General features: G+C 37.7%; 145 protein-coding genes, 6 long non-coding RNA genes, 6 other non-coding genes and 2 pseudogenes across 266 annotated transcripts; 70 read left to right on the top strand and 89 right to left on the bottom strand.

Moving 5' to 3' along the window:
* The first annotated feature begins 2,329 nt into the window (after positions 1 to 2,329).
* On the top strand, positions 2,330 to 2,800 carry LOC140775095 (uncharacterized). Its single transcript, XM_073118354.1, has one exon. It carries the CDS (start codon positions 2,330 to 2,332, stop codon positions 2,798 to 2,800), a length of 471 nt encoding a protein of 156 aa, XP_072974455.1.
* Positions 2,801 to 7,073: 4,273 nt separating this feature from the next.
* LOC140773090 (protein kinase domain-containing protein ppk38-like) lies at positions 7,074 to 11,663 on the bottom strand. Of its 3 annotated transcripts, none has more exons than XM_073115456.1 (8): positions 11,397 to 11,663; positions 10,370 to 10,936; positions 9,775 to 9,940; positions 9,641 to 9,691; positions 9,149 to 9,331; positions 8,907 to 9,018; positions 7,903 to 8,675; positions 7,074 to 7,761 (listed from the first exon to the last, which is right to left on the bottom strand). In XM_073115456.1, exons 2-8 carry the CDS (start codon positions 10,831 to 10,833, stop codon positions 7,405 to 7,407), a joined length of 2,106 nt encoding a protein of 701 aa, XP_072971557.1. In that variant the 5' UTR covers positions 10,834 to 10,936; positions 11,397 to 11,663; the 3' UTR covers positions 7,074 to 7,404. The 3 variants fall into 3 exon arrangements, with proteins under 3 accessions (XP_072971557.1, XP_072971556.1, XP_072971555.1); XM_073115455.1 differs by having other exon boundaries at positions 7,074 to 7,764; positions 10,370 to 10,929; positions 11,397 to 11,660; XM_073115454.1 differs by having other exon boundaries at positions 7,074 to 7,764; positions 11,397 to 11,659.
* Positions 11,664 to 11,948: 285 nt separating this feature from the next.
* LOC140773092 (transcription termination factor MTEF18, mitochondrial) lies at positions 11,949 to 16,772 on the bottom strand. 3 transcript variants are annotated; one of them, XR_012106410.1, is made up of 3 exons: positions 15,725 to 16,771; positions 13,198 to 15,612; positions 11,949 to 12,358 (listed from the first exon to the last, which is right to left on the bottom strand). XR_012106410.1 is itself a non-coding variant. In XM_073115457.1 (2 exons), exon 1 carries the CDS (start codon positions 15,608 to 15,610, stop codon positions 13,589 to 13,591), a length of 2,022 nt encoding a protein of 673 aa, XP_072971558.1. In that variant the 5' UTR covers positions 15,611 to 16,772; the 3' UTR covers positions 11,949 to 12,358; positions 13,565 to 13,588. The 3 variants fall into 3 exon arrangements, 1 of the variants encoding a protein (XP_072971558.1); XR_012106409.1 differs by having other exon boundaries at positions 13,198 to 16,771; XM_073115457.1 differs by having other exon boundaries at positions 13,565 to 16,772.
* Positions 16,773 to 17,126: 354 nt separating this feature from the next.
* LOC140774263 (cycloartenol synthase-like) lies at positions 17,127 to 28,817 on the bottom strand. Of its 3 annotated transcripts, none has more exons than XM_073117185.1 (19): positions 28,684 to 28,817; positions 28,196 to 28,413; positions 26,719 to 26,904; positions 26,262 to 26,351; positions 25,919 to 26,113; positions 25,737 to 25,821; positions 24,858 to 25,024; positions 23,719 to 23,907; positions 23,434 to 23,547; positions 23,118 to 23,240; positions 22,915 to 23,037; positions 22,751 to 22,849; positions 21,825 to 21,881; positions 20,166 to 20,212; positions 19,928 to 20,071; positions 19,573 to 19,750; positions 18,498 to 18,578; positions 18,078 to 18,161; positions 17,127 to 17,556 (listed from the first exon to the last, which is right to left on the bottom strand). In XM_073117185.1, the coding sequence occupies exons 2-19, from the start codon at positions 28,391 to 28,393 to the stop codon at positions 17,440 to 17,442; spliced, it is 2,277 nt and encodes a 758-aa protein (XP_072973286.1). In that variant the 5' UTR covers positions 28,394 to 28,413; positions 28,684 to 28,817; the 3' UTR covers positions 17,127 to 17,439. The 3 variants fall into 3 exon arrangements, with proteins under 3 accessions (XP_072973286.1, XP_072973285.1, XP_072973287.1); XM_073117184.1 differs by having other exon boundaries at positions 28,532 to 28,805; XM_073117186.1 differs by having other exon boundaries at positions 28,712 to 28,803.
* Positions 28,818 to 34,161: 5,344 nt separating this feature from the next.
* LOC140773856 (uncharacterized) lies at positions 34,162 to 36,042 on the top strand. The gene is made up of 2 exons (XM_073116626.1): positions 34,162 to 34,442; positions 35,308 to 36,042. Exon 2 carries the CDS (start codon positions 35,352 to 35,354, stop codon positions 35,757 to 35,759), a length of 408 nt encoding a protein of 135 aa, XP_072972727.1. The 5' UTR covers positions 34,162 to 34,442; positions 35,308 to 35,351; the 3' UTR covers positions 35,760 to 36,042.
* Positions 36,043 to 38,609: 2,567 nt separating this feature from the next.
* Positions 38,610 to 42,002, top strand: LOC140774830 (squamosa promoter-binding-like protein 17). The gene is made up of 3 exons (XM_073117974.1): positions 38,610 to 39,047; positions 40,972 to 41,108; positions 41,174 to 42,002. Exons 1-3 carry the CDS (start codon positions 38,713 to 38,715, stop codon positions 41,779 to 41,781), a joined length of 1,080 nt encoding a protein of 359 aa, XP_072974075.1. The 5' UTR covers positions 38,610 to 38,712; the 3' UTR covers positions 41,782 to 42,002.
* Positions 42,003 to 42,183: 181 nt separating this feature from the next.
* On the bottom strand, positions 42,184 to 44,192 carry LOC140774831 (uncharacterized). Its single transcript, XM_073117975.1, has 4 exons — positions 44,044 to 44,192; positions 43,423 to 43,974; positions 43,157 to 43,222; positions 42,184 to 42,739 (listed from the first exon to the last, which is right to left on the bottom strand). Exons 1-4 carry the CDS (start codon positions 44,143 to 44,145, stop codon positions 42,680 to 42,682), a joined length of 780 nt encoding a protein of 259 aa, XP_072974076.1. The 5' UTR covers positions 44,146 to 44,192; the 3' UTR covers positions 42,184 to 42,679.
* A 2,546-nt stretch (positions 44,193 to 46,738) lies between these two features.
* On the top strand, positions 46,739 to 50,549 carry LOC140774540 (beta-glucosidase 12-like). Its single transcript, XM_073117572.1, has 13 exons — positions 46,739 to 46,946; positions 47,080 to 47,149; positions 47,662 to 47,720; positions 47,849 to 47,924; positions 48,027 to 48,104; positions 48,202 to 48,289; positions 48,474 to 48,723; positions 49,170 to 49,285; positions 49,383 to 49,600; positions 49,684 to 49,715; positions 49,815 to 49,917; positions 50,009 to 50,117; positions 50,193 to 50,549. The coding sequence occupies exons 1-13, from the start codon at positions 46,752 to 46,754 to the stop codon at positions 50,359 to 50,361; spliced, it is 1,563 nt and encodes a 520-aa protein (XP_072973673.1). The 5' UTR covers positions 46,739 to 46,751; the 3' UTR covers positions 50,362 to 50,549.
* A 1,548-nt stretch (positions 50,550 to 52,097) lies between these two features.
* Positions 52,098 to 55,540, top strand: LOC140774183 (beta-glucosidase 12-like). The gene is made up of 13 exons (XM_073117070.1): positions 52,098 to 52,331; positions 52,426 to 52,495; positions 52,955 to 53,013; positions 53,102 to 53,177; positions 53,506 to 53,583; positions 53,668 to 53,755; positions 53,857 to 54,115; positions 54,288 to 54,403; positions 54,499 to 54,716; positions 54,805 to 54,836; positions 54,921 to 55,023; positions 55,103 to 55,211; positions 55,283 to 55,540. Exons 1-13 carry the CDS (start codon positions 52,191 to 52,193, stop codon positions 55,449 to 55,451), a joined length of 1,518 nt encoding a protein of 505 aa, XP_072973171.1. The 5' UTR covers positions 52,098 to 52,190; the 3' UTR covers positions 55,452 to 55,540.
* Positions 55,541 to 56,550: 1,010 nt separating this feature from the next.
* LOC140773790 (outer envelope pore protein 16-3, chloroplastic/mitochondrial-like) lies at positions 56,551 to 59,145 on the top strand. Of its 4 annotated transcripts, none has more exons than XM_073116533.1 (3): positions 56,551 to 56,615; positions 56,885 to 57,216; positions 58,757 to 59,145. In XM_073116533.1, the coding sequence occupies exons 2-3, from the start codon at positions 56,886 to 56,888 to the stop codon at positions 58,903 to 58,905; spliced, it is 480 nt and encodes a 159-aa protein (XP_072972634.1). In that variant the 5' UTR covers positions 56,551 to 56,615; position 56,885; the 3' UTR covers positions 58,906 to 59,145. The 4 variants fall into 4 exon arrangements, with proteins under 4 accessions (XP_072972634.1, XP_072972636.1, XP_072972635.1 ...); XM_073116535.1 differs by having other exon boundaries at positions 56,565 to 56,588; XM_073116534.1 differs by having other exon boundaries at positions 56,586 to 56,690.
* A 1,129-nt stretch (positions 59,146 to 60,274) lies between these two features.
* On the top strand, positions 60,275 to 64,792 carry LOC140773598 (ETHYLENE INSENSITIVE 3-like 3 protein). 4 transcript variants are annotated; one of them, XR_012106494.1, is made up of 4 exons: positions 60,275 to 60,461; positions 60,848 to 62,766; positions 62,870 to 62,956; positions 64,529 to 64,792. XR_012106494.1 is itself a non-coding variant. In XM_073116232.1 (3 exons), the coding sequence occupies exon 2, from the start codon at positions 60,943 to 60,945 to the stop codon at positions 62,764 to 62,766; it is 1,824 nt and encodes a 607-aa protein (XP_072972333.1). In that variant the 5' UTR covers positions 60,275 to 60,461; positions 60,848 to 60,942; the 3' UTR covers positions 62,870 to 63,506. The 4 variants fall into 4 exon arrangements, 1 of the variants encoding a protein (XP_072972333.1); XR_012106496.1 differs by lacking the exon at positions 64,529 to 64,792 and adding an exon at positions 64,327 to 64,522; XR_012106495.1 differs by lacking the exon at positions 64,529 to 64,792 and adding an exon at positions 63,513 to 64,320.
* A 1,311-nt stretch (positions 64,793 to 66,103) lies between these two features.
* On the top strand, positions 66,104 to 66,645 carry LOC140774890 (uncharacterized). Its single transcript, XR_012106658.1, has 3 exons — positions 66,104 to 66,230; positions 66,346 to 66,386; positions 66,456 to 66,645. It is a non-coding gene; the product is annotated as an uncharacterized lncRNA (long non-coding RNA).
* A 372-nt stretch (positions 66,646 to 67,017) lies between these two features.
* On the top strand, positions 67,018 to 87,460 carry LOC140774029 (uncharacterized). Of its 4 annotated transcripts, none has more exons than XM_073116853.1 (19): positions 67,018 to 67,156; positions 67,265 to 67,361; positions 67,478 to 67,528; positions 67,636 to 67,664; positions 68,239 to 68,272; positions 73,879 to 73,969; positions 75,185 to 75,276; positions 76,720 to 76,794; positions 77,054 to 77,148; positions 78,860 to 78,989; positions 80,118 to 80,207; positions 81,324 to 81,383; positions 83,850 to 83,941; positions 84,432 to 84,497; positions 84,611 to 84,674; positions 85,940 to 86,028; positions 86,243 to 86,369; positions 86,594 to 86,740; positions 86,816 to 87,460. In XM_073116853.1, the coding sequence occupies exons 1-18, from the start codon at positions 67,101 to 67,103 to the stop codon at positions 86,657 to 86,659; spliced, it is 1,404 nt and encodes a 467-aa protein (XP_072972954.1). In that variant the 5' UTR covers positions 67,018 to 67,100; the 3' UTR covers positions 86,660 to 86,740; positions 86,816 to 87,460. The 4 variants fall into 4 exon arrangements, with proteins under 4 accessions (XP_072972954.1, XP_072972955.1, XP_072972956.1 ...); XM_073116854.1 differs by having other exon boundaries at positions 86,810 to 87,460; XM_073116855.1 differs by lacking the exon at positions 76,720 to 76,794.
* Positions 87,461 to 87,598: 138 nt separating this feature from the next.
* On the bottom strand, positions 87,599 to 89,884 carry LOC140774030 (uncharacterized). The gene is made up of 4 exons (XM_073116857.1): positions 89,231 to 89,884; positions 88,556 to 88,839; positions 88,205 to 88,432; positions 87,599 to 88,097 (listed from the first exon to the last, which is right to left on the bottom strand). Exons 1-4 carry the CDS (start codon positions 89,622 to 89,624, stop codon positions 87,669 to 87,671), a joined length of 1,335 nt encoding a protein of 444 aa, XP_072972958.1. The 5' UTR covers positions 89,625 to 89,884; the 3' UTR covers positions 87,599 to 87,668.
* Positions 89,885 to 92,278: 2,394 nt separating this feature from the next.
* On the top strand, positions 92,279 to 96,381 carry LOC140772857 (protein cornichon homolog 2-like). Its single transcript, XM_073115078.1, has 5 exons — positions 92,279 to 92,449; positions 93,424 to 93,605; positions 93,757 to 93,879; positions 95,231 to 95,323; positions 96,126 to 96,381. The coding sequence occupies exons 1-4, from the start codon at positions 92,375 to 92,377 to the stop codon at positions 95,298 to 95,300; spliced, it is 450 nt and encodes a 149-aa protein (XP_072971179.1). The 5' UTR covers positions 92,279 to 92,374; the 3' UTR covers positions 95,301 to 95,323; positions 96,126 to 96,381.
* Positions 96,382 to 97,465: 1,084 nt separating this feature from the next.
* On the top strand, positions 97,466 to 98,791 carry LOC140773924 (uncharacterized). Its single transcript, XM_073116712.1, has one exon. The coding sequence runs from the start codon at positions 97,502 to 97,504 to the stop codon at positions 98,624 to 98,626; it is 1,125 nt and encodes a 374-aa protein (XP_072972813.1). The 5' UTR covers positions 97,466 to 97,501; the 3' UTR covers positions 98,627 to 98,791.
* Positions 98,792 to 99,334: 543 nt separating this feature from the next.
* Positions 99,335 to 101,339, bottom strand: LOC140773697 (large ribosomal subunit protein eL31-like). The gene is made up of 2 exons (XM_073116387.1): positions 101,178 to 101,339; positions 99,335 to 99,772 (listed from the first exon to the last, which is right to left on the bottom strand). The coding sequence occupies exons 1-2, from the start codon at positions 101,255 to 101,257 to the stop codon at positions 99,493 to 99,495; spliced, it is 360 nt and encodes a 119-aa protein (XP_072972488.1). The 5' UTR covers positions 101,258 to 101,339; the 3' UTR covers positions 99,335 to 99,492.
* Positions 101,340 to 102,151: 812 nt separating this feature from the next.
* Positions 102,152 to 107,029, bottom strand: LOC140775091 (protein FAR1-RELATED SEQUENCE 6-like). The gene is made up of 5 exons (XM_073118349.1): positions 107,025 to 107,029; positions 106,219 to 106,331; positions 103,532 to 105,840; positions 103,388 to 103,456; positions 102,152 to 102,714 (listed from the first exon to the last, which is right to left on the bottom strand). The coding sequence occupies exons 1-5, from the start codon at positions 107,027 to 107,029 to the stop codon at positions 102,667 to 102,669; spliced, it is 2,544 nt and encodes an 847-aa protein (XP_072974450.1). The 3' UTR covers positions 102,152 to 102,666.
* On the bottom strand, positions 106,987 to 110,849 carry LOC140773052 (probably inactive leucine-rich repeat receptor-like protein kinase At5g06940). Its single transcript, XM_073115390.1, has 2 exons — positions 108,357 to 110,849; positions 106,987 to 107,533 (listed from the first exon to the last, which is right to left on the bottom strand). The coding sequence occupies exons 1-2, from the start codon at positions 110,653 to 110,655 to the stop codon at positions 107,220 to 107,222; spliced, it is 2,613 nt and encodes an 870-aa protein (XP_072971491.1). The 5' UTR covers positions 110,656 to 110,849; the 3' UTR covers positions 106,987 to 107,219.
* Positions 110,850 to 112,033: 1,184 nt separating this feature from the next.
* LOC140773710 (uncharacterized) lies at positions 112,034 to 119,887 on the bottom strand. 2 transcript variants are annotated; one of them, XM_073116410.1, is made up of 9 exons: positions 119,530 to 119,887; positions 119,029 to 119,129; positions 118,535 to 118,922; positions 116,444 to 117,316; positions 115,536 to 115,590; positions 114,937 to 115,004; positions 114,753 to 114,859; positions 114,570 to 114,657; positions 112,034 to 112,819 (listed from the first exon to the last, which is right to left on the bottom strand). In XM_073116410.1, the coding sequence occupies exons 1-9, from the start codon at positions 119,665 to 119,667 to the stop codon at positions 112,493 to 112,495; spliced, it is 2,145 nt and encodes a 714-aa protein (XP_072972511.1). In that variant the 5' UTR covers positions 119,668 to 119,887; the 3' UTR covers positions 112,034 to 112,492. The 2 variants fall into 2 exon arrangements, with proteins under 2 accessions (XP_072972511.1, XP_072972512.1); XM_073116411.1 differs by having other exon boundaries at positions 116,444 to 117,313.
* A 2,153-nt stretch (positions 119,888 to 122,040) lies between these two features.
* On the top strand, positions 122,041 to 126,843 carry LOC140773619 (ADP,ATP carrier protein 1, mitochondrial-like). The gene is made up of 4 exons (XM_073116271.1): positions 122,041 to 122,197; positions 124,380 to 124,905; positions 125,676 to 126,047; positions 126,288 to 126,843. Exons 2-4 carry the CDS (start codon positions 124,399 to 124,401, stop codon positions 126,582 to 126,584), a joined length of 1,176 nt encoding a protein of 391 aa, XP_072972372.1. The 5' UTR covers positions 122,041 to 122,197; positions 124,380 to 124,398; the 3' UTR covers positions 126,585 to 126,843.
* A 947-nt stretch (positions 126,844 to 127,790) lies between these two features.
* Positions 127,791 to 138,288, bottom strand: LOC140772804 (glycerophosphodiester phosphodiesterase GDPDL4-like). The gene is made up of 9 exons (XM_073114998.1): positions 137,955 to 138,288; positions 136,857 to 137,150; positions 135,966 to 136,078; positions 135,375 to 135,873; positions 131,668 to 131,706; positions 131,271 to 131,555; positions 129,710 to 129,849; positions 128,669 to 129,152; positions 127,791 to 128,332 (listed from the first exon to the last, which is right to left on the bottom strand). Exons 1-9 carry the CDS (start codon positions 138,070 to 138,072, stop codon positions 128,049 to 128,051), a joined length of 2,256 nt encoding a protein of 751 aa, XP_072971099.1. The 5' UTR covers positions 138,073 to 138,288; the 3' UTR covers positions 127,791 to 128,048.
* Positions 138,289 to 146,318: 8,030 nt separating this feature from the next.
* On the top strand, positions 146,319 to 148,449 carry LOC140775148 (fasciclin-like arabinogalactan protein 7). Of its 2 annotated transcripts, none has more exons than XM_073118412.1 (2): positions 146,319 to 146,476; positions 147,453 to 148,449. In XM_073118412.1, the coding sequence occupies exon 2, from the start codon at positions 147,495 to 147,497 to the stop codon at positions 148,278 to 148,280; it is 786 nt and encodes a 261-aa protein (XP_072974513.1). In that variant the 5' UTR covers positions 146,319 to 146,476; positions 147,453 to 147,494; the 3' UTR covers positions 148,281 to 148,449. The 2 variants fall into 2 exon arrangements, with proteins under 2 accessions (XP_072974513.1, XP_072974512.1); XM_073118411.1 differs by having other exon boundaries at positions 146,326 to 146,476; positions 147,450 to 148,449.
* A 2,787-nt stretch (positions 148,450 to 151,236) lies between these two features.
* LOC140773777 (protein FLUORESCENT IN BLUE LIGHT, chloroplastic-like) lies at positions 151,237 to 154,029 on the bottom strand. Of its 2 annotated transcripts, XM_073116510.1 has the most exons (5): positions 153,865 to 154,029; positions 153,399 to 153,601; positions 152,902 to 153,061; positions 152,211 to 152,528; positions 151,237 to 151,612 (listed from the first exon to the last, which is right to left on the bottom strand). In XM_073116510.1, the coding sequence occupies exons 1-5, from the start codon at positions 153,947 to 153,949 to the stop codon at positions 151,410 to 151,412; spliced, it is 969 nt and encodes a 322-aa protein (XP_072972611.1). In that variant the 5' UTR covers positions 153,950 to 154,029; the 3' UTR covers positions 151,237 to 151,409. The 2 variants fall into 2 exon arrangements, with proteins under 2 accessions (XP_072972611.1, XP_072972613.1); XM_073116512.1 differs by lacking the exon at positions 153,865 to 154,029 and having other exon boundaries at positions 153,391 to 153,530.
* Positions 154,030 to 156,861: 2,832 nt separating this feature from the next.
* Positions 156,862 to 161,096, bottom strand: LOC140772830 (mannan endo-1,4-beta-mannosidase 6-like). Its single transcript, XM_073115034.1, has 5 exons — positions 160,650 to 161,096; positions 159,653 to 159,850; positions 158,172 to 158,294; positions 157,844 to 158,055; positions 156,862 to 157,711 (listed from the first exon to the last, which is right to left on the bottom strand). The coding sequence occupies exons 1-5, from the start codon at positions 161,022 to 161,024 to the stop codon at positions 157,303 to 157,305; spliced, it is 1,317 nt and encodes a 438-aa protein (XP_072971135.1). The 5' UTR covers positions 161,025 to 161,096; the 3' UTR covers positions 156,862 to 157,302.
* Positions 161,097 to 161,535: 439 nt separating this feature from the next.
* Positions 161,536 to 168,068, bottom strand: LOC140773217 (uncharacterized). Of its 2 annotated transcripts, none has more exons than XM_073115679.1 (4): positions 167,833 to 168,068; positions 167,191 to 167,315; positions 165,705 to 165,873; positions 161,536 to 165,116 (listed from the first exon to the last, which is right to left on the bottom strand). In XM_073115679.1, the coding sequence occupies exons 2-4, from the start codon at positions 167,302 to 167,304 to the stop codon at positions 161,908 to 161,910; spliced, it is 3,492 nt and encodes a 1,163-aa protein (XP_072971780.1). In that variant the 5' UTR covers positions 167,305 to 167,315; positions 167,833 to 168,068; the 3' UTR covers positions 161,536 to 161,907. The 2 variants fall into 2 exon arrangements, with proteins under 2 accessions (XP_072971780.1, XP_072971781.1); XM_073115680.1 differs by having other exon boundaries at positions 167,191 to 167,308.
* A 1,749-nt stretch (positions 168,069 to 169,817) lies between these two features.
* Positions 169,818 to 177,429, top strand: LOC140774894 (transcription initiation factor IIF subunit alpha). Of its 2 annotated transcripts, none has more exons than XM_073118076.1 (9): positions 169,818 to 170,049; positions 170,834 to 170,992; positions 171,661 to 171,812; positions 172,122 to 172,489; positions 172,863 to 172,978; positions 174,906 to 175,034; positions 175,397 to 175,606; positions 175,727 to 175,939; positions 177,220 to 177,429. In XM_073118076.1, the coding sequence occupies exons 1-9, from the start codon at positions 169,879 to 169,881 to the stop codon at positions 177,307 to 177,309; spliced, it is 1,608 nt and encodes a 535-aa protein (XP_072974177.1). In that variant the 5' UTR covers positions 169,818 to 169,878; the 3' UTR covers positions 177,310 to 177,429. The 2 variants fall into 2 exon arrangements, with proteins under 2 accessions (XP_072974177.1, XP_072974176.1); XM_073118075.1 differs by having other exon boundaries at positions 175,397 to 175,615.
* Positions 177,430 to 178,365: 936 nt separating this feature from the next.
* LOC140774321 (uncharacterized) lies at positions 178,366 to 183,345 on the bottom strand. 2 transcript variants are annotated; one of them, XM_073117275.1, is made up of 11 exons: positions 183,212 to 183,345; positions 181,270 to 181,573; positions 180,973 to 181,185; positions 180,654 to 180,734; positions 180,486 to 180,572; positions 180,275 to 180,370; positions 180,127 to 180,180; positions 179,033 to 180,051; positions 178,903 to 178,951; positions 178,758 to 178,797; positions 178,366 to 178,642 (listed from the first exon to the last, which is right to left on the bottom strand). In XM_073117275.1, the coding sequence occupies exons 2-11, from the start codon at positions 181,507 to 181,509 to the stop codon at positions 178,494 to 178,496; spliced, it is 2,028 nt and encodes a 675-aa protein (XP_072973376.1). In that variant the 5' UTR covers positions 181,510 to 181,573; positions 183,212 to 183,345; the 3' UTR covers positions 178,366 to 178,493. The 2 variants fall into 2 exon arrangements, with proteins under 2 accessions (XP_072973376.1, XP_072973377.1); XM_073117276.1 differs by lacking the exon at positions 183,212 to 183,345 and adding an exon at positions 182,757 to 183,125.
* A 951-nt stretch (positions 183,346 to 184,296) lies between these two features.
* LOC140773105 (heat shock protein 81-3-like) lies at positions 184,297 to 188,163 on the bottom strand. The gene is made up of 3 exons (XM_073115487.1): positions 187,963 to 188,163; positions 187,456 to 187,878; positions 184,297 to 186,062 (listed from the first exon to the last, which is right to left on the bottom strand). The coding sequence occupies exons 1-3, from the start codon at positions 188,086 to 188,088 to the stop codon at positions 184,509 to 184,511; spliced, it is 2,103 nt and encodes a 700-aa protein (XP_072971588.1). The 5' UTR covers positions 188,089 to 188,163; the 3' UTR covers positions 184,297 to 184,508.
* Positions 188,164 to 188,473: 310 nt separating this feature from the next.
* On the top strand, positions 188,474 to 193,218 carry LOC140775186 (heat shock protein 81-3). The gene is made up of 3 exons (XM_073118463.1): positions 188,474 to 188,680; positions 188,766 to 189,188; positions 191,465 to 193,218. Exons 1-3 carry the CDS (start codon positions 188,555 to 188,557, stop codon positions 193,016 to 193,018), a joined length of 2,103 nt encoding a protein of 700 aa, XP_072974564.1. The 5' UTR covers positions 188,474 to 188,554; the 3' UTR covers positions 193,019 to 193,218.
* A 3,416-nt stretch (positions 193,219 to 196,634) lies between these two features.
* Positions 196,635 to 200,283, bottom strand: LOC140774685 (uncharacterized). Its single transcript, XM_073117772.1, has 2 exons — positions 199,893 to 200,283; positions 196,635 to 198,943 (listed from the first exon to the last, which is right to left on the bottom strand). Exon 2 carries the CDS (start codon positions 198,852 to 198,854, stop codon positions 197,130 to 197,132), a length of 1,725 nt encoding a protein of 574 aa, XP_072973873.1. The 5' UTR covers positions 198,855 to 198,943; positions 199,893 to 200,283; the 3' UTR covers positions 196,635 to 197,129.
* A 4,740-nt stretch (positions 200,284 to 205,023) lies between these two features.
* Positions 205,024 to 209,685, top strand: LOC140773108 (probable WRKY transcription factor 2). The gene is made up of 6 exons (XM_073115490.1): positions 205,024 to 205,272; positions 205,839 to 206,320; positions 207,157 to 207,336; positions 207,869 to 208,719; positions 208,793 to 208,951; positions 209,068 to 209,685. The coding sequence occupies exons 2-6, from the start codon at positions 205,883 to 205,885 to the stop codon at positions 209,600 to 209,602; spliced, it is 2,163 nt and encodes a 720-aa protein (XP_072971591.1). The 5' UTR covers positions 205,024 to 205,272; positions 205,839 to 205,882; the 3' UTR covers positions 209,603 to 209,685.
* On the bottom strand, positions 209,407 to 218,169 carry LOC140773107 (chloride channel protein CLC-f-like). Of its 2 annotated transcripts, XR_012106412.1 has the most exons (10): positions 217,668 to 218,169; positions 216,586 to 216,988; positions 215,809 to 216,003; positions 214,706 to 215,160; positions 214,523 to 214,627; positions 212,775 to 213,011; positions 212,415 to 212,636; positions 211,497 to 211,723; positions 210,440 to 210,760; positions 209,407 to 209,546 (listed from the first exon to the last, which is right to left on the bottom strand). XR_012106412.1 is itself a non-coding variant. In XM_073115489.1 (9 exons), exons 1-9 carry the CDS (start codon positions 218,019 to 218,021, stop codon positions 210,685 to 210,687), a joined length of 2,274 nt encoding a protein of 757 aa, XP_072971590.1. In that variant the 5' UTR covers positions 218,022 to 218,169; the 3' UTR covers positions 210,235 to 210,684. The 2 variants fall into 2 exon arrangements, 1 of the variants encoding a protein (XP_072971590.1); XM_073115489.1 differs by lacking the exon at positions 209,407 to 209,546 and having other exon boundaries at positions 210,235 to 210,760.
* Positions 218,170 to 221,574: 3,405 nt separating this feature from the next.
* Positions 221,575 to 228,287, top strand: LOC140773615 (uncharacterized). 6 transcript variants are annotated; one of them, XM_073116264.1, is made up of 5 exons: positions 221,575 to 222,004; positions 222,749 to 223,123; positions 223,517 to 224,750; positions 225,383 to 225,866; positions 225,951 to 228,287. In XM_073116264.1, the coding sequence occupies exons 2-5, from the start codon at positions 222,975 to 222,977 to the stop codon at positions 227,966 to 227,968; spliced, it is 3,885 nt and encodes a 1,294-aa protein (XP_072972365.1). In that variant the 5' UTR covers positions 221,575 to 222,004; positions 222,749 to 222,974; the 3' UTR covers positions 227,969 to 228,287. The 6 variants fall into 6 exon arrangements, with proteins under 6 accessions (XP_072972365.1, XP_072972363.1, XP_072972360.1 ...); XM_073116262.1 differs by having other exon boundaries at positions 221,576 to 221,752; positions 225,383 to 228,287; XM_073116259.1 differs by having other exon boundaries at positions 221,576 to 222,004; positions 225,383 to 228,287.
* Positions 228,288 to 228,428: 141 nt separating this feature from the next.
* On the top strand, positions 228,429 to 232,441 carry LOC140773616 (WPP domain-interacting protein 1-like). Its single transcript, XM_073116265.1, has 2 exons — positions 228,429 to 230,199; positions 231,661 to 232,441. Exons 1-2 carry the CDS (start codon positions 229,167 to 229,169, stop codon positions 232,323 to 232,325), a joined length of 1,698 nt encoding a protein of 565 aa, XP_072972366.1. The 5' UTR covers positions 228,429 to 229,166; the 3' UTR covers positions 232,326 to 232,441.
* A 966-nt stretch (positions 232,442 to 233,407) lies between these two features.
* Positions 233,408 to 235,325, bottom strand: LOC140774660 (zinc finger protein ZAT2-like). 3 transcript variants are annotated; one of them, XM_073117737.1, is made up of 3 exons: positions 235,215 to 235,307; positions 234,988 to 235,033; positions 233,408 to 234,689 (listed from the first exon to the last, which is right to left on the bottom strand). In XM_073117737.1, the coding sequence occupies exon 3, from the start codon at positions 234,555 to 234,557 to the stop codon at positions 233,589 to 233,591; it is 969 nt and encodes a 322-aa protein (XP_072973838.1). In that variant the 5' UTR covers positions 234,558 to 234,689; positions 234,988 to 235,033; positions 235,215 to 235,307; the 3' UTR covers positions 233,408 to 233,588. The 3 variants fall into 3 exon arrangements, with proteins under 3 accessions (XP_072973838.1, XP_072973839.1, XP_072973840.1); XM_073117738.1 differs by having other exon boundaries at positions 234,988 to 235,325; XM_073117739.1 differs by lacking the exons at positions 234,988 to 235,033; positions 235,215 to 235,307 and adding an exon at positions 234,801 to 234,821.
* Positions 235,326 to 236,835: 1,510 nt separating this feature from the next.
* LOC140773966 (uncharacterized) lies at positions 236,836 to 245,813 on the bottom strand. The gene is made up of 10 exons (XM_073116766.1): positions 245,526 to 245,813; positions 244,448 to 245,428; positions 243,923 to 244,007; positions 243,150 to 243,261; positions 242,576 to 242,688; positions 240,470 to 240,567; positions 240,167 to 240,243; positions 238,782 to 238,856; positions 238,219 to 238,281; positions 236,836 to 237,186 (listed from the first exon to the last, which is right to left on the bottom strand). The coding sequence occupies exons 2-10, from the start codon at positions 245,399 to 245,401 to the stop codon at positions 237,051 to 237,053; spliced, it is 1,713 nt and encodes a 570-aa protein (XP_072972867.1). The 5' UTR covers positions 245,402 to 245,428; positions 245,526 to 245,813; the 3' UTR covers positions 236,836 to 237,050.
* A 1,144-nt stretch (positions 245,814 to 246,957) lies between these two features.
* On the top strand, positions 246,958 to 251,842 carry LOC140772919 (disease resistance protein RPP13-like). 2 transcript variants are annotated; one of them, XM_073115180.1, is made up of 3 exons: positions 246,958 to 248,803; positions 248,897 to 250,289; positions 251,381 to 251,842. In XM_073115180.1, exons 1-2 carry the CDS (start codon positions 247,540 to 247,542, stop codon positions 250,264 to 250,266), a joined length of 2,634 nt encoding a protein of 877 aa, XP_072971281.1. In that variant the 5' UTR covers positions 246,958 to 247,539; the 3' UTR covers positions 250,267 to 250,289; positions 251,381 to 251,842. The 2 variants fall into 2 exon arrangements, with proteins under 2 accessions (XP_072971281.1, XP_072971280.1); XM_073115179.1 differs by having other exon boundaries at positions 246,959 to 248,803; positions 248,897 to 250,306; positions 251,381 to 251,841.
* Positions 251,843 to 252,591: 749 nt separating this feature from the next.
* LOC140774075 (probable amino acid permease 7) lies at positions 252,592 to 259,463 on the top strand. 2 transcript variants are annotated; one of them, XM_073116920.1, is made up of 7 exons: positions 252,592 to 252,879; positions 252,967 to 253,203; positions 254,105 to 254,198; positions 257,692 to 257,906; positions 258,389 to 258,522; positions 258,622 to 258,849; positions 258,965 to 259,463. In XM_073116920.1, exons 1-7 carry the CDS (start codon positions 252,786 to 252,788, stop codon positions 259,364 to 259,366), a joined length of 1,404 nt encoding a protein of 467 aa, XP_072973021.1. In that variant the 5' UTR covers positions 252,592 to 252,785; the 3' UTR covers positions 259,367 to 259,463. The 2 variants fall into 2 exon arrangements, with proteins under 2 accessions (XP_072973021.1, XP_072973022.1); XM_073116921.1 differs by lacking the exons at positions 252,592 to 252,879; positions 252,967 to 253,203; positions 254,105 to 254,198 and adding exons at positions 256,848 to 257,005; positions 257,126 to 257,359; positions 257,458 to 257,551.
* A 243-nt stretch (positions 259,464 to 259,706) lies between these two features.
* Positions 259,707 to 262,846, top strand: LOC140774076 (probable amino acid permease 7). Of its 3 annotated transcripts, none has more exons than XM_073116924.1 (7): positions 259,707 to 260,264; positions 260,390 to 260,623; positions 260,716 to 260,809; positions 260,948 to 261,162; positions 261,564 to 261,697; positions 261,796 to 262,136; positions 262,267 to 262,399. In XM_073116924.1, exons 2-6 carry the CDS (start codon positions 260,500 to 260,502, stop codon positions 262,120 to 262,122), a joined length of 894 nt encoding a protein of 297 aa, XP_072973025.1. In that variant the 5' UTR covers positions 259,707 to 260,264; positions 260,390 to 260,499; the 3' UTR covers positions 262,123 to 262,136; positions 262,267 to 262,399. The 3 variants fall into 3 exon arrangements, with proteins under 3 accessions (XP_072973025.1, XP_072973024.1, XP_072973023.1); XM_073116923.1 differs by having other exon boundaries at positions 262,236 to 262,372; XM_073116922.1 differs by lacking the exon at positions 261,796 to 262,136 and having other exon boundaries at positions 262,236 to 262,846.
* Positions 262,847 to 264,358: 1,512 nt separating this feature from the next.
* Positions 264,359 to 266,535, top strand: LOC140775117 (probable amino acid permease 7). The gene is made up of 7 exons (XM_073118379.1): positions 264,359 to 264,484; positions 264,596 to 264,829; positions 264,906 to 264,999; positions 265,081 to 265,295; positions 265,394 to 265,527; positions 265,632 to 265,859; positions 265,939 to 266,535. Exons 1-7 carry the CDS (start codon positions 264,415 to 264,417, stop codon positions 266,338 to 266,340), a joined length of 1,377 nt encoding a protein of 458 aa, XP_072974480.1. The 5' UTR covers positions 264,359 to 264,414; the 3' UTR covers positions 266,341 to 266,535.
* On the bottom strand, positions 266,532 to 266,939 carry LOC140775084 (oleosin-like). Its single transcript, XM_073118334.1, has one exon. It carries the CDS (start codon positions 266,937 to 266,939, stop codon positions 266,532 to 266,534), a length of 408 nt encoding a protein of 135 aa, XP_072974435.1.
* An 8-nt stretch (positions 266,940 to 266,947) lies between these two features.
* On the bottom strand, positions 266,948 to 271,997 carry LOC140775115 (pentatricopeptide repeat-containing protein At3g24000, mitochondrial). Of its 3 annotated transcripts, XM_073118377.1 has the most exons (4): positions 269,230 to 271,997; positions 268,857 to 268,912; positions 267,911 to 268,006; positions 266,948 to 267,104 (listed from the first exon to the last, which is right to left on the bottom strand). In XM_073118377.1, the coding sequence occupies exon 1, from the start codon at positions 271,440 to 271,442 to the stop codon at positions 269,469 to 269,471; it is 1,974 nt and encodes a 657-aa protein (XP_072974478.1). In that variant the 5' UTR covers positions 271,443 to 271,997; the 3' UTR covers positions 266,948 to 267,104; positions 267,911 to 268,006; positions 268,857 to 268,912; positions 269,230 to 269,468. The 3 variants fall into 3 exon arrangements, with proteins under 3 accessions (XP_072974478.1, XP_072974477.1, XP_072974479.1); XM_073118376.1 differs by lacking the exon at positions 268,857 to 268,912; XM_073118378.1 differs by lacking the exon at positions 268,857 to 268,912 and having other exon boundaries at positions 269,290 to 271,997.
* Positions 271,998 to 273,635: 1,638 nt separating this feature from the next.
* LOC140773099 (enhancer of mRNA-decapping protein 4-like) lies at positions 273,636 to 282,048 on the bottom strand. Of its 4 annotated transcripts, none has more exons than XM_073115473.1 (13): positions 281,124 to 282,048; positions 280,444 to 280,493; positions 280,194 to 280,350; positions 279,784 to 280,002; positions 278,568 to 278,696; positions 277,102 to 278,017; positions 276,422 to 276,990; positions 275,743 to 276,102; positions 275,546 to 275,665; positions 275,036 to 275,206; positions 274,738 to 274,899; positions 274,450 to 274,593; positions 273,636 to 274,315 (listed from the first exon to the last, which is right to left on the bottom strand). In XM_073115473.1, exons 1-13 carry the CDS (start codon positions 281,874 to 281,876, stop codon positions 274,007 to 274,009), a joined length of 4,059 nt encoding a protein of 1,352 aa, XP_072971574.1. In that variant the 5' UTR covers positions 281,877 to 282,048; the 3' UTR covers positions 273,636 to 274,006. The 4 variants fall into 4 exon arrangements, with proteins under 4 accessions (XP_072971574.1, XP_072971575.1, XP_072971576.1 ...); XM_073115474.1 differs by having other exon boundaries at positions 276,422 to 277,323; positions 277,435 to 278,017; XM_073115475.1 differs by having other exon boundaries at positions 276,422 to 277,266; positions 277,435 to 278,017.
* Positions 282,049 to 284,786: 2,738 nt separating this feature from the next.
* On the bottom strand, positions 284,787 to 288,390 carry LOC140775018 (ras-related protein RABB1c). The gene is made up of 6 exons (XM_073118237.1): positions 288,232 to 288,390; positions 287,859 to 287,998; positions 286,586 to 286,668; positions 286,243 to 286,447; positions 286,086 to 286,154; positions 284,787 to 285,114 (listed from the first exon to the last, which is right to left on the bottom strand). The coding sequence occupies exons 1-6, from the start codon at positions 288,275 to 288,277 to the stop codon at positions 285,022 to 285,024; spliced, it is 636 nt and encodes a 211-aa protein (XP_072974338.1). The 5' UTR covers positions 288,278 to 288,390; the 3' UTR covers positions 284,787 to 285,021.
* Positions 288,391 to 292,392: 4,002 nt separating this feature from the next.
* LOC140774329 (cytochrome P450 724B1) lies at positions 292,393 to 295,458 on the top strand. Of its 2 annotated transcripts, none has more exons than XM_073117286.1 (9): positions 292,393 to 292,718; positions 292,816 to 293,140; positions 293,325 to 293,432; positions 293,531 to 293,776; positions 293,857 to 293,943; positions 294,015 to 294,093; positions 294,236 to 294,342; positions 294,713 to 294,837; positions 295,046 to 295,458. In XM_073117286.1, the coding sequence occupies exons 1-9, from the start codon at positions 292,498 to 292,500 to the stop codon at positions 295,143 to 295,145; spliced, it is 1,398 nt and encodes a 465-aa protein (XP_072973387.1). In that variant the 5' UTR covers positions 292,393 to 292,497; the 3' UTR covers positions 295,146 to 295,458. The 2 variants fall into 2 exon arrangements, with proteins under 2 accessions (XP_072973387.1, XP_072973386.1); XM_073117285.1 differs by having other exon boundaries at positions 292,394 to 292,718; positions 293,280 to 293,432.
* Positions 295,459 to 296,024: 566 nt separating this feature from the next.
* Positions 296,025 to 300,554, top strand: LOC140775183 (pentatricopeptide repeat-containing protein At3g63370, chloroplastic). 2 transcript variants are annotated; one of them, XM_073118458.1, is made up of 3 exons: positions 296,025 to 299,603; positions 300,054 to 300,263; positions 300,361 to 300,550. In XM_073118458.1, exon 1 carries the CDS (start codon positions 296,139 to 296,141, stop codon positions 299,046 to 299,048), a length of 2,910 nt encoding a protein of 969 aa, XP_072974559.1. In that variant the 5' UTR covers positions 296,025 to 296,138; the 3' UTR covers positions 299,049 to 299,603; positions 300,054 to 300,263; positions 300,361 to 300,550. The 2 variants fall into 2 exon arrangements, with proteins under 2 accessions (XP_072974559.1, XP_072974558.1); XM_073118457.1 differs by having other exon boundaries at positions 296,025 to 300,263; positions 300,361 to 300,554.
* A 1,384-nt stretch (positions 300,555 to 301,938) lies between these two features.
* On the top strand, positions 301,939 to 302,793 carry LOC140774587 (heavy metal-associated isoprenylated plant protein 47-like). The gene is made up of 3 exons (XM_073117639.1): positions 301,939 to 302,061; positions 302,216 to 302,291; positions 302,400 to 302,793. The coding sequence occupies exons 1-3, from the start codon at positions 302,056 to 302,058 to the stop codon at positions 302,681 to 302,683; spliced, it is 366 nt and encodes a 121-aa protein (XP_072973740.1). The 5' UTR covers positions 301,939 to 302,055; the 3' UTR covers positions 302,684 to 302,793.
* Positions 302,794 to 308,077: 5,284 nt separating this feature from the next.
* LOC140774008 (mitochondrial pyruvate carrier 1) lies at positions 308,078 to 311,773 on the bottom strand. 3 transcript variants are annotated; one of them, XM_073116820.1, is made up of 5 exons: positions 311,616 to 311,773; positions 310,766 to 310,881; positions 310,271 to 310,325; positions 310,048 to 310,183; positions 308,078 to 308,377 (listed from the first exon to the last, which is right to left on the bottom strand). In XM_073116820.1, the coding sequence occupies exons 2-5, from the start codon at positions 310,856 to 310,858 to the stop codon at positions 308,341 to 308,343; spliced, it is 321 nt and encodes a 106-aa protein (XP_072972921.1). In that variant the 5' UTR covers positions 310,859 to 310,881; positions 311,616 to 311,773; the 3' UTR covers positions 308,078 to 308,340. The 3 variants fall into 3 exon arrangements, with proteins under 3 accessions (XP_072972921.1, XP_072972922.1, XP_072972923.1); XM_073116821.1 differs by having other exon boundaries at positions 311,621 to 311,762; XM_073116822.1 differs by lacking the exon at positions 308,078 to 308,377 and having other exon boundaries at positions 310,044 to 310,183.
* Positions 311,774 to 312,415: 642 nt separating this feature from the next.
* Positions 312,416 to 318,277, top strand: LOC140774089 (DNA replication licensing factor MCM3). Its single transcript, XM_073116939.1, has 16 exons — positions 312,416 to 312,568; positions 312,681 to 312,793; positions 312,902 to 313,110; positions 313,897 to 314,027; positions 314,118 to 314,356; positions 314,454 to 314,690; positions 314,803 to 314,957; positions 315,032 to 315,240; positions 315,372 to 315,534; positions 315,647 to 315,855; positions 316,218 to 316,277; positions 316,363 to 316,455; positions 316,759 to 316,916; positions 317,027 to 317,092; positions 317,184 to 317,325; positions 317,635 to 318,277. The coding sequence occupies exons 1-16, from the start codon at positions 312,503 to 312,505 to the stop codon at positions 317,689 to 317,691; spliced, it is 2,307 nt and encodes a 768-aa protein (XP_072973040.1). The 5' UTR covers positions 312,416 to 312,502; the 3' UTR covers positions 317,692 to 318,277.
* Positions 318,278 to 318,652: 375 nt separating this feature from the next.
* LOC140774206 (H/ACA ribonucleoprotein complex subunit 2-like protein) lies at positions 318,653 to 320,695 on the top strand (annotated as a pseudogene).
* LOC140774205 (peroxidase 11) lies at positions 320,418 to 322,214 on the bottom strand. Its single transcript, XM_073117103.1, has 4 exons — positions 321,931 to 322,214; positions 321,430 to 321,621; positions 321,190 to 321,355; positions 320,418 to 320,943 (listed from the first exon to the last, which is right to left on the bottom strand). The coding sequence occupies exons 1-4, from the start codon at positions 322,147 to 322,149 to the stop codon at positions 320,534 to 320,536; spliced, it is 987 nt and encodes a 328-aa protein (XP_072973204.1). The 5' UTR covers positions 322,150 to 322,214; the 3' UTR covers positions 320,418 to 320,533.
* A 2,329-nt stretch (positions 322,215 to 324,543) lies between these two features.
* Positions 324,544 to 329,562, top strand: LOC140773962 (agmatine deiminase). Its single transcript, XM_073116759.1, has 10 exons — positions 324,544 to 324,765; positions 324,971 to 325,084; positions 325,319 to 325,414; positions 325,485 to 325,569; positions 325,694 to 325,749; positions 325,829 to 325,907; positions 326,784 to 326,918; positions 327,490 to 327,725; positions 327,993 to 328,145; positions 329,311 to 329,562. Exons 1-10 carry the CDS (start codon positions 324,670 to 324,672, stop codon positions 329,419 to 329,421), a joined length of 1,161 nt encoding a protein of 386 aa, XP_072972860.1. The 5' UTR covers positions 324,544 to 324,669; the 3' UTR covers positions 329,422 to 329,562.
* A 626-nt stretch (positions 329,563 to 330,188) lies between these two features.
* On the bottom strand, positions 330,189 to 351,099 carry LOC140774911 (uncharacterized). Of its 4 annotated transcripts, XR_012106664.1 has the most exons (21): positions 350,901 to 351,057; positions 350,051 to 350,213; positions 349,891 to 349,963; positions 349,682 to 349,804; positions 348,607 to 348,776; positions 345,856 to 346,005; positions 343,737 to 343,865; positions 341,719 to 341,776; positions 341,063 to 341,376; positions 339,732 to 339,863; positions 338,819 to 338,947; positions 338,570 to 338,656; positions 338,228 to 338,353; positions 336,833 to 336,944; positions 336,584 to 336,718; positions 334,757 to 334,891; positions 333,690 to 333,853; positions 333,401 to 333,541; positions 331,035 to 331,364; positions 330,565 to 330,754; positions 330,189 to 330,457 (listed from the first exon to the last, which is right to left on the bottom strand). XR_012106664.1 is itself a non-coding variant. In XM_073118096.1 (20 exons), exons 2-20 carry the CDS (start codon positions 350,105 to 350,107, stop codon positions 330,632 to 330,634), a joined length of 2,688 nt encoding a protein of 895 aa, XP_072974197.1. In that variant the 5' UTR covers positions 350,108 to 350,213; positions 350,901 to 351,057; the 3' UTR covers positions 330,560 to 330,631. The 4 variants fall into 4 exon arrangements, 2 of the variants coding, with proteins under 2 accessions (XP_072974197.1, XP_072974200.1); XM_073118096.1 differs by lacking the exon at positions 330,189 to 330,457 and having other exon boundaries at positions 330,560 to 330,754; XR_012106665.1 differs by lacking the exons at positions 330,189 to 330,457; positions 330,565 to 330,754; positions 333,690 to 333,853 and having other exon boundaries at positions 331,223 to 331,364; positions 350,901 to 351,075.
* A 3,645-nt stretch (positions 351,100 to 354,744) lies between these two features.
* On the top strand, positions 354,745 to 358,177 carry LOC140774079 (transcription factor bHLH77-like). 2 transcript variants are annotated; one of them, XM_073116926.1, is made up of 7 exons: positions 354,745 to 356,000; positions 356,115 to 356,324; positions 356,426 to 356,491; positions 356,569 to 356,637; positions 356,775 to 356,846; positions 357,020 to 357,190; positions 357,608 to 358,177. In XM_073116926.1, exons 1-7 carry the CDS (start codon positions 355,413 to 355,415, stop codon positions 357,713 to 357,715), a joined length of 1,284 nt encoding a protein of 427 aa, XP_072973027.1. In that variant the 5' UTR covers positions 354,745 to 355,412; the 3' UTR covers positions 357,716 to 358,177. The 2 variants fall into 2 exon arrangements, with proteins under 2 accessions (XP_072973027.1, XP_072973028.1); XM_073116927.1 differs by having other exon boundaries at positions 354,747 to 356,000; positions 357,020 to 357,160.
* A 403-nt stretch (positions 358,178 to 358,580) lies between these two features.
* LOC140774822 (putative U-box domain-containing protein 42) lies at positions 358,581 to 363,600 on the bottom strand. 2 transcript variants are annotated; one of them, XM_073117957.1, is made up of 4 exons: positions 363,448 to 363,600; positions 361,636 to 362,781; positions 360,528 to 360,837; positions 358,581 to 360,374 (listed from the first exon to the last, which is right to left on the bottom strand). In XM_073117957.1, the coding sequence occupies exons 1-4, from the start codon at positions 363,451 to 363,453 to the stop codon at positions 358,774 to 358,776; spliced, it is 3,063 nt and encodes a 1,020-aa protein (XP_072974058.1). In that variant the 5' UTR covers positions 363,454 to 363,600; the 3' UTR covers positions 358,581 to 358,773. The 2 variants fall into 2 exon arrangements, with proteins under 2 accessions (XP_072974058.1, XP_072974059.1); XM_073117958.1 differs by having other exon boundaries at positions 363,494 to 363,561.
* A 1,596-nt stretch (positions 363,601 to 365,196) lies between these two features.
* Positions 365,197 to 396,647, bottom strand: LOC140773008 (uncharacterized). Of its 2 annotated transcripts, XM_073115313.1 has the most exons (23): positions 396,490 to 396,647; positions 396,288 to 396,393; positions 394,573 to 395,627; positions 393,131 to 393,782; positions 391,280 to 391,366; positions 390,068 to 390,114; positions 387,356 to 387,465; positions 386,456 to 386,556; positions 385,590 to 385,682; positions 380,062 to 380,145; positions 379,706 to 379,789; positions 379,493 to 379,561; positions 377,619 to 377,678; positions 377,035 to 377,106; positions 375,540 to 375,647; positions 374,862 to 374,938; positions 372,921 to 373,004; positions 372,132 to 372,246; positions 371,914 to 372,003; positions 368,205 to 368,270; positions 368,012 to 368,107; positions 365,577 to 366,125; positions 365,197 to 365,483 (listed from the first exon to the last, which is right to left on the bottom strand). In XM_073115313.1, exons 2-22 carry the CDS (start codon positions 396,372 to 396,374, stop codon positions 366,006 to 366,008), a joined length of 3,357 nt encoding a protein of 1,118 aa, XP_072971414.1. In that variant the 5' UTR covers positions 396,375 to 396,393; positions 396,490 to 396,647; the 3' UTR covers positions 365,197 to 365,483; positions 365,577 to 366,005. The 2 variants fall into 2 exon arrangements, with proteins under 2 accessions (XP_072971414.1, XP_072971415.1); XM_073115314.1 differs by lacking the exons at positions 396,288 to 396,393; positions 396,490 to 396,647 and having other exon boundaries at positions 394,587 to 394,720.
* Positions 396,648 to 400,249: 3,602 nt separating this feature from the next.
* Positions 400,250 to 402,092, top strand: LOC140774573 (uncharacterized). Its single transcript, XM_073117614.1, has 5 exons — positions 400,250 to 400,389; positions 400,461 to 400,516; positions 400,629 to 400,752; positions 401,232 to 401,293; positions 401,438 to 402,092. The coding sequence occupies exons 1-5, from the start codon at positions 400,302 to 400,304 to the stop codon at positions 401,678 to 401,680; spliced, it is 573 nt and encodes a 190-aa protein (XP_072973715.1). The 5' UTR covers positions 400,250 to 400,301; the 3' UTR covers positions 401,681 to 402,092.
* Positions 402,093 to 404,032: 1,940 nt separating this feature from the next.
* LOC140774991 (transcription factor BIM2-like) lies at positions 404,033 to 408,872 on the top strand. The gene is made up of 12 exons (XM_073118199.1): positions 404,033 to 404,349; positions 404,437 to 404,523; positions 404,742 to 405,059; positions 405,732 to 405,783; positions 405,861 to 405,985; positions 406,129 to 406,240; positions 406,530 to 406,599; positions 406,692 to 406,778; positions 406,914 to 407,127; positions 407,232 to 407,376; positions 408,060 to 408,198; positions 408,545 to 408,872. The coding sequence occupies exons 1-12, from the start codon at positions 404,337 to 404,339 to the stop codon at positions 408,641 to 408,643; spliced, it is 1,461 nt and encodes a 486-aa protein (XP_072974300.1). The 5' UTR covers positions 404,033 to 404,336; the 3' UTR covers positions 408,644 to 408,872.
* Positions 408,873 to 409,540: 668 nt separating this feature from the next.
* Positions 409,541 to 416,705, bottom strand: LOC140773965 (uncharacterized). 3 transcript variants are annotated; one of them, XM_073116764.1, is made up of 6 exons: positions 414,892 to 415,043; positions 414,703 to 414,782; positions 413,080 to 413,159; positions 411,833 to 412,599; positions 410,102 to 411,321; positions 409,541 to 409,994 (listed from the first exon to the last, which is right to left on the bottom strand). In XM_073116764.1, exons 3-6 carry the CDS (start codon positions 413,087 to 413,089, stop codon positions 409,886 to 409,888), a joined length of 2,106 nt encoding a protein of 701 aa, XP_072972865.1. In that variant the 5' UTR covers positions 413,090 to 413,159; positions 414,703 to 414,782; positions 414,892 to 415,043; the 3' UTR covers positions 409,541 to 409,885. The 3 variants fall into 3 exon arrangements, with proteins under 3 accessions (XP_072972865.1, XP_072972866.1, XP_072972864.1); XM_073116765.1 differs by lacking the exons at positions 414,703 to 414,782; positions 414,892 to 415,043 and adding an exon at positions 416,661 to 416,705; XM_073116763.1 differs by having other exon boundaries at positions 414,703 to 415,045.
* Positions 416,706 to 418,734: 2,029 nt separating this feature from the next.
* On the bottom strand, positions 418,735 to 419,931 carry LOC140775077 (protein ROOT INITIATION DEFECTIVE 3-like). The gene has a single exon (XM_073118326.1). The coding sequence runs from the start codon at positions 419,929 to 419,931 to the stop codon at positions 418,735 to 418,737; it is 1,197 nt and encodes a 398-aa protein (XP_072974427.1).
* A 199-nt stretch (positions 419,932 to 420,130) lies between these two features.
* On the bottom strand, positions 420,131 to 428,242 carry LOC140773833 (uncharacterized). Of its 2 annotated transcripts, XM_073116598.1 has the most exons (19): positions 428,023 to 428,239; positions 427,866 to 427,946; positions 427,631 to 427,785; positions 427,248 to 427,361; positions 426,889 to 426,954; positions 426,370 to 426,453; positions 426,194 to 426,280; positions 425,728 to 425,819; positions 425,587 to 425,647; positions 425,240 to 425,299; positions 424,077 to 424,137; positions 423,283 to 423,390; positions 423,079 to 423,197; positions 422,448 to 422,519; positions 422,023 to 422,108; positions 421,725 to 421,821; positions 420,902 to 421,039; positions 420,705 to 420,831; positions 420,131 to 420,564 (listed from the first exon to the last, which is right to left on the bottom strand). In XM_073116598.1, exons 1-17 carry the CDS (start codon positions 428,144 to 428,146, stop codon positions 420,905 to 420,907), a joined length of 1,602 nt encoding a protein of 533 aa, XP_072972699.1. In that variant the 5' UTR covers positions 428,147 to 428,239; the 3' UTR covers positions 420,131 to 420,564; positions 420,705 to 420,831; positions 420,902 to 420,904. The 2 variants fall into 2 exon arrangements, with proteins under 2 accessions (XP_072972699.1, XP_072972700.1); XM_073116599.1 differs by lacking the exons at positions 420,131 to 420,564; positions 420,705 to 420,831; positions 420,902 to 421,039 and having other exon boundaries at positions 422,023 to 422,101; positions 428,023 to 428,242.
* A 949-nt stretch (positions 428,243 to 429,191) lies between these two features.
* On the top strand, positions 429,192 to 431,145 carry LOC140773748 (uncharacterized). Its single transcript, XR_012106517.1, has 2 exons — positions 429,192 to 429,441; positions 430,954 to 431,145. It is a non-coding gene; the product is annotated as an uncharacterized lncRNA (long non-coding RNA).
* Positions 431,146 to 432,581: 1,436 nt separating this feature from the next.
* Positions 432,582 to 438,979, bottom strand: LOC140774643 (indole-3-glycerol phosphate synthase, chloroplastic-like). Its single transcript, XM_073117720.1, has 10 exons — positions 438,745 to 438,979; positions 437,348 to 437,590; positions 437,089 to 437,265; positions 436,367 to 436,441; positions 436,201 to 436,245; positions 435,906 to 436,070; positions 435,136 to 435,214; positions 434,214 to 434,296; positions 434,017 to 434,085; positions 432,582 to 432,850 (listed from the first exon to the last, which is right to left on the bottom strand). Exons 1-10 carry the CDS (start codon positions 438,910 to 438,912, stop codon positions 432,767 to 432,769), a joined length of 1,188 nt encoding a protein of 395 aa, XP_072973821.1. The 5' UTR covers positions 438,913 to 438,979; the 3' UTR covers positions 432,582 to 432,766.
* A 538-nt stretch (positions 438,980 to 439,517) lies between these two features.
* On the bottom strand, positions 439,518 to 442,003 carry LOC140773953 (uncharacterized). The gene is made up of 3 exons (XM_073116747.1): positions 441,677 to 442,003; positions 440,426 to 440,614; positions 439,518 to 439,963 (listed from the first exon to the last, which is right to left on the bottom strand). The coding sequence occupies exons 1-3, from the start codon at positions 441,986 to 441,988 to the stop codon at positions 439,886 to 439,888; spliced, it is 579 nt and encodes a 192-aa protein (XP_072972848.1). The 5' UTR covers positions 441,989 to 442,003; the 3' UTR covers positions 439,518 to 439,885.
* A 476-nt stretch (positions 442,004 to 442,479) lies between these two features.
* On the bottom strand, positions 442,480 to 446,736 carry LOC140774588 (serine/threonine-protein kinase D6PK-like). 4 transcript variants are annotated; one of them, XM_073117640.1, is made up of 3 exons: positions 446,423 to 446,736; positions 444,208 to 445,328; positions 442,480 to 443,562 (listed from the first exon to the last, which is right to left on the bottom strand). In XM_073117640.1, exons 2-3 carry the CDS (start codon positions 445,197 to 445,199, stop codon positions 442,683 to 442,685), a joined length of 1,872 nt encoding a protein of 623 aa, XP_072973741.1. In that variant the 5' UTR covers positions 445,200 to 445,328; positions 446,423 to 446,736; the 3' UTR covers positions 442,480 to 442,682. The 4 variants fall into 4 exon arrangements, with proteins under 4 accessions (XP_072973741.1, XP_072973742.1, XP_072973745.1 ...); XM_073117641.1 differs by lacking the exon at positions 446,423 to 446,736 and adding an exon at positions 445,831 to 446,294; XM_073117644.1 differs by lacking the exon at positions 446,423 to 446,736 and adding an exon at positions 445,910 to 446,294.
* A 4,034-nt stretch (positions 446,737 to 450,770) lies between these two features.
* Positions 450,771 to 453,987, bottom strand: LOC140774590 (uncharacterized). Its single transcript, XM_073117649.1, has 6 exons — positions 453,800 to 453,987; positions 453,660 to 453,700; positions 452,942 to 453,105; positions 452,135 to 452,234; positions 451,874 to 452,043; positions 450,771 to 451,612 (listed from the first exon to the last, which is right to left on the bottom strand). Exons 1-6 carry the CDS (start codon positions 453,856 to 453,858, stop codon positions 451,097 to 451,099), a joined length of 1,050 nt encoding a protein of 349 aa, XP_072973750.1. The 5' UTR covers positions 453,859 to 453,987; the 3' UTR covers positions 450,771 to 451,096.
* Positions 453,988 to 454,112: 125 nt separating this feature from the next.
* On the bottom strand, positions 454,113 to 459,328 carry LOC140774589 (nucleotide-sugar uncharacterized transporter 2-like). Of its 4 annotated transcripts, none has more exons than XM_073117646.1 (8): positions 459,147 to 459,328; positions 457,892 to 458,043; positions 457,580 to 457,785; positions 457,351 to 457,444; positions 456,960 to 457,126; positions 456,713 to 456,883; positions 455,649 to 455,944; positions 454,113 to 454,912 (listed from the first exon to the last, which is right to left on the bottom strand). In XM_073117646.1, exons 1-7 carry the CDS (start codon positions 459,223 to 459,225, stop codon positions 455,650 to 455,652), a joined length of 1,164 nt encoding a protein of 387 aa, XP_072973747.1. In that variant the 5' UTR covers positions 459,226 to 459,328; the 3' UTR covers positions 454,113 to 454,912; position 455,649. The 4 variants fall into 4 exon arrangements, with proteins under 4 accessions (XP_072973747.1, XP_072973746.1, XP_072973749.1 ...); XM_073117645.1 differs by having other exon boundaries at positions 454,113 to 454,900; XM_073117648.1 differs by having other exon boundaries at positions 454,113 to 454,841.
* A 688-nt stretch (positions 459,329 to 460,016) lies between these two features.
* On the bottom strand, positions 460,017 to 465,147 carry LOC140774748 (uncharacterized). The gene is made up of 6 exons (XM_073117849.1): positions 464,812 to 465,147; positions 463,304 to 463,831; positions 462,510 to 462,733; positions 462,009 to 462,155; positions 461,211 to 461,435; positions 460,017 to 460,715 (listed from the first exon to the last, which is right to left on the bottom strand). Exons 1-6 carry the CDS (start codon positions 465,070 to 465,072, stop codon positions 460,466 to 460,468), a joined length of 1,635 nt encoding a protein of 544 aa, XP_072973950.1. The 5' UTR covers positions 465,073 to 465,147; the 3' UTR covers positions 460,017 to 460,465.
* Positions 465,148 to 465,928: 781 nt separating this feature from the next.
* On the bottom strand, positions 465,929 to 468,455 carry LOC140773885 (uncharacterized). Its single transcript, XM_073116663.1, has 4 exons — positions 468,297 to 468,455; positions 468,105 to 468,207; positions 466,797 to 467,171; positions 465,929 to 466,368 (listed from the first exon to the last, which is right to left on the bottom strand). The coding sequence occupies exons 1-4, from the start codon at positions 468,398 to 468,400 to the stop codon at positions 466,240 to 466,242; spliced, it is 711 nt and encodes a 236-aa protein (XP_072972764.1). The 5' UTR covers positions 468,401 to 468,455; the 3' UTR covers positions 465,929 to 466,239.
* Positions 468,456 to 470,299: 1,844 nt separating this feature from the next.
* On the top strand, positions 470,300 to 478,163 carry LOC140773356 (calcineurin B-like protein 3). Of its 2 annotated transcripts, none has more exons than XM_073115858.1 (9): positions 470,300 to 470,442; positions 472,075 to 472,223; positions 472,385 to 472,467; positions 472,830 to 472,889; positions 474,345 to 474,453; positions 475,488 to 475,540; positions 476,334 to 476,414; positions 476,571 to 476,683; positions 477,802 to 478,163. In XM_073115858.1, exons 2-9 carry the CDS (start codon positions 472,106 to 472,108, stop codon positions 477,857 to 477,859), a joined length of 675 nt encoding a protein of 224 aa, XP_072971959.1. In that variant the 5' UTR covers positions 470,300 to 470,442; positions 472,075 to 472,105; the 3' UTR covers positions 477,860 to 478,163. The 2 variants fall into 2 exon arrangements, with proteins under 2 accessions (XP_072971959.1, XP_072971960.1); XM_073115859.1 differs by lacking the exon at positions 470,300 to 470,442 and adding an exon at positions 470,477 to 470,611.
* Positions 478,164 to 478,570: 407 nt separating this feature from the next.
* LOC140773355 (protein transport protein sft2-like) lies at positions 478,571 to 481,598 on the top strand. Its single transcript, XM_073115857.1, has 4 exons — positions 478,571 to 478,926; positions 479,732 to 479,999; positions 480,490 to 480,594; positions 481,379 to 481,598. Exons 1-4 carry the CDS (start codon positions 478,712 to 478,714, stop codon positions 481,487 to 481,489), a joined length of 699 nt encoding a protein of 232 aa, XP_072971958.1. The 5' UTR covers positions 478,571 to 478,711; the 3' UTR covers positions 481,490 to 481,598.
* Positions 481,599 to 482,626: 1,028 nt separating this feature from the next.
* LOC140774639 (F-box protein At2g34280-like) lies at positions 482,627 to 483,893 on the bottom strand. The gene has a single exon (XM_073117714.1). It carries the CDS (start codon positions 483,862 to 483,864, stop codon positions 482,725 to 482,727), a length of 1,140 nt encoding a protein of 379 aa, XP_072973815.1. The 5' UTR covers positions 483,865 to 483,893; the 3' UTR covers positions 482,627 to 482,724.
* A 1,483-nt stretch (positions 483,894 to 485,376) lies between these two features.
* On the top strand, positions 485,377 to 490,036 carry LOC140773918 (probable inactive ATP-dependent zinc metalloprotease FTSHI 3, chloroplastic). Its single transcript, XM_073116703.1, has 5 exons — positions 485,377 to 486,610; positions 487,219 to 487,542; positions 487,629 to 487,929; positions 488,956 to 489,171; positions 489,765 to 490,036. Exons 1-4 carry the CDS (start codon positions 485,618 to 485,620, stop codon positions 489,153 to 489,155), a joined length of 1,818 nt encoding a protein of 605 aa, XP_072972804.1. The 5' UTR covers positions 485,377 to 485,617; the 3' UTR covers positions 489,156 to 489,171; positions 489,765 to 490,036.
* Positions 490,037 to 490,177: 141 nt separating this feature from the next.
* On the top strand, positions 490,178 to 492,070 carry LOC140773919 (uncharacterized). Its single transcript, XM_073116705.1, has 2 exons — positions 490,178 to 490,992; positions 491,222 to 492,070. Exons 1-2 carry the CDS (start codon positions 490,670 to 490,672, stop codon positions 492,057 to 492,059), a joined length of 1,161 nt encoding a protein of 386 aa, XP_072972806.1. The 5' UTR covers positions 490,178 to 490,669; the 3' UTR covers positions 492,060 to 492,070.
* A 4,309-nt stretch (positions 492,071 to 496,379) lies between these two features.
* LOC140774192 (uncharacterized) lies at positions 496,380 to 515,770 on the top strand. Of its 2 annotated transcripts, XM_073117081.1 has the most exons (33): positions 496,380 to 496,713; positions 497,824 to 497,885; positions 498,068 to 498,160; positions 498,433 to 498,604; positions 498,766 to 498,881; positions 499,022 to 499,108; positions 499,198 to 499,314; positions 499,398 to 499,461; positions 499,588 to 499,730; positions 500,440 to 500,487; positions 500,573 to 500,641; positions 502,183 to 502,258; positions 503,697 to 503,827; positions 504,647 to 504,706; positions 504,847 to 504,916; positions 504,999 to 505,063; positions 505,146 to 505,207; positions 505,299 to 505,422; positions 505,502 to 505,559; positions 505,662 to 505,774; positions 506,556 to 506,633; positions 506,751 to 506,813; positions 506,989 to 507,084; positions 507,185 to 507,294; positions 508,136 to 508,325; positions 512,061 to 512,175; positions 513,073 to 513,185; positions 513,285 to 513,362; positions 514,565 to 514,636; positions 514,724 to 514,855; positions 514,973 to 515,026; positions 515,115 to 515,195; positions 515,287 to 515,770. In XM_073117081.1, the coding sequence occupies exons 1-33, from the start codon at positions 496,602 to 496,604 to the stop codon at positions 515,335 to 515,337; spliced, it is 3,075 nt and encodes a 1,024-aa protein (XP_072973182.1). In that variant the 5' UTR covers positions 496,380 to 496,601; the 3' UTR covers positions 515,338 to 515,770. The 2 variants fall into 2 exon arrangements, with proteins under 2 accessions (XP_072973182.1, XP_072973183.1); XM_073117082.1 differs by lacking the exons at positions 497,824 to 497,885; positions 498,068 to 498,160.
* Positions 515,771 to 516,236: 466 nt separating this feature from the next.
* LOC140773623 (heat shock factor-binding protein-like) lies at positions 516,237 to 520,452 on the bottom strand. The gene is made up of 6 exons (XM_073116274.1): positions 520,312 to 520,452; positions 519,420 to 519,473; positions 518,711 to 518,734; positions 518,589 to 518,631; positions 516,642 to 516,791; positions 516,237 to 516,487 (listed from the first exon to the last, which is right to left on the bottom strand). The coding sequence occupies exons 1-5, from the start codon at positions 520,339 to 520,341 to the stop codon at positions 516,664 to 516,666; spliced, it is 279 nt and encodes a 92-aa protein (XP_072972375.1). The 5' UTR covers positions 520,342 to 520,452; the 3' UTR covers positions 516,237 to 516,487; positions 516,642 to 516,663.
* Positions 519,418 to 524,206, bottom strand: LOC140773621 (calcium sensing receptor, chloroplastic). The gene is made up of 7 exons (XM_073116273.1): positions 523,857 to 524,206; positions 522,984 to 523,229; positions 522,241 to 522,433; positions 521,436 to 521,577; positions 521,223 to 521,354; positions 520,312 to 521,103; positions 519,418 to 519,473 (listed from the first exon to the last, which is right to left on the bottom strand). Exons 1-6 carry the CDS (start codon positions 524,079 to 524,081, stop codon positions 520,845 to 520,847), a joined length of 1,197 nt encoding a protein of 398 aa, XP_072972374.1. The 5' UTR covers positions 524,082 to 524,206; the 3' UTR covers positions 519,418 to 519,473; positions 520,312 to 520,844.
* Positions 524,207 to 525,648: 1,442 nt separating this feature from the next.
* On the bottom strand, positions 525,649 to 525,774 carry LOC140775237 (small nucleolar RNA SNORD14). Its single transcript, XR_012106724.1, has one exon. It is a non-coding gene; the product is annotated as a small nucleolar RNA SNORD14 (small nucleolar RNA).
* A 120-nt stretch (positions 525,775 to 525,894) lies between these two features.
* On the bottom strand, positions 525,895 to 526,021 carry LOC140775198 (small nucleolar RNA SNORD14). Its single transcript, XR_012106689.1, has one exon. It is a non-coding gene; the product is annotated as a small nucleolar RNA SNORD14 (small nucleolar RNA).
* Positions 526,022 to 526,690: 669 nt separating this feature from the next.
* Positions 526,691 to 528,153, top strand: LOC140775068 (caffeoyl-CoA O-methyltransferase-like). Its single transcript, XM_073118315.1, has 5 exons — positions 526,691 to 526,741; positions 526,819 to 526,898; positions 526,971 to 527,115; positions 527,613 to 527,744; positions 527,824 to 528,153. Exons 1-5 carry the CDS (start codon positions 526,691 to 526,693, stop codon positions 528,118 to 528,120), a joined length of 705 nt encoding a protein of 234 aa, XP_072974416.1. The 3' UTR covers positions 528,121 to 528,153.
* A 645-nt stretch (positions 528,154 to 528,798) lies between these two features.
* Positions 528,799 to 531,685, top strand: LOC140774499 (probable receptor-like protein kinase At2g42960). Of its 2 annotated transcripts, none has more exons than XM_073117518.1 (9): positions 528,799 to 528,903; positions 528,993 to 529,031; positions 529,449 to 529,491; positions 529,584 to 529,709; positions 529,789 to 529,902; positions 530,121 to 530,339; positions 530,415 to 530,530; positions 530,953 to 531,213; positions 531,295 to 531,685. In XM_073117518.1, the coding sequence occupies exons 3-9, from the start codon at positions 529,479 to 529,481 to the stop codon at positions 531,541 to 531,543; spliced, it is 1,098 nt and encodes a 365-aa protein (XP_072973619.1). In that variant the 5' UTR covers positions 528,799 to 528,903; positions 528,993 to 529,031; positions 529,449 to 529,478; the 3' UTR covers positions 531,544 to 531,685. The 2 variants fall into 2 exon arrangements, with proteins under 2 accessions (XP_072973619.1, XP_072973618.1); XM_073117517.1 differs by having other exon boundaries at positions 529,578 to 529,709.
* A 930-nt stretch (positions 531,686 to 532,615) lies between these two features.
* On the top strand, positions 532,616 to 536,569 carry LOC140773920 (uncharacterized). 2 transcript variants are annotated; one of them, XM_073116707.1, is made up of 7 exons: positions 532,616 to 533,016; positions 533,107 to 533,181; positions 533,262 to 533,438; positions 534,334 to 534,504; positions 534,802 to 535,011; positions 535,166 to 535,254; positions 535,756 to 536,569. In XM_073116707.1, exons 1-7 carry the CDS (start codon positions 532,929 to 532,931, stop codon positions 536,392 to 536,394), a joined length of 1,449 nt encoding a protein of 482 aa, XP_072972808.1. In that variant the 5' UTR covers positions 532,616 to 532,928; the 3' UTR covers positions 536,395 to 536,569. The 2 variants fall into 2 exon arrangements, with proteins under 2 accessions (XP_072972808.1, XP_072972807.1); XM_073116706.1 differs by having other exon boundaries at positions 532,617 to 533,016; positions 533,101 to 533,181.
* Positions 536,570 to 537,092: 523 nt separating this feature from the next.
* LOC140774480 (probable RNA-dependent RNA polymerase 2) lies at positions 537,093 to 543,430 on the bottom strand. The gene is made up of 4 exons (XM_073117490.1): positions 542,742 to 543,430; positions 539,938 to 541,826; positions 538,982 to 539,132; positions 537,093 to 538,088 (listed from the first exon to the last, which is right to left on the bottom strand). Exons 1-4 carry the CDS (start codon positions 543,270 to 543,272, stop codon positions 537,294 to 537,296), a joined length of 3,366 nt encoding a protein of 1,121 aa, XP_072973591.1. The 5' UTR covers positions 543,273 to 543,430; the 3' UTR covers positions 537,093 to 537,293.
* A 253-nt stretch (positions 543,431 to 543,683) lies between these two features.
* LOC140774736 (uncharacterized) lies at positions 543,684 to 544,848 on the top strand. The gene is made up of 3 exons (XR_012106637.1): positions 543,684 to 543,839; positions 543,962 to 544,006; positions 544,092 to 544,848. It is a non-coding gene; the product is annotated as an uncharacterized lncRNA (long non-coding RNA).
* A 3,477-nt stretch (positions 544,849 to 548,325) lies between these two features.
* Positions 548,326 to 559,999, top strand: LOC140775009 (CST complex subunit CTC1). Of its 11 annotated transcripts, none has more exons than XM_073118227.1 (18): positions 548,326 to 549,258; positions 549,349 to 549,438; positions 549,541 to 549,659; positions 549,741 to 549,815; positions 549,908 to 549,986; positions 550,117 to 550,179; positions 550,371 to 550,448; positions 550,540 to 550,740; positions 551,625 to 551,729; positions 552,827 to 553,105; positions 553,201 to 553,641; positions 553,775 to 554,386; positions 554,460 to 554,551; positions 555,630 to 555,846; positions 555,986 to 556,172; positions 557,320 to 557,621; positions 558,475 to 559,530; positions 559,626 to 559,999. In XM_073118227.1, exons 1-17 carry the CDS (start codon positions 548,368 to 548,370, stop codon positions 558,643 to 558,645), a joined length of 4,002 nt encoding a protein of 1,333 aa, XP_072974328.1. In that variant the 5' UTR covers positions 548,326 to 548,367; the 3' UTR covers positions 558,646 to 559,530; positions 559,626 to 559,999. The 11 variants fall into 11 exon arrangements, with proteins under 11 accessions (XP_072974328.1, XP_072974325.1, XP_072974324.1 ...); XM_073118224.1 differs by having other exon boundaries at positions 548,326 to 549,438; positions 558,475 to 558,985; positions 559,131 to 559,530; XM_073118223.1 differs by having other exon boundaries at positions 548,326 to 549,438; positions 558,475 to 559,053; positions 559,131 to 559,530.
* A 271-nt stretch (positions 560,000 to 560,270) lies between these two features.
* On the bottom strand, positions 560,271 to 569,638 carry LOC140773575 (uncharacterized). Its single transcript, XM_073116203.1, has 11 exons — positions 569,459 to 569,638; positions 568,865 to 568,926; positions 568,155 to 568,291; positions 566,799 to 566,857; positions 566,062 to 566,085; positions 563,888 to 563,970; positions 563,724 to 563,788; positions 563,448 to 563,497; positions 561,291 to 561,392; positions 560,986 to 561,045; positions 560,271 to 560,545 (listed from the first exon to the last, which is right to left on the bottom strand). Exons 1-11 carry the CDS (start codon positions 569,459 to 569,461, stop codon positions 560,429 to 560,431), a joined length of 762 nt encoding a protein of 253 aa, XP_072972304.1. The 5' UTR covers positions 569,462 to 569,638; the 3' UTR covers positions 560,271 to 560,428.
* A 2,368-nt stretch (positions 569,639 to 572,006) lies between these two features.
* Positions 572,007 to 584,620, top strand: LOC140774086 (GPI ethanolamine phosphate transferase 1). Its single transcript, XM_073116936.1, has 18 exons — positions 572,007 to 572,290; positions 572,380 to 572,571; positions 573,185 to 573,340; positions 574,082 to 574,375; positions 575,255 to 575,472; positions 575,581 to 575,655; positions 575,826 to 575,892; positions 576,621 to 576,940; positions 577,629 to 577,862; positions 577,955 to 578,142; positions 579,212 to 579,347; positions 579,454 to 579,562; positions 581,105 to 581,207; positions 581,300 to 581,489; positions 581,669 to 581,767; positions 581,870 to 581,928; positions 583,094 to 583,199; positions 584,170 to 584,620. The coding sequence occupies exons 1-18, from the start codon at positions 572,050 to 572,052 to the stop codon at positions 584,332 to 584,334; spliced, it is 2,952 nt and encodes a 983-aa protein (XP_072973037.1). The 5' UTR covers positions 572,007 to 572,049; the 3' UTR covers positions 584,335 to 584,620.
* Positions 584,621 to 584,990: 370 nt separating this feature from the next.
* Positions 584,991 to 586,800, bottom strand: LOC140773665 (uncharacterized). 2 transcript variants are annotated; one of them, XM_073116349.1, is made up of 3 exons: positions 586,534 to 586,587; positions 586,115 to 586,311; positions 584,991 to 586,034 (listed from the first exon to the last, which is right to left on the bottom strand). In XM_073116349.1, exons 2-3 carry the CDS (start codon positions 586,225 to 586,227, stop codon positions 585,566 to 585,568), a joined length of 582 nt encoding a protein of 193 aa, XP_072972450.1. In that variant the 5' UTR covers positions 586,228 to 586,311; positions 586,534 to 586,587; the 3' UTR covers positions 584,991 to 585,565. The 2 variants fall into 2 exon arrangements, with proteins under 2 accessions (XP_072972450.1, XP_072972449.1); XM_073116348.1 differs by adding an exon at positions 586,674 to 586,800 and having other exon boundaries at positions 584,994 to 586,311; positions 586,534 to 586,589.
* Positions 586,792 to 591,449, bottom strand: LOC140773664 (putative DNA glycosylase At3g47830). Of its 2 annotated transcripts, XM_073116347.1 has the most exons (5): positions 590,493 to 591,449; positions 590,182 to 590,382; positions 587,935 to 587,991; positions 587,690 to 587,848; positions 586,792 to 586,930 (listed from the first exon to the last, which is right to left on the bottom strand). In XM_073116347.1, the coding sequence occupies exons 1-5, from the start codon at positions 590,781 to 590,783 to the stop codon at positions 586,871 to 586,873; spliced, it is 768 nt and encodes a 255-aa protein (XP_072972448.1). In that variant the 5' UTR covers positions 590,784 to 591,449; the 3' UTR covers positions 586,792 to 586,870. The 2 variants fall into 2 exon arrangements, with proteins under 2 accessions (XP_072972448.1, XP_072972447.1); XM_073116346.1 differs by lacking the exon at positions 586,792 to 586,930 and having other exon boundaries at positions 587,527 to 587,848.
* A 186-nt stretch (positions 591,450 to 591,635) lies between these two features.
* LOC140773663 (U-box domain-containing protein 39-like) lies at positions 591,636 to 593,582 on the top strand. The gene has a single exon (XM_073116345.1). The coding sequence runs from the start codon at positions 591,767 to 591,769 to the stop codon at positions 593,330 to 593,332; it is 1,566 nt and encodes a 521-aa protein (XP_072972446.1). The 5' UTR covers positions 591,636 to 591,766; the 3' UTR covers positions 593,333 to 593,582.
* Positions 593,583 to 594,335: 753 nt separating this feature from the next.
* Positions 594,336 to 600,378, bottom strand: LOC140774070 (uncharacterized). Of its 2 annotated transcripts, none has more exons than XM_073116913.1 (8): positions 600,131 to 600,378; positions 599,901 to 600,025; positions 598,714 to 598,853; positions 597,651 to 597,715; positions 597,033 to 597,565; positions 596,234 to 596,314; positions 595,482 to 595,544; positions 594,336 to 594,606 (listed from the first exon to the last, which is right to left on the bottom strand). In XM_073116913.1, exons 2-8 carry the CDS (start codon positions 599,946 to 599,948, stop codon positions 594,478 to 594,480), a joined length of 1,059 nt encoding a protein of 352 aa, XP_072973014.1. In that variant the 5' UTR covers positions 599,949 to 600,025; positions 600,131 to 600,378; the 3' UTR covers positions 594,336 to 594,477. The 2 variants fall into 2 exon arrangements, with proteins under 2 accessions (XP_072973014.1, XP_072973015.1); XM_073116914.1 differs by having other exon boundaries at positions 594,336 to 594,589; positions 600,131 to 600,372.
* Positions 600,379 to 610,851: 10,473 nt separating this feature from the next.
* LOC140773861 (NAC domain-containing protein 22-like) lies at positions 610,852 to 612,525 on the top strand. The gene is made up of 3 exons (XM_073116634.1): positions 610,852 to 611,338; positions 611,534 to 611,808; positions 611,939 to 612,525. The coding sequence occupies exons 1-3, from the start codon at positions 611,176 to 611,178 to the stop codon at positions 612,047 to 612,049; spliced, it is 549 nt and encodes a 182-aa protein (XP_072972735.1). The 5' UTR covers positions 610,852 to 611,175; the 3' UTR covers positions 612,050 to 612,525.
* A 146-nt stretch (positions 612,526 to 612,671) lies between these two features.
* LOC140773858 (CRM-domain containing factor CFM2, chloroplastic) lies at positions 612,672 to 618,937 on the bottom strand. Of its 3 annotated transcripts, none has more exons than XM_073116630.1 (13): positions 618,122 to 618,933; positions 617,157 to 617,679; positions 616,930 to 617,060; positions 616,286 to 616,576; positions 615,969 to 616,125; positions 615,035 to 615,327; positions 614,902 to 614,961; positions 614,694 to 614,810; positions 614,309 to 614,434; positions 614,106 to 614,219; positions 613,710 to 613,932; positions 613,163 to 613,293; positions 612,672 to 613,078 (listed from the first exon to the last, which is right to left on the bottom strand). In XM_073116630.1, exons 1-13 carry the CDS (start codon positions 618,827 to 618,829, stop codon positions 612,884 to 612,886), a joined length of 3,069 nt encoding a protein of 1,022 aa, XP_072972731.1. In that variant the 5' UTR covers positions 618,830 to 618,933; the 3' UTR covers positions 612,672 to 612,883. The 3 variants fall into 3 exon arrangements, with proteins under 3 accessions (XP_072972731.1, XP_072972730.1, XP_072972732.1); XM_073116629.1 differs by having other exon boundaries at positions 613,710 to 613,944; positions 618,122 to 618,930; XM_073116631.1 differs by lacking the exons at positions 612,672 to 613,078; positions 613,163 to 613,293 and having other exon boundaries at positions 613,721 to 613,889; positions 618,122 to 618,937.
* Positions 618,938 to 619,285: 348 nt separating this feature from the next.
* Positions 619,286 to 620,456, bottom strand: LOC140773860 (uncharacterized). Its single transcript, XM_073116633.1, has one exon. The coding sequence runs from the start codon at positions 620,423 to 620,425 to the stop codon at positions 619,436 to 619,438; it is 990 nt and encodes a 329-aa protein (XP_072972734.1). The 5' UTR covers positions 620,426 to 620,456; the 3' UTR covers positions 619,286 to 619,435.
* Positions 620,457 to 621,939: 1,483 nt separating this feature from the next.
* LOC140773859 (uncharacterized) lies at positions 621,940 to 624,874 on the bottom strand. Its single transcript, XM_073116632.1, has one exon. It carries the CDS (start codon positions 624,777 to 624,779, stop codon positions 622,167 to 622,169), a length of 2,613 nt encoding a protein of 870 aa, XP_072972733.1. The 5' UTR covers positions 624,780 to 624,874; the 3' UTR covers positions 621,940 to 622,166.
* Positions 624,875 to 625,682: 808 nt separating this feature from the next.
* Positions 625,683 to 630,546, bottom strand: LOC140775181 (plant UBX domain-containing protein 4). The gene is made up of 4 exons (XM_073118455.1): positions 630,347 to 630,546; positions 628,658 to 628,946; positions 626,374 to 626,469; positions 625,683 to 626,284 (listed from the first exon to the last, which is right to left on the bottom strand). The coding sequence occupies exons 1-4, from the start codon at positions 630,490 to 630,492 to the stop codon at positions 625,901 to 625,903; spliced, it is 915 nt and encodes a 304-aa protein (XP_072974556.1). The 5' UTR covers positions 630,493 to 630,546; the 3' UTR covers positions 625,683 to 625,900.
* Positions 630,547 to 635,477: 4,931 nt separating this feature from the next.
* On the top strand, positions 635,478 to 638,599 carry LOC140775177 (protein NRT1/ PTR FAMILY 6.4). The gene is made up of 5 exons (XM_073118452.1): positions 635,478 to 635,593; positions 635,726 to 635,846; positions 635,997 to 636,214; positions 636,437 to 636,984; positions 637,637 to 638,599. The coding sequence occupies exons 1-5, from the start codon at positions 635,591 to 635,593 to the stop codon at positions 638,505 to 638,507; spliced, it is 1,761 nt and encodes a 586-aa protein (XP_072974553.1). The 5' UTR covers positions 635,478 to 635,590; the 3' UTR covers positions 638,508 to 638,599.
* A 486-nt stretch (positions 638,600 to 639,085) lies between these two features.
* LOC140775179 (uncharacterized) lies at positions 639,086 to 644,033 on the bottom strand. The gene is made up of 7 exons (XM_073118453.1): positions 643,637 to 644,033; positions 642,901 to 643,041; positions 642,454 to 642,819; positions 641,999 to 642,241; positions 641,304 to 641,396; positions 640,083 to 640,283; positions 639,086 to 639,598 (listed from the first exon to the last, which is right to left on the bottom strand). Exons 1-7 carry the CDS (start codon positions 643,970 to 643,972, stop codon positions 639,386 to 639,388), a joined length of 1,593 nt encoding a protein of 530 aa, XP_072974554.1. The 5' UTR covers positions 643,973 to 644,033; the 3' UTR covers positions 639,086 to 639,385.
* Positions 644,034 to 647,036: 3,003 nt separating this feature from the next.
* Positions 647,037 to 652,856, top strand: LOC140775180 (pyruvate dehydrogenase E1 component subunit alpha-1, mitochondrial-like). The gene is made up of 9 exons (XM_073118454.1): positions 647,037 to 647,666; positions 648,238 to 648,440; positions 648,524 to 648,603; positions 649,386 to 649,463; positions 650,827 to 650,922; positions 651,008 to 651,079; positions 651,226 to 651,279; positions 651,389 to 651,454; positions 652,433 to 652,856. Exons 1-9 carry the CDS (start codon positions 647,176 to 647,178, stop codon positions 652,475 to 652,477), a joined length of 1,185 nt encoding a protein of 394 aa, XP_072974555.1. The 5' UTR covers positions 647,037 to 647,175; the 3' UTR covers positions 652,478 to 652,856.
* Positions 652,857 to 653,450: 594 nt separating this feature from the next.
* Positions 653,451 to 656,867, top strand: LOC140772975 (protein EDS1L-like). The gene is made up of 3 exons (XM_073115256.1): positions 653,451 to 653,910; positions 654,732 to 655,511; positions 655,640 to 656,867. Exons 1-3 carry the CDS (start codon positions 653,575 to 653,577, stop codon positions 656,366 to 656,368), a joined length of 1,845 nt encoding a protein of 614 aa, XP_072971357.1. The 5' UTR covers positions 653,451 to 653,574; the 3' UTR covers positions 656,369 to 656,867.
* Positions 656,868 to 657,087: 220 nt separating this feature from the next.
* LOC140772976 (pyrophosphate--fructose 6-phosphate 1-phosphotransferase subunit beta-like) lies at positions 657,088 to 662,649 on the bottom strand. The gene is made up of 16 exons (XM_073115257.1): positions 662,247 to 662,649; positions 661,962 to 662,126; positions 661,747 to 661,868; positions 661,469 to 661,522; positions 661,226 to 661,332; positions 660,979 to 661,084; positions 660,489 to 660,552; positions 660,155 to 660,243; positions 659,368 to 659,499; positions 659,071 to 659,241; positions 658,860 to 658,975; positions 658,577 to 658,688; positions 658,153 to 658,237; positions 657,631 to 657,675; positions 657,476 to 657,544; positions 657,088 to 657,384 (listed from the first exon to the last, which is right to left on the bottom strand). The coding sequence occupies exons 1-16, from the start codon at positions 662,428 to 662,430 to the stop codon at positions 657,308 to 657,310; spliced, it is 1,698 nt and encodes a 565-aa protein (XP_072971358.1). The 5' UTR covers positions 662,431 to 662,649; the 3' UTR covers positions 657,088 to 657,307.
* A 2,685-nt stretch (positions 662,650 to 665,334) lies between these two features.
* On the bottom strand, positions 665,335 to 673,051 carry LOC140774761 (uncharacterized). 2 transcript variants are annotated; one of them, XM_073117864.1, is made up of 17 exons: positions 672,921 to 673,051; positions 672,785 to 672,834; positions 672,611 to 672,713; positions 672,413 to 672,542; positions 672,123 to 672,309; positions 671,389 to 671,533; positions 671,180 to 671,270; positions 670,415 to 670,473; positions 670,227 to 670,304; positions 669,701 to 669,784; positions 669,209 to 669,378; positions 668,494 to 668,616; positions 667,815 to 667,887; positions 666,784 to 666,869; positions 666,610 to 666,694; positions 665,708 to 665,764; positions 665,335 to 665,610 (listed from the first exon to the last, which is right to left on the bottom strand). In XM_073117864.1, the coding sequence occupies exons 1-17, from the start codon at positions 673,026 to 673,028 to the stop codon at positions 665,599 to 665,601; spliced, it is 1,641 nt and encodes a 546-aa protein (XP_072973965.1). In that variant the 5' UTR covers positions 673,029 to 673,051; the 3' UTR covers positions 665,335 to 665,598. The 2 variants fall into 2 exon arrangements, with proteins under 2 accessions (XP_072973965.1, XP_072973966.1); XM_073117865.1 differs by having other exon boundaries at positions 672,416 to 672,542.
* A 287-nt stretch (positions 673,052 to 673,338) lies between these two features.
* Positions 673,339 to 697,931, top strand: LOC140773366 (probable plastidic glucose transporter 1). Of its 2 annotated transcripts, none has more exons than XM_073115879.1 (14): positions 673,339 to 673,639; positions 673,734 to 673,857; positions 674,000 to 674,200; positions 674,306 to 674,405; positions 679,350 to 679,462; positions 680,427 to 680,520; positions 680,600 to 680,750; positions 689,310 to 689,456; positions 689,537 to 689,610; positions 690,874 to 690,962; positions 691,934 to 692,048; positions 694,300 to 695,201; positions 695,802 to 695,913; positions 697,679 to 697,931. In XM_073115879.1, the coding sequence occupies exons 1-12, from the start codon at positions 673,420 to 673,422 to the stop codon at positions 694,495 to 694,497; spliced, it is 1,626 nt and encodes a 541-aa protein (XP_072971980.1). In that variant the 5' UTR covers positions 673,339 to 673,419; the 3' UTR covers positions 694,498 to 695,201; positions 695,802 to 695,913; positions 697,679 to 697,931. The 2 variants fall into 2 exon arrangements, with proteins under 2 accessions (XP_072971980.1, XP_072971979.1); XM_073115878.1 differs by having other exon boundaries at positions 697,632 to 697,931.
* A 1,465-nt stretch (positions 697,932 to 699,396) lies between these two features.
* On the bottom strand, positions 699,397 to 702,199 carry LOC140774135 (type IV inositol polyphosphate 5-phosphatase 9-like). The gene is made up of 8 exons (XM_073116999.1): positions 701,834 to 702,199; positions 701,571 to 701,740; positions 701,373 to 701,480; positions 700,946 to 701,264; positions 700,619 to 700,803; positions 699,979 to 700,087; positions 699,739 to 699,878; positions 699,397 to 699,645 (listed from the first exon to the last, which is right to left on the bottom strand). The coding sequence occupies exons 1-8, from the start codon at positions 701,858 to 701,860 to the stop codon at positions 699,501 to 699,503; spliced, it is 1,203 nt and encodes a 400-aa protein (XP_072973100.1). The 5' UTR covers positions 701,861 to 702,199; the 3' UTR covers positions 699,397 to 699,500.
* Positions 702,200 to 704,480: 2,281 nt separating this feature from the next.
* On the bottom strand, positions 704,481 to 707,748 carry LOC140774811 (uncharacterized). The gene is made up of 3 exons (XR_012106653.1): positions 707,547 to 707,748; positions 704,952 to 705,067; positions 704,481 to 704,724 (listed from the first exon to the last, which is right to left on the bottom strand). It is a non-coding gene; the product is annotated as an uncharacterized lncRNA (long non-coding RNA).
* A 310-nt stretch (positions 707,749 to 708,058) lies between these two features.
* On the bottom strand, positions 708,059 to 713,591 carry LOC140774806 (uncharacterized). The gene is made up of 3 exons (XM_073117938.1): positions 713,284 to 713,591; positions 712,136 to 712,373; positions 708,059 to 708,563 (listed from the first exon to the last, which is right to left on the bottom strand). The coding sequence occupies exons 1-3, from the start codon at positions 713,569 to 713,571 to the stop codon at positions 708,412 to 708,414; spliced, it is 678 nt and encodes a 225-aa protein (XP_072974039.1). The 5' UTR covers positions 713,572 to 713,591; the 3' UTR covers positions 708,059 to 708,411.
* A 1,097-nt stretch (positions 713,592 to 714,688) lies between these two features.
* Positions 714,689 to 718,967, bottom strand: LOC140774353 (probable transcription factor RL9). 2 transcript variants are annotated; one of them, XM_073117316.1, is made up of 6 exons: positions 718,000 to 718,967; positions 717,831 to 717,907; positions 717,257 to 717,305; positions 716,970 to 717,135; positions 715,236 to 715,308; positions 714,689 to 715,127 (listed from the first exon to the last, which is right to left on the bottom strand). In XM_073117316.1, the coding sequence occupies exons 1-6, from the start codon at positions 718,595 to 718,597 to the stop codon at positions 715,029 to 715,031; spliced, it is 1,062 nt and encodes a 353-aa protein (XP_072973417.1). In that variant the 5' UTR covers positions 718,598 to 718,967; the 3' UTR covers positions 714,689 to 715,028. The 2 variants fall into 2 exon arrangements, with proteins under 2 accessions (XP_072973417.1, XP_072973416.1); XM_073117315.1 differs by having other exon boundaries at positions 714,690 to 715,127; positions 715,236 to 715,311; positions 718,000 to 718,966.
* A 5,912-nt stretch (positions 718,968 to 724,879) lies between these two features.
* LOC140772846 (actin) lies at positions 724,880 to 731,104 on the bottom strand. Of its 3 annotated transcripts, none has more exons than XM_073115064.1 (5): positions 730,954 to 731,104; positions 727,721 to 727,789; positions 726,920 to 727,313; positions 725,565 to 726,178; positions 724,880 to 725,376 (listed from the first exon to the last, which is right to left on the bottom strand). In XM_073115064.1, exons 2-5 carry the CDS (start codon positions 727,778 to 727,780, stop codon positions 725,311 to 725,313), a joined length of 1,134 nt encoding a protein of 377 aa, XP_072971165.1. In that variant the 5' UTR covers positions 727,781 to 727,789; positions 730,954 to 731,104; the 3' UTR covers positions 724,880 to 725,310. The 3 variants fall into 3 exon arrangements, with proteins under 3 accessions (XP_072971165.1, XP_072971163.1, XP_072971164.1); XM_073115062.1 differs by lacking the exon at positions 730,954 to 731,104 and adding an exon at positions 728,420 to 728,624; XM_073115063.1 differs by lacking the exon at positions 730,954 to 731,104 and adding an exon at positions 728,261 to 728,332.
* A 165-nt stretch (positions 731,105 to 731,269) lies between these two features.
* Positions 731,270 to 737,116, bottom strand: LOC140772848 (probable xyloglucan endotransglucosylase/hydrolase protein 28). Of its 2 annotated transcripts, XM_073115068.1 has the most exons (5): positions 736,957 to 737,116; positions 733,074 to 733,176; positions 732,866 to 732,966; positions 732,567 to 732,775; positions 731,270 to 731,955 (listed from the first exon to the last, which is right to left on the bottom strand). In XM_073115068.1, the coding sequence occupies exons 1-5, from the start codon at positions 736,966 to 736,968 to the stop codon at positions 731,457 to 731,459; spliced, it is 924 nt and encodes a 307-aa protein (XP_072971169.1). In that variant the 5' UTR covers positions 736,969 to 737,116; the 3' UTR covers positions 731,270 to 731,456. The 2 variants fall into 2 exon arrangements, with proteins under 2 accessions (XP_072971169.1, XP_072971168.1); XM_073115067.1 differs by lacking the exon at positions 736,957 to 737,116 and having other exon boundaries at positions 733,074 to 733,435.
* Positions 737,117 to 737,121: 5 nt separating this feature from the next.
* Positions 737,122 to 741,210, top strand: LOC140772847 (E3 ubiquitin protein ligase RIE1-like). 2 transcript variants are annotated; one of them, XM_073115066.1, is made up of 5 exons: positions 737,122 to 737,758; positions 739,148 to 739,267; positions 740,016 to 740,148; positions 740,236 to 740,279; positions 740,740 to 741,210. In XM_073115066.1, exons 1-5 carry the CDS (start codon positions 737,304 to 737,306, stop codon positions 740,777 to 740,779), a joined length of 792 nt encoding a protein of 263 aa, XP_072971167.1. In that variant the 5' UTR covers positions 737,122 to 737,303; the 3' UTR covers positions 740,780 to 741,210. The 2 variants fall into 2 exon arrangements, with proteins under 2 accessions (XP_072971167.1, XP_072971166.1); XM_073115065.1 differs by having other exon boundaries at positions 740,236 to 740,394.
* A 958-nt stretch (positions 741,211 to 742,168) lies between these two features.
* LOC140774572 (ankyrin repeat-containing protein At2g01680) lies at positions 742,169 to 745,510 on the bottom strand. The gene is made up of 3 exons (XM_073117613.1): positions 745,180 to 745,510; positions 744,063 to 744,472; positions 742,169 to 743,247 (listed from the first exon to the last, which is right to left on the bottom strand). The coding sequence occupies exons 1-3, from the start codon at positions 745,466 to 745,468 to the stop codon at positions 742,375 to 742,377; spliced, it is 1,572 nt and encodes a 523-aa protein (XP_072973714.1). The 5' UTR covers positions 745,469 to 745,510; the 3' UTR covers positions 742,169 to 742,374.
* Positions 745,511 to 747,050: 1,540 nt separating this feature from the next.
* LOC140772943 (glutamine synthetase nodule isozyme-like) lies at positions 747,051 to 752,250 on the top strand. Of its 2 annotated transcripts, XM_073115207.1 has the most exons (14): positions 747,051 to 747,305; positions 747,697 to 747,736; positions 747,834 to 747,937; positions 748,066 to 748,114; positions 748,574 to 748,680; positions 748,804 to 748,891; positions 749,407 to 749,535; positions 749,607 to 749,681; positions 749,808 to 749,861; positions 749,953 to 749,990; positions 750,104 to 750,263; positions 750,334 to 750,394; positions 750,500 to 750,604; positions 752,110 to 752,250. In XM_073115207.1, exons 1-13 carry the CDS (start codon positions 747,232 to 747,234, stop codon positions 750,589 to 750,591), a joined length of 1,071 nt encoding a protein of 356 aa, XP_072971308.1. In that variant the 5' UTR covers positions 747,051 to 747,231; the 3' UTR covers positions 750,592 to 750,604; positions 752,110 to 752,250. The 2 variants fall into 2 exon arrangements, with proteins under 2 accessions (XP_072971308.1, XP_072971307.1); XM_073115206.1 differs by lacking the exon at positions 752,110 to 752,250 and having other exon boundaries at positions 747,053 to 747,305; positions 750,500 to 750,822.
* Positions 752,175 to 753,050, bottom strand: LOC140775063 (protein FLOURY 1-like). The gene has a single exon (XM_073118306.1). It carries the CDS (start codon positions 753,048 to 753,050, stop codon positions 752,175 to 752,177), a length of 876 nt encoding a protein of 291 aa, XP_072974407.1.
* LOC140772942 (alpha-glucan water dikinase 2) lies at positions 752,824 to 769,980 on the bottom strand. Its single transcript, XM_073115205.1, has 31 exons — positions 769,571 to 769,980; positions 769,354 to 769,463; positions 769,170 to 769,248; positions 768,996 to 769,087; positions 768,768 to 768,906; positions 768,278 to 768,601; positions 768,090 to 768,200; positions 767,904 to 767,996; positions 767,375 to 767,509; positions 766,023 to 766,108; positions 765,662 to 765,796; positions 764,474 to 764,636; positions 764,295 to 764,384; positions 764,040 to 764,225; positions 763,507 to 763,569; positions 763,357 to 763,419; positions 763,144 to 763,203; positions 762,913 to 763,065; positions 762,737 to 762,820; positions 762,271 to 762,447; positions 762,052 to 762,158; positions 761,709 to 761,922; positions 761,502 to 761,605; positions 761,296 to 761,422; positions 759,803 to 759,928; positions 758,327 to 758,437; positions 756,721 to 756,819; positions 756,035 to 756,208; positions 755,866 to 755,958; positions 754,326 to 754,441; positions 752,824 to 754,219 (listed from the first exon to the last, which is right to left on the bottom strand). The coding sequence occupies exons 1-31, from the start codon at positions 769,649 to 769,651 to the stop codon at positions 754,015 to 754,017; spliced, it is 3,900 nt and encodes a 1,299-aa protein (XP_072971306.1). The 5' UTR covers positions 769,652 to 769,980; the 3' UTR covers positions 752,824 to 754,014.
* A 2,459-nt stretch (positions 769,981 to 772,439) lies between these two features.
* On the top strand, positions 772,440 to 774,696 carry LOC140773894 (probable inactive receptor kinase At1g48480). The gene is made up of 2 exons (XM_073116673.1): positions 772,440 to 773,879; positions 773,965 to 774,696. The coding sequence occupies exons 1-2, from the start codon at positions 772,646 to 772,648 to the stop codon at positions 774,567 to 774,569; spliced, it is 1,839 nt and encodes a 612-aa protein (XP_072972774.1). The 5' UTR covers positions 772,440 to 772,645; the 3' UTR covers positions 774,570 to 774,696.
* Positions 774,697 to 775,140: 444 nt separating this feature from the next.
* LOC140775061 (mitochondrial metalloendopeptidase OMA1-like) lies at positions 775,141 to 776,800 on the bottom strand (annotated as a pseudogene).
* Positions 776,801 to 781,225: 4,425 nt separating this feature from the next.
* Positions 781,226 to 783,171, top strand: LOC140775125 (3-ketoacyl-CoA synthase 5-like). The gene is made up of 3 exons (XM_073118387.1): positions 781,226 to 782,275; positions 782,402 to 782,658; positions 782,759 to 783,171. The coding sequence occupies exons 1-3, from the start codon at positions 781,307 to 781,309 to the stop codon at positions 782,952 to 782,954; spliced, it is 1,422 nt and encodes a 473-aa protein (XP_072974488.1). The 5' UTR covers positions 781,226 to 781,306; the 3' UTR covers positions 782,955 to 783,171.
* A 2,594-nt stretch (positions 783,172 to 785,765) lies between these two features.
* LOC140773438 (uncharacterized) lies at positions 785,766 to 789,819 on the bottom strand. Of its 2 annotated transcripts, none has more exons than XM_073115988.1 (5): positions 788,932 to 789,812; positions 787,971 to 788,029; positions 787,706 to 787,834; positions 787,026 to 787,161; positions 785,766 to 786,262 (listed from the first exon to the last, which is right to left on the bottom strand). In XM_073115988.1, the coding sequence occupies exons 1-5, from the start codon at positions 789,628 to 789,630 to the stop codon at positions 785,945 to 785,947; spliced, it is 1,341 nt and encodes a 446-aa protein (XP_072972089.1). In that variant the 5' UTR covers positions 789,631 to 789,812; the 3' UTR covers positions 785,766 to 785,944. The 2 variants fall into 2 exon arrangements, with proteins under 2 accessions (XP_072972089.1, XP_072972090.1); XM_073115989.1 differs by having other exon boundaries at positions 786,161 to 786,298; positions 788,932 to 789,819.
* Positions 789,820 to 792,413: 2,594 nt separating this feature from the next.
* Positions 792,414 to 795,423, bottom strand: LOC140773930 (signal recognition particle 9 kDa protein). The gene is made up of 4 exons (XM_073116722.1): positions 795,222 to 795,423; positions 795,054 to 795,122; positions 792,953 to 793,046; positions 792,414 to 792,836 (listed from the first exon to the last, which is right to left on the bottom strand). Exons 1-4 carry the CDS (start codon positions 795,291 to 795,293, stop codon positions 792,760 to 792,762), a joined length of 312 nt encoding a protein of 103 aa, XP_072972823.1. The 5' UTR covers positions 795,294 to 795,423; the 3' UTR covers positions 792,414 to 792,759.
* A 1,037-nt stretch (positions 795,424 to 796,460) lies between these two features.
* LOC140773371 (uncharacterized) lies at positions 796,461 to 799,521 on the top strand. Its single transcript, XM_073115885.1, has 2 exons — positions 796,461 to 797,051; positions 799,115 to 799,521. The coding sequence occupies exons 1-2, from the start codon at positions 796,593 to 796,595 to the stop codon at positions 799,274 to 799,276; spliced, it is 621 nt and encodes a 206-aa protein (XP_072971986.1). The 5' UTR covers positions 796,461 to 796,592; the 3' UTR covers positions 799,277 to 799,521.
* A 503-nt stretch (positions 799,522 to 800,024) lies between these two features.
* LOC140773370 (APO protein 2, chloroplastic-like) lies at positions 800,025 to 803,495 on the bottom strand. The gene is made up of 4 exons (XM_073115884.1): positions 803,227 to 803,495; positions 802,812 to 802,879; positions 802,033 to 802,353; positions 800,025 to 801,153 (listed from the first exon to the last, which is right to left on the bottom strand). Exons 1-4 carry the CDS (start codon positions 803,434 to 803,436, stop codon positions 800,325 to 800,327), a joined length of 1,428 nt encoding a protein of 475 aa, XP_072971985.1. The 5' UTR covers positions 803,437 to 803,495; the 3' UTR covers positions 800,025 to 800,324.
* Positions 803,496 to 805,855: 2,360 nt separating this feature from the next.
* Positions 805,856 to 807,100, top strand: LOC140774307 (transcription factor MYB20-like). The gene is made up of 3 exons (XM_073117245.1): positions 805,856 to 806,068; positions 806,178 to 806,307; positions 806,400 to 807,100. The coding sequence occupies exons 1-3, from the start codon at positions 805,936 to 805,938 to the stop codon at positions 806,923 to 806,925; spliced, it is 789 nt and encodes a 262-aa protein (XP_072973346.1). The 5' UTR covers positions 805,856 to 805,935; the 3' UTR covers positions 806,926 to 807,100.
* A 1,685-nt stretch (positions 807,101 to 808,785) lies between these two features.
* LOC140774605 (TPR repeat-containing thioredoxin TDX) lies at positions 808,786 to 818,499 on the bottom strand. 2 transcript variants are annotated; one of them, XM_073117669.1, is made up of 11 exons: positions 818,001 to 818,499; positions 817,855 to 817,888; positions 816,950 to 817,123; positions 816,772 to 816,859; positions 816,613 to 816,693; positions 816,446 to 816,510; positions 816,201 to 816,341; positions 816,005 to 816,121; positions 815,881 to 815,931; positions 815,718 to 815,751; positions 808,786 to 809,325 (listed from the first exon to the last, which is right to left on the bottom strand). In XM_073117669.1, the coding sequence occupies exons 1-11, from the start codon at positions 818,108 to 818,110 to the stop codon at positions 808,991 to 808,993; spliced, it is 1,230 nt and encodes a 409-aa protein (XP_072973770.1). In that variant the 5' UTR covers positions 818,111 to 818,499; the 3' UTR covers positions 808,786 to 808,990. The 2 variants fall into 2 exon arrangements, with proteins under 2 accessions (XP_072973770.1, XP_072973771.1); XM_073117670.1 differs by having other exon boundaries at positions 815,718 to 815,748; positions 818,001 to 818,488.
* Positions 818,500 to 819,702: 1,203 nt separating this feature from the next.
* Positions 819,703 to 821,961, bottom strand: LOC140774362 (protein TIFY 6a-like). The gene is made up of 7 exons (XM_073117330.1): positions 821,761 to 821,961; positions 821,353 to 821,531; positions 821,020 to 821,273; positions 820,836 to 820,926; positions 820,396 to 820,732; positions 820,249 to 820,306; positions 819,703 to 820,061 (listed from the first exon to the last, which is right to left on the bottom strand). Exons 1-7 carry the CDS (start codon positions 821,828 to 821,830, stop codon positions 819,911 to 819,913), a joined length of 1,140 nt encoding a protein of 379 aa, XP_072973431.1. The 5' UTR covers positions 821,831 to 821,961; the 3' UTR covers positions 819,703 to 819,910.
* A 3,596-nt stretch (positions 821,962 to 825,557) lies between these two features.
* Positions 825,558 to 829,484, bottom strand: LOC140774576 (plant UBX domain-containing protein 2). Its single transcript, XM_073117616.1, has 3 exons — positions 828,714 to 829,484; positions 826,602 to 826,880; positions 825,558 to 826,139 (listed from the first exon to the last, which is right to left on the bottom strand). Exons 1-3 carry the CDS (start codon positions 829,311 to 829,313, stop codon positions 825,888 to 825,890), a joined length of 1,131 nt encoding a protein of 376 aa, XP_072973717.1. The 5' UTR covers positions 829,314 to 829,484; the 3' UTR covers positions 825,558 to 825,887.
* A 3,134-nt stretch (positions 829,485 to 832,618) lies between these two features.
* On the top strand, positions 832,619 to 835,621 carry LOC140775059 (uncharacterized). Its single transcript, XM_073118302.1, has 7 exons — positions 832,619 to 832,699; positions 832,943 to 833,096; positions 833,200 to 833,366; positions 833,637 to 833,730; positions 834,669 to 834,706; positions 834,817 to 834,952; positions 835,077 to 835,621. Exons 1-7 carry the CDS (start codon positions 832,619 to 832,621, stop codon positions 835,490 to 835,492), a joined length of 1,086 nt encoding a protein of 361 aa, XP_072974403.1. The 3' UTR covers positions 835,493 to 835,621.
* LOC140772920 (non-specific lipid transfer protein GPI-anchored 10-like) lies at positions 835,586 to 836,757 on the bottom strand. Its single transcript, XM_073115181.1, has 3 exons — positions 836,115 to 836,757; positions 835,930 to 836,001; positions 835,586 to 835,834 (listed from the first exon to the last, which is right to left on the bottom strand). Exons 1-3 carry the CDS (start codon positions 836,455 to 836,457, stop codon positions 835,689 to 835,691), a joined length of 561 nt encoding a protein of 186 aa, XP_072971282.1. The 5' UTR covers positions 836,458 to 836,757; the 3' UTR covers positions 835,586 to 835,688.
* Positions 836,758 to 837,539: 782 nt separating this feature from the next.
* Positions 837,540 to 840,922, top strand: LOC140772861 (formin-like protein 9). Of its 2 annotated transcripts, XM_073115083.1 has the most exons (5): positions 837,540 to 838,428; positions 838,510 to 839,393; positions 839,485 to 839,675; positions 839,767 to 840,002; positions 840,087 to 840,922. In XM_073115083.1, the coding sequence occupies exons 1-5, from the start codon at positions 837,889 to 837,891 to the stop codon at positions 840,783 to 840,785; spliced, it is 2,550 nt and encodes an 849-aa protein (XP_072971184.1). In that variant the 5' UTR covers positions 837,540 to 837,888; the 3' UTR covers positions 840,786 to 840,922. The 2 variants fall into 2 exon arrangements, with proteins under 2 accessions (XP_072971184.1, XP_072971183.1); XM_073115082.1 differs by having other exon boundaries at positions 837,542 to 839,393.
* A 543-nt stretch (positions 840,923 to 841,465) lies between these two features.
* LOC140773419 (uncharacterized) lies at positions 841,466 to 849,269 on the top strand. Its single transcript, XR_012106471.1, has 3 exons — positions 841,466 to 841,937; positions 844,126 to 844,399; positions 848,683 to 849,269. It is a non-coding gene; the product is annotated as an uncharacterized lncRNA (long non-coding RNA).
* LOC140773418 (MADS-box transcription factor 23-like) lies at positions 844,398 to 854,648 on the bottom strand. 14 transcript variants are annotated; one of them, XR_012106466.1, is made up of 11 exons: positions 854,514 to 854,648; positions 854,138 to 854,406; positions 853,045 to 853,123; positions 848,055 to 848,116; positions 847,540 to 847,639; positions 847,419 to 847,460; positions 847,295 to 847,336; positions 846,980 to 847,134; positions 846,856 to 846,895; positions 846,656 to 846,765; positions 844,398 to 846,564 (listed from the first exon to the last, which is right to left on the bottom strand). XR_012106466.1 is itself a non-coding variant. In XM_073115958.1 (10 exons), the coding sequence occupies exons 2-9, from the start codon at positions 854,317 to 854,319 to the stop codon at positions 846,877 to 846,879; spliced, it is 681 nt and encodes a 226-aa protein (XP_072972059.1). In that variant the 5' UTR covers positions 854,320 to 854,406; positions 854,514 to 854,648; the 3' UTR covers positions 846,617 to 846,765; positions 846,856 to 846,876. The 14 variants fall into 14 exon arrangements, 8 of the variants coding, with proteins under 8 accessions (XP_072972059.1, XP_072972060.1, XP_072972062.1 ...); XR_012106467.1 differs by having other exon boundaries at positions 844,398 to 845,701; XR_012106468.1 differs by having other exon boundaries at positions 846,656 to 846,761.
* A 4,936-nt stretch (positions 854,649 to 859,584) lies between these two features.
* On the bottom strand, positions 859,585 to 863,091 carry LOC140773629 (organelle RRM domain-containing protein 1, chloroplastic). The gene is made up of 9 exons (XM_073116283.1): positions 862,633 to 863,091; positions 862,437 to 862,534; positions 861,525 to 861,768; positions 861,332 to 861,429; positions 861,185 to 861,250; positions 860,537 to 860,611; positions 860,290 to 860,358; positions 860,081 to 860,187; positions 859,585 to 859,996 (listed from the first exon to the last, which is right to left on the bottom strand). Exons 1-9 carry the CDS (start codon positions 862,968 to 862,970, stop codon positions 859,892 to 859,894), a joined length of 1,200 nt encoding a protein of 399 aa, XP_072972384.1. The 5' UTR covers positions 862,971 to 863,091; the 3' UTR covers positions 859,585 to 859,891.
* Positions 863,092 to 863,514: 423 nt separating this feature from the next.
* LOC140774628 (probable auxin efflux carrier component 1c) lies at positions 863,515 to 867,343 on the bottom strand. Its single transcript, XM_073117703.1, has 7 exons — positions 865,674 to 867,343; positions 865,114 to 865,583; positions 864,786 to 865,029; positions 864,580 to 864,665; positions 864,223 to 864,380; positions 863,976 to 864,052; positions 863,515 to 863,864 (listed from the first exon to the last, which is right to left on the bottom strand). The coding sequence occupies exons 1-7, from the start codon at positions 866,102 to 866,104 to the stop codon at positions 863,798 to 863,800; spliced, it is 1,533 nt and encodes a 510-aa protein (XP_072973804.1). The 5' UTR covers positions 866,105 to 867,343; the 3' UTR covers positions 863,515 to 863,797.
* Positions 867,344 to 867,531: 188 nt separating this feature from the next.
* Positions 867,532 to 871,032, bottom strand: LOC140774629 (GDT1-like protein 5). The gene is made up of 12 exons (XM_073117705.1): positions 870,826 to 871,032; positions 870,651 to 870,719; positions 870,264 to 870,323; positions 870,126 to 870,173; positions 869,643 to 869,731; positions 869,505 to 869,541; positions 869,379 to 869,426; positions 868,398 to 868,466; positions 868,246 to 868,290; positions 868,089 to 868,150; positions 867,926 to 867,998; positions 867,532 to 867,843 (listed from the first exon to the last, which is right to left on the bottom strand). The coding sequence occupies exons 1-12, from the start codon at positions 870,844 to 870,846 to the stop codon at positions 867,769 to 867,771; spliced, it is 696 nt and encodes a 231-aa protein (XP_072973806.1). The 5' UTR covers positions 870,847 to 871,032; the 3' UTR covers positions 867,532 to 867,768.
* Positions 871,033 to 876,021: 4,989 nt separating this feature from the next.
* Positions 876,022 to 878,634, bottom strand: LOC140772865 (transcription factor MYB16-like). The gene is made up of 3 exons (XM_073115086.1): positions 878,360 to 878,634; positions 878,147 to 878,276; positions 876,022 to 877,324 (listed from the first exon to the last, which is right to left on the bottom strand). Exons 1-3 carry the CDS (start codon positions 878,490 to 878,492, stop codon positions 876,388 to 876,390), a joined length of 1,200 nt encoding a protein of 399 aa, XP_072971187.1. The 5' UTR covers positions 878,493 to 878,634; the 3' UTR covers positions 876,022 to 876,387.
* Positions 878,635 to 883,724: 5,090 nt separating this feature from the next.
* LOC140773882 (NAC domain-containing protein 92-like) lies at positions 883,725 to 885,238 on the bottom strand. Its single transcript, XM_073116660.1, has 3 exons — positions 884,979 to 885,238; positions 884,595 to 884,872; positions 883,725 to 884,461 (listed from the first exon to the last, which is right to left on the bottom strand). Exons 1-3 carry the CDS (start codon positions 885,148 to 885,150, stop codon positions 883,925 to 883,927), a joined length of 987 nt encoding a protein of 328 aa, XP_072972761.1. The 5' UTR covers positions 885,151 to 885,238; the 3' UTR covers positions 883,725 to 883,924.
* A 1,395-nt stretch (positions 885,239 to 886,633) lies between these two features.
* LOC140773740 (2-hydroxy-palmitic acid dioxygenase MPO1-like) lies at positions 886,634 to 889,327 on the bottom strand. The gene is made up of 4 exons (XM_073116451.1): positions 888,910 to 889,327; positions 887,127 to 887,189; positions 886,977 to 887,048; positions 886,634 to 886,898 (listed from the first exon to the last, which is right to left on the bottom strand). The coding sequence occupies exons 1-4, from the start codon at positions 889,243 to 889,245 to the stop codon at positions 886,782 to 886,784; spliced, it is 588 nt and encodes a 195-aa protein (XP_072972552.1). The 5' UTR covers positions 889,246 to 889,327; the 3' UTR covers positions 886,634 to 886,781.
* A 1,019-nt stretch (positions 889,328 to 890,346) lies between these two features.
* On the top strand, positions 890,347 to 891,219 carry LOC140772903 (photosynthetic NDH subunit of lumenal location 2, chloroplastic). The gene is made up of 2 exons (XM_073115154.1): positions 890,347 to 890,868; positions 890,964 to 891,219. The coding sequence occupies exons 1-2, from the start codon at positions 890,395 to 890,397 to the stop codon at positions 891,060 to 891,062; spliced, it is 573 nt and encodes a 190-aa protein (XP_072971255.1). The 5' UTR covers positions 890,347 to 890,394; the 3' UTR covers positions 891,063 to 891,219.
* Positions 891,220 to 893,381: 2,162 nt separating this feature from the next.
* LOC140773115 (uncharacterized) lies at positions 893,382 to 897,192 on the bottom strand. Its single transcript, XR_012106414.1, has 2 exons — positions 893,959 to 897,192; positions 893,382 to 893,861 (listed from the first exon to the last, which is right to left on the bottom strand). It is a non-coding gene; the product is annotated as an uncharacterized lncRNA (long non-coding RNA).
* On the bottom strand, positions 895,760 to 895,823 carry LOC140775225 (small nucleolar RNA Z267). The gene has a single exon (XR_012106713.1). It is a non-coding gene; the product is annotated as a small nucleolar RNA Z267 (small nucleolar RNA).
* Positions 896,028 to 896,104, bottom strand: LOC140775236 (small nucleolar RNA snoR122). Its single transcript, XR_012106723.1, has one exon. It is a non-coding gene; the product is annotated as a small nucleolar RNA snoR122 (small nucleolar RNA).
* Positions 896,236 to 896,327, bottom strand: LOC140775226 (small nucleolar RNA R44/J54/Z268 family). The gene has a single exon (XR_012106714.1). It is a non-coding gene; the product is annotated as a small nucleolar RNA R44/J54/Z268 family (small nucleolar RNA).
* Positions 897,193 to 897,195: 3 nt separating the features above from the next.
* LOC140773114 (chlorophyll a-b binding protein 4, chloroplastic-like) lies at positions 897,196 to 898,340 on the top strand. Its single transcript, XM_073115496.1, has 3 exons — positions 897,196 to 897,475; positions 897,563 to 897,978; positions 898,067 to 898,340. Exons 1-3 carry the CDS (start codon positions 897,234 to 897,236, stop codon positions 898,204 to 898,206), a joined length of 798 nt encoding a protein of 265 aa, XP_072971597.1. The 5' UTR covers positions 897,196 to 897,233; the 3' UTR covers positions 898,207 to 898,340.
* Positions 898,341 to 900,393: 2,053 nt separating this feature from the next.
* Positions 900,394 to 903,547, top strand: LOC140773113 (transcription factor MYB117-like). Its single transcript, XM_073115495.1, has 3 exons — positions 900,394 to 901,563; positions 901,654 to 902,109; positions 902,648 to 903,547. Exons 1-3 carry the CDS (start codon positions 901,242 to 901,244, stop codon positions 902,869 to 902,871), a joined length of 1,002 nt encoding a protein of 333 aa, XP_072971596.1. The 5' UTR covers positions 900,394 to 901,241; the 3' UTR covers positions 902,872 to 903,547.
* A 387-nt stretch (positions 903,548 to 903,934) lies between these two features.
* Positions 903,935 to 907,447, bottom strand: LOC140773112 (probable glucomannan 4-beta-mannosyltransferase 11). Its single transcript, XM_073115494.1, has 10 exons — positions 907,293 to 907,447; positions 906,878 to 907,215; positions 906,696 to 906,794; positions 906,095 to 906,347; positions 905,888 to 905,998; positions 905,555 to 905,691; positions 905,243 to 905,356; positions 904,946 to 905,145; positions 904,633 to 904,827; positions 903,935 to 904,531 (listed from the first exon to the last, which is right to left on the bottom strand). The coding sequence occupies exons 1-10, from the start codon at positions 907,306 to 907,308 to the stop codon at positions 904,366 to 904,368; spliced, it is 1,629 nt and encodes a 542-aa protein (XP_072971595.1). The 5' UTR covers positions 907,309 to 907,447; the 3' UTR covers positions 903,935 to 904,365.
* Positions 907,448 to 911,030: 3,583 nt separating this feature from the next.
* On the bottom strand, positions 911,031 to 918,907 carry LOC140775057 (granule-bound starch synthase 2, chloroplastic/amyloplastic-like). The gene is made up of 8 exons (XM_073118298.1): positions 918,616 to 918,907; positions 916,316 to 916,747; positions 916,049 to 916,113; positions 915,794 to 915,871; positions 915,610 to 915,720; positions 915,394 to 915,438; positions 913,710 to 913,883; positions 911,031 to 912,253 (listed from the first exon to the last, which is right to left on the bottom strand). Exons 1-8 carry the CDS (start codon positions 918,905 to 918,907, stop codon positions 911,297 to 911,299), a joined length of 2,154 nt encoding a protein of 717 aa, XP_072974399.1. The 3' UTR covers positions 911,031 to 911,296.
* A 3,293-nt stretch (positions 918,908 to 922,200) lies between these two features.
* LOC140773915 (malate dehydrogenase, chloroplastic-like) lies at positions 922,201 to 924,481 on the top strand. Its single transcript, XM_073116700.1, has 2 exons — positions 922,201 to 922,338; positions 923,047 to 924,481. The coding sequence occupies exon 2, from the start codon at positions 923,084 to 923,086 to the stop codon at positions 924,320 to 924,322; it is 1,239 nt and encodes a 412-aa protein (XP_072972801.1). The 5' UTR covers positions 922,201 to 922,338; positions 923,047 to 923,083; the 3' UTR covers positions 924,323 to 924,481.
* A 231-nt stretch (positions 924,482 to 924,712) lies between these two features.
* LOC140773914 (amino acid transporter AVT1J-like) lies at positions 924,713 to 926,969 on the bottom strand. Of its 5 annotated transcripts, none has more exons than XM_073116695.1 (4): positions 926,803 to 926,969; positions 926,531 to 926,740; positions 925,652 to 926,259; positions 924,713 to 925,556 (listed from the first exon to the last, which is right to left on the bottom strand). In XM_073116695.1, exons 2-4 carry the CDS (start codon positions 926,706 to 926,708, stop codon positions 925,044 to 925,046), a joined length of 1,299 nt encoding a protein of 432 aa, XP_072972796.1. In that variant the 5' UTR covers positions 926,709 to 926,740; positions 926,803 to 926,969; the 3' UTR covers positions 924,713 to 925,043. The 5 variants fall into 5 exon arrangements, with proteins under 5 accessions (XP_072972796.1, XP_072972798.1, XP_072972799.1 ...); XM_073116697.1 differs by having other exon boundaries at positions 926,531 to 926,734; XM_073116698.1 differs by having other exon boundaries at positions 926,817 to 926,969.
* A 963-nt stretch (positions 926,970 to 927,932) lies between these two features.
* Positions 927,933 to 932,187, top strand: LOC140774283 (uncharacterized). Of its 5 annotated transcripts, none has more exons than XR_012106572.1 (7): positions 927,933 to 928,284; positions 929,754 to 929,802; positions 930,387 to 930,476; positions 930,607 to 930,739; positions 931,447 to 931,527; positions 931,606 to 931,696; positions 931,800 to 932,187. XR_012106572.1 is itself a non-coding variant. In XM_073117208.1 (4 exons), the coding sequence occupies exons 1-4, from the start codon at positions 928,033 to 928,035 to the stop codon at positions 930,636 to 930,638; spliced, it is 423 nt and encodes a 140-aa protein (XP_072973309.1). In that variant the 5' UTR covers positions 927,933 to 928,032; the 3' UTR covers positions 930,639 to 931,435. The 5 variants fall into 5 exon arrangements, 1 of the variants encoding a protein (XP_072973309.1); XR_012106573.1 differs by having other exon boundaries at positions 929,754 to 929,843; XR_012106574.1 differs by lacking the exon at positions 929,754 to 929,802.
* Positions 932,188 to 932,349: 162 nt separating this feature from the next.
* LOC140773938 (large ribosomal subunit protein eL34-like) lies at positions 932,350 to 934,318 on the bottom strand. The gene is made up of 4 exons (XM_073116729.1): positions 934,161 to 934,318; positions 933,920 to 933,999; positions 932,751 to 932,860; positions 932,350 to 932,663 (listed from the first exon to the last, which is right to left on the bottom strand). The coding sequence occupies exons 1-4, from the start codon at positions 934,237 to 934,239 to the stop codon at positions 932,570 to 932,572; spliced, it is 363 nt and encodes a 120-aa protein (XP_072972830.1). The 5' UTR covers positions 934,240 to 934,318; the 3' UTR covers positions 932,350 to 932,569.
* Positions 934,319 to 934,813: 495 nt separating this feature from the next.
* Positions 934,814 to 937,144, top strand: LOC140773662 (pentatricopeptide repeat-containing protein At1g74630). The gene has a single exon (XM_073116344.1). It carries the CDS (start codon positions 934,846 to 934,848, stop codon positions 936,775 to 936,777), a length of 1,932 nt encoding a protein of 643 aa, XP_072972445.1. The 5' UTR covers positions 934,814 to 934,845; the 3' UTR covers positions 936,778 to 937,144.
* A 121-nt stretch (positions 937,145 to 937,265) lies between these two features.
* Positions 937,266 to 941,157, top strand: LOC140773661 (ATP-dependent RNA helicase SUV3L, mitochondrial). Its single transcript, XM_073116343.1, has 2 exons — positions 937,266 to 939,582; positions 940,426 to 941,157. The coding sequence occupies exons 1-2, from the start codon at positions 937,409 to 937,411 to the stop codon at positions 940,478 to 940,480; spliced, it is 2,229 nt and encodes a 742-aa protein (XP_072972444.1). The 5' UTR covers positions 937,266 to 937,408; the 3' UTR covers positions 940,481 to 941,157.
* Positions 941,158 to 941,383: 226 nt separating this feature from the next.
* Positions 941,384 to 941,457, top strand: TRNAE-UUC (transfer RNA glutamic acid (anticodon UUC)). Its single transcript has one exon. It is a non-coding gene; the product is annotated as a tRNA-Glu (tRNA).
* A 438-nt stretch (positions 941,458 to 941,895) lies between these two features.
* Positions 941,896 to 950,783, bottom strand: LOC140773041 (uncharacterized). Its single transcript, XM_073115374.1, has 4 exons — positions 947,224 to 950,783; positions 946,476 to 946,744; positions 945,551 to 946,147; positions 941,896 to 944,631 (listed from the first exon to the last, which is right to left on the bottom strand). The coding sequence occupies exons 1-4, from the start codon at positions 950,440 to 950,442 to the stop codon at positions 942,162 to 942,164; spliced, it is 6,555 nt and encodes a 2,184-aa protein (XP_072971475.1). The 5' UTR covers positions 950,443 to 950,783; the 3' UTR covers positions 941,896 to 942,161.
* Positions 950,784 to 952,169: 1,386 nt separating this feature from the next.
* LOC140773659 (V-type proton ATPase subunit D) lies at positions 952,170 to 953,980 on the bottom strand. The gene is made up of 2 exons (XM_073116340.1): positions 953,832 to 953,980; positions 952,170 to 953,274 (listed from the first exon to the last, which is right to left on the bottom strand). The coding sequence occupies exon 2, from the start codon at positions 953,237 to 953,239 to the stop codon at positions 952,445 to 952,447; it is 795 nt and encodes a 264-aa protein (XP_072972441.1). The 5' UTR covers positions 953,240 to 953,274; positions 953,832 to 953,980; the 3' UTR covers positions 952,170 to 952,444.
* Positions 953,981 to 954,112: 132 nt separating this feature from the next.
* On the top strand, positions 954,113 to 960,015 carry LOC140773660 (uncharacterized). The gene is made up of 8 exons (XM_073116341.1): positions 954,113 to 954,283; positions 954,487 to 954,600; positions 954,690 to 954,725; positions 954,799 to 954,936; positions 955,016 to 955,102; positions 956,922 to 956,969; positions 957,055 to 957,131; positions 959,695 to 960,015. The coding sequence occupies exons 2-8, from the start codon at positions 954,526 to 954,528 to the stop codon at positions 959,840 to 959,842; spliced, it is 609 nt and encodes a 202-aa protein (XP_072972442.1). The 5' UTR covers positions 954,113 to 954,283; positions 954,487 to 954,525; the 3' UTR covers positions 959,843 to 960,015.
* Positions 960,016 to 965,134: 5,119 nt separating this feature from the next.
* On the top strand, positions 965,135 to 967,057 carry LOC140773607 (transcription factor TCP15-like). The gene has a single exon (XM_073116252.1). It carries the CDS (start codon positions 965,935 to 965,937, stop codon positions 966,865 to 966,867), a length of 933 nt encoding a protein of 310 aa, XP_072972353.1. The 5' UTR covers positions 965,135 to 965,934; the 3' UTR covers positions 966,868 to 967,057.
* A 981-nt stretch (positions 967,058 to 968,038) lies between these two features.
* On the top strand, positions 968,039 to 972,222 carry LOC140773606 (uncharacterized). Its single transcript, XM_073116251.1, has 10 exons — positions 968,039 to 968,949; positions 969,036 to 969,205; positions 969,300 to 969,364; positions 969,855 to 969,895; positions 969,997 to 970,085; positions 970,166 to 970,279; positions 970,816 to 970,893; positions 971,105 to 971,170; positions 971,503 to 971,583; positions 971,785 to 972,222. Exons 1-10 carry the CDS (start codon positions 968,826 to 968,828, stop codon positions 971,893 to 971,895), a joined length of 939 nt encoding a protein of 312 aa, XP_072972352.1. The 5' UTR covers positions 968,039 to 968,825; the 3' UTR covers positions 971,896 to 972,222.
* A 3,142-nt stretch (positions 972,223 to 975,364) lies between these two features.
* On the top strand, positions 975,365 to 981,597 carry LOC140773019 (ABC transporter B family member 19-like). Of its 2 annotated transcripts, XM_073115330.1 has the most exons (11): positions 975,365 to 975,838; positions 975,951 to 976,005; positions 976,168 to 976,210; positions 976,274 to 976,343; positions 976,426 to 976,626; positions 976,801 to 977,060; positions 977,381 to 977,697; positions 977,778 to 978,001; positions 978,486 to 979,311; positions 979,394 to 979,635; positions 979,886 to 981,597. In XM_073115330.1, exons 1-11 carry the CDS (start codon positions 975,611 to 975,613, stop codon positions 981,092 to 981,094), a joined length of 3,675 nt encoding a protein of 1,224 aa, XP_072971431.1. In that variant the 5' UTR covers positions 975,365 to 975,610; the 3' UTR covers positions 981,095 to 981,597. The 2 variants fall into 2 exon arrangements, with proteins under 2 accessions (XP_072971431.1, XP_072971430.1); XM_073115329.1 differs by having other exon boundaries at positions 976,168 to 976,343.
* Positions 981,598 to 982,067: the final 470 nt, after the last annotated feature.

Genomic DNA, 982,067 nt, shown 5'->3' with positions numbered 1-982,067 from the left:
TTTTAGTCTGTAACACTTGTATATGACTCTAGGTATTGATGGAGCCAAGTGTTTTCACAATATAATATGTTATGGTTTTAAGTTTGACATTATTAAGTTTGATTTGGATTATTATAAGTTTGTGATGCTAGGTCAATCATTTTATGAGCCTAATCCTCCTCTCACTTGAAGTTTGGGGCATTTCTCAATATACCTGTATACACTTTGTAATTAAGAAGATTGTTATGGATGAGTTTGGTATGTTCTTTTATAAAAATGATCAAAGGTGGAATAGGCATAAATCAAGTTGCTTGTGAAATTGTTGCATATCTTTCTAAATTTATTCTTTACTTCATTTTTTTCCTTTTGGATAAATTTCCTAATGTAATTCTATGCATTAGTTAATTTGACATGAAAACTCTCTTTCTATATAGAATCTATAATTTTTGGTGTTTTTTTCACAACTTATTGTACAAGACTTTGTTGTCAAAAATAACGAGTTCCAATCATTTCAAGAGTAAGTGATATTTTAAGTTGTTCTTACATATAATTTATCATCTATCAGTATCCTTTCCAATATATTTATACTATCTTTTCTAGTATTGTTGCATGTACTCTTCTCTATATCAATAAGGATGATGGACAGAATTTGGGTCTCCTTTCTTTGTCTTTCAATTAGTTGGTAATTTCACAGCCTTTTCTAATATATCTCAATGAAATCTTTTAGTTCTTTCAAATGGACATAAACTTACTTTCTTTTCCCTTAACAATGCTTTTCAATGGCTGCTAAAGCAATTGCTACTCGTAATCTTCTAAAGTCTAACTAAATCAAAAGAAATAAAGAAACCTTAGAAACATCTGAATTGGAGGTTTGTTAGATTATTAGAGATACATTAGGCACTTCATCCATGATAATGCATTTTCATTCTGAACAAACTATCTTGTTCTTTGATTAAAAGAATGTACGGTGATTGTTTTTCGGCAATCTTTTATTGCAACATGAAATGCCCTTGCAAATTATCTTCCTCTACTTCTCAATATCAACTGCACTTGTTTCATTCTGAAGGAGATACCTTGTATGGAAATCCTCTATGACTGTTTGAAAGATGAGAACCTCTCTGTTTCTTTTCCTTGATATAAAGGCTTTATATATTGAATCCTCTATGATTACATCCCACATGCTCTATACTTCATCTTCTTGTCATTCTTCCCATTTCCTAGATGCTTAATCCCAATGATGTCAAAAAGGACAGGAAAAAGATTCATATCAGCACAAAGGAGCTTTTTAGTTAGTCCAAATTATGAATGAGTTTTATAATCTAAGGTGTTAGTTTCCACCACATTACAGATTGGATGTTCTACTACTACTACTACTACTATTTCAAATGAATTTTTAGAGGCAGTGTCGGTGAGAGCAGAAGAGAAGAAAGAGATAAAAAAATACTAACAACTCTGGTCTCTGGGCCAACTCTTTGCCTTTCCTTTCTTCTCCCTTGAATTCAGCATAATGAGTGGTATCAGTGTAATATGATTCTTTTATTTTATCTTATGAGGTTTGATTATATAATTCTTTCTTTCCCCTCTTAAATTCCTTTAAGAATATGTTAGCATGTGCTTGTATTTTTGTTTTCTTTTGGGACAATCAATTGCACTTACATTCTGAATTATTGCTCATTTTTATAGGGACCCTCTTGTTCTTTCTTTTTTCTTTTTCTTTTATGTGATTTATATAATGAAATCTAGATTCTCTAAGAGTTATTTTACTTTTGTAGAGAGAGAACAAAAAATAGGAAGAAAAATCTATATACAAATTGGGAAAATAGTTTAATCTAATGAAAAGGTGCCAGGTGCCCTGCCGCAGGAAATTCCTGCGATTTTGTTCAATAGAAAGTCCAATAATGGAGACTATGCGAACTGACTCACGTCGTAAGAAATTTCCTGCAATCCAAACTATGCCAACAACCTTGCATCACGAGGAAATGATTAAGGTGCACATGGAATATTTGCAAAGAAGCCCTCCCTAGAAGCAAGAATTGGCTTCGCTAGAAGTGGATCCCACCCTCCTCTCCCCTCTGAGCTGGGAAGCAACCATAGAGATTCCAGTCCACCATACCAGATCATCTCTTACGAGTGAGAAAGTGATCGATGCCAAGCAAAAGGACACAAAGAAATACAACCAGCCTGTCCAAATCTAGCTGTGAAGCATTACAACCTTCTCAAATCTCAATCCCCCTCCCTCTCTCTCTCTCTCTCTCTCTCTCTCTCTCTCTATCTTACACCTTAATCTCTCCTCTTCTCCTTCTGAACCACAACAACGAAAGAAGAAGAAGAAGAAGAAGAGGTGAATGCCATGGCGAACTTCTTTGAGAGCTTCCAAAAGAGAAGGCTTTTACCCACAATGGCACTCAGCGAAGACCTCCCAATCTCCCAGTCGAACACAAAGGAAGGCACCGGCACCCACCTCATCGGGCTGAGGAAAAGAATCCAGCCCATCTCATCTGCCTCAATGGAGTGGGCTTTCCAAAGGCCAAAGTCCATGCCTTCCTTTGGAGAGTTCACAGGTGGGTCTTTGAGGAAATGGTGGGATTGGAGTTGGAGTTGGGTGCTGTCAAGGAAGCCAGGATTTGCCCAGGACTTGGAGATGAACGAAGAGGAGAGTGCAGTGCTTGGGTCACACAATAGAGGGAGTTTGATGCATTTGTTCTATAAGGTTCGATCGGAAATTAGGAAGCTTGTTGGCTCTAATAAATTGCCAACCACTCACAAGTACAGGCATGATGATGCCTTCACTTATGCTAAAATGTCGACAGTGGGGAGATAGCAGAGGAGTCTTAATTTGGGTGTGTTGTGATTGCATTATTAGAGATGTTGTTGTGTTATGTTGGTATTCTATTTATTCTTTTGGGTTAATTAATCAAGCAAATTTGTCAAAATGTAAATGTTGTACTTAATTTCCACTAGTTCTCATATTGTACTCGTGACAAATTTAATGGACACAAGCTTCCAGTCTCCAGAGGTCTTGTTTAGCTTCTCAGGATATTGTGAGAACAATCAATAGCTTCTTGTAACTTGGCATTTATAATAGTTGTCAAATAAGCCTGGCATTTCACTGGAAGCCTACGGATTTCCAGAGTAGCGAGTTGGTAAAAGAGATTAAATAAAAGAAAAGAAAATTTTGAAATAGGATTAAGTAGTTGATGACTTCAGAATTTGAAACGGATGTGATCGAAAGGCTTGAGGAATGCAGCGAGGATTGGTGTGCATAATATTGTGCTGGAGATCGACGAGCAGGAGATTGTGGAGTACATACAAAATAATGTAAATATCTCAGTGAATTTCACTTAGAGACAAACAAATTTGATTGCTGGCTGGGCAACCAAATTTACCCAAAATAAGGGAAACTGAGTATTAGAAAAGTTGTTCAGAGGAATTCTCCAATCACTCTTGAGATCTCGTGTCTCTTTTTTTTTTTTTCAATCCAATCTGGAGATAAGGATATCTATAGAATTGTAATCGAGTTAGAGCACTAGGGCTTGTAACTTATGTGAGCTGGGCCTTAACTTGGGCCCAATTAGTGTCTAATTTGGGCTTGCGTTTTGGTCGGCAGAAGAAGGTTCCACCTCGTACGGGTCGCAATACTGGGAGGGTTTTTTAGATAAGTGAAACAATAATCTTCTTTTGGAGAAGGATTAAAACTTAAATAATAACTGGAGGGGGAGCTTAATCTAACATGATCGAACTCAAATCATCATCCTGTATATAGTTCGAAGACATACTTTGAATTATAAATCTCTCTATGATCAAGTTTGGAGTCAAAATTAACAAATCGAACAAGATTTATTTCTCCAGTCACATAAAATAACGGAAGCATATATCATGTAAACCAAAACGTACATTCACTTTAACCCCAATTAAATTAAAATAATTTGAAGGAAAAATTAAATTAAATGACACGAGTCATTGCACAGTAAGCCAATCGACCCATGTCAGTCGTTCCTAAGCAACACCTCTCCTCCCCTCCCTCCCCCTCTATAAATACTTTCCTTTCTCCTCCATTCCACTCCATTATTACTCCTCCTCCTCCTCCTCCTCTTAGTCTTGCACTAACACCATGAGTTCCTCTTCCAAATCCGGCCACTTTTTCTCGTCCACCACCTCCTCCAGGACCTTCCCCCTACTCAAGGCCGTCGACATCATCACCAACGTCGCCAAGGCCGCCGAGGCGGCCAACTCGTCCGTCCCCCAGAACGCAAACCAGACGTCCAGCTCCAGCACCATCACCCGATCCACCAACCCCAGCGTATCGTCCGAGTCCCACGCCGTCGACCGACCCCGCGAGCGCATCCGGATCGCGCACCCGGACCTCACCAACTTCCGCTGCAAAATTTGCCGCAGGCAGTTCCCGTCCCCGCAGTCCCTCGGCGGCCATTACAACTCCCACCGCCGGGTGAGGACCGACTGGAAGAAGAAGATCGAGTTCGAGAAGAAGAAGCTGATAAGCCTCTACAGTGGGAGGATCCACAAGACCCCTCCCGTCGTTCCTCGCTTCAAGGAGCCCAGCATCGACTCGTGGGCCCACTTGCTCGAGGTCGAGGAGCCCTACTTCCCGGAGGAGATGCTCCTGCGGGAGATCAGCCAGCCAGTGCCGGTGCATCAAGGCGACGGGTCGTCGACCAACAAAGACGTGCATACGGAGGATGAAGACATGAGCATCTTCGACTTGACTGCAGATGAACAGATGCCGCCCGAGCACGACTGCGATGAGGACATCTTGTCGTGGTTGGACACCGTCATCATCGAACCGGAGCAGAAGAAGGCCGTGGAGACTAAGGATGCTGCCACCCAGTGTTAGGGTTTGTGGGAGCTAGTCGAGCTCCGTTAAGTGTCTACAGTCTATAATATTAATAATAAGAGAGAGAGAGAGAGAGAGAGAGAGAGAGAGAGAGAGAGAGAGAGAGAGAGAGAGAGAGAGAGAGAGTGTGTGTGTATGTGTGTGTTTGTGTTTGGTCTGATTAGGGTTTGGTCCGAGACTAGTGTGTGGCTTCTATGTTTATATGTATATGATGTGTCTATGTCTAGTCTGTCAAGTGTCTATAAGTATGTTTGTAAAAATAGGGCAATGTAGCTTCTGTTGTTAAGTGACTTGTGTTTGTTAATGAAATGTGTTGTTTGGTGCTAATACTACTATCAGCAAATGGAAGGCAATGAATTGATAGTGGGTAGCTTAATTGAATTGCTTGTGCTTCTATACAATGCAGCAAGAAATATCAATTTTACTGCTAAGATTAGAATAGTGATCAGTATTAATCGATGTTTAGCCAGGTAGTTGTCATTGCAGAATCCTTACCAAGGATTCATTTGTTATATATGAAAATAAAGCTACCTAGCTCTATGTTAGAACATAGTAAATGTGCCTGATTGAGAAATTTAGCGCCCAACGGCGACAAAATAGTGGTTTATAGATCGTTGGAGATTCGAATAATGACATTTAATGAGCGAAGCGAATCTTGGTCGGTTGTTATCGCCACTCTGTCGGTAGATTTAACGGCTCGCGAATGCGACAATTGTAAATCTGTTAATGATGATTGATTTTCAGGTTGCTCTGATTTCCTACAATAGCAAATTAGAGCAAGGATAGTGTTTAATTTTATTGCATATTTTAAGTTATCTTTTTAGAACATAAAATGAATTGAATTATTATCCTACTAAACTAATTAAGCAACTTATTTACAATTTTATGTATATGCCTACATGAAAAGTACAAGGTTAATGAAATATAATATCACTCATAGTAACTAGTAAAATAGGAAACAACAAGAAGTAGTAGTACTCCAGGGGAACTAAGTAACAATTAATATATATAATTCAAATTAAATACTACTATAATCTACACAAAAAAGGATGTTTGGAGTTAACCCTAAATCAAATACAACTCTATATATCATGACCAGTGAGAAAATTAAACAAGGAATCCACAATTGACAGGTTATCGCAAAGCATAGGTAGCTTTTTTTTCCCAAGCTATAGAAAGAGGAGCCTTAAAGCTTCAAAATCTATTGTTCATGTAACTGAAGAATACACATAATTTGATTATTTTCTTTCTTTCTGTGCATTTAATTTGAAGTGAAAGATCCTAAACAATTTTGTTTGTTAGCCCCCCTGTGCCTGTGAACACACAAGAATATAAGGTTTTTTATCTCCCCGTGCAAAGCACGTTGTCTCTGCATGCATGCAGTGCCAAAGGAGAGGGGGTTAGCTTTTTATGAGTCGTAACTGAAGGTGGAGAGAGATATCCGATATCCCCCCCATGCACATGCAAGCTGCGTGACAATGAGGGAAAGATCGAGACAGAAGTAGTAGTAAGCTCTCAATAACTGATAAGGGGTTACAGTACACTGATAGCTTTTGGAGTCTTCCTACTGGTCGAGCTCCAGGTGTTGGAAATCGTTCTGCTTCTCTAACTGCTCTTCTGTAATTTTTGTTTCGCAGTTTCTTTTATTATTGTTGTTGGAGAATCCGTTTAAGTAGGTAAAGCCTAGTGGTAATTAATGGTGGGTTTGTTTCGACATGGGAGAAGGTTTATTTCTTCTCGTTAAACGCAAAAGGACATGGAAGAAAGAGAGAAGAAGAGCGTCACGTACGAAGTTTACAAGTTGTTGCATATTAAAGTTTTCAATAGTGCCGTGCTTTTTGATGGGTTTGGATTGGGTAGCCCCACGGCCCACCGGGCTACAAGCGTAGGCTTTCCTATATAAGGCTCCTACAATAGCAAAGAGGGGACTTTTTATTGTTTTGCCTTCTCTCTCTCTCTCTTCATACGCACACTGCATACAGGATAACAATACGTCCAGATTGGGGGTTCATGTTGGGATAGGTTAAGTTTAAATCAACATACACACCATCTATTATTTAGATAAATTAAAATGAGTTTGATTTAAATAGATTATTCAAGCTTTACTTCGTTTATGGATTGCCTGGTTACAGTTAACAGTTACCGTGCCCAGGTGGCTTATAAAATACTTTCTAAGTTTTTCGCAGTTCTATGGAACTGTGAAAAGATGTAATTCCTTCGTTTTTAAGTTACTATCAAACAGTGAAAACAATAAACTAAGGAATATATCCACTAAACAAAATTCACCCTTAAACAAATAAGCACAACTGGTCGAGATAACTCCTCGAACCATCATAAAGTATAAGAATATATAGACAGACTTCTTAAGTAATTGATCACACACTTGCCCCCGTATATCTGTAGAAGAGGGCAGCAACATAGTATTGCGGTGGATTTGCATGCGGCTATATTTACCTCCATAGCGGCAAAAATGCTCATGCGGACTGTGGTGGCGTTCTCCAACCAAAGCGGAAAAAAAATTAATGAAAACAATACGAAGAGAGATAATCTTCAGGTAGGCTTCAATGGAGACATTAAAAGCCAGCCCATCCTGATGGTTGTTCTACTTTCCTTGTCACCCCAGTAGGGAATCTCTGGGAAGAACTCCCTTGAACACTAGTTCTGGATATATGCGCACCAGATGGTGGCGGAGCGAAACTTTCACGACCAGAACCCCATGAATCATTAGAGGGACCTGCATTTGATTGTCTGGTTACATTTTGCTGTCTGTTGATTGCTCCAACCGGCCTAGTATGACCACTCATTGGCGTTGGTGAAGCTTTTGTTTCAGGGAAAGCTTGCCACTGTTTGGTCTCTGAGCTGGGTGACGGCGAGCTCCTTGAAGACATACCCTGCTGGAGTTCCCACATAGTTCCTTCAATCTTCTCCTTCTGCTACAACATCATTCGCATAATACAAGAGTTAGTTTTCAGCAACCAACAGATGGAAATTTATGTGGTGCAAAGTTTCATGCGATTGCTCAAGAGTTTTTATGGGACAGTAACAGAAACTAAGAGCATGTAAGACCATACTTGTGATTTCCCAGCTGATATCTGGCTCTGTGAGCTGCCTTTGCTCATTGGTGATGGTGTTGCGGTTCCACAGGCATGCTTCAGTTCCTGAATTTCCTGCCTCTGTGAGCGGCAAATGGCAGAGAGCTTTTCATATTTGGATGTTATCTCGGCTTTTTCTGAGTTGGTTTTCTTCAGCTGTTCCTTCAGACTCTCCACTTCTGCTTCCAGCTCTTTTCTCCTTGTTTCATTGGCATTTATATTACCACCAGTACTCCCAGAGTGAAGCTTAGTAGTATCAAACTGGGCAACAAATGTATTGAATGTCTCATTCTGAATGTTTGGTATGCTATTAGGCTGTGGTACTTTCTTTTTCTGAGAATCATGATGTGAATCCTGGAAAAATCTTATTTCAAAGTCTTCGGTAGGGCTATTACTGGATCTTAGATTACCCTGCACATTTCTTCTACCTGACTGTCCAGGATGAGAAATCCTCTCTGTTGGAGGGCTAACTCTTGTGTCTACTTTACTCTGAGTCTGCCTTGATGGTAGTGGTTGAATAGGTTCTTCATCAAACAAGGATCGCTTATTTTCTACAGCCTGTGAATTCTGTGCATGCTGTGTGGCCCAAAATGCTCCTATTGGAGCATCACCTGTCCTTGAAGCACTGTGAGAGTATCTAGAGTGCTCCACCTCCTTCTCATAACCTGGTGAGATATTTCTTGCCTGTTCCCTTGATGAAGGTGGAGGAGGAGGGCTCCTTCTGGGCATCAAAGCTGTCCTTCTTGGGCCTCCTGATCAATCATCAATTGTGTCAAAATCACACAAAAAAAATGAAGTTAGCTACACAATCTGATATAAAGAACTGGGAAATAGATCAAGTAATGTACAAGCTGAAATTTGACAAAAGTTGATAGGAACTCTTCAAGACCAGTTTCTGTGTCATAGGAGCTTGTATTGTATTGCTAGAGAAATATTTTACCATTGTGTAAGAAAAGCTTAGTTATTTCTGGATCAATTCTCACCTTCATCATGCAAGTCTGAAGCATGAGGCTGCCTGGTGATACCATTTGGTGTTTTATCTGGTAGATTTTTCTGTAACTCCTGAGGCAGTTGTTCATTAACACGGAACCACACCTGTCAATTGGAAAAATTCCAATTAGTATGATGGAATTGAACTAATTTCAATCAAGGCTACTACATATTCAATAATCTATAACTAACCTAGTTTCATGTAGATGAATGGCCAATCAAGCAAAGCCCTTGCCTGCGTGATGTCTGGTCTGACATTTGGAGAGGCTTCCAGCATGTCTTTGATCAGTCCCGTTATGAAAGAACTGTACTTTGGTAAATCTGGGATCCGATAGTTTCCATTCAGGACCTGAAGCTTTGATTCACCATCAAATGCAGATTTGAAGTAGCAGATTCTGTAAAGAAGGCACCCAAGAGCCTGCCAGATTTAAATACAATGGTCAATTACTTCAGCCAGCACATAATGGATCATTAAAATTAACAATAACTATTCATGCGTGCTAGAATGTGATGGAAACTACTTGACTGTTTAGCAATAAAAAATCAAAAGATGTAATAAATGGTACCATAAAATCACTTGCAAGGATCCTTAAGTATAGAAGGTGCATGCTAAGAGTGCAATATCATAGGCAAGGTCAGAGACTTTCAAGTTCTATAAATTTCACGTTCCATCATATGCAAAGTCAAATATTTCCAAGTCCTATTAATTTAAGGTTTTGTCACCTACCCATATGTCAACTTTTTCACTGATAACTTCCCTTCTGTAAAGATCCCACATCTGGCTCAAGAAAAATAAGCAAAAGTTATGTTGGCATACACTTCAAAATAATCAGAGTTTCATAACTGGTTATTCAGTTAAACCTCAGGGGCTCTATATGCTGGGGTTGTGTGCTTCCTGATATTGTCTTCTTCAATTCCCATCTCTTCTAGGCGGTTGAAGCACTTGTGGTTGGTTGAAGTGCTTCCAAAATCACATAGTTTCCAAGCTCCGTCAGATCCAAGTAGAATATTTTCAGCTTTCAAGTCTCTGAAAATGAGAATGAAGAGTCCATAATATAAGATGCTTAAGAACAAATGAAACTATACATTAGTTAAGATGATTTAGATTTCAAGCACATTAAAATTCTCCATACTCTAGAAAGGATTTCTAATTTTCTATATGAACTTTGTTTAAGGCCATAGGAACTATCAGAAAGAAACAAAGTCAGGAGCAAGGTTGTTTGGGAAAACAAAGGAGCCCCGCTTCTTTGCAATTTACATAAGAATGTGAATGCTATCATTGATGTGTTCTGACTACATCTTACTACTCCGTGCAACAATACCACATCTTGGCTGATCCTAGACAAAATCAAGATAGCCTGTGAAACCAAGAAATAGTTTTCCTCCTGATCTAGTTAATAATGAACATAACTTAGCATGAAGAATATAAGATTATCAACACAGAAGGTTCAAATACCTATGAGCAATGGGCGGCGACTGGTTATGCATGGCAAATACTGCATTGCAAATATCTCTGAAAATAATAAGTATGTCCTTCTCCTCAAAGTACCCAGAGCCTCTGTTCTCCAATGCACTAACCAAAGACTTCTCACAGAACTCCATAACAAGCAGTGCTTCCTTCATACGTCCCATATCCAATATGGTATGAGAGACAAGTGTGACAACATTAGGGTGTGCTTTGAGCAGCTTCATCACTCGGATCTCCTTCATGACAAGATCCAATGACTCTTCATCGCTGCATATCATATGCTTCAGAGCATACTGCTTCGAACTGTGCACTGCATCACGGGCGATATAGACACAGGAAAATCCCCCTTCTGCTATGGCATTGCGAACATTGACTTTCACATCGCCGACATCAATTGTGCGACCTTCCAAACCAGCTGGTTCTTTCCCTGCGAAAGGCTTGAACCTCCACATGATCCAGGTGGATAATGCAATAAAATCCTAATGGTGTCAACCCAGAGAAGAAGCTACAACCTTCCAAATGACACACAGCTCCTCGATGATATCTTCCTAAAATCTTCAAGAAGTGTTCACGAATCAGGAGAGATAAAACATAGACATAAAAACCCTCAAAATAAGTTAACAACTAGAAACTTTTACAGATCTGACCCATCTCAATTACAAAGACACATTTTCATTACCAACATTGGCATCTAACTGTCGTCATTCTAAAGAAAAATTGATCAGCATTAGCTGATAAGGTTTCCGTTAGATTTAGGCATGGGAGTGTAAATTCTGATGAGATCTATGTCACTTAATCTACAAATAGCCAAAATTCTTCTAAAATTCAGACTCAAATCGTACACAATCGTGAGGAGATATCTATCAATTTCTGAAAATTACAAACTAAAATGAAACACAAAATCAACTGATTGATCGTTAGAACAATTCAGATCGGGAGATAAACTCCAATCTGTAGAGGATCACAGAACGGAACGAACGATCCAATCCAATGGGAAGGAATAAGATCTACGAACCTAGAGTTGTTATGGCGACTCAGACGGCGAAGCAGATCTAGGTCGGAGTCATCAGGGCCTTCAAACTTCGTAGAATGGATTAGATTAAGATTCGTGGCTTTAAAGAGAAGGCAATAGATAGATAGAGAGAGAGAGACAACGTGTAGGCAAGTGAAGGGGCGAACATTTATAGTGTAAAGGTCCGGTGAGGGATCGACACGTGGCGGAAGCGGGAGGCGTGATCGGAACCGTCCATCTATCTCTCTTATAAAGGATAAAATTCCTCCGAAATATTTTGGAATATCTTTTCTTTTCTGCTCTTTTTTTCCGTTGGGTTCGCATGGGAAATATATATATATATATATATATATATGCAAGGTGTATTCTAGATAAAGAGATAAGCATATAGTTCCTTTTACAATATTTGGATACCTAGTTGATATATATATATATATATATATATATAAATGAGAACCACAATGAATAAGGTTGCCATGTTCTAAAAAGAAGAAAAAGGAATCAAGTTGACAGGAGGTCACTGTGGGCAGGTATCAGGGTATTTGAATAAGACACTTCTCCAAATACATTTCTGAATTTATTTATTTTCTCATGCAGAATATAATATATCTCATCTCATACAGATACTCCAAAGAAAACTTCAATTGGCAAAAATGGAAGACAAATGAATGCCATTTTGCTGCAAACAATCACTAATATGCTATAATTGGCTCTCCGGGTATGCCTTTTCTTTTAAAAAGAAAAAGGAAAGACTATATTAAAAGTTAATTTTCGCAAATATAAGAGTCCCCTCTGGAATCGAAGACCAAAATCTGCATCGGTAGAGTGCACCTGAGGCTTAAGCTCCTACTCTTACAACCAAGTCAATCTGCAGCACGATTAGCTTGCGGAGTATGCCTTTTTGAGTTGCTTTGCTTGTGGTGTACTAGAATTTAATCAAACAAAAATGCCTTGATATTATGTCCCTGAAATAAGAAAAAGAAAAATATCACATAACTATGGTGGTCTCTGAAGCAGGTACAACAAACTTGCACTTTGGTTTATACATCCATCATCTTCACAGACCAAGTGTTGCAATCCTTCTCTGATAGATGGTGAGATTCAACAAATTATAAAGGTTTAAAGAAAAAGAAAAAGGTGAGAAGAAAAGGGGAAAAAGAAAAGTGTAAAGGAGATCTCACTGAAGTAATAATAATGGATGAATGGAGGCAAATAAATTGTTAGGTAATCACACTGATACCCTGGGAAGGAAATAGTCTTCATTTTGCACTTGATCAATCTCCTCAACATGGTCGAAGAGTCATCGATCATTTATTCATTGCTATCTCAACAAACAGCTCTTACATGAAACACACCATTGATGATCGGCAATTGCTAAATTTTGGTATGCTTGTACTTGTGAATAGAAAGTTGAGAATTTGCATTCCACTAGGCCAAAAATATTGAAGTTTCGCAAGTGGGAAAGAAACTAAAATTTATGTACGCATTTTTCAGTGAAAATGAATATCGTTCAACCAACAAATATGATCATAAAATGTGTAAGCAAGACCACAAACTTAAATTACCTGCCTTTCTCATGAATTTGATATCAAACAGGCATATTTGGAACGGTTGGTAGATCAAGTAATAGCAGAACTATAGGGTTTTGAAGATAGTTTTTACAGTCAGTTTATAAGGCTTATGTCCCTACAAGCAGTCGTCAGTAATGTTTAATATTGGGCACTCCTGAGAATGTCAAGTAATTCCAATTTTACTATACACATAAGAGAAAAAAAGAATAAAAGAAACAAACAAGTCATATAACCTTTTGCTGCCAAAGGTTGCATAGTCCACACAAGAATTTTGGGAACTTGATTTCTCTGCAGTCATTAAGGATGGCCAATAACTCGTAATTATGAGTTAATCACTGTAGATCTTAGAAACATGTGATAAAACAATGATTGGCATCTACTTCATTTCATAGCTGTAACCACTGCAGGGGCAGACCAGGCCATACAAGTTTTAGTAAATTGAGTAGCTTCTCATGAGTCCTTCCTTGATTTGAGATGTCTTCTTAGTTTATATATCACAAGAAATTCAGGCAAAAGACCATATTGACTGTCTCTGGAAATAATTCCACTATTAGTCAGTCCAACATTATGAGCATGTCCAACTTCTTGGATAGATCTTACCTTTACATGGGAAGATCTGTGCCTTTAGCATGAAGTCTCTGATCCCTTTAATTTTGACCATATATTAGGTCCTTCAGGATGGAGATTGACAAAATATTTAACAAATCGTGCATCTGAGCATGCAAGAAGTGTACTCAGGGCTGCAGCGGACCTGACCATCTTCCTGTTTTTTGTATGTATCACTACATTTTGCTCCTTAAGCCAACTATACATGGAGAGCCTAAGCTTTATTTTCTCCATATTATAACAGAGATATGTTGGAAATGTAACAACAGATTCCAGAGAATAATCAGAATTTTCCAAAAGATAGTTGATCTTCTTCTCAATCACATCAGCAGATTGATTGAGTATAGGAGGAACTAGCTTGATCATTTCTGAAACTGTGTGGTAGTCTAGCCCGGCATTCACTAAGCAGTCAAATCTTTCCTGCAGTTGGTCTCCTCTGCCTCGAAACTTGGACTGTGCTTTTGCCATCTCATCAGAGTTCTCAACATAACCTAACCTCAACAAGAAATCAGTCTTTTCCTGAAGAAAAATCCCATCCACCTTAGGTAAATTTACTATGCCAGTCTTCTTTCGTGAAGCCAAATAACTAAACTGACTTGGATCTTCCTTTATGATGTCACATAATATTTCTGCAGATACGTTTAAGTTTCCCAACACCACATCCGGTCTATTACAGGAACAAGATCCCAAAACTTGTGGGTGAGAACAAAGAATCTTTGCAATTTCATCTGTTTCCATCCCTATGTCAGCTAAAAATTGCACGGATTGCCATAAATTCTTCACAAAATTTCCAACTAGAATGCGAGGATACTGCACAAACAACGTTAATATGTTGCTCATCTTAAGGCCCAGTTTCAGTAACATGGCGACAAGTACATAGATCTTCTTTCCAGAATCATCAAAGACAAATCTGGGATGGTCCTTAATCAGACTAGCCAAATTCATCCTATTGCAGCCCATTCCATCAAGAAAATTTAGCATTTCATATATCCGATTCCAATTGTACATACTCTTATCTGAAAAGCAGCCCCTGATCCAGTCCAACTGGACACCTAAGCTTTTCAATTTCTCAAGAACTCGAAGAAATTGTACATTTACATCACCAACTAAAAGTGCTGGACAACATGTGATCAATCTAATAATGGTGGGCTTGGTCAAGCCGAGCTTTTCATAAGATTGAAGCTTAGAGAACAAGACACCATGACTGTATCTGAACATTTGAGTCCCCTCCTTATACATCTTGCCAATCTTACTACGAGGAACTCCATAATTGCACAGCACGTGATAATTCTCAAGCAAAACATCATCATCACTGAGATACATAAGATTTCTTGGAAGAAGAGGATATAGCTCAGACGGTTTCAAGCCCAAGCTCTCAAAGAATGGTTCAAACTCATTAATTGGGTTGTAACGAAAGAACCTGGTGAGGGATCTTCCAATATCGTGCTCATTTTCAACTCTTGCAAGGAGATTCTGAAGAAAGGCGGGAGAGTTCTTGCTCATATGCTCCGCATCGGTGAAATGCATGCTTCTAGTGCCATGAAGGTATTCAAAGAGAGCATTTTGTGCATCTATCCGACCTAATCGAGATACACGAGATGCCGATGGGCCATATGACGATGGTTTTGAATCCATGAGTGCTACACAGGAATCAGTGCATGCAGACCGAGTGCAAGAGAACAAGTGGTAGTCTCGTGGATTCCGCAACTTCTTCACAACCATGAAATTGCTCGCATCCGAATGCAAATTACTACAAGAAGAGCATTCTCCGCTGAGACCATATAACCCGGAGTTATGCATTCTCCGTTTGGCTAATGATCGCACAGCTTTTGAGCGAAAAATTGGGAACTTCTGTATGACTAGAAATGTAGGTGGAAAAATAAAAATACCACAAACAGGTGGATTTCTCGGCAAATCAACAGATGGGTTCCTCTGAAAACCATAAATTCTCATTGAAACAGGAAGAATCTGGTAGCTACTCAATTGGGTGGCCAACATTTCTGAGGAAGAAGCACTTTGGAGGAATCGGCGGCTTATCATGACTAGTCCCAGAGTTCACATAAAAGAGAGAGATTCAAAACTCAACAAAAACCACCACCTACATGCAAATTTCCAACTAAATGACCAATCTAAGAAATGGGTTTGTTTCCTTACCATGGATTTCCCACCTCTCTGCCTTCTCCTGAATCGAACACTGATATACTAGCGATCATTCCATCTCTTTGAGTTGCAAAACCCTAGTCTTTTCCGGAGGTTTTGAGGTGGAAGAGGAGGTAATACGAGGAGCGGTACTATGATACGATAATAAATCATGTCCGTTTGATTTGATCAGACGGCTCACCTTTGTGGGTCCAGTTGGTAAAAATCCTTGATCCTCCTTCCGATTGGTCTCTGACTCTCTGTAATCACTAAAGAAATGGGCTTTTCGCAAATAACTACCTATGCTTTAACTTTATTGTAGAAAACCACCTCCGTTTTGGATTTATTTCCAAATAACCATCTCTGATTATCTGATAGTCTAATTATTAATTGGCTCTGAGGTTGTCTTTTATATATATACATATAATCAAAAATATACTCGTGAAAAAGGAGTCTACTTGCAAGAATTAAAAGGGAGGAGGTTTACACTTTAAGCTCCTATGGACCCATCTGCCCTCTCATGGTGTGATGAACTTCTTCGACTTCCTCGACTTCTCCGGCTCTCATCATCTCAACTTCTCCGGTCCATCTCAGAATCACTCGGACGAGCCGTCCTATCTCTACCTCTCTCATAACAACCTATCTAGTCCGGTCCTCGGAACCAGCTCGAAGAGGACGGCTCCATCTGGCTGGGCCGGACCAAGACGGAGAGGGGCTGCCGGATAACTTGACGGTTTTAGGCCTGAACGACAACCGGGTCTACGGGAGGATCCCGGCGGACGTCACGAAGCTGGTCTTGTTGGAGGGGGTTCAATGTGAGAGCTATAACCAAGCGTGTGGAGAGGGATTCCGGTGGATGAGTACGAATTATTCTATAACCGGTTGCCTCTCCGGGCCGCCGCTCGCTCCTTGCAAGTCCTAGCAATGTTACGCCAAAAAATAAAGAAAAGCCACTCACGAGTCACGAGTCAACTGCGACGAAAACAATCGGTCAGTTGCCGCAATACAAAATGAGAAAAGTGGAGAGGTTTTGACCGCTCTATTCTTCTTCAAATTATGTACTGAATTACTACAAGTAATGCTATGTAAAGTAAATCGTTGCTTTGAAAAGTGATATAATAAATCAATTTTTTTTTTTGAGACAACAATTTATATAATATACATATCTTAAAAGAGAAAATTTTGATAAAAATATGCTATTGTCGTATAAATAAATTTTTACTAAACTAATAGAAATCATTGATTAAGAAAGCGACTTTATAGATCGTTTTCACAGAAAACCGTTTACTTTAAAAATATATATATATATATATATATATATATATCTGCACAACTAATTACATGATAATAATTATAGTAGTTTGATAAATAATTTATAGACTATAGTATGAGAGTCACAAATTTTGAAAGTAAGAGATCGGCAAAAACTCGAAAGTGAAATAAAGTAACAGCGGCTCGTACAACAATAGGTACGATTCCCGTGTATGCTGGGAATTTATCAAGGCTGACTGCTGATAAAAGCCACAAAGATTGGCACTTGCAATATGCCAGAACATGGCCACATCTACCAGACCGTGAGACCTTCCAACTCATGCAAATATGTGAAAGGTGTTCCCTAAACTATTAGATAAATTATACAAAAGTTCTCTTAAATAGGATCAACGTCGCTAATCGAAGGGGCTTGACTGTGGCAAAATGATCAGAGCATTCTATGTCAATGATCATCAGTCTCAATTGCTTTGAAGCAAGACGCGGCAACGAAATTCTCCTAGTGCCCATATAGGAAATATGTTTCGGTATTGGGAATAGCTAATCATGCAGTTTCTGTTGAAGACTCCCATAATTTCCTGCCATGACATGTTCAACATATAAGAAAGCGAGCATTAGTATAAAGGATAGGGTATAACGGCGTACGGTGCTCATATTTTTTTAATCTCATAGCTACAAAGGCATAGCAGAAGTTCCCACTACATTACACGAAATTGAGTTCCTTTTAACAGCTTTAACATAGCACATCTTATCAAGCTTACCTTTCATAATGCTTGCCAGTACACAAATCAAGATCATCATGGATAAGAAAATGGTAGTAGATGGATAAATGTTAAATGAATATATCGACTTCTTTATTGGGGTTTTATTTTCAATTAACAATAGATTTATAGATGATGAGGAGCTTAAGCCAAAGTAATTTAAGGTTCCAATATTGCAGTATATTATTTTTCTTCAGAATTTTATGAATTACCCATTATGGACAAAATCCTAATGATAACTTCCGTGAGCATAAATCGGGCTTTGAGAATTCTAGTATCATGAATTGCAGCAAATCATCATAACTTGAATGCAGATCATGTAAGCAGCAAAAACTTACTTGTTGAGGAAACTCCCCATCTTCCATTTGCAAATTAATCAGCACTTTCGCAGCTCGGTGCAAAGGCTTTGGATCTCTCTCAGCCTGCTCCAGAAACAACAGTACCACTTCCACTGATTAGAAAGAATGAAAGATACCTCTCATGCATCACGAAGCATCTGAAAGATGATGAATGTGTGCTCCCTCTTGACTCTAGACATGGTTATGCGTCTGTGATATTGGGGTGTCATATCTCTCTCTGATATTCTGGGCAATAGTAGGATGAGCGCTATGAATACTAGGCTCCTACAGGTCTATGGGATGGCTTGGCATGTATACATTGACTGGTAATGGTACCACAGCATACAAGGAGGATGATAAAATGGGAATGATTATAGTGTATCAATAGTCAGAAATATCAGGAGTCAATATTGAACAAACCTGCCCAGCATCGATTAGAGCTAACATGGCCCATGCAGTGTTGACAGCATGAGATTTATTTCCCTCAAGATTGGTATACACCTATTTAGAAGAGAAGAAAAAGTATTAAGAACTATGATTTAAAAAAAGTGTAGAAGAGCAACATGCATCTATTGACAAACTTTAGCTATAATAAAATGAACCTCTTAGTTTAACTCCAGTAAAATTGAAAGAGTAATAATCATTTGGATGATGAACAGAAAATCAAAATTGTTTTAATTATTAAATAGTATGTCTGCACATTAAAATAAAATGTCATGGGGGATCATTAAGTTTTTTAATTCAAGAGACATGGACTAGTTTATCCTTGTAAGAAGAACCAGTTCAAAACTAAGACAATTGTATGAACACAAAACTATGTAAAAGAGATGTTCATTGACTAGAAAAATAATCATAGTGCTACTATCATTCGTAAACATTGCCAATAAATGGATATCCAGGCCTCATTTGTGTCCAGCCCTCCATATTAGCAATGCCATCAAAGTGCTTAGTGTAAGATTGGGCAAGAGAAAGAGCAGGCACGATCTTCACAAATTACCAGTCCTAGTAATGTCCTCAGTTTGCATCAAGTGGTTATGTAAAAAGCATTCAGTTTGGCTTAACCATTTATGTGTGAATTGAAGAGATAGAACAGAAAACCTTTAAAAAATTCAAATCTAACTAATTTCACTCAGTTGCATCAATTGGCCACATTGAGAGCATGTGATTGCTATTAATTAATAATAATAGTTACATACCCATGCTTATCTGACATCAAAGTTCAATTATAACAGCATCTAAAGTACAAATATTGTTCTTATACAAGTCTTACAAAAAGTCAATTATTTATCATACAAGTCTAGACGACATATTCGAATCATGTGACCTGGTTACAACCTAAATGCAGGATAGGTGCACCATTAAATGCAGGTAGATTTCCATTGGAAGAGTTTTATTCATTTCAGGGGCATTCAATGGATTACTTCAACAGGAAAAAGTATAACCAACAACACAAGTGACTGATATTATACAACCAGTGAAGGGGTAAGAATTTTGCCTTATCTTGACACGAAAGATAGCTCTCCCCCCAACCACCTGAAGGCAGTTGCTTTGACAACAAAAAATCACATGCTTTCTGGATGCAAGGGCTGTTCTTATAAGTCCTTCCAGCAGCAATTAATGCCTTCACTCCAAACCACATACCATAGGTGAAGCAAACTGCCCAGGAGCCATACCTGTTGGAAACATAGTTTTAGAAGATCAGTTCTGATCCTATGAAACCACAATCACTATGGCGGTACTGTCAATAAAAGTGAGGCATCTATATTCTTGTTCAGAGCAGATAACCATCTATGACCAGTTATGCTGTTGTAGGTTGGAACTTTCACTAGGAAGAGATATTATGGACAAACCATGAACCATTATGCTCTTGAATACTTTCAATGAAGCGAGCTGCTTTTGTGATGCAATTTTCTATTTCTTCTCTGCGGTGTCCAGGATATAACTTTTTGAATGATGTCAATGCTTGAATTGCGGCTGAAGTACATTCAACATATCTGTGGATGAACCTTATAATGTTAAAAATGCTATCTACAAAGAAAACAGCAGAAAACAAAGATGGCCTACAATAACTGAGTGATAGTATCTTACGGGTAATCGATGACAATGTCCCCAAAAGTTTCAGCTGGATTGATAAGCTGAATAACTAACAGAAGCATGTCAGCAGATATTCCAAAATTTTACAAGAAAAAATAATGTAAAGATCACATTTTATCGATGAAGTGTATGTTAATAGCATATGATGTTTGTTTTTCCTTATCCTTGTGTATCTATCTCAAGAAGCACTGATCCAAAGAGAAAGTGAAGGGTGACCTTTGAATACAAGCTCAACAGTGAGTTCAGTAACCCCATTAAAGCAAATTGGCTTTCTCTTACACAAATAAATTTCCCAAGCCATCAACCTACAACTGGATCTTTTATCCAATTTAAACATGAACATGAGACACCCAGCACACCAACCTGGCTCACACAGTTTGTTTATCAACAGTTGGTTCAGATCTTTCAAGTCCAATGAACTGGGTCAGGCTAATATTCATCATTTGGTCCTTGCCTATGGCTAGTGTCTGGACGAGTTTCTACTGCACTTCAACTGGCCCATCCCAGAAATAGAACCTATAAAGTAGGTCCCACTGAACAGATGATTGAAAGCACCAGAATGAATTTGTACAGCCCTTATTATCTATAGTAGCAGAGGAGGTAGCAATATGTAATGGTTTAGGTATGATGGCATGGATTTAGGATCTAGAGTGAAAAGGAGAAAATTATAATTTAGAATCTTAAAATCTTAAGCAAATAAGGACCAGATTTCACATAGCTGCAGAGATTCATGGAAAAGACCATTTATCAAAATGATTCTAAAAGAATTGATTAGATATAACATGTTTCAAAGAAAAAGAAGAAAATGAATAAAACTGTGACAACTTAAATTTTATCTTCCTTTTTACTTCTTCATTCCTTGATTAACAACCTAATTATGAATGCTATGAAAAGGTGAAAGAAATGGTGCAGTTGAAATTCAATAATGAAGCAAGATTACAACAATTTGTTTCTTTTCTTGTATGAGAGGCATGAGATGGGAGTGGCACCTATGTATTCCTAGCTTCAGAGCAAGTCTGCTAATCTATCACTCTCTTCTAATTTCTAAGTTTCTATTATTCTTCTTAACTGTATATCCGAACTTCCAGTACTGATTGTGTTGCCCCAAATGATTGTCGCAAACATTGGTTTTGTTGTGTTTTTCACTAGCATTAATCATGTTGATCTATGTGGATTCTTCAGTTTGTGTGCCAAAGTATATATTTGGACAGGGGAACTTTATGTTCCCTCCATTCTTCAGGCTATTTGATGCATGAGCAATGGTCTCCAAACTATATGATTTTACCCTAGTCAGTTTTAGTTACGTAGATTACGAACAATAGATGGACCATCAAGTTGGCTATCTGACATGTTTTAAATCATTATCTCCATTTTAGAGATCTAACTTTAAGGTGTGTGGTAAATATGACCAAGTATAAATGTAGAAGAAAGCCATTCTAGGATCCACATAAATTATCTTATTTTCTTCATTAAAATATCGTGAGTCTATGGATTCTAGTTTCAATATTAAATTTTCTATACAACCACACACTTTCCAGCTATTAGCATCGATTTGCAGCTAATAGTATATTAGAATAAACTTTCTAATTTGAAGAAGCCCCAAAAGACCCAAGGAACAAGCAGCAAAAAGGAAATCTGAATACATATACACACCTCCATCCAGGCATAAGATCTCGTAAGTTCATATGTTGCGAAGCCACCATCTTTGTTCTACATAGAAATAGTAATAAGATCAAATACAAATGATTTCTCCTGCAATATTAAGCAAACAGATATAGTACATCAAAACTACCTAGAAAGTAGAAACTGAAAATTCAATATTTACTATCTAAAAATCGGAATAGTGGCAGCATGGCAGGCTGGTTCAAGCTAAAATCATAAGTGCGAAGTCTCGCTATATGAGAATGCAGTCAACAGGCTATTCTTTGGACTCCACTGTACCATAATGAGAAAAGGCTTCTCTGGTTAGTCTTTGTGCCTTCACATATTATCACCTAATAACAAGATAATAAGGAACCATTTGATTTTGAGGCTTCTTTAGACCTAAGAAGGAGTGGCCTCATTAAGTACATAATATTGACGTGGATATAGATGGAATGCACAGGGTCCGACTGAGAAAATGCAGGCATTTAAGGTATCCATCAGATAACATTAATCCCATGATATTGCCTGAAAGTTAATCATTTAATAGATGGATTGCTCATCCCATAATAGTATTGCAGGGGCAGTTTCTAAAGGATGTTATATGCTTATCAGTATGCAGGTATACAGGATGCCTATACATAGAACAGTTGGATGTGCACATAGTCCTAGACCTTTCTAAGAGACATAATAACAGGTCAACCAAAAACTTCAACTATCTGATAATACAGATCCCTTTAATGCAAGTGGCATTTGGTCATTTTGGACAATAAATATTAAAGGACAACAATTTGGTCTTCTAGTTAAAAAGGCCAAGAAACTTATAGCAGATTCACTGCTCTTTCGTTTTACTTGTATATTATTAAGAAACATTCATTTTTTTTTCATATTGAAATGCCTTATATAATGCATATAAATCAAATCCATGCAAGTGTTACCATCAGAGATAAAATGACATTGACAGCATCATAGAATCGTCTTCCATCTAATGGTTTACCAACAATTTCTGGAGAAATCTTTGACAACAATAAGGTAGCCTGCACAAACATAATGGTATCAGCCATTAATAACCTTAACCTTAAGTAACTTATATTAAAACAACCTTAAGTCCTTCTGCAGTACAATCTGATATAGGCCATCCATGATCCGCTGTAGAAAAGGGCCATGCACCTTTTGATATGTGACGGTACCAGAAACTGAGATCTCCAGTACAGTTTTCAAGAACCTATTGATTTATGCAATAGAATATTGGTGAAATCGTAACAGATGCAGCAGAAAAAGGCATCCCAGGAATGGAAATGAGACCTGTGTATCCTTTATGAATTCATGGGCCTGCTTAAGAACAGGACCATACTCGTCAAGAAGGTTAGTTGAATGAATTGCTTGAACCATAAAAGCTGTGTCCCACAGTTGGCTCCCATTATATCCCTGCATTTTACTAGATGACATTATATCTATATCCTTGAAAAATGATTGTAAGAAAATGGACATTATTAAATAGTAGGCAATGGTGAATTAGTAATGAAGGACATTTTTATAGTGGAACTCCAATAAAGGCATTCAGTAAGAAAGATCTAACAAAACTAGTAGAAGAAAGAGAGCATTGAATATTATGCAGGACCTGCATTTTCATGCCATCTTCTGCAAGCCATAGGTAATCAAAGATTCTTGGAAGGTGCAATTTAAATGCTTCTGAATTCGGATCTTCAATCCAGCAGGAAAGCATATTAAGTACCTGCAAGCATCAAATATCTTACAAGCTAGCTGGCAGATAAATGATTTAAACTACTTGAGAAGCCAGATATGATCGTGCTGTAGCAGAGACCAATTAATAAATAGAAATAAGAAAGTGTGATCAAGTTGCCCCTAGAAAAAGAAAGAATCATAGACTAGCTTCAGTTCTTACCTTGTTAACTGGACCAATGCAAATATATCTAGTATTCTCATCTTCATAATGAATATGTTGAATGGCAGTATCCAGAGCTCTCTCTCTTAATTTACTGCCTGGCCAGTGCATTAGAACTGGCTCGACAAACTTGTGAAGTGAAGCCCAAAGAATATCTTGTATCAGTGGGTGTGGATAGTACAGATCTTCCTGCACCAACATAACATTAAGGAAAGTTCAATTAATCTACTCTTAGTTTCATCGTCTTAATGAAATCCTAACTAAATTTTCCCTTCTTTTCTCAAAAAAAGAAGAAAAAGTATATTAGTTAATTGATACACCTCTTTTACTGGTTCCCTGCATTGCAATATTTCACAGTTATGCGATTAAGAAAGCTATACTATATGCCATGTGAAAGAACATCTTCAGTTTGCTTACCAGACAAACTAAAAGAAAGTTAAGTCAACCAAGAATATGTTAGAGATCTAAATACGAAATTACCAAGGAGATTAACCATGCTCTATTAAAACCTAACAGAAAATTTACACCATCAATAAGGCAACCTGGCATGTTACTGTCTCCAAGGAGGCAAAAATATTTCAAGAGGATGCCAATAGCTAAAGAAATCCTTCAATTTATGGGGAAGAAGATGGGATTGTGGAAGGGGGGTGGAGTGGTATAGAGGTCACCAAAATATGGATTCTGTTCAGCAAAAGGCTACATTGCTTGTAATTGGTCAGGCACTAACCCTTATTACCATCCAGATTAGCTTTCTAATGTGAATAATATTGGATATTATATGCAAGAAAGCAACAACAAATATTAATATGATCAAATATTGCTTTCAGTTAGTAGAATAGAGATAGGTACTTGCCCTATTTCAATTGTAAGTTAAGTAGATCATGGAACTACTGGATTCATAAACTTTAACAGAAGCTTACACAATGATCAACTAATTCTCTAAAGTACCCAAATAATGCATGGTCAAGTTAATAGAAGTGAAATTTCTCATATAATTAAAGGGATGAAACATGCCTTTTGAAAGAATGATGAATGTTAACAACACCATATAACAGATACAAAGATTGAGAGGAAAATGTATTCAAGATAGTCTGAACCTTCACAAGAAAACAAGAGCAAGAAGCATAAATCCAACAGACCTTTGCACACTCATTCCGAGCCTTGTTCCAATCAATCTGATGATAGGGAAGAGTATATAGCTCCTTTCTTAGTGATAGTACCAATGGTGTAATTTGACCAACAAACCTCTTTCCATATATGTAAGACATTGGCAAATAAACCATCCGGCAGTGACACCACATACGTCCTGTGAGACAAGAAAAAGGAAGAGACTAAATTTACTTGAAGGAAAAAGGTATCAAGCAAGTTATTATTTAAGAATTGCAGTTAGACATGGTCCAAATGTCAGGAGAAGTATAATTTAACAATAATTTAAGTAATCTGTATGTGGTAGTTTACATCTTAATAGGTGAAAAGAACCTGTGTAAGTGTGAAACTTCTTAGTTTAAGAATATGTGTATTATCAAGAAGTAAAAGGAATGAGGCCATTAACATATGTCAGAATTCAGATAGATATGTACTTCAAGGAACTTATTGGTCCTTAGACATTTTTAAATATAATCATAAATATAACACAACTAGGAAAAAGAGCTAGCTTGATAGTTGAGGAAAATACCAAAATGTCAGTCAATGTACTGTATCCTTTTAATGGACTATACCCATCAAGAGACCATCAATCAAGCATATGGAACAACTTCACAATGAAGCAAGTAATAAGTTATCAGAGGCACTGAAGGATCACATCAGGAATCAAAGAGGTTATAACTCTTACTTCTACAAGCAATTACGAGAAAGCTCTACAGCATATACATTTGAACAATAATTAAACAAAAGAGGTTGTCAACAGAAGAACCTTTTCATTATTGCCTTCTCTTTCTAGAAATGGAGGTAAGACATATACTTATTCATTTCTAAAACTGACTATTTGAAAGGACAGAGAGTGTAAGCATTACAACAACCTGGATGAATGGGGAGAGAATATGGGAGTAACCATATTTCTGGGGGCAATGGATTGTTACCAGACCAGTCAAAAACTCCAAGCACCTGAAAGCAATTAAGCACATAGAAATTAGTTTCTACTCTTTGAAGTTAGAACCGCTGACTTCTCAACTTGAATGAATGAAAAGAACTGGCTTCTTACAGAGAGCCACATCTTGCCCCACGATGTTATTGCAGTTGCACTACCATGTTCTAAAATCCAGTTTCGTGCTTTCTCCATTGCCCCATTTCCACCATCCGCTCCCTCACCAAGCAATCTCAGTGTGACATATGTCAAAACTGAACCAAACATGGTGCTTGGACCCTCAATGTGCAATCCCCAACCACCATCTCTGTTCTGTAGTAATGAAACTTCTATTAGGTTTCATTCTTCAGATCTTCTTGAAGTCAGGAAGAAAATGTTGTGTTTGATTCTATATTCTGAAAAGTTGAGTTGGTCCATTCAGATTAATTAGAAGGATTAAATAAGAATTAGATATCCTTGCCTGATGATTGTAAAGATAACGGCGAATCTCTTGCTGGTGTTCTGTCGATAATATGGTGTTTAGTGCTCCCGTAACAGACAAACATATTATCTGCAACCCAGATGAACAACAAATTAAGCGGTAGTTCTCATACTTACGAAATGGTAGCACTAGGAGTCTGGGATGCCTCACATATCATTAAAGTGAGAACTAACGAAATGGTAGCACTAGGAGTCTAGGATGCCTCACATGTCATTAAACGATTCAGCAAGCTAAATGGAACACATGTTACCATGTAATGTACAACTAATTAACCAAAATTCATGAATTTATGGCTTGGGAGTGATGCAAGATGAGTCCCAATTGCATCCTAAAAAATTAGATAGTAATGCCACTTATTCACCAGGCAGCTAGTTTCTATAAATCGACATAATTCAATCCACTAAGTATCAATTCTACTAAGGATGTTAGGAAATACCAAGCCAGGCATAAGAAACATAGGACCTCCATAATCCCCAGGCCAGTGTCCATCATGTGCTTGAAGAGTAGAAGAACGGCTAATGGCTTTTCTTAGTGAAGTCAGTACAACTTCCTCTGTAAGATCTTCATGGTCTTCTAGCTTGATTTTGGGGAGATTCAAATCTAGAGGATTCTCCCTTGCAAACTGCAGCAAAGAGATTTCAGACTAAATAAAAGATACAATTCATTGACATAAAATGAAGATAATTGAAGTACCACAGACATAAACATACAGGAGCAAAGAAATAGGGATGGCATAGAAACATAAAAAGTTAAAAACAAGCTTATATATAATTATATATGTTATGTGCGTTTGTGTGTATATAATATATACCTATACATGTATATATTTATGTGAATACAAACTTCATGTTTAAATTTGGAAAAAGTTTTAACAACCTTTTGATCCATTGATTGTACCTTTAAAGATAGTAAATGACTAATCCTGAAATGCAGCGAGAAACTTTTTTCTTTCTCTAGTCTACCCAGAGGTTACAAACATGTTTGAAACTTATAACAGCCACCTTGAAGTGGTTGTAAGAACAGACTCATTAAATGCAATGTCCTGCCTACAGAACAAGGTCATAAGCTTCCAGAAGCATTGGCACTTCATACTACTGCAAACTAATTCTTGGAAAGCAAGAGACTATTTTCTACAGAATTAGCACATAAACTTGAGATAAGTAAATGCTACAGCATTTATGTCTCATTTTCACAATAATAACAAGTGTCATACGCATCCAATGTGCATGGGCTCCAAAAAGGAAAAGCAGAGATGGTCGAATAAGAAAATCTCTTTCCAGAGAATCGGTTAAAATAACTGCAGTTTTCCACTAATTCTAATGGGTTTTATCCAAGTTCCTAATACTGTATGAGTTGGGTTAAGATTTTGATAGCTTGATGGCTCGAGATACTTACAGTGAGTCTGATACTATGCATAGTTAAATAACAACCTTTCTTTGGATAAAAACGGAAAAGCCCCTATCCTCCTTTATTTAGATAGAAGGCAATATATTATCTCAAAAAGGAAACAAAAGTACAATCAGGTATCTAGGCAGATAACCGGTGTATCCCTATACAAGATTTCAACTAGATTTACAATGTCAATTGAACCTAGAAACACCAATATCTTGTAGTTTATTTCAATAGAAAAAAGAAGTCAATTGACATATAAAATCCATCGGAATAGTTTCTTGCTTGGTTACTCTACATTATGCGAGGCAACCAAATCCGACCAATATGATTAGACAGTGCTCAAAATCATATTCTTCTTCTAAAATTTGTAGTTTCACTGTCCATAATCTACCTGTGAAGGCATTACTAAGTGAATCAGTGATGTAATCGCCATGATCCACTAAAGAAATCATTCTTTTGCTGCTTTACTCTAACAATCACGAAAGATGAAACGACTAAAGAATTTCTGCTTATGTATATACCTGCAGCCGCATGATAAGATCGGCGCTGTGCTTCATCTCGAACCGATGCTCCCGGAATTCCTCGCGGGCCTTCTCGATCTCAGCGATCTCCTCGGCCGTGCCAAGATTCGGATCGAACTCCCACACCTGCCTCCCCACGTGGCCGTTCGTGGTCCTCAGCCACGGGCTGCCGCCCTCCGCGATTTTAAGCCTCCACATTGTCGTATCAAAACAGAGAACTGCAAGAGATAACAATCGCAACGCTCCTCTTTTAAAAATAATAGTAATAATAACAATATCAGCTTCAGGAAAGCAAGATTCGACGAGAAAACTAGGACTTCGATCTCAATCACGCACATGGGTCGATGAATAGGCGATTCCTAAGACGGGAAAACCAATCGGGAAACGAGGCTTCGTGGATTTCGATAACTTCGAGAAATCTCAGGAATCTTTAAGTCGCCATGAAATCGAAGATAGGAAGACGATGAGTATAAGAAGCCAGGGTTTACAATGGTTCGGGGTGTTCAGCGTTGGTACCGGTAACCGAAGCTCTGGGCTTCTTCTTCTTCTTCACTTCCTGAAGCGGCTGTCGAAGTGATGCGAAGGGAGGAATGGTTACAGCGGTATAGAAAGTGAGTCTTAAAATTGAGGGAGTTTTAAGAATACCACCGTATATTTTATATATAAAATAATTTATAAATATTTAAATATTTATGACTTTTTAAGAAGAGAGAATAGAGACCAGAAAAATAGCAGTGATATTATTTTAATAATTTAATCAATCAAAATAACATCAGAATGTTAAATAAAAATTATAGAAAAAAAAAATAAAAGATCGTCAAAAATAAATATGAATCAATAATAAGTAATATATAAAGTATAATTTATAAAATATCTTAAAATTTATATTAAACAATAAATTAATTAAAAAAATTAATTTTCTAACTCAACTTATTTTAGAGATACGGTTAAACTAGACGGTAATATTTAAGTAGTTGAATTGAAAATTGACTTATTTATAATAAAAAAAAAATTCTCCTAAGATTTAATAATTATTTTTGATAATTATCAAGTTTCTATAGAAATCGTGAAACTGAAAAGTAATTTATATTCCAAAGTTGATCTAAATCAGCGGCTTCGTTGAGCTAGATTCGATGCGGCAAAATTTACATTAATTTGTATTTAAGTATTAGAGTGAATTAGATACGTGAAAGACAAAATTGATGGCAGAATTAAAATATTCAACTAACTCCTACGTGGTCCCTAAATATGAGTATTTTGACTACAGTAGTCTTCTCACAAATTTATTTATCAAGTGGCCCACTTCTGAACTTATTACTTAAAAGATTCTATTTTAGACTTATTTAATGGACTTATCATCGACAGCACTTTGCTGCCTGGCCTCATCTGTGCTTTGCTTTTTACAATAATAAGTGTTCTCATTTGGAATCTATAGACTTACAAGAACAATCTCATATTCAGTTCTGTTGAAGAGTCACTTTCCTTAATCTGGAAAAGAACCATTTCGCTTGCTTATGAATATTACAAAATCCTAGCTCCTCCACTGGCTCAAGCAACTCCTATCTGTTTCATCCGTTGGGAACCACCCCCGCCCAAATTCCCTAAGTTCAACATTGACGACTCTTATGCAGATCCTAACGAGCTTTGTAGGGCATGCTTTATCTTGCGTTCCCCATTAGGTTCTCTAATTATGGTCGGCAGTCGTTGCGACCATTACACTCTTTTGCTCGCATTGAAGCCTTCACTTTTAGAGAGATTCTGATCTATATCCGTTCGCTTTATATATTGCATCTCTAAGTTTCGAGAGTAACTCTCAACTCTTGGTCAACATAGTCAATGGGATTCATCCAGCACCTTGGTGTATATAAAGGTGTAAATAAGCCGAGTTTGAGTGAGCTAGCTCCAACTCAGGCTCGACTCGAAATGAATTTTGAGTCTTAGACTTTTGCTCAAGCTCGGCTCAGCTCAACTTGAGCCGAGCATTAGAATTTTACTCAGACTCGACTCAGCTCAACTCAAATAAAGTCAGAGCCGAGCCAAAGCCTAAAATAAGTCTATTATCAAGCCGAGTTGGACCGAGCCAAATCTTTCTCTCTCTCTCTCTCTCTCTCTCTCATCACTCTTCTGCCATCTCTATCACTATTACCACACACCTATCTCTCTCTCCCTCTTCTTCTATAAAACTTCTCATTCTTTGCTCACATGAGAAAATTGCCAAGCAAATTGGATCAAACCCTCTGCTATCAGCGTCGATATTACCCTGCCCCGTGCAGCACCTTGAATGGGTGCTAATAGGATCTATCCCCAAACTTTACTAATCAACAGATAAGATGAGGTTATTCGGGAACAAAACAAGGAAGAGTTTATTTTTTACTTACCTAGCAATAGAGGTTGGTGACCTTTAGGCAACCAGTGAGTTGATCGAGGGAGACCTCGTCGATCTCGAAGTCAAGGGTGTGGAGGGGCGTCTTGGACACGGGGTGGATGTCGTCATCACTATGGGGTGAATGAATGAGAGGGAGTGGGTTGGAAACTTGGGATTAGGGATTGTGAGTTTGGGCTGTTACTAGGGAGACATCGCAAGGTTGGCGGCCTGTGAGAACTTTAAGGATAGGGTGTGGTAAGATAAGACAACTTGGCAAAGAAGGATGAGACGGCACCGCGACAGCTTGAGGAGGATGAGCACGGTGTCAAAGGAAGAGGAGGAGGCGGGGATGGGATTTGGTAATTAGGGTTTTCTCACCCCTTTTATATCAAACCTTTTGAGCCAAGCTTAAGCAAACCAACTCTAGCTCAAGCTCGACTCATCTCTAATTGAGTCGAGCCAAACTCAAGCTTTAGTCGAGCTGAGCCTAAGTCTGAACTGCTCATTTATTTTAACAGCCCTAGGTGTAAATCATCCATCGTTGGCGACTGCATGTTATTACTCTCATTTTATTCATTCCTTTTTGTTTCCCATATCTACCGTGAAGCAAATAAGTCTGCGGACTGGCTTGCTAACTGAGATAGAAATAGTAATAAGAATAATAATATTGAGGTACAATCTATTTTGATAAATAACATTAAAAGGAGGCGTATCCCACCCGGTCAAAAAACAAAACAAAAAAATTTGCTTTAACGTGTCAGCGTAGCTTGCCTTGGTAGATAGAATCTGTCAGATCCCGTCACGTGATGCAGCAAGTACTGTGACAAGAATTAGAACATAAAAAAATTAAAAATATTTGTGACAAGGATCAACTACTTGCTAACAAGAAAAATTAATTTGGGTCACACTGTCGGCACTTGCAAGTCGCAAGAGCCGAGACCCAAAGGGCCAAGAGTGCTTGTTTGTATTCAGTTCTAGGATCCTTTCCAACATGGACTAGGTGAACACCATACACACACTCTTTCCAACCATACTCGCGTAAGCTCGTATTAAATTTTATATATATCTTGTGAGAATAACCCTATCCTTTCTCATCCATCCCTTTCCTGACTCTCTATCTAAATTGATAACGCCATCTGTCACGACGACCGCCACGTGACTACCTCCCGCTCTCCTTCTCTATTGCTTCTGGCCCTTAAATCGGACACCTGCCTAGATTCACCACCACAGAAATATCCAATATCTCACCCGATAAATCGGTCGAATATTATTATATAAAACAACTTATCCGGGCGGATACCAACCTTCCTATCTAAACTCCAAGCCTACCGAGAGAGGGGAAGGAGAGGAATACAAAGTGGCACGGCGCCGAGTCTTAAGTTCATAATAAATCCCTCTGTGGAGCTCCGCTTCGGGCGTGTAAGAAGCCGGCGCCGAAGTGATGGAGAAGCTGGCGAAGTCGGTGCCGAAGTAGTGTTGATTTGCTTATTTTAATTGTTTTTTTTTAACTTCGAGCGTGCCCGTAGAAATATTATTATCCAATTGGACACAATTTATTTATTCGATATAAATATTAATTTCTTTTACTCTAAATTATATGCTACTGATATCTGCTTTAAGTCGTCGTCGAGTTATTCCTCTAAATTAATCGTACTATCGAATCATCAATCAAATTGGATCAATCGAACTGGATCAAATTACTAAATAATTTCTTCATAATATTATTTGAAGTTAAAATGAATTCTATAATCTTCTCAGTCACGATTTTTCTCGATAAATCTGGCCCTGCATTCTCTACGCCATCTCTTCTATACATAGAATTTAAAGAAAAAAAAATTAGCGTTGTATTTTCCGTAATCCGTGAGGCATATTGCATTCAATATTATGCCTCTATGTCATGCTGAAGTGAAGCAGTTTGGGCTGGTCTTACTGCTAGCCCTGGAAGAGGAAGAATTGCATGTACTTGGCCCAGTTTGAGCTCTATACTTGTGTAGTGGAGGAAGAATAGGCTACTGGAGGCATCCTGTGGTCCTAATTCTTTCCAACACTATTTGTCCATGTACAGATAAACTATTCATGAATCATGAGGAAAATATAGTTACAAAGTCTACTACTCAATCAAAATCGTTTAAAGTGACCTTATCAATAACAACAATGGGAAACCAAGAGATTGGCTGTGCTTTATGCAGTGCAATTGAATTGAAACCAGACAGTTGGAGTGCTCACATGATTAAAGGCTCTAATAGCGTATTAAGTGTAATCCGATTCAAATTTTGAATAGTATCATTCGAAAACCAACACCTAATAATGAAAAGTTGTAGGTTATGATTAAACGACCGGATTTGAGGACTAATGGGGCTTCCTTGGGGAAAAATTAGCCAGCTTAGCGTGCTAGCTCCTCTTGCTTTGACATTCGTGCAATAAATATCTACCTAATTCCAAGATATCAATTATCAAACACCTCTATCTTTTAATAATTGTACCAGATTATATCAAATTTTTAATAGAAGGAGTCTATTATAGTTGCCCATTTGATGTGCACGATCCAGCATATCATACAGTCAAATCTACAGTGCCCTCTTTTTTTCTTAGTGTGATCTGATCCGTATAATCTGACATACTAATGAGTTATTAACCATACATTTTAGACAAATTTCAACGAATGCTCTCAATATAGATTGAATGCTCTCAATATAGATCGGATAAAGAGTCAAACTCTTCTTATATATAAAGTTATTAATTATTAAGATTTTAACTAATATACTAAGTCGTCTAGTTTAAACTTTAAATTATATGTATGATTGAATTATTGCTTTAAATTAAATGTCACCGAGACATTACTCTAAGTCATCGTACTGATGAGATGCAACTCCAATTAATTGCATTATCGAGCAAGCCACCCCTAATTATTAAATAATTTTTTTATAATAATTATTTATAATTAGAGTTGATCCTATATTGCACTATTAATCTTATATTTGGTCTAGTCAGCAAGTTTTGAATAAGAAAAGAGCAGCCCAAGTACGCATAAAGGTTATTATACGCCGGGACGCACAAAGAGGCCGCATGACAACAAACGCAACCGAAAATGTATGCGGAAGCAGAAGGTGGCAGCAGCTGGTGGGAGCAGTGACGCACACGTTGCTCCTGACGGGCGGATGGCAAGTCGCCGTCAAGACCCAAGTAACGCATAGAATCCGGTATGCGGGCGGCTGCACCAAAGTCCCCGTTGCACCTTGCTTGCATCCCCGTCCAAATATCCAATCCTTCCAAAGGTCTTTTTAGTCCTCAACCAATAATAAAATTTCTAAACATATTTATTTGGAAAAGATCGGTCGTAGTAGTTTCCCTAAATTTGGCGCACAATGAGGGAGCGCGTCGCGAAGCCAGGGACCTAAATTTAAAATCCGAAATAATAAATGAAGGGAAAAATAGGAGTGAAGTTACGATTTTGCCCTCACCAACCACCGTCACCGATTTACTGCATAGTGGCGCCGCATGTTTCGAATCTCAAACCAAAGGACTGGATCGTGGATTTGTGCTCCTATAGGGGTATTTTGATAAGAATATTTTGGTTTAACAAACTAGAGAAATATCTCTTCTCTATGCAGACTATACTCTTTCCTTTCCCCTCGCTGCCCTGCTCCTCCATTGGAGCTCAGATGCCATTGTAATTGAAATCTAAACCTCTTCCTCCCATTTCTGATCTGTGTGTTGGTTGGTTCATCCAAAAAGTCTTTTTTGGTTCATCAAATCCCCAACCTCCTCCTTACACAACCATGAAAATCTAATCTTTTATGCCTTCTTTTTTTTTCCTAAACACATCAGAATGGGAAGAATGGTGCACCTGAGCCATCGAAAGAGATGATCTTTCCATACATGGTTAGTTTCTGCACTTGTTTCTTTCTAGATTAATGTTCTTCCTATTTTCCTTTTACATTTATGCGAGAAAGATTGTCTTTTTCTTTCGTTTTTGTTGTTGTTGTTGTTGTATTGTTCGTATACAGGATTTTCGTGCTTCTTAAGGTGTTGGTTGTGGAGGTTTCACTATAGATTTAAATGTCACCATGTTCAAAAGTTGAAACTTTTGGGTTTAAACACCAATTTTCTTTCTTTTCTTATGGAAAAGAAATGATTTTGGTTTTTCAAAGGAGATTGCCGTGATTTTATCTATTTACCTATTTGATTTCTAATATAACATGATTCACATACTTTTTGCTGGCCATAGATGAAATCTCCACAGAATGGTTTCGTTAGACCACTTTACTTTTTCTTTGGCAAAGATGCCAAAGAAAAAGTACATCCTTGGTTTTATCTTTCTAATCTCTTGATGTTATCTTTTATATTCTCAATATATTTATAAAATAGTTATGGTAATTTAAATGGAAAATTGGATGCTTGATCTATCTCTGCTTCTTACTTTCTGGATATAGTTTTTTTTTTTTTCAAAATCCCTATTCCAAATGATACATTCTGCATTTATTTATTTATTTTATAAAGTAGAAAGTTCTAATAATATTGGCATATAAGAGGATCTGAGGGGGGAGATAGGACCATTTGATGGTCTTCCTTTTAGTATCAATTAATTATTTCAATCTATTTCTGTAGTGAAAATCTTGACATTTTTCAGGTATATGGGAAGAGATTGATTCTTTCAGTTTCCTCTAGATACACGCGAAAAATGATAAAAGACAGTTTGATATTTATAAGTAAATGATGACTAAATTTGATTTCACTCCTTTTGCAGCTTCTATGATTGTTTGAGTCATTTCCATTGTCGGTTTAAAGTTAATGGGTAGAGGTAGAGGAAAGGGAAAGAAATTGACCATTGTCGCGAGTCATGAAGATCCTGGAAGTGGCGGAGATGAAGTAATGCCTGCATATAAGAGAAGGGGAAGGCCACAAAAGCCTTTGAAGGATGACATTGATGAAGAAGAGAGTGAGAAAATTGAAGGAGAAGATGACGATGTCAAACCGAAGGCCTCAAACAAAGAGATCAAAAGCTCAGTTGTAAACGGGAAGAAGAGGAAGAGGCATTCGCAAGTGAAAGAAGATTCAGATTCTGTCCTGGAAGAAAATTCTTCTGCAATCCGTTCCAGCAATAATGACTCGATTAGGCCTAATGGTTTTCGGCAAAATGGAAGCCGGCGAAAGAGCAAACCTCGGCGAGCTGCTGAAGCAGGAGTTGAGTGCAAGTGAGATTTTTACTAGTCCTTGGTGTTTTATATTTTCCAGATCCTCTTCTTTCGCTCTCTTTCCCTTGTTCATTTCACTTCTATAGTAATCTTATTGTTTTAAGGGTGAATTCTATTAGGAAGCTGGCGATTGAATGCACTGATCTGTGATCATCAACAGAGTTATATCCAGCATTATTGTATTCTTTAGCTTAATTGTAGGCTTGTAGCTTCTCATTGCTCCCTCCCGAGTTGTGAACATGGAATTTTTGTTGCAATAAAGAGTTCATTTGTTTTGCTGGTTGCCATCTACTTTTGAATATTACCCAGAAAACATAGCTCTTGTTTCAGAAACATCTGCATCCATTATTGCTTGGATAACATTTTAGACTACCAACCATCACAGGCCACTCTTGATTTAAAGGATGCATTAGTTTACCATATTTTTGTGTTTGCCATAAGATTTCTTGTGTTTTTGGTGGTGATAGGAAGTTAAGACTCAAAGATGCTTGAGAGGAAGATGCCTCGTGTTGCATAAACTTTTGGAGGCATTGATGCTTCCTTTGAAGCAATTCTTTGTCACAAGCTTTGTGGCAGTGATTCTCTCTCTATTTCGATTCAAGCCTCTTTGGCATGCACATATCACTTTATCCATTCTCTTGCTTTCCACTTTTCTTTTCTCGGTTTAGTTTTGTATGCATGCTCTTTTGTATTAAGAATAAGAAAACCGTTAAGATTTCATCGATCTATATATATATATATATATATATATATACAAGAGTTAAAATATTCTTATTCTTATTTAATGAGTTCTGAAACATATCAAAAGTTATATAAGGGCATTCATGCAAATAAGCAACTTTTGGAGGGCTATACACCGCTCCATCATGCATATCAAAAGTTGAACACCTGCGAATCACGAGGCACATTGTGATGCAGTTGCTCGGTGGGCCTTGTTGGGCTAAAGTAGATAAAGCTCACACTGTGCCTAAATTGCAAACAATGGCCCAGCTCTTAGTGGTGCCCTTTCCAATCAACAGGTAAAGTTGGCAGGAAAAGAGAGGCCTCTTTTTGAAAAAACAAAGAGAGAGAGAGAGAGAGAGAGAGAGAGAGAGAGAGAGAGAGAGAGAGAGAGAGGAAAAAAAAAAGTAGCACCTTTAGCCGGCCACCTTTTATCTCATCCTTCCTTGTTTTGTGGATGCACGGCCATGATGGGCTCATCTATTCGCCCGGCCAACTGTGGACCGTACGTTGGCTTTGGGGAACATTTGAGGCTCTGATGGACACCACACCCCCCCCCATCTCTGTGTAATCCTTGGAATTGTGTACTTATCGGCAAAAAGGATTAGTAGATTGGAGTTGGAATAAATGGAGCCTACCCAAGAAGTAAAATAAAAGACCTTTTGTTTTAAAACTAGATTTAAGTTAACTATGTTTAATTTAAATAATTCTGATTGCTATTAAGTATATATACATATTCAGGGCTTTCCTCATTAAAAAAAGAAAAAAAAAACTTAGCTATTGTGTTCATTTCAGAGATGGAGTACGTTTGTGTGTGTGTGTATATATATATATATATATTGTTTTGGGAGAGTAAAATTGTAGTGTAGTTTTAACTGTTAACCAGATGTGAGACATTAATAAAGAAGTTTCCTTCAAAGTGTACCAACTCAAATAAGTTAGCCACTTCTCATTCCCTCTTGCCATCTTGCTCCATGTACTTGTTGGGCTTATTCTTTTATCCTTTGTTTGTTTGCTTACTGTCTCCAGGCTTATGATTCCAATCTTTGTACTACTCCTAACACCTTGCTTAAAGAAGGAAAGCACCATTAAACCAAGATCTTCCTTTCCAAAAGCTAAGTTTGAGTTGTACCAAAGGTACTATAATAAAAGCTCATTCATCTACAGAGGCCATCATGGAGATTTGGGAGATGGTCAGGGATAGGTTTGGGAATTTCCTCACCATAAAAAAAGGAAAAAGGAAAAAGAAAAAAGAAAAAAAAAGCCAGCCATTGGTTTTTGTTGGATTTGCTCTCAGTCTCCAAGGAGGGTCGGTGGGCATAATTTATTTTAGAAACAAGTCCAAGAATCCAAAACCCCATGAGAGTAGTCTTTTGCAAATCCATTGCTCATTCCAAGAGATTCTCCCCTCCTCAATGGAACTCATTTGAAAAAGGGATTAGAACACAAATCATCTTGTCAAAGCAAAAGAAGGGCACAGACATCTCTGCCTCCAAAAGCGACTTTCCCAATACTACTACCTCCATCCCTTCAAAAGCCACTTTTTAGCCACCCTCACTCATCAAACACCTTTAAAAAAAGTTCACGTCCTAATTACCGTCTTTGATTATGTAAAACATGAACTCATGTATACTTTAAACATCTAAATGTTGGAATTCTTTTTTTATTTTCTTTTGCTGCTAAATTGCTGATATGAACTCGGCAAAGAGAGAGGAAAGCAAATTTCTTTCTTTTCTTTTTTTTATCATCACGAGCCACAATCTAAACCTCTCAAAAAATGAGGCATATAACGCTTCTTAATAAATAAATTAGGGAGTAAAACCCATGTTCTCTTTAATAAATAAATTAGTAAGACTTTGTTCAAGGACAGTTGTGGTGGCTTAAAAAGAAAGAGCAACATGTAAACTGGCATAGATTTTTTTTTTCTTCTTCTCAACAATGTCACTACCCTTTAATGAGTTTTTCTCTGAATATTCTGACAGTTTGAGCAGAGTACTGTGACCCCAAGATGGCATGGCCCAGATGACAGGTGCATGTGTCTTTACATTAAGGGCAGAAAGACCCAGCCAGTTGAGACTCCCAAAAGGCCCTCCCTTTTACTACTCCAAAGTGCCCTCCCCTCCCCTCACCTCCCCCTCCCCCTCCCCCTCCCCTTGTTTTACAGAACCCTCCTTTCCTTTTTGTCCCCCACCCCACCCTTTGCACCAGAAGCCATGGATGGACTGTAGAGATTGGAAATGGAGATGGGTTCAAGCTCTATGGAGGCCCCTGGGGCCTGTGGCTCTAATGACTCCCTTAATGGGCTAAAGTTTGGGAAAAAGATCTACTTTGAGGATGGTGGCAGTGGGGGGAGCTCCTCCTCCTCCAAGGCTCCAACCTCATCTGGGAAGAAGGGGAAGGGGGTTGTGCAAGGTGGGCAGCAGCCACCCAGGTGCCAAGTGGAGGGTTGCAAGGTGGATCTCACAGGGGCCAAGGCTTACTACTGCAGGCATAAGGTGTGTGGGATGCACTCCAAGGCTCCCAAAGTCATTGTGGGAGGATTGGAGCAAAGGTTTTGTCAGCAGTGCAGCAGGTCAGCTTCGGCTTCCACCATTCATCAATTTATTGTCTTCCATTTCTCGGTCCATGCTTTTGTGTTGGGGTTATTAGATTTGTTGCCTTTTCTAGTATGTACCTTTAATTTCTCCCCCCCTTTTTCTATGTATGGTGGATGCTTATGATATACTAACAGTAGTACATTTGGTAGGGCATTTGGCTTGCTATTTGTTAGATTAACGATTTACTGCACAATTAGCCCTAATTACACTTTGGCAGCTCTTCTTTATCTTAGATCTTCTATTTAAATGCTGATTTAGCTTTTTCTTCTATTTTTCTGGAATGCATCGTTCCTATCATTAACTTAACTAATTTTTTTTTAATATGTTGGTAAAGAGTTCTTATCTTTTCGTTATGTGAATGCTAAGGTGCTTTTAGGGCTTGCTACATTTTCTTTACAGTTTCTCAACTCATGTATATTTAAGATCTAATCTCAAGATGATTTTTAAGACATTATTAGGACTTCACTTTGCTCTGAAGCAAAAGAAAAGTAAGATGCCGTTGCCTATAGACTTCGATATTTGAAGTTACTGGTGACATTTATATCTATAAAACTCGTGTTTTTGAATCTCTATGCATCTGATTCCTGTAGTGCTAGTGTCAGGCATATAACGACGATGCTCATGGAATTGTTGTTAATCATGAAATGCTTTTGAAAATTTCTTTCTGAGGAATTATGCTTAATTTGTTCACTTAGAATAACATCAGTATTCTGCTGATTCTTTTGCTACCTTTCTCAACTTAATTAGTATATAATTATGTCAAGTAGAATCCTATTTCTCAAACAGCACTAACAAACTGAATTTATAGAAAAGTAAGTGCCAAGCTATTGTTAATAAGGTTTTTGGCGGGACAATTACTTCTTAATGGAGATGAACTATTTCATCCATTGGCTTAATCCATGATACCCCTTTGTTAAAGTATCTCCCTAGCTAATTTCTAAAGCAATTTTTTTCCATTTTTCTCTATCCTCTAGGCTCTTTGGCTAGAGGACTTTTGGATGGTTGTTGCTCTTAGGTTGCATGTGTGTGAATAGTCTGATGACTGATGTAGGCAACTTTTTTTTCGGTGGGGGGGGCGGATCAAGTCCCTCTTTTTTGATTCTTTAGGGATTTGACACTGAATTTAGAGGGGGTTGAATGCTAGAAATAGGCTGCAAGTTTAGTTCTTGGAGCCTTGTTATCAATTAGTTGTGCTGTGCCTGACCCCAATTGTTGGGAAAAGGTTGACATGATGATATGATGACGATGTAAAAGGAAGTAGCTTCCATTATGTGAAAGGAGAAATCACAGGAAAAGAAGAATGAGGAATTGTTCCTCATGGCCTAAAATTGGAGAGCACAAGTTTCTTAACTTGCATCCTATAAGTACTCTCCCATCATATGAGAGGAGAAAGCACAAAAAAAGGACAATCATGGGATGGCCCTTTTCCAGGGTAAGTTTCTTTTCTATTCCTAAATAGAACTTAGGTACAATACAGTATCTCTCAGAGTTATCCAGGTGAGATAGATTTTCTTCTCATTTTAGAAGACGGTTATTTGCTAATTCATTTAATACCCTACATGCATATGTTTTTACTACTCATCTTGCAAACCTAGAACAGTTATTATAAAGGTGTTTGCCTTGTTCATAATATGTCTTCTGTTATGGTCCTACAAGCACCAATTGTACTGTGAATGACCATTGCTTGTGGGTGTGCACAGTTGTTTTTTTTTGTCGGGGGGGGGGGGGGGGGGGGGGGGGGTCATTTTACTTATAACAGATTGTAATATATGAATTTCATCTTTCTAAATATCAGTTTTGATGGTTGTTCCAATAAATTCCTTCTGTTGTATGTTCCAGATGATGAATTTGATTATCCAATCTCAAAAAACAATATTTCATGTCTGAGTATTTCCACAGGTTTCATCAGTTACCTGAATTTGACCAAGGGAAGCGTAGCTGCCGTAGACGTTTGGCTGGCCATAACCAGAGACGCAGGAAGCCGCCTTCTGGGCCTTTGTCATCGCACTATGGTCGCCTGGCATCAACATTTCATGGTAAAACACATCTCTAATATCTCCGAGATTCATCTCATTTCCTTACATAGTATACTATTTAACAGGCGAGCCGAGCAGATTCAGAAGCTTTCTTATGGATTTCACTTACCCGAGGGCGCCTCCAACTACAGTGAGAGATATTTGGCCAACTGTCAGACCTAGCGATCAGATGACCGGTAGCCAGTGGCAGGAAGGCTTAGACCCTCATCCTGGTGCAGTCTCAGTACATGGAGCCCACCCATACATGCAGGGTTCTGCAGCAGGTGCCCTCTTCTCCGCCTCAGAGCTTCCGCCGGGTGAATGCCTTGCAGGAGTCGCCGACTCCGGCTGTGCTCTCTCTCTTCTGTCAACTCAGCCATGGGATAACAACACTACCAGAACCCGACCTCCGACAATCTCAGCAAGCAGCGGTTTCGAAGGCGCTCCTATGGCTCATCCGGTGATGCCGAGTAATTACGCGACCAGTCCCTGGGGTCTCAGGGGTCATGGAGGCAGGAATAGCTCCCATGAGATGCTGCATGATATGGGAATAGATGAGGTTGCAGGTGCCAGCAATGGTCAGTTTTCCGGTGAGCTCGAGTTAGCTCTGCAGGGAAATGGGCCATCTCACCTGGATCATGGCTCGAGTAGGGCATTCGACCACTCAGGTCATGTGATGCACTGGTCTCTCTAGAACCTCATATTCTAGTCCGCTCTTGAAGACATGGTTCATGCAGCTGCTTCGTTTTCTTCTTCTGCTCTCCATGGTTTTGGACTCACAAGATCATGAATTTGAATCTGCGTGTCGGATCTATTAAACTTATGCTATTACTAGTGTTAGAACGTTGTTTGTGAGTTTTCTAAAATGTTTTCCTATATCTGCTGAGATGAAGAGGTAAATTACAACTTTTAGTTTCACCGTTGTTCTCTGATACACAGCTCGAATAACTTGTGGACCATCTTGGAAATGTGTAAACTGATGCACAACCATCGTGATTTTATGCATTTCACCTAATGTACTGAATTGAAAAGGAATAGCAAGTATTAAACATTTTGCAGTACAATCACAGTGTTGGAAGGCCAAGAAAAGGTAAAATAGAAGTCATAGCATGTTCTTCTCATGTTTCATTCATCTCAGTATAACAACAAAAACTTGAGATGGTACTGAATATAAATGTTAATAAATCACAGGTAATGTGTTTCCTTCCTTTCTTGCATGTGTCGAAAATTTCTGACTACAGGCAATTTAGTCCTCCTTAGTTCATGATTCAGTTTGCCCTGCCCTTCGCAAATGATATAATCATCAACATTATACATGTGCATAGTGCATACCGGTTGGCAATACCATCTGCCTCTCCAATCAACTGATGAGAAAGGTAAATGTAGCAATCTGTTGCATAGAATTGCCTATTATGCAAAGATACCAGAATCTGTCATCTGCTTGAGGATGATCAGGATTCTCAAACATCATTGAAATGGAGGAGTCTATGGAGATAACCGGATTTCTGCAATAAGTTGATGGCAGTTAAAATGCACCGCCAACTCTTGGAAGATGAGACGCTCGGTTGAAGCTCTCGACAAGTTAGCAGCACTCAGTGGTCATCTTCATTTGGCCCAGGGCAATCAACTGCCAAAGCTTCCGCTGATTCATACTGAAAAGAAGAATCAAAAAGCAATAATATGTAAAGTTACATCTATCAATTTAACAACAAATGAGAAGCAACAATATGTAAGTACCTCGGAAGAGGATTTTAATTTCGGTTCAAAGAATTCGACCTATCAATTTAACAACAATTGGGAAACTAATATATGCAAGTAAGTTCAAAAGAGGATTGTAATTTCAGTTCAAGATAGACAGTAATATTTTACAATTTGAGATTGCACAGACCAGTGATGAGGCAAACTCTAAAAATTGCAAGTTAACAACAATTGAGAAGCAATGACATGCAAGTACTTCATACTTGCAATATTAGTATCATATATGGGAATCCATTGCTTAGCTATAAGCTTGGAATATAATGGAGCAAACTGGAGCAGTTGCATAATAAAATGCTGGGCAATTTATTCACCTGACATCCACAGTAGAGGCAGTAGCAATGTTGATCTCTCAGCTTCATCAATATGTCATGCAAATCCTGCAAAATTACTTTCTAAGGTTATCATTGAATCCAGAACTTCCATAGAAGAAAAGGAAAATGTAATGAAAACAGTGATCAATTTATATTCATGATCTGCATTTGATCAAGCAGGCATGGATTCACAATAAACAATTGTAATTGTCGTATAAAACCTGAAGATAAAAACTAAGAAATCTAAGGAGAGCCCAAAGAATTACCTCCTCGGTAATTACTTCTTCCTCATCCTCCTCTCCCTCTTTCTTCTCCTTCTCATCCCCGTCATCCTCCGCCGGCTCAACGACCTCTCTATTCTCCAACTGCGCGAGCGCCGCCTCCGCCTTCTTGTAATCCCCAAAAACCCTTCGGCTCCTCCACTGCGTCCTCCGCCACGACCCGAACTCCGCCATCATCTCCTCCTCCCTCCTCCTCTTCCTCTCCTCCGTATCCCTCTCCTCCCTAACCGCCTTATCCCTCGCCGACTCCGCCCCAATTCCAGCCCTGGATCGCCGGATCTCGAGCCCGACCGGCTCGGACCGGCCGGTCCCGGCCTTCCCTAGAGCAGAACCCGGGTCGTACCCCATCTGGCGTAGAAGCTTGAATCCGACGTTGGAGTCCGGGATTGGCGCCTCGAGTCTGGCGATGGTGCGGTCGTCCTCCTCGCGCTGCATCCGCTCGCGATCAAGACGACGCTGCTCCTGCCAGTTGAAGCCCTTAGGACGCCGCTTCGGCTTCGATGGGTAGGGTAAAGGTTGCTCCTTGGAGATAGATTTCTAAGGGAAGAAGAAATCCAGGGTTAGGTTTAAGGTTTCGGAAGGGGGATTAGGGTTTATGCATCTTACCTTCTTGGAGGAGGAAGAAGAGGAGGAGAGCTCGGAAGGGAGGAAGAGGGAGAGATCACCCATGTAGTCATCGTCTTCTTCGCCTACGTCTCTACCCGCCATTGTTGCGGGAGACGGGCGTCGACTGCAACGGCGATGTTTGCAGTCGAATTTGGAAAATTGAAATTAAAAAGGATTAAATATATTTTACCCCCTACTTATACCTAAAATTATTTTTACTATGCACTTTAAAAATCTCAAACTAATCTTTAAATTTATTTTTACTATGATAATTTTTTTATTAATTTTAATTAAATATTTTGATAATTTATCGTATTATATTAAAATCTGTATATCTTTTCTAACAAACATGATAAAATATATTAAGTATATGAACTAGTTTAGAACTTTTTAATATATACAAACAAAATAAATTTAAGGATAGATATAAAAGATAAAATATATTTAACCCAGTTAAAAAATAAAAACTTATGGGCTTCTATTGGGCTTTATTTGGTGGCCATTTAGAATCTGTGTAAGAGATGTATATTCAGTGGAAACTGGTAAAAAAAAAAATAGTACCGACTTTAGTCCTAGATTGGTTAATTAAAGTACAAAACATGTATATATCCTCTAGCTTTTGGGTGTTCGTATCTAGTTGTATTATGCCCAGCTTAAACACTAACCTGGGTTTGGGTTGGGCTAAACCGCTTTGGGGGGGGGGGGAGGAGAAGGACATGGGGGGGGGGGGGAAGGAGAAGGACATGGTGGTGGCTTGCTGATGGTGATGGTGGGTGAGAGAATTGATGATGATGACCCACATGATAGGTGAGGGAATTCTTTATACCAAGTATCCTTAGTTATTGTTAGCTCAGACTCAACTCGATATTAATTTAGAGCTTATTATAATGGCTCGGGCTTGGCTCAGCTTTGACAGAGCCGAGCCAGACTCGAGCTTCACCGAGCCAAACTCGAGCCGCTCGCTAAACCTGACAGCACTACTCTAGTTTTTATATGAATATATTTTTAAAACTTTTCCTGAATATCCCTCAAATCTATCTAATTATTAAAATTTCATCACCATGACCGAAGAGGGCAAAACACCTTTGTTTTTCTTTTTTTTTCGTTTTTACATATTTTTTTCGGTAAATAGGTATACATATAGATAAAGCACTTTGAAGACGTATAATTACAACATACACCTTTATTTTGATTTTGAAGTTCTATCTTTTATTATCTATTTTTTTTTTAACTAAAGTAAAAGAAATTTACTGTTTCAATCTAAGTTCGTCTCACTGGTTATTAGAGAGCTATGAGTTTTTGTTAAGAAGAAAGTTCTTAAGAAACTTTCACTTTTCAATATCAATGTCATTTTCCTCACTTCCTAAGAATCAACTGCACTCTTAACCAGCAACTTGCAATTTCCATAAAATATGCAAATATGGCCAAGGCTTTTTTTGCATTTAGCTCTACACTTCTTTGCGTAGTAAACTATATTTCGATCAAATATGCAAATTTGGCTAAGGAAGTTTCGAAAAAAAAATTGAGATATGCATAACGAAAATAATTCAAATTAAGGTGGCCTCAATGGTCGCATAATGAATACTTATTTATATATATTGTGATTAAATTTAGCATAAGATAAATTACGAGATAAATTATGCATAAACTCTTATTACACATAGAGATGTGAGATAATTATCAACAGTTTAGTAATTAAATATAAAATCTTATATAAAATTTTTAAAGTAATTATTATATTTTATAACTAAAGATAAAATTATAAATAAATTTAATTTATATCTAGATATATATAAAGTTATCCTTAAAAAAAAAAAAGAAACTTTTTTTAAACCTTGCGGACCAGAGGCTCAAGATTAAGATATGCTTAAAAACGACTGTAGTGGTATAACTTTTGTACACATTTCAATCTTTAATCAAGAGATCCAATTTTTCAACTTTTTTTTCAAGTAAAAGAAAGAAACTTGACAAGTAAAACGAAAGAATCTTTTGACCCTTCTTGTGTGAGAAAAGTAAAAAATGGTTATATACTTTTGACAGTGGATATACAAACTTCCAAAGAGGAAATAGACAAGCTTGACGTTGAGGACAAGGCACAACAATTCAAGCATGGGCCATGTTGAATTTTAACGCAGAGTAGTTAAATGATCAGCATCACTTAAATTTCTACATTAAGATGACAACCAGAATTGAAGTCTTCAGCCTTACATATAATTAAGCAATCTCGGTCCCATTTCTATGGCACTGCAGCATGCCAAAACCCTCGGGTTTTAACATCTCTTGTTCACTTTAGGACGTCTTAGAAATTGGCATCCAAGTAGGGGTTTACTTGTTGAATTAAAGAAGTAGTTACTCCCAAAATAACAAGAGTCGCTAGAAGATCACTCTCAGGTACTATTTACCCTCCACGACTTGTCCTACTCATGACAGCCAAAATGGACAACTACGCACCTTACAAATGGATATATATATATATTTAGTTGAATTAATTCAGTCAGAATCTTCGTTCGGTGCATGCTTCCAGAAGCAAAATTCAAAACGAACGGCAGGATTTACGACATATTTTAAATCACAATGCAGATGACGAAGTCTGAAAGATCCTACTGGCATGATGTTTTAATTTATTTATCACATGGAATGATACAAGTCTTGCATTCACGAGTTTTTCTTTTTTTGTCTCGCATGCAGCAAGAAAGTCCTTTAAATAGATGGGTGTACATGTAGTTAGACAGAGAGCACTCAGAAGCTCTGCAAGTAGAGCCATGTATCCTTTAATGCCTCTCAGAGTCTTCCTCCTCTTTCTCCTTACAGTTTTCGAGGCGAAGAACTGCTCGGCGGCGGTGTTCAACCGGCGGAGTTTCCCGGAGGGTTTCATCTTCGGGACGGCGTCCTCCGCGTATCAGGTATATATATATATATATATATTATCTTGAATACTTCTTGCTCAGGATCAAGTTCATTTTTGAATGCTATGTAGCTTGAGAAGGTTGGAGTTTGAATGTTTGATGAAGGTTATGGTTTGGTTTTTGTTGTTAGTACGAGGGTGGTGCAAAGCAAGGTGGTAAAGGGCCTAGCATTTGGGATACATTCACCCATCAACATCCTGGTAGATCTCTCTCTCTCTCTCTCTCTCTCTCCTCAATTATTAGGGTTACGATTCAGTTTACAAGGTAGGAGAGGATTCAATGAATCACCAAACATGTTTCCAAGTTTCTTTTGTCTTGTTACACATTATTGGATTGGTACTAGGTAACGCTTCTTTTTCTCTAATAGATATAATTGTTTATAGGTTAAATTGGTACTAAGTTGTCATAATTTTTTAAGAAATATTTTAGATCTAATAGTGAACACCATACTTTTAACTTTTTCGTGTCTCTAAAATTTACACATATTTACAGAATATACCTGCCGCTGTATTTATTAATTAAACTATTTTTTTTTTTACTTTTAAATAAAGTTAACTATTTTTTTACTTTTTACTTCGGGTGCCAATAAAAAGAAATTAAAAATATAAGGGTGTCAATAATAAATACGAGAGAAAAAAATTAATATAAAAGGTGCTAAATAAGAAATTTTCTAATTAAATTGATATATTTGACGATGATTATTTATGGACAGATAAGATCGCTGATGGTAGCAACGGTGATGTAGCAATCGACTCGTATCATCGGTACAAGGTGAACCGGTTTTGGTCTCATTAAATTGTGATCATAAAATTAATACTTGCACAGTTAATTAATTAACTATGCGTACGTATTATATCTTCAATTTTCATTGTAATGTCTATTATGCTAATTGATTACAGGAAGATGTAAGCATCATGAAGGAAATTGGTATGGATGCTTATAGGTTCTCCATTTCGTGGCCTCGGATCCTTCCAAGTTAGTAATACTCAAAGGGATATAAGTCAACCTTTGTCTATCTATGTCATTAATCTCGATAGCTACTTAAATAAACTCACAATAAAATACAACAACTTGCAGAGGGAACTTTGAGCGGAGGAGTCAACAAAGAAGGTGTCAATTATTACAACAACCTCATCAACGAGCTCTTATCCAAAGGTACATATATATATATATATACATATAGTGTGTGTGTGTGTGTGTGACAATTAATTGCTCTTCTATCTTCATAATTATCTCGTTAATATAACTGCAGGCATAAAACCATTCGCGACTCTTTTCCACTGGGACTCTCCCCAAGATCTAGAAGACAAATATGAAGGTTTCCTCAGCCAAAATATTGTGTGAGTTATACATTAATAAGCCTCCTCTCAACCACTTATGTTTTCATATAAATGTTTCAACTTAATTCGTGCAATTTCTATGCTATCCAACTTTCCCCTTTTTATTTGATACACGAGAAGAAAAGAAAAGAAAAGAGAAAAAAATTAGTGAAAAATTGGTGAATTATTCCTGTAACAATGGCAGGAAGGACTACGTGGACTACGCCGAGGTTTGCTTCAAGGAATTTGGGGATCGGGTAAAGCACTGGATCACATTCAACGAGCCATGGACCTTTTGCTCCGGCGGCTATACAGCCGGAATGTTTGCTCCGGGGAGGTGTTCATCTTGGGCAGGTTGCAGTGTTGGGGATTCAGGGAGAGAGCCTTACACTGCATGCCACCATATGCTACTAGCCCACGCCGAAGCCGTCCAATTGTATAGAGAAAAATATCAGGTGACTACCCATAGTTACTTGGGGGGGCAATACTTCAAACTTCTACTTATATGTCCAAAAGATTGGTTAAATGACAAAAAGAAGGGGGATATATTAAGACTCCCTAAATTATTTAACTATTTTAAAATAATTAATGTTTCTCATTTATATCCAAATTGTCTCGATCTAACTTCAATTCTTCCTCACCAAATTTATACTAAAATATTTAGTTATACTTTCCCTTTTTCCAATCTTTGTTGATCCTTCCCCTCTCTTCTTTCTTTCTTTCTCCTGAAATCAACTTCGACCGTGATATGGTTTCTATTATGATATGTTAATAGAATATTAGTGTCACATTTTTTAGACGATGTAAATGACATTGGGATTATAGTTCTGGATTCTAGGTGTCATTTAGCCCAAAAGATATATATATATATATAACCAATGTTTGTACGTACTGCATGCAGGCAAATCAGAATGGAATAATTGGGATAACGTTAGTCTCGCACTGGTTTGTTCCCTACTCCTCATCAAATTCCAACGTTAGAGCTGCACAAAGAGCCTTAGACTTCATGTATGGATGGTGAGTGTGATCGCTACTCTCTTCAGAAAAAAAGGAAAAATAAAAAACTAAAAATAAAAAACTCACGATTTCATAAGTTTAATTAAATTTGTTTCAGGTTTATGGACCCTCTAACCCGAGGAGATTACCCTCATAGCATGAGATCATTGGTCGGAAATCGCCTGCCGATGTTTACGAAGGAAGAATCTAAATTGGTTAATGGATCATTTGATTTCCTTGGACTTAATTACTACACTGCAAACTATGCAGATAGCCTTCCTCCATCTAATGGTATAAACATCAGCTATAATACTGATGCTAGAGCTAACCTCACAGGTAATTAACTACAGTTTTTGCATTTAATTAGCTGATCATTATTTCTCCTTTTTATACTAAGTAACCTTCAAATTTTGTGACAGGGGTTCGGAATGGAATCCCTATAGGTCCCCAGGTAATTAAATATGTACACCCGTAGTGCATGCATACGTACCTACTAATGAAAAATCTTATATATGTCTTGATGTATGTATCTTGCATGAATGCATGATAGGCTGCCTCAAACTGGCTCTATATATACCCTCCTGGGATTCGAGAAATCCTTCGCTATACCAAACTGAAGTATAACAATCCAGTGATCTATATCACAGAGAATGGTAACTAATGAAGCTTCTGTTTTAGTTTTACCCAGGCTATATATGTAGTATACTGTCGAAACTAATTAAATGATTAAACTTACACTGTTAGGTGTGGATGAGGCCAACAACAGTAGCTTATCGCTCGAGGAAGCCTTGAAGGACCCAACAAGAAAAGCGTACTACTTCAAGCATCTACTGTACCTGAAGAAGGCTATCAGGTAAGTTTAGTTACAGTTGACTCCAAATCATTTAATTAGCATTTATTTATTTTTTTCATGCTCTCTTTCTTGCAGTGAAGGGGTTGACGTGAGAGGATACTTTGCATGGTCGTTGTTGGATAACTTTGAATGGGCGAACGGCTATACAGTTCGGTTTGGGATTAATTTCGTGGACTACAAGAATGGGTTGAAGAGATACCCGAAGAGCTCTGCTCTCTGGTTCAAGAAGTTCCTCAAGAAATGAACTTAACTCCCTGTGTGAGAATGAGATCATTTACATGTAATAAGATCAAACTTTGGGTCATATGTTGGTGAAACAACGGCAACACTGTTTTAATTTCAAGATGTTTCACAGCCAATTTGGTAGTGTCTTGCTACAAATAATAGGGAGTTATTAATTCATGAATAAGAATCTCTTAGTCTTTGTCTTAATTTTTTTTCATCCTCTTTCTTGCTATGCATTCTCCTTTATATGTGAAAAAAAAAGGGAACAAAGTGGTGTTTAGGCATGCAAAACCAAATATTTTCTCACTTGTATTGGTAGTTACAGTTAGGGTGTAAACGAGTCGAGCCGAAACTAGTCGGCTATAGCTCAGCTCAGTTCGAAATTAATTTCTAGCCCTACTTTGATGTTTAAGCTCGACTCAGCTCAATTAAAGTTGAGCTAAATCGAGCCTAAGGTGAGCCCGAGCTTAATTAAAGAAGGAGGCGACGACGATGAGGATGGCGGCTTGCCGAAAGAGAAGGAGGAGAATGATGGAGAATGAGGCCGAAGGAAGATGAGGTGGAGGAGGAGGATGAGAAGGCCTATAGAAAGAAAGTGGTGGCGACAACTTAGGCGATAAAAGAGAGGTCAAATGAGGAGGTAAAGGAGGAGGAAGTTGCCGATGGAGGAGGCCATCGAAAGAGATTGGAGGAGTCGATCAATAGAGGGGGAGGAGGGGGTGATGCATTGGATCTTGGTGAGGGTGGGGTGATCGGGTGAGAGGCCTATGAAGTAGAGAGAAGAGAGGGATGAGTAGAAATAATAGTTGTCCCTTACGCTCGGGATTTAAATTGAGTATTAAAATAAACACTCGACTCAACTTAAGCCGAGTTAAGCCCCAGTCGAACCTAAGTCTATCGTTTATTTTAAGAAGAGGGCAAATGAGTTCCATGTGGTTCTTCACGACGCAATTTACGGTGAAATAAATCTCAATAGGAGCTTTGTTCTGCTTGGTGGATGTAGCTTGCAAAGGGTTTATATTTAATCGGCAAATTTATATTCTCAAAATTCTTTGAAAATGTTTTTGGAGGGTGAACCTTGGTTGTCATTCATAGAATTAAGGAATTGCTACCGTGATTATCATATAACGGTTCAAATAATTTGGTTAATTATGTCTTTCTATTAAAGTTGTAGATTGAATAGGATCACGAGGATCAATTGATCCGTCACAGCTTAATGGTACCCATCTGATTGCCGGTCTCACTATCATAATTAATTTTCCATCTCGATATAAACCCACTCACTTTTTTTTTAATCTAATAGTAATATCAAAAAAAGAATTGTTGATTATTACGTGATTAATTTTATACCCTATGAGAAGATATTAAATAATTGAAGAAGTTGAAAGTGTCATTCCATATGTTTACTGGGTTTAATATTTGTTCAAAACTACTGCATCGATCCCCACCCAACCGACTAGTACGATTGATAGTGCACTTGGAAAAAGAACTCTCAATGACTAATTTTTAGTCGGTGTAGTATTTCTTTATTTATTTAGTAGTTCGATTAGTTTTGAGTTTATCTAGAAATTATATTTAATTAATCCCGAGTTTAATTAGGAATTGTACTTACTTCTGAGTTTAACTAGGAATTGTGCTTATCGAGAAATTATGTTTGATTCCGATTTTTTGTCGGAATTAAAATTGATCCCTATAAATAGAGTTCAAACCCTTGCGTTATTATTCATCCAATCTTTACTCTCTTTGATAGTTCTACTATACTTCTTCGTCCTAAGGCACGTAGCACTACTCTTGCGTCTTAACTCCTAAGGCATTGAGAAGCTCTGCAAACTAACCGTAGATCCTGCAATGGCTGTAAGAGTTGGTCGTCTCCTCCTCCTCTTCCTCCTTGTTACAGTCTTCGAGGCAGCGAACTGCTCGGCGACGGCGTTCAACCGGCGGAGTTTCCCCGAGGGTTTCATCTTTGGGACGGCGTCCGCAGCGTATCAGGTACATATCTTGATATATATATATATATGTAGCTTGAGAAGGTTGGAGTTTGATGATTGATATAAATAATGGCATTGGTTATTGTTATACACAGTACGAGGGTGGTGCCAAAGAAGGAGGCAGGGGACCAAGCATTTGGGATACCTTCACCCATCAGCGTCCAGGTCTCTCCCTCTCTCTCTTCTCTTCTCTTCAATTAGAATCTGGGATAGTTCTTGTAGTGGCTCTCAGTCGGAGCTCATCAGGGGGGCAAAAAGCTCTTTTAATATGAAAAAATTAACTAGAATTGATAGTCATTCATCGTTTAAATATGCCAAGCATCAAAACTGAACAATATAAAAGAAAAGGTAAAAAGATTTGTGGTGGTTACTTATAATCTTTGTTGAATAACTAGTTTTATATTCCGAATTGAAAACAAGTGAATCAGAATCCATGAATGTAAAGTTGTAGTATAAATTACCGTATACAATTATTCGTAATACGATAGTTCTTGATATCGACTGTTCGTTATGAAGCTACGCATGAAGGTTAATAGGAGATATATAAATTGAGCACATCACAGCATATGATTAATGGAAATATATAACTTTATATTCGTTGCATGGCCGACGTAATATTTGCAGACAAGATCACCGATGGCAGCAATGGCGACGTAGCAGTCGACTCTTATCATCGTTACAAGGTCAATTAGTTCTTGTCCTCCATTGCTGATTAAATTAATGGTTGCTTAATTAACAATTTGGGAGCTTTTTTTTAATCTTTAATTACAGGAAGATGTAAGCATCATGAAGGAAATGGGGATGGATGCTTATAGGCTCTCCATTTCATGGACTCGGATCCTTCCAAGTAAGTAAATACTCATTCTAGACATAATCCAGCGTTGACAAATCTAAGGCTTTTCTTCTGCCTAATTTTTTCTTTATTTTTGTGTAGATATTTATTAAAATTTGATCTATTCAATAGTAAAACGACATAAATACCTTTTATTCTTTCATTATTTTGTAGGGATATACTTGCAAAATAAATAAATAAAAACCATAGAAACAATCCTAACCGACAAGAACCGGAATAGAGAGAGAGAGATTAAGGGGAAAATATTAGATCATTAATATGTCTACTCGTATATTAATCTTTGTTGCTACTTGAATAAGCTCATGAATACAATAACTTGCAGATGGAACTTTGAGTGGAGGAGTCAACAACGAAGGTGTCAATTATTACAACAACCTCATCAATGAGCTCTTATCCAAAGGTATATATAGATATATAGTGGTACTTGTTGGCTAACATTGGTAGCTAGTATGACAATCTAATTCATCAATATTTATATCCACAGGCATACAACCATTCGTGACTATTTTCCACTGGGACTCACCTCAAGCTCTAGAAGATAAATACGGAGGTTTCCTCAGCAAAAATATTGCGTAAGCTAGTCATAAATTACAAGCCTCCTCAACCACTTCGCTACTATAAAAGTTTAAACTATTAGCGAACAATAGTTTTTATATATTTTATATTCTAACAGGAAGGACTATGTTGATTTTGCTGAGGTTTGCTTCAAGGAATTTGGTGATCGGGTAAAGCATTGGATCACATTTAACGAGCCAGCGACATTTTGCTCGAACGGTTATACGACCGGAGCATTTGCGCCGGGGAGGGGTTCACCCTGGGAGGCAGGGAAATACAGTACTGTTGGGGATTCAGGGAGAGAGCCTTACACTGCATGCCATAATATGCTACTAGCCCATGCCAAAGCTGTCCAATTGTATAGAGAAAAGTACCAGGTAACAATTTAATGGTATAGATTTCTAGTCATTAGATTGAGATTTAATAGTTAGACTTAATTAGCTCGCCAAGTTAAGTAAGTTGAACATAATTAGTTTACTCAAATTCTTTTTAAGTATAAATTTACTGGCATCCCTTATTGTATATGACCGGTGTTTGTACTGCATGCAGGCCGAACAGAAGGGAAAAATTGGAATAACCTTAAACTCGCATTGGTCTGTGCCCTACTCCAGATCAAAGTCCGACATATGGGCGGCCAGAAGAAGCTTAGACTTCGCCTATGGATGGTGAGTGATCAGTAGCTTCATCAGAAGAATATATATATATATATATATTCAGGAAACAGATTTTAATTACTCAAAAATTATACATTTTGTTTCAGGTTTATGGACCCTCTAACTCGAGGAGATTACCCACGCAGCATGAGATCATTAGTCGGAGATCGCCTACCGATGTTTACAAAGGAAGAGTCGAAATTGATTAACGGATCGTTTGATTTCATTGGACTTAATTACTACAGTACAATGTATGCAGCTAGCCTTCCTCCATCTAATGGTGTAAACATCAGCTATAATACTGATGCTAGGGTTAATCTCACAGGTAATTTACTACAACTTTTCATATTTACTAATTAACTGATCATTCTTTCCCCCTGTTTATACTAAGTAACTTTCAAATTTTGTCACAGGGGCTCGGAATGGAATCCCTATAGGCCCTCAGGTAATTATATCTTATATATGTCTACTAATGAAATATCTTATATATGTCTTGATGTATATCTATCTTACATAAATCCATGATTAGGCTGCCTCAAGCTGGCTCAATATATACCCTCCTGGGATTCGAAATCTCCTTCTCTATACCAAAAGGAAGTATAACAATCCAGTGATCTATATCACAGAGAATGGTAATTTAATTAATTAAGCTTCTAATTTAGTTTTAGCCAGGCTATATATGTAATTAAATAATTAAACTTACACTGTTAGGTGTGGATGAGGCCAACAATAGTAGCTTATCACTCAAGGAAGCCTTGAAGGACACCACCAGAATAGCATACTACTACAAGCATCTACTGTACCTGAAGAAGGCTATCAGGTATATATAATTACTGTTGACTCCTAATAATTTAATTAGCATTCCTTTTTCTCATGCTCTCTTTCTTGCAGTGAAGGGGTCGATGTGAGAGGATACTTTGCATGGTCGTTGTTGGATAACTTTGAATGGGCGAATGGCTACACAGTTCGGTTTGGGATTAATTTCGTGGACTACGAGAATGGCTTGAAGAGATACCCCAAGAGCTCTGCTCACTGGTTCAAGAAGTTCCTCAGGAAATGAAGTTGAGGATGAGGATCATCCACGCAAACGAGATCAAACATTTAGTTTTATGTTAGATAGAATAGATACAGCCTTCTTCTATTTTAGTTTTTCTTTTTTTATATTAAATTTGTATACTGTTTACTTTTGAAAAGTTATAGTTAATCAAATTATTATTTTGGACATCAAAGTTATTTCAGAGATTTTATTCAGCATACTACTACTTCCTTAATTTTTCCACACCCTCTTTCTCGCCAAGCATTCACCCTGAAAGAAAGGAATAAAGTGGTGTCTAGGCATGCAAAACCGAATAGATGCAGTTTGGGAGAGGGTAATGAGTTCCATGTGGCTCTTCATGGCTCAATTTACGGTGATACAAATCTTAGTAGGAGCTTTGTTCTGCTGGGTGGATGCAGCTTTGAGAGGGTATATTTTTAGTCTACAAATCCATCATCTCGAAATTCTGTGAAAATGCCTTGGGAGGGTGAACCTTGGTTGTCATTCATAGAATCAAGGAATTGCTACAGTGATTGTTGTTTAACGGTTCAAATAATTCGGTGAATTGTGTCTTTTCATTGAAGTTGTAGATTGGATAAAATCATGAGGTCACTCTCTCTTGCTCTGCTTTAGTTTGGCGTAGGATCAATTGATTTAGCGCCGCTGACTTCCCTCACTTGGTAATACCCATTTGCCTACTGGCCTTACTATCATGCTAGGTGGGTGAGGTTCTTTAGGCAGGGAAAGAGTTCAAGACCTATTTACAATAGTAGTCTGTGTTTGTCTTTATTTGTGTTTGCTTTTTTTTTTGGGAATTACTAGCATAATTATTGTGGAGAAAATTGTTCGATGAGATTTAGCTAAATGATTCTACTTAGTTGAGAATTACCACTAATTTAATTGTTATTAAAATAAAAAAACGAAATCGAGATTTACCAGTAATTTTTCTTTCAAATAATTCACTTTTTTTTTCCTGTTTACATGCTATAGCCAATGTGAGACTAATCGGGCCAGGCCTTGAATTTTTACGGCCCCATAAGCCTGCAGGCTGATCCTAATTTTGTAGTCCAATTGGGACTCGAATTACAAGGACATTTCCGTAATTTAGTACCTCAGTGGCTTCAAAATCTCCTTCGAATCGCCTAAAATCATCCCCCGAAGGTATCAAATCCTCCCCCAATTCATTTGGTACGCCATTGTTTGTATTTTGTTTTCATTTTTATTCTGAATCTTGTATCGTCTACAGCCCCAGTTGATCAAAAGGTGCAAATCGTGATCTTCTTTTTTTTTTTTTCTCGAAAACGTTTGGGATTTCGATTTCCCTTCCTTGATCTGTTCGATCTTTCTGCGAATTCTAGGGTTCTAATTTGCTCTGTCCGTAATGCTAGTGGGTGTTTCTTCCATGCTTTCTCCTGATCAGTTGTGTTGATTTGTGTATGGATTTATTGGATGAAAAGAATGGATCAAACGGAGCTTAATCTAATGGAGGACGAGGATTCCCCCGTCACGAAGACGCTTAAGGGGGCGACCGTCGGTTTGGCAGCGGGAACCATCTGGGGCACCGTTGTTGCCACGTGGCACGATGTCCCTCGGGTTGAGAGAAGCGTTGCGCTTCCCGGGTTGGTCAGAACCCTAAAGATGTGCGGCAACTACGGTCTCACGTTTGCCGCCGTCGGTGGGCTCTACATTGGCGTGGAGCAGCTGGTGCAGAAGCAGAGGATGAAGAGGGATTTCGTCAATGGCGCAGTCGGTGCTTTTGTTGCCGGAGCATCTGTTTATGGTTTTAAAGGTGAGGTTTTGATCTCTCTCTCTCTCTCTCTTTAAACCTAAGTCCATTTAAATTGGTGTTTTTCTCATAGCCTAGAAGAATGTAATCCTTCCCTCTGCTTGACTACTATGCTATGTTACTTGTTTTTGGTTCTATAACATGAGTTTATGTAACATTGTACCTACTATCTTTGACCTGTGGTACATATGGTTTGGGAAGGTCAGTTGATATCTAAAATCTTCTTCAGGATCTATGTTCGTAATCAGTCTCTAAGCTTTTAGAAAATTTTGTCTATGCTCGATTTTTTGCCATTGGTTTTGAACTGTGATCGTGTTCTCTGTACAGATTTTGTATCCTGTCTTTTGACGGTTTGATTGAGGAGTCCTAATAAAGCACATATGGAGATACGGATACATTAGAATACAGATATGGAGATATGACAAATTCTTAAAAAATAGGATATAGATACGGCATAGATACATTAGGATATGCATACAGCAAATCCTTAAAAAGTATGACGATATAAAAGATATATGTATGTGCAATTAAATGTCAACCAATACAAAATATGGTAAAACATGTATTAACCAAGTGTCCAGATTAGATAACTTATGTACTAAATAAGTTCATGCACTATGCCACCAAATGACCAAAATGATTAGAGTTGGATATTTGATATGTATTAGTGCCGCATTAGAGCTATATCTCTATCTGATACATATCGGATATGTGTATGACACCTCGTATAAGACATAGTGTTTCATAGGTTAGCCCTAAGCACCTAAGGCAGGGAGTGATGCTCTACATCAATTATGGGATATGAGTTTAATGGTAATTTAATAATATTAATTATATCACAGCAATTGGAGAATAATTAGTAAGTTCAATTGCCTAAGTATTGCCTGTTTATGTACATCGTATAGCTCGGGTAAGCAATGTTTCAGAAAAAAGCTGGGGATAGTGTTGAGATGTGGAGAAAATTTGTACTCTTGTGTATCCTATGTTATTTGTTCTATCGGATTGAGCTGTTGCAGACAAAAGGTCTGAAAAACTTGATTACTCTATCATGTGCTTCATTTCATAACTTAATCATGAAACTATGATATATAATAACAATTAACACTAATGATACCTATTGAGATTTGGTTATATGAGTGTAGAAAGAGAAGTGCAGCTACAAATGGCAGCAAATAAATCTGAGATATTTGATTAGATCAGGATGGTGTAAAGGAAAAAAATTTCTGAAGAAGCACTGACGCATTTAGTTGCCACCATTAATTTATCTCAGATCCTTATCATGGAGCTCAAAAACTGATCTGGAATTCTCTGTGTTCGTCTATCTCTAATCTGGTGCAGATTATTCGATTTCAATTTTGCACTTGGTAGAAAAGAACTCTACATATTCTCTCTCTCTCACCGGCAAACATACACATGATACAGCAATATCTTGTCGATTTTGCAGCTCACTGACTATTTCAAACTCTCTGTTCTTTCCTTATGTTTCATCTTATCATGTGGAGAAAGATCTACACTTTACATCTAACTTGTTACTAATTGACAGGAAGGAGCATTCAGACAGCTATTTCTGCAGGTTCTTGTTTGGCTTTTACTTCTGCTGTGCTCGATATAGGTGGTAGGACCACAAGAGTGGACAATGGTAAGGAGTATTACGCATACACCACCGAAAAGAGGCCATCTATCAATCAATAAATTGTATCAAGACTGCTGCACTTGTAACTCCTTTGAGGACTGGAGGTTTGGCAAATGAGAGCATGCTTGTTGTGATGACTGCTTGTTCCTTGCAAACACAGCTTAACCTATTTTTTTGCAATCTGTTTCCCGTTTTCAGAACCTTATTATTGTGAAAGCTCGAATAAATTGTTTTTCACCTTTTCTCATTGTTATGATGAAGGAGCTTATAATGTCAGTCTGGTTTTCTCCTTTTTCCCATTATAACTGTTAATGAAGAGCATGGTCTCTTTTCCTACTCCTGTTGCAGTGATTGATCAATAAACAGATGAGCAGATGTATGATCCCAATCTCTATACTAGCATTGGCATTTAAACAAAATGGACGTATACATTTTTAAGACTTTGATCTTGTTTTTTTTTTCCTGCTATACCAATAAAAGATTGATGCAAATTATTGGATATGAGTACCAGAAAAGGAGAAGAAGGGTATCTGACTTTATTTATTTTTTGCAGTATGGTATAATGCATATACTCGAAATGATCCATTATAATAAAGTTGGGTAAATACTTGAAAGCTTGAATTCATATACAAGCAATACTACGCAATAGTGATAGATAGACAACAAAACAGAATGTAATTAATGCGTAACTATACACTGAAAACAGAATGTACTCTGTCTAGCTCATTTTTTATTTATCTACAATGACATTTTTTGCTTCCTCAACTCTGGCGAGTATCTCAAAGAAAACGATCATCTTATTGCTAGCTTTTATCTTTTCTTTTTTCTTCTCTAAAATAAGAATAAAATGATATCAGAAGAGTCTAAAGTTGATTGTGTTATAGTCGCGTGATATTTTATTGATGATAAAAATCTAACGAATTGCTAACAATAGAAACATTTTAAAAAGAATTCAGTACCACAAACTTCAAGCTCTCAAGTGCCCAGCAGTAAATAGAGGAAAAAAAGAAACCCCCCCTCAACCCCTCAAAAGTGGCAGCTAATGGGCCACGGCGAGAGAAGGGGGCTTTATGTGGTTAAAAGGGGGTGACAAAAGATGAGAGGATTTACATTAAAAAAGAAGAAGCATTATTTAGGAGGTTTTAAATATATATGCAATTTTGTACATTCCGGGTGATTTATTTAAAAAATACCAAGATTATTATTTAATATTACAAATTTAGCATGTAAGAATTTGGTTGCAATAAAGGCCCAAAAGACGAGGGATGAGAGGCAGAGATTTGTTCTACGGAGCACAAAAAGGTTCATCGCAGTGTCGCGCAGACGATTATAGAAAGAGTTGTAGTGGCTAATTTGGTCCATTGAACATTGCGCAACTTGACCAGGAAAATAAATATAATAATTGATCTCCACTGCCTATAACCGTCTTTTTACTAATCTCGTCGCCTCCCCTCCTCTGGTCCTCTCTCTCTCTCTCTCTCTCTCTCTCTTTCATAATCACCGCTGTAGTCTTGTTTCTCTCCTCCCTCCTCCGACCTCTCCCTACCATTTCCACCTCCCTCAAATAAAGAGAGGAAAATTATGGAAAGAGGAGTTGGATTCGATCTCCAATCTGGTATTGATTCGATTCTCTTCCTCTTTTGTAGTTCCTATTTGGTTGGAGTTTGTGATGCCGTGATGTGCCCAATTGATTTCTATTATTGGTTCTATTGAAATTCGGTTGGGTGTATGTAATCGAGCGTGCAGGAGCGGTGGGTTTTTTTGGAGATGAATTCGCTTTATGTTCCTGTGGTCGATTCTATCTGTGTTTATTGTACTAATTGTGTCGAGACTTTTATGTGTTTGAGAAAAGGAAGGATTTTGAGATCCTTTTGCTCTTGTATTAGATCACTATTGTATAGGACTATTTGCAGGTATACGTATATGTACATACCGAGATTTGATGGACTTCTTATATTGCTATTAATTTAGTTCTGTTCTATATGATGAATCTTTGGGCAGGATTTTGAAGCAAAACTTAGATGATGATGATGATCTCTGAGATGAATTTGCAATTGTATTAAAGGGAAAGACGGTTGCTTGTCGGAACTGATTTTATGGATCAGCTTGCAATAATAGCTAACGAGTTAGGTGATGGTTCTGATTATGAGGTTGATGGTGTCAGGTGCGAGAACCTCATGGAGAATGATGTTAGCGATGAAGAAATTGAACCAGATGATCTGGCAAGGCGAATGTGGAAAGACAGGGTTAAGCTTAGGAGAATCAAGGAGCGACAGAAGTTTGCTTCTCAGCAGGATTCTTCTGGAAAATCTAAGCCCAAGCAGATCTCTGATCAGGCTCGTAGGAAAAAGATGTCAAGAGCGCAAGATGGGATACTCAAGTATATGTTGAAGTTGATGGAAGTGTGTAATGTTCGTGGATTCGTCTACGGAATAATACCTGAGAAAGGGAAGCCTGTGAGTGGTGCTTCAGATAACATAAGAGCTTGGTGGAAGGAAAAGGTAAAGTTTGATAAAAATGGACCTGCAGCTGTAGCAAAGTATGAGGCTGAGAATTTTGCAGTTGAGAATGCTCAGAGTGAAGGAGGCAAGAATCTTCATAGTCTTATGGATCTTCAAGATGCTACATTGGGGTCACTTCTATCATCATTGATGCAACATTGTGACCCTCCGCAACGTAAGTACCCACTAGAGAAGGGTACACCTCCTCCATGGTGGCCTTCTGGAAATGAAAATTGGTGGACGGGGCTGGGTCTACCCAAGGGACAAATCCCTCCTTATAAGAAACCACATGATCTTAAGAAGGTATGGAAGGTTGGGGTTCTGACGGGTGTGATCAAGCACATGTCTCCTAATATCGATAAGATCAAAACACATGTCAGGAAATCCAAATGCTTGCAGGATAAAATGAGTGCAAAGGAGAGCTTAATTTGGTTAGGAGTTCTCAATAGAGAAGAAATGACCATTCATCAGCTTAGCACTGAGAATGGTTTGTCTGATGTAACTCAGCATAGTGGTCATGGGGAAAGAAAGGAGGACACAAATAGTAGTAGTAGTAACGAATACGATGTTGATGGCTTTGAAGTTGTGCGTGACTCTTCATCATCTAAAGATGATGAAAGAAATATGCAGTTGGCTGCACAAATTCATGTGGCAAATACCACTTCAGGAGATGGGGAAAATAATCCGCCAGAAAATGCCAACAAAGATATTCAACGTAAGGATCAGGTAAATGAAAAGCCAAAGAGAAAAAGGCCCCGTGGTGTAAGTTCAACACTTGTTGAACAGAGGAAAGAAGCAGCTCATAATGAAAACTTACAAGAGGATTCACGAAATGCTATCCCTGATATGAATTGCATAGACTTGCCCCTTGTGGCTTATCAGGTTTCCAGCTTCAACCAGTCGGATTATCCAAATCAAGCTTTACAACATCAGGAGGATCTTCCAAACCAGCTACTTCTTCCTGAAATTGAGGTTAATGACTTCACTAATGCCACTCCCCAGAGCATGTACACAGGAAGCCAGCCATCATTGTTCTATGGTGCTGAAAATAATGTGCTGCAGTCTGGAAACAATTTTCACCCAGGCACTGGTTTTGAAATTTTCTCTTCACCAATTGGTTATGGAGCGTCTCATGGGAAACAGCAGCTCTCCTTGTCTGCGTCTGATCAGCAAATAAAATCTGTGGGTGCTGGATTTTCTGTGGATAATAATAATAATATTTATGAGCACCCATTGGCATCCATTGGAAATGGAGAGGTGCAACCATTCATAGATGAACATTTCTACAGTGATCATGATAAGTTTGTTGGCGGTTCTTTTGATGGATTACCTTTAGATTTCATTGGAATCAACAGTCCAATGCCTGACATAGATGAGTTGCTGCATGATGATGATTTAATGGAGTACTTGGGAACTTAAGTGAGTAACAGTGCTTTTCTATCTAGTTGTTTGTTGCTGCTTATCCTCCTTCAATTGCTCTTCTTACTTATTTCCTTTTTGTCTTATTTTGTCTGTTTCACAGGAAAAGCCATGGAGTAACCTTCCAGTTGATTGTTACCTAACATCGAGTCCTTGTTGCCAGATGGTACACTATCTGAACAATTGGATGGTAATCTACTTCCCTCACTGTAACTTTTGTTTAAAAAGCTGCTGTTACTGAGACTCAAAAGTAATCAAAAGGCGTTGCTTCAAGAATTTGATTTCAAATGATCTGTTACATGGGTATGGTCAATGATCATGAAGGTGAAAGTCCACTTAAAAGTTAAAATCTAAACTTATTGTTGGAAAAAAGTATTATTTTACATCAACATTTGGACTTGAATGAATGGTCATTACAGTGCAAGAGAAAGTATGTCATTGGAAATAGGAAAGTTAAGCAATGTCTGAGCCTATGTAAGTTTTATACTTTTATGTAGAAAACTTGGAAATTTCTATATCTGCACTATATAATAAATTTTCATAACAGTATCTAGATTTGTCACAAGAAAGCAGGTAAAGTGGTTCATCGGGTTGTCCAGAGTATTTTCTATCTACGTGTTCCACTTAGGAATTTAGATATAGTGTTATTTGTGATTCGCTGGTATGCAGCTTGAAAGGCTGATTCTTGGTTATAAATAGATAAAGGGATCTGAATTGCAATGGCTAGGGTGTCTTTTTCTTTGCAGGGAAATTTACAAATGAGGAAGGAGAAAGATGCATCAGAATATTATGATGTGATAAGGTTTAGAGCCTGCCATGAAAGAACATGGTTACTAGTGAAGAGTTGATAGCAACTAGATTATTGAGCCAATCAATTTGATTAGTTCCATCAGCACCAATTTTTATCTTCTCATAAAAGTATTCAGAACACCATGATTTTGGCTTTCTTTTACTGGTTAATGAGCTGTAACTCAAGTCCATACGAATGAAGAATGACAATTCCAATTGTTGGCCAACTGCACTTTAGTTTCTGCAAATGTGAGGTCTTCAACTAAACTAAACCTGCAAACTGCATACATACTATTGAAGAGAGTCAATTTCCTTCATGAAAATTATGCACTTTGGTAATTCTGTTCTTTCAAGTTTCGATTCTTATGTGCTTATTAGACCTTAATCAAGGCACATAACTTTTACCAACTATATATTATTATTCGACCTCAAAGAGATGCACGCTCTTGGGTACGAAGGTACATTATCCCTCTTGGTTGATATCTTCATCTAAGATGTTAGAATATCTTTGTTTGTAAACTGTGATCTTTTTTGTTTTATTATAGGCTTAGCCACTTAGCCAACCAATGTAGTTTTGGCCAGGCTGATGTATCTGATACTTTATCCTGGTTCCGTTTCCGCTGAGTTGCCATCTAAGCTTCTTCTTGAACTTTTTCTGATATAATTTCCTGTTGATATTTCCCATTCATCTGGAAATGACAAAAATAATTGTTTTAAAAGCTTTTTATCGCTATCTTTTATTTCTTATGATTGATTGTTTATTTCTTTAAGATGATGGTGATTGTGATGATGATGATGGTGATGATGTCTTCACCTGAAATTCAACCTTCCTCAAAGACTAATATGTCAGATATTAGATTTCAAGAATCCTCATCTTCATCCTAATATCTGAAACAGTTTCGATCTTGTAAATAATTCTCTGTGAATGCCATGACTAATGTATTTTTCTTTTATCTTAACATTGCTTTGGTAGAAACCAAGGTTGCTCATTTTCAAAAGGGGGGGAGCACTAGAGCACTTGGCAGATTTTGTACGAAATCGACTGTTTACTAATCGAGTGCCCTCCTTCATGATCATTTCTCAGAGAGTTCTGTTGATTGAGAAAGAATGTTGAAGAAGCAATAGTAAAAGGTCTATCTGAAATTTTTATTCTTGTTTTAATTCTACTTTCTTTTGTCAACCTGGATGATGAGAAGATTAGGCTAATACAGTGACACTAATGTCCAAATTATTGCAATTATGTGACTAATAGTGGAGAAGTGCTTTTGACCATTAATACTTAACAGAGATGGCTAATCCAACACGGAAGTTTTTCTATTAGAGGTCAATGTATTGCTGTCGTCCTGGCTGACATCACTATTGCTATCTGTAACATATAATAGTATATGTTTTTGGTATTTAAACATATAATAATCTGTTGCAGTCTATATCAGTTTGTGCTTTCTATATGCTCTCTGGATTGCTATTTGCTGTGCTCATTCCTATAATCCTACACCCTATAGAGCTTTTGCGGGAAAAGATATTTTAGTTTAAGTTTCAACTTGCAAAATTCTTCCTTTACATATTTTCATGGTAGGATCACTCAATTTCACTATTTTAGACTAAAGTATTTGGTGGAGGGAGAAAGTTTTTTTTTTTTTTTAATTTATTTTAAATTTAATACCAATTTATCTTTTTCTAAACAAATTAATTATATTAAAAAAATATATATTTCTTAAACTCAACAAATTAAATATTATTTCTCTTTCATCTTTCTCTTATGATCATTTGATTTAAATAAATTTGTCATTATGGGCTTCACAAATCATATAATCCAACTTTTTATTTGATATTTAAAAAATATTCTAAATCACACAAAAAAGAAGATATTGCTACGTGAATAATGTTATAGCAAATAAACTATAACTTATGCTAGTACATTGGTTTATGTAACTTGAATGATTGGGTCATGGTGTCCAGCCCATTTAATCTACGAGCTTTTCTCATTTTAATATATACAGATTGATATCTAAGGCAGCAACTTTTTAACGGTTGTAGAATTATATTTACTCATCTTTTTACCGTTCACATAAGCATACTCTGATCAAGAGTTCAAAACTTGTAAGTGGCACCCACCATGGGAGTCAATTAAAACTTATCGAGGGGTAGTTATGTCAACTTAATATTCCAACTAATCCAATCGAGGGGGCATTACCGCATTAGTGGCTAGGCCATAGACTTAAAAGAGATGGCATCCTTCGTAATATCAACAAAGCTAGCGCCTTCTTTGTTAGACGCCACTGTCGTCGGCGCGACGTAAGCTGTCGCACGCCAACCACCGTCCGGGCCGGAAAGCGCCTCATCTTGCGCCACGTAGCAGGACAGCTGGCTCTCCGTCTCTGCCACTCGCCACCTCTCTCGCACGTGCGACGGCCAACGTCGATAGGCTCGAGCAAAGCTAATAGAAAGCCACTTAATAACTCTTTTTTTTTTCTTTTTTCTTTTTAATCTTTATCAAAAATTTATCGGCACTTTATTCCTACTGCAGAAAAGAAGAAAAAAGAGGAGCATTGCCTTCTTCCTTCTTCCTTCTTCCTTCTTTCCTCTTCTTTAGATGGCCAACACCACCTCTTCCTTGATAGCCATTATGCTCATTTCTATGGCCTTTCTGCCATTCACTTTTACTTCTCGACCTGGTACATATATATATATATGTATACGCATTCCTTTTCTCTCTATCTCTCTCTCTCCCTCTCTACAAGCTTTTAATGCCATTGAAATCTCTCAAACTTTCTTAAACTTCCATGGCAGGTTTGCAACTTGAGATGGTAATGCAAGTTAGGATGCCAAAGGTTAGTGCGAGATATTCTGGAACGTTATAATTTGTTTGTTAACTTATTAAACGAGTCTAACATTACTAGGTTGGAGAAGAGAAGAGCTCACCCAAAATGGAATCATCAATGCCTAAGGCATCAGCAAGGCAAGTACCAACTGGGCCGGATCCTGTTCACCATCATGGATTACCTAAACTTCATGCAACCCATGATCCATAGCCATCCATTTATATTTTTTTTTTGTTAGTTTATGTATTCATACAGAGATGTTTTCATTTTTTTTTTTTTTTAATATTACTTTCTCTCTTCTATTTATTCTTCGTTTGTTAGTGATCAATGAAGTTGCTTTTTCTTCAAATTTTCGTGCTGTTGCTTTTTAATTCTTTCCCAATATTAGGACCAACTTTATGTGAATGGGAGATTAATTGGACAACCATAAGCAAGCTTGTTCCAATAGAACCATTAACTAGCTATTATAATTATATATATATATATATATTGCGGTTTAGGGTGAAATTTAGGGGGCAAATGGTAAATTTAATTATTGAATAACCCAGCCCATGCCGGTCTAATTATTGAATTAACGGATCGGACTACGGACCCGTTCCTCTATAAATATCTCCTCAAGAAACCGACATCCGACCCGCTCCTAAACGCACACTTTTTTGGCGGGAAACCCGACGGCCCTCGCCGTCTCCTTCCTCCCTCCCGGTCTTCTTGATTTCTTGATCCATGGATCGATACCTCGTCCGAGCTCCTCGTCAAGAAAACCCTAGGCCTCCTCTCAGGTACTTCCTCTTCCCATGTTTTTCCCAATTCGTCTCTTAATTGTTCCGTGGCTGATCTGATTCCGATGAGGATTTCTTTTTGTGTTCTTTTGCCTTCGCTTCCCGAAGACCTCGATGGGAACGGATCATCCCCGAGATAGAAGGCAGGATCACCACCAAGTACCGGCGGGAATCATCTCGCCTTCTCGTCGATTCGTACGTGGAGGTAAAAAAATTTCTCCACACCTGCTTAGCTCTCGGATCACGTAGTCAAGTTGCTAGGTTCTTGCAATTGGATCCTGCATTCTTGGATCTGAACTCGTTCTTTCTTATGTTGGAAAGGCTAGCGCTATCGTGCACAGTTGCTCATCGGAGCCCACCTCTCCATCATATGTAAGAGTCATGGGAACTCCTTTTCTCGTAGTATGTTTTTTTTTTCATGATATTGATTTGGATAGACTTGTGAGTTTGCTATTGTGATGGTGTTATGATGTCATCAGATGGCTCGGGCCCGAAGTGGGAGAATAAGGTTTGTTTTCCTCTGCTTCATTGTTCGCTACATTTGTTATTATCTTCTCGGTAATATTGCTGATGCATAACTTTGTTTCGAGTTCAAATTATTTCTTTCGGATATTTTCCTCCCTTGGATTAATTTCCTTTTGATTATGATGCAATCTTATTGTAGTTAGACTCAGTTTATTTAACAAGTCTCAATATCTAAGGATTATTTTGGAAGAATGATGAGACACAGCCTGGAATATCCTCGTCGCTCTCTCATTAGACATGCCATTATTTCTCTCAAAGAACCATGCAAACTCTTCTCAACATTTAAAAGTTATCTTGTGCGTTTTGATTAATTGATCTTGTGGAAGCTTCACACCATGTGGATTTATTGCAACACTGTCATAGTTTCCTCAAACTACAAATTCAAACTAATGCAGTCTATAGTTTTTGTCTGACTTAAGCTCTTATAATTTATTCAAAACTGCAATTTTGAAGTTTGCCAGCTAAGTTTTTGCTTGTTTAAAAGCCTTCCTTGCCTTCATTGTGTGTTCTAATCCCGTAGAAGTGGATGCATTGACATGCTCTTTATGATTTAGCAGGGATGAGATTTCAGATTTGGAGTTTGATTCCAAGGTAAATACTTATGTTGGATCTTAGTCTGTGTTTTTTCTATCTCTAATCATCTAATTTCTAAAGCTTAAAGCAAATCATCTAAAGTGTTTTTACTTTCTAAAAGTATATCTTATGGAAGTTTCAAACCTTGAGTACTGATGTGTGAATAATGCTCACAGCAGTCAACATAAACTTGAATAGTCCATGACTATATTCGAGGATTCAGACTAGCAGATGTATATATAGGGCTTACATGTCTAGTCTAAACTTTGTCATTTATATTTGAGTCAAGATGCAATACATAGGAACTTAAAGTTCACAGCTAACCTACCATGTTCCTGACACAAAGTTTTGAGCTTATCATACTTTAAATGGAAAGTTAGCATCACTCTGAAATGGGATAAATCTTAAATATCACTTATTTCTGAAACCATCTGAAGTGGAAAGAATTCTGTCAATATTGGTAAGGGCTTCTTCAATTATGAAAAGGAGACATACATACACTTACTATTTGCTGCATATGGGGACATTATTTTAGCTTAATACATGAGTAACTGAGAAAAAACCTTCACAAGATATTTGACTCTTGATGAGGCAGTACCTAACGAAATTCGTCAAGTCATAAGTAAATTAGGTCAGATCAGCAAATGTTCCATGCTACCAGTTTACAGATATTAAAATAATCTGATATTGTTGTGATGGAGTTTAACAATATTGGATCTCTGATGTTTTAACAAGTTTCCTATACTTAATGATTTTTCTAAGGTGTTTGATATTAAAAGTGTCACGTGCTTGATCTCCCAAGTTTATTTTATCAGAGGGCTCTCCTTGTTATTGGTGAGTTTAATTAAGGGTTCATGTCCTTAAGTTGTTGGGCATACTCTGACAATTTTTTGACTATTCTCTGTAGTTGATGCTCAGTGAGTATGAGGCATTGAGTTCCACAAATTCTAATTGTGGAGGCTCTCCTTGCTTATTCCGTGGATTTGATGAGCCTTTTAACATTTGAGCTGTCTGACTACTGATCAAAATTTTGTTACTGAAATCTATTCTGACATATATTAATATATGTTACACTTGTTGGAAGTTTAATATATGTTACACTTGTTGGAAGTTTAGTATATGTTACACTTGTTGGAAGTTTAGTATATGTTACACCTGTTGGAAGTTTAATTCCATTTCTCCTGATTCCATTGCTAGAGAGATGCTTCTGCTCTGTTGCTAAGTGGTTGGAACTGTTCATATTCTACAACTGTCCCACTCTGTGTAACATTTAGTTTTAGTCATTTTTTAAGTCCCGACTCTATGAGTCTTCTAATCAGAGGAATTTTTTCTAGTCCCCGTCCTGAAAAGTGACATTTATTGTCAGATTATTCCTGAGATGGATAGAATTAAGTTTTATTGACAGCACCTGCATAGGACTTTGGCCTTTTTGAAACCTTACACTTAGTTATGATGATTATATGGATGTTCTAGAGAGGCATAAGTTCTCTTAAGTTTTAAAATTTCTGACATAAATTTTTGTAGAAGATCATCACTTTCATCTATGAAAACCTTAAATATCAATTATTATGAGAAATAATTATGACAACCGAAAGAAAAACACTAGGAATCATTTTACAGTTCTGAAAGATTTCAAATGATTAACTTCAACTAGTTCTAAATCTAAAATCTGGATCTTAAAATGCCAGAACCTTCACGCTTATAAAGGAATCCTTCTATCTTAAAACTTACAAAAAATATATTATTTTTGACATTTATTGAAAATATTAGAACCATAATTTTAAGCTTAGGATATGTTTCCTATTGAGGATACATCCCATTGCTAGGCAGCACCAAGGATGGCCTTGCCAGTAGTGGCATAGCACTTGGTATGCTAGTGGCACACCCCTGTGTCAAGCTGTGCCCATCCGCCACGGTTGCGTGTCGGTCATTGTGCCGATGCAGAGCCATTTTTTAAATTTTTTTCTATTTTCATCAATTATCATCAAATCAATTTTGATCATTTTCTTAACAAATATGATATAACACGTGGATTTCTTTTTTTTTGTTTTACTTTTTCTTATTTTTATCAATCATCATCAATTTACTACTAGTCAAGCTGGATCTTCAAGATCAATTTTTTAGTCGAGTTAAATCATCTTCATGATCAATTGATCCCTGAGAAGGCTCAAATAAAAATAATAATGATGAGACTAGAGATAATAATGATGATGTTAGTGATGGTAATAATGACGAGACTCAGTTTGGTAGTAGTGATGATGAAGATGAGACATGCATCCCTGCTATACAATTTTTTCAAAGACGTATTATTTTTATAGAGGGGAAAAATTTCACGCATGTCACCTAAGATCAAAACCATGAGATAGACCTAGATAACCACGAGGCAGAAGAAAAGAAAAGGATCATTTCAAGCTCAGTACAATTACAGTCAGATGAAGGAAAAACTTAAATCTGTAGGTAGCAGAAGATTAGGAGAGTTGCACCCATAGGATAATATAAGTTTATCATTATTACTATCATATCAATCACACCCATCAAAGCCACAACACTCTTATTATACTATATGTCCACAATCTGACATGTTGAATGTATGCTTGTGTCGGTGCTAGTCATTCCCGTACATGTTTGCTATCCATATCATAACATATGAAAATTGTAAAATTCCTATTTATATAAAGGTTATGTGAGACATTACAACGAGCAATATTATCAGTTGATGAGTTTGAAGATTATCGACCGTATTTAATGTAACATTTTTGTATTATTTTTATGTCGACAAAGGAAGTCTTTGATTATACTCGTCATTCTACGTTGAACTAGATATTAAGTTATTATGTATTCAATGATTAATATTAGTTTTAATGAATGTATTCAATCATCTTACGTGTTAGATAATATTTATATTTAGCTGTTGTAATATCTTTAATAAAATAGATCATTAACAAACATAATCTAAAGATAAACACTATAATGAAGGTTTTAATACATATATTTAAACTAAAAACTGAAGATTGACATGCCGAAGATTGAAAAATATCTCTAGCTATCATAAAAATTTTAAGAAATTTTATAAATCACACCCGGCATTTTATCTATTTTGTGATTCACACCTTGTCTTTAAGATTTTTGTAACCCAACCCCTACTTTTTTTTTTATAATTCTCATTTATAAGGAAAAGGTAGGCCTACATGAGAGATAGCAGGCCGAGTAATGGTCAGGTAGACGAATGCCCCGACCAGCTGATGATATCTAGTCGAATTTGGAAGAAGTTGAACGTAGGGTTGAAGCTTCACATGAAGCTCACTAGGGTAGAAGCGGGACGAGTGTCGGTGATAGTAGCACGACTGAGAATGTTTGTAATATATATTTTTTGTTGGGACAGTAAAAGACCACGGGATGACTGAAAAATTTTGATACCCAAAAAGTATCGAAGATGATTGAAGTCCATCTCAAACTAACTTTGAAGATGTTGCTGAAGAGACCGAATACCGATCGAGTCAGCTCTAGTGATAATCATATCATCGACATACAAAAGGACTCGACCATAAGCAGAAAACTGCAAAAACATAGATGGCTCTTGAATATGTAGGCTGTGAGAACAGTACGAGATTGGTCAAACTAGGCACGAGGAGCCTGCTTGAGCTCATAGATAGCTCGTCGCAATCGATATATGTGATCCAGGGGAAGAGGGAACCAGGTGAAGGATCCATGAACAAAACGTATTCTTAACGTCTATTTAATGAAGAGGCCACTGGCAACCGGAAGCAACGGGACTCAAAAGAATTTGACGAAGTGTTTGTTCTTGAATGACGGAAGTGGAAAGACAAAGAAAAAAAGTGATATACTCATTTTTTACAGCAAGAATAGTACGGACAGAGCTCATCCGAGTAACAGGAGCAAATGTCTTCTCGTAATCTATCCCGTATTTCTAAGTTAAGTCTCAAACAACTAGACGAACCTTGTACCTAGCAATAGATCCATCAGGTCGATACTTGACCTTCAATATCCATTTACAGCCGATAAGCACGATGTCAGGCAACGAAGGGACAACATCCTAATTATGCATTTGTTGGAGGGCTTGAAGCTCATTTGTCACAGCTTGTTGCCACTTTGAAACTTGGTCAACCTCACGATATGACTTAGGCTAAGGGGTGAAGTGAATGGCTGCAAAAAAGATGTGAAACTGAGAAGAGTATGTAGCAGAAGTTATCATAAAATTATATTAGTTGGAGGGTGACGTTCACGCTCTGGATAATGATGAGCGAGTGCAGAAACCATCACAGTAGAGGATGAGACAGTCAGAAGGATACTACCATTAGAGAGAGGCTCAACTGTAGGAGGGGGACACAGTCTGCTAGCATAGAAGTATGACAGGGTCGTCATGGGAGGGGGTGCTTCTTTGAAAGAGCTGAAACCTCAGTAAAAGTGAGGCACAGATGAAATTGATAGTAAATGAGTGTCTCTGGGTAGAGTATCATACAAGTGGGAGAGCAGATGGTGGGGCTAAGGTAAGGACATTCAAAAGGACGGAAGATAAGATAGTGTAGTGAGATCCAGAAAGGATAAGTTCAAGAGACTCGTAGTATCATAGGTGAAAAAGGGTATCTATTCCAAAAAAGTGACATGGTGTAATATTCTAAGACGATGAGCATAAGTGTCATAATAATGATAGCTTTTATGCTCGGGACTATACCTTAGAAACGTATTTAGTTGCTTGAGAGGACAATTTGTTGCGTTTATCCGGAGGAAGAAGAACAAAACATGTTCAACCAAAGATAAAAAGATTGTCATAAGATGGTGAAGTACTATAGAGACGCTCGTATGGAGTCACATCATCAAAAATTAAAGATGAAGTTCAATTGATTAGATAGAGAGCAATTAGAAGAGCCTCAACCCAATAAGAACGAGAAACAGAAGCCTCAAAGAGAAAAGCACGAGTGGTCTTAAGAAGAAGATGCTTTTGTTCAGCAACACCATTCTGAGCAAAAGTATAGGGACATGGCTGCTGAGGTAGAGTGGCGGCAGAAACATGAATAAAACGAAACTCAGGAGAATCCACCAACCGAGGTGTCGGAATCCACCAATGTTGGAATCCATCAACAAACACTCAATATATGAAAATTCTCAAAATGTTCATTAAACAATAAAAGAGGATTATAAGTTTTTATATAGGTAAAACAAAACAAAAGACAAAAGGACGAGAATAGCCCTATAAGGCTAGTCAAAACTCTCGTTAAGCCAAAGAGCCATAGGTGTAACCCTCTTGTGTCTACGAGAATAAACGTGACAAATAGTGGTGTCCACACCAATGACCATATACATGGAGCTAGGCAAGGTTTGCCTCTAGAAAACAATCTCTAATACCATCTTAACTCACCATCTTCTCTAAATACTTAAGCTATTAGAGAATGATGGTTTTAACCTAAAAATACAAAATGATTAATCGGTTAAGTACACTTAGAAGATTGGTTGTTTTGTTGCATGTACTTTAGTTTTTACCTCTTTTGTGTATGTTTATAGTTTATCTTTTTTTTTGTCTTTCATGAATGGAACTGATCAGTTAGCTTATGGTCCGAAGTTTTAGCTCTAAAAGTTTGATGAATTTAGCAGTTCATATTTTGTAGGGAATCTATCTTGCGGCAGTTACAAAATCAGGCTGCTTAACAGTGTATGACTTTGAGACATTATATTGCAGCACATATGGTTCTGTGTCTGGTAAGTTTCTATATTATGATGGACTCAGCTGGAAATACTGTGAAAGTTATTTTTATTGTGTAATCCTTTAGGGAGGAAATTTTCATGCACATGCCTCTTTTTTGTGTCAAATTCAAAATAATTCGCTTACATATTCAAATGTATTTCAGATTGGCTGCTTTGTTTTCAAATTATTTAAGGCTTTTAAGTTTGTTCCATGAAAGTTTCTTGATCACCAAATTATACAATAAAACTCTAAAAGAGAAAAAGCCTGCAAATAAGATGGCAGAAAGAGAGTGTGTTAGTTTCTCAATGTCATAAGATATGATTTCATGCTTAGATGTGCATGATTTTGTACAGCAATGTCTAAGTGCTACAAATTAAGGAATACTTGTGGAGATATGTCTATATGCATTTGTGTAAATTTTCTAGTCTAATGGTGGTGTACCTTCAAGAGACGTACAAAGATAAGTTGGACATACAACAGTTGCAAATTTTCCTTGATTCAAATGACTCTTTTGATGATATATCATTTCTCTGAGAGCACCTTCATCTATAGGCAGTATTTTTTTGAGAGGAATAAGTGGTTCTTGAATTAATTTCCTACACTGGTTCTTTCTATATTTGAAGTCAATTAAACAATTAGAAAGCAAAGAAACATATTACATAAATATGTTAATAAAACCAAACAACACATAAGAATAGAACAAGCCTTCAAAACATGTTCAGATTAACACCTCAATTAGGCTAGACAATCCATAATGAAGACTGAACAACAGTCCTATTGGACGGATTCAGCCCAGACCATGTACTACAAATCTCATTATGGGCATCCAAATAATAGAATAAGAATATTCTGATCCATAGCATTGTTCATTTTTATGCCAATTGTATCAAATTATTGATGGAATTAAAGCTAGAATGTGTGAAAAGATGTGTAGAAGTGACTAAATTTGCCATATTTAAATATGTCTCAAGACATCTATACTCCAACTCAGTAGGATTCAATTCCTCTGAAGATAAAGAATGCAAAGCAATTTATCTTTCTGGAAAGTGCCTCTATATTTGCACAAATTTTCTCTGCAGCTCTCCAGATATAACTTCTGCAAAATTTGCCTATGACCCTTTCTTTACTGTGTGACTGTGGGCCTGAGACAGTTCTCCTTTATTTCAATCTTGATGCTAACTGATTTGATGATTAATTTACACTGTACTGGTTACTATTGTTCTTGACAGGTTTATTGGATGAGAAAGCAACAAACCTTCTGCATATTCCTAATTGTGTGTCCTTTGATGTTGTTCGATGGAATCCAGCAAATCAAGATGAGGTCAGGATGAGATCGTTCTAATATTCCTGAAGCAAAATAGTTACATATCTGGAGTAATATATGGCAAAAATTTATTTTGTCCTTAAATTAATACCAGTCGGTTACTTTAATGTGCACTGTTGGAAGTAAATAAAAATCAATATGAATGCCTATAAAAGGTTGTGCAGATGAAAGCATCCTTAGAGAGGTGTTCTAACCAGTTTAATGTCTACCATCTTCCAGATTTCTTCTTTAATTCTGTCTAATGAAGCTTTCCTTGTGATATCAGCTAGTAATTGATACTTTATAGTGCTGTCTTCTTTATTTGAGAATGATGCTCTCAGTCATTTTCCATTTCTATTCTTGCCCGGTCTTGTCATAAGCTAGCACTTTGTAGAAGTTAGCATATTGAATAAGACATGCAACGATCTGAATAGGTCGCCGCTGATATGCAAGGAATTGCATTCCTGTGAATAAGAAAGTATATACAGGATTGCATCTTAATCTGTTTATGTAAGGTTTCTCTAAGATCCTTAAGGATTCCTATATATTTTCTCCCCACACCCATATTGCTGGGAAAAGGCTTTTGTAAAGATGAACATTTTCCTTACCAAACTTGCATGTTGTTGTGAAAATGATCATCTGAGTTCTATATTGCTGTTAGCTAAGCTCTCTCAAATTTTTAACATGTGATGCTCAGATACATTCTCTACTGGTAATCTAGTATACTTAGTATACACGATTGTATTTACTATTATTTGGTCTTGACTAACTATTTAAGTTTTCCCCACCTTTAAGAATGTGTTTGAGACAGTTGTATAGATATATGTCAGTAGTACGTTTAGGTAAGAAGGGAGGCCTGTTTTGCAATGGATATCTTCATGTTTTGCCTAGGGCTTCAAGCCTTCAATTCAGTAAATACTATCCTGAGTTCTGAACGGCTATGGATGCAAACATTTTCTCTGGAATGTGCTTGCCTATCCTTTGGTGTCTATAGTATATGTCTATGTGTCTAGTATTACATTTATGTATGTCTGAAGATGCATATGTAACTCTGAACATGTTGCCATGTTGATCGGCATGATAGCATTTGTTGATCTTGCCTGCTGGAGCTGTGCCAGCTGCAATCTGGAAATCGAAGGGGCACTATGTGAGGGGTGTGCTGACAGCTATAAGTGTTGGAAGTTGGAACACCTACACTGAGAACGTACTGTACTAATGGCCTACTAGATGCCCTCATGCAGCTGCCGTTAAATAATTTGATTTGGAGTGCATGCCAATAATTACTGCTTCTTTCCAATTGATCATGTTTTATTATCCCTTCTCTTCGAATTCTACCTATAGGTTTAAAGCTGAACTATGTTTCAATCTATAGTATAATACTACTATAGTGACGAAGTTCAGTTTTGCAAGGGTGCCACATATGATTCTTAGTCAGCAGATAAATCTTTGTTCAATTTGCAGGTTGTCTGCTCGTCTAGGCAAAGCGACTCAATTCATCTGTTTGATATCAGTTATATCTCATCTGAACCTCATGAAGTGAGTTCTGTACTTCTCATCTGATCCTATTTATTACTTCTACCTGCCTAATTCGATCTTCAACTATATTCTTTATTTCCTTAGGTATGATTTTATTTCTTTACATCTTATTCTCCCATGATGCTCATCCTCGGTAAATAGTTACCTTTAGTTGCTTTCCATGATGTTGCCTTGCAAAATAATTTCCTAGTTGTAATGTCATTACGTACCTTTTACCTAGCTGATTGTTATAATTATTTCGGGATTACTGCTAATATAGGTGCTACGGAGACGAAGATTTAAATCTTGGGGGCTCAACCCTGAACCTTACAAAGGTCTATCTGATTTAGTTTTTTCGTCTGAAGACAAGTCGAGGTACGTAGCAAAATTTCATTTTAGCAGCTGTGCTTGAGTCAATTGTAATTGACATATGTTTTCTGCTTGTCTTGAAAGTAAAGAAATTCAATGGCGTGATGTTACTTACAGATTGAGAACTGCCTTCTGCGTTTCTCTGTGCTTGTGGGTAGAATAAAACCACTACATTTCAATGCACACATTCCTAGTTTTTCCTGGCCTTTTATACATTCTACTATTAATGTTAAATTTGTTAAGTTCTGTTAAATGAATTACTTCTATTATTAGACCTTTACACGCTAGACACATTCTACTATTAAGTTTGCATTTGTTAAGTTTGTTAGACACATTCTACTCTTTATAGTACATTTACCAGCCTGCTAGTATGCATAATAGTGTAATACACTGTTACCACTCATTATTTAGATGCCTTCAAATATTGTTTCCTCATTTACGTCTACTAAAAAGTGAGAAGTGAGAACCATGTTGAATGCCAACGCATAACACCCTGTTAATTCCTCAATTTTGTCTAGAAAGTTTTGCAACAGCCTTATCATCAGTGCCACAAAACCAGAGTAAAATATTCCTTTCTCAAAACAAAGAAGCTGAGGTATAAACGTTGTTTCCTAGTCTCTACTGACCCAAAGCTTGAACTAAACCATCTAGCAACAGTGCAACACTCATAGCTCTTTTGATCATACTGTCTTGTTGTTTGCTTGTGTTAGGCAGGTCCTGAACAACTTTGTCTCGAAATTAGCCTATTGATGTGAATTTCATATTAGTTATTTACACTTTACAGGATTGGACATGGAAAGCAAACTTCTCCTTTTTTAGTCAAAGTTGATGATTATTTCTAGCTTCCTGCAATTGCATCGAACTTGTTTTTGGCTCTTTGGCTTTTGTTTTTCTGAATTAAATGCAAGTTAAGATTCAAATTTCAAAAGTTATTGTCTTTTCCGTATCATGCATCTAGAGTGTAGTCGTTTCTATTGAACTCCGAGAGCTGCTCATTGGTTGAGATAGAGCATAAGAGATGAGGTGCACTTTTCTACTTGCTATCTAGGCTCAGACGTTTTATGCCCCTATTATTTATAAGAAAACAGTTGGACGGTTATGATGTTGCTGGAATACTAGAAAGAGAGGAACCATGTCATCTAGAAGGAATCCATCTCTTGTTATATGAAGTGGGCGTGTAGTTTTGAAGTGTAAAGTGAAAGTCTCGTATTTCTCCCTCCATCAGTCACTTGATCACTGTCCTATTGAAGCAGTATTTGCTATCTGGAACTTTTTGCTGGGTCAAGATGATCCATAGATTACCGCATCTTCCTAGGTCGAAGCATTAGCTCATAAAAAATAAAAATAAATCCTCGTGAATGTATTTTTGCATCATGTACTTCTATCTCATAGTTTGTTATGTTTGGTATGGTCACACCTATATTCTTTTGTTAGAGTATAAAATGTAAATGGCACAGTTCAAACAATATAAGCTTTTAGATTATTTAGTAGATTATCATGGTATTAGTTGGTGAGGTCCTGACTTCGAATCTCACCAGACTTACCTTGTTAATTAATAAAAAAAAAAAATCTTTACCGTCTAAGTTAAGCCTACTTTTGTCTAACAATTTAAGCTTTCGGCGAGTTGTCTACTATGAAATGAGCTGTTTTTTTCTTCTCTAATCTTACAACTTTTTGACTTATATTGATGTCTATAGTTTTTCTATCTTTTCCTTAGGTTGCTAGCAGCTGGCTTGGATGGTACAGTCTACATTTGGGATCGACGTCGAAGCAACGTTAACTATCTTGAGCTAACTACTAATGCAAAATGCCAACTGAATAGTATTGAATTGGGCGTGGAAAACCACGTAAGTAAAAGCCCTTTTGCTTTTGATTGTGGCTTAAAGTATTGAGTAGTGATGCACCGCCCATCGGCTCCCTTGTTTAATTAGGATGTAGGGCATACTTTGTGTTTAACTGGTTAAGCAAGGGATCATGCTGGGTTTGCGTTTGCGCAGGGGTTGAGGCCTCCTTGTGTCCAATGCTCACCCACAAAAAAAAAAGCAATAGAGATGGGAAGAAGAATAAGAGGGAGGAAAGGAGATCAAAGTTGGAGGAAAACGGAGAGGAGGCACGATAATGAGAGGAGGAAGGGATAGGTATATTAACTTTCAATGCGAGGAAGAGAAAGGTTAAGAGAAGAGAGAGGAGATAGATGGTGTGGGTATGGGTGTGGGTGTGGGTGTGGGCTAAGGAAAGGGAAGAGATATGGGGAATACAAAACAAAGAAGGCTACATGGTGGGGACAGTATGAAGGAGGAGAAAGAAGGAAGAAGCAAGCAGGCTTGGGCATGTGAGCTTGGATCGGGCTCTAGGCCCATTAACTCAGCCCGGCTGAACCTCTCACAGCTCAGGCTTGGTTGATGCCATTTTGGGTTCAAGCCTAGTATTGACCCAAAAAACTCAGGTTGGGCTCAGTCGGGCCGTTGGCCTACCAGCTTTTTGCGGCACCCCTAGGTATAGAATATAGAGCTCTGCGACTTGTCATGGGGCGTCACAGACTGCTCTGGGGCTCATGCAGCCTGAACTGCATAAAAATTAGATCACTGTACCCACCAGTTGGTGTTGCTTTATGCCAAGTCTTTCTATCCAATTTCTTTATGCCAAGTCTCTCTAACCAATTTCTGGAGGCTTGATGTAAGATCTGTAGTTGGTTGTAACGAATCTGTCGATTGTTTCGGTCTTTCTCATTTTTTAGTTGACCATTAGCAGACCCCCCATATCGTCAAGAAAAGGTTTGAATGATGATGATTACAACTACTAAATTAATAGGTCTTAGTGTATAAGCATTTCTTTCATGCTTACATGGAGCTTAATTAATTCTTTCTCATTTAGATTGTATTTGGGACAAGTAGACAAGGAACCATCTATGCCTGGGTAGAGTACAAGTATTTCTTTCATGCTTACATGGAGCTTAATTAATTTTTCTCGTTTAGATTGTATTTGGCGCAAGTAGACATGGAACCATCTACGCGTGGGATCTTCGCGGAGGAAGAGGATCATTTGCTTTTCAAAGTCATAACGAGGTACTTCAGGAGAGATGTTGAGTTGGTTCTTTTACCTTTTCTCCAATTTTTTTGAAATTCATATTTCATAACCTGGATTTTTAATTTTTTGTTTTTCTTGGTAGCTAAGGTTTCTTTGTGTAACTAATCATCTCAAGTCCTGAACATGCACAAGTGCAAATGGTTCTGCTATAAAGTTAGGTATATTGACAGTTAGGCACTTTACCTTTGTCTAGAATTTATTGCAATTTAGTGAAATCACGTGCTAGTTGAGATGTTTTTGTGGTGACTGTCTCTACTGCACAATCTCCCTCAGATTTAAATATAAATAAATAAAAAGAGTTAAGCCTAGCACCACCCCAACTCCTGCATCAATCAATACTCAATTTTTCTTTCCACCTCTTGGTACTCTTTCTTTTTTTTTTCCTTTTGATATTTTTAAAAAAAAATTGATATACAATTTGGGTTTTTGCTTATATACCATTAAAAATTCTTTATTTTCTTGTGTACCCCTTTAAAATTAATATTTGTATGTATATCTCTCAAAACACACGCACATGTATATCTTTTAAAAGCTTTATTTTTTTACTTGGATACTCTTTGGAGTAAACTAACAATTAAATTTTGAACAATTTAAATGTAAAAAAGTAAAAATATCGTTATTCTAGTTTTCAAGTATTTCTCTTAGTTAAAAATATTTTTATATTTTTTCTATTAAATTATTTAGACTTAGCTTGAAAAGTATTAGGAAGATATACATGCAAATAACATATGTTTAGAGGGGTATATAAGCAAATAAGAGACTTTTCACACACAGCAAAAAACTTACAAATATAAGTTTTTCTATATTTTTGAAGATAAGTTCTTGAAAATCAATCAAGTTTTGAAATACGCAATATGGTCAATAATATTAGATGACAAGCCAACATAAAAAGATAATGGTTCACCATAAGGAAAATCATCTACATGTGAGACCAGTAGTAGACTGAGTCATTGAGCCTCTTTCGCAGCATTGGGGAATTTCGTTATACAATAATATCTTACTAAATGAGTTCAATTATAGTGGGCATTGTTTTGTTCTTTGTATCTGCAAATCATGTTCTTAAATTTTGGCTCTCTGTTTATTTATTTCACTAGGTACCCCTTTTGACATCGTTCAAGATATCTTCGATGTTAGAGAAAATTGGATCCTTGAAGGTACATATGGATAAGATTAACTTGCTACATGACTGGCAATCTTTTCATTTCTTGCTTGGTGTTGCGCTGCTTCTTTGGCAGAGTAATTTTGCAGGCTTTAACATAGTTAATAGTGCCCTTTTCTCTTTGGATTGTGACAACTGACAACAAAATATTTGCATCCCCATGTCAACACGTACACATGCATTCTACCTGCATGTAGAAGTCGATTACTTCATACAGTAATCCTCAATTTAGGAATATATATTCCAAAGTTATTGCTTTCATCATGGATGATATTTCATGAAAGTATAGAGATTATGTCTCTCCATTGATGTTTGCTTCACAAAATGACATGAATCCTAGAATTCTCTCTACAGAAGGAAGTTCAAGGTAGGAGTAACTGTTAATTTGTAGAGACCTAGATACTATTGTATATACACTTGGGTTCTATCATGAAAGAATATCTTTAATTTATATTTTATTCACTCTAAAGGGCCATCTGCTCTGTCAATTTCTTCCCATGAGTTTATGTGGCCTTATTTCAAACATAAATATGATTCTGTTATTCATTTTCTGTAATATTCTAGGCAGATGCTTATTTTTGCTGCTCTTTAGATTGCCCATCCTAGCAGAATATTTGTATATCTATGCACACTTGCGAATTCTGATACACAACTTTGTGCATGGTGTTATCATGACAGAAGGATCCATTATATTGGTAAAATCATGTTGGACAATATTAGCTTACTCGAGTCTAAATGATGCAAGACAACATGCAAATGCCATAAATGTTAAGAATCAGCAAAAATTAACAAAAGAAAAAGGCAAGATACAAATATCATAAATCAATAGAAATTAGCAAATAAACAAAGTTATTATAGGCAAGCTAATCAATAGAATTTCTTTGGATAAAAATGGAAAAGTCTGTTGGTAGGCTTTCACTAACAAGGTGCCTCGCTTAAGAAAATAGTTTAGATCATTGGAAGCATGGGAACTTCCTCTGGTTAGGGTCTTTTATTCAAAGCAAGGATTATGTTGCAATAAAGCAAATAAAAATATCAAACATTATACTAACTAGGAGGCAATGTAACGGTGTTTGGTTTAGAGAAAATGGCTAATCAAGAAAAATCCACCAAAGGGCTAATTAGCAAATATTCAAGATTGTGAACAGATTTTAGGTTATGAGAGAACAATCTACTAATAATTGTTAAGTCAATATGATAATCAATTAGATGAGATCTAGAATGATGTTACTGGTTGTAATCCCCAAAAACTTCTCAATCAATGAAAACTAGTGCTTGCTGATTATCATAATACTTCGCTGCTGCACCAACAGTTCTTCAATCTGACAAACTATTGGAGAACTAGTCTAAAGGAGCTAATCCATAATGTGAAGTATGTGCTGAAATTTGATCTCAAAATTAGATATGAAATTTCTTTTAGAAATTTAGATTTGAAATTTGATGGTCCATATCTAAAGGCATCCTACCATGGCAGTTATAGTAAGGCAGTCTGTGGCGACTGCAACAGACAATATGCCTATCGCAGTGGCCTATATGGAAGACGTGGCCATCAGGATACAATTGATACATGTATAGTAACATTGATTAAAACATGGTACAGCTCATTCTTGTCTAATAGTTAGTCTAATCTTGCATACTTAAGAAGTTAAGATTCTCCAAAGCTCTAAGTCACCATGAATAGTCATAACAATCATTTGTGTGAATTGGTATTGAGTCTGTTGACCCGTGTTTACCAAAGTATATATATTTGTGCATGTGTGCGTGCATGTGGACTACGCGTGGCTCCCACATAGATACAGTTACATATGCTCATTTCAGTACATATGAGCCCTTGAAAACATAAAATAGGGACAATTATTTTTAAGATACTACTAATCTATAATAATCTCCAATATTTGAGAACTTATGCATTATCTTGATGGTTATATTAGCATTTACATAGCTGACCTCAACATTTTTGTTTTTGATAATTTGCACGCGTGCCCCTGTAAGAGAGCTCATACCTTGGTGTATAAATTACAATTTTTTATAAGAGTTGGCTTTGGTGATGATCTTATTTCAAGGAAAATATAGATACCGTCCGGTTTACGCTTACTGTACTAGTTTATATTTAAAGCATAAGCATGATGACATTCCTTCTGGATGTATTGAGTTTTTCCTTTCAAATCTACAATGTCAAGGACGAGGAAGGAAGTACCAAGAGAATAGAGAAATTAATGCCATCTTTGTAGAAGAATCATACCTGCCTTGTTCTTAATTTACCATTAGCTTGTCTGATAGTGCATGAAGTCCATGAACTATTTAGAAAGTTTATTCTATTAATAGTTGAATGTTTTCAATTCTTGACTTGGTTTCTATAAATATTAGAATGTTGAGATGCATATGTTACATACATGATAAATATTATATCTTGCTTTAATTTATGCTCAATGTTAAACTCCATATTCTCGTTACCTTTCAGGCTCAATCAAACATAGTGTCAACGGAAGTTCACTCTATAAATTTTGACCCATGCTGCTCGTATCAGTTAGCCTTCCATCTTGATGATGGCTGGTAGGTTCATGGAGATTTTCAGTCTTTAATTGTTTTAAGCATATTGTTTCTGTGATGTTTCAAGTTATTAGAGTTTCCTTATGTTCCACATTGGCGATTGGAAAATTACCTTGGAATAGCTCCTTTTTCAAATAGACGAGGTCATTTTTAAGTTTCACCTGTATACTTGTTCAAATTTGAGGACATCACTTGTGTCGATAACGCTCGCCTTTTGAGGTCATGGGGGCTAAAGTCTTGGTGACAACCTCTTCAGAAATAAGTGTAATGTTTTGTCCTTTCACCATACTCCGCGTAAGTGGGAGCCTTGCACTGAGATGCCCATTAGTACCAGAAGTCAAACTACTTTATTAATCTTAGTTTGGTCACAAGCTACTTTGGTTTTCCAGTATATGATATAGTTCAGTCCTTGCTTTTTAGGTTCTTTTTTTTCCCATTTTTTCCTTCTTATGTTCGGTTGATTGTTTCTCTGTAGACCTGCACCTTTTTGCAGGTCTGGAGTCCTGAATGTCAACACACTCAGTGTGACACATGTGCATTGTCCGCCTCCTGCTTGGCTGTAAGTATCATTGAAGTATTTTGCTTCACACCAAGTGATGTTCAGAAAGATTTTCTATTAATGTTAGGCTTTCTAGAGGAGCTTAAATTTTCTCAGTTCTGTCTTGTAACTAGGGATGGTACAGAATTGAAGTTATGTCGAACTTTGAGAAGACCAACTTGGCTGCCAACATGTTCAGTAAGCATTCCTATATAGATTACTTGAGGAAACAAGCAAGCATTTATTGAAGATAAATTATCAAACTCATTCTTTTCTATACAGATATGTCGAGATCATGTCAAAATTCCCTACTAATTATGATACTAAGTAAAATTGTTTCAGTTCAAGTCAACATTGATCAAAGCTGATTCCTGAAGCAAATGATATTTTGCTCTTGAGCAGACTAGGCCCAAAAATTGGTCATTTTTAAGTTTTGACTGAAGCTAACTAATACCATCATACTTTATCTTACATGCTTGTTTGCTTATTATTTATTCTTCTTTTATGGGTGACAAATAGGCTTAGTAGATTGTGGGTCAGCCCAAAATTGAAGTCTGACAATTTTCAAGCACCGTGGGTGGAGCTCGCCCTGTTATATCTTAGCAATGTTTCAGAGATCCTGGGATCAAAAAACCCTTGCTGCCCAATAAACCGTGATTTGCTGACCTGTCCCCTCCCCAGAAGGGGGGAAAAAGGTTTGAAGGAGGGGAACGATAGAAGCATCAAGGATTGATGACCTAAAGTTTAATCAGGTATATAGATCTAAGTCCGCTATGGAACTTCAAGACCCAAACCTTTGATCTGACTTGGGAAAAATAGGCAAGGCTGGCATAGTCTAGGTATAGATTCTTTTTTCTTAGGCTGCCTCGAGACAATTTCTCTTCTTAAAACCTATCTGGTGGAAGTTCAGAAAATATTGGATATGTAGCTCTATAGCTCATGCCATGAGCTCTTGAATTCTCAACTTTTAGATTGCTTGTCTTCCGTAAGTTATATGCTCAGAATTTCCTTGCGAACCATTGGATTTGCACCGAGCATACCATATATTCTTACAATTAAGAATTAAGATTGTGGTTGAGCTTGGCTTGTTCACTGGATTCTGACAATTTGCAAATAAAGACGAGCCTTTTACTTGAAACTCAAGCTCAGTTTTCACCATCTTCTGTTCAGAGTTTGATCCTTACTGTATAATCATTGATTAGGGAAATACAGGCCTTCTCTTTTCCTAGGATACAACCTTGCAAAAGTTGCAATTGCAAATGCCAGAAAAGCAATATATTTATGTATGTGAAAGTTACTAGATCTTGCATTTCTTCTAATGTGAAAGTCTACATTGTAAATCGATATATGTGGTTGGTTTGTGGAGAGGAGAAAAGATTATAAAGCAAGTATTGATGAGTCCTCACTATATTGTCAATGTCCTGTTGGTTTTAAACATGTTGATAAAAGATCTTGTTCTCCAGATCTATGCAGTTGGCTCTTCCTCCCGTAAAGGATTATATCTTCTCGATTTTTATCCACATAAAAGCTCGTCATGCCATGTAGATTTCAAGTAAGCTCCATTAGCTCTCTTGCTTGGTTTGTACTCTTTATTTCTGAGGTGCAAAATTTTCTATATCCTCCTATACTTAATTAGTATACCAAATGCCACATAAATGATGATTAGTTGAAATATATACTTTAAAATATTGTTTTTAGTATTACTGCATTATATATATTTCATATGAGGTCCACTTTATGGTAATTTTGTTCATTTTATTTGACAGCGAGGAGCTAAATAGCATGTCGGAGGAAAGTAGAGGAACTGTGCAGAACAGAATTGTTCCTGTGTCTGATTATGTGACAGCTTGTGCTGCTCATCCATTTAATAATACCATTATTGTTGGAACTGAGGTTAGGTTCTTACCGCTGTAAGCTTTTCGTGAAAGGACTACAAGTCTACAATGCTTTTTAAGGTTTTTTACCGTGATGGTTTTAATGAAGATGTATATTCTTCCTTCATTTGATTGTCTCATGTGAAACTGTTTTCTTTTCTGAAAGGGATTTGTTGCAAGTACTCTTGTTCTCGTCCATTGAATTTGTCTTTTGACAATCGTATTAAATATTTTGTTTTTCAGCAATCTTCTTTGCTGTTGCTATCTCAAAAGCATGGGAACTGTGAATACTCAAATAGGAGTCCCTAAAGAGCCTGCTATGTGAAGTGGCAGTTATAGTTAAGACTTCAGACCAAAGGTTGTACTCTTATCAGCAAGGATACACAGCAGGTAACTGATGATCTTCCTTTCCTTCTTTCTACTTGGTTTGTGCCTACGCAGCACTAATTTTTCATTTAGCGGCAGGAATTAAGATGGCAACAACGATGAGCCATTGAAGAAGGCCTGTAATACAGCCCTTGCAACTTGGACATACCAAGCTTGGTAACCGCTAAGATCGTTAGTAACACCGCCCGTCCTCCAGTGTTTCAGAGCATTAGTTATGCATTCACTTGGACATACCAAGCTTGCAACTTTCTGCCATGGGCTTCTTGTTGAGGAGTGGCGTTATTGTTTGTGATCTCGCAAATTTGTTAGTAATAGCTTGATGCCATTCACACTTAGCTCTGACGCTTGTTGAAATCACACATAGGGCTCTTTTGTGATTAAATATATATGATTAAGTTAAATAATACAAGTAGTCTCAACCTAACGTCATGGTGTTATTGGGGCAATAATAAATGGAAGGGTTTTGGAGCATGTTAAAACATAGGGTAAAATAAACATAAAGAGGAGGATGTTATATATAATCTATTTCGTGATTAATTGATGCTAATGGAACAGAAGTATATATGTACTGATCTCTGAATAATGGAATTACTGTTTTATCCCACCCGGTCAAAAGTACCTGACGATATTTAAATCCAAAATAGAATACTCTGACTCATTGCCATTGGGCATAACAATACTGTGTTTTGTTTTAACTTTTTTGTTGAGAAAATTGGCACCAAATGTTCTATTCCATAGTATGCACGTAGGACAAGCCGCATTTACTGATAAAATGTCACTACGCTGATTTAATTCAACAAAAAAGAAAATGTCCCTGTATATGTTGCACAATAAGCAGACACCAACCTAGAAAAACTCGGGTGAGGGGAAAAAAAGAGGGATTACTTACGTATGTACATGGATCCCAGCATCACAGAATAATATAAAAGATTCACACCCAGTTGTTTGGCAAGGAGAAGTCGTGGAATCTGAAGGACGCATCTCCCGCGGTGTCTCTTCCTAACACCGCCGGAGATTCATCATTATGACCAAGTTCTCCGGTTGATGGCGGCGCCACGTTAGAAGGACGCGTCAGTATCCGACCGCCGGGGCCGAGCGGCTTCTCCCACATGAGCACGTGGAGAAGGAAGGGCTGCAGAGCGTGGCGGTGCAAGGAGAGCTTGCGGCTCAGGGAGACGGTGTCGAAGCACCGGATGGCTCCGGAGGATGAAACCAGCCATGGGAGGACTTTCTCGTTCGACACCCTCGAGATTACCAAGAGCTTAGACGCGTCCTTGGCTTCTTTGTAGAGATCTCTGAGCCCGGATCGCGTCGAAGGGACTTCGTCGTCGTCAATTACAGAAGATATGTAGATGAAGCCCTGCGGTCGAACAAAAGCGAGTCCATCGCACATATATATATATAAGAAAAGAAGAAAAGAGTGTTTTAAATATCTATATATATAGCTACTAAGGCGGAAGAAAGGACCTCTTCGGTGCGGCTAATTGCAAAGCCCAGCTTAGTGTCGCCTTCTTGAAGCCTAACCTCCACAGGCATTTCACCAGCAGCAGCGGTGTACCAAAGTCGAACCGCCTTCACCACTCCAATATCCACCCCGTGGTAGTCCTCGAAACCATAGAGGCTGGCATTCGCCAGGTTTGCCAGGTCGGCCAATGATCCGGAGTTAACCGTCGCAGACGCCGTCTCTCCCGATATCTACAGGTATTCATATTCCATGGTGGATGCTCCCAATCGTGAGTATCAAATTTTCTAACTAGTAGTTAGACTTTCCGAAGTTGTTTTTTAGGACCAAAAAAAAAAAAAAAAGTAATCATGCACCTTGGTGAGCAGAGCCTCGGTTTGGATGTTGATGAAGACGATGGGTACATTTGAGGCCTGCGAAGCGTGGAGCCATGCATTTGCACGAGCCAAGGTGTCTTCGAGAGTGTTGTAGCGAGAGGCGGCTTGGTCGAGAGCCTCGGGAAGGATAAGCATGGAGAGGAAGGAACTCGAGTTGGGGATGGGGAGTGACTCCCTCATCTTCTTCTCCCATGGGTATGATACGTAGCCGTCCTGGAGCTGAGCCCTACTAAGTGCGCACACAACTCTCGAATTCCTCGACCCTTCACAATTACAACAATTAATTCCTACTTTTTTTTAGTGGATATAAACTAAAAATAAATCAATTATTGCCACAACTATACGCGGGATTTGTGCGATAACTAATCAGAATCATTTATGAACAGCTGCTTAATTAATTGATTTCAAAACGTTCCATTGGAGTCGGTTTTTTTCAAACATAATATGGTAGCATCTAATGAAGGCTAATCATGGCAATCAACAATGATCAATTGGAACTAAAAAGCTACAAGATATGCATACTGTACTACTTACAAGATGCACCCAACGGAGAATATGATCAGAAATACCATTACTGTAGTCCTAATAAATGTCCAGAAAAATAATAATAAATATGAGGGGGTGAAAAAAAGCTAATGGGGGAGAAGCACGTACCCTGGATTGCGATGCACTCGCTCTCCATCCGATCGACGAACCCGACGGCGTAGTTCGGATCGTGGATGGATCGCAGCACGTACTGCCTCCTCCCCGCGGACTCGTGCGGCACGATGCACGCCTGGAGCTCGGCGTGCTCCTCGTCGCGCCCCCTCCGGACCCTTACCTCGATCGACGTGTCGCCGCGCTTGAAAGCCGCATGGAGGAGCTTCTGGACCCCACTCTTCCCCCCCTTGAACGGCGACCTCACCGGTGGCGACGCTCCGATCTTGATCTCCTCCACCACGTCCCCCGTCTGCAGCATATTCCCCCCTCCCCACTCCTCCGCCTTCGAGCTCCCCGCCACGCACTCGATCGCCACTACCGCCATCGCCTGCGATCGATCCATCGGCATCCCTCTCCCTCTCTACAAGATTCCCGCCATCGAGCGAACGGACGGCGGATGGAACGCCGGAAACCCCTCGAGATCTCCGATTCGCGCTATCGGACGGTCGAAACCCCGGAAGGAGAAGCTAAAACCCCAACCCTAACCCTAATCCTCAGTTAGAGAGACCTCTCTTCTGCTCTGCTGAGAAAAATATCCGATCGAAGGAAGGAAGGAGGAGGAGGAAGAAGACAGGTATGGACTAAGTAAGCCTTCGATGGGATCCACTTCGACGCATCTACGCCGTTAATTCCCACGCAGGCGGTTGAGCGAAGACTTTATTAGAAGCGTGAAATTTCGATTCTCCATTCCTCGCCGTTGGATCTCCTCGACTAAGTCTATAGCACACAGTTGGAGCAAATATATTTCTAAAAATCCGATGGCTATTAGATTTAGTTTTACTATATTACCCCTACTCCAGACGTAAACGTGGAGCCGGCTCATCCGTTCGCATAGAAAATGAAGTAAGCTGGAATACCCTGGCCGTCGGATTCACCTCTTAACGTCACGTAGGATGACGTGTCAGCAACCATTTGCACTTCTTAATATCCGATGTCGCTTTAAGAAACGAGATTGAAAAAAAGGGAGGTAATAAATGAGTGTGAGTAGAAGACGACTTTACTAACTCAACGCTTTTATTCATATCGTGTCCTCTGTCGCACGAACCGGGGCAATGAAGTGGCGACGTGGAGAGTGACGTCTCTCTTGTTCAAGTGATCTTCTTCTAGAAGGCAATGGAGTGATGACGTGGATGGCTCATTTTAGTTAAGAACTTGGAGACAAATGGGGTTGGATCCTCTCTGTCTGGCCGTTGAAGAAGAGCTCAAAAACGACTCCACCAACGGGAACAACGCAACCATTAATAATTGAAGGGTTCCTTTTCATTAATAATTTCTTCTTTTTATTTCAAACCAATACACAAGGAAACATCTCCTTCATATTTTAAATATTTGCGTATTATTATTATAATTAGAGCTGACAAACTTAGCGCGTTTTTTCGTGTACAACTTGTCTATGGCTTGATGCTTTGTTTAAGTCGGCTACCTTATCTAATCAATGAACCCTTCGCAAGCCTTTGTGCCATAATTCCGTATCACCCCCAATAGAGTAGTTCTTTGTTTTATTTTATTAGTTTTTTTACTTATTATTATTATTTGATTATTTAGCTCAAGCAAGCATGCACAAGTTAAAGAGTAAAATCTCAGGTGATTCTATTTTTCTTCTTATATATAGGTCATGAGTTGGTTAAGTAGACTAGGGTGTAAACGAGCCGAGCCTAAGTGAGCTGACTCAAGTACGATTTTAGCTCAACTCGAGCTAAGTCTTAGCTAGGCCAGATCGAGCCTAAGCCCAAACCGAGCTTGAGCCTAAATTGAGTCTATTATCAAACCTCATTTAAGTTAAGCCAGACTAAGCCAAATTGAGCCAAGCCGAACCAAGGAGGAGGAGGAGGAGGAGAAGGTAGGACACTACGGTTGCTTGCCGATGCCGAAGGAGGAGGAGGAGGTGGCACCGTGGCAGCTTGCTGCTGTCGAAGAAGGAAGAGGAGGAGGAGCAGTAGGCGGGGCACCACGGCGGCTTAGCAAAGGAGGACGAGGCGGCACTAACGCACCATGGTGGAGGAGGCAGTGATTTAGGTTTATCTCACTCCTTTTATACCGAGCATACCGAGCATATCGAGCGAATCGGTTTTAAATTATGCTCGACTTAATATTAATTTTAAACCAGTTTTAGCGACTCAAGCTTAGCTCAGCTTTGACTAAGCAGAGCCGAACTCAAGCTTCAGCCGAGCCAAGCTCAAGTTGCTCGTTAAACTTGATATCCCTAGAGTAGACTATAGAGACAAATAAGTTAATTATTGATCGATCTAAAATTTTATAATTTCAAAATTGTATCAAATGTTTAAATCTATTATATATATATATATTTTTTTTTCTCTCTCTTCTTTATTAGAAAAAAAATTAAGTGATATCGATAGCTAAAGAGTTACAAAATTACATCTTACAACTAGGCTAGCTGCTCGAGATGTCAATACAGTAATATCACGAAGACCAGGGCAAGATGATAGTGATCATTGTTCTCTCCAACATATAGAAATTAAATCCATTCTGCCAACACTATCAGCAGTCATTATAAGTTCTTTATTAATGTACACAACTTTGAGCAGAATCTCAAGTTTGATATATAACAGTATTGCAATGTTGCAGCTAAATGTGATATTTACCTTTTAAAAGGTATTTTGGGAAATATTGGATTCTTTTTACGATTTTTTGAACTTATAATGGCTTATATGTAAAATGCTCTCCTTTCTAGAGTTTTTTTTACTAAAATATTACTATAGTAAGAAATATTTTTCAAAATATAATACTATTTAAACTATTTTTTAAACTAGTACCGTAGTGAAATCGCTATCTTAGACAACGATTTTTTAGTTATTTTATTTATGTCTAAGATAATAATTTTTCTAATAGTTTTTTTAGTGTATTAAAAATAACTAAAAATTATTAGTAATAGTTTAGAAAATAGCTTCAACAGTGATCTAGTTTAGTAATTATTTTATATTATAATAATATTTTAGTCAAAAACTCCTCCTTTCTACGCTGCAAAGTTACTGCGGCCTTTTTTTTTTTTTTTCATTTCGGCCGTCGTCTAGGCCTCTTCGGGCTTTTGATTTCTTTGTTGCCTCCTCTTCTGCCGGATCGAAGAAATATTACTGTAACATGGCGTGGGAGCTCATCCTATGGCTCTTCGCCTTCGCCTCGACCATCGCTCTCATCGCTATGACCGCCTATCAGGTATCCACCTCATACCCTAACCCTATCTCCGATTCTGAACTCTGCCCACATCGTTTGCTCATAGATTTCTACAGAGCGGAGCTAAATCTGTTTGCTCTTTGTATGAGTTGCGTTGTTTGTTGGTCATGGGTCTTTATTTAAATTTTTGTCGGTAATTGACGGAAAGTTGCCTCTTTTGGTGTTTGATGCCCATTGTTGTATACCTTTTGGGTTTTTTTTCGGTGGAAAGTTGCGTTTTTTTTTTCTCTCGCAGTAGTTGAGTTCGATAGGAACCCTACGTGCCCAAATAGCAAGATGAGGATTTCATTCAATTTGTTGCCGGATGAGATCATGGTAAGCCAAAATTTTGGTATTATGACGAGGAGTATGAGGTGGATCATTCTTTTCATAGTATTCGCAGTTAAAAGTAATCTAGACACAATACTTAACTCATTGGATTTGGAAGGTGAAGTAGTAAGGTGAAAGAGAGGAATGTTGGGGGAGTTATTTTTGGATTGTCAAGCTATTGAAATAAGTTATTGAACTATCAAGCTATTTTGTCAAGCAAGTTAGGGAGCTCTTCATGCTGTAACTTGTTTTCATGATATAGTTATTTGAACAAAACCTCTTTCTTCCTCTCATAAGGTTATCGTGGATAATGACTAGAAATATCAAAGTATCTTTGTGTATATGCGTGTTGAACGCCCATGTGAGTACATGTGCTTGTATCTACTTTACTACGTCGTATATATATTATTTAGGTCATATTAGATGAGTGAAATTTACGGGTATGACTACTTCATTCCGTCTACCTGATTTACGAGTGTAATGATTATAGCACCATTTTCCAATCTTTTCTTTGGTTCATTTGTTTTAATGTGCTTTTTGTTTGCTGTAGGAGGGTGGGAAGATTTTCTGTTATATACTTTAAAAGTGTGTGCTTGTTGTTTCTCTTGGTTGACCTCTCTAATATTTGTCTGTTAATTGTGGACCAGCTTATTTGTTTGTCTGATTTGGAATCTGACTATATCAACCCGTATGATTCTTCATCTCGTATCAATGCTGTTGTCATTCCAGAATTCCTGGTTCAAGGAGTCTTATGCACTACTTTCCTTCTAACATGGCACTGGTTTCCATTTCTAATTATGGCACCGATCACATATTACCATGTAAAACTGTATGTATCATTTCTTACTTTCCCTATTTCTATGAAGTACATTGCTTGGGTTACATGTGTGTAAATTTCATTGCATTTGGTTACTTGTTCGTGCGAATTTATTTGCTGCCCAAATTGGAGAGACCAGTTTTTAACAACAAGCTCTTTTCAGTTTTATGAACAGCAAACATCTAATAGATGTCACTGAGGTTTTTCGGCTATTAAATGGGGAGAAGAAATACAGGATAATCAAACTTTCATGCTATTTCAGCTTATTTATTATAGTCATTTACAGGTATGCTTCTTAACTTACGTGTGTATCTTCTGTGTTCACCGCTATTGAGATTAATGTGCTTTACAAGATTATATATATCGGCAGTTCATAATTGTTGAGAGATTTAATTTTACTGTTTGTTTAATAAATTGTAGCAGAAAGATGAAAGATAATTGATGTATTTTTGAGTGATTGCCTCCAGCTTGACTTAACTAATTACATAAACTCTGTAGAAATAATTATGATTGACTCTGAAAAGATAAAAAAGAAAAAAGAAAAGTAACCTAATTATACAGCTTGACGTACCCTGTTCCCATCCCAGAAGGTCAATGTAAAGTTCAGTTCTCATGAGCAGAACCTCTAGTAAATCAATCAATAGCTGTGGAGGTAGATTTTTGAGGTTCTTATTTATGGTTCTGCATAAACCAGACAAAGTGTGATTAAAGATGGGTCATGTTGAAAAATGTTCAATACTTCAATCTATCTTAGTGCCATAATCAATAGTATATGACAGGTGAGATAAACTGAATGAGTATGATAAATCTATTGTCTCATGGGGTACTACTGTTAAAAATTGCAAGGAGAAATAATTGGGATCACTTGGTATTCTGTTATTCGTGATTCTCTTATCCTAATCGCCAGTTGATAGGCTCAGGTGGGATGATAATTATGGGTAGCCTTCCTCCTGTTGTACCAGCCTATTAAGACAACAAAAGCTACCTAAACAGCTCCATCCAGGCATCCACATTTAAAGATCAGCAAGAAGCTGCCACAGGTAGCTGAGGCAAAATATCCCTGAACAGCCTCATGCCCAAGCAGTTCATTTCTTAAGTGGGGAATCTGTTTAGCTTGTTATTTGATAAATATACCTGTAAAGAAACTTGGTACACTTTTTGGAGGACAAGAACAGAACAAAAGGGCACACCTATTATATTAATGTTTGTCAAATACAGTTCCAAGTTAGCCAGTACGTTCTCTTAAAGCCTTAAAGGTAAGAGAACAGAGGAACATCTAGCGAAAAGGAGACTAATAGTAGAGTTAAAAGAAGATTTAGCTTGTCTTCAAGGTGGAGGTTCTATGGCTTGATCATTTTCACCATTTTGCTTATATTTATAGCTTTTAGAATTCTCCACATTTTTAGTACTTTCAGTATGTGTTTGAAGATAGGACCTTATATTTGAAGATAACAGATCCACCTATGCTATGTAAATAAGAGTTGAGCCTAAGATTCTTGTTGTATTTAAAAATTTTACGGTCTTTCCTGTCTCTTTTTGTTACTGCTTAGATGCTGAAATTCCCTTGTATCATATTGTACAGAATGTTATAAACCCTGGTGTATGGGGTAATCAAATGATTAATGCATCCTTTTCAGGCTTGTGATGACGGCTGTTGTCCTACTTCTGGATGAAGATTCTGATTTTCTGGAATCTGGGATTCATTAGAGTTTGTCAGCCTACACTGTGAGGTATGCAGCTTTTAAGGATTGTTTTCTCTGTTAATGGGAAAAAATATTTTCAGTTTAGTCGTAAGTGCAGTGCATGGGTTCCTAGTGCTTCAAGTTGGCGGTTTATGCTTGACGTGATTTCTTTATGGATTAAGATGGTTTCAAGTTTGGCTTATATTGCATGATTGAAAAGAATCTCTTATGTAGTGAGAAATATAATCCTCATACAATTTTTCATTCTCAAGCATTCTATTGTGGTTTTTAAGAAGAAATGTTCTTTTGGATTATCGTCTTTGATCCAGTATAGGTTGGATAAGGCATCCTTGACCTGCCTTTCCATCTGGTGGTAGGAGACATGCAGTCAACAAAAATTGAAATTTACAATATAAAACTTTTTGATGTCTTATTTGAACAGATCAGAATATTTGTAAAAAAAAAAAAAAAACTAACACATCCTTGACCTCTTATAATTCTTTTTCTTTGCTATAGCCCTTCTTTTATGATCCTTTAGATGAATTTGCAAATCTATTTGGCACTCGGTTGAATCTTCTAAAACAAAAAATTCCTTAGTTACATGCTTGAGATTCTAAATTTTGTGGATTTGGTCCTGTAAACACCTTAAGAGATTTATGTAATGCTTCAATTAATATAATCTGACAAATAGAGAAAACAAGATAAAGGAAATGTCAACATTGTTTCCAATTCCCACTGAGGTACTACTGCAAGTTGGTTATGCCATTACCATTCTTAATATTTTATCTAACTTGCTCTCCATTAACATCTGAAAAAAAAAATTGGTGAAAGATATGCAATTGTTGTGCAGGATATTTAATACTTCATCCAGGAGAATCCTTGAATTGGTGGGAATGTAGTATCCAACTTGTGGAAGCCACTATGCTGGGAAACCATCTTATTTGTTCTTTTGTGTTTGAAATGACCAGAGTTTCATAACATTCTCGCCCATCTATTAAAACTCTGAAGCTAATTTATTGCTTCTTTGCTTTGATCTGTATGTACTCGTGATGAACATCATCATTAAAAAAAGAAAAGAAAAGGTCCTCTGCTTATTGTCGGTTCCAGATTGGTGATTTGCTTATCGTTAATTAGCCATTAATTCCATCACCAAATTCCTCTTGCTTGGTGTCCATGTTCTCTTCACATGAGCTGTTCTCTATGTGGGATTTGCATGCGAGGGACCACGTGGACTCCTGTCAACGTCTTATCCGTTAAATAAACAGTCTCATCCGGTCAGCAGAGATGGACAGGTGCCTTGCTGTCTCGGTTCTCCCTGTACCCCTCCCTAATCCACGCAGAGGGAAAGGGGATTAGTAACGTAACCTTATTACTTACGTTAATCATAACACCGTAGTCAAAATTCTAGCCTTGTACGACAGCAAATAAGAATGCGAAACTCTACTCGAAGGACCATCTCTATTATAATTGTGAGTTGGAATTAGGGTCATGTCCTCTCACTTGACATTATAGCTACATGTGCACTTGCTTATTTGCCTGATTGGCTTCAATCCTCCAATTATTGAAGAGGTCCAGTGCTTATCCAAAAGACAACCCCACCGAACCTAATGCTCTGCATGCATGGGCCTGGAATGGATCCTCCAATTATTAGTCGCAGCCCTTGCCAACTTCATGCATCAAACCCATGCATGCTCATTGGTCACACAGTGGCGAAGGTATCCCTAATCCCATAAAATTATTTATCTATGATACTAATCTTATATCAAAGTATATTTATTTATTATATTATATGAACAAAATATCCAAATCTGGCCGCAGTATATGCATGATTCTGTCTCCGTCTTTGCGTGGTTATCGATGTGCTTCTCTTGTCTTTTGTCGGAGATAAGAAAAAATTTGGCCGTTTGATTGATATCGGACGGCCTTCGTTAAGCATAATTTATTATGTGAGGTGTTCTATAGTTAAATCTCCCTCGCCGCGAGATCTCTGCAGGGATACCGACAGATAACGACACGATTAAAAGGAAAGCACGTGCGTTCTCCCATCTCCTGTTCCCGCGTTTCCTGATCCATTAACTCTCATAACTACCCTCCACCTATCCTTTAATCCCAGGCTCAAACATCTATTAATCCCACGTAATATTTGTTTCTCGTTAAGGTCAAATCCGACAGAAAGGCGTTATATAACAAGTCACGGGTAGTGTGACCTCAGAGTAGTAACTTACTATGGCCTCTTGCTTACCATTTCTGGCAATTCTCTTCTCCGCTATCGTCTTCTCCGGCGAGTACGCCTCCGCGGCGGTGTCTTGCTCCTCGTCGGACCGCGATGCCCTCCTCGCCTTCCGCGCCGGTCTCTCCGAGCCCTACCTCGGGATCTTCTCCTCGTGGAGAGGTCAAGACTGCTGCCACAACTGGTACGGCGTGAGCTGCGACCCCTCCACTGGCCGCGTTGCCGACCTCACCCTCCGGGGTGAGTCGGAGGATCCGATCCTCGCTGGCTCCGCCGGCCGCTCCGGCCTCATGTCCGGCCACATCTCCCCTTCCCTCTGCCGCCTCGATCGCCTCGCCGCCATCGTGATCGCAGACTGGAAGCAGATCGCTGGCCCGATCCCTCCTTGCATAGCCACGTCGCTCCCCTTCCTTCGAATCCTCGATCTCCCAGGGAACCGCCTCTCCGGCCCGATTCCAAAGGAGGTCGGCCGCCTCTCGCGCCTCACCGTGCTCAACCTCGCCGATAACCTAATCTCCGGTGAGATTCCTAGGTCCCTCCCCTCTCTAACCTCACTAAAGCATCTCGATCTCTCCAACAACCGGATCTCGGGCCGGATCCCGTCCAACTTCGGGAACCTTCGAATGCTCAGCCGCGCCCTCCTCGCCCGGAACCAGATCTCCGGCCCCATCCCGGTCTCGATCGGGTACATGAACCGGCTCGCGGACCTGGACCTCGCCGGGAACCGCATCTCCGGCGGTATCCCGGCTGATCTGGGGTCGATGCCGGTGCTATCCTCGTTGTACCTCGACGGGAACCGGATCTCGGGGCGAATCCCGGCGAAGATCCTGGAGAGCAAGGGGCTGGGGATCCTCAACCTGAGCAAGAACGCGATCGAGGGGGAGATCCCGGACGTGTTCCACGCCAGGTCCTACTTCATGGTGCTCGACCTGGCGTACAATAGGCTCACGGGCCGGGTGCCGCGCACGTTAGCTTCCGCGGCGTACGTGGGACACCTCGATCTGAGCCACAACCACCTCTGCGGGCCCATACCGGAGGGCCCGCCGTTCGACCACCTCGAGGCCGCTTCCTTCGCCAGCAACGACTGCCTCTGCGGGTTCCCGCTCGCCAAGTGCAAGTGATTCCTGGCCGTCCGATCGAGATCGAACGGTTCCTGTAGCTCTCTCTTCTGTGTGAAGTTATTTCCAGGAAGGAAAAAAAAAAAAGTTACTTATATACAAGTCTGTAGCTCTATCCGAAGGGAAGGTGTGGATAATGTTTGAGAAACCACGTTATAAGAGCAATTGCATGGTTTGACTTTGGTAAGAAGTGGGTCAAATGTACTAGGGTCAAGCCTGGTTATGTTGTACCAGTACAATCCTTGTGCAAGAAGACATTGGACATAAATTAATCGGAAATTCAAGAACATATATAGCTTCTAAGCTAATTACTGAGTTTGTTGCTCTCTGTTCCACTACAAAAGGAAGAGCTTCTATCAAATTGGTTAATAATTCCAGCAAGTGACCAGATTTGCTGAATATATGTCTTTATAATTAGCAATAAGAAATTATGAACTCGAATCATTACATGCACAACAGGCCCCCACAATTGATCAACCTCATTTATCTATGACCACAGGCTGCGTTTAGATGTGATTTAGTTTACTTTTGACCAATTTAATGAGCACTACACGAATTTAATATCAAAACACCATATTTTTTTAAATCAGTTTTAGCTATCTTATTTAAGTTTAGAGAATGAGAGTAACTAATCAGGTTTAAAGTTGTGAACTACATCCAAACTCCACCAAACTGCTTACTAAAGATATTCTCTATTACATATACTGGATATAGTTATAAATGAGCGGCATGGAACTGTTGTGATTAAATATTACCAAGATAAACTCATTGAGCATCATCCTCCAAAATTTGGAATGTATCTAAAGTTCACAAAAGCAACTCAATATCAAGTGCATAATAAACTAATGAGATTGACAACCAGCATGAATTTAATCCGCTTCATCAACTAGCTTGGTTCCCAACCCTTTGAATCCCTCTGCTGGAACCTCAGCAACTGTAACCAAAGAGTAGAGCTCTTCCTTCGCATCCTCCTCATCGTTTCTCTTTCGGGCAATCCGCACACGAACCCGCCTTGGCACGCCTCGGACTCCTTTGCTCCAGATATTCTTGTTGAGCTTCACATCTACCCTAACGTCTGTAGTGCCCATGGCCTTCTGGGCAAATTTTCTAATCTCCTTGATGGCCTTGGGAGCCTTCTTCTTGAAAGTGCTGCTCGGACATCAAATAACATCATTAGCAACAAAAAAAAAATTGGAATAAGCTGTGACACTTATTCCGATGCATCACAAGGAATGAAGCTCAGAAAATTAAGTTTCTCCATCAAGAAGAAATAGTGATTTCTTAGCCAGCAATTATTAAAGATCTCTCACAATTGACAAGGAAAATAATTGTCAAAACAATGTGCAGCTACAATGATATGTTGATTGCCAAGATATTAATTTTCTATCTCCTCTTCTTGGGACAGGTTGTTTGGTGCTTTTCTTGGGTGTGCGTGATCCCTGCATTGCGTTTAAGCTCACTAACGTATGCCCAGCCAATACAGGTTAGTACTCATTCAGTAAAGTGTATGCATTACTGAACATGACAATAGTGCTTGCTCTTGGTATAAGGCTTAATAATAATGGAAGGATCAGAAACCAGGTATACTGTTGATAGTATTAGGCTCTGTCAAAGGAACTTCTTGTGAATTGCTAATAAGATAATAATGAATAGATTCGAATGCATATAAGCTAAATATACTCCAGAAGAAATATTAAATCGAAATAGGAAATGAATTGATGACAGACACTATCCCATGTATCCATTTGATACAAAGTAATAGCTTAAAAAAGTTGAAAAAAGAAAAACAACATAAATCTCCTCATATAAGGGCATTGAAATAAACTATACATGCACAAGTTAAATAAAAAGTACAAAGTAACTTTAGTACAAGAAAACAAGTCATCAGTTAAATCAAAAGGGAAACTTTGCAATTTCTTGAAATACTTACTTGAAGAACCAATGAAGCAGGAAACGCCAATCTCATGAAAGAGAGACATAAAACAGCAGCAAACTACATGTAGAATAACTATTTCCTACTTAAAAGGATAAATTACAGCCTTTCCACCACCTTAAATTGCATAAATTAACTAGTCCCACTTCTTTCAGTATCGGATGCCGAGATCACGTAGTTCTCACATCCTAACTATACAACAAACGTCCAATTAAAATTCCACTATCTCTAACTAAGAATTTAAACCAGGATATATCCGAACAGATCACATCTTACATAATCCATATCTCTTCGTTCTTCCATTTTTCTTCTTCTTCTTATCCTCCTTGCACAGAATACAAAATACTTCATTCATTCTAGTTTCTGTTAGAGTCTAGTTCAACCTATTCCACCATCAACAAACCGAGAAGCACTTCCAACAGATAAATGCATATCTATCTTTCAATTAAAGTGAAAGAAACCGCTTCAGAGAAATATGATCAATAGAGTAAATTAACTACGACTGCGATCTACTATTCGTATGCAGATATAAATAATAAACAGCACAAATCGCAACAAACCCAAATGGATCGCATCTATCCTTCTGAGAGAATAAGGAAATCCTAAGATAAGATAGAATACCATCCATGGAGGCGCTTGTGGAGGTTGATGGTGTACTCCCTCGTGACGACCTCCTCCTTCCTCCCTTTGTTCTCCACCATTGCCGCCGCCGCTAAAGCTTCTACTCCTCCAGACCGTCTCTTTCCAAAACCCTAATCAAAGAGGCGCGGCTAAGAAATAAACCCTAGTAGATAAAGAGGAGGTATTATTATTTATATCGATGACGAGTTTACAAAAACGCCCATACATTAGTCTAAATTACTGAAAATAAAAAAGACTGCCACGTGTTCTTTTTTTCTTTCGAAATTACATTTTAACCCATGGTTATGCGTTAATTCGCTATATGAGAATATCCTCAACTAAGCCGAGTATTTTAGTTATTCTAAAAATAAGAGTATTTTAATTATTTTAAAAATATTATATTTTTATTTAATAAAATATTTTTACATATTATATAACTTGATTTTTAAATAGTAAAAATATAGGAGGTAAACCACCGCTTATATTATAAAACAAGTTTTCTAGATTTAAACTACATTATGCCAAAGCAGTAGGCTGAGTCTTGTGGGGAGATAAATGTCACTTGCACGGAGGATGTCCTTTGTAGGAGCTGGAAATAAGTTATTAATTAGAGTATTCCAGCCATAGCTGCACAGCTGATATGGGAAGGGAGATTAACATCCGATATACTTTGACCCAGCAGCTAAAAATCCTTCTGAGTGTGAATGGAGTGGAGTTGGCCATTGCCAACCATCCAGCGAGATTGCTTTCCCAGTCCAAGCGTATAGCGTTTCTAATCTTGAATAGGAATAATTCAGTATTTACTTTCGAATTAGAACAGAGTTCCCTAATCAGAATAGGTAAAAAAGATAATCCTGAAAGTGAAGGGAGATTGATATGAATATTTACTCTTAATGTTATCTCATGGGAAGATTTCAATATAGAGAAAAAAAAATATATCACGAGTAGCATTAGCTCTTATTCACATCAATGAATGACAATAATTGAGATAATTTTTATTTTACTTTACAATTCAGCTACGAGAGTAAATAGCAACTGTTCACAATTTCCAACATTCCATATGAAGCAAGCTTAGTTTTCATCAAACCCATGATGGACTACTGAACCCAAAAATATATGGCAGATTCTATCTACCAAGGTGTCATAACCTATTTCTTAAACTCCTCCTGAAGGTGTTCATTTGCAGACATCTAACTGGATAAAATCCTTGTAAGATTGACGGCATAGAACAATGACTGCAAAGACAATCCCATCCAAAGTTGGTATCTTCTCAGGCATCGCAGATGTGCAGTGAAGCATGAGTTCCCTGAGGGCCTAACGCGACCAACATCTCTTGCTGAGAACAGAGATCCTTGGATCACCAATAAGAAAAGCTCCATTGGTCATGTTAATTTATCCTTCTTACCCACTTGACAATGTCAAGAGACTCCAATGAAGCTGGTTGTTCTGTTGGCCTTCCAGTGATCAGTTCTAGCAAATGCCCCAGAAGCTATATACACATCCATAAGCTCTGTTGGTTTCCTGCTGCAGACATGTTCTGCATTCAAGAGGTTGTGTGTGAAATTTAATGTCATTCAGTCTTTTGTTTGTAATAGTACTTGAAAATGAACAATGCGATATTTATAAAATTGAACAGAAATCTAAAAAGCAGAAATCATTTTCGAGGGTGTAAATTGAAGTTGCCAGATGTCTTGTTTCCAGATATAAATACCTGGAGCTATGTAGAGTAAGAACTCAATTCAGAAGCCATGACGAATTGTAAGATGTCTCTCTGAAAATATGATCAAGCCTAAAACCTTTAATTCTTGGCTCCAAACCAACATCAAGAAGAACGTTATTTGATTTTAAGTCTCCGTGAAGTATACGTGCAAGATAATCCTTATGAAGGTATGCTAAGTCATAAGCAGCTCCTAAAATAACATTAAGGTATTCTTCCACTCTAACAGAAAACTCGGCCTACATTGTACATCTCCTAAGCTCCCCTTCTGCAGATATTCAAAAATAATAATGTGCCTTTTTTACCAAGGCCTTGAATCAGGAGTTGCCTCTGGTATATGAGTTTCCTGCATAAATATCAACCACCCAAAAGAAAAGGAAAAAGAAACACACAGAGAACTTGAATCAACAGAAAGTTAATTAGAAAACCCTCCAGCTAGCAATGTGACGCCAAAATGAGGAAAACAACTAAAATAAAGATGTCTAAAACATACATGAAAATATTGTTGAAAGCCCCATTCTGCACCTGATCGAAAGCCAGCAGACTGTTGGTCGGTCTGAACCTGTGAAATGAATCTTTACTCAAGGTGAAAAATTCCATTAGATGGAATGTATATCAGCAAATAGGTTATGCATACCCTGTCCTGAAAAAATTGATATTGAGGATGGGTCACAATATGCCTTCTGAATGGCACAAGATTTTCACTATCCATATTGCTATTTTCATTCATAGCAAAGCTACCCATCGGACAATTTGCTGCAGCATCAAAAGAAACAGTCTCAGGTTGTGCTCTCTCACAAATGATGTCATCTGCAATAAGTTTTTGTATTGCCTCATTGACTACCTTAACTGCTAGCTTGTACTTTCCATCAGATATCATCCCTATCTCAGCAAGTTTAAGGCAACTGTTACGAAAATTTTCATGATGTTTTAATGAACCATCAGTCACAACCTCATTATAAAAGCCTTCCAATGGATGGATCTGCTTAAAGTCCTTTCTCCACCGTTCAACAATGAATTTAGATGGAACTTCAACCACGTCTTGATAGGTTAGCACTGATAGAACATGCCTACATATGATACCCTTGAATTGGAAACAACAACAAATGCATCGCACCTCCAACTCATTCTCATTGTAAAGAACTTCATAACTCTTCTGTTCTATGGTTCTACCATCTTTTGAACTCACATGTTCTATTACCTGAAAGATAGACACTAGTCCATCAATTTTTACCAACGAAGGAGTACAATATGTTAAAGCCTTCATCTCATCTTGAAACATTTTAAACATGTTGAATGTGTAGACCTTGGATAGCTGTTGTTCCATGTAAATTTGTGTAATCAATTGTGGACTCTTATGGAAAGATTCATGGTCAGCCATAACTTCCTTCTCATGTTTACTCTGCACAATCATCTCATAATTACTAAGAAATTGCTGTAAAGAAGTCTTGTTGTCAACATACTCCTGAAAAAAAGATTCCATGCATTCGCCATGTAAAGTTAGTGACATTCCTGCCCAAAAATAGTCTTTGACAAAAATTGGAGCCCAACAATGTCGATCTTCATACAATGACCTTAACCATTCATTTTCTTCAAGTCCAAACTTTTGGACCATTCCTTGCCAACCTCCTTCAAACTCATTCGCCCTCATTGAATCATAGACTACTTTCTTAAAAGATCTCTTAACCATTTTAAAGCCTGCAAGTTCTTGCAAATTATATCTAAACCTTTTCATTATATGCCATAGACATTGTCGCTTATGAGACTTCGGGAATACCTTAGCTACGGCTTCTTGCATGGCTTTACTTCTGTCAGTTATTATCGCAGCTGGAGGGTGTCCAAGCATACATGTCAGCCAAGTCTTGAATAGCCAGATATATGTCTCAGCAGTATCGTCTGAAAGCAAACCACAACCCAGCAGAACAGATTGACCATGATGATTCACTCCAACAAAAGAGGCAAGCGGCAGATCAAATTGATCTATCAAAAATGTAGTATCAAATAAAATAACATCATTAAAATATTTATAGGCTATTCTTGACTTGCCGTCAGCCCAAAATACATTTTTCAACCGACCCTCTTCATCCAAATCAACCGAGTAGAAAAAGTAGGAGTTCTTTGTTTGCATGTCAACAAGAAACTGACATACTGCTTCACGATCGCCAGACACAAATTTTAACTTGTATTTCTTCTCTCCACTTTCTTTGCTGTGCAACTTCTCATCTGATGCCACTTCAGCATCGTCAGTACCTCCTAGATATTGTTTCCTCTTCCTTGACCGGAACGACTTAGCCCTCCCAGGAGTAAGCAAATGGTTATGTTCAGTAATAAGTTTAGTAATATGGAGAAATCCATCGCTTCTCCGCATCATTCCAATCCTGGCCATGCAATTTGTCTTAAATGTTTCTTTTGTCATATGGTAATCCAACTTATATTTCACATCACCATCCTTGTTACATGAGAGCATGAGATACCTACAAGTACCATCTTTGAGGTAACGAGAGGAGAATATCTTTATCCCAAACCCTGCACAACGAGCATACCGGTCATAATATCTGAAAGCTTCTTCAGGAGTTTGGAACGCCAATCCTAACTTGGGCTCGCCATCATATGCTTCATCTACTACCCGAGCAATCTCTTGGGCTTCCTCCAAAATGGCTTTCTTTCCCTTCTTAGCAACAGGCTTCTGCCTCTTTTCAGCATTTGGATCTTGCGCTTCCACAGTAGCAGTGGGCTCCTGCCCTTCTCTTGTATCGACAAGCTCTTGCCCATCTCCGAATGGGACGGGCTCCTGCCCATCATCAGCAATGAGTTCCTGCACATGTTCGACCACTACTTTTGTTCCTTCTCCGGCAACAAGATCTACCCTTTCTTGAGTGATGGACTCCTGTGCCTTTTCACCATTGGAAGACTCATTGACAGAACCAACTCCTCCGCCTTCTCCAGCTATATTTTCCATTGAACAATCATGCGAACACATAAAGAAAATAGCATACACACACACACACACCTGGACCTGCTATAAGACTAGAATCACAACAACAAAATTACTGAAAGAAACGGATAAAAATTAACTTTTTTTTTCTTTGTGTGCTGCAGTTAAATCACAGAAAATATATCAAGACCCCCAACTTCATGCACCAAAATAGATCGAAATAGAAAACAAAATCGCACTAAAATCTGGACCTAGGACATTCTCTTGACCCTAATTAAAAGCAATAATCGAATTGTGCATCTAATGAGGACTGTCTTGAAACCCTAATACACTGAAGCAACTCGACTGATTAAATCCAAAGTTTTGGCACGAAGAGCAGAGTGTAGCACCTGAGATAGCTACCGGCGCCAGTTGGCCGTTATATCCGCCGTTAAGCGGCAGAGGTGATCGGCGAGGAAAGTGGAGAATACTGAATAGAAGAGCCGAAGACCGAGTGCCGAAACTCGATTGGAAGTAAATTAGTTATTGTAAGTTTTAATTGGCAACATACGGATCCGGATCTAGACCCGAAAATTTAAGACAGTTTTGCGGATTCGGGTTTGAGTGCAATTGGATCGGGTCGACTCCAATTAGAGGTTAATATAATGCGTGCATAACATTTTACTTATAACACTCTTGAATTCTCATCGTAATAGATAAGAATCTACTCGAGGGATAATTACAATAACACTCTTGAATTATTGCTTATCTTTATTTGCACCTTCATATATAAATGTCAAAGGCCATCTTATCCTTGAGTTTTTTCTCATTCTTTCATCAAACATAACAGTAAAATAGTCCTTAATGAGCTAAAAATTGATCGTTCATTATGGCATGTCACTTTTTTTAACCAAAAAAATTCTAATGGATTACAACTGGGAAATGTATTTCAAAAGTTTTTTTTATAATTAAAAGGGTCAATATGCTATGGAAAATAAATAAAGATGTCCATGTGAAAATGGATAATCATCAAGAGGGTCAAAGTATAATTATCCATTTACTTTATGCATGTATTAACATTATATCAGTAGACAGATTAGTAGAATATATGATCTTATGGAAAATGTCAATATAGAGAAACAACAAAAATCAAGAGTCATCAGTAGCTCCTGTTCATATCAATAAGTGAAAATGGTGGAATCAATCTTTATTTTACTTCATCATTCAGCTACACAAACTTCCAACATCCATATGAAGCAAGCTTAGATTTCATCAAAGTGATGAACTAAACCTGAAAACATATTGCAGCACTCCATTGAGGCATCACAACCTATTTCTTGAACTCCTCTTACAAGTTTTCATTTGCAGACACATGTAAATGGATAAATGGATGTGCCGCGAAACACAAGTTCTAAGGGTATAGTGATTGCAACGACCGCACGGCCTCATCCATAGTTGGTCTTTTCTCAGGCATCACGGATGTGCAGCGAAGCGCAAGCTCTAAGGCCGCCAACATCTCTTGTTGAGCTGAATTGCAGATATTTGGATCAAGTAGTTGCACAGCTCCATTTGTCATGTTAATTTTCCTTCTAACCCACTTGACAATGTCAAGAGAGTCCATTGATGCTGGTCGTTCTGCTGGCCTTCCAGTGATCAGTTCTAGTAAAATGACCCCAAAGCTATACACATCCATAAGCTCTGTTGGTTTCTTGGTGCAAACTAGTTCTGCATTCAGGAGAGCAATGCACAAATTTCAGTATCATTCAGTCTTCTGTTTGCAATAATACTTGAGAATGAACAATGTGACATATCTAAAATAGAACACAAGTCTGAAGTATAAAATAAATAAAATCATTTTCTATGGTGTGAATTAATATCTATTGTAATATGTAGTACATTATCATTTGGAAATCCTGTGGCGAAGAAAGTATAAATATTGAGAAAGAAACTATAAAAGCTTCACTTCGCAATAAGCTTAAACTTTCAGACACTAGCCTTCGCTCTTCCTTTTTTCCTTGTAGCATCAGAAACCACCTTGTCATTATATTCCACCCAAAATCCAAGACAATTCTCAGTTGACATCTTATATGTTTGAGCTATAGACTCAGTTGCTACTGATAAATAGAAATAATACTAAATAGAAACTGAAAAGAGAAGTTCCAGACATTATATGTAGTTTCAGTGGTAAGCACTACATCATGACTATTGAGTGTCAGCAAAACTAAAGCACCCTTCTCTGTCTTAGTTTATGTAGCTCCAACCAATGAAAATTGCATGTCCTTGCCCTGAACACAAGATCAGGAAACAAAAGACCTCATATAGTAATAATGTCTAATTACTTTTGAACAAATTTGATCTCCACCCATGACATTGTGTGATCCAAACACAATAAAAAACCAGCAACAAGCAAATCCAAGAAACTTGAAGAAAATGGCATATCCAAATTTACTAGTCTCGGCATGGTATGGAATGGACATTGATTTGAGAATTCTGGAAACAATTACTTGGATCCATAAAAAGGGAATTTATGTTGAAGATACATGTATACCTGGAGCAATGTAGCAGTGGCAACTCAATTCAGAAGCCATGGATGAATTGTAAGATGCCTCTCCAATAATACGATCAATCCCAAAGCCAGTAATTCTTGGCTCAAAACCAGCATCAAGAAGAATATTATTTGATTTTAAGTCTCTGTGAAGTATATGTGGAACATAATCCCTGTGAAGGTAAGCTAAGCCCTTAGCAGTTCCTAGAGCAATTTTTAGGCGGTCACCCCACTCTAATAAAAAACTGGGTTGACATAGAACATCTCCTAAGCTCCCCTTCTGCAGATATTCATAAATAATAAGGACTTCACTCTCTGAATAGCAGAAGCCCAACAATTTAGTAAGGTTCTTGTGTCTGGCCTTGGCCAATATTTTGATCTCAGCCTTCACAGTCCTCAAAGACAATTTACAAGAGTTAACTAGCTTCTTCACGGCAACCAATTCCCCACCACGTAGTTGAACTACATATGCTTTTCCAAAAGGTCCCCTACCAATAGTGTTCATCTCATTTAGAGCAACTAGGATTTGCTCTTCACTGATGTTGAGTGGGTAAAAGAACACTGATTTCCTACCAACCTTGGTGGATTTAGTTTGGAACCGTCGATACACTACAAACAGTCCTGCAGCTAATAGAATGAAGCCAGCAACAAATGACACCACAATTGCTGCTAATACCAATCGGCTTGCCTTTGAGCTTTGTCTGTTTGACGGCATATCACACTGATTTGGTAATCCTGGTCCACATAGGTCAGGATTTCCTTGTAGAAATGAAGCTGGAAGACCAGAAATCAGTGTGGACGGAACACTGCCAGATAGTTGGTTATAGGACACATTGAACAGCGCAAGCTTCATGTATTGAATCTCTTGTGGGATTTCACCACTGAGTTTATTGCTGGAGAGATCAATGTACGTCAGCACCGGCAAATGAGCAATAGAAGATGGGATTTTCCCTGTAAAACTGTTATCTGCCAAGTATAAAGATACCAGCCTCTTACAATTCATGAGATCTGGAATTGAACCCGAGAGGGAATTGTGAGAGAGATTAATGATACTCATGGCAGGTGAGGCACAAAAATTCTGAGGGAGGCTGCCAGAAAAATCATTGAACGATGCAGAGAATCTATATATTGTCTGAATCAGCCCAAGACCTTGAGGAATCCTACCAGTGAAGCTGTTGTTATCAATCTGAACTTGCTCGAGATGAGAAGGCGCTACTGCAAGGTCAGGAAGCTCACCTGAGAACCGATTGTTCTCAGCTCTAATTATCCTTATTTCCGGCAATGACCATAACCCAGAAGGGAATTCTCCATCAAATCCATTGTCCTGAACTTGGAACCGCTGAAGCCTGGAGCAATTCACAATTGTATTGGGCACTGAACCAGTAAAGGAATTGTCATGAAGGCTCAGTTCTGCAAGTGCTTTCCCATGGCACACATCAGTAGGAAATGACCCAGAAAGGTTGTTCTGAGACAAATCTACAGAGACCAAGTTTGGCAGCTCCAAACCAAACCCCAAAGGGAGATCTCCAGTTAAATTGTTCTGCGAGAGATCCAAAACCTCCAGCCCAGGCAAGCCCAGAAGAGATTCAGGAATACCACCATAAAAACCAGAGTTTTGCAAGAAAACCCGCTTCAATTTACCCAGTTTCCCAATCGAACTAGGCAATTCAGATGCCAAAGATGGATTCTGAGACAAGTCAAGGTGGACCAACTGACTCAAAGTAACAAAGACAGCAGGATTCACACTACCTGAGAAGAGATTGCTCCCCAAGTTGAGAACTTGGAGGGTTTCCAAGGAGCCCAAGCTCACAGGGATCAGGCCTTGGATGCGGTTCCCACTTAGATCAAGCACTTGGAGGGAGGAGAGCTGAAAAATCTGGTTAGGGATAGTTCCCCAGAGCTGGTTGGTGCTGAGGTTAAGGGTGACCAACGTGATGCAATCAGAGAGCCGGAGAGGGATGGGCTGGTTGAATTGGTTGTCGGCCAAGTTGAGGCCGGTAAGCTGAGAAAGCTGGCAAATGGAGGAGGAGATGTCACCTGAGAGCTTGAGGCTGTGGAGATCCACAGAAGCAACAGATGGAGAAGGACTACTAGACTCAGAGCAAGCGATCCCGGTCCAATTGCAGAAGTGGGTCTTGATGGGTGACCAACCTGAGAGAGCACCGGTGGGGTCTTCAATGGAGGACTTGAAGGTGAGGAGGATGTCTACTTCCGAGTCAGATGTCGTAGGAGTGGTGAAAAAGAAGAGGAGGAGGAGGAGGAGGAGGAAGAGGAGAGGAGGAGGAGGAGAGGTAGTCGCCATGAGGGAGAAATTGGGAGGAGCTTAGAGTGTAAATCTCCAGTGTGCAAGAAAAGGACGATGGTGTGAGGAGGCTATAAAGATGCTGTCCTTTTGCTGCATCGTGCCTTTTTATCATCGTTTTTTTTAACGCATTGTATGGTGGATGCTTACAGCGTAATTGTAATATGAGCGTTAAAAGTTGGCGCATTTATGGTGGATGCCAAGAATTTGGAGGAAAAGGAAGAGGAAATGAAAACGAACAGCATTCCCATGTAAGCCGACAGGAGGAAGGACAGACGATGACACAGAGCAACAGTGAATCTACCCTTTTTTTTTCTTTTGAGTTAACTATTTATTCTACTATTATAAATAGTATAAATTAAAAGATAATCATATTTTAAAGTCAAATAAGATGTATTTTAGATTTTTAATTTTTAAAAGTGATGAAATATTTTTTAATTTATTAACCACTGTAAAAGTAAAAAATTAATTCGGAATATTGTTGAGGAATTAAATATATGTAAGATGTGAATGATTATGAAGGCAAAAGATAGTGTTTGTTTTTAATAAGTTTTCTTAATTTTTTTTTTGTAGTTGTTTCAACTAATGTTGATGGCGATTGTGGTTGTTTCAACTAATGCGAAGATGGAGACTCATGTTCAACTCAACTGTCCAAATTGTAATCAAATGTCTTGTACCTTAATGACATATAATAAGTTGATGCTTGTTTTATAATAATAATAGAAGATACCCGTCAATAAGCGCTGACATGCCAGAAAAGTCCTTACGCTTTTGAATTGTTTGAAGAAATGCGCAAGAGACAACTAGTCCACCTCCCAGCTTTTGCTTTCTTCTGTTTGAGACTTTTTATTCGAGTTCCCAAGGCATATGGTACATTGGTCAGTTCCGGACTCCCCTTACCGCCCAGTTATTTCAATCAGAAGGTTGCGATGCTTCGCACGAATGACAAAGATTGATCAAATCTCTAATGCAACAAGGCCTAAGACAAAAGGAGGAGGGGGGCAAAAAAGGTTTATTTAGGAATCAGAGGAGGGTTTGGGTTGTCCTTTCTTGCCTTTTTCACGAGGGGGGGAAGACAGGTCAATGGGCATTTTAGAGATTCGTTCTTTTGGTTTACAGCTACCCGTGAGTTACGAGTTGAAGACTCCAGATTCATAAGAGGGACCGCTTTAATTAATCTGACAGTTGAATTGCTAGGAATTTAATCATTGCTTCTTATCTTATTCTGACCAGAAAGAAAGCATTACCCTGTCCTTCTAGAGTTAGCATTTCACAAAGTAACAGCTGAACTATCTAATGATCCAAAAGACAATAATATTTCCATTCCTCTTTAATCACTCAACATAGTTGAATAATATACAAGACGAGCAAGAAATAATAATGGATCAGAACAAAGAAGATTGCAGGGTTCTTTTTTTTTTCTTTCCTTAACAAAATGCATTAAAAATGTGATTTACCAGGATAAACAGCAGGTCAATTAAATCACATCGTCCAAAAAGTGAAATAAGAAAATTTATGCTCTTCTTTGATCAAGATACGACTTCTCACCGCCTCTTAAACTTCTTAGAACCTTATTCACAAGACTGCTCCTGCACAGCTCTTCAATGCCAGAGATAAGTAGTAATATGGTTCATGCAACAGCCGTTTCTCCCAAGTTCCATTCACAAGGTTCAAAATTGGAATGCTGCAGCAACCTCTCCAAAAGAGGGGTATCTACTTTTTTAGGGATATAGCGCAGAAAACAACCTCTGCCAGTCTCAGCTGCACTTCATCAGTTGAAACATTCACTGTAAGAGAAATATTGTTCACTTAAACACTGGTGGTCCAATTTGAGTAACTATACCAGACCAGAACTTGAATCTGCTTTTGGTTCAGTTCGATTATAGGTGAGACTCCTTGCAGTTGGAGATAGAACCTGACTTCCAGAAGTTAATGCAGCATTAGGTGCACATTTTGTCGCTTCAGTTGGCTGAACAGTCGAAACCTCGCGCTTCCATTGTAAACTTCGAGCTCCAGCTTTGATTGGAAGGCGTCCTCGAAAGGCACTAGGAAGAACACGCCTTGGATATGGAATCCTACCGAGCCTAGAAGCAAAGGGAGATACCCGAGCAATTCGGGACCAACCTAGCATTTGAGCAGCCTCATGAGAGCTTCTTCGAACAACCTGCAGCACATCAAGTGTCATGCAACCTCTGCATCATATGTTTGAAGAATTTGAACACACAAAACCTAAAATAGTTTGATATTAGCATTGCATAATATCTCAAGCTGGACAAGTTTTGTTCCACTGCGCTCCCAGTTCAGGTGTTAGATTCTCATAAGAAAACTAAAACCAAGGAAATCTAACTGGTAATTGCAATGAACGACAAGTTGATTGATATAATCAATCCAATCCGCCCTTCAGAATGTATCTTACAATATATGGATTCAGATTTATGTGGCTCGGACATAAATAAGCCTCCAATTTTAATTGGCTCAAGATAATGATACTGGTTCTAGATACTTTGTCCAAATTAAACTCTTTGTATATGCACATATGTACTATAAGTGACAAAATAATAGTTCTAGAGGCCAGATTCCTAAGGTTTGAGGCAAATCTGTAACTACATGAAGTACATATTGCCAGTAAATCCTGCTGGTGGTCTTCAAAACCGATAACAAATTGATGGTCAATCAAAGTTCATAATCGGATTTGGCTCAATTACAACCCCTTTTTTATGTGAAACCTGAGATCATAAGTTATGAGCTTAGGTTGTCACATCTCAATTAATAACATCCTCATCATCATCCAAGAATTTTTATGCCAAGAAGTGAGATCACAAATTAAGTATGCCACATCTCAATTAGTAACCTCATTATCATCAGCCAAGCATTTCCAAACTGTAAGGCCAGCAAAAGTACATCTCATGGTTGAAACTTGAAAGGAATTACAAAGGAGTTAACAAATTTCTGTGATGTCAACTAAATATTAACCCTCTAGAAATTGACACTTGATTTGTGAACAGGGCAAACTAAAGCAAAGAGAGGACTAGGAGTGTGTCACATGACCTGCAAGGCTAGTTAGCTGGTACAAGAATCTGTCTCAGAGCCAGGTATTTGGAGTCATGAAGGTGTGGCAGGGGCACATATTGTGTTTTTTGGCTTGTCCTTCTTGGCAGCTCTTTGTAGTTTTTAGGACCCCGCAACTAACTAGGATACCCCCAAAATTTGCCTAGAAAGTAGATACTAGCAACATCGATAAATGAACAAAGACCCTTTCTTTGAGGGCCAGGAAAAACAATAGAGATTCGTATTTGGGAATCATATGATTAGGTATTATAGTGGTGGGGATACTACTTTTCGTCACATTTATTCTCGTAGGCACAAAAAGGCTGCACCCGTGGCCCTTTGGCTTAACGAGGGTTGTGATTAGTCACCTTCTATAACTATTTTCGTTTTTTGCCTTTTACTTTATTTTGTCTATATAGGCTTATAATCATCTTTTATGGGTTAATGAATATTTTGAGAGCTTTTACATATTGAGTGTTTGTTGGTGAATTCCAACGTCGGTAAATTCTAACACTCCGATTGGTGGATTCCACGGGTTTAATTATTTTTCCCTACTTCTTTTTCTCAACTCTACAATCGAGACGTTGTTCTACATCATATAGACTATTTATGGAAATGACCTAAGAGTTGATAACAACCCAACTATTAAAAGGCTAGCACTTTCAAAACAAACCACCAATATTATCTGATCAAAATGAGGGAAAATGGCTGTTTTCTTTGTCCCTAATAGTGATTCTTTGGTGGTTATGTGCACACCGAACATGTAGTAAAAAATTAATTTATGAACAAAGGAAATTAGATTTCTCAAAACCAATAGAGCATGCTTATGTACTTAGGTATCTTCAGAGAGCTTAAAATCAGCTTACCTTCAAAATTCGAGACATAAATGATGTGCCGTTTAGTGACAATGCCAACTCTGCTGATTCTTTATGTAAGAACTCTACATACGCTGATCTGTATGAAATAAAAAAAAAGAAAAGAATTGCAATTCCAATTTTCTCAACAAACTGCAACTAACTAAAAGATTTTAGGACATGTGTAAAACCTACCCTGTTGGTTGGCCAGTTGCTGCATCAGTCACAATAATTACTTTCAGCACTGCTCCAAACTTATTGAAATGACGAGAAAGAGTATCTTTAGTGGCAGCAAAGTGAACCTATAAATCCAAATCCAAATGTAAGTACCAGCCCTTTATTTTTGAAGCATAGGACCCAAAATGATAGAGACACTTGCATTGCTGACGAAGAGAGTTCGGGAATCAACATCATCCAGAGGGTGGCCAGCAGTATATGAAGCAGCAGCTGCAAGAAATACTTCTTAAAGTCAATACACTCAAAGCGAGAAAAAAAAGCTAAGACCAAAAAGAAAATCTTGAAATATATCACAAAGATTGCAATAGCATAACAACATTATCCAAGACATGAACAAGACCATTTAACAGTTGCAATATTGAAAAGAACCAAAAAGAAATCTGGTAACATGAGCATGAGAAAAGTGAAACCGAAAGTAGAGAAAGCCAATTCATACAAGATCTCACTACCTTACACTAACCAAGATATCTTTTCTGAAATAAAGAAAATTAAAATATTTGCGATGGCATAGTGGCCGTCTAAAAGTAACAAATGTGACAGGTTACACAAACCCAGTATTTCATATTTCCCTCTCAATCATATAGGCTAGACTGCAGCACTGCTAAATTCATAATAATTTAACTAGGAAAATGGAATAAGATGGTCTGATGACAACATTTTTATGAGCTGATGACAATATTTTTTATTACAAGTATTTATGTAGTTGTATTAAATGTCATGTAATTCAGTTCAGGGACATACCAGGCACTGTTGAAGTCTTTTGAGATTCCCTCTCCAGATCTGCATTCCCAAACCCCTGAGGTAATGTTTAAGAAAACATCAGTATCTCTTCATCAATCTGATATGGTATACATGAAAATGATACTACTTGCCAGGAAAACCAAAAAGGTAAATAGATTAGCAAGTAACAGCAAGAAAAGACGAAGCATATTTCTGACTTCAAAAAAGAAAAAGAAAAATAGAAACCTGCTAGAAAATCCTACTTAATACATAGAGAAGATGTCAGTTTGAATAAATCTGCTTTACTGTGTGTCTATTGTCTAACCCAAGAAAAAGGAGTGAGCAGCTCAGTCACTACTAAATAATCCATAGATAGGTCTACATAGTACATGTTATTCTTAAATGCCTAACAGATTCCTAAAGCAATTTACTATCTTGCAAACATATATCATATAAATTCATCCCAAAGTCCAGATATCCAGAATGCTACTTCTGATCAATGAAAGGATAAGCTGAAAAGCTTATGTTCTAAAAGAAAATAACTAGATTTTAGATGTCCTGCATTGCAAACAGGAACAAAGGAAAAGCAGAACAGCTCTTTTTTTCACATTCTCCAGCATTCCTGACAGAGAAAAAGATAAGCCAGGTCTAGCTTTTCCTTTCCAATTATAAAATTTTCCATGGTTTTAATTTTCCCTTTTCAGGCTTTCTCTTGGAAAAAAGAACAAACTTGGTCAACTGTTATTCATGATTCAGCATAGATATAATATGGTGAGATTAATTGTCTCGAAAAGGTGTGCTACTATTAACCTGAGAAATGTTAAACCTATATTTGCAAAAAGAATCATGAGTATCATTTCCATGTCCATTGAAATGGAAATAAAACAGTAAAAAGGTGCTTAACTCCTGAAAGCTAACAACCAACTTACTTTTAAATTATTAGTGATAGATGCGCTGTTCTCATTCTGGTTCCTAACATTTGGCTTCCCTGTATTACTCCCACCATTATTCAATGAAATTTCACTCTCCACCCCACTCGCATCCCTACGTGCTTCATAATTGGGAGGTTTCCATGTATTTACATTGACAGAAATGTTCACAATCTTGCTAGATGTCCTTGGTGCTGAACTAGCAGGTGGGTCCTGGTCTATCAACCTAGGTTTCCTCATCACATCAGACTCCTGTGCAACACTATAGTCTGCCATCAATAAGTTTTTGTCTTTGCATGGAGATAAGGCACTTTGAGAAGCATTAACACCATGATGCCTAACAATATCAACACTATCATATCCATCATTATCAGAGGCCGAATTAGCAGTCATCTCAGTTTCCTTTTCTAACATGGTCATGTCTCCAGCAGTTTCCCTGTCATATTCACTTATTTGATGACTATCTTCATTAATCGTTGCTGTAACTTGGTCAATATCCTCATATTCTTCATTCTGCAGCTCTTGTTCTCTTAAATCTGCTGACTGACTAACAAACTCCATTGCACCCCTACCTTGACTCAACCTATCAAAGACACTTCCTGATGATCTAACTTTGGTTACATCTTCAGCAGCTTCCGCTGCAGCTTTGAGTGCTGCAATAGCACCTGGAGCTCGTACAACAGACCTCACTCTCTGCACTTTCTTATCCTGTACAGAGTCTGTCATTGATGTTGACACCACAGAACGAAGTCGCTTTGATGCTGGTTCACTCGTAGAGCTTAGCTGCTGCACAGTTTTCACAGCATCTCGAACAGCAAATTGAAGAAGACGCCGAGAAGCAACAATGGCTGAATGGGATGTTGACTCTCCCTGCTAAAAGTTGTGACTTGTGAGCATTATGGTAGACAAATATCGAAGAAAACAAGCAACTACATTGTACTAGCAAATATATTATAGACAACAAAAGCATTCTATTGTTCTCCAATACAATATAAAGCCATGATGAGCCTACAACTAGAAATGCAGTAGCTGATAATCATCAGGACCACAATAGTTAAGCTGATACTGCAACTTCTCTAGAACCCATGATGATTGGGCTTTATATTGTATTGGAGAACAAAACCAAGAGAGCAACTGGACAACACAAACACATAAAAACTTGCATATATAAATAGCTTGAGGCCTATGAAATAACATTTTATTTTCTAAAACTCTAAGTGGTCAAAAATAGTAACATGTCAAAGTGATGTGTAAATTGTAAAAGTGTAAAACCATTTGTGCTTAGAGGTCACATAATTGAGTAAGTTTGTCACATAGATGAGTAAGTTACAAATCACCAGAAACATATTACAATGATCTAACAAACTCACAAAGATAAGCAAGTATTATGTGAAGCATGTTATAATCAACTATATACCATACACATGCACATACTTGTACTTAAAAGACATGAGAGTAAATTACGAAATTACATATATATAATTTGAGATAGAATAAATAGGTAGTCAATTTGGACTTGCACAATTAAAAAGATCTTGAATTCCTAACACCTAAATTATCTTAGCAATTCATGAGCACAAAAAATAACGAGAAAGAGAGAGGTGAGAGAGTGTGTGACAATTACTTATAAGGAGGCTAAAATATTGGAATGGGACATCTAAGGTGACTATACAAACTATAGAACATGATCTCAATCATAAAGTGTCTAAAATGAATATATAAATTTACCTAAAATAGATCACTTGAAGTACGTGAAAATTGATTTTTCTTTCAAACAAAACCCTGTTTTATGTGTTATAAGATAAAAACTACTCTAACATGTTTACGTATAACCACATTGTTTCCATCGGATGGCAATAGCTGCAATACACTTCCACATTTACATCTTTTTAGGGAATAAATAGTGTGTATCGCATAACATGTATTTAAGTGGACCACCAATTTATGTAACAAGAAGTGCATAGTGCTAAATTCTTGCTAACCTCCATATATAAATCTACCCATGTAACATCTAGAGACTCGCAAATTCTTGGAGTCTGTACATTAAAATTTAAAAGCGATTATTTAATTTGATAAAAAGAAATGGCAAACCTTTGTTGTTTGTCGTTCATCTTCACGACCCCGCTTTCTGTGAACGTGCAAATTAGGCGAGCGAGACCTCCTAGCAATATTATTAGACTTCTGACCTGTTTTTCCCTCTCCATGCAAAATACCAGTTAAAACACTTCGAAGAGGAAAGGACTCAGTCTCCTCCCGCACCAATCCTTTCCATTCCCTCTTCTGCCGAGTTCTAGAGATTTTACTTGATTCCTTTTCATACTCAGGACCAGTCTGCATACTACCAGTCAAGCGCTCAGGTGATGATTTGTTTCTTACAGACAATTCTTTAGCAGTTTGATTGCTCTTAACCACGTCATTTGGAGTAGGCACTTGCTGCTGCACATAAAGATGCAAATTTGAAGATAGATAATCCCATAACCTGCATCAAAGATAATACTTTTCCGTTAGGTATACATAACTTGAAAGAATTTATCACACAGCAACCCAACATTCAGGACCAGAATACTCCAAAAACATTTAATCACCAGGACACAAACGCGATACTGTCATCCCCCAAGAACACGTTTAGCTCCTTCCTGGCCTCATCTTTGCGCCTTCCGTTCCTAAGCAGCACAACAACATATTCCTGCAGTCATGAAGATAGAAAATAGATTGGTACCCACTCCAAAAGGGAGAAATATAAAGGAATAGCTTTAGTTATTTCTTCATGTTCCACTCTATAACAAATGGAATCCTTCTTTAGAAATCCTAGCCATTCTGAGTATGATTTTGGAAATCACAGTTCAACCACATCAACCTTATTTGCTTCGGTAAGATACTTTTACCTAAGCAACAGAAGTATCCTCCGAGAATTAATAGAAGCGATTATAAAACAACCACTTGTGACCAAACTAAACCCGATAACTGTAACCTATGACAAGTAACACATAGAAATCCAAAAGAACGCAAGACTAAAGCAGCAGTAGCAAGTCCGGTATCAAATATTTCATATACCAAACCAATCATCGGGGAAAATAAACCCCTACCACGAGGGTGTCGTCGGTGTAATCGCCCATGTACTCCTTCAGCTTCTCCTTCACCCTCTCACGAAGCTTCGCCACGCCCTCAGTGGTGAAATTTGCTCTAAAAGTGCGATCATCTCCGGCCCCATCCATCCCATCCATCGCGATCGCGAATAGGAGGAGAAAGAGCCCCTCAAAAACCCTAAATCGATCGGAGAAGCTTCGCCTCTCGCGGTCGAGGAGAAGAGTAGAAGACAACCTAGGGATCCGATCCTTTTCGATTCCCCTCGACGATTTTATCGTTTCCTCGGGAAGGAGGTAATGCGCTTCGAGGCCGGAAGCGGCGAGAGGACGCGTCGGTGCTGCCGATCCAAAAGAGGGACGGGGGATATATTGGAGATAATATTTGGGCTTTATTGGACGAAATTACCCTTACTCTCAATGCCTCGATCACGAGGATTCGTATTGCTATTAGAAGGACCGTTTTGTAAATACGTATCCTCCCTCAGGCTTCAGCAGTCCTTATACTTTGTTTCCCTTTTTTTTTCCCCTTAAATCGTTCATAAGCTTGTAGCCGAGACATAGGCCGAACAAAGCGTTAACCCTCTACCCCTCTCTTCAGTACAAAGATCCTTAGGTGGCATTTGGTTAGTTAATAAATTATAACTCTCTTAAATATATTATATAATTAAATATTTATATATTTTGAGATGTGATAAGGTATACATAACATTTTATTACTTGATAAAGAGTATGATAAAATTCATATGTTCTGAGTAAAGTTTTTTAGCAACAATTACATTTCTTTATAATAGTAATTAAATATCAATTATTACATAAACTTATTTAAGGTATAAAAAAATAAAAAAAATATGAGTAAAATTTTAGATATACCTAATTTATATTCAAATTATGTGCATAAAATTATATTTAAAAAATTTATAACCAATATTTAAGCTTTGTTGATTTTGGGTTAATATTTTCTTATCCATTTTGATATCTAAATTTGTATTTATAATTAGATATTTATTCTGAAAATAAATATGATTTTAGGAATAATATTCGGATCAATATTTATATATCATCTAGTTTAAAATAGTATAACATAGTGCTAGTTGCTAAAAGACCTTTTATACTTTTATCTCCAATATATGTTTACTAATTATCTATAAGTTCTAATACAATCAGCAAATGAATACATATTATCTCATCCACATCTGTGGTTATATTTAATTAATATGTACTTCGAAATATATAAAAAAAGTGAAGAAAAAAACTATTAAAAGAGGGGATAGAATGGTAATACTTATTATGTGTTTTGTTCTAAGGAGGAGTCTTAGTAAAAATATATATATATATGACCAACACACTAAACATATACTAAAGACTAGTTTTTTAATAGGAAAATGACCTCCAGTTTTCTAAGGTGCAAGGGGAAGAGATGGTTAAAAAGGTAAAGAAGATGACCTAGACAGTGACAGTGGAGATCACAGATTAATGGGTAGATTGCTAGCTTCTAAATTAACTGTTGCTTAATTCTGGATCAGTTGTTGCTTATTTTATTCCCTTGGCTCGGATGAGATGATGTCAGTTAATAGTTGGGATCTTTTAGTTGTTTGGTTTTGTTATTACTGTTAGATACGGTTAACTTTGTGATGGGATGTGAGATTACCTCCAGTTTATGTGAGATTTTGATAGTACTGTTATTGTTTCGGTCTTGGACTGGATAAGTCCAGGTAGATACAATATGATGTGCTGCTTTTTATTTATTTTAATAAAAAATGGTAGTATTGCACTTTATTAAAAAAAACATTAATGAATATGATAATTAAATTTACTGTCTATATATAAAAATATATATATAGATATAATTTTACCAGTATCTATTTCTCACTCCAATTTTTACATATTTTTTCTTAAAATATATTTGCCTTTTGTTTCCTTTCTGTCACAATGTTCATATATATATATATATATATATATATATATATTCGACCACTAAATATTTCGAGCTAATGTCACTAACTTTACTAATACCAAAATAATCATAATTATCATATATATATTTGAAATACAGTTAAATTGTAAAAAACCCTCATCATTATAGTGGAAAACCGTGACAATTTTAAAGGGTTTAAGTAAAATTAGTTATTATATATATATATAATTAAAATATAAGCCGGCGAAGAAGATTGGAAGAATTTGACCAACTTTAATAGTGGGTAGGTGAATCCAAGATTATTGCCAGCTATATTAACATGGATGCTTTCTATTGGACGTAGATGCTGTATCCTGTGATGGTGTAACAGATCATCACGGCTCAGAGAGCATGGACATGGCACAACTTCCTAGGATCCATCTTTTAGCCGATTGGTAAATCGAAGCCGTCCAATGTCTGCGATCCTGGATGATGGTCTGGAAGTGCAGTCGCCTCGGTTGTTGCTAGGTGGGTCGATCTCACGGTCCTCATCGACCGATTTGAACTCTCCAACGGTTGATATCGCATCCGCATATTATTCCCTACGCGGGGCTTAGATTGGGTCAACGAGTAGGGCGATTTATGTAGTCTTATAATTCCAAGGAAGCCGCCTCCGTCTCTCTCCCATTCGGTCGCTCCATCTCCACCTCTCCTTCAAAGCGAGAGGCGACGAGAGCGAGCTCTCACGAATCATAGAGAGAGAAATCCCGAAGGGTATGGCCTTGCATCGATTCCTTAGTTCTTCTCCTTCTACTTTGCACTTGTTTATATTTAGATCTACATCCATCGATCTATACTGGAGCATTTTTTTTAATATTTTCTTTTTCGGTTTTATGATTTCTCCTCGTTTTTCGGAGTCCGAGCGGTTCGATGGGCTGAACTTAAGCGATCGATTCGTAGAAAGATCTGACTTTTTTAGTTTCTCCTTTAGGATTCTTCATTTTGTAGTGTCTGAGATCTCTGATTCAGTGAGGTAGAGATGAAGCGTCATTACTAGATTTGCTTTATCGTTGTGTTGTGATCCTTTGTAGATCTCAAGGCAGTGTCGTTAGCTGATTCGGTACAAATGTTGGATCTTATCATGCTTTTAGTTTTAAAGGGGTTTTGTCAACAAAAAAAAAAGAAAAAGGGAGTGGGTTTGTTCGAATTTTTCGTCGCGTATTAAGAATCTTGGCCCTTTTGAGCGACTTCATAGATCTCGTGCATTGTGACACTCTTTCGGGTTCAACTCCTTCTGTTCTTTTTTATAGATTTAACTTCTTAGTAGTAGAATCTCCATACATCTTGCTGATGGCCTATTTTAAAGGTAGTTTGTCTCGTCTGCAGATGACGAACTGCAGTTATTTGGTGTGGGTGATTTGTTGTAATTTGTAAACGAGACCAAATAGATAACAGCATATAATCACTGTTAAATGGGCTATCAGCATTATTGATCATTTGTTTACTAGATAATTTATCTTTCCTATTCGATCACCTCTTTTCTAATTTTCTAGATTCATTTGAGTAGATATCAAAATATAATTATATTTTATTTAAAAGGTTCTTGTTTCACTTTTTTTATTTCCTGTTTCTATACATAAATTTCTGTATTCTCTGCCTATCTGTGAATAAGGAGACGAATTCCTTGGAAGAACCCTTGTCACCTCTGTTTGACTCAAAAGGACCAATCTAAGTATTAAAGTAAAGAATGCTGTGGTTTGCATCTGACTGTCCTGAAATGGTAGTTTCTGAATGTAAAATCTCCACAAATGTGGACTGAAAGTGGAGGGCTTGTTAAATGCATTAGTGATATCCTATTTCGTGGAGGCCAGAGAGTAAGTCAGCACACAGTATTGAAGAGTGTTCAGCTGATTTATCTGGAGTACTTGGTGTCTTTGAATTGACTCTACTATATGGCCCCGTTTGCTTTGAGTTTAAAGGAAAATCTAGAGTAACTATTTTAGATTCTTACTCTTAAAATTGTACCTCTAATGTATAGTAGGGTATTATAATATTTGCTTGTAACATAGAACAGTGATATAATAATTACTTTTGTTGGGACATAAAATTGAGGTAAAAGTATAAATAAGAGTTAATTGACTCAAATACTATTGATCTAATATATAATTTTAAATTGAAGCGGTATCATTTCTCATAGGTACGCAACACATATTTAAATAATAAGAGAGTATATATGTGGGAAAATTGAGGAGGAAATTTTGGTTTGTGGAATGAGGTAGGTAGATAGTATTAAAGAGGAGAGAGGAATAAAATAACTTTTGTCAAATCACGGGTACAACTATAATTGTGCTTATGTGTCAAATAATATGAATAGTGTTTCTAATCGAGAGTAGGGACTATTTGATGTTTGCTACTTCTAATCTAAAGTAGTATTCCCTAATCTAGAATAGGAATAAAGATAATTTTGAATGACAAGGGAGCTGTATGAGTGTACTAGAGAGCTAGCAAATATTATTATTGAACATATTAAGAATCAATATTCATCTGTTTCACTGATGATTTGAATTAGATCTATCTTGGTTTATTTAACTAGTTACTGATAGGATGGGTAAGATATGGATAGATCTCTTCCTGACAGATGATTTAATCATTTAACCTGCCTATCTTTCATAATGTTAGAACAATTGGCAAACGAAACTCTTTTTTCTGACTGATGATTTAACCTGCCTCTTATGATTAGCAACATGTTCTATGCCTCAGAAAAGCAGCAAATCATGCATTGTCTCCTGTATGTCAAGACCTTGGAATTCCATATAATTGCTTATTCTTTACTCGAACCATGACTGCTACATTTCTTCTATCTTCTCTAAAGATTATGTTGTTCTGCAGATAAAAAACTTGAATTTTGAAGATGTTAAGACATTACGCATACCTAATTGTGCTTGGTTGGGTGTAGGTTATTTTACTAGGACAACATGGCCGACCAGGTTAACCATCCAACTGTTATTCAGAAGGTCTCTGGTCAATTCCACCTCAGCTCCAGCTTTTCTCACGGTCTGCGGGGACGCAACAGCGGCCTTTACATGCCCTCTGCATATGACAAAAGATTCATGATAAGAAACCACATGAATGAGGCTCTGCAGAATCCATTGATGACGGTTACCGGCAGTACCATTAATCTTCCTGTCGCGACAACTGTCTCACCAGTTTTCGCCTATGCTCCGGCTGAGAAAGGTTTTGCAAGCTTTGCTATAGATTTTCTTATGGGTGGAGTCTCTGCTGCGGTCTCTAAAACTGCTGCTGCTCCTATTGAACGTGTCAAGCTACTGATTCAGAACCAGGATGAAATGATCAAGACTGGTCGTCTTTCTCAACCATACAAGGGAATCTCAGACTGCTTTGCTCGAACAATCAAAGATGAAGGTTTTGGATCATTATGGAGAGGAAACACAGCCAATGTTATTCGTTATTTTCCAACACAGGTACTATTTACTAAATTTTAGTATTTTCTTTTATCTGTTATTGGTACATGTAGTATTAATCTCCGACTGAGGTTGATGTACACTAATATTGATAGTACTTGTCCTTTTTCCAATGCTGAGTGTGGATAATCTATGTTGTTTTTCTGTGCTTTAAAGGTTTAAAGATATGCCAGTCATGACATATAGATTATAGGCCTTTATCTGCATTCTCTGTTAAAGTTTCTTGTCCCCTCCCAGATTGAGGACATTGGTAGGTATACGGGATAAGCTGTCAACTGTCTTAAGATATTACCTTCATCCGTGCTTCATATGAGCAATGAAACCACAATCTGATTCTTTGGTTAGTTCATATGTTTATATGCTATGCATGTTAGATATATAAGCCACATCGACCTATACTTGAATGAGTTGGAAAATTCTGCTACTATGATCCATGCTTTAGATTCTGTAGCTGATCTTATGATGCTGTCATTCAGTTTCCTATTGTGTAGTTAGGATTAGTTTGTAACTGTTCCCCTTTGACTCTATATTTGAGGACAATTTGGTTGCTTGAAGTAGTAGTTTCCCGATGAAGTTGTCATTGCTCTCTATTGTTCAGCAGTTAAAAGTCTATTCTAGATGTGCTAGTAGTTGTAGCGTGACTGATTGCTATTTGCAGTATAAACTGCCTTAAAAGTAAGAGAGAGCAATCTGTTCAAAGTAAATTTCCCAACTTGTGGAATTTTCATATCTTTGTGATTGGATTTTTGTTGACTTGTGCAATTTTGTAGGCTTTGAACTTTGCATTCAAGGATTACTTTAAGAGGATGTTTAACTTCAAGAAAGACAAAGATGGATATTGGAAATGGTTTGCTGGAAACCTTGCTTCAGGCGGTGCTGCCGGTGCTTCTTCACTATTGTTTGTGTACTCTCTTGACTATGCTAGGACTCGTTTGGCCAATGATGCAAAAGCAGCAAAAAAAGGAGGGGAGAGGCAGTTCAATGGTCTTGTTGATGTATACCGGAAAACTCTGCAATCAGATGGTGTTGCTGGACTTTACCGTGGATTTAACATTTCTTGTGTTGGAATTATAGTCTACCGTGGTCTGTACTTTGGAATGTACGATTCCCTGAAACCAGTTGTCCTTACTGGAAATCTTCAGGTATGCTGTTACTTAACTTATGTAGACAGTCTTTCATATTCTATATAGTTTGAATGATGTGGCTCGGGAAGCATTTATTATTTGGGAAATGTTGGAAACAATGGGTTAGCTTCCTTTATTTCTAATGAGTTGCTCATAGAGCACTACAATAATGAGTTATACATGTTAGCCTATGTGATATAAAATATTTGATGTTAATGCTCAAATATTGTGCTTGTGTTGTCTGCTGGATGTTTGCAGGATAGTTTCTTTGCAAGCTTTGCACTGGGTTGGCTAATCACCAATGGTGCTGGACTTGCATCCTATCCTATTGACACCGTCCGCAGAAGAATGATGATGACCTCGGGAGAAGCCGTCAAGTACAAGAGCTCCTTCGATGCTTTCTCTCAGATTCTGAAGAATGAGGGTGCAAAGTCCCTGTTTAAGGGCGCAGGCGCAAACATTCTCCGTGCAGTGGCTGGTGCCGGTGTGCTTGCTGGTTACGACAAGCTGCAGCTGCTCGTCTTGGGGAAGAAGTTTGGCTCTGGCGGGGCCTAAAATGGGTCTATAATAGATCATCAGATGGCGATGAAAACTAAATCTGAAATTAAGTTATCAAGTGAAACTTTACAGTTTTAATAATTCATGTAGAGGGAGATTCTCCCTACATTCTTTTTTCCTATGGAGCATCGATCTCCAAAACTTTGTTATTGGAGTAACACCTCCTTTGAGTCTTAGAACAACTATTTTGCAACTCATTATGCAGTATTTTCCAATGAAGTAGAGAGTTCAAATCAGCACATTAAATTTGGTGTTATATATCTTGTGTGTTATTGACCAATCATTATATGTCCACAACGTTGTTTTTATATAATAGTCAGATCTTAAAGAAGTATTGAAGTTGTAGCATCCATGGGCATACTTGAACCTGGAGAATAGTAAGTGTCACAGCCAATGTTGTAAGGATAATCGCATCTTAATTTGGTCGTCTTCAAGACTTCAATATGATGCTGCCAATCTCATCTAGTCGTGACTGGAGAATACAATCCTAACGGTGAGTCTTTTTTTATTTCTATGTTTCAGAGATGGTGAGCTAAGCCCAGTTACGTCTAGTTTGTTATGATCCTTACAATTAACCTTTATTAAATATAACTCATTTCAACATCCTTGTGTTAATCCAGTAATTGCCATCTGAAGTTACATGTAATACCAACTGGTTGAACTAAAAAGCGAACGACTTATATATATATATATATATATTTGTCTATGACTTAGCAGCCTGCTTAGCTGACATTCAAATTTTCACATAAATCTTTTTTTTTTATTATGAAAGTCTGTAGACAATTTCCATATTCACTTATATTTGGAAGTCCTGAGATTTTGTTGAGCTTGATCCGGCGTGACAAAACTAATCTAAATTTATATTTAAATTTTGAAATGAACTAGACACATGGAAAAATAATAGAGAAGATACTTTGTACTGTTCAAACACTCTAAAATACCAACATTTGGATTCTTCTTTTAAGACAGCAGACTAAATGTAAGAGATTTTCTTAGGAAAATAAGGTCACAGTGAGGCATATCAAAACTGAGCAAACCAAATGCTCAATCTCAGGCTCTCAGCCCATCATCCATGAAACCAGACCTAAAACAAGAGTTTCGGCTCAATTTTGTTTCACACCAGGCCTTCTGTTATGTTGTTGCAATTTCTGAAATCCTAACAATCAGTGTGATCAGCTTGAGAGTAGAGTTTCCCATCCAATGTAAGTCAAACAGGTTCGTGATACATACTGACCATGAATCCTACGTAGAGTATATGTACTCCCAAATGCATAAAATGTTACATAAAATCCTTATCTTCACTGTAGATTAGAATGAACAAAATGAACATACCATGAAGCAAAAAAAGAAAAAAAAAATGATACAAAAACGGATTACAAGAAATACAAAGCAACCGGATTAGTAGCTCGGCCACCTAACACCCAGAGCACTGGAAGTTGTATTCCAAACATAAGTCCATGCTCACATTAGAAGAGATACACAGAGCATTGCCAGTAGAATGGAGATTGAGGCACGGGATTGTAGTCCACCTGAAGGCTCCGAATTAGGCTCCGAATTGGGCGGTGTTGCTGTCTTCGTCATAACGGAAGGAATAGGCGGCTCTAGCACATCCGAGACATTCAGGACAGGCATTGGAGGTTGGGCCGGTGGCAACGCCTGTTTATTAATGAGCTGTATAAGACCACCAGGTTGAACAGGATCCATGTAGTTTGGTAAGTTGTTTCCCATATTGAAGCAAGAATTTCCTGCACAAATGGTCAATAACTGATGTCAGGGACAAAGAAAATAAAGCGAAACTGTTTATTAATGGGATTATAAAAGGTATAAAAGTACAGTTAATAAGACATTCACATGCACTAATTTGATCAAAGAGTTGAATAACCAGCTTTAATAGCACTTCGATCTTTATGAACCAGATTCAATAGGATGAATTCAAGAGGAAGTTGCCTGTAAACAATTATCCTGTATTTACACTGCTCTTTACCATCTTGACTTTTCCACATGGGATAGTAGAGGTGAATAGTAATAACTAAGAACTGCAACAAGAAAAAGAAAAAGAAAAAGACATAAAGATGACATACTTTTGTATCTACTAGCTGTCGAAGGGAAATCAGTAATGATCCCGTCCACTGCAGCTCCCTGATAATATGTATTGATCTGAACAGTTGCATCTGAGAAAAAGTCCCATGGTTGAGAGGTGAACTCGTTTAATAGAAGATACACATATACTGAGAGGCCAGCAGTCTGCAAGTGCTTAACAAGATTGGTTTGCTTAGTAATATATTCACTGTTTTGAGGATATACAGAATCGGTGGTGATGGCCACAGCATTAGCAAACTTTTTAATATCTAAAATTGAGGAAGTAACGGCATCACTGATGCGTTCTTCAAGCATGTAAACAAGCTTGTACTTGGTCTGCTGCTTAAATTTGACCAAGGCAGAGCTGTCGGTGGACATAATCATAACTTCCAGGGCTGTCTGATTGTCATAACCAGCATCTTTTAAAGTAGCTGCGACAGTATCAATCAGGTCGATTCCTAGTTTCTCTGCCATAAATGAAGCATACTGTGGCATAGTACACAACTTGTCAGTTAATAATCGTACAGCCTTGCAATGGAAGATATATAAGACAATTTATAATCAATAGTGTGTCCTTTATGTATCTGAAATTTTTAATTTTTCATTTACTTGACACAATCCATAAATGATGGCTGATGCCATTGGTATTTATACTGTGTGCACATGTATACATGATGCTAGAATAAACCGAGGTATTTTGGTTGTTCAGCTCACTCATTAAATGCATTTCTTAGTGGATCTCTGTGGAGATGAAAGTTACCTTGATTACAGAGTAACCAGCCGGTGCATTCTCAGAAAGATTATTTCATTAAAATGAGCAAGAATGTCTAATATGTCCACAAAATTGGTCAGTTCCTACTGCAATAATTATCAAGCTAATTGGATGACAAATTTGAAACATCAGAATTCAAGGAAAGGAGTAACTGAAAGTATGTCATCAGAGACCCGGAAAAGCTGCATTTAGATGGTTAGTTCAGATGCATTTGACTTTAATGGACAGTACAAAAATTCATTCAATTAAGATTTCTTGCTGCAAGTCTCACCTCTACGCTGATCAAGACTCCAAGTAAATCTTTGCCTTTTGCCAGTGCCAAAAAGTCAGACAACTTCATAAAATTTCCTTGATTTTTGTATCTCGGGTTTCTTGTCAAACCATATTTCTGCTCCGGGCTTGAGATTGAAGCTGCAAGAGAAACAGAGGATAAATGGACTTTGCACAACGCATGAAGAAAAAACAATCCAGGTAAAAAGGGGGCTGCATTAGTTTATTTTTATCTATGAACTGTACAACAAGATACAATTACAAAAACACCAATCCACAGGCTAAGAAGCACTCCAAAGTGAGAGCCAATACAAGTCTGCAAATTTGAGTTGTCTTCTAGCCAACCACATATTGTTGGGAGAAGGCCTGATAATGAAGAAGATAATGATGATTGCTATTACGAGAACGATTCTTATGATAATAATCCATGATTCTAGGTGGTTTCAAATGGATAAAGTGAGCATCTAAAAGTTTGCTTGTAACCTGGTGCTGTCTCCAAAGGGATTCTGCAAGAAACAAGTTATTGGCTTTATGTTGCTTCAATTAGAATATATATAAAAACTACCGTTTTCTAATAGCTTAAGATTTTAGAGCAGTTTGGTATTAAAGTCAAAAGTCATGGGTTTAAATTCTATCATGCCCATATTTGTCTAAAAATATAAAATTTCACCTATTTAAATTAAATTCACTTCTAGAGTATGTTAAAATGTCTCAGTCCAGAAGTGGGAGAAGTGTTAGAACATAAAATATAAAAATTACCATACTCTAACAACTTAAATTTTTAGAGCAGTTGGTGAGTAAACAACTTCCTATCGATGAATCCTACTCTGGACAAACCCCACAATAGTCAGTTATCCTACTTTCATAGGGTTACAAATGTGCAATACAAAGTTGGTTGTAATAACCTTGAGAATATTCTACTAATCATATTAATTTTGAGTTGTAAGAAAAGTTTCATTCTGAGGTCATATTTTGTGGTTTCCTGCTAGTGCCTTTCGACATCTTTGGGTGTGAAATTTCAATGGAGTTCATATTAGTAACCTCCATAATTTTCAGCACTCCAACAAAGCTCTGTTCAGAGGATTATGTTAACTACTGTAGATTAGGAAGCTATAACAATCCTTCTATCTAATATTTTAATTGCAAATTCCTTCCCAAGTTTCTTATGATTGTAGCTTGTTGCATTTGCTTATTGGTTATTCAAGGACAAAAAGTCTATCTGAACCAAACATGATATCAGGTATGCAAAATTTTATCACTGAATCACAGGTAGTAATGTGCAAAGCACTCTTGAGGAATATAATAAATTAACCTATAGTAGATTATAGTGGAGACCCATCAATTTCTTGGAAATATTATTACTCAAAGATCAACATAAAAGCGAAGATTAAATGAATGTCAATGCAGCTGTAAATTTGAACCTTTTTGTAGTTAAAACTCAAAAGACAATGTATGGAATGATGAAAACTTCATCCCTATATATACTTTCTGAAATCATCCCACAGAATACCATACTTGTATTCAATTTAGAGTAATGTGCATAAGCCCATAAAAAAACTTACGTTTCAAAGTTTTGATCTCGTCCCATGTTAAATTGAAGGTGAAAATTCCACCTGTACTCTGAATCTCTGGGATAATAGAAATTCTAGAACTGAAGGGTGATTTTATAACATTAGTACCACTTATTAGGTCAATGGAACTCATGCATATGAGTACTTGATCCTTAGTTACTTGAATAAGACAGTCAATAACATCGGCACCATCATCAACTGCTTTTTGATAAGCCAGATCAGTACAGTCTGGGTAGTCTCCGCTAGCACCATTATGTGAGAAAATTATAGGCTTTCCTGCAGTCCAATGTCATCCAAGAAAATTAGAGATATGGTCAATCATAATTCATACCAAACATCCAGGCAATAGACAACGACTTTGATAAGGATTTGACAAAAGTGCACATACCATGATCATTGGTGCTTTTGTTTAGATTAGAGAAGCAACCTGCAAATAAGGAGAGATACGTCAATACAATATGTGACAAGATGTGATTTATACCAGATCACAATCTAAGAATGTAAACCGCAACTCCTCAGCAGGCATGAATCTAATGGCATTTACAAGCCCTAGAAAGAAAAAGGATGTATATTTAATGAACAAAAACTAAGAAAGTTTTATATTAAGACATAGCTGCAATTTGTAATATTTAGCTTAAAATGAATTACGATACCTATAATTTTTATTGGATAGATTAAGGTAAAGATAGGACTTTTGCATTTGTAACCCTAAAAGATGTCCATATTAAATAATTAATTGACTCAAAGACTTAAATTGTTAAGTAACAATCTAACGGACTAACAATGTATGGCATACTTTTAACTAATAATGGCCGTGTCAAAGGCATGTGTCATGCCGTGCCACTATCGGCATGGCACGGGATGTGCCGACCGGTACACCCTTTTGTGCCACTAACACGTCTTTAACATATTGTTAATACAAAATTTAGGATATTTAGAGATATTTTTAGATTTTTGACACGCCAATCTTTGATTTTTGATTTGAATATACGTATTAAAACGTACATTAGAGTTTTTTATTTTTATGTTATTTTTGTAAATGACCTATATTATATTAAAGATATAGTAATAATCAAATAGAAATATTATTCAACATATAATATGATTGAATATATACATTAAAACTAATATTAATGATTGAATACTCCATAATATGTTTGAACATATAATATGATTGAACACATAATATTAATTAATAATAATTTAATAATTAAAATTAATATCTAGCTGACGTAAAATGATAGGGAGAATTAAAAACTTCATTTGTCAGCATAAGAATAACACAAGAATGTTGTGGTAAATACTGTCAACAATCTTAAAAACTTATCCACTGATAATATTGTTCGTTATAATGTCTCACATAGTCTTCATATAAATATAAATTTTATAACTTTTTTATAATGCGATATGAATATTGAACATGCAAGGAAATGATCGACATTGGAACAGACACACCATAAACATATGTAAATTATGGATGTGAAGCATAATAACAGTGTTGTGGCTCAAGTAAGTACTCATATTATCCTATGAGCACATCCCATGACACCTAAAGTTGATTAATGATGATTGATAAAAATAGATAAATATTTAAAAAACACATAACATATCATATTTGTTAAGAAAATGACTAAAGTTGGTTAATTAAAATAGGAAGAAGTTATAAAAAAATGAGCTCCACATGACATATCATGTTCATCACATGATAAAAAAATCTAATAGAATATTTTAGGTTTACCACTATAATGGATCCATTTCGGATCAATACAATCCACTTCAAACCTCAAGTGACCCGTGCCATGTGTCGTGCGACTATCGGCACAGCATGTGCCGACTAACACGACCATCGTTACTTTTAACACGCTTTCTCATGTGAGGCCCATACATTGCACATGCACAGATAAAAGAAAATAGAATGTGCGACTCACCGCACCACATAAAAATAGATAATAAAAAAACTAGGAATTAAGTAAGGCTAAATGAGGTTTGTATTCTAAACTTCTAGAAAACTAAGTTCTAGTAGCATGTTAATTCACTAACTACTCTAAAAGCTTAATATATTAGGTAATGGATCAACAACATACATATACCTTTAACAATCTATGTGCATATATACCCTTAAAATCCTTTTAAAAGTATACTTCTAAATTAAATGGCATAATTTCTATAGCATGTAACCATTCTTTTTAAGGGGTATCTGCCCATGTAGGCATTTCTGAGAATGCATATACAACACTATATATAATAGAATACTAAATCAGTCTCTACGCTTTGCATCTTTTTAAGAATGGTGCCTACAGCTTGATCTTTATAATGTGATCTATGTGGTTTGCAACTTCTATAACTTATTGTTACAAACTTACAAACACTCTCGAGGAAGGTGATTATAAATCCGAGGTGCTAATCTGGACAGAACTTAACACAGAATTTTCGAAGGCAATAGAGATCGATCTAACCGTTGGAATGATCTGAGATTTAGATATGTTGTTCATCTGGCAGTTAGGAATCCAACGCAACTAGAATCTTGCCGATCGGGCAAGTAGATCATAAGATATGAAGGAAATAATGATTAAATGTCAGATGATGGCTATGGTGGATGGATTAGTGTCTCAAACAATATGAGGTGAGAAAAATGAGCTTTTAGGTATGACTGGTCGCTAGAGCAAGAAGGGAGAAGCAACGGAGGATTATAGTCGAGATAGAAGCTCGGGTTGGATACCGTGGGGGAGAAAGGAGGAGAGAGAAGTCTAAATGTAAAACAAAGTTCAATCTTCAATAATCTAAAAGTGGATAGTTTTCCACATATTTGGAGGTTAGTCAATCGTCCAAAAATTCTAAACAAATTCTAATACGAAACAACTTAACTGACGGGCGTTCAAACACCTCTCAACCATGTTTGAATGGCCAAAAACAGGGCTCTGGATATGCGAACGCAAATCAGACGTTCGAACATGCCCGCCAGAAGTTATCCTTTTTCTTTAAAACAAAGACAAAAAATGATACAATTCGAAGCGGTTTGGTAATGTCCAATTTGTATCTTAATCAAGAACCGCAACACTTATCCTTTTATTTCATTTTTGGAATAAGATCTCTATGTCTTAATGTTTCACTTGATTACTCCATATAGCTAGAAGTACAAGATACATATCAACTCATTCCTCTGAAAATCAAAGTGCCTATAGAAACAATATAGAAATTGGAATGCATATACTTGAACAGACAAGAACTTAGGTCCCAAGAGGCCAAGACATTGGGATTGATGTCCTGTGCTAAGTGCAATAGTTGATGATAAACAATAGTGCAATTAAAATTATTTCAATATATTGCCCCTTTACTATTGTAAAAGCATGTAGTTAGGAGTAAAACATTGTGTACAGTGTTCTTATCTATAAATGCCTATGCATCACTAGACTCAAAGATCATAGGGCAAGTAAAAAAGTAACTTTCATATCTCCTGTTCCTTTATGATCATAGATGCATTTAATTAGACTAAAATCTTGTGGAGACAATGTCGCTAAAGATTTGATATTCAAACCATTTTGCCAAATATATCTCAACTGGCTTGGTTGAAAGTTGGCAATAGTGAGAAAGCTTTTCATTATTCACACAAGCATTCAACAAAACTCTGGAGTTACAATTAATGCAAGAATGCAACACATGTAGCTCACACTCAACACATGTAGCTAACACATATCATGTAGCACATGATATGACTAATCTGCTCTTAAATCTTAACAAAATATTGGAAGTGGCGGAATTAATGTGATACATGCTAATGAAAGTGGATCTGCCATGTATATCATTCTCCTGTTAAAACAATACTTTGTACTTTTTCTGGAGAAGAATATTCAGCATCGATAGGAAATTTCATGAGACTATTATAATAGTTTCTTTCCATGAACCATGTATAACTGCGAAAGAAACAATTTGCTACTGTCTATGAATGATAATGTTCCGTACTGTGAATGATAATGTTCCGTAATGTGATCCTACTATAGTTGTATTTATTATTCTGGGGGAAATACTAAGATTTATCTTCACAATAGACTTCTATGAAGGTGATCATTCAGCATTATAATGCAAAGATAAACTCACCAACGGCCTCTGATGGAGTTATAGGAAAGTCCGTCACTAAACCATCAACAGAGAAGTGACCATTATCAATGAAAGAAAGACACTCTGCTAATGGATCATAACTGTAATTGTAGCTGAAGAGATTATCATTTGCCAAGTCTGCAGCATAAATTTCCAGCCCTGCTTTATGGGCATCATTGACTATTGACGTGTAAGGTTGTAAGTAATTATCAGACGTCACAGGCCAAATATACGTTTTTGGAACAAGTATTCCAGAAGCAAAGGACTTAATAAATGTAAGGTTCTTCAACAATGAGCCATATGTTTGATTTGTAGAGGGCTCAACAATCGTCTCATCAAGAAAGCGGAAAATTAGCTTCGTCTTGCTGCTAACTCTGGCAGCTATACTGGTGAGGAAACCTACTTCGGGTGACGATATATAGTTCACAATAACACGCTTTGACACAGAAATAATGTAGTTTCTCATGCTCAAATTATGCTGTCTGTAGAAAATATCATGCTGCATAAGAAGAAAACTCACAAAGTTAATAGGACAATAACTGAGCACTGATTGTCATCACATGGTTTCAACAAGGGTTAATGTAACTTTACCTGTACGTTCAACCAAAGAGCAGGTCCCTTCAGTTGATATACATCATCAACAGCAAGTATAACAAAATAGCTGTAATCGAATTTATCGGTGCGAGAATAAATTGATTGTTTTACTGCACAAGTAGTAAAGATAATCAATGTGATATGCCTGTACTATAATTTCATATAGAATCATTTCCAAAATAAATTTATTTAGATTTTCAGAATCTCAGCTTGAAAATCACAAGCAGCAAATTTACAAGAATAGTAAACATAAGTTAGTTCCCATAACTCTATCTTTTAGTTCCACATGATATCTGTACTTGCATTGATCACAGCAAGAGTGAGCTTTGCCAGTTATACATGTCGAGTTTAAAGTGCATGCATTAGACGGGAAAAAGGCAAGCTTCCAAACATTGGAAATAAAAGCTCAATACAACTATTGCTTTGAATTCGTTGATAAATTTAATTGGAAATACAAGATTTGGTCAGCATATGATACTCCCATGCCCAAGTAAACAAAAATAGATGCACTTTTTCTGGTGGAACGAAGATTCCCAAGTATTTCGTAATGTCATGCCAACCCACTTATCTTTTAGTTTGTACATATTTCACTATATGTAGAGTATAATCAGCTGCATAAATTTAAATCTGCAAAACTTTCCGTGGTCAATTACAAAAAAAAATTCAGTGTATGGAACTTTGCCATTTACCAATAGTAACACTATCGATATCTTCAGTATTTCTTTGCTTATAAATTTGTAGCATGACTATGTTCACACACACACACACACACACACACACAAATACCTGGTGTGTGTGTGTGTGTGTTCATACATATATAAAAGTAATTTTCTAATCTAATGTGATTAAAGTGGTAATACGAGTAAAATAACATGAATTGTTACTTACAAGAAACTGGTGATAGCTCAGTAGTATTATAGTCCACAGAAAACCACCCTGTTGTTGGAACGCCATTAACATTGTAATCCTTGCTACCTTGAGGATAAAACTGATTAATATTTGTGCAATTATCTAATCTTAAGTCTGGTAGACAGATCCCAACACCATCCTTTGTCAATCGCACATCGCACCATAAAACTGTATCAGGTGAACTAGCAATAAGCGCAAATTTGTATGAAACGTCACTTGAATCCGGAAATATTCCTGAAAAGCCGCCCTTAGCTATTACTAATGGAGCATTACCTGCATTACAAGAACCATTGTAAGCGTCCAAGAGAGACAGAATAGAAAGAAAACCAAAAGCACCATGATAAAGGAACTCGAAATCAAATGCTTTCATATCTATATGAATATTACAGATGCCAAGGAAACGAGTGCAAAATAAATCTTTATTGTCTAATCTTCGAAGACAAGAAGCCTAAGTAATAGTTTATGAGCAAATAGGCAAAAAGGGAGTTAGAATCTGAGATACAACCAATTCTCCCTAAGCAGCATTCAAATCCGGTCAACCTCCTGAGGTTCTCTACACGAAGAAAAAGGAAACGACCAAGAAATTCACAAAAAAGAAAACAGGAGCTGAAACTATTATCTCTTCTTGTACATTTGTTGAATATCTCGGGTACAGTGGATGCTAAAAAACATCTGGATCCAATCCTTCAGTCCAAAATCTTCATGTTTCTCTCACTCCATCTCAGCTTGCAATTAACCCGCAAAAAACCGCCATCACTTTCCTCAAGCAATTGCTCAAAGAAATCCTTCTAAACTACAGAGGCGCCCAACTAACATCATCCCAATCACCAAAAATCCAGAACAAAATCCTATTGACGTTTCCCATAGACGATATTCTCCAGAACAAACGAATTTATACTTTTGTAGCAAATAGTCACATAAAAATCGCGTCTTTTTCAATTTCCCACCCACCTAGGTTCAGTCCCACCAAAGAAACAAAGCAAACAACCATAAATTCCCAAAATAAATATAAAAAAAAGGAGAGGGAAAAGTAGGCAAAGGACATAGAAAGGGAGGGAGAGAGAGAGAGAGAGAGACCACTCAGGGTTTTCCAAGAAGAGGTGTTGCTGCTCTGGGCGGTGACCAGACTCAGCCGCAGCTGCTGCAGCAGAAGGAATGCAACAAGGAAGGAGGAGAACTCCCAGCTCCTCCACATTGCAGCCGGCCGCAATCCGAAGCCCCAACTATCCACTAGATCACAATACTCCTCAGAACAAGAACACCAGATAGCAAGAGAGAGAAAGAGATGGAAGCAAATCAACTGGCTTCTCTGGCAAAGATGTACCAAGTTGCAAAGAAGTGGATGAGAGAGAAAGAGAGAGAGATGGGGTTATTCCAGGCGAGTGTGTGTTTTTCTACTTATACCTCAGCATTCCAGCCTTGTCGACCGATCTGATTCAATTTTTATTTATCTATTTATCTTACTATAGTTATTCTATTTCCTTATTATTCTGTTTGATTTTATAAAATAAAAAGAGCGTAGACGAAGACTCGGGGAGGGTGCGGGGGCCAGACGAGACGAGCTCTCCATGTCGTGACGGCGTGTTTATTGTCGGCTTAAACGGCGGCTAAAGTCGGCTTCTTGGACTCGGACTTCGGAATCGGATCGTGTCAAACCTACCACCTCTATCCGATATCCCAATAATTAAATATGCACAATTCACGTGATACCTTCGTCCTCCCCCATAGACATAGTAACTGCAGTCTTTCCGGTCGACAAACTCTGACACCTCCTCATCACCACGTCCTCTATTAATCATCACAAGTTAGATTTGGGTGTTCATGAGATGCACAAACTTCTATTAGATCTACCCAGTTTTTTTTTGAACATTTTTAATCATCCGCTTGACACTCACCCTAACAACAATCTTGCTAACGTAGCAAAATGAACGTAATTTCATTTTTAAATTTTAAAATAAATATTTAAGTTAGACTAAAAACTTTAGATTTTAACCACCATCAGCGGAGAAATAAGAAATGGTGTCGTTAAGTTAAATCTTGAATTATGAGCTTAATTACCCTCATAAATAGTAAAATTTATATTTGAGGGTTGAGTTAATTATTTAACTTATGGATTTGAACTCATATAAAAAAATAGATTAAAATATAAAAATTTAATTAGGTTACGTTTAATATTATTGGATTCACATCATAAAGGGTTGTGGGTTGACATGCCTATGATTCATCTATAACTTAAATAATTGATTTATTATTAAAAAAATCTAATTTTAACTTTAAGAGTTAATTCGTACACTTAGAAAACACAATGAGTAAACGGATGTTGACGCACACGCGGCATTCCATCCAGTTGTCCATTTCTTTGGCGTCGCCCAGCGGCGGCTCGACTCAGCGCGGCCGGCATGTTTGACCACGTGGCAGAGCCGAACCGGAGAATGGCTGCCTCTACACGGACACGCGCCGGAGACATATTCGGCCGAAAGAATTCTCCTTTTCTTTTGCGGGCTAACGGCCAGATTGATGCTGGTTCAAGCTGTCCGTCGCCATTCAATACACGAGCAAAGTCGTGTAGCGACAGCACATCGCAACGCCCACCACCAACCCCGCCACTCCCCATCACCCAATTTTCCAAACTTCGTGGTGCAAAATGCAAATGTGCAATTTTGTTTTTGGTGTGTTAAAAATAAATAAAGAAAATAAAAACTATTATTCCCATCACGCAAATGCGTTGCGTAGGTTATGGGATCCTTCTCTAACTGATTGAGGATTTCTTTTATCTTGAAATTTGGCGGGTGCCACATGGCGTGTTGTAAGTGGAAGCCAGCTATGGCGTATTTTTTAATAATAATATCCATTTTGGAACCTCCCAATCTTTGTAAATTACTTTCTAGTCCAATATATTACGTTTTGCTTATTGTTGGTGGACCCAAAACATGTTCATTAAAAAATTATGTTCCTTCGTGTCATGATTAGTTTTCCTAATTGATCATATTCCCGGCCATCACACTAATCACAAACTCAAACAGTTTTAATCAGAATTATTCCTTCATTAATTCCCATGTCAATCATCGCCAATAATTTGGATTCATCATCTTTTTTTATGCCATCTAATTCAGTCAAGAAGGGCGAGGATTTAAATTCTCACATGAATGTGGAAAAATATATTAGATAATAGTGCAAAAGATATTTCTCTAGGATAATAAGTCGTGCAATGTTGTAGTCTATTTCTAGGGAACCCGAGAAAGCAATCTCTACTTGGATCAAATTCACTCAAATTCTAGGGCTTATCTGTGCACAATATCTAATCCGTGCTGTTCCCAATCACCCACTATCATAAGTTTTCCGATGATTTAGGAGTATTTTAATAATAAAGAAAACGTTACTCCTCCCCAACTCCAAGTCCGCCCTTTTGAACAGCCAATCCGTCGTGCCATAGTTGACCAATTCCTTCTTGGTTAGAGCTCATCCACTACTCTCTCTCTCTCTATATATATATATATTTGCAAAAAAGGCCCAAATATTTTACAAATTATAAATTAAATTTATACCACTCTAATAAGATAAAATAAATTAAACCGGCTTCCAGCTGATGCCAGGAGTGCAGAGTCCAATCGCATGGACCACCAGGAAAGTGGTGGGTTCCACCCCGTGGGAGCCTCTTGGTGGCTTCCACGTTTACGAGTCCGTGTGGGGGCTACTATCGCATCATTTGTCTATTTCTCTCTAATAGGTGTTTGAAGTTTGAATCCAAAACCAAAGCCGCGTATAAGTGCCGTGAAGACCATTCACCCTGATAACGATATTATTTTTAACTATTATATTTATATATATATATATATTATTTAAAATTATTTTATCCTTTTATATAATTTTTATACTAATTCTTTATATTTTTGGCTAAACTATAATTATTATAGTCTTTATTCTAATTAAAAATATTTAAAATGCCCCGTTATAATTTGTTGGACAGATTGAAAAATCATAATTTGAGCGAGCTAGGTTTGTTTCACTTTAATTATAAGCACATCAAATGGATTGCTATGCAAAATTATAACTAAAATAATATAATATCATATATAAGTATAAGAGGTAAAGTGATTTCATTCGTAAGTATAATAAACGTATAAATGTAAAATGTATTTATACTTACTAATTTTTTGTATTTAAGAAGTTATGAATTCAAGTCTCTAAAACAGCATCTCATATTTAAGGGTGAAATATGAGCATCTAAACACAGCTTCTTCTGTAATTACAAGGCTTCTACTCTTGTCTAAACATAGTTGGTAGCCAGAATTAGAATTAGGAGAGAGAGAGAGAGAGAGAGAGAGCATATAGATTGAAACATTCTTGTTGGAGTTATGGAAGAAGTTTTGATAAGACAAATTGTGATTGGTGGGAATGTGTGGAAATTTTCCAAGTCATGAAGCTGCATAGAAAAAGATCATGGATTATTCACACATCCATAACCAAATCTCTAAGGAGACCAAATCAAAGTCAATGGCTTGACTTGGGATTAATGATATTAAGCCATGATACAAATCTTGGGTCACTTTACCCAAGTAGAAAAAAGATATACTAGATTTAAACCACCCAAGTCTATTTCGATCACTTGAGAAAGATGGAGTACTTTATTGCATCCAAAGGGAAGAAAAAAAGGGAAAAAAAGAGGAGCACTAATTTAGATAGAGGCAACACTAACTTGACTTCAAGTCAACCACCGAGTGTTATTTGATATATCTTTTTCCATACACATCATAGCAAATTGAGAGCTGTGAGAGCTATAGAAGAACTCCATGAGATCCACAAGTTGAGAGAATCCTAGAGACAAATCTTCCCATGTTTTCTTTGTTTCATTTGGAGAACTTGGTGTAATTCTTTTTGTTCCTTTAGTGAGTAATTCTAGACCAATCCCAGGAGACAAAGACACTCCTTTTTTTTCTTCCTCACAAATCTTAGTTGATTCTTATCCTCTTTTGTTTTGGTTTTTGGGCCATTGCTAGATGTGGCCCAAAGCCTTAGAGATTGTTAGTTCAAATCCAACTCTAATGGGTTCAATTTTTTTGGGCTTTACTTTGGGTTCCCATTCCTTATTCCTGGGAACATTTATTAAACTGTTGAGCTATTCATCCATCAGAACAAGGGTAGAAGATTAACACCATGTCAACCACACCTTCTCTTCTTCCTTTTCTACTTGGTTTGCTTTTGTTTCTTTTTTGGAGCTTTCCATCTCCCTTGACGTTTGCTTGCTTTTGTAGACAAGATTCCTTTTTGGGGTCTTGTTTGTTGTTGATCTTTAGTGGGTGCCTTTATATTCTGTTAGCTTTACAATTGTTCTTCTATGGCCATTGGAGCTCTTTCCAGCTCTAAGAACATTGGAAAGTGAGGCATAGGCCAGTCTTTATGTCAGAGGAGATGAAGATCATGCTTTTTTCTTTGGGTTTAAAAGTCAGTAGACCAAGATGAAGTTAGTAAAAAGTGTGCTAGAAAAAGATTAGCTCCAGTTCATTCTCTCATTCATGTCATCAAACTAACTTCTCCTATTCTCTCTAGGGAAGCAGGATAGATGAGGACTGTGGATTTGAGCTCAGAGGGAGATAGATAAAAGCTTGTCGCCTTCATTTTTGGGTTTGCCTTAAAATTGTCAGTTAATAAAGCTACCAGGTGGTGGACTAATAATATAATTTACTTCATGTATTAATTCACTCTTCTTATCTACATATTAAATAATTAGCTGACTCAAAAGCTTAAATTATAAACCAATTTACAGTATACTTAATAAGAAAGTAAAAATTATTAGAGCTAAAAAACTGAAGATCTTGATTCCTGAACCCTAAAAAGTTATATCCAATGGAGCCCAACTCAAAGGATGTGTGATAAAAATCTCAAATGGCTCTAAAGTACAACAAGTTTGCATGGAAGATCAGTACTAGCTAGTAGTGGAGCAAGTTATAGTAGTGTACTTCAATCATGAAAACTTCTTGATGCATGGCTTCAATACTTTGCTACCTCCCTCATCTTTACAACAATTATAAATTCAGCAACTTGTCAGTTTTATTTCATTGATCTCAAGTTGTCCTTTTTGATTGTTTTCCACTTTGTTTGCCAAGTATAACCCACTTGTGCATGAATTGTTTTTGTAGAACAGAGCAGGTACATTTACATCATCCAGAGGTATCTGCATGCTTGCAGTTGATCCAAAAGTTATTGGCATCTACCTGACTGACATTTATGCCCAACATTCTTACTGTGTTACTTCCAGAATCTGTGATCTAATCTGGTACTTGGTAAACAAACCATCCTTTTGTGATTCTTCCTTTTTCCTTTTAACCATTTTTATATAGATCTCTTTATTTATTTATTTTATAGCGCGCTAATGGTTTAATTATATAAAACCTTTGATGAAAAAAAAATTAAGAACAAAATGATCATTTAATATTTTTCATTAATACTGTTAAAAAGGTGAGTGTCATTGGATTATTAAGAGTGCCAAGTATCATGAAAATTAAATAAGAGGAGTCTATATAAAAATGGACAATATTTGATGGAATCTAGATATAATTTGTTAAAGACATGATATATATTATCGATATCTTACTTACCTAATATAATATTAAAATATCAATAATAACTCTTTAAATTACAGTTCGCTGAGCCATGCATTTTATATCCATCATTTGTTTATATACTGTATTAAGAGTCGCACTTAAGCACGGGCTTATTAAAGACATAATATATATTACAGATTTATTACTTAATAATTTAAACTTTTAGATCGGCCGATTATCTACCATAATTAACCCAAAAAACTAGCCTTAAAGCACTGACTATAAAATAATATCAACCAATATTTCATCTCCCAACTCTGATTGCACTGCCTTCCTAATTGTTAAATCCTTAATCCTAAATTGTCACTTCACTAGTATAGAATCTTGTGCTTATTATTATAATCAAAAGGATTAGATTTTTTGACACAAACTCAAGGAAAATTTACTGGAGTGGGCTATGGCTAACTTGAGAAAGTAGAAGAAAGAAGAAGAAAAGAAGAAGAAAAGAAAAGCATCTAGATCTCTCAAACAAATTTGCCCACAAGAATATCATTTTTATATCTCTCACTCTACCAACAACCCTAAAAGAAACTTTTGCAGACCTCTTCAATTCACTATATTTGATGTAGATGTTTGGCCTGCAAAGCTTCCGAAATGCTCTCTTCCTTCCTTTGGAACAAAAAAACGTCCATCTCTTTTCACATCACTGCTCATGATTTCATGCATAATGTTCAAATGTTTAAATTTTAAAATACAAAAATTAAAAATATATATAGATAATATGCTACATGCATTGCATCAAAATTTGAATTTAAAAAAAACAACAACAAATAGTAGTGGAATCACATACACAAAAGATAATATAAATATATATATATATATAATTTAAAAAAGAAAATTTGGTTAAGTGTTTCAACGTGAACGTGAGAGCAAGAAGTTGATCTTTTACCTTCTTAATTTGGACCATTTCAATTTTCAAACCTAATAATAATATATATGTTTGATTGATTCTCGCATCTCAGCCGACACTCTTCGATGATTTTTTTTTTAATTTTTTTTATTTCAATAATATATCCAATGGGTATTAAATTTACCAACAGGGTCTTTTGCAAACAACCACCTATATTTTTAAAAATAATATTTGTAAATCGTCTCTCTTGGTTTTTTTTTTTTTCCCGTAGATATATTTGCGAGGAATCACCGTCGAATTGCGATGGTTCTTTTAGAAATAAGATGAAAAGGTAGGTGGTTATTTGCAAACAGTTGGGTTAATTTGACTGCACGCGGTTTTGGATCGGCTAAGCTGTTCCGGCGGAACACATATTTGACGAACCGCTCACGCTATTAAAAAGTTGTCGGTTGAGCAATAAATCACGAGATGCGAGAATGGTAACGTGGGATATATCGAGCTAATTTCGCGCGATATCTCGGATGGGTAACCTACTAGCTCGAGCAAGTACAAAACATGGACATTTAATACCCATTAACTAATTAATCTATCTTAATTCAATTGGTAATCATATCTCAATATTAGATATAGGCTAGACAAATTACTAACCCTCTCTCTCCCCCCATCAAGCGTTTAACCAATCACTGAATAATTACTCCGAACCAAATACCACTGAAATTTGCTTCAAGCCGTCGTGCTGCCGAGCTGCTCTGTTAAATCAGCCGCACTATCGGGTCATCAGTCAAGTCGAGCCGTTGAGTCAAACCACTAAATAATATTTTAGTCATGAGGAAGGTACATATCAACTTTACTAGAGCTGGCCGGTACCTTCTCTGTAGTCCGCATATGGACGCTATGAATTAGTAAATAAAATTTATTTTTATTTATTAAAGCAAGTGTGCTTGAATTGTAGTATGAATTCATTTAATTTCCTTTTTTTTTCTCAACTAAAGCTAGGTTTAATAATTAATACCGCTAAGCATGTGACCACGTGGTCGTACTAAAGAATAAGATTTAAATGATTATGATGGGCTGTGATTCCTCTAATTAACCCAAGATTTGACTTCATTAAACTTTTTTTAATCTTCTCATCGTTTTTAAACGCAAGTGTATCTTTTTTACTTTCTTGTTTACGTAGGAGGGAGTGGATTCTCGGCGGCCCAAGTTGTAGGAACTTCCTGCAGCCACAGTACTTGGCTGCACATGATTGGACGCACTGCTGTGTTTGATTCTAATATGAATGTGATCATCAACTTACCTAATTAAGAATGTTATTAGTGTGCATCATATGCACATGGCTCTTCTTTTATAATTTGCCAGACCATGACAGCTTAAGATTTGTTAAGTCTCATTTTAGTCTTTAAAGGTGTTTGATGTTACCTACTATAAATAATTGGTCTTATTGGATACCAATTGGATCCTTTTTACTGGATCCATACAGCTGTTTTAATTATACTTAGGAGCATGGTATCCTACAACTATCTTTAACATGTATCAATCTCATTAACTACACCTAAAGAAATTAATTAACTTTATGCCTTCTTCATCATATAACCAGATGGTAGATAACAAAAAAAAAAATATATATATATATTATCATCAACAGGAGGAATCTTGTACAAGAGGTGTTGAGAAATTGAAGAGAACTCTCTCTGTGACTGTGTCTCTCTCACTCTCTTTCTCTCTGTCTCATGAGTTGATAAGTTTGGTGTTAGAAACTTAGGGTAAAGTGTAAGGTGGAGTTCTTTTATAGAAATGAAAAGGGCCCATTAGTTGCAGGGTCAGTTGTGAAAATTACAACTGACAAAGGGCTGTCTTGAAGTTTCCCAAGAACTGCTTCTCTTCTCTTTTGGGTCCACACTTAGAGAAAAAGGAAGAGGGGGGGAGGGGAAAAAAGAAAAAAGATTAATGCTAAGCTGCATCTGACCCTCCATCATGACATGCACCTCTTGGTTAAGGGTACCTACTACACCTTACCAGCTGCCACCCATATGATCACATAATTTTTCCAATCTAACTAGCCTATATAATAGCCATTCTCACTGCCATGTCCCTTGAGTATTTTGCCTCTCCTGGACTCAAAACTTTTATTAAGTTCCTCTGCTCAGGTCTGTTTTTCAATCTCTCCTCATTGTCTAATTTGTTAAGGCCACAGTGGAGTGAATGGCTGTTGTAGATCTTAGCTTGCTTCTGTTCTGCTGTTCTAAATACTAGTTTGTATAAGTTGAAATGTGGTGTGGGTTTCTATTTACTGAAACTTTGAATCTCCTCTGGCGGTTCTTTTGCTGCCTGGTATGTGATTCAGTAGTCTATCATCTTGCACATTTGCTGCTTGACATTTTTACTGACTAAAAAGTAGTGCACTTGTCTGAAATGCTGGGTTTTGGTCTTGCTTGCTTCGAGCTTTGCTTTGGCAGCTCCCCCCTCCCTCAGTTGGGTCTGTTTCTTGAACATGACTTCTTCTTGAAGCTGAAGGATGTGTTGTGCTTTTGCCTCCTAGTAATTTTACTTTATTTTTTTTCCCATCTGTCTTGGTGGTTGCCCTGTTTTGCTTTTGCTTTAAGCAAAGCTTTTGTTGCATTTTGGTTTTAGTGGCAAGCTTCTCGTCCATCTTGTGATGAGTTTGTTTCTTCTAAATGGAGATCTAGTAGTCTTATGTCATGAAGGCAACAATGCTAGATCCTTGAAAGGGGAATATAGTAATTATTAGATTAGAAGTCGAGATCTAGGTTCATGACCAATCTAATGCTACTATTCACTATTGGGCTCAATGCTCTCAAAGCGATTACTCCTCTTCAACATATATATGTAATATTTGTACAAGATTTAGTTTGAGGCATAGCATTCTTCTAGGACGTCTAATGTGTACATAATCTGCAGGTGTTCTTCTATTTCTGACCACCACATTGTATAATTAGAAAAAATATTTGTAGTTGGTTTATACTATATACATACATCCATGAAAGGTTACTAGATCTACTCTCTTGGTTCTCGCAACATTGATGAAATATAGGTTTTGTGCTATTCTTGATGACCATTGTATAGTTCTTAGTGTATGAGTTGCTTTAACTTAATGCGCAGTAGTTCCTGGAGGAACTTATAACTGTAAGAGAAGGCAGCAGTTGAATGATGGAGCTCAGCACAGCCATTTTTGCTAGTATGCTGCTAGTCGTATTGGTATCATCTCCGGCGGCCGCGCAAAGTCCCCCATCTCCGTTCCTATCACCGACCCCATCCCCGGCCCCTGCCCCCGCCCCACAATTTGTAAACCTCACCGATCTCCTCTCGGTCGCCGGCCCTTTCCACACCTTCCTCAACTACCTCCTGCAAACCAAAGTCATGGAAACCTTCCAAAACCAAGCTAACAACACCGACCAAGGTGTTACCATCTTCGTCCCAAAGGACTCGGCTTTCTCGGCGCTCAAAAGCTCGACCTTCGCCAACCTGACCCAGGACCAACTCAAGTCCCTCCTCCTCTACCATGGCTTGCCCAAGTACTACTCTCTAGCAGAATTCAAGAACTTGAGTATCCTGAACCCTGTGAGCACTTTCGCCGGCGGGCAGTACACTCTGAACCTTACGTATAACATGGGCGTCATCCACATCGCCTCAAGATGGTCTAATCCCAAGATAAGCAGCAGCGTCTACACGACCGCTCCGGCTGCAGTTTACCAAGTCGACAAGGTTCTACTCCCGATCCAACTTTTCAGCACTGATCCTCCCCTTGCTCCGGCGCCCGCTCCAGCTCCGGAAAGCAAAGCAGCAGACATTGCTCCGAGCCCAGGCGAAACTGGGTCGCGACCCAACTCTTCGGAATCAACAGGATCCGGTAGTTCTTCATGCAGCATCAGTGTTGGCTTCATAAACTACTTGGTCCTGGCGGTTTCCGGCGGTCTGATGCTTTTGTCTTAAAGAGAACCTCCTGCTATTCGGATCACGGTGTAACTTATAGCCCATAGCACATCATTCATTACTCTGGTTATAATCTCTTTTGGTTTGGTGATCATTCTTTTGAACAAAATGGATTGAGATATGTAATTTGCTAAATTATCTATGTTTCATAATACTTTCCTTACTATTATTTTTCCGCATTTGATTTATTTGTGATTTGAGGATCAACGATCGATGCTCTCTGTCTTCTTCTGCTACTATGAACGACTACTATTAGACTTTGTTTAACTCTGCCACTTCTGCAAAGGATTAATGAGCTGTTATGAATCTGAAAGTTGACTTGCAGATTATAGATATCTCAAACCAAATGCAGGAACATGCAAATAATAATCTTCAAATATGGATGTCTGACTTCAAGTTCTCTGAATCATGTGATTTGCTTCACATAAAAAAGAAAGAAAAAGAAGAACACTTAAAATGTATGTGAGAAATCGTTGGATCATGTTGACTTCAATGGTGGATTCTTTTATTGCTCTTTGAACTGAGTAAGCTCTGTGAATCATGTGCTTACTAAGCAACTTCTGCCATCGTCTAAGCTCTATCTTGCCTTTGAAGAATCTCTATATATGCTATGGCTTGCTCTCATAATACTAGAAGGTACATTTCTCAGCATATATATTAGAATGTTTGACAAAGATAAAAGAGCATTAAGATGAGCTGTATGGCTTAATTAATGTTCCTTGTGAAAGAGTCTTCTCCGTTATCTTAGTACTCTAATAAGTACTGAAGGAAGAGAAGCTACCATAATCTGAATAAATTATTATCACTTAAATAATTATCGAATGAATTGTTTGCGTATAATATTTAAATCCCGATCCGACACGAACCCAACCCGACACGGCGACACCGACGCCGGTATTACTCCCACATGACCGTTTTACCCCTCGATGAGAGGAAAGGGAGGCGGGTGGGCCCGCGCCTTTGTATACACGTGATGGCCTACCATTGGTGGTCCCCCTTCTAGCTAAGCGCGAGGTCAAACTTTTAATTAGGTTCTCTCTCTCGTCTTGTCTTGTTCCTCCCCGCACGCTTGCAGTTTGGCGATTCCCTCTACCTACAATTGCACGCGTGATGTGGAACTCTCTTTTTCTTTTTTTTTCTTTATTTTCTCCCTAGATATTATTCTACGTAAAAGTTTAGATACTAAGAAGACTTTATACTAATTACCTCATGAACCGGTTAGAGAGAGAGAGAGAGAGAGAGAGAGAGAGAGACGGAGGTATTTAAATTAAACTCTCAGTTGATTTTGAATCAATATATTAGATTTTGTAAGGGATTTATTTATATGGACTGGTTTTTGAAGTAGTCCCTCATAATTTGAACTATATATATGATATATTTGAATCTATATTTTTTATTTTTTAAATAGTTGCCTTTTATATTCAAACGAAAATAAAAGGGCATTTTATAAGATTTTACATACTCAAAAGAATTAATACGCGGTGCAAAAATAAACAAGAGGTTGTATATAAAAATGGGCAATAATTCAGCTGAGTCTCGCCTATAATAACACCACCACTCTCCCCTTCTCTTTATCAGTGCAAGTGCAAGAAGGAGAAGGAGAAGGAGAGGGAGAGGGAGGGACAGCAACCCAACAACAAAGCGAACACCAAGTGGGAAGCAAAAAAGGCCTGCCTTTTGATTTGGGCCCACTACTTTTGCTTAACAGGGCAACAGTTGGGAAATGGAAACAACCTTCCTTCCCCCTTCTCCCTTCTCTCTCCACAGTTTTTATCAGTTTAGGCACCAGATCAATTGGGTACTACTTTCTTGGATATCTCAAAATTCCTCCATCCTTGGATGCAGGCAATCCCCCCTCTCTCTCTTTCTCTCTCTCTCTCTCTCTCTCTCTCTCTCTCTCTAAATACTATAAAAGTTGTTAGTATATCTTCTTCTACTTGCTTCTCTTATTTATATCAAGTGGCAAGAACTCTTCTGTCTTCTTTGTTCCCTTTTCTTGTTCTTCTCCTCTCTCTGGAATTGGTATAGTTTCCTCAATTCACCATGAAGGTTCAGGTTGATGCTACGCCATGCAAAAGGCTTCCCCTTGAAGCACACTATGGCCTCTTCTTCTCTTCTTCCACAAGAAAATAATACTGAGTGCATGGAGTTGGTTGAAGAATTCGTTGATCGATCGATCGATGGCGTACATGGGAAAGCCAGGCATCCTCTCTTTTCTCCTCACAGTTGTACTACTTTTTGTGTTCTTTCTTCTTACTTCTAAGTAACAAAAGTTAACAGAGAAAGATGTACAAGTTTCCTCTTGGAAACTAATGGCAGATGGGTGTGTGTAATAATAATGCTAGGATAATTTCTCCATTGCGAGATTACAAAATATGGTTTTCTGTGGTTCATTGTTGGATGGTTGTTGATGCCTAGTTACTTGGGAAGGAACATTAATAGTACCTCAATGAATGTATTGGTCCGGTGGAATTTCTAAACAATTTATTGGCGTTTTAAGGCTTAATGTTAGCCACTGTTTCAATGTCTGTCTATGTTCTTGAGCTGTTTAGTTTTTTTTTTTTTTGACTTACAGGAGATCAAAATTTAAATCACCTACTCTGTTAGGGTATGTTTGTTGATTTTGAATTGCATTTAGAACAATATCTTAGTAGAGAGTGTTAGATATGGTCTTGTTTAATCTTCTTTGGAAACTATGCGGCTTGCATTCCGCTCAAGGATGTGGTTGGAAAGGTAACATTTTGACTTTCTCTTGGGTCAAAAATTGGGAGATTTATTTACCATGTAAAAGCCTGCCATTTGATTCTCTAATTATTACAAAAGTGCCCTACTGAGACCTTTAAGATGAGTATATATGAGCTCACTACCTCACATGTGCAACATGGCAGTGGAGATTGATAAATAACAATAACAACTTTTTCTCCAAAGAAGAGAGAAAGAAAGAACAATAACAACATAACATCAAACACCTTTTATCTCAATAAAATGTAAAGATTCTAAAGATACATCAGAAATATGTAAACATTTCAAAAAACTCGAGGCCCTGCTTCAAAAGTAATAACAATGTCAACCAACATTCTGCTCAAACATCCAGAATAAATGGAAGAAAGAATTAAAATTTGCATTTGATCACTCAGCTTCCAGCCTTGATATGTACTTGTCATAGACCTTCGCTGCTCGCTCAAGATCGCCAAGCTCAGTATAGCAGTCAGCTATTGCCCCGTAAGCCTCGGTACTACCAGAATCCTCTCCTATTTGCTTGGATAACTCCAAAACCTTAGAGTGATATTTTATGGCCTCTCGGTATTTTCCCTGCCTCTGCAGTGATGCACCTGAAAGGAACACCAGCAAATTAAGAATTTCAGTGCATTTCAAGACCAAAATTTTATCTCAAAAGGTCTCGATATTTCTTTAGTTGTTGATATCAACTCCAGCTTATGGGATTAAGTTAATCTTGTTCTTTGTCTTGTACTTTAAAATAAAGTAATCTCGATGTCAGAAATTTGTTGTCTTTCTCCTTCCACATAGGCTATTCCCATGTCTAGAGGTCTCGCTCTCGAGGGATGAATCTTAGGGGTGCTTGAGCATAAACCACAACCAAGAAGGTAGATTATTCTACACGCCAAATAACCCTAGCTTTTATGCCAAATCTCTCTATCGTCTGAGTTGTTTTGACCACACCATATTTAAAAGGATGATATCATGTCGACAAACAACTGCAAAGATCTACTCAAACAGAATTCTCACCAAACTTATGTGACCATTTTGTTAGCAATGCCTACTAAATGAAAAGATATAGAAACTGTTTTCAGGACAGATAGGAAAGAAAGAAAAGAAAGGAAGTAATTAGACTCTTTTAAAGATAAAACTCAAGATATGTTAAAAATAGTATGGAGATCAGGAAACAAGTCGAATTAAAGAAAACCAGACCTAATCCTCTTGCAGCTTTCTTTGCCTCAAGATGCTCTCCGAGACTCTCTGCAAGATCAAATGCTGCCTTGAACTCCAAAAATGCCTTATCATGATCTTGATTCCTCAGGAAATATTTACCACTTCTCAAGTTTCCCATCAGTTCCTGCTTCTTGGGATCAACAACGACTTCAGTTTCGGCAATTCTGCCAACTGGTGCATAACTCAGGCTCGGAGCATAAGACTCTATCTTTGCTTGTCTTCTTAGGGCTGTATTAATCTGGCGTAGCTGATCATTCAAACGTTTCAATTCCTCTTTTCTCTGTCTTGCAAGTAGTCCTGCACATGCGTATAATTGGTTTGTTACAATAAAAAACAAGAGGAAAATAACAAGGTTCATTTACACTCATTGCGTGGATCAATAATCAGCACAATAGGCTGCACTGACTGCCATGAGAAAATTGTGTTAAGAACCACCAGGAGGGTACCAATAAAATAAGTGCAATATATTGATTACTAAGTGTATAAGCATATAAAAATCACTTTTGTGGGAGGTTTATGCATTCAGATTTCAGAGCACCTCAACATATGTACTTCAGATTCATAATTGTTTGTTACCCAATTAATCTATCAAGTTCAATATAGCAATCATCAGCAAGGGTATCACAATTTTACGACAATAATACATGTACACACGGCGTAATTATCTTACCACCAACAGTAGCCCCTATCATGGCTACAGCAAACAGAAGAGGCATCTTAGTGAAAGAGTCATCAGCCTGACATGTTTCCGCCGAAGCTTCAAGAGGCAGAATGAGCACTGACATACTTGCAATAACAAAACCCTTTAAAATGCCAGATTCCACCATTTTCTGTGAAAGCAAATTTCATAAATGGCAGAACAGGAAATTGATAATCATATAGTGCAAAATACTATTATGAAGAATGACACAAATATCAAGAGTTAATTGTCGACTTTCTATAAGCTATTCATGTCAAGTAAAGAGAGATGAAACTTTTCGTGAAATTACTTTATCAACAATGCCTTTTTGCAACTTTAAAGGTCAATTTTAGCAATCACATAGTCTTAGCCTTTTAGAATTCTCTTAATATCTCTAAACCTCTAAAAACATCTCCTCCTCCTTTTCAATTCAAAACATAGATATTAAGCAAACGAATAGAAAGAAACATGGAGACTCACCACCATACCTGATGATCAGATAGACATTCGATGATGACACTAAATAATCCTGGCAATTTCGCGTTCCTTGACTTATCCACCTGAAAGCCATCTGAGCTGATACCTAAACGATTGAATCGTGCTACACTTAGGCCTCTTCCATGTTGTACCTTAGCATTCGTCTGAAACATCATCATCCTTTTCTTCGGTAATGGTAGAAGCACCATTTCGTCTAGTTTCAAAGAAACTCCAGTATCAGTAATAAAGTGTGAAGTATACAAAACAACTGGACAAGGCAACTTCAAGCCCCAAAGCTAAAGTTTTGATAGCAAAATTGAGCATATTCTGCTATGAATTGCTGACCTTATGGTATCCTCCACAAATTGGTGCCAAAAAAGAAAAAATCTACATGAAGAAAATCTTACAGAAACCCAAAATCTCTGATATCCTAGACCCTAGACTAAAGAGTTCGACGAAGAAATCGAAATGACCGACCTGAGGCGCGAAATTTGCGGTGCAGGTTGTCGGAAGAGGAGATGAATCGCCGACATATATCGCCACATCGGACGGCCGCCGCCATATCTTAGATTCGTTCGCCGGTTTGGCGTCGATTTGGGCGGACTCGGATTTAGGAAAAATCTTTCCTCCGTTATCTCTAGCACGTGCTGCGCACGCCCTTGTCCCGAAGAAGAACCCAATGGTCGATCCAAATTATCGGGTCTCGATCCGAAAAGTTGGTACCCATTATATACATTGCATCTTAAGATGCGGGTTGAGGATCCGATCCGATATCACAAGATGGGAGTTGGATTTGGATCCAAGAAGCATTGGGTTCTAGTTTTATCCCAGTATTCTTTTGGTATATTAATCATTCAGTTATCCTTTTATCTACTAAAAATGTGACATTAATTTCTTTTCTAAACCTGTGTTTTGTTTGTTTTATTTTATATAATTTCTCTCTTAACAACTATAATTTATATAGACATGAAGACCAAAAGGTGAGAGCGAAAATGAAAGAATAAAAGCAAAATAGCCTCCATGGATCGTCTTCATCATCCCCAAAGCTGGGAGAGGGAAGATGAAGTATAAAGCTAGGGCGGCACGGCCGAGGCTTGGGATGACTATGCGAAGCTGAATAGTGAATATACTAAGGTATATAGTTGAAGGACCGGGGTGGTGAATTATATATATATATATATATATATATATATATATATATATATATATATATATATATATATATATATATTGGAGTTTAATTAATGAGCCTCCATATCCAAAAGGAAAAGATATTCAAAGTTGATAAAATCCATGCCCAACAATGACCTATACATCTACACTCAAATCCAAAACATCCAGCAAGCAAACAAGCCCCATCAGCCCCCCCAAAGGTGATCCTCATGTCTCCTCCTCCATGATGAAGGGCAGTGGAAACCCCAAAATAAGCTTTTAGGTTTATAGTCTGGGAGACTGAGACCTGCAGCCATGCACAGTGACCCACATCTCATAGACTTTGGCCATCACCACATGGAAGCCCATGCCATGCTTGACCTAGCAACATGGTTCATGGCAGCCTTTTCCCCCCCACCCTTTTGTTAAATCCACTCCAGTCCACTGTTCCCAGACCACGTACCATCTACCGCCTGCCTCTTGTCTATTTCTAGGGTTTCTCCAGAGGCCCTTTTCCTCTTCCCTTTTTTTTTTAAAACCCCTTGGGGGTTGATCTCTACCATAAAATGATGCAGGGTTAATAAGAGGTGGGTAGGGTTTAGGCATGCAGCTGGGGGGCTCAAAACAGTGCTAGGGTTTTGCTTCCATAACTTTTGCATCCCTTCTTCATCTATATATATATATGCAGGAAGGTTTTAGGTTTGCCTTGTGAAGTTTGAACGACACTAAAGTTTCTTGAGTGGTTAGTGGGTTGAAGCTTCTTGGGTGCTCAAAGTGGTCATGGCTGCAGGCTCTATGAAGGTGGATAGGTGGGTTGCCTCATATTTTTCCACAGCTTTCTTGAACTTGAGATTAAAAGAAAGAAAAAAGAAGAAGAGAGCTTTCCTAAGCTCAAGAAAGCTGTGGGAAAACATGGGTAAACTCAAAATGAGTTATTATATAAGTGTGAGATCTTCTTCATTCCACCAGGTTAACTTTCTATTGCTCTTCTCCTTTCTTTATTTATAAGTGATTTTTAACTTCCTTTTTTTTGGTGTATATATATGCATAGAGCTGCATGTGTATCTGGGTGATGAATGACTAACATAATGACACATACTTATGTTTGAGTTTAAAGGGAAAGATATGAAATATGGAACAGCTGCAGATGAAGCATCTTGATCACTTGTCTGTGTATGAACTTGATCTGAAGAACATAGTCAAGGCTTTTAATGATTGTTGATATTTTTCTCTTCCTATTTTTTGTTTTCTTTGTGAGGAGATTTTGATACTGAGTGAGGACTCTCAAGGACCAAGTATATGCTTGCATGCTCTTCACTCCCAAGATTGGTGACAATAAAATGTCCAACTGTGCATCTTGAGAAGGAAATGATATGATCTAGGAGAATCATTTTTTTAACCACATTTTATTAATATGTCTGATGCCATCCCAAAAAGGTCTTAAGGTATGACTTTTTTAAAGATATGACACTTTTATTTAACTTTTTTACTTCTTATTCCTGAGATTAAGCTAATGTTTGTGCAATTAATTTCCTAATTATATTTACTGTTGGTTAATTTTGATTATGGTACATACTTTTAGAATGATTCATCTTCGTATATATTTTGTCAAGCTATTATTATTTGTGTTGTCATTAGTGACAAAGAAGCTTGATTAGAGAAGTCTTGGAAATAATTATTTCCATAATAAAGAAAGTAAAAAAAGTACTCACAAATTTCTCAAATAGAAGGATAGTTCCTTTTATTTATTTTTTTAAAATGTTGCATATTGAACAAGGCTATGATATGAATCTGACCTGACAAGCGACTGAACTGAATCTATCTATTTATTACTCCACTTCCAGATGACTATCTTCCAAATGTGGTAGAAATAAACATTAAAAAAACAGTTGCCCATGCTGAGGATCTCATGATCATCAATGTTGTCAGAAGGGTATTTACTGACATTAATTGATTCCACCTGGATTTGGTCTCGGTTTGTCCAATTGATTTACGCATACAATTTAACATGAAATATATGTGCCTTTAGTAACAAGTAGCATTAATTTATTTAAATAAATCTCAGAAGGGTTTACAATTAAGTGTAAACCTGCATGTCCACGATAATATAAAGAGTTAAATCTCTTCATCCAGGTGCTCTTTAAACGCCGCCTTAATCTTTGCTACACCTGATGATTTGTTTAATTCAGTCTAGATAGGCAACCATCATTCTTTAACATATATGAACCTGTCTGCATTACCTTAAGTTTCATATACGAATACTATTTACTCGAATTTATCTGATGAAGATATCTTCTTACCTTCTACAAGAATCACAAGTATCTCCAAAGCCATTAAAAATGGCCTTCAAGCAATTTTGTGTGTACAATTAATCGGTCTAATGAACAAAGAACTGATGAAACGATTTCTTGATCATAACAAATCAATTGTCCAATATCAAGAATGTGTAGAATCTCAAAAAGATCTCTGCACAACTGAACCAAATACCATATTTACCAACAGATTAAAAGAAAAAAAGAACAAGAAATCAAATTATACATATTGGTTGAATAAATAAACTTCTTGCTATAAATAGGTCTTCACGTGTAAATCCGCAGATTGCCTGAAAAATCTGTCAAGCTGCACACAGAATGGAAAATTTCTTGTAAGTATTTCAATGGTGGTGTTGCATATATACATCCATCCATCGCTGTTTTCATCTTTGATGGAGTCCTCAATCAAGAGCAAAATTTAGTCTTCTTTTGTGCTCCGTGTCTAACGTCCTCAGAGTAGTTTTGAACATGGCCCCTCTGCTTTAATACTTGTTTTTGCTTCTTTTCTGAATAACTTCTGCAATCGACAGGACTGTTGTATTATCAACTTGTATGTGGGAGGGTGCCGCCGTGCTACCAGCGAGAAGTCATCGTGATATGTTTGCATTCCTTCAACCATCAATTGCCAAATAAGAGCTCCTGCTCCTGCTTGCTCTTTCTTGGCTGACTCATAGACTTTATCATAAACTATCTTCAGCAGAATATCTCTATCATAGGTCTCATTTTTCTTGACAGTGCGATGAAAACCAACCTCAGAGAACAGGACTGGTTTTCTCAGAACATGCTCACTATCATTTACATGAGAATCCACCCAACTTGAAAGATATCTGATCTTTTCTTCCAAGCTTGCACGCGGGATCCTAGAAAGAAAGCAGCAAAGTCAATTTCTTGATAGTCCAAATGTATAGACAACTAATGCTACAATATGCTAAAATATACGCAAAACAGAGGAACAAGTAAGAATTTGAAAAGAACCAACTCAAAACACTGACCAGCTATCTGGATATGCATGTACTGAGGCAAAGTCAATATGCTCAACCGCTGAATTCTGTGTAAAATCTGAGCAGAGTGACGCTGCCCACTCTCCCGGGTTGATATTTAATCTTTCAGTTCTTTGAGGCCCATAAAACCCTTCAAGTCCAACAGTGACAAGGTGATTTTTGTCCCAAGTCTTGATGTAAGAAGCCATTTCAGTTATCCAAGCCTGTTTGAAAAGAGTATATCACCTGATCTCCTTTACAAATTTATTAACTCCAAATGCTAAGGGGTTAAGAAATAGATACTGGGAGCAAGGCAAAAGGATGCAAATTATTCTGTTACCTGAAGATGAGAAGCGGATGAGTTAGACACACATCGAGGTTCATTGATGAGCTCCCAAGCAAAGATAGCAGGTTCATCGAAATATCTGACTCCACTGTAAGAATTTCTTCTAGTTAAAATTGCCTGTAATTACATTATAAGAATAAAAAAAGAAAGATATTAGTTAGATAGATGAGGAATCTACTACACATTTGACACTTTAATGATTTTAGACATTTGAGTCATGTAGGTCAAATGGCATGGACCATCATACAACCTTAAATTTTGATATAGCACAAATTTCACCTTTAAGTTGAAGTCTACTAAGACATATACAAAATAAGAAAGCGAAGAAACAAAAAATATTACAAAACCATGTTGTCTTTCTTTAGATGCTATATGAGGTAAGCAGTTAGAAATAATGAGTCAAACATCAAATTTTGGACCATATTGAAGTTTATAGCCTGAATCACGCATTCTCCCTTCGGCAGGCCAAAGCCCAACATTCATGAATCCGAATGAGTGTATCATTTGCGATTACAAACAACTCTTCCACTAATTGTGCTTTGAACAAACAAGCCAAAAACCCCCCTAAAAGTACGTATACTTCAGATTCAGAATAAACTGATATGGTTTGAGCCCAGCTGATACTTTAAAAACTTTGTAATACCACGGAACAACAATATTAATAGCTTCTACGACAATTCTGGTAAGACTAGTGTTCTTTGGGCACTGCATAAAAGCACCAAAACAGGAAAATAGGTTAGTTGCTACTAAAAGATACCTGATCTTCATTTTGATGTATCAATTTTTTTTATTGATCAAAAACCTGTAGACTATAGGTTAGATAAATCAGTCCTTGATATATAGATTGTACAATTTGGCTAACCTTCCCAATAAATTAGCCACAACAAATCTAAATCATGCGTATATAATATTCGGATGAAAAATTTATCAAATATCAACATCAATGTCTACGAGGGAAATAGAACCCATAACCTCCGCCATGGTATTTTGCTATAAAAATAAAAAATAAAAAAACCACAATAGTGGACCTTTTTACTAATAGTGCAAAGTCGTTGAAAGGCTGAATAGTATATAAAGGCCAACTACTTTTTTTTAACACATACAACCATTCATCTTATAGAAACATAGAGGATATATTTTACTGATGATTCTTCAATTCTGTCTATAAACAACACCGGCTTACATCACAGTCCTGGCAGAACTAATCAATGCTGCCATTAGATATTCAAGAATAATGTAGATTACAATATAGCAAGTATATTGTAATGGAAGCCACACATATATAGATACAGAACAAGAAGATTATAACTTTATTAGTAAATCTTCACAAAGCAACCTGGCAAGACCGAGTCACGCGCACACAAACACACACACACACACACACATGTATTATATTGATTCAGATTGAGTCTAACATATTGAGAATGCCGGAAATGATGCTGCAAGCTAAACGTTCATAATGTTTACCATCATACCTTTATGTAATTTTTATAATAGCCCTTTATGGTTGGATGTGAGAAAAATGAATCTGATGAGGTTGTCACATTCTCACCAGCTGCTTGTGCCCATCTAACATATTGAGCCTTCCCACCAAATGCATTGAGATTGTTTACAAGACAGAGAATCAACCTTATATGATTTCGCCTGGCTTCATAGATTACAAAATCCAATGCCTGATACCAAATGGAGATGACCGAGAAATTAGTTGCATACCAAAAGAGAGATAATATTCTTCTTAAAAAGTTTGCAAAGCTGGCTAAAGTGTTGATGGACATGGCCAAACACAATATTTTCGTATGTCAAGTATCACAAGCTCTCTAGGACAGAACAACTACTAATAGAATCAAGCACATTTTGCATCCAAGTTATGACTAGGTCCAATGTAATTCTTTTGAATATAATCTATGAAGCAGCTGGATTAATGATATGTTTCGCTTTGGTGGCAATAGATATGATGCATTTCATATTTGTCAATTAAAACTAAACTACTTCCCAAAAACTTTTAAAGTAAATTATACCACAATATTACACGACCCATTAGAGTTTTCTCCCAGCTAAGCACTAAATTCGGTTAATATTTTCATTTAGAAGGAAACTACACTCTTTCGATCATAACCAGCAATTTTGACTCAAAGCAATTAGAGATCTCTTCCAGTGAAAACTTAAAGCATTTTAATGTAATGAATAGAAATTGACAGCAGAGGATTTCAGATTAAAATCAACTTTACTTTATAGCAAAACAACACGCGAATCTTAAAATAACGCTAAACTCATCATCGATTTAGTTTAACAAGAAAGAGGAAGACAAATGTTCCCAGTCCAAAGGCCAATTCACAATCAAGTAATCCTGTCCAAGTTCTCAACTTCATACCAATCCACGACACGGAACTCAAAATAAAGCAAAACCCATCACCAATTTCACTCCAAAAACCAAATACGAGAAGAACGAATCAAATGCATCACTGAATTGACCTCGAAGACGTGCTCATCGAAGCGGCCAGGGGAGATCTGGAGAGCATTAGGCCCGCCATCGCTGAACGCCCAAGTGCGGCACACGGTCATGCCCATCTCTCGACCTCGGCGAAGCATCTCAGAGACCCAATCCTTGGATCCGGAGGAGAGAAGCCAATACGAGTTCCAGCCGTTGATATAAACCGGAGACCCGTCGTCGAGGTCGACGAACCGGGTCGAGTTCCGGCCAACGAAGCCCATCCGAGGCTGGAGCCATGGAATTGGGATCCTGATCCCTCCTCCACCATTGGATCCAGAGCTGGAGGAGTACCAGTTCAGATATCCGACAGTGATGAGGAGGAGGAGGCCGAAGAGAGTGTACACTCTTCGCTCCATAACTTGTCTCTCCTCTCCCTCCCCTCCCTCAGAAAATTGAGAGAAAAGAATTGGGTTTTTTTTCTTTTTTCTTTTTTCTTTTGTGTGCATATAAGTCCTTCAAAGTTCTCATATTTATAAATAACAACGATTGTTAATTATTTAACAATTAACAATAAGAAGCCGAATGGAAGTGTCCTTTCGTCCATTTCTGTTATCATAAAAAGGGCATTATATGCGAGAGAGTAGAAGTTTACGTATGTGGGAGTAAAAGCACAGGACAGAGGGACCCAGAAAAGAACTTGAGTTGATTTACGCCACGTCATCGGTAGGTAAGTGGGGTCCAGATGCTGGATGATCCGTTTTACAATTATAGGTGTCGCTACGGCGGAGGACGCCATGGGGTTTGCCTTGGATTGTCGGTGCAGCAGCACGTTGAAAGAAAGGTGAGAAGAAATTTTAGCCACACATTAGGGATTCACACGTAAGAATGTTTGATTCCCGTTTGAGAGTAGAAAAGCTACTAAAAATAAGATACGATATTGGATTCTTTTTTACTCAGAAATTAGCACATTAAAGTGCCGAAGATTTAATCTTCAAGGTTCATACTTTACCAGTCCACAATAACTTACAACTGAGATTTTACAAGATAAAAAATTTGGAAGCGGTTGTAAACCTAAAATTGTCCCAGCAAATCACAATGACATGGACTGTAACATTCCAACCTGCAAACGAAATTGAGGCTTATTCCAAACTGGGACCTGAATTGAAATCAGTACATTTATCCAAATGACCCTCAATCGTGAATCAACTCAACATATATTCACAGTACCAGGTTATCCATGTTGTTTGTTTGTTTGTTGTTCTGGCGTGTTCAAGTGTCGATGACTTCAATCTACAATCACTAATTTAATGACACCAGCTTCTTCTCCAGACGTTTTGCTGCACGAAGAGCTTCCAAAGCCTCTGCTTGCTTGCCTCCCTTCCTCAAGTTCAGTGCTCGAAGCTTCTCGGCTTTAATCTGCTCCTCAAGATTCATTTTCTCAACATGTGGGTTTCCAGACTCGTTGATTTTTTGCTTAGGTTCTGCTTTCCTGGGAGGTTGTGCGTTAAGATCAGAATCTTGCCAACCAATGGATTTGAGGGCAGACATAAGTTGCGGATCAAGCAGATCCTCCACAAGTCCATCATCTACTGCTTCCGATTTGCCAACAGACATATTGGAAGCAGAACCTTGGGTTGTATCAGATTCTTCTAATTGGTCCTCCAGTGCCTTGGCCAATTCAAACTCAGCCTCTGCTTCTGCGATCTTTCCTTCTCTGCGCAGCTTCAGAGCATTACGTTTGTGGGAGAGAGACTCCTGTTGAATTTTAAAACGCTCTCGACCAGAAAGTGGTTTTTGAGGTTTTTGAGATTGGTTGGATTTGCTCTGTTGCATGATATTAGTGCTGCCAGAGGGCGAAGCTGAGGCATCTCTACTACTTACACTGGTCTGTTGACCATCTTCCAGACGCTTTTCTAGGAGCTTCGCCTGCTTCAATTCCTCTCGCGCTTCTGCCAACTTCCCTTCTCTCTTGAGGGCCACAGCTTTCCTTTTATGAGATAGTATTTCATCTTTAAGAGTACTGTTTCCATGTGCTAATTTCTCTTCATCTCCTACAGTAGTCTCTGTTGTAGCTACAATGATTTCCTTTTGCTGCATTATCTGGGAATCTGGAGCTACGCGAAGAAACACATCAATTTCATTGCTACTGCTTTCTCTGATATTAGTCTGAACTCCTGGTTGATTTTCTATGTGCGCAAATTCCTCTGCAGATGACTTTCTTTTTCCAGCACTCGCCGCCGAATAACCAAACAGGTCTGAAGATTGGCTTGATTGAGGTAAGATGGAAAAATGTTCTCGATAGCTTTCTTCAGCTATAAGACCTGGCTTTCCTGAAGTATGAAATCCAACTTGTGATACTTCAGGAACTGACCCAGAGGATACTGTTGGAGCATTTGTTGTGCTAGTTATCATCTTTGAAGCATCCACATCCAGTGGCGATGCCTCCTGTGTTTTGTTCACTATAGGTGGCAGATGAACTGAATCACTGTCTTGGACTCTAATCGCAGATTTCTGATTATCAGAGTTCTTTTGTGGAAGTCCAAAACCATGCAAGTCCTCCATAGGGTTGGCATTAGTCAAAATTTCCATGTCTGCCATTTGTTTCTCCAAGGCCTTTGCCTTTTCCAGTTCTTCCTCAGCTTCCTCAGATTTCCCTTGGCGTCTCAAGGCAAGGGCCTTCCTTTTCAATGCCAGCAATTCCTTCTGAACCTCACCTTTACTCTTTGCTACCTTCCAAGGAACTACAGAAACAGGATTCTCATGAGTAGGTTGCCTGTTAGATTGTTTGGAGGTTTCATCTGTCTTGCTTACAGATGCAACATCATCATCATTCCATCCCAAATTCTTCAAGACTGAAAGCAAAGCTGGATCCTGCATGTCTTGATCTGTTACATCAGCTTCTGATCCTTCCTCACGAAGTTCTAGAGTTCCAAAATCCTCTTCATATTCAGGAGATGACTCCACATTTTTCCTGCCTCCCTTGGCTACAGCCCTTTTAGGTGCATTTTCCAATTCTTCCAATTGTTCCTCAAGAAGTTTGCCTTTCTTTAGTTCTTCCTCTGCCTCATCTAACCTCCCTTCCCTTCTCAAAGTAAGTGCCTTCTTTTTCAAAGCCAGAAGCTCTCTCTGAATCATTAGCTTACTCTTTGGTGGCGATTTAACATATGATTTCTTCATTTCTGCAGCGATTCCTTCATCAGTTCTTTGTCCCACTGAATCTGCAGAAACTTCAAGTGGTGGGTTTTGTGGCTTAAGTTCGGGCCGGAAGATCTTGGCGTCAGATTGCCTGCTTTCCACCTCTCTTTCAAGTAGTTTTGCTTTCTTAAGCAGTGACATTGCCTCAGAAACATTACCTGCCCGCTTTTGGATGAGAGCCTCCTTTTTGAGGGCAAGCACTTGGTTCTGCACTGCTGTTTCATCCAATGGTGGACATGGCATTGCATGTCTCTCAGGTTGCTCATCATCTTCTTCAGTCCAACCAAATGATTTCAAGGCAGCAGCCAACTCTGGGTCATTCATATCATCATCTGTCACCTCAAAATTTCCATCAATGTTGTGATCATCCGGGACAAACAAAATTGGATCAAAATCAACACCTGCTTTATGCCGTTCGTCTAATAGTAAATCGTCTTGTTTATCATTATCCATACTACGAATTAAAGCAGACAGCTCATCATCGGAATCTTCTGCTTCACCCAAAATATCCTGTTCTTCTAGTTGCTTTTCTAAAATTTTAGCTCTCTTCAGCTCTTCCTTTGCTTCAGTAAGCTTTCCTTCTCTCTTCAACAAGAGAGCCTTTTTCTTGTGAGCAATAACCTGGGAGTTATCGATAACACCTGTCTTCCTACCTTGAGATGATTTTTGAGTACTCTCACCAAGAAGATTTGACAGCTCACCCTCTAAGCTCAGTTTTGATGGCTTTAGGTCAGCATCATGAATATCTACATCAGACCATCCCAGTTCTCTAAGTTCAGAGGTAAGGTCAGCCTTTTCTTCTTTAACTTTTTTTACGGGTAACTTCTTTTTATTGCTGGGTTCTTCACACTCATCTATTTTCTGGGCACCAATTGTAGCACTTAAATTAGAAGCCCTCGAGGCCATACGCCGGCTCTTTCTTAATGCAATCTCTAAAGCTCCAGCTTGCCTCTCGAGTTCTTTACCACGCTTAAAAGCTTGAAGTGCTTCCTCAGATTTCCCTTCTGCCTTTAGAATTTTATACCTTCTCTTCTCCTCCACTGCTTGTTCACGCAATTCCTCTGGATTGCTTGAACCAATATCATTTACAGTGCTTTTGTGCATTTCGAGAGAGATGGTCCTAGAAATATCTCCCTCTGTGCCAAGGGTGGTGGAGCCTTCCAAATTTGAACTAGAAGCAGCACTCCCAAAATTGTAAAGATCCAAAACTGCACTGCCTGGTGATTCTTTTCCAGTCAGCGGTTGCTTCCCATCAGCTCCTAGAATCTGATCTAGAATGTCTTCCTCTTGCTTCGAAGCAATTCTTGGATTAACTGTACAGAGTAATATAAAATAACTAAAATAGAAATCTGTTCATTTTACATATGTACGCAATTTTCTTATTTCCAGATGAATAAGAAGTTTTGTTCCAAACTCCAAAAACATAGTAAACTTCTACAAGTCAGTTTCAGTAAGAATGTGTTACAGTTCTATTATCAAACCCTTTTTTCTTATGCTTACTCTGTTGAAAATGCCTGAGGGCAACTGTTAGATGCAACAATTAGAATTCTAATAGAAAATTAACCCACCTAATGAGATCCTGAATACATATGAAAGGAGTCTTAGGTTCTAAGCTAAATGCTTCATTATTCTAGCAAAGAATAATTACACAGATAACTAATTTTGTATATCATAAATTCAACTAAAAAAAATTCTCCAGATATCTTATTGCAGATGATACTGAATCCCCAATCATATTTCATCATGTATGTCCTTTAAGGAATTCTTCATGATTTATAATTAACTGAAACATGTAATTCGCTGAGGACAAATATGAAAAGTATCATAAAGTTTTCTTATATGTTAAAAATCTAAAAGTTAGAATACTTAGACATTATAAGGAAAGAGAGCAAGGAATTAACCTTTTGTAGCTCGACTTTTGTGTCCGTATCTCAATTCAAAGCGTGCTGCTTCCTCAATCTTTTTACAAGGATCACATATTCGAACAGCTGAGTCACCTTGACCACGTAATGTCATCCTCTGCTGGGTGCAAGTGTTGCAAAACAAACCTCCACATCTGCGACAGTGATGCTATAACAAGAAAATAAAATAATTATCATAAATAAAAATTCTTTCCAAATGGAAAATTTATACAGTAATAACATCTCTAATTAAATCCTATGAGTAGAATCTATGAAGATCACAAAGATGGTTGGTTGACATGCAAAATATATAATGATATCCATTATGAGAGATGTAACAGAAGAACAGGCAGGTCCCACAACTTATTCTTTATTGTTGACAATTAAGCTGTAAAATTGTAGAAGAAAATACAGTTCCATGTAAATTTCATCAGACAATATGAAGCCTTCACTGGGTATTTCTGAGAGATTCAAAAGTCAAGGACTTTGGAGGTAAGAGAGAAGCAAACTAATAGGTCAATAATATGGTAAAGACTAATAGATTGAACAGCAAGATCTATAAATGTTATCTTCATTAGCTTCTAAAAATTCAGATGAAAGAAATTCCATCAGTATGATTCATTGTTAAAAACCAGCAATCATATTAGAAAAATATATCTATATAAATAAGCAGGAATCATTCTTGGGTTACCTGAAGACAATGTATGCTACTAATTATCATCATCATTCAGAAAGAAAAAAAAAATCCATTGAAGTGCACCGATAATAGCATATGATAATAATCCATTAGAGTAAGCTTGTAAACCTAATTAGTGAGTCTCAAAATATTGACAACTCATTTAACCCTCTATGTTTCCTTACTCTCTTGTTATCATCCATATGTGACTAAATCCAAAAAAAAAATCTCAGTCCAACTGGTAACATGAAGATTCCTATGTATAAAAAAGAATTATACAATCCATTCTGGTAACTTTGGCATTGATGCTCATAATATACTTTGTTTTGGTCAAATGTTTAGATGATGCATATTGTATATACATTAGGATACCTGAGCTTTGACCTATTGGGGGATAGTTTAGGACTTTGTGTCAACGAAACGAAACGAAATGAAACAGGGCAGATTTTAGAAAGAAAAAAAAAGCAACTTTGGCATTGATGGTCAAATGTACCTACCAATGATAGTAGCTGGATCACACTACTGCATTGTCATTGTTGAACAAGCATAGTCACAAATATAAAGAAAATAGATAGAGACAGAAGATAAATGACTTTTGTTTAGAAGCAGTATCAAGACTTCACATGGTCTCAACATGTTGTGCCTTTTCTGTTATTCACACAGATAAACAGCATAAATATCTATTGGTGAAATCATCACAGAGCTCAGAATCCAATACTTTCTGCTACCGAAACACTATTTTTCAATAATTTTTAAGAGAAGAAAAATAAAGAAACCGGAACATGGCACAAACTGATATGAAGAATATACCTTTCTATTGATAAAGGTGAATTGTGAAGAACAGCCTTGGCAGTGGGATGCATCAACTACCCAATTACCCCCTCGCATTGATGGCTTGGGTGGCAAGCCAATCTTCTCCAACATCGTCCTAGCTTCTAGAATATGAACAGATAAAAAAAGGAATTAAGAACAAGGAGAAACTTTTAACAAACAACACCAAAATTAGTGTTTCCCATATATGATCTAAAGCAAATTTTGCCATGAACGCAGGATTTTATCTTAAAAGGTTTTTATCCTTCTTGATATTCTATGCCATTGAATCCAAGAACACGTTCTCTTCTGCACTCAGCTATTCCACAGTTCATAAGAGGAAATCCCATAAAACTACCCTAATAATCTTACTCCTGCACATCCAATTGAGCAACTTGAAACTTAAATCGCTTTAGTCACTGGTTTCATTACATAAAATTATCCAACAAACTAAATCAACACAATACAATCTTTAGTAAAATTAGCAGCTAAACCTTTGGGCTTACTTATGCCGAGATAAATAAATGCAATTACCATATGTCAAGCCGGTTTAAAACAAATAGAGATCTACCTCTGTAGCTTATTTACTGAAAAAAAATATATAATTGCAAAAGAGATTTTAAAAAAAAATCAAGTACTTGCCTTGCTTTATAGGTCTCTTTAAGGATCTAACTATGATTCCGGAACAAGAAGAGATGCCCGGGTGAGTGAGTAATCGACAGATCAAAAGGAGGGAGATCGAGACGGAGATCGAAGAGACGATCTAAATGATGATCGGCGAGAGGAGGAGCTCGCGATTGAGAGGAGTTGGGTTACAGAAAGGGTCGGAAACCCGCGTGAGGGAAAGAGAACGAGAGATCGAGATGGTTGGAAATTGGAATTTTCAATAATAAGATTAAAAAAAAGAAAAGAAAAGGGGGAGGCTTCGTTCCACGCTATGGGCCGGCCCGTTCCTTGGGCACTCTTAAAGGAATGTAATTTTACATTTTTACCCTTGAAAGAAATGTTATAAGTCAAACGCGTTTTACATTTTTTTGAGTTTTTTTTTATATACTATTTTCTTGTATAAATAATTTATTAAGTACATTAAATACGATGCATCTTACTTAGAGGTCCTTGTATTCTATAATAATTTTATTATTTTATTATGTAGTTCACAATCATTAAGTATTAGTATTTTTTTTTGTTTTATAGTTTTATTAGGTAATCCATAGTTATTAAAATCTTGCGTATTCTATTTTGTAGGTTTATTAAGTAATTTATAATTATTGAACACTAATATTTTAAAAATAGTTGGAAATATTATGTATTTAAATATTAATATTTTATAAAGTTTGAGCCAAATTTAAGTGGGGTCTATATATTATTAATAATGAATTAATAATAAAATTAAAATAGCTCGAAGATTATTTTAATGTCATATATTTATTTATTTAAATCTATGAATACAAGTGAATGAGAATTAGTTTTAAAATAACTATTATGATAATAAAAAATAAAGATAAGTAGGTTTGATATTATATTGTATATTTGAGAAATATTTATACGGTATATAAGCATCAAAATTTTCATAGGCTTTGGTATATTTATTTTGTGAGTAAATGACGTCTAGCCTAACTTGTCTCGGTTCTTATATGTGCAGGTTTACATAATATGATTTTGGCATAGTCAGATTATGTTGGATTAAAGTTCTTCTGATAAAGCAATTAACGATTAGCCTACTACAAATATGTGCATCATTCTATGACCATATGCATTAATTTAATCAACTTTTTTGCATCCCTTCGTTGCGGTTGTTTAATTTTTTAAATAGGTCTTCAATTTGCATTAGTAATTATAGAATTGGTTCATTCCATTCATACATTTTTTACATTTGCATTCGAAAGAAAAATAGTCAAGTATTTTAGTTCGACATAGCACTCAAATAGCAGGTTCTTTCATTTGTAAAACAGTCGTTGTATCATAAAATATCAATGTCCACTCTAGAAACAACATGTGGATGATAAATTAGTTTTAAAAGATAGTGTCTAACACTAAACTCAACTATGCAAAAATTTATAAGTTTATTTAATTTATTTATTTGCTTTAGATTGATATTCATTATTCTTACAATCAGCTTGTTAATGCGAACATGAATTTTCTATTTATTTTACTTAGTTTATAGTTGTACCGTAGATTATAGTTAATTTATGGAATTCTTAGTTATTTATATTTTAATAATTATTTATTACTATTTGTGTCTTTTTCATATTATATAAAATATGTGAGAGAGTTAGTAAATATTTATTATTGTAAACGTCTTCCACAAAGTAAACCTAACAAAATAATAGAATTTACTTGAAAAAAAGTTAGTATTAAATTCATACACTTCTCTCTTTACAATGAATTGAAAATATAGTTGAGGGGAAAAATATATATATAAAATAAAAACTTAAAGTGGGCTGACCCACAAAATCTAAGTTGCATTTTCCAAAAACCACCTCCTAATCCTTCTAATTTTATCTTTAGTTCGGTTCTCATAATTCGGACCGATATCATATAGACCCGGATCCGTTTTCACTTCGGGTTGGCCTCTATCTAAATATCCAATTACCTCGTTCGAGAGCTCCTCGGTTCTCTCTTCTCCCCCCCCCCTCCTCTTTCCTCCGCCTTCATCTTTCGTTGGTTGCTCGACTAGAAGAAGAGGAGATGAGCACGGATCTCGTGCTGAAACCCTCGTGCGAGGGTTGTGGATCGACGTCGGATCTCTACGGGAGCAATTGCAAGCACACAACTCTTTGCCTCTCTTGCGGCAAATCCATGGCTCACAACCGCGCTCGATGCCTTCTCTGCGGCGCTCCCATCACCAATCTCATCAGGGTCAGATCTCTCTCTCTCTCTCGCACTCTCTCTCCCCCAATATCGAATTGTTCTTCTCCAATTCCCAAAGTCCCGACGATTTGTCTCTCTCTTAGGCTAGGGTTTTGGGAAATAAGAGTAGGAGAAATCATCGTTGTCGGATCTCTTATCTCTCTATATCTATCTCTGTCGTCAATGTAGGGTTTTGGAAATCAAATACCAGTGGTCGGGGAAGAAATAAATCAACGATTATTGGATAAAAAGGAGATCAGTAGTTCGTACGTAAAGATTGTTATACTTGCTCTGGTCATTAAAACCCTTGCCTAACCCTTATTTTAGTGAGGCTGTCGATTTTAGTCATTTTTAAATAAAACAATTGTTGGCTCTGTATTTGGTTTGTTCCTTTTCTATTATAGTGACATGAGATAGGAGGAATTTTCCGGAGAAGGGCTTAACAAAATTCTTACCATTGCTTTCTTTTGAGAAAGAAGGTTTTTTTTTTTTTACTTGATAAATGCCCTTTTTAAGGATTGCTGTACTGTTAGTTAGTTCTTTTTGGAGATGGACTTCTTAACCTACGTGGTCTAGCAGTGCTTCTTCTGAAGTTAGGTAAGGGCTTTATGCAAAGTTCGTTTAATCCATTTGTCTCTGTTTCATCTTATTAGTCCCTATGTTTTTGGTCTAATTCTTTTTTATTTAATTGAGCTTGGCCAAGGTTTTGGATATTTCGGCCCTTTCGAACTTTTCTTTAGATTAGCTTGCTATTTGTCTCACATCATTGCGTTAAAATAAGTTTCTTTCTCAGGAGTATAATGTCCGGGCAAGCACTAGTGCAGACAAGGCCTTCTCTATTGCTAGATTTGTCACTGGCTTGCCACCTTTTTCGAAGAAGAAGAGTGCAGAGAATAAATGGTCTCTTCACAAGGAAGGCCTTCAAGGACGACAAGTCACTGATGCTTTGCGGGTATCTGCCTATTATTACCATCATTATGTAAAACTAAAAATTTGATGAATGTCATAAACTCACATGTGAACTGTTGATAGACAAATGCTAGTGAATGCATTCTGGTTAGATTCATAGCTTGTTATTGCAAATTACTATAATAAGCTTATCAAGATGTTCTTCTTTAGACAGTTGAGGGAAAAATGGCAATTGGGAGTCCCATGTAGTTGGATCTTATTCCTACATGGGACTCATAGCGGCAATAATTTTCTTTATCTACTGTAGATATTCGTGAATTGAATAGTCCCTTAAGTTTCTTGTGGTAGTATGTCTATACTATAGTGTCGATACATCGTATAGGCTTAGACAACTTTTAGAGTACTTGTAAGCATAAGCGAATATAAGGCATTTTAGTTAAAGACAGATTATGGCAGTTAGTATTTGGATTCCTATAGGTTGGAAAGCTAAAATAAGCTAGTCTTTGGGGTAGGATTAATTTGGAGGCAATTAAATATGAAAACATACCATTTCTGGTGCAAGTATTAGTCTGAAGATCTTCCTATATCTCTTACAAGCTTGTTCACTCTTGGAAGAATTGTTCTTTTTTCACCATATGCTATATCTCTCTTTTTTCTGCAATTGTTCTTCTGTTGATTAACTAGTATGTGTTCACCAATGAAATCATACAGGAGAAGTACAAAAATAAGCCATGGATTTTGGAAGACGAGACTGGGCAGCATCAGTTTCAAGGCCAGCTTGAGGGATCACAATCATCAACTGCTACATACTATTTGCTAATGTTGCACGGGAAGGAGTTCATTGCTATTCCTGCTGGTTCCTGGTATGTGTTGGTTCTTTTTTAGCTTTGGATGATTCTTGTTCTTCTTTCAATTACTTTCTCTTCTCATTCCTGACTCTGTCTTGTATCTTTATATTATCTTGTGTTAACATATAATGGGAATTATAGATACTTAATTTGTTATTTTGTTCGTTTGAATGAATTTTTCATGAAAAAGGTAGATATAATCTTAAATGAGGCTGTTCCCCACGGTCTAATCGCTAATGCTTCCATTTTCTCAACTATGTGTTGAATACTTTGCAAATATTCTTCATCAGGGGAACATTTCAGGTGAATGCAATTTCTTTGCAGGTACAACTTCAGCAAAATTGCGCAGTACAAGCAATTGACCTTAGAAGAAGCTGAAGAGAAAATGAACAAGAGGAAGCATAATGCAACTGGATATGAAAGATGGATGATGAAGGCAGCAACTAATGGAGCTGCTGCTTTTGGTGAAGTAAAGAAGACTGAAGACATCAGTGTTGGTGGGGCAGAGGGTAATCGTACTAAAAAAGGAAAAAGCAATGAAGATGGAGATCATTCTGATAAGGGTGAGGAGGATGAGGAGGAAGAGGAAGCAAGGAAAAATAGGCTTGGACTCAATAAAAAGCCAATTGATGATGATGAGGAAGGTGGAAAAGGGGGTGATATTGATTTGGATGACGATGACATAGAAAAGGGTCAGTTGTTGTTAACAACATAATGGGATACTTTAGCTACTGTATTCCACGCTTTCTTTTAGTGCACTTTGCGCAAACTTATCAGATATCAGTTTAGAAAATTTTTTTGCATGATTTATCTTGGATATACTTTAGCTAAATGGTCTACGAATCTAAATGAGATATACACATTATACTTAGTAGTACATGCAGTAATTATTTCATAAGAAATAAGAAGTGGAGACATTTATCTTTGCCTTTTTCAAGTATCGAATGTTAAGATGCAAAATTTAGATAATAGGTGTTCCTGCAATCACTTGTTCTGAGTATCTAAATATGTGATGATCCTGTTTCTCAGTCTTCAACATGTTTCTTAGAATTTTCCCATCATTAGGTGATGACTGGGAGCATGAAGAAATCTTCACTGATGACGATGAAGCTGTGGGCAATGATCCAGAGGAACGGGAAGATTTAGCTCCTGAGATTCCTGCTCCGCCGGAAATTAAGCAGGTATGCATAAACATACCTAGAGTGGAAATATTTCGGGTGTTCAATGTGCTTAACATATCTGATACTGATAATCAGAAGAGGTCCAAATTTCTCACTTCATCTGACTATATGTAAGCATATATGCATACAAATATCATAGTGTGCCTAGACTATGTGCATATTTATGCTTATATGTGCTCATTTATAGTTGTTGCTAATTAGTTATGGGACATCTACTGCGAAATTAGATGATCTAGACCCAATTAAACAAATTAACAACATTTTAATTGTCTTAAGTTTCGAAATTAGACATCTATGAAGCACGGATGCGGATACGGGGATATGACAAATTTTTAAAAAACAGGATACGATACATCTAGGATGTGATAATTAAAAAATTATAAATAAAGATCATATTTTAATGACAGCTTATACATGTGTATGTGCAAAAAGAAATTTATATTCTAATGACAATCTATACATAACATTGCATTCAATATTTCAATATATCTATCTACATAATCATTTAAGAGCAAAATGAGAGCAATAGAATTAAAGACAATTAGACAAAGTATATATCAACATTCAATAAATAATGTACCAAAATAAGAATAGTAGATATCATTGCATTCAATATGAGCAACCCATAGCATAGGTCGTAGCAATAAATCTGGAAATTCAGAATTGTAGTACTTAAGTAACCATATCAGAAATTCAGAATTAAATAACCATACTAAATCATGTAATACTTAAGTGATCATATCAGAATTAATTAAACTGTAAATAAGGCAGAGAAGAAAAGAATAAGGGAGAAAAAATTGAGAAAAGAAAAAGAAAAAAAACCGAGGATCGTGACTTAGAACAGAATTTGAAAAGGGGAAAGTGGAAGAAATCAAATGAAGAAAATCCAGAAAAGAAATTGAAGAAAAACTGAGAAGAAATTGAGGGAAAAAAGAGCTAGTTCGTCGAGAGAAGAAATGAAAAGAAAATACCATCGTCGGCTAGTTCGTTGAGAGGGAGGGAGAGAACGGAGAGCGGCAACGTGGTTGAGAGAGAGAGGGAGCAGTGTTGTTGTCGAGAAAGAAAGGGAGTAGCTTCATCAAGATAGAGAGAGGGAGAGGTAGGGCATAGAAGATTTTAGAGAGGGGAGAATGAACAGGGAGCGGGTGGGTAAGTTAATAAGCTTAATGTTAAACCCGCCCGATTATCTAAAAGATATCCAAAATGTATCCCTAATATATCCAGCCTTATTCACCTCGTATACAGAAAAAAATTAATTATTTAAATTTAGGATACTTCGAAAACATATCAGATATGTATCTAAGTTCTGTCCGTATCCATATCCTATACGTATCGGATACAGATACTTACCCCATTTTGGGATATCTATGCTTCCCAATCAGATGTTCTCTATGCCCTCCCAATACGTGATGTCTGACATCAACTTGTAATTCTGAAAATGCATGACAGATGATGTCGCTGTCACATTGTGAAAAGTTACATCAGAAGACTTCTACTTCCAGTTAGGCATATCAATTTAATCACATTGGTCTTGCTGTGCCTATTAAACATCAGTGTTGAACTGGACATTGGTATTGTATATAGATTCAAATATCTGACACATGGATGGGGACTATTATAAGAAAACCTGGAGTCTTTCTAAAGGGACTTGTCACTTGAAACCTATATCTGTATAGGTCATTAGATAAATTTCAATTGCCAGGTTTTTGGGTGGTTTTATTATGTTTAACAACCGGACGTATCAGAAAAGAGATAATTACACAATCTACAATTAATTCTATCTGGAATAAGAGCTCTTTGTCCAATTTACATTTCTTCTATTCATTTGATCGTTCTTGTCTATGCATCTCTCTATGATTTTTTGAAGAATCTGCTTATGCAAATTGCTAATACGTAGTTATGTACTTAAGAGCTGCATTTCTCTCAGGATGAAGAGGATGAAGACGAAGAAGAAGAAGGTGGTCTGAGTAAGTCCGGAAAGGAATTGAAAAAGCTGCTTGGACGAGCTGCTGGACTAAATGAATCGGATGCTGAGGATGACGATGACGAAGATGATGTAATTCCAGTTGAACCTTTTTATAACTTTCATATTCACGTAATTTATTGAAAAGTCAGATTCCAAAATTGTTTGTTGTTTTTTCTTGCAAGTGATACTGACTGTCCATTTTTGGACCTTTTATGTTTGGGACATTCATTCATAATCACTTCGAACTACCTTCATATGGTTTTCTGGAGCATATATAGATTGTTTTCTGGAAACAATCTATACACGTATAGATTGTCTATGTATTCGAACTACCTTTGTAATCGCTAATGTCTGCAAGCATGTATAGAAACGTATGGTTATCTGGAGCCAATAATTTACCATTATCATGGCAAATTTTAATTCAGTCATAATTTTGTGTTCTTTGCTTGTAGGAAGATGAAGTCGGCACATCCCCTGTGCTTGCCCCAAAACAAAAAGAAACACCCAAAGATGAACCCACAGAGAACAGCCCCTCAAAGCCAGCACCTCCATCTGGATCTGCTCGTAGTACTCCATCTGTATCCAAATCATCAAAGGGAAAGAGGAAACCTGGAAATGATGAGGCGAAACCTACCAATGGTGCACCTTCAAAGAAGGTGAAGGTGGATAGCGTAAGCCATCTCTTTTGATATTTCAACTTTGTATTTTTCCTTTACATCAGACTTTCGATTATCTGTGTGGCAAGGCTACCTTTTGAACTATGAAGCTCTTTGTTGGTGTAGGACTCAAGACCATCAGGTGGGAAGGACGAGACTCCTTCCTCCAAATCAACTGTACCCCCAAAAGCATCTGCTTCAACAGCTACTCGAACTGGAACGGCATCTTCTGCAGCTCCTGTTACGGAGGACGAAATCAGGACTGTTCTACTTTCAGTGGCTCCAGTGACAACACAGGACTTAGTTGCCAGATTCAAGGCTAGACTAAAATCCCAGGAGGTAGACTGCTGCATTTCTTTCTATTATTATAGAAATTCATATGAATTGCTATTTTCTAGACTTGATTTCTGCATACCCTCTGATGACAAAAACACAACCTATAAATATATGAAAGAGCCAAAGATAAGCAGTTGGCCATTCTTCCTCTGGGTGGCATCCCTGCCATTCTGTTTGCTTTTGCAAATTAGCTTGTCACCAGTGTCAATCCAAGTTTCTGAGTCTTTCAAAATGAGATAGGTTTAATCACTGAGGATCTAATTAGGAGGTTTGAAGTGGCTAAAATTGAGATCAAAAGAACCTGGATAAAGCAAATAGTTGGGCATATTTGTAACTGGGATCATGTTACAGAAAACTTCATAAGTAAAATAATAGTTGGCATGGGACATGGGTGCTGAGTATCAAGGTGCCAAGGAAATTAATGAGCTATTTGATATAGATCAATTTAATGGCTTTAGTGTGGACATCACTATTCGTCACGTTTATTTTTGTAGGCACAAGAGGGCTGGATTCATGGCCCTATGATTTAACGAGGGTTTTGACTAGTCATATAAGGCTATTTTTGTTTTTTTGTCTTTTATTTTGTTTTGCCTATATAAAGGCTTGTCATCCTCTTTTATTAGGGAATGAATATTTTGAGAGTGTTTGTTAGTGGATTCCAACATTGGTGGATTCCGACAACCCGGTTAGTGAATTCTTTGGGATTGGTGACTTTTTGTACTTGTTCTTCTCAAATCTGTAATCGAGTAATTATCTTGCATTAGGTTTATTAAAAGCAATCAGCAGTTTGGCTTACCTCATAAATAAAGACATTATTACATCAAAATCTACCTAAACCCTTCAAATATCTAACAAAATTTTGGAGGTCATCTTTCGATTGCACTGAGTTTGAATTGCAACCATTAACATGTAGTAGTACCCTGCCAGTGGACTGGTCTTAAGCAATTCATAAACCACCTCTCCTTCCAGTTTGGAAGTCGTTTGCAAAACAATGTTACTTCTTAAAGAGTTCTCCTAAGGTAATTATGATTGTGCTCTACCTGATCTAATAGTGTTGGAAAAGGTTTGGATGATAACAACAATGATGCTGATCATTGATTCAGCAAATTTTGGCATATCCTTCTGATTGGTTACTATTTAATTCCATGCTATACTATCTTAGTAGATCATGGGTTCTTTAAAGATGCTATGCACACAATAGCATAGTCTCTTGCCTTCTACTTAAGTTTGCAATTGAGTATGATAAGTCTGATTCTAATATATATGCACATATGTTCTTGCAGGATAAGTCTGCTTTTGCAGATATTCTGAGGAGGATATCTAAAATCCAGAAGACCAATGGTCATAACTATGTCGTGTTGAGAGAAAAATAAACCGAATGTGTACTTAATGCTAAATTCTTAGCCCTAATAACAAATAGATGAGGGTTAAGTGTTGTGAGTGTTTCTTTTTTGTTCATTAACTCGGGAACTATTAATTAGCTTTCTTTTCCATATATATCTTCTGTAACTTATTGGAATTTTGAAAGATAATGTAAGCTCGCTCAATGCCTTATATGGAATACTTCACATGAACTGTAATTTTATCCCCCAGGTTGCACCACCTGAAGCAGCTGCCCTTTAAGGGGTTCAAGTATTCAGCGATGGTTCTCGTAATCATCATGATTTCAATTCCTTAATGATAACTGCGTTGTTATGTTTAGAAGCCCAATATGCTTCTAAACTCTAAAGCCAGTTTATTTCACTAATATGGTCAATTTTAGGATAGATATATATTTTTTTAAAATAAATTTTTTATTTCAAATAATAAATTTTTTTATATTTACTTGTATTTTAAAATAAGAATGTAATAATTATTTTTATGTGATAGAAAGTGAAAGAAAGATAACATTTTTTATATAAAATTACTATAAATATTTTTTAATTTAATGTAAAATAGGTTAAAATATTAAAAGTAAATTAGTAATTAGATTAGTGAGTGGTAGAAGATATAATTTTTAATAAATAATATTTATATTCTAAAACGAGGTTATTATGATATTTAGGTGTTATTCTAGAATAAATAGTTATAGTTCAGAATACGTGAACTGTAGCTAAAAATAGTATAGAGCATTAAATATTTTTATTTTAGGGAGCAGTAGCTAGAAGAATGGTGAGAACATATCTCCTCTTTCTCAAGCACTCAATATCAGATTGTTGCTCATCCAAACAATTTCGACTTAACGTGAACTATTCCCCTTTCTCTCGTTCCTTCTTTCTTTCTCGTTCCTTCTTTCTTTCCTCTAAAGAAGTGATGGGTGATACACCATGCATTTCAAATAAACAGAATGGCATTTTAAAGAGACTACAAATTTTCGGGGCAAGTTTCAAAGAAAACTTCCACACCTCCGAAACTTCACATGTTACAAAAATTTAAGTGTCACGGCTCTATACACACAACCATCCCTTATTAAATCAATCATATAACAGTATGTACAACTATGTAATCAATAAAAACATCAAGACCATTTTTTCTCACGAAAAGAGAACAGGAGAAAACTTAAAGAACACCTTAAGATTCAAGCTATAGAGAGTTCGAGGGAAGACTTTGCAAGCCAAAGCAATGCTGGATCATTCCTCTTCAATAACATGTATGTTTCTGCTCGCCCAATTTCATCTGATATAACATATTCGCAGAAGCCGACCATTTTGAGAATCTCCATAGCAGCTGGTGTCAAGCAAACAGGTCAGTTTATACACCTCACCAGAAGAAAGTGGTGCACTTCATAGTCTAAATCATAGGAAAGGAGATGAGAGAAAATAATTAGAAGATAAATTCGTACCTTCATGATTTGCCACATTCCTTTGGAACTGAGGGTTGGCCTGAAAAGTATTAAGAAATCAAGTAGAATGTTAGAACCTATAGTACATGATTTATACCAAACAACAACATCAAAGGATAGAGAGAGCTAGAGTAATGGAATACACCTTCCGCAATCTCCTGAATTTTTCCTCATTTGGATGTTCAATCACATTCCTACAGAAAAAAGAAAACATGACAGTCAGAACTTTAGTGTAAGATTGCAATTGTAAATGCAACTCGTAACTGATATTATACCTAATGATCTTAAAAATTGTTTGAAACACTGCTGTTGCCTCTCCAGGTGTTAACTCAGATCGTAGCATCTGAATGGCCTTCTGGAGACGTGTACATATGGCAACAACCGGCTCCTCAATTCTTTGTAGCTCTTGATTATCCACACCATCCAACCGGTCATCAGGATCAGGCTCAGCCTTCAAAACATTACCCTCCTCCCGTCCTTCCACCACATTCCCAGATTCCTGAACAGCTGGGATACATTCATCAAGATCGGGCACACTGCACTTTCTATCATGCATGCCAGGTACTTCCTTTATCACCACCATAGTCATGGAATCATCAGGATCAGGTTCCAATACATTTCGACTGTTCGCTTCTACCTTAATTTCATTAGACTTGCCAACTAGGGAGTCATCAGGATCAGGTTCATCACTGGCAGCCAACATAGCATCAATGGCCCCAGAATCATCAGGGTCAGGTTCATCACTTGCCAACATAGCATCACTGGCCCCAGAATTATCAGGGTCACGTTCTAGAAAATCATCAGGGTTAGGTTCTAAAAAATCATCAGGATCAGGTTCTAGAAAATCATCAGGATCAGGTTCATCATGCTCTTCAGGTATAGCAGATTTATAGGATGGCTTCCTATTTACGGCCACTACATCCAGATTCATGGCATCATTCTCCCTAATCCCTGTATCAGGGTCTGGCGTAGTGTATTCTTTTCCATGAAAAACGTTTAGGTCAATTCCATCAGGTTCAACTGCTGCATGCATATGGGCTTCATCGACATCAGAATAAGCTTTACCCTGTGATCCCTCCAAACTAGTAGATGCGTCTAATGAACGTTGGTAGGCAGCTGCCACTGATGATGCACGGGCACTTGCCAATGGCTCTGATACTCCTCCAAGCTTTTGACCACTAGTGCCACTGCTCTCTTCAAGAAAGAGTTCTTCGTATGTATCAAAGTTCTTCCGACCATTTAGGGTGTGGCTTCTTGATTTTGTCCAGTCTAGAGTAAAAGCTTCTTCATTTAACTGTATTCAACAAAATATGACACCAATAAAAGAAAACTTAAAGTAGAATAAAAGATTTATAGATAAAAAAAATACCTGATTATTTAAAGCAAAAAAGTTCGCATCATGTTCAGAGTACACCATATGTGCCTGAATAGAACAAACATAAGCATAATTAGTTTTAGTCATGAAAATATTATTCTAGACAAATGAAATAAAAAGTAGAATTTCCCAAAATATATACAAGTTCATGTAGCAGGGTTTTCTTGATGCTTTCATATTTCCTAAAGCCTTTAAGATCATCAGTGCGAAGACGGAGTGATATCTCCTCCCCTTGGTTCTGCATCAAATCGAGGTAACAAAACATACCAATTTAATCAAAAGGACGATGCATCAGGAGTTTCTAATCTATTTACTTTAATTGATCTCTTATTTTTTGACTTTTTTTTTTTTACCTTGTTGAAACCTAAAACACACTTAGGACTGATGCCCACATATCCAACAGGTGCCATTTCTGTCATGATACCCACCCGCCACCGGTGCTGAAAGGATGGCCAAACGCATTAAATGTGAGAAATTTATTAGTACAGGCAGATGAGAATAGTTTAGAGGAAAGCAGATACCTTATTCATGATAGCAATAATTCCAGGATCACATGCAAGCATATGCATTCTCTTTAGTGCCTCAGAAGATGGGGGATTCAACTGTCAGAGAAAAAAAAGGAAAAAGCTAAGTACAGATTTCTTTTCACAGGAAATTCCATAAAAACAGTGAAATATATATTTAACTTGCAACATCACAGGTTGCTGAAATATTGGCAACAAGTTACTGGCTAAAACAGAAGAGTAAAAATCCTTTCTGACAAAGTTAACAGCATGGAAGTGATGTTAGCACCACCAACAGCTACAACATTTCAGCAGATTCAAAATCTCAAAATCTAACCTCAATCCCAGGAATATGAAGTGTGCGGAAATCACAAAATATATAGGTTCCATGTGGAAGTCTCAAAGAGGACTGAGGCCTGCTCAACATCCGTTGCTTCAGACGCTTTTCTTCCTCATCAAACCCAGGAATCCTTAGATCTGATTTACTACTGGTCTGTGAAACCTCTTCAATTTCATCAACAAAGACCCCCATCATTCTAATCAGCTTTCCCTGCAACAGCATGACAGCTACGAATTTTGATACCTTGCAATGAGAAACACGTGAGCATATTGTAAAGTATAATGCAAATTTTACCTCCAGAATACCAGCTTCTTGCAAGCTTAAGTTTGAGTGAACATCAGAGAATGGAGTGATCATCTTTGAACTTTTGTTTGTAGATTGTGGAACAAGAAGCCTCATTGTCTCGGGTTTGACATTAGTCATTTCTTGCAGCTTTTGCCCCAACTCTTTGACATTACAACTATTATTGATCTCCACATTCAGTTGTTTGCCCCTCCAAATGGCTAGAACATTGAATATCATTTCTTTGCCCATTTATTAAAATAAATAACTACTGGCAGATGTCCTATATCCTGTAAATCTGATTTAACTCTTTTACCTGCAAGAATCATAGAAGAGAACTAGCCAATTATTCATCTATCATACCAAAAAATTGCTATATGATATGACCATATGCTTTCAATGTTTAATGTATTATGATACCAGAATATAATGTTGCAACCTCTATCAAATTAAAAAATAAGTTCAAAGTTAATAATTCCTAAAATATACTCAACCCAATGAATTAACTGAACAATTAAAAATGTTAAAGCAAATAAGTAGTGGACTAATCTATTAGAGAATCAAATGAACTCAGTATGGTTAAAGCAGATAATTGATCTCCAAGTAAAGAAACATGAAGAAAAGCTACACAATGTTGCAGCTAATACACAAGAATCAAAGGAAGCGAATCAGAGATTGTATCTTGAGGAATATCATCTCAAGAGGGTTCCTTATCAAGGTACAGGTGATTTGCCAAATGCTCATCATTGGCACGTAGCACTGATGCTGGGTTGTAGTAGAAACATTTATGGTAGCTGGATTGCTTAGATAGATCAAAGGATTGGTTAATCCAGACATACTCCCGGATTCTACTACGAACATGATGAAACCAGCGAAAGCAAGTAAACCTATTTCCTACAAAATTTGGTACATATTTCATATGGACTGCTTACTACATATTTATCCAGCATTCCTAATTTATCAAAACTCATCCCAGTGACCAATTTCCTACATAACACACTGCCTGCCTAAAAGCTCTTGATGATTAGGATAGTAACATTAAGGACTTGCAAAGTAGGCCTTTTCTTTTGTTCTTGAAAGGGTACATCATCTACCAAAAAATGTTTCAAATGAGTCCCTCCAACGCGTCAATTCAGAGACTCTGATACAAAGGATCGTTTGCAACTCTTTTTTTGAATGCCAAGTTAATAAGGCTATAAGAAAGGATGGACAAATATCTATAAATCTACTAGCATATGTCAAAAAAAAAAAAAAAAAGAAAAAAAAAATCATTACTACAATATTTTACAAGGAAAAAGCAAGCAATAGAAGGGCTTGCTTGCCATCGCTCAACATGTGGCGAGCCAATGATAAGGAAATCCTTTATTTTGAATGTCTTTTTCTTCCCTTCAGGTAGTTTCTCGTAAGGTATATCACAGACATTTAGAATCATGCGCAGAGTCTTTCTTAATCTAGAGATTCTCATATGCAAGAGTAAGAAGATAGTGCCTATTGCTGACCTCGTTAGTATAAATCCAAATCGGTACTAAAATTCATTGTAATTATGTTCGCCCAATTAGCCACGCCCATGGTATCAACAACCTGCTGAATCAATTCCAGCGCTTCTACTGCCAAAATTTCCAAGATAGCAGCATAATTTCCGAGCGAACAGTAATCCTACAATGACCTCACAGCAGCCCATTTCGAACAGCTCAAAGACTCAAACAATACAAAGATCAAATTCTAAAGTCACACGACCGATCCGCAGCGAACTCAGATCAACAAAGTTGAGGCGGAAGAGAGGAAATAGTTATTTGGCCACATAAAATTGTATAGATTTCGGACAAATCGCAGAGCAATCACTAGAAATTAGGATCAATCTGATATGTGTGACCTATAATTATTCAAAGAAATTGGAAGCTTGGGATAATAGAAAAGGGTTTTGAATGGAAAGAGAGGGGAGTGGTAATCTTACCTCCACGCCAAGTTCCGCTTTGACGAGGAGAACGAAGAGCCGGACGAAGCCCGAATTTATATGGGGCTCGTGAGGTGTGACCACCGCCTCGTGAGAACAAGAGAGCCCAAACCTCGATTTTATTAATATTACGTCACAACGGGATAAAGAAAAAAGGTCGAAGATGTCGCTGACGGCGTGGCGGTAACCTCACTAAGCGTGTCTTGGACGTTAAATGATCCGGGGATACGAGACGATGAGGTGAAGAATATTCGAGAAGTAGCTGGAATTGAGAAAATAAATCTTTTGAGCGGAATCCAGTTTGAAATAAAATAATTTTATTTTGAGGTCGAGCATAAGCGAGTTAATTAATAAATAATTCTAAGTTGAATTTATTTGAGTCTAAATCGGACCTAATCATAATTTAAAATAAAATCTAATCCAAAGATAAAGATATAAAATCTAATTTAATAATATTGTAAGACTTTAGATCTTAATCAAAAAATGTATATTAGAAATATATAGTATATTATTATTTTAAAGTTTGATCGATGCTAGCTTGATTAAGGTGGTTCGACTTGAAATTAATTTGGAGCTTATTCTACGGATCAAACTTGAGTCAACTTATTTTTGAGCTATTAAACGGGCTGACGTGGATCGTATAGTGGGCGAAATTACTCTGATCTTTCTAAATTTTTTCGGATTGAATGAGATCACTTAAGTTGGTACCTGGCTGGAAAGAAGTAGGTTAAATTTTTTTTTTTTGTTAAAAAAAAAGTAGAATACCTGCCTTGGAGAGAGTACTTTGATTGCCCTAATTTGTTCAAAGATAAAAGAAAGACCGAAAAGATGGTCTCAAAATATAGGACAATAATACTGGAAGAAAACCAGGATTGCAGAAAGATAAGGGAACCTTTTCTCCATTCGAAATAACAACAAACAAAGATTGCGGGAACTTCCCATGTACATCTTTGAAGATTTCATTCAAAAATACTATGCTATTCGGTAGGAAATTCCCATGTATAACCGTGCAGAAAAGAAAGTAAACTCTAGGTCAACGACTAGGCTCTGCAGTAACAAACCAAGCCCCCTTCAACCAAATAATATATCAAGCAACGATAACATTAGAAAGCAAATGTCATATACCATTTAGCAAAGCACTCTGTATGCAAAAGGAACAGATATCTAGAACCATAATTAAAGCTACCTAAGACCACATAAACATTAAAACGATAACAATAAAAAGTACCCCGACAAATTTAAACCTTCCTAGAAAATAGCAAGTTTCAAAATTGTTCAAAATATGTGAACAATATCTCTAGTCCACTTCTTCCATCTTGCTCTCTCCTGCGTCAGCATCCTCAAGCGGAGGCATCTCAGTGTCTGCATCAGGCGTCTCATCGTCATCAATGCTGAGACCCAGTTTCAGCATGCGGTGGATCCTGTTGCCAAAGGTGTTGGGTTCCTCCAGGCTGAAGCCAGAGGTGAGGAGGGCGGTTTCAAATAGCAGCATCACTAGGTCCTTCACTGATTTGTCGTTCTTATCCGCATCTGCCCGTTTCCGCAGTTCGTCCATGATTGGGTTCTCAGGGTTGATCTCCATTGTCTTCTTGCTTGACATATAACCAGCCATGCTTGAGTCCCTCAATGCTTGCGCTTTCATGATTCTCTCCATGTTGGCTGTCCATCCATACTCCCCAGTGACCAAACAGCAAGGTGAGTCGACCACACGGTCAGACACCACAACCTTCTCCACCTTGTCTCCCAGCACTTCCTTGATGACCTTGCACAGCCCTTCAAACTTCTCTTTAAGGGCCTCCTGTTTCTTCTTCTCATCTTCACTCTCGTCAAGCTTCAATCCCTCCTTAGTAGCAGACACCAACTTCTTCCCCTCAAACTCCTTCAGCTGACCCACAGAGTACTCATCAATTGCATCTACCATGTAAAGGACCTCATAGCCCTTCTTCTTCAGCTTCTCAAGGAAGGGAGAGTTCTCCACGGCCTTCTTGCTCTCACCAGTGATGTAGTAAATCTCATTCTGGCCCTCCTTCATCCTTGTCACATAGTCCTTGAGGCTGGTCAACTCATCACCACTCTTTGTAGAGTGATATCTCAGCAGCTCTGCCAGCTTAGTCCTGTTCTGAGAATCCTCGTGAATACCAAGCTTGAGGTTCTTTGAGAATGCCTCATAAAACTTGTCGTAATCCTCCTTGTTCTCAGCAATTTCAAAGAATAGCTCAATGCACTTCTTGACAAGGTTTTTGCGGATGACCTTAAGGATCTTATTCTGCTGGAGCGTCTCTCTGGAGATGTTGAGAGGAAGGTCCTCAGAGTCAACGATCCCCTTTATAAAACTCAAGTATTCTGGGATAAGCTCTTCACAGTTATCCATGATGAAGACTCGGCGAACGTAAAGCTTGATGTTGTTGAGTTTCTTCTTTGTATCAAAGAGGTCAAAGGGAGCCCTCTTAGGAACAAAGAGGACTGCCTTGAACTCAAGCTGTCCCTCTACTGAGAAGTGCTTGACAGCTAGGTGTTCCTCCCAATCATTTGTGAGGCTCTTGTAGAAAGCAGCATATTCTTCCTTAGTTATCTCCTCAGGCTTTCTCATCCAGATTGGCTTCTGCTTGTTCATCACAGACCATTCATGTGAGACTTCCTTAATCTTTTTCTTTTTCTTCTCTTTCTCTTCCTTTTCTTCATCAATATCTTCAACCTTCCCTTCCTCAGCTTCTTTCTTGTCCTCCTCATCCTCATCGTCAGAGATCTCCTTCTCAGTGGTCTTCTCAGTCCACAATGAGATGGGGTAGCTGATAAACTCAGAGTGCTTCTTGACCAACTCCTTCAGACGGCGCTCCTCAAGGTATTCCAGCTGCATCAAAACCACCACAACAAATTTTTAACAGCAACTTCAGCAGGAGAACAGCAAGTACTAAATGCATCAGAAAGATAGCAAGCATAATTAAAATTTTACTTTCTTTCCTTTCTTAAGGAGCATTACCTATTATTTACAGTGGATTAACAAAGTATAAGTTGAAATGCCAAAGATATAAGTTCAGGAGTCAACTAAATAATCAAGATTCAAAAAAAGCTGCACAAATGCTAAAAGCTCTGAATTTGGGTTAGGAAGAAGGTGAATGCACCACTGGATACACACCCTTATGGAAACATCTCAAATACAACTTATGGGTACACTGCATGATTCACCCTTAAGGTCACTGAGTTATCATTAAGCATGCATCATATAGTTCCAGGATAGACACAGCTTTCTTAAACTCCAACATTGAGTATAAAGGTGCCATGCTAATCCTCAGGAACTAAAAATTAACCATTAAAATATGTTTAATTAAATCGGCAAGATAAACAAGAGAAGATAAATCATTCCAATTGTAATCAGAAATTGCTTCTATTAATAAAAGAAAAAAAACCGGTTAAAGTGCTTTGCAATAATTAGGAATAAATCCACAGAAGAAAGCCATCAGAAGCACAATAACAAACCTGTCCATAATATGCAATGTACCAAGTCCAAGCGAAGTTTCAAGACTATCATAAGAAGTTTCAAGTTTCGAGTCAAGACTACTACAAAAAGTTTCATGTTAAGGCCATCACTATGAACATGCACTTTGCATTTACTATCTCCATAAGTACACAATATAGGTGCCCTACCTTCTTCTACAGAAAAGAGGATCAACATTGCAATTACAGAGAATGTGTAAGCTCATATATGCAAAATATACAGAGCAGCGAAATATGATAGAAGTTAAAACTTCAAAATAACTTAAAATGAAATTTCCTGGCCTAGCAATAAAACTCCGAATTATGTAATCACTTTACATAGAAAAGGGCAATGATGGAAACCTACAGCTACATCATATGACATGAATCCTAAAACCAGTATGGTAACTATTGACGATATAACCAACAGCATTGTATTCCTAGCAACATTCATTAATAATCTCCAGGAGATTATAATCTACCCATCACAATCCACTAAACAGGACGATGTGAACGAGCATTCAGAAAATCAAACTACCAACTTAAGTTTCCCCAACAGCTAGCAAAACAAGTAAAGATACAACATAGAGACAATAATTTCAGGTACACTTCCAAAGATGCTTTGGGTCATTCATGGAATAATTAATGATTAAAGATGAGCACAAAAGGAAGCAATCAAAGATAAATACATAAGCTACTAAATGAATCTTCCTCAATTCTATTATTCTAATATCAGTGAGAGCATCAGGACACTTTTCCTATTTTGATACCTGATCCTCCTTGAGGAAAAGCGTCATCTTGGTCCCCCTGCCAAGGTTTTCCCCTGAGGTGTCCCTGGTCACAGTGAAAGACCCTCCGGCCTGCGACTCCCACACGTACTGCTCATCATCGTTGTGCTTGGTAGTTACCACGACCCTCTCGGCCACAAGATAGGCAGAGTAAAATCCAACACCAAACTGACCAATCATACTAACATCAGCCCCAGCAGCAAGCGCCTCCATGAACTCCTTAGTCCCAGATCGAGCAATAGTCCCGAGATTGTTTACGAGATCCGATTTGGTCATACCGATACCACTGTCGATAATGGATATGGTGTTCGACGCCTTGTCAGGGACGATGTGGATGAAGAGCTCGGGCTGGGCTTCGAGCTTGCTCTTGTCCGTGAGACCCTCGAAGCGGATCTTGTCCAATGCCTGTTAGAGTTTCGCAGATCAGAGAAAGGAACGAAGAGGAGATGAAAAGCCTAAGGGAGAAGATATCGAAGGAGAGTTACTTACATCCGAGGAGTTGCTGATAAGCTCGCGGAGAAAGATCTCCTTGTTGGAGTAGAAGGTGTTGATGATGAGGCTGAGAAGTTGGTTGATCTCAGCTTGGAACGCGAAGGTCTCCGTCTCGGCCGCCATGGTAGAGATCTCGTGCTCTAGGATGAGAGGAGAGAGAAAGAGAGAGAGAGCAGACGAAAATGGCTAGGGTTACGAAAGAATGAGTAAAGAGGCGGAAGCAGGAGTATATATAGCGGAAAGAAGAGCTTCTAGATGCTTCTTCGGGGCAAGAGAATTATCGGGTCGGGTCTGGGCATTGTAAGCGGACACGGGCGAAAACCCTGCCCGATCGAAAAGTATAAAAAAATCTCACGTGGGCCCCACAAACCTCGGCAACCTCCAATCACCTTCGTGGTCCAGTAATCTGGCTTTCGCAATTGACCAAAATTACCCCAATGGAACAATCTAGAAGACCAGAAGCCTTGTCCCCGTTCTTATATATTCCTCGCTACCGTTCCTCTGAAACATAGACACTTCTTTGATCTCTTCTCGTACTCTCTTCAGCTCTCCTTCTTCCCCAGATCTCTTCCCGCTCGAGATCCCAACCATGGCGGGCGAGACGGAGACCTTCGCGTTCCAAGCCGAGATCAACCAACTCCTCAGTCTAATTATCAACACCTTTTACTCCAACAAGGAGATCTTTCTCCGTGAGATCATCAGCAACTCCTCAGATGTAAGTAACTCCCTTATGATCTCTTCTCCCTTAAACTTCTGCATATCCTTTTCTTTGTTTTTTCTGATCTTCGAAACCCTAACAGGCATTGGACAAGATTCGCTTTGAGAGCCTCACCGACAAGAGCAAGCTCGATGCCCAGCCCGAGCTCTTCATCCACATCGTCCCCGACAAGGCATCGAACACCGTATCCATTATTGACAGCGGTGTTGGTATGACTAAGTCGGATCTCGTGAATAATCTCGGGACCATTGCTCGATCTGGGACTAAGGAGTTCATGGAGGCGCTCGCTGCTGGTGCTGACGTCAGTATGATTGGGCAGTTTGGTGTTGGGTTTTACTCTGCCTATCTTGTGGCTGAGAGGGTCGTGGTAACTACCAAGCACAACGATGATGAGCAGTATGTGTGGGAGTCGCAGGCCGGAGGGTCTTTCACGGTGACCAGGGATACCTCAGGGGAAAATCTTGGCAGGGGGACCAAGATCACGCTTTTCCTCAAGGATGATCAGGTATCAGAAATGAAAACATCAAAATTTTACGCTCATTATATCTGCTGTAGTTTCTTTGAGTTTATTAAGCAGTTACGAGAAGTAGTATACTAGTATATGTCGTTTGTGTAGTCTTTTAAATAGATAGCTTGAATTGTCTCAATTCTCTTACTGTTCGAGTTTCTAATGAACATATGCTAGAAATAGAAGGTAAATATTTACCGGTATATTACTATAGACATTCTGATCTTGATAAAAGCGGACTGCCTTTTTACCTTGAGACCTTGATTCGACTTTAGGCTAATTGTCGTGAAAACAGTTTCTACTGTATTCTGTCTGTAGCTATTTGTTTATAACGCTAACCAGTTCTTTGATATGCATTAGCGGATAATGCTTTGTTTTTAACTAATTCTATTTTTCATTTTCAACCCTAATTTCTCTGGCTGTTTTAATCAAGTTTGTGCTTTGCTTGTAACTAAGTTGCCCAGTTCCATCGAATTATCTCCTTTCATAATGTTCAGAGTAATCCTATACAAGTATACGGTACTTATGATTCTGACCTCTCATATCAAATTATCAATCCAATGCAACATTAGAGTACATTGCACCTGAGTGTAACTGGTCCTATTTCTGAAATTATTTGGAGTTTGTTCATGTGATTAATTTGTTCAACTGCTGGTAAATGAGAACAGATTTTTGTGGTCTGATGTTCTGGTATCTTGATGTATATGGAACGTCTGAAATGCCACATACATATGGATCCCAACTCAATTCTTTTATACTTGAAATGGGGTAATTTGGGGGAACACCGGATTACTCGTTAGAGATCTATGATTGTGTTCCTGAGTTATTTTTTAGCTTAGACAGAATACTAAAGGAAAAAGGATCAGTTGGACCATATCCGTGGTGGACCAATATGCAGTTTTTGCCTTTCCAGTATTGGCTGTACAGAATAATAATATGTTCTGTTTGCTTTGTGGTGCCATAGCTCACCTTTCTAGAGCTGTGCCTTTGTTCTTAGCCACATGTTAATGTCTCAGAAAACGTAAAAATATTTTGTGACTGAAAATAGAGATCACTTTTTGAGGTAGTGACTCATATAATGAGACTGGTTGATTCTTATGATCTCTATTACATCTTTTTAATTTTGCTTGTTTTCAGTGTGATCATATTTTCACAAAGGGCATTTATGGATTAGTAGGCTTGCCTTAGAGATAATGTGATTCTTTCCTGATTCCACCTAGACAGTTTGTAGATGATAATGTCAAATTTGAACTTATTTCCAAGGTGTATAAAAGATCGTTGATAGCTTAAATAATGAAAGTCTCATTCATTTAGTCTGGTGATCATGTTTAGGATAACATTGTATTGCATGTCATTTGATATTAAGTCCTCTCTTCGTATCTTTGTGTTGTGTAATGATAGTTCATTCTTTTATTGAATCTATTGATGATTTTGTTTCTTGGAGTGTACATGTAATTCATTGCTGAAGATGATTCCTCCCTCCCACCCACTAGCCATTCTCCCTCTTACCCACCTCTTGATGGCTGTTACATCATTTGATCAGTTTTTTTCCCCATAACAGCTGTTTGTAATTTTTTTACTAGGTTTCATCAAAATTCTGCTTCTTAGATCTAGTCTGAAACTTCTTGTGAACTTGGTTCATTACTTATTTAAGTTTTTTTCCTTTGTATGTCATAGTTTCTATATTCATTTGTATGAAATTTGTTTTCTTAAAGCCACTGTGGAATCTTATTCTGCTGGAAAGGAGTTTATAGGATCTGGGTGGATTTATTATATTTACTACATAATTTGATGAGTTTGAGTTCAGAATTGCAGATGAACTGGATTATGATGAGAACCTGATAGTATCACATCCATAAACTATGTCCTCAAATAGAAGATCTAACTTACTGAATGCAGTCCTGTTCTAAACCAAATAACAAAAAACTGATGGAATTGAGATACAAAAGTTATTAATACTGTGAAAGTTCAGGACCTGAATATATTAAATCTCATGAAAACTTGGTTCCAATTTTACAGTAAAAATGGTGTAATGAGGATGTTGATTATGTGTGGAATTTTCGTTCAAAGCAGAAAAAATCATTCATTTTCTTTCTTACTTTGTATTTGGAATTTGTGGTACTCTTTGGTTATGTTTTACACCTTTCTTTTATTATTAGAAGAGAAGAGAAGCAAAAATAAGCCCACAATTATTTTTGGAAATTACTTGAAGTATGTTCTCTTGCTGACTATCAAACAATCTTGTTACATTTGTCTGTCTGATATTGTTGCAGTTGGAATACCTTGAGGAGCGTCGTCTGAAGGATTTGGTCAAGAAGCATTCTGAGTTCATCAGCTACCCCATCTCATTGTGGACTGAGAAGACCACTGAGAAGGAGATCTCTGATGATGAGGATGAGGAGGACAAGAAAGAAGCTGAGGAAGGGAAGGTTGAGGATGTTGATGAAGAGAAAGAAGAGAAGGAGAAGAAAAAGAAGAAGATTAAGGAAGTCTCACATGAATGGTCTGTGATGAACAAGCAGAAGCCAATCTGGATGAGGAAGCCCGAAGAAATCACCAAGGAAGAGTATGCTGCCTTCTACAAGAGCCTCACCAATGACTGGGAGGAACACCTAGCTGTCAAGCACTTCTCTGTAGAGGGACAGCTTGAGTTCAAGGCAGTCCTCTTTGTTCCTAAGAGGGCTCCCTTTGACCTCTTTGATACAAGGAAGAAGCTCAACAACATCAAGCTTTATGTGCGCCGTGTTTTCATCATGGATAACTGTGAGGAAGTGATCCCAGAGTACTTGAGCTTTATAAAGGGAATCGTGGACTCTGAGGACCTTCCTCTCAACATCTCCAGAGAGACGCTCCAGCAGAACAAGATCCTTAAGGTCATTCGCAAGAACCTTGTCAAGAAGTGCATTGAGCTATTCTTTGAAATTGCTGAGAACAAGGAGGATTACGACAAGTTTTATGAGGCATTCTCAAAGAACCTCAAGCTTGGTATTCACGAGGATTCTCAGAACAGGACTAAGCTGGCAGAGCTGCTGAGATATCACTCTACAAAGAGTGGTGATGAGTTGACCAGCCTCAAGGACTATGTGACAAGGATGAAGGAGGGCCAGAATGAGATTTACTACATCACTGGTGAGAGCAAGAAGGCCGTGGAGAACTCTCCCTTCCTTGAAAAGCTGAAGAAGAAGGGCTATGAGGTCCTTTACATGGTAGATGCAATTGATGAGTACTCTGTGGGTCAGCTGAAGGAGTTTGAGGGGAAGAAGTTGGTGTCTGCTACTAAGGAGGGATTGAAGCTTGACGAGAGTGAAGATGAGAAGAAGAAACAGGAGGCCCTTAAGGAGAAGTTTGAAGGGCTGTGCAAAGTCATCAAGGAAGTGTTGGGAGACAAGGTGGAGAAGGTTGTGGTGTCAGACCGTGTGGTCGACTCTCCTTGCTGTTTGGTCACTGGGGAGTATGGATGGACAGCCAACATGGAGAGAATCATGAAAGCGCAAGCATTAAGGGACTCAAGCATGGCTGGTTACATGTCAAGCAAGAAGACAATGGAGATCAACCCTGAAAACCCAATCATGGATGAACTGCGGAAACGAGCGGATGCAGACAAGAACGACAAATCAGTGAAGGATCTCGTGATGCTGCTATTTGAAACTGCCCTCCTCACCTCTGGCTTCAGCCTTGAGGACCCCAACACTTTTGGCAGCAGGATCCACCGCATGCTGAAACTGGGCCTCAGCATCGAGGAAGATGAAAACCCTGATGCAGACACCGACATGCCTTCTCTCGAAGAAGCTGATGCCGGGGAGAGCAAGATGGAGGAGGTAGACTAAGATATCTAAGTCTTACTAAGAAGTTGACAGGGTTCTTAATTTAAGTGTTTCCTTTAAACGTTTTACGTAGCCTTCCTTTTACTGTCTGGTTCTATTATCCCTCGTCTATTTTGCAGACATATACATCACTTAGCTAGATTTTCACCATCTTCCTATGTAAGGTTTTCTTCAAAGTTATGCATGACTTGTTCTATTCCACATGAGGATGGTTTTATGCCCAAAGTTCATATTTTCACTCGCGTTCTGCTGAGTATGAGTTGTATCTCCGGTGGGTATTTCCGTTTTCCGTTTTTTTAAAGGACAAATGTACGTGTTAATTAATTGCTAGAGGATCAAAAGGAGCAGAAAATGAATTAAAATTTTTGCATTCGTGTAGACGATTCATCTGATAAAGCCCAGATACAAAATTGAATCAGGTCGGATTTGATACCACCGGATTTTAAGTCTAGGAATAGAGCTACTTCTAGCCTACTACTTTTTTTATTATCAATCAGCAATCCATATCTATTGCTGCACCAGTACACCGCAGAATGCTACTGCCACGTTTCTTTACTCTCCTCTAGCTATGGGTGTCAATTATAAAAATAAATAAAATATAGAGTGTAATTTATAAAATTCCCTTCTTTTATATATTTCCTTTGTTGGGTTGGCTTGGAATGAAAGGGAACGCTTGACGCTTATTTCTTCTTCTTCTTCTACTGGTACTGTTGCAATAGGAGAGCTTTTGAACATTTGTAGTACACAAGCCCACGTGGGTGGTGGCCGCCGTTTGCACCGCTATCGTGGTCATCTCTCTCGGTCGAGCGTTTCCTCCGTTACCTTGGAAAGGCATGTGTTTTTTTTCCCTTCCTAGTGCTGACTGTGTTTTTGATGAAATGCCTGAGTGGGATGAAGTGGCCTTACGACACAAACACTGCCTGTTGATGAAATGCATGAGTGACATGATTATTTTCCCCTTCTGATTAAGAACTGATTTGAACTTGGTCCTGGGAGCTAGCTAGTTCCTTATAACCTGGGATCCTTTCATCATGTTTATAAGGTTTTGTAACGATGGTGGCCATGGCTGAACATGGGAGTATCAGAGTTGTTTCCTGACTAACTGCAAACAGAATAGAGAGGAGTTTGTGAAAAAAAAAAAAATCATTTTTATTTTTATTTCCCCCCAAATAGCTCAAAGCGGTCTGATTGCATATACTTGGAATCATCTACTTAAAGGAGGTCATATGCATCGGTGTCAGATTCACTATCATTAATCAGAACTGCAATTTGATATGAAATTTTCCATTCAGGCTGATAAGTATACCATCATTTCCTCTAGCTTGTCCTTGTAATCTTTGAATGATGAAACTTGTCCTGGTCTATCCGTATTATATGTAGTAACTACGAACATATTTTCACATTTTATGGCATCAAATGGCTAAATTGTTGGTTAACAGACGTTATAGATTAGAAAATGGAATGATCAATTTTGGGTGTGGGAATGATCAATTTTGTCCTTCAGCAACAAATTTCATTAATCTTTTTGCAGTATATGTAGATTAGAAAATGGAAGCATCGGGAGGAAGAGGTAAGGAAAGACAAATTTGAAGCAAGAAAAATGTACAGTGCTCCTACGTTTGGGTTACTAAATTTGTTAGAATGTTAACTTATTGCAAACATTTATTAGATGGTTTCACTAAATAACTACATCATGTGTACTTTTCTCCAACATCAAAGGATGGAAGCATGACACAACACCATATTCATAACGAATTTATCAAGGAGAGTGCCATGGGATTATGGAGAAAGTCTATTGTTATAAACAAGATGGCAGAGTTATAAGAAGTTAAATTACATAAAGCATGAGTCAATGACTTGTTGGGGTGGTCACTTATCTCTCTAGCAGGTTCTGCTGTCATTCAGTTGGTGGACAAACATTTCTGCTATGTTTGTGTACAAAATCTATGATACTTGATATTCAACAAAAGAATTGTTTTGGTGCTGTTTTTTGGGTCAATACCTTGTTGTGAAGTTAGCAGCCAACTATTAGTGATGATTTTTTTTTTCTTTGATCTTTGTAAGTAACACGTGGCTATCATGTTTTACTTCTTTCATGTGTTTAAATGTACAAAGTCTTTTTACCATGGCTTGAATTCTTTTATCCATTAGTATGCCATGATGGGTACTCTGGGATGACTTTCTCATCCCCAGAGTTGTTACTGGTTAATGTTTCTCTCTAGTCTTTTTAAGGATACCACTTCCTTTATGAAACTTATTTGTAATATTAAGATTAATTTCTTCAACAATGTTATTGTTCAAGTCCTCTGCAGCTATAGCACACTTCCTCTTTGTGCTGTAGTCACTCAGGTGAGATCGTGGATCAGTTTCTTCCAGCTTCCTGCATTTCTTTTCTCCATATAATTATATCCTTTTGTTGGACTTGATCAATGAAGATGGGTGACTTGTTCAAAGAAGTGATATTTTTGCTGCACAACTGCGATTGACCCTGCATGGCTGGGCCGACGATGCTAGAAAGCGAAAGAGATCAGATGGTATTCCTCCAATTCTGAAGATATTCAGTCCCAAGAACAAGAAGCAAGAATCGCCAGGTACTGGAGTTGAGGTGCTGATAGAGGGATTACTTGCATCACAAATGGAAAATTCAGAATTAGAAGCTGTACAGCGATGTGGAACGGATCTGGAAGAGGGTCTTTAGTATCATCCCTCACCCTTAGTATTATCAGATCAAGATGTATGTGAGCAGCTAAATGAAAGAGCTTCAGTGAATCAAGTCCCAGAATTTGAGAAAATAAGTGATCAGATGTCCTATGTATACGCGGAGTAGTTGCAGATAAGGCCAATATGGAAGTGTCTTCCTGGGAGCAGTAACAAGCTTATGGCTAAATAGTCCTTGTGCAACCGTGGGTGTAAACTAGTCTTCTCTCCACTCTGCATTGGTGGGAAGTCTCTTGTAATATTATGCCTCATTTCCCCTCTCAAAGAACCTCAAAATTATTGGCCATGACTATGCTTGTATATATATATGTATGTATACATAGAACATTTATTCACAAGGCATCTTTCAGTGTGCTGCATTTTGGCAAACTTATTGTGAATTTACATAAAAAGCATGATTCCTTGTCCAATGCCATGATAAAAGCAATATACTAAAGACATGTCTTGAGATGACTGTTTCCTTTGTATGAAGGAGATAGGATGGGATGGTATGAAATTTTTTTATTAAGATAACTGATTTCAAGGAGTAGCTCCTCAAAGGTTGAAGGTGTCAGAAGGAGAGTATTCGATAAAGACTTACAAGAGAAATAGACAGCAAAGTTGATAGCCATTATACCTATGGAATATGTGGTTCAAGATTTTCAACCATGTTAACTAATGGTATTCCAAATGCATTTTTCTTATAATGAGATCTAAGAGATCACTGAGCAAGAGACACAGTTTGTTTTGTGTACTGAAGCTACTTAGAAGCTTGTATCCGACCTGGCACCAAAAATCATTGTAAAGTATCATGAAGTTTTTAAATTTTAATTCAGTCACATACTAATATCATTGAATCATCAAAGTGTAATAGTGCATATTCACTCTCTAACTCTACCTGCAATAAGCAAAGCAAGAGAAATTGGGAAGCTCTAACAGGGCAAGTCTGGCCCTAAAGTAGCGGCTCTATTTAACACTAACAGCAACTTGAAGTGCTTCAACATAGTAAGTACATCAAAGCATAATTTTGCAAGTACCAGTTTCAGAAACACAAGTGTTGCTTTATAATGTGGTAAGGAAGATAGTCTTCCTGCTCTTTCCTACTACAAGGATTCTGGATTACATAAGATACAGAAAAGAAAGGCCATCCCAAAGGAAGGGATGGAAGTTTATATGTATATGGAGTACGCCCATAATGTCCTGCAAATTCTTCCAGAACACACTGCTAAAATTGAGTTTTAGTTGCTGCTTGCACTACGAGTCTCTAGAAAGTAGAAAGTACTACCCAATCTTGCTTCCAGTGCTGCTGTACATGAACAGAATGTCGAAACATCTCTTTTGTTACAGGAAGCAAGAATCTCATTGACTACATTGATGAATGGTTAGCCGGACAGTAACAAACTGACAATATAAGTATTTAACTACTCCAGCCCTTAAATTTGATCTTAATAACCTTTGTCTTCATGCTTGGTGCGCTTGTTGGCAGTGTTGTCGATTCCAAATTGGCCACCACAGATGTTTGCACACGAGAATCAGCTGGATTGAGCTTCCTGTATGCTTTCCTCCTCTTATATGTTATTGGAAACATAGAGCCTTCTCTTACGTCCTGGGAGACGGCCATATGGACAGATGGCACTTTTAGGGCGTTGCTAGGATCTCTATTCCTGAGGTCTGATTGATCTGGAAATTTAGTGAAAGATGGATATGTGTTCCCACAAAAAGTTGGGATCTTTGAAACTGCTTTAGGAACTGTTGGACAGACCAATGTCATCTGCCTTTGGTCTTGATGAGTCTCATGTGTACGAATGTAGGAGCTTGCAGAACTTTCATATAGTAAACTACCTGGCTTGCAAGGGTTTGGCTGAAGGTTCATTTGATAGGGAAACTCTCCAGTTGTGGTAGCTTCACTGTGATACATCCTCAATTCCTCTCTCGATTTTATTTTTCTATGGATGTTCTGAGAACTTTTAAGTATTCCAGAACCAGCTTTTGGAAATTTCACCCTTTGTTGGACATCTAGATGTGGAGTTGCATACGTATTTATATCTCTGTCTGTCTGAATCACATATGGTGAATTCTCACCAAAATCCTGCTCATCCCACAAAGAAGCAAATTGCGGAATGGAAAATCTAGGTGTGTGTATACTCAATAGATCAGCAGTGGTTTGTTCTGGTGGAGTATGCATCATTCGTGCTCTTTCTACTCCAAGAGAATCACCTTTTGACTTTATCTTCAGTACACCTTTAGGTAGCCGCTTACACAGTTCCCATGACTCATTGGGAAAAGACAGCAGATCGTGATTATTCAATGAGTTCATTTCAACTGGCTTAATTTTAAGAACCCCTTTTGCTTTGTTCTTTGCCTTCGCTGCCCTTGCACCTAAAACACCCATTGAATCATCAGTCTTTACCATGGAATCCAAATATTTTGTTTTCTTCAACAATGGAGCAGTTGCAACTTTTTCGTTGACCTTGTTTGGTATATCTTCCTCTGTGGGAAATGCATTGAGATCAACTAGAATGACAGGCTTCTCAAATCTTCTGTTGTTCCAAATACTACCGTTTCCCTCAGAACTGATGTTTGATTGACAATTATTCCATGGCCTTTTCATGTTGGCAAATTTCCGAACCATGTTCTCGTGATATGATTCTAAAGAATGATAATAGCCCCGTCTTTGTAAGAATAATAAAGCTTCTCTTGATTGAGTGACCTCTGGAGAGTAAAATCCACCCTTCATTCTATGAAAGAATATGCCCAATGGACTTCCAAAATACAAAATATCACCATTAAGCAACTCTTTTACTGTAAGACAGAATGTCTGCCGATCCATATCTGGAAGGTAGGCTGTGAGGAAGAATCTTTCTTCCTCTGTTAAACAGAAATTCCAAGTTTCCAAAGAGAGTATTTCCTTCAAATCTGGCAGTTCATAAAGATCATACGGAACATTGCAAAGCTGACCTCCGAACATGATGTGCTCACAACCCAGCTCTGCAAGTTCACAGTTGTCAGAATCATATCCAAAAGAGTCTCCTCGGAGTAATGTATCATCTTGTGCAAGCTCATCAAATCTATGGATGTGAGTACTTTCTCCAGCCTGGTTATTAGTTCCAGGCCCCCGAGGCCTGATCTTAATAATACCCATCGGCACAAGGGGGCCAATTGGAATCTCAATTTATCATATGAGAACTTGAATCTTTTGGTGTGAAACTTCAGTCCCGACCAAGAAGATAGCTGACAAGTAAGAAATCAGATAGATTAAAAAGTTATAATCTGTAAAAGTTAAAAACAGACAATAGTATGAAAATTAAATTGTAAACATAGAAAAAATCTTCTGAAGGCGCCAATGCAATTCCCAAACTTTACACCTGAGAGTGGCTTCCATGAAATAAAGTTAGACAATAATATGGAAAAATAATTCTGATCAGACAGTTAAACCATGGACTCTTCTCTATTGTTCAACTATGACTAAAAGGGGTGCTCATTTTGTAAATTAACAATTGCAAATAATCAAAGATGAACTAGAATGCTGCATTAACTGCATAACCTACTCAAATTGCAGTCTATCCTACCCTACAAGATGGAAAAATTCTTGTATTGCATCCAACAGCTTCCAGCACTTGAAAATTTCAACTGTTTTCAAGAGCAGAAGGCTTTTCCCTTAATTCAGAATTTGAACTGATTTGTTTCGCAACCTCGATCAAGAGATGCACTAAGAGGCAACACAACATAAGTTGGGAAGACGACTGAAGCACAAAAAAAAAGGAGAGATAAAGAAGCAACAAGGTTGAATCATGAATCAATAACAACGAACAAGAAACCCAAATAGGTCATCATCCAGAAGTCAGGAATCCAAACCCAGAATATCAAACTACTGCACTACCACCACAGAAAGAGGAAAATAAACAAACCCAAATCCCTAAAACCATCATGTCCTCCCCTTTCTGTGCTCCGTATCAGCAGATCAGGCAAATCAACCAAGACCCACTTAGGATTCAAGGCTCCCCATAAGAAAAAACCTAAACTTTAACCGAAATTTCCTCTAAACAACCGTCAAATTAGCAGTATCCTCTCCATTCACAGAGAGAGAGAGAGAGCGAGAGAGAGAGAGAGAGAGAGAGAGAGAGAGAGAGAGAGAGAGAGAGAGAGAAAGAGAGAAGAAGAAGAAGAATAGGGGTTTTACCTTGCAATGGGGAGCAACGGTGGGTTAGAGATTGGAGCTGGAAAGGGAGAAACAAAGGATCGATGGAACTCCCTGTTCTCATTATTTTGCAAGCATACATCTCTCACTTCTTTCTCTCTCCTCCACTCCACTGTACACCAGATGGTTTAATGAGAACAAAAAAGAAACAGAAAAAGAAATTCACATTTAACAGTGCAGATAACAGAACCATCCATCCATCCATCCATCTACTTCTCTCACTCTGTTCTTGTGCTGGTTTTGTTTTTAAACTTTTATCTTAGTAAAATAAAGTTGGTTCATTTCTTATTCCATGAGTTGAACAATCCACCTGTCTACTCCTCCACAGTCTATCCCACTGATCTCTAAACTAGACTCCAATCCAGAGATGGAACAAATTGATAGCTATGCCTGCACAATGCTTCTAACTGCAGATGAGTGGAGTAAACCAAGAGCTTTTACCTCAACCTATATAATAGTGTTAGTGTTCATCTCAGCCTCTTTTGCTTAATGATTATATTCCATAAAATTGAGGGAAGAAAATAAATGTCAACTTTTATGGCAAGCTTCGATAAAAGTACTTCGAAAACTTACTCAAAGGAGAGTATAGAAAAGTAGTAGCTTCTCTATCTGACCTCTATTATACTACTAGAGGCCAAACTTAGCACTTTAAAATTTCACCTAACTACAACAGGATAAATTAATTTTTCTCTTTGTATTAAAAAAACTTGAACAAATTTAGAGCTTTCCAGTTCGTTTAGAGCCACTGGAGCAACTTGGAATAGAATAAATCCTTGAGCCATTGACATTTTAACAATCCTTGGGTTTGCTCTCTGGCTTCAATCGACCTCTCCCAGGAGCAAAGCTATTGCATTAATTACGGTACGTAGCTCCTTTCCAATTGCCAATTGCCAATTACTATGGTTCTTAAAGGACATGAAAATGATCTTTGAGCTGCTCTTTTGGCTCAAATCTAACCCAGATATAGACATCTCAAATGGCTCACTTTCAGATAACCAAGCTTAATAATTGCTCGGATATCTAATCAGATCATACCAGACACTATAAAATTATTACTTCATTATCTAATTTTTAGTATCTATTCTAGCGCGATTTGGTGAGCAGCACATCCGGGCATATCTAACATTTGAGTATGATTATCTAACATAAAGATGGAACAAACTCATTCAAATAGTCTATCAAAACTGGTAGATAAATTGTTATTTTAGGTCAGTGAATAAGATACGTCAAACTTAATCGTTAATAAGTTGAATGCATGGAGGTACATATGAAGTAATTGTGAATCTAAATGCCGACAAGGCCATGTTCTCCCATCTCCCATAGTCATTTCTCAATTTTTGTCAGGCTGGAGTTATGTCTCCCATAATGCATCTAGTAGTATAATTGATATTAATCATATTATGTTGTTCTTCTGCGTCTAAAATTAAGAATGATTTAAGAACTTGGTCAGATGAAATGGAGCTATTGGCTGATAAGTTTCACTGCAGCAGATAGTTAGGTTTGCATTAGCTTCTCCTTTCTTCTTCCTTTGCTCTTAGAGTTTTCTCTTTCCTTCTCTTTTCTCTCACCCTCTCGCCTAGTTGAAGCTTGGGGAAAGAGAGGAGGTGGGATCTCTTCTTCTTCTCCTCCTCCTTCTTCTTTCTTTCTTTCTTTCTTTTCTTTTTTTCTTCTGTGAAGAGAATAGAGTTTTTGTTTCTCCTCTCATCCTCCATCCATGTGAGACATTAGTTTCACATGGTAGCCAAGAAGAAAAAGAAAAATAGATCTTTTGGAAGAATAGTTTGGTGGACTTTTTTTTTCCTCGAGGGAAGACTTGTAGGCAAATATAGTAAATCATAGACTTTAAGTTATATTTGTTGTTGGCCTTGTCTTCTGTTTTTTGTTTTTTTTTTCCTTTTTTTAGAGTGTAGGCACATCAAATAATTCATAAGACAACTTGATATACAAATTGATAGAAGAAATAGGGCAACAGCTCTTTAACATAGGATCGATACTTGACTACAATAGTAAACATCATTACAATGAAAAATAAGACCGCAAACTCAAGAGGGCATAAAGTAACAGAAAGCACAACCTTGAAGAATCACAGGAGGAAAGGTTCAAAGTCTCTTTGTGGCTCTATTGAGATCGGACAATCAAGGATACACAATCTTGCAAATTTTCGAAAGGCTAGAGAAGTGAACATCTTCGACCTACTATAGAAATAGAAGAAGAAAGTAAAACAATGCTGCGACTCGAAAAAGAAAATTGACGACGCGCTGACTCAGAGTGGTAAAGGTAGCAACAATGGGAAACACCCCCCTCATAGCTCGAAGTTAATCCACGTTGGAACACCACACCACCGACAACATCATCGTGGTTGCTAGGTTGGAAATATGCCCTCCTATACCCACATCCCACTTATCAGATCCACTCTATTAGGGCACATGCCAAGAAGAGCAAAGTAGGCGACCAAGAATAGAGGAGGCGAGCAACAATAAAGCAACTCCTATAGCAATCTAGCATCGAAGCGGAGGAGAGAGGTAGTTGCGACAGTGCAACTAAAGCACTAGCACAATTGAGGGAAATGGACACCAATGGAGGAACAGAGGAGAGTGAGGATAAAGAAAGAAGATAGGGCAACAAATGCAACGGATGTGGCAGAGCTAAATATAGATCGACAAAGAGGGAGGAAATAGGCACAAATGTGCTAAAACTAGCAAAAACATGTGGAGGAAGAGAGAGAGAGAGAGAGAGGAAGAAATAGAAACAAGGTCTTAGGGAAGGGAAAGAATACCTCCCCTCCATCTACCCACTTGGCTAGGAGAGGGGAGAGGGACATGTCAGTAGCGATGGCAAGAAAGGCCCTCATGCTGAGGGGAGAAAAGAATTAAAACCCTAGTAGAGTTCTCTATTAGGGTTGGCTCGATGCTTGTCCGATTTGCATCAACTTGTACGCTATTGTGTCTTATTATTGGCTTTGTCATTTTTACCTATTTCCTATGTCTATCTTATTTATATGTAGATTGAGTCCAATCCATTAGTTTCTAATAATAAAGTTATGGTTGGAGAGATTGGATAAGTTGTCAGGTAGTGCCAAATGCAAAAAGAAAAATGTAGTTATTTGCTTCTAATATTGCTCTTTTTCCAATTAGAACAACCACCCACAACTTTAAAATAATCGTTTAAAATGCTAGCTATGAGTACGATGTTCAAACATGGAGGTTTAGACTATACATGAGAAGAAGATGTTCAATATTAGCAAGAATAAAGTGCAATATACAGTGGTTATACCGATAACATTGAATACTACCATGGATGTCAGCGAGGAAATATCTCTATTAAATGGATTGGGATTGTCAATCAGTTTGTATTATTGGATGCACATAATTCTTTTGTTGCATGCACCTGATGATCCTAATTGCAAGTCGTTCTAATCCTTTTAAACCTACGTTTGCGTGATCAGAATCATTGTATAGGTGTAAAAAAAAAAAATTCTGAAGGTATACTTAGACTAACCCTGTATGACTCAACTCACATCGAATCTCCACCCACACAGAGTTAAAGCAAATTGAACAATGACCAAAATGTGGTAAAATTATACCATATCTACTAAGTATGAATAGATATATGAATTGAATATTAAAACATACATATTTTTTTTTATCTAAATGCATAAGAATTTGTGATATTACTGATATCTATAACACAATCAGTAAATATATAAATGGATATTTAGACAGATAGAAAAGGGTTGACTACGTTGACACCATAAATTTTTTTTGGTAATGTTACCTTTCTGTTAGTGTGCCGTGAGAAAAATTAGGTGAGTTAGCTTATGTGACAATCATATTTCTTCAAAATAACTTAGATGCCCTTATTATGTATTTCAATTAAGTTAATAGTGATTTAAATCTAGTTTTATTTAAACCTTTTAATTAAATTAGATTTAATTATGCTTCCCTCCTCCCACTTCCCTCGCCTCATCGGGCGCGAGCCAGCTAGGATATTGAGGGGCTGCACCGAAGCACCGTCCGCCGACCTTGAGGAGGAGCTTCCGCCTATGGCAACCGAGAAAAGGAAGGTGAAGATGGCCATGGGTAGTGAAAGTGAGGGCAGCCAAGGCCAAGGGCGGTGAGGGTGAGGGTGAGGGTGGTCGAGGACGATGGCACGGTGTAGGCGAGGTCATGTGCAATGGAGGAATCGGATTGGACAGTGGTGAGGGCGAGGGTTGAGGTGACGTGTTCGCCTTTAGGCGAGCCAGGCTGGCCGTCTCACCACTTGTGAAGGCCTTCTCAGTGGCGATGTGTGCCAGGGAGGAAGGCTGGGGTTTGGGGAGGAGCAACGACAGTGGGTTTAGGGGAGGATATGGTGATTTGTTAGCTAAATTGATGACATCGTTACCTGATTAAGGGTATAGTTGGTCATTATGTATTTTTCATCGTCACCGTTACTCGTTTTACTTTGTCTCAAAGTTTAATATGACATTGTAACCTAAAAAAATTTAAGGGGTGTCCGTGAAAACCAAGTATAATTTAGGCGGGGTGTCTGCTTAATTAACCCATAGAAAAAAAAAATTCAACCCCCTGCCTTTATGCCTTAATGAACCTTGGTTGAGTGGGGAAGTTATTGGGTAACTTTTGGAGTCCGTATAGCTTCTTCCTTAAATTACGGCATGTCGTAACCAGTTGGCTCATCAAGAGCCATCCAAGTACTAGAAAACCGCGTGACCGTTCCTTATGATTCGGAACCGCAAACGAACGATCGAGAAAACTCCACGTGGCGGCCGACATGACTCGGTTCGATGCCCTTCTCCTTTTCCACCTTCCGACTTCCGTTAATAAAAAAAAGTTTCCAGCTTTCTCCGACCAATACGAAGATAACAAATTAAAAAGAAAAACAGAGATGAGGAGGAGGAAGAGGAGAAGCCGAGAAGGGTTCTTTTGCAATTCTCCCCTCCGTCTTAGACTTATTGCGGAAAGAACCCTTATGTTGAATAATACGTTGTGAATCGATTTGTAAATATGTTACTGTGAGGAGGTATTTTGCGAAAAGGAGGAGAATAAACTAATCGGTAATAAAGTGAAAAGAAGCCATTAAGACACTCCCAGTTCCAACGAATCCTTCCTATTTCTCGCTCTCTTGGTCAAACCGCCCTCCACCCTTTTTTTTTTATCTTCTCTCTTCGTTTTCGTCATACGCGAGAGAGAGAGAGAGAGAGAGAGAGAGAGAGAGAGAGAGAGAGGACGAGCTCAGAGGAAATTATTGCATGGATTTACATTCCCGACAGAAGCAACTGACGGTTGTTGCCTGATTTGGGCTTTGGACTGCGAGCTCTGAGGATGCCAATCATTGATTTCGAAGGCGCTTGTAATGCGACTGGGTTTGGCTTCCTCTCCTGTATTTTGCATTTGTGTTATTTTTCTCGTCTATCACTGATGTTTATTTCTTTTCCCCCTTTTGATTGATTTACTTGAGGGAAATGGTGATTTGGTGACTTGGGTTTCGTTTATTTTGTTGAAATTGGCTTCTTTTCCTTCAAAGTTTGTGCCTTTCGTTGTATTCCTCTTCGATTGAATGGTTATTCATGGAAATGAGTGGGTTCTGATTAAAAAAAAAAAGTTGGAACTTTTTGTCTCTTTTCTTCGTAAATGTGTTTTGTTCTTATAATTTTCTGTATCTATGTCTCTCTTTGTAGAGAGTAGCATTTGCAAGTTATAATGTGCTTTCGACGAGCATCATTTTTTTTCTCCTCTGCAGGAGGTTAAGTTTTCTCTAGGATTTGGATCAAGCTAGCTTAGTTTTTGTTAGGTGCATGTTGATTTCTTTACCTTTTTGAGATTCGGTTTTCCTCTGTGCTACAGTATATGAGAAGATCTATTTGAAAATCTGTGGCATCTTCCTAGTTCTATAAATTGAACTAAAATCTCTTGTTGTTTGTGTTCTTAGTTTGAGCAAGATTTGTTGCTGAGGGGAGAAAAATTGAAGCCATCATGGATGGAAAGGATGATGGTGTTACCATGATGGAGGACTGGATGTTTCCTAATCCAAGCCCAAGAACATTGATGTCAAAATTTCTAAGTGAGGAATATGGTTCAAGATCATTCTCTGACCTCTTAGAAGAGAATGGTTGCGAGGGTCTTACACATGGATCTGAGAAACAAAAAGTGATTGCTGGTTCAGAGGAAGAAGAGGGACTGCCCAAGGATCAAAACTTGTTTAATGGTCACAAATCAAACTCCCATGGGGGTCTCGCTGAGAGAATGGCAGCAAGAGCTGGGTTTAATGTTCCAAAGCTCAACATGTCTAGCATATCATCAAATAATATGGTTACATCATCGTCGGAAGTTAAATCTCCTTATCTGACGATTCCACCTGGTCTCAGTCCAACAACACTTTTGGATTCTCCAGTTTTTCTTTCTAACAGGATGGTATGTTCTCTTAAGTTTGCAGTTTCAATTACTTGCCATAAAACTTGAAATTAAAATTAACCTGTACTGATGAAAATTGTACTTTAGCCTGCTTTTTTTATATTCACATTATGGATCCAATAGTATGAGAGTCTTGGTTTATCAAATTCTTCAGCAAAATGATATATGGCTGTTTCAGTTTTACATTATGAATCATGTAACACAAAGTCAACAGAAAACAGCGTTCCGCTAGGTCGGTCTTGATTATGACCAATTTTACAACTGTTCTACAGGAAAATGACTTATTTTCGTTAATGTTCTTGTCAAATATCTCTGGTTTTTTTATGCAGCTATTTTGCTTTAGAAAGAATATGTCAGATAACATAATAGATTGAAAATGTGTTATCATTTTCCTTTAATGCATTTTAGATGCGAATTATTTCTAGATCTATGTACTAGTCTTGCTATTCATTCATAAAACAGAATTACACATGCCTCTCTTTCTTTTGAATGAAATATTTGACACTGGCCGATATACACCCATGGGACATTGGAAAAGAAACAGCTTGTTTTTTAGCTAGCACCTGCTCCATCTACTAAACTTGTGTGGATGTACACATATCTATCACATACCTACTTGATTCTATTACTGTTTACTTTACTCAGTATACTTATCAACATGGCAATGGCTACTGTTTTTTTCATTTTCATTTAGAAAATAAGTGGTTGTGAGTGTTTTTTGTTGAAGATATTTACAAATTGATTAGAGGTTTTAAGTATATTACTTGAAAGCAAGACAATATGTTTGTTATTTATTCTGCCTTCTTCACCTTTTTATTACATTTGATTTTCTTCAGGCTCAAGCTTCCCCAACTACAGGCACATTTTTGTTTTCACAAAGTGGTTGTGCTAAGTCGATGTCAGAGCCTCTTTGTAATAGAGATGAAGATCATCCACTTGAAGAAGTTTATGAAGGATTTGCCTTCAAGCCTCCTCTACAATCAAATTCTACTTATTTTTCAGGTGCAGAAAAGAAGGTAACTAGCTGGAGAATTATTCTCTGAACAGCTTATGATTTTTCTGAAACATTCCATGGAAATTTATTCCTTGAAATTGAGGCATAATGGAATGAAATCTTACAAATTTAGATTACCAAGTAAATAAGGTGATTAAGTTGTGAGATGTTGTTACACTTAATATGAAATCAAACTTGGTTATTAGAGAAGCTTCAATCAGCAAATTGCAGGTTGGAGTTTGCTTTTTTGAGTTTAACTTTATAGCATTAAGGAGTTTTTTTTCTTACAGGGAAATTGTGGTCTCTTTAGTTTCTTCTCCGTGTTTTCTTTCGCCTACACATTTCCAGATCTTTTCTGGATTTGATTTTTTATAGTCAGTAAAAAAAGATTGCATATTTGAATATTTGGTAATTGGATAAGAATTTGAGTGAATACATCCCAAGCACTATTATTTGAAACTCTCAATGTAAGTTTTGTTATCTCTGTAGATGCATCTACAAGCAAACACTTTTGTGTTACCTATTGTTAGGCTTATAAATCTGTTAAACTCTAGGAACCTTCAACTGTCAACCATCAGCAGTCTTTACCAAGTATGGGGCTGTCTGTTCAATCAGAGAACATTGTTCATACAGGCCAACAATCCTATCAGTTGAACAGCCCAAAACAACAAGGAATCAACCCACAAGTTGGTTTTTCAGATTCTTCTGATAGAAAAGATAGTGCTGATGATACTATGCTTAACCAGAGAATGTCAGACTCCTTTGTGGACAACGATCACTCTTCACCTCCTGTTGACCAACAGGATGGAGAAGCTGACCCTAAAGGAGAAAATTCATCTTTGGCTGTTGGTGCACCAGCTGAGGATGGGTACAATTGGAGAAAGTACGGGCAGAAACAGGTAAAGCATAGTGAATATCCGCGAAGTTACTACAAATGCACTCACCCAAACTGTCAGGTAAAGAAAAAAGTAGAGCGCTCTCATGAGGGCCAAATAACAGAGATAATTTACAAGGGCAGCCACAACCACCTGAAGCCTCCAACAAATCGCCGAGCCGGTGTTCCCTCTTACCACCCAGTCAACAATGAGCAAGTCGATGGCTCAGAGAACCCTGGATCACTGGTCAGTTTTGATGTCAAATCCTTGTGGGTGGCCACCGATCATGGAACTGTTCAAGACTCACATGATGATGCCCTGGAGGCAAGACCAACTGTGTCCATTCCTACAGATTTCTCTGACCCATCCACTTCCATTCAGACCCAAGATGGCACTTGCTTTGAGTCCCCTAATGCTATAGATGCTTCATCCACATTATCAAATGATGAGGATGAGGATGATAGAGCAACTCATGGTAGCGCTTCTCTGGGCTGTGATGGTGAGGGAGATGAGTCCGAGTCAAAAAGAAGGTTAGTCGCTTTAGCTTCTTTTATACTACTTTCTGTAGTTCACAACGTGTTCACCGACTTGAGTTTGATTTAGGAAGCTGGAAGCATGTGCGATAGAAATGAGTGCAGCTTCAAGAGCAGTTCGTGAACCAAGGGTTGTGGTACAGACAACCAGTGAAGTTGACATTCTTGATGATGGTTATCGCTGGCGCAAGTATGGTCAGAAGGTGGTTAAAGGAAATCCCAATCCAAGGTTTGTCTCCAACAATGTACATGCTTTCTTGCATGAGCCTCAGCTTTTGCTGAGAGTTGCTTGCAGCAGATAGCATAACTCTAGTCTGAAAGAATAAAATGGTCTTCTTGATGCAGAAGCTACTATAAGTGCACAAACCCAGGCTGCTCAGTCAGAAAACATGTGGAGAGGGCATCACATGATCTCAAGTCAGTGATCACGACATATGAAGGCAAGCACAACCATGAAGTTCCTGCTGCCAGAAACAGCAGCCACCCAAGTTCCACATCCAGCACAGCAACAATAGCAGCACCGCAATATCAGAGTCACAGCATTCATCGCAGACTGGAGCCAGTGCAAGACAGCTTCATAAGGCTCAACGGTGGTGTCCCTCTCAGTGCATTCACCCTCCCTCCAAGAGATCATCAGTTAGGAGCACCAAGCAGCTTCTCTTTTGGGATGGGTCAACCTTGCCTAATGAACCTACCAATGGCTGGGTTAGTTCTTCCACCTCCAATGCATCATGCATATCTAGGACATTGCCAAGTTACAGAGGCAGGATTAATGATGCCGAAAGGAGAACCAAAAGAGGAGCCAATGTTGGAATCTGGGTTACCTGTGTTGAATGGTAGTTCATCAGTTTATCAGCAGATGAGCAGGCTACCTTTATGACCTCAAATGTATATAAAGACGAGGTAGTATAGATATTTCCTGAATATCTGGATAAAGAAAGTTGATTGTTGTCTTCTTTTATTTACTTTTTTGGTAATTTTACAGTGAATGCGGCATAGGTGTTATCTATTACAGAATATAGGTGGTACATTTGTTTTTGATATGTTTGTAATTGACTTGAGCCCAAATCATTTTGGAGTGATTTCTTGAGGTTAGTTCTTTCTTCTGGGTGTTTACATATCACCACCTAAATTATAGCCTTAAACTGTTCCTTTTGACATACTTGCTAACACTCTTTCATCAAACCAAATGCAAGCACTCTTTCATAAATAAATAAAAATGCATACAGCCTCCATTTGCAGGTTTATCTGCCAAAATATATCAATTCGGATTAGCTTTGCTTCTTCTATTTTTCCTTTCCGCACATTTTTAACACAACTTTAAGGGTGTTCTAGTCAAAAAGAGCAAAAAAAAAAATTGAACAGAAAAGGAACTTATTGAGGATATTCTTTATGATAAGAGGTAATTTATGCAAATATATCTTAAAAGCAACTGGGTCACTTATAGTTCGCTACAATCTATTTTCAGGCTGACGAACAACCGTAATCTAGCTGTGCACCCAAATAAGCTAGTTTATGCCAAACAAGCACGGGAATTCAGTGGTGTTTTGTTCCACAGCTCCCACTGATAAATTCTTTCATTAATTCCTTTTTTAAGCAACAAGATACACAATATCCTGTCAATGTTACACATAGGTTGACCTTTTCGACTGTAAATGTTACAAAAGGAAGTTGAAGTTGATCGATTTTGTGTTGAATGATTGACAAAAGAACTTACCCTGTGCAGGGGCAACCTACATTCTTTAGCTTCTATACTCCTTGCATGATCATTCAAAATTTGCCAGGGATAATAAAGAGCACTACACTGATGCAACAGTTCAACTTATAGATTGACGCAGGCAGAATCCGTTTGCAGAAAACTGCTCTTGTGTTGGAGTGAATCTTATCGGTGTCATTATCTGACTAAAGCAATCGGAGGGCGGGGGCGTTTACTGATTTTGTCACAAATTGTGCCACAAGCTTTCAGTGCCCATTGGTGATTACATGCTCAAAATCTTCTTTTACTTGGTGGATAGCCTTCCAACGTTCCGCTTCCTCTCTGGATAAGGATAACATTAGAAGAAATGTTGATGTGATCGAAAGTATCACAGTAACCAAATTGGTTCCCTTGGATACTACTAGTGGATGATGAAGTATATGATAAAACAAACTAGTGGCAATGCTAGCAGATATCAGAGAGGTACTTTTGAAATCAGAGCAAATTTTGCAGCTCAACATCCAGAAAACAGTTCAGCTGGTTGCTATCACTAGATCATACATGTGATATGGATAATCAAACAATTAGGTGATAAAAATAAACAAATGTGAATTTAAACATACAGTCGAATGAAGACACTAGAAGCATTGTGGTAAAACTAGGAAAGCAACTCAGAAAAGAAATGTGCTTTAAAAATAAAGTTCCAGTAAAAACTGAAGTAGCAACAATGGAGAATAAAGTAATGAGAAGTCATTTAGATGATTAAGTAATTTGCACTTAATTCATTGCAAAAGTGTAGAAGAAAATTTTCAATAGGGTCCAATATATAGATAGGCCAGGTGGCCGAAAAACAAGTATATTCCTAAATGAAAGCTATGGACAATTTCTTTAAACAGAACAATTAGTACCACAGTAAAAATAGTGATTTTTGCAGTAATCATTTCACTAGAATATAGAGTCAAAATAGGAATTCCACTTGATAAGGGGCTAGTTTTGTCAACTTTCTTTGACAATTTAAACATTAAAAAGCAAGTAGTGCAAGCCACCCAAAAATGTGTATATCAATAGCTCTACTAACCTTAGGCAGCGTCCTATTGAATCATAACGCAGAAGGCCAACAAATCTGCGCTTCCGGTCACGGGCCCTACCACGCTTGACCACCGGCAGCTGCTTGATTTCTTTCGCCTGCATAAGCTCTTTTGCAGTGGTCAGATCCGTATCAGGGAAACAGGTTAGCAATCCACGTTCACGCCCCTTGTACAGAAAGCCGCGAGTAATCCATGATGAAATGAGAGAAGTGTTCACCTGCAAAGCCATCCCAAGTGAAAATTTATTTTACATGAAAGTAAAATCCAGTTGGATATGTAAATGTTAAGCATGAAAAAAGACCAAGAAGAGATTTTTGATGATTTACAATTCTGTTATGTGCAAATGCATGCAAAGTGAATGTACTAATGCAGAAAAGGAGTGTGGTTCCATGGGTGAGGGAAGGCGGGGAGGTTGTGTTCAGAGTTTATGTGGGATTAATTTACTTCATGTGGAAGAGTTACATCATGTACAGCCTGCACTGACCAAACTACGAAATATCATTAACCAATGAAATTGTCACTACTGAAATAATTAGAAAGATCATCAGCCAAATGAAACTGTCACATTATACATTGCCTCTGTGCATGATAGAATTATTTTCATCACATGACATATTTCCTGAACTCACTGTCCAGATAAATAGAATTATTTTCATCGCATTCATTTAAGTTTCATTCATATACTTCAGATACCAACAAATCATAGTGTAAACAACAAAGAGAATTAAGTATGCTTCTAAAAGCCGAAAACTCACTATCCAGATAAATAGCAACTGGGAAATCAGTAATCACTTTCCACCTGGAAATGACATTAATAATGATAGGATGTATCCAAATCACCATTAATTACCACTAACAGGAAAAAAGAACTATTTCAGGTTTACAGTAATAAAACCTAACAATCTTACATCCATGAGAGACAAGTCTCCCTTAGGAGAGCAGGAAGTCTCTCCAAATGATTTAAACCCTCCACGACGAATGTCACCTAGTGTAAGAATTCCTTCGAGAAAATCGTCACAATCCACAACAAGAACACAATTCTGCTTCCTATCATGCAATAGTTTTATGGCTTCCTTCAGTGTGACAGTTGTTAGAACTTTCACGTAGTCCTCCGACATGGCTTGAGACACCTGATAAAATAAGTACTCAGATAATAAGCCACCTGATTTTGAAAAGTCAACTACTAATCTATCACGATGAACAAAAGTTACCAAACGATGAAAACAAATGTGAGCTAAAGAAGCAGTACTAGTTCAGAGGTTACCAACCTTTAGTTCATCCAGAAGCAGTTCCTCATTACACGTCCCAAGGTGGTGAATACCAGTTTGCAAAATAGAAAGCTCAAGATCATCTGCTCCATCAGGTCGGTGCCAAACAACTTCATCCTTGATATCAGCAGATGAAACTGAGTGATAACCATGCCTAGGGGATATTATCTCAAACACCTCACTGTCTTTAGGCTGGTTTACGACAGATGGAACCCATATAGCTAAACCAACAGCCCCCTGTTAACATTAGTAAACTACTGTGTTGGAAAGAGAGATTATAATGGCTAAAGAGTAAGTACCACAGCATTTCCGAGCAATGCTTTCGCTTGGTTTCAGAAGCATTCATGGGGATCTGCATTTTAATCATGAATACCATAGATGACTAGTCATGCATGATTAATCTGTAAGTTCCTTCCATTTGCATTTAGCTAGTAAAAAGAAAATCATAAATAGTGTATAATCAAACCCCATTCTAATGAATACCATAGATGACTAGGCATGCCAACTCGTGCTAAGATGTGTCGACCTGTGCCGCCCGACACAGGTGCTTACTGAACCGTGTCAACTGGTACAGGTCACATGAGGTTTAAAATTGATTGTATTAATCTGAAATTGATCCATTAGAATGGTAGACCTAAAAAATTTTATGAGATTTTTTTATTATGTGACAAACATGATTTGTCATGTAGAGCCTATTTTTCTAAACTTTTTTTATTTCCGTCAATCATTATCAAGTAACTTTAGTTACTTTTCTTAATAAATATGATGTCATGTGGAACTCTTTTTTTTTTTACTTTTCTTATTTTTATCAATCATCATTAATTAATTTTAAGTGTCATGAGGTGTACTCACAAGATGGTATGAGTTCGTCATCAATTACCATTATATCAATCATATCTACTAAAGCCATAATACCCTTATTATACTTCATATCCAAAATATTCAATCATATTATAGAGTATTTTAATTATTAATATTAGTTTAATGAATATATTCAATCATATTATGCGTTGAATAAAATTTTTATTTGACTATTGTTGTCTTTAATAAAATAGGTCATTTACAAAACTAATTTAAAGATAAAAAAAACTTAAATGCAGGTTTTAACTTTTAAGACATATGATCAAATTAAAAACCAAAGATTGGCATGCCGAAAATCTAAAAATATCTCAAAATATCCTAAATTTTTTATTAAAAATATGTTAATAAGGTGCTAGGTTGAGATCCGAATCTTCATCCACGCAACCTTGACTCAGTCAAAAAGGTTGAGATCCAGCCTCAAAGTGCACAACAAAAAGGCAAAACGGTTGTAAGCTGTATCAGGCAGGACCATGGGTAGCATCTCAAAGACTGATCGAGAAAACATCTGCTGCCTTTGCTACCTAATTACCCTTATGAAAGCAACTATATAAACTGAAATTCAGAAGACTGCACCAATGATGCTCTTAATGATACGATGAATTCAAGTTTTGATAGTTTTAAATGCCCTTAGAATGGGCATTGTATTTAATCATGTTTAATGCAATTTAATGTTCTTTTACCACTAATAAGAAAAAGTGCAGAATTGTTCAGCTTACATATTGCATTATATTAGCTCGAAGTTAAAATTGTGGACTTCTGCTTTGATCACCGGAGAAACACAGTGACAAAAAATAATAGTTTCAATTCAATGGATAGGATTCTCTCTAGTTATCTTTTTCATATACACAGATACAGGAATTCATATATGTATATTCGTTGATATTTACCATGAGTGGAAGCAAAATCCTGTAATCCTTAGTTAGCTCAAAGAGAAGCAACACTGAGGTCAGTGGAACCGAACAAACTGAAGCTAGGGTAGCAGCCATTCCCACCTGCATAGAGATGTCTGTTACATGTCAATAGGCCCAACAAATGTTCAATTCTTACCTAAATGAAATAGGTAAACTTACTAGTGCATAGGCTTGTGGCTGTGCAACAGAGGCATTGCCAGGAATTGCTGAATTTATCAGTTCTGCAGCCAAACCTCCAAAAACAGCACCTAAAGCAGCACCAATCATCAAACTTGGAGCATAAAGACCACCTACAAGACCAGAACCCTTGCAAAGAGCAGTTGCTACTACTTTTGCCCCAGCAAGCTGAGCTAATAACCAGATTCCAGGTGCTGAAGCACTCTTTCCTGTATGTAGTATTTCTTCAACATTGGTGAAGCCCCAGTACAATATTCCAGGATACTTGAGAGCTATCAAGCCTGCTCCTAGACCACCCAATGCAGGACAGACAACAGAAGGAAGACCAAACCTTTCTTTTATATACTCAAAAGACTTTGTAAACCAAACCACCAATCTACTGAAAGCAACACTTACTGCCCCACAAAGCATGCCTAAGATGAGGTAGAGGGGTAATTCTGCAAGGGAAAATGATTCAAACATATTAGTTACAGCTTTAGCCAAAAGAAGGTGGAGATAAACATTGAAAAAGAAGCAGTTAGATGTTCCAAAGCCTTCTCATATGATGTCTAATCTAAAATTCAACATGATATTCCTATAACGCTTTTCAAAATTTTGTACCATAATATCAACTATAGAAGCTATTATTCATTAAGATATTCTTGCAAACATTTTGAATTAGATAGATCAGAGACAGGTGTGACCAGCCAAGATTGTACTCAACTTTCCATTGCAGTCTGTCCCACAACATTGTCAAGAGATTAATAATACACACCTTTCATGCAGCCATGCAAGTAGTATTACACTAGAGATAGGAGATGCCCAAAGATACAAGATAGAATGAGCAAATTACAGGTAGATATCCTCCAAATGTACTGTTACATATACTACATGATGATCGAGTCATATTAAGAATAACAAATGAATGAGTGATAGGTCAGATTAATTATCTTACTCCCACTAAAAGATTCCACTTAGATTAAGAACATCATTGGGTAGAAAAACTTGTACTGCCTTTGATGGCAATAGCCAACATACATCCCTATCAAAATTACTGATAAGCACGTCTTACAACATCAAGCTGGGTTTAGAACAAGATAAAATACCGGCAGCAGATTTAAGTTCATACGTCGGCACAATAAAAGCTGGCCTCTCTCCAAGTAAAACATTTGATACAGTAGACGATATAACAGATGCTAATATTATCATCGCAGTGGTAAATGGTGGTGAGTTCTCAGCTCGAAGAGGCCTCAACACAGTTTCAATGGCAAAGAAGCACCCAGCAACTGCTGCATTAAAACCTGAAGCACAAAGAAAATCATAGAAAAAATATTAGTCTGTACAAAATCAACCAACATAAAGACAAGAATACAAATCATCGATGGAAATAAATGATAACCAATATTTGGTAAGGACATTCCGAGCAAGAACGTAAAGATTGGGACAATAGATAATCAACAAATATGTATTTTTTATACCCTTTAGAGTTGGTAGTACATAAAATAGACAATCAAGATAAAATTGACACTGCAAAACAAAAGGAGAAGCAAATGCCTTGGTAGATGCACAATCATGCATCTTATCCCAAATCATGCTTTGGTAGATAAAAGAAACTGCAAAATATGGAGAACATGATCTAAATTAAACATTATGATTCAGAATCAGATCCCAAATACAGAAGCCTGTCAAAAGGTAAAGATGACACATCTATGGAGGTACATTAAACTATTACATACACTTCACTACAAGCATCTGGGAAAATGATCATGTATCTTCTCTTCCATTTTCCCTCTAGTTGGAATATGTTCCATGCCTATAAAATGGATTTCAGTAATATATCTTCCAGATGTATAGACAATATGGTGACTGTTTCTAAGCTGTACCTGAAGCAATTCCAGCAGCTGCACCAGCTGCAACAAGGGCAATCCTCCTTTCTCTATTATTTTCCATCATTTCAGAACACCCATTTGCACATGATTTGCCAATATCAACACTTGGCCCCTCAGGGCCTAATGAGCAACCTGTCCCTAAAGTAACTGCAGCCTGGATGGCCTTTATAGTTGGGAAGATGGCTGCCAACAAATCAATACTTGGCCCTTGTGAAGATCTTGACTGCTTAATCTGCTCAAATATCTTAAGTAATCCATGCATCATACCAACAACAACACCTCCTGTTACAGGAATCAACAGTATTCTGTGCCAAGTATCAGCCAGCCTCTGCAGACGAAGCCAAGCAGCACCCTCATTTGGCGTGCCTGCCCATGCCCATTCATGAATAACATGCACCTGATGAATCCATTAATCAGCAGATGCATACAGGACCAGTCTGGAGAACTGGAAGAAGTTTAAAGGTATCTATAATTCAATAAAATGGTAGATTAAGCGTGCACCTTGCTTACACACATGCACATTTACATGAGCAGACGACTTAGAATTTAGAAAGAGTCTGAATTGTAAGAAAGACATTAAGGAACTCCAAAAAAGAAATTCTGAGAGTTTTAAAGAAATGACAATGTAAGAATTAGTAATACTGGAGTAAGTCTTGTAGATGTCATGCAAGCGATGTAAACAGGTTACTGTTTCAAAGAAGGATAATAGAATGTCGAACTAATTAGGTTCTAGTATAATGATTCCACCAGGGTAATCTAAAAATTATCTATTTCATCCAAATATGCAAACCACAGCACCAGTAATCTACTATATTAGAGTACCAACACGACTTCAAAAGAAATTAGAAATTTTTGATCCGTTAATCCAAAGTAAACAAGAATTCGACTCGGCCAAATAATTCCATCCAAATTGAATAACAAAAAATAATGTCCCGCTATCCTTCTTGTCGTTACTCAATTCCTCTCCTTTCCAAAACATGATTGATGTGTTGAAGAAAAAAAAAGATTAAATTATAAATGGAAAGATTTAGTTTTTTCTCCTACAAATGAAACATGATCTGATGAGAAAAACTCACCCCACGATTGAAGGTGGCCACGCAGATACCAGTTGCGAGGCCAAGAAGGCACCCGATGAGCAGCAGCGCCCACTCCGGAGCCGCTCCATCCCCGAGTTCGTCCCTCGACCGATCAGAGGTCGGCGCCCGCCGGGCTCCGCGGTCCAAGTGGCGCCGACTTCGAGCCCGATTCGACAATCTCCGGTCGAGATGCCTTACTATCTCTCCGATCCCGCTCCTCGCCGACGTAGGCGTCGGCGCTGCCACCGTCGTTGTATCCAACGGCTGCCTCTCCAGGTCGGGATCGGGCGAGGAGGAGTTGGACCTGAGAAAAGCCTTCTGGTCGTTCTCAAACTGGCGCTCGTGCCCCAACATTAGAGGCCTCGGGATCGAGAAATATCCTAGAATAATCTTTCTGGCATTGTCTCGAAAAAAAACCCTAGCAGATCATCGCCGATCCCGCCGAGAGGAAGGGAAGGAGGAGCAGGACGGGAGGAGGATGCTCTTTTCTTTCTCTCTTTTTTAAGTAAATCTTTTGCCGGTCTTTCTCGTTGACACGAAAGGCTGTTTGCTGTTTACCGAGCAACAGCTGATCTAGAAGTGCGCAGGTCTGTGGATCCCATGCACGTTCTCGGTTTGATGGTTCCGTTCGTTATATACAAGAGTTTCAATGTGGCGAATAGGTCGATGACACGTAAGCTTCGGTTTTAGGTACTAGTTTAAGAGAGCAGGTGATTAACCAACATATCCAGCTGTCATTTCATGGACTTTTCAGTTCTCTGCTCCCCCCCGCCCCCAATTATATTTTTTTTTTCAAAATAATTAATCGAATTTTTTTTAAAATATTCACTTCAATTCTATGGCTTCATATAAAACATTTTACAAAAATATAATTTTTAATATATTCAGAATATCTATAACTTTACCTCTAATAATTAATTTTAAATAATTTATATATATATATATTTATATATTTGGGTAGGTGGGTGGGGGGGGGGAGGGGGTGCTTTCGATGTGAATGCTAAAGAATGAATTACTAGTTGTTATTAGATGAGGCTCTAAAATAGAGAACTCAAATTTTCGTTTTATATTATTAGTTTGGAATTTATAATAATGTTTTCCTTTCTAGGTCTTGTTAATATATATTATTCTTTTAGTTCAAGCTAGCCGATACTCTTTTTTCTTTTTCTAGGCTACCAAACTGTACTATAAGTTGGTTACTATTAAACAGATCCAAGATGGTTAAATTTGCACTTTAAATGTGAATGCTTACGTGGCATATGGACCATTTTGTGAATAATTGTGGTCCTAATTAAAAAAAAAAATTAAGATCTATAACTTAGTGTCTTTGTGGTCCTTGGAATCCTCCATCTTTATTTAATAGTTGATCAGGGTCTATTGAATTCTGGTGCAACTGTGTAGTAGTTAATGTGATATAATCCCTCCGTGGAACATGTGGATTCAGCACAAGAATTATAACACTAGTAGCATGTCGAAAATATTTATTAGACATTATTAGGGTTTTAAAAATGATGAACGAGACCCTAGTTATTATATAGGTCTCTACAAGATAAGATATATCAAATTCCGCGCTATGGAAGAGCATAGAGATATTTCACCTATATCGACGCAAATAACTCATTGGCATGATATGTATCGATATCGATCTATACCGATCATGCCTACTGACACAATAATTCATAGCTAGCACATTAATAACACATGTCTTACGACTTCGATCACACCTAAAATTAAATATATGCGAGCACGAGCAAGATAGTCAAATACGCGTGATCAACGAGCACCCATCTCATTATCACAGTGTTAGCCAGCACTGAATCCTAATCCCACTACAACAGTACATGGTGTTATTTTGGGTTATAAGTCCAATTTATTACAGTGGGAGTTGGGCTGGCCCAAAAGGATTATCAAAAAGCCTTTCATGGCCCAATTCTTTTTAACAAGTTCAGATCCTATATTCATTAGCATATATAGCACATTTTTGACCTAAGTTAGTAACACATTTTCTTGAATAGTTATGATATACATATACTTATATTAGCAGAGAGAGAGAGAGAGAGAGGAGACATTGAGCTTTCATCCTGATCAATGACTGATTTGTCCTTTATTTTCAAATTCCACAATCCTACAGCACAAGCATTACTCTGATGTCTATGTATAGATTTGTTGGTTAAAAAGGCAAGCAAGTTGCATGTAATCACTGTCTCTATAATTGTCACCCAATTTATGAGCCCCAAAAAGTACAACCTTTAATATATATGCACATATTCTTCGTTCTCTCTAAGTTAGGTAAATCTTTTTGTTTTGTTTTAAAGTTAGGTAAATCAATGCCTCGCTTTTCGACTAGGATTGATTAAAATTATGTGATGTTTTAGTCCCATTAGATATACAAAGATAAGATGCAAAAGACCTACATACATTTATACGATTTAACCTATATTTAGGATTGAGATTCAGTGCAAAATAGCATGTCTTTTATTGTGTTTTAAGTTTATTAAAAGTATAATATATATTGTTAGTATATTAATACATTAAAAGCTTAAATATCTAACATGTTATCAAAACTTGATTTTTTTAAACATCTAGAGTTTAAATATCATTTCCCTTGATGGCTGTATTTTTAAAATGTGTTAAAAGTATGATATGTATTATTGGTCGGTTACCTAACAATTTAAGGCTTTAGAAAGAATTTGGACACGATCACACATCCAACAATGCATTAATATTAACCTAGATGGGGCATCGAATTTGCTAAACCCTAATATGAAACGGGTGTTGAAACTCAATTCATCCACACCAATCCTTTTCACGTTAGCTGGTTCCTACGTGTGGGACTAACCGTAGCTCACACGTCTAACTTCTTCAAAAGGCTCAAATTAAATGGTTGCAAACTATGACGCAATCTCCTAATCCAAAGCTAAATAGTTGGATTATAACATCATATGAAGCATTACTGTACCTAAAAAAAGAAGAAGAACAAGTCTCCAGTCCTCCTTAATTTGTCGCCGTCGGCAATGGCATACCAAGTCTTTGGGTGGGCCATGCATGCATGCATGGCCACAGTTCTCCGTCTCTATCACCCACCTCACCTCACCTCATGAGCAATTTTAATCTAAATCTTGCAAGCAAATGCTATGTGAACCAGGTTGACGGAGTGCATCGATGGATCGCATGTGTTTAATAATTCTAATCTATGTTTGAAAGTTATATCATTAGATCGTCCAGATCTTCTTCTGGAGGAGGATAACTCTCCTTAAATTTAGGATTCGTAGAAAAAGAGCAAGCGTTTCAGATTAAAGAAAAACTATGGAGTTGCATGAGGAGAATGTGAGGATATATAGAGAGTAAAGAAGAAGAAGAAAAATTAATGTGATCGATGGAGTTATACGCCAAGAGATAGATAGATAGAGGTAGGAGTTTCTTGAAGGTCCACTGTAAGATTAATTAATCTTCTTTCACTTTCTTCTAGTCTTCAGAACAAACTAAGCTTCAACTGATATCAAGCTTAGACTAGGAGAATGGTTCACAATCCTTTTATCTTACTATCATTGAAGAAATCTCCTTCTTCTTTTATCTAACATAATTATTAAAGAAAACTAAGTAGTGCAGCTTATAATCTAGGAATTAATTTACTTAATAATATAGACTCAACTTTGAAGACTGGGTTTGCTGAGAATTTAGTCAAAACTAGTGACGTAATAAATGGAACTTGAACCAGTTTTAGACTTGTAGAAGGCCCAGGGGCATTTTGGGCAACTGGGAGCAGAAAGAGTGGCATTTCTGTAGTTAAACTATATAGCAGGGTCCAAAAGCATCCCCCTTAATACCAACAAGAACAAAAAGATAGAGAGAGAGGAGGAAAGAAAGAGAGAGAATATAGAAAAGCCAGAGAGTAGGTTTGTAGGTATGGGATAGGACAGCTCCCAGAAAACCCCTCTCTCACACACACACACACACACACACACAATCTCTCTCTCTCTCTCTCTCTGCCCCTAAAAATCTTCTCTTTCTCTCTCTCTCTCTCTCTTATTGTTTAAAAAAGTTGGAGTCCTGCTTTTGGTGGAGAACCAGATGCTTTAGGATGTGTGAGTGGGTTGTGTTTTCATCTCTCTTATTGTTTTCTCCTGCCAATTACTCACTCTCCTTCTGTGTGTGAGAAGGAATAGAAAGAAAAAAGAGAAAAGAAAAGAAAAAACTCTTCTTTCTTTCTCTCTCTTTCCTCTCTCACATTTGGAGCCCTTGAAGTAACTCTCAAAACCCACCTCCCATGGCCTACCAGCTTATTAATGACTTTGCTTGCAGTTGGGATCCATGAGAGAGGGCAACAAGGCTTGAAGGTGAAGGCTTTGGTTGAGTGACTCTGTGGCCTCTCTCTCTTTCTCTCTCTTCCAATCTATTATTGGGTTGCTCTCTTTGGTTCTATGAGAGGATTCATTGAAAGCCAAACTAGTTTGGTCCTGAACTTGGATTTTTGTTTTGTTTTTTCTTGGATCTTTTTTTTTTTTCCTTTGGTGTGACTGCATCCTGGGTAGGATCTGCCGTGTCCTTTTTAGATCTTTAATTTGAAGGCCCCCTCTCAAGATGGGTTTAATTTCTTTGTGATTGGCCTCTGATTATACGACCCAAGGGAGGGGCTTTTGACGGCATCTCTACTGTGTCTTTGATTTCTCCTTTGCTTAACTGAAGAAGCTTTCATGGGGATTCTACAGCCTCCTTTCTCCTTCTCTCTTCTTTGTGATATAAGAAATTTGCTTCCCATGAGCTGATATTTCATGTAATGGCTCCAAAGCAAGTTCTTCTTTTTTCCTCCTTTCTGGCCTTCAAACATTCAATCTGCTCACTACTTCAATATGAGCTTCAAGATCTCCGAACACCTCCTTTTGGCCACATAAAATGATACTTCTGGAAGTTCCCCCCCTTCCCCTCACCTTTGATCTTTTGAACCTTTTCTTGAAATCATGGTTTGAAGCCCTAAGATCATCCAACCTTGAGTACATAAAATGATGTATTTTGGGTTTTATCTTTTCCTCTTACAAGCTCCTATTATCTTCTGTCTAATAACCATTTCTATCACCTTTCAGGCATCCAATCAGGTGAGGAGGTCAAAAAAGGAGGACCTGTGCTCTTTTGTGGGGGTGCTGGAGTCTTGATGCTTGCTTTGTTACCTTGAGGGTTTGTTTGGGAGCCTAATTAAGTCCTTTGTTATGCTGGAGGCTAAGCATAAGAGCAGGCCCAGGTGCAGAAGAGCTATTGGGCTAGTACTACTGTTGGAAGATCTGGGGAAATTTGAGAGAAGCTCTCCTTCAGATGTTATCCATTGATCACCCACCAGATCCCTCATGTTCTTCCAAGCTTTCAGTACTGAAAACTGATGAGGGGGATTCTGAAGATCTTGCCTTCCAAGAGGCAGATCCACCACACCTTGGTGGCACCCCAACCCCCAATTTCTCTATAAGGTAAACAGTTCTTTTCCAAATAGTTTTGTTCACCACTTGCAAATCTTTTAGGGTAGGGAGCTAAATCTTCAGAGATCTAGCCATTCATCTGGAAAGTGGTCACCTTTTTGGCCACCAACTTGGTGGCATATGTGTTAATCCATGATGACAGATGCCTATAGTATTTGCCTAGTTTGTGCTTCTAAGTTTTGATTCATTCAGTTAAACAGATTGCTGAAAGGTAATTGGCGAAGCAGCATATGATATAGTTCGAGTTGGTTCATAGTAAAACTCCGATGGACATCCATAATAGATCTGTTATGTCATGCGTTGTTTAAAGCTGTCAACACTATATAATTTGTGGCCTTCATTTGCATTGAGCTTGATCGTATAGATGTGTCTGTTTGGTTTCAGAAATTATGTTTCTGCATCGAGGAGCAAAGGCATTGGGACTAGTTGGCCATTTCGTCCACAACTCTTGCAACTTTGCCTGAAGCATGGCGTCAAATATTTATTGCCACCTTTTGAACCTCCTAAGTTGGTGAGAGGACAGTCTCGTCATAAGGACAAACAACTTGGTCAAGTTGTTGCCCGTTCAGAAGCTGGACAATTTTCACCCAATTTGGACCTGCTTGAGCCTAAACATGGTGGCCTATCAGATGATGAGCAAAAAGATTTTAGATGCCAGTCATGTTTGCCACCAGATAGACTGGTCATAGGGTGTTTAGATCATTCTCCATACCCATCAACTGAGGACGGAAAATCAACCGTCAACCAAGGAGACAGTTTTGGTGAACTGATCCATAGCGATGCCAAAACTGCGACTGCTGTGACAAGTGATGATCAAACTGAAGGGGTTTCTGTTCAGATCGATCAACACCTAAGGCCAGTGTCTTTAAATTACAGTGTGTCAGAAGTAAACCCAGAGGTAGAGGTTGCTGAACCTGCTTCATGGCCCCAGAAGCTCAAAGAACAGCATGAACCACTCAAAAAGAATTGCAGATTGGTAGTCAAGTTGGGTTCAATAGCAGATACCAGCCAAGGAGAAGACCTAGTATCTAATTCTAGCACTGTATCAGATCCTATGGCTTCGAAAATTTGTCCTGTTTGTAAAGTATTTTCCTCCACGTCAAACACCACTTTAAATGCTCATATAGACCAGTGTCTTTCTGTGGAGTCCAATAGCAAGCAGGCTGTATCAAACTTCTTGAAACCAAAGGTTAAACCAGCAAAGAAGAGATCAATGGTGGACATTTACATTACAGCACCCCATAGCACCCTTGAGGACCTTGACAGGAGGAATGGCACTAACTGGGCTTTAGAATTGGCTTCGGTTGCAGCAGTCAAGGAGGTTAGGGCAGAGACTCAAAGGCCAAAATTATTGCCACAGGAATCTAGTGATAGTAAATGTGAAGGAGCAGTCTATGTTGATTCGAATGGCATCAAACTTCGAATTTTGTCCAAGTTCAATGATATGCCACCATTTGTGTCGCAAAAGGAACTTAAACCGAAGAATAATGTAAAATGCAATGAAAGTAAGAATATTTTGATCAGCACGAAAAAACACCTCAGACCAAAATACTCGAAGAACAAGAAGCTGAAGGTGCATGAAAAGAAACTTTGGTCATCCAAGCTTTTAAAAGCCAAGGTATGTGGTTCCCTTATTCTTTTTGATACTACATATTTCTTATATGTGATCTTCCCTAGATTTCTGCAAGTTTATCCCTTGTACTCTCAAGCAAATTGAGGCCATATTTTATGGAGCTTAGTGCACTTTTTATCTTAACCTCATGAAAGTTTGTGCTATTTATCAACTTTCGCAAATCATGTTGAAAAGGTGAGTAGGCATTGTAGAAAAGGAAAAATATGTTCCTAACAACCTCAAGTGATACACAGGATTGTTCCCTATTACATTTTATGCACTAATGCACTGTCTTATTCCTGACTACTTTTCATTTTTTTCTTGATCCTATTGACTTTAGTTTTATGCTTGACGTCTATTTCTTGGAAAAAAATTCAGCTTGTTCAATTTTAGAAACATCCATATCTAACTTTCGACTTCTTGGTGTGCAAAGTAACTTACTTGCTTCAGTAGTCTTCCTATTTTAATACAAATTTTGACTTTTAGGGGACTTAGTAATTATCTTAACAGTCTCTTTAGACATATTTTTATCATAACAGTGTTCCTAGGCATATTATGTCAAAAAAGAAGTTTACTAGGTTAGATTGTGTCTTCTGAGCCACAATTTTGTATGCTGATAGCATATTCCACTAATTCAGGCACAACGAGAAGGAGACAAAGACATTCATCAGAAGGAAGAGTCATTAACAGATTTTTCAAATGCTCCAGAACAATCCATAAGCAGTGTATCTGCTACTCTAAAGCAGTGGGTGTGCTCTAAACGCTCAGATCTTCGAAAAAAAATGAACAGTAAAGGCAATCATAGAACCATGAAGAATCTGGTACCTGCAACTAAGCAATTGGGTGATAATATCCAGTTATATTCAGATAACTTTCCTGCTGTGGAAGGCCACAGGGTACAATTTTGTAGGCTATCTGAAGACATAGTGACTTCTCAAAAAGCTAGGAATGTTGATTTCCTGTCCAGCCCAGTTCATTCCATGGATGCCGAAATGGAAATTTCTCCAAACCCACATGTTTCTAACTATAGACAGTCAATGAAAGTTACTTCTGCAGCCAAAGCTCTAACCCAGAAATCATCTAGATCATCAGAGCTTTCAATCTCTTCTACAGAAAGAAAAAGTAAGAAGATTAACATGTGCAAAAAAGACAAGTATGATAATCCTTATAACATGACAATGACACCTGATTGTACTCCTCCTTCAGCTAAATGCCAGAAAAGCTATGCTTTGGAGAAGAAGTTCCAAGCTAGAAGTCCATCCTTCTCACTAGAAGCATTAAATGTTGTACGAAGCAACAAAAGAAGTACATCTAAAACATTCCGCAGGCACAGAATGATGTCAAGGACTGTCAAACAAGGAGAAGAAATTTTATCTACTCTCACTGGGGAAACGCATGGCTCTTTTGAAAATCTGGATGTTGACATCGCATATGCAAACAAAAAGATGAGGACTCGTCATTCTAATATCTTTAAGTGTCATATACGTTCTGGAACAGGGAATATTTCTGACCATGCCATTACTTGTGGAAATGATGTGCGGGAATCTGAACAAAGAGAAGACGGAAGCAAAGCAGACTGGGGACATAGTATGATGACGAATCCACCTCTGGATTCTGAATGCCATGATCCTGAAAATGAGATGCAAATTGAGAACTTGGCTGCTAGAGGTAATCTAACTGACTCTTCTATTGAAATTATCAGTGTAGATCTTGCAACCACTGTACCTGTGAACTTGGAGGCGCATTATCAGACTTGCTCTGTAATTGAACCCCCTGGAGAACCAATAATTCAACAACCTTATGATCAGCAAGTGGTATGTCATGCTCATGTATCCTCCAATGAGGTTGTTGACAAAGATTTCCAATTGTTAACTAACATGGAATTCAGAAGGGAGAAAGAATCTTTTGTAGTTGAGGCCACAGATTGTCAAGTTGGTCTGGCATCAATCCAAGAATTCAGTGCTTGTTTGACTAGTCATCATGGAGGAATGGACTTTAAAAATTCCAGAGATAACTCATCAATAACCTCAAATAGGGAAGCCTCAAATCATGACTCTGGCATTGCATTTGATGGGGATTCATTAGAATCTCCAGCTTCAACTGCCTCAATAAGGCCTTTTCCATCTTTAAATGACTTCACATTCACGGAGTCAGAGTCAGACTTGTTGATAGGAGGTGGTGCTGTTCAAGATAAGTTTGGTTTGCCACTGATATCCACAGAAAGTATAAGAAGATCTGATGAAGGGAATGCAGAGAGCATGAATCAGGAAGTCAAGGCAATTCTTCATGTAGACAACTATGAACAGCTTTCTGATGATAAGCCCTTTTGCTGCTCATGCAGGGAGAGCCTTTCCGATGAGTCTCAAATTTTGAAGCAAAGTGCTACATTAGCTTCTAAAGGAAAGCGGGTTTCCAGGTTACACATCAATCCAAGAACCTCTTCCTCTTTTACTTACCAAATTCTGAGAACAGATACGATGACCACTTCTTGCTTGGAATCACCTACTCAATCCATTTCTAACAAACCTTCATCAGAATCTGCTGTAAGTGCCCCAGCTTGCACCAATGCAGGTTCCCTGAACCCATCACCTAAAACTGAGGTTCCATCACCTTCAAATCCTATACTTCGATTGATGGGTAAGGATTTGCTGGTGATGAACAAAGAAGAGAATGCACAACCTCATACTCCAACTTTAGACTACCTTGGTGGAAAATCTGTCTCTCCTCTTGGTTTTGCACCATCAAACAATGTATGGAAACAGGAGAACTTCCAGTACCATCATCTCAGCGGGTCTGAAGTCATTGACCAGGCTCCATCAATGGCTAATCAACAAATTTCTGCGGCTCAATTTCAGAACGGTTTGATGATGCAACCTGATCAACATTCTCTACCTGAGAAGTCGCACAAAAAGCCAATTCTGCCATGCTGCATGCCTCACATGATGAAGGAGGAAATTCTGAATGATGACTCACCTGGAACAAGTGCTTCACCAACAAATATCTCAGTGTCGAATCCTACACCATCAACACCTTTCTGCTTTCCAATCCAGACAATTTTGTCTAATGATGTCTCAGGTGGAACCAGACCCTTGTTTCCAAATCTTCACCTGAAGCGAGGAAGCAATGCAGACCGCCCGGTTCCTTTTATTTCAAGCCCTTCTATTTTCCAGTCTCCAGCAGGTCACATGAGACCTTTTATATATTACTCGCAGACCTTGCACTGATCATACCTCAAAACAATACTTTTGCCACAGAAGCTTCATTTCAAGTTTCAGTTAGCAGCCATCTTCATAGCCTCTGTGTTTTACTTGAATTTATGCAACTTCCAAACCATGGCTGGCCAATATTCAAGTATGTTTTAGGATGGTCAGTTTATAGTCGCAGGAAGCATCGTCCAGTGAAGCTGGTGGTATCTAACCGTCAGGAGTTTTGAAATAGGTAGGTGTCCTATTTTATTACAGTAAATCTATGCTTGTTTGAATATAAAACCCTCTTTGAAATTCCACTAGTTTCGTTCAAAGAATGCAACTGTAAATTCATGAATCCGAGTATTCCCTTGGCGATGCAGTTGAAGTCTCCTATCGAATAATCCATCCATTGCATCTCCTGTGCCTTTTTTTTTTTTACTACTGGCAGTGTTGTTCCACTAATTTGTTCATGATGGCCAGTTTTGCTGCTGTTGTTCCTCTAGTTTTGAGGACCCAATGATTCTTTCCTCGTGCGAAAGCAGCAGTTACAATTGACTAATAAGAACAATGTTCGTTGCATGGCAAACTGTTGACATGAGAACAGATTCATCAGACCTTTACACTTGCTGGGAAAATTCAACCATGCATAAAGAAACAAAATCTACCAAATCTTATCAAGACAAAAAGCCTCCATGACGAAGTTAATCGACTTGAGTTTGACGCGAATGTCCAACGTTTTTTAGGCAGAGGCTAGATGAATTACGAGGAACTTTCCTGGGAAATAGTCTCATAGGACTAGAATGCTGTTTTGCTTTAAATGGAGGGTGTTATTTGTAAAAATTCCCGGCAGACTCATGGAGCAGATCGCCTGCAGTCCCTGTTCGCAGGAATGCGCTGCATACGATCTGCAGCCAATAAATGAGGGGTCCAAGTCCCTATGTATTCATTCACTCACCGCCTCCGCCTCCGCCTCCAGTCCCCGAATAGGTTATCCATCAAATGACGTATTCGTCCGCTTATTCTAAGCCGTATTCTCTCTCTTCCACCCCCCCTCTATTCTTCCACTTCGTGGATTCCTTGGTTTCTTAATCCCCGGAACCCTAGTTGGACGATCTTTCTCGATCTTGATGAAAATTTTGCAAGCGAATTGTTGTAATTTGCTTACTTATTCTGGGAATTTCCTTTTCCGAGCTCTGCTCCTGTGCTTGGGCTAGTATCTTTTGGGAGTTTTGTTATGGATTCGGAGGATGAGGGCTCTCAATCGAGTTCTCGAGAGGGGAAGGAGCGAGAAAACCTAGAAAAAGTCGGATCTTTGGGTGGAATTGAGGTGGAGGGCGATTGGGATTCGGGTACTAAAGGGCGATCTCAGATCGAAACAGGGGATGGGGATAAGATCCGAGGGGAATCTATAGAGAATGGTGATGAAATTGGAGGGAAGTATTCGGCGATGGGATCGCCTTCGACTGCTTCTGCGGGGTCGAATCCATCACCCAAGAAGGGGTATGGATTGAAGAAATGGAGACGAATAAGACGAGATTTGAATAAGGAGGGATCTAGTGGAATCGATTCTTCTTCAATTCACAAGCGTCGGCTCTCACTTCCGGAGCCTTCGAAAGGTCGCATGGAGATTAAGGAGAAGAGTGATGCGGAAGACGAGAGCCCGGCCGGTTCGGTGGAGTCAGGAATTATGGAAAGGCCTCAGCTTGCGGTTGCCCCAGGGGATTTAGATCCTGACCTTGGATTATTAGTGGCAGCCACTGGATTCAGTGTAGGTGTTGACTCAGATAACAGTGAGGATCGTAATAGCAGGTCATCTACTGCTGCCAGTGGATTAGGGAGGGAGAGAAGCAGAATGAAGAGCTCACAACAGAGGGGTCCTCGCGGAAGAGGAGGGGTAGATGTTGGTAAGAAATCTAGAGGAAGTCAAGCTAAAGCTCAGGTGGAGAGTTTGCATTCTAGTGTCGGTTCCGACTCGAGAACCGACGAAGCAGCTTTAATGCGGCAAGGTAGTGTGATTAGTAATGGAAAGCAAAGTGAAATGTCTGTAAACTATGATGGAGGGCAGACTGATGAAGGTCCAAAAAGTGAGGAGGGCCTCTCAGCTTATTATGAAGAAAATGGTGGCACTGGGAGTCCCTTGAGGGAGGATATAGATGCAGATCCGCAGGAAAAGAATGCTGAAAAGAGTGAGAGCAGTCAATCGGATGTCGACCCTTTTGTTCAATCGATTGTTATGCTTCAGACGGTGCAGGAAGCACTTGAAAGTGGTAAGATATTCTTATTTTGTTTTTGCTTTCTTGTCTTTCGTGTAAATGTCATTTGATGGTATTTTTAGTCTATTCGTTTCTACTGGAAAGTTTCTTGGATGTTTGACAGAGGAAAATGTGTTCATTTTGTTACAATCATGAAGAAGAATTGCAGATAATATTCAGAATAAAATATACTTTTAATCTGATTGTTAGTGATACCTTCCTTTGGCCACTACATTTCAATTTGTCATGATTTCTATTTTATGAAATTTCATGCTTCTTTTTTTCTTTTTTCGTCTTTTGTCCAGCTAATGTTGATCAATATCATGGCAAGAAAGTTACTCTATCATTTCATTATAGATTGATGCTTCAATTTTGAAAGTTTCATGTTTACTGCTTGTTCTGTGGTTTTGGCTTATTGCAATCTATAAACTTTCAAGCTTTTGATTTGCATTATATTAGTGCCTTTTGCTACCATCTAGATCTGTTCAGCTCTTTTTATAAGGCATACTTTTTAATTTTCTTAAATCTCTCATCTGTATGGAGTCTGTATAAGGTAATAGTTGCTTCTATGTATATATATATACAGAGATCTGTGAAACCTTTCAAAGGAAAAAAGATGACTTATCAAAACAGCTGTAGTTAATTTCTCTGTTCCTCAAGTTCCAATTCTTTATCAATAATTTCCCAGATAACTATACTGAAATAAACTTTCCTGAGCCTACTGAGGGGGGAATATTGGTAATCAATCCAAGCTGTCATGTACTTTATCTTTAAAAATTAATTGAATCATTTGAAAGAAAATGATCAGTTGCATTGCTCTTTTATAGCATTCTGGTATGAGAGATAAATTCTTAGGTCATTACTCATAAGCATGGAAGATGGAGAGAAGAGAGGAAGAAAGAAAATTGAACACTACTTTCTTTTAGGTTTTTCTGTCTTAAGAATTTGTGATTGTGGACAGCTAAATAAATGCTCTTTGACAGCAATATAGCAATGCTCGTCTTTTTTTCATTTTCTCTCAAGTTCTTTGGTAATATGTTTTGTGGAACTGTGTATTGTTTTCTGTACATTATTGAATTCTATTTATCTGTATTTTAGTTTCCGTACACTAGATTAATCCATGTAGGTGTTTATGTAGTTTGTACATGAAAATGATCCATGTAACCAAGGATAAAAAAAAAAACTGACCTGGAGTTTTACTAAGAAAACTGCCAGCAGGTTTTGTGACATATAAGACATATTATTACTCGACCCAATTCATTCTTAATATGATTGAGCTCATAATTTGTATGAGTTTATATATGCACTGCTTGCTGTTGTGAAAATTGCAAGCATTGCAGCTTGTGAGAATTAGGCACACCATGTCAACCATAACTAATAGTATTAATGCCTCCATTTATAACTTGCAACTGTTTATGCTCAAAGGAAACTTGTTGATGACAATATGATCTGTTATTTGTGGTATATTCAATTCAGAGATCCAAAAGCTGGTGGAAATTGGAAAAGAACCAATGTTTGATGACTTTGATGGCCATTATGAAGAAACAGTAAGGAGTAACTCATCAAGTTTTGAAGCTCATGTAGTTGAATTGAATCAAGAGAGGAAGCATTTTGAGGAGAAGCTGGAAAAAGCATCAGCTTCTATCAAGGCAAAGGAGTCTATAGTGCTTGAGCTTGAAGGGCTCCTCGACAGAAACCATTTACCAAAGCTGAGAATAGAGAGCACTGAACTTCAAGAGAAGTGCAAAGAGTTGGAGGCAGAGCTTGACTCCCTGATAGAGAAGAAAATGGAAGCGGAGATTGAGTGTCTGATCATGACAAGAACAACTCAGAGCTGCAAGCTCCTGGCTGAAGATCAGATTGCTCTCTTTGAAGAGCAGAAATCTCTAGCCAATAATCATATGCAGATGATGCTTAAGCTACAAGACACTGAAAACAGGGCTATCATGTTAAAAGATCAGGCAGAGAAACTAGAGGCTCAATGCAAAGAAATATCTGGGACCGCAGAGGTCTTGAAGCTGCAGAATAGAGCTTGTAAAGCCTCTCTCTTTTGTTTCATTCAGTTGATAATGTTTTGTATCATCTTAGGGATATTCTTCATGCAGCTCTTGCCCCAATCCAGTGAGATTGTACCCACTTGATTTTGTAGAGGCAGCCATGATGTAGTTTTACATATTTGGAGAATTCTTGTGTAAGATACTGGGGCAGAATGAACTTACTTGTTGCCTTTGAATAATCTTTAGTACTTCTGAATTAATCAAGTGTTTTACTGATCCAACCATTTTCTCTTTTAATCCTGAATGTGGATCCGTGTACAGAAGTGCGGAAAGCTAATCAGTTTGCACTCCTAGTCAATGGAGTATTTCTGACGATCTGATGTTATTCTCTACGTCGGTAGTTTTATCTGATTCTCTATTTTGTGGAAAGGTATTGCTTATCTGCTAAAGAATCATCATTCTTGGTTTAAATCAGTCTTGGGTGACGGTTAAGTTCTTTTTGTTTCGACAAGCAATTGCAGTGCCTTATGACTGATGCACAAGAGAAAAGGTTTGTCCAGATATTTGTCTTTTAACTCAGAGAAAGCCGCATATTAACGCAACTCTACTTGGCTTGGTGCTCCAGATCAATCTTTCACTTGTCAGCCCTTTTGGTTTTGTTCTTGGTTTACAATTATTTGCAATGAGTGAATCAGTTATCTGCTTCCTTGACTTACAGAGGATTTGACTCAAGTTGCATAACCATATGCTAGAAATCTCCGCGTATGTCTGTGTGTGTTAGAGCTATAATAGCTGATTGTCCTCAGAGATTGTAGTTTCATCTTGTTAGGCCAAGTAGCAAGCAAGAGTGGCTGCAGACGTCCTCATGAACTGTGACTCAGCTTGAGTCACAGCAATTCAATTCTGAATGAAGTAGAAAAAGAACTCGCTGCCTTCTGAAGAGTTTTGGTTCCATAACATTATTATGCTTTTGAAAAAAAGAGAGGATATTTTCTGATTCGCAGATAAGTTTCTATAGAGTAATAGAATATGATGAAAGGAAAAGCTTAGTCAGAATCAGGAAAAGGTGTAGGTCAATAAGTGCTACTAATAAAACAAGAAAAGAAATCTAATGAGACTATTGCGTGAGATATTACGATTTGATTCAACAACAAAAAAAAAAAAAAAAAAAAACTGAAGACAATTAGGCACAAGATATTTGAAGAGAACTGAAGCAAAGCGAAGAATTGTAGTCAAATAAGAAGTTCTACCAGCTCCAGGAGAACCCAATAACAACTAGTTTACTACAAAATCTGGAGCTTTCATGTTTAAACCGTCTACAACTGAAATGAAACATTAGACTTCTGCATCCAATTCCAACTGTTTCAGACATAGAACTAGGAATGACAAGGATCACTAAGCTAGATATCATTGGCTTTCAGGCTTTGGTGGCTCATTGAGGTTGAAATCTCGGAACACATTGTCTGGTTTTGTACTGCTTTCAGGTGATGCTGCAGGCGAAGGGGCAGCAAGGTTCTCTGGACCAATCCAATGCTTCCTCATGTGCCCACCGAGCGCCTGCCCTGAAGGGAATGTCAGATTGCAAATCCTGCATCGATGCTCGGCCGCAGGCCCTTTCGAGAAATGATCAACAAATTCATCATCATGACTTGGGCCAGCTTGTTCAGCTTCATCCACCACAATGACTTCCTCTGCAGTGTTTTTGTATTTGTTATGGCTAGCTCTGTGCCCACCTAATGCATGGTGAGTAGAAAAGCTCCTGTTGCATTTCCTGCATTGGTATCTCTTACCGCCCATCTGCGGGCTTTCTTCGCAGACTGATCGAAGGACTCTGATCTTCTTTCTCTTTTCATTCTTATCCAATGACGACTGGTGGCTCGATCTTTCTACATCTTCAGCACTACTCCTGATGTTCTCTGAGTAGCTGACATCCATCACCTCCTCTTCTATGGTGTCTTCCTCGTTGTCTATGGCTCTAGTTCTCCTCCTTCTAGGCAATGTATCAACTTCTTGATCTGCAACTGGTGAGACACAACTACCTCTACATATATCCAGAATAATTGTAGCAGCAATAATCGCTTCACGAGTTGAATTATCTACAGATGACTCTGAACAACTCTTCACAGACACAATCAGCTGGTCTCTCTTTGGAGTCGCCCGCTGACGACGAGGAGCAGGCATTGCTCGTTGTTGCGCCGCAGGATCTGCACAGCGTTGGATCTTCTTCATCAATTCCGGTGGTGGATTCACCCCTCTATAACCTTTGTCAGGATGGCATCTCATGTGGCCATACAATGCCTTAGGCAATAGGAAGGTCTTGCCACACTCCACACAAGTGAAAACCGTCTTACCTTTGCTATTGCTATTAAAAAACATCCTCAGGTAATATGCCTTCGGCTACAAGCTTGATCTTGGATCTATTGATACCTTTAAGATGATCTCAGCTTGGAAATAACTTCGAAACTCTTCTATCACAGTAGCTGGTTTTGCTCAAATCTTGTCAGTTTCCTACAATGCCCAAAAGCCATAATCAAGAAAGAGACAATAAAAACACCTTCAGTTTCATCCAAAGAACGAAAGAAAACTGAAACTATTATTAAAAAGATACCAAGAACTAACGTTTAAGATCAAAGAAAGAGCCTAAAACAGCGAGCATAGGATCTATCAATCAAAACAACACAGAAAACCAAAAAGAAGAAGAGGAGATGGTATGAGGAGCTTAGATTCAATCCGGACAATAAGACCCAGAAGATTTTAGCGATAATCCACCTGACAGATAAGAAAAAAGAAGAAGAAAAAACGTCACCTTTACAAGATTGAATCTAGAACAAGAGCTGCATGATCGAGATAAGCTGGAAAAATGCAAAAAGACCCAGATTAGAGAAGATGGTAATTCGAAGGATGAGAGGAGCAGCTCAAAAGCCAGCAGCTTTAAGGCCTATTTTACTCTCTTTCTCCTACCCAGTGATGAGAAGAGCACTCTCACACAAGAGAGAGAGAGAGAGAGAGAGAGAGAGATGATTTCGGGATTACAAAGCGTTCGAGGTGAAGAGATTATGCGACGAATCTTTTCTTTCCATCTTTCCTCCAACAATAAATCTCCTCGTCGCGCCAATCTCTCTGTTCCTTTCCATGCGTTAACAATTTCGCGTCTGGGGGGTTTTTCTGCTACGCTGGAGAGAAACCGATTCCTCTCAGAGAGCAAATCACTGCCGTCCGATGCCACCAAGAAGATTCCGATAGATTTGAAGCCTTTTTTGAAAAAGGATTGCAATTAGTATTCTCTCTCTCTCTCTCCTCTCTCTCTCTCTCTCTCTCTACAAAGATAATTTACCCATCTTCGTCAACATTAAATATATTTTAACACTCTCCAACGTGACACTTAACGCCTAACAACAGTTAATTTTAACATATAAAAAACATTAAAATGTCCCTTTTACTGTATTATCTTTGGACAGAAAAACTAATAGTATCCGAGTGAAAATTCTAGACCCAACTACAAATACATTAAATACATTTAAATGCTTTTTGCCATTCTTATGTGAACTAATGCAATGTATGAGCTAGATGTGGTGAAGTAGAGAATGCATCTAAAATTGGAAGATGAGTGAAGTAAATAGGTAAGCATGAAAGTATGTATGTATGTGTGTGTGTGTGTCTGTGTACATAAGCATATATGTGTTCATATAAATGTAATGTATTCAATGAATCAATGACTTATTAATTTATTGCTTCATTGATTTTTATATAATAGGAAAGTGAGCTTTGATTCTCCAAGAGAGATGCTCTCTTTGCCCATATTCAAAAGTTTTCTTCTTAGTTTCCTTTTTTATTGCCTCAGAGAAACCAGTAGAGTTATATACTTTTATATATACACTGAATAGGTGTTAGCCTTCTATACTTTGACTCATCTAGCAATGCTTTTGGAATTTGGTTTATTTCAGTCATGCGTTTAAGCTTACAAAAATGGTAGGTTTTCTTTCCAAGAATACTTAAGAGACAGCTGAAGACAGCAGTAGAGCAACATAGAGTCAAGGAAGATCCATGTTTTTAAATAGAAGAAAAATAAGACGATATGTTCTTCCAATGCTCTTCTGTTTAAATTAGTAATGTATCTATAACACTATAACAGTCTAGAAAATCTGTCTATAATTTTCGTAGCAGTTTCTGCTACAAATATAATTTATGAGTTGGTATTCGTTATATCTCATGATCAGTTAGGTGCACCATTAGATAAGCATTGATTACACTCACTAAAATCCTACAATCCCCTAATTTCTTTCCTAGATATGATCAAAATCTGTAAGGCACACGCGATAAACGCTGGAAAAGCCTCTGAAGAAAGTAATCAACATGAACAGTCAGTGTTAGAAAAGAGCAATCAGCAAAGAATTTTACGCAATGGGCAAGAGGCAAGCTTTGACTGAGCAATGCTGCATCAAATGAGTGCTTAAATCAACCTGCACCAGAATTATGCTCAAATTAAATCTTACCGGTCAAAGACCATGACTTGTGAGTGATTCCATTTGCAGCTGTATTTGATACATTATTTCACATGCTTAAGCTTGGAAGAGAAATTAACAGCGGCATCATTAAAATTCTTGCCTTCATTAACCTCCACCAAGGCAACAAAAATCTGTTGAGAAGTACAAAATTTCTCAAAACAAAGTATATGCACTTCTCTATGGTACACAAAACACTGTTTTCTTAAAGTGATATACAGCAGCCAAAAATAGATAATAAACAGAGAGCAGAAGTCATTTTTTCAGCTTCTTTCCTCTATGATTAAGACTTTACAAGTTTACATCAACAAACTACTACGTTTTACATTCACATACATAGGTAAAACATGTCAGAAGCCGCTGACACTTACTTTCTGTATTCAAGCATCTCTGGGCAGTAGCGATTGGAGAGTACTTCTACTTGCTCAATAAACGGCCTCTCCTTGTTCCCACCTATGTGGCGAATCATTTGGTTCCAACGTTTGCGGCAAGTCTCTCCGGACCTGAGAAGAGATAGACCTCTGCTTCAATTAAATCAAACAATCGATGGAAGAAACGGGAGAAATGAATGAGCATGGTGCTCCACAAGAGAGCAAAAGATACAAATTTCACATGATTACACAGCTTTAAATCTAATAATGAATGTGAAATTGTGAATGCTTCTTTTTCTGCTCCACTTAAAACAACAAAGAAAAACAGCACAACAAAATAAGCTCATGGGTATATCTGTAAAACCAGCTTGTAAATTGGTTTAGACATTAGCTTTGAGAGAAATGTTGGTCAACTTTATCTCATATATGATGAACAAAAAAAGAGGGAAAAAAGCACAAGATGTTATCACGTCATCCTTAAAGCACACCTTGTGGAGCTACCATCTTGTTCATAAACTGCAAGAATACCGAATCTGGAAAAACCTCTTACTAGCTCTTTACATCTTACTGCAAGATCTAGAGCTATAGCAATAAAAGCAAATCTAAAATAAATAAACTTAATCATGAGAGATGCCAATAACAAGCACCAAGACAACTTCTTACAACCAAGAAATCCTATAACACGGGAAAGAAAGGAAAAAAAAAAGAGATGATCCTTGACTTGAAAAAACATAGAAACCAGGGATGCTCAATCTGATGCAGCCAATGCCAGGGGAGAAAAAATTTCTGCTGCCATTTGTTCAATCAGCATAATACTCAAAAGGTTAATCTTAACTCAATAGGCACTCTTGAGAATAGGTGTTAAACATATTCACCAGAAACATCCTTTTGGTCCTAAGACCTCTCCTTGGACATCAGAGCAAAGCAAGTTGACATGCAAGCATGCACCTAGAAGGAAGACCATTTCCCTAAACACCTTGCTGACTATATAGAGACTGCCTTAGTAGATTTCAGCTCCAGTTAAATACAAGGCATATTCTTGAGGTTAACCTACTGTACACATTATAGATGTAGCATAAAACTCATTAAATGCTTATTTACATCAAATGCATCAAATTAGTTTTTGAAAACAAAAGCAATTCAATAATATAAAATGACTTTTACCTATGTTCAAGGAGATTGTCCCAGTCAACATCTTCAACACAAGAAGCATCTATATTTTGAAGCCTGTGCCAACATGCAAAATGATGTAAAGAAAGATCAGAGACAATCTTACTTGTAGTGAAAGATAAAGATATTATTTATCCATATAACAGAATTCCTAATATCAAAACGTAGTTGGCTAAGGCATATTTAAATAGTTCTTAACCACCACCTAATTATCTCAACATTCTCATGCATGTACATGCTTCTTCAAGAGAAACAGTTACAATTGCTGTCAAATGTTTAGGTAATATTTATGTGAACGTAGAAATATCCAATATCCTATATGCAGCCGTAGTTACTGGAGCAGCTACATATATACATTTTTATACCTACAAATAACATATTCTGGCTCATAGTTATAGCCAAATTTATAGCATTGCATATATGTATAAGCCTGATCAATTTCTAATCCATCAACAGCATGATTACACATATATTCTCTAAGAATGCTTTGACAATACTGATCTTTACAAAAGACAATAAGAAAGTAAGCATGATACTAAGAAAGGTTGCAGCATTACGCCTCCAACAAGTGGTAGTCGTCTGTATCAGCCCATAAACCTTCATTGACCAATGATGATGACAATCGATCGTACCTGAGGTCAAAAAAAAAAATATTGACAATCAATAAGCAACAAGTGAAGCTCGGTAGCTCTGCCAAGTAGTCACTTGAATCATAAAAGCAATACCACTACGTCTACTACAGGACAAATCATGAAAAAACACTATTAGTAACGCGAGCTAGATACACATCTATAGTCTATACATCATAAATATAATTCCAAGTTTCAGCTGACCCCACCCGATACGGGCTCTCCCTCTCTCCCCCTCTCTTCTCTTCGTCTCTTTTCTCTTCTTTCTCCCCCTCTTTCTTCTCTCTAATTTTTTTCCATTTCTCTCTCAAGCCTTTCCCTTCCTCGTATCTTCCTCTTTCTCTATTTTTCTCTCTTAATCTCCATTACTGTAGCATATTAGTTAGAGAGACAAGAGAGAGTGGAGAGAGAGAGAGAGAGAGAGAGGGAGGAATAGATTGAGAGGGAGTAACAGCGAAAGAGAAAGGAGAAAGAAGAAATGGAAAAAATGAGAGAAAATTGCTTTCTAGCAGTAAAAGAGGAAAAGAGAGAAGGAGAGAGAAGAAATGAAAAAAATAAAATCAAAAAAATAAAATTTGCCATGCATAAGAGAAAGAGAAGGGAGAGAAAAGAAAGAATTTTTTTTTTTGCCTTAGCAATAAGAGAAAGAGAGGGAAGAAAAAAGAAAGAAGGGAAGAAAATGGAGAGCCAACTTGGTATTCATCAAAATTTTAAGTTAATATATTTTTTAGTTTTTAAGCTTTATATGTGAGTAATTATTATTTTCTTACCATTTTCTTAATCTTTTTTATAAATTTTTGCATATTTAAATAATATCTAGAATTTTGTTAATTAAAAAATAGTCCGACTCAATATGGACAGCTGATACGACTAATACGTATTATTTGTTTTATGGCCGATCTCGAGTTCTAACACCTTGATCTTAAATACACACAGAATCACCAAAGTTGGCTAATAAGGGGTTTTAGTACAATTTTTTTAGGGTATAGACCCTATAGGTCATCATAAACCCAAGTTATTCCTTTCAAAGATTTCTTTAACAACAAAAAAAAATTCTCCTCATTTTAGAAATCCTAAATCTTCGTATGTTTGTTAGCCTCACTTCAACAAATGAAGATTTAGAGAGGTACTTCTAATAGATTGGATAATATAACTATGAACATGCCTAATGTAGTACTGAAATTTTAGCAACACTCATATATTTGTGTTGAACTCCACTCCCAAAAGAACAGCCTTATACATTAAATAGAAAAGGAAACTGAATATAAATATAATAGAAGAATAAATAGAAAAATAGTAAATGAAATACCAACCACTTGACGCAGCAAGCTGACTGAGCCCGAGTAGACAATTTCTCACTGATTGCTTCCCAAGCAATATTATCCCTCAACTACCAAAATAAAAGAAAATTCACTACATCAAGGAAGAGGAAATGGGAAGTGTACAAGCACATCATAGAAAACAGATGCTACATACAAAAAGTCGATATAACTAGATCCATCGGTTCCTACTAAGGATATAATAGAAAAGGCAACAAAAGAAGGTGGCACGAAAAGAAAGAGAACCATGCCATGCTTATATTTTAATAAAGGATGCAGCAGGAGAAGAAGACAAACCATGCCATGCTTCGATTTTTTCTCCTCAAAGGCCTTCAACCGCAAATCCATGTTTACCAGATCAAACAAAGCCTGGTACTCCTCCTGAGACCAGGAGCCTGTCTCAATAGCAAACCGGCAAACAATTTCAGAAGAAAAACACATTCAAGGCTGTAGAGTTATACTTAATGACAGATATGGCAATACAGGTTTAAAATCTAACCAATTCTTTTCCTAAGAAGTTAGGACTATATAATAGAAGCCATTCCAAATTTAGAGGTACAATCTGATTACTATGAAACTGTGTAATCTAGGCTCCTCTCAACATCTTGTATTGTACTATATGCAACAGAAATAACAGAGAATAACATTATCATGATCAACTAATTTACCCTAATATCAGAAACATCTCAACTTTTGTGACAACCAGGTCAGTCTGCTATTTTGTTTGTATTTCCCCTAGTAATGTGAAATTACTGTACAACATTAAGAAACTTTTCAATCCACCAACTTTGAGAATTAAGACCAACAAAACAATATTGCCTGTAATAGGAGAGGCTCACCACCTGCTTCCCTAGAACAGTAGCAAGTTGCCCTATAAATGACGTAAAATCTATACATGAACTATAATAAAAGAAGCTCAAAAGGTTACGCAGGCCACCTGAGTGCCTACAACAGCATCTGAATAGCAATCATTATAAAACAACAATAACAACTGAGCACAGTCCAGGTTGTCTGAACTTAAACTGATATGTTTGTCAATACATCTAACAATGCAAGTGATCACTCTACTTTACTGTGCTTTCAGAAACACTTCCAGATTCTCCTGCCATACAATAGGCTCCTCTACAGCCTAGCTGGTCTAATTCAGGCCCATACCAGGATACCATTGCCCATGTAAATAAATCCTTAAATAATTATTGTTACGCCAATTTTGGGATACTTAAGTCTTAAACATTAAACTTCACTAACCAACTTTTACATGTTGGGATCAAAAGGTCCAAGATAACCCTGCCCGGCCCATGGCCACTATACCAGCCAATATACTTACTTTACCGTAAAAAATCATTAATGTAGAGCCAGTATTATTACCAATGCGAAAAAATAAGAATTATTTAGGTCATCTAACTTTTGAATCTACTTGCATGGTCTGAAACTCTAGCGAACAAAAAAAAAAAGTCACCTCTTGAGAAACATATGTTATGTCAAAAGTGAAACATTACTCTTAACCATGAATGGCTGTGCCGACCAGCACGGGGCGTGCCGAAGGAATACCGTGCCATGTGGCACCCCTCATAATAGCTTCGCTGCTCACCATCGACTTCGTCATCGAGCTACCCGTCGATGATCGACAATCGGCAAGCGATAGCGATGGCGATGGTGATGGCGACGGCGATGACAAAGACGACTGTGACATGGCCATCGTTGCTCCTAACTCCTAAGTTACCAACTAAAATCAGCCCCATCAAATGGAGAAGTGACTGGCATACAAATTGATGTGATTAAGGATGTCCAAATGGAACAATTACTTGTCTCATAATAATACACCGAGAAACTACTGAATTCCTACCCACATAGGGTTGCACCAAAGATCAGCTTTAAGACTTCAATTATTTAAATAATATTATCTTGGCATTATAAAATCCAGTAGTTTTCTGTTGATTTCTGACAAAATTTAAATTTGAAAGATCCAAATAGAGCATTTTAATATGGCAAACACAGAAATATACATGTAAGTGGAAAGGTACCTGATGATCAAAAGATACATCCAAGTAATTCATCCCTTCTAGTGCCAAGTACTCTATCTTATAGGGCTTCTTCTAAAGGATGACTATATACATAAAATTATAATCTATATAGAGAACATGGAAAAAAAATTTAGATAACGAGTGTACTTCAATCAAAAATGCTGAAATGGGTGAATTGTATTGCTAGAAAATAATGAAGAAGAAGAAATTATATACATGATAAGTTAATACTTAAGACACTACATAACTAACATAAGTACATTGCAGGATTGCCTGAAGATTAATTGGTGCAGCTACTTCTGAACAAACATTGAATATTTAAGGGCTAATTTATAGGAAAACAAACATAAAATCGACATGATTAAAAACTGCAACATACCTTTTTTCAGATTTGGAGGCTTTATTCTTCGCCAAGTATCTTTCACATGAATCCTATGTTTCCCAAGTTGATCTGCCAGTTTCTTCCAATTTGCACCATGCTGTTTATGGAACCTACATTGCAAAAGTGCAAATTCACAAGTGAAGCTAATAGATAAGTGTCTTCATAAGGTTGGATAAAAATTCAGAAGCACTACGAATGCATATAAGTTTAACACAACCAAAAATTAGGTTAATCTGCATTAGCAGCATTAAAATATACAAAGTTAAAACTTGTATTACCCAACAATATATAAAGAAAATTCTGTGGTGAGGTCATCTATTTGTAGGTTAATGGAGCTTAAGTTAATTCCAACTACAAAATACATATATTAGGTTTGTTAGCTTACAAACTCCATTGAGTCAAACTGTCACAGTTAGCTTTCTTTACCAAATTCCAAAAAGTGAAACAACAGACAACTGCGAATATTAAGCATGCCTCAGACCAAATATAAATCTATATACATGATAAAACATTAGAAGACATGAGAATTGAAAAATTAAACAATGAGTGTCTGATGGAGGATCTTAAGTACTTTCGAATAGCATCATATTCTTCGGGCTCCCATTTGCGCTTTTCACTCCTCTGAAGTAAAACATGTGCTCTATGATAGACAGCCCTGTAAGGTCTTTTAGGTAAGCAAGCCCCTATGAACCAAATTATAGAAATAATTAACAAATTGTCGGAGAACATACAAAAGATCTTTTTCAAAGAAAGGAGCTGACAAACTATATCAATTCCAAAACAAATGGCAAGCTGGATTAATTTGATCCTTCCCAGTCCAATTAAACATAAAGAGCTGCAGTAAGAACAAAACTATTGATCAAAGCAAAAGGTTAGGAATGTGTAGACATCATTGGTGAATGGGAACTCCAACATTGCCATTTGATATTTTAAACAAACTAGATCAGAAATAAGCATGAATCCCCAACAACTGGTCAAAAAATTTGAGAACTCTATCAGTGGGGAGATTCTTACAGCACTTTTTTTTATCTTATTTTGGTGTAAATAAGATGGCATCTGGGCCACCCAACAGTCGGACACCCTTTGGAACTATGCATGTGGAGAGATGTGCTATAAAATTGTGTTACTGGAGAAGCCGCTAAATAATAAGTAATGATGCTTAATTAAATTATCGTTTGTCTGACATAGGAAACTAAAATGGTATGCAATTTCCAGATTAACTACTACATCAAGATTATGAAACTCCAAATCACAAAAAGCAATTGATTTACATACTTTACATTGAAATGCAACAAAAATGTAAATCCCATGAGCAAATTAATATTTAAATGTTTCAATTCTCACCTATTTCCTTCCAACAATTTTTGACTTGGGGATGTTTAACACAATTGAGAATCATCTCTGTACCCTCCTCCCCCAACTGATTTGTCTAAAGAAAATAGAGAAAAGTGTCAGAAAAACATAGTCATGTTATTTAAAAAAAAAAAGGGGATGATACAAGAAGACAACAGCACCAGTCTGATGCACTACACAAAATTATCAATATATAAAGAAGCTTGAAACCACAAAATATTATATTTTAATATCATATGCCATAAGAAGATTTGAAACTTATTTCTCTAATATACATTTAGATCGTCCAAGAAGGCTTATGAGTTATGGCTGTTAGATACAAAAGAAAGAGTCATAAGTAACATTTATCAGTCCTTTCATATTTTTGTATAATCCAGGGTAGACTACAAATCAAAGATAATTAAAATGTATAACATTATCATAATCATAGACAAGAACAAAATCTATTTGGAACCAGAAATATCGACCTCCAATTGCTAATTCCATAATATTATGGACGCATGAAAGATAACGAACCTCAATGTAGTTTTGAATAGCATCCATGATCTTATTGTCTTCCTCTTTGGAGAATCGTTTACCTTGCACTAACTGTGTTCCGCCATCTTCTTCATGTTCGCTATCACTGCCAGGATTAAACACTTCTACTTTACTGGAAAAGCTCACTCTGTTTCCCTTCTTTGACCTAGAGGGCTTCGAACTTTTCTCGTCCTTCTCCATATTAGATGTCTCTTTCTCCTTACCTTTTGAAGCTCCGCTATCTTTTTCTCTTATATTTTTGGCAAATCCTTCTGATGCTAATCTGACAGTATCTAGATCTCCACCCTTCTGTTCTTTCCTTTTCTTCCTCTTCTTACCACTTGACAGTTCGGCAGCTGGTAAAAGCTCAGCACCGTCATCTACATTCTCCTTATCTTCAACAACAGTTGTCTTCTTGGCCTTCTTCCTCGGAATGTTCTTGTCGTTCTCAAACCCGACACTATCATCTGCAATTCTTCTCTTTTTCTCCTTTTTCTCCTTTTTCTTATCATCGAATCCTTCATCTCCTTTCTCCTCCACTTCCCCAGGGTCCTTCTTTACTATATATTCCACCTTTTCCCTCTTCTCCTTGGTTTGCCCCTTGTCTTTCCCGCCACCATTAACCCCTGCACCCGCATCTTCTTTCCCACCACATTCTTCCCTCTTCTTTTTCTTCTTCTCCTTCTTGACATCCTTCTCTACCGCTTGGCCTTCTCCATTAGCATCCTCTCTCCCATACTTTTCCCTTTTCTTTCTCTTCTTTTCCTTCTTGGCATCCTTAACCCTTACGTCAGTATCGCCTCTCCCGGGCTCCTCCTTCTCCTTTCTCTTCTTATCCTTCTTAGTATCCTCCTCTACCGCCAGCTGAACACCCGCCGTTTGCCCTTCTCCATGGACAACACCCTCCTCCTTCTCCTTCTCCTTCTTCTTGCGCTTCTTATCGTCTTTCGCCATAATTTTTATCCAAACTCGTCTCTTACACTACAAATTTATACTCAAATCAGAGCAACACGCATCAGAAATTGGAAAAACAAAGGAAGCCAACAAGAACGATCGATTAAAGGGTTCAACGACTCACGCCAAATCTGACAACCTCTTCGAGGCGGTGGATTGAGAGAGGTAAGAATCGTAGTTTTGCGACACTTGATTCGGGCGGGCCGGGCCGGGCCGGGCCTTGGGGTGGGGAACTCGGAACCTGTTTTCGGTCGGTCTGGTACTGGAAAACCAGGGAGGAGAAGAGGAGGAAGAGCGGCGGAGGCGGAAGAAGAAGAGAGGTGGACGACCAAGACGAGATCGGCGGCAAGGACGACGAAGGAAGTGGCGACGGCGGGATTCTTAGGGTTTTGCTTTTCCAATGGGTCGGGCCCGTGTCACCGCAACGGGCTCCGTGTCTCGGCCTGGGCCCAATCGGCCACGTAGGATATTTCTTTTCTTTTTAACATGTCCTCTCTCTCTCTCTATCTATATATATATATATAAACTTTTTTATTAAAAAAAATGCTATGATTTATTACACTTCAATATCAAGGGTACAAACTAAAGCAGATGGAAGAACATCATTCACTTTATTAGGGTATAAAATATTCTTAGTTTTACCAACCCCGGCTACCTAATTAGCTGCTTGATTACATATGTCAAAATGAGATATTAAGTCTCTGCACTTCAAAGCAAGGTTTTTGATACACCGAGAAGACTCCTCAGGATGGTTGATAGATTCCATCCGGGTGTTCAAATCACTCTCATAGATAATTCTAGCCAACTCCTTATTAGCAACAAAAGCTAAGAAAGACATAGTGAAAGCCATAGGCCTCAACTTCTAACAGAGACCTGACATGGTCTTTTCCAACAAACTCAATCCCAGCATATTACCGAGATTGTAAGCATCATTCACATTAATTTTAAGCACCCCTCTCAAAGGTTCTTTCCAACTTACCAGGACCTCCTATCAAGCCACACACTCTAGGGCTCTCCTCTATTCTCCTCAAACCACACATTTGATTTTAGCTTTCCAATTCATCAAGATCATAGCAGATGTACTACCTTTCAATTTGTTATTCAGTTCCCAAGTGAATATATATATAAAGTCATATTTTACTCCTACTGGTTATGCTTGAATTGAAGTAAATTTAGAATTAATCTCGTACACGAGGTAAAATATAATTTCTATAAGAGACTCTCTAATAGATTGAATAATTCAACTAAACCTTTCAAAAAAAAAAAAAAGTAATAACAGACTTAAAAATTCAACAAATATCTATCAGAGAATTGAAGTCATAGTCTTTATTATAAATCAGTATAATTAGACTATTGAATTACAGCGAGTTTTTGCATGATTTAAAGCGAAACTCTTTATAATAAAAAAGAAAAAAAGAAAGAGTTCTTTAACAGTCTAATTTCACTACTCTCCTCTATAAATACTACTTGGGATTGCTCCATAAATACTACTCTAGAATTCGGGACGTTGAGAAATGCCCTCTTTCTCTTCGACTCACAGATTACCGACCACAAATTTCGGGTTGTGTCGGGAGAGGAGGAGAAGTCGACCACGAAGAGCAAACCATATAATATAATCTCTCTTCAACTCTTTTACCATTTCTTCTTTCAGAAAAATAGAGCGAGTCCTTTATTAAATCCAATAAGAATTAAAACGTATTGGACTTGCCCAACCTTAACTAAAATTATTAAAGGTAAAGAAGGCCCCCCATCCATGGAACCCATGGACCATGGGTATCCATAGAAGCTTTGGGTGTTAGTTCTTAAGTTTTACATGGATACTTGTAAGATTATTTCTAATAGTTTTGAGTTAAAATATTAAATAACTCAATTGTTAAAAAAAGGGACACCATATAAATTCTAAAAGTAATATACTTAAATGCTAAGCGTTGACCAACATGCCTTGAACGATTTGAACAGTGCGTGGGACACCACTATTACCAACATCCCCTCTCCACCCCCCTCTCGACCGTTGACTTCAAGAAAACAACCCAAAGCTATCTTTCTCTTCTTCTTCTTCTTCTTCAACTTCTTGTTCCGCCACCGTCTCCGCTTTGAAACGTCCTCCTGTTCTGAGGAAAAGACACACCTCCTCCACCATGGCCGAGTTGGCCTTAAGCTCCGTCGCGAACAAGATCGGTGGGTTACTCCTTCAAGAGGGCTACTTCATCCACTTGGTCCGCGACCGGGTGGAATGTATGGAGCGCGAGGTCCGCTTCATGCAGAGCTTCATGCGCGACGCCGAGTGCAAGCGGTCCGGAGACGAGCGGGTGAAGCAGTGGGTGAAGGAGATCCGCAACATCGCCTACGACCTCGAGGACGTCGTCGACACCTACATGCTGGCCGTCGTCAGCCGCCGCCAGTGGAGCGGCTTCATCAGCCGTTACGTCCTCACACCAAACTTGTGGATTGCGTCGCACAATGCCGGCATGATGATCAACCGGATCGAGATCAAGATCAGGGAGATCACGGCGAGCAAGGGGAACTTCGCCATCATGAACATAGGCGAGGGCGGCGTCATGAGGCCGAGGCCGTTGCTGCCCTACGTTGGCGATGGCGACGTCATCGGCTTCGATCGCGACATCGACAATATCATCCATCAGCTGCTCGACTCAACGAACGCGCATCGCCGCGTCGTGTCGATCGTCGGGACCGGCGGTATCGGAAAGACGACGTTGGCGCGAAAGGTCTATAACTCGAGCAGGATCGCCAAGCATTTTGACGCTCGGGTGTTGCTTAATGTATCGCAAGATTACAACCATAGCGACTTGTTGAAGAGAATAGCGAGGCAGATCAAGAGGGAGGACTTGGAGAGGTTCGGAGGAGAAGAGTTAGCGATCGAGCTACGTAACTGCTTGAAGGAGAAGAAGTATATGATTGTGTTGGATGATATATGGGGGAGCGAAGTGTGGGAGATGATGCAGGCTGCTCTCCCCGACAACGACAACGGAAGCCGAGTCCTTATCACCACTCGCTTCCTCAACGTCGCGAGAATAGCAGGCGATCGCCCCTACGAGCTACCTCTCCTGGGCGACGAGAAGAGCTTGGAGCTCCTCCTCAAGAAGGCTTCGCCGGATCGGGATTTTGCATCGCGGTGCCCGGAGGAGCTCGTCGAGGTAGCCCGGCAGCTCGCTAAGCGGTGCGGCGGGCTGCCGCTGGCCCTCGTCGTTGTCGGTGGGCTCCTCTCGGTGAGGGAGAAGACGCACGGCGCGTGGCTGAAGCTCTTGGAGACCATGAGCTGGCAGTTGGAGGGGAAGACGTGCATGGATATCTTAGCCTTGAGCTACGAGGACTTGCCTTACAATCTCAAGCCCTGTTTCCTCTACTTAGCTTCCTTCCCTGAAGACTACGACATGTGTGCAGGTTACGTACAATAAGTCACTCAAATTAATCGCAAATTAGCCCCCATTTCCTCGTCTTAATCGTCAAAAAAATTGTGGTGTTAATTAATTACAGGCACGCTAATTAAAATCTGGGTCGCAGAGGGATTCATCCCACATGAAGACGAGACGACAATGGAGGACTCGGCTGAGGCTTTTCTGGAAGAGTTGATCCAGAGATGCCTCATCCAACCCATCAAGAGGCGAGCGGACGGCGGGGTCAAGACGTGCCGCGTCCACGACCTCGTGCGCGACCTCGCGATCTCCCGCGCGAAAGAGGAAGGGTTCTTGCGGGTCTACGACGACCCCGACGATGAGACGCCGATGCCGCTGATCCCGGTCCGCCGAGCCGCCATCCACTGCTGCAAGAGCACCATTAAGATCAGCAAGCTTATCGTGTCGGAGATCGTCCGCTCCCTCCTCTGCTTCGGCGTGGCGGCGCCGAGCCTCAGCGGCACCTCGTTCTGGCTCCTGCGAGTGATCGATCTGAGAGGGGCGTCCGATCTCGAAGTACTACCGGCGGAGATCCAGAGGATGATGCATTTGAGATATCTCGGATTGCGAGGGACCGGATTGAAAGATCTCCCTTCGTTCATCTCCAACCTCCCCTGCCTCGAAACCCTCGACGTGAGGAACACTCACATCTTGGCACTGCCCCCAAAGATCTGGAAGCGTAAGACTCTGAGGCACATCCTCTTCGGCGATCAGTACCTGGTTTGCGCCGGCCCGCCGCCGTGCTCCGATCTCAGAAACCTTCAAACGCTCGCGACGATCCGATCCCGGAGCTTGTGGGACAAAGGGCTGCCCAATCTAGCAAACCTTCGCAAGCTCGGGATCGCAAAGGTCAGTGATTACAACGCAAAGTTAGTGTCGAATTTACTCCTCCAGTTGCGCGAATTAGTCTCGCTGACATTGGAAGGCTACGCCCTTCCCGAGTACATGAACATATCCGACTTGGGGAACAACCTCCGGCTCCAAACGTTGCGGCTGAACGGGAGGCTGTCGGGCCGCCCCCGGCGCCTCGACGTCAGCGATTTCCCTGCGCGCCTCGCGAAGCTGACGCTGCGGTGGTCGCGGCTGGACTACGACCCGATGCCGGTGCTGGGGAGGCTGCAGTGCCTCAGAGTGCTGCATCTCTTGGCGAGGGCTTATGTGGGAAAAGAGTTGGTCTGCTCTGCGGGACGATTCGGGCAGCTGAAGAGCTTGAAGCTGGCCGAGATGGAGGTGGCGAAGTGGGAGGTGGAGGAGGGAGCATTGCCCAGTGTTGTGGAGGTAGTTCTTGATTCTTGTGGGCTGGAAGTTGTTCCAGATCTGCATCACCTGAAGAGCCTGGAGAAGTTGGTGCTGTACTGCATGCCCAACCAGTTCATGAGCAGGATAGAGAAGGATGTGGGAGAGGATTGGGAAAAGGTGCAGCATGTACAACACCTTGACATCTGGAGCTAGCTGATTCCGCAGCAAAATGTTAGGTATCTACAACATTTTGGTATGATTTCTTGTTCTTTGCCCTTTTGATCAGTACTGTTATGCTCTTATCTTACCAAGAATTAGGTCTCTATACACTTAAATATTTCACCTTCACGTCTTTTGCATGCGTACATTGTTACCTTATCAATACAGTAGTTTAATTTATACTCTTTATACTTCGTTGCTTTTGGACTCAGACATTTCAATAGACCTTAAAAGTAGGTTTGCATTAAAGATGTTAGATCATACTAACTCACAGATTACTTAAAAGTTTAAGATGATAAATAACCACAGCTTTTGTTTTTGTTTTTGTTTTTCATTTTTCAAACTAGAATATGAACCGAGAAAGATAATTTATTAGGTACATGGAGAACAGAAAAGGGTTTCTGCCTTCTAATTATAAATGTTTTACCAAATTTTAACAGCTAGTTATCATAAACTAATTTGAGAAGTATTCATGCCCGAAAATTTTTGTGCAAGGGTCTTGAGACGTATACATGAATTATTCAGATTTACCACTAGGTTGCTTGACCCATTAATTGATGGTAGTTAGTACATCCCATCATCAAAATTAAAACTAAGATTAAAAGTATAAAAAAAGAAAAAGGAAGGCAGGTTAAGGGACCCCTTCATGTGACCGTGACACTGAGTAGGACTTGCAAGGCTTTACTTGACTGGCTACCTTTTCAAAGATATCCTTCGGTTGTTTGTGTCTATCTTGCATCAAATCGAGGGGCTCTAGTAATTGAGACAGTACTTCAATGTCTTTATTATTACTGTTACTTGAAAGACATGCTATTTAAATATATTAGGAGTGGGCATTCCTTCATTTGGATAGATGGCTACCAATTCGTCCTATCTCCTGGCTAGTACAGCTCTTTATTTTCAATTTTGAATATTGCTTCATATAAAAAGTAAGGATAAGGCTAAGATTATAATACATGGGAAGATATAAGCAATGTATACTATTTTAATCTTGCCATAAACAAAGGTTGTTAAAAAGGACCCAACCGTTTTCCTTTTAATTTCCTTTTTTTTTCTTTTGATACGTCAGGAATTTTCAAAACATCTAATGGTAGGTTATTTTTTGCAGATGGCTTGGAATCTCAGTTTTAGCTCTTAAAAGTGGCACAGAAAACAAAAGTTACCTCCAGAGATATTGTTGAGTATGACTCTAAGCTGCTGATCAAATTATTTCCACCTCAGATACCAATTACTTATATTTAACTCTCTTATGCGTAATTGTAAATTTCTAATAAAATTTTGGAGGTCATTAAAAATAAATTATTTATTTCTTGCGATGGCAAGGAGCATATCAATGAGGGCTTGTATTTATGGTCATTGGCTTTGCCCCTTTTTGCTAAAAGAAATATATATATATATATAATAATTTCACTTTCAACAAAAGGGTGGTTCTTTTTTCCCAAACACGCCCTTTTGTGATTTGAAATGCCTTAGGATGTATGTATCAGGTGGTGTATTAATTGATGTACGAGAGATTGTTGTATGCTTTAAATAAAGTTCCAAAAGTTGTATGAAGTGCTCTATTATTATTTCCATTCTATGTGTTCTCCTTTGCTCATCTTTCTTTTTTGTTTGTCCTTTTTGCGAGATTATAAATTTGATTTTTGTTATAAATATTGTGAGTGATACTTAATAGACTTTTCCTGGAACCTTTATATGAGTATGATTTAGAATATTAACTATAAAACAGTTCAGTCTTCGTCGAGATTTATGCAGCAGTTCGATAGTTCGTTGGATCAGCTTTCCTTCTTAGTAGCCTTTTAGTTTGCCCCTATACTGGATGAATGATGTATGAAAATATTGCAGGACGTTCCCGTAGGCAAGGCAATGCGTCTAGATTTGGTAAACTTGAATTTGAACAAAGATGGCGTATGGAAAATAACTAGATAGGCTAGATTAGATTACAATAACTAGGTTTCGTGGTCAACATGTAATAGGATGAGTTAGATAGCGTAGATCTTCTGCAGGAATTTCCTGCGGCTGGATTTTATTTTGCAGTCATGTATTGTGTTGGTACTTCTGCTTGTAATGCAATTTTCAGAATAACTGATTAGTTTATTCTTACCTTTAAATATCGCATATGATATACATTAGTTGATCTTATTATCTAATAACCTCTTTTTATCATCGGTCTGCAGTGTTTCCCTGATTGTAAGAAATTCTTGCAACTTGATCAGGGACCCACCTGAATATATGACATCAAACGAATTGCCCTTCTTTTATTAAGCCTAAAACTAGGATTGCTATCAGTTGCAATTAGGTAAGGTAGCTACCACTCAAAGTCCAAAACCATGAGCTAGATTAAAAGTTTTCTCCATCATGAGAGGATTTTCCAGTGAATGAATTTTATACAAGCTCGAGTTTATACCGAGCCTAATTAGCTTATCCAAGCTCCTAGTCAGAGTTGCATCCAAAAGGGAATAAGTATACATCACAACTCACAGCCCCCCGTTCTAAGCCCAGTTCCAGTAGCCATGGTTGAAGGAGGAAGAGGTGATAGGAAGACTCCACTTCTCCCAAAGCTTCCAAGGGATTCAGATGAATCAGAAGAGGAGGTCGTAAGAACGGGTGAGTAATTTTAACTCTACTCTTCTTTATCTTGAAAATATATATGTATGTATTGAGAATTCTTCCATGTTTTGATCTTGGTTTTAGGCACACTTTGGACTGTCATTGCTCATGTGATAACAGCAGTGATAGGATCTGGAGTTCTATCTCTTGCATGGAGTGTGGCTCAGCTTGGCTGGATTGCAGGGCCTTTGGCCTTGGTGATCTTTGCTGCAGTCACTGTGACCCAATCAAGCCTGCTTGCAGATTGCTATAGGTCACCTGATCCTGAGTATGGCCATATCAGGAACCACTCTTACCTGCAAGCTGTGAAACTCTATCTTGGTGATCATTTCTACTCCTTGTATCATTTTATGTTTTCCTTTTTATTAGTCAATTAATCTAAAAGCCTAATTAAATTGTTACATAATAAATCGGCTATATATATATATAACTTTTACCCAATTTCACATGTCCAATAGAACAATCTTTTGCTTAGGAGAAATATGACCATTTTCATTCTAGCATATTAGAGCTTATAAGTTATAACCTCCAATCTGTTAACTAACACTTTTGATAGCATACAAACTGTGCACATCTACTGGAAGGTAGCAGTGATTGTGATTGCATTGCAAATTAGGTCCAAAATATTAATTAAAAAAAAAAAACCTTATGGTGATGTGCTCTGACGTGGCCCAACACTTTTTATGTGCCTGATGTCACCTCATAGAAGATATATCCCACTCGGATGCAGATCCTCTGCATCCCCGACTGCAGGAAGTTGTTAGAGGAGATTAACATTTTGTTTAATCAAAGTCTTAAAAAGGTCCCACCTAATTTGCCCAGGAGGAGATGCATATATATTAACAACTTACTTTAAGTCGTTAACGACCCCATTATCATGTCAAATTGCCATCAAAATAAAGTTACTCGTTTCATAAGAGGAATAATGGACACTACTCATGTTCATGTCCAAATGACTCCAATCAGTGAAGTTTTTGTGACAAGCTTGGCATATGTTAGTTGCTTATGACCTCACCCAACCATATGTAGCACTTTATTAACTGATAGAGAGGTCCAAAGTTGGGCACCACTTGCCCCAGTTTCTAGCATCCGAACAATGGCATCTCATCATTTTCCACCATTTTCCTACTGTGACACAACAAACGCATATGATAAAGTTTGCATGTATGAGTATACACGTATGTACATGTACTAATTATGTTTCTTGCTATATTTGGTGTAGGAGGAAAGAGTGTGTGGTTCTGTGGGTTCTTTCAGAAAACTAGCTTGTATGGATGTGCCATAGCATACACCATCACATCTGCCACCAGCATGAGGTATATATGCCTAATTTATATATCATATTAGAGGATAAAAGAATTAATAAAAACTATGTTTAATTTTTAATTTTTTTTATTTTTACAAACTTAGTCAAACATAAATATAAGTAATAAATCAGCAATGTATATAAGTAATAGTCGTATACCAAATTCATCTATTATACATGAAAAGAGACCCTTAAGATATACCACTCCGCTAAAAAATAAGATATAGAATCCATAGTATAAACTCAGCCCAAGAAATCAATTTGGGCCGCATATTTAGGCCCATTAGCTTTTCCAAACTAATCTCACGTGGCCAATTTGTGCTCGATCCTACTAACTACTAAGAATTTATTTAAATATAAAATAAGAATTTTAAAGATTAGACATAAAGATTAATATATATATATATATATATATATATATATATAACTGTATACAATAATTCTCCTTTAAAAAAAACATAAGCGTAAACTATAAATTTAACAACTTAAATATTTATGTCAAATAATTGATGGGAACTTTAACAATTCCCACGAATAAAATATAAATAAATATTTAAATGAAAGATTAAGATTTTATTATCTATAAGCTACCCGTGACTTAGTAGATCTACTGTTGCATATGCTATGTCTCCTATAAATATTAATGGCTTTATTTTTGGAGCATTGTGTTTGTCCATAGAGAGGCCCACAATGGCCTTGGGCTGGCCCTTTCTTGCCTCGCAGTCTTTATTACTACATACAGCTCAGGCTGTAGGAATTTCTTATAATCTGCTCACGTGTTTTAAGTAATCACGCTACGACACCACAGTAAATGCAATGCATACACGAGATGTAGGAAAATTCTATAACCTGCCTTGTAGATGATTCCGGGCTTGCTGCAATAGATTTTTCAGAAAATAATAAAAAATTATCATTGAAAAACCTATTTAATCAAAGTTATCAGGTGATAGCGGAATTAGATGCTTTAAATATAATCAAAGTTATCGAAGGGGAGGACAGTTGTCTTTAGAGGCTGAGAGGGATATCCCAAAGGTGTGCGTTAATGGTATCTAGTTTTTGTAAAGTTTTGTTTAAGCATACTTACCGGGAGGGTAACATGGCAGTTGATTGACTAGCTAATGTAGGTAGGAAGTCGGCCGTAGGAAACCAGTGGGTTGGGCTAAATAGCTCACCCCCTGAATTAGCTAAAATTTTAGAGTTGGATAGATTGGAGATTGTTCGACCTCGTAATGTAACCATTAGATTAGCTGAGTTGTTCAACTCCTTTAATCAAAAAAGAAAAAAACCTATTTAATCTATAAAACGCCTCCATTAGTTATTTTAATGAATAAATGTAAGAAAAAAAAAACTCAGTGCAATAAGTTTTTAAATATTAATGTATATCTAAAAGGAGCAGGATTTTGAGGTTAAAGTAGGACTATTTAAAAGAAAATAGTGGAATAGTCTTTATCAGTCTATTCCATTAGTCAATGTTAAGTTTTTTTAAAAAAAACTTAGAATGTGTTTATAGGAATTAAAAATAAAATGTTGGGAGTGAAACAGTGGGATTATGTGGAGGTGTATAGATCATGCCCATCAGATATCATTTGTGCTCATTCTAATTCTGTGAATCCTGTGTATCTAATTTTTAAGTACAATTACATATGATTGATGTACTGTATATATATATATCCAACGGTGTGTCCAAACCCACCGGTCCACCCTACTCTGAACGTCAAAATAAATAGACTGTCTACTTGCCACCACCTTTGGGCTGTCCATCTTTTGTCTTCTTGCCTTTTGTTAGAGAATTTGGATAGAGGGTACAACAAACAGATGAGGAAGAAGATACACTGGCTTTTCCTACTAGTCATTAGTCAACAGCTAGTGGAAGGAAGGTAGCTCTTCTTTTGAGGAAGACCAGGGAGTAGAATATTTGTGGGAATTATATGTATACCATCTAATATGAGGTCCTAGATTTAGTCATGCTCTTGTTCAATCTTTAAAACCAATTTAGTATGTAAGAGAAATCCAACTCCACAGTGGGTTGTTGAACAATTCTATACTCTTTGAGGTATTCTGACAAGAAAAGTAATTATAAGAAGGGAAGAAGAAGATGATCTTTTGTATAGAATCTCTTTTTAAAGTTACTACTACTTTCTGCTGCAGCTCTGAGAGGGACAAAAAGAGAATTATTGGTAGGGTGAGAAAAAAAAGAAGACAAGCCTCTTGTTTGAGTGCTGGAGAGGAGCAAGTTGTGGAAGGAGACAGATGTGCCAATGAATGGAATCTGGTCTTTTTCTAGAAGGTTGAAAGACCAGGAGGTCCACAATGGCACAACTAGAGACATTTCTTTCTTTGTCTTGCTCTCTTATTTTTGGATAATACTGCTCATTGGTCTGAGAGCCTACACCTTGATGAACTGATCTGAAGCTGTGATTGGATGATCATTCATCTGAGGGGATATAAGGCCAAATTTTGATTCAGCCAGTGACTGATCTACTAAGATATTGGTAAGGATTATGACATAAAGATAGAATCTTAATGGGCCTATCATTAGTACTATAGATGAATCAAGAAGCCAAGAAGGGACTAAGCCTTGTATGTGGAAACTAACACAAATTGGTATCAGAGCAAAAGATTCGGAATATCAATTATGTATAATAAAAATTACATTTCTTTTCCTACCTCTCACCCTTGTCCTTCCTATATATTGCTCCCTATCCAAAGCATAGTAGCTAAAGCATTGCTCACTGTGAGCTGACTTAATGGCAGTTCATCGCTCTCTTGAGCTAACAGATGGTTCTTTCGACGATGACAAACGCGTTATAAGAACTGGTAATTCCATTATGCACTTCACTACTCCTCCTTTTCCTCACCTTCCGTTCCATTCCTTACAATCTACTATGTTATGCCATCCTAAATTTTGAATCCTTTTGGCATCACCAATACAATCAGGAACTCTGTGGACATGTATAGCCCATATAATCACTGCGGTTATCGGATCTGGCGTGCTCTCTCTGGCATGGAGCACTGCACAATTGGGTTGGATCGCAGGGCCTTTGTCCATGCTTTGCTTTGCTATTGTCACCTATGTCTCTGCCTTCCTTCTCTCAGATTGTTACAGGTCTCCTCATCCAGTCACTGGAACCAGGAACCCCTCTTACATGGATGCTGTTAGAGTGAACCTAGGTAGCATCGCAGCATCTCGCACTATCACTCAGTCCAATTATATCTAGTAGTCAAGTACTAGTTTTTAGCTTCTGTAACATAGTTTCATGGCAATTCAGGCCAAAAGCAGACATGGTTTTGTGGGTTACTTCAATATTTGAGCATGTTTGGGACTGCTATTGCATATACAATCACTACTTCAACTAGTATGAGGTATTCTATCCAACAGTAAATTCAAGCAATCAAAACAAGTGCTAATTGTTATTAAAACAACTACTTTATCTATCTACATCAGTTGTAAGCTGGATAATGCTATTCTCTCTTAATGATTTATATATGTTTGTAATTCGTAGGGCGATTAAGAAATCAGACTGTTATCACAAAGAAGGGCACAAGGCTCCTTGTGCATATGGAGATAGCTTCTATATGCTGATATTTGGAGCTGTTCAGATAGTATTTTCGCAGATACCCGATTTCCATGATATGGCATGGCTTTCTGTTGTGGCAGCAATTATGTCCTTCTCCTATTCTTTTATCGGGTTCGCTCTTGGCATCGCCAAAGTGATTGGTATTTCTCATATTGCTTCCTTTACGATGACCTCTGCTACTTGAGATTTTAATGGGCATCTGATAGCATTTTTGTAAGCTCTTTTGATTAAGTATCAGAACTTTGACTGTTTCTTCAAAGATGGTTCCAGTAATCACTCTCTATATATTATGATCAAACTATATACAACTTAATGATGAATAATTACAGCTTGCTAAGATATAAATATTCTTCCATTTATTCTTATCATTTCAAAATTGTTATGCTGTCATGCCTAGAAGTATTTGTCTACGTAAAGATTTTATGCAGCTTATGTGAATTATAAGGCATATCAAGGAGAAAAGCTAACAAAGAAGAAACACCCTGGAAGATTTTATGCAAAATAAAGACATCTTAGAACCTATTGTCACCCATAAAAGTGGCAGGTCCAAATTGGACCATGTATTTATAAACAGAGCAGTGAACTCTGATACTTTTTCTTAATAATATCTCTAACATTTCAGCCAATGGAAGCATCAAAGGGGACATTGGAGGCATTCCTCTGTCATCTTCAGCGCAGAAAACATGGCGAGTTTCTCAAGCACTTGGAGATATAGCATTTGCCTACCCATACTCCATAATTCTCCTAGAAATACAGGTATGTCAATTTCTAATTCCATAGACTGCATCTGAATAATTTTCTTCTATTTTAAGCTAAGAAGTAAATTTTAACCATAAAAAAAATCTCTGAATGAAGAATACACTGAAGTCACCGCCACCGGAGAACCAAACAATGAAGAAAGCGTCTATGATCTCCATTTTCATCACTACATTCTTTTACCTCTGCTGTGGCTGCTTCGGCTATGCTGCCTTTGGAAATGATACTCCAGGGAATCTCCTCACAGGGTTTGGCTTCTATGAACCATACTGGCTCATCGACTTCGCCAATGCATGCGTTGTTGTTCACCTAGTTGGTGGTTATCAAGTAAATTCTTATATAAAGTTATACTCCATTCTATATATATATATATATGCATATATACAACTTTGTTCATTAGAACTTACTGACAAGAAGAAAAATCTTTTATGATGCTATGTAGGTATATAGCCAGCCAGTGTTCTCATTTGTAGACAGATGGTCCTCAGACAAGTTCCCCAACAATGGATTTGTGAATAACTTCTACACTATCAAGTTGCCATTCCTACCAGCTTACAAACTTAATCTCCTCAGGATATGTTTCAGAACCATCTATGTTGCATCCACTACAGGGCTTGCCATGTTCTTCCCTTACTTCAATGAAGTGTTGGGTTTGCTGGGGGCCTTCAATTTCTGGCCTTTAGCCATCTACTTCCCTGTGGAGATGTACTTTGTGCAGAGAAAGATAGAAACATGGACAAAGAAATGGATCATTCTTCAGACCTTCAGTGTTGGATGCTTGCTTGTCAGCATATTTGCCTTTGTTGGCTCTGTGGAAGGAGTTCTCAGTGAGAAACTAAGCTAGCAGATCAATCTAACATCCAATTCTCCTTTTGTATTTAGTAATCTACCACATGTACTGTTGGCATTCTCAATGTCATCTTGAGTTTTTTTTTCCTCCCTCTAGTAGATTGCTTGTGAATCAATGCCTTATACAAGTAAACAGCATTTGTTGTACATGTTGTCTACTGTATAGACTCACTTAATTGGGTCCATGGATGCTTGAAACCAAGATTTTCAACCGTTAAATTTTCTCTTGGATTTTCTCGTCTTCAGCTCGTTTATATTTCGAGTTTAGATGTTGGCAAAGAATTCGAGCAGAACACGAGTTGTTTGGGAAGAACAAGCTAGATTGACAGGCCTAGTAGTAGCACAAAAATCTCTCACTACTTAGTTGAATCACTCGATGATTTCTATAACATAATTCCATGGTTTTTTTCACAAGCACTTGAAGACATAGCATTTGCCTTGTAATAAGAAGGAAAGAGAATGATCTTTTCTTTAGAATCTCTTTTTGTTGAAGCTCTGAGAGGGACAAAAGGAGAATTAAATGCAGTGTGAAAAAAAAAATGACAGTCTCTTTATCTGGGGATCAAGTTGTGCAAGGAGACACAACTGTAGATGAATAGAATCTGGATCTTTTTCTAGAGAGTTGGAAGACCAGGAGGTACAATGGCACAATTAGAGACATGCCTGTCTTTGTCTGGCCCTCTTAATTCCTTAGCTGCTGAGGTGAAGTCAAGCCAAACTTTTGACTGGGATATAATAAGGCCAAACTTTTAATGTACTCAGTGACTAGTCTACCAAGACATTGGTAGGGATTCTGACATAAAGATAGATTCTTAATAGATCTATCACAGTTTACCAGTCTGTTGAACTAACTGATGGTTCTTTGGACGACAACAAACGTGTTTTAAGATCCGGTAATTCCGTTATGCACTACACTTCTCCTTTTCCTCACCTTCTGTTCCATTCCTTCAATCTACTCATGTTAATATGTTATGCCACCCTAAATTTTGAATCCTTTTGGCATCACCAATACAATCAGGAACTCTGTGGACATGTATAGCACATATAATCACTGCTGTTATCGGATCCGGCGTGCTCTCTCTCGCATGGAGCACAACACAATTGGGTTGGATTGCAGGACCTGTGTCCATGCTTTGCTTTGCTGTTGTCACCTATGTCTCTGCCTTCCTGCTCTCAGATTGTTACAGGTCTCCTCATCCAGTCACTGGAACCAGGAACCACTCTTACATGGATGCTGTTAGAGTAAACCTTGGTAGTATCACAGCATCTCTCACTGTCACTATGTACATATTATACCCAATTACTAGTCTTTAGCTTCTGTAATACAATTTCATGGCAATTCAGGCCAAAAGCAGACATGGTTTTGTGGGTTAGTTCAATATGTCAGCCTGTATGGGACTTCTATTGCATATACAATCACTACTTCAACTAGTATGAGGTACTTGATCTACCACTACTTCAAGCAATCAAAACTAGTGTTAAGTGTTATTAGAATAATTGCTTTATCATTTACATCATCTGTAAGATGGTTAATGCTATGTTCTCTTAATTATTTATATGTATCTGTAATTCATAGGGCGATTAAGAAATCGGACTGTTATCACAAAGAAGGGGACAAGGCTCCATGTGCATATGGAGATAGCTTCTACATGCTGATGTTTGGAGGAGTTCAGATAGTGCTTTCGCAGATACCAGATTTTCACAACATGGCATGGCTTTCTGTCATGGCGGCAATTATGTCATTCTCCTATTCTTTTATCGGATTCTCTCTTGGCATCGCCAAAGTGATTGGTATTGTTCAGATTGCCTCCTTTGTCATGACCTCTGCTAATTGTTCATACATGATTAATAAGTTTAAATTATAGATTTTAACATATTTGTAAACTCTTTCGATACAGTATTGGAACTTTGACTGTTAGGCCAAAGTAAAATTTATAGTAAAAGGATCATGAAAGTATATAACTTCATGATGAATAATACGATGGACTACATATATTTATGTATCTACTACTATAATGAGATTTAAGGAAATATATTTACATATTCATGTTCATAAGCATACAACTTACTGAGTAATTGTCTGTTGACAACTTCATGTGAATTATAAGGCATATCCAGGAGAAAAGTCAACAAAGCAGTGGACTCTGATACTTTCTCTTATTATGAACTTCAATATATCTGTAACATTTCAGCCAATGGAAGCATCAAAGGAGGTATTGGAGGAATTCCTCTGGCATCTTCAGTGAGGAAAACATGGCGAGTTTCTCAAGCACTTGGAGATATAGCATTTGCCTACCCATACTCCATAATTCTCCTCGAAATACAGGTATATCAACTTCTAATTCCACAGACTGCAATCTGAATAATTTTCTTCCATTTCTGCCAATAAGTAAATTTTAACCCCCCGAAAAAACTTGAATAAAGGATACACTGAAGTCACCGCCGCCCGAGAATCAAACAATGAAGAAAGCATCTATGATCTCCATTTTCATCACTACATTCTTTTACCTATGCTGTGGCTGCTTTGGCTATGCTGCCTTTGGAAATGATACTCCAGGAAACCTCCTCACAGGCTTTGGCTTCTATGAACCATTCTGGCTCATTGACTTCGCCAATGCATGCATTGTTCTTCAACTAATTAGTGCTTATCCTTTGGAAATGATACTCCAGGAAACCTCCTCACAGGCTTTGGCTTCTATGAACCATTCTGGCTCATTGACTTCGCCAATGCATGCATTGTTCTTCACCTAATTAGTGCTTATCAAGTAAACTCTTCGAAAAAGCTATCTATCTACCTCTCTCTATACATATACTTTGTTCATTAGAACTTACTGGAAAAAAATTTCTTTTATGATGCTTTGTAGGTATTTAGCCAACAAGTGTTCTCATTTGTAGACAGGTGGTCCTCGGAGAAGTTCCCCAACAATGGATCTGTGAAGACCTTCTACACTATCAAGTTGCCATTCCTACCAGCTTACAGATTTAATCTCCTCCGGATATGTTTCAGAACCATCTATGTTGCATCCACTACAGGGCTTGCCATGTTCTTCCCTTACTTCAATGAGGTGCTGGGTTTGCTTGGGGCCTTCAATTTCTGGCCTTTAGCCATCTACTTCCCTGTGGAGATGTACTTTGTGCAGAGAAAGATAGAAACCTGGACAAAGAAATGGATCATTCTTCAGACCTTCAGTGTTGCATGCTTGCTTGTCAGCATATTTGCCTTTATTGGCTCTGTGGAAGGAGTTGTCAGTGAGAAGCTAAGCTAGAAACTCAATCTTACACCCAATTCTGCATTTGTATTTAGTAATCTACCACTTGTGTTGCTGCCAATTCTGAATGCAAACTAGTAGACTGCTTGTGAATCAACACCTTATACGTGTAACCAGCATTTGTTGTACGTGTTGTCTACTATATAAGCTCAATTGGGTCTATTGATGCTTGGATTCCGCTGACACTAATATATAAATGGTCCAAGATAGAGAAAGAAAGGTTTCTTTTTTCCTCTCTCTTTCCAAGAGCAAAGTTAATATTCACCTTCTTTCAAGACAGAGAGAGAGAGTAGGAATATATATAGAATTGATCAAATAGATCAAGAAAAGAAATATTTGAACTATGATTCATGCCTACTATTCAGACCTCGTAACCGGACTCAAAAAGAAAAAAATCAAATAGGTATTTCCTAAATCAAATGAATTTTATTCCTTCAGATTTATTTTGACCCCGTAACTCTTCTTCAGTCATGCTTGGACAGAATAGCAGAGCAAGTACAAGTATTATTAGTTTAGTATAGTAGCATAACAACTAGTAGCATAGCAAACTTCATCATTAATATGTTTGCTCGTGGTAATTGTAGCCTATCGGGGGAATCTATGGCTGCATCTTTGATGCACTGCTAGTACATCGTCTTTGTAAGATATCTAATGAAACCTTAGCTGGAATTGAGATCTCATTCAATAATAATTAGCCACTCATTAATAAACAAATATATTTCTCATGCTGGAATTTTGTGCAAGCATATGGAAGTTATAGATATTTTAAACATTCTCCATGCACTGCACCAAAACAACTGCCCAATACGAACAAAGTCTAAGCCCGAAACCTGTGTCTCTTTTGTCCCTTTGTTACAAAATATTGATAGGAGTAATAAGAAATTGCTCAAATTGAAGGAAATAAATAACAACATGAAAGCAGGTTATATGTATGGTGATGTTACAAAGTTATTCTCTTTTTTTTCAGAGAAGTGGGCGGAACTCAGTTATAGTAAAGTAGTTTGTTTCTCAAGGATAATAGAGTGCAAAAAGATTATTGCACCATGCTTTCAAGTTTCAATTCCGATTGATTTCAGTTTTTGACCCATAAAAAAATGAATATCCTAAACTGAAATAGAGGTGCTATCAGGATTGTGGTCCAAAACAAATGCCAAAACTAGAGATCTTGATAGTTACTGTCTTAACCAATGAGTGTCGGCTGATACTGTTCTATCCCGGGTGAAACTTTGAACTATGCGCTGACTTGCTTTGCTTGGACTTCAGCTGCTGTGTGATTTTGGAAAACAAACGAGAAGAAACCAAGGCAGGATACACAATGGTCCTTAGTCATTACACACAACTTTTGAAATCTTTCTCCTAGTACATAATGTATGACAATTGATACTAGAGATGACCCAGTCAAGAATAGCAGCTACTAGTTTTTGCTGCAGTTGTGGGAGGAAGAGAGGATAAGGTGGGTGGGAAGGAGACAAATCTTGAACTGCAGAGCAGCAAGTTGTAGTAGAAGACATGGGTTTCTTTAAGAGAGTTTGAAAGTGGACTATATCCAAATAATAGACAACCAGTTGCATGTATCACTCATTTCTCCAATACCACATTGATGATCTGAAACTGTATGCTGTTATAAAGCTTATTAAAGTGGCAGATCTACCCTATAGTAATTTCACTGGAGGAATTAAACAGTTGGTAAAACTACCCATGAATTAGATATTCACTTCTATAAAAACCTCACCTTTTCAATTGATAGTGCAAGATTCTTCTCTGTCCTAAGAATATGGTAGGTCACTTCTCTCTTGAACACAGTAATGGCTCCTGCGACGACGACGGGCGCCTCACAAGAACTGGTAATTCCACTCTTACACTTCAATACTTGTTCCTTCCTCAGTATATTCCTTCAATCGACAACATTGATGACATCCTAATTTTGATGCCTTTTGATGACACAACTCAATCAGGAACTCTGTTTACATGTATCGCGCATATAATCACGACGGTCATCGGATCCGGTGTGCTATCTCTTGCATGGAGTGTAGCACAATTGGGTTGGATTGCAGGCCCTGTGTCCATGATTTGCTTTGCTATTGTCACCTATGTCTCTGCCTTCCTGCTCTCAGATTGTTACAGGTCTCCTGATCCAGTGACTGGAACCAGGAACTACTCTTACATGGATGCTGTTAGAGTCAACCTAGGTAGTAACACAAAAATCTCTCACTACTAATTTGAATCACTCAATGGTTTCTATAGCATAATTCCATGGCAGTTCAGGTAGAAAGAGGACATGGCTTTGTGGGATACTTCAATACCTGAGCATGTACGGGACTGGTGTTGCATACACACTCACCACTGCAACTAGTTTGAGGTAATTTCCAAATCATAAAATTTGCTTCGTTAGTCTTCATATATGGATAACATGACTATGGATTTCTGCACATAAGAACAGGGCAATCATGAAATCAAATTGCTACCACAAACAAGGACACAAAGCTCCATGTTCGTATGGAAATAGTTTCTACATGCTGTTGTTTGGAGCCGTTCAGGTAGTACTTTCTCAAATTCCAGATTTTCACAACATGGCATGGCTTTCCGTTGTGGCGGCGATCATGTCTTTCTCATATTCGTTCATCGGTTTCGCCCTTGGCCTGGCCAAAACGATTGGTACGTACTATTAATCCTCATCTTCATACCAGGTGAGAACTGATGGCATTTGTACTGCTGAATTTCTTAGCTCTTCTGCTATTTGCGTTGTGTTGCAGGTAATGGACATATCAAAGGGAGCATTGCAGGCACTCTGATGGCATCCCCTGGACAGAAAGTTTGGCGAGTTTCGCAGGCGCTTGGAGACATAGCATTTGCCTTCCCATACTCCCTGGTTCTCTTAGAAATAGAGGTGAGGTGATCATATATAGTCAATTAAGAAAGTTCTTCTACAGAATGCTTCTTTATGAACATGAGAGACTAAACTGCAAACATCGAATTATGATCAAATTGAAGGACACCTTGAAGTCGCCGCCGCCGGAGAATAAAACGATGAAGAAGGCCTCTATGATCTCAGTTTCTCTCACCACATTCTTCTACCTCTGCTGTGGCTGCTTTGGCTATGCTGCCTTTGGAAACAATGCACCAGGGAACTTCCTCACAGGGTTTGGCTTCTATGAGCCCTACTGGCTCATCGACTTCGCCAACGCATGCATAGTTCTCCATCTAGTTGGTGGTTATCAGGTAAAAAATTCTACGTCTCACACTCTACTCAGTGTCAGATTCAAATTCTAAATCTTTAATTGTTGATGGCTATGTATAGGTCTTCAGCCAGCCAATTTTCTCATTTGTGGACAGATGGTTTCATGCCAAGTTCCCCAACAGTGGCTTTGTGAACAAATTCTACACTATCAAGTTGCCAATCGTACCAGCTTATAGATTGAATCTCCTCAGGCTATGCTTCAGAACAATCTATGTTGTAACAACTACAGGGCTGGCCATGTACTTCCCTTACTTCAACCAGATCCTGGGACTCATGGGTGCCCTCAACTTCTGGCCCTTGGCAATCTACTTCCCTGTGGAGATGTACTTCGTGCAGAGGAAGATAAAAACTTGGACAAAGAGATGGATTCTTCTTGAGGTGTTCAGTGCTGGGTGCTTGCTTGTGAGTGCATTTGCCTTTGTTGGTTCTGTGGAAGGACTTGTACGTGAGAAGCTACACTAACACCCCGTTTGGGTATATGAATTAGAAAGTAATAAATGAATTTTCTTCTTCTTCTTTTTTTCTTAAACAAAAGTCCATAGGGAGAAAGGTTTATCACACTTGTTAGAGCATTAACTACAGGACTAAAAGAAGAAGAAGAAGAAAAGCCTCTCCTCACACAGTGAGTACTACGACTATCTCAATGTCCACCTCTAATGATCGATCAGTCTATCTCCAGGTGGGAGAACCTCAACCTTCTTCTGCAAGTACCCACCAAAGTCCTCCACTCGCTGCCTCACCCTCTGCCTGGACTCCGTCAACGTGTCCTCCTCCCAGCCCACCACCGGCGGCCCCCTTCCGACTCGAACTTGCTTGTAAGCCCACGTAAGGGCCCAAACCCCTGCCAACGCCATAGCGGCGGCCGCCACAAAGCTGACCACCGAGGCGGCGAGGACCAACGCCGCCGGTGCGAGAATTGGGCTGAAGAGGAGCAAGAGAGGGGAAGCCATGACTAGGAGCGTGATGCATGCCGAGAAAGTGAAGCCCATCATCACCACTAATGGGCCTGCGACGGCGACGCCCACTAAGGTGAAGCCCCCAAGGCTAAGGTAGTCAGCCATGTTTATAATATACCTCTTCTTTTTGAGGGCTTATATAGTAGGGGAGAGGGGAGAGGGGTTGTGCACGCGTGGCATGCGACGTGGCATGCATGCTGACACGTGGCTCTCAGTGGCGTGGAGGGCTTATTTAGATACTCGCAATACGTTCCAACTTCCAAGTTCTATCTGAAATAACAAAAAGAAAAATTAGTTCAGGATTTTTACATAATTGACATTGTAAACTCTAAAAATATCACAATTGTTGCTACATTATTTAATTAAAATTTCTTATATAAACGCTCCACATTTTTATTAATATCCCGTCTGTTTTCACATAACATCTTAAACCATTCAATTAGATTCATATTTACCTTATCTGATTCAAAATAATAATAGTCTCCAATCCCATATAAATCTCTTGTCCCATGATATACTTAAAAATTGAATTCAAATCCTTTTTTTTTTCTGTTTTGAAAGATAGGATTCAAATCTAATATATTCATTCAAAATCCATAGAGTTTAACTTAAATATGTTTATCCTCTCAGCATTTGAAATAATATCCAAAACAACATTTCTTTAGTCACTCTATCTAATAACCAGTTTAGAAGGAAATTGGCACAGAATCTCATTTATATCTTAGGTCAATCGATGGCAAGATTTGTATTCCATACTAAACACCCATATAGAAAGAAAGATATGGAAGAAGAGCTCTATTGTTATATATTAAGGTGAGATGAGTAAAAATTAACTCAGGGTGTTAAATGAGTACTTTTATGTAGAAGATGCGAGCATTAATGGAAAAAAAACTATAAGGTAGGTCCAGACCATAATAAACACATAAAGGAGATGTTCTTTTGGCAAATTTCCCTAAAAAATTTAAAGAGTGATTTAACATGTCATGAATTGTAGTATCCTAAGATTGGTGAGTTATAAAATGATGATGAAATTTAAATTTCAAAGCTGAAAATAGATGTAAGCATGACGGAAATACCTTTTCTTCTTCTCAGAAATAACTATTAGCAAGAACCATCAATAATCCAAATATTGTGCACTGCTCATACAACCTTTTTGTACTTGGAAGTTGGAGCTGCAAAAAAATAAATGCAAGAACCCAAGATAAGAAACAGTTTGAAAATGCATCAGGGAAATAATCTTGAATTTGCAGTATAGGAGTGCCCATTTAATAGGACAATGCCTCTGTCAAATACTATGTTAGTTGAAAGAGAAACTAAATGCAAATGTTATGGAAGTTCAAAGAAAGTGACAGACAAAAAGTTTCTGGAACTTGGTAGTTCATAGAACTCAAATAAACCTCTAAACGAACATTCAAGGTATATTTAGCACCAACAGACTCAATAAGGAGCAAGTTCTCCCTAACGAGAAATAGCAAAGAGATTCTTAAAGCATGGAGATGATGATAACATGTTTACATGTTATATATCCATTTCGTGACATTATATAGTCTGGCAATGCATAAGTTTCTATGCTGCAAAATGATTCTTTTCCATTGCAGCTTTACTATTAGCCATGATCAGTTCCACTCACACATATACTTTGCTGCCTGTCATGTTTCCAGTTTCCACACTAGAATTAGAAAGTGCTGAAATAATTGGCATATCGTAAAATATCAATATCCACAACATAAAGCTACATACAAGATCCATTGAAATTAGATCTTAATCAACTTGATGAAATTGAGCTAATCAAACAATACTTCAAATGATAACAATACTGTTAAGAGGTTGCTGGTCCCTTGCCCTACAAGAGATACTTCAACTATGTTTAAGAATTTTACAAGAAACAGACAAGAGAGAAGCACAACCAAATAAGAAAAGAAAATAATAAGTCCATGTTGTTAGAGGAGATTAATGTAACTGGCAGGAGCCGAACAAACTATATTTAATCATAAGAAGAGATACAAATGCTTGGAAGCTTACTAAACAAACATCGACACCAAAAGAAAGAATTTCCTCAGTCCAAAATGGCATGTACACTGGGAAAAAAAAAAGGAGAATTGTAAAGTTGCAAAGAGTAAAACAAGGAGCAGAACACAAGTATTCACCAAAAGAAAGAATATCCTCAATCCAAAATGGCATGTACACTGGAAAAATAAAAGGAGAAACATAAAGTTGCAAAGAATAAAACAAGAAGATAGATGAGATAAAGAGCAAATAGGGAGCAGAACTCAAGTATTCACCAAGATGGAAGATCTGCCTATCAAGTCTACAAATGCAGACTAAACTAATAAACTCATTAATGAAAAACTCGACAGCCACAAGACTAATCAACAAGGACACAGAAATTACATACCAAATACGAGTCATATATGAGCTCAGCTTCACAAACTGGTCTTGGAGAATTCCAACTTACTTGATATGGACCTTGAAATCTAAAAGTGCATCCTTGAGAGTTTCTAATCATTTTATAATGCTTTCCAAGAACTCTCTCCATCATTTGACAAGCTCTATGAGAAGCATTTCGTATCATTATAACTGTATCTTCATATTCTTGTTTTGCTTATCAAACTATCATATCTTGAATGTCATCAATCACCAGTAATCTCCACATGAACAAGAACCATTGCTGAAATGATGGAACCGATTCGTATCTCTTACAATGATCTCCCTCTGTGTTACTTTAGAAACATATTTAATAGCACAGTGGCAGTCTCCACACATCCTAATATTTTTCATGATACGAATGGTTGCCCCAGGTGGCATGTTCAGCAGCGCAAATGCAAGAGCAATCTTCTCGCTGTGATACTGCAACTTTGCCTCCCTTTCCTGTTCATCTACGTGTAAAAGCACATAACCTGTATCTGGAATATATCCTTCTTCCTTAATCTTCCCATTGATGTTATCCCACATCTTGTATATCTCTTTAATTTGAGGGTGGGACTCATCGTTCGCCACAAACATGTGGACTGAGTTCTCTATCTCCACCCAACTACAAGCAGGCTCTTTCTTCACCTTGCTCTCTTTCATCATCTTTCTTACCTTAGCAGCATCATCCCATCTACCAGCAGAAGCATAGATGTTATATAGCAACACATGTGGACCAGCATCATGTGGGTCAAGTTCAAACACATGCTTAGCAGCAAACTGCCCCAGTTCTGCATTCCTGTGCATTCTACAAGATCCAAGCAAAGCTCCCCAAACAGCAGCAGTTGGTCGAATAGGCATTTTCTTGATAAAGTCGTGGGCTTGATCAAGATGTCCAGCTCGACCAAGAAGATCAACAATTGTCACATAATGATCAACCTCCGGTTCGACCTTGTACTTCTTCATCAACTCAAAGTAATACTTTCCTTCCCTCAGTAACCCTCCATGGCTACAAGCAGTCAGAACACAGAGGAAAGTAATCTGATTTGGCTGAACTCCAAACCTACGCATCTCCTCAAAGAGGCGGACTGCTTCCTTACCAAGACCATGTTGTGCAAAGGCAGTAAGCATAGAATTCCAAGAAACAACATCTTTCTTATCCAAACGGTCAAATACCTTTCTTGCATCATCTATGCTCCCTGCCTTGCCATACATATCTAAGAGAGTGTTTCCGACAAAAGCAGTAAGCTTCTGTCCAGATTTTACCATATGGGCATGCACCCACTTACCTTGCTCCAAAGCTCCAGTACTAGCACAGACACTAAAAACACTTGAATAAGTGAAATGGGTAGCCCCAAAACAGTTCCTTTGCATCTCTGAAAACTTCTTAATAGCATTCTTTCCATCATCCTGTCGTGCATAGCCAGCGATTAAAGCATTCCATGAGATCTCATTCTTAGAATCCAACCAATCAAATACTGTACAAGCTTCATCCATTTTCCCATGTCGTGCATACATATCCAACAAAGCACTTCCAACATAAACATCCAAATCGCAGCCATACTTGATGCATAAGGCATGAATTTGCTCACCAATTCTATCCCAAGAAGAGGCTCCAGAAGCTTTGAAGACACTCGCAAAAGTGAACCCATTTGGCATTAATCCAAGCTCAAGCATCCTAGGAAACAGCTCGAGCGCCTCATTTGGCCGATCATTCTGGGCGTAACCAGTGATTAGAGCGGTCCAAGTGACCATATCTCTGTTAGGCATTTCCTCGAACGTCTTCCGTGCATCCTCCAAGCTCCCACATTTACAGTACAAATTGACAATGGCGTTCTGGAAAAAGATGTCATCTTTGAATCGAGAATTCAACAAGTGTTTATGAATGACGGATCCTTCCTTGAGTTTCTTCAACTGGGTGCATTTCTTTAGGAGACAGGAGTAGATTTGGGAGGTGGGTTCGAGAGCACCGGCGTCTATAAGGTCGAGGACGTGAAGCCCGAGTTGGGTTTTGTCACTCTTACGGAGGAGGTCCTTTTCTTGGATGATGAGAGAGGAGTCGACTTCTTGGTTGTCCTCCGACGGGTCCGAGTCGGCGACGGCTGTGGTAATGGAGGCAGCGAACTGGGCGGAGAGGCGTAGAATAGTAGGCTTAACGCATTGGGTGGAGGAGAGAGGAGAGAGAAGGAGAAGCTTCTTCATGAACTCCGACTAGCGAGAGAGAGAGAGAGAGAGAGAAGGTGTTCGACTTATTTCCCTTTTCTTATTTACGCCACGAACTCTGTTTGCTGCTCCATTAAAATTGCTCTTCTAGTTTCATTTTTTAATCACAGAAACCCACGTCATCTGTCATAATTTTAATAATTAGTCGTTCTAATTGAGATCCTCTCCATTACATACAAACTTAGATTCATAATATTTAAAACATATAGATCAATCTAACAAATACTCGCTCTCCATTATAACTCAATTCTTGTCTACATACTAAATGCTTGCTTTCAGGAGCCTAACCAATGGATAAATTTAAATTACTAGAAAATCCTTCTAAATTAATCATACACATCAAATAACTAATAAAAAATACATGCATTCTTTCTATTTCTAAAAAGAAATTCTCTAGTGGTAATTACAAGCTTCTAGAATATGCCTTGTCACGTACTAAGCTAAAGACCAAAAAGAATTTTTAATTCAGAACGTCGGAAGACAAACACTCCGTTGGTCAACCATCAACTAAATGAAGAGTTGGACGGCTCATGAAATCCTTCTAGAAAAGAAGCCAGGTATTATATGCTCTTTGCTTAACTAACAACTTATTAGAGCATATATATATATATATAAGTTTTGAGAGAGTTCTGGAATGGAATCTGGGGAGACGCAATGGCTAACGTAAGGTGGGTGTGGAGGAGTTCCAGATGAATGGGATTCTATTTATTCTCGCGGCAGAATGCAAACGCCAAAGATTCTAACCTCTTCTTGGAATCTTCCATGACTATTACCTTTGCATGGGACCCATATTATTACGAGGCACAAACACACACACAGAATAACACCCCCATTTGTACGTACTTCCAATGGCTCCGAGTTTGTCTCGTTTTGTTTTTCGTCAACGCAAAGTAGAATACTGACTATTATAGCCGCCGACTAATCTTCCCTTCTAGAAACGAGGATCACCCGGCCTCACAAACAGAGTTTTTGACCACATTTGTTCTGTTTTAAATTCCTTTTTAACAAAATGTATCAGTATTTTTATCTGATCATCAAACGATGATTAATTTAATAGTTTATATATATATATATATTTTTTAGTTTAGTTTTTTAGTAATTAAGATAAAAAAATTATCTGAGAATAAAATTACTAAAATAATCATTTGATAATAAATTTAAGTAATAATTTATTTTAATAAAAATATATATATATATATATAATGGGTTTAGTTCGGTAAATAACTCCCACAAACACCTCGAAAATGAGACATCGGTCCCCATGTCGAGGGGTCACTCTCGCTCTACAGCGTCTTCTCCCTTTATAAATAACGCCTTGGCCCTTCTTCTCTTCACCTCTCGCCTCAATAACCCTAATCCTACTTCCAATTCGAAATGGCAGGAGCACTAACCTTATCCGGAGTCTCTTCCCTCCCGCGAATCGCCGCGCATCGCCGCCTCTGCCCGCCGCCGCGAGCGGTGACGATGGCGTCGTCGGCGACGACGAGGCACAGGAACCCATACGAGGTGCTACGGGTGAGAGAGACGGCAACGGCGGCGGAGATCAGGGCGGCGTACCGGTCGATGGCGAAGCAGGCCCACCCAGACGCCGGCGGATGCGGCGGAGCGCCGGAGGAGTTCATCGAGATCCGGCGGGCGTACGAGACGCTCTCCGACGAGGCGGCGAGGGCGAGGTACGACCTGTCGATCGGGCGGACTCGGTTCGCCTCGTCGCCGAGGCGGAGGTGGGAGACGGACCAATGCTGGTAGGCCGCGTTTAGTGGAGATTCTGATGGGGATCGAGGTCTCTTGCACGTATTCCACTCAGGAGGGCTTTTTTTGTAATTGTAGATTGTTTAGAGTATGTATATATCGTAATTGACCTTCCCACTCCCAGTCCCACTCCCATGCCTTCCTTTTACCTTGAGTCTTTTATTCTAAAGAACCAAAAAGAACGAAAGAAAATTTGACTCCTTTATTGTTCTCAATTACAAGATCCAAAAAATTGACTCCTTTGATGGACCATTACACCTGCTTCCCTGGAAGTGGGCAGGCACTACGGTAGGTAGGGAACTACGTTGGATTAAAGCAAAAGAAACATTCCACAACCTGCTCCTCCAGTAGTAGCTTGTACTCTAGCAGATTCTACACTAGCAGTTGGGCCCCTTGAGTTAGAGATCTGAAGTCTAGACATCACAAACATAACTCTAGATATTTCCTGGTAACATTAAACTTACTACAAGCCACTAGGTAGACCGTGTTACTCGAAAAAACAAATACAAGTATCAACAGACTGACAAAAACTAAGGGACATCTCTTGTGAAGTAATTTCACATCTGAAGCAGTTTCAAGGGCAAGATACAGAATAGAAAGGGATGTTACAGACTCGATGCCAAATTTACACTAGACAGTAACATAAATTCAGAAGCATTAGTTAGTTCCACATCTTCTCTATTTTCTTTTTTCTTTTTTCCTTTTTTTTCTTTGTTCTCTTTACAAGCTTCAAGCAGAAAGATACCCTGTGATTCTGCACATTAAAATGCTGACGGGAACAGAGATGGTGATCATTTACAACTCCTCAGTACCGAGTTTATAACATGCATCAATACCCGAATATTGGCACCTTCAAGTCCTTTGGGTATGGGTTGTGACATCTGGTGAGCCAGTATGTTGTAGACTTGCTCAAATATTGGGTGTACATGTACAGAGATCATCTGATCTGTCGGAGTAATTGATACAGCTACATCTGTCATCCATACAACCTTTCGGGATGTCTCATTGCCAATGTCACAGGCCAGCTGCTGAAGAAGAGAGAGCAGAACTCCTTGACTTAGTGGAAGCGGTACCATGTATAACATCTCATGCAAATCGACCTGAAGAAAAGATAGGCAATGCAAAAGATTGATTATGACAGCCGTATTCAAGTTATGAAACCTTTTCATGCAAAGACAACTTCATGGCAAACAGCATCATAATACATTGGCGACTATGAGAAGACACATAATACCTGAGAACATAACCAAGAGACCATAGAGACGTCACTTCTTTGAAGAGCCATTGTGAATGCTTCCTCATATTTCCGCTCAGATATCAATCTATTTAGCTCCTTTGTTGGGTCCAGTGGTGCTTCAACCTGCTGAACAGACAAGGCCTGCACATGAAGTATTTCATAAGCTAACATACTTTGCATAAGAGCCTCGACCCTGAGATCGTTCAGATTTACACAATTTAACTCGAAAGCACCCAGAACGGATAAAAGAGAGAAATCAACACAATGAAAACTGAAGAGCCTCACCATCTCAGGTAGACCTGCCATCGGGCCATTGTTAGCCTGCATAGCTGTAGGATTTAAAGCTTTGGTGCTTCCTGATGCAACAAGAGCTAAAAGTTTGCGCTGGCCATCAACTAGTTCACTGCTGAGATTGTGGGTGATTGAAGATGCAGAGTTGATAGCTTCCTGTAAAGAAACAAAATGGTTACTGACTATTCATTATAATACTGATTCAGCTAAAATGATAAAGTATTATACCCAATAATTCAATCCTGAAACCAACTGCTAAGTGACAAATACTACTGGAAACATGAGCACTTACTCTTAAAGTAAGTGTTAGTGGAGTATGTGCAGCCTCAAGTTGTTGCAGAGAAGCAGCAGTATGTTCAGACATGCCTTTCTGGAATGCAGCATCAACTTGCTCAAACATAACTCGGCAAGATTGCTCAAATGCAGGAACAACCGATGATTCCAAGCAAGATCGTAATGTATCCTGCATGTGCATGCATTGGTGAAATAAATTCTGGACTACATACCAGACTTGTGCCTCGAACGAAAGACATCTCAAACAGATCAGCAACATTAATTTGTGCGAATTGGCAACATAAAGTAAGCAACCTACCATCAAAAGGCGGAAAAGAAACACATGCATTTCTCACTTTAGCAAATTAAGAGCCTAAAATAAACGGCTTTAACTCTAGGATATTTAAGTCTATCAGGGTAAAGCTAGTGATTTGGTTCCTATATTAAGATACTTAAAGAAGTCAGGAAGCACAGCCATATAGAAGCAGCCAGAAACTACAGCCGTATAGAACAAACTCAACTGGCATACCTGAAGAGCTTGCTTGCCTGAAGTTTGGAATTGTGCTTGGATTTGCCTCATTACTGTAGCCTCAAGTTTTGAATTAACAGACTTATCCAACTGATTCACTGCCTTATCTCCAATTCCCCTCTGAAAAGGATAGGATTAATGAGGCGATATTTGGGTAAATTTAAAGCTAAATTGTGAACGAAGAAGTTTACTGTAACCTGAAATGTGTCCGCTATAGCTGAAGATATGGTCTTATCAATAACTGGTGTGATTGCCCGAGCTACAACTGGCCCAGAAGCTGACAGTTCCTTCTTTAAAGCCCTTTCTAACATCATAGGCAGATCCTTGTTCATAGAGCTAGCAATCATATTAGTTATCTGCTGCATTTGATCCCTCTCATTCCTCTCACGTTTTGCATTCTCCTCTTGAAAGCGGGCCCATAAAGCATCAGCATTAGCCTTGATAGATTTGTCAAGGCTACGTGCTAAGGATGCCTCCATTCTTTTCCCTTCCTTGCCAACTGGAACAGCAACAATCCCACTCATCTGCTTCTGCAAATCCTTTTGCATTGCAACAAGCTGCATAACAGTCCATGTAAATAGGTAATAACTATGAAGAATACAGACAGGTGAAATACACGACTTAACTCATATCAGCAAGAATATGACACCGATGGACTGTCAAGAAGTAGAAAATAGCTGTCATATATCAGAAAAAAATACTAAGCCTCTTATGATCCATTTAATTGTTCAATAGTGTTGAGTCCATTACTTCCAATGGCAACTAGGACATAAATAAGATAGATTATGAGAAAATACAAGAAAAATGAAAAAAATGTTGGCAGGATGCAAATAAATATCTGTGCATAAACAATGTTGACAGTTCATATCTCATCACCTGGTTTAGCATGTCATGCATTGCTGAAATTTGCGGAAGAACTGTATCAGTTGGAGAACTTTCTTTATTTCCAAGTTCAGTCGGAGAATCAGTAAAGTTAAAAGGGGTTAATGAGGGGGATGATGGAACTGACACTTGAGATGTCTTTGTTTTCTGCTGCTTGCCTTTAGTAGATGGGGACTGTGATGTTGTAGAAACAGAAGTTGCTTCAATCTTTGCAATATCTTTTGCGCTGTTTTGAACTTCATCATGAGTTCCAGGAGGCAGTGCACTGTCATCTATAAAGCGTGGCTCTTCCATATTGTCAGAGTCAGCTAGTGGAGGACCTCCCTTGATCATCTCGACATTATATTCTGAAGTTTTGAATAGTTTCTCAGTACTGCCCTCGAGAGCTACTTGAGGCACTTTCGCTGTGTCAAGGTCCATATTTTGATTTAATCTACTCTCAGTAACAGTTTTTACTTCCATCTCTGCACTCTCAGAGTTGTTATTATCAATCATATCTTGAATTGTTACCTCACTTTTCAGGCCTTGAGTAACAAAAGTGCTTTCGGAGGAAGAAATAGCACCTGACAAGATTTCAGATGGAGTTATTAGGTGTGTTGCGTTGCCAGCCATCTTAAACATCAAATGAGATTTTGGGACAAATGAAGTATCAGTTTGACCAGCTTTAGGTTCACCTTTTCCTGAGATTTCCTTTACGGAAGGAGCATCAGGTGCATCTGAAAGCAAAGTTTCACTTCTATCAACTGCACCACCATAAACTGAATGGTTGCCATCATGATTCCTAAGTGATGGCCCTTGCTCAGAACCTTCTGAAGGACTTTCAATGGCAGGCAATCTCCCTGAAAAGTCAAAATTTAAAGCAATAGGTGATGTTGTAACCTGCATAGCATCAGCCTCTGCAAATGAAAGCAGAGGTGCGGATGGTTTAACTTCAAGATCTGATGTAGACAAATCACAACCACTAGTGACCTCTGAAGTAACTGAGGTCAAAGGATATGAGGTTGCACCTGCACTCTCTGCAATGCTACTTGTAGGTGATGGTTTTGGTGAAGCACTTCCAACAGGCAGATCAGAGAGAGCAGGTCTGATAGAAGGGTGAGCAGCTACTTCCGAAAAAGGTACATCAATAACACGAGGAACAGAAGCCTCTCTCCCCAGTTCAGCATTTTCAGTTTGTGTAGGTAAACATTGTGATAAGTCCAGCATATACTGCTGAATGGCCATTGTCTGTACACAGTACAATTTAACCACCTGTTCCCCTTCAGGTGGGCATTCATTTGTTCCTGTCAAACTTAAAATAGGCATTGCAACAATAAAATCTGCTATATAGTCCATACATGTCAAAGCTGGATATGGACCGAAATCAACATGAACTGCATAAATAGCATTTTTTTTTGCATTTGCAAGTATTATCAAGCTTGCACGAGGTAAAACAACAACTTGGTTGAAAAATCCCTCCTCAAACCGAGGTTCTAAAGAACTTCTCAAATCCAAGGTCTGAGTACAGCACCATGATTCAGAATCACTTGGCAATAGCCAGCCTTCCTCACTCTCAGAAGCCCAAAGTTTTATTTCTCGGTTAAGAGGGCCCTACAATATAAATGAGAACAGTCAGAACTCATCCGAAATCAGATCATAGTAAATGCAGAACTATTTCCACAGATTATGAAACTAAATACACTGACAGCCAAAATTTTCTAGGAATGCTATTTGCGATCATCTTGCTGAAATTAAAGCTTGAGATAAATTAGGCTATACAGTACCCAAGCTCAAGCCCTACTTTGCATATTAGAGCATAAACAAGTCAATCTTGAACTTGAAAATTGAAATAGTAAATAAACTCAAACTTATTTTGGTGACACTTGGTCAAATTATTTAAAGCTTGTCTCATGTTTGAGCGATCTTTTAATCTGAATTGGACTTGGCTCCCATTGCAACCTATTTTCATAACAAGGAGATCTCTTTGAAGTTTGAACATTTTCATTATTAACAAACTTGATGTAATATAATGGATCTACAAAAGATAAAGATAGTCAACAAAAAGTAGAAAAAGAATAGGCACAAATATCCAAAGTCTACTAATAGAGTGGCATCTACTATCTACTAACCATATACTCATAAAAGTTATAAGAACTTGTACCGCCGTAATAAGATTAATGTGATCAGGGCGTTGAGGCGATGTCAGGAATGAGACTGAATTAACAGCTTGGCCGTCATGTGGTCTCAATGTAGCAAGCGGAACAGCCCTGCGGTCTTCCCAGATCTTTACCTGTAAAATAAATGGATTTCCACAAAATAGTTATTATTGTTGATGGATGAAATTTATGTATCAAGAACCTAAAGATAGTTTTTATAAAATTACTTCTTTTAAGAATAAAATGTTGTTCCCTCCCAAGACATTAAATATCTCTTGGCTCATAAGTAGGCAAGATAAAATCTCGAATAGATCATAGAGAATATAGAGATCCATATGACACACTTGCTTCATGTTATGACTTATGAGCAACCCCAACCAGCAAACAAACAGAAATGCATGTTCAGGCCCCTGCTTGTACCCATATCAAAAAAGCAGGGAATGGGATAGTGCCAGAAAAAGAAAAGATACAGCCCTTTCAACCGGGACTCAAGTGCTTGCACTTGGAACATCTTGCTAGAAAATGAAGGATAAGAAATAACGCAACAATGAAAGATGGTGGAGCAACCGAAGTGCTGAAAACACAAAGGTCATGTCATCTTTAACAGCAGCAGCAGTTGCATCTTTTTACAGCTTCTCAGCAGTGTATAAGGTATAAACATAAATTGAGTAGATAACAAAGCTTTATGCCACAATTTTCCACAAGAGATGACAAGTTCTCAACTTTCCATTAAGGGAAACTTCACATATTTTATCATGAAAACAAATTTCCTAATCAGCTTCCTCACTAGACAGGGTAATATAATCATCCGAAGTACATAATCAGTACGACGAGAACCAACCTAAGCTCACAAAATCCAAGAAGTGCATGGCAAACAGAAACTGCCACTTAATATCAATTCAACCCTAGTTGAAACTCAGACTTAATCTCATAATTTATCTTAAACTATCAAATAGTATCAGCAGAGAAAATCAAAAGGTTTCAGCTATTATGCTCAATAAATCTTTAACTTGGTATATGGGATATGGTGTACACCTCATAGCTGTTGAGCTTCATTCAATAATGTATACAACAACCTACTGTTGGGTAGGCATGATGTACTTCAATACTTACATGATTCAAATTGAGTACATGGCAGCTAGTTTTAGACAAACATTTTGACAAGTAAATATCCTTCATTAATTCAATCTGCGATTAACTAGTAGGTAAGAAGATACAAACCGTGCCATCTTTTGATGATGAAGCTAGACGAGTCGTCATCCACTGAGATATAGACAACTCTGTCACATCGCCGTCATGCTTACCAATGAGCTGAACTCCATCCAGCAGCTTCTCCATGGGGCATTTAAGAGGTTCCTCTGCAGTAAACTCTTTTCCTCTTCCCACTTTTGTCGTGTCAATCTTTAGCACACGGTTCCCAATTCCAACAAATAAAATCTCCTGTAATATAATTTTCAACATTATGAGATCCAATACGAATAAAAAGTACAGCACAAATTCCAAATGAGTGATAATATCATAAGAAAATGAATTTTCGCACAACAGGGATCACAACAGATAGAGACGATGTGCAATTAAAGAACAGTTTAAAGAAATTCACAATGTGAGTGCCCTATTATATAAGGACGTACTTGTTTGTGAGAATGCCAACAGATTCGTGGATGATATGATTCTCCATCTCCTATTATCTGGATAGCAACTATAACTTTTCCCGTAATTTGAGGCTTATTTTCATCATCAGAACCCTCGTCAATTTTCCATATGAAAACCCTCCCATCTACACTTGCACTGCAAGAAAAATAGGTAAGCTGCCATAATATAGCAAAAAAAAAAAAAAAAGAAGGCACAAACTGCACAACAAAATTTTAAAAGGAAAAGTACCTTGCTAAAAGATGAACATCTTCGGCAAAGAAAGCCATGTCTGTGACCCTCTGGAGAAATTGCAAATCTTGTCAATGAAAATTCCAACAGTAAAAAAACAACTCTTATATAGAACTTGCATATCAAACGATAGTCCATATAAAAAGAAGCATGTGTTAATTTTCAGGGGAGCAAATATGCTCGATATACACAAGCTTCCCAGATGCAAGCACCAACAACTTAACTCATTCTGTAAGGGGATATGAGCAATAAATTCTTCTACCAAATTAATATGATCCATGCAGTGAATCGATGATCAACTGAAGTTCTTCCATATACAAGAACCGGCTCCCGATAATATAGAAACAAAAAGGTACTAACAGATGATCCATGTTGCATCGATCACATGAACATCTTAGTATTTCTAACATCATTATATTAAAATCTAAAGTACCAAATCATTTCATGCACAAGAGAAATCTGATGATTGCATGATTTTAAAGCATTCTAAACATTCAAACACAAGAAAACCTACAACAAGATCATTCATGCAAAATTGGTATTTAGTTTCCATTCCAAGCGTCAATATATATCAGACAAGAACATTTAAATTTAATGAATAAAATACGATCACAAACACTTCAAAATTGAACTCTCCACATATTAACCGCCAAGTGAATAGAATCTATCAGAGATAAGACCTGAGTGTGCCCTCGGAGAAGTGATCTCAATGCTGTGTTGACGTTAAGCACCCGGATGTTCCCGAGCTTGAGCCCGTACACAATGTATGTCCGGTTCACGGCGATCTGACGTCCAAGCACAAGCCCGGGGTCCGACGTATACTTAGTGATCGGTGTCACTTCGAGTTGAGGCGGCTGTGACTCCCCTGGAAGCCTCGAATCCACATCATACACTGTCCTGTCCCCGCCAAGATGCCGGCCCCTTGGCATCTTACTGCTCGGAGCCCTCAAAGGCGGTGATGGCTGCATGCCGGCCAAGATCGCCGGCGGAGCGGACGGGACGGCTTGCAGGGTCGGTGCGGTAGCGGGAGGCGGCGAGGCAAACTCCGGCGCGATGGAGGATGGTGGGGGCATTGAGATCGCGGTTTCGAGTGGGGCGGGGGCGGGGGCGGCGTTGCCGAGCAGCTGCATGAGTCTTGCTCCGGCGTTAGGGTTAGGGTTAAGGTTAGGGTTAGGGTTTGGGTAGGAGACTCCGGGACGGTGAAAGACTTCCGGGGAATACTGGATGAAGGGGCGGTGTTGGAACGGCGGGGTGGCAGCGGGGTAGGAGAACTGGCCGGATGAGGGCGGCGGGGACGGCGACTGGTACGGCGGCTGGAACGGAGGAGGTGCGCTAGGCTTGGGGTTAGGGTTAGGGTTTCCGGAGGGCGGCTTGAAGAGCTTGCTGAGCTCGAAGGGACCCGGGTGGTTAGGGTTTCCCGCGGGGGAGGCCATCGTAGGCGACGGCTCCGGCGCGACCAGACCTAGGGTTTTTGGATGGAAGGGGGTTAACGGCTACCGTTCGCCGGGTCGCTCGCAGAAGGTAGCTGTTACTCTCGATGCGACGAGAGGTGAGCGAGGTGGACGGAGAGGAGGAGTGTAAAACTGTCAAGAGGAGAAGAGAAAATTTCGTTTTTAAATTTTTAAAATGCTACCATTTTCTCCTTCTATTTCTATGTAAAACTATTTCTTTCTTTATTTCTTTTTCACTGATAAATATAATTTAATTTTTAATAATCCTTCTTTATCATGAACGCTAATCCAATAAGGTGGTGTCATAATTGCCGTCTCTCTGTCATTCAAGTACATGAATACTTTTAATAAGAATAGTGTTGAGGTTCGAGATAAATATGGGTCATTGATTTCCACTATATATATATATATATATAATTACTACGTTTTCCTTTGTTCTTAGTGAACAGTGAGGAGATAAAATTTTATTGTGCATTTAATATAGTCTTCTTTTTTTTAAATTTAATTGTGTTATTATATTACTTTGTTGAATAGTAATAATATTTGTTCTCTCATCACATAACTATGGAAGTCCAGTAATGAATCTTTACTAACTAATAGATAGTAAAACTATAAATTATGTAAATTGACTATTACCTACACTAGTACTAATTAAAAACTAAGTAAATTAATAATAAAATTCATACAAAATACAGGTATTGGATAACTGAAATTATATGAAGAAAAACTGCTAAATAAAAAATATATAACTGTGAATACGTAACAAATACAAAAGTCACAAAAATACGAACGTATAATAATTGTGAAACGAGAATATAATTATTCAATATTATATAATAAAATTATAAAATTCATAAAGTACAAGTGTGAAAGTAACATAAATTAACTAATAATTATGAAGTATAATTTAAAAAAATCATAAATAAACTGTCAATTTAAATAGTACGAAAAATCAAAATTTTTAAATATTTTCACACTTAAAATTGGCTAGAGTAACGCATACGAACTACAACAATAATAACGCGGTGGTTACCGTTATTTTTTGTTGTTGTTGTAATAACGAATAAATAATTTATACAGCTGTGACACGATTGGATCCATATTAGTTCTAGGCGTGGCATTGAGTTTATTGGGATGAGTCTATTTATCTAAATAAGTTTGTTAAAAGCAATAAAAGTATTTTTGTCGGGATGCGTTCGACCGGAGATGCGAACATACGTACACGTTCGCAAAAATAAATACCACAAATTACGCATTCGAACATGGTCGTTCGAATACCTACATATATTCGCATCGACAGAAAACAGAAATTTTGCGTTCGAACGCGATGAAAATGTGGGTTTTGTTAGGATTGTTTAACTCAGTTAATAAGTTCTTAGGGTGAGCCTCTATAAATACGTGGAAGAAATTCTAATTTAAATTTATTTTGGATAAGTAAATTGGCTTTGGTTTTTATTTCTCTCTTAATTTGTCTCTAGCCATTGGTACCGCTCAAGTCTTTAGCCGGCCTTTCTCACTTCTAACCCCTCTCTTTTACAACAATTTCTTTATTTTCATACAAAAAACTAAACCTAGCATCTATTTAGTCATTGGTGGGCTATCAAGTTAGGATCTAATTAACATTCGGCTATTGTTTGGTCGATATCTTAAGAGCTAACAATTTAAATCTTGTAATTTTAGATTCGCTGAAAAACTATATAAAAAAAATATATATATATTTAAAATTTAAGAGGATCCTAAGAGGATCCGTTCGATTCGATTGTTCCTGGATCTCTTCAAAACTTACAAGTTTCGTCGAATTCAGAATAGTTGCGAATCCGGTAAGTCCGGTTTGTACCAAACTCATTCTCAATGGATTAAAGCTTAAGTCGGTAAAAAAATATTCTCATATTATAGATTCATATAATGGCTATTTAAATCAGAGTCTTGAGCTCCTTGGTTTATAGTGCTTGATGGTAAGTTCGAAAACTACTTAGTCCCCACTCCCCAAGGAGGAGGAACTCTTGCGTCCAACCTACGGCTACTTTCCACGTGTCACTACCGCCTCGTCCTCCATATACTTTATATTATATGCTTCCGTCCGCATAAAAGTATATATGCTCGCGGCCTCCTCTCCTACATAATTTTATGTACACGCTCACCGTACCCAACGCCGCTTTGCTCCTTCATCTTCGCCTTCTTCGCCTTCGCCTTCTTCTCTCCTCTCCAATCTCGTCTGCTTTGGTAATCGGGATTTGATCGGACGGCGGAGATGTGCTGCCGGAGCAAGGCGTGCTGCCTCTGCATGCTTGTGCTGCTGGTGATTCTTTTTATCGGATTCGTTTTCGGGTTCGGAGTTTTCGCAAGCGGGTTCCACAAGCTAAAGAACACCTTACATTGATGGTGGTGGAGTTTATTGGGTAAGTTAAGATGGATGTGGATTCCACAAGATATGGTCTTCATCTGCAATTACTCTGAATCGCAATGAATTCATTCAAATATTTTTTTTAATACTGTGAATCACAATGCACACCATCTCAATCGTCTCACATTTATGACAAGGAAAACAATAAATAGAAAGGAGCAGAAGCAAAGGAAGCTATTTCACTATCTATAGAATTCAAGTCATCCACATCAGGATAAAAGACTTGCCAATGATAATTGAGAACAGAAAGTGATTATGGAGTGCATAGTGTATGGACACAGTATCAAACACATCAAGTGTTTCTTTAACATGGAATCCTTTCGCACCCAATACAGTCTGTATACAAGAGAACTCGGCTATATTGCACTTGCCTCAGTAATATTTAGCCAAAAGACTAAATTTTGAGCTTTCCACTTGAGTTGAATAGAATATAGATGTACACCTCAGACTCAGAGAGAGATATATGCCACAAAGAATAAGACCAAATAGAAGCATTTAAGCAATAGCATATATGCTTGAGTAGCAATTAAAAGTGGATTGTGTTAGTTGTCAAGAGAGATTATACAATATTTACTGACAAGCAAGCTGCACATTTGATCGGTTCGGAGTTTCACTGATGTTGAATAAGCAACTAATCACCACAAAAGAAGCTATTTTCACAGGACGGGAAAGATTAAGAAATAAGGAATATCAGTCATAGGGTAGCATCAAGGAAAATAAGCTTTAGCTGCAGCAGCCACCAGCTTGAGAAGAGGAGCCATCCCTACCTCCAGAAGGACCAGGGATTCCTCCATATCCAACTTTGATTCCATAAGACTGCAAGAGTCACAATGTAAGATTATCGCTCAAAAGTGGGGAAAATAGTATTTATATGAAGTCATTTGTAACTTTCTTGTAATAATCAAAGCAGTTTTGGATACATGGGGAATGAGGCAAACAACCAACGAAGAATCTTATACAAAATTATCATGACGAAGTGCAAAGGTGGAATCAAGAGACATAAAATGCTCCACTTGGTAATTCTAGATTGACCAATTACAGAAGCAAAATCCAATTAACACACTCATATTTATCTCAAATCCAACGATATCTTTGTCTTTAAATTTCTCTTGTCTGCCAAGAGCTCAGTATCTGAGATTCATGTTATCTTAAAAGGATTACCAGTGCAAGCAATGCCTAGTCCGTCATGAATTCTAAGAAGCGCCTAGTGAAAGCAAGGCATTAGAAAGACAATCTTCCTTCATTTATAATAAAAGAAATAAGAGTGAGATGCACCAAGTGTTTCTTGCATAAGAATTATGGATCAACATGTGCTTTAAGAGCCTATTTTAGGAGTGTACCCGCGCAATCCAACCTGGTAATCATAGAATATGCAGGATCACATCTTTACATGAAATGTTGCTAGGCTGAAAGTTCCTCTTGACTTGTATCGTTCTTGGTAGATGTTTATAAAATGATATCCATCATCTAAGATAACGCATAATCTTTCAATTCATCTCTCCAATTTGATGTAGCTGCTAGAGCCATTAAGCGACCATATAGGCTATCATCAAGTTCATAGGTGCCATAGGGCCCTCCAACCACCTGCCTATAGCTGACAATCTCACACTTTATAACAGAGAATGGTATGTTTTTCCGCAAAAGATAGCATCTGACTATCATGTGAAAAGAAAGAAGCATGGAGAGCACATAGAAAACCAAGTATGGTTAAAAGAAGGATGAGATGAAGTTTGATGTTGCTTATGTCCTTTAAAAACTTTGGCCAAATATGGAGGTTTAAAACTAACCTCATTGGATACATCAAAGACTCCATCCTGGATTTTCTTGTATATTGTTGCTGCAGTGCTAATGAATGCCTGGATGGATAATCAATATCAGAAAGTTACAGTTAAAAAAAAAGAATCTGGACCGTAAATGTAAACAAATGAAGCAAGATGTAGTCACCTCCTCAACATTTTGTGCAGTTTTGGCAGAGGCCTCCATAAAGATAAGGCCATGTTCTTTAGCAAATTGCTCTCCTTCCTCAGTGCTGACAGCTCGCCTGTGAGCCAGATCACATTTGTTCCCAATCAGCATTATTGTCATGTTAGCATTTGCATGTTGCCTTGCATCTTCTAGCCAGCTTGCAAGATGATTAAACGTCTCCCTCCTGACAATTATTTAAAGGAAAAAAAAAGACAAGAAATGAGCACTCCAGATAAAAGGGACTCACAAATGAGGCTTGCTCAAATTTTTCTCTAGATTATCTTTTGATCAAAGAACAATGCACCTGAGATGAAAAAACTACCTGGTGATATCATACACCAAAAGTGCACCAGCAGCTCCTCTATAGTAGGATCTAGTGATAGATCTGAAGGATTCCTGGCCTGCCTGTAGTTAAGGAATCTTTGCATCAAATGCATGAATGGACAAAGTGGTGGCTGATGAGGAAAATCTCATAAGGTAGGTTATGTCAGGTGAAAGATCAACAGAAACTAATTCTTTGTTTTAGACACAAGTAGCTTTTTATTTGAATTTCTGTGATAGCAGTATCTATTTGTAGCACAAATCAGCATTGTGGTACCAAGAGACAGAAAAATGGTTGGATGGATAAGGAAAGGAGAAAGGAGAACGGGTTTAAATAGGTTGCCCCTAAACCCAATTTACCTTAATTTAATGTTTGGTTAGTACACTAGTTTAAAAAAACTCTTATCCTCAATCCAAATGCCATATTAAATTTTTAGTGTCATCATAAAACACCACCAAAACAGCATGACTGCCATATAATTGGATCAACAAATATAATATCAACCAAGTTGCATATATGAGGCGACGCAATCCGAAGTACCAAACATCCCGTAAATGGATCCTTCCCAGAACCCAACCTTATATTTTATACCTCCTCCATCAAGCCACAGGACCTCGTATTGTTTCTCACTGCCATATAAAACAATATACTTCTATTGTTTATTCAATTAAAACTACCAACTGAACATGTGTGATCATTTATTCTCTTGTATTTCTAGCAACACCACTCATAATAATGTTTCCAACAATCTAATCTTAGCTACACTCATTTTCTTATAGTGTTTCTAGGTATTTATATTACAAAGCTTGTTCAATCGGTCAATCCTATAAAGTTTATCTTAAGTTAAGAGATATACAACAATTAGATAAGAACTTTGCTGCAAAAGCAAAGTTCCTAAGACACCCTACCTATTTAGTCATTTTTCAAAATGTGGACCTTTAAGGAACTTATACCATTCCTAAGACAGGCCTTTCAAGGAATTTGCACATCCCAAACACCTACAATGCCTGAGAACATCAGCTTATAATGCTTATTAAATGAAGCGCTACATTATTTACCTAGCCTAGGTCACTACCACTCTAATCTTGTTACAAAGCTCTAGTTGTGAACCACGACTGCCCTACTAACTATACAGGTCGAAATAGAATCTTATAAAACCTAATGACCTTTTGTCTTTTAAGAATCTTACAGTATAAGATGTTGCGAAACGAGCAAACGAAAAATTTAACAAAAGCAACAATCCAAACATGGTGTTATGATCACAGAGACGAACCGTATCCCAAATCTGCAACTTTATGGGCTTGTTGTCAATAGTAATCATCCTAGCTCCAAATTCAACTCCAATTGTCAAGTCGTGCACGGGCTGGAACCTCTTATCCGTAAATTGCAACAGCAGGCATGATTTCCCCACACCTGAGAAAGTAAGGTAATCGTAATACCACCATAATAACGTAGCGCAAGATGCCCTAGGGATCGCATCAAACTTTTATGATCAAATTGCAACGCAGACATATCTCATCTCGAACTAGATCCAAATCCAACAAAACCTGCATATCCTAATCTTTCAAACAAATATCTCATCTAATGCACAAGTAAACAATAACCCTACTTCACCCGCAGATCTGAATCCAACCACCGCCTTGTACCTGTGTCGCCGATGATGATGTACTTGAAGAGGTAAGCGTACGACATCTTCTTCTTCCTCGAGAGAGATCACAACCTCACCGGCCGAAACCCAATCCAAAATCCCCTCCGGAACGAACAAAAAAGAACGAAAATTATCAAATAAATCGAGGTAAATTTTGCCGCTAAAGAGGCGTAGATCTTTATAATTGGGCTTCTCCGCTGACCAAAATCCAGGTCCGAGTTTAAACTCGGAACTCGTCCGAGTTGTTCCAGATCAGCTACTGGCCATCGTGGCCGTTAGATTGGGATCTAAAGGTCGAACATCATCTCTATGATAATCAATACTAGTGGGCTTGGGCCCACTAAAATTTTGAACCCAATTCTAGATCAAATGTAGAGGATTGGGCCCAACTATGTCTATAATTGCAATATGTGGCCCATTAAGTCTATAACATTATAGACAGCCCATACTTCTTGTGATTACTAATTTATGTATGATAGTATATTTGAGTTCCCTATTCTTCCTCCTCCCACTTGTGGCAGTTGCCATCTTTCTTGTGATTGCTTTGACCGAGGGTTCGTCCGAGAAGATGGAGCGAGCTTGAGCATCTCGACCAACTCTAATTTGGGGATCGAAACCTCTAGGTTAAACATGATAATGCTATGAGGATGATAGTTATAATTAAGTATTTTATAAATTATTCCTTAATTATAATAAGATATATATATTTTTATACTGTTTAAATTAATAAAAAATATAGAGAAAAAGTAAGAGTCCGATTATAAAATTTTAAAAACGAGATATGAATCATAAAATTAATAACATATAGAATATAATTTATAAAATTCTTAAAATATTTTAACCCCTACAAAGAATCCTAGCTCCATCCACCACAGTGTGCATTTATAGCTTTATGCCTCCGTGAAGGACAATGACACCCAAATCTCACATAATTTGAAGCACTTAAACTATAGATTAAATGCATGGCTTAACTTCCATTGGATCTTCCATCACATCCAAGAACAACTTTACCCCCTTAATTATGGCCAACTTGCCATTCACAAATCCACAATTATGAGCAAAAGCAAGCACTATAAGATAAAAGACTATCCATTGCTCTTATATATATATAACTTCTCACCACCAGTGGTACAAAACCAAAGGAACAAAAGAACATGTCTCCCACATGCAAACCAAAGATCATGCTAATGGAACCTTGTGATGATTCCCATTTCCACCCCTTTATGAGAATAAGTAGTTAGTTTAGCATTAAGATTATCCCTTTTGGGGGGGGATCTTGAGGTCCATCATCACTCCACTTGAAAGCAAACAACCCTTTTTAAGCTTGTTATATATAAGTATGTATAAGTGAATCTAAAGGCAAAGATCAATTGCTTTAGTGTAACCTTTTTCTTTTCTTTTTTTTAAAAAAACAAATCATAATAATTTTACTCAACAGTCGAAGCGTCATTAAGACGGCTGTGGATAGACAACTTGCTCAGATCATCTTTTTAGTGCAATTCTAAACTAGTCATCACCGTGTTCAATTCGATCCCAAGATATCTTTTAGTGCATCGTAAATTTATGTACTTTTATAATCAGGCTTCTTATAGGGATTACTCTTTCTCCTCCTCCTGATTTGAACTGTATTTTTTCTTTAACTAGATTAGTAACTCATGTTAAAAAAAATAAAAATAAATAGAACAATAAAAACTAGAGGAGTGTCATGATACATCATAGTCATCCATGAATAGTGGTGGTGGTCCTGTGAAGCTATGGGTCATAGCTTTCAGTAACCATGAGCAGTGTTGTAGCATCAAAGGAAAAGGTCAGCGAGACTTGGCCTTGAAGCTTAAATCTACAATGCTAGCTAGGGACAATGTGGTCCATAGGTACAGAATTATATATGTTGCTAATTTACTCAATGTTGAATGATGGATGAGAGGTGATGATGATTCATTTGCTCACCACTTTTCTACTTGGATGACAAATGTATTCAGAAAACACATCCTGCATTAAAAAAATGATTACTAAATGATAGATAGATATTATGTCTTTGAATTTTTTTTAAAAAATATATTTAAGTTCGGTTTAAGCTCTCTTGGGTAACTAACTAACTAACTAACTAACTAACAATATACATTATGACTTTATTATCTTTCAAAAGCAATAACAAAAGTTGAGAGAAGGGGTAAGAGGTAAGCAGTCAAAAAAAAGAGAGAGAATGGAGAAGAGGAGAAGCAAAGTACAAGTGGTGCCATGCGCACACACCCTCATGTCCCTACCAAAACTCAAAAGCAAGCTGCCATTTTCCCATCCCTTTCTCATGGCATCAGCTTTTGCCTTGCCTCTCCCCCAATAGGCTACAGGGCTACCCATAGTACGTATATACTGGGGTTAAACTTGACCAGAAAGAAGAAAAACCAAAAGAAATCCATCCATCCATGGCAGCTGGAGAGAGCTTTTAATGCACCCCTCCTCCTGACATTAGAGTAGCCAAACATGGGTCATCTCTCTCTCTCTCTCTGTTCTCTCTCTTGCTTCTTTCCAATTCACAAACTTACGGTGAATAATGAAGCTTGGAAGAGAGAAAGAGAGAGAGAGAGAGAGAGAGGGAGGGGTGGAGGGAGAAGAAGCGTTTGTTTGTGTGGAGACAAATGGGGAAATGGAGTGAGAGGAAAGACAAAGGAGGGCTGGGCAGTGAGCTGACACCAGCTCGTGTTATCTCGAACCATGCGAGAAGACAGACACAGATAGAGAGCTAGAATGCTATGACAGACAGAGAGAGAGAGAGAGAGAGAGAGAGCGCCATGAATGCAAATAAATCATAAACTAGGGGCCGGATTACAAATAAGCTGAATGATGGGTGTTAGTCCATAAAAGTACCAAACAGTGTGTTATTTGAAAAGATATTCATAATATAATTTCTGACATTATATTGGAGAGAGGGAGAGGGAGAGGGAGAGAGGAAGGTGACAAATTGATGGGTATTGAAGTAATGAAGAATTTGAGGAGCCCAAGAATTTTTGCACAAAAGGACTAGCTTTGACTAGTTTTTGGAGTCAAAAGGACTCTATCCAGACAGATACATGCATCGATCAACAAGACAATGATCTCCTTTGCCTTTTTCTATCCTTTCTTGCCCCACAAATCCAAGCATATTGAGAGCCCATGTCAAATCACATGCCTCGTAGGGGAAACAATGACTCCCTCCATAGATCTCCTGGACCCTTTTGTAAGATATCTTTGAAGTTAGGGACTTAGGGGGGCTGCTACAACTCTACATAAATTTAAGTTACAGTAGAATTCATATTACAAATGAATTTGATTATTAAATAGATTATGTTCCTATTCTATATATATATATATACAGAGAGAGAGAAGAGAGAGAGGAGTAGAAGGAAGAGGAAGGAATAATCCCCCCAACTTTCCACCATTATAGACCCAAAGATAGATACCTTGCCAACTTATTAGCTACGACAGATACCATACTGCCAAACAAATACCTAAAAGGTTGGTCAAGTTCTCTTGTAGAGTAATTTGAAATCTTCACAACTTACTACGACCCAACAACCAGAGCCAACTTAGTAATCCCCCCTAACTTTAATCTAAGTTTGGCAACTTTAATCTAGCTAGGATACGTGATGCAAAGTTATAAACTAATCCAGAATTATGATAAAAAGTGAGAATATCTAAGCATATATATATATATAAATATGTGCCTCTGTGTAATTTTTTGTAGGCCCCCTTCTCAATGAGGCTAAGGTGGACCTCCCTCTGTACTGCAATCGCTGCAACTCGTGCGGCTCCTTAAATTAATGCCCACTAGTACCCCATGTAGAATAATGGAATATAACTTTATAGGGTTGGAATCAAAATAAGAAATATATAATATGACATATCTTTAGAATGATATTTTAAAATGTTTTATGTTGTAAAATATATATATATATATATAAAAAAAAAAGGGGTGACAATTTATATTGTCTGCATGCGTGTAAGAGTGGTTCTTTGGGCTTTGGCTGAGGAGTCTAGATGCTAGGCTAAGTTGGATCATTTCCTAGGCTTCTGATGAAAAGGTAAGCGTTTCACCCTGCAGTAAAAAAGAGCTGCCAAAAAGCCTGCTTGCTTTACTTAATTCACAGGGACTTGCTTGAGTTGGTGATATATAGAGGGAGTGAGTGAGAGACCTCCTTGTTCTACTGCTCTGAAAATAATTAGTCTTTTGGTTTTGGGTTTTAGATTTGAGATGAGAATTGAGGTGGTGGTGGTCCTTGTGTGATCGATGGTGGGATTCATTGGCATTCTCTTTGCAGCTTGTGTGGTGGGATTCATTGGCCTTCTCTTTGGTCTCCTCTTCTTGGACCATTTCCACCCCTTGGTGTTGAATCTTGGGTTGGCTCCAAGGGGGAGCTTTGGGTGGCCTCTTGTGGGAGAAACCTTGGGATTTCTGAGACCACATCCATCAAACACTCTTGGGGGTTTCTTAGGAAGTCATTGCTCTAGGTACTTAAGATTTAAGATCTTCTATTACCTCTTTGTTTTGCAACTACTCTTCATTGCATGCACTTGACATATGTGGGTCGGGGTGCTCACTGCTCAGGTATGGGAGGGTGTTCAAGTCTCATCTTTTTGGGACCCCTACGATAGTGTCATGTGACCAGGAGCTGAACCACTTCATCCTCCAGAATGAGGAGAAGCTCTTCCAGTGCAGCTACCCAAGGCCCATCCATGGCATCCTTGGCAAGTCCTCCATGATAGTGGTAGTGGGGGAGACCCACAAGAGGCTAAGGAACCTAGCACTGACACTGGTCACCACAACCAAATCAAGGCCTGGCTTCCTACATGACATAGAGAGCATTGCACTTCACATCATCAGCTCATGGCAGGACAAAAGGAGGATCTTCTTCTGTGAGGAGGCCAGAAAGGTTAGAGAGACATAATCCCCCAAAACATGGACACTTGTGTGTGATTACTCCCAATGCCCAATAAAAAAGCCAAGCTGCCCTTTTTGAGCTAATGCCTTTTACTGTGTGTCTCTGTGTATGTATGTGTGCTCTCCAACAGTTCACCTTCAGTGTAATAGTAAAGCAAGTCCTTGGCTTGTCACAGGATGAGCCACAGACTGCCAGAATTCTTGAGGATTTTCTCACTTTCATGAAGGGCCTCATCTCTTTCCCTCTCTGCATTCCAGGAAGCCCCTATGCAAGAGCTGTTCAGGTATCCCTCCACTCTCTCCTCTCTCTCTCTCTCTCTCTCTCTCTCTCTCTCTCTCTTTCCTCCCTTCAAGGAAAGAATTTATTCCATTGCCTTTACAGGCTAGAGGCAGGATCTCTTTAACTGTGAAAGCTATAGTTGAAGAAAGAAGAAGGAAGAAAGGAGGGGATTCTTGCAACAAGGATGATTTCCTTGATGTACTTCTATCAACTAATGACCTATCTGAGGAGGAGAAAGTTAGCTTTGTACTGGACTCTTTATTGGGTGGCTATGAGACCACCTCACTCTTAATGTCCATGGCTGTCTATTTTCTTGGGCAATCCCCACTGGCTCTAGAGCAGCTCAAGGTACAATTTTTTTTTTCTTCATCCCCTTTTGCCAAAGTGGTAGATTTAGATTCCCTTTTAATTTATCTCACTGTGGACAGAGGGAGCACCAAAGCATCAGAGACAACAGAAACAAGGATGAGCACTTAACCATAGATGATTATAAGAAAATGGAGTTCACTCAACATGTGAGTACCTGTGGTTAAAGTCTTAAGACATGTAAATTGGAATTAATGATGGGCATGTTGTACCCTCTCAGGTGATTAATGAAGCTTTGAGATGTGGAAATATTGTTAAGTTTGTCCACAGAAAGGCTCTCAAGGATGTCAGATATAAAGGTACTCTTCCTCAACTTGTGAGTTATTATAATCCTCAGTAATTGTGCTCTTCACATGACCATAGGATGTTTGTTAAATTTCCTCTTACAACTATTCAATGGCATTAGAGAGTGGTCTAAAAGCAGAAGGCTTTTGTTGGCAGAATACCTGATTCCATCTGGTTGGAAGGTCCTACCAGTTTTCACTGCAGTGCATCTGGACTCATCTCTTCATGAAAATGCACTGCATTTTCAGCCTCAGAGATGGGAGGTAATTGATTCTTTAATGATTAATTCTTTGGATCCCTTCTCATGATTATAAGATGCCAAAAACCTCTGATAAAATCCTTTCTGGGTCACCAGAGAATACAAAAAGAGACAGGTCTTGAAACTTCATATAAGAAAATTTTGTTGCTTATTCTAATGAAAGCACTATATTCTTGACAGCCTTTCAACATAATAGAAGAGAGGCACATTTAATTTTCTATAATTATGTGTGACATTTTGGGATTTCAGATGCCAATAACACACAAGCTCTTACCTTTCCATGGTCCTAATTATGATACCCTTCTGAAAAAGTTGGCATCTCTGCCTATGCTTTTTAACTCTCATCCAAGTATCTTCCTCTAATTTATGGGTAGGGAACAAACCAAGCAACATGCAAGAAATTCACTCCATTTGGTGGTGGACCAAGGCTCTGCCCAGGATCTGAACTTGCCAAAGTAGAGACTGCTTTCTTTCTCCACCACCTTGTACTCAATTTCAGGTAATCATCTTAGTTATCCAACATGCAGCACAGAGAATATTAAGTCTACAATAGCTTATCTTCTACTTGGTTTCAGATAACTAAAGGAAATCACACAGTAATAACTACAAAATTTTGTAGCTAAAAAGGTTGACACTTATAAACTCTAGAAAAAGAGTTCATGCAAATCACTTACTAAATTGACCTCTGCAACTTTTGTATCTTGTAGGTGGAAAACTGAAGGCAATGACACCCCCATGGCCTATCCATATGTTGAATTCCCAAGCGGGCTACCATTAGAGATTGAACCAATTTCGATGGAACGTTGACCGGATGACAATTTACACCCATGTGTATATTGTCTCTGTATATTATTTCCTTTCAATATGCATCTATGAAGGTCTCTCAGTTCCTTCCATTGCTGAAGATATTAAAACCAGAGTATCCAGATATTGGCTTACTAATTGCACTGAGCTTCTTACAATTTTAACTAAGTTTCGCAAGCCATTAATCATTTTAATGTATTGATAGAGAGAAAGGAAGCAAATGGTTTCATGTTGCCAAAGAGTTTGCAGTGTAAATTGTGTGCAGATATATCAAGTTGATATTGGTTGAATGAAGTCAATATCTATCATCTAAGTATACTACATGTTCCATTGGTTTCATGTTGCCAAGGAGTATTCTCCCACAAAAGGATGAAGAAGGGATTGAATTGAACCTTTGAGCTGTACATGAATCAGAAAGTTAAGCAATGCAAGCAAAAAAAGAGAAATTTTTTTTTTAATGTTATATAAATTGAAAGATAACAAACTAATTTATCACATTCGCCGATTAGTATGTTTTCTTCTTCTTATTTTTTCACGCTGGATCGCCGATAAATAAATATTAAAAGATTTCACTAAATGATAATATATGAAAATATGAAAATGATAAAGATGCCTTTCTCTACAAGCAATATATGTAAGAAAATAACTAAATAGATTAAAAATTTAACTCCAGATTAACTTTTATAAATAGCTATATAGAAAAATAAAAGTTTCCAGGGGTATCCAAAAGCAAGTGGTTTGACTTTTGAGGGTATAGATGTAAATATCAAACTAAGGCAATTTTTATTTTTTATTTAATTTTGAGAAAGGTATACAAGTATACAAGTATACATGCACCCAAAGAAAAAAAAGAAAAAGAAATTCTAAAAGTTAAAAGGGATCGGTATGTAAATACGAGGAAGTGTTTTCGTCATTAGTCCAAAATGTAGGGTGTGATACGCAAAAATAACCTTCTCTTTTTGTGGTTTTGCTGGATGAAAAGATCCAAACTTGGTGATGAGCTTAAGGTTCGGCGATGCCTTCCACGTCCAATCCACTCTCACTAGCAATAGAAGAACTCCACTATTGATGGCCTTATCTCTTACTCCTCCTCCAAGCTCATCCATCTCCATCTCTCCAAAAAGTTCGCGACTTTCTCGTATCTCTCTTCCGTATCCAGACCCACTTCGCACTAACACTTCCCTCAAGGAGATTTGTAGGCAAGGGAGCCTCAGGCACGCTTTCCTTGCACTCACCAACTTAGCCCACAAAAGCCCACCTCTGCAAGAAGACTACGCTTCCATACTAGAGCTTTGTGCTGCACAAAAGGCGATCTTCCAAGGCCGACAGATCCATGCCCACATTATTACATCCGGTTCCCTTGGTGACAATGGATTCCTTGCGACCAAGTTGTTGTTCATGTATGGGAAATGTGCGCATATCGCAGTTGCGCATATTCTGTTCGAGGAAATGCCTCAGAGGACAATTTTTGCATGGAACGCGCTCATTGGTGCTTATGCCTCTAATGGGCAGCCCGCTGAGGCTATTGAATGTTATCAGGGGATGCGGGCATCGGGATTGATGCCAGATGCTTGCACTTTTGCTTCTGTCTTGAAAGCTTGTGGTGTGATTGGAGATGTATATAGTGGGAGTGAGGTTCATGGTTTGGCAGTCAAATTAGGGTTTGGCTCAATTACTTTCGTGGCCAATGCCATGGTCGGTATGTACGCAAAGTGTGGTTGGTGGAATTCTGCAATGTGGTTGTTTGAACGGTTGGATGATGGACGAGATGTTGTTTCATGGAATTCTATAATAACAGGTTGTGTGCAAAATGGGCAATTCTTGAAGGCATTGATTTTGTTTAGAGAAATGCACAAAGATGATATTGCAATGAATTCTTACACTGCTGTTGGTGTTCTTCAAGCTTGTGCGGAACTGGCTCTTGTTAGATTGGGTATGGAGATCCATGCAGCACTCTTGAAATGTAATCATATATTTGAAATTTATGAAAGCAATGCATTGATTGTAATGTATTCAAGATGTGGTCGAATTGATGATGCCATAAAGGTTTTCAGCGAGATGGATGAGAAAGATAATGTATCGTGGAACTCAGTGCTCTCTGGCTATGTCCAGAATGGATTATATAACGAAGCTATTCAATTTTACCATCAAATGCTCAAAGATGGGTTTAAGGTCGATCAAGTTTCTATCATAAGTGTGGCTTCTGCGTTGGGCCATATCGGGAGCTTAATGAATGGTATGGAGGTTCATGCTTTTGCAATAAAGCAAGGGTTCGATTCCGATATGCAGGTTGGAAACACGCTAATGGACATGTATGCTAAGTGTTATCTGGTAGGTTATGCGGAGCGTGTATTTCATAAAATGCCAAGTAAAGATTATATATCTTGGACAACAATAATAGCAGCCCTTGCTCAGAATTCCCGTTATTCAGATGCATTAGAATTGTTCAAGGAAGTACAGAAAGATGGAATGAAGGTGGATGCAATGATGATTGGGAGCATATTACATGTTTGTAGTGGTTTGGCACGCCTTCCTCTCTTAAAGGAAATACATGGTTATACCATCAGGCATGGGTTGCTGGATATTGTACTCGAGAATACAATTATAGATATATATGGGGAATGTGGGCAGGTAGTTCAGTCAATTCACATTTTTGAAAGGATGAACAATAAAGATGTAGTGACTTGGACTAGTATGATCACTTGTTATATTTCCAACGGGCTTCTAAATGAAGCTCTTAGTCTGTTTGTTGACATGCAAGAAGCCAACATTGAACCTGATGCTGTGGCACTGGTGAGCATCCTTAATGCTGTTGCTGGTTTGTCATCTTTGATGAAAGGGAAAGAAATTCATGGTTTTCTTATCCGAAGAAACCTTACTACTGGTGGAGCCATAAGCAGTTCTCTAGTGGATATGTATGCCCGCTGTGGAAATATAGACAATTCCTTGAAAATATTTAACAGAGTTGAATACAAAGATTTGGTTCTTTGGACGACGATGATTAATGCTACTGGGATGCATGGTAGAGGTAAGGAAGCTGTAGATCTGTTTGGAGGAATGCAAGAGATGGGTTTAGCTCCTGATCACATTACCTTTCTGGCCCTGCTCTATGCATGCAGCCATTCTAGGTTAATTCATGAAGGTAAAAGGTACTTGGAAATGATGAGGCACAAGTATGGATTAGAGCCATGGCCTGAACACTATGTTTGTATAGTTGATCTTCTTGGCCGTTCTGGTAGGATTGATGAAGCATATGAGTTCATTAACTCTATGTCCCTGGAACCAACGGCTATTGTTTGGTGTGCCCTGCTTGCAGCATGCCGGAACCACAGAAACCATAAGATTGCTGAAGTTGCGGCACAAAAGCTTCTTGATTTGGAACCTGAAAATCCAGGTAATTATGTTCTTATATCAAACGTTTTTGCTGCAATGAGGAAATGGAAGGATGTCAAGGAGGTCAGGTCCAATATGGAGGAAAGGGGACTAAGAAAAGCCCCAGCTTGCAGCTGGATTGAGGTAGGGAACAAGGTGCACTCATTTATAGCAAGAGATAATTCTCATGAAGATTCTTCGGCAATCCATGCAAAGTTGGCTGAGATAACAGAGAGGCTGGAAAAGGAAGGGGGGTACATTGCGGATACTAGGTTTGTTTTGCATGATGTGAGAGAAGAAGAAAAGATAAATATGTTGCATGGACACAGTGAGAGGTTTGCAATTGCATTTGGGTTGATTAATACACCTGAGGGAGCACCTATCAGGATAACCAAGAACCTTCGAGTATGTGGTGATTGTCATGAGTTCACCAAGCTTGTATCCATGATTTTTAAGCGGGAAGTGGTTGTCAGGGATGCAAATCGGTTTCATCACTTCAAAGAAGGATCTTGTTCTTGTGGAGATTTCTGGTGAACAAAAATAGAACATTTGGTGTCAAAGTGGGAAATTGTTGTCAAGGATGTAAATCATTTTCGTCAAACAAGGATCCCTGCAGAGATTTCTGAAGAACAAAATTGTTGCATTGAGAAATTAGGATATCTCCTTCAGGATCAAACTATGATATGATATGGCCACAAGCTCACATTGAAGGAAAACATAACACGTCATTCCAGAATTGCATATCATTCTGAATATTCAACAGGTTCTGTCGAAATTAACTCTGATGGGCACTGGCGATGCCTGATGGAGTTTGGAGATCTGAATGCTCCTCCAACCAAGCCATCCTGGCAGGAAGTGGAGATGTGTATATACTAGCATACCAACAAAGAGAGAGTTGTTTAAAAGATCCAAGAAAAGTGACTAATTGGAGTATCAACTACGTATGTCTTAATTGAAGTAGGCAAACAGCTATGGTGCTAAGAAGCTATTATGATCACATCAGAAAATTTTGCTTCTTACAATGGAACTTCTAGCTTTCTAGGTGCATTTATGCCTGTGATTAACTGTAGCCAAGATTCAGGTTCTTTTGTAAGTATAATTTATGCTTCTTTTATTAAAGCATACAATAAATTAGTGTTGCAATATTGTTTCCATCAGGAATAGCTAATACGTAGCCAGTTTTCCCATACATATTGAAAATTGTTGCTCAGCATTTAATAGATGAAATCAAATGGATTCAGCATAGTTATCTCATAACTCATAATGTAGAACATAAAGCTATAGTATTTGTATAAAAATGACAGGTCAGACACTTCAGTCATTACTGTTTATATGGCTGCAATTATAGTATATATTAGCATTGTGGCCTCTATATGCCCATACTGATAGCGGTGTAACCATAAAGTTTATCATAATAATAACGTACTCATCATTAATCCCTGAAAATCGACATATGCCTCTTAATGCATAAACCGTTTACTTATATGGATTAGTTGTCAATGGTTACCTTCACTTGGATACTATTTTTCTGAATTCTAGAATGGCAGGGTTGGAAGCAATCATAGCTTGAAGGAAATAACATGCAAATTTTAGACCTCTAATATGCAGGGGCCTGAACTCTTGGAGCTTGCAAGCATGCTGAGCTGGGCTGGGCTTGAAACAAGCTGATAACACGCTGGCTAGAGCTCAGCTCGATTTATATTGAGCCAACTCGAGCTTGACTCAGTTACAGAAAAGAAAGAACATATGGTATATATATATATATATATATATATATATATATATATATATATATCATGTATGTTTATTTATATAAGCTAATTCGAGCTGACCTCAACTGTCACAGGTTAGCAAGCTTATCTGGTAGCTGTACTAAAGAGAGCTCATGCAATTTGAACTTTTCAGAGACGGAGAATTGATTGTATTGTTGTCCACTTAACTGGATTAGACAATATAGTGTTGCATGCACCATGTCTTCTCAAACCTTTTTTTTTTCTTTGCTAGATCTCCATTGTATGTGATCTACTCTAAACATATTATTGTAGGTTTTTTCCCATTTCTTTAGGGTTTCAGAGTCAAAGAAAATAAGACAGTTCCTTATAAAAACCTATTTGATGCGAAGCTCTCTTGGTAAATATCAAAGCAGGTCCTCTTTCTGTAGGACTTCTCTTTGGTTAGGAGAAGCAGCAGCTTGTAATGGACTTTCAAATCAGTTAAAATTTCTTAATATTTTTTTACTTTTAAATGTTGGATAATTCGGCCGCCAATCAATCAAGGGTCGAAAAGTATCCATTTGTAGGAAATTCCTGCCGTTAGGGCTGCTTGTTCTAATATGCAGCCAATAGGAATCTAGTCTTCGGACTCATAAATAATCAAAAAAAGAAGAAGAAGAAGAAGAAAAAGTACATAAAAAAGATCTCCGTGGTCTCCAAAGGCTAGAGGAAGACACAGAAATCTCGGGCAAATGTGTTACCATCTTGACTAGTTGACTTAGTGACATAATTAACACACTAGTTTTCAATAAGAAGACTGGTAGAACATTGACTGGTAGAACATTGACTGGTAGAACATGCCACAACCAAAGAGAGAGCATCGGAACATTCAGTAAGAAAGTTCATAATTAAGAACCACTAACATAGACACTATGCTACAATATGGTCATGGGGATACAAAAGATCCTTAAAATACAGGACACTTACATGTTTAAGACATGACAATAAATACATAAGAATATTATATATATTTTACTTACTTATGATATATATATAGACAAGTATGCATAATTTATTTACAAGAGAAAATCAAAGTATGCACAATGCCACAAAGATATCTTAACAAATCACAAATGATAATGCTAATATGTGTTTGAGAGTGTCCGATTACTACATTTTATAATCTAATACTTCTTAGAAGTGTCCGACATGTGTCGAAGGAGTGACCGTCGAGTGTTTTTGTCAAACAAGTGTCGGACACGGACATGGCATGCTATTTGAATTGTCCATCTGCTTAAGGACTTCATATATAGCCTACCACTTGAGCTTGGTTCGAACTCACTTGTTTAATAAGTAGAAAAAAAGACACAGCCAGTGTTTATAAATTTATGCAAGTATCTTTGTTTTCAACGTTGAGCTGGTGTCTCTGCCGCCACAGGAATAAACCCTAGTCTGTACTAGATATGTAATCGATGTAATCCTTAGTGGGTAGGTTCATTCATAAAAGTAAACACCTTGGATCATCACATCACAAGCTCTAATTTCTAATGTGCTGTGGAAGTGTTGTGGAAGTGCTGTGCAAGGCTGTTGAATTGAGTCTACTCCAAATAATTCAGTATCCTCCATTGACCCTCCATTGACCTAGACTAAGAGACCTTGGTTTAACTTTTCATTAGTTAAAGTAATTTTTTGATTGCATAAGTTGATGGGTCCTCCCTAAGACCTTCCTAACTTTGTGTTACTAAAATACTCCTATATAAGAAGGCCTTCTCTCCTCTCCATTAATCTTGTAATCATCTCATCGCCTATCCATCTTAAGCTTAGAAGCAATGAAGGTGAGTGAGCAAACACACTTATTTTACTTGTTCCTGCATATATTCTTCCATTGCTTCCTGTTGGTCATTTCACCATGAGCAACTAAACCTTATACTGATGATAATTTTAATGGAGTTAGTAACTCTTGAAGTGTTTGATGACTTGATCTTGCAGCAAAAGATCACTATCAAGTTGCAAATTAACTGCGAGGCAAAGCGAAAAAAAGCTATGGTGGTGGCTGCATCAAGAGGTGTTATATAGTTTGAGAAACTACAGAAAATGTTCTTACTCTTTTATATATATATATATATTGAAGGAAACAATTGTATGATGTTAAACATTAATCTACTTCTGATAGGAGCTGATTCGGTTGCGTTAGAAGGCGAGGACAAGAATCAGTTGGTAGTGGTTGGCGAGAATGTTGATTCAGCTTGCTTGACACATATTCTGAGGAGGAAGGTAGGTCGTGCCACCATACTCAAAGTAGAGGAAGTGAAGAAGGCTGAGGAGAAGAAGGCTGAAGACAAGAAGAAGGAAGTTGTTTATCCATTCCATTGTTCTACTAGTTACCCTCCATGTCCTCAATTGCTTTTTAGTGAATATCCAAACGATCCAAATCCATTTGGTTGTTCTATCTTATGAATTATGGATCAACACTATTGATACATCTATGTTATTAGGTTCTGTAAAGGACTTTTTTCGTGTGATAGCAAAGTCGTCCAAGGTTGCAATAAAAGTCTCTTATGTACGTTTCAAAGTTCGGATTGTTATGTTGATTTGAACTCCTCAGCTTTTCTGGAGTTGTTGAGAGATATGGTAAGTTACACCAGTTAGATAATGCAATCAACCATTCAACCTTAATCCTACTATTAGCTCAGGAATAGAAGATGAACTTTGCCTAGCTAGTACTTAAAAGTCTGTCTGCTTCATGCAGCTGGGGTTGCTTGTCATCTCATAGTTGGCTTTTGTTACTTTGATTCAACACAATATAATGGATTAGGATTCACTAGCCTGTTTGGCTTAATTTGATTTCAAAATAAAGAAGGAAGAGATATTTATTTCCCAGTTGCAAGAGCCTAAACTAATATTATGTGTGTAATATTGTTGGACTCATCTCTAAATTGTTTTAGTTTTACTCAAACTAGTGTGGTTAAACATATAGTAAATAGTTGCACGACTTTACTTGTAAGATATAATTATAAATCAATGGGTAATTTAGTGGGAATGAAGAAGCCCATCAACATGACAACGAAAGGAGAGCTCAGCCAAGCACTTGAAGGGGATGCCTTCTAAATGCAAGTCCACAAGAGTGAAAACCTAATAAATTCGTGGAAAAATGATGTGTACCAAATTTCTTTTAGCACATATAGAGATATGAACGAATATCCGATGTAGTTTGTGAATGATTGGCCCGATCAATTTTTTCGACAAAAAGATAGTCGAAGTCATGGAAAATACTTCGATGATACTCTAAAGTTTATAATCTTAATCTAACGATTATAATAGCCAATTTTAAAACCGTATTATTTATAAAAAAAAGGAGCATATTAGTTAAAAAGATTTGATTATATATGCCTTTTTTTAAAGATTACAAGTTATTTTTATTTTGTTAAAATTTAATAGTAAACAATTTAAGTTTGATTATTTGAAGATAGATTTCAATTTAAATATGCTATCTCTATTTGTTATCAAATTTTAATTTAAATAAATCTTAAAACTGATGAGAGAGATTATCCGAATAGTACATAGTGTTTAAACTTAATCAAACGCTGGTTTCTTCTTCTTCTTCTTCTCGGCCGATGGAAGTCGCCGCCGAAGAAGAAGATTGGGTCGGCAGGAAGTATGGGCGTCCACCTCGTCCTCCCTTACGATGTCATCGTCAACATCCTCTCGAGGCTGTCAATGAAGGTCCTCTGGAAGCTCCGGTACGTCTCGAAGGCCTTCTCCGCTCTCATGTCCGACACCCTCTTCATCCAGTCGCACAGGTCTCGTTCCGACCTCCTTGCCGTCGTAATCTACTCGAACGAAGGCTGCGTCAAAAAAAAATTCCACGTCCGGATCTCGGGCATGGAGGAAGCTTTAAGAGGAGCAGGCAACAACAACAACATGGTGAAGGAGAGCTCGTCTTCGCCTCTGTTGTTGCATTTTAAAGGGTTCAGATATTTCGTGGAGAGCTCGTCTTCGGCTCTTGTAGACGGAGAGATATACGCGTTGCCGCGGCGGCCAGTTACAACGACGCCGTTCGTGAACGCGGTAGCCTGTTTCAATCTCGAGAGGGAAGAATGGAGGATTCTCCCGGTGGCGCCGCCGGTAGGCGAAGACGGTAGCCCGGAGGATCCAAATTATAACGTAAAGCTGGCGGAGGTGAAGGGCTTGCTATGCTTGGCTGACGCCGTCTTCCCCTACCGCTCGGGCACGAGCTGGAAATTTCCGCGGCAGCGCGTTGCGCTGTGGTTCTTCAACAAGAATGGCGATGAGAAGTGGGTGAAGGAGTACTCCATTGATTTTTACTATGCTGAATTTAGACGAGTTTGTCCGCTGGGAATCATGAGCGATGGAAGGATTTTGCTGCAAGGGGATTTCCAGTTGCTCCTCTACGATCCCAAACTAAAACAATACGAGAGGTTCGCACTGTCGGATGACAATACTACCATCATTTCCACGAGCTTTTATGGTGCATTCTATCCTTGAACAGTAGTGTAGTACGTCACGTACGACTAAACTTCTCTAAATATGCTGCCGGTTAATTTTGGACTAATCTCGTTGCGTTTTTCTTATTAAGGATTTTATTGGTTTTGTCTGCATATATATCTTTTAATTTGTCACCTGTTTATTACCTCTACTTGCCTATTTTATCTTCTTCTTTTTTGTAATGCAAATTCTTTTATGCTACATCCTTGAATTTAACCGCTGACGTAAGTTCGTATGACGTTCAAATCAGTTATAAGTTAGTTCATCATCTTATCTTATTTGAACACCTCGAGTTTTCTAGAGTTGTCGAGAGAATATGGTAAGTTTACAGCAGTTAGATGATGCAATTAATCATTCAACCTTAATCTTATTATTAGCTCAGCAATACAGAAGTATGATTCAACACATTATAATTCATTAGATAATCAAAACTGTAAAGATATTATTATAAAGAGATCATTCCCCAGTTGCAAGAGCCTAAAATAAATTAGAAAATTAAATCACTTTTGCCCAGAATTATATGCTCTAGACTTAAACATAAATGTAACAAGTTTTCCATTACAGGGTAGCATCATATGTGAATTATATGTACTAGACTCACATCTTAATTATTTTTCAGTTTAAGTCAAACTAGTCGGCTTTTAATAGTAATTAATCGCACCTCTTTCCCATCAATGATTCAACGTGACAATGAAACAGGAGCTTAGTTGCAACCATTCAAGCAAAGGCATGTTTATATCGCTATAACGAGTTATTTGTTGCTAAAAAACGACAAAAGTAATTATTTTTAAAAACTTCTATACTTTTAATATTTTTTAATTGCAAAACATAAATAAAAAAACTCAATTTTTTTAATATTTGTTTAAAAAAATCACTTTATTAAAGTCAATCAATTTATCGACCTCTAATATCTAGTTACTAAACAAACCCCGTAAATAAATGTCTACAAAGATGAAGTAGATAGTTAGAATATCATATGTATAGAGATTCAACCTGATGTATGATATAGTCTGTGAATGATTTTATTACAGCCATAGATAAATATACACAGTGAGAAATATATCTTGAGAAATGAAGTATGGATGGACAGCACAAAGAATCAAACACTGCTAGCTGTTATTACATACACATTGCATAGTTACAGACACATCCAGCCGGAAGAAAATTGAATAGCAAAGGGGGGCTAAAGATATATGGGCACTGGCATCACCAGCCAAAACATTTTAGTACGTACGGAAGATGTAAGAGTTGATAAGAGGAACTTGAGTCCAGTAGATCGGCCAGGGAAGTATGATACGACATAATATGTGAGCACCTATACCTAAGAAAACATTAATAAGTATAATCATATCCCATTAGCATTAAATTTTGCAATTTAAAAGAAAATAATTCAATCACATGTGAGGTGTACAACGATAGCCGAAGGACAAAAGAATAAGCATTTAGTCACACAAATTAAGGTTCCCAAAGGCTGATGCTGAAATTGAATCCAATAGTACACAAGATAGAACAAAATCCAGGAAAGTTAAAATAGTTTTTAGAGTCCAAATATCAGAGCTGGTAACTCAGTTGTTGAAGGAGTAAAGAAGAACATTAAGCACTCCGGCTGGTAACTCAGTTCATGATATCGATTTTGATGGTGAGAACAATTGGGTTCAATCTGCTTTCTACATCCACAGGATTGTTCGGATGTTGCTTTTGGTTGCACGCCTTAAAGTGCTAGAGAAATATGGAACTTCATTACTTGTCAACAAACCTTATGAGTGCAGGGAAAGCTCCTCCCTAGTCTGAAGTTGCTTCCACCAAGTATACAAAGGAACTCATGGTAAGGTCAGCAACCCATGAAATAGTGTTTTAGCTCATTTAATGAAGCCTATTAAATCTAAGTGCAGCTCAATATATAATTTACCCAGTATCTAATGAATAGGGTTTGATATGGATGATGATGATGATGGTGACTCACATAGACAACACATCACACCAAACAAATTCACAATATGCTACACACATGTTTAAATGAACTGACACTCGACAATAGGCGTTAGCTCTAGCGCTCTGTTAGGGCTTGGTAGCTATCTTCTCCCCCTTGAGCGAGGGGTTTTCTTGCTGGCCTCCTCTCTTCTAGCCAGTGCGCTGGGGTAGGGGAGAGGCTTCTCTTCTCTCCCTCTTTTTTTTCTCTTCCTCCTCGTCAGGTTAGGGGTTTGATGGGTCAGTGGGTGGTGGTGCCAAGATGCCTAGACCAGGCCCGTCACCTCCTCTTTCTCCAACTCTGAGCCGTCTTCGTCTCTAACTTCGTTGGTTTCTCAATTCGCCCTCTCCTTGCCCCATCTCTGTTGAGATCTCGTCTCGCCCTCTTTTCGCCTCCCTCTCCGTCAGAATCCTATTTCCTCTCAGTGGGTAGCCTCTAACCTAGCCATCTCCTTTTCGATCACCGCTAATGGCAGTTTTTGGCTTTTCTTACTGCTGCTTCTCTAGCTCCTGTTCCATCTCCGCCGTTGCTCCTGTGTCGTGGTGGTCATTGCTTCCTTCATCTTGTCGGAGCTCTAGGCTGTGACCTAGTCGGTCTCCCTTCATCACTGTTGCCATTCCCTTGCCCTGCCCCCCTTGTTGGGCCTCCTCTATTAAGGCTGCTGTCTAGCAGTGGATCCACCTTGGCCGTCGCTAGGTGGTTGTCTCGCTGACTTGATGCAGTTTTGTTGCCTTGCTAGTTGCTGTTGAATATGTGTACTATTAGTGTTTCTCTTGGTGACCAGCTAAAACTGCTGGTGTTTTATTTGGATGGTTTCATTGGGTTGACTGGTCTCTATACATGTTAGGTCTATTTTGGCCAAGGAGAGCCATATGACGTTGATCCTTTGTTGAGAAGTGCTTTTAGTTCAAGTCTCTTGCAGCTATGTTTTCTTTGCAGAAGAGTCTTGGTAAGTTAAGGAAGAGGCTTATGTTTGCTTGAGTACTTCTTTAGATTAAATATTAATACCTCTAAGTTAATTATTGGTCAGTCATTCTTTTTGCCAGCATGAGACTTGTTACATGATTTTATCCTATCTCACTTTCTTCATTTGTGTATCAATCTGTAATCATTACTTGATGCTTAATGAATCATTTGTCCATGGACATTTTCCAAGAAAAAAATAAGACACTCTCCAACAAAAGATCTACAAGTCTTGTAAGAAGAAAAATCGAAACTATGTACAAGGTCAGACACTCCAGTCATTACTGTTGATATGACTGCAATTATAGTATATATTAGAATTGTGGCCTCTATATGCCCATACTGATAGTGGTTTCACCATTTATCCTAATAATAATGTAGTCAATCAGAATTCCTGAAAATCGACATATGCCTTTTAATGCATGAACCGTTTACTTATAAGGATCAATTGCCAAGGGGATGGCTTCTCAAAGTTCCTCCAGCAAGTCACAAACCCAGGTCAACACCAGATATAATCTTATACAAGTGAAGCAGAATGTAAATGAAACAATAGGGTTATGGGAGTTCAGAAGCAACTTCGCATTACAAAATATCCAGATTGCTATCTGAGCAACATTAAGCTTCAGTTCCATCAACTCTTATTCAATAGCACAAGGACACAAGGTGCTTTCAGACGCTAGTGCTGCACATCAGGCTCCTTCTTCTCCAAGTATCTGCAAAAGTTACTATCAGTGTAAAATATCTCTCAATTTGAAGAAAGGAACGTGAGATATATTTGCTTGCTAATTCACTGCATGAAAGCTGCAAATCTGTCAATTAACAGAACAAATAGTAGAAAGATTCAGAACAAAAATGTCACACTTAAGAAGTTGACAAATCTTAATCTTGAGAACATTTATTCCCCTTCCTTTCCCTGTAGACATGAGCTAAGACATAACAAGGGTCTATCCATTGGAGTTACCAAATCAACCCGGAAAATATTAAGAATGTTCAAGTGAACAACAGCCACTGTTATGCAGCAACCTGATTCTTCTAGACTTAATAAATATATGTACTTCTTTAAAAATACTAGCAGATTGTAAAGATCTTTACATACCATAGAAAGAATTAAGTGGTGAGTAGCATAATGAAGAAACATCTAGAACTCTATGTCCTGTGACCACCCAGTATATTAGCTCCTAACAGTAAGACAGAGGAAAGCTGGTGCCATCAGAATGACAGTGCTCTGTATCTGGATTCTAGTGCCATTAGACTGACAGTGCTATGTATGTATAAATTCCAAGTGGTCCTGAGACAGTAGAGATTGAAGTATTATACTCGACAACAAGAAGTTGGGTAAAGTAGTGTCTTTCCCAAGGTTTCGAAACTCAGGATTAGGATCGAGATCGGCTGCCTAAAAACACTATATGTAGCAACTATATTGACCGCCCGTATCAAATCAAACTATTTTTTAATTACATAAAATTCTAAATATTATTTAAAAATATAAAAAATTTAGAAAAAGATGGAAAAAATAAGAAAATAAAAATTACTCACATATGAAGTCTAAAAACTAAAAAAAAATACTTAATAAAAAACATAATGAATAAGAGAAAAGAAAATCCGAGTTCACGTAAGGGGTGGGAGGAGAATGTGTGTGAGAGATAGAGAGTAAAAGTTGCAAAATTTGAAAAGAAGACGGTTATCCGACTTGAATCTTTAGTAAAAATATGTTCCAGTCAATTTCGATTGAGACGACCGATACGGCCAAAACTAGTCTATATTAGACTGAAATCAGTCACCATGGTCTCACCTATTGTGATGTAAACAAACTAAACACAAGAGAACTAAGCATAGCTCAACGTCGAACTGTTTATGATTTACTCAAGCTTAAGCCAGCTGATTTAATTAAAAGATGAACAAGAGTTGGTCTAGAATAAAGGTCTTGAGGTTCTTATATACATTAACATTGATGACATTCAATTGTTCAAACTCGAAGAAACATCCTGAAATATGTTCCTCCTCACATGACATGGTATTTCTCAAATAAAGAGATACTAAATGGGTTTTCTATTTCATATCATAGTTCTACTAGCACATGATATTTTGCTATTATATTTCTAACCTCAAGCTTATTTGATCCCAACATGAAAGAGCTAGGATAGTTCAAGCTGGCTCCTTACTATTTGGTGTACCGATGTTGAGTCAAGTTCCAAGATAAACATGAGCCGCTCCTAGGCGGCTCATACTAATTGTCCCTCCTACAGATCTACAACAGTATGTAATATGAACTGAAAATGAATGACTAAGATATAAAAGACTGAATGAAAGACTTTGGTAAAAATGGTATTTTCTTGATAAACAAGAAGGCTCCTAAGGGAAACTAAAATGAAAGCATCCTTACCCTTGAGCTCTTGCCCATCGAGATAACTGATAGAGCTGAACTGTTTCATTAGAGGCATGGCATGCTAGAAGCAGGTAGTTTCGAGGCTGTACCATCCATGCAAACCTCATAAAGAGTCCGGAATAAACGCACATGGCTGTAACACAGAAAAAAAAATTCAGGATGATTCATTACCATTTAGCGTATAAATATCATAAGATTATAAGTCAATTATCCCCCTTACCTGATGTCATGTTGCCAGATATCATTTCAGGAGGTTTCTGAGTATCTACCAAACCCTGAGAAAGCAATCTCAATTAACATAACTTCAACAAGAATTATATTCAAGTACTAGAGAAAGAAGCAACATACATTTTCAGAAGACATTTATTATCACATTCAATATCTCATGATGCTACTATTCATCTTGGTGTATTAGAAAGTATATATACAGGGGAAAAAGAGCCATTCTTTTACATGCATTCCACAATGCTAAGACCAAATAACAATACAGTGCAAACGTAAGACGACATTTTTTTTTGTTCCTAAAAAAATGAGATATCAATCTGTTGTTGATCACCCCCACAAACTTATGAAGTTACCAAAGAAAAAGTTTTAGGCATTAGCTATAGTTGTTTCTGAATAAAGCAACCACTGAGAAAAAGGTCTTCTAATCTAGGCAGAAACAAGTTTTCTCTAAAAGATTAACAATATACCAAAAGGAGAATTTAGGACATACAGCAACAACAAAGCCCCAATTAGCAATCGGTCCCCAAAAGTGAGTTGTTTTTGGGCCGACCGGGCTGTTCCAGAAAGCTCGGAAGACCGACATAGCAATTGACTGATATTGAAGACCTGAAAGTTATGACAATTAAAACATTAGAAAGCAGTAGTACCAACAATTCGATTCATCATGAATGAGAGAAAGGGACACAATTATACCATACGGTATCAATAATAATCAATTTATTCATTACAAGCCATCACGCACAACAGAAGAATGCCAAACATTGCCAGAACATATATAACAAAATTTAGCTCATTTTACCAGCCATCTGCTCCAATCTTCCAGAAATTGGCTTTTCATCAGTATGAAACAACTCAAGGGGCATGGCACGGTAGATTACTCATCAAACAACAACTGCAGGGAACCATGAAGATTTCCTTCCAAATTTAATAACCTAGAACTACCTTGAACCTTGGTCAATGTGCCAGCAACAACCAAGGTGGCTCTATTAAGCTCTTCCTTACCGTATCAATAAGTTAATTGAAAGTTTAACCCCATAAAATTGGGTAAGGTCTTCTCGATTACGTAAAAACTACACAAAATTATGCCCAAAAAACTAGTAGAATTTAGTAAATAAGATCATACATCATCTGTGCAATTGCTCAAAAGTAACCAAGATTAATCACGATTTACTCTATACCTACAGACTCCAAATCAGCGAATCTACATTTAGTCGACCAAAATTTCTCAAATTCTCTCTCTCTCTCTCTCTCTCTCTATCCTAGTTCCACATAGCGAGATATGGATTAGACAACGAAGGTATTAGAAAATTGGATCAAAGTCCACGAAATAAGATCGATACCTTACTCTTGCGAAGTATAAGAAGAACAAGAAGCGTCGGAGGAAGGGGACGAGGGTTTCTTGGAGGCCGTTGACGATATAGTGGGGAGGAAGGGTGGAGCCGTGGAGGCGACGGTGGTTAGCGAGGGGTAAAGGAGAATATGTATGACACGTGACAAGCACGGTGAGACATGGAGGCTGTTCAAAGTCCGCATAATAGCCCAGCCCAGCCCAGCCGTGGCCTTCACTTAATAATTATTATTGAATATGACGATTGCTAATTTTGGGGATCACATATTTAAATATTAAGAAACTAATATTTATTTTCCTTTCTATATCTCAATTTTTCTTTCGAGGTGCTTTGGAAAATCAAGCAGTCCGAAATGCAATTAATTGTATTACAATTTGCTGTTGTTTGGGAAATCTAATATTTGTTTTATATTTGGTCTATAATTTAGTCAATCTCATGTATTGCATTACAGTTAAGACTGAATAAACTATCAACAAATGGGCTAAAATAATGCTTATAACCAGCAAATCTTACCTGTTTAACTAAATAAACTATAGTTGGATCCACATCCACTGGTTCAAGCATCGTATCGGGTTCCGGATCATAGGAAGGATATATACTGTTGGAATCCGGATCAGGAAAGTTTCGGATGTATGTATCTTAACTCCGACCCGTTTCCTGCTTCGAGTTGGAACCACCGGGTCGGATCGAATAGGCTGTCGAAAATCTATTTTACCGCTCCCAGTCCGCATCCAGATGCCTTTCCCGCCAAAACTACTCGCTCCGTCTCCCTTTTCCCGCCAAATCGAACACCCAAAGAATACGAGACGCTTAGATCTGCCTCCTTTCTTTCTTCATCTCTCTTCCTCCTCCTCTTCGTCTCTCTTCGATCGGTAGAGATGGAGATCAACGAAGAAGCAATGGCTGCTCAAAAGCGAGCCTTCTTGAAGTACTTCGACCAAGGCGTAGGTTTTCTCTCTCTTCCTCCATTACGATCTCTCTCTCTCTCTCTCTCTCTCTCTCTCTCTCTCTCTCTCTATTTTGATTCATATGTAATATTTCTTGGATATTTCTTAGGCGGGTAAGGTAATTTACACGAAATCCATCAGAGACATGATCAATAACAAACGCCGCCGCCTTATCGTTGGAATTGACGACCTCCGCAACTCTGTACCTGATCTCGCCCGAGGGTAAAGTCCCAAATCTTTTTTGTTACCTAAGTAGATAATTTATTGATGAATTTACTCCCTTTTGTTGCTGGATTTAATTTGGGTTTTAACTTATGGTTGTGTTGTCAGGTTGATTCGGAATCCGGGAGAGTATATGCAGCCGATTTCTGATGCCTTGACGGAGGTCACACGCGGTTTAGATCCCAAGTATCTGAAGGAAGGAGAGCATGTGCTTGTGGGATTTAGTGGTCCATTTGGGTTCCACAAGGTTACCCCAAGGGATCTCATGTCTTCCTTCATTGGATCCATGGTTTGCGTTGAAGGAATTGTCACAAAATGTACTGTTTTCTAACCTTTGTTTGATATAATTCTCTATGTTTTGATGCTTTTCCAAGGTTAAGTGCTTAGAAAAGTTTGTAGTATGCTAATAGAGGTTTCTTTCATTTGTAGTAAAGCATTTCAGAGTGTAAACTCGTATATGGTGATATGAGAGTTTGCTTGAAAATTTACTAGCACTGACATGTTCCAGCTGTTTATGAGGAAAATGAGATAGTGAAAAGTAATTATTATCAGATGGTGGAGAATTAGCTAATGATAGCTAAACTGGAAATATGACCTAAGAATCTTGAATGGAACCTGCTTCGAATTAGAAGCTGAGTTTGTGTTAGAACCACTGGTGCTTAAAGTGGAATATCTAGGTGAGCTCAATCGGATTGATATAAGTTTAGTCGTTATTTATGTTAAGGATCTTGTCTTTAAGTAATTTAGTCCATCAACTCAAATGACAGAAAAAAATAATAATAATGAACTACATGCCATAGCCCACAAGCATATCTTAACTCCTAACATGGCAAATACCATGTTGGTAGTTTGCTCATTCTTGCAGTGTCTCTCTGCAGGCCAATTCTTGCCTTAAAAGTTGGCTACCTGGTTAGGGCCCTAGCACGATCTATTCACTTGAAAGCTTATCGTTTTATTCATTCATTTTTACATTTTTTTATCTATTGGTTTCTGCTGCATTTCCCACTCCATGAACACATTCTGCTGTTGAGGATCTTGTTTGAGCTTTTAAGGCCTGACATACCACTCTCATTCTTATGGTGGCCATCTTTTATTTTGTGAAGGCTCTCTTGTAAGGCCGAAGGTTGTTAAGAGTGTCCACTATTGCCCCACAACATCACAATTTATGTCTCGTGAGTATAGGGACATTACATCAACTATGGGCTTGCCAACAGGTTCTGTCTATCCAACAAGGGTAATGTTCACCTTTGAGTTCTACTCGTCTAAGCCTGAATGGCCTTTCTTATTTGCTTGTTTTCGCTTACATGTTATTACACATGCTCAGGATGAGAATGGAAACTTGTTGGTAACTGAATATGGCCTATGCGAATACAAGGACCATCAAACATTATCGATGCAAGAAGTTCCTGAAAACTCTGCTCCTGGTCAACTTCCGAGAACTGTGGACATTATCATAGAGGATGACCTGGTGGATTCTTGTAAGCCCGGTGACCGTGTTTCAATTGTGGGGATCTATAAGGCTCTTCCTGGAAAAAGCAAGGGCAGCTTGAATGGAGTATTCAGGTTAGCTTAGTAAATCTCATTTGCAGCTGATGGATTCATCTCTAGTAATTTAGGTTACTGAATTATCTCTGTGTGAAAATACTTACTGTGCCTACAGGACTGTTCTTATAGCCAATAATGTGTCTCTTCTGAACAAAGAAGCGAATGCACCGATCTATTCTCTAGAAGACCTAAAGAGAATGAAAGAAATATCAAAGAGAAATGACACATTTGATTTACTTGGAAATTCACTTGCACCATCAATATACGGCCATCTATGGATAAAAAAAGCAGTGATACTGTTGATGCTTAGTGGTGTTGAGAAGAATCTGAAAAATGGAACTCATTTGAGAGGGTAGAATTCTCTTCCATTTTAGCATAATGATGCTATTCTATTCAGTCAAAGTTTTACTATATCATTTTCTACACCTAAAGCTGACGCCCTAGTTATTTCTCTTTCTTTGTAGTGATATAAACATGATGATGGTTGGCGATCCTTCCGTTGCCAAATCCCAGCTCTTAAGGGCTGTGATGAATATTGCCCCATTGGCCATCTCTACCACTGGACGGGGTTCTTCTGGTGTTGGTTTGACAGCTGCTGTGACCTCCGACCAAGAGACTGGTAAACTTTGGAGCAACTTGCAAACTATCTTCTATTCAATTTGTATCTAGAATTACACCAGATTCATTTTCCAGGGGAAAGAAGGCTTGAAGCTGGTGCAATGGTTCTTGCTGATCGAGGTGTTGTTTGCATTGATGAATTTGATAAGATGAATGATCAAGACCGTGTTGCCATACATGAAGTTATGGAGCAGCAAACGGTAACAATTGCCAAGGCAGGAATTCATGCATCACTAAATGCTAGATGCAGTGTGATTGCTGCTGCAAATCCTATATATGGAACTGTAAGTTCATAGTATTTCTGTTGCTTTAGTTACTAGCTCTCCAGTACAGTCAATCTGTCTCTACCCTTTTCCATAAGGAGATTATTTATAGCCAGTTTTTCTGATAGTGATTTTTTGTGAATAAATAACAGTATGATCGTTCGTTGACACCAACAAAGAACATTGGGCTTCCAGATTCATTGCTCTCCCGTTTTGATTTGCTTTTTATTGTTCTCGATCAAATGGATCCTGAAATTGACCGTCAGATTTCAGAGCATGTCTGTCGAATGCACAGATATTGTTCAGATGATGGAGGTAATACTGCTATTTGGTTCTACTGCCATTTTTACTGACAAGATTCATATCTGCTAGTTTCTTCTCTCTATATGCTCATTATTCTCTACCTTAAGTAGTTCCTACTGTACAGGGACAGGAGCCCTCGGTAGAACTTCAAGATATACTGAAGAAGATGATGGGGATATTAATGCATCCATCTTTGTCAAATATGATAGAGTGCTTCATGGGCAGGAAAGGAAAAGGAGTAAGAAGGCGAAACATGAGAAACTCACCATTAAATTCTTGAAGAAGTACATACATTATGCAAAGAATAGAATTCAACCTAAGCTGACTGATGAGGTAAGCTATGAGCTATCTCAATGTGTATTTCTGGAGTTCCTTTAACCTAGGTCATGATGTAATATGAATGGTCCTATTTTTTACTGATCCTTTGAGGAAGCAAGTATTAACTAGCCATGCTGATGATGTCGTGAATGGCGCTTGTCTGAGACAAGACTGGCTTTTGTAAAACCTGCCATTCCTTCAAATTGATTTTTACTATTTTGCAAGCTTTCTAAGATGGCATGTATCAGTTATTCATAATGTATGTTTCTATGGTTATGCCCAGCTTATGATTATTGGACTTCCAACACTGTGACACTAAAAATATTGATTTCCTTATTTTGATGGGACTGTCATACTCTTGCTTTTTCTCTGTGCAGGCATCTGACCATATTGCAACTTCATATGCTGAGCTCAGGGATGCCAGTGCAAATGCAAAGGTTGGCTCTGGAAAAATTGTTAGAATAGTTAATTGTGGTTCATGCACATAATTGGTTGTGATATTTTCTTATGTTTTGTTCTCAGTCTGGAGGAGGTACACTTCCAATCACAGCAAGAACCTTGGAAACCATAATTCGTCTATCTACTGCTCATGCCAAAATGAGGTTGAGAAATGAGGTACTATCCCTTGCCAGTTCATAATTCATGTATGTACTGCTCAGAATTTTTTTTTACCCATGAAGAGAAGAGGGTTCTCTAGGTGTCATGCAAGGCTTGTCTCTTGAAAAACCAGGACAACCCTTTATCTATTGCTACTGAAATAAGCTCAATTTGAAACAGGAGTCATCATACCAAGCAACTAGTTAGTTTTTGCCTAGACTCACATGACTTGTTATTTCCCTACTACAGGTATCAAGTTAATGTATCAACCATCATACTCCTCTAAGATGCTTAGTGCTTTAGTTTTGTCCATCGCTGTAGGTACTGAAAGCTGATGTTGAAGCTGCTCTGCAAGTTCTAAATTTTGCTATATACCACAAAGAGTTAACTGATATGGAAGAGCGTGAACAAAGAGAGCTGGAGATGCAACAGAAAGCTGAACATGATGCTGCCACCAGTGGTGGCAATGTCGATGGAAGGTAATTCCGTTAAAGTTGTAGCATCAAAGGATCAATGTCACTCTTATTCTTTGCCATAATCAGCTTCAAATAAGCTTAACTCATTGTCTGTCTCCTATTACTGGCCTCAGCTCGGCAGATCCACTAGATATGGACATAGATGGTGTCCAAGAACGTGAGGATATATCTGCAGACAGGTTTATATACTATATCCTATTTTGCAATAGCAGGATTTTCCACTTAAAACTTTCCTCTCACAGCAATGCCTTTTTGGAATATGAGTTGCAGAATTGAGACATTTGAGTCTATCTTGGGCCAGCACGTGTTAGCCAACCACTTGGATCAAATCTCTATTGCTGAAATTGAGCAGTTAGTTAACAGGGAAGCAGCTGCACCTTACACAAGACGGCAAGTATCATCCATCTTAGAGGTAAGTGAAATATATTCCTTTTCCGTGTATCTCTATACAGATTTATTGTTAAAAAAAAAACTCCATAAAGTTCTTTGGGGAGGCATCTTTTTCCATGATTCAAATGCATAACCGCCCCTAAGTTTGGCTCCCCGATTTGTGTATTCTGCTTCATGGGCAGTGAAATGAAAAGGTTCACTAGAATAAAATTGTTTTAGATTTACATTAACAGAACTGGTATCCTGAGCTAAGCCTCCCAAGTTTCTTAGTAAGAGTTGCAATTGATGTAGAATTGTTTCTCATAATTTTTCTACTCCATCCGGTTTGCAGAGAATGCAGGATTCCAACAGAATAATGATAAAGGATGGAATAGTTCGAATCATCTAAACAGCTCAGCATTGTCAGTAGGCATATCCGTGTAACATTATTCCTTGAACATCTGTGCTCTGATTCTTATGGCTCTTTTGGCGATAATTTAATTTGGCAAGACCATCCTATTTACGTTTTTGTTGAATTTACTGTTACTCTAATCCTAACCATACAAGATTTTATGCATGTTGTTGTAAGCTCATGCATGAAGCGATCATACTTGTGTATCTTGTTTGAGAGAGTTACAGTGTTATCACATGATGCTGAGAGTTATGGAGGTAATCAAGCTGCTTACAGGAGCCTGCCAACCTGTGCCAAAGTGTGGGCTATCTTGGTTCTGGCTTGCAAAACCTGCTTAGAGGAGCCTGCCAACCTGAATGATGTCTCAATAAATATAGAATCCAGATAGGCTGATGAAATGTTTCTTGACTAAAAGAGTAAAGATTCTTAGGTCACTCTTATCACCTGAAAATTTGTGAGATTGATGTGTGAATTTGGCAAACTGTTCTGGTAGGGGAAGTTAATGAAGCACTTAATATTTTGAGTTATTGAGCTTATATATGGTTCTCTCCAGATCATGCAGACAGTTGATAGAAAGTGTTTTTGTTGCCTAAGATTATTCTTTCTTGTGCGGTTTCAACCAAATCTTTTGTGATGTAATATCTGTTGGGATATTGTCTTTGAACTGATATATGTGCAAATATATATATATAAGAATTTCATGATGTTTTAATTAAAACGGTGCTGTTAAGATACTATTTGAGAATAATACATTGGCGATATAGGCTGTAGGTATTACGTAAACCAACATAGAAATTGTTAGTCAAGTCAGACTTGCAAATGAAACCAATCATACGTGGAGCTCGTTCGATTTACTTAAATTGCTTTCGAAAATCGAAACCCTCTTTAGATGAGCACCATGAACTCAGACATTGACCTAGTTTCGTCCTTCTGCTAAACGGGTCGTATTTGAGTTTTGAGATGGTTCTTACCCGATACGACAGACAATGTCACCACAAAGCCTTAAGCCCTCTAATATGTGCGTCTACAACCCTAATAAGGCGCCGAAGTTTTGTACCGAGAGATTAAGGCGAAGTTGGTGAAGGATGGGCAGCGATAGCGAGGTGGAGAAGTCTGCGAAAAAGAAGCTGATGGCTTTGGCCCCCATGCGAAACCCCTGGCTGGGAAAAAGCTGTGCAAGAAGACCCTTAAGCTCGTTAGAAGAGGTAATTATTCGATCCAAAACGAATAATTTGCATTTGAGCATTCCTATTTTCTATTTATTTTCTTACAAAGATGTGTTCTTTCGTGACTTGTTGCTTTTCTCGTAAAGGGTTACAGTTGTAACCCTTAAGCTCGTTACAAAGATATATATTTTTTTTGTTGGTACACAATGTAAGGAGTTTCTTTTTTTCTCTATTAATATCTCATTCTGTTTACATTTTCGACTTTAATCTTGAACTTCTGATTTGGTATTATTTTTTAGTACAATTTTTGTTATCATGTTTCAGCTTCTGAATCGAAGTGTTTGAAAAGAGGCGTAAACGAGGTAGTGAAGGGTATCCGCCGTGGTAACAAAGGGTTGGTCTTCTCAATCCTTTTTCTCGTCTTTATCAATAAGCATTGCGGTAGTTATCGCAGCTTACTCATCAAATGATAGACGAGACTCGAGGGTGACAAGTAATACATTGTAGGTAGATGAATCTTTGCGGAAAAGAATTTTATTTTATTAGGGGATCTAATTAAACAAGCAGGAGGATAGTCTCATGTGCGCATAGCAAGACATCATCGACTAGATATAATTTTAGAGAGAAACATAGGCACTAGAGGGAACAGAGAGATTATAAAATTAATGTTCTTGGATATATATTATGAGATATAATTTTGTTTTTAGAATTACTTCCAGCTTGACTAAATGAAGATATAGCTGAGAGACATTAAGCTGCGCACTTTAAGTGATTTACCTGTTATTTATGCCCTTCATGTGTTGAAAGGTTTAGCTTACTTTGAAGACATAAAAATTTCGAAGGTCGATGTGTTGATCAAGGCAATGTTCTACTGTTTTCTTAAATGCCCATAAAGTAATATCGTTTTTTGTTTATGCAGGTTGTGTGATTGCTGGAAACATTTCACCTATTGATGTGATCATGCATGTTCCTATAATATGTGAAGAAGCTAATATTCTATACATATACCTCCTCTCAAACGAGGTTATATACCATTCTCTGCCTTATTTTATTTTTTGTTTTAGTTCGTGTTAAACATTTCACCTATTGGTTTTATCTTGTTGGAGTGATGCACATAGGTCTAGATTTTTATGTTGTTTATTCCCTTTTGTATTTCCAGTTTCAATCATGTGTAGTACTATGGAAATAGCTAGTTAAATACTGTCTATTGAGCAACACTTAATTATTGATGGTGAGCCAACGATATAAATTGCGAATCTATCATGGTCATCATCTTGATGTTAGCTCACAGTGGTTAATGGTTGTACATGATGAGCATGTCTTCTTCCCCTTCTCTTTTCATTTAGAGAAAATTGATGCTATTAACCTTTAACTAAGACATTTGTTAAATGATTGATGATAGCTAACATATACACTGTCATGAACTCTTTTGCACACTATGAAGTCCTGAATTATTTACTTGTGTTAAGTTTTGTGGCTTGGAGTTGGGCTTTTTGCTGAGCCTGGTTCAACGTTCAAAAATATAATCTTGATTCACATCGATACAATATAAGTGGATGTTTAATTATAATAGCACCAGTATAGTTTTTGAATCTAATATATGTATCTCAATACAATTAGCATCTCTCTATCTTTACTATGCCTAAGTTCTCAAAACCTCATGCAAACTAAGCTCATGTGTTCACAAATCTGCAGTTCTTCCTCACTTCACCACCCTCAGGATTTGTAATGTTCCCCATCTTGACCATAGAATCTGAGAACTGCTTGAAGAAGGCGATAGGGTCAGCCCAGTACTTGATGACGAGGTTCGTCGTCTGGAATCCAATCAGGCTCGTCAACTTCTGGTCGGAGTTCAAAAGGCCATCTCCTCTCAGCAAGGACCCGAAGAAGGCGTTGTCAAAGACTATCGGCGTGATGTAATCCATCGGGCTGATGTTATCGTCGCGGCCTTCCATTGGGCAAGTCTCCTTCAACTTAGTAAGGTATATCTCCGAAGCCGGCGCGAATTTTGAGGTTAGTTGGAAGTTTCCATAGATCCTCTCGCGGAAGTTTACGCATCGAGATACTCCAATGGTGTGAGAACCTATCAGTTTTAGCGTTATTGATAGACATGTAATATGTAGGAATAATTGCAGCTACACCACCCCTTAAATTATTGACTATTTTTATATAGACTCACATCTTAGCATTATAAGAACTAATTCTAGGCGCTCTAGGAACTAATTTACTTTTATTTGATATAAAAAAAGAAAAGTTGAGAATAAGATGATCATATTATCCTTATATAAACAAGCCCCCCCTTTCTAGATGTGATAGTTAGAAGATATACCTACAAGGGCAACCATGTCTGTGATTGAGAGACCTTTTACTAGGAACTTGGAGATGAGGGTGAAAAGTCCTTGCTTAGGAGTTGGGATATCTATGTTTGCTTTTTCTAGGCTTGCAGTCTTTGAATCCAATCTGCCTACTGGAACATCCCAGTAAGGTCCCCCAACCTGTCCGGTTTAAATAAAGAAAATTATACATATATCATCTGAAGTTGATAACATATATTGTGGAAGATTTTTACCAGGATGACTGCATCTCTAGCTGCAATGGCAAGCAAGTCCGCACAGGAGACAACTTTAGGGCACTCGGCTTCAAGCTTAACTTTGATCTTGTCTATGAGGTCGAAGCCTTTCAGGGAGTTGGCATTCTGATCTGCTTGCTTCTCTCCGATCAGCGTCGCCGTGTCATCGAGCAGCACCGATCCGTCGCAGCCCTGCACATATATATACTTGAGATGCTCAAGAGGATCAAAACAGTTTTGCATCCCCGACATATAGATTAGATAATTGGGCCAATCCTCCTCAATGTTTATGGACTTAATGACTGGATTATAGTGATCTACCTAATCACATAGATAAGTTAAATTAAGTATATATGAGAATGACTTTAAATACTTCATAACTCTGTCACCCTCATCTCGTGATTTGTAGCAATATTGCACTATATGATCAGCAAAATCAAAATGCAAGATGTTTCGTTGCACTAAATTATCTAAGATTGAACAGTTGGCTTCTTCACTGACCTGAACAAAGCAATCATGGAAGTGGAGCCGGAGGATGATGGCGGCGTTACGTGGATTTTGGCGCACTGCGCACTCCATCTCCTGCCGCACGATGTGCTCCGCCGCCGGGCATGACTTGGAGTAGTAGTCTAGGCTCAGTTGTGAAGGATCCTGTGCTTCTAAAATGGTGAAATATTGAGTTCCTACTACACAGGCTAAGAATAGAAGCAAGGCTGCCATTGAATGGGATATTTTTCTTTATATATATAAATGTCTTCAGTTAAAGACTACAACAGAGATGATGTGTGAAGAGCTGTAGTTCATTGCCTTAAGTATATATTTGCATGTAGGAAGTATGAAGAGGAGAGGAGAGAGTCAATAGGAGGATCAGCTAACGTTCGAGAGGTTGGTGGAGTTAGTGACCTAAAAGTATATATATATATATATATATATATATATATTTATATATATATTTGCATGCAGGTTCGGTGTTCGGTGGATTTGGATTCGATCACCGGCCATAGAATTAATGCTTACTAATATCCTCCATTTCTTTATCCGTTCATTAATTACTTTAGTTTAATTTTACAAAATTTTGTAATTAAAAGCACGTAACATTCATGTGATCTCATATTTAACTAAATTAGATGTCGAATTTAATAAAAAAATAAAAATTGTTTAATATATTTATCATATACCTAAGAGGTTCTGCAACATAGATTGCAGATCCATAATAATGCACATGTTGCTGAAGCAAGAGAGCCTTTAAGTATCTTAAATTCGAATAATCATCCATTAAACATATATTATAGAATATGGGTGTCATAATATGCAGCAGGTAACGACAACAACAACAACAACAATAACAATAAAATATACTTTATTATCTCTTAAAGTTTCCAAGGGATACGTGTCATTTTCACTTCTACCTCCTCATCTCTCTCTTTTCTCCTCCACACACTGGATTGGCCTCGTGTTACATATGGTAGATAGGAAATGATAATAATGTGGATACTCCAAGACGCACAATGGATGCCATTCAGTCGGTGTTCACGAGCATGCAGGACAAAGTAAGATTCCATAGCGACGTGCATGGCAGCGTCTGAAAGAAAGACTCCATGTCCATGGATGATATATCGTCCTCTCCACTCTCTCTTTAGGATGGTCTCATGCTTGTGGAAGTTGCTCCATGCGACAGACGATTAATGTCCTTTCCATTATCCTTCCTTTATGCTGTGCAAAAGTACGTACTACATGCATGCACGGCACTGGAACTAGCTCAATCCCTTTTGCTTGCAATGGCGTATATATTACTGTGGGTGATCAATACTGGAGAAACTTTAACTTCTTTTTCACATAAAAATGGTGGATTAATACCTGAATAAGTCTTGGATCATTGCCTTCGTATCTTAGGGTAAGTTTTTGTGAGAAAGAGGAGGAAGAGCATGTGGTTGAAGGAGGAGAGAAAACAAAATATATTAATGGGTTTAGGGTCTATAGGACGGAGAAGAGATATATTTCATTGTACTAACTCTCATCCGAAATCCTAAACTTATTATCTAATTCCAAGTTAATACGGCAGTGCTCATGAGCTAATTAAAGAGAATTTATTTTTAGTGAAAATATTTTATTGCCGTAAAGAAGAAGTTATTCTAAACTAATAGTAAGTTAAGTTGTTGAGCGATTTTTACTTGAAAAACTTGCTTATTACTTGGCAAAAACTATTGTAATTTAGTAAATAATTTGAAAACTGTAGTAGATCAATAGTATATATATATATACATTGATACTGACGACCTATGGACTCCAACAAATTAACTAAGGAGCATCGATCAATTCGACGTTGGTCCAATGAGTTATTATTTTCTCCCACACATGTTACATGCACGTACTTTTATTTTTCCCAACACATATACTATTGCTAAAGTGGTCCTTACAATGCATCATTATATGTTAATTATTTGAGTTTCGCTACCACCTGGAGGCCTCCTTTTGTGATCCTTGCCATCTGGTGGGCATTAATTGGACTTGGTGGTCCTCAAGTTTGTAGACTTTTCTTTAACCCATGATGCATGCCAAATCCATGCAGTGAGTCTCGTACTCAAAAAGAAAACTTAACTTCTAAGAACGACAAAAGAAGTCCATGCACAATAATTGGCTCATCTCGATCCATTGGTTTGGATCCAGAACCAATAGAAAAATTAAAGAAGATAGATAAATAGATAGGTGTCACATCCAACCGGCTATAACATTAAGACAAGATATACTAAGGAGACCAATAATTTGAATGGCTACCACTAGCATAATTACATGTTCTAATTAATCGGGACTGGACTTAAATCTTATGAAATAGAATAGGAGGTTTTGTACAATATATATGTCCAAAATACAGGTGGTCCTTTGCATAAAAAGAGCCCTATGAATTATGATTTATATGATATGAGTTTATTATATTTTGACCCCTCTGGTACTACTTTATATCATTTCTAATCCGTAGCAAAGTTTTAAATCTTCCTCTTCTCTATAGCAAGAAGAGATAACAAGAGAGAACTCGTTTAATATCACAAATCCAACACTGAAGGAGAAGATAGAAGGAAAATGATAAATAGCAATCTAAAGACATGCTGCCAAGTATTCTAGAAGCAGCAAATTCCTACATTCTTGGATGGAGACGATCTGCTCTCTCACCATCTCCTACCTCTATAAAAGGCGGGCCGGGTCACTTCTTCGAGCTAGAGAGCTGTGAGAGGGAGTGAAGAGATGGCGAAGAAGGTGTCGTTGAGGAATCCTTCTGAATTGGGTTTCCACATGCCTGCGGAGTGGGAGCCCCATCTCCAATGCTGGATGGGTTGGCCCGTGAGTTCCCTTAATTTCTCTTCAACTCTTTATTCCTCTTCTTTTCGTTTGTTTAGATGGATTCTTAATAATAAAAGAAAAGGTGTCTGCTTTTAGAATCTTATATGGAATTTTGTTTCCTCCAACTCTTTCAATCCTCTTTTATCAGCTTAAAGAACTCGTTCCTTGTTTGTGCCGACTCCTTTCTTTGCTGTTTGGATCGCAGGAACGCCCGGATAATTGGCGGGAGAACGCTGGTCCCGCACAAATGGTGTTCGCGAATGTGGCCATCGCGATTTCGAAGTTCGAGCCGGTTACAATATGCGCTAGTTCTGCTCAGGTCTATGAACTTTTTTTAAATTTTTTTTTTTTCGCGAGTATGTTCCTTTAAAGTCTCTTAATTTCAATTCTCTAAAATTGATATTTGCATCTATATCATTCGAATATTACCTTTGGGTTTATTTTGGAGGGGTATGTTTGCATCTGCTTCTGTTGATTTGGTTTATTGTTTCTTATGTGAACAACCGTAATCTTTTCTAGTTTCCTTATTATTTTCTTTTGGGGTATCTGATAGTATGAGAAGGTATTTCAAATGATGCAACATAAGCTTAACATCCGAGTGGTGGAGATGAGCATGAATGATTCATGGTTCCGTGATACTGGACCCACCGTAAGATCCTTGTGGCTTGTGATTGTTGCTATAGAACTGCATTTGCCTTACTAATAAACTTGGAAATTAGTTTGTTCGGCGCGATGGGAAATCCAGCTCTGTATTCCAAGAACAGGAAGTTGCAGGGATTGATTGGCAATTTAACTCCTGGGGCGGTATCTATTTTTTCACTTAGTCTGCTCCAATTTTGTTTCTGAACTTGTTGACATTTCTGCTGTACAATAAAGCTTGGGACAATAACATAACAGGGGAATTTCTTTTTCTATTTTTTGTATATAGGTCCTGAAGATGGTTGTTATGATGATTGGAGTCTTGATAACCTCGTTGCCAAGAAGGTAAATGAATCAGTTTTTTTTCCCTTTCCCTTTTAATAAGTATGTGCCATATTAACTCTTTCTTCTGATTTTCTATAAGATTCTCGAATTGGAGAGGCATACTAGATTTCCACATCACATTATTCTTGAGGGTGGAAGCATCCATGTAGATGGAGAAGGTCATATACTATCACAGATGCGTGGAAGTTTTCCATACCACACAATTGCTCTCTTTTCCTCCCGTTTCACCTTAATTCTTTTCCTTTTCTGATATTCTAGTTCAAATTCATCATACACAGTTATTTTAAGTATTCTACAATTATGCACTTTGAAATGATCGATATTCTACTATATAATTATTTTAAAGTTGAAATCTACCATCACGTTGTTTTGACCTACTTCTTTCTCCTTACGTTGTCTTCTAATATAAAAGGAGTATAGTTCTATTTTCATTTCTAAGTTTTCCATAAAACATTATTTTGCTTGGCATCAGGCTATGCATTTCAAACTTAATTTTGCATCAGCAATAAAAGATTAAATTATCAATTATCTATCAACTTAAACTTTTAGAGCAGTTGATGGGATGAACATTTCAAATTATATGCTTGTTATCAGATTCAGGAATATTAATCCATACTTGACATGTATCAGTGTATCAAATAACTTACCTCTTGTGCAGCCATGAAAGGAAAAGTATGAAGATACAAAGTAAATGTTATGATAGAGTTTGAAAATATTTCTGCAGTTCTAAAAAGATTTTACAGCATTATTGTGTTGTCCTTTCAATCTTGTTTCCATTGCACTAGCATCTGAATATTTTATACTGATTCATTCTAAAGGAAGTTGATTTTCTTGGCTACGTTCTCGCAAGCAAGATTTTCCGTTGATGCTTGGGCTTTTTGATTGACTCCCATTTGTTTTAGCGTAGCTTTTTGAGTCATTACTGTTGTAAATGGTAGAGTAGGATTTCAACCTGCACGAAATTCTTTCTATGTGATGTTGCCAGACCTAGAAGGTTTTCTTATTTGAAGTCTCTTGTTCTCATCTTTTCACAGGTACTTGTATTACAACTGAGGAGTGCTTACTGAACCCTAATCGGAACCCTGATATGAGTAAAGAAGAGATAGAGCATGAGTTGAAAATATACCTTGGGGTCACAAAGGTCATTTGGTTGCCTAGAGGGCTTTATGGTAACCTTCAGAATCTTTATTTTTATGCAATTCCACTAGCCCAGGTTTTGCAATTAGGTTAGCTTATATAATTGAGATGCCATTTCTAAAACCAAGGTTTTACTATATTCTTTCAATAAAAGAAATGTGAGGAATATAAGAAGACATAAATTGAGACGTTCTACCTGACTTTTAATATGTTTCATTAAAACTTTTGTTTTCACAGCCAAGTTATGTAGAGGCTTGTATAATTTAGGCTTACAAAGTTGCTGGATGTGATAAAGGTTTGTTCTGTGGCAAGCTGCATATAGGTTCAAGGAATAAAAATACATCTTCATTTAATGGAAAGATTTATTAGTGCTTTAATTAATGCATCTTGTAGAAGCTCTAAACTGAATCAGGTCTCTAATAACCTTCCAGATAACAGGGTGATTATGTGATATCTTGGATATTTGCATGGCTTTCAGTGGTTTGCCAATTGATATCTAGCCAAGATTGATTCATTCTCTACTTTCATTTAGTCATGTTATCTTATTCTAAAAAGAGTTTTGTCAATATTTGCTCATCTAGTGGACATCTTACCAACTTGTAGGTGATGATGATACCAATGGTCATGTTGATAACCTCTGCTGTTTTGTAAAGCCTGCTGTGGTGCTTCTGTCATGGATTAACGATGAATCAGATCCTCAATATGAGCGTTCAGTTGAGGCTTTCTCAGTTCTCTCCAATGCTACTGATGCTAAAGGCAGGAAAATAGAGATAGTCAAAATCCATGTACCTGGACCTCTGTACATGACAGAAAAAGAGGCAGAGGGAATTATAGAATCGGTTTGTGCCATTATTTGAGTCAATTTTCTTTGCTACAAAGAACTTTATTTATTCTGATGGAAATAGATTTCAGCAGACTTTTTCCCGTACACTTATACTTCTCAAATTTCACATTAATCTATCATGTTCTAGGATGGAACACTTTTCCACTGCTCTCTTTATATGTTCATCCAACAGCTTGTAGTTATTATTTTTCAATCTAATCTCTATCTAGCTACATAATAATTCGTGTTATTTTTCACTCATAATGCTGTGCTCTAATCATAGGGGCATGCGGTACCAAGGCCACCAGGTACAAGGTTAGCTGCTTCGTATGTGAACTTCTATATTGCTAATGGTGGAATTGTGGCACCAGCATTTGGTGATAAATGGGACCAGGAAGCTTATGATGTACTCAAGAGAGCATTTCCCAATCATGAGGTAAGCTTAAGATGCCCTCTTATTATTTCACCTAACATTATTTATATTGGTATTCTTTTGTTGACTTTTGTATCTTGAGATATCTTCCACAATGAGTTTAGATGTGTATAATGGAGTAAGGCATCAGGAGAAGAGATATCTTGTAAAGCTATTTCAAGGATCTGGACCATCTAAACTCTGTTTCTTTAGTTGCATGCCATATGGTTGACTGACTTCGAGAACAGGGCGCTCTACACTTGTAAAATAGATAAGTATGTCGGGTAATTCACATCACTAGGACATGAGGCCTCATTTACTTATGGAATAAGTATAAATTTATTTCAGTATGAGTCTTTTTATACTAGTATAATAATCAAACAATAACTTAATACTAGTTTACTAATATCTACTTATCTCTTTTCTCTTTTTCATCCAATATTTGTACATTTACTATTTTACTCTTGAGAGGACATCGCTTCAATCAACTATCATTTTAATCATTTTCTTCCTCCCATTCTTATTTCTCTTCTCTCTTCTCTTCTCATCCACTCGTTATAACAATTTTTTTTTCAGTTATTTGCTAATGTATTTGTACTTTTCGTCTTACATTAAGTGTAATAATTATATTACTATACCAATTTATAACCAAACATTATAATAATATAAATCGACATAAGCTCTATTATGTAAGTTTAAAAAATGAGCATAGTTAAACTAGTATGTAAGTTATTTCACAAGTGAATGCTCTGGCTTTGTTTCTACAGAGTAGTACTGTTACTGTTGATTGTTTTTTCGAGCTCTTTCTAGAAATCCTTTTCCTTTTCCTTGGGCTGTCTACAAAACTATCTAATTTTCCCAGTAGCATGACATATTTATGGAATATGGACAATTACATGTATTGACCTTCCTTTTCTAAGCTTCAAAATAGGATGATGGTGATGACTAGGGTCAAGTCTTGACATTAAATGGCTCTTCCTTTCTGTTTCTTGTTTTAATATCACTTATTGATAGACTATCTGTAAGAGTTCTTTTTGAACGAAATACAAGGAATTGTAAGTTGTGCAGTCGGTAGTACTCACAACACTGGCCACACTACATGAAGATATTTGAAATTTTCGCGTACAAGTTTCATTTAGTTCAAGTAAATAAATTTGTATTTGGCTGACCAGTGAATTGTTCTTCTTAGGTTGTAATGGTCCAAGGTAGCAGAGAAATAGTTCTGGGAGGTGGAAATATACATTGCATTACACAGCAGCAGCCAGCTCTTCCCGTTGTGGATGTGAAGAATAATATCTAGGACCATGTCCTCCTCTACTACTTTTGGCATAATAAGGACTGTTCTTGCATGATTCGAGTCGCAAGAAGCTTGTTCAGAATGTTGTCCTTCTAGTCATGATCACCAACTTCTGTGCTTAATAAATTTTTGTTGTTGAGTTTATTTGATGGCTGATCACTAATTATGGTTGATGGTGGCATACTAGCAGGATTGAATTATCTTTCAAAATGATTTGACTAATCGGACCTTTCTTGAAGAGATTTATGTCTCATGAATATTATAATATTATATAAATTCATGGTCACTAGAACGCTGCTGTGACTGCAGCAGTCTATGAAGTTGGAAAGGCTGAGCTTGTAGTGTCTCTTTTTCGTAGGTTTAATCAGTTCATCAATTATATGAGTTATGAATTTTCTTGTGGCCAAATTTTCTTTCAAAAGAAGAGAAGAAAACAATTTATCTACATTAGTATCGATCTGGTTCAAAATTTTAAAATTAGCAATCCCACAAAACAAAGCAGATAAACAACTATTCTACGTAGACAGACGCCATTACTGTGGACCAACATATCTAGGCTTGAAGTCATCCTAGGGAAATGAAATCTAATGAAAGACAATAACATGGATGGTACAAGGTCACCTACCTTTCCATTATTCATAAAGACCTTGCACCTTTTTCTGGTCAAATAACAAAACATTTTGAGGGCGGGAATTGTGAAAGCAAGCATGCTGTCTAACCATGAACGTGAGGTACAAATAAGAAACATAAAAGAATGCATATGCATCGCACGAATTGATGATTGATTATATTTGACCAATCAAAGAAGTCCAAATTGACCATTCATATACAACGAGGACATTTCAATGTCCTGCCTTAACAAAAAAAATGCTTCTAACTAGACATGTACAGAAATTTCAGTAAAATTTGTTAGAAAAGTTCAACTTCCAACTCTAAAGGATAAAAATTGGCTTGACATGATCTCTGTGAAACCCTACTCTGTCAGTAGAGTCGTGACTCTAGTAGGGCTTTAAAAAAGTCTTATTTATTTTCTTTATACCTGCAATGCCAAAGAAAAAGAAAAAAGAAGCACATCAGAACTAATATTTCCAATGCACTGATGAAAGGCCCAATTTTCTGAATATTAACGTCCGTCAAAGGATAAACCTGGCATGGTCATCAAACTAAAACAAGTAGAATGACTGATTCACTGTTACACATCACAAAGCACTTCTTAATCTCCTTCCAACTCACTTGCATCATAACATTGCATTTCGCATAATCTAGTCTTCAGTTGGTCAAATGTCTTCTGTATTTTATGTTTTTCTTCAAATGTCACGTCAGATCTATTAGAGTCCTGCATTCAGTACACAAGAAATGACTGAATCAGTTTATCTGGATAAATTAATTTTGATCATGGTGAAACAAGTGAGTGAAATTTCTAGTTGACATGAGTATGTAATGATGTGTATGCAAACTCAAAATGTAGAACATAATAAAATCATCATGATCTTTACGGTTCTAGATAAAATTAGCATTGTTTTCACTAGTTCCTTCATCCCTAAGGGAGCACTATGACATATGTTATATAAGAAAATAATACCCAACAAACTCGTAATTCTAATTTTACTACTTACCAGCAACTGTCGTATGTTGTGCAGGATGTTTCCGATATCTAATTTACTCAACTGAAGATTTCTGAGGAGTCTCGCATCATTAAGTAGACACATACACACGAATATATAGCCGATTGCACGAACGCGAGCTGATGGCTCCAGTGTATATTTACTATCAAACCGAGATGGAAACGAGGAGCTCCATTCCATTATGATCGAATCAAGAAACTCAAAGACAAAATGTAAAAGCTTGTGACTTTCGCAAAGTAGCAGAAAGCACGGCCAAATATCCTTCCCAAGTATTTTAATCTCATCAGATTGAATAGCCACGTCAATGTCTTCTGGCATAAACTGCATCAGGGCAACAAAACACGAGGTCAGAAAATGTCTCAGGAACAAAATGGCGCAAAAAAAGCTTCAACTAGGCTAGTAGTTGGACATGTTTAGAAAGTAATACCAACGAATTCTAGTCAGTAATAATGGAAGCAAATTATATAAGGAGCTTCTTATTATTTACAAGAAACATTTTGCTAAGAAAATAAGCATTGGCAGGATACAATTTAACTGTTGTATCAATGTTGATTATTTTATCACTAGTGCAAAGACAATGTACTAGGGCAGCATGATGTTCATAGCCTCATACAACGATGCCGGCAGAGAAGCTGGTTTAAATAGACATATCAAAGTCTATGAAGGTGCACCTTAGTATAATTATAAGCATTTTACTATGATAGAACCAATAGAAAAGGTATAAAAAGAGAATAATTTGAAAATTCAAATCAGCAATATACATATAAGGATAATTACACTTAGATCCCATGAACTATTACCATTTTTCACGTACCTTACATGAATATATTTTGTGACATATATACCGCCTAAGCTAATAAAAAAATCTTACCCCCCTGACATTGCAAACTAAAAAGCTAAAAAGACCAAGATACCCCCATAAGAAGGTAAGGGTATTTTAGTAAACTAAAATTTCTTTTCTTTCCTCCAAAATATAAGAGTAAACATGTTATACGGTTACTCATGTGACTTATATGCGACATCTTATGGATCTAAAAGTAAATTGAAACCTAATAGAAAGGGCGTTTGAAATATTTGTAATAGTTCAAGAAGCCTAAGTAACATAAAAAAAAAAAGTTCAAAGGAAGTATGTACAAATGGTGATAATTCAAGATTTCTAAGTGTAACTAACCTATGTATGTGTATGATCGATGCTATCATGCTAGTGTTTTGACAAAACCTAATTTGTATAGTACATGATGTGTTGCATTACCATGAGTATTTACAACACTCAGTCAGCATAGCATGTGCTTTGTTGCCTCATTGCTACCACGGACAAAATGTGAGACAGAGTAAACTCGATAGATGGACATTGGATAGGAATAGTGGAATACTAAATAGATTTGAATCAGGCAGGACTCTTGAAATTGACTTCAAATAGTCTATGCTTGATGCTTCGCCATTGCTTAACTAGATCAAGCAAAGAGTTGGGAATTATAGCCTATCTCTTGGCTAGTTTTCAGTTCCTTCTAATTTTTAAAAGAAAAGGATAACCTCACCCACGCACAAGAGTGCACAAATACACAAAAAAAATCATGCCAATGAGATGGCGATCAGAAAAATAGATGGCTTTGTACTCAACCATATGCTTTCCAGGAACACCTCAAACAATAAGCTTGAGCTTGAGCAATAATGAAGATAACCTCAACCACTAAGCTTGAGCTTGATTAATCAATGCTGCGATCTTAATCAGAACCAAAGAGCATTAAAACAAGACCAGTTGAACCCTTTTCAGCCAGTCCAGCCATCCAGCACGCGAACCCAAAAACTTAATCATAATAAAGTTTATAAAGATACTCCATTGATCAAATCTTTGCCAACTGACTGGACAAGTCTGGGGGTGCTCTTTATCTAAAATTCTAAATGATAACCTTAAATTCGATACAAAATGTATAGGGCCATCCATAATAAGTTTTACATTAGATCATAATTTTGACAAAATAAAAGAACTCAAGAGGTATATTGTGATACTCGAGCCAAGTTATTTGCCTTCACTGAATTTAATTTGTACCAGATATTCCAGACTGAAGCTCAACCATTATGTGAACTTGCAAAAACCACTCCCATTCACTTATCCGTAGAAATACAACCCAGCCTCCTTAGTTTTACAACTTGGTAGTATGTATCACTCTTACAAACTAGAAAAATAAGATATGTTTTATTAAAGTAGAAAAGATGCTACAACTTACAAACTGCCAAAAATATGTATTAAACTAAATGATGATAATAGAAGTCTGATCATTGTTCTAAGTTCTAACAGGTATCATTATCTGAAAATTTTCAAGAATATTGGCAGCATGAGGAGAATTGATACATACAAAAGCTGCATCAACCATGTAGCCAGATATCTGCTTGCTAAGCTCGCGGATATTCTCATCCGAGATTCTTGTAGTATGGCGATCAAGTTTAATAATTGTTGCCAGCAATCCCCATGCGTTTTCTAAAGGTGGCTTTTTTGACTGAAAAAGAAGAAGCAAAATACTATGAAGAAACATCCCAAATTAGCAGGGCAAACCATCATGACATTCATCCTGACGGTTCTTTCTGAGAATCTGAAGACTAAAAAGTAAACTAATGAGCCCAACGAAATAAGTTTTGATTACATACAAACTCATCAATTATAACATTCCACAGCTCCTGCAGAATCACTGGCCCAACGTGTGGCCCATGACGCATTTGAAACGGGAGAAAATCTAAAATCTTGCACAAGACTTTCTTATAAAGTGAGGAATTGGAGACTTTCCGATCTTTCTCCCCCCAAAAAATATTTTCTGAATGGAAAGAAAAATTTAAATTACAGGTGTTCGAATAGAAAGAAACACATTTACTTCTTCTATATCTATATTAGGAAATAACCTAGTATAAGAAATAAATCCAGAAAAGACTGAGGAAACGAAGGGAAATCCAGAAAGCATAGTATGCATTGCGGTACGGAAAATTTTTGACGAGATAAAATAAGAGAAAAGAAACTAATCCACACTTTGCAAAGCCACACAGGACTGCTGAATCTTCATCCCCAGTAATGACACCAGAGTTTTCAAAGGCAACTTTTAGCCATGCCGTAACACAATAACTTATCAAGCTAATCTCCAGGATATGGATGAAATACTAATATTAGTACCATCATTACTGTGGAACAATTGGAGGAGCCAATCATTTAAAAGTGAAAGACTCCTATAACAACTGTTAGTCTTTCAAGAGCAAAAAAGGTGATATGTTCCGCATGCAACAATCGTGATCAAAAGTTAACCATTAAAATATCTGATAACATAAAAGTGCACTGTGACCACTATATAGGCATGTATCCTCAGAAATTCCATATTATAAAGATGCAAATTATATTGGTTAATAGTTGGTTTATGCTCTCCAAAATGTATTATAGATTTTGTCAAAATAAAATTACAAAATGACCTTGTGTATCTCATTGTTGAGCAAATATCAGGATATATATGTATATAGAAGTCAATAAGAGAGCTTGAGAACTTGATCAAAAGAGTAGGTTATGCAGTTGCCACATGGTTAAATAATGAATTGTTTTTCAGACAATAATACTTCATATCATTTCTTATAGGTTAGATTTGAAAAGTTCAAGAGAAAATTGATAGAAACTAAAAATTTATTCCACTATAGCAACAAAAAGGAACAATAGAAAATCAACATGGTCAAGAGATTACCAGGATAAACATGAAATCGTGCTATTAAAGCAAGCGAGAAACTAAGCAGATCTGCAATCTGCACTATGCCCGTGTTATATGATCCTTGTAGATCACCTATTATATTGAGTAAAAGTTGGGGATTCAAATCGCCATCTGCATTAAGACATGGTTAAGAAAGTATGAGAAATATAAAAATCAGATATTTGAGTGGCTTCCACTGACTAGAGAAAATTAACTGATTAGATCTTCCTACTTCTTTCTTTAAGTTGATCAACTTTCAGACAAGCAGATCAATCTTGTCCTACTATTGGCATGAAAACTATAGTTGTCATATACTTCACCAAGGAAATGCTAACAAGAGAAAAAGAAAAGAAGCTAACAAACAGAAACAAATATAAAAACATAAAGTGGGTTGAAAAGTCCAATCACTAAAATCTGATTCTGGGGCACACAAATTGAACTCTAAATAACTTGCCACATTCAAAATTTCAAGTCCAAAGCTTTCTATGGATAAATTGAAACCCTCAGCTAGAGATTAGTGAAACAACATGCAATGTTGTGTAAAAGTAGAAATATAAATCATCGCCAAGGCATAAAAGAGTTCAAAGCTAAAAGTTGTAGAGATATTTAATTCAAATTGGATGACATAACTGTGTTAATTCAAATTGGATGACATAACTGTGTTAATTCAAATTAGATCAACATCTAGATATAGATATGCTTGAGTGATCAATTAAACTCCAATTTGATAATTACCCTGCTATTTTTTCGGAATTTTCATAATTAGGCTCAAAACCTGGAGAAAACCCATATTTTGTTTCCCAAGCTAAGATTTCAACATATAATTGCAAAATACAGGTTAAGATCAACCCACATATAGTAGATCTAAAATTGAATCTTACAACAATTAAGGTCTAACTTTTATGAGCTTTCCCAATTTTTCCTTAATTTTCAAATTACCTCAATACATAGAGGCATCAGGCCCATCAGCATAGTATGTGCCTGTTAAAACAATCTATGCCAACCAGCACGAAATCCCTGGATTTTATCAATAATTGTCATGCTAGTGGTATAACATATGCCAACCGGCAAGATCAACGTGGGGTAACACACCTCTTGCCAAATAGTATGAGTCAAGTGGAAACAAAGTCTCCACAACGTCAGTAAAGGTCAATAGGGGTTGGCACGAGGGAGTATCAAGACATTCCCCTGTATCAGTGCCTATAGGCCCACAAGCATGGTGTGTGGTTGTGTGCTGATTAGTACTGGTGCACCAATCTATAAGTCTTATAAACAAAAATCCGCACCTTATCATGATCTCTATTTTCACATCTCTTAGGATATAATGATACTAAATATATGGGTGTAGAAGCCTCTAAAGTGGGAAAACCATATAATAATATATGGTCCTAAATCTATCCAATTTTCTTCAGCTTTATGAATAGTTAGGAACCTCCAAATAGTATGAACTTTGCTGTCAAACAAATAGAATAATCTGAAGTTACTCCCAACTAAGGTAGTTCTTCCATTCTATGTCTGTGCACTCGAGCATGTGTGGATTTTGTATGTGTGTTGCAAATACAAGGATATTTGCAGGATAAATTACACAGTTTTAGTCTGTCCTAGATTTTCCTCTACAAGACACCATGCTCATGATCAAATGACGGGGAGTAAAAAGAGATGAGATCTAGACGATAAGACTAACAATTAGAATCATTGAATGTTTCTAAAGATATTCTTTTTCAATCTTCAAGTACAAATAGTCAATGATATTTGTCTAATTCATAGTCTATAGTGCAACCGAAGGAAGGCGACAGTAGTACAATCAAGGAGAAATATACTTACATATGCAACAACGAGTCAGTGCATCGACAAATTCTTTATCCAATTTGAGATAGTTTTTGATGATACAAAGAGCAAGAATCTGGCAATCATAAGGGAGTTTTACGAAAGGCCCGTGATGAACTGTTCCTGCAATGGCTGCAGCCGAGCAGATATTGTTACTTCCTTCTCAAATGAAAATAGAAAAACTAAAGAAATTTCTAAGTATGATGACGTACAATCACATGTACAACATGGCTCTCAAGTACTTACTTCTAACATCATAAAACTCTTTTAGTGTCAATTGTAGGGTTTCAACTTCCAACATGAGAGGAGTGTTTGGCCGAGCGAATTGAACATATCGATTTAGAACCTTCAAAGCTACCTACAATATATTCAATATATGAAGGAAGTTGACAATTGAAGTGTTCAATCAAGCAAATAAGCAGTCACCACAGACAGTGCCCTCTGAAGACAAACAGTACAAACAGGAGTGTTACACCTGGAATGCTAAATTCATGAGCAAAACAAGGATGTAGAACATTCAATTTAACTTAATGCCTGATTGACACTGATATTAGAATGATAATTTGCATCATAAATAATTATATGATTTAAAGTTTGCTAGCAATCATGAAAAAGTGAGAGTATTGTCCATCAGTTCCCATTGGGAGTCATTATCTGCATCGCAATGAGTACTTGAATACTAGAACAAGTATGCACAAATTCATAGACTTTGATCCTAAAGTCATACTTAATAGCAGATAGTCTGGATATCATGAGGGCCACTATATCAACCAAGGTGAGCCATTGCTAATTTGCTATAGCCTATAGGTTTAAGCAGTGCAGCTGATACGTCATCAACAATCAAAGAAGAAAAAAAAAGCTGATACAACAAATTTAGAATTTCAGGATATATCTAAACATGTAAAAGGTCAATTGGTTAAAATTACGGCTAATCAGCTGGACAACCAGCACTCATCAAAATTCTTTACTAACTCAAAAGGTGTCGTAAGAAGAAAGATTAGGAAAAATACAAGACAGAGTGGAGAACATTTCTACAGAGTGCAAAAGAGATCTAGCTGCCTAAATATACTTCAATGCACTTATGTTCATCCAAACATTTTAAAGGTAATTCCAGGTGAGCTGCAAACGAGTTGCTCCAAAAGTTTCAACAGGTTTCCACAAACATATACTAGAATTAAGAAAACTAAAAGCATAAAATAATTACTCTAGTTTTGGCTTTTAACTACAGAACCATTATCGATTAATGAATATATTAAATTATATTATGTGTTAAATTATGTTTCTACTTGACTATTACTATATCTTTATAGCCTTAACAAAATACATCATTTATCTAGGGATAAAAGACTTATATAAGCTTATATATATATATATATATTCTAAAAAGCAAATTTGAGGCATGCAGTAGATGTGTTAGTGTGCCGCTCAGCACGCCCCACGGCAAACAGGATATCAGCTATTCGGCTCAGCATGTGTGACTGGCACAACCATTAACAATTCTTGCAACTAAATCCATGATTATTTCATTATGATGATAAAATTTAGTGCACTGCAGGAATAATCAAGTATAATAACAAGTTGTGAACAAAATGAAGGTTGTGCAGTACGATAAAGAAGAGTTCATGAGTAAAGCAATGATACCTCGGAGATTGAGGGGTGTAAATTATCTAATTGAAATAAGATCCTAGGGAACTCCTTTACCCAAGCAATCTGATAGTCCATCAGGTATGGACAGTTGGTTTCAAGCCGCAGTTTGTCAACTTTGTCCTTGCAATAAGAATTAAGGAAAATTTGGTGTCAAGGACATTAATAAGAAGTCAATTCACCTGAATACATCTTACAGTAACAAGATCCTGTGGTAAATAATTGAAGATGAACGAAATTATTGTAAAAATATATAAGAAATGGATAAATTCATTGCATACAGCAACTGTGGCTAATCAAGGACAAAAATTTGTAAAGAGTGACAACAGTGGAACTTACAGGAAGTATCATTTCTTCCAATACAGAAAAATATTCCAATATTTGTTTGCAGTTCACCTTACAATCTTTAAAAGCACTAGTAAAGGCCTGCAATTGTACTTATTTTTGTAAGTTAACATTAGGAATATTCTTTACATAGAAATTGTAAAGATTACTTCTATAATATGAGATATTATATATTTGTACAAAGAAAAAAAAATTTTGGAACCTCAACGATAAGAAAACTTCACCAGAAAGTGCAAGTCAAACCTCTAACAATTGTGTCTGATAACTCCCCGTGATTTGTGATATAAGCCCTGGCATAAAAGGTAACAATGAAGCTATATGCCTTTCCATAAATGCCTTACGAAGTGGTTCATCACTCCTAGATGCCCCAACCTGTCAGAGGAATATAGAGATAGTCAGCCTTAACTTCTATAATTTTCAACCATCTTCAACCCCCAATTCAGGTTGAATGTAGCAAGCATCATCTGCTAGTGTTGAATTTAGAATCCAACAATTTCATTAATTTCTACACAGATATGTTTAAGTTCTAGTAACCTGTGCCCCCAAAAAACAACATGAATGCAATTCATTTAGATACTTGAGAACCTATACATGCTAATATTGACATCCTTTGGAGATGAAACCTACCTTCAATTCCAAGAATAGAATTCCCAAAAGTAATGAAGCCAAACCATGGTTGGTTGTAAATAAACTCATTCTACAAAACTCTCAAGAATAACTATATCAAAAAGAATTTAAAAATTATACACTTTCACATTTCCTAGGAGTCATATCCAGCAACTTAATCCTTGAAATTTTTTAAATTTCATTGGCTAAATGTGTAAATAAGAAGCACTTGTAGGAGAAACTCTGTGATTCATATGGTTACAGTGCAACAAATAGAGTGTTCCAATGGAGTAAGAGACAGAGAGGCTGAGAACTTGAGATTCTAAAGCCACAGATAAATCAGAAAAGGAAAAAAAATCACTGGTAATATTGATTCTAAAAGGCTGAAAAGTTGAACTGCTTGCTTTGGCAACATTTAAAACCAGGAGTGAACAACATAGCCAGAAATCTCAGATAAGCAAGGAAGCACCCTGAAATAATTTGTTACATCATATAAACAACTGAAAAGGGAGGCATTTAAACATGGAGGTAAAGAATACTCATACAGGACCTTTCTTAGTAGAGAAAACCCAATGAACTCGACAAAATGATCAGGTATAAATGAGCCATCATCAATCATTTCTTTCAGGTGCAAAAACATCTCAGCAACTCTGACGTTCAAGACAAAAAATCTGGCCTCTTCCTGCAGATAACCCCAAGAAAATCAGTTCAAAGTCAAGCAGCAAACAATTATTCTCATCAGTTTGAAAGCTAGTACAAATCACAAGTAAACACATATGCATAAAAATTTTAAACGTAGTTACATTAAAACATCAGTGCATGACTAACATAATAGAACTAATTAACAGGTATAACCAAATTGACACATAACTTTTGCAACCCTTCCGAAGGGAATTACATTGTCCGTGAAAACCAGTAGGTGACTTAGCTGATAAAGCCACACCATACTAACATTCTTCAAATCTTGGAACATGTTCACAGAAGTCTGACTCTTAAGTGATCCTTTTCCATTTGTCTTTCCTACTAAATCTTCCTACCTTTCGTCACCAGTTATAAAAATCTACACAAAATTTTGAGCAGTTAGAATCATTAATTCATCCTCCTCTTTCTCTCTCCCTCCTCTCTCACTCTCTTTCTATACATACTTTCATGCATATGTACACACATAAATAAATAAATATAATAAATACCTATATATTATTATATATTATTGAGGAGAGAAAGCAGCATAGCTATCAGGTGCTTAAATGAAAAACTAGAAAGAGAGTATACATGCATGAACTGTTATATCTTGGTTTCTTTCCTTTTTCCTGAAGGGTCACAACTAGCAAGGTGAAAAGAGTCCTTGCATATTGGCCTAGTCAGATTGTGTATAAGCTTATTATCGGAGTAGATTGCATCACACATATTTGATAAATGGGTGCGGGTGCATTATTTCTTAATGCATAAGGGATACAATGGTTTGCAAAAAGAAACAATTTCTTTAGAAAGTTCACTAGTAAAGGATCTACCATGATAACTGTGGGCCAGAGAAAATTAAGCAGAAGATTTTCATATGAAATCTATAAGCCGCTTAGCATTTACCTTATTCTTGCAACTAGACTCATGCAGCCAGGACCAACATCCAAAATTCCTAAAAATGCATAGGGTCTAGATGAAGGTAGAGAAGGATGAAAGCTCCTAATGTAGGGATGATGTTTGTCAGTATAATGATTAATTCAGTACATTATATGAGGGTAAAAACACTTCCAAGGGCACAAATGCATTCTGACAAAATGAAGCGGCACACACAGTAACATATGGCAGCTATCTGTGAATTCAAATAAGCATTTGGCAACAAAACGGATGTAAGCAAATATCAGTTGGAAAAAAAAAACAAACCTTTTCACTGGATTTATGGTTTTGACCGAAAGGAAATATTGTCTGTAATTTCGGTAAGTGCAGCAAGATATTACTCCGCAACAAGTCAGGGTTGTAACACTTAAAACAATAAATCTGAGAATCATCATGTTGATATTTCTTTATAACATAGCCCAATATTCTTGAAGCCCGATTTATGCATTGAAGAGTTGATAGCATATATTCAAATGATTGATCGCAACTATCTGTGGTTACATGAAATGAAGCGGATTCTCTAAAACAGTTGACCAGGACTGGAACGAGATCTTCAAGTTTCTTGACTACAGGAAAAAATCCTACAAAATTAAGCAAACATGAGGAAAGTAAGACATAATAATAACAAGCAAAAGGAGAAAGAGGAAAAAAAATCATAATGATAATGCAGACAATTAGCAGGAACAAACATGACAGCCGTACTAACGGGTCGTCTCAAGGGAGTAGCAAGTGAATCGCAATAGACAAACAGTCATTGATAAACAGAGATTTTCATATCTAATGATTCTTTTTACTCTTTAGAAGGAACAAGAAAACTTGGATTAACTAGGTTTTAACACATGATGCACCAATAATACAAGAAAGAATACTGGAAGATGAAAAGATAACAAGAGATGTCACAGAAAAGAACAATATAATACTACCTTGCTGATTTTCGAACTTGACAAACATGCGCGTCATCCAGTCAGGTGCTTTTCTTTTCTGCAAAAGATTTTAAAAGGAAATTGGATCATAAAGCAAATTAAATGACAGTAGAAAACATGTATATATACATTTTGACTGAACATCTGCAGGTACGAAAGAGTTGAGCAAGTTATCCGACTAAAGAAGAGGGAACAAACTATTCATTTTTGCAACTAACCATGTTTGAAGCACATGGGGAATTATCAATTTTAAAATGAGGCATTAACATCAAATGGACTTTGCAAGTTTGAAAGTAAATAAGATATGTACAAAAAAACATGAAATAGTAAAAGATTGGGACTGGAGGTCACCAATGAAATTAAGCTAGGTACAAAGATCATTGAGATAGAGATAATAAGGAGAAACCAACATATTCTACTAGTTTAGTTTGTCACTACACTAATGCACACTAGATGTGGCCATTGAACCCATTAGTGAGGTTTCCTATCAGATGAATATTCTCATAAAAATGACAAGGTTTCCTATCAGATGAATATTCTCATAAAAATGACGAGAGAATTAGGACTTACACACTATATGATTTATGAATATTGAACCTTTGGTGGCTCTTCTGGTGGTCGGACTAGTACTTATACACCATATCCTATTGAAAACTAATTGAAAGAGGTATTACCACATAAGATAAGAAGAATTAATAAAATCATTAACTTAAGTTATTGAGTTAATGCTCCATGAACTTTTGGGGACTGCTGAGGAAAATTAGGACTTATGGAGTAGGACATAGCCTTTGATGAGCATTCTCACAGTTAGCATTTTAAAGTAATACTTCCACCAAAGAATGGAGAAGAGGATGAGGGGAGACGTTGAAGTACGGAGCACAAACATCTTCAAAAGAAACATAAATTTGACCTCAATTTCACTCAAAGGATCAGGCAGCTGTGTACATCAGGCCATTCACATGAAAGGTCCTCCGTCCATCTAAATATGGTTCTTGTACAATGTCAAGTAGATCTTTGATTGATCTAATATCGAGTTACTTCATCTCATGATTTTGTTTCTAAACTTTATGGAATAAAAGATCCTCATTATTTAAAAGAAGTAATTTGTCCAAAGGAGATGAGAATGTTATTAAACATGGTATAGAAGAGATCTTAAAAGGTACATCAATTTTTAACACCTTCAGCACAAGAATAAACAACTCATGGAAAAAAAATGGCAATGGTAAGTCAAAGTCAGAACATTTGAACGTAGTGATGCCTTTTTAGACTATGCACCATTTTCAAATTCACTGTTCGAAACTTAATATCTAATGTTGACAAGAACCTACTTGACCACAGGTTCATCATCTACTTAATATCTAATGGTGACAAGAACCTTTAGTCATCACCTTAAAGTCTTAAACTACTCATAGAGTTGGCAAGCATAGAACTCCAGCCTACTACTAGTAGAATTATATGAGTCATATTTGGAGTTTTCAGAGAGCAAATTTTCCCTCTTTCCACAACCAAATATCCAAAGCATCAAAACCCAAACACTTCCCACTAGAAATATATGCAAAAATCAAGCATATTGTATATCTCCTACTAGTAGCCTCCACTATCACAAGACAGCATGAACAGATCATCATTTCAAGAGCTATAAGAGTAGCTAAATGGCAATAGAAAACTTTGAAGGAAATCAAAAAGATCACCACATATTAACAAAAAGAATAAAGCGATACAAACAAGTTCACATTCGAATCAATAGCAGCAAGTTGTAGATCTAACATACAATAAGCAGAATAATAGCATGGGAGTAAATCATTTAACAGAAGATGGTTACAGGATGCAACTGCTTACAGGAAATGCAAACGAAGAGCATGAAGAAAACAGATCGCTATAGACATAAGCTGAATGCTAGACTTCCAGAGCAAGTGAGAAATAGCAAATACTTGAAGGATACTAACTATTGAAGGCATCATGGAAAAGAAAATGTATACAGTAAAAGTAGTTCAAACAACGCTTTATGTGATACAGACCAGTTCAATAGTTTCACTGGCCAACAAATTGAGGCAATGAACAAGCCCACCAAGAGCACTCTTGAGTTTGCTCTTGTCCTGTAAACAGATCTGCTTGTCTTTTAAAATATGAACATAGTTGTCAAGAACCTGTAAGAGAGCAATTGTATAGTCAACAATCCATAAAAGCGACTGATCAACTAAAGCATTGCTAGCAATCCAAACTGCCTTTATAAAAAAAAAAAACTCCAACAGTAATATTATTCACCAATGCTGATTAGAACATAATAGCAAGGATGGTCGTGCCAGTCGGCACGCCCTATGCCGGTGGTAGCATGACACCTGGCATGGGGTGTGCCCGGCACACCCTCATGCCGAGCCGTGCTAGTCTCCGTGCCGACGTGGAGCCTCTTTTATAAAAAATTTATTTCCATCTATCATCATCAAATGAAGTCTTTGATCCTTCCCATTCAACTAAATATTAATTTTAATTATTAAACTAATTATCAATTAATATTATGTGTTGAATATTATTATGTATTAAATTATACTATAGAGTATTCAATCATATTATAAAATGTTTAATTGTTAATATTAGTTTTAATAAATATATTCAATCATATTACGTTTTGAATAATATTTATATTGGACTATTACTTTTTCTTTATAAATAAATTATTTACAAAAATAATCTAAAAATAAAACACTATAATGTGGGTTTTAATACATTTTTAAACCAAAAATCAAATACTGACATGCTGAAAACCCAAAAATATCTTTAAATATTCTAAATTTTTTATTAGAACTATGTTAAATGAGTGCCAGTGGCACGGCATGGCACGTGCCACTGGCACAACCATCGTTGCATAATAGTTAACAAATCCAAGCTATAGGAACATAAATTACAGAACATTACATCACACATCACAATATTGTAACGTCAAAATAGGACTACTGTAATTATATGCTTCTTACGTAACAAGAAGACCCAAGAAATATCTGCCATGCTTGGATAAGTACATTAATTCCCAATTTAACACAATCAGAAACAAAAAAGCAGATTAAATGTCCATGTTTATATCATATATGCATTACTATTTTACAAGGCCATGATTGAAAGTAAACATTATGAGAATAAACATACCAGTATTGATAAAGCATGACAAGTATTGTCACTAAAGAATCAATCTATCGATGAATCTACTGTAAATCAGCAAGGCCATGTCTAACATGCCTACCAATGTGGTCCATAGAAGACAATAGAAAGGAAATAGGGAATACCAAACAAGGACAAGTTAACAAAAGCTTTCAGGTAATTCAAACAGTAAGTAGAGAGATATTCACTATGCTAGTGAGTAGTTGCACATCCATCAATCAGAAACTTGATACACTGTTGGTATTATAACATTGGTTGTAATGGGCGAGCATGCTGACTTGTGCATATCATGCCAGCACATTGATGGCGGCAGGACAAAGGGACGCATATTGTACTGCTGCAGCAGTGCTAGATATGGAGCACATAGTTCAACGCCTAGTGGGTTTCAAGCGACTCCGACAACAAATTTGGCACTCATTCATATAAATAGATAAGAACACCCTAAGTTCTCAGCCATAACTCTTCCCCAACTCTTATGTCTCTGATCCGCGATGATAGGCCTCTAGCACCCTCGCTCTCTCTCCCTCCTCATGCACTGCTCTAACTCTCATCTCCCTTCATCTGTGGCCTCTCCCCCTTATGACCATGGACATTACTACTATGGAATCCATTCATGGTGCCCATGGTCTGAAGGTCAGTGTGCCTGTGGCATGTCCTGCAGTTTCATTACTTAGCATGTGCTCTTTGCTGGTATGCAATCCTCAGAATATAGCACCTAAAGATGCCCATGTAACAGAGAAGTTTGTAACAATAAGCATATCATGCAGACCAATTCACATAATAAAGTGAATGCTTATTCAAACTTATTCAAATTATACACCATAATATCAAGTAGGATTAATCATCAACCTGTGTTATGCTTGCACTCAGACTTGTCAAACAAAATAACCTTTTAAGACAATCAACACCACAAGAAATGTGTTTAACACATCCACAAAAGTAATAGATAAAACTGCACAAACTTATACTATAGCTTGTACAAACCCTCTCAGCATGGTGGAAAAAGGATATCGGATGGTTATGAATAACAAGTTGAAGAAATTTGAAAGCCATAAGTCGTATATCCACTGAGAGATGTGTCATTGCATGCAAACTACGGTCCATCAGCAGCGGAATCATATCCCCTGGAATTCCCTGCAGAAAGGAGGTAGGAATGTTTGGAACGACTTAGTGGACATCGAATATGATTTAATATTACAAAGATAAGAAAAGGAACTTGAAAAAACAACGGATTTGAAATATAACGATAGTCAAGCTAATCATTAATTAGCAAGTGAATGGGTAGAGACATAGGTAACTTAAAACACCAGGAAAAGAAGAGAAGCAAATAAGTTCTGTTCATCATAAGCAAGCTTATAGGAAGATATCTCATATAATAAAAAGGAGGGAAGCCCAGGCTTCCAATTCCAATAAAGATGGGATCTATTAAAATAATAAAAAAATGATCCTAATGCACAAGGCTCCAAACAGGATGTGTGAGAAGGGAGATATTTGCTTGCTTACCATTATTGATTAGTAAGTTGTTTTCAAGAGTTCAACCCATGACCTCTTAGATGTGTGGGGCAAGACTTATTGCCATATCAAGTAACAACCTCAAAGACGATCTTGTAAAGTTTTCTATACGCTAACCTTTTGCCCACAAGTCATGGAAAGAGGAGGTAACATAGAGAGAGTAGGCATCATGAACCAAAACTTTTCCAAGTATATTTGATACTGGCCATACATCTCGACATCTAACTGAAACTTTTCTAAGAGTTTTATTTTGATGGAATATGCTAACCTATTGACAACAAACGACATATACGGGGAAGTAGGCAATAGGCCCAATCTATTTGTCCCAGTCTGCCAGAGCCTCATCTTAGTTTACAGACAGCTTAGCAAATTTTTTATACATATAAATATACCAAAATTTTATTCCATTAATTTCCTACAATTCCCATGCTTCAGACATACTTGCTATCCATCATGGCAATGTTAATCAAACTTTTCTAACTATTCTATTTTAATAAGTCAGCTCTTACAAGATTTATGCATCAAGACGGTGGCTTTTGTTGTCCCTGAAAAAAGAAGATGATCAATAAAATTTCAACCACTTACACAGTTGACCATGGGAAGTGGAAAGATGAGGCCTAATAGATCTCCCTATAAGAAATTGATGCTTCTATTTATTCTTACACACATCTAGTTGGCTAGAAAGTGTAGCATAACAACATGGTAGCCATAGAGAAATCAGTGGCTGAATTGCATCCTTCTTGGTGGAAATACCCAGGGGTCATCACTACCAATATATGAGTAATCCCCTCTTGATTCTCATGAGACTTTCCTTCTCCTGATATTCTAGCTCTAAATTAAGCAAATCAACATAACACCTTATCATAGCTTTGCATTATTATGTTAAGCACTACAGTGTAATTGCCATAAGTCATCAAGTTCATTCTCTACCAGCAACTCATCAACTGGTGCACAGAAGTGAAGATAGTAAGTCCTTCACAATATTCCATCATTAGAGGCCACTAAGTCTCTTAACCTAAGCCAGTAGATATAAATTTGCAGTCCTTATTTTTATCCATCAGTTTGCATGACTAATATGAAACTCTTTGTCATCCAATAAATTAGGGTAATGTATCATAGTAGCATAGCAATGGACACGTGAACCCAGTTACCACAGCAAATTGGACGCTAGACAAAACTAATTTCATTTAGGACAACCCATCAATCGCCTGTATAAATAGGTAATCAACAAGTTGGAGGCTAATTCAAAAATAAATAAAGATGTCCATGTAGGCATAGTAGCATTTCACCTAATTTTTGTAAAAAGAGGAGAATTCTCCATAGCTACGAATAAGGGTTCTAATAACTCGCAAAGTAAACTATAAGTTGAAAGTTAGATGGTGCTTTCCAGTTCATCTCCAGTATCATCTCTGATGCCATCTATGGAGAAAAAATTACTGAAAACAATCACAACAGCTAGACCTTTCTCAAAAGGTATGTTGAAGATTAGCGTCCATACAATGGTTAGAACATAGTCAACAGCGATTGGAACTTCCAGAAAAAAACTGCAAACTGGGAGGGCGATGGGAATGCTTCAATTGAAGTTAGAATTGGTATGCTCATGACTTTACTAGAAAAGGCTCAATAAGATATAGTCCTCTGCAAGGAAATGGTAAGCATATGACGAACAATATACCTATCAAATACCTCAAAAGTCAAAAATGCCTCGGACCCAATGAAGCAAATTGGACAAATTACTAACATGTTGCAGTAATAGTAAATCAAGTGATTCTCTCTTTCTTCTTTCTGCTTAAGAGTGAATATATTATGTGGAAAGTCAATTGCCAAATCAATATTAATCACAACATGCATTTGTTAGAGCTTGGATTTCTACTTCCAAAGATTGCAAAACATTGTAAAATCATTAGTATCTTCCACTTCACATCGATTTAATTATGTACAGTAATGGTTCTAGATGCACTATCAGTAACTTTGCTTTGACATGCATATTTCATGCAGAAAATAACATCAATTGAATACGGTGCAACAGCAGATAAGGGAAAAGGATAAATGAGTATGAATGTAAAGAGTTCTACCTTGTACTAAATGGGATGCATCTATTCTTGTTGGTCAAGGCATAAAGAACAATGATTAGGTGATATCAAAAGGTCAATTAGGAATAATCCTAACAAGCATTTCCTTTTGCTTCAAGTATTGCAAGTAATATACTGAAAGGAAACATACCCCCTTAAGAGCTGGAAAGATGACAATTCTCAAAAGGTTGAAGAAGGTGTCACGAACTGCTCCATCATTATCATGTATGAGCTGATTTAACTTCTCCATCATGGAAACAACTTGGGGTTTAAGCTTTGAAGGATCCTTAAGAATTATCTCCTTTATACCATTTAGTGCATCTTCAAAAGTTAAACAAGCAGCATAAGAAAGAAAAATCCATCAAACTTTGTGATCACACAGCAATAAATGTCCATAATTTAATCAAGAATGGAGAACAAAAAGAAAAAAATGTCAATATGACATAAAAAAAAAAATTTATTGACAAATAAGTAAACTACAAGAAATAAGGGTGGTAATTTTTGACCCGACCTGATATGATTATTAAACAAGTCATGTCTGTGTTCATTACCCCAACTCCTTTGTGACCCGACCTACCAACCTATCTATGATGCGATAATCCAATTATGATCCAAAAAACTTGTTTATTACCTGAACATTCCATTTATAATACGAATAAACAAACTCAAATAACTTACATAAACTTAAATAATTTGTGTCACACTATAAAGTATTTATGACCCATGTAACCCATTCAGTAAACAAGTCATGTTTAGAAATTTTGAAATATTTAATGAACAACTCATGTTCGTGTTGGCACTATCTTGACCTGACTCAAACCCGACTAACCCAACCCGACTGTCACCCCAATAAAAAAAAATTAAAATGTGTACCCAAGATACACTATTGTAAAAGCTATCACAATTACAAATTTTAAAGAAATTTACTATAACAAGATAAGAAATTCAGATAAAGATCTTTTAAGTACAAATTGAATTTTAGTTAGTGACACAATTGAATCTTTGTAAATAAATTGAGCCGCCATGTCTAATTGCTACCCTCTAAGGCGGCCGGTCCAGCCCCAAAACATATTTCTAACCCACAACTATTGTAGTGTGGCACTGAAAGGGCGAAAATGTCGTGGGGCTGTGGAGCTAGAAAATTGTGGACAAAGAAGTAAACTATAATAAACTAAGATGTCTATGCAAGAAGCACCAGAAACTAGATAATTAAGAACTCTAACAACCTCTCCGCATCTTTGGATTGCGATGTGATGTCTTTTTAAGAAGCTCTTGAAGCGTCAACCCTCTCTTGTCCACCACCATACCCCGTCTCTCGACCGATATGCTCTGCTCCGGGAGAACGATTGCTACCCGAATAAACCGTCACGCAAGCATTAGGCCAAACCACCCCAAATTCTTAGAATCAAACATGCAAAAGGATATAATACAAAACCTTTGGATTTGATTTCGGTATTGGTTGAATTCTTCGGCGGGAGCAGTTTCCGCCCAATCTTATGCTTTATTTTCTGGAAATCATGCAATAAATCGTTTAGATTCGAGAAGAAAGACTAAGGAGATGCTATAAATAGAGAGAATAAAAGAAAAAACTGTACCTTGAAATCGACGCCACGCTTTGGCTTCTTGGAATTACTAGATTTTGATCGCACCATCGTGTGTGTGTATATGTAGCAATGTTCTGAAAGGCGGCTGCGGGTGGCAGGTGATCACTCCACCGCCTAGGCGGAAGGCGGGCGACAAAACGGGTGACAAAACGGTCTAGCATTTTTAATATAAAAGATAATAAATAAGTAATTAAACATATATAATGCAGATATATAATATACATTATACACTTATATATAAGTTGAAACCAATTTAGTATATACAAAAACAGTAACTAATTACTGTTTTATTTCCTCCAGTAAAAACTAAAAAGTTAAAACAGTAACCAGTAACTAATTGCTGATTACTTCCTCTAGTTAATTCAGTAATTCACAATACCACTCTAATAACTAATTAACTAATTCCTTGTTGCAGTAATTCACTAATTCAACAAAAACAGACCAACACCAAAAGTTAATTCACTGTTAATCAATAGATTAAGTAATTAACACATTTTCCTTCGAAAAACATTCAACATAAACAGACTAAGAAAATTAACAACCAACAGAATAATAGACTAGCAATCAACATTCAACAGATTATTAATTAACAAATTAACAGATTAAGAAAAAAAAATAAAATCTAACGAATAATTCAACAGATTAACTGATTATTGATTAACAGTGAAAAATGTAAACACAATCGATAATTACTTCAATTAATTTCTCTAACTGCCTAGCATAACCTATTAAGTAATAAGAATTAACAGACTAAGAATTTAAGACCGAAAATTGAAAAAAAAAAAAAAAAAAAACAGTTCGGTGTGAGAGAGAGTGAGAGAAAGCGGGAAAGAGGACGCACGCTGTTTCCGTTGCCGCACTCGCACTTCGTCGCCGTTAGGGTTTTGATGTTTTAGGGTTTAAGATTCTAACGATAGAGAGAGGAGAGCAGCGGAGGGAGAGGAGAGCAGTGATTTTTTCCTTTTATATGAGGGTTAACGGTTAGTTAATTTTAACTGGTCATATCCGACCCGTTTCCAATCCGATAAGGCGGCCTTTTGGCTGTCAGGCGGCCGCCATGGCGGTAGGCCACCTTGCGGCGGCGGCGCCATTGGGACTCGACTATGATTTTCCGAGAGTTTAGTAGCACAGATCATTCGTCGATAATAAAAAGTACTGGCACGGCACACTAAAGCCAGAGAAAGGTAACCAACCACCGTGTTATAGGTTGGGAGAAAGGCCTAAGAATAATAAGGCCATGTCTTTGATCCAGTTTCTTAGCTTTGTGGAAACAGAGACTTGAGTAGTGGAGGGGAAACAAACGAAGAGTTTAGGATATTAATACATTTTCTACGGCCCGGAGTTGGGTTCGAATTTCATAGTTTATTTCCTTGATTATCCTGAGTTTTTGAGCAAACTAGCATTCTTTTATTTGTTATTTATTCAAATAAAATACACCTCAAACTTAATACCAAAATAGCTATATATGTTTTACCCGGCGCTATGTCAAAGAGTTGAGTATTTTATCAGAGAAAATTAAAAAATAAAATTTAGAAGAGTTACTGTGCCTTTCTTTTACGATCTTTAGCCGCGGAGAATGACCGTGTGATTCAAACTTATAGATCTTTTTCAATGGCATCCTATGATAAAATAGATAACTGAACACAAAATTATTATGATACAAATTTTTTTTCTTGTTTGAGGTTCAATTAAGTTTTAATCAAAATAATCTTATTTGTTTTTATTTCTTCACGATTATTAGTTTAAAAAATATGATCTATGAAAAATGAGTAATTTAGCGTCTTAATAAGACGTTGAATAGTTTAGTATTTTTAACAATAAAATGTTTAACAATTATCGTCTTTATACCATCTAGTGCATCTTCGAAGCTTAAAAAGAGCGGCCTAAGAAAGAAAAATCCATCAAACTTTGTTATCATCCATGATTTAATTAAAAATGGAGAACAAATAGAAGAAAATGTCAATAATGTATATGGAAATAGAAATTGTTGACAAAAAAAAGTAAATTACAAGTAAACTAGGGGTGACAATTTTTCACTGAACCCAGCACAAACACAAGGGTCAGTTTATTATAATTAGATTTGAGTCATAAAACAAACATGTTGACCTGCCTAACTTAATTATTAAACGAGTTGTGTCTCTGTTTATTACCCAACCCTACCAATATTTCTATGATGAGGTAACCCAATATGATCCAAAAAAAAAACTCGTTTATTACTTAAACAATCAATTTATATTACAAATAAATTCGTTTATAACTTAAATAACTTATATAAATTTAAATAATTAGTCACTTTGTTACACATTTATGACCCATGTACTACATTCAATAAACAAGTCATTTTTAGAATTTTTAAACTATTTAATAAATGTTCATATGACTCAAATCCACCAAACCCAACCTGTTCGTCACCCAATGAAGAAAAAAATTGTACAGAATAAGCACCATAGATAAGCTATCACACTTACAAAATTTAAAGAAATTTACTATAGCAAGGCAAGAAATTAAGATAAAAATCTTTGAAACACAAATTGAATATTAGTTAGTAGACACAGTTGAATCTTTGTAAACAAATTGAGAAAATAGGAAATATAATTTAGTTACTATTAGTTGCACTCAAAATGGTAAAATGAGCCGCCATTTAGTTCGTCATGGCTAACTGCTAACTGCTACCCTCTAAGGTAGTAGTCGCAATTCTAAAACATATTTCTAACTCGCAATTGTTGTATCATGATGCTTAAAGTGTGAATCTATCATGACGATGTGGAAATAGAAAATTATGGGCAAAGAAATAAACTATAATAAACTAAAATATATACAGAATGAGATATCTTCTTGAAGAGCTATTACAACGTCAACCCCCTCTTATATATCACCATTCCTCGTTTTTCGATTGACATGTTATACTCTCGGTATGCAATGCGTGGCAATGACAATAAATGGCTATATAGTGACAATGCGTTGTAGTGCGTGATGATGCGTGGCTATATAACGGTAATGCGTTGTAACATGTGGCAATACAAATATTTATAATTATTTTTTAAAACAAAGAAAAGAGAAAAGAGAGAAGGAAACTTAACTATAATTAAAGTGATGTGTAATTAAATAACGTCTGATCTAAAGGTAATATAATAATTATGAATTATTATATAATAAGAGAGAGAGAATGATGAATTATTATACCAGAATAAGCTAAAAAATATTGTTTAGTTACTATACTAGAATAATAAAGTTTATTCTAGTATAATCCTATTCTTCTTCCACAGGTGAAACAGAGGCTAAGAATATAAGCTTTTAAATCAGTTGGTAAGATAATATAATATCAAAGTTAGAAGTTGTGGGTTTAAATCTTACATCTCTAAAGTTACATAGAAAGCCAGTGAAGCATTTAAAAATAGATAAACATAAGAATCTTTGCTAAATATGCAGCAATCTTGAGTGAATCTTAATTTATACAATGAAAGATTCTTAATTTCTCATAGTGTTATTTTTATAGCCCATAATAATAAACAATATGTTTGGTGCAAACTCAATCTCAAGAACACTTGCCAATTAACTAGTAATAGCCTGAACTCTCAAAGTCTTGGCAAATGGAAGAAAAGGCTTAAGATAGATGAAAAATATTTGGAAATAAAAGAGTAGGAAATATATAAAAAAATAACATATATCTTGCTTTTATTATTATTATTATTATTCGATTCTTGCATTTTATTTTTTATGCTTCAAAAAGTATCTTCGATTAATTTTACTGAAATATTAGCAGACAAAATAGAGAATATTATTTTACTTTTGAAAATAAAATTAAAGTACCTAAAAGACAAAATAGAGAATATTGTTTATATGATAACTGACCATCAAGAAAACTAACAACATTTGTGTAATTTCTTGAGACATATATAAATAATAAATATTTATACGGTGAAGTGTGAAGGATAATAAAGACTATATGATTAAGAGTTTATGCTACACCTAGATTATGACTCGGATTTTAAAGCATATCACATATTTCTAACAGTGAGACGGAGACTCCGTTCCGTTGTCTCGCACACATACCCAAGTTAATTACCTATCAAGTTATATATATATATATATATATATAAACTCTTGGACGATTAGACGAACATAGAAATTATTGTAGGAATGTTGATTTCTTAGAATTTAAAGTGTAAAATAATAATAATGGAGTAGTATTATTTACAGCACATCTCATTCAGAAGATATAGATAAAGAAATATACGAAAAGTTGGCAATGTCAGGAAGCCAGTTAGATGCTTAGTAAAAGAACAAAGTTAAACAGCATAATTAAAGAATGGTTCGAAAAGCTAAAGCAGAAATCATTAAATTAAGTTCATTGGATTAAACAAATAAGGGAGTTCAAGAGTTCTTTTTATTTTTTTGGTGCATATCACCACCTAGCTTCTAATCTTATTACTAAAAAGTAAAAAACCTCTTATCTTTAACCTTTTTATTAATCCATTTTTTTTTTGGCTTTTACTACGTTTACACACAAGAAAAAAAGCACATATTACTTGTCGTAAACTGTTTAGTAAAATTAGAATTCATTAGCGGAAATGCTGCAAATTTTTCTTTTTTTTTTGCCTTTCTCAGTGTCGGTGGTTAATGATGTATAGGTGTGTGTGTGTATAAAATGTAAGGATTGGAGAACAGTAGGTGTTTTTTTTTTTTGTTGTTGTTGTTGCAAATCTCTTAGTTTGCTCTTCACGAGCAATGGAGAACAGTAAAAGCCATTGAAGGAGCTCCCATTTTATATTGTTGTTTTCAAGAGGGAAAGGATTCAAGGAGGACAGGGGTGGTAAAAGGAGAAAGGAATCTGAAGTGGGTAACTTTTCTTTTTCCCTACTTTTAGCTGAGTGGTTGGTCTTTTTTTACTTTGCTATATTGGCTCGAGGATGGTCTCTGGCCAAAGAGAATGATAGGGGTGATGAAAGAGTTGCGTTCTGTCACTGTGTTCATGGACTTTTGGAGGTGCTGAGGTTTCAAGATTCTCTGCTGGTTTGGCTTTTCAACTTCTGGTTACAGCTGGGTTTCCTGTCTCTTGAGCCCACAATGTCTTGTTTGCTGTTGTTAGATTTTATTGGCTGCTTGCACTCTTGAATCTCAAGAGGCATTAGATGCCATTAGCCTAGCTTCTATCTCTATTTGTGATCTCGAGATTGTGTTTTTGGCTTTTGATCTCAACTAGGTTGTACCAAAAGTTTTTTAGATCCTTTGAATGGTTTGGGTGTTGATTTGGGTGTTGCTCTACTGTTGATATCTGAAAGAAAAGGTACATAGCTGATCCATTTTGCCATTATTTGATTGATTTAGTTTTCATAAGGTGAGGAATATAGAGATGGATATGAATGAGAAAGATAAATGTGGACTGGAGAAGAATGGTGATGATCTGAACTACCCTGGTTCACATATCTCGACCAACTGGCAATTTGGCAATCCATTGATCGGTTTGGTGCCAATTGATCCTTCAACTTCCATCTGCCAAGGAAGCCAGATGGCTTCCTCCTCATCCTTGGATTCCTTTCCTAATAGCCTCTGGAACCCAACTCCATCCCACTGCCCAGTTAATTCTTCCTTCATCGGGCGTGCTGCAAGGATGTCTTGCTTCAATAGCAGCAACTTAGGTGGCATGGCAAATGCTTTCTGTATATCAGACACCTTAAATTCTTACTGTAACGCGTCAAAGGGTGTCTCGTGTCAGAAAAGTGAAATGAATTCGACTGAAATTTCTGAAGACACCTGCTTGCCTAATGATATTGGATTAGGCAGCAGGAACCCTGGGGTGGTAAAACAGATGGACAGCCATGAACGGTTCGAGCCTGAATACGGTGTAGATGGTCAAGAAGAGGAGCCTAACTTGGCCACTGAAGCTGATGATAACTCTTCCAAGGGATCTAGTGATAAGAAAAGGAAAAGAACAAATCAGGTATCTTGTCGATATTTATGTCCATTTTCAGTATTGTTGAATATTCTTGTCTCAAGTTTTGTCAGCCATCTGTTCTATCACAAATGGACATAATCCAAAGTTTTTACATGAAAGGATATGGAAATGTGCCAAGTACAAGGTGTGCCACTATTGCCTTTGGAAGCCTCAAAAGAGAACATGGACAGTAAAAGTCACCCAGCTATGGCAACGGGCAAGAGTAATGGGAAGCAAGTGAAGGATGTACTGGATGCAAACAAGGAAGATTACATTCATGTCAGGGCTAGGCGTGGCCAGGCAACTAATAGCCACAGTCTTGCTGAAAGGGTAAGGCCTTCTTTTTGCTCCTAAGAACTATAGGCTTTTCATCATCAGTTTACTGAAATTAAGGAGCTTAGCCTGGTTGCTCGAACTGATAAATAATGTAGGTGAGGAGGGAACGAATTAGTGAAAGGATGAAGTTTCTTCAAGACCTTGTTCCTGGCTGCAGTAAAGTAAGTAACAGCATCTAGGTTTCTGGAACATAAAGTGTTCTGTATGTTACTTATTCCTTCTGAACATGTGAATTTAGGTCACTGGGAAGGCAGTTATGCTAGACGAAATCATCAACTATGTTCAATCACTACAACAACAAGTTGAGGTAAGCACATTTTCTGCTAGAAGCTGTAATGTATGCTATGATACGTATTCACATAAATTTCTAAATTGCTTCTGCAGATAAGCTAACCATATCAGAGGAATAAAACTATCTTCTTTGTTTTCCTTTTCTGTTTCCAGTTTTTATCCATGAAGCTTGCAGCTGTCAATCCAAAACTAGACTTCAACATAGAAGGATTTCTTTCCAAAGATGTATGTGTATTGAAGACTTGCATACTTGTGTTTTGGGATTTCTCTAGGTTTAGATAATCTCTTTCTCAGATTTAATATAATGATCCTCTTTATTCATAAAACAGTGATTATAGTGAGTAATTGATAGTCTTTGTTCGGTTGGATATAATTCACTATCTGTTCTTTTTGAGCAGGTTCTTCACTCTTGTGGTGGTCCTTCATCTGCCATTAGCTTCACACCTGATATGATTTATCCTCAGACACATCCATCCCAACAGCGTCTGGTTCAAGATGGGATGTCTGGCATAGTGAACCCTTCAGATGCACTTAGAAGAGTAATTATTGCTGACCTGGCTATTACTAATGTATACAAAGAATATGCAACTCTGGTTCATAGATTGATATAATATGTTTCCACTTTTATAACTTTAGTCCATTAAGTAAGATGGTATTTTATTGTCTTGCAAGTGTGAGACACAGTACTCAGATTCACCTGTAATGGCTCTGAAAACTGTTCTTGCCAAATGCCTGTTGTACTGATTATTAACAATCAATACAAGAGATAGTTTGACAGCTTATGTAGAACTTTTTTCAAGATAATGCGACCCAAGATTGAACTTAATTCACAACACAACAAAGATAAGGATAACGACACTAACATTACAATTTTCAAATGCTTTTGGTGCTTGAACACAGGATGCTAAATTATGTTTATATTAAATGATTCCATATTATTTTGATTGAGATGAAGTTATAACTCTTGCCTTTGAATCATTGAACAGATGCCTAATGCATGGAATGAAGAATTCCAGAATGCTATGCGAACAACTTATCCTCCTTTCAGGACCCAAGAGCAAAATGGTAAACCTCGTGATGGATTCCACATATGAAGTCACCTTCACATCCAAGTTGCTGATGGCTAGGCAATCAGATGGTTTTACAGCACCGCCACTTCATGCAGAAATCAAGCTTGGACTGCTCTATTGTTACTGCTATATTGTTGCACATGATTGTTGATATCTGGAGTATTGATTTAAGAAGCTGATGAGGAGGCAAGGATGCAAATAAAAAGAAAAAATATCTGAAAGTTTTAATGGAAGATCAAAATTTTATGACCAAAGCAAGGGCTGTTGTTGCTTGCTGTGGAGCAGCCAAGATCTGCTACTTCAGGACTAGTTACATATCTCGTTTACATTATTTTCTTGTTTAGTAAATAATGCATAGAAGAGGACATACTTATGAGGGAATATATCTCCTTCTCTGCTTTCCTCTTAATTTACAGTTGATCCACTGGTAGTTTCAAAATCTGGAATTACAGAATGCTGAAATAAATTGCATAAGGGTTTCTCCTGTAGTGACCGTCTAACCTAGTAAACCATACTGGTTTAGTGTGCAGTTTACAGGAGGTCCTATATGCTCAATTTACCGGATAATTATATCATGATTCAATTGCTTTACTTTGAACTTTGAATTTGAAAGTCTTTCCTGCCACAATTATACTGTGCTCTTTCATGAGCTCCAAATTGGTCTACTCTTGTATAATGACAAATTCTTCTCTCACAGACATTGAGAGGCAAACATAGGAATACATCAATGACTTCAAATTGATGACATATTCAATTTCTTTGAACCTTTGTTATGTATGTAGGTACTCTGATGGACAGTAGTTTCGATGCATTTACCTGTGTAAAAAGTTGTTTTTTCTATCAAGTAGGAAGATGCTTACTGTTAAAGATGAAATACATCTCCACGAAGTAATTCCACAATGTAAGCCACAGGATGAGACAGTTTTGGGAGCTCACAAGCATTTAATTACAGAAAAATAAGTTTAATACTTGCGAGATACAATTAGATGGTATCATCACTTTCTGTACCATTTACAGAACAAAACTGCAAACTGCATCATTTAAAGAACAGTATACATACACCTATACTGAGACTAAATTACCTACACTGACACAAAATTACTGGAGGAGTGGGGCATTTTGTTGAGGTGCCTCAGTATGTTCTCAGCCACTTGCTTTGTGCTGTCATCCCCTCTATGGAAAGCAGACACCAGTGCAGATGGCAGCACTCTATCACTTGAGATATCCTTCTTTGGCCTGTCCCCACCCTTCAGCAAGAACTTCTCAATCACCCAGAAGGACTTCTCCCACACCCCCTCCTCCCTGTGCTCCCTTAACACCCCAAGCACTAGCCTCACTGCATCCACCTCACTCAGCATCTCCACACTCTTCTCCACATCCACTCTCTCGTCCAACAGTGTGCAGAGAGCTGACAGTGCTGCCTCCACCACCTTATAGTTCTCATGCTCCAAGCAACCCAGCAGCCTCTCCGCAGCCCTGGACTCCAATAAGCAGAAGGTGGTCGCTGAGGAGCAAGCACCCCTGTGAACTGGGCAAAACTTGGTTCTTTGGCCCATATTTCCCTCCCTTTGTGAACCCAATCTGAGGATCTTGGGCAAGAAGATTCTTTTATTGGGCTTACTCAGCTCAAGTGGCCTCGAGAGGTTGATGGATTGGGACGAGAGGTTCTTTAGTCCAACTGCTGCAAGCCTTTGGACCTCATCACTTCCTGCTGTCCTGGCCAGTAGTTCTGTGAACACCAAGGTCAGGTTCTGTTCCATTGCCATGCGTAGTATTTCTGGGTCATAGAGGGTGGCGGTCAACCTCACTAGGATGCCCACCAGACCCTCAAGGTAGAGCCTTGCATACCTGCTTGTACTTGTTTCCCCTCTCTGGATCACTCGTATTCTAGTTAAGGCTATTGACACTGCACCTTGGTGGAGAAGGGCTAGATTGAGTGTTACGTTCTGGTGTGGGAGCTTTGCTAATAGATTCACCGAAAAGGCGTGCCTTTTGGTGATAAGATTGTGGTTGAAGTTCTCGATTAGGCCCGCAGGCTGCCCGTGTGTCTTGCACAATCCTTCTGCTATCGTATGGCCAATATGGGATGAGAGTGTCATTAGTAGCTTTGCAGCATCAATTGCAAGTTCTTCCATTGGAGAGTTCAAGAATTCGATGATTGTGTAACTCACTGTAGTTTCTCTGATTACCGACACAATGGTGTCTAAAGATTTTGGTAGTTCTGCCAGAGAAAGCAAGATCTTGATGAGGTTTACGTTGAGATTGTCGGTGATGGAACATTTAAGCATGTGGGTGATGTTGTAGATGGAGTAATGGGAAGTGATGGTGTGTCCCTCCTTGTTCACTCGGAGTATATCAGGGTCAATACCAGATTTTAATATGTTGGCAAGGACAGCAGCTGCTTCTTCCTTCGAATCCACGGGCTCGTTGCAGATTCTGTATGTAAGCATCTCTTCTATCATGATCGGAACCACACCAGCATCGACTAGTGTCTTGTTATTTGGATGGTAGGATGATATCTGGACTAGAGCATTGAATGCTGCTTTCTGAATCATGGTGTTTCTGTTCTGGATCATTTTGATTAGTGCCTGTGAGGTTCTTTCTGCAATGTTTATCTTCATGTCTTGCTTTAAAACAAGCTCGCTGAGGTAGCTTACCATCTCCATCTGAGTATCTTCTGGACCTGCTTTTGTTCATGAAACGTTAGCTGGAGAATATGTTGAATATATGTATGATAAAAGAGCTCTTACCAACTATGATGATCCTGGTTCAATACCACTAGCATATGTATTCAAATATGACACAATGTTGTTAATTTTTGTACTTTACAGTTTACCTTCAACAAGATGGTTCAAAAGGGGCTCTAAGAAGCCATTTTCTGCCATCTTCTTGATATTCTCTGGACATTTCTCCAAATTCCTTAAAGTTTCTCCTGCTTTGTCAGCAGCAAGCTGGTCAGCAGACTCATTGAACTTTATTGTTATAAGCATCAATATAGCTCCAGCTATAGATCCAATAGTTTGAAGCAGCAGATTGGATTTTGAAAGCTCTAGCAAGACAGAAACAGCCATACGCCTTTCTAGAGAATTATTACTTGACAATACATTGACCATCTGTGTGATGACTTTAGTCTTTCCAATGATTTCCTGCATAACATGAAGCCATCGATGAGATGATGATGGAGATACACTTCTTTATCGATTCATTAGATCTGTTGATTTGGATATTTTGGAAAATAATTGAAGGACATCATAAAATGTTCTTTTCTCTTTTCGGGTTGTGCATATATCATGTCTTTGTTTCCATCATTTTATTAGTAAATGCAGCATCAATTAAGACTATTTGACTATTAGTCCTCTCATTTTTCTTGAGTATCAGATTCTGTAGATTTTTTCACAGCAGCTACTCGTCTTTTGCTGCTAATAAGTTAGATTTATGACAGGATGGTACTTAAATAATGATATATTTTTGTCTCAATTGGCTTTAGTGTGATCGCATTTTATTGTCTCAATTAAGTCATCAAAGCTATAGTTCTTGTAGAAACTAAAACACTCGACCAATGTTAAACTAATTATCTACCTTGTCTGAATCATGTAATTCTATTACCATTCTATTATTTCCAAGAATAGGAGTAGCCAAATGACCTTGACGAATTGCTTGCTGATAGTTTCACTTAGATTCAGCCTTATAATAATTAAGTAAACTGAAAATCTGCAGGTTTTAGTAACCAACAAGATTCAACAGAAAAAGTAGACTATTATCTTCCAAAGCTAAAGTTTACTTTTTTTTGTAATGACCAAATTGATTCTCGGCATATTAAATATCTTCTAATAATTGCAGTTCCCCTGCATACAGAGGTAGTTATATTTTTCCTGCACAAACAGCTTAGTGCTAGAAATTAGCTGATTCAAAATAAAAGGTAGAAAGTCTGAGATAGGTCATACCTTTCCCTCTTCATCCTCGATTAATAGGCATAGAAACTCCAGCACTTCGCATCTAACTGTCATGTCATCATTTTCCAGTAACCGTGTTAGCAATTTTGTAATTCCAATATTGTGCATATGTTTCCTACTTTGTCTTTTCTTCTGAATAAGATTCTTTAGGTCGCGAATTGCGTCAAGTACCATGGCCTGTGAGATTGCTAAAGACAAAGCAGTACGAGCGACCCTTATTCTGGTTAGTTCATTTCTCTCTACCCATTCTACTATTATGGTTTTCAATGCAATATTGGAGTTTAAAACTCTACTCTGAAGCTTCATCCTTGTCGTTGGGCACACTATTGCCTCGGAACCATCTTCAAACTTCTGAAACCACTCAGTGATAGCTTTTCTTTCATATGTTACACCACTTTCTATAGTGACTGGGTCAACCATGATTTTCTTGGTCAATGGGCAAAAGAAAGTATCATACAAAGGTTCTATGTATTCTGCTAATTGTGTTAATGTGCTGAATGATTGGCTGCTGTTTTCATTTGCGCCATAGTGCATTCCTTTGAGAAAATCTACTAAACGTGGCATGTCCCCATTATGCAAACTGCGCCTCCTAGACATCAATCTTGAAGTTTGAACTGGAATTTGTTCTTCTTGCATTACCTTCTCTTCCATGGATTGACACTCAGACTTGGGTTCATGTCCACACTCTCGGCTTCTACCCACTAGGAAGTGTGCATGTTTCATCTCTTCTGAAAGTGAGCTGATTGCACGTTTAGCGTACTCTCGGTTCTCAAATGCGGATGTTGGTATTTTGCTGAGATTCACACCGATATTTCTTATCAGTCTCTCCAACTGTTCAATTATGTGTTTAAACTCATCATCCGTAATCTCTAGAGCTCCAGTACTGCATTTTGCCAGAACCTCCTTAGCAAGGTCCACATTGGTGGATATTGATTGCAGAATCTCTGTTGCATTTTCTGGTGAATTTTGTGTTATCTGCAATTCCATTATGGCTGGAGATGTGCGATAGAGATAACATCCTAACTCCAAAATGTTTTCTTTTTCAATATCCACAGCAGTTACTGATGACATGACCTCTGATATAGAAACTAATAGCGACTCGGTAAGAGCTATCTTTTGGTCTTGAACTAAAGTAAGCTGAAATGAAGGAGAAGACAGGTTAGTACTTATTTTTAGCAGGTTAGTCTTTGATCTTGCTGGTGCTACTGGAAGAATTTAAAAAAAAAGATAGATCAATGGACAAAAAAGTCATGCATATATATATATATATATTTTACTAGATACAAAGTTCTGGATAATGATGTATAATTCTATACTAACTTTTTCTAGTAAATGCTTCATTATGGGAAATTAAGCAGGGTAGAGCATGTAAAACAAAACTGAATGTCTGAAATTTTCTGAAGACTTGATTTACTGCACAAGCTTATTTAATTCTGTGATGATAAAAGCAAATAAATCTTCTACAGACTGAACACAGTTTTTGCCGAACGCCTGAATGTGAATCGCTGTTTCTATACTTCTAAGTTCTAATACTTGCATGCGAGCCTTTCCTTATGATCTAGCAGATAAGTTTTACAAACTGATTTCAGATGCTAAGTCTTGTCGTTCATTAAATCATTAAGCACCTAATATATCAATTATCTAACATGATCATTTCATACTCCCAGTTAATGCAGTCAGTCAGTAACTCTTCCTTTCTCTATAAGCTGAAGAAGGAAAAGAATCTGATCTTCTATGCTACTTCTTTGTGCAAAGAAAACAGAAACCAGTACAAGGGAAGAGGGTAAGCTTCTGAATACTTACTGACATCTCATTCAAGGAGGAAGCGATGGAAGAACAAATCTCTTACCCAGTACTCAGTCTGCTTCCATTCTCACCGATTCTCTTGTAATGGAAATTCCTCTTGAATCAGTCAAATTAATTTATTCTTTGTTCCCCTTATGAAGAAGGGGTTGATATACCACTCATATACCTTGTCGGAGTTAAAAAAAAACTTCTAAAACTTTTAAATTATTTTTGACTTTTCTAAAAGTGACGTATATAGCAAGTTAATCAATTTCTTATATTTGTAGTTATCTTTTCTATTTGACAATTGCACTATGATGACGTAGATGATATATTAATCATACCGAGCTTCTCTAACCAATATAACTCTGCACACTAAAGATCGTACCCAATTAGACGAGTTCAAAATTTTATTTACAAGAGCAGGAGATATTTAATCTACGCCAAATGACTATTAATTTCTCCCTCCTAGTCGAAAGTACCGGTTATATTAACCAAAAGTACTGGTCATTTTTTCAAATTATAAGGATATATTAGTCATTTTATTTCTCTTTTAGTTATCCTTTTTTTATAAAAAATAAAAATACTAATAAATTGGAAGTTGACAGTGCTATTATTAAGAAAACAATTATAAAAATAGGCAATAAAAAATACTTAAATTCTAATTATTTTATCTATTAATTTAGTCACATATGTAAAATATCTTGTGTACTCTTTAATTTGTCAAAAGATGAAAATTATTCTTAATAACTAATTAGTTAGTATGAAATCGTTGCTCTCAATCTACATGGATGCCACGCCACGCAGATACATCTGAAAAAGCGAATTTAATTCAACAAGAAGGTGGCCATATATTTTGGTACACTAAATAAATTAGAGGGTTTAGGGTTAGAATAAGTATCCTTTTTATTTGGCTATGTATGAACAATAAGTTGGTACCTTTTTATGAGTTTCTAGATATGAAAGAGGAAATAAAGATAAAACCGGCACTTTAATCCTTACTATTGGGAATCAGCTATTTGTGACTTTCTCCCTTCGTGTATCGCTCTAGATGTGGACGGAAGCAAGAAAATAGAGGACTCGTAGTACCAAATCAACTGCACCTAGTCATCTTAACATCACTTAACCCGATAGATATTGGCTGGTAATTATAATTCTGAACTATTTCATAGAGAAATCAACATCATTACCTATGCATTAGTTACATCAGATGCAACTGATACATTAAATTTAATGATAGGGTTTCAAATTTCATATCACAAGACGACTCATTCAATATTAGTGAAAGATAAAAGGGAACTTCTAATAGTAGGTGAGAGCACTTACTATCATCTGCCTCAACAGCCAACAACAAATTTGTAGCGGTTATTTCTACAACTTAATCAGACAACAAATTAAAAACTGAGTACCAACTTAATCAGATAACAACCTATGCCATTTATTTCAGTTTGGTATTTGATAAATTTTACACTGAAGTGCTATGTGTACATAATTTGGTCCTAATGTGGCTCATTTCATAGGTCAATAGGAGAATTAACCTACTTATTCAACCTATATATCAGAGTCAACTGGTCTCCTTTATCTAAGCTATTATTAGCCCATTAGCTCATAATCTACTAATAAATAAATAAATAAATGAGCAGAAGAAGCTGGGTTCTGTAGCTCGAACATGACTTATCAACCAACTGCACTTAAAAATTATCTGTCAATTCCAAGTGAAATAAAACAGGAAGTCTAAGCAGACAACCAACTAAAAGAGATTCAAAATTTATTTTGCCGACACTGGGAAATTTTCTTTTCCATTCAGGAAAGCAAGCAAGTTGGTTCTTTTCACAATTTTCTTTTTTCTCTTTTCAGAAAGCAAGTAAGCAATATGGGTTGCAAAAGAAAGCTTCCTGCAATTACAACAAACGCCACAAGAAATCAAGAAGAATTAACGATTTCTCATTTGTTGTTGACAGAGGTCACCCCCACTCTTGCTGCTAGCTAGCCAAATAAAATTTGACAGGACAAAGTAGGGCAATCGTGTGGACTTAAATGAGTAATTGGCCGACCTGCAGATCGGAGGAACACATCAGCTTAGATATGCAATATTTGGTAACAAAGATAATAAAGATTAAAAAAGAAAGAAAGAGTGAAGCCAATACCATATCTAGGAACCTGAGTACTAGGTATTGAGTCCAGATTGGTCGGAATCGAAGAAATTAAGCCAACATTTAAGAGAAGGCAAATTGTATTCCTTGAAGAACTCCCTTGTTCAACTTTCAAGTAAAAGCAACTTAAAGTAAAAAAGAATATCTCGGAGCTGCCATGAGCTAAAACCCAAGAATAGTAATAGAATTACGACAAAATTTGAAATTTCTACATCGGAGGAAAATGAGCTCACGCTTTTGTAAATAACAAATAAAAAATGCATGAAATTTGTGTCAATATCTGTAACTGAGATAATAAAAGTTCATGGCGATGGGCCTGGGAGAGGAAATTGTGCAAACTCAGTATTATAGCCTCCTACTTGTTAAGCCACTTTGGATTTGTATCAGCACAGCTTGCAAACCCATGACCTGTTATGGTTTCAGTTATTCCCACACGGCTTCCTGTGATCTTCCTTTGCCTTTGGGCCGACCAAATTGTTTGGCATTTTTACTCACTAAAAGCTTCAATCCAGCTTCAAGAGTAACCTTCTTAGGATCTAGAGTCTGCCATCATGAATTATAAGACATTATTTGGACGTACATGATTCAAGTGATTAGTATTATAGGCAGATACAAATGTACATAGCTCGGTTAAGAGCAGGAAACTTTTTGTAATGACATATTATTTAATGATTGCTTGCTGTAGATTATGAAGAGGAGTATTTAAATAAACAAGTCACGCATAAAATTTAAGTGCTGGCAGTCAAATGTGCAGAGTCCAGAAACATGACAGTTATGTCATAAAGATGGTATGAAGATATGACACTCAACTTCAAGAGCTTTTCCTGTAGCAATTTTAGCCCAAAAGGACAAGCATTAATTGCTGCAAAATCTGCTCATAATGTATGTAATACAAGCCATCATTAAACCGAAATTTCAACACACAACTAACTAGCAAATTCCTTCCACCAGTTCTAGCCTCCCTCTTTTGCAGGCCTCCCATAAATTTACAACTAATTTAAGCACGTAGATAGACAAAATGCACTCTTCGTGAATCGTTGATCACATCAAAATAGATATAATAATATCCATGATCTCTTTGCACTCAGAACAGTGACATACTTAGAATCTACCAGGTTGGGAAAAGTTATTCTCATTTTGTTTCTGTTTCTTTCCGTGGGATCCATGGACCAAATGAGAAACCATTCAATTAGAACAATAACAGAACCTAAAACAAATTTACCGCTATGGCATAATTATCTTCAGTTTTGAAGAGTGAGGGACACAAAATTAGTTGGCATATCTCATCACGGTTTACTCCATCCCAGTAGACAAGTGTGGTTTTCATTTTTCAACTGCTGAGATTAATTGGAGAATATATGCGGCATGCTACAATACAGTAACCTGAAATCTAAATCATCACATCAAAATTTCAACATATTAAAAAAATAAGTTTCTACGTTATCCAAATTTTCTATAATGTTACCTTTTCTTTTAATATCTTTTCAGCCAAAAACAAGATCCAATGTGGATCTACCAAAATAGCTGATCTCAAAGTTCTAGGAGCCGGTCAAAGCTGAAATCAAACAAGTAATAAATCTAATAAACCTCTTCTCTCAAATTACCAAGATAGTACCTAAAAAGTATCTGTCTAACTACAAATAGATCATCTAAACCTTGAATATTGTAATAGATCAAATCATTCAACAAGACATCCAGGCCACTCTATCTCTTGTCCATCAACAATATTTCATGGTTCCCATCTCGGCCTATAGCAAGATCAACTTCTGGTAGTGCAGGAAGATATATGTTCAACTAGCATAGAAGATTAAAAAAATTCCTTCCTGACAAACTTTAGTAAAAAATAGAGCACTTAATGAAAAGAAAAATTAGGACATTTTCCTTTCAAATGTTTGACCTGAGATAAGAGCCCAAAACGAGGCATGCGAACTAGCCCTATAAAAGAGAAATAAGAATTATAGAATATGTTCTTCCAAACACTAAACTCTATATCCAATTGTTCCATAATATTGTTATGATTAACATCAGCAACATACTTGTGTTAGCATAGAAAAGATAAACAAAAAAATAGCTATTACTATGTGTTAACTCACTAACTACTCTAAAAACTATATCTGATAAAAAATATATAGTTTTTATATTTTTAACTCTTCCCCTCACTACTGAGCTTGAGACATTTTGATGGGTCAAACAAGTAGACTTAACTTAAATGGATAAAAATATTATATTTTAAATGATAGATGGATCTAGCATGATTCACACCTAGAATCTCTACTTTAATATTATGTTAACTTACCAATTATTCTAAAAACTTAAGCTGATAGAAAATGGATTAACAATGTGTAATGCTTATGACAAATTTTACCAATATTACATAGAAGATAATGCAGCATTCACTAGTCATAATGAAAAGAACATACAGTGCATACCTTTGGTACTGGTGCAACAGTACGCCGATGTTTAACAGAAAATCCAAATTTGGAATGTGATAACAAAACAGGGTATTTATCATCTGGATGCTTTCCCTGCATTCCAAAATTTATGTAATGGAGAATATAAAAAAAAACAAAAATAAAATGACCCATCCATAATGAGGTAGGAATTAAATTAACTAGCGTATACCAATGTTATAGGATATTGCAAAAGCTCAATAGCATCCTCTAGAGTAATTGACTCAACATCTTTGACCTGAAAGAGATGGATGCATCAGCTTAAGTTCACAATTATGTTATAAATATATTTATGGGCTGAACTATAACCCATTAGTCATTATATTGTAGCCACAGCTAAAGATAATAAAACAAGAAACAAACAGACAAAAATGATCTGCTATACTTGTGCCAAGATCGATCACTTGAGAATCTGCTTTCCATCTGCCTGAATAAGAATAATCTAGAGCATACAATCAGCACTACATATATTTCCCCACATAACAATGAGTTATTTATTGGTTTGAGCACATAATGCCACATGAGGAAGATTCTACACTATGATTCCGACCTAAAGTTCCTTTTGATGGTAGTCTCCTCCTTGAACTGCCATGTCATCTTGCCAATTTATCAGAGTCGGATGTGAAAAAAAGGAATAGCTAAAAGATTCTTTAAGCCTCAAAAGAGCTATGCAAAATTGCATACTATTCAAAACTTCCTACTTGGAATTAGCCATGGTTTCTAGTTTCAACCATTTTAGCCGAAACTTGGATCTGACTGGGGACCCCAACAACCTCTCTCTCTCTCTCTCTCACCTCTTCTACCGACGACCTCGACCTCTGGCGATATTCTGCGACCAAGATTCGATGACCTCGAGTGAGTTATTATTTTAATTACTTTTTAATTCCTCTCTCATTCCCTCTCTCTTTCTCTTCCTATTGCTACGGTGCTGCTGCTATGTGAAGAGCAGTAGCAGCTGGTGCCGAGAGAGAGGGAAGGAGGGAGGGGGGGATAAAAAAAATTAAGAAAGGGTTTTATTAAACTTTTAATTATTATATATTTTATTTTAATTTTTAATTATATTTACTTATAGAGTTATATTAAAATGGCTCCAAAAAAGAAGTCATGATACCAACATCAAGTGGTAATACTACAATACTATTGAGTAAGATAAAAGACGTGTTAAATACAATGGAAAGAAAATGAATGGTAGTGTCATCTATTTAAAAGAATATTTGGTTAGAAGACAAAAAAATGTAGTGGCTTGTACTCAAGTGACCGTGAAAGTTAGAAAATAGATGTTGGTTCATCTAATTGGCAAAAAGAAAGATAAACAATCTACACAACAAAGAGAGTAAATAGATCGTGAAAAATTGATGCATAATCTTTTACACATTGATGATAATAGCAATGAGCAAAGTGGAAGGATAATGAGGAGAGACAGTGGACAATATTACAACTTGTAGACAATGATGACAAATTTGAGATTGATTTCTTATATGAGGCAATAAATATAGCAAAAATAATCAATAAAAAAATATGGGTCAAAGTTATAAAAAATAATGAAAGATGATTGATTCTAGATGGAACAAATAACTATATAGAGATATACACGTTGCTAGCAGACATGCTTTTAATTTACTAATTTTTTTATGAATATTTAAAACTTGAATGCTTACACATTTTAAATTTAAAATTTCTACAAGGTATTTTTTTTAATCAAAGATTTTCATTCTCTACAAATGTCAATAATGATTCTGAAGTCTTATTAGAAGTTAATAAAATAATCAGCAAGCTTAAGACCGACATTTATAAATAAATCTTTTGCGATAAAAAAGTTAGTTATGATTTAATTAAAATTTTTATTATTATTTGTTTTTCACTTTTAATATAACCAATTTCTTAAAAAATATATGCAATAACATATTTCTGATTTCAGATGGAGATATATAAATTAATAGTTGGGCAATTTAATACTGCTAAAATTGCTGCAATTATATTTCATAACATTCTAGTTAAATTGTGGCCTATATATGGATGGAAGGAAGCACCAAATTTGACACCAATAAGAAATAAGATTTTAAGTCAAACAGTGTCTTCATTACAGTGTGAAATAAATTGAACTACTTTCTCCTTAATCCACACCAAAACACAACCAAATTGATAATAAGTAGACTTATTGATTTAAATCATGATTTTGATAATGAAGACTCTTTGACTTTATGGATTAGAGAAGTAACATATATGTTGTTAGATGATAGAGTAATCCATAGTTAAATGAGATATTAGGAAAAATTACAATGAAGGCAGAGGCCGGTACAAGTTGTTTGATAGTAAGAGATCGTACACCTACTAATATGAGTAATAATCTTAAAGATGCATATGGTGGTGAGATCGTCCCATCTACATTTGCTGTCAAATATCAAAGAGATAAAGGGATTGAAGACAGAAAAATTGAGGATATACATGCATATCAGCGATGCTATCATGAGAATGTTGTTCCCTATAATTATAATGCATCGAGTATTTATTGCTTGGAGCCGTCACAAGATTTATATACTGATTATTATCCTCAGTATCCTTAGACACAAAATCCATATAGTAATTATTATCTTTCTCAGACACAACGTACACAACAAAATCTATACGATATGACTAGTATGACGGAATCACTTGTTGGAGCACTAGGTCCTTAGCATCAATATTTATAAATTTATGGTTATTACGATGAGAAGGTCAGAAGACCACAAATTTACGAGTTGGCTCGATAGTCATTAAAGTTTAAATTTTGAGTAAGTTAATACATTTTTTAAGTTTTTAGGCTTCATATGTCTAGTTATTTTTATTTTCTAAGTTTTCTAAATTCTTAAAATTTTTTGTACATTTTTAAATAATATTTAGAATTTTACGTAATGAAAAAATAATCTATTTCGATATGAGTAGCCGATTCGTATCGTTTTTCCAGGCAGCCGATATCGATCCTGATATTAGGAATCTTAGAATTAACCACCCTACAATATCAAAAGCATCTCAGTGCGTGAGGCTCTCACTAATGCAAAATCTGGAAGGCCACGATGTACGTAGCCTTATGTTCATAACCACCTTATGGTGCAAGGATTTTAAGCCTTACTGACATACTAAGTGATACGAGCTGTAATAAGAAGTTATTCACTTTGATTTGGCTCAGCCTAGTTGAACTTAAACTTATCTTGTTCTTCCATGTTCTTGAGCAAACTACCATTATCAGGTTCACCACCTAGTAGTCTACTACTGCCTTATTGATGTCGATTTGCTGGTGTGATCATACTGTGCCAATGGTACATTGCGTCAGCAGCACACCTTGCTTCTTAGCCATAACAGTTTTGATTCATTGTAGGATTTTGGTTGCTATCTGCATCTCTAAGCCTAGGCCCCAGTGTGATATATTGGTCATAATCTCACGAGAGGATGTAAAAGTAGTATATCTCAATGATCTCATAAGGAAAAGAAAAAGAAATAGCATCCAAGTTAGCTGACATATCTATAGCATACTAATTTCCACATGGCAAAAAAAGCAAGCTCAGGGAAAGCAAAAACTATACTAGTGGGCTTTGGATTCATTTTCACTATACCACTCTCCACTTCTACTTCGAAGCTCATCAAGTACAAAAATCATATTTTCTTCAACTACTAGGGCTGGTAGTATGTGTTCATGCAAATTGTGAAGTGCATCCCTAATTTTTTTTAATGGGTTTTTGGAACATGTGTCCCCCTCTTTACAAATTTAAAAATCATTTAATCTTAGACTTAAGAAAAGTAGTAGAGTAATATAAAGGTCAATAGAAAAAGGTTCTTAGACATGCATAAATTATATATGTAAATATAGATCAACAGCCCGTACATATGGGAGAGTAATAGCTTACCTCCGAAAGAGAAGCTCTTTTTGGTGAATATCCCTTTCTGTCATCACCCAGCTGGACATAGTATCCATAGGGGCCATTTTTCAGGAAAACCTATACAAAAAACTAAATTAAGTCATTATTATAAAGAAAAAGAAGCTTAAGATAGAAGTTCCATAAGGAAGCAACATTAGGAGAGAATATAACATAAAAATTTATATGACTTCTGAAGGAAGCATGACCTTTTCATTGGAATTAGGAATATTGCCTAGCAACTTTGGCTGATAAGATTTATCTGGTTTATCAGAAGGAACAGATTCGTCGTCGTCGTCACTAAATAATGTACCAGCAATATACCTGTAACAGAATTGCCAATTTGGACGGTCATCTAAGAGAAGGAGTGATATGCTTAGCATTTCAATAGGATTTGGTGCTCGTTGTATAGAATAACTACACCACCTGATAGTCTGACCAACTAAAAGGATTATGTAAGCAAAATAAATGAATTAAGAGGTCAACAACTCATACTTAGAGACTTACCTATTCACCAACATGCAGTACACATTCAAAATTACCAATATAGCAAGGGACATTAGAGACCTCTAGATAACTATAAATTATAGTTTTGTTTCTCAAAGCAATCAATGTATAAGAAACTAAACACTCTTAGATACATAGCCACTTATCAGCCAACAAATTGTATGCTTGTGACACCATTGTTCTTTCTTAGAATGGTGCAAGACAACTTGCTACTTTTCACAAAACTTTATGTCAAACTACTGGTAACATGGTATGAGATGCCAAGATCTTTTATTGACCATGATCTGAATTTCACAGAATAAGAGGTCAAATTTCTGCCACCAAAGATTCATATGCTTACATCCTCAGAAAGTATAAATTATATTACATGAAGAAATCAGTACAAAAGTTTCCAACCTGTTAAAGGTTCATGAAGAACTTCACAAACATATGTTAAATAAACGTAGATAATAGAAGGGTGAAAGGAAATAATAGCAAAGCACCATACATACTTGCATTTAGGATGTTGATCACAACCTATGAAGTAGCCAGCACCAAACCTACTAACTTTAAACCTCAAGGTTCCTTGGGAACAACTGCAGCATTCACAAGGACAATTTGATCAGCATCCACATATTATTCAGTTGAAGTAGCAATAAGGTAAATATAATTTTTACATGGTCATCAAATCAGCATGTAAAGATTTGGACAACTATCAAAGTGAGCAGGCCAAAAATCATTTTACTAACCACACCTTATCAACTGGATATACATTTTATGTCACATAATTTGATATTTTGGATAAAACAAACAGTAACAGTACTAATATCATGAACCTTCTCCCCAGCAATTGAAATGTCTAGTATAAGACTGATAAAGGTACGCAGCAAAGAATAATCTACAGTTCATTAATATAAAAGAAACTCATTTGCCTCTCAACAGGTTTGCATTTGGTCCTACCATTTGAGGAACGAAAATATATTGCGTATTCTGATTTCATATTAAGGACGCAAGACTCTACAGGTCCTACCATATTCTGATTTCCTATCGCACAATCATGCTATGGATGCAAGATTTCATAGGTTCTATCACAAAATCACAAGAAACAGAGGATCAGATGCCTTATTTTTTTCCCCAGTTAAACTTTTCCACATACCACATACACACAATTCCAAGTGACTTGCAACCAGGTGAATAATTTTGGCAGCTCAACAACTGTTAACATGCCAGTACATGGTGGGGTTTACACATTGTGCAGATGGGAACTTAAAACTTGCACTATTAGATATTAGAGACTTGACAGTGAACAACAGTATATGTAGGCATGTAGCCCTTTTGAAATAGCAGGTACATATGATGCTGTCTGTTGCAAGGCTGGAAATTTCTGGTTGCATGAATCAAGTCAAGTTGAAGGGTTACCCTATTTGGGTTGTAAATCTTTTATGGTAAACTGGGTTGGTCCCCTAATGCTACATGTAGAAAGGAACCAGATGTTTCATTCTTAATTTCAAAGTCCAATTAACTCTGGAATAATAGCATGCGCGAGAAAAATCTTTCCATGTAATGATAATATCATAATAAATTTTCAGATCCCCACAGAGTTCGACTGCAAAGAAAGAAACCCCAGGCACTCTAACCCAAACTCTGAAAGGCATAGTTGATTGCAACTACCAACAATCTGTACACTATTGCTAATTATTTGACTGCAAGTAGACTCTTGAAATAGGAAACTGAGTAACCTACAAATGACAGACCATAAAGTTATCCAATAATGCCTCCTGTCTCATGCACAATAATTAGCATTCAAATTTTAGAATATGAAGATTTCTCATCTACTAGAAATGGCGAAAATTGTAGCTGGGACCAAGGTTGGTTTGTACAGTAGTCCTTCCTGTCCTCTGGTTCCCATCTCTCCCTTTTTTTCCACTACAGCGGCAACTTCTCCCACCAAAGTGCCAGGGGAAAATGAATCCTGCCTCCTTTATTTGTCCTTCCCCTTTTATACAAGTGCTTCATCAAGGAAAATGCTCCAGCATTACCTATTCTATTCCCTTTTATTATCCCTTCTACCTCATCCTAGCTGCCCAACCTTATTTTGGGTCAACAACAACCTCAAAGTGTGAATATAAGGAAAGACAACTTTTGAGACGTAAAAGTTGCTGTCTCTCTCTCTCCTCTTCAGGCCCAAGCATACACTTATATTATAGTGCACTAATCAAGTGTGGCAGACATGAATTACAAACTGCAGTTAAACGGTAATCCTAAATGTTGGTTCTTGTAATGAGAATTTCACACTGACATAGGTTAACCTGCACTTATATCTCTAGAGTCAAAACAACATAATTTTGCCATTAAGTGCATAAATAATATGACCAAGTACTGAAATAGTTAAATGGATTTGACAATTCTCAGTTATGAGGAAAGAGCTACGAAAGATCAGTAAACAACAATACCTTGGGCATGTCCTGCTATGGTTAGGAAGGGCAGAAAACAATATCTCAGAGAACTTATCCTCCAACAATCTCTCAACCTACGAAAAAGAGAGAAACAAAAGAAAATGTAATTTAAAACCAATTTAAGGAAACCATAAAATAGCACGAATCAAGGATGTATATTCGGCACCATGTGTGGCAGATCTCATGACAGCAGCCCAATGCTATGAAAAGGCCTCTTGAAGTGCAACACACACACACACACACACACACACACACAGATTTGATAGGGAGGAGGGGAAAGAAGCGATGAATAAGGTGATAGGATCCAGATGAGTCCTGTTCCAACCCAACCTAAAAGGCCAAAATCCACTGCCAAGCACAAAAGAAACCCAACCAAAATTTTTAAGTTGAAAGGTACGAGCCAGGCCCAATTCAGACCAATTCCATCTGTCATTTTCGTCCCCTTCCTCCCACATCCCCACTTCTGCCACTCTCCCTCTTTCCACCCCTCTGCTCCCTCCCCTTTCTTTCCCTCCTGTCAGGCACATATTGCCAACACTTTTGGAATGTCTCATCCAACAAGCCACCAAACACAACTCTTGCTGACGACATATAAGTCCTCAGCATCAATACCTACAGATTTCCATTACAAATCCACCAACTAGCAAAGCACTACATATCTAATATCAACAATACCTGTCTAATATCAACATTAGTAGCAAGATCACAATACTTGCTGAACCGTGTCCAATAATCTTTCAGAAGTCCCTTCCACTCAGTTGCTCCAGCAGATACATTATCTAGCTGATAAAGAAGACAACAATAATCAACATGAGCTTAAATTGGAATAAGAAAGACACAATTTGTAAAGGAATTTCTATGATGTGAAAGATACTATCCCAAAACATACTCAAAACTAAGATCAAAACTTACAAGACCACTTTTATGATCATTGTTTCAGACCATTATCAGCTGAAACCGATTAGTTCAGATCCAAAATTTTCATTTTCTCCTAGGGGTCAAAACTGAACGGACTAAAACTTCAACTCGTGAATTAAGATAAACCATAAATATTATCAGCTCAGCGTAATATGAGAACTGCAAAACACAATTGAGTACAAAATTTGAGCAAGTGATACAATAAATCACCTTGCCTGATGAAGTTTCGTATCACCATGTGCTACAAGATTATCTCAACATGCCATTTTAGTAGGATCTGATGGCATTGCTTCTGTCCAAGTGGCATATCATCTAAGAATTAGGATGCACCTATCACATTATTTCCGTCCTTGTGCATATCATCTGAGAATTAAGATACTCCTTAACATCTGATAGCACTTATGCCCCTTCCCCTCACAGGGAGTTACCCAAAATCATGTTACTAGATCTTATAGAAGGAAAACTCTCTGGGAATATAAAGTTGGAAGTGAAATATGATTGATATAATGAAAGTTGAATCTTCATTTATCAAACAAATGACTGATTTCCATGTCATCACTTCCTCTTGCACTGACCCTCGAGATGATACAATATCTTTCACCTTAAATAAGGTGACTCAGGAATACTCCTATCAAGCATTAGGCACCTACACCCTCATGCCTTATGTTTCCTAAGAAGAATAAGCATCAAGATTTATGATCCAATCTTATGTCACAAAGCTATTAAACAAAATATTTTCACGCTCCTTTTCCAAAGCTCTTATGTCAGTAAAAGGTTCATAACATACAAATAATATGCTCATATTTCACTTGTTCATAATAATCTATTGTATCATTTCCATATTTCTCAATCTGTTAGCATTACAAAATATGAACTATGATCAACTCAATGGTCCGACCCAATTTGATCCCCTCTAAAATTTATGATCCAATCTCTCTGGACAACATTCCTACAGAACAAATGTAGCTTGAAAATTTACCATGGTTGGCAAAATAAAGCAGAGATATGAAAAGGTGAATATAGAGAGGGAATAATCTAGCAACTTGAATGAAAACTCTAGGAAGAACACTCAAAACTACATTCTCTAATAAGGTTACGACAAATAGTGACACAAATTTTATACACAACCAATGACTCAGAGTCAGATGAACCACTGAACTAACAACGCATTGTGATAGAAACATCGGCACATAGACAAATATGGAAGCACACACATTATTTGGATCAACAAATAGAATCATCAGCTATTTACCTCATTCTCCATATCAGCTGTGAAACTATAATCAGCTACCTCAGAAAAATGATGGGATAGAAATGCTGAGACCTACAATTGAAGAATACTAGAACCAGTCAAATAAAGCAGTGGAGGCTCCAAGAGAAGATATAAAAGTAGTAGAAAATGAAGGACAAAGTAAGAAAAACGAAGCACAATGGCCAGAAGCTACTTGATGTCAAAATAACAACATAATTAAAAGGAGCATATTAGGATCAAGAGAGCTACATATTAAAATATCATGATATACAGCAGACAGTACAAAGAATGCTAGGCCAAGAATTAACAAAGTAAAACAATACTGTGTACTGCAGAAAACATGCTACATAACAAAACAAAGAATCATCTTTTCTTTACTTCAAAGGACCTTGTTCAATAAACAAAATAACCATAAGAAAGAATCAATTGTGAATGACAACATCATACAAGTAAGAATTGAAGTAGCAAATTTGAAATAAAAGTACAGAATAGAGTTTACTTGAAAAAAAAAAAAAAAGATCTTGTTGGCTCAAAAGATTTAATTGAGATGAGGCACCAATACAAGTTGTAAATTATTGACATACCATGCGACCACGAAATTCAGGATGCAGCACTCGATTTTTCATAGTCACATAGTTCCTCTCCTGGTTATCCACAAAGCATAACATGAATTTAATATGACATCCTGGCAACAGATAACTTAAGGTATAGAGGCAGTAAAGTTATGAAGATTATTTTGACTGGCAGATAAAAGTTATATATATGTAAGATATAAGATCAGAGGACATAGAAAAGCAACATTTTACACCATTTTTGGTCTCTTTCACAATACTTCTGTCAATTTCTTAATGAAATAGCAAAATGAGACCGTGTGAATGAGCTACAAATTATTTCAGAAATCCAGTTCCTCTTCCTGAAAGTCACATTTAATCAAAAATCAAACCAATATCACTTCACTTACAAATAGCTTTAGTTAAGGAAATCTTGGTTTTAAATGTTTCAAATCTTTATTTACTAATGATGTGCAAAATTGCAAATAATTCCTATATGGGACATCATATCACGTGAATAATCTAGAAAACAAATGTTTTAACAATAGTTTCCTTTCTAAAATATATAATGATAATACCTACCATCCAGGAAAAATTAAGTTTTAGGTAAGTCATGGTTTGGAATGCAAAAGGTTGCCAGAGCTGCTTAAGTTGTGTGTTAAACCTTTTTTTCCTTTTTTTTCTTTATTAAAGTGTATCAACCTTTCTTTAGGACACATTGGTATAATAGATTAAGTGATTAACACACATTTAAAACAGCACAATACATAAATGGCCCTTTGGAGGCAAGCGTTCTCACATTGTGCACTAATTAAGTGAGGTGGCACTAAATCAAACACCAGTTGAAAAACTGGTTAAAATGTAGAACAGAGATCTCAAGAAACATCAGAGAGGAGGATTGGCTCATATATTTGATGAAGGGTGGAAGAGGAAGGGAAATTAAAGTCTAGATAGACAGGAAATAAAAGCTTAGTGATTAATTGGAGAATGCCGGTAAAAGAAATCATGAAGAATTTTCTTAGAAAGCAACCACATTATGTGTGTGGCCAAGGTTACAGCATAGTGCCTATATGGTGGATAGGCACATATGAGGTCTATGATGGACATAATTATATTGTTTTACCTATGGTAAAATGATAGAAACTATAACAAAATAAGTGAGAACATAAAATATTATTAAAAAATGGAGGAAAAAAACCAAATTAAAATTGCAGTAGGACATTATAATAAAATAAAGACAAGGCCAAGTTTCAAGCTAGCTGATGAAGAAACACCGTTCTACTCAAGAAATAAAGAAGAACAATAAAAGAACCACAAGGATCTATATATAGGATTTAATGCAAAAGTGTTTAAGTAGCTAGTTAATCTACTTATATCTATCTACAGTGAGCAACAGTAGGCGGGCCAGCACATGTAATATTATACAGTCCTACATTGTGTTTATGCTTTGTCAAGGGACCACCACATTTTAATACAATTGCAAAGATAAATGGTGATCCAAAAAATTGAGAGTAAATCCTTGATAGTTACAGTAATGCTTAATTACAGAAAAACCATATGTTGATAGTAAACCAACTGAAACATCTCGCATTTCCTAAAGATATACGTAAGAACGTGAAAATGCTATTAAAGACTTGTGATAATTCATTAGAGTTTGAAGCATTTCAAAATGCACCATAATTATAACTAACTAAAGTAAATCATTCATGCTGAAACAGCGAGCAACCCAGTTACTTCATGTTTTCACTCAACATGATACCATTCAACAAGGGAAACAGCAAAAGGATATGATCTACCTGCATATTACTGAATGATAATCATAGGAATGTATGGGACCCAACAAGAAATTATAGCCCTTTCATACAAGAATGACTAAACAAAGAATAAAATAGCAAAAGAAAGAGTACCTGCAACACCTTCATTATGGATGCATAAGTTGAGGGTCTTCCAATTCCCAGTTCTTCTAGCTTTTTAACCTTGACATTTAATCATAAAACATGAAGAGTTCATATATAAACTAGCCATGACTCTTCAAAGCATTATTATCACCAGAAAATACCATCACATCCATAGACAAACAATAAACAAGTAGATCGAACAATTAAGAGAAAAGTACTCACTAATGTCCCCTCAGAATAATGAGGTGGTGGTTTGGTATGGTGTTGTCTGAGATGGACTGCAATCGAAGACAATGAATCCCTAACCTGTGAAAAGATAAAAGTAGATAATAAAAAAGATTCAGAATGTATTATCATAAAAAGCATGGGTGCCATCATTCACAATTTCACATTAAAACTCTACACACAAAGCAGTAACTAGCTGAAGTACTTTAGTAAGATGGGAAGAACTAAATCAATAACATCGCGACATGACCAAGTAACATAAAATATGTAGTTATGTACTTAATATACAGATAACACAGGAAAAATAATTAACTGAAGATAAACATTCAAATATGCAGAAGTGGATGACACACCTTTAGTTTGCAGAGAATCTCATAAAGTGCCTCGTGAAAGTCTCCTTCTTCATCGTTTTTTCCATTAATATCTGCTTCTTTGTCCTAAAATGGAAGAGAAATTTTGAGAATTATCAGACTAATAAGCTCAAATTCCAGGTGACATCACAGATGGAGCATGTATACCCCCTCTTCAAGAAATCATATTAATACACTAACCCATGGATAGCCATGCTGACGGCTCCCCCAACAACCAATATGGAAGGCTGCATAAAACCTTCTAACAGCGTTCTACGGCCGTAGGACGCCCCTCAAACACTCCCCTGGCGGTTGGAGAAGGTTACGGCATGATATGCCCTAACTGTCGTCAGAGAAGACAACCCGTTCGAAATGGATCATGATGTACTCATGATCTGCTTCGAGTGGATTATTCTATACGTTTAGGCCCATTTAGGCAGATCCTTTCATAAGCTATGGATCATCAGCTATGCGTTTCTTCTCCAATTGAGCAAGAACTTGTCTTCTCCAATCTAGGGCATGCACACGTGAAGTGGTGGAGGCTCTCGACGGGTGGTGAGGGCTCTTGACAAAGTGGAGGATCAAATGCGGTAAGGCTTCTCTCTTTTTCCCTCTCCCTCTCTCCCTCTCCTCTCTCCCAATATCTCTTCCCGTCCTCTACTTTTGGCATTTTTTTTTGTGCATTGGCACGGCACATGATGTGCCAATGGCAAGGGAATTCTTGCACTAGCCAACATACAGTATAAAATCCAATGGTATCCCGGAAGGTGAGCACAGTCTGCCTCCACCATTATACCAAGCAAAATAATGAATGGTAATTGTAGTGCAATCATCAAGTAACTATCTATATCATTATTCATCACCCTCTGTTACAGAAGAAAACATGCATACATGGTCGAATGGGTCACCACCTGAGTGATTACCAGGAGTAATTGCAGTGCAATCATCAAGTAACTATCTGCATTGTTATCCAACGCCCTCTATTACAGCAGATAACCGGCACAAATGGTGGATTGGATCACCACTTGAGTGATTACCGGGATATTGGTAATTATTCTAATAAATACTGTTATCTACTTAAGTGATTGCAATCTTATCTCACGCAAGAAAGGTGAAAATTTTTAAAACAAACATCAAATTCAGAAAAATCTACAATCTAAATCATAGAGAAAGATGATGACTTTAGCTGGAGGAGGTTTAATGCAGCTTGCTTTTAAAATGAACAGTGTGATAATAACTTTAGGTGGAGAAGGTTTAATTCAGCTTGCTAAGTAATTAGAAAGAACAGCTCAAATTCATTCCTTCCCCATGGTAAAAGGAATCAAAGAAGACTAGCTGAATAAACAGGGTCTTAAGCATAATCTCAATGCAGAGAGTGATTGTCTTGCATATCTTCAAGTATCAATAAATGAGCAATGACCTGGTTAGATCTTCCATGCATCTTGCAACCAGCAAAAGATAGATAGATGATACTAAATTCTAATAAGTCAAAATTAGAAGGAAAACATGAATGAGCACCATGAGAAGTTAAAACTGTGTAAGCTGAAGTAGCATTGGTTATTGCAAACCTCAGTGTTTTGAAAATCGAAAAAGGCGGCCACCATGGCGGGGCGAGGCACCGGCCGCCCCGCCATTCAGTCTAGCGCTCGCATAAGGCGGGCTGCCACCCGAGCGCCAAAAGGCGATAGGTGGGATGGCGGTTCGGCCCACCAACCTATCTTATCAGGTTACAAACAGGTATAGGATCGGATTATTATCCACTAAGATAACTAACCCATTAGCTTTAATATAAAAACTCTCTTCTATCTCGCTGCTCTCCTCTCTTGAGTCTCGACAAAGAAATTAGAAATCCCAAAGGGTCTAAACCTCCGATCCTCTGTGACTTTCCCTTCCATGACCGGCAGCAACAAGCTCTGATACATCAAAAGCGGCGGTTGGCAGCATTGTGCGGCAACGACGAGAAGCGGACGAGTTGGTAGGGAGCAAGAAGCGGATAGCAAGAAACGAAAAAAGTACAGTCATCTTCCCTCTCAATCTCTCTCTTTCACTCTCTCCCTCTCACTCTCACAGTCCTCTTTCCCTCTCTCTCTATCACTCTCAGTCGGACAGATCAAATGTCTTTTTTTCTAAAATCTGTTTTAATTAGTTAATCAGTTATGCTAAGCAATTAGACAAAATGACAAATAAAAAATTGACTGAATTAATTATCTATTGAAGAATAAATGCTTGTAAAGTTGTAAATCAGTAATTGTTAGGACCAAAAAAGAAAAATTGGGTTGAGAGAGGAGGGTGCACGTGCAGCCCCTCCCCTCTCCCTCTCCGGTACACAGCGGAAAAGAAGGGATTTCATCTAATCCGAATCAGATTAGATTTAATCCTCTTCTAATCTATAAATTAAAAACCCTAATCTCTCTCTCTGTTTAATAATTAATAATCTCAGCCCTCTCCTCTCTTTTCTTCCTCCTTCACCGACGGAGTCACGCCGTGGAATCGGCTTACCGGAGCATCGTCGGAGCCAGCGGAGACCACCACGCGACTCCCCCGTGGTGATTTTTAGTACGTGGGCTAGAGATTTGAGATTTTGGTTGTCTTGCCTAGACTCAGGTGAGTGGGTTCACTCACGTGTTTATTTTATTGTATTTCGTATTTTTGTCAGACCATGTAAATTTTCTGTGTGCAAATTATTTATTTCACCCTCATGTGTAAAAATTAAATTGTTGTAATTTCTGTGTGCAAGTCTATTTATTTCATCCGTACGTACGAAAATTTAATTGTTTTATTTTCTGTGTGCATTTAATTATTATATTCAGTGCATCACCATACTTCGTGCTAATATTGAGAATTTTGAAAAGAAAAATGAGACTAGTATTGATATGACTTAGAGAACAGTCCCGGTATAAATCGTCTGCGATTTTCCGTGGTGACTCAAGTCTATCTGGAAGTCCAGGGGAAAGTCCTAAATTAGATCATTGCGGTGACTTTCTTAGGTGACTCTAGCGGGGTTAGGGAACAGTCCTAGAAAAAAAAAATGAGAAAATTTCCTAGGTGACTCTAACTTCTCTCAACGGTTAGAGGAAAAGACAGAGTGTGTTGATCACAGGGTGATACCCTCTGATGACCCTAACCGGACCAGCTATGAAGAAAAGTCCCGAGCGTCATCTCGAGGTGACTTCTAGTTGATGTGGATCCACAGGGTTTAGACCCATTGAGACATATGACAGTATAAATATCAAAAAGATGTTAATATGTTGAAAACGTGCAAGGTTACAAGTTGTGACATTTCTCTATTGTTATCATTGTTATTATGTAGAGAGCATGCCTATTGCATATTATGATGGATATTGTTGCTTTTAGTTTAATTTATTCAGCATTAATATCTTTTAAAATTTATTTGGCCCGAGTGGATTCCACTCACTGAGCTATAGTTGTTGGCTCACGAGTTCTATTGTTTTTGTATTTGTTTATTTATTTCAGGTAATAGTCAGCGGGGCGACTGAGCGTGATATATCCGGATTCCACCTCCACTTAGGATTCGCCTATTTACCTTTCCGCTCTTTTAGATTTTGTGCTTTAGATTAGAAGATTTTATTTTATTTTATTTTAGTTTAGAGACTCAAAAACATTAACATTGTTTTTATTTTAATTGCATTTAGTAATAAAATTTTAATAAAGCACATTCTCATTTTATTTATTTATCTTATTATCGTATACGTAGAGAGTATTATTAAGGCTTCGTGCATTTCAAGCATATTGAGATGCATGGCCGGTCATGATTCCAATTTTGGGTCGTGACAGTAATTATCTATTAATCACTTAATCCATTGAAATGTTTTAATCTCTTAAATGTTAATCACTTAGTAATTAGTCTATTAATTTGTTTGTCAGTAATTATATATAAGTATATAATGTATATTATATATGTTTATTTATTTATATAAAAAATACTAAACTGCCTTTCTCACGCGCCTTCCGTCTAGCACTAGACGATAGGGTGACCGCCGGCCACCTGCGGCCGCCTTTTAAAACATTGGCAAGCCTATCTTTTCACTTCACATGAGTGACATAAAAGCAAGCATAGATTCATAAATTTGTCAGAATTTATGCAGAAAGTGTGACTTCCTTGATTTGTTCGAAAGTATCTTGTCGGACACAGACTTTTGCCTTCAAAGAAATGAGAAAGCCATTAAAGACAGCATATATAAGGTTTCTTTGCTATGAAGAATTGTCATTCTTTTAACAGTTTAGATGTATCATGTTGTGACTTATGTGAACTTTATTAATACCATCAATAATTAAGTCCATATCAGTTGCCCCATTTTGAAACTGGATTTCAGAGCTTTAAATGACAAAACCTGGGAAAAATACCAGAAATAAAAGATGCAGATCATTTTGTCTTCTTTCCAACGAGCATGGTGCAGAATGCAGAAGTTATGGCCATCTGAAGAGTCAGATGTCATTTGGCTTTCCAGCTTCTAAAACAGCCTTTTAATTAAGAAGTTACAATAATCAAATACGTCCCCTGGCTTTTCAATTTTTCGAATATAAATTCTAATTTACGAGGAGTGTCCCAATATATCTACAAATTGGTGTGGCTTATTCATGTTAGGGACGTCCAAGTTTACCTAAGTTAATCAATTATCAAGTTATATGTTTTTTGTTGAAGAATTTTTTTCTTGTTTGTTGTCTCCACCACCTTTAGGGTTGTTGATCAAGACAATAAACAAACTTGACCATGACATGTATATCCAAATACTATTGCATAACAGTTACCTAATCTACTGTAATAACATTGCTATTCGGTCTGACCTTTCATTTTTCTTGTCAGCAAATGCAATATAGAACATAAAAAAGAAACAAGGTGAATGAAGCCTGCAAATATCTCCGTTGAAAACAAAAAGACCTACTGCTAAAGTGCTAATATCAGTATAGTGACTCAGAATTTTATAATTTCAGTGATGAAGCTTCAATTTCCTTTACCAAGGAAGCTTGTTTTCATCAAGTGATGTCAGTGCAAATAATAACTTAGACCTTTCATAAATAGTTGACAGGCATAAATATTATTCACTGCAACCCACATGAATCACAAAAAATATTCGCAGTGAAACTTGGATATTAAATTATGTACTAGAAGGTGGCATACTGGCATTTATTAACTCAGCCAAGCTACAATGACTATGACTAATGACTCTGAAGAGAAGGGTTCCAATTCACAAGCTTACAAATATAAACACAAAATGTTTGACAACCACTGTATACTACATAGCGCCTAGGTATACATATTTTACAAGTAGTCAAGTATTACTTGTAAATAGTGAAAACAAAGCAAAATAACACAAAATACAATATAATTTGATAGAACATAACAAAGCTTAAAATATTTTTTAAGATATAAAGAACAAAGCAGGAGAGAGAGAAACATAAATAAAACTCTAAGAGACTAGAAAGACACCTAAACTATTGATTTTCAGTAAATTTGCTTTAGGCATCTCTTGCTTTGTAATCTAAAACAAAATAAATAAGTAAGAACTGACCTCATAAACTGCCTGATATCCTGCAAATCCAATTCTTGAGCCAACTGAATGGAAAATGATGCCCCGTCCAGCATTACCAATATCAACTTGAATCTTAAGAATGCAACAGTATAAAGAAAGAGTAATTATAGCACTTGAGATTTGCTGGAATATGTCTAGCTGACAATAGCAAGTTACAGAACAGAAAAAATAAAATTGCAATAGTGCACAATAAGGTGGAGAGTAGAGAAGACTAAAAATTGAGTGTAAAGGCATGGCGGGTAAATATTAACCCTTAACTGGGTCTGCCAGCAAGAAATTGCACGAATCTGAGATGACAAGTTTTAATTCCTGATCTCAGTTTCACCAATGAGCTCACAATCACAATTGCAGACATGCTATGTCAACTTCATTAGAGTACTCTATACTCTACAGTATGTCATCATGTGCGTCAAATTCTTGTTGCAGTATCCAGATAGTAGCATAAACTCAATTGACAACAAACTCAATTCTTAGGCATGAAAACTAGAAAGCACACTGGCAGAACTACGAAAGAGATTATATCCAGCAATTGATGGCAAAATTCTAACTTTTCTTGTTCTCCTGAGTAAGAAACTATAACTTTCTAAGATATAGAACAATTAAAACAGAAAATAATAATATTGTGGGCATAATATATGAACTTACTAGAGAACCATGTGAATAAATACCAAAGGAACCACAACCACTTTCTAGGAAAATACAGAATATCATAAGTGTGACAGAACTGGAAGGCAATTTGTTAAATGTTAACTACTAATAAATTAAACTATATTGTAGAAAATGTAAGGAAGTTTCTTCCAATTGGAGATGGGGAGACGTGTGCGTATAATGGAGAAAAAACAGACCATATCACTTCTGGTAGGTTCCATTTGGCATGCCATCGTCCGTGTCCATATGAGAGTATACAATTTCAAACAATCATCATCAAGTATTCCTACTAAAGTTGCTGCAAAAAATCAAGTGCATGTGAGAACATTCCTAATATATATTAAAAAAGCTAAAAGTTCACAAATGCACTGAAAATGCATATAGCCTAGATTGTCAACAAAATTAAGTAAATGCACTGAGATACTCAGAGTGACTTTAATTGTCAAATCTACAAGCTAATAATATGATAGGATTCCCCAAAGAAACTTATATATCTCTCAATATGTGATTCATGCTAGAAACTGATATATCTCTCAATATGTGATTCATGCCAGAAAATGATATGTCTCTCAATGAGTGATTCCCTGAAATGACGTTTATTCACTACTACAATCTCGTCATGAATTCAACTCCCCATATCAGATGCATCTCCTAGAGGATCAAGTTTCCACATGTTACACTGTCATCTTTAGTGACTTAATCTTTACAGATTCTCTCACAATTAAAGCATGAAATATTAAAATTTACATGTACCACATCCAATACGAACAATAGTCTTCAGATAGTTGACAATACAGGTACATTTGTTTTTTATTATTGTCACCAATATGCAACTTTTGTGATGTATCTTGCACAATTCTCATCAATTTTCCAAGTTGAATACTTCAGTTATACCTTCAATAGGGTTCTCAAATTGAAAAATGAGCACTTGTCAGCTCATCAGAAAAAGCCCAAAGCTTCTACATTAAATCATATATAAATCACACTAAGGAGTGACTAAATCATCACAGCTTACAATAAGAAACAAGTGTAACAGAAAATAAAATAGAATACTTAACAGCAAACCAGAAACTAAGAATAATCAGGCAAACTATTACATGGCAACCTCCTTATATCGGTGGGCCTTATAGCTTCATGCGCTTCTTGTGCATTCTTCACCTTTCTAAAGTATTTGCGCGTGCTCTTTGAAGCATATTCTTCGCCATACCTATATATATATATTAAAAAAACTATTCAATATAGATTAATGAAATAAAGCAAAACAGTCGTTAAGCTGCCAGGATACAAGTTCAAAAATATGGTTTGTGGGTCCAGAATTCTAAACTCACAATTTTAACTAGATTTACTTGAAGGATCAAAATATGCTATGTAACTTCTGATGCTCCTAGCTCTAATTAAAGCCCAATTCATACTCCATCTTACAACTCTATGAGCTATATAACTTGTTTCGTATAAAAGATTTGACAATTGATTTCACTGTAGCCCTTAGTAAAACGTTAATCTGTTAAGTGTTTTACTCGGCCAAAAATAAAACGTTGATCATATCAACATTTTTTAAAGAAAAAAACTGTACAATTTAACGCTTTATTAGAAGATGATACATATAAAATGCTGAAAAGTTAAGCGTTTTATTACTAAAACCATTAAACGAGAAAAATATAGATAAAAATATTAAGAAAACATTTGTAACGTCATAATTTTATGCTCATTTATCAATTTTAATCATAAATTATATCGCTGTGAAGATATAGAAAAATTTTAAAAGTTGGTATTCATTCCCTGCAGCCAACTGCGCTTAAAATCGTAGCTCCTACAAATTTTACTTTTTTTTTTAAGTTTTTCGTAATAAAACGCTCACCTCTACAGAGTTTTACTTTTGACCAGATAAAATGCTTAACTTATTAGAATTTAAAAAAATATATATTATTAGCATTTTATGAAGGGCTACAGTGCCACAGACCCATTTTAGTATTAAATTTGAGATAGAATAATGCAGACATCATTAATAGGACACAATGGCGTGTACCACCGCCGAAGGCAGCAACATTTGATGATCCCCCCTATAGGAATTTGGTTCTGGTCAAGTTTATTTATTACGTGTTATTTATGATCAATTTTTATTTTTTATTTATTTAGGGTGTCTTTTGTTTATTTTTATTTTAAATCTATATATAGACCCATTGTATTTTCTTTTGAGGCTAATGACGATTTTTGATTGCTCTCTCTAGTGAAAAAAGTGTGAAACTATTTTCAAGAATGGAAGTGTGAAACCCCATTCCTCTTATCTCTTTGACTTCTCTCCCATTTCTTTCTCCCCACCACATTTTGCATCATAGTCTATTTAGGAAAATAAGTTTTAGAAGAGGGCTAGTTTGGTCAAAAAAATTCTCAACTAACTTGAAAAAAAGGAGAAAAGAGGGTTGGATTTGTTTAGAGATAAGAGCATTAGAGTTACTTAGGCTAATTTAATCCATCAACCCAACCTGGAAAGAACACTGACATTAACCTCATATAACCCAAACAAGACAATAATTTTTGGTCATATATCATTTCTATCAAACAATTGGGCTGATGTTAACAGCAAAGATGGTTATGTTGATGGAGTACCTAGCATCGGGATGGGTTGTGCCAATAACCTAGCATCTGGCACAACCCCGTGTTAGGTGTGCCAACTAGCATAGGTGCATGCCAACCAGCAAAGCATTGTGCCAACCCATGCTAGTCGACATGGGCTCTTTTTAATTTAAACTTAAAAACTAATTTAGACTGTACAAATGATAGATAACTCAATTTTGCTAGATCTATTATTTGTAAGGGTCTTTCTATATAGATCTAGCATTTTAGTGCTACATCCATAAAAAATATTCTTTAAATATAGAAATCAAAGAAAAATTTTGATTTCCCCCAAAAACTCTCCCAAATTTAAAATATTCAAAAAATGATATGTCAAATTCATCCTAATTAGGTCAAAACCGGTACAATAACATATTAGATTAACTTATGAATTGATTTGAACTTAAATTCTATAATTTTTAGCTAAAATTTCAGCATGATTAAATTTTTTCCAAACTTCAAAAATCCAAAGTTAATATATCAAATTCATTCAAATTGGGTAAAATTGATATAAGAACATGTTAGATCAACTGCATTCAACTAGGTATTAGCTTTAATTAGACTGTTGCCAATTAATAAATATATTCGATCATATTATATTTTAAATAATATTTTTGCTTGATTGTTGCTATATATATTTAATAAAATTAGTCATGTACAAAAATAATCTAAGAATAAGAGACTTTAATATAGATTTTAATACATATATTTATATTAAAAACTAAGGTTTGTCATGTCGAAGACACTAAAAACATCTTCAAATAATAAAAAACTTAAAAGATTAATTAAAGGTGTGCCAAAGGTATGTCAATGTGTGTCAGTGGCAAGGATGCTCATGTGGATTGGGGATCGGCATAGCCATCTTTGACTCAAGCGGGACAACTCTTTTTTGGACTAACAAGGAGCCTCATGCCACAGTGTCATGTCCAGATGTCCTAATATGTCAGCAGTTCCAAGATCCTAAACATATGAAGTGCCTAGTAACACATGGTTTAGGCCATTCTCACGGTACGGCCTTGAAATTCAGGTTTGGTCCCAGTCAACAAAGTCAGCTGACTTGGCTCACTGACCCAATAATTTCAGGAACTGCATTGGAAAGAGTCAGTTCTTCTGCCCAAAAAAGTTAGGCTATGTTTGACATATGTGAAAATATAGACCAGCTCAAAAGTTAACGTTTACATGAGAGAGTTACAAACCTCTCTTTGACCAAAGAATGGATATCCTCTGCAGCTTCATTAGAGAGCTTGAAAAGAAGAAGGAAAAAAGGAAGCATTAGAGAAAGAAATAAGGAATTCATATTAATGCCTCATATGGTATGAATTCCACAAAAGGCACTGATAACCTAATATAATGGTCAAGAATAGAACTGCAGTGTTGTTCAGGTGTCCTATATCTAATCCCAAGATACATCCTAGTAGGTGAAATCCTTGAGAGATGGATAGCAGTGATTACTGAATACTAACTCTATCTTCTTTTACCTAACAAGTTTTTTATCATAACAAGCTGATATAACTTACTTTTTTCAAAATATATGATAAAAAAAGACTAAGGTAAAATAAGTATCATATGAAAGAAGTGATCACAAATGATCATCATGGAAACTACAGAGGTTAAACCAAGCAGAAAGCATCTACATCTTTTGTTGACAAGCATTATCAAGAAATAAAAATAAAAAAAACTTAGGCCCAATATGATTGACAAGCACTACCTTTGAGATTGATGAAGAAAATGTAATGACCCCAAAATGGTAAATATGTGCTAGGAGACATACTACATGAGTACATGCAATAGCAATCTCAACTTAAACAAAATTTAAACATAAAATGTTTAATCCTTGCTTTATTTCTGAGAGAATTTTCTATAAAAATAAAGTAGTCTTGTAATGTATGAAAAAGTTATACCCTTAACAGGGAAGGTTGGCATGCCATATTTAGGAATGATCATATCATATGCAGCTAATAATAATAAAAATACAAAGTTTAAAGTTCAATATAAGTTGAAACTAAGAAACTGGCTTCAGAAAAAGGGGAAGAGGAAGGGCCAAGGGGGCACTATGAATTGGACCTTGTATTAGTCGTATCTTGATAAATGACTCAGGATGTCATAGATGCACAAAAACTTGTACATCTCTCCCTCCTTTGTAGTAAGTGTATACATAGCTACAACATACATACATATACATATATATATATATATATATATATATATATATATATATATATATATATATATATATAAGTACATATATATAATAATGGCAATCATAAAAATTAGGAGCAACAAAATCAGAATATTTGAGCTTTAGCCAGTATACTATTATAAGATAGCTTGAAAAGTAAATATCAGCAAATGCAGATCCTTGATAACAAAATGAGGAATTAAATCATGCAGGCCAAAAAGATACCTACATGTAGTCCGTCAGTTCGCATGTATGTTATTAAACCTGTTGCTTCTTTATCCGATAGTTTAATCCCCTCATACAACTTCTGAGCCAGCTGCACAAATAATGTTATGAATTAACATAGATCTCGTGATAAAGTAGTTATCTTCATTCTTCAAGAGTAGAGCAAGTATAAGTAAAACAAAGATAAATCAGGCAATTTTATAAAATGTTAGATAGAATTAAACTGATACATGCCAAGCATTGATTTCATCTTACTAGAGCTTGTTGACTGATCAAGTAACTCTTCATTAAAAACCCAAGCATCAATCAGCTGAAAGAAGCTACAGTACCTTCAGAAAGAGGATACAGGTGGTATTACATAACCATGCACCATAACTCATTTAACTTTGACCGTTTGCTTATACTAAATGCAGATTTGGAGCAAATATGCAACATCCATCAATTAGTCAGAGGCAAGGTTCAAAATATTGGGATTGGAATTGAAATCGGCCACTAGTATAGGATTTTGGTGTTGAAATATTTTCTAATTACATAAAAATTCTCAAAACTATTTTAAAATACAAAAAGTCTTACAAAATAAAAAATTGATAAAAAGATAAATATATATATATATATATGTATTGGTCAGATATTGTTTAAAAAAATTCACTATCTCACTCTTTCCTAATCTGTCACTCTCAGTCAGATAGGAGTCCTAAAAAAAATCTTATCTCCTCCACTTTTTCGGCCACTCATCTCTCTCTTTCCCTCACTCTCAGATTCTCAGTCAGGAGAAGTCTTAAAAAAATTCCTCTCCTCTCTCCGGCTCTCTTAGTCACTCCCTCGAGAGAGTTAAAATCTTGAGATTGGGCTCATAGGATCTGTCGGAGGACTTCACTGGAGAAGGAGGCCCGTCGAGAGATGAGGTGCATCTCAGACTCTTAATTCCTATTGGGAGAGGGACACGATGTTGGGGAAAGTTTGATTCCCTGGGTCAGATCCAAATGGGATCTAATACATTTAACTAACCTGCATTGGGTTTTTTCGGTCAATCCAACCGAAATGGGTTCGATACAAATCAGGTTAAAGCCGAAACCGACCTGAAAGGACCGAGACCGGCCGAAATTGAGAACTTGGTCATAGATAATAAGTAACAACATACTTTAAAATGAACAACCCAAGGTAGATAAGTTTTTAAATGGATCCAAAGAAATGTATAACTTATGAAAATAAAATCTCAAAAAGAGAATATATGATAAAGATTAGAATGACAAAATACAAAATGGTGCATTATACACATAAAGGAGGCCTATGGTTTCCTCTTTCGTATTTGTGTTCCTTTTAAGATTATGAAAGGTACATGGACAGATGGGAAACGAAATCCCAAACAAAGAAATCTCATGGCCTAGAGAATATGAAGTACCTTCTCAAATGTACCATTGGTGACAACAGTTAACTATGTAATCATGACATCAACCTGAAAATGAGTAAAAAAGCTCCACTTGAATAATTTTTTTGACTCATCCACTTTGTATACACTAAAAGGACTTTTAAATCAGACTCCAGTATAACTTAGTTTATAGACCAATCAGACAAAATTATAAATGGAACATCGAAACACACTAAAGGACACAGAGAAACTGCTGCCTGCAAACAGATTGGACTTATGCCAATCAAAGTCAACAGCAGCAACAATTTGTAGCATATTACCATAAAAATAAAACTATCACAGCATCTAAAGTGGATTTCTGTTGAACTGCAGAAGCAGCAGAATATAAAGCAGTATTCCTTGTAGTCCTGTAGAAATTGCAAATAGTACCATGGCACAAAGATCAAATGAATGCTATAATGGATATAAATATTGAAAGAACCCAACCTTCATTGTATGTGCAGCAGTAAAATGCAGCTTGTTTGCAGAATCCTGCTGAAGAGTTGATGTGATATAGGGCATAGGAGGATTCCTATGAGCTTTGCTTGTTTTTACATCTATTACTTCAAATTGTGAGGAAGAGATCTGCTCTTCAATAGCCTGCGCCTCCGCATGAGAGCCAATAGAAAGCTGATCCAACTTTCTGGAATCAAAATGAGTTAAATGCGAAGGAATAGAACTGCTGCTCAAAGAATCTAAACTGGCAATCCGAAAGTCAACCCCAACAGTCCAATACTCTTGTTGCTTGAATTGTTCTATCTCCAACTCCCTATCACATATAAGAGCCAGAGCTGCAGATTGGACTCGGCCAGCTGACTGGCAACCAGGTAACTTCCTCCACAGAAGTGGTGAAATGCTAAAACCAATCAAATAATCAAGGGCACGCCGTGCAAGATAAGCATTAACCAGGTTCATATCTATATCCCGAGGGGCCTGCAAAGCATTTTTGATAGAAGATTCTGTTATTTCATGAAATACAACCCTTGATACAGCGATGTTTCCATTTAAGGCATCTTGTTGTTGCAGCATCTCAGTTATATGCCAAGCAATCGCTTCTCCTTCACGATCAGGATCAGATGCAAGTATCAAATTTTTTGCTCTGGAAAGTTGAAAATTTTAACATGAGAGGAGGAATCAGAGAGATAGTACTTATTCTACTAAAAGAAGTTTCCAACAGAATTGTTGCAATGGAGAAAAAATAAAGTGCCAATATAACTATAAGTCTATAACTAAACAGGTTTGTCATAACAAAGGACTTCTTGCATGACCCAACAGGAGCACGAAAGACAGATAAACAGATAGAAAAGAAATAGTTGGCTATCAAAGATCCTTGCTGCTTGTTATGGATCCTCTGCTAAATTACAAAGTTTGGTCTAGAGTAGCTGACTAAATAATGCCAGCCAATCATATGATGCATCAATCTGCATATCACTATTTACTTATTACATTTATTCTTTATAAGACCAGCTGATTTCCTACTATAGGACCATAATTTAAGTACACTTTGGTATATTAAATCACGACAAAATTCAATGCTTCATAGAATAAGCTACAAAGAATCATTTGATCCGCTACAGTTATCAGACCCTTGCCAACTGTGTATTTGAAGCATATCTTCACTAATCACTGGCAATATGTTTTGGCATCATGGACAACATAAATAACTGTTCAGCATGAGATTGAAGATAGTATGTTACTGTGAACTAGGACAGTCGTGTCTCTTGTTAGAATAGAAGCTTATAGATATGTATGTACATCTCGATATATAGATACATATTTTACACATACATGTATACATGTATACATGTATATATAAGAAAATTGTAACTGACATTAAAATATATATTTATTTAAATATATTGCGTAGAAACAATCATAAAGAAGCATACCCGTTTAGTGCTACCTTAATGCTCTTTAGATGCGTCCAGGCAGCAGCAGGCACCTCCCAGACCATACTGAAGTCATCATCAGGCCTTACGGACCTTGACCTTCCGGCTAAGTCCCTCACGTGGCCATAACTAGGCAGAACCTCAAACAAATCACCGAGATAATTTTGGATAACCTTTGCTTTTGTGACTGACTCCACCACGACAACTGATTTACCAGATGGAGGGTAAAGAGCTTTAAAATTCTTTATCCCGTCCTCTGCACATCCGCTAGAAGAAATCTGACTGTTAATTTTCACTTCCTGAGGCACATTATTAGAACTGGATTTCTTAGCCCTTGAAGATTTTCTTGAACTCTTCTCCTTCTCTTCAGATCCAGAGGTAACTTTACATAGGTCATCATCCTGTTTTTTAGTGACCTTCTGATTCTTCTTTTCAGGAGCATTAGCTGCTCGAGTTTTTCCATTACTCCTGACCACAACTTTCTTTTCTTTAATATTAGACAGAACCTGCTCTTCACTCTCTACAGCATCCTCAACGCTTCTAGCAGTCTTTTTAGTTTTAGCCTTGCCACTTTTGGAGGTACTTGTATGTGCAACGCTTACCTCTCCATTAATAATATTTGAACTGACCAATGAATCTTTTCTCTTCTTTGATCCACGAGGTAATTTAACTGCAACATTACTATCTCCACTCTTGGTACCTTCCAAGGCCTTGTTATCATGTGCGCTCTTTGCTTTCACTATAAACTGGAGTTTCTTTTTACAATTGGATGAAAATAATTTCCTAGTACCAAGTTCATGAGCCAACAAATTCAATCTTGAACTAAAACCAGTTCCAGAAATTCCAAAAGCAAGGGTATGCAAATTTCTTGCATGCTGAGAGGGACCCCCGCATACAAATTGAGGACCAAATCTACTAGCTATGCCTACCTCTCCGGTTCTAAGTGAATTATTTTTTATTATAAGTTGGACAGGCAATCCATGCCTCTCACCACAGCCAAGTGGTAAATGCGGCAGGCAGCTGCATGGAAAATTCTGCACTGCTTTATATTGAATCTGCACAGGGAAACCCAGAAGAATGGGGGAAAAAAAGTGAATGAGTAAAAACGGATGGAGCCATAAATGCAACGAAAGGATATCCCAATTTGGAAGTATGACCCAAAAAAGTAAAAGATAAACCTGCAGTCCGCTAAACTGAAGCCGACAAGAAATTCAAAAGAACAAAGGATGTAAACATAAGTTAAAAAGGTCCAGCCATAAATGAAACCAAAGGAAGATCTCAAGTCGGGATATCTAACCTAAAAGAGTAAGAAATCTACCAAGATTGATGATAGGCAACAGAACAAACAAGGAATAAGCTGAAATTTTCATATAGCAGACCAGAAACAGAATAAACTAATTGCAATCCATGACTATCAAACTAATAATCCCGCTTCTTGAAGAGCAATTACAACAACATCCAGAAGAATTAAATATGAAAGCATGAGAAGATCCCAATTTGGAAATTAAATACTACCTAAAAGAATATCAAAACAACCAAGATTGTATGTTCATGATGGTAGACAATACACGCAAACAAGAAACAGGCACAACACAGAAGGCGAGTAACAAGTAAGAAAGCACCTTCCCTCAATTTTCACCACTCATGATCACGTTTCTTGAAGCTAATGACTAATAAAAATGAGAGAGTAAAAAGAAAAGATCAAGAAGCCGCACCATGTTTGGCGCAAGCCGGGGCGGGTGAGAAAGGCTTCTACACAAGCAGCTCGAGGAGAACAGCCTTCTATGGAGCTGGAGTGCCATGCGAAAAGAGCCTATCAATCTGTCGCAAAGAAATAGGAAAAGAACAAAGAAAAAACAATCAGAACAGTTCTTAGAAGCGGTGGAGGAGGAGGACGAGCGCGGGGGTTCTTGGTACCTGGATATTTCTAGGGTCAGGCTTTCGGGGCGGCATCAGTTGCAGGGCATATCTCACTCGAGAAGGGGAGAGGATGGAGGATGGAGGAGGAGGAGGAGGAGGAGCTCGGAGAAGAGAGGCGGAGCTGTGAACACGCCGGCACAAATGGATATCGAGGAGGCCGCAAAGGGTACAAGAGAGGTATAAGCTTCAATTTATAGTAGAGGAATAAATGGGCCGGGCTTGAGCCGATCAGACCACTACGGGCCGATCGTCATTATCTCGTGGGCCAGTCCGATCCGGAGGGTCCAAATTGGGCCCAGACAAAGCCCAAGTAGTGGCATTGACACATTTGCAAATCCACCCACCCCTTTCTCTTCGTCTTCGGTAATCTTTGCAGTTTACAAATACCACCTCCAGCTCAGTGGGTGCTTGTGCTTTCCCTTGTACTAACAGTCAAAGCTCTCATCGGTCCTTGAGCTGGTTCCTACTGCCATGCAACTCGATCCACACCTTAGTTTATTGGTCCATCTCCTCGGTCGCGTACCCCGAGCCGTACGGAATGCAACCTGTCCTACTGACGTGTCACGTATATATATATATATATAGAGAGAGAGAGAGAGAGAGAGAGAGAGAGAGAGAGAGAGACGGGACTCTCCTGGATTAAATAAATAGAGGCACGCATTCCTTTTGATGTGTGATCACATGCAATCTCCAAATTGTCCTCCTATCTTTCTGAAAATATCTCAACCGCGACATATTCATGCATCCGACATTGCAAACAATCCTCTGTTTATGATTCAGCGAGGTCATAGATCCAGTATTTTGACTCATTGGCATCGAGAATGTTCCAATAAGATTATGAGTTCGATTTTAACCATAAATAATATTATGGAGAAATTATTTAGTGATATGGTGAAAAAATTATTTAGTGGTTTAGTGGCTTGGTTCAATTTAGTTAATAGCTCGACTATGCAGTGAGCTTGGAAGAGCAGCTCGTCAACGCAACGACTTGAAGCAGATCTCGGTAGCCTTTGGTTCAGAGCAATTGTTCGGCGACACATATAATTTGAAACCTAGACTGGGTAGATAAAAAATTAGTGAAGCCTAAGTGTCACTGTATTTAGGAAGAATTGGCCTTTTGTCTAGCCCATATTTACCACAATTGATATATTTCTCTTCTATGTAACTAAGGCGGTAAAAGATTGACTCCAATTCTAATTAATTATTACTGAAAATTTTATTTGATAATTTCTTAACTTAATTTAATGGTTTAGTTTAATTAATAACTCGGTGGTGTAATAGCGCAGCAGTCCGATGACTTAGATCTATGTTTTAATAGTGTTTAGTTTGAAATAATAGTTTGATGATACACAGCGCTTAAAGCATATGCTAATTAACTTAATATGTCGGCTAAAAAGATAGTTGATCATTTATTTGGTTTATATCTAAATCTAAGCTTAAAAGAAAGATTGGGCCCCATTAGCTTGATAAATATTGTGCGTACCAAAAGGTCGCCAAGTGGCATATCATGATACGCTACATAGGGATTAAACATTTCGAACCGACTCGTGGAACAGGCGACGCGATTCTCGAAAGGCTTCCACTGGTAGAGAGTTGGGCAGCACGCCCTCGTGTTCTAAGCCTGGGCTCTTCCCTAATTAATCATGTTTACTGCCCCTAATTACCCATTTTAATATTGCTAATCGGGATTAAGGGTTTGGTAGTTCTATATATATGATCTCATGTGGTAATGGGCACTCCATTCTTGGATTAATTAGTTTGTAATGATTAAGATGGAATATATGCAATATAACTATAACTATATATATAAGAACTCTACTAGTACTACTTATGCTTCTATTTTAGTGCTGATAGATCGAGAGAACAAATACTACTTGACCAAGCTATATTTATATATATATAAATGCTTGTGTCTCACTTCCCAAGTCAAAGGAAAAGAACAATTGCTCTCTGATCAAGATTCTCCGCTTCAAACGGAAAGCATCAATCCCTTTGAGAATATTTCTAGAGGGCTAGAAGTATTAAGTCCTATTAATGATCTCTTAGGACCTATATAATTCTAGCTAGGCGTTACATGCTAGCCTTCACAATGTTCTTGAATTTTTTTTATATCTCCAAATCAGTAGCATAAAGTTCACGTTATCTTTGTTTATTGATTTTGGTAAATAATATTAGAGTTCAGCCCTCTCCCCCCACGTTAAAAACGGAGAAAAGGTAAGAGAGGTGTTTGAGCCTGGACCTAATTAATAGTTTGAGTTTTAGAGTTTAGCTGGATTCTAAGATTTGGGTCAAAATCTTGTTTCACTTAGACTAGGTGATATTAAAGTTGACGGTTCGATAATTTTAAACTACTTTGAAGTAATTTAGTGTGACTAACTTTATAGCTCTAATGGATATTGTCCTTATGTGATTCAACTTTTGAGAGTTACAATCTTGAGATTGGTCTCGAGCATAAAAGGTGCACTCGATACATAGAATTAACTTGGATGAGTCGGTTCGCAGTGACTTATAAAGAGCTGTCGATGGCATTAGACAATCAGACTAGTGTAGGCACAAGAGATAGTTAATAATAATAATTTAGACTCGAGGGGAGCGGTTGATATTAGACTCACATTCAGTATCAACTATCAAATGTGAAAGTTTAATCTCACATTAAAAATAGAAGAAAGAAACAAAACAAAATGATTTATATATATCTTCTTGGACCATCGGCTTATACTGGTTCTAAAGTTCATGTGGAACTCTATTTTCAGTCGCAGTGTAACTCTCTTGTGTCTCAACAAATAGTGCACCTAATCCATGTTAAATGTGTCATCTTGATAGTGCGATGGATTCAAAACATCGGGCACGGCATATGTTTACCGACAAAATCTGACCCTCTTGATGCATGAGAACAATTTTTTTTTGACTATCAGCACTGTTAATCTCACTCTAGCTGCAACTTGGTATATATTAGTTTATCACAGTGACAGAATCTAGTATTATATCAAACTCTCTCTAACTAAACAAATGGTTACGCTGACAAATGTCAAATTTTCTTTTCAGAAGTTTACTGGTGAAATCCAGTCGGGGGAATCAAGCCATTTGGATCAAATATGGATTAAAGTGTTTATAAGTCATTATAACAGTGTTCATGCACTTCCTCTCTTCACACTTACAGCAGGCTATACTGTATGAACAAAGGGCAAGTTGGGTGATGTTATTTAAAACCCAAATGGCCAGCGGCATGAACAAACACAAGAAGCCGGCCCTAAAGATGTGCACATTTGGGGAATTGGGTCCATTAAAAGTTTAATGAAGGGTAGCCACAAAGCCCTAGGCTTGGTGGGTTGGCAAAAGCCATGGCCACTAACTTCCAACTCCTCTCCTCCTCGTTGCATGCATGGGGGGCAGACAGGCCCGAAACAAACGTATCTTCCATTCCACGCCATTTTACGATTTAAATCACATCCAAAGGACCACATTCAACCTCTCTCTCTCTCTCTCTCTCTCTCTCTCTCTCTCTCTCTCTCTCTCTCTCTCTCTCTCTCTCTCTTTGTGTGTGTGTGTGTGTGTGTGTACTTTGAACTTTGCCTCATGGGGTTTGAGTATTTCCAAGTGCCAAACAGGAGCAAGGCATTGAAAATAGTGAGGAGGGCTGGTTAAAAATGATAACAAGGACAGTTGGAATCCTAGCTTTGACTTGTTAGAGTTTGGGTTGAATCCTTTATATAAGCCTAGCTACTTCTCCACTCCTCTCTTCCTCTCTTCCCTTTCTTCTGCTGCTTTTGGAGCTGGCATACCTAAAGGTTAGGAGTTAGAGAAAGGTCATGGGGTTCGTAGGGTGCACAAGTCGTCTTCTTCTTCTTCTTCTTCTTCTTCTTGGGCTTTTGCTCTCTATTGCAAATGCCAACCACGGTGAGTTTCTCTGCTTCAATCTTTACTTGGCATGAAGGAAAAGAATAAAAGCTAGCACTCTTTCGCTGCAGTGTTCGGTGTAGCATCAAAGAATCACGATCAGTCGATTGTCGGCGTGATGAATCTGGTTTGTCTATTTTAACAGAAACCTTTCTAGTCAAGTTATAAGCTTTCATTTTATAAAGTGGAAGTAGTTTTCTTTCCTCTTTTTGTTTTTTTTGAGATGAAATTGTTCGCAGGGACTTCGCGAGGAGGCCGCCGTGGTTGCCACAACCAGGAGTAGATTGCTGGGAGGAAGGAAGATGAGTGCAGTGAATGTGGAGAAAGATGAAGCCATGGAAGTGAAAGGCTCAATCAACACAGGTGCAAACTCTTCTGTTAGAAAAAATGGCTATGGAGGGAGAGGAGAGTTGAATTTAGTGGGTGGGTTGAGTGGTAAAAGACTCCTTTCCAGGGTCAAACTTGTTTTTATACCTTTCAGTTCAGATTACCATCTCCCCAAGACTCATCCCCCAAAGAACAACTAAGGGAAAAAAAAAGGGCTCTTAGGCTACTTACTCATAGAGTTAGGCTATCTTTTTTGTTTACTAACAATAGGAGAGAGAAAGTAAACCCTCAATAGTGTACTTGTATGGAGTTCTCTTTAATGTTTAAAGGAATCTTTTACTACACTTTCCATGGAATTAATCTTGCAGTTTATATGTGATGTACAGCTTCTCTTCTCTTTTACCATCTCTAAATTGAAAAGTTTGAGAATCTGGGATTGTGAAGTTTCTATACCATGACAGATAGCAATGTGTGATGCCAGAAAACAGATAGCTTAATTCGTTTTCTGGATGCAGGAAAGGCCAGTAACACTTTAAAGAAGCCAGAAGATTCACCAAGTAAACAGATGGATGAAAAGGTCTTTCTGATCTCCTTACCTTGTTCTTTCTTATCCACACAGTAGAATCCATTTATTCTGCAATTAACATTTGAAGAGCTACTTAACTAGAAGTATACCTTTGGTATCATAAACTACTCACTTATTTCATTTTTCCTGGTTCAGGATTCCAAGACCACCAAATTGAAGTCGAGTGCAATACCTAAACACCCAAGTAGGGAAGACTTGCAAACCTATCATGCGACCACCTTATCCCAGGGTCCATTTGAGAGAATTAAGCCACATAAGTACAGAGATGAAGCTACTGATATGTTCAACATGATGAGCAAGGACTACCATGCAAAGGCACGCCGTCGCCCGCCGATCAACAATGACGTACCCTTACACGATTTCGACGACGAACCCTAGCTATATAGTTCTAGAATATATATATATATATGCATATATTAGATACCACCTCTTTGTTTTTAATTATTTTTTTTGCTTATAGGATTTATGGTGGTGTTGTTCTTTTAGTCGATCAATAAGGTATTAGGAGAGGTGTTAATGCCTCCAAGCCAGCATAGCCCACATATATACATACATAATTATATATCTTGGGTAGGATTAATATAAGAATCACTAAGAATGGGCAATTTTGAACCTGCTGTGCTTGAGACTTGTAATAAGTAACCTTCAGCTTTAGACTTGCAAATATTAGGTGTTTCTTTTTTGTTTGGGTCATGTTGTTTTTTGGGCAACATCAGTTCTTCTATGTTAATCAGATAAAACTGTACCAATTAAAGAGAGACTATCACTTCGAGAATGGTTCTTCTTCTTACTGTCTTCAATGCTTGAGTCTACTGCGATGTTATCTTTCCATTCTCTTTCTCATGCTTCCATTCTTCAGATAGACTTAGCTTCCCTATGAACATGTAGAGATAGAGGCCCATGGGCTAAGAAGCTCGGATGACTTCGTAAGGCTTTTGATCTTATTAGCATCGTTGATGTATGTGAGGGATTGGGCCTGGCCCGGCCCGGCCTAGTAGAATGACCGGATGACGAGCAGCGCATCTCGCGGCGCCGTCGGCCTATAACGGAGCGCCGTCTGAAGCGGGGGACGGTAAACGGCCGGGTCGGCACGTGGGGGCCAGCGAGGGACAGCTAAACGGAAAGCATGTGCTCAACGACCTGTCGCTTTTTAGGCGCGTGCGTGCGGTGGTGTGCCCCCTTCACGTGACAGCTTTTCTTTTTATTATTTTCTTCTTGGGAGTAATCTTAATCACACTCGAGGTGAAGAGATTAGCTAGCGCTACGTGTTCGCAGTGGGAGGTAGCGGTAGGAATTAATGGTTGTTTACTGATCCCTAAACTGATTGCATAATGAGTACGAGGGAGTTTCAATATTGTACTCCTAATCAAGAGCAAGCAAGCTTTATTTAATTTAATACCTGTCTTCATGAATGTGGTGCGTTTGTTTGTGTCTTCGTATCCTTCCTCTCTACTACCTTTTTGAATCGAACTTTATTAGAAGTTAGATTTTTGTTGAGCAGAGATGATGGAAACATTTTGGACTAACTAACTACGGGAGTAGCCATGTGCACTTATGATTGTTAATTAATGGTCGGTATAAGACTTAGCACCGTGCTCGGATTTAAGTTAAAAATCTAGATATCTACTGATTAACAATAGAGCAGTGAAAGGAAAGGCACTTACTTATTATATGTGAGAGCCATGCATCTATCCTACGTACGTACTGTCTGGTCTCAGGTCTCAGGTCTCAGATGGTGACATGGTCTCCTGCACTGTTCGCACGTGCATGCGCTGAGTCACACAGCTCACGTGGCCACCCTTGCCAAACTTTTGCAGGACACTCTTCTCCCTGGCTCGGTTCCCTAAGCTTCTCGGAAGTCGTGCCATATCTCCTACCCTCACGAGTCTTTGTCACAACGTGGGGGTTCATTTGGTTCGTGCATGCATGCTTGGGCAACGGGCAACGGGCAACGGGCAGCGGGCAATTAAGGGGTACATATAGTTACATGAGTTGATCGATATTGTGTCGATGATATGATGGTGTCTAAGTTTGCCTCAAGCTTGTTCCATATCTACATGGCAAGTGTGGAGGGAGGACTTGCTTTTTGTGAAAGGAAAGAAGCATATTTTATAATTAAAGAGATTAGTTTTTTTTTTAATTGATATATAAATTAACTCTCTAAAAAAATAGATCATAAACTAGAAACCACAAATTAATAGAATAAAGCAAATGAGCACATGCATAATCTATATTAATTTTGTACGCAAAAATAAAATGGATGTTTATAATAAGTGGGTGGGGGGGGAATCTCAGAGCATGAGTGAGGGGAGGGCCTCTCTCTCATTAGTCATTACGGCCATCGGGTCATGTGAAGTGGTGCGGAGGGAGAGGGCCCCACCGTCACGTGGAGCACTGCTTTGCTTCTTATTATCCCCTAACGAACTTTTTAATCGGGATTAGTGCTAATCATCTCTCCCTTCCATTCTTTTTATTCCTACGCTAGCTGTTACTCTCCTCCAACTATCAGCCGTAGTCAACTCACCGTACGGCACGTGATCGGTCCCATCCTCGCGTCGCTAATCGGACGGCTCTGAGCTTCCTGGCCTCCTCGGCGATTGAGTCGGCGAAGGGATGGTTGTAGGAAGAGGACAATAGACGATGGTGTTACGGCCGTTAATTTCGTGGTTACGCCGTCAATGTAAAGAGGCAAAAAATGGGCGCCGTAGTTTGGAGAGATAAAAACCTCGATCTCTTATTATTCTCTGGTCGCCCGTTCGCCTTTAAACTCCAACTATAATTTCTCCTCCGCTCCTCTCTTCCGCGCTCTCTAGACCTCGATCTATTCTTTTCATTCGAGATCCCGGAGACGATTGATCTCGGATTCCTTCTCGATCTTTTCTCAAGTCGGATCCAGGTGTAGATTTGTTTCTTTTTTGCGATCTCTCTCACGGTTTAGCTTCGATCTGCCGGTGGTGAGGTCTTCGTGAATTCTTCGGAATTGAGTGGATTATTAGAGTAATTCTGGCAGAAGGAAGCGTTCGAACTTGTAAAGATGGAGCTCCAAGGTACGTGTATTGTTAGTACTTAGGAGTCTTGAATTGTTTCATCGTGAATTATAATTAGTTTGATATGTGAGCTGGATTAACTCGCAGGACAGGAAGCGCCTCACGATTTCCTTTCGCTCTACCCCAAGGATTCATCCTTCCAGCAACAAGATCCAAGACCGCCGCCTTCCCGAGGTTTTAATCCTAACTAGATTGCTCTGCAATCCGTGGGCTATATCTCGATCGGTTTATAATCTAAGGCTATCTATCTTATTTCCCCCCCCCCCCCCTCTTCCTCCTGATGCGTAATCTCGGTTACTTTTGGAAATCACGTGCATTAAGCTGCGGGCCCCACAGTCGCCGTCGATTCCTCGATGCATCGGCTGATCTCGACCGTCTGTTTTGAATCGCAGGCTTCTCTCTGGAGACGCACGACTTCCTGCGGCCGCTGGAGAAGGCCGAGAAGGACAGGGGAGCGGCATGGGCCGTCGCTGCCGGGGGCCCCATAGCTCGGACGGCGGATCGTGCGCTCCCGGGCGCCATGGGCCACGTGAACAATCGCGGATCGAGGGGGGCGGTTAAGCCGGAGCGGGGCGCGTGTCGAGTAGTTGGTGGGTTCGATGCGGAAAGCAAACCCGAGTCCGCGAACGGGAGCTTCGTCCCTTACGGTGGCGTCCCTTTTACGCTGCGGGGTAACAGTAACCCTTCGGCAACGGAATCCAGATCTCAAGGTAATATTTCATCAATGATGAACACTCCCAGCCAGATGATTGTGCAGTAAAAAGAGTCAAAACATCTTGATGTTAATTTTTTCCAACTGATAGTTATCGTATAAATAAGTTAAATTTATTATAGATATAAAATGAGCTTAATTTTTAAGATTAGGATACAAATTAAAAGAGAAGCAGAATTTAATAAAATCAAATAAAGAGTATTTCAGATAATTTAGTTTTATTTTTAAAAATTAAAAATATCGTTGATGTATTTAAAGTAAAATACTGGGGTCAAATATAGATATTATCTAGAGTTTATATAACATAGGTTGCTTTTGATAAATAAATAAAAAATCTTCTCAAACATAGTTCTTATAAAAGGAACCTAGTTAGATTATTTTTACTTTTTATCAGTAGAATATGAGCTTATTGTCCCGAGAAGCGTCTTCCGTGTGGGTAGTGATCGCAAACTCCTCATCTTGGGTCTTGGGCCTCTTGGGTCACTACGTCACTAACACAACACCATGGGTAGCCCCCACCTGAACGTGATTGTACCTGACGTCACGAGGCCTTGGCCATCCTATGTTGGTCATGGGTTCTTCTGCGTACGAAGGATCCGTGAAAGAGGGAATGGATTTAAATAAACTACCCAACCACCCATGAATTCCTTTTAATTATCTTCTCGCGCAGGGCAGTGGCAATCCCCGTTCGCGGCCTTGGGATCCCTCTCCTCCCACTCCAGGTTCGTCTCCTCCTTTTCCTCCTTTGATTTCCAGCAAATTTCTTTAGTGTCTCTTAGAGTTGTAATTCCTGACGCAGGCATCATCCAGAGAGGAAGAGACTCATGGAGACACCTTCCAGATCAAGCAGGGGGTTTGACGACGACGATGACGAGGAAGAAGAAGATTTCGCCGGGAAGGAGGCCCCCTCTTCTTCACATAAAGGTTCGATCTTTTCTTTCCCGTTCCTTTTTATCTGTTTGAATATATTGGAGAAAGAAGTTTATTGTTGGTTCGTTACTTGACAGCTTAAGCTTTTGAGATCAATAATTGCATTCAAGGTTCTTTTATCTTTTTCCCTTTAGCAGAGTTAACCAATAAAATAGATGGGACAGTCAGCGGCTCAGATCAGAGGCCCAACACCCCAAGATCGAAGCATTCGGCCACCGAGCAGAGGAGGAGAAGCAAAATCAATGACAGGTAGGGTAGGTCGACCTACTGCACAGTTCGAAAGCTAAAATGGGATCTCCTTTATCACTGTTCTAGTAGATCACTATATAAATTGAATTCTAGAGTCCTGAATTGTTTAATGACACTATATAACGGAATGAATAACTTGCCTCAGAGTAGTAGTAGGCAAGGTTGGAAAGGATAATGATTCACAAAGCAAATAATGCTCTGTACTTTTTTTTAATTTAAAATGCTCTGTACTTACTAGCGCCAACTTTGACCAAGTTCACTGAAAATGAATTATTGATCCACCATGCAGATTTCAGATACTTAGAGAACTTATACCACATAGTGACCAGAAGAGAGATAAAGCATCTTTTCTTCTTGAGGTAGTACTCTTTCATTTCATTTTCCTTCACACTATATCATTTCTGTTGACTTCTGTAAATACAGGCCTGTCTGGGTCGCTCTGTTGGTGCAGGTCATTGAATACATCCGGTTTTTGCAAGAGAAGGTACCAAAGCACGCGTCAGGAAGGAATCAAGATAATGCTAAGTTAACACCATGGGTAATGATTGTTGAACCCTTGGAGTTGGGGAATAATGTTTTTAGTGCATGTTTTGTCCTTGGAAATAATGTTTGGTAATCAGATTTGTTTGAGTCTTTTGGGAAGCATTCTCAGATTACTTTATTCTTGCCACAGAAAAATAGTCAATCCATGGGAGATGATATTTCTGACCCTGCACGAGTCATAAAAACTGTCTCTGCTCCACCTGGATGTCTGTTTTCTGGAAGGTTACATGACAATCGCATTCCGTCTACACCTGCAGTTGTCTCAGGTGCACATAGTCTGACAGAAACTGACCTGCTGAATGGTGTCTCTAACAGAGTACTGGAACCTCCTCCAAATTTTGCAAGTAAGGCGGTTGGTGCATTTATTATTTTGTAGCCAATTTTATTTCATCTGTTGGAAGGGGAAGCATTGTTATTCAGTCATGGCAGATGTTTCTTTCCATTGCAGATGTCATCACACCTCAGCCCCAAGCCCAATGGTTGAGACCGTCTAGTGTCACTGATTGTACCATTAGCAACAAAATTTTGAAAGAACAAGGAGAGCTGACAATAGATGACGGCACAATAAGCTTGTCCAGTTCATACTCCCAAGAGTACGTTTTTAAAGAAATAACTGGTTCTTTTCTGTTGGTCATCGTTTGTTTATCATGACCCATCTATTTTATACTTCTACCTATGCTTCCTTTTGTTGCTTTTGTGTTTATATTATGCATGCACTAGGAATCGAATATGATAGTTCCTGTATATTATGTCTTCCCTATGCATATTTGGCAACATTATGATGTTTGAACTAGCTTCCTGCTATTAAAATTCTGTTGGTTTGACCATCATTAAGAAGTTAAATGTGTCGTCCTCTGGACTTGTATCATGCTTACTAAATTTTACTTCCATAAATATTTTAATTTACCACGCCTGACCTTTTCAAGTAAGAAACAGATTTCAGAGGTTTCTCTAAATCTTTAACAATACCTGACATTTCTGAAAGAAAAAAAAAAATCTGTGTGGTGCTTCGACTAAAGTACTAGTGATATAATTATCTTTCAAATAATTTACCTTAGCTCATCCAAGATTGGCCGTCAATGGTTTAATCATTTTTATGCATTCTTCTGGAGAGTACCATTTCAGCTTTCCAGCATTTAAACAATCTTCAACTTCAATGTTTGATCTGGCTGAGTAGTCCTACACTTTTTGCAAAATAAATTTTTTTCTTGAGTTCAATTTTCATAAGAAAGGCCATGATACTAGTGTATTTTCCTTCCCTCATGAACGTGCATAGGCTGTTGACCACACTGACTGTGGCCTTACGGAGCTCCGGTGTAGATCTGTCTCGAGCCAGTATGTCCGTGCAGATCAATCTGGGAAAACGAGCAAATAGTAAGAGTTGTTCAGCCACTGCCGCAACTTGCATTCCCAAGGTACAAGCCACTTCATTGATTCATTCCTGAGTCCAACTTCAGTACATAAAATTAAAATTTCATAGACTCGTGAAATAACCAAATCTGCTACATATTAATGTTATTGTTTTTCTTCGTAATAGTTAACGCCCTAACTTCACGCTTACAGTTAGGACTTGCAGATCTATTGTGAGTTTAAAGAGATAAGGCATCTTGTTTTCATCCAATGCATCTGCATACTCTTTTCTATTTATTTTAATGAGAGAAGTTAGGTAGCATCAGTTGCTCTTTGGAATTTGGTATCCATTAATTAATTACACCAAGTCCTCCCTTGATTTAATTTGTTTTGTCACCCTTCTGTTTTCAGGATTGCACAAATCCTGGCTCTACTAATCAAGCAGTAGGACACTCCGGCGGCGAGCAATCTCCACAAGTGCCAAAGAGACGCAAATCAGATAACAGATAGTCCTACCTTCCCTTGGACTTCCAACATGCTTGTGTACAGTGCATTCAGGCAGACATGATTGTACCCTCACGGACTACATCTGTTGGCTATTCTTTCATTTGTGTTCTAATTTTTGTATTCTCAAAAAAGCTGTGAAGCTGTCTTTCTCCACCGGCTTCCGGTACTGTTAGAAGTTTATGGCTTCTTTGCAATAGTAACTCTATTTATAACAGATGTTTCCAAACGCCAATTGACTTCTGGTGATTCCCCTCTCGTTTTACTTATATGTACATTGATCTAAGACATACTTACAATTACTTCGTGATTGGATCTTCTTTCACGTCGTTCTTTCTCTATAGGATGCTATTAACTTTACAGGTTTCCGTTATAATGAGATGTTTACATTTTTCTCTGCTAAAGAAACTCTATTCTTCTGTTATCCTTTCCTTAGATAAAATCAACAAGGTTGAAATTTTTGCTTGCTAATATATTAAAAAGAGCGAAAATCTTACTCACTCGTTTATTTCAGTAATTAAATTATTTCTAAAATAGATATTTATTATTATTTTTTTAAAATAATTATTTTTATTTTCACTTATATTTTAAAATAAGTGTATTATATAAAGTGAAAAAATAAGAAAAAATATTACATATTTTTTTCATAAAATTACTATGAATACTTTTTAATTTGATATAAATTATGTTAATGTAATATATATTAACGATAAATTAGTAATTAATTTGCTGTGGGTAATATAAGATGTTATTTTAATAAATAATATTTATATTTTAAAATAAAGTTATTATGGTGTTCAACTGAATAAAGAGTTATATTCTGAAATAAGATATTACTAAAGTGAACCGAAGCTAAAGCTTTATTCACTGAGCCAACACTGCATTTTAGCTGCTAGATTGTGGTAAAAAAGAAAAACGTTTAATCTCTTTATTACCAGATATCAATTCTCCCCAGTATATACATCTCAAAAGTGCTGCAACTCACTTCAATGTTCTTCTAAATATGGAACTTTCAGTAAAAGAAGAAGAATTTATACCTACATTGCTCAAACCATAACCCAAATCAACAAGCCTTTTAACCTGCCATACAATAAATAGAAAAGCAGGAAGGAAAGGAGATGGAGAAGAGGAAAAAGAGCAGAACCACAAAGAAATTTTTAATAGAGACGGAGAATTCAGGCCATGTATAATGGATTAAATTCAAAATAGTGGTGGTGGTGGTGGTGGTGGTGGGGAAGGGAAGCATCTTTAGAATCTACAGCACAGAAGCCCATTCCTCCAGCCTCGGTGTCTCCTGTATCGCTTGCGATCCGGTTTTGCCATTTTTACTGGGCTGCTGTTCCACTCGGATTGAAGTCTGCACATTTATGAAGCAACAATGAGAATGACCAGCCACATTTAAATAGGTAAAGAAAAAGAAACGGTGCTTGTAGTACTACTATCTTAGAAAGAAGGTTTACTTACATGGGAAATGCAAAGGAACGCGTGCTGGTAGTACTACTATCTGATCTAAGGGAAATGCTACCAGAATATGGTAAATGACCTGAGGTTGCTATAGGACCTGCTGAAATAGTAGGTCCACAGAAGTTCAAATCCCCATGATTGCGATAAACAGACGATCGAGCTGAAGCAGTCGCACTATCAGGTACTGACCCCTCAACAACAGGATCATTTTGAGTATGTCCAGGTTGCTGACTATTTTTAGAGTCTTTGTTCACTTTATCTTCTGATCTTGGGTTAAAATCACATACACTGACTTCATTAACAACCTCGCCATCACTAGGATTCTGCAAATTGCCATGTTCAGCTTGCTGGCTATCCGTAGCTTTGCTGATTTCTGTACCACCTGTATCTACTGCTCTTGGGTTAAAATCATGTAAGCCGATTTCAGAATCAATTTCACAGTCATCAGTATTCTCCAAGTTACCATGGCCAGGTTGCCGACTATCTGTAGCATCTTTGCTCACTTCTGTGTCACCTGTATCTTCTGGTTTTGGGCCAAAATCACATATACTGGCCCCGTCATTTATCTCACGACTACCAGGGTTATCCAAATTGCCATGCTCAGCTTGTTGACTATCCATAGCTTCTTTGCAAATTTCTGTGCCACCTATATCTTCTGCTATTGTGACAAAGTCACATATACTGGCTCCATTGTGAATTTCACGGTTACCAGGATTTTCCAAACTGCCATGGTTGTATTCTGCCACATCAGATAGCACATCTATAGCTGAAGAGTGTCTTTCTTCTGGAATAGTGCTGGACGAACTATTAGTAGGAGTTCCCTCAGCCCCATGGTTTTGGTTGGGCATTGGGGAATCATAACATTTGGTTGTGACTGCAATAGATCCGCCTTCCAATAATTCAATTACTGAAGTAGTAAAACCGTCCACATTGCATACATCATCATTGGATTCAGTAGCATCAGAAGCCACAGATAGGGCTAAAGAGAGATTCTCTTTTTGTGTACCTACTGATAAACCATTTCGCATGCCACATGCCTTTATCCCGTTCCATTGATTGGAATCACCAGTATCAGACGACACACCTGTGGTAACAGAACATTCTTCAAGTGTGCCCTTTGAGAAACCATTTGCAGGGTTTTCCTTAGTCTGGGTGCTCACATTAAGCTTATGAGTGTCAGATGCAAGAGTCTCAACTACATAGCACTCCTTGGCAGTATCCTGTGATGAAAATGACAAAAGCAAAAACTGGATGATATTTTAATATTGTTGACAATGTTTCCACATATACATGATGAAGTTTATGAATTAATATAAGTTAAGAAGTTCAACAAGCAGATATATCCATGATGTTAGATTAATAAGCCAATTCCATCTGATATGCATTAGTCAGGGATATTGCCTATAAGTTGCAGAATAATGAGAATCTATTACAATTTCGAGCCTCTAATTTTCATCTCAAAATTAAAACAAGGTTTTTCAAAGTTGTAAACCCCATTATTGTGCACTTCCTCCAAGAGAATATGGAACAAGCTTCTTTTTTCATTTACTAAAATATTTGAGAAGAGTATTTTCTTAAAACAAAATAAGGCAATAATGGTACATCATGAAACTTGTAAGCATGTATATCAAATTTGATTCAGTTTATTGGTTACCAACTACAAGGATTTAAGCCAGTGCTACAATGTGGTTTTCAATCAAGAAATTACAAGCAGCAAAACTGATAAAGTACCTTATCAACTGTTAGTCTATCAACAGACCGCTGACAATCACTGCTGCAGCTAGAACTCGTTGGGCACACTTGCTGAGAATTGGCAGCAAGATCTTCATGAAACACTTGTTTCAAGCTGATTTCCTTATCACATATATCACCAACAATCTCAGTCGTGCTTGCCTTGCCTCCATCATATTGTTCCTTGATATTGTTATCACTGACATAGACCAAGGGTTCACATAGTGATCTTGATTTCAGATCATGAGCAATTGTTGTAGCACTGTCCATCATTTCTTTCTTGATATAATCATTCCCATTACTCAGAGAATGATTAACAGTTGAAGAAACTATGTGTTCTTCACTTTCCACCAAGATCTTCTCAACAGCTTGTGCCCCTTCATCAATGCAAATGTCTTTGACAACATTTCCATTACAATCATTCAAAGCATCTATATTATTAGGCAACGTAATCTCTGTCACAATTTTGTCAATAGATAGGTCCTTTTCCTTTACAACAAGTCCTGCTTTATTTGTCTGAATAGTGGACTGCTCAATGATAGTCTGACCCCCATCAATAGGATGCCCCATTTCCAGATAAGAAAGATCAAATGGACTCACAGGTTGGCCATATTGTTTCTCCACTGAAGGCGAATGATCATCTTTCCATTCCCATAGATGCTCATCTTCTACTTTAAACAAATCAATCAGCAGATGGTTGCCATTAGGTCTAACTACTTTGGAGGCAAATTCATGAGCTAAGTCCTGTTGATAGGGTTGTTTGCCATCTGCATTAGAGCATAATAACATAACATTATGGAGAGATGACAGCAGATACATGAATAAGGACCTTTTGAAAAGATTTCATGTGATAATTAAATGAAGCAGATACTAATATTTGCTGCAGTAGCATATCCAAGTTATAAAGTTAACTGATATTGAAAAAAAAAGACAGCTGCTTTCACATTTCCCAACGAATTTCTGAGAAGCCATTTCTCCAATTAACAACAACAACGATATTGAATATTTTACACTTCCAGAAGAAGATGAAAAAGCACTTTCCAACTGAAAGAGCCCAGGTTTGAAAAGGAGGGTATTGGCTCAATAAAAGAAGAGACATCTTAATGAAATCAGGCTAATTTGTTTCAGTTGTAAATCGTCGTCCCAAAATGTAAGAGTTTATGTTAGCAGAAAAAAGTAAATTGGAGATGTTGCAGCAGCAAAAGCAAAGCCATCAAGTACTTATAATGTCAACAAACATTAATTACCTAGTTTCATGATTTCTCTTCTTGCTCAATCCCCAGCCATCAGTTGCTGATTAACCAGGCAAATAAAAGCTGCATATTTCCTGCCATAAAGAATAAAATATCAATGGATTAGGACATAAAACTCTACAGGCAGGATCACTTCAAAAGATCTATTTTAATCAAGAGGTCAACCAGATATAAAAGTCTGTGGCAGAAGTTTTACCAAAATGAGTGATTTAGTTTCAGCCAGAGAGGTACTCATATGAACATGCTTTATGAAGTATGTACTACGAACAACAACCCTCCTGTTTGTCTTAAATCTTAATTACTGGGTACGCATTACAATTGTAAACTAATTCATTTCAAGTAAAATTACTCCGGATGAGTTTTACCTGTAAGATTCTCTCCTGAACAGCAGGTAGAGTATGAAATATATCTTGACGAAACAAAAGAATTAGTCTATTTTCAGCAATTAGTGCAAACTATGGTGCCGAGAACTAGCAATTAATTTTCCTTTTACAATGCTCAGCCTGACTCCCGCAACTTCAAGTAGACTACAAGAAACAGCCAAATCCAGCACTACCTAAATTAAGCTGAAAGCCGGAAGCAACTTCAATGTCACTAAAATTGGGAGAGCGAAAGAATGCCACAAGGAGTTGAAATTGCAACCTAAGAAAGTAAAACACCCCCCTTGATCTCAATAAAATGAAAAAAAAAAAAAATCCAGTGCTTTGTGGCCCTATCACAATCACATAATTTATTATAAGAAAGAGTTGGACTTGTAGATCACCTACCTACTGGAAAATTAAGCAAAAGTGTGGAAAGCATCTTGAGTAGCAAGAAAGAAAGCGCAGAATAGAACAAAGATTACTTGACCTATAGTTTGAGAAATTCCTTATTGGCAGAATAGAAAAACAGCGAATATATCGCGAACTGTTAATCCACATCCAACAACAATTTTGTCGACTAATGCATTATTTCATTTGACTGGAGAAGAAAAAGAATCTACTCGGAGAAAGGAAAAGAATCAATAAGAACGACAATGATCATAATATATACACACTTTGGTTCGTCAGAAAATAAATAAATAATAATTATCAGAAAATGGCTCAACATACATAACACGCAACACATTAGAAATAGGGAAAATCGGTCCTAGTGGTTGTAATAGACGAAGCTAAATATATGTGGTAGATTATGCCATAGAGCTGATATGTCTATGATGCACAATAGATAAAGGCACATAAGAGTAAAAGAAAGAGAGCAAAAAGAAAAGAACTAGAACAGAAGGAAACCCAAAAAAAAAAGAAAAAAAGAAAAGAAAAGGAGACTTTTGGCTTATTTATATATAACTCCTCAATCTCTCGTATGGAAGAAAGTGAAAAGGAACAGAACAAAATCTATCTCCCTTAATCTTCTGTTCCTTTTTTCCCTCCCTGGATATATGCTTTTAAGTTTTATTACTGTCCTACTGCTTTCCTCCTCCCTCAACCTGGCATACCCAAAAGGCAACTAAATCTCCCAAAAAAATCCAACCACTGAGATCCAACACTATGCGCAAGCATATCAAACCCCCCCCAAAGTGAAGAAGAATAAAACAAAGAATCATAGGCTATACTATAAAAAGGTATCAGAAAGACTTACTCCATGAATCTTCTATATCACCCTGACAGGCCAAAAACCCATTTGTCGCCCACTGAGAACAAGATCAGAAGTCGAAGTATCTACCAAAAAATTCCAAAAGGAAGGACGCCCACTAAGTAAATACTAACTACCATGTTAGATGGAACTCAATGCAGGGATTTAAAAACAGAGGCCCCAAGAAATCCAGACCTTGGATCTCTTAAAGCTAGAAAGGCTTCTGTCTTTCTAATAATTTTTATGACCAAAGGGCACTTAAGTGGAGAGAGAGAGAGAGATACAGTGGTGGGATGACGGTGGGATTAATAAAGTATAGTGATAATTACACAAAGAGGGTGCTCGGTGCTGTCATGAGATAAGTCAAATGAGAGAGGCCAATAACTCTCTCTCTCTCAAAACGCTACCAAAAGAGACGGGCAGGATGAGAGCATTAAAGTTCTGCTACAAGAGGGGCAGGAAATTTAATTCGAGAACGGCCCCTTTGACGCAAGTAGTCAATGTTTTGTCTTTAAGAAAAAGCCTCTTGCCAAAGTTTCATTCATTCCGTGACAAATTCTATACTTTATTTATTATAATAGTAGACGACACTATTAATAAAAATTAGATATTAAAGCTTTATTGCAAATCCAACAATTAAAAACATAATTAGGAGTGTAAACTAGTCGAGCTTCACTTAGCCGGCTCTAGCTCTGGTTCGCCTTGAAACTAGCTTTGAGGGTTGAATATTTTTGTGGGTTATTTTTAAGCCAAGCATATTGAGTTTATTTTTAGATAAAGATCTATTTTTAAGCCCGGCTTGGCTTGATAGTCAATTTGAGCCTATAAATTTATTTAGGCTCCGTTCAACTTACGTCGAGTCGAGCTGAGCCTAAGCCTAAACTACTCGTTTATTTTGACACCCTTTGCAAATCTATAAAATGCTATAGAAGAAAATTTTCAACCTATATATAAGAGAAACATACAACAAAACAAGGAAATTTTTTTTTAAAAAAAAAAAACTCGAGCCTAATAGTGAAGTGGCACATATCCATTGAGAGAGTAGTAAGGGAATGACGGCAAGACTTATATCCAATAAGGGATGGAGGATAAGCTCTGAGGAAGAAGGTGTGGGTGGGAAGCGACAAAAAGTCTCGAATCTGATGGGGTGACAGAGGATAAGTTTAGAGGAGGAAGATGGGATATAAAAGTGGTGGAAAATCTTGATTTCAATAGGGGATTTATGAGAAAATGGTATCAAGACTTAGATCCAAGAGTGGAATAGAGGATAAGCTCATAGGAGAAAGGTGGATTGAATAGCAATGACAATGCTTAGATTCGATAGGGATGGAGGATAAGCTTAGAGGAGAAGGCGAGGGTGTAGTGTGGAGGCAAGGATGTTAGATGCGGTGGGGAAAGTGACCACAACAGTTTCGCTAACATACCACTAATAAAATAAGGCTTAGAACTAGTGAAGACATTAGAAAGGACGATGAGGTAAAGATGACAAAGATGAAGGAAGACAAATAAGTAGAAAAGAGAGAAGAGAAAATAATATAACGAGGAAAGCCGCCCAAGGGAGAGAAAGACCTCTCCATTTAACCTAGCCAATCGGTTAAGAGAGGAGAGAGGTGATAGTGGCAAGAAGAACCCTCAAGCGGGGGAGAAAGAAACTAAAACCCTAGTAAAGCTGTCTGTTAAGGCTGACTGATAGCACAAAAGTATTCAAGTAAATCGGTATGTCTCATCCTAAACCTTAAGATTAGGGTTTTAAGGGAATTTGGTGTTTCCCAGAAGATCATTTCATTCGTGAAATGATCAAGAAAATGTAAAGAAAAATATCGAATCTACCAAGCTAAAAGCAAGGACCTAATCAAAGAATTTACTCTAAAACACAAACAAACTTAGTTTGGATTGAAGAAGAAGGCAAGAAAGATCCAATATTTTACCTTAAAGAAATGGAATTAGATTGTAAACATATTTACCTTCCCACTTCTGCACCACTTCTCTTCGATCTCAAACAGTCTTTTAATCCGATAAAGTTTTGGCTCGATCCACGAAACCCGCTCCAATTTCAAACTACACAAACGGCGTATTAGTTTTGACCAAGTAATTACTCAAACGAAATCCAATCTGTTAGATAATGTTGAATAATTGAGATAAAAATTTGGATCTCGTGCAAGTGGCATCGCAAAGAATACTTCTACAACCGTAGATGATGGATGACGTGGGAATGACTACGAGCACGATGACTTGACGCGTGGCTAAGAGTATCATCGTGACGCCAAGGTGGCGTAATCGTTTACACACCACACCACCCATCGGTGTGGAGGAGATGCACTGCGTAGAGTGGGGAGCGAGAGCGAGAGCGACAGAACCTTTCTGGAGAGTTCTCCGTGTACTCCTCCCGTGCGACAAACTCAAATGCACGCCACGTGTGAAAGTTGGCTTTTGCTGACGAGGATTCGCTGCAGCCAAGGCTGTGGGAATTCCCATCAGCAGTACTTAAAAATTATTAATCCACTTCTCTTTTTTTTTTTTTTGGGTGGTCTTAATTGATTAATATAATGGCTGCTAATCATTGTAAAATAACATCATAAATACTTCTCTAGTGCATTTGATTGGCTATAATAAAATAATATGTAATTAAGCAACCCCAATCATGTGATCTATTACTTTAAACTAGCACACTTTTCGATGCACGAGAATTCTCCATGATATCTCTCTCACTGATCTGCTGCATGTTCGCATACATCTATCTATCTATTGGCATAAACATACAATTCCACACTGTAGCCCATATTAGCACCTCAATTATAAGTTGGTATAAAATTATGATTAAAAAAATTAATCATTTTTTTATAATTTGGATTGAATTGCAACCGTAGTTAATCATTAATAAGTGTATAAAAAGATTTAATTTAATCTCGTAGAATAAAGTCTAACTTGATGGCGGTACAGTAACTCGATAATTTAGTAATTTACTTATGATAAAAAAAACACTGAGGTCAATGATTCTTAGTTTTGAATGAGAAAGTTAATAGTTGTAACTTAGTCAAAGATTTGCAGGTTAAATTTGAAATTTAAGAGGGTGAATTGGAATTTGATCAAATCACGAAACATAAACTATAATTTGCCCAAACTTATAATATTCAAGATCTTATTCATGTTTGGATCTAGATTTGTCTTTATTTCTTTTTTTATTGAAAAAATCCACCCAAAAAATGTAGGAGAATTTTGTGTTTTCTCCAATAACCTAAAACGTAGGTGATCACATGCAATGATGCAAGAAGCCATTCTTTGGGGGGGGAGGAGGAAAAAAAGAACAAGGAAGTTGAAGGTCGATCATCTACATTAATTGAAGCCACTGCAGAGATTCAGGTTACAAGTCCAAAGAATTATTTGGAAATTTAACAACTGATCATTGAAACTTGAGCTTGCTGATCAATTAGAATTCTTTCATTCACTTTCAATCACATGGATGTCAGAGAAACATCAAAGAAGAAAAAAAAGAATGGCAAGTCATGGGTAAAGAAAAGAAGGTTGGAATCTTTGGAAGCTGTACCCCTCTCATCTCATGTGTACTTTGTGATTCAGATCATTTGGTACCTTAACTTCCGGATAATCCACGACTTGGGAATGTGATGCTCACCCTAGTTGTCTATATATATATATATATATAGATTTGTCAGCTTGCCACAGCAGCATCAGGAAGTTCTTGCAGGAGATATGAATTCTACAGACATCATACATTTCTTTCCTCCTGTCTCTTTCGAGATATATATTTATTTCTTTCCCTTCTCTCTCACCCTTTAAAAATCTCTTTTGAGAACTTCTCCTCCTTTCTCTTTAGAAAACAGAGGTGGGACATTGACCAGAGTGGTTGGGTTGGACTTTAAGATCGGGTTGTATATAATAGCTCGCATTTAGATCGAGCTAGATTTTGGCCCGAAACTAAGGGACATTATTACGGGCTCACGGGCTTTTTTTTAAGCAGCTCTATTTACGTAGTTTCAAACTAAGATACTTTGCAATGACTTTGAATAGCATTAACACGTATCACTCAATTTCTTTAGCTTCTGCTTCTCTGATGAGCAGCAGCAACATCCTTCTGTACGTATCCAATGTAGTCTCAAGCATCTCTATTGCCCTTCTCCTGTCCTCCCTCGTTGCATGCAGCCATTCATCCATCTTCATCATCTCACTCACCTTTCTCCCCATCTCCCTCTCAGAAAACCCAGCACCATTCCCACTTTCACCTCCTCTGATCACTCTACCAACCCATCTCGCCACCACCAGATCGCCGCCGCCGCTTGCGAACGCTTGGTCTAGCAGTCCATTCTTCACGTCCCATATCCTCACAATTCCGTCTTCCGACGCTGATACCGCCTTCCGATCGCCGTCTAACATCGCCAATGATGTCACCGCGCCGCAATGCTCTGCTCCCCATGCGACCATCTCGTGACCTCCTTTTTCTTTCAACCTTCCTCCTCTTGCCTTCAATGGCACTACGTATAGTTTCCCATCCGAGCCACCGGCGTACAAGTTATAACTGGTTGAGTCCATAGTCACGCACCACATTGCACAAGGAAATGTGATGGTTCTCAGCTTGCTGCCGTTTGCGATGCTCCAGAGTTTACAGGTGCCGTCGAGCGAGCTCGAGACGACGGCGGGGTTGCACCCGCCGGTCCCCGAGGCGATGCACGTCACCGGAGAATTATGTGCTTTGAACTGGTAGAGTGCGAGATGGTTCCAAGAGTCCTCATCTTTATCTTGCATGCATGCAACGTCTAAAAGACTAAGTATGGGGAAGACTGCTACGGTGCCGTCGTCTCCTCCTGATAACAGAAGGGAGCCGTCGCCGTTGACGGCCAGACACGAGACGGCTCGCCCGTGAGCAAAGAAAGAGCATCGGAGATCGCCTGAGGGAAGAGAGAAAACGTGGATACGACCAGAAAGGCCGCCGGCAAAAAGGTGGGAGCCGTCCGGAGTCGCGACGAGGGGCGCTACAGGTTCAGGGGTCGGAACGCGGTGCGTGGCGGCGGACGACCACCAATTGTAGAGCCTGACAGAGCCCGCAGTGGTGGGTGATACATGCGAAGCGGCAATCAGGGCGTTGCCGGCCACGGTGAGGCCTCCGCGGGGGATGCCTGTACCAAAGAATTGTGCGAGCACGGCGCCGGAGACAGGGTCGTGGGCCGTGATGGGCCTGTCTGGAGAGCTGGTGAGGACGATCTCTGTCTGAGAGGATGCCATTTTGGTATCTCCCTGAGCGATCTCCAAGGAACTGCTTTCATATAGGAAAGTAGGTTGCAAGAGAGTATGAAGAACGTGAGAGAGAACCGTTTTCGTAACCGTCACTGGCAGCGTTTTGTCTGTGACTGCCTGCTATTGGGGGGAAACAAAAAGAAAAGGTAACAATAGAAGGAAACCTTGAAAAGGAAAAAAACTGGAATTGGAAAGAATTGGAAAGAATTGAATAGAATGGAAATCCTGGTGACATTGGTCCTGTACATGCACAATAGATTCAGATGAGAGTCGACAAATAATAAATAAGATGATGATTGCTTGTGAGCCCTCACGATATTGCTTGTACACTATCTCATAGCTGTAATAAACGTTACCAGCAACACCCTTGATCATCTGCTCAGCTGCGAGATTTCCCAGAGCTATATTCGCACTAGTTTTAATTGGCTAGCTTCATCCTAGCTAGAATAAGTATTTGGTGGTTAGGATCATCAAAAATTCCCATTTGCTTGCATGCAGCATCAAGTATTTCTCTGGCTTGAGCCGAGTTGGCAGGTCTGTCGTCTTGAAATACAACTTCAAGCTAAAAATTGCATGGCCGTGGCTCATCTTTGGAAATAACTCGCAGCTAAAAATGAATATCTGCGCGTAATAGGGGAAATAGTTAGATATTGGTTCAAGATACAAATTTTGGGGGCCAGGAAGGTGTACAGGATACATCTGGTTTTCAGTCCTCGTTTTATAAAAATCAAGAGAGAACTTTACAAGAGAACTATTATTACCTGTACAAGCAACTTGGAAGCACGCTGTAGGAGTACAGTCTGCTACAGCCTATTCGAGAAGGTTCAACATCTTGGATAGGAAGTTAGTTGAATTTTTCTTGATAAGTTACAGAAACATGAGCGACTCCTATAAAAGTGAGATAAGCACGGTTACATTCCATTGCTGATAGTATAGGAACACAAACTCGAGTGCTAACCTTTTAGTCCAACGATCGAATCAGACGAGCTGCAAATGATCCATCTATATGATGCTTAACTGGATTAGAGGAATAGAAACCTTTATCTGTGATAAAATCAGGAGGAACATATCCATCCACACGTTGCAGTACGAATTCCTACAGTGCATAATACAACAATAAGTTACACATGTTGCAACATAATCAAATGCTCATCAGTGCTGGCTATGATATGAATGTCTAACTGACGTAATGTGCCCAGGACACTTAATGACTTGATGCTGGTATCGATTACTTCAGAAGTTACGGATAATTGCAACAAAACAATTACATAAAAGAGATAATTGTTATTGCAGATGCAGACATCATGCACTCTGAGGATGAAAATAATTAAAAGGAATTAGGCTGCATTTCTGCTGGAACTTATGACCGATAATCAAACATCCCATTAATCATATGATGTAGACTAGGATAAGCAAGCAATCATATGATGGCCTTTCCTGATGAGCTGACATTAAATATAAACTAATGATAACTAGATTAAGATGTGAGCATAGAGGACAAAATGGAAGTAGCTGATGATAAAGCATGAAGTTAGACCTTAGTAGGCTTAGTTATTGCAAATTATGCTGCATGTAAACATTGAAAGCTACATATATAATATAAGCGTATGCATATGAATATGATGGGAAGCAATGGCCACAATAACCCAATATCAGTTCAAAATAGATGTATCATATTAAGTCACAATCACAATGATAATTAGATGAATCTGCATGCTTGATGCTTTGACCCCAAAAAGAAAGAAGTAACATTCTTAGCTGGACCAAGGCAGGAACCATACTGGATGCCTACTAACAAATGCTGAAACCCTCTCCTCATTTTCTTCAGGATCTATGGAACAAGTACTGTAGACAAGTACCCCACCAGGCTTTACCAACCTATACATATGGCAAAGAATGAGACCAAATTCGAAAAAATGAAATTGAAAATTGATGATACAGACAAAATATAGGGTCTTTTGATAAACTCTTCTTATAAAAATATAGGGATCAAATTGAAAAATATTTAAAAGAGTGTTTTGATAATCTTTTCTATGAATCACTTGCAGGAAAGCATAAAAAACAATCAAGTCCGCTTACCCTGAAGCTGCATCAAAGAGCTCATCTTGCAAATACTTCAACTGCTCCAAATCTTCTAAATGCCTATTCCATCGCAAGTCTGCTCTCTTGAGGAAATAGAAAAAAAAGAAGAAAGAGTAAGTTATTGGTAGAAGATCATATGCATGAGAGAGAGACAAGCAAGAAGCTTGAATCTTTCTTCTCTTGAATATTTCAATTTTAAAAAAAAACTTCAAACTCCAGATAATGTTGAGCAAAATATATTGGGCTCAATGTGCACTATAAATGAAGATGAATATTTCTTACAGCTGAATAAATTTTTTTAAGATAAATATTATTTCTATATTTCTGAACTAGGACAAAATAATTTTGTCCTCATTCTGTTCTATATAATAAAAGGAAAAGAAAGAAGCTCACTTGAAACATAATGGTCAGTGAAAAAGTACCTTAGAAAGGACACCAAGTCCAGAACAAGGAGCATCCAACAGAACTTTGTCATACTTAATGGCACTTTTCTCCTAGAAAGACAAAGCATCATTATAACTGAACAAACAGTAAGACCATAATAGAATTTCTTAATAAGACAGGCAACTGCGCATAATTTCTTATTCAACTTAGTTGACAGCTTATTACTGTTAATGAACCCATGTTTCACATAAGCATGGGTATCAGAAAGGTTTAAACTATTAAGTGAGACGGTGCATCAAACAGGATATCTTAAAGAAACGGCCTTTTACTATGAGAAATTGAGCATTAACTGTCATATACGATGAGTCAATAATATACTGATATCTCATGATTGATTGTAAACTTGAAAATTGGTTGAAGCCCAATAACTGAAAGCATTTTGTAAGGCAATTCATAAAAGAGATATAACAAGATCTTAGAGCATTGCAAAAGCAGGACTACATACCCAAGCATGGAGCACCGTAACATAACTAAGAATAAATACCAAAAGATCACCATCCAGTAGAAAAGCAATGTATGACGGAAAATAAACTTCAATGTTGATTATCAAAGTTCTTACTCAAATAAATGGTAATGTTACTGGATGTATAAATTCCTACATAATCTTACAGCATATAAGCGGAGGTCAGCATGGATGGCAGTTATCACTTCATCAAGGTTATGTAATTTTGCTGTCTCTTTGAGAATTCTTAGACGACCTTTATTTATGTCAATTGCCCATACCATACCTGCATTACAACATGCCGAAACTAAAATTTACCATCTAGGTCAAAATATTCAAGGGGCAATCCATTGTCTAAAGAGAGACGTCACCTTTCCCTCTTAAACGTGAAGCCATGAATAAAGTCTTTCCACCAGGTGCAGCACAGCAATCAATGATAGCTTCTCCGGGTTGTGGATCCACCACAGACACCACCAAACCTGGAACCAAATGTTGATCCCTCAAGTATCAGAAATATGAAAGACTTGGAATTATTAGGGCTTCATTCATGTTAACATTCAGCAGCAATTGGCAATCCTTTGAGTATGCTAAAAACTTAATTGTAAAACACATATGTTAACACACAGTTAAAGAGAGTAAAGACCAATATTAGATAGGTAAAGGAAATGACAGGTATACCAAAGAATAAAGGTAGGTTATGGAACAAGTTTGGCAAAAACAGAGAATATGACAAAAGTTAGAAACAAATTAGTGAAATACAGTACTTCATTCTGCAGTATAAACTGACAATTACTGCAAAAGCATGTAAATATTAACCCAAAATTGTCATATGGATGTCCACTGAGTAAATATGTCATCTAGTGTCAAATCGTCAACAATGTATCTCCTTTGTTGATCATCTTAGCAACATCTCAAGTCCAATGAGAATGACATCATTTGGTAGTGAAATTAGCGAGCTAGAATGACACCACGTACACAACTTACTAAAAGTTCAATTAATTATACATCAACAATGAAGATATGGCTTTAGAGCATATGATGAAATTATGAGGAACATGTTGGACAGTGGTTTTTGTAGCTTTGAATTTTGTGTATATATGAAGTACTTCCAGACAATATCAATACCAAAGCAATTTTCAGAATCACGATGGGAAAGAAACCTCACCTGCACTCTCATCCTGAACCGAACACAGGCCTTCCTTCAGTAAGCCAGCTTGTATGACAGTCTGGATAGAAGGAAGGAGATTGAAAAACCGGCTGTCACTCATAGAACCGCATTTAAGAAAGAAACAAGAACTTAAAAAAACAGAATGACATGGTTATAAATATGCTAGAGCATGTACTTGGATACACATGCAAGATATGAAATTGAGTGCTGTCAGCTAGTATAAGAAGTGTGAGACCAATTGCCTTCAAAACTGGCATTCGTGCAGAGAATTGTATCTAGAACTTTAAGGAGGTAAATATAGAACATCACACAGCAAAAGCCATACTGCTAAAGAAGTTGGTAACCCATTAGACCAGGTGCATAATGGCAAGCCTTACAATGCTTAATTCAAGGAGGTCTTAACCTAATCCAAGTCCTCAGAAATAATATATTGGCATTTGCACATGCAAGCATGCTTCAGATGTAAGCTATCATAATGTTCTTTTTCCTCAGAGAAAAGTGGGCTAATACAAGTCAGATTTAGTAAATGAGAAATATCCTACGTGCTACAAAGACATGAGAATTCTGAGAAAGATGATTGCACATTCTGATGGATAATACAAACTCCGTGAAGCCCATAAGGACAATACAAGCTGTCATTCTGACTCATATCGAGTTTCATAGCTGATATCCCACAACTTAAAAGGTTGGAAAAAAAGAAAAAAAATTCTTTTATATGTCCGAAATCAGAATCCTAGATTACTCATTTCAACAAAGGTTCTCTTCTCAGCTCCAAAACAAAGTGGAGAAGACTGAGTGTGTTACGCTTATGAACATTGGTTTGCATGGGCTAACAAGAACAACAATACCAAAAGCCAAGCTGTTATTCCCAACTACTCAGAGCTGGTTACAAGGCCCCTTTATTCCATTTATCACTATCCAATGAGTGGTTCTCTTAGCGGTCCTTTCCTCCATTCAGCCCTAACCCGTGCATCATTTACTCTAGAACCCTAGTTCATGAATATATAGCTAGCTATAAGATATGTTTCCTTCCTTGCCAATACATTGCACAATCTTTAGCGAGCAAGTTATTTTATCATTCAAAGAAAAATGTGAGATATTCCACGATAAGAGAAAGAAATTAAATTAAAATTAAGTCAAAATACAATTGTTCTATATACCTGCATTCCAGCTTGAATGTGAACAAATTCATCCATAGCCACAGACTGCTCATAAGCAACCTGAATATAGAAAAAAAAAATCAATATTGTTACTCAGACTGAACAACACTGCACATCTTACTTCAGGTAAGCATGTGCACAATGTCCTAAAAGAGGCTAGAGAATAATAATTACCAAGACACTACAAAGCTTATCTGGCAAAGGTGACATCATAAGCAATTCACATTATATCTCTATATACATATACAAATATAGATACACACACACAAAAATTATGCAGTAAATGATAGATGTTGGCATATAAAGATTGAAAGAGTACATAAAGACAGTAAAGATAACCAACGCACCTTCAGATCTTTCAATCGTTTAACAAGATCTGCTATTGTAAAACCTTTACTAGTGTTCACCCTAGAATGAGAAGAGATTAGTAATCAGTTATTTTAGAATGCTAGGTTTCTATGAGACAAAGATAAGATACAACTTCAAACCTTAAACTAAAATAGGGATCACTATTGTTCCAGTTCATCAGTCTCACAGCTTCATCTTGTCCAAGAAATCTCACCCATCTCCTCACCATCCACTGCACAAAGAAATGTGTCAGATTTTCACATTGCTTGCCTCTTCTAAATACATTGTTAACCATGTAATCCTAGCACATGTAGCAAGTGCAATATAATTCCATCCCTGCTCAATCAGCAAGTTGACAGGGATTGTGCCCTCAAATAAAGCAGCCATGCTTCCCAATTTTTTTTAGTGTCTAAGAATAATAACTAATTTGTGTATTTGTGGTGTCCTCTATAAAAATGAACCTCTGGAATGATCTTTTGTAAGTACGTTATTAAGCTAGCGGAGAACCACTCCCCATTATCTTCCATACAAAAGCCTTTTGGTTTAAACTGGATGAAAGAGTGTGACTAATAGAAAATGAACTTATAATAAGATGTAAAGACTCACAACAGGATGAGAATGAATTATTGCAAGAGCACGTGCTTGGGCACGATCATCACCTTCTAAATTTGGTAGAGGGAGAGAATCTGTTTCCTAAATCAGAAAAGAAGAATGAAAGGCACATTTTTCAAGTTAATGCACTTTTAAAGATGAAATAGAAGAAAGCATATCATATACCACACCTTCAACAAAACTAGCTTCCGCAATATTCCATTTACCATATTGCCCGCACCAGGCCTTAGAGCTTCTTTTGCAAGCCTTACATTCTAAAATTTAGAAAGCTACAATCAGTTAATACATTGGGATTGAATAGTGCAACTTAGGCTGGAAAGAATAGTTAGCACCACGTATAATATTAAAATGGACTTTTAAACTAAAGAGCAGGGCATCCGTTTTACAATTAAGAAGAGTCTCAAAGGCAACAATAGATGAAACACTTAAAACAGTGCAGATTGTTATTTTTCAGTTCTGAACAAATGATTATTAAAAGATTATTCAGAAAACAAAACAAGAAGAGTTTGTGGCATGAAAACTGCTAAGAATATTTGAAGTATCACCCTGTTAGTATAGTAATACAAACTTCAGAAGTTTCCACCTCTCTCTGTTTCAATCAATATTCAGAACTTTTAATAGCATAAGAAGAAAAAAACCCTTTTATTCAACAAGTTTCACATAGAGAAGCAGTGCAAAATGAAAAGTACCTCATCAACAACTGCGTACGGGGGCATGCCTAGCTTGATGATCTCATAAAACCCAATTCGTAATATCTGAAATTGTTGAAATCCAATTGAAACAACAAAATTGAGATAAATGGTTAAATTTGATAATAGCACATATATGATATACCTAGATACATATTCCTAATATGATTCACTACATATGGGTAACCAAAAGATCCACTGCCAAGACCGACAAGCATTAGGATAAGACCATAAGGAACATGTGAGAACAAATTGACAAGCATAAATCACGCCTCATTTGGTGTTTATCAAAGTTAACTGCTAATGTAATGCCAATAAATTTGCACAGAAAAGTTGGGCCAGGCCAACAAAAGGTTAACCTGCAGTAGCAGTGGTTCCATGTCCCTAAACATCCTCTCCTCGTTACATAGCGACATGATAAGATAATCAAGATAGCGTCTCCAACGAACAGCCCCAGCAACGACGTCCGTCACCTAATAAAGAATGCTCAGCATAAGAGAACATAGATAATTTAAAGATGATTATCTTTACCAGAGTTAAAGCCAGAACTTATTTTTGGTTGCCCAAAACCCAAAAGTATCATCAGTTAAAATCAGCTTCCACGGCATCTATCTACATCAGTTTATTAAAATCTTACTCTAAGAACCAATAAGTAGACCATTCCAGCATAGAATTTAGATTAACACATCCCTATTACAAATATCTAACATACTAACAAATCACTACCAAAATTAATCAATACCAGTCTGATATCTCTGTCATCCAAATCCCTAGTGCGAAAACCGAGCGTCCTTTCCACATAACCCATCTCATTTTGAGCAGAATTCCTCCCCTTCTCATTCAAAAGGTCCGCAAATGCCCCACCTTGCTCGATCCTCAACAACCTCACCGCCGAAACTGTGAATCCCCACGAGACACACAAATTAGCTAAACTCATCAGCATCAAGAAACACAACAGAGGTCCCAAGAAAGATTACCTGCTCTGTGAGGAGAAACCTCCGAATTCAGCTTCCGGGTCTTCCCCCTGGAATCGAGAAGCCTCGGAAGTCGACTCCTCTCTTTCAAAACAAAGAACGAAAGAAAATATTAGAAGAAGTGAGGATTTCTAGGTGAGGCGAGTAGGAGAGGCTATACCCGTGGGGTTTTGAGGAATCCGAGCAGAAGCGGACTTCTGGGGAAGAGCTCGGTTGGAAATGGTGAGGTTGGAGATAGAGGAAGAGAAGCGAGATGGGGAGAGGAGAGAGATGACTCCCTCCATTTTTGGCTTTGCTTTCTTCTTCTTCCTCTCTCGCCCTCACATCACGCGAGAGAGATAAAGAGATGTGATTAAATAAATATAATTCTCCATTTGAACTTTGAAGCAGGAGGTGAGTGTGGATTAATGGAGATTGATAACATTGAAAGTCAACTATACGTGATACCAATTTTTAATAAATTTGCCAATTTATTAACGTAATAATAAAAATCATCAATTTTCATGAAACAAATCGATCTCCTTTTATAATCCAAGAATAATTTATAAATTATTTTCTAGTGATTTATTTATAGAAAAATGGTAGTTTTTAATTATAGCAACAGTAATTTAGTTAAAAACCCTAGATTAATTCGAGTTAGGTCAATTGGACAGCCCTATTAGTGAATACTTCCAAGATATGTTTGTGAATAAAGACTGCAGCTAAGTGATTAGTCTTACCAACTTATAAAGAAGGTTTTGGATTTATTTTTTATTTTTTATTTTTAACAAAAGGCAACTATCATATTGTTTCATGGAAACAAATAATATTAAAAAATAAAATTAAAAATAAAATAAAATAAAGGCTTTGACATGATAGATCAAAACCATATTAATGTTCTATTCTGACACATTAGTCATAAAAATGCTCAAACTTTTAAGGCTTTTCTAACAAAAAAAATTACAAATTTAATTCCTATATATATATATATATATATTGGGATTTTATATTTAATAAAATTCTTATAGCTTGCAAAAAAAAAAATGCCACCTTTTATCTAAAATAAGGGTAAAATGTTCTTATAGGGCATTAAATTTATCCGCTTATTTTTTTAACAAAATAATCTAACAAAAGAGGCATTTCAAAACAATTCTACAATGAAGAGGATCAATGTGTTATATAATTATCTCAAAAAAATAAATTAAAAAAATCTATATAGAATCTCTTACCCCAAGAAAAGGAGATATAAAAAAGGAAGAAAGGAAATGGCATTAACTGCCAGCTAAGCAAAGGACAGGTCAACCAAGGGATTCCCTCCAGCCTGTCGACTCCCTCTCTGGTCAAATCACTCCGTCCTCCCGTTCCGTTATCTCTTCTCCACCGCGTCCCGTTCCAACCCCCCTCTCCTGCCGCCGTCAACTCTAACGGCGACAACCGTGGCCCACGGCCCACTCAATTCCAAATGCGCTCCTCCTCGCTCCCGAATCCAATACCCAGATATTATTTTTATTTATATTTGATCTTAAATTCCTTTCCTTTTTCTCTCCTCTTTGCCTCAATCCGTCGTTCATCGCCGAGAAATAGAATCATAGTCATGTCGGTAAGGCGACATCGTCCTGTCTCGACTTGTGTGCTTAATTTTAAGATTTGGGTGTTCTTGATCTGTTCACGGGATTAATAGTCGTCGATTTGATCGCGAGTATTTGATTCATCTCATGGTTTTGTTTCGAGACTCATCCAATTTGATGCAACCGTTCTCCAAATTTTAGCTTATTCAAGTAGCAGATGGATTATGCTTGATGTGATTTCGTGATTTTTCCTGATGGTTTTGACTTCTTTTGAGCTACTGTGCATATTGGTTCGGAAGCTGGGATTACCTTGCCATATTAGAACTTAAAAGATAGCATTAATCTCATAAAAACTTAATCTTTACATGTAGCTTTGTTTTGTATCCTCGGATTTTGTGTCTATCATCTGATGGCCTACTGATGGTTAGTATATATATATATATATATGTCTAGCATTGCTGATGAATAGTGTGTAGTTGTTAAATTTATACTGGTGAAAATTTTTCTCTCTCAATTTGAATAGAGATATAAATCACTCTCAGAAAATTGTGTAATGGCATTCCTTTCCTTCCTTAGAAAAATCATATATGGACATGCATGATGGCATCATATTCCATGATATTGACCTTTTATTCACCTGAGTGTCTTAATCCCGCGTCTGAATTTCTGCGATCGAAGGTCGTATCATCACCAATATCTGTCATCTTGAAGTAATTATGTGGAAGAACATGTTGCCATAACCACATAAAAATCTGCAGAGTCCTAGCACTTAACCTTTTCCTTAAATCTCCCTGCTATAATAAATTCTATAAAGAAGGAAGTTTGAGATTACTTTTGTCAGTATGTGATTTCATAATAATGATTGATATGAAAGATCTGAATGAATAGGTGCCAACTGGTTAATTTTATTTATTAAGTAGGTAATGTATTGTGAAAGATCTGAATGAATAATTTGTCAACTGGTAATTCTTACTTATTAAGTAGGTATGGTATTGCCTTTATTCAATTGTGCATATTCTGCATGGAGGAGGTGAGTAGTGACCAATTTTGCATCCTCTACTTAGCTGGTTATCTTGAAATTCTTTTACAGCGCATTGTTAGAATTGCCATTAGGTAGTGTCTGAGTTTAGAATTCAGATTTGAATTATGTGTGATTGACACATAATTGCCAGCAGAAACTATGTATCTTCTTATTACATAGCTTCCTGCGTATTTGGATGGCCGCTGATGATCATTAGCAAGAGGTTCTCATATGTTTGTCAATTTTATGTCGATAGTCTGGAATAATATATTGTCATCTATCTTCTTGTTCAGTTATAGCTTTGCTCTTTTGTTTAGGCTAAATGAGAACTTAAAACATGTTAATGTACTCCATGATGGCATGGTTGACATTTCCTTAGCAAGGTTTTCGAGGGGCAGAGCATTATTCATGGAATAATCTGAACATATTCCGCTGTCCTCAAGCACTGTTTCTTACGTGGGCAGCTCTATAACTAAAGAACATGAACCATCATCAATGTTAATTTTATTGTGGATTCAAGCAGGACACCGGTAGACCTTTACCAAAGTTTGGAGAATGGGATGTCAATGATCCTGCTTCTGCAGAGGGATATACTGTGATATTCAACAAAGCCCGGGATGAGAAGAAGACAGGTGGCAATGCCCAAGGGTCTGACTCTCCTCGGAAGGAGCAGAAGGAAGAAAAAAGTGGAACTTATGCTCCCAAATCTAACTCAGTGAGTTTATCTCATTATTGGACAGTGCATTAAGTTTTAACTCGCCAAGTTATCTAGCAAAAAAGCCTTCATAGTTCTTACATAAGGATTCAAGATAAAGGACAATTCTAACTATTTTTGCATGACCATCTACTATCAGTTATCATTGTTAATTTTTCTTTTATTTATCTGCAGAAAAAATGGCTTTGCTGTGTGATACCCAATCATGCAGAGTCTTGAGGAGCACAAGAGTCTCGTGATTTGCAAGAATACTGTTGTGGCAATCCGTCAATTTTGTTACATTTTCTCAAAGGACCAAATACTTGGAGCTTCATTCTTTTCCCTTATGTTGTTTGTATAATGCTGAAGATGTAGTACAGAGGAAGGGCACTTATCCTTCTGTATATTTGTAATATGTGTATGTATGCTGGAGGAACTTTATGCTTTTACTTGGTAATTAATCTGATTTTGTCTGTCATATTGCTTCTATTGCAGCTTTGATCCCACCTGATGGTTATAGCTTCCTCTGAAGTAGTACTCAAGTATGTACCCTCTGTGAGCTACTCAGATTTTTTTTTTTTTTTTTTGTTCTTATTGCCAAATAGTCTGTCAATTTGTTTGCTAAATAAGTTTCTCTGTTTTTGAGCACTTGTTAAATTGAAAAATGTTGCAAGTCTTAGAATTATTGATACATAATGATCAAATAAATGTATTGCTGGTGCTGAGTTTCTGACTCTGCTGCTAGTCAGCTATTTTGGGTTTATTGATTCATTAGCTTGTCTGCATCTTTGTCTATAATCCTTGATATTTCCAACTCAAACAGATGGAAATCAAGATACATAGTGTTGATCAGAAATTGCCGGATGATGTTTGTTTGCTTATATTTGTGTCTGCTAACCTATCTAGAAATCTATTACAGGTAACCTTGTTGAGTAATATTGAACTATTTTCATTAATTAATAAGTGTTTTGCGTGTATTCTCCTGTAATATTTGCATTTCTACCCTCTGAATTTAGCATTTGCTTGTGTACTTATAAAAACTTAGGTTGTCACTTATACCTTCTAAAATTATTGGTTTTGCCTACTTTGTTATTATCAAAATAAAAAATATATAGTATATGATATATAATATATACCTGTAACCATATTATTGGAGGGGTAGTGACCATTTACAATAAAAATTTCTCAGTTTTAACATTCATTATTTTATGCTAGATACAAATATTTTGTAAAACGGAGTTGGTTCAACTTATATAGAATAGAAGGTGCGCATGAGTCTTATCTTAATAATACTAAATTTGAGAGGGTACACATAAATGAAGTTCCCTACAATGATATATTTGTAAGAAAAGCTTTATATTAAGCATCAGCGAGGTCCAATTTTAATGAATTCACTCATAATAAGTTGACCCTTTTTAACAACAATCAGCAAGATGGATCAAAATTCAATCAGAATATAGAGCATATTTCAAACATTATTTCCTTGATTCCAAAATTTCTATCAATAGGCTTCCATTTACAACATAAAAGCAAGCAAGAATGCCAATTTAACCATCAAATACCCCTCAAACGATAAATAATCCTGAAGCTTTCATATCGAATTACAAAAATGCGGCATGCTTTCAGTGAAAGTTTATCAAACTCATGAAGAAATGTCTTTACCAAAAAGTCCAGCTATTGCTCTACCTGGATCATCCTGTTTGATGAGGGATTCCCCAACCAAAACCTACATTAACAGGACCCAAAGGGTCCTCATGCAATTAGAGTTACAAAGATATCAAAGGTTGTAAAAGGAAACCATTGCCAGCAAAACAATTAAGGAAAAGCTTTTTTCACCCTGCAGTAAATCGGAACAAACTACCACTAACACATATACTTTTGGATATGATACAGCAGTAACTTTAACCTGAATCTAGTTTTCAAATAATGCTGCCACAACCTCTTTCATAACTGATCATTATAACGCAATATAATAAGCAGCAGAGATAAGATACGGGTCATAGTTCACTTTGTCTTATAATGCATAATGGCATTACTCATCATAATATATTGATATCTTTAGGTATCAATAAATCGTAGGAAAACCAAATTGGTGCTAAAAACACCCCATTCACATTCTGATCTTAGATACCTGTAGTCTAAATACTGCTTGAATTGCTCAATAGCATCTTCTAGCAAGTTATTGAGAATGGTGATCAATGCTGGTCAAAAGGAACAGCCATGAAGACAGCACGGAGTTCGCATAAGGCTTCTCGTGAAAGCAAATATGAAACTTAATTTTTGTAATGATAGCAAATCACATTCAGCTGCTTTATACCAATCTTAAAGTTCCAGGATGAAGGGTGATCAATAGTTCAATACATGCCCTTAATCTCTTCAACTCTACCTCTCCTTCCTCTGACCCATATTTATAACATCCTCTCCCTGGCCAAGAGATCTTCAACGGATACCCACAATGACATCCAAAGAGATGCTGACAATTTCAAACTTTAAATACTATATTTGTTTTTTTATATTGGTATTAAAACAACAGCTATTTATGTACCATAAAGATAAGAAAGTGGAACATTATCTGACTCCTGTTTATTTATTCCAGAATTATTGTTTGAGCTGCCATTTCCTATAATTTGACATAGATAGTAAATTTAGTCATCACATGATGTTATTTATAAAGTCTTCTTTTCCAGTTATAAGAATCATTGCCTTTTTCCAATCCTATCTCATGGTTTGCAAACAGGGTATATTGTTTCTGAAGCTTTGGATGAATATGTAATGGAAACTGAAACTACATGAAATAGTTTTCTATAACATAATCAGGAATGATGTTTCAACAATGATTAGATATTCCCCATATGTAAGGTCAACATAAATCCCGCATGCTTGGCGACTTACTGCTTTAACACCCGCATTTTGAACATAAGATATATCTTGAGGAGTAAACAGTCCAGATTCCCCTACAACCTGAAATACACATGATTTCTCTCAGAAGCTAAAACTGAAAGAATTCTACAAAACTACAGAAGATATCATCAATGCTGAATACCACCACACTTTGAGTGATATTGCTGATTCAGGCAAAATATACTTACAATAATGTCCCTTTGAGTGATAATGTCACCACGCTCTCCTTCCAAAAGCCTTTTGGTGTTTGAAATATCAACTTCAAAAGTCTCTGAGAACATCAAAATTGCTTTCAGGATAAATCTTCATACAGAAGTACTAATGCACTCCAGTGCATTCTCTTTTCATCTACTGCTAAGGTTATTAAATTTGGTTTCATTTGCCACAGTTCACCATGTACTAGGAAGAAATTGGACTGACTGACCACATTCTCACAAAGTTCCATTCAGACATGCAACTGCAGTGCTATGCAGACCATCATATTGCTTGGTTAATGATTGTTCTAATCAATACAAATTTCCTGAAATGAGGAACTTGAAATGTAACTTTCCAATTTTCCACCAGGACCACTGCCTATATTTGTGTATGCTGATTGTTGCAGCTGATGCCATCACCAACAACCTAAAATGTGAGCTAGTGGTTCATTTGGCCTTTTAATAACTTGGCTGGCTAAACCACACTAAAGGGTGAAAAAAAGAAAAAGGAAATAGAAAAGCAAAATCATGAACTATTAAGCATGCATTAGAGGTACATTGTAGGTAAATAATACAAATGAGCATGGCTGGAAGATTTCATTTTATGACATACTGGAAATTTTCAAGGAGCAAGCAGTTCAATGGTCTATATATAATCTTACTCTACCAAGGACATAACAGAAGTACAGAACAGCACCATAAAAAAAATAAAGGACATACCAATAATAAGTTAAAAACTACATAAACTGATTTTGATAAAAGTGAAAAAACATGAAATTAACCATTTTGATTTGGATAAAACAGCTGCAGGAACTTATTGAGCACATCTTACCACTTGTCCCTTCAGGATCCAATTGAAATGAGCATAGGGGAAACAATCATGAAGTAATACAAAATTACAAATAAAGAAGCATACCAAGGTTACGATTATTGATACCAATGAGCTGAACTCCCTCAATGCTTAACACTCGGTCCATTTCGCTTTCATTGTGCACCTTAAGTGAAAAATGATAACATGTGTTACTTAGAGCATAAGGACCAAAAATAATTGATGCAGCCAGCATTAGTTTTGCCAAATGCAGAAAAGAATAGTACACTTATAAAACTCATTTTTACAAGAGCAATATATGTCCAAGCACAAGGCTCAGGTATGATGATCCTAGGGACCAGGGAGGGCAAGAAGTCAAGACACTATGAGTTGGCTCAATTGTATTTCCTGAGAAATAGTATCTGAAAGTTCCCAAATGGTTGGAAGTTTAAGGAATATATCTGCATAATTATCTGCTCTTGTTCCAATTTCGAATCAATAATATTTCTATATATGGTAAAAATGAGAACTAAGCACTTTAAAGATGGTGAAATCAATAGTAAATGCCCTACCCCTAGAAAAACTAACTGCAGGAAGAAAGAAAAACAGAACCAACATGTTGGAATAACTCCTATATGATGACAAGCAAGTCATTGGGCTTGGCATCAGTTCCAAGCAATAACTACCTTATCCGTAGGCCCGTAATTTGAGAATTCTCCAACAAAATCAGGATTCTAACTAGAGAAAATATAATAAAGAAATTGGATTCATGTACTCTAGGAACTTAACTCAGTGTAAGATGTGTTCATAACAAAACCTATGTTTCCTATGTAAACCAAAATTGCAGCTAAATATAGACTGAGCCAAGGAAGCAAAACCTCAACCAAAACTGCTAGACCAAGCATGTTGCAGATTTTGGTAAAATACTTGATGTCAAGATCAGGCAACACAGCAGCAATTAGGAGGATTGCATCTGCACCTTTACACCGTGCATAGTAAATCTGCCAGGCATCAATAATGAACTCTTTGCAGAGTAGAGGGCACTGCAATCAAAAGCCCATATTTGAGATAACATATTAGACAAGAAAAGAAATTTTGTTGTGATACTCAAAAGTATGGGGAAACATGCAATAGTGCTGCAGACATACTAATTGTCAAGTCAATGAGACGGACCTTAACTCCAGCCCGGCGTATAGCCTCTAGATTCTCAAAACTTCCCTAAATTAAAGAAAAGATCACAAACTACTCAATCAAGTGAATGTTACCAGTGTTCAGTTTCTGCTTGGCATTCTGAACCACAGAAAACAATCAATTTACAATGTCTAAATAGAATACTTGCCTGAAAATACTTTTCATCAGTGAGGACGCTTAAGCATGTAGCTCCATTTTTCTCATAAGTTCTAGCTATATGGACCTGTTTTTGGTTTAATCGTTAGGTGGCAGCACAAGTTTATATAAAGATAAAAAGAATTACATAAGATGGGCATGAAAATGAACATGCTGCACCGAATAGCAGATCATAGCACAGTGAATAAAGAAGACTACAGGCAAAGAAGAATGATACTTCCAGAACACTTTTCTGAATGACAGCTTGCAAACCCACTCATTTCAACAAAAAAAAATATCTTTGGAAAGAGTTAACAGAATAAGTGAAGGTTTTATAATCCTGTCCGAGGTAAGTACCATACACACTGCTCCAATCAAGCTAAGGACAGCATGATTAGAATTATAATTTCATAATTGAACCAGAAAACGTCAAAGTGTTCCAATACCCTTTAGCTACACCTTTCGGGGTATTTTGCAAATAATATACTGAAAAGGTTTATTCATTATTCAGGAGACTTTGTTAGTGTACTGTTAATCAGTAATTCACTCTTGCAAAACAATTTATAGATCAATGTGCATGCTAAATATGTATAGGTCTTCACAACTACTTTATGTAATCTTCAAATAGATCCAACAATATTATCATAAAACGAAAAATGGCATAAACATATTAGACATGCTTAGCAATATATACATGAAGAGTGCATGCAACATAAATTCAACTTGAGAACTTACTGGATCAAAATCCTCCCGCAGAACTCCCTTGCTTGGAGAAGCCTTTTTGACCTCAGCTATCAAAGCAGGCATACCAATTCGATGATATGATGCTCTTAAAGCCCCGATGAAATCTCTAACAGGAGGAGCATCCTCGAGAGATTTCCTCAGCATGATTAGTGGTTTTCTCTGCTTTAACTGAGGAAAGGATAAAATAAATACATAAGTCCTCTATCATCCAAGAAATCAAACCTATTCACTTTTAGAGCTCTAAACATGCCCGTGAAACTTCTATCTCCTTGTCCCAGATTATTTTCTCTAGAATGTTTCGTGGAGTGTTTCCCTCATTTTCCAGGCGGAACTCGAAAGGGCCCACATAGTGCGTAGGAGGTCCTGTTGTAGGACGTCTTCTAATTTTTATTCCCTGCTTTGCTGCAGAGTCATCAACTGATTTCTCGACATCTTCTGAATTTGCAATGTCACCACTACTGGAAGTTACTGCAATTGTTGCATCTTTGGCCTCCTACAGAAGTAGATATGAAATATTATGATGTGTACAGACTACTAATATTCAAATAGTTGACATGACAGCCAAGTTAAAATCTGTACCATAAAATTATTTTCGCAAACATGGAGTCAAGTTACTGCCAGAACATAGATGGGTTTGTTGTACAGTATTCAGTGATAAGTCGTAATTCTATGAATCTCTTCTTCCTTCTTAGAATCTTAGGTCAAGATGATAAATGTTCCTATCTCTCCAACTACCCATAATCAAGTATTACCCCTAAAAGCTTATAAGAATCTTCCCCCAGCCCAATATAAATTCCAAAGTTCCAGATCCATGTAATTAAACAACCAACATTTAACCTTCCATCACGTTATGCAAAATTACATGCTAAAATTACAAACCGCTTTATGCTTTCAGGTCTCGAAGTTATAAATGCAAGGACTTGGCTAGGGGTGTAAACAAGGCTAGCTTAGCTCAGCTTGAAGTGCATAATACTTGAAATCGACCTTGGCTCGAGCTCGAGATGAGCTCAATAATGCAGGCTTGGATCGGCTTGCCCAAATACTGAGCCGGCTCTCGATTGCAAGTTGATGCAAAAATGTTACCTCCTTTAAGCTACTCAACCAAACGATTACAATATGTTTAGCGAGTATGGGACTAAAGATTCACCTAGGCATGCTGGTTAAAAAGGATGAGCTTTAACCGGTTGTGCTGCAGAAATCTAAATCTTACACGCACGCATATATAACATTACGGTACACATATATATCGAGCTAATTCGAGCTGAGCTCTCATTTTTTTTAACGAGCTCAAAAACCCAGCTCAAACACGGCTCCTTTAATAACAACCTGAGCCACTGACGAGTCGATCTCGAGCGGCTTGCGGGCCATCGAGCTTTTTTGACACCCGTGAACTTGGCCGACAAATTTACTAGCCAAGCATGCATAACATAACAAAGTTCAACAATAATGCTACTAAATAAAAGTAGATTACGATGACATTCACAATCCAAATTTTCTGCCTCAGCAGATCAAATTCCTGTCACAGATCAATACAAACTTACCCAAATCACCTAAAAGAAACGTAGATTTTGAAAGAAATCTTGCTAGTTCCACTATCATAAAACAATTTATCGATCACAAGATAGAAACTCGAGGGAAATAACCGACCTCTTCGGCTTTGATGCAGAAGAGAGGACTCGAATTCCTCCGCTCTCTATTCATCGGAAAGCCGAAGGCCGGATTTTTAGAGACTGGAATCCTCCGGCGTCTCACGACGGAGAGGCTTGGAATCGGAACCCTAAAGCTAGGCGCGGTTCCAATGCCGATTCCTTCCATCTCTCCTCCACCAACCAAGAAAGAAAGAGAGAAAGGAAGAGGACTACGGAGCCAGAGTTATCTTCTCTCTTAATACGATACGCTTGAGTACACGTATACGGTGTAGCCGATGGTTCGAGGGTTATTATGTTGTAGGGTTTTATTTGAGGTTTTCTAATTTAATTATATATATATATATATATATATATATATATATATATATATATATATATAATTAGTATATTAAACTGAGTGTACAAATTATCTATAGTCAACGTAAAATTATTTTGTTGTCAGATAGTACACATAATTTGCATATATACTATACACTAAAAATCTATTATTATTATAAATAAAAAATAGAAAATAAGTAAATTGCAAAAGTCTCATTTTGTTTAGTTGTTTTCCACTTTCATCATAGTTGGACATTGCATTTGATCTAAAACACAATGTTAACCATATTTATAGTTGTCAGCATGACTTTTGTGCTGATTTATTTATTTATTGACTGGAAAACTGAAAGCTTAAATAGCCAAATAGGTCATTATTAATTCATCCATAATTTGCATGCCTGTCAAAAAAGGAAAAGGAACAAAAAAACAGGAACAAAAAGGAGGCAGAGAGACTGGAACCCAGAATGAATGGATACTTAAACGTTAGAACAAATAGTAAGCAGATGTGATGAGCAGCTGCATCCCACTGATTAACTTTCCTATGAGATTACAAGAGAACAAAGTTATTATAAGAACAAAAGAAAGGCAACTTCTTGATTGTCAACCAAGATCCCCAGCTTGACCTCATATCTCAAAAAAGATGTCAGATGGTGTTCTCCAGTGCAAATTCTTTACAGTAATTCACTTCTTTGTAGTGTCTCTGAAACTTTAAGTGGACTTCAATAGATTATTACCACAGGATGTGGTCCAGTATTGCTTATCCAGTGGAGTGTTGTGTAAGATCAACAATGTCAGGTTGAATCTGAAGCATAGATAAAACTTTATTTTTGCTTGACGGTTTCTTCTACTCTTGAAAGCGCATCGGTGATCACATCAATTGTCCAGTCCTTCACATCCTCCTGCAAACAATAAGAAATATCTCCAGTTCAAGCCATCTAAATAAGATCTTACCTAATGAGATACAAATTGAATTGAGACCTATGACAAAAAACACTCTATAGCACTTGGATATCTACAGGAGAGAAGGTTTATAATCAAACTTATAGGAAGACATCTGGAGAGGAAAGGGGAGAAAGAGTTACATGAATACTGATGTTTTCCGTGATGCATCTAACAAAATACAGTTGCAATGAAATTTCAAACATGCATGCATTTGTTGCCTAGCAATATGTCTCAAGGGTTTAAACTGGACGAATTTACAGAGACCCACTCCTCGTATGATTTCAACGGTTTGGTAACTCCAGCTTGATGCAACAAAGAGAGAAAAAGAAGAAGAAGAAGATACTATAACTTAGACTTGCTAGAGAAGCTAGACATATAAAACAGGCAACTTAAAAGTAAAAAAATGGTGGCATGCTAACCAGATGTATTGGTTCTCCAGTTCTTATACGTGCATTTGGGCGAGCAAGCTTTGATTCGAAGGGAGTCCTTGGCCTAATTTCCTGGATCTCATCCCACTCTTCACGAGTTAGCATTCTTACTGTTCCTTGTTCAGGAGGTGCCTTCCTTATTTTGCGCTCCAGCCTCTCTTGAGCTTTCGATTCATCATACTACCAAAGAAACAAGCATGAAAAGAACATCGAATCAAGTATGTAGGAAACCATAATAAACACATGAAGAGGAAGTATTATCTTACTATTGCTCATAAGAACTATACCCTACCATTTGCCACCAGGCAAGGATAAGAAATGAGAAGAGACCAGATGAAAGAAGCAAGTGCCAAAGAGTAATTATACGATCATTCTTCGGTCAAAGTTTGAAACTAAGCACAGAATGATTAACTGCAGGAATAATAAGGATATACTTCACATACAATATACTTTAGTTTGATGGTAAAATCCTAACACCTGGCCAACTAGCATGCAGAAGGATCAATACCTAACCTTTTAAATAGGGAGCCACCAGAGAACTCATTAGAACGGATAGTTAGAAAATGTCATTAAACACTTGTCTTTTAAAGCTTCCTTCATTCTTTGTCCAGATAAGGACATAAGTTTCATATACTATTTAGACAATTAGAGACCACTTCTTTTATGTTGGCTATTCTGAAAAGCCAATAACAATGTGAAAATTTTGTTCTTGGACCATAAGATCCTGCTTCAAAAACAAGTGATTTGAGTTGCTAGAAATAGCCAATTGAATCCAAGGAAGTATGCCTACTTAAATGACAAATGTTGCACAAAACTATTGCAATTACACAAAAACCTAACTACAACATTTGGTGAAGACTGGAGAGTTAAGTATGAATTAGTAGTATCTACTTCCAATATGTTTTTTCATAAGTAGACTCCAAATCTACAGTCAATAACTATTTTAAAGAAGCATCTGGAACTAAAATTCCAGCCTTGTATATTGTAAATGCTGCAGTCTCAAGCATATAACTACTTTGTGTGCACATCTTATATGCAATCAGTCATCACTAATATAGAACAAGCTGACGGCATCGCCCGGTATTTCCATAAGCAGTTCAAGTATCAAGTGTTATTTTTTCTCATGGTTGAGATTTCTAACTCGACGAATATACATGCAGAATTCCAAATTTGAAAGGGGGGTATAAATGCAAAGAGAAAAAGATCAGACAGGGAGTTCCTGGATCGTCGAGTAGTACTAACCATCATGACGACCTTGGCAAAGAGGGCAATGGCCACGGCGGTGAGGACCATCGGCATGGAGGCGGTGTCCAGCCACGCGGCGGACTCTGGCGTCGCCACAAAGAACTCGTCGCGTGACGGGTCGCGCCGCCGTCGCCGCAGGCCCTCGCGAATCCCGATGCGCCACCGGAGCAAATCGCCCGGGGAATCGGGCGAAGCTGATCTTATCGGCCTTCCGTATCGCAGTATCGACCGGAGCATCTCCGATTTCTTCTTCTTTTCTCGGGCGAGGAGGAGGGAGGCGGAGAATAGCAGTCGAGTAGAATAGAGCATAGAAAGCGGGTCGGATCTAAGTTTGTTTGAGATATATGGTCGTTTTGCATTTCGCCACTTACATTTCAACCAAATTGGAAAATTTTATATATTTTTTCAGAAAATTTATAAATTTCCTCAGAATTAAGGACTTTTTTAAAATACGTCAGGAGGTTGTTTGCAAAGAGTTCTTCTGAGGATGAGATTTAGTCCTTCCTTGGTTGTGGTTTCTGCAGCTTAGCATGTTATATTGGAAATAAGATCATCTATCCTAATATAAGAGCTTCAACATTTTGAGTGAAATAATTGCATGGAATCCTCTCACTAGTTAATTTCATCAATAATTAGTTGGTATTCATGATTGTGATGAAATTTGAGGTGCAGTAAACAAAAAGCTCACCCTCTGTTGTAATATCTCAGCCTTGCAGAATAAGAATGTCTAAAGGGAGTTCATGAATGACCAGCAGAATGCAGCAAGAAGTTCATATCTAAGCAAAGATCTATGTAGATAATGATTAAAATATTTCAGGATTCGTCGTGGATTGCAAATTAAACTCGAGAAGTTCACTTGGAAACAACAGAAGCTAAGCTGCTGCTTCAGAGAGCTAAATATCTACAGCACAAACTCACCTAACATCTCAAAGATATTTAGCAACTAAGGGGAAAAAGGAGGATTTCACTTGATACAATAGGTTGCACTAGTTTGGAAGATTCACTAGAAGAAATCAAATTCTAGGTAGTTCTCAGAACCTTTCTGATTCTGATTCGCATTATGGGCAACTTTTCCAGCTTCTGATGGGGGTGGCCGCGGGGGTGGCTCAATCTCAACAGGCTTTGGTATTTCAGGAGGGCTGGCACATCGAATCAAGGCCCAGTTCACGCCCTCGAAGAATGGATGTTGTTTGATCTCCGTAGCCCCGCGCTTGTATGCAAGCCGTCGTTGTGGCTCCTTAACAAGCAAACCCCTTATCAGATCCCTAGCGGCAAAGCTCACGATTGGAGACTCAGGGAACCGCAGGGGCTGGCCGACAACGTTGAACAATGTAGCCCTATTACCTGAGCCTTTAAATGGAGTTCTCCCAAACAAAAGCTCATATAAGAAGATGCCAAAGGTCCACCAGTCCACCGCGCTCCCATGGCCCTCGCCCTTGATGATCTCTGGCGCCAAGTACTCGTGCGTACCAACAAATGACATAGATCGAGCATCAGTAGGCTCTGCAATGAGCTCAGGCAATGGGCTAACCTGGTGGTTTACAGCCTCAGATTTTGGTCTCCGGTCCTTCTTGGATTTGGAGGAGAATAGGCGAGGCCCAAAGCATGTGGTGGGAACAACACATGATGGCTGGATGCAGGACGGCTCAATGCATGTGGGCTGAACACAGTATGCTGAGTTGTTCTTACGAAATGGTTCGGCGTCTACATTGGAAGACTTGATCAGTGTAGGACTTACTGCACATCGAAGGGATAGGTCAAAATCGGAGAGCATGATGTGGCCATCCTCTCGAACAAGGACATTTTCTGGCTTGAGGTCACGGTATATAATTCCAAGCATGTGTAGATATTCCATTGCAAGGAGTATCTCTGCTACATAGAACCTGCAATTCAATAAAGAGAAAATCACAACAAGGTAGGCAAGAGATAATTGATTTAATTGAATTACTCTATGTCCATATGCTAGATTATCAAAGATTAAGCTGGTAAGAGATTCAAGTAATTCATGATTTTCAAAGAGGAAACAATTTACACAATAATTGTACAAAGTTCTTGCACTTCATCTAGTGATGCAGTTGGTTTGTCAGATGTAAAAAGGAGGCTATAGATACACTGCGATTAACATAATCATGGTAACAATATGCCTCAGAACTCATTAAATATACTTAAATTTGGCTTTTGCGTAACTATCAAAAGATTGACTTATAGATAATTCCATGGGTATTGACATCACAAATAGTCACATGTGCAGTAATAAGTTAAACGCTAATCCTGATGAAACTTTGTGATGCTAAAATTATCCCTAACAAGTATAAAATAGATTCTGTAGGCAACCAACACAAAGACTAAAGGTGTCATCACTGATCACGATACTGTAATAATTTAAAGGATTACTATACTGTTGCTACACCAAACAGTCTAGAAATATACATAAAACAAATTAGATGTTGAACATATTGAGCATCTAATACTTGTCACAAGGAAAAAGGTTTATTCTAAAGAAGAGATGGAGAAAGAAATAAACATACTTTACGGCTTGTTCTGAAAAGTATTTCCCCGGTTGTCTTTGCCTAAGGGTGTGCAGATCTCCCCCTGGACAGAACTCCATTACCAAACATGAGAATTTATCAGTCTCAAAGTGAGTATACAAGGTCGGAAGAAATGGATGATCCAGTGATTGAAGTATCTCCCTTTCAGTTTGAGCTCTTATCAGTTTCTTACGACTTGCCAAAGAACCCTTGTCCATAACTTTCATGGCGAAATAATTCCTGGTTCCATTCAATTCAGAGAGATATACACTACCAATATCTCCGCATCCCAATTTCTTTAGCAGCCTGAAATGGCTTAAACCGAGAACCCCATCTCGAGCCTGGACTGTTCGAATTGCTTCCCATCTCGAATCATTTGCTTTGTGAGGTTTAGTGATGCTGCTACCCATGCTACTACACAAGCTCTCGTCGCTAACATCACTACTTGTGCTGGGCGTGCACATGCTACTCTTTCCGCTTTCAACAAGGTCAGCTCGCTCACTTGCTGTAGCACTTCCGCTAGTTTTTGTCAGACTGCTAGTGCCATCACTAACTTTAGCAGAAACAAAGCTATCCTTCACACTGCTAAGCTCAGAAATTCTCTTTTCTTGACAACCAATACTTTCCAAGCTTGGAGTCTCATTCAATTGGATAGGACTTCCTTGTGCCGGCACATCCAAACTACCAGGGGAATGCAAGTCTTTAGGTTCTGAAGAAATGGCAGTCTTCAAAGGAACCTTGTCCAGCATACAATCAGAAGACTCCTTCTGGCAGAGATTTGGTTTTTGCTCCTCTAACACCTCCTTTACAGTATGCTGTGAGATTTTGTGGTTTGCCGATTTTGGTGATCTTTTGGGTGTAGCAGGATCTGACTTGCATGGTTTAGGAATTTCCAAAGGAGAAGGCTTACGTGAACATTGCTCTACTGCTTGGCTACCAGCAGTTTTCAGCCATTGTTCAGGGAAACTTTGAGGAGTAGCCTTTGACGCCATTAATTTGAGCACTGAGGTTTTGTCCCTGGCAGATTAAGCGATCCACATTTGCTCCATGCTTCCAAACATGTTGTGCAGCATACTACCACTGTTTGCATCCACCCCTAATGGATCAGCTAAATAGAGTCTCTGCATCAAATATAGACACAAACTAGGCTAAGAGAAAGAGAACAAAATTACTAATACGATGATAACAAGGTATGAAATGTAAAGAAGGAATAACAGTGAGATGCCATGATTATTGCGAACTTGTCAAAAGATTAGCACACAAGTAAGAGAGAGACCGGTCAAAGGATGATCATGTACCAGACTAAGAGAAGTCAAGCATATTTTTCTGATCTATCCAACAGCCAACACAAGCAACCAGAGACAGGAAAAAGAAGTGTCTGAGATCCAAAACAAAGATGTTTGATTCCTTTACCTAACTACTACGCCAATGTTTCTCTCTCTCTCTCTCTTTTTCTTCCCTCTTTCTATAGCCTATAAGCATACCAAACCAAAACACACTAACCGATATAAGACCTCTTGCAAAGAGAGCACATATAGCTCCTATTACGCAAAACATTGTATAGATCTAGCATAACAAGAGGAATTCCACTAAGGTGCCCTCTCTATGGAATAAAGAAAGTACCTGAAATAATGAATGCCGCATTAAAGCATATCAAGGTACATTCTTTCCACAAGAAATAGGAAGCTGGGCAATAACCCACCTAAAATAATGGACCTTTGATCTTAGGAAGAGCAAGATCCAGCCTGGATCGATGCATCCACGCAACTGCAGGCTGCTTTCTCTATGAAGGCAAACACCAATATCCAAAAGCATGTGATTCAGGAAAAGAATGTGGAGAAAAATGGATTAATGACTGGGGATCAAGCCATCTACATCAAAATGCAATCTTTCCCCAATCAAGAAGAAAGGCCCTTTCAGCATACATAGGTAGGAAAAGAGGGATAAAGATGGAGGAGGCCCCAATAGAAGGTGTTACTACCATGAAATCTAGCACTCAATCTACCCCAAAACCATCAAGATAGATCTGCAGAGAATAACCCAAAGACCAACATTGACCCAATGCAGTCAAAGAGAATCAAATAAAGGCAGACTACATGCAGCAAAAAGAAAAGTTTGCAGGGAAAAACATTTTAAGTAACAATAAAGATGCAAAAAGGAAATCTAAAAAAAAAAATTCCAGACAAGAACTGGGGGTGAGAGGCAAAGGAACTACCTTGGTTTGCCAAAGATGATACTTTAGGCCATTGCTGTGGCATATGTGAGACAGTTTTGCCTGTAGGCCAACACCTAGTATCCACAAAGAAGGGAAGGAGAGTAACAGGAAAAGGCAGAAGAGTGCAATGAAAACAACAGAAGAGAGGAAAAAAGGTGGGTCTTTTAATGGAAGATGGAGTTTGGTGTGTGCCTCATCACTACCCTTCTATTGAATTTATTAGTCATTTTTCTCTATGCGGGATGCACAAGGTCATGTAAAGAAGGGAAGAGTCAAAGCTAAAGCTAAGCTTTTCCTCCTATTAAATTTATCTCATTTATTTCTTTTGCCCACAACCCAAAGAGTCTGAGCCTACTGCACTACTGCAGTTGTGGTCCCCCACCTCCACACTGGTCTCAATGCTTTTCAAAATTTACCCCTCCAATCCCCAATATCTTAAGTGGAGTTCCCAATAGCAAACCCCACCTTTTAACCATTTGAGGCCAAAAGTAATTTTAAATGACACAACTACCCTGCTCATAGATTCTCTTGAAGATGCTCTTTCTTCACCAAAGGACCCCACTTGTAATATTTCTTGAAATGACAAAAACACCCCTCACCATCTTTAGTCACTCCTTGTCCCCCCCCTCCCCCCCCCACTGGTCCATGGCCCAATGCCTTTTTGGCTTTTGGATAAGAAGGCAGAGCTTAATACTAATCTCAGGGCCCAATGCATCCCCATTCTATGCCTTGGAATTTAGTTAATCCTTCTACTTGGAGACCTAAGAACAGACCAAACTTCGAGTATACCAGAGATAAGACTGTTAAATAATGAATTGATATAACAGTTTGAGTTGTTACATAATAACCAATAAAGTATATCATATTGTTTATATGCATTTTCACATACAGTCTCTATATATAAGATGGCCAATTAATTCAAAAACTTAAATTATTAGATAACAAACTAATAACATGTGTCATATCTTTAACAATATTAATAAAAATGCATGATCTCATCTTCACAGAATAGATAATACCAAGTACTAGTGGAAAGCATGTGATTCAGCTCAGTTTACATCAATGGCCCTTGGACACTTTGACCACACAGGCCTTACAGCCTCTTAACTACAATTCAAGAAGGGCAACTGGAGACCAGGAAGGAAGGAAGGGAGTCACCAATAATTATAAGTAGTTGCTATAGGATGGGACCATATATATAATAAAGAGAGATACTTGTGGAACCAATCCACCGTCTGAATAAGCTTCACATTTATTCTTATTTCTCCAAACTTGGTAATTCAATTTTATATTTTATATTCTAACTTTCTCTCTTATTTCTAAGTTTGAGAAGTCTGAAAAGAAAACTTAAATAAGTAAAAGTTTTATATTTTAAACAATATTAATTCATCAAATACACTAAAAAGCTTAAGTTATTAAGTTCTTATCCTAACAGAACTTTCAAGCATTATGAACTAAAACTAGTTAGTAGCTTCATTTAGTCCATGCTTTCTCTCTCTCTCTCTGCCTCAATCCTCAAAGTATCAAAAGGTGCTCCATGTGATCCATGGAAATGTGGTACTTAAAGTATCTTTTGGAGATCAGATCAAATGTTACAGCAAATTTATAACACTTTATATGTTTGTAAAATATTAACATAATGGGAGGTCTACATTAACCCATGATGCCTCCAACTTAGGTCTTCTAGAGATCCAATAGAAAAATGAACAAAAATACTCCCATTGAGAGTAGAGCAAACTCTAGTATAATAATATGTATGAGATGACAAAGCAATACCCAGTGAGGTCTACACATAGATGTCCTCAGCTATACCACATGGAGCCATTCTTGTTGGAGAGCACCATCCACTGAAAGATTTTCCTGTATTCCAGAATTTAAACCCTCCTTTTGATGACTTGCCAACCAATCAGGGGCTACCAAGTACTGGGATGCAAGGGAAAGGAAAATAAAATCCTGCAGCCAGGGTTGCAAACTATCTGCTTTCTTGTTGGTTGGCATCTCTCCAAAGATTGTGAACTTTGTGCTGCATTCCCCTGCACTATCTGTGGGAGCATTCTGGGACATTTCTCATCTATGAGACTGACAAAGTTTGGAGTTTGGTGAGGGCATTTAGGGAATACACTGAAGGGGAGAATATGGAGGAGTTGGCAAAAGATGCTGGTTTGCAAGGACATAATACTAAATTAATATCACGTATATATATATATATATATATTTGCTTCTTATCTGACTGCATGACTGTTGGCTTGTTTCAGTCTTTCAAATGCACATACAACTGGTGCTACTTGATGTTGTAAATATTTGTTTGGTATGATAACATCAGAAGCGAACAAGATTCTCAAATCTTTAATGCATTCTTTTAGTTTGATAGAGAAGAAGAAAAAAAAATTTGTTCTAGATACAAGTTGGAGACTGAAGATATTTTATGTGAGAATCAACTTTGATAGAGATAAAGAGTAGAAGAAATTGGATCACAATTGATAGACAGTCTCTTTGTAAAGATAGAACTCTACTTCTTCGGCGTATGGCAAACTCCTAATGCTTGGATCATTTGAATCATGGTAAACATATTCAATGATTCTAAAATAAAAGGTTACAAGTCTTGATCACCAGAGGCATTGTACCTAGTCCAGACGTACAAAACAAAGCAAGTCCCTAACCATATATGGCTTTAACTAATCTACAGCCTATCATATGGCCATAGTTTAGTGAATAAATACCATTTTGAACGAAGATTTAGCGCTTCGTTTCAGACCAATCAACAAAGCGGATAAAAATAACCACCAAAGAAGAAGACAAATTAGAGAAGTACAGAGATAAGCCAAAAGCTTTATATCCTTCTACCTTGCGGACTGTCGAATACAATGCAATAGCTCAGCAAAGTTTCAGCGACGAGCAACAGCAAACAGAGACTGGAGTCTGATTAAATCGCCAAGGAGAAGATTAAACCTGAAGGGCATAATAGGACCACAGATTGGCTCTGGTATCTGTCACAAACCATGGGCAACTCCAGGATTTGGCATCACCAACACATCATAGTTGGCTTTCTGCTTGATTGTCCGCGTACTCACATACCTATTGCATAAGGGCACATTCAGATATGAGACAGGTTGATGAAAGAAAAACCATCAAGTGGTTCCACAACGGTGGATTCAACTAATGCTAGTGCTGGTGGTTGATAGGCCTTGCCATCTTCACATGTCGTATTCGACTGGAACTCGCTTACAGGGGGTGTGTTCCACTGGCAGCTGGGTCCGGCTTTCCTATTCATCCTCCCCCTCTCCATCTTTTCCAAAACTACGTATTGTAAGGTCCGGGCTGGACGAGGGGATTATGCTTGGCTGGGGGTTGGAGTGTGAGTGATCACTCTTATTAAAGTTGTGGGATCGTTGAGGTAGCTTAAAACTAGGTATTCTGTAATGTCCAGTAACAATTCAAAGCATCGAGAGCCATAATGACAGCAGAGGAATGAGATAACTATTCCCCATTTAAGTGACCAAAGTCAGCATCAACTCAAGCGAAAATATCATCACGAGATCATTTCATGTTGCAATTGGGGTCTGGGACATAGAAAAGATTAAGAGTGGTAAAGACACACTAAGGCCCCACAACATCAACTATGAAAAAGAAAAGTATACAAATACGGTTCTCATGGTTAGGATCAAACAAATTCCCTCAACCTATTACATTAAAATGAATAACATTAAAGATCAGAAGGATAGGGTGAAAAGGAAAAGGCTGCAGCTGCCAGAATTTGAGATATTGGACAACACTTTTGAACCCATATTCTTACTAAGCAAATATTTGTCGATGCACTGAAGCAAGATGTCATCACTTTAAGGCGTCAAGTAGGCCCATCAAAGTATCTCCACTCCGTAGTAGCACCCCACTGATAAAAGACACTATATTCTAAAAGGGGTGCCTCGGCATCTCAAGAACAATATGACAGCATAGTACATCTAGTCCTAGTAACCAATAACTGGAAACATAAATTAATTTGCAAAATTATAATATTATTAAAGGCTCCAAAAACAACTGCACAAAGAGAGACAATTATTGGCCATGTCCCTATTAAAGCCATATCTGCTGTGACCACTAAATAACACTACAACATTTGATAAACTCAAATATTATGTGCAGAAGTGCTCCACGCATCCAATAAGTAATTGTGATAAAGTGCACCTAACAAAGTTACCAATAACAGCTCCTAAAGAACAAAAGACAAGACCAAGTAATATTGGAGTCCTGTCCTCTACATCGGCAAAGAAGGGAATGATCGATCACAGTTAACCCTAAATCTTCTTTCATCACCATAAGTTAAAGGAGAGTAAGCATCATCCCAAAAAAATTTCACAATGAATCTAACTCCATAGTAGAATAAACTTGAAAAGCCATAACAGCATTCTACAGACCAAGCTAAAATCAAAGTCTAAAGTCGACATATAACCGAACAAGGAGAAATCATAGAGCATCTAATTTGGGTTACTACAAAGTATAGCACGAATAGAAGTCTAATGTGCAAACTAGCAAGCCTGAGCTCAACCTTTCCTTTCTGAAAGAATTCTTCTAGCGCACTAGAGCATCTATTGAACCTGCCAGAACCTTGCACTGCATGAACTACCACACATATAGAGTACATCTAAAGAAGTTCACTGAAGCGAAATAGCCTCTTCCCTATCTTGCATATGGGTGATATCGTCCTGCACCACCAGCATAACCTCCCCTACTACCATACAGTCCCCCAGAGCCATACCCGGCACCAGAGGTAGAATCATACCCGCCACCATAGCTAGAACCACCATAACCACCAAAGCCCTCCTCACCACGTCCATAGCCACCTAAGCCGCCTCCACCATATCCCCCAACAAACCCTCCACCATAGGACCCAAAGCGACTAGAATACCCAAGGGAAGGTTCTCCTCGGTAGCCTCCTAATCCTCCACCAAAACCACCAAAACCACCACCAAATTCACCAGCTCCATCACCATAACCACCATAACCACCAAGCCTACCACCAAGACCTCCAGAATTCCTATAAGAAGCAGGGCCAAATCCAGCACTGCCATAACTGCTATAAGAGCTGCCATATCCACCAAACTCATCACCGAAAGAACGAGCCCTAGGTTCCCTACCAAATGCAGGTGGTGGTGGGTTCGAGGCTTTCTTTGGTTCAGCTTTCTTGATCTCCACCTACAACAAAGCAACAGCATTAACCTAATTCCTGTTACGCATATACTGTCCAATTAGCCTTTGCTTAGGAATATCTTTAGACTATAAAGACCAGGACATAACAACAGGCCTACAAAAAATAACATTTGATCCTACATAAGAAGAACACCAACAGAGTGGTGTTCTTCCTGCTCAATAAAAACCAAGGAAATGTTGTGCATGAAAGTGACAGGCCCACATTAGCTTCAGTGTCATATGTCTAAAGAACAGCACAAGACTCACCTGAGAACCAGCAAGATCAATCATATTTCCATTTGCTAACAAATCATCTACAACTTGTTCGGAATCAAATACAATAAAGCCAAAGCCTCGAGATCTATTGGTCTCATGATCACGTATAATCTGGTGGTCTACCACTTCCCCATGCTTCGAGAAGAAATTTTTGAACTCATCTAGTCAGAGAAAAAGGGGAAAAGAAGCAAGCCACAATGATCAGACCAAAGAATGTATACTCAAAGTAATGAAGAGTGAGAAGAAAATTACCATCTGTAACTGTTGATGGAATCCCTCCAACAAATATCTTTTTTGTTTTAAAGTCCTTAGATTGCATTGAGCCTTTTGGAATGGTTCTCTTTATTTCAACCTGGAACCACAAGTCATCAATTTATATATTACAAGATATCTTGAATCTACAAATTACTAATTTGTTACAGTATTAATCAACAAATATAAATGAAATAACTAGCAAGTTAAATCTATCATACAACATGGTGAGTCACTTGATTTCCTTCTGTGTCGTATAAGTAAACTAAAAAGGATGACAATATTCAACTAATAACCTATGTAATAAACATCCATATTGAACTTAAGAGACAAGTTATGTTTAATGCCAAAGGTATGTCCCTCAAATATAGGGAACTATAGATATCCATATTGAACTTAAGAGACAAGTTACGTTTAATGCCAAAGGTATGTCCCGCAAAAATAGGGAACTATAGATATCCATATTGAACTTAAGAGACAAGTTACGTTTAATGCCAAAGGTATGTCCCTCAAAAATAGGGAACTATAGACATCCATATTGAAATTAAGAGACAAGTTGTCTTTAATGCCAAATGTATGCCCCTCAAAAATAGGGAACTATACAACCATATTTAACTAGGTACAGTGGATATAACAGAAAATTGTGTAAAAACAAAGATTCAGCAAATAAGGAATTTGCAATAAACCTACACATGTAACTTAGAACAAGATGAGTTTAATGCCAAAGGTAGGTCCCTAAATTAGGCAAACGACGAGAAATAATTTAACATTCATACCACAATATTCTGATTTTCTGCTTGCACTTACTTGTTTCCCATTGATGATGTGGGTGTCCTCTATAACTTTATCAACAACAGAAGGATCAGAATATGTGATAAAACCAAAGCCCCTTGGTTGAGATGTATATTTGTCCTTCATTATCACAGAATCTATTATCTGTCCATACTTCTCAAAATGCTTTAGAAATGTATCTGACATGAAATAAAATAAAAGCAGTCAGGTAAAGTGGAAACGCTTGCAAAAATTTGCAGAATATAACAATGAAATTAATTGACAGTAATCTATAAATCTTTTACACTAGATAGAAGATTTTTTAAAAGTACTGAAAAGAAAATGATCACGACGGGTATGAAAGAAAGTAAAGAAACCCAAATTATGGAATTGGTACAATCATAGAAAACACATCGGTTCCAGTAATTATAGAACGGCCAGACTAGCTAAAGCCTACTCATAATTAATCTTTTTGCAATCAAACAGCGATTGCGTAATACTAAGACGTAAAATTTCAGAACAGAATCATAATGCAAAAACCACAATCCCTAATTTGAAGTGGATAAACTATATAGCAGATAAAGGATGATATAACGAAAAAAGTGCCACTACAAACCTTACCGTATCCTAAGATACATGAAAAAAAAAAGAACTTTTCCAACAAAATAACATAAGATTTCAAGAAACGGACATGGAACCAAACAAAGATAACAAAAAGAACAAATTAGGGAAATCAAGGGGCAAGGAGACGAACTCATGCTTGTGTCCCTGGGAAGCCCTCCAATGAATATCTTCCTGCGGAGAATAAAGGGAAAGAATCGTAAGACAAGGACAAAACTAAGAAGATCACGATGTCAAGAAGAAAAAAGCGATCGATAGAATCCCGGCTCTCACCCGGGGCTCGCGCCATCCTGCTCCCTCGATCTTGCGTCGTCCTTTGACTTCGATCCCATGGTCGATCTCGCGAACCGAGTATGACGGTTAGGGTTAGGGTTTCCTAAGTGGCGTAGTAGAAGAAGAAGAAGAAGAAGAAGAAGAGGTCCAGAGGCAGACGAAATGTTAAAGTCGTCAGCTTTTCCTTCTTTTTCCTCCCCTTTATATAGGCCCTTATTAGATCCAAACGCGCAAGGGACCGTCCACCTATATATCGGGTAATGGATGACTTGGACCCGGAAACCCGAATCCGACTTAGACCCGACAAGTTCAGAAAATAAAAATCTATATATATTTTAGGTATTTTAAAAGTTAAACTTACTGTCTCTAAACAGAATATTCCTATTTAGATACTCTTTTATTAAGTTGGTTAGTAGTTCAACATGAAAGTGTTAATTTATCTAAATCCTTCATCTCACCTTAGTTTCACAATACTTACAAAAAAAACTTACTATCTCTATTCATAATAAAGAAATTCAAATAGTTAGATGCACTCCACAAATCCATTGCATTGCCCGCCAGCTTCTGAACATTTAAAAACATCTTACAGTTGCAATGTTTACCAACTGCTACTACAACTGTCATAACTATCAGCTACAATGTTTATCAAGATCTTTGCCCTTCAGAAGCCAGCATTGTCTGCAGCTAACTTACCCCAAGGCAGCCTTCCACACGCCGCTAACAATTATTCATGCTGGCGGATTTGTGGAGTGCTGCTACATGGCAGTCCTGCAGCTGCACTCATGGAGAAATTCCTGGTTCTCGCGCGGCCATGGGAGGCTGTTGTCTGTCCTGAGGAGATCTTAGACCCCTGGAGAGAAGTTCTACATCATGCCCTGATGTACTTTCCTGGAGCTCCAGAGGCGAATCAGACCGTTCCAAGGTTGCTGCATCCAATGGAGAGAGCGAGAGCAGCTCATCTGATGAGATGATGAAGGAAAACCTTCGCTCATGACTATTGATGAGGCGTCAACTCTCATGGCACCACTACTCTATCTACCATCTGCAATGCAATCATAGTAGGCATCCATAATATTGATCTTCATGCTTGATTCATGGGTCCTGTTCACAGATCTAGCCAATTGATCAACAGGTTAAAATTTTCAGCTATACAAAGAACTTCAGAACGAAATACAGATGAGATCTTTCTGCAGCCCAATGATATGTTCTGCACCTAATTTTATGAATGGTTAGTATATCAAAACATGGGTCTCAATTCAATAGTGCAAGTATGAAGCTGTTGATGGAGCTGAGCATCCACAATGCTACTTAATGTGTGTTCAACTTGTACAAATTTACAAGACACCAAGGATCCGTTCAAAGTATATTAACCACCTTTTTCATTTAGATTCTTATGTATCAGATATAGTCCGTAGATCCAATGTAACTACTCGACAGTACATGGAATCCAAACTAATCGATGTGGTTTTCTAGTCTTGACATTGAGATCACAGGCATAATTCAATTCAAATAACTTGTGAACTGCGAACTTTTATTGGCTCCTATCCATTAAATCATTAAAGCCAACCCAGAATTGCACATAATGAAGGTTGGCCATTGACTTGCTTAGGCTTTTGATAGTGTATTATTTGATGAAGATAAGCACATAATGATCTTTGAAATTATATCCACAGGGATGAAACAGCAAGGAACCCAATAACTTAATTGCAAGCCATCAAAATTGTCAGGAAACAATTCCTATGAATTGCTATGACAATTATATATAAAAAAAGTCAAAACAGCCAAGATAAAAGAAAAAGAAAAAAATAGCACAAGAAAGTTAATGTGGTTAAATACACACTAAACTCACGTTAAGCATTTCTTTGATCAAAAAGAATCTGTATGCTCTCCATGTCATGCTTCCTACTGTCTGTAATATCTTTTGGATCAGGAGGAAAGGAACTCTGATACTGCTTACTAGCTGTAGCTGATTCGTTCCGCCCTTGTACACAGATATAAGAGTAGGCTGACATGCCACAAAGAGCAACAGCAGCTCCAAAAAGACTAACAACTCCAGGATCAGAACCGAAAAATATATAACCACCAAGCATAATGGCACATGTTTTGAACTGGCCAAGAACAACATTGGAGATGGCCGATGTTGCACTGTATAAAGTATGAAAGCAATGAGAAAGTGAGTTTAGACTGCATGAACTATGAAAGAATGTCAGAAGATTGCAACATTATTGATCGCTCCATGGACATATCTCTTTTCTGATCTTTTAGTTTGATCAGTAAGCAAATTACAGTTGCAATAAGGTAGCAACAGAGAGCATTCAAACCAAACAAAGATGAGAGGAATGTAATGAACTTCATGACTAATTTGTCAGTCACAAACACGCTTAAAAATTAAAATGACTCACTGCTATAAGCTTCAATTTCCATAACTTGTTTTATTCTGTGAATTAGATTTTATCCGTTCTCCCAAGATGAAATGTAAATATATATATATGAAAAGAGATGTGTATACCCATCCATGATTAGTAGGAACATAAGGTTTTGCAGTTGTTCCTGTATTATATCCCAGATGGGCAATTCAATTATTAATGAGGACATAAGGACAAGAACATTTCTACCATGTGTCCTATTCCAAGACAAATGCTGGAGATCAAATTTTCTGACATTTCAGCATGCATGTTTCATTTTCTCGTGAAAAAGTGTATGTGTTGCTAGTCATTGATTTCCACCAATCCCCAGAGATTTTACGAATTGCATGCACTCATACAAATTAAGTGCATTGTTTAGTGGAAGTTTCATCATTCATGAACTAGCTGTAGAAAACAAATTGATCTGTGCTTAGATTCTTAAATAAAACTATAAAAGAATGTTCTTGAGAGGGTAAAGAAGATCGACTAAACCTAATTACTATCTCACCCAAGTGCCAAAGCCCCCGACCACTGAAGGAGAAATCCAAAAAGAGCTGATATGATTATAGCAATTGTGTTGTTGAAACTCCAACTGAAAGATAAAATGCCTGGCGGATCTAACAAGGGCATCAAAGTAATGAAAAACAACATGGTAATCGGAGTAGTTTCCCACATCAACCTGATCCAGACAATCAGATAATTAGAAGGTGTATAAAAACTTTCACTAGCTTAAAATATATAGTTATAAAGCTTACGCAAGAGCTGTCCAATTGCCACTCTGCTGCATGTTTGACCATAGAATTTTATTTACAGCATTAGGCACAACCCATACTAATGCTACACAAGCACCAAAAAAGTTAATCTCCAGATCAGTGACAGTTGCAATGGCCACGCCAACTGATACTACAGCCAGAGAGATAACCTGCATTGCAAATTTGCAACAAAAACACATCTTAAGTTTTATTTATTAATAAATTTTGAGGTGGAACTACTGGCACAGCACTAAATTTTCCAAAGTAAGGAAGCAGCAGGAGTCTCTTATCCAGCAATCCTAATGTCAGATAAGTAATTCCAGGATGATTTTTCTTTATTGAACTTGGGCATAAAGTATAAAGGGATCAAAGTAGGTCTGAAAATATAGCTGACCTTTTGCAATGAAATCTTCTTCTTGAAAAACATGACCTCAGCCAGGATAACAGCCGGCGTTACGGCTATCTTGGCCATCTGATAGAATCCAACACTGCAGACAACAATATATCAAGCCAAGAAAGAGATAGAAACTCTCTTGAGGACAGAGAACAAGGCAACATGCAGACTGGAACAAAGAAAATAAGGGATCGGTGCAATTATATCACCAATAAATAGATTCTATCACCTGTTATATTTCAAGCTGACATTAGCAAGTGCTGTAGATAGAGCTATGACAGCACCCAAGACAAATAAAGAGGAAAGTGGAATGGATCGTGAAGGAGAGGCAGGTAGGAGTGAAAACACCCTGAAGACGGCCATTAGAAAGTAGGAAGTCGCATAGTGGATTAATGAGAGAGCAACCGGGAAAGTAAATCCCACTTTTCCCATTACCTATAACATAATTTCATGGAATTCTTAAAGTCAATAAAGCATAGAAAAATTTGAGGGCATCAAACAAAGTGCCATTTGCATGTTCAATTGAACAAGAAGATCCAACCACTTTGTTTGCCATGATTATACCAACAGCAACTGTGAAATTAAAAGTCATTGCCACAACTGGACCACAAAATCTTTGCTGCTGTCGTTTTGCGTCTTCTGAAGTATGGAAGTCTCTGTCCAAAGACCTCCGGAGTTCTTCCGGAGTTTGACCTGGAAGCAATGAGAGTAAGAGAGGAACAGAAGATGCAACCGTTTTGGTTATTACACTGTAAACGTTACTTCCTTCTTCTACCATCCCATGAATGACAATTTAGTTGCTTAAAAGCTGAATCTATAGAAGAACCTACTGAATGTGAAAGGGTGTAAATGGTCATGAGATCCTTAACTTGTATGATGGGAGCTAATCAATATTGTTGTACGTACTTGAATGACCTAGTGACATATGTAGTATGTAGTTTGTATGCTAAGCACGAAGTGAAAGAGACTAAAGTGGGCTTCCAGAGGATTAAAATATAAAGCTTTCAGAAGTTATAAGCTTTTTAAGTCTAAATCAATACTTGGGTAGTTGGGTGGTATACACAAATCTAACAAAGAATGTACACGGATTAAAGGAGTTCAAAACAATATAAGATGAGAAAGAGGCAAAATCATGGACTGCATCAACCTATCTTTACGTGTCATCTTTTAGAAGACATTTCTGTAATAAACTAATTATCGGAAAATGATGGCAGCAAGGACCAAGAAATAATTCTAGAGTTAATGAACACTGCATAGAAAAGAATGAAAGGGAAAAAAGACTAGAATATCGGAAAAAAATTCATTTGTCGCCATCATGTACAAGAAAATAATTCCGCTAAGGTTTTACATGAAGCAGAAGCAATAATCTAAAGTATACTCATCCTGTTCTTCAATAATGGCACCAGAGCAACCAACATAAGAAGCAGATACCCATTTAAATGAATCTATTAATCTAATAGTCTAGCCCAGTAAATATTTTGAATAAAGCGGGAAGAACTGTCTAACCTCCTCTAACCAAAATCCAATCTAAGACTTTCTTTCTACAGATTAATAAAACAAACATAGAGAACAAAGTGAACCAACGAAAATTTGATGAAAAAGAAACCATATACAAGACCGATCTTTAGTAACAATCACAAAGCCTACGAACCCAATTGCTTAGATCAAAAGTTATCCACAAAATATGTAGCAAAGGAAACATTTTTCTACGTTTGTTAATCAAAGCAGGGAATACCCATATCTCAAAATTACTGAAGAAATAAATTAGAGAGTGAAAAAGAGAGATTGAATTCGACCAGTTTCTCCTGCATCGGTGTCCTTGCGCTTGATGAACTTTCTCCCAATCTTCCCCAACATAGATTCAACCACTCCCATTATACCTTATACCGTCATTGCGTCAGGTCTTCTTAGGCCATTAATGGGAAAGAGCACTCTCCGTCAAAACCTCCGGCTAGGATTTAAGCCATTTTGGAGAGAGAGAGAGAGAGAGAGGGAAGGAGACGACGACAGGAAATATAAAAATTCAAGCACCAACTAATAAAGAAATAAAAATTACTAATTAATCAACTTCGAAGGGCTTTTCTGCATAATTGTTACTTCATGAAAATAAATTCATGAACAATTGATGATCAATCAATTCCATGTTTGGAAATATTTTGATTTCTAAACTTTAAAAAAAAAAACCACTAACTTTATTTCTTTTCCCAAATATTGCTGATTTTTAGTAATTAAAAAGTATAGCTATATTTTATAGATAATTATTTTGTACATTTTAAAAAGACTCAGCATTACTACTTTATATCTTTCACAAATATTATGAATTTAACCCCTCTTGATTGGAAATTTTCGAGGCATGACTATTTTGTCACCTTCAGACATGAGAGATTTGTATTTGGTGACTTCGACATAGAGATAATTAGTCAAGCAGCCATCAGCGTAAGTGTAGTTAAAATATGAATATTATCCAACCATTCTAGTGCTTATATCGTAACCATGATAGAGAACTTGTGAATAAATAACCAATGAGGGTATTAAAAGAATCAAGTTTAATTGCTTTCAGCTTTGTTGCCTGTCTATTTTATTCAAAACTTGCACACAAAGGCAAATCGAAAGATAAGAAAGAAAACGAAAGAAGCGTCGCATATTGCATAAAAATGAATGCAAATATCCAGCCTATGCAAACAAAGTTAGATAACAACGAGTCCACTGGCAGGACTTTTATGCAACCAAGAATCATAATTTATAGAGAATAACGCTGGAATAACACTATCCGGACTCCAATATACATCAGCTTACACGCGGAGAAGAAACTAATCGCCATCAGATACATTAGTTTTGTCGGAAAAAAAATTAATGCAAGATTTTAATCACTCAAGATAATCCATACGATGCTGTTTGAGACTCTGAACAAGAATAGCGCACGCCAGGTCCAGCGCCGATGATCTCACTGTCTGCAATGAATGGTGCTGTATTGGGTATAGTTGTAAAAAACCATGAGTAGCTTCCCTGCTAATAAAGCACAGCAGAGTGGAAGTGAAAAGAGACCAAAGGAGTTTCCACATCTTTTTCCCAAAGCATGACTTGGAAAAATAAAATAAAATTGCACAGGGAGGGTTTAGGATTCTGTCACATTAAGATGCTGCTCCAAGGCTTCATTTTCTCTCCTAATAGAATCTAAGTCTGTTTGGAGTTTCTCAATGTCAAAGCTACGAGAAGAAATGGCCGCTAGTTTAGTCTCAAACTCAGCTGCTTCCCTTCGAGCCCTGTCTGTGGCCAGAATGTTTTCTGAGATCTGTTCAAAGCCATCATGAATACTGGTTAGAAGCCTATATATCTGCCGCCTCACTGGGTCAGTTTTGGCATCCCTGCATATAAAGCAATAATAGACTGGAATTATTCTTCCGGTATATATGAGCATCAAAGTTATAGATTCGTGCACACAGGTACACACACACACCGTCCTATCACTAGCATCACAAATATTAACAATTTTACCAAGGAACTTTGGTAGTTATAATATGAAGTTAAAACCAATTCAGCCTTGTGAAGCAGTAAAGAGTTCATTGGTAACAGCTGCAACTAGCATTGGATGTTTGCTTGGATATACCACCATGCAACTCATGAAGCAAGTCCCCCGTGGATAGAAAGAAGTCTTTTATCATGAGTATAACTTTCAAGTAAGGCAAATCAGCATATTAACAATAACTATATATCTGGAGACAAAATAATAAGGCACCCAATGGTTGCAGTAAGCTCCTTATTGCCTTAATTTACTCAGCGTCAAATGACAAAATGGATTCATATTTTAGTAAAAGTAAGAGCATCACAAAAAAAATCTTACAATTCCTATTACTTCATACCTGAAAACAGTTTCTTCAACAACAGCATAAGTCCTGTGAAGCCGTTCCCTTATGGAGTTACTCTCGATCTGAAGCTCTCTAGTGTCTCGGACTATCCTCTCAATGTCCGCATCTTGTTTCCAGATATTCTTTGTAATCTCAGTTATACGCTGAACATAAGATTTTCTAGGAGAGATTTTAGGCAAATTTTCAAGCTCCACCAAGAGTTCAGAATATTCAACCTCTCTACCAATCAACGAGAAACAACAACAATGAAGAATCACTAGTTATTGGAAAAAAAGACATTTAAAATGATCAAATAAAAGCATAAGCTATATCAAAACATAAAAGATAAAATCAATCTCCCATCAAACTATCTCAATTAGTGACAGTTCAGAGGTATGAACACCGCAATAATCTTCTGTCACTAATTGAGACTCAAGAAAGATCCTTCAACTGTCAGTCTGTCACTAATGGATTCTACTGATTGCAAGGTAAGGTATGAACACCACAATAATCCTCTTTTGATGGATCACTCTATCCAGGCTTTCTTTATTTTGCATGTCAAAATTATACGAAGGGAATACAGTTTCAATTGGTTGTCAAGACGGTGCATAATGGCAATGCAGATTATGACTGTATCAAGATTTGCTCTGGAACTTGGATCATCATACAATGGGTGTCTATACTGGTCATATGGAAAAGCATTTTCATGTTCTGCTCAGAAGAGTACTATAAAAATGGCCCAGCTTGGGAAAAAGGAAGCAATATAATGAATTTAAATAATCTACGTATAGTATCCAAATTAAGAGATGTTACCTTTTGCGAAACTCAGATAAAGTGGCCTCTATTTCTTGCTCAATTTTTTTCAAGTTAACGGATCCTTCTTGAAAGTCAGGTCCTTGAGAATCTGGTGATTGCTCAATACTCATTTTCCTCTCTTCCATTGCTTGCTTAAGAGCATTCCTTCAGTAGATAATATCTTGAACTTAATCTCATAATAACACAAAATAGTGAAAATACAAATATAATACTTCTGAAAAGTGCCGGCATCCAGTAAGTCCAGCAAAGAATACTATAACCAAAGAAACATTTGCAGAATTTTGCAGCAGATCTTCATAAAACAGTATGTAATCCCTACAGCAATTAGAAATGAGAGGTCGAGAAGAGAATTTGCAAAGTAGCATGCTAGTGGCTAGAGTGAAATTTTATTAATATATCTTTATCTAGGTGAAACAACTCCCTACATTCAGTTGTCCTTAATAACCATAGTGAAAAGAATGAGGAAAATAGATAAAAATAAATTCCTTAATGTCCTACCTCTGCGATTTCAACTCCATAAGAGTTTGTTTTCTGTCTTCAACTTTCTCATTGAGCTCTCTGATATGAAAATCAAGAGAGTGTTGATCATCAAATGCCATATCTACAGCAGCATTCAGAATATTATACTCACCTTCTAAATTTTGAGCTTCCAAGGATTTCTCGTTCTTTGATTCCACCAAACATTTTTCTTGAGATTTCAAGGTATCAGCTTCAGACATTAACTGTTAAAAGGAAAAAAAATTATAAGGAAACAATCAGCAATGTAGATATTTATATTCATTAGGTAAACATCCCATGAATGCAAAGACGCCACTGAGATTCTTCAAGGAATGCACACACATCCTAAACCTTTCAAGTAAACAAAAAAGTATTTGACAATAATATGATGCAGACGAAACTTAACAATGGACACTTGTATAAAAGAAAACTCCACATGAGTAGAAAACAGAAAAGAAGAAATAAGAAGCTGGCTCAGTTATGAATAATCATTTTCTAGCTCTTGCAAATCACAGTAATCTCTGATAAAATCACCTTTGACAGATGGTAGGCGGCGCCTAAAAATGATAGTTATCTTTTGACATTGCAAATATCATAAACTGTCTAAACTATTTAATAGCATGGATGTCACTTCTTTAGAATGTTTTACATTTAATAGTTATCTTTCGACATTGAAAATATCACAGCTGCAATATAATCACACAAATGAAGCTATTGCATAGAAAAAGCAACTTTGTCCATAAACTGTCTAAACTATCTAATAGCATGGATGTCACTTCTTTAGAATGTTTTACCTTTGATAGGTATAATTGCAGAGAAGCCAATTGTTCCTCAAGTCCAGTAACATCATTACTGCCTTTAGTTGCAATATTTTCTCCATCACAGTACTCCACAGGTTCTTCTGAGACATCTTTAACAACTTCCTTGCTGCATTGACCCTGTATCTCACCGAATTCTGTGTGCCCAGACCTTAGAGGTGCATCCTCAGCTGAATCTCCAGATTGCCATGGGCAAGCACCATCATCTATCAGCTTATCATTGGCGACACTTTCAACAGTAGTCTCAGCTGGCTCAGAAGATCCTCTCTTTGATACCACAAAAAAACTTGTTTTATTTGCATCTTTCTGTTTATCTCCACCAGTCACCTTATCTTTTGATTCTTGTGCAGTTTGATGATACCTAACACCGGTAACTTTATTCTCATTAATCGTATAGCCTGTTGCTTTACTATCTGTGGCACTTCTAACTTCAGATGATTCAGCTAGCTTTTCCACCAAGAATCTCACCACCTTATATGAGTCTTCATTAGACGGGTAGAGGAACTGCCAGAATCAACATACAAACACTGCTTCTCAGATATTGGCTGGAGAATAATGGAAAGGAGTAAAGAAAATAATAGAAAAATAGACCAAATAAATACACTCTTCTCCGTCTACAATCAAATTGTGGGAGGGCACAAGAACCAATATGCTCAAAAGATGGAGTAGACTAAAGAGGATAGCTCAAAACCTCCAATATGATGTCTCATCAAAGACAAACAATTTCAGTCAGTAAGTTGTCATCTCTGCATGGTAATGAATAAATTGGTGTCTATGTGTCTCATAACAAGTTCCACGATATTCAAATGCACATAATATGCAGCATAACATGCAAAAAGATAAAGCAAGCATATAAGTGCCATTCAACTCGAAATGACTTGCGTTAGTGTTTTTTTTTTTCAGCTCTGTTAATATCAGTTCCCTTTCCTTATAATCATATTGCAATCCTTCCTGCATTGGCGCATGAAATTGACTATGAAATAGCCATGCATTTTGTAGGAAAGAAAAGATACATTTACAGACAGATAATTTTACCATCATCTAAACAATAAGAACACAGGAAGTATTGTCGACTTCAGTGCAAAACTCCACGAAATGGGTATCCCGATTAGAGCCCAATCCAGCAATTTGGCAACCAAAATGAGAACTTGCGAATAGCGAAGAGAAGAAAGGGGGATAATTCATCATCTATGAAACAATCACGCAGTTTCTGAGAGAAAAAGTGCATTTCCAATGGATAATTTTACCATAATTTAACCACAAAAAAGCGCAGTATTTCACGATATCTAAATATTTTTGACGCCATGAATCTCGAAGCGCCATTGGAATCCAACGGTCTGCCGACAAAAGGGAACGTCATGATCATCCTCGATACGAAGATACTACGGCATGAGTACTGCGATTTGATCGGACTACAATGGGGTCTGCCGACAGAAGGGAGACAACTTTCGAATCGAGAAGAGAGGGGGAAAAGGAAAAGTCACCTGGTGAAAGCTGAGGTCGGCACCGTAGCCGAGGGACCAAACGGCGGAGGCGATGCGCTCACAGATCTCGAAGCGCTCGGCTGTGGTCTCCGGGAGTGAGGGCGGCGGGAAGGAGGAAGAGGGATCGATGAGGTGGAGGAATTGGGCGCAGATGGAGAAGAGGGAATCGGGAGAGAGGTCTCGGAGGGAAGAGATGGAGGTGGGTAGAGAGACGCCGGAGCTGCGCAGGGAATTGAGGAGGATCTCCTCCGCTTCGTCCATGGCCGGACTATTTGGGTGTTCTGGGTCCTGCTTCTACTTACCATGTCATGCATAATATTTTCTAGGCTTAATGACGTTTTTGCTCCACTTAATATCATTTATCCTTTTATACTATAAAAGTATATAAATATTTTTTCCGACAGTTGACTTTTAAATAACTAAAACCAATTAGACCTCATTAACAAATAGCCCAAAATTTCTATAGTCGGAAAGAATTTTAGATTTTATTAGATAGTACATTAAAATTATTTATCTAACTTTAGATAATATTAATTGGAGATCTAACGATAACTCTAATCTACGTTTAAATGAGACCTAGAAGTCAACGCAGAGAAAGATAGGATAAAAAAGTTTAGAAGTTAGATTTATTTGAACTAAATAGTCAATCAATATTTAATAGATTTATTATTTTTTTTAAATCTATTATAACTCTCTTCTTCTTTTTTTAAATCAAACATTTGCCACAGGAAACATCACATTTATAAGGACAATATAAAATGACCCAAAGCATTACTTTCCTACTAAATATTAAGTTAACAGGAAAATATTAGAGAGAACTCTGTTGAGTTCACCATCTAAAGGCCATTTTCTTCAGTAAATCTAAAATTTTTCTTTTTTTTTTTTTAAAAAAAAAAGACCCACTTGAATTTACTTACCAGTACAACCAGTCCAGTGGTACCATCACAATACGACACCAAATTGTTAAGAAGAGAAGACAAAAAGAAAGCCATGGTATTATGATCGTAGCCAGAAACTCTTTTACTTGGAGAAACATAAACTGCCGGTTAACCTTTCTTGTACTTTCCTAGAGAAACAAACGATACCATCTTCTGTGTAACAGTAGGCAAACATAAAATGCCTGTTGTGAATAAAAATCACGTCACTTTCAGGAGAATTCAGAAAGTTCCAAGCAGCCTAGAATATACTGCTCTCAGATACAGTATACCAACATCAGCATTATAATATTTTCCCCTCGTAACAGAACATAAGACAGCAATTTTCAGGAAATGGCACTGGTACAGCGATCAACTATCGATAACTAGAAGTAGTTAAGCTTTAACATCAAATCATTTGAGATCTTTTGCCATTATATAGAACGAACAAAATCAATGTCACATGTCACAGCCAGAAATCCTTAAAATTGGCTGATATCTCACTGTATAAATCTCACCCGTACAGTTCGCGCCATGGCTCTTGAACACTTCGTGTGTTGTCTGTTTGTTTCTCTTTAATGCTTTCTTTGGAGAAGCCCAAATTAATGTGGCTGGCCAATAATTGTCCCATTTCCTCTAGTGCCTGCAAATGAAAACAATATAGTGCCTACTCAAGGGAGTGCAACAAAATTTTTTTGCAGAGAATCAATGCTATAACCCACTATAGCAGCACATAGGGAAATCAACAAAATGAGACCACAAAGAGTGAATTAAATAATGTATGGACTCTCGGCAATCAAGCTACGAAATTGTTTAGCCTACTAAGCTCAATTTGATCTAAAATGCATATAAAAGAGATGGATATTTAGTTGTCAAGTAAGAATCAGAAATAACCGAGTAAAATTTTTATCATGTTCTCAACTCAAAGACAGTAGCTGTTAGTGAGGTCACTGTCATTTTGGTTACTCTATTTGGTAATTTGGAGATGTTATGATATATCCTGCTATGGACCTGTCAGCAATACAAACTACAGTTCAACTTCTATATAGTCTGGGGAAACTTTACTCATACCTCAATCTCCATAGATCTTTGATTCTGACCGTTTGAAGCTATAAGAAGAACTGTTGAGATATTTAACACGCGCACCATTTGCAGCAAACAGGCCAATGGCTCACTTTTAATTTGTAATGATGGAGGAGGCGCAGTGATTCCATCAAGCAAGCTCTGAGAAAAGTCAGATGTTGCCCCTATTGGAGCACCATAAAGTGTAACTATCTGTCCTGATCGATGCAGCACTGCATGATTGGCTTTTAGTGATCTTGCGATGAATGGAAGTATTAGAATTGGTGGATCAGAAAAATCATTCAAAGTAATTAACGCTAAAACTTCATTCATCACACATGCAGCAACAGGGGGCTCATAGTTTGGGAGAAGCAGAACTGAAACCTGCAGCTAAAAGAAAATACAGTTAGATATTATTGCTCCTAAGAGGAGGCAAAAAGAGCACTTGTTGGTGTCCGAATTGTAAGGAGTGGTTAATACATACATGTCCAGACTCTGAAATAGGTAATGTACCAGTCAAAACTAGTAATAACTGATTCAAGATAATAATTTCTTGTTACTATAGAAATTGCATTTTATATAAGGATACATGTAGCTTGAAGCTATCAGTTATGTATGGTCTAAGTGTAGTTTTATAAGTGGACCCCAAACTAAAGACAATTACACAAGATTGTCACAAAAACTTAATAATGCATCTGTGCATGGAAGTTGCATAGTTTGTTTAAAAATGCTTGCATACTTCTTTCTTCGGCTGCTAACTTGCTAGTAGTTTCATTTCATCATTATCAACCCTCAATATCCCATAACTTTACTAACAAACTTTAAGAATAATCATCAATATTAGATTTTCACCTAAACTCTACCTTTGCCAACAAAAAAAAAAAAAAAAACCCATTATCTTGCATATTTTTTGCAAAAGGAATTGATAATATTTCCCACTTTCCAAAGTAAAAAAAGGGTGAGAAATGAGCACAAAATCTGCTTTGTATCTGACAATACTCACATTGTAAGTGGTCAAAAATGTTAGCAGAATTAGAAGGTTATAAATGATCAGAATCATGACCAACATGAGTCAATTACAACAACATAAAAGTAACTTAATTGCTCAATTGGAATTTTTGTCACATAAATCAAATTAATAACAGAAAAAAGCTTCCAGCTTCCAATACACTTGCACTTCAGTCATTTTTACGAAAGCAATTGCATTTTATCCGATCAAATCGAGTTAACAAATCTATCCGTTCGACTAAATCTTAGAGAAAAAGAAAATTAGGCAAAAAAATAAAATAAAAGGGGGAGGAATTAGGGTTAACTTGCCTGAGGTGAGCCATGCGGATCAAGAAACTGAACCAGATCGCCCGAAGCCTTGCTGTCTTTGATGCCGTACTTATCCAAGGCGAGATCGAAAGCGGAGGATTCTCTACAGGATTCGAATTAGTAGTAAAAGCCGTGCGGAATTAAAAATAGAAGAAGTAGTAGTGGAAAAGGGCGGCTAGGGTTCCTGCCGACCTCGTTAGATGCGAATCTAGGAGCGGGCGGAGGGCGTCGGCAATGGCGGATCCGAATCCGTCGGCGTCGCGGACGAGGACGATCACCTTGGAAGCCAGCTTCATCGCTCACAGCTCACTTGGCAGCAATAGAGCGGTGAGAGGACGGAAATTGTAAATAGACCGCCGCAAAATTTAACGCAAAACCTTAAATACCAAAATTACAAATCATACCCTCTATTTTATCTATTATAAGATTTACATCCGTCTTTAAATTTTTTATAACTAAAACTTTAATTTATTTTTTATAATTTTTATTTAATACTCTATGTTAATTTAAACGATGCTAGCAAAAAAATATTCCGTTATAATATATAAAATAATTAATAAATGTATAAATTATATAAGCCTTCTTTAGAGGAGGGGCAGAGAGGAGAAAAATAGTCGTTGAGATATTTAGTAAGTCGATATCAGTTAGTCAAAATAATATCAAGATATTAAATGAGAATTAGAGAGAAAAAGAAAAGATCGTGTTACAAAATCATTAAAGATGATATGTAAATCACAAAATAGATTAAATATAGGTGTAATTTATAAAATATCCTTTTTAACACAAAAAATAGGTTTTTTTTATTTTTATTTTAAAACATGTTTGAGAGTTTATGACCAAACTAATCGAAACTTTTTTACGCATTTAGTACACTTTAAAATTTAAATATGAAATTATGTGTATGCAAACCGCTTATCACGATGAGTTGACGGCGACTTCTCAATATAAGAGGATTTTAATTAGCGATTTTGCTAAAGTGATTAATCGCATCTAGTTTTGTATTTTAAATTGTGAAGTGAATTAGACACTTAAAGAATTAGCATAATGCTTAAAATAGTTAAAAACCCTATATTCAATGAAAGGTAGCATATTATTCTGTTTACCTCAGTCCTAGGTCTTCTAAGGTTTGGCTTAACATTTTAACCTACCTTCGGAGGGCCTTGATCCATTCATCCCCCTAAAAATTGACAAGATCCCCCTCCCATGAGTCCCCTCCCCTGTCCTAGCCTGAGTAGCTACTGGAGAGGAGAGGTTTTCTCTTTTATATTTTCTCATCTCTATTTTATCTTTATCTTTTTCTGTCATCTAAGCCTCTCTTCTTTCTTTCTTTTCACGCTGACTATTTTTTTTTTAATATGGCTCTCTCACCCTCCTCCATCCTTGTTATTTTCCATCACTTTGTTGTGTTTCCTACCGTAGCCACCATCCATCTCCCTCGATTGTCTGTCACTGCTTCCTTCTTGGCATTGTTTACCTGTTGTTCGTTGACCTCAATAAGCATCACTCTTAGTTGATTCTTTCGTATGCTCAATCGTCCCTCGCTACCACAAATCACTACGAAGCAGTAGGCTAATTTTAGGTCATTTTGTGTTCACATATTTTCTAGGACTTTTCTTCTTATTATATCTTGTATGTGCCTTTACACTTAATTGGAGCTTGCCTTTGGATTTTTCCTTGGCTCGAGCTCAGGCCATGACCGTGAGCGTAGTGGTGAATCAGGGTTTCAGCTTAGTCTATCATAGTCTTGGGTTGGGTTGTTGCTGTAGAGTATCGGTTGCACTATTGGGTTGTAGTCGATGCTTACAAATAATTAGATCTAACAACTCTCCGCCTCGCCGCAGCCTACAAGCCCCCCATCAACACTGCCTTCTATCTAAGTCTAAGCACTGTATATTAGTTTTCTTCCCAAATTTTACTCTCTACGCTGACTCTAAGAGTTCTGCTACTGAAAATTTGCCTAGAGACAACTAGACGAGGCTAGAAATATAAATAGACCTAATTTAGAAATTCAATTGAGATCTAAAGGTTATATCTAATTCCCTAATCAAGCTTAATTCAATAATTAATTTTTCTCCTTTTATGTTGGTAAAGAGTATATCTGATTCAAATTTACATCACGCTTGGCTGGAAGCATATATTCAAGATTAATTTTAATTAGGCTCGAGCTTGACACGGCTCAGAAATATAAATAAAAATCTTTCCAGATTTGATCTATGATTTAGTTTTATTTTCTCCCAGCACGTATATATTATATATACAGGGTATATCTCCCAAGAATTTGAGGATCGAATAAACTCGTAGGCATGTATCAAAATTGGGCTTCGCCCTTTTTCCTCAGGCAAGCTCCTCTCGCTCTCTCTTTCTCTAGAGATTCTCTTAACTAGAATCTTTGAAACCCTTCCTTCTTTTTTAATCGGTGGGATTATTCATGTGCGCGTGTTGGAATCCAAACTGATGTCTTCGGGAACAATCTTTCTCCCGATCTGTCTTCGTTCGATTCTTGAAAAGTTCGACTCTGATTTGGATTTTAGTTTCGATTTCCTCCCTTTGTGCGATTCTAGGTTTTGTTTTGATGGTTTTTTTTTTTTATTAAATAAGTAACAAGAAGAGGAACTATATTTGGATTTGAAGGACTTCGGGGTTTAGCGCAGTCAAATATGGATTTCTATGAAGAGGAGAAAGATTTTTGATCAACGATCAATCATTAATACTTAATGAACGCGTAGGTCGTAGGATTCTTGAATACCCATGTAGATTTACCATGGATTTACCTAGGTAATCCGATCGTGTGCTTCTTTTCTGATCTAGTCGTATCTTGAGAAATTACTGCTGTCATGCATTTAAATTGTCTGCAAGGCCCAAATTGATGCTCCTTGTAAGTTTTGCATTTATTCAGTCTTGCCATTATCTGGTGGGACTGAGGGCGTCGTGTTGCTATCAATATTGTGTTATCATTGCCTTCAGCCCCAGCTTCCCAGTTGATGAAAAATTGCGTAACTTCAGTACCTGTCACTGTGCACAGAATCCTTAATGTCATAAATTGCTTCAAATCTTGCTAAAATTTTACTTGGATATATAAGAGATTTCGTCAGCTATATTTTCTATTCTTTTTCCTCCTGATAATTTTGGTTCTCACTTTAAGTTTGCATGTGTGCATGCCAAATAGTTTTAACTTGCAAATGTTTTCTTTTTCTACTTTTCTTGTCATTGAATGATTATCTCTGGGTTACCGAGTAATAAATGGTGCAATTGATGTTTTCAGATGCCAATACTTTATCTATCTTACTAAGCATGCCCCTCTTACTTGAAATTTGGAAAACTTAGGGGATTCTGGCCCTTTTTTATTCTATTTGCAGATTTGGGTACAATAGCATTCATGTGACATACATTTAGTTGTAACAAACTATCAATTTTTTTTTTGTGACAACTAGAAAGAAATTCTTTTCAGTTGTTATGCATCTCATCTATACAGATTTGAGTAACACTTTCCTATGAAATTATGTCTAACAACATTGGTTTTTTTTGCCTTGCTTGATTACATAAAGGATATATGAGTTATCTATTGTTCCACTTAGTATATGCATGTTATTGAACTATTGGCCAGCACTTTTCTGTGGAATTATCCCCTGCAGCATTGACCTTTTCTTTCGCTTGACAACATGAACGATTGATGAGTTTTCCTTCCTAACTGTTCCATTATAAATCCTATATGCATGTGAATGATTCAATCTTAGACTGTGTTGAAATTTTTTTCAAGTCTATACTGCTTGCCCATTGCAATGCGAACCATGTAGGCATGTACTTTCCCTTGGAAATTAGGCTAGTTTCTGTTCAGAAATATCTTGTCATTGGCTTTAGGTGAATAGAAATGTAATAGAGATTATCTCAAAGAAAGTTATTTTCCAGCTGAAAATTTAATGATGAGCTTTCTTGGAATTGCATGAAATATTTCAAATTTTCCTGGTTGCAGGTATGGAGTGTGTTAATGAGTGGACAATATCATGTTGCAGTGCCTAGAGGGAATCAAGCAACTACTTGCTGTCATTTTGAGGTGCTGTGATCTTGACCTACAGCCAAAGGGCCTCAAAGATCCTGAACTTTTGGCAAGGGAAACAGTTTGTGCGTTTCATGAAATCTTTTGGCATTTAATATATCCATCCTTAAATGCAGATAGCAGCACTCTTCTTACTACCATCTTCTTAGTTCACACATCACATTGCTGCTGTAGGAAATGAATTGGACCCCTGCTTAATCTGAAACTCTATTTGGTTTATGTGCAGTTAGCGTAAGTGAAATTGAAGCTCTATATGAGCTTTTTAAGAAGATCAGCAGTGCTGTGATAGATGATGGACTGATTAACAAGGTCAGAAGACTCAGAACTTCATTTAAATTGTTACATTGAAGTATTTGTATGGTTACGATTAGGTTGATCTGATTAATTGATACCCTGCATTTGATTCTTTTTCATGAACTTTTATGCTATTTCCATGTTTGGAACATTCTCTATTATTTTCTTTTTTTATAACTTAGAGCTTCTGCATCATGGTTGCTTTGTCATTTTTAAATCTGTTTTGGACATTGTATTGATTATTTCTCACATTTAGAAGTTTGCACTTTTGCTGCTGTTCCTTTCATAATTGATATGCATCTTAGTTTGGAATGTTCCATTTGATTCATTATTCTTTTCTATCTTATCTTGATCCCTTTTTTACCTTCTTGCTGCAGGAGGAATTCCAACTTGCCCTCTTTAAGACCAATAAAAAAGAGAGTTTATTTGCTGATCGGGTATGACCATGTGAAACATATTGGTCTAAGAATATCAGGAGTTTTCTAGTGCTTAAGTTTATTCTTGATAGAGTGCGATTTTCTCATGCAGCCACTCATTATATTTTCCATACTTTGCGAGGACTTGGGACAAGTTGAACTAATTCTTTTACTTGTTTTCGACTTTCTGCTTTGGTACTTAATACTTAATAGTTTCAGTATAGGTTATTTTTTACAGATCTGGTGTATTTTGCTGATCTAATAATCTTTGATTGCATTGCGGATCTGTTAATACTATGATTCATTAAATGGAGTACAAAAGAAATGCAAAAAACATGCATTCTGGTGTTTTGTGGCCTGTAAATCTGATTATTCCTAGTGGTCACATGAGTAAATTTTAGAATCCGTCAGTGTTTTTGTTTTCAAAGATAATCAGGAATCTGCTAATCTGATCTGCAAACAGATGACACTTTAGCTTTCTTTTCTTGTCCATGTCACCAAAACATGCTGGTATCCCGTCATCTTTCGTGGAATTTTCTGCCCTACTTTTCTTTTGTCATTTTTGTCTGGTATAGTATCATCAGATGAAGGTCAATTGAGTGATGAGAAGTGAGAACAGATCAGAGATGTACTTGATGTGAGCTTGGGGCTTTCTCCATGCGCCTCAGTGGTGTTGGGTTGCATTGTAATTAAGCCTATTCTAGGACAGGGTACTGTACATTTTAGCAGTTATATATGGTGTCACATTTTGGGCCATGGTAATACAGTTATAGTCATGTTTGCATTTGCTTCAAAAATATTTTGGTTGCATGGTGATTAATGGCAGATCTTTCCAGTTATGATTGTGCTTTGGCTTGACCTAGCATGAGAACATTGTTGTTGTTGCTATTATAATGTTTCTTGTGGTTGTTATAGATGGTTCCTATATAAGTGTTACCATTTTAAGTGTTGCTACTCTTATGTTGATCACTATTGAAAATCTTTTATGTGGATAGGACAGGTGAGTTTTCTGCTAAATATATTGTAAGGCTCCTCCTGTGTGTTATTTTCAACACCATCAAATTCATTTTCTTTGAGATACATCCTATGAACTTATAGTGGTATTTATTTCTCCAGTATGTATGATTCACTGAAGAGGTTAGCGAGCTGTGTTCATTTCCCATTTAGGCATGTCAAACTAGGATTGCTAAACACTTTTTAACATTCTGGCACCACGTAAATATGAAATCATCAACTGGTTTGGCTTCACCTGGGTGGTGATAGACTGCATATAGACATTGATGAGTATCCCTGATCTTAGTTATAGAGCACCAAGACAGAAAGGAGAATTTTTTTTGTTATGCTTCAATTCTGTTTTGGACATTAAGACTCTTTATACAAAAAGGAAAAGTAGTGGAATAAGCAGAGAGCTGATTTTTGTGTTCTCTGTGTCCATAAAATAAATTTTTACAAGTTTTTCAATTTAAATGATTGCAGGTATTTGACTTGTTTGATACAAAACATAATGGAATCCTAGGATTTGAAGAGTTTGCACGTGCTCTTTCAGTATTCCACCCTAATGCTCCAATTGATGATAAAATCGAGTGTAAGTAGTATAATCTCCTTGTCGAGTTATCTGAGCAAGACACAGTCAGACTAAGTGTTTGATTACCAATTTTAATATGCATGTGCAATTTTGACTTTTGAGCTTATGTCATGTATACCATGTCCTGGAAAGCATGCTTACGATTGATTTAATTTTTTTCTTTGATGTGCATAAGTTGCTATTACGGAGTATGTGAGAAGCAAACATAAGTAGTGAATTTGAATTTATTTAAGGACTGTGGATGGAAGATCCAATTTTATTTTTGGCATTATTCAGGATTTAAAATCTGTTTGGTCTGCTTCTAGAATTTCTATATAGAATATCAAAAGTTTCCTTTCATTCTGTTCGCTTTCCAGAATATCGTTATTTGTATGGCATTAGGTAAAAATATAGTCATTGTATGAAATCCTATCCTTTCACATTAGAATGGAACTTTAGCTCATGTAATATTGGCACTAACGACTCATCAGTTCAACATTAAGAGAGATTGGTAAAGAACCATTTTGCTCTGTCTTGCTTCTTGTCTGTAATATTTGTAAGATTTTGTGAAAAGATTTCACCATATATATTCTGCAAATGATACTCCTGAAACTTTGAGAAATGTGTAAAAATTGGATCTTGATAGGAAGAAATCTCCGATTAAATGCTCAAAAAGGAATTGTATTGCACCTTACTGTCCAATGTATCGTGATAAACCAGGTCATATTTTTTAAATTCAAAATATAGTTCTAGCACTTTAGGTGGAAAATCATACTGCTATATTCATGAGATATTATATGAAATCAAAACATTAATCTAGATGATTATGTTCATTCAATAATTTTGGAGATCATTGCTTTACAATTTACATATACTTTCTTTATATCTTTAAGATGCTATTACTTGAAATCATACAGCCGACATATCTATCAAAAATTGCTTAGGTAACATACTTTTTCTTCCATAGTCATCGTCCTTTATTTTGCTGTATTGTTTGATGTTGTCGACTTAAAAGTATGAAGGGGATAAGAAAACTTACACAACAATATTTGCAGTTTCTTTCCAACTATATGATCTCAAGCAACAAGGGTTCATTGAAAGACAAGAGGTATTTCTTATTTCAAGCATGTAAATGGTGGTCGGCAAATTCTTATTGCATATCCTGTTTATGACGTTAATGAGGCTTCTAGAATAATATCTTCTGTCTGCATCATCAATTTGTTGGATCATTGACTTTCCTCTATACCATCCAAGTTTAGTCCAGATTTTCTAGATTGATGCATCCTGTAAAAACTTATTCCATGTTTCTCACATTAACCTGGTAACTTTATCAATGCATCCTTTTCATTTCCAATAGTATCCTTGTTGTGGACTCCTAAACCAACTTTTGTGTCAAGATTGTAATCACCCAATTCCATGCAATTGCTTTTCTTTAAAATTTATCTGCATGATCGAGCCGTGGTGGATTTAAGTGCTATATGACTATATGTATATTTTAACATCAGCAGTAGAGATTTTGTGGCACCTAAAGTTCAGTTTTTGTGCTCTTTGGATTTACTTTGACTTTGGAAGGTCAAAGGTGACAAAATTAGTGCCAAATGTCTGAGGATGAAGGCTTGTATTTCTCATGAGTGCTGATTATTTCATATTTCCATTACCTTGTGTTATTTGTCGAAAGGTTCTTAGCAGGGAGAAAGAATTCCTATTATGTTCATTTTCTGTCAATTAGTTATTCAGATAGCCAACTAAGGGATCATATACTGAACACTATATCGATTGTTTTCATCAAGCTGTGTGGCTGTAATTGATTGAGAAACAGGCTCGCTGAATATTCATTGTATACACTCGATATTTCAGAGTTTCGATGGAGTCCTGTAGATGACATAATCCGTTGTTCTCAGGTTAAGCAGATGGTAGTGGCTACACTTGCTGAATCGGGCATGAATCTTTCGGATGAAGTCATAGAGAGTATCATTGATAAGGTGCATTCTTTATTTTTGTGCTATGCGTCTCTGCCTCATTCAGAGTATTTGGCTGGGATTAGTTGTTGACTGATAAACATTTATCAGTCAAATATTCACAAATTGCATCATGCACATCAGTAATTGTTGACCGATAAATATATGTTTTGTTGCAAGACGTTTGAGGAAGCGGACACAAAGCATGACGGGAAAATTGACAAGGAAGAGTGGCGCAATCTTGTTCTGAGGCATCCCTCTTTGCTGAAGAATATGACTCTACAATACCTCAAGTAAGAATTACTGATTCATCCACATGGAACTTTTGGATGCAACTGCCATTTTTCCTGTCGTTTTGTGACTCAATAATCATGTGTATCTTTTAATTATGAAATTTTCCGGTTTTGTTTATGATTTTTTTTCTTGTTCCTCATATGTATGACCGATGCACTGTTGATACAAAAAGAATTCTTAACTTTTTCATTGATCAACCCTTTGATTCTTAAGTTGATAGTGCTACTTGGCATTTGAGAAATGAGTTCAAGATACATGCATTTCCCTGCTCAGAGCCACACATTGAAGATCACAAATATCTAGAGGCACCAAAACTTCGATCCTTAGTGCACAGTGCACAGCAAAAAACACCTAGTCTAGTTTATAAAGTTGGACAGAATTGTCTGTCATCTTTGAGTCTTTGTGGCTCCAATTGGTCTTAGCCTCTTTCTTTTGCTGCTTGGTTCATGTTACTTTTCTCCTTTTCCTATAGAACTTATTATGTCATGCTGGAAGCATCTGCATGAATTATGTCCATTATTCTGACATTATTGAATGCTTTCTGGCATTCCTTAACGTTATACGCCTTTGCTGCATATTTGATGTTTAGGCTCACCATAGCCACCTTGGGAGCAAAAGGCAAATGAGGAATAGTTGAGTTATAGTGGACTATTATGGGCTTAAACAGCTAGTTGGTTCTTAGGGTGCTCTTTCCATGTTATGTTAACTTCCCTTTTATGCTCTCTGAGATTAGTTTTTCTAGAAACGGCTTTCCAATGCAAATAACGTGGTTTCCTCTTGGAAAAATATTGACTTGCTTGAAAATAGTATAACTGGTCAAACTGAGTGCTTCGTGCTCATCTTTGAATTTGATATTACTTCCTTATGTTTTGATGAAGTTACTGCCAACAACTTTTAGGCATTTTCCTTTGGGATATTCAAATTTAAATATCCTCAACCTTAAAATTCCTTATTTTTTCATATAGCAATATCAATTAAGCAGATGATATCATGTGTTTGTGAGAAAAGTATCTTTTGTACAAGAACATATTATGATTACTATTATGTTCTGCTGTTCCTCATTTACATGTCTGATGCTTCATCTCGCTTATACTCATCTCTTCTTCTATTTCAACAGGGATATAACTACTACCTTCCCAAGCTTTGTCTTCCACTCTCAAGTCGATGATACCTGATGTTCCGATTATATGCAACTCTAAAGGCAGGAAGGATATGCTCACCATGGTCTATTAAACTCTTCTGGATTGCATGAACACCTGTCTCTCAGTGCCCAGAAGAACAAATTATATTTGATGCTAGGAAGAATCGTCTTCTTTTATTTATCTTTCACAATCTTAAAAAATCTTTCTACTTCAGTGGAGAGTATCACTTTTATTGTTTATGTTCTTGGACGTTTCTATACTGTGTACAAAATTGAATTGAATTTAGCGGTTTGTATGATTGAGCAAAGTTGTATTCTGTTTCTTGAGCGGTGATAAATGTCTTCTAAAAAAATGACTGCTACCTGCTGTATCTAACCCAAAGATCTTTATCTGATTCGATACCAAATAACCTAGTCTTTGTTTTTTAATGTATCACCTAGATTATAAGTTTACTATGGAAAATGTTAAATCTCCTCTGATAGATTTGCAACCGTACCATTTCTCTTCAAATATTTTTCAAGAGAGGAGATATTTCCTGCCATCAATTCAATAGAAACCTTTTCTTTCTTTCTTTTTTAATTACTTAGAGCTCTTGACCGTAATGTCCTCCCAAAATCAGAGAACAGTGCCTTCTCTGGGAGTAATTTGTTTTGACTACGATGGCAGTGGAACATCTTAAAAAAAGAAGGCGTCAACTTTGAAGTAGACAAAATAAGTTAATACGCAGGTACTTAAATGCAAAGTTCCGTCATAAGAATTTCTCGAGAGAGAGACCTTTCTCCTCTTTCCCCCTCGCCTCTTCGACTGCCGTTAATGGAGGACTGGAGGAGGGAGAACTGAGAAGTTGGTAGCTCTTAATCCACTTCTTATTCTCCGATCTACACGATGCAGAACACGGCTCAAGCATGGTTCATGGGGGTAACAGCCGGCGGCGAAGGCGGCGGCGAGCAGCAGCAGAAGCCCTCGTCGTCTCTTCTCGCCGATTGGAACTCGTACGCCACCTCCAGATCCGCTGAGGAGGGGGGCTCGTCGGCCCTAGGGTTCGATCTCGAGGCCGCCGTCCGTACCGCGAACGATAAGGTCTCGGGGACCTTTAGCGTGTAAGAAGCATCTCTTTGCTTTTCCTCCTCCTTTCTTCCTTAGCTTCAAGTTGTGATCTTTGTACCTTAGGACGATGTGGATGTTGCATTTGGTAACTGAGGGACATATGGTAGATCTTGCATTTAGATATCAATTTTACACAGATGTATAGCTGGGTTGAATTATGATTTGATTGAGGAAAAAAGACAAGAAGAAGAGCGTAAGCTGATTTGTTTAGTTGTGATTTTTGAATAGCAATAGTGGAAAGAGAAATTGAAGCTAGAGGAAGAACCAAATTAACTTTAACTATTGAAAGCATAATTTTGCAGCAAAAGTTTCAAGCCCAATAAATCCTGCTTCAATTTCTGAGATAAAACCTTATTAATGGATGATTGACATGAGTTTTGACTCCAAATTCTCCAAGATAAGTTAAGTTTATTACCTAAAAACATCCTATCTAGCGGACACTGATACCATATGAGGAATAATGCTTTTGTCTTAATCCTACTGAAATAGGATGCTCAAATCATGATGAATCACATAAGAAAAAGATATTGGAAGTACTTACAAAATTTACAATCCAACTAGTGGATAAGTTGAGAAAGAAATAAGTTATCCTGAACTTTCAGGACCTCAATGCATTTGAGATATCCATTATCTATCCTATTGCTCCAATGCACCAAATTACACCAAAGTAGGTATTTAGTCATTGTTTGCTTCATTTTCTTTCTCCATAGATATAAATTATGGGTTGTAGAGAGAAAGGCTTAATAACTTCAGTATTCTATTATCTACTGTTTGTAATTGTTCTTTAATATGTACCAGGGTTTCTAAGGGTGTGAGGGAATTACCTGGGAGCTTCCAGAATGCTACAAGCAGTGTGCCTTCTGGAAAGTCGCTAATGTACTTTGGAATGCTCTTTGCCAGCGGAATATTCTTCATTTTTGTTGCGTTCTTTATGTTTCTTCCAGTTATGGTGCTGATGCCTCAGAAATTTGCTATATGCTTCACTCTTGGTTGTGCTTTTATTGTTGGATCATTCTTCGCTCTTAAAGGCCCTAAGAATCAGCTTGCTCACATGTCTTCAAAAGAGGCAAGTGTTTTTAGCTACTTATTGGATCTTATATTTTAGTTAGCTATTTGCTCATTTGGAATAGAGATGGCCTTTCTATCAAATGGTTTTGTAAGGTTTGTCAATCAACATTCTCATTGCACTTAGAGGATGCTACTAAGTGCAATGCCAAAGCTTTGACAGGTGCTTATGCGCTCAGATGCCTTTTCCAGTGTTCTTTTTGAAACTGTGTCGTTCTCATAAAATAAGATTATCTGATTCTATTAATTTGTCACAATAGAATATCCCGTTGCACAGTTCACAAAAATTTGAACAAACTTATTTATCCACCAGAAGTTCATCTTCCTTGTTTTATACTGGTATTGCATTATCTTACGGTTTTTCTCTGTTCATGTTTGACTATTTAATTTTAACCAAAATATTATCTTAATTGTGTATCTTTAATATGAATTGTAACCGTGTATAATGATAATTAGTTTTGTGTTTTGAACATTGACTGTTTGGATTGCAGAGACTCCCTTTTACATTGGGATTTGTTGGCAGTATGGTGGGTACAATTTATGTTTCCATGGTGCTTCACAGTTACATTCTCTCTGTGCTGTTTTCTGTGGTTCAGGTATTAAGACACTGCCTTATACATATCTCCGATTTTTACACGACTTGTAGATCTTTTGTTGCAGAGTGTGTCAGTCCATATAAACATGCGCGTAACACATTGTTACTTTGTTTGGTGTGATGTGTTGTTTATGTGAGTCATCATCATCATCGTTATATCAAACCCTATTCGTTAAATGTAGGGTAAATTATATATTGAGCAACACACAATTAGATTTAATTAGGCTTCATTAAAGGAGCTAAAATACTATTTCATGGGTTGCTGACCTTACCATGACTTGCACTGTATACTTGGTGGAAGCAATTTCAGACTAGGGAGGTGGTTTCCCCGCACCTTATAAGGTTGACAAGTAAGTTAAGTCCCATCTTTCTGCTTGCACTTGAAGACATCCAACCAAAAGCAACATCCGGACAATCCTGTGGATGTAGAAAGCAGATTGAACCAAATTGTTCTCAAAATCATTGTTCTGGGACTTTCCATCTGTAAAATCAATATCATGAACTGAGATACCAGCTGGAGTGCTTAATATTCTTCCTTACTCCTTTAACAACTGTTACCAGCTCTGATATTTGGACTCTAAACTATTTTAACTTTTCTGGATTTTGTTTTATCTTGTGTATTATTGGATTAAATTTCAGTATCAGCCTTCGGGAACCTTAATTCGTGTGGCTAAATGCTTATTCGTTCATCCTTCAGTTATTGTACGCGACACATGTGATTGAATTTTTTTAAGAATGCAAAATTAGATGCTAATGGGATATGACTATACCTAATGTTTTCTTAGGTTTTGGCGCTCGCATATTATGCCGTATCATACTTCCCTGGCGGATCCACTGGACTGAAGTTCCTCTCATCAACTCTTACATCTTCTGTACTAAAATGTTTTGGCAGGTGATGCCAGTGCCCATAGATCTTTAGCCCCCCCTTTTCTTTTCAATTTTCTTCCGGCTGGAGGTGACTGTAACTATGCAATGTGTAATAAAAGCTAGTAGCGTTTGATTCTTCGTGCTGTGCATCCATACTTTATTTCTCAAGATATATTTCTCATTGTGTTGATAGTTTGGATGGTATCATATTTCTCTATGGCTGTAATAAAATCGTTCACAGACTATATCGGATATCAGATCGAATCTCTGTACATATGATAATTTTAACTATCTACTATGTTTTCACCTTTGTAGACTTTTATTTACCGTGTGTTTAGTAACTAGATAGTGGTGGTTAATAAATTGAATGATTTTAATAAAGTGGCTCTTCTTTCAAGAAAGGATGCCAAAATAAAATAAATTAAAAAAAGTGGAGCTCTTTGATTTATATTCTACAATTAAATATCAAATATAGAAAAGTTTTTAGAAGTAATTATCTTTATTTTTTTTCCTTGTTTTTAAGCCGCCAAACATCTCCACGTAGCTAGACATGCCTTTTATTGATTGGCTGCAACTAAGCTCTTGTTTCGTGGTCTTGTTGAGATACGATTAATTACTATTAAAAGCCGACTAGTTTGACTTAAACTGAAAAATAATTAAGATGTGAGTCTAGTACATATAATTCACATATGATGCTACCCTGTAATGGAAAACTTGTTACATTTATGTTTAAGTCTAGAGCATATAATTCTGGGCAAAAGTGATTTAATTTTCTAATTTATTTTAGGCTCTTGCAACTGGGGAATGATCTCTTTATAATAATATCTTTACAGTTTTGATTATCTAATGAATTATAATGTGTTGAATCATACTTCTGTATTGCTGAGCTAATAATAAGATTAAGGTTGAATGATTAATTGCATCATCTAACTGCTGTAAACTTACCATATTCTCTCGACAACTCTAGAAAACTCGAGGTGTTCAAATAAGATAAGATGATGAACTAACTTATAACTGATTTGAACGTCATACGAACTTACGTCAGCGGTTAAATTCAAGGATGTAGCATAAAAGAATTTGCATTACAAAAAAGAAGAAGATAAAATAGGCAAGTAGAGGTAATAAACAGGTGACAAATTAAAAGATATATATGCAGACAAAACCAATAAAATCCTTAATAAGAAAAACGCAACGAGATTAGTCCAAAATTAACCGGCAGCATATTTAGAGAAGTTTAGTCGTACGTGACGTACTACACTACTGTTCAAGGATAGAATGCACCATAAAAGCTCGTGGAAATGATGGTAGTATTGTCATCCGACAGTGCGAACCTCTCGTATTGTTTTAGTTTGGGATCGTAGAGGAGCAACTGGAAATCCCCTTGCAGCAAAATCCTTCCATCGCTCATGATTCCCAGCGGACAAACTCGTCTAAATTCAGCATAGTAAAAATCAATGGAGTACTCCTTCACCCACTTCTCATCGCCATTCTTGTTGAAGAACCACAGCGCAACGCGCTGCCGCGGAAATTTCCAGCTCGTGCCCGAGCGGTAGGGGAAGACGGCGTCAGCCAAGCATAGCAAGCCCTTCACCTCCGCCAGCTTTACGTTATAATTTGGATCCTCCGGGCTACCGTCTTCGCCTACCGGCGGCGCCACCGGGAGAATCCTCCATTCTTCCCTCTCGAGATTGAAACAGGCTATCGCGTTCACGAACGGCGTCGTTGTAACTGGCCGCCGCGGCAACGCGTATATCTCTCCGTCTACAAGAGCCGAAGACGAGCTCTCCACGAAATATCTGAACCCTTTAAAATGCAACAACAGAGGCGGGGGTTGCGCCGCTCTCCACTGCCTGGAGCCGAACGTGAAGACCTCGCAAGCCTGGCTGGTGCAGCTCCCATCGTCGTCGGTGTAGAAGATGGAGACGATCTTGTACTCGCCCGTGGAAGCCACGCGGCCGAACCCAAGGAACGCGTGGGGACGAACGTTGCTGTAATTGGAGTAGGGCAAGAGGGTGAGGCGCTCGGTGGCGGGATCAAGCACCCACGTGCGTTGCAGGGCGTCGATCATGCACACCAGGCTAAGGCGGCTCGGGAATGAGATGAAATCGCCTAGGAAATCAAAATTCGAGATCTCCTTCACCATGTTGTTGTTGCCTGCTCCTCTTAAAGCTTCCTCCATGTCCGAGATCCGGACGTGGAAATTTTTTTTGACGCAGCCTTTGTTCGAGTAGATTACGACGGCAAGGGGGTCGGAACGAGACCTGTGCGACTGGATGAAGAGGGGGTCGGAGATGAGAGCAGAGAAGGCCTTCGAGACGTACCGGAGCTTCCAGAGGACCTTCATTGACAGCCTTGAGAGGATGTTGACGATGACATCGTAAGGGAGGGCGAGGTGGACGCCCATACTTCCTGCCGACCCAATCTTCTTCTTCGGCGGCGGTAAGAAGGCGGCGACTTCCATCGGCCGAGAAGAAGAATGTTTATATATATATATATATATATATATATAGCAGTGATATATAGAATCCAGTGTTTGATTAGGTTTAAACACTATGTCCTTTTCGGATAAGTGATAGGAAATATATATAGATTTAAACACTATGTCCTATTCGGATAAATGATAGGAAATATATACAGATTTAAACACCATGTCCTATTCGGATAACTTACATTCCAAGAGTGCTGCATGGATCTCCATACCCAATCTAACAAGAACCAGTTCTGCACAAGCTCGAAGAACACCAGCAGCAGCGTAAGAATTCATTGCAATATCATCTCTGTGCATTTCTCTAAACAAAATCAATGCCTTCAAGAATTGCCCATTTTGCATACAACTTGTCATTATAGAATTCCATGAGACAACTTGTTATTATATTGGTTTTGGAAGTACAGGCTAAATTGTTATTATTAATTTAAATGTGATGCGAAAAAGTTTTTTTTTTAAATAATTTTGGAGGAAAAATAAATGATATATAAAATTAATAGAGCAAAATGCGCTTTTGACTTTGACAATAAAATTTAAGAATATTATCATTCTATCAATAATTTTTTTAAATTTACCGGCTCATGTGCTTTTAAATTGCATTAGAAATCTAACATCTGCATGCAATCTCCGTCACGCTATAATTGCTTCCAACCCTATAAACAAATAGTCCTGCATCTCTGGACTCTTAGCATTGAAAGATCATGTTGAAATTCAATAACGATTGGAGATACGAATAAAAATCTGACTCAATAGGTCACAAGATTTGATTCGAGATCAGAATGACTATCTGGAAAGTGTGTTGGATCTGTAAGAAAAGTTGAAGTCAAATGCAACATCAAGGTTAATCTGGACGCATGGCCATTCTACAGCATATACAGTTTACATCATTATTTTTTTGGGTGACAAAAATACAGTTTACATACATCATGGGCTTCGGCCTATTGATTGTTCAATATTAGGTCCCTCCAAAACTGTGGTGGAAAGCCCAATGTTAGTTGGCTGGTCATTGCCTCATTGCTGGTAATTGATCATGGGAAACTTATTGAAGATGTCTTGACATCTGGACATCTGGTATCGATCGAAATTTGAATGCCATATTGTAGTGCCACTGTTGCTGAATTGGTGCTGTTGCATATGGATAACGACAACTTATCAACTAAGACGTTGACTTTTTATTCACACGCATCTATAGAAAGGTTGCAAGTTCTACACCATGTGAATCATGATAGAGTCTTTTTGAGGACATTAAAAGAGAATGCTTGTTTTCTGTGCACCGATAAGTGGATCCATGGATATACTTAAGTCATTAATAAGCCCAAATCCAGCAATGTCCATTCCAACTTCCAAGGCCTTGCCGCCTTAGGAGGCCCAACCAATATTTTTTTAAAGAATAAGCTAGATCCGATACGTTGCACTGATAAAAACCGCAGCCCTTTATGGTGGATAAAGTCTGGGAAATCGCTCTCCTCTTCCCCTGCCCTTCGAGAAGAAGGGGGCAAAGAGCGGCTTTTAGCTCAAGCCAAGGTACCAATTCATCTACCGTTCAAGCATTTATCTCTACTGGTAGTTTCCTGAAGCGGCTCTTCCTTAATTCCTCTCTATATGGATTTGTAATTATTATTTGTGATTCAAAACTAAGGCGCTTTCTTGGTCGCCCGTATAAGTTATTGCCATGCCTCCCTTCTCCTTGCTATCTATTAATGGTGTAATGGGTCCCCGTGCTTCTTGCTTAACTCCGCGTCCGCGTTTGTTCGGTGGAGTTGGGAGGCAAAAGGATCTTTCTTCTTCCTTTTCTCTCGCTTGTTGTAATTTTCAATATATTTCTCTAGTTGCTTCTTCTCGTAGAATTCAATATAGGTTGCAGTGTGCTAGGTTAGTTATTGCCAAGATTGATAAAAGTGGCAAAGAAGAACATACACAATCGGGGATTCATGGGAAGCCCAATTCGAGAAGGCGGCCGTTCTCTCTTAGGTTGCGGCCGCGGCTTCGGTTGCTTTACTATAGATTGAAACGAGCCTCAATCCAGGAAGTGATTGAAGATGCTCAAATTATGTTGAGGAGGATTGCGAGGAGGATTACTCCGACCACATTGGTTCCTTTTGCAATGGGGCTGCTTTTCTTGATCTTGAGGTATTCATCCAAGAATGCTTCAAAGGAGGTTCCGTATTCAGATCTCGTATTGAATCTTCAAAGAGGACAGGTAGCCGCAATTATTTTTGAAGAGGACTCTCGCCGGATATACTTCAATAAATTTTCTAATGGTGATGATAGTTCAAAGCTGATAGATGTTACATCATTGCCAGTGGATGCTAAGAGCATATCAGGATCATCTGACAATGCTAAAACTACAACTGAGAAACGTAGTTCTACTCCAAAGTGGCAGTACTATGCTAGAAAGATTGACCGTGATGAGAACTTTTTACTTGGCTTGATAAGAGATAGAGGGATCACCTATGGCTCTGCTCCTCAATCCGGACAAAAGTTACTGATGAGCATCATAACAACACTGCTTACTTTGTGGATTTCTTTGGTTCCTCTCATGTGGTTCCTTCAACGACAGCTTTATGCTAGCAATAGCAGTGCAAAGAAGCGCCGCCCGAGTAAACAGATGGTTAGTTTTGATGATGTGGAGGGTGTTGATGCTGCTAAGGAGGAGCTTATGGAGGTGAATTGTCCTTGTCTCTTACTGTCATATCTTGTCTACTTAATTGGGGATTAATTCGACATGTGTAATTTTGTCGAATATGACTATGATGGGTTCCTGCTTTTGTAACTGGAGGTCCACTATAGTGCATGGCAACAGTAGTAACAAAAGAATAAAGAGTAAATGGCAACAGTAGTAACAAAAGAATAAAGAGTACGTGTAATTTAACTATTACAATATTTTGTCCATCAATGATGCTGCAACCTGAATATAAATAATCTCATATCCAGATCCATCAGTGTCTGCCTGCCTGGTTATTTTTACTTTGGATCAGATTAAGGCTTCATTCAGAATCAGCCAAAGCCCATCATATGACTGGTAGTTGAAACAATCATCTGCATCTGTAGAAAACTTGGCCATTTCAATCACAATAGCCCAAAAAATTTGACTTCCCTAGTTCTATGCCACTGGATGGCATGACGCAACTGCTTATAATGATAAACAAAGACATTTCTTTTGAACTACAAACCTGCTGTCTGATTGACTGATTTCCAAATATTCCAGTTGCCCAATGTTTCTTTTTTGATGATACTATTCGTTTTTTCTTTCATTTTTTTCTCACCTTGCAGATAGTAAGTTGCTTACAAGGATCATTGAACTACAAGAAGCTCGGAGCGAAATTACCCAGGGGTGTGCTACTTGTGGGTCCTCCAGGCACTGGAAAGACACTATTAGCTCGTGCAGTAGCTGGCGAATCTGGAATCCCTTTCTTCTCTGTTTCTGCCAGTGAGTTTGTAGAAGTTTTTGTTGGAAGAGGAGCAGCACGAGTGAGAGACCTATTTAGTGAGGCAAAAGAGTTTGCACCATCAATTATTTTTATTGATGAACTAGATGCGGTAGGAGGAAAGCGTGGTAGAAGCTTTAATGATGAAAGAGATCAAACTTTGAACCAGGCACTATTTTAAGCCTTCAGTCCTACTCTTCTACATTTCCTTTGTAAACTAATTCTTTAAACCTGACCTGCTTTATGTATCTCCAGTTGCTGACAGAAATGGATGGATTTGAATCAGACTTGAAAGTGATTGTTATGGCAGCGACTAATAGGCCGGAAGCATTAGATTCTGCTCTTTGTCGGCCTGGTCGATTTTCAAGAAAAGTGTTTGTTGGAGAGCCTGATCTAGATGGACGAAAAAAAATTCTCGCTGTCCATCTAAGAAAAGTTCCTTTAGAGGAGGAGCCAGAGATAATCTGTAATTTAGTTGCTTCTCTGACCCCAGGATTTGTTGGTGCAGATTTGGCCAACATTGTTAATGAGGCTGCTCTGCTTGCTGCTCGAAGAGGTTAGTTGCAAGGGTTTCAAAAACAGTAATACATTAAGAAATAGTGGTTTATTGCTACTTCACATCACATTGTTTGTTACCATATATGCGCAAAAGCATGGAATTTTTCTACAAATTCAGTATGAGTACCTTTGAATTATTTGTTTCTTCCTCGCATTCTTTCCTTTAGCCTCCACTGTTAGTCTTCATCTCTTCTTGCTTCACAGATATTATGTTTTATAGGGGAAAGAAAAGGGAACACACCAATTCCTTCCATGTCAACTTTTTTTAAGTCTTCATGTTTGGTCTTGATCCTCTTTGTTGCACTCTCCTTCCATTTTATATTCCTCTGAATATTATGTATTCACATTCTTATAAGTTAGCTAATGGATGTGGCACACAGAAACTACATAATTTGGCCTCCTTAAGGAGTAGATAGTCTCCCATTACTTGTTGGTGTCACACGATTTTGTTATACCAATAATTCGAGGTTAAATACTAGTGACTTATCTGGTTTGACATGCATTTGTTAGGACAAGTCTCCCACATCTTGAGTTCTCAATTATGCATGTACTGGGGATTGCATACAACCTTTACTGTCTTCTCGCTGAAGTACAAGGATTAGGTAATGCAGGAAACAAGAGAGAAAATATTACTTTAATTCAGTAAGAGTATTGTTTGAATGCATCCAAAATTCAAATAGTGCTTTCAATTACTACATGAATAAAGCTCAACAGAAAAGTAAAAGTTCAATTTTAGGAACTCCAAGATTTCTATGCTAGGCTTCTTATGACTTTGATCTATAACTCTTAGGTCATCTTCTAGAAGCATCTTATTATATTTAACCATATAAGGAATCAGATATATGGTAGAATTTAACTTCTTTATTTTGTTTATCTAGAGACATCTCTAAATTTTGCCTTTTGCTATTCTCTGTTTAAGTGCATAATTACTTAACATGCTGGTTTCAACTTGCTTCCATTTACCATTCATTATGTGTTGCAATGACTACTGTCCATATAAAATTTAAGCTTTCCGGTTTTCCAGGTGGCAGGACAGTGACCCGAGAAGATATTATGGATGCTATTGAGCGGGAGAAGTTTGGTGTTGATGGCAGGCAATTTTCTCCAAATGCTGGAAGTAAAGGCCTCGCCAAACTATTTCCTTGGTTTTCTACTTTTACAGGAAGGAATGGAGCAAAAGGAGATGGTTTGCAAGGCCTTATGGGCTACCAGACTTTAAGCTAACAGAAGGCTTGATGAGGTATGCTTTCTATTTTACTATCTTGAATGGCATGTATCTAGGATTATTTCAATTAAATGCCTCAATACCACTTTGGGTAAAGATTGTTTTAGACAGTGATCGTCTTAGATCCCTTTATGAAGCAGTAAGTAATATGGCACCTCGCCCTCCTACAAATGGCAGTACCTGACTTTTGAGCTAAAATTGTACAGTGGGTTGTCCCACAGCTGATGTTTGCTAGACAATCTACTGAAAATAAGGACATAAGAGAAGAGGGAGATGAACTACAATTTTCTTTTACCAAGATGAAAAGATTAACCCTTTTTTCTCCAATAATCAAGTTTTGCAGAATAATACCATAGATTGGTGTTTTGTGGCACTTAAATAAATAGTCTATGCAACAAGGGATCCTTAGCAGGATTTGTTTACATGAACAGCCATTTAGGTCAAGTTTTATGTACAAAGAGTAGCCTCTTAAACTTCATGTTCTCGTCTGATATCATATTACCTTCTCTCATATTCCAGATATGCTTTTCAACAACTGCTGGTTTGCTAACTGTTAAGGATCTATCTGTTCCTGTATAACAAACATTATCGTTGATGTTTTCTCGCAGGTAAGATTGGATTAACATGAAGGATCTAGTTTTGTGTGATGCAGTGCTTATTCATCACATTATGGGATATTTCACGAAACATGCAGCGCTAATGTGGTCTGCATTTAGGAAAACCTTTCCTCAGAAAAGAGCTAAGACATCGATTCAAGTGAGAGCCTTCTTTCCAAGATATGTCAAAAGAGGACAATTAAAGAGTGTTTGGTTACATGTACCAAAGGCCCAATTAGTTAATTGGCTCCAAATCACAGAAATACAAAGCATAATTAGCAATCTATCATGTGGCAAGTTTTCCTTGTCTCGTCCTTCTTGAAGTCGTTTGCCAATTGCATCTTGAAAGTATCTGGTGTCACCATGGAAGTAATTAACTATTTTCGTTAAAAATGGTGTGCTTAGCTATCAACTGATTTCATACAGTCCGTGTGCTTCTGTTGTATTCTCAGAATGCAGAGCTAAATTCTTGAATAAGTCTTTTGACAGGAAACTTCTTGCACAATTAATATGGGTTCCTTGGAAGCTACCCACAACATTGTTGATAATATTGTAGAAACATGACAAACTTGGTGATCAATAGCGTATCTTGGTAGTTGTTCTTAAAGTATGACCTCTGATAAACCCTCTCGAGATGTCTACCAATAAGAAGTCAACTTAGACCCAGTCATACCCAATTACTCTATTGCCCCCTCTTGTTCCTCAGTTTCGTCCTTACAATTTTCAACATGTTAGTTTTCCTTGCATCTTCTTATATGAAGTTTTCTTCTCTCTTTTTTTTCTCTCCTTTTCAATGGAGTAATCTAATCCATTCCCTCTCTGAAAGAAAAAAATAAAAAAAAAAACTCTGCAACACTATATAATAAGCCTAACAAACGCAAACTTGGAGCTCATTGATAGAGACACAGAAGGTGAAGATGTACACAGCCAGGCCACCTTCCAGCTTCAAGAACTCTCATGGAAGACACCAACTTGAAGGGCCTATTTCTCGTCTCGTACTCACCGACGACGGCGGGGAGCCTGACGTCGTAGCTAAATGCTGCTGGGGGTGCTGCAACGTCGAGGCCCCTCTGCGGGATCTTCCATTCCCTCAAGATAGGATGATCACCATTAAATACTCACCACACAGAGGAGAGAGGACGAGGGCCGCAAAGGCGAGTGTCTTTTTCGTTCCGGTTATAGACCAACTGCCGATGTCTAACCGATATTATGTCGTTGTCGCAAAAGGGAGGAACAAAGGGTGACAACTCCCACTTCTCTCTATCTTTCTCATGTCTACTCTTCTCTAACCTGAGTCCGAATATAATAAATTCATCAGTTTTATGTTAAGCGACAGTAAATAAGAATTGCACTGATCAGCAATAAATAACCTTGGTCTCTTACTATCAAGAGTTTTCGCCAGCAATCTTTCGTACAGAGTGCTCTAATACCTGCTCGGCTGCTCCTTTTCTTTGTTATGGTACATGCAGGAAAGTCTATGCATGCTCAAAGGATGATACATGCGCATGTTGCTCGTGCGGAGGTGTAGGACAAGAAGAGCCAAGAGCTTTTGATCACCGCAATCTCTACCAACAAATGGAGATCATTCGTGAGGGAGATGGATTCACCGCAAAGTCCATAGCTCCTGATGGCCAACCTCCATTTCTACTAGGAGGCAAATATTGGAAAGCTTATGCTTCAAAACACAAGAACTATCACTTACAAGAGGCTCTAGGCCTCGATGCGCCGATTCGCGCATGTCTGCCGGATTTAAGCTTCCCGATATCGACTCGAGATGCACCCCGAGTGGCTGTAGGAAAATGGTACTCTCCCTTTATGTTCATCAAAGAAGAATGTGGCTTGCATGACCAAATGAAGCATGGCATGTTCTATGATATAACTCTGGAGCAGTACTGGAAGGAGGTGTATGCATGTGAGAATGCATATTTAGAAGAGAAGTTGGTTGAAGTGAATGCAATTGTTGATAGCAAAATGGCTTTGTTGGATGGTAAAGAATTGGTAGTAGAGGATAGGAAGAGGCATGGGTATGTATGGTTTAAGACCCTTGATGGCAAGAGAGGGATGGGCTTGAGCTTGGCATTGTGGGAGAGGATGGTGTGGGAGCAAAAGAGAGGAGGATGGCTGGGTGATGAAGAGGAGGTGGAGAGGATTGTGAGAGTGGAGAAGTATGGAGGGGAGAATGCTACTTGGAAGAAATTTGCATGCTATGTGTTGATGGAGAGATATGTTATTAGAAGGATGGATGGAAGCTTAGCCATAGCTTTTGATTTCAGCCATGTCATCAAGTTGAGATCCAAGTGGGAGTAGAGGTTCATTTATATATATATATATTTTTTGCAACTTCTTCATGGTTTCTTTTTATGTTCATACAAGTAATTCCATGCATGATAAGAACTAATCATTGGGGTTATAGAAAGGAAAGAGGAATTAAATGGCTGAGAAAATAAAGGAGATTGACAGAAAGAAAGCAAAATAAAGGGAAAAGTGAAAGGAGTATGTCTGGAACTTAGAAATAATTAACATCTCTTACTGCTCAATAATATCAGCTCACCATTTCAACTATGGACCAGAAATAGTAGCACAAAGCAGTAATTTAGGTGTAAAAGTATTTAGAAAGGAGAAACAGACCGAGCATGAAGGAGTTCTCTTTTGCGAATCAAATGACTAAACTCAAAACAACGTTGAAAACCCCCCAAAAAAAAGGAAAAGAGAGAGAGAGAGAGAGAGACAACAATGCAAAGAAATATGTTGTTCTTCCTCTTATTTTCATGTTCAGTTGTTACGCATGTTAGGAGTTGCAGATGATGTACTACGTGGTGAAAAGCTAAAACAACATCACAAGCATCTCTTCTCAACTATTAAAGTGTAAAACTTTTAAATATCATCCCACAGACTTTTAAGAGTTGGTTTATATATTCAAGATAGTTTCATGTGATTAAATTACTGATATATTTTTTTTTTTTGAGCGAAAAGGAGAGGAGAAGTAAAATAAGGGTGATCCTAATATGTTAAGTAATGGAAAAATGGTTATCCTAATTTGCTTGCGGAGTTTGATGGAGTTCAAATGCTCAGCATGGAGTAAGCATAAAGAGAAATCCACGCCATTAGCTACGTGAAAGATCTCATACATTATTCTCCTGATAGATGCCTTCTAAACAAACTACTACATTACACATACCAAGCTACTGGAGGAAGTGAGGAACACTGAAGGAATCACAGCAAGGAGTTAATACTAACTAGACTCACGACAAGGATCGAAATTAGGAACATGGCTGCTGACTCATGTAACGAGTTTCGTGGAAGCGCGCGATGAAGTCAGAAGCCTTCTTGTCAACATCTGGTTCAGCAAGCCACCATCCCCAGTCTTCGTCACTTGGTCGAATTTTTCTCATGTACTTTGATTCACAATCAACCTCTTCGTCAACAGGGCGCGAGCTCTTGGAGAAGTTGAAGCACAGGCAAAAGAAGGACTTGGCAGATGATCTCCTCCTTCCCATTCCTACCTCCTTTCTTCGGAGTGTTTCCCTATTTATAGAGAAAGAACCACCCTTGAGGAAGCAGTAGGGAATATTCCTGCACTAATTCCGTCCCATTAGAAGCTTAATTGGATGGTAATGATATGATGATTTGGCTAAAAGTGTTTTGAGGCTAAAAGTGTGGTAAAGCTAGGTACATTAATAAAACCACTCCATAAAGCCAATTGTTTTCTAGGATTCTACTCATGATGACTGGAAGCTCATACAGTCTTGTCCTTTCTAGAGCACTAACAAGGGTCAAGAATTAAAAGGCTAAGCTTCGTGATAAGATGAGCTCATGCATTGTTAAAGTTGGATTAACCTTTTTCCAACTGTCGCAAATGATCATTTATACCAACTAGATTGCATGTTTAATAAGGTCTGACAATCTGATCAGCCCCGTGGTTTGCATCTCATGCAATGCTTCGTTTGGTATTTCCATGTCAGATATACATCATGTTAACTTAAGTAGGAAGAGTAGGAGTGGTTAAAAGATCACCTTCAGGTTTCTCTTTGAATCAGTGCTTTCTACCACTTCTTGTTCGTGGTTGGGTACAGAGTATGTGTTCATTGAAAGCTTCCCCTTCCTTTCAACACACAGTGCAAACTGTGCAAGCTGTGATCCTTTTAGTTATCTTAAAAGTTGCCCACCAAAAGATTCCTCTATGCGGCAAAATGCAGTCCTACCATTCCAAACTTTGGTTCGCAGAGGATATGAAGACAAGATATTTTCCTGTGTTTCTTATCCACTATTTTATCTCCTCATGGTGTGATCAACACTGCTCGTGAACTTATTAGCTTGTTTGGAATCTTAATCATGAAGTGTCTCTGAAAGTTAGGTGAGGTCCTTTTGCTGTGGGCTCTGAGATTCTTCTGAAGTACAAGCTCTGGCCCATGAGCATGTCTTTTTTCAGCAAGTAAAAGTTAAGAGCTTGTAGCAAAGCATGCTACTCAGAGAAGATAATTAATGTACCACATTGCTTTCTAAGGAAGTTAAATTATTCAAAATTTGTACCTTTTTTGTTGTAAAACAGCATCTTTCTTTGATTTATAGGTTCCCAAAATACATCAGATCTTTTCATGGACTAATTCTAAAAGAAATCCTCTTTTCACTTATAAACCAATGCTATATAATGAACTGACCTCAAACAAAATCTGGTCTTGATATTTTAACATGAACGCTTGCTTTGGATTCTTAGACCTTTGGTATGTCAATTCAATCTTTTCAGAGCATATGGATCAATGCATCCTTAAAGCTAAGATAATGACTTCTGCATGTGGCTGTCTCTGATCTTTTCCAGTGCAGCTGGATCACACAAATTGAAACATCTGCAGGAATTCTTGCCATTTCTGTGGCATTCTTTAGCTCCAGAAAACTAATTGAAAGTCCAGACTTTGAAAGATTGTTCTGGATCTAATTTATCATGATACCCTCCTGTTAACTACTGTTGCAAATGAATTTATCTACTAATGGACAGCTTGGCTTCAGCTTTCTAAAATCTCAGTTTTCAGTATGATTGTAAAAAAGAAAGCAAGAATCAGGAACAGGTGTTACGATCGACTAGTAGACGAGCCTAGCTCAAAGACTGGGCAAGATAAGATTTTAAATTATACAACTGCGAGACAAATCACCTGGTCCATTATTTTTCTCTCTATATAGATTTTTTTTTTCTATCAATTGCAACGGTAAAATCATCTATGACAAGTTATGAATTTTACTAGGTTGTGCTTCCAAAAGGACAAAATATTGGTTCTGAGTTGTGTGCCATTAATTCACATTGCTGTAATATTGTAATCACAATCCTATTACAGATTGCATAATAATTTCATGCCAGTTACTTGAGAACAATCTCCTAAACAATAGTTGGAAGTTTTAGTTTTGGTTTGCATTTAGGCTTGGTTTAAAAATGAAAATTTTCGGTCAGTTTCGCTTCTAGTTTTGTTGTATTGATTTCAGACATCTTTTGATCAATAGTCTTCTTTATCTAGTTTTTAAATGCATTACACAAAATCTAAGAACAATTAAGTAATGAGGTTGATATTTAGTTGGGTACAAATTGGATTCTGGTCAAATCTAACTTTGAATTTAAAACATACATTAAAAATATTATTATTATGGTTTGTTTCAATTGGATGCTAGTTTCATGGCAAGGTTTCGGATCGAATTGACCGAAACACAAAATATTTTGGCAAAACTTCAAACCATGCTCCTAACAGGAGACTAGTCACAATGCTGCCATGGAGACTGCACCATGGGAAAATAGATTGCTCCAAATCTTACTCATTTTACTAACTCTGCAAGAAACTATCAAAACTTGATCCAAGGAAATAGTGTTTCTATGCTAGTTATCATCTGCAAATTATGGATAAACATCTTGCTTGTGTATTTGTATAACAAGTTTGATCTGAGGAGCATCAATAACTGCTGCATTATGCGTCGATAAAAGGAAAAGTGCTTAAGAGCGAAGACTAAACGGCTGCAGCTGCATCAATGAAGTTATTTCTCTCTATCAACACCTAATGTGCCAAATAGATAACCCAACCAAAGAATCAACATTCAAGGCTGTCACAAGACTGCAATTTGCAAGAATACAGAAGGAGAAAAAAGAAGCAGCATATTTTATAGCAACCCTTGGTACTGCAAGAATGCCACAATATTATATATTCCAGGTTGCTGGAATTAGTTCAACTTACAGAAGATAAGTGTTAGCTGTTCATATGAATTCTCACTCCTTTTATCTCCAATGACTCCTTTTACATTTAGGACTAGAAATCGAGGAAACATGTTGATATACAAATCCTATTTCATTTTAATTTGTTTTAACTATTTCGTTGCCTATATATAAATTTGCTTTGACAAGTTTTAACACAGGCAAAGCAGTATTCATTCAATCACTATCACTTGTGAAACTAAGGCCATGAGTTAAATATTCAAATACTCATGGGCTTATGTGAAAATATGGGCAAATGAGGGGTATATATGCAATTTTCATCGTTTCAGGGATGAATATGGAAAAAGACAGTAAGGGGTCAGCGTTTAAGCTCACCGGTTGTGTAGTTTACACGACCGTAGCTTATAACATTGAAAGGCGCGCTCAAAATCTAGGGACTTTACTCCCATCAGTCACCTCCTATATAACCCTAAAACCCATCCATCGATACTCCTGTCTCCAGTCTCCAGTCTCCAGTCTTCAGTCTCCCGTTCTTGGCGTTCTTGCCATTAAACCCTCGCTTCCCCAAATCCGATCTCTGGTCGATCTCGAAACCCTCTCCCTAATCCCTCTCGCGGTCGTCTCCTGCGCCTTGCGTTCGGTTTTTCTTGGCGGAATCCGCCATGGATCAGGACCAGAAATGGCTAATCGATTGCCTCACGGCGACCCTGGACACGAATCGCGACGTCCGATCCTTCGCCGAGGCCTCGTTGAAACAGGCTTCCCTGCAGCCAGGTTGGTTCTGATCTTCCGGTTGATGGTGATGGCTTCTCATTATTAATGGAATCTTGAAATTCGAACTGTTTATCGGGGCAACCCAACTGGGATGCTCTTTTGATGATCTGCAAGAAATATCGTAGACGTCTTGTCATATCCCGATATGGCGATCAACTCCTTTATTTTATGAACAGTTTGTTAGATTCTATGATTCTCTCTATTTGTTGGTTCTATATTGGGTACTGTCCGGAGTGCGATCTTGAATTTCTATTCTTCAGTTGTGGTGTATCCACTTGGGATGCTCTTTGATGTGTTCTTTCTGATAGATTTTGTTGAACACGAGGTGAGTTGGTCATTTGCAAGAACTGTTATTTTAGCTTGCTGATGCCCAATTTGTGATCAACTATTTATGTTTAGTTCTCTGGCTCTGGTGTGTTGTTTGTTGGTCTTACCTGAGGTAGTTTCTATAGTGGAATACAGCTTTCGTATGATGTCCTTCCAACGTGGATTCACGTGAGGTTGGTCCGGGCTAATACAAATATAGCTCATAATGCTTTAGGATGCAAGCACACTTGAAATTTAAATCTTTACTTGTGTCCTACCTATTCATGTTCTCTTTGATGTGTTCTTCGAATTGTTCTTGTTGGATATAAGGTAGTTGAACATTTCCAAGAACTGTCATTCTGGTTTGTTGATGCCAATCTGGTGATCAACTGTATTTTGTGGTGAATGTTGTGTCAAATTCTGTAATGTTCCTTATTTGTTGGTTCTCTGATGTCATTTTGTAGCTTTTGATGTGTTCTTCCATTAGTTACTGTCATATACAAGGTTGTGATCATCCGCATGAACATGCATAATTGTCATTGTGGTTTTGTTAATGTATATTAGTCAATGTGAAAACTATGTTGTGTTCATTTAGTTCCAGAGCATGTTGGTTCTCTAAAGTTTAACAAATTTGCTTGAAATGCATATATCAATTGGCCGGTGTTGGAACATTATTGTGTCTATTTTTATTTGTATTTTTCAGTTCTTGATGCCTGAATATTTATGTTTTCATTATGTACCTTTTACAATTCTATCATAGTTGGTAACTAATGAATTCTCTTTTAAATTTTGGTTTCTATCAAGGATTTGGGGCTGCTCTTGTCAAGATCACTGTCAACAAGGATATCTCCTTTGGTTTACGTCAAATATCCTTATCAGCGAAATGTAGATCCCTCCTACCTCACACTTATTAAATTGATCCACTAGGCACCAACAAACTTTCATAAATATTTGTATTTTTTTTTCCAAGTTTGAGTACATATTGTTTTCCTATGTTCAAGTTAAGAAAACAAAAACTTTGATCACTGTAAGACTTAACATTGAGAACCTGGCTGCTGTCTTGCTAAAGCAGTTCATAAAGCAGCATTGGCAGATAGACGAAGAGAACTTTGTACATCCCGTTGTTTCGGCTCCAGAGAAGGTCTTCTTTGAGTTCCCTATTTCTTTAATGAGCTTATGCTCTTGTACTTTGGGTGGAATTTTGTATTTTAGTAGCTTAATCTTTAACTTAAGGTGATGTATGATTTGTTGGTCCTTTTTTCTGAAAATTTTCCTAAATATATGGAACACAATAGTGCTGTATTTACCTCCTGTTACTTATTTGAGGCTGTACCTTCCAGAATCATGAATGTTGGATGCCAATTTCTGTGCAATATCTGCAGAAGGGCCTATTCTAAAATGCTATTATGCCAGGTTGTTATACGCCAAAGTTTGCTTCCATCATTGAGCGATTCTCATGGCAAGATCCGGACAGCTATTGGCATGGCAGTAGCATCCATTGCACAATATGATTGGCCGGAAGAGTGGCCTGAGTTATTGCCTTTTCTCTTGAAGCTTATTAGTGACCAGGGCAATACAGATGGAGGTAAATTTTTGAATCTTATCACCAGTTCTTTGATAACATTTTTGAACTTCTTATGAAATGCATGCTGCAGTGTCTACTTCTTTCACTAATTAACTTATTTTCATTAATTTATGAGTTCATGCCATTATTTTGCTTTTGTGTTGTGTTCGTGAACTATGCAGTTCGTGGTGCTTTAAGATGTCTAGCTCTCCTCTCTGGTGATTTGGATGACCGATTGGTTCCAGAAATAGTACCCACTCTGTTCCCATACTTGCACACAATTATATCATCCCCTCAGGTCAGTTCAATGTCGCCACTTGCTGGCTGTTTTTATGCTTATTGGCCAGTATGTTTTGTTTTTACTCAAATCTGTGAGGAAACATGAATACCCTATAAACATGAATACCCTATATCTCTCATTTACTTACATTCCTACAGCTGTATGAGAAATCTCTGCGTGCCAAAGCTCTTTCCATAATTCATTCATGTATTTCTATCCTTGGGTCAATGAGTGGCGTGTATAAGGTAAGTTACCTTTTTCTATAGTTGTCTCTTTTTCATTGATGTTTCTCCTGTTGTTTCTTGAGAAGAGTTGTGAATATTTGATGGTGCAGGCAGAAACTAGCAATTTGATGGTACCAATGCTTAATTTGTTTATGGAACAGTTCTCCGTAATATTACAATCTCCAGTGCAATTGGAAGATCCTGATGACTGGAGCATTAGGATGGAGGTAGATGCATCTATCTGTAGTTGTCAACTTCTTATTACTGAATGAATTCATGTTCTTTGATGATTGAGCTCTTGTATCATTAGGTACTCAAATGTTTAATCCAGTTTGTTCAGAACTTCCCTGGCATGCCTGAAGGACAATTTTCCGGCAAGTATATATTATATAATATAGTCAGGAATATATACATCAACTGCCATGCTCCTTTGTTTTTTTTTTTTTTTTACTACACTTTGTTGTTGCTTTCCTGAAAAGTGAAATCCACTTTTGGTCCAGTCATTCTTGCACCTTTGTGGCAGACATTTGTTTCTTCACTAAAAGTCTACCAGCTATCATCCATCCAAGGTAGTGAGGATTCTCATTCAGGCAGATACGACTCAGAGGGTGCTGAGAAAAGTCTGGAGTCCTTTGTCATTCAGGTACTACGCCGCTTGAGGAAAAAAATCATAATTAATTTCTATTAAATGACTCTTTTGCAGCAAGTTTCCAGCGAAGGAAACATTTAGAAACAATTACAATAGCAGCAGCAATAACAAGAAAATGAATTCATATACCACCAATTAAATGGGGTTGACTAAAATTTTTTTCATCTCCATTCAATACTTTCTTATGCCCCGATCTATATGTCTGTTTTGCTAATCTGAGATGTGAAGATCTTATTTTATTTATTTAAATTGAAATATTGTTAAGAGAATGCTCCATGCCTAACAATGAAGCAAGTATTTTTGTGCTTGTTAATTGAATTCTTAGTTTGGTTTATACATCTCATGGAAGAGCTAGGAGCATAAACTTATTTATATATCAATGATCAGTTTAGTGAAAGCCTTCTTATTACTTTTAAATTACTAGACAAATGCTATGCAGTTTGAGATATTTAAGCAGTTTATTTCTGCAGTTTCATTTTTAATAATGTGCTGTATTCTTTTGTTGTCAACAATGTTTGCATCTTTCTAGGATTCTTTTACAGTTTTAAATTGTTCATTTGTTTGCCGCATTTGTAGTGAAGATTAAGTAGTTCCTTTTGCACTGATGTTACGAATATATAAGGGTAGAAGGGTAAACAAAATTTTCTTGTTAAACTTCATTTTGTTTGAGGGCTAGTTTTAACATGCTGTCCTTTCTTCCTAGTTGTTTGAGCTTCTGATAACCATGGTGGGAAGCTCTAGGTTGGCAAAGGTATGTCGCTCAATTGTATTTGAATGCCTCCATTTTCTGTTATTTTTATTAGATGAATAAATGTTTTAGTGATTGATTTCTATAGGTCATCGAAGGGAACATCAAGGAGCTGGTGTATTACACTGTAGCATTTCAACAGATGACTGAGGAACAAGTATGATGCCTTTTCTTGTCTTTTATACTTGCGAGTTCATGATCTGCTTTTTCAAGAGTTTTGTTAACGGGATGTTGGTACTCATTTAGGCTGTGGTTTCCCAGATTTGTATAGATGTTTTCTTTTGGGCATCTTTTTTACTTGTCTATATGGGTAAATTCATATGTTCTTTAGGAAGCAACTTCTTATACGCTAATTTTATATTTTCACAATGTACCCTTTCGTGTGGTAACTTGTTGAAATGTTTAGAACATAGAATACTGGATACTTACTATCACAACATGTTTAGTATTTAACCTTTTTTCTCTTCAAATAATATCTTGAATATTATTCGGTTAAATCCGATGTTATGCAGCTCTCATCAAGTAATTTGCTTGTAGTAGTCAGGGATGTAAATATCTAAAGCCAGTGCTTTGGTAAGTAAATTGTAATTTGTTAGGCACACTTAACAATGATAGAGGAAAGGATGAGGCAGGCACTCATATGTTAGTGTAATATCATAAGGCATGAAGTTTTATGGATTGGATGATAAGCATTTGTCTCAATCTTGTGAAGGTGGATTCTTATTGAAGTGGTAGTAGTTGCCTAGTTGGATTGGAATTTGGAAATTTCGCTGGACGACTTTGGAAGTTAAGTTGTAAGCCTAGAGATCAAATTTGTTCGCAGGGGCTTGTCTATGTGGTCCAAGTTTTGTCATGAGACCCTTAAATAGAATAAAGTGATTTAAAAAGGATGAAGAGAGATAAAAGTTCATAATTTTTTGTCCTGAAACTCTCATGTAGTGCATAGTGGTCAAATCAACTGAGTCTCAATTAATATACTTTCTTCTCAGACTAGGTCAGATGAAAAGGCCTTTTTCTTTTTTTAATTTCTACTGGTATTGGAGACCTTTGTGAGCTGTTGATCAAAATGTAGTTTAATTTTGTCTTCTTATTTTCTAATACAGTATTTTAGTCCAACTCTTTTAGCTGTCAACTTGTACTTAATGCTCTTGCAATTGCTTGATTTGCAGAAGCTTATGTTCTGTGTCTGCATAGAGTTGGATTCATTATTAATTAACCTTTTTCTTTCATGTTGGATTTATATATTCTGAACTTGAAAATAAAAATTTCACCAGCTCTTGCTTATTGCTGAATTGGGTAACTTTCAATAGTGTTTGCAGTTTATTCCATTTATTTTTTCTGAATTAAGATATTTCTTTTCTTTTTGCTCCCTTTTACGAATCTCTTCTGGTTACACAAATTGGAGAAAAAGACAAATTGAAAATTGAGAGGACAGATCAATTGCGTACAATTATGAACTCCAGATATAATTTATTTTTTGAATGTGCTAAATGTACTTTCCTTTGAATGTTCTGTGTTGCTATGTTTTATCGTATATGAAGTTCATGATTATATCAGATTTTATCTTGAAAAGTATTCGACAACTAATGTTGTCAAAACTCAAGTATTGTCAATAGGGCTCTCCTTAAGTTAGATCTGCTGCTTCTGATGTCTTGTCAATATGATGTGAAGTTGAACTGTTACTCTTCATTCTTGTAGGTGCACACTTGGTCACTTGATGCTAACCAGTATGTTGCCGATGAGGACGATGTAACTTATAGTTGTCGTGTATCCGGTACATACTCTACATAGAAATATATACATAATGTCTACTTTTTGCCTCATTTAGGGCCTGGTACAACTTTGAATATCTCTTGCTTCAATGAACCTATCTTATTCTTATTAGTTTTCGCTCAGTATTTTCTTTTTCTTTTTTTCACTTTTTTGAACATGTGTCTCAATTCATGCATATAATTTTTTTCCTTTTTGTCAACTATTATTGCTTTCCATTTGTTGGCATATATAGTTATATTCACTCTGGCTCCACAACCTAATGAACATCCTCTTTTTCTCTGTTGCACATGTAGAAGTAAGCCTGCATATTTATTCTTGAAGGGGGTCTTTTCTGTGACTCTTATGTCTGCCATTAGGTCATGCATCTGCCTTCCTTTTTTTTTTTTTTTTGAATACTGCTAACAGATTTGCATAACTGAACAATTGAACGTGCTAACTTTTTTGGGGGAATATACTAGAAATTCCTTCCAAATTTACAAATATTAAGTCATTATTACCCATACCAAACTTTTTATATAACTTGATGCTCCTGTTGCTAATAAGAACATCTTATTGCGCATGAAACTGCTTCAAAGGTATTCAAGAAGAAAAAAGAAGTCAAAAGGAGAAATGGGATACCTTAATCACATGCCCCAAATCTGCAAGTATACATAAGTATCCCTTCTGTTACTGTATCAACTATCAATTGGTGGCACATAATGTACACTTTACAGTGTACACAACCACACATCTTACTGAGAGCTGAGGATAGGCAGTAACAGTGGATCAATTGAGATCAATAAAAAATGGGCTAATGATAGTATGATTTCTTCCCTTTTAGGATAGAAAGGTGATCTTTCCACTTTCAATAATTATGAATTTATAGCTATTATTGTGTTTGTTCCTATATCAGGGTGCTCTGAATCTTCTGCTGAGCTCAAGTAGAAACAACATATAATTTCTGTAACTTTGTGTGAATTTTGTTACACCAGCTAAACAATATGCATTAAACAGTGTTATCAAGCACTCTGCCATGGATGTACAAAATTAGCATCATATATTGAGATATGGGCTGTTGATCTGACATCTTAAACCAACCATTGGGAAATCAATTTTTATATGATATTATCCACTTCTTTTATGTGAAAATGAAAAGGATCCTAAATTAGCAAAAGAGTAATTTGTAATATGGACAATCTTTTGGTTCTGCTAAATGGACCAGTTGCTCCTAGATGATTATGGACTATGTGCTTAGTGCAAACCCATCATGGTCTGATTGAAGATACTAGGTCTAGACTTGTGATAAACTTTGATAACTGATGTCTTCATTTTCATTTTTTTCTCCATTGCATGGCCAGTGTAGATTTTTGCTGTTTTTAGCATTGATATACTTGCATGTTAAAGAGTTAAAACCTTCTCTTTTGGTTTGCATGGCACCTTAATGAGCAAAGCATTTACAGGATGCCTTCTTCTGGAAGAAATAGTGAATGCTTATGGTGAAGAAGGAATTGATTCAATAATTGAATCATGTCGAAAACAATTTCATGAGTCATGTGAAGCAAAACTTGCTGGTTCTACAGATTGGTGGAGAGTGAGTCATGATTATTTTGTTCCCTTTAGTATGTTCTATTATCAAATATAGTTCTTTTAGGACTGTAATCAATCTTATTACAGGCTTTACAATATTATTCTCATGTACATTGTCCAGCCATGAAGAATGATTTATCTTCCATCTTAAAAATATAATTGTTCACGGCGTGGATTGCCTATCAGCACTTACTGTAACACCTTCTTGGTGACACAAAATTGTTACGCTGGGGTCCTTTAGAGTTTTATGCCGATTCTCATCAGCCTGATTGTTGGGGAATTTGAGAAAATGACAAGTAGGTTCATATTTTATAAGAACTATAGATCTTACTTGGTACTGACAAGGTTGACAAGGGAGAAAAGGGAAGGAATATGAGAACCAATCAAACTTGAGTACCGGTGAAAGGCTACTGTATGAGAGGTGTTATTCTCCAATAGGAACTCAAAATTTAGAGTATAGTCTGCTGACTTTTTCCGTAGTAATGTAGTAATGGGCTGTTTCCCATGGAAGATTTCCCTTTTAAAATATTCCCCAAATAGCTAGTTAGGAAAATATAACAGTTACAATTAGGATTAACAAGAACAAATCCTTACTGCCATGCTTCTTGGTCCATTTTATGTTTGTTCCACCATGCCGTTGAGATCGTAATTTTGTTTCTTTGCTGTCCTTTTTGTGAGAAGTCATTGTGCAATCTATATTTTCTTGCTATTTGTTGCTTACAATTTTACATTATGAATTGTTTTTCTCTTTCTGTTTCTCCTCCATGTGTTGCCTGTGGTGAATTATTTCTGCACATCTAACTTGCTTCTGTTCTTGTGACAGCTGCGTGAAGCAACTCTTTTTGCGCTAGTTTCTCTTTCAGAACAATTGCTTGAAGCACAGGTTGATTTTCGGTTATGTTAGGGCTGTAGGATATAGATTGTGTTTCCCTGCAACAATTGTAACTGTAATTACTATTTATTAAAGATTAATGTTTTGATCTGAATACTTTTTTTCCCTTGTTTCATGATCTCCTATATCAGGCTTCAGGATTGATAAAATATGACTTAAGGAATATAATAGAGCAGATGGTTACTGAAGACATTGGTACAAGTAAGTGATATCTTTTCTTTGTTATGTTTCTTGACTTTCTTCCTTTCTACTATTTATTAGTTTTTTATTTTATGGCTTCCAGGTGTAAATGAATATCCATTTCTTCATGCACGTACCTTTTCAGTAGTATCCAAGTTCTCTGCAGTGGTATCTCTCGCTGTTTATCCTCTTCTTTAAATCCTGCTCCACTTTAGTTTCTGATGAACTCAAATTTTGTATTAACTTTTAGATTAGTCAGAGCATCAGGGAACAATTCCTCTACACTGCTACTCATGCAATAGCTCTGGATGTGTAAGAAATACTTTATCCTTGTGGTCATGTATTGTTATAATTTGGTGGGAGAAAAAAAACCTTCTGGTTACAGAAATTATTGCATCTGCAGACCACCACCAGTTAAAGTGGGTGCTTGTAGGGCACTGTCCCAACTCTTATCAGAATCTAATCAGGACTTAATTCAGCCCCATATAATGGGTTTACTTTCATCTCTCACAGATCTTCTAAGGCAGGTAAGAATAGTACCAAGACTATGAAGAATTCCTATTCATTTTGAAAATATTGCGTCAGTACTTGTACTGTGTTGCTTAGGCATCTGATGAGACACTACATCTGGTGCTAGAAACTCTTCAAGCAGCTGTTAAGGCAGGTCTGTCTCTTTGTAACTGCTTATGATCTTACTCTTTTCATGTGCAGAAGTTTGGAATCACGCTTGTATGGTCCTTGTTTTTTCAATCCTCTTGACTTGCAGGTCATGGACTATCAACATCCATTGAGCCAGTCATATCTCCCATAATATTAAATGTTTGGGTACAACATGTTTCTGATCCGTTCATCAGTATTGATGCTGTGGAGGTTCTAGAGGTACATTATCTTTTAAATTCTCGTGCAATCTTTTGAGTATTGGATTCATATGCATTATGATAGCTGACTGTACTTTAAGTGCATATTAACAGCATCGAGTAATAAAAGTAAACTTAAAAGAGGATATTGTTAATTAGAACCTAAAAGAGAATTTCATTTTGCTAAATAGAATAAAAGTTAAGAGAACAAAATTATAAAACTTTAACAAGGGAAGTGATACTTGCTATTATTAGCTCCTTGTAATGGTCTCTTGTTGGACAGGGTTACTGACTTATTGTTAAACTAAATGGAACCACATTTTAAAGTTATCACTATTGCGCTTGCGAAGTTTAATAAATTGCAGGATTTTCTATTCTTTTATTCAATTACACTTGCCGACTCTAATAATTAGGAATTTCCAATTTCTTTGGTTTTCTTTTTGAGTAGTAGATCTAGATGATATATGTACTCACCTATTACTCGTTGGCATAATGTTAGAACATCTGCTCAATGAAGTCAAAGATCATCTAGTTCATATCAGTTTAACTGAATCTTCTTGTTATTTATTTTACAATGCCTTGATAAGCTATAGTCATAACATCCTTTGCAAGATGAAATGCATGTATTTGCTGTTTATTTCTTTTGTTTTGCCAATTATTATACCTATGTTCAAAATTTATGAATACAATTCAAAATTTCAAACAATCATGCTATTAATGAAGCCATATATCAATTAATGTAGGCTATGTAGCTTTCTTTACCATTGTTTAAATTCACTTGATAGACTTCTTTAGCTTTCCAGGCTATCAAGAATGCTCCTGGATGTATACGACCATTGGTGTCTCGAGTTTTGCCAACTATTGGATCTATATTGGAAAAGGTTCACTTGATAGACTTCCTTAAGTAGACCTTCGTGCTCTCTATAACCATTTTAATTGAGTTAGAGTTCTCCATGTATTTAACACATTCATCATTGATACTTTTTTGCATTCCTCAGCCCAGGGTGCAGCCAGTTGGGCTAGTTGCTGGTTCATTGGATCTTTTGACAATGATACTGAAAGTATGTTATCTTATTTGTGTTGCATGATTTCCTGATTTTTCCCCTTATGAACCTAATATAGTTCCTTACATTGTTGGCAGATATTAATTTGTTTCTTTCCTGATTTTTCCTTTATGAATCTTCCATAGTTCCATACATCTTTGGCAGATATTAATTTGTTCTGCTATATGTCCAGAATGCTCCAACTGATGTAATGAAGGCAATTTTTGAGATATGCTTTAATCCTGCTATCCAAATTATTCTTGAAAGTGATGATCATGGAGAGATGCAGGCAAGTTTCTCATCATTACACAATCATCTCGGTCAGGATCATGTTGTTCTGTTTAGTAAGTTAGCAATCGCTCCATATAATATTCTGCATTTTAATTCAGAATGCAACAGAATGTTTGGCTGCATTTCTATCTGGGGGTAGACAAGAGTTACTTACATGGGGAGGTGATCCAGGAGTTACAATGAAAAGGCTTCTTGATGCAGCTTCTAGGTAGATTTTGAAGTACTTGCAAGTTTTCAAATTTTTTTATAGTGGTACAGTAGTAGTAATGCATTTAAAGTTGCTTCACGGCAATGTTTATTTTTATATTTTTCTTAGCTTCTGAGGAGAATTTCTTAAGGTTCTGTTTGTAAGATGATCCTCCCTAATGTTATTAAAACATAGATGAAGGTTGAATAGGTGAAGAGAGATCAAATTGTCACAAGACACGCAAATACCACATACCCATTTTTTTTTTACCATTCTCTCACATTTACTGGTGCCTTGATCTGAGTTAGACACATGTCACTATGATTATGCAATCTCTGCTGGACTTATCCAATTCATTTTTAGTGATTTCTTCTTATTGTCCTCATAATATTTCTATTTTGGGTGATATGACTTGGTTAACTTCAACATGCCTGTCAATTTATTAGGGGCCCCTAGTTTGACTTGGGTGGAGCCTAACAGCTACCTACCTAACTTACGACTAATACTAATCAAACTAATCAATCCCAAGTGAACATCCAAGTCACTTGAAGAAGTGAGAGAACTAATTAATGGATTACAAGAGTGAAAAAGAGCAATTTAGGGATCAACATTTTACATTCAAAAGGACAAGAGTTCTGTTACTGTAATATTTTGTCGTGGTACTTTTGAATAGACCACATTAAATTAATAATTTGGGATGCACGATGCAAATTTCCCTTTTACAATGATAAGAAGGAAATTGTCAAATTCGACGTGGTTGTGTAATCATTGGTAACAGTGAGATGTGCTTTTTTTTGTGATCAATTACTTGTCATGTAAAAATAAAATAACTTCTGATTTGAATTTTCTTTGCATGCTGCAGGCTTCTAGATCCATATCTGGAAAGTTCTGGATCACTTTTTGTTGGAAGTTATGTATTGCAACTTATTTTACATTTTCCATCACAAATGTCCCTGCATGTTCGGGAACTTGTCGCTGCTATTGTGAGACGTATACAATCTTGCGAAATATCCGGGTTGAAGAGTTCTCTAATTGTTATCCTTGCTAGACTTGTAAGTTCCTTTCTAGTAAGTCATTTTATGCATCCTTCTATTATCTCCAGAGTCCAGATAGTTTATGCTTGACTCAATGCTTTCTTAGCCTGTTCTAAACTCTCTTGTGACTTACGGCTAACATCATTCTAACTTCAGATAGATTCTGATTATAAATTGGTAGAATAGGATGACATGCAACCAATAAATTGGAAAATAGCCTGCATCTAGTTGAATCACTTAGTGAGGTGACACCATATTGGGAAAAGAATAGCTATCATTAGATTAACCTTTAATGCTTCAATGATTTGAATCCTCAGCTCAAGGAATTATTGCATGGCCTATTCGAGAATATGATTGTTGTTGTAATTGTGGGCATTCAGTCGTAGTGTTGTAGTGATTTTGGGGATCTGATGTTTGACATATCATGAAATATTTTCTGAAATCTTTAGTTATTCCTTTGTTTTCTACTTTGAAACAAAATCAAGGTTTTAAAAGACTGTTGGCTCTAGATAGGTGGACAAAGGGTCATAAAGTGCCTATGCGCTAGTCAAGTGTGTAGGCGGGCACCTAGAATCCAAGACGATTTAAAAATAAACAAATACAAGAAACAATAGTTAGATAAAAAGTTAAAATTCATACATACAATCTACAAATATATTAATGCATTTTTTTTGCTAAGAATCATATTAAGCAATTAGAATCCATTAATTTATCAAGATTTAATTTTGAATTTCAAAGTCAACCTACATACCTACATGATTCAAGATACAAACACCTAGGCAGGATCTGAGCGGAGTCTAGTTTATTCTGTCTAAAGTGGGAGCCTAGGCATTAAAGTGGAAGTTTTTTTTTAAAACAATGGACAAAATTAAAGAATAAAATCGGGGCTCAACTTTCTTGATGTTTATAGTTGTAATTCTTCATCTATATCTACTAGTTTGGCTGTCTTAACATTGTTGCTTATGATATTGGAAAAATAATGTGAAGTATTAATTATTATCTTGTTTTATTTTACTTATCTCAATGACTTGTTAGGTGGAATCTCATTTATTTTATTGCAAGAATTTCAACATCTTTGCTGTTTTATTACCTCTATTTGGTAATTCTTATTGTTTTAGTTGTGTAGTTGTTCAAAATCATTATTTATATTGTTTGAATGTAAAAGATTAAAAATGATGTTTTTTGACAACTTAAGCTTCTAGAGTAATTAGTTAACATAATATTAGAGCTAGGTTTTCTAGTGGCCATTAGTCCAAAGTCCAGACCTTGTCTAAACCTATTTATTCTCTATTTTGGTGCGGTGTAGGCTGCATATCTTATTGTTTTTCATCTGGCCATGTGCAGTATAGGGGCTACATGTGAGGAAGCATCTTAAAGGTAGATATACGGTCCAATAGAGTATAAAAGATAAAAATCATTATTCTTTAAAAAATTTAAGCAGTTAGTGAGTTAATATGGTAGCTGAACATGATGTCCTAAATTTGATACCCACAAACAAATCTGTCATTTTGAATATAAAAATCTCAACCTATTTAATTCAAATCCCACCCCTAAGCTTATTAAAATATCTTGAGCCTAGAAATAATGGGTAGTATCAGAATATAAAAGATTAAAATTCCTATTCTCTAATAGCTTGAGCTTTTAGTGTAATTAGTGTAATTTGTGAGTTAACGTATATTAATGAGGTTAAAAAAGCATTGATTGTTGTGTTGGCTGATCCATGGGATATAAGAATGTCGGCATGGCTTGCAGCAATCATTTGTTTGAAGTTTAAGATGGAGCATTATGGAAATGTCGGAATCTAAGGAAGTGACTGGTTTGGGGCTAATTTCGGTTGGAAACTGTCTGAAATTGTCACCGGCTCTGGTCAACTTGATCTATTTGGACCAGTTAGTTAATGTGGCAGATTTCAAGGTTCCCCTATCAGAACTTTATTTCATCCAAAAAATTTATAAAAACCAAGCATCTCTACCTTTAGACCTTGAGAATCTGAGCCACCTTCTCTACTAGTGCCTATTTTTTATTTATATTTTCACCATCTTAAGTGAGTGATGAAATTTTACCTGCTTATCTATTAATTTTTCTGATTTTTTATTTGTGTTGAATTTTTTTCAAATTTTGTAGATATTGAGAAATTCTGAAAGTGGGACTCGCAATACCAAGTACTGAATGGCTGAAGATATCATGACTGATATATACTGAAACTTTATTTGCGCTATACTATTCATACGGATGATATGAGTTCTGATAGCTTATGCTATCCTTGTCCAAAATGTTTTTCTTCTCTCTTTTATGGTATATAGCCTCTTTAGGGAGGGATTTAACCACTATTAAGTACAATTTAGGTGGTAAGTGTTTGAGGAATTAGGAACCCATATTTTTCTGTAGTTTTCAGTCTTTCATCTTACAGATTCTGTGCATTTAATCTAATGATGACCATTAAAGTTGTTTTGCCCACTGGAATACACTTGAGGGAATATGGCAATTCCTATCTAACTCCTGACCTCTATATTCTTCTTTTACTCATGCCATATCTTTGGGCAGTTGCAAAGAATGTTCAGTATCTCTGTAGTATCTATGTACTACATTCATTATTTGTCCCTGTTATTCTGGTCATGCTATCTCATTTCGAGATGCTTAAATCATATGTTTCGTTTATTGCATGGGGTAGGAAGCATGGTCTTGCACTATATATCATAGGGATGTTTGGGGCCCAATAATGTGTAGCCAAAACTGGAATGTAGTTGTTGGCATAAACATGGCCTTTTGGAGTGCAGTACATCCTGCCAATAACTTTAAGCCAATTGAAGCCATAAATTAGTTTTGGCGACTTAAAAGTTTGATTTGCCATAATCATTTTTGTCCATCTTGGAATTTCAACAGACATCTTCAGAACTTTCAGTTTGTTTGCTTACATTATCCAAAAGTTGATTTAAAAGGTGTGTTAAGACAAGATTCAGGCCAACCGGGCTTAAGTATTTATTTACGGTCCGATTCACCAATTACTCGGGCCGGGTTTGGGCCGAGCTAAAATAGTTTAGCCCGTTATTGCCCCTTGGCCTATGAGAGATCGGGCTAGATGAGCCGGGCTGACCCACCTTTTAGTTATTTTTAGAAGAAAAAAACTTTACTGTTTAGCTTATTTTTAAAAAAAAAATTCTATTCCTCCATTTAAAAGAAAATTAATATATTAAAAAAATTTAAAGGTGTGTTAAAAAGAATGTAAAACGGTACAATACTAAAATTTCTGTTGGTTTTCACTGTAGCAAAACGAGTGCTCTTGTTGCAGGCCGAACGACCCAGTTTGCCCGTGCTCGGCCCAGTTTAGGCCCGGCTCGAGCCCGAACTACCCATGGGTGGCACAAGCCAGCCCTTTGTCCGCGTATATGTGCTTCTTTCTTCTGTTCAAATGGGTCTTGGGCAAGTAGTCAAATGCTTGATGTTGATCAATGTGATGCAGTTCCTTCTTGGTATCTTATGTATATTTATTTCTATATTTTACTATTGTAGTGGTTCAAGTTTTCAACCATGCAATAACTTGTGTCATATAAAGTTATTTTGGACAATAAGGTTGCAGAAACTCAGTGGAACGTTCTCTTTCTTGGTGTACTTGCATGTGCATCCTAGGTTTTTGTTCATACTTTTTATTGCCATAGTTCCAATATACGTATCAATGGATGGTTCAAGCTTTCCATGGTGTTGTTTCTTAAATTTATCATGGATTTAAGCTGCCGCATTTATTGTTTGTTGCAGGTACATCTTAGTGCTGCAGATGTTGACCAATTCATTAATTTAATGCTTAGTATACCTGCTAATGGATATGCAAATTCATTTGCTTATGTGATGTCAGAATGGACTAAACTGCAGGGTAAGAAGCATGATTAACTTGTCTGTCTCGATTCAATGAGAGTGTTAACAAAAGAATTACTTAAATTTGATTTCTGATTACATGACAGTTTACTTGTTAAAATGGAGGGTGTTGTGTCATCATCATCAGATGTTTTTGACATTTTTCCTTTTTGGTGAACATATAGCAAGGAACTAATATGTTGAATATGACATTTTTTACTCCAGTTTTAATTAGACTGATACATGTTGCTGGAAAAGCATTATATGAGAATGCCTCTGCCATTTTGACATTATATCATTACATCCAAATATATTTCATCGGCATCTTTTCTATTCTCCCAAGCAGGTTTCTCCATTGCATACTTGGAGAAGAATTAGATCCACATAACTGTAATAACCTTATGGAATATTGCTTGATTTTTTATGTTACACTTGTTTGGTGCATCTTCTATAAATTGGAAGCCCTATGTATTGTTCTTTGAAAAAGATTTCTCTGACGGGCGTGCACTGCAAGTTTTTCTTTCATATTTCAGTTTATATTCAATACCTTCTAATTTGAAAGTTTTAAGGTTTTCACATGTATGCTATTGTTTGAGGGTGTCACCGGCATGCCTATTAGGTTTACCCCTCACTTCCTTACATCAAGAGGTTCTGGGTTCAAATGTTGGCTATTGTGTACATTTCTCTAGATCCTGTTTTAGCAGGAGCCTTGTGCTCTGAGACCCCTTTACATGCATGCTTTTGTTTTCAGTAGTCAAGAAAGCATTCATCATTCGTATCCTGTGTGTTTGAATGAAAGTCTGAGTTCCCTCAAAACTCTCAAACTACAAAGATAAAGTATTAAAGTTAAATCAGTATTACTAAATCTGTATCTTTCCCATTTCATTAAGAGGTGCAACTTGTACATTGGGTGTAGGTGAAATTCAGGGAGCTTATCAGATAAAAGTTACAACAACTGCGCTGGCTCTTCTTCTGTCCACACGTAATGCTGAGTTGGCAAAAATCAATGTCCAAGGGTATCTTATTAAGGTTTGTATATGCTTAGAATGCAGCTGATGGCGAGGTCTTTCCTCTCTTGTTATTTTTGGTCAATGTGTTTCCTTAACTCACCGAGTGGGGCCATTTCAGTCCAGTGCAGGTATAACGACTCGTTCAAAAGCAAAACTCGCTCCTGACCAATGGTCTATGATTCCATTGTCAGTAAAGGTACTATGGATCTTGAACTTTCAAATAGCTCCATATGAAATCAATTCCACTTTAACGTAATCTTATGTTGTATAGATATGCATTGCATATAAATAGTGTGTATTGCTTACAAAAACAAATGCATTGCATACGAGAGGTACGCACTGCTCATGTAAACAAAAGCATTGCCTATAAAAGGTTCCCTCTGCTTATATAAATGTATCCCTTGGTTATATAAATAAACGTATTTTACAAAACCAAAGTAGCTCATAACATGTGTTTTGGTCCACATTTGCTAATGTGATTAGAAAGTGGAATTTTACAAATCATTCCATATTAATTTTATGGGCAATTAGCATATACAGTATTGTTTAGTCTTTTCAGTGCTTCTCAGTCATCTGTTTGTAGCAAGCTGGGTGCATTATCTTTTATTTATTTTACTTTTAGTGGTACACACCTATTGATGAAACAATAAATGTAGTAAAACCCAACGATGGCCGTGCCACAGGCATGGATCATGCTGACCACCGGCACGGCACGTGCCGCGGCACTTGCCGGCCGTGCCTTAAGAGGAGAGGAAAAAAAATGCCTTCGCCGTTGCCCGAGCACGTCGGGTGCCCTAACCTAAGGGAGAAGAAGAGACCGAGAGAGAGTGAGAGAAATTGAGAGAAAGAGAAAGAGAGAGATCGGTTAAGACTTAAGTTGCGGATCCGGATCAGCAACGGGTAGCTCGACAACGAGGTTGACGACGAGAGTGGAACCATTAGGAGGGGTGCCGTGCGGCACCCCTCGTGCCATGTGCCGGTATGCCGCCGGCCCGGCCATCTATGGTAAAACCTGCTTTATTCTTTCATTTATTTAACTTTAGTGGTACACACCTATTGATGAAACAATAAATATAGTAAAACCTGCTTTATTCTTTAGCTTTTCTCAAGCCCACATTCATTCAGTCCATTTAGCTGGTGAAGCATGTTGCATCTATGAAAGTTTTACACATTAAAATGTTCAAACACTGACTACGTGAACTCCGATATTTTCTTTTCTAAGGAAATGTGCGATCACATTCCATAAATTCTGTTACTTATATCTTGATGAAATCAGTATTGAGAGCTTTTCTGAGAAGTTAAATACTTTCACCTCACTAATTTTGACAAGCAAATTAAGAAACATTCTCACCATTGCTATTTGGTTCTTACACAATTATCCAACCACCAATGCTACAGATCTGTGCATTATTATCAGATACGTTACTTGAAATTCAAGAGCAAGTGTTGGATGATGACGATGATGATGAGGTACTGTCCAATTTGGTTTCTCATATAATATTCACAAAATATTCTTGGAGTTGTGGCATTAATTGCACTGTACTGTTGTCATGACAGGATAGTGACTGGGAAGAAGTTTCAGATAATGCTAGTGGCCTTCGGCAAGATATAGTATATTCATCCACAGTTCTATCAAATATTAAACCTTCCGTTGAACACTTGGATGCAATGGCTAAAGTCTTTGATGAGGTGAGTTAGCAATTGGTCAAATTGATTTTTGTATTTATTATATTTCTTCCGCATATTGATGAAAGATTTGCAATACTGATCTGGCAAATTGTGATTTGTTCCCCTAAACACTCATAGGGAGATGATGATAGTTATGACGATGACCTTACAAAAGTAGATCCACTTAATGAGGTTTGCTCTCAAATATTTGTTTTGGACAGAGATACGTTGATCTGTGCCTTTCCTTCTTTAACCACTTTTTTTTGTGTGTGTGTGGCAGGTCAAGCTAATAGATTTCCTGACAGCCTTCTTTTCTAATTTATCGAAGAGTGACAGATCATTTTTTGAGCTTCTTTGCCAGGTGAGGACTACCTTCAGTTAGCTTGATAACCTGCGCTCTGGTACTATCATATGAAAGGTGACGTGTACTTTTGTTCACATAATTTTTGCAGAGTCTAACATTTTCACAGAGAAGTGCGGTGGAAAAGGTTTTGAAAAGGTGAAAGAAAATTAAGATTTAAGAAAATGTCAGTTTGTTTACGGTGTTGCATTTGCATTTCCCAATTTATTGATTTTTTAAGTAGATTATTTTTGCCCCGTGCGAAACCTGCGCTTTTATGCTCTTCCTTGAGTTTGCATAGCCTTCATCAGTTGGTAGCGTTTACAGAGCCAGTAGATAAAGCCTTGAGGTGTAGTAAGATGAACGTGTACAGTAGTATGTATGTATCGTGTACTCTTTCCTTTCTTTTTTTTGTTGAGAAATTTGTTTATCATGTAATTCTAAGCTTGCTTTATTACTTTTGGTCCCCGGTTTAGTGAACAACACATTGGAAAGTAATTTGAGCAAGTTTCTCGGTGACAGTCAAATTTGCCTTTTTCGAGTGCCATGTATGTCAAATTTTCACAGTAAAATTCAAGTTTGTCTTTTTCGAGTGATTCTGGATGTTCTCTAGGTTTCAACAATCTCAATCGAACAAAATCAAATTTAGTCACAAACTAAATTTATGATGATATATCCCGTTAAATTGTTTTTGTAACCTCGCTATATGCTGCACGTAGAATCCAAAGAACAATAAGAAAAACATCCTCCTTTACAAAATTCTACTCTGAGGAAAAAGCGAACCATGGAATTTAACCTGTGATAGATATAGCCGACGTAGGCATGTAACCCATAAAGGCTTACCGTTAAATAACTCGAATTTCAAATCATTCGCTTGCTTCAACTAGCTCATGCCAGCACACCAGCTAATCCTTTGATTCTGTATAAAACCAATTAAATGGCAATGGCAAGTTCAAATAGTACAAAAAAACAACTCAATGGACAATTGGAAGATCAGCGTTAGAGAAACCAGCTATGAGAAAAACAGTAACATAAGTGCAACATATCTGCTCTGATCAGGCATTTGATCAACTCTCCCACAAGGTGCGCAGCACCTAGTTATAACAGCTTTTAACATAATAACCTCAGAAAATTCAGCAATACGTACTTTCAAGAATTTAAAACAGCACTATTTTCAAACTGCAGTATCAGAGAGATTCAAAAGTTTGGATTAATAAAGGACCTAAAATATAGTGAAAGTTAAACATTCATCAAAAAGGTAAGATGACTTTCAATTTCCAAGTTTTTGTTGTCCAAATGTTCCCAGGAAGTACCTGTTAAAAAGACATGCCATCAGAAGAGAATAACAATCCTAGAGATAGGAGGGAACATATGGTTCTAGTATGTCATCGTCTCAAAACATCAATAGAGGACGACCATATCCACTCTGGCTATTTACAAGACATGCACTTCGCATTTCCAACTCACCTATTATTTGTGTGCCATGAATTTATACAGATTCCTCAGCAGGCGTGGCTTCTTCAGACTTTGGTTTGGCTGGGAGTTCTGTACCCATTTCGGCTTTAAGGTCATTGATACTATGCTCTAGTTCATCAATTTTGGTCCCCATTTCATCTAGTGAAGTGCAGTTAAGAAGCACATACAAATTTGCATAGAAAAAAGATGAAAGTGAAGTGGTAATCTACAAATCAAGGGTTCACAAAAACAGAACAATAAGATCTGGAAAATTATTCCAAAACCACAAATACCTTAATCTCAAGAGACAAACTATGTAGAAAAATAGGGTATGAGGAAAGTACTTTGTGCTTGCTACCACTTGGAGAATCCCTTTGGATAACTGTTTTCAGGGTGTCAGTCACAAAATCTATGCATGCACTCACTAGTTCAAAAGAAGAATTTTCAGAACTAAGAAACCAAAGTCCCAGCACAGTTGCCGTGAGTTTAGCCATTGGACTTGGTGGTTATAGGTTTGAAGCGATGTAGCATCAGATATGCAGAGGTCCTCATGTCTAAGAGGAAAAGACAGTCTTAAAAAATTAAATATGCACTAGCACAAGGGGAAATCAAGGTTTTGGTATTGATTGGACCATATAAGGACGGCATAAAGCAGTTTCAACTTTCAACAAGAACCAGTTCAAAGTCCGGTGTTTAATGAGATTGATCAAAACTCATTAAATAGGCATACTTGCTAAAAATATTGTTATTTAATTTCTTGACCTTTTATATGGTTCTTTTTAAATTTTAGCTTCTTTAGATTTCTAGCTACACTTTTTTGTTACCTTTCAGACTGCAGTCTTCCAAGCCATGTGAAGGTAAATAACTGAAGCATCTAGTTCCTTATAGATGTGCAACCTGAGGTCTATAAGTTCAAGAAAAAACGTTTACATAAATGTCAAGTGTATAAAGGTTGGAATTTCACGAATATGGCAGAAACATTATCCTTCTACATGCAACAACAAACCACTAGTCTCGATTAAACTCCTTACAGAAACAAAATTAAGATTAAAGGATTTCATCTTGTAAATGACACCTATTTCTGAAATGATCCATATCTCGTAACTAACTTACTATAACTAATGAAGTTACACATTTAACAATAGAAAATAAAGGAATATAGTATTAAGTATAGTATTATCTCATTCCATTATATATCTTATATATCTATCCTAATTCTTGATAGATGCCAAAGCGAATCACTGCCTGAACTGAGGGAATCCTATATCTCCTTTCATTATAATTCTAGACCTCTTTTCATTATAATATAGTATGTGCGGGATGGTTCATTCATGAATCATCAAATAAAAAAATTCTATGAAATCATAACATAAAAGTAGGAATATCTGAGCATTTTGTGGAAGTCGTATAAAGGCAACCTTAATAGACCAAAATATTGAAACCAAGTCAAAACACTATTTCAGATCTCCAGTATATTATTACACCTAGATATGCATGCATATTTTATATGTTAAAACTTGTGAGCACAGATATGCATAAATATATCTTGCATATTACTACAGAATAATTTTGGGTAAACACAAACACCAAATATTGGTTCAAGGGATCGGGGAAAAAATTTTCCATAAGGAATCTATTTTCTGTAAACACTAAAGTTGAGCAGTGACAACTCAGAAGAACGTTAAATGAAAACCAAATATAAGAACAGGAAAAATATATGTATTCAAAAAATTTACCTATCTGATAACTCTACTAAACTAGCTAGAAAATCATCTAATACACCCAGTAGCTCAATTTTGTTCAGACTTACTTTTTGATTTTTAAGTGTTGCAAACACATCAGACATTTCTGACACATTCAAATTTTAAGCATAATTACTTCTATTTGTGCATTCACAAAAAAATTAAGAATTTAAAATAGTAAGTGCACGGTGCTACAAGAGATTAAACAAAAGGATATTTTTTGAAACAATGCTCTCTGACATAGCTTGGAACCTTGTTTGCTGCAAAATTAATTCCAGTAAAAAAAACTACAAGCAGATTCCAAATAAATTTATTGTAAAATAGATGCTAGAAACTCACCATCTGCACAAGAAGATTTTGTACCTGAAAAGGCAAAGAAAGTTTAATAAACAGTTATTTATTCTCACTAAGAACTTTCAAGTAAGTTTAGAGTGTTTTACATAGTTGCCACTAAAGAGTAGACACTTATCAATATCACCGATTGCCACTACATTTGTTCAAAATACTATGGACTCTTCCAAAACATTCCACTGTAGTTAGGTTTAAAGGAATATTAATGGAATACTCCTAAAGATGGATATTAAATCTAACATATATCTAAATGAGCGAAGTAACCTTTTTTTAAGATTAAAAGTTTAGAATTTTAATATATAATCCATGGATCTCGATAGCATTAGATAATCTACTACTCATTTCAAATGATTATGAAAATGGCCATTTTCACCATTCCGGTTTAAGTTTTCACAGCATTACTTAGATTAGGCTGAAAGAATGACATTTTTCAAAAAGTTCCAATTCAATTGAAATTGTGATATTTTGAGGAATAAAGTGGCAATTATCATATTCAAAAAGTTTAGAATGGCGATTATGTAAATCCCACAAGTTTGTGGTATATATAATGTAGAAAGTTTCATAACACGGCGTTGACAGAATATTATATGCTAGAACAGACTGTACACTATCAGAATACGAAACCAGACTTGAAAGTAAATTCCAATCATTTCGCTGTCATTTCTTATAGCATGAATGTGAAAGTAACTGAGCTCACAAAGGCTGTCATATCTGCAGCACTCTGCATTGAACCTTCTGCCTCTTGTTCACCCTAAAGTCAGTTAACATACAAAGCAAACGGTCATAAGAAAGAAAAGAAAAGAAAAACAGGAGGAAAAAGAAACTATTCAAACTATCACTTCAGGAGAATGGTTTAGATCTAGTAAAACTGAGTATCCAAGCCGAAGAAAGCAATATGATGGAGGACGAAAATTCACATGAAATAAGTTACTAATAGGATATTACTAGACAAGAAAGTTGCCGTATGGCATAATTTGCATAGAGCAAAGTTAAATATGATAAGGGAAAACCACTAACTTGATTTCTTCAAATCATAACCGATCTTCGAGCATGTTCCTCAAACCACTCCTCATGGTAATTGCCATAAAGAAGCCACTCAGGCACTAACGAAACTACTGCTATTATCATATGAGTAGTATGTAATTATTCCATCTTGGATCTCTAGTCCTGGTGGATTCTGCATAAGCACAAGAAGCTCCATTTCTGGCTAAGAACAATGACCAATAATAGTAATACTTAGCAACATCTAACCTTGTAATCTAATATCTAAACTCGCGTGGGCATTGTGACTGTACCAAACCGGTGTTCCTCCTCGATAACCAAAATTTCGATTGTATCTTCTTGCCTGGGTGGACGACAGGACAGAAGAAACCGATCTTCGCATCATAATTGACTACGGATCTATTTCTTTTCATTAAAAATTTATTGCTCGCATTGCAATTGCAACGTTGGTGAAGACTCAAAACAAGCAAAGTAACACCGCGATTCTCGACCAAGATGAATAGCCATTCAGAACCGCAATTCTTAAACGATCCAAGAAACGGGAAATGGAGGGAGAAAACAATTTAGGGTTTGGCAAGCGGACTAACCTTGACGGAGCCAGCGTTGGTGGTTGCCATGGCGAGAGCGACGAAACCCTAGATCCGCAGTTAAGAGGAGGAGCGCTCGACTCCGCTGCTCCGAACGTGAGAGGAAGAGAAGGGGAAGAGCGTGCCCAACTTTTCTGGTAATAAGTACTGGAGCGGGAATGGGAGCTCGTCCGGTTCAAAAATAATCAAAGCCTCTATAGCTTTATCTACCTATTTCAAAATTCGAATTTTAAAAGTTTGAATTCTAAGAGGACATAAAAGACAGCAAGACCGCTTGTAAAGAAAAAGAGAGCATTGTCAAATTAGCTCAAATTTTAAAATGTTGGAAGAGGAGAAGTATAAATAGTCGAAACAAGGAAATATTTACAATGGGTTATTCACATACTAGAATGGAGTTGATGGGTGATCAAAATGACATGTTTAGGTATAATATACATACATCAATACATTTAAAATATCAAAAGTTCAGGAAAGGATTACAAACAAAATGGACCACATTGCTTGCTTTAACTGAGCTAACACTCAAGAGACATTCAACTATCAGCACTTCCTGGAAGGAGCTTTCGAGTCGATTGGAGAACAGTCGAACTGGCAGTGCCAAAGCGAGCAGCGGCTGCAGGAATGACTCGCGAAGGAGATAGAAGCTCAGCAATTGCAATGTTATATGAGTCCATTCCCAAACGGCTCTGCGACCATCCTTTTCCTCCCGAGAACCCGTCGGTCATGGTCCAAGAGTTCTTAAAGCCAAGACTTGTGAGTACCCTTGCAACAATTTTTGCGGTATCGCAATACCTGCAGTGTAATTAGATAATGATTTTCTAATCATTTGTTGAGGAACAAATCGAAGATATTCTGAGTTAACAACATAAATTATTAAGAAAGTAAAGCTCTGAGATAATGAAGGAACGTACGAGTCCATTATTATGATGTTGGAGCTTTTGTTTACTTTCTTGAGGTACGAAATCTTCAATGCAACTATTTCTGCCTCTACTTTCTTTGTGTTCCTGACCAAGCTTTTGATCTTGCTTGGAAGTTCTTCCAAACTATGGGCAGAGAAGAGCTATCAATCTTATAATGTTTCTAAATGAATTAAGGTAACCTGCCATATAAGGAGAAAATCTTACGGCACTGAGATCAGCTTGTTCTTTGCATTGGCAGGAAGTCGAGGTACTCCAGCCTTATTTTTATCCTTCTCTGAGCGAATGTCAATAATGAGATAGTTTTGCGTTGAAATCAGGTCTAAAGACTGAGCAGGGCTGAGATTGCCTAGCAAATAAACAGTTAATAAAGTCAATATTAAACAAATTGTAAGCAAAGGATATGTGCTGGTACAGTACATAATTGCTACCAAAGCTTTAATAGATGGAATATTCATTTCTGTTCAGTTAAAACATTAACTAAATTTTCTCAAAACATGTAACCAAAGATAATGAGTCCAAAAAACAAAAACAAAAATCTAGCACTCCATGGCAGAGGAATAGTCAAATGGAAAAAAAAAATAGTTTTACCATAATATGAAGCAAGCCAGAATGACTTGTAGCCGATGAGATTTGTTCCTTTTGAGTTTTGAGTACCATTTTAATAGTTCGTATGCATTTTTAGAATTATCTGATGTAAGGAAAAAATTTCTAAGACATACGGTTAACAGTTTACTTCAAAAAGAATCAGCACTTGCCATCTCTAGAGACAAGTTTAGAACTTCACAGGATCAATTTTACATTTGCATTTAGTTAGTCTCCAAACTATGAAAGAAATTATTAGTCCTTCAAGACAGCAATCATTATCATAACATTCTAATCATTGTTGCAGCATGTTGGTCTGCATGAAATCTTACAAGCCTTTAGTGACTTCAAAGCACATTCATCCTATAAATCTGTAACAGTAAAACCAGCTGTGTAAAAATAGTTGTACTTAGACTATGAAATGTACCTTTATAACCGCGAAGGTTGAAAGAAAGTGCAGACCAAATTGGTGGAAGGAGAAGATATCCAAGAAATAATGCTCCAGCTGACACTATAAGTACGGATGGATCTGAAGATGAAATTGTTTCTACTGTCGCTGACGCTATGGGCTTCGCACCTTCTATAACCTTTGTTGTCTGTTGTGCTGCATCCGCAACGGTCTACTAAGAGAAATTTTATCAGCCTTCAGAGTTTAGACACTTTCTTTTTTATTAAGTTTGAGATTAAGGGAGATTCATATAGTCCACTAGAAATTGCATTATGTTGAAGGTTTTGAATGACTTTGTGGAAGTCCAAATTATAGCAAAAAAATATCAACACACTTTCCACCCCCTAGTGAAGTGTTCTGGATCAATGCCCTAAGGGCTTAAAGGACAAAACAGAGGGCATAGGGATAATTCAGGAAGCCACCAGTGGTGATATGGGAGCTCGAATGTAATCAAGGCAGTTCAACTTTCTCTTAGATGATTGTGATCAGGTTGCGTATAACCACAACTTAAATGTCGACCATGTGCTACCTAGTATATTTTGATCAAGTTCTTCCAATTAGATTGCGGTCCAACAATTTCTATATCATCACCAAGAAAACTAGGCACCAAAAATAAGATAATTGAAAGCATCAAGGCATAAAAAACTGTAATGAGATAAAAGATAAGCTCGCTTGTATGACAACAAAAATTATGACACCAAGTAAGGCCAAAAAACAATAACCTTAGCTGCATATAGAACAGGGCCTGTATCAACTCCTGCATTCTGAAGGGCTTCTGTGGCCTGCTTGGAAGCATCCGAAACAACTGGGGAAGCAATCTTTAGCACCTCCTCGCCAGCAGTGCGCAAGACTGGAAGCGCCACATCAATTCCCGGCTTCAGCGCATCACTCAAAGCCTTAAATATGTTCAGGGAGGAATCCAAAACTCGGGAACTCACATCCTCAACCTGATCAATTGTGCTTTCCACCTGACAATAGAACAAATACACTATAAGTAAACTAAAGAAGGCAATAATTTCTTCATTAAGCAAACTTATGAGATATGAGAAGAAGCTGTTAAATGAGTAACGATGATCAGCAATGAAGAGAGAAAGATCAATGAATTTGTCAGGATTCTTTCAAGAAATTAAAGATGAATTAAACATGGATATTGTTTAATAAATTTATGGCAACAAGCTATATACGATATAGGAGTCAAATTGCGAAGCAAAATCCAAATCCTTATACTCATCGGTCCAAAAATGAGACAATTCGTACGACAAACGAATTTCTGACAGAATTTGTCAAAATAGGCAAAGGAGACGAATAATTTTTAACGAATAGAAGTTGAATTAAACATGGTTTTTTCAACAAGTTCGTAAATTCATGGGAATGAAACCGTGTACAACATAAAATTGACTCCGTACAATGCGAAACCCAAATGGGTATAGACGTATAGTGGAATTCCCACAAACATGTTGAACGCAAAAAGAACAAAAAAAAATGAAGAAATGGATCTCAAAGTCCAGAATACCTTCTTCAAACGATCTCGTGATAGAAATTTGTCGAATGAGGGGCAAAGATTAGCAATCCAGAGAGAGAGAGAGAGAACTTGCCTTTGTGAGCGAGGAGATGATCTCCTCCTTGGAGAAGGCGAATGCCTTCGCCTCGCAATAGGAGCTGGGCGTGGATAAGAGCGCGACGAGAGATAGCACCGGCGCGGTTGGCGATAGCAGAAGAGGAGGCGGAGGTGTAGGAGACCGCTCGGGTTGGGATTTGGTAGTGGGTTTGCGCGATGGAGGCGGTCTGGTCACCGCCGCAGCTCGGAATGCCATCGCCATCTCCAAATTCCTTCTTGCTGCCCCTCACCACTACCCTCCTCCTCCCTCGCCTTTGGTCTTTGAGCTCACCACACACACTACTGTCGCTGACACTGCCAACTACTGGCTGAGGAAACTGTGGGGGAGATGAGAGATGAGGATTCGCAATCTCGTTGGTGGAAGTATTTTATTGTTTTCATAATTTCTGTGGTTCTCAATTTCTTAGATACATTTGTCTTCTATCTACCTTCTCCCTTCTTCTTTTTTCTTTCTGCAATTATATATATATATATATATATATTCAAATCTAGCAGTAGAAATTGATTATTAATCAATAATTATCTTAGTCACTATTTCAGTTAGGGTGAATTGAGACGTTTAAATCTAAATTCACTGATAGAGTTATTTATATGCAGCCACCATTAGATAAACATGTTGCTACCATAACAACTCCTATACTTCTCATCATCATGGTTGGCCCTAGTTCTGTTAGAGTTTACGGTCGCTTTTCTTTTCCTCCCATTTAACAGTTTTTTTCCTCACTGTTGATCCTCCCTTTTTGTTCTCCTACCTTATTTTTTTTAAAACTATTCTATGTTAGTGAGTTGAATCAGCCTTTACAACAAATTTGAAGAAACTAGATATTTATGAGATTTATGGGTTCAAAACCATGTACGAGCCAATTATGCCGAGCTCTAAATGACTTAAGATAGCTCAAAAATCTTCTGAATCGACCATGAGCAAAGATACGAGCAAAATCGAGAGCTCAACTCATGCTTGACTCCTATAAACTTAATTCTGACTCAATTTCCAGCTCACTCATGCTTAGTTTCCTTTTCCTTTTCATGCTATTTACTCACTTTTATTCCCATTGCATTATTATATAAATGACGACGAAACTCTCTACTGTTACGAGTCAGGATTGAGAAATTGACTTCTTCTTTTCAAGTATACATTTTTCCTTTTTCTTTCTTCCAAATCCAACATGACAACAATAAATGAGAAAGGTTGACGTTATATCTACGACTAGAGATTTAAGGTGACTCAGCCCAATTCAGATTCTCAAGAGAATCCGTATGAACTAGATTCTTCAACTACTATTTCAAGCATTATCATTACACTAACATACAAAATCGGATCTAGAATTTTATTCTCCCTTGTGAGAAGTCTCTCTACATCGACTCCAAGAGGCTCCTCTCCTTGGCTAGGAATAGAAAGGATCTTCCCTCCTCGCAGAGGGCCCCTTCCCCTCCCTTCTTCCAGAATCCTACATCAGTGACAGAAACTTCTAGACAACAATCTTGCAGGGCTGATTTTTTTGTCGATTTTTTTTATTTTTATCAAACTTAATGTCATTTTTTACTTATTATAAGTTTATTTTACCTAAGTGTCATTATTATATTTGAATAGTTAAAATTTAGAGTTAAATTCTGTATTTATGTCTAAAATTATTTTTACTTTCTTAAATTCATTTCACATCATTCGCAAAACAATCGCATACCTAAAATATTTTGAAACAGAGAAAATTATAGTTTTATTTTCTTATAAATTAAGTAGATAATTATAAGGAACAGCAAATTGGATTAATGGTCTCAGACATCCAAGGAAGGAAGAAAAGAGCAGCATAAGCTCTCGAGCCCGGCGAGGCGAAAGCTCTCAGGCGGCCACTGCGAATGTTCTGAGAAACAAGCCTTCAATTTTGTCATCATCGCCATTAATCGTCGATCAAAATCCAATCAATAATAATAATAATAATAATAATAAAGCCACAAAAATCCCCAAATCTAAAAACAAACAAAAAATTTGACACAAGAGAAATAAAGAACGGGCGAATAGTTTCAGACATCCAAGGAAGGATTGGAGCAGCATAAGCTCTCAAGCCCGGCTAAGGCGAAAGCTCTTAGGCGGCCACTGCGAATGTTCTTTGAGAAACAAGCCTTATCTCAGATTCATCATCAACTACATCAAAACTCCCCATAAGTTAACACCAAAACAAAAACAAGCGAACTAAATCGAAGTAAAAGAACGCAGATCGAGCAGAAGTAGGATGATTCCAGCCGCCGTAGCCGAGGAGAAGCCATAGGGTTTGGGAGTTTGATCGGCTGGGGGGGGGTGTTTATATAGGCAACTGTAATGAGACTTTCTAGGCCATCGCTAAGACGGCTTTGTTTTAGAATTTTTGCACTTTAAAATTAGGGTTTAGGATTAAGTGGCTCACTTTGGACGGGCCCGGAACCAGCCCAATACTATTCGGCACCCATGGGGTTCGAAGATTTTTAAAGGATGAAGTGAACCTCTCACTTTGTTTTGAGAGGTTCACTTCATACTTTATAGGGGTATATAAGTAAATTACAGGTTCTTTTTTAGTCATACACGACAAAAAAAAAACGGACATGAAATTATCCCATCTCCTGCACCTTGTAAGAATTTCCTGCATCCTGGCTGCTGCAGGGGATCCTCTGCGGCGTTCCCCATAAGCCGCAACTACTGCATCTGTCAACCTGCGAAACCTCACGTGGGCCATGGCGGTTACGCTAACCTACATGCGTTACGCTAACCTCGTGACACACAGCAAAGGGACCAAAGTTTAAGAAGAAACGAAGAGAGGAGCAACGGAGTCTGAGCGAGCCATGGCGGTCACCAGCCACAAGAGTCTCCTCAAGAGCGATGAACTCTATCAGGTATTACACTTCAACCTCCTTCTTCTCCTCCGATCCCAGATCTGAAAACTCATCCTGGCCGTTAAAATCGCATGCAGTACATCCTGGAGACCTCGGTGTACCCGCGTGAGCACGAGTGCATCAAGGAGCTACGCCACATCACGGCCAGCCATCCCTGGTACATGATCCTTGACGGTGATAAATATTTTTATGCGTTCTACGTTATACGGTGATAAATATCTTTATGTAGGGCTGTGATGGCTTCCTCCCCTGATGAGGTGCAGTTTCTTGGGATGTTGGTCAAGCTAATGCATGCAAAGAACACTATGGAGATTGGCGTCTACACTGGTTATTCCCTCCTTGCTACTGCTCTTGCACTTCCAGACGATGGCAAGGTAAGTTTGCAACCAAATTATTCAACTTAATTTGGTTTGGGATTTGATATAGTTTCTGTTCAAATGCTAAAAACAAAACAAAAGAGTTGCTCAATTAAACTTAAAGGGTTAAACCCTACATAGAATTTAAAGTGTATCACATTTTTATATGAACTGTTTTATTTTAATTTTTATGACTCTTTAGCTCCTCTACTATCATAATGTGTTAGTTAAGTGTTAATAAAAAAACTCTTTTACTTAAAACAAGAGTAAACCCATCCCTAGGAAACTTAAAATACGAATTAATCTGACGAATAACTAACGTAAGAAGCATTTTTTTTGAAAGATTTTACATAATTAAGAAGGTGTGTGAGTAGAAGTAGCAATAGTTCATGAAAGATAAATGAGAGTTAAGGGGGTTTGGATGTAATTATCCGGATTAAGGTCAAATTACAAAAGAAAAAAAAAACTAAAATGTAGGGTGTTATTTGACAAATTTGCTTGATTTGAACATGTAGATATTGGCATTGGACAACAACCGAGAGACCTACGAGCTGGGACTCCCAGTGATCCAGAAGGCCGGGGTGGCCCACAAGATTGACTTCCGCGAGGGTCTGGCCCTACCCATCCTAGACCAATTAGTGGCCGAGGTGAATGTGGAACTATATAACTATCGGCTATCGAGTGCTAATTAAGCCATTTTAGTTATTAACTTGTAATCCATTTCAGGGCAAGTATAAAGGAACATTCGACTTCGTGTTCGTAGACGCCGACAAGGCCAACTACCTTAACTACCATGAGAGGGTAATCGAGTTAGTTAGGGTTGGCGGAGTCGTTGCTTATGACAACACCTTGTGGACTGGATCCGTGGCGGCGCCGCCGGGCGCCGCCCTCTCCGAGTTTGACGGGATGTACAAGGACACAATGTTGGTGGTCAACCGAGCACTGGCCGCCGACTCTCGGGTCGAGATATGTCAGCTGTCGATCGCCGACGGCCTGACGCTCTGCCGTCGTATTAGTACATAATAAGTAGGCCCAGGCAAATGTTATGAGGAGAATTTATGGTTGATATATGCGACTGGGTTGGTTTCAGCTGAACATACCTTGAACAAACTTTGTGTTTCGCGAATTATATTTTATCCTGGTTTGATTGGGTTTTAATTTACTTTTGTTTTTCTTAACTTAAGTATTTAATTCTCTGTGGCTGTGATTGTTAAATTTTATATCAAAAATTAATAATTTTCATCTTTAAGTTGTTAAATGATTAGTTTATTCCTAAGATGTTTAATTCAAACTAGTATGAATATAGTTAGCAGGAGAAATTAAGTATTCAGGTCTATAATATATAAGGTCAAACTATAATGTAAATTGTAATTTATCCTTACTTTTATTTGTATTTTTTTGCTTCAAAAGTTGCATGAATTAACGCATTTTTATCATCGTGGCAGTAGATTAATGAAATCTATATTCTTCTTTTCCCTTTCCCGGCCGTTCCTCTTCGATTCTTGCCACAGTTGTCTCTCTCTTCCTTCTCCCGCGAAGTCGTTTTCTCTCTAGAGTCCAAATGCAATCGACCAAAGCACGAGCATAGAAGGCCCCCAGACTATAGTTACCCCTCAATTCTTCTATCACCCCCCCCCCCCCCCCCCCCCCCCCCCCACTTGTCCCCATCGGCCGGCAGCCGCTTCTTTTAATCTGAAAGCCCTCAAACGATGCCTCCAATCTCCAATCTCCACTCTCCAACCATTTTATTTCCTTTCGTAATAGGAAAAAATGGGAAAAAGATCTCACCTTTGTCGATCCTAGGAGGTAAGAGGCGAAAGAAGAGATGCCCGTCAACTCTTTCAGCGTTTATATCTTCCTGACTTCTGAGTGAGTTCGTTCTCTCTAATTTGCAGAGATAAGAGCAGCAGAAGGGGAGATAGATGTCCTTTAAGGTATATATTTTGTTATCTATGTTCTAGATGTATATTAGTAGCGTTTGTACCTCTCGGCAACCAATCTGATCTCTCTATATTTTACTTCACTCACTTGTTGCATATGGCGTTTGAGTAGTTCCAAGAGCCCTTTTAGCTGCTATAAATCTGTGTGGAGAAGTGGTGAAAAAGAAAATCTTATGGCTTTTGAGTGGTATTTACAAGTTATAGTTGTTCTTGATGCTTCTACGATTGAATATGTGATTACCTTTGTGTTTGATACTCCCTCTAGTATATTAGAATCGATTTGCCTTTAATGTTCTTTCAAACATGTCAGTCTTATCGTGTTCAATAATCAATTTTACATATTAATATGTCCATGTTCTTGTTTCGTATTAGTATTGATTGATGCCCTTTGTCTTTTCTCTTGGCATCCAGAAAGAAATCAAGTAATGTAGAATGTAAAGAATGACAATTACAGGTGAGCCCGTTCCAACTATAGTTCTTAGTTCTTAAATTTCTGAATTTAGTCTTTATTCTTCAATCATTTATATTTAATATGGATAGATACAGAGATATTGGTGCTGGTTTGTTCCTTCTTTGGAGCTGCTGCTGTCATGCTTATTGCATTCTGGTACTTTTTGAGAAGAAGATGCAAATTGCAATCCTTAGAACAAGATAACCGTACCTGTTACTCAGGTAAGTGTATTCTTAGGTATTTTGTATTAGACATTTAGTCCTATGATATAGTATATCATCAGTAGTCCTATATTTGCAGCTTCGAAGGAGTTTGTATTCGAAGACCCTTCTTGTAAGGAAATGTCAATTAAGGATATATATGCTGCCACAAACAACCTAAGCCCTTTGAACTTTATCGGCCAGGGCATTGCTGGTAAGCAGTTCTTTGGTGGAGTTGTATAAAAAAGTAGCTAGGACCTACTGATAATTTTTCCTTGTCATTCTTTTATAGGTGATATTTTATTATTTATGTGAGGAAAATAATTACACTGCTATATTCTTAACATAGACACTGAGGACATGAACAAACATTTGATATTTATTTTAGTCTCAAATTATTCTCTTCATTTTTTTTTTTTTTTTGCTTACCAGGAAAGGTTTACAAAGGTGTTCTTGCAACTGGTTGTCATGTTGCTGTTAAACATATCATTAAAGATGAACATGCCGAGACTTTTATGAGGGAAGTTACAAGCCTCTCACATGTTAGACATCCAAACCTTGTGACTTTGCGAGGTTATTGTGAATATGCAGATGAGTGTTTCCTTGTATATGAGCTATGTGTCAACGGCAATTTATCAGAATGGCTATTTGGTAAAAATCCTTTTTCACAAAACTTAGGATTGTTAGTGTCTCTTTTGATATAATAAGGAGTTGACCTTATGACAGGAGAAGAGAAAACCCTTTCATGGATTCAAAGACTTCAGATTGCCTTAGGAAGCGCTTGTGGGCTTTGGTTTCTTCACATATATCCTGGAGGCTGCATTGTTCATCGTGATATTAAGGTATGTTGCTGCCTCCTAGCAATTTCCATCTTTTAGCTCACCAGTATCAGCTTGTTGGATGAACTAGTAATGTAATCACCCAAGGGCGAGCTTTTGCTCATAATTAGAAAAGGTAGCATGAAAAGCTAGATATAAATGAAATAAACTCAGGATGGATACAGTATGATTTTTGTAATTTTACTTGTTGGGAGTATCACCAGAACAGGATAAAGTGAAATATAACTGGTTCCAAAATAATTCCATGATGGTCCATTGAGTTGAGAATGTCATAGAATCATCTATAAGGTACCTGTAAGTCTAATTCACAACTCATGGATTATGTATTACATCATTTCCTCCAAAATCATTGACAAATATTTGATTGAGCAAACATACTGTTCCAATATTCAGATTTCTGACTTTTACATATGCTACTTTTTCAGCCAACTAACATTCTTCTTGGGGCCAATTTCGAAGCTAAACTATCAGACTTTGGTCTGTCAAAATGTATGGACTACGGTGTCTCACACGTCAGCTCTGAAGTCCGAGGAACTTTTGGCTATGTCGATCCCGAATATCGGCAGAACCACCATGTTAATGCCGCAGGGGATGTATACAGCTTTGGCATAGTACTCTTGCAAATCCTTTCCGGTAAGCGAGTAATCAACTTGAATGTAAGAAAGCCAATGTCACTGGATAAGATGGTGAGTTATTAAACTACCATTTAGCTTCTTGTGAAGATTAACCAAGTCTCAGTACTGAATGTATACTGATCTGTTTCTCAGGCTAAGCTTCTCACCAGAGGAGGCAACATCTCAGAATTTGCTGATCCTAAATTAAACGGAGAGTACTCAACAGAGGCTTTTGATCTCACCCTTAAGCTTGCACTCTCGTGCACCGACCATAAGCAGCAACGACCGTCCATGGAGCAGGTTGTCTCAAGGCTAGAGAAAGCACTTGAAATCTCTCTGAGGTTCGATGAGAGTAGTAATGTTAGTACTGTTGGATCTGAGTCTCAGACCACAAGTTTTTAGGCTGTGTAGCAGTTTACTATCAATATCCCATGCACTTGAAAATAATCATTTGTTCATCGATGTTAAACAATTCCGCATTAATTGCAAAGATTCAACAATGTATACTAAGCTTTCAAAAGTTCTAGCTTAGAATGAAAAATAAATTTTCTGGGGCTCGAGTGGAGTTCAATTTGGTTAATCCAGAGCTCATTGCTTTATTTCATCAGATAATTCCCGATACAAAACAGAACAAAGAAAAGCTAGTATAATACGTTAAGGGGAAGAAAAGTACAGTTGTAGTGGAAGCGTTTGGAGGAATATATCTACAATAATCCATCCCCACAAAGGAAAAGGTGGTGTAGACTGTAGTGGAGACTGGAGTATTGGAGATAGAGATCCATAGAGCTACCCCACCAAATTATTCTCCAATCACTTCGCGTAGATATTTTATATCTTTTTACAGTGATGGAACATTAAAGCCGAACAAATTCTAGGGTGCTATTAGTGAATGGCAGAAATGCATGATACTATATTTGGTAGGAGGCACTGGAATCCGTTGCATCTTGAAGCTTCTGGGAAATTAATTATTGGATCTACCAGTACTTTCTTGTGTGTACAGAAAGATGATTAAAAACCAAAAGAGAGAAGAGTAGCCGAAGAGCAAATAGTAAAAAGCAACCCACCTCGAGATTCGTGCCCCCTCGAGTTTGGCGTTTTTACGCACGAATCCCGTGTGCCGAGTCGTATGCCAGAGTGGCCCAGTTGCTGTGTGATGGACTTTATGCTAATGCTAATGTGAAAGGAAATGATGACACTGTGGCAAAATTTTATCGCATGTCTAATGATGAAATAATGAACCTCCCATGTCTCTCTCTTTTTTTTTTAAATTTACTTTAGCTAAATCGTCCTGAAAACCATCTAATCGTTTTTAATTTTTTAAGAAGAAAGGAGTGGATCTAGAATGTAGTCTGCTTGTGTTAACCAGATCGATTGATGAAAAAAAAATTGTAAGTAGGAGGTGATTTGAAATTATATTTTTTTTTTCCTACTATTGCCGCTCCCGTCGCTTTACCAAAAGAATATCTTAGAGAGGAAATAATTTTATTTCTATCCAAATTTATTTGATGCGTTTCCTTCTTTCCTTAAACCCCGAGAGAGAGAGAGAGAGAGAGAGGGAGAGAGAGGTTAGCCCACACTCACAGCTACTAGTCTCTTGCCGCTATTCTGCTATGCGATAGAAGAGGAAGAAAGGGGGGTAGCAAAAGTTTGATCCTTTAATGGGTGTCTCTCTCCATCTCATCGTCTGACCGGCCAACCAAGTAGCGAATCCAAGTGGGTCTCTCCCAGTTCTTACAATCTTTTGCTCTCTTGGGTGTTTGCCATTAGTCCTTGTGTTCCAGTGAAGAATGGAGACGAAAAAAGGGGTAGCTGTGCTGCTCCTAATGGTCATTTTGCTTCATGGCGTCTGCCTCGTTGCTGCCGCTTCTCCAGCAAGTGGGTACCTCCTCCTGCTTCGTCTTTTCCCTGCATTCCTCTGTTTGAGTCTTGTTTGGGCTCAACCTATTTGTTTTCCTGTAGGAATAGCAAGTGTGTTCTTATCCAATGTGCTTTCTGCTCTCTTCAAGTGGCTGTGGTCGCTGAAATCTACCACGAAGACTGGTTTGGCTTCTTTGATCGCTATTTCTTGCAGTTTTCTTCATGCTGAGTGATTTGGTCATTGAGTTAGTTTGCAATTGCAGCGATTTCTGCGCGACCCATGATGAAATTTGAGGGTGGGTATACGGTGGAGACGGTGTTCGATGGGAGTAAGCTTGGAATCGAGCCTTATTCTGTGGAGGTGACTCCAAGTGGGGAGCTTCTAGTTTTGGATTCGGAGAACAGTAATATCTATAAGATTTCTCTGCCATTGTCCAAATGTGAGTTGCTTTCTCAATATAGATCCTATTAAAATTTTCCGAAATCTTGGATAATACTTCAACTTACTTGTAAGCTGGCATGTTTCTTGTTTGCTCTGAGTTAGGGTAGAAGTGCAATCTATTGATGATTGTGTAGTGATACTGTTTCTTTAGTGAGTTTCTACTCTAGCACCAGGGCATTGTTTCCTGAGGTAGATTATATATATATAGCTGTTCACCTTTTAGTCCTGGTTTACCTAGGGTAAGGTACTAAGGTTTAATGCTTTCTTTCATTTTTCTTTTTCCTATATTTTGTTCTTTTTAATATTTTGAGTGGATGCTGTTTCCTAAGATTCTAAGCTTCAAATCTTCATATTGTGTCTCACTAGTTTCTTATAGCATTTGTTTTGCATAACAAATTATGTGTAATTATCTAGAATCAGTAATCTTTAGAGTTCAAAACATCATTTTAGCATCATCAATTTTTTTTTCTCTTCAAATTTCCTTTGTCTTTAAAATCAGGTACTTCATCCCTTGTGCTTCGTTTCCATCCTCTGTTTTTCTTTCTTTCCATCCTTTTTGCTTCCTATTAATTAATTCCTATAGCATATGCCATATGGTTCCATCCTCTATTAGTTGAGCAATACAACTCCTTTCTCTTAAGAATTCAAACTTTGCCAACTTGGGTGCTTCATTGTACTTTGCTAACTTTATCTACTACAGGTATATTATTTCTCATTTATTATGCCTACTTTGTTTATCTCTATTACTTCCATTAATTTTATCTGGATTCTGGAAGCTCTTGTAGGCTTCAACCTTTTTTTTCCCTAAGTCATTGAAAAGTAAAGTTTTCTGGATCTTAATTGAGTTTCTCTGGTTAAACCCATATATTATCGAACTATTTATATAATTGCAGACAACAGGCCTAAGCTTGTTGCTGGTTCACTGGAAGGGTATGCTGGTCATGTAGATGGAAAGCCACGAGAAGCAAGGATGAACCATCCAACGGGATTTTCAGTGGATGATGGAGGGAATATCTATGTCGCAGACACTATGAACATGGCAATTAGGAAAATCAGTGATGCAGGTAAACTAAAACTGAAAAGCTCTGATATATACCGCATAGGGCCCGGTTTACTTCTTTGGCACTTGTGCAAGTATTTCTCTAGGATTGAGTGGCATGCAACTCATCGGAGTGTTCCTTCTGGTGTTTCATTAGATTTGCTTATTTCTATTTCCAGAAAAAGAGTAAATTTGTTTCTATTTCAGCTTGGGTGTGATCGAACTATCAGTCTCTGAATTGGGCATTCAATAACATAAATGTAGAATGGGAAACAACAAGCAATACTATGATGTTGGTTTTAACTTTTGCTTTTTTGTTTAGGTGTTACGACAATTGCAGGAGGAAAATGGAACGGAGGAAGTCACGTAGATGGGCCGAGTGAAAACGCAAAGTTTTCTACTGATTTTGAAGTTGTTTACATTAGTAGTAGCTGCTCTCTTCTGGTCATAGACAGAGGAAACCATGCAATCCGGGAGATCCAGCTTCATATTGATGACTGTGGATACCAATATGAAAACGGTTTTCCTTTAGGTGTCAATGAGTTCATTTATAGAATCATTTTGCTTCTTCTGTTCTGCTTGTCCTAGACTTTAGGAAACTTCACAGCAGCCAGAATATGGTATTACAGACCTTTATGCCTTTACTTAAATAGTACCTCCTAATCTCATTGGTAAAATGCCTGCAGGAATTGCTGTGCTCCTGGTTGCTGGGTTCATTGGTTACATGCTTGCTTTGCTCCAACGCAAAGTTGGTCTAATGTTCTTATCCACAAATGTAAGTAATATCTTTCCCCTTGTACTGAGGATCATGAATGGAAGAGTAAAGAGTTGGCAGCTTTTCTCATTTAGAGCCGACTAAAGTCCGACATTAAGTATTAAGCTTGTCTATAATCTGGCTTGATTGCGTTGCTTGAAGAGGCTGTTACTGCTTTCATAGTGGCGGTGAGAGCCCAAAATTAATGAGACAAAATCTTGTCAGTTTGCATCAATTCTCTCCTTTTCAAATTTATGCTAGAAAAGTTCCATTTGGCCTCAGGAAGCTGTGAACAGCAAGGAGAAAACTTAGTATTGTGGTCCTCGGTATTCACATGTAAAATCTTCGAAAAAAGAAAATTGCATATATAAACAACCATTAAATATAATTCTAGTGAAGCGCAGTTAGTAATGGTGATTAAGTGGAAACTTTATTCTCTTTTACAGTTATTTACTTCTGATCATGCTCTTTTGAAATATATAAGGCACATTTAGTCTTATTGTATTGGAAATTCTCTTACAGGAATCTCAAACTCATGCGAAACCAAGCATGCCACCTTACCAGAAGCCATTGAGATCATCTCTGAGGCCACCACTAATCCCAGCCGAGGATGAAGCAGCAAAGCAAGAAGATGAAGGCTTTTTCACCTCAGTGGCAAATCTCTTTGGTGGAGCCAGATCATCTACAGTGGAAATCTTTGGTGCAATATTTTCTAGTTCCAGAAAGAAACCACCAGTGAGCCAGTATCAGCAGCACCAACGAAGTGCAAACTCTTGGCCAATGCAAGAAACATTTGTCATACCAGATGACGAGCAGCCGCCGCCGCCAGAGACGAGAACTCCTACCCCACGTAAGACCTATGCCTTCATGTCAAAAGAACCAGAAGTAATCCAAAATCTCCGGCATGGACTCCATTACAATGGGTGGGACGGAAAGCGTCAGCAGCACCTGCAGCAACACCGGCAGTACTCTTCAGGACCACAAACTTATTATGAGAAGAGTTGTGAAACAACTAATGAGATTGTCTTTGGAGCAGTTCAAGAGATGGACAACGAGCTGCGCAGAGTTGAGATTAAGGCTGTAAACTATGAAGATCCTATCCATCAGCAGTATGGCTTGCGTAATAGGAACAATTACTATGATGACAGCTATACATTTTAAGACTCTTTTTTTCTCTTATATGATAAATTTTCTCGGTAACCTTTTATCCTAGTGATTGTCTGTACAAATGACTTGAGTAACGTAATTTCTGGCTGCTTAAAATGAAAGGCAGAAAGGAGCTTTATCCATGGCTTTTTAAGAGGACTTTTTAATGTATATTGCGAATATTTGTTGACGTGCGGTAACTGACAAATAGAGTGAACTTGCTCATCTTATGTTGCCCCTACTATGTAAGTTGATAAATCAAACGCAATTTTGTTTCCTTATTTTCTTGAGATAGTATAAAGAAAACTATTAAGACCCTGTCAAAGCAAGAAGTTCGTGATCTAGAAGAGTAGAATCCTGCCAGACCTATATGGCATTCAAAAGGAGTTTGAAAAAAAAAAAACCATTTAATTTCATTCCATTTCTAAAGATATTTATTGGCAAGTTAACTGGATGAGGTTTTATGTATAACTCGGTCCAATTCGCTTGATGTAAGCTCTTTATATTCGAAGCTTCAAATTTGATCCAATCCCTGATTCGTTACTGGGTGTGTATTGCACCTTTCCAGTTTTAAGGGCAAATCTGGAACAGAGGTAGCGGGATTGCTATACACTAACACCAGTATATGAAGGGTTGCTTTTCTCGCTTTCAATTATGACCAGCACTGATTAGCTGATAGCATTGCAAAATCAAGTCTACCAACAACACCCAAATATCAAATCTTTCAGTCGGGCAATTTGGATGCATAAACAATAGTGAGTTTTTCTGTCAGTGGAGAATATCCAACCATGATTATGCGTCACAAGGCTACTCTACAGGTCTAAGATGACCATTCAGTTTGTAAACTTTACAGGGATTTACAGATTGAGCAAAACACGCTATTTACAGAAGATAACTTTGTCGTCTTGCAATCTTCAGATGGCATTGGCATTGGAAGTGCCTCCTCCTGTTTCCCTTCTGTGATGTTTTGATGCTTTTATGCTGAGAAGGACATCACTGTTTATCCAAGGAAAGCTCAAGAATTGTTTTTTGGAACTATCGTTCGGATTGTAGGTCACATGATACCATGCAGATGCCATCCTTGATGACTCACTGTCCTTACAGCAACCCTTGAACCACTCTTCAACCTCCTTTTGCAAGCTCCTAACTCCGACTAAGATTCGGTCCTTCATTTCTCCATATCTCTTCTTATCCCTCTGTAAGTACAATGATCGGTTGCGCAAATTACCTGTCAGTATCTCATCTTCATGCTCAGCGCCGTAGTAGTTCATCAGTGATGTCAGCTTCTCAGAGTATTGACTATAGAACTCTTCTGCAGCTTCAAGAAAAGCCTCAAAACCTTCAACTTCAAGATCATGGTCATACACAGATTGAGGGGGTCTTTCAAAACACAAGGTGTCAGAATTTGGGCTCTCAACATGACTGGATGCTGCTCTGTATAGTTTCCCCAGAACTCCCTTAGAAGGGTACATGGGCCTATCCCATCTTTCCATGAAATCAGGAAACTCTTTTGGTCTGAGTATTCTAGGCATTTCTGCCGGAGCTCCTGTTTTGGCAAAATCAACAGCCATAGAATGAAGGTTTGCCAACTCCAGGCATTTAGGACTACGGGCTTTGTTTGGTTCACTATCTGCATAAACCAAGTGTGTGGTTGATATGACACCAAGGGTGTCGTTAATCATGTATTCAACAAAAAATTTATGAATTTCCTGCAGTGTAGGACATGATTAGGAAGACAGTGAGATATTTTGCAAACATAAATCAGGCAAGAAAATTTTCTATTTTTCAGAGGTCTCTACAGAAACGGTATCCTTTACAATATCAATATGACAAAAGTAAATGAAAATACTAAACATCATAATAGAAGTCAAGAACTCATCCATCAAACTATTATAATTGTTGTGCCATTACGAAGTAACTCAAATAAAAGAACTTAAAGGCAAGTGTTATATGCTTATAACAGCATGCACTAAAGCATAACCCTAACATGCTGTTGCTCAAAAGATTAAGAAGAAAATCAGATAGCACGCACTAAAGCATAACCTAATGCTGTTGCTCAAAAGATTAAGAAGAAAAATAGAAATTAAAAAATCATTTTCTTACTTGGTCCTAGTATTGCAAGATGACAGCCTGTTAGGGCTTTCTTAACTCCAACCTCAATCTCAATCTTACAAAAACCTTAAGAGTAATACGAAGTGAAAGACACAAGTAAACATGAAAGAAGAATGGTCATCAAGAATTATTTGAGTGGCAATATGCTTGTCAAAAGCCAAGTTAGCTATAAGTAATCAAGGTCATTTCAGCTTACAGCAAGATCTTTGTCCAATAATATAACATGTTTACAATAATATAAATACCAAGTAGTCTGGTATGAGTATCTTATGACTTTGTATGCACAGAATTTTGCAAAGTTGGTGGCATCAAACTGTGTTCTATACCCTTCATACTTCCAATATCATGTATATAAGGTTTTGCAAGTTTCTATCTCATTAAAAAAAAAAAATTTCTAGGCCACTTTGCAATATCAAAATTAACTATATATGAATCTAAAAGGCAAAGGGGCACAGAGTGCAAATAGACAAAAGATCCAAATTAAACATGCCTCCAGTGTAACATCATGATCCATAATGCGTGGCCTTCTTGCAGTATAGTCCATTGGTGTATCAGCCTTCTCTGGAATAAGTTTTTCATCCCAGCAAATAAAATAGAGGTCACCATCCAAATCTCCACCAGAACATTCATTTGGATGAGGCCTGCATGTACCAACGACTGAAAAATAGTAAGCTTGCAACTTGAAGTCCATAAGAAGTGAATGCTGATATACTAAAGACATTGACGATCTACACACCAAAATTCTCAATAGACGAATATACAAGTTGACCTGTTTATACAATGTCCTCTCATGTATGATGTAATATATTACTTCCCACAACATGAGGCATGCCAGCCTGCAATTGGCGTGGTATAAGCATTCAGACACTCGAACATTCCAAATATTCCAAAAATAGTTGTGATCATTCCAGGTTTCATGGATATTAACTTTTTGATGTATAGAATTCATTTGCTAAGAAAGAATTCTCTGAATCTAAAAGGAATGGAAATATCTAAATGCAGCCAGGATAATCCAGGTTGAGGATCTAAACAATTGAACTCATATCCAGAAACATAAGAAAAGAACATCGAATACCTTTTTCTCTCGGTTTATTTTTCCTCCCAACAATTCTTAGAAAATTAATTAGCTTTCTTTCTTCCCGCACAACATTGCATTTCTTTCTTTTGGAATGTCCAATGTCAACAAAAAGCTAGACGGGAAGTGGGACTTCCCTTGAATTCAAATATTAAATTTTATAGAACCTGGAAGATGGAGTGAGGATCCATTATCCATTTCTCTAGTCACAATCCCAACTTTTATGCTTCTTGAGTTCTTGCTACTCTAAGTTTGTGGTTTAAGCAATTCAGACTACCACCTCAACGTAATTAATAATGACCGTAATTGATGAGATTGTTCCATTAGTTCTACGATTTATAGAGGATTAAAGAAACTTCACGAGACTATACCTTTCGCCTTTCTGAGGGAAGATGATGCAATCGACCAGACCCATATCATCCAATTGAAGGTCATAAACAGCTTCGAGTACTCTAATATCGCCAGGATGGAGGCAGGGATTTTTGGTGACCACCACCTTTCCAACAATCACTGCTGTTGTTTGGTCAACTTTTCGAAAGAAAGCTTGATTTTTATCCTCTAGCTCTTCTTTTGTCATTGTTATTCTGATATATACTTGACCATAGTCCAATTTACCTATTTCATCCAAACACCCAATGAGAACTCTGCCTTTTGGAACAAAGATTCGGCATCTACTTCTTATATCAGATAACTGATACTCTCGTTGTGCTTTAAGCAACATTGATAAGTAAGGCTCAGAACAGGGTTCATAGCCTTGCATCAACATTTTTGCAGCAATTCTAGTTTCTGCTCCAGTCATCCTTTCCAAGACTGTCAAAGCAAATTCTTTGTTTGTCAGCATTTCGTCCAAAGCATGCATGTGATTTCGCTGCATAGACTCAAATATTTCATCCTCTATCCCTAATGTTGATAGGAGTGAAATGATTTCACGATTCAGAAAGCTTGGTTGATAGTCACTCCACTTAGTGATGTTGAGCATTGTGCTGTTTGATTCAAACTTTTTCATACTAGGACGCAAAGAAAGCTTCTGAAACGAGGTTCGGTCAACAGCAATTACTCCTTTGTAACCGCCATACCTTATTTGAAAAGCTGAAGGAATATGAATTAATCCACATTTCTGAGCAACTTGTCTGGCAAGTGCTAAAGAAATTTTACCAATGCCATCTGAAAAGTTATATTTCTTGCCCTCAGTAGTGACTTCAATATCTGGAATGATCCTGACATCCCGAGGAGGGACATTTAGTGACGGCAAAGAGGAGCTGAATAGTTGACCCATTCTTGCAGCACATTTAGACACAGAATGAATTTCATTGAATTTACCCATCCACTCTCTGATGCCCTCTGCAGTCACGGTATCATTAGAAGCAAACATCCAAATAGAACTTGAACGAAGTTGACTTGCTGAAAATGCCAAAAACTCAAATTTCTTTGAGCCAATGGATATCCCATCTTTCAGAATAGATAGTATACGACCGTATATTCCTGTTTTATAAGGTTTAGAAAATACTCCTTGTTCTGTTCTAGCTGAAAGTGCGTCAGACGGAAGCTTGCTCCAATCTTCATCAACAAAAGAAACCCTAATAAAGTCAGAAGCATATGCAGAATAATGTTGAACGACATAATTTGATGTTTCAAGTTCCGGGCCCAAGAAGTAAACTTTTGATGGAGTAATAAGAACTCTATGACAACTCATAAAGTTTTCTGGATAAGTGATTTTATTGGAAGATAAAGTATCTTGATTTTTCCTCATGTTGGCTAGCTGCTTTTCAATGAACAGCACAGGCTCATAGCAAGTTGATCCCAACTTGTGCATCTTTGAAAGGATTTTCATTGAAACATCTAAAGATAGTCCACCCAGAATTTTAAACAGATCAGAGTCAACTTGCTTGGCACATAATTTTTGCATTTGTACAAGAGAATTGAGCTGAAAATGTATATCATACATCACAGAATAATCGCTTGGGTAATCAACAACAGGAACTAGTTTTGAAGGACCACGTAGTTCCGCCGCCCAGATGCTTAAATCCCCTAGCTCTGCTGAAAATGGTAGGCTTTTCAGAATATATGAACCTGATAATCCTTCTCCAAGTTTCAAACAAAGAGAATTAGACCTCCCAATAGAACTATTAAAAGAAAAATCTGGTGTGCGAACCCAAACAAACTCGAAGTCTTCTTTATAGGCATGGTAGCGATCACTTTTAAATTTTGAAGTGATAGTAGGCCCAGAAACTCCACAATAGATTCTTGGAGCATACTTGATCTGGATCATTATAGGTGAAGTAAGGCATAATCAGATCTATAGTAGAACAAAAGAAAATACAGTAAACACAATAAATAATATAATAGACATGCAAGACGAGTCATATCAAATTCTCTCCTTTAGTCATTATACATTTCTATTGTCATAAATTTTTACACCAATGAGTATCTACAGCAGAATTATGAACCAGACATTTAGTAGTAGTCCCTTTGTTAGAATTTGAGATACAGATCCAGAATTAATATTTTTTCTGTTCAAAAATCTCAAAAAAAAATTGTTGGTCCATCACTTATCTTGATCAGCTACACACATGCTTACACGAGCATTGAGCGCAATTTTCACTTACATGCATGAAACATGCGGCTACTACTGATCACAATAATTGCAAAAGATAGTATTAAACCACGTATTAAACCACGGTCAAAAGGACAACAACAGGAACAATATTTGTAGCACTTAGCTCTATTGAGATTAACTAAAACTGGAAATTTCTAAATCTAGAATAGATAAAGCAGAAAACTAACAAAAGGCATGCAAAGTTATAACAAAACAGCATGCATAGGTTACAGCTAAAAGTCAAATGCAAAATTATAATAATCCAACTTGTGGTTGCTCAGTTTATAGTGGCCCCTTTGCTCTATAAATATCATTTCCCTTATCTTAATCAGCTATACACCTGCTTACACAATACACAAGTACCAAATAAAAATGTTTGTTCAAACCTATGAAACTTGTGGCATAATCCTGAACTCAAACAATTGTGCGAGATGGCATGCAATAACTATCACAATGGAACAAGACGTACGGTATCTATAGCAATTAAGTGTATTGAGAGTACCGAAAGCTGAAACTTTCCCAACTAAACTTAAACTAAATGCATGCGAAAGTACAATAAAACAGAATCAAAGTCTCGACCTGAAATAAGATGGCGTCCGATTCCCCTCCATTTAGCCTACAACCAGAGGTAGCAAAGATATCCCCAAACATGATCTCGAGCTTATACATCTTCCCACCGTCCTCCAAGAAAAGATTCAACTTTCTCCTCTCGGGCATGATCTCCGCCCTCACGCCACTCCAAGATCCGAAAACCTCCATCGACCGCTCCCCAACGAGGTCCCCGGCGAGGAGAACCGCTTCCTCCACGCGATTCCTCGCGTCGGATGCCCTCGCGACGATATCATCGTTGGATCGCGATACAGCGAGGTGCGCGCGTTGAAATGGGGGGATGCGGTTCTCCTCCGCGAGGCGTAGTGCTAGTTCCGCGGCAGCCGCGGAGTCGAACTGGACGCGGCCGAAGCCGCGGGACTTCCAGTTCCGGCGAGCGGTGGCGATCTCGCAGGCGAAGACGGAGCCCACGGCGGAGTCAAAGAAGGCGAACAGCTCGGCGGCGATGGCGGACGGTGGGATGTTAGTGACGCGCACGGTAGCGCGGCCGGCACCGGCCATCGCAGGAGGAGGAAGAGAAGGGTTCTGGGTTTTAGATATTGGGCCTTATTTCGTTGAGATATTTTATAAATAGCCCCCTACATGTTGGTTTATTACAAAAAAAAGGAATTAATATCACGTCTTTACAAATTGCTCCTCTTTTTAATAGATTGTAAGCCCCTAAAACTAATCATAGCCCAGATACAAAAAACGCTATAATTTCAATGAATTATTTCATTAAATTAAACTATCTGACCAAGCTTTTGACCGATCTATTAGTACTGATAAAAATAAATACTCTTTTGTTACAGTTATCAAACTGTTTATCAAAATATTGTAAACTATAAAGTTTTTTTTTATGCATCAAGTTTGTGTGTGTGTGTGTGTGTGTGTGTGTGTGTGTGTGTGTGTGTGTGTGTGTGTGAGCCTGGGCTATGAGTTATCAATCATAGTGATCTTAGATGTGTATCCTCAAAGCACATTATCTCTCTCTTCCTCTCAAAGTTTTGATGGTTCCATTGATGAATATCTATTCAGGTGTGCACAGGAGCTAAGAGCGAGGAGCAGTCAAAGTTAACTGCAAGAAAGGTAAGATACTGTAAAAATGTGGCACCCTGGTAATGAGAATGTATAAACGCAATTTTTCAATAAAGTTCTCAACAATTTCTAGCCTTTTTTTATTTCATACTAACATGTTCCATGTTATGCAGTTTTCTCGTATTATCCAGAAGACTGGTTTTCCAATACAGTTTCTGGTACTGATATATTGACATGCTTGTGCACTTGTTTTAAATCTTTAATTCTGATTAATTAAGTTAATGTTTTACATCATCATGCAAGATCTCTGACATGCTGAATCTTCACCCCGCTTTCCTTTGTCAGGGACTCCACGATTCAGAATGTTGTTGCCTCCTGTGATATCAACTTTCCCATAAGGATGGAGTCAATGCAATGTCTCCACCAGACATTCTACTCCGTAAGTTCTCCATATCTACTTCATTGATTTAAAGATCGTGCTTCTTATCTTTGTTTCAGGATAGATAGTCATCACAGGATCCAAGGTGAATTGAACATATATACTTCTTAAGCAACTACTACTGTCATCGAGTTAAAATTACAAACTTATTTGATCGTATTCTGGTCCATTCTATTTGCTCGGCCAAGGGAGGACACTTACAAAACTTTTGAGCAGATATACCCTGTGCTTTCAGAGTTCAAGAAAGCCGTTCCTGCAAGAGGTAAACCTATACATTGACAGTGTTTGTTTTTCTGGCTTTGAGATTTTCTTCTTTTTTTTTTCCTTCTCATACATCCATTGGAGTCCTTTGTGCAGCAATAGCATCATAAATGTGGAAACTCTGGATTCAAATGCACATGTTTATAGGCTCAAGGAGGAAGTTTCTTTTAAGGCTGTACATCAAAAGAGTCATTCTTGTGCTCAAGATGCTAGATTCTTTTATAAGAATAGTTGGAGGCATTGATAGGTTGTTCTCCTTGGAGAGGATTATATTATTTATTGGTTGCAAAAGAGGACGAGACACTCTGCCCTTAAGATGTAATCGTTACAATTGTGCCCATTGCTCGGGAAGCCATTACAGTGAGAAATTTTATATAAACAAACCATCAGTACTCTCATGATTCGTGTACTTCAACTAATGAGATATCCTACAACCTGCTGCATGCCTATATTTTGCTGCGAAGTTAATGCTCTAGAAAAGCAAAAGTTAATATGGCCATGGAGTGAGATAATCACACATCCACGTTCCACGTGCGAGCACATGCATGCAGCTGCTGCAATGCATGTGGCTGCGGCGGCGTGCCAGCGCGACGGGGTTATATATCTGCACGTGCATTTTACACTTTCTTTCTCGTGGACTTAAGAGATCTACCGAGTACCCCTCTCTCCCTGCATGCCACCGCGACCGTGATCTTCTCTTTGGAATCCGATGGGAATGAGTGAGGAGATCAGAGGAGATCTATAAGAATACCTTTCTTCTTTCTTGTTTTTTTTTTTAAATTTATTTTACTAATTATAGACCTGAATGATTAGAGTAAAATATAATATATTTATTGACCACTGTTTAAAACTAATTTTCAAATTAGTCTTATCATAATCTTAATTGTTTCTAATACACTGAGAAACTATTAGAAAAATTATTGCCTTAGATAATAAAATTTTTTCACCATTGTTTTTATATTGAAAGCGATTTATTTTATATAAATCATTTTCGGAATATAAATCGCTTTCAGAGACGATGATTAAAAATCGTTGTATGAGACAATGATTTCACTATAGTACTACTAGTTTAAGAAATGGTTTAAATAATATTTTATATTGGAGTAATATTTTAATAAAAAAAACTTGGAATAATTACATCTCAGACTTAATGGTTGCCCATTTCATATTGACGAATAACCTTTATCTATAAAAAGTGAGCAACAGCTTTTAAGTAATTGGCAGCGAAGGAAGGGCAAAAGTACCATACGTGGGCCGGTACTCTCTGTGCTAGCTGTGCGGCCTTATACCAGGTTCTTTCTCTCTCTCTCTTAAACTTTGGAGATATATATATATATATATATATATAAAGATAGCAAGCAGTGTGGGACCTTCTCTTTTCTTTCTCTCACTAAAACTTGGAACAGGATGTATAGTTAGAAACCAAATAATATTATAAGGGGAAGAGATGTCATGCATGTGCTTCCATGTGCTCGGCCGTTACGTTCCAGCAACAAAACAGCTCAGCAAAAGGCCGAACGCCATCACTCCTCCCTCGTGGTTGTAAGTGTCATCCAACTTCTCCTTTACGTTTCCATGCACATCCTCCCTTCCTTCTCTTCCACGTACACTTTGGCTACTAGCTAGCCACCCATGTTACAAACTATTTACTATTTGGTCCCCCCCTCCCTACAACCCTTTCAAGAAATTAAAGGAAAAAAGATCAAAAATAAAAGATAAGATAAGCAGGTGACATTATAAAGAAGAAAGGAAAATTATAATATTTTGTTGTAATGTATCATAGAACTCTGGCTATACCTTGCAGATATCATAGATAACAAAAACAATGATAATAATATTTATACTTATAATATAATAATAATGATAACAACTAGCCAGGTGTCATTAACGGGGAGGCTTTCGATGACTACGAGGATATAGAACTGTGTGAAATCTCTGTCACCACCTTGTAGTAAAATAGAATCGTTGGCCCTGTCTACGTGTCAAAGCTGTCAGACACGTGCGCCTGATATGACGTGTCGTCCACGATTGGGGCCCACGACCTCGCAAAACGACAAACGACACCCCATGCTTTAGAACTTTCTCCCCCCTGGCCATAGCCTTCGTTGGAACCACATGCCTCTCCTCTCTCTCTCTCTCTCTCTCTCTCTCATCTCTTTCTCTCTATATATATTATCTTCCTCCCTCTCCTCCACTCTTCTATATACCTTCCTTCTATCCTTCCGTCGTTCCTCTATCCATTCCTTTTGCCTTCCTACACGATGGAGAGAGCTACCAAAGCCGGCCGACGCCGCAGAGGATCTGCGTTGTTTCTGGCGTCTAAGGTTTGCTCGCGGCGAAAGGAGAGGCGTAATTTCCGCGGGTCGTCGGTGAGGACGAAGGTGATGGAGCTCCGAAGGCTCGTGCCGGGCAGCGAGGAGTTGCCGGCCGAGCAGCTATTCCTGCGCACCGCCGACTATATTTTCAAATTAAGGTTGCAAGTGAACGTGTTGAGAGCTCTCTCCGAGTTGTACATGCCTTGATCTACCAATATTAAACACCACGTTTCTTGTAGATTTGTCTTATATATATATATATGTGTATGTGCTTAATATTTGTTTGTTAGGTATTATAGTTACAGATCATATGTCATATATAAATTTATATGTGAGTTTGGATTTGGTTATTGTTTGTAATATTTGTTCGTTAGACTTAGATCGGATTGTTTTGATTATTTCGAGGTAAACTGAGCCTCGGATATTGTATTTGGCTTCTTCTTCTTTTTTTATATAGTTCATGAACTTTTATATGTAGACTAAATCTATGAATTTGTTCCTAATTTATTTATGCTATTTACATCTGTTGTTCCAAATAGTGGAACCATATTTTGATCTGGTTATTGTTCATCTATTCTGAAAGATTATATATGCAAGTAAGTTGCATCCAGTGATCATCAAAGTTATTTTCTTTTTCAACCTGTAGCCTTGAAGGAGGGTGTGATCTTTTAAGTAATTAGAGATGACCAAACACTTTGTTCTAATTTCTCTACACAAAATTCTGACTTGGCTCGGAGAAAACAAGAAGCTTAATTAGAGGATTTTTATTTATTCTTTAATCTTTGGTGGTCATCCTTCCACTCGTTTGTTCCTTAATTATTATTCCTCAATTTATACATAAAAATTGATACATAAATAAATAAAGTACATAGTAGTATAGTTTAAAGCATAACAAGCTTGTTAAGATTAGCGTTTCATGCATATAATTTTTCTTAAAACCTTATAAGAGATTCTAAATTTCTAGTGATCTCAAAGCTTGTTCAACTAATGGCCCGTTTAGGCAGCTGCCTAAGATCTCTAGAACCGATTAATCAAATTTTAACCACAGATTTAGAGAGACCCTAAATCTAATTTAATAGAGTTGAATTATTTATGAAAGTGAAAGAAACACTCTAATTTCTCTACTTTGTTTATCCAAAATATCACAAAATGATGAACTTTTAATAACATTTTAATTTCGTACTTTTCATCTTCTTAAATGCTACTTATGAGTGTAATATTTTATATGATATTAATGGGGATAACAAGTGTGATATAAAAAATTAGTAGTTATTAATTAAGTATTTTATTGGTTACAAACTTTCAAAGTCGTAGCATTTTCATATGAAAATATTTTAGGATTTTCATCCGTAACTAAAAAAAAATTATTTCCGGAGCCTAGAGGAATCTTGGCGGGAATAAGATATGAAATTCTTAAACTACCCCCTTTATCTTGTACAGTGGCACAGGGATATTACGGTCTTTTTCAGGTTCATTCCCACATCCGCCGCCTCTAACCCAGTTCAAAATCTAAATTCTGCCCCCGGCCTCCCCCTCCCTCTCTCTCTCTCTCTGTAGCTTCTCCATGGAAGACATCCGTCTCGTCTCGCTCTCTGATCTCCTTCGTCTCTCTCGTCCTTTCACCGGCGCCGCCTCCCTCCACCTCTCCTCCTCGCCTCATCCGTTCAAAATGTCCGATCTCGAAACCTATATCCAATCTTCCGATCGAAACCCTAGCCCTAGTTCTTTCTCCGCCATCAAGAAACCCGTTATTCTAATCGGAAAATTCTCTCTTCTCCCGGAGGATTCCGGTCGATGCAGAGGTTGTCAAAACCATTGCCTTTCCTTCTCTGATGGACCCTCCAGGGTTTGCTGTTACGTTCTTGATTTCGATCCTAACGTCCTTGGCAGAGAGATTCATGTGCTGGCTTGGAATTTTGTTCCTCTTAAGGATGGGGCCGATGGAGGAGTCTTAGAAGTGATCAGGTGGTGCTTTTCGGGTAGGGAAGTCGTGTCTGATCGTGGATTCTTGTTGTCGATGCCATCGACATCTTCGTCTCAAGAAACCCATTCAATCTCTTGTGGTCGTGCCTACGGTGTTCTTAGTTCGGTCAGTTCAGTCTTTAACGTCCCTCGTGCGGCACAAGCTCGCGGGAATCAGAAGAAATCTCATGCAAATATAGTTCATGGTGGGGACTCTGTTGGGTTTCTTGCTGAGATACTTTCCTGCGAGTGTGATATTTGTAGGAATTATTCATCGCATGTAGGAGGAGACGGTGTACATTCTTTCACCAAGTCAGTATTTGTATATTTCCTTAAACCTACGTCTCTATGGCGGCCCCTGCTCTGCAAACTGGTTGGGGGATTAATTTTAGTCTCGGGATTGAAGAAGAAGCTTGTTTTTGTTGGAGGAGAGGAATCCTATGCCATGTTCGTGTCAACAACGAAAACTACAGCGTCTTTATATCCATTACCGGTACAATTTCTACCTTCAGCTGACATGGTAGAGAAAGCTAGAAATAATGAAAGAGTATATAATGGGGTTGTTGTCGGGATTTACATGAAGGGTGCGGTGATTGAGTTGGATAAAAATGTTTGGCTATTAGTTGATGATACACAAGTTCTACCGCAGCATTCTATTCGAGTTGGTGCTATTGTATGTGATCTTTCCTGTTCGTACTATTGGAGTGATTCTTATATGCTTTCATAGGTTAATTTGTTGAATGTGTATTAAATCACCTTCAAACACTTCTTGTAGGTTTCTGTTACGAATTTTCATTTAGTTCGTCCAAATTTTGCTTGGACCAGGATAGTACTGCTTGGGACATGTGTTAAAACTAACATTGTTATCAAGTCCTTTTCACTGTCCAACACCAAGTAAAGCAGCTGATTTAATCATGGTTATGTTGATTTTGCTGGCTCTGTACCCTAGGTCTTACAGCTGCTATGATTTTGCAGATGTCATACAAAGATGCAGAGAACAAGCCTCTTGGGGAAGTTCATTGAGTCTCTAACATTATCTGTTAGATTTTGGTAGGTACTTGGAAAACCTTAATCTGGCTCCCTACCAATCAGATTCATCTAGTTGACATGGTGTAATTGACTTCTTTTTTGTTGGATACCAGGGTATTACTTTTGATCTCATGCTTTAAGGAAAAATTTGGAATGTTTCTGTCTGACAAGGAAATTCTGGGCTCAAGACATGTAATTTTGTATTTGGGAGTAGATTTTTGTATGCAGTAGCACTATACCATATAATACTTGCATTGGCATTTTATTTTGTTCTCTATCAGTTTGTTTTAACTAACAATTAACACATGCAAGGCATCAACAGAAGGAAGGATTGGCTCAAATCTATGCTACCAGATATTTATCTTCAGATGCCTTTAAATGCCAGGTGAATTGGTTACTTCTAGTGATTTAAATTAACGTTTTTTGACCTTTTCTTGTTGGTGCCACTAAAATTGTTTTCTTCTTGAACTGACTTATGCTGTACTCGGATAGAGGGCAGTCATCTAATCTTTCAATAATTCTGCTGCTTGTTCTTCTTTCTTTGGTTTTGTAATTCCTACTCTGAATTGCTAACAGCAGGGAATGTTTATGAAATTTTGCAAGCATGATCGGTGTACTTATGATGCCGGATCAAGCTTGACACCTCTAAAGCTGGTAAGAATTTCCTCTGTAATTTAATTTTAAATTATTTGAGGGCTTCTAGAACTCCTTTTCTTCATATTACTAAACTCTCTTTCTTGATCAGGTAATACCTCTATCTAATTTTGTCAGCAAATGTGAAGAAATATGGGTGTCAATGCTACCAAAGATACAGGAAGATGCCAAAGAACTTGGAGATAATAACACTTTTAACCATTTCTTCTGTGAAACCTTGTCTTATCCTAGTGTAATTAGAAGAATAATACCGAGTGAAAATCTGGGCCTCATTTTAATCGGGAGAATCAAGGTTAGTGACAATCTCTTATTATCTCATATATATACTACATTTCCATTGTTGGCTTGTTTTCTCTTATTATCTCAACTTTGGAGACTGATTTACTACTTTTACTGAATAATTAAACATACCTTTTGATTTTCTATTTACATCGGTTGATGAGGTTGCTCCTATGAGAATCTTAGTAAAATGATTGATGATATTAACAAGTAGTTTGCAGATCTAAAAGGATGAGAAATCAACCTAGGAAGATCTGATTACATATTGCCGAATAGATTGCCTTGCATATTTCGAGCCTTGTTCCACTTCTATGCGAATGAATCCATTGTATGAAGAATATCAACATAGCTTTTAACTTTTTCATCCTGTGATCCATGACCTGCCTCGCATTGCTTTTTGTTATGTAAGTTCTCTGCTTGTTTACAGGTTACTGTTCTGGAACACCGTCCCTACTTGGTTCTCTAACATGATTAATGTATCCATCTTTACTCTGTTAGTTTATTTTAAGTTTGCTATTGTAGTCCAAGTTCTGTCTACATTTCGTCTCTTATTTGATGTTATGAAAATTCAAATGGCCATCGTCGTTCCTCATGATTGCGTTTCTCAATTAATGTCTTTGTTCGGTAGATTTGCATTCACCAACATTTGATGATCAAAACACCATGGTTCCAACTCAAACTTTTATTCATCTGAAGTAATATCTATGATTGGAAGGGGTTATTTGGGTACTGGGTTTGGTTCTCTCGACATCACTTGAAGTCACACTATCTAAGAAAATGTTCTGTGTAATGATGAGTCAGAGTAATGAATTTTACACTGCAGTTTCTTGATTTATTTATGTCATAACAAACATAATAGTGATTTCATATCTAAGCTCTTCTTATTTGTGCCTTCAGACCTCTTCATCTTCGGGGAGGTTGCAGTTGGTTGATGCAACAGGAAGTCTAGATGTTGTGATACCAGACCTATTGTCAAATATCAATGAGCAAAGTGTTTATGAGGTAATGTACTATGCCAATTTTACTTTGTTTTTATCTTTTGTATGAAAATTACTTGATTAATGGCTTAAATTTCTAATAGTATGGTGCTTCATAAATTTACTGCTGTGAGAAATTTTTTCCCTTATGGTGCCCTTTTCTTTTAGAGTCCATAATTTCCTTAAGTGTATGTGAAAGGAGGGAGATGATGGAAATTGGAAAAGACTAGGAGACGATGCGAATTGGAGAAGAAAAAGAGGAGATAAAGGGAATTGAAGATTTAATGAAAAAGACAAAAAGGGGTCCCGCATTTTTTATGTGGTTAATCATAAGAGTTTAAATTAATTAGGTTTGGGTTAATGGGTTGTGGATGCAAAAGTAGACCTGCAAATCCATTTCACAAGAGTTTAGGTCAAGTGGGTCTGAGCTAATGAGTTGTTGATGCAAAAGCAGCCCTGCAGGCTTCTTTTACATGAGTTTAAATCAATTGAGTTTGGGCTGACCAGTTGTTGGATGCAAAGTAGACTCATTTTGGACTCAAACCTTACCCATTTTGACCGAAATTCACTGTTCATACCTGATATCAGTCATTTATCTACTATCAAGCCTTGTTTTGGATTGTGCCTGGCTGATATTTCAAACCATGATATGAAATTGAAGTTTTTTTTTTTCTTTTCCTTGTGCTACTTTGACATTTGCATTTCTTTGATCTTGGATTTTTCTCGATTTTATTTGTCTTATGCCTAGTTATTAGGTATGTTTTAATTTGTAAGATATCAGAGAACATGAACGATTTGGAAAAAAAGCATTAAATTTGATGCAAGGGATCTATATAATCAACAGTAAGTCATGTTCTAATGAAGTGAAAAGGATGGCTTTTGCTGCTTATTGTTTCGTATGCTGCTATTTTACATCTGGTAAATGTATAGCATAGTCCATGGGGTTGAATGCTGCCATATTGGAACTAACAATGACTCAATTTATCTCGTGTTAGATATGAAAATGATCAGTGCTGTCAAGATTCTAATATGAACTTGTGAGATTTTAAGGCGGATAATTCTTACTCTTTGAGCAGTCTCACCATCTTGTTTTGATGGAAATTTGAATTTTTCGTTTTTCAGGTCAGGGATTACAAGCTTGTCCTGGAAGGTTTGCCAACTCAGCTAGAAAATTTGCGATATCATTTTGGTCAACCTCTATCTTGCAGGAGTATATTCCAACAGTTCCCATTTAGAAAACAATTAGATGAGATTGCAGTTTATGTCCATTTCTATCTCAGGGACTCAAATTGCCTTCATGTTCCTTCCAGTAGTCCTTCCCATCTGGCAAATACTAAGAGTAATGGTGGTGGATTGTTTCACCTGTTGCGCATAACTCACAAATTCCCTGCAAGTGATGATGTATGTTTAGCTAATTACTTAGATGTCTACTACGACCTCCATGTTCTATATAAGTTCATTTGTTGTCTCATTTTTTGCTTCATTTACTGCTGCAGTTTCAAGATGATCCAAGTCCAACTATGTCAAAGTCCTCTAGTTTGTTTGCTGAGGCTTCGGTCTTCCCTTACAATCTCTTTTTTCCAGATAAAAGTGAATATAATCAACTTGCAGGGGTTTTCCAGGACAAGCTAGATGCGAGTTCTGACTTTATGTATCGCGAAAAGGATCAGGAAGTAAAATCGTCTACATCAGAAGAATTTGTTCTCTTATCAAGTAGAGTCTTTCCTACTGATCTAATCAGGAACCTTAAAGCATGTGAAAGGAGATTTTGTCATATTCCTTGTTCTCTTACCTATAAGAACACTAATTTTCGTGGTACTCTAGTGCCCGGCTCCTTATGTGAATCTGATGACAATGCTCTGAGAGATTCAATTGATAACCAACCTGCTTCGATAATTTTGCTAGAATTTAATTCTGCTAACTTTATCAGGTACCAGGTGAGCTTAGATAACATTTTTTTGTTCGTTTTCTTGGTAAAAGTATTGATGAACTAAATTATATATTTCAGATTATTTGCCCTTGATATGGTTCTTTTACTGTGCCATAACTGTGTTTTCATCCATCTGCCAGTTGCTTCGCATAGGTGGATACTATCTTGTTAAGTGCTCCAGCGAAGGCCTTCCATGCAATCAAAGGAAGTGTGAATGTTTGCAATGTGCTAAAGCTCTTGTAATTTCTCAAGATAGTTTATGGAGTTTTTCTACCTCAGTCTGTGAGAATAATAATAAAAAAGAATCATCAGAGAATCACTCTTCTGGAGTTTCTTCTGTCAGAATCAGTGGAAATTCTTCAAGAAAATGCTGCCAGAATGAGCTAATACTTTTACATCCTTTGAACCACTTTCATGAAAACTCAGACTTTCATTTGCGTCTATTTTGTGAACCGGTTGTATCAGTGAAGGAAAAAGTACTGCAACATGCATTGGCCAGGCTTGTTCCTTTTCCAAGTGAAGTATTGAGTACATCATCATGTGTTCAACTTATGATGGCTGAGCGACCAATGCCTGCTGTTTTTCGGGGCTGCAGGTTGGCTCAAGGAGACCTGATATCATTAAATGGAAACATAGAGCATATTCATTTAATTAATTGCAAATCTAGATCTTTTATGAGCCCTAAGTGTTTGGCTGAAAGAGGGAAAAGAACACCCAACTTCTGTATTCATGTAGCAGATGATAACTGTATGGTAAATATCCATTTAAAAATTTTCATCTGCGGCTGGTGAATTGATACCTCATTGCACAGTTTCATTCTTACAGGTGCAAATACGTGGTCATCTGAGTAAGCATGCTTATCCTATTGGGATTGGAGCAGGAGTAAGAGCAACTTTTCATCGGGTTCTCGTGACATGGTATGGCCCTTATTAGTTATTATTACTTTATTGAAATGTGGCTCCTCCATGACCATGACTTCTTTTGTGCTCATAAGGAGAATGCTTTCCGAAATTACTTGTAATGGTCTTGCCTGTTTGGTGACATCTTGGATCATCAACTGTTCAAGTCTTCAAGATATGCTTTTTTACATTTACTTGATATGGGGCTAATATCATGCTCCTATATATTTTTAGAGCATTTATAGGGTTGTTAGATGTTTGTGTACGAATTAAGCGTATTAGATTGTTTTATTGTTGTTTTGTCAGTAGTTTCTCATTGTTTTAGTTTGTTTTGAATATCATAACTCAGGATTTTAATATTCACATCTTTTTTGGTCAAACTGACATTCCTTTTATTTTCTAGTTGTTCAAAAACATCATGGCAACCTTGTAAAGTTGCATGATTTTAAATTACCAATCCTATGAAAGTTGATATCTTGATGAATTTAGTGTGTAAGAAAAATAATTGCAGGTCAAATGTTGGAAGCAAGGAAAATGGTTTTTAACTGTCCACCTTACTCTAAAAGTTTAAGTTGGAGAACAGTAGTTTTATCCTTTTATATTCTAATACTCTCTCCCACTTTTAAGCATTTTAATAGGCTCAAGAAGTAGAATTGAATAGGTGGAGGTTTTATATTATAAATGACATAGGCTGATGGGATTTGAACTCAGGAACAGCTGCCCTGATACCTTATGGAAGTTCACACATATATTAGGATCTAGGAAAGTTGAAAACTTGAAATCAACTGTAGTATTTTAGATATCGATTGCAAACAATCAGGTAGACACTTGAATACTAGAAATTTGTGGAGTGCCGGGTCCTTCTGCTTTGTCTTCCTCATTGAAATGTTTAGTGGCTTGCAATATGTTGCTGCAATTCCGATGTTGGCTAAAACTCTTAACTAGTGAGTTACAACTTCATCACTATGGATGAGACCTTCAACAATGAGCTCTGATAGTATGGTCTCATCATCAAAATGCTTCTATATGCATTTTCCATATGGTCTCAAATAAGAAATGCTTGCAATGCTGCAACTTAACCATGTTTGAACTCCAGGTCTTCTAGCAGAAGGCATGAACTGTTACTAACTCCGGTGACTTTTATTGAAATTCACTCCACCAAAGAAGTTGTTAACCAGAAGAAAGAAAAAATAACTATGCAAGCATCCAGATTCCATTCTCTAAACAAGGCTTCATCATACAGAGTTTCATTAGGTTTATTCTCACAGCTAATGAGATGCCTGGACGATAAGCTCATTCGCTTCCACTGCAGGGTAAGAATTAAGAAGTCCTCTATTTATGCTTGTTTTATTAATTTGAAATAGTGAATTTATGTCTTCCATTTCATGCATGTTTTGTTTGAAACTTTGAATACCTTGGGATAGTGATAGTTGCTAATTGTTCTTATCTTAGATAATTGACCCCTGTTCTTTCTTCTTGTTCCTCCTGGATGGTTGGCACTCTGCAACGCTGGTGGCACAGGTTGTTATGCCCTGTAAGTTGGTTCTTGAAAACTATGTTCATGGCTCCATCAACATAGAACCAGGCAGACAATGTAGAGTATTAAAAGTCAAGATCCCGATAGCTGGATTTGTTCTGGGTAAGGTATTCCTGTGATGTCTAATGGCACTTCTGAGAATTTCGGTCAGTCTGTCCCCAGTGAGAAAGAACACTTTTAAAAAAATATATGCTTAACTGTTTTAAAACATCTTGAATAAATGTTCACAATGGGAGTCAGTTTTTGGTCTACTATTGTGGGAGATGTAATCCTACTTCCTAAATTTCTTTTATTTATTTATTTTAACCTATCCTGCATTAGCGTTATGTTTGGCATTGAAACACTGAGGTTGCACATTTGCTTTGGTCAATGTCTGTTATGATAGGATTTTCAGTTCAGAAAATCTCTGTCCCCTGTGAGAAAGATCACCGGTTGAAAATATATGCTTAACTGTTTTAAAAGTTAAAACATCATGAATAATAGATGGTCACAATGGAGTCAGTTTTTGCTTTATCATGCATTAGCATAATAGTTGGCATTTAAACTCTGAGGTTGCACATTTGTTGTAGTCAATATCTGTCAGACTTGGCAGTTGTTCAAATGTTAGAACATTCAAAGATTACACATTTGCTCTTTGGAGGAATCTTTGCAATTTTGTTGGTTGGTTGGTCTGGCTGATTAAGAGATAATTATGCACTGAACACAACTTTACCATTGAGGAGTTTGATTGAGTTGCTGATTCTTGGACATGTATGTTAACTTTAATGCATACACAAAAACAGATCAGAACATAAACTTTAATCTAACTGCTCCATTGTTGATTGAACATTTGTCACATTAGGAACCAATTTAGTATGTTTAGCTGTTAGTACTCACTTGAGTTCCACAGTAAACCAACAAAGCTGAAATCATCTCAATATTCTTGTTAAAATTTTACTTTCTGCTACTAGGTTGTAGATTTATAGTGTTCTAGTTAGTAGTCCAGGTTCCTGTAAATAAAAAAAATTTGAAAGGCTAATTTGTGCTTCCTTGTCATTTCCTATGGAATCTAGCCTTCTCATCAACAAATAAGATTACCAACAATCACAATCTAATCCTGTCAAAGAAGAATAATGAATCTTCATTCCCTATGCCTGAGCAAGTTTGCTATCCCTTCGGATTTTGCCAAATTAGTAGTCTATGTAGAAAAAACCAAGCCTTGTGTTAATTACTGGTGTTCTTATCTCTGATTGATTATTTGTTTACACAGATGATGGATCATCCTTGTGTTGTTGCTGGGCTGCTGGTGATCAGGCTGAGACATTGCTTAAGCTGCAAGAAAGTGCATGCAAGTACTTGTTTAGCAATCACAAAGTCTCCAGGGGAGAGAGCAGTGGAAACTTGAAGCACAGTGTTGGTCATCATCTAGAGAAAATGCTGAAGAGGCACCAAAAGGTCATTATAAAAAACTATGGGATAACACCTTTCTATGATTCAGATAAAATCTTAAGCAACTCAGAAGAGAGACTACTCAAGTTTATTATTCTCAAAGCCTGTCAGGGACCTGTTTTTGTGAGTTCTCTCTTTTCTACTTATATTCATGTATTGGAGAAAATACTCTTCAAATGAACATATATCCTGCTAATTTAGCCAAAGTAGTAATAATTATCTGTGTCTGAGGATGTTTACCCCACAAATAATCTTAGTGGGTACTGGGTAGAGTATCTACCTTCTTAATTCTAGTTTAGGCTTATGAGTGTTGGAGCATATTGTCAATACATCAAGTATCCAAATTGTGGGAATCATATGTTTAATTGTTAAACCACTGTTTTCTTACGAGATTCTAGGACAAGTCACTTGTTGTGCGTGACAAAGTTTTTAAAATACTTTTGGTGGTGGGCAGGTAGATTGGGGATGATCTAAAGCCTAGTAGTTAGCTATGCTCTTGCATGACCCCGAGATATTAAGATGGTCGAGAAATAAAAAATGAAGAGAATAGTAAATGTGAAGGATATATAGAACCTAGATTATGTGTTTACTACATATCAACTATGACAATTATTTGGCACTGATGGTAATATAAACCTCAAGAACGTAAAGCTTATGGCTAATGCATAGGCGAGCCTAGATGACACCTAGGCTGCTCTTGCTAAGTTTGTTGTTTCTAAATAACACTAAACAAATATATTCTTCTCTCATATAGTCATTGTCTGTCAGTACATAGATGTATTTTACTGCTGAAATTATGTTTCTTTACTGTTTTTTGGTAATTGATTATTCTTCTTGGCTTGAGTGCTAGTTGGACTATATCATAGGAATGAAATAGTATTAGCAGCAATAGTAGGGCTGTTTTTGCAGGATAGAGAGGTCTACCTATTATATTACTCTCTGTCTTTCTAAATTATTTGTCTCCTTTTTGTGGCAGAACATTCTTGGATCACCACTTGATTCAGATGCCTTAAGATCATTAGATGCGGATCTTTTGGAATTCAATGCTGCAATGCAGCCCATGCAGAACTTATGGGTCAAGGAAGTTGCATACATAAATGTCCTGGAAGAGGCTCGGAACATGTTACAAAATATGAGGACCAGGTAGCATCTGTCTTAAAATTGCTTGAGCTTTAGGATTCCTACCTTTTGGTTGAAAATGAATAGCTGGAGAAACTGAGGAAGACCAGTTTGTGCTTGTGCTTATATTTCATGTAAGCACATACACGTACTTGTTAATTCCACGGGGTGCACCATCCACATGTTGATTAGGTCAAATGGTTCGTTAAATTTGCAAGTGAATTTATACTTTTTGTATCTCTGTGGAACTTATAGAATTCACAGGCATCTCCTAAAGGTGGTTTTCTGCTTAGAAAAACAAAGATCTGGAGGCATGGCATTGTGGTCGTGTGAATGCATTTTCAAGAGAAAAACAACGATCAGATGAGGTTTGCACATCTAGAGCAATTAATTTTAACCTTTGGTGGCTCCTAGTTATGTCTCCGTGGAAATGGAGGTATGAAGATAAAAAAAGAACGTTTGCTGGACATCAGTTGGAATTAACCGATTCAATAATTTCTTTTACCATCCCAGATCTTTGGCTCAACTTATTCAAGAAATCAGTTTATATTTGAATTTGCCTTCGCAAAGGGAACTTGGATGTCATAAGAAATGAAGAAATTTTGATGGATTGCAGCTGATCAGCTAGCTAGAATTTTTGCTTCATTACAGAAGGAATATTTGCCAGAAGGCAACACTTCTCCCGCAATTGTCTGTTGTCAATGCAGATCACAGGTACAAAAGAATACATGTTTGCTTTTCTTCATTGTGCTTTAATTTAGCTACTTTATTCCCTTTCTCAAGGAAAAGTTTTATGGATAGTAGTAGTACATCCTAGTTTTGACGATCATATACAGGCATCTGAATGATTTTTTCAGTTTCTCAGGATATTGTTGTACTACTTAAAGCAAGCTATCTTAATCTAGTTTTAACGGTAATTGCTGCATAATTTTTTTTTCTGGTTAACATTATCTTATGTTTATGTTCTACCCTTCCCACCCTAATCAATTTCGATTCATGCATTTTAAGCATTATACAGGGTGAAGGTTTACTAGCTGAATACACTTGGATGTTACACAATGTATTGTATTGTCCATATCGGCCTTCTGGCAACGTAGTTTGTGGTGCCTTCTTAGTTATCCTATTCGTACAAAATGGTTACATGCCAAATCGTGATGATGATAGAATTGTAGTTCTTCCTCAGAATATTATACTGTGCATCTGCCTGGGTGGCCTGTCCTACCATCCTCTCTCTGCTTTCAAGTATCAGCCGGATGTCAGTTTGATGTTCTGTCGTGTAGTTAATTCAGGTTATACATGAACATGTCGATTCTCCGTCGCTCTGCCACGGTCGACATCTAACTGATTATCTCCAAAGTGATTTCCAAGATCCCTTTCAATTTCTGTTACTAATATGACTAATTTTCTGTAATGTGCTGTGTTTTACAATGAGACATGCGGCTGTTGTAGTCAATTAATAAAATGAAGTTAAATGGTAAGCACCGTACATGAACGAACGCAGCTTTACAACAGGCTACCGTGAAAAAAGGTTGATATCATTAAAATAACACCCGCACCATACGTCTATCATGAAGGAAATGAATGGGAATAAAATTTACATAATACAAATCAATAAGCTAATGAAAGCCAAGATAAGAACAAAAACGGACTACCTTTTAGTCATGCAGCATCATCGGATGGAAATATATTCAAAGAGATACTAAGTCACCAGTGCCAATGGCAAGAAAATGGCAGCAAACAAACTAGAATTGTGAGCAAATTGCAAAAAATTTATAATTGTGCTTGGACTATCACACTTAAGCCACTTCAAGTTACAACACATTCCTACGTTGGACAATTGCATTTTCGATTAAGTATTCAACGAATTCATCTATCAGATAGGGCCAAGCACCCTCCGCATCATAGTTTGATAGCTGAGGATCAATTGTCTGAATAAAGCAGAAAAGAACAAATAAAAGATGGATCAGGAAACCACTTGCAATTCAGTAAGCATCAATAATTTACAACATCTGCAAGCATGGCATTGGATTATGTAGAGTAACTATTGTATGTGCAATCATAAAGTTTAAAATCAGGGAAGTACTTGTGATTCCGTCATGGTAATAGTATAGTTAAGTAGAACAAAAGCAGAACCTAACAAAATTTTGAACTACCAACAATAACATTCTGTATGGTTTGAAAAAAATATATTGTGGTAGTGTCATAAATTTTGCAGATATCAAGAAAATTGCTACTTGCTATAACATCACGTGAAGTAATTTTTTCGTGTCTACATAAACATATCTTCATATGCATGGACCATCCTTGAGTTGCCTACTAAATAATTACATGGGAAATTAAGCATTAGGGGAAGGTGCTTCTGTGTTACCTTAACAAATTCCAATAGCTGAGACCAAGTGTCACGGGAGATCGCTTTGTTATGCCTCACCTGAAATGCATAGCAAATTCAATATATCATTGTAGCAACAAAAGTCAAACTACACAACTGAGTTCCATCTGTGCATCAATGCTAAATCCTGTATAAGCAACAGAACAACAAACATTCATTCTAAGTAGTTGGTCAACGGACCCATAGAGATCAGCACAAATTAAAACTGATTCCGTTCATCCAAATGAGTTGACCAAAACATCTATAAGCTTGGTAAATGTAAAATTCAGGAAAATGAATGCTACCTGTAAGAACTCACACCAATGGTCAACTAAAGGCCAATGCTTTTCTGCAAATAGTAATTGCCACATACCAAGAGCTGTATCTAGTGCCAGAGATTTTTGTCCCTTGAATATCCAAACATAAGTTAATTACATTAAAATATCAAATTATCAACAAGGGAAAGAATAGATGTGTGAACTAGCATCATTAAATTAAAAAATTAGCAACATAAATAATGATGCTAACTAGTAGCAGCATAGTAGTATGATGGAGGATAAAACAAGCGAAACATCCAAGAGAACATCACTCTATATTAGATAATCATATGAATGGATGGGTCCAAAATGAATAGTGAAGGAGCAATAGAACATAGAAGAAAAAAATCAGAGATTTTTTGAATGATTATTCATAAATACAGTCAGTACTTTAACAATGTTGCCTAGGAGCACTAAAGACGACCATACAGAATGAAGGATCAAGCTTACTAAAATTAAGTGAAAGCCCAATATAAACAAATGCCATTATCAAAATCAAGGATGTCCTACTGGTGGTGAATAACAATGCTATATCACATGCAAAAGACAACATCAGATTTTGAGATGCAACTCTCTCGAAGACCCAAACAAACAAAAGCTTGGTTGAGAATCTTGAGATATAGTGAAATTTCACATGAATCAAGCCCTACAAAGAGAATAACAAGAAAGGGACCACTGATAAATAAACATGATGTTGGCACAAGGAGTTAGAATCTCAATAATTATGAAATACATTTTCAACAAGTTTATAGTCAAAATAAGCACTTTGAATTTTTATTGCTAGGAATTTGCTCCAGGGATTTTCATCCAAACAAATTATGATGTTGGCACAAGCAAAAAGTTCAATGGATTGATTCTACTATCAGAATAATTATGAACTAAATCTGAACAATTTTACAAACAGAAATAGTACTTAGGATTGCAATTAGTACTTAGTAGGAACTTGACCAAGGATATTTCATGCTACCAAATACTCTGCCAAAACACCTCTACTAGTTGATACACTCTTGATATCCTATTCTAATAATTTTGTTGAAAGGTACAAATAAAAAAACTGATCCAAGTTCCTTCTACAGGCCTATAGTGCACATGTGATTCAAATGATGGACAAGCCACATCAGTAGTGGTAAAGATTCTTTGGATCTTACGGTCCAGAAGACATGTTCTTGAATATCATGTATGAATGCCCTAATCCAGAAGATCCCACTCTAAACAACTCTTGAATCTCAGAGTAGATAACATCAAGGCCAACTAGTACAACCAGACCTGATCAAGTTCTGAGCGCTGCTATGTATCCATTTGTACAAAACACTAAGATTTAGTCACTTTAAATAAACTCCTGTGTGTAATCTCATAAGACATTTTTGAAGGCTGGACATGGAATATCATTCTCAATGTCAAACTAACTATAAATTCCCATGCAAGAAAATTTGAGGAAAATCAATAATGTTTACACTATCCAGGCATGTAGCTTGATTTCTTCATAGTTAAGATTACGCTAGCTCTTTATAATACAGTATGCACTAAGGTTCTTCTGGTAAAATACAACAATGTGCAGCTAGTCATATAAATTGTCAACAGTAGCATGATAAATAGGGAAACAGCAATAAGTTAAAAACTTCTTTTAGTTCAGTTGCCCCTTGTTAAAGGTAAGAAAATTTATCATGACATAAATGAATTCAAAATTTATTTGATGACAAAACAACTGAAGTAATAATTTTATACATTTTATATACTATATTTCAAATTCACAACTTATATTATCAAAACTTGGCGTCTCACCTGAATGAAGTAACTTTTAAATGAAAAATGAGGTAAAATAAATTGATCCTTTGAGTGTCATAAATCATAATGCACAGCAGTTGAAGATCAAATCAGCAGAGAAAAGGCAAAGACGCTAAAGTGAACATTCTGCTTATATAGCAATCCAATTTAACGAATTACATCTGTTGACTTGAAAAATCCAATGAAATGTGTACTCTTGTTTTGGGAAACAAAAGAAACATAAGATGCATATCAGAATATTTCCATGAACAATCATCTTAACTACAGTAGTCACATAATTAAGCATTATGTTATTACAGTAAAATTGCAATTGGGGCTTCACAAATTACTAAACTTATCCAAAAATATTCTAGTACATACCTTTTCCTTAGCCCAGAGGAAAGCAAAGTTGTATATATCACGAAATTTTTCTGCAAATTCAGAAGAAGAAAAATTAATCAGACAAGAAACTTTTCCACCTAAAATATGTCCTTCGTCTAGTAACATACACATGAAAGACAGCACAAGTAAATGAAAATTTCAGATAATCATTTGTTACAGATTCCTTTCCTTGACATTAGAATTCCAATTTGTAAGGATTACAACCTTTAAGATAACTCAAGTTCCATCACTTCCAAATAAATGGGAGATACTTACGTTCATCCTTTATTTCAGCACGGATTGATGGGAGTTTTTCCCGAAACTTTTCAATTGAATCTATTCTGCACACAGATTCTTGTGTTTGAGATCCATAGACAAAAAAACCTTTACACTAGCGGCAAGATGAGAAAAATAGAAAATACAGAAGGCTCAACTCTCACCCAAGTGATTGCAGTCCACCAATGAACTCCTGCTTAGAGAATTCACACATTGTGGCAGCTTTCATATGCCAAGATACCACCAACTGTTGTTAATACACAAACTCCAAGTTATATAGAACAATACAAAAGTTATTGATGAACTTTCAGTAAACTAACAAAAGAACATGTCAACTGTAGCAGAATTGCAATATCTTCATATCCCAACAAAATCATGACTGAGTCAAGTATTTACACTTCTTGGAAATAATCAATTAACCATATCAATCTATAAAATAGCTTGAATGGAACCTCTAAATCCCTAGGGTGAAAAAGTCAATCAAAACTTTATTTGGATTTCACATCATATTTCATATGGTCTCATACTCAGGTTATTCGAGAGAAGCTGATCTCAGGTTTCCTTTATGTACTGAGGTGGGCTAAACATGGTCCAATTCCTTGCAAGTCATATTTTAAATCAAGCCTAGAGAACTAGGTGGCTTAGGCAGCCTCGGTAGTAAGGCCAAAATAACAAAAATCCATGGTCTTAGCCAGTCCTTTGGTTCAAGATTCAAAAAATCGAAATCGGGATTATGATTGGCCTTCCGGAAAAATAATATGTATTGGTCGCCTAGATAGGATCGGACTTAATTATCTAAAATTCTAAATATTATTTAAAAATATAAGAAAACTTCTAAAAGTTAAGAATTTTTTAATCAAAAATAAGAAAAATAAGAAAAAAAACGACGGTGCAATGAAAACTGAAAAAAAAAAAGATTAGAAAGAGAGTGAGTAGAAAAAATCAAACAAAAGAAAGCAAAACCATGGTGCAGTGAAGAAGAAGAAGAAGAAGAAGAAGAAAAGAGAAAAAAAAGGAAAAGAGTGAAAGAAATGAAAGAAATAAAAAAATTAATTAAAATATTATATACTGAAGTTTGTCGAAGTTTGCTGGAGTTAGATCTGCATCGCCAAAGTTCATCGGAGCTAGAGTTCTCCGTAAGAGAAACAATGGTTATATGCTAAGAAAAGAAAAGGAGAAAGAAAGAGTGTGTATGTCTGTGTGTGTGTGTGTGTGTGTGTGTGTGAGAGAGAGAGAGAGAGAGAGAGAGAGGGAGAGAGAAGAAAGAGTGAAAGTGAGAAAGTTTGGATTGGGCCTAGATTGGGATCGGGCGATCCAACAAACCATGCTCTGGTTTAGCACTCAAATCAATCATGCCTTAAGGCACATGGGCAGTTGTTTTGACCTAACCACATGAATTCATCAACAAAAGGTTTTGGCCTGTTTTGCTAGCATAGCCACTTGACCCACATAACTACCAAACTTGCTATACAAGCTGGTATTAGTGAAAGGAACATAATTGGTTGGAGTCAGGTGTGGGTTTTTGGGACAAGAGTTAATACTACTACCTTTCCTAGATAGGGGAGGTTCACCCCATCACACATATAGGCTTAAACATGGATTGTTGTGTATTATCATGTATTGCAATAACGTGTCGTATCTAAAGATATGTCAGCACATGAAATGGGCTCTCTATGTGGAACTTGCTTTTAACAAAATTTGATGGCACCGCACGTAAATATGTATCCAAGCTTTATCATTTCAACATGATAAATAAGAGCCGTACAATTTCATACAGACAAACAAGTCCTAAGTCCTAACATTCTAATTTTCTCTTCAAATTAGTTTTACAAATAAATTCTTTGTTAATGCTCCATTTATAAGTACTAAAAGTTCAAATGAGAACAAATAGCCAAAAGACCTAAAAGATTGGCAACCAACTACATGAACAAACTCCGTATGCAAAATCAGCCTAAATCAGTGCAAGAAAAGAACAGAGAATGGACTTTAAAATAATTCAATACTAATTGAAGAAGGCACAACTTGATAAAACAAACGTTGATTCAATTTGGCGGAAAAGATAATCCAAAGGGCCACTAGAATACATTAACAGATACCTATGAAGTCAGAGCCTTAATTCTATTCAAAATAAGCTTTCTTCCTGAACACCAAAATGCTCAACAACGTTCAATGCTAAAGAAGAAGTTAAGTTCTTCAGTAAATATTAACTAGAGAAATGATATACAAGTACACAACCATGGAAAGACATCCAAGAAAATAGCTAGATAATGTTGTTAACTATTATAGCAATAATACTATGTAATTAAACAAATACAGAAGATACCATAAAAGTACGCACCATAACAATATCCTGGGGATCCACCTGCCAAAGTCAAACAAATAGGAACAGTGTAAATAGATGTAAAAACAATTAAAATACAACTCATGGTCCACCAAAAAAGATTGGAGAAACAAACTGTTGCTAGGTTGAATTTGCAAGATATGAAAACCATGTTTCACTAGCTTATGAGAAACATTTAAGAGTTAATAACAGCTTTGTTTCTAGCTTTGTGCTCCTAAAAATACTTGTTTTGTGGGTGCGTCATCCATCTGTTAAGGTCTGAATGAGTTAACTGGTTGAGCTATGTGTGCAACAATTGGTAAGACTTTCTGTCTTCTCACTGTCAACCGGTTCAGCTTTCAACTACTGCCTAAGAATAACTTGAGGTGTATATACAGAAAAAAAGAGGTCTTGGTGTCTTGCAAGGTATACAAGCAGATCCCAAATTTGGAGGGGTATACAATAAGGACTTTTGGAGGGTATACGGACAAAAAGATCTGAAGAAAAAAAGATACAAGATTCCCACGATCATCTGGTCCACCAACACATCTTTTAGTAGAAATAGTAAAGCAAGATACTTTGGTTGCCGGAATGAAAGCCAAATAGAAGTAACTAGGTATATGAATCTATTGAAGAATGCATCCTTTCCTTCTTGGAAATAGACAAGCAAAATTTGTGCAGGCACAAGAAGAAAGGTACATAGATGTCCAATGGAATGCACAACGAAAATATGAAATAAAGATTTCGAAATGTACCTGCAAATCATTGCAAAGAAGAGATATGCCATCAACCATAATCATATCCATATAAGGGTCTGGAAAGAAAAATAAAGGGTATATACAGAATATTAGAAACATGTACCAGAAAAAATTAAACACGGAAAAATAGATAGAAATAGAATAAAAGAAAGAAGAGTCTTTGTTTATGTCATCTCTGAGCTATCCAAATCTATTTCAACCATATGGAAGATAATACTGTATTCCAACCATCCAATACTCATAAACCAAGCTGATCTTAGTTCGCTTGGTAATTCAAGCTAGGCAAACAGAACTCCAAGCGAGTTGAGCATCTCTCTATTTGTCATTCGAGCCCAATGAGAAGAGCCATAAATGAGCTTCGCTTAGCTCGTTTGTTATTCGAGGCAGGGGTGCTAAGCTCAACTACCTAAAAATCTAATTGAAAACAATGAGCTTGGCATTCCTACCTCGATTTGAGCTCAAAACCTCACCTGATTTTAGGTTTTCTTGAACCTAAACAATTTCAATTTCACTAACATAGTTAGCATGGCAGAAACCCGGAGCAATCCCAATCCCTTAACAAGTCCCTGAATGAACCTCGTTAAAAACCCAAATCACAAAGTACAATTGGCAGAGGGTACAGCCTAGGCATCACAAAACAGGAACTACCCTTAGGATTCAATATATCATGTACATGACATATGCCATGTACATATAGAAATAGATACATGATACATATATGTTGGAACATGAGGGATTCCTGTCTAAGCAAATACCACATATGCTCTGTCAAGAATGTAGCCACTTGACATTCACAATGTTAATAGAACAAAATTTATGTCTATCAATTCGTTACTTGACAACAGTATAACATGAAGAAATCTATGTATAGTGAGGGATCTGTCTATTTCCTAAAATCTCAGCAGAGAAGATCATTGTTTATCCAAATTAAACCATCAAAACAGTAAAACAAACAATGCCGAAATTCCATATGAACTGTCACTTGAGAGTTAGAGAGTGCAATTCGAGCAAATCAAAATGAGATCCTAAATATGCAACAAATCTATTTTAGTTAGTATTGGTCGGAATTCCAGTTTCAATTAGCTTCTGCCACAACAAACTATTCTAATTACAACCTCAAGTTTAAGGCAGAACTGCAAACCATACAACTACCAGTTAGTATAGGTTCCAAGATATTAAAAGAAAAAACAGAAGCTAACTCGCTATTGAGTTGGGAGGAAAAACTTGCCACCAACATCATTATAAACCTAACTAATGTGTAGTATATGGAATATTAAAATATAAATTAGCCACATAATGACAGCAACTATTCAATATTAAGATATTGTAAATCATTTGGCTTAAGAAGCTTACCTTTGTATCTATTATAAAGCTCTTCAAGATGTCTAGAATCAGCCACTGCTCTTATCTGTGGTTGACTATAAAATATGTCAAACGCCCCTTCTAGATGCCAATCACTGGCTTTTAATGCCTGAAAAGCGATCTTCTCACTGCATTATGAAAGCATCAAGGCTTAAAAAGATCACATTAAATGGTAGGGAAAAGTTAAGGCATGTACTCATGTAGTGAGCAAACTAGCAAATGACAATAAAATAAGAAGGAACCCTCTGCTTTCTTTCTTAAATCAAATCATAGTATCATACTTCGTTTCAAGTGGATAAACTTGTCTACAAAGTACAATCATTGTGTTTGACACCATATCAAAGGTTCAAAAGACATCAACTCCAGAAACTGGCACTCAAATAAATTAAGTCAAAAATTTAAGTAACCAAAAGCACTTAAATAGTTGATACTAATTATGAATTGAGGATAGGAGTATGAGATGACATAGAACAAAGTGGCAATCAAACTATAAGTGAGAACGTAAACATATGTAGCTCATGCTCTTCTGATCCATTTATTTTGATGAATTTTCTCGTGTACGCTTGTGTAGAGGAGGGCATGAAGGTTTACACAAGATCTTGGTATTTTCATGTTGAATCCTAGATAGGTATGACATAAGAGTATAAATGCAGTAGCACTCCATCAGTAAAAAAGAAGTGAATAAGTTTGGGAAAACACACCTGGCACCAGTAATCGCCATGAACTGCTGGACTTTATCCCGGTGTCCTCTTCCCAGCTTATGCTGCCAATATTTTGAGAATCAGTAAGAACTGAGAGCATCTTTCACTCTACGGAGGTAAAGAGAACCCGAGAAAAAAAAAAAAAAGACGTGTGCCAGAAGTATCTCTACAAAGCAATCCATGCCAATGGAAGTCGGCCCAGAAAAGGGAAAAACATAACACATGGGGTAATAAACGAACTACATTTCTAGGTTATTCGGTTACTATGGTACAAAATCTCCCAGTTTACCAAACAATACCCAATATCAAGCAAATTTATGTGAGAACAAGCCAAGAACCTCTAATCCCACTGATCTAGATGCATCGGAATCGAATAAATTTCCACCGACGTGATCGAAAAATCGTATAGACAAAAAAAAAAAAAATAAAGAAACTACTAAAACAACAGCAATGCAATCAAGAAATCTCCCCGTCATTCCAAAAATAGAAAATAAAAATCCAACTCCCTCGATAGATTGTACGAAATTATCAAGAAAAAGAAAACAGAGAAGTGCGACATCGAGGTTCATGGAGAATAATTGGATGATCGCTAACCATTTCGAATTCGTGGAGGAAGCCCTAAATATCTTCCGGGGGGGGGGATTCTTCGAAAGGGCTTCGGAGAGAGGAGAAATTAGGGTTTGCAAAATTCTTCCCTTTTCCTCTCTCCCTCTCGCCTTTTCTCTCTTTCCCCCTCTCTCCCTCTCTCTCAGCTTTCCGCCTTTCGCACTTAACACCTCGAACTCGAAGCAGCGGGGCTGCGAGAAATGCCGCGTCAGCGATGAGATGACAGCCCATCCTCAAATGACCAAAATATCCTTACAGACAAATAAAAACCGCTCGTTTCTTCGAGGTCCAATTCGTCAAATCCTAATGGTTGCGTGCGTGGGTTTGCGAGGAAAAGCCAAATGACGTGGTGGTACGTGATCTCGGCCGTTGATTCGATGATAGACGGGTGGATATCGACGCAGCGAAGGGACCCGCATTTTAGGTACCAATGATTTGTTCTGCTGGATTCGTCGGACCAAAATAATGTCCTCTGTTGGAATTCCCGAATACTTATCTCAAAGTTTTTATTTTTATTTTTATTTTTTATCCAGAAAAAAACAAACGCATTTATATATTTTCCCATCACTTACTTAATAAATATTATAATCAAAATGTATCACATCGTTACATCTTGTCACACAAATATAATGTGAATCCAAAGCGTTAATTGAAGTAGAAAAGTTTCATTAAATATTTTGCACCAAAATTAAAAGTGACTTTCTAGCCGCCCACTTAACACTGGAGATAAAAAGGACATCAGTAGGACGTTTAACGTTTGGTAAGACGTCAAACAAAATCAAAAACCAATAATTATGGGGGGGAATCTTTGACTATGAACATCTTGAAGAAGGGCACAGTAAGAGTACGGCGTGGGAAAAAGTATTTGATTGAAGAGAAAGAGAATATCATATTACTCCATAGGAGTGTTTGGATGGTTTGGATGTATTGTTGGTAATTTCGACATATAATTTTTATTAACTTTGAGCTAAGTTTTAAGTGGAGTTCACACATTATTAATAATGGTTTAATGATAGAATTAATTTAGCTTAAAGTGTATTTTATTGTTAAATATTCACTTAGTTAAATCCATGAAGAAAAGTGAATGAAAACTCTAAACATGACAATGGAAAATAAAGAAAAGTAAATTTAGTATCATATTGGATATTTGAAAAATGTTAGCATAGTATATAAGTAACAAACTTCTTATGAGCTTTGGGCCCCAAAAAGGGTACCTATTTTGTGGGTAAAGGTTACTATGCAATTTAACTCACACATACGCGGTGCAAGGTAGTCGTTGTATCCTGGGAGACCGACGTCCACTATTCCAGAAGCACAATCGGTGGAGGGCGAATTGGTTTTAAGGAGATAGTGTCCAACACTAGACTCGACTATTTAGTTATTTATATTATTTTGATCGAATTTATTGTGACTCTTTGGAATTAGATTATTACTGCCAACATATGTTTGAATTACTCGTACATATTAGTGATCAATATTGTATGTTGGACAAATCAAGATCGCCTTTATTATGCTATTTCATCCAACCAACACTAGACTCGACTATTCAGAATTTTATATTCTGTAATCTGTAAGTTATTTATATTATTTTGATCGAATTTATTGTGACTCTTTGGAATCAGATTGTTACTGCCAACATATGTTTGAATTACTCGTACATATTAGTGATCAATATTGTATGTTGGATAAATCAAGATCGCCTTTATTATGCTATTTCATCCAAATGGGATGGATTTTTTTTTTATGTATAATTGCACTAATTATACATTAAGATATTTTATAACCATATTTTCACTTCCTTCCACTAAATAAATATTTAAATCTTCCGAGTTACGATGATAAGAGAAAGAACAAAGAAAATGACATGAAACATTTGAAAGGATAATTAAATTTTCAAGTAAGCCAAATATATTTTATATGTCGTAGAAAACCTATCATGGTGAGAGCCCACTTGTAGGAGATCCTATTATTTATCTCTTTCCATTTTTATACCAAATTAAAATAGAAGCATTGCATGTCCCATTCACCTTCATAATCTCACGCCATAAATTCTTCAAAATAAGGGCGTAGAGGTTTGTCCTACAACTTCCCACACTTTCTATTCCTTCAAAATAAAGATTATATTTAAAATCGAAGTTAAATACATTATAAGCTCATGTACTTTAGTGGTACAAAATTAAAGTTTAAAAAGATAAAGTATTTTTTTATTTAAACTAATAATAAATTTTAAATTAAGAAAGTACTGACACCGCTAACGGTTGCGAAAAGTGGCATAATAATATAAAACTAAGTTTAGAGGTATAAATTAATTTTGGTTTAAATATAGGGTTAAATACCCTTTAAATTTAGAAGTAATGGAAAAAAAGTATACTGTTATTCCAAAAGTAGTTGTGGACAAACGGGTAGGGAAAGAATCCGGGCCAGGCCCAATCCGCAAGTAGTATCAACCCGGAAGATATAACGGATCCGGGCCAGGCCCGCTCAGTTGCTGTGTGTCTATATAACTCGAGCTCTATATACTAAGGCACTTGAGCAGTAGCACGCCGTACACTTCCCATCATAGATCCGCGCCAAGAAAGATGGCCGGAGCCGGGATCCTGGCGCCGAGATCCTTCCTCCCACCGCAACGTGGCAGCGGACGGTGGTGGCAGCTGCAGGTGAAGCGTCGCGAGCGGTGGCTCGTCGTCCTCGGCGTGGCACTCCACGCTGTGTACATGCTTAGCATATTCGACATCTACTTCAAGTCCCCAATCGTCCACGGCATGCCTCCCGTCCCCCAGCGTATCCCCTCTCCCGCGAAGCGCCTCGTCCTCCTCGTCGGTCTGTTGTCTTGCGCTCCACTCCTCTCTCTTTCTTCTCGATCTCGTATTTTTTTCTTTGCTGTAGTAATTTGAATTCGGATCTTGTAGCCGATGGGCTTCGGGCGGACAAATTCTTCGAGCCGGATGCGGACGGAAGGTTCAGGGCGCCGTTCCTGAGGAGCGTGATGAAGGAGAAGGGGCGATGGGGGGTCTCGCACGCCCGGCCGCCAACTGAGTCGAGGCCGGGGCATGTCGCCATTATTGCCGGGTTCTACGAGGATCCCAGTGCCGTCACGAAAGGCAAGGATATTTGCATTCTGGTGCATTTATTTCTGGGTTTTAGGATTCATGTGATGCAAATAAATCTACTGGCTGCATATAGCATGTATGAGCAATTAGATGAGGTCCTTATATTACTGTAGATTATTTCATTCTAGGGGATAGTCACCGCTGTAGTTGGTAATCTTGAAATGCTTGCTTTTTAATAAGGCTTTAGTAAACTTATTTGAGTATGTACAAGCTGTAAGAAATGCCTGGATCACTGTGAAAAGTTTATTGAAGATGGAAGCAAATTATTCCATATATGTTCCTGTTGGCAGGCATTTTCTTCATGTGCTTTAGTTTGCGAGTCCTTGAGTGACTTAATTTATCCTTTAAGAGAATCTGAGATGATCTGCCTGCCAGAAAGTTTCAACCCCTTTTCTACTCTTACAAAACCTTCTTCCGCTTTTACTGCTAATTTGATCATGACCCATCTTGTGGCATTATATTCTCTCTCTCTTTTAACATCTCGGTCTTGCCTGAAATTTACACTGTCACAGTTTTTCTTAAAACAATAAATAATCTTCGTGGAATTTATCTGTCATTGTTTTCAGATCTTTAGAGCTCTAAAAGTGCATCATGCTGCTTGCAGGGTGGAAAGCTAATCCAGTTGAGTTTGATTCAGTTTTCAACCGAAGCCGGCACACATTTTCCTTCGGAAGTCCTGATATTGTTCCAATATTCTGTGGTAATGTACCTCACAGCACCTGGGATACATATCCCCATGAATTCGAAGACTTTGCAACAGGTTAGATTCAGTAACAATCATAAAAAAAAAGTTTACGATATTGTTGATGGCTTTGGATTTGACAGCACTATGTCATTACGTTTTCGAGAGGTTTCACATTTGAACACTTTTCCAAGTGAAAATGTTTAAAAATCATAATTAACTTGTATTAGAATATCACATATAAGAGGACGGCCATTGAACGCAATGATGCCACTCAGCACACCCTGTGCCGATGGTGGTATAGCACCTGGCACGGGTGCATGCTGATTGCCACGGATCGTGTGAGGTTCAAAACACATTGTATTAATCTGAAATGGATCCATTAGAGTGGTAAATTTAAAATATTCTATGAGACTTTTTTGTTATACTTTTTTCTATTTCAATCATATTATATAGTGTTCAATTATTAATATTAGTTTTAAAAATATATTCAATCACATATGCGTTAAATAATACTTTTATTTGATTATTGCCGACTGGGGATTGTCATGACACGTGCCTTCGGCATGCCCATTGTTGATAGAATGTATAATTTGTTTGCTTGATTATAAGTGTCTTGCTAGAGTAGTCATAGGACCTTGACTTCCAAGAACAGCTCTTTCTTTAATGTAATGAGAGAATTTTCTGCAATAGATGCGTGCATTCAACCTATGAATTTGTTGAGGAATTTGAGAATTGGTGCATGCATAAAGTACTAGCTAACATTATTTTGCTCGTTTTTGGTCTATATATTTATTGGGTGAGAGAATGTTATTGCAGATGCATCCTTTCTGGATCAATGGTCACTTGATCAATTTGGCGGTCTTCTGAATAGGTCCTATGATGATCCTAAATTGAGGCAGTTGCTCCTACAGGATAAATTGGTTATATTTCTGCATTTACTGGGCTGTGATACAAATGGTCATGCACACCGGCCATACTCATCCATTTACCTGAACAATGTTAAAGTGGTTGATCAAATTGCTGAAGGTGTCTACAATCTTATGGAAAGCTACTTCAATGACAACCAGACAACATACATCTTTACAGCAGACCATGGAATGAGCGACAAAGGTTTGGAAATAAATAAATAATTTATCTTATATGACAATTTCGTGCTTCACTTTTTTCCCTTCTTGCTGATTGTTGTCTATAATTGTAGATGTACAAGAGTTTTTCAGTGCAGTAATAAATCTGTTAGAATCATCTTTGCTTGACTTTATATGTACTGATAATTAAATAGAAAGTTAGCCAATATTCACATTAAAAGTTCATGTTACTTTCATAGTCATCAGGCTAGCTAGGGGACAGACAATAGCCATGGAAATTCCTGCAGTGAACAAGGTAGCCTTAAGCAGTAGAGGACACAAACAAGACACAAGCAATTGTCCACAGAGATATGTATCTCTACTATATTTAGAAACCTCTTTGAAATATTAGTATATCATAATTTCATCAGTTGGCTGTTTCATGAGTTATGAGTGACATCCATGGATACGTTATGTAAAAGGTGATCAAAGATTCAAAAATGGTTTGGAAATTTCTAACGGAAGGTGCATAGTGCATCAATAAGAAATAATGATTTTATGCAAGTAAAAAATGCCTGGAAAGGGGGTGAAAGATTAAAAAAAAAATAACATGGGAGAAAGTAATGAGGAAAACATATGATATAACTTGATTTTTCATTTGCCAGGACCTTAGCCAAGATGGATTGAATTGAAAGAAAAGGATGTGTACAGGAAGGCTCCTACATAGTTGGGAGCAATGCCTGATTCATCTTTTAAGTGCATATGTGTTTTTCTCCTTTCCTGTGACTTACTGAACATTGCTTGTCAAACCTTTGTCACAAGTACCTTTTAATCTGTTATACATATGGATATTGGTTTATCTTAGACTTTTTAGTGCCAGTGCATTCCTTTTGGCACCTTAACTTGATAATGGTTTGACTGGCAGGAAGTCACGGGGATGGGCACCCTTCCAACACGGACACTCCTCTAGTAGCATGGGGAGCTGGTATTAAGGATCCCAAGTTTTTGACCAGTACTGGCAAATCTGATGATGGTTTCCGTTTTGTTGATGATCATAAGCATGATATGCCCACACCGTTAGAGTGGGACCTCAAAGGAATTGAAAGAGTGGATGTCAATCAGGCTGATATAGCACCTTTAATGGTCATAGAACTTTTTCCAAGTAGATTCAATTTTCATCTCCTTATTAGCAGGATATGATTTCTTCAAATTTCTGTTTCTTCTTCTTATTATCTGATTTAATACTAGCAGGCTACTCTAGTTGGTTTGGCATGTCCGGTTAATTCTGTTGGAAGCTTGCCATCCCAATATCTTAAATTGAGCAAGGTTAGGCACCATTCAAATTTACTACTTGTCATTTTATTGTATCCTCTTATTGCCTTTGCAATGTTTCTCTTGACCCAAGGAGCAGCAATTCACTTTTTCTTTCTTTAATTTGGTTGATATTTTGATTTTTATGCACAAATTGTGATTCATGTTTCATTCATTTCGACTAGGCAGAAGAAGTTGAAGCAACTTTGGCAAACACAAAGCAAATCCTTAATCAGTTTCTCCAGAAGTCACGTATCCTCTGTTAAGTTCTTTGTTGTTGCATTATTCTAAAATTTCTCTCTTTAGAACCATTAAGAATATTAGGTTACACACGGCTATCCTCCCTCTTAGTTATATTTGTAATGTCTTTTTTGAGATATCACTTTTCTTTGATGGACTAGCTAGGTGCTTTTTATGGAATTCAATTCATTATCGAATCTTCTCAAGTAATAGCCTTTTGCTCTGAATCTGATCAAAAGGGAAATACTAGCTTCTCTTTCTGTTTGTTCTGTTTGTGGAACTGTAAGTTTATTACATGATTATCTAATATATATTGATGCTCCTTTTCACAAACCTAATCCAGCGTGTCAGTTCTGTAAGTTGCTTCTAGAAGGAAAAAATAACTATCGTTTTCTATGCTTTATGTGAATATTGGAACGTAATATAAGCTTCCTTACGATCTGTACGCCTATAAACTGGTGCATTTTTACTTCTTATTAGTGAATAGTGATGAGGTTCTTAAGCCTTCCATTAAAAATCCTGAAGGGAAAACTTGAGCATATTTTTTGTTTCTTTTTGGATTAAAGGCTGTTTGCTTAGATGGATTCAATATGATAGCATAGTTGATCCAGTCATTATAAGAACTTATCTTCACTACTAAGTACTTTCATCTCTTGCATGTTTATCACACACATATTATTATACAAATAATAGGGAAAGAGGGATTGAGATTATATGTTCTTCCTTGATCTGGAGCAAAGAGCTAAAACAATCGAGTTCACTATATTTCAAGCCTTTCAAGCCTTTGGCAAATTATTCCTCTGTTCTTAGTCAAATTGAAGATCTCATATCTGCAAGGGACTACGACACTGCCATGAGATATTCCGAGAATCTGAGAAGCCTGTCGCTGGCAGGTCTTCATTATTTTCAAACTTATGATTGGCTGATGTTAATGACTACAGTTACCCTCGGATATATTGGATGGATGGTAAATCTTATTCTTCATGTGCTGCAGTCTTACACCTTATTTCCAGCAAATCATTTGCTGAAGAAGAACCTTCTCCAAGCAACCTCAGAGAAAGTAAGGAAGTATTTGAACAAATTATACTTGAAAAAAAACTTATGTTCATTTCTTTTTAAGTTTCAGATTTAGTTAACACACTTCATAGTCACTACACTTTTGGTTTGCCATTCATTATTATTTTGAGTTGTTAACATGCCTTATGTTGAACTTTCTAGTAGTTTTGTATGAATGAGAGGGAAAAGCCTTCCTAACCGAAGCTTTCCTGAGCCTATGGCATGACCAGTGCCGACAGCTAGCCAACACACACGGCATGCCTCTCAGAGGCAATACATAGAAGCAGATTGCCTTTAGGTCAGCACACCTTGTGTTGACCAATATGAAAAAAATCCTTGCACATAATCATTGTGGTGTTAGCTTGGTAACAAACTTTATACATCAATGTCAGACATTGATATTCTCAGCGTTTTAGCTTTTGAATGGCAGTGGTATTTTTGGATAAGTTCTCTAACTTCTAGTTTCTTATATAAACACATATTTCATTCTTTATTATTTTCATCTATACGCTGCATAAATGGCATACTTTTTCTCAGAGAAATATTACAATAATTTGTAGCTAACTCCCACAGCTTGTGACTGTGGCTCTTTGCCCACCTGCATGACATGTGACATAGGTCTCTCAAAAATATGTTAATTTTTTATTTTATTTGTATCTATCTCACTACCAATTTCCTCCTTACCTTTGCAGGTATACATCGGTGGATGCTTTTTGATGGGTTTACTTTCTGTTGTGCTGATTCTAGAGAAGTCTCCGCTTCTTTACCATGCTTATGTGTCAATGACAGTTTTCCTTTGGACACAAATAATCTGTAATATTCAGTTTTTGAAGGCAATATGGACTGAGTTATCCACTAGAGCAATCAAATCAAATATGAAACTTCTAATTATTTCTGGTCTGTCGGTTTTCATTCTTGAATTTCTGGTAGGTAGAACTGCAACAGTTTTTGTCCTTCTGTTCTCCATATTTTAGGAAATATGTCTATTTGATTAACAAGCCTAATTTATTTGGTACAGGTTATGAGCTTCTTTGAAAGGAAGCTGTATACGTGGTTCTTTCTGATCATGGGGATACTTTCTGCCAGTTTCGTACTTATATTCATCCCCGGGAGCACTGTTTTGGCGATATATCTATGGGTGGCTTGCTGGTTCTTATCCATATTTACGTTGATGCCTGCAGAGATTCCAGATAACAATAATTTAGTGTATCTTTTTTACTCTTTGATCTAGAATTCCTGTGCACTTCCTTTTCTTTTTTGTACTGAAGAGATTTATATCACACATTTTCTTTTTGGTCCTAGAGTCTTAGGTATCCAATAGTCTGATACAACTTTATACACCTTTTGCATTGATATTGAGAATTCAACTGAATTTACAGTTGATGTTCCCTTTCTCTTGTAGTCTCTTAGTAGTTTGCTCCTTTTTTCATCTCTTCTATTACACTTCATTAGACAACTTCTGAAGTATCAAATTGCACCCTTTTTCAAGCACTGATTGTCATTGTATTGTAGAGGACCTAAGATCTCTGTACAGTATTTTGAGAAGTGAGATATAATTTAAGTTAGTGCAACAATATGGGGAAAGAGTGAGCATCTTGCTAATTTCCTGTCTGTATTTTCTAAGATATAAGCATATTTTGATGGATCTCTTTTCTAGATCTTTGAAGCCCTCGCTCTTTTTTTTTCCCTGGCTCAGATGTCTTGGGTAATGATTGCATATTTGCTTGCCGCCTTAATGCCCAATTCAAAAACCTAGGCCATATGAGGTCCATAGAGCAAGAAAGTGCACATTCCGTACTCAAAATTGATTTCCTAGTTTGATTTTTCCCCATAAAATCCTTGCGCTTATTTGCCTGCCGAACAGGCTGTTGAACTTTTCTGCATCAAGTGCTGTTCTGGAGATATGAGTCTCTTAGATGCTTACTGATAGTAATAAAATGGAGACAGCTTCTAGTGTAAAAAGTAGGATAGACCTTCTGGACAGGTCTTAGCTTTTTATTGATACATTTTGTCCTAGAATTCTTAACTGCTAACATCCAATACCATCTCATATCTTGAACTTTGCAAAATTTAATGAGAGAAGAATATCCACAGTCAAAGTTGCATTATGCGCAAGAAACTTGTGATATCATTGTTTTAGTTTACAGTGGTTCATCTTTATTTATCATTGATCTGCTTAATTTCTTGAAGAGAAGATCATATTGATCAGATTATTTTTTAGCACCAACATCTTGGTTAGTTTTAATAAGTTGCCTAATTAAGTTCCTACATGCAGAATTTCCAGCGGGGCACTGATAATGCTGATTGGTATATTTTCAAGATGGCTTAATTTGAATCATGATGGTGGCAAGTTTCATTTTTATCTTGCAGATAAACAAGGGTCTCGATTTCCTAGACTCTTTTTTGCACAGGTGCGCAACCTAAATGTCTGCTCAGTTGGGTTTCTCCTTTACTGAGATTTTGAGGTTTGGTATGACAGATATGTGTGGTTGCTTTTTTTATTTATTTTATGTGTAGGTAATTTTAGTTGGGCTATCATCAATAATGGTGTGGTTATCCACCTCTCATAGGGCTCAGAAGAAGGAACTGCTCGCAGTGCATCAGTTAATTAACTGGTCCATAGCTGGTGATTTTTAAAACCTTGTTTTGTTTTTCACTATATGTATGGATAAATAGTTTTATGTATAGTTAGTTTGTCAACAATTAGTAACTTTTTTTCCTTTACCTGCTGATCTTATATGATAGCTAATTTCACTAATAAGTATAATGGAAAAGGTTATCATGTACTCGATACAAGTACTTGGCAACAATTAGCAAGTTCTAGAAAACAGAATGCTGTAAAGTAACACTTGCATGTTTCTAAAGTCACTGCCTTTGCTCCTAAGAGAGTTTTACTGACAACTTTCTCCACTATTTATTATTTTTGTCCATGTTTCTGTGTTGTATGACCTTTACCATAAGTGCTGGAGTTCTTAGTCATATATAATTGCCTACTGAAGCTTTTAACATGGTAAGATCTAAAGATCATTCATGTATCGAACTCTGCAGAAGATTGATGGTAGCAGGAAACTCAAACTTGGCTATTCAGATAAGAGTAGTTTCTTGTATCAACGGTAAGTTAGTAACAGTCATATACCTTGACACAAATATGACAACCTGACAGCACTAGTCAGATTGTGTGAGTTAATTGTATTAGTTAACATTATCTCGTCAGGGCTCATTCTTTTAGAGCAAATTAGTTTTTAAGATGGTCAAACAAAGAAAAATAGATGCAAGACCTTGAATTGCACTGATTCATGTTCTAGATATCTTATTGAAATCTCATATAACAAACAAAGGAATGAAAAGAAGACCAAAACAAACCAGTGAATCAAGATCAAAGTGTAAATCAATTCCAGATCTGGACATACCCCAAGATGTACATATGAGCATGGATGTAAAGGTACAAGGAACCTGAAACTTCTATCGATGCTAGAGCAGAACCAAAGCCCAAATAGTTAACAAGGATTAAGTTCATGAGAACTAGGATGGTGGCTTGAGATAGGTAATGATGAGTGATCAGTGTGTCTTCCATACATTGTCAAATATAATAATCATGATAATGAAGTTTGATGTGCTTTTTATTTGACAGCCTGCACCATGAATTGCTTTTCATCTATTATTTTCATCAAAGTGCAGGATTGATCACTTCTTCATTAATTGTCCTACTACAATTAGGAGTTAAATGCTTACAACAGAATGATGGTTATGTGAGTTTAGTCATATAGTTTCAAATCATTACCTATGCGAGTTTAGTCATATAGATGACATTGATTATGCATCTCTTGGAGAAGATCTCTCGCTAAAGTTAGTAGGAGAGTGCTTATAAATGACTTATGTAGTTTATAATCACTCTGATGTGATTTACATCGTTAGACTACATCTTTATGTGCTTACACTCTAGATCTTTGGTGCAATCAATTTCAATACTTGTTTCTTGTGGTACTTTTGTTCCAAATATGGAAATCTGTTAGCTTATGTAATTTCAGCTGTTTTAGCCTTTTAGGACTTCCCCAATTCTGAATGATATCTATTTTTTTTTCCACATATGTTGGCTCATGTAATTTTAACTGTTGAGCACTTGCACAATTCTGACATGATATATCTCTCTTTACTGGTCTCTGAACAGGTTCTTCCATGGTTCTACCCTTATTTTCACCAGCTAATGTTCTGTCTCGTCTCACATCCATCTTTTTGGGTTTCGCTCCTCCTTTTCTTCTATTATCCATTGGGTACTGTATTAGCTAATGCAGTCTATAAAAATTAGTCATATTATGGACCCTGGGTCTAATACATTTCTTTCAAAATTCTGAACTGTTTGCAGATATGAAGCTGTCTTTTATAGTGCTTTTGCTCTAGTGCTTATGGGGTGGATATTGGTTGAAAGTAGCAACCTGTATAGCTCTGAAGATAGACGATCTACTTTGCAGATGGGGAGTTTGGGGAATAATATAGTTGATGGACATGATGAAAGATGTTTACAGCTATCCGACCTACGAATTCCACTGATATTCGTAAGCCTTTTCTTTTCCAAATATTCATTTGCTAAAGCATCTTGATTGCTACTATGCTATTTTTGAGTTTGCTTATTTTTATTTGTCAATAGTCAAGAACCAGTGCTGTTCTTAACATTAATATACTGTCGATGCACTGTGGGATATACTTTCATATTTACTTTTGTTCTACTTTGCAGATGGTCCTGTTTAACGTTGCCTTTTTTGGCACTGGTAATTTTGCCAGTATTGCAAGCTTCGAAATTTCATCTGTTTATCGTTTCATTACAATATTCAGTGTAAGGATAAATTCCCTATATTTTCTTTCACGACACTTTATATGCTGTTTGACATTTTTTAATTCTTTATCTTTTGCTAATATATTTTCCTCCTAATTGCAGCCATTTCTAATGGCGGCCCTGCTTATCTTCAAGTTGTTCATTCCATTTATGCTTGTTATGTAAGTTCAGCTCTTAATTTTTTAACCTTTCCATTTAGAGATCTAGGCTTATTGCAGCTTAGCTGCATTGGTGGACATCATGGGATTTAGGAATGAGTCAACTTATGAGTCATGACAATATGGCACAATCACACAATACTTGAATCCTGTATTCTCCATAGTTCTGTAGTGTCCATTTATCAAGTTACAAAGTTACTCTTATTATATGGCTTACTTTTTGGTGTTCATGATGTGTTCCATCTACTATGTGTGCAAGTTTTGGGCTTCAGTAAAATATCAAGTATTGCAACATCTATCTACCAATTTACCAAATTACTCATTGTGTGGTTAGCTTTTTGGTGTTCATGATATGTTCCATTTACTATGTAAGTAATTTTTGGGCTTCAGTATAATAACAAGTATCACAACAGTCTGCTATTCCACAGCAGTATCTGCTGTGAGACATAATTCATTGATGAAAGATAAGTGAAGCTTACCAGCATTAAGTGGAATAGTAAGAAAACTTCATCGGAGATATTATTATGTTTCTTTTTGCAATTCAGATGTACCTACAAGCCATTCAATTGAAAGTTAGACATCACTACAAGCCATTCAATTGAAAGTTTGACATCACTTTTATTTCTGTCCTGAGATACACTGGTGATTAAAATTCAGTAGTCAAGCAAAGAATAATGCTCAGCAAATTATAGGAAATCATAGGACATGAACTTATGGATGATTTTGTGGTAGATAAGCTTTTAATCCATCAACATTTGCTGCCTTTATTCTCTGATCCTGGATTCCTTTTGCATAACACTTGTTGAAACGTAAAACGGTACCTTTTTTTTTTTTTCTTAGTACATAAACAAGTATCACAAAGGAAGGAAATGGAGTGCTCTAGGTTATTCCCCTTGTTCACTTCCAGAAAAGATATTGCTCATTTTTTCAGATATACTTTAAAAATATCTAACATATGATCAAAACTTTTTACTGGATGTTGCAGTCTCTCCTTTTATAATTATATCTACACAACCTACTGGTCTACAAATCTATGGACCTTTCATCATCTGTAGGCCTGATCATGTTAGATGTAATATTTGAACTTATTTGCAATGCTCTTCATGTACAATTCCGCACTCTATTTTCAACTGCTTTTATGTTGTCTTATTTTCTAAACCTCATGCAGATGTGTATTTAGTGCCATTACCAAGCTTATTCGAGTTCCACGATTGGGGTGCTACTTTCTTGTCATATTATTCTCCGATGTAATGACAATTCATTTTTTCTTTCTGGTATGTATTCTCTTCTTTTGTGACTTTCAGTTTTCTCTTGTTGCAATCCGTAGCTGTATCCCAGCTTCTGTTAGACTGTTGAAAAATATAGAGTTATGTTTTCGTACTATCTAGAAATGGAGCCTTGCTAGAAATATATATTAACTCTTCACAACATTCATGATGGGGAAAGCATAATTGAGATACTGTTGTGGAATAAGTTATTCCATCATCTTTCCAGCACTTAAAAACAACTAGACATTCCTTTTTTCTTTTTAATACAATGCCCAAATCATGGAACAAGTGAGATGTTTCTAGACGTGTATGCCAAGGGCAAAACGAATAATAAACATTTTGACTGCTAGATATGGGGATAATTGAGATGTACTTCACATAACTTGCTTCAACAGGCTCTTCACTCTGTATACCAAACAAGAGTAGAATATGTGTCAAGGACATAAAGCAAAAATGAGATGGTGAAGATCGAATATGTTAATGACAGAATATAGATTTCAAACAAAGTATTTAAGGTTGGAAATATTAATAATATCATATCATGTTGGTCATATTCGTATGAAATAATTGGTATGCTTCAAGACCTCTTTGAAGCATTAATGATAGGCATAGTTCTGAATTCTATCATCTGATGGATATCTTCCTCCCTTCATTGTAATTTATTGTACAGAAAATGAACTATTTTCCTTTTAGAATTCCTGTGTTGAGGAAATCATGGTTTAGTCTCTTAGTACTCGGTCATTATCCTCTTTCAGATCTTTGAAAATTATTCAACTATATTAGAAATATAAACAACAAAAAATACAAAATGAAGAAGCTTATTTCCCAATTCTAGCTAACATGAATGATGTGGTACACTATTTCATAGATGAAAGTTCCACCTGCCCTTATATATTGAAAAGTATGAACACAATTCTAGCCAATGTAGGTAACTTGCTACTTATCTTCTCTGTGTTGATTACGTCTATCGTCACAGGTTCGTAACACTGGGAGTTGGATGGAAATTGGTAATAGCATCAGCCATTTTGGGATAATGAGCGCCCAAGTAGTGTTTGTATTGATGCCTTTTGCCTTAACAAATATTTTTACAAGAGATATTGAAGTTCCATCAAGGCAGTTGACCTCACGAAAGGTTATGTAATACTGTAGTTTCTGATTTATTAGATTAGAATCACTTTCAAAATGTATCCCTTATATATTTCGATTAAGTTACTACCCCAGAAGTCCTTGAGGTTTTACTTGGGTTTTCTTTCGGTTTGCCTGGAGTTGAGGGTGCTGGAGCTGCGTCATTTTTTGATCGGTAAGATTTTGACCATTTGAAAATGAATATTTACAAACTTATGTAACTTGAATCCTTCTTATTATCCCTTTTTTTTTATAAAAGTAAAGTGGCTTTAGCCCACTTGTAGATTTATCTATTGATTCATAATATAACTTGATGCCTTTTTGTTGATATATTTATCTTATACTTTAATTCAAGCAGAAAAGTTGATTTGTCAACTGTTGTGAAAAGCAATCACTAAAGTATACACATTTGCATCTTTCGATTCACATAGATAGTAAACTAATCTTGCCTTGCTTTTGGCTTGTCGAAAGCACACGTTTAATACGAACAAAGATGACAAAAGTCTCACGTAGCAAGTGGCATCCATCCATATCTCGAAAAATTATAAAAGAAAAGAGACCAAAAGTCTTGATTTCTCGTTAGTTAGAAACGAAGGAAAAATCTAGCTACGTTCTGGCACTAGTAGATAGGAAGGTACATCGCTAAAAGAGACCATCAAATTATCACTTTCAAAAGAAATGGTACATCAAAATAAAACAGAAAAAATATGAAAAACTGAAGAATAATAAATATAGTCGCGATCCAGAGAGCAATTCCTACATCGAGGAAGGACAAATAGGCACACCATGTCGGTGAGAATGTGCTTAGCCAGTGCATGATGATGATGCAGGCCTTGGAGTAGAGGATAGAAATATATTATATCCTCTACTATCTGAAACTAACAGGAAACCTATCTGAAATTAGCTCTTTCCGTGTTCCAGAACATACATCTCGGCAAATAGTCTAAAACACACTGATGATTGACGATCATGCATGCACAGTATGCTCCCTATCCCCTACGCCATAACAGCAAAATTAAGCATTCAATCTTTACAACTAAATAGATTAAGCATTCAAAGAAAGTTGTATTGATGGAGCTTCGCAACTTGAGCTGTGTGCACGGGGCACTCAAATATTCAATCTTTCTCTCTTACAAGTTATTGGATAGAGAGCCTGAACGCCCGCGAGCACAGCGTAGAGACATGGTCGTATCTAAAGAAATCTCTACCACATAGTCTCCAAATAGATACTGCATCTGAGAGAAGTTTCAGACATTTAATCCTAACTGAAGATCCAAACCTTTACACTTCTGCTTCGGTGAAGATAACAGGGGTTTAACAATGAGAGGTTGATTCTCTTTCAAGCAGTTGGGTCTCATCACACTGAACATGCAGTTGGCGTACTGGGGGACACAAGATGCAAGAGCAGCTGGTTTAGGGAAGAATCCGCCCGTGTACATATTTAAATCGTAGGTCTTAGAACTCCCATGGCATTCTTCAAGGTGCATGAACTCAGGAAGGCGATGAGAAGGATCATACAACCACGGGATCGAGATGCTGTGCTTGTAGCTATGGCTGCTGAAAAGAGGTTGAAAGTAGTAGGGACTCACGGTTGTCTTCCTTGCTTGAAGCTCCAATTTCTTTCTCTTCATCCTCTCCTTCTTGTGAGCATTTTGATGACCCCCAAGGGCCTGAGAGTTGGCGAATTCCTTGAAGCAGAACTGGCAGCCAAACTTCCTGCCTTGTACATCACAAACTACTGAGCAAATCTCCTTGTCTGGTCCCTCCCTTAGGCTTAAAACAACAGGCTCTCTCACCTTAGCTTCCTCAGAACAAACTTTACTATGCGCATCAAGCTCGAAGCCAAACAGCCGGACCTTCTTCTCCTTGCCACCACCGCAAACCAGGAGACCATCTTTCTGATCCCCATCGAACATGCTGTTTGAGGGAGCACAGACTGAGTCTACTGGATTCTTTTCCATTCCTTCAATGCAGGGAGAATGAGATTTTTCTCCTGAAAGTAGTGAGTCAGTTAAACAACTACATATATAGAGTTGATATGCTACAGACAAAGAGTTAATAAATATTATAAAAAGAGTAAATATAGTGCTAAGTTGATGGGTCAACAACAAGCATCATCAGCGGAGTTGTTGTGGACCCGCAGCTACTAGCTTTTCTATTTAGTCAGATGATATACCCTAATCTCTGATAAATAAAGTAGGATACAGATACTTACATCAAGCAACTGCTGCATGCGATTACAAGTGTTTGGATTGAAAACAGTTTCTGCAACTAAAAGATAGCCCACGAATTCAGTAAGGAAAGGAGACTAGAAGTACAAAAAGATATCCAGCATGATGTGTCAGCACAACTTACAATTGGAAACAAGTACTTTGCAACTAAAGGATACCGTGATGGAAGATAGGTCCAATATAAAAAAAAAAATCAGAAGGAGAGATGCATCTGCTCCATCAGCAACTTATCTCCTTGCTGCGATATATAATTGAAGGTGGGGAAGTTCTTTATGCATTATTACTTCAGTCTCAACATAAGAGAGCAGGAAGGCAGTCTCATTACAACTTGAGAAATATACAATACATATATTTAGAATACATCTCCAACTGCTGCTGTTCCTGAAATTTATATCATATAATATACACATAGTTGCAAAGATTCAATAGTAGAATTTAGTATACAGGAACAAGAACTAATTAACCAAAACAAAGAATAATGAAAGTGGATGGCATAAACAAGAGTACAATATACTTCAAATCAGAGCATATCTTATACAGTACAAAAGGAATGGCATGACAGGAGTTTAGTCATCAATCTCCACTATTGTTAATAAACAAGCAAAGGAATTAGTGATGGGCAATTGTTCTATTGGACCCCGCTTCCAACTTTAGGAGAGGACTTGGGAGAATATTGCAGTGTGTTTTTATTCCACTTTCCCACACCAATTTCATCTTAATATATATATATATATATATATTCTTTTTTCAAAGGCAAGGTGGACACCAATCTACCAATATCTCTCAGTGCCATCACTTCCCACCAAAACATTTCATTGACTTTAGCCTATCCTGCCCTCTTGCATGACTCCCACCCAACCAATTGTCCTTTTTAAGAGATCTCATCGACCATTCACATATTGCAAAATGCAAAATTAACCGAGTAGGTTCAGTAATCAAATCAAGCAACCACTTCAAAGATCCAATATACAGATATGTGTTGGTAACTCTGTTCCATCATCTTTATCAAAATTTTAAAATTATGAAAAAGAAGATATGAGCTGTTCAAATTTTCAAAAGTCAGTGTTTTGGTTCATTTACAAGAGAGTAACTTGTGAGAGGGCACAAAGCATTAAAATCTCTGGTTTGCTGATTGTATACCTTCTTGGTACATCTTTGACAGATTTTACCATGAGTTACAAGAAGACAATTCAAATCAAATTTCAAATCATTAGGGATCTTTTTGTTGAGATGAAGATACGCCTTTTCCCTGTCTGCTATCATGGGAACCCAGCCAATGCTCTTTGTAATCCGAAACACCTACACCACAAGCATATTGAAATTATACCAGATGGATGTACTTGGACAAGGAGAATCGGGTGTAAAATCAGTTAAAATCCACTCACATGTGTGTCAACTGGGAAATCATCTTGCTGAAGATAGAACATGAGTACACATGCCACCTGTCATGATTTAAGTAACCATCCATCATATTACCACTAACTCTGGATTACCAGACAATATGCTGACAATAAGATAACTTTTTCAAGGTCACCTCTGTAGCAATGGCAATCAGCTGTAATACTGCAGAATTCATGAATACAGAATGGCAGCCAGCTGAATATGCTTTTAGTAAGGTTGTCAAATAACCTCGCACCATATCAGGTTAACAAAGAGTATGAAGCTAGGCAAACACCTAGAATAAAATCACCTGGAAATTTGGTTTGGTGGTTGAAAAACAATGTCCTCACCGGTGTTTCTCTTAAAGCATCACATAGTGTCATAGTTATGAAAGGATGTTCTAGTTTGCAAATATTTATCAAACATCATAGCTCAAGAGATCCATTATTCCATTGGAATACATTATGGCATTGTTATTAATGTGAGCACTTTATTGAACTTGTTTAGTTAACCTAAATGAAAATGAAAAATAAAAAAATGAAGAAACATCAGAATAATGCAATATTTATCTCATTAACCTCTAGACAAACAAAAACAACATAATAATTTGGAGGTATATATTACCTGATAGATGTACATGTATTAAATGAGTTAATAAGCATATGAAATGGAACTTATACAATGTCAGTGCACATATCTGGTTTTACAAGACTAACTAGAAGAATCTCATGCCATGGCGTGAAAAAGACAGTTAAATACATGATAGAAGATACCAAAGACAAGCCACACACACCTTTTTATTTGGTTAGTTTATATATTTATTCATTTGGTGGACAAATGAATTGTGGAATGATTTATTAAAGAGAACAGAATATACATTAAATTACATAATTTTTATTGTGTATATAGTTACTTACCTAATGAAATTCATGCTGTGTGTAATCTGTGATATATCTATATAGAATCTTGCATTTTACACATGTACTTATCTTTAAATAGGTATACAAATTATTATTATACCAAGGTTGTCAATTGCCTGTGGTCTAGGTTGTAAAATGGCCTGACATAATAAAACTATGTCAAGGCTGGAACTTCAGAACCTGAGAACTAGGTTTGGCCGGTGATTATCCAGCCCAAACAATATTTAGGCTGGACTAGCTACAGAATTCTGTTGCAAGTTGGTGATTTATCCCCATTATTGACCCCTAATTATGTGTAAGCCTCTGCATTCCACAATGTTCAAGAGGAGAATCCATAAAGCTCAAAAAAGGAACTAATTTGGTCCTCACGCGTTCACACAGGACTCCACGTGCACCATGCTCCTCAGTTCAGTAACAAAGCTAGATGTGGCTTTTCAAGATTATAGAGCCAAAGATCCTTTTCTAGAATATGAAAGAAATGAAATTACTTGATTAGTTATCTTTAAGGGGCAAATATTAATGAACTAACTAAGATGACTATAAGCGGAATTTAGCTCTTTACTTTTGGAAATGAGATAAGGTGCATGCATTCTCTAATACTCAAAATCATAACGAGTAAATGTACTCTCAAAGAACTATTTCATTAAACCATAATCTCAATGATAAAGCATCAAGACAATTGAGAGTAAAATATAGAATTGCCTCTTTTTGATCAAGTTGCCTTTATGCAACCACATATATCAAAATTTTCAGATTTTAATAATTTATGTTCTTTTGACTTTCTTTCTGAGACAATTAGCTGTAAATCTATTGTCCTCACCATAGTATTGTGAACTATATTTCGTAAAAACGAAAAGTACATTTATGAGTAACTAGTGAAACATGGATAAAAGGTGGGACATGGCATCCATGACATAATTAACAATCAAAATCTGAGATCTCAGAAGCTTGTCAGTTCAAACAAATTATGGTAGCACAGGCAGACAAAGTGATATAAGATCTCTAGATCTATGAATAGTATTGTGTCACAGTGTGGGTTATCTTCTATATAAATACTAAATTACTAATTGCCTCTGCATAAAGTTGGTAATCAGCACATCTGAACAACTCACAAGTTACTACTGTACCCCTGAAGCTAGCTGGTTGACACTGAAAGGAAGATCAATTTTTGGGACTCCCACTTTCATGGCAACAAGGATTCACAATCCTCTCTCAAACAATATAATTAGAAAGAATAATTCAATTAACTATTTAGACGCATGATCTGGCGGAATTAATCTATTCAGATTAAGAACAAAATTACGCTAATCCACTAGAAATAAGAAAATATACCGTTTTTGGTCCAATTCCTTTGAACTGCGACAGCTCCGCCTTAACCTCATCCACCGACATTCCTCTCAAGTACTCCAAGCAAATCTCCCCTCTCTTCTCCTTCACAGCCCTCAATATACTCTTCAACCGAGCCGTCTTCGTGACGGCCAACCCCCCGCACCTTATCGCATTCTCCACGAGCTTCGTCTCCGCATCGAGAACCTCCAAAATCAAGAAAACAAACCCGAATCACTTCATCGAACACCAATATCCGAAAAATAAGCAACAAAAAGGAGTGAAGCCAAGAACGAGGATCTGAGCTATAACCAAACCTGATTCCAAGAAGGGAATGCGGATTTGAGGGACTCGAAGGCCTTCCTCGAGTTGGAATCCGTCGTGTTCTGCGAGAGTAGGGTGATCACCAACCCATCAAGAACAGACTCCTCGGATGCCGCCGGAGCGCCATCGGCGGTCCGGCGGTGCTTGGCGAACTCGTCAGGGAAGCCGTGGAGGTCGAGGAGTGCGTCGCGGACGGAGAGGCATTGCTCCGGGGTAGGGAAGGAGTGGTCCGGGAAGGGCTCGGACGAAGGTTTCGAGACGTTTCGCTTAGGGTTTCTCGGCATTCCTTCTTTCTGGCTCGGCTGGGCGGAGGCTCAACTGCTAGATGATCGTCGAACGGCGCAGGCGGGGAAAGTTTGATATTAGACCGGGCTGGAATTCCCGAGAGAGTCAAGGCCCATTAAACAATAATCAATCAGTCGACCCAAGAGATAAAGTTAACAAGTAGAAATACTCCTAGTTCAAGCCTCAATATACTACGGATCTTTTTAAGATGGGGAAATCAGTAGGAATCTCCACCTACTGGATTGGTCAAAGTATCGAGTGGAATTAAAAGGGAAGAAGACAAGTTGACCTCGTGATGGTCAACCGCGGCAACTTCTTCTGTTCTCGGACAATGCGAAACGAAGACCGACCTCCTCTCCACCCAAACAACTCTTCCATGTGAGGGGACCACTCCAGACAACATCCAAACCACGTCACTGATGTGTTGAAGCTATCAAGTGGAGTAACATATAGCAAAGGAATACGTAATATTATGGCATTAGCGAGAATCAATTGGTTTAGTTTAGCAACTGTATCGCGACACTCATTAACGAACAAACTTGCCAAAATTTGAATGTATAGAAAAAGACTATGGGCGAGAAAAATAATACGAGTATTATTCTTTAAAACCTGGAATCGATCCATTTAGCCCTACTGTCATTTTTCAATAAAATTCTTTGTCATCCACTGCGTAATTATTAATTAAATTCCTTTAATGTTAAATTAATTAAGTAGTGCCTAAGTCCGCTGGCGTGGCAAGGTTAAACCGTAAATGTGACCACCATAACTGATTGCTTGGTCAGCAAAGTGACCCCACGACGGCTTCGCTTACGGCGGCAAAGCGGTTCCTCCCGAAAGCTTAATAAGAAAAAGAACAAGAAAGAAAGAAAGAAAGAAAGAAAGAAGGGAAAGAAGAAAGGATCGCACATAGATAGAGAGGGCGGAGAAGAGAAGAAAGGGGGGAGAATTAGTAAGCATACCATTACCGTATATTATACACGGCATGGGAAGAGGGAAGTGGAAGCTTTCCTTCCGACGATCGCCGTTGACCTCTCCTTCTTCTCCGCCGCCGCCGCCGCCATCGTCCTCCCCCTCCTCCTCTATCGCCACGACGGAGGCCCTCATGGAATTCCTCTGCCCCATCTCCCAATCCATCATGGCGGACCCCGTCATCGTCTCCTCCGGACAAACCTTCGAGCGAGCGTGCATCCAGGCTTGCTCCGACCTCGCCTTCTTCCCTCCCGCTCTTAACCTCTCTCTCTCTTCTTCTTCCCCTCTTGTCCTCATACCCAACGTCGCCCTCAAGGCCGCGATCCACAGCTGGTGCGATCGCTCCGGCCTTCCTCGCCCGATCCCGATCTCATCTGACGCCGCACGCGACATCGTCCGGCGTTACATGGACTCGATCCCATCTTCTCCGATGACGAGGGCGATGACGGAGGATGGAATGGGGAACACGAATTCGGGCCTCTTCTCGTCCTCTTCCTCAGTTTCCTACTCCTCCTCGTATCCCTCTTCCGAGATCGAAACCCTAAATTCGGAGAGCCGGAAATGTCCAGAAACCCAAGAAGCGGCAGCGGATCCGTTGCAAGACGAGATTTTGACCAAATTGATGACTTCTAAGCCCTCGGAGCAAGAGATCGCCATGGTTTCTCTCCGGCAAGCAGCAAGAGAGAGCCGTGAAAGGCGGATCGCTCTTTGTACTCCGAGGCTATTAGCCGCGCTGCGCCCGATGCTTCTCTCCCGCCACGTTGGCGTCCAGGTTAACGCCCTCGCCGCGACGGTGAACCTCTCACTGGAACCGCCAAATAAGGTACGGATCGTCCGGTCCGGCGCCGTGCCGGCCCTCGTCGAGGTGCTCGGCGGACGCGGAAACTCGGAGGCGCGGGCCGACGCGGCGACGGTGATCTTCAGCCTCACGGTTGAGGGCGAGAACCGCGCCGCCATCGGGGCCCTCGGTGCGATTCCGCCGCTCTTCCACGTCTTCACCGCTACATCCGAAGCCTTCTCCGCTCGCCGCGACGCCGGGATGGCGCTATATTACCTCTCGCTCATAGAGACGAACCGGTCTAAGATCGTGAGGGCCGTAGGGGCGGTGAAGGCTTTGATGGCGGTGGCAAAGGACGAGAAGGAGATGAGGAGGATGGCGTTGATGGTGGTGTGCAACTTGGCGGGGAGCAAGGAGGGGAGGGCGGCGTTGGTCGACGGCGGAGCGGTGGCGACGGTGGTGGAGATGATGAGAGAGGAGAATGAGAAGGGGAAAGAGAAGGAGGAGGAGTACTTGGTAGCGGCGTTGTATGGGATGAGTAGGGGGAGTATGAGGTTTCGAGGGCAGGCAAAGGCGGTGGGGGCGGAGAAGGAGCTGAGGAGGGTGGCGGAGGAGGTAGGAGGAGGGGTGGGGAAGGAGATGGCGAGGAAGACGCTGAGCGCGATGAATGGGGAGGACGACAACGACGAGGAGATGGAGGAGAACATGAGTATCGTATCCGAAGGGTTGGTATCGTATCGGAGGCGGCACAGGGATTTCGGTAGCGGTTCCGGTTCTACTTCAAACACGACCGAGTTCTGACTACTGCTACTATTCTTCTTCTTTTTTATCTTTTATTTGCCTTGTTTTGATTCATCCAAGTGAGTTTGTATGGTTTGTATATAGATATATTTGAATTGGAAGTACCTTTTCTGATTCTAGTTTCACGGACGTAGATTATCTTGCAATAACAAAATTAGTTGTTTGATCTCGCTAAGGTTTAGATTACAAGGATGATAAAGTTGGGAGTTTCATATCCTAACGTTCACGTTTTTAGGCCATCACTGCAAACATTCGATTGGGGGTTGCTATGGAATATAATTTTTCAGCGGAGCACTATATTTATATAATCCTATTGTGATTTATTTCTTGAAAAAATTGACCCCATTATGCGATCTATTTTATAACTGGCTATAACTTTATTTTGTCTAACCTATGATTAGACTATGAATTAACGATCCATTAAAAAAAAAACTCGGTCCTTTTTTGGCTGATGATTGCTTACCTTATTCAGATATTTGTACATCATTGTAAGAATAAAAAACAATTACACTACAATAAAAGAAGCACAAATAATAAGAATGGGAACGGGAAGCAGTTGCCACCTCACACTTGAGTAGCTCGCCAATGATTGGATAATCTCTAGTAGTAAAAGTTTGTACGTCATGCCGAACTGAGAAGCACAAGCCAAGGTGTGTCGCATACACCAATCGTTGCGAGGTGCTAAAACTTACAAAACAGCAACTGGATCGCACGCAACAAGCACTGTTTCAAGCATCCACTTCGCCTCCGACCGTTCATTCCTCCAGGTCTTTTTATATGTAGTCAGTGCCTTTCAAATCACACTTCAAGCAACATTGATTACTTGCATCAGAAAAGAAGGAATACATGCGATCATCATCTATCAAGGCTAGTTGACAAGAGTTACTTGATTCTCCCGTTTAATTTGACTATATATATATATATAGATAGTACTTCTCTTCACTTTTAAGAAGAAATACCTATGAAAGATCTAGCACTTGGTGATCTGTTAAGAGAATGAAAATCTGCAACGGGGATGCCTTCTTCGTGAAAGATGGACGGTGAAAGAGAAATGCACCATATTCAAGTGAGGTTAGAGACCTTGAAAATGAGCAATTTTTTTGAGGATGCACAAGATCCCCACAATTTAATATTCTTACAAATAACTACAAAATGATCCAAAGGAAACAATACACGAGTATCCAGACCCCACGGTCTTCACCGATATCTATGTTTCGAGGGAGACAACACAGCAAGGAGGATCTTCTTTCGAGGTCCCTGAGGTGGTACGATGTCTTGTAAGGATGAATTTGTGAGAGTGACATTCTAATCAAATTTACAGAAAGCATAAAGACACCAAAAACAAAAACAAAAGCTTCTCGACAAATAGATTATTTGAACATGAGGTCAACCTCAAACATAAATATTTCTTGATAGCCATGATGGGTGCAAATGATGATGACAATGGTGCAAGCATTTAAATCAATACTGACATACACAAGATATACTTAACCAGAAAATTCCCTCTCTAACAGTTTGGCAACAAAAGGAACCCATCTTGTTTCATTTCCAACAGATTCAGATAAATGAAATCAGAACAGTAAGTTATGAAAGCAAAATCACGACAAAGTGCACAAATGCATATGTTTCAATCTACGGTCTGGGAAGAAAGAAGGAAGCTCAAAACTACCACCACTTGCTTTAAGGTGACTTAACCATTTATTGCATTGTTCCACACAACTAAGATGTATCATACACCAGCTATGTTACAAATTATTCTCAGAATGAACAAATTTTTTTTCCATTTTGGATGACTTACAAAATGCTAAGACGTCAGCCTAATAATATGTCCTAGTATCAAGTAGTTAGATATACGAATGATAAATTACAATACTATTAGACAGATGTGCTGTCCTATAAGCTTATAGGTAAAAATATAGGTCATTACTAAGGTTTCCAACCCTATGTGATGAATTGCTGTATTCACTGATTTCCAATACTTACGTAAGTTTAATACAATAAATCTAATAGTGTGTTACATATGTGTTAGCATAGAAAAAGCAGTTTAATCCAGCAACCCCACCACTCATTTCCAAGGTAAGATCATAAATGAATGTATGCATTGAAGAATAATACATTGTGAAGAAAGACAACAAAGGAGAAAACTTACCATTGGTATTCCCAGTTCTTTGAGGTCATTATCTCCCATCTGCTTTAATGCAGTCATGTCCACCTGTTAAAAAGGAAAAAGAACATATCTTAAGCAACATGACATCTTTAATCGTCCCTTTTCATGTTTGTTACAATCTTGAATATATAGATATTCTATCCAATTTTGCTACCATAGATTACTCTATTCTATTACCACACTTGTTATCACATATATTCATATGGTATATAATACTGAACTAACCAACATATGCATGGAAAGCAAATTGTATAATCCACACGTCAAGAATGTCCAAGTCCATAACTTTCGTAGGCTAAAGAAAATGAAACGACCAAAAAAGCAACAGAACAAAAGTAGCTCAACGAAAGAATAGGCCAAATTAGTAGTTCATTCTGCATATAACTAATGCTGGTAACACCACTGATTAAGAGGTTAATGCCTTATTGGAGATGGTATAAAGAGTAGAATATAGTTGTAAGACACTATATGCAATCTGTGGAGCATGATGGACAACTAGATTCAGATCGACTACTACCAAAAAACAAAAAGTAGGAGTCTGAGAGAAGCTGAATAAATCTGATTTAAGATTATATCAATATGACAAGTCAGACATGCTTGGCAACAGTAAAACAACATGAAAAGAACAACGCAAGCCTGTGATAGCTTCTGCAGGAAGATCACAACTATCTATTTTTTTTCCTGAAATACTTAATAGGGAATACGACAGAACATCTGAAGAGAGGAAAAATTACCTCCTCAGCCTGAAAGAGAATTGCATATTTCCCTAGACCCAACGAATGCAGCAGGCTGGCGACAGTAAGAGGTTCTTCTGACTGTGAGCATGCAAAAACAAATAATATGAGACAACTTCTAGAGTTACGTGAACTTAAAAAGGAAAGATATTTGATCCAATGAATATGTGAACGCGCAATCATGATTAATTAATTACACACACAAAACCCTCTCGACTTTTTTCACCTTGGAATGTGCTTTTTTTCAGATACCAATGTGTACTCGATAGCTGCAAGCATTGCAAGCCTACATATAATAAACATTTTCTTAAATTTTAACACAGTTACGGACTTGTAGCCCCTACCCACCCACTCAAACACATCTAGAGTCCAAGCAATAGTTCATATTTTAATGTCTACTGGACCGAGTTCTTTAGATGCCAAGACAAAAGGGATCTTGAATACTGGTTACTGAATCTTCACCAAAAGGACACCTGAATACTAGTTACTAAGTCTACATCAGTCACAATAAAGTCCCTGCCTGATGTTGCCATGTATGCCACGAAATATTTGCTAACAGCTGTAAAGAATTAAAATCACTCTTGCAGTTAATATACAACAAGGAGCTACTCAACAACCTAGTGCTTCTTAGTTCTTACAACGTAAATGAGGAAAGCTTTCAAGGTCAAATGTTCAAAGAGCTAACAAGTCATAGCACTAGAGAATCAGCTGTTGAACTATTAATCATACATGATCTGAATAATAACAGAGCTGGTCTACAGCACAAATAAAATACTAGGTTTCAGTATATAGTATATACCGCAAAAGGATTTCTCTGTATGGCGTTCATAGATGAAGGGGCTCGAACAACTGATTTTGTTGCATCAACACGACCTGTAGACTTGCTCAAATAAGGTGATGGTCTTGAACCATCAAGCGCATCTTTTGTCATATAACTTGAAGGCATTGAGGCATCAAGAGACCTAACAGATGAACGGTTCGGCAGCTCACTGTAACTCTTTGGAGGGGATAGAGCCCTAGAAGCACTTAGAAATCTATCAGGAGACCGATGCCTTGGCTCATCCAATGTCCAGGATGAATAGCTTCTCTTCACCAAATCTAACTGGAGCAAATCTTCTGCACTTCTAGCAGGAGGAATTCGCTTTGGAAGACCAGAGGCCCTTGATGTTGACATTTCTTGCCGTGTATCATATCTTGAAGAATTTTGACTATTCCGAGAAAGCTTTTCACGCAGGTCAACTTCGTTGCGCTTTGTGATACCAATATTTCTTCTTTCAGCCAAATCTTTCCTCATAAGTTTCAGTCTCAAATCCTCCTGACCAACCCGGCGATCTCCATATGATTAAGGAACCAACATAAGGAAAAAAGAAGTGTCGTAAAACAAAACATAATAATTCAAGATCTTTGGAATGGATACTGGATAAAGGATGCTCATCATCCAAATCATCATTGAAGCTTGAACTATGGCTTTCGACTCGTCGGCTGGCAAGGTTAGCATTTATGAGCAATGACTCACAAAAATCACTGCTATAGCCATATAAATTTATCTATTTAAGTAAGAATAAAAAATAAATGTATTCAAGAGCTAAATCAACTGTGGAATTTGACAAAATTAGAATTAAACTACTACAGGAAACTAACTATTAACTCAAAGTCTAATCTTGGTAAAGGAAATACTCCTTTTTGAGAAGGTCAGGACCTCCTACAGTGCTCTCCATCTTTTTTGGCTTTTTGGTGTCCCAAAGGCTTATTTCATGGATTACATTTTTGAGGATGAGTTCCTCCTTTACCAAAAGTTTAAAAAGTGGATTAACATCTCATTAGAATTTGAAGTCAGTAAAAGTTCATTGTTTCCACAGTTTGTAGAGATGGGTACCAATCAAGTCGTGTAGTCCAGAGAGACAATAAAGTTAAAGGTTTTACCAGTTATTATTATAAATCTGTAGCAACAATTTCTGATGGAGCAAACAGACTCAAATATGCTTTCTGGGATCTGACCGTGAAAAGTCTTATAAATAATCAACAATGTCGTTGTCAAGTTGTGAGAGAAAGAGTTGCAGATGGAAATCACCAACGTTGAAGGCATTGAAGCCATCATAAAGCATGTTGGCATCACATTTGAAAATAAAAATCCAGATACAGAAGCATTGATCTACTGAAAGATACAAAGTTCCTTTACCAAAAAGTTACTTAGAAGTGATAATTCTAAAACCAGTAAATAATCATATGCTATCAGTTCCAATTTATCTAAAATTTCAGCCCTATTACAGGTGAGCTATGATCTACTCATGTTGAAATAATTAACTGTCGGTTCAAGAATAGTACATGAGTAATGAGTAAAAGAAATTTTTCATGAATCTATCTATACTGATAATATAACAAATGTTGCGTATTGACATGAGCAATACAAGGTGCATATTTAATTACTTACTGAATAAAGTATTAGAAACTACAATCTGTAGCAAAAGAAAAAAGAGCACCGTTTGTTTTTGTATTGATTTCCATGTAGATGGGAATCTTCCATGTTGCCTCCCAACCTCTCTTTTATCGGCCTCTTACCTCCTAAAGATGACGTGCTATCAGAATGACTAACATCAGATAGAGAACCTCTCTTGACAACCTGCAATAAACAAATGAGGAATAACTGAATGCATATAATGAGAATTCCGTAAAACTAGTATTTAACAACTGGTTTAGGAAATTCTTTGTACAGATCCTTCGATCCCACATGATGGTGAGCCCATTCTTCACAGCACATCATGCACAGAAGAACACTTGTTGTTTACATATAGATGTAGCCAATGAATCTTGCTAGTACACTTAATTATTGTTTTAATTAGTTCAACACATACTACGAAAAACTACACAATCACTCTCTTAATGACCCCAAATTAGCTCAACTACCTAGGTCATCAAGATGTCAAACAGAAAGCCAATTGGATCTCAAATTGTCAACTAGCTTTCTGAGTGTTGGTCAGGCCTATTACACTATAAAAAAAAATACATTTTGCCATTTCAAATAACTCACACCCCCCAAGCAATCAGTTCATCATTTGTAAGGCATTGAGTAGACATTGTGGAATGATTGAATTAGCTGCATATATCAAGCTAGGAAGATATGTTATAAGCTTTTGAAAAAAAAAACAATTATTTGCAGTGTTGTCACAAATGGCTGACTAACCACCAAGCTTGGCCCTATGTAGATGCTTTAAAGTTATAGTTCATGCTGTAATCTCATTGGTCTTACACAGCACTCAAATGATATAGAAATTATCTTCCATAAGTCCTCTCTCCTGTAGCAAGTCATGCACACTCCTAAGACATCAGACTTCAGGCAAGCAGGATCGAATGCCATATAATGCCAATGATTAAAGTACATGCATTTAACAATAAAAGATTCAAATTCATGAAACAATATTACAACTAACAATGCTACTTTATTCACCCCCCAAGTGCAGACTTCACTACTCAGCCATCAAATTCCTCCAAATACTCATCCAATCATTAAAAACTCATAAATCAAAACAAGTGAACACACCCAACCATTCAATCATTCAGGTAGACAAATCTAACTCCACCAATCAATAAGTTCCTCTACCACTAACATGGACAAGTAACTTTAAACATAATACCAAAGCTCCTCCACCGACACGGAGAGAGGCAATACCTGACCGCTGCGGCCGAGAGTGATGGTGACGTGGGACCGAGCAGACATCTTTCTTCCCTCCTCCTCCTCCGCCTCTTCCTTCTCTCGGGACAAATCAAACGGCTCAACGGACGAAGCCCGAAACCCTAAAAGAAGGCATTAAACAACGGATCCGCTGTTTCCGGCTCGATCCGCAAAAACGAAACCCTAGAAATCGGGCCAGAAAGGTGAACGAGAGCACTAGGGTTTACCGCATCGCTCAGAAAAAATAGCAGAGGAGAGGTGAGCGAAGACTTGTCAGGGATCCGCTCCAAGGCGCATCAACCAGAGTGGAGATGAGAAGCGATGAAGAAGAGAGGAGAGGAGAGGAGACCGATGGAATCGCTTATTTCCGGTTCTCCGTACGAGGAAGATCGCACCCGTTCAAAAAGGCCTTCCCATTTCCTTCTGCTCTGTTCTTTTTCTCTCTCTTTTTTGGATCTTTTCTACTTCGTGTGTAAATTTCTATTTTTCTCCGTTCGATCGCAAAAGCTCCTCTCACTCATCCATCCTTTCATTATTACTATTTAAATATATATATTTAAAAAAAAACTTTAAAACATTTTTTAGTTCATTAATTAAATATGAATAATAAAAAAAAATCGTAACATTGACCAGTAAATTATTATTATTTTTCTAATCTAATTCATTAACTACTCTCAGATAAATACTTATATATAAATTAATTTTCTTCTTTTTTTAATCTCAAAATGGGCTTACATATAATTATCTAAAAAACAAATGAATAAAACTATTATTTTGTCTAATATATATACCCACAATAATTATTAAAATAAAGGAGGAAAAGAAGTGTGACTCTCATTGGACCCACCAATGAATTGATACGACTAGTTCGATTGTAACTTTTTGTATTGTTACCAAATGATGACTCATTACTGGAGATTAAAGATATTTATGTTAAAATGAGTAATTACACTAGATCTTAATTTATTTATTTTTTTTGTCTATTTTCGCATAGAACTTTCATTTATTTTCATCTACACAGTAACCGTTTAAATATAAAAAGCAAACTTTCAAAACATCTCTTCTATTAATTATTTATTAGATTTTTCATTAGAACAATTTATATGATTGTTATACGAATCAATTTTAGACGGTTTAAAATTATGTTACCCTTACTTTTGAGAACGAAAGAGAAAAAAGTTAAAAGGTAAAATAATTATTTAATAATTTTTATTAACATCGTCAAAACGGTGAGAGATTTTTCGTAGTTAACATAGTCAATTTTGTATGAAGAAAGCATTAGGATGGATGTAAAAATGTGTAATAGTACATAGCGCCTTGGTGTAATTATCTCATATGAAACGAATCAATTCTCTGATGTTATGAGATCTAGGGTGCTGATAGACGGAGTCGGGATTGGCTCGGTTTAGAAAATATCGAGATTAGGTTTAGACAAGGCCTACCTAACTCAATTATGGACACAATCTGAGCTCGAGTCAAGTTCGAGCTTTTGATCCTATATGGTCTATACCTATGTTGTTGGGTAGGCCAACGGCGAGCACAAGATTGGATCGAACCTAATGGATCGACTAAGCCTCAATTGATTTAAAATTTTATTAGGAACAATTATAGGGGCCCAAATTGCATAATTTTGGCCTCTCATATATTTATTTTTTAGAAAAAAAAAATAAAAAGGCCACTTTCCAATCTTATATAATAATCTTTATTAAATCCAATGTATTTAGGCAAACCAAGCGTTGGCAAACAGATTGGGCCTTAATAGACGAGCCAGATGCTACAGAGTCGGATAAATTGGGCTTGGACAAAGCTTGATTCGAGCCAGTCTAATAGAGATTTGGGCCGGGTCAGGTTGGGCCCAAAGTGGGTCCGAGTTAGGCTTTGACCTAATTTTATCGAGTTGGACATCGACGAGCTTCAAGCCCAGTTTCTTTAGCACCATAAGTGAGATAGGAGCTATAAAATCTCTGCAGCCATACACAATACATATCTTCATGGGATCTTACAATTTAATTATATTTAATTTTTAATATAATATATAAAATTAACTGTATATATATATATATTATAGTTGATGTACATTTTCTTATAATAGAATACATATAATTTATATATGTGATGGACACTAAATTTTATTATTACAAATAAAAAATATAATTAAATTTAGTTATCAATTCAATTATGTAGAAGTTGTACATAGATATAATCAAATAAGAGTGTGATAGGTTGGTTATTGATTTCTGAATCAATTGATCATGTACTCATATTGCACATAAAGGCTAATCATTGGTGAATTAAGATGAACTAAACTCCTTTGTTATAGATTATTAGGAACTCCACTCATTCTGCAGACCTAAGTACATTGCATGTCAAATCCTAAGAAACATCCAAAATCTCATTGCAAAATTTTTGCTGATATTATTCTCGAATTTGGTTAATGTTTTAGAATCATTTTGAATCATAAACTCTCCACAGCATTGATCTGAAAAATAAAATAAAAAGATTAATAGAGCACCTGATTAATTGGAAGAATGCACTTGATAGAATCTAGACTATGGAAGTTGTTTTATGTAAAGTTCTCAAACTATAGCTAATAATGCACTGAGGCACGAATATTGACTAGAATTTAGGATAAATCACCACTATAGTATCAGCCATAGAAGTATTAGCTGTTAGCAATCCAAGTAGCTTAAGGGTAAGAATGGATTGGATAGCGGTCAAATTATATATGTATTTATTTCACTTAGCATATATTCGTATTTATTTTCTAAATCTATAAAAATATTCGTGATACAATTGTTGAAATCTATAGATAATTAATTAGTATATATGAAAAGTAGATTATAAGTTCGTATAAACTATTTGAATACGAACACAAATTCAAAGTATCAAGAGGACACCCCATGAGCCTCTCATACATTCTTTATAATCACATGGAAATAAGAGACCATTATAGTATATATTCATTTCAGACTGTAGATGAAAGAGGTAATTAACAACTAACGATCGATTAAGTATATGTAAATAATGGAAAAGAAAGAAAATATTTGCTGCAATCTGGATAAGAAGTATTACTAGATAGTAAGATCAATGCTTTTAATAAAAACCAACAAGGGTATCAGAAATGAAATGGTAACATAGTTTTCTTTTATATACTTCAGCAAATTGTGGGTCAAAAGTTAATTACAACAGTGTTGAAAGAGTTCTCCAATAACTCATTTACTGGAATACAAAGTGTATTTGTATATACTTTTCATTGCAATCGACATGCCAAATTTTGGCATGATAGATATGAAATTCATGCATATTAAGTGTATGTAGGCTGGAAGTGTCTATGACTTTAACTCCAGCATCATAATAAGGTTAGCCAAAGGTAGAATATGTACTTATTTTTTATCTGGACACTTCAAAGACAACATACAAGCATTAAAAAGTACTCAAAAGGTTGGGTATATACTTTGTTGACTGTGATGCTTGAACTCAGAAAGGTATCAGTTTTGCATCAAAGAGTCCATGAGCTTTTGTCAATCAAAAGTACTAGCTGATGCATAGAAATTAAAGATGCATGCTTATTTTGCACATAGAACTACTTTAATGGAAGACTGAGTTCCATATATATGTTTTGTTATTAAAGTATTTGATGATAGGAAGTAACTAAAGTTATACAAACACATGCACAACAATAAATGCAAGCACTTGGTATTATTTGAAATCAAGAGAATAATATTCCCAAATTGGCGCTGAAATTGTACGACATCTGACGCATGTCTCTACTAAAGAAGAGAGAGAGAGAGAGAGAGAGAGAGAGAGAGAGAGAGAGGAAATGAGAGCAATATTGACTTTTATATCTTCCTTTTCTAAGTCATCTAACCAGTATGCATACTACAAATGATCAATATTGTACATGTTAATATAGGATGCTTTATGTTAATTTAGATGTAATGTTTGAAAAGAAACAGTGCAAAAATATGTCTGTTTTAATAATTAATTTAGAAAGAGATTAAGGTAATTCTTACTCTCTAATTTTCATACCAACATTAAAACCATATTGTGAAGCATGGTCATAAGTGGCATGTTATGTATATAATTGTATATGAATTACCTATAACCAATGCCACTTTATGACTGAAAAGATAACCAAATAGTTTTCTGCAGTAATAAAGAAGTTAATATCTCTGTGGCTTTGCAGAATCTTCATCATTACTTTGCTCAGACGGATCATGTTAAGCAAGAGAGAGAGAGAGAGAGAGAGAGAGAGAGATAAACAAATAAATAAAAACTCATGCTAGTAGAAGTGTAGAACGTGTGTTTCTGTGCCAATTTCTGACTGTCTCTGATCAGAGAGAGAGAGAGAGAGAGAGAGAGAGAGAGAGGTATTGTAATGTAATTTGCATGAATCCATCTGCACTGGTATTGAAACAGTTCAATTCAACAAAATAATCGATCTATTTTTCAAACTCCAGCATCATTAGAAGCAAATGCATAAATTGACAGATTTGAGAACTCCCAAAAGCATAGTACCATCAGTTCTTTTGTACTTTCTAGTGTGGTCAATCTCTCCAATATAGCATGATAACGAGATGACAATTAACACAGGAAGAAAAGGAAACAAGCTGCTGAAACACACAGAGATCATGCACCAAACATAGTACCGCTGTAGTGATCTCCATTTCCATAGCCAAAAGAAGGTGGCTCCAAACCAAAGATGATTCTCTATCTATAATTCTGAAATATTTAACCATGATCGAGTTCATATTGTAAGAAATTGTTCCTAATATCCTTGCACATATATATATATATATATATATATATATATATATGAGGATTTAGAGGAGACTCCATCATTTCATGACCCAGTTGCCATTCAAATGATAGGATTCACCTTCAAAAACCAAGGGATCTTGAATAGATCTATCATGATTACAAAGTATATAGCTCGTCTATCTCTATCTGAGCTAATTTTAAGGCCATTCATGTATTTTGAACATCAAAGTGAATAAAGCCAAGCAGCAAAATTAATCCATAGATAGAAGCAGATAGACTAATTTGTTCCAGGATATATAGATATATATAAAATGATAACATGGTAGGGTAGGAAGAAAGAACAAGAGAACATAGATAGAAACCATATAGAATAATAGCTAGAAGATATTGTTTTCCATATATGTAAAAATAAAAGGATCGGACCAAGATGCTTGATTCCCCCAGAAGCAGTACAGAAACAGTAGGATCTGATGGCCTCTTTGGCTTGAGTGAGATTGCTAGATTGAGGGAGAGTGGTCATTAAGGGCTCTCCTCAAAACTACCATCTTCTCTCCTCCACCTCCTTTTCCTCCTTAGCCTTCTCCATCTCCAAGCTCTTCTCCTTTCGAATAGTTGATGGGATGGCAATGATGATGATGTTGATGATGATGATGATGATGGTGGTGATGGTGGTGGTGGTGGTGGGAGTAGAGGCATGATTGATGTTAGGGTATGGTAGTGGTAGGCTTTGGAAGGTAGAGAGGAGAGGAGAGAAGAGTTAGAGTAAGAGAGAAGAGAGAAGAGAGAAGAGAGAGAGGAGATCCCAAGGTGGGTGTTGGCAGTAACACTAGACACACTTGATGATGGCTCTTGGTCACATGAAGAATTATCATGAACCCCATGACCTGGATTCAGTTAAAAACAAAATTGACAGGCAAAGAAACTCTCTCTCCTGAGTTAGGATACTAGACAAAGGTGTGTGTAAGAGAGAGAAAAGGGTAGACTTGGGAGGGGTGGGTTGGTGTGGTTCATAAAGGGTTGGGGGACAGGTAAGTTACTATTAGTTCATTAGGGTTTGTACCTCTAGTCGAAGCCGAACCTGAGCGAGCCGAGCATAACTCAAACTTAAACTTAGACTCGAAAAAATATCTAATTTGTCATCTCTATTTATGGTTTACGCTCTGTATTTTTAATATTTATGAATCGAGCCATATATTTTTATCAAGTATTTATAGAAATAGTTCATAGTCGGGTTAACATTAATGCCATTTGTGCAGTTAGCATTAAAAAAAAAAAAATCATCTACTGCAAACTATTCTTTTCTAAAATTTCTAAAATGATTATATTTTTCTTTCTCTTTCTTCTTTCTTCTGGAGCATAATGATTAATAAAATTTAATCTTCTTTCTTAATTAATTATAATCTTAAAGGAAAAGGGAGCAAATTAGACTACACTAAAAGTGAAAGCGAGTACTTGTCCTCTTGCCTCCTTTCTCTTTCTCCACCATTTGAAATGCACCATTTTATATTTTGTTTGGGAAAGTTAGGCTGAGTAAGATATCATAATTTCTTTGTAAAAGAAGTTAGTTAAAATATTTTGGGTTAGGTGAGAGTATTTTAATAATCTTCATATTACAGTTTAAGTAACTTAAAATTTTAGTCAATTTCAATTAGCAAATCTAACAATAGATAGATATTTCCTGCAAATATTTGGTAAAACAAAAGACACCACAATTACTTGAAAATGTAGGGCATACAGAGTAAATTTCCCTAAACTCACTTCATGTCTAGGAATTCTTTCTCTAATTTTATACCTAGTTATTTTTACCAAGGTAACAAGGTTTAACTTTTAAAACACTCCTTCTCTCTCTCTCTCTCTCTCAAAAATAAATAAATAAATAAATAAAAGAGCCTTTAGAAGCTCCTTAACTTGATCTTATTAAGGTCTAGGGATGTCTTTGGGAACATTGGTAGTCCTGGGTTGGGTTGGGTTGGCTGGCTTTGGGCCCATCATGTCTCTACCTTATAGATATATATTTTTTTAATTTTTCTCTTATATTTACATAGTAAATGACACTATTTACATAGAAAAGAAATTTCAATAGATATAAATATATTTTGGCCTTCTTTTTATTGACAAGATTCAATAAGCTAGTGTGTTAGGACAATAAGTGTCAATGCTCTTAATTTCATAGCATGATGAATAATAATTTTATTAGATACTCTTTTATGATGGAGAGAATAAAGAGAAGAGGAGAGAATGAGGAAATAACTTTTGATCATATTATTTACATATAATCAAGACAAGAGAAAGAAAAGAAAAAAAAATTAAAATTACTCTATTTAGTTTAAAGATAGAAAAATATATATATTTACCATTGCATACTTTTATCTAATATTTAATTAGTAAAATAAATTAGTACAGGAAGTAATATCCATATGATTACTCTTTAAAAATAAAGTAACGTAAACAAGTTATAATATCCAACACAACACAAGCAAACAATGTCTAATATTTAACTATTCTCCTTTAAATTTGTTATAAAATTTTAAAAAATTAAATAAATAGTATAATCTCTCCTATTCTCTCTAACCAATCCGTTAAAAAAAAGAAAATTTATATATAACACCCTACTTTATAGTATTACTATGGTTTACACCCTATATTTTTACTATTTATAAATCAAGTTCTCTAATTTAGCGAATATGTACAGAAAACACCCTGAGTTAGATTTAAACTAACATCGTCAGAATATTCTATTAAGTAAAGATATTTTATTTTTAAAATGACTAATATACTTTTAGTTTTAGAACGAGAAAAATACTACTAGTATGACTTGATTGTGAGTATTTTTATAATTCTTTTGGTTTAGTTAACTTAACTCTAAGATTTGATTAAGTAACTAACGGATCTAACGGCAAATTATTTTCTGCACATATTCGCTAAATTATGTAGTATTTTTATACACATATTTACTAAATTATAAGACATGAAATAGTAAAAATATAAAGTATAAATCATAATTTTATTTAAAAATAGAACATTATATGTAAATTTTCAGAAAAAAAGAAAACCAATAAGGTGGTGAAGCAAGTTATAAATTAAAAAAGATAATAAGAAAAGACAAAGATTTGGAGATATTAATCTTGACACGAGGAGGAGTCCCCCATCCCTATGAGTTGAGTTGACCCACACAAAAAAGGTAAGCAAAAAAACAAACTTTCACACACACACACACACACACACGCGGGCCCCCCCCTCTCTTCTTTACGCTCTTTCCCTTCCTTCCACTCTCCGCAAGTAAAAAATATCCTCTCTCTCTCTCTCTCTCTCTCTCTCTCTCTCTCTCTCTCTCTCTCTCACACACACACACACACACACACACAATGGGCATGGTGGATAAGCTATTCAAAAGGCATTGGTGGCATTATTGGCATTGGCAGTTGCGAGAATAAAGCAAATAACCCAGTACTGGGCGAATGAATAGAATAGGGGGGTGTGTAAAGGCCAATGACAGCCCCTTGGGCCTCATCATTGTACTAAGTACCAACTAGCAACTAGCAACTAGTAGGAAGTGGGATACACACACACCCAATTGGAGACCCACACTTATTTAAGGCTCCTCCCAAAACCGCAGGGGCTCCACCTCTCGTACTAATTATGTCGGCATAGTTACAACGATATTTAGAGATATGCATGCATCTCTTATTTGCTTAATTAGCTTAGCCATCTCTCTTTAATTACTCATGGCATCCATCTAGTAGCAGAGACACAGTGAGAGACAGAGAGATTTTAAGCCTATTTCCTATGCATTGGATCAACATAGCAGTCTACTAATTTTTATGTTATCTATCTCATCACATCCTCTCCTATTATCTCCTCAGGAATCATGAAAACGAAGAAGATAAGATTCTAAGATACAAAATATATATATATATATATATATATATAAAGATGTCCAACATCGTGCATGGCTCAGAGCAAGCAGAGAAACAATGTAACATCCACCTTTGGTCGCCTCCCTTGACCTTTTCATCATCACTGCCCCTTTGGATTCTCTTTGGCTTTCTCCCCTTGGATTTTGACGACTCCGTTGACAAAAAGGAAAGTTTTCACCATGCCACTTAAAGTGGAAGGCAACGAATACCAAATCCTTTCACTCTTCTGGGTCATACCACTGACCTGCCAACAAAGAGGTAGTAGCACATTTGATCCCCTCTCCCTCTGCATGCAGGATATGTGGGTGAAAAATGATAAAAATAATAAAAGAAATTTGATTTGAAGCAAATAGCTCAACGGTGTGTTAACTTAGAGCTTAAAACTAAGACAGTTTGATATTGTGATTAGGCTTAGTAGAATTAGGTTTGGCGATCAAATAAATATGATCGATATGTTGTTGCGCATCAAATTCTGCACCCAGATTAACTCACAAATCGGTTGAAACTGAATCCACACTCATAAAAGGCTACTTACTTAATTATAGCAATGGTTTCCACAGGGCTGCTATTAGACCAAACTATGCGCTATTATTTTTATTCTCTCTTCTTGTTTGTATGCAAACTACATGTTTTAGTTGAGGAACAGATGACTAGAATCATTTCTATGGAATTTATAGGGAGGCAATATATTCCCTACCCGTCCAATCTTATAGTTGTTTGCAGATTTCTATTAGAGTTTAAGTGAATATCTTGTGTGGATCTCCTCAATTTGAATAGAATATTACGATTGATCTGGTCAATCCATTTCCTTTTAATATTCGAAGATCAAGAATTCCTATTAGAATCTCTATTCTGCAGGGGCCCTCACCTTCCTTCCCTCTGGAACTCTGCAACTATGCTTGGACATCGTCCTTCTAATGGATCGGAGCCTACTGTCTCCCACTTTCTTGTCGCTCCCTATTGCTGTCGCTGTATCTCTTCTCCTTGCTGAATTCATGCTCACAGAATTTGGGTGTTATATATTTACTTTTTCTACATTATTTTGTGTCTTAGGTGGGTGATCTTTTAATTTTTTTCGTCTCTTTATTTAAAACTGAGTCTTGGACAGACGAAATCTGTAACTCTTAGGCTAACATTGCAGGGGAAACTAGTACCGAATATCTAAATTGAATAGAAATCAACTATTACATAACAGTCTGGATTGTGATTTAAAATTTGAAGAAGGTTTATTGAAGTATTTGCCTACAATCTTATACGATACAATCATTAGCAGCTTTTAATGCCTGTACCTTTTGAACAAACTCTTGCTTTCGGTGATCGCCCTTTCCAGACTCTCTTTTAATGCATAGCAAGTGTGACATATAAGTTCTTTGAGTAAGAGATATGAGAAAATTTTAGTACTTCATCTTAAGGATGCTTCGTTCCATGGACATGATATCTGTCTAAGAACATAAGCAATCCTTAATAAAATTCCATGATTCATTCACTCATGCCACTCTAAATATTTGAACATTTAAGCATCTCTTCTGCAGAGATTATATGTTGATGGTTGAATACTGCTATGCATCATCTTAACCACACATCAGATCTGGCAACACAGACACTTGATTATTAAACAAAATGGGGTTGAAAGAACTTGAGAACTACTTTGTCTCAGTTGCTGCTGAGAGAGACTCTGAGCCGTCTCTGCAATTGAAATCATCATCTTCTTCTCCCTTGAAACCCTCATCACTTAAACCTTCAAAAGTAAATAAAAAAAGAGAAAATATTCTAAATGTTGATTTTAAATGAGAATGGCGACTAAAAATTCAGATTCAAATGGTATAACAATGGAAATCTATCAGTCTGGATTCTTGACCAGCTTCACCACAATCTATATTAATGTCGAAATTTCAAACTCAGAAACTAACCCACAGGGTAATGTGATCCAATCAGTACAAGACTAATTTGGTGAAGCATGTTTAAGTTTCAAACAAATTAATTAGACTTAAATTTATTATCCAAACTAAACTATATTTTTTTTCATTATATTTGACTAAACTAAAATATTGAATTTAAAGATACGATAAATTTAATATATTTATTATCTAAAATATGATCGGCATTATTTTAGACATGTTATAAGGCTAATCCAATTATCTAAAATATAATATTTAATAAGTATTTTTAAATCTAATATATAATTTGATTAAATATAATTTAAAAAATAACGATCGCATTATGGCACGGATGAAACAATAAGATAAATTTAGGACTAATGGCGGGTAAAATGAAAATTTCATTAAAAAAATATATTAATCCAAAATTCGAAGAGACACGTGGCAGAAACCGCCACATTCCGAATCCGAGTAGTAGTGGGAAACCCTGGCTACCCTCACCCTCTCTTTAACCATTCCGCACCCTCCTCACCTTCCTCATCGTGGTTCTATAGAAACGGAACCCAACGAAGGTGGGGGTGACATTAGCAACTCGCGGAGCTCTATATAAATACCGCCCTCCTCCCTCCTCCCCATTTGCCAATTAGTATTCAACATAAGAGAGATTCAAGAAACACTGCTCACTAAGATTCTCCCTTTCCTAATTGGAATCCAGCCATGGAAGTGTATGAAGACGACATTGTGGGTTTCTGCTTCCTCCCTTCCGGCCCAGAGTTGATCAGCGAATTCCTCGTGAAGAAAGTGGTCGGTCTTCCATTATCCCGAAACATAATCCATGACGACATTGACATCTACCTCTACCATCCTGACCAACTCCCAAGTACAACTCTTGGCTCTCTTGTTGGATCTTCAATTTTTGTTGATGTTTCTTCTTGTTTCATAACCATTTTAGTGCTCAGGTGTTAAGAATTGTGTTTGATTTGCCCCCATAATCTTGGAAAATGCTCTTTTTGTGTGTGTGTGTGGATGCCCTAATTGATCGTCTTGAAATTTTTTCTGTTTAATCTCTTGGCAGTTCCTAATTGCGAAGATAGGGACTGGGCGTACTTCTTCTTGTTCAGGGCGCCGGAGGAGGAGGAGGAGTTCCGCTCGACGCCGTATGGCTACTGGGAGGAGATAAAGAGCGAGAAGGAGTACAATTATGAGAGTTGGAGGCGAGCAATTGGGTTCAGGAAGACGTTTGCGTTCTACGAGGGAGAAGTTCCCAATGGCAACATGACTGATTGGCGAATGAAGGAGTACAGACTCAACACAGAGCTTAGCGTGTTCAAGAATCCAAAGGATCCCAAGGTGAGACGCAATCTAGTGTTCCTGCGTAAAAGTTATAGTGGATCGTGCATGTCACTGTTAAGACGAATTAAGTTAGAATGCAGAAGCTTTAATAATAAATACCCATTTCTTTTTTTTTCACTGCAATTAGATGAAGAACTGTGTAGTTTGCAAGGTGTTCAAAAAGGTTGACATACCAGATGTGCCGATGATTCTTTACGACAGCGAAGAATTCAGCGAGAGCGAAGAAGACGACAAATAAGATGGCGATATTGAGCTAGAAAAGCGAATTTTTGATGTCTCAAAGATCCACAAGTTCTAAGATGCATGAATTTTTGCTTCTCTTATGGTTTTTCTTTTTCTCTCTTTCTTTTCACTTTCGGACTAAATGATATGGCACTGTAAAGAAGTTTACTGAGGTAAATTCTTTTTCTTGAGTAAATTGTCTTCTTGAGCTTTGCCTGCAATCCAAAGTGCAATATTAATAAACCCTCGACCACATGGCGTTTCTACGATGGATAAATAAATACTGAATAATTCACGCCTCTGCTCTGCAGCGTGGGGCTTTGATGAAGAACGCAGTGCATATTGAATTTTTTTGAACATTTAAGCATTCTTGCTGCAGCGAGTATATGTATATTCAATGTTACAGAATTTTCTTATGCACCTTTCAGAGACCGCTGAGCAGTCTCTGAAAAGGAATCCACATCAAGAAGGGTCTAATGGGAACCATTCATTTGAAAATTGAATTCCAAATGAGAACCACTGCCGAACACTAGATTCAAATCTGAGGCTGGAATTCTTGACCAGCGATCGATAATCACGGGGGCAAAATTTTGAATTTGAGGTTCACAAGGTAACATCCAATCAGTAAAAGACTACTCAGGCAGAGACTAAGCCTAAATCTCCAAATGTTTGGGATATTACGTTATAATACAGATGCTAAGATTGGAAAGAGATATGGTACCACATATATCACAAATCTGGCTCCAGTTTGAGCTTGATGCAATATGATGTTTGGTGCACAGGATGCCACAGGAGCAGGTGTTTCACTTTTAGTGCAGATTGCCACCTTATCTTTAGCCAGTACAGGCGGTTACTCTCCTTCCCTGAAATGTAATCCACATTCAACTCTGATGGCTTCCATGAGCTGCGGAGATATTCCATCTCCGACTCTAAATGTATTTACATCATTTTCCTTCCCAGTTCCAGGTGTGTCTCCCTCTCCCCAACCCCTGTACAAGATTACCTTGTTTGGCTCTCTTGATACCAGCACTGCTCCTGTTGCTTGCTAAGAATATGGGAGGATAAAAAGAAGACGATAAATGGACAGCATTTTGATGTTAAATACTCCTTTTTGTGTAGTGGTACTCACCTCAAGTTCGAATATCAACTGCTGTACAGAAGTTCCTGTTGCTCTGCCTTTGATGTTCACAATGGCAAGAGGGTGTTTCTTGAAGTGCGTTTTGATTGTCTTTGCAACGCCTGAAAGGACATTGTTCCTCCCTGGACATTAACCAGAATTATGTGCTGTTCTACAAGCCCAAGATATGATTTACTTATGTTTAAGTTCTAGTCTTCATGTGCAAACTACAAGAAAGTCAGCAAAGAAAATAGAAATTTCTTGTATTCATCAGAAAACACAAACAAATATTTTTGAATTTGGTGTAAATCAGACGGATGTGTGGTAGCAAACTAAATGTACCTCCACTGAATTGGCCATACATGCACCACATAAGTGCATGTGTATGAATTTATACAAGCCTGCACATGCATGATCACAGAAATATATATAGAGACAACATTTTTGTTGCAAATATACATATATAGCATTTAGTTGGGGGCAACAGCTTCATTGAGAAACAATCTAATGAGCATGATACGAAAACTGAATACAGAAACAAGATAGAAATGATGATTACCAACAGCTATCACTGGCCGCTTTCTCATCTTCAGGGCTTGCTTTCGTAAGAGGAGCCTTTCTCGATTTGAAAGTGGTGCAGCTCTGAAAGGAACTTCATTATCAGATTCCTCAACCATTTTTTCCTCATAAACAGTTGGGCGATATTTACTTGAGACTACTCCATATGATGAATCCACATCTTCATTAAGATCAAGAGAACTATCATCAGAAGTAGAAGAATCCTGAGCACATGGCTGCAAATCAGTTGGTGGATGTTACCAAATGAAAGGAAAAGAAAAACATTACTTATAAAGAGAAAAAGGATAAAAGACAGTTGGAACTTTGGATCTAGTCTCAAGATGGAACTTAATTACTGTATGCAAGAAAAATATCTCGCAATGGGACAGAAACTCACATATATTAATTCTTCACTAGATGCAGTTCTGCTATTTCCACATTCTTCTAAAGTGTGAATAACTTCAGCCTCAGAAAAGTCATGTTGATGCTTAAAACATACAACTTCATCCTCCTGGTGTAAAACAAGCTTAGAATAAAATGTCATAATAATATATATGTGCCAAAATCCCAAAACCTGCAAGGAAAATAAAGTCAATATACCTGTACAGTATTCAAATGAAATGCAGATATGTCTACGCTGGTTGATGTCATAATGGTCTCCCCTGTTTCACGTGAAGCATCATTGTACTCTTTTGAACCGGAGTCAGAAGCAACTGTAGTCACTTCCTTGACCATTGATGACAAATAAGAAGAAAAAGAAAATATTAAGTCACTGAATAATAGAACAAGGAGAAAGCACAATAAATTCAGACAATCAGTATGACTTTACTCCTCAAGTCCTAAGAAATTTATCCAAGCAACTTATGGAATATACAAGATACTCGATATCACGTCACTATTGTCAGTTTAAGCTCTAGTGTTCTACTCATTATGTAGCACCACTTAGTATTTTTAGCAACTTAGCTTTCTTCATGTGAATGTATACCTCGATATTCTCTTCACAATCTGCAGAAACATTGTTGTCCCTATTTGTAGATCCAACCTGATCTTTTGTCCCGTTTGAGCTCAACTGAGTAGATTTGGGCAAAGAATCATCTCTAATCTGGTAGCCAGTGGCCAACAGAATCAGGAATCTGAATTTCAATCTTATAAAGATATAATTCAACAGTGAATCTTAAGAAAGGAAGGCTCACCATCTGATGCTTCAATTGCTCTATATTCCTGGAGAGGCTTAACACATGAAGTTTCAAGGACTTGAAAGAAAATCAAGAGTCAGTAAAGATATCCTGAAAATTCCATAACTAGTAGGTTAAAAAAGAGGTTCACCTCCCGACGTTGAGCCTCCAAAGACCGCCTCATTGCTTCCTTTTTAGTCAACAAAGACTTAGGCCTTAGACTTGCAGGCCTTTGGTAGTTCTTCCCTCTGTATACAATAATTGCATGACCTTTGCTCACTCTCTCCACAGCCACCAGTATGCCCCCACTTTCAGCTTCTAAGATCCGAGCTGCACTTTCAACATCTTCTATAGAACGGTCCTTGGATATAATCTTAACAAGCTCCCGGTACTTCCAGTGGAGGTGCATATTTTCAACTGTTCCATCAAAAACTCCTCTTCTGCCTGAGCATAAAGAATAAATGGCTTAAAAGCTTAGGTTGTTCCAACAAGCAGATTATCTGTACTCACAATACAACAATGCATGAGAGTAAATGAAGATCAATCAAAAATCCACCAGACAGATGAAAAAAAGGGTTTTGGACACTTCGCTTATGCCCAAAAAAAAAAAAAAAAAAAAAAAAAACAGGCTAGAGAAGAATTAACAATGAAATCTATAGGCCGGTTGCTTGAAGAATTGGACATTTTACTATTTGCAGTTTAAGCTCACAAAACCCAGAATTCTCTGGAAATCTTCTTCCAGACATGAAAAGATGATCCACGAAGAAGATGATAGCCAACTTAGTGAGTGATCTACACATCTAAGGATAAAACCTTCTCACATGAACTGATCTGAATGAAGTAACTAGGAATGTATATAAAGAAGTGAGAAGAAAGAAAGTAATTGTTACTAGCATGAACGCCTGTTATCTTATAGGCATGTACTATTAGGACAAGTTTACAAGAAAATGAGATATAGATTTTCCATCTTCATCTGAAATTAAAAGGTTCATCATGCAAGAAAATGTAAGGATTATGTTGTCCAGCTGCCAGAGGAACCACTTCCAACATTTTATGCCTTGGGTGATTTAACAAGGATAGTTTACCTAGCAATAGAAAAGGTTTCATTCTCAATCCAACTTTCCTCAGCATGTATCTCTCCTCTTCTGAAATAGCCTCCCTATCAGATTCTACTTTTGGCGGTTCAGCTGATTTTTCCAGCTTCTCCAGAAGCTTTTCTGCCTTCTCTCTTTTTGTTATTGCCTGAAAATTAGTTAAGAATAAATGAAAGTCAGATAAGAGTATATCCATTAGGCCGTTTACACATGTACTGAACTCAAAATGATTAATGTACGGTATTTCCAGAACACCAACGAATCACTAAGCTAAAGAACACATTGATTGCCAATATGTTAAGTCTCACCTTTTGGATTTTCAAATTGACTGATTTTAACCTTCTTTCTGTTGCAAGGGTTTCATGTACTTCTCTTTCCTGAAGATCATCTACTGAACCACCCCTAACAAACTTTGGTTCAGAAGTATCTCTGACAGTGACAGAACTTTCTTCCTTCTGCTTTGGCTTATCAATGGCATAATTTCCACAGTTTCTCCGCTCTTCAATTGCAGCAGATACAGCAGGAGGCAGAAAATCTTTCCCTCTGTAAAATACAATGAACTCTTTATCCCTTGATAGAAGAGTTCCTCCTGTAAGTCGCTGCAAAATTTTAAACTATTATGATGGATGTCAATGAATAAAGACGGTATAGTAATAATTTTGTTATTTCCAAAACTTAGAATGGCTTAATATCAATGTCCCATGATCTTTAGACGTCCCTGGGAACGAATTTGAAACAAAAACAATGGTGAATCCTTGGCCCTTTGATGGAGTTTTGTTAGTGGCGTCCTTGAGGGTGGAAAGAGAGGTCATCTTTTGTGAGTACAAACAGAGTATGATATAGGATTTGGGGGGGGAAGAAGAGAACCATGGCCAGAAATTGGAGGCAGGGTGGTGGATGGAGCATGAGTGCATATGTGGTGATAGTGGTCCAGTAGATAACACCTACCTACCTTTAACTCCTCGGCCATCAGCTCACTGTTTGTGTTTTGTACACCTCTCTTAATTGCAATTTTAGCTATTTCACATTTTTCCCATAGCTTGATCATAGAGGCAGCCAGTCCTTGAAGGTTTCTGTTTCTCCCTACAAAAACAAGATAGGTGAAGTTACTACAAGGAAAGCATACCAGTTACCAGAACCTGTAATGAATACAGAGATTGAAGAACTACTGAATCTCACCAAGTGCAAAGTGACATGGTAAGGGCCGTCCAAGTCTTCGTAGCACAGTCATTTCTCTATCTGTCAGCTTTGGTTTTATGCCAAATGGAAGAAGGCGGAACGGCTTACGAAATCCAGGAACGGTAGCTGGTAATAAATCAGCATCAATAGGTAAAGGTTCATATCCCCACCAATCATCAAATCGTGGACCCAATCCATCCAATAACTTGTCAGCTTCTTCTTCAAGTTTGACTTCCCCGGGAAATTGCAACCGCACCTTCTCGGGAGAACCAACACCAATCACTAAAGAGGAGCGAGCCGAAGTATCATTGGAATCACTAGAAGAATTTATGGGAAATTGGTGGGATGATTCTGTATCTGGTTGACTTGATGATCCACTATCTGTACCAGGCTCCGAGGTTACATCGTCAAGATTCTCATTCGTTTGATCGTCATCATAGAAGTACGGATATTGATAATCGGCCCCTCTATACAAGATGATGATACTTCCAGATCTCCAAACAACTAGACCTCCAGTTTTTCTCTGGAAGCAATAGGCAATCCTAATTAGAAGATGCACCAACAAGGATATCAAATTCAAAGATATGGCAAGCAACTTAAAATTTAGTAAAATTGCCTCAACTAAAATGATATAATGTTTTCTCTTAGAGCTCAGTGAGCTGTTGGATCTCAACAAGTGTCTACATGTACAAAATAAAGCAACAGTACTGTAGCATATGTCTGGATATTGCCTATGCAAATCCAGAAATAAAGAAATCTGATTCTAATCCAATACGTCTGCCCGTAATTTTCTTCAACGTCCTACCAAATCCAACACAGAGTCCTCTAATTGTTGGTAAGGTAATCCCAACTCCTTCCATGATTATCGGTAATCTATAAACGTAAGAAAAAGAAAACTGTACAACTTAAAACGTATAAAAAGTGAATGACAACCTTCAAATAGCCTCCTTGGGACCGAAACTTACCTCCAGGGTCTCATGAGTTCTCTTCATATTCATCCGGCACAAATCCTCGCACTTAATCTTCACGAGCTCCGACTTCCGCCACCTCTCATGAATACCATTCACGATCCCTTCCGTAATACCCGCCTTACCCACCTTTATCCTCTTGTTAAGCCGAATCCCCTCACTCCTCAGCCGCCTCAGCTCATCAGCCGGGATCGTCAGCTCAGCAACCGAAGGCACCGTCTCCCTTTTAGCCCTCGGCGTCTGCTCCCTCTCCCTCCTCCATAACTCCCGGAACCTGGTGATGGTTTCCCCCGAACCAGGGTCCGGCACCGGGTTCTCTGGCGTGCTCCAGCTCGAGTCGATCGTGCACCCGACCCGGTACTTTGGTATCTCTTGAGGAGTAGGGACAAAGATCTCGCCGGGCGAGCCGGGGCCCGACAAGGGTTGGTCGGCGGACTTGGAGGGGTCGTCGTCGTCGGCGAGGTACCCAAGGCTGCGGAGCTTCTCGGAGATCCGCTTGATGGCGGCCTTTGCTAGAGCTTCGGTGGTGGCCGATTTGGGAGTGGGAGAGGAGGAGCGGAGTTGGGATTTCGGACTGCAGCGAGGGTTTTGGAGGAGGAGGAAGAAAGGGGGTTTGGGAGAGAGAGGTGGAAGGAATTGGCGCAGGGGTGAGTCTAGGGTTTTGGAGGATAGGAAGGGGGGAGAGTGAATGAGAGAGAGGGACATTTGAGGAGGAGGAGGAGAGTAGAAGCGAGTGGAAGGAGAAGTTGGTTGCTTCTCTTTTATATTCGTCTACCGGGAGAGAGGGAAAAGGATAAGATACGACGACGTTACACAAGACCATTTTAAGAAGGCAAGTTTTCATATGCAAAGGTATACGATCGCTGCTTAAACCCAATGGATTAGGAAAGGATTAGCTTACGATACTTAAATGCCTCTCTCTCTCTCTCTCTCTCATGATTAAATACAAATGGCCGTGATAGCCACAGTAGAACTAGAAACATTTATGTTTATAATCACTTTAACCAAATTGCATTTGATTATGAGAAATCTCATAGCAACATCAGACCTATAGCCTTGGAGTTGGGTTTACTTTTCGTAATTAAGAACACAGCTGTGCATTATTACGCTAGATATAAGTGACCACCTTAGTTCAGTGATTAGTTCTTATCAACCCATGACTTCGATTCTCCACTCTACACATTCGGATTGATAGATAAAGTGATTTTAGTTTAACTCAAAACAAGGGGCACTCTAATTAGGCGTTGAGCGATGTGAGACGAATTGCAGCTAGAAACATGTCTCTGAGACAAATCAACAAACATATCATCTTCACTTTGATTTGGCCTCCGAATTCTCAGAATCCGAATCCAGCTTCCACCAAGGCTTATCAGACCTCTCCTTCCCCACCACCAATACCAAATCCCCGTCTTCTTGCTCACTATCTCCTCCAAAGATATCACCTTCATCTTCCTCCATCTTCTTCTTCTTCTCCTCCTCATAACTCCACTCCAATCTCTTAAGCAGCTCCCTATCATTCCACCTCCCCACCATTCTTGGCGCCTCCTTCCTCGCCTTCCCGTCCACCACCTCCCTCCATAAGAATCCCACGTCGGCCAACCTCTTCAACTCCCCATCCTTCTTTTCCCCGACCACCACCGTCTTCAAACACCTACTTTTCGCCTCCCTCACCGCCCCGACCAACCCTTCGCTGTCCGAGACCAACACCAAACACCCGACCGAACCCTTCTCCACCGCATCCACCACGTCGTCTTTGATTGCTCGATCGGTCTTGACACGAACGCCGGCCCGCCGCAGCTCGTCAGCGAGGTTGTAACCGGCCTTGGACGCGTGCAGCTCACGCGCCGCCTTCTCGTACTTGGAGATCTTTAGAGAAAGCGAGGCGGCGAGGCGGACGCGGCGACCGCCGCGAGCGGAGGTGAGGCGGGCTAGGCGCTTGGCTTGTTCGCGCTCGTGGATGCGCTCGAAGTGGTCGAGGAGCTTGGGCTGGGAGAAGAAGTTGCGGCCGCAGACGCGGCAGAGGAAGGAGGAGGTGGAGGGGGAGGTCGGTTTGCGGTGGAGGGAGACGGGATTGGAGTTGGAGTAGGCGATGGAGAGGCGGAGAGGGCCGAAGGAGGACGCGGCAAGGTGGAGGCGGACGGCGGCATCGTAGATGGGGATGGAGGCGGGGAGCTTAGAGTTGAGGTCCCAAAAGATGGCAACGGAGGAGGAGGAGGAGGTGGAGGAGAGAAGACTTCTTTGGAAGAAGAGGAGGAGAGGCAGAGAGGTTTGGGGAAGAAGCCGCCTTTGGAAGCGCAGCATCACTACAAGCAAGACATCGTAACCGAATGGCCTGCCATATAGGAGCCCAAACCAACTAAACCCAGTATCTTGCCAAGATATTTTCCTTATTCTATAATATTAGATAAAAAGTATTAAATAACTTTTGAACCATTTTAAATAAAATCTAAGGGCAAAATGACATTTTCTTGAATCTAATTTTGGTTTTAATCGTGAGCAGCTAAATTTAACTAAAAAAAATGGCATTTTTAAAAGAGTACAAAAAATTTAGTGGCAAACTGGTAATTACAATATTTTGAAAAATATAGAGATAATTATGATATTTTAAAAAAATTGATGGCAATTATGTAAAAATTCCACAAATAAAAGTCATATGCACGGATAGACTCAACCCAGCATTTTTAGTCCAATATCTTCGCTCTGCTAAAGGTTAATCTTCTCCAGAGTATTATGGCTGCTTGTAAAAATTCACTAACAAATTCAAAGGCAATTAAAAATGTGAAAGAAGATAATTGAGTAGGCTTGATTGTGCTACTAGGTATATAAACAGACAAGCAACTTAAATGTTACTTAGATGAATCTACAAAGGTGAAGTCCTTTTAGAAGAAATGAAGTTCAACAGCACTGGTAATTATTATGAGATATGAGCACTAAAAAGCAATTGCTACTAGAAGCAGTCTAACGCACAGGCAAACAAGCAATTTAAATGTTACTTGGGCGAAGTTATAAAACAAAGAATCTGTTTACAAGAAAGGAAGTTCAACAGCACTGCATAATTATAATGAGACATGAGAAGTAGAAAGCACATTTAAGTGCTCTGGAATAGTAGCAGAAGGAAATATATAAGGATTTTTTCAATAAGTTCAACAAATGTGTACTGATCGCTAGATGAAGTATAACTCTTCTCCAAAGTGCTGCCATTTTAATATTCATGTCCTTTCAAAAATGATCTTCTGCCGAGAACACACAGGTATGGCTAATGAAACTTAACAAAATAGAGGAAAATTTAACAGAGCACAATGCCGCAGTATTTTGAAAAGCATCGTATAATTTTAATATACCAAGAACACCCAGGTTGTTTTATACGACCATGAGAAGGGATGTGTTCATCATATACTAAATTACTAATAATTTGAAAAATGATACCAGAGAAAAAAAATTTAAAAGTCTCAATATTTGACAAGGTACCAGGCCATCTAGCCTCAAAAGATTTCTTCATTGTCATGCAGAGTTAGATCAACAACCAAGCATCATTTGTCTGATAAGAGTAGAAGCAAAAATAAATTAATATAATAGAGACTAGTGTTCTAATCCAAAAAATTAAAAAAGTGCTTCTGCATGAACTATGGGGAAGGTAGATAAAGTGAACAAGAAAAGCAGTACAAACACAACTACAAGTGTTAATTCTAAGATCTAAAAAACAGAAAGTGAATGGAAAGCAAGCAGTCTTACCTGTCAAAAGTTGTTATTTTCAAGCTTTAGTCCTCTCACCACAGATTATCTATCAATTAGAACCAGTTGACGTCCGAGAGATATGACTCAATGCTGCATGTATTTGACTTTCAGGATAAACTAATCTTCTAATCAATACAAGCAAAAGTGCATTATCCATGTGATTCCAAGTAAAAAAATTCAACAGCTCCATTTATAAAAGCCATCTTTGGTTCATAATACTAGATGGCTCTTGGAATGTGTAAGACAATTACAAGATCTTCTGTGTGTTGGGGAATTGATAAAACTTAGAAAGGACACGATATCCTAACTATCCTTTTATACATTCGACCTGGATAGTCAAATCTTCAATTCCAGCTTCATGCAATAGTTCTGTGGCTCTTTGGAGAGCAGAGTCCTTATCAGTTTCTTCTGACACATGAAGATGAAAAGTCCCAACAATATTCGTGTTTGTGAAATTCCAGGCATGCATATTATGGATGCCACAGACACCCTTGATCCTCATAATATCATCTAAAGCGAGCTTCAAGTCCTGTTCATGAGCTCTTGGAACTCTTTGTAGCAAAATTTCAGCAGAGTTCCGCAGTAAGGGAACAACAGAAGATATGATCATTATCGAAATAAAAACAGAACATACTGGATCTGATACAAGCCATCCTTTATATTTTATAAGCAAGGTCGATATCACCACACCAACACTTCCCATCGTATCAGCCAGAACATGCAAGAAAATCCCTTCCATATTGTGGTCAACAGGATGATGCTTTCGTGAATTATTAGGCGGCTTTCCCATTGCTGATGCTTCTTCTGAACAGGAAGAGTTACTGCAAGAATGACTTGGTACCTTAGAGAAGCTTACTTGCTCTTTATGGTGTACTTGACCTTCAGGACAATGACTATGCGAACTTGAGGAAATATGAAGCAGTTGCTGCTCACTGTTAGTCCTATCAGGTTCATGATGAATATGCACTTCAGCAACATGAGAATGCTCATCCTGATTGTGCTGATGATTATTATGGTCATGATCATGCTTGTCATTATGCTTGTGATGATCATGCTCATGACTGTGCTTGTGACGACCATGCTCATGGCTATGCTTGTGTTGATCATGTTCACCATGTAGATCATAGTGATGGTTATCGTGGTTGCAGCTATGACAATCATGACCGTCATGTGACTGTCCATCAGAGGATTCATGGAGAAGCTTAACATTCTCATGATCCCCAGTGCATTCTTTTCCGCTTGCATTATCATGTGTATGTTCATGATGATGATGGTGGTGATGGCTGTGAGAGGAGTGAGAATGCGCATGTGAATGAGAACATGTACCACCACCATGAGCATGATGATGCTCTTCATGGAAGAAAACCAATCCAACCATGTTCACAACGAGGCCCCCGATTGAAACAACTAATAAGCTATTGGTTGAGATCTCCTGAGGATCGAGAATCCTCTCAAAAGACTCCAAAACAATTAGCGCCCCGACAAGAACCAAGAGTACTGCATTAACATAACCCGAAAGCACCTCAAATCTCCCTCTACCATAATTAAATTGACTGTTTGCCGGGAACCTCGAGATATACGAAGCATACAGCCCGATAGCCAAGGCAGCACAATCAAACAGCATATGACAAGCATCAGATATCAAGCCAAGGCTGTTGCTCATAAACCCAGCAACAAACTCCACCACCATATAAGCAGTATTAATTAGGAGGAAAGCAGCAATCTTCCTTGACTTCCTCTCACTCAAAATGTGCCTAATTGGGCCAATGATCACAGAATACAAGGACTTTGAATGATCCGAACTACCTAATTCCACATAATTCAACGACGATGAGCCCAATTCTCTTACCCCAATCCACAGCAAGAAGCCACAGAGTAGAAAACCAGGCAAAGAGAGCTTGGGAAAGTAAAAGAGCTCCAAGACAAGAGTACAGAAAAAAGTAACCACATAATCCCGGCGGAAATCCCTTGAATTAACCACTGTCTTCTCATCCACATAACTCTCGCTCAGAATCACACCAAAAATTACAATGTTCACCAATGGCCAACCGAAATTAGAGATCGACAGAGCGCCATCATCAAATTCCTTTTGAAAGAGAAAGCTAGTGGCCGCGGGAACAAAGAGGAAAGCCGTAGCGAGACCAAGAGAGTAGATCCTTACCCGCCTCCGCCCGAGCTGGCGGAGCGAGCCCCAATTCGACGCCGCGTGCTCGAAGAAGCCAAGGAAGCCGGAGGCGAACGGGAGAAGCATGGAAGCAACCCTGGCGCATCCCTCAGGGGGAGGAGGAGGAGGAGGGGAAGAGGAGGAGGAGAAGGGGAAGCAGCCGATCCGATCCCAGCCGAAGGAGAGGAGGAGGAGGGCGGAGAAGAGGAAGGGGAGGGAGCGGAGACGGCGGCGGGGGGATGAGAGGGAGCTGGCGACGAGGGAGCCGGAGAGATCGGCGAGGATGGCGGCGCCGGCGCCGCAGAAGCGGAGGGAGTGGAAGCGAAGGAGGAGGACGAGGGAGAGGAGGAGGGACTTGGAGAGGAGGGAGCGGAGGTGGGGTCTGAGAGAGGAAAGGGAAAGAGCGGGGGAAGTAGAGGAGGAGAAAGGGAGGAGGGAGACGAGGAGGAGGAAGGAGAGGAGGGAGACGAGGAAGGAGAAGGGGAAGAGGGAGAAGGAAGGAGGGGTGGAGCGGAGGAAGGGGAGGAGGGAGTAGAGGGAGCGGAGGGAGAAGAGGAGGAGGAGGAGAGAGGAGAGAGAAGAAGAAGAAGAAGAAGAAGAAGAAGAGGAGGAGGAGCGGAGTTTGGAAGGGGTGGAGAGGGAGGAAGGAGTGGAAGAGGAGGTAGGGGTTGGGGTGGGGAAAGGAGGGAAGAGGCGAGGGGAACGAGTGGGGACGGAGAGGCGGAGGTGGCGGTGGTGGTGGCGATTGGTGTTCATGGGATTATCAGCGGGAGGGAGAGGGAGAGAGAGGACTCGTCCGGTGACTCCAATCGGTCTATGGAGAGAGAGAGAGAGAGAGAGAGAGAGTCCTATTATGCGGATCCGGATTGTGTCAAAGAGACGGATCCTGCGACCCATAGAGGCATAGATTTATTTAAGAAGGATATGGGAATTCCATTAAGGGATAATTACACAATCTATACTAGCATCGAGTGAAGTTTATTCAAATCTTAACTTTCGTCAGTAAAAAAAGTATAGATAATTAAACCGAGTTCTTGCTCTTCTTACTTAAAAATAATAATTTTTTTTAAAAAAAAAAGATCCCTTAGATTGAGGCTCATTTTCATATAAATACTTTTATTTATTTTTAATAACATATTGATCACCTTTATTATATAAAACCTCACAAATTATTATTATATTAATCATCCATCAAAATTTTCAATTAAAAGATATCATATAAGTGTATTAATTTTAAGTTCTATACCGAGCATTTCATCTATAGTTTAGATAAAAGAATAAAAAAAAGTTAAGAATAAAATAATTATTTAGCATTTTCTTTTTGTTAACACCGTTAAAAGAACATCGACAGATCCACCCAACCCAAATGGTACGAAATTTCTGAGAGCAAGGAGAAAATAGAGACATATACATGTATAAGAATTTGAGATCCAGATTTCAAGAATCTAGACCCAAATTCCAAGAATCTTTGTTTTGTTTCCTGCCAAGAATCTAGACCGTCTCCTAACTAATGGATTAGAAAGATCAGTAACAAACTCTTAATGATTTTCCTGAAAACGACATTACGATCAATTTACCACTTCTTCTTCATAGATGGCTTACATTGCAGCAGAATCTAACTCTTTCCTATGCTTGCTGAAAATCTATTGAGAAGGTCGCTAACTAAATATTTTCTTAAAATGATCATGAGTAAATCATTCAAATACAAGTGAAACCAACATTTTCCAAGTATAGCGCATCTCAAACGTACACCACAATGTTTTACTAAGATAACATTGCCACCAATCACCAGCGCTTAATATTTTGGGATTTAAAAATAGTTCAGTAGCTGCAAATATTTCTCCATGAAGGAAGAAAATTTCAAACTTTGCAGAGACCTACAACTTCTGAACTATGACAGAGTTGGCAAGCCCCGCTTCCTCGATGGTCTTGGTCATGTCTGTGAGTTGCTTTGGTGGGAAACCAACAGTCTGCAGCCGGTATGTTCTTCCTGCTCCAGGCCTAGACGCATCGATGAATGCGCGGATGTCACTGACGGTGTGGTGAGTATTAAAACGTGCAACCATACGAGTACCATCAGCCAACCTTAGCTGTATCGAAGTCAACGGCAAGGAGTCATCAATAGAAAGACCAATAGAAGAAGAAGCAGCGCTAGGAACTGCAGCAGCAGGTGCAGACTCGGTGACTGGAGTATCCGATGAAGATCCACTGCCTAGGGTTCGTCCAACACCTTGGAATGGAGTCTGATGCTTAACTGGTTCCTACAACAATGAAAACATGAAAGAGGTGGTCTAATTCCATGATCCGAGATGATGTAATGAAAAAGAGTATAGTGTATAAAGATACCCACAGGGCAATTCTCTTCCCTCCTTATGAGATTAACATTAACCATTGACCTCCGATCAGCAGGTTCCAGCTCTTTGGGACACTCAGATCTCCTTATGCTCTACACAGAAACAAAAGTTAAATGTCATCTTCCATATCTTCACTGATGAAGTAAAAGAACATATACCTGAAATGGAAGAGTCTAAGTTGTAATTATGTGAGAAGTGAAATGTTTGATTTCTCCAATAAGGCTAGAATGTAGGTGGCAATATGCCAAAAGACAAAAGTTTATTGATCCATGTCCTGTAGACATGAGAAATAGTAGAGGTATTGCAAAATAATGGCATGATGCATAATTTATGATATATGTAAACCATACAGATAGCTTAAAATGCTAAGAAAGTTATATGTTTATCAATCACGTTTTAAAATAACGTGCTCATAAGTCATAACAATACCAATTAAACAATTAAATATGAGCTTATAACTATAAATTAGAAATTTAAACATTCAGGTTCACAAGACGTAGATCATGAAAAGAAAATAGCCTACTTATTGAATCATCATAAAACCATCCATACTTATCGTACACCTTGTTTGTCAAGCAATAAAAATGGTAAGCAATAATGACTACATATTCAGACACTAAAATCTATACAAGTCAAATAAATTGAAGCAAACATAGTTAGGCAAACTAAGCAAACAAAGAGAGCATAACTTTTGTAAGTTAATATAACTACAATCCGAAATCCTCTGAAATGAACCAATGTTTTGAAAAGTAGCCATGAACGGTGGGTGGTCACCCCATTGTTTAACACCTAGACGAAAACGGATAAGGTGAGTGACAAAATGATCTAACATTTTTTATATATTAAAATAAATATATATATAATATATTTTTAATTCTAATATATCCTATATAAAATTTGTATTTTGTAACAATACACTGTATCAAAATATCAAATAACATAATCACAATTACAATTTTTAAATCACAATTAACAACCATAATAATAAGTTCACAAGAATTATAATCAAATATCCAAAACAAATAACATGATTAAAGATTCCAAATTATCAAAATTTAAAACTAATTACTTTACAAAATCAGTAGATAGTAACTAATAACTGATTTAAAAAAAGTAAAAACAGTCATTGCCAACTAGTACTTTTTGGACTTATCAGTAATTGTCAATTCACAAACTAAGCAGTAAGCACATAATTACAAGCTACATTTCAGTAATTGCCCTTTCATAATCTAATATTCTAATTACTTAATTAGCATTTAGCAATTAATTAAGATAGAGTAGATAAGCTATTGCTTGCTAGCGCCAAGAGTGCAAGGGAAGAATAAACAACCGAGTGAAAGGGAAGAAAGAGAAGCTAGCTGCCACTTGCCGGCACCGAGAGTGAAAGGGAAGAGGAAAAGAAAGAAAGAGAAGTTAGTTGTGGCCACTGCTTGCCACCATCGCTGCTCCCACTGCCGCAACCAATGCCACTTACTACCATTGCTCAAGAAATGAGGGAGAGGAGGATGAGAGCTCGATTAGGTTACGGCAGAGTGTTTGTTCCTTTTAAGTCAGTCACTACCTGCAAAAAGGACAAGGCAAGTTGCCAAATGCCAACGCGGTCCGCCATTAGCAGGCCGCCTAGGTGCATTGTGGGGCAGCTGGCTTGCTGCCCCAGCCATGGCAATCGACCGCCTTTAAAAACAATGGAATGGATTATGACAATCTTGATATGTTGTCAAATAGTTGTGTAAAGATGGAGCCAAGAAAATCGGATTCCAAACTCTAAGCACAAAACAACTACATAGACAGGTTTTAGGCACAATTTTTTCTAACCTGGCAAGTTTCAAGTACAATGTTTGCTAAATTGAATACATATAAGTAATTAGGGATATATCCTCTGTCCATTATAGGGGTCATTTTTAAAAAATGCTATATACGAGGTTTTAGGTTTCAACCTTTCAGAGAGACAATCAGACATGTAACAGCTGAGTTATCCTACTTTGGCTTATACGGCCTTTTCCCCATCCCTCATCCATTCTCGTTCCTTGCATTTCACAAACAATTCAATATGAAGCTGAAATAGCTATCTTCTCAAATAGAATCTATATCCGCACATACTGCTCGACAAAGTCTTTCATATTGATAAAATGCACACTTGAAAGAAAATTTTCTGAGCTTATATTTTTTATGCCAAGATGAAATGGCAACCAGCCACTATGCCGAATTATAGTCTGTTAAACAGAGTCAACTGGTACTATCTGCTATTATGCCATAAACAAGATATGACAGGAATATCACCTCTAGGAATGATGCATTTTCAGGGTCATCAAACCTTCTCAATGGACCATCATTTACAGTGAACCCATTGCTCCAGAAATATATGTTATGTATCACATTCTGAGGCTGTTGAGGAGAAGATGGTACTGTTTCACCAGAGAGCAGTCTGCCAGTCCCAGTAAAACTTCTTGAGGTTGAAGATGGTGGTTGATTTTCCAAAGGGCCCTGCATGGCTCCCATCCGCCTAGCTTCTTCAAATATTGCATCAACATCATTATTTCCTTTAGTCGGATCTTGAACGAGCATCCCACTGCAAAACAAGAAAATTATGATCAAAATGAGGATTTCATCAACTTCCAAGCAACTGCAGTTCAAGGGTTAAAATTGTGTATATAGCACAAATTTCTGCAAAATGATAGGGTTTAATCAAGCTTAGTCAACGTGTGATGTTCAGTAAACAAAAGTTAGCTCTGAAAATATAAAATGTAACTGTAATTTGCCTGCAAGTTACAACATCAGTAACACCTCGCTCAATATTCTCATTGATTAACCTGAAATGTGCATTGCACAAGACATACATTATTGACGTACACATGAATGAAAAAAGATGATTCATATAGCCAACCCCTATCAATTAGAATACCAGACTCTCTTTATGCTCACTGTCTACCAGTCTAAGCCGATGTCAAAAGTATGCACACTTCATGGTATAGCATATGCATCACTCCACCCATTGAAAAGCAACAAAAATTATGCACCCATACTTATACAATGCTAAATTCCTGTTGGTATATCATCTCAAAGCAATCAAGATGATTAAGAATTGAAGATCGATCATCTATTCATCTTTGACATCATTAAGACACTATAAAGAAACATAACAAAAGGGTCAAAACAAACAAGGAAAGAAGAGGAAGATCAATATTTGTTATCATACAATAACACATTATGTATGGGCTACGAATGGTTGGACTAGAATCAAATACAAGGCTCCAGAAGAATTACGTATCCATAACCTTGAAACACATTAAACAGACAGAGATTAGCTTAAATAGCTTAGACAAAGGTACTGCAGCTTTTCTAACATTAGCCAGTAGCACTGACTTCTTTTGCAAGCTATAAACTGATATAGCAGAAGTCATGTAGCATTCAACTAATTATTCTTGGAACTCTTTGCTGGATCAATCTTTTTACTTCTCTTCACGGCTCCACTTCAAGCTATGACGTTGTGAAGTAAACCGACACTTTTATCTTCTTTGTCTTTGCCGCTCATTTCTCATTCTTAGCCCTAAAATATCTACCTATATTATGGGCTGTATACCTCAAATTACCTCCCTTAGCCCTAAATTTCTCCTTTTTACGATTTCACATTATTTAATACAAGCATTACTGAGAGTAATGTCTAAAGGGGATAATAAGAATGTAACGGTGTAATCTCGATAACAAAAATCTAATCAAATTAATAGATATAGAGGGAAAGGATGCACTTTTTATTCTTAACATCTAATTTCCCGATGACAGATAAGATATCTTGGTACTACTAAGCAATACTGGAACAGGAAAGTCAAAACGGATTTCTGAGTAATAAAACGAGGAAAGAAAAAGAAACGTAGAGAGAAAATAAAGGTGAGGATCTAGCAATTCTTGAAGCAATCAAGATCTAAATATATATATACATATAAAGAGAGATAGAAGAGAGAGGAGGGTTACCTCTTCTCGCCGCCGGTGTAGTACTCCTGGGGCTCATCGGAATCGCTGCCGTCCGATGGAGATGATCGACGGTTGAGATCGGCGAGGGTGCGTATGGTGGGGCCACTCCCCGAAGGCTTCGAGGGTTTCTTGTCCTTCGAACTCATCGCGATCGGGGAGAGAGAGAGAGAGAGAGAGAGGATGAGGAAGCTTCGTCTCCTCTTAGTTGCCTTTGGCATAAAGCCAGAAAGGCTAAAATAATCGTCTAATTCCTACAAGTCGACGCCGACTTCTGTCATGAGATCGAGTCACGACTTCATCCTAAACAACTCTTAACACCTACGAAGCGACGCCGAGTTCTCACATAAGATCGAGTCATTATTCTCAACAGACTAATAAAGTTATTCCTCCGTAACATGCATTTGTTTATGGGGATATAAAATTAAGATTAAATTAATTATTCCAAATTAACGAGCTTTAATTATTTTACTTTTTTATTATTATGCATTTTTATACTAACGCTATTCTATTAGAGAAATTATATTTACTTTTGGTTTTAATGTGATTATTTTGAATGGCAGGACAATTAATTTTGATAATGAATATTTGTTAAAATATAAAAATTAATATTATTAATTATCTCTATTAAATACTAAATATAATATATTATCTTTTGGCATAAGATTATAAATAATTTATCCTTCTTTATGGAACCTACCCCAAGCTCTCATAAGATCAAATTGTATATTAATAGCTTTGCTTACAAATACTTTACTCATAAATGTTCATTTCTATATTTACTCATAAGTTCGTCTTCTAGCTTCCTCTAATATAAAAAAAAAATTAAAAAAAAATCTCTACCTCAAGCATTTTTAGTAATAAATATGTTGTAAAATTAATATAGATAAAACCATAATGTACACACAAAAAAAAAATCAATGATAATATTAGAATTAATTTTTATACTTTTATTTATGTCATATCAAATGTCATGGTATCTTAAAAGTTAAAAGTTAGAGTTATTTGAGTTACAAATTTTTTGAAAAATATATAATATACAGTGCCACTTCAATCTTATTTAAATCCTAATATATAATTAAGCTTATTTAAATAAGTCCCCTTAGATCAAAAGAATATATCCATCATAATAAAGCAAATTGATAATCTCATATATACCGCCTTTTTTTCTGATTTCTTAGAGCCCTCGGCAACTCCAATCGGGCTCCAAATTTTAAATTTGGAACCTGGTTGAGTTCTAATGGGACTCTAAAACTAGCTCCAAATTTAGAGCTAGAAATAGTGGAGCTCATTTGTCATTTCAACCTTTCAAAATACCAAAATTACCCGATAATTATTATATTCAATAATTTTAATTATATTTGTATTCTTTATTAAATAATTTAGTTAGTTAAATTGAGTATATAATTAGTTTTACTAATCGGTTTTTAACAAAAATAATATCATTGGAAATGTCTCATCGAGACCTTTAAAATGAGTCTAATATTAAATTATTTTTGAGTTAATTTAAATTTTAAATTTTTTATTATTTATAAAAATGAGTCTGATATTAAATTATTTTTGAGTTAATTTAAATTTAAATTTTAAATCTAATATAGAGAGATCTTATCAATTGATTTAAATAAAATTGAACATAGCTTTCTTTTAAAGAAAAAGACAAGAAATTTATAGAAGAAGCAATGTTCATTTTCAAGTTGGAAGCTCATCACAAGAAGATGAATACAGTCAAGAAATAGAAGGTGATTATGGCACCGGAACCGATGGCTACGAAGATGACTTACTAGAATATTAAACATCTATTGTTTTTATTATGTTTCGTTAATTTCTGCTTATTTTATGTAATGTAATTTTGATATTTTTAGTTAATGGCATGTAATGCTTATTTCGATATTTATTTCGTGTAATATAATTTCGATGCGTTTAATTAAAAAATTAGTAATTTAAAATTACTTCTGAAACTATTGATTATTAGTCTTATTTTAAAGATCTCGATGAGAGTTTTCTAATAATATATTTTTTATTAAATAATAATAACGTTAAGATGACATATTAAGTAATTTAAAATAGCTAATATAATAATATATATTATATTATTATTTTAATATATATGGAGCTCGGTGCGTTGGAGTGCACCAGGCTCTTGTTCCATTTTTGGCTCCATATTTAGAGCCTTTGGGCTCCAAATATAGAACCGGCGTTGGAGATACACTATGTAATTAATTTGTATAATCATAAGTATAAAGAACCAAAACGCATATAGAAATATTAATTTTATTATTTTTTGATACTAAATTGGGTCGATTTGAATTTTGTGTCTAGGGCCTCATTTTGTACTAAAATGGCTCTGGTATTTTGCGATCGTATATATAAAGTTCGATGGTAATTGGTACATATACATCTAAAGTAGTGTTCTTGTTTTGGCCAATCATGAGTACCAAGTAGGCCCACAGCATCAATTAAGTTGAATTGTAAACAGTATAAGAAATTGATTTGATCGCATAATATATATATAATATTATTTTACGAATCACATTCTATATTTTATTTATTTTATAATTGGCAACTCATTTTTGATAATTTTATAATCCAACTTTGTTTTTTTTTAATTCTCATTTAACACTCTAATGTTATTTTAACCAACTGATATCAATCAAATTACTAAAATAGCATCACCATTATTTTTTCTTCTCTCTACCCTCGTATGAAAAATATATGAGTAATTTAGGTATTTATAAATTTTTTCGTATATTATAATAAAATATATCTTTTGCTGGTACCGTTTAAATCAACGGAGTGTGTTAAATAAAAATTATAAGAAAAAAGTAAGGGGTTTAGGTACAAAAACCTCACATATGAATTATGAATCATGATAAAATATAGGGTGTGATTTATAAAATTCTTTCTATATAAAAATAATTATCCTGCATATGATTCTTTTGTTTGGCAGGATTGCAAAGAGAGGATGCGACGAAGAAAACAAGAAAAATACATGGAGATCCTGGACTAATTGAAGAAGATGTTATGTGATGATGCTCTCAAGCTTGTGTTTGGTTCACTGTGTATTAATTAATCTGTGTAGAATTACCTTTGGTACTGATAACTGATGTAGGTGTTTATTCTGTGTTTTGGTACTATTAACTGGTGTAGGTGGTTAATTTGGGGTGATCTGGTTAGGATGCTTACCTCTGGTTTTGGTTGATACTTTTAGTTTGTTAGGAAGGGATATGCATAGAAGGGAAAAGTATGAATCTGAAAAGTTCATAGTAGTTTGTTTTGTTCTCCTAATTGTGTTATGAATGTTTCAATGAAACAAGGCTTAGGTCTTTTTGTATATATATAATATATATATATATATGTATATGTATATATAATTGTCCTTCCTGAGGAATTGAAAGCAAAGTCGTGGTGGAGCACGTTTACATCTCAATCACTCTTTTGATGGATTAATCAGTGATGTGATATGAATGGAATAAAGCCAGGATGGGGATTTTGACACTCAACTCTAGAGATAAAAGGAGCATATGATTTGATTTTGTGCTAACCATTAAGATGATGAGAAGCTAGTGGATGAAATGAAGTGAAGTAGCGTTTCAGGTAAGCAAGTTTGTTACTTTTAGGGACAATTTTGACCGACCTGATCAAACCATATATACTAGGGTCAATTTTGTTCTTTCCTTTTTTTAGATAAAAATGCTAATTTTGTAACTTTAGGGAAACTACTTTCGAATAAAACTTAAATCGGTATCGCTAAAATTCAAACTCAAAATATTACGGGAGTCTCTTTAATCATTTAAAGTACTATCTTATTGATATATAAATCTCATTAATAGTTGTTCTCTCACTACTGTCGATATGTTTGTGTCTTTCAATCTCTTTTTTTCTTTGTCGATAATTGGATAGATCACGCTATCTATTATAGATTGAGGTTAGGTACTTTGCATCTATGTTCTTCTTAGTGCCTTTCGGCTTAACGTTTAATATTTTTTGCTAAGATGTTTAATGTTGTAATCAAATGAAGGGCTTATGTCAATCCTTATTTAAAGTAATAACTAAAAAAAGAAATACTGAAAGTCAGAAAGGAATATTAGTTAGGCACGAGTTTATAGAACCTTCATGCACTGTTACAAGGGAGAGGGATCAAAAATCGGCATATCTCAATGATTCAAAAGCGATATTACTAGACTATCAAATCGTAATTGAATGTAATAAATGCTATATATATATATATATAGTGCGATTGATAGGATTAGGATATATTGAGATAACAACAATCACATTGATAGCGGAGTCGCTTTAGTTTGGTTATTTGTGGTCATTTTAAGCATATATAAATAATCTAAATCATCTTTCGGCAAACTATCTTTGAGGAATAATTCCCAACCAAATAAAATATAGTATGATAAATCTACGGTCTTATCCATAGAAAGGATAACATGGATGTATTTTGAGACGAAGACTGCTTTGCTTACGAACGTCGTATAAATATTCTGAAAATAGTTATAATACTAACCTTTGATTTTGAGATACGTCAATCATTAGTCGGAAGTATTTGGCAGCAATCTCTAGGCAGGCAGCACGCCACGTGCACTTCTGCTACCAAACGATCCCACATCACGTGCTCATTATCAAGCCCCACACGTCGGTCCAATGTGGGGCCGGACACGTGTCGATCATCCTAACTGTTTGGAAGGTAACGTTTTGTAGGAAGATTATTCCGCCGGGGCCTTTCGTTTGACACGTGGACAACCATCCTTTCGCTGGACCGAGGCACTGTCGCTGTCTAACTTTGTATCCGGTCTTTAATTGCTGGCATACCAAGACCAGTGATTTGCCACCACATCTCCAATCAAATAATCCAAAAAGTTATTTCCAATCACCGGCCGTCCACAAACTGGAGAAGATCGTGGGCAAGATACACTCGACTTCTGCGGCTTCTCCTATAGCTAAGCAGGATCCCCTGTAACCCTGGTTCTAGGAACCCCATACATCAGAGAGGGGACAGGGGTCAGGGCGGTACTCGGACTGGCATCTTTTTAGGGTCGATGCATATGATTTCATGCAACTCGGGCTGTAGACACCTCTCCCCTTTCCTTAACCATCTCGCCTTTATAATCCCATACCGTCTTGCCATCATTAACTTGAAGAACTTGGCTATCCTCACAAAGTCCAAGCTTCCATTACTCCTCTCTCTCTCTCTCTCTTCCTTCCTCTCTTCCCTCTTCTGTCTCATCTCCATTAAATTAAACCATGGTAATTATTTCAAGCTACATGAATTATAGTATAATTAACTTGATGCATTCCAAGTTCTTATCATAAAGGCTTTTAGTTAGTTAGTTAGTTTGTCAGTTACAAGACAGAGCTGCTTCTTTAATGTGTCAATAGGTTTCTGCTGGAAGCTTTGCTGATGATGGCAGTGCTGACAATGGCACAGCAGTTGATTTCAGAGGGAATCCTGTAGATAAATCTAAAACAGGAGGATGGCTTGGAGCTGGCCTCATCTTAGGTACTCTCTTCTTGTGCTCTTTCTTTTTATCGTATTTATAGACTCTGTACATTTTACCGATTCTATTTTGGAACAGTCTCGTGCACTGAAATGCCTTCTTTTTTTCCTGTTTTTACTTCCTTAAGATTGATTTAGTGTACATCATTTCAGGGACGGAGTTCGCGGAGAGGGTATGTGTGATGGGAATCTCAATGAATTTAGTCACATATTTAGTTGGAGATTTGCATCTTTCCAACTCAAGATCTGCAAACATTGTCACCAACTTCATGGGCACTCTGAATCTTCTTGCTCTTCTCGGAGGTTTTCTGGCTGATGCTAAGCTCGGCCGTTACATGACAGTGGCCATCTTCGCCACCGTAGCAGCCATGGTGAGATATCACAAAGCTTAAAATTTAATTACAATTAATGGACTAGTTTTTTTTTTTTTTTGGGGGGGGGGGGGGGGGGGGGGGGGGGGGTAAATGATTGACCCTTAGATTCCATCACTAGGTTACAGTAGCGCTGACCTACAAAATAGGGAATTGATACTACGTAACAAAAACTGATGTGACTACGTTCCTAACGTTTACTGCGGTTAATTTTTGCTGAAGGGTGTGAGCTTATTAACAATTGCCACGTCGGTGAGCAGCATGAGACCTCCAGTGTGCGCCGACTTCCGGAAGAAGCAGCACGAGTGCGTGGTGGCGAGCGGGGGGCAGCTCGCGATGGTCTTCGCGTCGCTCTACACGATCGCCCTGGGCGCCGGCGGCATCAAGGCCAACGTCTCCGGCTTCGGGACCGACCAGTTCGACATCCGTGACCCAAAAGAGGAGAAGCAGATGATCTTTTTCTTCAGCCGGTTCTACTTCTGCATCAGCCTTGGCTCGCTGTTCGCCGTCACGGTGCTCGTCTACATACAGGATAACGTCGGGAGGGGGTGGGGGTACGGCATCTCGGCGGCGGCCATGGTGATCGGCGTGCTCGTGCTCCTCGCCGGCACGCCGCGGTACCGGTACCGGAGGCCGGAGGGGAGCCCGTTGACCGTGATATGGAGGGTCTTGTACTTGGCTTGGAGGAAGAGGAGGGTGGCTTACTCAGGTGATGCCAGTGAGTTGAATGAGTACCATACGTCTAAAGTTGCTCACACAGAGAGGTTCAGGTGATTAACTAATTAATTACTCATCCCTCTCCTCCTAATTAGTGAACATAATACTTCTTCATTACAAGTCTTATCTACTCGTAGATTACAAACATAGTACTTGCATAGAATTTCTACTTATGAATCATGCATCTGCGATGTCTAGATGAGATTGAGTTAGTAGTTTAGTCTCTGTAGCTACTTTGAGAGAGGAAGAAGAGAAAAATCAATAGTACAAAAGAGTGAGAGCAACCAGCGTCAGGCCAAATACCACCACTTTACTTTTGCTCGCCTAAAGGTAGCTAGAGAGATTAATTTATTTGGCAATCATATATATCTCGAGTGGTTCTCGAGATAACTATAAGAAAATTCGTGCAGCCAGACCATGACAGTCCAAGACCAAATCCAGTAACAAAGATAGGATAAGAAACCACTATCATCTTAAGATGATTAAAACTAATTAAAAATGCTAGCTTTGGGTCGACTGTTCGAGAACAAGAACAGGTGAGGTGTCCTCCCAAAAAAATATCGTGACCCAGGGTGTCTTTTGATTCTCTTATTAAAATATTAAGTGGCCAAAATTAAAAGTAGTGTTCTTTTGACCCAATAATTTGTTGTCACAGGTAGATTGCTAAATATAGTTTGATTAACATGATAAACTTAATCCATGCAGGTGTCTCGACAAAGCTGCCGTCACAGAGTCCAAGAACCAATCCCCAACAAAGAAAGTCAGCGTGGCATGCACATTGACCCAAGTAGAAGAAGTCAAGATGATCCTCAAACTCCTCCCCATTTGGTCCACCTGCATCCTCTTCTGGACCGTCTACTCCCAGATGACCACCTTCTCCGTCGAGCAAGCCACCTACATGAACCGCAACATCGGCCGGTCCTTCGTGTTCCCCTCCGGCTCCCTCTCCCTCTTCCTCTTCCTCTCCATCCTCCTCTTCACCTCCCTCAACGAGAAGATCCTCGTCCCCTTGGCCGCCAGGATCACCCACAACGTCCAAGGCATCACCAGCCTCCAGCGCGTCGCCGTCGGCCTCGTCTTCTCCATCCTCGCCATGATCGTCTCCGCCGTAGTGGAGAAGGAGAGAAGAATGCATGTGAATAAGTATCGGACCAACATAAGTGCGTTCTGGTTAGTCCCGCAGTTCTTCTTGGTGGGTGCAGGAGAGGCATTTGCGTACGTGGGTCAGCTGGAGTTCTTCATAAGGGAAGCCCCGGAGAGGATGAAGTCGATGAGCACTGGGTTGTTCCTTGCTACTTTGTCCATGGGGTTCTTCCTGAGCAGTTTGCTTGTTTCTTTGGTGGATAAGGCTACTAATGGGGGGTGGCTTAAGAATAATTTGAACAAGGGGAGGTTGGATTACTTCTACTGGATGCTGGCAGTGTTGGGTGTGATTAATTTCATGGCGTTTTTGGTGTTTGCGAGCCGTCATGAGTACAAAGTATTAAACTACAGCATGAATGGTGAAGGTAAGGAGCTTGGTGCTATCAAGGATGAGGAGATTGTTGAGGAGAAGACTGTAGGAGTTGATGTATAGATAAGATGGTGAGACTAGAGAGAGAGGTGTAAAAATTTTCTTTCAATGCTACGCGTACGTCTTTTATTATCCAATTTCGGATGATTACACGACAGCTTAAGACAAATCCTTTTTAACATAAATAAATAATAAATGTGTCACGATCGATGAGACACAACATAAGTATATATACAAAGTTGTCATCCATTTTACTCTCATCTACCAAGAAATTTACACTTAGTGAATACATCCGGATCACTATGCTACATTGCTGATCGTAGGTTCAGCATCTTTAACCTTACTGTGAAAGAATGCAGTTTGAGGAGTGTGTCAATGGATGGATGATGTAGAATCCAGCATGTCTGTCTATATTTTATTTTTCTGCCTTTTCTTTTCAAAAATAAAATAAAAAGAACTTATATTGCTGTTGGATTTGGAAATACATATGGTAACAATTATTCTTCGTTTTGTTTTGTCGAATTCTTTTGTATGAGAATTAAAATGTTCGCAGAGAAACTCATGAAAAAAATGTCAACAAAATAGAGTTTATAAAAGAATTTACTAGCAAACAGAGCATCTTCACAGGAGGACACGACGACTTGAAAATATTAATTCGCAAAGCCTTAACTTTGCATATATATATATGAATAAATAGATGTGCTAAAACTTCTTCTCAATTCATAAGGAACACTTTTTATGATTGAGTTACAGCAGCATAATGTCACTGATTCAAATGAAAAGGGCATTATCTAAATTCCTCGATTCATAAGAACAACTGCGATCGCTTTGATAAATGGTGACTCATACAACGTAGTCTATATACATATAAGTTGAACAGCATTGTGGGGTGCAATCCAACAGTTGCACAGACTAGTGACGCCCAATATCAGCTTATTTGATCAGCAATTTGCAGGTCTTTTGTAAGTCGGTGGCAAGGAGGGGCAGTTCTCATTCATGTTTGCATAAGGCTCTATGGTGTTGTACTCTGGTAGCTCCATTCGATACTCCCCCAGTATTTGGCAGAAGGGAAGCTTCTCGCCCTCCAAATTACACCAGCTTGGTAATCGAGTTTGATTATTTTCAAAGATATTGAGCATGTATGCATCACGAATCTGTAAAAAGAGAATCAACAAGTATGCAAAGCAGAATTAGGGTAGATAAAATAATAGGATGAAGAAATTAGGCAGTAAATGAACCCGGAAATGCCTAAATTTACTAAAATGTCGAGTTTCTTAAATGATAGTGGAGAAACACGTCGAGGATTAGAACCGATTTGATGAGGTGAAGAGGTGCTTTACACATGCCACTGACGTGACAAACAATCGAACACCTTGGGCAACTGAAAAAGATAAGATAATTACTGAACAACAAAGATGACAGAAGTGAGGAAGCAAGATTGTTAAGTTGGAATGACTGCTAATGACTCCACATTAGGGATGCGAAAGAAGCTTGTCTACGTGGTTGCAAGGCCAAACAATAATGAGCTCATTCAGATGGAATGTAAAGCACATGCACATATGCAACGAAAGTGAATCTCAGCAGGTCACAATTATAAGGCATGGATATCTTGTGCATGTTTTAACTTGTTGTACTTACAGTGAATTCGGTAACCTGGATAGAATCCGAGAAAGGGGCAAAAATTCCAGCCTCTTTGTACATTTCAAGAATGAAGGCAACGCAAGTTGTTGATTTGCCATCACTATACACCCACTCATCTTGTTCAGGAATGGTTAGCAATTGATCAAAAGTCATTCCACGCTTCTCTGTCTCGGTGATAATACCATGCAGGTCCAAATCCTGACAAAAGAGCAGTATTTATAATGCTATTCCCAGTAAAGTACAAAGAGGAATGACTTGCCTCAAGCTACACACTACATATGACACATGTATTCTTAAGATAGAAAACAATATGCAACTTCAACCAGGACTTTAAATACACCTTCTTAGAGCAAACCACAATAACAATTTTCTAGTACAGCTACAGAAGTTCTTCAGCACACCTATATGCTACCCCTTAAGGATGTAGAGGCTATTCCCATATCCAGAGGACTGTCCTAACAAATTTCATACTTAGAAGAACACAATTCTAATCTGAAACTTCAGTGTACCAGGTTTTCGATGTACACAGTTTGAGAACCACAAATATAAGGTAAAACTCATTCAGGATTTCATATATCAATTTTTTATTCTTCTAAAAGCTCAACCTTTTGCAAAATAATTGTCAATATAAATTTTGCATTTACCTCTCTACTTTGCTTGATTACCACAACAGCACTTCAGATCAGCCTAGTTTAGTATTATTCCACTTTTCACTTCTATATTTTGATGTTAGATGCTTTAACTTTCAAAAAGTTAATCATTCAGTTAACTTTGATCCATAAAGCAGTTTAGCTGGTCCTATTATAGCACATTCCAGATTTGTCACAGGCCAACTAAGACCCCAGCTCCAAGAATGATCGAATCTATACCAAATCTCAAATTGTTAGCCAAACACTTCTCAGGATTATCTCAATGCCTACGAAGCATGGATAAGGATACAAGATACAGGGATACAAATATAGGGAAAATGACAAATTCTTAAGTAGAATATGGATACAATATAGATACGCCAATAAATAAATAAATAATATATTTACATGTTGTCAACCAATATAACATACGGTAAAAAATGATTTATACGAGATTACACATTACACGGCACGAGAGTGCATGGATGCTGATCATGGAAACCTAGTAAAATTCTGCTATTTGATACTGCAACATCATACAGCAATTAGCACTGAGAAAGGGAATTACTTACAGCAGTAACTTACTTACCTCAGTCCCAAGCCGCTTGTTAAGGGCTTCATTCCACATATTAGCAGCATAAACAGGTTGCATCCTAGTCCACATAGACATTACAGACAAGACCTGAAGACAGTGTATCTCAAATTAATAAGATGATACCAATTTGGATTGTTAACTAAGATAAGATATTGGCTTAGATTAAAACTATCTTGAACATGGAAAAAGGACAGAAGAAACTGCAGATTGTATATGCAGAAAATAAACCATAACAAAACATTTTAAATTTCAATCCTACCTACCATCAACTTTTTCTAAGCTCTTCTCCATCCATAACATAGACAAAACAGAGTTTGTAAATGTCTCAATATCTATTGTGCAATCCAATTTGTCACGGACTATTTCCAATATTTACTCAACTTTTGCAGAAGCTCCATTTCATTTAGGATAAAGGTAGGATAAGTATATATATCTCCATTATCCCATACAAATAAGTTGTCCTTTAAAGGATTGGAACGGGCAGTCTTGAAATTAATTTAGAAGAAAGGGATCAAGATTTTGAAATCGAAAATAAAATGCATAGCACAATTATGATGATGTCCAGAGAAAATGAAGTCAATTTCTATTCACACACAGATACTTCCTAACAAAGCTAAAAGAGGAAGGGCAACAAGAAATATAAGTTTTTTTAAAGCAAAACTAAATTTAAGTTCTGTAAATATCAATACCAAGTTAGCATCCAGAGGTGGTGGATAGTTGTCAGTTATAGTATCAATCCAGCTAAATATCATGTTGTGATAACCGTAAGGTTTTCCAGTCATGCTCCGAGCATAAGCCCATGCAGCAGTTTCATTAAACTTAGCACGCAAGTCAGGATGTAATGGCAACAAAGCTATCTGAGGGTTGGAGCCATCCTTTAGTGCCAAGTCCCACCATTCTTCCCATGGAATTACTGCAATGATTTCCTCTCCCTGACACCATCATAAGAGAGTTAATAAAAAATCAATGAGAAATCAGAACAGATAACTTATCAACCAAAATTTGGCCAAACTGATGCTATTGTTACAAAAAGACCAACTGAAACATGGCCAAATTGATGTTATTGTTCAGGCAAAGTATTAGTCAATCTCCATAATGGCATTATTCTTTCTTGCATCTGTGTAGTCATGGATCTTGGAAGTACCTTTTCATTTTCATGGCCTGATTCCCCAACCCATAGATTGCCCATCTCATCCTTTAGGCAGACAGCAGTGTGCCCCGCAAATGCACCAGTCACCCATTTCTCTAATGTCTCAAATCCACCCCAACGACCTCGAATTTTTGATACTGCTAAGAAATCACCTGAATGAACATCCTCTTCTCTAATATCCGTGCGCCAAGGTTGCAAACGTTTCTCAAACGAAGCTCCCATATGCTTCTCTAAGAAGGCTAAATTGGCATTCTGACCCCAGGCAGTGTTTGAGAATAAAGGTATGACATCAATCAAGGACAGCATAGTTCCGAGCATCCCAGATGGCATAAGAAACACAGAAATTCCATGTTGTTTTACCTGATTGTACAGACAAAACTAATGTGTTAGTAAATATCATGTGAAGATGCAGGAAAGATGAAGTTAGGTATCAAGACGGACATATTCCATTTCTGCTGGTTCTTCCCAGGACTTTATCTCCAATGTATGTTCTCGAGCAGAGAAATAGTAATCCCATGTTATCCTGTATGGTGTTGCAAACACGTAGAGATCCATGCATGTCCAACTGTGAGCTGCAGCAGTCTGCCAATATAAATGAAGGTGAGATAGTAAACAATTGTAAAGATGAATTTTTTTTTTAAAAAAAAAAAACCGAGAGGAAGATAAATTTCTAGACTTCCCAACCAATAAAAAAACTGGATTCGGTCCACGAAGAATAAATTCATATATAGTCTAGGTAAGAAAGGGCCAAAAGTATATATTTTAATAATCCTAACTAGCACCAAATCTGGACAAGCAAAATTACTTGCATAGTGATCATTCTAACTAGCCATTGGTCACCGGCATGTATTTCAGCCCTCCCCTTTTTGGCATTTGTCTTATTATCTGAAGAGCCTAAGGAATCTAGTTTGATTGCTTATGCCTAATCTTCTTGTTTGGACAATTCTCACCCAAATGTTTCACTTTTGGCAGTATTCCGGGTTTCTACAGGAGTAGATTAAAGATATTTAATGTCCCAATTTGTAGTAATTCCGACGGTCTACGTCAATTTTCACATGGAGGTATATGTGCAGTTAAAAATCATGCAACCCAACATATCAACCGATCAAATCGCAACAATTCTCAAATTATCATCGATCCTTGATCAGAAAGAACGAAAGAAGAAGCAATCAGCTACCTTGAGGCGAAGAACTCCTCCCCCGAGCCCGCTCTCCCGGTCTCCCTCGGTGAATTCGAGCCTCGCCTCGTTGTCGAAGAAGCACGCGCCCTTCCATCCCACAGAGTCGCTGTCCGGAAAGACAGAGCCGACGTAGGACGGCAATAGGTCAACGGCGCTGTGGAGATTGTTCATCACCGGCCATGCGATCTCTCGAGGAAGGATTGGGAGCACGTCCTTGACCCGGAAGGGCACCTTCAAGGCATCGACCACCGAGGAGTTCCATCGAAACCCTAAGCCTAGGAGGCAAAGAAGCCAAAGCAAGAAGAGGAAGCGGTGGGAAGAGGAGATCGCCATTTAATTGGGACGACCGCTTCGCCTTCCTCTTCCTTATGGCTTTCTTTTGTTGGATTACGGCAGTGATTTTATTCCGGTTAGATTACCGCAAGGTTTTTTTTAATATTTTTGACGTGATCAATGCTTCGGTGGTACACTCCTTAATCGCCGCGTGAGAGCGACGTGTTTTCGTGGGACGACCAACAGGCAACAGCGAGTCCTAGGGAAGTAATCGAGCCGACCGAGCCGAGCTCCGATCAAGCTTGAACTATAAATAATTTCACGAGCCTTATCGAGCCGACCTCAAGCCGACCTTAAGCCGGCTTAATTATTTTGACAGCCCCGTTGAATAGTATGCCCGAATAAAACGACGATAAAGAAGAAAATTGGTATAACCCGATAAGAGTTATCCACATTCACCTTTATCAGCCACTTATCCAAAAAAATATCTAGGCTCTCCATTATAATTATTATTATTTTGTTTCTATTTATCTATTTGTTTTTAGAAAAAGATTGTTATAAGTTTGAATAAAAATTACTTTACTCTTGTGAATTTTTATTTTATACTACTACGTCATTATGAACTTTTCCTATGATACATATTTATTTTATTGAAACAGAGTTATTCATGTCATTTTAGTATATCTGTTGATAATGTTCGTATTTACGGTTTAATTAACAGTGTAGAGAGGCAAAAAAAATAAGTAAAAAAAGTAAAATGACTTTGGTCAAAGTATTTGATAAAATATATATATTCAATCTTCTATTTTATTTTTTTTATTTTTTAAGTAGTGTTTGGATAGTGTATAAAGGATATTTATTTATGAATTAAGCCTCACTTATATGACAGGCAAATAAATATTAACTAATGTATTTATATGTGCATAAGGATGAGGGAGCTACTTACTGGTTTATATACTATCTAAAATAATAAATATACTTAATAATAATAAGTATAATATTTTACTATCAGCTAATATTAAGTATGCGACAGAATGATAATTTACTTAACGCTTGCCCTAATAAAATGCCATATTTGATTTTTATCTTTTATCTTTGGGAACATTTTTCCTATACTCTCCTCTCCTTTAGAAGGTATTTTTTTTTAATTTTCCTCAATTCCATCAATTTCTTTTTTTTTATTTGTCATGCATAAATATTTATTAATTTATACAATTTTAAAGAAAAATTGATAAATATTAGCATGAAGAAAATGTTATAGAAAATAATATTTTGTTTAGCAAAATAATATCAAATGTAATTATCTATTTATTATTAGCTAAAGTATATTTCATGATAACTATTTTGAAAACATATTTATATCATCATAGATTATATTTTATTGATAGTACGATATTTAATAATTGTATGGTATAAACTACTTTTATTTGTTTAATTATACTAAATATATTAGAACTGAGGGGACTTTACGATGACTAATATATTATATCTTAACATTTAGTTTGGCAAAATGGAAATATGTGAGTAACCATCCTGTAAATATTAGATAAAGGAATGTGATACTTATTCTTATATCAGATGAAATAATCGAACCACCCTTATATTCCACTGCACAGTTCTACTAGCTCAGGATAAAGATTATTAGTAGAGCTAATATTTAATAAGTGTTTTATTATAATAATTAGTAAGCTTATATAATATAATATATTAATGAGGATTAGTCTTTTTTGTCTAACAAATAGCCTAAGTGACTATCCTTATGAGCTTCTATTATCCTTTTTTTTATTTTAAAGAAGGTTGATGGACTTATTCATTCATCAAAAACTATGCTGCAGTGAAAATTCGAAAGGGGATGAAAGCATTCCTTATTATCACATTGTTGCATCTGCTAGTGATGCAACAATGCGATAAACGATCTTTTGACTGTTCGTAAACAATCAGTTATTTCTTTTGCCTACTTGTATTTTGGCTTTCTTAATCAGCTCGTGCAAAGCTATCGTTTCACCATGTGCACTACTGCAGTGTCTAAAACGATCACTTTGCCAAAGCAAAGATCATCAAGAAACATCACTAGAGCGAGCCCTACTCCATCTTCGTGAGAGCCTTGCTCCATCCGATCAACCTACCAAGTCTCTCTCGATTGAATATGCTGAGACTACATAAGCTACGAAAAATGGAAGGAGAGGAGAAGGAATGACTCCACTAGTGGTCTCGGCCGACAAGAGAACCTTGCTCGGCCAAGCCCTCTCTTTCCTAAATACGAGATTGTTTCTAAACTTCCACAAGCTCCATAAAAGCATGAGCTTCCACTATCCTCGTGAGGTTCAAATCCTCACCGGTATCATACTAAGTTTGCTCTATAGAATAACTGACGTATAATGTCCTTCTCATATAGTGATAATATTACCCGCCTTTTAATTATAAGGACATAACCATTGCTATTATTAATGACGATGCCAAAAGATAACATAATCCTCCACTTGATATCTTTATCAATAAAGCACAGCATCACCCCCCCCCCCCCCCCCCACTAATTTTGTTCTCTGTTGGGGCCCACAGGGAGCATATATCTTCTGCACTCCCGACTGCGCGCCAACCAGGGGCCGCCAGGTATCGCGATCGGACCAAGTTCCTGCTCCACAGATGCAGACGATCGGTTCTGGGCCGATTCTGGGCCAGTGGGTCAACACCCATATCCACCGTCCATCTCAGATCTTTACTCAACGTTGCTCCGAGAACCCGGAAAGCACCTCAGGAGTTTGAGGTCATTTTATTTTTAATTCGTCTACATTGAATAAAATAATTCTTGATTTTTTGACATAACTAAGCTTAGCTCAGCTCAGCTCAGAGTCACATAGAAATTAAATAGATAGTAATTCTTTTAGTACATTTATGAATTATTTAGATATTATAAAAAATTATTAATTTCTATGAATAATTTGTTGTCAAATAAACGATCTACAACTATAAATCACTACATTTATATTATAAAAAATAATTAGAGAATTTTGTGAATAGGAGATGAGATGAGATGGGATGGGATTTACCAATTAATTAATTCATTAAGAATCGTTATTATTAGTGTGTATCCGTATCTCTCCTTCCATGTTTATCTATCTAATAGCCCATTAAAAATCCGTTCTTCCCCTTCCCATTCCATCTCCCACCACCTACCCAGCCAGCTACCCTTCCTCTCTTCTCTTCCCATCTCCGATCTCCCATCTCCCTTCTCCGATCTATCTCTCCTCCAAGAAACCAAACCCATGGCTCTCCTCCGCCGCGTCCTGTCCTCTTCCTCCTCCTCCCTCCTTCGCCCCCTCTCCGCTCCTCTCCTTCCCCACCGCCACTTCTCCTCCGGTGACGAACCCCTCCTCACCATCGAGACTAGTGTCCCCTTCACCGGCCACAAGATCGAGCCCCCTTCTCGCTCCGTCGACACCACCCCCAGCGAGCTCCTCTCCTTCTTCCGCACCATGTCCCTCATGCGCCGCATGGAGATCGCCGCCGACTCCCTCTACAAGGCCAAGCTCATCCGAGGATTCTGCCACCTCTACGATGGCCAGGAAGCCGTCGCCATCGGCATGGAGGCGGCGATCACCAAGAGCGACTCTATCATCACCGCCTACCGCGACCACTGCATCTTCCTCGGCCGCGGCGGTGATCTCGTCCAGGCATTCGCTGAGCTCATGGGACGACGCAACGGGTGTTCCAATGGAAAGGGAGGGTCGATGCACTTCTACAAGAAGGAATCCAGGTTCGTTTCTTGAGATGCAAGTTTTGAGTAGGTAGGATGATTAACTCAGTGACTGAGTGTTATGCGATCTTTTGTAATTTTAATACACGGCTCCAGTTGCAGTGGTTTATAATCTGAACATGAATTGATCGAAGCTCTGCTGTTCCGTTAATCTAGGATTAGAACTTAGTCATGCTATGTGATGTAGGATAATGGATATAGCCAATTTGAACGATCCGTGTGTTCAAACGTTTAGAGTGGTTAGGATAATTCAATAGTAATAAGCATTGTGCATATACTAGTTTGATCTTAATACGAATTGAAGTATAAATCTAACAATAGAGATTTTTAATCCAAACATGTAATTAAAACACTTTAGTTGTGAAGAAATGTTAGGTTCCTTGTCTTCTTCCTCCAAGGTTGCCTTCCTCTGTGGTCTGGCAGTGGTTGGCTTTGAACTGGTGCTTCTTAGTTGAATTGATTAAAATGAATAATACAGTAGAGAAAAGAGAATATATATAAATGGAGAGAGTTTTAACTACTTATTTTAGTTTTCTCTTACAGTTGAAAAATTTGATCTTAAATACAACAGGTTCTATGGTGGGCATGGGATTGTCGGCGCACAGGTCCCACTGGGTTGCGGTGTGGCGTTCGCACAGAAGTATTTGAAAGAGGGGGCAGTCACCTTTGCATTGTATGGTGATGGTGCGGCAAACCAGGGACAGCTGTTCGAAGCACTTAATATCTCGGCGCTTTGGGATTTGCCTATCATCTTGGTTTGTGAGAACAATCACTGTAAGTGATTGCTCAGTGAAAAGAATAAGAATTTACTGGACGCACTGAGTATTCACTTCTTTTTGGTTGGTTGTTTCTTGTAGATGGAATGGGGACAGCTGAATGGAGAGCTGCTAAGAGCCCAGCATATTACAAGCGTGGTGACTATGTTCCTGGGCTGAAGGTCAGGACCTTTTTCCTGTTATCTTTTGTTTCTATGATATTAAATGCATGCTGAACTTGTAACTTAAGTTTTAATTTGTTATCCTCTTGTTCCCTGACATTAATCAACAGATCCATCTATGACTATGAAATTTATCTGACCAAATTCTAGTATTGATATGATAGCTTGATATGCTTCACTTAAATAGGATATATTTCTGCCTCTTCATGGACATATTTTTGCATTTCAAACTTGTAAGAATCTGTTTTCTGTTTTTGGGCAATGCACTGAGGCTTGTGCTTGTGCGCCCCGTTACTTTTTTAGATCTTAGATTCTTGCTATTAGTTTTTTTTTTGTCTTTGATCAGTTCCTACCATCATCTTCTTGTTTCCTGGATGATTGCATACCAAGGGTATGATACTTTGTGAAGTGCATGTCAGCTTATTAGTACTTGAAGACCTTGCCTTGTAATATCTTAAATTCAGTTGGTTAGTTAATGTTTCCGTGTACGCTAGTATTCCATTATCTTTGCATCCTTATATTGCATCATCCTTAAGTGGAAACCATGATTTCTTGGTCTTTTACTTTGTTGTTATTGTCACAGTATTTTAATGATTTGCTTGGTTGTTGCAAGCTAAGTAGTATTTTACTGTCCTGCAGGTTGATACTTGATACATGCCCTAAGCATATTTTATTACTTAGATTGGGAGGAAAGAGGAAGCTCTCGATCAGAAGATTTTATAATCTGCTCTTCTAATAACTTTGTTTGTTACTGATATCCTTGTAATTTTGTTTTAATTCAGGTAGATGGAATGGATGCCCTTGCTGTGAAGCAAGCATGCAAATTTGCTAAAGAGCAAGCTCTTGCAAATGGACCTATTGTGAGTATCTATGCAACCTTTGTCTTATTTGTAATTCTTTATCATTATGTTCCTTCGTGCGAGTAATTTTATATATGCTATTATGTGTCATGCCAATCAAACTTTCTAACTATTTTGAAGCCTCATGAATTTCCATCTTGACCCTGTTGCATGCCATGTATTCAAATAGCCAGTTATCTTAGTAGAATGCTCCCTTGAAGATAAGTGGCAAAGATTGACCTATTGTGACATGACCTTGTGCCAGTTATTGGCATGGTCAACCATTCAACATGGAATGACATACCTCTATACTTGGCAAAGTATTTTTAAAAGAATTTATTTTGAATTGGAAACCATGTAGGTCAATACTGCTCAATATGAAGATAATCCTATATCACTGTTACACTGGCATTGTAGGTGCTGACTAGCGTCGGCTTTCATCATTCGTACTTTTTGTATTGCATGGTGATTGGAAGGGAACTCAGTAATCAAGTATAATCTTTGGTTCTATGACAATAATACTGATGCATGCACTAGGGTTACATGGTCTAAGTTGACAAAATTGTAATGTCCAGATGATGCACTGAGGCTACAAATACGAACTTATGCGAATTTGGTGCTGTTATAAATAATGCGCAACTATTTAAATGTTGCTACCAAATTAGTTTTATTAATTACCTTGTTTGGATTTGTAAAATTTGATTTGCATGGCTAAGAAGGATCAGTAAACACATGGACCTACTTTCCTGTATCTGCCTTGATTAATTTTGTACAGGTATGCGTAAAATATGTAGTTCCATACTTACAAGCACTAGTCACGGGTGCTTCTTTATGGGCCTAATTATTTAACTTTTTTATAAGTGGTAAATTCGTTACTAATTCATAGTCAAAAGCTCAATTAGCTGACTTGAAACTTCTGCGTGATGTTTGTCGAGCTACGACATTATAGAACAAATTCCAAATATCATTAAATAAGTTTGATGATTTTCCTCCTATTGTTGATTCTGTTTTGACTTTCTTTTTTATTTATTTGCTCAAATTTATGTACTTCATTTTAGTATTCCTTTTACAACCTTATTATTGTTGCACTTGGTTCTATTTCTTATATTAATGGCATATTAAGTTGTTCCATCTTGCCTTTGTGGTATAATATGTTTTTTTGCCTCAAATTTGTTTGAATCTAGGACTAAATTCCTAGATTGCTGGTCTTTCATTTTCTTTTATTTTACATTATTCAAATATAATGTTTTATTTGCCATGCATGTGCAACAATAACAGACTTTCTGCCATCAAGGAGACTGCTTGCAAGATATTTTCCTTCATACAATATGTTGTTGAGTTTGCGCTTTTCGACTAATGTAATTATTTCACTGAAACATTTCAGATTCTTGAAATGGACACTTACAGATACCACGGGCACTCTATGTCAGATCCTGGGAGCACTTATCGTACCCGTGATGAGATCAGTGGTGTAAGACAGGTTAGGATGGTTTCAAGCCGTCTACTTATAGTTATAACTCGCAAGGAAGTTCATATTAAGAATATGTACTTTATGCCATTCCCAGGAGCGTGATCCAATTGAAAGGATCAGAAAGTTGATATTGTCCCATGAACTGGCATCTGCCTCTGAGCTGAAGGTGAGGTTTCTAATGATAGAACAAAGCCATGTTCAAAACCAAAATTTGATAGGATTTGATTCAAGGAGACACTTCAAAGATAACGGCAATTAGTGAAATTCATTTATTTATATATTTATTTTGGCAATCCTGTTGTTTGGACTCAGGACATTGAGAAAGAAGTGAGAAAAGAAGTAGATGACGCCATTGCCCTTGCCAAGGTCTTAACTCGATAAGAAATCAAATTATTCCTCCTTTCTCTTTTGCTGTTATGCTTTTACATCATCATGGTTATGTTTGTGTTAATGTTTGTCCTTTCACAATTTACAGGAAAGCCCAATGCCTGATCCTTCTGAGCTCTTTACTAATGTATACGTGAAAGGTTTTGGTGTGGAGGTATATGTTTTCTCTATATCTTGTTTTCTTTTCCCACCAACATATCTTTTAAAGCATCTATTCCAAGTATGTTAGTTGCACCTTTACAACTCACGGCAGAATGAAGCCTTCGGTGTGCTCATTCTGTATCTGAATTTAACAAAATCCTAGTTCATTTTTGTTAATTGCTCTTACTAGTACTATTTGAGGCAAGGATTAAAGTTCTCCCTATCATAACAGTTTTTATTAGCAAGGGTCATGTGAGCTTAAGCTGAAATTTCTTGTTGACATATACTGCTCCTGGTTTGGGATGCTTGTAAAACAAGTAGCTTCTTTTGGAAGAATGATAGTATATTTGCTCATCAAGAGAATATCAGTACTGGAAAAAGTTGGAAGATTGTGGAAATCTAACATTTAAAAACCTTCCTGAGCTGATATTATCTTTTTTAAACTGGAGCTTGCTTGGATAAATAACATTGATGAAATTTGGATTTGCTTACTACCACTGGCATTAGTGATAAACTCACCAAAGAGTCCTATATTTATCTGTTTCTCTGCTAAATTCTTATATTGCAAAGGTAACTACTTCAGGTTGGTTTCCCTTTTCCCCGGGATAGGACTTTTGGTGCATCCAAATAGTCTAGTTGATTTGGTTGTGAAACAGTGCTTCTCAGAAAGCTTTATTACATAAAATATTGACTTAGAACTCATTGTTTATCCAACTTCTAAGATTTGTATTCTAGGAAAATATAACACAAACCATGTTCTGTACAAAATATCCAAATTTTAAGATCATTGCCCTCTATATAATTTTAGGGTTTTTGGGTGCATAACTCCCTACCTGTCGTCATTCTGCGGTTTTAACAAGTAAAAAAGATGCAGTTTTGGGGCCTTCAGTTATCTTCTGGCTGACTAACGGATATATGAAGTGGCTTGGATCAGCACTATCCGGATTATGTTTAAAAACAGTGACTGAATTGAAGTTGTCATTTCTTGCAGGGTTTTGGTGCAGATAGGAAAGAGGTGAAAGCTGTTCTTCCTTGATGCAAACCGCATGTAATTCAGATCTCTACAATTATTCAAGGAAGAAAGTCTCACAGATGTGTAGGAAATAAGGATGGAAGGCGAAGATTCTGTTAGCTGTTGATGTTCTATCCAACAATTTGTTTGTATAAATACCCATACCGAGATCTGACGGAGTTCTTTCTCTCGGCTTTCATTTTTTTTATGGTAATTCTTAATTTGGCCTTATGAAGTGCCACTCATTGACCAAATTTATCTTGTACCCTTTATATACTTTCTGTTAAAGCCACAGTGAGGATTATAAATGTTTTTGACAGAACTGGGAGATATCTTGCTGTACAATTTCCAGCATATCTCAGAACTATAAAATTGGTACTACCGGTGGCTTTGCTTGCGATAAGTTAGGCAGCCATTCAATTTGCATAGATAGTAGTTTGATGTATCTTTTCAGGTGCCGTCAACGACGCTTCTATTGTATCTTTATTGATCACTACGATGGTTGGGTTATCTTGTTTATCTAGGCGTTTTAATTTTGTTGGGCTATTCTATCTTTTACTTATTTATTTATTTTATTCGTTTTTTGAGATAAGGGAAACTCAGTAGTGTCCACTAAAAATGCCCTGAAGCTATTTATTCTTATGTTGTAGTTAATTATAATTAAATTTTGACGTTAATGAATTTAGGTACTGAATTTTATTTAGACCAAGACAACGTTATGAGTTTAATTGCCCCGTAAATTATTTTTTAAAATTAGCGATAATTTAATAGTGTCCTATTAAATATTAATAAGGATTTTTATAGAACATAAACCTCTTTAATTAATTAAGGTAGCTTTTATTGGTAATTCTCTGTAAATATTACGTTTGATACTTAGTAGATTTTTCCTCGGAGAGCTCTTTGATTGCTCCACCTTTACCCATTTACCGTTGACGGGCAATAGGAGCTGCCACTTAAGTCGTCCGAGTCCACTCGGTTAGGCCCCACTGACGTAGAAAAAGGAAGCCCACTCCCTCCTCCTTGACTTGCCCTGTCGTCTCCGATGGCGACCTCGATGGCGATGAACCTAGAAAGAGACGACCCCAACCCTAAGAAGAGGAGGAGGGCCGAGAAGAGGAACGATGACGCGACTCCATAGGAGGATCGATATGAGAGACGAGGAGCGAATCCTAATCGAGCACTGCTGCTCTCTCTCGGTCAGATCTCACTCCTCGTCCTCTCCTTTCCTTCTCCATTCCCTCATACACTCCTCTCCTACCTCCGTCTTCGTCTTCCCCGGTTCCTGGTTCGCCAGCGACTGGATCGACGGCGCCCGGGCGCACTTCGGCGATTGCGAGGTGGACTCCTCTCTCTTCCCCTCTCTGAGGAGCGTAGGTAGTGGCGTCGTTGCTCGCGTCAATGGTTCTTTTCTTTGTTCCTTCCAAAGGCTCCTCGCGGGGTCTTCTTTCCGATCTGAGGTGTGCGATATCATCCTTTCTATTTATATTTTAACGAGATCAATTGTTATTTAACTTCTTGAACAGTTGCGAGTTAGTGGAGGAAATGTTTCCAGTAGAGAAAACTAAGGAAGTATACTAGTTGTTGGAATTTGGAGGTTGTTTTTGTAGCATAGGGATTATGCTGCTACGTACAAGTATCCATCTCTTGCATTGCTGCATGATTTAATTACTTTTGGAGTTATGGCATAATATTTTAACATGGGAGGAGCATATGCTAATGCTATGCCATACGAGTATATACACGAACTAATTGTACCTAGACGGGAGATCAAATTAGCTGAAAATTTGTGCTTTGAAAAAAGAAATCAGTGCCCTTAATTTGAGCTCAAGCTCTCCTCGAGTTCAGGTGGCTTGCGACAAGATGGGACTATTTGTCACCTCTTTCTAACCTTAAGCCCCATTGATTTTACCCAGTAACAAAGAACTTCTTGCCTGTACAGAGACAGTGTGCCCTGTGTGCAGAAAGACAATATTTCTCTCCTTTTTTTGTTGAAAGTATTGATTCAGACTTTCATTTGATGCTAAATCATGCCTTATTTCTTCTCTCATACAGAGGCAGTATGCCTTGTGTGAATCCAGGATTTATTTGTTCTGACTATTAACAGTGTGGAAATCCCTATTAATACACTGTAAATGTTAGGAATCAAAGGCAGTTTAGTTCCTGGAGAAGTACAAATGTACTAGAATAGTGCAATAGGGTTTGTGAAGTCATCTTGAATTTTGGTACAGTAGTTACTGATGTTGGATTTTACCTGCATATGTTTGGTTTTAATCTTCAGGTTCATAGAGCTATAGCAGAGAAGAAACATGTAGTTTTCACTGGGCATTCATCAGGAGGTGCAATGGCAGTTCTTGCTGCAGTGTGGTTACTCGAGAATTGTATCCAATTAGGCAGTAATAATCAAATTTATCCTTTCTGCGTGACATTCGGCTCTCCTCTTGTTGGAGATACTGTGTTCCGCCATGCCCTTGAACGAGAGGACTGGTCTCGCTGCTTCTTGCATTTTGTCATGATGCGTGATATTGTTCCACGGATTTTGTTAACTCCTCTGTCATCCTTAAAAGAAGAAATTCAAGCAATCTTGCATTTCTTATGCCCTAAAACATCAGACTTCAGCCTTGAGTCAATCAGGAGATCTCAGCTAGTGACAATCTTCTATGGAACTGTATTAAGGAGTGCACTTTCAATTTCCAGCTACCAGGCATGTTTGTTAATGGGATGTACTAGCACCATCTTGGGGACTTTAACTTCCTTCATTGAACTTTCTCCTTACAGACCTGTTGGAAATTATGCCTTTTGTAGCAGTAAAGGGCAACTAATCACTGTGGAGAATTCTGATGCGGTTCTGCAGTTGTTATTTTACTGTCTTCAGCTGGGCCCCCAGCAACAATTGTCAGAGGTGGCATATGGAAGTTTAAATGAGCACTGGCAATATGAAACAAAGTTGAAGCAATGTCTGGTTCAAAATGCAGTTTGTCTGGATCTGGAAGCACTCTCTTTGTCCTCAAATTGTGGTACTGGCACACTGGATGGAGAAATGTTAGGAGATCTTGAACTGGTAAGGTCCTTGATTTCTTCTTTTTTCAAATTTCCCTTTATTAGCATACAACATCACACAACTGCTATTCATTAAACAAAAAAACATCAGACGATATTAAATTGTTGCTTATGATTTCTTGCATTCAGGACAAAGAAGCTAGGTTGTCTCTTTGTGCTGCGGGAGAATGGGAGAAGCAAAGACAGAGCAATCAGGCTAAGATTGATGCCAACTATAGCAAAATTCAGGAAGAACTGAGGTTCCTTGATGACTACCGAGAGACATGCAAAATCCGAGGTCTGAGCTACTATGACAGCTTCAAGCTACAAAGAAATGTTGACGATTTCAATGCTAATGTTAAGAGACTAGAACTAGCTGGCCTTTGGGATGAGATAGTGGAGATGCTGAGAAGGCGAGAGCTTCCCGATGGCTTTGAGGGTCGAACAGAGTGGGTGAACTTGGGCACGAGTTACCGGCGTTTAGTTGAGCCTTTGGACATTGCCAACTATTACAGGCACTCTAAGAATGAAGATACAGGTCCATACATGTCGAAAGGTAGGCCGAGGCGATACAAATACACCCAGAAGTGGCATGAGCAGGCACAACGGATGGGTGCAGGAACTAGCTCAGAATCATGTTTCTGGGCAATTGTTGAAGAGCTCCAAGTTGAGGTCAGTAATTGTGAGTCATTCGACGATTTGAGAGAGAGCTTGGTGAAACTGGAAAATCAAGCCCTTCAGTGGTTTAATTCGGGGTGTCTTGGTATGGATTCATTTTTGGGTAATTCCTCATTTGTCATGTGGTGGAAAACCCTTCCAGAGCAGCACAGATCACAGTCATGTATTGCAGGACTGGTGGATGGGCAAGATAACTTGTAAGGTGCGTGAGTCCTGCTTAGATAAGTAATGTCAGTGGCTAGAAGGTGACGATTATAAGTTATAAGCTGTGAGGGGATTTGAGAAGAGACAGAGCTTTTGGGTCATCAGTGTAGACGTATTAATAGTTATAAGCTGTGTTAATGGGACATAACCTGGTACAGTAATACACTATAGTGCATGATTGGAGAGTTAACGAGCCGTCAATGAGATCAGCTTGGTGCTATAACTGATATTTCTTCTTTGCATCTACCAATCTCAGTAAGTGCTCCTGCTATTTAGCGTGTGGTGCTTTTTTACGTCATGATAGCATGGCCCATTTTAAGTTGCCAGGGTAATGGTTTTGTGGTAGTTGGTGTAAATAAGACGGGTAATGATTTTGTGGTAGTTGGTGTGAATAAGACGATGTTTGTTGGCTGTTCTGACACGAGTCTTCCGTATGAGCAAATATTAGATGTCCCAAGATTGCCATTTCAAATCTTGGACAGAGTCTAAAACATCGCAGTTCACCTACGAAAGTATAATTCAGTAATTAATACTTCAATATATATGATTAAATTAAGTTGCATAATATGCAAACAGAGACAAACCAACTCTTATACGATTAAATTAGGTTGCTTTTAACGAGAGTTAGCTATTTCTCCGGCTCATATTTATTGTATATATATAAGTCAAAAGAGATTGTCATACTAACTTTTCTGCATCACCTACAAAACACTATCTGAGACATTTTAACAACTAAAAATGCGATCAGAACTTGAGTTGTGCAAAAATAACCACTTCAAGTAGCACACAAACATCAAAATTGCCAAACTGAACAGGTTACTCTGAAAGACTTCCCTTTTATTAGGAAAAAACGAAAGAAACAAAGAACAAATGCCTCTCGTTTAACCATCCTCACTCAACAAATGGTCAAGAAGCATTCCGCCGATAGTGAAATTTCTATGCCTGAACGCCAAGTTCCAGCATTAAAGTGTGGTTGACATCGTTGGATCCAGCTCCAATAAACTGAATGGGACCTGTCAAATTCATTACAAGTACGTTCAAAGATGCAACCAGGACTAACTACTGCTAAAGTAATACATTTGACATCGATGTGTGGGAACGTACCTGGGCTGACGTATTTGTTCTTCAAAGCCCACTCATCTCTCATAGATGCAAACTTTCTAAATGGTGCACCTGAACCATAAGCTCATAAAATTAGTCCACTAAACAACAAAATGGGCATAAAATAACCAAGTAGGCAAGGGATATGAAATGCATACCATCGAGCTCCACCATTGCCTTCTTAATCACTGGCTTGAATTTACCTGAAAGAGAAAAATGTGAGCTTAACGGAATGTTGTCGTTGTAGTCTGATCCAGTCAAAAATTTAACACAATCCATATGGGTATCCTTCTCTTAAATAGATAATGAATCTATCTACAAAAAAAATTTAGATCATGATACAATAAAAATTGCAATGGTTTAGCTCCAGCACTGAACATTACATCGAATTTGCAATGTCATGTCCCATCCTATCTTAGTATCTTACCCAAGTTCACATAAGAATAGTAAATCTGACAAGACTCCATCAGTTTATCGTCATTTTCCTTGTTAAACTACTATTGAATAGCCAAAGTCATCATTGATGCATTACGATGAAGTGAATCTTGGTGTTGTACTACAATAATAGTGCAAAACAAACACCAATGTAAGACAATAATTTCAAACATGAAAACATGGTAGAGATGGAAAGGAAATCAAGATGTAGAATTAGATCAAGATTGAGAAAATTGAGTAATTACCATGTCTCCTTTCAACATCCATCAACGCAGTCAATGCAGTCCCTCCAACAGTCCATTCTTCAACAGGGGCACACAGATTACCAACCTATGATGTAAAAGATGGCAACACGTTCACTTTTAAATGACTGAAGAAAAAGGGAAAAATGTACCTACTTCATTCTGTGTTTTGCTAGAAAAATATAGCCATACTCAAATAATAGCTCATTAATAAAAATATAAAGACGACTAAAAACATCCATCTCTAACAGCTGAACACAGAAGAAATAATGAAAGCTAAATTTGAAAGTTAAAAGTCTGCTCATAATACATTTTAAGAGAACCAAACTTTTGAGCATAGCTAACATAGATGAGGCTTCACAAAATTATAGGAATAAAACACATCAGAGTAGTTGAACAAAAAGGATGAGTTATTGATGTAACAAACTGAAGAAATGAGGCCAGTCTTTCCAGAGTGGAGAAGAGCTCCAGCAGCATAACCCAATGCATAGCAATAGGCAGCATCAAAATTTGTAGGCAAGCCACATCTTCCTTCATAACTATAAATTTAAAATATGAACAGGTATTAGAAGTAGTAACAGGAGAAAAGCTCAGTTTAAGAATTAAAGGAACCCCAAAGCTATGATCAGAGATATGCTAAGAAAAGACAAATAAATAATCAGCTCAGATATATCCTTGGGCTCCCAATAAGTCAATGAGGTAAGAATTACCCAAAAAAGTGGGATTGTCCTTTAAAGCGTCCTGTACATATCCCTTCAGACTTTCTCTTCTCTAACTCAGTTTCAACCATAGAGATAAGCATTTTCTCAGTTTCGATTTTGGCAACCTGAAAATGTCATGTAAAGGCCTAGTTAATGCTAACAAGCTGATGACACAATGTTGAAGTAGGAAACTCGAGGATATTAAAAGACTTTCGCATACTTGTACGTTTCCATGAGGATCTCTTTCTAACAGAAGTTGGTCCTGAATTGACTGTGGTAGAAATTCAAATAGAAGCTTAGACTGTTCATGGAGTTTCTTTTTCCACACCCCCTTTTCATCAACAACATCATGAGCTAAGATTTCATTCAGCTCTGCAATGAGTTGCTGGACCTGAAAGAGATGATGAAGACTAAACCTCTAATTTGACATATTATACTGAAAAACTCATGATAACTAACTCTGAATAGTTTCTACTTCCACAGTGAAAGACAACAATCTAAGAATTAAATGTGATACCTCGGGTATAAAGTCAATAAGGCCTTCAGGTATAAGAATGACACCATAGTTGTATCCAAGCTCTGCCCGCTTACATATGATATCAGTAATGTAGTCTGTAACATTTTTGAGTGTTTGCTTCTTGGCGGCTACCTAAACATAGTGATAAACCGATGAATGTTGAGAAAACATTAAGGCATTCTTAATAAAGTAAAAGATGAAAGCCAAAGATCCAAACGGTATATTGGTAGGTGTGGCATAAAATATAGTTTTATGGAAAAACAGAAGACATTTTTACAAGAAACGCAGATTCTTGGTAGAATAACCACGCAAAGTTAACTTAAATTTTTTTTAAAAAAAAAAACCTAACTAAAAAGACATGTAGGAGACAAGTTTATATCAGCATCAATCTTCTACTAGACATGTACCGGATTGAATTATAAATAAGTAATGTATATGATAGTGAACTGAATATCATTGAGATGATATGTAGGATATGATGCCATTGTCATGCAATCTGTTGTTCATTAAATCATGAGCATGCACTATCATAGTATTATCAGCTAACAACATAAATTCTCTATGTAAGAAAACTAGAGAAGTCAACAATTTCATCTAGAGAGTAATTAATGCAGAAGCATAAAGTTACTATATTCTCGTCTCTACATCATGGCTCATTCAAGCTTGTACATCATTTATCAGACATGCATTCTGATTCATGAATTACTCAAACTAACCAAGATAAATCAAGTCTTGCAGAGCTACAATTGTTAGATTCTCAACACAAAAAAATTTACAGAGGAAGTACCTCCTCGCCAATAATGGTTATGTTTGGGTGAGTTTGTAAAGCACACTCAAGTGTGATGTGAGAAGCAGCGCGTCCCATAAGCCTTACAACTACAGAAGCCAAGTATTCAGTTAAATGGGCAATTCGATACAGATATATGCAATCTATTTGTAAATGTTCCAAGCACAGAAAACAGGACAAGAAGTCAAATATTTCAAGATGAAGATAACCTACTGTAATATTATTATATCTAGTTCATCAGATGGATGTCTCGATGTTTCTCCTAATTGTAGCCGAGATTGGAGCAAAGTGAAAAATAATTGATATTTGTTCTTAAAAAAATTAGCAAACTTACAGTGATAGTATTTTCCAGTTGACCGTGCATCTGTCATCACATTCCCAATCATTTCAGCATATATCTGCAAAGCAAGAAAAAGCTTCTTATCTCCATGCCATCTTAGGACATCAAAGATATGAATACAACTAAGGAACAAACAAACTCAAGTTGCAAATTGAATAGCATGATTCAACCATCAACCACAATAAGTTGGATGGTTTATTCCCCATATGAATATCCAATCTTCAATAAGTTATAGATGAATGCATTCAAGGATAAACAACTCATGCACTATATGGCAAATATTTACATACATTTTGTGCGTGTATGAACAAGAAAAATAAGCACAACTCATTCCATGCTGAGAGAAGATGTTAGAGAGTTCTTACTAAGGTAGCCACTCTGTGATATTGTGCTGACTCAAGCTTTGAATAATACATAAGCATTCAAGAGAAAAAAAAGTAGACATAAAATATAACTTTTGAATCAAACAAATTATTGATAGTACCTTGCAAGCTGTGTCAAATCCAAAACTTGCTGGAACCTCCTTGGACTTTAGATCTCCATCAATTGTCTTTGGGCATCCAATAACTCGGGTTTTCATATTTTTCGCCCTATCAATCAATTAATATAAAAATCTTAGACATAAGAAGAATAACTAAAAACAGATAACTAGAAAATGAAGCGGATGAACTTATTAAATAGCACCAGATAATTGAAGCATAGTCTCAGAGACTCAGTACTCAATAGCCAACCTAAAGTTTTCAGCAAGAAGACATGCATTTGTATTTGAGTCATCCCCTCCAATAACAACAAGTCCATCCAAATTCAATTTCGTGGTTGTGTCTTCAGCTTGCTTAAACTGATCAAATGATCATGTAAAGAGAAGTAAATTTAAGAGGAACAGAAGAGTGGAAAACTTTGACAAGAAGACAAGTAGACATGATGACAGTGAAGCAACTCACTTCGACAAAGTAATATAAGTTCAAGAAATATACCTGTTCTGGAGTTTCAATCTTGTCCCTTCCACTGCAAATCATATCGAATCCACCCTATTCCAGAAAAGATTAATATGTTTTATCACAATAGTGTCCAACAAATACTACGGATGGTACAACACATCACTAAATGGTACTCTTTAAATACAAAACTAAAAACGTCGGGTCACATAATAAACCAACCAAAAGCTTTTAAAGAATACAATAAAAAACGAACCAAACAACTACGAGTTTATTCGGGTACTCGCGCATGGAAATCAGATCATAAGCTCAATTACCTGATTCCTGTAAGGATAGATAAATTCAGGAGTAAGCTCCACATATTTGCACCGCATGATACCCGCCGGACCTCCTTTGAATCCATACAAGATGCTTCCTTTAACTTGCTCCTGCAAGTAGTCTACCATAACACCCCCAAAAAGAGAACCTCGGCTCAACAAATCAGTCAAATCAAATCCCAATCACTGAGCACAGGACACGAGATAAGCTTTACCAAAGATCCCAGAGATCACATTATGCCCTCCAGGCGCCTGGCCACCAGAAAGCACAACGCCAATTCTTAAACCACCACTGGCCATCTCCGACCCCGCCGCGTCGGTCGGCACCAGCATCGCCGACGGCTGCCCGAACAGGCCTGGGAAAAGCTTCGCGATCTCGTCTGCAATACAACGGCAACAAGCATCAATCTAAGAGAAGAAAATAGCGAGAGAGAGAGAGAGAGAGAGAGAGAGAGAGAGAGAGAGAGAGAGAGAGAGAGAGAGAGAGAGAGAATTGCTACCGGGGTTTCCAGCGGCGGAGCTCGGGGGCCCATCGACAACCTTGAAGGGGGATTTGAGAACGGAAGGGAGAGGAAGGGGGTGATTGAGTCGGCTAGTCTGCGCCTCGCTGTAGACGGCGGCGAGGCGGCCAGGAGAAGGTCCCTTCGCACCGCCATTGGCTACGGCCGAGGAGTTGGTCGCCATGAGAGGAAGAGGAGTGGATCTCGGAGCAGCTAATAAGACTCAGGTCAGGTAGGTGGGTTATTGTTAAGTAGAGCGAGGAGAGACGAGGACGAAGCGGTTGTTGGTTCGGCTAGGGTTAGCAAACGTCATTGGGAAGTCCGCCGTTTAGTGTGCAGTGCAACCGTGGCGACACGCGACCCGAACCGAGCCGGGATGGAAGAGCTTTAGACGGTGAGGGTGATGGTTCGAGAAACTACATTTAATGGTATTGGGTGGATCGGTGGGTGGAATATGCGTTGAAGATTTTTCCTTTTCCGCATTTTCCTAATATTATTATTTAATATAATAATTTTTTGGGCTAGAAGTTCGTAGAGAAATTGACTCCTTTTGATGACGTCTCGTCCTTATTTAATTCATTTTATTTGACCTGACTTATTCTATTTTCTGGCTTTAATAAGAGATTTCATTCGTTTAAAATATATTTATGCTACGATGATGATGAGTTTGTAGGTACATGAATGTTATAATATAATTATGTCAAGGTATATCATATCAAGGCACGGACGTTACAAAATGAACCTAAAAACGCCCAATATCATTTCTAATTTTCCACCTAACTTTATGAATATTTATTATTCTACCCTGCAATTTTGGTTTGATACTCAAATTTTTTTTAAAAAAAATTAACCTAATACTTCTTCTTCGCTCCTCTGTTTCTTTAATCTCATCTTGAACTTGGACAAATATTTTTTGCGGACGAGACGTCGTCTCTATTGGCATCAAAACGCCTCTTATTGTTCTTAACTTTTACGATCTCGAGAAGTCGCCGCCGTGGAGAAAATGAGCTTTAGCTATGAGAAGAATGGAGGAAGAAGAATATGACTGGGTTGATGAGAGGACAAGAAAGATGGGTTCTCCTATAGGTTGGGTTAGAGAAGATGGAGAAGTAGAAGACATATTCGAAGAAGTCTAAATTGCTAATTAAAGTTTCTAATCGTGAACCTATAGATTATGGGGTTCATTTACTTTATAGTATGGGACATGCCGACAGGTATGAAAGTGCAGTTGGCTGGTATGTTAAATCTTGATTTCTATACTTCTAGGGATGAATTTTGAACAGTACTATGCAGGTGTTGTTACTAAGTGGGTTTCACATACTGAACTAGTCTCAATTAATTCTCTTTTTTTGACTGCTAATGTCTAGTGCTCAAAGCAGAGCAAAGATTGAAGAATTGCTCTAAGAAGACCAAACTGTTAAATGGAGGCGAGAACGGTTCCAAAAACAGTCATCTCTCCTATCAAAGCTTACTCGTCAGCTTAGTATCCATGATAATGGTGCAGCTGCTGCAAGCTGGTCTGACAGTGGGCACAAGACCTGGTAAGTTTATTCTACCTGTAATCTACCTGTAATCTACCTGTTTTCAACTGCTAGTTCTTGGACTATATGTAAGCTTGCCCTGTGGAACGTGAACTATGCGTAGCATGTAGTGTTGCATGCACTATAGTCTTGGTTCTGAATTCAAAGTTCATTATCAATTGCTGCCACAGGTTGCATTTCCTGTTCACCTTAAAGCTAATACAGGACACTATACATTTGGCCCATCACCAAACAGGTGACTTTGAACAGTTTGCTAGTTGTGTTGTTTTTACTTAGACCATTCCAACTGTAAGTCTGATATCCTTAGTAGACCTTCCGTGACACCTGGCTGCCTGGACTAAGCTTAGTCTGCAGTTCCTGGTATTGTTGACAAGCTTGCAATTGCCGGACCACGTGGTGATGTAGTTCTTATTGATATCGCACTACTCTACAGCTATTAACAATGAAGAGCAATGACACTAAGAACAATCTAACTTTTACCCAATAAGTTAGCTCACACAGTATAAACTCTTGTACTCATGCAAAGCATCTTAAGTGACTTTTTTTAGTTTATTTGTTGGTCATGACAAATAATACATTGCAGAAAATAGCCCAAGAACCGCTGGTCGGGCAAGTGATGAATGGAGTTCTGCATTCGATACTGCAGCTAATGGGTCCACTTTCAGCGATTCAAGGTCCAAAAGTTCCAATGGTCATAGAAAACGGAGATTCTAGCTGCGGTGCAAACGCTGGTAGCATCTCATGCACACCAAATCGGCTGCCACCTCCTCCACCACAGAGCAGTAACTCAGTGTATAAATACTAGGCACATTGACTGGCACGATGGCATCCCAATATATTCTTGTTGGATGCGGATACCCTTTCCACCGTTGGTGGTCTGATGAACTGATGGAGTTGGCAGAACAAGAAAGGAAATGAAATGGAAAATGTGCTCTTACCACAGAAGGATCCAGTTGTTAATAGAAATATATAGATATATACATATTCATGGATTCCTCTCAGCCTACTAGTTTTGTCATCAGCTCTCTTCCATTGAATTCAGTATTGTAGTTTTTTTTTATAAAATTTTGCACCTGTTTTTAGTGATGTATTATTTTGGTTTCGTCCCTTCAGGTATATTGCTGCTTTGTCTTCTATTTCGTTATCAGCTAATCCATGCTAAAACTTTGAGCAATATAGTTGATATATATGCTTTCACAAGGCGATTATTTTTGCAGTGAAATTATCACTTCAGTTTTTATTTATTTTTTTATTTCTTTTCTATCTCTCATTTTTCTCATTTAATGTAATAATTTCGAGAAGGATGATATTGGGTAACCATATTTTGCTCTTATTGTAAACCCAAACTCGCAAAGTGGAAGAATGTGAAGCTTATTGTCTGTTGGGTAACTAGCTTTACATATTCTAGTTGAGATAATGATTTATTAAGTGCAAGTATGTTTATATTGTTCTTGGATTACTTACTTTTGTTGGTTGGTTGAAGAGTTTCTGCATCTAAGCATATCTATATGGAGTAGTTGTGCTCGTTAATCTCGAATGCAAGCTCATTGAGATTAAAAAAGAACATATAATATTTTATCACCTTTTCCTGTTAATTGACTCGTCATATCAACCAGATGTAGCACACCGCAGATGAAGGTCCTAATTTTCTTCGGGTCATTTTTCCGGCTACAAGGAACCAAATGGTATGCCTTCTTTGATTGTTCCGGATCATTTACTAATGACAACTCTCGCTCATAAGAGAAATATACTAATTTGGTCCTATCTTTAGGAAGATGTATGTATATCCCCTGCCATATAGTTCAATGTGATCATAAATTGTCCTGTAACAGGAGAACATTAAAAAACAAAAACAAACGAGCATGAGAACAGCATTCAAGAAAGAACAAGAGAACAGCACACCAACCCAGATATACAAACCTGAACATCAGTTACTCGAATCTTTTCTGCAACTGCTTCACTTTTCGTATCTTTTGGCTAAGTACAAAAAATGTTCAGTTAGATATTGGAGACAAAAGGTAGGCGAAAGCAAGGTAGATACATGGACAATATTACCTAAATGATCCTGCTAAATTTTCAAAAGTATTCTTGTAGAAAACATCAGGGATAGAAAAATGACTGAAAATAACAGAATGCTGCAGCAAATAGCATCCTTCTATCTGAGTTCAGTAGATCTTCCTTGCAAGGGGTGGCTACTGTTATTGCTAAATGCATGCTTGAGATGCTAGTCTTGACTCAGAAATTTCATTATACATTGGAATGGTTAACAATCTTGCATTTTAGCATGATCTATGGAAATTATTTCAAGGCCAGCAACTTAATACACCTAGTAACCTCTAATTATTGTATAGATTTCAAGATGTTTGAAACTCTTATCTGAAAGTGAAATGTTCATGTCATACGTGCTGTCATTTGTTTTTCTTGGCAATTAGATGGATCCTTCTTTAGATAATCAAATATGACTTATTTTACGCTCGCAGCTCTCATTTTCTGCAAACTAATAGCTATATATAATTTGGAAGTCGACCGAACAATGGAATCAAAATTGTTTCCAATATAAGGAAAAAAACTACCTGCCGCAAGTGGGGAGTACCCTGTAGAGTTGTGAAAATAAGGCTTTAAAAGAACATTAACTAATTCCAATACTACTAAAGATTTGTGAACGAGCAAAACATAATTTGTTATACATAGGGTGGAGGGGCTATGGACATCTCGTTTGCTCAGTTAACTGTGTACTAAATTTTTTAAGAATCCATATTTGTGAACTCATTATATAAAAAGTTATGAAGCATAGACTTCATAAGTAGATTACCAGAACATACCTCAAGATATTGATCCAGGCTACATGAAGCATGTATATGCCCAGTATCCAAATAGGACCGAGCATTTTCATCTATGTTTTCTAACCTGAATTTTAAGAGATTAAAAACTACATCATAAGACAACAGAATCATGAGAATTATTTCAATCAATATCAGTTCATATTTGGATTATACCTATATACATAATTGACCATGATACCCCCACTTTGCTGGATACCTTTTCCTGATTGATCTGCCATCCAGTTTATCCTCTCAATCATCTACACCAAGTAAATTTATACGCATTATATTTGATTTAGAAAGTAGGTACTCCAGTTCCAATATGCCATGTGCTTCATTTTGACAGTTTACCATATTATTAGCTATTAATTAACATCATCAATAAAAAATCTAGTTTCTTTAAAATTAGCTGTTAATTTTGACAATTCCAATATGTCATATGCTTCATTTTGATAGTTTACCATACTATTAGCTATTCATATTTTGGAGAATACCAATTCATTGTGCACAGACAAGTATTCTTGAGAATATTAAAAATAAGTCTTCACTCTTCAAAGTGCAGAGAATCTTTTCTCACGAAAAATATGAAAATGGATATTTGAAATAGAAAATAACTCATGTATCACTATCCTAGTAAGTTAAAGTCTGAACATAAGGTTCCTTTGCTATTGTTATTGTCAATGTCATCGTCATTGCCCTTACTGTTATTGTGATCGAGTGAAAAATTGACTAAGATAATTTCTAAGGTAAGCTTTTATTTTAGATATTTACTGTCTCTGCAAATATTGATAAATATACATACATATTATTATATATTCTTGTTCTCTTCTCTAAATCATTTACTACCACAGAGTTTCAACGATTTTGAACATTTCAAGACAATTAAGGAAGATATTCTTAATGCTGGAGGTGACGTTTACACTATTCAATATTAAACTAACATCATAATAAGGTTTCAAGAACAGAGACATTACATGAGAGGAAATCATTTTATATGTATGTATGTATGTGTATTGATGTGTATGTGGTGTGTGTATATAATTGTAGGCGCGCACACTTGTATATATTGTCATCTTATGTAAGTTTGTGAATCCTAAACATGCAATGACACTTTATAAACTTAGCATTGGACATGCAATTACATAAAAAGAAAACATCAGATTTGCATGTTACTGCTCGATATTATTTAAGATGGCAGAGCATACTGCTCCATTTTGCAAGTGAAAGTTTGCAACAGCATCAAGAGCTTTTCCCCGCTTTTTCTCTTCAAGGAGGTATCTACAAATGATCAAAACAAGATTATTAATTTTAAGAATCATTCTGGTCACAATCATTCCGAACAAGTGAAAATCCACATATGAGTTCATTATTTTCATTAGATAACATATTTCTCACTATGGCAGCATATAATAAAAAACTACATCTTCTCTATCTCTGATATAACTTTTGGGACATGACATTGCATGACCAATTCTGAACATATTCTAAACAGGCTTTCACAAACTGCTCCATTAACTGCCACCAATCTATGGCAATCACAGTAAGGTAGACAATTATTCCTGAACTGATCAAACAGAAGATTAGTTTCATCCATAGAACTGGAGAGCATGAACAAGTAGAATATCGATATTGATGAACCAAGTGTTCACTCTTAAAAAATTGGAGAAAATCCAAGGTCGAAGACATCCTAATAAGCCTCTGTACAGTCCCTTTCTCACTAATAAAGCAACAAACTCTCGGTACTATATAGTAATTTGGACTTGCATGTTATAATAATCTGGAGTTGAACCGAAGACCTTTAGCTTGTCGATATAGATGTAAAAATACTAACTACAGAAAACAAACTTTTTTTTTCAAAAGTTTAAAATTAGCTGATGCATTTACCTGGCACACAAACGCATTAGAGGAGATTTTAGTGCTGTGGATAATTGATCAGACTTGGTCCATTCTCTTGATACTAGCATTTCCTGCATTATCTGAATGCTACTTTTTCCAGTATCTTCTTCCCTACAATAGTACTCAAAGAAGACCAACTAAATTATTCATGTTAAACACTAAAAGAACATTCTACTTTAATGATGAATAAGATCTCCAGACCTGTTCAAATGTGCACCTAAGTGTAGTTATAATTTTAGCAGATGAAATATATTTAACTATCGTAGCAAGTGAATGAACCCAATTGCATCACATGTGCTGACTAGCTCATGTCTGTAGTACGTCCAGTGAGTTATGATCCTTTAAAACACTTTCTCACTAGTTACTTCCTATTTGACATAGGAATCAAGATCTGAAAACAAGATTAATCCCAGAAAGTTTTGTGTGATAGAGACCTCATCTACTATAACCGATAGAGATCAGTGACTGACACATGAATTCTGGAATTTTATCTTTGCAGGAGTATTATCTAACCATGATAGTAGCATGCCAAGAATGGCAACTAATAGTACATTTTATGATATCAAAGTAGAGAAAGAAATTTATTCAGGAAAAACAACCTATTTATAATGCAGGCAAAATCATCTCATGGAAGAACATTAACATAATCTCATTGATACGAGTAGTTCAATAAGCTATTATATTAAGAGGAGGAAAAACATACATAGAAGAATCAAGGATCATCTTTTCTTCATCTGGCAGAAGGATGTTTTCTCTAAAAGTCGAACTAGATTCTTTCTCTATAATCTCTGTCTCAGACAGCTTTATTTGAGAGGACAACTTGGAAAGAAGCCATTGCATAAACCCAGGAATGGGGCTAAGTGTTGCAAATATCTCCATAAAAGAATTCACAAACAGAAATCATGTCATTCATTAGATTAAGCAATAAATACTAATAGAACAATATGCATAATTAAATTATGCAGTAAAATATTAAGGGAAACGAAAGCTTATATCAAAAGCACTGAATTTTCTCTTTTGACTGCTTATATGCTGAAAAATTAATGAAGTAAGAAGTGGCTCTAAAGTTTTATTCTTAGAGTTGATACCATCTCAGTCAAAATGCTGAGATGCTAGAAAATGGGTATAGGACCATAGGCATAATGATAAAATGTTTAAGCTTCCAAATGTACATGCAAAGAGTGCAGAAACTTACTGTAACAAACGACATATCTCTTCTTAACATGTTGATCACGCGCTTAAGAAGAAACTTCCCTAGATTTATTCCTGACAAACCTGGCTGTCAGTTGTTGAAAACATAGAATTAAGATAGTATTATGGATGACTGCCTACATCAAAAGAGATCTAGTTACACTTATATTTGCATAGGCCTCGAGAGACATCAAGGTAAACTAACTTAGATACTGAGATAATAATAAGTACATGTGATATACACTTACAAACTTTTACTTAGATGGGCGAACAAGGTCATGATGTAGACATAATAAGCCACTAGTCTGTGCTGAAGCACAATAAATGGAAAAAAGAATATAATGTGCATATGTGCTAAGGATCCTCACCTCATGAATGCCAAAACCACAATAAGCAAGGAATAACATTTTATTAGCAATTAAGCCGAAAAAAAGCCTTCAAAAAGACATTTCATTTTCATATGAATGTTTCAGTTCAAAATCATTAGATCTAGTCTTCTAAAGCACCTGCAGAGCTAAATTTTCACTTACTTGAGTTGATGATATCGAGTAAAATAGTGCACATCTGGCTTCACATTCGGGAGTGGGGGGGTCATCCCATAAGACCTCCTGATCTCAGCAAACAACAAGAGTATAAGCTTTTAAAGTAGAACATATAAATAAATAAATGAAGGGGCAAATCTTTACTGAAGAGACAAATATACACTGAGCTCGCCAACCTGAATTGAGGTGGCAACATCCTTCAAAAGAGCAACTTCAATAAATATTAGTGGTTCACCTGATAAAATATTAAAAAACTTTCCATCAAATAATAATAAGTGCTATATTTTGCCCAGCAACCTATGCATATTCTGTCCATTGAACTATAGTTCCTATACTAATTAACTCCACTACATCATTTTTGCGTTGTTGTCATGTGATGTAACATTGTAGCCTATGTGATCCTGTTTATTGCACTATAAGAAACATTTCAACCAAATAGTTTCACGACAGTTTGACATGTGAAGAATTATTAAAAGATCTTCATTCTGAGTCGAAGAGAAACACACGACATTATATTACACCTGCACAAGTCCAATACTAAGGAAATGCAACACGACTTCTTCATTGATTCAGACCAAGAAAAAATCTTTGTTAACAGACAAATAAAGACGAAGCCAATCTATCACATCATATTAAATCAGCTGTTATAAACAGAATGTCCCAAGAATGGAACTGTTTTAAAACTGTAAAGCTGACAAAAAGTTTCTGCAGATATGTTGAGAAATCCTAAGCTCGTAAACAAGTTCATTGTTACTATGCGTAAAATTTGGTACACCTGAAGTGAATAGAAAATGAACAAGTATGAATAGGATCTCAATGGAACCATAGGCTGGTAGGTGGTTTAGTGAAGAAATTGGCTAAGCTGTTGGCTGTTACATATTCATGATACATATGTTTTCAGTGATTGCAAGCTGCTAGTGATGACTAAATGAGCTACTAACCTGGTATTGCAGGATGAAAATATCCATAGCAACGACGACCAATACTCAATCTTCTCTTCAAGTCTATAAGATTTCTGATTGGGTGGACAGCCTAAACAGCAGTTGAAAAGAAGTTCATCTAAATGTGTCAAGAACTTCATCAAGCATTATGATGTCATTGAAGAAAATCAACCAACACATATCAAAGGAAGAAGTGGGTATAAATAAACCTCATATGCTACAATCTTCTCCAACAAGGACGCAGAATCATCCCACGTAATTTGATGAAGCTCCAAAGCTGCTGGACTAAGCCAGGTAATGAGCTTTTCCTTCAAATATGAGTCTAATGCCCGTAAAGATGGCACATTTTCCATCCTGAAGAAAAAAGAAAAATCTCAAGTCTATATAATTACCAACAAAAATGTTCTGAAAATCCTAACTGAAAGCGCAGTATGGAGGTTTCCAATCGCAAAGTATCTAGATGCCAACCAAATTTTCCCAAATGATTCCAGCACATCTAAGTTAAGTCCTTCCATGTCATATGATGGAATATATTTTCCACTTCATGAGTTATCTTTTGACATATCATTCATGAAAACCAAAGAAATAATTCATAAGCTACTAACCCTTGAAATTTTTAACCATGAATGAAGCAAATAAGATATCTCATACCAGTATAAAATCGGAGTTTAAGCATTTTATGTGTGCGCATGTATACATATGGACAAATGTGTGTGGAAATTTGGAACAGCTCGACTCTATATCTATCTCTAGGCCTGCCTGACTGCATTTATCTAACCACAAGTTTGTCCAGCACATTTACAAGATAGTTTTGCCACACTATCTTTCGAGTTACAGAAGCTCTGGTTTCACCTCTGCTCTTTTAAGCATATTAGAAATAAGAACAGTACTCATAATTACTTGCACATATACATTTGGACCAGTAAGGGCACTATGATCTTACGCCAGCAAAACGAGGAGGTCAGCCCGAAGGACAGTCAGTAGCTTCAATCCTCCAGGATGTGCATTCAAACGCTCAAAGAATCCTGCATATATTGGCTTGAGAGCATCCCGAAGGTTCCTCTCCATCCTATAAAATGCAGAGAGCACGGCTTCGTCTTCATGTCCATCAGACTTTTGATCACCACTAGCTAATCAAGGATAAAGAGAACATTGTTAGAAAACAAAGGAAGAGAAACACAGAATTACCATACTAAATAGAAGAGCCAAGGAAACGAGGCAGATTCATCACACCACCATGCGAAAGCTCAAGGCTGAGATATTGACGCATCAGATCACGAACTCGCACTCGATTCACATCGTAATCCCTGGCAAGCGCTAGGAGAAGTTCTCGACGTCCTTCTTGAGAAAGATTAAGGTAACCCTAGAATCCAAAATCGGGTTAAAAACTTCTTAACCGACCATTTATTTGACGGCCTAAAAATAAATTACCCGCGAGAAATCTTCAAGATTTGCATCGGAGGAAGATTCTTTGCTCTCAGAGGGGATGGAGATCGAAGCATGCATCGATTCCTTAACATCCTTCAATCCAACCCTGAGAGGAACAAGAAAAATCTTAGAAGAGAAGGATTAAACGGAGATTTTAATAGAAATCAAAGGAATGACCTGCGTAGATCCGATCTGTCGCAGGAGTTGGTATTCTCGTCACGTGGATCCTGGATTGTTAAGAAAGAAAGAAAGAAATAATGCGTAGAAGACAGGATTTGAGAGCAGAAAGTAATGGAAGAGGAACTGAGGTTACTTTTGGAGGAGGAAGAGAATGATCGAGTTGAGGGAGGAGATCGTGAGATGGATTCGAAGGCGACCTCATCCGAGCTCTCATCAGTATTGCTAAGCTTTTTTTGCTCATCACTCGCCTACTGAAGAGAGTTATACAACGGGAAATGCTACCAACCGCCAAAGGCTTTTCTCCTTTTTATATAAGTCGACATTTTTTGGGGGTTGTCTCATTTCACACCCTATATTATATAGTTATTCGCGTTTACACCCTGTCTTTTAAATTTTCTTTCATTATTACCCCTACATTTTCAATGAAGTACACTGTACACAACGAAAGAAAAACATGTTTTGCAGAAACGTCCCCCTTGATCCTTCTGACCGTTTCCTTTCATTGGTGGGGCCCATCTATCCAAAAACCCTCTTCCGCCGAGTCGGGATCACAAAATTCAACGGACTACTTTTCTCGTCGCCACCTCTCCATCGACGTCTCGATCTCCTCCTCCTCCTCCGGCTCCTCCGCGATGCAATCACCCACAATTCTCTACCATTCATACCCCCAAATTTCGACTTCTTCCTTCCGATTTAGACGTCCCTCTCCTTTCCCAAGAAGTCCTAGAAAGAGAGGAGCATGCAAACCCTCGCTTGGTCGTGTTGTCTCTCTCGCACTGAAAGATTTACGAGTCGCGGCAGTAGGAAACAAGTCTTCTCCTCCATCCTTGGACCCGGAACCCCAAGACCCAGGTCTTGGGTTTCTCTTCTAATTGTCTTTTTTTTTCTCCTTCTCTTTGTTTCTTTGCCCTCCTCTGAGGCATTTCTTTCTTGGGTTTCTTTGAAGATTTGGATGAGGATCGATATGATAATAAGAAAGAAGAAGGAGGGGTCGGCCTTGGTTGGTTGCCGGTTTTTCCTCATGTGCTCACGGCATCGATGGCTAATTTCCTTTTTGGGTATCACATTGGGTGAGTCTTGATCTCAAGTTTTGAATCTTTGGGAAATTTTGAATCACGTCGGGTATGATGTCTCGTTTCTTTCAACAGCTTATCTTTTATTATTTCTATTATTTTCAATCTTGGCAAATCTTGATGCTTTATTTGACTTCAGGGTGATGAATGGTCCTATTGAAGCTGTCGCAGGAGAGCTTGGTTTTGAAGGAAATTCTTTTCTTGAAGGTCTCGTGGTTAGCATATTTATTGTTGGTGCATTTTTTGGAAGCTTAGGCTCCGCGTCTCTCATTGATAAATTTGGTTGTCAACGCACGCTACAAATTGATACAATACCATTGGTTCTTGGGGCACTTTTGAGGTTCTTTACCCTCTAATATCATTCTAATTGTAGAATGTCTGTAAAGTGTTGGTAAGCATAGCTTTATTTTTCCTGATAGATACTGACTATCAGATTAGATTACAGTGCACAAGCACATTCATTGGATGAAATGCTTTGGGGACGATTTCTTGTTGGCCTCGGGATTGGCGTAAATACTGTACTTGTTCCACTGTATATTTCTGAGGTAATGTTGCAAACAAAAGAATGAATCTGGATAGGCGTCCTACTTTTTTAATTATTTGATATCATGGAAACCAGACATTCTTCATTCTCTGTTTGTTAGTTACATGTCATACAGACCTTCACCTATAAAGTTCGCATTTTTCTTTTTGCATTCTTATGCTGGTGTACATGTTGATCTGTGTTATATGTGCAATATAGCTCTACTTTACCTTTCTCCGATTACCTCAAATTCCCTGAGAGAAGTTTTTCTATTCTTATAAGCACATTACTTTATTAGTATCTCAACATATTTTTACAACCACATAGTATCTCAATGTTGGTATACCTGACAAACTGGTGTGAAAAGAATATTATTCTTATTCTTATTATTATTTATTCTACTGTTAAAGCATAATTTGTAGGTCATATTAGTTATCTCTGATTGTAATTTTGTTAGAAGATCCTGGTAGGAAAGTTTGCAGATAACATCTAAACTTATTTCAATAAGATGTTATGAGTATATTAGACTGTCATATAAAAAGAGATAAAATTGTGATAGATAAATTTCACATTATCAAACAGCAGTTTGAGATACAGAGAAACAGAATCTTGTATTGCTGATCTACCTTTAGCGGACACCATATTTGTTTCAGTACTCAATCTTTTTCACTTTACAGTTTTTGCTTATATATAGTGTTGTTGTTCATACTTGACAGTCAGTTTGGTCCTTGATTATATCATTCAAGGTTACAAGGGCCTTGAATACTAATTGACCAAATGATTAATCCAATTTGTGACTGTTTCCAATGAAATGAAAGGAAGTGAAACAAATAACCGAAAGGACATGGAGGGGCAAAGGTTTTCTCTGAAATAATGTTTTGTTATTTACAAGGTTCCCAGTATCGGGATCGAAATTGGTATCGGCCGTCTAGAAAAACAATACGTATCGGCCGTTCGTATTGGATCGGACTATCTTTTAATTATATAAAATTCTAAATATTATTTAAAAATACAGAAAAATGCAGAAAAATTTAGAAAAAATGACAAAAAATAAGAAAACAAAAATTACTCACATATGAAGTCTAAAAACTTTAAAAAATGTATTAATTTACTCAAAATTTAAAACTTTGATGAATACCGAGCTGGTTCTCGTAAATTTCTATAGTCTTCATCATCATAATTACCATAAGTTTGTAAATATTGATGTTTGAGACCTGATGCTCTAAAAAGTGATTCCATCATACTAGTTATATTGTATGAATTTTATTGTGTGACTTGCATTTGAGGAGGATAATAATCAGTATTTGGATCTTGTGCCTGAGAATACTGAGGATACTAAGGATAATAACTAGCATATGGATCTTGTGATGGCTCCAAACAATAAATACTCGATTACCATAATTATAGAAACCAAGATGCATCTCATGACCACGTCGCTGATATGTATATATATCTTCAGTTTCTTTATCTTCACTCCTTATGCCTTTTTGACTTTTCTCAACAAATGTAGATGGAACGATCTCATCACCATATGTATTATTATGACTATTTCTTGCTGCTGAATGATTCGTACCAGCCTCTGCCTACGTCGTGGTCTCTTCCGATATTTCATCTAACTATGGGTTTATCTCTGTTATCTAATAACCTGTCTTCTATTTCTCTGATCCATGGAGTTAAGGGGTCTTCTTCATTAAAAACATGATTTAAATCAATCAATTATTCATTTTTTGCTTTTTTTCTTAATTTTTTCTCCTTCAATCTCATATTATAATAACCAAAAACTAACTTCTCAAATCTTTTCATTATCAATCGGTTGCGTGTTTTTGTGTGGATTAAGGAGAAAGTAGTCCAATTTCTTTCACACTGTGATAAAGACACAGTTTGACTTAAAATCTTCTTTGCTATTGGTGTCAAATTTGGTGCCTCCTCCTATCCATAAATAGACTACCATTCAACTAGAGTGTTATGAGATATAGTTGCAGCAACTTTAGCAGTACTGAATTGCCCAACTCTCAATCTATATCTCTCCATCGAAATCAGAAATATATTATTAGCTTATTGATTATATTGAAAGTTAAAGCTTGAAACAAATAATAATAAAATTATTTAATTGAATCATAACTCACTTTTTTATCGCACAGGATTTGTTTATGAATATCAGGCTCAAGCTTGCTGATTATCTTTTTAACCCCCAACAAGACTTCACTATCATTATCGACATTTTTAGAGAATTGAAATCTTGGATTAAGAAAATACCCTGGAGAAATTTAAAATTTGTAAGTATTCAAATTTTTAAATATTCATAAATAAAAGTAAATTAAAACTTAAAACTTAAAAGCATGCCTACCAGCAGCGTGTATATTTCTATGTAGTTATTTGTTCCATCTAGAATCAATCATCTTCCACCACTTCTTATAACTTTGGTCTATATTTTTTTTATTGATTCTTTAGCTATGTCCATTGCCTCATATAAGAAATCCATCTCAGACTTGTCATCACTGTCTACAAGTCTTAATACTTTGACAAGAGACTCAAATACTACTGTGGCAATTGTAATATTATCCCAAAATGTATTTCCAAGAGCCATATTTTTTAAAGTTTCACCTAAAGATTTATCTTTAGGTTTCATATTCTTAATCTTTATAGACCACTCCTATGATGTAAACATCCGCATAATATCATCCTTGTAATGCATGATGTTCTCTAAGGCTAAAAAGTGAGTGACAAATCTAGTGATGCTCGATCTGATGATCTCCCTACCACCAGTCATCTGCTTGAGTAAATTAAGGACTCAACCATAGTTATATATAAAATTTGTTAACCTCTGACCTTCACATATGACCATGTCAATTTTAAGCTCTTTTGCAATATCCTCTAACATCAGATCAATACAAAATGCAGCACATGGCGTCCAATATAAATGAGGTTTTTTAATCATCAGTAAATTTTCAGCAGTTTTATAATTTGCCCTATTATCAGTAACTGCTTGGACTACTCTTTTTTCACCGATTTCTTGTACCACCTCATCCATCAACTGACAAATATAATCTGCATTTTTGAAATGAGCAGTAGCATCCACAGACTTCAAAAATATTGTCCCCATACCAGAGTACACTAAGAAATTAATTGTATTTCTTCTGTTTTGTGTACTCCACTCATCACATTAGTATACAACCAAATTTATCCCAATACCGTTTAAATATCTCAATATAAGTATGAAGTTTATCTACCTCCGAATCTAGATATTTAGTAGCAATATCATTTGAATTAGGAGGGGGAACACTAGGCCCTATTGATTGTATAGCATCCACCATAGTGTGATAGTAAGGGTCATCAGCTACATTGAAAGGAATATGGTTGTAGAAGAAAAATTTAGAGATAGCTCTATCAATGTGTTTTTTTGCACTTTTAATTCCTTTGAGAGCTGTCTTGATAGAAGTCTGTGTACAACCCCTTTTTTTTTTCTAAAGATATGTATCCATTGGTCCAATATTTTCAGACTCTGTTGTAACACCAGGAGTCCTATGGGTAGAACTGCTGTTCCTATTTTCTCTCTTCTCGTATATTAACTGATCTAAATCTCTGAAAGTTACCACCAGTGCTTCTTCTCATCTCTTCCTCTTCTCTATGCATATTTCTGTTCTCTTTCATTGCTCTACTCATCTGTCTCTCCTCCTTATTCTCCTCATTTTGCTCACTGCTATCATCATCAATGTGTACAGGATTATGCATCAATTCTTCACGAATCATTGATATTCTTTATTGTGCAGATTATTTATCCTTCTTTTTACCAATTAAATGAGCCAATATCTGCTTTCTAACTTCCAAAGACACTTGAGTGCAAGCTGCTACATTTCCTTATTTTCTAGCTAAATATTCTTTATTTTCCAGCTAAATGTTCTTTCAAACGGCTGACACTACCACTTATTTTCTTTCCACACCAGTTGCATTTAACGCGTCTTTTATCTTGCCCAATAGTGCTGCAATATTGCCACCCAATGTCAGTATCATATGACTTCTCTTTTAGAGCCATTGATATTTTAGCTCTGCAACTAAAAATTCTTTCAAACGGTTAATACCACCATTCATTTTCTTTCCACACCAGTTGCATTTAACGCGTCTTTTATCTTGTCCAATAGTGCTGCAATGTTGCCACCTAATGTCGGTATCATATGACTTCTCTTTTGGAGCCATTGATATTTTAGCTCTGCAACTAAAAAACATAAACAAAAATCAAAATAAAATATAAAATAATTTAAAATTTATGAGGTATAACTGCATAAGCAGCACCAGGTGCTGCTGCCGTTTTGCTTCTGCTGCTGTGCTGAAAAGCAGCAGCAGCAGTTTGCTGTTGCTCTGTTGGCAGAGAAGTCTCTGCTATAGCTGCACTGTTGCTGCAGCACCTGTAGCACCTGCTGTAGGTGCAGCTGCTGCACAATGAAAAAAAAAAGTTTACCCAAGGTCGGAGAACGTTGCCGGAGGTCGAGGTCACTGGAGAGGCGGAGATCTGCTCACTACTCAGTCGTCGATGAGAAAGAGAGTAAGAGATTCGTGAGAAAGAGAGAAAGAAAGAAAAGAGAAAGAGAGAAAAAAAGAAAAGAGAGAGAGAAAAGGGAGAGAGGCAGGTGGGGACATCAATTATTGATGTCCCCCGGCGTTTCGGCCAAAACGGCCAAAACCCCAGCCGAAACCAGCAAACCGACTGGTTTCGGCTGTCGATCCCACTCGGGATCGATCGAAACTGGGAACCTTGGTTATTTACATATCAAATCAGTTTCTACATTTCCATTACATGATAGTAAGGCAACTTTTTAAGTAGTCCTTTATCATTGCTATAACTTCTTGTATCCTGACATATAAGAAATTTGTTTGGGTTCCTTACAATTTCACAACTAGACGCTTCAAGGTGTTACACATTCTTTTAATGTACTCTTGGCTCTTTATTTATTGTGAACATATTATGCAGGTTTCGCCGACAAAGTACAGAGGTTCTTTGGGAACTCTTTGTCAAATTGGAACTTGCTTAGGGATAATTGCATCACTTTCCTTGGGGATTCCTTCTGACAGTGATCCACATTGGTGAGGCACTTTTCTCATATTTCTATTTGTTAATGTGCTAATCATTAGTTAAAATTCATATGCTGCTATCGATGCAAAAAGTACGTAAACAAATTTATAGTTTAATATTATTTGTAAATGTTTTGAGATTGTAATGAGATTTGTTCCACTATTGACTAGTTCTATATGCTTCACTAACTCACATCTATAGACTGAAGCTTCTTTTTCTTACATTCATGTATTGAGACTTTAGAGGGCACAATAAGTAGTGTAATTCTAATTAATGCAGATCAGTGCTTAACTTTAGGTCTTGTTCACACGTGGAATAGGGTTGAAATAGGAATAATAATTCCTATTTATTATTACTAAAATGAGAGATTTATTTTAGGAATAACTTCCTATGTTTATTTATATTCTAGAGTTAGACTATAATAATTACCTTTGATGTAATATAAAGTGAAGAAAAAGATAGAAAAATATATTTATTTTTTATATAATTACGATAAATACCTTTTGGTTTGAGATATCAATGGTAAATTGGTAATTAAATTATTGTGTGGTATAAAATGTAATTTTGATGAATAATATTTGTATTGTGGAATATGACTATTATAATGTTTAACTGTTATTTTAGAATATTGGATTATATTACAGAATGAAAAAAGTTATTCCTAAGTAAATGGAGGCTTAAAATTTTATGCATTCCACCGCTTTAACTGAAGCATACTTCCTATTTCACACTACCATGTGTCTTATATGCTTTTACTCTATTTTCTTTATCTAACTAATAGAGCTTGTGAATTTTTGGAAGTAACACATTAAGCATTTTGCCGATGTTTTCTGTTGTAATTTTGAAGCTATACATCTTTCTGTATATGATCATGATTTGAACTTGTACTGGTAAAGATTTTAGGTATTGCTGACAACTGTACTTATTATATATCTTGAATATATTTAGCAGTGGACATTAATATGTATGCTGTAGGTGGAGAACAATGCTCTTGATTGCATGTGTTCCTGGTGTTATTATTATGTTTGGCATGCAATTTGCTGTCGAGAGTCCTCGTTGGCTTTGCAAGGTATCTTATAAATCTAATATAATTTCCCTTTTTTGTACCTCTTTTGTGTTTTTATTAAACAACTTTTTACATTGTGTAGGTAGGAAGATTTGACGATGCTAGAAGAACTATAGAAAGACTTTGGGGTAGATCAGAAGTTGAGAAATCCATTGAAGAAATTGAATCTGTTGTTAAAAATGATGGCACAAAGACTAGTTGGTCAGAAATTTTTGTGGAGCCACACAATAGAGGTTTTGCATTTATATTTGAGCATTATCTGCCCTTTGTTTTGTTTCTTCTTGTTGGCAAGGCTTACTTTATATGATCAATTTCTTAGCCCGACATCTTTGTAGACCTTGTTAAGTGTCTCAGATATATCTTTGTTGACCTCGTGAAGGTGTCATTCAGAATATGTATTTTGTTGTTCTGTTATAAGTTTTGGTGTTAGATAAGTTTTTCTGTTTTTTTATTAAAGCCTTCACATCTAAAAGTTGCTTTACTATGAAAAGATTTCCTATAACCTTTTTGTTTGGGGGTAATTGTGATGCACAACAATGGTTGTGTTGTGCCACTATCGGCATGTGCTGATCGATACAGGGCATGTCAACCAGCACACCGCCGTGTGCCACTAGCATGTATTTGACATATTTTAATAAAAAAATTAGAATATTTAAAGATATTTTTGGGTCTTCAGCACATAAATATTTGATTTTTGCTTTGATATATGTATTAAAACTTACATTACATTCTTTTATCTCTAGATTATTTTTATAAATAACCTATTTTATTAAAGATAAAATAATAGTCAAATATAAATATTATTCAACACATATTATGATTGAATACATTCATTAAGATTAATATTAATGATTGAACACTTCATAATATAATGGAACATTAATATTAATTGATAATAGTTTAATAATTAAAACTAATATCTAGTTGAACGTAGAATGATGAGGAAGATCAAAGGCTTTATTTGCCAGCACAAAAATAGCATGAGAATGTTGCGTTCAATACTGTCGATAATCTTCAATCATATTGAGCACGATAATTTTATTTCTTGGCATAATAATAATACTAAAGTTAATTAATAATAATTGATGGAAATAAAATAAAAATAAAAAATGGGCTCCATATCAGCATGGGTTGGCATTTGCTTGGTGCCATGCACACCCTTGTGAGGTGCCGTCCCACCACCGGCATGACCACTGTTGGTGATGTATATAGAGCTATTTATTGAAATATCAGTTTATAGACTTCTTGGTATAAGTTGAATCCTCATTTATAAGTCAGTAAAAATAAATTATTCAAATTTTTATTGGATTTTTTGGCGCCCCAGTCAATGTCCATAATTTGATGATGATCTAAGACTTATTAAGGATCATGTTCTCTTTTGGCTTACAAAAATTAAGAACAATAGAAGAAGTACCAGACAAGCTCTCTTTATTCACCAAGCTGATGGCTTTATCAATGTGACAATCGTGAATCTCTGTAGAACCTCCTTCGCTCCATTCATCCAATGAGCTTCATTTTCTTGGATAAGATCTTGTTGATGGCTTTAGCAATGCGACAATCACTAATCCCAATTCAATTTCATCAAGAGACTTCAAATTAGTTGATGATAAATCAGATTTGCATCCAAAGTGATCTTAATACTAGATTTAAGCAACATATTCACCTGTAAGAAAATAACAATACATGGGTCAAACGATAGCCTACTATGATTTGTTAACAAGAAGCATCAAGCGCGCTTGCCACGAAAGCGACTCCGAGGGAAACGATGGCAAGGAAGCACATGGGGAAGTGGAAGGAGTTAGGGGTGAGGAAGGAAACAATGTCGCCCTTGGAGATGGAGTGGTGGGAGGAGACGACGGTGGCGTCAAAGAAGATGATAGAGCAAAGAAAGAGGAAGGAGGGTGATATGATTGGGATTGGACTTAGTTATCTCGAGTTGAGTCTTTTTTGTTTTTTAAAGAATAAATTTTTTTTCTGACTATCGCGTTTGAACGCTTGCATACGTTCGCAAATACAGATAACGTATTTAGCGCGTTTGATGTCATCTTCGAAGCCCACGTTTGAACACCTACATACGTTTGCAAATACAGAGAACGTATTTAACACATTTTAACGTGCTCGACTGCGATCATCGAAACTACACTATTTTTAGGGCTTTCTTTTGACTGTTTTGCTTATTAGATTAGTCTCTAAATATGTGGAAGACAATCTTATGATCATTATTGAATGAATTAAGTTTTTTCTCTAAATCTTCTTCTCTCCTCTCTCTCCTACCACGGCTGCCTCCAACCTTCTCGACTGGCTTATCCCCAGACTCTTACGGAAGGCCCACTTTTTCCTCTTCTAATTCTCCTTTCCAGCCAAATCTTTTCTATTAAAATCGAGTTCACAATAGTGGTATCAGAGCCACTAGTTCTCGGACCCATGATCAACACAATAGCAATGGCCAATCGACGCACAACTATAGAGGTATCCACAGAGATTGAGCCTACCATGCCCTATTGTGGATCCAACTTTGGTCTCCCTTTTCCAACAAATGATGGATCTACATCGAATACAGCAGGAGATGAGAGGCATGAGGGAGGAGTTGCGGAACGTCGCAACCATCGTGTGCATGCTAGAAATTCCAATGCCGGCAAATCTAGCTGCGATGGTGTTGCCTCAATCGGGAGTTAGGTCAGCCCTTGTCCAAAACGAACCTTTACTACCACCACCAATCGACCCTAGAGGATCTTACCAAACCCCCTAGGATCTACCAAGATGCGCCGAAGGGGCACGTCTAGATTTGAATCCCAACCGCGTTGAGGTAGCCCTGGGTTGGCCAAATCTAGATGACCCTGGTTTGCGTCATGAGAGAGATGACCAGAGGCATCGAGAGCACAATGTACCAATCCTACATCCTCCTACCATTAGACTTGAACTCTGTATGATATAAGGCTTGACAATCTTATACGCGGAAGAACGACGAGACTCGAGTTCCTTAAGTTTCAAGGAGGTAATCTTTTGGATTGGATTTTTCGTGCTGAATAATTTTTATGTATCAAGGGACAATAGAAGATGCCAAAGTGTTATTGGCGAGCTTCTATTTGGAGAGCGGGCCATTATATTGGTATCAATCCGTGAGCGTCCACCAGGTGTTCGATGGATGGTCGGCATTCGTAAACGTCCTATCTAAGTGCTTTGGAACCGCAGGCTTTGAGGATTATATTGCCACCTAATCAAAGCTTGTCCAAAAGATGTCGATTGGTGCCTACCAGGAGGAATTTGAGTGAATCAGTAGTCAGTACCGACCTTAATGGCCGCAAGAAATTCTGATCAATACTTTTATTTCTAGGTTGCGCGAGGAGGTCCAGGCTGATGTAATTTCTCTATGACCTAGGATCTTGAGCGAGGCTTTTGAAAATGCAACTAGGATGGATCAGAAGCATCAAGCCTTGAGGAATGCTACCAAGCTCGACTAGAACAGCAGATTTACGCCACGGGCGACTGGGGCGATTGGCACGTCGAGTGCAGCCGTGAGAGCACTAGTGGCCAAACCAGGGCCAAGGATCGCTCCAAGGCTTGTGCCAGGAGTCTAAGGAGGTGGAGCACCCGTGGAGTTTTTACTCTTACACTTGCATAGGTGGAAGAGCGACGAGCCAAGGGGTTATGTGTCAGGTGCGACGAGTGGTTCACTCTGGGCTATTGTTGTGCCAAGGTGACGGGTAGCGTTATGTTGATTGATGGGCATGAAGAGGACATGAAGGAGGTTGATGGTGATGACTTGGTGACTAAGGAAACCGAGGAGGAGGTATACAAGGAGCTAGAGGAGGTATTAGCTGAGATCTCCATGCACGCATATTCAGGCATGAGCGCCCCGAAGACCCTATGGCTAGACGGGTTAGTCAAGAAACAGTGCATATGTCTCCTCACCGACATAGGAAGCACACACAATTTCTTGAAAGAGACTCGTGCGGAGGATCAAACTTGAGGTGGAACCCACTATTTGCTTCGAGGTGACTATTGACGATGACACCAAACTCCAGGCTGACAGCATATGCCGGAGTCTCATTCGGGTGCAAGGCCACAACTTTATCGTGGACTTATATCCATTGGCTCTTCAAGGAGCGGAAGTGGTCTTGGGACCAGTGGCTGTAGAGCCTTGGCCCAGTAACCTCTGACTTCTCACAGATGCGGCTCATTTTTTGGCGAGATGGACGAGTTGTACGGCTTGACGGGGTTGGGATGCAGTCGAGTCCCTCTTCAGCTATTGATTGGAGCTCCCTAAGTTGGTGTGCTATTATACTTCCTCTAGATTGTACCGATCGAACTTGAGGCCCTTCCTAGCTCAGGTACATGTGATGATTTAGAGCTTGTGTTGATTGACTTTTCTGCCATGTTTAAGGTTCCACGAAGACCACCTGTAAAACACGCCGATCGAAGGATTGATATCATTCTAGGGGTGAAACCAGTCAACATATGACCCTATCGTTATCCTCACATCCAAAAAGAGGAGATATCAAGATTGGTTGCTGAGATACTGTAGCAGGGCATTATTTTGGTTAGTCAGAGTTTTTATTCATCGCCGATACTATTGATGCGAAAGGACGGGAGTTGACATTTTTGTGTAGACTATCGTGCAATGAACGTTATCACCGTCACGGATCGGTACTCGATACCAGTCATAGAGGAGTTGCTGGACGAGTTGATAAGAGCATCATATTTTAGCAAGCTCAACCTTTGTGTCGGCTATCATCAGATTCATGTGCGAGCGGAGGACGTCCATAAAATGACATTCAAACTCACGACGGACATTACGAGTTTGAGGTAATGCCGTTTGGGTTGACAAATGCACTGGCAACCTTCCAGGAGATGATAAACGACATATTTCGTCCACTTCTTAGATGGTATGTGTTAGTATTTTTCGATGATTTCTTAGTGTATAGTAGGACCTGAGAGGAACACTTAGTTCACTTGTGCTCAGTGTTGGGGCTGTTGGAAGATCACTCCCTGAAGGTGAAGAAAAATAAATGCCTTTGGGGAGAGCTTAGAGTAGAGTACCTTGGCCACACTATCTCAGCGGAAGGCGTGGCAGCCGACCTAAGCAAGGTATAATGTATGCTTGGGTGGCTGCAACCGGCGATAGTTTGTGAGCTGCAAGGTTCTTTGGCTTGACAGGGTACGACACATATTTATGGCAGGCTATGGGAAGATTGCGGCACCTCTCACTTCATTGCGGAAGGACGCCTTCTAGTGGTCAAGGTAGCGACAAATGCATTTGAGGAGATGAAGACTGCCATGGTGACCATACCAGTGTTGGCGCTATCCGATTTCTCAAAGCCATTTGTGATTGAGTGTGACGCATCCGAGTCGGGTATTAGGGCTGTTATTATGGAGTCCGGGAGGTAGATTGCTTATCTCAGCAAGGCTTTATCAAAGAGGTCACAATAGCTTTCTACATACGAGCGAGAGATCTTTGCTCTCCTACACGCGGTGACTAAGTGGAGACCATATTTGATTGGACGACTATTTGTGATCCGAATGGACTAGCGAAGTTTGCCATTTTTTATGGGGCAGCTGATTCACACTCCGGCGTAGTAGAGATGGGTTAGTAAATTATTAAGATACGACTATGAATTGTAGTACAAGAAGGGGACGAAAAACAAGGCGACATAAAACAAGGCCGCGGACATGCTCTCACGACAGCCTATGTTTGTTGAGTTGTTGGCTTATTCAGTACCCGTATTTTCCTTGCTAATTTGAGGACTGTAGGCACCACGGATCCAGAGGTGTTCAGGTTGATACACGAGTTGGGAAGCGACCCCATGGGCCACCCTGAGCTTGAGAGCAGAGAAGGACTGTTGTTGGATCGTGGTCTCATTCGGGTATCTGCGGACGATGCTTTGCAGACGACTCATGGATTTCTTCCATTCAACACTGGAGGCGGGATAGGAGGGCCTCTTGAGGACTTACAAAAGGCTCTCCTAGAGTTGTATATGGACTGGAATGAAGGAGCTGAAGAGATTCGTGCAGGATTGCGATATTTGTCAGCGGGCCAAGGCTGATTCCTTGAGGCCAGCGGGACTACAGTCTTTGCCATTCTGGAGTGCATTTGAGAGTATATCTCAATGGACTTCATTGAGGGGCTATTGCTAGTGAGGGGTTATTCTGTCATTTTCGTCGTGGTAGACAGAGTGAGCAAGTATGCTCATTTTTCAGTCCTGGCGCACCCATATTCAGCAAAGGTAGTTGCAAAAGTGTTCGTGTGCGACGTTGCCAAGCTTCATGGCATGCCGCGTTTTATCGTGTTCGACCATGATAGAATCTTCATTAGCGACTTCTGGATGGAATATTTCACACTTCAGGGGACCCGATTAGACCTTAGTTAGGCCTACCTTAGTTAGGCCTACCACCCTCAGACGGATGGCCAAACCGAGATTGTTAATTGAGACATTGAGCAGTATTTGCAGTGCTTTATCGGAGAGTGGCTAAGAAGATGGTGTGATTACCTTCCCTGAGCAGAGTGGTCATACAATACTGTATTTCACACTAGCATAAGGATGACACCTTTTGGGGCAGTGTATGACAGACCCTTACTTTCCCTACGGACATATGACCCAGAGGTGACAGCGGCGTAGACGAAGGTTGATCTAGAGTTGGTCGATCGGGACGCAACATTACGGAGGCTTAGGACTCACATGGCAGCGGCGCAGAATCGCATGAAGCAAATCTACGACCGCCAACACCGCGAGTTAGAATTCGCAGTTAGAGATCTTGTGTTTGTGCATGTTCAACCCTATCGGTAAGTGACACTGAGATCGATGTGCAATTAAAATTTGGCGTATCACTATTTTGGGCTCTTTCGTGTATTAGAGCGAGTTGGCCCCATCGCGTACAGGTTGGAGCTTTCGGAGGGGTCACAGATGTATCCTGTAGTCCATGTGTCCTTGCTGCAGGCTCGAGTAGGCTTTGACTAGATAGTAAGTTTGGATACACCAGAGCCGATTGAAGAGATGAGAGTTCTAGAGCTAGTTCGTGTGCTGGCTAGGCATAGGAGATGACGAGGAGGACGACTAGAGACGGAGATCCTGGTGAAGTGGATAGACAGGCCGTCCGACGAGTTTACATGGGAGCTCGAGTCGAACATCATTAATTACTTTCCTGATTTCACACCTTAAGGACAAGGTGGCGGAAGTATGGTAGAGATATGATTGGAATTATACCTAATTATCTCGAGCTGAGTCTCTTTTGTTTTTTAAAGAATTGTTTCTCTGACGTTCACATTTGAACACAGTGAAGTGAAGTCGCATTTAAACGCCTCGTTTGGTTGCCTGCATACGTTTGTAAGTACAAAGAACGTATTTAGTGTGTTCAATGTTGTGTTCGAACACCCACGTACAAACGTCTGCATATGTTCGCAAATACAGAAAACGTATTTAGCACATCTGAACGTAATTGGCGAAATTGTATTGTTTCTAAGGCTTTTTTTTTTGACTGTTTTGCTAGGTTAGTCTCTAAATATGTGGAAGACAACCTTATGATCATTATTGAAAGAATTAAGTTTTTTCTTAGAATCTTCTTATCTCCTTCTCTCTCGTTCTCTCATACCATGACTATGCCGCCTTTAACCTTCTCGACTAGCTTACCCTCCTAGACCCTTAGGGAAGGCCCACTTATTTCTCTTCTTCTAATTCTCCCTTCCAGCCAAATCTTCTCCATTGAAACTAAGTTCACAACAGAGGGGGACTCACTAGAGTCAACATCGGCGAGGACGAGACGATTGAGGTAGGAGGACAAACAGCCGAAGAAAAAAAAGACCATGGAGCTTTGGTGGCAACTGAGTGAGGTTTGTTGGATGAATGACTCGGTTAGAGATTAGAGAGTTTTAATTGTTTATATATAAATGGGTAAACGGATATCCGATATTCGAATCTGAATCCGACTAAATTATATAAAACTGTATCCAAGTCTAGATCTAGTTTTCTTTTCTAAATCTCTATTAGTATCTGAATTAAAATCCGGGACGGGTAACAAATTTGCACCCGTATCCGGTTCGATCCGGATACGGTTTTAGGTCGGGTCAGACTAATCTAACCTATTTTCACCCCTATCGACACGTGTTCGTGTCTGACACAGACACTTGCTCCTGGGAGAGGTGCCTGTACTTCGTAGGAAGCAAGTCATGCTTTCTCCCTAGATACTTGTGCCTATCATTGCTCCAGAGTAGATATAGCCTATAAAAAACTTTTGCTCTATCCTTGTCATCTCGTGTGACACAAGTATGTCTGTAGGACATAAATAGGGGCTTAGGTTATGTGGAGGTTGTACTACATGGTAGTGTAATTAGACGTCTCCATAATGAATAGTTGTTAGACATTTGTTGATGGAATTGCCTACTAGAAAGATAACATAGATTTATATATTTAGGTTTACTTAGCCTAGTGTTGTGACTATTTTATCCAATTTGATGTAGGGTGAGGGTGTCCAGTTGTCTTTCTGAGTATGATAAACTCCTTTTACGCTTAGTTTTAGAAAAGTAAGTTGATTTTCCTTTACTATATTGTGTAGGTTTTCTATTTTCATTTTGTTGGCATCATCACTTGTAAGCTATGCTCCTCTTCTCTCTCTCTCTCTCTCTCTCTCTCTCTCTCTCTCTCTCTCTCTCTCTCTCTCTCTCTCTCTCTCTTTCTGGTAGAGTTTCATTTCAATATCTATTTTCCTTCTCTTATAGCTCACTTTTTATTTTGTTTGGTTGGAATCTATAGCCTAAGAATGAGAAATGTTGAAGATCTGATATTGTTACATGATTCCAGTTGCTTTTCTTGGGGGATCTCTTTTCTTTCTACAGCAATTTGCTGGAATAAACGGGGTTCTTTACTTCTCGTCCTTAACCTTTCAAGATGTTGGAATTACTAGTGGCGCTTTGGCTAGCTTATTTGTCGGGATCACAAATTTAGGAGGTTGAAAAATACTATGATACTCATTGTAAGTTTTTTCTTAATTTGTTTGGAAGGAAGCTCATGGCTTCTTTGGTTTGTAGGAGCATTAGTTGCCTCATACCTGATGGATAAGCAAGGACGAAAGAGGCTTTTGATTGGAAGCTACCTGGGAATGGTGCGCATATGCTGTTATAACTATCTTGTTCCTTTTGTTTGTATTTTGACTATTTTCTCTTTCATCCTTTATAGTAGAGCGTTAAACCGTCATATGGTTTCTACTGAACCATTTAATGATCAGTCCATATTTAAATACTGTATGCAGAAGCTAACATGGAGTTATAAGGTTTGTTGGAAATATCCTGGGCAGTATTTTTAGATGTCTTGTCCTTAAAACAGTATTGATACTGTGCCTACCTAAAACTAAATGTTTTAGGCTTTAGCAAAAATAATAAATCATATAGTGTCAGTACCCCAGGTAATGCAAGTAATCTGTTTTAGTTGATGCGACTTTAATTTTCTTTTGTGTCATATTCAAATGACTATGATTTATGTGTGGTTATTTGACTTGTCTAAAAGGACAAAGAAAGGATGCTACACAACTTCTAGCTTGTCTCATAATTTAGAGTTAGCTTAAATATTGTGGGTCAACTAATCAATTTTCTAAATCATCTAACTAATCTCTTTTACTCAAAACTGCACAAAATTTACTAAAACATATCACCAAGCACCTAAATATATACTGAAGATATAAGGTTCATGATTTATAACACCTCCTACTGCTAATACAAACTAGTTTGCCATATTTCTGTACTGAAATCTTGGCAGCAAATGAGAGCTGGGATGTTTGCCATATTTTTATAAGCAATAGTTTATGCACAGAAGTCTTATATTTTTATTACTAAGGGCTTTGAAAAGATTTTGGGAGATGGCAAATTTCTGTGGATGACTTCTGTAGTCTCCTTTATTGGCAGTCATATGAGAGCTGGGGTGTTTGCCATATGCTGCTCAAATTTGGCTCTTAAATGTGTTTCCAGATCCCATCTTTAGACTAATTTACTATATTATATCTCATTATCTTTTATCTTATCTTTGACTTATCATGCTGATGTTAAGTTGTAAGTACATCTAATAAGGATATGACTGTATATACTATATAGTATATAGTATATATGTGGTAGTAGATCTAGTATTCATATTTGTGGATTGTCTTTTACGGAGCAAAAAACAATATTGGTAGAGCAAGCACAAGTCATTTTAATTAAATGGCAATTATACTGTTATCTTATCCCTGTAGGATCCTTCACTCTAACATTTTTTTCTAGGGTTACTGTTGTCTTTTAAAATTGCTTTAATAGCCTGGTTTTATTCTGTAAAGCTAACCATTACCCTTAATATTTTCTATTCTGAGTTTTAATGTTAACTCTCCATTTTGGAACAGGCCTGCTCGATGTTTCTTATTGTGAGCGCCATTAGTTTTCCCCTAGATGAAGGGTCTAGCCATAGTCTATCAATAATTGGGACTCTCACGTGAGTAATTCTTTTTGTGCAGTGTATGCTTGTTGCATAGAGCTATGCTTTATGGAAATTTAATAGATGATGGCACGTTTCATCATAGAGTAAGGCTTTTGAAGAGAACCTGTTCCTTCTGTTATGGCTTTGTGCTGGATATAATCATGAGGCTCTGTATGAACTCTAAACAAGGGAAGATTCTAAAAAAGAACCTGTTACTTTAAAAGTGAATGTTCCTTTTTGGCTGAGCATACTTTTAAAAAATAGAATTGTCAATGTGCATATTAATACCTACTAGAATCATATGATAACATTGTTTGTATATCTCTTTTCAGCTCTAGGTGTTCCCTTTTATTTTGAACTCCTTAATTTTTATCTACCTTTGGAAAACTAGCTATGCTCCATATTCGTAAGTTTTAGTAGATATAATTGGCTGTGATGTAGCTTGGAGTAAGAAGCATGTTGATTGTTGATTTGAGTTGTTTACTCATAGTCCTCCCTATTTACCTATGATAAAGTTGAATTACTAGAAGCTCTTTGTCTAATAATATTTATACTGGTATCTTGGTTTTGGTTCTCTGTGAGGTCTATCTTAGAATAATTTTTGTGAGGTATTCTTGGCTACCTCATATACCTCAACCAAGAATAAGTTTCTGGGAGCCTCATATAGTAGTGGAGGCTTCCTTCATCTTCACATGCTGAGTTGTTGCTCTTCCAAGATGCTTTAAGAATCAGTCTTGGTTGAGGTTATATGAGGTGAGGCAAGTATATAACATACGGATGTTTGTGTTGCTCTGCTGTATGCTGATTCAAATGAAACACTCTATTTAGATATTTTACTGTTCATTTGTCTTGTGGTTATGTGTGGCACTGCAATATGTGACCCTGACAATTCCAGGACTTGGACCTGTTTAAGTACTTTCTGTCCTTATGTTTTCTCATTTTATTTTCTTGCAGGGAGCTAATGTTTTCTCATTTCAACATGGCAGGTATATTTTTACATTTGCGATAGGTGCTGGACCGGTCACAGGTATTATTATACCTGAGCTGAGCAGTGCCCTAACACGCCCAAAGATTATGGGCTTTAGCTTCGCCGTACACTGGGTATGTATGCATGTATCTGTTCTCAAATTTAATGTACTTTCTATCCTTATGCTATCTTCAGAATGGTAATATTTGTGCATATTTTTCAAATGCTTGTGTAGAATTGTCTATCTTTCTAAACAAATACAATTTATAAGTACAATGCAGTTCAAGTAGTCTGCAAATTTTTGTTCATTTATTAATGTGTTAAACAAATGAATGGCAGCTATTTGTACTGATGTAGTGATGTATGTGTTCTTTCTCGTACAGATGCATGATTGCACAAAATCCTTCATTCTTCTCCTTTTATCATCCCACTTATTCTTCACTATTTTCTCTGATAATTTTCTCAGAAGAATGATGCAGCTGTTGCAGTTTAAACTTAAGTTTAGATGTTGTGGAGCAAAGGATTCATACAAGCCATACCATTCTTTTGAATTGTAATTATAATAGTAGAGTTGAATGGCAGAAAAGGATCCATACAATAAAACTGTTTTTCTGGTAATAAATATTAAATATATACATATTCAGAAAATATCAAGCTACATCAACTCAGACTACCTCTCTTGACTGTAGGGAACTCCTTGTGCTGTCCAAATAGTTGCTTTAATCCTTCACTCTTAAATCTTGATAATCCATGTGAATCACCAAAGACATCCTGCTTCTCCTATATATATATATATATATTTTTTTTTTTTTTTTTTGAGGGAACTTCTCCTATAAATGTAGGTTGGCAGTTTTGACTAATGAGGTGGGATTAGGTGACACCAATTCATTTGCCTTTGTGTTTTGTTATCTCTAAATTGATAATTTCCTAATGAAGATGCCAAAAATTTGCACCTGAAAAGTAATAAAAAATAAATTTATTACGATATTTTGTATATTTGAGCTTTCACAGATTAAGAAAGGATTTGAATAATTATTGAGTTTTTCATGTTGTAGAAAAAAGTCACAGACCACACAACACTAGTTCATTTTGTAGAACGGCTAATGTTAATATGATGTCATTACAATTTAACATGTTTGATATAACCAAAAGCCTATTAGAAAAGATATGTATTATCTTGGGCTCTTGTCTTCACTATACGTTGGGGTATCTTTCTCAACTATTTAGGGTTGTTGGCTTGGAAAAGGATGAAGGAGAGTTTGTATGAGAAAGTTTGTAGAAAAGAAAGGTTAAGAAAAGTTACAGCTTCAGCTTTTATTGCTGTGAAGAGCTAATTTAAAGCTAATAATTTTATATACTAATAAAAATCTCACTTTTTGAAGTCTTGTGAGACAAGGCAAAATATCCCATCTCTATTAGGATTGAGAATTTAAAATCTTAATATAGTACAAGCCAACTATTTTATAGTTTACAAATAGTACAAGTCCATTATTTTATAACTTAAAATGAAGAGTGATGCCTCTATAAGGGGCAACCTAACTTCTCAATGAGGGGCCACTACATGATGACCTAAGTGTACTGTATAAAGGTTACAAATTTTAGGGAGAGCCATGACCCCTTTGGCTCTTACTGGCTCTTCTCTACTTGTGGGAACTCTTTAGCATCTTGCTAAAGTGAACTTATGGATCTTGATTCTTGAGTGCCAAAATTTTTAGTTTGAACGTTCCATTTTTCAAGACAGTTTGATTAATAATTTTCCAAATACTGTTCTTGTTAGATAGTAGAGCAAGAGTATAAAAGTCCCCTCACATTTGAAAGCCCACCAAAGAGCAATTAGGATGAAGTGCAATCATGAAGACTACACAGAAGTAAGAAATAATCTAATAATGATGGATTTTACTTCATTATCAAGGTAAATCTAATTAAGATTAAGCTTTCTAAATCAAATAAAATAGTTGCAATTGAAAGTTTTATTGAATTTGTTCTATTGTAGTATCCAGCTTTCCTGCAAAGAGATTTGGGATATCTATGTTACCATTTTGATGTAAAACCATCTCTCACCTCTTATGGTGCAAGAAAAGCTTTTAAAATGTATCTGAATTTTTTTTTTCCACAACATAGTTTCATTCTTTGTAATGCAGAAGCTGAATCCTTGCAAGCTTATTTGGATACATGCTTAGGCAACCTGTTAATCAATTATAACGTTAGCATTGATATGCAATTAACTTCAGATTTGGTGATGATTTACAATTTTCAATACATTGACTTGCCAATTGAACTTGTTATTACAAATAAGACAGGATGAGGATAAGTGCATTGACTCGGATTCTTCACATTATCACTCAACTTCCATGATGCTCACCAATTTGTCTTTCCTGATGACAGATTTGCAATTTTTTGGTGGGGTTATTTTTCTTAGAGTTGGTAGACAAGTTTGGAGTTGGAGCAGTCTATGCAACATTTGGTGGGTTTTCCCTGTCCTCAGCAGTTTTTGCCATGTACTTTATTGTTGAAACAAAAGGGCGTTCTCTTGAGGAAATAGAAATGTCACTAAACTCCAGTTTCCCCACTGACAGTAAGTAAGAACAGCCCAAGGTGTTTATGAAGCTGATCACAACATCAGAGCCAGCTACAGAAGAAATTTTTTAGCGAAAAATTTAGCAGTTCCAAATGAGCAAAGCACAAATTACATGATGTAAATGTGGTTTACTTGTAACTTACTCCAGAGTCATGGATATATGGGTTATGCAGAATGGATTCCATGGTTTGCACCTGTCAGTTGCATATATTTGTGAAGAACAGCACCGGGCATCCAGGTTCTTAATGAGCTAGGAGCCATATTGAAGTTCTTTTACGGTTTTACCACATCTGATCAGCTTTATTGAACCATCTGGAATTTTTATGTACATAAGCTACATTATGAAATGTTAGTTTTTTTTGGCTGAAGTAAAAGCCAGCGTTTTTGCAAATTTAATATGCCTAGTATAGGATCCGTATACTGTGTTGAAGAATCAGTCACTAAGCATTTACAGACCCTATGTCGAGGCAGGTTTACATGCAACAGACACCACAACTGGCTACACAACCACAAAGTCCTCTCCCTTACCATTGGCCAACACCAGCTAACACGTTCCCCAGTTTGCCCATTGAGCATGAGAGGTCTGAACTGCAGATGAGATGGTACATTTCCAGTTAATGCTTCTACGTCGGTGGGATGAAACCAGATTGAACCTGACATGCAGGATCCAAGATGGCAAAATAATTTGTTAAAGATTCGCTGGAGGATGGTAAATTTTAAACCTTAAAATGTTGCCTGCAACCTAAGGAATCTTATATAACCCTTTTTTGTTCTTCTCTACTGTAGTTCTCTTCATTTTCTTTTGTCCTTCCATCACTGTAGTTTAATGAGTTATCAGTGTATTAATGCCTCAATCTTTACAGTTTATATCTTGAGTTTTTGTCACTTATAGTTGAGTCTTTTGACAAGCTTGTTATTTGCTTTAGTTGATGAGTGTTACCTCATGTAACTTTGGTAGTGCAATCTATGATATACTTTTGTCTTATATTGAGGCTTCTCACATCTCATGTCTGTTTGATTATTTGTGTGTTGAATGCAATTGGACAGATATGCTATATCTATATCCACTCAATTCAGGAAGGTATTTAAGTTTTTCTGGATAGAGAGACTCATTATGCATTCATTTTGTTAAGGTCATTACGTAATTGCCAGCTTTCCTACTGAGGGGAAAAGGATCTTGCTCAAATCTTGACACTTCGAGTTTGAACATCTTTTTGGAAAAATCCTTTTATTTTGTTATTTCCGACAAATTGTCAGCAGCATATCTTAACTTTTTCTGCACGGTTTCTTTTTGTATATCTTCATGCAGACTTGCCCAAGCCTTGCTACTTGGTTATCTAAAAGTTCAGCTAGGATTTGTTTAGAAGAAGGGAAATTGAGAAACAAGTCGATCTGCAAGGGAAACTGCATCATCAGCAGAGGTAACCTTTTGGATCTCCCTTACTAATTTAGCTCTCCTTTCCAGAAATAATACATGAAAGAGACATTCTTCTGGTAATTTAATCAACAGTCAGACCTCTCTGACGGACTAATATCAATCATAACAAGAAATCTCTGCTCCCAATTACTAAGCTAAGCTTACTTTTGTTCCTTTGGTTTGCAACTCTGAATACGTCCTGGTTTCTTTGATTGCAAACTAATATTGATTTCAGAAGACTAGAGACAAGCAATCATGGGAGATGCTTTTCAAAGAAAGGTTATCTGATGTAAAATTGTTCTTGATAATCTTATTCTGAACTCACAAACAGTTAGCAAATACACAGAAATTTGGAAAATACTTCAGATATTGTGTCACTATCTTTGGTCTCCAGCTTATCAGTAGCTGTTATCAGGTCTTCTGTTAGAGGTCTTTTAGTATTAAGATATAGGCTTAGATAGGTGATCTTGGTACAGCTTGTCAGGTCAATAGCACAACTCATTTGCCAAAACAGTTCTTAAGAACTCTGGGTTGGTTGTATGGATAGAGTACTTGACGCGGAAAGAGCGCAACTTTTTTTAGGTTAATATGTGAAGAATAGTCTCATATGGGCCTAAATGGAAATCTATCAGTAAGATCCAAACCAAAAGAATTAAGCTGTTAGTCTAAATTGAGTCCCAATGGTTTGTGCTAGAGATTGATGCATTTATTAGAGCCTCTATCTAGCAAAGCTTTATATTTTAAAGATTAGATGAACATGGTACTTTTGCTCACTGTTAACAAGAATACACGAGAATATAATCAGCGAAGAACATCAAAGAGGTAATGTGATTTTGATTTCTTTTTTATTTATTTATTTATGTAAATGTATGTTTTTAATCTCTGAGTCGTGGACAAGTCCAACCTTTCATTTTTAAGTTGAGTTGGTACAGTGCTAATATAATATGTAGTGGCTCTGGCATGAGGACAAATGGATATTTAGCAATAAGACAAGCATATATATATATATATATTCCAAGGATAGAGAGGCTATTCATGATCAGAATCTCACAGTCCATGTGGAGCGTTGGAAGACAGCAACTCCAAAGTTTAATAAAGTATCGAAAGTTAAGGGGTCCCCCACAATAAAGGAGGGCATAAGAGATGGTGTGTCCTTTTCTCCACTTCACATTAAATGATCTAAGAGGCATGGGCTACTATTGGTCTTTCTTTTTTATGAACCAAAGTCGATTCATTTGATAGCTCTTCTTTTCTCCATGTTTGGTTCGTGTGTTGGCGGGGGCTGTCTACTCTGGAAGATAGCCAAGTAGAGGTAAACCCTGGCCACAAATTTATGCCCAGGGTCAACCAGCATGATCTTCTCTTGCTTCAAGTGACGTGATTAGTTGGCAGTGTTGACCAGTTAAGGAGGGCAGAGGAGAAGCAAAGAAAGGATGGTTATGAAGCTAATTGTTGGAACAATAAATATTTTAAGTCTCTTGTTTCTTATCCGCCTAAGCTTTTAGAAAAGTGATCTAATAACTAAGAAGTTATTAGATCAGGAGGTTGTAAATTCTAATTTATTCTTTTTCTTATGTGTGTGTGGCAAATTCTGATTTGTTTGACAAGCATTTAAGTCCCTCTGTCAATATAAATATATAATCTAATATTTTTTCTCTCACTTATACTTAGTCAAATTTAATTAATTGTGCATTGTAATGACTTTTGCCAATGCTAATGCAGGGTTTGAGGAATTCAAGATATACTTACAGCTTTCCCTTTCTTGCCAGAGATGTTATTTGTGATTCCAACCTCTGCCATGCAACCAAGTTGCATTGCACAAATCTTGATGGGTTTGCTGCCTTCTGTTTTGCTATATAATGATGCAAAGTTATGCATCGGCCATTGGTTTTCTCCATCCACTTTATTATTGTCAATTGTTCATGATCTCTTCCCTGTGATTTGTTGGACGGTACGAATGAGTAAGTGTTTGTTTATAAATTCTCTACGACTTTGTTGAAAGAGATAGAGATGTTTTGCCCACTACATGTGAAGAATATTATTTGGTTGGCCTAACCACTGGCGTTCCATAGTGATATACAGTTGGAGACATGGAATCATGGGCATGCTCCAGTCCATGACATCAAGGAGGCCATGGTCCTTTTATCTTAAGAAACAAGGATCAGTGGATCACAAGCTAAATAGTGGTCCAAAGAAAGGAACCTCCATTGAGATTAGTTTGAGCTATGAAACTTTTATATTAGATTTTTGTTTTCCATGTGAGATTAGAAGAGTTAAATTTTCGATTGTTTTTTTTTTAATGTATAGAATTATGCTACAGAGTCTCTAGGTTTGTTATGCTCAATCACTACGGCACAGGTGGCAGGAATGTGGGACAAATATTTTTGAGGTTTTGACTAAAGTAGCCCTCTCAAAACTTAAATACACTTTGGCGGACTGTGACATATTCTAGATGTTTTACAACCGACCGAGACAACGATTTTTAAATACAAGTTATTGATCAGGTAAGTGATCGGCAACTCATAAAAAATGTAAAAATTATTTTAAAAAAAATTTGACAAACGAAATTAGCCGCCGCAAATATCGGCTCTCAAACGTTATGTCAAACGACATTTCATTAGGAATAAAATAAATAGAGAAAAAGAAAAGAGAGGTTAGGTCAAATCACTTAAATTGTTGAAATGTATTCCACGTGACGGAATAGCTGGAGACGCTGTTGTGGACATTTGACAAATCTATGCCACTTGTTCTTGAAATCGAATCCAAGTCTTGTCGAATTCTCGTGCTGATTCTGTACAGTCCAATTTGTACCAACTTCCTATAACCTAGAGAGTTAAATAATATATCTTAGTTGCATGTCCATAGATGATTCATGCAACTTCCAATCGTCCGTGAAGGATTCAGTGTATAGTTTGTCATGGTAGAGTAATTAGTAAGTCCACTAAGTTCAACTTGCATTTGTATTTTGTGAGGTTTCTTTGAATCATAGAGGAGATGCGTTGACAATTTAATCCAAGTTTACCAAACTCGGCATCTAAGAAAGTTTCGTTCTTTGAACGTAATAGGAAATGAGTTGCCGCCTCATAATTATCAAAGACATAAAATGCCTAGAGATACATACTTTGTTACTTAATTTATATGTATTTGTTAATCAGATAAGCTAGAGAGGCTTATATATATCTTAGTAAAGTAGATAAAGATATTAGATCCAGATTCTTATAAATAAATAGAAATTAAATAGGTAATAAATTTAGGAGATTGATATTTAGGTAAATAAATTTGTAAGGTGGCCTAGTACTAGTTTGGTCAAATATTCTCAAAATTGGACCAACAGAAGAAGACATCAAAATTCGGTTATTAGTCTCTGTGGAGAAGCATCAAGTTAATTTTCTTTTTGACTTTTGTATATTTGGCACTATCTAGGTAAGTTCTTTATGGTATCTTAGCTGTTCAAGCAGAGAGAAAAATATATATTTTATCCATTTTGCTTGATGAATTTGTGAATATTTGAGCTCTGTAACCAAGATCTTTTATATTTGGACAATAGTCTTGGCAAAGGAAAATAATACACAGGGTCATCTAATAATTTTGTCACAAGAAGAAGCTTAATTTTCCCAAGACTTCGACTTCAACGGCGAAAACCGCCTGAACCGGTCGATGATCGGATAATCTCGAGTCACATTTATCGTATCTGGTCTGCTTCAAGCCCTCGCCGAACCAAAGGATCCGATCACACCTAAGAAGCAATCACACAATGCTGATGAGCAACCAAATTAATTAGGCTTTGACTTGTGAAAATTTGGAAGAAAATTTAATTATGTCAACGCACCACGCCGGCGGCCGCCTTTTGCTACAATTTGTACCATAATACTCATCTGAATTTGGATAGTACTTGTAGGTGGGGGAGAATGTGATCAAACCCTCATGCCAACCTTCAAAAATGCCACCCTTGGATAATTCACATCTTAGCTAAAATTTCACCAAAACCATATACCATGTTCAGGTTTAGTCCACTGATAAAAATTGCAATTATATTCTACCAATTCTTGAATCCTACTCCTCATGATACCTGATCTTGCTCTAATAAGATGTTCCATTTCCTTTGATCTACTAGTAATCGCGTCTTCGGCTCCGGTAACGAGATCCGATAATTCAGATCGCCGAGTAGAATTATGCGACTGCTTGTAATAAGAGACACAATGAGATCATAGGTTACTCTGATAAGTTTTCAAGTATGAGCAAGTGTTGATGGAGATGTTAAACATATCCTAGTTCAAAATTATTTAGTTAGGAAAAATGATCTTGTTCTTAAATGGGGTCTCTTGCTACTAAGCAATTGGAGATTCTCTTTGTTGCTGCTATAGTTGTTACTGGCTTTTTGTCATGGCATGGCAATGTCTTCTTCAACAAAATATTTATACCACAAATGTTTCCAACCTAACCTGAATGTAATTTAAGCCTGCATACGTTGTCTGTTTCAACTACCAAAGAATTAGATCAGAAGGTGGAGTTTAAATCACAAAGTCACTAAAACATAGGGTGTTACATGGAAATTTCCATTGAATGTAACTCATTTAGCTCCTTAATTATATCTTCCTAAAGATCAAACTAAGTTGGAGTTTAAACAAAAAAGAAAAAGGAAATCTGAAACGATAAAGAAGCATGTAAGCATTTTGAGAGTTAAACTTGAGATGAAACGACTGACTTACTCATGATCAAGGATCTTCTGCGGCAAATCCATGGAGGTGACGCAGGGAAAGCTGGTCCTTGAGAATATATCCATGACATCCGAATTCCTAAGCAAAACATCCCTTTCTTTACCTCCAGAAGCCAAGTGACAGCAAACAAAGCAAAAGCTGGTCTCATGCAAGCAAAATCTAACCGATACCGCACCCTACGCCGAAAGAAGAAGAGTTTAAGCTTCATAAAGGTTTTTAAATCTTCATAACATCTTTTATTTTCTAGATTTAAATTGATATATAACAAGTTTATAGTTTGTAGTTTTAGTTTTTTCTTTTATGAAAAATATTACATACCTTGTTTCCTAAGCATCCCATCACGCCGCAACCTATGCATGAAACACTTGGATGATGAATGTATGGCCAGAGATCGCTCCTCACCCAAACTGATGCAAAAATTCCAACCATCTGCTTGCTTATGATGCATCTGAAGTCTCGAGTTGATCTTTTCTCCCTTGAACCGCCGTCCTTCTCTAACTTGGATTCTTCTCTCCTCTTGTTGTTGGATAGCGACTTGTTTAGTGTTTCTCTAATGTGCGAGTTCCATTTCATGGATATCCAGCTCTTCTCAGGCCCCAGAACATTCTTGGCACTAAGTGGTACAATCTCTTGAAACCTGCAACAAGCGCAGCGCATGACTACATATATATGTATATATATATATATATATCTTATCTCTCTCTCAAAACAAGGATCAAGAATGAGTTTGATAAGAAAATGATACCCAAGAACGTAGATGTCATAAGAATTATTCTTGATATCCAACCAATCCTCCAAATTTAAATCATCGGTCGGCGTCACACCTCCAACATTCCATGTACTAACAAACACCCTTGAGCATCAAAACAATCAAATGTTCATGTTAAGGTCAGTCTCAATGGAATGTATACATAGATAACTCAATGAAAGATATAAAGCTCACTTGTACTTAAGCGTATCCTTCTGAGCATCTAAAGGCCTGCTGGGCGAGGTTGGTTCCACCAAGCATTCAACACCAAGCAACTTCTCAACTGTTGGAAAGTCTGCGACAAAGCGATTACTACCGAGCGGTCGGCGGAGGAGCTTGTTGGCCACCAATCTTGGCCATATGATCTAAAACAACACAAGAAGATGTCAAACTCTTCTTTCTTAAATCTTAGCTGATGCATATATATGTATGCATGGAGAGAAGTACTGCTTGCTTACTTCTCCAAACTTTTGGTTCTCTGGCATAGTGATGGACGAGTTTGGAGGCCAAGAGTGGTCGTTTTGTTGTAGAATGGAAGGAAAATAAATTGGCGGATAGAGTGCGCATAGGTAGATAAAGAGAGAAAAAAGTAGAGAGAGAGAGAGAGAGAGAGAGAGAGAGGTCAAGTATTAGGAGCTCAAAAGAAGAAGAAGAAGGCTTAATTTTGAGCACTAAAAGATAAAAGAGTTCTGCAAGTTGGGTGGGAGGAGAGAGGGTAGTATTTATGACGTAGAAGGTGATGCAAGTCAAACATCTAAACAGGGTGGAAAACAATTAACTTCATTGCATTGCGTGGGATAAATACTAGTGAGATGGTGAAGGGGATGGAAGAATTGGAGCGAAGGTCGTCTCCTCCAGAATGTTCCTGATTGGGTTTTTTCCCCCATCTTGCGTGGTGAATGTCTAATGATGGTTATATCAGGGCGGTTGTCTTTAATATGAATAGTGGCAGAAAGGCCAAGACAAACTTGTGCAACTTGCTTCAAACTTTACTAATTAATATCTAGTTATATAATACACATTCAAATAGTCTAATCCTTTACAAGAATATCTAGCAGGCTGAGGAGTGCTTCTTAGTGATCAGAGGGGGGAAGTTAGTACCTACCAAATGCTTTTGGGTTTACCTGGCAATCCATCTCAAAGGAAGTAAACCTGGGTAATTGCATGATGCTAGATTCTCGGTTAAGGTGATGCTCACCACACAATATCACAGAATTATTTGGACCACAAGTTCTTAATTTAGCTGATACGTGTTGATAGGATTAATTGGACATAAGAATATCCCGTCTCATTCATTTTAACTGTAGAACAAACATGATTGTGACTCGATAATGGTCAAATGAGGCAGCAGCCATTTCAAAGGCAGACATCCTTTGACAAAAATGATCATCAGAAGTATGTCTAAAGAAGTCAAGAAAAAGAATTCTGAACAAGTGTCATCTTCAAGGGGGAGTTCGGCGAGGGAATCCATAAGAGCGCGCCACCTGGAAAACCATTAACTAAGAGGAGTAGGATTCAGAGAGAGGAAGGTAATGGTTGCCTTCAGACCCCTCATGGTCATATATACTTTTGTCTGTCTGCTTTAGATATGTGCTCTGAAACTGTTCCTTCTGCAGCATTTGGTCGGCCAATGGTAGTGGATCGAATAGAAAGAATCTATCAAATCATCACGACAATATTAATTTAGTTATGATTATAGCAATCATGCCTCACTAAATTTTATGCTTGCAAATGAGCCCATTTGTAATAACTACTGACAATAATGTAAGAGGACATAATAATAAATAGAAATCAGTTCAGAGTTCAGACAGAAACTTCTGTCCTACTTAGTGTTGGATATTGATCATTCTCCTTGTTCCTATATATCACTCAGAATCACACAAATTGGAGAAACTTATTAGATTCCCTTCTCCAATAATTTATTTAATGATTTGAAAAAGCAATTATTAATCATGCTGCAATCCACTGTTAGAAGAAGATTACACATCCTAACTACTGCTCTGTAGACCCCCATCAATATAGTACCATGAGTTTCATGAGAATAAGTGTTGCCACTGTCTTATCATTGTCGTGTCAGATTTCACCACTCTATTGACCTTTCAATCCCCTCCACAGAAAATAAGAGAGATGTAACACCACAATCATTTTTAACCTCAGAAACTTCTATCCATCAATTCTCACATGAGAAGTCAAGTCATTCAGAGACATCGAAATATTTGTGCTAAGCTGTGTCAGAGATTATCCCTTCTTTTGAGTGCTGAATTAAGAATAGCTCTCCTCAGAACAGAAGGCAGTCTTAAAGCTTCCTTGGCATTGTCTTAGGAAAGAGAGGAGTGCCCTCTTTCCATATGCCCCAGGAACCAAAATATTTTTAATACTAAAAAAAAAAGATTCTAGTAACACTGACACCCAAGATGTGTAAAAATATGAAAATCTAAGAAAGAGCGATAAACATAGCATAACACAAGATGTGGTTCACTTATAATCCAGGAACATGAAGAAAAATAAATTTGCTATCAAGAATATGAGATATAAGCTGATGAATCTTACCTCCCTACCGTTATGAGTACAATATTTCAATAGAAATCCTTCTTGCTTTACTATTCCTTATTCAAATTCATTTTCGGAGTGTCCAAGTCACTGTATCCAATCAAGCTTGGAGACTTTAAAAAAGCAATAAGACTTAAAAAGCAAACCTCCAAATCCCACTCTTCTCAACACCAAAAAGATAGAGGTAAGGGAGTAATTCTCTCTTGCCCACCAACTCCCTTTTGTGTAGTACGCGCCACCTCTTATACATAGTCTCCCACTTAATTCAAACCACATGATCCAAGTGATTCCAAACTATCATAACTCACTAATGAGTTTATTGAACTAACTCAAACAAGTATACGGTTTGATTATGTGATTTGACATCACAAAATCAGCAATACATTATTATCACAAAACCAACAAGTATCATAAGTCATAATATTGGTAGACAAACCTAACAAACATCATAGTATAGGTGCACAGTATGATCCATTGATGTCAACATTATCTGCTTATTTATGAAGAATAAGTCAACCTATTGCTACACCACCTGTCAATTTACAATGTGCAAACTGAGAGTTTCTATCTTCCACAGGTGGCCAGAGTTATTGGATAACCTTCGAAGAGTCATGGTGTTTGAAACATATCAGTGTTTAAAGTTGGACCTCCTCCTGTTTCTGTTTGAAGGTAAAAGCAAGCAAGAGTAGGACATAAAAGCTTGCGGCTGTGTTTCAATTATAAAAAGAAATTAGTCCAGAAGACAATTTGATGAGCTTCCTTCCAAGTCATGGTTATTGCGAGCATGGAAGTCATACAACTGTGAAGACATAAGCATGTTACAAGTCCGTTGACAGTGGGCTGCATTAATATTAATAAGATAAGATTCATAAGAAAGATCCTCCGCATAAAGAATCTAAAATAATATGGGGCCCCGATAATTAAATTAATTCTGTGGACTACCATGTTGATGATTAATCAATAAGCCTACAAGCTAGGCTTATGCATCATTTAAGAATGATGACAAAGATATTTTGCATTGTTTACCTACTCTGCAAGATGTATCTGGGTGACCGGAGTGGATTTTGTCATTCCTTGAAAAATCCAATTAGCTATAACAAAGACCAAATTATTTTTGAAGGACGGCAGTAAGCTACAAATCCCTGCATATATAGTAATCAGAAGTCAGCAAAATTTTTGTGCTTATGGACAGTAAAAATTAAAAGCATGCCTTGATGGTGCACCAAAAGGATATGTGAAAAATCTCACAAATTTCCTTGGCTAAAGATCTTAAGAACAATTAGGGGACACACAGAAATATTAGAGCTTTAAAAATAGCAGAAAGCAAAAACTCATTGAGCCCAATAAGAAATATAATACATTGTTTATGTCCTATGCTTTAAGACTTGTGTCCAAGAATCATATATCTTGATTGACCCATGGCAAGGTGGATCCTCCTGAGTTAACCAGATAATGTTCAGATAATAAAAGAGGCTTATGTTGTAGGAGTGTTCCTGAGTTTAAATCTGTGTAGTATTGGTTTAATTGGAACAACATTAAATTACCATTTTATTAAAAAAAAAATTGTGGATCCTCATGGGTGGAATTTGATATGGCATATGATGCTCGTGTGTCTCAGAAGGGTGCAAGAGTAGGTGTTATCTTAAGCCTATAATTTAATGGTAGATAAGCATAGTCGACCTGACTTTCGCCTTGTGCTAATCTGCTTACATGGTGGAATGGCAGCCACAAGTGTAAGGCAAGAAGATATATGAGGCCCACAATATATACAAGTATTATTTGTGAGATATTTGCCTACTATATCTAATCTAATGCAAGTGTTGTTAGTCTTACTGGAGTTGTTTAGTCTTAGTGGGATAAATTAGAGAAAGAGCCAAGCATAGTTAGGTTGCTAATTGTAGGTAGGTGACAATAATATCAGTATAATATTGGGAAACCTGCAGTGAATCTGCACCAGATCATAATCTGTCAAAAAAAAGTTGTCTTAAAAGCAGAATTGTCATCCAAAAGCAAATTAATTAACTAGATGCAACAAGAGTTCATGATAAGGATAAGAATTTTGGTGGAAATTTGCAAGCAAGCGTGTTGCAACTTACTTTTTTGTACCTTTAACTTCTAGAAAAAGAGAAGAAGAAAATGTCATATATATCTTTATAAATCATGATCCGCAAGATTTCAAAAGACAAATGAAATCAAGTCTGAAAAATCTAGTGAATTAAGCTTCTACTGGATCCTAACCAATGTGATGTGCAAGACCCAAAAACTAAGTTGCTAGTTTTGCTGCTTCAGGATTCAGACAGGAGTCGAGGTAATAACTAATAATTGCTTATGAACTCAAAGTTATCTGATGATTAGTCTTATTATGCCGTCAAAAAGTTTCAACTTGTATGCATGAAGTTGAGGTAATAACTAATAATTGCTTATGAACTCAAAGTTATCTGGTGATTAGTCTTATTATGCTGTCAAAAAGTTTCAACTTGTATGCATGAAGTTGACTAATCAATTTTATATAGCCTCATGATAGGCAAGACTGTAGGTTGCTATAACCTATACTTTTTGGCAAAGGATAATAGGTCACTTGATGGTTTTAAAACTCAAAGATAACATCACGACTAATAATGCAGATGTCTACTTTCTAAGTTTGCTCATCATATCCAATTAAGAATGTATATCTAGATATGGTTATAAAATATTTCCAATAGTTTTAGAACTAACAATAATTTTTCTATCAATCTCATTACTGTGAATTCGCCTTTTCAGCTCATTATGCAATTGCCATTTTCATTATTTAGTAATGCCATCTCAGTCAACACTCACAGCTATCCCATGGACTAAAAAAGGGATAGTGACTTGGTCCAGATTCTGCTGCAAGTAAGAGGATGTGAATCTCATTATAAGTGCCAACTCTGATGGATCCACTGACAATTATATGCATGAAGATAAATTCATCTTCCCATCAGCTTAAGCTGTAAAAGTAATTGGTGAATTATAATGGTGAATAAACTATTCTTTATCAGCTTATCTTCTGGAGTTACTGGTGGATTTATTAATAAGTAATAACATTGATAAATGACATTCCTTGCCAGCAGTATACATCAAAATAGATAATACAAGTACTCATACTATGCTGTAAGTCAAATGAATTTTTGCCTGTAGTTAGGGCATGCACCATTTAACTTTCTAAAGTTCGAACATTACTAACATTTGTTGCATTAAGAGCCGCATTAGGGATCTCATCATCCCTAATCACTGGCGTTTCACAACCATTTAGCTATGTTAGGTTTCCATATCAGAGTGGATCTAATGTAAATCCAATAAATCATAGCTAGTCAAATTACAGTTATTTCTTGTTTAATGACTTAACATATTGACTACTGGGATCAGGTTGGCATTCAAAGATAGACCTACTACAATAGTGTAATAAATCAATAAATACACTCAAATAATGCTTCATACTATGCATATGTCAGTAATCTGTGACGATACTTAGTAAACATCAATGCAAAATTTGTCTATGCATATATCCGGAGACGGACGACAAAGTACTAACACAACGAGAAGCAAATCTTTACACCTTAGAAAATAAACACAAAGAATAAAGGTAAAAGATAACAATTCTACCTGAATTTGAACTGTAATCGAAAGAGATGCACATTTTTTATATCACATAGATCCACCATGGTTGTTGACAAGAGACCAGATTAATTCTTCAATCAGACATATGCTAGTACCAAGTACGTCTGATCCAGCTTCTCATGGTTGATTTCTCTTTAATTTGCACTGCTACATTCAGATACAACATTTTCGTCAAAGAAATACCACTGCAAGCCATGGATAAGAGACTGTCAACTTTGGAAAAGAATCTAATCATTGCAACAATATCTGAATGAAATGGCCGAACAGTAATAGCAAGTGATATCAATTCTACTACCTTCAATATACATATAAACAGCAGAACAAGACAAAGTTAATACACAAACGAAAGTTAACGGATTGCAATTCACACGGCCAAGACCAACAGAGAAATTCTTGAGGATAAGGTTAATAACTTAATATCATCTGATTTGCAAGTCCATGCAGTGTTACTTTTCTTAGTAAAATTTTATATTCAGTGCATCAACTGAAGACACCAATAACCACTGCGACAATGCAGTAACCATCAAACTGATATCTGTAGTAATACATCTCATGCATAGCCAAGCATAATCTATTTCAGAACTTTACACGGGTATGTAGCTGGTGAAATTGTTTGAACCTTCCAGTTTTAGCACAACTAACTTTTATAATCCCCCATCTTACACACCCCCATATCCATTACAAGAAACAAGAAACAAGAAACACACTCCCAGAACCAACCAAAGAGACTGGCTAAACAGAGTGCCAGATCAACAACTATTTGTACAGTCAACTGAGCAAAAATCAACTTATATAGGACTGCTTCCATGCAGAATGACCGTAGGAAATCTGCAAGACATTCAAGTTGGCTTTAGTCATTAGTCTTTGAGTTCACATCACGTGGTGTTTGCCGAGCAGCAGAATATGCTGAAATTGCTGAACTTGTCATATTGATTGATTGCTTAGTAATGTCCAAGCTTTTCTGGGCAGCGAAAAAGATGATCCAAAAGAACCCAATCCACCCTGCAGCAAATGTTGAGTTTTGTGAGACTTCCGGTTGGTAAATGTTTAAAAACCATTAACACATAAAGAAACTCAGGGAAGCCATGTAGAATTCTCAAACCACAAATTATAGTACTCTAAAAAAGGATTGCTTTAAAATTGGCATGCATCTTACTGGGTCATCATTGGCACAACACCCTACAGCATGGGCCAAGGGTAAGAATGAAGAAACTAGGGATATTTTGTACCCCATCAATGAGTAGAATTACTTTTCATAATTAAAACTGTGCCTTATGAAATATAATCTGAGCAATGAGATTTTGGCACGAGCTTCTGAACATGATACTTGTTTACATTTCTCTGACAGAAGTGCTTTTACATTTGATATCATATCTGTCACATCCCCTACTACTAACACTATAGTAAAGGAGCATGGTCGGCCACAACCTATTGAGACCATGCCTAAGAGGGTGCAAAGCCTATCAAAACACTTCCTGCAATTATCCGTCTATAGAAAATAACATAATACCAAACTAGCACAGCAATACATTTTAAACATTATATATATATATATATATAGAGAGAGAGAGAGAGAGAGAGAGAGAGAGAGGGAGGGAGGGGGGGGGGTGAGAGAGAGAAAGGGAGAGAGAGAGAGGATAATTAATCGTCGATCCATTTTAGAGATCCACCTAAAAATGGATCTAACTTAAATCAGTAATAACCGATAGTAGTGGATCTTCCAATTAAGTGCTAATTCGCTTCATGTGGATCAAATAATCTCATGATGCACTTCAACTGCATTGCCTCTTCACTTGAGGACATATAGCCTTTGCATTAAGCACCTAGGCATTTGAAGAGGCCTGGATGGGCATGGAAGGGCTTTCTGAAGGAATCCTCAACCAAAAAGTGTTACAAGGCTTTCCTATTGGTGCTGTGGCAACCCTTGCCACATGCCGACCTAGCATCATCCATAAATACCAATTTTTAAAGAATCATTAACTTCAATTCAATGTTTTGAAACTCAATAACGGGATTGGGCATCCAGGGAAACGATATACATCGGTCGTATCGGTTGTATGGGCCACTAGTATCGGATTTGATTATTTTTTAATTAAATAAAATTCTAAATATCATTTAAAAATATAAAAAAAATTTAAAAATTTAGAAAAAATGATTTAAAAAATAAGAAAATAAAATCACTCATATATGAAGCCTAAATTTTTTTAAAATGTATTAAGTTAAAAAACAAAATCCTATCTCTCTTCCTCCCCTCTTTTACTGGCACAAGCAAATTTTTTTTTATTTTATGATTTTAATTTTTTATCTTATTTCTTGCTCTCTTCTCTTCCCCCCTCTCTCTCCTTCCCTCTCTCTTTTACTGTCGCATCTTACAATTCTTTTTCCTCTATTTCTTCTCTCTTCCAATGTTTTGAAAGGTGGCCGCAGATAGCGGACGGTCACCCCACCGCCTAGTGTCAAAACGGAAGACGGATGACAAGGCAATCTAACATTTCTTATATAAAAAATTTGAAAAAAGATTTATATGGTATATTTATAATTTATAATACTAATGTAAATCAGTGATTTACATAACAAAGCATGCTTGTCGTGATTCACAAACTAACATAGACAATTTATCAGTGATTTACCTATTGCTATTAGTAATTGACACTTCACACTATTAATTACTAATTAATAATTAGAGAAGGAACCTATTGTTGCTATAGTAGTGAAGAAAGCCAACAGTGAAAGGGAGAAAGAGAAGGAGAAAACCAGGAGGAACTTACTGTTACCAGGAAGTGGCCACCGAGAGTGAAAAAGAAAGAAATCAAGAAAAGAAAAAAGAAAGTAAAGAAGAGAAGGGTTTGAGGGGTACCTCGCTCGCCGCCATCGACCTCTCACCATCGTTGACTTCTCGCCGCTGTCAATTTCTCGCTGCTGCTCGGAGAAGATCAAAAGATAGAGACGACCAAGAGGAAGAATTTTTAGGACTCAGATTGAGAGAGCGAGGGAGAGAACATTTGGGATTTTTTTTAAATGATTAATGGGTTAGGCGATTAGCAAATAGTGAAGATTTGACTCGGAAAACCATAACTTACCTCTACTACGGGCTGACCCACAATCTCATTTAGTGGGCCGCTCAGCCCGCCACACAACTTGGCGGTCCGCCATACGCGCCCTAGTGGCCAGGCCATTAGGGGTTGGCCGCCTTCCCTGTTGGTAGGGCGGCCGACGTGCCGCCCCTCCATGGAGGCCGCCACGATCGCTTTTCAAAACAATGCTCTCTCCTTTCTCTTCCCCTCTTTCTTCTCTTCTTCCCTCTCTTTCTTACTGCTGCTGCTCACCTCACTCTTTTACTCAATTTTTTCTATCACTCTCTCTCTTCTCTTCCCTTCATTCTTTTTTTTTCCTTCTCTTCCCTCTCCCTCTTACTGCCAAAACCCATCTCTCTCCTTTTTTCCCTCCATTTTTTCTCTTTCTCCCTTCTCTTCCCTCTCCCTCTTACTGCCGCAACCCACCTCTCTTTCTTTCTTCCTCCCTCTCTCTCTTTCTTCCCCTCTCTTTCCCTCCCGCACTTGTATCGGCTGATCCAGCCGATCCCGATCCATTTCGGCTGAAACTAGGTTCCATGCTTCAATCCTCAAAAGCAATAATTACTAAGAAACTTACTTTCTTAAAGATGCCCTATTTTTGTAGAAATTTCAATCTAATCAAAGAATGGGATGATTTACTACTTTAACTATATGGTCTTCAAATATGAATTAACAAGAACACCACATTCTAGGTTTGCAAATTGCATAATATGTCCAATTATGATTATACAAGTCAATCCAAAAGAGAATAAATGAAGATAGATTAATTGTGCTAAAGAAATCGGACCTTTATTACTTCAGCTGATGCCTATATTCAAAAAGAGATCATTGGAAGCCTTTTTCTATGATCTTGATATGTGCATTAAAAAATGATTTATTATAACTTATAAGGGCCATCATTTGTGGTTGAGAACAAATAGTGTAAAGTACAAACTTCCTTCCTCCTGAAGGGCTTAACAAGAAACCTTGGATGTCAGTGTCCAAAATTGCGTCTAAAAGCTAACCCTACAAATCCTTATAAAGGCCAAAAGAAGTGCATTACTCCACATGGTAATAACAAACTGGAGAATTGTGATTAGAGGATTGGAACATGAACAGCAAATTTGAGAGGATATAGAAGCAAAAATGTGATTGACATATATTTGGACCAAGGATCATAAAATCTCAGATTTTATGGAAACCCAGTAGGAGTATATTCCCAGCCATATACTCAGTTACATCCATGAAGTGTAACTCAAGGTAGTCAGTTCCACTTAAACAAAAAAACAACCAAGAAAAAGTTGAATTAGCCACTTTAGGAGGGAAAAATCATTACACCATTGACACCATAGTAGTGGTGACCAGGGATTAGGAGATAAATTATCACATTTAAAGCATGCATGAATATTATCAATTGGCACTCAATAGAACAAGGTTTTATTACAAAAGGAACTTCTGTTGCATACTTTGATTATCTCAAAACTAGGGCCTTTTTTCTAAAGAAAAAGAAGGATGGCGTACCAGTAGCTATCATGACAGCAATGATTATTGAGATAGTTGTGGTGGAAATAATGAAGGCTGCAACCGATAGTGCTCCAATGTATATCGCTGCTAAAGAAGTGAAGAAAAGAGCCAGAAATCCTCCAGCAGCTGCCAAAGACATTATTAAGGAAATGATGATAGCATTCACTGTTGCCACGAAAAGGATGAACATGAAAAACAGCAATCCAGTCAAAGCCAGAAGTGTGATTGATCCGACCTGTCAAGTAAGAAAGTTCAGAACACCTGTACATTTGAATAGCGATCAAAATTGCTGGTGACATCTTCCAATGGAATGTTAAAGAAAAAATGCGCTTCAAACTTTTACCAAATGTAGCAACTAGCAATTATCTGACTACAAGGTAATTAGGGCAATCAACTGTTTACTGCACAAGGAACAACAAAGCAGTTAGGATTAGAAGATCTAAAGAAAAAGTCCTCATAAAACATGGCACCACTCTTACACTTTCGAGTATTGAAAATGGCAAGAAATAAGGTCACAAGAGGAAATCAACTCTATCTATTTCATTAATGATACAATGTCCCTATGAATTTCATATTTACAGCAATAATCCGCCTCAAGCTAGCTAGATAGATATATAATGTTCTCGTCAGTCCATATATCTAAATCAGGTATTTCATTAATTATAAAATGACACTATGAATTTTTTTCTCTTTCACTTCAACTTCTGCTCATTATGCATATCATAACAGTACTATGTGTTCTCTTTACAATTGCAACTCAATATTTGCTTGAAAAATAACTATTTAAGCAAGGGCACAGATTATTTCTATCTAGAACTGCGTTATCTCACTATGTATTAATCAAACTTCCCAAGTATCTAATTAGATACTGACCAACTAATCAAGATTATCTGCTAAGAAAAAAAAAACAAAAAGCAAATTGAATTATTACTTGTATAACGCATTATCAAGAAATAAAAGAAAACGACAAAGCATTTCAACTTTTTATTTATCTACAGACAACACTCATCTACGATACTAACAAATAAGAAACTAAGTCCAACTTTATATCAACCAGAGCCAATACAAACCTACTATCAAAAGAAGGGTTAAAAGTTTTATCTTAAGATGACAAAATTCTTGACAAGGACGCTACTGAATCTCACCGAGATGACAAGAAGGGCGCGAAGTGGACTTCCCCGGCGAGTCCAGAGAAGGAGATCGCGAGCGGAGTTCCTCGAAGCTACTCGAAGACGCGGCGCACTCTTCGAGGCGGAGGACCGGATCCGTTGGATCAGAGGCGGCGAATCGACGCCGGAGGAGAGGACGCCGGCGACGTAGTCGCGGAGGACGGCGGGGAGGGTGTCGGCATCGGCGGATATCTCGATCGGACGGCCGAGATCGTCCGAGACGTCACCGTTGGATCCCTTCATCACGGACTGCGACTCCGCCATCTCGCTCTACTGGAGCTCCACTCCCTAGAAGGAACAAGTGCAGTGGTATTAATAAGTCGGATGCGGTGACACGTGGCGGCCGATTACCTTCCACGTATGCGACCGATAGGGTAACCGCCACGTCGTATTCAATTAGCTATTATACCGTAAATTGTTATATATCTTTCCTTATTAATTAGGACAAAATATATATTTATCCAGGCCAAATTTCAAAACCCCTTTGATTTCAACTGTGGTAAAATAATTTCTGTTAACCCTTAAACTTTATATTCACATTGACCCTCTAAATTATGTAAAATATTTCATCCAGGACAGTATCAACAAAAAATATCAATAATTATTTGAAAGGAAAGAAATATAAACAAAAGGAGTTTCAAAGAAAAAAAAAAAATCTAACTAGCTGTTGTAAAATTAAAAAAAAAAGAAGGAGCATTTTGATATTCTATATATTAAAATTACTGTTCATTATCCATTGGAGAAAGCCCGGGCCAATCTAAGCCTATTAAACTGGGCCGGACCTAATTTAATGGGCCTTTGACTATACTATGAGAGTGAGAGAGAGAGAGGGAGAGAGAAATTTTGCAGTCAGTCTCGGTCAAAGATTCATAAAATTAGGGCTTCTGCAATCAAGAAAAGGAAATGGCTCTCGTGCCTCTTTTTCATGTCAGACGAAAGAACTCAATCATACACCAATGGATTACAAAATCATCAATGCCCATTTATTGTTCTCTCTCTAAGTCTATTGAGTTCATCATTTATCTCCGACAAAGAAAAAGAGGGATGATGGAAATACTCCGTAGACAACGTCTGACTACATTGAAAGCTCCTTACCTTGAATCCTGTTTGGTTTCTCTTGTCCATCTCAGGGGCTAATATTTCCAGTCACATTTGTTGATCTCATCTAGGCTTCCTTAAATGTAAAAAAAAAAAAACTCAATAGCTTTTTATTCTTTCAAAAATGCCGGGTTGATATTTCGTAGGCAATTTCACTAGAGTATTTATATGTTGTTCAAATTATATATTGAAAATGATTAGCTTTCTTTTATCTATCGTATGATTAGCTTACGAACAGTGTGATTTTTCCAAACTACTTTAGTCATGAGGTGGCTACAAAAAGAATTATATGCTAGTGTAACTAATGTACATTTGAAAAACTAAAATTGTAGTTGGGAACTATTGAATAATTGGTAACACATTTCGTTTTACTTCTCTCCAACTTTCCGGTTGCAAAGAGCAAATTACACCAATGACCACAGCTTCCAACTTTAGCCAATCCACACTCCCCACTAAAACACTGCAGTTGAAGCTGAAGGAAAAGAGATGGATGCGTGCCCATTTCAAGAGACTTAGTTGGTCCATTGTAGTATTCGTTTTCCATGGACAATATTCCTTCCTTCACCTTCTTCAGTTGATACGTACCTTTGCTATGGACAAGAAGCAAGTGAAAGGCATGAGCATCAGTCATGGTCTGTGCTGTGCCAGTCAGGCCTCCCTAACGTGAACTCCAAACTAGGGCTTCTGAGCTCGTGATTAAGTAATTGAGAACCTTCCATGTTCTGCGATAAACCGAAGGCCGGCATGGATACATTAGCATATATATACTAATATCAGCAGAAAGGAATGTATGTTCTAATCACAGAATGAGAGAGAGAGAGGTTTGATACCTTGAGCTGAGGTGAGAATCCATTTTGTGCTTGCCGATCAACGTCACATGGATTTGTTTGTCGCCATGGGATGCTGCTGGAATTATAATTTTTATAGAGAAGTGTTAGTGTCATGAAGTACTATTGATGATTTTGGAAGATAAAGAAAGCATGAATTTTCTTATATTAATTATCAGCAGTTGTGGGATAAGTATATTTTGTCCTTAGATGGTAGGAGGATTTCCAAAAATTCTTATATCGCAAGCTCGAAATAAAACATTGACAGAAAAGAATTGATAATAGTAATCAAGAAAGATGGCATGGAAGTTCATATAGTCATCATTTTCGACTTCCAATCCTTTTTCTGAACGAGATGAGAAGGCTTCAAAAGAGTTGAAGAATTCTGATCATAGTCGATCTGACTTCAATCCTCTATATGTAAAGTTTATATAACACGATCAATAGCAAATAACAAATGGCTGGAGTCTGTATGCTTAAAGAAAATAGTTCGTACGTATTTTCTGAATTTATCATTATGGAAGTAATAACAAACCTAATCTCCAATCTGCATTTGGTACATCTCTCAACTGCAAGATTTGCTAAGATTGTAATTTCTTAATTTATTTTAAATTGATCCATCCAGACAATATTATTAAATTTTCCTCAAAATATATTATCATGAGAATGACAGTTTGCCCAACATACAACTTTATAATTTTGGATGTACCTATTGTTTGATAAGTATAGTCATGTCTATGTAACAAGAGAAAACTGATTCTATAGATTGAATATAGTGAGTCAGTGAGCAGCTCAACATCTATCAGTACTTGGTGTTAGTATAATACACTAAAACTAAAACATATGCTGAATCATCTTTTCTTGATATTCCTTTAGAAGCTTCATATTAGAAAATGTCAATGCTTGCAGTATAAAGAAATATAATACTTGCATTACAACTTATTGAATTTTGCACATTCCCTTTATATTATATTTATTAACTGTTCTGCTTCATTTAACAGATAAATTTTACTCAGCTAGCAATCAAAACTCAGACATGCAAAAACCTATCATTCTTATGTTGAGCAAGAATACTCTATTCTTTTCAGTCACATGGCCCCTAAAAGATGTAGGACTTAGATAAGAGAGATGAAAAGAAAAGGTAAACAGGAAAAGGAAAGAAAAGAAGCTGCTACTTCTGGCTGAGAGAAATAAAAGCAAGGAAGAAAAAGAGAGAGCAATAAAGACAAACATATTTCTAGGTATCAGGGCATGTCAGGTCAACACACGAAACTGGAGTCAGAGCCATGTATTGATGAGTAAGGATAAAATAATCCACCCAAGGAGAAGATCGAGATACAAGGTAAAACCCAAAAACCATACATCATATCACCGTCCTGTTATCCAATAAACGAGAGAAATGTGTGATTGTTCTCATACTTTAGCTTTTAAGACAGCCTACTAAGTCGGGTTCTTATGCAAAGAATAATCTCAATACAAATACTACATAGATGTAATCCATAGTGTCAGAATGTTTGATTTTACTAGTTTACTTTTTCCTTTCCTTAGACGTTAAGTTGAACACCATATCTTCCCTTGAAATCTCAAATAGATAGAGGATGAGCGAAACAGAAACAAAAGCTGACATACCGAAGTAGTATGCTGGTCAATCCACTAACCAAAGCCTAATCCCTTGCAAAAAGTTAAAGTACACCTCTGCTGAAAGATTACATGGAAAGGAGAAAAGGGTGCGTTTACCTTGACGAGCTGCTCCAGCTGGTCCCTTTGTTACTAGTGGTTGGAATGTAGTCCATATCATTTGGTAGATTTGAGCCATCTGAGACTCTCTGCTCAATGAACCGTCCCATGTTGAGATCGACGCTCGCGGAGGCGATATCTTCTTCGCCGGATCCGTCGGATTGCCCTACGAATTTTAATGCGAAGTTAGTGATCTTCTTATCTGATTCTCTGTCTTGAAGATGCTAAGTGAGACAAGGAAGAGAGTTAATGAGAGAATAGAAGGCTAATTAAGCAATGTGAATTACCTGAGGAGGCTAAAGGTTTGCTGTCAGTGGTCTTCACAGTTCTATACATCTAGCAAAAGTAGGAAGAAGCAAACATAAGTAAGTGGTAGAAAGAGAGAGAGAGAGAGAGAGAGAGAGAGAGAGAGAGAGAGAGAGAGAGAGAGAGAGAGAGAGAGAGAGAGAAAAGAAAGTAAATGGAGAAAAAAAGGAAGAAGTGAAGTGAAGCGAGCTGAGCTGAGCTAAGCGTCCTAGAAAAGATATGGAGAAAATAACCATTACTTCAATCAAATTATGTTCTTTCTTTTTGGGAGTCTGCTTGCTTTCCCCATTACAGACAAGGTTGATGCTTCTGGTGTGGTTTGTGTAAGAGATGTATTATCGTGAAATGATGGCTCTTACTTATAATGGCAGTCTTTTGTCTAAGAGAAGCACTTTTATCTACTCACTGATTCAGTTAGTCATTCATTCATCGGTCACTGCAACCATTGGCTGCAATACCAAGAGAGAGAAAAGAAGAGGATCTATAGAATCCTAAGAGAAAGAGAAGAAGAAGTAGAAGAAGAAGAAGAAGCAAAAGGACAATGCAAAATATTACCTGCAAATGGCTCTTGACATGAGCTAGAGTGAGATCTTTAACATCCATAAGCTCAAGAACTGACTTCGGAGTAGCTCCTAAAACACCAAACAATACATCACAAAATTTTAATTAACTAAAAGAAACCAAACAAATCTGAACGTACGCATAGAGCTTATTATTCTCATACTCTCATGACCCCCGAGGAGCTCGACAGCGTGGACGAAGCGCGCGTGGAGCGTGCTAGTCCACCGCATTCTCGGCGCCCGGATGCTCCGCTTCCCCGGTAGCTTCGACATGACCCTTGATCCAATCCCATACTGATGGTGGTGGCGGTGGTGATGGTTATAGTGGCTTAAATGGTGATGGTTATAGTTCTTGGAGGACTCCGGGCACAACCCGTTAGAGGAAGACGACGAAGAGGACGAGAACCTAACTTGGTTGAAGAACCCCATGTTGGGGAGTAGAGCGTTGTTGTAAATTGGGATCCCTTTGATGGGTCTGGACACCTCCGGTGAGGCTTCTGACAATGACCCAGTAGTGTGCGTGGATCGGAGACGAAGTACCATTGGAGGAGGCGACGAGTGCGAGAGGGAAAGATCCGCGTAGGCGCGGGAGGAGCCGCCGACGTGGGAATTGATGGCATCCATTTGCCGCCACATGCCATGGCGGCCGACATCGCTGTCGGTGGAGAGAGAAGCGGTGCCGGGGATCGAAGAAGGCTGAGCGCTGCTCGGAGGGCTGATGTGGAGGGAGAGGTCGGGGGACGGCGCCGAGGTGGCTTCCATGGATACTAGCACTAAAAAAAAAATTCTCTGTCAATTTCTCTACTTTGCTACTTGGTCTCTTCGCAAAGTCGACTAGGTTTTTATGATCCTTATGACCAGAAGAAAGGATGTGGTGTGGGAAAAAGAGGAGAGAGAGAGAGAGAGAGACGGTGGAAATAAATTAGAGTACTTTTTTGTTGTCTTGGTTAGTTCATAATATATGATTGAATGGAAGACCAAAAAAAATTTGAAGAAAAGTAGGATATCTCAATATGAGTGTAAGTCTTCCTTGAGGGGCAGAGAGAGAAAGAGAGAGAGTGTGTGTGTGTGTGTATGAGGAAATGACACTGGAGAAAGAAAGAGATAAAAAAGAGAGACAGAGAGAGAAACGGGGGCCTTATGCCCGGAAATATCGGGTTGCAAAACTATATACTCTCTCTCTCTCTCTATCTATCTCGTCTCATCCTTTCTTCCTCTTTTAAAGAGCCCATGCCATAAATTGGATTGGATGTGTGTGGGGATTCCAATGCCCTTTGGGTTCTCTGAACAACTTTGGCATCTCTCTCGCACTTACGCCATTTTCATCAAACAGAGTCCACTTATTGACCTGATCCAATTTCCATTTCCATCTCCCTACTGGAAACTGGGCACTTTGATGTAGGTGTCCACGCTACAGACACCAGAGAGAGAGAGAGAATGAGAGAGAGAGGAACTGAGTTATGTCCATAAAATTCCAGTAGCTGAATTTTATCTAGTTATATACTTCTTTCTTCGCAGCAATTGTTTTTGAAGAAATTAACACGCAAAATACAAGATTTGATGACCTTATCTGAAAAGGGCTTGTGCTCCTTATATTACATTTAGGGTTGTCAGGTGCCTAAGGGCCATAGCTTCTTTGACCAGCCAAAAGAGTGCTGTTTGGGCTTCTATGTGTTGATGATAATTTAATCATAGTCATTAGAATAAACGCTAAATCCAGAGTCCTGTCTTCTAATTCTCTTTTCATACTCCCAAATATTCCTTCCAATCTTGTCTAGCATTATTATGTCATCTCCACATGTTCATATCTCTCTCTCTACAACACCTAGTTGACTCTCCTCTTCCTTCCTTCCTTCCTTCCTTCCTTCCATGTGAGCAGATCTCCAAACCCCAAGGCTGCATCAAGAGATTAAGTAAAGGCTTTTAATATTAAGAAGTACATTTAAGCTCTTGAATGCCTCTAACTAGGGCAAGTAAGCATGCTTTGTAGTACGCTTTGAGAGATCATTGAATTGCCACTGTCACTGCCTTAAGCTCTCATTCCCAAAACCCTAGACTTTTAAGCTCAAGGTTACAGGCCACCCTACAGCATAAACTCAAAAAGATAGGAATAAATAAATTGCAAGGCAGAGGCTGGGTATTATTACTTAATTCTAACCCATGTTTTGTGTAGACTAGTGGAATAAATAACACAACTCATAGCTTCTCTTTGTCACCTGACCCCTATACAGGGTGCATTTATGGGGTTCGAATAGTTTCCATGTCCATCTTGTCTAAGTTATTAGAGAACCTTTTGGACTCTAGATATTTTAATTTCATGTGGATTTGAATCAAAATAGTGGTTCTATATTTTTATTGATATAGAAGTACCTCTTGGTATGTTATACATAATAACTCACTATCTTCTTTGTAGGCTTAAGCTATTATAGAATGACCATTTTTAATCCTATATGATCTAACAAAACAGAAGTTACAAAAATTGTTTTAAGAATGGTGTATTATGAGATAAACTATTAGGAAATTTCTATTATTAAGTGCAGTAGTTGGAAAGAAATAAAATAATGGAGACTTAGATTATAATTGATGCTAGAATGCACACAGTCTCTTTTTGAAACCATAACAAGGTCAGTAATAAAATAATGAGTAGTTGTATTGAAACCATCTTATTATTTTTTATTCAAGCAAATTTTCTTTTATATACACACACGCACGCACACACACACACATATACATATATAACCTACTTTGGAATTGAATTATATGTATATTTAAATTAAACAAGTTAAAAGTGAAAGCCAAAAAGGATAGAACACTAGAGTTTTACCCCCATTAGAACCTGAATCATAATTGCACCTGATGCAGCCCAAGGGAAGCAGTGTAAAGGTTTCTAATGCTACCAACTTCGTGTTTAAATTAATTATATCGATGAGGTAGCCTATCGATCCTAGTAAAGAACAGCATGAAGTGACAAGAGATGGGATTTTCTCTTCTTTTAATTTCTTTTGTAAATAAAAATCCATCTTTCTCCTCCCAGCCCTTCTCCTTGACACCAGTTACCATCTGCCACGTGCCAACCAGTGACCAGACCTTAGACCTCGTAGATGGTCAAAAAGCTCAATGATCTATCAACACTAGGAACAGCAACAACACCATGCAGTAAAAGATAGCAATGGGGGGGAGGGGATTGAGGTGATGATATTGTAATCAATTGTTGTATGATTGAGTTGCTACTACTCTACCTCCCCTCCTTTTCCTGACACAAAAGAGCAGCCATGATGGCCTTATGATGGTCATATATATATATATATATATATATATATATATATATGACCACCAGTGCTTAATCTCTTGTGCTTTCCTTTGCTCCTCAATTTTCCACTTTAATTTTCTTGATCTTCTCATGGCTTCTAAGAAGGGTCCGATCAAAGTGGGGCCCCAGGTAGCAGGTCTCCTTCCTCGCCTTCCTATGTGCTCTCACATCCTACAATTAGCTCCAGGCCATCTCCAGAATAAACTGTAGGAAGTTCCTGCATCCATAAATACTTGGAAAAGTTTCGATTGGCTGGAAAAAAAATTCCAAGTGTAGGAAGGAAATTCCTAATCATATATAGGGTTTATACCCGTAAAAGAGAGGAGTGAGAAGGAATTGTCTCTCATCGCCTGGCAACTGCAGCGAGAGGGATTAGGGAGGAATATTGAGAAGAAATTCTCTCTTCTCTCTCTCACTCTCTCGCACTCTCTCTCTCTCTCCGTGTGTGTATGTGTGTGTGTGTTTATGTCCATCTCTTACTGTTGCACATGCGTTCTGTGCACCAGCTTTTTCTTTTCATTACTGCATGGCAAAAGTGAAGGCAACTAGTCGACAAGATAAAAGGTTTGGGGTTTTAGAGTTTTCTTTTTAGCTTGCCTTTCTTCAATTGATTAGAGTGTGTAAGCTAAATAAGTTAGGTATCTAAGATTAATTTCTTGCAAGGATGAATATTACACGTAGTGCATGGTGTTTTGATAAAGATTAGTCTAGTTGTCCAACCTCATGATTAAGAAATATAACTTACGAACTTCCGTAGTTATAAAAAAAATGGATGACATCGTATCATCTTAGAGCTGCCTAAAAATTATATATATATATATATATATATATAGAGAGAGAGAGAGAGAGAGAGAGAGAGAGAGAGAGAGAGAGAGAGAGAGAGAGAGAGAGAGAGAAGTGATGCAGGATTGAGATAGGGCCACATCGTAGAAGAGCATGATGGAACTCTATTCTCATGGCCAATTACCATAATTGTGACATGCATGCATGGTGACCCATCAGCATCAACAGCAATACAACAACCATGGCACTATTGACTTAGCATGCAAACGTGTATGCTATGCCCATGGGAGCCAAGAGACGACTGTTGGCCTTCAATGGAATTACTGTACTGACTCAATATTTCCATGAATAAATAAAATATATAAGTATATATATATATATATATATATATATATATATACACCATATTGGACTGCCAACTTTGAACGAGACATAACTTAGTGGAGCCCAGAATGTTTCAGCATTTCAGGTGTCTCTTCTTGCCTCCTCCCAATTACATTTCACACACTTCCATGTGATCCTTATTGATTCTTGCATGAGCTAATCCTATCACCAATTTGTTGGCCTTTCTTTGCAAGAGGGGTATTGGAGCTTGTCCTTTGATGCCACTACTACTCTTTGGAGTTTGGACAATAGCAAGGCATAGTCCCTTATTAAGGATGAAATTAAAGGGGGAAAACAGTATCAAAGAATTCTTTTTGTACATTAGAATCAAGACAGTAGTAATATTCATTTAACTAATGTTAAACTATATACAAATGGGTAAGTTCATCATTTAATCTGCTCGATCGTACACCTTTCTAAATTTTGTATTACATGTATACTTTTCAAAACTCATAATTTTGCATGGATTCACTTCAAATTACTTTTCAACAAGCCAAAAGATCCAGATGCCTTTAATTGAAAGAAATGAACGACGATTAGTTTGCTTCGAATGATACCATGCAAAAGCCAAGCATTTGGAGAATTGAAAGACATATATGCAAATACATATAATGCCAAAAAGAAGGAAAAATAATAATCTATGCAAACAGTTCCTAATATTAATTGTTCTCGTTTTGTAATTAGTTAGATTACTCCATGGATGAAGAAACCATTGCTTCAAACTTACAAAAGTAACAGCTAGCGAAACCCCGGACCCCTTGAAATTTTCTACTCTCTCCTAGACAGATCACATGAGGGAAGAGGGTCTTGCAAGTAGGGGTCCCTTGTTGTGTTGATTGATGTATCATTGGATTCCACTTGCATGCCTGTACAAAGTTCATGCCAATAGATTAACTGGGACACCAAATGCCACCCACAAGACAAGGTTTCAACTTTTAAAGCACCAGCCTTAGTCCCAGAAATCGTATCAACCTCTCAGAGGTGATCAATATACTCCTGCTCTAAAAGATCTCTTTGTGCCTTGGATCTCTTGTTCTCCAGTTTGGGATTTGGTTTGTGATAGAAGAATCAGTGTAAGCTTTAGAATTCTCTCCACTACCAACCCCAAAGGCTTTATTTCCAGCACAAATTCCATCAGCTTTCTCATCAGAGTCACCTTGATTGATCCGTACGTGGGTCTCTCAGCAAACCATGTGCATTGAACATTGTGTGCTCCTGGATTGCATCTTGTTTGTTTAGAATTAATTAATGCGCACCGTTTACTAATCTTTAAAGATTAGAATGTTAGAGTTTTTCACCAAAGTAGCCCTCCCAAAATATTTATTTAAATCCTTAAAAAATAATTGTTAGAGAGAAATTCTTATATATAAAATTTTTCCAAGAGATTTAAAATTTCCATATAAGTTATTGATTCAGTCACTGACTTATATTTAAAAGTTATTAATGACTTGCAAACATATTTAGTCTCATTTCTGAAGTTTTAAAATAACTAGGGAGCTCAAAAACTCTCTAGAAGGTGGAATGTTTTTTTCCCCATTCTTGATGTGTTAGTAGGTGAAAACATCCCAATTTTCACCTTACTTCATGTCTCCTTGGCTTACACTAAATTTCGACTGTTAATTAACGCAAATATGTATTTGACGTATTTAAAGGATTTAATTAATTTTACAAAAATATTGTCTAATTTGAGGATGGAAAAAGTAGCAACTTACTTATGATGAAAGATGTTGATATTACTGAACAACATTGATTGTTATTTTTGGATAGAAAATCTATCTAACCGTTAAAACTAGTGCAGACTAAGAGATTTGATTACAAACAAATCAAAAAAAAAAAAAATGGGGGGAAATTAAAGTCGGATAAACAAACTGTAATTTGCCGTAATTATATTTATCAAAGGGAGAATGCAAAAAAAGAGTCCCACTGTGGAAAAAGAAAACAAAAACTGCTTGAGATTCTTCTAGTTTCCAGGTGAAATTGTAGCGTTTACTTAGGGAAGCACCAGCTGCCAAAACAGTACTTGGAGAATACCACTTCACGAATTTAGTCGCATTAGGAAAAGTTTTACTGTTTGGATCACAATCTAGCATAGAAGCATATGTCATGTGAAAAGGAACTACAACCAACCACCCCCCCCACCTGCAATCCTGTGTAGATTAATCGATAACGACTGAGAGTGATCTGTAGATTAGTCAATGGTGACAATTGCAACTATCCCTTTCTTCTTATCAACATCTTACCTGCAAAGAGAGAATATTCAAGGTTCATACTATTTTGCTTTTGTGTCTTGTGATTTGGGCATTTACTTAACTAGTAGCTAACTTGTTGGTTAACAAGTGCGCGCGGACAAGATTAAGCAGTACCAAGCTTTGTTCTAACTCACTCTCTCATGTTTGATTCTTCTACAAATCCATCAGAAAGAATTCAGAGAAACATACAGAACTTACTTAAATTAATGGGTTTCTATGGAGAGCAATGAGTGAGTGACTTCATTTCTGCTTTTCTTTTTTCACTCTTCGATAAGATGATAAGAACTTTCTATGAAGTAACATAAATTCCAAGCACCATTCTTTTAATTCATACTGCCTTGACAGATCAGAACACTGATCTCAATAATTAGAAAACAAGAATATCTAACAGATACAACAAGCAAAAGGGGAAGTTCCTAAGAGAACTAGGCAAGAACAAAGTTTACTGGAAATAAAATCATAGGAAACAAGCTCCGTCGTGAAATACTAGCCTTATTGTAGAAAGACTCAGTAAGAACACAACAAAAATCACCATAATTTGGCAGCCCAAGGATCACAAGGTCTCACCATCTTTGCGGAGGAGGAAATAACATCGCGGAAGAAAGTTCATCAGTTGCATGTTTTTTTGAGGAAGACCAATATTCTTGATGTCCATGAATTGCAAAACATATTTAGAAGGAAAGAGAGCCAGCCCCATCGCCAGGAATGTAAGCATTCCCATCTTCCTGCTACTCCCCAATACAACCATATTAGAAGCATTTCCTGTGCACGATCGATGGGCCAGACTCATCGTACTCTGCCTTTGCAATCCACATCTGCCATGGACAAAAAAATTCCTTTATAATTAGAAAGAAAATAGAAATGCACATAAATGAAGCATCTCCAAACTGCCATATTACTTTGTTCGTGTAATATTTCTTCATTATTCACCTGTCTACCTATGTTCTTATGGAAATATGAGGTTGGATATGAGCATATGCATAATTCATTCAGTTAGTCTCACCTGCTGGAAAGTGCTAAGGGATGCCAAGATGGATCCTCCAATCCAGACACTGTACTTCCTTTCCGGAGGTGCCACCACCTTAATCTTCATGCTGCTAGGCGCCAGTGCTGTTATCTCCTTGCTCATCCTGTCAGCAATACCTGGGAACATGGTGGAACCACCACTCAATACAATGTTGCCGTACAAGTCCTTCCTTATATCTACATCGCACTTCATGATGGAGTTGTATGTGGTCTCATGTATCCCTGCAGCTTCCATTCCAATCATTGATGGCTGGAAGAGAACCTCTGGGCAACGGAACCGTTCAGCACCAATTGTGATCACTTGTCCATCGGGCAACTCGTAGCTCTTCTCCACAGATGAGCTGGTCTTTGCTGTCTCCAACTCTTGCTCATAGTCGAGAGCGATGTAGGCTAGTTTCTCCTTCATGTCTCTTACAATTTCACGCTCTGCTGTGGTAGTAAAGGAGTAACCACGCTCCGTCAGGATTTTCATGAGAGCATCGGTCAGGTCACGACCTGCTAGATCTAGACGAAGTATTGCATGTGGGAGAGCATATCCTTCATAAATAGGTACAGTGTGACTAACACCATCACCAGAGTCCAGCACGATACCTATATAAAACAGCAAATCAGGCATGATCAAACTGTAAATAATATGATCATGTAGAACCAACATGATGCACAAACTGCTGCATCTATAATGGACTAAACTTCTAGTAGATCCAACACATTACTTAAATCAAGATAGTTGATTTTCTCAATAAATCAGGTATGCTAATACTCACATCCAATTAAAATTGCCAAATCACAAATTGTAGGTAATCTGAAAAAAATTATGTCATTAATGCTTCCGCTCATATGCCTTCAAAAGTCACCTCAGTAAAGTTCTACAATTCAAACTTGGTTTATGCAGCATCATATAGGAAAGTCAAGATTATCAGCCTAAAGATACGATGATAAATTTAGGATGCAAGTTCTGTAAGCTCGCAAACTTGCTTAACAAGAAATTTAAATGCTGAAACCCATAAAAATGAAAGATTCATCTAAGAAATAAAGTAATCAGATAATGATATATATAAAGGGGTAATCATGAACAAAGGCTATGAGGAAGCAATACCTGAAGTTGAATAATTCATCAAGAAACAAAAGTAAGCATTCTGGTAGGCCACTATATTAGCACAAGGACATTATCTTAGACTGTCAAGATTATCTAAAGCTTTTATATTAAATTTTATCAGGACAGATTTAAGTTCTTAAAAGTACAATGTTGCACGGGAATAAGATATAACAGGTAGACATAAACAGTTTGCTAGTTGAGCAAAAGAATATGCAGACAGATAAAGATTTCCTTACCAGTTGTGCGGCCACTAGCATATAGAGACAAAACAGCCTGAATAGCAACATACATAGCTGGAGCATTGAAGGTCTCAAACATGATTTGAGTCATCTTTTCACGATTTGCCTTGGGGTTGAGCGGTGCCTCAGTAAGCAGAACAGGGTGTTCTTCTGGAGCAACACGAAGCTCATTGTAGAAAGTGTGATGCCAAATCTTCTCCATGTCATCCCAATTGCTCACAATACCATGCTCAATTGGGTACTTCAGAGTTAAAATACCACGTTTTGATTGAGCTTCATCCCCAACATATGCATCTTTCTGGCCCATTCCAACCATCACTCCCGTGTGACGTGGGCGACCCACAATGCTAGGGAAAACAGCTCTTGGAGCATCATCTCCAGCGAATCCAGCCTTAGAAGGAAATTAAATTTAGTAAGCTAACAAGCTGAATTAAGATAATTCTTCCAAACAATCTCCAACACCTCACAAGTTGCAAGAACTTGACTGGTATTGCAACAAATTGAAAAACAACTGTATGCATAGCAACTTGGGCCGAAGAGTTAAATACTCTTCGTCTCTCAAGTTTTTGCTGCCTTGTAGAGATACAGATAACAAGACAAGAACTTGTGTTGCGACACTATGGATGGTGCAGAGCAGCCAAAAATGGGGAAATAAGTGGTGCAGCCAAACACAACTTTTCAGACAATACATAAGAGATCAATTCTCAAATGTTAGTTCCAGTAAACTGTGTTGAGAGATTAAACGGTTTTTAACCAATTAAGACAACTGGTCTAATAAGTTTGAACAGTTGTATGTACCTTGACCATTCCAGTCCCATTGTCACACACGAGAGGCTGGATATCCTCACCATCTGCCATTTCTTATATCTGAGATACAAAATGAAGTATTCCATAATGAGATGTAGTGAAAGTAGCAAACAGTTATACACCAAATAAAATGAAATTGATTGTACACCAAAAAGGACAACATCTGCAGCTAATTAGTATGTAATATGAACCCAGCAAGACATTGGTACACAATCATATGCGAGTCTACATGAAGAAACTAAAAGGCCCAATAAATCTGGGATCACCTAAAGGCTAAAGCACATGGAAAGGAGGCAGAAATTGGTTCATCGTGAATGTTCTAAAAAGGAATTCCGAAACAAGATTAATTGTATCTGGACCACGATTAGAGGTAGGTCTTCTGCACATTAGATTTTCTTTTCGTGCCATATGTCACCTTTTCTATACATTCCAATACTCAAATTGGTCCCCGGGAAAGGAATACAATGCAGCCAATAGAAAACGAAACAACATCTGCAACTCAAATTAATTTGCGTAGTTTTCCACATTCACCTGTGAGATTGGCCAAAATGAGCGATGGTGCCCTAACATTACATATCGCATGCAGTTCCAGGTCAAAGACAATAGATCAAAAACTCTATAAACCAAACAACAAGATAGGTGAATAGAACAAAAGAACGAGTTTTTGGTCAAGAAAACGAGATCATTTACCGAAGAAGGACGCCTGAGGACCAGATCGAGTGCGACGGCGATGGTGGAGAAACCCTAGATCTCGAATCTCTCTCGAAAGGTGTCTCCTTTTCCTCTCTAGAGTTGTCGTTATTATTGTAGTTATTTTTATTTGTGGAGCAATCAGGAGGAAGAGCTGGCAAAGGAGTGGGGAGAAATGGTTGGACGCCCGTTTCGCGCGCCGCCAGATTTAGGAGTTGGCGCCCGCGTCTCTCTCTTTCTCTCTCTTCCCACCCTCCTGCGTCCAACTTACCTGACTCGAACCGGACCGGACTGGTTCAGTTGGCTTGAGTACGTTCACGGTTCACCGGTTCGATGCGCATCATCATTCATCAGACAACAATGATCATGTCCGCCGTTAATATCCAATTTCGAGCATGATCGTAATTTTTACAACGTGTACACCTTTCTCCTATTACGGTAGGAATATTTGACTCCTACATTCGACGAATGGTGCTCCGGTTTGAAAACTGAATTTAGAAACATCAAGCTTGGCTTGTTTAATTTCACTTCGAGTTCAGTACTGAGTCTAAATCGAGTTCGGCAAAGTTGGCTTGTCTTTGGAACGAGTTAAGTCAGGCTTGATTCAACTCAAAGTTGAGGATTTCAAGTTTGAATTAAGTAAAACCCAAATTTTGTAGACTGATACTATTATTAGGCTCACATCAATTATAACTTGATACATAAGGAAAAGAGAAATATGGTTATAACTCTAGATATAAGTTATACACTTGGCTAAAATATACTAAATTATATTAAGGAAATCGTTAGAAGGCTCGTTACACATAAACTTTGCAGAAACCAAACCGAAAATAAAACAGATTCAGCGGGTGGACGAGGGCAAAGGGAATCTGGTGATTTCATCCAAACACAGCCTGCACCTATGAATATAAATATCATATTAGCAAGTAAGGCCGTGCTGATCGGCACAGGGCGTGCCGACGGTGTACCGGTATGTGGCACAAGAGTGTCGCACGGCATCCAGCCTAATGCATCGTTGCTCACTATTGACCTCATCTCCAATCACCGATCGTCGTCAGCCACTCGCCACTTGTCGCCCATTTTGTGCCAGAGAGAGAGGTGGGTTAAAAACTTAAGTTGTGGGTTTGAATCTGAATCCAGTGGGTGGCGATCGGCGAGCAACGACGATGGCGATTATAATGGCAAAAGTGAGTATCTCTTTCTCTCATTCTCTTACGACACGGTCGGCACTTGCTATGCTGGCCGGTGATCGGCACGGGCCATCGTTGATAGGCATACATACATAAACAGATGAAACCAGACAACAAAGGGGGCGAAGGACTAGTCCATGGTAGGTGGGTATCCTTGAGACCGAACAGAGCTAGGATACCAGTCCGGCATGCGACAAGGACGGCGGTTGTGCACGAGCAGCAACGAGGAGGATGGCAAATCAAGCGAGCAAGCTTTATGTTGGCGGCGTAGGCGCGAAGAAGAAGGAAGGCAACGTTGAATACTGCGAGCAAGGCTAAGGCGACGATACTGGATGGGGACTGAGAGCGAGGTGGACGGCTACATGGGTGGACTGCAAGCAGGTAGGGAAACTAGAGAAAGAAAAAGGAAAAGAGGAAGAGCCGCCGGCGACGGTGCAAAAAGCTATCCGTTGTTTTTGGAAAGCTGAGACAACTATTTATACAAGAATATATTTAAGAAGAGAATGTGTATTAGTGAAAGTGCTTTATTATTCTAAAGAAGAGAATTACCCTAAAGTAATAGAAATAACTGATGGAAAGATCGACTTTATAAACCGATTGGATACTTTTTTTTAATAAAAAAAAAGATCTACATGATTATTTGTGTAGCAAAAATTGTACTAATTTTGACAGAGTTTGTAAACTATAATGGAACGGTAATATATTTGTTATGAATAGTAGATTAGTCAAAGACACAGAATATGTGGTCCAATAATTAGGTGATGAGATAATTATTGGGCGATTGAGCCGACAACTTAGAACAGTGGGTCAGCATTTAGGGCATAGTTTTGAAGAGACGAAGAGGTTGTTAGAAGATAGGATCATAGGACCATTCCTGCATGAGGGAAACCCTCACCTTCAAAACTGTCCCCCCTACAAACCTAGTCACAAGAGCCCACATCCATCCTACACACTCTTTGCCCAAACAACTAGGGCCACATCAGGTTACAAGGCTAAGATTAATTATAATGTGCAAGATTTCAAATTTGAGTTACATTTGTCCAGATAAGGTTCATTTCTGTAACATGAAGGAAAAACTTCATCCATAACATAAGATTGACTAAAACTAGTTTCAGTTATAAGTCCCTATAAGTTCACCAAAGATCTAATAAATGACAATGTTATCGACTAATTGCGGCATGGTCATTTTACAGTCAAGAACACCACCAGATGCAATAACAAACAGTATAAGTATATTCAGATTGCAGAAGTGATGCAGCAATAGCAAAAACTCATGGTTACTTCAAACAAATAATTATACCCTCATTGATCATAAGTATTGAAAATACTGAAACGACAAGAAACCTTCTCTTTGCAGTACAAATTTTTTGATTCTTCACAAGATAGCCTTAGCTCTTGCATCCACAAGGAGGAGAAAGAAGCAGAGGACTTTCTTTGTTCCTTTTTAGTACATATATCATGTGCATTCATGGCCTACAGGACTGAAACAATTCAATGAGTACAGAAAAACACATACATAAAAGGCCAGGTCAACATATAGTCACAAGAATTTTAACTTATCCCCATCCTTGCCGTAGCTAGAGTTAACATCCCACATGTGATGAGGAACAAATTATAAATGCCCAAAAAATGAGGAAGACAATAGGAAGCAGCAGTAGAATAACAACAGCATCCCATGAACAAGGTACATATATGCATGAATTGTATCAAGAATAGCGATCCAAAAATATATGTATATCAGATCTAAAGTCGAAAGCTACTACTCAATCTGCCACCCTCAAATCTACTCAATTAACTCTCTATTATACAGCATGAAAAACCTTATGAGCAGAAGTAACTAGCTTATCTCAAATTACGGCATCAGTTCGGCTTGTGGCGCTTCGGTTCCGGTGGTTCCTTCCATGGCCCTGCCTGCGATCTCCGATCTTCAGTCCATCAACCCCATAACGATGGGCAGTCTCCTTATTGGTCTTGCACTCTGGTGGAGGAACCACATACCGAACACGATCGTAGCAATAGGAATAGGTGATGTGGTTCCTTCTGAAGGTCTCCATTGCCGCCTGCTGCTCTGATGACATAGAAATAAAATTGTGGCTAGATGCCTCAGGCCCATCACAAGCCAATGAGTGATCCATAGGGTTCACAGCACAACCACGGAGGATGAGATCAGCAAATTCAGCAACATATGGAGCATATTTATAGTTGACCTTGTACCGACCACCCAAGGTGGCCCATTTGGAGCCATCCCATATAGTAGCATAGAGGGACATCGGTTTGGAGGGGAAGGCTCCTCCCATGGCCTCACTCCTTGCTATTTGTCTAATTGGAATGTTATCAATGTAGAATCTGCAAAATGATAAGAATTATCAAGATGCTATATGCAGTTGGAGAGCCTCACATTTTGGATTCCTCTTAGAGAAATATATTTTAATAGTAGGCTTGCATTTGCATCAATATGATAGCATGTAAGGTCACTATCTTCCAAAAAGATAAGCTGATAGACAACAACAGACGTAGAGTTTTTATGCTAGCATTAAACGAAGTAGCTTTATTAAAGTAGAAGGTATAGAATTGATCAAAAGAAAAGGTAAAAGGCATACAAGATCATAGCTACTACTTGAGTCACTACATCGAGTTGAAGACAGAGAAAAGAGGAAATAATTTTACAAGAAAAATATGACAATTTTGAAATGAAAAAGTGAAAAGGAAAGACACAAATGATTCAAATTTTCATAAAAAGAATAGAAGCCTGTCATTTGCAAAGCCTTTACCCAGATCCAATCTTCCATTCTTTTTAGGCATTGAGAGATTCCATGTCCATCCAAATCAGAAAGCAAATGTTATTTACATCCATTCCCATACTAATTAGAACATAGAACTAAAACTGTGGTGAGTAATAAAACCAGAGAGACTTACAAAGAAAAAGGGATAATAACAACAAAAGGTTGTACACTTACATGATACGATCATGGCTCCAAAGGATGGAATACTGGTGGAAATCCTCCGTGGGGTCGAACCAGAAGTCATATCTCTCCTCCCTTCCGACCGAGGTGCTTCCATTCCCATACACATTTGTTTGGAGCCTCCACTCCCTACCTCTTACATTCCCCAAGAACTCAAAGTCCAATTCATCATGGTTCTTCTCGTAAACATCTCCATTCGACATCTACATTGTAAAATTTACAAAATACAAAAGAATGGGCTCAAATAGGAAAAGGAGAGAGAGAGGTAGGAAGGAGACTAAGAGAAGACCCACGTAGAAGGCGACGACGACACCGGCGGCGTAGTCAGAAGGAAGCTTGATGGATGCACTAAAAAACCCATGAAGGTAGAGGTCTTGGGAGGCAAATCCAGCACCTAGGCATACAAAAAAATCCACAGCATTTGATTTAAAAATCGTCTCTTTTTTTTTTCTCCTTTTTAAATTCAAAAACCAAAAGAGAGTACGGAGCTGAGAGTTCTACCTGTGTGCTTGTCGAGGGAGATGTGAACGGTCTTCCCATCGCGGAGAAGCATGAGATTGTTGTCACCAAATATTTGAGTGTAGCCTTCTTCGAAGGAGAGGGTCTGAAGGCCATGTAATGCAGTAGTAAGCGCATTCGAGTGGTAGAAGAGAAAGATAGAAGAGGTAAAGAAGAGGATGAGGGATGAGAGAATGGAAGAACCCATCTTTCTCTTCTCTTTCTCTGCTACTCTTGCAGCTCCGTGACTTCTTGGGCTTCTCTCTCCTTCCCTTTCTGATCAGAGAGGGGGGGAGTGGATGGAATGGGACTGGAAAGAGAAGCAAAGGTTGCCTTTTTATTGGTGAGAATTAATGGGTGCTTGGCTCTTGCTCTTGGATGCTTTCAATGGGGGGGTCTACTAAACTTTAATTCCTTGGGTACTTTTGTTTTCAATTTAATTCTTTATGTCATATACATTTCTTTTTCCTTTTCTTTGCAATTATATCTTAGAATAGAGTCAATTTATAATTTTTAAAAAAATAAGAGTCAAACTTTCGTGACTGTACTTGTATTTTTGTATAAGATAATGCATGTTGTATGACATGCATAGGGACTAATATCTAGTGCACAAATACAACCCACACGTTTTAGATTAATAATCTTAACCCAAAAAAAAAAAGATCAATAATTAACTTATTTTATTGAGGTTTAAATTTCTTTACTGTTTTCCTATAGCTTTAAGCTATTTATCACAGTATATACTTCAGAAAGTTGCTTTCTTGGTCAGCAGCTTATTATTAATTTACAACAACATTATAAAATATTTTCTCTAAAAAAGTACTCTCTTTTAAGCTATACCCCTACATAAATAATTGTACAATAAAGCAATAAAGATTATTTCCAGTCAGCATTATAGTGCTTTTGTTAATAGTTTAGAACTATAACAAAATGATAACCATTTCTGCCAATAATAACAGACCAGTCAAAAGCTCTTGCTTTTATCTCCTTATGCTCCTTCACTTCAACATCTCTCAGATTGTTTTTACTCCTAGTGAAAAAAAAAAATTTAATTGGAGAATTCCTGACATTCTGATCCCCAATAAATTGGAGGGGATCCTGCCTTGCTATATTCTCCACTCTCGCTTTGCCATGGAGAACTGCATTAATCTCTCTCTCCTTTATTTGAATCTTTTCAAGTAGCTAGGATCTGATCCACTGGATGGAACAGCAACAACAAACTAGCCAAAACAAAGCTGCATCAAGTTCGAGGACCTAAGACTTGGCAGCCTTTAACTTGTCCCGACTTGCAAGATAAAATATTCCAGTAGTTTTAACTCTCACTAGGCTCGAGTAATTCGTACTGAAGCTGATGTAAGAGGTAGGTTAAGATAATAATAGTAATTTTAGGTTGAGTTAATTTTTCCTTGGCTATTGGCTTATCCTAACTCATATCTTAAACCATTTCCATGTTTCAAAGAGTTTCCTCATTCTCATCTCTAGATTTTGCATGAATAAATTATAGATAAATATATCAACTAACCAAGTGTATATATATAGAGAGAGAGAGAGAAATTTGAATATATAACCTCAGTCATAAGTAAATAAAATCCGATCACAGGTTACAGGAGTGTACGATTTTTATCCGTAACCAAGCCAGGAATAACATAGAAAAGAGTTATCCTGCAATCCTGAGTCATAACTACATTAAAGTTGACAGATCAAGGGAAAGAAAATAAAATTAAATCATGTCTAAAGAGCACATAGGCAATCCCTGACACTTTGCTCAAGCAAAGGATAACAAAAGAAAAGCTGAAGAAGTGGATGCAGAAGAAGAGCAAATGCATCAGTAAAATTAGGTCAACCATGGAACAATACTGAAAGCATCAGCAGTTGAAAACATTTATTCAAGCATGGAAGGATTATGGAGAATAAATTCTTGATAACAAAAAGGAGAAGCTAATCTTGAAAGCCAGAATACGAAGCACGAAAATTAGGTCCCTCTATCAATTTTTGGTCAACCATGAAAGACATACCACCATTCATAAACTTGGTACTGACAAACAAACTGTTCAATCAACTAGTCAACTTAGTAAGAGCACACAATTCTAAATAGCCCCTTAAGCCCATGAAACTAGATTCCTAATTATCAACTAGGTTCTAGGAGAATTATGCATACTGGTGCTTTAATCTAAACAGTTTATCGCTTGTTGGTTACCAATAAGAAACATATACGTTCTCCATATTAGAAGAGCTCTACTACAAGGCAAACTCCAGGGAAATCCAAATCTGGCTTCTTTGGAGGATTATAGAAGAACAGTGGTCCTTACGAATCCTAAGACCAATCATACAAAAAGCACCGGTTAGTCCATGAATTTTGGGAACGGAATATTAATTGTTTGTCTCAATCACAATCATGTACCATCATGAGGATAAGCATACAAGGTTTGGGACTTGAATAGATTGATGTATGAATAATAGGAGTGTAGCATATTATCAAGAGACTCCAAAGATCATTAAACAAAACTAGCTAAAAAGATGAATCACGTACGAGATGGATAGGAAATGCACAAAAGTTAAATCTTACCTTAAATTTTGTTTCTTAAGATGAATTTGTGAAGTGTCACCTCTGATTTTCTCCCTCACCAGGGGAGGGGAGAACTGTTCTATCTCCTTTCCCCTTCTAAAGTCAGATGTTCCTCATTCATACCTATCCCGTAAACCCACACTATTGACGCTTCCCTCCATCGTCCCTCACCACCTTCGTCGTTCTCCTTCTACTCCCTTCCCTCATTGGATCCAATCTTGGATGTCGCCCTTCTGGTGGATCCGAGTCCACTACTTCCTCCCTTGCTGATTCCTTCATAGAGATCAGATCTATCCTAAACTCCATTGTCGTTGTGGCTCCGTACCGACACACCTAACTGCCATTGTCGTTTTTTATCTTTTCATCGGATCCAAGTTTGATAGCTACTCGTTTGTTAGATCTTCGCTCAATCTATTGTTGTTTCTATAATTCTACCCTACGAGACCATCTTCAATTAGTGTATCTTTTGTCAACAGGCCTCATTGCCATGCGAGTGGGAGAGGCCACTCTAGGTGGGGGCGACGGTCCCATAGGGTGAGCATTAGGACCTGAGTGTATTTTGTGCTCACTGACGTCTAGTATACAAATATTGCTTTTTGGCGACCCCTGGCTGTTTCTATTACTTGACTCTATAGTAGAATTAAGGTGGCGTATAGTATGTTACAGGTCAGTTTTTTTGCTTTTGTAGATTCTCAGGGTCGCGTATTTGGACTACTGGATTGACAAAACCTACAATTATTAGACTAATAATACTAAACTCGAGACTCTTTGCTCCTAGAAATTTCTTAGACCATTTTTTATTTTATTATTGTGTTTGCGTCCTCAGATTTGCTCATCTAGATTAAATTATAGTGTTGATACTTGTGTCAATGAGCTATCGTTCGATCTCGCCTACTCTTTGTGTATTGGGCCTTATTGTTATAATATTTGGAAGTTAATGAATTAACTCATCCAACAGTCTTTCTCTATAAAAAAAAATCAAGAGTGTGTGAGAATATAACAATATAAAAAATTAAAATTAGTGATTGCATAAGTTATGATGGATGGATTATCCTGACTTCGAATTATGACGAACTTTGTTTAAAATATAAAAATTTCCACTCACTCAAGTATTTTTCCAAGGAATTCATGCAATTTGTTCAGGTGGCTACAAGAGACTGGTGGATTCCGAGCCATTGGGGTTGCCATTGGCTGCACTTCTTGGAATCGACACAGTAAAGGATCAAAGAGAAAAACCCATTTGAACCAAATGATCACAGAAGTAGAGTGCGCGATGCATGTGATCAAAAGGAGGCATAAAATGGAGAAGGAATGGCTTACCGAGTGAGACATGCAGTAGAGGTGGATGTAATCAAAATAATTCCTCGCTCGAAATTGGAGAAGACGAAGACGAAGACGACAACGAAGACGAAGACTTCAGAATGGATTATTAAAGAGCGAAGAGGGGTTCGGGGAACGAGGAGGCAGGGAAGGAAGGGAAATAGGAATAGGAATGGATTACCATTCCCTGCAGCCCGGTGTGCATTAATTTGCTACACTTGATACTTGGCAGCCCCTAATTCGCTGTCGAATTATAGGGTGCCTTTCTTCTTTTCTCCTTTCTTTTAGCCCCTTTGTATAATTAAAAACAGAGAGAGTGTGAGAAGCGCAACAAATACCTAACAAAAATGGAGGAAGAGGATTCCACGACAATGATCCCGTCGGCCTCGCCCGAACCACTTCTCCCTCCGGTTCGGCCTTCCCCGGCAAGGCAGAATCGTCTTGCCTCTCTTCTGAACCGCGCTGCCGGGCGGCGCGGCCCGTCGACGCTGGTCCGCGAAACGGCGGCGCTGCAGCTGGAGCAGCGCCGGGCCCATTGGTCCTACTCCCGGCCCGTGGTTGCCCTCGACATGGCATGGAACCTCGCCTTTTTCGCCGTCTCCGCCGCGGTCCTCGCCTCCACGGCCCACGAGCAGCCCAACACCCCGGTCCGTCTCTGGATCGTGGGCTATGCTCTGCAGTGCCTGGTCCACGTTGGATTGGTGTGGGTTGAATATGGAAGAAGGCGGCGGATGAGGCGGGTAGAGGTGGAGGAAGGAAGAGGTGAGGAAGCGGCAGAGGAGGAGGAGGACAGGAGTAGAAGGTATGTTTGGGATTTTGAGCTGAAACATTTGATATTTATAAGGAGGTCGATGCAATTGATACCTAAAAGGAAATCAAATATGCTAAAATTAGAGGGATATAAGCTGTAGTATGAGAAATTGTAGATATATTGCACTAAGAAAAGATTATGCTTTCTGGCCTTGTCATTTTCGAGAACATATCCCTTGATTGAACAAAATCAAACTCTAGGAGAATGAGAAAAGATAAAAGAAAAAAAATTATATAGGGAAATAGAGGAATGGTTTTTTGGGTTCATGCAATTAGATTTAAGGATATTGGTGGTGTGAAAATTGTCGAGAGATGGTTCTGCCAGTGATGTATATGCAGAGGATTTAGATGAGCCAGATGAGTGGTATGCTGGTATGCATGTGGAAGTATGTAGTATTTTGGAAACAAAGGTGTATTTTTCTATTATAGCTAGGATTGTGGATAGAATACTTGATATATGTCTTATTCCTTCCTAATAGCTCTATAATAAAGTTGGGGAATTTGTATTTTGAGCTAGATTAAGTGATTTTTTCATTCAAAAGTGTGCAAGTGGTAGAGGACGAACCAAACGCCCCCGTATGCCACTGGCACACTCTGCCCCTGGCACGCATTTAATATATTTTAAATAAAATTATTATAATATTTAAATATGTTTTTAGGTATTTAGCATGTCAATCTTTAGTTTTTGATTTAAATATATGTATTAAAACCTATACTATAGTATTCTCTTTTTAGATTATTTTTGTAAATAACTTATTTTATTAAAAATAAAGTAATAGTTAAATATAAATATTATTTAACACGTAATATGATTGAATATATTTATTAAAACTAATATTATTCTATAATATAATTGAACTCATAATAATATTCAACACATAATATTAATTAATAATATTTAATAATTAAAATTAATATCTAGTTGAATATAGAATGATGGTGAAGAATCAAATACTTTATTTAATAATGACTGATGGAAATAAGAAAGAAAATGCTCCACATCTGCGCGGAGCAACATGCAGCTGTGCCGGACCGGCACGGCTCGACATAAGGGTGTGCCAGTGGCACACCCTGTGCCAGGTGTTGACCGACACAGTCATCCTTGAGATGAACACACAGGAATTTTGAAGGATAAGAAAGTTGGGTAACATGGATGAACTAGCAATAATTTGCACCAATGCTTGACATGACTTAAAGCTTGATGGTAAATAGGCTTTGCATTAGGAAAAAATACTGCTTATATTTTTACCTGAGTTATCTTTTTCATGTCTACTGTTATCTAGTTGTTGAAATTAACAGGTCATTAAGTATACATTTTTGTTATTAACTGTTTTGCGGTTTAAGTTGCTCATTATGAAAACTAGTGGTGATTGGTGTTCAGAATAGCCAAACGGTGTGAATCTGTTAATACGATGCTATGCTTTCTGTGGTGGATGATTGGCTTTTATTTGGTGGTCACTGGTGGAGAAAAACTAATGCAGCACGCTCCAAGACTTTACTGGTATGATCATAGCAATTTATCTGATAGATTAATTATCATATGGATGGCTTCATAGTGTATAGTCTTTCACTCGAAATGCTGCATCGTAATCTACATTCCAGATTCATCTATTGTTGAAACTTGAATGCATGCTTTTCTTCGGCTCATAAATATTTTGTCTTCTATTTGAAGCATTGACAGAAAGTATAGAACTTTGGTTAACCTGCTTGACTCTTTTGTATCATGAACTATTATTATCTCAAATCAATCATTAGATTAAGATCAACAAAGGAGATCTCAAAGAAATTAGCATCTGGGCCACACTATTCAGTGAAGTTTACACTACATACTATATATATAAGCCATTTTCCTAAAGCTTGTCTATATCAGTTTTTTGTTTTAGAGGGTCTCTCAAAATCTTTGTTTCTGATGAGTGAATCTAACAATTCTTGCATATTTAGTCATTCTTCTATTTTAACCTGAGGTAGTGAAGGGATAAATTTCAAATTAACCCTGTGATTATTCTTAAAATCAAACTCTTCCATTGATACTACAGAGTTCTAAGCATTTGTCATTTTTATCGAAAGCTGTCTAAGCTATCTTGAAGTCACCTTCGCATCTTCAAAAAGATCCAGGCAACTTATTGTCCTGGATTGTTGACCCTTATGATTGTTAACTTTGTGCACAAACTACTTATGTTATTAACATCCAATATTATTTCATTTACTATATGCACCTAACAGTCAACTTTTCATGATGTATTCCCCAGGTTGGCTGTAGTTTTTCTGGCATTCGATGTATTCTTTGCCATCTTTTGTCTGGCTTTAGCTTGCGTAATTGGGATTGCACTCTGTTGCTGCTTGCCTTGTATCATTGCCATTCTTTATGCTGTGGCAGGCCAGGTAAAAATTGGAAGTTTGTTGTATAAAAAGATCTGTTTTATTATATTTCGACAGACTTATTTCATTTCTTTGGACTTTGATAAATAGGAAGGGGCATCAGATGCAGACATCTGCATTCTTCCACGATACAGGTATACTGAGTCCTCTGAAGATGAGCAAAAAATGACCAATGAAGGACTAATGATTCCCATTCTAAACAACAGTGGAACTTCAACAAGTGAACGAATTCTGCTACATGAGGATGCAGTAAAATTTCTGCATTTACATCGTCTTTTTAATTATATCTGTCAATATTCCACTGAAATCTTTATAGTTATACGTATATTGGGTAGTTATTCCCCTTTGCAAAGTTTGACATTTTTTACCATCTTGATTGATGTAAATATCCTCTTAGCTTTCCAGTAGCACTGGAGCCATATATTTCCTTTGCAGCCAAAACTTTTCTTGGCATAAAGTAATCAGGAATTAGGAACATCCTCTCGCTGTAAAGTGGCAGTACAAAATGATAAACCTCATTCCTTGATGTAGCTGGAAAATTTTTTACTCAGTTTTTAGTCTGCCTGACTGCTTTCCCTTTTCCATCCCTTTCAGGAATGTTCTATATGTCTCACCTCTTACGAAGACGGAGTAGAGCTCCATTCACTTCCCTGCAACCATCATTTTCATTCAACATGCATTGTTAAATGGCTTCGGATCAACGCAACCTGCCCGCTTTGCAAGTACAACATTCTTAAAGGCAGTGACAATTCTCTGAACAACTCGTCTCCAACATAACTTTCTCTTTTGCCTTCTAAGGCTTCTATGTACATAAAATCGCAGAAAGATGCAGCAGTGCAACTTCAACACACTTTCCTTGGAGCAATTACTTAGAGGTCTTTGACCCTACATTATCTTTGCTTGATGAGCTGACATATCCTTGCCCTTCAGTATAGATGCTCCAATTTCAGAGTTCAGATGTATTTTCGTTTTTCTTCTCTTGCCAAAACGATAGAGTCTTGTACAATTATCACACTTACCTTGTTCATTTGTGGAATAAGACCAAATACTAGTATACTGATATAATTTTCTTTAGTGTTTAGTTGTATTTTAGTATAATATGTAATACTTATATTTGATATGACATAAAATATAAATGATAGTTTTATAAATAATTAAAATACCTTTTATAATAAATGAATGTGTAGAAGAGAAAGAATAGGAGGAAAGAGAGTGAGTGATTCTAATAATAGTTAGATTAAAATAATATCAAAAATAAAAATAATTTATTAGCAAATATATAAAAATATTAGATAGAAGAAGAGTAGAGTAGAGAAGTAGGTGGTACTATATTAGTATAGGCTTAAATAATTATTCACTTGTTGTGTACCAGTATAAAAATATTTATAAGTGAAGGGTGCTTTAACTCTGGATCTCCTCTAAAAAGCTATCACCTTATAACAGCCATCGTATTGTGCCATTTTTCTAATGTCCATTAGAAACCAAGTCACTAGAAGAAATAACCAAATGAACAAAGAAATATCTTCTTGACGGTATATCCAAAGCATCAAGTTTATAAGATCGGCTGCACGTGTACTGCATCTTCATTACCGTAATTATTGGAAACTGTTAAAAAGACATTGGTGTAGGAAATTATCTTAAGGTTGTTGGCCTGGTGATGTCTAGCTAATCTAGTATATCATGCTTATTGTACAGCTAAAAGATATCCAAATTTAAAAAAGATCCTAGTTGTCTGGCATTCTCAATGTTTAAAATGATCAGATTTGTAGATATTGGTGAGAAATTTATCTAGATTCCAAAAAACCAAGCTTAAAAATGGGGTGATGATCATGAAGCCACAACCACCATATTTTTGTAGTTCAAGCATCAAATCCGACTTGTTGAGTCACAATGATCAGAGTCAGGCTATAATTCTCCTGAAAAAAATGATCTGAGTCTGGTTACCAATCCAACCTCAACCTGAGCATCAGATAGAAGTATAGAACTCTTCTGCAATGATTTTCACAGCTCAATTATAACATCCTTAGTTCACAGCTCCTGGAATGTATACATACTTCATAAACTTCCACTAGTTCGGTATCGGCAGCTCATTACAAAAGGATACAACAGAGACAAAATGATGATTCTGATAGATAATAATAGCATCACAAACTCTATTCATATGTACAGTATAAGGATGGTAACTGCGTGACTTTGCATGCTATGTACAAATCCAAAACAGTCACACTTTCAGAGAGCATATATCTTCTTTTCGTGATCAGTCAAGGCATCAAGATCTGAATGGACTGAATATAAGGACCAGGAGAAGGACTTGCTGCCACTTGCCCTCTTTATACGCCTCTGTTTATCCTCCCCAAACTTGAATCGCTGGCGTAGCACGAAATACCCCAATATGAACAAAGTCCCAAACATGATAGGTCCTCCCACTGATGTTATTGTGATCGCCATCCAGGAGGCTTGTTTTCCCACCACCACAAAAGCTAATGAAAGAAACGCCCCACAGGTGCTTAGACAGGCTAGCCACATGAGCTTATTGACAATCGAGACTACTAGCTTCTGAGCACCAGTTTCCCATGCAACCAAAGTGATTTGAACTACAACAACAGCAAGAGAAATGAACAAAGCAGTCGCATTCAGAAGGCAAAAGACATGGAAACCTGTATGTCCAGCTATCTTGGCCTTGCCAGCATCGTTCCCATCTTGTTGGTATTGACCTGGCAAATTGAATATTGCAACGAAAGCAATGGATGCAATCAAAACGGCTACCAAGGTCACCGAATTGATAGTATTCTGGACAGCTTCTCTATGCAGTTTCCTCAGCTCTTTTGCAATTCCAGTCACTCTTCTATTTGTTTTAGCATTCTGAATGAGTTGTGTTTGAACATCATGCTTTATATCGCTCACGGTTCTCCTCAATTCTGATGTCTCATCAATTTGCCCGACATTCCTAGCATTCTTGGCACCAGCCTGTGATAGGCTCTCCATAATCTCCATTTTAGATTCACCATATGGGACTTTTTCTGCCAAATCTAGTGCTGTTTCATTATGATTATTGATGGCATTGATCTCAATAGATTCATAACTGAGTAGGAGCTGCACCATCTGAGATAAGGCAATGAAATGAATTACAGTCAACACAATCAGTACAACGTCGACATATCTTATTAATTGCAGCAGTAAAATATTCTTGATTCATTTGAGCTAAAATAGCAATTTTCAATCCATATTTCGATAATTATCAAAGCAACTTATCAAGTTACAGTGTAACAGTATAAACGTTCATTAGTTAAGAGTATGATGTTAGCAGCATTATAACACAGATTCATATGGAAACAAAAAACTTGAGATCATCATAATCCTACCAAAACATCAATAAGGATTAGTATCCACAATTTTACTTAGAATAAAATTGAATTGTGCACTATACTTTCATCCATCGTGTTCAATACATGATATAATGGTTATATTAATATGTTTCCCTAGCTCTTTGCATATAGCAAATAGCCGACGGACAGTACGAGTGGGGGGCGTTAGCTGATCTGGTAGGTCTTGTTATTTAAAACCGGTAAATATAATATAAGATCCTGAAAGAGGTTACTTAAAGTTTACTTGCCCTTAAACTTGGTTTGACTAATGAGTAAAACACCTATTGACAGAATATACAATGTCAGTACAATTTCTTGTACCAGATTATTCTTCTAATATAGGACAAGTTTGTTTGCCTTTTGAGTCTTGAATCAATGTAACAGAACAAAGGAGCAAATAATTGGTAAGCTAGGAAACTGATATATGACTCCTTTTATGCAAAGTAACCTGAAAGAAAAGAAAGTAATAGAAATAGCCATTTTTGTAGCTGATAAGAATGAGTACAATGAGTGTGATCATTCAGTATATGAGTCGAAGGACAAGCCTCATACCTGAGGGCGCCATTTTCTTGTTGCTATGTGTAAAGCCGTGTTCCCTTTCTTGTCACGCAGATTAAGGATGGATATATCAGCTAGTAACATCTCCTCAACTACATCAGGATTTCGACCTTTTACAGCCATATGAAGTGCAGTCTGACCTTTCTTATCTATAATTGAAACTATTCCTGCATCCCTCAATAGAAGTGCTCTGACAATACGATAGAGTCCAATTCTTGCAGCCGTGTGCAGAGATGTTTTGCCATTCTTCCGCACAATCCTTATTGACCTTTCATCCACATCCAATATGGAATTAACAACGTCCAAGTGATCCTTAATAGCAGCAGAGTATAGAGGGCTAGTGTTTGATGAATCACACAGATTGCACAAGGCTGGCCATCGGCTCAAAAATTCTTTGACAATTCCTGAAATTTTTTGGCAATTATTCATAAGCTACATACCCAAGGTATTGTTGAATAAACCATCAAGTTCCTCTTAAGATTATTTAGTATAGATAGCTCACCACTCGTCCACAATAAAGATGATCAGATTCAGATGCCACATCTAACTACTGCACATGGAATGATATCCACGGGCAGAGCAGCCATTTCTTTGTGGCAAGGATACTAATTGTAACGCCTTTGGACACATGATCCAGGTTCGCCATATTCTTATGACTGAATCTTTACTAAAGACTAGATAAAGAACTCATCAAACTTCACTAGTAACTTTTGTTAAGTACTCCCTTTGGAGCAATAAAAATTCATTGGCTCATTAACATCTACCAAACGGAACCATGAAAGTAAGGAGAACCAAGCAAAGATCTCTACATACAAAAAGCCAAAAATAAGAATCCTAATGTCTATAAAGAGTACAGCTCAAAATATCCAACCTCACCACTCCTAATCGGGAACCCAATCTTCTTGTATCAACCGGCATCTCTGTTAAACTATCACCTTAATTTGGATTCTCTACTTAAAAAACAAAGTCACAAAAACGAAACTTCAATATTCCTTCCACATCAAAATCCAATATTTCAGATAACCAAGACACCAAAACTTCAAATTTCATAGTTTCTCTTACTTTCGATAGAGGGAAATATGTGATAAATTGCAAGATTGGGGGTTCTCACCAGTGTGCCCCTGCTTTGCAGCGACGTGGAAAGCGTCGAGATCGAGACGCGATCGGATAGTGGCTGCATCATAATCGTAAAGAGGGAGGAGATAGCGGAAGAGATCCTCCATGTTGCCCTCCGCCGCTATGTACAAAGCCGTCTCTCCGGCTTCCGTCTGCGCCGCCATCAGGGTCGCGGCGCCGCTGTCGACTGCCGCGGAGGGTTCCACCACGGCCCGCACCGCATCCAGGTCACCCGATCGTACGGCGGCGAAGAAGGCTTGGTGTGATCGGAGCACTAGATCCATTTCAGATTCGTCCACTTCCTCCCCCCCCCCCCCCCCCCCCTCTCTCTGCTCCACACTTCTCTCTCTCTCTCTCCCTTTAAGAGAAATAATTCCTGTCACTTTCTCCCTCCGACTTATATAATTTTCTTTTTCTATCTTCTATTAATTTTTTTTTTTACCACAATATTAATCTCAATATCTAGATGAATGCATCATCCATCGCTACGATCCAACCACTTAGCGGTTGAAAATTGAAAAGTATGGGAAGTACTACTCGTGTTGCACCCTCCCTATTTCATCATCCTCATAGGAGCTATTGATAATCTCGTGATTATCAATCAAGATGATACCGTGTCATATCATTCATTCATTACCTCTGATGGTCGGTGAGAATCATCTCTGGGAGTTTTCAAGAGGAAAGAAAAGGCTACTTGGCTAAAAGGCTACTTTATTAGGAATACTTACAAGTCAAGGTCTAGTGCAGGTAACTGTGGACCCAGCTCTTGACCTGCTAAAAAGTTTTGGGCCCACTTAGTTTGTTGGGCTTTGTTTGGGCTACTAATTGATTAGCGCCGGCCCAACTCCTTCCGACATACCCAATTCAAATATCAAACCGGTAAATCCTCTCATAATCTCATATATAAAGAAAAGATTGTTAAAAACCACATTGGAGATTTTGTTCTTGTTCTATTCTGAGAGAAAATAAAATTGGGTTCCACTATGCATATATAATCCTACCAATGCTATGATTAGGGCTCTCAAAGATTCAAATTTGTACAAATTTATCACCTACCATGGCAAAAATTTGGCACCAATTATAAGATGTCTCTTTAATTACCTAAAAATTCATGGCATCCGGATTCAAGCTCAAAAGATAATTGCAAGTGAAAACTCAATAGAACTCAAAGACACAAGACCACCTCAGAGTGTGACATCAAATCTAATACTTTGAGACATCATGATCCACAACTAGTTAAAAGCAAAGTCATATGACTCAGAATCCAACAAAATGAAAGGGTATGGTCCACCATCACTACCAGATTTTTTTTTTTTAATATTCTTTTCCATGTACTATGAGGCAATGCTTGATGAGTGACCCTCAATGCTGAGGAGTTTGTGTTCTAAATATATGCCCCATATTTTGTCGAAATAAATGTATATGAATTTTAATTCGAATCATGCGCATAAAACGCTGGCTGTCAAAAAATATATATTTACCTCTGCAGTAATATTTAATTTAAGCAGGAGGAAGAAGAAGATATAATTTAACAGGGGGTCCACGTGTCTTAGATATACTGGGCCATATATGGTGCGTCGTATCCGGTAACGCTGTTGCGTAGATGTGGGCCCCAGAGTTCGATTTGCGGTTCTTAAGTCGTCGCGGGACCCACCACCAGGCCGCAATAGGTGGACCGGCCGAGGCCAATGGCAGGTCTAGTTGAATCGGTGTCAGGCTTAATAAATTATAGAATAGAATAATTTTATCTTATCTGGTAAAATGAATATTTTGGTAGGAAGGAGCCAACCGTTTTAGTATAAGGTTATCATGATTAGTATTTCTGTTCACAAATATAATCCATTTGTTAATCATGTTGCATTAATTCTGTCAAAAATAGTGCTAGTTTGAATAAGGAAAAGATAGACAATCCACAATCCTTTGGCACAAACGTCGCTTATATAAACGATCTCATCCCTTCTCATCGTCTATAAACCAATATCATTTATTTGGGTCTGGGATTAAGATAGGGTTGGTGTTTGCGTCTCTTCCTGTCTCGTTCGCAACCATGTCTCTGCTCACGGATCTCGTCAACCTTAACCTCTCCGACACCACGGAAAAGATCATAGCCGAATACATATGGTGGGTTGATCTGCTTAGCTTCTATTTGTTTCTTCTTCTTCTTCTTCTTTTCTTGGGATTATTCAATATGCTCTGTAAAAGAGGTTCATTTTGGCTTTTGTTTTTGATGGTTTTTATGACATGAGTATGATTTAGTTTTGAATGTTGTCGATCATGCTTTCTACGCTTGTTTTAATTTTGCTGTAAGTCAAACATGTCTTTTGAGATATAAAGACGCAACCTTTCCGTAGAGTGGTTTATTGTGTGGGTGGACTCTTTTCTCATCACTAATTTCTCAGCTATTTTGTTTTTGTTTTGTTAAAAGATTTGCTTTGATCTTTGGTTCTTTCTTTCTGATCATGGTTACGTGTTCTAATTCTTTGAATTTCTGACTGTTTACTCCTTGCATCAGGATCGGAGGATCTGGTATGGATATCAGAAGCAAAGCAAGGGTAAGATTTTTTTCCATGATTATATTTGCTTTACCAAGGAAAATAAATCTGCCAATTTGATTCTTTGCTCATCCTAATGATCATGATTGATGATCAGACGCTTCCTGGCCCTGTAAGTGATCCAAGCAAGCTTCCAAAGTGGAACTACGATGGTTCGAGCACAGGTCAAGCTCCTGGTGAGGACAGTGAAGTGATCTTGTGGTAAGTGCTGCATTCCCTGACTCATAATTTAGCTGCTTGATGCTCTGTTCAATTTTGTGATTATTTTTTTGTTTATGTTATTGCTACCTGTTATGCTAATCTCTATTCATGTTTGGATGTCGATGTAGCCCGCAAGCCATTTTCAAGGATCCATTCAGGAGAGGAAATAATATTCTTGTAAGTTTATGGCCTTCTTTAGCTCCTATCTATTGATCAATGTTGATTTCAGTGCTGGTATTTTAAATGAATTCTTTTTAGTTTTCCCAATCAGCAGTAGTCTTGCTTTTTGTCCCTGTAGAAAGCACAGATATTATAGTGTTTCTCGAGATGTACAAAATAAGAAGTCATTAATTACTAACTACATGAGACACTTGTAGACTTATAGATGGAACTGATTACATTATGATCAGTCAATTGAATGGAGAAGCATCAGTTTAGTTAGTTTGACCTTTGCATGTGATTGATTACTTGGTAGGTGGTAGTAATGCGATTAATACGCAAACTTTCATCCAATACTCAGCTAACCATTTTTTCTAGCAGAGCTGTGGGAAATCTCGACTCTTTTGAAATCTTCGGCTTCTTTTGTTGCATATGTTCCTGTTTCAGTTTTCTAATACATCTACTTCTGATATATAGGTTATGTGCGACTGCTATACCCCAGCTGGGGATCCAATCCCCACCAACAAAAGATATAATGCTGCTAAAATATTTAGCCATCCAGATGTTTCTGCTGAAGAAACTTGGTATATATCTTTATATGAAAACAAGATGGTCTCTGTTGAACAAGTTTTTGGTGATTTATTCTTCTAAGAAGAACAGTATTTGTTAATGTCCTCATTGTGGTTCTCTTTCCATATAAAAAACAGGTATGGAATTGAGCAGGAGTACACTCTACTGCAGAAGGATGTCAAATGGCCTCTAGGCTGGCCTGTTGGTGGATTCCCTGGTCCGCAGGTAATAATCTTTTGTTCTCTTTCAATGGTTAAAATAATAGGCTTCATTCCTTGATCACAGGAGGTATTTTATTGGTTTATTTAGATTGTTTAATAGTATTTCAGAAACTTAATTGATTTATTTTTCCAAGATCTTCCGGTATGTTATCTGCCGCTCTCATATTATAATATCGTCAAGTATGGTAAGCTTTAAGGAACTGCAAAAGGATCTTTCTTTCTTAAAATGTCAGTACTCAGTACAAATAGTCAGTCTGTAAATTAATGGTGAAAACACTCCTAATTCCTTTACATACCATCTCTTTCACCTTTCCTATTTCATGAGTTCTTGGGGGCTAGACATTATCTGTTGTCAATTTGTGTTGTGTATCCAATTCTATCTTTCAACTGCACAATTAACATTTATGTCTTTTCTGATCTAATTCCTGATCTGGTTTCTGTGTCTTGGTGGTTTGTACATCTTTGCAACAATTTCAACTCTTTTGGATAAGCATTTATAAATCTGAGCTTGTCTTCTAGGGTCCCTATTATTGCTCGGCAGGAGCAGACAAATCCTTTGGTCGTGACATAGTTGATTCCCACTATAAAGCCTGCCTTTATGCAGGCATCAACATCAGTGGCATCAATGGAGAAGTCATGCCAGGCCAGGTATTGATAGAATTTCCATCCGATTCTTTCATTCTGGTAGGATATTCTATTCATAATTCAGTGTTTTGTAGTGGGAATTCCAAGTTGGGCCTGCCGTTGGCATCTCTGCTGGTGATGAATTATGGGTTGCTCGCTACATTCTTGAGGTAATCTTGAATTCCTAACTGTCCTGTTGAAACTATGATCCACACTTATAAGCCCACAAGTGTAGGATAGACTAGAACTTCACTAACTCCTAGTGTAGTAATCTCTACTTACTTTTCCCTTTACAGAGGATCACAGAGATTGCAGGTGTTGTTGTCTCATTTGACCCAAAGCCAATCGAGGTGTGTCTCTTTCCCTTGGCACATTACATAATCTTTGTCTCTTAAATGTGTCTAGATTTGAAAAATGTTTCTTCCCTGGCAATGCTAACAGGGTGATTGGAATGGTGCTGGTGCTCACACTAACTACAGGTAATTTAGGTTCATTAAGCCTTCTGTCTTTCAGTTTGTATAGAATGTATTTGTAGTATTTTATAGCATGCTCCTTGTTTGTTAATTCTGGTTTTCCATCTGTTGCTTTTCAGCACTAAATCTATGAGAAATGATGGAGGTTACGAGGTCATAAAGAAGGCTATTGAAAAGCTCAGGTTGAGACATAAGGAGCACATCGCAGCTTATGGTGAAGGGAACGAGCGTCGCCTCACTGGACGACATGAGACTGCTGACATCAATACCTTCTTATGGGTATGTGTATCTTACTGAAAACTAATCTCGATAAAACACATTTGATACTACTGTCTCCTTTGTTTTGCAGGGAGTTGCAAACCGTGGGGCATCCATTCGGGTGGGTCGTGAAACAGAGAAGAATGGCAAAGGTTAGTTTCTTCCTTTTTATCATTCACTTTGAGTTTACTGCATCTACTGAAATATCTTTCAGCTTAAAGCATATCTGATAATGAGGATACTTCTTCACTACTCAGGTTACTTTGAAGATCGGAGGCCAGCTTCCAACATGGATCCTTATGTTGTCACTTCTATGATTGCTGAGACTACCATCCTCTGGAAGCCATAAGTCTTGAAATCAAGTCAGTTTTTCATATCAGATCTTCTCAATAAATTATGCAGACTCATCTATTCAGGCTTTGCATTGTGTTGGATCTCTCGTCTCTTCAGATGTCATCCTAATTTAACTTTACTGCTTAATTAGTGGCTAGGGAGCTCCAAGTTATTATTTGACTTATCCCTTTGTTGGTTTCACAGTACTTTCAGTATTAATTAATAAACAGATAGTAATACTGTTCCAGCATTATGTCTCATTGGCCATCATCCTATTTTTATCTTCTTATATTGTTACCTTTGCATGACATTGTTTCAATATGGCTTGCTTAATTTTAAGATAAGCTCCAATTGCTCAAAAAGTGCACATCATTGAGGAAGATTTTGGAACCTAAGGTCCTCCAGGGCTTTCACATATTAATCTATCTCGGGACTACCGTTGTAAACTTGTCAAGGCTAGCAGCAGAAACAATTCTTCCTCATATACATTAACTAGATGTCTTGTATGTCTAAAGAAAGTTTTCTCGCAATCTACCCTATCCTACAGAGGAATGGCAAATGGGATAGTCTCTCCTAGAATGTAAGATTGAGACAGGTAACCATCTATCTTCTTCTTATGAATGGAAGATACAAGTACTCATAGTTAAAAGTTCAGTTGTTCATTGAACTGGTTGCCCTGATGTAATTGTTACAAACTCTAGAAGATAACCAAAACATATGATTTTTGCTCTATAAGGTAAGAATAAGTGTCAATCTCCAATTTGCTTAGTTGTTCCTATCAATTTATGCTCTCTTAATATCATTACACTATAACCCGTACAATTTATATTTGTAACTTGAATCCCTAAAGTTGTTTCTAAGGTTGTAAAATAGGATTTTTAGCTCATGAGCTGCTTAAGCTGAGCTTTAGTTCAACTTCTAAGCTCATTTAATAAACGAGCCAAGCTCGAGCTCACTGTGCTCGAGCTGACCGTGCTCGAGCGAGCTTGAATTGGCTTGTGTGTGTGTATATATATAAAACCATCACTTAGCATATTAGGTTCAGTGCTCAACCAGTCAATTTTGAGCTGGCTCAGTTTAGGCTGAGTCGAGCTTGAGACCTATCTTGGTCGGCTTGGTTTAAGCTCGAGCTGTGCCAATTGTAAATCGTGCTGAGCCAAGCCCAACTCAGCTCGACTAATGAAAAGGTAGTCAATATTATCCTAGCAACAACATGAAAAGCAAGCAAGAAGAAGGGCCATAGCATTTCACAATTTTGCAATTAGTTAAACTTGCAGGTGCCAAAAGAAATTCTCAACAGATTTATGTAAACTTCAGTAGATGACATTTTGTTAAGGAATTCTTCGATAATACAAGGGAACACATAATCTCTTCTAGTCCAGTAAATAACATTTTACAATTACAGTTACAGAAATTATAATTAGAATCAGCAAACTAGTTGTTTCTTTCTACCGAAAAAAAAAACACTAGCTGTTTCTATGTGTTTATGTTAATGGATACAAAAATTGCTGCATACTTACAGATTTCTTCACAGGATCCAGCACTGAAAACTTGGTAGTCCATCACTGGTTCTTAATTTGAGTGGAAGAACAAGAATAGTTAAATAGATAGACCATTCTGGACACTTGTTTCAGATAACTTGAATAGGCTCTCTGGTTGTCTCCTCTCTGCTTCAAATCTCAATATAAACCATTGTAAAGACTCAATAACTTGCTGGTCATACAACTGCTTTTGCTCGGCGATTTCGCGATACTGACGAGCCTCTCTTTCTATCAATGCTTTCTCACTTTGAAGAGTTAGTATCTTCGCCATCGCCTCATCAGCAGCAGAAGAAGATGCTTTTCTTTCTTTCTCTACCTCTATGAAAGCTGCTTCGCGGAGCCTTCTCTCCTTTTTAATCTTCTTTCTCAGTAACATTATGTAATCTTCCTCATCTTCATCAGACTCTTCGTCTTCCTCTGTCTCTCTATCTCCTTCTTTTTCTCCAAATTCATGCAGAAATTCTTTCCATCTTACCATACTGATGCAATTTCTAGTTCCTAATTTACATGAACGCTCCAAGTTTCCCTTCAAACTTCCACATTGGCAAACCTGCCAAGATGGAATCTTGGAACCACAAAAGGCACAAGGAACACCATTCAGAGACAACCCACTAAGTCGATTGGTCGGTACATTGCTCAATTGCGAAAGTAGCGCCTCAAGCTCACGACATTTCTGGGCAAGAGACCACACTTTGAAACCCAGAAACAACAGAGGCAAAAACACAAACAGATTGTAAAGAGACATAGAAGGGAGGAAACCAAGTCCGAAATCCCACTCCTTCGCAATGCAAGAGCCCCAGAGAAGAGCGAAGAAGCCAAACAAGAATCCAAGATAAATCTGCATATGGGCCTTGCCCCCACAACAAATCCCATTCAACCAAAAGCTCAAATTCTTGAAACACAACCGAGGTACGAAGCGAAACCATCGAAGCATGGCGAAAAGGCACAGCCTTGTCTCTTCCCTCCCCCTGATTCTACTCCATTCCCAGGAGATCACTTGGCAAGATAACGTTATCTATCCACGCGAGGAGTACGTGTGCTTGGCATAGCAAAAAGATTGCGGCTTTTGAGAGAGAAGTAGAGGGAGAGAAGCAAGGCGTTGGAAATGGAGGAGGGAGACAAGGCGACTTAGGAGGCATTTCCAAAGATATCGCCTTGGATCAGGGAAGATTTTAGAGAGGCGTGTCTGATGTGACGTGTGTGAACGTAAGTAGATACATTGTACGTGGCAAGAGGTTAGTAATGAAGCAAATCGATTTTGTAATAACAACCAATTAACTGATCCCGAGCGAACCAGGGTTTAACGTACCGATAATTATAGTTTTATATTTTATATTCTGTATTCTAATATTCTTCTTCACTCCTGACATGAAAGATGTTTTTTAAAAAAATGACTTCCAAAATTGAAATATATTCCCAACCACTTGTATCAAAGTTGAAAAGTATAAAGAAGAAGGCTTTTTTCTAAAGAAATCTAATAAAGTGGGGGGCAAAATTAATTACTCGATGTAGAAGATTTTTAAAGAGAAATAAAAACTTAATGACATTGCAATTAAGTCAATGCTTGTTGGGATTTGAGCAGAGAAACAGTTACATAATATGTGAGTCATTCAAATTATTTTAAGTATTATCTCGTTGGCAATACTATGTCGAGTTTTACAGACGAAGATCTGAGTAAATAACATAATACAACATCATCAGAAGTTTTGGGTTGAATTATTACATTGGACGGCATACTTATGTTGACTTTTTTCTTTCCAGCAAAGAGATATGTCTGAGCAAAAAAACTAATAATTTCAGGTTGTGCATAGATCAGTTTATTTTCGTCCTCGTTGACACTTTGTTTACGTTGCTCAATTTCCAATCTTCCACCCATAGCTCTCTGCCTCTATGCAAATCTACACTTGAGGCCTTGTTTGAACTACATAAATCTCCCCATCCTTCACTACGCCCTCTATATCTTGTGCAGAACCATAAATGCCTTCGATGATCTTTCCAGCTTCTGCAATCCTCTGAAATACTGACTGTTGGAAACCTTTGTCATGGATAAGACGGTCTCTCGAGTAGTCCAGGACTACCAGCTCCATATCATCCATGGTTTTGCTGCCATGCAATACAACGAGGAACTCGAGATGTTAATGGAGAAGTCTGAAGACATACATAGTATACAGAAAAATTGACAGAATATACATGTAAAAAGATAACAAACCTGTCATAAAGTCCTGCTCCTGCATATCCTTGCAAATCTTCCCCATTAGAGTCGGATCTGAATATAAGGGACTTCTTGATGTACATCCCTATGTTTTTGCTTGGATAACTAATTATCTGGAAGAAAATCTTCTATTAGAGTGAGATAACATAGAATTATTTGAAGAGGTTATTGATGTATGTAATAGAAGTGACATGAAAACTTTGAAGTGTTAAATAGTGTCAGATGGAATCTGCTTTACTGTTGACAAAAAAAATGTTTATGGAATATTACACTGACAAAAAAGTTCTTTTAATGAATGCTTGGATGCAAATGCATTATGCTGATGAATTTGGTCTACCACAATATCTCTGGCACCCCACAAGAAGCAATTTTCTTCCCTCTATTATGGGGGATAAACATCAAAATAAGTTCTCTTTTCTACCAGCTTGCTAGAATTCTTTATTCTGAATTTTAGCAAGATCCAACAGCATAACATATACTCTACTTACTCCAGCAATTTATGAAAAATATATCGGGCCATTAATTATTGCAACAATTTATCATTTGAGCTATGTGGTAGAGAGGCACTTCTACACAAAACTGTTGCCTAACAAACAGCTGATAATGCTACTTTAGCATAGTTTAAGTGTACATATGAGTCTAACACACGCATGCAATACATACTATTCCAACTTTATTTTAGAGTATGAGCCCACAATCCTCTATACTTCTAGATGTTCTATTTTTCTATATTTCCAATTTTTGGACTTCACGAATGCTGGACTGAGCCTGCCCATCCCAAGCAACTGGACGCATCTATTTAACTGTCCGTTTTACATCCCATCCACATATGAGATGTGTTAATAGCTCTCCTTTGCATGGTTATTTGGCATGATTGATGTCCTTAAGTTCAATTTTCTTCTAGTATGGTCTTGTCAAAGTAATTATTTTTTATTTCACAATCTTGTTTAATTCATCCTCATGTTTCCATGTAATATCCTGTAAGTCCAAGAAATGGAACTGGCGGTAAAGTTAAGATGGTTTACTATGTAGAGAATCTCCTGTCTTTGTTCCTTCAGCATCACAATTAAAAATTGTTTTACATTTATCACATCAATTTTTGAGAAGTTACAATCTCACCAGAGGGGATTAAAGTTCTAAGAATAAAATGTCACCTGGTACTATGCTTGTTCGCTATAATCTTAAGAAGGTTGTCATCATCAGCCTAGAAAAAAAGTTATGGGCATTACATGCAATTCTCTGAGATTTACAGGTCTGTAGGATCCTTTAACTTCAATATCAGTAGCTTGTTCCAAGTTCCAGTTAAAAATGCTACCAACAGTTAGCCGATGGAAACCGATTAAGAATTGACTATCTACAGTGTTAAGAGTACAGTAACTACAATGATGCTACTTAATGAACCTCAATTACATTACGTTATCACTGAGCATTGCATAACTTTCAAACCATGCATTTCTGAAAGCAAGATAAGCAACGACTAAAACTATAATTGTTAGGCTGTTAGAGCATTAGGTTTGATGTACTATAGATGCCTTACGATAGGAGATCCTAGTGCAGACTTTTTGGTGATAAAGCTCATTGCTCGTCCTGGATAGGCACCAACTAGAGTTTCTCCCAGCCCCTTCACAACCTGATTTTTCAACAAAAGGATACATAACAAACTGCTGTTCTAAGATATGATTTGGCATGTTGCACTTAATGCTTACCTCTGAATAAATCTCAGAGGAGTTTCCTGACAAGGGATTCCTTGTGTGGCTAACAAAAGCATAGTCAGCACCAATAACTTCTTGAACCAACACGGCCATACAGAGATCATCATGAGTCAGTTTAGCTTTTCTGCAGCTGATATAAGCTCTTTCATTCCATTTTGAAGCCCACACCTGAAAAGTATCAGGTTAATCACCAACTAAACATCAAGTTTATAAAAATATATTAGTTTGTCAAATCTTCCACCATGATGATCTACTACACACTTATACTCTTTTTGTTTAGCTACATTTATATGGGAATTGATCATTTCTATACTTTATACACACTAATATCTGAAGCTCCTAGGCTACTTCCATAGTTCCATTAAAGAGAGTAAGAGACTACCATGAAATGAGAACATGACCAAGGAAAACATGGAAGAATATGCTTTTAAAGAATAAATAACATATGCCTATATGTGGCATATAGTTTTCTTTGTGATTAATCAATTATTAAGAAGAAATAAAGGGCTAAAAACTTTATTGTGAGCAGCTATTTGACCAAAGCCATATAAGTATATTAGTGTCAAAAGTTCAACACTAAAAGGATATAAATAATGATGGGAAGTCTTGACATTCAACCCTTACATACAAATATGATATCAAGATAATATTCTAGTAAAAAATGATGCTTTTGAAGAGACCTTTTTTATTGCTTGCCATGCTTGATTCCACCTTTCTTCACCCTCATCACCAGGCCAGGACAGCTTTGAGCTTTTCATCTTGTATTTAAGCTCATTCAACTATAATAGAAGTTAGAAAATTATCAATAATAACTAGATATGCACTATCTTAAGTTTCACTTGGAACATATCCAGAAAATGTTTAAGCATGTAAATCTGTCATAATCGGATTTCCATCTCAATAAAGAAAACTTCCTTGATAAGTCTAATTAGTTACTGTCATTAGAACAAATTGAGTCACCCGAAAAGATGCATATTAACATGTATCGACATGATGAGAGCCTAAGGCATCTTTACTTTAGATAAGACCATACATTTTTATTTAAAATCAAAGTTCCGAAACTTAGTATAGTTGTCCGAAAAGATGATACATATCGAATGTATCAGCCATATTGGCTTCTCATATCAAATCGAATTATTTTTTAATTATATAAAATTTTCAATATTATTTAAATATATAAGAAATTTTTTAAAAATTTAGAAAAAAATTATAAGAAAATAAGAAAATAAAAATCGCTCATATATGGAATCTAGAAACTTATTTCTCTTTTCTTTTCTTGTTCTAACTTTTTCTCTCTTAGTCTCTCTTCTTTCCTTTCTCTCTTACTGCTGCAGTCCTATTCTCAAGCTTGATTTTTTTTTCTCCATTTCTTCTCTCTCTATCATATTCTCTTTTCCCTCTTCTACAACCCAACTACCAAGCATGACTTTTTTTCCTCAATTTCTTCTCTCTCCCCTTCTCTTCTCCCCCCCCCCCCCCCCCCCTCATTCTCTCTCTTCTTCACTCTACCTCTTATTCGCAACCCAGCATAGTTTTTTATTTTTTATTTTTTATTTTTTCTCCACGTCTCTCTCTCCTTTCTCTTCCCATCTATCTCTTCTTCCCTCTCCCTCTTGTCGCAACCCACAAGCTCTCTCTCTTTCCCCCCTCTCTTTCCCCCTCTCTTTCCCTCTCTCTCTTTCCCTCTCTCTCTCTTACCTGTACCTATCTCGGGCGGGATTGGCCGACATGACTAATCCCGACCCCAAACGGATCAAGTATTGGCGGCCCAATCCGTTTCCATGTTTAAAATTACAATGTATTATGAGGTGGCCATAGTATGCGGTGACTGGATGCTTACCTGATATGCAGACATTCGACGCATATGCGAGTGTATATGTGATCAATATTTAGAATTTATTAAATTAATAAATCTGCTACAAAGCAAGTTGAAAAATCAAGGTAAAGAATATCCTGAAAAGAGATATGAAGGATATAGACTTCTCTCTATAAAAAGACTTATGGTGTATAACTAGCAATAGGTGCATATCTAACGGTAGAGGATTTAGTAGATAGTAAATCTAAAAAATAGGAGTCAATGAGAAAAAGATAATCTTCACATTAAACAAGATTCAGCTTTTGAAGCTGCAGGGAGAGTATTTTTCTGATTAAAACAACCAATAAATAAAAGTTTGAAATCAAGCCTGATTCACATGCATATGTTTTTGGTGCATAAAGTGAGAAAATGTATCAAGAACATAATGTATAAATATATCAAATACTGCAGATTTATCTCACTAGAATTACCAGCTGAATGGGAACTTTCATCTCTAATATAGAATCTTTTATTGATTGAAGTTTTGAAATGTCTCCACTATTCACGAGTCCGATTAAGACTAAGACCTTCTTATAAAGATCCTGCAAGAAAACAACATATTTGTCCTGACTGCAAGCAAGAAAAGGATCTTCAAAGATTTCAGAAGAAAAATACAATGTTGCACTGGACATCATCTGAAGATTTTGAACATGCCTAGTAAATATCATCAAAATGTTATTCAAAAAGGTGAGACTCAGCCTGAATCCTCAATGAAATCTATGCAGTTAGACAAGTTTCTGAACAGCATTTGTTTCAATTGTATTGTACATCTTTCTATAATATGCATAAGATTCAGCAGACTGTTTTTGACTTTTTTTCTGATTTTCATCTCATTATGTAAGAAATCATCTCATATGGAAATAACTTTTTAAATCATTCCATTATTACGACCACTATTTTTCTATGCTTTCTAAATTCAACATTGCAGGCTTTCCATGCTTATGCTTAGTCAGGAAAAGTTAGAGAACTTCCCAAGCTTGATTTTGATTGTACAACCACTTAGGTGGATATCCTAATCCAGTGGTAATTTATTATTCTGTAATTGTTGACTGGCAAACCTATCTGGTTAAAGAATATATTCTAGACATCAAGCATATCTGAAGCATATGAGATGAAAGATAACCAAATACTGGAACGGTGGGACCAGAAGCATTCTGATGTTTGTCAGAGTTGGCCTAAGGTGAACTTTGTAACAGTTACAGACTTACTGGTGTGAGTAATGCATAATTTGTTTAATGGTTATTAAGGATGAGGAAATAGAATCGGCAATTACAATTTCAGTGAGTGCAGCATATAGTTAGGACCTTCTAGTGGACTCAGGCTTTGCCTACTTTGGGAACGTTCCAGCCATAAAATTTCAAATGAGATAAGAAAAATATCATGAAGCTCCACAAAGAAACAAGGTGAGTCACATTGGAAACATTCAAACATAAAATTAGAAGTGAGATAAGGAAATACTGTGAAGCTCCACATGAAAACAAGGTGAGTCACTAAACATATTAGGTGGATGGGAACTCAAAATTAATGATGTACTTGCAACAAGGAAATCAAAGCCTATTTGATAGTAAAAGAGAAGATATTCTAACTTTCCTTCTCAAAAGAGGACCACATTAATTGGTGAAAGCATATGTCTAAATGCTATTATTATTTCATAAATACTGACTGCAATAAAGCTTAAGGAAATCAAACTAAACAAGAAAGCTATCTCTTCAAAAGTATGTACAAGAAGTGATCCTTTTCTTCTAAAAAATTATATGAATCCAATTATATCAACAAAATCAAGGAAATTTTGGAGAAAAAAATCAACAAAGAAAACCTACGTGAATTAAGAAAATAAGAAGTACAATGCAGAATCTCCAAAGTGTTACTATGTAAATATTATATTGTTGTTGGAGTGAGGATATTACCTTATTTATTTCCGCAGAAATTGAAGCTTCAAAAGCTCCAAAAGGAAGGGCAACTGATATTGGGAATTTTATCCATGGGGGAATTCTACCTCTTAGATACTCAACGTTGATTGATTTAGCTCCAACCTAATATTCATGACAGAATTGTAATATTCCACTGGTTATCCAACAATTTCAAAAATGTTAATCATAAAGAATTGTTTAGCTTCTCAGCCAAATGCAAGCACACCACTGTAATGAAAATAATTTATTCTTTATGGAAAATATAGAGAGTTCTCTAGGACAGTAATAAATCCAAAACCATTAAATCGAGGGGGTTAAACATATGAATCTTCCTGAAGACGCTCTAAAGTTTTATGTTGAGGTAGCTAAAATAGCCATTTGTAGAAGAGATAAGTTTCTTGACAACTGACATCATAGATGTATTTTTAGTTCAGTTTGAGGTGATGTAATAATACACCATATTAATATACATAAGGAATTACTTAATGACTTATTGCACCCAATAATAATGAGCCAAGTAAATAAAAAGTTGGAAACAAGCTCTTGGTAATGGATAAAGGCTAAGTATTGGCACTCCTCATAGTCCGCAAGGACGAGGGACTCTAGTGTCTTGATGCCCTTCTATAGTAATAAAATAAAAAAGTTGTCTGAACTAAGCTTCAATTGGACGAAACAAAAAATGCAACCAAAACCATCTTGGCGGCTTGATAAGCACACACAAACAATAATGTAAAATAGAAATAAGCTCAATTAGGATTTTGGTTATTTACAATAGGACTATAACCACATAATCTGATGCAAGACTATAGCAAAAATAGAACAATAATGTGAAAAAAAAGTCATATAGCTTTGATAAGATTCAAAGAGTCAGTTAAAAGACCCAAATAATTAAACCGATTAAATGAACTAATATTACTACTAAACTATTTAACATCAGGATAAAAACACAAATTGAATTTGCTAAATCATAATACATAAGGATAGAGTTTTAAAGAAAGCAACAAGACCAATTAGTACAACTATTTAAACTTGAGATAAGGAATGATATGAAATCCTCCTCAGGAATGGAATTTCAGCCATGAGACGAATAGCTATGATAGAATAAATGCTGGTCTACACAATCTGATCCTATCATAGTAAATCAATTTTCACATCGAAAGACCTTACTCTCATAATGTCGATTTCTCCTTGTTTTCTTGTGGCAGTTATAGAGAAATTTTACTAAGTTCAGTTCGTAATGACCAATTTCAACCAAACACAAAGTCACAAATTATAACAATGAGCAAGCACAACTACTCATAGGATTTATTTTCATAAAAACACTTTTGCTCTCTTGAAAAAAAAAAAAAAAAAGAGGAGAAAAGGAAACTAAAAGATTCTAGTAACTATTAAGAAATGAAATAGAAAAAAAAAGGTTCAAGACAGGAATTGATTCTGGTCAAAACAGCTTAGGTAACCATTTTCTTTTTAGAAGCAAATACATAGCATACCATCTCAGTGCAGAACTCCTGAGCTGTGATAGCAAACTTGCCAGTAAAAGTCTTCTTTTTTAGAAATACTCCTTTTCGGGAGTATGAACTCGATGACCAAAGAGATGAAAGTGATATTTTAGCTTCGCTGCATATAAACAACTAGCATTTCAATTTAATTAATTCTGAAGTCTATGCTTGCTCCAGTGATAGCCAAAGCAAATTACCTGTAGATCAAGCCTGATGTGGTCAATTTTATGAAGACTTCCTTACCCTTTTTTCGTCGTAGATCTTGAAGGATATTCTGATCAAAGCAGGAAGCAAAGAGCACCTGTAGGAAACTATATTAAATCAACATACATACTCAACAATATCTACTCTAAGCAATGGTCTCATGTTGCTATGCCAAGTTCATGCATCTAATTGTACAATACCTTATTGTTTCTTGCTCTGATTGAAATATGTGAGAGAACATCAGGCAGATCAGGTGTCAACACACCAACCACTCCTTCTGGAATCTCTTCCTCACCAGTCACTCTATTTGATACTAAAATTGTAGGTCTATTATAGAGTTTGCTCTGCACATCTATAAGCCTGTTAACACAGTCTATAAAACCGCACACTTCCCCTGGACTAATAATCTGCCAACTACACCACAAAATATGATCAACATACTCTTAAATTCATTACATAACTGGAGCAGATAATAGCATAATAGTAAACATGCCCAGAGAGAGTAGAAAGAGGTCATAAAATTGCTGTTTAAAAATTTCTTACCTTCCTAAATTTGCTATATTTCGAAGAGCTGGATTAAGACGGGTAATGAGTGTTGAAAGAGTTACTCCAGACCCTGCCCTGATTAGCTCCTCTGTAAAAGTGGTGATCTGACATATAAAATGCTCAGTTATACAGGGTAATGCAAGAAAAGAGCCCTTCCCTAGATGACATCAGGATCAACTGAGTCACAAAATATATCAGAATAAAACTGGAACATACCACACTCTTCTCTATTCTAAGCAAATTCCCTAGATATTCGGCACTTGGTTGTATCTTTCTCTGATAATCTTGAGCTTTATCAGCAAGTATTAGTTGCAGTCGATCAAGAACAGCTTGGGTTTGCAAGGACCACTGCTGATCATTAGGTTTATACAGTTTGCAGGAACATTGCCAATCCTTCAAGAAATAAAATAACACCAAGAATCAGAAAAAAAAAAAAAAACAGTTCAATTATAGTTTTCTACATTAAAACAGTGGAATGTGATAAACAGAAAAAAGATGAAGTGATTTTGCAGTATGCACCACAGTCACGATGGTGACAAGAATATCTAGGTATCTGGCTGTGGAAACAAACCAGTTACAATGTTGTGCAACAGATGTATGAAATTTTAGTAGTACAAATGTAACAAAAGTAATAGATGGAATCATGGAAAATATCTATATCATAAAATATAGCCATTACTACCTTGGTAGCATAAATAAGGTCTTCGTTGTAGACTGTTGACAGGCATAAGTTTTCAAGCATCAAAGAAATTAAGGACATGATTTCCTGCTTAATCAGTCAATTTATTAGCTCTGAAATGTTAGAACATGGATGAATAGAAAAAATGTGCTTCTGGATATCATAATAGAAAGTATCACCTGTAGAGATGCATTATTCAATTCGTTGAAGAGCTTCTCTACAGATGTTTTAATGGCTAAATCCAGAGCAAGGTCAAGGTAAATAAAATCCTTCAACCTCACAATAGCCCCAAGAAGAATTGTTCGAATTTCACCACGTGCTTCTAGTAGTTTCTGTAAACAAATGTGTGCAAACTGTAGAAAATTCATTGGAGACATAAAGAGATATTTACACAAAACCTATTCGACAACCTCCAGTAAAGGACAGATGTTCCTATCTCCTTCATGTTCTTGTATGAAGATCAATAATTCCTGCCTCAACAAATCCAAATATTATTTTCATTGAATTGTTATATTCCTAATTAAAAAAACTTAACATGTAAATTCATTTGTAGCAATATTTGCAACATTGTCCTACATATTTTATGCCATGGAGAGAAAATACTGATGAAGAGTATTTGGTACCTCTAGCTTCTTTGGTAAACAAACAAAAGAATGGCTCTTTTCCTTGTTCATGAATCCCAGATTCTGTAGTTAAAAATTTAGAATTAAGAGATACTGTAAGCAATCAGAAAATCTGCATAAACACAAGAAAAAGAAGAACCACTGAGTTACCTTGGATGAGTAGCCCAAGCAAGTGGAAATTGAAGATCCAAGATCAGCACCTGAATGGACAGCCTATGCAATGGATGAAAAGAGAGGAATTAATGTTTCTGAGATGTTGCCCCTGAGATCAAACAAGCACATAGCCGCATATGTTTCAATTGAGATGGGTATGGAATAGCAAAAATGACAAGAGGAGGGAAAATAATTGTGAGTTCACTCCAAGAAAACATAAAAGTCCATAAGGTTGCATACTTGCATCTTTTATTGTCCTAAAATTTTCTTCCTTATGAATCTAATCTATGTTAGTAGAAATATCAGCAAAGTTGAGTCTCCCATTAACGATCAGTCTGCAAAAGGGTGAAGCAGAGCTGAATGTTGTATCACATTGCAAGTGTTAGAGTACAGATTGCTTCTCTTGAAACCTAATTATCCATAGGAGAGACGGCAAATTATTAGCTGGAGATAAGATAATTGTATAGTTCTGTTCAACAGACACAAAGGCCAATATACATGTTCCCTGTTGGAAGCATTTTAAAACATACCTTAAGTGTCTTTAGATAGGCTGTAAGATCATGAATAACTCTTTCTTTTACATCATCTCTGAAATGAGGTTCAGTAACGATTGGCCGGTCATAACTTGCCAAGATTTTTCTTGTCAATCCATTGGAATTTAATGTTCTCCAGTAAACATCCATATCAAAGTTACTCCTCACGTAATTCAAGAGAGCCTAATCAGATAAAACAAAATGAGGTGTGAATTTATAGAAGTTTCTCGAAAAAATATTCAAAAGGGTTACCTGGCATATGATAATATCATCGGGGCTACTGTTATTGTGCAATTTTTGATGCCACTCCTCCATCATACCACCCTTGCAGTCATTATTTCTCTGATGAACCAATCCTACATGTAAGTTGTCTTGAAGGAAGCGGAAAAGAAAAGAGGTAGAGCTTACCCATAGAAGTACTCAAACTATACCTGAATAACTAGTATCTCATCTCGAATTCGCTGCCCAAGATCACCTTGTCCACCACAGCCTACAGTTGCCATAATTAATCTTACAATGTCTCTATCATCTATTTGCTCCATAAATATCTTTTGTAACACGTCAGTGAACTTATCTTGAGCTGCACTGATTTCCCTGCAGAAAATTATATTTATGCTTTAAAGACGACATCTCAGTAAAATATATGGCGTGGCCTTTTGTATTCGCTGAATTGAGTTCCACTGGAAGATTTCCAAATTCCCACTTTAAGAATATAGTACTTGAGTTTTGGCAAACTCTTCAATTCAGAAAAAAAAAATGTTCATCAGCCAGAAATCAAAATTTTCCTTTTCTTACCCTCTGACAATGAAAATATGCAGTAAGTAATCAAACAAGAAAATAAAATCTAACATAGTAAATCATCATAAGAGTAAGCTGTAACATATTGTAAAAGTTATATAGTAGTAGCAGTTACGCTAATTTTAATTTGCAGAATTTGACTAGAATGCTTTAAAGCTTTATGCAACTGATAGGTTCACTTGTTAAGAATGCAGAATCATCATCTACCCTGCAAGGCAAACTAAAAAGATGATTGAATCAGAAAAAATTCTGAGTTCTTCCTATTTTTCTGCTAATATCTGTTACTAGAGTGATGCTCCATTAGTTTATTGTAGCATTCTCATCCTTAAGGTCACTCTTTAGTTCCAATTATTTAGGTCAATATATTAAGTTTCAAGTAGGTGTCTTTTCTGGAATCAGCAATATTTCGAGTCCTGTGATCAGTTGCCTTGGGTCCTCCCAACTAGGTTGCTGTTATGATGAAAAATTTATTTTCAAGAACCAAAATTGCTATCAGAATAATCAACAATAAAACAATTTTCTGGAGAACCAATAAATGTTCAATAGGGAGAAGGCTTTGGCAGTTTCCTTAAAATAGTGGTAAATTCTATTTTCTGTCTTTACCTTGCTAATTACTCGACATGAATAATCGTATAGCACAAGTGAGTACAGAGCACATAGGACAAATAAGGCAGAGTCAGCTATTTTTATCCAAACACCACTGGCGTTGACTTGAAACAATGGGCAACACGAGACAATTAAATGTGAATGAATAACAGTTATCCTAAATCCTAGAGATATAGAACTGCTACAAGTATTTGAGGAAAGAGAAAGAAGCCTACCGTGGTTTTACATTATAGTTCTTATTCCAGCAAAGTTGTCTACATGCCATGAACCGCAACCATACTAATATAGCAACCAAGCCTATTTCTCCTTCCTTTCTGCATTGTAGTGTCAATTCTGTTGCAATATTAAATCTGCATAGACATGCATGACCAATTTAGTTTCAATAAAACATGACATAATATGCTCAAGTGGATCCATGAACGAGATGCAGTCCTCTAGGTATATATTCATATATCTTAAGTAAAGAATTAGGAATCAGTTGAAAAAAGCATAATTATAATATTAACCTATGGTACTATTATAAAAGCCAAGCAGTGAGAAGAGGGACCAGCAATGCATCCTACTATTTGGAGATACCTGTGCATTAGTGACCTCTCAGCATCCTTTTCTCTCTTAGCAATTTCATGAAGAACCCATGTACAACATTTTGTTCCATTTTCGCCCTGAGGAATAACTCAATATGCCAATGTCAGATATCAAGTTGATCTTAGAAACACAACTATAGAAATGCAAACAAACGAAATAGTAGGTTAAATATTGATGATAATTCCAATATTAGCAAATAATGGATAAAGTTGATTCTTGACATGGGCATCAAGGCCTACCTTTTTTGGTTCAATTAGTAATTGTGCTAGCTAATCTAATTTGGGTGACCCATATTTTTGGCGTTATCTACATTGAATAAAGTTAGCTGTTAGATCACCTTTAGATGATTGAATAGATAAACTGATTGAGGAAAGGACTTCTAAACTAATTGGATACCTGGACATTTTGCCTAAATTGATTGGGGGATGATCCTAACCGTAGTGGGATTTACCCCAGACAAAAAAAGTATGTTTAAAAGAAAGAGTTTGGTTGAAAATGGGAGAGAAAATCAGATCTGAAAATCACTTATTGAGGCTTATTTGGAAAGTTCTATGTTTGACGTCTAAGACTCTAAGGAGTGTCCTATATCAACAAATCAAACCTTACCTTAATTGGCATAAACCTAACTATGTAGAAACTTAACCAAACATATATAAGGATTGAAGGGCAGGACGAGATATCCGACTTCCAGTCTAATTTTCCTGCTTTGCAGGCCATAAGGTACACTTCATATCCCTCTGTCCCCTTTTTTCCCTTCTTTTGTCCTATGAGCTCTATTCTTCTCTCTGCTGAAACCCTATTTTCTTCGATTCTCTCCCTTTTTACTTCTATTTGTTGTCTACTTCTCACTTTTCTAATTTCTTCTACTTTTTTCCTGATGCTGTACCAAGAAAATCAGTTTGGTATCTTAACTTGAATACAAATCCAAGTTACCTGTTCATGTCCAGTCCAAATGGATAAGACCTAGGCCTGAATTTTCTTATTTAAAGCCTATTTTAGGAGCCATTTTTCTGTCCTAGTGTTAAAATTTAAATGTCTGCGAACGTAACCCTAATTATGGACTCAAAGTTCAGTCTTTTTTGGTTTAAAAAACCAATCCTAGGATGTTTTTTTCATTAAAATGTTTCTTATTTCAGATTTATATTGGTTTGCGTTATTAGGAAGAAATACGATATTTCTTTACGGCTCCTTATTGGATCCATAAAGCAATGGGGCAGGACAACAAAATACACTAATCAGAATAAAAATATTTAATTTCGAGTTAATATAAACTAAAAAAACACATGCAAGTGAATCCTTCTTGAACTACCAAAAAGTAAATTACAAGAAGCATCAAAGAAAACCTTCAGGCATAACAGTTCCACTCCTTTCAAATTTATGAAGAAATTTGAGCCATTGTTCTTTAACCAAGACCCACCAGACCACAGCACAAATTGCACACCCATGAAGTTCCTTCCCTTGAGATTGATATCTACATACTGCATAAGAGAAGAGGCTGTTAAGGAGACTCCTCCAATATTAGGTAAAAATTGATGAAACCACTTTCTCATGAATCTGGATATAACATGAATACATATATTAGATTCTTTTTCCTCTGCAGTCTTTCAGTCTCTTTGAACAGACTCAATTGAGCAGTAACTTTGTGACAAAAAATTAGATACCTACTTCTTTCAATCTCTTTGAATAGACTTGATTGAGTGTTAACATTATAAGCTGTAGACACTATACAGTGACACTTACAGCCTAGTTGCCTACAGTATAAGTTTTTAATGGTTTCAAGTCATGTTGACTAACTGTAATATGATAAATTACTAGGAGGTTCAAAAAAAATAATAATAAGAGCTTGAGAGCAATAAGGTTAGAGCACATTGCCTGAAATGGTCCTTGTCGACTTTCTTTAAAGTAAGTCTGGCATGCTCCCTCAATAAGCCTTGAACTCTCAGGTAGTATCTCTGATGGGGGCGCCTAGATAAGGACCGTAAAGAAAAATTATAGAGCTCCTAAAGGCCTTTAAATAAACTGAGTTGGATGCGATATGAGAACTTAATTGCAACTTACCAACCATTCCAGCGCTGACATTCTAGAGACACCCCAGTGAAGGACTGTAGAACCTTTTAAATCGACAGCAACAGTGATGTTGTATTCACCACTGACATTTTTCAGAAGCACCTGTGAAGATCAAGCAAGATTTAAAACAACGCAGACAAAATGAAAATCTAACCAGCAAGACATTCATCAATGCTAACCACTAATCCATTATTTCCGATGGTAAAGGACTCTCTCAGGTGAATATTCTTGCCTCCAACTGCCGTCTCTACAATACTTAGCAATGCTGATGGATGAAAGCGGTTGCCCTTATCATTTCCCGTAGATCTCTTGGTTAGCCACTGGCTAACATCGTGTCTTTTGTGATAGACAGATGGGGACGTATTGTTTGCAGGCATTGGTACCATTTTATCATTAGAGATCCTTTTTGTTTGACTTTCCTTTAGGCTCCTCCTTATTTCATCAAGGGAAAGTCCCCTTGATAGTTCTCTTTGCAACTCTTTCAAAGCAGCTTCAAAATCATCCTGCATATTTATACAGAATGCTGTTAGCGCACAGACAACTATCTCCAATCCCTAATTCTTGTCCTGTCAGCTATAAGAAACCAAATATTCTTTTTCTCATTGAAGACTAACTTCAAAATTTGTACTACGCAATGGAAATAAAAGTGATTCTTGGTGACTAGCAGACCTTCTCCTCCTGGGGTGAGCTCTTTTGTCTGCCTCTACCTTCCCACATCAAATATGCCTTCTGGTCAACTAGATCCTTTGGTATAGTTGTCTCAAACTTGCGAATATCAATCCGGAAGTTCCCCTGGCTCAGTTTAAACCTAAAACCAATGGAGTTAGAATATTAAAACGAAAATGCAGCAGTAATATGAGCTACTGATTAAGGATACAAGTTATCTTGATAATTGACCATCGTTGGTGTCCTTCATCCTTCAAAACAAACTCAATGGCAACAATCTTAGGGTCCTGCAATTTGATGGAAATGGAGTATATTTCTCCTCTCTGGAATTGAGTTAGACAGCACATAAGTAGAATGAAAGTAATTGATCTGGAATGGTGACAAAGTGCAACACAAAACCAGAACCTTTGTGAAGGGTGTCTGCAACGCATTTTTCTTGTATATCTTGGTACCAGGTGGACTATTATCCGGAAAAACCCAGTTCCTAAAAGAAGAAAAAATACACAGTAATAGAAAAGAAGAAGCACAGGCACCAGATAGACCTAGTTCATACTTGGGCAAAAATGTATTTTTGGTGTCAGGATCTCACGTCTGCCCACTATAAATGCCACCCCAATGAAGGACCAATGGTCTAGGGCAATTTACAAGTTGGATTTCAACAATTGAAGAACACCCATTTGAATCTTTAGACACATTAGCCTGAACAAAAGAAACATACAGAGATTAAGATGTCATCGAACCCTCCAAATCTTGCGACTTTCTTGAATCTTGATAAACACAACCAAGAAATACACTAATCGGCATACCTGTAGTTTGATTCCCTCTCCAAGTTCAAACTTGTATGCATCCGGTGCCCTAGAATTGCTAGTTCCCATTGTAGACGACATGGCAGTCACTGAGAAGAGAAGAGTAAATGGAACACGAACGCTTAGCTCGTCTTTAAAGGAGTCGAGGAATTATAAGAAAGTCGTGACGGGGATCTCGAATTCTTTCTTTCGGCAGCCATAATTGGCAAAAGGGAAAAAGAGGTACAAGAAAAGGTAACAGATGAGGCATGGAGGAATCCATGGATGGGGAAAGATCAGATGTCTTGGAGAGATCGGAGAATCCGGTTCTATGATAATGACACACACTGGAAGATAGATGAACCGGGAGATGGACATGGAATCAAGGTGGAAGAAAAGGTCGGAAAGGGATGTCAAAGTTAGCGTTAGGATTTGGTTTCCTTGGGCTTTGAGGGTTTTGGAAGAAGAAGAAGAAGAAGAAGAGGAAGAGACGATGACCCGACCGTTACTTGCAACTTACAACCGCTTGGTCTATTTAAAAAGCGCCGACTCTTATTATACTGAAGTCAGCAATTCAAAACAACCACCACCGACTTTAACATTAGAAGGAAGCATTAGAAAAAACAACCTACATTTTATTAGTTTTCTGATAAACAACCCCTCTTTTACTATCAACTCCTTTATTTTTGCTTATAATTTTATATGACACCCTAGGTTTTATCAAAATTATCATATTACGAATGTTCCCTCCCTCGAAGATAATTTAAATATATTTTTTTCCTCTCTTTCTCCCTTTCCCTAGGAAACTTAGGAGGCCCAACTTGCGTGGAAGTCGGCAATGACATAGCACTGGGCCTTGACTTCAAATATTCTGGCCCATGATTAAGGAGCATTACAGACGTAAGCTATTCCTATAATCCTTTCTCTACATTATCTAAATATTATGAGTATGTATTATAACCTATTCCTATTTTAACTTTTTTGGAATAAACAGAGTATTATATTCTTATGATAAATGTAGAGTATTTCATAGAGATTTGCTAAAGTATTCAGCAGAAGCACAGTGATTGCTATATTTCTCCATGACTTCATTCTTAAACTAAATTAATCCCATGATTAAACAAAGACGAGCTTGATATTGAAATTTAGCTCTTTCACACTCCTAGCTAATAATACCTCATAAATGTTACTCTTTTTTTTTTAAAGTTACAACTTAGTTCTCCATTGTTTGGCTCAATTTCAACTGACCCTAATATAATTCAAACCTAAGCAACTATGATTCAAACCAAGTTGTTGCTATTAATCAAACGTTAACTGGGATATAAAAAGGCTTAATTAACTCCAGAGAAATATAGTCTAATTTATAGATGGAGGAGTAATTTAGTCCTTTGTTATTTATTATGTTGGGAAACATAATTAATTTTAGATGACAAATCTAACAATTATAATTTGGTCTAAAGCATAAGACTGAAGTATTTAAGTTTGATATATAAAAGAGTAAAGATGTAAACTGTAATGTATCCCCTTTTATATATTTTTTTTAATGTAGAATTGATTATGAATTGAATTATGAATGCAATGTTTGATAATCTTTATGGATTATCGTAGCAAAAGCTTTGCCTTCAAATGGGCTTCAATAGCAAAAGCAGTGCAGTCTAAGTGACCAAGTGCCATGATTTCCCCCCTTTAATTCTTTTGCTCTTTATACTTTTGAACAGCTCTTCTTCTGTTCTTTAATTGCTCCAAGTTCCCATCTTTTCCAGCTTTACTTTGATCTTTCTCTTCTTTTCACAAATCAAATCAAATTCTTGTTCCCATTAATCTCAATTAATTTTCTTAATCTTTGCCTAGGGGTCCTGCTGCAATGGCTAGATTCTCTGGACTGGGTGTCGGCATTGACAAATGCACAGCAGCGGCAAATAATCAAAATTCTCTTTCTCTTTAGTGCAATATGGATGGATGTTGGTTTCCTGACTCTCTTTTTCCAAGCTGTTGAAGAATAATTATTTATTCACCACATTATTGCTCAATAACTCATTGTTGGTAGCCAAGTGGTAGGAAAATAAAAATAATAAAATTGTTCTTGGAAGTCTTTTGGCAACTAACAGAGAGTATAATATAACCGGTAAGTTTGGTACAAAATGATCAACAAACAATAATGGTGTTATCATATCTCCACATCTGTGCATATTCTCTTAAACATGCAAAGTTTGGTCAAATTTTAATTTGATATACAAGACCTGCCTAATTAACCAGAATCAGAACATTATGTTCATTTTAAATGGTGTCAAAGAAGAGGTTAAGGAATAACGCTTGTATAACACGAAAGGAAAGAAAGAATGAAGGAAAGGTTGCAAACTCGTATGACAATGTGGTTCACATGGATGATGTTATTATTTAGAGGTACATGAGATCCGAGCTGTAAAAGAGATGTGTTATTAACATCTATCGTCGCCCCACCATGAGATCTAGGAAAAGTCAAAACGGAACGCAGCCAAAGATTTAGTCGTGTGGCAGCAAGTAGTTAACTGTCACGCCACATGGCCTGCACGGAGTTTAACGACCATGTTCTTTTCGTGGACAACCTTCTAGAGGTTTCATGCTTACGTGGGCACATTTCACAACTTTTTTTGTATATATATATATATATATTTTAATCCAGAAAACATACTGAAACTCTTATTTTTTTTTTAAACAAATTTTGTACTAATAGCACTAAATATCTTTTTTAATTTGGGGTTGGTTAGCTAGCAAGAGCTAAGCTCAAGCTTATCCCTTTTATGGGTGGGGTTTTTTTCTTTCTTTTTGGCGCTATCGGACGCAAAGGGAATGAATGTATTGAGTTCGTTAGCGAGTAGTACCCATCCCAACGGATGAAGTCATGAATAGTAATTAATTCCCATAAACCTTCCCCCTCCTTTTCTGTTTCTTTCTCAAAAGTTATTAGCGTTTGGTTTTTAATGCCTCCAAAACAACTACTCCTTCCTCATCCCTCTCTCCCTCTCGCTTTCCCTCTCCCTATGCCTCTACCTAAAGAAGTGCGATAACGAACTACTCTCTTTGGTTTAGCTGCAAATAGCATTTGATCACCGGCCGATGGAGTCACCGCCGCTCACTTTCCTCGTGCTATTCCTCCTCTCTCTTATCGGCGGGGCAGCACCGGACCTCGCCTCCGACCACGCCGCTCTTCTAGCGTTCCGCGATGCCGTGGGTCCCGCGGTGCGGTGGAACACCTCTTCGCCGCCGTGCTCGTGGCCCGGTGTAGAATGTTTTGGCGGCCGCGTCACCGAGCTCCATCTCCCTAGCTATACCCTCGCCGGCGAGATCCCAGCCGGAACACTAGGGAACCTGACGGCTCTCCGCACACTCTCCCTCCGCATCAACTCCCTCTCCGGCCCCCTCCCTGCCGACATCGCCGCCTTAGCGCAGCTCCGTAGTCTTTACCTCCAAGATAATCTCCTCTCAGGCGAGATCCCACCGGCGATCTTCTCCCTCCCGCTCCTCGTTCGGCTCAACCTCGCGAGAAACCGATTCTCCGGCGGGATCTCTCCGGAGTTCGCGAAGCTGACCAGGCTCCGGACGCTCTACCTCGAGAACAACCGGCTCACCGGCGAGATTCCCGGTCTCAACTTCATCTCCCTCGACTTCTTCAACGTCTCTTTCAACCAGCTCAACGGTTCGGTGCCGGCGTCGCTCCGCTCGATGCCGGCGTCAGCGTTCCTCGGCATGCCGCTCTGCGGCGGGCCCCTCGGACCCTGCCCCGATGAGATCTCACCGGCGCCGGGTTTACCCCTATCGTCGAGAAAGAAGCTCTCCGACAGCGCAGTCGCCGGGATCGCAATCGGATCCGCCCTAGGGCTATTGATCCTACTCGTCCTCTTTCTCCTCTGCAGGAGAAAGTTCGATGGACCGAAGAAGTCGCCGGTGGAGGCGGAGATAGCGCTTAGCGATAAGGAATCCTCAAAGGTGTCGGGGAAGACAAAGCCGCCGCCGTCGGCTGCGCCGGGAGGCGGGAAGAACCTGGTGTTCATGGCGAGGGTTTCTAAGGTTTACGATCTGGAAGATCTCCTCAAGGCATCGGCGGAGGTATTGGGGAAGGGGACGTTTGGTACTACGTACAAGGCCGTGCTCGAGATGGGAGCAGTGGTGGCGGTGAAGCGGCTCAAGGACGTCAATCTTCCGGATAAGGAGTTTATAGAGAAGATCTCCGCCATTGGAGCCATGGCTCATCCCAACATAGTGCCCCTCCAAGCTTACTACTGCAACAAGGACGAGAAGCTTCTCGTCTTCGAGTTCATGTCCATGGGAAGCCTCTCATCTCTACTCCATGGTATGGCTTCTCCTCTTCTTGTCGTATTATAGACTGATATGCTGTCTATATGTTTGTTGAAATGTCGCTGTTATAAATTGTATAGGTAGCACAGGATCTGGACATACTGCACTTGACTGGGAGTCGAGATCAAGCATCGCCCTCGCCGCCGCCCGCGGCATCGCATACATCCATTCGACAAACCCAAAAGCTTCTCACGGCAACATTAGCTCCTCCAACGTGCTACTCTCGAGATCCTACGAGGCACGGATTTCCGATCATGGCCTCGCGCACCTCTCCGGCGCTGCTGTCATATCACTTCGCTCCGCGGGCTACCGCGCCCCGGAGGTTACAGACGCTCGAAACGTGTCCCAGAAGGCCGATGTGTTTAGTTTCGGAGTTCTGCTACTCGAGTTGCTTACTGGCAAAGCACCGGCACACACGGTCGGCAACGATGAGGGCGTAGATTTGCCGAGGTGGGTGCGGTCGGTAGTAAGGGAGGAGTGGACCGCCGAGGTGTTTGATGTGGAACTCCTGGGAAACCAGAGTGTAGAGCAAGAGATGGTGCAGCTGCTGCAGCTCGCACTGGATTGTGCTGCCTCGCATCCGGAGAGGCGACCGACGATGGCTGAGGTGGTGGTTCGGATCGAGGAGATCAGCACATCGACGTCAGTGTCACCGGAGGCGGCGCCTAATAGTAGAGTTGTTTAGTGTTCCTGCGTACATTTATCTATTTTGAACGGTAAACTAGTAGGGGGTTTTGTCTTCTTTGGTGCTTAAATTATTCTTGCAGTACTTGAAGTGGATAATTCTAGTTGAGCTCTCTTGATTAAGATTGTTGGCATGGTTTGATCTATTTTTATTTGCTGCTTTCACATCTGTTTATTGTCTTTTTCCTAGTAAAGCACGAGGACATTTATACTATCCCATTAAAGTATCTTGAGATTATTACATCAGAAAACCTCAGAATTCCATAATCATAAGAATTTGAAGAGTTATTTATCAATCAAATTATGCGTATAATAATTTCAGAGCCTAATTCACAATCAGGTAAAGACCTTACCATTTCAAGTTAGCACTCTTCGCTACACAACCTCTACAAATTCACCATAACATTTTTGTATATATTTCTAACGATCTCATTCATACATATATTTGTATATATCCAAGTAAGTACGCTGAGAAGTACCAGAAGAAGTTTGCAGAAATGATTTTGGTTTTGCCCCCCACAAACATTCCAGGTGCTCTCATTTGATGACCATTTGGTCTTGTTGGTAATCCGAACTCTGCGGTTATAGACACAAGACACTTAGAAGCTTTCTTGTCTCACAAATCAAAACCAAAGCACTGGGGAATCTAGAGGAAGCCCACGACTCCGCGACCAAATGGTGAGCAAGAAGATTCTCTGTAAATTCCTAGCGCTTCATCCATGACTTTAGCTCGAGCTAACAACTGAGCTCTCTTCTTGCTCGACGGATGAATCGAGAGATGGTCATTTTCCCAGTTTCTCATAAACCAGTGGACGCCACTCAGGGATCATATCCAGCAGAGGCACAGCAGCAGGAGCCCAATGTGATCTGCCTCCATTTCCATCCTAACCCCATGCAGAGCGAGTCATAAGTTTGTGATTACTCCAACTTTACAAGTAGTTTGCACAGAGAAGCAAGAGTAACTTATTTGAGTGACAAAAGTTTGTCAAGCTTAGCTTTTACCAAATCCATTATGAGTGACAAAAGTTTGTATGACGATTGGAAAGAAACACCTGCGCGAGAATGGAAGTCTAAGTAGAAGATTCGACATTACGCTGATGACATCCGGCGTGAAAAACAAATTGCAGAGCGACCAACTGCACCACCGTGAACCACAAATTCTTCGTGATCATCTCTGCGACATGCCGAGCAATGGCATGGCCAACCTACAAGGAGATCCCAAAACCACAACTTTCTCAACCATTCCTCCAACAGGAAATTGGACGTCAAGGATAAGAGTTACCTCATGGCCGATCACCGTGGAGATCTCCGTGGCGGTATGGAAATGGTCGAGCAACCTCGTAAACAACACAATCTTCCCGCCGCCAGGAAGGCAGAAGGCATTCACGGCGCCGTCTCGCACCACGAGGACCTCCCAGTTGAGTTCGTCAAAGTGCCGGGACGTCGCTTGCTTTCGTGGAGCTTCGCCCTTTTCGCGGCTTTTCCTAACCCACATATTATCAAGCACGCCATCTGCACGTATCCACCTCACGTCCTCTGTTCCCTCTAACGCCAAGATGTCATCTTTTGCCCTCTCCGGTGATCCAAATTCCTTCCCCGGGTGCTCCGTAGCATGACTCACGTGGCTCCACCTCTGCTCGCCGTGGCGGAGGCTTCTTTGTAGGGCGTCGAGAATCTCCTTCGAGACGAGACAGACGTGGATGCTGTCGGGGTGGAGGGCGAGGAGGATCTTCCCGCGTACGGCGGCCTTCAGCTGCTCGAACTGGGCCTCCCCGAGCTGCGCTCAACGGTGGGGGAGATGAGGACGAGGTGGGTGCATTTCGTGTAGGGCACGGCCTCGAGGTTGCCGTAGTAAATAGTAATGGTAACGCCGGCGACAAAGACGACGTCGAGGACGATAATCCCGGGGTTCTTGTACCAGACACGGCGGCGGAACGACTGCAAGTCAGGGGTGGCGGGATGGCAGAAGCGGAGACGGATGGTGGAAGAAATTGGAGGGCGAGCTCTGTTTGCTGTTCGAGAGAGTAGTGTAAGGAGGCGACGACGGACACATCTCGAAACTCGAAAGATTTCTCCAGTTTGGGTTTGGCGGGCAAGAAACGGGAGGAAAAAATCCCTGCATCCCCGGCTGTAGAAATTTCCTGCAGAGGGTACACCTGACGCTCCATTTCAAGATCAGGCTCAAACCGGGTCACGTCTCGGGCTTCGGCCTGGTCCAAGTTTCTGGCCCATGGATCCCGGCCGAAAAGAATACATACGGAGAGTGCATATTGGTGGGCAAAATAGGTATTTTAAAGGGTTCAAAAAAAGGGGAGAAAATAAAATTTATATATGATATTTTTATTATTTATAAATCGAGCTTTATAATTTAATAAATATGTACAGAAAATATCATATTATTAGACGTGTTAATTAAACTTAACTAAATCTCTAGGTTAAGTTAACCATACTACAAAGATTATAAAAATACTCTCAACTAAGTTATACTTATCTAACTTATATTAAGAGTATTTTAATCATTACTTTAAGAAAATTAATAAAAATATTCTCATCTATCTAAAAAGTGTTAGTTCAAATCTAGCTCAAGGTGTTTTTTTACACATATCTGCTATATAGAATATTATATGCAATTTTTTTTAAAAAAAAATACCTTTGCCTTGCATAAATTATCTATAATTGTTTAAAAGCTTCTAATAGTTTTTATCTAATGTCATAGAACAATAAAAATATCTCCTTTGATGAAAGTTGTTGACAAGTATTTCACACTAAACTTAAGAAAAATATGGGTATTTTAATGATCTACGTATGTTTGTTTGTTAATTTTAATAATAATTTATTAGAAATACTTTGTTAAAACTTAATCATAGTAGCTACTGTAAAAGAGTTAAACAATGATTTTTAGTGACAATTATATGTAACTTCCTTAAATCACACCTTTTTGTTTGTATGAATATCCTTTAAACTAGCTAACCAATAGATTTTATCACATCTAAATACACTTATTCATATTTATGTCATTTTCTTCTAATTAATAGCATTTGCCTTTCAAATCTCAATTTATAGTTATCGAACGTGTTCTATGCTAAAATGATAGACGTGTTTTTCTAGTAACTATCCACCTATTTGGAGATAAACTTACTATGTTGGAAGTGAGTTTTCCTTGTCACGCATCATAGATATCACAATAACATAAATGATGAAAGAGAGAGGTGTAATTGAAACATTGAGCACAATGAGAGCTACAAAGCTAAATTTATGTAATGATATTTTCTGCTCACAGAGAAGAAACATAGGAGTATAAAATGGAATCCATCAAAGAAAATTATCACAATAAACCCTCTTAGTAGCAAATCCTTACTTTGTATAAAGAAAACTCTCTTACCCTCCTCCTCTCTTTTTTTCATTTTTTTTTTTTTTTGCCATTCTTTTGAGAACTATAATCCAATCCAATTACTTAGTAAACAAATGGCAGTCTTTGATCATGGCTATAACTTAATTAGTTCACCAAACCTGTGTGTGAATATGTAAACGTCCATATCAAATATACATCAGAAATGAATGGAACGAAGACGTTGGTAGAGAGACAACTTTCTGGTTCAGAGGATCACGTACGTTGTAATCGCCATTAACTTTGGTGGTTTGGCAGTCTTTGATCATGGCTGACTAATCTTCTTCTTGCATTCAATTTCGTCACCGTTCACAGTTTTTGTTTGGTTTTATTTTCTAACCATACTCCTGTCAAGATATATACGTGAATCTAATGAGTGCCTTTTTAACATCCTATCAAAACCAAGAAGCCAGACGTAAATTTGAAAGATATATGGTGTAACAATCACTTATGTAATTCACCTAAGAAGCAATCTAAACTCTTATTAGATAACTTGAGATAACATAGCCGGTGAGGTGAGCAAGAAGGATAAAAAAGAAAGGGAGTTGAATCCACCGGCCGAATTAATTTAACTTTATCTACTAATGATAATTTTTATAATGTAACACTTTTATTTTCTCTTTTTTTTAAGTTTGAGATATTTTGATGAACCTTAAAAATAAAATTAAATAAATAAGCGAGTACTTTATATTTTAATTAAGAAATTTTTTACATCACATGATTCTTAGTTCATAAATGTTTCAGCTATTAAAAATGTTATTATATTAAAAATGTTACTATAAAATGACCCCAGGCCGCAGCTTCTATTTCTATTGAAACTTAATTAGTGATACAACTAGTCACCTAATCCCCCCAAAACATGGGAATACGACCTCTAACAACATTTGACCCTAAAGCCTTACAAACAGCAAAGTTAGGAAAACCAAAATAATTATGTTTATACCAAAAACAACTATATTAACTTTAAGCTGCTACCATAATGCTATCCGACAACAATAGATTGTTTAACATCAATTACACATCTTTTGTTTTTTTTTAAGTATTGAAGAAAATAGTCAAAATAAAACTCTGCAGCATCAGCTTTGATCTTCCTCCAACTCAACCACCTCATTCAGCAAATAAGCATCTGTCAAACAACACACTCGTTTCAGTGCCTCCTCTCCTTGAATTTCTACCCAGCAGATAAACAAAGAGATCGCTTTATGCTGGAAAGCTTCACAAAATGTGGCATAGTTATTAAAAGTTCTATTATTTTGTTCTAACTACAGAGTCCACATTATAGCACTTAACCAGATATACCACCATTCTTTTGTCTCTCTCTAACTTTAAATTGGTCATCTGAAACCAATTCTTCACATGTTTCACCTTACTTGGAACTCCCTAAAACTTCATCATCTGTTATAACAGTTTCCCACCAAACTTACATCTCAAAATAAGGTGATCTATTGACTCATCATTTTTATAAAAAACACAAGTGGAACTACGAGTCCAGTTTTCTTGAGCAAATTATCTCTGATCAACACTCTATTATTATGGACCAACCACAAAAAAGCTATAACTTTCAGAGGTATCTTCGGCTTCCAAATTATTAGCAAGCTTTTAAAAATAACACCTTCATGATTAAGAAATCTATAAAGAAATTTAATAGTGAAAATGTCATTATTTTTCCATCTCCATCTGACTCTTTTATTAGTCGTGCCTCTCTAGGTACAATGGATGTTTACAAAATTGATCACCTATTGTTTTTCCAACAGCAAACTTTCAGTCAGCATTCTTCTATACTTACGCCTCCATTCACTTCTTTCAGACCAAACCTCATACACAATTGCCTCTTCATTCCAAACAATGTTTTTATGAAAAGACTTTTAGACCAATCATATGCACATTTTCGTATCTATTATCTTTCTAATATATATTAATTATTTGATATTAGACATTATCTAGCAAAATAGAAACGGAAATAAAATTAAAGAGGTTCCCTTGTTCTAAAAAGAAAAAACAACACGGATCATACTAGGAAATTATGATATAAATTTACAGGTAGCGTATATGCTGATTAATTATAGTGTCACACCTCATGCTAATTACATAAACATGCTAGTTTATTAATAATACATGTTGTCATGTCTTTATCTCCTTTAATTATATTGACTAGCAATTGAAGTTTCAATTAATTTTTTTTTTTATCATTTATAAGCCTGAAGGCTAAATATGGGCTAGATAAAAAGTCAACACTCCCTAGATACAAAAACACTTAAATCTTACCGAGCTTTTTACCGCCTAATTTAGCAATTGCTCCGAACCAAACACCGCAAAGACGTGCTCCAAATTGTTGCGCTGTGGAGCTGTTTTTTCTAAGTTAACCGCATTGTTAAGCCATCAACCGAATTGAGCCAGGTCATCAAACAACTAAATAATTTTATCATAATATTATTTAGGATTTGAGTTAAATTCATGACCTCTTTTATTATTGGAAGTATCTAGTAACTCTGCTACAGTTAGTTAGTTAGTTGGTAAAGTTTTGATTAGTTAATCATCAGCAACCTGACCTTGTTGGACCATGTTTCAGATTGATGGGTGACAGATTTGATAAGTGGAAGATTACAGGACAAATAATCTACATTTCCCTACTCTCTACGAGACGACAAATACTTTGTCACATCAATCTAATGAATGCAGGAGAGAAATGTGATGAAGGTTGTTCAATTATTGATTTGATTGATGGGTTTAGGAATTATAAAGTTTGATAACTGAGGAAGTTGTTCTTAACTTGGAGATAATTTCGTGTACACTTTGGTGGGGTTTGGTGATGGAATAACCTAAAATAATTTATATCATTGTCGATTATTATAACGTTTGATAACAAATCAGTATAGTAAATAATGAAAACATCTGTTATAGTGAGTAGATAAGTTAAAAGGAGATAGATGTGAAAAAATTAAGAGAGACAGAGATAATGATTAAAATAATCTCTTTAAAGGGTTAAATAGTAATTAAAATTTATTAGTAAATATAAAATGTTTGATAGAAGTTGAGAGGAGAGAGAAGTAAATAATTTGATATAATATTATACAATTTCACTGCCAGAGGATGAGATAGAAATTAGAGACAAGTGTTAAATCCTCTGTCTAATTTAATTGGAATATGCGATCCTTAGTTAATAACTGCATTAATAATTCTCCAACAGCTAACGCCCGCCTAATCACTCGAGAATGCATTAACTCCTACCCTTATAAATACTCTTCAATCTACGAACCAAACTCAAATTACAATTTTTTTAGGAAAAAAAGAATAGAAAGAGATCAGACACAAGAAAAGAAAAGAAAAGAAAGTTTAAATATCTAATAACCATGGCTACTCAAAACCGAGCTCTTAACTTCTCAAGCTCACCTCCTTTCAACCTTAACTACCACTCCATCCTCAACAGGCTCCTCCCCTTCCTCCTCGCCGCTCTCCTCCTCTCCAACCTCAGCTCCTCCAACCTGCTCCTCTCCGCTCTCCTCTTCCTCATCACTGCCGCCCTCTACGTCAGCTCCCGGCCGCGGCCCGTCTACCTCATCGACTACGCCTGCTTCAAGCCGCCGGCGTGGTGTCGCGTTCCGAACGCCTCGTTCTTGGAGCACAGCAGGACCATTCTAGGCGACGAGCTCGCTGAGTTCCAGATGCGCGTCCTCGAGCGGTCGGGACTCGGCGAGGAGACCTCTCTCCCTCCTCCCGCTCACTACCTCCCTCCTACCACCTCGTTGTCGGGCTCGTATGACGAGACCGAGCTCATCGTCTTCACCGCAGTCGATGAGCTTTTGAGTAAGACTGGAGTGAACCCTAAGGATATCAACGTGCTGGTGGTTAACTGCAATAGCTTCGCGCCTGTGCCTTCTCTCACTTCCATGATCATTAATAGATACAAGCTTGGGAGCGACGTGCGTAGCTATAATTTATCCGGGATGGGGTGTAGTGCGAGCCCGATCTCAATCGGGCTCGCTAGGGATGTGCTTCGGGTGAGACCCGAGTCGACGGCGCTGGTGTTCTCAACGGAGATCGTCGTGTCGCCGGCGTGGTACACCGGGACTAGGAAGTCCATGCTTATACCTAACTGCCTCTTCCGCATGGGCGGCGTGGCGGTGCTCCTGTCGAACCGGGGGCGGCACCACGGCGACGCCAAGTACCGCCTCCACCACGTTGTCCGGACGCACACCGGGGCCGACGACAAGGCACACCAGTGTCTTTACCAGATGGAAGATGATGAGGGGAGGTTGGGGATATCGCTATCGAAGGAAGTCATGCCGATCTCCGGCGAGGCGCTGAAGGAGCACCTCATGGTATTTGTTTGCTTAATACCACGTAAAAAATTAAAAGCTAATAAAGAATGATATTCTCATGCTAACTCTGGTATCATATTAAAAGCTTAAGCTGAAAGACAACACGATAATTTTGATGTTTAACAGGTGCTAGGGCAACTAGTTCTTCCATGGTGGGAGCAGTTGCTCTTCGTTGGGACGCTCCTCGGCAGGAAATTTATTAACCCTAAGTGGAAGATATATGTGCCACAGTTCAGGAAGGCATTTGAACACATCTGCGTGCACGCCGGCGGCCGAGCAGTGATCGATGAGGTGCAGATGAACTTAGGGCTCTCGTCGGAGCAGGTGGAGGCATCTCGCATGACGTTGCACCGCTTCGGTAACACATCCAGCAGCTCAGTCTGGTACTCCATACTAATTCCTCGCTGACTTCTTTAAAAACTTAACTTTAACTTTGACCAAAAATAATAATAATGTAATTATTTATATTCTAAACAACTGTAGGTACGAGTTGAGCTACATGGAAGCTAAAGGAGGGGTGAAGAAGGGGGATAGGGTTTGGCAACTTGGACTTGGGAGTGGATTTAAGTGCAATAGCTCGGTGTGGGAGTGCATAAAGAATATTGAAAAGGACGAAGGGCCTTGGTCTGGGTGCATAGATAGGTACCCAGTGGAAGTTCCAGAAGTGCTTAAATTCTAAGGCTATATGATCTATGTTGTTTAAAATTTCTTTTCTTTAGAAAGAAATTTGATGCAATTATATTAAAGAACTGAGGGGGAGAGAGAGAGAGAGAAACGTCCATACGTGTTCTTAGTTTACAATGAAGCTGTCGCATGCCCCTAAATTTGGCGTTGCATGCATGTCGCCTTTGTATCTAAATTTGTGATAAATAAGAATTCTACCCTCTCTCTCTCTCTCTCTCTCTCTCTAGGAAAATAATATTTTATATGTTATAAATTCACATACTACTATATAAATATTTATCTTTTAACTTATACATTTTGCTTACAATACCTTGAAAATATCCTCCTGTTATTTTTTAATGATCATTTACTATATACATGAGTTAAAATAAAGATATATGTAAAATGTTCTTAACATCCTTGAATAAATATTAATAATTCTTTTAAGTTGTGGTAAAAACAAATAGATAGAAAATAGATCAAAAGAGAGGTATTTTGGGTATTTAATTGTTTATTTTTGAAAGGAATACAATCTTCGCTATTTAGTTAGCTGATGTTATGTATAATAGAAACAAAAAGCTCGAGAAAAAATAGGAAATTTTAAAGAACACCTTATTTTTAAGAATTTTATAATCTAATCGTTCTTTTTTTATTCTATAATTCTCATATAAAATCCTCAGTTAACTTAAACTAATTATTTGTTAATAGAAATGTATAAACAAAAAAAAAATAATTTATCAAAATACAAAGAATAATTTCTAAGATACCTAGATTATCTATGTATTTTCATATCCAATTTCATTCAAGGGCTTATAACCAAGTCCTTAGTTATTTCCCCTTTCTTATCCCTAGAGAGCTTCCCCCAAACCCGAGGAGCTTCCTAAATGACAAGCTGTTGGAGTTTGCTCCACCAAGCCATTAATTGGAAGTGACCTTCCCAAGTTGCAGGAGCTTCAAGACATTGCGGCATCTTGAAAATTGAGATTTTATATGAATATTTTCGGTTAATATATATTGAAAAGAATTGAAAACAACAAGCTTCCTAAAAAAATTAAGGATTTGTGTATCAAAATTCAATGTTTGGACTAAGTTCGCCCACTCACATCTTGCGGCTTTCGTATATAGACCTCTTTTTGGGGAACATTAATGGGGCCCAATTGAAGTTATAATTTTGGTTGTTGTATATATTTGTTTATCTACCATGGGCTCAAGGAGCATCAATGGAGCCCAAGATATAAATTATATGTTTAGTTGCCCTTGTGACAGAAAATGGCAGGATAGAAACATCTATGATGGAGAACTAAAATAAAAGGTGGTGGAAATTGTTAGGTGATAACATACACAAATGGACTAACAAAGATTATAAAAAAAGAGCATATATAAAAGGGGATTAATGACGGACCACTGAACTTATACCTAATGGACTTAAACCAATATAAGTTGTGTCAAATTCTCCTTCATTTAGTCTTAGGGGTGGTACTCGGGTCGGGTTAAGTAGGTTCGGGTCGGGTCAACTTTACCCTAACACGAATATGACCCGATTAATAAACGGGTTGCATTTGTTAGATATGAGTACATCTTATTAAACAGGTAACACGATATGACCCATCACGGTAATACGATTCATCTAACTCATTTAATAAATATATCGTGTTAATATGACACGATAACATGACTCGTCTAACCCGTTTACTCTATATAAAATTTAAAATTTATTCTATATAAATAATGTATTAAACAAACAAAATAATATATTTTCATCTCAAAACTTATTTAGCATAAAAATTACAAGTCTATTAATTGATTATTTATATAGGTAGCACGAGTAGATCCTGAGCACGAAGAAGAGCCGTTGCTTCAAAAGAAGTGCTAACGAAAGCAATTGGGAGGAATTGTCAGATCTAAAGTTGACAGGGAGAAGGGGACAGAGCTCTTGAGGCGAGGCGGTCCTCGTTGTCAACTAGACCACCGACATAGCGGGCGGCGCCGCCGTCGATGATCAGGTTCGACTGCTGGTTACGGTCGGAGGAGAAGACCGCGACAAGGGGGTTGCATTGAGAGAAGGAGAGGGAGGGGTTGTCGTCCACATGAGGGAGTTGAGGATGGGGGCGTAGCGAAGCGGGAAGACGACAACATAGAGGCAAATAGGCACTGCGATGCCTATTGTTACACTCGGGGTTGACGGCAAGCATAGCAATAGGCACCGTGGTAAGCGGCAGGTGGAGGCGATAGACGAAGGCGGAGGCGACAGACAGCAAAACGAGGCAGGCAACATTTTTTTCCCCCTTTCATTGAGGTGGCTAGAGAGAAGAGGAGTGGAGAGTGGAGAGGCGTGTGTGCATCTTAGGGTAGATGTAGTTAGGGTTTTATTATATACATATAACGGGTCAAATGAGTTAGCAAGTTGACCTGACCTGTATACTTAAACATGTCAAACGGGTCAAAACAAATTAGTAGTATAAATCCGAATACAATCCGATTATTGAACAGGTTAAGCAAGTTGGCATGTTTATGACTCAATCTCAATTAGACTAAATCCAAACACGTTTAAGAGTCGGTTATTGTATCAAATTATCAGGTTAGGTCAAATTTTGCCACCCCTACTTAGTTTATAGATATAAGGCCTTTATTATTATATATACATCTTTCTCATAAAAGAAAAAAACATTTAAGTATAAAAAAGAATTTACATATGCAGAAACCAAACAGTATAGCCTCGTAGAGTTCATGGTGAGTCGACTCTATATAGACACGCATTGCATCAATGTAACTTTGCATGGCACTTAACAACTTTAATAACACAAAAAGTTTGGAGAGCATTTGGCCATCCTTCAGAATCTCATTTTGTACATCATTGCCTTTACAACTTGAGAAATCACAGCATAACTCACACTGTGAGAACATTTAACAGTACTTCATGAATTACAAAGAAAGAATGATACGAGTCTTAACATACAGAAGGAAAAAGTATCCCAGTATTATCTCAGTAAGGGGGAAAAAAACCAACTATACATCGACTTTGATGTCTTTCTTCAAAACAAGGTCTCCAGATGCATTCCGGGTGAAGAGCTTGTCCACCAGTTCATCCCAATTTGCTCTTCCAGATTTTGTACTGTTGCATGACGTTGCTTCGCTTTGGTTATGGGAAGCTGCAGATGGCGGCTCTGTCCCTTCAAAGGACTCCTCGGACGGTGCCACTGCATGTAGTACGTTCAAGGTAACTGCTCTTTCCAGGGCATACCTGTGTTCTTGTTCAAGAGACAGTTTTCTTTCCATCTTGAGCTGTGGTGGTGGCGTCGTCACCACAGCGCTTTCCTTCATTAGCTGTGGCAATCACCCACCTTCAGAACTCTAAAGTAGCTACAAAGATTCTTTCAAGAGTAAATAATGGACAGTGAGTCTTGTCGAGCTATCAAACAAATGCAGAATACATGGGAAGTAACAAAGGTTAGATTGGGTGATAGAGGGATGTTTGTGATAAATCCAGTATATTTTGGCAGACACGAGGTTTATATCTGTTTAAGTGCAAAATACTGAAAATTTCAGTTATTTTCCCTGGATAGTTTGGTTGGAAGATCAAACAAGGGGATATAAAGGGTGGACATGCCTTCTTGCCAATAGGCAAAAAGAAAAGAAAAGAAACCTCTTTTTAGTAATTGAAGATGAGCAATTTGAATGAAGCTTGTGGTTGACCTTTTAAAATAATTAACTTCTGCAAAGCCTGTGGCTGCTCTTTCAAAATAATGCTGTCATGTCACAAGCATGTCCAAAGACATAATTACTTCAGATATATATGGAGGAAGTAATTAAGCAAACACTAATATCAGTATCCCATGACACCACTTATGGTCAACCCTAACCCCGATTAGGCCTAATTATCCCAAATTTCTTATTTTCTTACCAGAATGAACCTTAAGAACTCCTGATCAACAGAAAAAGGCTTGTTTGCATAAAACAGGTAGAACACCCTTATTGAGCACACTTTACAACTATCGAAGCTATCCATAAAACATTAACCCAAACCTATGGATACCACCCAAAGACATCGTCCTATAATTAGCAATGAAAAAATGTAGTCTTCAATTACCTCCAGAGCCTTTCGTGCTTCTCGTTCTATCCAAAGAATTCCGTGGTCAGATGTGGTATTGCATGATAAGACAATATGTTCAAATCTTCCTTCTACAGGAATGGCAGTCCTCACTTCAGGAGGGTATCTTCCACATCTGCAAATAACAATGTCATTAAAGTCATTCTTCGACAGATATAAAGTGATTGCAGGACCTCAACTTCCTCATGCTTCAGTGTATAATAAAATTGAACAACACTGCAAATATGCCTTTTTCGCTTATCAATTAACATCAACTTGTACAGATTGACAATAAAGTGACTTATTATGTTCATGTCATCTGGTCCTTCTTCCCAGGATTTACTATGAGGAAATCAAACAGAAGCACCATCTGAATGACATAGAACAATAAGAACCATTTCAGCAGTAACCAACTTAATCTGACTATCTGATAAAAGGGTAGCTCAAATGGCTAAAACAGACGGAATAATAGCCGCAGGATAAAAAAAGGCATGGTCCTATTGTTCCAAGATTACTATAAGGAAAAATATTGGTGGCAATTGTCGAGTGTATAAAGTGAGACATTGGCGAGATATTCAACTAGGAGCGCATAAAACAACAAGACAAAATAAGATGAATTGAATTTGTATCTATTCAAAAGTAATTCATCTTATCCAACAGAATGTCAATGAGAACGTTACCTGCAAAATTTTCTCTCAACAATATGATACATGCGACCAGGAGCATAGAGTCTTCTGGTATCATTAAGCTTTCTTTTTTCTGGAATAAATGTGTCTCTCAAGCAAATCATGAATAGTAAACAGGGCAAGCTGTCCAAAGTAGTAAGACTTGATGTAAAAATGAATACAGTATGCACAATACATGAGTTTGAGAAAGATGATAACAGAAAATTAAAAGCAGGGGCACTTGTTCTTGAAAAACTAGCCAAATACTTGAAGAACGCACCAGAAGATCGATCCGAAAATATCTTCTAAGGGTGTTGCTGTTCTTGGCAAAAAATCATCCTGTACAAGCTCATATATGACGAGTCAATTCTTGCTAAGAAGTTCATCTTGTACAATATTCAAAAAATCATAAGAAGGCTTATGAAGAAAAAAATGTCAATATGCATACTACATTCGTCATATACCAAAGATGGAGATTCAATTCTGTACTGGTATGAAGTTGCATTTATGTAAAAGAAAAAACTGAAAGCAGTAAAAGAGAAAAAAGAAATGCATAATGATTACGCTATCCTCCTCTATATAGAGAGAAATACATGTGTCATACTTATAGACTACATGGACTAATATATCTATGAAAGAATGGATCTTCTGCGTGGTCATATACAAGTATTAGCTATAACTTATGACCAGTCACTCTTTCCCAGTTAAAACCCCATACCAGTTACTATATTTAAAAGCATCAACCAACCATCTTTTACTTGGCTCTCCACTAAGGTCATACGTTATATTCAAATTTTGAGTTTTCATACAAGTGGCAGATGGAAAACTTGTATTAATCACTCTACATCGCTGTATTCACAACGACAAGCAAGCCATCAGTGACGCTAAGCAGCTGTATTCACATTGATAACAGAAGTTTGCTCCTCCAGCATAATGGCACTCACTCGTGTAGAACTTTCTAGATCAAATGGACTAAATTCAACTAGCAACTCTTAGATATCAAACAAGTATTCAGATACCAAACAACTTCTATTCCTAAATCCAAATATACCACATTCAACTCTTCTATTTCAAGATGGACCACATGAAAATTTTGTTCCAATTAAAGTAGCTCGTCAGGAAAGAAGAAAATAACTCTCCATCACACTGCTCAGAGTCAATCTCACAACAACCATAGATCCAATTAATCCTACATTCGACAAACCAACATCAAAATTCGCTTCAAAAAGTAGAGAATTCACCTGCAGTATGACGGAATTGATGACATCCGCATACTTAACGGCGAGATTCAGCGACATGCACCTGGTGGGCGCGATTGCGTAACACTGTACCTTATTCCTGGGTATGCCCCCAAACTTATCCCTATGATTAACGACGACTATAGTCATCAACGCTGCTATCCCCGATCCAAGCGAGTGCCCCACGAAGACCAACTTGTAGTCCGATCCAAGATCCTCAAGAAGGTCTCTCAACGTCTCCCCCTCTCGTTTTAGTATCCAAGTCGCGGCCTTTAAGAGACCATGATGCACATATCCTCCATCGAACATCTGCCTCCCAAGCCGGTTGTCGAGAAGCACCTTGTAATCGCTCTCGCGCGCGAGATTGAGGCCGCGGAGGGCCAAGATGATTTCTTTATGACCATGGTCAACGTAGATGAGGTAAGGGGGGCAATTGCCGCCAGTTTGGTCGTAGGCGACGCGCTTGATGACCCAAGAAGGGTTCATCTGGTATCCGCCGGGCGGGGGGAAGCGTGGTTGGGAGAGGTCCTCTTCGTAGACGGCGAGAATGGCTCGGCACAACCGAGGGATGGGTTCGAATTCGTCGGGGGAGGCGGGTGGCCATGACTCGCTGTCGTAGGAGCCGATGTAGGTGAGGCGCTTCCACGCCCACCGAGAGCAGCCGAGGCAGACGACGCATTCCAAGCCGCAGAAGACGGACATTGGAGGCGGTGAAAGCAATACGTTTGTTTGAATGCCAGAGAGAAGGAATGAGAAAGCAGAATGCTTTCGGTCTTAAAAAGTTGGATGGGCGGCTTCTGGAAGGAGGAACTAAAAAAACAAAACAGAAAATAAGGGATTTTCCAGCTGGGGGTGCTGCATTTTTGTATACTGAACTTGGGAGTTTCCAAACAAATAGGGAGTAGCAAATATTTATTTTAGGATGTAAAGAATATAGTGGGCATTTGTAAACTTGTATTACATTTAGCTCTTGATGGTTTAATTTATGAGTAAAGGTTTTTTCTTCTAGGAGAAGTATATTATGAGTATACCAGGTACAAAGGTGACAGCGTGGTCGGCGTTGGCACTGAACCAGATCTGAGTGTTGGAACTTCTTTTCTTTTTTTATTAGGAAGGAGCTGGTATTAATTAAGCCCAGGGTGTTGGAATTTAAAGCATAATACACATTGGCAGAGACGTGTCAAATGGGAGGATAGGTGCTGGGGAATCGCTGTCTTGGTAGTCCGGAATGTAGCTAGCCGCCGAAGACCACCAAATCCAGCTTGTAACCAACCAATCAGCAGCCGCACGAGTGGAGTTGGACGAGTTGCTTTTCGTTTAATTAGCATCTTCCACTTGGTACGATCCCTTTGCTCTACTTAATCACGAAAAGTTGACATGATTACGTAGAGGAGTCGAGACTCTCGTGTCGATAAATGGCGTTACCTTTGCTTGGGATAAACGAGAAATTAAAAATGAACAGAAGCTTGGTTCTCGGACCTCTTGGTAGCTCCACAATTTTACAAGCGGTCACTACTACATCAGACAATGCAAAATCGATTGTAATAGTTATAAAACTATCACAAAACCCTCTTAATAAAACCATATGATATTTGTGAAGATAAGATTATGTTAAGAATCAGACTTTAATTCAAAATTAATGATAATAAGTAAATTAGACTAACTAGACTTGATTCGACTGATTCTATCCGTGAATCATAACAATTAATTTCACTTTCAACACCTTATCCTCAAGGTGACTAGTGACAATCCACCCAATAGCCTAGCTTGTGTCACACTCACGGGCTTCATATAGGTCCAACTTAGTCAGCTAATGCGAGTTTGCAAGGTCGTTCCACCGGTTGACCTCGGGCTCATACTTAAGCTCCAAGTCGCACTCATGGATTCCCAACTAGCTCATGCGAGGTGATCTGAGTCGATTCACAAAAAATTAGTATGCCTCGAGATACTTGCACTTCATCTCTTCCACCCAGTAGTTCAAACCCTAATCCTAGGGCTAAAAATATTTTATAGCCTAAGGGCGCTACCACAGGCTTCATGGGGCACCGGTGGTAGGTTAGGTAGTGAGTTGTCGGCAGACCTCCAAGAGATGCGAGCGACGGTGGAAGCAAAAAAATCAAGCTCGAGCTCAATTTGTTGCGGCAGCGGCCATGGCACGTTACCTGTGGGTCCATCGGCACTTGGTGCCCATGGTCCTACTAGAGTGGAGCTACGACGACAGCAAGGTCGACAAAAGCCACCTTGACGAGGCTTGGCTCGGGCCATATTGTCACGAGCTTGGTTGCCAGGTTCGGCTATGTGACAATCACCAACAGATGTAGTGCCCACTATTGGATGGCAATTGGGCTAGGAAAGACAATTGTAGCCATTGGTGGTTGTAGAAGGGTCAAACCCACGATTACCTGCCAAGATTTTGCTGTAGCGAAAATGATCGTCGATAGTGGCCTTTCGACTAGTGCTGACGTGAACAACGACTATGGTTCAGGTGTGGGAGGTCTAAGAAAAGTGCCGGTGGTGGTGGCTTAGACCGAGAGGGCCTAGATCGCCGTTGGATGAAAAACTAGGGTTTTGGGTCATAGCTTCCACTGCAATTGAGAAAGATGGCTCGAGATCGATCTTTACTGGCTACTCTGGTGTCAGACTACAGTTGGGAGGGTCTGTAGAGGTGGAAGGAGCTCCATCGCAACCGATAGAGGGGTTTTGGCCATGGGTGTTAGGTCTATCTCTTCTCCACCTTCCTCACGGTTTGGAGAAAACCGTCGTGGAAGGGCCAATTCCACAGTGGCGGTGCAGGTCGATGGTGCTGGGTTAGGAGGGTTGTCGCTAAGCTTAGATAGCCTTTTCAATCCTCTAGATGTTTGCTTTTGGCAAATCTAGCATTTTCCTCCACGAATTCAAGTATTGTCATTGCTCGCGCTGGTCACTCATCATCGATGATGGCTATTGGTGGTGATGGCACCAAAAGATCCAATTGGTACATGATTTGAACGTAACAGATTTTTATAGGTGTCAGCATCACGAGTTACAAATTTAATGGTTATGGTTTCACATAAATCTGAAATTATAGTGAAAAGTTAAAAATAAAATAATGAGAAAACATCAATTCTAGATAAAATTGATAACTATACTACGTTGTGATGGTCGTTGAGAGATGGCAAACAGCCAAGGATAGTGGTGGACGATCATAAAGTAGGATGGCTGATGGAGAAAAATGATGACTAAAATTTAGAAGCTTAAAAAGATATCTATGGTTAAAATCGACTTGTACAAAGATAAAAACGATTTAATGATTATAATAAAAAATAAAGATGCGTGAGATAATAAAAATAACTGAACTCAATATCATCTACTCATGCTAATTAACCCATGACACTTCCATTTATAGAAGCAAAATCCTAGCGGATCGAGTCGATATGCGGATTATCTACTTTAAATTTTTTTTTTTTTTTGAAAAAAAGTTTATAGACCACACTTTAATTCAAAATTAAAGACAATAAGCAAATTAGACTGACTTAAACTCTGACTCGGCCAACGTGGTCAGATCAAAACATATTACAAGATAGGTTAGGTGTTTGTCTTTAATTTGGAACCAAAGGATAATAACTCACCAGAAGATATCTATTACAATAGATCCATTAATTAACTTCAATTTAAAAACTCGAGATAAAAGCCATGACATTATTTGTGTTTCGAGTCCAGAAGTTCTGGGGGTAGCCGGATTAACAAGTACCATATATCCTCCTTGTGCAATGTGGTCACATGCAAAAGGCAAGAATCACCCACCCGACACTCTTCAATTCCTTTGGGAATGGAAAACAAAGCAGCTTGACTCTACTGTCTTCTCCCCCTTCCTTTCTTGGATGGCTGCTGCTCCGCCTGCTCCTTGCCTGATACTTCAGAAATGTCAACTGCACAGTAAAGATAAAAGTTGGTAAGACTTGCTAAAAAAGGGAAAGCAAGAACAACTATTTGGGTCCTCAAAAAGTATAAGCTGGCAGTATTGGATATGAGCAAGACATAATACCATCAGGACCACGAGCCATCAGAGTGAAGAAGATGTTATTGAGCTTCTCCATCTTTTTTGCATCCTGGGCCTGGTCAGTTTTGAACTTAAGACACTGCAATTTCATAGTTCTCATGTTAGCATGATTTATAAAGTGAGCTGGATGAATTGGGATTCTACAGATACAACCTGCCGTCTTTAACTCATGCAATTACAATTTACAACAATTAGAAGAAAGAAAAAGAAGAGTCTTTGTCTAATCTAAAAAATTACATTATGTATGATATCGAAACTTTCTTCATAAGCTTACTCCTTTTATGAAATATACTACTCACCCCTTCCATCAGCACATGTGTCCAGTATCCTTTTACTAAATATTTTTCATGGAAGCTTGCAGTGAGTTCACTTGGATCATGACTCTTTTGTTTTGTCGGATAACGATAAGTACCTCAAATGAATGTTGTAGATATACTTTAACAATGTTTTTGGTGGTAATTGTATCAATCTCCCAAATCTAAAATCCAAACTATTGAATCACCAGAGAATTATCCTTTGAGTTATTTCCTCAAAGACTCAGGCTTCCTTGAAATGTCCAATTCACTGCCTCCATTATTAATCAGGGTTTACCCAAAGAAACAACCATGGATCTTAGTTTCAGCCGATCCCAAGTGTGCACCTGTTTTGGATTGTAACAACATACAAAATTTCTGACATACATATCACTTTGCACCTGTTTTGGATTGTGTTCAACAAAGCCTTGCGATTCAACAAATCAACACCTACCTAACTTTATTTTTGAAAAGGTCACAAAGACCCTGTTTCATTGAAAACAAGACAAGACCTACCTACCTACCTATAAATGATGAAATTTGGTACCTTTCAAATGCAAGCACATCATTTTGTCTTCCTAACGTTTAATATGCAGATTTTTCGGACCTACACAATAGATCTTTTAGTCTTAGATATTCAATCGCAAGATAATCTATATCCAATTTTCACCAGGATAATCTCTCACCAGAATATCTTACTGTGAATTACTTTCTCAAAGAACATGCAATATAGCTCACGAAAATATGAAGAAGTATCTGAAAAAGCACATAGCACTCAAAATCAGATACCAGAATATGCACTTAGATGACCCTAAAACTCTGATGTAGGACATTGACACAAATTGATAACTAACCATGTTAGCATAGCACTATAAACTTAACCAAATATTGATCATATATATTGTATCGCTACGTCTTCTACATGTCCTATACAAGGTACTCCTATATACAACTAGTGAACATAACTTGCATTTGTGAGTTCACAACTAGCAGCCTTGAGAACTAATTGATTCAACAAAGCAGGAGGACATAATTATTTATACAATTCTGACTCACTATTTAGCTCCAAAATCACATTTAGAAGAGTTTTATATCTAGGTGTCGTCTAGATATTACTTCTTTTCTTTTCTGCTTCTTCTTGTAATCTATTTCTATCGTTACTCTGTGTGCTGCACACTCCCTTACTGTTGATTACATCATTTTAGTCATCCATTACTTCAAAATAAATCCATTTGCATTCAAGCTCATTGTCTTTTATCAACAGTGTTATGCATGTTTAATCTACTAACTTCCTAATTTGTGATCATTATGACTCCCTTGAACCTCTAGCATCACAGTTTTATAGATCCATCATGCAACACTCCCACAACTTTCATTTCTTCCACACGAAAAAAGCATCTTTCCCTGCATCCACGACCATAACAGGTCGTAAATTTTTCTTTTCCTAAAGATAAAGAGGGATATGACTAGTAATAAGCTATGGAGTACCCATACTTCCAAACTTTGCCAAAATGTCACATCCTAAAGTTGAAGTAATAAGCTACTACTGGAACAGAACCAAGTAAAGTGTAAGGGCAGATAGATATCCAAGAAATTGATGCATGTGCAATTCTAATAACATAGTAAACTAGGAAAAATAGTTGTAACGTGACTAATTATAACTCAAACATCAAAATTAACGACAAAGGCGCAAGATTTCATAGATAAAACTAACTCCAATTCAATCTTCCACTACAATGGATAACCCTCAATCGTACAGTTATGAAGAAGAAAGATCACAACTTAAGGCACACCTCGCGATTGTCGGTGACCTTGAGGACCAACTTCCCATCGCAATGCCTATACTTCATCGCATACCGACACTAGCATCAATTAGAGGGATTGAAAGTCAACATCACATCTCGAGAATCGAATCGGAAACAAGAACTAGGGTTAAGAGGGGGGAGCGTTAAATTGCACACCAATTGGGGATTCGCGCGGAAGAGCTGCACGGATCTATCAACGAACTCGTCCCAGGAGACGATGTAGACCATCGCGGCGCAACGAGAAGATATCCAACGAATCCCCAGAGAAGTCGGCGACGGATCTCGTCGACAGGAGTAAAGAAGTCGCCTTACTCTTCTATCTCCATCGGATGGGGGTTTATATAGTTTGTTTCGATTGATGTTTTTTTTCCGCTTTTCTTTTCTTATTGGAATATTTTATCGCTGTGCATATAATATATCCGTGCGGAAGGAACCCGGACCGGGAGATCCGGTATACCGGGTCGGTTCATATAGGAAGCTAGATTTAACTTAATATAAAGAAAATAAGAAATATTATAATTAATCATCACCACTTGATTTAGATCCAATTGTAACTATGCGAAGTACCAGCAATATTTTGGCAGCATTTATAAGGACACAGAAAAGTTCCGAACCTTGTTTTTTTTTTTTTTTTAAATAAAATAATTATTATAAGCACTTTTTAAAAGGATTACCAAGGTTTTTGAAAATCTACGTTTAATATATTCGACGGCAAGCTCCAAGAACAAATGAAATCATTTGATATGAGAACTATGGCCCATGGGCCGTCCTTTCACCTCAGTGTGGGTCCCATCCCAGATAGCTATTCACCGACAGACTTTCAAACGCAGCAACGGCCCCTGCCTCCCCAGCCGACCGATTGATTCGTATGACCCGCAGGGAGATGCACGCCTCCTTTACCCCGGAAATTTAGCGTATTTACCCCTAACTTTTCTTTGAATTACCATCCGAGAATTTTGCGAAACAAAAGGAACCCCGCGAAAGCTACGACGCCCACGATCATTTTGTGATCAGGCGTTGGCATTGCGCGCGATGGAAGGTAAAGGGTCCAGTCTCCGCCGTCTGATGCGGCGACGCTTGCGGTGTTCTGGCGGACACGTGGCTGACGAGATTCCCCACCCTGATCGGTGAACTAACTCCTGGATGCTGATTAATGGAGGACATACCGGTAATTTTCCTTCTCTGGCGTCGGAATCCGAGGGAGGCCCACTTTAGCTTACCTCTGAGGTGAGCTTACCCACTCGAGACATTCTAACGATAAAGAAAAGGGAGCTTCAGATTGACAGATTGTACAGTGGTAGTCGGTGACCGCACTAGGTTCTGGGGGTGGGGGCAGGGGGGCGTTTTTAAAAGAGGAGCTAAAACTAAAATAAGATATAAGACAAAGCGCAGTGGCACAAGAGTAATTTCAACCGGGCCCGCTCTTGTCTCCCAACTGGCTCCAAAGACCAACGCCTCCCTCACCGACGCGCGGAAGAGAGGGCAAAGACTAAGAAGAACTTGGGACTCCAATGCCTTCCACATTGCATGCGCGAGCGAATCCAAGGGTGGAGTAGTGGGAGAGGACGAAGAGATCCACTTCATCCACCCCGATCTGATGCTTCGCCGGAGGAGGAGGAGGAGGCGATGAGAGATTTAGAGGAGGTAGAGGAGAAGAAGCGCATGGCGTCGGCGGCGGAGGAGCTCGAGAGGAGGAGCCGGTACCTGAGCTCTCTAATCCAAAGGACGAAGCTTAAGGAGGAGGAGGAGGAGGAGGTGAAAGAGGAGGAGACGAAGGAGAAGAGGGGAGAGGAGGGAGGAGGAGGAGGAGGAGGAGGAGAAGGAGGAGGAGGAGGAGGAGAGACGCAGGAGGAGAAGTACAAGGTTAGGATTAGGGCTTCGGACATGCCACCCGCGCTGCAGAAGCGCGCGTTCCGGTGCGCGAGGGAGACGCTCGCTGCCATGGCCAAGCTCGATAGCAAGCGCCTCGCTCTCGCACTTAAGAAGGTATAGCCTCCGCTCTCCATTTCTGTTCTCGTGATCGGTAGGAACCGACGGTTTCAGACCCTAATCGGTAATCCGTGGATTCTGGAGATGTTGAGGCGGATTAGGGTTTTGAGATGCCCCTGAAATATTTGATCTTGTATAACTAACGGCGATAGGCTATTAATCAGCTTGGTTTTGTTTCGCTAGTGTTTGAGCTTTTCTTCTCTATAACCCTATATATGCTTTACCGATTACGATTGTTTTGGATAATTCTTGTATTTGCCCTAATTTATTTCTTCTTTCCCTTACTTTCTCTTAAATTTAAATTTTGTGATTCCGGCGTAGAAACATGAGGATGTGATATAGTTACACCAAAGTCTAGACCTGTTAATGCTATCGGCAAGTGAAAGACCAGGATCTCCTGTAAAATACAATATAGTTATTACTAAATTGCATAGTTTAAGCAGACCAACTTAATTCTTATGCTTGGTATTCTTGGTGGTTTACTCATGAATTATGAGACTTGCAATAGTTTCCCTGATAGCCTGTATCAGTATTTTACGAAGGAATGTTAAGAAAGGGTGCCATTTCTGATAAAGTATAACCCAGTTGCTGCCACCAATAAATCTCTCTCAGCAATAGTTGGAGATATGTGTCTTTTCTTTCACAACATTAGAAAATAATTTCCCAAGCACAACAGTTGTTTGAGACACTGCACAAGCCATTTACTTTGTACAAGCATTTGCTTATGTAGTTGCTATTCTCATGTAGTTTGTACTACACCTCCATTTCCTCTTCTTCATATATATTTTTGAAAAGGGTGATTTGTTGGATTGTTGATGTTGATAGTACTATCATATTGCATCTAAGTGACTGAATCTCTTAAAGTGAAGGATGGATATTCCTGTCGTGATTTCTTTTTGTTTTTGAAAAATCTGAAAATCTTAAAAGTTTGTTGAAGAAGTAAAGCCCAATGAACCATCCTAGATGGTAGGTCTTATACTTCCTCATGTGTGTTGTTATTGTCTACATTTCCCTTGCTTTTATTATTGATCATAGCAACAATTCCTCTGGTTGAATGTTCATAAGTTTCTGAAAGTGTTTCTGCTGGCAGATTCATGTGGTAAATGCAGAATGAGTTCTGAGTCCTAATCTCAGAAGCCACGGAAATGCCAAAACTGTTTCAGAAGATAATTTTATAGACATGAAAGCTGGAGTTTTAATTGAATAACCAGTGAACCAAAATGTCACAAAATCCTAGTTGAAAGTGGCATTGAGTTAGTTATGTTTCAGGTGCCAGAGGTACAAGACTATTTGACACTTATGTACTCTTGCGTAGTTTCTGACTTTCGTCAGTCCCATTAGATTCCATCTAACCTTCATTTCCTTACCTGTCTGGAGTTCCATGGGCTTAAGAGGCGAGGGAGTAGCCCATTCACTATCATTAATCACCATCTCTACTTCCTCTGTTTTTGTATTTCTCACCTTCACCCCTTTTGTCCTTAAGTTATGCTTTCTTTATCGATCTATATACTTTTATTCTTATATGAGTATAAAATTATATTAAATATCAGATGAACACTTGGTCCACTCTATTCATATGCACCATAGAGATCCTTTGGCTGGTTGAATCTTAAGCAATGTCATAAAATTGTTGTAAAGCTTGCCATTGGCTTATAGCTTGTTCTTAAATCATATTTACAAGGGATCTTGTACTGAATGGCTATTGAGAGTATGATACATGAGCATGTTTTATCCATCTATATCCAATGTCTATATAGAAATGATGCACCGAAAATCAAAAGGATTTCTTGTCTTCTGTCTGTTTAGATCATACGATTGACTCTATGTAACTGTCCATTATATTATAAAACATCCCCTGGAGAGTAATAGATCCTTTTTCTTGGTTTCTGAGACAAGAGGAAAACTTATTTAACTTGATTTTTTTTCCCTGAAATTACTGCCTTGGCATCACTAATGGTGCTTCAGACCTTTGTATGTTTAGAACGATTAGTGATGCATCCTCAGTTAATTTCCTCTTATATAATCCTCACATGTGAATGATGTTTCATATTTTCTTACAGGAATTTGATTCCTCATACGGACCAGCTTGGCACTGCATAGTTGGTACGAGCTTTGGTTCATATGTCACTCATTCTTTGGGAGGTTTCTTGTACTTCTCCATTGACAAGGTCTATATACTTCTCTTCCGGACTGCTGTTGAGCCATTGACCCATAGACAATGAAGTTGTAGTAGAGAAGAAGAGCCCCCCAAATGAACATAGATGCTCGAAATACTGTAACCTTTACCCTGCACGTTGTTGTTGAGAAGATTGTGAAGATGTGAGAGACTACGAGTTGTGAAATTGTATGCACTCAAAAAAGACATGAAATGATTAGCCGTTCTTCCTTTTTATTAGTCTGTGTTTCTGAGATAGTCATATGCTGAAGGCATCTATTATAAGAGTGCTTGCAACTCGTCTATTCAGTAGATTGTTCGCAAGTTCACATTTTGCTTTGCCTAGCTTTATTTGTAAACAGGTCGCACACTGGTTAATTGTATTCCTTGTAATGCTTTATTACAAATGTTCGTCCTAAATTTTTTGGCTTGTGCTCAGAAAATAGAGAAGCCATTGCTTTGATAGCCTGAGCTTGTGAAAGCTTTCCATTTTCGCAATTCTTTTATCTTTGTAAGCTAAAGAAGAAAATAAAATAAAACTTCTGCATGTTCAAGCTCTGGTTGTGTTGATGATCCGAGGTTTATAGTTTTCAATTGCAGAATGGGTGTCCCCCGTGGCTGTGCTCTCAACGTATGCAGTTACATATGTAGTCTGCAGACCTCAAATCAATCTGATTTCAACTAACATGGTATCTCTAATACCTTGAATCAGCTCAAAACAATGTAGCAAACTTTGTCTTGACATGTTCAAGCTCTGTCTTGTTGATCCAGCGAGAAGTGCAAGTGAGCCATCGTAAAGGAAAGTTTTTGAATAATTCAGCCAAACAGTATTCTTATTATGTATTCAAGTGGATGATAACAGCTGCAATAGATGCATAAATCTGACCAATGTGCTGACCTAGGAGGATATATTACAGCCCAAATAATTGCATCTCTGAGTGATTATGGCTGTTTCATTTATCTTTTACTGACTCAGGAACAAAACTTAAGCTATCTACAAATAACTTGAAATGGTTCATCTATGTGTTTGGAAAACTGGGAGGAGGAATATCATCAGGTTCTTGCACGACCTTAACGGCACTCTCAGTTAAAATATACGGAGCCTTATCTGTGTTTCACACCACCATCTCAGCCTCCCTTAGATTGTTTGGTATACCAACATCCAGCCTCATGGTAGACTTGTAGTTCTCCGGCACCTCTGCACCACCCTGCATACATATTTCTACTATGGCAGGTGCCTGCCCATAGAAGCTCTTGAGCTCTCTCTGCAACTCCTCTCCAGTTTCTGGCATGTGCCAAACAAACCTAGGAGGTATCAAGTCATCAAGCACTGCCGCCTGCCAACCATGTTGTCCATTACGCTGCTGGTGCTTGAACGCCCCACAGTTCTGCGCCTTGTGCCCACTCAACCCAACATGCACCTCTGGGCAGTATCCACACACCCTCACAGCATATTTCCTCATGAGCCTGTCAGCACCACTCCGCAGGATTTCCCATGCTTCTAGCGTCTCCTCGCAAAGCAAAACCGTCTCCTCCGAGGTGGAAGGAGGGATTATCTTGCTGTCAGGTACTTCATGCAGAATGGGCTGCTTATATTTATCAGGCTCAGGATCAGGGAGGTCATCTTCATTTGCGTCAATGATCTCATTCTTCCCTACTCTAATGACAGGCTTCCTCCGACGTTTAGTGGGCAGGTCAGGGAGGTCCACACCAGCCTGGATGCAGAGTTCCACTACTGCTGGGACTCGGGGAATGGAGAACCTCTCCTCATGAGAGATTCGCTTGCCAAGGCGGTCAAAAAGATGGTATGCTTCGATTGGCACTAAGACATCTTCCACTGAGGCACTTGACCACTGATGCAGGCCCTTGCGGATATCAGATCGCATACCTCGGCATGATTTGAATGGATGCCCAGTGGGTCCCACATGTATCTCATTACAATACCTGCAAAAGAATATTTCAGAAAAGATTTTCCACTGATAGCAAATTTTAAATGATTCTCTAGCTATTGACCTGAACATTCCGACAACTGAAAACTCCACTAACTCCATTTTTTCCAGATATATATCATTTAACGAAACACAAATATTTCAACAAGGCATGTGTGATGGATACAGATGTTTGTTCATTATGCATGTTTACATGTTTGACATTTCTCTCAGGTATTTGATCTCTTTGTGATGATTGTTGGCCATCAACACATTCTATTGAAATGTTTGGGGATTATTTCTTTCGATTATTGGGAGTTAGCATTTCAATTTTGACATGTTAAGTGGATATTTATATAGTTTGCTAATAGATTTTATTAGAAGGAAAATAATCTATGGAATTTAAGATTTCATAACTCTTTGAGTAATAATGTCCGAGCGATAAGCTTAAGAAATTCTCAATGCCCTGGTTTGGCGCTAGCATCACAAAATTCTTTATACTCTAAAATGTGTTTCACATTCTTAGGAATTGTAAAGAGAAAGAGAGGTAGGTTCCTATATGATCAGATTTCCCCCGTTAAAATAAGACATGAAGGAATTTCCTCTCATCCAGCTGAAGTAGAAGGAAATAAAAGATGTGATGGATACAAGATTTAAAGATCTAGCTACATAATATTCCTGGTCGCACCCTGCTTTACTACGTCCTACCAGGCTTGTGTCATTATTTTGTGCAACTATGTTGCATTTTCCCATATGTGCTTCATAAATGATACGATATATTATTTGACTGGACATAAACCCTAAACCCGAAATGTATTAAAAAGCAAGACTGAAATATGAATATGAAGAAAACTGAACAATAGAAAAAGAAAAAAGCAGTATAGAAAAAAATTACTTGCATGCATGCACTGGCACTACTTTCATAAGCCTCTTCAAGTTGTTGATCAGTGAGATCCTTGCATTCAGCACTTCATATGCGACTGGTATTAAGCTTCGAACTAACATACCATTTCGTGGAGGTGGTGTTGGCTTCCTGGGTTTTCCCCTGGCCTTTTTTAACCTCTCTCTTGCTGCACGTCTTAACTCCAATATAGGTATAGGAAATGGTTTCTTCTCCCTCTTTGAGTAGTAGCGCGGAAGATCAGCATTTTGAGGATAATTGCTTCTAACAACCATGGAACTTGGATGGGCTTGGAAAAACTTCCTAGTTGGTATTCTACAGATAATGTAAGATCTACATTCTTAGCACAATATCACGATCAATAAAAAAATAGTGCTTCAATATATATAAATTGAATGCTTAATATGACATATTATTATAACATACATTATCACTGAGCATAGGGAGTTCATTGTGAGAACAAGGTATCATCTCCAGAATTTAATTAGTCTCCATATCAGAACGAAAGGGAAAAAAATCTTGAAAGGAAAATAGATCTCTCTTGGGTCATTATTAAGATCTCAAGTAAGGAAAAATGCATATCTCCTCCCCTTATCATAATCTTAGTTTGGAATTTATAATGAAGAGTCATGTTTTGCTCAAACAATATAGAATCAACTAATGGTTTAATTAGTACAAAAGTTAACGGAAAACCAAAATGTTAAGTAAGTCACGATACAAAAAGAACATATTAACAGATGAGCTCACAACATTGCGGGACCTAAAAAACTAACCTGAAACCCCGAAATTTTCCATGGGCATCCTTGACGTTGACTACAAATGCATCCAATTGCTCCTTGATCTGTCAAACATTCAAGATGACAAAGTTATCAGTAATTGTTTTTTTTTATATATATTTCCTATTTTTTTGCTAACTACAGTAAGACAACTATCTCAATTTGCAAGTGGACACTGTCTTTCACAGATTTGCAAGCCCACAAATACAACACAACCACAATTCAGCTAAATTTGAAGGCTGCCAGTCGAAATTTTGGTCCAAAACGTCATCTTTATGACTAACCAATACATCAAACACATCAAGGGCATCTCTTCTTACTTCTACTCGCCTCTGCTACCACTTTCCTAACTACGGAAGCGAAATGGAGTTAAGAATTGGAGCACATGTTGGATAAGGTGATGAATAGTGACCTTATCCTTGAAAGGGGAGTCACTTGAGGCCGAGTCGGAGAGCCGTAGGCCGGAGAATCTCCGGATTGAAACGCTTCGGTGCATGGAGTTGGCTCCATGGTAGCAGAGCTGAGTCGCCTTCGATAGAGAGCAACTCGATACGAAGGGTTTTGGAGAAGAAGACGAAGAGGTTGGAGAAGGTAGCATAGTGTAGGAGGAGCTCATCGCCATCGCTTCTCGTTATCCGTCATTCTATCCCTCCCAAGCCTTGAACAGTATCTCCTCTTATCCAACATTCCGATCCTCTGTAGCCACGGGTGTATGAAATCGCAGCAGCCTAATAAAGATTTTTTTTTTTTATTTAGTTTGATTGTGCTTCAGTAAGTAAGATTAAAATCAAACAATTCGAGATTAAATTATATTTGAATAATTAATTTGGTCCGCAAGTTGAATTCCAAATTGAAAATTAAACAAAATTGAAAAAAAAAATGCAACAAGTATTAAAATCTAGGAAAAAATTTCTGAAAAGTACTCAGTATCTTGATAAAAGATCTAAGCTGATCAAAGAAGAAGAAGAAGAAGAAGAAGAATGTAAGCCTAAAACAAAGGCTAAGAAGATGTAGGAGTTGATGCTTAATTGCCATGAATCATGGCATGCATGGCCCATCCAAAGTTTGGCCCAGAAAACCTAAAGTATCTATAAGATGGTTCTGACCTTCTGTAAATATATATAAAGTAAGGGCTGTTAGACAAAATAGCAACATATATATTATATATATATTATTTTAAAGATATATCGAACCGGCTCATGATCAAGCTTGATTATTTAAGAGATATTAAAATAAATAGATAATATTTTTTTTTGGGGGGGGGTGTCTATTATTTAGCTTGGTTGCTATCAGAGCCGGTCTTATTAAGAGGATAAGTCTGTTACTTGTTTGTATCAAAAGGATAGTTCGCTTCGTGTTCCATGAAGCTCCTTATCAAATTATAGTGAGACAAATCAATACTAGCTAGCTCACTAGCTTCCAACTGCAAGAAGTTGATGACACAGACTGCTCGAGATCTACATATACTTGCTCTCCTACAAGCTTTGCCTCCTTGCTTTCAAGTCTCTGGTGGAGTAAAGACTACGTTAAATGTTATGTCTCCATGGGAGAAAAGCCCATGCAGAAGCAAGCTGGAAAAGAACCGTAAGAAGACTACTCCTTATCTAAGTTCATTAATTAGATTCTAAGGGAAGTAGAACGAGAGAGAGAGAGAGAGAGAGATGTTACTCTCTGTCATGGAGTAGAGTAGGGGATACTATACGTAAAATTGGTATACTATAATCTTTGAGAAAGTTAACAAGTGCCGTTCAACTTTTATCATATATACATACAAAAACCATGTTTATTTTTCTTTTAATATACAAATGTATATAAGCCAAGAAAATTTTATCCACTAGAAAGTTCACAGGTTCACGTGGAGGATGTCTCTAACGCACTAACTCTGGATAATAACACACGTCTACTATCTGCATGCTTTTTTATTAATTTCTCTAGAGTTATGATGGAAGTTAATAAGTAGGGATGGAATAAAGAGGTGGTCACGAGAGCTTAAAATCCCCCCATTCATTGTGTGAATGTGTATTCAAGAGTTTAGACCCAAGGTACTGTCACCTCGTCCCCCTCCTATCTTATTATTATGTCATGCATTGCTTTAGTTCAATCCATGCATAAGTATCTTAGGATTACCCCTAAGATTCAAGCGTCCGCTATCTTTTAATTTAAATTTTGTCATTAACTAATTATTAATCTAACACGGTCTCAGAGTTAGTTTTTTAACATCTAATATTACGATATAATAGGTCAGGAAGACATAATATATATACTTCTAACGAAGATTAATGAAAAGTTTGGCAGAAGTTCACTAACTTATAGATGTGACAAGTTTTTTCTTCCCATTAATATTGACAAATAATGATCATGTTGAAAAAAAGGAAGGGAATATTTGACAATTTTGATGAGGAAATGGTTGACCTAAGAATTAATTCCACGGTCAGATTAAAGGAAAAACAATTGCGACTCGGTGATCTACTTGATATATATATATATATTATATATATATATATAAATTCATCTCATTACCGTGTGCCATCTTGGAAACTCCACGGATTCTATTGCTAAAATCCATGCAACTTTCTTAGTTAATTAAGTCATTAAGCTAACCTTCGCCGTAAGAACTGATGAGACCAAACAGCGTGATCACTAAACTATCATTCATTTTCTTTATATGCATGCTAGCTCTTATAGATTGAATAAATTAATACTAGGTTTTTTCTTTTTCTCTTTTTATTTCACATCTTGCGATAATATTTGGGAGGTTGTATCTAGATGGGAGAGTCAAAGTATATAGAGAAGCTCGATATAATTATTAAAGGTAAGTTTAATATCTACAAAAAGAAAATTCTTAATTTAATTTAAGTTTTGACGAGATATTGCAAGCAAAGCAAGGCCAGAGAGCGGATGAGGTGGCGCTTTCGGAAACTGACTCCCACGTGCGAGCACGCCACCCTCCCTTCTCGACACGTGTGGATGTCCAAACCCAAATTATAAAGATATAAAGCAAGGTGGTGATGCCTCTCTCTCTCTCCCTCTGTCTCTGGGGAGGTCTCAAAAGGTTTTATTACTTCCTTGGGGTTGCAAAGAGAAAATAATAATAATAATAATAATAATAGCAGTAATAGAGATGGGAAGGCAACCATGCTGTGATAAGGTTGGATTGAAGAAGGGTCCATGGACAGCCGAGGAGGACAAGAAGTTGATCGCCTTCATCCTCAACAATGGCCAATGCTGCTGGAGAGCTGTCCCGAAGCTTGCAGGTCGATCTCTTAAAAACTACTCCTCTTCTTCCTCCACTGGGTCTTTGATGAATTTGTTTTTAACTTGTTGATTTTTTGGGGGGTGGGGGTGTTAATGTTGGATTTTTAGGCTTGCTAAGGTGTGGGAAGAGCTGCAGGTTAAGGTGGACAAATTACCTAAGGCCAGACTTGAAGAGGGGATTGCTGTCAGAGTCTGAGGAGAAGATGGTGATTGACCTCCATGCGCAGCTTGGGAATAGGTCCTCGATCGATCGTCTTCGTCCATTAACTTCATCTTTGTTAGCTTTAATTTGCTGAAGGACAAACTCTTGTGTGTTCCTCTTTGAGCCAGGTGGTCTAAGATTGCAGCTCACCTCCCTGGAAGAACTGACAATGAGATAAAGAACCATTGGAACACCCACATCAAGAAGAAGCTTAGAAAGATGGGGATTGATCCTCTCACCCACAGCCCCATAACTCCACCTGATCACCTCCCAAATCAACAAGAAGAGCAACAACAACAACAACAACAACCACTTGGGTCTTTAGATGATGAAGCTGATGCACTACTTAGCAGATCCCCTGGGTTTTGCACTGACGAAGTGCCCATGATTCAACCAGATGAGATCATACTCCCCTGTGCTTCCTCTGCCTCAATCTCTTCTTCTTCCTCTGGATCATCTTCCTCATGCTCCTCCTCCAACTCCTCTGTTCAAGCTGATGACATCCTGTTCCCATGCATGGAGTGGCCAGAGTCTATGTACATCATGGGGATGGATGAGATGATGGGCTGGGATTTCTGCTCTGGCGATGGAGATGCGAGACTAAATCAGAGGACTGGCTTGGATCAGGAGAGTTGGAAATTGGAGCTCTTTTGATCTTATTCTCTCCATCTGTAATATTTGTTTCAAGAAACAATAAAAAAATGTATAAAAAGAGGCAGCTATATATCTATATATATATATATATATAAGTAAAGTTGCAACTTGCAAGTTGCATTGAAATGAGAAGTGCATGATTGAATGGTGAATGATTAGCCCCCATGCAAATGGATATATGATAGATTTAATTTGATATCACTTAGTTTTTTAGTGGGTTGTGAATAACATATCGCATGAGCATGAGAATGTTGAAAGGTGGCAAAGATGCAATGGAAGTTTTTGGACACTTGTAAGCTGGGTGTGTGCTCAAATCATTTGAAGATAAAAAGGTTATGAAGAGAAAGTAATTATTAAACTTAAGGGCACTAGTGAACTTGCTCTGCTGGAAGGAATACAAGAAGAAAAACTAATTGAAAAACTAGTTGGTTAGTCCATGAAAGTGACACAATTTTATCAACTTTTACCATTTGCCATCTCTTATATTGTGAACAACACTGTATTTCTTAATTAGGGTCATTTATAAATTAACCTCTATGATTATGTTGAAACTTAAATTAATCTTTGAGTGCCACTATTATATTTTCTCTATTGATATTTACTAGTCATTTCTGATTCTTTAAAATTTGCAACCAAATGTAGTTTCTCCCTCTTTTATCCTTCTATATCTATTAAGCCAAGCCTCATGTCTTATTTAATTTGCATCTCTCTATCACAATATAGCTCTCCATAAATGGGCAAAAAAATATATAATTGTTTAAACTATAAAATAATTAATCACAATTAAACATATTACAAAAAAATGATGGCTTCTATTAGTAGTTGTTTAGTTTCTTCACATTAGTTTGAAGAACAATTTTAAAACTTAAATTTTCTTTTACCAAGTCGTCTTATAAATTTTAACTTGACCATTCACACCAACCAAAGATTGATTTGATTATCCAACCTCAACCCCACCAGACTCAACTTAAATAATCTAAATCAGGTAATTGAATATAGAGTCAAATATAACTTGGCTTTCAGATCCAATATACATGATAACATGTCACTGTAGTTCTTAATTCCCTGGTTACTTCTTCATAGTCTAGAACTGAGGAATGGCAAATATATTTCATTTATTCAATACACTTCTTTCTTATATCTCTTACCTCAAGTCTTTCTATGATCTTATCCATTCTGAGCTCACTCAATCCATCAGACCCATATGTATATATATGTATGTATGTATGCATGTCTGGAGCATCGTAAACTTCGATCTCATCACGCAACAAAATGAGCCGACTTTGACCAAATGGAAGAAGCTAAAGATTCCAGAACTTGTTTGACTTTGACCTCACACTAGGGGGGCTTTTGTCTCTCTCTAGATCTTTCGGGTTGACTTCGGAGTACGCGCCAAGACCCCTAAACGATTTTGGGGGACGCGGTTAGACGATGGGCACTTGGACACGTCACTCTCATCTCCTACCTGTGGACTCTTCCGTTCATGGAGTTCATCACAGGTGTTCACCATTTATGGCCATTCATGGATGAGCAAACAAAGCCATCATCATCATCATTATCCAAAATGGGCGACCATCTATATCTATATCCATATTTGAAGGAATAAATGCAAATGAACACATTTTGGCAAGGAATTAAGTTCAGTAAGTTTAGAAAATTAAAGAAACTAGAAAGACCCATAGAGAGAGTTGAACGGAATCTTAGATAGAGAGAGCTATCGATCGATCCCTTTCAATGTGAAAACTGGCTCACTCTTTCTTCCATCATTTGTAGACAAACTGCAGTCATTGTTCCTCATACTTAGAGTACTATGATCATGACAAGCCACTAACAGCATTTGGTTTTATAAGATTAAAAAAATGAAGAAATGGGCTGATACCAGCTCTAATTTCAACATAGCAGATGTCGAACAGTTGAAGTATTTATTACACAAGTAGATTCGAAGCAGAAACAAGTTTTACCAGTACACAGACAAGTTAATTTATGCATATATCTTAGTATTTGTTGTTCACAAGACGCCTTTCATTATGTGAGCAGCACAACAAGCATAGCTTTATTCACCAATTCATGACACAGAAGCATGCTGTGAAATTTTTCTCTCGAGGTTGCTCTTATCGGCGCCGACAACCCTGTCGATCTCTTTGCCATTTTTCACAAAGAAGAATGCTGGCACGCTGGTGACGTTCCAGCGATGAGCAACATCCCCTAGTTCATCTATGTCCACTTTAAGGAACACAACTTTGGGGTGCTTTTCTGCTAAGCTCTTGTAGAGAGGTGCCATGAAACGGCAGGGGCCACACCATGTTGCGGTGAAATATAGAATGGTCAATCTGCACAACTTCGACGCAGACTTGAACGTAGTTTCCAGTTCACTAGAAGAGTGGATACTGACCACAGAACCTGCCAATCAGAACATATAAGATGAAGATGGCTAGCAATGGTACGGGCAACCATGGATCCAAGATCTCTCAAACAAGAACAAAAATGTATATCTTGATAGAATCCTAGGAGAGAGAAGGGTTAAAAAGAACAAGTTACGGAATTTCACAAGATTATATGCACTTGCTGTCCGAGCATCATAGTGTACAGTTTCATGTATAACAGCAGGTCATCATAGCATATTGTCATTAAGGAGAACATATAGAGCAAGGCAAATACCTGACCAAGAGAACAAATTTGCCTCTGTAAACTAGCACTTAAATTCCAAAGTAAATCGTAACATTTCTTCCTCGTAATTACTGAATTAGCATCATGTCAACTCACAATTCATTATTGCCAGCAATAACTTGATAGTACTTCCCGATGATTTTATGGCATCTATTGTTACAGCTATGCCTAAAAGAGCATAGCTCAGTCTCCCATTCTTACAAACCTCGTGACCCTTTATGCCTAAAAGATCATGCACATTCAAACATCGTACACACATGCCCAAAAAAATATAGGTTCTTACTGCTCATTCTCTCATTCTTTATGCATCTTCCAGTCTAGATTTTGCCATCCTACTACAATATAAATCTGCTTTTCCATTTTCTTCCTCAGTCATCCTCTTTTTCCTAGTCCATCCTTGCAAGGCTGCTACTAGTCCCTCTTCTTCTATGCCCTCCCCCACAACCTTCACATTAGCTTAAACTGCTGACTTCCGGTGCGGAGACCACACTCAGGCACGTATACTCGCGCAGGCACAGGTTAGCAGTCCATCCAGTAATGCTTTGGTTGGGCGACAAATCGTGAGGGAGAGATTCTTTACATGAGGGTATTTTAGTCTTTTGCTTGAGGGGTTTTTTAGTCTTTTTATCCTTTTAGGGTTTGACTACATAAATGTGCGTTATGTTATCATTAGATTTAAGGAATATTTTGAGATTTTTGAGACTATCAACTTTTCCTTCTCTTTTCTTAGTGGTTTCCAATAGCCCTTTAGTGGATTTTGTGAGTTTGTCTTCTCCGTTGAAACTATTGATCATCATTAGCGAGGAACAAGAAGGATCCATCACCACCGCGGGATCTCCACGTGAGACTCAAAAATCATTAAAAGTGAGTTGCTCATGTGTTATTCAATAAATCAACCTTTCTTTCCATTGTAGATCAAGAAATAAAAGAGAACATCTTTGTTTGAAAAAAGAAATCCAAAATTTAGTTTCATTGTTTCCCTTTATCTCTGAATTTCAATTTAAAATTTTCAAAAATTAAATTTAGAAGACTGTTTTTCCTTAATTATCTCAACTGTTTTCTTAATTTTTGGTTAAGTCATATTTAATTAAATCTTCCCAAACAGCTAAATCTTTTGAATTTCAAACTGCCTTTTTTTCCTTTTTCAAATTTCGAAATTCAGGTTTCTCTTTTCCATTTAAACCAAACTCAATCCAAGTCCATTAATTGCCACTCAACCCATTAATCCAAACCTATCGACTCCTCTTCCAATCCGACCTGTTAAACCGCACCCTCCCTCTCACATGATCACCATCTCCTTCCCCAAATTCCTAATACACAAACTCTAACCTACCCACCCACAACTTGACAACGACCCTCAGGCACCCAACCACCGGAGGTTACCCTCTACCCTCCTCCTTTCTCCATCTCCTCAAGCCACTAGTTCTCCTTCCTGAGCGAGTCAATCTCCATCATTTACTTCACCTTTGCCATTTACGTCGTCATCGCCAACACCGCCCTCTACAAACACCGCTGCTTCCAGCAATGCTCTCCACTGATACTGTCATTGCCAATATCACTATCCACCATACTTGAAGTTCCTCAAAGATCGCCACGTTGCTTCGCTGCCTCCGCCCTTGAGCCACATCGCCATGACGTAGTTGTCATCTGTCGCGCAATCTCCGAGGCACTCCTCTGCGACTGCCTGATCGCCCCTGACCGTCGCCTCCACTAGCCGTTGGGAGACTTGGTCGGCCTTGTTATCTATCGACCACACCTACATTGCCTCGCCGCTTTTCCACCTGCAACGCCACCTCCACCTGCTAATTGACATTGCCGCTTCCTCCACCTGTTGCCACCACCAGTGCCTCCTCCGCCCGCTATTGCCTCCCCTATTGTCGCAGCCGCTTCCTTCTCTTCCTGTTGTTGCTAGCATTGATCCACCTTCATCTTGCTACAACAGTCATGGTGCGCACCTCCAGAGGTTACGTTGAAACAGGTACATCCTTCCTTGTTGATGTTACTTAATCATTTTTGGTAGCTTTGTCTTAATTTTTATGTGAAAATATTTCTTTTGAACTGTGAAGGCAAAACTGAGTGCCATTACCACTAAATAATAGTCCTTTGCTCTACATTTCTGTTGAACCACTAAACTTGATATTAACAAGATAATTAGCTTGATTAGAGGGAAAATCTTACATCTGGGTTACCGTTTTGATTACGGGGTGTGTACTACTGGATTATAGTTAATTGTGGAATTAACAATTGCTCCGACTAAAAATTTCTTAAAATCAAACTTAGTTTATTTCCTTGCTTACTATTTGAGATTCACTGCTATCTCTTATCATATCATTGCATTATTAGCATTAGTTGTCGCATTTCTCTTTGCATTATCATTGTAGAAAATTCTTTAGCATGAACCTTCATAGTGGTTGGGTAGTTTTCAATTCTCAATCATAGTCTGTTATGGAACCTAACGCTATGGTTGATATTAAAAAAATCATTCAAATATCCTTCGAGAAATATGCCACCATACTTGATGATATCAATGCCCACCTCGAGGCTCTTGACACTTGTCATGAGAGACCTAGGAATGGGAGTGATGCGGAAGCTTCCAATATGGGAGCTGCGCATGTCAATCCCGACATTGACACCCCTCGACATACTCCTAATCAGCCTTACCAAGAAAGAATTCCTAACCAATTCCCACAAGGCCACAACGACGTCGTTATCAATATGAAACCATATATCCAAACACTAAGCTAACAAAAATAACATATGCACCTCAAACTAATTAATAAAGATAACAAAAAGGACGCTACTAATCAAAAGGATTTGCACATCATAAATCTCAAAGAATCTAAAAAGGAGGTGAACCAAGAATCCATCATATTTGCCTTATGGGCCCACCAAGTGGAGAATCACACTATTACTCGACCTTTTGAAAAAGTAGCTTCTCTTTTGGCAGAATTTCAAGATGTTTTCCCTGAAGAGCTGTCAGACCATTTGCCACCTATGCGTGATATTCAATATGTCATCGATCTGGTCCCTAGAGCTTCTCTTCCTAATTTGCCTCATTATCGAATGACTCCCACTGAACATGTTGAAGTACAATGAAAAATAAATAGGATGTTAAATAAATGATCGTTACTGAGAGCCTAAGTCCATGTCGCGTCCCTACTTAACACCAAAAAAAGGATAGTTTGTGGTAGCGTGGCCGCGCATGTGCATCAATAGGATAACGTACCATTTTCCAATTCCTAGATTTGATGATATACTTGATATGATGGCATTTTTTTTCTAAAATCAATTTAAAAAATGGTCGCCACCATATCAAGATCCATCCAGGAAATGAATGAAAAACTGCATTCCAAACTAATGTATGAATGGTTGGTGATGCCTTTCTCTCTAAGGCTCCGGCATATTTATGAGAGTTATGACATAAGTGCACTGACCATTCATAGGCAAATTTTTGGTAGTGTACTTTGATATCCTAATTTATAGCCAACATTTAGATAATTTGCGTCAAGTATGCCTCGCTCTCCACCTTCTTGTAGATCAAGTTGTATTCTTAGGGTTTGTGATTTCATCTAAAGGAATATGCATTGACCCGCAGAAAGTCAAAACAATTATTGATTGACCTAAAACCCAAAACATTCACGATATTCGCAGTTTTATGGACTTGCTACATTCTATCGACTTTTTATTCGCGGATTCAATACATTCATTTCCCTAGTTACTAATTGCCTTAAAAAAGGCGACTTTCAATGGTCTCGGTCTACAAATAAGGCTTTTAAGGAAATCAAGAGGAGAATGATGGAAGCTCATGTTATGCGCCTTCTTGATTTCTCTAAACTTTTGTAGTAGAATATGATGCCTCGAGGATTGGGATAGGCGGCATCCTTAGTCGAGAATGCCATCAGGTTGCCTATTTTAGCAAAAAGTTGAATGAGACAAATCAAAAGTATTTCATGTATGATGAAGAAATTTATGCGGTTATCCCAGCTCTGGGCTACTAGTATCACTATTTACACTCATCATGAAGTTGTGCTACACTCCGATCATGAAGCCCTTGATACCTCAACTCTCAAAAGAAGCTCAATGCACATCATGGTGGCTCGATTTAATTTTTACAAAGATTACACTTTTGTTCTAAAACATAGGGTCGAAGTTGAAAATAAGGCAGCTGATGCACAGAGTCAATCTTCTTTCCATCACAAGTATCACTATCATGGGATTTGACAAGCTAAAAGAAGATTATACCTCATTGCCTAATTTTGGAGAAGCCTACCTCACCTTGTCAAATAATGTAAATGTATCTCTAAACAACTACTCCAACCAAGATAGGTTATTATTCAAAGCCTTGCATACCTCATATATTTGTACGCGATTTTTTTGTTTGGGAAATTCACACTAGTGGCCTTTCAGGATATTTCGAACTGGATAAAACCATTGAAGAAGGGAAACGCCAATTTTATTGGCCGAGTCTCAAACATAATGTAATCAAAGTAATCAATCAATGTCATACTTGTCGATTGACTAAACATCACAAACGAAACACTGGCCTATACACTCCATGTACTGTACTAGACTATCCGTGGCAAGATGTGAGTATGAATTTTGTACTTGATTTACCACATACTTTTTGCAAGCACGACTCTTTCTTTGTGATTGTAGATTGTTTTTCTAAAAATGGTTCATTTCATTTTGTGCGCTAAAACCTATAATGCTTCGAATATTGCGAAATTCTATTTTGACCATCTAATCAAACTTTATGGTATACCTAAAACTATTGTGTCAGATCGGAATGTTCGATCTCAAGTTGCTTCTAAAAAACTTTGGCAAATGATAGGCACAAAATTAAAATTTTCATCAGCTTATCATCCTTAAACTGACGGTCAGACAGAGGTGGTCAATCGTAGATCACGTAGATCACGCATAAGGAGCTTCAATTGATAAATCTTGTCCTCCGGGAGAGCCGGCGCGAACACCACATTCAAGCATGTGTACTCGCATAAATGCAAGAGGGAAGCCCATTCAGTGATGCTTTGGTTGGGCGACAAGTCATAAGAGAGATTTTATGAGAGTATTTTCGTCTTTTATTTAAGGGGCTTTTTAGTCTTTTGCCCTTTTGGGGTTTGCCTATATAAAGGCGTGTCATGTTAACATTTAAAATTAATGAATATTTTGAGATTTTGAGATTATCAACATTTCCTTCTTTTTTATTGCTGGATTCTATAGGTTTGCCTTCTTCTTCTCCATTGAAATAGCCGTTCTACATCACCTTCTGTCTCTGTCTTAATCTCCTTCCAGGAGTTCTAAGGCTACTCATCATTCCTCAACTACAACTGATGACAATAGCATTGCACTCCACCACTCCTGTCCTGTGCCCCACAACCCACACCAACTAGCTCCTCCAGGAAAGCTACACTAGTCTTCTGTCACCAAACTTCTCCTCAGTTTTCTCAGGTTGGCAGAAGGATAGATCAAGTAAATGCCGATCAATCAACATCACCAGTTTTTACTCTGTTCATGCAATTTTTATTTGGCTTATCACAACCTCTTCAAGAAAAACAAAACTCGAGGATACCAAGGTATTGTGACTAATGTATTTGTATGAACGACAGCCCCAAGGAAAGGACATAAGAACCCAGTCATTGCCTCGACAAACCATTTCTTGACTGAATTGTAGGAGGAAAAACTCTCTACTTCCAAACTTCAGTTGAAAAATATATTAAGTAATTCAATATGTTGAACTAACGGTACCAAGATTCAATTATGATCCAACATGACGCTGCCAGTTGTTAGCTTTAAATTTTGATTTTCTGAACACAAAAATCTATACACCGCATATGAACGCAAGGTTTTGTGTGGGAAACAACACAACAACTAATGTACATAGAACATCAAGCTAGAGAAGAAAATTATTACACCTTAAATACATGTGAATATGCCTGTGATCATTGTTAGGAAAAATTAGGAATGCATCACTAAGATCTATAATTGCTCAAAGTTTTAGCAGAGAAGGCATTGACTATATGTTAGCCAAAATCAAAATTATGCTTGATGCACATAATAAGGATATCATTCAGATGCACAAGAGAAACGGGAAGTTAAAAGAGCGAGGAAAATTGAATTGGTGATACCTTCTTGTAAAGCATCCACATTATCAGGATCCTGCTTAATAACAGAAGTTAATGAATTAAAGTTCATATTAGCTTGCCACATACAACATAAGGAGAACTGAAAACATTAAAGATCATAGGAACAAAGGTTAGAAACATGGGAAACAGACATCATAAAACTTACAGAAGTTTTGCTTTTGGAAGATTCCTCCATTTTCTCCCTTTCATATGCAGCCTGAGAAAGATGTGATGACATTACCAAATCAAAGAAATATTCAGCGTGTGATCTTTTAAATCAGCATAACTACCTCAGCTTCAGCACGCCTACGTTGCTTTTCAAGTTCAGCTTTTCTCACTTCCTTCTCTCTCCGCAAGCGTTCATATTTCCTTCGATGCTCCTCAATTTTGTGAACATTGGGTTCAACCTGCAGACCATGATTTAAGTCTTAGTACTATTGACAGTGTGCTTCTTAAAATTTGCAGCACTTACAGATTTGCTATCACCTTTTTAAGCGCTGAATTAATCTCTTCATCATAATCCAGATTTGATGCCAGATGAAGGTCCTTAGCAGCTTCTTCCCACTTTCCTAACATTGATTTTGCCATTCCTCGAGATTTATAGCCTTTTGCAGAGTCAGGATTTATCTACACAGGTAACCTTATTAGGAAGTAGGATAAAGTAATTTACTATCTCTGACATGTAAATCCAACCCACTAGGTATGAATGCTTTTACAAGAGGGATTAACACCTGTAATGCTGCATCTGCATCTCGAATAGCGGCATTTGGTTTGTTCAGCTTGACAAAAACACCAGCTGCAAAGTAAAGAGGATGAGCTTGATGAATCTAATAGAAGTAAAATTGGAGGAAAGGAAGCTAAAACCAACTAAACAGAACTATATAACAACTAGTTCTACCTCTAGCTGCATAAAGGATAGCTGACGTTGGATTAAGAAAGATAGCCTCTGTTAGATGCTCAACAGCTTCTTCCAGTTTACCTAGTGTATATTATTATTGAACTTTAAGAATGTCAGGCAATTAAGGAAGAAATATACATTAAAATATAGATATCCTGCCCTCGGATATTGCTTCGATAGCTTTTGCTTTGCACATTTGAGCAGCATCTCGACTCTCTTCAGAAACTTCAAGAGAGGGATCTCCCATCTGAGGAAAGAAGAATAGCTTAATTCAAATTCAAACAAGAAAGAATTAGTTTATGTTACTTTTGTCAAGTCACTTGTATCATAAAAAGACCTTCTGGGGAGGATCATTGTCAGGTTCCATCAATTCACCCTCCAATTCGACATCTGATTCAACAATTTCATCTTCAAATTTAGCATAATCATCCTTCTTTTCCGGGCTCTTAGTAGAATACTCCTCCTTATCCTTTGCCATGCCACTATAACCTTCAGATTTGATGTTGTCTCTCTGTAATTTGCTAACAATGAAGGGCTCATAATAGTACAGCACTAACTTTCTAACAAATAGGAAGTTTTTCAATATACTTGTCAATGAAAATATGCACTCCATCCTTTAACTTAAAAAAATAAATTCTCAAAACCTGGTATAAATAACAAACTAGTCACACTTATTGAATCTTAAAGTTTCATCCCTGCATGCATGCTTTGGGCTCCATCCTTTTGTTTAATTTAAAAATCCATCCATTTATCATTCTGATGAATCCAGGAACATAAAACAATAGACATGCCCTATGGAAAAGACACAATGTACTGATAATAAAAAGTGAGTCAGTTTAGGTGAAAGGCACCACAAGGAAATGAAGATTACATAAGTTCACTTGCTGAATTGCTTCATGACACCAGAAAGGTGCCCTAATGTAACCATTCTCTCTGTAGTGTTTGGTTCTTAAAGTTCTATATAACCTTGAAGGAAGTCATGGTTGATTGAAATTCTATACTAGTTCACGCCCTCACTTTTTTCTCTTATTATCTTGTTATTTGTGAAAAGAAACGGGAAGAAGATGATCCGATCCATATCCTCTATCATACATTACCGAAGAATCCCGATATTCGGTCGGAAGGAGTCCGAGAGAAAAGAACCGATCTTTTCTAACCAAAAGAACACAATCCGATAAAAACCCACTTCAAGAATCCAAAAGGCAATCGAAACCAACGGAAGAGAGCGAAGGATTAACTGACCGGTATTGGGTCGGGAGGAATCCGAGCGCCGAGGCTGAAACAGGGTAGAAAAGGACCATCAAAACCAAAAGATCCACAAGAATGCAACAAATTCCAAAACTTTACCAAGAAAAAATGTTGCAAGAAAAAGACGAGAAAAAGAGAACCTTTGGAGGTAGTCCTTGAAGAAGGCGAGAGGTGGGTCGTGGAGGACGGACGGATTAGACTGGCAGTAGTCGACGAAGGCTTTTAACTGAGCAATCTTTTGGGCATCCATTGCTTCTGCAGTTCTGCTGCCTCTCCACTCTGCCACTTGGAATAAAGATGAAGTGACAGTAAAACTACGGAAAACGACAAGGAGATCGGCGATAGGATAACCAACAAGACCTTGCTCTAGTTTTCAGTTTTCTTCTTTCTTGTAATTGTGGGAATTATATATATAATCATCCCCCCTTTAAGTGATCATTCCCAAGAGGGGAAAAAAGAACTCTTTAATTGTCAACGGTTTGTTTGTCTTCCCTATTTAACTAAGGAAGGATTAGGGGCAGCCCACGGCAATGCTAATGCATTGAAGTATTCCATTTCCGTCTGCTAGAGCAGACGACTTTATTAGAGTTTCGGCTTCCTCCTTTTCTCTCTCTCTCTCTCGAAGGTTCGTCAACCTTGCCGCTAGTGGCTTTGCGGTCTCTCGACTCTCATAGCCAAATAGCTTAGATAGAGAGGAGAAGTTTTTTCCCATGGATTTCTCACTTTTATTTATCTGTATTTCTCTCTTTGCTCTCCTCTTATCTTTCTACCAATCTCCACCCGATCCTCCTCTCCATATCTTTGCTGGTTTTAAGTCTCGGCTGCTTCCCCTCTTATTATTACTTATAACTAAGTGTGGTGCTTGCGTTAAAATATTTAATTTTCATTCTTAGCTAGAATTTCGACTTTTTTTTTTTCCTTCCCTTTCTTGAGATTGTTACTGTTGATGGCTTTGCTCTCTCTCTCTCCTTTCACATCCCCAAATAATTAGTTAGATAGAGAGGAAAGACTATTCTAGAAGTTTTTCTCATTCTCTTTTTTTTTCTCTTTGTCCCCCCTCTCTCTCTCTCTCTCTCTTTTTTCTCATGTCTCTCTTCTTTTCACTTTCTAGTTTTTATCTTGTCCTCCAATGTCTCCACTAGTTCCAAGTCTTGATGTTGCACTCACATCTTAAGTTCTTGTTACTACTCCTTTTCTGCTCCCTATGAAATTATGTGCTTGTTGTCGTTTTCCATTTCTCATATTTCTCCTCCAAACTCATCTTCCATCTTGTACAAGATCTAAGCATTGATGTTTATTTCCCATTGCTCTCCTGTCAAATCTATTCTGCTAGATCCGAGCCTAGCCATTGTTCCCTTGCGGATTCTAGCTATTTTAGTTTTTTTTTTATATTTTATTGTATGCCTATGTTATATAGATTGAGGATTGCTTTCTTCCCTCTTTTGAAATTTATAAGTTTGTGTTGAATCACAACAGAGCCATAAATTAATTTCACACACTTTGCTCTTGTGAATCATTTAGGATTGTGCTTCATATTAATACTTTATGCCCTAAGATTTTTTTTTTTAAGTGTTGTTTTCTGTTATAATCAAAATGTGAGATTTGTGTCAAATGGTCCTAACTTTACTTTTTTAAATTATATTATGTATTAAGTCACTTTATATAATGACCCCTTTTTTAAAAATAAAATGTCTGAAAAAGAATATATAGTTACAGACCAAAAAAGAAGATTCGAGGGAGGTTATGTATGGGGAATTTGTAGGAATCTATGCATAAATATAAACAAAAAAAAAAATTCAAAGTTCACATATGCAAAGAAACCCAAAATATTATTTTGCATATTTTGGAATAGTGCAGGGCATAATCATCATTTAGAACTATTTACTACAGTTTCAGCAATACGACAGGGAAATGGAGGATACAAATAGTAGAGTTTTACATAACACATGAAACTCCACTTGCAAAGCTCTATGCAACCAAATATACAATAAGACCAGCCAGGCTCAGGAATCTGGTTGCATTATGAACTAATGGAATGCATAAATAACAGCTAAATCTCCAGCCTAGTACTTGGGGACTCCCTACTATGAGCTAACTCATCACCATTGCTTGATGAGGCAATATTCTTCAAGGAAGATTTGTTGATACTAATCCCTAAGGTTTTATTCTCACAAGAATAAGGCATGGCATTGGTCATCACTCTGCAAAGGAAGCACCAAAGTTAGCTAATTCTGAGCGTAAAAGCTCCATCATCATAAGATTGATAGGCACTTTTCCTTGTATGTTGAACAGGTGAACAACCTATTAGGATTAAATATTCCTCCAATGCCGTGCCAAATTCATAAAGTAGAGAAGTAAGTAGATTTCAAATGAACATAAATCCCCTACCTTTCTTTCCGTTTCTCTAGAAATCGAGTCAGAGATGCCTTCCTAGCTTGAGGTACAGCTGCAGTAAACACAGCAACGCCATGGCGATGCCTTTGCGTCACAAGATGAAAGAAATCGAAAAGTATAAGGATGTTGCTCGGCAAGTACCTCTTGGCATTGTAGCACCTACTGGACAAGTGTAAGTATTTGGAGGATCAAAATATTGGTTTGTAGGAGCCAGTGGACCTGCAGACTTTGGCCCTGCAGAGTCATCACTGGTGATAGAAGCACTCCTGGAATGAGTTCCCCGTAGCGACGCCACCGATATCGGACTAGAAAGCCCTGAGCAAGGTGCACTATTTTGCTTCTGGGATATTGTCTGGTTTGCATTTGAATCATTGGAACCTGCCATTTTTGATGGAGATTGTAGTGGTGTGTTTCTTGAACTACCGGCATTTGAAGTTTTGCTCGATGCCTTATTTGCCAGTAACATAATTTCTTGAGCCTATAAAAGAATCATCACCACTCAGCAAACAGCATCTTCAAAATTTAACTCGATGTATAACAATAACACACACACACACACACATATATATATACACACAAACCTTATTCATTGGAATATCGTCGAACACATTCACAGCACCTGCGTAAAACACTGTCAGCTGCGCGGTTGCAGAAGAGGGCTTTGTCGCATCCCTTTTCAAAAAGAAATCAGATTGAAATTAATGCCATTGCCATGCTCCATTAGTATTTTGGATAATTAGGAAGGAAAGCTAGCAATCTTGTTACCTTTGCGCAAAGGGTGCAGTGTGCAAAGCAATTCCTCCTCCAAAAGGCTGCTGCTGCATTGAGGATGCCATAGCCACGTCGAAGAACGGCCTCCTACTGGCAATAGGAAGGGGATGACGAGAGACCGTCGGAAAAATTCTTGCGCCGTTCGGAGAAGAACCAAAAGAATCGGTGCATTGAGACTGATAAGCTCGCATGGCGTATTGCTGGATAATTTGTTCTTGTCTATCAAGACCCAAGGATTTCTGCAAGCTCTGAGACACAAGACTGACAAGTTTGACATCGATCTTAGCTGAATAAGAGAAATGATCATAACAAACTATGCAGATCTACCTGCGGAGCTAACACAGGGGAGGACTTGTCAAAGGCATCCATGGTCGATAATAAAGGTCTAAACCTCGACGAGAACAAGTGATCGACGGCGAGGTTCTTTGCCTTGTCTTCCGGCGGCATCTTGAAGGACAAGAATGGCTGCTGAGGAGGGGCCCTGTGACCGGAACCTCCGAAGAGAGCTGAAGCCCAAGAAGAACAAAAGAAAGAGGAATATAGAAACAATAACGCCATTGCCAATTCTTTATAATAGGACTTAAGACATGCAACAAGAGACCATGAACTAGTTTGCGACTAATTTCCGCAACATCCAAGTAAAAGAAAGAAAGAAGGAATCGATCTATCGGATTAAACCAAAAAAAAAGAGTCAAATAAACTCTTCTTCCGATCAAGAAACTAATTAGTGCCTACCTGCTTCCTGCATGCTGACTCTGCCATCGTATCCATCCTTCCCATTTATTCCCAAAAAGTCCATCTCCATCCCCCCAAAAAAGGAAAAAGAAAATAAAAGAAGTAAACTCTACTCCAAGATCTCTTCCCTGTTCTTCTCAAACAAAGGCCGCCTCTTTCCTCGACAATCTCTCTCTCTCTCTCTTCTCTCTAATTTCTTCTCTTGCAAGAATAATAAGCCGCCTCTAATCTCTCTCTCATCGGCCATAATTAAGTAATCCTCAGCACGGGCCCACGTGAGCTGGCCCTGCGCCGTTAGATTTAGTGGGCCCCGCGCCCGGCACCTGACGATTAACCGGCTGGTCCCGGTCGCTCTACACGTTGTCCTACCGCAACAGCGATTGCTGGCGCGAGTAATCGGCGATCCCAGCCGCATCTTTTTAGGAAATGGTCGTTAATTATTGGGAGCAAACTATATTAACTGTCATTTCTTCTACTACTTTTTAACATAATTACCGCTGAAATTTTATATCACTTTCAGAACATAATATTCTTTAAAAATAGTTGTTAAAGCCGGTAAATACATACAAATAACTAACTAAGATACTCTTATTTCTTAATATTTAGTGAGTAAAAAGTTAACAATTCTAACAGTGACTAATTAGGTTTAAGTGACAGGATGGTTCAAAAATTATCACGAGTATTTGATCAAGCCTACTTATGATTAAGCTTGGCTTAAATTTATTTTTAAACTTATTTTAATAATCAAACTTAGCTTAACTTATTTTTGAGCCAAATTTAATTAAGTCTTATTGAGCTGGCTTTGATTATTTTGACAGCCATATTTGAAGCCCACCTCCTCTTAAACCTTAATGATTGAAATAATTTAATCTATAACATATTTCTTCATTTCTCTCTATATTTATAAATCGCATATCATATTAGAGAATGATGTGGCTGCACATCTCGAAGGTAATATATACATATATATCTCAAAAGAGTGCAGCAAAAGAGACTGCACTAATCATTTAATTAGAGTCCATCTGAGTGCCGGCTTATTTAATTTATTAATTTAATTAAAGTTTCATATACCGATGATAAGCACGATGGATTTCAATATTTTCTTTATCAATTTTAGATTTGTAATGCAAAGAAAAGATCACAGAAGAAGTGGATAGCACGAGCTTAAACGCATCTATCTCTTTTAAGAATTTCGAGAGTGAGGTCAAGTTCTTTCTCCGACTATCTTGAAATTAAAATTTTTGGCTATAAGCCCATAAGATAAAAAGATTAATCCATATATATATATATATATATTTCCAACTTGTTGAGAACGAAGTAGCTAGGTACATTTTATTTTCCTAATAAGAGAACATAGTATGACATATTTCTTTAGTTTAGATAAATTATGGGGAGAGTAGAACCCACGACTTCAAATATTATTATTATTTATAGTTCTAAGGACAGTAGACAACTCACTCATGTTATCAGTATTATAATTATTATTATTACTACTACTTAAACACATTCTTGTGATCTCCCATAGTTTATTCCTTTGATTTATTTTACATTTGACACCGAGGAATCCAACTTATAATTACTTTTATTTTTATTCTTTAAGCAAAGAAGAGTACACCACCACCATAAATAAATATATACAATCTAATTAGTTCTTCCACATGTGGCAAATAAAGACATGGCATTAAACAATTAGGTTCCAAAAAGAGCTCTGAAAAGAACGCATCAACAAACGCCACTTGCTTCTTTGTGCATGCATGGAGGAATAATATTTACATGTGTGAGATTATATCTACAAACTTACCACGTAGGAAAAAGATTAATTAATTAAAGTTTAGAGGTTGCAACTTGCATACAGCGTACATATATAGCAAGTGGTAGCTTTAGCTTTGGAATAATTATTAATCCACTTCATCAAAAAGCACGTTCCAAAGTTACAAAAAAAAATATGGAGTGTGACATGTGACATGACTTTAATGGCGTATATGTTTCACTGTTTGTGTTACAGTTACGTAGATGTCCTACTTTTTTTGTTGTTGTTGTTGTTGAAGGATTTGTATTCTTATGTCTGGCTTAAAAGATATTCTCATTATTGAGAGAGGAATTATGTATTTGTAGCACATACAACATAATAAGAGATGGTCTGGCGTGGCAGATATAAATTTGGGGCCCTAAGCTAAAATTTTGTGTAGGATCCTTCCAAACTTTATAATTTAATTATTTCATCAAATTATGTTAGCACTTTCTTTTCATCCGTGAAGCAAAATAATTGAACTCTAAATCCAAGGTCCACAAGAAATTTTATTTATCACTTGCAAAGATCACTCAGTGATTTAGGGAATCGTTGAATATCTCTAAGTTAAATGGTGTTTATTTGGATGACTTTCTTCTCCTTTATCGTATATTTATTTCTAACTTCATATTTAATTGGTAAAAGAATTTTACCTTGAGTTTATCCAAAGTTATAAATTGCTGAATAGTCTAACAATTATATAAAAAAATACTTTAAAACTTTAATAAAACACATAAAAGTGACGGTAAAATGACTATTTTACCCTCGACGAGGGGGTAGACATGCCAGCATTTCTTTTGGTCCAGACGGCTTTTCGGAGAATTTCTTTATCTCTCTCGGAATAATAATAATAATGAAAAAGACCAGCCGCTTCAGCTTCAGCTTGGTTGCTTTGGTGGGACGGACGAGCCAAAAAGAAGCCACTTGGAATCAGCAGTATAATTAGCGTACGGTGAGAGTTCAGGAAAGAGGCACGTGGCATCGCTGCAGTGGGCCTGCGACGCTGTTTCGTACGGCATCGGGGGGGGGGGGGGGGGGGGGGTGCTTCGATCAGCGGGTTGGGTCAGGAACTTTACATAGATCTGCCGGTGCCCGAATCGAGACCCGGATCCGTCTTGTCGGATTTTGTCCGTACTATCCGCAGGGTTAGCAGCTTTGATTGGGGGGGGGGGGGGGGGGGGGCCAAACTAAACTACTGTTGCACTATATTTTTCTCCGAAAACTTATTTCAATACGATTATACTCTCTCAGTATCACCTGAAAAACGGCTGTCTCAAATAATAATTCTTAATATATATAAGAGCAATTTTTTATAAGAGCAATTTATTTCAATATTAAGTCTTTTTATTTGAATAAATTGCTCTTATAAAAAATGATGTACACTAAAAGAATTACACGTAGAGAATGTTATGATGAGGGGATGGGATCACAAAAAATAATTGATAATTTTTCATGTGTCGTAAATTTGTATTTCTGTGAGATGGAAAAACCGAGCATACAGGAGCAGCGAGGTCAGCTCGGGCCTCTGAGAAAGATACTGGTCGAATAAACTACCTGCATAGATCCAATTTAAGGTAACACTATCCTAATGGAGGAGGTACTATGATGCCATTTATTTTGGGAAAAGAAAATTAATTGCGGCTTGTGTTATTATGAGATCTGTCAGAAGGAAATCTTTTTAAGAAGCAAGTTGCATATCATGTCACGCTATTAAGATAAGTCTTTAAACACAAGTTGGAGTATGTTTAAGTATAACGTGAGAGCATAGTTTTGTCTCTTTAACACCTGCCAGGCTGCACCTAATTAGATCTATTACGAGATGCCTCATTTTTCTTCTTTAAAAAATGACAACTCTCAGTCACAAGTGGTCCGATGCATTTCATTAGACAACGGGATCACATCAAAACCTACAGCTTGTCCCAAAATACTCTTGGCAGTCCCATATTCATATGTACATATATATACCATCCACCTTGCTATCTTCTAAAAGGCCCACCTGGGAATCAGATGCAAAGTACAATAATGAGCTTTCCATAATATGGCATCCAATAATAATCTGTTCACAACTTCACATCAACCTGTCAGTATTCAAACCAATAATTCCCTAATACTCCCAGGTTAAGCCTACAAGCAGTGGAGGGAAGGAATGTTGGTTATCTGTGCTTTTAAGAAACGGCATCAAAACCAACATCCTCAAATCAGCCAAGTTATCATAACAGCGGATTGATTTGGATTACAATTCATCTTCACAATCCAATAACAAATCAATTGGAATAATTAGCTACAGCAAACATTATAACGGTGGTATCAACTCATCAGAAGTATGACCATGTAATGGCTATAACGTAGTTGTTGCACTTGTAAGCGGTTCAATGATTTCAAGAAGTCCATTGGCCAGACCAGTGAAAGGAACGGAATCTGTCTCCAAAGGTTTAAATCTGAGAAGGGCTGAAGGGACTAAATCCTCCTCCTCTAGTGTAGGTATTCTTCCTCCTGCTCTTGGATGACGAGGCACCAGTCGTACCTTCGGCAGAGCTGGATGCAAGAGGTCAAATTCCAAACTAGGCTCCTTTAAAGCAGAACTCACAAACTACAAAGCAAATTTATTGTCAGTTAAAACTCAATAAAGGACCAAGTACACAACAGAAATTGCATTTGATTACAGAAAGATTGCCCAGGCATTAAAAATCAGAGGAGGAACATGAAAAGTCAGAGGATCAGAGTGATGATTTCAATCATTTTGACATTTGCATGACCTTTGAAAGAACTGCGAATAAAATAACTCTTCCAGATACACAGTCAGTGAATGCATTTCAGATACAAATTTTCTTCATTTCAGTACTTATGCTATATAAAGAACAATCTATGTAAACTGGATCTGAGTTGCATGTATCCTGAACAAGGTACTCGGTAAAAATATGTGGTTAACTTTGTGATTTTATAATCACCTGAAACTATCCACCGATAACTGTTTGATTTATATTTCAGCACAGGAACCTAGAGAATATATTGTATTGTGACATAAGCAACCAATATGGAATTTGGAAACTACCTCATAAAGCACAGCAGTTGGCTCCCAAGGAAGAAACAGTGCCTGGAGAACAACTCCATCAGGAAATTGGATCCGGATAATTGCTTGTTTGTACCTCTTCCGAGCAGCCAATGCCTGCTTCTCCCTAAATGACTTGGGAACTAGAAGCTGAGACTCCTGTAACTTTTTCTTCCTCAGCTCAGCTTCTCTCCTTACTTCTTCTGCAGACAAATTATAGAAGGAATCTGGCAGATCAATTCTTGCAGCCACACTTTCAGGAACAGCAAAAAACACCCGGACCTATAAATTATACATATGTACAATTAGTTGAGAGTCAAATGTACAGAATGCTGCATGCAGCTGAAAAAACTCGATCGGAACTTCAATTTCATCAAAATTGAAGCATATAGGGAAAAAAGGAAAAGGAAGAAGAAGCGAAGTTACTGGTTCAGAAAGAGTAAAAGGCCAACTCATTCTGCCAGGCCTTTTCCAGAAAGAGAAAAGATGGTATCTTGTAGGAAATACCGAAGGATGAGGAGTCGGAGAATGGCTCAGGGATCTAAATATGGGGTAAGCATATCTCTTTCAATGGCCATCAATTACAGCCTTGTAATAATTTGTACCAACATATAAAACTAGGAAAAGAAAAGATCTGCTAGCAAAAATAGCAAGCTAATGGTATTTAGTATTTAAGTTATCCATCTTCAATGACAAATTAAGCTCATGCTACCACAAAGTGGCCGCCGAACATGGCCATCCTAGGCTGCAATCCCACTAGGCACTGCTCATTATGAACTTCTATCAGAGTATCAGCTAAGGATGAGCTTGAGAATTAGGAACAATATGCCTTACATAAAGAAAGGAGTCAGCCATCAGAATAAATGCTGGTGCATGGTACCATATCTTTATCTTCTAGTCCTGTAACTCTCTTTGGCATCTACCGTAGCTATGTAGCAAGTGATCCAAGAACTCTTCAGAGAGATGCATGTGACAGTTTCACATAGAAAATATATATTCTTTATTGACAACCTTTATCCAAAGAACCTAGACAGTACATTACTAACGATCATGTGCTTACCAAAATGCATTTTATACATTTCTAATTCTAACAATATACTCATGTTAATCTTTATTTTTGAGCCAAACTAGTTGAGTACCAACTATAAAAAAAAATGAACATATATTTAGCATTCTTTTATTATATTAGAAAGAGAATTGAATCCCCTCAAGAAAAGATTGTGCAGGAAATGGAATTCCTCCGAAAGTCACGATTAAGATCAGTGCTAGGATTGCACAAATACTCTTAAATGATGGCAATCGCAAACAAGTCCAGCAAAGGACAACGATGCCCATACGGGAGCTATGAGCTGTCCATTGTTCCATCTAAAGGCCAACTCCGGCACCTAATTGGGAAAGGCGACTCCGTGACACATGATACCAGGGGATGTGTAGCAGGAGCTACACCCTAAACATGTTTAGACAAGCCATCAGCCTGTCTAACTCAGACGGAAGAACCTTACATTCTAACTGCAGAAATGTTAATATTCCTTATTAAGATACATCATTAATTTGTTATATTGCTCTTATAGTCATACATCTACCACTATGGAGAAGTTCATTTGGAGTCCCGATAAGAAACTCGGCTACTAGTACTGTTGAGTGGAATTTCATGAAGCTTAGGAAAAGTAGAGATGACCAATGAAGATTGAAGCATAACTAATTAACTATTCAATAACACAACAACTAGCACATCTATTCTTAAACTACAAAAGCTATCAATTAAGCCCAAAATAGCTTCTGCCATGAAATTTTCACCGCCCCAAAAGTTTCAATTCACATAACCAGCCTTTAATTCTTGGCAAGACTTGATCAATATGGTTTTATTCAAGAATATAGATAAAGCTCTATTGTATTCAATCTACAGCCAGATAAGATTTCAGATCCACTACGCTGTATAAATTCCGGGAAGTTAATCTGTAATCCCGAATAATTCCTGATAACCATAAAACTAATATCAACAAGATCAATAAACAACAAAGGCATTAGCTACATAGAAGTAGTAAGAAACAATACGGTCATCGAATGCCAAAATATATATGAGAACAAAGTAGAGAATAATCTTATCCAACGAACCTGCCTATCAATCTTCTTCCGCTCGATCTGTCTCTCCTCCACTTCACTTTGCGTTGTCGCCTCCTCCTCCGGATCCTCCGACCTCCACCTCTCCAACAAAGACAGCGCCTCCCTGATCAACCCAATCTGCTCCTCATTCGGCTTCTCCATCGCCGCCCAAATTTCGCCCCCTTCTTCTCCAACCCTAAACCCGACGCACTCGAACACCTCCAGCCCTCCCTTCCCGTCCCCGATCGCCTCCCTAATCTTCGGATTCCCCATCCGAATCCTCCGGAACTTCTCATTCCCCGGATCCTTCGCTAAATTCCCGAGGAGCTTCCTCACCACCTCCACTGCCGCCTCGTCGGGCCCCGCCGCCAGGAACTCGCCGACACGCATCGCGATCTCGCTCCTCCTCGGGTTGGGCGCTGCAGGAGGGATGGGATTGGGGCGTTTGGGGGTGGGATTTGGGGGGACGAGGCGAGAGGGGTGGGGGTTGGGTGAGTTGACGGAGGAGCCTAAGACCTTACCTTGGCCTTTGAAAGAAGAGGAGGAAGAGGAGGAGAAGGGGTTGTTGACCTTCTTCATTAACGTCTTCATCTTATCCTTGACGTCGTCCATTTCTGCGACGGGAATTAGGGTTTGGAGATGGAAGAAGAAGAAGAAGAAGGAGAAGAAGGAGAAGATGGTTGACCAAAGGAGAAGATGTGAAGGGTATCAAGTTGACTCGTCACAACTTCTCGAATCTTTCGCGGAGCTCCCCGCGTATTGGATATTTTATAGGAGCTTTTTTTGTTTTACCAAACTAGCCTCGTCCCCAAATTTAATAAACAACTTTATTATTATTATTATTATTATTATTATTATTATTATTATTATTATTATTATTATTATTATTATTATTATTATTATTAACCTGACAATAAATCGCTAATAAATTATATTTTTGTATCAAATATTTAGAAAATTACAATATAATATTCTGCTTTTTAATAAAATTATAATGTATACCTTATATTCTCACTCTATTACGATACAAAACACTTGTCACTTTGTCATTAAATCAGTTAGTTAAACTTAACTAAATATCTAAGTTAAATTAATTATAATAATAAAATTATGAAAAATAATCTTAACCAATTCATACTATAAGCATTTAAATCATTTTAAAAATAATAACACTTTAGTCATTTTAGAAATAAAATATTTCTACCTAATATAATATTTTTATGGTGTTACAAATTTAATCCGTGATATTTTATTACACATATCACTAAATTATAGGACTTAATTTATAAATAGTAAAAATATAGAGTCTATATTATAATTTAATTAAATGATACGGTGTTACCAAATTTTCTTTTATTTTAAAAGTAGCTGAACATAGGAACATTTTATTTGATATTTAAATTCATGTCTTTTTTCTTTCTTTCTTTATTTATTTATTTTTTTGAGATGTACACAATAAAAATGCTAATAATAATGGTTAACTTATAAGTAAAATAATGAACTCGGCAACGATTCATCTTCTAAGCAAAACACTAATAAATTTAGTATTTAGTTGACATGGATATTAATATAGCAAAACTAACAATTGCTATTAAGTTTGAAGTGAGATTGTATATTAATGTTGGATGAGGGCTAGTTTTGGATCAAAACTCGTTTAGTAGTAGTTGAGACTTGGCGTGCATTACAAGAAGAAGTAGAAGCCAAGGTATGGAGAATTACAAGTTAATGACTAGTAGTTAGATTTTCTAATCCTCTTCTCTATATTGGGTTTTACTTTTACATTAAACTATTAAGACTATCACCATCGTTTTCTTTTCCTTCTTCTGAGGGATATTAATCAATCAAAATTCACATCACCCTATAAAATTCTATGTGATCCTTCAAAACTGCTATTAGATATATGACATTAATTAATCTTTGCAAAAATATTATTGTATATATTGTAGAGCAGAAAACCTTTCTTTTGTTATTAAAAATTACTAAATTTTGGCGAGCCACCTAAATGATCACTTCCTAATCGACTTGCAAATGCTAGCTAACTAACGACTAATGCTTACTAAACTATTACTTTGAGATGAATCGGCAAAGACTTATTACCTTAAGTTTTACCTATATTCTTCTTTCTGGTAGTTAATCGGTAAAGACTTATTCATGATAATTGAAATAGAAGAAGATATAAGAAACAGATACTGATGCATGTAATCTGATCTCTATCTCTAAAATAACTTACTTGCTGTAAAATAACTAGAAGAGAAGGAGAAGAAGCAATTCACTCAAGTGTAAAGAAGAAGAAAAGGAAGTAATGAACGTTGTGTACCTCCATGGAGAGAAACAAATATGGCGTTTAATACCTTGTAGAAAGGTGCCTTTATCCATACCAGGCCTTGTCAAATGTACAGTCCTTTGTACAGACCTCAACTTCAATGCCCGTTCGACCTTAAATGAAATCTATACTAGATAATTAAGATAACTAGTAACTTCGTTGCTAGACAAAAGAAGGTAGAGAACTTAGTTTACATCCAAGATCTCGATTGTAAATATTGGCTGAAAGATAATGATTAACAAATTAACAATCTCATCATCTGTTCCACATGAGAATTTCTTTTCGATCAACCGTATGAACTTGAAAATGATGTAGAGTAGTGTTGAAAATTTAAGTGGTAGAAAGAGACAGACTGCTTACGTTGAAACAAATCCTGCACCTCATTTAATCAAATAGTACAAGCTTTAAATTCGTGATGTTACTTACGGATAATAGTTCATTTCAATATATATATGGTCGTGAGTTAAATTTTTTTTTTAAAAGTTGAGGAGAAGGTCTCGGCTTGATTAATTCTTTTAAGGGTTCTCTGGATTCATGAATTAAGTTTAAACCTAGGTAGCACACATGCATGCATGCAAATATTAAAATTAAGGATGCTTGGTTAGAGAGAGACCTACATAGAGTTGGAAGTGACATGCAGACATGCACCTGGACCTTATTGCATCATTGCAGGCATTTGCAATGGCACGTAATTAACCATTTTATTGTTTTATTAGACTTGTCAGTACCTAAGACAGAGACCTCGACAGGAGATCCATCCAAGCTGACATATATACCTAGTGTTTTGAGGTTAGAGAGAGAGAGAGAGAGAGAGAGGAACTGGTGGTTAACTGGAACGTTGTTAACTAACAACATAGGTTCAACTAACCCTTGAAGTGTTATTTTATGAATTAAAATTCACTACCTGAAGCTTGTTGGCTTGCTCAAAGTTTGAAAAAGAAAACTTTAGTTCAGTTATGACGATCTTGGGTCCTTCATTAATTAGTTGTAAGATAAACTTGTACTCTAGATCTAAGCATGCATATATATATATATCAGTTCATCTTCATGGATTCTTTCTCTTTCATTTTTCCCCTTCTTTTGAGAAGATTCATGAAGTGATATCAATTCTTCTTTCTTTCTCGATCATCTACTGGAAAGTATCTTTCTATCTCCAAAAAAAGAAAAAAGAAAAGAAAAAGATCAAAAGATCATACAAGCATATATATACTAATATGTTCTATATGATTTCACTCATCTACTTCTCTACCTCACCCCACTACTACAGAAAGAGCTAAAAGGAAATTAAACCCTTCCTAAGTCGATCGGTTTTCCTGGCAAGCTAGGGTTCAGGAAATCCAAGGTCGAACAGACAACGAAGGCAAGGTCGAAACCATGCATAAGGACTCTTCACTTGACAAAAGAGCATGGCAAGGATATAACTCACCCAGATCAAACACTACTTTCAAGCTCCTGTCCACCAAATTAGTTCCCTCGCCTGCAGAAGCAAAGAAGAAGTAGGCTTGATTACAAGAGATAATTTTTGTTGGCTTTCTAATATATAGTTGCTGCACTGAAGAGCCTAGAGGAATGGATATATATGTATAGCGTGGTGATGACCTCCTCATGCTGCAAAGGAGTTGTTAGCTGGCTAGGACTATATACTATTCGATCCTCCCATTGTAGTAGAGGATATGTATCTAGCTAGTTCTCTACGATCTACTTTGACTTGTGGTTGGATTTCCTTTTCGTGTAACCACGTAACAACCTATCCAAGTCTTAACTCAAAGCGTGATAGATATAGGAAGAAGAAGAAGAACAAGAAGATGAAGAAGAATATAAGAATATGATGGGAAGATTCGGATACGGATACGGATACGGATTCGGATTCGGGTTCATACTCCGGAAAGATCCAACCCATGGTACTATGAGAAATTAGGAAGGGGTGGACGTAACACCAATCGCTGCCACAAAGTTGTTTATCAAAGCGAACAGAGCTCGCCCTCCCGATTCCGATAGCAATCTCGGTTTCACCAATGGCTTGGAGATTGCTGTTGAGCAGCAGCAGCAGCAGCAGCACTTGGGTCTCTCGCGTATCTCTTCCTTCTATCTCTCCTCCTCGAATCCATTCTATTCCCCACAAATGCAATGGGGCGGCATCAAGAAGTGAAATGAATTGGGCAAAGATGACTGCAGGAAGGCACCTTTTGCGTCTGAGAGGCGGTCGTTTGCTTTGCCGCGCCAAGAGAGGCGTCGAAGCCTCGGAGGCCGAGGACGCGACGCTGAAAAGAGGGCTCCAGGCTGCGCTTTGGGCTGCCGAGGCTGCTTACATTCTCTGGCTTTTCCTTCTCCCCTATGCTCCGGTTTGTTTTTGTTCCCCTTGTCTTGGTTTATGTTGTAGTTTCGTTGCCTTTCAGATGTTTGATGAAATGGTGCTTAGACGTGAAACCTAAGGCTTTATAGGAATTTAATTCCTCTCAAAGACGAATCTTGGGCTTAGTTGAAATCTTGAGCTCAAACACGAGGGAGAGTGTTAGAGTATAAAGATCAGATCTTTTGTGATGTCATTGTTATATAGCAACATAAGATCTCCATATATATAGTTTGACTCTGGTTACTTGACCTGTGAGCAGGGTGATCCAGTGTGGGCTATAAAGTCCAGCACAGTCAGTGACCTCTTGGGTTTGTCCCTGAATTTCTTCTTTGTCTTGCCCTTATTAAACTCTGGTGAGTCTTTTTCCAGTTTTTCTGTCTAAACTATAATTTCACGTTGCCTTAATCAAAATTAGCTCAGAATTTTTTTTTTCCAGTGACTCAAATTCTTCTTGTACCAATAATTTCACTTTATCAGATTTATGGTCGATTCTGTTGTAAAAAAAATCATTTTCGGCAAGCATGCAAGTTATAGAAGTTTCTGCAGGTTTTCTCAATCTCCTGGCGTAATGACCATTACCGAATCTCCTAATTCTCTTGTATCTTGATTAAATGTCATTTTATCTGTTAAGACAGATACATTTGTTTTACATGCAAGAAATTTTGATTTTAGATTTCTACTCAACTGTGTCTTAATGCTTTCTGACAACATTACTGCACCTAGTGGCTGATTTCTTAAATACTTTGTGGAAACAGCGAGAGGAACACCACTTTCTACTCCTTCCTTTGTACCCACATCCTCCTTAAGTATGCTTCTTCCCATCACCCTCTTATCTGGACAACATAATTCCCAAAAAGTAAGTGGACAAATTCATAAAACTGATGCACCCTGTAGATAACTCATAGATTGCATCAAGAGCACAAGAGCAAACTAATCAAAAGCTTTAGAATCAATGATAGCAATAACCTATTACATATTCACAGATCACCTCCAAACATGCTGTAGCTTTATATCATGGAACTTAAACTTCGTATGGTAATCTCCTCAGCAGAGAAATGTGGTTCTATCCATATTTATTTATTTTTTCTCTCTATTGAATCCAGGGTTACATTGTACTCACCTACTTTCTAGAAGTAATGTTGTCTTAGAATTGCATTGCTTGATATAGAAACATTAGTTATTCACCATCTTAGTTCACCGGAGTATCAAATCACCATGCTTGCTTAAAAGACATACTTTATGTTCGATGTATCACTAATTTAGTTGGTTCATTAATTTGCTGGCAGTATAGGTGGCATTCATGTGATAGAAGCGCCGGTACTTCACCCTGTAAGACGCTAACCAGCTCTCCTAGAGATATTTTACCCTTCTTTCTGCCTCTAAAACATGTATTTGCTAACTTGATAGTCTCTGGCCCCGGTGGTCTGCTGCTTTTGTAGATGGCTGAAGGACTATTCAATTTTGTCATTGGATGGACATTTTTGTTTGCTCCATTACTGTTTACTGATTGCCGAAGAGAAAGATTCAAAGGATCATTGGACCTCTTGTGGGGCTTTCAGATGTTTCTCACAAATAGTATGCTCTACTTTGAAACTGAAAGCTTACTTACTTAATGAGAAAACCACTTCTAGCAGTACTTTATGATCAAATCTTTTCTCTGACAATCAGTTTTCTTTTCTTTCTGGAATGTCCTGCTCAGCTTTCTTAATACCCTACATGGCAATCCGACTTAATGACACAGATGTGGAGTGCTCTCCCTCAAAAACATCTCAATTGGGTTCACTGATGGTAAGAGGAGCATCAATCGTAGGTATAATTGGTGGTTTGGTCTGCTGTGTATCAACACTATGGGCTCTTTACGGCCGTAGTGATGGTGATTTTGGAGGTCTTGCCGACCGATGGCAATTTTTGGGAAGTTACATTGGATCAGATAGGCTGGCTTATGCTTTTTTATGGGACATGTTCCTTTACAGCATATTCCAGCCTTGGTTGATAGGTGACAATCTTCAAAACGTAAAGAAACAAGACAGAGAAATTGTAAATGTTGTGAGATTCATCCCTGTTGTTGGCTTGGTTACCTACCTCTTGAGCTTAGATGATGTAAAAGAGTTTTAGCTAAGTTTGAGTTTGATCTCATGTAATTTACTTGCAATAAATTTTGGTGAGGAACAAATCTTTTTGATTATAAAATAGAGCTATCTTTCTGTGTCCATGCTAACAGAGGCAACTTTTACTTGATGATTTGCATCACACATACTGCTAACAAAGTGCATTTCAGAGCAAGTAAGATGACAAAAACTTGTAGCTAGCTTTAGTGAAGACCTACTGCCAACATTTGTGCCGCAATAGCCAAGGCCAGGGAAGTTCCTTCTACTCGAAGCTTTCCTCCCCAGTTTAGCCCAAGCAGCAGGTTGTTGGTCCTCGGTGGAGGTGGTGGCGATTCCATTACTGGCGGAACTGAAAGAGCCAGGGATTTGCAATTCAAGAAAAAGTTTGCTGATAGAGTACATCACACAAAGTTGCTGTGTGAGTGGTCATTTAATCAAACTAACCTGCAGCAGAAGTTACATTTGGCCCTGCAAGTCCAAATGCCCCTGGTGATGCTGACGGTGGTAAAGACAGTCCTGTAAGCAGGGGAAAACCAATATAAGAGGTATTGGTTATTTCAATCTGTCTCTCTGTTGTATAGGTGTGTATATAGGTTTAGAAGAATTTAAAGTAAGCTCTTCGAAAACACCTGGACAGGCGTCCGCATCTGCCGTGAGATTGATGCGGCAGAGGCGCGGGAGCTCAACCACGAGAGAGTGATTTATGGGCAGCAAGCTCGAACGGTTGAGCATGGAGCAGACACATCCAGGCTGATCGCGAAGGACGTCAGCCAGGTTATCGCAGCATTGGTCTGGCGGTGAGGTTGCCGCCCCCTGAGCGAAAGGCATGCATGGGAGAAGGACGAGGAGACTGGTGCTGCAGCTGACAGCGTTGGATAACGGCGAAAGATGGGCGCAGGGAAGAGAAGTTAGTAGCAGTGTTATGGTGATGGCGATGGTCAAGAGTGCAGGGAGGGTAGAATGTGATGCCATGGGTGGTGAATGCTGTTAACTTCCAGTTTGGAGGATTAGGGAGGATGGTCTGCATTTATACAGGGAGAGTATAGAAGGGAGTGTGGGAGGAGAATGGAGATGGTGTTTCATGGAGTGTAATTTATGTGTGAATGACCGTATCGTGCAATGCGTCTAGCATGGTATCGGCGTCGCTAACGGTCCATTGTTCTCTAAAGTACGGCTGTGGTCTGTCTGGATCCTCTCCGACCTGGGTTATTAGAATAGATTACATCACTTATATCTCGATTTTAATCCACTAGATGGTGAAACCAACAAGATGCATTAGCATTAGCATTAGCCCATAGGTGGTTGTATTTGTGGACATAAGTTTCTCAACACGAAGAGCATATTGGAAAGTTTGTTAGGTTTCATATGGGCCCCATTTTACTTTATTCTAATATATGGATGTGGGGCCCTATTTTTATTCATTATTATTATAGTCCTAGGCTCATAAATGTGCAGTTATTTTTTGGTGCTCCTACCACGTTACATAATTAGTTATTAACTAAGATAAATTATATATTTCAAAGCATTTAGTCCTATTGTATGATAAGATTAGGCGGTGATGTTGACGAGGATGAGCAAAAATTTATAAGCCTCGAGCTACCAACTAGGAAATTATCCATTAGAGCCGCGTCAATCACGGATGGATGGAAAATGTTAGCAATCCAAAGTCGTAGTAATCAAAAGGAGAGAAAGCTAAGTGCAACTTTAAGGATATAGACAACTCGTCAAACAACCATGCTTCATATTATACTAACAACGTAGTTTGTTAAGTCTCCGTTTCTGTCTTACATGCTCCTCTCCCATCTCTATCTCTGATGGAAAGCTTGCACTGCCACCCACTTAAAGGGCAAGCAATTCCAGCCAAAATAGACCCCACAAATCTACAGTGCTCTTATATAACAATTAAAAGATCTTACGACTTGGCATAAACTTTTAGACACCGCATTCTGACACCAATTTGGCTCAAATTTCTCTTACCATAATTTGAAATGCTGCGGCCATGCGAATGATAGGAGAATGTTGTACTAAGTCACAGGGTAAATAAAGGCTTGGGGTTAAAGCTAGAAGGATCTCACCAAACTAAGGACCCCAGAAGAGGGGGGGAGGGGCCAAGATGATGAGAAGTTGTTTCTGGGTTGGCAATAGCTCCAAGGGAAGATAGGAAGGTGAGGGTAAAAAGAGAAGGGGGGCATTACTGCTCACAACTGCCAGGTTCAGGGATTCCTTGGAGTGGCATTGAAGGTTCTACCTTTAGATCCACACCACCACCCAACTTCAATGCTAGACAAACCCCCGCCATAAGGTTTCAGCTCTTTTATGAGCTTTTACTCATCTTCACTTTCTTCCTTGCTCCACTCAAAACAGAAATCTAACATGTTGAGGATAGCCTCCTGATTCCAAGAAATGGGCTCTGTTTCAAAGTGCTGCTTCTGCCTTCTCATGCTGCTCTCCTTCACATTCCTGCTCTTCAACTCCCAGCTCTTGGGCACTGCTTGGGATCTAAAAGACAATGTGGGTGGAGATATGGGACACCATATACTATCAAAGTTCAGATCATTACTAGGCTCGAAGAGTCCCAGCTTGGGAAGGTCAAAGCACCACAGCTATCACTATTCTCCAGCTCCGGCGCCAGTGGAAGAAGTCGTAACACCAGCTCCTATCCCTCTATTCCATCCGCGTATCTACTCCCGGTCGCCGCTTTTGCATCGGAGTCACGCTGCTCCGCCAGGTCAAAGTAGAGAGCACGAAAGGGATGACAGAGCTAAGGTAAGACGTCAGAGGATAGCCATCGCAGTTGCAGTGTTGGCTGGAGCAATATCCTTGATAATTATTAGTGCTGTCGTAGTATTAGTTTGTAAGAGGTTTCGAAGAGCTCAGAAGAGATCATTGCCGCTATTCGGCAAAAGATCAAAGGCTCAGAGGCTATCAAGTGCGACGAACAAGGTGAGTTTTGATCCTGGCCCAGAGCTATTCTATCTAAATTCTTTGGCACCATACCTGGAGAGTGATTTTAGTCTTAAACAGTCCTCTGAATCTAAGATTGCCTTAGCAAATGAGAGTACATCTAGCTCGTCATCATATACTGGAGAAGTAATGAACTGTGAGCAAGACACTGTAAGTTTTTCAGATGAAGAAAATCTTCCTACTGAAAATTTGCAGTCCGATGATGACGAGTCTTTCCATTCCATATGTTGCTCTCCTTCCCCAAATGGCTCAGCTTCTGCACCAAATTGTTCTCCATCTAATTCCTCATACGCATCTATCTCACCCATCTGTAGATCAACTCAGTTTGTTTCAGTACATTCTCCATTTGCGTCAAAGAGGCGACCTTCCATGCACTCCACTCCTGTCGATCTGAGAAAAGCTCATCCTACTTTTCCACAAAGCTTGGTGGTTGAACGTTCTCAAACACCGTCTACTCCAAACAATCAGGAGATGGTATCTTTTGATATCCAGAGATCTGAGCATTCTTTCAAGTCCCATAGTCCACTAGGTAAATCACATAGTAGTCCCACCACTTCTAGGGTCGGCGGTATACCAAAACCACCACCTCCACCACCATTCAAGCCACATTCTCGTTTGAATGATTTGGGAAGCTCACTTCCAGCAATGGCAACATCCACTTCTCCTTCAAAGGTAGACTTGCTTTCGACTCCTCCGAAAGGAACTCCAGGGGCATCAAGTATACCGAAACCACCACCTCCACCACCTTTGAAGCCACCAATAGCTCAAAACGGCTGCAACTCCCGCTATCCACCTCCACCACCTCCTTGCCCAACTCAGCAAACTACACCAGTCGGCAAAGATGGTTCACCCCTGCCAAAGTTGAAACCACTGCACTGGGACAAAGTACGAGCTGCGCCAGACCGTGCTATGGTTTGGGACAAAATCAGATCAAGCTCATTCGAGTAAGTCTAGTATTCTGATTAATTAACTTTCCTCCTTTTTTTTTTCTTCTTCTCTTTCTGATCAGCATACTATTTGCTAAACGGGATCCAGATTCGATGAGCAGATGATTGAATCGCTCTTTGGGTATAACCTGGAAAGTTCAGCCAAGCATGAAGAAGCCAAAAGCAAGACCCCGTCTCCTAACAAGCATGTCTTGGAGCAAAAGAGATTGCAGAACATCATTATATTGCTGAAGGCTTTAAACACGACTACGGATCACATCTGTGATGCTCTGCTGCAAGGTGGTAGACCTTTGTGAGTTTAAGTGATAACATCGATATATTTTGCTGTGGGTCTTTCCGTTGATTTGTTATAGATTTTCGGTTGCATCAGGTAATGGATTATGTGTGCAACAATTAGAAGCACTTGTTAAGATGATGCCCACAAAAGAAGAAGAAGAGAAGTTATCAAACTACGCTGGGGACGTCGAAGAACTAGACCCAGCGGAGAAATTTGTCAAAGTGGTACTAAACATACCATTTGCATTCTCAAGGATTGAGGTCATGTTATACAGGGAAACTTTCGAAGATGAAGTAGCTCACCTGAACAAGTCCTTCGCGATGCTTGAAGTAAGAAGTGATTGCATCTTTCCCCCATCCGATCAATCTCTTGCATCTGCGTGCTAATTAAACTGCATTGTTTTATTCTTTCAGGCAGCTTGCAAGGAGCTTAGGTCCAGCAGACTTTTCCTAAGACTACTTGAAGCTGTTCTAAAAACAGGAAACAGGATGAATGTTGGAACTATCAGAGGAGGCGCCCGAGCTTTCAAGCTTGACGCTCTGCTAAAACTGGCAGATGTTAAGGGGACTGATGGCAAGACCACCTTACTACATTTTGTTGTCCAAGAGATGATTCGACTGCAATCTCCAAATCTTGGTAACAAGACGAAGATTGCTGAGGAAAGGGAAGACGATTGCAGGGCAATGGGCCTGGATCTTGTCTCAGGACTGAGCGCAGAGCTCTGCAACGTGAAGAAGACGGCCAGTATCGACTTGGATGTTCTAATAAGCTCAGTCTCGAATCTCTCAGCCGGAATGTCGCAGCTGAAGCACCTGATAGAGAAGGATTTATCCACTGACGACGCAAACCAGAGTTTTGTACACTCCATGAAATCATTCAATAATCATGCCGAGAGGACCATCAAAGAGCTGAAAGACGATGAAGACCGAGTCCTGCTCCATGTCAGAGATATCACTGAGTATTACCATGGAGGCGTGAGCAAGGATGAAGCAAACCCACTTCGGATTTTTGTGATTGTGAGGGACTTCCTCGCGATGCTAGACAGAGTGTGCAAAGAGTTGAGGGACTCCAAGATCAATCAAGCTCCAAATCTGGTCATTCCTTTCCGATAGAAAGGAAAACATTTCTTTCTTTCCTCAGAATATAGATTGCAGCTCGTTCTATTTTGTGTTATAATTTGTCAATTGCAGCTATGGAAATTGTGAAATGTGAATTATGCCAACATTAGTTGTCTCTGAAAGGAATTCAAATTTACTACTACTATACTTTAAAAAAAACTAATTAAAAAAAAAAAAAACGAATCGTAAGAGTTTTATCATTGCCTACTGCCTATTTTGTTATGATTCAGAGGAACTCTTTCTGGTCATGTTAACCATGGCACCAAGTGGCAGTTAGTTATGTTACTTGATTAGAATATTGTCCAACTTACTCTTTGTTTCTTGCTGACATGTGATCCAACCAAGAATTTCCTCACAGTATGTGACATGGAACACTTCCCTCGAGAAAAGAAAAAAAGAAGACAAAGTAAAGTAATTAAACAAAGGGTCTTGATCTCTGCTTCCCTCCACCATGTCTCACTATTTGTTTCAGAGGCTTCAGATCCCACAATGTACGGGTAGATCATAGCAAGCCCAAGGTGGACCACCTAAGGTTTATTTACCAATTCATCTCCACGTCTTTTAAAGTTAATCAGAAGTAAATCCTGTGTACTGTCAAAATTTAATCTTGGGAAATTCATCAAACATGCGATAGTTAAACCATTAAAAATAAATCACAATGACCCGCAGAGACATACATTTAATCAATAAAAGAAACCCTTTTAAAATGATCCGCAGAGACATACATTTAATCAATAAAAGAAACCCTTTTAAAATGATCCGCAGAGACATCATACCGCTTCCCTGTTTCAATTTTTTAATATTTTAAATGAACCTCCTTTGCCCCTGTCTTCTCCTTTCTATGACATCCGTCTTTCGATCCCGAGGAATACAAAAAGAACAAAGAGAGAGAATCCAAGACTAGATCAGCGACGTGGATGGAGATCTAACCGTTTCACTTCGCCGTTATGTTTTTTTCCCGCCGTACTTGGATTGTTTACCCTTTGCCTTCAAACCCTACGTGGGCCGTGGGCGTGCGTTTTGATGTGGGGTTTCCTGGCCTTGAATTAATTTTCTAGGCTCGAAGAATCGGAGAGGATGGTTAGTTGAGGCTGGGGAAGTGGAAGAGATTCTTTGGCTGGAAAGCTCTCCGCATCAAGAGTTCAGGTACTACTCATATAGATAGGTATGTTGGATGCCAGTTGTTCTTCTACGAATTCTTTTTCTTGCTTCGATCTTTTTATATTGTATTTGGGAAAAAAGATTAGTTCTTGATATGCACGGATTGGCCTGATATCATCCGTGTGGAATCTCACCGATTTTTTTGATTGTTTGGACCAATTTATTTTCCAATTTAGACACGCTGTTTGTAGGTTTTCATCAATTAGGCGTATAACTATTCGCGGAGTTACTGCTTGGCCGTCATTGCAAATTACTTGATATAATGGAAGATGTTTCGGTGATAGTAGTTTGTGAAATAACGATAGAACGGACAGCATAAGAAGATGGACTTTTAAGTTTTCTTTTTATTGGTTTATTACTTAATCATCTTGATTTCCTTACATGTGAGCTGGTCATGTATGCCTGTTCGTTGTCTTGATTATTGTAGAATAAATGCGGGTTTACATATTTTTGATGTTGGAGAATTCTTTACTACAAATTGGTATTGGAGGTGCTTTGTTTGAATTACGTGAACTCCAAAGGGGTTTATCATTTCAGAAAGCCAAAATCTTTGGTGCATTTCTTTCTTTTCATTGGTGAAGCTTGCCTTTGCTTCACCCTTTAGTTCTGGGTGCTCACCTTTAGGCAAAAGCAGATGGAAAGAAGCGTCATGTTTTAAAGTGGGAACCTCTGTGCGAAGTCCTTGCCCCTTGCCCTTTGCCTTTTATCACAGGATTTGTATGAATGCATGGATGTCTTAGCCCATTGGGTAATGCACCAAATGAGAACTAAATCACTTCAAAATAAAATTTCAAGCTTTGTTAGGTTATAGTCGGTCCATATCTACATTGGGATATATGCAGGTTACTTGACCTACAACTACTGTCAATATCATCAACAAGCTCTAAATGATTTGGTCAATCTAGCACAAACCGTTAACATAAGAAGCCTATCTTTGGAATCAATAAATATTTGCAATAGAATTTTGAACTGAAGTTAACCTTCTACGAAATGGCAGAAGAATCCTTATGGAGGACAGATAATGGCGGGACTGGACTTATAATATGTATGATCACTTGATGATAGGGTTGTCTACACTATTGGCTGGATCATAGATTGAGGCTAAATACCTATTTTGAATTCAAAGCTTTTCTGTAGTCCAAAGAATAGTGGAAGCAAACTATTTAGTTTAGCTGACAAGTGCCATTGAATGGTTCTTTTGAGTAGCATGAGTTATTATTGCAGCATCTTTATTTGGTGGTAGGATTCTCCTTTAGGGATATTGAGTTACTAGTTTTAGAAATGTGAATTGCTTGATCATTCTGAAGGATTAGTCTTAATAGTTAGGTCATTGTTTAGTCAACGTCTAAAAATTTTCTTCTATAGTGGAGTCCTAGAACTACGTGGAGCTTCACTCTTGACAGTTACATGACTTACTGCATACAGTCTAGCTTTTGAAGTTTCCATTTGTTAAGAGTATTCATGTTTCAATAAAGAAGAAAAGTTAGAAAAGTAACAATCTAAAAGTTCTACTAATACATGATTTCAGAATTATACTTTGTTAAGGCCATTTATATTGTTTATGCAGTCTTTTGGTTTAACCTACCATCTAGCAAGTGAAATCTTGTGCCCCTGGACAAGGTAGGCGCATGTCAGTTGTTCCACTTTGTGCCCTATTGATGTGCTGCATGCCCTAGAGTGTGGAAGCACCATAGGAATACACATTATATCATGAAGTTCATCATATAGCATGACAAACATGTGAAAGCATGTCAATCTTGGATTGTATCGGCTTAAGTGTTCCATCCTTTTTGAGATATGTGATCCTGTTCATGCCCTAATTATTGTTTTTAAGGAATCTGATTATTAGCAGAAAGGTTTTTCTCTTTTTGGGACAGCCAATTGTAAAAAATAATGATTGCTAGATTGATGTAAACCCAACTTTCCATTGAATAAATATCATAGGATGCAAGCTCAAGTAACTAAATTGGATGACAAAAACTTCATTTCTGTATATGTGATGGTAATCTGAAGATTGTAGTCACTGCATCTTTTAGATTTGGCTGCGGTGTTCTTTATGGAATTGATTGAGCAGTCATATAAATAACTACCATATTCTTTTTCCTTAAAATAACAATTATAATAGTCGGATCATCTTCTTCTGATGATCTTTGGATTTTCTTTTTTCTACTAGGTGTTGCACGTGGTGATAGCAAGCACGGGAGAACAACTGCACATCTTGCAAGAATTTTTCAAGTTAACAAAAAGTTTTAAATTGCGCAAATGCTATTGACATATGAGAGTTGCCTTTCATTGGTCGCAGCCTTTCTTTAGCCTGACTCCACCAAATGCTGATCCTTATAACAGTGCCTCCATAGTTGTGAAGCTTTGCTTATCTAAATATCAAGAAATGGTCTGAATCTTAACCATCAATTTGTTGACCTTCTAGCCCTTGATCAGATGTGGACGTAAGCAGTATTTCCTATGTGATCCTTTTATTTGGGGTATAAAACCATTACTGTTAATTGAGGGATTTTATTCTTATATCTGGATCACAAAGGACATGGTATCTTCTGATCTCCTGAAATTAATTCTTTTATAATTCAAGAATCTTTTCCATAGGAAATGATTTACTCATTGAACAAGAGAATCTGATAAATCTTATTTGGTGAGACTTCGAAGTAGATATTAATTCTTTCATTTGGTGTGAATGACTTCAGTTTGGTTCAAAGTTTCATTAATATGGTGAGAACTATATCTCCTCCGTTACTTGGAATGTGCTCACTGATAGAGCTGTAAGATTGGGCAAGTTTTTTTTTTCCTGATATGAAATCTTTATCTTGGTCAGGTTTTTTTAATTTCGGAGTTCTTTAACCATGTTGTTTCTCCTCAATTTACTTGATTGACCTCAGCTCTGAAAGTCAATAGTTTTTATCTTGTTAACTGATGGATGTTTATTCGGAGCTGTAGATTGTGTCAACTTTTCACATGAAACTGCTTCCATGTGAAGGACATGACTGGAGCTTATCTACTTATATCATTAAGTCATTTGCCTAGTAGTCCTGTTCTGCTTTATGATGTATTACACATTTAACTGTATAGAAGAACGGAGTTTTTCCGGTTAGGAAATTAGAGCTGTCCTCTGCAATTTTCTTTCTTTTGTGTACCTAGTTCTACTTGCAGTCTAACCAGGTTCTGAATATACTTAGATGTCACTATTCTGAATTCTCTATGTTGTGCAATGTACTAGGTCATTTCCTTACAAGCCCCTACTACCGTCATACTTTACAATGACTTATACAAAACAATGAAACATAGATTCAATTGCTGGAATTTTCTGAAGATATTTGGCTTGCATTTGATATCTTTTAGGATGCATGCAGCAGAAAATAAAGCATCTCATTCAAGAGATGCAAAATCGAAAAGTATATGATGATTGAGCATCAGCCATGTCATTTATTGTATAACTTCCTTGAATTCTTGAGCCTTCTTATTGAAAAAATGATATACCTGGCAGCACTTGGTTAAGCCCAATAATTATGGTTGTACAATGATTATGATGACCGACTAATATTGCCTCGGCATATAGGAATGCATGAGTGGCAAGACAGAGTGATCTTACTTCACATTTTACAGATTTTCTATTTTCTATCTTTAATGCATATCTTTTGGGCTGTATGCTAATTGGACCATCAGATCCTTCAGTGCTCATCAATTCTTCCTAGTGCGTGTCTTGCTAATCCTTCAAGCGTCAGGCCATAATTCTGTTCCTGCTTTCATGCGATGTGCGTATTATTTGAAGCAGTTTACTTATTTCATGCATTTCCTTACATTTTGCCCATGGCTGACTAATATTCTAAAAAAAATGGACACTTAAAATAGCATGTCATGTCCATGTTTGACACTTGTCGGACACTTGTTGGACATACGTGTTGGATACTCCTATGAAGTATCTAATAATTAAAAAAATTTAGAATAAATTTGGAACACTCTTTGGACACTCTAGGATATTCTTGAGACACGTTTTGAGCATAAAATTTATCATACGTTATAAAATGTTATAATAGAATTTATCTATTGCAAGAATTTCCTACATATGCTGTAGAATATAATGCGACAATCACAAGCCTATGCCATCCACTAAAGTTAAGTAACCTAATTAGTTATTTATTCTCATAATATTAAATTATATTGTCACGTATTATTAGCATTATCATTATTGACTGTGGCATTATATACACTTTATTTTTCTCTTATGAACAATTTATACATGTGTATGTATTTATGTTATAAGTTTAGGCAAATATTTATTTAAATGTATTAATTATATATATATATATATATATGTAATGCTTTAATTATTTATTTTTGTCGTGTCCTCAACGTGTCGTGCTATTTTTTCAAGATTTATCGTATCCTCATGTCCGTATCATGTCATATTTATTTGTGTTCCCGTGTTTCTCAGCTAATAGAGTTTCCCAGACACCGAGTTTACGAACTGTTTTATGCTTTTTGGTAGATCACAAATTATTTTTGCATTAATGTAGAAAGATTTTCATTCATTTGCTATAATTAGAAAATACTACAGCTAGGAACTAGTAGTTACGGTGCATTAAGGTGATCCAAAAACATCCTGGTTGTTGCAATGATAAATCAGTCAGCATCCATTACAATTACACATCTTATATAGCAAATAGATAATTGGAAGTTCTTGAAATAGGTACCTGGTAATATCTCTGCATTTTCACTGCAACATATCTTTACATAGAAAATGAGCCTTCCTATCAGCCGCACACCATATATATGATTGTGTCAAGTATTGATCCTGCTCTTGCTTATACAGAAAATCTTACTATTAGGTGGAGTCTATTGTACACCTTAGAACAATAATTACATTATTAATGAAATAACATAGAGAGCCAACCAAGTTTCCTGGATCATCTTCTTAGTGCAGTTGGAGTCTGCTGCAAGTTCAGAAAATTGAATTATGTTGATTGAACTTGTAAAAAGTGCTTCATATATTTTGAAGTTTGGAAAGGAGAGGTTACCTTAGATTTGGTGCTCTAAAGTGCAACCCATGTGCTTGTTGTTGTGGCTGGTTAGCCTGGCTTAGTTCGAGACGAACAGAAGCGCTTTCATCCTCTGTGATAGATGCAATATGTGAATCTCCATCGACTCCATTTTTTCCTCTTGTTTCGTAGACCTGAGGATCAGGTTCTTAACTTGTGTTAAACTACCAATTCAGCATTAAATATGTGCTATAATGATTCATTTAATAATTTTCTACACTTTTGAACTCCTTCAGCTCTCTAATCTTATACCTTTTCATGGAATTCCAATTTTCCTAGACAAATGAGGTTTACCTTCTTACGGAGCTCAATGTTCTCTTGGTAAATAAGGCTTCCCTGCAATGCATACGGCAAGAAATTAGCCAATTGATGCATCATTTTCTTTACCAAGAGATATTGTTAGTTTATGTTGTGGAACCTTTCGATTCAGTTCTTGAATTTCATCAACTAGAAGTTGATCCTGCAAGGTGAAATTGACTGCATGAAGAATTTCTAAAGAAACAAAAATGTGAAAAGATTGAAGCTTAAGTCTAATTGACCTTCTTCGTTCTCACACCACGTAGACTCATTTCTAGCTGGTTCTCTAAATTTTGTAGATCCTTCACACTTAGTCCAGAAAGCTGTTCTCCCATCAACTGCCTGGGATCATTTGCCAAAATTTGTAGATTGTCATGTTATGTACATATTCTTTAATTGACTAGTTGTAACTTCCTATTACCCATTTTAACAGAATTACTGAATGCAAGTTATGGTTTTAATAAATAATTTGTCACTTTTTTTATAGTTAGGACTTAGGAGTTTTAATTTAGTCATACATGAAGGTCAATTGTCATTTGCACTTAGAATGGTTTCTCATTCATCTTGGTGCCATATTCAAGATAGTCTTAAGTATCATTTAATATGTGACAGGCATTTGATTATTTCTACTGAAGAAAACTAGCAGAGATGAACTATTGTGGAAGGTATTCAGTGATTATGCTTTTTATAATGATGAGTGACTTTTTAGGAGTAACTTTACTTTGAAATTATTCAAGGGTTAAGTGAATGATCATACCTATGATTTTCTTGCAAGTTGTGCAGTCGCTGCCTTAAGCTTGCTGCTTCCCTTTGCCAGAACTAGAGTCGGTAACATGCACAAAGTTCAGTTTTATGGTTTTTGCTATATTTTACGTGGCATGAATATCAAGTATAGCTGTCAGCTCGTGAAAGAACTGTGATATACAATAAATATGAAAATCCGATACATAAGTAAAGTATGAGATTAAAAATGTGAACAACAACAAAAAGCTTGAGTCCCAACTATTTGTGATCGGCTGTATTTATCCTTCTCCATTTATTTCTAGTTAAATAATGTGAAACTTATATGGAATTATTGGATCTTTATGTAAACATGTCTTTATGTTTGGAAATGCATATTCTTGAATAAGATAACCTTTATATTCTTTCATGTGTAATTCCCTGTCCGTGAAATATGGAATTTTCACATTCATTTCCACATATAGTAGATTTATTTTTGTGTGTGTGTCTACATATATATATATATATATATATATATATATATATATATATATATATATGTGTGTGTGTGTGTGTGTGTGTGTGTGTGTGTGTGTGTGGATTGGTAGCTCTGAACGCATTATGTTTGGATTGAGGAATCTGTACATCATCTTTTTGCCCTACAGCTTCATCTTCCAAAGTCATGAAGTGTCGGCTAGATAATCATATGAACGCTTGTTACTATACCAACTTTTTGAGTCTGTAATGATCTTTTAATCAGAGTTCTAATAGGTAAAGTACTTCAGTCTTGCATTATCTAATTTCTCTATAGTTTAACAAATGCATGAACCATATACTATCCTAACTGCTATTTCATTGTGTCAGCCAAGAATGAGTTGAGGCCATACGCCAGGTTCTGTGCACTGCATAGAATGATCTTGAAGAGGTTCTGGCCAGTTAACCAATAACAAGCTGGAGTAACATTCATAACAAACTGTTCAACTACACACTACTCATTGTGAATCTCAATTGTCGAGACAGTTGAGACCGTCAGTGATGTTGCTAAATATTGTTTCACAACTTGCTGTGGAACAAGATACTTATTCTCTGATACAGAGCTGCTAATGTAGCTTTGCATTGTCCATATTTTTGTTGCTAGTATATCTTAATATGGAATGTCTGTGGTTTGTCAAGATGAATTAGATAGTCACTGAGTGTATATTCAAGTATAAATTGTTGTTAACAAGAGAAGATTTATCTTGGATGCTTTCAATCTAAAGATTTAGACCAAGAGTTTCAAGCTTTACTCTGTATTTACCATGTCATCTATGATTGCTTTGCTATCAGATTCAGCAAAAGCAGTGTTCAGAACATTGCTGAAATTGTTATCATAATATTATGGTTACAAAAGGCCTGTAGCACTAATCTATAGGAACAAAATAATAAGTACTTTTCAAGTCTGACACTTAATAATAGATCTATTGGAACCTCTATCTACCCCAAAATTTTTTGGGGATTTAGTGCTTTTAATTTATCTTCTTGACTTCAAATATTAGAACTACATCACAATCCCAAAGATTTGTTAGATGTAAGGTTATTCTCACACGTGATAACACAACAAAATCAATAGATTGTGGCACTCTTGCTCATTGGGAAACTTGGCTGGCAAATTAAGAATAGCCCACAACTTTGCCCGCATCTTGGGAAATCTTTTTATTGAAGAGTTTAAAAGAATCTAAGAGGGGAATATCATCAAATCTAAGATTTCTTTGTTTCCGAAGAATTCATGTTAAAAGTTTTTAAGAGAGAGAGAGAGAGAGCAACCGAGCTTAGTATCCTTTCTCAACATCATTTGGTGCTGTATATAATTGTACCTTCATTATCTAGTTTCTGATCCACAAATTATTGATTGTCTCATAATATACTATAATCAGATAACAGGCTAGAGGCATACCAGTTCGAGTGCCAGGCTCTATATTATGTGCATTTTCATCATAAATTTGGTTTTTTATTCCTGTTGAATTACAAGCTAGATATAATGAAAACTCTGTCGAATATGCGTGATTACTTCTAAGTTATTTATTTAGTGCATGAGAAAGAAAGAGCAATGTAATGGTTTTTTTATATATAAAAGAGAAATTCAAGAGTAATTGCCAAGATAATTTGAGTAATGGAGTTACTGGTTAGAGAGCTTATAAAAGCAAAGCTTCTTGTATTTATAAATCAAGCTAAAAAAAAAAATCAAATCAACTAAAGCAAAGTTTCCTAAAGACTTCGTGAGTATCTTGTCCATTCATATATATATATCCCTTCTACCGATCTATACATGTTCAAGTTTTTCAATCCAAATATTTAAAAAGTAGTATCAGAGCCAGATACGAAAGCGGATGTTCTTCAATTTTTGAAGAAAAAGAATCGAAAGTAAAGATACAGATTTCAAAGGAAGCATGGGATGGGATATTCTAATAGAAGATTGACAGAGACAATATGTATGAAGATTTTAGAGCCTCGAAAGCAAAGGAAGCATAAGATATGAAACTCCAAATTTTGAGAAGAGAATTGAAAATTTCAAAAATGAAAGATACAGATTTCATGAAAGAAGACGTAGAAAATGTCAATCACATGAAGTTTTATTGGGAAAATTTACTGATCAAAAGATAGTAGAGAAAATTCTTATTAGTCTATCAGAGAAATATGATTATATAATCGCAGTTATAGAGGAGGCCAAAAGTATTTCTACTTTATCAGGTCAAGAATAGGTTCTCTACTTTCTCATGAGCAAGAAAAGTGAGCCATATTGACCGGTCTATTGAAAGTGCATTCGAGACAAACGTTTCTTTTAGAACTCAATTTTCTCAAGAATGATAAAGAAAATTATTACAAGAAAGAAGACACAAAAAAGAGGAAGATCAAGACCAAGGCACAAAAGAAGATTGAAGTAGAGGTATGCTCTCTAAAAATTCTTATTGCAAAATTTGCAAGAAATCAAATCGCACTACTTCTAATTGATGGCTTTCTAAAAATTAGTGTTATAACTGCAAAAAATATGGTTCTATAGAGAAGTTCAGGCTCAAAAGAAGTGAGCAAGTTAATTTTTCTTATAAAAGAAGGATAGTGAAGAAAATTTATCTTATGCACAAGAAAGAGAAGATATTTGGTATCATGATAGTGGCTGTAATAACCACATGTCAAGAGATGAAAGATTTTTCCTGACATGGATACTGCAGTAATTTCTGATGTACGCATAGGAAACGGCTCAATAGTGCAAGCAAAAGGGAAGATACTATAGCCGTGGAAACAAAAAAACCTAAGATATATAAAAGATGTCTAGACCTAGCACAAAACCTCTTTTTAAGTGTTGGGCAATTGGTTTAAAGTGGCCTTTTATTTTGAAGATAATGCTTGCAAAATAGAATAGAAAGCACATTGTTGCTGAGATTAAAATGGAGAAGAATAGGAACTTTCCTATTGATTTAACCATGCATCACATATTGCATTGAAAATGATGCCATAGATGAGATATAGTTGTGCCATAAAAATATTGTCGTCTTTAACTTTCAAGGGCTAAAGATGTTTAGCCAAGAAAAAGGAAATGGTGAATGGATTGCCGGAAATCAAGAACAAGTTTGGGACTTGTAAAACATATATTGTGGGAAAGCACTAGCACTCATTATTTTCTATAGATGGAGACCGGAGAGCAAAGATACCGTTAAAGCTTGTTCACATAGATATATGCGGAAAAAAAAACAGACTCCATCGTTCAGTCATAACAAGTACTTTATCATTTTTGTAGATTATACAAGAATGATATGAATTTATTTGCTTAAAGAGAAAAGTAAAAAAATTGAAGTTTTCAATAAATTTAAAGCTTATGTTAAGAAGTAAAGTGAATACTCTATCAAAGTTTTGAGAAGGACAACTCTAGATGGTGAATATATCTCAAAGAACTTTGACAAATTTTATGAAGTGAATGTATCCACCCACCCATAACAAAATGGCAAACATAATGCTCAAATAAAAAATGGATGCCTGATGACTTTTGGGCAGATGTTGTATCTACAATTGTGTATGTTATGAGCAAATAGCTGGTATCTTCTCCAAAGCACTTGCCAAAGGAAGATTCTTTTATATACGAGAACTCATTAGAGTTGTGAAGAAAGGTGCAAAAAAGGGAGTGTTAGAAATTAATATACTTCAATTCTCATGTCAAGAGAAATTTCTCTAAGTTGTTTATTAAGCGCATGAGAAACATAGGGAAGAAAGAGTAATCGTAGTGTTTTCTTGTAAAAGAGAAACTCATGAGTAATTAATTTGAGTAGAGAGTTACTAATTATAGAGCCTATAAAAACAAGGCTTCACATAATTGTAAATCAAGCCAAAAATGCCAAATCATTTGACGCAAAAATCTTCTAAAGACTCTCTTTAGTCTCTTGTCCATTCCTGTCTATCCCTTCTACCAATCCACATATATTAAAGTCTTCCAATCCAAATATCAACACACACACACACGCACACACACACACACACACACGCACTTAGTTTTAGGATTATTTTGAAAAATTTAGACACTAAAGTTCTTACCCCTACTTCTACCTTAGCATATTTCATTATGTTAGGTCTATTATCAAGACAATGCCGTCAAAAAGATTATCTAATAATGTCATCGACAAATTAATTATTATGTATCCTCAGATAGCTTATCACGGGAAAAAAATGTAAGAATTCCATCAATCATTCCGGCAACCTTATTGACATAAATTATTCAAATGTCTCTTTCTTTCAACACCTTTTAACACGTCTTTTTCAAAATCTCCCTAGAAATTTATTATGGATCACAAATTAAGTCCTCCGGGATCAACAAATAATGTAAGTCTCTTATTTTCTTGAACTTGTTTGTCATAGTATCAAAAATTATTTAGCATCTAGTTTTTCCAATATGACATGAAAACAAATTGAATGTCAAAAAAGAGTAGTTATAAGATCCATCATGCATCTACAAATTCTTTGTCTACTAATAAATATGATAAATACCGGATCTTATAGCATACCTTAGCCTCCGAAGTTGGATTCACGGCAAAACTATGCTCCTCCTTTGTTTTGTTGTATCTATCTATCACAGACTTCATGCTGGACAATGAAGTATACATTACATGCTTAATCTAATACCATTTGTAACAACAAAAAGTGAGATTTAAACTTTTAAAACCTCTTATATATGGACTAACTTTCTTGGATCTTGAAGGTAAAATCATCATATGCCAAGCAACTTTATTGTTTACATAGAAATTAGTATAGTCAGTAACTTTCTCATCCCCAGCTTTTGTTCTTTATCAATTTGGGTAAATAGTAACTCAAACTTGGTGGGAGATGAGATATAATTAACAAGCTTGCTGAAGTACCATCTCACAAGAAAAGAAATGAAAAACCTAAAAATTCCACAAAGAGAGTGGAAATAATAGTTGGAAGGTAATCTGATTCAAGATCTATGTCATGCATTGTTATCCACTTTCTTTCTCTATGTGTGACAATTAAATCAATTAGATTCTTCAATGTGGTTATGATCAAAATCATCATTTGTATCTCAAAAGACTGACATAAGAAATACCTTCAGTAGTCAAAAGAAAAATTATTCTAACTGTCCAAACGAATAATTTGTCATCTCTGACAAATGAGGATTCTTCTCACTCATAAAAGTGTAAACGTACATTTAAAAATTCTATTCGACAAAGATGTATGAATTATCATAGCTTCTTATAGATGCTCTTTCGAGTCTTTTCCTTTTATAAAATCCATCCAATGAACAGGCTCACCTGTTGAAGGAAGAGAAACTACTAGGAAAAAGAGACGATGAAGAGGAGGGGGCGATAGTTACGTTCAGAATCATGAAGAATAAAAGAGATGCAGAAACCCTAACTTACAAAATGTATAGATTTGCCCTGAATACCTTGAAAACCCTATTCGACAAACATCTACCGTTGTTTTAACAACCAAAGAAAGCCCTAATTACTTACCTCAAATCCAAAACCATTGGTAGAAAAAAAATAAAAAGTCCAAGATTTACTGAGAAAATTTTACATCATGCAGCTTTAGACGAAACAAAGAAGAAGGAGGAGGAGGAGGAGTTGGAGGTGGTGGTTATACCTTGTGTTGGAGAAATCGTAGAGGCGGCCGGTGCTGGAAAAGATGGCGAGGCCGACCTCGGCGTCGCAGAGGATGGCGAGCTCCTTGGCCTTCTTGATCAGTCCATTCCTCCTCTTTGAGAAAGTCACTTGCCTGCTTGTGGAGTTATCAATCCGCCTTATCACAATCTTTCCCCTCCCCATATTTTTATATCCTCTTCTTCTTCTTCTTCTTCTTCTTCTTCTTCTTCTTCTTCTCCTCCTCCTCCTCCTCCTCCTCCTAAGTATTAACTGATCAAATATAATAAAAAAGAAGAGAGAATAAGATAAGAATAAGACGAAGAAGAAGAAGGAGGAGGAGGAGGATAAAAGGAGAGATCTAAATAGAGAAAATAAACCTTTTTCCGAGTATTTTGAGGAAGAAGAAGAAGAAGAAGAAGGAGGAGGGAGTATTGGGATGTCTCTTTTGAGATCAGGTGGCAGACCTAAAACCTCATATCGATTTGTTTATTCTTCCATGAATGGAAAGGGTTGGCCAACAGCGAAGGCCTTGTTTCTTAATTTTACTATTTTTAGGGCGGTTTTTTGCAATTTTCTTTCGAGAGCGCTGCATGGCGAATAGATTGCTGACGCGTGTGGACGTGGATCCGTGTGCCCTACGGTCCTCTCCCTCCTCCCCTCCCCTGACGGCTCTAGACTCCTAGGGCCTAGGGTAGGGGTGGCGCGGAGGGGCATCCCTACAATGACCATTTCGCCCTTCATCCCAACCTCGTGCTCTCTTTTTTAGGGCTCAAACGTAAATAACAACGTCTCACGGAAAGTTAGGAACAACGTCGCCGATTTTAATTTCTCTCACGTATGTATTCTTTCCATTTATCTTCACACTCCATCGTTTTACCTTCCACTCTAAGCTAACATTCCAACGTTAGTTAGCCATATTTTATAGTTATTTTGGAAAATATTTCAAGGGACCCACAAGAATCTTATCGATATTTTGCCCTTCACTAACTAATTTGTGTGACGTAATTAGTTATTGGCTTTATTTATTTGCAAGGAAGAAGGTGTGGTGCGACTACTAGCTATGTTAGGGTAATTCCAATCAAGTTACACTACATATATATCTATATATTGATGGCGATCTAAGGAAGATGCCAAATATGACAGATATTTTTTTGAAAAATAATAATAATAATAATAATAATAAACATGACGCTATCCTTAGTGCCCTACTTTTCAAATTGGATATTATCATCTAAGTGATGATCTCATGATTGTGAGGTATAATATGAGACTTGTCAATGGACAACCAATGATCTATTCAAACCTAAGTAGTTCATTTTTTATTTTTTCACTTTAGTTAAAACAGGAAAGGTAGATTTGTCAAGTAGAAAATGAGGGTGATATAGGTTAAAATTTTAAGTTAATTGATAATCTAACATAATATTTAAAGATCCATTACCTACATTTCTCAACAAGCTTCTTAGAATATCGCTATTGGATTGAGTCAACTAAAATAAACTGCGATTCGAACTAATATATATCATTGAATATTTTCGTACGCTAGGTCCACCGATGATTTTATTACACCTCGCAAGAATAATTGATTGCTTGATATAATTATTATAGCCGGTGGACGGTCTTAATCATTGACATTAGCATTGGATCCACTCAATCAAGGAGCACTAACCCTGGTTCAACTAACATTATATTTTTCTTCCTACTATTTGTTTCATGTGTTTATGTTGATAAAAGAGCCTCTGGATTTTTCTAGCTAATATTGATTGCCAAACATCACTTTTGAGGACTCCCTGTATAGTTTTGAAGAAAGTATTAATCATTAATCATGGAGCTAGAGCTTTCTAAAGAAAATTAATAGTATATAAATTGATCAAATGAGAAAGGGAGAAGCAAAATTATAAATGCACATGATTACCTTGTTACCTTCTCATGTCTCAAAGTTTCTTTGAACTAGTATTAGTTGCTTCCAAACTAAATCATAACCATAACTGGTGTGTATATGTGTGTGTGTGTATATATATATATATATATATATACAAGATTGAAGTGGGGGTACGTGTCAAAAGCCCAGGAGACCGACATGCACGTGAAGGAGTGGAGGATCGATGCATCCACCAACCGAGAGTATTCTTGGCACGCTTACACCGAGCGCGAGGTTCCAGAGGTACGGTACGAGGTTTGCTGCAGTGGCCGATGCAAGGAATCCCATCCAGTCAAGCCCCACGTGGGCATATTACGTTCAACCAATGAGCTTTTTACTAGTTATTACCCCATGAGATTTTATTTCCTCATAATCATTATAAATTAATAATAATAGAGATTAAAAAAATAATAAATTAAAGAAGCCTCATTGGGGAGTATCACAATTCACAATTCACATTTCACATTCATTTTTCTATATATTACATTTTTTTATTCAACACCATGAGTAACTAATAACACTAATTTGTAATTAAATTGATAGTGGTAATGCTTATGTGAGGACTAGTGTCAATAATACCCACATCATGATACATGCATGAAAAGAAGCCTCATTGGGGCTGCCAGCCTAATTATAAAAGATTAATTAAACCTGCCTTAATTAGAAAAGTGAGTTAAGCATTAATTAATGAAATGGCATTAGGGTTAGTGGGTAATAAAATGAGCTCTTCTTTTTCATCTTGTTAATATATAGGAGATACTTCAAACCCCAAGAGGCATTTAGCATGTACAAAGAGAGTAGCTTTGGAAGGAGGAGAAGGGTGTTGGCCTAGTTGATGCTTCCTTCACATGTGAATGGACGAGGTAACCAATGAGAAAGCTTAAGTGTACTTTGAGTTGGCTTTTATATTATATAACATAATATTTGAAGTACTTACTCCTGTAGCAAAATATTCATCATTGAGATGCCTAGATCTTCTTTGCTTCTTAAAAACTCCCAGCATGGTACAACCCAAGATCATTACTTAATTACAAAACATCCGCAACTACAAAGACAACAAGGTCTTAGTCAAATATTCCCCCCTAACCAAAACCCCACTAATTTAAGATTTTGTCTACAATCTAAAAGTTGGTATGAAGATTCCTTTTTATGTGTGTGTGTGTGTGTGTGTGTATGTGGTTTATAGATTAACTTCAATTATGTTGCTCTCTTAGCCCAAATCAAGCCAATATCAAGTTGTTAATTGGCCCAATAGATGGCATATATAGCATTGACAAGGGCCATTTGAGTTGGGACTGATCCAAGCACATAAATCACACCTCAAATTAATTTATGGATTTGAAGAGTTAAACTCTTTGCTCACTCACACTTGTAAGACTCATAAATGTGAGATTATGGCCTTAAAAAGGATTAATTTGATGAAAAAAGCTAGTGTGGAGAAGTTAACAACTAGTACTAAAAAAGAAGAAAGTCTACAAGCAAATAAAGTGATGGATCTTGGTTGGTTCAAATAGGGGGACCTAATTTTCTTTGTCCAAATTGGGCCTCTATTATTGAGTATTCTAACATGTGGAATTGCATTATTTTCCATAGTATGTCATGTCCAAGGGCCCAATTTTTTTTATGTTTCTTGCATGGTATAACAGCTAGCATGCATAGATGAATCCTTTTAGCATTCTACTCCATCTAGGGCAATGTTACCCAAGTCTACGCAGGCTTTCTATTTCTATAACCTTCTTTCTTAATTCCAATTTTAACACGATATAACATCTTAATTAGTGAGGTGATTGGAGCCGGAGATATTATTAGCAAGATTTTGGATGAAAGCTCAAAGTAGAGCATGCATGCAAAGATGGCAAACGGTAACAATCTATGAGCTGGAAGCACACACTCACACTAGCAAAGACCATTCTCCCATGCATGCATTCTTGAGCACGTTTGGTTGTAGATGGTGGAGTGGAAAGAAAGCTTGTTGAAAGATTTGGAATCCAAGTGATCGATTCTCCACTCACTCTTTAGTCTCTTTCTCTGATCTCTAGATAACTAGAATTATGATACAAGAGATCAGGCATGCAAACTAATTAGTCAAGTCCTTGGACTGTAACGTAAGCAATAAATAGGCATCAATGTCTTGATAGCTAAGCTAGTTTAAGCTCACACTACTACTACTACTACCTCTCCTCTTTACTAACTTCATTCATACCATCTTATCCCTATCCTCATCTTTCAGATCAAGCTAGTAGAGCTACGTACGTTTACTGGAAGACATTGCACTCAAAATTAAGATGATACCTTATCCTAACCTTCCATGTTTCTTAGATGAGTCATTATATGGATACGAAGAGCCAGACCACCCTCTCTCTTCTTTTCCATCGCCGCCGACACAGGTCGGCGAAAAAAAGACGGTAGTAGCTCCGGTTATGCAGACAAGTCGGAAAGCCGATCGACATAGCAAGATTTGCACCGCGCAAGGACTGCGACACCGGCGAATGAGACTGTCGGTAAAGATAGCCACGAAGTTCTTCTCTCTGCAAGACAGGCTAGGGTTCGACAAGGCAAGCCAGACTATAGAATGGCTTCTGACTAACGCCCACTCCGCTATAGAGCAGCTCACTGCATCAAATAGTGCCAAGAATGAGACCATGCATAGTGGTCATCATAGTGCTGGAAGTGATCAGATAACAACCTCAGATAACAAGAAGTCGATCTCACTCACACCACCGAGAAAGAGAAGAAATATATCGAGGAAAGGCGCAGTCGATCCGATAGTAATGAAAGATTCGAGGGAGAAGGCGAGAGCTAGAGCAAGGGAAAGAACGAGAGAGAAGAAGAAGAAGATGATGATGACGATGATGATGATGATAAGCAATAGGATCAATGGAGGATAGTTGCAAAGTAGACCAAGTGGTGCATGCTAAACCTGGCTAATGTGCAGTTTTAGGCCATCTGTGTGTTTTTATTTGGTTACTTCGTTGTGTGCAATTTGGAGATTAGGGAACCTTTTAGTGCTTCAACGATCTACTAGGAAGCATATATATATATATAGGATGTTAATTACTCTATGAAATAGCAGTACTTAATTATTTCAGGAAGAATTCAGAGAAACCTACAATGAATTGGTTTATCTGGGTTTTATAAATTAAGTTTATGCAAAAAGAGGGTGTGGAGCATTCTCCATATGTAGATAGATCTTCCCAAATTTCTCCACTCTGATCAGATAATATGAACTCAGTTAGGTATCAGTGAAGCTAGCATAAAAATCTGACAGATGATATAAGAGCAATAAATCAAACAAATATAATTGAGCAACTACAAGAATAAAGTGGATAATGTAAGATGGATTAAGGAGAAACTTTTGCTCCTTTTGTCCCGACAGTAGATCTGTTCATTTTTTTTTTCCTTCTTTTTTTCTGATAGACAGTGGATGCATTGTCACATTACTTCACATATGCAAAATTTCTAGTCCTGCTATTGACTGAAAGATGTCTTCTCTCAAACAGATCTGTGAAGCTAAATAACGCAAGAGAGTGTAAGTAAGAAATTCTCTTCAACATTGAAAGATGTTAGAAATATTCGATGCACAAAATTGTCAGCAATTTCATTGAGTACAGAATACACTCAGATGGACACAAAATTACTGAATATAAGTATACGATGACTGGAGCTACTAGGTTGCAACTTCATATACTGCAGAGGATTTGATTAGAAGGGGAAATATAGGGCACTCCCAGATCCCTTGCAAGTTGCTAACAAGAGGCCAATCGGACCAGGCAACTGAACATTCACCCATGCCTTTCTTTGATTTGGCTGTCGCCAACTTCTGTATCAAAAACCACTTTAATATGAGGAAGACGATGGGCTCAAGGGCCGTGGACGTCCCCTGCTGTTTCTAGGTGGATTAGTCCTCGCAACATCAACAACTATCATCCACCCATTAATTATCTGTGAAAACAAAACACTAGGCATGTCATACTCCCAAGATATATTTTTTCAAGCTTTGTAACAAGAAACTGAATCATGATTCACCTTTCCGTTCATCTCTTTCAGAGCAGCACTTGCTGCTTCTTCTGTCGTGTACTCTATGAAGGCATAACCCTTTGACCTTTTTGATATCTTGTCCATTATAATTTTGACTGTTGCAAGGGGGAAAATCAAAATATATGATCATCACATATAAGTTCAGTAAAATGATCAATTAACAGTTCATGAATTGACAAAGCAAAAGCTTCATATACCTTCTACCAGCTCACCAAAACCTTCAAAGGCAGCACGCAAAGTCTTTTCAGATGTGTAGAATGAAAGTCCTGCCGAAAAAGTATTTATTAATAGTTAAAGGTAAATCTATGAAAGATATTGATGTGTACCGAGTAAAAAAAAATACAAAAGAACGTTTTGATAGAAATTGTAATATCGAATAAGCTACAGAAACTAATAAAAGTGAGGCAGGGGGGAAACCTAACAACAGCAGAAGGGTTACTTTACCAGTCACAAAAAGGCGCTTGGTTTTGACATCTGATAATTGATTTAGTTCCGCTGACTTCATCAAGTCATCATCTCCTGAAAAATGCAACAAGCTTTCTTAGCCACACATTTTACGTACAGGTAAATGGAAGTTAGATGGTGTATATATGTGCATGCTTATTTAGATGTTCCACACCAAGTAGCTGCTAATAAATGAAGAGTTGACCATTGGAAGATTGATATTGGTCACCGGATACAGTGTAAGGTTGCATGCTGCAGTTCATCCATTCACAACCCATGTTGTAGTGTCTCCAAAGTAGTGATGAACTGTTTCTTAGCAAGACTGACTTGTCAGACCCATTCTATGTGCTTGACCAAAATCAAGCTAGATAGAACATTGGCTTCTCTAAGCTAAATACTTCTCCTTTTAAAATTTATATCTCATATACTGATCCATGGTGTCCCTGAATCATTAGTCCAAGTATTATAAGGATTCCCTTGGCAATTATCGAATATCAGATGTAGCAGCATATGTTGCATCAAACTGAATGTTACAATATGTTTGTAAACCCAAAATGAAATGCACAAACTTTAGCACAGAAGTTCCCAAAAGAAGAAAAGCAAAAATCATTGGAAGTACTGAGGTTGTGAATAAGACATGAGACAAACCTCTGTAATTTTTGTTATCAGACCCAAAATTCTTATCAGGTCGAACGGATAGCACTCCAGGCACATCTGCGGACAACTTAAATCTCTTAGTTGTCTGTTTGAAGCAAGGTCTATTACATATGATCATGGAAGTACAAAAACACTAACCAGCTAATTCATTTGCACATTCCTCATCTATTTGGCAACAAAACCCAAAATCTTTCTCCCAGGAGATATGATATATGCAAACTTGTGCATCTTGCTCACTGCAAAAAAATTGATTATGGAAACATAAAGGTGAGATAAAGGAAAGTGTAAGCATGGTTGAAGTGAAGTACAGGGCAAGGAGACAGAGTATTACTTCCCCAAAACTTTTGCTAGGATCTGAGTGTAATTGTCCACCATCTGTGCCTTTGTCACGACTTCAACCCCAGGCTTCTCCATTTGAACAAGCCAGTATTCGTTTTTACTCCCCGTTGGGGAAGAGCTAAATGTATTACTATCAGATTTCAACTGCTCAGCTAATGAAAGGTTCAAGTTGCTATAATCCTTCTTCCCAGGTTCTTCACCCCCATCAGGCCTAACAGATAAAACTCCTGGCAAACCTACATAGAGTTGAGAAACAGTTAACCGCGTGTTAACTCTGATAATTGATGATGATGAAATTGGTATTGCCAATAAATTTTACTATTCCAACAACAATACTAAGTCAAGATTACAAATTATCAAATAGACCAGACATGCGATCTTCACTTCAACCTGATGGCTTCCAGTTGTCATATAGAAAGTATTTAGTAGAAGCCATTTTGCACAGGAATTTCAATTTATGCTAATTTGCAATTGGTATAGTGCTACTTTATATACACGAACTGAATTTGAGTTGCTCTAATATGATACTACTTAGTAAGTCTAAGAATATAAAATTGGCATATCTTCTCTAACAAAAACAAAAAAAAAGTTTGCGTCCTGTACTGGGAAGCATAACATAGCATTACCACAATATGCTGTAGTGATAAGAAGCCATTATTTGGGTTTTCAATGTTTGAGAGACTTAAATCAGATAGCTCAAAATACTTTGAAGCTTCCATCTGTATGCAGCCATTGTAATCAAGACAATTGACGATTGATCGACCAAAGTATAGAGTGATTACCAGTGTATAGCATCAGATGAATATAAAAGAGAAAAATGTAACACCGACCTAATATAAATGTTTCTATTCAGTAATGAGAACTTATGCATAAATATTAAGACATAATTAATCGCAACACTCACGGGCAAGCTCTCTAGACGAGTCCTCATCAATATCGCAGCAAAATCTGTAATGGTTCTCCCACGAAGCATCATAAATACACATTTGGGCCTCCTTCTCACTGCTCAATATACAACAAAAAGAACATCACACTAGTTTCTCAAAACACAAAGCAAGATGAGACGCAAAAGAAGGAAATAATGACGAATAAATCCGCACCTCCCCAAAACCTTAGCCAAGGTTTCAACATAATAATCGACAACCTCCTTTCTCGACGGCCCGACGCCTGGGGGCTTCTCCATCGCGACCACCCACCGGATGCTCGACGAAATGGGCGAGAGAATAGAGTGCGAGGCCGCCTCCGCTGTCGAGGGCGAAATTGAAGGCAGTGATTGGGCGGAAGACGACGAGACGCGAGCGGCGACGGCGAGGCGAGGGAAGGCGCGTTCGGTGGATTTCAAGGAGACGGGGAAGGCGGCGAATTTGATGGAGGAGAGGCGGAGGAGAGGAGAAGATGGGGAGAAGGGGATGGACTGGAGGAGAAGGAGGACGTCCATGGCCGGGCGACTACCGCCGACGACCACGGAGAGTGTGAGTTCAGCAGTATCAAAGCAATGAAGGAGGAGGGCTTCTTACAACCAAGAAGATTGAGAGATTTTTAATTTTTTTTTTGTTCTATTTCTTTCTTTCAGTTAGCTTTTTACTGACCACCAGCCGTTCGACTAAACGTCAATATGAACTTTTTATCTCGACTAGCAATCTTTTTACAAGCAACGAGTCGATGCACCAAAAAGCAAGGGTATTGCAGGCCGGGCTGGGTTCGGTCCAGGTTTTTGGGGCCGACAGGGTAGGGGCCTCTTTTTGTCAGTTCGCTCACTAATCACTCAAAATCAGGTTTGTCCTTTTCCACTCGTTTTTTTTTTTCTTCTTTTTGTTACATAATAAACAAGTTATTTCTTGCTTATTTAAAAAGAAGATTAAATTATGGAGGCCAGCAAATGTCTCATATGTGCAAAGATGAAAATGCCTTTTTTTTTTTAAAAATATATATAATTTCTTTGTCATTAGAGCCAAGGTATAAAATTAGCGATCCTTGTATAGTTAGTGGATTGTAATCTAAAATTTAATTTAAGAAAGCAATGATGATATGTTTCAGCTCTTTTAACGACAAGAACTGATCAAGGATAAAGGCAAACAAAGGGTTGTAAGATCGAATAACAACATGGATTAGTTCTACAAGATCTTGTAATAAATCCCATCTGTTTCCCTCTCTACCTACTAATTGCTTTCTAATTTACTCTAAGCTCTCTCCCCGCCGTTGCTGTGCTTGTTGCTTGTTGCTTGCTCCTTGCTCCTTGCTACTGGCTGCTTTACAACACCACCATTAAAGCCCAAGTAGAATGTAGTAGACCAGAGTAATCGGCAGGGCAATGAGCATCCCAAATATGACTCTGCAATACAACCAAACAAAAGATATAAAGAAGCAAGCAGAGATGGCAAAGGGGGGAGGAGAGGGATTTTTAATATGGAAGAGAGGGTGATGAGGTAGGTAAACTACTCACGCAGTGCTAAGGATGTCAGGGTGCACGTTGTACTCCTTTGCAAAGACGAAGGGAACAATGCCTTGAGGCAGAGCTGCCTGTTGGGTTTCATTAATAAAACAAAACAGAGACAAAGAGGGTCAGACCAAAAGCTGACTAACATTTTTAACATCACATTAAAATTGAACTTTGTTTATATATATGTTTGTTTCTTAAGGATACTTTTGTAGTGAGGATGATGATGACACGTGATCAACACCAGGCTGACCTGTACGATGGCGACGTGGAGGAGGGTGCCACGTAGGCCGACGGCAATGGAGGCGGCGGCCATGACAGCAGGGCCAGTGAGGAATCTGACGGCCATGGCGAAAGTGGCGACGGAATTCCCACATGCTATGATGCGCGGTTGCAGAGCCATGAACAATCCTGTCCCCATAAAGACACACAACCATCTCTCAGGACAAATTAAAAATGTCTCTCCTTGCCTTTCATTTATTATTAATAATTAGCCCCACCACCAATGAAAAGGCATGCAAAGACAAGGCGTGCTCTCACTCCCACTCCCAACTATACAATGTATATATATATACCTACTACTAATTAAATTTGATAGATATATACTGACCAAGGCTGAACATAGCCATTCCGAGTCCTGCATCCGACAGGATGGAGATGGAGCGTGAGATAATGACAGGCATCTCCACATTCCACCTGCAACCAACATCTCCATATAACAAGACTAAACTAAACTATAGAGGGGTAATATGCATATAAAGAAGAAGAAAAATAAACAGCTAAAGGTACTAGCTAGTAAAAAAGGTACTAGTAAACCTGAATGAAATGAGTGACCAAGTGAGTCCAATGAGACTGGAGTACGTGTTGGGGTTACGTATGAGCTTTCTCCACACCATGATCAGTATCAACCTTGTCATCACACTAGTCGGAGGCATTGCTCCTCCTGCCTTAATCCCTTCTTGAACCTTCTCATGATCTCCTCCCCCATGCCCATGCCCATGACCTTCTCCTTTCTCCATACACTCCTGATCCCTTTCCATCTTCTCCTTCTCTCCATCACCTACAAAATAATAAATGAACATATGTTTCTTTAGTTGAGTCAAGAATATTGTAGATATGTACATACTACCGTACTACGTACTACCTTTAGGTATGCTATGTTCTTGGTTGGTCGCGAACACTTCTTGGACTGGAGACTTGGCGTTCGAACTCCAGACGAACATTGTACCATCGTAGTTGGAGGGCCTGCCGACCATGGAGTAGAAGTCGTTGTGGTTGAAGCTCGAACCCCTCGGCGTCGGGTTCCTCGACGATTGCAGCGAGTAGATCTCGGCGTTGGTTAAATTGGACGGCCTGGGGGTGTTCCCGGAGAAACCCATCGACCTCCTCGAGTATATGTCGGAGCGCGACGCGTTCGAACGCCGCACCGTGACGTGCAGCTTGCCGTCCTCCTTCACCTCCGCCTCCGTCTCGAGCAAGTCGTGGCGGCCATCGAGGGACATGACGTCTGGGTCGACGTTAATGGAGGCGATGGCCCCCGCGGTGTCCGGGAACTGTTCGGCGATGAGCAACCGGGCACCCCGGTATTCGAACAAGAAGAGCATGAGGGTGTACCTGCATGTTACAATTCAAGCGTAAGCTAAATATTAGAAAATATATATATATACTACTCAAACAAAGAGGTAGCTTTAAAATTAAATTTACCAGATGATGCACTGGAGAACGACGATCTGGACCATGAGGCTGCCGGAGAAGTCCCCGTACATGCCCTTGAGCAAGGGAATGCCCATGACGAGGGTGTTGGGGAGGGTGGAGAGGGAGAAGAGCGTGATGGCCCACTCGAGGCAGCCGCGGCGGCTGAGATGAGCCCACAGCGCCAGCATCGCGAGCACTATCAACTTCTGGAGCGTATCAGCGGCGATGAAGCGCATGTTCATGGCGTACGGGTTGTTCATCGAGATGAAGTGGAAGGAGAGCAGCGGCACGGCGAAGAGCGCCACGAAGCGGTTGATGCCGGAGCACTGCGCCGGGGTGAAGATCCCCCACCACTTCACCGAGCCGTAGGCCAGGATCATAGCCACATACAACGGCACCATTGCCGTCATCACATGATAGAAATCTAAGATGGTGATCATCTTTTATCAAGTAGCTAGCTTTCTCTCTAAGTGAATCAGTATGTATGAGGAGAAGAGAGGAGAGGAGAGGAGAGGGGAGGAGAGGAGGGTTGATGGTTTTATTTAGTAGTAGTGGGAGGTGGAGGGGAAGGGGGGGAATTCGAGGAGCATGTGTTTGTGTTTTGTTTTGTGTGGAGAAAGGTAGGCAGTGGCCGGCAGAGTGGTCTAATGAGGAGAGAGAGCTTTGAGAGTGGAGAGGGATCGCAGTCTTCCATGCATGAGTGGACCTAACTGGCTTCTTCCACCACCCGGCCCCCAACTCTCTCTCTCTCCAGTTTATTCTTTCTTTACTGTCTCCCATTCAAGCTTTTCCCTTTGGACTTTCCCTTGTTTGCCTCCCATGCCACTTTATCCCAGTCCCTTCCCCCCAACCCACTTGGTAATTAACAACAAATACCCAAATACTAATAGTACATTAGTACCAGTAGTAGTAGTTTTTAGAGAGGGTTTGCAAGTTGGAAGTCCTCTCTAGTGGCTGACACTCACTTTTAGAAATATAAACTAAGGTGAGTTTATCTGATGTAACAGTAAGCGATCCATAGTTTAGTAGTATTGCCAACGAATGTTTTGTTTGTTATTAATCTTTTGAGGTTAAAAAAAAATTAAAATTATGAATTATACATCATCTATAGCACATGATCTAAAGCATTTGAGAAGATTATTAGTTTTCAAAATTAATTTTGGGTAAGATAAACTCGATCGGAAACAGGCTAACAATAGAGACAAGTTTTCTGAACCAAAAAAAAAAAAAATTAACTTCTCTTGATTTCCGGGCTTGAAGTATTTAAAAAAAATAAAAAGGGTGGATTAATTTAATTAAAATGGGGGGGGAGGGGAAGGGGGAGGAGCAGAGGTGGTGGGAAAGGGCATAAGATAACGATATAGTAGCAGCAATAATGATAAAAAAGAAATGATCTCAAATGCCAAAGGGGAATCGATATTCCCCCCCACGCGTGCACTTGGCCATCATCAAATCCTAAAAACTCGTACACCGCAAATACTTACACTTACACACACCCACCAAAAGTAATAAAGAAGCATAGCCCACCCACATGGATGGATCGAGAATAAATCTATCATTCTCCTGTACAAGGCTTCCAACTTAAATCATACCACACAGCTCAATAAGAATTCGTGTTAAAAGGGGAGACAATTCGATCAGAGAAAAGCAAAAGGCTTTAAAGGAAAAATACTTGTGAGACCTTTTGAGATCGATCAGTAAATACTTAATGTTTCTCTTTCATTCGAGTTATTATAGTTTTATACATAAGTTACACAAAGAAGTTAGTTCTCTTTCGAGTTCTATATATAATAGTCAACGAAGCAATGCTATGCAAATAAATATTTTCTTTTCATCAAAGAAATGTAATACAAAGGAGACAGGAGAATCAGGTGAATATGAAGATATCTCTGGAATGTATGTATGATCACATGATATCTAAGATAGCAGGATCTAAGAAAATCCTGTACATGTTACCTTAAATTTCGGTAATAAAACTGCACAAATATGTTTTCACAAATGGGAGAACATTGGGAGAATAGCTTCATTGTATGAAGTGCAGAGGATAAAATTAAGAGAGTACGGTTAATAGGACAAACTTGAGCATGTAGAAGACACCAGGTGATCAAGATTCCCCTGCTCCTGATAGGAGAGATAGGAGACCGAATACTAAGAAAAGTATCCCTCCAGAGAGTGCAACCTAAAACCACATGAATTTAGTGAATCTAATATCTCAACATTATTTCAGAAATTTGGCGGATATGATGAAAGGTGAAGCTCACCATCCTCTCAGATATTGCGGAAGCCAAGCTCTTCCCTCCAAGAACAGCTGCTGTAGTGCAGAGTGCTTGTGCTCTACATTTAAGATTGTTGTACTCAGCTAAAACATACAAGAATTACAATAAAGACACCGTATGAGTACGATGAAAGAGATCCAGGTCATACATGACTCCTCCAAGGACAACACCAAATGGGTTTTCATCAGATGCTAAGCCAATTGTAGCAATCTGACAGAATGAAATAGAATTAGATACTATAAAATACAATGCAGTTCATGGTATTCGACTACAGGTGTGAGGTTACCAGTAAGGCAACAATTTACCTGACTTTTATCACCCCATTCACCAAAGAAAGTGATGGAAAATGCCTACAGTAGTACAATAGAAGATAGCTTAATTTTCATATGATAAAACCAGATGCATTAGAATTCTCTAAGTCTGAGATATTATAGCAGTGAATCTACTTATGAATCACCTTCAGAAAAATAGGTGAAAGGAACTGCTTGGGATATGATCTCTGTTGCTTCTTCAAGTCGTCGCTCCCCTGATGATGAAAATTTAATAGATTTATGATTCCTAAGATAGGCAGCTTAGATCTAATTACCATATGAAAGTGAACAATGAAAATCCAGAATTGACATTGTATCTCTAACTGCAGGCCAAATCATGTACTTTTAGTCAGAATTGGAGCTCAGAAGCTAAATGTCTTTTAAAAATTTAAAGTACTTGGATACGTACACCATATATTCATCAGTTTATGTCCTGGAGGTGTAAAATATTCGTGAGCAGTCAATTTTGGTGATAAAAAGAAACTTCCTAGTAGTAAAATACTAAAATTTCAATTGCACATGCCAACATCAGAGTATCAGTATATTTACAACAACAGAACTGCCAATAATCAGCTGGAAAATTTTACAAGTTTTTCCTTAAAAGAATTTGATATTGTAAGATATCAATTCAATACAAGGGAGTCCTTTATAGTAAATATCAAATATCTTGGACACTTTCCCGGCAAACAGATACAGAGATCTTTCCAGAGGATATTTAACTAGGAGATGTCAGGATTCATGTGTCTACACCAAATTACATAGGCATGAATGTTCTTCTGCCACTGTTATAATTTTGTGCTGTTCCCTGCTTATTATCCGTGAATCCATACTGAATCTTTTATAAGCCACAACTGAATAAACTAAACGGCACAAAAACAACTGTGCACCTTTTGAAGTAAACTGTAAAAGTTTCTTGAAGATACTGGAAAAGAGGTTCTAAGATATTAGTAGAGCTTGTAACTAAAATGCAAATTTGGTTGGTGGCAGAATACTTTATGTGATTGTGAAGTAACTTCCAGACTTACTATCAGTCAATGTAGAACAGAAAATGAGTAGACCAAAATGTCTACATGTGTTGCCAGGTTTAAAACAACAATGATATGGCTATATTATACTTCCAAACTGACCTTGGAATTTCTTTTAGCTTCACCTTTGTTGGCCTTCCAATCAGCATCCTGATCATTTGACAGAATTTAGAGAGAGGTTACTACATAAATTACAGGACCAAGGAAATATTGATGATCTCAACCAACCAGTTTCGATTCCATTTCTACTAAATCTTCAGCTTCCCTGTGATAAACATAAGAAGAAAAAGTAGTTCGGCAGTAATGATGAGAATGGAAGTGAAAACGTATGGAATATCCAAGGAGTGAAGTAGTAGATAATCATACCCTCCTTCTGTGAATCCCTCCCATAGTGACCAAATCCCAAACCCAAAGAACAATAGAGTTGTCACATGATGCGTCAAGTTACGAGAAATCTGCTCCATTGACAGCAACAGTTCATAAATATATGACAGAGTAATTGGAGACACCAATATCTAAGTAACAGTGTGATTTAGATTTCAGAATTGAAGCAGAACAGACCTATTAAATGCATCAATTCTTGTGTTATCATATATATTACTTGCTAAACCCACTTCAAAAGAAGATTTTTCTCAAATTAAGGTCTCACAGAATTGTACAAACTAAACAATTTGTTAGTTATTGCCTAGAAGTGAATACAAGGGGCTTTCCTGCAAACGTAGGAACCAGGTTACTAACATCTGGTAATATGAAATGCATCAATTTCCTTGCAAATATTGGTTTGGGATATAATTATGGATTACACTGATACCAATAAAATTCGGCACAAGGTAATAGATATTAGCTTACCAAATTAGGTGCAGCCCAGCCTAGACAAGCAGATAGAATGGTCATCACCTACAATTCAATTATTCAAACCAATACTAATTCAGCTTAAAAAGCAAGAAGTTCTCAAAATAAAAATAACCAGAAAGTCAATGTACTCACAGTTAATGCCGATAAACAACCTGCTAAGACAATCCTCCGCGGATGACGCATGGCCAATATCTTAAAATGAGTTATATTAATGTCAGCAAAGCAAGAAAGAATGCTCAGACTCACATAGGGAAAAAAAAAGAAAGAAAAAAGGAGTGCACTCCTTCAAATTTAGCAATATGATAACCATATATGTGATACATAATACTCGCTTTTTCACTTTAACAAAGTTTAAGAACAACTACCATTAGCCTATTATGCATCATTGATTCTCAAAATCACACAGTTTGGAGCTGGAAACATATTTTGCATCGTATCTTCTTCCTTTGTTCCCACAAATGATAGCTATTTTTCCTTCCAAATACCTACAAAACTAAATTGAAAGCTAAATAATATTACCGCAGCGGTGAAGAAAGTCTTGTCTCCGATCTCTGAGAGCACGGTCATCGCAAGCGACTTGGTGAAACCCTGTCCAGGAACAAGAATTCCAATCAGAACCGAAGTGAAAAAGGAACCAAATCTACCCCAAACCGCGCAAATCGATGGGAAGAGATCATCGCAAAACGAACCACACCTGGAGCAGAGACAACCCCATGTTCTCAGTATCTATATCGAGAGTTGGCAGAGATCACAAAGAGAGGGAAATCAAGCACTCCTCCGCTATCGAATATAGCTTCTGGGATCGACCAAACGAGAGCAAGAATCCGATACCGCGGGTAGAAAGAGAGAAAACAAAATTCGTAATTTGTTTGCAAATAGCCACCTTACATTCTACTATATTGACTATATTATCTTTTACAAATAAACCCATTAAAGAGGGAAAAAGTGTGGTTGTGGGGTCAACTGAGTGAGCCCATATCACCTACTCGGATCTCAAACTCGTCTTCTAATGATAGAACTAAACATCATCATAACCAAATGTCAACGATGGATGTGCATAAACGCATTAATTAATTTCAAAGATAAGGTGACACAAACATGGAATATAATTGTGGCAGGTTATGTAGAATAAAAGCAGGGGGGGTGAGAGTGAGATATTAAACTTCTAATCCATATTCTTCGCTTGGACGTTGATGCATGGATTATATATTCGAAGCGCCAAATAGCGGATGAATCTAGAGTGGACTTTTGATACGTTTTTCTCTATGATTACTGCATGAGAAAGTGACATAATTTTTCTTGTATTATAAAACATAATAACGTGGCATAATCACTCGAATTAATATATAGAATGTCGCCGCTGCATCACCTTTTGGAGATATTTCTTTTTTCCAGGTGTTCTAATACTCACAGCTAAGCTTAAGTGGTTGTTGGATAAACTGGGACGACTTTATAAACAAAAATGTTGATAGTCTTCTTAAGTTATTGAAGGCTGGGGTTGTTGGAATTCCCACAATAAACAAACAGGACAGTTCACAATTATTTACATACTAAGAAAATTACAAACTTAGTTAATTAAGAACACTCAGCATTTTTAATTTTATTATAAAGAAGAATATTTTATTACTTTTGAAAAATAAAAGTTAAAAGAAAATTAAACTTTGACTCTAAACTAAGGTTTCGTATTAGGAATATTAACGTCATTTTGTATTTATAATTATTTTTAACTCAATAATTGTTCTTAGAGAAAATTAAGGGTATTTTTGAGATATTAATGTCAAAGTGTGAATGAGAATAAAAGTAAAATATAAGGTGTTTTTTTAATATATAATATGATGTTGATATTGCGTTCGACTATGGAAGGGCTGGGCCCAAATGGACATCTACATAGGCCCATTACTTTCTCGGCTCGGACACGATAAAATCTAAATATAATAGCGGCGCGGATTATTACGTTTTATGGTTTTCTATCTAATTATCGTAGATTATATCACTATCTAAATACCACAATTATCATTGTTTTCATCAAACATTCTCTATTTTACTCTCCCCAAAACGCAAGCATTATTCCGAGACAGCTCTGTTGCTGTGCCTTAGCTCTGTTTGGTGGTTTCTTTTGCTATGCCGGCTAGATGTTCGACGTGGGGCCCCAACCACCTCTGCCGCCCAATCATACTGTGCTACCTCAGCTGATGGATTGATTTGGGAAAATACGATCTGGTGAAATTTATCTGTTTTGATTGTATGCAAGAAGTATTATTATTGAAAAGTAGAAAGCAAATTGACATGATAAAAGCACTTTTTTTTATCGATTTGGTTACGCTTAAGATTACATAAGCATGAGTTTACTCGGGTTCTTGGCATTTTATGGATAATTTGGCCACAGTTCGTCTCACGGGGTAGGCAAGTATGTCACCACAATGTATGGATTTCATCGCTTCCATGTTAGTCATCGTTTTGATTCTCTTGTTTGCATTATTCACTCTCTTGACGTTTCAGTAATCAATACCTAAAATATGCAGTTGAATGCAATGTCAGACTCTCTCTCTCTCTCTCTCTCTCTCTCTCTCTCTCTATATATATATATAGTGCAATTAATTTCGTTTAATTAGATATTTTGCATCATTGTGGTTCATTACACAAGACAATTTTCATGTCTACAATCCATGGGCACTGAGTTCTCATTAGACCTAACTATGTTGAATGTTATTATCAGGGAGATTATACAACAAATGTTGTATAAAAATGGGGTTATACTGGTGAGGACCATCTATTGTAAGACAAATTCGAGGAGGATTAAAAGTGATAAGAGCTAATTGGAAGAACATTTGAATTAATGCCAAAATAGAAGTCAATAGGCTTTTCTGGCCAGTCTGAGTGATCACTGTAGATCTTCAGGCTGAAAAAAATAATCAGGCCTGACTTTAAGTTGACATTTTAAAAGGAAAACTTGTGTACAGGTTGAGCCTCCAAAGCATTACTTTGTATTAAAATCCCTTAATATTTTTAAAGAAAGAATTTGTGAGGCATAATAATACTTATTAATGTACAGGAACGTTCTTAAGCCGGACATTTAATATGCGTAAGATGCTAGGTCGAGCACCATTGTTCTAATTTACAGTCTATTGACTGAGAGAACTTACATGGAGTGTGATGTCTGCATCTCTATTATCTCCCTATACTTCGTCTCTACTGATATTATTTTTAAGTATCATGATCCTTAATTAAACCCACTGAGCTTTCGATGACATGTTAGCCATCGAATTCAGTTTCTGATGATTCCATCATAAATGATTCAGTTGCAAAAAGCTTCTTCTTCCAAGATAGCCTACATCTGAACTCTATCTGCTATATATCTAGCAGCTTTCCAGACTGATCTGATGACAACACATTATTCGATGGTGACACAATTATCTCTCTTATAGGATCATATAGCCTATATTTTAACCTGGTTTGATCTGGAAGTGGGAAAAATGACTAGCAAAAACCAAAATGACATGCACCAGCATCACTTAGATTTTGCAACAGCTTCTTATTGCTGGACATTGCTCACTCCCAGTTGCTTGCCCTCCAGTGGAGTCAACATAGTGTAGTAGTTACATACTAAGGTATCTCTGGATATCTGTTGTGCATCTGACGAGAGACAGATGCACTTACAGGACTTTGTTCAAGCCTTCAAGGTCATAGGTTTTCATCAACTTGATCTCACCTTAGACTTTTGGCGGTGAAGAAATTACTAAATTCACACATAAGCATTGGCAAAAGTACCACTAGTGAAGCTGATTCTGAGAAGTAAGAGGCTTATAGCATCTATCGTAATTCCCAGACACAGTGATAGTCTGAACTATTCTCCATCAGCAGGTGGAATTCATGTCATTCATCTCCCTTTCACATTTATCTTTTTTTCAATTTCACTTTCTCTTTTTCTCTACATGGGGTACAGATCACAGATCTTTACCTTTCAAATTTGAAGCATTTGCACAGGGAACAATGTAATGATGGTCACTTAACTCCTCTATGGTTCCAATAATAACCATCAGAGCTTTTACTTAAGGAGAGATATCAATAACTGGAGAAAAAGATTCCAAGTTCAGCTAGCTCGACACTTGGACTAGTTCAACCAATGAGTAGAGGGGAAAGCAAGCCTTAATAATGCGATAGTGACTGGTAACAGTTTAAGTGGGGCTGAACATGTACTCTTGTCCTCCAATGCCGGGGAAGAAGATGTGTTTCATCTCTTACCTCCCCTGCTTCTTTGGTCCATCCTTTTGTTACACGTTACCGACGAGACTGTGCTTTTGAGGCATAAGGGGGGTTTGCTAAATTGGAGACCTGGATATCCTCAGAGATCACACTATTATGATCATCATTTGCACCATTTATCAACAAGAAACTTGTTAATAAATTTTCATAATGTTATATTGGGAAAAATTGGATGTTTTAACTCACTGGATGCCAGGATCTTCTCATGTCATTGCTTCTTTGTGCATTGTCAACATGAATATAGATAAGAAGAAAGGTGGATGTAGTTTATGTACATGTTGCATGTTATCCCTGTAGGAAGTTTTCTCAGCTATATATGTACTTAGGAAAAAGAAATTATAACAAATATCCAAAACATACAGCTTTCCTGGAAAATAATTTGAATGCATCGCATGCTTCTTCCACTTATAAGTTGGAGCTTGAGAATTTAAGAATGATATGGTCATATTTTCTTGTCATATATTCTTGTATCAGTCTGTACACTAAATTCCTTTTGTTTTCTTTTTGACATTTAAGGCTTTTAGATCTGACTCATGCAACTTACATGCTTAAGAGTTATGATTAACCGAAAGATGTCTTATGTATTCTTTGCCGTTCTTTTAGTTTTTGAACTTCATTAAGTGGGTATGGCTCCTCATAAAGGTTTGTCCTTAGCATACAAGAGATCATAGGTTCAATTTTGAAAACAACATCCTCAAAAGTGAGGGCAATTGCATCGTACATCTTCCCTACCCTACATGGACAGGAGCCTCAGTACACTAGGATGCTTTTTACGAGGGTAACTAGATCATTACTAGACTCAAAGATTATGCAACTATGGTCAGTAAGCCTGAAGAACTGTTTAGTTATAGCTTGTGTCGTAAAACTGTTCTGCAAAAAACAAGGAGAGCCTAATCACATTTTAAAAAAGAAAAAATAGTTGCAAGACCGACAAAGTAGGTTTAGTTGTAGGACTAAACTATATATTGACTCCATTAACATAATTACCTTGTCCTTTATGTCATCTAGAAATCCCCATGGTCTAAGAGAAATTTTTGATACTGCCCTTCAGTAGAAAGTGGAAATCATTTCATCTTGAAAATCTCTGAAGTACAATTTCTTCATTGGAAGGGATAGTTTAGCATGTTGTTGTCGTGCACATCAATATTGGCACAGTATTCCGGGCTTAGCAAGGTTGGAGATCTAAAAGCAAGTAAACTTTTCATCTTTGGAGGTCTCAGTCACATTCTTGAATCCCTTTTCTAGGAGCCTTAGTTTGAGCTGTTTTAATATTAATGATTCAGTTGCTTCTGATGCTTATTATAAATCTCTAAATATCACCCAAGGGGAAAGATTGTTTCTAAAACTCCCAAATTGTACATGAATCATTCTTGATGCAGGATAGAACTTGTTGTTTTTTGATCAACTATTTTTAGGACTTCTTTGTCAAATGCATTAAGAATAAGCTTTGATGGATATCCATAAGGACTGACTGAGCCAAGTTTCAGCTCACTGAGGAAGAAGATATTAAACAATCTGCTTGCATAGTTTACATCAGTGTCCCCAAGAGAGGAAAACCATGTTGGCACGGAACCATTAACTGTAAAGTGCTGTAGCCATTAAATGCACCATCCACCATACTGGAAAAGGACAACAACTTGGACAATAATACTGAAAGTTATTCCATTTAGTGATAATAGCAGTATTGCATTACATTGTTGTTCTTCTTATTACTAAAATGCAATGCACAGTGGGACAAACGAACAATCACAACCAAGACTATTAAATCAGCTTTTCTTCTGACAGAATCCTTGTAGCTTAAGTCTTCTTTATTGAGATTTCTACCAATTGTAGTTGACTCAGACATCTTATGAACAGAGTGAAGCTAGATGGAAGAACCAAGATGACTCAATAATTGTGGGTAGGACGGCTAGTTTGTAGAGTTGGCGTTTTACTAGCTAAACCATTTATAGAGATATAAGATTTCTTCTGGTACATATCTAGGAATTCTGTCTCAGAATACTGGTGGTGAATTGGAGGGAGATGACGAGTTCACCAAGTTGAGAATGCTATTCCAATAATTATTGTTCTCTTCTCCCTCCCCTTCCTCAACACAGCTCTCACCCTGTGCTTTGCTGGAATCACCAGAGCCATCTGATGAATTCTGGTCCTCAGAGTTGTCTAGCAGCATGCCAGTGAACCCTGCTTCAAATCCTGTAGCAGAGGATCCAGTCCTAGCGCTTGATGATTCTGGAAGCCATGATGCATCCCCACTGAAGGTTGAGGTTGTTGTTGTTGTGTACAGAGGGAAGCCTGTGAAATTATCTGTTCTCTCTTTGATATCAAACATGCAACTTGATTTTCCAAAGCATTTCCACTCCATTTCTTCTCCTTCAATTTCATCACCTCTTGGTCGGCACACTGTAGAATTACTGTCCAAGAGCCCTGTATTTGTGATCGGGAGAATGTTCTGGGAGAAGCTCAAGGTGGACGTGGGTGATTCGAGACTAATCTTTCCACTGTGACTAGCACTGGTTGTGTTTGGAGAACAGACCCCCCGCGGCCAAGTTCGAAGCACATCGAGGCAAGGAGGCGGCACTGTGGGAGCTGACTTGCCATGGAGTGAAGATGGAGACAGCGGATGAGTATTTACTGTGGAGGTTGACTGCTGCTGCGGCTGGAAGGGCACAGAGCTGGATGCGCCGCGGAGTTTTGATTCTCTCACGAGGCGCGCCTCAGCTTCCAGGCGCGCACTCTCCCACTGAGCCATGTGGCTCAGGTTGGCGGCACTCTTGGGGTGGCCTTCAGTGGAGGTGAGAGTGTCACTCTTAGGCTTGTGGGTCATTGGATCAATGCCCATCTTTGCTAGTCTCTTCTTTAGGTGGGTGTTCCAATAGTTTTTTATCTCGTTGTCCGTTCTCTTGGGAAGATGAGTTGCTATGGCTGACCACCTGAAGGGAGGAATTGCTAATGTCATGAGGGAATTCAATTCAGCATAAACAAAGCAAACCATTATGCAGGACAGACAATTCTAGTCGAGCAAGCATCTGGGAGAATCCTACCTTGTAAGATCATTCTACCTACTACCAAAAGCTTCAGTTATTTCCCTATCAAAATAAGTTTTGACTTAATTCTTGTGTGTGTTTAACAAGTAATATGTGATTGCAGCAGCAGCAGCAGCAGCTCATGAGCATTATTTGGTTTTTTTCTACATTAAGGATAGAACTGCTCTGTCGGGGCCAATTTGAACAGTTTGGTTCCTCAAGACAAACCCGATATAATCACAGTTCAGAGTTCTGGACTTATGGTTGATGAAACCAGCTCATTCTTCCGATGGTTTGAGTCGAAGAAGTTGTCTCTTGATGCTTAACTGTCACTACATTACAGAATGCTCTAGTGTTTGGAACTTGAGAAGCAACAGGGCACCTCTCAGTGTGATGATAAATTGATAGAATCAAAGATATGGAATATCTAGTTCTAGAACAGGCAAATCGAGGCAACAAACAGACGCATCATGGAATTTGTCTCACGGATCTGAGACACCTGAACATAAAAAATGCAGATAACTTAGCGGTACAAGCAAACTATAGTATTGCAGTCCACCTCCCGTAAATGAGCAGTAATATCGTGTGGCTCTGAAGAAAGAGAGCAACTTTCTTCACTGGCTATCACATTTTGATGCAAATTGAGTTTGAATGACAATTAAGCTTCTGAAACTTTACTGATACTGCATTTCTAGTACCCATGAAGAATTCTATCAGAAAGATTCTTACCTGTTGCCAAGGAGGGCATGGAGTTGGATGATGGTTTGCTCCTCCTGCAACGTGAATTTTCCCCTCTTAATATCAGGCCTCAGGTAGTTGGTCCATCTCAATCTGCAGCTCTTCCCACACCTCTGTAACCCTGAAAGAGTGACAAACATTGCTCTTATGATTTTATCTACTACACTTTGATAAAGAACACCAAGATTACCAACTTGGAGTTACCGGCTTTCACAGGCAAAGCCCGCCAGCTCCCGTGGCCATGCTCTTCGATGTAGGCAAGAAGCTTTTGGTCCTCCTCCGGCGTCCAAGGGCCCTTCTTTAGGCCTACCTTTTCGCAGCAGGGAGATCGTCCCATTTCTTTCTCAATTATAGCAAAGAGAAGCTGCTCAAATATCTCTAGACCTTCAAGGGATCTTTGCAAGCTTCGGCATGCAACGCTGAAGAGCTGTAGAATGCTCCAGAGACGTTAGTGAAGTGTGCCTCTGAGCTGCAATAAAATGGCATAGATAGTGATGGAAGGGAGAAAGATAAATAGAAGAAGAGGAGAGGGAAAGGTCAGCAGCATAAATGTCACTGACATAAATGTCTGAGGGGGTGTCATGACCGAATTACCCCTCTGGTGGTTAGACTGCCAAAAGTTACTGCTAGGCACTTGCCAGAACTACTTATCACTCCATGGCAGGGGCAGTATTGGAAAATGCACTGGTTTCCTCTTTTGGGCAGTTGAGGCCGGAGGGCAACAAGTATGGATCTTTACCATTGAGGTCAAAATGGAGGCCCATCATTAGGACTCCTCACTAAATGGCGAGCAAATTGGACCCCCCCCCCCCCCCCCCCCCCCCACTTGATCTAACGGTCCTGATTCTTCCAATCACTTGATGAGATAAAAGCATCTGTGATGTGCTCCATGCTCCCTGTTATGGATTAAGAAAAACTTTAGGCGAGATGATTGCACACTGAGTGGAACACTGATGGCTCCATGGGCCATCAAATTGGACCCCACCTGAGGACAACGACGACGACAACCGTCTGATGCCTGATAACCTTTGGTGTATAAGCGTATCCACACACCTGGGATCCACACAATAATTATCATGCACCGCCTTCGGAAATTTGATCTTGACTGCGTCAAATGGCTGATAGGAGAAACCTTCAAATTTGTTAAGAGGTGAGTTACTTACCCATTTATAGGATTGACTAAGACTTCACCCACCCCCAATATTGCCATTGACTAATTTGCCCATGCCACCATAGTTGGCAAGCTCTTGTTTTTATTCATTTAATGTGACAAACTTATTAGCAGGGTAACTTTGCCCATGTGGTTCCAAGCCTTGCCAGCCTTGAAGACACTCCCATCCATGCTCTTAATGCGAGAGTATAGAAAGGAATTACAAGAAAACCAACATGGAAATCTAGATCCATATGGATCTACTGCTACATGAAGCTTCTTTTTTGATTATATGTTGCATTTTTTTTGACGTTTGTTTAGTTAAAGTGAAATGTATTCGCCTTCTGTGCGCAAGGGTGTTTTAGTAGTTACTAATCATACTCCAGTGTGTCTGAGGAACTGTTTTCACTGGAAATTCCTTATATTTTGATTTCATATTTGGTGTTACTCATGCAGTGACCTGCATGAGTGGACATTTTTTTTACTCATATGCAAACTGCAAAAGTAGTGAATTGTGAATGTAAGGAGATATATCCTGGTGATTGAATTGTCTTGTTGTGAAAAGATGATAGTTTTTTCTTTTCTTTTCTTTTCTTTTCTTTTTTGGCTTCTCGTCTGCAAGGAAATCTTCATATTTATCATGTTGGAAAGGGAGTGAAGAACCCAAGAGTTAAGGAGTAAGCTTACTTTCTATGGGGAAGACACTTGGGGTCCCCCTCCTAACTCACTTATTTATGTATATATATATATATATATATATATCTCTCTCTCTCTCTCTCTTTCTCTTTCATGATAATTTATACTTGGTGAGATCAAGATACAAGTGCAGAAAAATAACTAGAAACAAGGTAAGGTGATAAAAGAGAGTAGTAATATGATCAGAATTGCATCAGTTGTAATATTTCATATTTTTCAAGTTGTGATATATTGAGAATGTACTCTTTTGAGATTTCCCAATCATATGAATATTAGCAGCCACAACTCTTAATTTAGTATGGATTTCAGTGACAAATACCTAACACATTATTTATGCACACAAAAGAACCTGAGAGCTCAAACACCAATTTTTTTACTACTAAGACGAGACGTCAGCTGGATCATAACTTAAAAACTTGAGACTATAAATCATAGACCGTATTTACATATCAACTTCTTTTTGTTTAATAATTTGACATCAGTACTAGACCTTCCACTTCTATAACTATGTCACCGAAAAGCTACTGTACCAGGATGCAATTAGATAAAGCTGAACTTGCTTTGCCACGGTAAGAGTACTGAAATGCCTTTTTTTTTCTCCCCCCCCCCCCCCCCCCCCCCCCCCCCCCAATTAAATTTGATGTCGAATGACATGGCTGAGGACCACAGTGGATTGATAATATATGTCGAGTTTCAATGGTAAGGCTAAAGTTCACTGTTGTCATAAAATCTACGTTTTGCCATGCATTCAGTAAAGCAATTGAGGTAATGCAACGAGGCAGGACCTATAAATTTCGCGTTTATGACTTTGACTAATAAAGTTCTGTTGAGAACTGGTGCTTTGATACGATCACAGACTTTTTAGATAACCCTTTATTATTTCCGTATTAAGGAACTAGATCTTAGAAGCATGTACTACGGAGTGTTGGACTAGCTGCAGAAGTATATATATATATATGGCCCTGAGGTGGCAGTGGAGTTCATATGAAATAATGCCAACATGCCATTGCATGGATATGAAATCAATCTGCGAGGAAGAGACTTCCCAATTGGATCCATATTTGGGACCATTGCTCTACTTACCTTTATCCTGCCATGGAGCACAGACACTAATTTCCTTGGTCCATGCAATCTTCTGCAGGTATAATAAGTGTCGTCGCAGAGGCCCATCATCTAGCGAACAAGCTCCGAATCATGAGAATAATTCCAATGCATGGAATCTAAAACATCTTTCAAAAGCTTTGCTTGGCTGGTAGATCATCAGATTTAAACCGGGGAGGAAAAATAGAAGATGAGAAGAGAATTTAATGATCGATAAAAGAAGTGTTTAAGGTAGGACCGAAAAACATTTAGATGGGATGATGATTATATACATACCATTCATTAAAACCATCATAATCATCTTTATGTATATCCAATTCTATTGGAGTGGCTCAACTCTATCATATGTGTTTATATGGTCTCTCTATCAATGCATGAGCACGTGCATGCATTCATATTCATGTCGGCAGAAAGTGGAATACTACTACTAACTACAAAGTTTTCAGAAGAGCGAATGAAATCATACATAAATTAATGATATATTGCATGGAAATTGTAAAGCATTCATTCATTTCTACTGCGATTAGGACGTTTCTAAATTGTTAGAAACCTTGATCATGTGGGATAACTTGCTGGCTTGCTTGCCAAAAGGAAAAATTTAATAATTTTTTCTTTGCTGAATTAATGTTGAGATAGACTGAAAAGAACAGGTAGGCTACGTGGGCTGTAGTTTTTCATGCACTTGCACATCTAGCACAGTGTATGCCAAAATAACACTGTATGTAGTAGTACTAAAGACAAGCATAGCAAGGATGAGTACATTGATGTAATGTAGTAGTATACCTACAAATTTGAAGAGGAAATATGAAACTTAGATCATACGCTATATAGGAAAATTGCAAAAGGAATTCAATCAATGTTCTTTGTACACCTTCTTTATTGCAATAGGAAGTGGTCCTCTCTTCTCCAACCTATTTTTGAAGCCATTAGTGGTACCCTAAGCTTCCACAACACCCTTAAAGAGGAGAAGAGACACTCCTTCAAGGCACCTCTCGCCTTCTCCTTTTTTAAAGTGGTCCATCACTGCTAATGAGTTGAGAAATCGATTAGGGTTTATTGATTAGTTTCTTAGTTGAAGACCAAAAAAGGCCTTGATAGTGGCTTGATCATAATTTGCTGCTAGCTTTGGTAAGTAATTTAGTAGATATGGTTTGTTACTAACCATGACAAAAGGCATTAATCCATCCATCCATCTCTCCCACAATGTTAGTGTTTACCAGCAAATAGTAAGCAGATGGGTGTGTTTGTTTGCTTACAAGTCTCTCTTTTTCTTTGCCTTTTTTATATTACTTAAACCCAAATCATCTCTCAGTGGATACACGGCTGCACCAAACTTTCCTCCACTCCCGCGCTGCAAGCGATCCTCTGGGTTATCGGATGTCACCTCTGCATCCGGTACGAAAGAGTTGGCTGGCCACGCGTTGATACGCGGCTGTGATGACGTAGCGTCGAAGCGATGCTACGTGTCACTTTTTGGGCTCTAGTTATGTTCGGGCCCCACCCAAAACGCGTGCCTCTAAATTTTATTTTATCTATATAATTATATATATATATATATATATTTTTGCATGCGTTCCTTGTAAAATATTAGGCATGGATATACCTAAAGTTTGGTCCTTTATAGATTTATATTCCAGCTTAAAATATAAACTCATTGATCTATATAAAATAATAATAATAATAAGTATTTGATCTTCTTATATTCCTCCTATATAACCCAGTAACAAGGTTCATCAACTTGCTCAGCAGTCACTTGCACTTTAGCTTAATTCTAACCTTAGCATCAAGCGAAGTGATGCCATATGAATGACAATTTTGGCATTAATCTCGATGAGATTTACTCCTGTGACATAATTATTTTCTTCCCTGCTCTTTTTATTTTGTCTGAATCTTTGAAAGATTTGTCAACATAGATAACAAGATCTAGTGATATCTTTCCCGAAAGAGATATAAATTCCTCCCGTGATACTTAGCTTGACCCCATCCCCATATACAAAATAACCTCATCCTAAAATTTTCTTTTTTAAATTTCTAACAAATTTTAATTTATTTTATTGGTTTTTAATTTTTTTTTTTTGTTTTTACAAGGAATTGCATGCAAATAGTTAATACTGTCAACTTCATAAACCCTAATTAAGGAGCTCCTAATTGATTTGTGGTCACTGCCATGCCTCCAAAAGGATGGATCTGCGTGGAGGAAAAGATAGCTTTGTCGTGCAAGTCTCAAATATTTGCTACATTTGTTAGGCTGTAACAGAGAGAGAGAGAGAGAGAGAGAGAGATATATATATATATACATATAAATGAATTATATATTATTCTGATCATATTAACAAATATATAGATACCAGATCAAATGCAACTGGGAGTGCACGAAGTGTTGCTAGGTGTAGAATATTTAAACTTTGCACTAGGACATGGATGATTTGTTCCTGGGAAGAGAAAATTCTGATTAGGTGACCTAACTATATGATCATACTACAAATAATAATAAACATTTTGATTGTTGTGGATGGAACAATCGAGATATGATAGGATGTTAGTTAATTAATCTCTCATATTCATTGAGCCCCCACCTCCATTATGGAAGAGGACAGCATGATATATATGCCGAGTGACCTGTGGATTGAATCTTCTTTATATGATTGTTGATGTCCCACCTTAATATTGTAACTTCTTACATTGAAGGACTAGCACAAATAATAATAATAATTGTCCTCTTTCTTCCAAATCATCTTATTGTAGTTTTTTTTTTTTTTTTTTGGTGTGGAAATTTAGACAGAAATTAACCATTAATATACAGACATATTGGACTAAACACACTAGCAATAGCTCCAGAGGGATTCATCCAGGTTAGAGACAACTGAGGAGATCTCAGGGTTCATGTCACTGGTGATTCCTGTGTCCTGTGAAGCACTAAGCATCTCCCTCTCAGCCTTGCAGGTGTCCAGCAACTGCACAAAGTTGGCACCTTGGAAGTGCAAGCTAGTTGCAGGATTGATGTAGTAGGTTGACAGAGATCTCTTGTGGTGTAAGAGAGAAGAAGAAGTGGCAGTGGGTGAGATGATGTCAGTTGGGTTGGCAGAAGCAGAGAGGAGAGGTGAGTTGAAGTAGTCTGCCCAGAGGAGATGATCATCTTGGCCTCTCTGCTGGCCCTCCATCGCATTGGAGAAGCAGGTCACGTGGGTCAAATCTGGGGTCAAGTCCCCTTTGTTCTTGCCATTGGAGACATCAAGCAATGGAGGGAGGAGAGGAGGAGGAGAAGAAGAAGCACCCAGCTCATGATCTCCATACGAGCTCCTGCTTGCCTTTTTCACAACTGAAGACTTGTTGAACACCCTACATATCACCCAATCATTCTACCCAAAAAGAGAGACAGGGAGAAAAACAAAGAAATAAAGAAAGAAAGACAAATTAAATTAATCAAACATAGATTTTAACATAACATAAGAAGATAAGAGTGTTTGAAGGAATATGGTTTAATTGGAGTACCTTTGTTGTCTTTGGGAGATTGTAGGCAGAGCACTTGCCTTCCAATCTATATTCATGCATCACCCAATTGGCCTTCTCTCCCTTTGGAGCTCTTCCTTTGTAGAAGACGAGGGTCTTCTTCATCCCAACGAGGCTCTTTCCTCTGTATATCTCCTTGTCTTTCCCAGTTGCCTTCCAGTATCCAGATTCAGTAGCCCTATTTGTTCTCAGACCAGTTGGGTATTTCCTATCTCTCACACAGAAGAAGTACCACTCCTTCTCTCCCATTTTAGCTTTCCCTTTAAGCAACAAACACAAAGTTAAGTTACACAAACAAAAGAGAGGTATAGCACACTTGTTAATTAAGGAGAAAAATAAAATAAAAAAGAAAAGGAAAACACTTACATGGCAAATCCCATGGCTCACACTTGTTCAAGTCCACAACTCCCATGGCTCTTGCAGTGAAGCTTGCATCCATGGCCTTCTTGGTGAGGTAGTGGGTGATGAGCTCTTCATCAGTAGGGTGGAAGCGAAACCCAGGTGGCAATTCCATGTGTTCTTCTTCTCCATGCTCCATTTGCTTCAGATGCTCTCTTCTTCTTCTTCTTCTTCTTCTTCTTCTTCTTCTTCTTCTTCTTCTTCTTTCTTTCTTTCTGATCACCAACCTGAATAAAGTTAAGAGACCTAAATGATTCATTTGGCTTCATTTCAGAGAACAAAATTCTCTTTTGTTGCATACAAGTATTCTAATAAATTGTAATTAACATGTAACAACCAATAACTTAAGCTATCAAACAAAGAAAAGTACTTCAAATCTTGTACTTAATAGCGCATATTAAAATTTGATCACAAAAGAACAGAGGGGAGATGAGAAGAGGTGGAATCTCTTAACCTTTCTTAGGTTGATGAAGCTGTTAAGAAAAAATAGGGTGAGAGGAGGATGACCCTCTTAAATACTAACAGCTCTTGATTTTAGATAGAAAGAGACGTGCTTCTGCAAGGCACCCAAAGCCCATCTTAATTAATTAACCTTTTACAATTTGCCATTAAATTATCACACAGCATTATTAGGGCTATCGAATTCACCCGTTGGCCCGAACTCGACCCGAATTCGATCAGACATGAACCCCAAGGATACTTTTCTATAAAGATTTTTCATCCGGGGCATCAATTTTGTATCCTATGAGATCGAGTTTAGTTGAACAGAGGATGACTATGCAGTAGAGTTTGAGTCGTTTGGAATGATGTGGATAAGACCTAAAAGACTTTACTATGTGAAGTAATATTCCCCTAGAATTAATGTCTATTGATTGTGCAACTAATCTTTTGATGTTCTTTTTGTGGCCATAGATTGAGACTTTTGGTCTCTTTAACTTCCCATTAGCCTTCAACAACATTCATCTACCTGTTAAGACTTCACAAACAAATTAATGCTTCTTCTCACTTTTCCTCTAAAAAAGACTTCACCTTTCATACTTCTTTTCATACCCACAGGAGGACAGCTCCAATACACAAGTATTGTCACTACCAAGAAAATAATAAATTATGAAGCCCATCTCAATTCCTTTTTGTTAGGGAACAAAAGGGTTTCTGTCACATTTAATTATTAGCTACCAAATTTTATTTTTGTCATATATATACTTCTCATTAAAAATGTAAACATCTCATGTTAATCATTTTTAACGCATCTATATGAAACACTCTAGTACGTGAAAGTGTCATTAATCTTACATCCTCTTAAGGTTAATTCTTGCATGAAAAGAGTGCATGCCACCAATCTCTATCTATCTATCATACATACATATATATATATATATATATATATATGTATGTATGTATGTATGTATGTATATAGAGAGAGAGATGTGGCCATTCTTTAGCTGGAGATGTGAAGGACACGTGTCGAATTGGGCTCCTTACCTTCCATCTCCGAGGAGGAGAGTTCTATTCTTCCGGTACTAAAACTCTTCATATCTATCTATCTTTGCCATCTCATCATGCCCAATATTTCCGGATAAGCAATAGAAAACATCCTTTAAAAGTTAGAAGAGTAGGCAAAATGGTTGAACTTAGAGCATTACATTATTTTCAGGATATATACGAAGATGTGATTCTTGAAATATGATAACAGACGGTTTTAACAGGTAGGGTGATGGAGAAAAGCTAGAAACAGATGGTGGTAATGTAATGTGATATATTAATTACATATCAGTAGACTTTCTTCTGTTTCCTGGCTTGCCATTCCATGCGATCTGCCTCAATCTTCTTACTGACATTGGCATGGAAACCAGGATAGGGTTCATAATTGAACAACTTTTCAAGTGCCTGTGTCAATTAAAGAAGCCAAATCAGCTCTTTGTATCGGTACGTTATCGTAGATGTCGAGTGCTAGGAGATTATTACCTCTAGCAGAACAAAGAATGGGGCCATCAAGAAAGCTTGTGAAAGGTTGTCAAGAAGAGCTGGGGCTCGTTTCTGCTCAAACAGAGAAAGTTAATTTTCTGACTATCTAGTGTTATCGTTGTGAAACTTGCGATCATGATGGAAGCTTACCTCGAACATGCCATGGCCTATAAATTGCCCAGCCCAACAAAACAATTGAGCAGCTAATACAACCTGTATGGAGAAATATGTCACAACTGAACTGACACCATTCATTGTTTTACATGAAATAACAAACAATTATAGATCATTTTATCCGCATACCACAACATCATGCTAAAGCTGTAACATAGAGATTTGAATATCTTATAAAAGAGAGAATTCAACATAGGCTGTAATAATGAAAGTTGTCTGAACATCAACTCCAGAAACTCCAACAAGAATGCCCATCGAATATTTAAAACATAACAAATGTTAGGTTGAGATTTGAGAAGGTATAAATCCACACAGCATAGACACTAACATGATGTTTTCATGGAGAAGATAGGAAGCAGAGATGACTGCATAAGGTAAAACATCCTTGGTCACATACTGAACAAGAAAGTAAGGATACCAAAGGGTTATAGATAATCCTCTTCTAAACGATCCTTTTAGCAGGAATTTCCAAATGATAGAAATCAATGGCAGCATCGAAGGGTTCACAAGCAAACAGAACAATGACAAGCAGCCCATCTTGATTCATAAACCAAACAATCTATTGAAGTGAAATATGCAACTGTTTTTTGCTTCATCAAGATAGTGAGTCAAATGTGAGGGTAGACTGCAAGGAATGCTGAGATTGCACAATTATGAATTAAAGATGCTTTTCACTTCAGGCAGAGCTACCACCCTACCTCACTGTGGAAGGAGCAGCAGCATAGTTTAGTAGGAATGGTGAAGCCGGTGCCCTGTAACCTTATGTTTATATCCTTTTGGTAATATGTTGCAAACTAGGTTTCCATGATCACAAATTACTTTAACATAAGGAGACAAAGTGTTGTCACTTTTGTATTGTGACATTATTTATTTATGGATAGAAGCTAAATATTCAAGCAATACTTAGTATGAAGTTGCATTCGCTGTCAAGGAGGAGAATGCTAAGGATACAACTCATACAAGGTTGGAATGCAGATCACTTCTTTATGCAGTTGCCTAGTTGGTATGCTGTCTTTCTAGGATCTTAATTGCAAAGGTGCTAAGCAACCATTTTGCTTTAATAATGATTCTGTACTAGTTAGCTCTAGAGATTACAAATTACAAAATATACATCTGAACCCTAATGTCCAATAAATGATTTTTAGATAGGAAACACAAGGAAGCCAAATAAATAACCATCAGCATTTACATACTCTATTGTGATTTGTCAAGGAAATGTCATATTTCACAGTATAAAGGAGACAGACGCATTCACAAACACCAGAGCACAAGAGAAAATGATGAAACAATGTACAGAGGAAAGAAGATAAACAATGTACAGAGTACTACATAAATTCAGAATTCAGAAATTATTTATCCAAATCAAGTTCTTGTGCAAAGCCCATAATGTAACTACAAATAATAGTTTAGTTATAAAAATTTGCAATACACTAAGAATCCAGATTACAGGAACTAATATCCAAAGAGATTTTCCTAGGCCTAATGTATTTCGAAAGGTCCCAATAATTGCATAACTAATAATTCCAAAAATCCCAATAATTGCATAACTAGTAATTCCAAAACTACAGCAACTTCACTGCCCGATAAAACCCAAGGAGACAATAAACATAGAATATTCTTCATTTATCCCAACAACACTAAAATAATGATTAAAGCGAGAATTATCAATTAACCATAAAAAACCCCCAAATCAAATTCACTTCTATAATCATCAAATTAGTCAGAAAAAACGAGGGATTAGAACAAAACCGCGACTCACCTTCCATCCGAGAGAGAACCCAAGTCGAGTTGCGAGAGAAACACTTCCTAGCCAGCAGAGAAAACAAAGAAGAGCCGCCAAGGCGCCAGCTTTCCGGTCCATGAGCACATAAAAGAGGGCGTATATGGTGGCGAAGGCAAAGGCAAAATTTAAGGGCAACCCATCTTCCCCAGACAAGGGGAGACGAACAAGAATAGGGGTAAACTGGAAAAGGACGAGGGATGTGTAAAAGATCGGCCAAACGAAGATCATGTGCAAGATGACGTTTACTGGATTGCTATGGTATGCGCCATAGAACGCGAAGTGCTTCTCGAGATCGAATAGTCCCTTCCCCATGGACCGGAATTGACGACGAGATAGATGCAAATTTGGGAGAAGAAGAGAGAGGAAGGCCTTATATCTTTTTTTTTGGTTAAAGTCCTGGTATTTAAGATTACAAGCATTTAATAACTCTACAGTGTGAACAGGGCTTTATATTCTTATACATTGTTCGAGTGGGAATTGGAATTTTAATGTTCTTAAAACACGCTATTGACCAAGATTGGATCCGAAAAATTATATAATATTTTGTTCTAGAAACAGTCTTAATTTTCTGATTAATTATATTGATGAAATATTAAGTATATTTTCGTCCCTTAATTAAAACTTATAGGTATTTGGTTCGTTATCTATGAATTAGTTCTTTTTAAATACTTTTTATAATAAAATGCTCACTTATTTACATTTCTATCGACCTTATATAAAATAAGTCTGTAATTAGTTATACAAAATTTTATCACAAATAAATACGATAAAATATATCTATATTTTTTTTTTCAAACAAATATCTTTCGAAAATAACTAAATTAACATTCCTCTGTTTGGTAACATTTCTCACTTTCTCTCCCTTCATTACTTATATATTTAAGTTTATATAAAAATTTATATTTAATTACTAACTATAAAAAATATGTTAATAGTACTAAAACTTTTGCTTAGAAACTATATATAATCTTATCACATATTTTATCTGTTAAAAGATTTTATGAATAACCTATTTTATATCGGATTTGATCCAAATATATATTAGTGAATGTTTGATTGTAAAATATATTTAAGAGAGTCATAATTCATAAAAACTTATTTCTTATGCATAAATCAATGTCATTTAAATAGAAAATTTATTACTTAAATTTATTTAAAATAATTATTATAATTTTATCTATGTTTTATAATTAAATAACAAAATCATAGTAAAATGATAGAAACATCTAATTCGTATCTAAGAGGTACACATAAAATTATTATTGAAAAACTTACACTTGAACTAAACAAGACCTTAATCTTTACTCTTTTTATATATTTATTTATTTCCCCCATGAAAAAAAGGAAGAAGATAAATACATTCCACGTGGCAGAACGCTATCCCTCGCCATCCTTTGCCAACCCCTCTTAACTCCCACTCCCACCTCCCCTTCTCTCCATCCGTTCCATCAAACACCTTCAATGGCCACCTTCGCCAAGCACCTCATCCTCTCCCACGCCACAACTATCTCCAACTCTCACTCCGACCACAGCCGATCTCCGTCGCAGGCTCCTCCGGCGCCTCCTGCACCGGCAACGCGGCGGTGGGTGGTGGCGTCGGCCATCGTGGGAGCCACGTCGGCGCTGGAGACGCGGCGGCCGCCGCCGCCGGCGCAGGCGGAGAGCTGGGGGACGCGGTCGTTCATAAAGGAGAAGTACTTCCAACCGGGTCTGTCGCCGGAGGAGGCGGCGGAGCGAATCCGGCAGACGGCGGAGGGGTTGAAGGACATCCGCCACATGCTCGACACAATGTCGTGGAGGTACGTGCTCTTCTATGTCAGGCTCAAGTCGGCTTATCTCGACTCGGATCTCAAGAACGCACTGGCGACGGTGCCGGAGGGGCGGCGAAAGGACTACGTCAGGACGGCGAACGAGGTGGTCGACAACATGTCGGAGGTAAATGACATGCAAACGGATAGATAGCGTATAAATGATGAAAGATCATAGGATCTTACTTATGATACGTTTTTATTCACTTTTACTGCATGCAGTTAGATCGATACGTGAGATCTCCTAAGGTGTACGAGTCGTACCTCTACTACGAGAAGACTCTGAAATCGCTTGATGAGTTGATGGCGCTGCTGGCCTAATTGGTCGACAAAGTTTGATTGGCATGTAGAGGAACAGAGAGCAGGATGGTGTTTGGAGTCAAATTAAATGTAAGGTTTGATTTAATCCCACATGAGATATAAGTAAGATGTTAACAAGTACTATATTGTATGGCAATAGATCTACAACTTTGTAGAATTAGCAACCTAATATATCTTGATGATATTCCAGAGTAACAATGGCAGCGATATAACAAGATTGGCGACCAAAAGAAGAAGAAGAAAAAAACACTGTTAACAAATAAGATTTGATTATTTTCTAACGATTTAAGCTTTTAGAGAAGATGATTATCATTAACCTCAGCCCCTTGAATCTAATAATAATGAATTTGTTCTAAGGAAATATGCATAGGTTTGGGCTGGTAGCAAGTTCCCCTTTACAAGTGAAGATGAATGGAGACAGTTTGCCTGTGATTGTGATACTCTTTTCCTTATTCCTTGCCTTTTTCTTTTTAATATGGAATCAAAGGTAGCAGGTTATTAATATGGAACGCCCCTTCCTGCAAGCCAGAGGGGACATGAACTAACATATTATAGTCGCCCATCTCCTATCCTTTGATCGGATCGTATGTAATCCCTATAAACTATAGGAGGTCCAGCAGCCAACCAACTTCTGCCAAGTACCCGAATGTAAAAAAGAAGTCATACGACCCGTCTTCCTACATACGATCTGCTCGCGTCTCCTTGTTCTCGAACTAGTTGACTTTCGTACATGTCTATAAGTCAACGCCAACACCTCTCCTCTATATTGGGGATCCGAGAAAGAGAGAGAGACACTAGAGAGAGAGAGAGAGAGAGAGAGTAGAGAGAAATGGATCGAAACCTGAGTGGGTTCTTGATAGGATGCGCCGGGGCGGCGGTGACGCTGTTAGCCTACTCGCAGACGATCGTATCGAGCACCGAGTGCATAGCCGCCGGCTTCCTCATCCTCGTGTTTGGCCTCCTCGTTAAAGAAGGTTTCATCTCTCTCTAGAAACGCCAAGCGAATCACGGCTTCTTCTTTTGTTTTATTTGGGTGATTTCTAGGATGATGTATTCATTTGGGCATCAAATATGTTGTATAAGTGAGTGAATCCAATTTGTCGCTCATCAAGTAATTAAGGATTGGTTTATCTTTGCATTCATCTCATGCTAATACTAGAAATTCGCCTTTGATAATGATTGGAAGACTTGATTACTAATCAACCAAATATTATAGATATCCTCTTCTGAGAGGTGAAGAAAAATAGGGCAACTTCAAGTATAAATACAGGGTTCACTAGTAAAAGGGGTTAAAAGCAGAGAGACAACATTAAGCCTAAGATAATTTGTGTAAATATTAATGAATTGCTACGAGAAGATGTGAATAAGTTGGTCATTTTAATCTATGAGAATCAGGACATACCTTCTTCCACCACTCTGATGGTAGTGCAATTATACTGTTGCAAGCTTTGTCATCTTTGGTCTGGCATGAGAAAAGGAGGCAAATATGTAGCCAAGAATAACTTGCCGGCACTCTTTGGCTAGTAATCGATGTGTTGACATTAAGGAGAAATGAATCAAGATCCTTTAATATGGTTTATAACACCGGCAAGTCATCCTTGGCTACAAAATACATCAAACCTCATCCCCACATGCAAGACCTAGAGATGACTATTATATCATCATTTTGCTATCACAACTAGCAGTCTAGCATAGATAGAGATAGAGATAGAGATAGAGATAGAGATAGAGAGAGAGATGGAGAGAGAGAGGGGAGTCTTGAACCAATCCCATGCACTCACAACGGATGGAATTAGGGAAGGAAACAACCATCCTCCTTCACTCAAGGCAAGACATCATTGCTGTTTAGAGAAAGGAAGGTGGATAACTGTTAGAATGAGAAGCCCCTATTGGGCAGTGGGAACTTTCACAAGAGGGGAGGCCAATGGTGGTAAAGTGGTGATGGAATGAAGGGTGTTTGTTAGGTTTAGAAGTACTTATAAAGGAAATCTCTCTCTCTTTTGACCAGTGGTAAAAGAAGGTTGAGTTGGGTTTTAAGGTGGTTCTTAGATTTGACAATGCATGGCTGCAGAAAAAGGCCTATGACACTTAGGGCACAAGGACAAGTCCACCACCATCACCTAAGTTCTAGACTTGTTTAAAGCAACCACACCTGTTGCCCTTGGTACTTCTCATAGATGGTGTAGCATGCCAACGATTCTATTACAATATTTTTTTCCTGGTAAAAATCTAGGAATTCAATTTGTTCAAATCAATAGTGGAAGCATTTTTCATTCTTACATTCACCAGAATCACCAATTAAACTCAGATAACAACCTCTAGAATTAATGTTGCCGAGCTCTCCATTTAACTGTCATAAATAGATGGCATGGAGTCTGTATTAACTTTTTACATAGAGAAGAGGCCTCTAGAAGGCCTATCATTATATCATAGCATCCCCAAAAGACCAAGCATGACAGAGAGAGAGAGAGAGAGAGAGAGAGAGAGAGAAGCATACAGAAGATCCAGCAAATCTATCTTAGGTAGCAGTCAAAGAAGACTGGCACAGCCCATAGCTTCTCACTTTTTCGACTGCAAAGCATCAGGTTGATGATGTATTTTAACACTCCTGCATAGATTGAATTCGGCTTGCTGTCGTATTTTTCCTGGACACAGCCACCTGTTATCCGGCCATCCTTTTTAAGTACAAATGTACAGTGTCAATGGGCCACGGTCTTGGTTACACCTCTCTCGAAAAATAATTCTGAGTGCAAGAGTGATATACTGCCGTATGAAAGCTTTCCACATTATCCTGCTAATCTGCCACATAGTACAAGCCAACGCTATTTGATATCAGTTGTCATATTTAAGCCTTGGACTTAAAATATGCTATATGTTAAGGTGAAGGGAAACTTACATAGATGAAAATTAACGAGCTCAAAATCTATTTCGTACCAATCTCGACCAGAATTGAGCTCAGTCAGAGCTTTGATTAGTAGCTGCAGAAGTGAAACATGTACAATGGATGGCAGAAAAGATTTTAACAGTTAAAGGAAATCATCAACTCACTTATAAAACAAATCCACTGATACTGTTGTATTACTAGATTTTCGTACCTTCTGCCTTAAAAAAAATATTGAGATTATACAAGTTCTGCACAGGAATAAAAGGAAACAGCAGAAAAGATGGTGTCCATGTTTACAATGAAGTGACATAATATCATTGGTAAATAAAAAGCAAAGATGTTTAGATAGATGTTATGTGCCTGCCTTCATATGTTTGCATCTCAACATTCATGCCTCTGGAGCCCAAAAGTTGTCAGGCTTCAACAAAGAACAATATACAGATCTCCGTTCTTAAGCAATCAATCATCAGGCCGGCAACATAACAGGTTTTCCACAATTTTTCAGCAACTCAGTTTACCTCCAAACAAACATCTTACTTCTGTTATGATAGAGGGTGATTCTGGGCTCAAAATCGACATCATTAGCTCTACTGAAATAGATTTCACAAGCGTGATAATGTAACAGTTAGTGTGAACCGCAAGATTACTGATAATGACAATGTGCTTAATTACTCAGGATATGACCAAAACAGAAGGGATTGCCCATAAATCACAAACAAATGACAAGATTTAAGACAATATCAAGATAACAATACTTATCAATGAGGTCAAGAAAATCATGATGCTTCGGCAATCAAAAACAGGCAATGTAGACAAGCATTAAACTAGCATCATTTAGACTATACTTGACAAGGTGATCTTTTCCAAAGTCTTCCCTAGCAACCATTGGCATACCTTGGATATATTTTATCCTATACACCATCAGAATAACAGAGGAACCAAATTTTCAATTTCCCCAATACCTCCAAATTAGAAGATAACAAGTTAACTAGCATTTGAAGGTTTAGGGGAAATTGAAAATTTTGTTCCTCTATGTTATCCGGATGGTGTATAGGATGGTATCCAAGGTAAATTTAGCAATCAAGCTGAGCCGGGCTGGGCCCAGCTCATTCATGCTGGCCTCATTTACAACCCTAGTTGTTCCTCAGGTTTGAGTTCATTTCATGGAGATAATTCAAAATATATTTAAAATCATTGTAGGCACATTATGAGTAAGCTTGTTGTTGTGGTTGTTGGATCATTCAAAATCTGAAATTATATCAGCAAGGAATATCAACTTCAGACTTATGTTGTACAGAGTGAACAACTTGTCCAATTAGAAACTGCAAGATTTTGAATGACCCAACGAATTATCAACCGCAATGCATTCAAGTGAAATAAATACACATTTGCCTATATTTCATCACCGGTTGTAGTCCATGCAATACTGCCATCTACTAGCTTCAATGACTTCTGCTACCATCCTCACAATGCAGCATGGCCATATATTAACATGATTTCCATTCGCTTATAGGGCAAGAGAATTTCCCTACTAAATTTAAGGCAAACTGAACAATAATATATTTCTGGAATCATGAAACACATATAAAAGTTAGTAGATGGCAGTTGCAAATTAACAAATACCTTGAACCGAAAGAAAATTGTGGACAATTTCCAAGCAACAGGGATATTTAATGACAACAGATTGATTTGAAGTACACAACAGTGTCAAACTACGCCCAAAAAAAAGGTCCAAAAATTCAAAGAGTACTAAATGCATCACCTAGAAGATAAAAGGTAACTAAACCAACAAAAAGAGATGATTTTTAATGCTTGCCTCAGATTTGTTTCGTTTCATAGTGAATACTCAAAGTATATTTAATAACATCATTGGCATTAGGTGCTAATTATCAAGTACCGACCAAAATTGTATACCAAAACTCTCTTTGGAAGGAGAAATTTTTAAAAATCCATAGGATCCCACACAATAGAGATCTTGGTAAAAAAAAAATAGAAAACGAGCCAGCAGTGGATATCCTACAAAATAAAAATTCAGTCACAACAACAAAAGTAGCAACGGGAAAGAATAATACAAAGGCGTCTGCCTCAGTGGTAGTGACAATGTTACATAATCGTCATAATGAATCTGATAATACGTGCAGATTATGCATCATTGGCAGACTAAATTATTATTCCACTGAGATGCATGGGAATATAGATCTAAACCGACAAAAAAAAGAGTGTATGATGAAAATTCCATAGCATGATAGCAACGGCAATAGATAAATTGAGTTAAGAGAGGGAGAACTTTGGGCATCAGAGATATTCCCATAGACAAAGTCATCATCCCCTATAAACATAGGAGTGCTGATGTCCCTGTCTAGTTTCTCATCACTTGCATATGATTTCATTTCCTTCCTTCCTCCATCCCACAGCATCAATGCATCACCAATTAAAACAACGAGATAGAGGGGGAAAAACCCTCTTTTTGGCCATAGGACCAAGATCAATTATAAAATATAGGCAATGAATCCGAACACCATAACAAGGCTCAATAATTCACGAGACTTGCGCTTTACGATGTTAAAACTTCTCAGAAAGACCATCGATATAGCCAGAACATCCAAAGAAACCAAAAGGACACAGCAAACATCGATAAAGATCGGATCCTTGATAGGACGGGATCTCTTAAAGGCAATCAAACATATCGGTATTGCCTCAAATTGGCGTCTTTTCGTAGTGATTCATATGCAAAAGGCTGGAGATAAAGAAGGTTAGCCCCGGAGAAGTAGAACAGAAGGGTAAGGGTAAGGGTTAGGGTTAGGGTTAGGGTTTGGGTTTAGGGGCAGAGAAGAGAGGAGCGAAGTGAGAAAAAGCTAGGGCTAGGGTTTAGTGTGATCTTAGAATGAAATATATAGGATTTGAATATGGGCTTTCTACTATCGTTTCACAAGAATACCCATTATGTTTCTATGAGACAGGAGGCCCATTAAGAGTTATTGGGCTAATATAGGTCCAGTCCAGTCCAGTATCACAGTGATCCAGCCTACTTGGTTGGTCGGATAACATTGCAAAATAGTGGGCCATGAAGCACCCTGATAACCAATAGGATGCTTTCGCTTGATACATATAGTGATATTGCCACCCAGATAAGGACGGATAATGACCAAGAGTCCCTATTGGTGGCGGGGAATATCTCATCCCTCCAAATCCCCAGACTTTAAACTGCAGCCGTCCATTTTATCCATCAAATCTACACCTCAGGAATCGCCGCTCCCTAGCTCTTGAATAAGAAAAGGGTTCGTGAAATGCAACTCAGAGCAGAGTTCAGTGACCTCACTCGCCGGCCGGTGGTAAAGATGGCAACCGTCACTGCGCAGTCTTCGATTGCCGGATTCCGGCCATGCACGTCCAGATCCAAATTCCTCGGCTCTCGCGGCAAAGTCGCCGCCAAGACGACGAAAGCTACCACTTTTAAGTCATTTAAGGTGGAAGCCAGGAAGGCTGAGTGGCTCCCCGGTGTGGCTTCGCCAGCCTACCTCGACGGCAGGTTGACATTATTATTAATAAATAGATTTAATACGAACAAAAAATTAAAAGATTAGTTTAAATTATATAACAATCTTAAAATCCTCAGCCTCCCAGGAGACAACGGATTCGATCCCCTAGGTCTCGCCGACGACCCCGAGAGCCTCCGGTGGTTCGTGCAGGCGGAGCTCATGAACGGGCGGTGGGCGATGCTGGGCGTCGCCGGGATGCTTCTCCCCGAGGTCTTCACCAAGCTCGGGATCATCCACGTGCCCGAGTGGTACGACGCCGGCAAGGCCGAGTACTTCGCCCCGTCGTCGACCCTCTTCGTCGTCGAGTTCATCCTTTTCCACTACGTCGAGATCAGGAGGTGGCAGGACATCAAGAACCCGGGGAGTGTCAACCAGGATCCTATCTTTAAGAACTATAGCTTGCCTCCTAATGTGGTCGGTTATCCTGGTGGCATCTTTAACCCCCTCAACTTTGGTCCTTCAACTGAGGCCAAGGAGAAGGAGCTTGCCAATGGTAAGATAAGATAAGCATACTTTTTTGGTTTCCATTTTGTTTTAATAAACACGTAGAAAATTTTAGTGATCAATAATATTATTCGCAGGAAGATTGGCCATGCTAGCATTCCTGGGCTTTGTGATCCAGCATAATGTGACAGGGAAGGGACCACTTGACAACCTCCTGCAACACTTATCTGATCCATGGCACAACACCATCATCCAAACATTTACTAAGAGCTACTAGGCTTTGTTCTTTGAGATGGATGAGCATTATTGGCATGTCATTTGGCTAGTGGTTTATCTCTTTAACGATGTAAAGAGTGAACACTTATCATTTACTACAGTATAAATGTCAATAAATGCTATACAGTTGGTAGATGGACAGTTAAAAAGGACATTTTCTTTTCTAATGAGTTATCTTGTAGCAGAGTAGTCCTTCTCTTCCTTTGAATGCACTGTCGAAGTCTGAATACAACCTTTCGAGACACCTGGCAGTTTTGTTGGCATAGCATTTCGCTCTTCGGATTATTATTCACATGGAACAACCCATCTAGTGGTTATATCAAATCTAAGTTTGTTTGCAATCAACGCAAGGATCCAAGGGATTGCAGTAAAAGTCCATTTGGTAATTCACTGTGTCGGGGTACCTTGTTGGAATAATCCACTGTCTTCCTCCATGCATCCATCTTTAAAGATCTGGGGACAAAGATTTGGTGAGAGGAGAATCCCAGCTAAAGACATTTTTGTTACAGATGAAGACAGAAGAAACCAAGTAGTTTATCTGTGCCTAAACAGTGTTCTTGATGCATGACATCCGTGCGTGTGAAGGTGACATCTCATATAGATGCATACGTGCAGTATCTTTAATTTCTCAAATTTAATCTGATTGTATGCTATCTTCTTGCGCTCTTGGGTGGCAATTCAACCGAGCTTTGTCCTCAGTTTGTTAAGCATCACATCAATGAGGTAGGAGGGAAAAGAGAACGCTTGACTTCCAAAACAAATTCCTTCATTGATGTCCTCAGCTACTGCATAGTAAGGCTTAAAAAGATTTGAAGTTCTTTTAACCAAACTACTACTATAGTTTTTGCCAAATAAGTAGTCATGTAGATTTCTTCTTTAAGCAGATCGCTCTTTCCATCGATGACGTACTATTCATTTTGAAAAAGTAGTCCTATCTTTTCCCCAGGAATAGCAGAATTGATCCTTGAGATTGAACTCTTGGTAGGTTAACATTAAACATTAATTACTTTGGCGAACTCATTCTAGAGGGAGAACCACAGTATAAGAATCTTGATACAGAAAGCAACAGAGCTGTCACCATGTAACAGATATAGTAAGTTTGCAGAGAGGCTTCTGTAAGCACCTTTGCTCTCCAATGGTTTTGATTGAAGTGGATGTGGACAAGTCCATCTTTGTTTGTGAAGCAGATAGCTTCGCACTTGTGGAACATATAGGTTGTTATAGTAAGAAGACACACCATGTGTTCCTCTGCAACTGTATGCTACCATTTCACTGTTGTCCAACTGTGGAGAATGGCATTAGTCTTTGACAAACCTTGATGTTAAATGGCATCACACAGCTAGGACAAAGGTTAGGTAATGGTGGGGGCTTGTAAACAGAGAAGATGCCAGAATAAATTGATTCTTATCTTGCCCAAATGCACAATGTGTTTTCCTAGATTTGATGTCCTCCTGCATACTATTTTGCCTTGCTGCTTTTATTTTTTAAGAGGTTGTCTTTGTCCTCTATCATGGAGGATTGAGGCACCCCATCAGGTGTAGGTTAGGGTGACCACTTTGATGGTTCTCCACTAGCATCCTTTTCATGTAACTCCAAGAGGGTAGACCCAAGGCAATCTCATGAAGCAGACTGCCTCTTTATTTTGTGGGCCAATTTACCTCTCCCAAGTTCTCTAATCTTTCCATATGCTATTAAGCCCATGTCCTGTTATAAGAACAAAGATCCAATCTTCACACCTGTAAGTTTACTTTTGATTGCAAAGAGGTAGAGGAGCCCCTTATACTTATTCAAAAGAAAAGCTTTTGTCACCTGTCTGAAACTAGGTAGCAGACAGAAATGTGGTTAGGGAGGAGAAGAATATATTCTATGAATCTATCACTTTCACTTACTCCTCTTAATCAGTTCCACTTCTTGAGCTCATCTCCTTGCTTGGAATAACTCCACATGGAATTCTAAAGGAATTGTAAATATACTTGTACTCATTACAAATGGACCACTTGAATAATAGAGGGAGGGGGGGGCCAAGCAAATCAATGTGGGTTGTGGAAGTGTGTCAGATCTGCAACTATAAACCTCCTTAGGTTTAACCATATGTGGGATTAATTACTCTTCTAAGGCCAAACGTGCAACTATCCATATTTTAACTACTTGTAGACTAATCATCTGAGCTACTAGTCTTGTTAGCATTGATCAGTGAACCATTGAATGCTGCCTCTTTGGGCAGGTTAGGCCTCTAAAGCAACCTTCCATGTGAACTGTGAAGGCATTCAGTCATAGGGCACTATTGACAATTACATAACAAGTGGAAGAAGGTGGCTCGTTAAGGAGTGTCGTATGCTCATTTGGTAGTATGAATTATGCTAGAGAGCAAGAGGGATGTGTCACCAGGGACAGAGCCACGGGCAGCGATGCAGGCCTGGTACAATCCTCTCATGTAGAAGCTTGTGGAGAGTTGTACAATGGTGTACATTTCTTGGCTCTTTGTGGGGGTTTGAATTGAGATGAGAGGCTTTGAGAGAGGAAATAAGGTGTGAGAGTATGATTTAGTGAAGTCCATTTTGGTAGCTTAATCTGTTTGAGACTTCTTTAAGATTCAACTTCAATGTATACCACCGACAATGTAACCGTAAGACAGAGAAATCTTTCAAAAATAAAATAAATGAAAACTACTATAATAGTCTACTAATCATCTGGGACGCGAACTAATAGCTTTTATTTCTTTGTTGGAGAGAGAGAGAGAGAGAGAGAGAGAGAGAGAGAGAGAGAGATAAGAGTGCAATATTGCAGTTTTCTTTGGCAAGAGAAAAAAAATGGATTTCTTCTCACATCCCACACATGTGGTAGGATAAAGACTACACGTGTGGATGAGAGTTAAAGCAGTGAAAGCTTTGACATCTGGGTCAGAACTCAGAAGACATTAGCGGTGATATGAGATAGGGAGAGTGTGTAGCCGTGTGGGTTTCTGTTAAAGAAACCACTTTGGCCTTTCTAGTTTTGCTCCCTGTCCTCCTCCTTCCTCCTACTTCATCTCTTTTGATGGCAGCTGATCACCGAGGCTTAAAAAGCTACTCTTCTTCTTCCTCCTCGTCTTCCATTTGTGTGCTGGATGAGATGGGCTCTCTCTCCATCAATCCACCTTCTCTTAAGCCAACAAGTCTTGGAGAGAACCAAGACAATGGCATTGGACTAGAAGATAGCTTAGATGGTGACAACTCCAATGGTGGAGTAATGGGTCAGTCAAAGCTTTGCTCCAGAGGCCATTGGAGGCCAGCAGAAGACTCGAAGCTCAAAGAACTAGTATCTCTCTATGGCCCCCAGAACTGGAATCTTATAGCAGAGAAACTTGAGGGAAGATCAGGTGAGTGTTTTGGTTAAATTTTTTTCCTTCCTTTCTTTGCCTTTTCTACTTGCCACTTGGGTGTTACAACATTGGGAGTTTTGGTTCAAGGGAAGAGCTGCAGGCTAAGATGGTTCAACCAACTAGACCCAAGGATCAACAGAAGGGCTTTTAGTGAGGAGGAAGAGGAGAAGCTAATGGCTGCTCATAGGTTGTATGGGAATAAGTGGGCCATGATTGCAAGGCTCTTCCCAGGTAGAACAGACAATGCTGTGAAGAACCATTGGCATGTGATCATGGCTAGGAAATTCAGGGAGCATTCCAATGCTTTTAGGAGGAGGAAGCTGAACCAGGCTGTGCAGAAGAGATTGAAAGAAGCTGCAACAGTCACACCAACTGCAACAAGTTCATGTGGTTTTAGTTGCAACTCATGGCATTCTTTCCCATTTCCTGCTGCATTTGATGGCTCCTTTGGATCAATTAACCATACGGGTTATTGTGGAGGGGATTCAGCATCAGCTTACAGTGGGCCCTCTGCCGGACAAACATCCTTTAATTTAATTTCTGGTATGTTTTTGAACTGTTATTAGTACGGTATTACTACTACTACGACTACTTACTTCTTATATATCACTACTTGTACTGCCCACTAATTTTTGTGTTGATGGTGGCATAAGGGATTTGGGCTTAATTATTCCTTCTTTGTACTTCTTCCCTGATGGAGATCTTTGCTCTATGGTTTCTCACAAAAAGGAAAACAAACATAAAGAAAGATGCTTGCTGCATGGTCACTTCACTGCTGGTCCTGCCGTTGCTCTTTTGAATTATTTTAACTGACATTAGCTCCAGTGTACTCATTTCATTCTTCTTCTCTTGCGAGTAGCTAACTAGGTATTCATGATCTCAGTAAGTGGTTGGTAAACTTATCCCCCCTGAAAACTAGATCTTGACAAGCATGAAAGCAAAACAAGATTGGGGATTTTTTTATAACATGCAAAGCTAACAAAAGAAGTAGCCTTAAATTCCTTTTATTTTTGTACTTTCTTTATGATTTCTTACCATGGATTACATATTATTTACATTGCTTGTTTTGGAACAATTGCAGGCACCAATGCACATGAGTCCTTCATTGGCCCATACAACCACCTACCTTTCATATTGGCAATGCAAGCATCAAGACATAAATACTCCTCAGAATCCAGAGACTCAGTAGCATCAAGGGTGTCAGTCAAAGAGTCAGCTACAGTTGAAGAGAATAGAGAGAGCATCCATCTTGAAGGCACCATCTCACCAACTTACATAGACTTCCTTGGTGTAGGAGCCACATGAAAGGCCAGGGAAGAAGCCCGGGCAAATCTTTTGAACAGAATATTGAATGCAGTAGGCTAGGATTCCTTGAGATGCATGGGGTTAGGAGATCCATCAAGAGTTACTCCTGCATTGCCTTTACACCCGGTCCCTCTTGGTTGCAAACAAACATAGATGAGAAAGAAAGTAGCCATGTAAAGGACTAGAAATTATTCTCCCTTTGTTTCTTTCTCTGTTTGTTTTCTGCACTACCATATTGTCACTCAGTATAGAGATGTGTAGATTATTTCCTATGAATCCATGGGGGGTTTACTCTTATACAACTTACCATATGAGAGAAGTTGCTGTCTTGCAACTAGTTTAGCAGTTTGACAATCTAGTAAATAAGCCAGAGATGGTTACCCAAAGTTTAACTCCTATGTTATGTTTAGGAGCCATAATCCTGATTAAACAATGATCATAGCCAACTGGGGTTAGATGTATAAAAATGAGAATCTAAGATTAAGCTTAAAAGAGTGGGACAATGGAGTACTACTGTACTATCCCTGGAATAGAGGTTGGACTTCCCATAGATAGATTCCCTCCTCTCTTTTTGAGCAGCTAATTGACATGCATTTCTGGCCAAATGTGAAGAACTGTATTGCTGATCAACTGTAAGGGATCATGGCAGGATGGCAAGAAGCCTGCAACTTTTGGTTTGTACCCTTCAAGGGATCAGGATTGGGATCTTATGCGTGCATAATAAACTTAAGACATTCACACATAACCCAATCTAATTCAATATCGTGGCATGAATTGTCTACTTAAGTTTATGAACTAGTAAGTAGCTGTCAGACTAGGTGCCCATGCTTTTTTTTTTTTGGTGGGGTCACAGGTCACTTTATCTTCAAAAAAAGTGGACCCTCCTTTTGTTCTATCAGTACAAACTGGAACTAATTGTTGATAAATGGTACTTCAGTTTGGTATAATTTATGTGCCAAGTTTTTAAGTTTGCAAAAAGAACTTCACTTTTGTTTGAAACCTCACAATGTTCAAACCATATGTTAAAACCAAAGTATAATTATATAACAGAGTGAAGAAAATAAGACAATCTACATACATATATTATTACTTTTCTCACAACTTTCTCATCACAAACTGAAAATAAGACAATACATAGCAAAAATTTCCTCTTGTAAATACGTCCAAGTGTTTACAGCAATAATGAGCTTCTAGTTATCAAGACCCAGGCCTCATGTCCTCTTGTTTGTTGCATTGCCAACTTTGTTTCTCCTCTTGTTCCTCAATTGAGCTATTATCCCTGTTGTCTCTTTAAAGAACTCAACTCCCCTTCTCATATATAGTACTCCTCTAAGCACAAGTTGAATTATTCTCTTCTGTATGAAGTAACTTGATCTTACCTTACTGCTTATAAGACATCAACAATCTTATGGTGTGACAGGTGATCTAAGGCGCAAAAAAAGAATTGTATAAATATGAAAGAATCAAATAGGTAGGCACAAGCCCAAATGTCCTCTACTTGTCACTGGGGATGATGGTTCCAACATAGCCAAATCCCATGATAAAGAAGGCAATAGATTGAGGGAAGAAGTAAATGAAATAGTAATCTTTCAAGCACATGAAGTCATAGCATGAACAGATCATGAGGTATAAACCAATCACAAGCTCCAGCATATGAAATCTGGTAGATAAGAAAAAAGAAAAAGTATAATCAAATTAACACACTATTGCCTACATCTCAAAAGAAAAATAAAAGAGTGAGAAAGAATTTGATTGACTTACTTCTGCCAAAATTTGAACCGAAACTTCTTTTTGACACTAAGAGTTGGTTTTGTCTTTAACATATCTCCCAATTTCTCTGTAACAACCCACTCATTTACTCTCCCTGCTTCGAAAAGACCAATAAATACAGCTTTGCATCGGTGCAGGGACATGACATTCTCAAATAAGACCCAGAAGATTATTAGATGAAATGACCTATGAAGGAGAAATGATAACATCATAAGTTAGAAAGACATGTTCAAAATACAACTGAAACAAGTCATATTTTCTCTGATATGAAAGACTTATAACAAGAACATTTGAAAATTTGAACCTTGGGGTTCCAACTGCATTGAGAAGTGTAATTGTTGTTGGAACATAAACTACCCCCCATTTAGGAATTCCAGTTTCAGGAAAGAAAACTGATAAGGGGATCACCACACAGTAGAAAAGGAAGGTGACAAAATGCGAAACAATTCTTCGTGCGAAAAAGAAGTGGTAGATCACATAGAATTTCTTCCATATTGATACTTTCTGCATTGAAGAGAGAGATAAACCAAGTCTCATACTTATGTGATTCAGAACTTGAATGTTTACATGCAGCATTTCATTAACAAGTTACAATACTGACCTCCGCCTTTGCAATATCCCAGAACATCTTTCGAAATAGATTTGCCGGCCCACATGACCAACGATGTTGTTGATACCGATAAGCATTAAAGGTACTTGGCAATTCACTTTTGACCTAGAAGCCAGAAATTTACTATTACGAATGGAAGTAGTGTATGATCTTTGCAACAATAACAGCAACCACATTATGAAAATCATAGAGAGTACTATCATCCTGAATAACAGAAATTACGTCCATGATAAACTACTATGTTTAGGTATGAACTTATGACCACCTATCTAATAGTTCTAGCAAAGAAACGAAAAGATCCACCTTGATGTCACCAACATATACAAATTTCCATCCTCCAAGACCTGCTCTGACTGCTAAATCCATGTCTTCAACTGTTGTTCTATCTTTCCAACCCCCAGCGTCATATATAGCTTGGATTCTCCATACTCCAGCAGTACCTACATGAGAACCAGAACTACATCCTTTGAAACCGTTTTCTTTTCTCCTTTGGAAAGTTTTAAGTCTCAGACTCTCAGTGAAGCATAGTTACAAACAGGATAAGTACATCCTTTGAATATTGAAACCCATTATTGTGAATTTTGATGCTAAACTAAATCCTAATAAAAATAACTTGCCCTTCGAGAAGAGATTTACCATTGTAGCCAAAGAATGCACAAGATGTAGACCCTGATTCCTGCTCCACCTTGAAGTGGTAATCCATTGACATCTCCTGCATTCTTGTCATCAAGCATTCAGAGGCATTCACTGCACCACCATTCAGAGAGACACATACAGCTTTAACTTAGTCTGGCATTCAAATGACTTATTTCTGTAACGGATAAATTGCAAATGTATACATACCAAATTTCCAGCGAGCTTGAACTAGTGCAATGTCTGAATTATGGACAAGAAAAGGGACGGTTGTCATGAGGAAATCCGGCGCCGGTTGGAAGTCGGCGTCGAACATGGAAATAAATTCGCATTCGCCCACATAACTATACTTCATTCCTTCTTTCAGAGCACCTGCTTTATAACCATTCCGATTACTCCTCGTCTCATATCGTATGTTCTTCCCCTTGTCGAACCATTTCGTGCACTCTGCCTTCACTAATTCCTGGAGACACAAATAAAATTAGATAAATTTGAAAATAATCAAGAATAGGAGGTCGGATTTGGAACTTTTGTCGCTATACTATTTAATATCCTCGGTGAAATTATTTTCAAATTTTCATACCCGACAAAGTAAAAGTATTCTATAAAAATGACTGGATCCGTGATCTAAGGGAACATGCCAACATGCACCGTTTACGGCTTACAGCTGCGTTCATAACTCCGCAGCCAGCCGACTACAGGAGCTTCCTGTAGTCAGGTCTACAGACAATCCGCTGAAGGATTTGACATGCTTTCTCTTACACTAAAACTAGTCGTAATCAAATTAAACGGAAAATTAACAAGATGTCACCTTGATGGCCGGATCAGTTGAATCGTCGAGCACTTGGATAATTATCCGGTCGCCGGGCCATTGTAGGTTGCACGCCGCGCCGATCGAAAGCTGATATACCTGCCATTGCCATTGCCATTGCTCTATTATTCTCAGAACTCGGTACTAAGAGGGAGAGAGAGATTGCCAATCTAATTACATACCTCTTTCTCATTGTACATTGGAATCTGAACTAGTACCATAGGATAAGCTAAAGAGCCAATCTCCTCATCCTCGACAATTGGGTCACACTTGTACACCCTTTGGGGCCTCCTCCGGAAGACCTTGGCGTAGAGGCTTATGATCCCCATGCTTCCTTTCTCAAACAGCACCATGGCTGACATGATCAAGCACAACACGATGCACAGCTTCACGAATGGGACTACAACTAGCAACCTGAACTGCCACCATATCGCGCCCATCTGGTCCGGCAGGCGACCGGCGGCGAAGGCGAAGTCGTAGACTTGCGCAACCCATAGCATGAGACTTTGAGAAGAACGAGCTGCATTGCCAATAAAGACTTGGGTTTAGTACCAGAAAGGAGGAGAGAAAAGAGAGAGCTAAAGGGTGGAGTTGTACATAGTGTATCTTCCATTTTTGTTAGCTTTCTCTTCGAAAGCAAACACTACTAGGACGGAGAGAGAGTCGTTTGTAGCTATGGTTAGAAGAAGTCAAATCAAGATGAGTGAATTCAGAAATGGGGATGTATGAATGACAGTAAGATTGGGCCAGGAGTAATGTAGAGTGGTGTAGTAGTAGGCCACTCAGCTCCCACTCTCCTTTTATACCATTACACCATTAGTAATGACCAATTAACTTTATAAATAACTTGGAGGGCATGCAAATTATATGAGATCTGAGAATAATGTGAGAAAAGCTAGTTTTCTATAACCCTGTCCCTTCACATGGGATTGGTACTCTATGATTGAATCCAGAAACAAACAAGTTGACAGCAATGTAAAATTCTTAGCTTTATATATATATATATATATATATATACACACTCTCTCAATTGTGTTTACTTTTTAAAACTCTTTCTTTATATTGCCAAAGAAGTACATGTGCTCCACGTACTAGTTACCTACTCTAAGATTTAGAAGCCGAAATTTAGTTGAAAAAAAATTAAGAAAGGATCTACCTCATAACCATGCATGCACACAGTGAAGGAATAAAAGACTTAAAGAGTGAAGGAGAGTGTGAAGTATATGAAATCAAATGTAATTAATTGAAAGATGTGAACATAAACCTATGTAGTAAGAGTTCTTTTTGTTGAACATGTGGTCTGATCTGCGACTGCAGGGAAGCATCAAGGCATGTGATCAACCAATTAACTCATTCATCAACAATCATGAGTTAATTGGTTGTAACACGATTTTTTAATGAAAAAAATCAGCTCATTCATCAACAATCTTTTGGCTACTAGAGAGTAACACGATTTGTTTGTACAGCATTTAATTATATCAAACAACCGAACCAAAATTGAGGAGCCCACACCACATTCAATACCATCAAACTAAAGTAAGATAGTATGTATGACCCAAAGGTTTCAAACCATGTGCTTAATTGGTTGTGAAGGTAATCTAATAATAATAATAATATAAAAGGTTGATAAATAAGTAAATGACTTATATTTCTTTGGGTTAATTATATTTGACTCCTATAAACTCTCTAAATTATCTAATTACAGTACTAAGTCCCCTCTGTTAGAAAAGGATAAAAAAAGCTTTAACCTCCTCCCCTTGTTCTTCATGACTCAAATACTTTATCTCTTGTACAATTTTTAAACTTTATGTCCCACTTAACAGAGCCCAGTCTAAATGACTCAAATGGCTCTGTTATATTTGTTAGACAAACTTACCGGAGAGAATAGTAATTTATTATAGTTGATATAAAGAGATATTTTGATAATTTGGACGAAAATTCTAACTATTTCACTTTAGTATAAGGACTGATTTAGTATAAAAAGTTATATAACAGGGTAAATGGGTCTAGACATCATTATAGAAGGGTAAAATATATTTAATCATAGCTAGAGAAAGAAAATAAGATATTGAATAACTAATTAGAAGTAGATTTTAATATAATTAGAGAAGTTGATTTAAAGTTTAATATTTGGAGAAGTTAATATAGAGGCTACTAAAGGAGAAAATAGAAGGAAGATGACATTAATTTTGTCTATTTATTTAGTTAGTTAAACTTTTAACTTTATTTTTAATCATAATTTCTAATGAAATATTAACAGAGGTGGGGGCTTAGTGTTATATTTACATAGTTTAGAGAAGAAGTGATTTAGTAAATCTTCTAGCTATATTAAGTGAGCTCACAAGCTAGTCCCATAATAAACTCGGATCATATTTCCTACTAGAAATAATATAATACCAGGTATGTTATCTACCATTCACGGCAAGAAGAAGACTGGATCTTGAGAAAACTTTATTAGTTAAATAGTGAGATGTATTAAACACAGCGAGCTGTCCTTAATCTTGGATCCCGAGGCAAAGAATTCAAATATTATATTAGCTACATTGCTTACCTGTTGGATCATCCGTAATGTATATAATAATAGCAACAACTTGAGAATAGAATATTGCAAACCTTTCTTCAATTAACATCCAACTAGGAGATTCTTAGCAGCCTCAACTGCAGGAGCCTGTTACATAAGAAGAGAGTTGGCAACTTCATCTTACAGGGAAGCTGCCAATTTACTTGAGCTGCAGAAAATTCCAGCAACTGGACCTTTGGGATATTTACATCCATTCATTTGACTGCTTCTTATCCACCATCTCTGCTCTTGAAGTAATCCATTGGATGCCAAAGTTTGAAACTGCTCATTGGGCAAAGGAGTTTGAGTAAAGTCTCAGGCATGTTTGTTGTTACTGCTCAATACAAAATGAGAACCTGTGTGGACCTGGTACTTAACTTCTTAGTTTCTTATTAAGAAGAGCTCCTCTTAATGTCATATTAAGAAAATAATAAAAAAAAGACCACCTCACGTAGTCATGCGTGCTCATAAGAAATATTCTGATTGAAATATTTCTGAGTATATAACTAGTGAACACAAGATATGTTCAAAATTCAGCAGAACCATGGTGCAAAGTCTACCAACTACCTACTTCTCTGCCACATGTTGTAAATTTGACTTTGTTTTAAAAGAAAAAACTAAGTAGGTCAAACATGATGACTCTTGAAGGTACAGTAACCAGTTAATTGCATGTGCAATAAGAAGCAAGGTAACTAAACTGGAGAGAACAACAAGGAGTGTGAATGTATGTTCTTGGACTAGTATGAATCTATGAATTCTCTCATTATTTGTTTCATAGAGATGCTGTAGTACCTGGAAAGAGTTTTGATTGGAGTCCATGATCAAATAAAGATGACTTTGGAGTCACATTTAGACACTATTGTGGAGTCTGAAGCAGGTGCATGGCTGTGAGGGAATACAATAAAAGAGAATTTTACTTTTATCAACATTATGATACTTTTCCGAGAATCCAAAGATACTCTGTTTATAGATCTGCAACTTTATATATCCCTTGAGAAGAACTAAACATCTACGTACTCGAACTTGTCCTCTCTCTCTCTCTCTCTCTCTCTCTCTCTCTGTGTGTGTGTGTGTGTGTGTGATCATATGAATTAAGGCCAATTAGGTGGAGAATGTGATATACTGATCAAATCCATCTGTTTGCTTTTGTGTAGTTTGTTGATGTTGCATAGGATCTCCAGCAAGTCTCATGAGTATTCCGATAAAAGCCATTGACTACAGCTCACTCTATTTTGATTGTGATGGAATCTCTTAACATCACTTGACTTTGCTACAGCCTAGTACTTGCACAATTAATTATCATTATTGATAACTCAAGAATAATTCATCATTTAGACACGTGATAAGAAGTTTGGAGAGGTTGCAGACAAAATTACATCAACAGCAACCATCGGAACAGCATAATTGATGACTTTTCAGAGAACTGCACCTGTACAGTAGTAGCCTTTGTCTGAGATCATTAGAATCTTTTATGGCTGACAGCATGCTTGATTGGACTAGCATTTCCCAATAACATCATTATTGATGTACACATTCTATTTAGTGACATGAGTCTATATCTTGTCTTCTTGCTCTATCTGTTATAAACCTTCTGCAGCAGCGGATCCTATGAAGGATGATTGATTAGAAGCATACACTTTGTTCTTGATGTGGTATCAGTATAAGAGGTTTCAAAGATACACCTCCAATACATATTAGAATGGTAAGTCTATCTTCACCAGAAGGTTCAGTGAATATCTGAACACATCTATTGCACTTTACTACCATCAGAAAGCTTTTACGAAGAACTACTTGCATTAATAAAAGCTAGAAATATAGGGTACACAGACCTCCACAGTTTTCAGAAATTGTTTCCTCCTTCCTCTGTACAGAGTGCAGGGCAAAAATGGAAAAAAGAGAAACAATTTACATGTTCCAGCATGATCCAAAAAAATTTCATCTATTTGCATGCTGCCGCATATCTGAAACTATGATCTCACATATAGACCATTACCATCATCTCTCGGCAGATCTCAATTAACACACATGTGATGGAGAAGAATCACCATTGGTACTTGGCTGCAACGAGGACATCCTCGTATTGCTGAGCAGCATTATCCCAGCTAAGATCTTGCATCATCCCTCTTGTTTGAAGACCCTTCCAACTGTCCTTGTAATTCCAGTATGTATTCAAGCAGTTACTCAATGCATGGATCAGCTTTCCTGCCTCTGCCCTGTCAAAGGTCCAACCAAGACCAGACTCATTGAAAGGATCAAATTGAGTCACTGTATCTCTAAGGCCCCCAACAGCATGCACCACTGGAATGGTTCCATACATCATTGCATAAAGCTGGTTCAATCCGCATGGCTCAAACCTCGAAGGCATCATGAGGATGTCGGCACCTGCTGTAATTCTATGCGCCATCTTTACTGAAAATGCAACCCATGCTCTAACTTTGTCCCTGTGTTGACCCTCAAAGTTCCTCAGTAAATTCTCAAGGTCTTGCCTCCCCGTGCCTAACATGACTACTTGAACATCATGACTGACAATCCAAGGCATGGCCTCGGCAATGAGATCGACGCCTTTCTGGTGGTCTAACCTTCCAATGAATGCAATGATGGGTACATTATCACGAACAGGCAGACCGACCTCTCGCTGCAAAGCAGCCTTACATACTGGCTTACCCATCTCTAAAGTATCTAGAGAATAATTTGTGTATCCATCGGATTTAAGGTGCACATCAAATTCGGGGCTCCACTCCTTTGCATCAATGCCATTTACAATACCTTGAAACTTCCAGTTACTTTCATTTATAATTTCATGTAGGCCCCAACCACCTTCTGATGTTTTCAGCTCCCATGCATAACCATGGCTAACAGTAACCACTCGGTCAGCAGTCTTCAGGCCGGCAGCAAAAATATTGAGGTGTTCACCTCCGACGGGGTCATACAATCTGAAAAGGTCCAAGTAGTGATCCGGCAAGCCCACAAATTTGAAGTCATCTACAGGACCACGACCCTAGAAGAGAAAGATGAATCAATCAAGAAAACAAAATTTATATAAATGTGAAACAATACTAATATATAGCACTTTTGGGTGCATAACATGCATAAACGCACCTTGGCGATTTGTTTCATAAGGTTACCATTTATAGTTCCAAGCCATGTGGAAATGGAACTCTGTTATAAGTTGCTACCTTCTCATTTTATTAGCTTGAGCATTTATACTATGCTAGCTATCACAAAATTAGGCAAAGGGCTTGTTAATGAGAGAAGCACATGTTTAAGTAGGAGTGACAGAAAAAAAGGAAGTAAAAAAGTCCAATTATTTGAATAGAAGTTATAGAACTAAAGAGAATAACATGAACTGAACTCACTTTAACCAGAAATTTGGCAATTAAATATACTCAGCCAGTAAATCATAAGTTTTTCCCCTTCAATATAGCCACGTAGATCATAACTTATGATGGGAGTTGAAACTATGTCAAGGGGCAATGTCTCTAAATATCAATCTTTTCAGGATGCTAATTACTATTTATGTGACCAAGTACTAAGAATGATTGTTATTCAGTCAACAGAGAAATCATTATTCAATTGCCAAGACTGATTGATATTCTGAGACCTCATTAGGTCTGAGACTGCTGACAAGCATAGAGCAAATAAAACAGTGTTTACACAAGTGCAAGATTACTCTATCAATCGATCATATAAGATAACATTCTTTAAGTTTATCTGCTAAGATATGTGGATGCTATTGAAGAATGCTTACTGCTAAAAGAAAATGCTTACTACTAGATAGAGTCACAGCCTCACAAGCAAGATTTGTTGCCTAATGGCATACAGGAAAGTGATATCCATTAGGAAATATGTTATCTTCCCTGTTTAGTCAAAGAGATGAAGCAGGTCTTGGTTTTCCAAAATGGATTAGTATAATCAACGATGCATCAGTATTTTAATCTGTTGGCCAGTTGAATTGAGACATTAGGAGACAGCTTGTCTTGGCCAAGTTAAGCTTAAGAGACCAGTAAGGCAATATGGAGATATTATGACCAAAATATCTGGGTTAGGATACATGAACCTTTCAATTCTGCACAATCCAGGTCATGCCATCTGTTAAGGAGGACCCTCCTGTCTACTCTTTAAAACAACAGAACTCAGTCACAACTAAGCTTTTGGCTACTCTTTAAGTTTTCTTGTCAGTGTTTAAGATACATTCAGAAAATCAGTTAAAATATTCATTACAGTTTGAATGATCTATTTCAGGCCAAATTCCAATTCTATATGAGCCATAAATCATTAGTATGCTCTTTACAAGCAAAGCATAATATATAGGAATTAGACTTGGCTAAGCTCTGATGCTCATTATCAAGCAAAGAAAAAAGTGTCAATGATTAAGTGAAATCATTTGCTACCATAGTTCTTGAATTATGCATCTCCAGTTGAATTCATAAAGACCAACAGCTAAGAGGGCTAACCTGGTGGGCTATGTTGTGTATTACCAGAACAGACCGAGCATATTTCATCAAGCCATTGTCACGATAATATGCCTTCAGATAAACAGGCAAGAGAGCAGTATGCCAATCATTCGTGATGAAAGCCAAATTACCATCTCCATAACAGAAGCCACCACATGGAACATGCCAAGGAACCTGGAAGGACAAAAATGGCAATTACTATTCCTGAATGTTGTGGTGAAAATGCTATATTCAATGCAATTAACTGACAGCCATTTGACCATCCATATACCCTTTTTGTGAGACAGATGGTCAGAAAACTATAAAAGAGAGTGAATGTTGAAACACCCTACTTTGTGACCACTGAGGACTATTCCTCAACAAGATACTTTGTTAAAGACCTCTGAATGTCCACATAGAGAAGTCCAATACCAAAGATAATCGATCCAAAAGGAACAACAAAGGTATTTTCAATGATGCAAAATAAATTAATGACGAAAACCAAGTGAAATACTACAGAATATAAAATTCTTCTCATGGTCATGGTATCATGGCAAAATCAGGATAGAGGAAAAGAAAATGAAGAATCTTGTTAATTGGGCGTAGGCTTTGGAGGTATTCCCCTATAACTAATTCAAAATGGAGGTTTGCTCCCCTCAGAAAATTACATTCTTTTCCTTTTCATTTTGTAGGGTAAAAGAAAATAAACAATTGGTCCCAAATTGGCAATCTTACAACAAGGTTATACTAGAGATCTCTGAGACAATATACAGTCATTTGAGCACCAACACAGTAGTCTGAAAGGCAATATATAATAGAGACAAGCTATAAGGATGCACCATGTACCCCAAAAGCAGTTCCAAATTTAAATGGGCTGCACATGGGCAGCCTATGTACTCTGCACGGTTTCAAGCTACCATGTATGTGATTATGCCATCAGAAGAAAAGCTTGACATGCTGATCCAGAAAGGTCTTAATGAATTCAAGCGGGTTCAGGCATGCTTCTTGTGATGTTTAGACTGTCTGAGATAAAGGCACCTTTGGAATGAAAGTAAAGTGAATGAAGTAGTCACTATTCTTCAAAATATTGTAACTAGACCACATAAGTAACAAACAGGTAACAAGGTTCTTCGTTCCCTTGGCTCATTCTAATGGGGATCTAGATGGTCAAAAGTCAAAAAATAATATAGGGTAATAAACTAAATAGATGCTCATGATACAGATTAGAAGATATTTAGGGATATTATCTGTTATTTCTGAAGAGTCCCAAAAGATTGAAAGAAGGATACTTTAGAGATTCAGGCAGCAGTTAGTTTTAAAGAATAAAAAACTGCAGAAAATACCTCACTTCAATTAAAGAAAAAAGTACCCAACTTTGACAGAAAATACCTCACTTCAGTCATTTTGTCTAAATTCAGCCAGTATTTTCTCCAGTTTCATTGATTAAAAAAAGTCAGATAAATTTTCAAAGTTCATGCAAGTGCAAAATAGCAGTCTCTATTAGAGAGACTGTGTTGCCCCTGTAAATCCGCCTCTTAAAACTAATAGAAGTTGTCTTTATTGATGATTAGAGCAGAAATATGCATTTTCATTAACAGGACTGCATGAAATTTCTATAGCACACATTTTAGATATCCATGGAAGTTCCCCACAAAATCTGAACATTTAAAAAGTGAACGACTTGTAAAGGTAAAAAAGAGAATACCTCTACAGCTGCCTTGCAGAACAAAATCATACGTTTTAAGATATCCTGCCAAAATATGACAAAAATTATATATTTATATGATAACTAGGAAACCTGAATACACACCATCCACACAAAGGCAGTGTGATAAAACAGACAAAGCATGAAAATATGATGGGTAGTGTATCTTCATCAACTCTTTTATAAGTCTAAAGACAATAGGCCCACAGAATTTACCACTCTGTTTCCCTCATAAATACGATTCTCCCGGTGACGGAAGTCTGGACTATCCATAAAAACGAAATCCACACCATCGATATAGGCATGGAAATAAGTTACTTCCATATCCTGTCAGACAAAGTAAGGATGTTAATAGCCACACCAAAGCATTCTAGTGCATCACGACATATAATCGGCACACCTGCCCATGAACCTTGTAGTATTTGCGGACTCCTATATCTTGGGGTTCAGCATAGTTTCCATACCTTGGTGCCACAACCTAAAAATGCAATGAATAAAGCACAATATGTAAAGTTACTACTGTTTATTGCGTAGGTAATAAAATGAGAAATATTATTACTATAGGAACATATTGTTAATCTACTCTTTTTGAAGATCTAAAAATACTATAGAGAACAGCACGATTCCATAAATTAGTGCGGAAAAGAATGAATACCATGACCCTATGTCCTCTTCTGGCCAAAGCCTTCGGCAATGCTCCTGCAACATCTCCAAGCCCACCTAAAAGCAATTATTGGTAATCATTATTAGTATTTTGAGAAATACACTCACTTCCTGTTGGAGCCAAAAGCTCAGCAAAGAGATGCACTAAGTATCAAAATCAGGAATCAAGTATCCAAGGAAGAAACATAATATACACAATTCTAGACATGTAGAATTGACACTACCTATGTATCTATGGAGTTAAATTAAATTGACTTGCCTGTTTTGGACCAAGGAGCACATTCTGCAGCAACTACTATGATGTTCATGACATTTGCCCCAGCCAAAGGAAGAGGAACCTCATTCTCTTCCCCAGGATTCAAATCATCTTTGACATGTACACTATCCAATTTTGCTTCTACAAGATCTTCAGCATTCTCTTCTTTAGCACCATCAGATTCAGCTTCAAGATAAAATGGTGAGAGAATCTTCGTCGTCCCCAAACTGGGTTCTTCAGGTCTTCCAAAAGCATCTACTGCTGATTGTCTCACCTGAAATTCAACAGCTTCTACGTTATCTTTTGGAGAACCTCCAAAGGAATTAACAAGTGGATTCTCAGATGTATCATCTTGAGCCAATTGGGAATAATTATTAGGAACAGTGCCGCTTTTGTACTTCCCATTTTGCTCTCCACTGCTTGGCTCCAAATTTCCTTCTCAACATAAGAACTTGATTCATTTTCTTCCTTAGTTACATCACTTCTGATTGATGAAACAATATTCTTTCTTTTTGCAATCTGCACCAGATTAAGTGGAAGAAAAACAAAAGATAAGAGTTAGATGACATCTGTAATAAGACCAACATGCCATGAGCAATTAGCAGCATAAAAATTATCATCAGGTGGAAACAATACGTTTTTATTATCCGGAAATAGAATCTAATATTACATGTTGTATCTAATAGGATTAACTAGTGACAAGGAATAGTGGCATAAAAATGTCATCAGATGGAAACATAGGCAAGTTAAAGTGTGATAAAACTCCTGCTAACATCAAGCAAGCATCTTTTTCCTAAATGAAATGAGCCAACAGTACTCAGAAACAAGAAAAAAGATGTTGGCATAATTCATGTCTGAAAGTCATTAACCTATGTTCTTAATGAATACAGCTGACAAGGATATGTTAAAGATGATGACTACCATTATAAAGAAAAAAGGAAGATACTATAAAGTAGGCTTTATGTCCATTAAGTTTTTGTCCAAGTCATTCCTACTTAGATAATATCATCACTTTCAAAAATACAATGAGCATCAAACTTCACTAAGAAATTCATTTCTTAAAAAAAATCTTCTTGGTAAGGCATACTATTGGCAAATAAAGCCTTTATAATCTCACCCCAATTTTCCAACAATTTCAAAGTTCAAACTTCTATAAGATAGTGCATTCAACCTTAAAACTCAAAGCAACCAATAGGTGAAGCCACCCAAGCCCCGATAAGCATCCACCACAGCCTCTTATACCAGCTTCCTTATGTAGGATGCAGATAACTAATTATGAATTTTGGTGACCCAATATATTAATAGTTCACTAAAAACACATAATCAAATTCATAATACATTTTAGGCAGTCTTAATGCCCTATCTGACTCCAACATTAGACTTAGTGGCTCATGTGTTTTGTGTCTAAGTCAATCTGATTAGGATCATTGAATGCATTGAGTTTTTCCTCATGAAGTTGAAAAGGTAGACCCACTAATAATGTTTTCTCAACAATCTACTTAATCCTCTTTCCTAATTTTTCAAAGTAACCCAAACAAGAAATAATTTCCTAGACACATGGTTTTGCACAAGCTTTCACCAACATAGGTTTCAACAAAATATTCAATTAAAAGAATAGAAAATTCAAGAGTTCCCAATTCATATCCCAACAGGTAAAAAGTAAAGATCCTCACTTATTACCTCAAAGAGTATATAAAGCTTTTCAAAATATATCCAATTCATAAGTATACAATTTACGCTTCCCCAGTCCATAGAAAAGTACATATTAAGAATCACTATCTGTGAGTGAATTACATCATACTATTTCTGAACACAGAAATAGGTAAGTTTTCGTGCAAATAGTGGTGAGGAAGACCGCTCACCAAAGTAGCACGACTTCAAATCACAACACCGGCGATCACATTCAAATCGCCCTTACTGAGATTTATTAATCGGTAAACAATATTAAGTAAATAAATTCGATTTAAATTAAGACTCTACATGGTGCCATGTATTCAATCCATAGCTACTAAATAAACAATCTGCGTTTTACTAGGTTGCAAAAGGCTAGTTATGAATTCAATTTGAGCTGAGAGATGATAAATTTAACCTGAACAACATGTAGTCCTCAAAAGTTCTAGAAATTAAAGTGCCATCTATGGCTGATCTAAGAACAACATGTAATTCTGGATTGCCCAAATTTCCATGAACCTTTTGTTTCAACAAAATATAATAAAACCCAACAAGACATTGCTGTGAAAATCCGTCTTGAAAACCAACAAAGAAAAAGAAAAAGAAAAGGCGCACCTGTTGAAGTAGGTTACTGTGGATTGCAAGAATCTCATTGCTCTTATCAATCGTTGCACGAAGAGCATCATCACCAACACCCGCACGACCAACACCCTCTCTCTCCTCCCCTTCCTCTTGAAAGCTACCACTTTTCCCAGTGGCTCGCAGACCCACCAAGCTTTCACGCTTTCTGACTCTAAAAGACCTGGCTTTACCAACACTAAAACCATCACAATTCACTTGGAAATTTCTTCTGCCCCGCGAGACAGCAGAACTACCGAAATGGAACGCTCCGAAGAGGAAAGGAAGAGACCCAATGGAGGACATCTCTTCCTCCGTGGCTATGATAGAGAGAGAGAGAGAGAGTCTCAAAGAGAGGACGGATCACTACGAGTAGAGGTTGGAGAGAATGCGGAGGAGGAGGAGTAGGCAGGGGAGAACTGTGAAAATTTCCAATTATTTGATGGGCCCCCCAATGATGGATGTGTTATGTGTACGAGGGGAAGTGAGTGCGATGGCGCTGGAATGCTGGATTGGGTGCAGTACAGGGGGAATCCAATTAAACGTATATATTAGTCTTGAGTTTGTTGCTCTGCTCTGCACCTAATACGCATGCACTGCACGCATAGACTCTCGGAAATTTTTATATCCAACTCTAACAATTCGTTTATATAAAAAGATTCCTATAACCCACACTATTCATACGAACTCTCTTCGTCCCAGATACGTGTAAGCCTTTGGCTGTCTCTTCCTCCTCGTGAAATTTACGATGGTGACTGGAAAATGCGACAAAAACAAAGGAGATAGATAGACAGAGACAGAGACGAGATGATTAGTAGTAACAACCACACAAATATTAAGAGAAGAAAATGTTTAATAAATATTTCTGATGTCACCGACAATTTCCTTTGAGAACGTGAGGAATACAACATTTGTGTGTCTTCTTCATGTATATATATATATATGATGAGAGAGAGACGATTGCGACGAGTTGCTTCTGTCCTTAAGCTACTCGATTTTGAACATTTGAGTCTCGACAAAAATGTAGCCAGATTTGATACCACATCCTTATCGAGAAACACAGTTCCGGTAGAACCGAGCGTTATAGTTTTCCTTTGGAAATGCTTTATAAGGGTGTTCCCTCTTCGTTCGACCCTCGAGAAACGGGTCTAAGATATGAAAGAAGTCTGCCCTTTTTGCTCCAGCCACACAGAAATGATCAACCACCTCTTTATGAATTGTGACTTCACTCAAGTAGTTTGGTTCACTAACCCCCTCTACCGAGATAAAGAAAGATTCTTCTATATTTGAAAATTAGGTTATTGAGCTCAACAAAACACTTTTTGTGGAGGAAGTTGCGGCGTGCTTCAGAATTACTTGGGGAATAGAGAAAACTCGTTGTGATACTATTTTTCAAAAGTAATATCCCAAGTCCAACATCAATGGTCGTGGGAGTCACAGTAGGAGCCACAATACCCTCTTCTTCAAACCTTAATGAGTTCAATGATTATAGTCGCTTGCTCATACAAGACCCTCAACTTACAAAATGCACTTTAGCATGCTGGACGGATGCAACCTGGGATGGGGGCTTGTCTAGCAGGATAGGGATTTATACCTCCAGCTTAGGGAAGAAAGTTAGGTTTGGATATACTAAGTGCCTCCGTATAGCAAAAACGTTCTCTACAGCGAGGTATGGGTCATCTTGAAGGGTATCAAATTCCTAGTGATAGCACGCTCTAATATAGACAAGTGTATCTTCAGTGACGAGCAGATGGTAATAAATATTATCACAAGCAAAACGAACCGCAAGAACTAGAAGGTTGTGCAATTGTATCAATTGGCTATCCCCTGACTTGATTAGAGTATGTTATATAACTCATCATAAAAATCAAGAAGCTTATTTGCCAGCTATGAATTATGTAACTTATATTTTACATGAATGTAATAGTCTATGAACTTTCCTTAAAGGAAAAAAAAAAAAAAACCACAGCTCTTCTCTTCAAATAAGCTAAGTGGCTACTAAAGTATTTTAAAATCTGAGCTTTAAACGACGCTAATATAAACTCAAGTTTGAACCTTTCTTAATTCCATCAACTCGCTAATCGATAGCCGGTATATCTTTGATAATCACTGGATCTTAGTTTTATTATTATTATTTTGAAAAAAGTCTGCAGACTAAACATTTATTTAATTCCTAAGTTACAATCTGAATATAAGTAAAGGTGAATCATCCTATTCTCTATAAACATAATCTTGAATGATTATAGTCATAAGATTATGGATCATGGTATTATTACATCAATCCCGAAAGATATCATCCAATCAACAACATTCTCATGAACAAACATCATGACTCGTCGATCATATCTAATACCGTCACATACATCTTTTAACTCACCTCTATCACTAATCTACTGTCTAATTGAATATCAACCTACATACTAAAATTTCAGAATGTCTGAGGAAAAAAAACAATATAATAAGTATGCAAGAAAATGAAGCCTTCAGGCCTTATCTATCTCATGCATTGCTGAATTGCTTGCATAATAATAATAACTTAATTATTAATACTAGTCTTAATAAAACTTCTTGCACAACCATAATACTAATGAGCGAAAGAGCTCTGTGCAAATGCGTAAACTATAGAATCCTAGATCAGAGGAAGAACATATATACTCCCATTGCACAAAGCATCTCAAATTGGCAACTTTAACTGCTGCATTAAACTAGCTGGATTACAGATTAAAATTCTTATTATGCATTTCTTCAGAGAAAAGTAGAGATTAAGTTTAAGGGTGATTAGAGTAAGAAACAGAGCACGTCTAAGATAGTGCTGGTGATCGGAAGCTTTGTCGCCAGGAAAGTTGAGTGTGTGAGAGAGGAGGAAAAACTATTGTGTGAACTGTGAAGTGAGTGAGAGGAGAGGAAAACAACTAAGTGTAGAAGTAATTAAGAGTTATAAATCTAAGTAGATGTAAAACGCCATGGCTATTCATGAAGAACTAGAAGAATCATTCTGCCTCATGTACTATAAAAATATAAAATTATTATTGTAAAGATCAAAATATAATTCTTAGGTAATTTTACTTACATCTCACTTCTTAAACTGATCTAAAATAGGTTTTGCCGCCTTCTTTCCTAAGCTAAAGATGTATCTTGCCATTATAAATTAGGAGCTTATGACCTCTATAATTTTAATTTATTAGTTAATAAAACTTAATATATTTCTCTATGGTATTTACTAACGAGTGAGTTGGAGTGCGTTAAAAGCAAAATATAATTAAGCTAAAATAGTTTAAATGGTATTGTAATTTGGAAAATATAATTTTTGAGGCAGTAATTTGGTTAAAAAGCTCACGGAATTAGCGGCTAAAAGAAGAGGCTTAAAAAAGAATATATATATATATTTATTTATGTTGCATCCCTCCTGTCACCTGTCGCGGCTCACGTGTCGATATAAACAAAGCGAAGACGACGGATGCTGAGAAAACCCACGAACAGGCAACGTGGCGTGTTAAGCACCGTTTATCTCTTGATGGCACGGACGCTTTCTTTGATCTACACCGTCTATTTAAGAGAGCCCCCACCGACCGTCGATGTAAAATTGCGAAAAAGTCCTACCACTTTTTTCTATTTCTTTTTTCTCTTACCTGCTACTTTACTTCCCACCTCTCCTCGCCGTCTCCGTCGCCCCTACTAGAAAAAGGAGGAGAGCGAAGGAACCGCATCTGAGTGGGCGAGTTCTACTTCGCAGTCAGGTACTCAATCTTTCCTTCTTGTTCCTGATCTGCTTCCTAAGAGCGGTTAATCGGATCTTTGCGTTTTTTTTTCTTCTTTTGACCTAGTTCTCTAGTAAGGATTCGTGCAGACTTTAGGGTTTGTTTTGATCTCGCATGTTGTTTACTAGATCGGAGGTTAATTTCAGTTGTGGGATTATGGAGATTTGATACTTAGATTGGTAGAACGAGATGGATTTGTTTCGTTCAGTTAGTGATTGCTCTAGTTTTGGATCTGCCTTGTGTTGTTATCTTCTACGTGTTCATCTTTCCCTTTATTCATTCTTCCGTATACCGTTATACGCCTTATTTTTCTAATGTTACTGTACTTTTCCATTTTTTACGCATTATGCTCTAGTTTTATGTGCAATATCTTTATCTCATTATTGAATTATAAAAGTCAAAGGTAACAAAAATTGTCTCTCTTTGGTACTTATTATCCATAAAAAATAATTCCTTTAGTTTGATGCCTCGATATATAAGGACATTCTAGATTTAGCCGTAAACCTACTAATCACTTGATACACTCTTATACAACGGAATAAGCGGAGGCTACAATCGAACACTATCATGGAACATTTACCTTACTTTAAACAGCTACATGTGACCTGTTTATCGCCAATTCTTCAGGCTTGGTGGGATAGACAAAACATTCATAGACTCTTTACATTTCTCTTGCCTAAATCTCAGGTCTTATATCCTTCAGCGTTACATTTTTTTGTGTGAGATGGCATCAGCAGCAATGACAACTGTGTCCATCAGTTCAGTTACCGCTCAAGCTGGCTGGAAAGCAAAATCTAAGCCTTTTGGGTATAGGATTGGTACTCCAAAGTCCTTTATAAATTTTAGTGGTCTAAAGGCAGCATCATCGGTTGGAATTGAATCAGAGTCGTCCTTTCTGGGCAAGGAAAGCAATGCTGCTATCAGGACGTCATTTGTTCAAAGGGTTGAACCGAAGATGAGGTTTGCATATCAAGTCCAACCTCAAGCATCAAGTTTCAAGGTGGCGATCCTTGGGGCTGCTGGTGGGATAGGTCAACCTTTAGGTCTTCTAGTCAAGATGTCTCCACTGGTTTCAACCTTGCATCTCTATGATATTGCAAATGTGAAAGGAGTTGCCGCTGATCTCAGCCACTGCAATACCCCCTCTCAAGTTCTGGATTTCACTGGGCCATCAGAGTTAGGCAACTGCTTAAAAGGTGTTGATGTGGTTGTCATCCCTGCAGGGGTTCCAAGGAAGCCAGGTATGACACGCGATGACCTCTTCAACATCAATGCCAACATTGTGAAGACACTGGTTGAGGCGGTTGCAGACAATTGCCCAGATGCTTTCATCCACATTATCAGCAATCCAGTCAATTCAACTGTGCCAATAGCCGCTGAAGTTCTGAAACAGAAGGGTGTCTATAATCCCAAGAAACTTTTTGGTGTGACAACTCTTGATGTTGTTAGAGCTAATACATTTGTTGCACAGAAGAAGAATCTTAAGCTCATTGATGTGGATGTGCCAGTTGTAGGCGGTCATGCTGGCATTACTATTTTACCATTATTGTCAAGGACGAGGCCATCTGTGACCTTTACTGATGAAGAAGTTGAAGAGCTAACTGTGAGGATACAGAATGCAGGGACAGAAGTCGTGGAGGCAAAAGCTGGTGCCGGATCTGCAACGCTCTCAATGGCTTATGCTGCTGCAAGATTTGTTGAGTCATCTCTCCGAGCACTGGATGGAGATGCAGATGTCTATGAATGCTCTTTTGTTCAGTCTGAGCTGACTGAGCTACCTTTCTTTGCATCTAGAATTAAGCTTGGGAAGCAAGGCGTTGAAGCTGTGATATCTGCTGACCTCCAGGGGCTGACGGAGTATGAAGCAAAAGCTCTTGAAGCATTGAAGCCTGAGTTGAAGGCCAGCATTGAAAAAGGTGTAGCATTTGTGCAGAAGCAGGCAACAACCGCCGCATCTGTTTGAGATGGATATGCCCTTTTCCTCATCAAACACTCATATGAGAAAGAATAAGAATGAGATGTTCCCAATGCTTTCAGTTTTGCAGCTTAGTTTTCTTTTCACCTAGGAATATATGCTGTTGAAGAGAGTGAACAAATAAATATGCCTGAGTTGTTGTGTTCTTGTTGTTCTACTATAACTTTAGTGTTGCTAACAATTATGGGTGGAAAAAGGAATTCCACCACGCTCCATCACCCTGCTTATGATTTATGCTTTTTCACTTACTGCGATGCCTCCAGTTATATTAAGATCTGCCTGTTTTGATTATGTGCATATTATAAAGAGTGAATCATTTTATCTGTTATTTGTTCATCACCTACAGATGCATCTCCTGTTAACTAAATTTCGATATATGTACAGAATATTAGCTGCTGGAATTTAAGCCGGCTTTTCTCAATAGTTTCTAACTCAGATGAATTGCTTTCTTCTCTGATTTGTGACTGTCTTTGAAGACTTTGATCACATTAACTTGATACAAATGCATATCATCGTTGCTGTCCAAGATTTAAACGCATTCAAAATCTGCCAAAACTACCAAAGTTCCAGCAGAAAGTTTTTCTTATACCTCTTCCTCATCACAAGCAACTTCTTTCATGCTTTGCATTAAAGACTATTCAAGCTAGAATAGAATCTGCAAGCATGTTGATACACGTACATAAAAATAAAGTTTCAAACGATGGTGCTCCTAAAATTTATCGACAATCTGCCTCACGGAAGAGTAAGTACCGGTTATCGCGATCAAACAACCGAGTACCACAATCACCCAAATAAGTACCCTCTCAACCTTGGGAATTTGTGGTTTCTTGAAGATCTTGATGTAGCAAATGCACGGCAGAAGCACAGAAACAGTAATGCTCAGCAGTGAACCTATGAACGCCATGAGTTGACCGAAGAAGGGGATCACTAAGGCTATAACCACTGTGCTGAGAAGCAGAAGGGTTCTAACTGATAGAGTAGAATATATCTTGTTGAGAGCCAGAAATCTCTCTTCAATTGCAGTTGCAACTGGCGCAACCGTCAAAGCATATTTCGAGAACGGATTGAAGATGGTTGTATATATTGCAACCTTTGAGCTGAGCTTACCCACAGGGAGATTCAAGGTCACCTGAGATTTTAGGTCTTCGCCATACATAAGGTAGCCAAACACTGCCGTTAGTCCATAAATAGCATTGCATATGACAAAGCACACCACCAGCACCTACAATGAGGAGAAAATGGACAACAGTGAAGTATACAATGATCTCAGAACAAGCTGAAAACTTTCAAAAAAGCTAGCAAAAGGATGGAACTCACCTTGGAGAACTTAGCCTTATCTTTCATCGAATTGCGCAAGGTGGGAAAGATAGCATGGCCACAGTAACAAAAGGTGTACAAGCCCACAGCAGTGGGCAAACCACTTAGATTTATCAACCTTCCTCTTTCCCTGAATCCAACTCCATCAACTTCTCCAGCCCAAAACACAGAAAGTGCAACAATGAACGAAGCCAGCACCCCGGTCGCAGAGACATAAGCCAGGACACCAAGACTTCTTAACCAGGTCGTTGGCAGGATCACAAGTGCAACCAGAATGATAAACAGCTGCTTCCCTGCGATGCTCAGGGTGCCAATACTGATGCTAGTGTCAGGAAACAACTTATCTAAGTTATCACCTTCTAATATCAAGAACCCAATTGCGACAAGGTAGAGCTCGATGTACATGAAGACTGACACAAATAGCCTTCCCTTGTGGCCAAATGCAAGTTCACCAATGTCTGGATAGCTTCTGATGCTCGGATCAGTGCTCATGCACCGCTGTAACAGTATCCCGGTGTAGAAACATACCATTGCTATTATGAATAGCAGTGGTAAGCCCAACCAGCCTCCCGTTGAAAGGGCATATGGCACTGATAACAGACCAACTCCTGACAGACAAAAGGACGCAATGAGGTCCCAATCTTTGTTGTCAGGTAAAATACAAATATTTCAGAGCCGTTTGGCTTCATGTATCTGAAAAGTTGCAGCTATAGTGCTATACCTATAAAGTATAATGCAAATAATAATAATAATAAAAAAGATGATGCATCTACAGAAGTCTAGAACTTCTATTACAAAATCATGAAAAGCATACTTAAAAAAAAAAAAAAAGACTTAGATAACCTGGGAAACTGAAGGAAAAGAGAAGATTTAGAAAACCTATCAAAGCATTGAGGCCATTGAAGCAAGTCCTAAGAAAAGAAGCACCATCTTGCTCTTGGCGAGCCCCCGTCACCTCCTTGGAGTTCTCCAACTCCTGCTCATGGAGCAGCGGTTTCTCGTAGTCTACGAGGATGCTATGAGAAGACATTGATGGTACGGATCTACTCACACCCATCCTCGATTCCACCCGACGGAAAAAATCTACACCTTTGCATACATAACTTCAGCAAACAAGCAAGAAGCGTCATAAAGAGAGAGAGCCCAAATACCTTAGGACACGTACGCTAATCAATTGGCCATATTCTCCTCTTACTCTTGATAAGGTTTTTCTCCTCTATATGTATTTTCGTGAAGAGGGATTATACAAATAAATAAAAGATAAACGCGAATAGTGTCGTAATGTAATGTAATGCAATGCAGTCCATGGATTCTTGGATCTAAGTATTTAGCTCTTGTTCCTGCGCGTTAAAGGAATCTCGGTTAAAAGATAACAGAGTACTTCTTGTTACTGCCCCTTCCACTTCTCACGCCGTAGTATACAGCCTGTTTAACGAGCCACTAAATCCAACGGTTCAGAATAAGTACGTGCCACACTATAATTACAAATAATAATACTCTAATACTGTTCTTGCAAACTATAGTATGCTTCAATTAATAGTCCAATATTCATTAGATTGGGATGAGTTGGAGTATCTCCCCTTATTCTGGACCAAAATTGATTTAATTCGTGCTTTTTTTTTAAAAATTAAAAAATTGCTATAAATTACGTTTCACGTCGTTAGAGGTACGTTACAGAGCCTAAAAGCTTTCGGATTCATCGGAGCATGGATCGCGACGTTACGCTCGCCGTATATACGAAACAACTGCTTGCTTGGAGACTGAGTCACGGAGCGAGTTTTTGATCAAAATAGGCGTGTTGTAATTTTATTTTTTACCGTAGTAACTGCTCTTCAAATTTATTGTCAAATAAAATCTAATTTAAAGTAGTTTTAATAAAAACGTTAAATTAATTAGTATTTTATCTCTAAGGTAAAATACTAATCAGTCAATATTTTTATCTAAAAATGCTAATTAGAGTTTTAAAAAATATTAATTAATTTAATATTTTTATTAGGTTACAGTGAATTAGACTTTGGAGCTAATAAAAATGTCAAATTAATTAATATTTTTAAAAGCTCTAATCAACATATTTATCGTCAGATAATTTTTTTCTTTAACCCCAGATCAGTTTAGTATTTTAGGGCCAGACAAAACTATTAAACTAATTAGTATTTTTATTTAAAAATAAAATACTAATTAATTTAATATTTTTATTAGGATTACGGTGAATTAGCCTCTATTTCTATAAACAAAATAAAAGGAGGTTAGTTCGGTCAAAAACTCGGTGAAGCTCAGGTTATCGGTACCTGATTCGTTAATCTCGAGCTTCAAGAAGGAACTCGAGTGGCAAAGAGGGAGCTTTTCTTGTGATTCTTGTCGAATTCCTAACTATTAGGGGAATGGGGGATCATGTGATGGTGTTTGCTGATCGCTTGATAACGACCCAGACCATTGAGGCGATGGAGGATTCGGCTCCTTTTGCTCCTCCTCCAAAGGTTGAAACTGAAACCATTGGAGGAATTCGGAAGGAAGGAGACTTGATTGTGGAGGAAGAGGAGCCACTTCTCCAGATGCTGGAATGTCGCATTTGCCAGGAGGAGGATCATCTTAAGAATCTAGAGGGCCCTTGCGCTTGCAGTGGCAGCCTAAAGGTTTTTATCCTTCAAAACCTTTTCTTTCTCGTAGTGAATTTTTGGCGCAAAGTTATTAGAAATGTTTAAATTCCATGTTAACGGGATCGACTGTATCACTTCAATTTTGTGGTGCTGGAATGCACAAAAGGCTGGAGTTGCGAAGTGTGAATTGAAGGCATGAGAGTCAAAAGCTCGGAGAAAAAGCTTGAACACTAGAACACTGTCAGATAAATGAATTGAGTGCTCTACATAGAGCTGGATGGTGAAATTGGATTCCTGTAGTTAGTTCTTGTTGTTTTTATCATTGGCCCTGTTATACTTCATGTTCATTGCCATAGGAAAAGAAGACCTTATACCACCCGTACCATCAGGTGATGCTTGATTAATATGTGGGCTTATGTTTTCGAGTCCTACTAATTGTGCAGTATTTGGTGATTTAGTAGTGTTCATCACAACAGCGATTTCTGATGGAGCTTGCTTCTTTAGCAATAGAGAGGCTCAGATTGTCATTACTCCTCCTTTTGCATTCTTAAAATTTTGAATACTGCTTCTCCCATATTTATTACATGGTACATTTGTGGTTGTGATCTGTTGCTCAAAGCAGAATATTATTTTCTAGATTCATAATTGGAATCCTTTGGCTCGCTACTATGAATTGATCATGATGTTGTGTGCCATGGGACAACCATGAAGATTGAATATAACAATGAGCAGAAGATTTTTTTTTTTAAAAAAAAAAATTGTTAGATTGAACAAGTATTGAGTACAATAGTTTTCAGTGCAAGGTTAGATAATTGAATCATAGTTTAAGGTATTGTTGTTGGGTCTGGAGACAGTTTAAGGTATTGCAGCACTGAAAATTGAATGAAATCTAAAATATGTACAAGGTCAAGAAATACGTTACAAGATCCTTATTAATTATCAAAGCTATGTAAATCTCTCTCTTGTTTGACCGGGTTCCAAATTCTTTATGCCACATTTTGAAAAAGAGACTGAACTGTTTTAGACCTTATTGAAATTAATACTGTATAAAGGAAAATCATTTTCTTTGTGCAATTTTTTCCCTTCAAACTAATGGAAATCCCCTGAGCTCTCCCATGTATTCCACATGGATGCTGATCTCGCCTTATTTCTTGTGACTCATGAGGTAGAGTCATTATCATGATTTTACATTCTCAACTGGACTCTATTTAACAATCTGCAGGAAGCATCTAGTGACAAGAAACTCACAGTGTATTGCAGAAACAAAAGATAAAGAATCCAAAACTATCATAGGTAGAAATACCAAATTAGATCCACACATACTTCAAAGTTCAAACAGTATCATTACAACCAAATAGTTTTATGTCATACATATCTTATAACTATTTTAGCAAAATTTAGATGTAGTCCCTGCATTATTATCTTGTATTTGATTGTATATTGTTCTTGAATTAGACATTGAGATCTTTACCATATGTTTCTTATTTGTTATTTGTACTTTGTAGCCATACAAGCCTGGGTATCCCATCCTGATGAGACCACCATTGACAGAAGGCATGCCATTTATCTGTATCATAAACTTGTTATAAATCATGGTAGTGAGTTTGCCTCCTCGCGATTGTTGATATTTTCTTTTTTGTTTGCATTATACATAAACATTTGCTTTGAATTCAAATGTTTGCATTATACATAAACATTTGTACCAATATTTTGTTCCAATATTTGTACCATTGACAGAAGGCTCTAATTATCTTTCCGAACATTTGCTGATCTCGCCTTATTTCTTGTGACTCATGAGGTAGAGTCCTTATCATGATTTTACATTCTCAACTGGACTCTATTTAACAATCTGCAGGAAGCATCTAGTGACAAGAAACTCACAGTGTATTGCAGAAACAAAAGATAAAGAATCCAAAACTATCATAGGTAGAAATACCAAATTAGATCCACACATACTTCAAAGTTCAAACAGTATCATTACAACCAAATAGTTTTATGTCATACATATCTTATAACTATTTTAGCAAAATTTAGATGTAGTCCCTGCATTATTATCTTGTATTTGATTGTATATTTTTCTTGAATTAGACATTGAGATCTTTACCATACGTTTCTTATTTGTTATTTGTACTTTGTAGCCATACAAGCCTGGGTATCCCATTCTGATGAGACCACCATTGACAGAAGGCATGCCATTTATCTGTATCATAAACTTGTTATAAATCATGGTAGTGAGTTTGCCTCCTCGCGATTGTTGATATTTTCTTTTTTGTTTGCATTATACATAAACATTTGCTTTGAATTCAAACATCAAGTCCAATGCTTTGCTTCTGATTATCTGTTCTTTTTGAAATTCAGCGGAGGTTGGAACACCAATGGTGCCCAAATAGATCCTAGGATCCTTGCTCTGGCAGATGCATGACAAGATTTCCTTGAAGAGTACAGTTATTTGATATCTTGTGCATCCATGTGTTGCTCTGTTGCTCTAATTGTAAGTATATAGGGTACATATTGCTATTGTCATTCATAGGTATCTATTTAGATGCCAAGGTTATTTCGATATAAATATCTTTCCGAACAAATGTAGTATCAGGCATGGTTGCTCTAATTGACTTCCTGCCAGAATACAGTTATTTGATATCTTGTGCATCTATTTGTACCAATATTTTGTAGTTGGAGCCTTTTCACATTAAGTATGGATATTGTTATAGATAATTAGAACTAAATTTTTCCTCCTCTCAGAGATCTCATAAACCTGATCATATCCTTGTGTCAACCAGAATGATATAATTAGTCACATCTATAGGTGCCAAGTTTGGATTCTCCTCTTTTTGCTCATATCCAGTTAATAAAAAGTGTGGGATTTGTCTGTTGAAATATATGAGGAACAACTATTATATTTTTGAAGTTACATAGTGCCGGCTGAAACTACTATTGCTTTTCTGGCAGATAGTTTTTCTTACTTATTTCCACCAAAAATCTTTTTCTGATAAACTGACAAAACTTATTGTAGAATCTGGATAGGATGCCATATGTTAGGGATTACTGGCTTGCCTTTAGCATATTAGGTGGCTTGACCCAAGCTTCTTTTCACTATTTTGCATTGCTTCTCATTACGAGATATGGCATTTAATGTGGAGACATAATGAAGCTCACCTATATCCTTCACACTAATAGTTTTCTTTTCTTTTTCTCCAGTTAATGGCTCTTCTGCTTTTAAGGCATACATTGACCATTACAAATAGTGACGAAGATGATGATGCTTCAACAATTTTTTCAGTGAGTTGAGAATTTAAAATGCATTTATGTTGAACCACTGATCTTTGATTGTTCTTGTTAATATGTACTCCTCGACAGCTGTTTCTACTGCGGGCTGCCTGATTTCTGTTGCCTTGTTACATCATGGCTTGAGCCATTAATGTCTTGCAGTATCAAAAGACAAAGGCAGGTCAGTCTTCAAGATTAAATATCAAACACACATCTCTGGAGTTGCAAAAATACAATTTTGGTTTAATTTATAACTTGATTTCATATCCCATACTGATGCTCAGGGAACAGGTGCTCTAGCAGCAGGTGAAGTAGCATACATTCTGCACCCAGGCCAAGGAAGGGGCTTACAGTTCACCATGGCACAGAATCTCCCACTCTACCCCAGCAAGAGCCCCCACCAATAACGCTCACCCATTGCAGTCTCCAATGACCTTTCTCTATATGCATTTAAACTTCCACTATGTACCTGTACAGAACTTGCAATTCCAGCACTCACCACCTCAATGAGCTGAGTTTAGATCGAAATCATTGTTTACCCCTCATTTTCTATGCTCTGAAGTCTCTTTCCAGCTTGGCTTCTTTGCCAGAGAATTTAAAAACGTGTTGTATGGAATGACAATTTGCAAGAGCTTTGTTCCTATTCATAGTTTTGAGTAATTATGAAAAGGAAACGACTGACTACCACCTAAACATTTCTCGCAGTGTTATATCCACATTATTGAGATTATAAAGGTTAACATCCAATCATTTCGTGCAGCAGTGATTAGGCTATATCACAAAAGATGTGGCATGAGAGAGAGAGAGAGAGAGCACAAGGTGTTCAAGCATACGTTGAAAATAAATTATAGCAAGTATTAATTAACTCAACATTCAAGAAATAATCTGGGTGCTAGTTCAGGAATATAATCAGAACAAATCCGCAAGGGCTCAGATGCCCCAAAACATGAAATAGTTACCTCTACTTAAAGCTAAACACTCTCAGCCATAAACGATCATCTTCCTAAAAAATATTCAGTATACAAAACTTTCGGCTATTTGCTCCTTTTCCGGTTTAGCTCTTTGAAACTTGCTTCTCTTTGGCTTTCTGGATCTTCAGAACCTTCTTCACGATCTTCTGCTCTTCAACCAAGAAAGCTCGAATAATTCTGCAAAACAGATGCAGTGTTACTATAAACAAGGCAGAGAAACAATACTCAGTCATAAATACATCACAGGTAGATGATTGTTTGGACCTTTCTCTTACTGCACTTCCTGATATAACACCACCATAAGCACGATTCACAGTCCTTCGGTTCCTGGACAATCTGGACCTTTTGTACTCAGTAGGCCTTAAGTGAGGAATCTGAATGTAAACAGAGAAAATATCATGACAACTTTTCTCCAAAAAGAATAGGAGCACAATGCCTACCCAAAATTAATATTCAAGAATATAAGCAATCTAAACAAGAATAACCATTTCAAACAAAAAGCACAAGAATGGCACTGGCTATTTAAAAACTGAATATATTAAGACCCAACATTGACCCAAAAACTACCGAGTTTAAGAAGAACAAGTTGCAAGGCATGATTGTGTCCATATGAATTGCATGGCTGATTTTTAACTTTTTCATCAGCAAACTTATCTAATTGTACAGACATAAAAGATTATACACAAAATTTATATTCCAACTTTCATCAAAACATGTAAGACCTTATTAAGAGTCGACTCCAGTACTGTCCTTGTTCAAGAATGTGCTGGCATATTGGTATCTTTAAACCTACTACATCATGAGCATCTTATCTGATAAATGCAATTAGCTAGAGCATATCGTTTAGACAACCAGCTGTAGAAAAACGCATCGCACTTCTGGATATTGGTGTTACTCTCTTGTGCAACCAAAGTCAAACAAGAGACTGAATTTGCCACCAAAGCAATAATACCAATGGGTTAAGGAACCCTAGTGTTCCATCCTCCCTGTATTCACTCAACATCTTTTGCTCCACTTTATTCACCACTCATTATATTGAATACCGAAAGGACTGACACCAAGTCAAAGTTCACGTTCCTAAATTTTTTTTTTTCAAATTATCCTTTTTATAACATAAAAGGAACTTAAGAAGCAACAACTAGAAAGTACAGTTCAAATTGCACAAATTATCGAGCCAATTAAAAAGAATGACTATTTAGCAACATGACATCTCAATCATTAACAGCCTATATTTCATAGAGATCAAAGAAACAGAATTGACTAAATTATAAGCATAGAAAATAAAAATAGCATAGCAAATTAATGCATCTCCATCAGCATGCGCGATAAAAACAAACATCTAGTCCCAATATTTTCCCTTATAAAATATTTTATTATAATTCTACATTGCAGTATATGAGCTCAGAAATGACAAAAGGAATAGCATTTCTTACTCCTTGGATTCTCTTGCCGGTCACAGGGCATTTAGGCCCACTTGCCCTCTTCTTTGTGTACTGGAACACACTACGCCCACCTACGGTTTCACATCAAACCCATTAAATCCCGATCTATAAAGAAAATCACAACTTGCAACACCACAAAGCCTATCGCCCAAACACAGCAAAAACCAAAAGCCCAAAGCTCGACACTCCCATAAACCCCAGAAGAAAGGAAGGGCAAAGATGGGAGCTTCACCTGGGGTCTTCACAACCCTAGTTTGGTTGGACTTGGTGGCATAGCTGTGCCGCCTTCGATAGGTTAAGCGCTGCACCATTGCGTTGCCTCTCTCTCCTCTCCTCTCCTCTCGTGCTCTTTGGCTGCGGAAACCCTAGAGGAGGAAGACTTGGTTACCGATAGGGGGTTATAAAAGGAGCGGTGCTTAGTTAAATGACCTGGATTGGACGTACCGGATTTATCAAATCGGACGGCCAGGATAGTCAATCGATTTTGACACTTACGTCCTTGTTTATTATTTTATTTATATTTTTATCTTTTCTGGGCGAAATCTTGATAATTAATAAATATGTTAGTTAATGAGCAAGTGGATACAGGATTCTGAAGATGTTAGATTAACTTTACACTAGTTTGATTTGTAAACCTCGATCCTTTTAAGATGGTATAGAGGACAAGTGTTCATTGCCCATTACAGTTATTTATTTTATCCTTATTTTCTTATTAAAAATTGAAAAATAATAATAGCACCATTTCTCATGATGATAATTTAGAATTATTATTAAAAAAAATATCAAATGAAATAAAGGAAAATCTTAATAGGTTTATGAACGTAAATAAGAAGTTATAGAAAGACTTCCGTGCAAATATACACCCACAAAAAAGGACCTTTTTCAAATACGCGCAAGAGTTTTGCCGCGTTTGTTGTATGAGCAATAATAACCTCCAACTCCAATGCCTTTCTCTTCTCCAACGCTGCAAAACCCTAACCCAACTCAAGCAAATCCATGGCTTGATCTCAAAAACACGACTCGACTCCGACCCCATTGTCGCCGGCAAGCTCCTTCTCCTCGCTGCCACTGCCATCTCCGACGCCTTGGGCTATGCCTGCCGCCTCTTCTCCTACCTCCCTTTTCCTGATCCATTCATGCACAACACTCTCCTCCGAGGCCTCGCAGAGTCCGAGCAACCTCACAATTCCGTTCTCTTCTTTACCCAGATGCGAAGGCGTGATGTTCTGCCTGATAGTTTCACATTCGCTTTCGTTTTGAAGGCAGCCGCGAATTTTAGATCGATCCATGTTGGGAGGCAGCTCCATAGTCTTGTTTTCCATCATGGGCTTGAAACCCATTTATTTGTCGGGACGACTATGGTTAGTATGTATGCAGAGTGTGGATGTATTGATTCGGCTTACAGTATATTTGATGAAATGCCCCACAGGAATGTTGTTGTTTGGAATGCGATTGTGACTGCTTCTTTCCGAGTGGGTGATTTGGAGGGTGCAAGAAGGATGTTTGATCGGATGCCGTGGAGGAACATGACTTCTTGGAATATCATGCTTGCTGGCTACACAAGAGCGGGTGAGATGGGTGATGCGAGAAGCTTCTTTCTTGCGATGCCTCAGACTGATTTAGTCTCATGGAATACAATGATTGTTGGTTTCGCTAGCCATGGAGCTTTTGGTGATGCATTTGGTTTCTTCAGGGAGTTTCTTTGGGAGGGACTTGGAGTGAATGAAGTTAGCTTGACAGGTATTCTCTCAGCGTGTGCCCAAGCTGGGGCCTTTGAGAGTGGAAGGATATTACATGGACATGTGCAGAAGGTCGGGTTGAATAATGTAGTCTCTGTGGGTAATGCACTCTTAGATATGTATGCCAGGTGTGGGAGCATTGACATGGCTCATGGGGTCTTCGATTGGGAGATGGAAAAGAAAAGCGTTGTATCCTGGACATCCATGATTGCTGCACTTGCTATGCATGGGTATGGAGAGGCAGCAATTGAACTTTTCCATGAAATGGAAGCAAATGCAACAAGACCTGATGGAATAACTTTCATTTCAGTCCTATATGCTTGTAGTCATTCAGGATTGGTAGGCCAGGGACATGATCTTTTTCAAAGGATGGAGGAGACATATGGTATAGAGCGAACAATAGAGCACTATGGTTGCATGGTAGATCTCTATGGGCGAGCTGGGCTTCTTGACAAGGCCTATGAGTTTGTAGCTCAAATGCCTATGAAACCCAACACGGTAATCTGGAGGACATTGCTAGGAGCTTGCAGCATTTATGGCAATGTTCGGTTGGCAGAGCATGTTAAGAAACAACTTTCAGAGCTTGACCCTGATGAATCTGGTGACCATGTCCTACTGTCTAATATATATGCTGTGGCTGGAAAATGGAAGGATGTTGCCAAAATAAGGAGGGTAATGAGGAATCATGGAATTAACAAATCTCCAGGTTGGAGCTCAATAGAAGTTGACAAAATTGTCTATACTTTTGTTGCCAGTGATGAGTTAAGTGCTGTGGCGGAGGAGGCACGCAAGAATCTAGCAGTGATCATTTTGAGACTGAGGATGGAAGGCTACATCCCTCAGGTTGCCAATGTTCTGCATGATATAGAAGAGGAAGAGAAGCACGATACGATCTCAAGACATAGCGAGAAGCTTGCAGTAGCTTTTGGACTGGCTAGGATAGGTGGCCAGGGTGTTATAAGGATCATGAAGAACCTGAGGATTTGTGGCGATTGTCATACTGTAATGAAGTTGACATCAAAAGTATATGAGAGGGAGCTCGTGGTGAGGGATCGCAGTCGGTTTCATTCTTTCAAAGAAGGTTCTTGTTCTTGTAGAGATTACTGGTGAAATATATGTTTGAAAGCCTTTCTGCTATCAGCTACACCTATCAAATTCATCCACTGAAAAGCTGAGATCACAAAGACCCCAAAATACTGCGACTTCTGCTACATAGCATAGTCTATGTTAAAGAGATGACAGATTGCAGAGACAAACCAATTCAGAGAGGCAATGCCTTCTCTTTAAAGAGATTCTTTTCTCCAATTTACTGTTGTATTATGAATCATATAGAATCCTAGTCTTCTTCTCCTCTGTCATAAAGATTCTTCCGACTCTCATGATCTTTGTAACAGAATATAGATCAGTGCTGATCAATTTAATTGTATTAACTGACATGAAATTGATTGCTTGCTCATTTTTTTTTCCAGTTATTAATAGGAGAAAAGGCTTAATGGCTTGAACACAGTGCGGGTGCGATTTGTCATGTAGGATTTGAACTCCAAAATATCTAAACTGTGGGGGTGTCATATGCAAATTTAGGCCCTCCCCAACTCTCCCTCCCTCTTCCCTACTCCTCTCTTCGCTTCCTCGCGACGAAATAGAAGGAAAGCCGCTCCTTTTCCTCTTCCTTCCTTCATCTTCTCCGATCTCTTATTCCCTGTCCATGGCGTTATTCTAATTATTTATTCCTATCACTCCAATGGGCTCCTCTCTCCTCCGCGCTTATGCCTCCTCCTCTCGCCTCTCTCTCTCTAGGATTCGGTTTTCTTTCTCCTCCCTCTCTTTCCTCCCCTTCCTCTCCTCCTCCTCCTCCCCCTCCCCTTCTTCCCCACATCTCCCTTCCTCCTCCTCAAACTTAGGTTCAGGGTTAGCGTACATCCGTCCTCAGCTATACCCGTGGGCGTACCCCAATCCCCACTTGTTTTGCTCCTCCTCTACCTCCCAAGAAAACCCTAAACCCGCCGACCTATGGCGCGATCTCTCCGCCGCTGAGGAGGGCTCCTCCAATCTCAGCCGCCACGAGTGGGATTCCCTCGTCAAGATATTCCGCTCCTTCGCCAAGTCTCCATGGGCCTCAGACCAATCCCTCGCCTTGTACCTCCCCTCCTCCTTCTTCCCCTCCGCCGTCCGCCGCTTCCGCCTCTTCTTCCTCTCTCGTTGCTCCCCCTCCGCGGCTGCTCACCTCTTGTCCTTTACTGATGAAGCTGCTATCCACCAATTTCTCTTCCCAGTGTTTGTGGAGTATTGCCTCGCTCATCTCGCCGACGAGCTTCGCAAGTTTCAGTCTTTGATGTCGTCCGCCGACCTAACCCAGCCCCACACCTGGTTTCCTTTCGCGCGGGCCATGCGCCGCCGTATCATTTACCACTGTGGCCCCACCAACAGCGGCAAGACCTACAATGCATTGCAGCGGTTCATGGAAGCCCGCAGCGGCGTCTATTGCAGCCCGCTCCGCCTCCTCGCCATGGAGGTATTCGACAAGGTCAACGCTGCCGGCGTCTACTGCAGTCTACACACTGGCCAGGAGAAAAAGACTCTGCCTTTCTCCAACCACGTCGCCTGCACTATCGAAATGGCGTCAACTGAAGAGCTCTATGAGGTCGCCGTCATAGACGAAGTCCAGATGCTAGCTGACCCAACTCGTGGGTATGCTTGGACACGGGCGATTCTGGGCCTTAAGGCTGATGAGATCCATCTTTGCGGAGACCCTAGCGTGTTGAGGATAGTGAAGAATGTTTGTAAAGAGACTGGGGATGAATTGGTTGTGAATAGTTACGAGCGATTCAAGCCACTGGTCGTGGAGGCGAAGACACTTCTGGGGGATTTGAAGAACGTGAGATCAGGAGATTGCGTTGTTGCCTTCTCAAGAAGGGAGATATTTGAGGTGAAACTGGCAATTGAGAAGTTCACCAAGCACAAGTGTTGTGTTATTTATGGTGCATTGCCGCCAGAGACCAGAAGGCAGCAGGCCAATTTGTTCAATGATCAGGACAATGAGTATGATGTGTTGGTGGCGAGCGATGCCATTGGGATGGGTTTGAATCTTAATATTAGAAGGGTAGTGTTCTATACTTTGTCAAAATATAATGGAGATAAGATGGTTCCTGTTGCTGCTTCTCAAGTGAAGCAGATAGCTGGGCGAGCTGGTCGGAGGGGGAGCATATATCCAGATGGGCTGGTGACCACATTCCTTTTGGATGACTTGGAATATTTGATTCAGTGTTTACAGCAGCCATTCGAGGAGGTAAAGAAAGCTGGCCTCTTTCCTTTCTTCGAGCAGGTTGAGTTGTTTGCTGGTCAGTTTTCAGATCTTACTTTCTCTGAGCTTTTGGATAAGTTCCGTGAGAACTGTCGGCTCGATGGCTCATACTTCTTGTGTCGGCATGAAAGTGTTAAGAAGGTTGCAAACATGTTGGAGAAGGTGCAAGGATTAGCTCTTCAAGAACGCTTCAGCTTTTGCTTTGCGCCAGTCAATATTAGGGACCCAAAGGCAATGTACCATCTATTGAGGTTTGCTTCACACTATAGTCAGAACCGCCCAGTTAGTATTGCGATGGGCATGCCAAAGGGTTCTGCTCGGAATGATGCTGAACTACTGGATCTTGAGACGAAGCATCAGGTTGTCTCTATGTACTTGTGGTTATCACACCACTTCAAGGAAGATACCTTTCCTTATGTTCAGAAGGCTGAGATGATGGCAACAAACATTGCTGATTTGCTTGGGCAATCTCTTGCCAAAGCTTGTTGGAAACCCGAATCAAGACAGCAAGGGAAGCCGAAATCAACAGAAGTAGAGGATGACCATGAGGAGCTAAGGCCAATTCCTAAAGATGGTTATGAAAGGTCAAGATCACTTGTCAAAGCATTTCAAACGTAAGTCCTAGTACTTGGGCACTGGTTTTAGCAATGTTGCTAAAACTTCTAAATGTAGCCTAGAACAAAACCTCTTATTTGCTACTTGTTATACTTCCACTGGGAGGACATATTGACAGGAAATTAGCCAATGATAGTTACTACATAGTTGCATCTGCACTTGTGATTCATAGTTTTCATGGTTCTAAAATTTTACATCTAACTGATCTGGGAGATAATTGCCTGACATCAACCCTCTCCAATCGGTAAGCATTGGAATTTTTACCATTGCTGGTCTCCCTCCAACATGTGCCTCTGTCTCCAAGCAGTAGAACAGTAAGCAGAACTTCCTAAGCCTATTAACTAGATGCTATTATCATGTGTTATGCTATTATCTTGTGTATTATATTATGCTATTATAATGTGTCTTCATATTGTTGGATCCTTTTTGTGTTAGTATTTTGTACTTGATATTGTTTTAGTTTTGCTCATGCACAAATTATTTTTTTCTAAAGAAAATAGAAATTCTTTTATCATCTATTATGCTATCTTCAGTAGTATCAGATCCCTTTCATGCTTGTACTTCTTTGTAATTGATAATTTGCTATTATTTTAAACTTTTAGTCTTGAACATGCAAGGCTGACTGCAATATTAGTTATCTGTAATCGGTGCAAAACATTCACTGTATCCTTCATGAGCTGTGTTTATAATTTCATAGATTTACTTTTGGTTTAAACTTAAAGTAGGTATTAGAAAATGAGGATAACAAGGTTGATACTTTAATGCTATAATACAATTCTTTTTCTATTTCTGCTTCATGTTGTGATCCAAATGCTTATTCTAGCAGAGTCTCTCACTTGCAGGAAAAGGCAAGATCAACCCAGCCAGCACTATTCTGCAGCGAGCTTTGTAGCATAGGGCACCTGTTTTTCCTAACTGTTAATATCAGTTGTATTCTGAGTGATGGCTAAACCATGTCTTTGGAATACTCTGATGAGGCTGACCATCTCCGCTTTGATACCATCAGAGGACAAGCTCTCTGTCTCACCTGATTCACCTGAGGAATGTACTTCACACGTGAAAAGAAAGAGTCAAGAGGTTATGGTGGTTTGGTTCCAATGCTCTGTTCAAGTGTCATGGCAGGTAAAATGAGAATATGCTGCTTGGAAGTACAAGAATTTATGATCTGAAAGCTGAATCTCTCTCCAAAGAAAGAAGCTGCAGAATTTCTTTATTAGTGAGCGCAGGTCAAAATCATGTTCTCATTTATTTCAGAGATGGATTATTGTAAAAGTCCCGTAAGTTCTTTGAGCTAGTCTAGTTGTTTCTTTTTGTAATATGTGATGACAAGGCTTCATGAGTCAATAGAACAGTGGAACTTCTGCAAAGATTGCCTCATATGGATCCATACAAGTTTAGTTGGAGTGCTGAGCTTTATTGGGGCATCAAATTTCTTAACATCTTTGTCAGTTTGTTGTCACATCTCTATATGGACGGTTGGTTAATTTTTGTGAACTGGCATTGTCTTTAATGCATCTTGAAGAGAAAATGCATGAATTTTAGGTTTCAGGCACCCTTATTGGAAGGGATATTTTTCTAATCAATTGGCTACTAAAGGTTGTCAAATTTTGGTACTCAAAGTTGTTTTTGAGCACGCCCATCTTTAGTATGCAACTCCTGAGGTCTTGTGCTTATTTCCCCATTAGAATTATTCTATAGTCAAATATGGCTGATTAATGCATGGTGCTGACTGCTAAAGTTCAATATTTTTCTGTAATTTTATGTTATGCTAATAGAAATGAAAATAAATAGAATCAAAAATCCATTGTCGTCTAGTCCGGTTAGGATACCTGGCTTTCACCCAGGCGACCCGGGTTCAAATCCCGGCAATGGAAAAGTTGAATTTTGCACCTCTTTGCTTCCTCGATGCACATTTTGAAATGTGATATTTAGGCTGCCTACTAGTTATTATTAGCTCACTTTACATATAATTTTTTTTCTCAGGACATTGTTTGATACTTCGATATAAGCCTATCGTATGTATCTGTACTAATTGAACATTGTGTAATACACTCAGTGCAAGACCTAAGCATTCATTTTGGGATTATCCTGACTGATTTAAATGGCAAACTGTAATGGATGATTCAAACAACAAAATAGATCAACACCACCAGTATTTTTACTGCATCTAATGTTAGATAATCTAAAAACTACTCATACAAAACTGCATGAATTGGCAAAATTGCCATCGGTACAGTTCCCTCTGAAAGACAAGTCTATGAATCAAATACTATCACATGAACTATTGTCACACTATATAGTGATTGGATTTTCTTTTTCCCAGTTTAAAGATAATAATTGACAAGAAAAATAGCAAAGAAAATCATACAAAGTGTAGTCGCAAACACAAAAATGAGGACAAACCATCACTGACTGAACAATCTTGATTGACAATAATAACCTGTATAACTCTTCGAGAGGCAGGCTATGATTCAAAGATAATCAACCACCTGAAACTCTCTCACATGCTCCATTATCTACTGCTTTGATTTGTTTTACACTTCAAAAATTAAGAACTGACAGAAGAAAATGGGAAAAATCATACAAATTGGTGTTGCCTGAGAAGGAAATAAGGATCAAAACCATTCGGGACTGAAGAATCTTCATGACATTGTTGGGTGTGGACAACCCCAAACAACTTTTCATGAGATTGCATCACTCGAAGGTACAGGTTAGAGACTAAAGGATTTCTAAGAAATGGAGTGATGATTCTTCTTAGTTTGGAATGCTCCAAAAAGTAAAGCTTATTGGCATCACTTAACTGTTCGGAGGTAGCATATCCTTCAGGTGTGCACTGTGAGAGAGCAAAAAGGCCAAGCAAATTTGCATATACTGATATAAAAACATCTTTATGGTTGCCTATGCCTCCAATCCAGTCTGTTCTTCCTTCACTCTCGAGATAGCTGCTAGCAGATGACATCAGTTGGCCCAAGAATCTTTCTCGCCAATTCTGGAGGAACGACTCAATGTTGCTCTCAATCAAGCCCTCATTATGAGGATAACCAGTCTTATATCTAGATACTGAAAGCTTTTCTAAATGAGAGCAACAGATTTGGCAAATTAACATCTTCTCTTCATGATGGTTATCTATTTCTCTATCAAATATCTGCCGAACTAAATCTCCACTGGAATTGAAAGAACTAGCAGTATTTAAAATCCATCTTGATAAGTAATTCAGGTACTCTAGCCAGTGGCCAAAAGCTGAAGATAGAAAATCAAAGCTTAATTCAATAACCCGATCCACTTGTGTAGGTACAACATCATGGCACAAATTCTTATTTGATACTTTGGAGATTACGTACTTCTGAACATCCTTTGCAAGTCTTTGCCTTAGCCCTACATCTTCATCCTCTAACAGCTGGATACATGTGAACCACAAGTCCATTATCCTGCAAGCATAGATATTAATAAATTCCACCATATTGGACTGTGACCATCTCTCCACAATATCAGGCACATCGAATTCTAATAAGACGTAGCTGTTGGACACAAAAGAAGCAACATATGTGGCTTCCTCCAGCAACCTAGATGCCACTATGGCTTCTGCTGCTGCTTTCCGCATATTCACAGGAACAGATGGTGCACTATGACTCTTAACTAGATTGATAAAAGAATGAATACTTCCAACAGCTCTGGTCAATCTCTCATTGTGGTTGGCTCTGCTGGAGTCACTAGCGGTCTCTTCTTTTGTTTGAGACTGATAGATGGAAATAGAGCTCCTAAGCAACATTACAAAGTGTTTCACACATATAGCCATGCAGCAGAGAATAATTTCTCTAGTCTTTGAGCGCCTCATAGTGTTGTTCAAATGAACTAATCTGTTCCAAAAACAAAATACTGCATCACAATCGTGCCCCAAATTAACAGGCTTCCCACATTGCATGTCGGGAGGTTCATCAAGTTGACTATTCCATGAGAAGATAATCTTTAAAATATAATAAACACATTTTGGGTTCTCTTCCACAACTAGCAGGTTCATTAGCGTAGACTGTAGATTAGTCTTAGCCCAATTGAATAAAATGCCTTTGTCATCACCAGGTTTCACAGACTTTGCCAGCTGAAGAAGCCTCTTTAATGTTGCAACTCTGACTTCATATGTAGAATCTGAGATACAAGATGTGATCCTTCCATGAAATTCAGAGAGAGAAAGCTCCAGTTCAGACCTCCCTGACAAGTTCGAAGTTGACAGATTAAATCTCTCTAGCAGAAAATCTTCCTCAGGAGCTTCATTAATTTCTTCGGACAAGAAATTAAAATACGACATAGCTGCTTGTTTCCGAAGCTCAATTTTGTTTGGATCATGGAATGCTAATCCAGAACATGTTTCAGTGTCTAAGCATTGAGATGATAATTCAAGTAGAAGAGTTCGGATGGTAGAAGTATGTCTTGTTGTGCCTGCTGTTCTCGCAATATCAAGCATCAGATCTAATACCCTTAAGAATGAGCTATTTATGGTAGGGCAATGGCATGTTTTAGTGCTGCCAAGCCATGAACAATTGGAGAGTACCTGGATCAATCTGCCAAGAATCTGTTCTTTCTTGGTGATATCAGTTAGATTTCGGCAGTTGCTATTAAGAAGAGAAGACAATTGCAACAAATGCCCATGAATCGAGTTAAATGAAACAGGTGCAGGTGCAAATACATGTCCATTGCTCATTGCCGTATGTCTTTCCTGAGGCAAACTATTAGCCACCTCATTGATAACATCTAGAAGTTTCTCATTAGATATTAAACCAGTTAAAGCCTTTGATGCAAGAACTCGAACTCGGAGGTTACTTTGAGTGGCACATCTTTGAATGAAAGGCATAAAGAAGAAGGGATCCAGTGCATCATTTGTTCCGCTACTGATTAGAGAAGGTTTCAGCCTGGATAGAAGAATTAGAATGGGCCACAAGCTAGGATGTATGGCTTTTGCAATGTTTGATTCCATATCCCCAGAAAACCCATTTCCAAGTAGTTCAGTCGCAATCTTCAGTTCACTGAAAAGAAAAGGATGTAGAGCTGGGAACCTACATGAGAGAGCATGTCAGATCCCAGTTCAACAAAATGTAAAAAAGCATGTAGAGACTCGACCATGTTATTTAGACACTTTTTAAACACTTCCCACAAGAGTAAACATTCATCACATATAATAGAGACAAGATTAATGTTAAGACAGAAAGTAGCAGATATCTCTGTACTTTTATAATATGATGCGATGGCCTGGCTCGACCAGCTCCAATGTCAAATCAAAAGTGGAAAAGTTCTCTGAAAAACATTTTGTGTCATTTAATGAAGATTGAAAGATATACTTTTGCAAATGCCAAATCTTACAGGACTATTCTCCAAAACATTTTGTACCATCAGATCCATGCAGTAGCATGTTTACAAGCTGGAAAGATACAACAAATTTTTTTTTTTCACCGAGCGTTCAGTTCCGACTATTTCAGTTCAGCAATAGGGATACTCTTTCTGCACTTATCTCTAATTAGTGCATCATCTTGTTCCAACTCAAGCACTGTCATACCATTTCTTACCTGTTAGTTTTGGTCTTCCCCTCCTTTAAAGGAAACAATTTGCGAATGAAATTACTCCCACTAGGTGGCCTTTATTAGACAAGTCTGAATCATATTAATATATTTTCATGTAAATTATCATTTAGAAGTATATATCTAACAAGGAGATTAAAGTTCTCCTCCATTAGGAAAGAAGAATTTCCACTCCTGTTCATACTTTGTCTTTACCTCTTAACAAGACAGATTTAGAAGCAATGACTGGCATCTTTATACTGTTACAAGTTCCAAAAACAAGAATAAAGTAGTTTCAAAGGCTCAAAACTTAAACATGTGATACCAAGAAAGTCAAAAACAATTTCAAATACTTATACCGGAAGCAAAGGAAAGATCTTCATGCTGCAAAAAGTTTAATATGCAAATCTGGAAATATTACCTGTGGAAGAATTCCAGCGCAGTTAATGATCTTCGTGCAGATTCACGTTTCTGCACATTAAGGAATCCAATCATGCGCCGAAGCAATGCAGTGTATGCAAGACAGGCAGCATTCCGTACTTCCCAGTAAGGGGACGAAAATGAGCTTATTGAAACTACCATAGCCTCTGCACAAAATCCTGACGTATCTGCCGCTAAATTTGTGTCATTAAAAGCAGCCCTGAGTATGTTGAATGCATGCACAGTAGGGACTACACCTTCATCTCGGATCTTAGAGGCCTTCTGTTTTGCATGTGAACCTGCTATATTTTCCCATAGTGAATCATCCAGATTTTCATGTAACTCCTTGTGCGTAATTTCTGTCTTAAAGCTGCCACGTTCACATGTATTTAGCAGAGACATGTTAGCTATTCCTATCACCCATTCTAATGCTCTAGGAAGCAACTTTTTTGGTGTTCCTTCTGGCTCTGCCAGGAAAAGGGCAATAAAAGCAGCAGGAATTCCTGCACTCCTCCTCAATAAATCATCCACTGTTTGCCCTTTGGCAATGGTCCTATCCATCAGCTGTTCCATCCACAAGTCAGTCATCTTACAGAGCCTGGCAAAGGGAAAAGTTCTCCTCAGGGCAATATCGTATATAAATATGGTTTAAGAACAATAATTATCTGTGTATTGCAAACACATACTCCCAAAATAGTTAATTATAAATACTACACATTCTTGATATTTTCATACACATACTTTCATACGAAACACTAACATAGAACTCAAAGAAATATTCAGAACATCCACCATGGAACATTCAATTTCAGAAAAGTAATTAATAGTACTACACCAGATAATCTTTTACATATATGCAAGAATATCAAAAGAGTTCCCTTGGGAGACCAAATAAGAAGAGCCAATTTTAATCACCTAAAAGATACCTTGAGTCATTTGAGCAAAGGAGTCGATTACAAAGAGCAGTGAAGCCAGCCCTCGTCTTATCAATTGCACCATTATGCTTCATTTTAAGAAGAACTCGCAAAAAATGGTTCCCCATATCTTCTAGTTGTACCAAATCAAGCATTTCATTTGTGGTCATTTTCTCTGTTTCATCGGTCTTCTTAGCGGAACAATCATGAGTAGATAAATTTGAATGTGTGCAGCTAGGCAGCGGAACTTTCCTAATAATGGTCCCAAAAAGAAGACTGACCTGAAAAAGAGAATATATTCTGTTATGGAATTCTAGCAAAGGATTAAGCAATCGATATCTAACTGAAACTCACAACTTTCCACATTGAGTCTCTGTTAAACAAATACTCTAAAATACACAAAAAGTAATTAAAAGGCTTGGCCAATGCACCCAAATGGTGCTGTGGAATCAGCCTCCAGTAAGAGGGTTAAGTTATGTAAAATTGATAACAGCCTTGTGTTAGGTCACCCATAATTTGCTCACAAGGAACTTTCAATGAGATAAGACGACAGTCTCAATAAAAATGATCATGTACTATGGCAAACCTTGTTAAGAACTATAACACATCCTATCAAATCTGAGGAAAAAAGAGAACAAAAAATTCTGAATTTATATGTGACAAAGAAAAAACAAAGAGCTTATTCAAAATTAAAATAATTCAAAATAAGAAGTAAAAAATATAGCAGATGAGTGAAAACCTAATTAGAAGTCATCCATACCTCCTTCATAGCAAGCCAACACCCAACCATAACAACATGTTCTGCTGGTCTGGAATTGTTGTCAGGTTTCAAACTTTTGTCTGTTGGTTTTAATGAGGAATCAGGTTGATCTATCTCACTCAGTAGATCTGACATATATGGAACATCATCAATCATATCTTCCATATCATATGGCATATACCATGCATCTGACGAAACTACCCATAGCGCCAAAGAAGTCACTCGCATAATAAGTTCAAGAAGCTTCTCCAATAGAACCCTCATTTCGGAACTACTTGATTGAACTGCTTCGGAGTTCCAATCCAACTCCTCAAATGTATACCGAAGTGTAAGCAAAATGCCATGAACAAAACTGTTCTTACATGCTTCAGAAAGATCTCTTTCGCCCTCTTCAACTACAGCACGTAACCATTCAACAAGCGAACAGATGTACTGTACAACAGGATTTCCATGCACAGCAATTTGTTCATCTCCAGATTCAGCACTGCAGAAATCAGTATGACCAGAATCCTGAACATAACCAAGATCTACTACATACTTCTTGAATACAAGCCGTAAGGTCAATGCACCAGCATCACTTTCTCGGACACGTGGGCTGAGTACCAGGTCTTTTGCCCACCTGATCAGATCATTAATGGAACCATATGAGGAAATTCCAGGAAGTGGTGTAGGGAAGCATAAGAGAATGCGAAAAGAATTTTCTCTTAGTCTATCCCAACTATCGATTATTGATCCTACTAATGATAGTGTGGAATCTGGTGATGTAATACCTTCACTATAGGGTGAGAGATCATGATTTCCTGGAGGCACATTTGTAGGCCAGACATCAATCATTATAAGAATAAGTTCCATGGCCATGGTTTTCCTCTCATATGGAGCAGAAGGGTAACAGGAGTAGAAGAGAAAGGAACTCAGCCACTTCATAAATTGGAAAAGATCCTCAGACCTGCAGACCACGTCCCTGATGCAATCACCAAACTTACCATCTTTTACAACAGAGCAAGGAATCGGAAGCCACAGTCCTTGCTTTACCTGTCTCTCCAATGCTGTTCGAACTCTAGCGAAGAACTTACGAAACAGACTAGTCCACTTCATCTGAAAAGCTGTTGAGCTACAACGCATATTTAATGGAACTGCCACTTTCATCAAGCTGAGCTCCAAGGAGGATGGAAGACTTGATGTCTTGGGGTTCAAAAAAAGAGATTCAGCAGCATCTATTCGTAGGCTTTCATCAGAATGTGTGAGGGCCAAAACAAACCACTCAACGCACACTTTAACATTAATTCCTTTGATAGACACAACAGCAAAACGTTCAGTATCAGTCTGCTGATCAGGGTCTAAATCAATATCCCCATCAATAAGAGCAAGCATTCGTGACACCTTAAGCAGGGAAACCAATGCAGCTATACACTGTTCAATCCTTACATCTGCTCTATATTTGCTCTCCACTATGATTGGCCCAACTGAAATAAATGCAAGCATCGGAAATATGCTATCCATGTCAACCTCAATAATAACTGGAAGAGCATAAGAATTCAAGTTAGACCGGAGTTTTGAATGGCCAGATATAAGTCCCTGCATTAAAGGGGGCAGGCATAGCTCTCGGAAAGCATCATATCCTTTCTCAATACCACAATCCTTCCAACATTCATCACGTAAGCACTCAAGGTAGCATTTTAAAAATGATGTGACCGCACAGCAAACATCATCATCTACATAAGCATAAATTGTTTCAAAAAGAAGGTTATGATTCAAACTTAGGAGGCTCTTTGCACCCATGCGCTTGGTGAGAGAAGCTAAGGGAATATATCTGCCTTTGCAACGGGGTCCCAGGCGCAGCAGGTCCCCTGCAATCTTACTCAGAAATAACTTATTCCTGTTGTTATCATCCACCGATGGAAGAGATGAATCAATATCCAAGAGAAGATCAAATATGAGATGCACTTGCTTCACTGTTTGACTCAAAGGATCTTCCAGATTATTCCATATGATCCTCAATATACGGAAGATCATATCTTCTGAAAGGGGGTCATAATCTCTAGAGAAGTCAGTAAGACCTGCTAATAAGGATGTTTTTATCTGCTGCAAACAGATCTGTGTCACTGTAAGAGCATGGAAATTGAAATGGCTATCAATGGGGTTCTCGCAATACTTGCAGAGCTCAGGCAGAATCCCATTATATAATATAGTCTGCAAAGATCCACCAGAATAATGTAACTGGTGCATATTGAGAACACTCCTTGGAATAGCAGTTAGTATCCCTCTAATCAAACAAAGCCTACTTAACACTGATAAATCTCTGATTTCCAAACTCAAATCTCCATCAGGAAACACCTTCTTCACACCCAAGTCGCCAACACCTTCATCACCATCACAAATATCAAAGAACCCATTTGAAATGAATCGGAAAAGCTCCTCAGGCTTCATGAAAACTTGAATTGCTGCACAGAAGCTCACACCGGAGGCCACAAGACAGTCCCTTGAAAAGGCTGACGACTTCAAAACGCTTAATATTGTTCCTATAACACTCTTAAACACACTTGAACCTTCCTCTGTGCCAACAAAATTGGCTGGATACCGCTGAAGCAAGTAGTACAAGCAAGACATAGCATCTTGGCACTGCTCCATAACAGCTGGCGAGGGGCGTGAACCGCTCTCAATCTCTGAAATCACGCCCGCCAGCCCAATCGCAACATCCATTGCCACCACATGAGCACATTTCTCCACCGCCTCATTCAAAAATCCCAACTTTGGATAACCAATTAAAGACAGAGCTGCCCGACAAACCAAGAACCTTCTTTTCCCATTTTTCTTATCTGAGCCGCCATATTCCTCACAAAGCAATGCAAAACAGCTAGCAATCATGGAAAATAACTTCCTGCTCTTGGTTAGTGCCGAAATCAGCGTGCGGTGTAATGGGAGAGAGTTCTCAAGAAAGAGGATTTCCAAATAAAGCCTAGTGGCCTTCCATACAATCTCATCGGAGAGTTCCGGGGTGGATAGCAATTGGGTGAAGGCGGAGGTGAGGTCCTTCACCGCGGTGACTTGAGAGTAAGTGGAGGTGAGAGAGATCAAATGCTTCAATTGGGCAAAGAAATCCAAGGAGGAAATGATCTCTAAGGGTACCAGATTTACAGTTTCAAGAAAGGAGCTTGGGAACACCACGGAAGTGTAACTGTATCGGTGCTTGTGCTGCAAAGCTCGCCACTTTGAAGACATTTTTGCTACTTTCTTGCTATCTAGTTACCGGGCAGGTAATAAAAATCGGAACTTTGGGGTTGTTTTTGGATTCAAACCGAATTCTGAGACGAAAATTTTCAAAAAGACGAGAGGAATCATAAACTTAACATGAGAGTGATGATTTCACCTGGCCATGATTCCAAGAGAGAAGCTTGCTTCCATTATTTCAGAAGCTTTTCTCTCGATAAATTATACCTCCCCACTTCCCGCGAGAAAGGAAAGGGGGAGACGGAGAGAGACGCGAAGGGAAAGGGAGGAGGGAAGCAAGTCTCCCGTACCCCGGGGTTCTGAGTCTAGGGTTTTTCGAAGTTGGAATAGAGCGAAATGACGAAAATACCCCATTCCTTGAATCTAATACACAAAATGTTCTCAAGTCCTTATCATCTCCTAAGGTGTTAATCCTGTTTTATTTGAAACCCTCGTCTTGGTTTTAAATTGCCAGTAATCAAAATATCATAGTAGAAACTATAAAAGTATCTAGAATACAATGGTAGATTTATAGCTAGCTATTCATGCTTGTTTCTTGAGTTTGAATTTTAACAACATCAGTTTAATTGACAAACAATTAAATTCTCATTTTTTTTTCAAATTAAAAATACCACTTAAGTTGCTTGATGAGTGGTGAAGGTTAAATTGCGTGAATTTAAAAATGATAATTGAATTTATCTCTCTATCAATAATACTCTTATCCCAGTGGTAGACCATTTTGCTGATCTCTGAAGGGTTGGTTTACACAACACACTAGAGCAAGAGACAAGTCTCCACAAAGAGCTCTCAAAGAAACTCCTAAGCCAGTCCACAAAGTGTATGCCATAAATGATGACTGCTGATAAGAATTCCTGATTACATAAAATTACACATTGTAAGCCATTCTCCTCTCCTTTGCTTCATGGCAATTGAAATAGAGAAGAGTAGTAAGAAGTGTCAACTTAATACCAATATTTCTGCAGAAGTACAACAAAGAAAATAGTTCATCAAGCAGGCAGACATTCATTTATTGTTCCACATGCTAATCGCAGATTACCAGATCTCACAAGTTCAAAAGAAGTCAACAGTGTCAAGTGCTTAGAGATGGAAAAGTAAAATGAATGCAATTGTCCAGGATGATAAATGCAAAAGCAAACCCAGAATATAGGTCAGCAATCCAATAAGCTCAAACTCCATGTCGAAGAGTATGAAGTGTTTCTCCTTCATTTAAGAATTCACATCTCTTTCATCATATATAATGAATGCTTGTAAAAGAAACTACAATTAACTTCAAATAAGAAAATGCAAAAGAGAATGTTAGCACAGCAGAGCATAAATACATAAATAAATTGACTGAGGTAGGCTGAGTTGCAGATAGCGAGCAACAAAAAATAAAAGTTGTGCTCAAACTCCACCAGGAAAAGCTACAATTGCTTTTCTATGACAACAACGCCACCAAAAAAAAGTCAAGAAGATGATAAATAAAACATATCAAGAAGTAAACAAATAAACACCAATCATGATAAGAATGTGAATGTGAGAAATATTAAAAACTAATAGAGCATGAGAAGGTCAAAGTGAAGGTGTGCTTGTCCACATATGTAGTTTGTCAGGCTCCACTCTCTAAATATACTAGAACCTGAGAAATAGTTTAGCAATAGCAGAGCCAATTTTTCAGCAAACAACCAGACAGTGAAAACCAAACCAGATAACTATGCAGAACAAAGAAACATAACTGATATGGGAACTAGTCTGATTATTTCTCCTGTCGCAAATAGCAATACACAATGTCTCATAGATAAATATCAATACATGTAAATAAGAAAAGAATGGAAACCAGAACTGTAGAACATGCAATTAACCATCAAAATCCTCTAATTGTAGAACTTTTATACACCATAAAGCTATATAAGCAATTGGTGTAAAAGCCTTATTCATGAAAGAAAGAAATCACACAATCCATGGTACATACCAACCTACACTTCATCACAAAGATTTTGCTGAACTAGCATCATCAGAAGATGATGTCCTCATCCTTCTCGGCCCCTGCCACAAGCATATTGTGTGCGGAATTGATCGAGATCCCCTTCTTGAGTGAAATCTTCTCTGCAAACTGCTCCTCTGCAAACTGCCTGGCAGCCTGGAGTTGGCGCTCAACCTCCCTTTTCTTGAATCCTTGGATCTTCTTTAGGCGGAAGAAATCCTCACGCTCAAGCTCATCAAGCTCTGCTTTAATGTACTTAATGGTGTTTTCAAGCCGTGGCTTAACGACATTCTCCAATGCATTAACCCTACGGTTGGTGGTCTTGATTGCCTCATCGAGAGTAAGGAATGAGGTTTGAAGTGATGCCAGCTCGACGAGGACCTCAATGGCTTTAACATGTGCAGCACGGCAAGCCTGGATTTGTTGCCCGCCACGAGCAAGGCCTGTGAGGTCACCACGGGAGTCAGCAGCAGCAGGGTCAACAAAATGCTCAAAGCGGGGAAGTTTAACACCAGCAACATTATCCTGGCGTGAGCGGACACGAATAGAGGCAGAGCGGACGGACTCGAGGACAACGTGGCGGACATTATCACCAGCAACATACTTTGCCTCGGTGAGGGAGAAGGAGGAGGCACGCATGATGTCGCCCATGGACTCCTTGGCAGTGACAATCTTCTTAAGGATGGCACGGAATTGGACGGTGAGGGCATCACTCTTCTTCTTGAGGAGGGCGTGCCCACGGGTAGCACCCACAAGCCGGGCCTTCACCATACCAAGCACTGTCACAGTAGGTACCACGTTTAACCTCTGGCTTTGGCCCGACATCTTCTTCTTCCTTCTGTCCCCTTTTTACTTCAATCCTGCAAGTGATGCGATAAGAATATAGGATTTTTCTCGTTTGTTCTTCCATTAGAAATCTAAGAATTGGAGAAAGGGAAGAAATAATGGGAAATTGATGGGAATTCGAAGCATTGATTGGTTCCGAAATAAAGAGATAAATCTAAAATTGATAGATAAATATTAGATAAGCTGTAAGTCTCTTTCGCTCTTCTATAAGGGATCTACAACATCAATGAATTAGGCAAAGATTGCACGAAGTATCAAAAGATCGATCTTTTCTGAATCGAACATCGAAAATCTTGATGGGGTTTTCAGAATAAATACAGAAGAACATAAATTTACACATACAAAATAGATAAACACCATCTAACACGAACGATCTGGTAAGGTTTTAGCGATTCGGGTAGGATTAGGGTTCATATACTTGGTTTCTTTCCATTTATAGATCAAAAGAACAACATTGAAAGAATCAGGGCAAAGACTGCAAAAAAGAAGATCATGACGTCGTTTGTTTTTCTCGTGAATGATTCGATTCCACAATAAATCAAGAAATCACATATTAGTTAATAAAATTTACCGGATGAATCAATCGATTGCCGCTGTTTTTTTAGGTCTGCTGACGGAAATCTCAGAACGGCTTCTCCCAAGAGTCGTCAATGAACTCTCCCTCTCCCTCTCGTTTTCTTTTCCCCTCTACGGAGGAGACATGGAAACGGGTTTAGAAGACTAACGGATGCTTGTTGGGATCCGATAACCCGATAGATGCTTGATTTGATCCGACAACCCGATAGATGCTTGATTTGATCCGACAACCCGATAAGGAATCACCGCCCAGAACTCCTCACCTCCCTCCCTCCCTCCTTTCCTCTCCTCCTCACCATCGGCTGACAGCAGCGGCGGGTGTGGAGGCAGCTGTAGGCCAAGGGTGGGTTGCCAAGGTGGAAGAAGGCGGCGATCCGGCCAGTAAAGGCGGCGGCGCTTCACTGCAACAGTAGAAAAAATAAAAAATAAAAAATCCTTTTTAGAAAGGTAAGCCCTATAACATCTTGCCGGGACGGGTCAATCCGACTCGTCAGCTGACCCGATCGAATTTCTTTACATAAATAACTCAGCTTCTTGCTTAGACATCACGCTTTTCTTCTCTGATTAAAGAGAGAAACTTTAGACGGAAATATGCAATTCTGCTGATCCTGAGTTTATACGATTCGTCTGGTGGATTTATTGATTTGTAGTTGGAAAGATCCGGCTAGAGTTTACAAGGAAGCACTAAAATGCCTGGAGATGATTGTGTCGAGCGGCCTCTATTTGGGGGTGCTATATCTAGTTGCTTTCCTCTTAGGTTTCACGTAAGTTTTCATCTTTTATCTTTCCTTCTTGCAACACATAGTTCAATGCTAGAAGTAGGAAACTTATACAAAATTTCTTTTTTATTTAGGATGTGAGCAATATACGTGACGTCCCTGATCATCAGGTTCACTCATCAGACACTGCTTAACTCTATACATTAAACCTTTCGGATGCTGATACGCTGTTGAATCTTGAAGGAAGTTTTCGCGGACCCCAGTCGTGATGAGAGCCTAATTATTGAGCTGCTAGATTTGAAACATGAGGTTGGAGATAATGGGAGTGCTTTATGGTTTCTGCGTGATATTGCCAGCGAACAAGATGCAGAGGAAGCCATGGTAAGTCGTCTGCACGCTGTTTCTTTTTCTAACCCTTTATTAGTTAATTGAAGTTACTCAATTCTTCTCTTGTAACCAGGTGCTTGAACATTCTGGTACTCTTGAGCTAGCTGGTTTACGTGACGGAGATACACCTGCTGTTGTTACAACTGCAGTTGGTAGACTGGTAATGTTGTCAATGAATATGTGATGTTACAGGAAGTGTGTTCTGTGGTTTCTGTGGTCTGCACTTAGCGGCAATATTTACACTGCTGTCATGCTGTATATGTGGCATATGTGAAGTCCCTTTTGCTAGGAGTATAGTATTGGTACTCACACAAAGTAATAACATAATGGAATATGTAAAGAAGATTTGGTACAATTTCTTTTAAATTGTTTGATACCTAGGGTACAATTTCTTTTAAATTGTTTGATACCTAGGGGCATGTGCTTACTATTACTACGAGAAGAGTCAGCATCCACTTGCTTTTGAATTTTGAAAGTTCCACATAGATAAGAGGATGCTGATTAAGTTTCATCTACAATATCTGCTGAAGAATTTAAAGTGTGTTACAGATAGGCTCTCTGAGATGTTTGCTCGGTAGTTGCAAGACAGTGAAAATGAAGATTTTTATGGGCTTATGGCAATAAATGACATTACATGTTGATGGAAGTTAGAGCTTCTAAAATGGACATTTGTGATGCTGGAACTCATCTGATAAAGATAGACAGGAACTTGACATCAACTTTGATTTTGTAATTCATCGTATCAGCATGCATAAGAAATCTGCTACACAGTCTCTTATCTTCACTGACTTTTAGAAATTAGAACCATAAAAGATTACATCATCATGGCACTAGTAAAACACATTAGGAAGATACAAATGTTGTATATTTGTATGATGTTGAACTGAATGCAACAATCAAATTATGTCGAAAGTATCTCTTGGATCTACTTAATGTCAAAATTTTAGATGTACTTGAACTAAGGTTCCCAGTTTCGGCTGGGGAAACAGATCGGGTATCGGCCGAAACAGCCGATCTTGCCCAAAACAAGTTGGATCCGACCCGAACCCCACCCCCCACCCCCCACCTACCTCTCTCTCTCTCTCTCTTACCTCTTTCACCAGCGGCTAAGTTGATCTTTGACGAAGATCCAATAACCCTAACCTCCGGAGACCTCGGGTGAGTTTTTTGCATTTTTATTTTTTTCAGATTTTAATTCGACCTCTACTGTTGCTGCTACGTTGAACCAACAGCAGGTGCTACGGCGCACCTATAACAGCAACACCAGTTGCTGAGAGCCTGAGAGAGAGAGAGGGGGGAAGGGAGAGAAAGGGGGGGGCGGAAAGAAGTAAAGAAAATATGGAAGACTTATCTATGTAAATAATTTTTGAGTAAGTTTTGAATTTTAAGAAAGGGGAAAAGAGAAAGAGAGTTCGATATTTATTAAAGTTTTGAATTTTAAGTAAGTTAATACATTTTAAAAAAATTTAGGCTTCATATGTGAGTGCTAAATTTTTATAATTTTTCTGCATTTTTAAATAATATATAAAATTTTACATAATTAAAATGATACTAGCGGTCGATAAGTATCATTTTTCCGGACAGCCAATACCGATCCCGATCCTAATACTGAAAACCTTAACTTAAACTACATTATACTTGCTACATAAGTTGATATAAGGATTCTTGCATAGGATTATTATAGGTTGCAGGGTGAAATGCATAGCCAATCTGCTTCCCTCAATATGAGATATAGTCAAAAGAGTTGTGTGACAGTGGAGTTGCATGCCTATGTGGAAGATGAATGACTTCTGTAATCTGTATCTTGTCAAGTGAGTCTAGAGACTAATAGAAACTTTTTGGAGAATGTTAGAGTTGAAGTTGTAATTCTTTTAATACAACATGAAATTTGTACATATTTGTGCTTCTTTCCAAACCTGGCTTCCTGTTCATTTCAACCTTTACTTCAATGTTGTGTTTATTATTTAATTTGTTTACAGGCTATTTCGAAGGGAAGACAAGGGAGGGAGGCACAGAACATAGTGCGGGTAAGTTCAGTTTTTACTTTTCGTGCAACTATGAACCAGCAAAGTAACAAGATTTACTTGCTTGACTTGCTGCTTGACCTTTCAGGTATATCTAGCAAATTTGCGCCTTAAGGAGGTTTCTACTGATGTACTTATTACAGCACATGAGCCACTATTAATAAAGTAAGTTTCAAGAAGCATTTGTATTCAAATCATTGGTAGATTTAACAAGTAGGCAGCATCCTTTGTTTCTAATTGTATAAAGTCTGATTTTTTGAGTTAGCCAAAGTCTTTTTTCTGCCAGCTAGGTTTATGGCTTTATGGCAAGCTCTCTTTTCCCTAATTTTGTTCGACATTTTTCTTTGGCCTTTCTTTATGAACTGATGAACTTATCACTGCACATGAGCGAAAGTCTTTTGCCTGTTTGTATTCATGAACAACTGGTTCTATGTTCTAAATCATGGTTTTACTCATTGCTCTAGCTTCCTATGTTGATTTAATTTCCTCACATGTCTAGTTCATAAAATTCTTTTTCGTTGGATCACCTGTTATGCTGATGTGATAGTGCCGTACACTTTTCTTGCTTGACAAGGGTACTACATGGTTGCAGCATAATTAATTTTATGCTCTATGTGCTGCTGTGCCTGTATAATGGAGTGTAAATATGGTTGGGGATTTAGATTTGCCAACAGAAGTTTCTGACAGTATAATGTTGGTAGTGTAGGTAGAAGATGCTGTTGAATTCTCTGAATATTCTCCTTTCGAAACCATTCTTTGATATCACCAAACTGAAGTAAGAGATCTTATCCTTAAAGAGCTATCTGACAGGCGAGGGCTTAGTATTAGGTATTTTTGACTGAGATGTTTGTGATCTATGTAGTTTTGTGGAGACAGAGCTAGGACTTTCAATTTTGAAGGGCCAGCAGCTGCATGGAAGCTCTATGATGTGGTCATAGATCAAATTTAACAGCATGGGAACCCTATTTGGGTTTGATCTTGTAGCTAATCATGGGTTTCCTTGTGCAATTAGGATTCTCTAGAAGGTTCAGGCATTGTAGGTGTCTATGGAGTTGGATGAGATGGAAGGAAAGAATCATTAGCAGAGAGTGTTAAAAAGGTAAGGTCAAATGCTCGAGAAGAAAGAATGTTGATTAATATTGGTATCACACCATGATCTGGTTTAACGTTGAGGAAGTATAAGAAAATTCTCCTATTGTATATATTTCTCAGAAGTAACAAGGTAAAAATCTGTCTCCTGTACCACCTCTAGGTGCCTTGGCTCATTTGGCAAATGAACACTTCCACCTGAGCTTTTACTTCTATTTTGTAGTTAGAGGATCAGAACTAAGTGGGGTGGTGATTCTGAATCCTAGTATGACAACAGAAATTCAATACTTTCTTCTTATTGGGATACAGAATCTTTTTGCTACTTGCTGTGATGGAAAATTGAAGTGTAGGGAAATTAAGGTCATCAAATGGTAGGAAATGGTAAGGCACAAAATTGAAGTGTAAGGTGGAACAATATTATATATGGAATTGAATGATCTCATGGCTATTTATAATGAACTTCTGATTGTAAGAATAACTTCTACTGCTTTCTAATAGGATCTGTCTAACCCAATCCGAACTCTCTCTCTCTCTCTCTTTTCACTCTTTCTTCTCACTCTCTCTCCTACTCTCTTTCTTTCGTTCCTTTCTTTTTTTTCTTTTCTTACCATATAACCATTGTTTCTCTTACGAAGAGATCTAACTCCGACGAACTTTGGTATATGAGTTTTTAATTTATTTTTTATTTCCTTCTCAGTTTTTTCATTTCTTTCACTCTCTCCTTTTTTTCTTCTCTCTTCTTCTTCTTCTTCTTCTTCTTCTTCTTCACTACAATATGATTTTTTTTTTTTATTTGATTTTCTTCCACTCACTCTCTTTTTAATCTCTTCTTCTTTTTAATTTTTATTGCACCATAATTTTTCTTTCATTGTTTTCTTATTTTTTATGAACTTTTTTTTTTAAAATTTTAGAAGTTATTATGCATTTTCAAATGGTATTTAGAATTTTACGTAATTAAAATGTCCGATCCGATTTAGGCGACCGATACGGCCAATACGGCCGATATGTATCGTTTTTTCGAAAAGCCGATTCCGATCCTAATCTCAATTTTTCAAATCTTGAAATTAACTAAGTTTGATACAAGCAGCATGGAAGTGTGTATGCATGTATTAGATAAGTAACCGCAAACTAACAAGCCAATAGAACTTTTCATGCTCCTCGTGTTACATTGGGGAGCTGTAATAGATATGGTGCCAAAATACCCAAATAATTTTTTTAACTTCTTTCTTGGAAGGGAAAAGATTTCCACAGGAACTGAGAAAGACGAAAATATGCACGACATATTCACTGATTTCGGACATAATACTTTTGTCAGTTCCCCATAAAATGTTGTGCTTCCCCAGTTCTTGCATCCTTTTTCTGACTAACTTAGACTTGTTTGGCTGGCCAGATCTGCATAGTCTCGAACACTATAATGCTGCTGAAGCACAATAATTATCCTACCATGTGAGCATACAAACCTATTACTGCACATTAGCCTTATGAAATCAATCTCCCTCCTGACACCTTATCCCTCCTTGCTCCTCCTGTGTCAATCTTTTACATAGTGTAATAAATAGATTTGGGATATATGCTGATGTTGCTTTTTTTGTGAGTGATTGTCATTTGATGCCTGTATTCCTATTTTCTGTGATTCTAGCCCTCTGAGTGAAAGCGCCACAACAGTAGGAGCTGGTCCAGCTGTACCTGCAGAAATATCCGGATGCTTGCCAGTGCCTGAGGTCTTCAAAATTGCTGTCACAAGCTTTAAGGTCCATGATTGGAATCTTTTTGGTTCAGGGCCCTGAGAAAATTGTGTGTGCTTCTATGTATATATAGAACATATCACCTACTTGGAAAACGAAAATATAACTTTTTTTTTTCAGATAACTTTCTTCTTGAACGGGATAATGACAGTTGTTAAGTTAATTGTGCAAGAATTTCATAATCCAAATTCTTCTCTGTGTTTTTTTTTTAAATTTTCCTCCTGCTTCAGAGGATTGTTTTTGTGCTGAGCTGATTGTTGCAAGCGTCCAGATCAGAACAGAAGTTCCCAGGTCATATCTTGGAAGTTTCCTGGTTTATCTTTTACTTCTTTTTCTCTTTCTGAATGCATTTTATTGTTGATCTCTTTCGGTTTTTGGTTGCTTTCTGGCCTTGTCCTTGTTGTGCTTTCTCTGCTATGTATTCCTAGTGCTGGCGATGCTTCTGGTACTCCAGTTCTCACTAATGGTTTAGGCTCTCAAAACTGGTGGGCCCTTGAGTACTGGGTTATAGTGATATTTTTGATCCAATACATGCGGCATTCCAGGTTGATGTTCTGATAATGTTACTGATATTATTACAGGAGCATCTTCCGTCAATCTTAGCGGTGCATTTTGCCTGCTGTAGATTAATGATATGTTTGAATCACAACCTAATATTCGAAACACAAATAGCTATGTATGGACCATTTTGAAATAGCAGGTACACCTGATGCTGTCTGTTGCAAGGCTGGAAATTTCTGGCTGCCTGAATCAAGTCAAGTTGATGAAGGGTTATCCCCTATCTGGGTTGTTGTTCTTTTATGGTAAACTGGGTTGGTCCCCTTATGCTACATGTAGAAAGGAACCTGATGTTTCATTCTTAAGCTCAAATCAGGTGTGCATGCGTTTGCCAATGGTTCCAATGGCAGTGTCTATGAACTACCAAGGGCTTTTATTTTTCCTCCTCTTTACTTGACTCTCATCTACTTCTTTGATGCAGATTGGGCCATAGCTAATTTTGGGGACCCATTACTCTGCTTGGCCTTCAGATTTTGGTGAGCCCTCTAGGATTATTAAACATGTGGGTTCCCACTGAACCATGACATGAAAAGGAGCACATGTCTTCTTCCAGCTTTGGACAGTTTTGAGTCTTCCAACAAGAGAGAAAGATGAGTATTTTCACTTTTTTGCTAATTGCACCTTAGATTTTCTATAAAGCAAGTAGAAAGAATTGTAGCATCATTTATTTATTTATTTATTTTTTGGAAAAGGAAAAAAAAAAAAAAGAACTTAAAATCATGCTCTTTGGAATTGTTAACATTTCTTGAATTTTTCTCTGGCAGGTATTAGATTTGTTGATAAATTCTTAATGGCCCACAAAGTTGATGAGGTTGAAACCAGCACATGGCTTGTTCTGCTCATGTTACTCTCCAGCAGTGGCCATCATTCTCTGTGGATCCACTTGCATGAAAAGATTCAGACATTCCTGTGGATCCAATTATATGAAAGAGATAATAATCTCAGCTTAGGTGGTTGAGGCTGAGGCATCTGTGGATGATGACATCTTTCCCAATTCCTTCATTAGTCTAAATTTGGTGGGCACATGACATGAACCCAGGTGTTATGCCAATTTTCTACTTTGAAAGTTGAATTTTAATACCATTAGGTGAAGAATAAGAGGTACAGCATTAGTGTGACGACAGAGTTCTATCCACTTGCCCATTCCACTATATCATATACAAGGAATTTAAGCATCTCTGGTACTATAAATAAGATAAGGTTAAATAAATTTTCTTTTTCTTTTAGTATTTATGCATAAAATTAGTTTACCCTTCCCTATAATTATTTTTTACTAAATCAGTTTCTATATTTACGATCAAAATAAAATAGTTATATAACAAATATTTTATTATTAACCGGGAAGAAATATAATTTAGGGGTTTTGGTAATTTATTATATTTATTTTAATGAGATATTTTGACAATTTTGTTAGGCTATATTAATTTGCACAAAAAATTTAATAATGTTATTTTAGTCATTAATTCTAAGTAAGTAGAATAGTCTGGTAAAAATAACATACAGGAAAATAAAGTGGTCTTACTCGTACTTGCACAGGAGCCAGGAGGGAAATTGTTACTCTCGAGATGACATCAAGTTTTGGATTGCAATGTTTATCAACTAAACTCTTAAAAACTTATACAATAACATGATTATTATAATTGAGATATTATATGCAGGGAAAATCACACCTTATTCTATTATCCCATATATTATCCCATGTGGTTTAAGCACCTCTTGTATTTTTTTTATACTTAAATCACTTAATTCTTCTATGATTTGGATTAAAATATAACTGTTAGAATAGTAAAATAATAGTTTTACTCTATGTATTATTTTTCAAGTGGGAGGGAATACTTTCATCATATGATTATATATCGTCTTATGACTTTGGTCTAGACCGTTGGGCATTAAATGATTAAATTGGAAGTAAGTAAATTTACAGAATTTGACCTGAGTCACAAGGTATAGGACTATATATATATATATATATATATATATAAATGTTCCAGCTGGAAGGAGTGGCGGTATTTCCGTAATTTAAACCGGTCGGGGAGGGCAAAGTCCCGAGCCCAACGGCTGTGTGGCCGTCCGGATTTTGCGGATGCGGGTCCCACCTGGGAAGTCAGACCACCGAGGAGGTGTCCGTAGAGAAAGATGACGCCAGCCCTAGCGACTTGGAGATTCCAACTGTCTGTTGACGTGGCGGTCACCACCCGGTTGCCGCCGGTTCCCCGCCCAACCCAGCTGGATTCGGGCCCCACCACTCACTCTTAACTACCGAGCTGTCTCTCCCTTTTGCTCGGCTCCGGCTATACGGCTTCTTCTTCAGCTTCATGGCTCGTGAGCCGACCGTAGATCTCGACCTTACTTTCAACTTAATAAAATAAAATAACGACCATTTTAGTTCACACCTGACTTATATAACAAGGAATTTTATTATAAATAACCATGCATGTCAGTAGTTAGCAAGTAACATCACCCATAATTATTTTAGAGAAAAATTATCTAATAATTTAGTAATCTGACGACTTAGCTTAACAATTTAACTCGATTAATAACTCGGCTAATCTCCTTAGCTAAAATTTAATAGTACTCATCTTTATATCTGGGAAAGAATTAGCTCTCTGTCCTAGTTTGTACAGACATGCATATGCATTTTTCTATGGGATTATCTCATCATCAATAGACCTAATATATCTTTATATATAGGCAACAGTACTTTGTCATCAATCTTGCATTGAATGATCTATTGACATGGCCACCATGGACCTACACTCGAGTCCACATGACATAGCTATGTATTCCTACAACAGTTGACATAACTGATGAAGTACATGGTACTAACATGCACTTTGAATGATATATTACATCAACCTGCTTCAGAAAACAAAAGTTACATTTAAGAATATAATAGCTTGCCTAGTTACATTCATAGGACACTATTCCCCTTAGACTATGTTACTACTACCTTGAATTAATGAACAATATGATTAGAGTAGTACTCAACTTTACCTACTCAGTTACTCAAAGGAGTAAAATATATACAGAGAGCTCATGCAACTTGATCAATTGATTGGGTTATTAAATTGACGCACAAGTCTCAGTTTCTGTAAAGAAACAGGAGTAGTTTAATTCTAATAATTAAACTTGCATCTCAAGCATCTTTGCTTCTTAAAGCAGATGTAGTACCAAGTTTTTGTTAGTTTTTTCAATCATGTGTGATCATGAGAACCTTCCATCTCCTATTCTTTGTTCTCATCTAATTGTATATGTGGGATAGAATAGATTAAGAGATTTTATGTCATGTCTTAATTGTACATGACCAGCCAAATCCCCTGTGGAAGAATCTTCTCATATTTGGTTTCCTCCATGTCTTGGCTTAAACTGAGGTGGTGGTTGCAAATTTCTATACACTGTTCTATCCGTCCTTTGTTTTTATCACTGCAATGCCCCACTTACCCACAATTTCTGGTTCATGTCCCCCCTCCTTCCTCAAGACCTTCAACAAATTATTAGTTTTTTTTTTCCCCCCACAAAAGTGAACACATGGGTGCACTATCAATATGTTTTACGCCTAAAAGTGAAGACATGGATTGTGATCATTATTCCTTTCTCTCTTTCTTTTCTTTTTTTTTCTTTTTCTTTCATCCTAATCTTAACAAGAAAAAAATAAAACCCTAATAATAATCTCAGGATCAACTCTTTTATCAGTAAGAGATGGCATTTTTAACCTGAAAAAAAGAAAACTTAAATTGTTTGATAACAGACTAATAATACTTGATCGTTATTATATATGACTTCTGAAGTCTTTTCCTTCCATATAAACCAATCAGCATATCAATCTCTATGGTTTGTTAGCTCCGAACCCACCACAACAAAGACATGAGATAGAAGAGCTTTCCTTTATCATGGTTTGATTGATAAGATTAGCTGGTTTTTAGGTGGATTTAAAGTGAGAAGTTGATTATTGTGCAGGCATGCAATATATATATCAGAAGACATGCTCATATTCTTTCACATCATTCACCCCTCTTTAGGATGGCCCACAAAGGCAGTAAATTTTGGTCAGGATCACAAGAGAATGGGCAGATCAAAAGGACTGATTTGCCAGAAAGGGAGTACATCAAGTTCAAAATGAAAGTTTTTTTCTTCTTTCTTTCAAGGTATTAAAGGGCTTGATGTGTGCTGAAGTATGATCAAAAGCATCATTAAATTGACCCTATAAGGGAAGTTCTGAGTCCCCAAACTTGAGCCTACTAGCTTAACTCCAGCCATGGATTCCAACCATGGTTAGGAAACAAAGGCAAAGAGAAAGAATTGGGGGGTAAAAAGAAAGACAAAGAGATGATTAATACTGGAGTGGAGGAGGACCCACTTAATTATCTTTTCTTTGCAGTCTCTCATTTTTTTGACTTGGAAAAGGGACCCACATAGGCCACTACTGGCTTTATGATTGAATGATAAAGAGCACCGCACGTGGCGTCTGAGCCAAGTGCATGACTGCCCCTAAGCCACAGTATATAGAGAGATAGGAAAAAGGAAATAAAAACATGGAGGGGAAAAAAAGGAGGAGGAAACCAGCTAAAAGAAAAGGAAAAAAAAAAAACTTATGAATAAAAAAGAGTAGAGCATATAGTGTGGAATTTAGTTAGTTTTTCTAAGGACAATTAATTAGGGCAAAGTTTAGTAAAGCAAACAAATTTTCCCCTCTTAAACTAAAAGATTAGCCTGTGCTTTCTTTCCATGTATGCCACCAAATAATTCCCACTCATTGTTTTTGTTTAACTTAATTAAAGTTTACCTTCTTCTCTTTCCTCCTCCTTCTCCTCCTCCTCCTCCTCCTCCAGAGTTGCTTTCTCTCTATCTAAGAAGTGAGAAGTGAGGGAGGTGTTAGACTCGATCTATACCTTCTTCTATCTCTTCCAGAGGAATAAAATTGAATTGGGTGGCAAACAAAAGGTCTCGTTAAATAGTTGTGCCTATCTGTCTTCTCTATTCATCCACCAACTCCTTCATCCACCAAGCTCTACAGTCTCATCTCCCTCTTCCTTCAATTCTATTTGGTTGCTCTAATTAAAGCTCCATAGAAGCAATTCTTTCCTCTCTCTCTCTCTCTCTCTCTCTCTCTCTCTCTCTCTCTCTCTCTCTCTCTCTCTCTCTGAGTGTGTGTGATAAAATAGTCTGTCATCTCCTTTGGATCTTCATCCAAACCATCATAAACTTTTGCAACTTTTGGCCCTCCAAGAAGCTCCATCAAATAGCTTAATCCCTCAAATCTCAGGACTAAATCTAGTTAGGTGTCCTACCAACTCCATAAAATAGTGTGTGATCTATGCCTCCCTCTCTCTCTCTCTCTCTCTCTCCCCCCCCCTCTACACATTAGCTATCATCAGCAACATCTGAACCTTCAAAATTTTACTACAAATTTCACCAAATAAGTTAGAATTTGGATGCCCTACAAGCCCCCACTAGATCTCCTTCCTTTCTCTCCTGCATATTAGACATCATCATATATCTCAACCTCCTCCACAAATAAAACCCTAGACTTGTGACCTACACACCACCGTTAGCAGCAACCCTTTGATCAGGCCACCATGCTTCCGGGAGACTCCGGCGGGCCCCGGCGGCCTAACTTCCCTCTCCAGCTACTAAACAAAAAGGAGGAGGAGATATCCTCTTCGAGCGTAGTAGATGCTGATCCAACCATCACTGACAACAATGACAACAACAACAATCCTCGCAAGGCGCCCGTCAAACGGGCGTCTACCAAAGACCGCCATACGAAAGTGGACGGACGCGGCCGGCGCATCCGGATGCCGGCCCTCTGCGCCGCCCGCGTCTTCCAGCTCACCCGCGAGCTCGGCCACAAGTCGGACGGCGAGACAATCGAGTGGCTCCTTCAGCAGGCCGAGCCGTCCGTCATCGCCGCCACCGGGACTGGCACCATCCCGGCTAACTTCACCTCCCTCAACATCTCCCTCCGCAGCTCCGGCTCCACCATCTCCGCCCCGTCCCATCACAATTACTTCCCTACCCCTCCGCCCGTAAGGCTAATCCGAAGCAACTGGGATCGCCTCGAGGGCCCGACGTCGTCGCCCTCCTCTTCCCAACCCATGATGTTAAACTTCCATTCGGGTAGCGTCGGGCTCGACGTGTCGTCCGGCGTAGTAGATGTCGCAAATGCCAGGAAGCGGCGGTGGGAGCAAGAATTGCAACAACAACAGCAGCAGCAGCAGCAGCAGCAACAGCAGCAGCAGCAAATGGCGGGATACGGTTGGATGGTGACAAACCCTAACAGTCACGTCAGCGGCGGCGTTGGTGGCGGCGGAGAGTCTATCTGGACCTTCCCTAACATGACAAGCGGGCTACACTTCATGAACCTTCCAACCCCCATGGCGCTGCTGCCAGGTCAGCAGCTAGGGCTCAACGCTAATTTCCGATCTGCGCCGGCTACCTCCGAGACCGTGCAGGCCGGGTCGCAGCGAGGTGGGGTTCGGCATGACACGATGAACACCAGTGAGTCGTAGAGAGCTCATGCATGCGTTTATGTTATCGTCTATATATGACTCTCTCTTCTTGGAATTATATATCTATCTATATATATACATATTTGGATCATGTTGTTGTTTGTGGAAGAGTAAAAATGCTTGCAAACCCGCGCTGGAGAATTCGGGATTTGTTTGTGAGTGAGTGAGTGAGTGAAGGGAAGAGAATTTTTTTTTAGGGTTTTGCTAGGGTTCTTTTGTTTTTCTTTCTTTCTTTCTTTCTTTCTTTCTTTCTTTCTTTCTTTCTTTCTTTCTTCTTCTTCTTCTTCTTCTTCTTCTTCTTCTTCTTCTTCTTCTTCTTTTTGGGTCTTTTAGACCACAATAGTGAGTTCTGATTCAGCACACTGTTGTCACACAATTCTCATGCATAGTTTTCATTCTTTATTTTTCGTAATTATAAGGTGTTCTTGGAGTTTAGATTCTTAATCGACAAAATGTAGAAAATGAGATAATTGAATGACATATTAGAGAGAGAGACATGACCAAGAGAGGCAGACGGGAGGCCAGAACATGAAGAAGAGAATGAGAACCAAAAGACCTTCCAATTCAGCTCTCAAGATTTTTCTTTTTCTTTTGGCACTACCATCTTAGTTTTAGAAGAGACTATATTTACCCACTTATAATTAGGCTAAATTCTAAAATGCCTCTCTAGATTTATATTTGTGCCCCTTTGATCCATGTAGCTCTGATCATCATAGGGTAAAAAAAACATTTTCACAAAGAAAAATTACTTTTATAATTAGTCAATGTAAAACAAAAGGAACATTACGATCATGTTAAATAAAATTAATGTCAGACAGCTGCATATAAGTTAGAACTATATGTAAGTGAATTAAGTGACACAAAACAAACGTAAACTATATTTTTCTCTTAAATTTATTACATACCGAGGCAAAATTGCTGCTACTTAAATGCAAAGACATGTTTCCCTTTAGGAATGGCCATCTATAGCAGTACTCTCCCTTATATTAAAAAAATCACATAAAGGAACATTTCCTTTATATATTTCTTGCCTGCTTAATGTGCTCACACCTACTAATTTAGGAAACAGCCCTCATACTAACTAGAGAAAGCCATTATTGATGTTGGCAATGAGTTCAGAGCTCCTGGGTTGTCTTCTTTACTTGGCAGTGTAGCTGTGGGCTCACTGTGAAAGGATGGTGTGAACAAAGAACATGGAGAAAGAGAAAAAGGAAAACAAGAAAACAAAAAACAAATGAGTCCAATACAATGCAAGAGCTGTCGGTTGCTCTGTTCCAGATTAGAGCTGTCACAACTTGAGTTGATTGGTCGCATTCACTAACCCTACCACTTCTAATCTTATCCATTTTTGAAGTCCTCTGTAATCTGTTGCAAATAATTAAGCTAAGCAAAATTAAGTTCAAATTTCTGATCATGTGGCAAGAGAAGAAGTATCCGATATCCCAAATGTCAATGGTTACTGTGGAGTTCTCTTCTTTATTTCTTTATCGATCCACCTGCTTTCAATTAATCCCTGCAGCTTTTACAGTGAACAAGATATCCTTTTCTATTGCATGCTTATAAGTCTTTTCCTCCCTTTATTTATTTATTTTTTTCCCCAGAAAGTGTTTTGTTTCAGCTTTCTTCACCTGCTGCTACTTTTTACTCCTCGATATTGCAATATTATTTTTGATTGATGGGTTGGTGATGAATTGATACAATTTCAATTATATTTTATAAGAGTTCAGAAGTAGTAGTAGTAGTTGCATGGGAATGGGATTGGATCATTGGAGAGAAAACATTAGGGCCGTCTAGACCCGATCCATTTGTTCCCTACCCGGCCCACACCAAGAAACGGACCCGACCCGACCCGACAAGTTAGAGAGTTTATTCGGGTCGGATCTTGGACTCGTTTTTTTTTTTTTATCCAGTTGAGCTCTACAAAGATCCGTACCGGAGCACTCACGGCCTAACCGCCGATGGCGAGGCTTCGAGCGCCCGCTCTCGTCTGGATCTCCTCCGCGGTTCTCTTCTACCTCGTCTTCAAATCCGCCATGGACACCTCCAATTCCACCTCGAATCTCCTCCAGTCCCCCAATTCCGGTAAAGATTTCCTCCCAGATCGCCCCTCTTGCTACTCTGTTCTGTCTTTTAGCTCAATTCGAGGGTTTCTGATTATGACATTGCAGTGGAACCCTCGTTGGCGGTGTCGGATCGACGGTCGAGATTGTACGATGAGATGTCTCGGGATCTGAACGAGCGCGGTGCGGTGTTCCTCAAGGGCGGGGAGACCTCGCAATCGCTTGCGCTTTCGGATATCTTTCAGTTGAGAGATGGCGTTGTTACGCCGATTCTTAAGGTGGAGTTGTTTGGTTTAAGTTGGATTCTGTGTTGAATTCTTTGTTGCATGTGATGGATTTTTGTGTTCCGTTCTTCTTTACGGGAATAATTAGGCTGCGAATCCTCCGGTTCGAGCCAATGTACTTCACCTGGGTAGTGAATTTGCCAGGCCAATCTCGTAAGTGCTTCATTTCCTCATCTAAAACAATGCTTCATTTCCTCATCTAAAACAATGCTTCATTTCCTGTAAGTAAGTTTTAGCTCGCATGCAGCGCGCCAATTTTGTTGAATAGTTCAAAATGCTCCAGAATGAAACATTATTAGTGAACTGCGAAGATGATACGAATTTACGTTACTGGAAACTAGGACGGATTAGCTATATGCATTATGCGAGTAATTAATGTGACCAAAACTTCCAATTTTTTTATTTTTAATTTTATTTTATAGAGTTGTATATTGAAATTAGAAAATTTAGTATCCCTTAATTATTTGTTTGTGTTGACAATTTAGCATATCTGATTTCCTAGCAGATGCCTGTTTAGTAAATAGAATGTTGTTCCAATCTAAATATCTTCTAATCTTATAAATTTTATTGCCTTTAAGATATTAAGTGTCGATTCATTTTTTAACTTTTTTTTTTCTTTTGTTGTATGATGTCTGGGCAACAGGGAGGCTGTTAGGAAGATCTTTCTTCCCTATTTTGATGGCGGTAATGTCTGGGGACATTTTTTCATCCCTTTTGTTTCTTTTGTTGTATTGTCTTGAAACTTTCCATCAGGATGGCTACTGAAATTTTTTGTTGTAAAACAGTCATCTGGTTCCAAAATACAAGCCTGTACCACTTCAGCATGTTTCATGCGTCCCATCATCTTACACCTGTTAGGGCTACTGACAATGAGGTAGATGGAATATTCTCTCTTATGTTTCTCACAGAAAATTGGAGACAAGCATAGCAATTCATTACATCTTGTTTCTTGAGATTGAAGCTGAGGTCAATGCTGTTAGAGGAGTTTCTGAGGCTTTTTGCCCCCTAAAGATTGTCTTGGATCGAGTGGTGTTGACCTCAACTGGTGTGCTTCTCGGCTGTTGGCAGGTTCAACCGCGACAATATTTCTTCTTTTTTTACATGGCCATGTAGGAAACTGGATAAGACAATACAAATTAACTTTTTAAAAGTAGCACATTGCTTTATAGGTGAAAGGAGCTTGGCATGTAATTTTGATTAAAATTCCTTTCCAGTACTTTTGCAATGTTATGTCAAAGAGGTATCTAGAGACCCCTTGTGGGGAAACCATGTCACAGAGTCATGCATGATTGCAGTAGTAATTGCATTCCAGTATTTGAGGCTCCGTCCTTTGCGTGGTCTAAAAAGAAAGGTGTACACATACTTACCCTTATTTCTAAAGAGATTGTTTCTAAGGTTATAGTAGTAATAGCCTGAATAACCATTTCAGAATCAAGAGAAGCATCTGTATGCTGATATCTGTTCTAGTATCAACCAAGACTTCTTTCTTTTTTTATATGTTTTTCGTTTTTGCCATTTTGTGTCATTTTCTGTCTTCCAATTTTTCATTGTTATCCTATTGTATTGTTTGTGTAACTAATATTTCTATGCTTTTCTTTTGTTAGGTTATCTCTGGTACTGATCCTGCAGATATCCGTGCAAAACTGAGAAAAGCCCTTCCTAATGCACCTGAGAAGCAACTGGTAAGGAAAAAAAAAAAATCCTTTTGGCTGTAGTGCTTTACTTTATAATATCCATATTATGAGCTGCCATGGTAAACAAGTTTATATGTACTTTTGCCACATGTTCTCAAGATAATCAACTTAACATCTTGAGGATGTCTCCTGTGACCTGTAATGTTTCTGTCTTTCTTGTGAGCACTGATTCTTCTAATACTATCTTTTGTCGCTGCAGTATGACCCTGTTTTGCTTCACACTTCCTTTGCAAGGCTTCTGGGACACCCTAAGCTCTCACCGGAGGTAACACCTGAATAAATCCCAATGCTGTAGCTTTAACTGCTATAGAAGTGCTTGATTTGAAAACTCTGATAAATGCCATTACATGTTTGTAAAATTGGTTACCTAAAGAGATATTTTAAAATATATATATATATATACTTGAATAAACATTCAAAATGGGCTGTGGAAGTAGGCGAAACCAGCACAAAATCAGAGCACTACACCTAAATGGGCTGCTGCTTCAGCTTTATTAGTATTATTTGCAAATGTAAAAGATTTGTAACAATTTCTTCTGTATGCAAATTCCTTACTTTGATCTACTATCCAGTAAATGATCTGTATATTTCTTGCAGGAGAGTAAACTGCCTTTTGATCAACTCCATTTCTTTCATGAGCTGGTTGCTCGAGTTAATGACAAGATTCATGGTTTTGAGGTAGTTTCTTTTCTACGAACTTCAATGCGTACTGGATCAGAGAAGTTATTATATTTCATGACTACATTGGACCATCAGTAAATAAAATTGGCAATCTTGAATTTTTAACACCCGACCTAAGTACAGCCACCCCTTTGCATGTTGCGTCTGTCATACTCTTCTAGCCTTATTGTGCTAAACTAATCTGCTCAATAATTCCAGGCAACTATATCAGAGCTCTGGTTTGTAGAAGAATATGATGTTTTGGCACTTGCACTTAATGGACGGATGAAAGCGAGGAGATTCCATATGGGCTGCAGTGGAGGAGATTAAAACCTTTTGTAGCTATATTACTATTTAGCTGTGGAATTTTGTTTGCCGATAAGGAGCGAACAATACAATTGGAGACTCCCTGTAGGGAAACCATTAATCACGAGAAATCCACCTTAGAGGTGGACTATATTTAGATTGGAGTTTCATTTTAGGAGTAGAGATAAGAAACATTAGTCAATTTTATTATTGTAATACATGAATGTCGTCTTGTGAAATTATGTATCTCATGTGTAAATTCTTATATTGGGTTATATGCTGTCCTTTCAAATAGAAAGCGAAGGATGAAGACATAAAGGTCGGACATTGTTTATGCATTCGAAAAGCTGCTTGTTGCTATCCACAAAATTGTTATCCCAAACTTCATGCCTGACGTTATATCTATAATCTAAATCATACGATTTGGTTGAGTGCAAATCCGTCTACACTTTAGATTAGAATCAGATCTCAATTGGAATATAATTTGCGACCCACATTTGGTCCATCAACACCCAAACACCCAATTTGGATAGAGAGAATATTTTCTCTCGTTTGAAATATTCTCTAGTTTGGATCGAATCTTGAAGACAAAGGAGAAAAAGATAGAGAGAAAGGAAGAACAAAATAAAATATTAACTCTTATAATTTAATATTCTAAATATGCTCCTATTCTAGTATAACTTATGCAGTACATTATAGCCTGTGGATAATCTAGCTCGTATATATTATTTTTAAATTTTTTTATCACAACTTTATTTACTTAAAATAGTAATCTTATGAATCTTATAGCTTGTGCTGATTTATTTTAATAATTAAATATCAGATAAAGAATATAATGATAAATATATTATTTTCTCTTCTTTTCTCGCCCCTTAAACCAAATAGAGTAAACTTATTTTTCCGAGTATAAAAGTCAGGCCCTTTTTAAGTTTTGAACCAGGTCAAACTCGAATGAAATATTAAACCAACTTGAAAAGTAAATCTATCTATCTCCTTTTAATATGTTAAAATTTATGAGTATATTACTATACTGTATACATCATACATACAAAGAAGATCAGAATTTATAGAAATCGTCAACTAAAACGGCCCATAAGCTTTCATGGGCCTAAGGCTTCGGGCTGGACCTCGCAAATCTTATTTCTCTCCCTCTCTCGTTTCCTTCTAGTATCACAGAGAAAAGCTTTTGCCTCCCTAATTGATGAAATTTCTTGGAATCGTGCTTGAATGAATGATTAGCAAGCAATGGAAACTCAACAAGAAAGAAGAACGAGAACAGAGGTGATAGTTATAAAAGAAGGAAGTGGAAATGTCCAGTACTGGTTACGTATCAAGAATCGTACGAAATGGAGAGGAGTTGTGACTCCATAAACTGCCATTAGTGATTAGCATCACAGTTCTGTGACTGCTTATAGTTAATCATCATTTCTAATGTTGTGCAACCAGCCAACCACTAGACAAAGATTTACTAGGCTATGTACCAAGATGTGACGTAAGAAAACATTATTAGACTTTGCTTGGTTTAAAAAAGTTGCATCATTAGAACCTTAGAAACTGGTATTGTCCTCTCCGTCTAATTATCTTCCTTCGTTTCAGATCACAAATCGTCACACTTAGCATATGCTTCTCTTCCCCTCCTTTTTTGCTCAAAATATTTTGGACCCACCCAAGAGAAGTAAATGGAACATAGAGAATATCTAGGGCAGGTCAAGATAGAACAAGTTAACCATTTTGGACAACAAACTAGTTGGTAGACCATGAAGCAAAACATTTGAACCTTGTTTGTTGCCTTCCTACCTTAGTGTTAGGACGGCAGGGAAAGAGTACACTATCATGGGCTAGCACTAAAGGGCTTCAAAGAGAACATATATTTAAATGGCCTAGCTGCTTAATTAAGGGGTAATGGGCATTAGAAATGGTGTGCATTGTATGCATATCAGGAGACATGCCATGCTCCCGGAAATGACTTGTTTAGGGTCCTAATTTTGGTGGCACTACATGTGCAGAAAGTGGATGACATTAAGGCAAGCCATCAAGAAAGAAGAGATGATACCTGGGGCTTAAACTTTTCATCATGAAACTTAAGAGAAACTACTATAAAGATTACTAAAGCTAACACAAAAATCATTTACATAATTCAGCTTCCATAATCTATTGGAATCAAAGACAGGGTTTATATTGTCAGTAAACTCTTTAGATCCTTCTGTATGCAAGTACCACAGACATAAGGAAACTTGTTCCCCACCAAGCCTAATCATTCACCTAATTACCTAATAAACACAAATAAAGAGGCACTCTTTAGCTTTGCCTCGAATATCTTGTACATTTATCTTTATAAAGAGTGGTGATCAGAAGTTGTAGGTAGAGGACTTAGGTTTGAACTTTCATATATATATATATATATATGTTCATGAAAAAGGAATATTTAAGCAATGAAAAGTTGAGTGGATCCATTATATATATTTCAAATGCATATACTCACATGAGTTCAACTACATAATATATCTTACAAGCATAAATAAAGCTCCTAATGTCCAAGCTAGGTCTTATTGGATGACTTGAAAACTATAGAAATGTGGCTGGTTAGAGGTCATAGGCATCAGAGAATATGGTAGCAAAGTTTTGTGGTCGATAGACATATTTGTTTAGAATGCAAAGTGATCAAATGTTGTCTATGACTATCTTGTAATACCCAGTTAATTAATAACTATACAATCATCACTCATCTTATTCCCCACCAAAGGATTTCTAAACATGCAAGGTTACCAAAATTGTTATATCACATCAATCTATATGCTAAGTAGGTAAAAGTTTCATGCATCCGGAAAGGCCTATTTAAAAGCTATTGATGCATTAGATTTATAGATATCACGGAGTAAATTCTTGCCTAACTATTGAACTGGATATAACAATAATCTTCTGCTAAAGCTTTTGAGTGGTGGGAGTAATATTATGTTAAATTTCACATCAGCCCCCACTCAAAGTTGTTTATTTTTTTCATATCAGAGTAAGAACAACTTTTGACTACCATAAAGTACGTACTCCTTGGCTCATCGTCATATAGATAGAATTCAAATGAATACTCTACCATATCATCTTCCTATCCTGGTCCTAACTATCTATCATGATAAGCTTCTTTTTATACATGCATGTATGCATAATGCATCACATTTTTGCTGGATAAGATTGAATTTTAAGTCTTTTATTGATGAAAATATTTCAGCTTAAACTACTTATAATACTAGAATTGTAAGTAATTTTTGAGACCTCACAGTCATCTGGCACCTATTCCGATAATTAATTCTAGATCGTAGCTATTCAGGTAAAATATTTGAAAAAAATAATATTTTCATGTCGATTTCTGAGACTCAACTATTTTACTAAACTTTTTTACGTATAACCTCACCGCGAGTGATGGCATCCATCGAGAATCCTATATATCTCGCGTCCCGTCTCCTACTTCTGAACTCGGAAGTCGTAACGCGAACGATCACAACTTTTCTCATCAGAAAAGAAAATTAAAGAAAAGCTACGATCTGACCTCTAATGGCGGACGCCCTTCTTTCTCCGTGCTCAATTCCAAGCTTCTGAATCCTATATATAGCAGTCATTCGCTTGAGATCGAGTGGCAAAAGGAGAAGAGAAGAATCTCTATTGGTGGAAACCCCTGCTTTCCGTTGCTTTCGATTCCACCCTTCTAATCAGTAGAGGGAGGAGAGAGAGAGAGAGAGAGAGGGCAATGGCTGAGGCTGGAGAGGGCGAGGAGGAGGAGAAGAAGAGCTTGAGATTCCGCGAGCTCTTCTCCTTCGCCGATCGACGGGATTGGGGGCTAATGGCGGCGGGTAGCATCGGCGCCGTCGTCCACGGCTTCTCCATGCCCGTCTTCTTCCTCTTCTTGGGCCATCTCTTGAACGGATTCGGGAAGAACCAGGCCGATCTCCGCAAGATGACCGATGAAGTCTCCAAGGTAAACTCACCCCCTCGGCCTCTCCCACGACGACCTCTACTAATCTAACTTTTCCCGCCTAATTTTCTAATGCTTTGTCCTTTTTTTTTCTCTTTTTCTTTTGATTTTCCAGTACGCTCTTTATTTCGTCTATCTCGGGCTCGTTGTTTGCTTATCCTCCTATGCAGGTGAGCATTGAAAGGAGTTGTTTTACATATTACCACCTATAGTTTTTCATTAGTATAAAAACCCTCCTTCTATTTGTAATTTGCTCCATCTTTTGGACATATTTGCAAAACTCATATCTTCTTATGCTCTCGTTACCTTCCGGTCAACTCACCTCTTTATAGAGATCGCGTGCTGGATGTACACCGGGGAGCGGCAGGTGATCGCACTCCGGAAGCGGTATCTCGAAGCCGTCCTAAAACAGGACGTAGGGTTCTTCGATACGAACGCGCGCACCGGAGACATCGTCTTCAGCGTCTCCACCGACACCCTCCTCGTCCAAGACGCCATTAGCGAGAAGGTACTCTCACCCACTCCACGCCATTCTCAAACCATCCCTTCCCAAACGAATCCCTGAACCGTGCCGCGGTGATTCTAACCAGGTTGGTAACTTCATCCACTACCAAGCCACGTTCTTGGCCGGGTTGGTGGTCGGGTTCATCTCCGCATGGAGATTGGCGCTTTTGAGTGTCGCGGTCATACCCGGTATTGCGTTCGCAGGGGGCCTCTATGCGTATACCCTTACCGGTCTCACCTCCAAGAGCCGCAAATCCTACGCCAATGCCGGGATTGTGGCAGAACAGGTAAAAGAAGGAATTTTTAAGTTATATTAGGCAAGACATAAATGATTCTTTTTACAAATTATAGCTTCCTCTTCCCTCGCTACAATTGATGATATCTAAGAGTACTGTTATGTTACTTGTTAATGTTATTGTATCACTTTCAGTAGATTTTGATGAATTAACACCCGTGCCCAGGCAATTGCACAAGTCCGAACTGTATATTCATTTGTGGGAGAAGGCAAAACTCTGAACTCTTACTCCGAAGCTATTCAGAAGACATTGAAGCTTGGATACAAGGCTGGAGTGGCTAAAGGACTTGGGATTGGGTGTTCTTATGGAATAGCATGCATCTCATGGGCCCTGGTGTTCTGGTATGCTGGGGTTTTAATCAGGAATGACCAGACAGATGGTGGAAGGGCTTTCACGGCAATATTTTCTGCCATTGTTGGTGGCATGTCAGTTCCTAGACTTTGACTGTCTTTGAATTTATTACTTGCTCATATCATATGATGATTTTCTTGTGATTGTTTGGTTCAAAAATCATACAGAATAATAGAACATTGCGCTTTTTTAGCATTCCCACATAGCACAAGTCTAATGTTCTTCAAGTTGACCTTATTTTGGCATAGAGAATTTGATATGATCCATAATGGTCTGTTCTCTATAGCTATCACCACTAGCTATTGAACTATGGATACCCGGTAGCTTGTTGTGCACTATTGACATTCAATTTAAGAATGTTTTTGTTGATATTTCTATTTACATTACAATGCAGGGGCTTAGGCCAGTCATTTTCAAATCTTGGAACCTTCAGCAAAGGGAAGATTGCTGGTTACAAGCTGATGGAAATAATTCATCAAAACCCTTCTATAGTACATGACACAACAGATAGAAAGAGCTTGGCAGAAGTGTATGGAAACATAGAATTCAGGGATGTCACCTTCAGCTATCCATCACGGCCTGATATCATAATCTTTAGGAATTTCTCCTTCTTCTTTCCTTCTGGGAAAACTGCTGCAGTTGTTGGAGCCAGTGGATCTGGAAAGACCACCATTATTGCTTTGATAGAAAGGTTTTATGATCCTAATCAGGGTGAGTGATATTTCTCGGAGGCATTTATATGGTTGCAATTTTTATATGTTGATTTGTTATACTTATTTTTGCTTTTTCAGGGCAAGTTTTGCTGGATAATGTTGACATAAGGATATTGCCATTGAGATGGCTGAGAGAACAAATTGGTCTTGTAAACCAAGAGCCAACTCTTTTTGCAACTACTATACTTGAGAACATAATGTATGGAAAGCCTGATGCGACAATTGCTGAGGTTGAAGCAGCTGCATCTGCTTCCAATGCTCATAGCTTCATATCAATTCTTCCAAATGGGTACAATACCCAGGTGAGTTTAATCCTATTATCAAAGTTTGACATCAAATAAATGATAGGTCTTAGAATATACACCTACATAACTCTGGAGATATTAATGCATGAAATGTCATCGGTGTTTCTTTAAAGTTTCTGAAATTATGAAATTGATGCTACAGAAACAACTAGAGATCAAGGGCCATGTTCTTGTACTTCATAGTTTGGTCAGAAGTATCACTCCTTCAGAGTACTTTGCCTCTAATTCTAAGCTTACCTATGACCTTATTCTTGAAATCGTTCAAAATAAGGCAGTTTTGCCTATGTAGTATAACTAAACAGGTACTCCATAAAGAGATATAATCAAATATATTGATCTACTTTGCAGTGTTGCAAATTCAGAATTATATTGACAGGTTCTGCAAGATAGAAGTTGAACTTCTTATATCTATTTTATTGCCTTGGAAGAAATATTACTTCAATCGTTTTCTTTCTTAAGAGCAAAAATCTAATTAATCCAGGTAGGAGAACGAGGAGTTCAACTATCTGGTGGCCAGAAACAGCGAATTGCAATTGCTCGTGCAGTGCTAAAAAACCCAAAAATACTTCTTCTTGATGAAGCCACCAGTTCTCTGGATGCAGGTTCTGAAAACATTGTTCAAGAAGCCCTAGACCGCTTAATGGTAGGGAGGACTTCTGTAGTTGTTGCACACCGGCTCGCCACCATAAGAAACATCGACATGATTGCCGTCATCCAGCAAGGGCAAGTTGTTGAGACTGGGACCCATGAAGGACTTCTTGCCAAAGGAAGCTCTGGTGCATATGCCTCTCTAATTCGCTTCCAGGAGATGGCAACAAACAGGGACTTTGGTAGTCTGTCCTCTCGTAGATCCCGACCTTCATCTTTGAGGCATTCTCTTTCCACTAAATCTCTAAGCCTTAGGTCTGGAAGTTTAAGAAACTTGACTTACCAGTACAGCACTGGAGAAGATGGTCATATAGAGATGATTTGTAGTGCAGATAATGATAAAAAAAATCCAGCACCGCATGGTTACTTTCTTAAGCTTCTGAAGTTAAATGCCCCAGAGTGGCCCTATACCATTTTGGGTGCCATTGGATCTGTCCTTTCCGGGTTCATCACTCCGACATTTGCATTTGTAATGGGCAATATGATCGATGTATTTTATTACAGGGATCCCAACGAAATGGAGGGGAAAACAAGGGAATATGTTTTCATATATATTGCTACAGGGTTTTATGCAGTTGTTGCTTATCTGGTGCAGCATTATTTCTTCAGCATCACAGGGGAAAATCTCATCACCAGGGTCAGGAGGATGATGCTTGCTGGTATGGATAATTGCCGCATATTTCCTTCCTTTGAGAAGCTTATCATCATAAGAATTACCAAACTATATGATGTTTTCTGCAGCAATCTTAAGAAATGAAGTTGGTTGGTTTGATGACGAGGAGAACAATTCCTGTCTTCTTGCTGCTCGTTTATCTACAGATGCAGCTGATGTGAAGTCTGCAATATCTGAGAGGTTATCTGTTATTCTGCAGAACATGACCTCCCTTCTTACGTCTTTCTTAGTTGGGTTCATTGTTGAATGGCGGGTTGCCCTCCTTATTCTTGCTGCCTTCCCTCTTATTGTCCTTGCAAACTTTGCTCAGGTTATTCACCTTACTTCGAGTTTTATTTACTGTGACCCTCAATACTAAGTTTTTACTTTAAGCGCAACGCAGGGAAAAAAGAATATATACGGAAACACACACATGAACACGCATGCTTAGTACTCACTACTCATTTAGGCTTCATTTGATATGAATAGTTTCACCTTTTCAGCTAAAGCAGTCTTCTTAAATTGGTTGTGCAACCAAAATTCTTCTGTGAACTGACAGTTGTTTCTGGTAATACTATCAGCAATTATTTATGAAGGGTTTTGCTGGGGACACAGCAAAGGCCCATGCGAAAACCAGCATGATTGCAGGGGAGAGTGTCAGTAACATCCGCACTGTGGCAGCCTTTAATGCACAAGATAAGATCCTTTCGCTCTTCAGCCATGAACTGCGTGTCCCTCAGCAACGCAGTCTCGGCCGGAGTCAAACATCTGGTCTTCTTTTTGGTCTTTCCCAGCTCTCCCTCTACAGCTCCGAAGCCCTCATCCTCTGGTATGGAGCCCATCTCGTTCACTCTCATGCATCCACCTTCTCTAAGGTCATCAAAGTCTTTGTTATCCTCGTGGTTACTGCCAACTCTGTTGCTGAGACTGTTAGCCTGGCACCTGAGATCATCCGTGGCGGGGAGTCTATCCGTTCCGTATTCTCCATTCTAAACAGGGAAACACACATTGACCCTGATGACCCAGGGGCAGAGCAACTTGACAGCATTCGGGGTGAGATTGAGCTACGGCATGTAGATTTTGCATACCCATCTCGGCCTGACGTTTCCATCTTCAAGGACTTCAACTTAAGAATTTGTGCTGGCCACAGCCAAGCTCTTATAGGAGCTAGTGGTTCTGGGAAAAGCACCGTCATTGCCCTCATTGAGCGGTTCTATGATCCTACCACAGGGAAGGTCATGATCGATGGCAAGGACATCCGAGGCCTCAACTTGAAGTCCTTACGTCTGAAGATGGGTCTTGTGCAGCAAGAGCCTGTTCTCTTTGCATCTAGCATTTTAGAGAACATTGCCTACGGTAAAGAAGGAGCAACAGAGGACCAAGTAATTGAGGCAGCAAAGGTCGCAAATGCACACGGATTTGTAAGTGAACTACCCGAGGGGTACAAGACAGCAGTTGGTGAGAGAGGGATTCAATTATCTGGTGGACAGAAGCAGAGGATTGCCATTGCTAGAGCAGTGCTTAAGGATCCAACAGTGCTGCTGCTAGATGAGGCAACAAGTGCTCTGGATTCCGAATCAGAGTGCCTGCTTCAGGAGGCTCTGGAGCGTCTTATGAAGGGGCGGACGACGGTCCTCGTGGCTCACCGCCTATCCACAATCCGAGGGGTAGATTCGATCAGTGTTCTCCAGGATGGCTGCATTGTTGAACAAGGCAGCCATGCAGAGCTGGTGTCTAGAGCAAACGGGGCGTATTCGCGGTTGTTGCACCTGCAGAACCATCATGTTTGATAAAAATGATCTCCTTCTTGCCTATTCTTTCGATGATTTAACCCGGCTTTTTTTCCTTTCTACTTACAGGACGGTGTAAGCATATACGATTCCCTTCTTGGGGATGAAAGAATGTCCTGGATTTGTGTTTCTTGTGATGATATTTCTCTGAAACAAGGTCAAACAAAACACTGGTTCTTGTGATGATATTTCTGGAAGTTGAAATATATATATACGACTCAACAACACTAATGAGGTTGTTTCTGTGGCTTTCATTACTCGGCCAAATCAAAGCTATTCCAGTTCATATGCCCTCAGTCAATGCTGACCGTGGGATTTATGTCCAATGGTTCTGATCGAATCTCGAAACCTGACATAGCCGTCGCTGTGGTAGTTGCAGTGTAACATTCTAATTTATTCCACCGTGAATAAGTGGTGCTAAAATAGCCTCTTATCCGACCTCAGCTATCAGCACTATCCCGCATAACGACGAGCGAATGTTCTCGATATCTTGTCTTTATTCGAACTTGGTATGATGTCCGCATCTCGCGGCTTCCCAACGTGAGATGCTTATACAAATTGACAGTCATACCCTTGATCACTTTTAACGGACGTCCAACACTAAATGTATAGTAGTAATTAAGGAATATTAAACTAATGCAACAATTATATCGGGATGGGAGATTGACATATTCCGGAGATCCAAAGTGGGAATAAGATATTCTCGAAAATTGAAGATGATTTCGCAGTCGATCAATTTTGATCAAAATCTAGAGTGCCAAAAGACTATTTCCACTGCTATCGCCTATCGGGAATAGGGTAGAATAAGCCGTACATCGTAAATTCGTCTGACCTACTGGGTTAGAATATTATTCTGCCAAACTAATACGAACTTACCTACAAGAGAAATTTTAATATAGTAATACCTCGACTTTGGCGTTCGGTCGAAGAACGAGAGAATCTTTATTTTTATTTTCTAAATTGGCGTTTAAAT

The sequence above is a fragment of the Typha angustifolia genome, chromosome 13 (genome assembly GCF_048772165.1).
Source record: "Typha angustifolia cultivar Huaian chromosome 13, ASM4877216v1, whole genome shotgun sequence".
Lineage (NCBI taxonomy): Eukaryota > Viridiplantae > Streptophyta > Magnoliopsida > Poales > Typhaceae > Typha > Typha angustifolia.
This window is presented reverse-complemented; position numbering and strand designations above follow the sequence as displayed.

Coding starts and splice junctions, on each gene's coding strand:
- LOC140774590 (XM_073117649.1), bottom strand. CDS start 453,858: ATGGGATCGAAGTCAAAGGACGACGCAAGATCGAGGGAGCAGGATGGC. Junction 453,106..453,659: donor TCCCAGGGACACAAGCATGA/GTTCGTCTCCTT, acceptor ATTTCATGTCAG/ATACATTTCTAAAGCATTTT. Junction 452,235..452,941: donor ACATCATCAATGGGAAACAA/GTAAGTGCAAGC, acceptor TTGTGGTTCCAG/GTTGAAATAAAGAGAACCAT.
- LOC140773105 (XM_073115487.1), bottom strand. CDS start 188,088: ATGGCGGCCGAGACGGAGACCTTCGCGTTCCAAGCTGAGATCAACCAA. Junction 187,879..187,962: donor TTATCAGCAACTCCTCGGAT/GTAAGTAACTCT, acceptor AAACTCTAACAG/GCATTGGACAAGATCCGCTT. Junction 186,063..187,455: donor TTTTCCTCAAGGAGGATCAG/GTATCAAAATAG, acceptor GTTTTGATGCAG/CTGGAATACCTTGAGGAGCG.
- LOC140774086 (XM_073116936.1), top strand. CDS start 572,050: ATGGCCGGAGCCGGGATCCTGGCGCCGAGATCCTTCCTCCCACCGCAA. Junction 578,143..579,211: donor CCAGATAACAATAATTTAGT/GTATCTTTTTTA, acceptor TCCTACATGCAG/AATTTCCAGCGGGGCACTGA. Junction 579,563..581,104: donor AATTAACTGGTCCATAGCTG/GTGATTTTTAAA, acceptor GTCTCTGAACAG/GTTCTTCCATGGTTCTACCC.
- LOC140774008 (XM_073116820.1), bottom strand. CDS start 310,858: ATGTCGGTCTTCCGAGCTTTCTGGAACAGCCCGGTCGGCCCAAAAACA. Junction 310,326..310,765: donor ATTGGGGCTTTGTTGTTGCT/GTATGTCCTAAA, acceptor TTGCTTTCTCAG/GGTTTGGTAGATACTCAGAA. Junction 308,378..310,047: donor CGATGGGCAAGAGCTCAAGG/GTAAGGATGCTT, acceptor TAACTTTTGCAG/ATACTTGGAGAAGAAGGAGC.
- LOC140774192 (XM_073117081.1), top strand. CDS start 496,602: ATGGATCAGGACCAGAAATGGCTAATCGATTGCCTCACGGCGACCCTG. Junction 498,882..499,021: donor CAATTATATCATCCCCTCAG/GTCAGTTCAATG, acceptor ACATTCCTACAG/CTGTATGAGAAATCTCTGCG. Junction 499,462..499,587: donor GCCTGAAGGACAATTTTCCG/GCAAGTATATAT, acceptor CTTTTGGTCCAG/TCATTCTTGCACCTTTGTGG.
- LOC140773918 (XM_073116703.1), top strand. CDS start 485,618: ATGCCTCCCTTCTCCTTGCTATCTATTAATGGTGTAATGGGTCCCCGT. Junction 487,543..487,628: donor GAGATCAAACTTTGAACCAG/GCACTATTTTAA, acceptor ATGTATCTCCAG/TTGCTGACAGAAATGGATGG. Junction 487,930..488,955: donor TCTGCTTGCTGCTCGAAGAG/GTTAGTTGCAAG, acceptor CCGGTTTTCCAG/GTGGCAGGACAGTGACCCGA.
- LOC140773108 (XM_073115490.1), top strand. CDS start 205,883: ATGGATGGAAAGGATGATGGTGTTACCATGATGGAGGACTGGATGTTT. Junction 207,337..207,868: donor TTTCAGGTGCAGAAAAGAAG/GTAACTAGCTGG, acceptor GTTAAACTCTAG/GAACCTTCAACTGTCAACCA. Junction 208,720..208,792: donor GAGTCCGAGTCAAAAAGAAG/GTTAGTCGCTTT, acceptor AGTTTGATTTAG/GAAGCTGGAAGCATGTGCGA.
- LOC140772943 (XM_073115207.1), top strand. CDS start 747,232: ATGTCTCTGCTCACGGATCTCGTCAACCTTAACCTCTCCGACACCACG. Junction 749,862..749,952: donor TTGACCCAAAGCCAATCGAG/GTGTGTCTCTTT, acceptor CAATGCTAACAG/GGTGATTGGAATGGTGCTGG. Junction 749,991..750,103: donor GGTGCTCACACTAACTACAG/GTAATTTAGGTT, acceptor GTTGCTTTTCAG/CACTAAATCTATGAGAAATG.
- LOC140774822 (XM_073117957.1), bottom strand. Junction 360,838..361,635: donor TCGAGGATGAAGAGGGAAAG/GTATGACCTATC, acceptor CATGTTATGCAG/GAAATCATTGGAAAGACTAA. Junction 360,375..360,527: donor TTTGAACCATCTTGTTGAAG/GTAAACTGTAAA, acceptor GAACAAAAGCAG/GTCCAGAAGATACTCAGATG.
- LOC140774628 (XM_073117703.1), bottom strand. CDS start 866,104: ATGATCACCATCTTAGATTTCTATCATGTGATGACGGCAATGGTGCCG. Junction 864,666..864,785: donor TGGTCACTCATTTCATTCAG/GTTTACTAGTAC, acceptor TGTTGGTTGCAG/GTGGAATGTGGAGATGCCTG. Junction 864,053..864,222: donor TCCACGTCGCCATCGTACAG/GTCAGCCTGGTG, acceptor GAAACCCAACAG/GCAGCTCTGCCTCAAGGCAT.
- LOC140775057 (XM_073118298.1), bottom strand. CDS start 918,907: ATGTCCTCCATTGGGTCTCTTCCTTTCCTCTTCGGAGCGTTCCATTTC. Junction 915,872..916,048: donor GAAGAGGACATAGGGTCATG/GTATTCATTCTT, acceptor TTGCATTTTTAG/GTTGTGGCACCAAGGTATGG. Junction 915,721..915,793: donor ACTACAAGGTTCATGGGCAG/GTGTGCCGATTA, acceptor TTTGTCTGACAG/GATATGGAAGTAACTTATTT.
- LOC140774183 (XM_073117070.1), top strand. CDS start 52,191: ATGGCTGTAAGAGTTGGTCGTCTCCTCCTCCTCTTCCTCCTTGTTACA. Junction 53,178..53,505: donor ATGGACTCGGATCCTTCCAA/GTAAGTAAATAC, acceptor AATAACTTGCAG/ATGGAACTTTGAGTGGAGGA. Junction 55,212..55,282: donor TACCTGAAGAAGGCTATCAG/GTATATATAATT, acceptor TCTTTCTTGCAG/TGAAGGGGTCGATGTGAGAG.
- LOC140773092 (XM_073115457.1), bottom strand. CDS start 15,610: ATGATAAGCCGCCGATTCCTCCAAAGTGCTTCTTCCTCAGAAATGTTG.
- LOC140773616 (XM_073116265.1), top strand. CDS start 229,167: ATGGATTCGGAGGATGAGGGCTCTCAATCGAGTTCTCGAGAGGGGAAG. Junction 230,200..231,660: donor GCAGGAAGCACTTGAAAGTG/GTAAGATATTCT, acceptor TATTCAATTCAG/AGATCCAAAAGCTGGTGGAA.
- LOC140773019 (XM_073115329.1), top strand. CDS start 975,611: ATGGCTGAGGCTGGAGAGGGCGAGGAGGAGGAGAAGAAGAGCTTGAGA. Junction 976,006..976,167: donor TTGCTTATCCTCCTATGCAG/GTGAGCATTGAA, acceptor ACCTCTTTATAG/AGATCGCGTGCTGGATGTAC. Junction 976,344..976,425: donor AAGACGCCATTAGCGAGAAG/GTACTCTCACCC, acceptor GATTCTAACCAG/GTTGGTAACTTCATCCACTA.
- LOC140773607 (XM_073116252.1), top strand. CDS start 965,935: ATGCTTCCGGGAGACTCCGGCGGGCCCCGGCGGCCTAACTTCCCTCTC.
- LOC140773615 (XM_073116262.1), top strand. CDS start 222,975: ATGTTATCCATTGATCACCCACCAGATCCCTCATGTTCTTCCAAGCTT. Junction 223,124..223,516: donor ACCCCCAATTTCTCTATAAG/GTAAACAGTTCT, acceptor GTTTGGTTTCAG/AAATTATGTTTCTGCATCGA. Junction 224,751..225,382: donor CCAAGCTTTTAAAAGCCAAG/GTATGTGGTTCC, acceptor CCACTAATTCAG/GCACAACGAGAAGGAGACAA.
- LOC140775077 (XM_073118326.1), bottom strand. CDS start 419,931: ATGGCATCCTCTCAGACAGAGATCGTCCTCACCAGCTCTCCAGACAGG.
- LOC140773856 (XM_073116626.1), top strand. CDS start 35,352: ATGGGTAGAGGTAGAGGAAAGGGAAAGAAATTGACCATTGTCGCGAGT.
- LOC140773924 (XM_073116712.1), top strand. CDS start 97,502: ATGGCCTCTTGCTTACCATTTCTGGCAATTCTCTTCTCCGCTATCGTC.
- LOC140773418 (XM_073115957.1), bottom strand. CDS start 854,319: ATGGGGAGGGGAAAGATTGTGATAAGGCGGATTGATAACTCCACAAGC. Junction 848,117..853,044: donor ATCCAACTTCGGAGGCTAAG/GTATGCTATAAG, acceptor TACCGACTCTAG/TTCTGGCAAAGGGAAGCAGC. Junction 847,337..847,418: donor TTCAAGAACTGAATCGAAAG/GTTCCACAACAT, acceptor TATGCATTGCAG/GGAAGCCTTATTTACCAAGA.
- LOC140773662 (XM_073116344.1), top strand. CDS start 934,846: ATGAGCAATAATAACCTCCAACTCCAATGCCTTTCTCTTCTCCAACGC.
- LOC140772920 (XM_073115181.1), bottom strand. CDS start 836,457: ATGGCATCACATTCTACCCTCCCTGCACTCTTGACCATCGCCATCACC. Junction 836,002..836,114: donor AGATGCGGACGCCTGTCCAG/GTGTTTTCGAAG, acceptor CCCTGCTTACAG/GACTGTCTTTACCACCGTCA. Junction 835,835..835,929: donor AAATGTAACTTCTGCTGCAG/GTTAGTTTGATT, acceptor TGGCTCTTTCAG/TTCCGCCAGTAATGGAATCG.
- LOC140774573 (XM_073117614.1), top strand. CDS start 400,302: ATGGGGTTCGTAGGGTGCACAAGTCGTCTTCTTCTTCTTCTTCTTCTT. Junction 400,517..400,628: donor TTGTCGGCGTGATGAATCTG/GTTTGTCTATTT, acceptor AATTGTTCGCAG/GGACTTCGCGAGGAGGCCGC. Junction 400,753..401,231: donor GAAAGGCTCAATCAACACAG/GTGCAAACTCTT, acceptor TTCTGGATGCAG/GAAAGGCCAGTAACACTTTA.
- LOC140775183 (XM_073118457.1), top strand. CDS start 296,139: ATGAGCTTAAGGTTCGGCGATGCCTTCCACGTCCAATCCACTCTCACT.
- LOC140774806 (XM_073117938.1), bottom strand. CDS start 713,571: ATGGCGGAGTCGCAGTCCGTGATGAAGGGATCCAACGGTGACGTCTCG. Junction 712,374..713,283: donor GCGCCCTTCTTGTCATCTCG/GTGAGATTCAGT, acceptor CTTACTTGACAG/GTCGGATCAATCACACTTCT. Junction 708,564..712,135: donor TGCTGTCATGATAGCTACTG/GTACGCCATCCT, acceptor CATTTGCTGCAG/GGTGGATTGGGTTCTTTTGG.
- LOC140773660 (XM_073116341.1), top strand. CDS start 954,526: ATGCCTGGAGATGATTGTGTCGAGCGGCCTCTATTTGGGGGTGCTATA. Junction 955,103..956,921: donor CAACTGCAGTTGGTAGACTG/GTAATGTTGTCA, acceptor ATTTGTTTACAG/GCTATTTCGAAGGGAAGACA. Junction 957,132..959,694: donor CATGAGCCACTATTAATAAA/GTAAGTTTCAAG, acceptor CTGTGATTCTAG/CCCTCTGAGTGAAAGCGCCA.
- LOC140772848 (XM_073115067.1), bottom strand. CDS start 733,278: ATGGGTTCTTCCATTCTCTCATCCCTCATCCTCTTCTTTACCTCTTCT. Junction 732,967..733,073: donor CTCCCTCGACAAGCACACAG/GTAGAACTCTCA, acceptor TTGTATGCCTAG/GTGCTGGATTTGCCTCCCAA. Junction 731,956..732,566: donor TGGAGCCATGATCGTATCAT/GTAAGTGTACAA, acceptor ATCATTTTGCAG/ATTCTACATTGATAACATTC.
- LOC140775009 (XM_073118224.1), top strand. CDS start 548,368: ATGGAAGACATCCGTCTCGTCTCGCTCTCTGATCTCCTTCGTCTCTCT. Junction 550,449..550,539: donor GCTTGACACCTCTAAAGCTG/GTAAGAATTTCC, acceptor TTTCTTGATCAG/GTAATACCTCTATCTAATTT. Junction 555,847..555,985: donor TCATTCGCTTCCACTGCAGG/GTAAGAATTAAG, acceptor TTCTTATCTTAG/ATAATTGACCCCTGTTCTTT.
- LOC140773861 (XM_073116634.1), top strand. CDS start 611,176: ATGGAAGTGTATGAAGACGACATTGTGGGTTTCTGCTTCCTCCCTTCC. Junction 611,339..611,533: donor CCATCCTGACCAACTCCCAA/GTACAACTCTTG, acceptor ATCTCTTGGCAG/TTCCTAATTGCGAAGATAGG. Junction 611,809..611,938: donor AGAATCCAAAGGATCCCAAG/GTGAGACGCAAT, acceptor CACTGCAATTAG/ATGAAGAACTGTGTAGTTTG.
- LOC140774639 (XM_073117714.1), bottom strand. CDS start 483,864: ATGGGCGTCCACCTCGCCCTCCCTTACGATGTCATCGTCAACATCCTC.
- LOC140773355 (XM_073115857.1), top strand. CDS start 478,712: ATGCAGAACACGGCTCAAGCATGGTTCATGGGGGTAACAGCCGGCGGC. Junction 480,000..480,489: donor CTCACATGTCTTCAAAAGAG/GCAAGTGTTTTT, acceptor TTTGGATTGCAG/AGACTCCCTTTTACATTGGG. Junction 480,595..481,378: donor TGCTGTTTTCTGTGGTTCAG/GTATTAAGACAC, acceptor ATGTTTTCTTAG/GTTTTGGCGCTCGCATATTA.
- LOC140772903 (XM_073115154.1), top strand. CDS start 890,395: ATGGCCACCTTCGCCAAGCACCTCATCCTCTCCCACGCCACAACTATC. Junction 890,869..890,963: donor TGGTCGACAACATGTCGGAG/GTAAATGACATG, acceptor TACTGCATGCAG/TTAGATCGATACGTGAGATC.
- LOC140774075 (XM_073116920.1), top strand. CDS start 252,786: ATGGTTGAAGGAGGAAGAGGTGATAGGAAGACTCCACTTCTCCCAAAG. Junction 252,880..252,966: donor AGAGGAGGTCGTAAGAACGG/GTGAGTAATTTT, acceptor TCTTGGTTTTAG/GCACACTTTGGACTGTCATT. Junction 253,204..254,104: donor AGCTGTGAAACTCTATCTTG/GTGATCATTTCT, acceptor TATTTGGTGTAG/GAGGAAAGAGTGTGTGGTTC.
- LOC140774499 (XM_073117517.1), top strand. Junction 529,710..529,788: donor TAACCGTACCTGTTACTCAG/GTAAGTGTATTC, acceptor CTATATTTGCAG/CTTCGAAGGAGTTTGTATTC. Junction 531,214..531,294: donor CAATGTCACTGGATAAGATG/GTGAGTTATTAA, acceptor TCTGTTTCTCAG/GCTAAGCTTCTCACCAGAGG.
- LOC140775148 (XM_073118412.1), top strand. CDS start 147,495: ATGATGGAGCTCAGCACAGCCATTTTTGCTAGTATGCTGCTAGTCGTA.
- LOC140773661 (XM_073116343.1), top strand. CDS start 937,409: ATGGGCTCCTCTCTCCTCCGCGCTTATGCCTCCTCCTCTCGCCTCTCT. Junction 939,583..940,425: donor CTTGTCAAAGCATTTCAAAC/GTAAGTCCTAGT, acceptor TCTCACTTGCAG/GAAAAGGCAAGATCAACCCA.
- LOC140775181 (XM_073118455.1), bottom strand. CDS start 630,492: ATGAGTTCGAAGGACAAGAAACCCTCGAAGCCTTCGGGGAGTGGCCCC. Junction 626,470..628,657: donor AAAATGCATCATTCCTAGAG/GTGATATTCCTG, acceptor GTTTCTGTGTAG/AGCATAAGGAGATCTGAGTG. Junction 626,285..626,373: donor GGAGGGAAGAGAATTGCCCT/GTGGGTATCTTT, acceptor TCATTGTTGTAG/GAACCAGTTAAGCATCAGAC.
- LOC140774362 (XM_073117330.1), bottom strand. CDS start 821,830: ATGGAGATGGACTTTTTGGGAATAAATGGGAAGGATGGATACGATGGC. Junction 820,733..820,835: donor ACGATATTCCAATGAATAAG/GTTTGTGTGTAT, acceptor ATTCTTTTATAG/GCTCAAGAAATTATGTTACT. Junction 820,307..820,395: donor AGGTGCTACAATGCCAAGAG/GTACTTGCCGAG, acceptor TGTTTACTGCAG/CTGTACCTCAAGCTAGGAAG.
- LOC140773606 (XM_073116251.1), top strand. CDS start 968,826: ATGGCGAGGCTTCGAGCGCCCGCTCTCGTCTGGATCTCCTCCGCGGTT. Junction 968,950..969,035: donor CCTCCAGTCCCCCAATTCCG/GTAAAGATTTCC, acceptor ATGACATTGCAG/TGGAACCCTCGTTGGCGGTG. Junction 970,280..970,815: donor TGCTTCTCGGCTGTTGGCAG/GTTCAACCGCGA, acceptor TTCTTTTGTTAG/GTTATCTCTGGTACTGATCC.
- LOC140775084 (XM_073118334.1), bottom strand. CDS start 266,939: ATGGCTGACTACCTTAGCCTTGGGGGCTTCACCTTAGTGGGCGTCGCC.
- LOC140775095 (XM_073118354.1), top strand. CDS start 2,330: ATGGCGAACTTCTTTGAGAGCTTCCAAAAGAGAAGGCTTTTACCCACA.
- LOC140773107 (XM_073115489.1), bottom strand. CDS start 218,021: ATGTTGGGGCACGAGCGCCAGTTTGAGAACGACCAGAAGGCTTTTCTC. Junction 215,161..215,808: donor TGAACTTAAATCTGCTGCCG/GTATTTTATCTT, acceptor TTTCCCTTGCAG/AATTACCCCTCTACCTCATC. Junction 210,761..211,496: donor TCAATAGGACGCTGCCTAAG/GTTAGTAGAGCT, acceptor ATCCTTATCCAG/AGAGGAAGCGGAACGTTGGA.
- LOC140774321 (XM_073117275.1), bottom strand. CDS start 181,509: ATGGGCAAAGAAATGATATTCAATGTTCTAGCCATTTGGAGGGGCAAA. Junction 180,371..180,485: donor GTGTTTTAGGTTTCAACAAG/GTAAAAAAAAAA, acceptor GATTTGATGCAG/AACCAAGGGGAGGAGATATC. Junction 178,952..179,032: donor ACAATTTTTAAGATCATTAG/GTATAATATCAG, acceptor TTTTTTCTGTAG/GAATGTGATTGAACATCCAA.
- LOC140774480 (XM_073117490.1), bottom strand. CDS start 543,272: ATGGCCGGTGCCGGCCGCGCTACCGTGCGCGTCACTAACATCCCACCG. Junction 541,827..542,741: donor CGGACGCCATCTTATTTCAG/GTCGAGACTTTG, acceptor ATAATGATCCAG/ATCAAGTATGCTCCAAGAAT. Junction 539,133..539,937: donor TTCCCTCAGAAAGGCGAAAG/GTATAGTCTCGT, acceptor TGGTACATGCAG/GCCTCATCCAAATGAATGTT.
- LOC140774748 (XM_073117849.1), bottom strand. CDS start 465,072: ATGGACGAAGCGGAGGAGATCCTCCTCAATTCCCTGCGCAGCTCCGGC. Junction 461,436..462,008: donor TTATCTGAGTTTCGCAAAAG/GTAACATCTCTT, acceptor GTTGATTGGTAG/AGAGGTTGAATATTCTGAAC. Junction 460,716..461,210: donor GTTGAAGAAACTGTTTTCAG/GTATGAAGTAAT, acceptor CTTTATATGCAG/GGATGCCAAAACTGACCCAG.
- LOC140772861 (XM_073115082.1), top strand. CDS start 837,889: ATGGGCTCTGTTTCAAAGTGCTGCTTCTGCCTTCTCATGCTGCTCTCC. Junction 839,676..839,766: donor CTGTGATGCTCTGCTGCAAG/GTGGTAGACCTT, acceptor CGGTTGCATCAG/GTAATGGATTATGTGTGCAA. Junction 840,003..840,086: donor AGTCCTTCGCGATGCTTGAA/GTAAGAAGTGAT, acceptor TTATTCTTTCAG/GCAGCTTGCAAGGAGCTTAG.
- LOC140773966 (XM_073116766.1), bottom strand. CDS start 245,401: ATGGCGAAAGACGATAAGAAGCGCAAGAAGAAGGAGAAGGAGAAGGAG. Junction 243,262..243,922: donor AAATTGTTGGAAGGAAATAG/GTGAGAATTGAA, acceptor TTTGGTTCATAG/GGGCTTGCTTACCTAAAAGA. Junction 242,689..243,149: donor GAATATGATGCTATTCGAAA/GTACTTAAGATC, acceptor TTTGCAATGTAG/GTTCCATAAACAGCATGGTG.
- LOC140773920 (XM_073116706.1), top strand. CDS start 532,929: ATGGAGACGAAAAAAGGGGTAGCTGTGCTGCTCCTAATGGTCATTTTG. Junction 533,017..533,100: donor TGCTGCCGCTTCTCCAGCAA/GTGGGTACCTCC, acceptor GTTTTCCTGTAG/GAATAGCAAGTGTGTTCTTA. Junction 533,439..534,333: donor TTCTCTGCCATTGTCCAAAT/GTGAGTTGCTTT, acceptor ATATAATTGCAG/ACAACAGGCCTAAGCTTGTT.
- LOC140773112 (XM_073115494.1), bottom strand. Junction 906,795..906,877: donor CAATGTACAATGAGAAAGAG/GTATGTAATTAG, acceptor TGGCAATGGCAG/GTATATCAGCTTTCGATCGG. Junction 906,348..906,695: donor CAACTGATCCGGCCATCAAG/GTGACATCTTGT, acceptor TTGTGTCTCCAG/GAATTAGTGAAGGCAGAGTG.
- LOC140775063 (XM_073118306.1), bottom strand. CDS start 753,050: ATGCTTCGATGGTTTCGCTTCGTACCTCGGTTGTGTTTCAAGAATTTG.
- LOC140774030 (XM_073116857.1), bottom strand. CDS start 89,624: ATGCCGATGGATCGATCGCAGGCGATGGCGGTAGTGGCGATCGAGTGC. Junction 88,433..88,555: donor CCGAGGCTCTGCTCACCAAG/GTGCATGATTAC, acceptor GAATACCTGTAG/ATATCGGGAGAGACGGCGTC. Junction 88,098..88,204: donor CAATTAGCCGCACCGAAGAG/GTCCTTTCTTCC, acceptor GTTCGACCGCAG/GGCTTCATCTACATATCTTC.
- LOC140774079 (XM_073116926.1), top strand. CDS start 355,413: ATGGATATGAATGAGAAAGATAAATGTGGACTGGAGAAGAATGGTGAT. Junction 356,638..356,774: donor CACTACAACAACAAGTTGAG/GTAAGCACATTT, acceptor TTCTGTTTCCAG/TTTTTATCCATGAAGCTTGC. Junction 356,847..357,019: donor AAGGATTTCTTTCCAAAGAT/GTATGTGTATTG, acceptor CTTTTTGAGCAG/GTTCTTCACTCTTGTGGTGG.
- LOC140774283 (XM_073117208.1), top strand. CDS start 928,033: ATGGGGGATCATGTGATGGTGTTTGCTGATCGCTTGATAACGACCCAG. Junction 928,285..929,753: donor CTTGCAGTGGCAGCCTAAAG/GTTTTTATCCTT, acceptor TGTACTTTGTAG/CCATACAAGCCTGGGTATCC. Junction 929,803..930,386: donor GAGACCACCATTGACAGAAG/GCATGCCATTTA, acceptor TGTACTTTGTAG/CCATACAAGCCTGGGTATCC.
- LOC140773356 (XM_073115858.1), top strand. CDS start 472,106: ATGTTGCAGTGCCTAGAGGGAATCAAGCAACTACTTGCTGTCATTTTG. Junction 472,890..474,344: donor AGAGTTTATTTGCTGATCGG/GTATGACCATGT, acceptor AAATGATTGCAG/GTATTTGACTTGTTTGATAC. Junction 475,541..476,333: donor GGTTCATTGAAAGACAAGAG/GTATTTCTTATT, acceptor CGTTGTTCTCAG/GTTAAGCAGATGGTAGTGGC.
- LOC140774685 (XM_073117772.1), bottom strand. CDS start 198,854: ATGGGTATTATTAAGATCAGGCCTCGGGGGCCTGGAACTAATAACCAG.
- LOC140775117 (XM_073118379.1), top strand. CDS start 264,415: ATGGTAGGTCACTTCTCTCTTGAACACAGTAATGGCTCCTGCGACGAC. Junction 265,296..265,393: donor TGGCCTGGCCAAAACGATTG/GTACGTACTATT, acceptor GTTGTGTTGCAG/GTAATGGACATATCAAAGGG. Junction 265,528..265,631: donor TGGTTCTCTTAGAAATAGAG/GTGAGGTGATCA, acceptor ATCAAATTGAAG/GACACCTTGAAGTCGCCGCC.
- LOC140775059 (XM_073118302.1), top strand. CDS start 832,619: ATGACCTCCTCATGCTGCAAAGGAGTTGTTAGCTGGCTAGGACTATAT. Junction 832,700..832,942: donor CCCATTGTAGTAGAGGATAT/GTATCTAGCTAG, acceptor ATGAGAAATTAG/GAAGGGGTGGACGTAACACC. Junction 834,953..835,076: donor TCAGATGTTTCTCACAAATA/GTATGCTCTACT, acceptor TGTCCTGCTCAG/CTTTCTTAATACCCTACATG.
- LOC140774029 (XM_073116853.1), top strand. CDS start 67,101: ATGGATCGATACCTCGTCCGAGCTCCTCGTCAAGAAAACCCTAGGCCT. Junction 67,157..67,264: donor AACCCTAGGCCTCCTCTCAG/GTACTTCCTCTT, acceptor CGCTTCCCGAAG/ACCTCGATGGGAACGGATCA. Junction 75,277..76,719: donor ATCCAGCAAATCAAGATGAG/GTCAGGATGAGA, acceptor TTCAATTTGCAG/GTTGTCTGCTCGTCTAGGCA.
- LOC140774660 (XM_073117738.1), bottom strand. CDS start 234,557: ATGTTTTTTAATAGCAATAGCAAAGGTAAGACGGTTTTCACTTGTGTG.
- LOC140773915 (XM_073116700.1), top strand. CDS start 923,084: ATGGCATCAGCAGCAATGACAACTGTGTCCATCAGTTCAGTTACCGCT.
- LOC140773938 (XM_073116729.1), bottom strand. CDS start 934,239: ATGGTGCAGCGCTTAACCTATCGAAGGCGGCACAGCTATGCCACCAAG. Junction 934,000..934,160: donor TAGGGTTGTGAAGACCCCAG/GTGAAGCTCCCA, acceptor GTGAAACCGTAG/GTGGGCGTAGTGTGTTCCAG. Junction 932,861..933,919: donor CCGGCAAGAGAATCCAAGGA/GTAAGAAATGCT, acceptor GTTTACATTCAG/ATTCCTCACTTAAGGCCTAC.
- LOC140773953 (XM_073116747.1), bottom strand. CDS start 441,988: ATGCTCTATTCTACTCGACTGCTATTCTCCGCCTCCCTCCTCCTCGCC. Junction 440,615..441,676: donor TTGCCAAGGTCGTCATGATG/GTTAGTACTACT, acceptor TTTCTTTGGTAG/TATGATGAATCGAAAGCTCA. Junction 439,964..440,425: donor CTGGAGAACCAATACATCTG/GTTAGCATGCCA, acceptor TATTGTTTGCAG/GAGGATGTGAAGGACTGGAC.
- LOC140773113 (XM_073115495.1), top strand. CDS start 901,242: ATGGCAGCTGATCACCGAGGCTTAAAAAGCTACTCTTCTTCTTCCTCC. Junction 901,564..901,653: donor GAAACTTGAGGGAAGATCAG/GTGAGTGTTTTG, acceptor TTTTGGTTCAAG/GGAAGAGCTGCAGGCTAAGA. Junction 902,110..902,647: donor ATCCTTTAATTTAATTTCTG/GTATGTTTTTGA, acceptor GAACAATTGCAG/GCACCAATGCACATGAGTCC.
- LOC140773619 (XM_073116271.1), top strand. CDS start 124,399: ATGGCCGACCAGGTTAACCATCCAACTGTTATTCAGAAGGTCTCTGGT. Junction 124,906..125,675: donor TTCGTTATTTTCCAACACAG/GTACTATTTACT, acceptor GCAATTTTGTAG/GCTTTGAACTTTGCATTCAA. Junction 126,048..126,287: donor TCCTTACTGGAAATCTTCAG/GTATGCTGTTAC, acceptor GGATGTTTGCAG/GATAGTTTCTTTGCAAGCTT.
- LOC140773217 (XM_073115679.1), bottom strand. CDS start 167,304: ATGTTGGAGAAGATTGGCTTGCCACCCAAGCCATCAATGCGAGGGGGT. Junction 165,874..167,190: donor TCACCTTTATCAATAGAAAG/GTATATTCTTCA, acceptor TTCTTGTTATAG/CATCACTGTCGCAGATGTGG. Junction 165,117..165,704: donor CAAAAGTCGAGCTACAAAAG/GTTAATTCCTTG, acceptor TACTCTGTACAG/TTAATCCAAGAATTGCTTCG.
- LOC140773370 (XM_073115884.1), bottom strand. CDS start 803,436: ATGGCGATGAGCTCCTCCTACACTATGCTACCTTCTCCAACCTCTTCG. Junction 802,354..802,811: donor GGAAAATTTCGGGGTTTCAG/GTTAGTTTTTTA, acceptor CATTATCTGTAG/AATACCAACTAGGAAGTTTT. Junction 801,154..802,032: donor GTGCCAGTGCATGCATGCAA/GTAATTTTTTTC, acceptor ATTCTTTTGCAG/GTATTGTAATGAGATACATG.
- LOC140775179 (XM_073118453.1), bottom strand. CDS start 643,972: ATGGCGATCTCCTCTTCCCACCGCTTCCTCTTCTTGCTTTGGCTTCTT. Junction 643,042..643,636: donor GAGGAGTTCTTCGCCTCAAG/GTAGCTGATTGC, acceptor TTATATTGGCAG/ACTGCTGCAGCTCACAGTTG. Junction 642,242..642,453: donor CAGGCCATGAAAATGAAAAG/GTACTTCCAAGA, acceptor TGATGGTGTCAG/GGAGAGGAAATCATTGCAGT.
- LOC140773860 (XM_073116633.1), bottom strand. CDS start 620,425: ATGCTGCGCTTCCAAAGGCGGCTTCTTCCCCAAACCTCTCTGCCTCTC.
- LOC140772942 (XM_073115205.1), bottom strand. CDS start 769,651: ATGTCGTCTACAATGGGAACTAGCAATTCTAGGGCACCGGATGCATAC. Junction 763,204..763,356: donor GTTTACCAAAGAAGCTAGAG/GTACCAAATACT, acceptor TTGTTGAGGCAG/GAATTATTGATCTTCATACA. Junction 754,442..755,865: donor CTGCACTAGGATCTCCTATC/GTAAGGCATCTA, acceptor ATTTTCTTCCAG/ATAATTAGTTATCCAAGCAA.
- LOC140774761 (XM_073117864.1), bottom strand. CDS start 673,028: ATGAGCAAAAAAAGCTTAGCAATACTGATGAGAGCTCGGATGAGGTCG. Junction 672,310..672,412: donor CCTTGAGCTTTCGCATGGTG/GTGTGATGAATC, acceptor ATCCTTGATTAG/CTAGTGGTGATCAAAAGTCT. Junction 669,379..669,700: donor GAGATATGTCGTTTGTTACA/GTAAGTTTCTGC, acceptor TCTTTTATGGAG/ATATTTGCAACACTTAGCCC.
- LOC140773008 (XM_073115313.1), bottom strand. CDS start 396,374: ATGGCACTCCAGCTCCATAGAAGGCTGTTCTCCTCGAGCTGCTTGTGT. Junction 391,367..393,130: donor CTGCTGCACATACAATGAAG/GTTGGGTTCTTT, acceptor TTATTTGTGCAG/CTGGCTCAGAAGTTGTATGA. Junction 380,146..385,589: donor GATATCAGGCAGTTTATGAG/GTCAGTTCTTAC, acceptor CTTCCATTTTAG/GACAAAGAAGCAGATATTAA.
- LOC140773930 (XM_073116722.1), bottom strand. CDS start 795,293: ATGGTCTACATCGTCTCCTGGGACGAGTTCGTTGATAGATCCGTGCAG. Junction 793,047..795,053: donor AGGTCACCGACAATCGCGAG/GTGTGCCTTAAG, acceptor ATGAAATTGCAG/TGTCTTAAGTTCAAAACTGA. Junction 792,837..792,952: donor GATGGCTCGTGGTCCTGATG/GTATTATGTCTT, acceptor TTTACTGTGCAG/TTGACATTTCTGAAGTATCA.
- LOC140773052 (XM_073115390.1), bottom strand. CDS start 110,655: ATGGCGACTACCTCTCCTCCTCCTCCTCTCCTCTTCCTCCTCCTCCTC. Junction 107,534..108,356: donor CCACTGCTACATTGCTCCAG/GTATACATGTAT, acceptor TCCTGAATGCAG/AACTAGTTTGCACCAAGAAA.
- LOC140774540 (XM_073117572.1), top strand. CDS start 46,752: ATGGGTGTACATGTAGTTAGACAGAGAGCACTCAGAAGCTCTGCAAGT. Junction 48,105..48,201: donor CAACGAGCTCTTATCCAAAG/GTACATATATAT, acceptor ATATAACTGCAG/GCATAAAACCATTCGCGACT. Junction 49,286..49,382: donor TTAGACTTCATGTATGGATG/GTGAGTGTGATC, acceptor AATTTGTTTCAG/GTTTATGGACCCTCTAACCC.
- LOC140773882 (XM_073116660.1), bottom strand. CDS start 885,150: ATGGAGCATGGAGAAGAAGAACACATGGAATTGCCACCTGGGTTTCGC. Junction 884,873..884,978: donor TGAGCCATGGGATTTGCCAT/GTAAGTGTTTTC, acceptor TGTTGCTTAAAG/GGAAAGCTAAAATGGGAGAG. Junction 884,462..884,594: donor ATCTCCCAAAGACAACAAAG/GTACTCCAATTA, acceptor CTTTTTGGGTAG/AATGATTGGGTGATATGTAG.
- LOC140774831 (XM_073117975.1), bottom strand. CDS start 44,145: ATGGCGGGTAGAGACGTAGGCGAAGAAGACGATGACTACATGGGTGAT. Junction 43,223..43,422: donor AAGAAGTAATTACCGAGGAG/GTAATTCTTTGG, acceptor GTAATTTTGCAG/GATTTGCATGACATATTGAT. Junction 42,740..43,156: donor GCCTCTACTGTGGATGTCAG/GTGAATAAATTG, acceptor TCTTCTTTTCAG/TATGAATCAGCGGAAGCTTT.
- LOC140774991 (XM_073118199.1), top strand. Junction 405,060..405,731: donor AACGGAATCCAGATCTCAAG/GTAATATTTCAT, acceptor CTTCTCGCGCAG/GGCAGTGGCAATCCCCGTTC. Junction 406,779..406,913: donor ATGCTAAGTTAACACCATGG/GTAATGATTGTT, acceptor TTCTTGCCACAG/AAAAATAGTCAATCCATGGG.
- LOC140774894 (XM_073118075.1), top strand. CDS start 169,879: ATGAGCACGGATCTCGTGCTGAAACCCTCGTGCGAGGGTTGTGGATCG. Junction 172,979..174,905: donor CTCCGCCGGAAATTAAGCAG/GTATGCATAAAC, acceptor CATTTCTCTCAG/GATGAAGAGGATGAAGACGA. Junction 175,616..175,726: donor AGAAGGTGAAGGTGGATAGC/GTAAGCCATCTC, acceptor TTGTTGGTGTAG/GACTCAAGACCATCAGGTGG.
- LOC140773663 (XM_073116345.1), top strand. CDS start 591,767: ATGGGAAGAGGGAAGTGGAAGCTTTCCTTCCGACGATCGCCGTTGACC.
- LOC140773575 (XM_073116203.1), bottom strand. Junction 568,292..568,864: donor ATGGCGATTACTGGTGCCAG/GTGTGTTTTCCC, acceptor TTCATAATGCAG/TGAGAAGATCGCTTTTCAGG. Junction 561,046..561,290: donor ATTGGTGTGAGTTCTTACAG/GTAGCATTCATT, acceptor TATGCATTTCAG/GTGAGGCATAACAAAGCGAT.
- LOC140773664 (XM_073116346.1), bottom strand. CDS start 590,783: ATGCCGAGAAACCCTAAGCGAAACGTCTCGAAACCTTCGTCCGAGCCC. Junction 590,383..590,492: donor CATTCCCTTCTTGGAATCAG/GTTTGGTTATAG, acceptor TTGATTTTGGAG/GTTCTCGATGCGGAGACGAA. Junction 587,849..587,934: donor ATTTCCCAGTTGACACACAT/GTGAGTGGATTT, acceptor CTTGTGGTGTAG/GTGTTTCGGATTACAAAGAG.
- LOC140773623 (XM_073116274.1), bottom strand. CDS start 520,341: ATGGCAACCACCAACGCTGGCTCCGTCAAG. Junction 518,735..519,419: donor CTGCAGATATGACAGCCTTT/GTGAGCTCAGTT, acceptor TTGCCTTTTCAG/GTACAAAATCTTCTTGTGCA. Junction 518,632..518,710: donor AAAATCTTCTTGTGCAGATG/GTGAGTTTCTAG, acceptor TTAATTTTGCAG/CAAACAAGGTTCCAAGCTAT.
- LOC140773894 (XM_073116673.1), top strand. CDS start 772,646: ATGGAGTCACCGCCGCTCACTTTCCTCGTGCTATTCCTCCTCTCTCTT. Junction 773,880..773,964: donor CCTCTCATCTCTACTCCATG/GTATGGCTTCTC, acceptor TAAATTGTATAG/GTAGCACAGGATCTGGACAT.
- LOC140774587 (XM_073117639.1), top strand. Junction 302,292..302,399: donor GGTGGTGGCTGCATCAAGAG/GTGTTATATAGT, acceptor TACTTCTGATAG/GAGCTGATTCGGTTGCGTTA.
- LOC140775091 (XM_073118349.1), bottom strand. Junction 105,841..106,218: donor GGCGCCGGTAGCTATCTCAG/GTGCTACACTCT, acceptor TGGAAAATATAG/CTGGAGAAGGCGGAGGAGTT. Junction 102,715..103,387: donor GCTTTCAACAATATTTTCAT/GTATGTTTTAGA, acceptor TCTTGAATGCAG/AACATGTCTGCAGCAGGAAA.
- LOC140772919 (XM_073115180.1), top strand. CDS start 247,540: ATGGCCGAGTTGGCCTTAAGCTCCGTCGCGAACAAGATCGGTGGGTTA. Junction 248,804..248,896: donor AGACTACGACATGTGTGCAG/GTTACGTACAAT, acceptor AATTAATTACAG/GCACGCTAATTAAAATCTGG.
- LOC140774589 (XM_073117646.1), bottom strand. CDS start 459,225: ATGGGAGTGGTTGAATCTATGTTGGGGAAGATTGGGAGAAAGTTCATC. Junction 458,044..459,146: donor CACCGATGCAGGAGAAACTG/GTCGAATTCAAT, acceptor CATTGCTTCCAG/GTCAAACTCCGGAAGAACTC. Junction 457,127..457,350: donor AGAAGATTTCATTGCAAAAG/GTCAGCTATATT, acceptor TTTGCAATGCAG/GTTATCTCTCTGGCTGTAGT.
- LOC140775068 (XM_073118315.1), top strand. CDS start 526,691: ATGGCGGTCACCAGCCACAAGAGTCTCCTCAAGAGCGATGAACTCTAT. Junction 526,899..526,970: donor ATCACGGCCAGCCATCCCTG/GTACATGATCCT, acceptor ATCTTTATGTAG/GGCTGTGATGGCTTCCTCCC. Junction 527,745..527,823: donor TAGACCAATTAGTGGCCGAG/GTGAATGTGGAA, acceptor AATCCATTTCAG/GGCAAGTATAAAGGAACATT.
- LOC140773366 (XM_073115879.1), top strand. CDS start 673,420: ATGCAATCACCCACAATTCTCTACCATTCATACCCCCAAATTTCGACT. Junction 674,406..679,349: donor TTCCACTGTATATTTCTGAG/GTAATGTTGCAA, acceptor CATATTATGCAG/GTTTCGCCGACAAAGTACAG. Junction 689,611..690,873: donor TTGGAAGCTACCTGGGAATG/GTGCGCATATGC, acceptor ATTTTGGAACAG/GCCTGCTCGATGTTTCTTAT.
- LOC140774576 (XM_073117616.1), bottom strand. CDS start 829,313: ATGGACGACGTCAAGGATAAGATGAAGACGTTAATGAAGAAGGTCAAC. Junction 826,881..828,713: donor GGAAGAAGATTGATAGGCAG/GTTCGTTGGATA, acceptor TATAATTTATAG/GTCCGGGTGTTTTTTGCTGT. Junction 826,140..826,601: donor CAACTGCTGTGCTTTATGAG/GTAGTTTCCAAA, acceptor TTTGCTTTGTAG/TTTGTGAGTTCTGCTTTAAA.
- LOC140772830 (XM_073115034.1), bottom strand. CDS start 161,024: ATGGAGCGAAGAGTGTACACTCTCTTCGGCCTCCTCCTCCTCATCACT. Junction 158,056..158,171: donor CATCCGCTTCTCATCTTCAG/GTAACAGAATAA, acceptor CTTTTCAAACAG/GCTTGGATAACTGAAATGGC. Junction 157,712..157,843: donor CATGCATATCCAGATAGCTG/GTCAGTGTTTTG, acceptor CTTTCTTTCTAG/GATCCCGCGTGCAAGCTTGG.
- LOC140773665 (XM_073116348.1), bottom strand. CDS start 586,279: ATGGAAAAGAATCCAGTAGACTCAGTCTGTGCTCCCTCAAACAGCATG.
- LOC140775125 (XM_073118387.1), top strand. CDS start 781,307: ATGGCTACTCAAAACCGAGCTCTTAACTTCTCAAGCTCACCTCCTTTC. Junction 782,276..782,401: donor CGCTGAAGGAGCACCTCATG/GTATTTGTTTGC, acceptor GATGTTTAACAG/GTGCTAGGGCAACTAGTTCT. Junction 782,659..782,758: donor ACATCCAGCAGCTCAGTCTG/GTACTCCATACT, acceptor AAACAACTGTAG/GTACGAGTTGAGCTACATGG.
- LOC140773090 (XM_073115455.1), bottom strand. CDS start 10,833: ATGTGGAGGTTCAAGCCTTTCGCAGGGAAAGAACCAGCTGGTTTGGAA. Junction 9,941..10,369: donor TCGCCGCCCATTGCTCATAG/GTATTTGAACCT, acceptor TCTCATTTTCAG/AGACTTGAAAGCTGAAAATA. Junction 8,676..8,906: donor TTCAGACTTGCATGATGAAG/GTGAGAATTGAT, acceptor ATGATTGATCAG/GAGGCCCAAGAAGGACAGCT.
- LOC140774263 (XM_073117185.1), bottom strand. CDS start 28,393: ATGTGGAGGCTTAAAATCGCGGAGGGCGGCAGCCCGTGGCTGAGGACC. Junction 23,038..23,117: donor AATTCATAAAGGATACACAG/GTCTCATTTCCA, acceptor ATAAATCAATAG/GTTCTTGAAAACTGTACTGG. Junction 18,162..18,497: donor CTCTAATCGATGCTGGGCAG/GTTTGTTCAATA, acceptor TTTCTGGAGCAG/GCTGAGAGAGATCCAAAGCC.
- LOC140773697 (XM_073116387.1), bottom strand. CDS start 101,257: ATGGTGGAGAACAAAGGGAGGAAGGAGGAGGTCGTCACGAGGGAGTAC. Junction 99,773..101,177: donor CACAAGCGCCTCCATGGATG/GTATTCTATCTT, acceptor ATGTCCGAGCAG/CACTTTCAAGAAGAAGGCTC.
- LOC140775186 (XM_073118463.1), top strand. CDS start 188,555: ATGGCGGGCGAGACGGAGACCTTCGCGTTCCAAGCCGAGATCAACCAA. Junction 188,681..188,765: donor TCATCAGCAACTCCTCAGAT/GTAAGTAACTCC, acceptor AAACCCTAACAG/GCATTGGACAAGATTCGCTT. Junction 189,189..191,464: donor TTTTCCTCAAGGATGATCAG/GTATCAGAAATG, acceptor ATATTGTTGCAG/TTGGAATACCTTGAGGAGCG.
- LOC140773598 (XM_073116232.1), top strand. CDS start 60,943: ATGGATCAGCTTGCAATAATAGCTAACGAGTTAGGTGATGGTTCTGAT.
- LOC140773371 (XM_073115885.1), top strand. CDS start 796,593: ATGCGCGAGCGAATCCAAGGGTGGAGTAGTGGGAGAGGACGAAGAGAT. Junction 797,052..799,114: donor TCGCTCTCGCACTTAAGAAG/GTATAGCCTCCG, acceptor ATTTTCTTACAG/GAATTTGATTCCTCATACGG.
- LOC140773919 (XM_073116705.1), top strand. CDS start 490,670: ATGTACACAGCCAGGCCACCTTCCAGCTTCAAGAACTCTCATGGAAGA. Junction 490,993..491,221: donor GCAAAAGGGAGGAACAAAGG/GTGACAACTCCC, acceptor TGGTACATGCAG/GAAAGTCTATGCATGCTCAA.
- LOC140774329 (XM_073117285.1), top strand. CDS start 292,498: ATGGTGGGATTCATTGGCATTCTCTTTGCAGCTTGTGTGGTGGGATTC. Junction 293,141..293,279: donor TCTGTGAGGAGGCCAGAAAG/GTTAGAGAGACA, acceptor GCTCTCCAACAG/TTCACCTTCAGTGTAATAGT. Junction 293,944..294,014: donor AAATGGAGTTCACTCAACAT/GTGAGTACCTGT, acceptor GTACCCTCTCAG/GTGATTAATGAAGCTTTGAG.
- LOC140774205 (XM_073117103.1), bottom strand. CDS start 322,149: ATGGCAGCCTTGCTTCTATTCTTAGCCTGTGTAGTAGGAACTCAATAT. Junction 321,622..321,930: donor TCCATGATTGCTTTGTTCAG/GTCAGTGAAGAA, acceptor ATATATGTGCAG/GGCTGCGACGGATCGGTGCT. Junction 321,356..321,429: donor CTAGAGATGCAGTCATCCTG/GTAAAAATCTTC, acceptor TAAACCGGACAG/GTTGGGGGACCTTACTGGGA.
- LOC140773710 (XM_073116410.1), bottom strand. CDS start 119,667: ATGGATGGGATGGATGGGGCCGGAGATGATCGCACTTTTAGAGCAAAT. Junction 117,317..118,534: donor ATGAACGACAAACAACAAAG/GTTTGCCATTTC, acceptor CACAACTTTTAG/CAGGGAGAGTCAACATCCCA. Junction 114,860..114,936: donor GAACTCTCTTCGTCAGCAAT/GCAAGTGTCTCT, acceptor TTGGATTTATAG/GTTCACTTTGCTGCCACTAA.
- LOC140774572 (XM_073117613.1), bottom strand. CDS start 745,468: ATGGATCTAGTGCTCCGATCACACCAAGCCTTCTTCGCCGCCGTACGA. Junction 744,473..745,179: donor TGCAAAGCAGGGGCACACTG/GTGAGAACCCCC, acceptor AAAAAATTTCAG/GAATTGTCAAAGAATTTTTG. Junction 743,248..744,062: donor CAAGAAAATGGCGCCCTCAG/GTATGAGGCTTG, acceptor GCCTTATCTCAG/ATGGTGCAGCTCCTACTCAG.
- LOC140772847 (XM_073115065.1), top strand. CDS start 737,304: ATGGAGGAAGAGGATTCCACGACAATGATCCCGTCGGCCTCGCCCGAA. Junction 737,759..739,147: donor GAGGAGGACAGGAGTAGAAG/GTATGTTTGGGA, acceptor ATTGGTGTTCAG/AATAGCCAAACGGTGTGAAT. Junction 739,268..740,015: donor CACGCTCCAAGACTTTACTG/GTATGATCATAG, acceptor TGTATTCCCCAG/GTTGGCTGTAGTTTTTCTGG.
- LOC140772975 (XM_073115256.1), top strand. CDS start 653,575: ATGACGCGACTCCATAGGAGGATCGATATGAGAGACGAGGAGCGAATC. Junction 653,911..654,731: donor GGTCTTCTTTCCGATCTGAG/GTGTGCGATATC, acceptor TTTAATCTTCAG/GTTCATAGAGCTATAGCAGA. Junction 655,512..655,639: donor TGTTAGGAGATCTTGAACTG/GTAAGGTCCTTG, acceptor TCTTGCATTCAG/GACAAAGAAGCTAGGTTGTC.
- LOC140774911 (XM_073118096.1), bottom strand. CDS start 350,107: ATGGTGCGATCAAAATCTAGTAATTCCAAGAAGCCAAAGCGTGGCGTC. Junction 336,945..338,227: donor TACACCCCTCAATCTCCGAG/GTATCATTGCTT, acceptor AATATATTGTAG/GTAGCTTTGAAGGTTCTAAA. Junction 336,719..336,832: donor AGAGTTTTATGATGTTAGAA/GTAAGTACTTGA, acceptor GCTCGGCTGCAG/CCATTGCAGGAACAGTTCAT.
- LOC140772976 (XM_073115257.1), bottom strand. CDS start 662,430: ATGGCGACCAACTCCTCGGCCGTAGCCAATGGCGGTGCGAAGGGACCT. Junction 661,523..661,746: donor TCTATCCTTACAGGAATCAG/GTAATTGAGCTT, acceptor TTTCTGGAATAG/GGTGGATTCGATATGATTTG. Junction 659,242..659,367: donor TTATTGACTTTATACCCGAG/GTATCACATTTA, acceptor CATCTCTTTCAG/GTCCAGCAACTCATTGCAGA.
- LOC140775180 (XM_073118454.1), top strand. CDS start 647,176: ATGGCTCTCCTCCGCCGCGTCCTGTCCTCTTCCTCCTCCTCCCTCCTT. Junction 649,464..650,826: donor CTCTTGCAAATGGACCTATT/GTGAGTATCTAT, acceptor GAAACATTTCAG/ATTCTTGAAATGGACACTTA. Junction 650,923..651,007: donor AGATCAGTGGTGTAAGACAG/GTTAGGATGGTT, acceptor TGCCATTCCCAG/GAGCGTGATCCAATTGAAAG.
- LOC140774605 (XM_073117669.1), bottom strand. CDS start 818,110: ATGGATGCCCAAAAGATTGCTCAGTTAAAAGCCTTCGTCGACTACTGC. Junction 816,694..816,771: donor TATCGAAGCAATATCCGAGG/GCAGGATATCTA, acceptor AATATACACTAG/GTAAACTGGAAGAAGCTGTT. Junction 816,122..816,200: donor TTAATTCAGCGCTTAAAAAG/GTGATAGCAAAT, acceptor CATGGTCTGCAG/GTTGAACCCAATGTTCACAA.
- LOC140773885 (XM_073116663.1), bottom strand. CDS start 468,400: ATGAAGCTGGCTTCCAAGGTGATCGTCCTCGTCCGCGACGCCGACGGA. Junction 467,172..468,104: donor ATCCGCATGGCTCACCTCAG/GCAAGTTAACCC, acceptor TTTTAGCTGCAG/GTTTCAGTTCTGCTTCTCCC. Junction 466,369..466,796: donor AAAGATCTATGGAGATTGAG/GTATGAGTAAAG, acceptor TTTCATTTGCAG/GCACTAGAGGAAATGGGACA.
- LOC140773659 (XM_073116340.1), bottom strand. CDS start 953,239: ATGTCGGGCCAAAGCCAGAGGTTAAACGTGGTACCTACTGTGACAGTG.
- LOC140773041 (XM_073115374.1), bottom strand. CDS start 950,442: ATGTCTTCAAAGTGGCGAGCTTTGCAGCACAAGCACCGATACAGTTAC. Junction 946,745..947,223: donor GTTGGCTTGCTATGAAGGAG/GTATGGATGACT, acceptor TCTCTTTTTCAG/GTCAGTCTTCTTTTTGGGAC. Junction 946,148..946,475: donor CTTTGCTCAAATGACTCAAG/GTATCTTTTAGG, acceptor TCCCTTTGCCAG/GCTCTGTAAGATGACTGACT.
- LOC140773790 (XM_073116531.1), top strand. CDS start 56,877: ATGAAAAGAATGGATCAAACGGAGCTTAATCTAATGGAGGACGAGGAT. Junction 57,217..58,756: donor ATCTGTTTATGGTTTTAAAG/GTGAGGTTTTGA, acceptor ACTAATTGACAG/GAAGGAGCATTCAGACAGCT.
- LOC140774643 (XM_073117720.1), bottom strand. CDS start 438,912: ATGGAAGGAATCGGCATTGGAACCGCGCCTAGCTTTAGGGTTCCGATT. Junction 436,442..437,088: donor TGCGGGAGGATTTTGATCCA/GTAAGTTCTCAA, acceptor AACCAAAAACAG/GTCCATATAGCTAGAACTTA. Junction 432,851..434,016: donor AAAATGCGGGTGTTAAAGCA/GTAAGTCGCCAA, acceptor CTGTTAATGTAG/GTTTTGGTTGGGGAATCCCT.
- LOC140773859 (XM_073116632.1), bottom strand. CDS start 624,779: ATGAACACCAATCGCCACCACCACCGCCACCTCCGCCTCTCCGTCCCC.
- LOC140775018 (XM_073118237.1), bottom strand. CDS start 288,277: ATGTCGTACGCTTACCTCTTCAAGTACATCATCATCGGCGACACAG. Junction 287,999..288,231: donor CATCATCATCGGCGACACAG/GTACAAGGCGGT, acceptor TTACTTTCTCAG/GTGTGGGGAAATCATGCCTG. Junction 286,669..287,858: donor AGTTGCAGATTTGGGATACG/GTTCGTCTCTGT, acceptor CCTTAACTACAG/GCAGGCCAGGAATCCTTCAG.
- LOC140774307 (XM_073117245.1), top strand. CDS start 805,936: ATGGGAAGGCAACCATGCTGTGATAAGGTTGGATTGAAGAAGGGTCCA. Junction 806,069..806,177: donor AGCTGTCCCGAAGCTTGCAG/GTCGATCTCTTA, acceptor TTGGATTTTTAG/GCTTGCTAAGGTGTGGGAAG. Junction 806,308..806,399: donor CATGCGCAGCTTGGGAATAG/GTCCTCGATCGA, acceptor TCTTTGAGCCAG/GTGGTCTAAGATTGCAGCTC.
- LOC140774353 (XM_073117315.1), bottom strand. CDS start 718,597: ATGGAAGCCACCTCGGCGCCGTCCCCCGACCTCTCCCTCCACATCAGC. Junction 717,908..717,999: donor GCTCCTCGGGGGTCATGAGA/GTATGAGAATAA, acceptor TTGGTGTTTTAG/GAGCTACTCCGAAGTCAGTT. Junction 715,128..715,235: donor GATTCTCACCTCAGCTCAAG/GTATCAAACCTC, acceptor GGTTTATCGCAG/AACATGGAAGGTTCTCAATT.
- LOC140774588 (XM_073117640.1), bottom strand. CDS start 445,199: ATGGCGTCAAAGGCTACTCCTCAAAGTTTCCCTGAACAATGGCTGAAA. Junction 443,563..444,207: donor TTTTCAGAACAAGCCGTAAA/GTATGTTTATTT, acceptor ATTGAATTGCAG/GTTCTATGTAGCAGAGATAC.
- LOC140773833 (XM_073116598.1), bottom strand. CDS start 428,146: ATGGAGGGAGTCATCTCTCTCCTCTCCCCATCTCGCTTCTCTTCCTCT. Junction 427,786..427,865: donor GGTTTCTCCTCACAGAGCAG/GTAATCTTTCTT, acceptor GGGGATTCACAG/TTTCGGCGGTGAGGTTGTTG. Junction 423,391..424,076: donor GGTTCAGGATGAGAGTGCAG/GTGAGGTTTCTT, acceptor ATTTGGTTCCAG/GTTTGGTGGTGTCTGTGGTG.
- LOC140774089 (XM_073116939.1), top strand. CDS start 312,503: ATGGAGATCAACGAAGAAGCAATGGCTGCTCAAAAGCGAGCCTTCTTG. Junction 312,569..312,680: donor TGAAGTACTTCGACCAAGGC/GTAGGTTTTCTC, acceptor GATATTTCTTAG/GCGGGTAAGGTAATTTACAC. Junction 313,111..313,896: donor TGAAGGAATTGTCACAAAAT/GTACTGTTTTCT, acceptor TATTTTGTGAAG/GCTCTCTTGTAAGGCCGAAG.
- LOC140773629 (XM_073116283.1), bottom strand. CDS start 862,970: ATGGACGTCCTCCTTCTCCTCCAGTCCATCCCCTTCTCCCCATCTTCT. Junction 860,612..861,184: donor TGATAACAAAAATTACAGAG/GTTTGTCTCATG, acceptor TGCATTTTTCAG/GAGATGATGACTTGATGAAG. Junction 859,997..860,080: donor TGAAAGAGATGAACGGAAAG/GTGAATCATGAT, acceptor TTGTTTTCACAG/ATAATTAATGGGTGGATGAT.
- LOC140774135 (XM_073116999.1), bottom strand. CDS start 701,860: ATGCCAGAGAACCAAAAGTTTGGAGAA. Junction 701,481..701,570: donor AAGGATACGCTTAAGTACAA/GTGAGCTTTATA, acceptor TTGATGCTCAAG/GGTGTTTGTTAGTACATGGA. Junction 700,088..700,618: donor CAGAAGATCCTTGATCATGA/GTAAGTCAGTCG, acceptor TATTACAAGCAG/TCGCATAATTCTACTCGGCG.
- LOC140773962 (XM_073116759.1), top strand. CDS start 324,670: ATGGCGAAGAAGGTGTCGTTGAGGAATCCTTCTGAATTGGGTTTCCAC. Junction 324,766..324,970: donor AATGCTGGATGGGTTGGCCC/GTGAGTTCCCTT, acceptor TTTGGATCGCAG/GAACGCCCGGATAATTGGCG. Junction 325,570..325,693: donor GCAATTTAACTCCTGGGGCG/GTATCTATTTTT, acceptor TTTTGTATATAG/GTCCTGAAGATGGTTGTTAT.
- LOC140773858 (XM_073116629.1), bottom strand. CDS start 618,829: ATGTCCCTCTCTCTCATTCACTCTCCCCCCTTCCTATCCTCCAAAACC. Junction 614,962..615,034: donor TGGAGGCTCAACGTCGGGAG/GTGAACCTCTTT, acceptor TTTTCTTTCAAG/TCCTTGAAACTTCATGTGTT. Junction 614,220..614,308: donor TTCATTTGAATACTGTACAG/GTATATTGACTT, acceptor GTTTTACACCAG/GAGGATGAAGTTGTATGTTT.
- LOC140772804 (XM_073114998.1), bottom strand. CDS start 138,072: ATGTGGAGGAGCTGGGAGTTCTCCTCCTTCCTTGTTGCATTCCTTCTG. Junction 136,079..136,856: donor TGAGCTATCACCAGTTTCTT/GTAAGTAACAAT, acceptor CTACTTGTGCAG/TAAAACAATCAATTTATTCT. Junction 131,556..131,667: donor CAAAAGCACCAATGATCATG/GTATGTGCACTT, acceptor ATTGGACTGCAG/GAAAGCCTATAATTTTCTCA.
- LOC140774070 (XM_073116913.1), bottom strand. CDS start 599,948: ATGTCTGCTCGGTCCCACGTCACCATCACTCTCGGCCGCAGCGGTCAG. Junction 597,716..598,713: donor AATCAATACAAAAACAAACG/GTGCTCTTTTTT, acceptor TAACCTTGCCAG/CCGACGAGTCGAAAGCCATA. Junction 596,315..597,032: donor TACAGAGAAATCCTTTTGCG/GTATATACTATA, acceptor GCATGCTCACAG/TCAGAAGAACCTCTTACTGT.
- LOC140773099 (XM_073115471.1), bottom strand. CDS start 281,876: ATGGCCTCCCCCGCGGGAAACCCTAACCACCCGGGTCCCTTCGAGCTC. Junction 278,697..279,783: donor CATCATCAAAAGATGGCACG/GTTTGTATCTTC, acceptor TTTATTTTACAG/GTAAAGATCTGGGAAGACCG. Junction 274,316..274,449: donor TCTCTTGGTTATGTTCTCAG/GTATTATGTGTC, acceptor TCTTTTCTTCAG/GTCGATTTGCATGAGATGTT.
- LOC140772857 (XM_073115078.1), top strand. CDS start 92,375: ATGGCGTGGGAGCTCATCCTATGGCTCTTCGCCTTCGCCTCGACCATC. Junction 92,450..93,423: donor TCGCTATGACCGCCTATCAG/GTATCCACCTCA, acceptor ATTGTGGACCAG/CTTATTTGTTTGTCTGATTT. Junction 93,880..95,230: donor TTTATTATAGTCATTTACAG/GTATGCTTCTTA, acceptor CATCCTTTTCAG/GCTTGTGATGACGGCTGTTG.
- LOC140773965 (XM_073116765.1), bottom strand. Junction 411,322..411,832: donor ATAGACTAACAGTTGATAAG/GTACTTTATCAG, acceptor TTTTCATCACAG/GATACTGCCAAGGAGTGCTA. Junction 409,995..410,101: donor CGTTCCTTTGCATTTCCCAT/GTAAGTAAACCT, acceptor ATAAATGTGCAG/ACTTCAATCCGAGTGGAACA.
- LOC140772865 (XM_073115086.1), bottom strand. CDS start 878,492: ATGGGACGATCTCCCTGCTGCGAAAAGGTAGGCCTAAAGAAGGGCCCT. Junction 878,277..878,359: donor GGCTTTGCCTGTGAAAGCCG/GTAACTCCAAGT, acceptor TCACTCTTTCAG/GGTTACAGAGGTGTGGGAAG. Junction 877,325..878,146: donor CATGCCCTCCTTGGCAACAG/GTAAGAATCTTT, acceptor TCCTCCCTTCAG/GTGGTCAGCCATAGCAACTC.
- LOC140773740 (XM_073116451.1), bottom strand. CDS start 889,245: ATGGGGAAGGGACTATTCGATCTCGAGAAGCACTTCGCGTTCTATGGC. Junction 887,190..888,909: donor GGTTCTCTCTCGGATGGAAG/GTGAGTCGCGGT, acceptor TTCTCCATACAG/GTTGTATTAGCTGCTCAATT. Junction 887,049..887,126: donor TAGGCCATGGCATGTTCGAG/GTAAGCTTCCAT, acceptor CTGTTTGAGCAG/AAACGAGCCCCAGCTCTTCT.
- LOC140772846 (XM_073115064.1), bottom strand. CDS start 727,780: ATGGCAGATGGTGAGGATATCCAGCCTCTCGTGTGTGACAATGGGACT. Junction 727,314..727,720: donor ATGGGACTGGAATGGTCAAG/GTACATACAACT, acceptor TTTCCTTCTAAG/GCTGGATTCGCTGGAGATGA. Junction 725,377..725,564: donor CCCTTAGCACTTTCCAGCAG/GTGAGACTAACT, acceptor TGTCCATGGCAG/ATGTGGATTGCAAAGGCAGA.
- LOC140774629 (XM_073117705.1), bottom strand. CDS start 870,846: ATGGGGTTGTCTCTGCTCCAG. Junction 868,291..868,397: donor TTTCACCTATTTTTCTGAAG/GTGATTCATAAG, acceptor GTACTACTGTAG/GCATTTTCCATCACTTTCTT. Junction 867,844..867,925: donor CCGCAATATCTGAGAGGATG/GTGAGCTTCACC, acceptor ATGTGGTTTTAG/GTTGCACTCTCTGGAGGGAT.
- LOC140773114 (XM_073115496.1), top strand. CDS start 897,234: ATGCAACTCAGAGCAGAGTTCAGTGACCTCACTCGCCGGCCGGTGGTA. Junction 897,476..897,562: donor CCAGCCTACCTCGACGGCAG/GTTGACATTATT, acceptor TAAAATCCTCAG/CCTCCCAGGAGACAACGGAT. Junction 897,979..898,066: donor GGAGAAGGAGCTTGCCAATG/GTAAGATAAGAT, acceptor TATTATTCGCAG/GAAGATTGGCCATGCTAGCA.
- LOC140774830 (XM_073117974.1), top strand. CDS start 38,713: ATGGAGATGGGTTCAAGCTCTATGGAGGCCCCTGGGGCCTGTGGCTCT. Junction 39,048..40,971: donor TTTTGTCAGCAGTGCAGCAG/GTCAGCTTCGGC, acceptor GTATTTCCACAG/GTTTCATCAGTTACCTGAAT. Junction 41,109..41,173: donor CCTGGCATCAACATTTCATG/GTAAAACACATC, acceptor ACTATTTAACAG/GCGAGCCGAGCAGATTCAGA.
- LOC140773777 (XM_073116510.1), bottom strand. CDS start 153,949: ATGGCGGCGGCCGTCCGATGTGGCGATATATGTCGGCGATTCATCTCC. Junction 153,602..153,864: donor CCGCAAATTTCGCGCCTCAG/GTCGGTCATTTC, acceptor CTTTGAAACTAG/ACGAAATGGTGCTTCTACCA. Junction 153,062..153,398: donor AATGTCTATCTGATCATCAG/GTATGGTGGTGA, acceptor TTGCTTTCACAG/AAAATGGTGGAATCTGGCAT.
- LOC140775177 (XM_073118452.1), top strand. Junction 636,215..636,436: donor TCGCCACCGTAGCAGCCATG/GTGAGATATCAC, acceptor TTTTTGCTGAAG/GGTGTGAGCTTATTAACAAT. Junction 636,985..637,636: donor GCTCACACAGAGAGGTTCAG/GTGATTAACTAA, acceptor TAATCCATGCAG/GTGTCTCGACAAAGCTGCCG.
- LOC140773621 (XM_073116273.1), bottom strand. CDS start 524,081: ATGGCGATGGCATTCCGAGCTGCGGCGGTGACCAGACCGCCTCCATCG. Junction 523,230..523,856: donor TCATCTCCTCGCTCACAAAG/GCAAGTTCTCTC, acceptor TTCTATTGTCAG/GTGGAAAGCACAATTGATCA. Junction 521,355..521,435: donor AACAAGCTGATCTCAGTGCC/GTAAGATTTTCT, acceptor CTCTGCCCATAG/TTTGGAAGAACTTCCAAGCA.
- LOC140773914 (XM_073116695.1), bottom strand. CDS start 926,708: ATGGGTGTGAGTAGATCCGTACCATCAATGTCTTCTCATAGCATCCTC. Junction 926,260..926,530: donor TGGCCTCAATGCTTTGATAG/GTTTTCTAAATC, acceptor TTTGTCTGTCAG/GAGTTGGTCTGTTATCAGTG. Junction 925,557..925,651: donor ATAAGGCTAAGTTCTCCAAG/GTGAGTTCCATC, acceptor TCCTCATTGTAG/GTGCTGGTGGTGTGCTTTGT.
- LOC140774076 (XM_073116922.1), top strand. CDS start 260,500: ATGCTTTGCTTTGCTGTTGTCACCTATGTCTCTGCCTTCCTGCTCTCA. Junction 260,624..260,715: donor TGCTGTTAGAGTAAACCTTG/GTAGTATCACAG, acceptor ATGGCAATTCAG/GCCAAAAGCAGACATGGTTT. Junction 261,163..261,563: donor TGGCATCGCCAAAGTGATTG/GTATTGTTCAGA, acceptor GTAACATTTCAG/CCAATGGAAGCATCAAAGGA.
- LOC140773438 (XM_073115988.1), bottom strand. CDS start 789,630: ATGTCCGTCTTCTGCGGCTTGGAATGCGTCGTCTGCCTCGGCTGCTCT. Junction 787,162..787,705: donor GTTGAGAGAAAATTTTGCAG/GTAACGTTCTCA, acceptor TGTTATTTGCAG/ATGTGGAAGATACCCTCCTG. Junction 786,263..787,025: donor AAGCACGAAAGGCTCTGGAG/GTAATTGAAGAC, acceptor TGATTGCCACAG/CTAATGAAGGAAAGCGCTGT.
- LOC140775115 (XM_073118377.1), bottom strand. CDS start 271,442: ATGAAGAAGCTTCTCCTTCTCTCTCCTCTCTCCTCCACCCAATGCGTT.